Source organism: Macaca thibetana, chromosome 17 (genome assembly GCF_024542745.1).
Source record: "Macaca thibetana thibetana isolate TM-01 chromosome 17, ASM2454274v1, whole genome shotgun sequence".
In the NCBI taxonomy this organism is placed as follows: domain Eukaryota; kingdom Metazoa; phylum Chordata; class Mammalia; order Primates; family Cercopithecidae; genus Macaca; species Macaca thibetana.
The window spans coordinates 67884-1221316 of record NC_065594.1 but is presented as its reverse complement, the minus strand read 5'-3'; the positions used below and the strand labels follow the sequence as shown (position 1 = coordinate 1221316).

The following is a 1153433-nucleotide window of genomic DNA, read 5'->3' as shown; positions in this document are numbered from 1 at the left end:
TGGAAAAGTAACAGAGAATATGTGGACGTATGTTAAAACTGTCACAGGCAGAAAGGAGAAAAAAAAATAAGCAAAACAAAAATAGAAAACAAAATGCTAAAAACGAATATGAATAGACATTATGCTTGCCTATTGAAAGAGAAATACTTGAAGGCTGGATTTTTTAAAATGGTAGCAATGTACAGTTTATGATATGCTACAAATTATAGTAAGACAAAGAGATAAAAAGGGTATACTAAAGAAATATTAGGCAAAAGAAAGTGAAACAACAATAATATATAAAATAGACATTTTTGCAAAATGCATTACTAGGCAAAAGAAAGATTACTTATTGACAAAAAAGAACAATTAACTAGAAAATTCTAAGGGTTTTGTTTTTATGCATGGCGTCATGCTCTATCACCCAGGCTGGAGTGCAGTAGCCAACTCCTGGGCTCAAGCAATCTTCCCACCTCAGCCTCCTGAGTAGCTGGGACGACAAGCACATGCCACCATGCCCAGCTCAGTTTAGAAACTGTATGCACCTTACATATGGAACCATTCATAACTATATGGTGAAATTGAAAAATCCATAATTATGCTACACTTTCATAAAGTCACGCAGAAAAAAAATCTGTGTAGCACATATATGGCTTTAATTTATACTAAATGTAAAAAATTGATCTGCACCCAATAATGAAGAAATGACTAATTTTTCAATATGTGAAACACACAAAATGAATACTAACTGGATCATAAGGGATTTCTCAACAAATATGAAAGAATGAACCATGTACACATGGCATTCCCTGACTGCAATGCGCAAAGGAAAGTTAATAAAAAATCAGAGAGTAATATTTGGAGAAATTTTAAAATGCTCTTGTGTAGAAAATTTTAAGCAGACTCATATGTTCATTATTATTAGTAGTATTATTTTAATCTTTTGAGATGGTCTCACTCTGTCACCCAGGCTGGGGTGCAGTGGTATAATCACAGCTCATTGCATCCTTGACCTCCTGGGTTCAAGTGATCCTCCCAACTCAGCCTCTAGAGTAACTGGGATTACAGGTGTGAGCCACCATGTCTGGCTAATTTTTTTTTTTTTTTTTAATAAAAATGAGGTTTTGCAATGTTGCCCAGTCTGGCTGTGAACTCCTGAACTCAAGTGATCCACAGTGCCTCTGATATGTTAATTTTAAAAGTGGACTCCATGGCTAGGCACGGTGGCTCATGCCTGTAATCCCAGCACTTGGGAAGCTGAGGCAGGCGGATCAATTGAGACCAGGAGTTCAAGACCAGCCTGACCAACATGGTGAAATTCTGTCTCTACCAAAAACACAAAAATTAGCCACGCATGGTGGCGGGTGCCTGTAATCCTAGGTACTTGGGAGGCTGAGGCAAGAGAATGGCTTGAACCCAGAAGGTGGAGGTTGCAGTGAGCAGAGATTGAGCCACTGCATTCCAGCCTGGGCAACAGAGCGAGACCCTATCTCAAAAATAAAAAATAATATTAAAAAAGTGGGCTTCAAAACAATTCAAGGTCAAAGGAGAAATTTCAAACTTACAGAGTTGTATTTAAGACAATACGAATAATTATGTCTACTCTTTCTTCATATTCTCTGATTGCTAACATTTTGTTACATCTGCTTTAAAATCCCTTTTATAGACCAGGCGCGGTTGCTCATGCCTATAATCCCAGCATTTTGGGAGGCTGAGTCGGGTAGATCACTTGAGTCCAGAAGTTTGAGACCAGCCTGATCAATATGACGAAACTCCCTCTCTACCTAAAATACAAAAATTAGCTGGGCATGGTGGTGCATACCTGTAATCCCAGCTATTTGGGAGGCTAAGGCACAAGAATCACTTGAACCCAGGAGGCCGGAGGTTGCAGTGAGCCGAGATCATGCCCTGCACTCCAGCCTGGGTGACAGAGTGAGACTCTACCTCAAAAAAAAAGTTTCAGGCATAATGTCTCTTTATCTTTAAATCCTCAGCATGTATTAAAGAACAAGAGCAGTGCAGCCATAATGACAGAGCAAATATCACTCATACTGATAGAATCTTCAGATTGTCTCAATGGTCCCAATATTTTCCACTGTGGACTGTCCTCCTCCCCTGACCGGGCTCTGCTCCAGAACAGGTGTTGCGTTTACTTGCCGTGTCTCTTAGGTCTCCTTCGTTCTGGAATGGCCCCTTGGCCTTTCCATCTCTCATGACACTGACAGTTTTGAAGAGCCCAGGCCAGTGGTTTCCAGACAATTTTATTTATTTATTTATTTATTTATTTATTTATTGGGGCAGAGTCTCGCTCTGTCGCCCAGGCTGGAGTGTAGTGGTGTGATTTCAGCTCACTGCAACCTCTGCCTCCCGGGTTCAAGTGATTCTCCTGCCTCAGCCTCCTGAATAGCTGTGATTACAGGCACATGCCACCACACCCAGCTAATTTTTGTATTTTTAGTAGAGACGGGGTTTTGCCATGTTGGTCAGGCTAGTCTCGAACTCCTGACCTCGTGATCCACCAACCTTGGCCTCCCAAAGTGTTGAGATTACAGCCGTGAGCCACCACGCCCACCCAGAGGCGATTTTAAACATGTTCCTCTGGTGATGATGATGTCCTCTCCAGTTTGAGAACCACGTCAGAGGCGTCTTCCTGTCTGAACCATTCTTTCCTGTTGCTCTCAGGAAGGCAGAAAGGTACGACTGGGCTCACCCCATACTCATCTGGGCCTCCCACACCCAACCCCATGCCTGGCACCCAGTAGGTACTCAATAAAAACTTGACTTGTTATGTAGACCAGGGTGCCAGCCTATCTGTGCCACAGAGTGCGCTGGACAAGGACTTCACCTCTCCAGGATCACTTCTCCCATCTGTAAATCTTGGTTTGGGGGTGGGGGGTGGGTGGGACTAGGTGGTCTTTAAAGGCTCTTGCAACTTTGGTTGTTGCCTCTCAAAAGAAGCTCTTTCCTCCCACTCCAGGAGCTGGATTAAGTGTCTTAGGTCTCCCAAGTCAGTAACTCATTCATCAAATACTTATGAATCACCTATGAGGCGGAACCTGGGACTTGATTTTCTTCGTTTCTTTTTCTTTTTGAGACAGAGTCTTGCTCTGTCGCCGAGGCTGGCGTGCAGTAGCGTGATCACAGCTCACTGCAACCTCCAACTCCTGAACTCAAGGGATCCTCCCGCCTCAGCCTCCTAAGTGGCTGGGACTTCAGGTGTGCACCACCACACCCAGCTAATATTTATTGACGTATTTATTTATTTTTAGAGATGGTCTCATTATGTTGCCCAGGCTGATCTCTAACTCCTGGGCTCAAACAATCCTCTTGCCACTTTGGCTGGGCTAAGGGATGCCCAGATAGCTGGTGAAACTATTTCTGGATGGGTCTGTGAAGGTGTTTCCAGAAGAGATTAGCATTTGAGTCAGGAGATTGAGTAAAGATTATTGGCCCTCACTCACGTGCGTAAGCATCCTGCAATCTGTTGAGGGCCTGAATAGAACAAAAAGATGAAGGAAAGGCATATTTCCTCTCTTTTTTTTCCCTCCTGGGTCTGGGACAACCATCATCCCCCGCCCTTAAGACACTGGAGCTCTTGGTTCTTGGGCCTTTAGACTCTTGGACCAGCAGGGTACCCTCTCCAACACCTCCAGTTCACAGGACTTCCTACCACGACTGAATTACACCATCAGCCTTCTTAGCTCCCCAGCTTTCAGACAGCATATTGTGGGACTTCTTGGCCCCCATAAGCAGGTGACCTAATTCCTAATATAAAGACACTCATGTATCTATGTATGTCCTGTTGGTTCCATTTTTCTGGCTAATACAGACATCTTGCAATATTAAGTCTTTCAGTTCATGAACTGAAAGTGTTTCCATTCGTGTTTTATTTCTTTCAGCAAAGTTTTTGTAGTTTTGATTGTACAAATCTTCCATTTTCTTGGTTAATTTAATTCCTATATATTTATTCTTTTCCATCCTCTTGTAACTGGAATTTTTTTTTTTTTTTTTTTTTTTGAGATGGAGTCTCACTCTGTCACCCAGGCAGCAGAAGTGCAGTGCTGCGATCTTGGCTCACCACAACCTCCACCTCCTGGGTTCAAGCAATTTTGCCCCAGCCTCCCAAGTAACTGGGATTACAGGTGCATGCCACCACGCCCGGCTAATTTTCTGTCTTTTAATAGAGATGGGGTTTCACCCTGTTTCCCAGGCTGGTCTTGAACTCCTGAGCTCAGGCAATCCACTCGCCTCGGACTCCCAAAGTCCTGGGATTACAGGCATGAGCCACTGTGCGCCCAGCTGTTGGAATTATTTTCTTAATTTTCTTTTCAGATTGTTCATTGTTAGTGTATAGAAATGCAACTGACTTTTGCATGTTGACTTCTTTGTCCTGCTTCTTTGCTGAATTTACTTAATAGTTCTAACAGTTTTTCAAGGAATCTTAAGTTTTTTTTGTTTTTGATTTTTTGTTTTTTTGAGATGGAGTCTCGCTCTGTCGCCCAGGCTGGAGCGCAATGGCATGATCTCCGCTCACTGCAACCTCCGCCTCCTAGGTTCAAGTGATTCTCCTGCTTCAGCCTCCCTAGTAGCTGGGATTACAGGCGCGCGCCACTGCACCCAGCTGATTTTTTTATTTTAGTAGAGAGGGCATTTCACCATGTTGGTCAGGCTGGTCTCAAACTCCTGACCTCGTGATCCGCCCACCTTGGCCTCCCAAAGTGCTGGGATTACAGGCGTGAGCCACCATGCCTGGCCAGGAATCTTTAAATTTTGTACATATAAATTGTCATCTATGGAAAACGTTAATTTATATATACCTTTACAATTTGAATGCCCTTTGCTACTTTTTCTTGCTTAATTGCTCTGGAAAATTGGGGAAAGAAAAGTATCTTCAACAAATGGGGGTAGGGACCGGGTGCGGTGGCTCACATCTGTAATCCCAGCACTCTGGGAGGCTGAGGTGGGCTGATCACTTGAGGTCAGAAGTTTGAGAACAGCTTAGCAAACATGGCAAAACCCCATCTCTACCAAAAATAAAAAAATTAGCTGGGTGTGGTGGCATGCGCCTGTAATCCTAGCTACTCGGAGACTGAGGTGGCAGAATTCCTTGAACCCAGGAGGTGGAGGTTGCAGTGAGCTGAGATGTTGCCACTGCACTCCATCCTGGGATGAGAGTAAGACTCAGTCTCAATAAAAAATAAAAAATAAAACAAATGAGAGTAGGACAATGAATATCCACATAGAAAAAAATGAAATTTGGCCAGGCGCGGTGGCTCATGCCTGTAATCCCAGCACTTTGGGTGGTTGAGGCAGGTGGATCACCTTGAGATCAGGAGTTCGAGACCACACAGGCCACCACGGTGAAACGCCGTCTCTATTCAAAATAAAAAATCAGCTGGGTGTGGTTGTGCACCTGTAATCCCAGCTACAGACTAGGCAAGAGGCTGAGGCAAGAGAATCGCTTTAACCTGGGAGGCAGCGGCTGCAGTGAGCCAAGATTGCACCACTGCACTCCAGCCTGGGCAAGAGTGAGACTCTGTCTCTAAAAAAAACAAAGAGTAAAGAAATGTGTGTATTTTTATAAAAAGTATATATACAAAAATGAACTCAAAGTCGATTAAGGACTTAGATATAAGAGCTAAAATCAACTCTTAGATGAAAATATAGAGGCAAATCTTCATGACCTTGGATGTCTATGTTTTCTTAGATACAACACAAAAGCTGAGCAGTGAAATATTAATAAATCAGACTTCATCAATATTAAAAACTTTTGTGCATCCCAGGGAATTACTAAGAAAGCGAAAAGACAACCTTCATAATGGGAGAATATACTTGCAAATAATGTATCTGATAAAGTTTAGTATCCGGAATGTATAAAGAACTCTTTCAACTCAGTGACAAAAAGGCAAACAACTCAATTAAAAATGGATTAAGGACTTGAATAGACATGTCTCCAAAACATGGCCAACCAGCACATGAAAAGATGTTTAACGTCATAGTCATTAGAAAAATGTGTATTAAAACCACAATTGGCTGGGCGTGGTAGCTCACACCTGTAATCCTGGCACTTTGGGAGACTGAGGTGGGTGGATCACTTAAGCCCAGGAGTTTGAGACCAGCCTGGGCAACAAGGTGAGACCCAGTCTCTATCAAAAATATAAAAATTAGCAGGGCATGGTGGCATGCGCCTGCCATCCCAAGTACTCACGATGCTGAGGCAGGAGGATCACCTGAGCCCAGTAGGACAAAACTGTAGCGAGCTGTGATTGTACCACTGCATTCCAGCCTAAGCGACACGGTAAGACCTTGTCTCAAAAACAAAAACAAAAGTACACAAAAGCCATAATGACGTGCCACTTCACATCCAAATTGCCAGTGGAAATATAAAATGAAGCAGCTACTGTGGAAAACTAGTGGTTCTTCAAAAGATATACATTAATTATCATTTGACCAAGCAATTCATTACTGGGTTTATGCTCAAAATAACTGAAAACAGGTGTTCAAATAAATACTTATACATGAATTTTCATACAGTATTATTCACAGTAGACAAAAAAAAAAAAAAGGAAACAACCTGAATATCCATTAATGGACGAAAGGATAAACAAAATGTGGTCTATACATACAATGGAATATTATTGTTAAAAATGAATGAATTATTTACGTACGCTAGAACTTGAATGAACCTCAAAAATATGGTGAGTGAAAGAAGCCAGACACAATAGATCATACACTGCATGGCTTCATTTATATGAAGTATCTAATATAAGTAAATCTACAGAGACAGGAACCAGATAGCTGGTTTCCAGGGGCTGGAAAAGTGAAGAATGGGTATTGACTATTTAATGGGTACCGGATTTTCTTTGGGATGATGAAAATGTTTTAGAACTTGATAAAGCTGGTGGTTGCACAAAATTGTGAATATACTGTCACTGAATTGTACACTTTAAAATGTCTAATTTTATGTGAATTTCCCCTTAACGTTTTTAAGAAAGAATGAAGCACATCTCTGACACAAAAACGTTGGGATATGTGACAATTAGAGAATTACACAACATATATAAAATAAAACGCTGAGCTTAGTACAGTCATAGCTGTGAGATGATTACTTGATTGCCCTGATAATGAATTTTGGGCATTCCTAACAAATTCTAAGCCTAGGCCATGTTCCGTTTGTTTGGGTTAAAAGCACCTTCAAAAATCTATCTTACCTTTTTGTCCTTTCAATTTCTGAGTGCTTTACTACATGCTGAAGCAGTATATTATGCCCAATGAATTAAACCTATAGACTCTTCAAAGATACCTGTAATAGTCTGATGGTTTTTTTTTTTTTTTTTTTTTTTTTGAGCTGGAATCTTACTCTGTTGCCCAGGCTACAGTGCAGGCGCACTATCTCGGCTCACTGCAACCTCTGTCTCCCGGGTTCAAGTGACTCGCCTGTCTCCGCCTCCAGACTACCTGGGATTACAGGGGCCCGCCCTGACACCTGGCTAATTTTTTTATTTTTAGAAGTGACGGGGTTTCACCATGTTGGCCACACTGGTCTCTGACCTAAAATATTCCGCCCTGCTCGACCTCCAAAAGCGCTGAGATCACAGCCCTCAGTCCCTAGCTTGGCCAGTATACAAAATTTTTTTAAAGTTAGTTTTGGCAAAGTGATGTGGCTCAGGCCTATAATCCTAGCACTTGGAAGGCTGAGCCAGGAGGATCGCTCGACCTTAGGAGTTTGAGACCAGGCTGCAAACAATACCAAGATCCCCAGCTCAACAAAAAATTTTAAAATTAGTTAAGCACAGTGGTGGTGTGTCCAGAATTCATTCCTTCTCATGGGTTCTTGGTCTCTCTGACTTAATGAAGCCATGGCCCTCACGGTGAGGGTTACAGCTCTTAAAAGCAGCACATCCGGAAATTGTTCCTTGCGGAACGTTCATGGTCCAACAGAGAAGCCGCAGACCGCCATAGACCCTCCCGATGAATACCACAGCTGTTAAAAGTGGCGCCCATCCAAAAACAAAGCAGCAACACTTGTTCGAACAACCTAAAGAACTAACCTTATACAGCTGGAAGACGATCTGAAGACGTCACAGGTACCTGCGCAGGCAGCCCACTTTTATTGCCTTATTGGCCCCGCCCATGTCCTGGCGATTGGTCCATTTTACAGAGTGCTGATTGGCTCATTTTACAGAGTGTTGATTGGTCCATTTTTAGAGTTTTGGTTGGTCCATTTTTACAGACTGCTGATTGGTGCATTTACAATCTTCTAGCTAGACACAGAGTGCTGATTGGTGCATTTACAATCCTCTAGCTAGATAGAAAAGTTCTCCAAGTCCCCCACCCCACCCAGAAGCTCCGCTGGCTTTACTTCTCAGTGTGCTCCTGTAATCCTAGATACTCAGAAGGCTGACGTGGGAGAATCACTGCAGCCCGGGAGGTCGAGGCTGTAGTGAGCCATGATTGTGCCACTGCATTCCAACCTGGGCCACAGAGTGAGACCCTGTCTTAAAAAAAAAGTTTAAAGAAACAAGTCTTTATTTGATGCCTGAAAGGTGCTTAAGCAGTGTTGCTTGTTTGGGTTTCTTAAGGTAGGATAGAAGGATCCATGCCAGAGGACTGTTCACTGTCCCATCTTTCATTACTGAAGATTGGTTGTAGTGCGCGTTATTTTTCTCGCCATTACTGAGATCGGGAACTTAGCTGCCTAATTGCCATTCAGGATTGCAACAATGTTTACAGAAAGTGGGCTTTGAGTACTGTTTTATTTATTTGTCTTAAAAATGTGTATTTTAGGCTGGGCGCAGTGGCTCACGCCTGTAATCCCAGCACTTTGGGAGGCCGAGGCGGGTGGATCAATCGAGGTCAGGAGATGGAAAGCATCCTGGTCAACATGGTGAAACCCTATCTCTACTAAAAATACAAAATTTGGCTGGGCATGGTGGGGCTTGCTTTAATCCCAGCTACTCAGGAGGCTGAGGCAGGAGAATCGCTTGAACTCGGGAGGCGGAGGTTGCAGTGAGACGAGATGGCAATACTGCACTCCAGCCTGGGCAACAAGAGTGAAACTCTGTCTCAAAAAATAATAATAATAATTTTATATATATATATATATTTTTTTTTTACAAATACCGGCCTGGTATTTTTAATCTATAGGAATCTCTAGGTTCTATATCCATCTTTTATCTACCTTTGCAAAAGAAGCTACATAATTTATGATCACAACTCACCGCAGTCTCGACCTCCTGAGCTCACGCAATTCCCCCATGTCAGCCCTGGAGTAGCTAGGACTACAGGTATGCACTACCATGTCGGGCTAATTTTTTAAAATTTCTGATAGAGACTGGGTCTTGTCGTGTTGCCCAGGCTGGTCTCAAATTCCTAGGCTCAAATGATCCTCCCGCCTTGGCGTCCCAAAGTGCTGGCATTATAGGCATGAGCCGCCTTGCTCAGCTGTCCTTTTATTTTCCATAGGTAACTTATCTGTTTTTTTTAATTTTCTTTTTCCTTTTAAAAAACTATTAACTTTGTGTGAGATTTAATGTGGATCCTCTTCATTTATTTGTTTGTTTATTTATTTATTTATTTTTGAGACAGAATTTGCCTCTTGTTCCCCAGGCTGGAGTGCAATGGTGTGGTTTCGACTCATTGCAACCTCTGCCTCCTGATTTCAAGAGATTCTCCTGCCTCGGCCTCCTGAGTCGCTGGGATTACAGGCGCATGCCACCACATTCAGCTAATTTTGCATTTTTAGTATAGATGGGGTTTCAGCATTTTGGCCAGGCTGGTCTCGAACTCCTGACCTGGAGTGATCCATCCGCCATGGCCTCCCAAAGTGGTGGGATTACAGACGTGAGCCAGTGTGCCCGGCCTATTATTTATTTTGACTTTAAATTAGCTTCTCAAACTTTGAGAAGGAAGGTGTAATTTAATATTGTCTTTCTAATTTACAGCTCTATAGTGCCACCTTCTGTTGTTTTTATGAGGCGTTTGAATATAGGGCATCCTACTTCCTGAGATGCGACCGCATCTCTGTTGGCCCCTCTGTTTTACCGGAACCCTTATCTTTCCTTTGTGTCATTTGTTCAAAAACTGCTTAAATCCTTAACACTCCTGGGAAGAGATTTAGCTGGTTAGTTTTGAGAGCTTATGGGGAGAGCTCTCCCAGCCCATTCATATCTTACTAGAGATGCCTTGTGCCAAAACCCTTGGGGTTTCCGATACTAATTTCAAACTGGCCATCTGAGTGTCCCGGTGAGTGCCTATTGGTTGTTTTGGATTTTATTTTATTTTTGGACAGAGTTTCGTTCTTGTCTCCCAGGCTGGAGTGCAGTGGCGCAATCTCGGCTCACTGCAACCTCTGCCTCCCAGGTTCAAGCGAATTCTCCTGCCTTAGCCTCCCAAGTAACTGGGGTTACAGGCTCCTGCCACCACACCTGGCTAATTTTTGTATTTTTAGTAGAGACAGGGTTTAACCATGTTGACCAGGCTGGTCTCAAACTCCTGACCTCAGGAGATCCGCCCACCTCAGCCTCCCAAAGTTCTGGGATTACAGGCGTGAGCCATCGTGCCTGACCAAGAACACACCTTAAACAATCTATGGGTCAAGGAAGAAAACACAGAGATATTATAAAATATATTGGAACAAATTAAACATAAACAAAGCACACCATACCAAAATGTATGGGATTCAGACCAGGTGTGGTGGTTGGTGCCTGTAATCCCAAAATTTGGGGAGGCCAGCGTGGGAGGACTGTTTAATCCCAGGAGTTTGAGACCAGTCTGGGCAACAAGGCAAGACCCTGTCTCTACAAAAATAAAAAAAGTTAGCCAGGTGCAATGGTGTGTAACTGTAGTCTCAGCTATTCAGGATGCTGAGGCATCAGTTTGCCTGTTCCCAGGAATTTGAGGCTAGAGACTATAGTGAGCCATGATCACTCCACTGCTCTCTAGCCTGGGTGACAGAGCAAGACCCCATTTCTTCTTTTTTTTTTTTTAGACAGAGTCTCGCTCTGTTGCCCAGGCTGGAGTGCAGTCCAGGCGCAATCCTTGCTCAGTCTCGGTTCACTGCAACCTCCGCCTCCCGGGTTTAAGCAATTCTCTTGCCTCAGTCTCCCCAGAGCTGGGATTACAGCTGGGCGCCACCACACGGGGGTAATTTTTGTATTTTTAGTATAGACGGGTTTCATCATGTTGGCCAGGCTGGTCTCGAACTTCTGACCTCGTGATCTGCCTGCCTCGGCCTGCCAAAGTGCTGGGGATTACAGGCGTGAACCACCACGCCCAGCGCAAGACCCCACTTCTAAAATAAATAAATAAATAAATAGATAAACAATTTTGTAAAACTTATGAAATTCAGTGAAAGCAGTGCTAAAAGAGAAACTTATAGCTGTAAAAGCTCCTTTTTTACAGTTAAAGAGAAGAAAGATCTCAAACCAATAATTAAACGTTACACATTAAGGAACTAAAAAAAGAACAACTAAAACCAAAGCTAGCAAAAGGAAGGAAATAATAAGGATTAGAATAGAAATAAACAAAATAAAGAATAGAAAAACAGTAGAAGAAAGGCTTGGCGTGGTGGCTCACGACTGTGATCCCAGCACTTTGGGAGGCCGAGTTGGGCAGTCACGAGATCAGGAGTTTGAGACCAGCCTGGCCAACATGGGGAAACCCCATCTCTACTAAAAATACAAAAAATTAACTGGGCATGGTGGCAGGCACCGGTAATTCCAGCTACTCAGGAGGCCGAGGCAGGAGAATCACTTGAACCTGGGAGGGAGAGGTTGCAGTGAGCCAAGATTGTGCCACTGCACTCCAGCCTGGGCAACAGAGCGGGACTCTGACTCAAAAAAAAAAAAAAAAAAAAAAAGGAAAACAGTAGAGGAAATCAATAAAACCAAGAATGGGTTATTTGAAAAGATCAACAAAATTGATTAATCTTTAAGTACATTGACTCGAAAAAAAAGAAGACTCAAATAACTAAGAAATAAAAGAGGACATTACAGCCAAAAATAAATATAAGAGAATATTATTAGCAATTGTACAGGCCAGGAGAGATGGCTCATGCCTGTAATCCCAGCACTTTGGGAGGCCACGGTGGGCAGATTGCTTGAGGCCAGGAGTTCAAGACCAGCCAACATGGTGAAACCCCATCTCTACTAAACATTAGCCGGGTGTGGTGGTGTGACTGTAATCCCAGCTACTTGGAGGCTGAGGCACGAGAATCGCTTGAACCCAGTAGGCAGAGGTTGCAGTGAGCCAAGATCGCGCTACTGCACTCCAGCCTGAGCAACAGAGCCAGTGAGACTCTGTCTCAAAAACAAAAACAATTGCACAACAACAAAGTAGATAACCGATATAAAATGGATAAATTACTAGAAACACATAACCTACCAAGAATGAATCATAACAAAATAGCATATCTGAACAGGCCTATTACTGGGAAGGAGATTGAATGAGTAATTTAAAACTTCAAAAAGCGTGGTATTAGATGGGTTCACTGGTGAATTCTACCAGACATTACATTTATCGAAGAATTAACAAATAACAATACTCAATAAACTGTTCCAAGGAATTAAAGAGGAGGGAGCACTTCTGAATTGATTTTATGGGGCCACCATTACTCTGATATCAGACAGAGGAAGGCAATACAAGAAAACTATAGATCAATATGCCTGATGAATACTGATACAAAAATCCTCAACTTGGTGTACTGTTACTGTGCTTGGTAAATAATAATAATAATAATAAAATCCCAACAAAGTACTACAAAACAGAATTCAACAACACATTAAAAGGACTATACACTTTGGGAGGCCGAGGTGGGCAGATCACGAGGTCAGGAGATTGAGACCGTCCTGGCTAACACAGTAGAACCCTGTCTCTACTAAAAATACAAAAAAATTAGCTGGGCGTGGTGGTGGGCACCTGTAGTCCCAGCTACTCAGGAGGCTGAGGCAGGAGAATGGCGTGAACCTGGGAGGTGGAGTTTGCAGTGAGCCGAGATCGCGCCACTGCACTCCAGCCTGGGTGACAGGGCAAGACTCCATCTCAAAAAAAAAAAAAAAAAAAAAAAAAAAAAAAAAAAAGACTATATACTATGACTAAGTGGGACTTATTTCTGAAATGCAAGGGATAGTTCAACATACGAAAATCAATACATTAATACACCACAATAACAAAATTTAGACAAAAACCCATATGATCATCTCAGTTGATGCAGAAAAAGCATCTGACAAAATTCAATGGCCTTTCATGATTTAAAAAAAACCCTCAACAAATTAGGAATAGAAAGAAATTACCATAACATAATAAAAACCATATGTGAAAAACCCGTAACAAACATCATACTAAATGGTGGAAGGCTCCAATATTTTTCCCTCAGATCTGGAACAAGCCTAGTAGACACCGTCAGCAAAGCAGCAGGATACAAAATGAACACCAAAAACATCAATCACATTTTTATAAACTAGCAATAAACAATCCGAAAAGGAACAAGACAAGGATGCCTGATTTTGCCACTTCTGTTCAATATTGTAATAGAAGTCTTAGCCAGAGACATTAAGCAGGGAAAATATAAAAGATATCCGAATTGGAAAGATAGCACAATTACCACTGTCCAAAGACCACATGATCTTTATGTAGAAAACTGAAGATTCTACAAAATTTCGGTTGCAACTAATAAACAAATAAAGGGAAGTATCAGGATAAAAAGCCAACATAAAAAAAAAAGTTGCATTTCTATGCACTAACAATGAACAATCGGAAAGGGAAATTAAGAAGACAATTCCATTCACAATTGCATGAAACAAAATACTTAGGAATAAATTTAACCAAATAGGCTAAAGGATTATAAAACTATAAAATGTTGTAGAAAGAAATTAAAGAAGACTTAAAGGACAGGCACAAATTTAAGGATAGTCAGTCCATATTCGTGGACTGGAAAACTAAATATTAAGATGTCAATGTCACTGAAAGTAACATACAGATTTCATGTAATCTGTATCAAAATCCCAATCATGTTTTGCAGAAATAGAAAAATCTTTCTTAAAATTCAAATGGTACCTCAAGGGAGCCTGAATAACCCCCAAAGAAAGAAAACTTTGGGCCAGGCATGGTGGTTCATGCCTGTAATCCTAGCATTTTGGGAGGCTGAGGCAGGTGGATCTCCTGAAGTCAGCACCTGGCCAACATAGTGAAACACCCTCTCTACTAAAAATACAAAAAGTAGCCGGGGGTGGTGGCACATGCCTAATCCCAGCTACTCAGGAGGCTAAGGCAGGAGAATCACATGAACCCAGGAGGCAGAGGTTTCAGTGAGCTGAGATTGTGCCACTGCACTCCAGCCTGGGCAGCAGAGTGAGACTGTCTCAAAACAAAACAAACAAACAAACAAAAATCTTGAAAAAAAAGATTAACAAAACTAGAAGTCTCCCACTTCTTAATCTGGAAGCTCATTACAAAGCTACGGTAATCACAACAGCTTAGTTCTGGCATAAAGACAGACATGTAGACCAGTGGAATAGAATTGAGACCTCAGAAATAAACCCACACATATATGGTGAAATGATCTTTAACAAGAGTGCCCAGACAACTTAGAGGAAGAAGGACAGTATTTTCAACAAGTGGTATTGGGAAAACTAGATATTCACATGCAAAAGAATGAAGCTGGACTCTTTCTTCACACCATGTATAAAAATTAAAATGAGGCCGGGCACAGTGGCTCACGCTTGCAATCCCAGCAATTTGGGAGGCCAAGCCAGGGAGATCACTCGAGGTCAGGAGTTCAAGACCAGCCTGGCCAACATGGTGGAACCCTGTCTCTACTAAAAGTACAAAAACAGTCAGGCATGGTGGTGCACGCCTATAATCCCACCTACTCGAGAGGCTGAGGCAGGAGAATAGCATGAACCTGAAAGGTAGAGGTTGCAGTGAGCCGAGATTGCACCATTGCAAGTGCAGTGTTTTTTTGAGATGGAGTCTCGCTTTGTCGCCCAGGCTGGAGTGCAGTGGCGCCATCTCAGCTCACTGCAACCTCCGCCTCCCAGGTTCAAGCAGTTCTCTGCCTCAGCCTCCCGAGTGGCTGGGATTACAGGCACCTGCCACCACACCCGGCTAATTTTTGTATTTTTAGTAGAAATGGGGTTTCACCATCTTGGCTAGGCTGGTCTTGAACTCCTGACCTAGTGATCCACCCGCCTCAGCCTCCCAAAGTGCTGGGATTACAGGCGTGAGTCACTGCGCCCAGCCCAACTTTTTTAAAAAAGGAGCTGGGGTCTCACTCTGCCCAGGCTCATTCTGTTACGCAGGCTGCAGGGCAGTGGTGTGATCATGGCTCACTGCAATCTCAAACTCATAGCTCAAGTGATCCTCCCAGCCCACCTCTTAAGTAACCAGCACTATAGGCATTCACCATTACGCCTGGCTAACTTTAAAATTTTTTAGATAGAGGGTCTTGTTGTGTTGTCCAGGCTGGTCTCAAATGCCTTGCCTCAAGTGATCTTCCTGCCTCAGCCTCCCAAGGGTATTGGGATTACAGGCATGAGTCCTGGCACTGGCCTGAATGAACCTTAATAATAATATGCTAAGTGAAAGAAAAAGACAAATACCGTATGACTCCATGACTCCACCTATCCAAGGTATCCACAGGAGTGAAATTCATAGAGATAGACAATAGTGATTAAGTAAAATGGGGAATGGGGAGTTTTGGTTTAACGGCCATAGCTTCCGTTTTTTTTTTTTTTTTTTTTTTTTTTTGAGACGGAGTCTCGCTCTGTCGCCCAGGCTGGAGTGCAGTGGCGCGATCTCGGCTCACTGCAAGCTCCGCCTCCCGGGTTCACGCCATTCTCCTGCCTCAGCCTCCCGAGTAGCTGGGACTACAGGCGCCCACAACCGCGCCCGGCTAATTTTTTGTATTTTTAGTAGAGACGGGGTTTCACCGTGGTCTCGATCTCCTGACCTTGTGATCCGCCCGCCTCGGCCTCCCAAAGTGCTGGGATTACAGGCGTGAGCCACCGCGCCCGGCAGCTTCCGTTTTTCAAAATGAAAACATTCTAGAGATCTGTTACAAAACAATGTGAATATAGTTGACACTACTGAATTACACACTTAAATGGTTAAAATATGAAGTTTTATATTATGTGGTTTTTTTGCTACAATTAAAAATTAGCCAGATACGGTGGGTCACACCTATAATCCCAGCACTTTGGGAGGCTGAGGTGCGAGGATCCCTTGAATCCGAGTTTGAGACCAGCCTGGATAATAATAGGGAGACATCATCTCTACAAAAAATAAAAATAAATTAGTCCAAGCCAGGCTCTGTGGCTCATGCCTGTAATCCCAACACTTTGGGAGGCCAAGGTGGGTGGATCACTTGAAGTCAGGAGTTTGAGACCAGCCTGACCAACATGGTAAAACCCCATCTCTACTGAAAATACAAAATTAGCCAGGCATGGTGATGCATGCCTGTAATCCCAGGTACTTGGGATGCCGAGGCAGGAGAATTGCTTGAACCCAGGAGGTGGAGGTTTCAGTGAGCCGAGATGGCACCATTGCATTCTAGCCTGGGCAACAAGAGTGAAACTCAGTATCAACAATAATAATAATAATAAACAAACAAATTAATTAATTAACTGGGTGTGGTGGCGTGCACCTGTGGTCCTAGCTGCTCACGAGGCTGAGGTGGGAGGATTGCCTGAGCCCAGGAGGTCAAGGCTGCAGTGAGCCATGATTGCGACACTGCACTCCAGCCTAGCTGGCAGAACAAGACCTTGTCTCTAAATAAATAAACAAATAAAAATAAAAACATTTAAGAGCAATGAAAAAGTTTCCACTGGTAAATTGTATGTTGTGTATATTTTAGCCCAATTAAAAACAAAAAAGAGGCCGAGGTGTGGTGGCTCACACCTATAATCCTAGCACATTGGGAGGCTGAGGCCAACGTGGATCACTCGAGCTCAGGAGTTCAAGACCAGCCGGGCAACATGGCAAAACCATGTTAGCCAGGTGTGATGGCTCGTACCTGTGGTCCCAGCTACTTTGGAGGCTGAGATGGGAGGATCGCTTGAGCCCAGGAAGTCAAGGCTGCAGTGAGCCATGATCATGCCACTGCACTCCAGCCTGAGTGACAGAGTGAGACTCTGTCTCAAAAAAATAAAATAAAATAAAGAAAATTAAATAGTAATAATAAAAGAACAGTATTTAGGGAGTTTTTTTTGGGGTGGGTGGTGAACTTTCAGGGCTCTAGGAACTTTTCGTCTCTTTGTGAGTCTTACCTACTGGTAGAATCATTCCTTCGGTTCCAGAAGCCTAGAGAAGACCTAGTAGACCCAAGAGAAGAACATGTGTTTAACAGATCCCTGAACCCTTTGCCTTTCCATTAAAAAGGCTGATCCATACATTGAGGCCTGAAGCTCATATTTGAGGATAAGATATTGGAATTTATAGAATCATGGAATTTACCTCAGAGGTAGATTTATGTAGTTCAACAAATTTTTTTTTTGAATAATCTTTATGATATTACTGCCAACTGAATATCAAACCTGGTCTTTTAAAAAATAATACTGGGCCGGGCGCGGTGGCTCAAGCCTGTAATCCCAGCACTTTGGGAGGCCGAGACGGGCGGATCACAAGGTCAGGAGATCGAGACCATCCTCGCTAACACGGTGAAACCCCGTCTCTACTAAAAAATGCAAAAAAAACTAGCCGGGCGGGTTGGCGGGCGCCTGTAGTCCCAGCTACTCGGGAGGCTGAGGTAGGAGAATGGCGTAAACCTGGGAGGCGGAGCTTGCAGTGAGCTGAGATCCGGCCACTGCACCCCAGCCTGGGCGACAGAGCAAGACTCCGTCTCAAAAAAAAAAAAATAATAATAATAATACTGTTAGCCGGGTGTGGTGGCTCACTCCTGTAATCCCAGCACTTTGAGAAGCTGAGGCAGGTGGATCACTTGAGGTCACGAGTTCACAACCAGCCTGGCTAACATGGTGAAACTCTGTCTCTACTAAAAATACAAGCGTTAGCTGGGCATGGTGGCAGGTACCTGTAATCCCAGCTACTCGGGAGGCTGAGGCAGGAGAATTGCTTGAACACAGGAGGTGGAGGTTGCTGTGAGCCGAGATCATGAGACTGCACTCCAGCCTGGGCAACAAGAGTGAAACTCCATCTCAAAAAAAAAAAATGTTTTTAAAGAATAATAATATTGTTCTATTAACAAATTGAGCAATCCAAAATGTATAGCAACGTGTGTAAAAATTACCTGTCACTCAACCAATCATATATGAGCATTGCCAATATTTTGGCAAACTCTGGATATCTCTCTTTTCCTGGATATCTCTTTATAGACACTCTTCTACATAAATTAGCTCAAATTATACAAAGTGATATCATAAAATTTTTGTCCTTTTGTGTCTGGCTTATTTCACTAAACATAATGTTTTCAAGTCTCACCCACGTCTTAGCACATATAAAATTTAATTCCTTTTTTTTTTTTTTTTTTTTTTTTTTTTTTTTTTTTTTTTTGAGACGGAGTCTTGCTCTCACCCAGGCTGGAGTGCACATCAGCTCAAAATTCTCCTGCCTCAGCCTAGTAGCTTCCTGCCACCTCGCCCGGCTAAGTTTTTGTATTTTTTAGAGACGGGGGTTTCACTGTGTTAATCTCCTGACCTCGTGAGCCTCCCAAAGTGCTGGGATTACAATATTTAATTATCCACCACAATTTGTTTATCCATTCGTCTGTCAGTGGACACTTAGGTTGGGTCCTACTTTTGGCCATAGTGAATAATGCTGTTATGAACAAATATCCACTTGAGTTCTTGCTTTCAATTTTTTTTTTTTTTTTTTTTTTGGTGAGACTGAGACTCAGTCTGTCTCGCAGGCTGGAGTACAGTGGCATGATCTTGGCTCACTGCAACCTTCGCCTCCCAGGTTCAAGCGATTCTCCTGTCTCAGCCTCCCAAGTAGCTGAGACACCATCACGCCCCAGTTAATTTTTGTATTTTTAGTAGAGATGGGGTTTCACCATGTTGCCGAGACTGGTCTGTAACTCCTGACCTCAAGTGATCCGCCCACCTTGGCCTCCCAAAGTATTGGGATTACAGGCGTGAGCCACTGCGCCTGGCCTATTTTTTTGTATTTCTGATGCTTTGCCATTGGGGGCCTTCCTGATCCTGGAGGGACCATCTCCAGGTTAGCCAACGCCTAGAGATAGTGAAGAACTCACTGAAAGTGTGCCTTGTATGCGGAACCAACCAATCCAGAGCCCACACCCCAACCACCTTAATTATCAGGCTCTCACCCTCCTCACTGCTCTTCCCTGTCTTACTCACTCCAGGGCCAGATACCAGAGCAGGAAAGACAGCCCTTGTGCCCCAAAGAGCCTGCTGAAATTACTCTGACTAGCCAACCCTAAACCTGCTTACCCTGCCTTGCCTGCTCCTTCCCTCGGAAGCCACGGTGGAGGTTCTCACCCCTGTTTTCCCCTCCTTCCCTCTGCCTTCTGACCTACCTTGCTGTTGCCCTGTGCGGCCTCTGTGTGGTGTGACATTGTGTGCTCTGTCCTTTTGGGACTGTGAATAACAAACTGTCTTTTCTACTGCAACTGCCTCTTGATCCATTGGCCTCATGTACCTGAATAAGAATAAAACTTGGGCTGGGCACGGTGGCGTATGCCTGTAATCTCAGCACTTTGGGAGGCCACAGTGGGAGGATTGCCTCCCGGGAGTTTGAGACCAGCCTGGGCAACATGGCAAGACCCCATCACTATTTTTTTTTTTTTTTTTTTTTTGAGATGGAGTCTCGCTCTGTCGCCCAGGCTGGAGTGCGGTGGCACGATCTCGGCTCACCACAAGCTCTGCCTCCCAGGTTCACACCATTCTCCTGCCTCAGCCTCCCGAGTAGCGGGGACTACAGGCACCCGCCACCAGGCTTGGCTAATTTTTTTGTACTCTTAGTGGAGACGGGGTTTCACTGTGTTAGCCAGGATGGTCTCGATCTCCTGACCTCGTGATCCACCCGCCTCGGCGTCCCAAAGTGCTGAGATTACAGGTGTGAGCCACGGCACCCAGCCTCTGTTTTTTAATACAAAATAAATGGGCCGGGCATGGTGGTGCATACCTGTAATCCCAGCACTTTGGGAGGCTGAGGCGGGCGGATCACCTGAGGTCAGGAGTTTGAGACCAGACTGACTAACATGGTAAAACCCTGTCTCCACAAAATCCAAAAAATTAGTCGGGCATGGTGGCGCATGCCTGTAATACTAGCTATTTGGGAGCCTGAGGCAGGAGAATCGCTTGAACCTGGGAGGTGGAAGTTGCAGGGAGCAGAGATCGCACCATTGCACTCCAGCCTGGGAAACAAGTGTGAAAGTCTGTCTCAAAAAAAACAAAAAAATACATATATATATGCGCAGTTTGCCAGCTGTCTTTTAATTGGAGAATTTAAACTATTTACATTTGAAAGAATTACTGATAATGAAGGACTAACTTCTACCATTTTCCTATTTGTTTTCTATATATCTCATATATATATATATATATTTTTTTTTTCTTTTTCTTAGACAGGAACTAAGATCTGTCTAAGAAATCATGCCATTCAATTCTGTTGCCCAGACTGTGGTGCAGTGGCAGGATCACAGCTCACTGCAGCCTTAGCCTCCTGGGCTTAAGTGATCCTTCTGCTTCAGTCTTCCAAGTAGCTGGGACTACGGGCACACACCACCATACCTAGCTAATTTTTAATTTTTTTGTAGAGATGGGGTCTTGCTGTGTTGCCAAGGCTGGTCTTGAACTTGCAGGCTCAAGCAATCCTCCCACCTTCCCCTCCCAGTGTGGGATTACAGGCTTGAGCCACTGTGAACAGCCCTAACTCTAGTTTTCATCTGTTTCTCTGCAATTTTGTATGTTTGTTTTTAAGGGATGGGGTCTCACTATGTTGCCCAGGCTGGTCTCAAACTCCGGGCCTTAAACAATCTTCCTACCTTGGCATCCCAAAATGCTGCGATTACAGGCATGAGCCACCACACCTGGCCTGCAATTTTGTTTCTTTTACCTCTTGTTCATAATGGCTTCTTCTTACTAACTTTAAATACTCGCTTACTCATTTTAAGTGGGTACAAACATCTATCTATTATCTCCCAAAGTAGTATTCCTTCATTACTTACATAGTGAGTTGCATTTAAAAACTTATAAATGGCCGGGCGTGGTGGCTCACGCCTGTAATTCCAGCACTTTGGGAGGCCGAGGTGGGCGGATCACGATGTCAGGAGATCAAGACCATCATGACTAACACAGTGAAACCCCGCCTGTACTAAAAATACAAAAAATTAGGCGGGCGAGGTGGCGGCACCTGTAGTCCCAGCTACTTGGGAGGCTGAGGCAGAAGGATGGCGTGAAACCAGGAGGCGGAGCTTGCAGTGAGCCGAGATCGCGCCACTGCACTCCAGCCTGGGTGACAGGGCAAGACTCCGTCTCAAAAAAAAAAAAAAAAAACAAAAACAAAACTTATAAATTACTTTAATTTTGTCTTTTTATTCTAGTCATGGAATTATACTGCTTGTTTTGTTTTTTAAAACTATGATTCCGGATCAATCATATATTCTAGGAATCTTTTATCAGGACAGTAAAAGAAATGTCAAAATGTTTGTATGAGATGATGTGGCAGTATGGGTTCATCAGTTATAACAAATGTGCCACTTTGATGTGTGATGTTGATACCAGAGAAGGTTGTGTCAGAGCAGGGAGTATACGGGAACTATCTGTACAGTCAAATTTACTGTGAACCAAAAACTGCTCTAAAAAGTAAAGTCTAGGCTAGGCATGGTGGCTCACACCTGTAATCCTAGCACTTTGGGAGGCCAAGGCAGGCAGATCACTTGAGGTTAGGAGTTCGAAACCAGCCTGGCCAACATGGTGAAACCCTGTCTGTACTAAAAATACAAAAAAATTAGCCAGGTGTGGTGATGGGCACCTGTAATCCCAGTTACTCGGGAGGCTGACGCAGGAGAATTTCTTGAACCTGGGAATCGGAGGTTGCAGTGAGCTGAGATTGCACCACTGCACTCCAGCCTGGGTAACGGAATGAGACTCTGTCTCAAAAAAAAAAAAAAAAAAAAAAGTAAAGTCTCTTTTTAAAAGTGTTTATGAAAACAGAACATTAGGTCTAATAGGGCTGAGAAGTTTACACATTGCATTTTCTTGTTTCTTGGGTAAACTCCTCCCTCTCTTTCTTCACACTTGATTTGTTAAAGAAAACAGGACGTTTTGCAGTATTCTTTCTCTTAAGAATTTTGCAGCCAGTTGTGGTGGCTCACGCCGGTAGTCCCAGCACTATGTGAGGCCGAGGCAGGTGGATCACTTGAGCTGGAGTTTGAGACCAGCCTGGGCAACATGGCAAACACCTGTCTCTGCAAAAAATAAAAAAATTGCCGGGCGCAGTGGCTCACGCCTATAATCCCTGCACTTTGGGAGGCCGAGGCGGGCGGATCATGAGGTCAGGAGATGGAGACCATCCTGGCGAACACGGTGAAACCGTCTCTACTAAAAATACAAAAAACTAGCCGGGCGTGGTGGCGGCGCCTGTGGTCCCAGCTACTCGGGAGGCTGAGGCAGGAGAATGGCGGGAACCCGGGGGGCGGAGCTTGCAGTGAGCCAAGATGGCGCCGCTCACTCCAGCCTGGGCGACCGAGTGAAGACTCCGCCTAAAAAAAAAATAAAAATAAAAATAAAAATATTAGCCCGGTGTGGTGACGGATGTCTGTATTCCCAGCTACTCAAGATGCTGAGGCAGGAGAATCTCTCGAACTCAGGAAGCGGAGGTTGCAGTGAGCCGAGATTGGACCACTGCACTGCAGTCTGGGTGACAAAGTGAGATTCCGTCTCAAACAAACAAACGAAAAACGTTATTTGATGGTTTCCCGGTGAGCCAGGTGCAGTGGAGTCCCACCTACCAGGAAGGCTGAAGCATTAGGAGCCCAGGAGTTTGAGACCAGCCTGGGCAACATAAAGATAGCCTGTCTCTAAAATAAATAAAGATTACTTGGATAGTGGTATTTTGTACAGGAGGCACATCATGTTCAGTTGTTGCTCTGGCTGTGATATTAAGACCTATCACTGCATTTAGATATAGTCGGCCTGCTTCATCCATTGTGAAGTTCTCCATCTGCTTCCCACCTAAGGGCTTAGTATTACCTAATAGTTGCTGATCATTGCCTTGGTTTATTATTTCACTAAGTGTTTATTGTCTTGATTTATTATTTCACTAAGTACTATATTTCCCCAAACAAAAACAATTAGTGAGAAGAGTGGCATTAATTTACATTTTTGCAAGTCTCTTTAGGTCTGGCTCAGTATAAGAAAACTACATTTCGTGGCTATTTCTGCATTAAATATTTTGTGATATCACATGTCATGTAGCCTCTGGCTAACTGTGGCACTGACTACCCAGAAAGAGCGTCAGTGAAAAGGCAAATAAAGTCTTATTGTTATTACAAAAAGCTTTGACCTTGAGGATCCCCCAACGGAAGGGGATTCTCAAGGATTCCAGAACACATTGTGAGAACTATAAAGACACAGGGTCTCAATTCATAAAGTATACTTTAGGATTATCCCAGACAGTAGCATCTGATGTAAAGACTCAGTCAATGTTTATTGGTAATGATGATGGATTTTAACGTTTGTTTTTAATATGACAAACTTTAGTGATCAATGTTGTCATTTCTGGATTTTATGCTTACATAATTTTTTTCCCTAACATTTTAATTGCTTAATGCTTCTGTCTGAAAATTTACTATATCTTTGTTGTATATGCATGAAAATATATGCATTAGGAGATGTTTAGTCGATGTTAATTACTTAAAAATCTTTCCAATCATTGGAAAAGACCTGCCACTGGAATTCAGTGACGACTTCATGATTTTGTTTAATCGTAGGTGTTACAAATAAAGAAAACCAGTAACTTTCTTTCTGGCTGTTGTCTGGTTGCCTACCCCTCCTCATTTTTTCTTCTTTCTCTGTCTCTTTCTTTTTCTTTCTTTCTTTCTTTTTTTTTTTTTCTTGAGACAGAGTTTCACTCTTATCATGCAGGCTGTAGTGCAATGGCGCGATCTCGGCTCACTGCAACTTCCACCTCCCGGGTTCAAGCGATTTTCCTTCCTCAGCCTCCTGAGTGGCTGGGATTAAAGGCATGTGCCACCACACCTGGCTAATTTTTGTATTTTTATAGAGACAGGGTTTCACCACTTTGCCCAGGCTGGTCTGGAACTCCTGACCTCAGGTGATCTGCTTGCCTTGGCCTCTCAAAGTGCTGGGATTACAGGTGTGAGCCACCGTGCTCGGCTATTTCTCTGCCTTTTTCAGACCTTGCTGTTTGCAGTTTCAGCAGACCTCTAAAGTGCAACCCAGGAGGAGGTGCACTACACTTAAAAACGACGTCTTGGCCGGGCGCGGTGGCTCAAGCCTGTAATCCCAGCACTTTGGGAGGCCGAGACGGGCGGATCACGAGGTCAGGAAATCGAGACCATCCTGGCTAACACGGTGAAACCCCGTCTCTACTAAAAAAATACAAAAAACTAGCCGGGCGAGGTGGCGGGCGCCTGTAGTCCCAGCTACTCGGGAGGCTGAGGCAGGAGAATGGCGGGAACCCGGGAGGCGGAGCTTGCAGTGAGCTGAGATCCGGCCACTGCACTCCAGCCTGGGCGACAGAGCCAGACTCCGTCTCAAAAAAACAAAAAACAAAACAAAAAAAAACGACGTCTTGTGTTTCTAATTTATACAGACAAAAATCTGGGGAACATGTGTAGGAATGAATATGAAGGGCCTGAGATAAGAGTGGAAGAAGCGTTAAGAATTTAGCCGGGCGCGGTGGCTCACACCTGTAATCCCAGCACTTTGGGAGGCCCAGGTGGGCGAATCACGAGGTCAAGAGATCGAGACCATCCTGGCTAACACGGTGAAACCCCATCTCTACTAAAAATTATTCAAGCGTGGTGACAGGCACCTGTAGTCCCAGCTACTCAAGAGGCTGAGGCAGGAGAATTGCTTGAACCCGAGAGGCGGAGGTTGCATCGAGCCGAGATCGCGCTACCCCACTCCAGCCTGGGTGACAGAGCAAGACTCCGTCTCAAAAAAAAAAAAAAGAAAGAGTGGAAGAAAACATAAAGTTGTATTAGGCCCAATGTACTGCTATGAACCCATTAAGGAGAGAGTCTGCACTTAGTGTCGCAGCTTTGGGAATTAGAAAGGGTTCTAACAGTTAGTCAGGTTGGTTGGCTGACACATGGACCATAAAGTGGCCCACAGTAAATGAACGTGAAATGCCAGAGCTGTTTTGATTTACTGAAGGGAAAGGATTCAAAAGCTTAGAAAGATTGGAATGTTCGAGTGGATTTGTCATTTGAGACTTACTCATCCATCCTGGGAGGGTCCTGCAGACACACCTTTCTTTCTCCTTTTTTTTTTTCTGAGACAGAGTCTCGCCGTCGCCCAGGCTGAGTGCAGTGGTGCGATCTTGGCTCACCGGAACTTCCGCCTCCCAGGTGTGAGCCACCGTGCCCAGCCTAGGACACACCTTTCATCCTGAATCCGAGAAACAAATAGCTGAGAGGAGCCCCAACCCCGCGATCACTCTTCTCTTTAGGCCAGAAATTACCGTGGGAAATCACTACCACTACATTGGGAAACCTAAATACAATGGGAATAGTTGAACCCAGGGTGGCAGGGGCAAGGTGGAAGTGGTCACCGTAATGGACAGCAGAGTCAAAGTGGCAATCCAAGTCGTCTAACTTGCGGAGACCTGTGGTGTCGGCAAGTTAACCATGGTGTTCTAAGAGTGAAATAGATAGGACGGTTACCAAATTTTGACTTGGTCCGTAGATGCAGAAAAGTTCTAAGTCAGATGAACAGACGCCTGACCTGAATCATAAAAACAGAAAATCGTAGCCCTTCAGTCAGTTCCCAGTCTTTTTTTTTTTTTTTTTTTTTTTTGAGACAGAGTCTCACTTGTCACCCAGGCTGGAGTTCAGTGGCCCAATTGCAGCTCACTGCAGCCTCGACATCCCGGGCTCGGGTGATCCTACCACCTCAGCCTCAGGAGTAGCTGGGACTACAGGTGTTCACCGCCACATCCAGCTACTGTTTTGTATTTTTTGTAGACATGGAGTGTCACTAAGTTGTCCAGGCTGGTATTGAACTCCTGGGCTTAAGTGGTTCACCCACCTTGACCTCCCAAAGAGCCGGAATTACAGGCACGAGTCACTGAGCCTGGCCCGTCATAGGGATCTTGATCACCTTTCCCTTACAGCAGAATATTACATTGGTCCGTTACATTGATGGTTCCATGTTGATTGGAACGAGAGAGCAAGAAGTTGAAACTACTTTAGAGTTACTGGTAAACCATTTACATACTAGAGAATGGGAAATAAATACGACAAAAATTCAGGGGGCTTCTGTCTCAGTGTAATTTCTAGTTGTGTGGGGTATGTAGAGATATCTCTTCTAAGGTGGAGGATAAGTTGTTACACCTGCACACCCCCCCCCCCACTATAACCAAAATAGAGGCATAACACCTAGGAGATCTGTTTGGATTTTAGAGGCAACATCTCTTGCATTTGGGTGTACTACTTCAGACCATGAGTCACGTGAACCAAAAAGTTGCTAGTATTGAGTGGGACCTAGAGCAAGAGATGGGTCTGTATCAGGTCAAGGCTGCCACTGGGCTGTATGATCCAGCAGATCCAGTGCTGCCTGAAGTGTTAGGTGCAGACAGGGCTTTTATTTGGAGCCTTCGGCAGGCCCCTATGGGCGAATCGCAGGGCAAGCTCACAGTATTTTTTTTTTTTTTGGAGACGGAGCCTTGCTCTGTGCCCCAGGCTGGAGTGCAGTGGCACGATCTCGGCTCACTGCAAGCTCCACCTCCCCGGGTTCCCGCCATTCTCCTGCCTCAGCGCAGCTGGGACCACAGGCGCCGCCACCGCGCCCGGCTAATTTTCTTGTATTTTTAGTAGAGATGGGGTTTCACCGTGTTAGCCAGGATAGTCTCGATCTCTTGGCCTCGTGATCCACCCGCCTCAGCCTCCCAAAATGCTGGGATTACAGGCATGAGCCACCGCACCCGGCCGCTCATAGTATTTGGAAGGAAAGCTCTGCCATGCTCAGCAGATAAGTACCCTCTTTTTGAGAAAGACTTTTTGGCCTGCTACTGGGCCTTTCTTGAGACTGAATCCTTAACCACGGGCCACTAAGTTGCCATTTGACTTGAGCTATCCATTATAAATTAGGTGTTCTCTGACCCACCAAGCCATAAAGTTGGGCTTGCACAGCAGCATTCCATCATCAAATGGAAATGGTGCTTACTAGATTACGCCCGAGCAGGCCCCAAAAGCCCCGAAACACAAGTCACTTACATTGGCCAGGCACGGTGGGAGGCCAAGGTGGACAGATCACTTGAGGCCAGAAGTTCAGGACCAGCCTGGTCAACATGGTGAGACCCCATCTCTACTGAAAATACCAAACCTAGCCAGGCTTGGTGGCAGGTGCCTGTAATCCCAGCTACTCAGGTGGCTGAGGCATGAGAATCACTTGAACCTGGGAGGCGGAGGCAGCAGTGAGCCAAGATCTTGCCACTGCATGGCAGCCTGGGCCTGGCTGACAGAGTAAGACTCTGTCTCAGAAACAAAAACAAGATCAACCACCACAACAAAAAACAAAAAACAAACAAAAAAACAGAGTAACTTGCATGAAGCATTCGCCTGAATGCCTGTGACACCCATTCCTGCTACATCGTCTTCTCTATCCCTGCCTGCATCTATGTCGATAGAGGAAGGGAAGACTCAGGCTCCTGATACGCAGACACCACCTGGAAGTGAACAGTTGCAGCGCTGCAGCCCTTTCTGGGACACCCCTGAAGGACAGCAGTAAAGAATTTCCAGTGGGCAGAATTCCCAGGGGGCAGAACTTGGGAGAGGGAATAGGTTGTTCATTTTGTTAGAAGGAGAAATGGCCAGATGTGTAATTATGTACCAATTCCCGGGCCGTGGCCCGTGGTTTGGCTGGATGGTAAGGGACTTAGAAGGAACATGATTGGAAATTGGTGACAAGGAAGTCTGGGGAAGAGGCATGTGAACAGAACCGTGAATGGGCCAACAATGTGAAGATGTTTGTGTCTCAAGTGAATGCCCACTAAAGAGTGATCTCCCAGCGGAGGAGTATTTTAACAATCAAGTGGATAAGATTACTCATTCTGTGGACACCAGTTTGCTTCTTTCTCAAGCTACTGCTGTTGTTGTCCATTGGGCTCATGAACTTAGTGGTCATGGTGGCAGGGATGGAGTTTAGGCCTGGGCTCAGCAACATGAACTTCCACTCTCCAAGGCTGATTTGGCTAAGGCCACCACTGAGTGCCCAATCTGCCAGGAGCAGAGACCAACAACACTGAGTCCCCGATACAGCACCATTCCCCAGGGTGATCAGCCAACTACCTGAATGGATTCCTTTCATCATGGAAGCAGCATTGCTTTGTTCTTACTGGAATAGACAGTTACTCTGGGTACAAATTTGTCTTCCTTGCAAGCAATGCTTCTGCCAAAACTACCATCTGTGCATTTACATCATGTCTTATCCACCACCATGGCTCTCCACAAAGCATTGCTTCTGATCAAGGAACTCAATGTACAGCAGATGAAGAGTGGCAATGGGCTCCTAATCATGGAATTCACTGGTCTTACGGTGTTCTCTACCATCCTGAAGCAGGTGACTTGATAGAACTGTGGAATGGCCTTTTGTAGACTCAGTTACAGTGTCATCTAAGTGGCGATACTTTCCAGGCTGGGGCAAGGTTCCCCAAGAGGCTGTATATACACTGAATCAGTGTCCAAATATAGGGTGCTATTTCTCCCATAGCCAGGATTTTTGGGTCCAAGTATCACAGGGTGGAAATGGGAATGGCACCACTCACTATTACCCCTTGTGATCTACTACCAAAACTTTAGCCTCCCGGGTTCAAGCGATTCTCCTGCCTCAGCCTCCCAAGTAGCTGAGACTATAGGCATGCGCCACCATGCCCGGCTAATTTTGCATTTTTAGCAGAGACCAGGTTTCTCAATGTTGGTCAGGCTGGTGTCGAACTCCCGACCTCAGGTGATCCGCCCGCCTCAGCCTCCCAAAGTGCTGGGATTACAGGCATGAGCCACCGCGCCCGGCCAAAATAACAGTTATACGCCAGTTAGAATGGCGATCGTTAAAAAGTCAGGAAACAGATGCTGGAGAGGATGTGGAGAAATAGGAACATTTTTACACTGTTGGTGGGACTGTAAACTAGTTCAACCATTGTGGAAGACAGTATGGCGATTCCTCAAGGATCTAGAACTAGAAATACCATTTGACCCAGCCATCCCATTACAGGGTATATACACAAAGGATTATAAGTCATGCTGCCATAAAGACACATGCACACGTATGTTTATTGCGGCACTATTCACAATAGCAAAGGCTTGGAACCAACCCAAATGCCCATCAATGATAGACTGGATTAAGAAAATGTGGCACATATATACCATGGAATACTATGCAGCCATAAAAAAGGATGAGTTCATGTCCTTTGCAGGGATGTGGATGAAGCTGGAAACCATCATTCTCAGCAAACTATTACAAGGACAGAAAACCAAACACTGCATGTTCTCACTCCTAGGTGGGAATTGAACAATGAAAACACTTGGACACAGGAAGGGGAACATCACACACCAGGGCTTGTCATGGGGTGGGGGGCTGGGGGAGGGATAGCATTAGGAGAAATACCTAATGTAAATGATGAGTTGATGGGTACAGCAAACCAACATGGCACATGTGTACATATGTAACAAACCTATACACGCTGTGCACATGTACCCTAGAACTTAAAGTATAATTAAAAAATATATAGGCCTGGCGTGGTGGCTCACGCCTATAATCCCAGCACTTTGGGAGGCCGAGGTAGGCGGATCACAAGATCAGGAGATTGAGACCATCCTGGCTAACATGGTGAGACCCTGTCTCTACTAAAAATACAAAAAATTAGCCGGGTGTGGTGGCCGGCGCCTGTAGTCCCAGCTACTCGGGAGGCTGAGGCAGGAGAATGGCTTGAACCCAGGAGGTGGAGCTTGCAGTAAGCCAAGATTGAGCCACTGCACTCCAGCTTGGGCGACAGAGTGAGACTCCGTCTCAAAAAAATAATAATAAAAAATAAAAATATATAAAAATAGGCCAGGTGCAGTGGCTCACACCTGTTATCCCAGCACTTTGGGAGGCCGAGGCAGGAGGATCATGAGGTCAGGAGATCGAGACCATCCTGGCTAACACGGTGAAACACCCCCTCTACTAAAAATACAAAAAAAATTAGCCGGGCGCGGTGGTGGGCACCTGTAGTCCCAGCTACTGGGGAGGCTGAGGCAGGAGAATGGCATGAACCCGGGAGGCAGAGCTAGAAGTGAGCCAAGATGGCGCCACTGCACTCTAGCCTGGACGACAGAGCGAGAGTCCGTCTCAAAAAAAAAAAAAAAAAAATTATACTCTATATATATATATATATAAAAACACTTTTTAAATTACCTTCATATTATTTGCTTGAATGCTTTACAAACATGCATTTTGGGATTTGAAGGCTAGAGTTAATAACAGGTGTCATAGAAATTAGTTATCACGGCCAGGCACAGTGGCTGACGCCTGTAATCCCTGCACTTTGAGAGGTAGAGGTGGGTGGATCACCTGAGGTCAGGAGTTCGAGACCAGCCTGGCCGATATGATGAAGCCCCATCTCTACTAAAAATACAAAAAATTAGCTGGGCATAGTGGCACGTGCCTGTAATCCCAGCTACTCAGGAGGCTGACGCAGGAGAATCGCTTGAACCCAGGAGGCAGAGGTTGCAGTGAGCCAAGATTGCACCACTGCACTCCAGCCTGAGCAACAAGAGGGAAACAAACAAACAAAAAAGAAGTTAGTTATCACAAAGTGATTGCTTGTTATGTCAACTTTCCAATGTTACTTTTACAGCAGGATTAATGTGGTATTTAAGTTAATACATACGGACCAGGTAGTTGTCTCCACTGTACTCTTCTAAGTCACTATTCATCAATTTAGTATGAAAAATAACATTCTAGGCCGGACGTCGTGGCTCATGCCTGTCCCAGCACTTTTAGAGACCGAGGCAGGTGGATAGCTTGAGTCTAGGAGTTTGAGACCAGCCTGGCCAATATTGTGAAACCCCGTCTCCACAAAAATACAAAGATTAGCTGGGCATGGTGGCTTGCCTGTAGTCCCAGCTACTCAGGAGGCTGAGGTGGGCGGATCACTTGAGTCCGGAAGATGGAAGTTGCAGTGAGTCAGGATTGTGCCACTGCACTCCAGCCTGCGCGACAGAGGGAGACTCTGTCTCAAAAAAACAAAAGAAAAAGAAAAAGAACATTCTAAACACAAAGGTGATAATATCTCCACATCCTGGAAATGTATATTTTTATTAAAACATTTTAAAACCTTTTTATTAGCCGGGTATAGTGGCTCACGCCTGTAATCCCAACACTTTGGGAGGCCAAGGTGGCTGACTTACCTGGAGTCAGGAGTTCGAGACCAGCCTGGCCAGCATGGTGAAACCCTGTCTCTACTAAAAGTACAAAAATTAGGCCAGGCGCGGTGGCTCAAGCCTGTAATCCCAGCACTTTGGGAGGCCGAGGCGGGCGGATCACAAGGTCAGGAGATCGAGACCACAGTGAAACCCCGTCTCTACTAAAAATACAAAAAATTAGCCGGGCGCGGTGGCGGGCGCCTGTAGTCCCAGCTCCTCAGGAGGCTGAGGCAGGAGAATGGCGGGAACCCGGGAGGCGGAGCTTGCAGTGAGCCGAGATCGCGCCACTGCACTCCAGCCTGGGCAACAGCGTTAGACTCCGTCTCAAAAAAAAAAAAAAAAAAAAAAAATACAAAAATTAGCTGGGCGCGGTGGCAGGCGCCTGTAGTCCCAAATACTCAGGAAGCTGAGGCAGGAGAATCGCTTGAGCCTGGGAGGTAGAAGCTCCAGTGAGCCGAGATCGCACCACTGGACCGTAGCCTGGGAAACAGAGCAAGACTCTGTCTCAAAAAACAATTAAAAAAAAAAATCTTTTCTTCTTTTTTTTGTTTTCTTTTCTTCTTTTTTTTTTGAGACAAAGTTTTTGTTCTTGTTGTCCAGGCTGGAGTACAGTGGCATGATCTTGGCTCCCTGCAACCTCTGCCACCGGGGTTCAAGTGATTCTCCTGCCTCAACCTCCTGAGTAGCTGGGATTACAGGTGCCTGCCACCGCACCCAGCCAATTTTTTGTATTTTTAGTAGAGACGGGTTTCATCATGTTGGTCAGGCTGGTCTCGAACTCCTGACCTTGGGTGATCCACCCACCTTGGCCTCCCAAAGTGCGGGAATTAGAGGCATGAGCCACCGCACCCGGCCGAAAACCTTATTTTCAAATAGTTTTAGAACTAAAGGAATCATTTTTTTCAAGTTTACTGCTGACCATAAAATTGGTATCAGTATATTGTGCTTGCTTAGTTCTGTGTTATTTTGTCATATCTGCAGATTAATGTAACCAGTGCAGCAATTGAAACATTGAATTGTTCTATCACCTCAAAGATGTCCAATGTGTTCCCTCTTTATAGTCACACTCACTCCTGTCTACCCCCTTTCCCTAATTCCTGGCAAATCTGTTTTCCACCTCTATAATTTTGTCATTTTGAGAATTCTGTATAAGTGGAATAATACAGTCTGTAACCTTTTGAGATTGGCTTTTTTTTTCACTTAGCATATGCCTTTGCGATCCATCCAAGTTGTGTGTAAGAAGAGTTTGTTCCTTTGTATTGCTGAGTTTCATTTTTGGATGCACCAGTTTAACCCTATTGAAAACCATTCTTATTGTTTCCAGCTTTTGGCTTTTACAAATAAAGATATTACGATGAACCACTTGTACAGGTTTTTGTGTAGACTAAGTTTTCATTTCTCTGGGATAAATGCCTGGGGCGCAATTGTTAAGTTGTATGATAAGTGTATATTTAGTTTTTTAAGAAGCTGCCAAACTATTTTCCAGAGTGGCTGTACCCTTTTACATTCCCACCAGCAATAAATGAGAGATCTATTTTCTCTGCCTTCTCACCATCATAGGGTATTTTTACCATTTATTTTTAGTGGTTGTAATGCATGTGTATTGATGCCTCGTTGTGGTTTTAATCTGCATTTGTCTGATGGCTAGTGATGTTGAACACTTTTCATGTGCTTTTGTCATCCATGTATTTTCTTTGGTGAAATGTCTCTATATCTTTTACTCATTTTCTCTTTGAAACGGAGTTTTGCTCTTGTTGCCCAGGCTGGAGTGCGGTGGTGCGATCTCAGCTCACTGCAACCTCCACCTGCCTCAGCCTCCTGAGTAGCTGGGGTTATAGGCATGCACCACACCAGGCCAATTTTTGTATTTTTAGTAGAGACGGAGTTTCACCATGTTGGCCAGTCTGGTTTTGAACTCCTGTCCTCGTGATCTGCCTGCCTGAGCCTCCCAAAGTGCTGGGAGTATAGGCGAGAGCCACTGTACCTGGCCAAATTATTTATTTCTTTGTAGGGACTGGATCCTGCTATGTTGTCCAGGCTGGTCTCGAACTCCTGGGCTCAAGCAATCCTCCAGCCTTGGTCTCCCAATGTGCTGGGATTACCATTGTGAGCCAGTGAAGCCAGCCAACGTATATTTTTAAAGTTATGTATCTATGTAGGCGTCATGTATTTATGATCCCTAAATTAACCTTTTCAAGTACGAATCCTCTAGGACAGAGATGGACAAACTTTTTCTATAAAGGGCCAGATAGTAAATATTGTAGGCTTGCAGGCCACATATGGTGTCTGTCAAAAAAAATTTTTTTTTTTAAACAGCCTCTCTAAAAATGTAAAAACCATTTTTAGCTCTAAGGCAGTACAGAAACAAGTCTCAGACCCGATTTGGCTTGTGAGCATTAGTTTGTCATCTCTTGCTCTATGGAAAGATTGGTGCTGTTTCTTCAAGGGAAGGCAGGTGTAAGCAGGTAGAGTTTTGTATCACTCAATTCAGAGTGAGGGTAAGGGGGAGGAAGGGAAAAGCTGAGGGAAGGGGAGGGGAAAAAGAGAGACGGGAAGGAGAGGGTGGGGAGGGGAGACTGTGAAGGAGGAGGTGAGTAAGGGGAAAGAGGAGGAGAACACTGAGGGGAGGGAAGGAGGGGGTGAGGGGAGAAAAGAGAAAGGAAAAAGATCACATGCCTGGAAAAAGAGGAGGGGGCTGAGGAGGGGAGTTCATTGAGAAACCAGTATGTACATGTCCCTTCATTTATGCATGTATATATGTATGTATGTATGTATGTATGTATTTATTTTTGAGACTGTGTCTGGCTCTGTCTCCAGGCTGGAGTGCAATGACACGATCTTGGCTCACTGCAGCCTCTGCCGCCTGGATTCAAGCGATTCTCCTGCCTCAGCCTCCTGAGTAGCTGGGATTACAGGTGCGCTCCACAATGCCCAGCTGATTTTATATATATATATATATATATATATATATATATATATATATATTTTTTTTTTTTTTTTAGTAGATACGGGGTTTCTCCGTGTTGGCCAGGATGGTCTCGATCTCTTGACCTCGTGTTCTGCTCTCTTTGGCCTCCCAAAGTGCTGGGATTACAGGCATGAGCCACCGCACCCAGCCTTTCCCTTCCTTTAGTAAAAATACTGTGAACCATATGAGTTGTGTTCTTAGGTTAGATATTTATTTATTTATTTAATTTTGAGATGGAGTCTTGCTCTATTGCCCAGGCTGGAGTGCAGTGGCACAATCTCTGCTCACTGCAACCCCCACCTCCCAGGTTTAAGCGATTCTCCTGCCTTGGCCACTGGAGTAGCTGGGGTTACAGACGTGAGCCACCACACTCGGCTAATTTTTGCATTTTTGGTAGAGATGGGGTTTCACCATGTTGGCCAGACTGGTCTTGAACTCCTGACCTCAAGTGATCTGCCTGCCTTGGGTCCTAAAATGCTAGGATTATAGGTGTGAAAAACCACTCCCGAACTTGTTTTTCTTTTTGTTTTGTTTTGCTTTGCTTTTGCATTGGCTAGCCATTCCAGCACAATATTGATTAGAAATGTTATTGATGAGTCTTGTCTTGCTTATGAATATACTTAATATTCCCACCTCAAAATTATCAACATATTCTTCAATATCTCACTACAGTTCTTCAAATAACTTTAATGTTTTTCTTTTCAAATTTAGGTCTTTAACACAACTTGATCAAATTTTGTGTGTGGTATGAAATAGTTAATCTTGTTGACCTACAAGAAAGAAGTTGAGGCAAAATTAATATAAGCAGAGATTATTTGGGCCAAACTTGAGGACTGCAACCTGGGAACATGAATTCAAGCTGCTTTCAACACACACGCTGATGAGCAGTAGTTACAAGCAGTTTTTTGTTTTTGTTTTTTCTTGTTTTGAGACGGAATCTCCCTCTGTCGCCCAGGCTGGAGTGCAGTGGCATGATCTCGGCTCACTGCAACCTCCGCCTCCTGGGTTCAAGTGATTCTCCTGCCTCAGCCTCCTGAGTAACTGGGATTACAGGCGCTCACCACCACGATCACCTAATTTTTTGTATTTTTAATAGAGCCAAGGTTTCAGTATGTTGGCCTGTCTGGTCTCAAACTCCTGACCTCAGGTGATCCGCCTGCCTCAGTCTCCCAAAGTGCTGGGAGTATAAGTGTGAGCCACCACACCTGGCCACAAGTGGATTTTTAAAGGGGAAAAAGGGAGCAGGGAGTGGGCTGATAAAAAGTTGCTTGTCAGGAATTCTCATTGGTTTACAGAAATAACATTGACTAATGATTGGCTCTACATGGTTAAGCTATAAGGTGAGAGTTACAGTGTCCTATGAGGCACTGTTAGGTTAATTTATATCTACTTGTGGCAACAGCAAGCAGTTTCAAAAGACGTGGTACATACTTCTAGGGGGAAGTAGAATGTGATTGCTGTCTCATTTTAATGTCTCTCTGGGATTCACATTCCTCGGATGAGAGCTCTTTTCTTTTCTCGATCACGTTTGATTTTTTTTTCTCCATATGAAAAGCCAGTGGTTGGCCGGGCTCAGTGGCTCACACCTGTAATCCCAGCACTTTGGGAGGCCGAAGTGGGCAGATCACCTGAGGTCGGGAGTTTGAGACCAGTCTGACCAACGTGGAGAAACCCCCTCTCTACTAAAAATACAAAATTAGGCCGGGCGCGGTGGCTCACGCCTGTAATCCCAGCACTTTGGAAGGCCAAGGCGGGCGGATCGCCTGAGGTCAGGAGTTCAAGAGCAGCTTGGCCAACATGGTGAAACCCTGTCTCTACTAAATATACAAAAAAAAAAAAAAATTAGCCAGACGTGGTGGCGGGCGCCTGTAGTCCCGGCTATTCGGGAGGCTGAGGCAGGAGAATCCCTTGAACCTGGGAGGTGGAGGTTGCAGTGAGCCGAGATCGCACCGCTGCACTCCAGCCTGGGCGACACAGCGAGACTCCATCTCAAAAAAAAAAAAAAAGGAAAAAATACAAGAGTCAGTTGTCTCAGTGCTTTTCAGTGAATTGCTTGTCCTTTATTCATTGATTTGTAATTCCTTTTCTACAATGTATCAAAGTTGCATATCTATATATATCTATTTGTATCTGTTTGGGGTCTTCTTTTTTTAAGAGATGGGGTTTCCCTCTATCACCCAGCCTGGTCTCAAATTCCTGGGCTTAAGTGATCCTTCCACCTCAACTTCCTAAGTAGTCAGGATTACAAGTGTGAACTACCATACCTGTAGGGACATTTCTTTTTTTTTTTTTTTTTTAAGACGGAGTCTCGCTCTGTCTCCCAGGCCGGAGGGCAGTGGCATGATCTTGGCTCATTTCAAACTCTACCTCCCGGTTTAAGTGATTCTCCTGCCTCAGCCTCCTGAGTAACTGGGATTACAGGTAGGCACCACCATGCCCGGCTAATTTTTGTATTTTTGGTAGATACAGGGTTTCGCCATGTTGGCCAGGCTGGTCTCAAACTCCTGACCTCAGGTGATGCACCCGCCTCGGCCTCCCAAAGTGCTGGGATTACAGGAGTGAGCCACTGCGCCCAGCCACGGGACATTTTTGTGGTGTGCCATTTATCTATCCCTGTGCCCAACCACGGGACCTTAATCATCTCTCTCTCTCTCACTTTGTAACTATCATAAAAGTTTTCAGGTGTTCCATAAGGCTAACTATATTTATATTGTCGTATAGCAGATCTTTAGAACTTTTTAATCTTGCAAAACTGAAATTCTATGTTCATTGAACAACCCACATTTTCCCCTCCCTTCAGCCCCTGGTTATCACCACTCCACTTTCTCTTTCTATGAATTTGACTACATTAAATACTTCATATAAGTGGAATCATAGTAGTTGTCTTTTCCGGCCAGGCACGGTGGCTCACGCCTGTAATCCCAGCGCTTTGGGAGCTGAGGCAGGAGAGTTCGAGACCACTGTGGGGCAACATAGCGAGACCTCACGTTTACAAAAAAAAAAAAAATCTTCTAAAAATTAGCTGGGTGTGGTAGTGTGTGCCTGTAGTCTCAGCTACTCGGGAGGCTGAGGTGAAAGTTTCGCTTGAGTGCAGGAGGCAGAGGCTGCAGCGAGCTCAGATAGCACCACTGCACTCCAGCCACTCCTCTCCAAAAGAAGTATTTGTCTTTTTGTGACTGCCTTATTTCACTCAGCAGAATGTCCTCAAGGCTGCTCTGTGTTGTAGCATATGTCAGAATTTCCTTCCCTTTCAAGGCTGAATACCATTCCTTTGTATGTATATCCTACATTTTGTTTATCTGTTCATCTGTGGATGGAGATTTGGGTTGTGTCCACTTCTTGGCTGTTGTGAATAACACTTCTATAACACGAGTGTTCAGATATCTCTGTGATTACTGGGTTTCAATTCTTCTGAATATATACTCAGAAATGGAATTGCTGGATCATATGTTAATTTTATTTTTAATTTATTGAAACTTTCTTTTTTGTTTGTTTGTTTTGAGATGGAGTTTCGCCCTTGTTGCACAGGTTGCAGTGCAGTGGCCGCGATCTTGGCTCACTACAACCTCCGCCTCCCAGATTCAAACGATTCTCCTGCCTCAGCCTCCCGAGTAGCTGGGATTACAGGCATGCACCACCACACCCGGCTAATTTTGTATTTTTAGTAGAGACAGGGTTTCTCCATGTTGGTCAGGCTGATCTCAAACTCCCGACCTCAGGCGATCCACCCGCCTTGGACTCCCGAAGTGCTGGGATTACAGGCATGAGCCACCATGCCCAGCAATTTATTGAAACTTTCATACTGTTTTCTATAATGGCTGTGCTGTTTTATATTCCCACCAACAGTGCTATTTGCTATAGCTTTTTAGTAAATTCCCTTTATTTGGTTAAAGGACTTCTTTTACAGCTTAGTTGCTAATCTTTTCTTTATCTGGAGTAGGTCTTAAATGTTTTCAAGTGCTTCTTCCACATTTATTGAGATTATAGATTATAATATGCTTTTTCCCCTTAAATGTATTACGTATTTAATTATATTAACAGATTTTACATATTAAACATTTTTTAATTTCTGAGGTAATCTCAAGTAGTTATGGTATGTTTGTGTATTTTTAAAATATGTTGCTGTATTTGAAGTACTTTTTGTTTTTTATATTCTTCTTGCCCCATTTTGGTATCAAAGGTATAATACTGGCCAGGTGCGGTGGCTCACACCTGTAATCCCAGCACTTTGGGAGGCTGAGGCAGGCAGATCACTTGAGGTCAGGAGTTCCAGACTAGCCTGGCCAATGTGGTGAAACCCCATCTACACTAAAACACAAAAATTAGCTGGACGTGTAGCACGCACCTGTATTCGCAGTTACTTGGGAGGCTGAGGCAGGAAAATTGCTTGAACCCGGGAGGCGGAGGTTGCAGTGAGCCTAGATTGTGCCTCTGCACTCCAACCTGGGCAATAGAGCGAGACTCCATCTAAAAAAATAAATAAATAAAGTTATATAATACTCTCATAACACAGGTTGGGGATTTTATTCTCATCTATTTTCTGCACAAATTTGTATAAGACAAAGATTATCTTTTTTTTTTGACACGGAGTCTTGCTCTGTCGCCTGGGCTAGAGTGCAGCGGCACGATCTTGGCTGTCTGCAACCTTGGCCTCCTGAGTTCAAGCAATTCTTCTCTCTCAGCCTCCGGAGTAGCTGGGATTGCAGGTGCCCGTCACCACGCCCGGCTAATTTTTGTATTTTTAGTAGTGACAGAGTTTCACCATCTTGGCCAGGCTGGTCTCAAACTCCTGACCTCAGGTGTTCCACCCACCTTGGCCTCCCAAAGTGCTGTGATTATAGGCATGAACCCCTGCGCCTGGCCAAAGGTTATCATTTTTTTAAAGGGCTTCTCCAATTGGCTTCAAACGCTGAAGGATGTATTGCTTTTTGGTGGGGGTGAGTGGGTGGAGTTAGGACTACTTATTCTTTTTTTTTTTTTTTTTGAATGAGTGTCATTCTGTCGCCCACGCTGGAGTGCAATGGTGTGATCTCGGCTCACTGCAGCCCCTCCTCCCGGGTTCAAGTGATTCTCCTGCCTCAGCCTCCTGAGTAGCTGGGATTACGGGCGTGGGCCACCAAGCCCAACTAATTTTTGTATTTTTAATAGAGACAAGGTTTCTCCATGTCGGCCAGGCTAGTCTTGAAATCCTGTCCTTAAGTGATGCACCCACCTCTGCCTCCCAAAGTGCTGGGATTACAGGCGTGAGCCACCACACCCAGTCTTTATTTTTACTTTTAGTTTTTGAGACAGAATCCCATTCTTTCACACAGGCTTAAGTTCAGTGGCACAATCCCCTCTCACTGCAATCTCTGCCTCCTGTGCTCAAGTGATCCTCCCATCTCAGCCTCCCAAATATCTGGGACCACAGGCACACATCACTACAACTGGCTAATTTTTGTATTTTTTGTAGAGACAGGGTTTCACCATATTGGCCCGTCTGGTCTTGAACTCCTGAGTTCAAGCAATTTGCCTGCTTCAGCCTCCCAAAGCACTTGGATTACAGGCGTGAGTCACGACACTCAGCCAGGACTACTTATTCTATTTCTTTATTATACTACTAAAATTTTCTATTTCTTCTTGAACTAGTTTTGATAACTTCTATTCTCTAGACAGTTCACGTTGTCTAAAATTTCCAATTCACTGGCATAAGTGATAGTCCCTTTCCTAAGACTTCTAGTATATTTGTAGTTATATCTCTTTTTCATGTATTTATTTAGTTTCTCTTTTTCTTGATAAATATGTATTTGTTATTTAAAAATTATGACATAATGAATCCTTGTGATCCACCCTCTCAAATCAAGATCCAGACCACTGCCAATAATATGCATTTACCTGTATTTACTTTCCTTGCCCCATATCCCAATTTGCCCACTAGAGGTACCCATTATCTTGAAATCTTAACAAATATACTTTAATCACAGAGACAACACACATACATGTAATTGATTGCTTACTTTTATTAGCTATTGAATTCTAAAAATGTTATGATACTCTATGTGGTCTTCTGAGACGTCCTATTTTCACTAAATATAATGCTTCCGTGATCCCTACTGTGTTTATTTTCCAGTCTGTTGTGTGAATATACCACAATTATTTATCAGCTCTTTTGTTGATAGATGTTGGGTCATTTCCAGTTATTTGCTGTTAAGGATGTGGCTGCCTCGAATGTTCTCATAGTCTTTCCTTGTGTTCATAAATGCATGTGTTTCTCAGGTTTGTACTTAGGAATGAGGTTGCTTGGCTATAGATATGTGAACACTTAGCTTTGACAGAATGCCAAATAATATCCGATGTGGTTGGACTCATTTACACTTCAGGGAGCCATGTATAGATAGTCTCTCTGCTCCAAATCTTCTAACATTTTATATTATTGAATAACTTAAATTTCTCATCTTAATGGGTTTAACATAATGTTTCACTATAGTCTGAATTCACATTTTCCTGACTAGTAATAAAATTGAGCATCTTTTAAATATGTTTAATATGTTTATTGGCCATCTTCATGAACTCTGTTCATATTTTTGCCCCTTTGTCAGTTGGGGTGTGTGCTTTTTCTTATTTATTTATTTATTCATTTCTTAGAGACAGGGTCTTGCTTTGTTGGCCGGGCTGGAGTGCAGTGGCAAGATCATGGCTCGCTGCAGCGTCGACTTTCCAGGCTCAAGCCATCCTCCCACCTCAGCCTCTCGTGTAGCTGGGACTACAGGCACTCACTACCATGCCCAGCTAATTTCCTTTTTATTTTTTTGTAGAGGTGAGGTCCACCGTCCTGCCCAGGCTGTCCTAGAACTCCTGGCACTAGCGAGCCTCTCTCAGTCTCCCAAAGTGCTGGGATTATAGGCATGAGCGAATGCACCCAACATGCCTTTTTCTTATTGATTTGCAGTAATATTTAAAACGCATTCCTGTGTCAGGTAAGTAGGTCAAAAATATCTTCCGTCAGATTGGATTGTGTTTTTTTACTGAGTCTTTTCACTAAGTGCAATTAAAAAAAAAAAAACTAATAGAGTTGATGTTATCAATCTTTTTCTATCATTATCATTCTGTGTGTCTTGTTTAAAAAACCATACCAGGTTGGGTGCGGTGGCTTATGCCTGTAATCCTAGCGCTTTGGGAGGTTGAGATGGGTGGATCACCTGGGGTCCCAAGTTTGAGAATAGCCTGGCCAACGTGGCAAAATCCTGTCTCTACTAAAAGTATAAAAATTAGCTGGGCGTGGTGGCACACGCTTGTAATCCCAGCTGCTTGGGAGGCTGAGGCAGGAGAATGGCATGAACCCGGGAGGCGGAGGTTGCAGTGAGGCATGATGAAGCCACTGCACTCCAGCCTGGGTGACAGAGTGAGACTCTGTCTCAAAAAAAAACCTGTCTTAGTAGAGACGGGGTTTCACCATGTCGGCCAGGTTGGTCTCGAACTCCTGACCTCAGGCGTTCCACCCACCTCGGTCTCCCAAAGTGCCTGGGATTACAGGCATGAGCCAGTGGGCCCAGCCTTTTGTTACATTTAATCTAGGCAATTTATAGCTTTGGTTGAGACTGTAAATAATGTCTTTAAAAATTATATCCAACTATTGCTAGTATATAAAAATGCAACTGAAGTTTTATACTGATGTTATAGTCAGTCACTTGTGAAATATTTTTGTTTATATTAATGTGCCTTTAGATTCTTCTAGGTGTTCTAGGTAGATAATCATATATCTGTAAATAATGACAGCTTTGTTTCTTTCTTTCCAATTTTTAATCTTTTTATTGTTCGGATGACATTATGTATTTTTTTCTCCTTTTATCTTATTAATATTTAAAGATTTTTCCAATTTTGAGCCATTCTAGGATTTCTGCAGAAACCAAAATTTGGCATGGTACAGTGTCTTTTTAAAATTGTTTGGATTGCCAGGCCTGGTGGCTCTTGCCTGTAATCCCAGCACTTTGGGAGGCCGAGGTGGGCGGATCACAAGGTCAAGAGATCAAGACCATCCTGGCTAACAGGTGAAACCCCATCTCTACTAAAAATACAAAAAATTAGCCGGCGTGGTGGTGGCGCCTGTAGTCCCAGCTTCTTGGGAGGCTGAGGCAGGAGAATGGCGTGAACCCTGGAGGCAGAGCTTGCAGTGAGCTGAGATCACACCACTGCACTCCAGCCTGGGGACGGAGTGAGACTCCGTCTCAAAAAAATAAAAATAATAAAATTGTTTGGTATTATCATGCTCACGGGTGGCTTTGGTCTTTTAATTTTCCATCTCAGACTTCTATTTTCTGATTTTACTATCAGTGGTTACTTACCTCATAGAATGATGGTTTGGGGCATACTTATTTCTCTCCTATCCTCTGGAAGACTGTGTTTAAGATTAGGTCAATTTACTTATAAACCGTATGAACCTGTAATATTCTCTATGGGAATATTTTACCTATTTCAATTTCTTGAATAGTTGTGGATCTACTCAGTCTTCCTGGCCTCAAATTAGATTTATAATCTATGTGTTGTTTTAATAATTCACTGGCATAAAGCTATTACATTACTGGGATGGTAGCGCATGCCTGTAATCACAGCACTTTGGGAGGCTGGGCGGGAGGATTGCCTGAGCCTAGAAGTCTGAGACCAACCTGGGCAACATGGCGAGGCCTCATCTCTACAAAATAAATGAACAGTATTTGATTTGTCAGGCACGGTGGCTCACGCCTGTAATCCCAGCACTTTGGGAGGCTGAGGCGGGTGGATCACTTGAGGTCAGGAGTTCAAGGCCAGCCTGGCCAACATGGTGAAACCCCATCTCTACTAAAAATACAAGAATTAGCCGGATGTGGTGATGAACACCCGTAATCCCGGCTACTCGGGAGGCTGAGGCAGGAGAATCGCTCGAACCTGGGAGGCGGAGGTTTCAGTGAGCCGAGATCACGCCACACCGCACTCCAGCCTGGGCCACAGAGCAAGACTCCATTCTCCATCTCAAAAAATAAGTAAATAAATAATTGTAAACCTATTAAAGTATTTTTAAAATTATCTTTACAATTTCTGAAGTACTTGTGGTTGTGCTCTGTTCTGTTTCTAATATTATTGATTTGTAAATGTTTCTCCCTCTTATTTATTTATTTATTTTGAGATGGAGTCTCACTCTGTGGCCCGGGCTGGAGTGCACTGGCGCGATCTTGCCTCACTGCAACCTCTGCCTCCCAGGTTCAAGCGATTTTCCTGCCTCAGCTTCCTGATAACGACTGGGGTTACAGACCGCCGCCACCATTCCCAGATAATTTTTGCGTTTTAGTAGAGATGGGGTTCTCCATGTTGGCCAGGCTGGTCCCGAACTCCTGACCTCAGGTGATCCGCCCACCCCGGTTTTCCAAAGTGCTGGGATTACAGGCGTGAGCCACCTCACCCGGACCCTTTTATTAATAATTTAAACAAGCACATTTTAGTTTGTTAATATTCTGTATTGTGTACTTTCTATTTTATTGATTTGGGCTTTTTTTTTTTTTTTTTTTTTTTTTTTGAGACGGAGTCTGGCTCTGTCGCCCGGGCTGGAGTGCAGTGGCCGGATCTCAGCTCACTGCAAGCTCCGCCCCCCGGGTTCACGCCATTCTCCGGCCTCAGCCTCCCGAGTAGCTGGGACTACAGGCGCCGCCACCTCGCCCGGCTAGTTTTTTGTATTTTTTAGTAGAGACGGGGTTTCACTGTGTTAGCCAGGATGGTCTCGATCTCCTGACGTCGTGATCCGCCCGTCTCGGCCTCCCAAAGTGCTGGGATTACAGGCTTGAGCCACCGCGCCCGGCCATTGATTTGGGCTCTTTTTTTTCCCTTCCATTTTCTATGGCGTTTATTCAGATTTTCCCCCCCATCATCTTCAATTGAATATATAACTAGCTAACTATTGTTCATATAGAGAGATATTATTGGTTTTTGAGGGTTTATCTTGCATCTAACAACGTTGTGGAACTATCTAAATAACAATAGCATAATTATTGATTTTGGATTTCTCTGCCCTAAAAATTCTCCGTGTTTCACCTATTCATCCCTCCCTCTCCCAAGCCCTGGCAACCATGATCCTTTTACTGTCTTCATAGTTTTGCTCCTTTCCAGAATGTCACATAGTTAGAATCATACAGTATATTGCTTTTTCAGATTGGCTTCTTTCACTTTGCAATATGCACTAAAGTTTTCTTTTCTGTTTTCTTTAGAGACGAGGTCTTTCTCTGTTGCCCAGGCTGGAGTGCAGTTGCGCAATCATGGCTCACTGCAGCCTTGACTTCCCAGGCTCAAGTGATCCTCCCGCCTCAGCCTACAAAGTAGCTGGGAGGCCGGTTGCGGTGGCTCACACCTGTAATCCCAGCACTTTGGGAGGCCGAGGCGGGTGGATCCCGAGGTCAGGAGATCGAGACCATCCTGGCTAACATCTCTACTAAAAATACAAAACTAGCCGGGCGTGGTGGCGGCGCCTGTGGTCCCAGTTACTCTGGAGGCTGAGGCAGGAGAATGGCATGAACCCAGGAGGCAGAGCTTGCAGTGAGCCGAGATCACACCACTGCACTCCAGCCTGGGCGACAGAGTGAGACTCCGTCTCAAAAAAAAAAAAAAAAAAAAAACACCCAGTCACGGTGGGTTTTTTGTTTGTTTGTTTGTTTGTTTGTTTTCTCATGGCAGTCTGAGCTAAGACACTCAGCTTCTTTTTTCTTTTTAAATTTAAATTTAAATTTTTATTTTTAGAGACAGGTCTCATTCTGTCATCCAGGCTGGAGTGCAGTGGTGCAATCATAGTTCACTGCAGCCTTGAACTCCTGGGTTCAAGTGATTCTCCTGCCTCAGACTCCCAAATAACTGGGACTACAGGCATGCACCACCACTCTCAGCTGATTTATTTTTTATTTATTTTAGAGATGGGGTCTTACTCTGTTGCCCATGCTGGTCTGGAACTCCTGGGCTCAAGCGATCCTCCCACACTGGCCTCCAAAAGTGCTGGGATTATCGGTGAGAACCAAAGTGCCCAGCCTGTTTTCTTTGATCTATCAGCGTCTGGTAGTAAGGTCCAGAAATTTTTAAATATGATTTTTTTGGTAATTTCTCCTTAGAGTACCATCAGTGCTGTTGTTGTTTTAACTTACATCAAGTCTATATTATTAGGTACATATATCTGTATAGTAACTACACGTCTTGCATTTATTCTTCTATTATCATATCACATCCTTACACCTCTTATAATTTTTTATTTTACTTTAAATTTTTTAATCAGATAATAACATTTCTAGCCTGATTGATTTTTGTTCCTATTTGCTTAGTGGTTGCCTGAGATAGAGATTGGCATGCAGAAAATGTATTAATTCGTGTTTCGGGGATCAACACGTATTAAGATGCAAAGAAAGCAAGAGTGATCAGAAGGAAATATTGCATGGCCAAGCAATAGACAGAAACCTCAGATGATCCTATGTAGAATTCTGGAACTGTCCTGGTCCTTCGGAGTCGTCCTTAATTGGGATGAGGGCACTGGGCCTTTATAGTCCGTCAATGACAGTTGTTAGATGTGGGTCACACATTATGAAAGGAGTAAGGAGTTGTGACATTGGAGAAACTGACTCTCTTCAGACAGAGTAAGTTTCTGGAGAGCTTTTAGTCTCCAAATTCCTAGCATCTGGGAGAGTCAGTGCTTCTGTTCTGGTCAGCATATCACAGTACCCACTATACTGAAAATCTTTATCAGTGCATTTAACCCATTTACGATTATTGTAATTACTTTCATATTAGGACTTTTTTCTCTATCACCACGTTTTATTTTTTTATATTTATTGAATTTTCTTCCCTACCCCACTTTTCCTGCTTTCTTTTTTTTTTTTTTTTTTTTTTTTTTTTTTGAGACAGAGTCTCGCTCTGTCGCCCGGGCTGGAGTGCAGTGGCCGGATCTCAGCTCACTGCAAGCCCCACCTCCCGGGTTCACGCCATTCTCCTGCCTCAGCCTCCCGAGTAGCTGGGACTACAGGCGCCGCCACCTCGCCCGGCTAATTTTTTGTATTTTTTAGTAGAGACGGGGTTTCACCGTGTTAACCAGGATGGTCTCGATCTCCTGACCTCGTGATCCGCCCGTCTCGGCCTCCCAAAGTGCTGGGATTACAGGCTTGAGCCACCGCGCCCGGCCTTTTCCTGCTTTCTATAGGACTTGTACTAGAAGGATTTAAATGTAATGTATTTTATTTATTTTTTATGGTAGTTGTCTTTCGAATTCATACTCATATTTTGCTTTAAATATTTTTTTTTTTTTTTTTTTTGAGATGTAGTCTGTATCTGTTGCCCAGGCTGGAGTGCAGTGGCATGATCTCGGCTCACTGCAACCTCTGCCTCCCGGTTTCAAGCAATTCTCCTGCCTCAGCCTCCTGAGTAGCTGGGACTACAGGCATCTGCCACCACGCCTGGCTAATTTTTGTATTTTTAGTAGAGATGGGGTTATACATATTGGCCAGGCTGGTCTTGAACTCCTGACCTTGTGATTTGCCCACTTTGGCCTCCCAAAGTGCTGGGATTGCAGGCATGAGCCACCAAGCCCGGCTTTAAATAATTTTCAATTTCTTAAATTCGCCAATATGATATCTATATTTCTCATAATAATAGAAGCTTGTTAGCATGTCTGTTTGTCTCTAGCCTTAGTTCCATCCTTTAAAATTTTTATCATTATCTATAATTTTAGTTTGGAGTTTTATGGATATATTTTCTCTTTTTCCTTCTTTTGGGGCTAGCTCTTCTTTTACCCAATAAGGTTTACTAAGGTGTCAAATGACTCTTACTAGAATTCTTACAAGATTTATCTCTCTTTTTATTTGAAAACTCCTTCAAAGAGCATTTTCTTGTTGTTTTTTTTTTTTTTTTGAGACGGAGTCACTCATGCTAAATGTCACATGAACAAACTGAAATGTTAAGGAAGCAGAGAGATCCCCAAACAGACCTTTCCCCCCACCCCTAAAAACAGGAGATTCCAACCTATCCGAGTCAGCTTAATACGGGAGTTCCCTTTGCTTTAATCCTTACAAAAAGATCACCTGGAGTAACCTGATGTTAATCAATCAATTTTTTCATGTTGTTTTTGTTCCCTTGTTCCCACATTACAAATCCCACTGTTTTGCCATTGCAAAACAGGGGACTCTCATTCCTTTTTGTACTATGGAAGCTGCCTCAATCCATGAATCATGAATAAAAGTCAATTAGATCTCAAAAAAGCCAATTAGATCTGTAACTAACTTTGTTGTAACTTTTTTTTTTTTTTTTTTTTGAGACGTAGTCTCACTCTGTCACCCAGGCTGGAGTGCAATGGCATGATCTTGGCTCACTGCAGCCTCCGCCTCCTAGGTTCAAGTGATTCTCGTGCCTCAGCCTCCCGAGTAACTGGGATTACAGATGCCCGCCACCATGCCCAGCTAATTTTCGTATATTAAGTAGAGACAGGGTTTCACCATGTTGCCCAGGCTGGTCTTGAACTCCTGACCTCAGGTGATCCACCCACTTCGGCCTCCCAAAGTGCTGGGATTACAGGTGTGAGCCACTGCGTCCGGCTGTAATTTTGTCTTTTGACAGTTCATAAGATCTAATACTTGTCTAAATTTTAAAAAATAGTATAATATTATGTTATATATATGTTTCTGTATATTAGAGTTCTAATGTTAGAATAATAGGACATAGTATATGACTTACATTTATATTTTAATAGATAATTCTACTAATTTTTACTTCAACTGTCAATAAATGAAACTCTTATTTTATGTTTCATCTGCACTGGTTACTAACAACTTTTCCTTTTTTGGCTATTTAATACGTGTAACACACTTTAATTTTTGCTTTAGGATGCTTATGTAGCTCAATTTGTGACAGCAAGGAATTGAAAATACTTTAAACATTAATACATATGCAAATAATTACGAGTTAGGAAATATATTTATTGTGGAACATTTACTATTCGCCATGAAAAATAATGAAGTGAGGATATATTATTTCCCCAAGGTCTTATATAGTGCTTCCAATGTACCAGAACTATAGTAAGCACTTTACACATTTTTTTTTTTTTTTTTTTTTTTGAGACAGAGTCTCACTCTGTCCCCCTTGCTGGAGTGCAGTGGCCGGATCTCAGCTCACTGCAAGCTCCGCCTCCCGGGTTCAGGCCATTCTCCTGCCTCAGCCTCCTGAGTAGCTGGGACTACAGGCACCCGCCACCTCGCCCGGCTAGTTTTTTTGTATTTTTTAGTAGAGACGGGGTTTCACTGTGTTAGCCAGGATGGTCTCGATCTCCTGACCTCGTGATCCACCCGTCTCGGCCTCCCAAAGTGCTGGGATTACAGGCTTGAGCCACCGCGCCCGGCCCACTTTACACATTTTAACACATTTTATTCTCATTGCAGTCCTATGTGGTAGGTACTATTGTTTATTTCTATCTTGCAAATAAAGGACTCAAGGCAGCATGATATATCACTCTGTGGACTGTCACGCAACAATGAAAAGGAACTAGGCGGTTCTAGTTGTACGGATCTGAAACAATGTCTATAACATTGTTAACTGAGAAATCAAAATGTGAGAATAACACAATACTATTCAATTTTGTGCTTTTTAAAATGTGAGTGTTTTTGAAAACATATCTAAGTATAGAGTCAAATATAGAATGATATTTCATTAATAGTTTGGAATTGGAAAAGTTATGAGGAAGGCTCCCATTGATGTCTAATACCGAATTTTAAAAGAAAGAAAAGGAAGCATGAAAAGAAAGTGGTAGAATAAAGAAATGAAATAGAGTTCTTCCTTAATGGTGAGCCAAAATATGGGGCTAGGGAATACATTAAGCAGTTCTTTTCTTCCACCCAGGGATGGAGGACAAAAGCGTTCTTAATCTGTTTGGAATTTGCAAGCATTCAATGCAGACTCTTTCCTATAGTTTACAGTTAATTCAGAGTCTATTTAACAAAATCACTACATTTCCTTCAAATTTGTTGTTTATTACGTGATATTTACTACACTACAAATTGGTAACTGCCACACAAATTCTTTTCCATTCTCTACTTTCAGAGATTGTTATATTAGCCTTCAGGTTTTTTCCTGAAACCAGCAGCAATGAAAAAGTTTATTTCTTAAATAAACTAGTCTCCAACAACTCTCTAAAATCTTTCGTTTCCTTTCCCAGGGTGTCTGTAGGAGAGATCAAACTAAACCCACTAGACTATATTTCAAATGGTGTTCAGCCACTTCCTTGACTACAATTCAATTTCTCTGGGTAGAGCGAGACACTTTCTCAGTGCACTACGGGATGAAAATGTATATTTTTCTAAGGAAATGCTATAACCTAGTCCTACTGTAAACTCTAGGACAGGAGGTACATAAGAAAAATTTTGTAAACTATGTAACAGAAATAAATTAGTAAATACATGCTATACACCTATAGTTATGCCAGGCATGGGAGTGCAAAGGTAAATAACACATTATTCCTGTCCTCCAAGACACTAGAGAGAGAGAGTTGTAAACAACTAAACTTGTATTATTTACACCTATATTACAATATTTCACATGCTGTAGTATTTAAAACAAAAACTTGGCAGGGCGCAGTGGCTCACGCCTGTAATCCAGCACTTTGGGAGGCTGAGGCAGGTGGGTCACTTGAGGCCAGGAGTTCAAGACCAGCCTGGTTAACATGGTGAAACCCTGTCTCTACAAAAAATACAAAAATTAGCTGGGTGTTGTGGTTTGTGCCTGTGGTCCCAGCTACTTGGGAGAGAGAAGCAGAGAATCGTTTGAACCCAGGAGGCAGAGGTTGTAATGAGTAGAGATTGTGCCACTGCACTCCAGCCTGGGTGACAGAATGGAAAACAAAACAAAACAAAACAAAAAAAAGAAGAAAGAAAGAAAAGAAAAGCTGGCCTGGCACAGTGGCTGAACACGGTGAAACCCCGTCTCTACTAAAAAAATACAAAAAAAAAAAAAAAAAACCATTAGCCGGGTGTGGTGGCGGCGCCTGTAGTCCCAGCTACTCGGGAGGCTGAGGCAGGAGAATGGCGTGAACCCGGGAGGCCAAGTTTGCAGTGAGCCGAGATCCGGCCACTGCACTCCAGCCTGGGCGACAGAGCAAGACTCCTTCTCAAAAAAAAAAAAAAAAAAAAAAAAAAAAAAAGAAAGAAAAACTTTAGGCAACATAAAGCTAACAGAGTTTATTTGAGCATTAAAGGATTCATTAACTGGGCAACACTCAAAACTGGAAGAGGTTCAGAGATCTCTCTCCTGATCTCTAGTGATCCGTAGTGTGAGCAGGGAGATTTATAGGCTGAAGATGGAAGTACAGTAAAGACATTACTTGATTGACTACCGCTAGGTGTTTTCCTTATTTGGGTATAGTTTGAGGTTCTTAATTTTATAACCAATTGGCTAGTTGACTTTCTGTGATTGGTTAAAGCTCAATTCAAAATTAATCAGATACAAGGAATGCCTCTAACTTATGTTTTGATTTGCTTGTATAAGGGTTCTGGGTACAGAAACAACTCCAGGCAAATGGCTTTCTGCTTTTTTTTTTTTTTTTTGGCAGAGGGCTGAGGGTGGGGGCGGGGACAGGATCTCACTCTGTCAATCAAGCTGCCATGTGGTGGTACCATAAGTGCTCACTACAGCCTTGACCTGGGCTAAGCTGATCCTCCCACCTCAGCCTTCTGAGTGGCTGGGACTACAGCTGCGTGCCACCACACCTGGCTAATTTAGTTACTTTTTGTAGAGATGGGATCTTGCCAGTTGCCTAGGCTGGTCTCAATCTCCTGGGTGCTAGCGATCCTCCTGCTTTAGCCTCCCAAAGTGCTGGATTACGGGCATGAGCCCCTGCACCTGGCCAAAAATTACTTTCTATATCATCAAGTGAGGTATTTCTATACAATTCTACTTTTCATAATTACCAAACCAAGTGTATAATGCATTATGTTAATTCAATCAAATATTTAACATAAATAATAGCTTCATGTGTAAGAAATTTTCAACACTTAGATTTTTGGTCTAGAAACTTATACATTTTGAATTTTAATGTATTACATATTTTTACTGCAGAGTAATATAGTAGGATGATCACTAAAATTTTTCATAATACATATATATTACACTAGGATACAATTCTGTGGGGGAAGTGGAATAGAAATACAAATGTGAATGAGAAAAAGGAACCACATAAAATGTCCTACTACTAAAGAATTTATCATCTGTGTACTTTTTAAAGAAATGATGGTAAGTGCCAAATCAATAACATATTTTTACTGAGGCAGGAGGATTGCTTGAATCCGGGAGTTTGAGATCAGCCTGGGCAACATACGGAGATCCTGTCTCTACAAAAATTTAAAAAAAATTAGCCAGGCATGGTGGCACATGCCTGTAGTCCCAGCTACTTGGCAGGCTAAGGTAGGAGGATTGCCTGAGCCTGGGAGGTTGAAGCTGCAGTGGGCCATAATCCTGCCACTGCATCCCAGCCTGAGCTACAGGGAGAGATCTTGTCTCAAAAAAAGTCAATCAATCAATCCATCAATCAATGAAAAGTAATTCTTGAAATAGCTCATAATTTTTCAATGAAAAAAGTTTTTTTTTGGCTGAAATGGGACAGGTTTACCCGCCTTTTCAGTTTTATGGATGTACGTGATGAAAAAACTGGTTAACAAATAGACAAAAATCGAAGTTTTGTGTAATGCCATCTCTCAATTATTTTGAATTCTTGGGGAATTACATGCTAAAAGCTATATAGAAATTAGGTTCGTAGGGCTGCCATCACATAAGACTGCAAACTGAGTGGCTTAAAACAGCACAGATTTATTGTCTTACTGCTCTGGAGGCTAGAAGTCTGAAATCAAGGTGTTAGCTGAGCCAAACTCTCTGACAGCTCTGGAGGTGAACGGCTTCCTGCTGTTCCTGCTTTTGTTTTTTGCTGGCAATCCTGGGAGTTCCTTGGCTTGTAGATGCAACATTCCAGTCATATGGCCGTATTCTCCCCAAGTTTCTCAGGTTTTCTTCCCTTTGTATGTGTCTTGCCTCTGTGTCCAAATTTCTCCTTTTCATAAAAAGATGAGTCCTATTGGATTAGGGCTCTTCCTAATGGCAACATTTTAATTTGATTATCTCTATAAAGACTCTATTTCCAAATAAGATCACATTCCAAAGTACTGGGAAATAGGACTTCAACATATATTTTTGGGGGTGGGGAACACAATTAAACTCACAACACCGTGCATATGTGTTTTATAAGATTAGCTGACATCCCAATTAACTCTTCATTCAATTTTGTTGAAAATAAATAATTGAAAACCACCTGATGTTGAAAAATCATCTGCTGTCCAGTCATCAGAGTCATTTATTTAACTCAGTTTACACCAGTGCTTCAAATTCTCCTCTCACTGGGCATTCTGAAGCCTTTTTCACCAGGAGGCACCTCGCCTTCACGCAGTTCTGGGGTGAGATGCCTGCTTTTCGTTTTCAGTGGGAGAAGGGTGGATGGGAATGGGGCAGATCTATTTTAGGTGCGTGTACAACTGAATTCGAGGATCTGAAAATGGATTATTGTAAAACTGCTCTTGCCCGGTACCCAGTTGGTATGTGTGCCCAAGTGTGAAATTTTCTGTCTTAAAGATGAAGTAGTTCACCAAACTGAGTGGAAGCCAGGTTTTTACTAGTTTGAGGAAATCGCACAAAGGCAGTCTGCTAAAAACATGCAGAATTGTTGGGATAGAGTAAATTATCCAATGTGTCTAGTGTGTGGGCTGTTTGAGAGAATGAGAAGGGAGATGGGGCTGCATTGGTGGGAGTCATTGTAAAATATGCAGGGCTGTAGAAAGAACTCTAGAATTGATTCTTTAGGCAATGGGGGCCTAGTAGGCAGCCTTGGTAGACACAGACCTCTTTTAGCTACTTCTCTTTTGCTATACATATGTAGAAGGACTCTGTAGGTATTTAAAACAATATTAGGAAAGAAATAAGAACAATTGCCACAGAGACAGTTACTTAGCAATCAAAGCATTACCCCTTGCTCAGGATAAAATAATTCTAAAAAGGTATTTTGGGGGACTTTAATTTTTAAAAGTAGCAGTTAATGTGAAAATAACCTACTATTACGATAACTAGATATTAAGGACAGCATAATGAAATGACTGAGGGTCACTGTAATCTGACTCTGTTAATGAGTAATATAGTTCAAATAAATTATAGTTCAATTGAACATTATACAGTCCTGAAAAAGAATGGGCTGTATCTATGCATGTTGATGTGAACTCAGCTTTAAGATACAATGTTGAGTAAAAAAAAAAAGTTGTAGAAAAAGAATATATACTTTTACATGAGAGATGTTTCTGGAAAGTGTTAGAAGGCACTGGTAACAGTGGTTGTCTCTGGAGAGGCAGATTGGAAGGCAGGAGGCTAATGGAGGGGGTAAGGGAAGTCTTACTTTTCACTGTGAATTTCTTCTTCGATCACCTCTCCTTCCACGCCCTATTTATTTATTGATTTAGAGATGGAGTCTCACTCTGTTGCCCAGGCTGGAGGGCAGTAGCACGATCTCAGCTCACTGCAACCTCCGCCTCCCAGAATCAAGCAATTCTCCTGCCTCAGCCTCCCAAGTAACTGGGATTACAGGCGTCCGCCACCACACCTGGCTAATTTTTGTACTTTTAGTAGAGATGGGGTTTTGCCACATTGGCCAGGCTGATCTCAAACTCTTGACCTCAGGTGATCCTCCCACCTCAGCCTCCCAAAGTGCTGGAATTAGAGGCGTGAGCCACTGCACCCAGCCCCCATTTTTTATTTTGAAGAAAACAAATTAAAAACACAAAACCAAGGTCAAAATGAAAACAAACAAAAAACCAAAACCCAACACGTCTGAGAAGACTATTATAAAGAACTACCATAGTATTATAGTGATATAATTAAAAAACAGAACTAAATTCGAAGTTGGTTACAAATCAATCATCATTTATTTATATTCAACTATTTTTCCAAGTTTATTGAACAAGAAGTAAAAAGCAATAATAAGTAGAATACTCAGTAACGTTTTACTTATACATTTTAGACTAATTTCATTTTTGGGGGGTTGAGTAGGGGGACAGAATCTCACTCTGTCACCCAGGCTGGAGTGCCGTGTCATGACCTCAGCTCACTACAACCTCTGCCTCCCGGGTTCAAGCAATTCTCGTGACTTACCCTCCCAAGTAGCTGGGTCTGCAGGTGTGCGCTAACACTCCTGGCTAATTTTTGTATTTTTAGTAGAGACAGGGTTTTACCATGTTGCCCAGGATGGTCTGGAACTCCTGGCCTCAAATGATCCGCCTGCCTCAGCCTCCCAAAGTGCTGGGATTACAGGTGTGAACCACTGTGCCCTGTAATTTTAGACTAATTTCTTTCAAAAACTCAGTCAACTCAAAGTAGTATTAATTTATTGGTCTACTTAGGATAGCTCCTTTTGGCCATCATTCTTGAAGATTTGCTTCTACTTTTTGTAAAGCTTCTCATCTTTTGTTTGTATAAAATTGATCAGATTTGCTAATAATTTAATATTATTTAATAATTAGAAAAGTTTTTTCACCAGCCTGACCAATATGGAGAAACCTCGTCTCTACTAAAAAAATACAAAAAAGTTAGCTGTGCATGGTGACGCACGCCTGTAATCTCAGCTACTTGGGAGGCTGAGGCAGGAGAATCGCTTGAACTCGGGAGGCAGAGGTTGTGGCGAGCCAAGATCGCGCCATTGCACTCCAGCCTGGGCAACAACAGAGAAATTTCGTCTCAAAAAAAAAAAAAAAAAGAAAAAGAAGTAAAGAAAGAAAGAAAGGAAGGAAGAAAAGTTTTTTCTGTGTCTGAATTTTAAATTAGTTCCCAAATTTTAGAAATGCTTCTCTGGCCGGGCGCGGTGGCTCAAGCCTGTAATCCCAGCACTTTGGGAGGCCGAGACGGGCGGATCACGAGGTCAGGAGATCGAGACCATCCTGGCTAACACGGTGAAACCCCGTCTCTACTAAAAAATACAAAAAACTAGCCGGGCGAAGTGGCGGGCGCCTGTAGTCCCAGCTACTTGGGAGGCTGAGGCAGGAGAATGGCGTGTACCCGGGAGGCGGAGCTTGCAGTGAGCTGAGATCCGGCCACTGCACTCCAGCCTGGGCGACAGAGCGAGACTCCGTCTCAAAAAAAAAAAAAAAAAAAAAAATCCATTTACCTATCCTACAACAGCAAAATGAAGATGACCGCTCTATTCTCAATGACAATTTCATTTTTCTAGATATCACCAGTTCTTTACAGAATCTCTTCTTCACTTTATGCCATGTAATAAAAAAAATTAGCAAGACATTATTCTTGTGGGATGACATAAATGTTTTTAAAACATCCTATAAGTAAAAAAAAAAAAAAATTGTTACATCAACATGTTTATAATGAAAACAAGAATGAGATACCACTATATACCTATTAGAAGGTGAAAATCCCAAATTCTGACAATACAAAATGCTGACAAAGATGTGGAACAGCAGGAACTCTCATCCACTACTGGTGGGAATGTAAAATTCCACTCAGAAGACAGTTGACAGTTTCGTACAAACCTAAACATACTCCTACCATACGATCCAGTTTATCGCTGTCCTTGGCATTTGCCCAGACGGGTTGAAAAGTTATGTCCACACAAAACCCTGCACATGGGTATTTATAGAAGCATTATTCATAATTGTCAAAACTTGAATGCAACCAAGATATCCTTCAGTAGGTAAATGGATAAAGGAGCTGTGGGTACATCCAGGCAACACAATATTATTCAGCGCTTAAAAAGAAATGAACTACCAAGCCACGAAAAGACGTGGAGGAAACTCAAACGCATATTGCTAAGGGAAATATGCTATCTGAAAAGGCTGAATACTGTATGAGTCTAACTGTAAGACATTCTGGTTATGGCAAAATCATGGAGACAGCAGAAAGATCAATGGTTACTAGGGGTTATAGAGGAGGGAGAGAGACAGGGAGGGATGACCAACACCAAGATGTAAAACCAAGGGTAAACTCTAATATAAACTATGCACTTTGAGTAGTAATAATGTGTTCATATAGGTTCATAAGTTGTAACAAAATGTACCACTCTGGTGGGGGAGTTGCTAGTGGGGAAGGCTACGCAGGTGTGGAATGGGATATGTGAGAACTCTCTGTATTTTCTGCTCAAACTTCCTGTGAACCTAAAACTGTTCTAAGAAATAAAGTCAATTAAGAATGTTAACAATTATCCTTACATGCAAGGCTTATTGGTCATTTTTCCCTCCTTTGTACTTTTCAGGTTTTCCAAGTTGTGGTTTGTGGGTTTTTTTGTTTGTTTGTTTTTGTTTTGTTTTGTTTTTATCACAGAGGGCAGGGCAAGTTTGTAATCCCAGCACTTCGGGAGGCCGAGGCTTGAGCTGAGTTTAAGACCAGCCTGGGCCGGGCGCGGTGGCTCAGGTCTGTAATCCCAGCACTTTGGGAGGCCGAGGCGGGTGGATCAGGAGATCGAGACCATCCTGGCTAACACGGTGAAACCCCATCTCTACTAAAAATACAAAAAATTAGCCGGGCGTGGTGGTGGGCGCCTGTGGTCCCCATTATTCCGGAGGCTGAGGCAGAAGAATCGCTTAAACCCGGGAAGAAGCAGAGGTTGAGTGAGCCAAGATCACACCACTGCACTCTAGCCTGGGTGAGAGCAAGATTCTGTCTCAAAAAAAAAAAAGACCAGCCTGGGCAACATGGCAAAACTTTACCTTCACAAAAAAACACAAAAATTAAGGCCGGACATGGTGGCTCACGCCTGTAATTCCAGCACTTTGGGAGCCCGAGGCAGATGGATCACCTGAGTCAGGAGTTCGAGATGAGCCTGGTCAACGTGGTGAAACCCCAACTCTACTAAATACAAAAATAGCTGGACATGGTGGGGTGTGCCTGTAATCCTAGCTACTTGAGAGGCTGAGGCAGGAACATCGCTTGAACTGGGACCTGGGAGGCAGAGGTTGCAGTGAGCCGAGATCTCGCCATTGCACTTCAGCCTGGGCTACAGAGCGAGACTCTGTCTCAAAAAAACAAAAAACAAAAACAGAAAATTAGCTGGATGTGGTGGCAGGCGCCTGTCGTCCTAGCCGTCGGGAGGCTGAGGTAGGAGGATCCCTTCAGCCCAGGAGGTGGAGGGTGCAGTGAGTCATAATCATTCCACTGACTCCAGCCTAGGCGACAGAGTAAGACCTTGTTGAAAGAAAGAAAAAATAGGCCGGGTGAGGTGGCTCACTCCTGTAATCCCAGCACTTTGGGAGGCCAAGGCGGGCAGATCACGAGATCAGGAGTTCGAGACCAGCCTGGCCAATATGGTGAAATGCGGATTCTACTAGAAGTACAAAAATTAGCTGGGCGTGGTGGCGGGCGCCTGTAGTCCCAGCTACTCAGGAGGCTGAGACAGAAGACTCGCTTGAATCCGGGAGACTGAGATTGCAGCGAGCCGAGGTCACACCCCTGCGCTCCAGCCTGGGTGACAGAGCGAGACTTCGTCAAAAAAAAAAAAAAGAAAAGAAGGAAGGAAGCAAGGAGCGAGATTGAAAAAAAAAGAAGGAAGAAAGGAAGGAAAGAAAAAGAAAGAAAGGAAGAAAAAGAAAGAAAGAAAGGAAGAAAAAAAAGAAAGAAAGAAAAGACGTGAATGCTCACACCCATAATTCCAACACTTTGGGAGATTTAGGTGGGAGGATTACTTAAACCCAGGAGTTGGAGACCAGCCTGGACTGTTAATATAGTGAGACCCTTCTCTACAAAATAAACAATAAAAAAATTCAGCTGGGTATGGTGGCACGTGCCTGTGGTCCCAGCTACTTAGGAGGCTGAAATAAATAAATAAATGATTTTTTAAAATTAAAAAAATTAAAATCATTGTGTACATATTACCTTTGGAGGTAGGGAAAAGTATTAAAAACTTAATGTAATGATTCAAAACTTTCAGATCAGCTTAATTTTATATTTTAATCTTTTAGTGAACAGCTACTGGCAAATTAAGTTTAGCCTAAAATTACCTGCTTACATATTTTAAGTTTGGCCTAAAAGTTTCCCCTTACAGAGTGAACTGCAACCAGCTGGATATGTAAACAGAATGTAACCCATTCTTGTACCAGTCACGGAGTTTTGGCCAATCACAGGCAGCCAGCTGTTCAAACCATGTTGAAATAAGGCAAATGACAAGCTCTAACCAATCAGGATGTTTTTGGGCCTCATTTCTGTTTTCTTTAAGTCACTTTCCTTTTTCTACCCATAATTCTCTCTGACCACATAGCCCCTGCAAAGTCATTCTGAACCTCTTCTGGTTCCGGGTCCTGCCAAATTAGCAAATCATTCTTTGCTCAATTAAATTGTTAAATTTAATTTGTCTAAAGTTTTGGTTTAACACTACCCAGTACAGAAATTCACTAAATAACAGTTGACAATATAAGGGGTCCTTTCAGCTCATTATTTTATAAAATCATAGAATTTATTGCTGGAAAGGATCTCGTAAATAATCTAATCTTCCCCCTTAAAATTTGCTTCTGTTTTGCAGTGAGTACCTCTAAAGCAAGCTTGTCCAACCAGTAGCCAGCAGGCGGCATGTAGCCCAGGACGGCTTTGAATGCATGTGGTCCAACACAAATTTTGTAAACTTTCTTAAAATGTAAGATTTTTTTTGTGTGTGTGATTTTTAGATTTATTTTGGCTCATCAGCTATCATTAGTGTATTTTATGTGTGGCCCAAGACAATAATTCTTCCAACGTGGGCCAGGGAAGCCAAAAGATTGGACACCCATGCTCTAAAGCTTAGATGGAATTTGGTGGGCTATGCTGCCTGGGAGATAAATGAATAACAAGAAAGCACAGGTAACAACAGCAAAAACAGACAAATGAGATACATTAAAAAGCTTCTGTATAATAAAGGAAACAAGAGAGTGAAGAGACAACCTATGAAATGGGAGACTGTATTTACAAACCATATGTCTGATAAGGGATTACTATCCACAATATATAAGGAACTCAAATAACTCAATAGGAAGAAAGCAACCCAATTTAAAAATGGGCAAAGGAGCCAGACGCGGTGGCTCACTCCTGTAATCCCAGTGCTTTGGGAGGCTGAGGCAGGTGGATTAGTTGAAGTCAGGAGCTCAAGACCAGCCTGGCCAACGCGATGAAACCACATCTCTACTAAAAACGCCTGTAATTCCAGCTACTTGAGAGGTTGAGGCAGGAGGATCGCCTGAACCTGGGAGGTGGGTGTTGCAGTGAGCTGAGATGGGGCCACTGCACACCAGCCTGGGTGACAGAGCTAGACTCTATCTCAAAAATAAAATAAAATAAAATAAAATAAAATAAAATAAAATAAAAAAGACAGACAAAAGAATACACATGCTGGCAATGATGTGGAAGAAAGGGAACCCTTGCACACTGTTGCTGGGAATGTAAATTAATAGTGATGATGGAAAACAGTGTGATGGTTTCTCAAAAAAATAAATTGACTACCATATGATCCAGTAATTCCGCTAGTGAATATATACCCAAAGGAAGTGAAATCAGTTCCTTCAGGTGGTGCCTATACTCTCATGTTCATTGCAGTATTATTCACAATAGCCAGGATATGGAATCTATGTAAGTGTCCATCAACAGATGAATGGATAAAGAAAATGTGGCATATATACACTATGGAATACTATTCAGCCTTAAAAAGAAGGAAATCCTGTTGTTTGTGACAACATGGATGAACCTGAAGGACAGTATGTTAAGTGAAATAAGCCAGGCACAGAAAGACAAATACCACATAATCTCACATATTATGAACTCATAGAAGCAGAGCGTAGAATGGTGATTACTTGGCGCTGGGGTGGTGACATGGGAGTTTGGTGGAATTTAGAGGATATGGGTCAAAAGATAGAAGTTTTAGCTACATAGGAGGAAGCTCAAGAGAATGTACACCGTATTGTGCAACAAGGTGTTTAAAATCAATAACAGTATATTGTATTCTTGAAAATAGCTGAGAGTAGATTTTTAAGTGTTTCTACCACAAAAAATAACAAGTATGTGAGGTTATGCCTATATTATTTAGTCATTGCACAATGTATATATGTTTCAAAACATTGTATTGTACACAGTAAATATATTCAATTTTTTGCCAATTAAAATAAATACATTTGATTTAACAGGAGAAACACGGGGGGGCTCTTATTCCAGTGTGAACTGATAAGGAAGAGTGAAGGGCAATGTTTCTTAAGACTATAGGTGCAAACACTTTTTATTACTCAATAATAAAGCCACAGGAACTCAGAGGAAAGGAATACTTACAATAAACTGGAAAAATGAGATGGGGTTGGTTGGAGGCATTGGGATCCCAAAGGATGAGAAGATTATAAGGAGAGAAGAAGGGGTTTTCCTTTAAGGGCCTAGGATGTACAATTCCCTCAGTTCACTGAAGAAACTGAGGCTCAGAAACTGGAGGGTCACTACTATGGTTTGAATGTTTGTCCCCTCCACAGCTCATGTTGAAATGTAATTGGTATTGTGATGGTATCAAAAAGTGAGACCTTTAAGAGATTCGAGCCCTCATGAACGGATTAATGCTGTCATCAGGGAAGTAGGTTTCCTCATTGCAGGACGGGGCTTGCCCCTTCTTGCTCTTACTCTCATCCTCTCTCAGCCTTTCAGACATGTGATGCCTTCCTTGATGTTATGACATAGCAAGAAGGCCCATGACAGATGCCAACACCTTGATATTGGACTTCCCTGCCTCCAGAATGGTGAGTCAGTAAATTTCTGTTACTGATAAATTACCCAGTCTTAGGTATTCTGTTATAGAAGCACTAAATGAACTAAGACAGTCACAAAGCTAACAAGTAGTGGAATTAGCATTAACTTCACCTCTGCATACTTTTCCAAGCATTGTTAATAAGCTTCATTACTCTTTCATAAAGTGTAAAACATGTTGATAGGAAAGAATAAGTATTTCATATATTTAGGAAGAATGGCAACTTAAATCTCTATTTGTAAAATTTCAATCTATATAGGCTGGGCGCAGTGGCTCATGCCTGTAATCCCAGCACTTTGGGAGGCCAAGGCGGGCAGATCAGGAGGTCAAGAGATCGAGACCATCCTGGCCAACATGGTGAAACCCTGTCTCTACTAAAAACACGAAAACTAGCTGGGTGTGGCGGCGCGTGCCTGCAGTCCCAGCCACTCGGGAGGCTGAGGCAGAGAGTTGCTTGAACCCAGGAGGCAGAGGTTGCAGTGAGATTGCACCACTGCGCTCTAGCCTGGCGACAGAGCAAGACTCTGTCTCAAAAAAAAAAAAAAAAAAAAAAAATTCAATCTATGGTTCATTTGAGATTACTCTCAGTTTCTGATATCATCTTGTGTTTTTTCAACTGATTTAGGACTTAAATTTATCCATGACTTGCTCTCTGCAGAGTAATATTTTTCAAACCACAGTTTGTAAGCCATGAAATGAACTTGGTGTGTTGCAACTATTATCTATTTATTTAAAAATAAGGACTAAAACTGTATAGACTAGATTTAAATATACTAGAATGGATAATATTAAAATGCATCTAAGACAGTGAAAGGTAATTATTCCATGAATCCTGTGTTTCAGTCATATAGTCACGTATCTAGTAGGGGTTTGTACTGGGTGCTGATGTACAATGCCTATCCCAGTAGTTATCATGGTCAAAAAAAGTTTATCTGCCACTGATCTAAAATGCATTATTTAGTGCTATGTTTAAAATTTTTTAAGATGACATGTTTAAGAGTTAAAATTTAAGAATGAAGACAAAGCTATCTAGAGAGGCCGTATAATGAGGTGGTTAATGGCATGGATTCTGGAGCCAAGAATCCTAGGGCCAAGGAACTTCACCCTTTCTCCACAACTATGAAGGAAAATTATAGATTTTTGGTTGCTATAATATCAAACATCAGTATAAGCAAGTTATAAATGTCAACATCTTAAAACTAACAATTTTTATTTAAAATTCTTATTTTTGAATCCTATGAGAAGCATCCTACCGAGTTGTACTTTATTTATATATCAATAAATAATATTAAACTGGTTTCAGTCTTTGTTCCTTCTCTCATAGAAAATTTTATTCACTGTTTCCATTGTTAAAATATTGTTTTGTTTTGTTTTGTTCATTTTGAAACAGGGTCTCACTCTTTTGCCCAGGCTGGAGTGTAGTGACACGATCTTAGCTCACTACAACCTCTGCCTCCCTGGTTCAAGCAATTCTCCCACTTTAGCCTCCTGAGTAGCTGGGGCTACAGGCATGCACCACCCTAAGTTTTGTATTTTTTGGTAGAGATGGGGTTTTACCATGTTGGCCAGGCTGGTCTCAAACTCCTGATCTCAAGTGATCCACCTACCTCGGCCTCCCAAAGTGCTGGGATTACAGACATGAGCCACTGTGCCCAGCCCCAAGACTGCTTGATTTAGTTACTGCAATTATTATTATTATTATTTGGATTATACAGTAGCATAGTATTGGTGGTAGAGATATCAATATAGTCCTAGTAGAATATTATAATTTTTTTCCTAATATTTCATTGAGTCAAGTATAAATGATAAAAACAACTAAAATTTACTGAGATCTATATTAAGTGAGGTGCGAGGTGCAAGTTTTTATACATGTGTGCTCGTTTCACCCCCTAAAAAACTCTATGAAAGAGGAATTATTATCTACATTTGACACATGATGAACCGATCAGAGGCTTAGAGAAGCTTACGCATGACTAAAAGCATCTAGCCACTTGCTAGTTGTGGGTAATGCCAGAATTCAGATGGGGGCAGTCTGGCTCTTTAAGCTGAGCCCAGAGTCAGTAATACTACATCTCAATAAATGGTGAGCTCTTGGTCTTCAAAATGCAATTAAACCTAACACTTTTGTATAACTTTCACAGCAGTTACTTGGTCCTTACAACAACTCTTTTTTTTGAGATGGAGTCTTGCTCTGTTGCCCAGGCTGGAGTGCAGTGGCAGTGCTCTCGGCTCACTGTAACCTCTGCCTCCTGGGTTCAAGTGATTCTCCTGCCTCAGCCTCCCGAGTAGCTGGGATTACAGGCGGGTGCCACCATGCCCAGTCACAACCACTCTTTATTACTTTATTTTACAAATAAGGAAATGGACTCAGAGAGAAGGTAACTTTCTGAGGTTCTGAGTGGCCAGATATTTGAAATACGAGTTTTTTGCTCATGTCTTGCAGTTGCCTCTTGGATGTCTGGTATGCTTTTTGACAGGTACAGAATAGATTCATACACACACACACAGTTTTAGTTGTGGATTTATTGAGATATAATTTACATATCATGCAATTCACTCATTTAAGGTATCCTGTTCAGAGGTTTTTAGTACATTCAGAGTTGTGCAATCATTTCAGTCAATTTTAGAACACTTGAGTCACTCCATCAAAAAACCTCGTAACTTTTAGCTACCATTTTCTACTCCCCACTTTTCCAGTTCTGGGCCACCAGTAATCTACTTTCTATCTCGGCCGGGCGCGGTGGCTCAAGCCTGGAATCCCAGCACTTTGGGAGGCCAAGACGGGCGGATCACGAGGTAAGGAAATCGAGACCATCCTGGCTAACACGGTGAAACCCCGTCTCTACTAAAAAAAATACAAAAAATTAGCCGGGCGTGGTGGGTGCCTGTAGTCCCAGCTACTCGGGAGACTGAGGCAGGAGAATGGCGGGAACCCGGGAGGCGGAGCTTGCAGTGAGCTGAGATCCGGCCACTGCACTCCAGCCTGGGCGACAGAGCGAGACTCCGTCTCAAAAAAAAAAAAAAAGAAAAAAAAAATCTACTTTCTATCTTTACAGATTTCCCTATTCTAGACATTTCCTGTAAATGGAATAAAATATTCAGTGGTCTTTTGTGTCTTGTTTATTCACTTAGCATAATGTCTTTAAGGTTTGTCCATGTTGTAGCGTATATCAGAACTTCACTCCTCTTTATGTCTGAATAATATTCCATTGTATGGATGTACCACATTTTGTTTATCCATTCATCAGTTGATGGACATTTTAGGGATGTTGGAAATTATGAATGCTGTTATGAACATTCAAACATTTATTTTTAAAATTACTTTTATGTAAAATTAAGTCTGCTTTTAACATTATGACAAATACTTTTTTCTCAGTTCTAAATTCTCAACGAAAATTCTCCCTGGTATCAGACTAGCAAACCAATGAACAGTTGCATGGACAAATGTACCTGAATGAACTAAAAAAGTGCATATAAATACCATAATTAGCACAGGTGCTCATTAGTTATATAAAACAGCAATAACACTAGGGAATTAGTAGCAGTATAGAGCTCCAACTGAACAGTACATGGCAACCCAATCTATCATTTAAGTTTATCACAGAGCTTATCTGGAAGTATGTCTACTTTACTCTTCTAAATATAAACTCAATGAGCTGAAGCTACTGCAATACGAGCTGGCAGCAGAAAAGGGATGGTGCAAGTTTTCACCAAATTATTACAATTTGGTAGTAGAGGATGTGTCTGTTTTGATGATAGTGGCTGTTTTTGTTGTGATGTTTCTGTTGTGATGATAGTTTTTCAGTCTAAGACAGCACTGTGTAATATAAAATCTTAAGAGGCTATTTTAGTGTATTTAAAACTAAAAAATTTTAGTTACAAGTTTCCTAAAAATTAGTGATACTTTTTGAAAAGCTGGTTCAAGTACATTTTATTAATTTTTTTCAATAGAAAAGAACAGTGTATTCAAGGTATTTAGTACAAGGTGGAAAGCCTACTTGATTTATTTTTCAATGAGTGACTGAATTCAACTTCTAGATTTCCTCTGTGAAGTTGCGTCTATTAGTTTAAACGTCAGTCTTTCATGGGTGATTAACTTCACTGAAAACTTCATGTTCATCAATATCGTGTTGAACTTGAAACTGTATTACCATACATCTGTTTATTAATAGGCAATGTTGTCAGATAATGGTGAAATGGAGAAGTCGCCCATCCATTTGGGTGGGAAAATAACCAACACCCTCAGTTGTAATCCCACTAAGAACCGCCAGGGCGAGAAGCAAGCGGCACCGCTTCCATCTTTACGTGAGTCTTGGAAATGGTTCAGCACCATGACGTCCGCCGAAGACGTAGGTGTAGACGAGGAACAAAAGAGAAGACCCCTCGTGGAGGTGGCCTGTGGGGCCCGCCCTCCCCGGGCGCCGTCGCCGTCTGTCCCTGACTCCGCTCCCCCGGGGGCCGCAGCGAGTGCGCCCCGCGATGGAGCGGGCTGTGGAGGGAGCCTCCATGGAGTCTCCATCAACAGTTGAGGACCAGGAGACGGTGGCAGGCGGTAGAGCGGCCTGGGCAGGGCCAGCGCCCCGGGCTGCGGAGCACAGGACGGCGGCGCCCAGGGACGCCCCAGGGCGAGCCTCGGCCCCTCCAGCCGGCGGGAGCCCAGCTCCAGGGGAGCCCGCAGCTCCCTCCATCTTGGTTGATGGAGGCGGGGAGCGGCGTCTGGGTCTCTCCACCGTCGTGCCCGTCCCCTACGGCCCCGCGGACGCAGACGCCAGCAGCCGGGGCTGTTCCCTTGGCCGAATGGCAGAGCCCAGTCGGGGCTTCCCGGGGACAAGTTTCCCGGCCCCACGGGGTTTGGTTTTTAGGGGGTCCCAAGTTCCCACAGTCGTGCCGACAAAATGGAGGACGTCGTCTCCTCCTGCTGCAGCCATGGCGGGAGGTGGGGGACTATTCCCCACGGGGCGCGGCGAGGGTGGAAGGGCCTCCACTGCCCCCAGCGCAGTCAGGGCTCCAGTTCGCCCGCGGCCCCGAAAGCCCACTCGGCCCCGCTCCAGCGCCTCCCCGGCCTCGCCCCTCGCAGGGGCCTTCAAGGAACTGGACAGGGAGGGCGATGGGGCATCGAGGCCGCGGCTCTCCTCGGGCAGGGGCGTTGGGAGCCGCTGCCGCGGCCTGGGCGCCCAGGCTCGGGCGAGGGCAGGCGGCCCCGCCGGAGTCTCCCGGGCTGTCTAGGTCCCGGAGAGCCCCGGGCCCTGAGGAGCCGAAGCGGGGTCGGTGCGGCGGGCAGCGAATCTCGGGCTCCTGACCCTGGCAGACCCGGTGGGTGGGGGCGGGGGACCGGCGGGGAGGGGACCCGGCCGGGAGTCGAGGGCCGGCGGAGGCGGGAGTGGAACGGCAGGGTCGGGGGAGTGGCCCGCACCTGACGGACAGCCCTTCGGACCACCCCACCGAGGGGGGGCCCTGAAGGACTGCCGTTGGAGCCAATGGGCAAGCCCGAGGCGCTCCGGCCCGCCTCCCCCGTCAGCCAATGAGCGCGCGGAGGGCGGGGCCTCCCCGGGCTCGGCCGCGCCGCCGCCTCCTCCGCCTCCTCCTCCTCACCAGCGCTAAAGCCGGGACTGGACCGAGCGGAGTTGTGCGTGTCGCCGAAGGGGGGTGGGCCGGGGGAGGGGAGGTTCGCTCCGCGGAGCCGCAGCCAGAACCGGGTGAGGCTTATCCCCGCTGTCTTTCCAGTCCGGGGCCGCCGAGAGTGGGGGTGGCTGGGAGCAGCGCAGCCTCCGGAGGAGGAGGCGGAGGCGGAGGCGACTAGGGAGGCGGAGATGGGTGAGGGCAGCCTCCGGAGCCTCCCACCGACCCGGGATTAATACCCCGCGGCGCGGCCGCCGTCGCCGCTGCCGCGTCGGGGCCTCGGGGGCAGCTCGGGGCTGCGCTCATGTCACAGGCGCCTTCGCGTGCGGCCCGAGGGGCTGGGAGAGTGCGGGCGAGGCCGGGAGGGCTGGGTGAGGCGGCCGCCAGCGGCGGGGGTCGCGGGGCCGGCGGGGCGGCGGGACGGCGGGGCGGGGGTGCCGGCCGCCCGGGGAGGTCGCGGGGCATTTTCCTTTCTCTCCTGCGGGGGGCGGGGGAGGGGCGCCCCGGCCGGGTCTCCGCGCTCGGGGCCGCGCTCCCACCCTGTCCGCCGGAGCCGAGGTCCCCAAGTTTTTCGGGGTGAGGGCTGCCGCCTCTGCCCCGCCGGGTCCCCTCCTTCGCTCTTCTCTTCCTCGGCGCTGCGCTGCGCGGCTCTTGCTCCGCACGTATTGTTTGGCTGGGTCTCTAATGGCGGACGGGGAGGCAGCGCTGCCGGTCGCCGACTGCAGGGGGGGGCAAACCTCGGGCCCAGGGCAACTGCTTGGGGCAAATGTGGGCGATATCGGCCCAGCGGTGACGCGAGCCGCCCCTTACCTCTGAATTGGTACTTGGAGTGACGGGGATGACGCTGGGTGGGCGAATTTAGGAGGGAATACAAATCCCTTGCTGGCGTCGAGGCAACGTTTTCCCTTCCCCCCTCCCTTCCCGGGAGCAGGCTCGGTGTCCTCAGGCCCCCTCCTTTCCAGATTTTGCCTTTCACATGGGTTTTGGCCCCAGATAGACATTTTGCGCTGTTTTGCCCCACTTACGCAGGAGGGGGCTATTGTGCGCGTGGTGGGGTAATAATAGAAGAACCGAACCTCCTTGACCTCTTATTCCCTTCTCTGCCTCCTTCTGGCAGAAAGGGTTGGTTTCTCCCACCAGGTTGTGTGTTCTTGATACATTTTTCTTTTTTCCTCCTGTCCCAGGACCAAGAATCGCCTTCAGCCCTGTCCGGTGCATCCTTGGCAGAAAGTGAGGAGGAAAACACCCCCATTGTGAGTCCCTTGCCCCTAATTTGTTGCTAATAGAGGACATTGTCAGGTTGTAGGGGTTCCGCTACGGGACCTGGCCCTCCCAGTTGTTTTGAGGGGGAGGAGCTTTCCCTTGGGTGGCAGCTGCCCCCAGGGCGAAGCCTGGGTAATGGCTGGTGAGGCAGCTGGGAGTGGGCGCTGCTGTTTCCACCGCTGCAGACATCGCTCCTGCTGCTGCAATACCAACCTCAGCAACCAGACGACGGGCTTCTGCAGCTGCTCACGTTACCGGGGAGGAGGGGTGGTGCGAAGGAGGGCATATTTCTGGTGCCCTCTAGAGTTCCAAAATGGGAATTAAAGTTATTTCTTGTTGAATGCTGTGCATGCAACCTTAACATTTTTTCTTCCTTAAACAATGGCTAATTGATTGAAGGAATTGGAAACATAGAAATAATCATTTATATTTTTGTTTATGCCTATTGGAAACGCAAATTTTGACACTTACGGTTCGTGAGTTGTTAGATCTTTTTTCATTTATTTGCTTACGAAAGGGATGGAGTCCACTCCTCTAGTGCTATCTTGCTCACCAAGTAGTAGGCTGATCAGTCCAGTGTACTGATCTAGTTACTTTCTTCGTTCCCCGTCTTCCGTGTTGATCATCTTTCACTTAGCGATCGTTTTTGAATGTGTTACCTGAGAATTATTTTATTTGTTGGTTTTAAGGCAACCATGTAATGTGCTGGAGAGGAAGATGAAGATAGCCAGTCATATTTTCCTTCAGGCAATTGAAACTAAACAAAGTATCTGAAGTCAGCACTCTGGATACATTATATCTCTGGAGCCCATTGACAGTTGATATTGTAACTTGTAGCTCCCTGTCAGAGTCAGAGATGAGTTATTTACGCTTAAGTATTCAGTCCACATGGTTTAAAAAATAGTTAATTGATAAGCGTTTGCTGAATATACATTGTGAAGGATGATGTGAGAATAGTAACTTGTATTAAATATACGTCGTTCTAGGCACAGCCCAGGACACTTTCTTTTAATCTTAGCAAGTAGCCCACAGGGTAATACGAATGGCATGTATTGAGCCCTTATTGTATGCTAGCCCGATTCTAAGTTTTTTTTTTTTTTTTTTTATGGAAACTTTAAATTTTACGTGTAAGAATAGTGTACTGACTCTCCATGTACCCATCATTCACATTCTAAAATTATCAATACGTGCCCGCACTAATTTTTAATGTATTAAGTAATTTAATTATCATGAAAACCCAGTGATGTTGATAACCACAGTTATCAATTAGATTTTTATACTGCCTTGTTTCAAAACTAACGGGCTGTTTGGATCAGAATTAACATAGTCTCTTTTTCCATGTGTCTGTACAATTTACAGTCTGTAATTGTTTTCTAAGTACTGCTAACTTGAATGACTATAACTTCTCTATATAGAGTTTGAAATTCATCTCAGGCGTCAGATCATTCAAATGTAGTGAATCAAGGTTAGATCTTTCAAATGGATGGAAGATGCTTATTGCTGCATATTTTCACAAAAGATTTACCTTTCTAGGATTTTTTTTCTTTGTTCTTATGTTGATAAGGGAAGCTTATTAATTGGTTATGTTTAATAGATATTTGGAGACGAGGAACATAAAAAATGTAAAATCAGTACTTTTCTGTAATGCCAATATATGTATACTAATTGGAAGCAGTGCTGCTTTTACATAACCAGAATGTGGTTCTTGTTTTGCTTAACAATTTAGCTTAGAATTGAACATTTCTTTACTTAAAAACAGCAACTAGTGATGCTGTTATGTGCTAGACAGTAAGATGAAGATAACCTGATGATTTTTAATTGGCCTTGACTAAATAAATACTTTTATTTTACAGTAGGAACATATGTGAGTGCTTTTAGATCTATTTACAAAGTATTTTGACAGTTAAAACTACTTTGAATATTTATGGCATCTTTCTTTGGTGCATCCTTAATAATATCTATTCCCTCTCACCTATCCTTTTAAACTGTTGGGAGAAAGATACAAAGTGGTCCCTGCTTTTCCATGGGCTGGGCTTTTGTATTTCATGTGGTGAGACAACCGTGAATCACTCAGGTATGACATATGAACATTTTAACTTCTGTGTGGATAGAGAGGTTATATTGCCTTTGAACAACAGCTTTTATTTTTCAGTTTTATTGTATTTTGCCCTTGTTTGAGGTACGGAGGTGTACAAACTTAATACATTTGAGACAAAGTGAATCTTTACCTTCAGTCAGATGCTCTGGTATTAATGTGATGGGAAGAATAGGTATGAAATGCTGAAACTCTGGTGTTAAAAGGCGTGGTATCATTAGAAATGTTATATTTTCTGTCTCTCTAGCATTAATATGTCTCCATCCCATTTGACAATATTGTTAATATATACATCATAATAAATGTCGTTTATTATAAGAAGACTGGGCTATTCAAGTTGCGTGTGATTTTTGTTTTCTGTTTTTTGTTTTTTTTTGAGATGGAGTTTCACTCTTATTGCCCAGGCTGGAGTGCAGTGACGGGAACTTGGCTCACTGCAACCTCCGCCTCCGGGTTCAAGTGATTCTCGTGCCTCAGCCTTCCAAGTAGCTGGGATTACAGGTGCGCGCCACCATGCCTGGCCAATTTTGTATTTTTAGTAGAAACAGGATTTCATCATGTTGGTCAGGCTGATCTCGAACTCCTGGCCTCAAGTGATTCGCCTGCCTCAGCCTCCCACAGTGCTGGGATTACAGGTGTGAGCCACCTCACCCAGCCTCTTTTTTTTGAGATGGAATCTCTCTCTGTCATCCAGGCTGGAGTGCAGTGGCGCGATGTCTGCTCGCTGCAACCTCCGCCTCCCGGGTTCAAGCATTCTCCTGCCTCAGCTTCCCAAGTAGCTGGGACTATAGGCACTTGCCACTACACCTGGCTAGTTTTGTATTTTTAGTAGAGATGGGGATTTTCAGTAGAGACAAGGTTTCGCCGTGTTGGCCAGACTGGTCTCGAACTCCTGAGCTCCGGTGATCCGCCCGCCTCAACCTCCCAAAGTGTTGGGATTACAGGCATGAGCCACCGTGCCGGCCTGCATGTGATTTTTTTTTTTTTTAAGCGAATGCAAGGAGAGCCCAAACTCGAGTGTTTTCTCTCATTGGATTCGCAAATAGTATTTTATGTAGGGCATTTCAATTTAGGGAAGAAATAAATTGCTTTGACTTCCTGCATTTTCCTCCTTTAAAAACACTTCAGTTGGTTAATTTTCTTATATACCTGTCAAAGCGCAGAAGTGAACAGGACTTTTGAAGTATTCAGATCAAAAAGTTCTTTTTTTTTTTTTTGAGACGGAGTCTCGCTCTGCCGCCCAGGCTGGAGTGCAGTGGCCAGATCTCGGCTCACTGCAAGCTCCGCCTCCCGGGTTCACGCCATTCTCCTGCCTCAGCCTCCCGAGTAGCTGGGACTACAGGCGCCCGCCACCTCGCCCGGCTAGTTTTTTGTATTTTTTAGTAGAGACGGGGTTTCACCGTGTCAGCCAGGATGGTCTCGATCTCCTGACCTCGTGATCCGCCCGTCTCGGCCTCCCAAAATGCTGGGATTACAGGCTTGAGCCACCGCGCCCGGCCCCAGATCAAAAAGTTCTAATGCAGGTCTCCAATATATAAGACTTACAAAGCTGTCAATGAGAAAAATTGCTGTTGGATAAATCCATGAATTTGAGTGCAGCAATCTGAGTAACAGTTGCAGCTTATTTTCATATTTTATTTTGGTTGTATATCAGCAAGAATTTTTTATGTAGTTGGAGTTGCCCATTTTTATATTTGCAACCTGGTTTTTTAAATGAAGTCACTTTGTAGTCTTAGATGTCTTTTACTAAAATAGACATATGAAAAGGATCTTTATGGTCATCACCAAATGCTTGGCAACAAGATGAGTTCATCATTTTAAAATGTGTTGGATTATAACACATTTGAATATATCTGTTGTTTTCGTGCATATTTTAAGATATATTAATTTTTTTTGAATTGAGCTTTACACAGTACTTGAAGCACTTCTGTGGAGCTGCAGAATGAATTTTCGTAAACATTTTTAAACTTTTTATTAAAGAGTTTAAAAAATGATGTGCAGAGAGGTTAGCAGAATCACTTGATTAGTATGACTTTGGGATTTGTTCTTAGTACTGTTTTATTTTTAACTTTATAACAGTCCATTGAAAATTAGAAGTAATAAATTTTAAGAAAAATTAATGCTCTTTAATTTGAAAGAAGGGTATAGCTATTGAGTTTTATTTTTACTGATTTGATTAGTGTTCTGTAGGTATTCGTGTTTGCTATTTCAAGAAATGACGTAAGAGTAAACTGGTTGGCCGAGCTCAGTGGCTCACGCCTGTAATCCCAGCTTTGGGAGACTGAGGTGGGTGGATCACCTGAGGTCAGGAGTTCGAGACCAACCTGGCCAACGTGGTGAAACCCTCTCTCTACTAAAAATACAAAGATTAGCCAGGCATGGTGGTGGGCATCTGTAACGCCAGCTACTCAGGAAGCTGAGGTAGGAGAATCACTTGAAACTGGGAGGTGGAGTTTGCAGTGAGCCAAGATTGCACCACTGCATTCCAGCCTGGGCGATAGAGTGAGAGACTGTCAAAAAAAAAAGAGTAAACTGATTATTCACAGAAATAGGTAATGCATGTTTAATAGGTCGGTTTTTTGTAGAGACAGGGACCCGCTTTGTTGTCTCCTGGACTCCTGGACTCAAGCGATCTTCCTACCTTGGCCTCCCAAAGTGTTAGGATTATAGGTGTAAGCCACCATGCCTAGCCAGTAGGTTGGGTTTTTTAAACTTTCGCACACTTATATTTTATTAATATAAGTTATCGTCTTGTTTTTGTTTATTCTTAATTTAGATCCTTCTCTTTAATGTCAATAGGCTGCCAAGGATTAGGTTTTTCTCTCTTTTCCAGAGGGTTCCAGATTTTTTTTTTCTCTCTAGTGTTTTGCATTAAACTTATTTCTCTCTAACCATGCATTTAGATTGGATAAGAAAAATACATAGCTATTTTAAGTAACATTGGGATGCACAGTTAGAAGTTGCAGACAGAATAATATTTGTAAAATGTGACTATAATACAGTGAGACAAATTCTTTTTTTTTTTTTTTTTTTTTTTTTTGAGACGGAGTCTTGCTCTGTCGCCCAGGCTGGAGTGCAGTGGCTGGATCTCGGCTCACTGCAAGCTCCGCCTCCCGGGTTCACGCCATTCTCCTGCCTCAGCCTCCCGAGTAGCTGGGACTACAGGCACCCGCCACCTCGCCCGGTTAGTTTTTTGTACTTTTTAGTAGAGACGGGGTTTCACCGTGTTAGCCAGGATGGTCTCGATCTCCTGACCTCGTGATCCGCCCGTCTCGGCCTCCCAAAGTGCTGGGATTACAGGCTTGAGCCACCGCGCCCGGCCGACAAATTCTTTTTACTTTATAGCAATGCATGTATATATTACTCTCTGCCATAGTCACCTAGATACCGTCTCTGGACTTACTAGTGTAAGAATTGACAACTAAATTTTTGGGTTTTGTTACTTAACATTAAAAAACGACTTTTTCTTCTAATACTGGAATAGTTTTATAATCATTCCTTCCAAAGAGGTATGTCTTTTGCGTAGGCAGAGTAGTGTTTCTTGGAATATCAAGTTGGACTAGACAGAATGTTCAGGGTAATAATCAGGGGACTGATTCAACAAATTGGATATTACAACACCTGTTATATATTAAATAGTCATAAAAGATGTGTTCTGTTAATTGTGGGCTGGCAGTTTCTTTGGCTCTGCTTGGAAGAGCATTTCATCTAGACTTAGTGAATTTTGTTTCTAGTTCTATAGAACTAAGGAAAGGTTTGGGTGGAAGTGAAAATATAAGTTAAATGAAAATTTTAGTTTATCCTCCTGTTTAGATTTGTACTTTTTTTCGTTCCAGGCTTGTCATATCTTATTTTAATCATTTTAATTATTTCTGGCCCTGATATGGTATCTGAATTCTTTTTTTTTTTTTTTTTTTTTTGAAATGGAGTCTTGCTCTGCGGCCTAGACCAGAGTGCAGTAGCATGATCTCAGCTCACTGCAACCTCCGCCTCCTGGGTTCAATTTCAAGCAATTCTCCTGCCTCAGCCTCCTGCGTAGCTGGGATTACAAGTGTGCACCACCACGCCTGGCTAATTTTTGTATTTTTAGTAGATACAGGGTTTCACCATGTTGGCCAGCTGGTTTTGAACTCCTGAACTCAAGTAATCCACCTGCCTGGGCCTGCCAAAGTGCTGCGATTATAGGTGTGAGCCACCGCACCAGGCCTGAATTCTTATATAATTCTATATTTGCTTCTTGTTGTTTTTTTTTATTTTTGAGACGGAGTTTCTCTCTTGTTGCCCAGGCTTTGGAGTGCAATGGTGCAATCTCAGCTCAACGCAACCTCTGCCTCCCAGGTTCAAGTGGTTCTCGTGCCTCAGCCTCCCGAGTAGCTGGGATTGCAGGCATGAGCTGCCCGCCTGGCTAATTTTGTATTTTTAGTAGAGATGGGGTTTCTCCATGTTGGTGAGGCTGGTCTTGAACTCCCGACCTCAGGGGATCTACCCGCCTCAGCCTCCCAAAGTGCTGGGATTACAGGTGTGAACCACTGCCTAGGCCTGAATTCTTTTATGTCTATAATTCTTTTTTTTTTTTTTTGGATACAGAGGTTTGCTCTTGTTGCCTAGGCTGGAGTGCAGTGGCACAATCAGGGCTCACCGCAGCCTCCACCTCCCGGGTTCAAGCGATTGTCCTGCCTCACCCTCCTGAGTAGCTGGGATTACAGGCATGCGCCACCACGGTGGGCTAATTTTGTATTTTTAGTAGAGACGGGGTTTCTCCATTTTGGTCAGGCTGGTCTTGAACTCCCAACCTCAAGTGATCTGCCTGCCTTGGCCTCCTAAAGTGCTGGGATTATGGGCGTGAGCCACCGTGCCCAACCTGCTTGTTTTTTTACATAATGAAAAATTTGCACTTGTTTTAATTAGTTATAGGAAAATCATTATTATAAAAATTTAACAAGTTTTAGCTTTATAACTTTACTATGAATATTGTCTCACTTTATTTTGATTTTTGTCTGTCTTTTTTTTTTTTTTTTTTTTTTTTGAGACGGAATCTCGCTCTGTTCCCTAGGCTGGAGTGCAGTGGCCGGATCTCAGCTCACTGCAAGCTCCGCCTTCCGGGTTCACACCATTCTCCTGCCTCAACCTCCCGAGTAGCTGGGGCTATAGGCGCCCGCCGCCTCGCCCGGCTAGTTTTTTGTATTTTTTAGTAGAGACGGGGTTTCACTGTGTTAGCCAGGATAGTCTCGATCTCCTGACCCAGTGATCCGCCCGCCTCAGCCTCCCAAAGTGCTGGGATTACAGGCTTGAGCCACCGCGCCCGGCCTGTCTGTCTTAATATTGTATAGTCCTGTTTCTTAGCCAAATAAGTGTTAACTCCTGCCGGGGAAGTCATTCCATCCTGTGTCTCTGTACGGTTTTACGTTGCTTATAGAAGAGAAGCTTCTGTTCCAGTTAGTCTCTCTTCCATGACACAGACTCCTGACTTCTGTTATTTCATGTTCTCTTTATTTGTATATCACATTGTCCTTTTTTTAAGGACCTTACTCTTCTCTTTTCATTCAGTCTTTCTTCTGGACTTACCTGTTCATTTGTCTTCCTTTTCCTAACTCCTTTTGCTTTTTTTTAAAAAAAAGGATCGCAGTATCTAATAGCATCCTATATAAAAGTCTGATTATACTTTGCTTTTAGGGGGTACGTTTCCAAATTATAATAAACCTGTGTATTTGGTGAGATCATGATATGTGAGTGTGGTTATAGAGATATATAAGGGCCTCACATGGAAAGGGAACTAGTGAGTACTAACAGAAGATTGGAAGGATAGCGACTTAATTTTGCAGATTTTCTGCCAAAAAAAGCCATTTTTCTCATTGTAGCATGACATGAGTTGGAGTCATACCGATTCAGGCTTAAATCTGCCCTGCTCATGAAGGGAGTTTTGGGGTAATAGAGTGTTCTAGAAAACTGGATTGTGGTGATTGTTGCATAAGTATATACATTTAATACATTTGTCAAACCCTTCACTTAAGTAAATTTTACTACATGTATATTATGCTTTAATATAACTATTAAAAACAATTTTGCTCCAGTATTTACCAGTTTGTGATATCAGGCAAGTCATGTAACCTCTGAACTGTAGTTCAGTCAGTTAACAAATGAGTATGGTAATGCCTGGTTTCCTGAGATTGTCGAGGTGAGGACTAAAAATAATACAGGGTATGCAGCTGGCATAGTAGGTGCTCAGTTAATAGCAGCTACAATTCTTAAACTGTCTGTCTGTATGGACCAAACATAATGAATTTGCTGCCACCACCTGGTATGGTAAACTTACTGTGTGCTCATCTGGTAATGACTAGAAGAGTTTCTTTCTCTTCACCAACTTCCCTCTTCTGGCTTTTTCATTGGTCTGCAGTGCTTTATCTTCCATCGAGATAAAAATGGTTTATCCTCCAGAATCTCTGCATCTTTTTCTAATGATTTCTTCTTTTCCCTATACTTTTAGAAAGAAATCCACTGTCTGATCTGCACTATCAACAATATAACAAATCTGCTCTTTTGAGGTCACTGGCTACCTATTTGCCAAATCTTTTAACTGTTTCTTTTGGTCTTAATTCTGTAACATTTAAAATTTTTACCTCCGGGGCTTAGTGTGGTCTCATAGTTATGACCACCTCCTTCACTTTCCCTCACTAGACTTTCTTTTTTTTCAGTTTTACTCTTCTTGCTCAAGCTGGAGCACAATGGTGTGATCTTGGTCCACTGCAACTTCCACTTCCCAGGTTCAAGCGATTCTCCTGCCTCAGCCTCTCGAGTAGCTGGGATTACAGGTGCGCGCCACCACGCCTGGCTAATTTTTTTTGTGTTTTCAGTAGAAACGGGGTTTAACCTTGTTAGCTAGGCTGGTCTCGAACTCCTGACCTCAGGTGATCTGCCCACCTCGGCCTCCCAAAGTGCTGGGAACACAGGCGTGAGCCAGCGCGCCCGGCCACCCCTCACTAGACTTTCTAATGTTGAGACCTTTAAGTGTCCTTTACTGTCATCTTTAGCTCTCTCTTATTTTGCTTTTAACTTTCACCTTAGTCTGTTAGAAAATGGAATTATTTACAAGGCAATTTCTTCCTATTCTTGATTCCAGTGTAGCTAGATTAATTTTTCCTAAAGCTCAGTCTGATGACATCGCTTATTTTGCAAAAACTTGAGAAATTTCTGTTGGCATGTGAAATAAAATAAAAATTAAGCCTGGACTTAACCCTTAAAAATAAAAAATTAAGTAGGAAGTGTGTTATGTGTGTTTTTCATGTAAGTTCTCACTGTTCAGTTTAGAGAGTCATGTAAGTGAGTAAATATAAACAAAATGTAAAACAAAGTGTAATAGGTAGTAAACAGAAATGAATGAATATATGCTTATCAAAAAGGACATTTCTTAATATTTTGGTTATAAAAATAAAACATTCCCTTAAAATCTTTAGGCAGTAAAAAATATATGTGACATAGAAAATGAGAATTCCTGCCTAATTCCATTCTCCTTGAGACCAGTGTTTAAACTTTAAAATGTATTCTTATGATTTTCCATCTGGTCATCACACTAATAATTTGCATATATACTGTTCCTGTCAACAATGGGCATACATCAAAGTCTGACATCCTTGTTTTCCTTTCCCTGTCCTTAGGTTGCAGAAGTCTTTAGCTGATTGTTTGAATTCTAGTGGTCAGTTTATTAGACCCAGTTCACTAGTCTTAGTTCTAGCAGATGGGAAGATAATGTGGTATAATGAAAGGTATGTGAACTTTTTAGGTACAAACTTTGTGTGTGCCACCTACAGCTGTATGCCATAGGAGATTTACTTGATTGTACAGAGTAATTTACTCAACTGCAAAATGGGATCATAATATAGTATAAGGTCTTTTCAAGGAACTTGTGATGAGAGTGCTGTCAAGCATGTTTTTCATAATTGGTAGTTATTGTGTGAGATGTATGATGAAATTTAGAGGCAAAAGTATAACTCAAGGTATGAAGGAAGGGATTGAATAAAAGAGATCAGCAAAATAGACTATTGAGGACTGCCTTCTTTAATTAAGATTTGTTGAAGGTTGCCTTCTTTGCTTCAGGCTCACTTTATTTACTAGATAATTTAAAAAATAAAAGCTATTGTAAGTGATAAGATTTTTTATTTTCTGAGATTTGTCTAATAAGGAAATTCTTATGCTCCATGCTGTGTATGCCTTTCACTTTGTTTTTTCTTTTTTAAAGCAATCAGTGAAACATTTGAACATATCAAGAAAAAATGCTGGTTAAAAAAGAGTTTTGAGTCTTATGAAACAGAGGCAAGAGATTTTTACTTAGTAATAGTCTGTATTAGAGAAATAGATTCTTAGTACCTGAAGTCTACCTTATTGGATCTGTGGTCTCATTTGCTTATTGATGCAAGTATTGTTGTTTCTTTAGGTTAGATGAGGTCTTAATCATGGAACATTTGAAGTCACGTAAAGAAGGTAATGTTTTTTTAAAAAGCCCTCTACTCCATCTGTTTAAACGTTACGGGAAATTTGTTATGGAAAACAGTCGTTACACTACATCATAGATTTGGAATACCAACAAGTGGTCATAAGAATAAATGAATGTTTGATGATTTGTTTCCAAATTAACGTGTGTAGTTGAAGTTTATTTGTGCAGTTGTAGTTTTTAAACTATGTTTGGAGGAGGAAGTATGGGTTTATTTAACTTCTCTGGTAAAGGGGATCACAGGGATAGGGTATGATAACCTTTCATTAGGAACTAAAATCAGGTCATGTTACTACTAACTGTACTTACGTAGATGAATATAGAAGTAAAAAAAATTAGGACCAATGACAAAGGATAGAGATAATTATGTTTTAGCTTGTTTCATTTTTTGAGGGAGTTATTCTAATTTTCCATTTTATAACAGGGAAATGGGCTTGGGGGTGAAGTGATTGTCCTATGCACACAAGAAGAGAGAGCGCCAGAATTCACTGTGGGTCAGGGAGAAGTGAAAAACCCGTCCCCCACACCCCGCAAAACAGGCATCTTCAAATCCCAGAAAGGTTATTTGTTAAAGAGAAATATTCATTCAGTAAATATTTATTGGCCAGGCTTTTATTAAGTTCAAGGATACAGTAAGAGGCAATAAGAGCGTAGGTCTTTGCCTTCATGGACCATGCAGTCTTCTGGGGGTTACAGATTACAGATCAACAAACATAACTGCAAATTGGATAAATGCAGCTGAGGAAATGAGTATGATCTGAGAGTGCAGCAGGAGACACCTAATTGAGACCAGCGATGGATTAGTGGATGGTTGACACAGGAGAATCTTTCTTTGAGAGAGTGACCCTTAAGCAGAGAATAGATGGAAGCGTGAAAAGGAGTCTTTCAGGCAGAGGAAGATCCTGAGGTGAGGAGCTTGAACTCTTCCACAGCCTGAAGGAAGGCTTAGTTTAGTTTAGCTGAAGCTTAATGAGCAAGGTGGGGAAAAGTAGGGCTGAAAGTGAACCTAGATTTCACTTAGGTAGGGATCAAATCAGACAGAAATATTACATACAGGTAAGGGGAGGAATTGTAAGCTTTCTGCTAAGTATACTGAAAAGCCATGTAAGAAGTGAATGTTGCAGTCTGATTTCATTTTTAGTTTATATATTTATTTTTTTTTGAGATGGAGTTTAGCTCTTGTTGCCCAGGCTGGAGTGCAATGGTGTGATCTTGGCTTACTACAACCTCCGCCTCTGGGGTTCAAGCGATTCTCCTGTCTCAGCCTCCCAGGTAACTGGGATTACAGGCATGTGCCACCACACCAGGCTAATTTTGTATTTTTAATAGAGGCGGGGTTTCTCCATGTTGGTCAGGCTGGTCTTGAACTCCTGCTCTCAGGTGATCTGCCTGCCTCAGCCTCACAAGGTGTTGAGATTACAGGCGTGAGTCACCATGCCCGGCCGATTCATTTTTAAGAAGATCTTTAGATATTCTGGGGAATATCGTACGTAATGTCAGTATCCCAGCAGAAAAATGATGGACTTCTCGGGCAAGAAGGATAGTAGTAGAGATGGGTAAAAGTGGACAATTTTGAGATTTATTTTGGAGTAGGATAAACACTTGATGATGGCAGTCTGTAGGGGAAGAAAGGAGAAAGAATTAAGAATGACCTCCGGGTTTGTATTATTGAGTCACTAGACACAAAACATGGTGAAATGACAAAAACTGGAAGAGGTACAGATAAAAGGGGATAGAGCAAGTTAAAAAAAAAAAAAAACCAACCTAGATGTAGAGAGTAAGCAGTTTGGAGTTTTGAAATATCTTGATTGAGATAAAGTAAGGAGTTTAGGGGTATTACGGTATTATTTTAAATCATGGGAATGGATGAGATTCCCAAAGAAAGTTAAAATTACTTGAAAGTACCTTGTAGTTAAATTTTGGTCCTATGGGAGAGAAGAAATTTTTTCTTACCTCTAGAAATTCTACACGCTAGAGATCTCTGAATGAAATAATTGATTTATTCATTTGTTTATTAGATCAAAGGAATTTTTGTTTAGACTGTGTCATAACCCTTGAATGGATTTTTAGTAGCTGAGTACTTGAATTAAATGGTTCCTATCATCTTCTAAAGCCAGACTAGCTTTGTTTTAGGTATCTAATAAAGATTACAGGCGTTAGCCACCGCGTCCAGCTACAAGTGTATATATTTATGGAATCTTTTTTTGCTATGTAAATTTTTTCATGTAATGGAGAAATCCATTTTATTATTGCAAGAAATAGGAATAACTGTAACAAGAAGTATGCAAGACTTTAATGAAGGAAACTGTAAAACAATACCGTAGGGGGGCCAGGCGTGGTGGCTCCTGCCTGTAATCCCAGCACTTTGGGAGGCCGAGGCAGGTGAATCTCCTGAGGTCAAGAGTTCAAGACCAGCCTGGCCAACATGGTGAAACCCCATTTCTACTAAAAATACAAAAATTAGCTGGGCGTGGTGGCACATGCTTGTAGTCCCAGCTACTCAAGAGGGTGAGGCAGAAGAATTGCCTGAACTCGGGAGGCAGAGGTTGCAGTGATCCAAGATCACGCCACTGCACTCCAGGATGGGTGACAGAGCAAGACTTCATCTCAAAAAACAAACAGAAAAAAAACCCAACACAATACCATAGGGCGAGCTTATCCAGCCTGCGACCCACAGGTCCCAAGCTGCCTAGAGGTCTTTGAATGTGGCTCAACACAAATTTGTATACCTTCTTAAAACATTGTGAGTTTTTTTTTTTGCAATTTTTGTTGTTGTTTGCTCATCAGTTATCATTAATGTGAGCGTATTTTATGTGTGGCCCAAGACAGGTTCTTTCAGTGTGGCCCAGGGAAGCCAAAAGGTTGGACACCCTTACCATAGGGCGTATAAGAAAACTTTACATGGAAAGATGTGCCAGTGTCTGAATGGGAAGACTTCTGTAATGTAAAAAAGTTTAATTTGTCTCTGGATTAATCTCTTAAATTCAGTGAAACCCTAATCAAATTCTAGTATATTTGCATATGATACCGACTTTAAAAGGTAGAAGAGGATAAACAGTGAGAAGGAAAACTCACTTTTCTTCCTTCTGATTCATCTACACAATTTTCTTCCCTAGAGGCAAACCACTCTTGTCATTTTCTTGGGCATTTATCCAGAGATGCTGTGTGTGGTGCATTTATGCATTGTTCTGTACCTTGCTGTTTATACTTAATTTATATGTGTGGTTGATCCTTATTAGCATGTAAATTCATTTAGAATGGCTTCATTGTTTCGAAGCGCTGCATAGTATTTTGTTGTATGTCTTTGTCATCATTTTATCCATTTGTGTTAAGAGATATTTGGATTGTTTAAATGTTTTGATTTTACCATGAATACCCTTCTATGTTTATTTATTTATTTATTTATTTATTTGAGATGGAGTCTTACTCTGTTACCTAGGCTGGAGTGCAGTGGTGCGATCTCGGCTCTCTGCAATCTCTTCCTTCTGGGTTCAAGCAATTCTCCTGCCTCAGCCTCCTGAGTAGCGGGGATTACAGGTGCCCACCACCACACCCGGCTAATTTTTGTGTTTTTAGTAGAGATGGGGTTTCACCACGTTGGCCAGGCTGGTCTCTAACTCCTGACCTCATGATCCACCCTCCTCGGCCTCCCAAAGTGCTGGGATTACAGGCGTGAGCCACTGTGCCTGGTCTGTTCTTTAAAATATGAGATAATGTATCTGTTGAATGGATGCCTACACGTGGAATTGCTTGGTCAAAGAAATATTTTTTTAGTTGCCCTCTATAGAGACTGTACCAGTTAACAGAATGGGAGTCTTGCTACATGGGATATTGTTAAGACTTGGTGGGCCTTTGTTAATATAAGAGAAAAGTGGTGGCCTTTCAGAATTTAAGTAGTATTTTTGTAGATACATATTTAAGAGTGATTTTTTGTGTATGTGAACTGTGTTTATTTTTTGTCCTTTATTCTATTTGATTGTTGGTTTATCTCATTGATTGTAGGAGCTCTTTGCCTTCATTTTATTACGAGATGACAAAAATTTTCTTTTCATAGGATATCATTGTTTTTGGTGTTTTTTCCCCCATATGGTGTCTTGTCTTTTCTAAAAAAAAAAAACAGTAAAGTATAGTAACATAAAATTGACTTTTTTTTTTTTAACCATTTTTAAGGGTCCACAATTTTGTGACATTAAGTACCTTCACAATTTCTTGTAAAAATCAACATTATCCAGAATATTTTCATCATCCCAAATAGCAACCATATTCATTAGCATTCCTTGTCTCCCCTCCCTCAAGCCCCTGGTAACTTCTGTTCTACGTTTTGTATCGAACTACCTCATGAATGGAATCACAATATTTGTCCTTTTGTGTCTGGCCTGCTTCACTTAGCATGTTTTCAGAGTTCATCTATGTTGTAGTATGTATCAGAATTTTATTCATTGTTAAAGCTGTATAATATTCCCCTGTATATGTTTATCAACATTTTATTTATCCATTCAATTTTTGTTGGACACTTAAGTTGTTTTTACCCTTTGACCGTTGTGAAAATGCTTCTGTGATCATTGTTGTACAAGTATCTACTTGAGTCATTGCTTTCAGTTATTTTGGGTTTGTATCTCAGTGAAATTGATAGGCCATAGATTAATATCCACATGTAACTTTGGGGAACCATTAAACTGTTTTCCACGGTGTGGTACCATTTACGTTTTTACCAGCAGTACACAAGCATTCCAATTTCCGAAGGTCTTTATCAGCACTTCTCTTCTTTTCTCTTTTTAAAAAACTTTTTCCTCCATTTTTAAAATGTATGTATGTATGTATGTATGTACAGCTGGAGTCTTGCTATATTGCCCAGGCTGGTCTTGAACTCCTGGCCACAATTGATTCTTTCACCTTGGCCTTCCAAAGCATTGGGATTACAGGTGTGAGCCACCACGCCTGACCTCCTTTTTTAGAAAAATAGCAATCCTGTGCTGGGTGCGGTGGCTCATGCCTGTAATCCCAGCACTTTGGGAGGCCGAGGTGGGGGATCACGAGGTCAAGAGATCGAGACCATCCTGCCCAACGTGGTGAAACCCTGTCTCTACTAAAAATACAAAAATCAACAGACGTGGTGGCGCGTGCCTGTAGTCCCGGTACTTGGCAGGCTGAGGCAGGAGAATCACTTGAACCCGGGAGGCGGAGGTTGCCGTGAACCAGGATTGTGCCACTGCACTCTTAGCCTGGCGACAGAGCAAGACCCACCTCAAAAAAAAAAAAAAATAGCAATCCTATTGCGTGTGAAATGGTACTTTATTTTTTATTTTAAATTGTAAAAAAACCATAAAATTACTATTTTCACCACTTTTAAGTGTTCAGCTCAATATTGTTAGATATATTCACATTGTCACACAGGAGAGCTCTAGACCTTTTTTATTTTGTAAAACCAAAACTCTACCTACTAAACAACAGTTCCCCAATTATCTCTTCCTCCAACCCCTGGTAACCACCATTTTACTTTCTGTTTATGAAATTTGACTACTTTAGATATTTCATATAGGTGGAATCCTGCAGTATTTGTCTTTTTGTGATTGGCTGTTTTCAGGTAGTGTGATGTCCTCATGGTTCTATGTTACAGCGTGTGTCAGAATTTTCGTCCCTGTAGAGGTCTGTTGTATGTCTGTGTCTTTTAGGTCTAAGTAGTTGATGGTAGTTGATGGTGTTGTTTAAGCCCCTTCCGTTTCCTTACTGATCTTCTGTTTGGTGGTTCTATCCATTTTTGAAAGGGTATAATGAAGTCTCCAGCTATTATCATAGAGTTTTGTGTCTCTCTCTCTCTCCTTTTAATTCTGGTAATTTTTGCTTTAATATATTTTGGGGCTTAGTTGTTAGGTATCTATGTTTGGAACTGCTGTATCTTCTTGCTAGAATGAACCTTTCATCAATATATAATGTCCTTTGTCTCTTATAACCTTTTTTGATTTAAATTTAATTTCTGATTAGTATAGCCACTCCAGTTCTCGTTTGGTTAGTATTTGCGTATATTAGGTTTTCTATCCTAGCAGAAAATAGTACTCAGCTATTCTATATCTTTGTATCTGAAGTGAATCTTTTTCTTTAAATTGAGATGGGATGTCGCTTTGTTGCCCAGGTTGGTCTCAAACTCCTAGGCTTAGGTGATCCTCCTGCTTTGGGCTCCCAAAGTGTTGGGATTACAGGTGTAAACCATGTTGCCTGGCCCTAAAGTGAATCTTTTGTAGACAGCATATAGATGGATAGTGTTTTTAAAAATTCAGTCTGCCAGTGTATCTTTTATTATAATTTAAAACATTTATATCTAAGGTAAGTCTTCATAAGGATTTACCTCTGCCATTTTGCTGTTTTGTGCATGTCTTACGTTTTTTCCTTTCCATTTCTTTTGAGACAGTGTCTCGCTTTGTTGCCCAGGTGGAGTGCAGTGGTGCAATCTCGGCTCACTGCAACCTCCACCTCCCTAGTTCACGCAATTCTCCTGCCTCAGCCTCCCGAGTAGCCGGGACCACAGGCGCCGCCACCACGCCTGGCTAAGTTTTTTGTAGTTTTAGTAGAGACGGGGTTTCACTGTGTTAGCCGGGATGGTCTCGATTCCTGACCTCGTGATCCATTCTCCTTGGCCTCCCAAAGTGCTGGGATTACAGGCGTGAGCCACTGCGCCCAGCCAACCATTTCTGTTTCTTTTATTATTGCTTTTTATATTAAATTTTTCTCTAGTGTACCATTTGATTTCCTTCTTTTCTATGTATTTTAAAAATTGTTTTTTTGTTTTTTTTTTGAGACGGAGTCTCGCTCTGTCGCCCAGGCTGGAGTGCAGTGGTGCCATCTTGGCTCACTGCAAGCTCCGCCTCCCAGGTTCCCGCCATTCTCCTGCCTCAGCCTCCCAAGTACCTGGGACTACAGGCGTGCACCACCACGCCTGGCTAAGTTTTTTGTATTTTTAGTAGAGACGGGGTTTCACCGTGTTAGGCAGGATGGTCTCAAACTCCTGACCTTGTGATCATCCCGCCTTGGCCTCCCAAAGTTCTGGGATTACAGGTGTAAGCCACTGTGCCCAGCCTATAAGTATTTTTTAAATGGTTACCTTGGGGATTAAAATAGCCATCTTAAATTTATAATAACGTATTGCAAATAATTTGGTTTCAGAAGTATGCAAACACTCTGCTGTTCTTCCTTTGTGTTATTGTTGTCATAGATCACATCTGTATATATTGTGTGCTTATTAATATAAATTTAAAATTACTGTTTTTTGGGATTTTTTGTTTTTGAGACGAAGTTTCGCTCTTGTTGCCCAGGCTGGAATGCAATGGTGCAATCTTGGCTCACCGCAAACTCCGCCTCCTGGGTTCAAGTGATTCTCCTGCCTTAGCCTCTGGAGTAGCTGGGATTACAGGCATGCGCCACCACGCCTGGCTAATTTTGTATTTTTAGTAGAGATGGGGTTTCTCCATGTTGGTCAGGCTGTTCTCAACCTCCCGACCTCAGTTGATCTGCCTGCCTTGGCGTCCCAAAGTGCTGGGATTATGGGCGTGAGCCACCGTGCCCAGCCTAAAATTACTGTTTTATGCCTTTATCTTTTACATCATATGAAAAAATTAATTATAAACCTAAAGTACATTACCACTGACTTTTCTGTTATCTCATTAGTTACCTTCACTCATATTCTTTATTTCTTCTTACCATGTTGAGTTACTGTTCAGTGTTTTATCGTTTTTGCTGGAAGAACTCTCTCAGCATTTCATGTTGGGCAGGTCTGCAGGAAATGAACTTCTTTCTGCTTTTGCTTATTTGGAAATATCTTAGGTTCTCCGTATTTTTGGAGGGATTTTTTGCTGCATATAGAATTCTTGGCTGACAGATTTTTTCCCCCCTCTTTCTGTTAGCACTTTAAATGTCGTCCCACTGACTTCTGGCTTCTAATGGTTTCTGATGAAAAATACGCTGGTAATCTAAATGATCTAATGAGGATCCCTTGAACCAGATGAGTCTCTTCTCTCTTGCTGCTTTCAGAATTTCTGCTCTTTTTGAGGTCCACAATGTGTCTTGACATGGATATCTTTGAGTTTATCCTGCTTTTGGAGTTTGTTGAGCTTCTTGGATATGTATATTTATCATCATCATAGTTGGTCCGTTTTTGTTGGTGTGAGTACCGTGATGAACTCATGGATTTAAGCATATCTGAGGCCGGGCATGGTGGCTCATGCCTGTAATCCCAGTGCTTTGAGAGGCTGCGGCGGGAAGATCAGTTAGGGCTAGGAGTTCAAGACTAGCCTGAGCAACATAGGGAGACCTCATCTCTACAAGAAATAAAACAATTAGCTAGGCATGGCGGCACATGCCTGGAGCTCTAGCTTCTCAGGAGGCTGAGGTGGGAGAATCACTTGAGTCCAGAAGTTAAGGTTGCAGTGAGCTGTAATCATGCCATTGCACTCTAGCCTGGGTTGCCAGTGAGACCCTGCCTCTAAAAAACAGAAAAAAACCTCCCAAAAACCACATATTTGATGTGTTTTAATTAATTGCAGTGATTTTTATTCATGTTTAAATTTTCCTGTCTTTGGCCAGTTGGAGCCTGTTCATGTTGGCTCTGGAGTCCTTTTAACTCTTCCACTAGTCTTCAGTAGCTTTCTTGCTATCTACTATAAGCAAGTGTTTGGGCTAATCTTACACACTTCCTGCCTCTGACCTGCAATATACCATTTCTCCAAGGAGCCCTGGTTTCAGTAGATGGGAAATGGTATTTTCCTCTATTGGATTTTAAGTTTCTGCAGTCATATTTTTAACCTTTTTCCTCCTGTAGGTACGAATTTTTTCCTAGCATTCTGTTCATATTTTGTGGATATCTTTTCTTATCTCTCTGAATATATTATTTTCTTAAGATGTTTTTTCCCCTTAGATAGTTACCATTTCTACCAACTTGAGTTTTTCATCCCGTTTGTTTTCATCATGAAGATACCTTTCATATCTTTACTCATCTGTCAGGTAGTCCTTGGTTGTCTGTTCATGGTTAAGAATGCATGTCTAAAAGCTGTGTGGACACTCTGAGCTGTTGGGGGTCACAGTACACTGTTGATACCACACTTCATTAAGGGATGATCTGGGGGGATGTTTGTTGGGAAATCTCCATTCTTGGGTATCTTTTTATGAAATCATGTTTCCAGAAAGAGCCTTCCAATTTCCTGAATAGGGAGATGTGTGACTTGCAGTTTTAGGTGGAGGTTAGGTCTCAGCACCAGTACTGAGTTGAGTATGTATCAGTTTATTTTCTATCTCAGGTTCAGCTGAAATAAGGGGCTCGCCCCTGAACCGTGCCTGATATCTTCCTGTCCAAAGTCGATCTTGTACTTTCTCCACAGGTTAAACTTGCGGATTTATTTGGATGGGAAAGGAAATGTAGGTTTCTAATTGCTTTTCAATAGTTTTCACTGAGTTGTCTATTAGCTGTCTTTTTTTGTTTTGTTTTGTTTTGTTTTTTTGGAGACAGAGTCTCACTCTGTCACCCAGACTGGAGTGCAGTGTCCTGATCTCGGCTCACTGCCACCTCTGCCTCCCAGGTTCAGGTGATTCTTATGCCTCAGCCTCCTGAGTAGCTGAGATGACAGGCACACGCCACCACGCCTGGCTAATTCTTGTATTTTTAGTAGAGATGGGGTTTCACCATATTGGCCAGGCTGGTCTCCAGCTCCTGACCTCAGGTGATCTGTTTTCCTCGGTCTCTCAAACATTAGCTGCCCTGAGTACATCATCCCCTTTGGGGAAGAGATGGCTGCTGTTAGGTTGGTGCAAAAGTAATTGCAGTTTTTGCCATTACTTTCAGTGGTTCCTGAACCTGTTGGTTTCTATTTTGAACTGTTGCCTCATTCCTCTGAAAATTGTTATGTTGATGAAGATGCTTCCTACCTTGACAAGTGAATGTTAACTGCAGTTTCATTTGTAATTTGTTCATTTCAAAACTTTGCTTCCTGTGGGTTCAGTGTTACCTTTTTCAGGCCTGCTAAGTCAGTTACAACTAATCCATGCTTATCTGCCTTCCCTCTTCCAAAATTTTAGTGTGCTTGAATTCTCTGTTGTCTCCCCTTCCTTGTAGGTTTGTCCTTTTTTCTAAAAACACCCTTATTGTAGGTTTAGTTGACCTTTGGATGGGAGCAAAATTTTATGGCCATTCAGTTGACTGATTTCTACATATTAATTTGTTATGTAGATACAGTTATTTTACTGTATAAACTCACCGTCTATAATAGTTTTTCAGGTAAATCTTTTGGGTCTTTGGGGTAAAGAATTTTATAATTTGTATATAATATTTTCCCCACTTTCATTTTTTTTTTTTTTTTTTTTTGAGACGGAGTCTCATTCCATCACCCAGGATGGGGTTCAGTGGCACAGTCTCGGCTCACTGCAACCTTTGCCTCCCAGGTTCAAGCAGTTCTCCTTGGGCGTGCGCCACCATGCCCGGCTAATTTTTGTACTTTTAGTAGAGATGGGGTTTTGCCATGTTGGCCAGGCTGGTCTCAAACTCCTGACCTCAGATGATCCGCCTAACCTCGGCCTCCCAAAGTGCTGGGATTACAGGCATGAGCCACCGTGCCCGGCCTCACATTTGTATATTTCTTCATTTCTTTTTTATGTAATCGCATTGGCTGTTACTTCTGTAACAGTGCTATATGGTAATAGTAGAAGAATGTTCTTGTCTTTTTTTTTTTTTTGAGATGGAGTCTCGCTCTGTCACCCAGGCTGGAGTGCAGTGGCCGGATCTCAGCTCACTGCAAGCTCCGCCTCCCGGGTTCACGCCATTCTCCTGCCTCAGCCTCCCGAGTAGCTGGGACTACAGACGCCCGCCACCTCACCCGGCTAGTTTTTTGTATTTTTTAGTAGAGACGGGGTTTCACTGTGTTAGCCAGGATGGTCTCGATCTCCTGACCTCGTGGTCTGCCCGTTTCGGCCTCCCAAAGTGCTGGGATTACAGGCTTGAGCCACCGCGCCCGGCCAATGTTCTTGTCTTATTCTTGACTTTACTGATAATGCTTTTAATAATTTTTCCTATAATTCCTTCTTCCTATTTTATTAGGAATTTTTATTCTTTTTTTTTTTTTTTTTTTTTTTTCCTTTTTTGAGATAGAGTCTCGCTGTCTTGCCCAGGCTAGTGTGCAGTGGTGCAATCTTGGCTCACTGCAGCCTCGACCTCCTGGGCTCCAGTGATCCTCCCGCCTCAGTCCCGTAGCTGGGACCACAGGCGTGCATCACTATGCCCATCTAATTTTCCTATTTTTTGTAGAATTGGGGTTTCTCCCTGTTGCCCAGGCTGGTCTCCAACTGCGGGCTCAAGAGATCTGCCCGCCATGGCCTCCTAAAGTGCTGGGATTACAGGCGTGAGCCGCTGTGCCTGGCCAGGAATTTTTATTCTTAATGTTTTAAATCTGTCATATTAACTCAGAACTATTGTAAGTGCCATGAATACATACTGACTTATAATACTCTTTGCTGTAAAAAAGAGTTCACCTGAGCTTTCTTTGTAATTCTTTAACGATATTTAGAAAGCATTTAATTTAGGTAGGCTTGTAAGGGAGATGATGATGAATATTTTTGTTGAAGCACTTTGAAGAGCTTTCTTTGTGATTTTGTTTTTTGAAGGTTCGTCAGCCTTTTTCAGCAAGTACTAATATTTTCTTGATACAAATATATGAACATTTATATTTTAACTATCACCTTTTCATTGTTTTTTCATAACATCAATTGTTCTGTTAATTAATTCTCACTGAATCAAAATAAAGAGCAAATAGAACTGAAAGCATTTATGATTTATAATGTGGAGTATCACAAGACAGCTTAAAAATTAATTGGAAACTTACTGAAATTCCGAGGTACAAGCATCAGTTGTCTGGTAATTGTTTAGGAGTTAGGTAAGTATTTAGGAGTGTGCTAAGTGGTTTTCACATCCAGTTGTATCTTTGAATTAGAAGAAAAGCCATGTGAACCGTTTTTATACCATTTACTGTGGTAAAACGGAAATTCAGATAAGTTATTTGTTTAGTATTAAATAGCTAGTTAGAATTGACTGGAGGTAGAAGAGTGGCGGCTACATGGAGTAGATTTTACCTTGATAATGGAGAAGTGATCAACTTCTAATTGGATTGCCTTTCTTTAAAGGACTAAGTAGATGTTTTCTGGTTGAAACATTATTTCTGTGATGTATAGAAGTGACTAATATTATTTACAGTCTGATTTTAAAATAGCTGTCATAGTTGAATGGTTATTCTGTTTTCAGAAGTAGATTGCTGCAGGGATCTAACTGTGGTAAAGAAACTTTCTTCTAAGGAGACTGAATTGACACATAGCAGCCACCAGAGGGAACTGTGAAGTCAGTTCTAGCTTTTCTGCCCCGGAAGTGGTTTTCTTCTAAGTATGCCAAAACAAAGGAACCAAATAACTTATATATTAAAAGCCTGCACATTTTATAATATCTGTAGATTTGGGCTGAGCTGTTATCTCATTTCTGTGAAAATCATTATGTTGATCAGGTACTTCCCTTATGACAAGTGAATGTTAACTACAAGTTCAGCTTCATTGTTTTTTGTTGTTGTTGTTGAGACAGGGTTTCACTGTCTTGTGTAGCCTGGAGCGTAGTGGCATCATCTCTGCTTAACAGCAACCTCTGCTTCCCTGGCTCAAGCGATCAGCCCCCGAAGTAGCTGGGACTACAGATGTGCACCACCATGCCCAACTAATTTTTTTTTTTTTTTTTTTCAGACAGTCTTGCTGTTTCCCAGGTTGGAGTGCAGTGGTGAGATCTCGGCTCACTGCAAGCTCTGCCTCCCGGGTTCACGCCATTCTTCTGCCTCAGCCTCCCGAGTAGCTGGGACTACAGACACCCACCACCACGCCCAGCTAATTTTTTTTTTTTTATTTCTAGTAGAGACGGGGTTTCACCATGTTAGCCAGGATGGTCTCGATCTCCAGACCTTGTGATCCGCCCACCTCGGCCTCCCAAAATGCTGGGATTATAGGCGTGAGCCACTGCGCCCAGCCAGTTTTTGTATTTTTCATAGAGTCAGGATTTCACTCAGTCACCAGGGCTGGTCTCTAACTCCTAGACACAAGTGATCTGCCTGCCTCTGCCTCCTAAAGTACTGGGATTACATGTGTGAGCTACCATGCCTGGCCCCATTCATTTTTTTAAAAATCCCATTGTAGGTTGGTACTTTGGGTTTGCTGTTTCTTTTGAATCTTGTGTATTTTGAATGTTGATTTGGTTGTTTTGTTGAATGGTTATGTTTTTTTAAAACATAAGAGCTTTGGCCGGGCACAGTGACGCCTGTAATCCCAGCTATTCAGGAGTCTGAGGCAGAAAATTGCTTGAACCCAGAAGACAGAGGTTGCAGTGAGATGAGATCATGCCACTGCACTCCAGCCTGGGTGACAGAGCGAGACTCGGTCTCAAAAAGAAAAAAAAAAAATTTAGCCAGGAGTGGTGGTGGGCGCCTGTAGTCCCAGCTACTTGGGAGGCTGAGGCACAAGAATTACTTGAACCCGGGAGGCTGAGGTTGCAGTGAACCGAGATTGTGCCACTGCACTCCAGTCTGGGCAACAGAGCGAGAGTCTGTCTCAAAAAAAAAATTAAAAAAAAAAATAAATAAATAAATAAAAAAGCCAGGTGTAATGGCATGCGCCTGTGATCCCAGGTACTCAGAAGGTTGAGGCAGGCAGGTTGCTTGAGCTTGGGAGTTCAGCTGAGACCAGTCCAGTGCAACATGGCGAAACCCTGTCTCTGCAAAAAAAATACAAAAAAATTAGCCTGGCATGTGGCGTGTGCCTGAGGTCCCAGTTACTCAGGAGTCTGAGACAGGAGGATCCCTTGAGTCCAGGAGTTGGAGGTTGCAGTGAGCCTAGATCGCACCACTGCACTCCAGCCTAGGCAATAGAGCCAGACTCTTGTCTCCAAATAAAAAAAAAAAGAAAGAAAGAAAAAGAAAATGGATAATTCTGTTTAAAAGCTTAACCCAGCATACAGCTACAGTCCTAGCTACACAGACAGGAGAATCACTTGAGCCCAGGAGTCCAGCATGGGCAACATAGAAAGATCGCCATCTCAGAAAAAAACAAACAAAAACAAAAAAAGAGAAGGGTGATTATTTACTTTATCCAAAGACCTATAGATTACTACTCCCTATCCTAAGATATTATTTCAAAAATTAAAATATAAACATCATTACTCTTAAGACACTTCCTTAATAGGGAGAGCTTCTTTATAGCAAAAATAAGATATACTAAGGAGAAAGTTTCAGGTAAGTCCTTTAGTTACTTTTAAATAAATTTGAAAAACAATTTTTTAAGCATTTCCATTACAGAAAGTTTTAAAAATTGCAATATACTGAATAACATTTTCATTCATAACTAATTCAATTAAAAATTTTTAAATACAAGTACTGTCATCAGTAATAGCTAAACTTTCTTTTAATGGTTATTGTGGACCAAATATTCATGTCAAACACTATAGCAGCCCCTTAAAGTAGAATCATTTTTCTATCAATTGTATAGATTAAAAAAATATCCTCAGCAGGGCACGGTGGCTCACACCTGTAATCCCAGCACTTTGGGAGGCTGAGGCAGGTGGATCACTTGAGGTCAGGAGTTTGAGACCAATCTGGCCAACATGGTGAAACCCCATCTCTACTAAAAATACAAAAAAATTAGCCGGACATGGTGGCTCATGCTTGTAATCCCAGCTACTTGGGAGGCTGAGGCAGGAAAATTGCTTGAACCTGGGAGACGGAGGTTGCAGTGGGCTGTGATCGTGCCACTGTACTCCAGCCTCCATCCTGGGCAACAGAGCAAGGCTCCGTCTCAAAAAAAAAAAAATCCTCAACAGTTAAGTAAACTGCTTAAAACCACAGCAAGAAAATGGTAGAGGTCAGGATTTAAATATTCACAACTATTAAGCAAAATGAAATTAAATATTAAACAATAATGTAAATAAATAATGCAGCTCTTATTTTTTTTCTTGAGACAGAGTCTCGCACCATCGCCCAGGCTGGAGTGCAGTGGTGCAATCTCAGCTCACTGCAGACTCCAACTCCCAGGTTCAAGCAATTCTCCTGCCTCAGCCTCCCAAGTAGCTGGGATTAAAGGCGCCCGCCACCACGCCTGGCTAATTTTTTGATTTTTAGTAGAGATGGGGTTTCACTATTTTGGCCTGGCTGGTCTCAAACTCCTGACCTCGTGATATGCCCACCTGGGCCTCCCAAAGTGCTGGGATTACAGGTGTGAGCCACTGCACCCGGCCCCCCAGCTGATTTTTTGTATACATATATATGTATACAAAATATATATATATATATATATTTGTAGGAGAGATGGGGTTTTGTCGTGTTGGCCAGGCTGGTCTCGAACTCATAAGCTCAGACAATCTGCCTGCCTCAGCCTCCCAAAGTGCTAGGGTTACAGGCGTGAGCCACCGTGCCCAGCCTAATTTTTGTATTTTAGTAGAGACGGGGTTTCACTATGTTGCCCAGGCTGGGCTTGAACTCCAGAGCTCAAACAATCCTCTCGCCTCAGCCTCCCAAAGTGTTGGGATTTCAGGCGTGAGCCACCGCACCCAGCCCATTTTCTTTCAAGTAGTTATAAATGTATCTTTTGCCATTTTCCAGTCACAGCATGTCTTTTATCTGACAGCAGGTAGACACACAGCTCTTTCTCTGAGACCAGTGGAGACTGGTTTTGAAATCGAGCTCTGTGTATATAGTGTTTGAATCCTATACTGTCTTGGGACTTTGGGCAGTTTTAATTAATTTGTGAGCTGCTGTTTTATTATAGAAAAAAAATCTGTTTTTTAACTCAAAGGGATTGTCACAGTTATGTGAGAATAAAATAACACCTTGGCATTCTGTAAAATATCGTATGTTTTTGAAAATACTTCATTTTCTTATTTTGTTGAGTGGTGGAAAAGTGCCCGTCTGACACTAGAACTTGGTTTAGTGAGGACACTTAATCGTCAGAGAATAATACAGTATATATAAACTAAAGGGCTAGAGTGTATACTTTGATAATTAAATAATGCTGTTACTTAAAAATAACTTTGATAGTTAAAGTGAACATAATTGGCTTTGGGTTCTGGTCTTTCCGCAGATATTTGGGACATTTGTCTACTCTGTGCTCAAGCATTGTGTTAGGTCTTAGAGATTCAGTGAAAAGACAAGTTACATCTGGGTGTGGTGGCTCACACCTGTAATCCCAGCACTTTGGGAGGCCGAGGTGGGTGGATCATGAGGTCAAGAGATCGAGACCATCCTGGCTAACATGGTGAAACCCCGTCTCTACTAAAAATACAAAAAATTATCTGGACGTGGTGGTGCATGCCTGGGGTCCCAGCTACTCTGGAGGCTGAGGCAGGAGAAGCGCTTGAACCCAGGAGATGGAGGTTGCGGTGAGCCGAGATCGATCGCGCCACTGCATTCCAGCCTGGGTGACAGAGACTCCATCTCAAAAAAAAAAGAAAGAAAAGACAAATTATTTAAATGTTTCAATGTTTCATTAAAAAGCTAGTGTACCCTTATTTGATGTCTGTGAAAAGTGCTTATTCTGCATCTCTTTTTGTATCTGGAGATTGCATCTTTGACTAGAGTTTTGCCAACTGTATATCATCTTCTGCTACTGACTCCTTTTCCTTCCTTTACTCAGTCAGGTGCTTAGCTGCGTGAAACCCTAGATTAAAGCAGAATCCAAAGTGCGTCTGGTTGACCACTCAGCCCCCTACCTAAACTTCTGTCCTTCCCAGCAAACTGCTTCTATCAGCATGATGTGATCCTCTCAGGATCACATTTTTTTCCCCATGAATTTGTGTATAAATATATATACTTCAGGGAAAATATCGTATATATAGGTTTTTGGGATATGCATAACATCACAGTAGTAATTTTCTTTGTGTTCTATAACTTTTTTAAATTTTTGTGTGTACATTGTAGGTTTTTTTGTAGGTACATTGTAGGTATATTTATGAGTTACATGAGATTGTTTTTGTTTTTGTTTTGTTTTGTTTTTGAGACAGAGTCTCACCCCATCTATTACCCAGGCTGGAGTGCAGTGGTACAGTCTCAGCTCTCTGCAACCTCCACCTCCTAGGTTCAAGCGATTTTCATGCCTCAGCCTCCTGAGTAGCTGGAATTACAGGTGCACGCTACCATGCCCAGCTAATCTTTGTATTTTTAGTAGAGATGGGGTTTCACCATGTTGGCCAGACTGGTCTCTAATCCAGACCTCAAGTGATCCGCCTGCCTCAGCCTCTGCCCGCTACATGAGATGTTTTGATACAGGCATTCATTGTGTGATAATCACATGGAGAATGGAGTATCCCTTCAACTATTTATCCTTTGTGTTGCAAATAATCCAGTTATACTCTTAGTTATTTTAAAATGCACAATTAGATTATTATTGACTATGGTCACCCTGTTGTGCTATCAAATAATAGGTCTTGTTCTATTTTTTTGTGCCCATTAACCTCCCACCTCACCACTACCCTTCTGAGCCTTTGCTAAGCATCCTTCTTCTCTATCTCCATGAGTGTTCTGTAACTTTTTAAAGTCATCAGTATACCTTGTAGATTTTTTTCACCCTTTTTTCAGCCACTGTCATCTCTCACTTGGACCATTTCAATGGCCATCTAGTTTGTTTCTTGGCTTCCAGTTTTTGTCTCTTGTTCCCACATAGCAGCCGCAGTGATCTATTTAAAACCTGAGATTGTATCACCTCTTTGCTGAAAACATAGCAGTGTTTCCTGTTCCAGTAAAATCCAAACTTTCACCTTTAGTTAGAATTAATGCTTTCTAAGCTTAGGCAGGGCTGTTTACCTGTTTTGATTACTGATTTTTCCCTTGTGCCTTGAAAGTATCTTGTGCATACTAGGTGCTCTGTAAATCTGTTAAATGTAATTAATGTATTAGCTAGTTGGCCTTGATGTGTTGTTCTCTGCCTGTTTATCTCATTTTATCCTCCTCTTTGCTTCCTACTTTGATCTGCCACGTTGGCTTTATTCTGCAGCTTGGATTGGCCAACTTCATTCCCTCTAGGCTTTGCAGAAGCTGTTTTCTTTGCCTGGAATATCCTGTCCCCAGTTTTCTCACAGCTGAATCTTTCTTATCATTTCATATTTCAGTGTAAATGTCACTTGCTTAAAGAGATGTTCTCTGATCACCAAACTAGTTATCTCTTCACTTTCTGTTACTCTGTTTAAAATTTTTTAAATTTAGTTTTTAAAAAAAGTGATAAATCACGTGATCCAAAATTAAGAAAATGCTACAAGATGTACAGTGAAAAATGCCTCTAACACTGTCATCTGTAAATCAAAGCAATACATATTAGTCTCTTTTTTATCCTTGCAGAGGCTTTTAAATGAGGTGTTTTTAAACCAGTCTTTAAGAACTATATAGCCAGTATCTCCTCATCTTTTCAGATAGTACACTATGAAAATTTGACCAAACCACTGTATATAAGCCACTTCAACTTCCTATTCATCCTATCTACAAATTAATCTGTAGTCTATACTTACCCTTCAGTTTTTCCTTTTCTAGTTGGTTCCCCTTGCATTTCGCCCCCCAAGTTTGATCTGTGAGATCAAAGTGGTTCTTGTTCAGAATTAGTGATATTACCACCTGATGATCTATCTCATCTCCATTTGCTCAGTAACTTTGTTCTAGAAATTTTCTCTCTCTCTCTCTCTCTCTGTCTGTGTGTGTGTGTGTGTGTATGTGTTTTCTTTTGAGACAGAGTTTGCTCTGTTGCCCAGGCTGGAATATAGTGGCACAATCATAGCTCACTGCAACCTCGAACTCCTGGGCTCAAGTGATCCTCCTGCCTCAGCCTCCTAAGTAGCCAGGACTACAGATGTGCACCACCATGACTGGCTGATTTTTAAATTTTAGTATTTAGTAGATTTGAGGTCTTGTTATGTTGCTCAGGCTGGTCTCGAATTCCTGGGCTCAAGCAGTCCTCCCACCTCAGCCTCCCAAAATGCTAGGATTACAGGTATGAGCCATTGTGTCTGGCCTGAGGTTATCTTCTTAACTCTGCTATTTTCTTTGGCTTCAGCACAGCATGGCATATAGGAGGTGCTTAGAAAATATTAGTTGAATATAGCACAATGATGAGTTTTGAACTCTTGAGTTTTAGAGACCTGGGTATTCAACCTAGCTATGTGACTTGGGCAAGAGAGTTAGCATCTGTAAGCCAGAATTTTCTTTTCTTTTCTTTTTCTTTTTCTTTTTTTTTTTTTTTTTTTCCATTTTGAGACAGGGTCTCACTCTGTAGCCCAGGCTGGAACGCAGTGGCGCAATCATGGCTGGCTTCAGCCTCAAACTCCCGGCCTCAGATGATTCTCCTCTTCAGCCTCCTGAGTGGTTGGGACTACAGGCACGTGCCACCATTCCTGGCTAATTTTTGTATTTTTTGTAGAGATGGGGTTTCGTCATGTTGCGCAGGCTGGTCTCAAACTCCTGGGCTCAAGCGATCTGCCCACCTCAGCCTCCCAATGGTCACACTGCCTTCTCTTTCACCTGTAGTCTCCCTCTGCATGTCTTTTATAAGGGTACTTGTGAGTGCATTTGTGACCCACCCAGGTAATCCCATATAATCTCACTTGAAAATCCTTAACGTTAATCGTATCTGCAAAGTCCCTTTTTCCATGTAAGACAACATTTATAGGTTCCAGGGATGGGGACCTGATACCTTTGGTGACCTTTATGCAGCCTGCTACTGGGATATAAAGCACACAGCATGGTACCTGGCAACAAAAGAATTTATGCTTTCTGGATAGGGTCAAGAAAGATTAAAATTTTCAGAAAGATTTAATTGTACAATTAATGGAAGCCAGAGAATATGAGAAAAGTGGGTTAAAAAAAGATAAGATGGCCAGGCACAATGGCCCATGCCTGTAATCCCAGCACTTTGGGAGGCTGAGGCCAAGGTCAGGGGATCTCTTGAGCCTAGGAATTTTGAGACCAGCCTGGGTAACATAATGAGACTTCATCTGTACCAAAAAACATTTAAAAAAGTTAGCCAGGTGTGGTGGCAATGGCCTGTAGTCCCAGCTAGTTGGAGGTGGGAGGATCGCCTTAACCTGGGATGTGGAGGCTGTAGTGAGCCATGATCACAACGCTGCACTCCCGCCTGGGTGACAGAACGAGACCCTGTCCTTCCCCACCCCCCAAAAAAGATGAGGTAAGGGAAAGGATTATAGCATGTGACTTTGTATGATACAGTGAGTAAATGGGATAAGTGTATAATGAAGTAATTATTTTTTGTCAAATTTTGATTTTTTTTTTTTTCCTGTTCAGATGTTTGGGAGGATTTATCCATATTTTTAGTGTTAAAGTTTATGGAGTAAATAATGTACCCCTGAAAGGAGGTGGTGGTGGTGGTGGTAGGAATATATTGCATGTGATTACCATGAATATATTGCATATGATTCATTATCCAATAAAAGTTGGATAATTGCCTTCCTTGTTATCCTGCAAAAGTTAACATGTGAACTGTATGAAATGATGAATGAATGAGATCACAGAATGGATATCACATAATTTCCTGAATGTTAGATAAGAGTCACTTCATTTAGAATAAAAATAAAATAAAAGTAGCCTTTAAATCAGTGGTTTCAGTTAGAGTAACATAAAAAGTCATACTGACGTTTTAATTCTTATTTCTATCTTCCTAACAGGCTCTTTGGCATGGACACAAGTTCAGTGGGAGGATTAGAATTGACTGATCAGACTCCTGTTTTATTAGGGAGTACGGCCATGGCAACCAGTCTCACGAATGTAGGAAACTCATTTAGTGGTCCAGCTAATCCTTTAGTGTCTAGATCTAATAAGTTTCAGAACTCGTCAGTGGAAGATGATGATGATGTTGTTTTTATCGAACCTGTACAACCTCCCCCACCTTCTGTACCAGTGGTAGCTGATCAAAGAACCATAACATTTACATCATCAAAAAATGAAGAACTACAAGGAAATGATTCCAAAATTACTCCTTCCTCAAAAGAGTTGGCATCTCAGAAGGGAAGTGTAAGTGAGACAATTGTCATTGATGATGAAGAGGACACGGAAACAAATCAAGGGCAAGAGAAAAATTCCTCTAATTTTATTGAACGAAGACCTCCTGAGACTAAAAACAGAACCAATGATGTGGATTTCTCCACTTCCAGTTTTTCAAGAAGTAAGGTAAATGCAGGAATGGGTAATAGTGGTATCACCACAGAACCAGACTCTGAAATTCAGATTGCTAATGTTACAACTTTAGAAACAGGTGTAAGCTCTGTGAATGATGGCCAATTAGAAAATACTGACGGGCGAGATATGAACTTAATGATTACACATGTAACATCACTGCAGAATACCAACTTGGGAGATGTCTCTAACGGACTGCAGTCAAGTAATTTTGGTGTTAATATACAAACGTACACCCCATCTTTAACTTCACAGACCAAGACTGGAGTAGGACCTTTTAATCCTGGTAGAATGAATGTGGCAGGAGACGTATTTCAGAATGGAGAATCTGCAACTCATCATAATCCTGGTAAGCAGTAAGAGAAACTCTACTTCATGTAAATAAATTTAAACCTTTGACTGCTGCTTTTTTCATTGTAGTAACTGGTATTACCTTGTTTAGTTTCATCATGTAAAATATGTTAATTATATTGAATTTTATCTTAAGTTTGAAATTTTAATAAGAATTGTAAAACCGTGTATAGTATTTTTCTGTGGATTACTAGAAAGTTAATCATAAAGTAATTTTATATTTAAAGGATTTAAGAAAAAAATACTCCTTACATTCATCACCAAAGTCTGATAATTTGGCCAGGCACGGTGGCTCATGCCTGTAATCCCCGTACTTTGGGAGGCCAAGGTGGGTGGATTGTTTGAGCCCAGCAGTTCGAGACCAGTCTAGGCAACATAGTGAGGCGCCATCTCTAAATTTAAAAAGCAAAACAAACAAAAGAATGAAGTGTGATAATTTAATTTCTTGTTTTTCATGTATTACTTTTTGCTAATAGAATTTTTGCTAGTGTTTTAATATATAAATTAGAGAACCAGTAGATTAATATAATAGTACACTTAAAGAACAGTGTGATATGGTACAGTAGTTGCATTTAGATTTTTTTTTGAGGCGGAGTCTTGCTTTGTCAACCAGGCTGGAGTGCAGTGACGCGATCTTGGCTCACTGCAATCTCCGCCTCCTGTCAAGCCATTCTCCTGCCTCAGCCGCCCAAGTAGCTGGGATTACAGGCGTCCACCACCACACATGGCTAATTTTTGTATTTTGTATGGGGTTTTACCATGTTGGCCAGAACAGGCTGGTCTCAAACTCCTGACCTCAGGTGATCTGCCTACCTCAGCCTCCCAAAGTGCTGGGATTAACAGGTGTGAGCCACTGCACCCGGCTGCATTTAGATTTATTTCTACTTTCCCTGTGCTTATTTAATTTAATTAATTAGTTAATTTTTTGGGACAGGGTCTCTCTCTGTTGCCCAGAGTGGAGTACAGTGGCACAATCTCAGCTCACTGCAACCTCGACCTCTTGAGCTCAGGTGATCCTCCCACCACAGCCTCCAGAGTAGCTGGGACCACAGGCATGAGCCACCATGCCTGGCTAATTAAAAAAAAAAAAATTATTTGTAGAGACGGAGTCTCACTATGTTGTCCAGGCTGGTCTTACACTCCTGGGCTCAAACAGTCCTTCTGCCTTGGCCTCTTAAAGTGCTGGGATTCTAGGTATGAGCCACCATGCCCAGCCATTTTATTTTTTATTAAGAGTTGGCTAAGATTTTCTTTTATTTTTCTCACGTTTGAAGAAAGCCAAACATATCATGCTTTTTTTTCTTTTCTAAAACTAAAGTTATGATTGACATGCAAAAGTCTGTATATATTTAATGTATACAACTCGATGCTGTGTTTATTTTTGACCACGTATCTTTAGCTTTTAGTTAGCATTTTACTACTTAAAAATTTTAAAAATTATTTTTATTTTTCAAGGGCATAAATAAGCAATACTTTTTTTTCTTATTTATTTATTTATTGACAGAGTCTCGCTCTATCACGTAGGCTGGAATGCAGTGGTGCAGTCTCAACTGACTGCACCTCCGCCTCCCTAGTAGCTGGAATTATAAATGTGCGCCACCACGCCCAGCTAAATTTTGTATTTTTAGTAGAGACGGGGTTTCACCATGTTGGCCAGGTTGGTCTCAAACTCCTGGCCTCAAGTGATCCCATCTGCCTCGGCCTCTCAAAGTTCTGGGATTACAGGTGTGAACCACTGCACCTAGCCCCCCACCTTTTTTTTTTTTTTTTTGAAGGTTGATAAATTTCTTGACTATTTGAAATTGTTTTCTGTGAGCAGCCTTGTTCTATGAAAACTTTAAAATATGGAAGTGATAAGAACTCTGTGCCAGCCTGGGCAACATGGTGAAAAAATACAAAATACCTAAAATATGAAAGTTAGCTAGGTATGGTGGTGCACACCTGTGGTCCCAGCTGCTTGGGAGGCTGAGGTGGGAGGATCCCTTGAGCCCCATAGGCAGAGGTTGCAGTGAATCAAGATTGCACCACTGTACTCCAGCCTGGGTGACAAAGTAAGACCCCGTCTCAAAAACAAAACGAACTCTGACTTTTTCGTGACATGGCTGTGGATGTCTCTCTTTAACCTCTCCCCCAATTCCTCTGTGTGTGTATATCTATCTGCTTTTCTCTCTCACATACTTCTCTCTGTGTCTGACTCATTCTGTCATCATTTTAGGCCTTATCCTAGGGATTGTGGAGAATAACGTGAAGTAATTAAAATCTAGGCAGTGTAGGATGCTCTATGAATTGCTAGTTATTTTTCTTATTTGTGGAGTAATGTCTGATTATTGAAGACTGCTTGGAAAATCTATGATTAAAAACAAGAGCTGGTGCCAAGCATGGTGGCTCATGCCTGTCATTCCAGCACTTTGGGAGACCAAGGCAAGAGGATCGCTTGAGCTCAGGCGTTTCAGACCAGCCTCTGGGCAATAGAGCAAGACCTTATCTCTACTAAAGATGAAAAAAATTGCCAGGGCTGGTTGCAGTGGCTCAAGCCTGTAATCCCAGCATTTTGGGAGGCCAAGGTGGATGGATCATCTGAGGTCAGGAGTTCGAGACCAGCCTGGCCAACATGGCTAAACCCCATCTCGACTAAAATACAAAAATTCGTTGGGCATGGTGGTGCATGCCAGCTGCTCGGGAGGCTGAGGCACGATAATTTGTTGAACCTCGGAGGTGGAGGTTGCAGTGAGCAGAGATTGCGCCACTGCACTCCAGCCTGGGCACAGAGTAAAACTCTGTCTCAAAACAAAAATAAAACAAAACAAAACAACCCTCTAAAACTAGCCAGGCATGGTGGTGTACACCTGTAGCCTCAGCTACTTGGGAGGCTGAAGCTGGAAGGTCGTTTTAAGTCTGGGAGATCAAGGCTGCAGTGAGCTATGATTGTGCCACTACACTCTAGCCCAGGCAGCAGAGTGAGACATTGTCTGAAAAAAATAAAGAGAGCTGAGCATGATGGTGTGAGGTGCGGAGCTGTTGAGATGGGAGGATCCCTTGAGGCCGGGAGTTGGAGATTGTAGTGCTCTGTGCTGGTGCCTGTCAATAGCCAGCACACTCCAACCTGCACAACACAGTGAGACCCGATCATAGTCCTCCTGAGTAAAGATGGCCACTATCAATACTTTGGGTGGTTGTCTTTTAGTCTTTTTTGTATTTTGTTAACCTAGTGGAAATGCAGATCTGTGTAGTTTTGTTTTGTTTTTTCCTCCACTGCATTTTCTCATACCATTAACTATGTAAGTTTTAATGGCTGCGCAGTGGGTATTGACGTAACATTCCCATATTTGGCTTTTACACTGTTCCCCATATTTTGCTGTTGTAGGTCTATGATGAAATATTTCTTCACATTCTTATTTCCTTAGAGTATATTCCTATAAGTAAGTTACTGGGCTAAATGATATGATTACTCCCATGCCCCTAACGATTTTTGGTTTAAAAATACATACCTGGTATATAGTGGTGTTAGAATAAATATGTTCTTTTTTACTCAGTTTTGAAATTTCTTATTACTTCTAAAACCCCTTATAGGCAGGTAGAAGTGTGTGTGTGTGTGTGTGTGTGTGTTGGGGGGGGGGTGTATGTGTGAGTTTGTAGGAGCATTTTTAACTTACAGAAATATATTGTCATAATGCTTTTTAGAAAGCTCTTAGCAATTTATACTGCCATGAACTGTATGTTAGTCTTTCATTATAACCTTGCTGCTTAAATAGTGCTCAAATTAGTTTTAAAATAGCTATTTTTTTCTTTCTCATATGTAAAAATATGAAGAAAATAACATTAAGTCTTACCGCTGAGAATCAATTAATTAATGGTACATATAATTCTAACCTGAGATCATAACATAGGTACAGTTTTGCAGTATTCCTGCCACTCCTTTTAATACCTGGCAGTAGATCTTGAAATTTTGTTCATGTCAACATATGCGTGTGAAATTTGTCTATTTTGTATTTAGCTCGGTTCCAGTTTTTCCTACTTAGATAATTATTTTTTAAGAATATTCTTGTGTATACATCTTGGGATACTTATTTCTTTAGGAATATTGCTGGATCAAAGAGACCATATCATAAGAATTGTGTTCCTGTCTGCTCAAACTCTGTAAACTAGTCATCAGAAAAACTGTACACAGAGAATTATGAATTGGGTCTTGCATTTATATGCTGATTTTATTTGTAATAGAGAATAATGGATGCTATAAAATCTTGGCTGTTTATATTGGTTCTTGTACTAATTGTTAATTGGGAAAATTTACCAGCTATCCTTTCATGAAATCCCTTGTATGAAATTGAAGGTTTAGACAAAATGATTAGGCCTTTTCTATTCCTAAAATTTTTTTTTGATGTTGGAGGAAATAAAAATGTAAAACTAGGGCAAATGTAAATTGAAAATACAGAAGCACCATTTATTTCAGTGTCAAGGCAATAGATGCCCTTAAGTTTTGATAGGCTCCTTTAACTATGTATTCAAGTGACAAGCCTAGAAAATAGAACGCCCTGAGGAGCCTGTATTAGTGTGGGCAAGAACTGTTTCTTTTAGATCTGTTCAAGCATAATTTTTTATTGGAGACCTTTTTTCCTTTCATAAGATGGAATTACCAGTTCTTCTAGTGATTTTCTTTCTCGTGGATAAGATTTTTACCCATTTATTAAAACTGGTCAGTTACTGTGATGATAGCTAAATAACAGAATTCCAGAATGCACTCTTTATTCTAATAAGTTTGGTGTGTTTTTGTTTTTGTTTTTCAAACTAAGGGGTATTAATACAGTCAGGTAAAATCTGAATAGCCCCTTGAAACCATTAGGTTGATGGAATGGGTCAGAACCAAAAAATCATCCTTTTTAAAGTTTTGGTAGGAAAGAAGTTTTCCCAAGCTCTGGTTACATTTTGTACTGCAAGGAAAGTAATTTTTTTCCTGTGGAAGGGCAGCTTTTGTGTATGGAAGTTCAAAATACAGGAGAAACTAGAAAGGAAAAAGAAATTTATGAGAGACCAAAGTAGTAGAAATTGGAAGTGGTAACCTGAAACGTTTCAAAATGAAGATAGGTTATGGTATTGGTAGCGCCATGAGAGGCCTGCAGAACAGGAACTTCCTGCTAAGCACTAAAGAAGCTTAGCATGAGAGAGAAAAGATGTCCTCTGCCATTAATCGTTCCGACACCTCAGCACTGTGCTGTGCTGAACCTTTGCAGTGGTAGAGGAATTTGACATTGGATTAGTCAGCACAGGCATACCTCATTTTATAGTGCTTTCTTTATTGCACTTCACAGATAATTGCACTTTACACAAATTGAAGGTTTGTGGCAACATTGAGCCGAGTAAGGCTTTTGGCGCCACACTTCCAACATCATGTGGTCACTTCGTGTCTCTGTTTCACGTTTTGGTAATTCTCACAATGCTTCAGACCTGTTCATTATTATTATACCTGTTACGGTGATCTGTGATCAGTGATCTTTGATGTTACTATTGTAATTGTTTTGGATGCCACAAACCGTACCTATATGAGAGTGAACCTGTTTGATAACTGTTGTGTGTGTTCTAACTCTCCTTCTCCTTGGACCTCCCTATTCCTTGAGACACAGCAATATTTAAATTAGGTCAATTAATAACCCTATAGTGGTTGCTAAGTGTTCAAGTGAAAGAAAGAACCTCACATCTCTTGCTTTAAATCAAAAGTTAGAACTGATTAGGCTTAGTGAGGAATGCATGTTGAAAAGCCTAGAAAGGCTGAGAGCTAGGCCTCTTGCACCAAACAGCCAAATTGTGAATGCAAAGGAAAAGTTCTTGAAGGAAATTAAAAGTGCTACTCCAGTGAACACAGGAATGATAAGAAAGTGAAACAGCCTTTTTTTTTTTTTTTTTTTTTTTTTGAGACAGAGTCTCACTGTCTCACCCAGTCTGGAGTAGAGTAGCTCGAACTTGGCTCACTGCCTCACAGGCTCAAGAGATCCTCCCACCTCAGCCTCCCAAGTAGCTAGGGCCATAAGAATGTGCTGCCATGCCTGGTTAATTTTTAAAAAATATTTTTTTGTGGAGACAGGGTTTCACTATGTTGCCCAGGCTGAACTGCTCAAGCGATCCACCTGCCTCAGACCCTGAAAGTGCTGGGATTACAAGTGTGAGCCACCGTGCCTGGCCACAAAACAGCCTTATTGCTGATGTGGAGAAAGTTTAAGTGGTCTGGATAGAAGATCAAACCAACTACAACATTCCCTTAAGCCAAAGCCCAATCCAGAGTTAGGCCCTAACTCTTTTTCGGTTTTATGAGAACTGAGAGAGATAAGGAAATAGAAGAAAAGTTTGAAGCTAGTAAAGGTTGGCTCATGAGGTTTAAGGAAATAAGCCATCTCCATAACATAAACGTGCAAGGTGAAGCTGCAAATGCTGACGGAGAAGTTGCAGCAAGTTCTCCAGAAGATCTAAGATAATTGATGTAGGTGGCAACATGAAACAGCGGACAAAACAGCTGGCTGGCTCTCCTGTTAATATAGTTAATACAGTTAGTGACTGCAAGGTGAAGCCAGTGCTCATTTACTATTCTGAAATTCGTAGGGTGCTTAAGAATCATGATAAATGTACTCTGCCTATGCTTTATCAGTGGAACAGCAAAGCCCAGATGACAGCACATGTGTTTACAGCATGGTTTACCGAATAGTTTAGTGTTGAGACCTTCTGCTCATAGAAATGATTCTTTTTAAAATATTACTGCCCAGTACACCTGGTCATCCAAGAGCTCTGATGGAGATGTACAAGGAGATGAGTGTTGTTTTCATACCTGCTACCACAGTATTCATTCTGCAGCCTGTGGATCAAGGAGTAATTTTGACTTTTAAGTCTTACTATTTAAGAAATACATTTCGTAAGGCTATAACTGCCGTAGATAGTGATTCCTCTGATCGATCTAGGCAAAGTAAATTAAAAGCCTTCTGGAAAGGATTTGCCATTCTCAATGCCCTTATGAACATTTGTAATTCATGGGAGGAGGTCAAAACAGCATTATTAACCGGAGTTTGGAAGAAGCTGATTTCAGCCCTCATGAATGATGGTGAAGGGTTCAAGACATTAGTGGAGGAAGTAATTGTAGATGTGGTGGTGGAAATAGCATGAGAACTAGAATTTGTAGTGGAAGCTGAATGAGGCCGGGCATGGAGGCTCATGCCTATAATCCCAGCACTTTGGGAGACTGAGGCAGATGGATCAGTTGAGGCCAGGAGTTCAAGACCAGCCTGGCCAACATGGTGACACCCTGCCTTTACTAAAAACACAAAAATTAGCTAGGTGTGGTGGCGCACACCTGTAATCCCAGCTGCGTGGGAGGCTGAGGCACGAGAATTGCTTGATCCTAGGAGGTGGAGGTTGCAGTGGGCCAAGACTGCACCATTACACTCCATCCTGGACTAGAGAGAGAGACTATCTCAAAAGAAAAAAAAAAAAAAGTAGATCCTGAAGATGAGATTGCATTGCTGCAATCTCGTGATAAAACTTGCACAGATGAGGAGTTGCTTTTTATGGTTGAGCAAAGTAGAATGGTTTCTTGAGATGAATCTGTTCCTGGTAAAGATACTGTGAATGTTGTTGAAATGACAACAAAGGATTTAGATTATCACATAAACTTAGTTGATAAAGCAGTTGCAGGGTTTCAGAAGATTGACTCTGATTTTGAAAGAAGCTCTAGTGTGGGTAAACTGCTGTCAAACAGCAGAAGAGTTCATTGATGGGGTACAGATCATTGTTGTCTTATTTTAAGAAATTGCCACAGCCAGCAGCCAACCACCATCATGATCAGTCAGCAGCTGTCAACATTGAGGCAGGGCCCTCCACCAGCAGAACGATTACAGCTTGATGAAAGCTCACATGATTAGTTTTTTTTTTTTTTTTAGCAATAAAGTATTTTTAAATTAAGATATGTAGATTTTTAAAAGATACAATACTATTGCACGCTTGATAGACTATATTATAGTGTAAACATAACGTTTTTTGTGAAACCAAAAATCGTGTCTTGCTTTATTGCAATATTAGCTTTATTGCAGTGATCTGGAACTGAACCAGAAATATTTCTGAGATATGCCTGTACACATTGGTTTAATTCCATCATTTCTATGTAATACTCTTTCTATGAGATTATGTGTTATATTTAAAGGCCATGAAACTAAACATATATATGGAAAAGCTGTTCTTAAAAACATGTCTTGAAAATAATTATAAACTTTATTAGACTTGCGTTACATTTGTCAAGGTTCTTGTTAGGATTTTACTATTCTTTAATGTTGAAATACGTGTTCCTTGCCTAAAGTAATATCTTATAAATACGTGAATACTTCCTGCTTAATAACTAGTGACATTTTTTAATACTTCCTATATCCCAGTTATTATGCTTTATTATATGTCTCACCTCATTTAATGTTTACTGTTAGCATGAGGTTGAAACCATTTCAAACGCTCTAAAGAGTAAGGCACAATTTAAGTGGCTTCCTAATCTTGTAAGTGATGGAGCTGGAATGTGAACCATTCTTTTTTCTTTTAACTAATTTTTAAAAATTTGACAAAACTTGTGTATTTATTTATTGTGTACAACATGTTGCTTTGAAGAGGATACACATTGTGGGAATGGCTAGATTGAGCTGTGTGTTACCCGACGTACCATTTTTTTGTGCTGAGAAAACTTAAAATCTAATGTTAACTATTTTAAAGAATATAGTGCATTGGTACTGTGACATTCTTACTCCAAAACTTGTGCTATAAACCTCTCTGCTATGTTGCTGTTCCATTAACATCTTAAAATTGTACAAAATGGGAAGTTAATATTTCTCTGATATAAATTTTAATATGTATGAACAAACACTTGTTTCATTACTCTTTCTTGTGCGTTTTGTTTTTAAGATTCTTGGATCTCCCAGTCAGCTTCATTTCCCCGTAATCAGAAACAACCAGGAGTGGACTCTTTATCACCAGTGGCCTCACTTCCTAAACAGATTTTCCAGCCTTCTGCGCAACAGCAGCCTACTAAACCAGTTAAAGTCACGTGTGCGAACTGCAAAAAACCTTTACAGAAGGGCCAGACAGCTTATCAACGGAAAGGATCAGCTCACCTCTTTTGTTCTACCACCTGCCTTTCTTCCTTCTCCCACAAGCCTGCTCCAAAGAAACTCTGTGTTATGTGTAAAAAGTAAGGTTTACCTTTCAGCACAATTCCATGTAGTTGAATTGTGGTGGTGTAAAATTTTAAGAAAAGTGAAACAGATTTGTAATACCTTTGGAAACTTTTCTGTCAAATCCAGGTGGCCTATGGATAAAAGGCTTCCTGTTTGGATAGGCATTGGAGTTGATTTAGATAGGTCCTTATAATTAATTTTGTCTGTAATCTCCATTGGACTCCATGATTTTGTAACAATGTATACTTATTTACGTGATTAATGAGAAGAAATTAGTTGTTATAGCCAAATAAAAATGCTAAGCAGTTTATGCGTAATTCTGTATTAAAATTGGCTAAATTTTATACTATCTTCAGATCAAGATTATAAAATTGGCAAGTCTTTGGATTTTATATGTGTGTGTTTTGAACATTAAGTCATTAGAAATAGTATTTCAGGAGTCAGGTACCAATTTTTAGCCGGCCTTGGAAAGACAGGATCCTCTCTCCTGCTGTTTTTTCTGTTTTCTTTTTCTCTTCTTTTTTTAGGCAGAGTCTCACTCTAGCCCAGGCTGGAGTGCAGCAGTGCGATCTCAGCTCACTGCAGCCTCCACCTCCCGGGTCCTCCACCTCCTGGGTTCAAACGATTATCCTGCCTCAGCCTCCCAAGTAGCTGGGATTATAGACTTTCGCCACCACGCCCAGCTAATTTTTGTATTTTTAGTAGAGACGAGGTTTCACCATGTTGTCCAGACTGGTCTTGAACTCCTGACCTGAGGCGATCTGCCCACCTCAACCTCCCAAAGTGCTGGGATACAGGCGTGAACCTCCATGCCCAGCCCTCTTCTGCTGTTGTTTTTTGATCTGGCTTCAATGGTTAAAAATAGCTGGAATGTGGTATATTACATGCAAGGTAAAGCGTGGTGGCGTTTCTGCACCATATCTTGGAGAAGCTCAGTTCTGTGAAGCTATATTTAGATCTTGAATTTTACAAAGGGCTTAGTGCTCTGTACATGTTTAATAAATTCAAATACGGAAACAATTGTTACACAGATTGTTTTGCAGTAGTAAACTTAAACACTACAGTGTAGGATCTTGAAAATCAGAATAAAAGGAAAACTTCAAAGGTCATCAGTATTGTCATTTTCTTTCTTTTTTTTTTTGAGACGGAGTCTCGTTCTGTTGCCCAGGCTGAAGTGCAGTGGCCGGATCTCGGCTCACTGCAAGCTCCGCCTCCCAGGTTCCCGCCATTCTCCTGCCTCAGCCTCCTGAGTAACTGGGACTACAGGCGCCGCCACCACTCCCGGCTAATTTTTTGTATTTTTAGTAGAGACGGGGTTTCACTGTGGTCTCCATCTCCTGACCTTGTGATCCACCCGCCTTGGCCTCCCAAAGTGCTGGGATTACAGGCGTGAGCCACCGTGCCTGGCAGTATTGTCATTTTCTAACATTTCTATTTACTGTTGAAGAGCCATGTTAATAGTGGGTGAGGTTATTTGGGAATGGGGGGTGTGGGTATATTTTAAGTTCATTTATCCCTCTAGAACATATGCCATATTCCTATGACCTGGATACCTCTTGCTTTCTGCTAATCCAGGGGAGGGAACTGAACAGGGTATACCTCAGTGAATTAATCCTTAACATTAATTCCATGTAACTAATAACAGCTTTTCTTTTTTTAGTTTTCCCAATATTTGAAATCCTTTTTAGTGAATTTAAAGATAAATTGAGTAGTGGCAAAGATTTAATAGTATAAAATATTTCTGCCTCTCAGTCTTTATTTTCAAGAGTTCATATTTTATTAAGAACGTCTAATAAAAATGATTTATTAGATCCAAGAACGATGTTTGATTTGCAGGACTTAGTCTATAGAAATGAAAAATGTCACTTATGAGTCTTATATTTGATTTCTTTTAAAATGGAATTTTAATATGTACCTGTTATTTTTCAGAGATATAACTACAATGAAAGGAACCATTGTTGCTCAAGTGGATTCAAGTGAGTCCTTCCAGGAATTCTGTAGTACATCTTGTTTATCTCTCTATGAAGACAAACAGAATCCTACTAAAGGAGCTCTAAATAAATCAAGATGTACAATCTGTGGTAAACTAACTGAGGTTTGTATTTTTTTACTTTATCATTTAGTTCTAACACATAGGAATATTTTAAAGTTCATTTAAGAACTGTTAGATAATCTTTTATCAGTTCCTTAAAAATGAATATCTAAAAAGACTATCTTATAAATATCCTATTATGTAATCTGATTCTCCCATAGGATCTTAACTTATTAATATCCTTTTATATAATCTGATTCTCCCACAGGATGATTTAGGAAAAATCGTTGTGTTAATGTGCCTTTTTTTCCCTGAGATTGGGAGCACTCACAGACAGAACCATAGTGTTGAGATTGATTTTTGTCTAGTAATATATTTATTTAAACAAGCAAGCAGACTACACAAGAAATACTACAAATAATTTTGCTGAGAAGTAGAACAATTGGAATAATTTTTGATAACCTCACATAATATTGTATTAAATAAAAAGTAATCTGTTTATATATGTCATTTGAATGATTTATGATGGTTCTCCCCTCCTCATTTTTCTAGAGAAATGTACTTTATTTATAGTTTTTAAAAATTGGTCTAAAGATTTTTAGTCTATGGAGTTTAATATCACCACTACCCAAACCTGGTTTTCTGTCATCTTCTGATACCTCTAGGGAAGTTTGTAGTGATGTCACTGATGGTTTTTTCTTTTTTTCAGTGCCATACATGTGTTCCTGTGTGTATAAACCAATTTAAATAATTGTGAGAATGGGGCCAGGCCCAGTAGCTCACACCTATATAATCCTAGCACTTTGGGAAGCCAAGGTGGGAGGATCACTTGAGGCCAGGAGTTTGAAATCAGTCTGGGAAGCATAGTGGGACCCTATCTGTACCTAAAGGAAAAAACATCAATTGGGTGTGGTTGTGTGTCTGTAGTCTCAGTTACTCAGGAGGCTGAGGTAGGAGGATTGCTTGAGCCCAGGAGATTGAGGCTGCAGTCAGCTTTGATGGTGCCACTGTACTTCAGCCTGGGTGATAAGTGAGACCCTGTCTTTAAAAAAAAAAAAAAAAAAAAAAAAAAAAAGCAATATTTTTCCTTTTCTCCAAACAAGCCTTATTGGGACATGCTTGTTTCTGTTCAGAATGCTTTATTATTTAGCTACTTGTCAGATTTATCTGTTTTGTAAGATTTTGTTTATTTTTCTTTTAGATTCGCCATGAAGTCAGCTTTAAAAATATGACTCATAAGCTGTGTAGTGACCACTGCTTTAATAGATACAGAATGGCCAATGGTTTAATAATGAATTGCTGTGAACAGTGTGGAGAGTACTTGCCCAGTAAAGGTGCTGGAAATAATGTTCTGGTGATTGATGGTCAACAGAAAAGATTTTGCTGTCAAAGTTGTGTCAGTGAATACAAACAGGTAATTCATGTTCTAATCAAAATTGGGCATTCTTTAGAATGTGCTTGAAACTGTTGTAATACTTCTACTCTAATAGTGTTTATTAACCGAATTTATCTTAGAATTTCATTTAATTCAATTGTCATATCATGGAGAGCATACTGAATGCATATTGCTTTGCACCATTAAAGCTGAACCATCGTAAGTCAGGGACCATCTGTATTTATTCATTTGAGGTAGGTCATTTCCATGATATAATGATGGAGTTAAGTCTGGGTAAACCCGTTGTAAGTTGGAAATGTCTTAAAATGCACCTTTGACCTTGGTATTTTCAACTTAGAATGGGTTTATTAGGATGTAACTCCATTCTTATGGAACGTGTGTATGTAGATTATTGGCAGTAATTTTAATATTTTACATATAATGGTAAATGCTATCAGAATGATTTTTCTTTTGAATTTATTTCCTTTTTGGGAGTTGGAGAGGGGCTGCAAATATTTTTCAAACTTTCAAAGCTCAGCTTTGAAGTGGTCATATTGTTTATATTTAAATTTTAAGGTTAAGTTTTTTGTTGTTGTTGGTGGTTTTTTTTTTTTTTTTTGAGACAGAGTTTTGCTCTTGTTTCCCAAGCTGGAGTGCAGTGGCATGATCTCAGCTCACTGCAACCTCTGCCTCCCAGGTTCAAGTGATTCTCCTGCCTCAGCCTCCCAAGTAGCTGGGATTACAGGCACGTGCCACCATGCCCAGCTAATTTTTTTGTATTTTTAGTAGAAACGGGGTTTTACCATGTTAGCCAGGCTGGTCTCAAACTTCTGACCCCAGGTGATCCACCTGCCTTGGCCTCCCAAAGTACTGGGATTACAAGGGTGAGCCAGCTGCACCTGTCCAGGTTAATGTTATTTTAAGGACTTTTTGATTTCTAGTTTTTTTCCATTGCTCATTGGGAAGATACTCTGTGTGATTTCAATCTTCATAAATTTATGAAGTGTTTTATCAGAAATTATTGCTTTAAAGATCTTTTCGTTGTCTGTGGAGAAGGTTTTATGAACTTTCTCCCTCTTTAGTTTTTTTTTTAAGACAAGTCTCGCTCTGTTGCCCAGGCTGGAGTGCATTGGCGTGATCTTGGCTCACTGCAACTTCCGCCTCCTGGGTTCAAGTGATTCTCCTGCCTCAGCCTCCTGAGTAGCTGGGATTACAGGCGTGCACCAACACGCTGAGCTAAGTTTTGTATTTTTACTAGAGATGGGGTTTCACCATGTTGGCCAGGCTGGTCTCACACTCCTGAGCTCAAGTGATCTGCACTCCTTGGCCTCCCAAAGTGCTGGGATTACAGGCACACGCCACCATGCCCAGCTAATTTTTTTGTATTTTTAGTAGAAACAGGGTATCACCATGTTGGCCAGGATGGTCTCAATCACCTGACCTTGTGATCCACCCGCGTCGGCCTCCCAAAGTGCTGGGATTACAGGCGTGAGCTACCACGCCTGGCCTCAGATTTATTAAGGTGTGAGTTATATAGTAGTCCTTTCTCACGGAAGGTTTTGTTTTTTTGTGGTTTCAATTACTCACAGTCAGCTGCAGTTCCCAAATAGGTGAGTAGACTACAATAAGATAATTTCAGAAAGTAATTAATTATAGGTGAATAGACTACAATAAGATAATTTGAGAGAGATTAATTATAACTAACTATAATTGTTGTTGTTTTTCATTTTGTTTTGAGACAGGGTCTTGCTCTGTTGCCCAGGCTGGAGTGCAGTCATGCAATTTCAGCTCACTGCAATCTACTTTTCTTGGGTTCAAATGATTCTCCTAGCTTCAGCCTCCCGAGTGGCTGGGATTACAGGCGCGTGCTACCATGCCTGACTAATTTTTGTATTTTTAGTAGTGACTGGGTTTCACCACGTTGTCCAGGCTGGTCTCAAACTCCTGACCTCAAGTGATTTGCCCACCTCGGCCTTCCAAAGTGCTGGGATTACAGGCGTGATTACCATTCCCGGCCAATTGTTGTTAATCTCTTGCTGTGGCTAATTAGAAATTAAACTTTATCGTAGATATGTGTCTGTAGGAAAAGATGTAGTATCAAAGGTTTCAGGCATCCACTGGTAGCCTCAGAATATATCTCTCAAGGATAAGAGGTGGCACTGCCATATTAGTAGATTTCCTAGTCTATTGAGCCATCCTTGTATTCCTAGAATAAACTATGCCAGATAATTAGTTTTTCAAAAATGTGCATACATTCTGATGGTTAATACTCTATTTGGTACATTTGCATTGATATTTATAAGTAAGATGGGTCTGTAATGTCCTTTTTTTGGTGCCTTCTTAAGGTATCAGTGTTACATTTGCTTTATAAAAATGTCCAGAGGAAAATTCATTTCCTCATATACTTAAAGCAGTACAAATGAAAATAAATGAATTAAATAGTCAACTGAAAAAGCTGGAAAAAGGAAAATAAGCTGAAACAAAAGAGAAGAAAGGAAATAAAGATAAAAGGAGAAACTAATTAGGAATTTAAAATAGTGTTAACATTGTTCAGAATGTTGCCTCTTTGAAAAATCAGGTCTTCGAAAAACCAGGGAAAAAATACCCAATGGTTAATTCAATCAGGAAAAGAGTTTTAAAAACAGAAATACATAAAATAAGAAATGACAAGGTAGACATGAGCATCAAAACAAAAGAACTTGACAAAAATCAGTCATAAGAACTAATTTATATAGCCCTATATAAAAATATTGAACCTAGATTGAGTAATTTCCTGTTGAACCTAGATTGAGTAATTTCCTGTGAAAATATAATTTCCCCAACTGGACTTCAGATAAAATTAAGTAGACAAATTTCTGTAGATGAAATAGAGATAATTATTAAAGTACTACCCCACAACAAGGACCAGGCTCTGATGTTTTCATAGGGGAATTCCATCAGATTTAAACAAGAAAATCTCAGTGTTACTTAAACAATTCCAGAGCATAAAAAGGAAGGAAAGTAACTCGTAAGTTTTTTAAACATTGTGGTAGAGTTATATGTAACATAAAATTTGCAGTTTTAAGTATTTTTAAGTATATAAGTGAGTGGCATTAGTTACATTTACAGTGTTATGCCACCATTGACTCTATTTCTGAAACTTTTTCATTATGCCATACAAAAACTGTGACATTAGCCAATAACTCCCATTTTTTTCTATCCCAGTCCTTGGTAACTTAGTAGTTTCTGTCTCTCTGAATTCGTATATTCTAGATATTCATGTAAGTGAAATTATATAATAATTGTCTTTTTGTATCTGGCTGATTTTACCTGAAAGCTGAAACATAATGCTTTCAGTTTCATCCATAGCATAGCCATGATCAGAACATCGTTACTTTGTATGGCTGAATAATATTCATTATATGTATATGCCACATTCTGTTTAATTTGTTGTCCCTGTGATAGTTGTTACATTGTTGCCACCTTTGACTATAGTGCTGCAGTGAATGTTGATGTATAAATTTGATATAAGTATCCTGGTTTTCCATTCTTTTGGATGAGTGTGGATTTGCTCAGTCATAGGGTAATTCTGTTTCACCTTTTGAGGAATTGTCAAACTATTTTACACAACTGTACCATTTTATGTTCTCAACAGCAATGTACAAGGTTTCTATTTTCTATGTATCTTTGCCACACTTGTTATGTTCCGTGTTTTAAACTTTTGATTTTTCTTGTAGATATCTTAGTATGTGTGCGGTGGTATCTCATGGTTTTGATTTGCATTTCCCTAATGACCAATGACAATGAGCAATTTTGCTTTTGTTGTGTGTTTTTTTTTTTTTTTTTTTTTTGAGACAGAGTCTCACTGTATTACCCAGATTGGAATGCAGGCGCACAATCTTGGCTCACTGCAACCTCTGCTTCCTGGGCTCAAGGGATCCTTCTGTCTCAGCCTCCCGAGTAGCTGGGACCACAAGCACAGGCCACTATGCTGCCTGGTTAATTTTTTGTATTTTTTGGAGGCATAGGGTTTCACCATGTTGCCCAGGCCTGGTCTCGATCTCCTGAGCTCAAGCCATCTGCCTGCCTTGGCCTCCCAGAGTGCTAGGATTACAGGTGTGAGCCACCGCGCCTGGCCAGTGAGCAAGTTTTCACTTGCTTGTTGGCCATTCGTGTATCATCTTTGGAGAAGTATCTGTCTATTCAAGTTCTCTCTCTGTTTTTGAATTGGGTTTTGTAGTTTTGTTCTTTTCTCTCTCTCTCTCTCTTTTTTTTGTTTGTTTTTGAGACAGAGTCTCCCTCTTTTGCCCAGGCTGGAGTGCAGCAGCGAGATCTTGGCTCTCTGCAACCTCCGCCTCCTGGGTTCAAGCGATTCTCCTGCCTCAGCCTCCCGAGTAGCTGGGGTTATGGGTGTGTGCCACCATGCCTAATTTTTGTATTTTTTCTTTTTTGAGATGGAGTCTTGCTCTGTTGCTCAGGCTGGAGTGTGGTGGCACAGTCTCTGCTCACTGCAACGTCCACCTCCTGGGTTCAAGCAATTATCCTGCCTTCACCTCTCAAGTAGCTGGAATTACAGGCGCACACCACCATGCCCAGCTGATTTTTTGTATTTTTAGTGGAGATGGAGTTTCACCTTGATGGCCAAGCTGGTTTCAAACTCCTGAAGTCAAGTGAGCCACCTGCCTCGACCTCCCAAAGTGTTAGGATTACAGGCGTGAGCCACAGCGCCTGGCCTAATATTTGTATTTTTAGTAGAGATGGGGTTTCACCATGTTGGCCAGGCTGGTCTCGAACTCCTGACCTTCAGTGATCCTCCTGCCTTGGCCTCCCAAAGTGCTGAAATTACAAGCGTGAGCCCCCGCACCCAGTCTTTTTTTTTTTTTTTTTTTTTTTTTTTTTTGAGATGGATCTCGCTCTGTAGCCCAGGCTGGAGTGCAATAGTGCGATCTCAGCTCACTGCAGCCTCCACCTCCTGGTCCAAGTGATTTTTCTGCGTCAACCTCCCAAGTAGCTAGGACTATAGGCATAGGCCACCATGTCCAACTAATTTTTGTATTTTTTTAGTGGAGTCGGGGTTTCACCAGGTTGGCCAGACTGATCTCGAACTCCTGACTTCAAGTGATCTGTCCTTCTCAGCCTCCCAAAGTGCTGGGATTACAGGTGTGAGCCACCACACCCAGCTGGAAGTTTTAAATTTTGATTTACCCATTTTTTTTCATTTGGTTGTACTTTCGGTGTCATTTAAGAATCTGTTGCCAAATCCCAGGTCATGGTTTACCTCTACAGTTTTTTCTAAGAGTTTTATGAGTTTAGCTCTTAATTAGGTATTTGATCCATTTTAATTTACTTTTTGTTTATTATGTGAGGCAGGGATCCAACTTCATTCTTTTGTACTGGAATTCCAGTTTTCCCACCACCACCTGTTGAAGGGATTATTCTTTCTCCATGGAATGGACTTATCACACTTGTCAAGTATGTATTGGCCAGAGATCATTTCTGTGTTCCACTGATCTACATGTGTGATCTTATGTATGTGCCACACTATTTTGATTACTGTGTATCTTTGTTCTAAGTTTTGAAATCAGGAAATGTGAGTTCTCCAACTTTGTTTTTTGTCAAGATTGTTTGAATATTCTGAACCCATTCTAACTTTATATGAATTTGAAGATTGGCTTTTCTATTTCTGCAGAAGAGTTTGTTGGAATTTTTATATAAATTGCATTGAATCTTTAGATTGTTTTGGGTAGTATTGGCATCTTAGCAGTAGTAAGTTATTCTATCTGTGAAAATGGCATTTATTTATGAAGACATACCATTTATTTAGATCTTCTTTAATTTCTTTCAGCAGTCTTTTGTGGTTTTTAGTGTACAAGTCTTCACCTCCTTTGCTGCATTTATTCCTATATATTTATTCTTTTAATGCTATTTCTAGTGGATTTGCTTTATTTCCTTTTCAGATTGTACATTACTAGTGTATAGAAACACATCTGATTTTTGTACATTAATCATGTACTGTGCAACTTTGCTGAATTTGTTAGCTCTACTAGCTTTATGAGTTTCATGTCATCTGTGAATAGAGGTAGTTTTACTTTTTTCCAATTTGGATGCATTTTATTTCTTAACTAATGGTTGTGGCTATAGCTTTCGATACTGTCGAATAGAAGTGGTGAAAGTGGGCATCCTTGTTGCTGATCTTAGAGGAAAAGAATTTTTTTTTTTTTTTTTTTTTTTTTTTTTTGAGACGGAGTCTCGCTCTGTGGCCCAGGCTGGAGTGCAGTGGCCGGATCTCAGCTCACTGCAAGCTCCGCCTCCCGGGTTCACGCCATTCTCCTGCCTCAGCCTCCCGAGTAGCCGGGACCACAGGCGCCGCCACCTCGCCCGGCTAATTTTTTGTGTTTTTAGTAGAGACGGGGTTTCGCCGTGTTAGCCAGGATGGTCTCGATCTCCTGACCTTGTGATCCGCCCGTCTCGGCCTCCCAAAGTGCTGGGATTACAGGCTTGAGCCACCGCGCCAGCCGGAAAAGAATTATTTTACCATTGAGTCTGATGTTAGAATGTATGGCTTTTAATATGTTGAAGTAGTTTCTTTGTATTACTTTTTTTATTCAGTGTTTTTTTAATCATAAAAAGGTGAATTTTTCAAATGCTTTTTCTACATCCTTTGAGATGATCATGTGGTTTTTATCTTTGCTCCTATTTATGTGGTATGTTACATGGATTGATTTCTTTATGTTGAACCATACTTTTATTGGGATAAATCTCCACTTGATTGTGGTGTATAATCCTTTTAATATATTGAATTCAGTTTAGTAGTACTTTGTTGAGGATCTTTGCATCAATATTCTTGTGGGATACTGGTCTTTGATTTTCTTTCTTTTGATGTCTTTATCTGTCTTTGGAATGAGGGTAATGCTGGCCTCATAGAATAGGGTGGGTGAGATATCTTGTATCTTCTGATTTTTGGAAGCGTGAGAATTGGTGTTAATTCTTTAAATGTTTGATAGAACTTACCTGTGAAGTCATCTGATCTTGACCTTCTCTTTTTTGGGACTGTTTGTTTGTTTGTGAGATAGAGTCTCGCTCTGTCGCCCAGGCTGGAGTGCAGTGGCACGATCTTGGCTCACTGCAACTCCTGCCTCCTGGGTTCAAGCAATTCTCCTGCCTCAGCTTCCTGAGTAGCTGGGACTACGGGCGCATGCCACCATGCCCAGTTAATTTTTGAATTTTTAGTAGACATGGGGTTTCACCATGTTGGCCAGAATGGTCTCGATCTGCTGACCTCACGATCCACCCACCTCAGCCTCCCAAAGTGTTGAGATTATAGATGTAAGCCACCATGCTGGGCCAGGACGTTTTTGATGACTGAGTCTCTTGTTATATGTCTGTTCACATTTTCTGTGTCTTCTTGTGTCAGTTTTGGTGGTTTGTGTGTTTTTAGGAATTTGTGCATTTCATCTATGCTATGTAATTTGTTGACGTGCTATTGTTCATAGCATTTTCTTGTACTACTTTTTATTTCAGGAATGCCAGTAGTAATGTCTCGCTTCCATATTTTATTCTTTGTGTCTATTCTCTTGATATTTTAAAATGACCAACTTTTTGGTTTGTTTCTCTCACTTTTTCTGTTCTGTTTTATTTTTCTCTGCTCTAATCTTTATTATTTCCTTTCTTCAGCTAGCTTTGGGTATAGTGATCTCATCTTTTTCCTCAAGGTGGTGAGAAGTTAGGTTATTTACTTGAGATATTTTTTCTTTCTTTCCTTCTTTCTGTCTGTCTGTCTGTCTGTCTTTTTTCTGTCTGTCTGTCTATCTTTCTTTCTTTCCTTCCTTTCTTTCTCTTCCATTCCGTTCCTTCCCCTTCCCCTTCCCCTTCCCCTTTCCTTTTTGACAAAGTCTCACTCTATCGCCCAGACTGGAACGCAGTGGCATGATCTTAGCTCACTGCACCCCCCACCTCCCAGGTTCAAGCGATTATCCTGCATCTGCCTCCTCAGTAGCTGGGGTTACAGGCATTTGCCACCACACCCGGCTAATTTTTGTATTTTTAGCAGAGTTGGGGTTTCATCATGTTAGACTAGTCTTAAACTCCTGATCTCAGACGATCTGCCCGCCTCAGCCTTCCAAAGTGCTGGAATTATAGGTGTGAGCCACCGTGCTGGCCTTTTTTTTTTTTTTTAAACATAAGCATTTACAGCTATAAATAAATTTTTCTCAGATCACTATTTAAGCTGCATCTCATAACTTTTGGTGTTCTTTTAGTTTTGTTTTCACTCATTTCTAAGTATTTAAAAATTTCCTGTGATTTCTTCTTTGAGCCATGTTTAAGAGTGTATAGTTTAGTATCTCCATATTTGTGAATTTTCTAAGTGTTCCTTCTATTACTGATTTCTAGTTTTATTCCATTGCTCATTGGAAAAATACTCTGTGTGATTTCAGTCTTCAAAAATTTATTGAGACTTTTTTGTGGCCTAACGTAGTTCATTCTGGAAATTGCTCCATGTGCATTTGAGAAGAATGTTTATTCTACTGTCGTTGGCAAGAATACTCAATATATGTTTGTTATTAATAACTCTAGTTGGTTTATATTGTTGTTCAAGATCTGTCTTTAGTTGAAATTGTGTCTAGATGGTCTGTCCACTATTGTAAATGGTGTATTGATGTCTCCAGCTATTATTGTACAGTTATGTGCTTCTACCTCCATTATTATCTGTTTCTCCTTTTACTTCTGTTAATTTTTTTAAATGTATTTTGGGGGTTTTGATATTTGCTATGTATATGTTTATATTTGTTACATCTTCTTGGTAAATAGACCCTTTGTTCAGTATGTATTCTTTTTCTCTCTCTTGTATCAGTTTTTCACATAAAGGTTCTTTTTGCCTTATATTAATATGGCAACCCCAACTCTCTTAGTTACTGTTTATTTGCATGGAGTTTCTTTTTCCATCCTTTTACTTTTGACCTGTTTGTATATTTGGATAAATAAATCCTTCCTTATCAGTAATTATATTAAATGTACATGGATCAAATTATCCAATCAAAAGGCAGAAATTGACAGAATAGGAAAAAAGTTGGCTTTTAATTGGATAATTTGATCCATGTACACTTAACATAATTACCGATAAGGAAGGATTTATTTCTGCCATTTTCCTATTTTTTCTTTGGTATATTCTGTACCTTTTTTTTTTGGTATCTCATTTCCTGCATTATAGCCTTTTATATTTAGTTTATTGTAGTGCACTGTTTTGATTTCCTTCTCATTTTTATATTATTATTTTTTATTTTTATTTTATTTATTTTTTTTGAGACGGAGTCTTGCTCTGTCGCCCAGGCTGGAGTGCAGTGGCGCGATCTGGGCTCACTGCAAGCTCCGCCTCCCGGGTTCACGCCATTCTCCTGCCTCAGCCTCCCGAGTAGCTGGGACTACAGGCGCCCGCCACCTCGCCCGGCTAGTTTTTTGTATTTTTTAGTAGAGACGGTGTTTCACCATGTTAGCCAGGAGATGGTCTCGATCTCCTGACCTCGTGATCCGCCCGTCTCGGCCTCCCAAAGTGCTGGGATTACAGGCTTGAGCCACTGCGCCTGGCCTATTATTTTTAAATATATTATTTGTGGTTACTGTCTGGGAGGCTTTACATATAACATCCTACAATTCAAGCTAATGTGAACTTATAACAAGTTAATTAGCTTTTAAAAATGCTGTGCCTATATATCTGTTCCCTCTTTTTGTTATAAATTACGTTTTTAAACATTGTATTCCCAGTAATACAGATTTATAATTTTGTGCGCATATTTGTCTTTAAAATCATGTAGGAAATAAAAAGTGGAGTTATAAACCAAAAATACAATTATACTTGTTTTGTATTCTCCCATATATTTACTAAAGATTGGGTCAAGTGTACTTCCATTTCAATAAAAAGCTTTGACTCCCTTTAGCATTTGTTTTGTAGGGTAGATTTAGTGGCAACAAACTCCCTCCACCTTTTATCTGTGTGTCTTTACTTTTCCTTCAGTTTTGGATGATAGTTTTGCTGGATATAGTATTCTTGTTTGAAAACTTTTTTTTCTCCATTATTTTAAATGTTATTCCACTGCCTTTTGGCCTCCATGGTTGTTTCTTTTGTGAAACTGGTTAATCTCATTGAGAATTTGTTGTGCTGAACCATTTCTGTCTTGCTTTTTTCAAGATTTTCTTTGTCTTTTTTTTTTTTTTTTTTTTGAGACAGAGTCTTGCTCTGTCGCCCAGGTTGGAGTGCAGTGGGCGGATCTCAGCTCACTGCAAGCTCCGCCTCCCGGGTTTACGCCTTTCTCCTGCCTCAGCCTCCCGAGTAGCTGGGACTACTGGCGCCGCCACCTCGCCCAGCTAGTTTTTTGTATTTTTAGTGGAGACGGGGTTTCACTGTGTTAGCCAGGATGGTCTCGATCTCCTGACCTCGTGATCCGCCCGTCTCGGCCTCCCAAAGTGCTGGGATTACAGGCTTGAGTCACTGCGCCCGGCCCTCTTTGTCTTTTAACAGTTTGATTATAGTGTGTCTTATTGTGTGTCTCTGAGTTTATCCTACGTGTAATTTGTTGTGTTTATTAGATTTGTAGATTTGTGTCTATTATCAAATATGGGAAGTTTTTAGCCAATAATTTTTCAAATAATCTTTTGCACCTTTCTCTTCTTCTGAAACTCTCATAAAGTACATGTTGGTCTGTTTGATCTTGTTCCATGGGCCCCTTAGGCCTTTGCTTACTTTTCTTCGTCCTTTCCTTTACTGCTCCTCAGATTCTGTGATGTCAGTCTTGGCCTCTTTACTTCAAGCCGTTGGTGAAAGTTCTGGCTTTCTGCTGGGTCAGACCTCCTCAGTTAGGGTGGAGGTGGTTAAGTTGTCTAATTACCACCCAGTGGGGTGGAAGTTCACGTTTCCTGCGTGGCCTTGTCTGACTTTACCATTGCTAGGGTGCTGGCGTGAGGCATCACGTTGTAGCCAGGCCAGGGTGGAAGTCTAGGCTAACTGGCCTTTTTTGTGTGAATGGGATTAGGGTCTGTGGAGTAGAGAAACTTGTCTTACTGTTTCTCTAGCTGCTATTTCAACTGTATTTCCCCTACAGGTGTGTCATTTCTTTTGCCAGATTCAAGATTTTTTGTCTTTGGTTTTCAGAAATTTAAATTTGGTGTATCTTGGTGTTTCTTTGGGTTTTATCCTTCCTAGTGTTTGCTAACCTTCTATCTGTAGATTTATGTCTTTTGCCAAATTTGAGACATTTAAAACAGTAGTGTTTTCGGAGGACTTTTCTAACTCTGTCCTCTTTTTCCTTTCCCTTTGGGACTCCAATGACATGAATGTTACTTTATTTTTTATTTTTTTTTAATTTTGTTACAGATCCCTAAGGCTCTGTTTTACTTTCCCCCCACCCCGTCTGTTTTTCAGGTTGGGTGCTATAATTCTATCTTCCTGTTCACTGATTCTCTCCATTTTATTCTTTATAGCTTCTATTTATTTTCTAGAAGTTTCTGTGTGTTCATTTGTTTTTAAGTGCATGTGTATTGGTTGTTGGAGCACTTTCATGATGATTGCTTTAAAATCTTTGTCAGATATTTCCAGTATCTCTGTAATTTTGGTGTTGGCATCTGCTGTTTGTCCTTTTCTGTTTAAATTATAGTTTTCCTGGTGTTTGGCATGATAAATGATTTTTTTATCTGAAACTTGAACATTTTGAGTGCTGTGTTATTGCCAAGTGGAGATAAAAGGTCAGCCTCTCTACGTGGCCTCTCTACACCTGTGGAGGAGAAGCAGCTGGTTATTGCTGAGTGGATGTGGGAGTTCTGGTTCCTTTCTGGACATTAGCTGATACTACCCTGACTAGAGAAGTAGGAGTTCCTTATCCTGTTCTCCACATAACCTCTACTGAGACCAAATGATTCTACTCCAGTGGATAAAGAAAATGTTCTTTGTACTATTATTAAAGAAATAAAAATTATTTAAAATAGCGTTTCTTCTTTTATTCTTTAAAATTACTTGCATGTTTTATAATTACATACTGTATGTTCATAATTCATTAGTTAATAAATAGGTGGGAGTCCCTGCCCTACTATTTTACTGATAAAGAGACCCAATTGGATGTGTTTGGAGACAACTACATGAGATGCTATAGCCAATGTCTTCTTTTTCTGCAGCCTGGGAGCTAAAATTGTATCATAATCCTTCCTTCCTTTCCACTCACCCCCTTTGACCTTTGTCTGTAACATTTAACTTAGCTGCCTTTTGTTTTTTTTATCTGTGCTCTCATTGCTCAATTAGTTTCTGAAGTGTATTGATACACTTAGTTAATAATCTAGATCCTGGTGGTGGAGACTGTATAACACTTGCCCCATGCCTTTCAGTAGTTTTCCTTTTCTAGCATAGTATTTTGACTTTCATGGAAAGCGGGAAGCATGTCTTTTAAAACTTTTGTGCAAGGAGTAAGGATGGATATATATTTGTGTTATATTCTGGAAGCTGTCATGTGTGCTTTCAAAAGAATTTCTCAAACATGCGGGCTCATGACTGTAATCGCAGCACTTGGGTGGCCGAGGTGGGTGGATCACTTGAGGTCAGGAGTTCGAGACCAGCCTGGCCAACATGATAAAACCCTGTCTCTACTAAAAATACTAGCCAGGTGTGGTGGCAGGCACCTATAATCCCAGCTACTCAGGAGGCTGAGGTGGGAGAATTGCTTGAACCCAGGAGGCGGAAGTTGCAGTGAGCCAAAATCATGCCACTGCACTTCAGCCTGGACGACAGAGCAAAAACTCCATCTCAAAAAAAAATAAAATAAAATAAAAAAGTCTCAGTCCATTTTGCATATGGTAGAAATTGTAGCTGTGTAATCTCCAAATGACTTAATTTAGGAAGCTTTGAGTTTCATTGTAAGTATTAGAGTTTAATAGGTTTTAAAGAGATCTTAGAACACTCCAAATTAGAAGTGATTTTTCTGGCTGGGCGCGGTGGCTCAAGCCTGGAATCCCAGCACTTTGGGAGGCCGAGACGGGCGGGTCATGAGGTCAGGAGATCGAGACCATCCTGGCTAACACGGTGAAACCCCGTCTCTACTAAAAAATACAAAAAACTAGCCGGGCGAGGTGGCGGGCGCCTGTAGTCCCAGCGACTCGGGAGGCTGAGGCAGGAGAATGGCGTGAACCCGGGAGGCGGAGCTTGCAGTGAGCTGAGATCCGGCCACTGCACTCCGGCCTGGGCGACAGAGCGAGACTCCGTCTCAAAAAAAAAAAAAAAAAAAAAGAAAAAAAAAAGTGATTTTTCTCAGAAATTAGAGGTGAGTCAGGTCTATCTTTAATTCCTTAGCTCATTATTACTGTTCTATCATTATACCATTTTTTCTGAGATGTAATTATTTGATAATTCTTTAAGTTGGTCAACAGTAGTGGGGACAGGACAGGCAGACATTTTTAAAAGTTGGAGTGAGTTTGTAAGTCACAAAATACAAGTGAGAAGCAACTTTTACATAATGCTTATTTACCTTTCAATCTAGCAGCTGTTCTTTATGTGTGTTTATAAAGTCTTTTAAAATCTTTTTTTTAGGTAGGTAGCCATCCCAGCTTCCTGAAGGAGGTTCGAGATCACATGCAGGACTCTTTCTTAATGCAGCCTGAGGTGAGCAGGAGTGTAAGTGGAGTTCAAGGCCTTCACATTTTCGAGCACTGCTACTACTGTCATTAATGTGTATCTGAAAAATCTTGTGCAATTTGAAATATATTAAAATTTCCAAACTTAAATTGTATCACATGATGAATGTTTTATCTCCAAGACATAGATAGGTTTCTAATTTCACTACTTTTACGTGTATTTTCTTGTGATATGCTCATTTGTCTTTAGATATTTATGTTCTTAGGAAATTATTTTCAGATATAATTTTTTTAGTGCACAATACCTTGTACACAGTAGGCATTTGATAATGGGATATAAAAATCCTCTCTTTTGTGCCGACCTGAAAAGTTTAAAAAAAAAGAAATAAGCCCTTTCAAAAAAATTTCTAAGCCTGTATTTCTGTTAATCCAGATACATGAATTAGTAATAAGTGTTTAAAATTAGGAAGACTTTTAACTATAGTACAGTTATCAAGATAATGAAATTTACGTCAGTAAACTATTATCAGGTTAGTCAATAGAGCTTATTCAAATTTTGTCCATTAATGTCCCTTACAACAAATGAAAAACAATTATTTCTTGTCTAGAATCCAGTACAGGATCCTAGGCCATTATTTGTTTAAATATATTTTTTAGGCCGTTTCCCAACCCTCTTCTTCTGAGACCCCAATTCCAGATGTATTCCTGCCACTTTCCCAGTCACCGAGGCTTTGTTTTGTATTGTTTTTATATTGTTTTGTATCTGTTTTGCATTGTTGTTTCTATTTGTATTGTTTGTTTTTCCTAGTCTTTTTTTCCCTTCTGTACTCCATTTTGGAAAGTTTCTATTACTGTATCTTTAAGTTTGCTGATCTTTTAAAAAATCATCTGTGAATACCATGCAGCATATTTTTTCAGATGTTATGTTTTTCATCTCTAAAAGTTCCATTTGAGTCTCTTTTGTATCTTCTATTTCCTGCCTAATTGTGTTAATGTTTTCCTCTACTACTATTTTAATATATTAGCATATTTATAATGTTCTTTTAACATCTTTGCCTACTGTGTTTGTATCTGCCATTTCTAGATCTGTTTCTATAGTTTGATTTTTATTTTTTTTCTTCTTCCGGGTAATGAGTCATTTTCCTGCCTTTTTTTTTTTTTTTTTTTTTTTTTTTTTTGACAAAATGCCTGTCATTTTTAAGTTTGATTCAGAATATTGTGAATTTTACATTATTGGTTGCTGGATTTTCTTGTATTATTTTCAACGTTTTGTTGGACTTTGTTCTGGCATGGCGTGCTGTCAAATTAACCGTGAGTTATTTGGATCCTTTTGAGGCTTGCTTTTAAGTTTTTGAAAATTCTTTGGTAGAGCAAACTGTAGTCTGTGGCTCTTCATTCATACTACCGTGATGATACCTGGAGAGATCTGAATCTTCCTGGGTTACAGGGTCATCCCACTCTTGAACAGGTAGCAATACAGAGTATTCCTGGCCATGTGTGTTCTTTGGGAATTGTTAGCCTAATGCTTTCTTGTGATTCTGGGGTTCTTTCTCTGGCCTTAGGTGCTTTCATCTCACAAATACACAGATCAGTTTTCAGCCAAAATACGTCTGTAGACGTATTTTTAAGATCAGAGCTTTTTTGTGTAGCTCCATCGTCGTCAGTACTCTGTTTCCCAAATTCTAGCTGCCTTGAAAGCCTTGTGTTTCCTCAACTCAGTTTGACTAGTAAGTAGGCTCTGTTAACCTCCCCTTCCCCCAGCTATTTCTAGGCCTCAAGCTTTGGTAGCCACAGGACTCACTTGATTTGTTTCCCTTTTCTTAGGTATACAGTTCTGTGCTACCTTGTGTGTAGAGTTTGAAAACCATTGTTTGTGTGTGTGTGTGTGTGTAATTTTCTAGTTGTTAAAGGTGGGTAGGAGGTTTAAATCTAGTTTCTGTTGGTTGGGAGTGGAAGTTACCTCTGCTTTAATCTAAATAGTTCCCTAGTTTTTGTTTGTCTTTTACGACTTGACATTTTGAATACCACTTTGGAGAGCATCCCTCACTTTGTGTTTGTTTAATAGTTCCTCAAGATTAGATTGAGGTAATGCATTTTTGGCGTGAATACCTCCTAAGCGATGGTGTGTCCCTCTTCGTGCACATCAGGAAGCACGTGCTGTCTGTGTTCTGTTATCGTGTGTTAACTTGTTGAAGGGGATGTCTGTCAGGTGTCTCCAGGGTGAAGTTGCTCTTTTTCTCTCTGTATCTGTTTAAGTTAAGCAAACTTTTCACCCACTATTGTTAGCCATCTGTTGTCAATTAGAAAAAAATCCTTAAATTACAAAGTTAGAATATGTCTGTTAAAAGAAAAATTGTAAATTATACAGTAAGAGGGAAAAGTAAAACACAATGGTATATAAATTTTTAAACCCTTTTTTCTCTGCACAAACAAATCTTGCAATATGAAGAGATGATTTCCAGGTTTTATTGAATAAATGAATCGTAATTTTTACTTGAAATTATATATTATAATAAATATTATAATATGTCATTGTTTAAGTTTTATTGCCACTTCTTCTAATCAAGGTTCTTCACTATTTCAGTGCTTTGGACTCCTTTGGTAATAAGGACAGATTCATTCTCAGAATGTTATTAAATGTATAAAATGCCTGTGATTATAGAGACAACCAATTATATCAAAATATAGTTACCAAAATATTTTTAAAATTTTTGAAATGTGCTGCTTTATTTTAATGTGTTTAGGAATAAAATACAGTGGTTAATAACTATAATTTTGAAGTAAAGTTGAATGTAGTTGATATGTTAAGGGATACTAAGAGTGATCTAAAAATTGGGAATTTTTATTTTTGACAGTCATAGGCCCTATTAAACTAATGAAGTAAGTTTGTTGCCTCCAGTCAGAGTGAAAGAGAATGTTAAATTTCAATTAGAGGTTAGTAAATATAAAGGTAATTTTTTTTACTGTGCGGTGTCACGGACTAAAGTTCATATTGTATTTGAATGTGGCTAGGAAAGTAGATAATATGCAGGCTGTATCTCAGGACCCCATATCCTAAATTAGATTTGCAGCAACAGGTACATCAAGCCATTCTTTCTTGATTACCTTCCCATGTGGTCTCCTTGCTTGGTCCAAATGTAACAAATGAAATATATTTCCTATATGTAGAAGGAAAATTTGAGAGTAGTTGTAAAGTCGTGACAGTTTTGATATCCACATGAAATTGGTTAAAATTAAAATATAAGGTACATCTTTTAAATGAGTAGACTGCAAATGAGCCAGTTTGTCATAAACTTACCCATCATATCTACTTTTTACCTTTTCCATATCTCGTTTTACTTCGTTCTATCTCATTCTTTTTCACTGAAGTTACATGTAGGCTTATTTTTCCCCATGTCCAAAAAGGGAATATTTTAATTCTGAATTTATTCCACAAAGCTTTGTTCCTTTACATCACTAAATATGTGTTTATAGGATGCATATAAATTTGTATGAAATTTAAATATGATTATTTTGATTGCTTACATATGAAGCTGAGTAAACATGGCATAAAATTACATTTCCCTTTTGGCTAATGTTCTTTCATTAATTGGTTCTTTGAGGCAGCGGTAGCTGTGAAAGTGGCAGTATTGAAATATTCTCAGTGATTCTGTCATTCTGATAGTACTTTCTCATTTTCTTTTTCTTATTTTTTTTTCTTTGGAGACAGTCTCCCTCTGTTGCCCAGGCTGGAGTTCAGTGGCACGATCTTGGTTCACTGCAGCTTCTGCCTCCTGGGTTCAAGTGATTCTTGTGCCTCAGCCTCTCGGATAGCTGGGACTACAGGCGTGCACCACCACGCCTGGCTAACTTTTGTATTTTTAGTAGAGATAGGGTTTCACCATGTTGGCCAGGCTAGTCTCGAACTCCCAACCTCGTGATCTGCCCGCCTCAGCCTCCCAAAGTGTGGGGATTACAGGTGTGAGCCCCTGCACCCGGCCTTCATTCTCTTTAGATAAAATTATTTGTCTGTATGGAACGGTTGCCTAACTCCATGTTTACTTGATGTCTTAAAACTGGTACTAATTATTTAATCATTCTGCCAATAAAATCAGTGTTGGGATCACAGATCCAACGGATAGACTCAGTCAGTTTGAAGAATGTTTCAAATAGAAATCAAATCCATGATTTGATTAGATGGTGGAACTTAATTTATATCAGTAAAGGAATTCTTTATAGGTACCGATACATGGAGGCCTCTGCAGACATCCAGTGGGAGCTGGCTTTTCTGTCTTGCAAGCTTGCAACATAGTGGCAGTTGTCCCGAATATTTTATAGCATTACTAATTTGTACTATCATTTCAAGTTTTAAACATGTTATATTCTGTTTCATTGATTTGCTTTGTTTTTGTCCCTTTTCCAGTATAGAAATTTAAGTCATCAAATAGACCTCAGGAAGCAAAAACAGAGCATTCTCCTCTATTGTACTTATACATCATGATAAGATATGTTTGCAGTCATTTTTATTTTTTCCTTGTCACTATTCTTTTGCAGTTGACAAATATTTTTGAAGGAGGACCTGTCATTAAAGAATGAGTTGATTTCCACTTTGAAAAGCAAAATTGAGGGCTTTCTTTAGTTGATATTTCAGTAAATGAGGAAGTAGGCAGCATAAGTGTTTTTTTTAATAGGATGATAATGAATGTGCATTCCTGGCACATAAACAGCTGTGGTTTCTTACACTTTTTCTATTCGTTTCAAGCTGAAAGATCTTTTTCTTGATGTTGATTGTATTTTTTTGTTTCTTTTTGCCTTACATTTATTGCCTTCATTTTCTGAAACCCTGTGGTATTTGTGACATTTTTCCATGCAGTGTATTCATTTCAGTTGTTATTTTTGGCCTGATTGTTATGTACAACACCTATTTATGCTGTGTATGGAACAGTTTGAAGCCTTCTTATATTTTCATATTGTATAGATGCTCGTGGGTATGAAGATGGATTTAATTGCAACATCAGATGGAAAATGGATACAATTATTTTGCAACATGATTTGTGATATTTGATTTAACTTGATTATGACAGAATTTTGCAACCACTCAAAAAGAGGATCAAAACAGGTTGCACTTGAAGGCTAGCCTTTCTTTTTTATTTCTACCTTTTTTTTTTCTTTTTGTGGAAGATGGGGGTCTTGCTGTATTGCCCAGGCTGTTATTGAACTCCTGGGCTCAAGCAGTTCTCTACAAAAAAAAAAAATACACCCCCACCAAAAAAAAATAGGTGATTGCTTGAACCCAGGCTGGTCTCAAATTCCTGGGCTCAAGCAATCCACCTCGCTAGGCTTCCCTGTGTGCTGGGATTACAGGTGTGAGTCACATCCTGCCTCTCATATTCTTTATGTCCTTTTTTTTTTTTTTTTTTTTTTTCATTATCTTGTTGGCACATATAGTCAGGCATTGCTTAATGACAAGAATACATTCTGAAAAATGCATCGTTAAGCAAGTTTGTTTTATGAACATCACAGAGTGTACTCAAACAAACCTAAGTGGTATAGCCTGTTGCTGCTAGGCTACAAGCCTGCACAACATGTTACTGTACTGAATACTGCAGGCAGTTGTAACACAATGGTAAGTAGTTGTGTATCTACATATGTCTAACCATAGAAAAGGTACAGTAAAAATACGGCATTACAATCATTGAGTGAAACATCGTTATTTGGCACATTACTGTATTCACTTTTGGCAGGAGGCTTAGCTTTATTATTATCTATTGATGAATTATTTACTTCATTTTATAGCCAGAAGTCATTTTGAATGTGGTTTAAATTTTTTTTTAATTCAAAAAATTTTTTGTGTTTGATTGTGATTGAATGAGATTTCAAATGTAGTAGATAGGTGATAAATCATTTTTAAGAGATGTTCCAGAAGTGCTTGGAACAATAGCAGCTCAGTGGGAAAATGATTTAAAATCTTCAAATTCATTCTTCACCATACTTTTTATTATTAAGGCTTATATTTCATAGTTCCATTTAATTTATTTTGTCAAATGACAAAGAAGTATATCCTCATTGTAAACAAAAAGCACTGTGCCTTTCCTAAATTTTCAGGTTTTACTTACCTTTATGTAGGGATTCTGTTAAACTAAATATAATAGAGAGAAAAACATTCTATTTTTGAAGGCAACTTTGATGATGATCATTGCTTTGTTTGAACCTTAACAGTTGTTGCGTAGTCAATAGTTTGTATGTAGATGAAGACTCGTGACTCTAAACCTGTTCAGAGATTAGGAGGATTGTTTTGCAGAGACAAAAAGTGTAATGAAAAACTGGTAATTATTTTCTAGTTAAGTTGTGGTCTTAAAAATTATCTTTTTATGTTTCAAATTTTAGAAATACGGAAAACTGACAACCTGCACTGGCTGCCGGACACAGTGCAGGTTTTTTGACATGACTCAGTGTATAGGCCCTAATGGGCACATGGAGCCGTACTGTTCAACTGCTTGTATGAACAGCCACAAGACAAAATATGCAAAATCACAGAGTAAGTTTCACATACTTGGATAGTTAAAAAAACTTTACAGAATGATTTTTGCATAAATACTCTTAATGTCTTTATGCTTGTTTTTAAAAGCTTTTTATTTTCTATTAATCTTTTTGAAAACTTCTAATTATTTTGATTATTCTGTACTACTTTTTTAGTTCTCTTCATATCTGTGTTCTTAAATAAAATTGTTACTCCATCTAAAAAATTACCTAAAACTGAGTTTTTTCTCTGTATCTATGTATGTTTTAGTGGCATAATATCAGAGTCCTTTATGACAATATTTTTAAGGTGCAAATAATCTTCATTATTGAAGGTGCAAATAATAATAGTTTATTTTTTAACAGAAACGTCTATAATCTCAGCAGTTAAGATTAAAAAAAAACTTTTTTATTACTTTATAAACAAATCAGATATGTACCTTTTCTTTCCTAGGTTTGGGAATTATTTGCCATTTTTGTAAGCGAAACTCTTTACCTCAATACCAAGCCACAATGCCTGATGGAAAACTGTATAACTTTTGCAATTCCAGTTGTGTGGCTAAATTTCAGGTTTGTTGTTTATTTTGCATAACCCATGCCCCCAATAAAATACACATAGAAAATAACCAGTGTAATATAATATGCTTTATCTTTATTTTATCTTAATTTTTACATAGTTTGTTGAGGGTCAAATTGGAAGGTGGATATCCTAGTCACAGAATATGCAGCTGTACCAGTTTTCCATTTTAGCCTGGATATTCTAATTGAAATTATAATTGCTACTCTGATGTAGATTTTGAAGGAAAAGAAATTTTAATATAGTTTAGTTCAGTGCTGATGTGTAGTTTTTTCTTATTAGATGGTTTGAATAAAATGTGAACCGTAAGGGGAACTCTTACATGACAAATGGATGGAGGACCTAGATGTGTTTAGCCTAGAAGTGATAAGAATACATGCTTTCTTCATATGTTAGAAACAGACCATGTAAAGAGGGAATTAGATTTTTTACACGAGGCCTTAATTTAATACAAGATCAGTTTTGGGGAGACATTTTTCATTTTGGTAAATGTAAACAAAGACTTTCTGACGTAGTTCTTCAAATTTGGAGTATGGATAGTCTCAGAAGATAGATTATTGGAAGCGCTCAAACTTAACCTTGTTGACCACTAGGAAAGAATAGTTTAGAGAGAATTCAGGCATTAGTTAGGTGATACGATTAGGTTTACCTGTTGAGTGTGAAAATTTCAGGGTATTACCCAAAGGTTCAAACCTGTGCATAAAGCCATGCTTCATGAGTTAATTCATCCAACAATTCTGCTTTGTTCCAGGTGCTGTGCTCTATGTTGATTTATTTAAACTGAAAATACAGTTTCTTAAGTATGTTATAATAGTTACTATTATCACTTATTAGTATTTAAATTGAGGTATTTTTGAATTCAAATGAGTGTCAGTTTTTGTTAATAGTAATATTCTTACTGAACTTAGGTGATAAACCACATTTAAGACTTGTTATTTTAGAAGTTGGGATCATGGCCATTGATACATCCTTACAGTGGTAGATACTGCTTTTGCCTTGTTGGCTTTTCTTAAACTAGAAATTAAGGAGTAATTATTAATTACAAGAGAGGCAGACAGTGTCTGTAGTATGCTGCTTGTCGGATCTTGAACTTTGTTTTTTGACGTTGCTGGATAAACTAAACTGATAATTGAAAATGTTGTAACTGCCCTTTTCATTAATGAAACTTGTATCACCCATGATTTGATAAGATCCTCTGTATATGTACATTGTATATTTTAAGATACACAGTTATCCTTCGATATCCATGGGCAAGTGGTACCAGGACCTCCTGCAGATATAAAAATCCAGGGATGCCCAAATCCCTTATATAATATGGCATAGTATTTGCATGTAACCTACAATGCAAGTCTTCCTGTGTACTTTAAATCACCTCTAGATTACACTTAATATCTAATGCTATGTAAATGCTATGTAAAGAGTTGTTACACTGTGGTGTTTGGGGAATAGTGACAAGAAGAAAATGACTGTACGTGTCCATACAGATGCAATCATCTTTTTTTTAAAATTTTTGATCCTCTGTTGGTTGAATCCATGCATATGTAGGACCGACTGTACTTAATTTAGGCTCTTATTTTGAGGAATACATCCAGCTAGACCTACAGGTAGCCTCATCACTCTGCATATAAATACAAAATTGACAGAAAAGCAACGTTTTTCCCTTTATCATAAAGCAAACCATATATTTTGAACTTTATATCTTCATTAGGTGTTTTTCCCTTTAAAAGTAAGGTAATAGGATAGTACTCCCTCTTAGTCCATTCAGGCTGCTATTACAGAATACCTTAGACTGGTAGCTTATAAATAGAAATTTGTTTCTCATAGTCTGTAGGTGAGTAAGTCCAAGATAAGGCGCTGGCAGTTTGTTGTCTGATGAAGGTCTGTTCCTCATGGATGGTACCTTCTTGCTGTGTCTTCACATGGTGAAGGTAGCAAACAAGCTCCCTCAGGCTTCTTTTCTAAGATACTGACTGATTAGATCACGAGGGTGGAGCTCTAATGGTCTGACCACCTTTTCAAAGCCTCTGCCTCTTCTAATACTGTCACCTTGGGGTTTAGGATTTCAATCTTTGAATTTGTGGGGGAACACTAACATTCAGACTGTAGCATATTCCATTTGTTTTGAAAGACTAGTTAACTTTAATGGGGCTCAAATTTTTTGGAAACACTAAGGGTAATATTGGCTTTTATTTTTTAAATTTATTCATCTGATAGTCTTAAATCGGTATATCTTATTTTTCACAAACTTGGTGTTGTACAGTGTATGCAGAAGTTTTAAAAATGGTAGTTTTTTTCTCCTACTGTGCATTGAATAGCTAATTTTTATTAACTATTTCATGCATTAAGATTGTATATAATATATGTGTGATACAGTTAAAAAGAATGGTAATTAAATACCAGTGTCCTCACCATTCAGATTAGGAATTAGAAAAAATCTGTTAATGTCCATGTATACTTATATTGTGTCTTGTTCTGTAAATTTTTTTTTTTTTTGGAGACAGAATCTCACTCTGTTGCCCAGGTTGGAATACAGTGGCGTGATCTTGACTCGCTGCATCCTCTGCCTCCTGGGTTCAAGTGATTCTGCCTCAGCCTCCCGAGTAGCTGGGATTACAGGCACCTGCTACCATGCCCAGCTAATTTTTGTATTTTTAGTAGAGACAGACTTTCGCCACGTTGACCAAGCTGTTCTCGAACTCCTGACTTCCAGCAATCCACCCGCCTCTGCCTCTCAGAGTACTGGGATTACTTACAGGTGTGAGCTACAGTGTCCAGCCTGTAAATTGTTTTAACTTTAAAAAAAGGAATACTAAAATTCCTGGTATGAACACCAGTGTGTAAATCTTTTTTCTCCTAATGATCAATTTTTAAATGTAACATAAGCCGATTTCTTTTCCTTTTTTTTTTTTTTTTTGAGATGGAGTCTCGCTGTCACCCAGGCTGGAATGCAGTGGTGTGATCTCGGATCACCACAATCTCTGCCTCCTGGGTTCAAGCGATTTTCCCTGTCTCAGCCTCCCCCGTAGCTGGGATTACAGGCATGTGCCACCACGCTTAGCTAATTTTATTATTATTGTTTTTTTGAGACGGAGTCTCGCTCTGTCTCCCAGGCTGGAGTGCAGTGGCGTGATCTCGGCTCACTGCAAGCTCCGCTTCCTGGGTTCCCGCCATTCTCCTGGCTCAACCTCCTGAGTAGCTGGGACTACAGGCACCTGCCACCACCCCCAGCTAATTTTTTGTATTTTTAGTAGAAATTGGGTTTTACCATGTTAGTCAGGATGGTCTCGATCTCCTGACCTAGTGATCCACCCGCCTTGGCCTCCCAAAGTACTGGGATTACAGGCATGAGCCACCACGCCTGGCCTAATTTTTGTATTTTTAGTAGAGATGGTGTTTCGCCATGTCGACCAGGCTGGTCTCGAACTCCTGACCTCAGGTGATCTGCCCGCCTTGACCTCCCAAAGTGCTAGAATTACAGATGTGAGCCACTGTGCCTGGCCAACATAGGCCTATTTCACTGGTAGTTTTGGAATGAAAATTGTAGTAATGATGCAGTGGCACAAAACATTAGTAAATTAGATATTTGATGGTTATTGGAGATAGCAATAAGAACTAGGTTTTTGTTTTTTTAAACTTCTGTTCAGAACATGGGCAACTTAACCTCACTATTATTTGCTTACTATTACTTCCTTACATTTTCTTTAAGTAAACAGATCATGATTGAATGTATGATTTTTTCTTTTTTCTTTTATTTTAGGTAAATAATAATTCTGTGGTTAAAAAATAAATTGAATTTAAATTTTATAAAACTAACATTTACTATTATAATTTTTAAGGACAAAATTTGGAAATGAGTTTTATGTGCTGAAAAGATATCTAAGCAAGATACATGTTACTTTCTGGACATCGTGGATATTTGACAGTAATCATAAATAGAAATTCAAAAATACATGTCAGGCTTAGTATCTTTTGTTCTTTGTTTTAGGCTCTAAGTATGCAGTCATCTCCAAATGGCCAGTTTGTAGCGCCAAGTGATATTCAGTTGAAATGCAACTACTGCAAAAATTCCTTTTGTTCAAAACCAGAAATCCTGGAATGGGAGGCAAGTTGTATTTTGCAATGTGTGTTATCTAGTGCTAAAAAGAAAGTCTAGTAAAATATGTGTTGTATTTCCATCTGGAAACCTATTTCTTGGTAGATAAGAATATGCTTTTCAGATTTTTTTTGTGATTGGATTATTTATTCTCATGTGGGAGTGGAAAACCAACAGAGGATCTATTTCTTTTTAGGTCCAAGAAAAATTATTGAAGTCATATTCCTGATACATTATGTTCATAATAGTTTACAGAATGTCACTTTGTTTAGCTACGTACCTAGAGCAATTGTGTTTCCTTTTTTTGTCCCATGTTTCTCCCTGTCCTGTATTATGAGAACTATATTTTCTATCATTTAGCACCTGTACATATTAGAATGTATTAGTCATATACCACATTGTCATTTATAAAGTGATACAATTCTGGGGGGAGGGGGAGGGATAGCATTAGGAGATACACCTAATGTAAATGACAAGTTAATGGGTGCAGCACACTAACATGGCTCATGTATACATATGTAACAAACCTGCACATTGTGCACATGTACCCTAGAACTTAAAGTATAATTAAAAAAAAAAGAAAATGATACAATTCTGTAATTGGTTTTTTTTCTTTCTTTTTTTTTTTTTCTTCCTCAGAGTCTGGCTTTGTTGCCCAGGCTGGAATGCAATGGCATGATCTCGGCTCACTGCAATCTCTGTGTCCTCAGTTGAGGTGATTCTCCTGCCTCAGCCTCCCAAGTAGCTAGGACTACAGGTGGGCACCACCATGCCCAGCTAATTTTTGTATTTTTAGTAGAGATGGGGTTTCAACATGTTGGCCAGGCTGGTCTCGAACTCCTGACCTCAAGTGATCCGCCTGCCTCAGCCTCCCAAAGTGCTGGAATTACAAGCATGAGCCACCACGCCTGGCCATAATTGTGTTTTAATAAACGAATAGTGGCCTGTGAATCCCAATACAAGTTTATTTTCTTTTCCCGTTTTTCACTAGTTTACTAATTTGCTTTGACATGTCTCAATTAGCAACAACTCTGATCATTGACTTTTATTTCATAAGGGGGCAGTAATAGATGGATAGATGGACAAGGCTGCCCAGGCTGCCCATTGCTTTCTTGAGCAATGCTTGCCTTTGGCCATTGTTTCTTTTCACTCCTTTAGGGGTGGGGCTGGGTGGGAGGTAGTGCATGGAGTATATGATAAAATGGTATACAAGATTTAGAAGACGTAGTATTAACACTGTTCTTGAGCCAAAATTTATTAGTAGCTGTTGGTGAGTCATTCAGTATCTAAGTCTTAGGTGAAAGGTGGTACTCAGAACTGGATTACATGATTTCTTTCTTTCTTTTTTTTTTTTTTTTTTTTTTTTGAGATGGAGTCTTGCTCTGTTGCCCAGGCTGGAGTAGCAATGGCGTAATCTTAGCTAACTGCAACCTCCACCTCCCAGGTTCAATCGATTCTCCTGCCTCAGTTTCCCAAGTAGCTGGGATTACAGGCGCCTGCCACCATGCCTGGCTAATTTTTGTATTTTTAGTAGAGATGGGGTTTCACCATGTTGGCCAGGCTGATCTTGAACTCCCAACGTTAGGTGATCCGCCCGCCTTGGCCTCCCAAAGTGCTGAGGTTACTGGCATGAGCCACTGCACCCAACCTGGATTACATGATTTCTAAAATACTTTGGAAACATGAAATTTCATTTTAACCGTTTAGTGACATTTAGTGACATTTTTTAGTTTATTATATTCTTCGGTGCTGTCTCCAGATCATTTAAACCAATCCCTATTTGAGACTGTTGTTGGCGTCCAGTGATGATTCTTAGTGACTGATAACCTTTAAGTAACAGCAGTAAGAATGAAGGCCCAGTAAGAGATAATAAAGGAGTGATGAGGGAATAAAGAAATAAATCCATTAGCAAGCACACAGAATAATAGTGTCATAGAAAATGAAGATCCTGCATACACTGAATTTTGGTACTAGATGAAAATGAGGTCCTTTCCGCTGCATTTATGTCAGTGCTACCCCACTTTTGTAGTTGTTTTGGGGTGTTGCTTTTATTTACATGGAGGTTAAGTGTTAGAAGCAGTTAAGAGACACTGCCACACTGAATGAGAGTTGAGTGTGTCCCCCGGGAGATTGAGAATTCAGTGGTCTCTTGCTCCTCACTCCGTGTGGCTTCTTTGTTACCTTCTTCCTTTTATAAATTACACAGTCATAATGGGGCAACTTTCCACTAATGATTGTCTTACTACTTGAGTTGATTCCCAGACTCCCTCACCTTCCTTATTCCGGTCTTCACATGTCTTTGCTAAGTGTCAAGTAGATGGTTTAGACTTAGTGTAGCCTGCTCAATAGTGAGAGGAAAGCTGCCTCCCTGGAAGCTGTAACTTGTTCATACCTGCTTGGGTGGATGTTTGGAAAGCAGCTCTGGCTATTGTGGGTTTGGGCCTGGGAGACGCTAATCATATTCCATTCAAAGGAAGCAACTCAGTCTCAAGTTCTGCAGCACACTGTGTGATGGCACCAGATTGGATGCTTTACCCATGATGATGTGTTACTGCTAAGGTGTGTGCTGGGGATGTGGTGGAGCCTACTTGTTTATACTCGACAAAGGATTTTTCTTTTTGACTGAAAATATTATTAGTGTCATAATTTTTATCTTTTTTTAGTTTACCTATGCTGTATTTTCCATCATTTTCTTCCCATTTCTCCAATTATGTTAGCAACACCAGTCTATCATCTTATTTAGTGATACTTTTACTTTCATTGACTAATTTTAGGGTAGCTAATGGCATTGAATTTTGTGGAGCTATGTTTAAATTTGGCAGTGAATTGGTTAAACTAGGCATCCATGGCCTGTAGGAAATGTATCCCCAAGGATCTTAACATCAAATAGGTAAATGATTTAACTTTGCTTCTGTGAAAGTGGCATGTTTATTTCTTAAGCTTGTTCTCGAGGTGGTTGTCATATACTTACCAAGGTTCCCATTGTGCATTTAGAACAAAGTGCATCAGTTCTGCAGCAAAACTTGTTCAGATGACTATAAGAAGTTGCATTGCATAGTTACATATTGCGAATACTGTCAAGAGGAGAAGACTCTTCATGAAACAGTAAATTTCTCTGGCGTTAAGAGACCTTTCTGTAGTGAAGGCAAGTGTATATACAGTGTTGTTCATAACGTTTATTGATATTTAATGTTTTTTGCCAAAATACTTTAATATATCCAGAGTGGCTGCACAGTTTTAATGTAGCCAAACAAAAAAATTGAGTTTACGTTTCTGCTGACTTGTTTTGTTATTTTATATGTGTTTGTAGACATGGGCTTCAAGATGGTTTTATCTCTAAAAATTTGATAACCTCTTATTTCATTAAAGTTTTAGAATAAAATAAAAGCATTGTCATTCCATGTTATTTCTAAACCTACACATTGTGGTCTGAAAGTTGGTTTTCCAAGTGGATTAAAATTGTTTTCTGAAAATTAGCTCCATTTTCCCTGCCCAGCTCACTACTTAACCTGCAGAGGTTTTCAATATGTATACCAGAAAGAAAATCACATATGGCAGTACTAAAATGGGAACTTTTAGGTATTCAGTTTGGGGTGCCAGGGAAACACTGGGTTCTGTTTTAGTATGTTCAAGAATTCCCTTTCCTCTTATCTACACTTTGGCTGCTCTGGTGCCAGGCAGCAGATTATACAGGTGAATTCAAATTCTAAAGCTCCTTATCCAGAGATAGGAACGAGGATTGTAGCTATGGATTTTGGGGTTCTTGTTAATTCCTGTTCCCAAAGGTGACATTCTTGCTCTAAGCTGGCTTTCACTTTCTATCTTTGGCCCTTGGCACTGAACTCCCAGCTTTCCTGTCTGCTATCTTTACCTGTAATTTTTTAATGAGGAATAATTTTTTCTGGATCTACTTTTTCTGTGGATTCCTAACTGCTAGTTTGGAGTAAGAGAAAGGTAGGAAAATCCTAAATGTCAGCAGTGGAGAATGACAGCAAAATTAAAAGATTTATCAGTTCATTCAACTAGTGCGTTCATTTACAGTCTTAACATGTAATGTAAAGTCATGTCCGTAAGAGGGTGCTGCTTGCTTATAAAACAAGGCATTCCTATTTAAATTTAATTTTGTACATTTCACCTGAAATGGAAAGTAACTATGTTTCACTGTTAAGATCAAAGCTATAATGAAAAATGGCAAATCTTACAACGTTTCATTGAAAAGATTGATTCTGAATTAGTGTTTTTACATTTGAGTTGTGCAATGACATTCTTACTGATTCATAAATCTGAACATACTGATGTTGGTTGCTCATGTATGTTATTAATTGTCTACCATTTGGATTATATGAACTTTACTAAAATGAATAGACAATTAGCAGCAAATAGGTAATTGACATTCAAGAAGATAATTTTCAGTTGGAGGGATTTATACATCCAGCTGGGTGTAATAGCATTTTAAAAAAGAACGTGTGTTTTTTTCCTGTTAAATGATACGTTTTTTGCTTTCTCTTGCTGCACCTAGTTCTCTGCTAGAACCTGTCAGAAATAACAAAACACATAATACCTAGTATTACCGTCAAACTCTAGTTAGATAAAGCTAAAAAGGTAAATTTTAAAGAATATTTTAAAATATAGTTCAAGGTAACAAGTCATAGGACAGTACATAAATGATTGCTAAATAAATTATGTAGAAAACAATTGCAGTTCATGTTTGCAAATAGGAAATGTCATTTTAAACTAGGTTGACGTTGGCAGCATTTGTGGTAGGGGTATAATTTGAGGTCCTTATGAAAGGATGAATAGGATTTTAGTAGATAACATGTAAGTCATTCTACTTACATAGCACAGTATAAGTATAGAGTATTGATCCTCGTAGAGATGGTATAGGGAATAAATAAGATATGTAAAAGTACTTAATGCGTTTATGTACTAGAAAAAAGAAATACTTCATTAAAGGACTAGATAACAAAAGTGTTTTCTTTGGGCAAGTCAATAAATCTGTTTTATTTCCCTGAAGGTCCATGTAAGACAGGTAAGCTTGAAAAATTAGCTAAAATGCCTGCTTAGGTTGAGCATCTCTATAAGTTTACTCAGAGCCTCTCAGTAGTCTACATTGTTCCTTTTTCTAAAATGCCTGTTTGTATAAGGTATGCTTACTTTGATACTTAAGATTCTATCTATCTATTTCCCCGGCCCAAGCAAGATTCTATTTAAATAGAACAAATAAAATAATTCTGAGACATTACTAGATTTTAATGTCTTGAAACATTATTTTAACCATGTTAGATAATATGTTATCTAATAAAATACCCCATATTCTGTTCTAATTTTTATAGGTTGATATTGACTATAGTAGATTTTGCAGTTTTGATCAGGAGAGGAAAAATCTTGACCAATTAAGATCTGTCTCTGCTCAATAATTAGTTTTTGTGTGTTTTTTGTTTTAATATATAAACCTTATATTTTTCAGGCTGCAAATTATTATACAAACAGGATTTTGCAAGACGTTTAGGATTGAGATGTGTTACTTGCAACTATTGTTCTCAGCTGTGTAAGAAGGGAGCAACTAAAGAACTCGATGGTGTTGTGAGAGATTTCTGCAGTGAAGACTGCTGTAAAAAATTTCAGGATTGGTACTACAAGGCGAGTAACTCCTTTATTATAGCAGCTACTTTAACCAGTCTTAAAAAACGTTGTAGCTGTTACCATTATAAATCTGGCAACTCATTTATTTTAAAAATGTGCACACTTAAGGCCTCACCCTGATAATACTCGTTAAAATTGTCATTTCTGCTTGTTTGAAGTAGCATTTTTATCTCTTTTTTTAATAACTTAAGCATTACCAAAAGATTAGGATATACCTATATTTTCAGCATTGTAGTTTAACAAAATGGATGTTTTTCTAAAATTTGTTGTGTCTTTATTTCACTAAGTAGAATTTTTTTTTTTTTTGAGATGGTACCTCTGTCACCCAGGCTAGAGTGCAGTGGCACCATCTCGGCTCACTGCAACCTCCACCTCCCAGGTTCAGGCAGTTCTTGTACGTCAGCCTCCCAAGTAGCTGGGATTACAGGCGTGTGCCACCACGCCCAGCTAATTTTTATACTTTCAGTAGAGACAGGGTTTCACTGTGTTGGCCAGGTTGGTCTCGAACTCCTGACCTCAGGTGATCTGTCCTGCTCAACCTCCCAAAGTGCTGAGATTACAGGTGTGAGCCACCGTGCACAGCTAAATAGAAATACTTTTGACTATGTTATCAGTGTTGAATGTTAGCAGGTAATTGTTTTGGATACTTGGGATATATTTTAGAAACATCTTGCTCTTTTTTGGCTTTTCGTCTTTTTAATTGTGAGTTTTGGGGGACTTTAAGATTGAAAGGAATGCTAAGTAGAGACCAGAAGCATTTAATTTGAAACTATAAATGTGTGTATGTGTATGTGTCATACTAAATCCACTTTTAAAATTTAACTTTTAAGTTCAGGAGTACATGTTCAGGTTTTTTATATAGGTCAATTTGGGGCATGGTAAATGATGGGTAAATGACCCATCGTTATATAGGTCAGTTTGGGTCATGTTATACTGATTGTTTTATCACCCAGGTATTAAACCTACTACCCATTAGTTATTTTTCCTGTTTCTTTTTTTTTTTTTTTTTTGAGACGGAGTCTGGCTCTGTCGCCCGGGCTGGAGTGCAGTGGCCGGATCTCAGCTCACTGCAAGCTCCGCCCCCCGGGTTTATGCCGTTCTCCTGCCTCAGCCTCCCAAGTAGCTGGGACTACAGGCGCCCGCCGCCTCGCCCGGCTAGTTTTTTGTATTTTTTAGTAGAGACGGGGTTTCACCGTGTTCGCCAGGATGGTCTCTATCTCCTGACCTCGTGATCCGCCCGTCTCGGCCTCCCAAAGTGCTAGGATTACAGGCTTGAGCCACCGCGCCCGGCCAGTTTTTCCTGTTTCTTTCCCTCCTCCTACCCTCCACTCTTTCGTAGGCCCCAGTGTCTGTTGTTCCCCTGTTATGTGTTTGTGTTCTCATCTTTTGCTTTTCTTTTCCTGTGTTGGTTTGCTAAGGATAATGGCCTCCAGTCCCATCCATGTTCCTTCAGAGGATATAATCTCTTTTTTATTGCTGCATAGTATTCCGTGGTATATATGAACCACATTTTCTTTATCCACTCTACTATTGGTAGGCATTTAGGTTGACCCTAAGTGTTTGCTGTTGTGAATAGTGCTACAACAAACATATGTGTGCATGCTTTTTCTGTGCAGAAGCTCTTTAATTAAATCCCATTTGTCAGTTTTTGCTTTTGTTGCAGTTGCTTTTGGCATCTTAATCTTTGTTGGTTCCTATGTCCAGAATGGTATTGCCTAGGTTGGCTTCAGGGGTTTTTAAAGTTTTGGGTTTTACATTTAAGTCTTTAATCCATCTTGAGTTAATTTTTGTGTGTGGTGTAAGGAAGGGATCCAATTTCAGTCTTCTCTATATCATTAGCCAGTTATCCCAGCAGCATTTATTGAATAGGGAATCTTTTTCTCATTGCTTGTTTTTGTCAGGTTTGTTGAAGATCAGATAGTTGTAGGTGTGTGACCTCATTTCTGGGCTCTTTATTCTGTTCCATTGGTCTATGTGTCTGCTTTTGTACCAGTACCATGCTGTTTTGGTTACTGTATCCCTATAGCATAGTTTGAAGTCAGGTAGCATGATTCCTCCAGCTTTGTTCTTTTTGCGTTTTTTGCTTAGGATGGCCTTGGCTACTTGGGCTCTTTTTTGGTTCCATAGAATTAAAGACATGTTTTTGTTGTTGTTGTTCTGCGAAGAGTGTCATTGGTAGTTTAATGGGAATAGCATTGAATCTGTAAATGGCTTTGGCAGTATGGCTATGTTAATGATATTGACTCTTTTTATCCATGAGCATGGAATATTTTTCCATTTGTGTCATCTCTGATTTCTTTGAGCAGTATTTTGTAGTTCTCCTTGTAGAGATTTTTCACCTCCCTGATAGGCTGTATTCCTAGGTATTTTATTCTTTTTGTGGCAATTTTCAAAGAGATTGTGTTTCTAGTTTAGCTCTCAGCTTGATTGTTGTTGGCATATAGAAAAGCTGGTGATTTTTGTACATTGATTTTGTATCCTTTGCTGAAGTTGTTTATTAGCTGAAGGAACTTTTGGGCTGAGTGTGTTGAGTTTTCTAGATATAGGATCATGTCATTTGTGAACAGGGGAAGTTTGACATCCTTTCTTCCTATTTGGACGCCCTTTATTTCTTTCTCTCTCCTGATTGCTCTGGCCAGGACTTCCAATACTGTGTTGAACAGGAGTGGTGAGAGAGGGCATCCTTGTCTTATGCCAGTTTTCAAGGGGAGTGCATGCTTCCAGCCTTTGCCCATGCAGTATGATGTTCGCTGTGGATTTGTCATAGTTGACTCTTATTTTGAGGTATATTTCTTTAATATCTAGTTTATTGAGAGTTTTTTTTTTTTTTTTTTTTTTTTTTGAGACGGCATCTCGCTCTGTCACCCAGGCTGGAGTGCAGTGGCACCATCTCGGCTCACTGCAGGCTCCACCTCCTGGGTTCACGTCATTCTCCTGCCTCAGCTTCCTGAGTAGCTGGGACTGCAGGCACCCGCCACCATGCCCGGATAATTTTTTTGTGTGTGTTTTTAGTAGAGACGGGGTTTCACCGTGTTAGTCAGGATGGTCTCTATCTCCTGACCTTGTGATCCGCCCGTCTCAGCCTCCCAAAGTGCTGGGATTACAGGCATGAGCCACCGTGCCTGGCCTATTGAGAGTTTTTAACATGAAGGGATGCTGAATGTTATTGAAAGCCTTTTCTGCATCTATTGAGATAATCATGTGGTTTTTGTCTTTAGTTCTGTTTATGTAATGAATCACATTTATTGATTTGCGTATGTTGAACTTAACTTGCATCCCAGTGATAGAGCCTACTTGATCATGGTGCATAAGCCTCTTCAATGTGCTGCTGGATTTGGTTTGGCAGTATTTTGTTGAGGATTTTGGCATTGATGTTCATCAAGGATATTGGCTTGAAATTTTCTTTTCTTGTTGTGTCTTTGCCAGTTTTTGGTATCATTATGATGCTGGCCTCATAGAATGAGTTAGGGAGAAGTCCCCCCTCCTCAATTTTTTGGAATAATTTCAGTAGGAGCGATACCAGCTCTTCTTGGTGCATCTGGTAGAATTGTGTTGTGAATCCATCTGGTCCTGGACTTTTTTTGGTTGGTAGGATATTTATTACTGATTCTATTTTGGAGCTCATTATTGGTTTGGTCAGGGATTCAATTTTTTCCTGGCTCAGTCTTGGGAGGGTATATATGTGTCTAGGAATTTGTCCATTTCTTCTAGATTTTCTAGTTTATGTGCACAGAGGTGTTCATTGTAATCTCTGGTGGTTATTCGTATTTCTGTGGGGTAGTGGTAATAATATCCCCTTTATTGTTTCTAATTGTGTTTATTTGGGTCTTCTCTCTTTTCTTTATTAGTCTAGCTCGCAGTCTATTAATCCCCTCCCCCAAAAAAACCACTCCTGGATTTATTGATCTTTTGAATGGTTTTTCATGTCTCAATCTTCTTCAGTTCAGCTCTGATTTTGGTTATTTCTTGTCTTCTGCTAGGTTTGGGGTTGGTTTTCTCTTGGTTCTCTAGTTCTTTTAGTTGTGATGTTAGGTTGTTAAATTGAGATCTTTCTAACTTTTTGATGTGGACATTTAGTGCTATAAATTTCCCTCTCAACACTGCCTTAGCTGTGTACCAGAAATTCTGGTACGTTGTATCTTTGTTCTTATTGGTTTCAAATAATTAACTGGTTTCTGCCTTAATATCATTATGTACCCAAAAGTTGTTCAGGAACAGGTTATTCCGTTTCCATGTTTGTATGGTTTTGAATGAATTTCTTAGTCTTGATTTCTAATTTGATTGTACTGTGATCCAAGAAACTTTTGGTTATGATTTCAGTCCTTTTGCATTTACTGAGAAATGTTTTATATGTGATTATGTGATCAGTTTTAAGAGTATGTGCCATGTGACAGTGAGAAGAATGTATATTTTGTTGTTTTGGGGTGTCCATTTGATTCTGTGCTGAGTTCAGGTCTTGAATATCTTCATTAATTTTCTGCCTCGATGATCTGTCTGATACTGTCATTGGAGCATTGTCTGGGGGTCTGAGTCTCTTTGTACGTCTCTAAGAACTTCCTGTATGAACCTGGGTGCTCCTGTGTTGGGTGCATTTATGTTCAGGATAATTAGGTCTGATGGTTGAATTGAACCCTTTACCATTATGTAATGACCTTCTTTGTCTCTTTTGATCTTTGTTGGTTCAAAGTCTGTTTTGTCTGAGGCAACCCCTGCTTTTCTCTGTTTTCCATTTGCATGGTAGATTTTTCTCCATCCCTTTATTTTGAGCCTATGTGTGTCAGTGCATGTGAGATGAGTCTCTTGAAAATAGCGTACCAGTGGGTCTTGTTTCCGTATCCAAGCCACTGTGTACCTTTTAATTGGGGCATTTAGCCTGTTTACATTTAAGGTTAGTATTGATATGTGTGGGTTTGATCCTGTCATCATCATGTTAGCTCGTTATTTTTCTGTCTTGTTTATGTGGTTGCTTTATAGTGTCACTGGTCTGTACTTAAGTGTGTTTTTGTAGTGGCTGTTAATGGTCTTTCCTTTCCATATTTAGTGCTTCCTTCAAGAGCTCTTGTAAGGCAGGTCTGGTAGTGACAAATACCTTCAGATTTTGCTTGTCTGAAAAGGATCTTATTTCTCCTTTACTTATGAAGCTTAGTTTGGTGGGATATGAAATTCTGGTTGGCAAGTGGCACTGATGTTAAATTAAAAAAAATGTTGACTATTGGCCCCCAATCTCTTCTGGCTTGTAGGGTTTCTCCTGAGAAGTCTGCTATTAGTCCGATGAGTTTCCATTTGTAGGTGACCTGACCTTTCTCTCTAGCTGCCTTTTAACATTTTTTTCTTTCATTTTAATCTTGTATCTGATGTTTATGTGCCTTGAGAATGATCTTTTTATGAAGTATCATACTGGGGTTCTCTACCTTTCCTGAATTTGAATGTTGGCCTCTCTAGCTAGGTTGGGAAGTTCTCATGGATGATATCCAGAAATAGGTTTTCCAAGTTGCTTATACTCTCCCCATTTCTTCCAGGGACACCAATTGAGTTGTAGATTTGGTCTCTTTACGTAATCCCATATTTCCTGGAGGTTTTGCTCAATCCTTTTTATTCTTTTGGTCTGTATTCTTGTCTGTCTTATTTCACAAGGCCAGTCTGCAAGCTCTGAGAGTCTTTCTTCCGCTTGGTCTATTTTGCTGTTAATACTTGTGATTGCCTTATGAAATTCTTGTAGTGTGTTTTTCAGCTCTATCAGATCAGTTACATTCTTTTCTATATGGGGTATTTTGTCTGTAAGCTCCTGCATTGTTCCTTGGATTGGGTTTCAGTGTGCTCTTGCTTCTCAGTGATCTTCGTTCCTGTCCATATTCTGAATTCTGTTTCTGTTATTTCAGCCATCTCTGCCTGATTTAGAACCCTTACTGGAGAGGTAGTACAGCCATTTGGAGGAAAGAAGGTACTCTGGCTTTTTGAGTTGTCAGGGTTCTTGTGCTGGTTCTTTTTTATCTTTGTGGGCTTATACTCCTTCAACCTTTGAGGTTGCTGTTTTTTTGTTTGTTTGTTTGTTTGTTGTTTTTTTGAGACAGGGTCTTGCTATGTGGCCTGGGCTGGAGTATCATGGCACGATCTTGGCTTACTGCAACTTCCGCCTCCCGGGTTCAAGTGATTGTCAGCTTCCCGAGTAGTTGGGATTACAGGCATACGCCACAACACCCAGCTCATTTTTGTATTTTTAGTAGAGACGGCGTTTCACCATGTTAGCCAAGCTGGTCTCGAACTCCTGACCTCAAGTGATCCACCTGCCTCTGCCTCCCAAAGTGCTGGAATTAGAGACGTGAGCCACTGTGCCCGGCCAATTTTTTTTTCCTTTATCCTATATTTGATGGCCTTGAGGGTTTAATTGTGGAATAAGGTGGATACAGCCAAGTGACTGTGTTTCTGGAAGATTTTAAGGGACCAGTGCTGAGTTCCCAACTCCTGGACTGTGTGCTTTAACTCTGGGGTACTTGTATCAGTGTCTACTTTATTCTGTCTCCTGGAGCTTAGGTATCCACTGCGCTGGGGAGACTGACATGTTTGGGGCCACTGATCACTACACTCGATGGATGGTGTCAAAGCATTTGGTAGTGAGGTGACAGCAGGATCCATCCTCATTGGCATGTGCCAGCAGCAGTGCAGTGTGGTGGAGTACACACTAGTTGGCTGTGGCAGGATGCTAGTTGGTGCTGGGGTGCCTGCCTCCCAGCCTACACTTGCCACAGTGGTGGATGCAATGTGGCTGGGGGGTGGAGTGGGGAGCCCCTGTCAGCTGCTGTGCCTGTGGTTGTGCTGATGGTGGTGGTGGCAGGGCGCTGGCAGGTGCAGGTCTTTGTGCATTCTCAGAGGGCTCTTGGTCGCTCAGGGAGGTGGAGTGTCCACTGTTTGTGTGCTCTTGGCAGTGTTGGTGAAAGGGCCAGATTGTGGTAGGGGCGGGACTGACTGCTAAGGCTCTAACTGAAGTGTTATTGGTGGGGCAAGGTGGGGGCGAAGTGCACTCCCACTGCATGAGTGGCAGGGCAGGGTGCACACGCACACGTGGGTGCTGGCTGGGTGAGGCAAGCAAAACCTGCCTGCACATGGCAAAGGGATGTGGGAAGTATCCGTGGGCCCCAGGGGAAGCTGCAGTGTGGGGAGGGAATGGATGGCGCTGCTGCATGTCTGTGGGGGCCACCCCACTGGGGCTCTCCAGTGGTCAGGTTCAGTCTGCCAGGGTAGAAGCTATGATGAGGGCTCCTAGGACACTCGAGGCTGACCTTAAAGCAGGTACTGTCAGACTAGGAGCCTGCAACAGGCCGACAGACCAAGGGCTGCTCCGGTCAGACTGGCCCCTTCTTATGGGCAAGGCTTCCCTGCAGAGTTCAGATCTGACAGTTGCCCTAGGGTTAAAGTCTCCTATGGGAGCAAGTTGATTCTAGGTGGATGGTCATCCTTGGCTGTGCTTCACTACAGAGGCCCCAGCACCAAACCCTCTGGGCTCCACATCAGCTGGCTTGCTGCCCCTACAACTTCTTTAAGCAGCTCTCCCTGCCAACTCAATTGTCCCTGCTGGTTGAAGGGTTTCCTCCTCCTGAGATTCCAGAGGCCTTGGCCAGAGCAGGTTGCTTTCTGCCAGTTCATCTAACTTGTGCCCTCAGCATATTGGGGGCCAAGAACAAGTCCTAGTGTGTGATAGCCCCATGCAGGTTCCTAGATTCCTTCCCCTTCAGACAGGCTTCTCTCTGTCTTCCCTCCTCTACTCCTGGTGCTTTCCCTCTGAAGATCTGTCAGGAGTGCGCCAGCATTCTCAGTCCCTCTGAAGATCTGTCAGGAGTGCGCCAGCATTCTCAGTCCCTCTGAAGATCTGTTAGGAGTGCGCCAGCATTCTCAGTCCCTCCGGGCAACTCTTCTAGCTGGCCGCGGCTAGTCAGCCATCTTGCCCCAGCATCTACTTTTATAAAGTCAGTCTCTTTTCACACATTGCATTAATTTCTTCCTAGATAAGAAAATGAGTAAGTTTGGAGTGTGTGTAGTCAGAAAGATTACAAGGAAAGAGCATTAATTCCTATGTTGATAACATGGAAAACCATCTCAATGCCGAAACTTCATTGTGGGTACAGTTGTAAAGCATGTGAAGGCAGGCTGAGCACGGTGGCTCACTCCTGTAATCCCAGCACTTTGGGAGGCCAAGGCAGGCAGATCACTTGAGGTCGGGAGTTCAAGACCAGCCTGGCCAACATGGTAAAACCCCGTCTCTACCAAAAATATAAAAATTAACCATGCATAGTGGTGCATGCCTGTAATCTCAGCTACTCGGGAGGCTGAGGCAGAAAAATCACTTGAACCTGGGAGGTGGAGGTTGCAATGAGGTGAGATGGTGCCTCTGCACTCCAGCCCGGGCAACAGAGTGAGACTCTGTGTCAAAAAAAAAAAAAAAAAAAAAAAGCATGTGAAGACAGACATCATCGTGACTTCAAAATTGTTAAGCCCTCTAAAGAAACAAATGAAATAGCTGAATATGAAGAACAGTATTTAGTTTACTTTATCAAGGTATTGGTATTAAAATGATACTACTAGGAGAATTGCAGGAGTTCTGGTGCAGTTCTTTAATATCTGCAGTTCACCATGTTAACTGGCATTGTAAATAAAAAGAGGAAGATGCTTTCCAAGTTAAGAGCTGTGAAGTAATTTCCAAGTTGTTAAGAGCTGTGAAGTAATTGAGACTTAAGAGTTTTGATGTACTTTTAAAAAAGTTACTTCATTGCTTTACTGTTGCTTCTGTATGATGTAAACTTTAAAAATGAAGGCTCAAATTTTAGAAATACACAGAGGACTAACATACACTCTAAAATGTGTTTCTTTTAGTCTAAACCAATGTTTTGTTTATAGATATTAGTGTTTTTGAGAAATCCCTCAGAAAATGTTACTTCAGCGCCTTGGAATGCTTGATGTTAGTTCAGCACATACAAGTGCACTTTTATGCCCATTGTTTAGGAGGTTTTAGTTTTAAAATTTTCTTTTGGATAATCTCAATAAAGGCATTTAGTGAGTACAGATTTGGAAATCCCATTTTATTTTTATGTCTATTTGCATTGTTTATCTTATTGTTTAAGACAGAAATTGTTACTATGTGATGATGATTTCCCTGTCATTTTACTGTACAAATATCTGCCTAATTGTAAAATTATGAATATAAAATTTTAATGTGTAATAATCTTTCTTGGAGGATTTTTTGTTGTTGTTCACAGCACATACTGAATGTATTTCTCTATTCGGCTTCTTTCTTTGAATGAATGATCTCCCAGCTTTAAAAAATATTACTGGGGCTGGGCGCAGTGGCTTATGCTTGTACTCCTAGCACTTTGGGAGTATGAGGTGGGAGAATCAGTTGAGGCCAGAAGTTCAAGACCAGCCTGGGGAACATAGAGCACGTCTCTGCAAAAAAAATTAAAAATTAGTCAGGTGTGATGGCATGCCCCTATAGTCCCAGATACTCAGCAGGATGAGACAAGAGAATTGCTTGAGCCCAGGAGTTCGAGGCTGTGGTGAGCTATGATTACACCACTGCATTCAAGCCTAGGTGACAGAGCAAGACCCTGTCTCAAAAAGAAAAAAAAAGATTACTGAGAGCAGTGGCTCACGACTTTAGTCTCAGCCTTTTGGGAGGATGAAGTGAGGGGGTTGTTTGAAGTTGGGAGTGCTAGTCCAGCCTGGGCAATATAGCGAGACCCCAACTCTACAAAAAATAAAAAAATTAGCCAGGCATGGTGGTGCATGCCTGTAGTCCTGGCTCCTTGGGAGGCTGGAGTGGAAGGATCACTTGAGCTCAGGTTTTTGAGGTGGCAGTGAGCTCTGATCACACCACTGCACTCTGGCCTGGGAGACACAGTAAGACTTTGTCTCTAAATTAAAAAATATATATGTATATAGATAAGTTTGGGATTTGTTTCCCTCTTTGGGAAGCAAAGGTATGTTCTTTGGCAGAAGACCATGTTATTGTAGATGTTGCCATGTGTTCCACTTTGCTGCTTATTTTAAAAGATAGTTACGTCTATTTTCATTTATGCAGAATTTAGTGATGAGGATTTAACGAAGCAGTGCTTTTCAGAATATACAAGAAATACATTAGTCAAATATCAAGTTACAATCATCTAGTTATGTTTAATGTCAGTATTCTGTACCTTAAATACATTATATATTCCTGCCTTATTTTAAACAGATTTTTGTATAATATACGTAATAACTTATTATATATTATACTAATCTGAGGAATAAAGGTAAGACTATTTTTGTTACATGGTAGAAATTTATAAAGCAAGTAGCAATGCTGATTTTTCTATACAATCAATATGCACCACAATCTTTGAAATGTGAAGAGTTGTGTCTCTTCATTCATCCTTGGTTTTTCTGCATGCAGCCATTGTTGTAATCAAATGGTAACTTTACTCTCTGTGCTTTCTACTTGAGTCAGATTGTATTTTCTTATACCCTCCATGCATCCCTTCTATTCACTGTTGCCATGATATCATCTTGAAAATGTGGTAAACTAATTATGGGGTCCTCCCCCTTTTATGACTTATCTTTTTTTATTTAAATACTCACAAGTTTATATATTAGCGCATTAAAACCTATGACCCTTACAAATCATTCTGGCTTATCAGAAAAATAAGCTTCAAGCCAAAGGAAAAAAGAGTGCTTCATCACAGAAACTTAAAAATCAACAGCTAGCCAATCTGGCTGTTATTTCATGTTTAGCCATGAACATTTCTTAAATGGTCATGCACACACATTGTATTTTTATCTTCTCTTATCTTTGCATTTTAGATTGAGAGACTACTACCTATAGTATAAATAACTTCTACATTTTTATTTATTTAAATTTAGTTTTATGCTTTAAAAATTTTTTTACTTGACAAGTCACTGAATGAGCTGTGTTTTCTGGTTTATATCATGGTTTGCTTCTAGATTTAAAATAGAGATTTATTAAATCCTGTCTCTTCTAAACTGGAATAAGAAACGTGTGACATCATGCAACCAAAAGATGCTGAAAATACAACTAATGTATTTTTCTTCTCCCAGATACCTTTTTAGAAAGAAGTAGATTTTACTTTTCCTCAGGTAAATGTTTCCGGGCAGATTGAAAAACCAGATAGTTCTTTTGATCTGTGTAAGTTTAAAAGTTTTTAAGAAAAAGGATTTAGTATTGCAATGCAATAATAGCTAGAAGGTGTTTGATAAATTGGTAAAGATAATATTTCAAAAGGTCCACTGTTTCTCAAGGCTATGTCTATTAAGACCTAAGCTTTTCTTAAACCATATTACTTCCGATTGCACAGGTTTTTAACACAGATTTTGATTTGTTTTCCAAACAAGTAGCAAACGGTGGCAATATTAAATTCTTAATACAAATGCCCTCTAATAGTCTTAACAGTATGATTGATGGGCTTTAAATTAATAATACTAGACTTCTATAATTTTTCTTTATAAACTGCTATATCCATTTTTTAAAATTGTTTTTGAAATTAATTTTAGGAAAAGAATATTTAATATTCGAATATTGCTTTAAATGTATCTTTTTGGTCACCAGACAATTCCTATGCTTTGCGTAGTACCCAGTCACCTTTTATCACTGCATTCTTTTTTTTTGTAGTGAATCACTCTACTGTGCTCAGAAAGCTGTATTGAGAAGTCATAAAGGATTTCTGTTTAAAATGTCTGTAAAATACCCCTATCTTTTTCATATTTATGGTTCTCCCCTGGAAAATTAGGTTTGTTTGGTGAAATAGGGAACAAATAGATAGGAAAGTTTAAAAAGATGTATATATCAACGAAAAATGAAAAGTTGAAACTATCCAAGAAGTGAAAGGGACTGGGTCAGGATAGGCTGAATGACCTTTTGCCAGTTATTGAAAATGAAATTTCTGTTTAGTGATAGATTGGATTAAGGTTTTTGAATCAGGGTTTAGTACCTGGCTGTTACTTAGATTTGTTTGAACCTGTGATTTTTTTTTTTTTCTCCTCCTCCTTAGTTTGCTATTCTTGATTTCACAATGACAAGAAAACCACAAAATAGATGATGCAGTATTTTTAAAACCAGAGACTTATGTCCCATTTATTTCATTTTTAATGGTGTCTTAGTAGTTATTTTTTGCAAATGGCTAGGGAATGCATCTTGGAGTGGAGTTGTGTTGGTGTTGGTAAGGAATGATGATCATTAATGATCTTTTTAAATTGGCCATCATATTTTAACTGAATTCCATACGTTTTACTAGGAGTTTGCATAAGTAGATGTAAAAGAAACAAAAGTTCACAACCTCCAAAATTTTGATTGTGGCATTAAACTTGGAATTATTAGTATTGAGTTCTCACTTACTATTTTTTCGGGCTGAAAAAATACATGCCTATTTTGTTTACATTTGTAAATTGGTGTTCATCTTGCCCCTTTTTTCTTTGGGTAGAGGGAAATTATCTAAATTTGTTTTGAACCTTTAAAAGAAGAAGGGAGCTTCAAGTATTGGTTCTATAAAAACCAAGTGTCAAATTGTAGAACGATGAAGTGATTCCATTGTTCAAATTCTTTAGGTGGAATGTGTTTGATTTTATGCCGTTGACCTTCCAAATTATTGTATAAATGGCAGTACTACTCCTAAGAGTCAGCATAGTACGTGTAATGATTTGAATTAATACAGATTTCTATTTTAAAGGTCAAATCGAGAATCTTATAGCATTTTATTTGTATTGTGTTAGGATATTTATTCTCTAGTCATTTATAGTAACTCATTTTGTCTTTATTGCTTAGTGTACAGGATAAAGCCTGGGTTTTGACTTGGTTGTCTGCTTTTTGAATCCCATCTCTGCATTTTTAATATTTGATCTTAGTTATTTAATCTTTTTAGATCTTAGTTTGCAGTACGCATTTTGCGGGGCTGTTGTGAAGATTTATAGAGAGAAGATACAACGGGTTTGGCTCTTATTTCAGGTTCTCAGTGAACAATGTAGTCAGGCTGTAACTCTACTTTCGGTTCTTGCGCTGTTCAGAATCAATGAATAAAGTATTAAGCTTCCATTTCCTTCCTTATGCTTTGTCTCTTTTTTTGAGCATAAATTATAAAAAGGGAAAAAGAAACTGAAAGAAAGAAAAGAAACCCTGGAACAATTCTATGGTTATTTTGAAGAACAGTCTCGCTGGTGAGAAGTTAACAAAGGGTCTTTTTTATTATTGAGTGAAAATATGATCTTGGTTGATATTAAGTGCTGCTGTTAGTGAGATGATCATATAATACCATCAGCAGTATAAAATTTGTATTCACAAGTTTTTGGACAAGAGTCGTGATATTGGCATCACTTAGTAGTCATAATTTGTACTATAAATCTTCATTCACTTAACATTTATTCAGCAGGAGAAATACCTGACCTGGAGAAAAAAAAAGAGCCTGTGTTCTAACCTTGGGGTATGTTTGTTATGTAAGACCTGTTTGTCAACATAGTCATTTGTTAATATTCCTGACCAGGAATTTTGACGTGGCATTTGTAGAATTCCTGTTGAAATTGTAACGTGAGAAATTTCAAAATCCACAGTGTAAAACTCTAGATTAGAGTAATAAAGGAAAAGCTGTAGCCACAATTATTATGAACTGCAAAATACTTAACAGTTATTACTTTGTCAAAATTTCAAAGCTGGTAAGCCAAAGGGTAATTGAAAAAAATAATAGTAGTTCATTTCTAGACCAGAAACTTAAATTATGAAAAGAACTGTATTTGAAATTATATCATTTTTCTGTATTTGAAGATATATCGTTTATATTTTCTTCACACTCATTAGTCAAGATGTTAAGAAATAGTGAAAATGGGCAAAATCTAGGGAAATTAAGATCCTAAAAAACAAAAATCTGTCTCAAGATTATTGATTCACCAAAATAAAGTACATTCTTTGAATTTTAATTTGTTTTTCTTGTATCATTTTTTGGTATTGCAAGTTAAGTTGTGGACCCATTGGGCTGATTGTTTTCCTAGATGTGGGTCAAATCGCTTGTCTTATTGATATTACTGGTTTTCAGAACATTTAAACATTGAGTGTTTAAAAACATGAACTCAAAGTTCTTGTTACTAAAATTAAATACATTTATTTATTAAAGCTTTTCAAATTTATATTAAACTGTTGAAAAACTGAAATAGTTCAAGTTAACATCCATAAATTTCCCATCATAAGAGCTTGCCTCAAAATTGCCTTTGCCTTGTACAACAAACCTGGGAAATCCGTTCATTACTCGTAAATGTTCAATATAATGGTAGGAGACGATTCTACCAGTATATTATATGGCCCTCAAAAGTATTTAAAGACATTAAAATACATTGGTTTGGTCTACCAATATGTATTTAGTTATCCTACCTTTGTGATGCTGGTCTTTGGCTCCTGGTAAGTATAGGATGGAACTTTGTCAATTGAGAAATTGCTTCTTTTTTTTTTTTTTTTTCCACTTTTACTTATTGTACATTTTACTGTTTATAAATGATTTATATTATAGTTCTATTTTTCTTTATCACTCACGGTTTTATCACATTTGGCAATAATCACTGATAAACTTCTGGAAATCTTCAAAAATAATTTGCAATGTCTGAAACCTTCCTTTTTAAATTAAGGCTGCAAGGTGTGACTGTTGTAAATCTCAAGGAACTCTTAAAGAGCGAGTTCAGTGGCGTGGGGAAATGAAACATTTCTGTGATCAACATTGCTTACTGCGTTTCTACTGTCAACAAAATGAGCCCAACATGACAACTCAGAAAGGACCTGAAAACTTGCATTATGGTATGTAATAATTTAGGTGATAACTTGAAAACCCTGTAAATCAGTCTTTACGTAGTTCTGAATCCAAAACACTGATAATGAATAGTTGATTTTGGAGATAGCTTAACAGCAACTTAAATTCCGTAGATTCTCTGGGTTGAAGCACCCTTGTATATTGTTTTTATAAATGTATTGCTTTTTGTTTTATTGTCTTTTTGAAATTTCATGCTAATTGAGAAAACAAGGTGTAGTTGAGAGTGAGGAGAAGCTAAACAGCGTTATAACACAAATTTTAAAAAGAATAGACATCTACCTATCATGTATCATCTACAATTTTAAATGCAAATTATTTTTAGCAAATCGAATTGCTAGGGAGTAGGTTGGGAGGAACAACAAAAACCCTTTAGAAGCTGTAATTTTAAAAAATATATATATATCTTTTAAGATATAAATGTAAGAATATATAATAATATTTCCCCAAAAGCAGTGTATACTTTCAGAGGGGGCAAAAGGAAAAAAGGATTAATTTATTTACCTGTATATTTCTATACTTTATACAAATTTGAAATTCTTCCCTTAAAATGTCTAAAATATTTTCTTTAGTCACAGTTTAAATTAGTGAAATTTAATGAGAAATAGGGATTTAGAAAATTCTGAAGAAAGAGTATTTTTCTTATTTTAAATTTTTTATGTTTTTTAGATCAGGGTTGTCAGACGTCTCGAACCAAAATGACAGTAAGTATTGGTGAACTGGAGTGCTAAATTGTGATTTTTTTAATACGGGGTAAAAAATAATTAGGCCAATTTAATGTGATCATAACGGTAATTATTATTATTATTATTTTTTTGCTTAACTGAGACAGTGGAGTATTCAGCTGAATTGTATTAATACCAGAGACTGTCATACATGCCAAGGAATATAAAGGAGAGTTAATTATAGCCTCTCCTCACAGTGGGACAATAGACATAAGTGATATTTGAGTTGACGGATGTTTCCATAATAGATGCATCTTTAAGACAATGGCAATAGTATGTTTGAAATGACTGTATTTGTTCTGAAAGATACGAATAAGCTGACTGTAAACAGTTGAGTAGAAGATAGCCAGATAGGCATGAAAAATAGGAGAATAATAACGTGCTAAGCACATGTGTATTTGGCAGAACTACTTACTAGAGCCAAGCTGGAAGGGGTCTTTGGTGGAATAATGGAAAATGAGGCTGAAGGAATAGGCTGAGGCAGATTAGTGATGGCTTTATGCATTTATCTTTCAAGTAGAGATCTGAAGATACATGTTGGTGGCTAGAATTTTTTGAGTTTAAAAATTTGGGAAATACGCAATGTGTCCTGGATTTTTTTTCCTCCTATTTATTTTTCTTTTGGTGTGATATATCAAATTCTACTTCTGTTAGCATTTTAAGAGTTTTGTAGGTTGATGTTGCTAATGACTACTAAAGATAAGAGGCAATGCTTTTGCCACTCCGGAGAGTGGTGGGGCACTGCCTGGCTTGGCATGCTGCATCTTACAGCTGTCACCAGCGGTGGATCCTGGTATTGCTCGCATCCTTACCCGAGCGAAGCTCTTCGGGAGTCATTTATCGGCAATGAAGTCTCTGGGCTAGTTCTTGTTGTGTTACAAAAGAACAGATCGGTGGTTCCAACGCCGACTACTCATTAGAATCACCTGGCAAATTTTCAAAACCTTCCAGTGCCTAGACTCCAACCCAGAAATTCTGTATTTTAAAAAAGTTCTGGCTGGGCACAGTGACTCATGCCTGTAATCCCTGCAACAAGGCAAGTGGATCACCTGAGGTCAGAAGTTCAAGACCAGCCTGGCCAACATAATGAAACTCCATCTCTACTAAAAATACAAAAAGTTAGCCAGGCGTGGTGGCGCGCACCTGTAATCCCAGCTACTCAGGAGGCTGAGGCAGGAGAATCGCTTGAATCCGGGAGGCAGAGGTTGCAATGAGCCAAGATTGTGCCACTGCACTCCAGCCTGGGTAATAAGAGTGAAACTCCATCTCCATTTAAAAAAAAAAAAAAAAGAAAAGTTCTTCAGGATTCTAATATGTAACCAGAAGTGAGAATCACTGATATAGATGAAAATTGTTATTTTTACATTTATTCTATTCAGTGTTTGTTTTTGATGTTAATAGTTGGACAGAATCCTAGAAAAGTAAGAATAGTTTTTCCTTGCTTTCTCTATCCATATGCCCCCTTATGGAAATAATAACATTTTAAAATCAGATAATTTTGGAAGTGTGTAAAGCATTCACTTGAATTATCTCATTTTAATACCAGAGACTTTCATCCATGCTGAGGGTATGAAAGATGACTATTCCCTATTATATACTTATATTTATAAGGCAACTCCTCAACCTTGTTTCAAAGGTGTGTGCTTTTGACCAGAAACCCTTTCTATTAGCATGATATTAAATATTTTTCTCCTCCTACAGGACTTGAACCGAACTGTATGGCGGAGGGTAGAGGAAGCGTTATTGATAGGGAAGGACTTGAACCGAACTGTATGGCGGAGGGTAGAGGAAGCGTTATTGATAGGGAAGGATAAGTAAGGCTGCCATTGCAGCTGTTGCCTTTTGTCGTATAAAGTCCTCTCCCATCTTTTCTTCTTTGTAAGCTTTTGGAATCTTCTAATTCTCCACCCATAAACTTCAAAGGATAGGAGCTTAGCTGTGTAATTTTGGGCAAGTTACTTCACTGTTCTTTGTGTAAGTTTATTTGAAAAATCAAGATGAATGTAGTACCTACCTCATGATGAATCCTAAACCATGGTAGAGCTGTTTTGTTCCAGACTTCATAGAGGCAGTATGTATAGTGAAGAACAGAAACTTTTGACATCAGGTGAATCTTACTTGAATCCTGATTTCAGAACTTTTAGCTCAGTGCCTCTTGCCAGATTGTATCACTTCTGAGTCTCAGTTTCCTCATAAGTAAAATGGGAGTGATAAAAAGTCCTACCTTTTGTGGTGGTAGGAGTGTGCAGTAAGATTTGGTGCTTTTCATAGTCCCTGGCATCTAGCAAATACTCAACAGATGGTGGCTTTTGTCATTATAATTTTTATTCTTTTGGGTCCTACTTCAGCATACACAAATAACTGGATCCTGTCTATTGACTAAAAAGTAAAAAACATTCGAAAAAACAAGTTTGGTTCAAGTGTAGATTTTCACCAAGTGGCATAGTTTATTGACATAAAGTAGTATTTGCAGAATGGCAGGAAGTGCAGCATCAAGCAATCCCAGGACGTCTATGACTTTAGATCCTCTCTTTTGGGATGTAGAGTATTTTCCAGTTCAGACCAAACTTTCCTAATGCCTGGTATGTAACAGATACTGTTTGCTAAGTTATTCTCTCCATTATACTATGGTGGAAATTGAGGCATAAGAGATCGAGTGACTTGCCTGAGGTCACACAGCGGTAGCTGTAAGTATAGTTGACCCTTGAACAACATGGATTTGAACTGCGTTTGTCCACTTCCACATGGCTTTTTTGTTTTTTTTCCTAACCAAACTTGGATGGAAAATAAAGGATTTGCAAGGCAAATTTGAGGGCAGACTTTTCATATGGGTGAGTTCTATAAAGGCTGACTGTGGGAGTTGTGTATGCACAGATTCTGGTATGAGGAGTGGGGTAGGGGCTTTGGCGGATGGTGGTGGTCCTAGAACCAATCCTCCACATATACTGAGAGAGAATTGTGCAGTCAGTCCTCATTCATGGATTTCAAATTTGCCTGCCCACCAAAATTTATTTGTAACCCCTAAATCAATACTTAAGGTGCTTTCACAGACATTTGTAGATGTGCAGAGTGGTGAGAAATTTGAGTTACCCAATGTACATGTTCCCAGTTGAAGTAGAACAAAGCAATGCTGTGCCTTTGTGTTTCAGCTCTCATTCTATAAACAAGTGTCCTTTTCTTAGTCTAATGAGTGTCAGGTTGTTTTGTTGTTTGCATTTTTGTGTTTTTTGTTGATGATTTTTATTGTTTAGAAGGGCCGGGAAGTGGTGTCTAGTGTCACTAAGAACAAGAAAGCTCTGATGTACCTTATGGAGAAAATACTGTTAGAAAAGTTTCATTTAGGCATGAAGTTATAATGTTCTTGGTGTAAGTTCAGTATTAATGAATCAACATAACCGTACATCTAGAAAAAGAAAGAGGAAATTTGCCAGTCTACCTGAGTGCTATAGTAACATCTCAATAGTTTGTGGTACAGCTAAGGAAAAGATAGAGTAATGACTAAATGTATGGATTCGTGAGATTATGACCTTTTTTTTTTTTTTTTTTTTTTTTTTTTTTTTTTTTTTAAAGCATACTGAACAGCTTTCAGCCCACCACAGGTTAATCGAGGTTAGGAAAATGTTAAACTCTTCTTGGCTATGTGAGAGCTAGCTGGCTTCCACATTTTAAGGCCATGTGGTATGAAACATGCTAAACTTGAAGTTGAGGTGAGTTCTGCAGATCAAGATACTATGGAAGAATACTTGCCAAGTGTTATACAGGGAAAAGGTTATATGGAAGAGCTAGTTTTCAGCACTAATGGGACTGGCTTGTTTTTACAAGGTCGTTGGGATATGAACCTGTGAAATGCCCTTGGCCTTAATTCATCCAAAGAGTATGCAAGCTTGTTATTGTATACCAATGCCAAGGGCACCTTTAAATGCAAACCCTTAATGATATACAGAGCTCAAAATTCTTGAGCACTTGCAGGGAAAAATCTGAAGTATGTATCATTTCCATTGGAGGTGGGACAAAAAAGCATGGATGATGCCCAGTATATTCTGGGATTGGTTTCACTGCTTCATCCTAGAAGTTAAACACTATCTTCAGGGTGAAAACTTAGCCTTCAAAGTTTGATTTGTGGGTAATGCCCCAGTTCATTGCTATGAAGAACTTGAAAGTGCCCACCCCAATGTAGGAGTTATTTTCATGCCCCCAAATACTGCGTCTCTTCTCCAGTCCCTCAGACGGCATTTTAAAGGCTTTCACGGTGCACCACATGAGGGAGCTTTGTAACAAGGCTTGTGAGGCTCTTGATGCCAACAAGGAAACCACCATGGATAGACTCCTGGAAGCAGTCACAATATGCATCTTCTTGATTATGGCCACACAACCTGGGGGCAGTATCAAGCAGGCTGTTGGTAACTGCTGGGAAAATGTTTGATCAAACTGAAAAGGTGTTACAGAAATTGTAAAGAACGATGTTAAAAACACAATGTGCATCACACAGCAAATGAGCATAGAAGGCTTTGGCAACATGAAGGAAGGTGATATCAGAATGGAATTCTGTCTTGGGAAAAATTGTCAATAAAACAGAAAAATGGCCCTATGCTTGAGCACAGTCTCAAGTTTAAGTACTACTGAGAACATGACTTGAGATGCAAAAGGATCTGAGGTTAAAAGCTAAGCTGCCAAGGCTGACACAATTTTTGGAGCCAGTTTGGGTAAGAAAATCACTGACACTGTCAACAAGGCACAAGAGCCAGTTATACAACCTCGGTTTTCATGGGACACACCAAGGTTGAGAGGTCAGACCACACAGTTCAGTGTCTCATCACACATCCTGCAGCTCCATCCACAGTGAAATTTTGTTAATGTTTGTTTTGTTTTTGCTTTGTTCTTGAAACAAAGTCTAACTCTGTCATCCAGGCTAGAGTGCAGTGGGATGATCTTGGCTCATTGCAACCTCCGCCTCCCAGGGTCAAGCGATTCTCTTGCCTCAGCCTCTAGAGTAGCTGGGACTAGAGGTGGGCACCACCATGTCTGGCTAGTTATTTATTTATTTATTTATATTTTTACTTTTTAGTAGAGATGGGGTTTCACCATGTTGGCCAGGCTGGTCTCAAACTCTTGACCTTAGGTGATCCGCCTGTCTCGGCCTCCCAAAGTTCTGGGATTACACATGTGAGCCAATGCACTCGGCCAGCTTTTGTAAAACTTTGACTGCTTGATTTTTGTTTATATTTTTTAGGACTTTATTTGCATAAAGGCACAGTAAACAGTATGTGTTGTTTATGTACACACATAAACACAGTGTTGTTTATGTGATCACTGTACAATATGTGTGTGGCGAACTGTACAGTGCATGTGCTGTGTGAGTGCTGTACAGTATGCGTGTGCTGTATTTGTACTGTGTTTGAGTTGATCTCAGTAGTGTATTACACAAAAATACTCTAATGAAATATTGTTTTATTATTAAAAAAATACTGTATGAAGTATCTTTAACAAAATTATGTATTGATCAGTTGATGAAAACATTGTGACCAGAGGCTCACAGGAACCTAATCTTGTATTTCCCATTGAAGCAGCAGTTCATTAGTCATTGTTTGGGGCAACTGTATAGAACACAACTATTCTGAATTATGTACCTACATTTTCTCCATATCAATAGGTGATGTGGAGAGTACCTTACCTTTACTCCCTTATGCTCTTATCTTCCACTTATTTCAGATTTTATTTATGTGGGGTTTTGTTTTGTTTGCAATGCAAATAATGCTACGGTGAACTTAGTGCGAAATGTCTGAGAGACTGCATCTGTAGAATAGGTTTCAGAAATTGTCATTGCTGGGTCACAGGAAATATACAACTTAAAGTTTGAGGATATCTTTGGTAATTGTTTTCGTTTTTCTTTTCAAATTTATAATCATATTTAATGCCATTTATCCAGCAGAGGAAGCTAGAGTATCAGAGAGCCATAATAACTGTAAGATCTTCTTTTTCTGAAATAAATTTAAAAGTGCCTAAGTGTTTTCATAGTTCAGGTTTGCAACCTTGATTTTGTACTTAAAAGTTAGATTGTCTTTTTTTTTTTTTTTTAATCATTCTAATGGTATCCTTTGAAGGTGATATAAATCTATAGAATGAATAATTGCTAGCACTTTGCTAGTAGTTAGGATAGATTCATATTGATCCTTATAGATTAAGAGTATGGTGAACATAGTGATAATAGCATAATTTGGTTATCCTCTTCTGCTTTTGTGTGTTCCCTTCTTAGTACTGAAAATCCTTCATTGACACCAGGAAGTACTGAAAATTAGACATAAAAGTAAAAGTGTTTCTCTTTGCTTCTCCATAGGGTTCAGCACCACCCCCTTCTCCAACACCTAACAAAGAGATGAAGAACAAAGCAGTTCTTTGCAAACCTTTAACAATGACAAAAGCTACTTACTGTAAACCTCACATGCAGACCAAATCTTGCCAGACAGGTAACTTAGGACAATGTGACTTACGTACTTCCCCATACCTTCATCTTTACATGCTTCTCTTGAATGGAACAGCCTCCAGGATAGATTCATTTGGTCAATTTGTCATTTTCTGTTGATTTTGCTTATCTAATTTTAGATATTACCTGGAGAATACAGCATCTCATTTTAAATCATTATGATCAATCTCTGATAAAGGCCTAGAATACAAATTATGTCAAAGTGAAAAAATACTTTATCAAAAATTTCCTCTTTCCCTGTGATTCGTAATGGTAACAATTCTGTTTCCTTCCTGTCAGAATGAGATGAAATTATTCAAACATGTATTTTTTATCAAATTCACAGTGTTATCTGTATTCTAATTATTTGATTAAATAAGCCTTTGGGGAGGTTGTTGAGGAGAGTATGGTAGGGTATCTGGAACTATATGGTGTTTTTAAAGGATGTTTTCTTTCTTAAAAAAAAATCCCTAAATTCTATTTGTATTTTCTGTAAGTTAGAACAGCTGCTGCTTTCTTTTAAGTTACCTAACTTGTAAAAACTGGGAATTTAGAGAAATTCTAAATTCTGAGGTAGTTAAATTTAACTACTGAGGTAGTTAAATTTTTCTTGATCAAATTATTTTAACATTAAACACCTGTATATAATTGTTAGTTAACGTTGCTCCTTAAATATGTTTTGTGTTTTTAGATGATACTTGGAAGACAGAATATGTTCCAGTGCCTATCCCTGTGCCTGTGTATATCCCAGTTCCTATGCACATGTACAGCCAGAATATTCCTGTTCCTACTACAGTTCCTGTTCCTGTAAGTCACATTTTCAGTTCTTTTTCATTTTGAGATTTAGCAGGCACAGTTGGGAAAACAATGTACAGTTGACCCTTGAACAACAAGAGTTGGGACTCCATGCATCCACATATGTGGATGATTTTTTTTTTTTTCCAATAAATATGGGCGGCCCTCTATATTGGCAGGTTCCACATCCGTGACCAAACACGGACTGAAAATACGGTATTCTGCCTGTAATCCCAGCACTTTGGAAGGCTAAGGTAGGCGTATCTTCAGCCCAGCAGTTCAAGACCAGCCTGGGCAGCATGGTGAAACCCCGTCACTACTAAAAATACAAAAAATTAGCCAGGCACAGTGGCGTGTACCTGTAGACCCAGCTACTTGGGAGGCTGAGGTAGGAAGATTGCTTGAGCTTGGGAGATGGAGGCTGCAGTGAGCCGTGATTGCACCACGGCACTGCAGCCTGCGCTACAGAGCAAGTCTTTGTCTCAAAAAAAAAAAAAAAATTATTTGAGGATGTGCAATCTGTATAGAAGGCTGACTGTAGGGGTGTGGGACTTGAGTCTGCGTAGACTTTGGTATCCATCCACAGGTGGTCCTGGAACCAATCCCCTAGAATTCTGAGGATAACTGTAGTTGCAGTTACTAGTTTAATGAAGCTAATAAAACCATCTTTACCTTTCTTCAACAGTTAACTTAGATTTGGTTGTATCTCTGTTGTCATGATTGATTGCTTTGTGTAAGTATGTATGTGTTCATCCTCACGAGTAACATTTTGCAGATGTCTGTGCCTGCTCTATGCATACTGAGTTTTATATTTGGGTTCATTTTCAAAAGAAGTATTTGTGGGCCATATGCTCACGCCTGTAATCCCAGCACTTTGGGAGGCCAACATGGGCAGATCACCTGAGGTCAGGAGTTCGAGACCAGCCTGGCCAACGTGGTGAAATCCTGTCTCTACCAAAAATACAAAATTAGTCGGGCGTGGTGGCGCACGCCTGTAATCCCAGCTACTGGGGAGGCTGAGGCAGGAGAATCACTTGAACCCAGGAAGCAGAGGTTGCAGTGAACTGAGATAGCGCCATTGCACTCCAGGCTGGGCAACAAGAGCGAAATTCTGTCTCCCAAAAAAAAAAAAAAGAAAAAGAAGTATTTGTGAAGTCATAAGGTTTAGAACTGAAACGTAGAATTTCATATAAAATATTATTTTATCCCAAATCACTTGCAGTACTTAGAACACTGCTGTGTCGGGGCTTGGCTGTTATAGTCCCCTGGGGGACAGAAATACTTCAAAAATTCTTTTTCTTTAATTTGTATTCCAAAAAGTAGATGTTTGTATTCTAGGCTTTCTTGTCACAGTTAACATCTTAGTTTTGTATGTGTTCTTTTCAAAGCTTTTATCCAGTGTGATGTGATAAAGTAGATCATGTGTCAGAGTAATTTTTAATTTGGAAAAATACCTTTTAATGTTTAGTAAACCTAACTCAAAATGATTTGGTTAATTAGGTGCCAGTTCCTGTGTTTCTGCCTGCTCCATTGGACAGCAGTGAGAAGATTCCTGCAGCAATTGAGGAGCTAAAAAGCAAGGTTTCTTCAGATCCTCTTGATACAGAGTTGCTTACAATGACGGATATGATGAGTGAAGACGAGGGGAAAACAGAGACTGCCAACATCAACAGTGAGCTACACTAGATTATACCTGGCGAATAAGTGTTACCATTGGTTATTTATAAGTATTGTTCCATTGGTTATTTATGAATATTGTTACCATTGGTTATTTATAAGTATTGTTACAGTACTTTCCAGGGCATATAATTTTGTTTCAGTTTATGTGGGGGTGAGGAGAGCATTGTAACAAATATATTTTATATTAAGAGATCTACACTGTATTTAGCCAGGTGCCCTCGGACACATATCCGAAGCAGGAATTTGGTCTTTGGTTTCTGTTTTAAGCAGGATTTGACTTGTAAAATCCACTCAGAGTTCCTCTTGTTAATGGAGTGGTACAGATACAGAACTATAATAACTTGTAGTAGACTCTAATAGTGATCAGAACTCTTCTTTTGTAGTAGTTATCCCTAGTTTTTTGATTTTTTTGAGATGGACTCTTGCTCTGTTGCCCAGGGTGGAGTGCAGTAGCACGATCCTGGCTCACTGAGATCTCTGCCTCCTGGGTTCAAGCTATTCTTCTGCCTCAGCCTCCTGAGTAGCTGGAATTAACAGGCACGTGCCACCACGCCCAGCTAATTTTGATATTTTTAGTAGAGACAGGGCTTCACCATGTTGGCCAGGCTGATCTCAAACTCCTGACCTCAGGTGATCTGCCTGCCTCCCAAAGTGCTGGGATTACAGGTGTGAGCTACCACACCCAGCACCTAGATTTCTTTTATTGCTTATACTAATAAAATAATTTGCATTACCTACACCAGAGTTTATCTTAACCTCTGTTAGGGTAGTGCTTGCGCTACATGGTATATAACATGATGAGTGTGTTGTGGATGGTTCTAAGTCACTTAGAATATTTATTTTCCACCCTTAACCCTCTCTTGATACCCAGAGTCCTATTTCAACCTTGAGCTAATTCTTACCCTACCCTAGAGAACAATCAAAATACTATAATTTTCTCTGGATTTAATAATGAGACAGTGTTTTTGAAGCACTGTGGTAAGAAGTTGTGAAATTAGTTTAGTGGGTTGCAACCAGTGTTTTTGTTTAACAAAAGAAAAACTAAGTGGAGCAGGGTAAAAAAAAATGACAATGTGAATCCCTTCTAGAAGGGTAAGTATTATTTTGTGAAACCAGTGTGTATACAGATGGCTTTCTGTTCCTTGCCATCACCTTGCAGTATGTGCTGGATAAAATGCATTTCTTACCATGATTATAACACAAAAACACTTGAAAGCAATTGATCGAACCATTAAAAGGCAGTTGTTAATAAGCATATATTGAACGACTTGAGAAACCTAGGTCAAAATTCAAAGAGTATTGAAAACTACAGTTGTCTACCCTGATTAGTTTGTTTTTGACAAAAAGTTGCTTTTAGAAATACTTTACTTGTTGAAGTTGTTTTACTATCAAAGCGTACCTATTAGCTTTTGAAGGGAGTCTTCCTATAAAATTTATAGGATTGAAAGTTTTCGTGTGCTTGTGACTAATTATAATTATGAGGTTTATAGTGGTTTACATTTTGAGATAGTTATATATATAATATGCCCTTTTGTGACATTAAACATATTTTTTTATATTGCATTTAAAATTAAATGACTTGCTTTTGCAGATTAAATAACGTATTTTTTTATATTGCATTTAAAATTAAGTGACTTGCTTTTGCAGATTAAATAACGTATTTTTTTATATTGCATTTAAAATTAAGTGACTTGCTTTTGCAGATTAAATACAGACACCGCTGGGGTTCTCTGTTTGATTCCTAATGACAGTGTGGATTGATTTCAGGTGTAATTATTGAAACAGATATAATTGGTTCAGATCTTTTGAAGAACTCTGACCCAGAGACACAGTCCAGCATGCCTGATGTACCATATGAACCAGATTTGGATATCGAAATAGATTTTCCCAGAGGTACTCAAAACCTTTATGACTATGGAATTGAGTTATGGAGTCAACTGTGGTTATGATAATTTACCATTTGATGTTTGTGTCATTGCCTTTTAGCAGTGTTCATATTTTTGTTGTTGTTATTTTTTTAAACTCACCTTAACAGTTAACTTCATATTTTTTTTTAACTGTTTTTTATTTTTATTTTTATTTTTTTAAAAACCCACCTTAACAGTTAACTTCTGGAATGAGATCACTTGAGCCCAGGAGTTTAAGACCAACCTGGGCAATGTGGCGAAATGCCGTCTCTACTAAAAAATATAAAAATTAGCCAGGATGGTGGTGCATGCCTGTAATCCCAGCTACTTGGGAGGCTAAGGCAGGAGGACTGCTTGAGTCCAGGAAGTAGAGGTTGCAGCGAGCCGAGATTGTGCTACTGCACTCCAGAGTGAGGCCCTGTCTCAAAAAAAAAAAAAAAACCTCTAGAAGTAATTCATTATAGAAAGTTTAAAGAAGTGTTTGTGTCCTTTTTAATTTAAAAAAATTGTTAGCATCTAGGTGCGGTGGCTTATGCCTGTAATGCCAGCACTTTGGGAGGCCGAGGTGGGTGGATCACCTGAGGTCAGGAGTTTGAGACCAGCCTGGCCAATGTGGTGAAACCCCGTCTCTTCTGAAAATAGAAAAATTAGCTGAGCGTGGTGGTGGGCACCTGTAATCCCAGCTACTTGGGAGGCTGAGGCAGAATTGCTTGAACCTGGGAGGTGGAGGCTGCAGTGAGCCAAGACTGCGCCGTTGCACTCCAACCAGGGCAACAAGAGCAAAACTCTGTCTCAAAAAAAGTATATATATAAAATATATATATATTTTGTATATATATGTAGCATTTTTTTAAGATTCCCTTTGAAAATTAAGTTTACCTTCAAAGGAAAAATTATTTTCAAGTCTTTTGTAAAATAAGCATGTCACTTTTCATTATTTTCTTCTTTTTTTTTTGAGACGGAGTCTCGCTCTATCGCCCAGGCTGGAGTGCAGTGGCGCGATATCAGCTCACTGCAAGCTCTGCCTCCCGGGCTCACACCATTCTCCTGCCTCAGCCTCCCGAGTAGCTGGGACTACAGGCACCCGCCACCATGCCTGGCTAATTTTTTGTATTTTTAGTAGAGACGGGGTTTCACCGTGTTAGCCAGGATGGTCTCGATCTCCTGACCTTGTGATCCGCCCACCTCAGCCTCCCTAAATGCTGGGATTACAGGCGTGAGCCACCACACCTGGCCTCATTATTTTCTTAATCCATGGATGGCTAATGAGCACCCTGAGTAGAATGTAAAACGTTAGTTTTTGTAAAAAACATTTAATAGATTGAATCAGATTTGTACCGATACTATTTAGATCTTATAATTGGATTCCAGACTGTAGTAATTTTTCTGATATCATACATTTTCATGAAAATTCTGTGTTGATATTCATTTTATATGTTTTTAGGAGTTTGAACAGGGTTTGTCAGAACTTACACACCACGTTAGATACAATGAGTCATTTACTCCCCAGCCCAGCCCAGATTGTCCCCATGTACGAATGCTGGTTTACATCCTGTGGTTATTTGTTGGCTGTGTTTATGTAACATCACCCTGTGCTATTTCATTTAAAATAAAGTTCTGATTTGGTTGTCAGCTGCTGAGGAGCTTGATATGGAAAATGAATTTTTATTACCACCTGTTTTTGGTGAAGAATATGAGGAACAGCCCAGACCTCGATCTAAAAAAAAGGTACATTCACTTAATAGCCTATATAACAATATCTCTCTATAGGCAAACAGGGATACAGTGGTCTTTTAGTGTGCCTGAGAATATGGGAACACACTTTGTTTTCTAGGCTGGAAAATAATTTAAGAGGTAACCTATTTTTAAGTAATAAAAATATCTCAGATTTAGTTGATACCTCAACTAAACTTTCTTGATGCAGGGTCAAAATAGAAAACAGTTGCTAAAGTAGTAAGTTCAATTCTTTCACAAAAATTTAGACTGTTTTCTAGGGAGCTGTTTTTTTCCATCATTATTTCTGATGAGATTATCAGCGGGGTTGAAGTATACAGTTTATTATTTCTGGTATCTTTTAGGCATACACACATAGAAAGACATGCTGGACAGTTTGATCGTTCAGTGGACCAAATCTACATGCGTTAACAACTGTAATTGTTATGGTATTCTGCCAACTTTCTGTGTTTCTGACTTCCAACATAAAGCAGGTTTTAAAAATACCTTAAGAATGATAGCTTTCACAAATTGTCTCCAAAAGAAAGAAAAAAAAAAACTGAAAAGGGAGAGAATACTTGCAGTAGAATGAAGGCGGACTTCTCGTTGACACCAGACACAACAATTAACTCAAAATGAGCCATATACCTAAATGTAAGAGCTAAAAACATAAAACTCTTAGAAGGAAACATAGGCCTAAATCTTAATGGCCTTATGTTAGGCAGTTTCTTTGGTAAGATACCGAAAGCACAGGGAAGAAAAGGAAAAATAAATAAATAAACTGGACTGCATCAAAATTAAAAACTTTTGCATTGCGAACAATGCCATCAGGAAAGTGAAAAGGGGGCCAGGCACAGTGGCACCTGTAATCCCAGCACTTTGGAAGGCTGCGGCGGGAAGATTGCTGGAGCCCAGGAGTTTGAGACCAGCCTGGGCAACATAGTGAGACTTCTAAAAATTAGCCAGGCATGGTACCACGTGTCTGCAGTCCCAGCTACTCAGGAGGAGGATCCAGGCTGCAGTGAGCTATGATCGTGCCATTGCACTCCAGCTTGGGCAACAGAGCAAGACCTCACCTCAAAACAGAACTCTAGCATGGATACTTACCTGGCAGGGGAGATACCGTGATTACAAAACTCTAGCATGGATGACAGAGCAAGGCCCTGTCTTAAAAAACAAAAATAAAACAATAAAATAAAAAGTGAAAAGTAGTTAAGTGTCACTCTCTATAAGGTAGAGTTGTTGAAAAGTTCTTCAGTTTCTCTCTTACAGTAATATTTAGAATATCAGTTTATTAATTGTCTTATATTTATTTTCTCATCATTGGTGACTCTCACCACAGAATTTAATATGATTTTGTTGCACAAACTGATTTATGTGGAAACATCACATTTCCTGAAATATTGACTAACTGTTGTCAGATTCAGGAATACCAGTCAGTTCAAAGCAAATACCTGTATTTCATTTTCTTCTTCTCTAATTTCATGACAGATTAAACAAATAACTATATTTTTATTACAGATTAAAGAAGTAACTATATTTGTAATTACAGATGATCCTTGTACAATGCAGTGGTTGGGCTCTGATCCCCCCTGCACAGTCACAAATTTGTGTGTAAGTTATGACTCCCTAAAAAGTTAAGTCCTAGTAGCCTACTCTTCACTGAGCGCCCCCTGCACAGTCAGAAATTCATGTGTTACTTTTGACTCCCTAAAAAGTTAACTACTAGTAGCCAACTGTTGACTGGAAGCCTTGCTGATAACAGTTGATTAACGCACATTTTATATGTTACATACTGTATTTTTATAATAAAGTTAGCTAGAGAAAATGTTATCAAGAGAATCATATGGGAGAGAATATATATTTACGATTCATTAGGTGGAAATAGATCGTCCTCATTGTCTTCATGTTGAGTAGGCTGAGGAGGAAGAGGAGAGGTTGATCTTGCTGTCTCAGGTGGCACGGTTGGAAGAGATAGAAGGAGGTGGGAGAGGCATGCACACAGAAAAACGTATGTGTCCAAGTGGACCCCTGCAGTTCAAACCCATGTCGTTCAAGGGTCGATTGTAATTTGCCTTTGTTGAGAGATGGCTTGTGTAAAGTAATGAAATAATGTAGGCTTTAAAAAAGATGTTACGGTGTTTTTTACTAATAGGGAGCCAAGAGAAAGGCTGTATCAGGATACCAGTCTCATGATGATAGTTCTGACAATTCAGAATGCAGCTTTCCTTTCAAATACACGTATGGCGTAAATGCATGGAAACACTGGGTCAAAACTAGGCAACTTGATGAAGATCTTCTGGTATTAGATGAGTTAAAATCTTGTAAGTGTTTTAATTTTGTTTCTCCTAAGTCCTATTTAAAATCAAGATTTCTGTTGTGGCGTACATTTAAATTTAAAAAACATAAATGTAACTTAAAATACCTGTAAGAATGCATTTTATTTTACTTCAGAGCTCTTACAAAGAATGTCAGAAAGTTCTTAACCTTAATAAGACAGTAAATAATAACAATTACTGATTTTTATTTTATGTATTTTTAGCTAAATCAGTAAAGTTAAAAGAGGATCTACTCTCTCACACCACAGCTGAGCTTAACTATGGGTTAGCTCATTTTGTCAATGAGATCCGACGGCCAAATGGAGAGAATTATGCACCTGACAGCATCTATTACCTTTGCCTTGGAATACAGGAGGTTAGTAATTTGATGGCTGCTTTTAAGTATAACATTAATAAGAAAAGTTGTGGTAGTTCTTGTTCCTGTAGCATTATGGAACCTTTATTGACTTACCAAGAAAGACAAAGAAAAATGTAGTCTATTTGGAAATATTATGATATTATAAAGGATTAGCTACTTTGTGTTTCTTCTGTAATGGAATATATATGTTCCTAAAAACCTTCAAGTTCTCCAAAACTTTGTACCAAAACCAGAAAGAATTTATGGGAAAAATAGGGTATGGAGAGATCACTCAAAATTTCGGCATCTTTTCTAGCACATCTACAAAGTTGTATATTTGCCACCATTTATATATAAATGATAATCAGGATGAGATTCTTTCCTTACCGTTGCAGATAAATGAATTCACATTATAAGGCATGATATGTAGCCAGATCTGGCTGTAGATCCCTGTTGATCTACAGGTAAACAGAAAAATGTCCTGACTCTGTAAATAGGTCTGTTTCACTGTGTGCTGCTGATGTGTGCCTGTCTTGCTAAACGGTGTAACTAGTCATTAATTCTTTGGCTATTTCATAAGAAGAGATCATTCTTTAGGGGTAAAGATAAACTTCATCCACATGTCTATGGATTTGTTTTCTACAGTAAACATGGAGATCAACTTTAAATAATGACCTCTAGTTCTGAACAAATTCTACAGATTTGTGCCCAGAAGTCAGAAAGAATCTCCAACTTCACATCCTATGTATTTTGAAATACAGTAGATGACAGGAGATCTCTTCAGAGTTTTGTTTGTAGGCCTAAAAGTTCATTTTATTCTGCTAACAGGTGTTAGATAATGAAATAAATCACTGAAGAAAACTAGAATTGTCCTAATTTGTGTTTTATTTACTTTTTCTTTAGGATAGAAATTTGCTTAAGATTCTGTAAGTGGTGGTGCAGATATATAGTGCATGGCTGTAATTCACTATATTCAAGGACCATCACATATCTTGCAATAACATCCTAAAAGATACGTGAATAGGTGTACTTTTTTATCGTTTTATAGGTTTACGTGTACTTTGAGCCTCATGCTTAGATGATAATATAGGTCCACCATTCCACAAACCTGAAAACCAGAATTTTTTTCATGAAAACACACTCAACAGTAAAACCTAACTTAAAGGATTGTGAAGCTATTGTTTTCTTTATTACTCTTGGTGTTAATACTCATCTATAGAACATTCACCATAGAACTTACTATAGAATTGTTAACGTTTCTAAACGAGTACAGTGTTTACCCACACCACTCTAGGAATATTAATGTATTATAATTATGTACATGCCCTGTTTCCCCTGTAAAATCCAGACAAGTATGAATTCCAAAACATGTGACTCCGGTGGTTCTGGCTGAGGGCTTGAAGACCCATGTGTGTATTTTCCCTCCTCTTCTTTTATGATACCTAGGAGGGAGGGGGAGAGTAGGAATAGCATTTATCCTGTACCAGGTATAGATGAAATTGTCTTAGTCCTCGAGTTTCAGAACAATTTTATTACATATAAATCCTCTTACTAACAAAGGGAAGCTAGGTCTTACTGTTCTTTCTTGTACATACTGTCCACATAGTAGGCACTCATTGAGTTGGACGATTGTTGTGACTTTTTACACAATAAACCTCTAGATCCCATTTTCTACTGCTTTTGAATGTGTGTGTATATTTATTTATGGTGGTGAAACTTTTTTAAGGAGAACGTTTATATTTTAGAAATAATTCTGTTATCTAGAGCAACTGGTTTTAAAGTGCTGTAGAGAGCACTAGGGTCGCACCAGATTAACTCAGCAAGAAGAGAGAGGCTGAGTTCTAGGCTCCTCTTGTTTTAATTCATTCCTGCTTTTTGGGGTCTGTGTTTTGGGTTATGTATGGAATTTCATTTAGAAGAAGTTTCTGGTAGAACAAGGCTTAAAAACGTATTTAGATATTAAAACTTTTAAAATCAATAAAAACTACAAAATAAGGGGTTCTCTGCCCCACTGATCTCTAGTCTACCTAGTTCCTCTCCCTAAAGACATGCTTTTTGCTCTTTTTAGCTATTTCCTCTGGCATTACTTGCATATAGAAATATTATTGATTTTTATATATTCATCAGTTCACTATTCTAGTAGGTGGTCTTGTTCTGCTATTTTTTAAATATATCTTAGAATTTTCTATATGCACAATCATGTCACCTATGCATAAAGACAGTTTTGCCTCTTTCTGATCTTTCTTTGCTTGGCTTTACTGCATTGCTTAAAACCTTCCCCCATTTTTCTCTCCTGCCACCCAAACCCTAGTCCTGGTACAGTGTTGAATGGAATTAGTGATAGCAGAAACTCTTGCCTAGTTCCTGATCGTAGAGGAAAGTATTTTGTCGTTGACCATTAAGTACAATGCACCCTTTAGGGGTTTTTTTTTTTTTTTTTGGTAACTTCCTGTTACCAAGTTGAGAAACTTTTCTTCCATTCTTAGTTGACCAAGGATTTTTTTAGCTTTTTATTTTGTTGATGAGTTTTTTTTTTTTTTTTAAATTATAAATGCTTTTTGAATTTGTCAACTTCCTTTTCTGCATCTGTTGAGATACGGATTTTTCCTCTCCTATTAATAATGGTATGAATTTAAATTAATTTTCAGACATTAAACCAGCCTAGCATTCTTGGGATAGACTCCAGTTGGATAATGTTATCTTTTTTATGTATTGCCAGATTAGATGTGCAAATATATTGTTGATGATTTTTGCAGACGTTCATAATAAGTAGTTCAAAGTTTTGTTTTTTAATGATAATTCGTATTTATAAAGAACATTGTTCTGTGAACAACAACAAGAAGAAAAACTCAGAAAAAAAAAAGTGATCAGAATATTATTTCTCACAAATAAGGCAACTAATGCCCTCAAAATCCTTTACAAAAAGGAGATAGCTTCCTAAGATCTAGTCAAGGGGTTTTGGTATGTTACTTTTTTTTTTTCTTTTATGTTACTTTGTTTTTCTTTTCATCTGCTTCCATCTTAATCATAATTTCTTCAGCTGTAAGAGCTCCAACTTGCTCTTCTTTGCTTACTTAACTTTTTGTTTGATGCTGGCCACATGAATGTTAGTTTCAGTAGAAGCCTTCTTAGGTTTCACATCTGGTTTTTTAAATTAAAGTTTTACTACTTTGCCCATCTCTTACCGAGGGCTTCTGCTTCTTCAGCCTTTATTGCTTCCATTTTCTGCTACTGCTTCTGATTTGCCTTCGAAAAGTTTTCACCACTAGCCAGTTTGTTATCAATCTGACTTTGTGGCTGTGGTGGTGGGAATGGTGTATATTCTTTCTTAACATTTTTTTTCTTTGGTTCCTTGCATTTATTCATAGTTGTATGTTTGAATTGTGGCAAAAATCTCTCCCAGCTTTTGATTGAAATTCAGAATCTTTTGCCAACTCTTTTAATCATTAAGGTTTTAATATTATAAATAGGATGCATATTCTTCATAGTATATAGGACTACTTTTCAAACCTTTTATTTTTTTGAGACGGAGTCTCGCTCTGTCACTAGTCTGGAGTGTAGTAGTGCAATCTTGGCTCACTGCAGCCTCCGCCTCCCGGGTTTAAGCAGTTCCTCTGCCTCAGTCCCAAGTTGCTGGGACTACAGGTGCTGCCCGCCACCACGCCTGGCTAATTTTTTGTATTTTAGTAGAAACGAGATTTCACCGTGTTGGCCAGGATGGTCTTGATCTCCTGACCTCGTGATCCACCCGTCTCGGCCCCCTAAGTGCTGGGATTACAGGCATGAGCCAGCGTGCCTGGCTAGTCTCAAACCTCTTTTTTAAGCCACTAAAAGGTTCAGTGACTGAAACTATGTTTCCCTCCTTCATAATGGAACAAGTTCATTAAGAGTTCTTCAGTGTTGATCCTTTGAGACCAATAAGCTGTTGTCTTTTTACAAATCTCTTTATTTCTTACTAACCTGTTTTAATGATGTTACATGCAGCGTCATCTGGAAGAGTTCGTACTGCCTGTTCAAATGAAACACTCCTTGCTAACTGTTTTAGATCTCTGGTCCCAGTGATGATATATGAATCAAAAGTCTTCTGTTCTGTTCTGTTTTGTTTTTGAGATAGTCTTGCTCTGTCATCCAGGCTGGAGTGCAGTGGCACCATCTCGGTTCACTGCAACCTCTGCCTCTGGGTTCAAGCGATTCTCCTGCCTCAGCCTCCGGAGTAGCTGGAATTACGGGTACCCACCGTCATGCCCAGCTAATTTTTTGTATTTTTTAGTACAAGTCTTCTTCTTTGTACTACTGTTAACGGAATTAAGGCCATGAGTGTAAATTGTACAGGTTCTTGGTGTTTTAAACAAAGGATTGGACAAAATGTACAAACGACAAAGGAACAAAGCAGCGAAAGCAGGAATTAATTAAAGCAAGAAAGCACTGAACAGGGTGGGAATGGACCCAAGCAAGTGACTCTAGGGCTGTTACAAAGTCTTCTGGGATTTAAGTACTCCTTTTGAGGTCCTTATCGGTTACCCTTATCTGGATGAAGGATTTGGTCTAATACTAATAAAAGACTGAGGTGAATTGGCACCCTGTGTAGATGAAGGGATGGTCCCTGCTTGGCCCATGGCCAGTCCAGGGCACTCCCTCTTTCCACCTGAGACCTGGCGGAAGGAAGAGGATTGTAGGAAGAGCAGCTTTTGCTTTATGGGCATGGGGAGATGGGGTTTTCCTATTTGGTTCAACTTTAGGAAATTGGCGTTAATTGGCCTTAGGTTTCCTGCCCCAGAACCAGGTGTTTTCCCTTGATTCACCATGAATGACTTTAATTTCTCTGCCTCCAGACCCCATTCTTCTGCCTCAGTTCAAGCAGTCATGCTGCCCTGGATCCAGGGCAGGGTTGCGTTAACATTGATGTTCATTCAAGGCTTTGTGTACCGCTGGCCAGCACTCTTTCTAGTAAGCCTCTCTGTATTTTGGGAACAGAGTTACATAATTGCTTTCCTTCAGGAGTCCTCTGGGATTGTCCTCTTTGGAAAGAGCTGGTTCCTTCCAACCATCAGGAACAGTAGGGAATTCCCATTCCTCTTGGTCTCTCTGACTTCCACTTCTGGTTATGAAATTCACTGTTTACAGCTGCTTATTTTGGCCGGTTCAGAGAGGAAGATGCCATTTTCAAATTGCTTCTGGTGGAGCTGGAAGTAAACTTGAAAGTTCTCTTGTCTTTACCTGGCTTTGGTTTGGGGGTAGTAGTGGCTTCGTAAAATGAGTTGGGGCTGGACACGGGGGTTCACGCCTGTAATCCCAACACTTTGGGACGCCAAGGCAGGTGGATCACCTGAGCTCAGGAGTTCTAGACCAGCCTGGCCAACATGGTGAAATGCTGTCTCTACTAAAAATACAAAAATTAGCCGGGCGTAGCGGCAAGCACCTGTAATCCCAGCTACTTGGGAGGCTGAAGCTGGAGAATCGCTTGAACCTGGGAGGCAGAGGTTGCAGTGAGCCGAGATCACGCCATTGCACTCCAGCCTGGGCAACAAGAGCAAAACTCTATCTCAAAAATAAATAAAAAATAATAATTTTTTAAAAAGTGTTGGGAAATATTCCTACCTCCTATTTTTGGAAAGAATTTGTGAGAATTGGTATTCTTCTTTAAATATGCAATAGAATTCTCCAGTGAAGCCATATAGGCTTAGGATTGCTCTTTGTGGGGGGGGTGGCAGGGGGTGGATAGGTGTGGTTTTTAATCACTTAATCAGTTCCTTTAGTTGATGTCAACTGTTTAGATTTCCTGTTTCTTCTTGCACCACTTTTAGCAATTTTGTCTTTCAAGAAATGATGCATTTCATCAAACTCGTCAAATTTGTTAGCCTAAGTTTGATAATACTTTCTTATTATCCTTTCATTCCTAATACTGGTAATTTGTGCCTTCTTTTTGTTTCTTAGTTCTTTTTGTTTGTTTGTTTGTTTTTGAGACAAAGTCTCACTTTGTCGCATAGGCTGGTGTGCAGTGGTGTGATTTTGGCTCACTGCAACCTCTGCCTCCCAGATTCAAGCGAATCCCTGTCTCAGCCTCCCAAGTAGCTGGGATTACAGGTGCCCACCACCATGTCTGGCTAATTTTTGTATGTTTAGGAGAGACAGGACTTCACCACATTGGCCAGGCTGGTCTCGTAACTCCAGACCTCAAGTGATCCGCCTGCCTCAGCTTTCCAAAGTGCTGGGGTTACAGCTGTGAGCCACCGTGCCCAGCCTCTTTTTGTATCTTGGACAGTCCAGCTCAGGAATCAGCCAACTTTTTTGTAAAGGGCAAGATAGTAAATAATTTAGGCTTTGCAGACCAAGAGGTAAAACTTTAGAACATAATATAGCTGCTTACATATAACTGCTTTAAATTGTAACCATTTATAAAAGAGTAAAAAGCAATTCTTAGCTCATAGGTTTGTGGGATTGGGCCCATGGAGCTAGCTGGGTCTGTATAGGTGGCCTAGACACTCACGTAGCTAAAGGTGTATCATTTTAATTTTTCTCTTGTATTGAATCTGAGCCGTATTAGTTCCTTTCTTAATTTGCTTTCTTTTTATCCAGCTTCTTAAGATGTAAGCTTAGATAATTGATTTTAGATCGTTCTTTTTCAGGAAAGCATTTAAAACTGTAAACTTTTCTCTAAAACTAGTTTACTTACATCACGAATTTTTATATGTTGCAGTTAATTTTCCTTGACTTAAAGAAGATGGTATCACAGGAAGTTGAATCTCTGGATTGCTTTTTATTGAATGGATTATTTAAATAATTAGGACTTCAATACTATTAGAAGTTTTGAGAGCTAAGTGGATTGTGTAATAAATGATTATGAAGTATGTCTTAAATAGGTTTTTTTCTCTCAGTTTTTGTTATTGTAAAATATACATAACATAAAATTTACGGTTTTAAGCATTTTTAAGGATGCAGTCCAGTGGCATTAAGTACATTCACATTGTTGTGCAACCAGCACCACCATCTATCTCTAGAACTCTTTTCATCTTGCAGAACTGAAACTCTGTACTCATTAAATAGTAACTGTCCATTCCTTCTCTACTGAGCCCTGTAAGCCACTGTTCTACTTTCTGTCTCTATAATTTTGACTACCATAGGCACCTCATATAAGTGGAATCATACAGTATTTGTCCTTTTTAGTCTGGCTTATTTCATTTAGCATAATATACTCAAGGTTCATCTGTGTTGTGTAGCATATGTCAGAATTTCCTGCGCGTGTGTGTGTGCATGCATGCGTGTGTTTGTGTGTGTGAGAGAGAGACAGAGAGAGACTTGGTCTCACTCTGTCGCCCAGGCTGGAGTGCAATGGCAGGAACTTTGCTTAGTACACCCTCAACCTCCCAGGCTCAAGTGCCTCAGCCCTTTAAGTGGCTGGGAATGTGGGCACGTACCACCACACCTGGCTAACTAACTTCTGTGTTTTTTTGTAGAGATGGGGTTTCACCATGTTGCCCAGTCTGGTCTCAAACTCCTGGGCTCAAGCAATCCACCTTCCTCAGCCTCCCAAAGTGCTGGAATTCACAGGCGTGAGCCACTGTGCCCGGCTTCCTTCCTTTTTAAAATAGGTTCCTTATGTATTGATGAATGTTTTCTCAAAAAGTTGTTTTACCACTGAACTGCATGTTTAAAAATGGTTACGATGGTAATTTTTTTGTTCTACAGTTTACCACAATTTTTAAAAATTGTGGAATATCTATTTTTATTATTGGATACATTTTCACAGACTTGTTTTCAAAGACTGTGGTATTTATAAGCAGCTTTAAAAGTAATCCTGAAACTCAGTGTAAAGATAAGATAACTCAAGTAAACTTTCCAGAAATCAGTGCTGTTTAATGTTAGTTCAAGATGTGTACAGAAATAGAAGCTATTTTTGGAAGAGTGTGCATATTTTTCTGTTGGATTCATTAGTTTTGCTCACATCTGACAATAAAGATGCAGTTGACAGGAAGTATGATTTTCTTCCATATGTCTATAGAACTATAGAAGAAACAATATCTTTTTGTTGTAAGGACTAAGTCTAAGTCCTGTGAATGTAAACTGAAGTAAATAGTCACTTCTGTTTTGTACATTGAAAAATTAAACACAATTGTAAATAACTGGTACTGTATGAAAGGGGAGCACAGCCTTATTTTTTCTTGTTTTGTTTATTTGTTTTTCTTATTCCTTCTCAAAGTAACTGACTTTCCTCCACTGATTTTGTATAAGGAATGGTGATTATTGTTAAATGTTCACATAATATGAAAATGTTTGAGGAAGAAGAAAAATGATATGAAATCCTGTGATAACCATCATTAACATTTCATGATCATTCTTTCATACACTGTTTTACGTATGTGAACACATATCTGTCATACTAAATTTATTGTAAATAGAACTATAGACACCTTGCTTTTTTTGAGACAGAGTCTCTATCGCCCAGGCTGGAATGCAGTGGCATGATCTCGGTTCCTCCACTTCCTGGGTTTAAGCAATTCTGCCTCAGCCTCCCAGGTAGCTGGGATTACAGGAATGAGCCACCATTCCTGGCTGCTTGGTCTCCCTGCCCCGTAGAGATGAGTTTTCGCCACGTTGGCCAGGCTGGTCTCAAACGCCTGATCTCAGGTGATCCACCCACCTCAGCCTCCCAAAGTTCTAGGATTACAGACCTGAGCCACCGTGCCAGCCACTTTTTTTTCTTTAATCTCCCCACCTTATCACTGTTAGCTAGATGTGTGTATTTCTGGTTTTTGTGAACATGATGAAAGAGATAATTTGGTCAGCTAGGAACACTAGACCATATTACACACTTCTACATCTTACTTTCTGTTCATCTACTTCCCAGTAAATTGTAGCAGTCCCTCTAAGTCAGCAGGAATGGGCCTAACTGTGTATATATCTCATTGTGTGCTATATCACAATTAATTTAGTAATTTCCACAATGATGAGCATTCTCTTTGTTTGATGAAATTTTGCTGTTATAGACAGTGTATACTTTCCTTCCTCCTCTGCTCCCCTCCTGCCCCACACAAATCTTGTATAATTATCCTAAAGAACTGATGCGTTTATTTCTGAGATATGATTCCAGAAAGGGTATTATTGGATCTTAAGAAAAGTATATTTTTTATTTTTAAAGATAGTAACAGATTTCTTTCCCAAAAAGTTTGGAGATCTTTGTGTTTATTGACCATTTGCTTTTGTGAGAATTGCCCCATTGTTTATCTTTTTTAGTTTGTGAGTTTCTTGTTTATTACAGACAGTAAGTCTTTGTCATTTTTCCAGATTTTTCTCCAGAATTTTTATTTTTTACTTTCTACATGTTAAGTCTTTTATATGGAGGGATATTTTTTAAAGAAGAAAGAACTTTATTTACTAAATTAAAAAACATAGTAAACTCACAGTGTGACTTGTTAATTTAATTTCTGTGTAAATGGGTAGTTTTCAAATAATTAAATTCTATTAAAATACATAGAGGATTTCTAAACTTATTTAATCTTTATTCAGAGGACCTTAAGAATTTTTGGGTTTGTTTTTTTTTTTTTTTTTTTTTTTTTTTTTTTTTTGGCGCGATCTCGGCACACCACACCTCTGCCTCCCAGGTTCAAGTGATTCTCCTGCCTCAGCTTCCTGAGTAGGTACCTGGGACTACAGGCCACCACGCCCAGCTAATTTTTGTATTTTTAGTAGAGACAGGGTTTCACCATGTTGGCCAGGTTGGTCTCGTTCTCTTGACCTCGTGATCCGCCCGCCTCAGCCTCCCAAAGTGCTGGGATTACAGGCCTGAGCCACCATGCCCGGCCTCTGTTTTTTAATAGCAGTGATGAGGTTGATTCAGGCTATTTGAATCCTTCTTTCATTGGTTAATTTAGCAAACATTAAGTGCTGTTGTATGCTGGATGCTGGACATTGGAGTAGGCTTTGGAGATTGAGATAAGCATGTTGACAGCTTACATGCTCGATGTGTCATTCAGTCGCCTCAACAACTTTACTATAATTATCAGCATTTTTTTTATGAGGAAGTAAAGTTACTTGCCAAAGTTACACAGCTCATAAATTTTGAATCTGGTGGGCAGTTTGAATTAAAAGCCATTACAATATGTTCCACTCAAAGAGTTGAAATACACAGACAAATAATATTTTAAAAATGTTATGTTCATGGTATATACAGACTTGGTAACACAGAATTGGGACTAATTAATTCTACCTAAGTATATACAATGAAAAAGTATATGAATGTAGATGATACTGAGTTTTAAATTTTCAATTGAGTTTTGAAGTACATATAGAAATTTATTCAGCAAAAGGATGAGAGAAGGACAATGGCAGTACAAGGGCACAGTTTACCAGGAACCACTTAGCCTGGCTGGAAAGTATAATGTGAAGTGGAGAAAGCTTTGGGGTATTGAGTTGGGGGCTGCGGTAAGAAAGAGTCACACCACAAAGGCCTCTATTCCTTGATTAAATGTTTAGATTTCGTCTTTATCCAGGGAGAAACATGAAAAGGTTTTAAGTATTTTTAAAAATGACACTATTTTCCTGGGTGTATAGGCATCAGAAAGCTGGAATATTTTCTTTGAAACAAATTATTGTGCAGAACTACTGATTGATAGCTTAAATTAATGGTAGAATATTTTATATCATTCTTAATGAAGCTCTATTCATATAACATTTAATAAAACAACTGATTTGAGACTTAGAAGTAGAATCTGATAGCCCTAAAATTATATCTTATATTCCCAATTTTTATTTAATTTTATAAAATTGTTATATATATTGTTGCACATAGTGTCTTGCTTTAGGTAGATCTCCAAAACATTATTTGACCATATGTTTGTCATATTAGTGACAATACTTGTCTGAACAAACATGCCAGTAGTCTGAACGTATCTCAAACACATGCTTTTTCAACTCTCTGTTAGCTGTGTTTATGAGATTTTCTTTTGCTTTGCAAGTACTAGTACTGTAATTTCTGTTTAAGTATCAGTGTGCTACTTTGCCCTCCCAAACGTTTTTTATCCATAAGAAACAGGGCCTTTGAAATGTGGCTAGTCTGAAATGAGAAGTGTTCTGAGTGTGTAAAATTTATACAAGATCTCAAAGAATTTGTATTTTTAAAATGTTATATATTTTTATATGTTGGGATTACATGTTTCGGATATATTGGGTTAAGTAAAATACTTGTTTCTTTTTAATTTCTAAAATGTGGCTACTAGAATAGTTAAGTTATTTTTATCATTCAATACTGCTCTTTACGGATGTTCCAAAACTACCTAGGGAGCTCTAGTTCTCTCATGTATAGTCCCAAAGAAATCTAAGTAAAATGAGAGACCAGTAACTCTTAAAAAAGGAATTTATATTTTTTAAAAAATGGTACTGATTGGCCGGGCACGGTGTCTCACGCCTGTAATCCCAGCACTTCGGGAGGCTGAGGTGGGCAGATAACAAGGTCAAGAGATGGAGACCAGCCTGGCCAACATAGTGAAACCCCGTCTCTCCTAAAAACGCAAAAATTAGCCGGGCGTGGTGGCGGCGCCTGTAGTCTCAGCTCCTCGGGGGGCTGAGGCCGGAGGGTCACTCGAAGCCTGGAGGCGGAGGTTGCCTGAGCCAGGATCGCGCCACTGCACTCCAGCCTGGCAACAGAGTAAGACTCTTTGTCTCCAAAAAAAAAAAAAGATACTTATGAATTCAAATCCCATAATTGAAGACTTTCTGTCACGATTTTTTTTATTAAGAAAGCTGCTTTTCAGACAGGCCTATTCTGTTGAGGCGTTTTCTCTGAGATTAGTTACTATAAGTTGGTGCTCTTCCTCACAGCTTCTCCTTTGCCTCTGTTCCTGAAACCACACATTCTTTTCTTCTGTAGATTCTCATTGGTTGTAAGGGCTTTGGTGCTCAGGCAACCATGTATCTATAGATTAGATGTTTCTAAGTTGTGACTGCCTATGATGGAAAATAACAGCAGCAATAATATGGCATTGCTTCCCATACTACCAGAAATGAGTAATAAAACATACTGTAATTCATTCTGTAACAAGAGCAGCAGATCATTTATCATGGATTGCCTAGAGAAGCCTTTTCAGGAAGATTAAGTGTTGGCACTTCATTTAGGAACTGCTTTTAGTAGAGCTGAGTTGGGAACTTAGTTTTTGGTTTATTATTGTTGCTAAGGTTCTGAATGTTACATCGAAATTTTCTCTTTATACTAGATTTACAGATGAAACTATTTCAGAATCATTTCCCTCATTTTTTATTATGCATGTTGCTTTATGATAAAAGCAAAAAATACAAATTGCTATTCTAAACTTGGGGATTTTACTTTAGTGATTGTTTTATGTAATACCCAACTAAGTTTGTATTTTTAGAAATACAGGAACAGGGCCGGGCGCGGTGGCTCAAGCCTGTAATCCCAGTACTTTGGGAGGCCGAGGCGGGTGGATCACGAAGTCAGGAGATCGAGACCATCCTGGCTAACATGGTGAAACCCCGTCTCTACTAAAAATACAAAAAACTAGCCGGGCGTGGTGGCGGGCGCCTGTAGTCCCAGCTACTCGGAGGCTGAGGCAGGAGAATGGCGTAAACCCGGGAGGCGGAGCTTGCAGTGAGCCGAGATCGGGCCACTGCACTCCAGCCTGGATGACACAGCGAGACTCCGTCTCAAAAAAAAAAAAAAAAAAAAAAAAAAAAAAAAAAGAAATACAGGAACAGTACAAAAGTTTATAGTCCTGTTAAATAGCTGGAATCATGATGCTATATTTTAAACAATCACTGCTGTTCTCATTCATAACAATGAGGATCTCCAGGTAGTTTAGGAAATGCTATTTTTAGAACATCTACCCTTTGACTAACCTGAAAGCAGGGGAGAAACTTAGCATTGTCACTTTCTTGATTTACCAGGCTCTTATCAGTTGGTCTGTCATTGTATTTGAAAGACTTTAATTAGGAGTTTTTGTTCTACTATTTTAGAATTTTGCTGACTAATATTCCTTTGACTAGTTTGAATAACATTGGATCAACTCAGATGATGGCATTGTTTTGATTAGTGTATACATGGTATACGTTTTTTTTCTTTTACTTTTCACTTATCTGTTCTTTTATTTAAAATAGGTTTTTTGTAGACAGCATATTGTTGAACCTTGCCTTTAAAAAAATTGAATCCGACAATATCTGTCTGTGTCTTTTTTTTTTTTTCCTTAAGACTGGGTCTCGCTCTGTCCCAGGCTAGAGTGCAGTGGTGTGATCTCATGGCTCACTGCAGCTTTGACCTCCCAGGCTCAAGTGATTCTCCTGCCTCAGCCCCTCAAGTCGCTGGAGCTAGAGGCACATCCCACCGTGCCTGGCTAATTTTTGTATTTTTTGTAGAGACGGGATTTCACCATCTTGCCCAGGCTGGTCTTGAACTCCTGAGCTCAAACTGTCTGCCTGCCTTGGCCTCCAAAAGTGCTGAGATTACAGACGTGAACCACCGCTCCCACCCCAGGATCTGTCTTTTAATTGCGGTTTAGACCAGGGACTAACAGACTTTATACATAAAGGAGCAAATGGTACATGGTTACAGGTCATGCTTGTCTGTGTTGTGCAGCCATTCAGCTCTGTCGTTACAACATGAAAGCTGCAGCACAGTATGCAGATGAACCAGTGTGTCTGTATTCCAAGAACACTTGATAAAAACAGGCATGGGCCAGATACGGCTCTAGGACTCCAGTTTGCTAACCTTGGCTTAGGCCTTTTACATGTGACATGATCATTGCTGTCGTTGAATTAAAATCTCTTGTCCTTCTGGTGGTTTTGTATTCTCTCTGTTCTTTGTTTTTCATCTTTTTCTGCCTTCCTTTGAATTAATATGTTTTGTGATCCCACTTTATTTCCACTATTGGTTTATTATTTGTACCTCTTAAGTTTTACTTGTTACCTTAGATTTGTAGTCTGCATCTTTAATTACATGTCTACATTCAAATAATATTGTATTACTTCACATGTAGTTTAAGAGCCTGAGAACAGTGTACTCCCCATTCTTGCCTTTCATTCTTTGTGCTATTATCATATAATTTTATGTTATTTTCTCTAAGTCCCACTAATGTTTATACTTGAAATGATTCTATAACCACCCTCACTGTTAAGACTTTTCTAGGTTTGTGACAGTAAGTTATAAGATTCATAAATCTGCACTGTTTTACAGGTGGAGAATTAGGAATATAGAGACAATAAGAAAAAAGCGTTAGCCTGACAAAGTCAGAGTGCTAGAAGAGAGCTTTCGATAGCTACAGATAACATTTCATCCCATCCTTACCACTCAGTGTTTTTCTTTAGTCATTACCTTAATTACTCTTACTTCATAAGAAAAAAAAACTAAAAAGAAAAAAAAGTCACTTTTATTTTAAAATTTACATTTTTCTTCATCCACTATATAATAAATACTGGAGTCAAATATTCTTTTTTTTTTTTTTTGTCTGACAGACTGAAGATTGTCATCCAGTTTTTACATTCTCGATTCTGGGGTGTGTATTTCAGCTTTGAGTGTTTCAGGCAAGAGATTTGTTGATAATTTATGATTCTTTTTGATTTCTAGGTGCATACATAAAATCAGTCATGTTTTAGTATGCATTTCAAAGACATAAAGCTGTATTTTTTCCTTAAGAAATACAGAGTGTATCATGTTCACTATAATTAGCTGATTTTCTTTCAAGAAAGTTTGTGGGGCTTTTTTTTTTTTTTTTTTGTAGTACTTGGGTGGAAGTAATCGAAAAGACAACATATTTATTGATCCTGGATACCAAACATTTGAGCAAGAATTGAATAAAATACTGCGAAGCTGGCAACCAAGCATACTTCCAGATGGTAATGCTATTTTAAATAAAGGTGTTGTTATTTTTACAGAGTATGTGTGAAAATATTATAATTAAGTCACTTACATTAGATAACATTTTCTGAACACTTACTCTTGGGCTCATCTGACGTTCATCTCTTGTTGAATTAGAAATGAATGTGGTCAATAACTAGTGTTTATGAAGAACTTTGTAAGAAATGTGATCTACTTTCTCTGGAGTATGAGACTGGATGTTCATGTCTTAAGCCTTCCAGTGGAGCTTCTGATGTAAATTTCCCTTAAATCCCTGTTTTCAATATATGAAGAAAATGTGTATGTATGTGGAGTCACCATTTTTTTTCAGGAGTTTAAATTCCTGAATTTTAATTTTAAGAAGATTTACATTTTTTTTCTGACCACTATTTGGCTCGTCCTACTGAAGAACAGAAGCAAACATCCAGTCCCTTATTCCATAGATAATAGTTCCATAGTAGCCTCTGTATTGTTAAAGAGCTGCATAGGTAATTCTAAAATTCTTCTAGTTGATCTAGTATGAAAGAAGAATTGGTATAGATTTGTCCTTAAATTAACTGTGTCTACTTCTGGATGGTTAAATGAAAACTTTTATTTATTATAATTCTTTTAAAATAGTTCTCTCTATTTAAGGGTCAATATTCTCTCGAGTTGAAGAAGACTATCTCTGGAGGATAAAACAACTAGGATCACACTCTCCAGTAGCTCTTCTGAACACACTGTTCTACTTTAACACTAAGTATTTTGGCCTGAAAACAGTGGAACAACACTTAAGACTTTCCTTTGGCACTGTGTTTAGGCATTGGAAAAAAAATCCTTTAACGATGGAAAACAAAGCGTGTCTTCGATACCAAGTGTCTTCCTTATGTGGAACAGATAATGAAGGTAGTGTAACAGATTTCTATTTTTATTTTTACATTTTTTTTTGAGACAGAGTTTCGCTCTTGTTGCCCAGGCTGGAGTGCAATGGTGCAGTCTCGGCTCACTGCAACCTCCACCTCCTGGGTTCAAGCAATTCTCCTCCCTCAGGCTCCCAAGCAGCTGGGATTACAGGCAGGCGCCGCCAAGCCTGGCTAACCTTGTATTTTAGTAGAGACGGGGTTTCTCCATGTTGGTCAGGCTGGTCTTGAACTCCCGACCTCAGGTGATCTGCCCGCCTCGACCTCCCAAAGTGCTGGGAGTACAGGCGTGAGCCACCACATCTGGCCCAGATTTTTATTTTGAGATTGTCTGTGGTAGGGATATCCAAACCTTGCCTTACTAAAGACCACCTGGGTCACTTGTTAAGAACCTAAGGACTGTCTGTTTTATAAAATAAGACAACCTATGTCTTCTTAAGATGTCTCAGTTCCTTTTGTTTGAAAAATTGTACATTATCAGAAGCCATAACTTAAAACTCCAAGCCAGGGGGCACCTAGTCCTTATTCTTTGGTATAACAGACACTAGGAGTGATGTTTATATCTTTCTTCAAGATTATTTTAGGAGGTTTATTTCACTTTTATTTTTTAAGATAAAATTACTACTGGAAAAAGGAAACATGAAGATGATGAGCCAGTATTTGAACAGATTGAAAACACAGCCAATCCTTCCAGATGTCCTGTGAAGATGTTTGAATGCTACTTGTCTAAAAGGTGAATGTTAATGATACTTAACTTTTAAAAATGATGGTAGAAGTTGGCTGGTTTAAATTTAACATTACCAGGAAGTGACTTTTTTTATTGGATTCTTTTTGAGATTTCTTCTCTCTCAGTTATACCTAAGTTCATTCAGTTACAATCTTTTATTTTGAAAATACCCAGCTTATACATCATACTTAGAGTTTAAGCATACGTTAAGAAATCACTCTCTACTAATGAAATTTCCACTGCTGCCATTTTCTTTCTTTCTTTTTTTTTGGAGATGGGGTCTTGCTCTCTCACCCAGACTGGAGTACAGTAGCAATGATCATAGCTCACTGCAACCTCAAACTCCTGGGCTTAAGCGATCCTCCCACCTGTGCCTCCTGAGTAGCTGGGACTACAGGCATGTGCCTCCATAGCTGGCTAATTTTTGTATTTTTTGTAGAGACAGGGTCTCACTGTGTTGCCCAGGCTAGTCTTGAACTCCTGACCTCAAGCGATCCTCGTGCCTCAGCCCCCCAAAGTGCTGAAATTACAGGCATGAGCCATTGTGCCTGTCATTTTCTTTTAAATTACAGCGATTCCAATGACAGCAAAGCAAGGGACACAGACTTTTTCTTAAAGGATCAGATGGTAAATATTTTAGGCTTTTTGGGCTGTAGTATCTCTATTGTAACTAGTTGGTTCACAGACTTTTTCTTAACTCAGAGTAAATAAGCTTTTTGGGCTGTAGTATCTCTATAACTAGTTGGTATAATAGAAAATATCTGTATATAAATTCATGGCATGTGGCTGTGTTATAGTAAAATATAGTAAAACTTCATATAAGCAGGTGGCTGGCTATAGTTTGCCAATGCGCGGTGTAAAGGTATGCTCAAAGGTCGAATAGATAGATGGAAATATAAGTGAAGTATTTACATTTAAGAGAAAACAGTCAAGCAGGTATGAAAAATGGAATCATGTTCTGGAATTTTTTTTTCCCCCAATCTTAGACCAACAGGCATTTAAAAAAGTTTAAGGCAATAAAACGTTTAGAGATCATAGATTATTTTATGCTTGCCTATTGTTTTAAGTAAGCACTCTCTAATTTTCAGAAGGTCAGCATGAATTCAAAATGTACTTCCCTATTTAAACAAATTTATAAATCACAGTGAGGTCCCCAGGATGGCCCTCAAGAACTCGTAAAAGCAACAGTGTCATGTATAGGATGGTAGTAGTACAAGTTGAATGCCCCTTATCCAAAATGCTTCTGACCAGAAGTGTTTTAGATTTCAGACTTTTTTGGATTTTGGAATATTTGCATATACAACATGTCTTAGGGATGGGACCCAACTCTAAACATGAAATTCATTTATATTTCATATACACCTTATACATGTAGCCTGAAGATAATTTTATTTATGCATAGCCGGAAGGTGATTTTATTTTCCCCTTGGGGATGCCGAATAACCTGTGTGTTATGTGCCTGTGTTTTGGCTGCGAACTCCTCACATGAGGTCAGGTGTGGAACCTTCCACTTTTGGTGTCATTTTGGCAAAGAGTTTCAGATTTCGGATTTTTGAATTAGGGATGCTCAGCTTGTATTTCTCACCATGGTTTAGGGTAGTCCTATTTGGCTGCAATAGTGTCAGGGTCTTCAGTTGGTAGTAACTATTTGTTAGGTGGAAATTCCTATCTCACTATTATCTTGTTGGTATTTTAAAAATTAAGTTTCTATTATGTAATGCTGTAAGAATTTTTTTAATTTTATGTGCTGCCATATTTCATCAATTCTAAGACATTTTCACGTTTCACTATTTCTGAAACTGGGATGCACAGTTTAAATTGTTGCATCTTGAAATCATAATTGGCAGTGTTTTACTTGCTTAATGGTAACATTAAAATAATGAGTGATATGTCTATTGATGGTGTCTTGGATTTAATGAAATAGAGTTAAAATTGTGGTGAGAAATAATCTCTGTCACAGAAAATAACAGAATATTTTAATGACAGAATAATGGAGGCAGTGAGGCATAGGGTCTGGTCATATAGCGTGATTAATGGGGTCTGAATTATTCTTGAAAGAAGAAACGAAAGTTGTGGGAAATTTTGTATGTATTTTGTGAAATTGACTTTTTCCTCTCTTTCCTCCCACCTCCAAAGTCCACAGAATCTTAATCAGAGGATGGATGTTTTTTATTTGCAACCAGAATGCTCTAGTTCTACAGATAGCCCTGTCTGGTATACATCTACTTCACTGGACCGAAACACCTTGGAAAATATGCTTGTACGGGTTCTTCTAGTAAAAGATATTTATGATAAAGACAATTATGAACTGGATGAAGACACAGACTAAAAAGGAACGTTTCAGAAGCAATCGGGATAAAACAGCATTAGATAGTCACGCTGCTAGATCTTTATTATGGAAAACATTTCAAGTTTACTCCTTCTGTTTTGAGTTTTGTAGCAGTGTACCCACACTGGGTATTACCATGTAAATAATCTGTGAGTGAAAGTTGCCATTATTCTATGTAGTGGTTTTAGGATACTTAACAAATACATTCAAATTCTTTTTTTATTATTATTTATTTGATTAGGTATGTTTGTAACTTTTTACATTACAGAATATGAATGAGAATGTGCCATGTATAATTTTTTTCTTGTAGTAAGAAACATCCATATTGCACAACTCTACTGTTGCAAAGCTTCCTTGGAAGGGGGCTCTTTTACTGGGTTCTTAACCAGATGGTTGTGTATGGGTAGCACTACTAAAAGTTTAGAACTTGCAGTGTCTTTCGGAATTTTTAAAATAAACTGTAAACTAATAGGCTGGGGTTTTTGTTTTGTTTTGGGGTTTTTTTGTTTTGTTTTGCATTTTAGTTACTGAAGCCTTACAAGGTTATGTAGAGAGATACCATCTTCTGTACCAAAAATAGACAAGAGAATGCTGTCAATATTGGTGTACTGTAATGTGAATCTATACTGGTGAAAACAACTTTTTGTTCCCCTTATTAAAACCTTAGTGTCCTTTTCTCATTTGTGGCTTTCTGCATCACCCAATCAATAAAAAAACAAATATATATATATATATGTATATATATGTATGTATGTGTGTGTGTATATATATATATATATATAAATGATTGTAAGTTGAAAAGATCATCAAGACATTTCCTTTGTAAAAATGTCTGATGAAAGTATAAAATTCTGTTTTCTTTTATGCCAGCCATAAATATCTGAAATCCTCTTCATTTATAGAGGTTTGATTTTTGTTTCTTTTTTTCCCTCTTAAGGATACAGATCATGCTGCAATGTTACCTGTGTAGTACTCTAAAACTTAGCAATTTTATTAGAATTCTTGTGCCTGTTTACATTGGATAAAATTATTTTTAGAAATTCCACTCCTGAAATAGTTACAGAAAGTCAAGCTACGTTAAATAAGATAGGATCACATTTTATTATGAAGATTACCAGTGTAGTGATTCTGATACTGCAAATGATTGAGGAACAAAGAAACTAATAGAGAAAGTCAATCTCAGAGGAAATCCCATTCAATGTTAGATTGTTTGGCTTTTTAAATTACTTCTTATAGAAGGTTGCATAAAAAAAATTTGTGCTTCTGCATAGCAATTTATCCATTCAGACCTTTTCTTTTAGAATAAGGAAACTTAAAATCTACTTTCTAAAGACTGAACAAAGTGTGCTAGCTGCAAATTATCTTGAAATCATTTGGCCGTTTTCTAGCATGTGTGTAATCATGTTTTCTTCTGATTCCTGAATGACCATGGTAGCATTAGTGTTTAGAAATTGTTCGGTGGAAAATTGAGCTATTTTCCGTAGTGGCTAGCAATTGCTACACATCCTTAGATACTCCTCTCTCCCATAGGATAAATGTTACAGCACACAAAAGAAATTTTCTCAATTCTGATTTGGAAAATTTCACAGGTGTCATTATTGTATATTTAAGCAATAATTATCTGAATGTTTTTGGCCTAAAATTACTTTATAATGTTCTAACTTGTTTTATAAGTTTAATGACTTTTCTGTCCCTTGATTTTATATTGTTGAGTGATAATCAGACTGATAGTAGCAAATCTGATATTACATTACCAAAATAGATTGCTGATTGTCTATTTAACGAAGACAAGTGGGTAACATTTAAAATATATAATACAAAAATTTCCTCTAACTTACCTTTTTCCAGAACTACTTCTTTTAGCACTTTTCCTATTAATGCCTATTGTTGATTAAAAGGTGGTTAATTCTAACCATCTTTTAGTCTTCAAAGTGGTGCTATATTCCATCAAAAGCAATAAAGTTTTTCCCAGGTGTCACTTATTGTATATGTTACCAAATACCATAAATTTCTGCCATAGTACTACTATCAAGCACCTTGTCTTGCTATTTACAGTTTCTTCATTTGTACATTTTTAGCTTTTCTAAGTGGAAATGTCTACATAATTTTGATCTTGACATGGTTGAGGATTTAGAGCTCTTGTCTCTGTCTTGATTGCAATCCAACGATAGATTAACTTGATTCTCAGGGGGAAAAGAAAAAGAAAAACTTATTTTATGAGAATTGTTTGTTCTGTGAAACTTACTTCACCTAAAACACATTTCATTGATTCTTGGATCTTAGTTTATGTGGTCATAGTTGACTGTGGAGAAAAGGACAATGAAATGATAGCAATTTCCTTTTGCTTCTAGGTGATCTCTGATTATAGATAGCATCCTGTAAATATAACTTTATTGTCTTGAAATGTTTATTGAAGATGCTATATTTTTCTGTTCTGTTTTCTGAAGATTTTGCCATTTAAAATGATCCAGTGAAAAATATTTATCCACACTGAAGGAAGTGGATTTCCCATGCAAATTGAATCTTCATTAACACATTTTAAAAGTCTTTACTGTATTAGGTAACATAGATATTAAAGGATTTTTCTAGGCAAGAAGCTCAACTTTTTTTTTCCATAAAAATAATTTTTGCTTAAATAGTAACTCATGGTTTTCTTTTATTAAATGGGGTTGTCAGTATGTTAAACATTGAAATAGGAGGAGAATGCATATTTACTATGCGTTCAAATTTATCACTGTTTTTCTGACAGACTTTCCCTTTGTCCTTTCTAGTTATGACTTGGGAATGGGGTAACTTCTTTATGCATAGTATTAAGGGTTATAGTATGAAGAAATCATAAAATTGCAAGTTTTGGTTTGCATTACTCTAATGTGGGTTCGTTTAATCTGGGATCTTAAATATCTTGCAGCCTTAAATCACTACAAACATTTGCATTTTTATTATGCCAGTTATTTCCAAAATGTATTGTTATACGTGTCACTTATGTTTTTAAGCTAATATTGACTGTAGGATAATCTCCTTGTTCCCCTCAAAATAGTCATGAAAGTGTACATGAAAATATTTTTAAAGAATAAATTTCTTTAAATTACATACTTTTGGATTTCCCCCTTAATAAGCCCCTTACTCATTTTTAGAGAAGATTTTGAATTTCATTTATTCCATTCCACTGTGTTCTGAGGATTATATCAGTTTAGAAGTTGATGTCCAGAGCAGGTTATCTGTAACAGTTTGGATCTGAGAATAGAAACAACTTAAAGTGCTGTCCCAATTTGTACTTTTTTTTCTTTACTTGGAAGTTAGATGTCAGAGGGATACCTCAAGTAAGTGACTGTGATCCCCTGTCTTGAAGTGGAAAAGGGAAGGTCCCTAAAATCAGGGCAAGTGATGTCCTGATTAGTTACTGAGTTAAACAAGTTCATGAATTTAGGCCTTTTGGGAAAGAAAGAGAGAGAGAGAAAAGAGAATGTAAGGTTTAACCTGTATATTAAGAATAGAACCAAAGACCATTAGTTGTTAAGAGGTGTCAATCTTAACAGCATATTTTCTCTTGTGCAATGAAAAGAACAATTGTAGCTCTTTTAGGGATCTTAGGTCTTTTATTCTTTCTGGATTGCTTACATTGAATCCTTGTCATTTACTTAAAGACACATTTTTCCTGGAGAGGAGAAAGATCTTTTCTAAAATAACCTTAGCGCTAAGAACATGTTAGGCCTAATTTTAAAAGTCCAATTCAGATAACTCCTCAGAAGTAAATGCAGCACACTAAAATTCATTATCACAAAAGTTAGTGTTTGTTAATTATGTTTCCTCTGTGCTAAAAGGCTGCTGCTAACCATGGTAGTTAGGAAGAGAAAGCAAAAGAAGACATTAGTGTTGAAGAACTTACATCTTTGGGGGGTAAACAAGACATACAGTATATTTAAACTCCTAGAGAACTTAGAGTATTGGTGTTAGAAAGAGATCATTGTGGACACACAGAAGTACCTCAAAAGGCCGTTATGGTCTAGAAGACAGTTCACAGAGAGGATTACTAGCGCCTGTGATGACGCGGTATATGAAACGTGAGATTCTGTAACCTGGACATTGCTTTTAGCTCTGTTGGAAATGGTCAGTAGAGCAATTTCTGAATATTTTGATGGTGCGGTGTTGATGGCATAGGTCCTTATCTGTGGCTTTCAGCCCAACTTAATACAAGAGGAGTTAAAAATAGCACCCAAAAGGGATAGCTAGAGCACGCTCACCATGCACTAAAGAGAAATCTAAAAGGTGTTCAAGTACATTGAATCAAATGAGTAATCCAGCTTCTAGGTTACGTAGGATGGATGGAGCACACGAATTCTTGCAAACATTGTAGAGTTTTTTTTAAAACTTCATCCACTAAGGATTTTTTTAATAATAATTACTTTTGAAAATAAAATTTCAACTATTTTCCAAGTTATGAGTGTGCTTCTCTTAACCCTATAAGCAAGATGAAATCTTGCCATTTGGATTACATATTTGTAGTTCTATATCGACATCAGCAGATGGCAATAGTATACAAATGGTATACAGCATGAGGCTTCCATTGCTTTTACTTTCTTTGTAAGTATACTATAATCCTTTATCTGAAACCCTTAGGGTTTTAGAATTCAGAATTTTCTGCTTTTCAGAGATGATATATATAACGTAGATTACATAACACCCTCAGTGGGCCTGGGGCAACATCCCATAATCAAACGTTAGTATTTCTGCGGTTATAAATGAGACGTTCATAGTAACTGGGATTAACTATAAGGCAGTAAGCTATCTGCCTGACATAGTTTAGGTCAATTTTTCTCACAAACTTAACAGAAAAACTAGGTTTTCAGAGATTTTTTGGATCTCAGAACTGGTGGTTAGGGACTGCTGACCTCTACAAGGAAACTGGTGTCGGGTCTAGAATTTTCCTTCCAATAAAATACGTAGCCATTTTCCCCCCTTTTTAAATTGCTTAGCTTTGGTAGAGGTAACTGAAGACTTTCTTCTTTAGAATTCATGTATTAGATTTTTAAGAAAAATGCATGAAGTTGTTAGAACAGGCATAAATATAAATGGCAGCTCTAGAACCATTACGGAATTTTGAAACACTTAACAATTGCTTTCTTTTACTTTTCATCTTGCCTCAATACTTGGAGCATTACAAGTATTCTGCGTAAATAAACGTTCATGAAGAGCTGCAGTCATGCCGTGGAGCCAGTCATTTATTCATTCAACAAATACTCAGATTCTTCCACACACTAATTATTCCAGGTGCTGGGAACACAGAATTCAGACCCAGCCCTTCCTCTCGAGGACTTAGTGTAGTCTGGGAGAAATGGGAATGTGATGGAATATCAGAATAAGATGGGCACTTAGGCCTTATTGAGCATGATCACACTTGTATTTTGAGTAAAATACCCTGATCAAGTAATTTTTCAAGGAGCTACGTTTTGTGACACAGCTCCGTCTCCCGACTGCGGTTCCAGACTTCACCATGACACCTGTCTGCCCATTCTGGAAAGGGAGAGGTACCGGCTTTTAGGATGCGGAGATGAGCACATTGAAAAATAAGAGTGAACCAGGTGGAAGACGCTCGATCTTTAGAGGTTATGAATCAGTGTTTGTTCATTCAGTTTTTAACCAGTCACCTTGCTGTAAGAGCAGAACATAACTGGCTGGAATGTAATGTAGGGAATTTTTCCCTGTTGGATCCCAAGCACCTAGAAAAGTCCCTAGCACCTATTAGGTGTTAGTAAATGTTTGTTGAATGAATCAATGATTACAGGTACTTTTAAGCATTTTGAAAATAAAGGAACCATTGGAAATATGACCTGTGATCAATGAAGAAATTACCTGTTTTTTGGTGTGCCTTTGAACACTTCCTTGCATTTGTGTGTGGGTGTGTATCTTTTCTGATTTGCTCAACATACTAGTACAGCTTGAGTTCCTGTAACCTTCCATGTGTGAGAGCCAAGGAGATGAAGATGTAGGACTTGATGGTCTGTAGTACTGCTCAAAATAGTAACACTTAAACATCACTTGTGGATTTCGTTAAACTGGAGGTTTCTGGTCTGCCCGCTGGAGATGGGTTTAGTAAGTCTGGGTGCAAGTCTCCCAGAGAGTTGCATTTTAAACACCTTGGCTAAAAACCCAAAGTCCTACAGTCTAAAAAGTGCTCCACCTACACTTTAAAAAATGAAATAGAATTGCATGGAATAGGACATAATAGAGGCATTTTCTTCATGAACCTTATTTTATACGCGTGTGCATTGGTTGGCAAATGGAAAACATTTTCATGGTTTTCTAAGTGTGAAAGCCTTCCCCTAGGAGAAAACTAAGCAACTCCCCACTACATACAGAAGGATGAGGATGTGGTGTTAGTCTGCACCTCCCATTTTGTTTTCAGATGTCACTTTCTTAGTTTATCTACACCGGACTCCAGAAAGCTGTGACCTGTGGGGACATGTGCTTTTCATTTTGCCATAATAGGTAAGTGGCTAGTCAAAGCTAGTGTGGTGTAGTGTTTGAATCGTCCATTTCTCTACTTGTTTGCCGTAAGTTTGAGGCAAGATTCTTTTTTCCTTGAGTTACTGTGAGAATAAAAGCAACAGTTCTTGCAGTGCTTTTCTGTGTGCCAACCCCTGATGTACTGTTGGTATTACTATTCCCAGTTTGAAGATGAGCGAACGCCTAAGGTCACACAACTAGGAAGTGGCAGAGGTGTGACCCACATTAGATCTTTGTGTCTAAAAGCCCATGGGTGCTCCGGAACTACTTGGCCATTCGTGTATGTGACAGACTGAAACAGGTAGTCCTTCCAGGCTACCCCAGTCATCCATGAACCTCTTCTCGACTGGTAGAGCAAATGTTTAGTAAGCACACGCGGAGACAAAAAGAGTAAGCGAGCCTGCAGCAGAATTGTGGAAGATAGCAGGTGAATACACGGAAAGGAACTTAGCAGAGCCAGCCCCAGCCGCGCTCCATACACTTGCCCTGCCTGCTTCACCTGCACGTGGGCAGCTGACTGCCGAGGAACACGCTTGGCAGCTGGATTGCCATCCCATACCTTTCCCGCTGCACGTGAACCCTTCTCCATTCTGTACACTCAGGGGTTGGTCAGCTTTTTCTGTAAAGGACCAGAGAGTGAGTATTTCAGGCCTTGCAGACCAAGAGGCAGCATTGAGGATATTATGTAAGTACTTAGAGGAATGTCCGTGTATTTTTTTAACTGACAAAATTCAAAATAATAATTGAGTACAGTTTTTCTTAATCGAGTCTACTAATGAGAGGGATAGAATGCTTTTTAGGGGACTGTTTCACTTAATTGGAGTTCCAAGTAAGTAGTTAGCTATGATCAAAATTGATTGCAAATGTTCACTTGTTAGGTTTTAATGTATTTCATCTTTGGAAATGTCTTTTCAGGCCGGGCGCGGTGGCTCACGCCTGTAATCCCAGCACTTTGGGAGGCCGAGGCGGGCGGATCACGAGGTCAGGAGATCGAGACCATCCTGGCTAACACGGTGAAACCCCGTCTCTGCTAAAAATACAAAAAATTAGCCGGGTGTGGTGGCGGCACCTGTAGTCCCAGCTACTCGGGAGGCTGAGGCAGGAGAATGGTGTAAACCCGGGAGGCGGAGCTTGCAGTGAGCCGAGATTGCGCCACTGCACTCCAGCCTGGGCGACAGAGCGAGACTCCGTCTCAAAAAAATAAAAAAATCTTTTCAAGCAGGTAAATGCTGCCAAACACTGATATCAGTCCATGAGCGTATGATTATAGTAAAATATTCATCACTTGGAAAGCATTTGTACAATTCCGTTAGATCGTTCTCTTGATAGTTACCTTTCAGCATGTTACTGTGTTGCAGATTAATCTCCTTCAGTTAAAAGTTAGATGTGATCTGCTCAGTTTCCCAATTAAATGGACTTTGACGTACAGAAATTTCCTTCACACTTGCATTGAGCTCTGAAAAACACTGCTGGAACTCTAGTTTGAGACTGGCAACGTGTCTGCTCTCAATGTGTGGGGATGGGAATGCCATTGCTTTTGACTTTTGACAGCATGAGAATTGCATAAGCAGCTTGATGTTACTTGTGATTCAAGCAACATTAGTTGTCATCATTAACTGAAATAACCTTACTGCAGTATGTTTTGCATTTAAGCACTGTTTTGCCTTGTAATTTTAGGGTGAATTCATCAAGAAACATCATCAAGCTTGCAACAAAATAACTTCCAGAGCTATTCAGTGTTGAGTCGTAGTGGTTGAGTGTGGTTTATCTCATTCAGAACAATTGCAGTCTTTGCCCTGAGCTCAAAACATCAAATAAAACTTGGTTGCGGCCAAGTCATTGACCTGCTCTGTGGTAGGGCAAGTCGGGATGTTCAACTGTGCTGTCTGACAGATGTTCACAGGATTGACGATAGTTAAATCCAAGAAAGTGAATGAAGTTCGCCATTGACACTGCTGGTTCAGTAACACGTGATCCATTCATGACGTATTTACTGCAAAGCACTGCTGATAAATAATACCATGAACAACCTTAGGCTTTAAACATTTACATTTCAACTAAGACTTTTTCTGCTTCGTAATTTTGCCACCATTAGTTGCACTCAGCCAATTCTATTTTCAGGTTTTCTCCACTTTACCTACAGATCTACTCATAGATGCTAATAATTCTTCAGTCACTTTAAACTTGGAATGAGACACACTGAAAAGACACCTAAGCAGTGTTGGTAAAAAATCATCAAGAGCAAAGAAAAACACTTGAAAACATCTACCTTGTTTTCAAAATTTTAAATGACTCTTCAAGTCTTTAAGCAAGTCTTTTTGCCAAAAGGCCAGTACTCTTAAACAAGCTTATTTTCTCTGGATACATTTCTTTGGCTGCTGCAATCAAATACAATTTAATTAATTTACCATTGGGAAGTGGCTTTCCTTGCTTGGCTAACAAATGAGCCGCTGGAAACTTTTGGTTGCAGCCTCATTTGAATTTTTTTATTTTTTGAGGAAATTGTGCTGGAGTGAGAGGTTCTGTTTCAAATTTTCTAATTTTTCTGACCGTGGCTCTCCTGTGAGTTGGACATACTGTGAGGAGGGCTCAGGCTGGTCATGTTGATGGACACTGTGTTCTTTAGCATCGCTGTCATGTCATTTCACAATAAACACAAAGCCAGCTAATGCAATAGCAGAATCCAACTCCACTGTGCCTTAACATTGGAGCACCCAAAGGACACTTTAATTGCTTTGACATGGTGAGTTTGCACTGGTGAAAATAAGATGTTGGCGTGGCAATGTGCATGGCACTTGAAACGCTGATGTGAAGCCCTCGCTGCAGTGTGCTAAGCGCGGTACAGAGCTGAGAGTGCCACAGGCTACTCCCTCACAGCTCCTCAGCCTTGCCCTTGCAGCGAAATAGCCACCAAAGGCCATACATAATGAAAAAGTGTGTCTGCGTTTTAATACAGCCTTATTCATGGAAATATTTGAATGCTATATGCCACAAAATATTTTTTAAAATGTCTCCAACCATCAGAAAATGCATAAACCATCCTTAGCTAGTGTGCCTTGTAGAAATTGGTCTGCAGCCTGAACTTGGCAATTCCTACTTGTTAACCTTGCTTTCTACTTCAATTTCTTAGAAATGCAATTTTATTTATGTATTTATTTTTGAGACTGAGTCTTGCTCTGTCGCCCAGGTTGTGGTGCAGTGGTGCAATCTTGGCTCACTGCAACCTCCTCCTCCCCGGTTCAAGTAATTCTCGTGCCTCAGCGTCCTGAGCAGCTGGGATGACAGGCATGTCCCACCATTACAGGATTACAGGAGTGGGCCACCATGCCCGGCCCAGTAGGTAATTCTTAATCATCATACTACTTAGCATTTTAAACTGCAGCGCATGACTTCCTTTTTGAAACATGTTTTTGAACTTAGTTTCCTATATTCTATGGTCTCCTGATTTTTCTCCTACTTCATGTGGCTCTTCTCAGTATTCTTTGCTAATACCATCCTTAACCCCTTAGCCCCTAACCTCTTAAAGTTAGGATGTCCACAGCTCAGTTCTTGAGCCTCTTATCTAACTTAAATCTGTGGGGTTCTTACGTAGTCTCAATGGCTTTAAATGCCACCAGTATACTGAAAACTCTGTTACATGTATTGACCACATACTTCCAAGTTGGGGAATAGATGTTTTCTTCCAGCACTTTAGCTATATTAACTCAGTTAATACAACCGCCCTATAAGCCAAAGCATGGAAAACCTTTCTATTAAGGGCCAAAGGGCGAGTATTTGAGGCTTTGTGGACCTCCTAATGTGTCCTGAATTCCTTCTGGTGGGTTCTTGGTCTCGCTGACTTCAAGAATGAAGCCCCGGACCTCACGGTGAGTGTTACAACTCTTCAGAGTTTATTCCTTCAAATGTGTTTAGATGTGTCCGGAGTTTCTTCCTTCCAGTGGGTTCGTAGTCTGGCTGAGTTCAGGAGTGAAGCCGCAGACCCTCCTCGCGAGTATTACAGTTGATAAAGATAGTAAAGACCCAAAGGTTAAGCAGCAGCAATATTTACTGTGAAAAGGAAAAGAACCAAGACTGCACAGCATGCCAGTGGACCTCAGGAGGTTGCCGCTGGTGGCTGGTGGCAGGGGACCAGCTTTTATTCCCTTATTTGGCCCCGCCCATGTCCTGCTGATTGGTCCATTTTACAGAGCACTGATTGGTCCATTTACAATCCTTTAGCTAGACACAGAGCTCTGATTGGTCCATTTACAATCCTTTAGCTAGACACAGAGCGCTGATTGGTCCATTTACAATCCTTTAGCTAGACACAAAAGTTCTCCAAGTCCCCACCCAACCCCGAAGCCCAGCTGGTTTCACCTCTTACTAACATTTTGTTGCATGTTCTTTTATGAGTTTTTTTGGATTCTTTACAACCGTTTAAAATGTGAAAAGCATTCTTAGCTCATAGGCCATACATAAACAGGCCATGGGCCAGATTTGCACTGATGGCTGTGGTGTGCTGACCCCTGCCATAAGCTATTACAGAGTAGTGTATTATTATCCCCGTTTTACATGTGGAGATACTGAGGCACAAAGAGTTCAAATAACTTGCCAACACTCATCAGCTAGCAAATGAAACGAGGGTTCCAACAGGCAGTCTGGGCTCCAAGTCTGTGTGCCTAATCACTACGCTGCCTAGAAAGTTAAAATACGTGTTGGTAAAAAGGAAAGCTAACCAAAAGCTAGCAATTATGCCCCAGAACTCCAAAAAGTCTTAGGAATTGGAAGCATCAGACACTCTGAAGATCAGATTGTTTAAAAGTCTGCCAGAAAAACCATGTAGTCCTTTCCAAGATCCTGCCCCCAGCCTTAGCAGCCATTCCCCACACCTAGGAGTTGAGGTTTAGTCTCCGGAAAAAGTGCAGTAGAGAAGCCTGGGACTCAGAGAGGCCAGGCAAGACTGAGGCCGGCGGGTTGCATGCCAGTCTACAGCTGAAAGTGAGAGCCCTGCTGCTTGGCACCCAGGATGCTTGAGGCCAGGCTTGCAGAAGATCTGAGGATTCCTCTCTGGGGGGATAAACAGCCCAGGACAAATGACAGTGATACCTACAGCTGCTGACGTCACGATTCTGCACAATGACCTTACAGTCAGGAAGCCCTCCTCAGGTCCACAGAGCTCCCTTCAGGGGTTTGCACTCTAGGTAAGCATGGATTAGACATTTGAAGAAAGCTTTCGACATGAAAGAGAACCAAAACAAGAAGGAAATGGGAAAAAAGTGCTACGATGTAGGAAGCAAAGGAAAACTTTAATTCGATTAAAAAAAAAAAAAAAGATAGACATATCCAGGAAGCAAGAATCAGAGGCTACGAAAAAGGAATATTAAGAAAGACTTGGAAAAATTCAAAATATGATAGCAGAAATAAAATATTCAGTCAAAAGATCGGATAACAAATTTAAGAAAATCTCACATAAAGTAGAGCAAAAAGATAAAGAAGGACAAAGTAAGAAAAAGATTTTTTTTAGTCCTATAGATTTAATCCAGAAGGTCCACTATCAGACAACTACAAATTCCAGAGAGAGAGGACGGAGAAAGTGCAGGGGAAGAAAATGGCAAAGAGATAATATGGGAAACGTTTCTAGAATGGGAAAGTGAGATTATCCATGTTGAAAGGGCACAGGGTGCCCAGGGTAATTAATTTAAAAAGTCTCAGACCAAAACACATCATCGTGAAATTTCAAAAAATGGGATGTGAAGCAAAGATTCTACAAGGTTCCAAAGAGGGAGAAAAAAAAAATCCAAAAAGCAGATTACATACAAAATATCTGGAATCAGAAAATGATTTGACAGCAGTGCTGGAAGTTAAAAAAAACAGTGCTGTAAAGCCTTTAAAATGCTGAAAAAAAATTATTTCCAACCTGAAATTCTATGTCTAGCTGAGCTATCCGGTGGAGGAAGGGCATTTTCAGATCCGCAAGTCCTCAGAAAGTTTCCCCCTTAGATGTCATTGTCAAGAGGTGGCTCTGTTCCGCCGAAATGAGATTATGAATGAGGACAGGGGATCCAGCAAACAGGAGCTGCAGCCCGGATGAGAGGCGCTGAAGGATGGCGGCTGTGTGACATATCATCATGCCCCAGTTGTCACTTTATTGTCTCTCGGCTCTAAATCCACCCTTCTACCTTTCTTTGTGCTACCTGAGCAGGACCCTGTAAGCATTTCCCGTTTGCTGGCCGTCGCAATGGCAAGGCTTGTCAGTAAAGGGCATGGGAAGACATTGCAAGAGGAAAGGTTTTCTTGGGGTCAGTCCCCGTTTTTCTTGTTTTCGTGGAGAGACCGCCAGCAGAACCCCAGGGGGAGTTTTCCTGTGAGTTTCACTGGCAAATCGGTGGTGACTTCTGCCCATCGGCCCAGCCTCAGCACCTCATTGACTCTACCACAGGCCGCAGCCTCAGCCTTGGTCCTGCGTTGCTGCCTTCCCTCCATCCTAGAGGCAGCAGCTGCTCTCTACACCTGCTGCTCCTGCATTCTCCAATGTTCACTTTATGCCTCCCAGGAATTCATTCCTTAATTACTAGCTAATAATTCTTTATGTTAAATTTTCCCTGGTAGTATTACTGGTATGGATTCTGTCTCCAGACGATCCCGACTGACATACATAGTACTATAAACACTGAAACATTATTCTATCAAGATGTATGCTGTGGTGGTCTTGGGATGATGGAAAGGGGATATAGGTATGGATGGACATGTGAGGGGGTATGTATGTAGAAGAGCCAACTCTTCTGTGGTGAGAAGTCAGTAGATTACATGAAAATTTAAAAACTAAAACAAAACAAAAAAAATGCACTGAAGTATGTTTAGAAATATGGCTGTAGTGACCAGGAGAAAGAGCTCAGTGATAGGAAAGGTGCTGCCCTTGGAGAACAACAGGAGAGGAATCTGGAGTGGGCAGGGTACTGCTGGTTTTTATTATATGTCTCTCAGTGCTACAGCACCCCCCTTCTCCTCAGGAGATATGGTTCAAGACCCCCAGTGGATGTCTGAAACCACGGATAGTACCAAACCCTATATATACTATGTTTTGGTCTGATAATCTAGATGGCTACTAAGTGACTGACAGGTGGGCAGCAAGTACAGTGTGGAGACACTGGTCAATGGGACGACTCGCGTCAAAGGGTGAGATGGCTTGGGACGGCGTGGGACTTCGTCACGCCACTCAAAAGGCTACGCACTCTTACCTTAGATAATTGTTTATCTCCAGAATTTTCCATTTAATATTTTGAGGCTGCAGAAAGCAAAACAGCCAATAGGGGGATGACTTCTTTACTTTTAAATTGCTTAACGTATTACTTCATCTTTTAATTTATTCATGAGCGCTCAAATATGGAAACAGCTCAAATGTCCATCAACAGATGAATGGATGAGCAAAATGTGGCCTATCCATACAATGGAATATTTTTCAACCCTAAAAAGGAAGGAAATCCTGTCACATGCTATAACAAGGACACACCTTGAAAACATTATGCTAAGTGAAATGAGCCAGTCACAAAAGGATGAATATCGTGTGATCTCACTTATAAGAGGTGCTAGGGGCTGGGCACAGTGGCTCACACCTGTAATCCCAGCATTTTGGGAGGCTGAGGTGGGAGGATCACTTGAGGTCAGGAGTTCGAGACCAGCCTGGCCAACAGGATGAAACCTCATCTCTACTAAAAATACAAAAATTAGGCAGGCGTGGTGGTGGATGCGTGTAGTCCTGGCAACCCAGAAGGCTAAGGCAGGAGAATTGCTCAAACCCAGGAGGCGGAGGTTGCAGTGAGCTGAGATCCGGCCACTGCACTCCAGCCTGGGTGACAGAGCAAGACTCTCTCTCAAAAACAGAAAAAAAAAAAAAAAAAGAGGTACTAGGGTAGGCAAATTCATAGAGGCAGCAACCAGAGAGGTGGTTGCCGGGCGGGAGAGGGGAAGATGAGGAATGACTGTTGAATGGGTGTAGAGTTTCAGTTTGGGAAGACTAAAAAATCTGCAGATGGATAGTGGTGATGGTTGCACAACAGTGTGAATATACTTAATATCACTGAGCTATACACTTAAAAATGGTTAAAATATTGAATTTTGGCTGGGCGCGGTGGCTCAAGCCTGTAATCCCAGCACTTTGGGAGGCCGAGACGGGCGGATCATGAGGTCAGGAGATCGAGACCATCCTGGCTAACACGGTGAAACCCCGTCTCTACTAAAAATACAAGAAAATTAGCCGGGCGAGGTGGCGGGCGCCTGTAGTCCCAGCTACTCGGGAGGCTGAGGCAGGAGAATGGCGTGAACCCGGGGGAGCGGAGCTTGCAGTGAGCCGAGATCACGCCACTGCACTCCAGCCTGGGGCACAGAGCAAGACTCCGCGTCAAAAAAAAAAAAAAAAGAAAAGAAAATATTGAATTTTATGTTTGCTTTACCACAATAAGAAAAGTTGAATCTAATTAAATTGGTGCATTTGAAATACAGGCCTTTGCTACAAAGAATATTAATTCATGCCTGATGCTGGCAGTATTATCATCTGTAAACTAAGCATTAGCTTGAGAAAGGTATTTTGGGAATTTCATTTTATTTATTATTTAATTTAATTTATTCCTCTCTAACTTTGTCTTATGTGGTAAATGGCCACTACCTTGCCTCCATTATTTCAAGCATTATTTATACCAGAGAAAAATACTTGAGCATCAAAAAGCAGTTTTCAGTATGACATTCATTGACTTGCTGAAAGGAGATGTCAGGTTTCATTCAGGGAGGATTCAAGGACCTACTACATGTCAGCCCTGTGAGGCACAGGGTAAACAGAGACAAATAATATTTCCTTAAAGTATCTCCCACAATGTAATAGGAGAGACAGACAGGAAGAAAGAAAGGGCCTGCGATCTCATGGCATCCAAGATGAGCACACAGCAGGCAGAGGACACAACAGGACGAGGAGAGAACTTCTCAGGTTGGTAGAGAGGAGCTTGGGGCCAGCACCACAGAGCGCGGGGATGAGGTCTTCAAAGGCGAGTGACCGTTTGTCGTGCAGCCACAGGAACCAGGGTGAAGCTGAGCCTGCCCACCATCTTTTGAACACCTGCCCCATATTCCTGCTTCCACGTCTGTCGTTACTGCAGATTAGTGGCTCTCCCCATTGCATTTCCATGCTGTACTGTGTGATTCGGAATGCATTAAATGCTTTCTCTGAGGATCTTTCCCATCCTGGAGGCTGGGGGAAGCACCCAGTGTCTCGGGACATTTTCAAGGCACTCAGTCTCACTGGAGTGACAGATCTTCTCAGCGAAGACTTACCCAGGAGGACAAGGTGTCCGAACGGGTGCTAGTGGGAATGTGCTGGGGGTTGGGCAGTGTTTCATTCTGTTTTGTGCTGCTACAATAGAATACCACAGACTGGCTAGTTTGTAAAGAAAAGAAATATATTTCTCACAGTTCTAGAGGCTGGGAAATCCTGTATCAAGGGGTCAGCATCTGGAGATGGGTCATCGGCAACGGGAGGCAGAAGGGCATGGGAGAGCCTCCAGAGAGCTGGAGAGAACGGGGGCCGCACGCCCTTCACACCAAACGCACCTGCAATCATGGGATTGACCCTGCACTTGAAGGGAAGAAGTAGTGTTTGTTGTCTCCTGAGCCCATCTGGATCTACCTGAACTTGCTCCTTTCGGTAAGCAGGCAGCGTTTTGACTTAAGTGGGTGAGGAAGTCTAGCAGCCTCAGGTCCCCACGCGGAACTCCTGTGTATACTTGTCAGCATCGGTTCCAACTCCTTTAATCCTCAGCGTGTGAAGGAGGGAGAGGATTTCTCTCTTTGGCAGTGTCCGACAGATTCTCCTGTTTGAGGAACGTTGCTGGCTAGTGACATGGAGGAGCACTCACCAAGAGAGAAGCGGTTGACTTTATCACTGAAAACCCAGCTCTGTGGTACATTCTAGAAGCTCTCAACCTCCAGGTGAGTTTTACTCAAAGACTTTTCTGGGAAAAAGGAAACCTTCTGAAACGAGAGATTGTTGTTTAAATTCTCATTCTTCTTTCCCCTTCTCCCCCAAGTCTGATGGTGCGCACCAGAAGCTTCTCCATCCTGTTGAATCTAATGAGAACGTCACGTGGGCAAGCGTTCAGTTAACACCCAAAACAGCTGCAGCCGCAGACTGGCACCATATCAGGAAAGGCAGACGGGAGCACATTCTAGTGAAACGCAGCAAGTTAGAGACATGAGGCAAGAAAGATGTTAAAGAGTTTTGTGTCAGAGAGAGCAGAAAATGCTTAATTGCTTTTTGGAGTTTGGATTTCTAAATCACAGCTTTCTGGAATATTCACATTCTTATCAGTAAAAGATCCTGCTTTAGGTTATTCAATGTTTGGAGTCATATTATTATTATTTTTTTGAGACTGAGTCTCACCTTATCACACAGGCTGGAGTGCAGTGGTGCGATCTCGGCTCACAGCAACCTCCACCTCCCGGGTTAAGGTGATTCTTGTGGCTCAGCCTCCCATGTAGCTGGGATTACAGGCGCCCGCCAACACATCTGGCTAATTTTTGTATTTTTAGTAGAGACGGGGTTTCACCATGTTGGTGAGGCTGGTCTCAAACTCCTGACCTCAAATGATCTGCCCGCCTCAGCCTCCTAAAGTGTTGGGATTACAGATTTGAGCCCCTGTGCCTGACCTGGAGTCGTATTATTTTGTAAAAGCAGTAAAGAATAGAAAATGGTAACCATAAAGAGGAAATATTTGAATACAGCAAATATATCTGAAATTTGACCCCTAAGCATATCAGTATTCCCCCCATCTAGCCCTTCTCTTATATATCCATATTATTTGTATGTAAAACAAAAGCATTTTTATATTCCACCTTTTTCCTCTGGTATATTGTGAGTGTTTTACATACTTCCTCTGAGGAGTTTTGATTATATGAAATATTATATGAAATATTTCTACACTTTAATGCCCTTTAAACCATTTTTCAAAGCCTAAAGGAAGGACTGCCATTCTATTTCCCTCCCTTTGTTAAAGTTGCCAAGATTAATTTGATATTGGTTGACTGAGACAGGGTCTTACTCACCCAGGCTGGAGTACAGTGACTTGATCATAACTCACTGCTGTGGCCTCCAACTCCTGGGCTCAAGCGATCTTCAGGCCTCAATGTCCTGAGTAACTGGGACTACAGGCGTGTGCCACCATGCCCAGCAAATTTTTTAAAATATTTTTTAGAGACAGGGGTCTCACTATATTGCCCAGGCTGGTCTCAAACTCCTGGGCTCAAGTGATCCTCCCTCCTCTGCCTCCCAAAGTGCTGGGAATACAGGTGTGAGCCGCCGCACCTGGCCTAATTTAATGTTTATTAAGACTACCAGTGACATACATGTTGATGCTAGTCTGTGGAATGGGTTAAAGGGTACAAAAAACCAACGCCAAGACAAACAGGCTTTTGTGGATTTTTTTCCTGCAGAAATGGGGAAAACAATATCCTTCGTTCATTCATACTTATTCACAGGATCATATGTTACTTGGATACCTACAGTGGGTGAGGTGTGCATAGGGACACTCAGTGCCTGCCCAGGGAGCTCGCTGTCCACACCAAGAATACATTTTGGAAGTCAGAGTTTTCTATCAAGCGGCTTTGGCTGTACTCCAGATCTTTTTTATTCATTTGGCCGTAGAGCTGGATGGGCACATGCTATCAAAACAATTCTCAGACCTCACTCTTGTTTCTACTCAATTCCTGTCCTTTTAACCAGCACAATGAATGTGCTTCAGTCAGCAGGGTCAAGTAGGATAACCAGAGCGAAATGTGAAAACGAGATTAGAGCTGTGATTAGAGGCTGGGATGTGTGCTGAATTCCCTCTAATCACGTGATAGGAGCTAAGGCCACCATTTATCATAAAACAAACTGTCCGGCTTTGGGAGACATGGAATGGATGACAACTGCATTTTAAAACATGTTCAAGTAAATGAGGCAGAGTCATTTTTGAAAACAAGGAAGCAACGCTTAAAAATAACTGAAAGGGTTTTCAAGTTTTCATATGTGTATGTTCCTAAGGGATTTTCGTTACTTTTGTTCTGAAGTGAGATGTGAAGTGGTTTCCTTTTATTAGCATATGAATATCGGGGCCTTTTGACTTTGGAGAGATGCACAAATGAAAGTCAATTAACATTTGGGGGGCGAGTCCACCAACCTACCATGAATTTACCTGAGTAAAGTTAGGCGAGAAGTCCTCCTGTGTGGGGAAAGGTGCACTTGTGAGCTGCCGATCAGGGAGGAATCATCACAGGCTTTTTGGAAAGTGGTTTGTCAATATATATCAAAACCCTTAACAGAGTCCACATACTTCACCCAGCCATCCTGCTCCTAGAGGTCCACCCTAAAGAAATAACCAGAGATGCGGAGACCAGTTATGTGCAACAAGCATTATTTAACACAGCCCCAATGTGGAAAGAACTTAAACGTTCAACAGTGTTCAACAACTGAGTTCTGCGTAAACAAAATGTCATACATACATAAGACATTGCACCTTATCTTATATATCCATATTATTTGTATGTAAAACAAAAGCATTTTTATCTTCCATCTTTTTCCTCTGGTATATTGTGAGCAATGTCATGAGGTGCAATGTCATGAAGCCTTTAAAACTTTGATTTTGAAGAAAACATAATGTGGAGAAATGTTCATAATATATTAAGTTTAACAAACCAGGATAAATATAGAGCAGGATCCAAATTCCATGTAAGTGTACACTTAGAAAATACCTCAGATAAATCAAAATGTTAGCAGAGGTTACCTCTGTGCGGTCAGATGCAAATCCGTAGAACTCATATTCATGTTTCAGTGTTTGTACTTTAGCTATAATGTGTCTTGACTTGGTGGGTTTTTTTTTTTTTTTTCCTTGAGTTGAGATTTCTTGGATTTCTAAATCTATGGATAGGCTCTTTTGTCAATTCTGGGAAATTCTCAGCTCTAATCTTTTCAGATATTGTCTCTGCTCCCTCTCTGTCTTCTTTACTTCTAATATGTGAGACCTCTCGCCATTCTTCATGTCTCTGAATCTCTTTTTCATACCTGCCATTTCTTTGACTCTCCATGCTGCATTCTGGATAATTCTTCGTGTGTGTGTGTGTGTGTGTGTGTGTGTGTGTGTGTGTATTTTTTTTTTTTGGATGGAGTCTTTCTCTGTCACCCAGGCTGGTGTGTAGTGGTGCAATCTCGGCTCACTGCAACCTCTGCCTCCTGGGTTCAAGTGATTCTCCTGCCCCAGCTTCACCAGTAGCTGGGATTACAGGTAACTGCCACCATGCCCAGCTAATTTTTGTATTTTTAGTAGAGACGAGGTTTCACCATGTTGGCCAGGTTGGTTCCTGAACTCCTAACCTTGGGTGATCCGTCTGCCTCAGCCTCCCAAAGTGCTGGAATTACAGCCGTGAGCCACCGCGCTCGGCCTCTTCAGCTATATTTTTTAGTTCACCAGTTCTTTCTTCAGCTATATGTTAAATCCATCCATTGAGTTTTAAATTTCAATTATTATTATTATTTTTTAATTTCTAGAACTTCTATTTGGTCCTTATTTATTATTTCTTATTTACCTCACATATTTCTTTTTTTTTTTTTTTTTTTTTTTTTTTTTTTTTTTTTTTTTTTTTGAGACAGAGTCTCGCTCTGTCGCCCAGGCTGGAGTGCAGTGGCGCGATCTCAGCTCCCTGCAAGCTCCGCCTCCTGGGTTCACGCCATTCTCCAGCCTCAGCCTCCCGAGTAGCTGGGACTACAGGCGCCCGCCACCTCGCCCGGCTAGTTTTTTGTGTTTCTTAATAGAGACGGGGTTTCACCATGTTAGCCAGGATGGTCTCGATCTCCTGACCTCGTGATCCGCCCGTCTCGGCCTCCCAAAGTGCTGGGATTACAGGCTTGAGCCACCGCGCCCGGCCCACTTACCTCACATATTTCTAATCTTGTTTTGTTGTTGTTGTTCTTTACATGTTTACATTCTGTGTCTGATAATTCTAAAATCTGAAGTCTTTGTAGGTCTATTTCTAACGTCTCTCGTTTCTGTGTATTTGCTGTCACAGGGCCTCGCTGCTTTGGGCATGTGCTGGGTTTTTGTCTGTGCGCTGTGTAAGGGAAATTTTAAAACGACTTTTTTCTTCCTGCAGAAAGGGGAAAAGACCATTACTGCTCCCATAGCTGCTCCCTGGAAGATCGTGTCGGGCTTCTTCGAGACACAGGACGAAGATGATCCCTCCCGGGGGCATTGGCAGGTGCTTGTCCCAGGTTAGAGACACTTTAAACCCAGCTGTCACCTTGAAGGGATTTTTGTCCAACTAGTTGTGTGAGCTCAGGCTAAAAATATGCCTGAGAACTAGCTTCTGGTTATAAGTTATCTGGGGCAGGATGACCCCTTTCCACCGAATACCATGGATTAAACAGGCAAAGTTTCTTGCAGTCTTAGGAGGGAGTGATTACTAAATCTTTTCTTTTTTTCTCTGATTTTTAAGCTGAGTGCACAGTCCTTTAGGATGTCAGCTGTTGCCTAGTAGACTCTTTGGGTAAATCCTGGCCTTTACCCTTGACCACTGTGCCTCCCAGGGACGTGAAAACTGAAGCTCAAATTCATCCTCAATTCCTTTCTTTTTCTCCATGTTGCACAGTGACCATGACAGGATATCCTACAGGCCCCATCTTCCATTTATATCCAGCTTCTGACCCCTTCACACCACCTCAACTGCCACCTCCATGCTGGGCCACCACCATGCCCGGCCTAGATGGCTGTGCCAGCCTCCTAAGCAGCCTCCATGCTCCTTCCCTGCCCTCTCATAGTCTTTTTTTTTTTGAGACAGAGTCTCGCTCTGTCGCCCAGGCTGGAGTGCAGTGGCGCGATCTCGGCTCACTGCAAGCTCCGCCTCCTGGGTTCACGCCATTCTCCTGCCTCAGCCTCCCGAGTAGCTGGGACCACAGGCGCTGCCACCACGCCCGGCTAATTTTTTGTATTTTTAGTAGAGACGGTTTCACCGTGTTCGCCAGGATGGTCTCGATCTCCTGACCTTGTGATCTGCCCACCTCAGCCTCCCAAAGTGCTGGGATTACAGGCGTGAGCCACTGTGCCTGGCCCCATTTTTCTATTTTTAAAATGTGACCTGAAAAATTTCTCTTAGAGTTGAAATTAATTTTTAAAATGAAAATAACTTTTATAAAAATTATGAAAACAACAAAAACTCATTTTAGAAAAATCAGAAAATAAGGATGAATATAAGGAAGATAGTTGAAATCACAGTAACCTTTCAGTTAGTGATATCCAAAGGGTTTAGACTGTAAAGGACCAGATAAAGAAGGTAGGGGCTTGAAGCCCCAGAGAGTAACTCTATGTTTGGTTTAAGGAGTCAGGAAAGTTCTTAAGTTAAAGGTTCCTGCATTAGCTAATTTCAGACATTAGTTAAAATTCCAGGATGAAGTATTTGGGGAACTTCTGAATAATTTTGGTGTTTGTAACCATCGGTGGATATAATCTGTTTTGTGTAAAGATTAAGGCTTTAATTCAATGAGTTTTTGAGAAACTCTTTCTTTTGAGGACTATTGTTTTTAACTTCATAAAAAGAAATTATTAAATACACCATATTTATTAAAAATAAATACAGTGTATGTTCACATCTGTAATCTCAGCACTTTGGGAGGCTGAGGTGGAGGATTGCTTAAGCCCAGGAGTTCAAGACCAGCATGGGCAAGAGAATGAGATCTTGCCTCTACAAAAAATAATAAAATAAAATAAAATAATAAAATAAATTGCCAAGCACAAGGGTGCTTGTCTGTAGTCCCAGTTAGTAGGGAGGCTGAGGTGGGGGGAGGCTGAGATGGGAGAATGGTTTGAGCCTGGGAGGCTGAGGCTGCAGTGAGCTGTGACTACTTCACTCACTCCAGCCTGGGTAACAGAGCGAGACCCTGCCCGGCCCCCCAAACACACACACACACACGGACACACACACACGCGCGCACACACACACGCGCGTGGACACACACACGCACACACACGCACACACACACGCACACTCACACACACACACACTCACACACACGCACACACACACAAAAGAAAGAAAAAGAAAAAGGAAGAAACTTTTGGGAACCAGACAGCTTTTCTGTCCACTGGAAGGCACTCACCCCCCCGTCCTGGTAGACTCCTACCCACGCATCTACCCACGCATCTACCCACGCACCTACCCACGCATCTGATGTCAGCTCAGACGTCTTCCTCCAGCTGCCTGTAGGACGCCCAGACCCGAAAGGGTGCCTCTAGATGCCCTCCTAGTTCTCAGGCCTTTTTCTTCCTAGCACGTGTCACCGTTTGTGAGAACAAATGGTTTCTATGATTGAGAACTGTCTCCCCCTCTCACCTGTGAGCCCCATCAGTCCGGGGTGTCTGATTCTGCTCCATGCTCAGTACCCAGAGGCTGATACATAGTATGCACCCGAGGAAAAAAAGGTTTTTGAGTGAATGAATCAATGTATCTGATCCCAGCTCTGCCTTTTACTAGCTCTGTGACACACTCAGATACTTAACGTCTCTTTACCTTCCACATATGCACAGTGGTGGTAAGTGTTAAATAAGATTTATGGGAGGCCATTGAATTGGACTGAGCTCCTGTACTAGGCCCCAATAGGCCAGACCAAAATGGAATCACTTGTGCTAAGTGCCACGTAATCAAACTGAAACTGAAACAAAACAGGAAAATCCCCCAACAGGGCCAGTTTTCCTGAAAGAATAGGAGACTACCAGCAACCAGTCAAAAGGGGTCCAGTCCACTGAGCCTGCATAACAGAGGGGTCTCCTCTGCTTAAACTCATACAAGGACATGTTACTAGTGGAGGGGTCCAGGTTGTTGGCGTTTTGAGCAAAGAATTGGACAAAACGCACAAACAAAGCAAGGAAAGAAGGAAGCAACAAAAGCAGAGATTTATCGAAAATGAAAGTATGCTCCACAGGGTGGGAGCAGCTGGAGCATAGGGGCTCTTGTTACAGAATTTTCTGGGGCTTAAATTCCCTCTAGAGGTTTCCCATTGGTTACCTGGTGTACACTCTATGTAAATGAAGTAGTGACCTGCAACCAGAGGCTGAGGTGTAACTTCAGTTACAAAGGTTACACCCTGTGCAAGCCTCTGATTGCAAAGTGAAGTTACAAAGTTACACTTCTATGCAAAGGCAGACCTGGCCCACCATCAGTCTGACTGGTTGTGGGAAGCGACCAAAAAGAGGTTGAAGTGACGTTACAAAGTTACAATCCTATGTAAACGTCTGATTGGCTGCCCTCAGGGACACTTTCAATTTTCCATCTGCCAGGCAGAAAAGGGTGGGGTTTGCAAAGGGAGTAGCCTCTGGTTTTGTTTGTTTGTTTTTTCTTTTTTGAGACGGAGTTTCACTCTTGTCACTCAGGCTACAGTGCAATGGCTTGATCTCGGCTCACTGCAATCTCTGCCTCCCGGGTTCAAGCAATTCTCCTGCCTCAGTTTCCCGAGTAGCTGGGGTTACAGGCGCCTGCCAACACGCCAGACTAATTTTTGTATTTTTAGTGGAAACGGGGTTTCACCACGTTGACCAGGCTGGACTGGAACTCCTGACCTCAGGTGATCCGCCCACCTCGACCTCCCAAAGTGCTAGAATTACAGGCGTGAGCCACCATGCCCGGCTGCCCCAGGTTTTTTTGTTAGTTAGGTGTGAAATGTCGGGATTTTCCTTTTGATTTAGTTCTAGGAATTCAGTGTGAATCTGCCTTGGGTTTCCTGCCCCCATACCCTATTCTCCTGCCTCAGAAAGTCACTCAATGATAACCAATGCGCTTTTCTCAAACCACATCGTTCTTCAGTCCTACTCGAGCTGCCTTACCAAAGCCAATTGTTCTGCGCCACCCAGCCGAGTGCCTTCTGTTTTGTAGTCTGGAGGCTGCCTGTTTCGTACATTGCTAATAAGAGTCAATTAAATCTTTAAAACTCAATTTGTCAAAATGTTGTTCTTCAGTGTCAGAGACCAAGACTGTAGGGAATTTGTGCTCATTAACTGAGCTCAAGTGCACAGAACAGCCGGACGGAGGAGACGGGCAGGGCAAGGTATGAGGTGGGGGCTGCAGGCGCACCACACTCCTACGACTTGGAAACTCTCCCAACCTCCTTGTTCAAGAGCTTTCTCAGAGCCTGATTTCTAGTCCCCTCCCCTTCTCACAGGTTTAGGGGTGAGGCTGAAGGATCCAACCTCCTACTTACCTGGTCTTTCCGGTGACCAACCCCATCCTGAAGCTATGCAAAGGTTTACCCTAAGTCACCTCCGGAGCATAAACTCAGATGTGATCAATAGGGGCTTCATTATGAATAACAAAAGACACTGCTATCACTCAGGAAATTCCAAGGGCTTTAGGGGCTCTGTGCTAGGAACCGGGGACAAAGACCAAATATATTTCTCTAATTGTACCCTATCAGCCAAATGGGCTCAAGGTGGTATCTTATTGTGGTTTTGATTTGCCCTTTCCCCAATGATTAGTGACATTCAGCATCTTTTGTGCTTATTAGCCATTTGTAGGTCTTCTTTGGAGAACTGTTTATTCACATCCTTTGCCCATTTTAAAATTGGGTTATTTGGGTTGTGCGTGGTGGCTCCTGCCTGTAATCCCAGTACTTTAGGAGGCCGAGGTGGGCAGATCACCTGAGGTCAGGAGTCCAAGATCAGCCTGGCCAACATGGTAAAACCTCATCTCTACTAAAAATACAAAAATTAGCAGGGTGTGGTGGCAGACACCTGTAATTCCAGCACTTTGGGAGACCGAGGTGGGCGGATCATGAGGTCAGGAGATCGAGACCATCCTGGCCAACATGGTGAAACTCCGTCTCTACTAAAAATACAAAAATTAGCTGGGCATGGTGGCGCGTGCCTGTAATCCCAGCTACTTGGGAGGCTGAGGCTTGAGAATTACGTGAACCTGGGAGGCAGAGGTTGCAGTGAGCCGAGATTGTGCCACTGCACTCCAGCCACGGTAACAAGAATGAAACTCCGTCTCCAAACAAACAAACAAACAAAACAAGAAAACAAAAATTGGGTTGTTTATTTTCTTGTCGTTGAGTTTAGGAGTTTCTTGTTTTTTGTAGTTAAGGGTTAGTTGTTGTTGTTGAGTTGCTTATACAGTCTGAATAGTAAACCCTTGTCAGATAAATGGTTTACAAATATTTTCTCTCATTCTGTGGGCTGCCCTCTGTTGATAATGTCCTTTGATGCACAACAGTTTTCACTTTTGATGAAATGTGTCTATTTTTGTTGTTGTTGCTTGTGCTTTTGGTGTTGTAGCCAGGAAACCACCAGTGCCAAATCCAGTGTCACGAAGCTTTTCCCTTGTTTTATTCTAAGAGTTTTATAGGTTTAGCTTTTACATTTAGGCCTTTAATTTTTTTTTTTTTTTGAGACAGAGCCTCCCTCTGTCACCCAGGTTGGAGTGCAGTGGTGCCATCTTGGCTCACTGCAATCTCTACCTTCTGGGTTCAACAGACTCTCCTGCCTTAGCCTCCCAGGCGCCTGCCACCATGCCCGGCTAATTTATGTATTTTCAGTAGAGCCAGGGTTTCACCATGTTGGCCAGGCTGGTCTTGAACTCTTGACTTCAAATGATCTACCCATGGCCTTCCAAAGTGCTGGGATTACAGGCGTGAGCCACCATGCCCGGCCTGATCCATTTTGAGTTAATTTTTGCATATAGTGTGAGGTATCCACATTCTTTTGTGTATGGATATCCAGTTTCCCAACACTATTTGTTGAAAAGACTGTCCTTCTCCCGAGGGACTTTGTTCTGTTCACTCCTATATCTGCAGTGCCAGAAGAGTGCCTAGACACAGAGTCTTAGTAAGTGTTTGTTGAGTTACAAATGGACAAAATCAGATGTGCTCTTTCCAAGCCTCTACCGTCTTGTTCCACAAAACGAGATCACGAGATGAGGCCAGCTCCAAGCCTCCTGCCAGCTCCTCTGTGACTTTTAACTCATGAAATGCTTTCCAGACTGGAAGGGAGCATTTGCCGAACGCAGTTGAGGTGGAGGAGGATGGAGACACCCAAATTTATTTTCAATACATTCTGTGTTGGAGGACCGACTTTGTAGGACGTTTTCCCTCTTATCCTGTTCTCAGTAGTGTTATTCAGCCCAGATCCACGGGAAGGTCTCACAGCCTGAAACTGTGTATTCCAGGCATCCCCAGACAGGAGGGTTTTTAAAGAGAACATTAGGAAGGCACACAATTTAATCTTTGTATTTTTAGGGGTTTTACACAGGACCACACTGGAAAATCAAAAGGAGGCTCATAGTTATAAGTTTAAGCCTTTGTTTTTCTTTTTCCCTTTCCTTTCCTTTCCCTTCCTCTTCTTTCTTTCTTTCTTTCTTTCTTTCTTTCTTTCTTTCTTTCTTTCTTTCTTTCTTTCTTTCTTTCTTTCTTTCTTTCTTTCTTTCTTTCTTTCTTTCTTTCTTTCTTTCTTTCTTTCTTTCTTTCTTTCTTTCTTTCTTTCTTTCTTTCTTTCTTTCTTTTCTTTTCTTTTCTTTTCTTTTCTTTCTTCTGTTTTGTTTTGTTTTGTTTTGAGACAGAGTCTCACTCCGTTGCCCAGGCTGGAGAGCAGTGGCATGATCTCGGCTCACTGCAACCTCTACTTCCTGGGTTCAAGCGATTCCCCTGCCTCAGCCTCAGCCTCCTGAGTAGCTGGGATTAAAGGCACCCACCACCATGCCCAGCTAATTTTTGGGGGGACTTTTTGTAGAGACAGGGTTTTACCATATTGGCCAGGCTGGTCTCGAACTCCTGACCTTAAGTGATCCACCTGCCTCAGCCTCTCAAAGTGCTAGGATTACAAGCGTGAGCCACTGTGCCCAGACTATACCTATTCTTTTCTCTGTGATTGCTGTTGTGTTGATTTTGTTATTTATTTACCCGTTTAACTTTACTTCAAGGAAAAGCCATTTGGTACAGTCTGAGATGTTTCGTCAGAAGAAATAATGATGTTCAAGAGGAAAGAAAATAGAAAAACTAAATGGAATGTAAAGTCTTGTGTGGGCAAAGCCCTTATTTCCAAACAGATATTTAATATATGTTGACTAGTGTCAGGACTAGACATGATAATTTTTAGTGTTTCCAATCTAAGGATCTCAAAAATATTTTATACATGCGAAAATGTATGATGCATTCATTCATTTATTCAGTGCATGCTTGAGTGACTATTATGTGCTGGGCATGTGCCACTCCATGGTGTCGGGGAGAGAACAGTGAACAAAACAGCTCAAGACTCCTGCCCTCGTCTCATACGTAAGGTCTTATTTAGAGACAGGAATCAAAATGAACCAGATCTGTAGTGTGCTAGATGATGACACGTGCTGTAGGGGAAAGGGCGCTGGGAAGAGGAGGACAAGGTGGGTAGGAGCTGCAACTTAAAACTGTGGGTTTGGCTGGGGGTGGTGGCTCCCGCCTGTAATCCCAGCATTTTGGGAGGCCAAGGTGGGTGGATCACCTGAGGTCAAGAGTTTGAGACCAGCCTGGCCAAAATGGTGAAACCGTGTCTCTACTAAAATACAAAAAATTAGCCAGGTGTGGTGGTGAGCGCCTGTAATCCGAGCTGCTCGGGAGGCTGAGGCAGGAGAATGACTTGAACCCCGGAGGTGGAGGTTGCAATGAGCCGAGGTTGCGTCACTGCACTCTAGCCTGGGCAACGAGAGTAAAACTCCATCTCAAAAAATAATAAAATAAAATAAAATAAAGTATAAAATAAAACTGTGGGGTAGGGAAGGCCCCATTGAGAAGGTGAAGACAGAGCAGAGCCCTAGAGAGGAGGTGCAGCTATGGTGGTGTAGAGGGTGCAGTGGCTGGAACGGAGGGGCGGTAGTGTGGCCGGGGAGGCCAAGGGGATCCGGCCCAGGGGTCTCATGGGCCTCCGTGAATCCCTCAGCTTTTGCTTGGAGTGAGGTGGAAGCTGCTGGAAAGGTTTTTAACAGAGAGGCGTGATTTGACTTCTTGCATGGAGAGTGGACTGTCAGGAGACAAGGGTCCTACAGGAACCTGAGGAGAAGTGACGGCACCTTAACACCAGGACAGCAGGAATGGCTGGACCCTGGAAGCAGGGGGCAGACAGACTGACGTGCTGAAGTTGTTTCTCCTGCTTGCCAGACATTTTTCTCAACATTATAGTGTATCTACTGCCTAGGCAATTTTAAGCAATACTCTATTGATTTAATTGTCATGTCATTTAATTTATGTTGCTTTAAAAGGAATAAAAACAGGCCAGGCGCCGTGGCTCACACCTGTAATCCCAGCACTTTGGGAGGCCAAGGCCCCGGGTGGATCATGAGGTCAGGAGTTCAAGACCAGCTTGACCAACATAGTGAAACCCCGTTGCTACTAAAAATACAAAAAAAATTAGTGGACATAGTGGCAGGCACCTGTAATCCCAGCTACTTGGGAAGCTGAGGCAGGAGAATCACTTGAACCTGGTAGGCAGAGGTTGCAGTGAGCCGAGATTGTGCCACTGCACTCCAGCCCGGGCAACAGTGCAAGACTCCATCTCAAAAAAAAAAAAAAAAAAAAAAAAAAGGAAAAACAAACCTGTGTTTTTAAACCTCTTACCTTCTACATTTTACAGTCATTCACTCATGTGTTCATTCATGCATTCATTTGTTACTTCAACATGTATTTATTGAACACCTACTGTTCACCAGGCACACAGTAGGCTACAATTGCTCTGACGTTGTAAGATAATGCACTTATTTTCTATATGAAGGATAGTGATATATGCATATTTTCAAGGAGATTTTTGTTTCATTTATCACATGGTAGCTAGTACAGTTGCCAGAGAAAGTAACTGAAAACAAAAAATTCTGCCATTGTTAGGAATTTATTATCAGTCACAGAGCATGTGATCTGGCTAAATATAGACTTCAGAATTTCTAAGAAACAATACATGTGAGATAATTCTTTAACTCCCTACTACTCGTTTTCTTTCTCTTTGGGTAGTCCAATTAATAGTAAAGTGTTACTGAAAATAAAAATTTATAGGTTTTTAGCTCTGTCCTGTTCAATATTTTTACCAATGACTTGAATAATGACAGAGAAAGTCCATTTGCTTCATTTTCCAATGACACCAAGTTAATACAGTAAATGACTCAACTAACTGGGCTGACACCCAATTAACAAGATGATTTAGCCAGGACAGTATTGTATGTTCCACTTAGGCTGGATGAAAAAAGCCCATTGCGGGGGTCCCAGAATGCAGAGGCTTTTCTGGGCAGCTGTTCATGTGAGGAAATCAAATGAGATAGTGTAAGTGAGAGCACTTTGTAAACTGTGCATTTACAAATGTTAGCTATTTTATCAGGAAAAGTCCTGGGATTTTGTTGTCTACAAGCCCGTGGTGAGCCCACATGGAGACAAAGGCAGCTGAGAAGGAGTGGTCCAGTGAACAGACACAGAAGGAAAAAGAGCAACAGAAAAGCAGCCGTGGGCAAAGTCCCCCAGGAAAAATGCTGTGGGCGAGAGCAACTGACAGATGCTAAAATCCAGGGGGAAGTGTGAGGAGGCAGGCTTTGCATAATCTCAGAGTATCTCCCCAGGTTGTTAGCTTTATAGCAGAGAAACTGGGAAGATGTCCCCGTAAGCAAACAGCCAAGGTGTGCTCAACTAAGTCACTGTGGTGTCACACACCCCTTGGTGTGATGCACTGAGAAGGGCATGCTTCATTTCTGTGGTCATCTTGCCAAAAATGTCAGATGACCAACAACCTAAAAAGGAAGCAGTTAAGTAACTTTGGGAATTATCCAGGTTGCAAGTATATTCGTGCCTGTCTTTGCCTTGTAAATAATGGACATTATTGGCTGTCATTTTTGTTTGTTTGTTTGTTTGTTTGTTTGAGACGGAGTCTCGCTCTGCTGCCCAGGCTGGAGTGGAGCGGCACGAACTCAGCTCACTGCAACCTCCGCCTCCCAGGTTCAAGTGATTCTTATGCCTCAGCCTCCCATGTAGCTGGGATTACAGGCACCCGCCACTATGCTCAGCTATTTTATTTTTCTTTTTTTTTGTATTTTTAGTAGGGATGGGTTTTCACCATGTTGGCCAAGCTGGTCTTGAACTCCTGACCTCGTGATTTGCCTGCCTTGGCCTCCCAAAGTGCCGGAATTACAGATGTGAGCCACCGCGCCCGGCCTGGCTGTCATTTTTTCAGCCTGGTTTATTCTCCCACAAGGAGGGCTGCAAGCTGTTTTTGTTAAAGGTGCTTTTGTGATGTTTAGGGCTGCTGTGTACAGTTGTGCAGGTTGTTGACTGTGCGTCTCTGGCGTGACAGTGGTTCTTGTAGATTGTGGTCCATGGACCAGCAGCATTGGTATCACCTGGGAGCTTATAAGAAATGCAGATTCCTGAACTCTAACCTTACCTGCTGATGCAGAAGCTCTGGGGACCAGGAATCAACCAACCTTCCTTCCTTCCTTCCTTCCTTCCTTCCTTCCTCCCTCCCTCCCTCCCTCCCTTTCTTTCTTTCTTTCTGCTGGAGTCTGGCTGTGTCACCCAGGGTGGAGTGTAGTGGCGCGATCTCAGCTCATTGCAACCTCTGCCTCCCAGGTTCAAGTGATTCTCCTGCCTCAGCCTCCCGAGTAGTTGGGCCTACAGGCGCCCGCCACCACACCCAGCTAATTTTTTTGTATTTTAGTAGAGATGGGTTTTCACCATGTTGACCAGGCTGATCTCAAACTCCTGACCTTACATGATCCACCTGCCTCGGCTTCCCAAAGTGCTGGGGTTACAGGCGTGAGCCACTGTGCCCGGCCCTAGGAATCTATTTTTAACAAGGCCTCCAAGTGACTCTTGTGTAAGCTAAAGTTAGATGACCAATAGGCTGCTATGAAACAGAGCCTCTAGCTTTAGGAGTGCTCAGCTCACACAAACGTGAGTAGCATCCTTGCTCAGCATCATGTCTTTGGACTGCAATCCCCACCCAGTGATCCCGGATTCCTGGATGTGGCTGTTATTCCCCATCACTGCAATCCCCACCCAGTGATCCCGGATTCCTGGATGTGGCTGTTATTCCCCATCACTGCAATCCCCACCCAGTGATCCCGGATTCCTGGATGTGGCTGTTATTCCCCATCACTGCAATCCCCACCCAGTGATCCCGGATTCCTGGATGTGGCTGTTATTCCCCATCACTGCAATCCCCACCCAGTGATCCCGGATTCCTGGATGTGGCTGTTATTCCCCATCACTGCAATCCCCACCCAGTGATCCCGGATTCCTGGATGTGGCTGTTATTCCCCATCACTGCAATCCCCACCCAGTGATCCCGGATTCCTGGATGTGGCTGTTATTCCCCATCACTGCAATCCCCACCCAGTGATCCCGGATTCCTGGATGTGGCTGTTATTCCCCATCACTGCAATCCCCACCCAGTGATCCTGGATTCCTGGATGTGGCTGTTAGTGCAGGGTATTTTCAGCAGGATCTCACCACAGTGGGCTCCACCACGCCCAGGCTGAGAGCTCTGCCTGCTCTGTTAGTGAGGAGGTAGAGGGGTGCCCACTGGCCTCCTGACCCCACTCCCTCCCTCCTCTCCTCTCACCTCCCTCCTCTACCTCTCACCACCCCCAAACCACCTGTTTCGATGGCAAGCATTGCTTCTGCACCCCTGAAGCCGCCTTGGCTCTGGTGTTAGTCACGCTTAGTTGAGGATCTGTGGGCTTGCATCTGAGGACCTGGCTTCAGCATGGGGTCTGCCACTTGCCAACTGCGCTTATTAACCCACAGCGCTGCCCGGAGCCACTGCCTGTGCTTTGTGCATCCTGGTGTGACCTGAAGCAAGCCTTTAGGTCATTTTTTTCCCTTTAGGCCAAAGCTTTTTATTTTTTTAAACAGGGTCTCCTTCTGTTGCCCAGGCTGGACTGCAGCAGCGCCATCATAGCTCACTGCAGCCTCCACACCCCCCACCCTCCCCACCCTCACTAGTAGCTGGGACAACCTACAGGCGTTGCATCACCACGCCCGGCTAATTTTTTTTTTTTTAAACTTGTTTTAGAGGCGGGGTCTCACTATGTTTTCCAGGCTGATCTTGAACTTTTCACTCAAGTGATCCTAACACTTCGGCCTCCCAAAGTGCTGGGATTATAGGCGTGAGCCATGTGCAGGACCTGGACCAAGTCTTGATTCTGTCTGGATGCCCCCAAGTGAAACATCAGGATGCCGCCCCGGGGGTCCTTGGGGCCGGGGAAGTTGCTGAGCAACGTTGTCCCGCGAGAGCGAAGGCGCGCGTGTCCCTCGGGGGCGTACCCGGAGTGGGCACCAGGGCCAGCCCGCGCGTCCCCCGGGGTCAGTGCTGGGGCCATGAGGGTGAGGTCAGCTGGAGGCGAGGTCAGCGGGCGGGGGAGGTGCCCACCGTGCGCGTCCGCATCCCGCAGGCCACGGAGCAGCCCCGGAACCGGAGCCCCCGGCCGGCCGTGGCGCGGTGCCCTCCGCTGGGCCGTTCTCCCGCAGCCGCCAAGTCAGCCTCGCCTCCTTTCCCACGCCCGAGTTTGCGCCTCTTTGCTGCCCTCCGGCTGGGTCCCGTGTCCCCCGCCCGCCGCGTGCGACCCCCTGTCCTCCCGCCTGACCGCCGCCGGCTCGCTGGTGTCCGGGTGACCGGGCCCTGCTGGCCGGAGCCGCAGCATCTGAATCGCGCAGGCACGAGGAGCCCAGCGGGGCCGGAGGGGACCCGGGTTCCACTGCGGGGTCGTGGGGCCGGCGCGGACCTCCCCGCGTGTCTCGCGCAGCCTGACTTCGGACTCGAGTGCAGCCTCCTCCGTGAATCTCTGTAGACAGCGTGGGTGGGACCCGCCCTGCAGTGGCGCTGGGGGCTCGGGTCCCCCCCGCAGGCCTGTCCGTGGGGCGCGTCCCGCCGATTCCAGGGGCGCCCGCGTCTCTGCCCCGCGCCGCGGGTCCAAGCTGGGGGAGGCGAGACTTTCCAGGCGGGGGTGACGGTGCCATCCGGCCCAGAACACCCACCCGCAGTGGCCGCCGTGCCCGGCCCCGATCCCTGCCCCTGCAAACACCAGTTTCTGTCGCCCACGGGGCTCTGCGGATGTGGCCGGGCTGAGGGTCCAGAGTTAGGGAGATCGTCCTGGACGATCCGGGCGGACCCCAAATGCCATCGAAGCGTCCTCGTAGGAGAGGGCGAGGAGGCGAAGGAACGTGACCGTGGGCGCAGAGGCCGGGGACCGTGGGCACCGATTCCGCGCCCAGAACTGTGGGGATGCGGCTGGACCGGGCGGCGTGTAACGCCCGCATCTGTGGGATTTGGTTAAAGCAGCCACGGGACCAGCCCCTCCAGCTGCGGTCCTTTATCTGGCAGCAGCCGGGCTCCCCAGCCTGTGGGGCTCCCCCCGCCCGCAGACCCGCTCGGCCGTGAAAACCTTGCTGAGAATCAGAGAGAGGGAAATACATGGAACGGAAGAGTCCACGATTTTGTGTCAAGTTAAGGATTTGTATTCATCAATATACATTTACATATATGCACCCGCAAATATATGCATTTCCTTTGAACTCAACTTTATTGACACAAAATTTACATATAACAATATAAATTTATTTTAAGGATGCAGTTTAGTGAATTTTGAAAAACCTCCGAACCTGTGCAGCCGCCACTCGCGGTGGTAAGGACGGAGGCTCTGGGACCTGCCCCTGGAGTGCGTGTGGTTAGGGAAGGCTTGAGACTCGGGCTCCCATCGGTGATGCTAAGTTTTCATTTTTCTTAAGAAAAAAAGTTCTTCCGGCCGGGCGCGGTGGCTCACGCCTGTAATCCCAGCACTTGGGAGGCCAAGGTGGGCGGATCACGAGGTCAGGTGTTCGAGACCAGCCTGACCAACATGGTGAAACCCCATCTCTACTAAAAATACAAAAATCCGCAGGGTGTGGTGGCGGCGCCTGTAATCCCAGCTACTCGGGAGGCTGAGGCAGGAGAATCCCTTGAACCCAGGAGTGGAGGTTGCAGTGAGCCGAGATCGCCCCACTGCACTCCAGTCTGGGCAACAAAAGCGAGACTTTGTCTCAAAAACAAACAAACAAAAACAACAAAACAACAAACAAACAAACAAAAGTTCTTCCTTTCCAGGCCACACTGCCATTCTGTGGTTTTGTATCTTCCTCAAGTTTTGTCTGGATTGAGTCCCAAATATTTTAAGACCAAATCTGAGAGTACAATGAGAAGGAACAGAGTGTGTACACACATTCACTCACACACACACACACACATATACACACATATATATACACACACACACACAGACACCCCCCCACACTCATACATTTAAACACCTATACTCATTAACAAACTCATACCCCCTCACATACACTCATATGCTTACACACAGTTACACTCACACACACATTCACATATAGATACACTAACATCCTCACAGGCACCCACTCACATACACATGCTCACACACATTCACACACACATACACACTCATACAGATAAAGACACAATCACATACACAGACACACATTCACATGTACAGACATACATATACACACACATACACATTCACAGACACATAGACACACACACACATACAGATACATTCACCCTCATACTCAGAGATATACTAACACACAGACAAACCCATTCACACACTCACAGATTCACACTCATACACCCACACCCACATACAGGCTCTCACACGTATACTCACAGTCAAACAGGTACACTAACTGTACACCCAGACACACTGTATTAGTCTATTTTCATGCTGCTGACACATACCCGAGACTGGGTAACTTATCAAGAAAAAGAGGTTTAATGGACTCACAGTTCCACGCGGCTGGGGAGGCCTCACGATCATGGCAGAAGGTGAAAGGCACGTCTTACATGGCAGCAGGCAAAGAGGGAAAATGAGAGCCAAGCAAAAGGGGAACCCCCTGATAAAACCATCAGGTCTCGTGAGACTTATTCACTACCTCGAGAACAGTACGGGGGAAACCGCCCCCATGACTCAATTATCTCTCACCAGGTCCCTCCCACATGTGGGAATTATGAGAGCTACAATTCAAGATGAGATTTGGGTGGGGACACAGCCAAACCATATCACATACCCACTCGCATACACATATAGACACAGATACAAACACACACAGATACACACAGACACATACACACACACATTCACACTCATACACACTGACATACACTAACACACAGGTACACCCACTCACATACACATATAGACACACACAGATACACACACAGATACACACACACTCACACACACATTCACACTCATACACACACATTCACACTCATACACACTGACATACACTCACACAGATACACCCACTCGCATACACATATAGACACACAGATACAGATACACACACACACAAACACACACATTCACACTCATACACATGCATTCACAGTCATACACACTGACATACACTAACACAGATACACCCACTCACATACACATTTAGACACACACAAACACACACAGATACATAGACACACTCACACACATTCACACTCATACACACGCATTCACAGTCATACACACTGACATACACTAACACAGATACACCCACTCACATACACATATAGACACACTCAGATACACTCACATACACTCATACAGATACATCGACACATAAACATTCACACACACTCATACACACACATACACATAAAGACACAGGCTTACAGTCACATACACATACACACACGAACACACACACAGACACGTACAGACACAGATACACTTACATATACATACAGGCGCGCGCACACACACACGAGGTAAATGCTCAAATGGAGGTGGGATGTGCTTTCTGATTATTGCACTTTCTGTATGGTTTTCGAAGACGCTGAAAGTGAAAATTTGTAGCTCAGGACTGCTTTTAAGAACACTCTGTTCAATGCTGCCACAAGTGACCCGCCGTGCATGTACATAGTTCCTCAGCACCTGCAGCCCACAGGCGCCACTGGGGAAGTGGGGGAGGCCAGGCCCATTGAGGCTGGGGCTGGGGGACCTGGGGGCTGTGCCTCAGCTCCCTCTCCACCCTCACCCCTCTGCCAGCCTCCTACAGGCCTCTGTGGGTCTCCTCCTACAGCCAGCTACGCAGGCTGTAGCCGGGATTAAGAGCTTCCTCACGGCTTGCTGAACTCATGCTTGAGAATGACTGACTTTTGAAAGTCAGTCATTCTCCCCTCCCCTGTTTAATTTGCTTTGAACTTTCAAGGAAAATAAGAAGGAAGGGCACCTCCTATATTCTGTAAAAGTCTCTATTTCCATGTTTGGTATTTGGAGCCCAGTGAAGCCCTTTGAGGCTGCAGGTCCTCTCCCCCAGCCCATTACTGGACAATGTAATCTGCAGTTCGGTGGGAAGCACGAAGTGTCAGGTCCACTTCTGTGTGCGTTGTACCCACGAATGCCGCACACAGGTAGATGGACAAGTACCAACTTTTCCGGAGAAAGGTCAGCTCATTGGCACTTGTGTCTATTGAGTGAATCATCAGCTCTATCAGAACGGAGTAGAGCAGAGGTTGCAAGTGTGTGACCTGGTGGCCTGGACGTGACTGTCTGACTCCCACAGTGTTTAACGAGGAATTCATTCATTCAGCACGTATTATCAAGAACCTACTGCGTGCCAGGCATTGTGCCTAGAGTTCGACGCCAGGCAAACACAAAAGCCACAAAGCTAGAGGGTGGGAAGCAGACAATGAACAGAACAGGTTGTGAGAAGGTGATCCGAACTTGCTCTTGAGGAAGGGAGCGTGTTGGGGAGGGCCTTGCTGACGAGGCTTGGAAAAATTCCTTCTCTGATGTAAAACCTTACAGAAGTTGCTACTCACCTAACTCCTGAGAGCTTATTGGGAAGCTGTGATCACCAGTTTCTGGTGTTTCTGTTTATTGGGAGACTGCCTTTCCCTGGCACTGGCTGTGACCAATTATTGTTTTAGAGAGAGTATGACAACGGCCTGACCATCACCTGAGGGTTGCCTGACATTCCTGGTGAGGTGGAGGGAGCCCTCTCCTGCCACGCTCAAACCTGACTAGCCACCTCTTGCAACTCTCCAGCGTACCTCATGTGGCCACAAAAGCTGCCCTCAGCAAGCCTCTAATCCAGAGCTCATTCCAAGCGTTGGGGACAATTTCTTACTGCCCCCGGGCGGCATTCTACAGAATCCACAGAGAGGGAATGCCGGCAGGGCTGCCATGGAGGTGAGCTGCAGTGATGAGACAATAGCGAGTGGGCCCGATGTGTAGCCAGCCTGAGAAACAAGCGCCTTCAGTCCACACGACGGAGAAACAATTTCTCCCCGAATTGGAAAATTAGTACACACAGCAAAACAACCAGCCAAGCTGACAAAAAAATAAGAGTTATTATGTCCTAAGTGCCTCCAAGGTAGCACAAACATAGTAGCATGGCGGCCTCATTCCCGCTGGCTCTGAGGGACAAAGAAGTTGTAGCTCATTTCCTTTTTTTTTTTGTTAACAATTTCTATTTGTATTTAAAAAATGTTTGATTGTTGTGAACAGAATCAAAACATATAACGTAAAATTTGCCAACATTAAGTGCATTCACACTGTTGAGCAGCCGTCGTCACCATCCGTCTCCAGAACGCTTTCATCTCTCCAGCCTGAAGCTCTGCCCCATTAAACACCCGTCTTGCCAGCCCCTGGCAACCACCATTCCGCTTTCTGTTCTACGAATTTGACCCCTCCGGATACTTCATGAATGGGAATCATGTAGTCTCTGTCCTTTTGTCCTGGCTGATTTCACTTAGTATCATGTCTTCAAGGCTCACCAATGTGGCATGTGTCAGAATTTCCTTCCTTTTTAAGGCTGAATCATATTTATTGTATGGACAGATCACATTTTGTTTCTCCACTCATCTGCGGATGGACTTTGGGTTGCATCCACCTTTTTGCTATTACGAATAGCCCTTCAGTAACTGTGAGTGACGCTGCCTGTTTTCATTCACAGATCTGGTCTCCTTTCTGAGCCTGGCCCACTGGGAGTGTGTGAGGACAAACTAGGAGTCACTGACATCCCCAATGTGAAGGGAGCCAAGGGGAGTCTGGGGCCCCTCCCCCTTGGCCTGATCTTGGAATAGTATCAGTTTGATTCTGACATTGTGAAATATTCTTACTCCTTACAGCGACTGGGGTGTCATCTCCATTTCACCAAGGGGGACCTGACAGCCCAAGAGGGAAACTGTCTAGAAGTCACTCAGCTAGTATGTGACAGACCTGGGTCGACAGCTTACTGGTTCCAAAGCGTGGGACTCCCTTAATATTCATGACACGACACTGTTTTTGTAATTTTATGGGGTTTAATGGTGATTTTTATGATTGGATAGGTCTTAACATCTGAGAAGGAAGTGAGCACATTCATTACCATCCTCCTTTCAGGCAACCCTGTGACATGATTTTTAGTTCCATTAGGTGGCAGTGACTGAGACTGACAAACAGGTGCCCTAGGTTCTGCCCTGGTGCTACCTCTAGCACTCACAGATGTGTCGTCTGTTGTGCCCACTAGGAAAAGTGGGCACAGACTTTCTTTGGGGGAAATGAAAGAAAGCATTCTTTTTTTATTCTTTTTCCTAGCAAACACATTAACCTCTGGAAGCAGACACCCAGGTGAGTGTGGGGCCTTCCAGGGTGGACCCCAGGGAGGCAGCCACCCCTCCAAGCCCAGGGACCTGCATGGCTTTTTGTGATGAAACTGCTTTCCAAGTCTAAAGCAATTTATTTTGAAAAATCCATAGAAACTGCCTTTGGGAGAGAGTTTTGTTTTTATTTTTATTTATTTATTTATTTATTTATTTATTTATTTATTTATTTTTGAGGTGGAGTCTTGCTCTGTCACAGGGGCTGGAGTGCAGTGGCACGATCTCAGTTCACTGCAACCTCCTCCTCCCGGTTTCAAGTGATTCTCCTGCCTCAGCCTCCCGAGTAGCTGGGACTACAGGCGCGTGCCACCACGCCCAGCTAAGTTTTGTATTTTTAGTAGAGACAGGGTTTCAACATTTTGGCCAGGATGGTTTCGATCTCTTGACCTTGTGATCCACCCACCTTGGCCTCCCAAAATGTTGGGATTACAGGTGTGAGCCACTGCACCCGGCCTTTTATTTTTTTTTTATTTTGAGACAGGGTATCACTTTGTCACCCAGGCTGGAGTGCAGTGACATGAACATGGCTCACTGCAGCCTCGGCCTCCAGGGCTCAAATCAATCCTCCCGCCTCAGCCCCCAAGTAGCTGGGACTACAGGCATGCCCCATCACGCCCAGCTAATTTTGGTATTTTTTGTAGAGATAGAGTTTCGCCATGTTGCCCAGGCTGGTCTTGAACTCCTGAGCTCAAGCAATCTGCCTACCTCAGCCTCCCAAAGTGCTGGAATTATAGGTGTGAGCCACCGCACCCGGCCTAGATTTTTTTTTTTTTTTTTAAAGAACTATAAACCTTTTTGTTTTTCTCACTAGAAATGTGATGAAAACTCATGAAATGGTTCAAAGAAGATTCCACATCAGGGCCAATAACAGTGTTCTGGGGTGAGTTCAAGGCTTGTCAAACCGACACAGGACCAAGCGCCAGGATGAGGACAGCTGTGGGTGACTGTACCCAGGCCACTTGCCTCCTTCTGCACCTCCCTTCCCTCCTCCCATACCTGCCCTTCCAACCCCTCCACTCCCACAACCCTCATCCCAAAGGCCTGCTTCTTTTCCCTGAGGAATTTCAGCATGAATAGTGACAAGAGAAAGGGTGGGCAGTTGTGACATAAACAGAGGACAAAGAGGGCAGCTCTGGGGAGGAAGCCATTTGTGTCTCTTCCTCTAGGCGTGTTCAGATCCGCCAAGCGGTGTGCGTAGGCATCGCACCATTTTCCATATGTATTTTAGTTCAGTTTGAAATGCGATTCTTACGGGCTTCTTGAATCTATATATTTTAAAATTCTAATTGTGGTAAAATACACATAACAGGGAATTGACCATTTTAACCATTTTCAGGTGTACAGTTCTGGGTCATTGAACACATTCGCAGTGTTGTGCAACCATCACCACCATCCTTTTCCGTAAGTTTTCCATCTTCCCAAACTGAAACTGTCCCCAGGAAGCAACTCTCCATTCCCCTCCCCACAGCCCCTAGTGGCCTCCATTCTAGTTTCTGTCTTCATGAGTGTGACCACTGTAAGGTATCTTATACAGGTGGAATTGTGTCGTGTTTGTTCTTTGATGTCTGGCTTATTTCACCCAGCATGAAGTCCTCAAGTTTTATCCATGTTGTAGCACGTGTCAGAATTTCCTCCCTTTTTAAAGCTGTATAATATTCTTTTTTTTTTTTTTTTTTTTTTTTTTTTTTTTTTTAGGGGGACGGTCTTGCTCTGTCACCCAGGCTGGAGTGCAGTGGCATAATCACAGCTCACTACAATCTTGAATTCCTGGGCTCAAGCAGTGCTCCTGCCTCAGCCTTCCGAGGAGCTGGGACCACATGTGAGTGCCATTATGCCCGACTAATTTTTATTTATTTATTTATTTATTTTTAATTTTTTTATTTTTTTGAGATGGAGTTTCACTCTTGTTGCCCAGGCTGGAGTGCAGTGGCATGATCTCGGCTCACTGCAACCTCTGCCTCCTTGGTTCAAGCAATTCTCCTGCCTCAGTCTCTCAAGTAGCTGGGATTACAGGCGCCCACCATCATGTCTGGCTAATTTTTTGTATTTTTAGTAGAGACGGGGTTTCATCATGTTGGTCAGGCTGGCCTCAAACTCCTGACCTCAGGTGATCCACCCACTTCGGCCTCCCAAAGTCCTGGGATTACAGGCATGAGCCACTGGGCCCAGCCCTTATTTATTTTTTTTGAGACAGAGTTTTGCTCTTGTCGCCCAGGCTGGATGCAGTGGTACTATCTTGGCTCACTGCAACCTCTGCCTCCCGGGTTCAAGCGATTCTCCTGCCTCAGCCTCCAGAGTGGCTGGGATTACAGGCATGCACCACCACGCCCAGCTAATTTTTGTATTTTTAGTAGAAACGGGGTTTCACCATGTTGACCAGGCTGGTCTTGAACTCTTGATCTCAGGAGATCCACCTGCCTCAGTCTCCCAAAGTGCTGGGATGACATGAGCCACTACGCCTGGCCTGCCCAGCTAATTTTAATTAAAATTTTTTTTTTTTTTTTTGTAGAGAGGGGCGTCTCACTATGTTGTCCAGATTGATCTCGAACTCCAGGCCTCAAGCAATGCTCCTTCCTCAGCCTCCCAAAGCGTTGAGATTATAGGCATGAGCCAATTGGCCTAAAACTGTTTTGTTTTGAAATAAAGGTAAACCATAAAAATGGGTAGGCAGGTGAAAATTTTGGTCAGCCTGCGGATTATTTTTATTTACCCTGAGTCTTGCGTTTATTAAGCATCACTATGGGTTAAGGGCTAGGCAAAGCATTTTAAGTACATTCTTTACTCCTTGCAACTTTATTTCAATTTTTCAGACAAGAAAACTCATCTATAAAGTCAAAGACGTTAGATAACTTTCCCAAAGTCAGCTGTGGGAGGAGAGAGGTGCAAGATTCAGCCCCTTGTCCGTGACCACAGCGGCTCACCTGGACTCGGGCGTGGAACTGTCCCCCGTACAGGACCGTTGCGAGTTCCTGGTGAGGACACTCCCTTCCAATGGACAGGACCGCGCAGACGACAAAGCCCACGGAAAGCGTCTGTTTCCGCGCTCGGCCAGCCTGGGCTCTGCGGCCCAGCAGCAGGCGCTGTGGTTCCCCGCGTCCCTCCCGCGCTCCCGGGGCGCTGTGCGGAGCGCACTTGGCACTTGTTCCCGGGCGTGCCAGCGCCCTGCGCGGCGGCCCAGCCGGCCCAGGCTCAGACTCGGGTCTGCCCGTTTCCTCGCCACCCTCCCCCGAGGGAAACGGTCCTGATCCGTGTGTCCATGCTTTTTTTTTTTAAAGACAGGGTCTTGCTCTGTGGTCCAGGCTGGAGTGCAGGGGCGCCATCACGGCTCACGGCAGCCTGGAACTCCCAGGCTCAAGCCATCCTCCCACTCAGCCTCCCCACTAGCTGGGATTGCAGGCGTGGGCCACCGCGCCCGGCCTGTTTTTTTTGTTGTTGTTGTTGCTGTTTTGAAGAGACGAGGTCTCCCTGTGTTGCCCAGGTTGCACTCGTGCCTTCTTACCACGGCCCCTCTCCTCTCGTCGGTGCCACTGGCGCACTGTCCCCAGGGTCCGGGCCGCCCTGGCCCGCAGTGAGCAAGGGAGCCACAGGCTGCGGCCTGGGCCTGTTTAACATTTCCCTCCACAGGCCGCGACTGTCTTCCCGAAACTGTCCATCACGACAGGTGTTTGCACTTGTCTGCAATATGGGAAACTCCCACCAATTTGTGCTTGGAGGAGCTGAGTTTTGAGTTCTGGGTGTGGAGCTCTGAAAGCTTTCCGAGCCCCCAGGCCGGCGGCTTGGTGTTATACTGTGTCCCTGGGAATCATCTCACACCTGGGTTCAGAAAGCAGGACGGCTGCAGGTGGGAAATGCGCTCCTTCTCAAGCACTGAAAATCAGGCGCGTTCCAGTGCCGCCAACGGTGTCACAGAGGTAGATAGAGGGGCCCTGACATAGAATTCCATGCGGGACAGCGTCCCAAGAACCACAAACTCCAGCCTCCTAAAGCAAAGATCTCTTTCTCGCTCTCATGAAGCCCCAAGGGGCTTGAGAGAACGCTGCTCAAGGGGGGACTTAATGAGACAGGAAGAAGGTGAACTTTTCTATTATTTCTTCAGAAGAACTCGCTGCAGGCATCGGCAACGCTGGAACCCTGGGAGAACGTGTGTTTTCACTCTGGGGAAAGCCTGTGAGAGAGAAAGCCCTGCAGTGACTTCTCAAACTGCTTCTGTTGGGAATAAAGGTCTTCCTCCTTATTATATCCAAGATACCAAAAAGTGTGACTTTGAATACCGGCTTAGGGAGCCTGTCAATGAAAACAACCCACTGCAGAACTAGTGGTTTAAACTTAAGGCCACTTTTATTATCTTAGAAAATGTTTACTTCCAGTTACAGTGTAATCCAGGAAAGACACTGTGATGGCACAATAATTAAGTGTTAGTAAGAGTTTTGCAAATATATGAGCTAAATGAACATTTACACATCAAACAGCTTCAAATATGGTACTTTCTGGAAACAGTTTGTTGCTTTGAGTGTTATTCAAATCCCTAACTTGTTTGCCTTGTTATGATGTTCTGTAATGTAAAGGGGAAAAAATCTTTTGGTCAGAAACCTTAGAGTGAGTCAACCCAAGATTTGCACTGTAATATAAAATTAGGAAGAAAAGTGCCTTGCCTGACCTCAAATGTACAATGTCCATATGTTACATTAAAGGTTATGTAGGATATCCTCAATTTGTGGGAGTGGCACGTGGTGATGGTGGCAGGACTCTATTCATCTTTGGAAAATGTATTTACTCTCTTAAATCATGCAGTACTCTCTATAAGTATTTATTTTGGTGGAGATTCATGAATTAGTGTTACAAATATCAGAAGTTCAAAAAATTCAGAGAAAAGGACTTTATTTAGTAATACAAAATAATTAAAGTGTTAATAATACTTTTTAAAAAGCCTAAAGTGAAAGGAGACCTAAACCCTATTGGGTTAATTTTTTGTAAAGTGATGTTTAAATGATATTCATAGTTATTATTCTAGGTATTGTTGTGTAGGAATTCTATGATCTATCTACTTACTTGTCCAGAGTTGAAGAAATCCAGGATAAATGAGAGAGATGCTGTCTTGCTATTTTTCTTTTGTAAATTTAAGGATTTCTTGGTGTCAATTTTATTAAAAAATACAAGAATAACTCAGTAAAAGTTTAAAAAGGAGAAAGTGAGTGATAATATAAGAAATAGTTTTAGAATTTAAAAAATGAATTTTGGTACTGTAACTATAGTGATCTTTAACATTTTATAAAAACAGGGATCTAAGAAGTAATTGTATATAGCAGCTTAAAAACCATGTATGTAAATATAATACTCAAATGCTATAGGTACAGCATTTGAGTTTTAAAATAGGCTTAGAGATTTTTTAAAACTTTCTAATAAATCAAGAGTAAAATAGTTTCAGTAAAATTTCCAGGCTAGAAAAAAAAAAGGTCTGGAATCTTGCCCACGGAGAGAGGCAATTTCTATTTTTATTGCACGTTTCAATGTCTTAAAGGACTAGTTGAGTAAAGAACAATTTCACACTGCCCGAGAGAGAAAGACCCAGCCTTTAGAATCATGGATACCTCAAAGAGAAAAAGGATGTAAGACATGCTTTCATTTCTTACATGAACTGAAATCAGTATGCTAACCTGAAAAAACACCACAGGCACTGTTCTATTGCAAAACCTCACTTCTTTATAGATTAGTGATTTTCAAGTCGGTGAATCTAAGTCTACACTCCTATCCACTCTCAATGGGCCCACTAGACTATAGTCAATTGTACAGTACTGGCATTTCCATAAACATATTTTGACTAAATTCAATTTTAAAATGTAAAAACTAAATACAATTTGAGTTCTCATGCTCATCTCCAACCCCACTCAAAATCAAATTGTGAGTAAACAAGAAGCTTGTTACTGTTATGAACATTTATTACGGTAGAATTTAAAGAACCAAGTATTCACATCCACTGGTACTTGAGCTGTACTTATATGCTCTTGGATGATTGCTATTGCATTTTCTAAAATGGCCAAAGCTTTTTATCAGAATGCCTCCCACACTAGGATCTTCTAGCAGCCTTTATCACTCACGAGAACTAAGTCCTGCTGCCCTAGGCCTATGGCATACACTGCATGTAATGAGTTAACTTCGGAGGGAAGTTATGCATCTAGAATGGCTGTAGTTATGCACCAGCCTGGAAAGAAGTGAGAAAGTCACTCACAGTTTTCCAAAAGGCTAATTTCTCTCTTTCTCAATCTGGTTGAGAAAGTCTCCGAGGAGCTGTATGGAAAAGTTAGCATTTTTCAAGCCTTGGAGCCTGCCCAGTGAATCCTACAGCAAGCACAATGTACTAATAAATTCTTTGTGTTTGACTGACACGAAAAACTAGTTGCATGCAGGAATCTGAGACTTGGAAATTGCATTCCTTTCATCAGATTGTTAGTGGAGCACCCTTTATGATAGAAAACAGAAAGTATGTCTGGAGTGTGGTCACAAATGCACCATCGAGAAGTTAATTTATAAAAAGAAATGCATTAAATTGGTCTTGCCGAACAAGGGCTAACTATACTAAGTAGAAGTTGGAGGTGAAAAGTGTGAGTAGAAACAGCCTCAACATGACCATCATTCATTTTATAAACAAATGGTGACCAAGATACTATAGCCGTGTGTGCAGGACAGAAAATTCTGCCGTCTTCCAGCCATGCCCACACACATAAACAGCCTTCCCTGTCAGGACAGCTCTAGTGTGGAGGGAGAAGGGGGCATACAGCCTGCATGAGCACACGCCCTCCCCCAGGCAGGGATCCCCAGACACTGATATTATTTACACTCCAGAAAGCAAACAGGCTGTCCACAAAGAATGATTAGGAAGCTTGAAGTGTTTTTATTCTGTACTGTTTTTTTTAAAGTGTCGATTGTCATAGATTCATCTGTATAAATAATTTTCCTGGCAACAGTAGTTCACTTTTCACTTCCCATTCAAAATCTTCAGAACTTCAAGTATTTGAATGCACTTAAAACTTTCCCCTGCTTTTGTTTTATATAATACATTCTCATTATAATTAGGTGACTCATGAAGTGAAAGAATTTCTTTTAAAAGAAAGTTCAAAATCTTTACTAGTATGCATTAGGACAAATTAGCACTGTTTTGGCCACTAATCATTTTAACATTATTTAGAGAAAGAAAAACAATATTTTTCTTTCATTTTTCCCGAAAGAAAGTGGGAGAAAATAGGCATATCTGTACCATTCAAAGCACAAAATAATCATTTAGAAAATAAATACCTACAGCATACCCGACACACTTTTATGTCAATTTCCTCAACTGTTTAAAAATGGCCTCAGGTGTGGCTGCGTCTCCACCTGCCTTCTGCCAGCAACCTCTGGGGCCCTTGCCCACTGAGCCTGCCTCTGCAGGGTAACTGCTCTTTGTCACTTGTCATGAAGCCTGAAGCTTGATATCCTGGGCTTCACATGCAATTTCGGAAACTCAAATGACACTACATAGACTTGCTGTAAATCTTTTTTTAGCGCAGTTTGGCAAATATCCCAAATGAAATTCAACTCTAAGTTAAAAGTATCAAACAGAGATAGAGCTAAGTGCCTCTATGACTCTCTGGGCTGCCCAGAGGCTCTGGAGAGCTGAGGAATAGCAAACCCAATTGCCCTGGAGCTGAAGGGACTGCAGGATACCTGTTGCTTTACCACAACAGAACAGTTACCCCCAGAGACAGCGCTCAGCAACCAGACTTCTGGGCTGCTGTGAAGATCTCAAAGGCCCACAACCCTTGTCCCCCCAATCCCCAAACTCAGAAAGTGGGAGTTAGCCCCCCTGTAACTCACAGTACTAAGAACAGCAAGCATTGAACACGGAAACCTGATCTCTCCTCCATCGTCCACCTCCTGGGACGCCAGGCGCTCACTTTCAGGTTCTATCTGCTGGTGGCAAGTGCACTTTGGTTTTGGTTTCTAAGAAAAGGATCACTACACAGCTGTCTGGAGGCAGGCACCCGGGCCCTAGATGGCCAAGTCCTCCGGCCTGGCCCGCCCACCGCTGGCCCTGCTGGCCTTGCTGGCCCGACCTGGGTCTCCGAGGAGCAAGGGCGGCTGGTGCATCTGAGCCGCGGTGGTCACGGCCTGCTCCTCCTCCTCTGGGGTCCCCGCCAGGGCGCTCCCCTCCAGACTGCTGCCGCTGCCATCCAGCAGCAGGGGCGCCGCGCCGGCCTCAGCCTCGTGCGTGGGCGGCTGGGAGCTGCTGCCGGCGGGGCTGGGGGCTGCGGGCGTGGGCGCCGCGGGGTAGGCCCTGAGCTCGTGGCGCTGCTGCTCGGCCGCGCGGCCGGCCCAGTTCTGCTCAGTCAGCGGCAGGTGGTGGTGGCCGTGGTAGAGCTGGGCGGACGGGCACCTGCCGCGCGCCTCGGTCAGGGCCAGCAGTTTGAAGTCCGCGGCTGGCGGCGGGGCCCCGGGGTAGCCCAGGGCGCGGGCCTGTCCCGCGGGCGCGGTGTGCGCGTAGTAGGGCGGGAACCCGAGGGCCGCGGCCGGCCGGGAGCTGCGGGGCAGGGGCGGGGGATCGGCCGTGCCCGGCGGGGCCTCGGAGGCGTCCGGGCCGAGGCTGGTCATGCCCTGCTTGAGCTTCTTCCAGCCCAGGTGGTAGATCTCCAGCATGTTGAGCAGCAGGGACGCGCAGGCCACCGCCAGCATGAAGATGATGAAGATGGTCTTCTCCGTGGGCCTGGAGATGAAGCAGTCCACCGTGTTGGGGCAGGGCCAGCGGTCGCAGCGGTACAGCGGCTGCAGCTCGAAGCCGTACAGAAAGTACTGGCCGGCGATGAAGCCCACCTCCAGCAGCGTCTTGAAGATGATGTTGAAGACGTAGGTTCGCAGCAGCGCCCCGGCCATGCGCACCCGGCCGCGGTCCTCCCGCGACGAGGGCCTGTCCTGCGGCGGCTCCGGGGGGCTGGGGCTGTCCGTCTTCGGCGGCTCCTCCTCCTGCCTGGCCTTCCTCTTCTCCTCCATGCGCACCATGTGCAGCACGTGGCCCAGGTAGATGAGGGTGGGCGTGGACACGAAGATGATCTGCAGGGCCCAGAAGCGGATGTGGGAGATGGGGAAGGCCCGGTCGTAGCAGACGTTCTCGCAGCCCGGCTGCTGGGTGTTGCAGGTGAAGTCGGACTGCTCGTCGCCCCACACGTCCTCCGCCGCCGCCCCCAGCACCAGGATGCGGAAGATGAACAGCACGGTCAACCAAACCTTGCCGATGACCGTGGAGTGCTCCTGGGCATTTTCTAAGAGTCTTCCCAGAAAGCTCCAGTCGCCCATGGCTTCAGATTCCTAACCTGTAAGAGGAGAACGCTCATTAACACCGGGCTGCAACGGCTCAGGGCCAGGGTTCGCACCCCTGGGCACGGCCCGATGGTACTGAGATGGGGCTGCTGGGCAGCTTCTCCACAGGGCAGGCATCGCAGCTCCCCAGGACCCGGACGAGCAGGCACTACACAAGTGCAAGCGCCCATGAGGAACCACAGGTTGAACTCTTCATTTCAGAGAGGAGGAAGCCAGAGCCGGAAGAGAAAATGCCCTCCACTGGCCTCCAGGCTGCCCACATCCTCGCCCTGAGGCTGACCCTACAGGCGCTCCGGGGCTCTGCGCCCACTTGGGCCAATTCTGAATCATGACCTTTCTGTTCTGGTGGGATCAGAGCAGCCTTTTCCCAAATTGCTGCCATCCCCATGCCCATGCCACCTTCAGAACTTCTGCCATGTTAATCTGATACCTCTCCTACTATTTGCTTTTTCCGTCTTCACATCAACTCTTTACGCTTAAATTTATCTAAACTAGCAAAGTTTACATTACTATTGTCAATGGAAAACTGCCACTAATACCTTCAATGGATGGTAGCTTTAAAAGTAAATACGTTCCAATTCAGTCAGCTGTATTTTGGAAATAAGGAAATAAAGGCTTACTCCCCCTTTTTAAAAAAGAATAAATTCCTTGATGACAAGGAAGTTGATACAGTCTATGGGACATTGCTTGCTTGAGCTCTGGGTGTAAGCTCTCTCTGTTGCAAAGAGGAAGATGAGGAGTACTGGAGAGGTGTTAAACAGACTAGTATCAAACCGAACCCCTCTCCAAGGCCACTATTAGGGTAGAAACAGAATTGATAAGGGAACGATCTTCTCACACAGGTTCAGCATCAACTGACAACCACCTGAAATCACCTCGCCTGACCGAGTGCCCACATCAGATTCTAGGCAGAGCTGGAGGGGTGGTGGATGAGGGCAGAGGAAGCCCTTGGGGTGAACAGAGCTTGAGGATCCTGCCAGGACCAGGGGCCAGCTCAGCAGAGCCAGGCCTTCAGTGGCCGTCACCCAACAGCACTCGTGGGTACCCAGGATGTCTGGGGGTGGAAACAGCATGTCCAGACTCAGTCAGGGTGCAAGTGCATGGAGCCCAGCCAGTGTGGGAGATGGCATGGATCCTCAGTCTTCTGGGTCAGAGTGCCCATGGGTGCTGGGCAGGGCTCACCAGCCACACCTGCCCCAGCGGTGTGACTCCAACGAAGGCAGCCCAAGGTGGGAGGTGGTACCAGCTGCAGGCCCAGCCCCAGGCCCAACTCAGCAAGTGTTAGGTAAACATCCCCAGGCAGGCAGCTTCCACTCTCCGAGCCTGTGTACAACAGGGACCACGGTCATCCACAGGGATGGAGGGAGGTGAGATGGCCGCCTGCTGAGAAAGCAGCAGTGCCCGCAGACACGGGACGAGATGGCACCCCGTGTTGCTGCTGCCCCAACAGGCTGGATGCTGGGAATGGAAACAGAAAGACAGCTCCATGCTTTGCAGTGAGGAAAGCAGTCTCAGCTGTGAGGACACAGTCTCTAGTGGAACCAAAGAAAACACTTGTCATTTTCAATTTTAAAATATTTCAGGTTGGGAGCGGTGGCTCACACCTGTAATCCCAGCACTTTGGGAGGCTAAGGCAGAAGGATCACTTGAGGTCAGGAGTTCGAGAACAGCCTGGCCCACGTGGTGAAACCTCATCTCTACTAATAATACATAAATTAGCCAGGCATGGGGGAGCGCGCCTGTAGTCCCAGCTACTTGGGAGGCTGAGGGCAGGAGAATCACTTGAACCTGGAAGGCAGAGGCTGCAGTGAGCCGAGATCACGCCACTGTACACCAGCCTGGGTGACAGAGCAAGAGTCCGTCTCAAACAAAATTTTTTAAAAAAAATATTAATTTATATGAATTGGTTCAAAGGCAAATAAAAGAAAACTCTACTCACTAACAATCTAAAGAAACAGACGAATGTTAACTCTCCCTCAGAATAAACTCCCAGCGTTTTGTTTGGGCCCCTGGAGCTCTTAGACAAGCTGACTATTCACTCATCCTCCCAGTCTCTCGTCTCCTATTGTGGCTGGCATCTTTTCTTGTGTTCTAAGGAGGAGGATGTTTTACTTTAGAAACTTAATTACTACACTTGAAACCACTCAGTCACCCCATGAAAGACGTCGGGGAACCATTTTAGGTCACTTCCTGCTTCTCCTCCAAGTGTTCCTCTGGGCTGGGACCAGACCCCAGTGGCATCTATGCCCCTACCTGCCCAGGCGTCTGGGTAGACACTGCACAGGACAAAACCATGAGAGCACGCAAGACCCATCAGGACCTGGGCCCAGACACACTGAAGCCTGAAACTCCACCTTTACGCCTCCGCACATGCTGTTTCTCCAACCTAAAGCCCCGCTCCGTCCAGCCACTGCCTGCTGACCTGCCCCTTGCCTCCACAGTCCCCTCAGGGGTGGCCACCTCAGGCCTACACCGGTGCCCTGGGTTCTCTCCCCCGCTTGCCACGCCCTGATTTAATGGCTGTCACCTCCTCCCAACACCCTCCTCTCCACCCCGCTCCAGCAGGTTCTCTCCATCCTCCCACAGCTCCACCTGCCAAGCTCTCCCAGGCAAGAGCAGCCTCTGGGCTCTAGAGAACACCTGCCCCCTGTGCCCTTCCCCTAGGCCTGGCTCTGAGGGCAGGGCTGGCATGGGCGTCCTTTCCTGTTCCCTGTCTACAGGCGGAGCAGCAGGGTGATGTGCTTTCCAGAGGATTCCGAGGAGAGGCCGCTGTGGGTAGCTCATTCCCCTTCCAGCAGCCTCGCACATGCTCCAGCAGTTCTTGCTACACGAGCTGCTGGGACAGGGGCCTCGCTGGCTCCCAGCACAGGGCTGATGGCACAGAGCACCATGAGGGAGGGGCCTGCTGCCCGTCACAGACTGGACAATGCTGCTGGCCTTTCCCTGTGGGGCCAGTGGAGGCAAAATGTTCTGCCATGTTTGGGGTGACCTCACAGGAAAGAACTGTCCCACCCCAAATGCCCATCGTGCACCTGCTGAGAAACACGGGGCCAAATAACTACTTATTCAATTGGTAAGCCAGACGATAGGATGGGGAAGCTGACTGCAGCGGCTCAGCCTGCTCCAGATCCTTCAGGCCCAGGGGCTGCAAAACACTCTAATATATGCCCTTGGAAGAGACTTGTGACCTCTGAGTGCAACCTACAAGAACGATGACCAGCCACCAGCCAGAGCCTTGCTTGTGCCCCATCAGGGGCCAAGGCTGCGTCCCAGAGACAGGACGACACAGTGTGTCCCGAACAGGAGCATCCAGCATTCAGACACTGAGTGTGGTAGCACACCAGGGATCTGTGTGGATCTTTCTGGAAAAGAATGAGAGGCATGTACCTAACAATACCTTTGACCTCTAATTCTACTTCCAGGACATCCTACTAAGGGAATAATCAGAGACTTGGATAAACGTGTGTGCATGGCGTGTTGTGATGTTACTCATAAGGAATGACTGGAATCAGAAACGGCTGGTAGAGGATGAACAGTTACCTGAGCAGTGCTGGCTGGCCATGGCTGACACCGTGCTCTGGCCGACCCAGCTCCTACCCCCATCCTTCTGTCCCTCGCCTGACTCTGATGTGACTGGGAAGGGAAATGTTTGCTTCTTCATCCTCCCTTGAGGCTGGAGGCGAATAGAAAAGGCAGTTCTGTCCGGTGAGGTGTAAGATGTCGGCTGGGGAACGTCTGGGAAAGCTTTGGTTTCTAGGAAAAGGGCAGGCAGTACTGTGCCATCCTTTCCCTTTCTCTTCCACGTACAGACGTGGTGCTGGAGCTGGGCAGCCGCCTGGCAAGCATGAATCAATACGCATGCGGGGTTGGTTAAGAGAGTCCTAGGGCACCTGCTGTGAACTGTGGCACTGCCCCGCCAGCCCCATCAGCCACCTCCAGATTTCTCATGAGAGGGGAAAATCTTATTTGTTCAAATTAGGTTTCCTGTTGCTTGCAAGTGAAAAAGAATTCCTAACCGATACACTATCTTAAATGCTTCATGAAATAAAGCCTGGTAAAAATGAAAAGCTATGGTTCATTTATAACTACTAAAATATGAAGGAGCCATTAGATGTAATTTTTCAGAACATTAATGACATGAAAAATTACTGGTGCTATGATAAGTGACAAAAGCTTAGGACCACACAGCAGTCTGATACCAGCTATTTTATACACTCTCTTACATGGACACAGGAAAAGGAAAAATGATACTGAAATGTTAACAGTGGTGCTTCTGAGAATGGGGTGATTTTTCTTTTCACAGTTCTCTGCATTTTCTATGACAACATATCACATTGCTCATCATAAAAGATGAATGACCATGGCTTTCATTTTTCGAAGTTGTAGTTTTTGAAAAAATCAGCTGACTCCTTTTTCATTGTTCTTTCATTGTGGTTTCTACTCCGTTCATTGCTTTAATCATGTCTGCAGTAAGCACACAAACAAATACAATACACTTTGCACGCTTCGCCCAATGTCAGAGGATAATGACTGCGGGATCACTGAGAGTTTAGACTGGATTCCATCCTCCTGCCTGGCAATCTCCCACATCAGGCGCAGTGTTTGGAGAAAGCAGTTTCCCCAACTGACTCTAAGCGAGCAAGGGCAAGGGCGTCCATGTCCCCGCCACTCATCTGAGCCTCACGACTACACTTCACAATTTGGGTTTTGTTTTGTAAAACACATGCAAGAATAAATGAAATTTTAACCAGAAGACAGACAATCTATCTGGGAGACTGACAACTGGATCCTGATCAGACCTGTGTGGAAGCCTCCTCAGCAGACGCGGCAATCACCCCGCCACCATCAGACTTTAGTTGGCTCTGGATGACATGTAGAGGCTCTGGAGGCATTTTACCAATATCATGTTTTTCTGTTTTTGTTTTTTTGTTTTTTTTTTTTTGTTGTTGTTGTTAGAGACAGAGTCTCACTGTCGCCCAGGCTAAGGTGCAGTGGCACGGATCATAGCTCACTGCAGCCTCAAATTCCCTGGGCTCAGGTGATTCTCCCACCTCAGCCTACCAAGTAGCTGGGACTATAGGGATGTACCACCATGCGGGGCTAATTTTAATTTTTTTTTTTTTTTTTCTGAGACGGAGTCTCGCTCTGTCGCCCAGGCTGGAGTGCAGTGGCTGGATCTCAGCTCACTGCAAGCTCCGCCTCCCGGGTTCACGCCATTCTCCTGCCTCAGCCTCCCGAGCAGCTGGGACTACAGGCGCCGCCACCTCGCCTGGCTAGTTTTTTATATTTTTAGTAGAGACGGGGTTTCACCACGTTAGCCAGGATGGTCTCGATCTCCTGACCTCATGATCCACCCGTCTCGGCCTCCCAAAGTGCTGGGATTACAGGCTTGAGCCACTGCGCCCGGCCTTAATTTTTTTTTTTTTTTTTGTAGAGACGCGGTCTTGCGATATTGCCCAGGCTAGTCTGGAACTCCTGGTCTCAAGTGATCCGCCCACCTTGGCCCCCCCAAAGTGCTGGGGTTACCTGTGTGAGCCACTGTGCCCAGCCCGATATCACTTTTAATCACATTCCTAATATCATTAGATAGTGAAATCAGAGACCTGCACATGTGTCACAGAAAGACTCTCCTGTGCTAAGTACAGACAGAGGGCGAGAGAAGGTACGCCAGGACTGACGGAGGCTGAGGTCAGGCAAGGCACTGTTGAACCACGTCTCCTCAGCACCGCTGGGCAGAGGAAAACACAGGCTTTCGTTCATCACCCACGGGGAGGGCCCCGGTGTGATCGCTTAACCTTGCAAGGTGCATGCGACCTAATGACAGAATACCGCAGCCCACGTTATTGAGACCTTTTTAGAGAACTGACCTAAAAACTGTGGGTTACACAGCACTGGGTTGCAGGGTGTTTATGGGTGTTTATGATCGCCCATGACATGGCCCTTCATCGTTTCAGTTTTGTCTCAGTGAAAACTTTGATTCTTAACTGTCTGAATAACAAACAGGTCTTATGTTTCAAAGTTTCTGTCGCTGCTTTCTTAGTCTTTGAAAAGTTACCTTTTCTTTTCAACCGTTAAATTGTTTTCCCCTTGGCCTTCAAGAGCCACTGCATTTTCCCTCAGATATATCAATGGCTATTTACTCAGCGACAGTCTTGCTCTCAATTCTGGGCCACAGGTTTTGTTGGCCACACGAGAAGTTTAAGGAATGATCTCGGTGCAGTAGCTCACACTTGTAATCTCTGCACTTTGGGAGGCCAAGCAGGAGGACCTCTTGAGACCAGGAGTTCAAGGGCAGCCTGGGCAACATGGTGAGACTTCCTCTCTACAAAAAAATTAGCTGAGGGTGGTGGTGCATGCCCATAGTCCCAGCTACTCGGGGGGCTGTGGGTGGAGGGTCAATTGAGCCAGGGAAGTTGAGGCTGTAGTGAGCCGTGATTGTGCCACTGTGTTCCAGTCTGGGTGACAGAGCAAGACGCTATCTCTTAAAAAAAGAGAAAGAAATAGTTTAGGGAATAGTGTCTATCTTAAAAATCTATTTGTGGAGATGGGAAAATTCAGTAAATTAGGGAGCTACATAGTATATACATACAAGGGGTTTCAGAGAAAAGGGATATTCATATTATACTGAAATGGGCAGGCAGAGAAAAGTAGGATTTCAGCTGAGATTAGGAGTTTGTGGGTTTGGATAAGAGGTGGGAGAAGAGAATGCATTTCCAGGAGAGAGCAACGTTTCCATGGAGGTGGGAACAGGGGTTGTGGGTTGGAAGCAGTGATTTTAAAAGGCGGCTTCTGTGCAGCAGAGGCAGGCTGTGGCCATACTCTGCGCAGAGCAGACGTTCAGTAAACACTTGCGGTACAGATGAATGACAGAGAGCCCCTCAACAACGCTGGGAGGGAGCGACGGGCTGGAAGTGCTGTTCACGAGTGAGGGGGCCTCTCTGCCAGCCGGCAGGGCCCCAGGAGGAGTGGGGTAATCTCGGAGTGAGTGTCCAAGGCCTGGGCTGGGTGACAGGCAGGCGAATGGAAAAAAAAAAAAAAAAAAAAGGACAGCAAGGAGACACATTCTGAAGACAAAAATAAAGCAGAACGCAGCGGCTGACTAGAGTCAGGGAATAAAGGAGCCACGAACCAGAGGCTGAGCCTGGTGACCGGGAAAATGATGGCACCATTTAAAGAGGAAGAAGTTGGCCGGGCGCGGTGACTCACGCCTGTAATCCCAGCACTCTGGGAGGCCGAGACGGGCAGATCACGAGGTCAGGAGGTCGAGACCATCCTGGCTAACACGGAGAAACCCCGTCTCTACTAAAAATACCAAAAAATTAGCCGGGGGTGGTGGCGGCGTCTGTAGTCCCAGCTACTCGGGAGGCTGAGGCAGGAGAACGGCGTGAACCCGGGAGGCGGAGCTTGCACTGAGCTGAGATCGCACCACTGCACTCCAGCCTGGGCCACAGAGCGAGACTCCGTCTCAAAAAATAAAAAATAAATAAATAAATAAAAAATAAAGAGGAAGAAGTTGGGGCAAGTGCTGAGCTGAGCTGGAAGAAAGGCGAGGGGGCGGCTGTGAAAGCAGTGGTGAGACAGGAACAAAGACAACCAGGAGGCAGCTGCCCGCGTGGGCTGGAGGGCTCGGGAAGAGGGTCTGCACTACAGCTGTCTCTCTCAGGCAGGACCGTGGAGCAAAGAACAGAGATGAAGAGGGAGGCAGGAGACCACTGCTCCTGGTGTGTGTGTGTGTGCATGCGTGTGTGTGTGTGTGCGTGTGTGTGTGCGCGTGTGTGTGTGTGTGCGCGTGTGTGTGAAGGTGCTCTGGCAGTGTCAGGACTAAGATGAGGCCGGGAGGACCGCGTCCTGGACAGTGTGGGGGAAGGCGCCCTCCGTCTCTTCCTGATGAGCATCTTCAGAGAAGGCCACAGGCTTAGATTGTGTTAGGTTTTTGGAAGGTGTGCAGGGGTGACTCCGTGTCAGCGCCCTTCAGAGGGCCCAAAGGACGGAGTGGGGGAAAGGCCTGCCCACCTCACAGGAAGGCAGGAGACAACTGTGGTCCTCAAGTGTCCTGTCCTGGGGGAGGGGTCAATGCAGTGTGGAGAGAAGTGATGGGGGAGCCACCGGCTTCCATCTGTTCTCAGTACATCAAGAATGTCAGAGAAGGACAGAGCATGGGCAAAAGTGGGGCCCGGGGCCCAGCAGAGGTACCCCAGACGGGGAGGTGTGGATGTTGGACATCAGAGAGGGAGGAGGGTGTCGGAGGGAGGGTGGAGTGGGAGCAAGGAGGCTCCTTCCGGCCAGGAGGCAGCCAGTGAGGGCAGGCGTGGGCAGGAGGTCTCCAGACTGCTGACAAGACTCTTGTCAGCGGGGTCAGCGAGGAGGTTACCTCCTCAGGCAAGGGCAGGACTCAGTCCTCCAGGAGATAAGGAAACTTGATGGCAAGGACTGGAGAGGATGTGGAAGAGATGAGGTCCTGCCCCCCACACCCCACAACCCATTCCTCTGCAGGTACAGGAGATGCAGGCGGTCAACAAAGGCTGCTGAGTCCTGCTCCCCAAAGGGATGCCTCCAGCCCCAGGACGACACGGAACAGGACACAGGGACTCCTGTCCCAGTGCAGCCCCCGTGCTGGTGCGAAGTCAGGCAACGTGAGAGAAGTTCCATGTGTCAGACTTCCTGATACCCTGGAGAAGCGGAGAGCCGCGGAGGAGCATCCGTGGGGGTGCGCAGGCCAGAGAGGACTGGGGCTCCAGGACATGGGAGCCTCAGGTATGAGGGCAGAGTGATCCAGGCCAGAAGGGGCTCTCAGTTACGGGCATCCCTCATGGGTTCAAGGGACAGCGACAGCGAGGATGGGATTACTTGAGCTTGGCAAGCTGGGGCCAGGAAGGCAGACAGGCCACAGTAGACAGGAAGAGAACCCGGGCTTTCACTTCAGTGCGATGGGAAAGTACTGGAGGGACGGAACAGAAGAGTGGCCATGCTCACAGGGCTGCCCTAGGACAGTCAATGGGGGTGGGGCCAAACGCACAGCATACAGCAAGGAGGCTGGGCCACAACCCGGAGACATGATGTGAGCAGTCGAGGTATGGGAAAAGGCCCGGCCTGCATATGCCTGAAAGTGGTACCCACAGGCGTTCCCCTGGGCTGGTGTGGGGAGGGCACCAGCACTGACGCTTGGAACTGGAGGAATGGAACTGCCTTTTACCAAGATGGGGAGACCAGAGGAGGCCTAGGTTTGGGGAAGAACATGCGATCATGAATTTTCTGGGACGTGTTAAGTTTAAAATGCCTGAGATGTGCGAGTGTGGAGGCTGGAGGTGCACCTCTGGGACTTGTCACTAAGTGGATCCCGGGGCTGGATTGAGATCATTGAAGGGCAGGGGAGGAGAAAACAGGGGTGACGATAGAGCCCAGGGGTCCAGCAGCATCCAGAGGGTGAGCACACATGGGCGGGGCACCTGCAGAGGAGCTGATCACCACCAAGCCAAGTTTTAGTTAAGACTCTGGAATGCAGCCACAGCCAAAAGGTGTAATTTGTACCATACTTGATTCCCTCTCATAACACCATATTGAAAATTAAAAAAATTTTTTTTTTTGAGACAGGGTCTTGCTCTGTTGCCCAGGCTGGAGTGCAGTGATACGATCTTGGCTCACTGCAACCTCTGTCTTGTGGGTTCAGGCAATTCTTGTGCCTCAGCCTCACGAGTAGCTGGGACTACAGGTACCCGCCACCACACCCAGCTAATTTTTGTATTTTTAGTAGTGACAGGGGTTTGTCATGTTGACCAGGCTGGTCTGGAACTCCTGACCTCAGGTGATCTGCCTGCCTTGGTCTTCCAAAGTGCTGGTACAGGCGAGAGCTACCACGCCTAGTCTATACTGACAATTTAAAACACTGTTACTTGGTTTACAAATTAGAGCTAATATAATATGGAGTAAAGCTAGGTAAATTAATTTTGTATTAAGTATTTGTGATTGCCTGGAACACTGATGAGTAGGATTTTGAGGGTCACAAGTAGGCTTACCCAGAAAGAGCTCTATGTTTAACTAGTAATGTCTGTGAGGGTTTGGTACAGGGCAATGGTGGTTCAGATGCTCATTTTTGCATCCCTGGTTTAGCACATTTCTAAGAGGGCATGGTGGGCTGAACTAGTCACAAATAATATACAATGAAAATGGGCTTATCTAGTTAGTCATCTTTTCAACCACTGAAAAGACTGTCTTCCATTAGCCTCTTTCATTCCTTGCCTATTTCAAGCTTTTGTACCTAAAGACTGTAATTTCCAGATGCCACAAGACCAAGCCTATAGTGTTCGGTACATCGTCCCACCCTTTTCATAGTTCTGATCTGACTTTTTAAAAAAGAAATAGAATTCAAAACAAACCTGTCAAAATAACAAAAGGAACAAAAGACCTTTTATTGTACTCTATACGGCTGACTTCAACATTTAGCATTGTCCAAGCAAGATTAAAAGCAGGCCTTTAAAAGCTGGTTTAATGTCACTTATAATTTAGTGCCACAGTTCAATCACACAGACCAGCATGAAAGAGGAAAATCTTGAATCTCTGAAGTTTCACACTGAGAGCACATGATATTAGTTTCCCATCTCCAGAAGAAAATGACAGAAGGCTACCCCTGTTAACCACACCAGCAGGACACCCAATGGCAACAGTTCTAGATATACAGCACTTGGTATCTGGTAGGACAAGTCCCCCAGCCTTGTTCTCCAAATGTATCTTTCAACAATTTTTGGCCTTTTACTTCCAACACAGGAAACTTAGGTATAGTTTTCCAAGACCCATAAAAATCCAAGATAGGGTTTGGATTGGAAATGCATTACGTTTAGAGATGAATCAGATTTACTTCTGTACATTCGTTTCCCCACTAGCAAGTGCAATGTCTCAACTGCTGCAACGGCTTCTTTAATGCCCTGAGCCTTAGGATGCTGTCCCTGAAGGTCTTACACATCTGTTAGATTTATCCCTAGATACTTCTTCACAGTTGTTCTGAAGAGTTTTAAAAATTTTCTTATTGATTGTTATTAGTACTTAGGAACATTCTTTTTGTATATTGATATTGTATCCAGCAACCTGTTACAAAGGCTTTTCCAGTTCTAATAGATTCTTTTGGATTTTCTACGTAGACATAGAAATCATCTACTCTTAAGGATAAATTTGTCTCTTCCTTTCCTAATTCTAATTCCTTTTATTTATTTTTCTTGTCTTCCCTTTACTGGCCAGGACTTCTAGCATAATATAGTGTGGTAACATCGTTTCTTGTTTCTGACTTTAATATGAATGCTTCTAAAGTTTTGTCACTGAGCACGATGTTTTAATTTCTATCAGACTAAGACATTTCCTTCCAGGCTTTCTTTGCTAAATACTTTTTTGTTTTTTTTTTTTTTTTTTTTTGAGACGGAGTCTCGCTCTGTCGCCCAGGCTGGAGTGCAGTGGCCGGATCTCAGCTCACTGCAAGCTCCGCCTCCTGGGTTCACGCCATTCTCCTGCCTCAGCCTCCCCAGTAGCTGGGACTACAGGCGCCCGCCACCTCGCCCGGCTAGTTTTTTGTATTTTTTTTTTTAGTAGAGACGGGGTTTCACCGTGTTAGCCAGGATGGTCTCGATCTCCTGACCTCGTGATCCGCCCGTCTCGGCCTCCCAAAGTGCTGGGATTACAGGCTTGAGCCACCGCGCCCGGCCTGCTAAATACTTTGTTCTGTTTTTGTTTTTTAAACTTTGAATGAGTACTGGATTTAATGCAATACTTTTTTCCTCCATCTATTGTGATTTTTAGATGTTAATCACCAAAGAGGGTAACTCCTCTTTGTTATGATTTAATTACTTTATTTTTTTGAGACAAGGCCTTGTTCTGTCACTCAGGATGGAATACAGTGGCATGATTACAGCTCACTGTAACTTTGAACTACTGGGATCAAGCAATCCTCCTGCCTCAGCTTCCCAAGTAGCTGAGACTACAGGCACCATGCCCAATTTTTATTTTCATTTTTAGTTTGTGAAGACGGGGTCTCACTATATCGCCAGGGCTGGTCTCAAACTCCTGGCCTCAAGCCATTCTCCTGACTCAGACTAATGTCTTTTTTTTTAGGGGGTAGGAAGGAAGACTTGATTACAAATTTAATTTCATTAACTGTTACTAACATATGTAGGTTTACTAAGTCAAATTTGGTCACTTATATTTTTTAGAAAATTTTCTGCTTTATGTTTCAAATTTGTTGACATAAAATTATTCATGGCATTTTCTTATGATTTTGAAGCTCTATGGTGTTTGTAGTCAAATTCCTTTGTTTGGTTCCAAATATTGTTTATTTGGGGATTTAAAAATATTTAGTCTTGCTAGTTTATCTTTTGTTAATGAACCAACTTTGATATGCTTTTAAAAATGACAGGTTATTTTATTTTCTCCCTTGTCCTATTTTGTATGCCATATTCATAACATATAGAATAAATCTATAGGAGTCCTATAGATCTTTTCAATAGATAATGCAGATTTTAGTATTTGTTGGCATTACTGTAAAATACACAGATACAATTTAAGAGTATCCTTTATCTCAAAGTTATGTGGTTATTGTATAGTTCTAGGAGTTTCCATCTCTAATTTACACGGAGAGATACATGGGTTCTATTCTTAATGTTTCAAAAATCTAATGCTGTTGTTGCAGGAAGCATTACTCTCATCCAGAGCCAAGTGATTTAGGAATATTATAAATTTAATTTTTTAACTTCTTTAATAGTTCTAAGGCATTGCTAGGATTATACATTTTTATATCTTAAATGTGCTTATTTACGAAATAAGAATGTATGGAAAGCATGTACAACAGTGTCTGCCATCTACGTATTATTATTATTTATCTTATTTTCTCTTTCATGTGGGGATTTAAATCTTTTATGCATACCTGAAAAGTCATATGCTCTTAAACCTTTATTTGGCTAAGGTAAATATGGTGAACAACTTTCATTTCTAGTCAAAGGGAGGAACTAATCTTTTTTTACCTTTTATAACTTAAAATCTTAGTGAGAGTATTTTATTCTTTTATTTTATTTTATTTTATTTTATTTTATTTTATTTTATTTTATGACAGTCTCACTGCACTCCCAGGCTGGAGTGCAGTAGCATGATCTTGGCTCACTGCAACCTCTGCCTCCTGGGTTCAAGCAATTCTCGGGCCTCATCTCCCAAGTAGCTGGGATTACAGGCATGTGCCACCACACCTACCTAATTTGTTTTTGGTAGAAAACACAAAAATATTTCTGGTTTCACCATGTTGGCCAGGTTGGTCTTGAACTCCTGACCTCAGGCGATCTGTGCACCCTGGCCTACCAAAGTGTTGGGATCATAGGCATGAGCCACCAAGCCTGGCCGTACTGAGAGCTAATTTTAAACTGGAAGTAATTAAAACAACTGTGTTAATTTAAAAACAATTGTCTTCAATATCTTATACTCGAGAATGGCCAAATTAAAAATATACTATTTATCTACAGTCTTTCTTCTTGAAATACTTGAATAAAATAAATATTCCCTCTAGAAATCAGCACTAAAGCATCATTTCCACAAGGAGGGCTAATATGAAGCTAGAAAATTAACAGCTGGTTTAGTTTCAATTCAATTGACAGGAAAATGTAAAGAGTTGCGCGTAATTAGAAACACTGTCTGCTAAGACTGTTCACGCCCCACTGGGTTTCCTTTCAACCCTCCAGAGACCTCCCAGCTCCATCTCCCAGAGGAACCCTCTGGTTTCTTCCGCTAATTACTAAAGGGCATTGTCAGTTTTAATAACTTCTGTGAACCACTTAAGAATTCCACTGAAATTATTTTCTTATCCAAACATTTTATTTAGACATTTTAGCGATGTGTTAACATATTTCCTTCAATGTTTTAGTCCTCCAAGTTTTAAAAATTGAATAATGAAAACAAGTGACTTCCTTAAAGTAAAATCGAACTTACCAGTACCCCACTTTCTGAGGGGTGGCTTGGGGCAAGGGTAAGTAACAGAGAAAATTACAGGGGTGCTTCAGCATCGCAGCGATCAGAACAGGCTTTTGTCATGTCTAAAACACAAGTTGTGACGTCTGAACAGAAGACCAAACACTGGCCTCATAAACACAGTGCCATCAGTTAAAAAGCAACTTCCTCATATAAATCCAAACGACATCCTTCAGGAATCTGACTCATTACTGACAGAAGAAATATGGAATCTTAAGCATTTTGGCATGGGATGAACCTTAGAAATGGTCTAGTTCATGCTCCTTATTTTACAAACTGGAAATGGTGGCCCGGAGAGGGTCCTGGGACTCGCCGAAAGTTGCGCAGCCCACAGTGCTGACACCAGCACGAAGTGCCCAGCCTCCAACTCCTGGTCCAACTTCCCTTCCCCTTCCACACCACTTCACGGGCGATGCAGTCGGCAGACTGTTCAGCCTGTGACACTGTGTGTTACATGCCTTTTGTATTTTATTATATTCTAACATACTGGAATACATATGTTTAGAAACATGGGCTGGAGTACATTTTAAGCTTTCACTCTTTTCTTCCAGTCCAGACTGTCTCAAGGGGGCGTTTTTATCTTTTATAAAAATGGTTAAATATTACTGATATGCTAAGGACAGCCCAATTACTTTATCACAAGTTGGAATTATCTTTTTTTTTTTTTTTTTTTCTGTCACACTTATGGCTCACTGAAGCCTCAATCTCTTGGGCTCAAATGATCCTCCTGCCTCAGCCTCCTGAGTAGCTGGGACTATAGGCATGTACCACCACACTGGGCTAATATATTTTTTATATTTTGGAGTGACTGTATCTCACTATATTGCCTGGACTAGTCTCAAACTCCTGGGCTCAAGAGATCCTCCTGCCTCAGCCTCCCAAAAAGTGCCAGTATAACAGGCATGAGCCACCACGCCTGGCCAGAATTATTTTTTTAAAGTAAATTCAGATATTTTTACTCTTGCTTACTGAACAAAATCCCACAACCTGATAATTATGGTATTTTATTATTCCACTGAATTACTGATAAAAATTACATCTATCAAAATATTTTCTAGTTTTTTGCAGAAATAATTTCTATAGTATTAGTATCATTTCACTTTTCTTACTCAACTCTACTTCTATTGATATATAACCAGAAATTGCTTCTATGTTCTAGAATAAAAGATTCATTTTAAAGTCAGCAGGAAATGGAGTTTCAGGAATAAATAAGCAATAATCCATGGAGATAATCAGGTGGTCTAAATGTAAAAAGCTAAATAATTTTTATGTCTAGTATCATTAGTTTGTTAACAGTAAATTTAAAGCAAACCAATTCTTCAAATTAAAGAAAACACATAAGAGTGTGAAAACTATTCACATCAACCATTACTTTTGGAGATGCAGAGGAGTTTTAAAAAAGCAAGCAGTAGGCCGGGCGTGGTGGCTCACGCCTGTAATCCCAGCAGTTTGGGAGGCCTAGGCGGGTGGATCACCTGAGGTCAGGAGTTTGAGACCAGCCTGTCCAACATGGCGAAACTCTGCCTGTACTAAAAATACAAAAATTAGCTGGGCGTGGTGGTGCATGCCTGTAATCCCAGCTACAAAGGAAGCTGAGACTGGAGAATCGCTTGAACCGGGAGGCGGAGGTTGCAATGAGCGGAGACTGTGCCATTGCACTCCAGCCTGGACAAGAGCAAAACTCTGTCTCAAAAAAAAAAAAAAAAAAAAAAAAAAAAAAAAAAAAAGGAAAGAAAAAAAAGCAAGCAGTAAGTACTAACCTAGTTATCATGAGAATTTTTCCACCACTGTAGGAATGCAAATTAAGATGAAACTTTGTTACTCTTTTATTGCCTTTAAGCATTATACAGAAATTGCAAAATACTGTTTTTTAGAGACATATATGCTGTTGTCACAGGTATTGGATTTTTTTCCCTCCTCAATTCAGTAAACATTTATTATAAATTATTATAAAACATTATTACCTATTGTGTGTGGCACAGTGCCACACACTGAGGACAGCAAAAATAATTAAGATCCAGTCCTCACTCTCACGAGATTCATTTGCAATCTATGAGAGAGTCAGACTAGCACAAAACAGATCAAAATATAAGTACTACATAGCACTGGGAATAGCTACCATCCAGCGGAGGGAGGAAGAAGGCATGGTGGTAGGCCCCTGTAGTCCCAACTACTCGGGAGGTTGCAGTGAGCTGAGATCGCAGCACTGCACTCCAGCCTGGGTGACAGAGCCAGACTCCATCTCAAAAAAAAAGGGCCGGGCGCGGAGGCTCACGCCTGTAATCCCAGCACTTTGGCATGCGGGGGGGTGGGGGGGGGCGGATCACGAGGTCAGGAGATCGAGACCATGCTGGCTAACACGGTGAAACTGTCTCTACTAAACAAACAAAAAAACATTAGCCGGGCGTGGTGGCGGCGCCTGTGGTCCCAGCTACTCGGGAGGCTGAGGCAGGAGAATGGGGTGAGCCCGGGGGGCGGAGCTTGCAGTGAGCACAGATCACACCACTGCACTCCAGCCTGGGCCACAGAGGGAGACTCCGTCTCAAAACAAACAAACAAACAAAGGCTGCGATAAACGTATATAATTTTTCGTTTCACATGTATAGTATGTACACGTTATTTTAGCTAAGAGAAATGAATATAAGAAGTTAAAATGTAAGTAACATTTAAGACAATTGGGTCAAAAATATTTTCCTTATTGGCAAAAAATTTTGTTATCCATCATTCTTTTAAGAGCTTTCAGCCAGTTAACAGTTCCTGGTTAAGAAACAGTGTTGTCTGATTTGTTAGAGTAGCACAGTTTTGTGAATTAATTTCCACTACAGCAACACGTGCGTTGCCCTTATGAGATGCTTATCTCAACATGAACGAAACTGCTGAGCAGGTGGAACCTGCGCCAAACTAGGTGATGTTTACTTTGCGCACAGTGATATTTGGAAAATAAACCCCTCTTTTTTCCTCTTTAATCTTTTAATGTTTGTCTTGCAATACATTTCATAGCACATGGACGGACCGCCAGTGAGGTGATGCGCAGATCATAAATCACCACGGTTTTGAATCCCTGGGTGATGAGAGCCGTAATTCGCTTGTCAGCTGTTGGGATAGAACCATTTGTAAACGGCATGTTTTGGAGACATCTTGATAAAATAAAAACTGGAGTTCTAAAGTCGCAGTCACATATTCAGGAGCCGAGAACTCTACACGGTAGGATGAATTTTGCTCACTAGTTTGGAGCCGGCAACAAAGCAAATGTAGCCGCGTCACTGCCATTTGTTTTCTCAAGTCTCCTACGAGAAGGGGCTCCGGCGGCGCTTTTCCGCTCCTCTGCAAATTCTTTCTACTTGAACACGTCATAACAAACATATAGACCAAGACATTTGGTCGTAGCATTAATAGCTACAGTGTTTCTTAAAAATAAAACGTTTAAAATGTTTCTGAAAAGAATGTAGGCGAGCCACGCTCGTTTCTAAACGAGCCCAACACGACTTTGGGGAGCACGGCGATGCCGAATGCCCGCGGACGGCTGGGTGCGCGCGGACGATGGCGCGGTGACATCTGCTGAGAGTTTCCAAGCATTTGGGTATCGCTAGGAGCCCTACAGGCTGACGGTCCGGGACAGCCCGGCTTCCTCCCCCCGAGGGGCACACCACCCAGGAAAACACCTTAAACTCGGCCTTGGACTGTCCATCAAGGGAAGCCAAACCAGGCGCTGCTCCCCAGACCTCCAGGAGCCAAGGAGCAGGAGGATCAACTATTCCAAAAGTTTCTCACAAATTTCCCGAGCTCCCCACAACTTTCCAAAGAATCCTGAAAGAATCCTAGGGGGCTGGGAGCCGCACACGTGCCGGGGCTCAGCTCCCCAGCTCGGCAGTCCCAGCTCGCCCGGGAGCTCCGCGGCACCGCCGACCCGCCCGTCCCCGCCCCGCGCTGCTCTCAGCCCCTGCGCCCGGCCCCCGGGACGCCCGGCCCGCCTTACCCCGCTCCGCCGCGGCGGCGACCCGGGCGCGTTCCTCCAGAGCAGGGCTCCCGGCCTCTCTGAAAAGAATTCCTTTCACACGTGCGGTGCCGCTTCACGCGTGCGCCCCGCGCCAGGGCCCGGCCTCCCCGCCCTGGTCGCCATCCCTGCAGCCCCAGTGTGCGCTGCGCCCGGCGCCCCCACGCCGCAGCCCAGGCCGCCGCGCCACGCCCCCGCCGCCGCCGAACAGCCCCGCCCCGCGCGCCTCCCAGCACGCACACCCACCGCCCCGGCACACCCACCGCCCCCGCACCCCCACCGTCCCGGCACCCCCGCCGCCCCCGCCCCCCCCGCCCCCCGCCCCCCCCCCCGCCCCCGCACCCCCCCCCGCACCCCTACCCGCCCCCGCACACCCACCGTCCCGGCACCCCGACCGCCCCCGCACCCCCACCGTCCCGGCACGCCCACCGTCCCCGCACCCCCACCGCCCCCGCACCCCGACCGCCCCCCGCACACCCACCGCCCCCCGCACCCCCGCCGCCCGGCACCCCCACCGTCCCCGCACCCCCACCGCCCCCGCACCCCCCCGCACCCCGACCGCCCCCGCACACCCACCGCCCCCGCATCCCTACCCTGCACGCGCAGCCACAGCCCCGGCACCCCCACCGCCCCCGCACACCTACCGTCCCCGCCGCCTTCGAACAGCCCCGCCCCGCCCCGCGCGCCTCCCGGCACGCACACCGACCGCCCCGGCACACCGACCGCCCCCGCATCCCTACCCTGCACGCGCAGCCACCGCACTCCCCCGCGGCCCCATTCCGCACCTTAGCCCGCGCGCACGCTCAAGCCTAGCGCCTGCATCCCCGTCCCGCAGCTGCGCGGGCGCTCGAGGTGTGGACGCGGAGCCCTTCCCTGCCGCCCACACACTCCGGGGCACGCTGGCGCGGGAGGCGAGAGAAGCGCCGAGGGCCCTTGGGGCCGTCCCGACCCGCTTGGCCGGCGCCCACCGCACGCAGATGCTCCAGCCCGCGCCCCGCTCGCGCCTGTCCGGGGCTCCGCAGGCCGCGCGAGGCAGCTGCTCTCCCGGGCTCCCAGAGCCGATCGGGCCCTAGGTCTCGCCCGTCTGCAGCCGCCTGGGGACGCGGGTCCGGACGGCTGGCGCGGGGCGGGCCGGGGGCCACGGCGCAGGGAGTCCCCGCGGAAGCGCTGCCGGGCGCGGCGTGGTGCTGTCGGGGAGCGGCGCCGCGGCGGGCGGGAGGCTGTAAATAGCGGCCGCCGTCCGGCTTCGGGTCAGACACTCAGTGGAGCCGGCAGGCGCACGGACGCTTGTTGTTTAAACAGAACTTGTTTCGTGCGCTCGAGGCTCGGCCCGGCCCGAGGTGACCGGGAAGGTGTCCCCGCGGGTCCCTCGCTCCATCTGGTCCTGGAGATGCCGGGGCGAGGCCTAACTTGCTTGCTGGCGCCCAGCGGAGATGTTAACGCTTTCTGTTCCCTTCGGGTGGTTTTACCAAAACGCTCCAGAGGGACGCCCACCCGGAGGGCCGCGGAGCGAGGGCGGCATCGTCCTTGTGTGTTGTCCGGGCACAGTCTAGACAGGCCGCGGGTCCCCTCCCTGTCCCCCGAGGTCTGGATTGGGGCTTGGCCAGTCTGGGATATTAACAAATAGCGGTGGACTGCATTTCGGTGATCATTCTACAAGCTGAAACGGTTCCCAAATCACCTTTCTGAGTAGTAAGTTTATTCCAGGAATGTGGCAGAATGAAAGTCTGATAGTTTTCCTGTTTCCGAGGAGCAGCCTCCATCGGTTACCTTCATTAGCGTTTAGATCTACTCGGATTAGCAGTCGGCTTGCCCTGAAGAATGCGCTTGTTCTGCTGAGATCTGAATTTAAAGTTATCCCAAGGAGGAAAAACTAAGCTCCTAAAGGCGCATCTAAAATATCTTCTCCCTTTGGGAACTTTGCGGTGTATGTATGGAGTGGGTAGTAGTTATGGAGACTTTAGTTTCTTGTTTTTAATTGGAAAATGCTACCTTTGAAGGTCTTAAAATACTTGAGTATTTTTCTCATTTAAAACATTTTCTCTGAGCACAGGAATAGTTTCTGGGTTTTTTTTTTTTTGGTTGATCACAAAAGCACTAGAAATTGTTAATATTTGTAGTATGTTTGCCAAATGCTATTATTGGTATTCTGAGGATAAAAATGGAAATATAGTAATAATTTAAAATTTTTTATTAAAATATAGATTTAAAATTATATTATGTAATTCAAACAAATATTTTACACGTATGTTCATGCAAGCATTATTACTGTAGCCAAAAGGTGTCCATCAATGGATGAATGGATAAATAAAATGTATTGCATACCTACAGTGGAATATTATTCAGCCTTAAAAAGCAAGGAGAGCCACATCACATTCCACAACGTGGATAAACCTTGAATACATTATGCTAAATGAAATAAGCCAGTCACAAAAGTCACACATACTGTATGATTCCACTTACATGAGGTACCTACAGCAGTCAAAATCATAGAGACAGAAAGTAGAAGTGTGGCTACCAGCAGCTGGGGCAGTGGGAAATGGGAAGATAGAGTTTCATAGGTATAGAGTTTTAGTTTGGGAAAATAGAAATAGTTTTGGAAGCAGATGATGGTAATGATTGCATAACAATGTGAATATACTTAATGCCACAGAACTGTACACATTAAGAAAGATTAAATGGTAAATTAAAGGTGATGTATATTTTACTACCATAAAACAATTTTTAAAACGGTATCGTGTAAAGACCAGCAGAACTAAGAAGCTAGCAGTTTCTTTACACTTGTCATACTGTACAATTTCTAGGTACGCAACTAAGATGTTAATCTTATGGCTGAATGTTTAGTGGTAACAGTTGTTTCCTTCTCATTTGGTTTCAAGGAAGACAGTGTTTAGGACAATTTCAGGGAGAAATATGTGTCTATGTAGATATACTCATATGTCAAACTGATTAGTGCTGAATTCTCAATCGATGGGTCACATTTCCACATTCTAATAACATTTCTAGCAAAGAAAGGGACACAGTGAAGAGAGAATTGCCCGCATTGTCATTGTCTCTCTTTGAGCCTAGAACACCTAACACTTGGGTATAGAGACTCAGCCTCAACTCGCTGACTTTCTTGCAGCCACTGAGATGTGCTTGCCTGGGGTGCCCCCTGGCAGGCAGGGCTGGAACTGCTTTCCTGTACCCACGCGGACTGTGAACGAATCTTTCTTTGTGCTTTGTGTACAGAATGGAAGTTCAACAAATATTTATTGAATGTATATGTCCTTCCTATACGCGGCAGCCCAGAGCAAACGTGGTAATCTTGTGTGTGTTCGTGGGAGAGCAGGATTTAATGGTGCTTTTCTTTAAGCACCAAAGTTTAAGATGCATGAAAAAACTATCTCCATTTTTTCCTTTTCGTTTACAATTACTTGTATAAACTGGGCACGGTGGCTCACGCCTGTAATCCCAGCACTTTGGGAGGCCGAGGCGGGCGGCTCACTTGAGGTCAGGAGTTTGAGACCAGCCTGGCCAACGTGGTGAAACCCCGTTGCTACTAAAAATACAAAAATTAGCTGTGTGTGGCAGCACCTGCCTGTAATCCCAGCTACTCAGGAAGCTGAGGCAGGAGAATCACTTGAACTGAGGAAGCAGAGATTGCAGTGAGCTGGGACGGCACCACTGTACTCCAGCCTGGGTGACAGAGCGAGACTCCATCTCAAAAAACAAAAACAAAGCAAAACAAAATTACTTGTATAGACCGTACTATTCCTTACTTATTATACTGATTGACAATGCGTACTATTTCAGTTACTCTGTGGGCTATAAATAGCTCTAACAGCACTTAAAAAAAATGAATCCATCTGGGTGTGGTGGCTCATGCCTGTAATCCCAGCACTTTAGGAGGCCGAGGCGAGTGGATCACCTGAGGTCAGGAGTTCGAGACCAGCTTGGCCAACATGACGAAACCCTGTTTCTACTAAAAGTACAAAAAATTAGCTGGGCATGGTGGTGCACACCTGTAATCCCAGCTACTCGGGAGGTAGAGGCAGGAGAATTGCTTGAACCTAGGAGGCGGAGGTTGTGGTGAGCTGAGATCGCGCCACTGCGCTCCAGCCTGGGCAACAAGAGCAAAACTCCATCTAAAAAAAAAAAAAAGGATTCCAACAATCCAACTTTTATTTATTGAACTTCTCTTCATACAAGGCCCTGGGCTGGGTGTTGAAGGATGGAAAGTTCCACTTTCTCTCCTCAGAGAATTCATTCCGCTCAGCTCTGTGCCACTTTTTGTCCGCAGGAGGATTTTACGGGTCTGTTGTTTCTGAATTACAAAGTATTATTTAACCAACAGTTAGCAGGTGTGGTGGATCGTGCCTGTAATTCCAGCACTTTTAGAGGCCAAGGCAGGAGGATTGCTTGAGCCCAGGAGTTGGAGACCAGCCTGGGCAATACAGTGAGATGTTCCCCTACCCCAACCTCCCATCCAGTCTCCACAAAAATATAAAAAAATTAACCTGGCAAGGTGGCTTGTGCCTGTAGTCCCAGCTACTCAGGAGGCTGAAGTGGAAGGATTGCTTGAAACTGGGAGGTCAAGGCTGCAGTGAGTCATGCCACTGCACTCTAGCCTGAGTGACAGAGCAAGGCCCTGTCTCAAAATAAAATAAAAATAAATAAAATAAAATAAAATCCATGGGATAATTTCTATGAAGTGATTGCAATTGGGAGAAAACTATAAACAAGCAGTGTTTATTTCTTATCTTGCATGCGGAAAAATGAGATTTGCATGTCTCATATGGGCTCTGCAGGCTTTGGGAATGTCCCCTGTGGAAATTCTCTGGGCTGAGCAGTTAATACAAACTGTATCCAATTCTTGTCGGGTAATTTATTTAATTCCAGAAAGTTGGGTAGTCAGAATGGAGGGTGGCAGAGATATCAGTGCAAGTAGTCATAGTACAGACTTTCTAGAACTACTAGGCCGAACAGAGGATTACATTGAGATAGATTTTCATAGAAATTTTAAGTTGCAAAAAGTTTCAAACCAGAATGCTAGGATGAGACATTTATTTAGCAATATGCTGTGCATTATAAAGAATCTTTTCTCTTTCTTGCAGAGAGTTAAATCCAATAATTTGAGATTTCATCTCCCGTGGGAGTTTGCTTTGAAAACATAATGACTGTAAGGTAAGTAAATCAGACTTGATTAATCTTGTTATGGCAGCATACGATTTCATGAATACGTTAAGAATTGCATTATTCTTGCACAAATGATTATATCCAATTGATAGGAGCATTTAGAGCATGTTAACCAAATCCTCTTTGGTGAAAGTTGTGTGTTGTATCCAGACATTTCAGATTCATCTGCTGGAAAGTCCCTTTGACACTCTTCTTCTTTTCTTTTGATGTACGTTTTCTAAGTGTCCATACATCCTTGCTTGGCTAGTCAGAAGGGCTGGGAAAACCCAACTGGAAAAACTGCCCAGAGGAGGCAGGAGGAGCAGGGGTCTGTGGAGAATGAGGAGCCGTAGTGCCAGGGCTCAGGAACCGTGCATCAACATGAATGATGACAGCAGGGTGGAGGGTTAGAAAGAGCACTTGGGGCTGGGCGTGGTGGCTCACACCTGTAATCCCAGCAATTTGGGAGATTGCTTGAGCTCAGGAGTTCAAGACCAGCGTGGGCAACGTGAAAAAACCCTGTGTCTACAAAAAATACAAAATTAGCTGGGCATGGTGGTGCATGCCTGTAGTCCCAGCTACTCAGGAGGTTGAGGTGAGAGGATCACTTGAGCCTGAGAGGTGGAGGCTGCAGTGAGCCGAGATCGTGCCACTATACTCCAGCCAGAGCGAGACCTTCTCAGATTAATAATAATAATAATAATAAAACTTGGACAGCAGCCAAATTAGAAAATTAGATCTCATGTGGAAGAGAGTCAGTGTGATTCCTAAAGCAGATAGGAGAACCGCTGATAAACCATAGACAAGGGAGAGCGTCAGAGTCCTTGTCTGCTCGGTTATTGTCATTATCATCGGATAGAACAAGCCTTGTCCTGGTATTTCATATCAGAGTCCTTGTCTGCTCGGTTATTGTCAGTTATCATCGGGTAGAAAAAGCCTTGTCCTGGTATTTCATGTACTTCAGAAATAAAGACAGCCTTGGTTGATAACAGACTTGTTTCTGTTAATAATAATAGAACCCTTCACCACTGCTTGGTGTTTTAACGTTTTCAAAGTGCTTGATCTTATTTGAGCCTCAAAACAAATGTGTGAGGAAGGAAGGGCAGGGATCATTCCCATTTCACGGAGGAATACGTTGAGAGATGGGGAGGTGAAATGGTTTGCAGACGTTGTCACTGCTGGTAAATAGCTTATGGGAGTTTGGGCTCTGACCTTGCAGGTATCAACCTAGTTCTTTCTGTGTAGCACTGTGAGACTTCTGAGGTTGACTAGGAAAAGAATTCAGTCATCCATAAATCAGTAAAAGTCGTGGTAACATCTAGAAAGGGCTAACCTCAGTGATGTGAAGTCGTCAGGCTGTGGTTCTGAGGGAATGGGCCACGGTCCTAGAGGACCACCATGCCTGCGCCCAGCCTGACTGGGCAAGATGACCCAACACCTCAGCACCCCTAGGTACAAGAAGAGCTCCTTGCCTCCTGGTGAGCCTCACAGGGTCTGAGAATTTGCCTTCCCTGAGGATCTCAAATGATGGAATTTAAATTTGGTGGTGTTCAGAAGCCGAAGGAGTTTGTTTTCATGAAAATTGGGAGGGAAAAGGTGGTGCTTTATCATTTCTTCTGGGGAGGTGTTAACATTATTACCCTCATTTTAAAAATTAAGAAAACGGCTAGAGTGTGGTGGTGCATGCCTGTAATCCCAGTGCTTTGAGAGGTGGAGGCAGGAGGATTGCTTGAGGCCAGGAGTTTGAGACCAGTGTGGGCAACAAAGCAAGACCCTGTCTCTACAAAAAATAAAAAAAGTTAGCTGAGCGCAGTAACATGCGCCATAGCCCCAGCTGCTGGGGAGGCTGAGGTGGGAGGATTGCTTTGAGCCCAGGATTTTGAGGCTGCAGTGAGCTATGATCCTGCCACTGCACCCTAGCCTAGGTGACAGAGTGAGATCCTCCTTACAGAAAGAAAAGAAAAAAAAATTTAAAGAAAGCCAGGCTGGCCTTGAATTCCTGGCTATTGGGGGAACCACCCCCAATATTTCACATAGGTTCTTTTCTGTTTCCCTAAGTGTTGGCTGGTCTGAGAAATAAAGGGAAAGAGTAGAAAACAGAGAAATGTTAAAGCTGGGTGTCCGGGGAAGACATCACATGTTGGCAGGTTCCGTGATGTCCCCCAAGTCACAAAGCCAGCAAGTTTTTATTAGTGATTTCCAAGGGGAGGGAGTGCACGAATAGGGGGTGGGTCACAGAGATCACATGCTTCACAAGGGAATAAAATATCACAAAGCAAATGGAGGCAGGGCGAGATCACAGGACCGGGCGAAATTAAAATAGCTAATGAAGTTTCGGGCACGCATTGTCATTGATAACATCTTATCAGGAGACAGGGTTTAAGAGCAGACAACCGGTCTGACTAAAATTTACTAGGCGGGAATTTCCTTGTCCTAATAGGCCTGGGAGTGCTACGGGAGACTGGGGCTTATTTCGTCCCTTATCTGCAACCATATAAGACAGACATTCTCAGAGCGGCCATTTTAGAGACCTCCCCCTAGGAGCACATTCTCTTTCTCAGGGCTGTTCTTTGCTGAGAAAAAGAATTCAGAGATATTCCTCCTATTCACTTTTGTAAGAAGAGAAATATGGCTCTGTTCTGCCCTGCTCTCAGGCAGTCAGACCCGATGGTTATCTCCCTTGTTCCCTGAACATTGCTGTTATCCTGTTCCCTTTTCAAGGTGCCCAGGTTTCATATTGTTTAAACACACGTGTTTTATGAACAATTTGTGCAATTAACACAATCATCACAGGGTCCTGAGGCGACACACATCCTCAGCTTACGAAGATGATGGGATTAAGAGATTAAAGTAAAGACAGGCATAGGAAATCACAAGAGTATTGATTGGGAAAGTGATAAATGTCCATGAAATCTTCACAATTTATGTTCAGAGATTGCAGTAAAGACAGGCATAAGAAATTATAAAAGTATTAATTTGGGGAACTAATAAATGTCCATGAAATCTTCAATCTATGTTCTTCTGCCGCGGCTTCAGCCAGTCTCTCCGTTCGGGGTCCCTGACTTCCCGCAATATTGGCCTCAAGTGATCCTCCTGCCTCGGCCTCCCAAAGTGCTGGGATTACAGGCATGAGGAACCATGCCCAGCCACGGATTACCTTTTTGATTCCTCCTTTGCCTTTTTCTTTCTTGACTTCTACTGGCTACATTTTCTTCTCACTTGTCTTTCCTATCTTTTCCTTTTAATTTCACTTTTGCCTAATACTGTCATAAAGACATTTCTGTCAATGATGAACTGCATATCCAATGGTGGTACCATAAGATTATAATGCCATATTTTTACCGTACCTGTGGTATGTTTAGATATGCAAATTCTTATCGTTATGTTACAGTTGCCTTCAGTAATCAGTACAGTCACATGCTGTATAGGTTTGTGACCTTGGAGCGATAGGCTACACCACCCAGGTTAGGTGTGCAGTAGGCTATTCCATTGGTTTGTGTGGGTATACTCTATGATGTTCCCACAGTGACAAAATTGGCTAATGACAAAATTCTCAGAACGTACCTCTGTTGTTAATCAAGTGACTGGATATCATTTCTTCTTTCCCTCCCCTTAGTCCCCATTGCTGATGGTTCTTCTCCATCAGTAACCAGCCCCCACCACCACAGGGTCCTTTTCTCTCTTCCTTCCTCCCCACCCCTGCCCCTTGTGATGGGAGGAATGAGCAGAGATGGTCCAGGACCAGCCAGTTCCTGCCGGCAGACTCCCTTCCACCAGCTGCAGTTGCCAGATAAGTAGAATACACCTATTTCTTCAGGACAATTGAGAGAAAGTCTGAGTTTCCATCACTGGTCTGCCCTTATTAGCTCTCTGCCTTGGGGCAAGTGGCTTGTGCACACTGACCCCCGTTTCATGGGCTACAACATGGATATTATGTAGGATTGTTATGAAGATGCATCAACATGCCCCAGTGTGTGAAGTAGCCTAAACCAGTGCTGGTGCATAGTTGATACTCAAAAAATGGCCCCCATTATTATTACTTAGAAACTTGTATAGCCATTTGCCATTGCTGTGATATTTATATTGTAATTTACACAGGTATTGATCCTCAAGAGATTAGGGAAAAAATCTTTCACTACTAATGTCTTTATTTCCCTTTCTTTGCAAAAGCTACTTACTACGAATAGAAACATTTATTTACCTAGTGGGTGAATTTCTCAAATGGTGCAAGAATCAGCTGCAAAACAGGCCTCCTCTTTGAGTTTGGGAGAGAATAAACAAATAGAAATGAAATAACCTGGTTTCTATGGAACCTCTTCTTGCTTCTTTTTGCCTCCCTGCGGGCCCCTTTGTCAGCACAGGGCAGGTGCTGAAGAACTTGTGCTCACCTGGCCCAGGCACCTCCTCCGTGTTTTCATCCTTGACAAGCCCAGACCAGGAACTCAGTGTCCCCTCACAGGAGGACAAATTTAATTTCCTGCTTATCCAAGATTTGCTTTATTTGATATGTAGGGACAGTGTGTTTATAAGTGGTTAGCAGCTATTAAGAGTGTAGAAATATGTCATTTTCTTAACAGATAAGATCATCAACCCTCTTGAAAAAAAGTTGACATAACTTTCTAATATGGACCCTGCGTAATGTCCCCGAGGCACTGTGTGATGCCACAAAGGCAAAATAAAATATTTGAAGTGTGTAGATTTCAGTTTACAAAGGCCAGGCCTATTGTTTGCCAAGGAAAGGAAAGCAGGAACCACTGGGTTCTCCTGACAGTGCTTACTTTGCTTTCTTCCTCTAAAACAATGAGGCATCTTTAATCCTTTTATTTCTACCAGAGAGCACAGAGCAACCAAGTGCTAGATGTTATCTAGCTTAAATATGCACTGGGTAAGCATCTCAGTGCAGGTAGCACTGTTCTAGGAATTATGGGGCTCCTGGGAAAGCGTGACGTGTTTAGTAGCTTATAATCCATGAATATGAGTTGATGTTGATAAGTTCGTTAACATGATTGATGAACTTATAGTTCATCAACGCATCAAATGGCTGATGAGCACATCAACTATGCCAAAGGTGCTGGGGTGTCATGGTGAGCTGAATTGGGGGTCCATTCTCTTGCAACTTGCAATGAACAAGATGAGCATTAAACAGGTAAATGCACAAGAAAACATGTACTGTGTTTCACTGAATTGAAAGTACCATTGATCATAAGACATATCACCATGTATGTACCACTGAAGTAAAAGCCTGACTGTGGTTGTCGGATGTCACCAGTTGTAAAGCACGGCTATTTCAGAGGTGTTAAAATGGGAAAGAATTGTGTGTCTTAGAATCTGTGTGTGTAAGAATTAACTTATAAGTAAGTTAATTACTAATCATGGTGAGTTCTTTAAAGAAAAGGTGTTACAAGAAAGCCCAACAGAAAGCCCTGCTTTAGGATGAGTGACGTTTCAGCTGAGGCTTGAAGGGTAGGGACAGGGGAGAAGAGTTGGTGGGATGCTGTCTCCAATGGGTGGTGCAGGAGATAGGTGAACAGGGGCTCAGGGGAGGGAGGTCAACATGGTGGGGATAGTCAGGGAAACATTGGAGGTGGGAATTGAGCTGCATTTTGAATGATTTGAGGTGGAAAAGGAAGGCCAAAACAAGGGACATAAGGCTAGCTAAGGCCAAGAACAAAAGATAACGGGTGAAAAATCCGTTTTATAATTCATGTGGAATCTAAGAGACTCCAAATAGCCAAAACACTCTTGAAAAGGAGGAACAAAATTGGAAGACTCACTCTTCCTGATTTCAAAACACACTACAAAGTGATCGTAATCAACACAACTTCGTACTGGCATAAAGACAGACATATAGACCAACGGAACACAACACAGAGGCCAGAAACAAACCCTCACATATGTGGTCATCTTCCACAAGGGTGCCAAGACCATTCAGTGAGGAAAGGACAGTTTTTCAGCAAATAGTGGGGAAAGCTGGATATCCACATGCAAAAGAGTCAAGTTGGACCCTAATCTTCCACCATATACAAAAATTAACTCAAAATGAGTAAAAAACCTCAATGTTAGACCTAAAATAATACAACGTGTAGAAGAAAACAAAGGGCAGAACTTCACAACACTGGATTTGGCAGTGATTTCTTGGTTATGGCACCAAAGCCACAGGCAATAAAAGAAAAAATAGACAAACTGGATTTTATGAAAATCAAAAACTTTTATGCTTCAAAGGACACTAAAGAGAGCGAGAAAGCAACCCACAGAATGGGAGAAAATATTTGCAAATCACATGTCTGATAAGGAATTAATATCTGGAATGTATGGAGAACTCCTAAAACTGAACAATAACAGTTTCAACAGAAAACAAGCTGATTCAAAAGTGGGCAAAAGACTTCAGTAGACATTTCCCCAAAGATAGACAAATGACTCACAGGCACATGAAGAGATGCTCAATATCACTAATCCTTAGGGAAATGCAAATCAAAACCGCTGTGACAGCCCACCTCACACCCATCAAGATGGCTACTATCAAATAAACCAAAAATAACAAGTGCTGATGAGGATGTGGAGAAACTGGAACCTTTGTGTACTGTTAGTGGAAATGTAAAATGGTATAGTTGCTGCGGAATACTGTATGGTTCTAGCACTTTCTGGGAAGATGAGTTAATCCTCTCTTCATTTCGGGGCCCATGTGCGTGGGTGGTGGGCTGGAAAACTTCTGTTGCTTCTGGGCTTCCTCCCCCATGGCTGTTGGGAGTCTCAACACTCACTTGCACCCTCGCTCCCGCCTGGCACCCTCCGCCTGCCCTGCTGCCTGCTCAGGGAATTCTACTCATCCTCACCCAGTGTCCTTCAAGGCTTCCTTCAAATGTCCTCTCCACCAGGAGCTTTCCCCGCCACCCGAGGCAGACGAAACCACTCCTTTCTTGATTCTGCAGATGCAGATTCAACAGACACCTGGCACTGACGGGCGCCGAGATGTCCTGTGTGTTCACGGAGTTTATGTTGGGGTTTGGTTGGGGGCACCCCCTGAGCTCCCCTCCACAGTTCAGAATGAAACAAGAAATAAGACAGGACAGGCAGATAAAAATAAAAATGTCAGCTTCAAAAGCCAGGATACAGTGACTTCATACCCCTTTCTAAACTAGATAGAATGAACTACCTGCTCACAGCTGCTGGCCGCTTTCTTGGTGGCACAGCCTCCCCCAGGCAGCTCTGGCTGCAACCAAGGATGAACCAGGACACCCCCCCACCCCCAGGCCTTCAGGCAGTGCCACACTGGAGAGGAGGGCAGAGGGCATCGGACCTCAAAGGGCCCATTCCATCCCCCAGACTCATGGATGAGTTATGTCTCTCCTCCCCTAGAGAGGAGGAAACGATGGAGTGAGTGAGAGAGGGAAAGAGAGGGTACACTGAGGTGGTATTCAACCAGGGCACCCTCAGAAATATGAGAGCAGGGGTGGCCCCCCTTGGGGCACATGTTACATTGCACCACAGTTGTTTTTCTGTCTCTTTTTTATCTGAATGTACACTTTTTCCAGCAGTAAAAATTGCCATATTCGCTTCTGTGCTCTGGTATTTAAGAGCGGCTCAGAACATTCTTGGGAGGTGTGGTTTGCTTAAGTGGAATGGGAAGGGAACAGGACACCTCTTTCCAAAACTTAGGTTTGGTGACTCCTGGATTTCACACACTCTGACTGCTTGGACGAGGGTGGAATGGAGCGTGGTCCCCCAGCCTCGCACCCGCACAGTGGCATGCTTTCCTTCGACTCCAGGGAATGCCCCGTGGCCTCATGGCCTGGGCTGTTTCTGGCTTCAAGTCCCACGTGGCCTGGCTCTGGTGGTCTGGTCCACCCTGTACTTGGTGCCCCCGCTGTCCCCTGGCCTCAGCTGGAGTGATGCACCTTGTCCATGTGGGCCTGGCGTCTGGAAGGGCCTCTCGGGCTTGAGCACCATCATCTTAGCTCCAACATGTCATTATTCCTTCCTCACTGAGGACTTTTCTGCCTCCTAATTGGTTGTTGAAGACGAGGCCCCCATGCTCTTTTAAGAAAACCTGTTCTGCCCCAGGCTTGGCTGCGACGGGTACTGACTCATAGAGAAGTAGAAAGGCCTGCTGAATCATCAACACTCCCGCGACGCCCCTGCATTTTCATTAATGACGGCCTCCCTGCTACACGTGAATCACTCCAGCCTGAGATCTGAAACCGGGGCACACCCCAGGGGCGAGGTGACACTGAGTGAGCCCGGCTGTGTCCCCTTCAGGAGAAGTCAGAGCACAGGGCTCTGTGTGTGTGGCCGTCCCCTCCAGAGAGGAGGAAGTAAATGCAGGGATTAGTGGAAGATCATTTCCTTCTGTTTGCCTTGGCTTACATCTTTCAGAATTCAAACACATGCACTCTTGACCCCGCAATAGTGGGGTTTTTGGATTCTCCTTCGGTCTGATTGCTGAAATACTTCCCTCTCACGTGAGCTGTCGTCAAAGTCATCAGCGAGACACCATTCTAAAAAAAGAGAATGTGCTGCTTGTATGTTGTGAAATATGTTACTGAAATATTAGGAAATTACATAAAGGTTTTCTGGGGCACATATTCAAACTGAATGATAAAACTGAAGGTCACACAAAGCTAAGGTCTTTCAAATCCTGACCTGATTAGCTCTCTGTTAGCTCTCTGACTGTGGACAAGCTGTCTGGTCCTCTCAAGCGTACTTTGTTCGCCCTGGGTAGGGGCCCTCTGTTTTAATAGCGTTCGGTAGATGAAAACATTTGCAAAGCCAAGGGACAAGTAAATCTACGGAAGCCTACCATATGCCAGTGACTCCACCAAATGCTTTCTCGTCTTGGGATCTTCTAAAATTCATCTGAATACTTAAAAAGTTATACAAATATTGGTTATTAATCTAGGTTGTATTACGTTGGAGGAAGTCAGTTAATCTCCTTGAACTCAGTTTCTTTATCTGTGAACCTGAAAGAACACCATCAGACTCTAAGGGTGGCTGTCAGAATTAACTATAGAGGTGCAGGTATCAGGTGAAAGCTATAAAACAGCTTACAGATGTTAGATGTTGTGATGGATGGCTATGATACGTTTTTTGAATCACTGCTTGCCAGTGAGCTGTACAGCCTTCCTGAAGGGGTCTACCTTTCCAATCTGGGCAGCAACAGTTAATGACAGTGTGCCAGGATATCTGTGTCTCCTTTTATCCACTCCAGACTTTAAACACACCCTCTGATTACATCACACTATCAATTTGAAAAAGGGCTCAGAGCCAAAACCAACACTGTTAGCGAGTTCTCCGGGGCTGCCTCCCATCCTCTGGAGGTGGGGCCCTCGTCTGCAGAAACAGGCACAAGGGTTGTCTACGGTTTTTGTTTGTTTTAAAGACAAAACGTGTTTTGGGATCTTTTATCCTAAGAATCCTAATCGTTGTGAAAGAAACTGAAGTAAGCCACTGTTCAAGTGACCTCATTCTGCTATGAACAGTTTCTCCCACGTGAAGTCAGCTAAAGAGACTGTGAATTGCCTCAGCCTACCTGAGACCTGGCACACAGGGAGGTTTCCTAGACACGGAAGAGGAGTGCATTTGGAGGAGGAGGAGGAGGAGAGAGGGCCCATTCAGGTGACATTCTGGAAAGGAAGTGCTGGTGCGAAACTGCCTCACCTAGTTTGCTCCTTGGATGTTCAGGAAAAGCCAGCCCCATCTGCCCCAGACCGATGGCCTGACTCATGAACAACTGAAGCTGAGAAGAGGAGCTTCCCGTTTTCCAGCTGCTGGGGTCACCACTGTCTTCAGGAAGGACCCCCAAAAGCATCATGTGTTGTTGCAAAGGCCTCCCTTCATCCTGGCCCCCAGGTCCCTCTCCGCTGGCCCCGTCTACTGGATAAGCTGCGGTTGCACGAAGTAGGTCCAGGCCTAATGTGACAGTGAATACTATGGTGTTCGGCCACACAGAGATGTGTGTAGGTCCAAAAACCACCATGCTTTTGGTGGCAAAGTAAAAACTGAAGATGCCCTCAAGGGCTCTGAACTCTGATGGAGACTGAGCGAGAGACCCTGGCCCGAAGCAGTCGCTGCATGGCTGATGCGCTCTGGGGTGGACGGCTACCGCTCTCAGAGCAGCTGTTTTCAGGCCACAAGGCCGGGCCATTGTTCAGTTACTTTTGTCTGGTTCAAGCACCTGACAGGGATCTGGGAAGGTCTTGTCCCGTTTCCAGTCCTTTGAGAAACTGCTGCTCAGGGCTCAGGAAAGACGCTGGGCGGGCGGGCCCGCGCCCCGTGGGGAAGCCTGGATGAGACGGGAGGTCTTACTTGCCACCCGGTTGCCGCCTCCCCTCGGAGACCCTCTCTCTCGAGACACACCCCACTGTGGCCCCCTCGCGCGGGCACGTGCCGGAAGCCGGGACGCATCGTGGAGCCGCGGAGGGCGGTGCGGGCGGCAAAGTCCCTGGCCAGGCGCGGGGAGCGGCGGCAACAGCCGGGGAGAGCGAGAGCCCCGGCCGGGCGGAGAACCGCGGGCGCCGCGCAGCCTCCCGCAGGGGCGCAGCCTGGACCCGGCTCCGAGCGCGGCCCGCGGTGGGGAGGGACCGGTTACCGCCCGCGCCGCCGCCGTCCGCCCCCTCCGGTGCCCGTTTCTCTTTGCCCGGTGGCCGCGGCGCCGCCCCCTCGCCCGCGCCCCGACTCCGATTCCCGGCGCCTCCCTGACCCGTGGTCCCGGGTCCTGGCAGGGCCGCTGTGCCTCCTCCTCGCTGCACCTTTGGTTTCATCCCTCACCCGGCGGAAGCTGCCGAGCTGTGCCCGAAACGCCCCAGGGCCCGTGACGGCCACGCGGCCCGCCCCGCCCCGCCCCGCCCCGCCCCGCCCCCCCCGCCCCGCCCTGCCGTGGGGCTGCGCCTTTGAGCCGGGTCGGCCCCGCCAGCCCGGGCCGGACGACACGGCGCGTGAGTGACCCCCCGGCACGGGAGGCCTCCCCGCGAGCTTCCCTGCGGGATGGAGCCGCTGTCGCCCACCGCAGCTGGTTTAATGAGGCCCCCCTTATCCGCCACCCCCCTCGCCCGGATCGTCCCTGCTCCCTGCCAGTGCTCACTGCACCTTCCACCCAGTTACTGGCGCGCAGGCATATGCGGTTCTGCCCAGGCCTACATCTGGGCAAACCCACCTGCCTTTCCCTGACTCCTCCTGGGCTCATCCTCCTCTCTGCTCCTTCGAGGCCCTCCCTGCTCCTCCGCCCTGGCACCCTGGACCGTCTTCCATGCGGGCTGTCCCCCTGCGCCTTCCCTGGAGAGCTTTGCCTCCTCTGGTGACCTCAGCCATCAGGGATGCAAGGACATGGCCCACACGAATATTTCTAGCCTGCGTTTGGCATGAGTTTTAGACAAGCCTTTCTACCCTGCTTGATTTTCCCATGTTACAAGTGTCTCCTACTCAACATGTTTTAAATCAGACTATCGTCTCCCCTCGTGACACAGATGCGTTGCCCTGGGGCTTTTTTCTTTTTTCTTTTTTTTTTGAGGGTTTCACTCTGCCATCCAGGCTGGCAGGCTGGAGTGCAGTGGCGCAATCATGGCTCACTGCATCCTCAATCTCAATCTCCCTGGGCTCAGGTTGATCCTCCCACCTCAGCCTCCTGAGTAGCTGGGACTACAGGCATGAGACATCATGTCTGGCTGATTTCTGGACCCATTTTTGTAGAGTTGGAGTTTCGTCGTATTGCCCAAGCTGGTCTCAAATTCCTAGGCTCAAGTGATTCTACCACCTCAGCCTCCCAAAGTGCTGAGATTACAGGCATGAGCCATGATGCCCGGCCTGGGGACATACTTGTTTTTATTTCCCACTGCACAGATGTAAAAATGTAGTCACCTTGGAGTCTTTCCTCTCTCTCTCACCCTTTATAACTTATCTATTGACAAGTCATGAGTTTTTGGTATTTAGTTTTTTTCATAATCATAAACTTAACTCTGCAATCTGGCTAGAAGTGGAGGAGAATAGAAAACATATGAAGCTCCAAAAACTGCAGCAAGAGCACAAAAATTATAGGATATTATGAACAAATGGGTGGAGGTGTGCTCTCCTGAGCTACAGAAGGAATGCTCTGGTGGTTAAGAGAAACGCAAGTGAAATTTATTAGAGTTGTCACATTTGGCAGTGGTGATCTTTTTGCTGGTCTTGCTCTTCCTGGACCCAAAGCGCTCCATGGCTTCCATGATAATCACGCCTCCTTGCACCTTGCACAGCCCACCTGCCTGCCGGCCCACCACTCAGTGTTGGCAGCACAGATGAAAACCTGGGAACCATCTGTGTCTGGTCCAGCATTTGCCACGCACAAGATGCCAGGACCTGAATGCTTCAGGATGAAGTTCTCATCATCAAATTTCTGCCCATAGATGGACTTGCCGCCAGTGTCATGATGGCGTGTGAAGTTACCAGCCTGGCATGTAAGCCCTGGAATAATTCTGTGAAAGTAGGAGCCCTTATAACCAAATCCTTTCTCTCCAGTGCTCATAGCATGAATGTTTCCTGCTATCTTTGGAACTTTGTCTGCAACTAGCTCAAAAGAGATGTCGTTTAAGGCTCAGCAGAGTTGACCATGGCTGGTGGCAGGGGATCCTGGGGGCATTGGCCGCTACAAAGCCCATGAGTATTATTAAGATATTTAATATGTATTTTTCCATTTCGGCCACCAAATTTATTTGACCACATACTACTGTACTGCCTCAGGCTTACTTCTCTGGAGCCCAGCTCTGACTGTGTGGATTTTCAGCCACGAAACATTCCAGGGCTTCCCTTGTCCAGCAAGCAAACTCTGTCTTCTCTCTTTCCGCTTAGGGGCCTTCCCTGCTCCACTCCCTGTAAGCGAGACTTCTCTCCCCGTCAGAGTATGCCCTTCGCTCACTCTTGTCAATGTGAGCTCTCTCACCTTCCTTTGCTGTCCTCTCCTGCAAGATCTGAGAGCCCAGAACCGAGTTTTAGAGGACTTTATAACTCCCCTGGAGCCTCGCTGGACCGAGTTCGTGAGTCTGGAATTATGTGGTGTTCTTTCAGTTAGGCCATCCTTGAATCCACCTGAGTTTTCTCATAAACCTTGCCTTTCCTGTGCTATTCTCTGGATGAACAAAATTAAGTCATTTTACAAAATTCTGAACACACATAACTAATACATAGAGTCAAAGTACTGGACATTTGTAATTTCTAGCCTTTCCTTCTCCTTTGTGACCACAGCTTCACTCTCCCAGGCCCATAAACAGAGCTATTTTCCCATTCAGAATGAGCAGAGTAAGACGAGAATAAATCTTTAAAACAATAGCAGCAACAAAGTGTTTCCCATAAGGACTGATTTCCTGTTTCCCATAAGGACTGATTTTGTTTGCTACTTCCTAGAGCCCTGGGGTATGTTTTTGGGAACCCAAAGGTTGTCAAAGACTGTGGAGGATGAAAATCCTACGAAAATATTATCTCTTTGTGACTTTGAATTTTTCCTACCATTTATACAACTAGAAGTTTGCTGGCTGGGGAGAACAAATTCTTCCAAGTTCTTATGTGATGATGAGTATTATTAAAACTTCTGCTTCTGTTTGGAATACGGACGAAAACTCCTAGACAAGATTACTAAATGAATTATAATTTATACCAGCTTTGGGAAATAAGCTTAACCAAGGGGCTTAACAGAGATTTAGATTTAGAGAAATACGAGGTTTTCAAAGCTTGATATGGGTGCCTCCTCCTTTTATCACGATTCCTGAGAATTTTTTTTTTTTCTTGAGACAGAGTGTCACTCTGTCTCCCACGCTGGAGTGCAGTGGTGCGATCACCACTCACTGCAGCCTTGACCTCCCCCAGCTCAGGCGATCCTCCCATCTCAGCCTCCTGAGTAGCTAGGACTACAGGTATGTTCCACCACACCCAGCTAATTTTTCTGGAGAATAATTTTTATGCATAATATTCTACCTAGTATGGGCTATAGAGAGTACTATAAATTTTTTTGAGAGTAGGAAAAGTCAGTTCTAGCATGCCATTTGAATTTGAGGCAGAATAATTTTCTGGTCCTTCTTCCCTAAATAACTTGACCAGACTTGAATGTGATTGTTTTTCACAAGGAAGGGCAAGGCCCAGCTGTGTGCTCAGACCTGTCCTCTTAGTCTAATGCTTATGGTTAATGTGTATATGAGCTTAGGAGTTTATTTCAGCGCATTATAGTGCTAATAAAATAGGACACAGACGATAACAGGGTTTGATGTGTGTCTGAGTTCAGAACACATCTTAACATGCTTATGATCACAACCAATGTCTTTCAGTGCAGCCCGCCCATGGTCTCTTGTGTTAAAAAAGATCTTTCTTCACTTTTTTCATTGAAAATTTTACTAAATGCACATGTACCCACACACATAACATAAAATTTACCATCTTAACTGTTTTTAGGTGTACGGTTCGGTGGCATTAAGTGCATTCGCACTGCTGTGCAGTCATTAGCACCACGCGTCTCCAGACCTTTCCCAGCTTCCCAAATAGAAACGCTGTACTCATTAAACAACTCCCAATCCCCTCTCCTCCCAGCCCCGGCAACCACTCCATTCTCTGCCTCTCTGAATTTGCCTGCTGTGAGTATCTCATATAAGTGGAATTACACGTATTTGTTCTTTTGTGTCTGGCTTATTTAACTTAGCATAATGTCCTCAAGGTTCATCCATGTTGTAGCCTGTGTCAGGAATTTGTCCCTTTTTAAGGCTGAATAACATTCCATTGCGTGGAGAGACTACATTCTGCTTCTCTATCCACTCACTGATGGGCACCCGGGTAGCTTTCACCTCTTGGCTGTTGTGAATAGAGCTGCAGTGAACATGGATGTACAAATATCTGTTCAGATTGAGATCGCTCTCCTTTGGAAAAGGCAGGGCAAATGTGAAAAAAAATCATTGTTTCCTGATTTATTGTGATTTAAAATTTCCCAAATCTACTTCTTATTTTTGAAAAGTAGATGTCACAATTAACAAAAAACACCTGAAAATTTTGAGTGAAATATGTTAGGTGATTTCCCTTCGTAAGAATATAAAAGAAGTAAAATAAAATGATGTTGAATCTTTAGAGAGCTTCCATGTTTCTATTAGATGTTGATTTAAACATTTTTCTAAATAAGAGACTTTCCTCTCGGGGATGAGTGTCAAGAAATAATCCGGCCTCATAGCATTTATAGTCCTGGATAGTAAAATTTCAAAATCCAAGGGACAGAATAGTTAGAGAAACGCGAAAAAAACTTAAATAAGGACCTGTAAAAAGCTACTGACTACAACCATGATATTACAGAAGTTTGCTGATATTGTTCTCAGTTTGGTTATTGTGTTGTTTATGAATGAAAGTAGTGTATGCCTGGCCGGGTGCGGTGGCTCACACCTGTAATCCCAGCACTTTGGGAGGCTGAGGCGGGCGGATCACGAGGTCAGGAGATTGAGACTATGGTGAAACCCTGTCTCTACTTAAAAAATACAAAAAATTAGCCAGGTGTGGTGGCGGGTGCCTGTAGTCCCAGCTACTCTGGAGACTGAGACAGGAGAATCACTTAAACCTGTGAGGCAGAGGTTGCAGTGAGCTGAGATCGCGCCAGTGCACTCCAGCCTGGGGACAGAGCGAGACTCCGTCTCAAAAAAAAAAAAAAAAGGTAGTGTATGCTTGTGTGAATTTTTGTTTTTAACTTTTTGTGAGTGCCCTAACAAAGACTACACATTGGGAATACAAACACCAGAGCAATGGAAACAGTGACACTTTTGTGGAGGGTCCACGTGGCCGTTCAGGTGGTTGTAACACAGGCTGGCGCCCCTGCCCTGCAGTGGGAATCCCCAAGGCATTGGCGGATACAGCCTCTCGCAGTGACCTCTTGTAAGACAGCAGATGGCAGCAGAGAGAGGCTTTGCACATCCCTGCAGGTTCTAGTTTGCAGAAAGGGCTTCTGAGAGACCCATCAACCGATTAGAACATCAAGCGGCACAAAGAGTCCTTGATAAGTTATTTCGCTTCTCAAAGAAACCGAAAACGCCAAACTAATCACTAGTCTCGTTTTGTTTTTTTTTTTTTTTTCCTGGCAAAAGTCTGCTATCTTTCATGATTTAGCTTTCATGAAATTGTTCCTGAAGACCCCCAAAAGAAACCATTTCATGCCCTGAACTCTGTTCAGAGGCTTTGATGTGTCTATCAGGTCCAGCTTGCCACATCCTGTTTTGTAAAGTAACCACCTGATATACACACCTGCTGTCTGCACTGTGACCTTCTTTCAAAATCATCTTTGGTTCTTCAGAGGCCTGGAATAATGCTCTGCCCAAATGAAGATCTCCATAAATGTGTTTTTGAAATGGCTAATCAAATGGTGGATACACTTAGATAGTTTTGCAGAAATACTTGACAGCCTTCCATAAATATCTCTACTATGAAATGGAAACTTGTGAATGAGATGTGGCTAAGTACATCTATCCTTAAAACTCCAAACTTGAATCACATTGGTAAATGAACTGATGTTAAGCTAGCAGGAAATTGTTGGTGGCATTCCTTATTCAACATTTTTATTGGCGTAAATGACCATAGAGAAAGCACGCTCATTAAACTGACAGATGACATAAAGTTGGAATGAATTGCTAATAAACTGAAGACAGGCTTCAAAAAGATCTGGATGCACCAGAAGGATGAGCCCAAACCAGCAAGATGAAATGTAACAGGGAAAATGCAAAGCCCTGAACTTAGGTTAGAAAAATAGGAGCAGGAAGGGTAGACTTTGTGAAAAATGGGAGACAATGCTACTATCTCTTAACGAGGAAATGGTTCAGTAACGTTCGATGGGACGTTGCACATTGTTAAAAGAACAAATATCTATACATGCTGACATGAAAGGATTTGCTTTTTGTTTTTGTTTGTGGGGTTTTTTGTTTGTTTTGTTTTTTTGGAAATGGAGTCTCCCTCTGTTGCTCAGGCTGGAGTGCAGTGGTGCGGTCTTGGCTCACTGCAACCTCCGCCTCCTGGATTCAAGAGATTCTCCTGCCTCAGTCTCCCAAGTAGCTGGGACTACAGGCATGCGCCACCATGCCCAGCTAACTTTTGTTTTTTTTTTAGTGGAGACAGGGTTTCCCCATGTTGGCCAGGCTGGTCTCGAACCCCTGACCTCAAGTGATCCACCCGCCTTGGCCTCCCAAAGTGCTGGGATTACAAGTGTGAGTCACCACACCCGGCCAGACCTGGAAGGATTTCTAAGACGTATTACTAAATGGGAAACTATCATAGAACAAATGATGTAAGAAATGCAAACCAACATGGTCATGTATGTGTTGTGTGTCTGTGTATGTAAGTATTAGTATATTCAGTTTCACAGGGGAAAAGACTGGAAGGACGTAATTCAGATGTCAACACTGAAACTTCCAAGCATGGCAGCAAAATGAGACTTTCACTTCTGATTTCGTATACTCCTGTATTATGTAAGTGAAAATGTATTTGTATACTCTATAATTACAAAAATCACATTGGTTGCCTTTTCATTTTGAAATGAGCAAAAGTGATAGGGCTGTTAAAAAGCTAAGTCACTTGAGCAATAATGTGTTGTCCAGAACAGGGATCCCACGGCTCAGCCATGTCGGGGGCTGCACTGAGGACAGGGGGCCATCTGCCTTCTAGGAGGACACTGTGGACTGGAATATTGTTCCTGCCTGATGGAGGCTCCCAGCACAGTCACTGCTGCTTGACTGTCAGAGCATGTGTTTTCTTAGGGAAGTTGAAGGCAGCCTGTATCGAGTAGGGCGGTATGCAGTAGTTGCTTAATGCTGAATGTGTGAAGGAATGTGGGGCTGTGGAGCAGGAGGATAAAGTCGGAACTGGGACCTGTTGTTCTCAGCGATTCGAAGCTTTCTCAAGTGGAAAATAGACTGACTTCGGGTCCACCAGAGGGCAGAACAAATGCTGGAGCGCAGATGCCGGAATTCCATCTTCAAACCACGAATCCTCACAGTGGCCTGCGTGTCTGTCCCAGCCACGCCCTCCTTGGCCCCATCTCCCCCTTTCTCACCCTGACTGTCTGGCATCCTGGCCTTTCCCTCGCACTAGGATGCTTCCCAAAGAGACCCGTGTGGTTTGCTGCCCTGTGTCCTCCGGATCTCTTAGCAGAGGCCCTCCCTGACCACCCCATGTTAGTTACATTACAATTTCCCATTTCCCTCACAATGTCTTATTTTCCTCCATTTAAATTACCTGCAGCAGGTACCACCTACAGGGATCTGTTGAGAGTCGGCCTCCTTCAGTATGAAGCCTGCGGTTTTGTTTTGTTCACAGCTATGGCCCCAGCCCCTAACAGTTCATGGCACTCAGTGAATATTGCCTGGGAAAACGAATTGTTAGCCATGTGCAGAAATGGAACAGCATCTCACCAGCTTTGCCCCTGGATCCTGTGAACACTGGGACGGTTGGGGTGTTCCTGCTGTGCTTCTTAGTGGCTTCAGGGATCAAATGCACTAGAGAACTGCAGAAGTGCAGTCCACATCCTCTGTGTGGTGGGCCCAGCCGCTGTTGGCCTCTGAGCGTGATCTGCTACCTCTCTGAGCAGCGCCTTCCTGCTGCCCTCAGCGGGAAAAATACTCTGACAGCCTAGGACTTGCGAGCGCTGCTGTGAGGTGCAAATGAGGTAACATGGGAAAAGCGTTTGGTGAGATGTATGGAAAGTGCAGAGACCCTGACCGGATGAGTCAATGGTCTTCTTCGTTACTCTGTTGACCTTTCTTTAACTGCAGAGTCGCATAGCTATCACCACCTTATCCTTTTTGGCTGCTATATTTGCCCCCAGCCATTCCTCTCCTGGCTTATGTGGCTAGCCTCGTCTGCCCGTGCTGCAGTCACTCCAGGCTTTGTGTCAATGTGCATTTTTTCCAGCCCCCCGTTTATCAAACTTTGCTTGAGTCACTTGTATCTGAAATACCTTCCATCACCCTTCCAGCTTGGGATCTGTCTAGTGGAAAACAGGTGACAGTCACATGTTAGTTAGTGCTTTACTATGTGCAGGACGTTTGCATACATTATCTTATTTCATTGCCATGAAGCTTGGGAAAGATTCAGGAAACCCATTTTAAGATGAGGACACTGAGGTCAGGGTAAGTGAATGAGCTTTTATCCACCTCTCAGATGTTCTCTAGTTGTCAGAGACCAACCCGAGGGGGTGGCTCAGGCCCCACCCCTGCAGCGTACTCCTTGGGGCCTCCCAAGTGGGCCTGACCTGCTCACCCAGCTGTGACTGTCTTTTGATGGGTGCCCCTTGTGGAAGGTTGTTTGAGACCACGTTTCCCGGTTTGTTCGTGAATCTCACGCAGGCAGAGGGAGAAAAAAAGCAGAGCTTGTCCACGCCGAGGGCTCGGCTGGGTGGGAGGCGGCCTCCACAAGGCTTTTTCCTGCTCGGTACGAAGTGCAGACTGATGCTTTGAGATACAGTCAGGATGATCATTTTCAGAGCTGAAGCTCTAATTTCCAGGAATGTGACCAGACCTCTCTGTCCCTTCCTACAAGTGGTCGAGAGCAGCCCGTAATTATTTTGGCTTGGTCTTTTAATAGCTTGAGAGTAATAATCTACAGAGCTCGTAGGAGTGAATGTACTTATTTTAAAAGTTCTGTGTTTTTTGATGTTGTTGTTGCTTGAGACAGGATCTTGCCGTCGCCAAGCTGGAGTGCAGTGGCACAGTCACAGCTCACTGCAGCATGGACCTGCTAGGTTCAAACAATCTTCCCGCCTCAGCCTCCTAAGTAGCTGAGACTCCAGGCACATGTCACCGTGCCTGCCTGGCTAACATTTTTACTTTTTGTGGAAACAATGTCTCCCTATATTGTCCAGGCCGGTTTTGAACTCCTGGGCTCAAGTGATCTTCTTGTCTCAGCCTCCCAAAGTGTTGGGATTACAGGTGTAAGCCTCTGCAGCCTGCTTAAAACGTCCTATTTTCACAGTCTATGTGCAGAGCATTTTGGAAGTCAGGTAGAAACCATTTCCCATTTTCTGTTACCTGGGCGATAGTTGATTGGTTTTTATTCTTTGAAACCCATTTTAAAAGTGTATGGTCCTCTATGAAAATACTTCTAATTATTGGTGTGGGAAATGCTTTGAAATCCTTGGATGGAAAGCTTGTACCATGAAAGAACAGAACTATTGGTGGCGTCTCTGGGAGAGGCTCATGAGGGCCGGGCAAGCCTGTGGGGGCAGCAGGCAGTCACTCCCATGGGGCAGGCTAACCTGGCAGGCTTATTTCCCATGGAAGTGGGCACTGAAGAATAAAAAGCAGTTTCAGGCCAGGTGCGGGGGCCCACGTCTGTAATCCTTGCACTTTGGGAGGCTGAGGCAGGGGGATCCCATGAGTCCAGGAGTTCGAGACAAGACTGGGCAATATAGTGAGACCTTGTTTCTACAAAAAATGAAAAAATTAGTGGAGTGCGGTGGCACACTCCTGTGGTCCCAGCTACTTGGGACGCTAGGGTGGGAGGGTCACTTGAGCCTGCGAGGCAGAGGTTGCAGTGAGCCGAGGTTGTGCTATGAGTGACATTCTGAAGGCCCACTTCTGCGATTCATCCAGGAGCTAAACGGGTCACATCCACCCAACTCAGCATTCCCCAAGGTATGTTTCCAGTCCACATGCCACATTGTCCGTAGACTGACATGCCTCAAAAACCCGGTAGAGGTGGGCATAGGGTTGGGTAGAAATCATCTGCCTCCCTTCCTTCCCCACCAATCTTCCTGGCGACAGAAGCTTTTCCGTAACTGAGGCAGAGTGGGGGCAGACACCTTGGCAACTTACCCATTCGTGTTATGAAAAATATAAAACATTAATGTACTTACATAAAAATAGTGATAGATGAAATTAAAATTTGCTGTTCTATTAAAACTGTATTAGATTTTAAATTATTATAGAGATTATATTTTAATGTTTTAAATGTATTTGATACATTACAAAAGTATTTCTGTTACAAGCGTATCATTAAAGCTATTCTTTATTATTACAAAATGCTTTTACAATGCTATTCTTGACAACAGGAAAATACTTACCCTCACTGAAGTATGTGGAGTACCATTTTTTGGAAACCATGTCAAGCATAATGGCAATATTCAGGTTCAATCTTCCTATAGATCTGCTCAATATTTATCTAAACCTTAGCTTCTATTCTTTTCACGTTATTAGTCATATTTTCACTTAAAAAATCGGAGGCCGAAGGGGTAAGCAAACAAACTTTTCAAGTAGACAAAGCTCATCTTTAATCAACAGAATTTAGAGTCCAGTCTTTCCAAATCTGTTTTTTAACAACAGAAACTCCTCCCTCCCCTGCCCCATTTTGTCCTCCCCATTAAATGGTACTGTGTCAATAAAATTCTCAAGCGACCTCTTTAAATCAGCGTTCCTTCTGATGCTGGCTGCCATTCACCACAGTCACGGAAAAGGGAGATGTGTTGGACAGGTCTGTCATTACAGGTAGTAGTTGGTGGTACATCCAGTCTGTGTTTCTTACACAAAATTACATCTAAATATTTGACATGAGGCCATTTGCTATCATAAGCCATCACTAGGAACTTCTAGTCTGTCTCACTCGATTGAGGCTGCAATGTTGTTAGGTGCTATGACCACAATGAATACAACAGACAGCGTCTCAGCTGTGCTGCGAAGTAGTCATAACCAAAAGGCCATATTTCAAATTAAGTCATAGTAGCTAATGACATACCATTTACATATCACAATCTAAGTCTCTGAAACAGGGGGAGCATATAATGGTATCCAGAACATCTTTACATCAAAATAATCTATCATACTCTAAAGTTTTCACTTACAAAAAGTGTAACAGAGTTTAAGGCACTGGTAACTTTGTCCACTGTTAGAGATTAAAACTTCCAAAGCAAATAAAAGAACCAACGTTCACCTTTAATGTGGGGGAAATTGGCCAAAGGAACCCCATGAGGACACCCAAACCTTCTCTGTGTCCCCTGTGGAACCTGGCCTTTCTCTCTCGTCCTCAGAGAAAGAAAAACAAATGCCGATATCCTCTGTTTAAAATACGAAAGTACCTTACACCAATAACCCCTAGCGGCCCGGGCTCTCAGTGGAACTAACTTAAGTGAAAATTAAGACAGGCATAGAATTAGGCCTTTGTTTTGAGGCTTTGGGAGAGCCGAGCTCCATTGTGGCATCTGGAGTTTCACGTGAGGCCTACACGGGTTTCAAATGGTTGCGTTTAAGATCAGTATCTTTGTGTTGGGAAATGCTGGCGACTGGGCATTGACAGCTGAGCACAGGTTGCCTCATCCCTCTCACGCTGTCTATTTTTTAATCTAACAGCTGGGAAATGCATTAAACTGGCTTTTTTGACTTCCCAGAACAATATCTAATTAGCAAATAACACAATTCAGTGACATTCAGCAGGATGCAAATTCCAGACACCGCGATCATGAACACCGTGAAGACAGTCTTCTCCGTGGGCCGCGACACAAAGCAGTCGACAGTGTTGGGACAAGGCCAGGCGTTGCACTTCACCAGCCGCTGCATGGAGAAGCCATCGTACATGACATAGAAGACGTACATGAAGGCGGCTTCGAAGACGACCCGGAAGAAGATGCTGCTTGTGTAGGTCCACCACAGGGAGCCTTCGATGCGGACCTTCTGGGTTTTGATCTCCTCGATGTCCTTAAATTCATTCTTGATCTCCCCCTTGATGAACTTCCTCTTCTTCTCATGTCTCCGGTAGGCCACATGCATGGCCACCAGGAGCGCCGGCGTGGACACGAAGATCAGCTGCAGGGCCCACAGCCGGATGTGGGAGATGGGGAAGTAGTGATCGTAGCACACATTCTTGCAGCCGGGCTGCAAGGTGTTGCAGACAAAGTCGGCCTGCTCATCTCCCCACACCTCCTTTGCGGCCACAACGAGGATCATGATGCGAAAAATGAAGAGGACGGTGAGCCATATCTTTCCAATGCTGGTGGAGTATTTGTTCACACCCCCCAGGATCGTCTGCAGCGCGCCCCAATCCATCTTCCACTCTGGGCGGTGTGCTCTGGAAAAGACGAATGCACACAACACAGGAATCACTAGTTAGGACGGAACAGGGAGACTTCTGTGGGTCTGGGTAAGCAAGCAAGCTTAAATCACTTCCTGAGCAAACACCAACTCTTTTTTTTTGTTTGTTTGTTTGTTTTTTTTTTTTTTTGTTTTGAGAAGGAGTCTCGCTCTGTCGCCCAGGCTGGAGTGCAGTGGCGCGATCTCCGCTCACTGCAAGCTCCGCCTCCCGGGTTCATGCCATTCTCCTGCCTCAGCCTCCCGAGTAGCTGGGACTACAGGCGCCCACAACCGCGCCCGGCTAATTTTTTGTATTTTTAGTAGAGACGGGGTTTCACCGTGGTCTCGATCTCCTGACCTTGTGATCCGCCCGCCTCGGCCTCCCAAAGCGCTGGGATTACAGGCGTGAGCCACCGCGCCCGGCCGCAAACACCAACTCTTATGCAACCTCACCAAAACAGGTGAAGACCGAACCAACTTAGTCTGTCACAGGGTTAAATGTATAGTTCCCAAACCCTCTCGAACGTGTTTTTAGGCGTTCTCTGATAAACGGTAGCTTGTTCACCTGAGTAATTCACCCAGTCTTTAAACACATCATAAAAATTTGCTGTGTCAGGGAGTGTCACAAAGTACTCGTTAGCTGAAAGGCACTCATGGGTTCTGACCGGACCCCTGCATCCTCTGCAGAGCTTCCTTGGGTCCTCCTGACTCTGCACAAGTTACTCAGCGTTCAGCAGCTGCATTGATTTGCAGTCTCAAGTTTTGGCTGTACCACTGGGGCTGATACTAGCTTGGGCCAACCTTGCCCAAAGGCTGAGAGGCCAAGTACAGGAGAACTGTGAGGATAAGATGTAACTTATAGCTCCCCTATCTAGTCTCTCTGCTGAGCCACTTTCCTTAATGTCTTGAATTAATTTTCACAGACTTGGCATGTAGCAGTGAAACTGTTGTTACCAGTGGTTAAGTTTACATTTGAGGCACCCCGAGTTAAAATTTTACAAAGCACCTTGCTTCCTTCTACATGAAAGGAAGAAGTTATGAATGCCCTCTTCGTGGAGGAAAGCCACTGTGAGCGTAGACTTTCATGTAGGTTTTGTGGATGGCCTGGTGGCCTCACTGTCAGGCTGGCACTGACCGCTCAGTTAGCATATCTGTTTTGACAAGTGCTGCAACAGTGCATTATAATTGTGGGCTGTGGTTTTAATTTCAAAGTGTTTCTTAAAAGACACATTATTTAAAAAGGACAGAAAATTCAACTCCCCCGGTTACTGGCCGACTAAGCGACCTCACTGCACTGCAGTTCAGCGCTGAAGCTTGGGGGAGTCCCCCACTCCTTACTGCAAGTGGATGTGGAGAGGCCCGTGGATAACCTGCCGTGAGCCCGTGGCCTTCTTTTCATCCCAGGATGTGAACTATCTTCACTGATTCATAGTTACACCCTGCCTGCCACAACTAACCCTCTCCTAAACAAGATTCCACCCTCTCCACAATCCAGATGAATCATCTCTTTTCCACCCTTCAGAGCTGGTAGTGAACCCTCCTCCTCCTTTTACTTAAAAGCATCCTCCTCTCCTCATTTTAGGCAAGTTGCGTCCTGTTTTCTGATGGACTCCGGAAGCAGGGTCGTAGTGAATGTCTTTCATGACCCAGAGTCACTGCCAAGGTCAGGCCGAAACCACGTAGTGTCACCTTGGTCAGAGGCGACAGAAGAGAGGTGGCCAAGAAAGTTACATCAGGTTGACACAGGCCGGTGAAACAGAGCCCCACTAAGCTTGGGAAAGACAAACATCATTGGAAAAAACAATATTTTAGCCCAGATTCAGCACTGACCCATTGAAATCCAGACTGGGAAGCCCTTAGGTGAGCTGGTTGTCCTGCTAAAGCACCTGTGGCTCAGGCCAGTACCGTCCCGACAGCAGAACCACTGAGGGCAGCAACATTCCGGTTTTAACAAAAGCATCTTACGGAATTAGACATTCTTCATTGGCCCTCACTGAGTGGAAAACAGGATACTCCCCGAAGTAAACTGTCGCCTGGTTTACACCTGGCCAAGAATATGGGGCTGCAGGAGGAGGGGTTCATCCTTTGCCCTCTTCTACCTGCCAAACCCAGGTCATATACCCTTCGACAGACCTGTCCAGTTACCATCGGCTGAGAAAAATACAGTTCCAAGAAACCCTATATTGTTCTTTTATAAAGCTTGAGCTGAAGCTACCTGTTTTAAAGATCCTTTTTCAGGAAGGGGAGTAAATTTTAATTTACTAATTAATTTACTAATGGGCTAGGGGGTCATGGGTTAAAAGGGCTCAGAAGCAGGACGAAGTTGTTTTTAATATTCAAGTCAGAGGAGGAGCTGCCCTCCTGGCCTCCCGACCCTGGGCGGTTACATGCAGCTTCCTACCCGGCCTACGCCACCGCGCACCGCCTGGAGAGCTGCCAGAGGCCAGAGGAGGAGTTGGTTCAGTGCCTGGCTGCCCCCAGAGGGTTCCTCCAACCTTCTCACCAGTGTCTGAAATTGTGACAGGCTTTGCACAGCAGTTTCGAAAGGGACCTGAGGTCACATGGGGACACGGCCCTGCCACCCTTCTCAAGTCCCAGGTGCATGGACACAGAACCCAGCTGTCAGCAGCTGTTAGGTGAGCGCTGTTCAGGCTGCCTTTCTCCTCCAGTGGGGCGGGATCGAGGCACGGATGCAACCGTCCTGAAGACGCGGGTCTCAGCCGCACCCCTCCTCTTTGCAAACGAAGGTCCTAAAAATTTTCTTTCTAGCCGGGGCGCACAGCCCGGAAACAAACCCTCGTGAAGTGTTTAGGAAAAAGGGAAGCCACCGAAATCTTGGCCCCGGTTCGGCCGGGGTCGGCGGGCTCCGCGTTAGTTCCAGGCAAACTCCGCCCAGACCTCTGCCCGGGCGCTTTTTCTGCAGGAGCCGCTCCAGGAGGTAAAGGTCAGTTCCTGCCGCGGAGGCTTCCTGCTTCTCCCGCGAAACGGAGCGTGACTTCGGAGCTAAGCTTTCGGCCAGTTTAAAACGTTTGGTGTCAGTGGGTCAAGTAGCCACGCGGCTGCGCTAGCGTTCCCCAAAGGGACATCGGCGGCACCACAGACCTCGCGCTGGCGGCTCGCCCCCGCCTCCTTCCCTCCCGCGCGCACCCGGCCCCACTCGCACCCCGGTCGGTGCCATCGCGTCCACTTCCCCGGCGCGCAGCGGCCGGTCCGGCCCGGCCGCCCGATTCCAGCCCCGGAGCTCGGCCGCAGAAACGCCCGCTCCGGAAGGCGGTCCTCGTCCCCGGACCCAGGACGCGCGCTGGTCCAGCCCCCCGGTTCCCCGAGACCCACGCGGCCGGGCACCCCCTCTGGGTCTCGCGGTCCCTCCCCGTGCCGGGTTCCTGGCCGGGCAGTCCGGGGCCGACGGGCTCACCTGCGTCGGGAGGCAGCGCGCGGCGGGCCGGGGCGGGGGTCTCGGCGTTGGGGTCTCCGCGCTCCTGAGCGGGTCCTGGGCCGGGCGCCGCCGAGGGGCTCCGAGTCAGGGAGAAGAGCGCGCGGGCGCTGCGGGGCCGCAACACCTGTCCCGCCGCGGCGCCTTTTAACCGCACCCCACACCCCGCCTCTTTCCCGGGAGACTGGGGAAGTTACGGAGGGGGCGGCGCCGCGGGCGGGGCGCGCCCGGCCTCCGGGTCCCCAGAGCTTCCCGTGTCCACGAACCCACGACCGCACCCCGAGAGCCCCGAACCCCCCGAGTCCCCTTCGAGGCCCCGAGTCTCCGAGTTCCTTTGAGCCCCCATGAGTTCCCCAAGTGCCCCCAGCGCCCCGAGTCTCCCCCGGTCACCCCGAGCGCCGCCTCCTCCAGCCCTTGGGTGGCCCGGGAGGAGCGGGGGCGGCCGAGCGTCGGGACCCCCAGGCAGCGGCGCCCCAGGCCCTGGCTCCGGCGCTTGCGGCGGGCGGGGTTCGGGGCTGGCTGCGGTCGTTCCTCTCTACTCCGCCTGGCGCGAGAGCACTGGGCGTTCAAAGCGCTTCTTTACTGTTTTATTGTTGGAGAAACAGGCGTTCGTCCAAGGACTGAAGACCTGTTCGGGTGGCGGAGGCTGCGCGCGAGGCTCTCGCGGGGGGTCTAGGCTGGGTCGCGGGGCGGTGCCCTCGGAATGGGGGTTAACGGTGACCGGGGAGGGGGCGCCGCCGGTGCTGGCGAAGTCCCCGCAAAACCTCACCAACCCGCACGAACGCCTTCTCCAATTTCCGATTTGATTGGATTACTTTTAACGATGTGTCAAGGACTAAGGTTGGGGGCGGTGGGGGCGACAAGCCTCGCCTTTGCCGTGGCCGGCAGGGGGGTCCCGCCGTCTGCGGAGGTCGCCCCCCGCGGCCCCGGCCCAGCCAGCTTCCTCCTCTTTTCACAGCTAGGGAACTGCAAGGGGGTGTCTCGGTTTGGGGTGAGGAGGCCCGGAGTTTTCAGAAAGGAGAGAGGGCAGGTGAGATCTCCCAAGCCCCCTCCTGCTGGATGCGCGCAGCGCGAAAGGGGTCACGGACGGGATTCTGCGGGGGGCCGCGGGGCGGCTGGGTCTGCACCGCACACCCGCTGGGCGCTTTCTGGACACCGCGAAGCTTTGTCTCACGTTAGGAGGTCTCGGTGCTTGCATTTGGTTGGGGATTTTGATGTCTCGAGATACAAATGACCGCAGACAGATTTGCACAGCGCGAGCGGATGAGGAGCTAAGATGTGCAGAGCAGGCCGGGTGGGGACCCCCGGGGACGTCTCCCCCCACCCCCGCCCCACCTCGGGCACCCACTTCGCGAGTTTTGCAGGGGGAGCCAGGTCAGAGGTGCAGCCGGGTCCCCTCGCGCTCACGTTTTTACCCGGGTCAATTCGAAGTTAAGTGGAAATGGTGATTAATCCTGACACGTCAGAGCTGGCCTCAGAGTGGATTTCCTGTGATTGCCACCATTATTAGCATTGACTTTTCCTTGAAAAACGGGCGCCCCGTGGCCATGGGCCGACCTGGGCAGTTTCTGCAGGGATGAGCGTAGAGTTTTGGGTCGCGGGTTACCACCTACTTTCCGGCTCCAGGTCTTAGTCTAAGAGGGAGTGTCTGCTCATGAAGAGGCAAAGCACCAAGAGCTGCCAAAAAGCCTTGCACGGCCCATCTGAGAGATGTGCTGAGTCGGCTGGTTAAAAATAACAGGCAGGCCGGGCGCGGTGGCTCAAGCCTGTAATCCCAGCACTTTGGGAGGCCGAGGCGGGTGGATCACGAGGTCAGGAGATCGAGACTATCCTGGCTAACATGGTGAAACCCCGTCTCTACTAAAAATACAAAAAAAAAAAAAACTAGCCGGGCGTGGTGGCGGCGCCTGTAGTCTCAGCTACTTGGGAGGCTGAGGCGGGAGAATGGCGTGAACCCGGGAGGCGGAGCTTGCAGTGAGCCGAGATCGCGCCACTGCACTCCAGCCTGGGAGACAGAGCGAGACTCCGTCTCAAAAAAAAAAAAAAAAAAAAAAGACAGGCAAAGCCTGCGGGGTGGAGCGGCTTTCTCAGCCTGAGCACGTCTTGGTTGAGCCAGAGGTGACTTGGGGTGGGGTGGTGTGGGGTGCCAGTTGGTGGGTTCTCCCTTTAATTTCTCAAGAGCTATGCTGTTTATGAGTCTGTTGGAGTCCTGGTTGGTTGGAATGAAGGAAGGTTCTAGAACTATTGTGGGACGCTCGCTAGTAAAGATGGTTTGGAGACTGGAAGTTGACTGACTTTCCCCCATTGAAAAATGTCACCTGAGATTTTATTGTCTGTGTCACGATGACAGGCTCAACTTTCTTTTCCTTGTTTTCTTTGATTCAGTTCTCCTTACGTGCAAAATTACTGTGTGATGTTGGCTAGTCGTATTATCACAGCCACTCCGTGTTTTCAGGATTTGTAGCTAGAAGTCCTGCAGCACTTAAGTCTTCACTTACAGATCAGCGCTTGCTTTTATTCTGTTCTGTATGATTTCTGTTGTTTTCCTGTGAGCTGGTGTTCTCTTCCCAACTAGGCTGAGGACTCCTCTAGGGCAGGACAGTATATGCATGTACCCGTGTAGGGGAGGAGAAGGAGGAGAGGTGAGGTGGGAAGAGGGTGAGGGAAGGCTTGGATATTTGAAGTCATTTACAAATGAGCTTAGACATAGATCCAATTAACAGATCACACCACAAATTAATGATTAAACAAATCCTGAAATTATTTTGTAAATTACACACTTACATTACTGCATTTTTTTTTTCTGTTGAAAGCATTACTTTTAACAGAAATGGAAACATTGGAAATAAACCATGATTTTCTCACCTTTTATGTCTTCATCTCTTAATGTACCAGTCCCTAGAGAACCTGAAGCCCAATCCTGTGTTCCTCCACCCCAGCCACCCAGCCCGGTGGTGAGAGCACAGGGAGCTTAGGACAGTCCTGCTGCCTGCAGCACACAACTTTGTCTCATTGACCCGCAGGGACGGACCAGATGGAGAAGGTGTTTTTGATGGAAAACTCACTGTGGTGTCTGCCTGATTGATCTTGAATGATGGCAAGTGGGCACTTATCAGGTAACTATTGATGATTAACTGACAAGGATCTGTGAAGGCTACACTTTGTCACTTCAGAGTGCCAGAGATACCTATCAGTAATATTTTCACGTCTATGCTTAGTACCATGCAGGTAAATCCCAGGCGATTATCATCGAGCTGAACTTTCATGCAGATGTTTAAAGTGATGCACTTGTAAGGTTATAAGGTGAAAATGCTAATGTTCAAAGCTATTTGGCATTTTGACAGTTGTTTTATAAATGAACCAAAAAGAAAGAAGTTGCTATTGTGCAATAAATCTGTGTGAGACAAATCATATTTCTTAATAATTCAAGTGACTGCTTGCCAACTGCCTGATGGAACGGCCTCGTGAATTCCTGCTGGGAAGGGTGCTCTAAATATACATTAAACATGTCTCGGTTGCATTTTCGACTCATGAATCACACGTAGGTGATGGCAGAAAATGATGCAAGATGCGAAGAGACTGTCCTACCACTTGGCAGTTTTAGGGCAAGTTGGATTCATTGACTGTCTTCAAGAGCCATTAGTTAATGGACCACATTCCCTTTTCTTGCCTTGCTGTTGAAATATTAATAATATTAATAATAACTGGCAAAAAGAGAAACTTTAGCTCTCCTCAAAATAGCAGTTGGAAACTGACAAGCCCCTGGCATCTCTGGTTAATTAATAACTTACACATGATATTGTAATTTTAATGCAGGAGTGGCTCCACTGTGATCCTTTGTGGATAATTATTACAGGGAACACGATTTCACTACAATTTCTCTCTGTGTAATTGAACCACACCCTGACTTATGTTTTCTGAAAATTGTTAAAGTCAGGTCTTTTAGGGAAAATCAGTTGTTCCATTCAAAGAGTTAAAAAAAAAAAAAAAGAAGAAAAAAAAAGAAAAAAAATTCCAGCCTTCAATAATTTAATTGTTCTTTGCTTCCAAATTGAAGACATCTCATAAAATTCTAATTGCCAAGTTGTGACTGAAATTATTATCGGCTTTTAAATTTTCCTCATTCTATTCTTATTTTCACACGTACAATCTTTTGGGGGAAATTCGAACTGCTGGATGTGTCTCCATTTCAAGGCAATGGTAGAGTTAGTTGATCTCCTTGGTTTTCCTGAATGGACACGTGCTCTTACTCACAAATATATCCATGCAGTTATTTTATGATTATCTAGGCAGACTGTGGAGAAATTACAAAGATATTTCCAACTGTATTTGTGTCAAAAAGCACATTTTGGTCAGAAATGAATCCAGAGCTGTAACTCCCTAAATAGGTAATTTTTTTTAATTTACTTCTATTGAATATAAAAAGTAAATTCTGTAAATTATGGTGGCTTGTCAACATGGAAATTCTGGATCATTCACAAGGAAGCAAAAAAGAGCTCTACATTCTAGCTCTGGCTACAAAAATATTGTGCTATCATCTTGAAGGGCTTCTGGAACAAGTTAGAATAGAGTCAACACTCATGAGCTGCTGTAGCAAAAGATGTAGGATTGACAAGGGCAGTAGAGCGATGACTCCTGGCTATTTGATGGACGACAGTAGCTTTTCACAAAATGCTCATTTTGATGTTTCAAATGAAAACGTTTCACTTTCTAGAACCAATTTCGTGGTCAGTTCAGCTCCTGAGGCCCCAGTCAGAGGGGTATTCTGTGGCTTGCAAAGCCTCTCTTTGGGGATCGGACATGGAGTCTGTGGTCTTAGAATTCAGAACTGGGATAATGTGTTAGCCACTCATCTAAGCCATTCCTTAAACGCTTTCAGAGCCATCTCCACTGTGGGGAAAGAAGTTCTTTGTGTTCTCTCATTTAGTCTCATTCTAAAAAAAAAAAAAAAAAAAAAGGCTATTGCAGTACCCAGAGCGCACAGTAGATGGCACTGACACTTGTCGGAAAGCTGTGCGCACTCAGGAGGTGGGAGAAAAATCAGTAGGTAAACTTTTCTTCTAGTCTGGCGTTGCTGCGTCTGACCTTATTAATGGGCGGAGAAATAGATTTCTTTCCTATCTTTTTCTTTTTTAAATGAAATTAAATGAAGTATAAAAGAATATGAGAATGTGTTGCTATTAGCAAGGGTAAGTAATGCTTTAGGAAACGTTTGGTTCATGTGTGTGCTTTCAGACTGATGTGTGTCCTGGATCCAGTGTGAAATGTACTTTGGTCTGTAGGTCTCTGCCGCAGAAAAGTTGGAAAGCCCCTGTTGTATTCCATTTCCAGGGCAACAAAAGACACCACTGTCACCTCATGTGAAATGGGGTTGTTACTAAGAGGAGAGACAGCAGGGCTTCAAGGGCAGCCCCAGCTCTGCTGTGCTTTAAGTTCACAGTCCACTGATCCCAGAAACCCCAGGTTGGTGAGATTCATTTGTGGAGGGGCTGCTTAGGACCATCATTTCAGTTTGGAAAAAGACGTCCCCCGGGCTCCTCTTTGTGATCTGAGAAGCAATAGCAATATTTAGTTAGGTCTTTTACTAACTTAATATAATTATTTGTCTAAAAAAGGATAGGAGTAAAACTTTGATATGTAGTACGCTCAGAAATCGTCGATCAGTCATTTTAATGGGTTCCATATTTAAAGAACCAGATAGAGACTTTTCATGTCAAACGTATGCATTGAACAATTATGCTTTGGAAAAGAGGAGGCAATCAACATAATGGTTTATATCGTCTCTTTATTGGCTTTGAAGTGAATCAGTGATGGTGGGGAGTTTAGCTTACTAGGCTATTGCTATTAGTGCTATGGGGCTCTAGTACACATAGCTTTCATGGGTGAAGATGGCATTGGTCATCTCAGTCACCATCTGATGGGAAACGTTCACTTACTCTTATAGGCTGCGTGATATTCCATGTAGGTAATTAGGTGGCTGGGCTTTAGAAAGACACAGCCGCTGCTTACAATTTACGGTAGTTCCCCATTCCAAGGCCCCCAGTGGACGCCTGAAACCTCAGATGGTACTGAACCCTCTATATACTCTGTTTTTTCCTATACATACAAACCTACCATAAAGCTTAATAGTAAGATATTAACAATAAATAATAATAAAACGGAACACCTATAACAATGTATTGTATAACAATATATTGTAATACGATTTTTGTGGATTGTAGTCTCTCTTTCAAAATGCTATCATATTTTCCAACTGTGGTTGACTACAGGTAATGGAACCACAAAAACTGAAACAGTGGATAAGAGGGACACCTCCTGTACCAAAGAAAAAAAATAGAGTGTTGCAGCTGGGATGGCTTTACTGCACAAAATATACTTCAAAACAAGGAAACTACCAGAGTTAAAAATAGAGTGTTCAATAACACAATTGAATGACTGAGTTAGACTGCATAACTGACACACAAAACAACATAAATATAAATGAAGAAATCTCTGGGTATAATCTGGTGCAAAGGTGACTGTGTTAATCACTAATCCACAAATTGCTATCCTGAAGTGTGCCAAATGCTTTATGTTTATTTTGTTACATAGCTCTATAAAGAAAGGATTTTTAATCCCATTCTACAGAAGTGGAAAGTGAGTCTTAAGACTCAAAAAACTTTAAAAACTACAATGAAGTAACAACTTTTACTAATTCCTTTTGTGTTTTTCCAGAATCTCTCTCTATATAAGAATGTGATATGAATCTATATGTGAATTGATTCTACATGAATATTGATGACTTTTATTCCCCCTTTTGCACATAAGATAGAATATTTTACATACTATTCTACACTTTGCTTTTCTTAACGTATCATGGGATCTTTTTATATAAGTGAACAAAGAGTTTCTTCACTCTTTCACACAGTTTCGTAGTATTCCTTTATATGATTATGTAATCATTTAATTAAAAACCCTTTTTGATGGGTGCTTGGATTATCTCTAATATTTTGCTGTTACAAACAACAATATGACTTCTGCTTCCAATTAAAATATAGAATGCAAAATACCATTATTCATATGATAATAACAACAAAAACCCTGATAAAATAAAAATCATACTTTTTTTGGTGGCAATTACCAAAGAACAGTGGAGAGGGTACGCTTTGATGAGCTGAATTACTGGGCATGACGATGAGCAGAGAGCCCACAGCTTCTTTCATACTTGAGGGAAAGTACCTGATTTCTGTGTGGGAAGGTGGAGAAGCAGGCCTCTATGAGTGAAGAGACTTTGTACCTTTAAGAAAAATCTGCCAAAAGATTTGGAGCTGGATTGGAATTTAGAAGTCCACCAAATGCAAAAATAGTTTGGCTCAACGTCACCCACATCCGTGATTTTACTGCAAAAGTGGCTGTGGAGGCAAGACTGGAAAACAGTTAAACAATTTCATAGTGCTTGAATTGTGGAGCCATGTTAGATGCAAGGGAAGCCAAAATGATATGAAATCTATGTCTCAACCTGCTTCCAGCTCACACACTAGGAGAACCAAAGAAACCAGCCATTATACAGTGGTGGCATAGGAAATTCAGGTTAGGCTGAGGAGCAAAGTAAAATGTCCTTGTTTCCATTAGATATCAGTGGTGCACTCAATTTAGTGAACACTACCGCTCAGTCTCAGCTCAACCTGACTCTTGATGAAATCTGATCAGATTCTCATTCCAGCCAACTGGCAGAGAGCAAGGGACTTGCACTCACTAGAAAAAACAAAAACAAAACACTCCTGGATAGTCTTTTATATGCAATGTCTAACATTCAGTAAAAAAATTACAAGACGTGAGGAAATAGGAAAAAGATCCATATCAGGAGGAAAAAAAACAGTCAATAGAAGCAGATTCACTACATATTGAAAATAAAAGCATGGGAAAATGTACATATACAATGCAAACTTAAATTACAGGGAAGCTGGGGTGGCTTTACTGCACAGAATATACTTCAAAGCAAGGAAACTACCAGAGTTAAAAAGACATTTCAAATGGTGAGAGGGTCTTTTCATCAAGAAGACATCAATCTTGGCCAGGCGCGGTGGCTCACACCGGTAATCCCAGCACTTTGGGAGACCGAGGCGGGCGGATCGCCTGAGGTCAGGAGTTCAAGACCAGCCATGGCCAACATGGCAAAACCCCGTCTCTACTAAAAATACAAAAAATTAGCTGGGCGTGGTGGTGGGCGCCAGTAATCCCAGCTACTTGGGAGGCTGAGGCAGGCAGAATCATTTGAACCTGGGAGGTGGAGGTTGCAGTGAGCTGAGATCATGCCATTGTACTCCAGTCTGGGCAACAGGGCAAAACTCCATCTCAAAAAAAAAAAAAAAGAAGACATCACTCTTAAATGTGTATTCCCTAAGTAACAGAGATCCAAATTACATGAAGCAAAGTTAAGAACACTAAAGGGAAAAATGACAAATCCATATTCATAGTTATAATAACTGAGTAATTGACAGAACATGTATATAATAAAAGTCAGTAAGGATCTAGAAGATCTAAGGAATACTATCAGCTAATTTGATCTCACATTTACAGAACACCAAGTTTAGCAACTGCATAATACACACTGTTTTCAGGTGGAATAAGGCTGATTGATTAAAAATCAACTCTTGGTCGGGCGTGGTGGCTCACGCCTTTAATCCCAGCAGTTTGGGAGGCCAAGGCAGGTGGATCATCAGAGGTCAGGAGTTCGAGACCAGCCTGGCCAAGATGGTGAAACCCCGTCTCTACTAAAAATATAAAAAGTTAGCCGGGTGCGGTGTTGGGCACCTGTAATCCCAGCTACTCCGGGGGCTGAGGCAGGAAAATCGCTCGAACCCAGGAGGCAGAAGTTGTGGTGAGCCAAGGTCTGTGGACTCCAGTCTGTGGAACAAGAGTGAAACTCTGTCTCAAAATTAAAAAAAAAAAAAAATTAAAAAAATAAATAAATAAATAAATAAAATAAATAAAAATTAAAAAAAATCAACTCCTAAGTTTGTTAAAAATACAGATTTCTGGGTTGTGCGGCCAGAGGTTCTGATCCAGTAGATTTGGAAAGCCATGGGCTATAGTCTGTAATTACTTGGTTCTTATGATCTTATAACTGGACTTAGCACTTCTTATGGATTGAATGTTTGTATCCCCGCTGAAATTCCTGTGTTGAAATCCTCACCCCCAAGTAGGAGATGGGGTCTTGCGGAGGTGATTAAGGGGAATAGAATTAGTGCCCTTATGAAAGATCCCAGAGAGCTCCCTTGCCCCAGACACCAAATCTGGTGATGTCTGATTTTGGACTCTCAGCCTCCAGAACGGTGAAAAATACATTTCTGTGGTTTATAAGCCCCCAGTCTATGGTATTCTCTTATAGCGGCCTGAACGGATTAGGACGGCACTATTTTGATGAATGTACTTCTGGGGAAACTTAGGATCTTGATCCCATTAACATGAGCTCCGACTGAAGGTGTCTGTCTTCAGCACGTAGAAATGTGGTGTATGGGGAGGAAACACGGAGTGTTCAATTTTAAACCCCACGTCTGTTAAGGAGGTTAGAGCCTGTGGCACACTTTCAGCCAGAAGCCTCTCTCTGATATTAATTCTGGACCTAAATAGTTTTTGACAAGTGCCAGGCAGACCCCTTCATGAGCAGAGTCTAGAAGACTCACGGGTCTCTCTTAGGGCTGAAGTTCAGCCAGAAACAGCCAATTCCCCTCTGGATTTATGCCTTCTCTTTAGTGAACATTGAAGAGTTGAATAGATACTGGCTACCAGTCGCAAGAGACTGTTTCATGTTGCATTAATATATTTCAAATAGAAAACTAATGTCTAAGTTAGTAAGAGATGAATAAAAAGTAAATGGTATATAAAGAAATAATTATGTACAGCTGACTGCTAACCACAATTTAAAATGCCACATTAATCCTGAATCTATAAACTTAAAAGTTAGGTTAGGAAAAAGTTAGAAATCAATCATACCTAGAAATAATTTAGATTGACAAGCACCTGCACATTTCTGAGGCTGATTAATGATAGAGTGTCTGCTGTCTGCAGTATGATCTTTAAAGACACTCTTGGCTGTAGTTTCACAGTTAATTTAATTCCTCATCTTGGTGAGATTTTCCCACTGCACTCTGCCATCTGAATGGTTTCAAGGTCTTCTGTTACTTCACCAACTTTTTCCCTATTAAAATGGCCTGAAAAGGCCTTGGCCAGCCTGCTGTGTTCTTCCATCAGCATTCACCTAAGTACTCCTCATGGGTGGGAGAAACCATGGCAACAGCAGTTCTGGCGCATAGGGAGGTTATTCACAGGCCTTCAGAAAGCTACCAGCAGGTCCCTCACAGTTAAGGAAGCCAATGAGCCTTCTTCCCTTCCCAGCAGCCATGCCACAAAGTCAGGAGAAAAAGGATTGGTATTTCAGATGCCGATTAGTTCAACATCCACTTACTGGGGCTCAGTATGTGAAGGATCACGTTGAGGCAGGAGCATAGGGAATGAGATCAGCTCTTCTCTGTCCAGGAGCCCCTGCCCGAGTGGAGAAGCAGAGAGAAGTTAGCAAAGCAGAAACACCCTCAGAGCACCCTGGGGAGGAGGGTCAGGAGGGATGATGCTGCCTGGGGGGAGGCAGGAGAATCCTCAAGAAGAAGACTTTGAGCTGGTCTAGAAGGACAGGGTGGAGGAGGAGACAGGCAGGCAGGCCATTCCAGGTAGAAGAGAGCTTGTGCAATGCCCAGAGGTGAGGATAAGAAAATGAACAGCAAGTGCCCTTAGGAAGGTTGAAAATGGGGAGCATGGAGACTCCCCATCACTCTCAGACTGAGAAATTAACTGGGAAACTAAGGCTGGGGATGTGGTTGGAAGGGCTGGGAACCAGTGACCCAAAACACAGGTGAATGTCAACAAAAACAAAACAAACTCAAAGACAAGCCAGGAAAAGCCTTCTGTCTCCAGTCATAGGGTCAGTAAAGGGGAAGCCTAGAAAGACATGAAAATTTTAGGCCAGGCGCGCTGGCTCACGCCTGTAATCCCAGCACTTTGGGAGGCCGAGGCGGGTGAATCATGAGGTCAAGAGATTGAGACCATCCTGGCCAACATGGTGAAACCCTGTCTCCACTAAAATACAAAAAATTAGCTGGGCATGGTGGTGCGCGCCTGCAGTCCCAGCTTCTCAGGAGGCTGAGGCAGGAGAATCGCTTGAATCCGGGAGGCAGAGGTTGCAGTAAGCCAAGATCGTGCCATTGCACTCCAGCCTGGCGACAAAGCAAGACTCCATCTAAAAAAAAAAAAAAAAATTATTTTAGACAATAACCAATCTACTTCAGCCAAATATCCCAGAAAAAACTGTGTCCCTCCTACCACTCACCCATGCCAGCAAAGGCCAAACAGGTTGCCCAGGCTTCTGCCCTAGCAAGGCTGTAACAGGGTGCCTCAGCATCCCCACTGGGACAGTGTCAGAGAAAGCAAAGTAGGGAGCTTGGACTTTTGTCCCAGCAGGTAACAAGACCCTCCTGCCACATGATGTTAGTGGTGGCCATGTTGGGAGTCTGGACCCCATCCCACCTAGTGGTAATGAGGCACCACTACCCCTCCTCCAGGTGGTGTCAAAGAAGGTCTAGTGGAGAGTCAGGACTTTCATCACTGCCTACCAGAAACGAGGCCACCCCACCATGGTGCTGGTGGAGATTACACCGAGAGCTGGAACTGTCAACCCTGCCCTACAAGAAGCCTCTCCTCACCTTGGGTGTCAGCGGAGGCCAAATGGAAAACCTGGACTTCTACCTCCCCTGACAGCACGAGGTGGCACCCATTCCTTTCTGGAGGGGTGATAGAGAAAGCCAGTTAAAACAGAGACTTTAAAGGAGACCCAGAGTCTTTTGACAAAACACCCAGAGTGTCCAGGTTTTTGTTGTTGTTGTTTTTGAGGCAGAATTTCACTGTTGTTGCCCAGGCTGGAGTGCAGTGGCATGATCTCAACTCACTGCAACCTCCGCTTCCTGGGTTCAAGCAATTCTCCCGCCTCAGCCTATTGAGTCACTACCCCTTGCTGATTTTTGTATTTTTTTTTTTTTAGTAAAGATAGGGTTTCACCATCTTGGCCAGGCTGGTCTCAAACTCCTGATTTCAGGCAATCCACCTGCCTCAGCCTCCCAAAGTTCTGGGATTACAGACGTGAGCCATCACACCCAGTCGGAGTGTCCAGGTTTCAACTGAAAATCCCTTGTCATACAAAGAACCAAGACCTCAACCTGAATAAACAAAACAATCAATGGATACTAATACCAAGATGACAGGGATGTTAGAATAATCTGACAAAGATCTTAAGGCAGTCATGATAAAAAGGCTTCAATGAACAATTACAAACATGTGTGAAACAGAAATAGAAAGCCTCAGCAAAGAAATAGAAAATGTTAGTGAAGGAATAGATGATATAGAAAAGAACCAAATAGAAATTCTAGAACCGCAAGATAGACCTGTTTTAATCAGGTGTGATAAGAAATGCAGGCATGGGGCCGGGCGCGGTGGCTCAAGCCTGTAATCCCAGCACTTTGGGAGGCCAAGGCGGGCGGATCACAAGGTCAGGAGATCGAGACCATCCTGGCTAACACGGTGAAACCCCGTCTCTACTAAAAACACAAAAAACTAGCCGGGCGAGATGGCGGGCGCCTGTAGTCCCAGCTACTCGGGAGGCTGAGCCAGGAGAATGGCGTGAACCCGGGAGGCGGAGCTTGCAGTGAGCCGAGATCGTGCCACTGCACTCCAGCCTGGGGGACAGAGCAAGACTCCGTCTCAAAAAAAAAAAAAAAAGAAATGCAGGCATGGAAATGACTGTCATGAAAGAAAAGGTTTTTACTCACAGTGCTCTAGAAATAGGGGGCAAACACACCATGCAGGGCCATATGGAAAAGTACCAGAGTCAACCAGGAGGCGGAGGGGGTCAGGGGGAAGTGTGGGCAAGAGGCACTTGTTGGGGGAAACCATCCCCAATATTTCAACGTAGGTTCTATTTTCCATAAGTGTCGGCCGGCTGAGAAATAAAGAGAGACAGTATAAAGAGAGGACTTTTACAGCTGGGCCGCTGGGGGTGACATCACATGTCGGTAGGACTGTGTTGCCCGCCTGAGTCTCAGACTAGCAAGTTTTTATTAAGTGTTTCAAAAGGGGAGGGGTGTGGGAATAGGGAGGAGGTACAAAGATCACATGTTTCAAAAGGCAGAAAGCAGAACTAGTAGTAAGTGTCTAACAAAGATCACATGCTTCTGAGGGAACAGAACAAAGGGCAAAAGCAGAACTACTGATAAGGGTCTACGTTCAGCGGTACATGTATTGGCTTGATAAACATCTTAAAACACAGAAAACAGAGTTCGAGGGCAGAGAACCGGTCTGACCACAAATTTACCAGAGCGGAGTTTTTTCCCCACCCCAGTGAGGCTGAGGGTACTGCAGGAGACCAGGGCGTATCTCAGTCCTTATCTCAACCACATAAGACAGACATTCCCAGAGCGGCCTTTTATAGACCTCCCCCAGGAATGCATTCTTTCCCAGAGTATTAATATTAACATTCCTTGCTAGGAAAATAATTAACAATATCTTCCCTACTTGCACATTCGTTTATAGGCTCTCTGCAAGAAGAAAAATATGGCTCTTTTTGCCCGACCCCACAGGCAGTCAGACCTTATGGTTGTCTTAACCTTGTTCCCTAAAAATCGCTGTTATTCTGTTCTTTTTCAAGACGCACTGATTTCATATTGTTCAAACATACATGTTTTACAATCAATTTGTACAGTTAACACAATTATCGCAGTGGTCCTGAGGTGACGTACATCCTCAGCTTATGAAGATAACAGGATTAAGAGATTAAAGACAGGCATAAGAAATTATAAAAGTATTATTTGGGAACTGATAAATGTCCATGTTAAAATGAAATCTTCACAATTTATGTTCCTCTGCCGTGGCTCCAGCCGGTACCTCTGTTCGGGGTCCCTGACTTCCCACAACAGCCATTAATGTGGTTTCTCTGGGAAAGGCAAGGCAGAGTAAGCAGGCTTAGCAGACTTGGGATTGACTAGTGTGAAAATTTCAGGGGGCTCTGAGGCATAGGGGCTATCCCCATTGGTCTGGTAACTGGCCCTGGACTGATTAGGGCAGGTAGACAGTGGCCTAGAATGTGAAATCTCCGTGAGCGACTGATGAAGGGGGTGGTTAGGGTCTAGGTTTGAATTGATTGGTTTGAGTATTACTGGTGCACTCACAGGGAGTTATTTGCCATCTCTAGGAATTAGCTGGCCCTGGGAGGGACAGTCTCCTCAGGGTTAGTAAGGCCATGGACATTATTCTGATGTCAAAACGTAAGAGTAAAAAGACATGCTTAATACATAAGCCATAAAACAAACCTCAATACATTTCAAAGAATAAAATAATAGTGTGTTCTCTGGCCATAATAAAATCAAACTAGAAATAAATAGCAGAAATAGGAAAATTTCCAAACACTTGGAAACTAAAACACACTTCTAAATACATTGTACTGAATGAAATTTAAAAATACAACATATCAAAATTTGTTAGCATAGCTAAAGGAGTGCTAATAAGGAAATGTGTAGCACTGAATGCATACCATAGGAAAGAAGAAAGGACTGAGATCTAAGTTCCTACTCGAAGAACCTAGAAGAAGCTGAGCAAAATAAACCAAAAGAAAGAAGGAAGAAAATAATAAAGATAAGAGCAGAAATCAATTATCCTGAAAACAGAAAAAGAAAAGAGGAAATTAACGAAACAGAGTTGGTTCTTTGAAGAGATCAACAAAATTTAAAATTTACAAACCACTAGGAAGGCTGACAAAGGAAAAAAAGAGTGAAAAAATAAATTACCAATATCAGGAATGAAACAGGATATATTGCTACAGACCCTGTGGACATCAAAGCAATAATAAGGGAATCTTGTGAGCAACTCTACACATACACTTTGCAACTTAGACAAAATAGACAATTTCCTCAAAATCCACAAACTACCGTAACTCAACCAATATAACATAGATGATATGAGCTGTATAACTTTTATAATTAAAAGTCTCTCAGAAAAGAATTGTGCAAGGCTCAGATAGTTTCATTGGAGAATTCTACCAAATGTTTGAAGGAGGATTACCACCAATTCTACATGATTTTTTCCAGAAAACAGAAAAAGAGGGAACACTTCCCAGTGTATTTTGTGACTCTAGTGTCATACTGATTCTAAAACCAGACAAATACAGCATGCAAAAAAGAAAACTACAGACTAATATCCTCCATTAATATAGATGCAACCATTCTTAATAAAATAGTAACAAATAAAGCTTGGTACTATATAAAGAGAATTACATACCACGACAAAGTGAGGTTCATTCCAGAAATGCAAGGCTGGTTTAATGCTGAAACAACAGTCAAGTCAGGAAGCTGAGGTGGGAGGATCGCTTGAGACCAGGAAGTTGAGGCTACAGTGATCTATGATCATGTCACTGCACTCCAGCCTGGATCACAGAGCAAGACCTTGTCTCAAAAAAATTAAAAATTAAATAAAACTAATATTTTACTGGATTCCCACATACTGCCCAACCTAACCATGGTTCTCCTGCCCCACTTCCACCTGCCCATCTATCTCCTGCACTGGCTTCTCTTCCTCTCTCCATCCTCAGGTAAAGTTACTCCAAGAACCTTTCATTACTCACCCTGCAGTCTTCCTCAGCAACCTTGTTTATCTGCACAATTTACCCTATGAGATATGAGCATCATTTTACAGATAAGGGCACTGAGGTCAGAAAGGTTGAATAGAGGCTGGGCATGGTGGCTCACGACTGTAATCCCAGCATTTTGGGAGGCCCAGGTGGGCAGATCACCTGAGATCAGGTGTTCGAGACCAGCCTGGCCAACGTGGTGAAACCCCGTCTCTAATAAAAATACAAAAATTAGCCGAGTGTGGTAGTGGGCACCTGTAATCCCAGCTACTCGGAAGGCTGAGGCACAAGAATTGCTTGAATCTGGGAGGCAGAGGTTGCAGTGAGCCGAGATCATGCTACTGCACTCCAGCCTGGGCAACAGAGTGAGACTCAGTCTCAAAAAAAGGAACTAGTTCCTTTGCCTTTCTATTATATGAATGAATCCATTATAAGGATTATTTTAGAATAATCTCATCTATGTATTCAAAAACTTTTGCTGGGATTTTGATACAAATGGCATTAAACCTGTATATCATTTTGAGGAGAATTTACATCTTTACTATGTTGACTGTTGTTTTTTGAGATGGAGTCTTGCTCTGTCACCCAGGCTGGAGTGCAGTGGCGTGATCTCGGCTCACTGCAAGCTCCGCTTCCCGGATTCACACCATTCTCCTGCCTCAGCCTCCCAAGTAGCTGGGACTACAGGTGCTGCCACCACGCCTGGCTAATTTTTTGTATTTTTAGTAGAGACGGGGTTTCACTGTGTTAGCCAGGATGGTCTTGATCTCCTGACCTCGTGATCCACACGCCTCGGCATCCCAAAGTGCTGGGATTACAGGCGTGAGCCACCGCGCCCGGCCCAAGAGTTTTAAAAGAATTGTTGGAAGAAGACACCTGAGAAGAAGCCATCAGATACGGCGTTCAGAAAGTCATCGGGGCTGACAATGGCTTCGGTTCAGTAGTGAAGGTGGGCCCAGATTCATTGTCATGGAATAGGTGGGGAAAGAGGAAGTAGGTGCTGCCATTCTCAGAATCTTGATGGCAGGGTGTGGAGAGACCAGGCTGTAGCTCAAGAGGGAGGAACTTTTAGAGGTTAAAGGGCAGGAAGAAACTAAAGACGAAGAGACCGAAAGTGAAAGAGAGAGGAGGGTCGTTTCCATATCTTGTCCGTTGTGAATCATGCTGCAGTGAACACAGGTGTGCAAATATTTCTTTGAGATCCTGGTTTTAACTCTTTTGGGCATATCCCCAAAAGTGCAATTGATGGATCATTTGGCCATTTCACTTTTGATATTTTAAGGAGCCTCCGTCCTGCCTTCCATAATGCTGCACCCTTCTTCATTCCTGCTAACAGTGCATGAGAACTCCGTTTGCCCCACATCTTCACCAACATTCATCCTTTGTTTCTGTTTTGTTTTGTTTTTTGATAATAGCCATCCTAACAGGTGTAACGTGATATATCATGATAGTTTAGACAGATAAATGAAAACGGAAAGTATGGTATATCCATATGATGGAATATTATTCAACCTTAAAAAGGAAGAAAATCCTGCCATCTGGGGCAACATGGATGAACCCAGAGGACATTATGCCAAGTGAAATAAGCCGGGCACAGGAAGGCAAATATTCCTGATCATACTGATGTGTGTCTAAAACAGTCAATCTCTGAGTAGCAAAGAATCCAACAGCAGTTTCCAGGGTTGGGGAGGGGTGTGGATTTAAGGAAGTGGGGAATTATTATTCAATGGAGATAAAGTTTCAGTGATGCTAGAAGAGTATGTTCTAGAGATCTTCTGCACAGCATCCTGCCCATAGTGAACAATATGTATTGTGCACTTCCGAATACCTTAAGAGGATAGTTCTCATGTTAAATGTTCTTACCACAAAAAAACAAACAAACAAAAACAAAATGAAACAAAAAAACCCAATGCAACACAGGAGCCATTTGGAGGTGATGGGTATGTTTATTACCTTGATTATGGAGGGGATGGGTATGCTTATTACCTTGATTATGGTGCTGGGTGTCCCGGGTGTTTCCATAGGTCCAAACCCATCAAATTGGGCCCTTTAGATATGGGCAGTTCTGTGTATATCCATTTTACCTCAATTTATTGTTTAAAAAAGAAGAGAGGGAATGGAGGGGCCAACCGCAGCAGCTGGGGGAGAGGTGGGGAGAAGATGCCTCCTCCATTCGTATGGGGATCATTGCCAAGGCTGTGTTATTTGCCCCGATCTTCCCCACTTTCTATGGGCTTCATGCAATACTTGTACAACCAGCGATTTAAAAAGAAAGGAACAGGGCTGGAAGCAGTGGCTCACGCTTGTAATCTCAGCACTTTGGGAGGCTGAGGAGGGCGGATCACTTGAGGCCAGGAGTGGAGACCAGCCTGGCCAACATGGTAAAAGCTCATCTCTACTGAAAGCATAAAAATTAGCCAGGTGTGGTGGTGCACGCCTGTAATCCCAGCCACTTGGGAGGCTGAGGCAGGAGAATCGCTTGAACCTGGGAGGCAGAGGTTGCAGTGAGCCAAGATTGTGCCACTGTACTCCAGCCTGGGCTACAGAGTGAGGCTCCATCTCAAAAAATAAAAATAAAAAGAAATCAAATAAAAAGAAAGGAACATCCCAGGAAAAGCAGGGATTATGAATGCCAACTGGATTGTTTTAGTGTGATGATTAAATTGTGATTTTGCTTTAAAAGCTTAGTCCTTGTTTTTATAGATTGGTACTAAAATATTTATGGATGAAATATTTTGGGATTTGCTTTAGACTAAAGAAAATGAGAAGTGTATTTTTGTTTCTCTGGAGCAAGTTTCTGAAGGAGGTCCTGGAGGAATCAACATGCCACACCAAGCCCACATCTGTGTTCACCGTCCGCCGGCTGTCCCCATGGGCGGTGTATCATGCTGTGTCCTTTTATGCAGGGAGTGAGTTCACGGGTGTGCCGTTGCTCCCAGGAGCGATCGGTCTGCACCTGCCTCACCCACACCCACACTAACGGTATCTGTGTCCAATCTGGAAATCCTTGGGGGGAAAGAGGTTTCCCACCTCTGGGTGCTAAACTGTGGGTGCTTTTCTCAGTCACCACGGGATGAAGGCTTAAGACTTCCCTAACCTCCTCTATTTCCAGGATGAACTGACCCTGAGGACATCATTCCTGGTGTCGTGCAAGTGGCCTGCTCCAAGCTGAATGCCCCGTAGGCTGCTAAACTTAGCCTCTGCCCATTTGCAGTGAGGATGCAAGAATCCCTGTTGAGGTCCCAGGCCCCTCCACCCACAGTAACTGGTCGCCTTCCCAGCAAAAGCACCCAGCCCACGAGGGTTGGCAGCAAGCTGCCCAGATGCAACAGAAACCACAAGGCATGCGAAGGCTTAAGCAGTGGGGCCGAGCTTTATTGAGGTAATCACATTCACTTTCAGTTGCTCGCAGTGATCGGCAAATAGGTGAGTTAAAAAAGCTCTCTGATTCCGTACTGTTCCATCTACCTTCAGAAAGCAGTAAAAATAAATTGTGCAATGAACACTTTCCACCTTAAGCATATCATGACAGTTCACAAATTTGCCAACAGACAATGCAAAACAATATTTACAAGATAGACCCTTTGTAAGTTCCAAATTTAGATACTTGTGGTGTAATTCTAAAACTAACACCTCATGTTTTCCAGGTAAGGAAGACCAGTCATTATAAAAATACTTTATATAAATTCAAAGTCAGAACTAAAAGCATCCAAGCCTATAAAAATATCTTTTCCTAATAAAAGTATCGATTTCTAGATAAATGTTCTTTATCAACAACAGTTACATAAATTTTCAGGAAGTACCCACTTTGTCAGAGTCCACTTAAAAGGAACCTGTCAAAGTGACTGCAATGCTCCTCTGTCAAGCAGTTTCTTGTTTTCAGAGATGGACCACATATTTGATCACGTTGTGTATGAATGGCGCAAGTATCCTACAAAAAGTTAACTCAAGTGTCTATTTATTATGAAAGTCATTTTTAAAGACAAACTCTTCAGGCTAGAGAAGGAACTTTCAGGTTGGTGGTGCTTCTGGAGAAGACAAAAGTCTCCTTATGACGCAGCTACATTTTACCTTGAAATGTTTAGCTTGGGAAACCTGTGATTGCATTTTGACCACTATCTGAAATCAGCTCATTCATTTCATTCTGCTTACTCTCCTTTAGGGCATGGTTGGGGTGATTTCTTTGTGTCTGTGCTCTCCTTGATCTCCTAAAACACACTTTTAGCAGCAGGTAGCACAACTCTGCCACGTTAAGCAGCATGCAAATCACAGATGCAGAAATCATAAAAATGGTAAACACAGTCTTCTCTGTTGGCCTAGAAATAAAGCAGTCAACAAGGTTGGGGCAGGGATCAATCCCACATTTCAACACCCAGGGCAGGTGGTACCCATTGTAAAGGAAGTAAAACACATACATAAAGGCCGCTTCGAAGATGATTCGGAAAAAGATGCTGCTGGTGTACGTCCACCACAGCGACCCCTCTATCCGAACCTTCTGCTTTTTAATGTCCTCTATGTCTTTGAACTCATTCCTCTTGTCTCCTCGCCTGAACTTGCGCGTGGTTTCGTGCCTGTAGTAGGCCACGTGCATGGCCACCAGCAGCGCGGGGGTGGAGACGAAGATCAGCTGGAGGGCCCACAGCCGGATGTGGGACACCGGGAAAAAGTGGTCATAGCACACGTTTTTGCATCCCGGTTGCAGTGTGTTGCAGACAAAGTCCTCCTGCTCGTCGCCCCACACTTCGTGAGCGGCCACCACGAGGATCATGACTCGAAAGATGAAGATGACCGTGACCCACACCTTCCCGATGCTGGTGGAGTGTTTGTTGACACCCCCAATCAAAGTGTGCAGGGCCCCCCAGTCCATTGTGCCAGTTTATCCCTAAACAGACAAAAGCGGGCAAAGGTTTATTAGTGGAAGAGGCCCTGGGAAAGTGACACAGTGATATTACAGACTGAAGCCAACTTTATTTTAAGGTAGGCTGTGGTATTTTACAACTTCAACTCCCTGCCCTGCTAGTCTGAGGCTTTCTGAAAAGGAATGCCCACCCTAAAAACATTGTCATGCTTGGCCAGATGCGGTGGCTCACGCCTGGAATCCCAGCACTTTGGGAGGCCGAGGTGGGTGGATCACGAGGTCAGGAGATTTAGACCATCCTGGCTAACAAGGTGAAACCCTGTGTCTACTAAAAATACAATAAAAATTTAGCCGGGCATGGTGGCGGGCACCTGTAGTCCCAGCTACTTGGGAGGCTGAGGCAGGAGAATGGGGTGAACCAGGGAGGTGGAGCTTGCAGTGAGCTGAGATCACGTCAGTGCACTCCAGCCTGGGCGACAGAGAGAGATTCTGAGATTCTGTCTCACCAAAGAAAAAAAAAAAAAAAAAAATCTCATGTTTTTGGTCAGAAATAACTTTTCAGAGGAGGGAGTTCAGATCATCTTGATTCAACTGAATTCAGATCATATATTAGATTGCTGTTTGCATTAATCCAGGAACACAGGTAAACGAATTCATTTCCAAGCTCCCTTTTAATCCCTTTCTGAGCTGTTACACCATTTGGCTTTATCCAAGGGCTACTCACCGAGCTTCCACAGTAGATTTTATTTGTTAAATAGCTTATTCAGGGAAAACAAAACTTCCATTGGAATGACATAATCTAGTTTACCCAACAGACTAAGAAGGGAAAAAACAAAATACTTACTAGCTTATTTATACAATATATTTATACTTAATTCTAGCTTGAATAACATCATCTGCCATACTCATGTGTTCTTAGGAAATCTAATATTGTCAACTACTGAGAAAGCCTCTTCTAAAAGAGACTCACAATCTTTTATAAAGATTGCTCCATTGTTCTCCAACATATCTTCAGTATAACCAAGCCCACGTTGGCTCTGCCTCCCCAGCGGGTCCTGTTTGTGCCAGGGGCGGCCGAGGAGGGGATCTGCTGCCCCTGCCACCCAGGGCCTCCTTCCCCGTTAATGCACTGATTCTACATCCCAAGAGAAAAAGGACTTCTTTACAGCTATGGACACTTTTGCTATAATTCAAACAGTTGCCTTCTTATCCTACACTGCCACAGAAGACTATAGAACTGGTCAGTATTCTCCTTTGAAAAAGAAAAGGAGGTATCACGGACCCTTTGAAAATTTTCAGAAAGTAAGAGACCTCTCCCCAGAGGAATTCACTCAGGCATTTTTTTACAGGCTGCCAGGGCATGAGGGAGTCACCAAAGTCCTTCTGTTCACCGGTCTTAGACTTTCTTGTCCCTGAATGGGTGAGGGACACCTGTCAGCCTCCCCCTCTCATGCCAGCCCCCTGGACCTCACACTCTGGCCCACACACCTGCCCCTCTGCATTATGCTGGCTGCTCCTGGAAGCAGTTGGGGGAATGGAGGCAGCCTCTCCCCACCCAGGAGTGCCTTGGCCTCGGAGTGGGGTGCTACTGTGTGCCCCAAGGCAGCATCTTTTGGGAAAGTGACACAGTGATATTACAGACTGAAGCCAACTTTATTTTGAGGTAGGCTGTGATATTTTATAACTTCAACTCCCTGCCCTGCTAGTCTGAGGTTTTCTGAAAAGGAATGCCCACCCTAAAAACATTCTCATGCTTGGCCGGGTGCGGTCAGCAGACCTGTCGGAAAAGTCCGACTCCTAGTTCCGTTGGCTTTCTGAGAAATTGTTTTTTTTGCCCTTGGCTGCGTTATTAATATTAAGCAACAATTCTCCATTCCCCCCTCCCCAGCCCCCAGCAACCACTATTCTACTTTCCGTGTCTGTGATTTTGACTGCTCTACCGACCTCATAGAAGTAGAAAGCCACAGCACTTGTCTTTTGGGACTGGGTTATTTCACTCAGCATCGTGTCCTCGAGGTTCATCCACGTTGCAGCGAGTGACAGGATTTCCTTATTTGGGAGGCTGAATGCTATTCCACCGTATAGACGCTCCCCATTTTGTTTACTCATTCACCCATCGATGGACACTGGGTTGCTTCTGCCTTTCGGCGGTTGTAACACTACTGTGAGTAAGGTGTACTCATACTTTCTTCAAGACCCTGCTTTCAAGTCTTTTAGGTGTCTCGATGTGAGATTGCTGGATCTCATGGTTATTCTATTTTTAATTCTTTAAGCATTTCTCTTATTTTAAAAATCAAGGTAGTTGCCCTCCTCCAGGAATTGGGCCCCTCTTTTCATTCTGAATAATAATATTCTCTTCTCCTGTGGAAATGCTGGTACTAAAAATCGGCAATGCACCTATGCGTTTAAAGGAAGAAAAGTAAAGGCGATGCCGAGCTTGCTGAGAAAAATGAGGTTAAACCCAATACAAGCGTGTCTAGGCCCCCAGTCACTCAGGACAGTCTCCTGGTTCACAGCGTCCTCCTGCAAGAGCCACAAAGGCCCTGCTATTCGTAACAGCAGAAGTGATCCAAGGGAGGGGCTGTGTCCTCTCTCCAAACCTGCCCGGTCCTGAGTGGGCTGCCCCTAGGCGCTCAGTGCCCCTGAGCTGGTGTTTCCCAATCGAGACAGTGAGAGAGTGGCTCTTTCCATTCTTTTCCTGGTTGTGTCACTCCTGAGGGGCTCACCAACCAGCCCTCGAGATCTGCCCTGCGTATCATTCTCTGCAGGCCAACAGCCAGGGAGAGGAGAGCTCCCCTTGCAAGTGTCAAGAGACAGGCCAGGGTGATGGGCCAGTTGAGGGTTACCAAGCACCAAATTTCCAGCACATTGCTGCCATCACTGGCCAGTCCTGGCTGCCCCAGGAGACGCTCCGACTCATGGAGCTGTGGGAGGATGGTGGTAAATGCAGGAGACTCAGCAAGTTTTAAGGAAGACTCAACTCCACTGGCTGCTCCTGTCCTGACTTTCATGGGTGGACAGGGTGAGTGGACAGACTGCAGAGGGGCCCAGAGGAAGGATGTTGGGGGTTGGGGGTGGCAAAGAAAGCGCCAGCCCCCAGGCTCTCCCTTGTAAAAACACGTAACCACAGGGCATAATCTTTCACAAATCCTCTTGGTTGGAGAAGATTTGAAGGTTATTTCAATTTGTGAAGTTGTCACTAATTTCAAATTACTTTCCAAAATCATGACATCCACTGGGACCCAGCTGCAGCTGTAGTAAACAAAGTACCTCTTTCCTCTCCTGCTTCTGGAGGGCTGGAGCCAATGGGAGGAGCTTTTTCAATACAAAGTAAAATATTAACCCTTTCTTCGGAAACCAGAGAGGTTCATTTTAACTGATACCTCTCTGGTTGTCTTTTAAGGAAAGAATAGATATGCTTACCTTCTGCAGTCTTCAACTTCTAAGAATGTGGTGACATTTAAACTTAAAAAGGTAAACTGTGTTCGGTTTTGTGGTAAATCTATTCATAGTGAACAACTTAATGCTGTATTCTTGATACTAAAGCTCCAGTTTGAAATATCTAGCTCTAAAAATAAGTAAACCATTGATTTTACTTTTGAGGATCCACACAGCATTATGAAGATAGATTATTCTTTCCTTTTACAACTCAAATAATTAAGATCGACTGGCATTTGATTGCAGTAATGAAATTTCTTGATTGTTTTAAAACTTCTTACTTGGGAAATTAATCACAACTAGCTTATTTAGCGATGCCATTATAATTTCACTAATGACAGAACCAAAACTAAAGCCCCCAAAGTTGGAGTGTTACCCCTCAGCATATTTTTCTAGATAGCTCGTTCCACTTTCAATGTCATTTAGCAAAAAAAAAAAAAAAAAAAAAAAAAAAAAAAAAAAAAAATTTTTTTTTTTTTTTGGGACAGAGTCTTGCTCTGTCGCCCAGGGTGGAGTGCAATGGCGCAATCTCAGCTCACTACAACATCTACCTCCTGGGTTCAAGTGATTCTTGTGCTTCAGCCTCCTGAATAGCTGGGACTACAGGCACATGCCACCACACCTGGTTAATTAATTTTTTTTTTTTTTAGTAGAGACGGGGTTTTGCCATCTTGGTCAGGCTGGTCTTGAACTCCTGACTTCAGCCTCGGCCTCCTAAAGTGTTGGGATTACAGGCGTGAGCCATCACGCTCGGCCATCTAGGGAATAGTTGATAGATCTGAGAACAGCAACATGTGCCTCCCAATTTTGAAGGTAGCTTTGGATACTCGGGGAGTCTGCATAGATTAAAGGAAAACAATGTCAAAGCAAAACAAGCAAACCTGAGTCCTGTTTCCAACGACTGCCAGCGTTTCAGACTCGAAGAATGAGGGCAAGGTCCCTCTGCGAGGGTGTCAGAGCTCCTTCTCCTACCCCACTGGAGTGCCAGTGGGGCACAGTGATGATACGAATGTCAGTCTTTGCTTGGTCAGTGAAGATGTCGCCTGTTGAGGGAAAAATAGTAGTTGTTGCCATATTCCTTCAACTCCCCCCTACTCGCCGCAGTGTGTCCCCTGAATAAACTTTGTGGGTATTTTTCTTCATTCCCAGAGCTGTTATGAGGTAAGTTCAGAAATTGCCAGCTTCCTGATGCTCTGTACTTTGCACACATAAAATAATCCAAGGTGCTCTTTAGTAGGATCTTCTCCCTATCAAAATAACGGTAACACCCAATCTGAGGCCTCAAGCCCACTCCTTGAGAAATACAAAAAGGGACAGGGGAGAGTTTGAGACACTGGCTACTCCCTGATCCCCAAATCAGTGGTTTTAAAAAAATCTCCAGGCTCTTTCTTTAATCAAGAAGAATAGATTTCTTTTGTCTCTAGAAATCTCAGGTCATCCAAGGGACAACCTGATAGTTGATTTTTAAATTTAGTGACAAAAAACTTCAGCAGCTGTCCTGATAAAGTAACAGCTAGTGATAACAATGGGTCTAGGATTCATATATTTCAAAATTAACTCACTAAAAGTGAAACATTTCTGTCTATGGAGTCCAGATGTAAAAATGGACAACTCATGGAATTATGTATGTTTCTTACATCATTTAAGAATTCAAAGAGTTAAAAATTAATTTCCATTAAGTTAAACTTTCTTTCTCTGGGTCTTGTTAGCAATATATGTTTGTTCATTCAAGCAAACCTGTGTCCTTTCCAAACATTTAAGCTCAACTAGATTTAAATGACCCTGGGAATAAAAATGGAGCAGGCCCTCTGGGGTTCCAGGTCTACGCTCATGCACTAAGCAACTAAAACAGAAATCATAACCTATGGCAGGTGGCCATTGGAAGGTTATGCCCTCACAGGCCAAGCAGCTTGGGTCAGAAATTACTTTCCCACAATTTTATCCCATTTAATATTTAAACTAATGTATGCAAACTGCTCACAGCACCTGGAATATTCAAACTGAATTAAAGATGCATGAAGAGGGCGTGTAAGTTAGAATTTTACTTTCGCCATACTGAAATTGTTTAGCCAGATCTTCTGCACTTCTTTTCCTTCCTAACACTCAGAATTCAGAAGAGAAAACATAAGAAAAAAAGCATAAAGTCATCATTACCTGTATCAGAATTTGTTTAAAAAACAACCAGAGGGGCAGGTGAACGGGCCAGCGTCTTCCAGGCTTTAATCACTGCAGTGGCAGTGAGGTGCCCTCCACACCCCCAGTTATGTGACAGGCTAGAGCCCTGGTGTTCTGTCCTCAACACCCCCCTCCCCTCCTTGGCAGGCTTCAAGCAACACCCCCAAAGACGCTGCTGGATCCAAACAACAGACAAAGCTCTCCACAGGAGCAGTTCTGAGCAGCACCCTGCAATTCTAAGGAGACTGCATGGGGGCAGGACATTTTCTTCTAGAACACTGGTTAGATTCTGCTAGAACTGGGGCGAGAAAAGAGTTGTATGGCATAAAATCTACTTGAGGGAAAAGAACAACCTGGCATGGTTAAATTAGACACTAAACAGAGTGCATGTCCACCCAGGGACACTGAGGTCGCTGGGCCAGTGTCCCCGCCTGGCTGCAGGTCCCTAGCCCCTCCCGGGGTGCAGAGCTGCGGGCAGGCCACGCTCACCCGGACCGTCCTGCTCCCCAGGAAGGGAGGCCAGCCCTGTTTGCAAAACACAGGATGCCCGTGACACCGGGGACTGGTCTCCTTCACCGACAGGAAGTGCCTGCACGTTTTAACTAAGATGTGTCCCAATTACTTTTAATGACTGTCTTCCACGCTATTGTCACCAGCATTTCACAAGTTTCTCGGAAGCCCATCACGCAGCCCATACCCTGCGGTTCTTCGGGGACTTGTGCATCGGCCCAAGTCGAGGATTTGGCTGAACTGAGACCCGCATCCCAGACCTGGGGCTTTCTTCTTCCCAAATCCAAGGGGACACGCCGGTGACCCACAAAAGCTTAGAAAATCCAACACGCGGCAAATGAAACGGGGGAAAGGGGCACCGGCCCCCACTCTGGCCTCTTAGACACACGATCCGAAACCTTCATCAAACCTGTTGTGCAAGTCAGAGGGGACCACGCTGGGGTAAAAGTCAAACCAGTCCATCCTCGCTCCTCTGCGGACAGAGACGGGGCCCCCGGGCCGGGGCCGGGCGCTGCGGGCGGGAGGGTGCGGATGGAGGCAGGTGGGGGCCCGGCGGCCCCGCGCGCGGCCCGACCCCCGCCCCTGTGGGCTCCGGAACCCGACAGGAGCGACGGGGAGGTGGGACCAGCCGCCGACCTCGCCCGCTTTGGCTTCCCGGAGGAAATTCCTCCCCCGCGGGGCCCAGGTGGCGCCGCCGCTCCCCCCGCACGACCCCCGGTCCGCGCCGTTTACCTGCTCGGCGGCCCTGGCGCGGGCTCTGCGCGGGGCGGCGCCCTCCGCTCCGGCGGGGCAGGCGGGTCGGGCTCGGGCGCCGCCGGCTGTCGCGCTCTCCTCGGCCGCGGGTGAAGACCGCGGCTCCCACCTGCCGCGCCTTTTAACCGCGCCCCACCCCGCCTCTGCCCTGACGCGGCTCGGGCGGGCTACGGGAGGCGAGCGCTGTCACTCCGCGAGCCCCGCGCCCCACCTGCCCTGGGCGCCCTAGGCGCTGGGCGCGGACCGTCCCCCGCGGGAGCAAGGGGTGCAGGGCAGGGGCTGTACCCCGGGGCCGGGTGCGCAGAGCGGGGACCCTTTTCCCGTGGCGGGGGGCGCAGGATGGGGGACCCCTAAGAGGTGCGCAGGGGCCCTCTTTCCGGCCCTTGGAGGGGACGGGGTACCAGGGATGTAGGGGGCTCTCCCTCCGGGGCGCAGCCCCTCTGCGCGGGTGCAGGTGTGGGGCGCCTGCCCAGGCCCTCGAGGGAGCCCTTCCTCCCTAGCGCACCCGTGGCGAGCAGTGTGAGGGGCAGGCTGTGAATTAAAGATGCATGAAGGACACATCCTCGGTCTTTCTGGGCACTCCAGCCTTCTCCTAGCCCGCGGGGTGCACAGCCCTCTCCTATAGCAGCCTGGAGGTTCTTTATTAATTAATGACCACTTAGAGGGTTGTTTTTATTAATTACCTCCATCCTTTGAAGCCTCCTCCGGGGAAGCGGAGCGGGCCTTCCTCGGGACAGTGCACCAGGAGAGACCCCATTGCCTCCCCGCCTTTCAGTCAAGACTAGAAAGCCCAGGGCCAGTACAGGGAGTGGTGCAAGGGCCGGTGGGGTGGAAACGTGGGAAGCTATTTAGGGACCTGGCTTTACAGGTTCAAACCTGTCATGCATCGGACAAAAGATGTGTGCCTTGCTTATTCTACGAAATTGTTTGGTAATTAAATGTCCCCACCTAAACCATATGCCACTTGTTGGGTCATATTCTCCCATGAAACAAGATGTCTGTTAAAGGTCGTGGAAGTTGAGCCAAGACTTATAAAAGTCCACCTTCCAAAATATTTTATTTGAGGAGAACGAGGTTCTTAGAGAATTTGCCCGAGTCAAGTTTTTAAAACTCTGGGGAAGTCCTGGAAATGGCCTTGAACCTGGAGGGTGGAGAGACACAGAAATCTCTAGGCCTTTTTTTTTTTTTTTTTTTTTTTTTTTTTTTTTTTTTTTTTTTTGACGAAGTCTGGCTCTGTTGCCCAGGCTGGAGTGTGGTGGTGTGATCTCAGCTCATTGCAACCTCTGCCTCCCTGGTTCAAGTGATTCTCCCGCCTCAGCTTTCCCAGTAGCTGGGATGACAGGCACCCACCACCACGCCTGGCAAGGTTTTGTATTTTTGATACAGCTGGGTTTCTCCATGTTGGCCAGGCTGGTCTCGAACTCCTGACCTCAGGTGATCCACTTTCCTCAGCCTCCCAAAGTGCTGGGATTACAGGCCTGAGCCACCGCACTGAGCATCTCTAGGCTTTTTTTGTTAGACATCCATCCTCATACTGCCCAGATGTGCCCTGTGCAGTGCATCTTGGGTGTTCTCTCCTGCCCCACACAATTTAACCGCGGTGGACTTCCCAGTCTCCTCTCCATTCCTCTCCCAAACAGATGCTTCAGCCAGGATCAGCTGTTTGCACAGTAAAATAATTTTTCTAAGCAGATTGTAAACTTCTTTGGGGATTATAAACAGTTTAAGCTTTTTCTTCTTCTTCTTCTTTTGCATTTCTACAATACTAAGTACTTTGCTCATAGTATGTGCTGCTCCATGAGTATTTGAATATTGCTTGGCAAAGCTGAACTAGCATAGCAGATAGTCCTGGAAATAGCTTTTGTGTTTTCTAAAGCATGCCCTGTTCTCAATCCTGCACCTGGTTCCATGCAGTACTGTGTCTGAGCATTGACATTCTGGACCAGTGGAAATTGTTCTAGGACTGGTGCAGGATAGAAGTTTCAAACCAAAGTTGTTGCAGATAATGTGTTGCATTTGCTCAGGTGTCTAAAATAAACCATCTCATCACTGTGTAAAATATCTCTTTTTCTGTTCAGATTATCTATATTAGTCTGCATAGCCTTAACACTGAACACTGACCTTCAGTTTTTGCCACTCATCAGATAGTCTTGTTGCAGCAGAAATTAAATGTGGACTGTATAAAACTTAAGGACTTGATAGGATGCTCATTTGAAAACTGAAAATTAGTTGTCTTAGTCCATTTGTGTTGCTATAACAGAATACCATAGACTGATAATTGATAAAGAAAAGAAATTTATTTTTCACAGTTCTAGAGGCTGGGAAGTCTGATATTGAGATGCTGGCATCCAGCTGGGGTTTTCTTGCTGTGTCTTCCCATGGCGGAGGTGGAAGGGCAAAAGAATGAGAGGGATAGGGAAAGAAAAGAGAGGTGGGAGTGGAGAGAGGGTAAGGGGGTCAAACTCATTGTTTTTTCAGCAACCCACTCCCAAGATAACTAACCCACTCTAGAGATCACAGCATTAATCCATTCATGAGGGCAAAGCCATCATACCTCATCACCTCTTAAAAGTCCCTCCCATCTTTCAACACTGTTGCACTGGGGATTAAGTTTCCAACACATTAACTTTAGGGGACACATTCAAGCCATAGCATTCTGTCCTAGCCCCCAAAATTCATGTCTTTCTCACATGTGAAATACATTCATTTCATCCCAATAGTCCCCAAAAGCTTAACTCTTCCAGTACCAACTGAAAAGTTCAAAATCCAGAGTGCCATCTAAATCAGATGAAGCTGAGACTCCAAGGCAGGCATGACTCGCCTGAGGCAGACTCACTTCCAGCTGTGCACCTGTGAAATCAAAACAGACTGACTACTCCCAAAAGACAACGGTGGGGCAGGCATAGGAGAGGCATTTTCATTCCAAAAGGGAGAGATAGGCAAGAAGAAAGGGGCAACTGGTTCCAGCTACATCTAGAACCCAACATGCATGTGTTAGGCTGTTTTTGCATTGCCACAAAGAAATACCTGAGGCTGGGTAATTTATAAAGAAAAGACAGGCCAGTGTGGTGGCTCACGCCTATAATCCCGCACTTTGGGAGGCCGAGGCAGGAGGATTGCTTGAGTTCAGGAGTTCAAGACCAGCCTGGGCAACATAGTGAGACCTCATCTCTACTAAATATATATATATATGCTGGGTGTGGTTGTGTGTGCCTGTAGTCCCAGCTACTCAGGAGGCTGAAGCAGGAGGATTGCTCGAGTCTGTGAGCTATGATCTCGCCACTGTGCTCCAGCCGGAGCAACACGGTGAGACTGGTCTCAGAAAAAGAAAAGGAAATAAATTTAATTCAGTCATGGTTCTGCAGACAGATGCATGGTGCTAGCATCTACTTCTGGTGAAGGCCTCAGCAAGTTTCCAGTTATAGGGAAGGCCAAGGGAGATTGTCCCTTCCCCCAATTTATTCATGCGTACAATCATTCATTGATATCAGTATGAACTCATGGATATTTATTTTAGACTTTGGATTATTATTCTTTATTTTATTCTTTCGTCTGGCTCCTGTTTCCCTTTTGATGCACACCCATCTTTGTGTGTGTGTGTGTGTGTGTGTAGCATTTTCTTTCTGGCACTCTAAGATGCTCTAGACCACTTGGTACACTGTGCTCCAGCCCTAGCATCAGCCATTTCTCCGAGGCATCGCGGTGCACTGTTTGTGATGTGCGCTGGCTCACTCACTGTCTGCCTTCCCACTCGACCGAGGACTCCTTGCAGCAGGAACCATGGCTGGCTGCATGGTCCAGCGCTTTGTGCCCCTGTGCAAGCACTAGTGCCATGCTTGATGCATTCTGGGGCTCAGAAAGTGTTTGTTGAATGAATGAATACATTTGAGAAGTAACTGTTGAATGGACTAATTCCAACTATTCAGAGAAGGGTCTGGTAGGTGAAAATACAAAGAGTAGTTCCCAGAAAACTTATAATCAGTCAGATGCCTTGTACTTCAGAGAGGGAAGCTGTAGGGTAAGGATGGGACCTTGTGCTGACCCTCCAGACAGTTGGGCTCTAACTGAGAGGTGTGACACCTGCTGTTAAAGGGACAGGGGCTGTTAAATATGAAGGTGTCCCCGATCCAGTCAGTGGTCACAGGCATTCTCAGTGAGGTACAGAGTGCAGAGGTACAGACCAGACGGTCCTTATGTCCACATCCCAGAAACGATATTGTGGTCATCAAAGCCACAACTGTCTGGATGCAAAGCCACAGTGCCAACGTGACGATTTTCTCTGGGAGACGCCTCTGGCCGGGGATGTGCTTGGTGGGAAGGCCCACTTGGGTGCCCAGTCTCCTCTCACATGGCTTCTGCCAAGCGTAGAATTAGATCAGAAAAAGTGGGTGCTTTACAGGGTTATTTCTCTGTCCAGTATCTGGTCTACCATCCAGAGCCAGGCTTACTGCCCAAAACAGCGCTAGACTTCTGGCCTTTGACTCACTGCTCTCTGACGGCACACAGAGCGCAGCCCTTGTTTGCCTTCACCTCCCACACCCGTGTCGGCGTACGCCTACTTAGGGTGTGACTTTTTCCCATTGATACAAATATCCGGCCTGGTTTTCTTATTTTGCTTTGTTTTTGAATGAACTTTAGTATTTCCAGGGTTTCCTTAGTAACACGTCAGTAATTTCTGAGATGAAGATATTTCTGCAGCACTCATTTTTGGGGGGCATTTCCATGACCTTAAATCCACATCTTGGGGTGACTTGCTATAATCCTGTTAGTTCTGGGCACAGAAGCGTGTAGTATATAATAATGTCACACAGAAAATTGTTTCACAGTACGAGACATATGAAGGCCGAATGCTGTTCTGCAGGGAATCAGGAGAGAGCTCAGTGAGAGTGAAGATGTGGGAGAAGCTTCAGAGCCTGAGCAGAGAGGAGATGGTGGCTGGAGGTTCGGGGGGCCGGCATGTGGCCACTGGCAGGAGTGTGGTGAGGAGATGAGCGGGCCTGGCTGCATGGGAGGCTTGTACGGGGGAACAGGGGGACATGACAAGGCCAAAGTCGGGGGAGGGTTGTCACCCCCAGGACCATCTCCTCACACTCAAACCTGCCTGTGCTCCTGAGTTCCAGAGGAATCGAGTCAGTCCACAGCGGCTAGAAGGAAGGGTGAGTTGTCTAAGAAGGACCTGGGTGGGAGAGAAGGTAGAGCTCCAAAGCTGAGCCTTGCAGGAAGGCAGCTGGGGAGAGCCAGCCATGGTGGGAGGCAGGAGGAATTAAGGGGGAGGAGGCCAGGCCAGAGAGGGGCCAGCATGGCTGTGTGCTGACCACTGACAGGTGGAGACGATTTCCAGAAGGATGGTGTGTTACTCGGGGCACTGCAGAGGAGAAGAACCCGAGGATGTGTGTGTGTGTGTGTGTGTGTGTGTGTGTGTGTATGTGAAAATACACACACACGCACACGCACACAGAGCTTGATTTTAAGGAACTGGCTCTCTCCACGTGGGGCTGGCGAGTCCGAAGTCTGCGGGGCTGGCTGGAGGCCCAGGTGAGAAGTGAGGGTTCCTCCTGGAGTCGGAAGGCAGTGTGGGGGGGACTTCTTCTTCCTCGGGGGTCCTCAGGCTTCTTGCTTCTGACTCCCCCCATCGGATGAGGCCCACCCCCAAGGCGGAGGGGCATCTGCTTTGCTCAAGTCTAGCGATTTATGTTAATCTCACCTAAAAGTACCTTCCCGGCCACATCTAGACTGTTGCTTGGCCAAACATCCGGGCTCCACAGACCAGCCCAGCTGTAACTACAGGTGGGTTCGTTCTTCCTCCCAGCAGAGGCTTCGGAGTCCTGCTACGCTGAAAGTTCTAGGGCCACCACGGCCCACAGGGCTCCTCCTTCCAGGGGCCGACGGTTGAGCGGGGCAGCCAGTAAGCCAGAAGGTGCAGGCCCATAGGGAGGGCTGCCGAGAGGGCGCCAGGGCAGCAGGTGCCAAGACAGGTCGAGAACAGGAGAGCAAAGGAAGCACACCTAATAAAAAGGCTTGTTCAGACCCTCTGTGTACGTGTGAGGCCGACGAAAAGGAACCACCACAGATGGTAACAGTTATGATACCTGCTATCGGTGATTTCACAAGTCATCTTAATTTGTTGTGTTTTTTCCACAGGGACTGTGTAATACATTTATTGTAAGAAACAAGATTAAAAAATAAACTAGAAGAGACAAGGGATATTTAAGAGTATCATTTTCTTATCCTTTGTTTAAAAATAATGAAGACTGTATTGTAAATGTAATGGGAATTGCTCTTTGAAAATGAAGTGATCACTTGCTGATAAGCATCCCATTCATGCACTACGAATGCAGCCTTTACAGCCGTAAGCTTCTGACATGGTTTTGTTGTTGTTGTTGTTTACTTTTGTTCCCGGACCAGTTTCCAAAATACAAGTCTTAAGATACGGGAGTCTTAGCCCAGGCATATTACCAAAGACAGTTATCTGGCCAGGGCTTGAGCTGAACACAGCCATTGCGATTTTGTTGGGGGCCTGAGGTAAGAATTAAGGCATTCAGCATAGAATATTGGGATGCACCATGAGTCCACTGGCATTACTTGCGTCAGTAAATGAAAAAGGTGGTTTAAGTCTATGCCTGACTTTCCCGTTAGTTTCCAGGTGACCTTTGGGGGAACCTTTTTTTTATTTTTTATTTTTTTGAGACGGAGTCTCACTCTGTCGCCCAGGCTGGAGTACAGTGGTGAGATCTCAGCTCACTGCAAGCTCCGCCTCCTGGGTTCTCGCCATTCTCCTGCCTCAGCCTCCCGAGTAGCTGGGACTACAGGCGCCGCCACCTCGCCCGGCTAGTTTTTTTTGTATTTTTTTTTTTAGTAGAGACGGGGTTTCACCGTGTTAGCCAGGATGGTCTCGATCTCCTGACCTTGTGATCCGCCCGTCTCGGCCTCCCGAAGTGCTGGGATTACAGGCTTGAGCCACCGCGCCCGGCCTGGGGGAACTTTTTTCCTACCCTCTCTTGACGATAATGAAGCATGTTCGGTTGTCCAGGTCCCAGTCCTTCCCAGCGAAAAGCGCTTTAGCACAGCCTTTCCACAGTCCACAGAAGCTCGGCTCCTTTGGGGGAAGCAGTCCTTGGCTTTGGGGTCCCTAACTCCACTTGCAGCAAGTCTGAAACCACACTTTCAGCTGATTCTGGGTGTTGTTCCCATGTGCTGGTGGGATTAAAGGAAATCTAAGGGGCTAGAAAGGAAGGCCCTGCCCTGGGGAGACAGCAGGGAGGAGCTAACGACTGCAGAGTCCCCCTCCCCACCTTAAATGCTACCTTAAAATCTCCCACAACAGAAATGCCTTCCCTCTCCGGGCTTCCTAGCAGAACACAGCTATCCTCCAAGGATGGGATTATAATCGTGTTTACTGTTTATCAATAAATGGTATGGGTTAGGCATTAGCTCTACCTTCCAGCAGTCCTACAAGAGGGGTCATATTGTCCCTGTTTTACAAGGGGGCCATTGTGACTTCAAGAGGCCTCCCGGTTAGCAGGTGCCAGAGCCTGGTCAGGCCGTGTTTAGCGCAATTCCCAACTCTATGGCCTTTCTCTACCTGGCACCACCTTTGACTCCTGTCTCCTGGAACCCGATTCACTCAGCCTGCACACCTCTGCTCTCCTCCCATCTCGTGGGATATTTCAGTCAATGCTGCCTCAGCTCCTGCTCCTCAGTGCCTGGCTGTGGCACAGCTGTCATCTGCTTAGCCAAGATTCTGCGTGCTTTCTGGACGGTGCCAGGTTTGGAGGACTTACCTCCAGCCATGGCCCAGCTCTTGTTAATGACAGATCCCCAGACAAGTCAGCTTTGCTGCCTTAAATTCTCGCCAAGGAAAGTTCCCGGAAGCACCTGCAGCCCAGCAGATGCTCCCTGAAGCTCGCCTCTCGCTTTCCTTCCCTTTCTTCTTTGCTGTTCTGTCCTCTTATTCCTTTCTCCCCAGTGTCCTCCTTGGTCCAGTGGGGATGTTGAAGCACCTGGCAGAATTGTTGGAGTCTTATACCAGACCTTGTCTCTGAAAGACTGGCTGCAGTCTCTGGAATGCAGTAGTCTCCATCTTCACCCCTCTCTATTCCTATATGACATTTCCCACTCAATGAAAAGCCTTCAGCTGCTGACAGTCTCATTTGTGTCACGTTTCCTAGCCGTCGCCCTTCCTCTCTTGTCTTGCCAGGTTGTAATTTGATGGTGTCACTGCAGCGCGAGTTTGGGTCTAACCTCAGTGTGGATGGTGTCGTGCGGAGGCTGGGTGGCTCCTTTGTTCCTGGGATCCCCATTGTGTCACTCAGCGCCCGGGCTCCTTGGTGACATCTTGCTGGACGGCTTCAGCCTCCTGCACACGCCCAGGTGTGCCCAGGTTGTCTGTACTTGAAGACATCCCAGGGAGATGTCACAATGTCCCCAGCTGAACCTTCGGCTGAACCTAGCATTGTAGAGGGTTCAGCCAAGGAGAACAGTCCAGGCCTTGGGGCCCAAAGCTACCCCCTGGGTCTCTTTTGCCTTCACCTATTGAAACATGTGCTCAGAACAGCTCTTTACTCCTGTGGGTTCTTTAGAGTTGGCTGACTTTAAACAGCATATCTATCAGTCTGAAGATTTAGGTTTTGGGAGCAAAGGCGACTCACTGGAGACGGGAGAGTCTTTTCAATAAATGGTGCTGGAACGACTGAATATCCAAATACACACATACACAAAAGAATCTAGACACAGAATTTACACCTTTAACAAAAATTAACTTGAAATGGATCACAGACCTAAATGTAAAATGCAAAACTTCAAACCTTCTAGAAGATAACAGATGAGATAATCTAGGTGACATTGGATTTGGGGATGACTTTTTAGATACAACACTGAAAGCACGATCCATGAAAGAAGAAATCAGTAAGTTGGACTTCATTCAGTTCATTCACAGTAAAACCTGCTGCTCCGTGAAAGTCACAGAGCACTAAGGAAATCAGAAGACAAGTCACGGGCTGGGAGAAAATAGCTGTAAAGCATGTATTTGATAAACGACTGGTATTCAAACTACACAAAGGACTCTTAAAGCTCAACAATAAGAAAACCAACAACCCAATTAAAAAACAGGCCCAAGCGTTAATAGACACCTCATCTGGAAGATAGACAGATGGTAAATAAACATGTGAAAACATGCTTCACATCATATGTCATCAGAGAAATGCACATTAAAACATACATGAGATACCACCTCTATTAGAATGGCCAAAACCCAAAACACTGAAAATATCAAATGGTAAGGATGTGGATCAATGGAAACTCTCATTCATTGCTGGTAGGAACGCAAAATTGTACAGCTACTGTGGAAGACCATTTAGCAGTTTCTTGCAAAGTTAAACATAGTTACCGTAAGATCCATCAATCAGATTTCTTGGTATTTACCCAAATGAGTTGAAAATGCTTTCACACAAAAACACAATGTTTATAGCAGCTTTATTCAAGTAAAACTTGGAAGCAAGCAACATGTCCTTCAGAAGGTGGCAGATAAACCAACTATGGTACATTCAGACAATGGAATATTACTCAGCAACAAAAAGAAGTTAACTCTCAAATCATAAGATATAGAGAAGCCTTGATGCACATTGACACATAAAAGAGACCAATCCTAAAAGGCTACAAACTGTGTGATTCCAACTAGAAGACACTCTGGAAAAGGCAAAACTGTGGTTGCAGTAAGATCATCAGTGGATTCTGGGGCTAGGGGAGGAGGGAGGGATGCACAGGTGGAGTGCAGAGGACGTTTAGGGCAGGAAAACTCTTCGGCATGATATTAAATTGTGCACACGTCTTTAGACATTTGTCCAGACTCAGAATGTACAGCATCACGAATGAATCTCAGTGTGGGCAGTGGGCTTTAGTGAATAATGATGCATCAATATTGGTTCATCAGTTTTGTCAAGGGCCCCACACTAATGCAAGATGTTAACAAGATGGGAAACTGTGTATAGGGGGAAGGTATATGGAAACCCTTTTCTGCTCAATTTTTCTGTAAACCTAAAACTGCTCTAAAAAATAAAGTCCATTAATTTTTAAAAAGCCCTTTGGTTCTTTAGCTTAATGTCTTGCTTTAATTCATATAAGAGTATTATATACCTAATAGCCTTTACATACAATAAAACATTACAAAACAATAAACGCTTAAACATTTTTTGTCTTAATAATTTCTCTATTATTTCCTGTATTACTTTTCTTTTTAATTCATTCAACAAATACTTGCGCAATCACCATGATCCAGGCCTCACACAGTGCCTTGTACATACGAATGAATGAGTGAAAGAATGAATGAATGAACGAATGAATTGAATGAATGAACGGGTGGGTGAGTGAGTGAGTGAGGCTGGCCCTGCAGGGAAACATTAAACTATAGCCCATTTGCCTTTCAGCACACGATGATTTTACCTCCCTCTTTCTCCTCTGCTCTCCCTCCTCTCACCCCTATCTTTATGCCGAAGGCTGCTCCAGCCTCCACAGACAGGGTTACTCATTTACAGTTTCCACGCGGCAGCTTATTAAAAGGTTTAGGGGTTTCACATTTTAGTGAGTCAACCAAGAACAGGAAGCAAGCAGACCCTGAGGCGGCTCGTTTAGAAAGCTCCATCAGCTTTCGTGCCTCACATTTGCAGGATGGGTTTTTCAAAGCATTTATTTTTACGAGCAGCCAAGTAGAGTTGGACACAGTCATTCATCTACTCAACAGTTAGACCCTCATTCAAGAAAAGAGCTGACAGCCAAGCCAGGTTATCTGCAGAATCTGACCTAACTTCAGCCTCTAATGCAGTAGACTGGACCTGTCTGGGCCCAATTGTGAGACTCTGACCCAATGCGCAAGCCACATTTTATCTTCTGAGGCTCCTGTATCAGAGCTCTATAGCTAAAATAATCCAGGGAGACGGAGTCCACTGTCTTAACCGTGGAAACAAGATTGTGTCCCACTACTTCTCTTTAGAATCTTTACCTAGAGACTTGGTTCAGCTTTCCGTGATAATAACAGACTTACATAATCTCTTATTGCAGAACCTGGAATGATCAACATCTGTCTTTAAGCTGATGACGTGCTGTCCTAGCTAGTGTCAGAAAAGCAGCTGAGCCTCCATCCTTCCATATTTAACCCCTTTGTATTTCAGTGGCACCAAACTGTGCTAGCCTTTCCAACAGGTCCTTGCTAACCCAGAAGCCATCGCTTGCCCACTTGAACAAGGCAAATAAAATTCCATGACAGATGAATAGTGAAGAATTTGATTTGGTTTGTCTCTTTTGTGCTAGTTTCCCACTAGAGCTAGGAAATAGAAAAGCAGAAACTTATTATTATGTATAATGCTCAATTTTGTTACACAGCGAGGGAAGGAGAGAGGGGAGAGGAAAAGTGTGGTGCTGAGTTCAGGTGTAAGAAGAGTTGTTGAGTGCTGTCTGCAGTGCTGGTTCCTTCTGAGTCCCCTGTTTCAGGTAAGGGCATAGACAGCCTCCCCGTCTCTGGCTGAACCTCATCATCCTCAGCAGTCCATCCTCCCCCATCCTCCATCAGCCAGCATGTCCATTCTTTCTTCTGGTTTCTCCTGTGTCTCTCTTCTTTACCTGTTCAGTGACTTAATTCAGGCCCTTGTCACCTTTTTTGTTCATTTAATTCACTCAACAGTCATTTGTTGAGTGTCTACAAGTGCATGAAGCCCTGGAGATCCGTGGGCCTGTCAGGCTTCACCCTGCTGGCAGGGCCGTGGGAGCCGGAGGAACGTTAAACCGGTGACCTCAAGTTGGAGGAGGATTTCAGAGGGAGGGTCAGGGTGCCCCGAATGTGGATGAAAGGCGAGTGCACCAGCCTGGGGGCACACAGAAAGCTTACCTGAGGCTGTGACATTTAAGTTGAAACCAAACAAAAGGGCCACGGTGGCAAAGGGGTCCTTAGTCAGAGGGATTTGCAGACCTGGCTCTGGCTCTTGTCTCTCTGCTCCCCCTCGCTGCTGAGCTGTGCTTCTGAAACAGCCGGGAGCGCCTCTCCGCACTCCTCACTTTCCACAATGCTGGTTTGTTGTCCACAGAACAAGCCGTTTTCCTCTGAGCAGCTCTTCCCGTGGCAGCTCACCTCCTGCACTCCTTCACGGGAACCACCTGCACTGCTCCAGGAGCACCCCCTGCAGCTCAGTGTCCCGTGCCTCTGTGTCTTTCCCTGCATTTGGTTTTTGCTTTCTCCATCTTGAAAAGTCATTCTTGTTCTTCAGAGCTCGGTTTAGAGGTTGTTTTACTGGGTTCCCATTAATAATAGTAATTTTTCCCTTGGCTATTCTGAAGTTTGTCACACATATCAATCATTTAGTGTCCAGACCATTCCACCATACGTTATATTGGAGGTTTATTTGTATGTCTTTAGTGTAAATGACCCTTGAGGATGGAAACAACATCATTGCATCTTCCAGGATCAGCACTAACACCGACACTAGCATCAGCACCAGCAGCAGCACCAACACTAGCACCAGTACCAGCACCTAGCATCAGCATCAGCACTAGCACTTAACATCAGCACCCAAACTAGCATCAGCACTTAGCACTCAGTGCTAACACCAGCACCTAGCATCCAGCATCAGCACCATTACCCAGCACCCAGCATTAGCACCAGCACCCAGCATTCAGCACCCAGTATTGGCACCAGCACCTAGGGCCCAACATTAGTACTGCCACCCTGCGCTGGCACTGAACACTAGCACCAGCATCCAGCCTCCAGTAAAATATCTTGTATGATGCAGGGTTTCAGTGAATGTTTGTTAAATTGAATTAACACTCACTTTTGTAATTCAATTAATGACTCCGAAGCAGATTTTTCCCATACTAAGAAATCATCATTGCAAAGTTACAACTCTATGGGTATGAGATTGCTGTAAATGTTTTTGCATGTCATTAAAAAGTAATACCCTATAATTGCTAACACCTAAGTGTGTGTAATTTAATATGGTGTAAGGAGTGACAGTGAGATATTTCCTAAACTTGTGCTGAGTGAACGAGGTTAAGCCCTACAGAGCTACTGCAGATGGAATTAAGAAGATGGAGTTGAAAAGTGAACCCACAAAACTCCATTCAGTAAGCAAAAATAACACTAAGGCAAAGAATCATTTGTACTGAGCCCAGTTCTCCACTGCGGCTGTGATGGCCTGGCCCTCACCCAGCCCCACTGCAGGAGGATGTGGGTGGTTGGTCTCCAGGCCTAGTCTCAGGAGGTGCATTTCCCATGTTACTCACTAATGAAAGGAGGAGGTGTTATTAATGTTGGCTTACTGTTAATTGCTCAGTGCCCTACAGTTTAGGAAGAGTTTTTACATGATTTCACTTGAAAACAATTCTCAGTAGATGAGGTAGGTATTGTTTTCATTTTACAGAACAAGAAGCAACGGGTTCAGGATGGTTCATTTATTTCTTCATTTAACAACTATTTATTGGCCGTGGCTGTTCCAGACGCACAAGGTGAGGAAGTCGCCCTGGTGGGCGAGCAGGCAGCGACAGGTGCCTAAGTCCCCATGTGACTGCGGCGGAGTGTGGTGGATGCTAAACGTGGGGGCTGGCAGGAGTGCCTGCCTCCTGCCTCGGAGCTGTTGGGGTGAGCGTCTGGGATGCATGTTACACCTTGCCTCTTCACTCAGATTGAAAGTTGGTCTTCAAATGAAGAGGCCAACTCTATGCCTCTTAAGATTCTTGGGAACTCATAGCGCCCGTTGGATCTTCAGCACGATCCCATGGAGGTATTTGAGTTGAACTTTTCACTTTCTGCCCCTTGGGGCCCAGCTACCTGGTGAAACTACTTGAGATCTTTGTTACTTGTGTTTGATCTGTGTTTTCTGGACAATGACTTTTTAGTTTTTAAATGGGTGGACTACTTAGAAACCGCCAAGAGCTGTTGTTACTTGTGAGTTCCTTCAAATATAAGCTGGATAATTAAACGCTGTGATATAAGACGTTTTCCCCTACAGTACTCACCAGTGTGTCCTCAGAGCCAAATCAGCCCTCAGGTTCCCACTGGCAGTCTCGGCCTCGCAGCAGAGTGCAGGGCAGCAGCCAGGCCAGCACCATGCCTTTCTCCTGGGGTGTCTGCAGGTCTGCCAGCCCCATCAGGGGCTGGACTCCACATGAGGTGAGTGGCTCAGGTACAAAGAGACGACATCATTGGCAGGTGTGGGGGCTACCCAGAAGCCCTGCTCCTCACAAGAGTCATTGATGCAGCTTCCAGCATCCCCACGTGGGGCGTGCCTGGCGTGCCCATGGAAATGGCTTCCCAGTGGTGTTCAGTCCAGGGGCAGGTTATCATTCAGGCTGTTTCTACCATTGGGATGTTGCTTGGTGACATAATTACACATTCCATCTTTGTCTGTTTCCAGGAGAACAGAGTCCAGAAGTTAACTGCAAGGCAAATTATCAAGCAGAAGGGGAAAGATTTTGTTCGTACTTTGCCCATATCCCCATCAAGACCTGGATAATAACATCAACCTTTTCTTCACGGGGGCATACAAAGGTCATTGAAATGTTTGACAGGAAAATCATTTCCTTTAGGATAATGTTCTGATTTTACCACCTAGCATTGGCTTAAGTTAGAGTGAGGAGGTGTCGTCCACATCCCCGGCCTTGCGAGTTGGCCCTGTTTTCTTCAGGATGATGTGGGCCTGGTGACACAGAGATGATGTGTCATGATGCAGAGTGATATGCTGTGATTTCACCCAGAGAGCTGTCAGTCATTCCCGAGCAACCTGCCAGTCCTGCAAGCCTGTGTGGCAAGAGCGCACAGGGAGCTCTGCAGAGTCAGCAGGGAATACATATTGGCTGACCAGTGCAGGATGGCATGGCTGGGTCAGATGGGCACACCCAGCATATGGCCCCTGGTTCTGAGCTGCCTGGCAAAGGGTGCCACTCGCCTGTTTCCACTCAAGATGAACACCAGGCAGGGGCTGCAAATCCTGGTCAGGTCCACCCTAGCAACATCTGAATATAACCCAAGTCTCTGTAAGGAGCAGTGGGATGGAAACCTGTGGCTTCTTAGGCAGTTCCCTGTAGCATCATGCATACTGACAATCACAAATCACGCATGGCAGTTCTAGTGCGTTCTTTCCAGTAGGACTGAGATGGAGTCCTCAGGCGGAAGTGGTCGATAGACTGGATCAGTGGATCTGGCCATGATGTCAGGCACCTAAGGTCCTGCCTGAGGCCCCATGGAGCTGCCTTCTCCACTTCTGCATCCCTTGCAAGCCTGCATTCACCCGTTTGCTTCTTGGGAGGATGCGTTGCCCATCTCCTGACTGTGGCTCCTTGTGTCCCACGACCAACCATCACCTTCACTTCAGGTAAGTGAGAGAGAAGTGACAGAGAAGAGGAGGCCTTGACTGTGGGGCAGTCCGGGGACTGTGGAGCCAGAATCAGCAACAGCCGTTAGTTCTGTAGGGCAGCCTTTTCTGGGACTTCCAGGAGCGCAGAGCTTGGTTTCCGGTTACCACATTCTTCCTAAGCAGAGTCCAGAAATAGTTGCACCATCCCCCAGGAGGTGTCTCATCAGAGGGGAGAATCAAGGGAGAGGCAGCGACACCCGGGCACCCTAGCTTTGTGCAGGAGACAACAGCCATGCTGCGTTTTCATTGCAGTCCCCCCTTCAGTCGCCTTCCACGGGTTCTGTGCAGTGGGGACACCACAGCACTGCGCTTGTCTTTCTGGCAACATTCTGACATCCTCCCTGTTAACCACTGTATTCTGGTCCTCAGGAACAGACACTTTTTTAGATTTATCATTTCACGTTAGTTAGTAGTAGTGTTAGAATCAAGGTCATTCCTAATATTTTTGTTTACTAATTGTGTTGAGTTTACTTCCAAGGCTTTTGTCTCTACTCAGAACTTTTTTTTTTTTTTTTTTTTTTTTTTTAAAGACAGGGTCTTGCTCTATCATCCAGGCTGGAGTGCGGTGGTGTGATCTCGGCTCCCTGCAGCCTCGACCTCCGGGCTCAGGTGATCCTCCCACCTCAGCCTCCTGAGTAGTTGGAACTGCAGGCATGTACCACCACGCCTGGCTAATTTTTAATTTTTTTTCATAGAGGCCGGGTCTTGCTATGTTGCCCAGCCTAGTCTCAAACTCCTGGCCTCCGGTGATCCTCCTTCCTTGGCCTCCCACAGTGCTGGGATTCCAGGCGTGGGCCACCCCTCCCGGCCTCCGTCCTTCACATCCATCCTTCTGCCTTTGTGGCTTTGTTCTCTTCAGGGATTCTTAACCTGCGCTCCATTATGACCGGATCTCACTCAGGCTGCGACCCACCCGTCTAAGAAGCGATGACAGAAAAGCTCAAGGTGCTGCTCCTTTGAGCTGTTTTAGGTTGATTGTCTCATAACATTTTCAGGTGTTCTGAAAGCTGCTGAAGGAGCTCTCTTGAAGCAGAGAACTCTGTTGCGTATTTCCAGTTCCTAAGACTGATCCAGGCAGCCGCAGTGGTGTGGGCGCGTGCGTGGAGGGGCTGTGGTGTGTCATTTTTCTTTTTTTTTTTTTTTTTTTTTTTTTTTTTTTTTTTTTGAGGCGGAGTCTCGCTCTGTGGCCCAGGCTGGAGTGAGCGGCGCCATCTTGGCTCCCTGCAAGCTCCGCCCCCCGGGTTCCCGCCATTCTCCTGCCGCAGCCTCCCGAGTAGCTGGGACCACAGGCGCCGCCACCACTTCCGGCTAATTATTTGTATTTTTAGTAGAGACGGTTTCACCGTGTTCGCCAGGATGGTCTCGATCTCCTGACCTCGTGATCCGCCCGCCTCGGCCTCCCAAAGTGCTGGGATTACAGGCGTGAGCCACCGTGTCCGCCCGTGTGTCATTTTTCAAGCATCTTCCTTTCTTGTGTGCACACTTACAACTATACATTTTGAACTCTAAGTATTGTTGTAGTTGCATCCCAACAACTTTGCTCTTGTATTATTGCTATTATTAGGTTAAAAATACTAAAAATATTTAAATTAAAAATATTAATGTTAACTAAAAATATTTAATGTTTTAAATTTTAAAAAGTTAAAAATCGATTAAATCGTTTGCTTATCTGGCAATGTGTTCTTTGACTTGTGATTTGAGTGTTTACTTAATTTACGTATATTTAGGGTTTTTTGACAAATCTTACTGATTTTTAACTTATTGATTTAATCCCATTTTGGTCAGAGAAGATACTCTGTAAGACTTTACTCTTTCAAAATGTATTGAGGTGTGTTTTAAGGCCCAACATACAGTCGACCTTGGTGAACAGTTCAGGAGCTCTCGAAAATAATGTGTATTTCACAGTTGTTGGATGGATGTTGTGTTCTGTGAATGTCAACTAGGTCCAGTTGGTGAATGGCGCCATTCAGATTTTCTACTTCCTCATTGATTTTTTTTTTCTAGTTGCTCTGTCAGTTAATCAGAGGGGGTCTGCCTATAACTTACTAGACATGGCTACGTCTATTTTTCTCTTTAGTTCTTGTTTTTTTTTTTTTTTTTTGGACGGAGTTTCACTCTGTTGCCCAGGCTGGAGTGCAGTGGCTCGATCTCAGCTCATTGCAACCTCCACCTCCCAGGTTCAAGAGATTCTTGTGCCTCAGCCTCCTGAGTAACTAGGATTACAGGTGTGCACTACCATGCCCAGCAATTTATTTTTTAAAAAATTTTTGATAGAAACAGTATTTCATCATGTTGGCCAGATTGGTTGATCCACCTGCCTCAGCCTCCCAAAGTGTTGGGATTACAGGCATAAAGCACCGCACCTCACCTGTTTTTCTCTTTAGTTCTGTTAGTTTTTGCTTCATGCATTTTCAAGCTTTATTATTAGGTACACACACATATAATTGCTATGTATTTGTGATGCATTGGCCTTTTGATCATTATAAAATATATTTCTTTATCTCTGATAGACTTCTTATCTTGATGTCTATTTGATCTTAGAGTAAGATAGTCACTCCAGCTTTTATATAATTAGTATTTGCATGAAATATCTTTCTCCATCCTTTTACTTTCAATCTGTTTACATCTCTTTTCTTAAACTAAATCTTTTGTAAATAGAATATACTTTGGTCTGGCTTCTTTTTTCCCCCCAGTCTCTCTAATTTTTGCCTTTAGTTAAAGCTTTTAGTCCGCTTGCATTTAGTGAAATTATTGATATGATTGGATTTAATTTTGCCATTTCGCGATTTGCTTTCTATTTCTTTTCCCTCTCTCTTTTTTCCCTCTCTGTTCCTCCTTTCTTTATTTCTTTGGAGTCCATTGACTATTTTCTACTATTCCAATGTAACTATTCATTCTGTTGGCTTTTTTGTTATATATTTTTCCATCATATTTTAACAGCTTGCTCTGGGGAAGTGGCTCTCATGCTTTATGTGCATCAGAATCATCTGGAGGGCCTATTAAAACACAGACTGTCGGGCCCTACCCCCAGAGCTTCTGATTCAGGACGTCTGAGGTGGGGCCCTTAAATGTGCATTTCCAACAGGTTCTCGATGCTGCTGCTGCTGGCGGTCAGGGAAACACCCTTCGAGAACCACTACTCAGGAACCAAATCTGCATCTTTACCTTTTGTTTTTTTTTTTTTTTTTTTTGAGATGGAGTCTTGTACTGTCTCGCAGACTGGAGTGCATGGTGCAATCTCAGCTTACTGCAACCTCCACCTCCTGGGTTCAAGCAATTCTCCTGCCTCAGCTTCCCAAGTAGTTGGAATTATGGGCGCCTGTCACCACATCCAGCTAATTTTTTATATTTTTAGTAGACACGGGGTTTCACCATGTTGGCCAGGCTGGTCTCCAACTCCTGGCCTCAGGTGATCCGCCTGACTCAGCCTTCCAAAGTGCTGGGATTACAGGCGTGAGCCACCACGCCCGGCCTGCATCTTTGACTTCTTACAGTTAATTTGTCCTACCTTATATGAAATACAACAACAATTTCATTTACTTCTCACCTGATCATTGGTGCTGTTGCTGTCATATATATTACATCTGTATATTTTAGAAACCCACAACATATTGTTTGACTTTTTGTACTAAATTGTCATATGCCTTTTAGTGAAATTAAGAGAAAAAAGAAAAAATATAGTTTTTTTTTTAACTTAACCACACTTTCCCATGTCCTGTGATGTTCATTCTCTCTGGAGATTGACTCTGTATCTGGTGGTGTTTCCCTTTAGCCTGAAGAAGTCCCCTTAGCCTTTCTATTTTTTTTTTTTTTGACATATGCATTTATTTATTTAATATCTATTTTTTGAGACTGAGTCTTGCTCTATGGCCCAGGCTGGAGTGCAATGGCCTGATCTTGGCTCATTGCAACCTCCGCCTCCCGGGTTCCAGCGATTCTCCTGCTTCAGCCTCCCAAGTAGCTGGGATTACAGGCACCTGCCACCACGCCCAGCTAATTTTTGTATTTTTAGTAGAGATGGGGTTTCACCATGTTGGCCAGGCTGGTCTCAAACCCCTGACCCCAAGTGATTCACCTGCCTTGGCCTCCAAAAGTGCTGGGGTTATAGGGGTGAGCCACTGCACCCAGCCTCCCCTTAGCATTTCTTGAGGAGATTGATTGCCTGTTCACAATAAGTTCTTTCAGTTTTTGTTTGGCTTAAAATGCTTTTACTCTGCCTTCAGTTTTAAAGGATATTTTTCTAGATGTGGTATCCTGGATTGATGGAGTTTTTCATTTTTCTGGTATTAAGACTCAGAAGTCTTCATTTTTATTAAGCATGCCTGGTCATTCTCATGCCAAGTGGCTGTGGAAAGCTGCGGGAAGCACGCTGTTCATATTCTCAATGTAATGAGGAGAACACCGAAGGCCTTGAGGATGGTAGTTTCAGTATGAAGTGGGGGCGAAGGGGTGTGAAGAGCAGGTGAGGTGATAGAGATAGAGGCAGAGAGTGTAGACAGTGCTCCATCACTATCAAGCTACTTATTTCTGATTGACTTTCTTTCCTCCTAAAACACATTAGATTACATTGGCGTTACAGTCTATTGACCTACCTTCTTCACATAAATGTGCTGGAGGCTCGATTAGACCCCAACTCTACATTTCTTCTCTCTGCACTTCACCTAATCTATGAGACCCTCCCATCACATTAGGCTGTTCTTGTGTTTCTATAAAGAAATACTTGAGACTGGGTAACTTATAAAGAGGTTTAATTGGCTCATGGTTCTGCAAGCTATACAGGGAGCCTGGTGCCAGCATCTGCTCGGCTTCTGGGGAGGCCTCAGGAAGCTTACAATCGTGGTGGAAGGTAAAGGGGGAGCAGGCATCTCACATGGTGAGAGCAGGAGCAAGAGCGAGAGGAAGCGGGAAGGTGCCACACACTTTTAAACAGCCAGATCTCGAGAGAACTCACTCACTAGTATAAGAACAGCACCAAGCCATGAGGGATTTGCCCTCATGACCCAAACACCTCCCACCAGGCCCCACCTCCATCATTGGGGATTACTATTCAACATGCGATTTAGAAAGGACAACATCCAAATGATGTCGCCCATCACTGTGTTCTCCACAAGCTGGCTTGAAATGGGTCTGCAAGTCTGGACATCACGGTCTCACTGCTGGTGCCAGTGAGAGTCAGTCAGAGTCAGCACTGGCCTGATGGACGTGTGCAGGGGACAGATGTGACAGCCGCAGTTTGCACGGTTGACACTTAGATGGAGAGGCAGTGAGCCCCCAGGAGTCAGACCTTTAAGCAGGGGGAGGTGTCTGTGGACGATCTTTCTCTGTGTTTTCAGACCTCTGGGGAAACACGCTGTGCATTGGCCTCTGGAGCGAAGAATCCTGTTGGGGAGGAAGGGGTGGGACAGAAGAGGAGGGTGACAGACCCATGATGATAATACATCACAGAGAGTGAAAAATGTCAACAGGGAGATGTAAAAAAAAAAAATACTGCAGGGCTTCAAGAGAAGAGTATCTGATGAACACACTATGACAAGCAGGCTTAGTGGCAGAGTAGAATAGGCAGAAGCGAGAAGTGAAGACTGCTTTGAAACTAACCAATTATTGGGCTATTTTGTGGGCACAGAGGATAGTCTGATGGGCCCCCCAAAGTTAAGAGGTTGACCAGGTTCTTTCTTCATGCCATCTTGGTTTTATCAATTTAGTTTCTTCTTCAGTCTTTAGTGATGTAAACATACAAATTGCTGTGTTGTGGTTTGGAGCTCTTTATGGCCAATTGAGCTTGTTTATTCTGGGGCTGGTCTCTTATGACTTCAGGGTGATTCAGATCTTCAAGCTTTTTGAGGTGGGAGCAGCTAGTTGCACTGGAGTAGCTTCTTATATAACTATAAATTATAACCATTGGAGATAAGATCCCATGGGCCCCAGTCGGTATGGAGATGGTCAGTCCCTGCCACTGGACACAATGCTTGGGGGTATGTGTTAAAGCTTAAACATAGGTTCCACCTTCAAGAACACTACATTTTAATTTGGGACACCAGGAATATCAAAATATTCAATGCACACGTCAGCAAAAGTCATTAGATGGAATGCAATGGCATGATGCTATCTGAGGATATGGGGTAAACAGTAGTTATGGCTTCCTGAAGGAGAAGAAATGTAAAATAAAGCAACAATGTGATGCAACAAATTGAAGGTGAGAGAGGGTTTTTACGTGGGATGAAGGGAAGGACACAGTGATTGGCCACAAGTCTGGCTGCCATTGTGCAAAAGCCCCTGTGAGATATCCTAACCCTATGAGCTTAGCCCCTTTTCTCCCGTTTTTCACAAAGTCAGGTTATCTTTCTTGTTGGTCAAGCTCTTAACAATGATATTGTTTCATTTCACCATCACAGCCAAGAGTCCCCCAAAGGGGGTAAGGGCCACCTACTCACTTTCTATTTCTGCTCTTTGCAATCATCCCAGCAGAATTGAAGTGTGCTGCTGAGGTGGTCCCCTAGACCCAGTTCTTCCAGGTGTGATGTTAGTCGCCATTTGATTGATCTATAGATGTTATGTCCTGTGGTTAACAGTGACTGTTAGAAATACGGTCTGGACTCCATTAGCGGAGTGAATGCCTACTTACAACTCATAGACACATTTCAGCTGTATATTCAGCCATGACTTTTACATTCATTTCTGTGCAGATAATGTTCTGTCAGATGTATCTTCTCCATTTAATTTTCAGCTTCACAACAATCTGTGAAATACAAGGGTTGTGGTCCCTGTTCTACAGTTGAGGTGACCAAAATACATTTGTTAGGTGAGGTGTCCAAGATGCAAAACTAATGTATGCAGAACTGGGTAAGACTGGAGCCCCATTTTCCCCTTACCTGAGTCATCATGCAAGAAATTCTTGATCTGGAATCCATGGTCTGGCAGTGAAGGCTCAAGAATGGACTTCTTGCTCATGAGTTCCATGAAATTGTTTACAAAAGTCTATGTCAGGCCGGGCATGGTGTCTCACGACTGTAATCCCAGCACTTTGGGAGGCCGAGGTGGGCGGATCACCTGAGGTCAGGAGTTCGAGACCAGCCTGGTCAACATGGTGAAACCTCCATCTCTACTAAAAATACAAAAATTAGCCAGGTATGATGGCGCATGCCTGTAATCCCAGCTACTTGTGAGGCTGAGGCAGGAGAATTGCTTGAACCCAGGAGCTGGAGGTTGCAGTGAGCCAAGATCACGCCACCGCACTCCAGCCTGGGTCATAGAGCAAGATTCCACCTCAAGAAAAAAAAAAAAAGTCTGTGTCTCTATGCCTATACGCACTTTTCTTCTTTATTTTTTTTTTTTTTCTCAAGACAGTCTCACTCTGTTGCCCAGGTTGGAGTGCAGTGGCACAGTCTCGGCTCACTGAAACCGCCATCTCCTGGGTTCAAGTGATTCTCCTGCCTCAGCCTCCTGAGTAGCTGGGATTACAGGTGCCTGTCACCACGCCTGGCTAATTTTGTATTTTTAAAAATTATTGTTATTTTCAAGATGGGATCTCACTCTGTCACCCAGGCTGGAGTGCAGTGGCCCGATCTCAGCTCACTGCAACCTCTACCTCTTGGGTTCAAGCGATTCTCCTGCCTCAGCCTCTGGAGTAGCTGGGACTACAGGGGCCCACCACGATGCCCAGCTAATTTTTGTATTTTTGGTAGAGATGGGGTTTCACTATGTTGGCCAGGCCGGTCTCAAACTCCTGACCTCAGGTGATCCACCTGTCTAGGCCTCTCAAAGTGCTGGGATTACAGGCGTGAGCCACTGCGCCCAGACCTCATATGCATTTTTTAAGTGATCATGTCTGCAGCATTAATTAGGTTCACCAAGAGATCCACAGCTCTGCAGAGATGAAGCAGTGTATGGTGACACCAAATCTCACTTCTACTTGAGGCTACCCGGTTGTTCTTAATGAACTCTCTAGAGAAGATCAACTCTTTCTGATACAAATTTCTGGCCTTTTTATCACCTCTGAAATGCAGTGTCAGGTTCCACTTATCATGTGTGACTAATTCTGTCCCCAAAATTCACATCTATGATGCTGATTACAAAGCGTTTCTAATCATGGATCTGTTTGGTCTCTTATTTGTGATGTAGTGTGGACCCAGGTGTAGATGGGAGGGAGCAAAACGTTTAAGAATAAGGATCGTCATCATAAAAGACTATCTCCTGGGGAATTTCTACACCTGGAAATAGTAGCTCCTCTATTTAGACAGCTGACACTTTTTTACACATCCTAAAACGTACAAAGCACAGCGAGAGGGCAGCCTGCCTCCAACCTAGGTCTCCTTAAGGCATTTCTGATTAGCAGCCGTCCTTCCCTCTTGTTACTTACCTTGTTCTGCTCACCGTGGACCAGCTCCATCTTGCTCCCATCTGGAAAACTAGAGCTTGACCAACATCCTGACATTCCATCACACACGTATAATTTCCTTAGCATCTCATCAGCAGGACTGCGCGTGGCAGATGGCGTCAGGAGCTGACCGCTCGAGATGGGTGGAGAACACAAGGTGGGTTCAAGTGCAGAGGAGCAGCGGGTACTTGGAAAGTCTGAGGATGACAGAACCAAGCAGCAGATCCTTTCTAAGCCAGGTTGTAATACAGGCAGGGTGTGATGGCAGCTCGGGGAAAGCAAGGAGAAGTGGCGTCTGGCACGAGAAGCCTCTAGCTTCTTTGGAGTTAACAGGTTTAGTTCAAGTCTCCAGGACTGTTCTCCATCCTCTTCTATAGTAAGCTGAGTAACTATTTCAGTGAATGCCCATATGAGCAAGGCATAATATGAATAAAAAATAGGAGATACTAAAAATCTTAGTTTGCATTTAAAAGAAGTCAAATGTTTGTGGAGCTTGGGATGAGGATTGGGAAAAGTGACTTCAGCTGGTAGATCTGAGCAATCCCAGGACCCAGTGCGTACTTCCCTTCCTTCTTTTCTTTCCTTCCTTCTTCCCACCAAAAAAACAAGACTGATTGGTTCATCCACATACACCAAAGGAGTCATTATACGATAGAATGATGACCGTCCTGTTCAGAGCCTCCCATGAAAAAGGTGCAGAGTTTTGTCTGCAATGGAAGCTGTTTTAGAACTTTTCTTTTAGAGTCGTTGTTTAAGGTATCTGCTGCTGTCTAACAAGTGTTTCAAAACTTATTGGTTTAAAAAGCCGTAATTTATTATTTCTCGTGACTCTGGGTTTGTGGGGCTCCGCGGGGTGGTTTCTGCTGTTCTTACATGAGGTGTCTTGGTGTCTTGTGCGACTCAGCTGGAAGCTGGGCTGGGCTGGACTTCAGGATGCCTTCTCTTCCTTTTGGGTCAACTATTCATGGCCCCCCAGCAGTTGGTGGTTTACGCTGAGTTTCTTACATGGCAGCCCGATCCCAAGGCAGAGGTTGGGAGCTGCCTCTGTGGTGGTTTTGCTGCAGTCCATTGACACAAGCGAGTTAAGAGAACAGCAGGCGTTCAAGCAGCGGGGTCTTGCCTCTCTTGTTAGTTGCCCTCTTTAGGCACACACAATATCACAGTTATCCATTTTCAGAGCACATGCTAATGCGTGTTTAGAGTGTTTAGAGCATGTTCACACAGTTGTTTAATGTGATCTGCAGAGCACTTACAAGCTTTACACCTAAGAAAGCCACATCTCAGAGCAGGCCAGTGATTCACCCTAGGTCCTGTCCACAGTAAGAAACGGAGCCAGAACCTCTAGAGCCTCCTGACTCCTGGCTCCACGTGCTACAGAAGCTGCCCTTGAAGGAAGCTTCTCCCAGTGGGAGTGGATTCGATCCTTGGAAACACCTGAACGCCGTTCTGCATTAGGTTTGGTTAAAAAAATGAAGTGATCGGCTGAGCTGGGTAAACACTGGTTTTGGGCAAATATGGAATGAGACGGTGCCACGTATTTCCAATGGGGCTGCTCAGTGACTCGTGAGCGTGTGTGGAATATGAGTCTGGTCTCCCAGGATACTTCAAAGGTGTACAGGTCCCTTTGTCGGTGCCACACGTCCCCGCTCATGGGTAAAACATGCCTGGAGATTTGCACAGGCAGTTTTCAGGGCTGTCAAGGAGCCAGGTGACCCAGAACGGAGGCGGGGCTGGCGGATCTCTGGACGTCGTTCCTAGCTCTGCGTCAGTGAACTCGTGCAGCTGTATTGGTTTGCAGTTACTTTGCTTTCCTTTCAAACTCTACTTCAGAAAAATGCTGGGAAAGAGGGAAGCTTTGAAATGAACACCTTTTATCTGTTTTCATTTTTCTTCCTAAACAAATCCCTTCGGTTTTCGTTTCATTTCCCTCTTGCCCCCAGCGCCTGGCTCTCCTAAATTGCTCTCTGTAATCTCTACAATAGAACCACAGCATTCCCTTACATGTGGTCCATTTATTAATAATTTCCATTTCTCTTGCTTCCATGGGGTTGCAATGTTATTTTAACCTTATGTTGCTCATTATTTTCCTTTTTTTTATTTCATGCAAATAATTTTGCAGTTTTTCTTATAGTAACTTTTTTTTTTTTTTTAGAGAGAGAGAGAGAGAGAGTCTCACTCTGTTGCCCAGGTTGGAGTGCAGTGGCATGAGTGATCATGGTTCACTGCACCCTTGACCTCCTGGACTCAAGCCATCCTCCCACCTCAGCATCCCGAGTAGCTGGGACTACAGGCACACACCACCATGCCTGGCTATTTTAACATTTTTTGTAGAGGTGGGGATCTCACTACATTACCCAGGCTGCTCTCAAATTCCTGGGCTCAAGCGATTCTCCTACCTTGGCATCCCAGAGTGCTGAGATTACAGGTGTGAGCCACCATGCCTGTCCTATAATGATTCTTTCACATGGCTGATTTCAGCCTCTCACTTTCATAAGATCAATTATTATTATTATTTATTTTATTTTATTTTTGATTCTTCAACTCCACTTCCAGGGTTAGTACCACTCCACAGTTTATAATCTGTCTTTATTGTCTCATCCAAAGTCCCTTAGATTTTATTTATTTATGAATTATGTTCTTCCTTGAATTCCCATATTAGTTCCACTGTTCAATGTCTGACAGCATTGCTGATTCCAGAAGTGGTTGATATTAAATTGTCACGGATTGTGTGCAGGTATGTATATTTATGCAAATGATTTAAAAAAATTGATATATAATAGATGTAAATATTTTGGGGGTACATGTTAGTACACTCATTTAATTTGTAAAGATCAAATTGGGGTAATTAGAATATCCATCACCTTAAATATTCATCTTCTCTTTATGCTAGAAACATTTGAATTATTCTCTTCTATTTTTGAAATATACAATAAATGATTGTAAACTATAGTCACCCTACTGATTTATCAGATACTAGGTCTTACTTCTTCTAGCAAACTGTATATTTGTACTCATTAATCGACCTGACTTCATGCTCCCCACTCCTGCTCTTCCTCGCCTCTGGTAATCACCAGTTTACTCTCTGTTTTCATGGGATCCCACGTCTGGGTAAGAACATACGATATTTGTTTTCCTGTGCCTGGATTATTTCATTTAACACGATGACTTCCACTTCCATCTATGTTGCTACAAATGACAGGACTTTCTTCTTTTTTATGGCTGGCTAATATGCCATTATGTATACACCACGTTTTCCTTAACCATTTATTGATGGGCACTTAAGTTCCTTCCATATTTTGGCCGTTGTGCATAGTGCTGCAATAAACATGAAAATGGAGACATCTCTTCAATATATTGATTTCCTTTCTTTTGGATAAATGTCCAGTAGTGGGATTTCTGGATCGTAGTGCAGTTCTATTTTCAGTTTTTTTAGGAACCACCGTACTGTTTACCATAGTGGTTGTACTAATTTACATTCCCACCGACACTATATGAGGGCTCTGCTTTCTCCAAATACTTGCCAACCTTCATTATTCCCTGTTTTTTGTTTGTTTTGTTTTGTTTTGTTTTTTGAGATGAAGTCTCGCTCTGTCACCCAGGCTGGAGTGCAGTGGCGAGATCTCAGCTCACTGCAAGCTCCGCCTCCCGGGTTCACGCCATTCTCCTGCCTCAGCCTCCTGAGTAGCTGGGACTATGGGCGCTTACCACCACGCCTGGCTAATTTTTTGTATTTTTAGTAGAGACAGGGTTTCACCGTGTTAGCCAGGATGGTCTTGATCTCCTGACCTCGTGATCCGCCCACCTCAGTCTCCCAAAGTGCTGGGATTACAGGCATGAGCCACCGTGCCTGGCATATTTCTTGTCTTTTTTATAAAAGCCATTATAACCTGGGTGAGATGAAATCTCATTGCAGTTTTGATTTGCATTTCTCTGATGATTAGTGACACTGAGCACTTTTTCATATACCTGTAGGCCATTTGTATGTCTTCTTTTGAAAAATGTCTATTCAGATCTTTTGCTCATTTTTTAATCTGATTAAGATCAGCTTTTCGAAAACATTTTCTTGAAGCCCCAAATTGTTCTATGCATTTTTCAAGGCATAGAATTTATTATATGATTAGACAGTTTGTTGTTTGTTACTTCTTGTGGAAAAATTTTTAATAAGTGTGCTGACAACCATTCATTTACCCACTCAACAGAGGTTTGTCAGGTTTCTACTGTGTCCAGTGACCGTCCTAAGCACGGAGGTTATGGTGGACGATAAGGCAGATGTGGCCACATGGAATTTGGTATTTTGTGTTATGAAATGGCAAACAGCCATAGCCTGAAGTCTCACGGTTTCTCAGAGTTTCATGACATTAGCGAAGGCATGGGCAGGCAGCAGCTGCTGTTCATGTTGCTTTAAGCTGGTGTTAGGAACCACCACCAGAAGCAAAACAATTATAGGCAACTAAATGCAGTGATGTGCAGTGTACGGGAAGGCCAGGGCGGGGTTGTTGAAGGACCAGCAGGGTTGAGACTCAACCGTGCAATTAAGTGACACAGTTTTAAGTGAACACGAAATACACACTTTATTATGACCCCTACTTAAATCCGGATGTTCTCTTTTGTAGTTGTACAACAGATTGATGACATGGTGATGTCAGGCCGGGAAACAGGTAGGGGACAATCGATCCCAATAAGGGCACTGGAGTCCTAGCTCTGTCTTGGAACCAGCACCCAGTGGGAGCTGATGGCCGGTCTACTCACTCCAGCAGACCATCTTCTTCCCCTCCAGCTCCTACAGTGCTTTATGTTATTCATAAGGCACTGGTCTCAAACTGCCTGCTCTGTAGTGAGTTTGACACTTTTATGTATCCTTAATTTGATGCCAAGTTCCTTAGGGACAAGAATTTTTCCTTCTACATCTCTTTCCTCTCAGTGCCTATAACCACATCCAACTGGGTTTCATTTAATCCAGCACTTTATCAGACTGTGGGAAATGTACTATTGAAGTTTCTTTTCTTTTTTTTCTTTTTCTTTTCTTTCTTTTTTTTTTTTTTTTTTTTTGAGATGGAGTTCACTCTTGTTGCCGAGGCTGGAGTGCAGTGGTGCGATCTTGGCTCGCTGCAACCTTTGCCTCCTGGGTTCAAGTAATTCTCCTGCCTCAGCCTCCCGAGCAGCTGGGACAACAGGCGTATGCCGCCACACCCGGCTAATTTTTGTATTTTTAGTAGAGATGGGGTTTCACCATGTTGGCCAGGCTGGTCTCGAACTCCTGACCTCAGATGATCTGCCCGTCTCAACCTCCCAAAGTGCTGGGATTATAGGCGTGAGCCACCAGGCCCAGCCCACTATAGAATTTTCTTTCACAATCAAAGGTGCTCATAAATGCGGTCCTTTTGGGTCCTTCTTTATAACCATATGCTCTTTCTTGGGTGGGATCAGAGTCTTAAACCTCATTCAATTCTAGTTGACTGTGGAACTCCATATGTTAAAAATAAAGAAGATGAATATTGTTACAGTCTTGGTAGCAATCCTGGGATACTTGATTATCCTAATTTTATAAATGAAGAAAACTTAGTATAGAAACTGTAGTAACTTTCCCAAAGCCACATGCTTTATTTTATTTTAAATTTTTAAAAAATTTTTATTTGTTGTAGAGATGGGGTCTCACTATGTTTCCCAGGCTGGTTTCAAACTCCTAGGCTCAAGTGATCCTCCCACCTCAGCATCCCAAAGTGCTGAGATTACAGGCATGAACCACTGTGCCCGGCCACCACATGCTTTAAAAGTGAGCAAACAGCTTGAACCAATCTAAACAGCTTATTTATTTGAGGTAATGGACTTTCCCTTCTTCTTGAGTTTTCCTAAATTCTTCTCTATCATGAAAATAATATTAATAGCTAAAATTTTAAGTGTTTAGAGGTTTTGCCTTCTAAATCCATTAAGTCTCCAGGGTCAACAGGTGCTACAAGATGCTACTGGCAGTAACAATACTTCTCTAGGATTGTGGTAGGTGATGTCTAAGGATCTTTTCAGCTTGAAGGTTCTATTTCCCAGTTCTGTCTCACTTAAGATCAAATCTTGGTGAGTATTTTGGCAAACCACTTCATTATTTAAATTTGTAAAACACAGGCTTTAGGCCAGGCGCGACAGCTCACGCGTGTAATCCCAGCACTTTCGGAGGCACAGGCAGGCAGATCACCTGAGGTCGGGAGTTCGAGACCAGCCTGACCAACATGGTGAAACCTCGTCTCTACTGAAAATACAAAATTAGCCGGGCTTAGTGGCACATGCTTGTAATCCCAGCTACTTGGGAGGCTGAGGCAGGAGAATCACTCAAAGCTGAGAGGCGGAGGTTGTGATGAGCTGAGATTGCACCATTGCACTCCAGCTTGGGCAACAAGAATGAAACTCTGTCTCAAACAAAACAAAACAAAACAAAACAAAACAAAAACAGGCTTGAATTGTATTTCATACTCTTTAACTAACTAGATATTAACTAGTTAAAATATTAACAGTTTCAAATTTTTGTTTAAAGGAATAAATTTACACAGCTTAAAAATTCAAATGGAACTAAAAGGTTTACAAGGCAATATCTCAGTCGTCTGCCCAATTCTCTGCTCCTCCCACCCAGTATGCTGTCCCAGAGGCAATCAACGCCTTTCATTTTTTAGAGCTCTTCTGATGTTTACTTTTATGTTTCCAAATAATGTGCTTATTATGCCATTTACTGATTGCCAGACTTTAGACCTGTTGACTTTTTCTGCTATGGTGGTGGAAGGTTTAGCTCTGACCTGAGCCCCACTGTTCCTGCGCCACCACACCTCTTCCCGCACCCTTGTGACGTGATTGTGGCTCATACTCTGGTCAAACACATATTGTTGTTATATTATTTTGACTGTGAGCATAATGACATCTGGACCAACTTGTATTCTACGTTACATTTTCTTTCGGTTGCAATTGCCTCCCTCCCCTGAGAGTGAACCATGACTAGGGTTTTCATTTGCTTGGTTTTCTATGTGTCTATTGTTCAGCTTTTCCTGCTCTTCCAACAAATCTGTCATATGCCCGGAAACAATTATTTCAAGTTCCCAGACATGGTTCCTCACAGTCCATCGGTTCCATCTGTTTCTTTCCCTTTCCCTGGGGCTGTGAGCTGGGTGGGGTGCTCCGACCCTCTGTCCAGTGGTCCCCTGGGCTCCCCTTGCCTCTCCCCTGGGCTAGAGCTTGTGCTTTCTGGAGTCCATGTCTTCCTTTCTTGGTCTCTACCTTCATTTTGCTGAAGCACACACCTTCCAGAAGCTTCTTCAGGAGGGGAATGTGGAAGTAAACTTTGTCCTTCTATGCACAGAAAGTCTTCATATCACCCTCAAACCTGATCTGTCTCCCCGCCTCCACTGTCCTTTCCTTTCCTCTCTCATTTTCTCTGTTTTTATGAACTTACACCTTTTTTCTTCACCATTGTGTAATTGGCGTTTAAGATGGGAGTAGAGATAAATACACCTGTGTAGGCTCATACTAACCACACGCCTCAGTGCGTGGGTGTTTATCAGACTTCTTTCAATGGAGAGCTGTGCTGAGTACTTGTCAAGGCCCTGCAGGGCTGGTGCTGAGTAAGCTCAGGATTGGGCACCTCTGAGGAGTGAGGAAATGGAGACTCAGATACGAGAAGAAACTTCCCCAAGGCCATATGGTTAACGATTGGAAGATCTGAGATTCTAAACCAAATCTGAGTCGATCACTTCCCTTTCTGTCCACTGCACTGATAACTGAAGCCCAAGAGCCAAGGGCCACACCTCAGCATGTGGGGATCAGCAGAGGAGACCCTGCTGGCTGCAGGGATGTGGATAGGCTTTGAGGAAGAGGCAAAGCACAGGCAAGATGTCAAAGATAAGTGGGAATGAGGTTCCCTGGATCATGAGTCACAGGCACACAGGAAGGCACTGGCAGCTCTAGAGAAGGCCAGAGAGAAGCACCCAGTGGTGGGAGCCACAGCCCCAAGACAGGCTACAACCCCAGCCCAGGTGGGTGAGCTCTGCCCTGTCACCTATGGGGTTGCAAGTGGTTCCTCTAAGCACTGGCTTCATCTGGATCTGAGAGGCGGGGTGACATTGCTTCTTTGAGCCCTATTTGGAGAACTAAACAACATATGCAAAAGTACATTTTGTTATTAAGTTGGTGCAAAAATAATTGTGTTTTTTTCTATTACTTTTAATCATAAAAACTGCAATTAGTTTTGCAGCAACATACTAACTTTAAAGCTCTTAATACATATAAGATATTATTTCTATCAGCTTAGAAGGATCCATTATGATTGTAGAAGACCTGGGATGCCAATCTGAGGAATCCTTCCTTTCCTAAGCAAAGGAGAAACAAAATAATTCTGATGGGGGAGTGACTGACCCCAGTCTGGCTTACTGGCTGCTGTGAAGTCCTGAGTGTCCTCTGGCAGCCACCTTTGAAAGCGCAGTGGTGTCCGGCACTCGCCACTGAATAGCGTTTGTTCTCAGAAGGGAGCCCAGTGGAAAATTTTAAGCTGCAGTTAGGAGCCGTGTGTATGGCCTTGGAAACTGAAGATGTTCCTTTAAAAGAAAAATCACAGTGTTTTTAAAACTCAGATGACAGCTTTGACCATTATCTGCTTTCCTCTCTTGCCAGCTCTAGAGTTTTCTTGGGATGTTATCAAGGATGATATCACAACAATGCCCGCTTGTTTTGTTTTTAACCTGAACGACAAATTACCAATCAGCAGATGTAGGCCATGCAGGAAGTTTCTTTTAAATGCTGGACTTTTGCGAAAACATAGAGACTTTGCTGAAAAATGCCCTTTTCCTAACACCTTCCAAGGACATAAACACTCCTAAAGCTTCCACAATTGTTCCTTGGTGGCAATTGTGATTCTTTTTTTTTTTTCTTTTCTTTTCCCCAATGAAGGTACTTTTTTTTTAATGTCCAGTTTTGGAAGGCTCCTGAAGATTGTTTGAGAACTTGACTGCTGTGTCAGGGCAGTGCTGACACTCTCCGTTGCCAACTGTTATTCATTATTCTAAAAAATTAAACAAGCCAAAACGACCCCTCCAAACAACTCCAAGACAAACTCCAAGCAAAACAACACACACACAAACCCACAATTTTCCTTTGGTTGCTTCTGAGAAGGAGTTTTAATGGCATAGTAAATCCAGCATTTATTGGATGATTTTTGCTGTCATTGATATGTTTCTCTTCTTAAAAGAGGAATTCAAATGACAATGAACATTTTTGGGTCCTCTTTTATGGAGTTTGATTTTCAGGGGATTGTCAGGCACGCAGTCTCTGGGTTCCCGGGCTGTGGGGTCCCAGCACTCTCTGTGGCTCAGCACCCCTATCTCTTGCTCTCTGAATACCTTGTGCTTGACTGGAAGGTCATCCTCAGCACAGGTCATCATAGCACATGACGCCTGGACGGGAGGGACACAGGTACGGAGGCTGTGCCGTGCATTTAAAACCCAGTTAGCATCCCAGTGGATCTTCCAAGGTGAAAGATGGCAAAACATTTTCATTTTACTTTGTTGAAATCGTCTGTTTCCCACCAAATGGTGGGCTGTTTGCGGACAAGGTCATGTTGTCTTCAATTTCATAGCCCCAGTACCCAGCGAGGATGGCTGCCCGTAGGCTCTATTAAAATGCGGAGTGCATCAGCGGCACAGCCAGGAGGAATGTGCTGTGGTCAGCCTTCCAGAAGGAATCAGCCTCCTGGGAGAAGTTAAGAAGATGGCCCGCAGCGGGGACCTCGAGGATGGCGGGTCTCATCCACCACCAGCAGGCTCCTCTGTTGCCCAGCAGTGTGATCCTAGCTGACGTTCATTCTCTTCCCGCATTACACTGCAGTCTTCTGAAAGGAGGGGTGCGCACCTGACTTGTCTTTTTGTCCCTGCATCCTGCGCCCTGCATGGTGTGATCAGTAAATGGTGGCTGAGTGACAAGCAAGTGGGAAGGAAGGAGGTCAGGAGGGGAGAGAGGTCTGAGCGCTTGAGAGGGTCCCTCCTCTGTGTCAGGGGCTTGTTCTGGGTTTTCTGGATCTTCAGTACTTGGGGGTAGGATCCGAGCTCTCCCGGCCCCTGGTGGTTGTTGCCCAGGCCTGGCCAGCTTCCAGCAGCATAGGTCATCGTAATACATACTCCTGGACGGGAGGGACACAGGAACGGAGGCTGTGCCGTGCATTTAAAACCCAGTTAGCATCCCTGTGGGTCTTCCAAGGTGGAAGATGGCAAAACGTTTTTATTTTACTTTGCTGAAATGCAGGTTGTTCCTTTTTACCAACTTTTATGTTCTAAGGCTAAAACACAGCATAAAACAACTTGAAAAAGTCGGTTTCAATGTTTCCCATTGTTCAGTGAGAGAGGGTCACACAGAGTGCAAGGCAGCAGGGGACACCATTGCTTATGTGGTACCTCGTGAGCTGCGCTGTGAGAACCCTTTCAGAGGAAGGTTTTATTTAGGAAGCAAGGAATGATTAAAAACTGATGGCTGTAATTAAATTGAGATTTAAAATTTTCCATTAAACCTTTATTAAACCTTTCCAGTTAGGCTGCACGCAGTGGCTCATGTTTGTAACCCCAGCACTTTGGGAGGCTGAGATGGGAGGATCACGTGAGGCCAGGAGGCTGAGTCTGCAGTGAGCTGTGACTGGGAGGTGTTGACAGTGGAGGTGTTGATGGTGGAGGTGTTAACGGTGGAGGTGTTGACAGTGGAGGTGTTTGTGGTGGAGGTGTGTATGGTGGAGGTGTTTGTTTATGGTGGAGGTGTTTGTTTATGGTGGAGGTGTTGACGGTGGAGGTGTTGACAGTGGAGGTGTTGACGGTGGAGGTGTTGATGGTGGAGGTGTTGATGGTGGAGGTGTTGATGGTGGAGGTGTTGATGGTGGAGGTGTTGATGGTGGAGGTGTTGACGGTGGAGGTGTTTATGGTGGAGGTGTTGACAGTGGAGGTGTTGTTTATGGTGAAGGTGTTTGTTGACAGTGGAGGTGTTGACGGTGGAGGTGTTGACGGTGGAGGTGTTGCCGGTGGAGGTGTTGACGGTGGAGGTGTTGATGGTGGAGGTGTTGACAGTGGAGGTGTTGTTTATGGTGAAGGTGTTTGTTGACAGTGGAGGTGTTGACGGTGGAGGTGTTGACAGTGGAGGTGTTGATGGTGGAGGTGTTGACGGTGGAGGTGTTGACAGTGGAGGTGTTGACGGTGGAGGTGTTGACGGTGGAGGTTTTTACCACCACGCCCCATGCCTGGGTCCTGCCCTCTGGAGCCGCAGCGCGCACGCTCCGGGACAATCCGCCTGAATCGCTGTGAATGCGGTGGGGTGCACGGCAGGGGCTGCATTTCTCAGCCGATCTTGGCTTTTCTCTTTCTCTCCTGCTCCACCGGCAGCCCCTCCGCGGTCCCGTGGGCTCTGCGCTCAGAACCCGGCGCCGCTCGCTGGGGGCCACCCGCTCTCCCGGAACAGCCGCCCGCCAGTCTCTTGGCCTCTCACTGGCAGCCTCACCCGCAAATCGTCCCTTTATCCGCTCAGATTCTGCAAAGGGCCGTCTGTCTCCGCGGTAGGACCGCAGACCCTCCGGTGGCCGGCCCGTCGCTGACCCGGCCTCCGCCTGCCCCTCTCCTGGGCCTCCGCGCTTCCCCGCTGCCCCCGAGACCGTTCCCCAGCCGTTCCTCGCTCATCCCTTCACCTCCGTCGCGCCCCAGGATCTCGGGGCCTTACCTGACCCCCACCCCTCCCCTGGGCCCTCGGGCACCTCCATCCTGCCTCCTGCTTCCTGCTTCTGCACAGCACTTAGCACCGTGGGGGTACTGTGGATTTCACCCGCTTGCTTTTCCTCTGACCTCTCCCACCAGGATGTGCATTCCACAAGGGCAGGGCTTTGTCTTTCCTGTTTGTTCAGACATCCCTAGAACAGTGAATGGTGCATTGGGAGAGCAGAGGAAAGCGTGGAGACCTAGAGGTGACCCCAGCTCCTAGGATAGGCAGTACCCGAGGAGGGCTCCTCCTGGGCCTTGGTCACGTGCGCTCACCCCAGGGAGGCATCCACTAACAGGCTCAGGATTGCTTAATACTTCGCTGGGGACGGCTGGCCACAGGCTGACGGCACAGTTGCCAGGAGGGAAGGCAGGAGAGACGTACAGATGGATACTGACTGTCCTTCGTGTGCCACCCTGGAGGGTGCAGAGCGTGATGTCCACGTCAACTCCACTGTGCCTTTAACACCACTGTGGCACGGGGGGTGTAGATAGTATTATACCCACTTACAGGTGGAGAAATGAGGCTTGAGAGGGGCTAAATGATGCTTCCGAAGTCATGGAACCAGTGGGAACAGAAACCCAGACCCCGTAGTCCTTTCTGGCACCCCATTCTGCCAAAGGGAGAACCGTGCCATTGAAAACGGTCTCGTGCGTTGCCTTTAGGGTGTATGATACAGGCTGCCCGCTCCTCATTAGAGAGAAGGTATTGGAGAGTAGTCACCCCTCTTTTGATTGACCCCCCTAATCTAACCCAGTATTAAAATAGGCTAAAAAGGTAATGATCTGAGAGATAGCATGAAATCCCAGGGGTGTTATTTGTTGAGTGTCAAGTATGTGCCAGGCATAGTTCCAGGCACTTTACACTCCAAGCCTCAAAATAACCATGCAGAGTAGGTGGTGTCACCCCCATTTTATAGACGAGGAGACTGAGGCTCAGAGGGGTTGGATTCACTGTTTAAGTCCCCACTGCCAGGTAGAGCCAGGTGAACTCAGATGTACCTGACTCCCAAGCCCATGTTCTTTCTGCTGCACCAAGCTGTCCCCTTAAAACAACAGCAGGATTTCCAAATCAGGGTATTGTGCCTTTAGCACCCGTCACCTCTTGCTGGCTGTATTAATGTTCAAGAAACACAAGAGCAGGGTGTTTCCAGTGTGGTTAAGAAACAGACTCTCCTCAAGACTTCAGCCAGGCTATAATTATTCTCAAGCACAAAATGTGGGGCTCTCCTGCTTGTCAAGTTTGGTTGCTTTTTGTCTTCTCACCCCACATTTGCTTTTGGATTCTGTTTATATTTGATGTGTCAAACGGAAATGTCCCTTTTAAAGAAGAATCCTATCATTGTCAGGGGACTGGATGCTCCTGAGAAGAAAATTAAAAGTCATCCTTTAAGATGCGTAGTGATAGTAGAGAATATTGATCCTCCAGGCTTTTCAGAGGACACACTGCAAGTGGGTGGTTTGTTCTCAGGGCTGATGCAGTCTGGGTGATCTTGCTGGGATCTACCCAACAATGTGATTTCTAACATTAGGTTGCTTTTTCTAGCACTTCTGCTGAGCTGTGTGACAGAGAATGTCCTTGTATACATTTTGGAATGAGCAGTTCACTATCTTCAGGCTTCAGCACGTACTGTTAAGTAATCCTCAGAAGCAATTTGGCCCATAGTAGTCCTTTGCCCGCAGCGTTTTCACTGGCCCCGGGCAGTCTGTCCTGCCTTAGTTATGGGGGAGAGCACACACAGCGGGTGGCAGCCAACACAGTTTAGTGTCACCACAGGAATGCAGATTTCTAGCAAGAAATATAAAATGGAATGTGCGTGGGTAAGTGTCCTTCAGGCATAGGCATGTTGCCTCGTTAAAAAAATTTTCTTAACTGATAAGTTTACTAATAGCTACATAGACAACTACATATTTTAAATCCCTCTCATCCAAAATTTTAGAACCATGTCTGTTCATTCATTTACTCAACAACCATTTTTAATCCACACAAGCCAGGTACTATGCTAGGCACTGTATATACAGCGCAGAATATGGTAGATGTGTCCTCACTTCCTAATGCTCACCGTCTAGCAGGTAAGACAGATTTCATGAAAGAAGTCATTTAGGCCGGACGTGATGGCTCACGCTTGTAATCCCACTACTCTAGGAGGCCAAGGCAGGAGGATCACCCGTGGTCAGGAGTTCAAGACCAGCCTGGCCAACATGACGAAACCCCGTCTCTACTAAAAATACAAAAATTAGCCAGGTGAGGTGGTGGGCATCTGTAATCCCAGCTACTCAGGAGGCTGAGGCAGGAGAATCACTTGAGCCTGGGAGGTGTAGGTTGCAGTGAGCCCAGATCGTGCCACCGTACTCCAGCCTGGGTGACAGAGCAAGACTCCATCTAAAAAAAAAAAAAAAGAAAAGAAAAGAAAAAAGAAAGTAGTCATTTAGTTACAGTTATGAAAGATGAGCTAAAAGACAAGGACAGGGTCCCATGAGAATGTGTGACATGGAAGAATCTTAGCTTCCTGCCTTTACAGATTGGGAAATGGAGGGATACAAAGGTCTGTCTATTCTCATTCCATCTCAATCTCTCTATTATGCAATGACATATTAGATTTGACTAAATTACACAATTTTTAATTGCACAGAATCTAAGAAATGTATTCATTTCTTCAAATGGTAAATAATAGAACTTGAATACGATGCACAGGAAGCAATTCACACCAAGATTCAGATGTTCTGCTCATATTCTTTAGGAGAGCTATGAACTTAAATGTATACAAACACACCCATTCACACAAACATATGCACACGTTCATGTATATTACAGATTGTCATAGAGCGATCGCTAAGATACTACGAAGTGGAGAGGACCAGACAGAAGCTGTATGTCTTTGAATGTGCCTCCTTTTGTAGACTGGACTGTGGAACCATATAAATATTTTACTTAACTATAAAACAAATTTTAAACATTAAAATCAATCCCTAAATATGGAAAAGAAAAAGAAACAAATGCACCTGAGAATTCAGATGGTGACAGAGCCCCACATCAGAGCCATCTAAAGCAACATTAAACCACAGTAATTTGACTATGGGATTTACACCAAGGGTAACATGAACTTCAGAAAACAGCTGAGAAAACTTGTGTTTTCAGTAATTATATTGTTTATGCTAATGTTGGTACTGTCATTATGAGATTGTTGTGTGATGTGAGACAAAGCAAAGAAGTAACCGGGATTTTTGTATGGAGAGAGGTAAGATCAATGAGGTTCATTGAAAAAAAGCCACCATCCTGAATGAAAACAGAAAGCACCAGGATGAACTCATGATTCATTTTATCCTAAAAAAAAAAAAAAAATTCTAGATCTGCCCTAAAAATGATGGTCGATCCAGTAGAAACAAGGTATCTTGGTGCTTGGAGAGTGGCCTCTAAATAGCATTTCCCAACAAAATGAAACAGGGCTTCCCAGAGAAATGGCTGACTCCTGGCCTGGGGCAGGACATGTGCAAGAAGGACCCTTGACATCTTGTCACACCAGAAAGCAAGGAAGTCATTAGAGACAGCAAGGGCCGTGTTAGGACTCAGGAGTCAACTTTTGAGACCCCCACTGGTCAAGGATGGCACAGCGTGAGTATCAAAAAGGTGCTGACTGCCACAGATAGAAACGTACCAAATGGGTTTGATCCATGAGTTCCTAGTGATACTAGAAGATCATTGATTACCTTTGGGAGGCACTAGGGAGCCAATTCATTATTTTGAAAACTCATAAATAAAGGGGAAGAGTCAAGCGCCTATCCTGCCTCTCGTACATAAAGAGAAAGACCAGACACGTGTGCCCAACTGTTTCATCCTGCCAAACCTGTGGCTGGGGTGGCAGGGGGGTTCCTACGAGGGAGAGCCCCCAAACCATCCTAAGGTGGAACTGGTTGGGATTCCAGAGAAAAAAGCACTAGACGCCAGGGTGATGAGTCCACAGCCTTTATTAGGGGAACTCACAGAGTAGGCTACCATGTATCCCTGTGAAGGACAGCGAGAGGAAAGAAGCATTCTACCTAGGGAAGGCCAGGGCGTGGAGTTTATGTGAGGGTTTAGGGAGTTGGGCTCAGGGCCAGGGCCAGTTCCTCTCAGTATTTTGGACAACAACCCACATACCTTATTTGGTGCCTGCAAATGTTCAAGGCCCCAGTTTGGGTTCAAGCCTGCAGGGGAAACCCTGCAGCTAAGAGGGTCATAGAGCTGTCAAGGCGTTCTGCGATTTTTGGTCAGGACGTGGAAAGAAAGTTGCGGGGGGTAGGGGGTAGGAACTGGGGAACTACGCCAACAAAAGAACCAACACCCTATGAAATAACCCTGCCAAATATGTGAGCCTGATTCCAATTAGGCATCTGGGTCTATCCTGGTTTATAGGAAATACAGACAACAGAGGAACACGTTAAGTGACACAACAGGTCTACAATTGGGGAAGTGATCAGCAAAGCACAGACTATGGGAAGCTCTGAGAGTTAGAAGGAAAACCAAAGAAACACAGTGGCAGGAAACTATAGATTCAAAGAGCCATGAGAGGCATATTAGCAAATCACAGGACAGAGGCCTTGTATGATCCTCATTCAAATAAATAAAGAGTTAAAAATTATAGCACAATTAGGGAAATGTGAACACTCACTGGATATTTAGTGTTGCTGAGGAAATATTAAGACAAGATTACATTGTGTTTTTATTTAAAAGAGGGAGGCTGTGTCTTTAGAAATAGGTATGGATAAAATAATCTGTTGTTTGGGACTTGCCTCAGAGCCATCTAGGGAGAGGCACTGCGGGCACCAAGCATATGAGATTGTTCATAAGTTGACAGTTGTTAAAGCAAGTTGGTGGAAACATTATTCTCCACTTCTGTACATATGTATTTGGATTTTTCCACAATGAAAAGTTCGTTTGTGCAATTTCAAGAATGTACTACAAAGAATATAATGTCGCAATACAAATTATGTTTGTGACAACCATCATGATCAATAGAGGTAAGAAACCAGAGACATTTGAGGTTTCCATTTCCAAACAGCTACCTACCTCTTACACTACAAAGCTTTGCATTGGTTGGTAAAAGATTTTCCCAGCTCCCAGAAACATTCTCTTCCAAGTAAAACATTTTAAAGATGGGAAATTGTGCTTTCATTTCTAGCCATGGTGGAATCACTGGTGGAGGACAAGCCGTCCTGCCAAAGGCAATTATAAAACAGGAGAAACCGCAGGACTGTGACCTTGAGAAACAGGGACACGCAAGGCGGCCCTCAGGGCCTTGGTTTTCTCTGTGGAGGGACTTTTCTGCTACAGCATCAGAGAGTGGAATCCAAGTGAATGGTGGTCTCACTGAGCTGAACAGGCAGAAATTGGAGCTTGGGGTGGGTGAGGCAGCTGGGATGTGTGGGCAGGTGCTAAAGAACAGAGAGCTAAAATAATGGGGAGTGGCTGCCCAGGAGTCTATGTGGAGATTCACCATTTCCTGGCTGATGGCTAGTCTGTGCAGGTCGAGATTCCACAGGCCTAGCAAAGATGGCTTGCTATGGACATGAGCCATAAGCGATGACACGAGAGGCTGTGCAGTGTTGGCAGATGTTTGCAGATCTGCCCCAGCCTGCGTGGAGACACCTTGTTGACCTGTGTATTCAGTTGAGACCCCAGAAAGGTCATTCCTTAGGAGAAAGACGGTATCCCAGAGCGATGGAAACACCCTGTGATTAAGTTCAGAACCAAAATAGACCCAACCTGACAAAGAATAAAATCACACCTGGCAGAACCAAAAAGATACGCTGCCGGAAAAATCCTCACTATCCATTAATAAAAGATGGCATAATACATGTTCCCTACAAAAAACTATCCACAACACTTAACATATGATACAAAATGACTAGACTTGTGATACAGTAGGAAACTGTGACCAATAATCAAGAAAAATAGCAGTCAACAGAAACAGACCTCAAGATGATTCGATGTTGGAATAAGCAAACAAAACCTTTAAAAAAAATACAGAAAAGTTTAAGGAAAGATAGAACTGGAAAAATCAACATCTAAAATAAAAACATTCTCTGGAGGGGTGGGGCACCCAAGATTGCACCTTGCATGCCTCCTTCCCCAGGTGATATGATTGAGTGTTGGCCCCAGCTGCTGCACTTTGATGCCCACCCCTGAATCTGCACAGAAGCTGTGCCTCTCACTGGATGCTCCCCGTCCACGGAATCACAATTTTTAAATGCTGAAGGGGACAAATCCTACCAATCTGGAATTCCATATTCAGTGAAAAATCATTCAAAACTGAGAATAAAATAAAGATTTTTAAAGAAAGGTTGATAGTATTAATCACAAGAAGACCTAGCCTACAACAAATGGTAAAGAAAACTGTTAAAGAGAAATCACAACAGCTAGAAACTTGAATTCTCAAAAAGGAATAAGAAAACACCAGAAAGAATAAATATGTGTGCAAAAATAAAAGAATCTCTTTTTTCTCCTAATTTTGTTTTGAAAAAAACTGCTGATAGCAAAATAATAACTTTATTTTCCAGGATTTTCTTTTACATAGATGTAAAATATGTGATAAGAAGAGCACAAACGATGGAGGTTAATGCAATTTTACTGTTGCAAGATTCTTATGTTTTATGTAAAATTGTACACTATTAATTCTAAATAGATTATCTAGAGTAAACACTGAAACAATACAATTGAAGAATTAAAATAGAATATTAGGAAGCATTTGATTAGCCCAAAAGAAGAAAGGAAGGAAGAACCAAGGCTCAAAACCAGATGGGAAAACAAGAAAACACATAACAAAATGGCCAACTTAAACCTAACGATGTGAAAATTACATTAATGTAAATGAACTAAACACCCTCATTTAAAAAGGCAGAGATTGTTAAACTATTTAAAAGGAATACTCAAATATATATTGTCTAGAAAATATGTACTTTAAGTACAAAGACAGAGCCAGGTGGACGGAAAAGGGAAAGGAAAATATATACAATAAAAACTGATTACACAGCATCTGATGTCGCCATTCTAATGTAAGAAAAAGTAGCCTTCAAGAAAGGAGTATTAACAAAGACAGTGACATTTCATTAGGAAGATATAATAATCCCAACTGTGTATATGCTTCAAAACAGAGCTTCAAAAAACACGAAACAAAACCTGGCAGAATTAAAGGAGGGGCATAGGTAAATCCACAATCACAGCTGGAGATTTTAAATATTACCATCCTAACACAAACTCTTTAAGAAAATAAAAGCGGGCTGGGCGCGGTGGCTCACACCTGTAATCCCAGCACTTTGGGAAGCTGAGGCAGGTGTATAACGTAAGGTCAGGAGTTCGAGGCCAACATGGGAAACCCCTTCTCTACTAAAAATACAAAAAATTAGCCAGGCGTGGTGGCGTGTGCCTGTGGTCCCAGCTGCTTGGGAGGGTGAGGCATGAGAGTTGCTTGAACCTGGGAGGTGGAGCTTGCAGTGAGCCAAGATAGCACCACTGCACTCCAGCCTGGGTGACAGGGTGAGACTCCATCTCAAAAAAAAAAAAAAAAGGGAACAATTACCAAATTGTTCTTTCATCTTTGATGTCAGCATTATCTTGATACTGAAGCCAGATAAACACATTACAGGAAAAGAAAATTATAGGCCACCATGTTCCTCATGAACATAGTGGCAAAAATCTTTACTAAATATTGGCAAATTGAACCCAATAATATACAAAATGAGTAAATCTTGATGCTAATATTTTTAATAAAGTCAGTCTCAGGAATTGTTGGATCAATAGAAATATTATTTTAATATATTAAAATATATTAAATATATTAATATATTAAACTATATATTAATATATTACATTCTATGTATTTTAATACATTAAAATCATCTATATTTTAAAATAGAATTGACAAATGACTACTGTCTGTAAGCAGGAAAAATTGGGAAGTTTTTTTTTTTTTTTTTTTTTTTTTTTGAGACGGAGTCTCGCTCTGTCGCCCAGGCTGGAGTGTAGTGGCCGGATCTCAGCTCACTGCAAGCTCCGCCTCCCGGGTTCACGCCATTCTCCTGCCTCAGCCTCCTGAGTAGCTGGGACTACAGGCGCCGCCACCTCACCCGGCTAGTTTTTTTTTGTATTTTTTAGTAGAGACGGGGTTTCACCGTGTTAGCCAGGATGGTCTCGATCTCCTGACCTCGTGATCCGCCCGTCTCGGCCTCCCAAAGTGCTGGGATTACAGGTGTGAGCCACCACACCCGGCCAAAAATTGGGAAGTTTTACCTAAATCATCTCAGTGAAGGGAAGCTCAAGTCTGAAATGCAAGGCTTTTCAAATCCTACTCTTGCATCTTCAGGAAGACTCTGCGAGCCTGTGTCCTGGCCCTAATATCTTGGAATTGAGAGACGGGAGGCAGCTTCATAGACAATATGCAGAATGTGCTTGGTCCTTGTTGGAAACAAAGACGGGTGATGGCCATTGATGGGCCTGGGTGAAGATAGGAGGTACTCTTCATATTCCTCCCAGAGCTCCTCAACATTGCTCATACTAGTTCACGCAAAACAAGACTTTAAAAATATGGCGAGTCTTGTTTAAATTTAAAAAAAAAATTTAGAATTGAGATTCTTTGGGAAGCTGTTTTCCCACTACCTGGCCAGCCTGCCACTCTGTATAGTTGCCACAGGACTGTTTTTGTGGATCCCTGTACACAACAAAACACAGCTGGTGATTGCAACACCTCCACCTCCTCCCTTAGAAATGGAAGCATGACTGGCTTAGTCTTTATGTTTGTATTCATAATAACGGAACAGAGAAACGTTCTTTCATTGGGTTTCTTCTTTCTCCTCCTTCTTCTCCTTCTCCTTTTCTTTCCAATTTATCCATAATTTGCATTGCTAAATTTCTGAGTCCCTCTTGTTACTCAAAGGGCTATTTTTAATGGTATTCCTCCCCTGGCTGCTATTAATCTGCAAGCAAATCTATCAGAAATAAGGTAGGAGTGGTTTTACCATTCTCCCGATGAATTAGTGCCCAGTGCCTTTCTGTAATGAACCAAGGATGCGTGACTCAGAGTCTGACAGCATTTACTGAGCGCCTGTCTCTGCAGCAATGTCTTTGGTATTCCCAGATGGTGGGGCCGACCGAAGAAGCATCAGACGTGGTTCCTGATTCAAGGAGTTTGGGGAGATAAAACACAATTGAGGTAAAAGTAATGAAGTTCCGGATGAGGCAGGCATTGATTCTCGGTGCAGTATGAATTCACAGAATGAAGAGACGCACGTGGGCCCATGGCATTAAACCAGGTGTGGGTACCATGGTAATGCCCTTTGCAGATCTCCAACTGCACGCACGTTCTTGATGGACAGCCCAAGCAGCTGGGCTCTGAAATCCAGAGCAGTGTTTGCTCCAAGGCCAAAGCTGCCCTCCGGCTGCTCTGAGCCAGTGACTGAGTGAACGCTGTCTAGGACATTTCCACTCGAACTCCCTTCCCTGTCTCCTTCACTCAGGGTCAGACTTGCCTTCTCTGGCTCCATCCTCATCTGCTGTCAAAGATACTTTCCCTAGTAAAATCCTGGCCTGTGTAATCCCATCTTGGTGTCTGCTTCTTAGAAGACCCAGATGAACAAACAAAGCCTTAGGTAATGAGCCAGACTTAGACCTCACCTGGACAGATGGGCAGGGAGGGGTTCCAGGGCAGGACATGTGGGAGAATTGAACCGAACCACAGAGGTGGGCTATGGCCATGTGTCTATGACGGACAGAGAGGAGCCATGTTGGAGGCTCAGAGGGTACCCATTGGGAGCTTTGGGAAATGAGCTCGTGGACCAGACCATGGGGTAGGGGGTTCACGGTCTGGTGTCGAGATTGGGCTGTATGACACTTGGGGTTCTTGGAGAAGAAAATCACTGTACTGAAGCAGCACTTTTGGAAGGACAGCTGGAAAGCAGTAGACAGTACAGATTATAGAGTGCCATGGGGATCAGAGTCATCAGCCAGAAGGCTCATTTCATGATCTGTGCCTGAAGGCACAAAAGGCTTAGGCAAGGGTGGTGCAGTGAAGAGAAAGGAGAGAGATTTGAGAGGTGGAACCAACAGGACTTGGGGCCTGAGTGGGATGAGGGATGAAGGATCCCAGGTTTAAGGTGAAGAGGAGACATGAATTCAAAATTGGTTCCAAGGGTTCTAGCCTGAAGGAATGGAGGAATAATAGCTCTGTTGACCAGGATGAGAAAATGGGCACGGAAGAGGGAACTGCTTCTGCTGGGGGAAAGAGAACGAAGAGTTTTGTTGTGCATATGTGGTGCTTGATGTAACAGCGATACCTATAAGCAGGAATGTCTGGTAGATGTTGGGAAATTCAGAGTGATTGATAGACTGGAAATATACTTTTGGGAATCAACAGACTTAAGATGGAACTGTAAGGATGGCATAGATGGGAAAGGGTAGCGGTTCCAGAAACACAATAGAAAGATTTGGGGAAAAAGATGAAATCACCTTCCTTTTGGTAACAGCCGCCTGGAAGGCTTCCCTGCCCCTGTCTCCGCATGCTTGCCTGCTGTCAGGCTGCAGAAGGCAGGTGATCTGGGCGGAGGACGAAACTTCCCTCAGATCCACGACCACAGTCACATCTGCCACTTATGTGGCCAAGTCACAGGGAGGGACGCTGACCTCCCTGTTCTTCATGTTCCTCTGCCTCAGGTTGAGCCATCACTCACTGAGCCTCTTTGCATACGTGAAATTCTCTTCCTGTCTGGTCTGTTGGACAGTCATGGAACCCTCAGAGTCTGCACTGTTCCTTTCTAGAAAACTAACCCTCACCATCTGCTCCTACACCAACCTCTATCCCTTCTCTCATTGTCAAGTCCTAGCTTCGCCTGTGTCCTTGTCTTCTGCCAGTCACAGCCAGGTGTTTACACTCTGTTCCCCTCTGATGCCCCATGAAATATTTATTGCCAGCTGTTAATACTCATAGAAGGATCTGGTTTGGCGAAGACCATGATGCAGGTATTGCAAGAGGCGTTTGCGTGACTCAGTAAGTGGGATGATGCCTTCTGAGTCAATCTTCAACCCAGAGTTCATGTGGCATGCAAAGCTACGTGGCTCCTAAAGGACCTCATCCTTTCTCCAGCAACCCTGATATATACTATATCTCCCAGGCAAATACCATGCGCTTCTGCTCACCACACACAACACCGTCAAGACGACGGTTCACATGAAATGGGTCATTCTACCAGATAAAACTTAAATCACTTGAACATTTTGGGAAATCATTAAGAAATGTATTTCACATGTTTTCATTCAGAGCACAATGCTAGGAGCTATGGGATGATACAAACCTTCGCAGGGTTTAGTTTAGGACGTGCAGGATACAGACATACATATACACACTCAGACTATGTGACAATATGTTTTCAATCAGAGCGGTTCTTTCTTCTCCCTATAATCACAACACTGTCAAAAAGATTCTCCCTTGTATTCATTTTCCTGGGGAGAAAAACAAATCAATGTCCATAGTGACAAATCTAGCAAACTAACGTTGAGTGTATACTCACAGGAGCTGGTTTTCTCCATACTTACTTAGTATGGGAGGTATTTTGATTTCTTTATACAACCCCCAACATCTGACCCTTTCAGTATTCCTTGGGATCAGGGACAAGCCTATGGCATTTGGATCAGTGCAATCTGTCTGCATGGCTGCTGGCAGTCAGGTCATGCATCAGCTGTGGCAACCACTGAGGGGCCAGGCTGGGACCTCCTAGGGTCACTGGAGGAGCAGCCTCCACCTTTATTTGAGGAGAACTTCAGAGAGACACATGGGTTAAGAGGGAAACAAGAACATGGGTTGGAGTTTCTGGAGTCCTTTTCCTTGCTCTTTTACAAACACATAGATAAACTCCTAAGTCAGCTCAGTAAACCTTGAGGTATAGTCAATCCCACCATTCAAGCTAGTGAATTGATTGCCTCAACCCCCAAGAACACAGTCATCTACAGGAAGAGGAAGCAGGGAGAGAAGCCGAGCTGCTAGGAGCCCATGCACTCCAATCCAGAGGAAAGGGCTGACCCAGCTCCAAGCCCTCAGCCTAGAGCCTACTGATTGAGAGTGATATGTAACAGTAAGATGGTAAATTTAACGTGAGCTATTGTATCTATAGAGTCCAATGGAGAGACTATCAGAAGCTGAGGGGGTGTTGGTAGAATTTGACAGGCAAACTGAAAAGAAGTGGCAAAATCAGCAGACGGACCGCCTCTAATTCTGGGGTGTGAGTGAAGAGGTGGATGGCCTACCCGCCGGGGAGACCCCCGAGGGCCTCATGCCTGCAGTGCAGCCCAGGAATTGGGATCCATAATGGTGGCCCTGTGCCATCGGAGGTGGGGTTATGTCTGGAGTTGTCTGTTTGAAAGACACAATTCATATATGTTGGAAATATTTTTAACAACATGAACCCAATTATTTTCATTATACTTAGAGATAAACAAGAATTCTTTTGAAAATGTGCTCAGGTCAAACAGCTCATTCTTTAGTGAGGCCAGCTGTATAGACAGAGCCCGGTCATACAGGCCATCGTACACCGTGGTAAGGAGGTTATGTTATCTTGTTAGCCAGGGGGAGTTGCTGAAGAATTTTGAGCTTGGAAAATGAGGTGACCAGGTCTGTTTTTGGGGGCGGTGAGTGGGGAGATGGTGTGGGGGACAACCCTGTGGAGTTTTTCAGAGAAAGGAAGTGAAGAAGATAGTGAGGTCTAGAGCTCTGGAGGCCAACGAGGAGGTTTTGTAATATTCCAGGAGAGAGGGTCAGCTCTTGAGCTAAGGTAGTGGAGCGGGAACGTGGAGGAGGATGTAGATTTATTTGGGTGTTGTTGGAACAGAACCTGATGACCAATTAGATGTGAGATAATAGAAGTATGATTCAGGCTGTCTTGGGCAACTGAGGAAACAGTAGTGAGATCTAAGATAGAGAAGAAGATGGAAAGGTTGGGCCGTGGTGGCTCACGCCTGTAATTCCAGCACTTGGGAAGGTGAGGCAGGTGGATCACTTGAGGTCAGGAGTTTGAGACCAGCCTGGCCAACATGATGAGACCCCATCTCTACTAAAAAGAAGGAAAAAAAAAAAAAGACAGGACACTGGGGAGAGGAAGATGATGAATTTGGTCCTGGAGTACTCAGTCGGGCGACCCTGTGAAACATCTGCTTGGGATATAAGTGTAGGCTGGATACAGAACACTGAATTCCTCCCCAGAAGAAATCATATTACTGTTACATATAATGTAATGGTATTCATATACATAAAATGTAATAGGTTTGGAAGGTAGCAGTTTATGGCTGGTTGATAATTTCATGCGCATGGACAAGAAGTTCCAGGAGAGCTAATACCGAACTGAAAAAGGAGGATGAACAAATTTGTCAGAGGCCTGGGAAAATATATAATAACTCAGGTCCTTGGATTAGAAATGTAAGTAAAATTCCCTGTAGATCCAAGGTCCCTGGAACAAATGAATTATCTCCCCCTCACCCTTGCAAATGTTTATCTCAATTTTAATGGTTAACTGTCTTTCCTTATGCCTTTTAATATTTTAAGTTATACCAAATGCTTTTTGTAAGCAAGTGAGGTATAAATTATGAATTATAAGTAAAAATGTCAATTTCTTGACTGATGGTTCTTAGGCCTTTGTTTCTAAATTTTATGATTAGAAGTGGCTTTGCTGATTTCCTGTTATAATGATTTTTTATTTGTAAAGGTTTTAAAACCCTTCATTTAGCTTATGCCTTAAAAGGTTATCAAACAAACATGATTTTTCTAAGAAGCGGATGTAAGCAACACTATGTAATAAATATCTTAGTTTTCCAGTTCCTTTCATATTTCCATTCTGGGGTTTTCAAAACTAACAAAATTCAGCAAAACTTCTTCTTTACATGCATTTTTAATCATAGTTGATTACCACATTCATGATGTCTGTTGACCAACAAAAATACTTTCCTCGGGAGGCGGAGCTTGCAGTGAGCTGAGATCGCGCCACTCACTCCAGCCTGGGCGGCAGAACCAGACTCCGTCTCAAAAAACAAAACAAAACAAAACAAAACAAAAACTTTCCCACTGTAGTTGCATTACTTTAGGGTGCCTCCCCTCCCCTCCCCCTCCCCCTCCCCTCCCTCCCCCCTCCCCCCCCCCCCCTCCCCCCCTCCCCTCCCCTCCCCTCACCCCTCCCCTCCCCTCCCCTCCCCCCCCCCCTCCCCCTCCCCCCTCCCGTCCCCCCCCTCCCCTCCCAATGGATGGTCAAGGACTTGGAGGAACATGATTGGAAAATTGGTGACAAGAAAGTCCAGGGAAGAGGTACATGGATAGACTTCTCTGGGCAAAAATTTGAAGATATATATGTCCCCTGTGAATGTTCACCAAATGGTGACCTCAGTAGAGGAGGATTTTAACAACCAGTTGGGCAGAACGACCCATTCTGTGGATACCAGTCAGCCTCTCCCCAGCTACTTCTGTTATCACCCAAAGGGCTTATAAACAAAGTGGCCCTGTTGGTAGGGATGAACTTAGGCATGGGCTCAGAAACATGGATTTCCACTCACCAAGACTGGCCTGGCTACAGCCACCACTGAGTGCCCCACCTGCCCCACCTGCCAGCAGCAGAGACTAATATTGAGTTGCATTCCCTGGGGTGATCAGCCAGCTACCTGGGGGCAGGTTGATCATATTGGACCCCTTCCGTCATGGAAGGGGCACTCTTTTGTTCTTACTGGAATAAACCCTTATTCTGGGTATGGATTTGTCTTCTCTGCATGCAGTGCTGCTACCAGAACTACCATCCATGGACTCACGGAATGAATGCCTTACCCACCCACCGTCACACTATTCCACACGGCATTCTGACCAAGGAACTCACTTCACAGCAAATGAAGTACAGCAATGGGCCCCTGCTCATGGAATTCACTGGTCTTACCGTGTTCCCCACCATCCTAAAGCAATTGGCCTGAGACAGCAGTGGGATGACCTTTGGAAGACTTGGTTACAGCGCCAGCTAGGCAATACCTCGCATGGCTAGGGCAAGGTTCCCCAGAGGGCTGCATGTGCGTCGAGTCAGTGTCCTGTATGTGGTGCGGTGTCTCCCAGCGTTGACAGGTCCAGGAATCGAGGGGCGGAAATGGGAAGTGGACCAATCACTATTACCTTTGGAAGCCTATGAGCAAAAAATGTGCCCTCTGTTTCCACAACCTTTTGGTCTGAATGACTCAAACCTTTCAGGAATGACAATTTAGGTCACCCTTCCAGGTCAAAAACTACACCCAGCTGAGGCGCTTGCTGAGGGAAATGGGAATAGAGAACGGGCAGTGGAAGAAAGTAGCTATAAATACCAGGGACCTCGTGGGACCGGTATAGAAACAAGGACTGTCACTGTCATGAGCGTTTCCTCCCTATTTTGTTATAAATATGCCTGTGTATATATATTAAGCAAATTATTGGTTTTTGTCCTTCTCTTATCACCTTAACATGTAACATAATATTGTTAATAGTGTTGATTTTATACTGTAGTACTGAAGTATTAACTTTTCACCAGAGTGTTTAAGTTACGGGCTACCAAGGAGAAGAGCCTCTCACAGGCCTCTCACAGCAAACAAGACCACCGCGTTCTGCAGCTGGATTAACTGTGGACGCCATTTGCGTTCATGCTTCCTCCGACCCCAAATAGCAGGTGCCAACCTGTTTTCTTGGGTTGGAAATGTTAGCCCCTGAAGCTGGGTGTGTGTGGTCACGGTTATGAGCGTAATTTCTGCACTTGGATGCACCACGTCCATGTTCAGGGCTGCAGGGATCACCATCTATGCATGGAAGAGACTGGGTACCTTGTGGTGCTTGGATAATAAGCACACATTTTATAGAGACAGCAGCAAGTGCATTTCAAAGCACTTCTATATCTATTATTTGAAAAGTGGTGGACTTGTTGCATATACGCTGAGGAATGTTTACATGTACATTTCGGACCCAGTTTTCTAACTTTGCAGTCTTAATTTCCTGCTTAATGTCACTTTACAGATAAAGAGCTCTGGAGACGTGGCCTTTCCGGCTAAGGAGGGGGAGCCCAGGCACTGCCCACGGCTTCCTCCACACTCATTCTGCTTTCCCTTGGGTAAGACAAACCTCACCAAAGCTGAGACTGGCTCAAGAAATGGGAAGCCCAATGCTTGTAAACATTCTCTTAATTGGAAGCATTAGGCACCAAAATTCTTCCTAAAAAATACGTAAGCCCCAAGAAGGAAAGGGCCACGGTTAGCACAAACCACACCTCCCGAGCCCAGCAAAACCCCAACAGGCACAGCACAGTCCAGCCTGGGCGGTCTCTCGGGTGAGTATCTGCCTCGCTCTAGCCCTGTCTGCTACCTCATCTCTGCCAAGTCTTAAAATCCTGAGCTCCAGGGACTGTGGGAACTTCACTAGACATGTGTGAACAACTCTACATTCTGATCCGTATGCGTCTCCCTAATGATGCACATCAAGGAAGGAGAGGGAGGGAGAGGGAGTGTGCGCGTTCCTTGGTGCGACGAGGGCGGCCTAGTTATTTGCAAACTCTTTGCGGCCTTCTAGTGGGCTTCAAAATCAATTTTGTGAGTCCCAACCAGAATTTTCTACATAATTAGAATAAAACAGAGTGAAAATATGAGTAAATGGTATGTTGCAGGATACTGTTTTGTAAACGTTGTTTCAGGTATTTGTGAGTGTACGTGTGTGTGCAGTAATGGGTCACAAAAAATATTTACTCTGGGTCGTGTTGCAAGAGAGCTAGAAGGCAACACTAATGCAGGATGGTTGGAAGATGGTCAGGCTCAGAATATCAGATTTTGCCTCCTTCCAGGATACCACTTTTATTAAGTCACAATTCCTTCCCGCTCTGCTTTTGTGTTTCTCAATTGCTGTCCAAATTTGCCGCAGAAGTCACGTGGGTAACGATTTAAGCTGTATCACGTGGGTAACGATTTAAGCTGTATCACGTGGGTAAAGATTTAAGCTGTACTTCTGGGTTAATTAAGCACGTTGAAGAAGAGGTGTTCTGGGGGAACGTGGAGAAGGTGGGTAGCGAGGGCTCCAGGGGTTCAGAAGGTGGCCTCGAGGGGCTCTCATCTGCCATCCTTGTGAGGGAGAAAGTCCTAAACCAGTTGCAACGTTGCAGAACAAGGGGTCCCAATCCAGACCTCCAAAAAGGGGGCTTGGATCGCTCATGGGAAGGAATTCGAGGTGAGTCGCAAAGTGCCGTAAGAAGAGAGAGGTTTTTGGAGGTTGCGCAGATAGAGTAGGGCGTCCTCAGAAAGCAGGAGGACGGACCGCCTCGTCTTTATGTTTTTTCTTACATAGAAGTCTTGTCTATGTAAAGACAGAGCTAAGCTGTGTCTCTGTGTGGGCGGACTGACAGCATGACAGAATTTACTATTCGGTTGATTTAAAGAAAACTATACTCAATATTTTAATGTGTAAGTATATCAAGTCATAATTATAATTGTCTTGAAAGCATATATTGTTACGGTATTGGGACCTCTGGACTTTTCGTTGTCATGAGATTGTATCCTTGCAGGTATCTTTAGGCTGTTTCCTCAACTGTAAAACTCCTATGACTGTGGATTGTGACTGGCAAGGAATGGAGCTGATTTTTATAACGGTGTCACCGCGGCTCTTCTATGCTCCTGTTTCCCTAACAGTGATAGCCCAGCCATTCTCTCCCATGTTCTCCTCTGCCCCCAACTTCAGAATGAAGTCAATTTTTATTTCAGCCAAAATAGGAGGATTCTATTCTGTCTGTTGAGGTCTGCTGTGGTCTAATGATTTTAATAACCAGTGGCTGGGCATGATTACACGACGAGAATTCCAAATCCTGCTTCATGTTTCCCTCTGGGCCCACTGGCTATATGACCCCTTAAATGTTTACCATGATTGCAGGAAGCCCCGGCTAACATGGGGTTGTTAGTGTCAGAACTGAATTAAATTGTAGGACATGCAGGTGGTGACTGCAGAGAATTGGAGCATTGCTTGGAGTGAAAACCAAGCCCACATATTTGGTGTCAAAAGGGTTATATGAGTAGAAAAACAGGTTCTCTTTAATGGAATATTACTCAGCTGTAATAAGGAATGAGGTTCAGACCCACACTACAACTCAAAGGAATCTCCAAAATATTGTGCTTAGTGAAATAATATAGACACAAAGGACAAATGCTGTATAACTGCACTTATGTGAGGTGCCTAGAACAGGCAAATCCATAGAGACAGGCAGTAGAATCATGGTTGCCAGGGGCTGGGGGGAGGGAGAATGGAGAGCGAGTGCTTAATGGGTACAGAGTTTCTGTTTGGGGGTGATGAAAACAGTTTGGAAATAGTGGTGATGATTGTACGATATTGTGAATGTATGTAATGCCACTCGCTGAACACTCTGAAGTGTTTGAGATAGCAAATTTCTATTGTATCTATTTTACCATAGTTTTTAAGTTAGTACCATGGTTTTTAAGTTAATTACCATAGTTTTTAAAAGTTAATAAGGTAATATTCCCCGAACCACTATACACTTTAGATTGGTACATTGTGTGGCATGTGCATTATATCTCAATGAAGTTGTTAAAAACAAGATTTAAAAGCCGAGATTGGGTAAAGGTTTGCTCCGCGCTGAGCTGTGCGGCGTGTGGACCTGTTTCCCCAGGAGGCAGCACTCCTGGGGTTTTGGCCACAGCTGCACATCAGCTCCCTGCGCAGAGAAGGCATGGTGTGTGATCTGGAGATTAGCTGTTTCTAGCGCAGTAGTTACATTTAAAGACATTGCTGAGTTAGGCAGAATTTTCTATATCCATTTTTATTTTGCTTGGCATTCACTTTCTTACAAAAATGAACAAAAGGTCCAATTACGACTCTTCATTTCACCCCAAAGCAAAACAAGATTAGTTTTCATTTTTTCCCCATGGAAAGCAACAGCAGCCCCATACTACCTCCTCTCCATGAAGGCAGTGCTTGAGCTGCCCCGAGGAAAAGCCGTTCTTCCCAAAGATGAGAGACTTTGTGCCTGTCAGGTGAAGAGATGGAATAAATGCCACTCCCAGTGGGTGTGGGATTTGTGCAGCCCCTGGTCCTCAGTTATCTGCTTACCAGAATGTGGTTTGCATACCACCTGCAGCGGAATTCCTCGGGGTGCTTGTAACTCTGGGGGAGATGTCTGGAGTCTGCATTTTTGGCCAGTACTACGATGACTTAGGCACAGTAGGGAACCACTGGTGCGAATCCATCCTTCCTCCCTCCCTCTTTCCTTCCCTCCCTCCTTCTTTCTCTCTTTCTTTCTTTCTTCACAGTCTCACTCTGTCACCCAGGCTGCAGTGCAATGGTGTGATCTCAGCTCACTGCCACCTCTGTCTTCCGGGTTCAAGCGATTGTCCTGCCTCAGCCTGCTTAGTGGCTGGTATTACAGGTGTGCACCACCACTCCCAGCTAATTTTTTTTTTTTTTTTTTTGTATTTTAGTAGAGGGGTTTCACCATGTTGAGCAGGCTGATCTTGAACTCCTGGCCTCAAATGATCCACCCTCCTCAGCCTCCCAGAGTACTGGGATTATAGGCGTGAGCCACTGCGCCCTGCTGCAATGCTTTTGCTTTCCATACACATGGAGGGGTTGCCGGTTTGAGTCTAAAATGATTGACTTTATGGAGGACCGTCTTGAGTCTGGACCATAAGTGATGGGCGGGGGGCAACCCTACATGGGATCCCAATGACGAGATGAAAGACTGGAAGATGAGACACTTTCAGGTGAGCATAATGGAAGGCTTATGCTGGACTAGGACCAAGCCTCTCAGTTATACTCAGTTGTCCATGACTGACCAGGGATTTGATGAAAATCCCACTGCCTTCCTGGGAAGGTTAAGAGAGGCCTTGGTAAAGCACAGCTCTCTATCTCCTGATTCAGTCAGGGGACAGCTAATCCTAAAGGATGAATTTGACCGGGCGCAGTGGCTCCAGTCAAAACACCAGACCAGGGCTGGACACAGCACAGCCTGGCTGAGCGCTGCCCTGTGGACCAAGGCCTGCTCTGACACTTTCTCGCTGCTGGTGGCTGCATTTCGTTCCTCCCACCCCTGGACCTGAGCTGTCTATTTAGAAAGGAACGTGTCCTTGTGCACATCGTCCCTTTCCCAGGCCCTGTTGTACGACCCTCCTGAAATGGTACTTAATCATTTTTTACAAGGAGGGTATATTCCTAATGTGTGCTGAGAGAACCACTTTGCTAGAAATCAGAAATCAGAGCTGCCAGAAGTTGTTCGGTGTGGCTACTCTTTGGTATGACGCCCCCGCTCCCTGCTTAACTATAATTCCACTTTAACAGAAATGCCTGATTTAAAGAACGGGAGTGTCAGAAACAGAAACTTGAAGTGGGCGTGAATTCCGGCCCTTGCAACTTTCCATAAACCTCTTTAGATCTTCTCTGGGTGCTCCGTCCCCCAACAGAAGTTACTCTGCAATGTTAATTTATAGATCATCTAGCGGCCTCCTGACTCTCGGCAATTTCATTTTGATAAATGTCATTTAAAAACTCATTTATTCAACAAACGTGTGATGCTCTCCTGTACCAGGTACCTAGCTATGTACTCAGTATTCCATGGCCAACAATACACACCTGCACCCTGCCCTTGAGAAATCATATCATCCACGTGCAGTAGGTCCAAAGGCGCATGGCAGGTACTAACAGAGTCCTTGGGTGGGGAGGAGCACACAAAATGCCTTGAAAGAACTGCTGGAGTGACATCTAGGTTGTCATCTTAAGGTTGGGTCAGATTTTAATCACAAAATGACCTTCAACCTGACCCATTCCCCCAAACAGGCATTTACTGAGCTCAACGTTCTTCATCTATCTGCGTTTCCCTCTGAGACATGAGGCTTTTCTAAATAGTTCACTAAATGAGGAAGCCAATAGAAGGGACTCAAATTGGCTTACTCAGATTGGTTAATGAAAAGTATTTGATTGTCCATCAACAGAATATACATTCTTCTCAGCACTGCATAGCATTTATTCTAAAACTGACCAAATAATTGGAAGTAAAACACTCCTCAGCAAATGCAAAAACAAAAACAAAACAACAAAACAAAACAAAAAAACCTGAAATCATAACAAACAGTCTCTCAGACCACAGTGCAATCATATTAGAACTGAGGATTAAGAAACTCACTCACAACCACAAAACTACATGGAAACTGAACAACCTGGTCCTGAATGACTACTGGGTAAATAATGAAATTAAGGCAGAAATAAATAAGTTATTTGAAACCAATGAGAGCAAAGACACAGTGTACCAGAATCTCTGGGACACAGCTAAAGCAGTATTTAGAGGGAAATTTATAACACTAAATGCCCACATCAGAAAGCAAGAAAGATCTAAAATTGACACCCTAACATCACAATTAAAAGAACTAGAGAAACAAGAGCAAACAAATTCAAAAGCTAGCAGAAGACAAGAAATAACTAAGTTCAGAGCAGAACTGAAGGAGATAGAGACATGAAAAACCCTTCAAAAAAATCAGTGACTTCAGGGGCTGGTTTTTTGAAAAGACTAACAAACTAGATAGATCACTAGTCAGACTAATAAAGAAGAAAATAGAGAAGAATTAAATAGACACAATAAAAAACGATAAAGGGGAAGTCACTACTGATCCCACAGAAATACAAACTTCCATCAGAGACTACTATAAACACCTCTATGCAAATAAACCAGAAAATCTAGACGAAATGGATAAATTCCTGGATACGTACACCCTCCCAAGACTAAACTAGGAAGAAGTCAAATCCCTGAATAGACCAATAACAAGTTCTGAAATTGAGGCAGTAATTAATAGCCTACCAACCAAAAAAAGCCCAGGACCAGATGGATTCACAGCCGAATTCTACCAGAGGTACAAAGAGGAGCTGGTACAATTCCTTGGGAAACTATTCCAAAGAATACAAAAAGAGGGACTCCTCCCTAACTCATTTTATGAGGACAGCATCATTCTAATACCAAAACCTGGCAGAGATACAACAAAAAAAGAAAATTTCAGGCCACTATCCCTGATGAACATCTATGTGAAAATTCTCAATAAAATACTGGCAAACCGAATCCAGCAGCACACCAAAAAGCTTATCCAGCATGATCAAGTCAGCTTCATCCCTGGGATGCAAGGCTAGTTCAACATATGCAAATCAATAAACGTAATCCATCACATAAACAGAGCCAATGACAAAAACCACATAATTATCTCAATAGATGCAGAAAAGGCCTTCAATAAAATTCAGCACCCTTCATGCTTAAAACACTCAATAAACTAGAGCTATTTATGACAAACCTATAGCCAATATTATACTGAATGGGCAAAAGCTGGAAGCATTCCCTTTGAAAACCAGCACAGAACAAGTATGCCCTCTCTCAGCACTACTATGCGACATAGTATTAGAAGTTCTGACCAGGGCAATCAGGCAAGAGAAAGAAATAAAGGGTATTCAAATAGGAAAAGAGGAAGTCAAATTGTCTCTGATTGCAGATGACATGATTGTATATTTAGAAAACCCCATCATCTCAGCCAAAAAACTCCTTAAACTGATAAGCAACTTCAGCAAATTCTCAGGATACAAAATCAATGTGAAAAACCACAAGCATTTCTATACACCAATAATAGACAGACAGCAAAATCATGAGTGAACTCCAATTCAAAATTGCTACAAAGAGAGTAAAATCCCTAGGAATCCAACTTACAAGGGATGTGAAGGACCTCTTCAAGGAGAACTACAAATCACTACTCAAGGAAATAAGGGAGGACACACACAAATGGAAAAACATTCCATGCTCATGGATAGGAAGAATCAATATTGTGAAAATAGCCATACTGCCCAAAGTAATTTATAGATTCACTGCTATTCCCATCAAGCTACCATTGACTTTCTTCACAGAATTAGAAAAAAAACTACTTTAAATTTCATATGGAACCAAAAACAAGTAGCCAAGACAATCCTAAGCAAAAAGAACAAAGATCATGCTACCAGACTTCAAACTATACTACAAGGCTATGGTAACCAAAACAACATGGTACTGGCACCAAAACAGATATATAGACCAATGGAACAGAACAGAGGCTTTAGAAATAACACCACACATCTACAACCACCTGATCTTTGACAAACTTGACAAAAACAAGGAATGGGAAAGGATTCCCTATTTAATAAACGATGTTGGGAAAACTGACTAGCCATATGCAGAAAACTGAAACTGGACCCCTTCCTTACACCTTACACAGAAATTAACTCAAGATAGATTAAAGACTTAAACTTAAGACCTAAAACCATAAAAGCCCTAGAAGAAAACCTAGGCAATACCATTCAGGACATAGGCATGGGCAAAGACTTCACGACTAAAACACCAAAAGCAATTGCAACAAAAGCCAAAATTGACAAGTGGGATCTAATTAAAGAGCTTCTGCACAGCAAAAGAAACTATCATCAGAGTGAACAGGCAACTTAGAGAATGGGAGAAAATTTTTGTAATCTATCCATCTGACAGAGGTCTAATATCCAGAATCTACAAGGAACTTAAATTTACAAGAAGAAAACAAACAACCCCATCTGAAAGTGGGCAAAGGATATGAACAGACACTTCTCAAAAGAAGACATTTATGCGGCCAACAAACATAAGAAGCTCATCATCACTGGTCATTAGAGAAATACAAATCAAAATCACAATGAGATATCATCTCACACCAGTTAGAATGGCGATCATTAAAATGTCAGGAAACAACAGATGCTGGAGAGGATGTGGAGAAATAAGAACACTTTTACGCTGTTGGTGGGAGTGTAAATTAGTTCAGCCATTGTGGAAACAGTATGGCAATTCCTCAAGGATCTAGAACCAGAAATTCCATTTGACCCAGCAATCCCATTACTGGGTATACACCCAAACTATTATAAATCATTCTACTACAAAGACACATGCACACGCTTATTTATTGCAGCACTATTTACAATAGCAAAGACTTGGAACCAACCCAAATGCCCATCAATGATAGGCTGGATAAAGAAAATGTGGCACAGATACACCAAGGAATACTATGCAGCCATTAAAAAAAATGAGTTCATGTCCTTTACAAGGAGGGGAACATCACACACTGAGGCCTGTCAGCGGGTGGGGGGCAAGGGGAGGGATAGCGTTAGAAGAAATACCTAATGCATTCAGGGCTTAAAACCTAGATGATGGGCTGATGGGTGTAGCAAACCATCATGGCACACGTTATACCTATGTAACAAACCTGCACGTTCTGCACATGTATCCCAGAACTGAAAGTGTAGTAAAAAAAAAAGTTTTAAAAAATATTTGATTGTCAAAGGATTCTAACTCTGAATGTCATTTATTAGCCCAGAGAGTAGGACAAATTACGTTCTCGGTGCTGTCATTTTCTTCATTTTTTAAAGAGTTCATGGGGTTGTCCTTACAGTAATGAGTTTGTTGTAATGTTTTAGGGGAAATAATTAGCCCTTTTAGGACATTAGACACCCTAATGGTGACATTCCATCTCTGGGGAACATTCTATATGCTCCAGAAAAGGGATCTTATTAAGTCAAGTGTGTTAAAGACACATTCAAAGTCACTGTCACGGGAGCTCATTATTTCTGAAGGAAATATGTAAGCAGCAATTTCAGAGTTGAGTCTGCAATTCTTAAAAAAAAAAAAAGCCCAAAGACCCTCAGTTCCTCTGACATAGCCACTCTATAATTCATTTTTGAATTCAAAATATGCATTATAAAGTACTAAACCCAAAAATGTTAAAAACAAACAAAGAAACACCACCACCACCACATTGGAGAGTAAGCCAACAGCCCCTGCGGAACAGCGAGTCACTGTTTCTCCCGCCCTCCATACTTCAGAATGCACATGGGCTAAGTTCATGCCCATTCATTAATATCCTTGACTGTGGTCACAGTTTTTTTCTTTCTCAGCATCATTCTTTGAAGCATAAATGACTTAGTTACCACAAACCAACGATGAGTTTTTCAAGTGGAAAAGACAAACACTTGGGCCCCATTTTACACAAATGACCATAAAAACGGAAAACCATGAAAATGTTGAATTAACATCCCCAGTAACAGCCGGGGAGCTCGGTAGAACGATTCAGTGACGTAGATTTGGCCACACCCTGGATCAAATCATGCCCCCAGAAGAAATACAGAAAAAATGTAGATGGTTGTCTTCTGACTGAATCCCAAGATTTCAGTTATAATTCATTCAAAAATATTTATGAGGCAAAAATCCATCTGGCAGTCAACAACTGAAGTCAACATGTTCTTATTAATAACCCAAATAGCTACATGTGGTGTTTTCACTTGTGCAGTCTTCCTAAATTAACTTAACTGGAACTGGAGAGCCTCAACTTTGGAAGGCTCTTCTGGAACAGGTACGGCTTCCTGGGCAGCTCTGCTGAAGGGAGATCATAAGCTCACAGCAGCTGACAGTCTGGCACCGACTTCGTCTGGCATTTGCTGAGCCCCCCGTAGTGCACCTCTCATCAAAGGCTTTGGGAACTCTGAGGGAGCTGCTGCATCTTCATCTTTCACACGCGGGGGGGACTCATGTTCAGAGGTTAGGAGGTGGAGGGGGCATGTAAGCCCAGGTTTGTCTCACTTTGAAGCCTGCGCTCCTGACCACCTGTGTAGCTGTTTCTCCAGGAGGTTGTTTGTTAGACTGGGTGGAAGTGGGTCTCTTCCTCTGCCGGTCCTGATACCAATCCCTCCTCTTGCTGACCGCTCTTCAGACTTGTGACAGCAGCCACCATTCTGTGAATTCTCCTCTTCTCCAGGCTAAATGTTCCCAGGCCTTCCAACATTCCTCAGACACCAGAAAGAGCCAGTCCCTCCATCATCCTGGTTGCCTGAACACACAGTGGTCAAGGGGAGACAGTGTGGGGCATGGTCATTGTCTTGATTCAAATGGAGTTTACCGAAAACAAATAAAAAGTTTTCCTTTGATGTGCTGTGCTCCATACTTGCACTGCTTGTTTTGTGAACTTAAACCAAGAACTTACATTTTGTCTTTAATAAATTGCATGCTGATAGACTGAGCACAATGTTCTAATTTATCTCAGTATTTTCTAAAATTCAATTTTGTTACTCAGTATATCTTCCACACTTTTGGCTCTGTTGTCTATGCAGCATTGCCTAGAAGAAAGAGCATAGTTTTAAGGTCATATTAACTTGGATTTAAATTTTGGATGTGACATTTACAAGCTGTGCAACCTTGGGCAACCGTGGTAGGGAACCCTGTGACCTTCTTGTAATACATGGAGTGTTGTTTAGATGTAAGCTGTTCTCGAATGAGAGGGAACCCACACCCCCTGGGGTTGGCCCTAGGAGTCTGAAGGAGGAGCTACAGTGGGATTGTAATTTAGGAAGCAAAACCTAAGCAACTTGAGAGTCACCTGTGCAGAGAGTGAATGCATGCCTGGAACAGACGGTTCCGTACAGACCACAGAAAAAGGAAGCCAGAAGCTATCTATTTCAGGGAGAGAAACACTGTATCCTAGACAACAGAACCTTCTGGAACAGGCCTCACTGTGGCCTGAACCAAATAGCCCTCACCCCAATAAAGCTGTCATCCTCGGCTCCTACGGACTTCAGCAGGGATAGCACCATGTTCAAGAGGCCCAAGGAAGAGACCCAGAGCCAGCAAATGAGGCACAGGGTTTGTTGGGGGAACTTACATTCAGGGACGGTCCAGTGGCAGCAGGCGGGACGGGGAACCATTACCTCTGATAAAAGGCATGCAGTTTATGTAGCATTTTCACTTAGCACCCGGCCCCAGCAACCTGCCACAGGATGGGGCAGGGGCTCGGATGTTCCTCATGGATAAGAAATGAACCTCCTGGTTGGCCACTCCTGGGCTGCTTAGCTCAGAACTCTGAACAGACATTCTTCTTAGACCATGGAGTCATTCTCAGGGCGTGCTTGAGTTATCGTTGTCAGGTGCATCTGCCATACACGGGCCACCAATCAGGCAGGCGTCAGAGCGGAGCAGCACACTGGCCTCTCAGGAGTGCTGAAGGGGGTGGTGAGCATCTGATCACTGGAAACAAACGTCCCCAGTGGACACAATAACTGGCGCCTGGTGCACACACTGCATCTTGTATGTTTAACTGCACACACACCCCTGACTCACACCACTCTGGAACTGGGATGGGGTCTCCACACTCACCCCTGTGGGGTCTGCTGAGGGCACATTCTTCCTTCCTGTGTTGACATCCTGATCTCACCTTCATCTCCTTTTTGACCTGCAACTCACTGCCATTTTCCAATCTGTAACAAAGGAGCACAACAACCTCTGTGTAGCTTCATCACAATGAGCGAGTCAACAACGCGCCTACAGCGACTATCCTGGTGCCTGCAACATCCCAGGCTCTCATCCCCACTGCCCCGCACACCCACCTCCCACTGCCACAAAACTCTTGCCCAAACTGAAAAGGAACGAGCTGAGGGTCTCAGAGGGCACCATTCCAGTCCCCTTCCCTATGACAACAGCCCTCTACCATGGTCCTGTGAACAGTCTTTTCAGGCAGTCATTAACCCCCCGTCTGCATTATTCCCTGGCCTGCATGGTTCTCAAGGGCACCAGGCTGAAGTCCCGATGAAGAGCATCTACACATTTCTCTGATTTTTCTAGCAAGCCTACCAAAAGTAAAAACTGGTTTAGATCGGCATGACTTTTTTTCAATTTAAAGTGTATTTGCAAAACATCTCATTAAAAATCCGTTATAGAATCTTTCCAGGATGAATGTCAACTCATAGTGTATGTAGAATATGGCTGAAAAAATCCTTTTTCTCCCTCTTTGAAAATTAGATCCATGTTTTTCAAAATCTGGCCTTTTCAGCCCTTTCTTATTTTCTGTGACCTTTCTCCAAAAATTTGTATCGGTTCAGTTATCTCAACTAGATATTCCAGCCTCTGACTCCTCAGGCTGAAATCTGAGGAGATTTTAACTGTTTTAGAGCAGCTACGAACTCTACTAGAATCTCCTTAAAACTCCTTTTTTAATGATAAAGGAAAAAAGATAAAGCCCCTAATATTCCATATTCCCACCAGGTTTAACCACTGTTAATTGTAATTAACAGTGAGGTTTTGATCCTGGGAGCCTTTAATTGTAGTGCCTGTCCCCTGACGTGTCTGCAGATAGCTGCCTTGGTGCCTTTCTTCCCACCCGCATGACTGCTGTGGTACCCCAGGCTGAGCTTCCTTAGAACTCCCCCAGCACCGCTCCACTGCCTTCCAGCACTGAGTGCTGCTGTAGGGACACTGGAGATCAGATTTATTGATTGATTGATTGCCCTTGTAGATGTTTTGGTTTTTCTGCCTGGTGTCTTGAGAATTTGTTCTTTTGTTCTTTATTATTTTATTTATTTATTTATTTAGAGAGGGAGTCTCACTCTGTTGCCCAGGCTGGAGTACAATGGTATGATCTTGGCACACTGCAACCCCCACCTTCCAGGTTCAAGTGATTCTCCTGCCTCAGCCTCCCGAGTAGCTGAGATTACAGGCATGAGCCACCATGACCAGCTACTTTTTGTATTTTTGGTAGAGACAGAGTTTCACCATGTTGGCCAGGCTGGTCTTGAACTTCCAGCCTCAAGAGATCCACCTGCCTCAGCCTCCCAAAGTACTGGGATTACAGGTGTGAGCCACCGCGCCCGGCTGAGAATTTGTTCTTTATCCTTGAAATTCAATAGCTTAACTCTTGCTTGAGCCTTCTGATTCAAAATTTCCTGAACTATGGCATGTTCTTTTGATACAAAGATGCTGTTCTTCTTCCTTTTCAGGAAAATTCTCTTGTGCTGTATCTCTGAATGGCTCCTCGGTTCCTTCTGCGAGTTCTCTGTCTCTACCCCATGCGGATTGTCTTTGTCACCAGTATCGGTTATGTCGTCATTCTAGTTTAATTTTCTTGTCTTTTTCACTGGCTTTCTCTAGGATCACACCTGACCTCTCCACGTTGCGGGCAGTTCAGTTTCCATCAGTGTCTAGTACTGTCCCTTGCTTTTCTGTTTGTTAATCAACAGTGAGGTTTGGATCCCCAGTTTGTTGCCTACGTCTGCAGTCTCTCTTTTTCTGACTGTGTATATTGTTTTCACTTTTGACTATTTTGTTGACTTCCTATTCTTATTAAATGATTTTTTTCGGAGTGAAGCAATGGTGAGGAATTTACTTCTGCTTCTCCAGTTATGTTTTCTCTCGAGTTAATTTTTGGTCTCTTCCTTCACTCCACTCCCCTTCTTTTTTCTTGTTTGCCGAAATGAGTTTGCAGGGCTGATCTGCCAGTCCTTCCTGTCTAATTCACATCTGCAACCTGACACAGTGTGAGTGGCTTCCTAACTCTCCTCCAGGTGCCTTTTCCTTCTGAACTAGATGGCCAGGCTTTTAGGTATTTTGTGTTCTTTCCAGTTGAGGGAATGGGAAGGTAGGAAGCGCTCAGCGGATATGGTGCATAGTTTTCTAAGAATCCCCGAGCTCTCCTTCCTCTTCTGAGATTCTGTGAAATCTCTACTAATCACTTTACTGACATAAAATTTCATTTTTTCTTATTTATGTTTTTTCTATACTTTTTAGTCTAAAAATGTTTCTGCTTAACATAAATGACAGATTCAAGTTAGAAGATAACCAGTATAACTTCATATTTGTTTTCTATTAGTAGACTTCTCTCTTTATTGTCCTTTGTATGGCATGATGACTTGTGTTTATAGCCATAGTTTTAGATTTTGCCATTTGATCCATTCTTACAACTTCACATCACTTTCATGTACGCACAACCCTTTAAAATCTCACTTCACCCGAGAGCGTCTTGCGTAGTTCTGTTTAGTTCTTCAGATACGCTCTCCTTTTTATCCTCAATAATAGAAATTGCAATTGCAGCAGGAACCATGCGTCTTGATATTTTTACACCACTTTGTAATATCTCATCTTTTAGTATCTCAGGTAATGCACGCTGCCTTTCTAACATCTAGGGCAGAAGTGAAAGCAGGAGCTTAAACAGATACTTGTACCCCCATGTTCATAGATAGCAGCACTATTCACAACAGCCAAGAAGTGGAAGTTAGCTTGCAGTGAGCCGAGATCCGGCCACTGCACTCCAGTCTCGGCGACAGAGCAAGACTCTGTCTCAAAAAAAAAAAAAAAAAAAAAAAAAAAAAAAAGGCCGGGCGCGGTGGCTCAAGCCTGTAATCCCAGCACTTTGGGAGGCCGAGACGGGCGGATCACGAGGTCAGGAGATCGAGACCATCCTGGCTAACCCGGTGAAACCCCGTCTCTAGTAAAAAATACAAAAAAATAGCCGGGCGAGGTGGCGGGCGCCTGTAGTCCCAGCTACTCGGGAGGCTGAGGCAGGAGAATGGCGTAAACCCGGGAGGTGGAGCTTGCAGTGAGCCGAGATCCGGCCACTGCACTCCAGTCTCGGCGACAGAGCAAGACTCCGTCTCAAAAAAAAAAAAAAAAAAAAAAAAAAAAAGAAGTGGAAGTAACTCAACTGTCCAACCGATGACTAGATGAACAAAATGTGGTATATACCTACAGTGGAGTCGTGCTCAGCTTTAAAAAGGAAGGAAATTATGACATAGGCAACAACACTGCTGCACCTTGAAGACATTATACGAAATAATGTCATTATACTAAATAAGCGAGTCACAAAAGAACAAACATTGTATGATTCCTCTGATAGGAGGCTCCTGGAGTAGTCAAAAGAGAAAGGAAGTAGAATGCAATCATAGATACATATGTATATGTATTAAATGCAGTGGGTGCATGGAATGTAGTAGAAAGTGGTCATCGAGAAAGGAGAACAGCGGTTTCCAGAGGCTGGGAGGTGGGGGAATGGAGAGTTACTGTTTAATGAGTGGAGCGTCAGTTTTGTAAGATGAAAAGAGTTCTGGAGATGGATGGTGACGATGGCTGCACAACAATGTAAATGTACTTAACGCCAGTGAACTGTACACTTAAAAAACGATTAAAGTGGGCCTGGCGCAATGGCTCACACCTGTAATCCCAGCACTTTGGGAAGCCGAGGTGGGTGGATCACCTGAGGTCAGGAGTTCAAGACTAGCCTGGCCAACATTGTGAAACCCTGTCTCTACTAAAAGAAATACAAAACCTAGCCAGGCATGGTGGAGCACGCCTGTAACCCCACCTACCAGGGAGGCTGAGGCAGGAGAATCGCTGGAACCCAGGAGGCAGAGGCTGCAGTGAGCCGAGATTGCGCCACTGCACTCCAGCCTGGGTGACAGAGCAAGACTCCATCTCAAAAAAAAAAAGGAAAGAAGAAAACGTCAGCGCAGCCCAGTGAGTGCTCGGGGTGGACGCTGCCTGTGGGCAACTGGGGGCAGCTGCTCTCTTCGGCTCGGGAACTTCCCAGGCCCAGTGCTTCTCTGATCTGGGCTGGGGCATCTGCAAGGAGCTCTGGCTGGTTCTGTTCGGTGGACCACACTTTGAGTATCCGGAGTCTAGGCTCTGCGTTCAGCTTCTTTGTTCCCTGGACTTCCCTGGGGCCCGTAGCTTGCCCTGTTCCTGGACTCTCCCTCCTAGCCAGCCCTGCTCTGTGGATGACTCAGTTGGACAGACTTTCCGGCTGTGGTTTTATTTTCTCCCCGAAGATGCTATCTGTTAATCACTTCCCTGAGCAACATGTTGTAGCCATGAGCAAGCAGTGGCCACCTCTGTCCTGCCCAGGGTCCCGCCCCTCCTCCCACCTCCACGCTTGTCTGGGAGGGGCAGTGCCAGGGCAGGTGTTCACACAGGTACCATGGGATCACGCACGACAGGGGCCTGGCCAGCCCGAAGGGCCTATGTCTGCTTCCTGGAGGAGGTGCTCTCCTGCCTAAGTGCCGCGCTGGGTCAGTGCCAGCCTGGAGAAGAACAGAGACAGCCCCAGGAACGGAGGGACAGGAGGTGGCACGCACTGTGGAGTGCCTATTGCACTGTGTGCAGGCAGGATGCAAAGGGGACAGCGTGGGTGGGGACAGTGTTGGTGTAGAAATGGTGAGGAGGTCAGACTGTAGGCACAGAGGGCCTCGGCCGTCTCGAGAGCCCAGACTTCCTCCCTGAGGTGATGGCACTTGGGGAACTCGGTCACGGAAGGATTTTAAGAACGATGTGAAAGGGGCAGGTTTCTATTTTCAGAAAACCATTCTGGGCCAGTGGAAGATGGGGTACACAGGACACACTCGGGGGAGGGAGATTGTAGGAGTTTGGGCTTGGTGGCAGGGAGACGTGGAGAGAACGGCCTGGGATGTATGAACATGGTAAGTCTCCCTTCCTGGACAGTGGGGATTTGCCTATGGTGGGCAGAAGGTGAGATCATCCTTTGAAAAATGCCACTTCATAGCGTTTCCCAAGCTGTGGGCCTTCACTCACTGGAGGGTCAAATAATCAAAGTATTAGGTTGCAACCAGCATTTCATTTACGTGAAATAGAATCAGCCAGGAAATCTCAAAGTACACCACAAGCAATAAGGGTGAGTACTGCTTTTTGTTTTACGTTCATATAAACATATGTTGAGAAGTCTGCAAGCCTCTGCATTCAGGGTCGTGCTGCCGCTGATGGAGCCGAGCACGGAGAAGACGCCCTGTGGGCGGCTGTGGCAACCACCTGCCCTCCAGCCCCTGCGAGGTGATGTGTGCACGGGACTTCTGCACACACAGGAGAGGAGCGCCCAGGCAAGCATGGAGTCACTGCTCGGGATGCAGACACCCAGAGGGTCCGGGAGATGGTAACAATTGTGTGTGTGTATGTATGTATGTGTCAGGGCTGTGCTTTTTAGAGGAAAACAATGAAGGACACACACAGGAGACAGTGACCAACACAGTAGAGAAGTAAGGCGGTCAGAGCAGAGGCCAACGCCGTGACAGCAGCAGAGACCTCTCACTGAAAACATCCTGTCCTAATTTCTGCACCCAGAAAACCTGCCAAAGCCACTCAGATATTTCCAAGCTCCCGGGAGTTGCCTAGAGAGCGAGAGCAGCCCTGTGTGCCCGTGATCCCTACCTGGCCGTCTGCGGAAGGCACGGGAGCCACCCACAACCCGCCTCGGCAGTGCAGCCCCAGGAACCGGAGGGAACGCCCCGTGCAGGGGGAGGCTCTGCCCCATGCCGGTACTCTCTGGCTGGACACCTCCAGCAGGTTGCGTCACTCCTCTGAGCCATGGGTTCTCATCTCTAATTGGGGTAATTATAAACGGGTTGTTGTGAAAGAGTGTTGCAAACACTGCAAAGCACAATAGCCTTGGAGTTATTATTATTATTAATCCTAATAACAGCCTTGCCAGGCAGGCAGGGCCCACAGTCATTCGCATTTTAAAACAAGGAGAGAGACTCAGCGATATTGGAGTGATTCATCTGGTGTCACAAGCTGCCTGGGGAGTAGCAAACCCGACGCCCGGTCTTCCCAGCCGCAGCCTGGTGCTGTTATCCCCGTAACACAACCAGGGGAAGAGAATGTAGAGACCTTCAGTGGGTTATTTCTGGTTGCTAATTTAAATGCAACCAAAAGCTATGATGATTAGATCTTTTCTTCTATCCAAAACCTCGATAAGATTTGGAGCAATGTGCTCAGCTTCCTTCCGTGATGGTTTTCCCATTGAAATTAGATAGCCACGTTCTACTATAGGTTCCTACAGCACAATGCCCAGGGAAGAGCAAAGAGGAAACTGAAGATAATACACAGACGAGTCTGCTCCTGGTGGATAGCGTCACTCGCTGTTATTATTAACTTTGTCAACTTCTTTTTCGGAGATATTTCTAAGTCCTTGGACCAAGTGATACCATAATTTTATATATATACATATTTTTATAATAATATAATATGTATACAAATTATATTTATGTTATATATTTTTAAAATTCTTATTTTTATATATTATATTTATATATATTTACTTGAATTTTGCTCCAGCTCCTGCAGAGTGAAAAAGGCCTATGTTTTATGAAATCCCTTTCTAGCTGGGTGCAGTAGGGGCAGTCATTTATCTGGGCATAATGTCAGGTACACAGTAGGTACTCAATAATATTTATTGACTAAATAAATAAAATGAGTAACTTAGTACAGCTGGGTCTTGTTAGCTTTATATTTATTTGTTTATGAGACGGGGACTTGCTTTGTCACGCAGGCTGGAGGGCAGTGCCATGATCAGAGCTCACTGTAGCCTTGACCTCCTGGGCTCAAGCGATCCTCCCGCCTCAGCTTCCCAAGTCACTAGGACTACAGGTGCACGCTGCCACGCCTGGCTGATTCTTTTAAAATTCCTTTTGTGGAGATGGAATCTTACTATGTTGGGATATGGATATGAAGCTGGAAGTCATAAGGTCTAGATTCTATCAGTGGCCTCCTACTAGCTGTACAATCCCCGTTTCCTCATTGAAACTCTGTGGGCTTCTGGTTGTTTGTCTATAAATGAAAGGGTTGGACCGGGTCAGGGACAGCCAGTAGGGTTCCACTCAAATGCCAGCTGCAGTCAGTTGGCACGGCTGGTGGAGGAGGACTCTGGGCTGTGGTGAGCCTCCACGGACGAGACCTCGAGGGAATAACACTGTCCACCTGAGCACTGGCCCCGCGGGTGGAGGTTACTCCCGAGGGAATAATACTGTCCACCTGATCACTGGCCCCGCGGGTGGAGGTTACACTCTAGACACCTGACTGATGGACTGAGTCATCTCTAAGTCCTTTCGTTTTTTGAACCTACAACCAAGAAGGGTTCCTGGATCAGGCGAAACTTAATTTTAGAATGAACTTGGGTAGCTCTGTGCAATTTCTGTGTTTTATGTCAGAAGGCTTTTTTCCTATAATCCTGGGACACAAGAAATAAGGAATTAAAGAACTGTATGTTGGGTGTAACCAACATTAGTTTATGGGTTGAGAAATAAATCTCTCTGGAAGTTCTCCTAGCATCGCTACGAAGTTACTTAGTGCAATATTATTTCTCCCATTTTGTAGAGAGAGGATCTGAGTCATAACAGGTAGAATTGTCTGCCTTAGGTCATTTGTAGGGCTAGACATAGAATTTAGGTTACTTACCTCGCTTGTGTTTTCTTTCCCAGCAAAAGGAGCCACAGCTCATCCAGTGCGTTTCTGAGGTCAGCCTTCACGCCTCGCCACGTCCGTTCTCCCCACTCTCCCTGTGGGCCTCCATCCTGGCCGTGGTTGTAGATGTGCTGTCACTGACAAACATTCCCAGTTAACCTGGCCCCCAGGAGGGGCTTAGTTTGCCCCCAGGAGGGGCTTAGTTTAGTCCATGTCACCACCCCATGACTCTCACCCCATTGAAACTTCTTTCCATTTAGAAGCATTAGCTGATCGAACCCAGCAACCTCCTAACTCCATGTTCCTTCATGCAGTCATCCTGGTGAAACAGGCAACTTGTGAGCAAATGTCGATTAAACGGGCTAAGTTCCATTTCCCCATTTTACATGTCAAACTGATGTTGTGGTCCCTGGGGAGGGATTTGTCACCCAGAACAGTCACCTCTAAAATGTGCAAATGCTGGTCAGGTACAGTGGCTCACGCCTGTAATCCCAGCATTCTGAGAGGCCAAGGTGGGTGGATTGCATGAGGCCAGGAGTTTGAGACCAGTCAGGACAACATGGTGAAACCCCATCTCTACTAAAAATACAAAAATCAGCTGGGCATGATGGCGCACACCTGTAACCCCAGCCACTGTGAGAAAGGAAGCCAGCTGGACTTCCTGGGTCAAGTGGGGACTTGGAGAACTTTCCTCTTACAAGAGAATTGTAAAATGCACCAGTCAGCACTCTATAGCTAGAAAGAGGTTTGTAAAATGCACCAATAAGCACTCTGCAAAAACGCACCAATCAGTGCTCTGTAGCTAGCAAGAGGTTTGTAAAATGCACCAATCAGTAGTCTTTAAAATGGACCAATCAGCAAGCTGTAAAATGGACCTGTCAGCACTCTGTAAAATGGACCAATCAGTGGGATTCTAAAAGTAGCCAATCACAGGAGAGGATTGGGAAACGGGCATTCTGATAGGACAGAAACAGGACATGGGTGGGGACAAATAAGGGAATAAAAGCTGGCTACCCACCCCCCCCCCCGCCCCCGCCCACGCCCACCAGCGGCTGCAAGCTGCCCAGGTCACCTTTCGCAGTGTGGGAGGTTTGTTGTTTTGCTCTTCACAATAACTGTTGCTCCAGCTGGCTGTTTGCTTCCGTGCCATCTTTAAGAGCTATGACACTCACCGTGAAGGTGCATGGCTCCATTCTTGAAGTCAGTGAGACCAGCAACCCCCACAAACCCACCGGAAGGAACCAACTCTGGACCCAACTGGAGAGGCTGAGGCACGAGAATCACGTGAACCCAGGAGGCAGAGGTTGCGGTGAGCTGAGACTGTGCCCCTGTACTCCAGTGTGGGTGACACAGCAATACACTGTCTCCAAAAAAAAAAAAAAAGCGGGGGGCAAAGGCCCGCAGCTAACATCCCTAGAAGCTGCAATGCCACACAAAGGAAAGAATGCAGGCCCGGAGTTGAAGCTGGACTTCAGTCGTGTTTTTGCTGTTTATTGGCTGTATGACTTGATTTCCGTATGAGTAAAATGGGTACAATAAGGATGGATGGAAAAATGACAGAATGTTCAGAAAGTACCTGTTATAATGCGTGTGCTGTTACAGGGAGCCGGAAACTATTTGTTTTCTCCTCTATTAAAAAATCATGCCACAAAACATAAACATCACAATGTCATACACCAAAACTTCCCAAGGTTGAAAATACTGAAGCACTCATGATTTGTGCATGTGTGTGTGTAAGTTGCTTAGGCCTCCAGAGTCCTTCAGAGCTGGTCAAGAAACTGGGTGACATGGTCCAGAGGGAACTGTCACTGAGAACAAGCCTTCTTAAAAAACCACCCTAAATCCAAATCAGTATGTTAAACAAGAGGTAAGCCGGGTTAAGCCAGGAGTGGTGCTGGAAATTCCTTTAATTCGTTAAATGCTCCACTTAGATGCAACTAATGGAAAGCAGGAGATGTTGCAACATGAACACGAAGACAGAGACGGTCCTGCTCTTGCCGGGTACGGCCACTCGAGCCCAGTGCAGAGAGAAGTTCTGAAGAGCCTGGCGGCCTTTCTGCTGAGCTCCTGTCTGTCCTGGGGCAGGGATGAGGGCCAGTTGTCCTAGGAGCAGGTCTAGGTGGCCTGAGCAGTGTGACCCCTGGGATGAGGGGGTAAATATGGCAACCCAGGGCCCGTGTCTGAGGACTGGTATTAGGGAGCACAGCTCCTGGAGGCTGAGGTCAAGCCGCTGTGAGGGTGGATGGAAAGAATCCAGGCCTGGATGAGGAGAGTGGTCCAGGCCAGGCTGCACCCCGACTCATGGTCACCTTGCCGCTCTGCTGTTTCTTCTTCTGTAACAGGAAGGCTCGGATTAGGTGGACTTCAAGAATGCTCTGCACAAAGATTCTGTGGGGTTTCCATAGCCCCCACCTTTCCCAGTGACCAAGTTTTGTAGACAGAATCAGTGGTTGTCTGTGTCCCTGCCAGCGGCCTCTGCCCTCATTTTTGCAGGGGAGTCAGGATCTGTTTTACTTTAGCCCTCATCCGACAGGGCAACAGCAGGTTCATCTCATCAGTTAGAACATGCCGCGTCCTGAACTCCCCTGTGAGCGTGATGTGGGCAGGCGGGGCAGTCACAAAAGTAATTTTGGTGCAAAAGTAATTGCAGTTTTTGCCATCCAAAGTAATGGCAAAAGTCTGAATTAGGTAAGTGCATCAACCTAATACCTCTTTTGAAGATGAAAAACTGAGGCTTGGAGTTTTTCCAATGATACATGCTTTGCATTTAATGAGTTGTCAATAACAGTTGACCTTCTAACTGAAAGAAATGGAACTCTGTAAGTGAACAGACAAAAATCACGTCTTGGTGGAATGTATTGGAGGAGTTGAAGAAAGGCCACCATGAATGATCATGCCTGCTAGGCTGCTGTAGGCAGCTGCAGTCACAGCTTTAGTTGGCGTTCTCCGGAGAGCAACTTCATATGTGTATCAAGAGCCTTAACCCTTTGACTTGGTAATTCCACTTTCTGAATCTACCATAGCAAATAATGGAACTTCTGACAGATTTCACGGAAAGCTCACTGCGGTAGCATTGTTTTCTAGGGTACATCAGCGGGTCCCGTCAGCAGGACCCTCTGCCCTGAATCCTGAGAAGTCTGAAAGGACCAAGCTTCCCAGTGCCCTGGTCTTTGCCTGCAACCCCAGGGAGAAGGGGACTCACAGTGACACCAGACAGACCCTGGACCCCGGGGGAGGGAGCTCTAGGGCCTCAGTGGCCTTGCTGCCTCGACTACCCTCAGCAATAGACAAATTTCAGGAAGAGAATGTTTTCACTCATGAGATGAATCTGCTGCTGCCCTGTCAGATGAGGGCTAAAATAGAAATAAGTGTGATAAGAAAAGGAAAGTTATATTTCTCACTTTCCTAAGCCGTAGGCTGCAATTCACATTGCTACACTTGAGAGATGTTACACGGAAAAAGAAAAGCCTGAGAACTTAATGTGATATGAGTTCAATGTGTAAACAACATACACATACATACTTAGAACAAAGACTGGAAGAAAACTCATTTTTTCATTCAACATATATTCGTTCCACATGTACCAGAATGTTGCCTGCAATTATCACTGGTGGCAGGATTATGTGAGACTTATTGTTATCTTTTCTTATCTTTATCTTTTTAATATTTTCTAAACTGAAGACATATTACTTACGTAATTACAAAAAAACAAATCATTTAAACATTTTGGTAATGTTAGTCTTTTCTCAGCTATGTGTGGTTGATTTCTTAAACCCGTATAAAATGTGTTTTATGAGAGACAGAAGGTATCTTATTTTTCTCAAATATTGTCAAGTAGAAAACTTACATAAAGCAAGGCCAAATGCCAGAGGTTTCAAACTTCTAATCGCATTTGTAGTAAGTATTGGGGCTAATGGCTGCTGAAAGTGATAATTACATTATTTCAAATACGCTGTTATTCCTTTGTTAACATAGTTCATTACAGCCTGAAAGTTGGTATCCCTCCAAAATTCGTATTTCAAATTCAAATTTCGTAAACCCGAAAGTTATGGTATGAAGAGGTGAAGCTTCTGGAAGGTAATTAGGTCATAGGGCTCTGCCCCGCAGATGAGTTTAACTCCCTTTAAAAAGGGCTTGAGGAAGTGAGTTTACTCTTCCATTTCTTCTGCCATGCCAGGACACAGTGAGAAGGTAGGTGCTGTATTGGAAGGAGAGAGCAGCCCTCACTAAACACCAACCTGCGAGCACCTTCATGTTAGACTTCCCAGCCTCCAGAACTGTGGGAAATAAATTTCTCTTCCTTATAAATTACCCAGTCTAAGGCATTCTCGTTATAGCAACCCAAACAGACTAAGACATGGATCAGTAATGGCTGATTTTTTCTAGCAGCAGTGCTTCAGCGGAAAAAGAAACTTACTTCAGTCACTTGAGTTTGAATCACAGTGTTTTCATTTACAACCATGAGATCTGTCACCTCATCTCGTTTTTATCAATCAGGCTTACTTTGCTCACTGGTCACATAAGAAAAAAATAACAATGTAAATTACTAGGCAAATTCTTGTTTTCTCTACCTCTTCTATTCAAAATCTCCACTAAGATTATATTATACATATGCTTCTATAATATATCCATAAGGTCCAGGAAAATGTGGACACTTTAAAGGTTGTAAATATTTACATTATTATTATTTGTGCTTATTGAGTGAGCAAAAGCAAAAGTTTCATTAGGATTCTAACATAGACCTAGCAGGGCTTCAGGGATGGCCAAGAAAACGAAGGAGAAGTGGGACGTCGACTTCTCAGCTCAGACATGCATCACTTGTGACCTGCCATAAAGGGCAGCTATCTAAGAGATGTGTGCCTCCCGGGCCCAAACGATGCCATGAAGAGGTTAAAATGTCATTTATTCCTTCGGCGAGAATTTAGTGCATCCTCTGTGGAAGGCATATGGAACGATGGGGACAGGGAGTTGAACTCTAGCTGGTCTCTGCTCTCAGCCAGCTTCAGGATCAGTGGGAAAACTAGTGGGGCAACCCGGGTGACTCCCTGCGTGTTCTGTCGCCTGACGGTGGGAACGCAGCAGAGGCGTCCGCCCGGGCTGTGCTCCAAATGATTAGTGAACTATTTTGCCACCATGTATTTGGTGTTTAAATGCCGTTATAGTAACTAAATTATGATACGTACCTAAATTTGTTTCTGAATTTCATATTGTGATCTGTCGTGCGTCGTTTCATTATGGCAGCTGTACGTCATAAAATAGTATTCTTCATTAAAATATCGGCTTGAATATTCTCATATTTACTAGTGCAGTTACAATTTAAATCTAGGATCACATTACAAAATCATTCATCCCATTGGACTTTTTATTGGAACCACATTAAAAATGTATAGGTTAACTGGGAAGGTTTCTCTTTGCAAAATCAAACTTTTTCACCTAGGAAGGCGGAATATGTCCACCGTTCAAGTCTTCTTAAGGTTGACCAAGGTAGACATGACTTTTTATAATCTAGTGGGAAGACTGACAGTACAAACTAATTTTAATAAAGTGCAATGTGCTGATAGGGGAAGTGTTAAACTGTCTGTTGGACTTCAAAGATCACCAAATCACTTGTATAATCACAAACATATCACTAAACACACGCATGCTCATACACACAATGATAACATACTCAGCTCACACATGCACACACATTCACATGCTCACACTCATGCTCACACGTGCAGACACACTCATGTTCACACACTCACGCTCACACATGCACACATTCTCACACACTCAAGCTCACACACATATATACACACATGCGCATTCATGCACACACGAGGTCACTCGTGCTCACACACATGCTCACACATTGATGTTCACATATGCACATACACATGCTCGCACATGCACACACATTCTCACGCACTCAAGCTCACACACACACTTATATACACACACTCATGCTCATTCATGCACACACATGGTCACTCATGCTCACACACGTGCTCACACACTGATGTTCACACATGCACATACACATGCTCGCACATGCACACACATTCTCACGCACTCAAGCTCACACACACACATATATACACACACTCATGCTCATTCACGCACACACATGGTCACTCATGCTCACACACATGCTCAAACACTGATGTTCACACATGCACACACACTCGTGCTTACACACATGCTCACTAATGTGCACACATGTGCTCACACACATGCTCACATACTCAGTGCTCACATGCACACACTCTCATGCTCACACACATTTGCACACACAGTCATGCTCACACATGGTCACACACTCATGCTCACACATGCTCACCTACTCATACTCATGCTCAGGCACAATTTCTCATACTCATGCATCCATGCTCACACACTCACATGTTCATGCTCACACACATGCACACACATTCATGCTCATACACATGCACATACACTCATGGTCATACGTGTGCACACTCATGCTCACACACTCATGTCACACGTTTACACACACATGTTCACATTCGTACAGGCTCTCATGCACACTCATGGTCACACATGCTCACACATTCATGTGTTCACACACATGCTCTCACACACACGTTCACACCCATGCTATCAAACACAAATGCTCATACACATGTTCACACACTTGCTCACACACATTCATGCTTACACACACACCACACCATTGCATGCTTCAGCCGTTGCCCGTGCTATTTCCTCTCTTGGAGAGCCCTCTACCGTGATCCCCTCACCTCCCAACCCTCTTCCTGGCCACCATGTGGTCTGTGTGATTTCTTGCCACTTAAAAATCTACCCAGGTGTCAGCGCTTGGGCAGTTCCCTCACACCTCTCACCCTGTTCATCCTCCCTTGCTGGGTGCTATTTCTGTCCTTGTCCATCTCCCCACCACAGCATGCACTTTGGATTCCAAGCATGCTCCTTGAGTGTGACCCTGAGGCCCTCTGTGGGCTCTTGGAGCAGGGCAGAGTTGGGTGTGCCAGGGCGCGGCACAGGCCGGATGCCCCGAGGTTGTTTGTTGTGCTGGGCTGGAGGCGTTGGAAGAAATGTCCGAGGAGGCTGCTAGACTCAGTTCTTTCTTTCTGTTTCCCCTCCAGCTCCTCTGCTGGTAGAAGCTTCATGTCTCCCCGTCTCGTGAGCTGGCAAACACCCCGCTTCCGCGGTTCAGTGTTGTCGTTGGCGGCAGGCGTGTGTGAAGGCCAGTTACAGAGGGTCTCCAGGGCTTATGCATTTCACAACACACCGGCCTCTGACACTCCACGCTCTGCTTTTCTTCCAGAACCACTCCCTTTGCAAAACTCTGCTTCAAACAAAAAGAGCACAAAGAGGCTGACCCTGCCTTCCCCAGCCAAGCTCCCCTCTCCACAGGTGCACAGCAAGAGCCCTTTGTCTGTGATGGGACAGGCCTGGGCTCCGGCGAGCAAGACGGGCACTGTGGGCCCATCCAAATATTAACTGTGGACACTTGCCGACTTTGAAAACATGAGACTCAGTACTCAGAGCCCTGCCCTCCAGAGAACACAATTCCTTGTTTTTCTTTTCCTAACGGAAGGAGGCTTGACCCTGGTGGTGGCCTTACCTTTACAACGCTGAGGGTTTGGGTCAGGGCCTAGGGCTGCTGATCTCCAGGCCCTGTCTGCTTTCCATCTGTCGTCTCTGCCTGGTCCCTGAATAGCAGGAGGGAGTCAGGAGAAATGGGAGCATGAATGCCCTCAGGGTCCACGGGGGATCCCAGAAGGCCTAGAACACCAGGGGTCTGGGCTCCACCCGTGATGCATCGTGCCTCTGGGGGAAGATTGGCCTACATGCGTGTCACATAATAAGTTTTGCTTCCTGCACCTGGTGTTAGGATGGTTCTAAGATGCAGCTGTAACCTGTGACTAAGATCAATGTTTTTCATGTCACTATCTGATCATACAATGAAGGTCAATTTAGCGATTTAGAAAATTGTTGCGCAACGAGGCAACACCGAGTCATTACTTTAAAAAAAAAAAAAAAAAAAAAAAAAAGCGGATCTAACCGAAGCTAGACTGTGGCTTATCATCTTTGATTGTCAGTTTCTTGGGCCAAATTTTAACGTCAAATTGATCACCGTGTCAAGAGAGGCCAGGTTCCAACTCAGGTCCGCGTGTAGCGTTCATGGAATCTCGTTGCTCAGCAGGTGTTGCTGGGGCTGGGCCTCGGGGAGGAGCAGGCTCCTGTCAGCACAAGTCAACGGCACAGGTTTTAACCAGCCAGTCTGGGCTGCTTTTACCGCTGGAGCAGTGGGGCGAGAAACTCTATTTTACAGTATTTCTACAACCTCTGTTAGCTAAAAGTAGAAGCAACACAAATGCCCCTCACCTGATGAATAAACACACACAGCATGGCATCCTTGTACAATGGAGTATTATTTAGCCATAGAAAGGGATGAAACAGTCATGCTCGATACGGTATGGGTGAGGCTTGGAAACATGACAGTAAGTGAAAAGAAGCCAGTCACAGGAGGACAAATAATGTGTGATTCCATTTCTATGAAATGTGCAGAATAGGCACAGCCATTGAGACAGAAAGTAGGTCGGTGGGGGATGCGGGGAGAATGGGAAGTGGCTGCTCAGTTAGGAACTTTCTTTGTGAAGTGAGAAAAATGCTTTAAAATCGGTTGTGGTTGTGGTTGCACAATTCTGCAAATATCCTAAGAACCACTACGTTGCAGACTTTGAGAAGGTGAATTGTATGGTACGTGAATCATATCTCAGTGAAGCATTTCTTTAAAAAAACCCACATAGGTTTTACTGTATATACAGACCCATTTAAAACAATTAATGTAATCCCATTTAATGTAATCAAGGGATGCCTTTTTTAATGAATGCTTTTATGTTTAGTTTGTGGGAAAGTAAATTTCTTCCCATTACATCTTAGATTCACCTACTTGGTCAGAAGTGGGTGGTAGACATGGTTAAGGGTGTGAGATCCCAGGACTTGAAACCACAGTAACTGTTTCCTCAGAGGGCCGAGCGGGTGAGAGAGAACAGCCACGGCCTCATCCCCAGCACAGGCACCAGCCTTGGTTCTCGTGTCACGGGCAGGAGACTTTCTGGATGGTAACAGGCCCTCAAGTGCCCACAGTCAGGAATCCTCAGAAAAGCCACTGGACCACACACAGCAATGCTTCTCCAACACCTGGCAACGTGAAGGAAGCACAGAGAACTTGAAGTTCTTGCTGTCGCTGCCCACCTGACATGTTCCCATGCCAGCCCTGCTCTTTCCCCACACTCTGAGACCTCCGCCCATCCTTGCTCTCTGCTGTTGACCTGAACCCACATCTGTTGACTGGAATCTCTGTTTCCCCAGCTCCCGTCTGTCCACCGTGATGCGCTTCCCCTGCCCTCCATCCTCCTGTGCGGTGGGTGGGTGGCATATCCTGGCTTCTGTCACAGAGCCCCTTCCACCACCTCCTCAAGGACCCGCACCTGCAGGAAGCCCACCGCCCTCCGCCCACTGTAGGACTCTGTGTGCTTGGACGATTGGGAGTAATGTATAAAGTGCTCTAGTACATGGCACCTGCTATGTCTTTAAACTCCCCATTGATCCCAATCTCTTATCTCCCTTACTATATTTCTCTCCCCTCACCTTGAGAGATAGGCCCAAAAGAACTGCTTGTAATCACTGCCTCCACTTCTTCCTCTCCTGTTCCTGCCACATGCCGTCATCACTTCTCCGTCCTCATTTTATTTGACATCTTGGCACAGTTAGCAGTTGGCACAGTCAGCCACTGTCTCTTTCTTGATCCACTCCTTTCTTTTTGTTTCTGCAACACCATATTCTCTTGGTTTTCTTTTCCCCCTACTTACCGCTGCTTCCTGGCCTCTTTGCCCCCTCTCCTCCCCCAGCCTGGCCTCTAAATGCTGGAGTACCCAGGCTGGTCCTGGGCCTTCCCTAAGGCTTCACAGTTTACACTCTCACTGCTGACCTGGTTTCTGGTAATCAGGGCCTTCGGTTTTCATATCTGTGTGAGGACAGGCTAGGAGGTAGTGGCCCAAATAAGATAGAATGGTGAACGTTTTTGCGGGCAAACCTGAGAATGTTCAAAGAATGGCATCCTTTGTGAAACGGGGGGCTAGAAAAGCACACAAAGGAAGACGACAAAGCTTTCTTGGCCTGAGAGTCTAGAAGACTTCAAAATAAATGTATTTTAAATGATTAAGAGTATAACGAAAGGAAATGAGATGGAAACAAATGACTAAATCTCTACCTCTAATAAAAAGAATAGATTTGAAAAATATTCAGCTAGAACTTCTAGAAATTAAAAACATAATCATCAAGATGAAAAACTGTTTAATGAATTTAAACAATGGATTAAGTACAGCTGAAGAGCCAATTTTGAACTGGAAGATAAATAAAAGGAAATTACTTCAAAATTAGCACTGAAAGATAAAAAGACGAAAAATAGGAAAGAGGGGTTAAGAAATATGGAGGGTAGAATAAGAAGGTCCCACATATGTTCAGAGGGAGAAAACAGAAAAGAAGAATATTTAAAGAGCAAGTTAAGGAGAATTTTCTAAAAGTGATGAAAGATGTAAAATCTGATTCCAAGGTCACAGGTCTGAAGTAGGATAAAAATAAATAAATCCACACTGGATGCATCACAGTGAAACTGCAGACCACCAAAGAGACACACATGATCATAAAAGCAGCCATAGGGCTGGGTGCAGTGGCTCACCCCTGTAATCCCAGTACTTTGGGAGGCTGAGGTGGGTGGATCATGAGGTCAAGAGTTGGAGACCAGCCTGGCCAATATGATGAAACCCCATCTCTATTAAAAATACAAAAATTAGCCAGGCTTGGTGGCGCGCACCTGTAATCCCAGCTACTCGGGAGGCTGAGGCAGGAGAATCACTTGAAACCGGAAGGTGGAGGCAGCAGTGAGCCAAGATCGCACCACTGCTCTCCAGCCTGGGCAACAAGAGCAAAACTCCATCTCAGACCAAAAAAAAAAAAAGGCAGCCACAGAAAAAATGTGCACAATCTACAAAGAAATTACAATTATACTGGCTTCTTAAAAAGCAACGAGAGAAGCCAGAAGACTATAGAAAAATAGCTTCAATGAGCTGGGAGAAAATAATTGTCAACCTGGTATCGCACATTCAGTTTAAATATCATTTGAAGGAAAGATAGGGATCTCAAACTTAACATGGTCAAAATAAGAACTCTTATTTTTTCCACCAAACATGATCCCTAATTTCCTTCCACCTCAGTCTTCCTCATCTTAGTAAATACTTTCACCATCCACTAAGTTGCTCAAGCCAAAAATGAGTCATCTTTGGTTCTTCTCATTTTTTCATTATTTCTCCACGTCTTGCTCATCAGCAAGTCCTATGATTTTATCTACAAAACACCTTGTGAACCTGTCTGTTTCTCTCCATCCCCATTGCTACCATCCAAGTCCAAGCCCTCTGTAGTTTCTCTACCTGACTTCTCCTGCAGATATCATCTCTCTTATACCTCTGTAAACTATTCCCTACACAGAAGACAGAGGATCTTTTAAATTATAAAATATTCTATTTTATTAACATTACATACATTATATTTTATAGTTTGCAAAGCATACTAATAAAATAACACTTGTGAACTCACCCCACAACTGAAGAATTAGCAGAATGTTCCTAAAAAAATTAAATCTGAGTGTGTTACTCCCCTGCTTACAACCTCTAACGGCTTATGTTACCCTTGAAACACAATCCCAACTCCTCTCTTCACCAAACTCCTTCTCTTCCTGCCTCTCTGTGTTCTCATCATATCAACTTTTCTAGTTCTAGAACATGCCCCAGGGCCTTTGCACGTGTGACGCCTTTGCCCCAGATCTTCAGCGAGATGGCTCTTTGTGTCATTCAGGCCTCACATCAAATGTCACCTTCCTAATGAGGCCTGCCCTGACCATCTTTCCACATGATTCATGTTTCATTTTCTTCACAGTACGTATTACCATCCAAAGGTATCAAACTCATTTTGTGGTTTGTTTCCTGTCTCCCTCCTCTAAGCTCCATGAGAACAGACACCTTGTCTGTCTTGTTATTCCCAGGTTTAGCTTTAATGCCTAAAACAAAGTCGGTTCTCAGTAAACAGTTGTTGAGTAAATAGGCAAGCCAGCACAGCTGAACTAAGTTGTAAATACTGAATTGTGGTCAACACTCCCTTGTTATTAGACTCTTCTTTGAGCTCTTTGTTGTAGAGCTCATGTTATTCTTCTATGAAAATTTCATCGCAGTGATTGCTCCCAGAATCTTTAGAAACCTTACAGCTGGCATGTTATTCCAGTGTCCCTAAATCTACCTTGGTTTTGGAGCTTTGGAGAAAACCAGATTTGCAACCAAAACCTCATCTCACTCTGAAGAGAGCTAAGCCATTGAGCTGTATTCTCCTTAAAAAGTGACTGCTGGGAAAGTGATCCAGCACTATTTTTCCCTGATTCCTGTAATGAATTTAGCCAGATTATAAGGTTCTAGATCATTTTGTGTGTTTTCCCATGGGTTGTTAATAAAGCACACATGACCTTTCTACTCACACGCTTGCTTAAACTATAGGTAATTTTAGATCATGAGAAAATCTTGTGTTGCCCAACCTCTTCTAAGAATCCTATGCAATGGCCTGGGGTTCCATGCCTCTTCCATAAATTCATTTCTGTATCGAGCACCTACCAAATGCAAACGCTGGGGCTATATGCTGGGGATAATACTCCAGTGGTTCTCAGACATCAGCGTGCATGCCAGCTCCCTGTGGTGTTGATTAAACATGCAGACTTCTGGGCTCTAGCTTCACTTTGGTAAGTTTCAGGTAGGGCCCAAGATTTGTGCTTTTTCACTCATATCTCATCTAACACAGGAGGTCTGCCAAGCACACTCAGACAAACACCTGAGGGGAATTGGCTGGCATTTGTAAATGTATGGGAACCACAGCCCGATTCTCATGTCATGTACGAGTACCCACCATCGCCTCCAGAGCAAAACTCTCATAAAACACCGAGGCTCCAAGATCGCCCAAATGGTGGGCGTCAGTTCTCTTTTCCCAGCACCACTGCTTGTGAAAAATTCCACTCTACACAGCCAATCAGTCTAAAAAAATTAGATTGCTACACATGTAGCAAATAGCCAAAGTGCTTTTTAAAAATTAATAGACAGAAAGAGAGAGACAGACAGACAGACAGACAGATGATAGAACAATTTGAGCAGAAAGTACAGAGAGCTCCCTTGTGTGCCCCAGCCTTCCCGTTTCCCCTGTGATTAACACCTCACATTAATTAGTTTGGTACCTCTGCTAAAGTTGATGAACCAATATGGATGCCTTATTATCAACTGACAGCCATGGTTTGCAGGCGGGTCACTCTTAATGTTGTACGTACTAGGAGCTTTGACAAACGCTTTATGTCTTGCATTCACCGTAACAACCTCACACAGAATGGTTTCACTGCCTTGACAATCCCCTGTGCCCTGCGGCCTAGCCACCACTCCTTCCCTGCCTCCAAACAGTACATTTAACTTTAGCAGATGCTCTCAAAGGATCAAAACTAGCTTCATTATTCATTTTCTTGTTTTTATAAATATTATTAGTCTCGAAGTATGAATTTGGATTAGTCTTTGAACTTCAAATAACCCACTTATCACATTGCTATCACTACTGCATCAGTATAAACAGCACCTGGAAGTCATTTCCAGGAGCCCTTGGCTGTCAGCTGGGCTACATTCCAGAGCTGCTCCGGCCCGCGCTGTGTGCCTTCCCTGAAATGCTTCCGGTCCTCACATCCATCATAGTCAAGCTCCGGCTGCGATTCCCTCATTAGTACCCAAGAAGAGGGTGTTCCGTGGTGCTGGGGCTTTATTAAAGTTCACATCAGGGCCAGGTACGATGGCTTAGACTATAATCCCAGCACTTTGGGAGGCTGAGGTGTGAGGATCACTTGAGGTCAGGAGTTTGAGACTAGCCTGGGCAACATAGTGTCTACAAAACTTTTTTTTTTTTTTTTTTTTTTTAATTAGCCAGGTATGGTGGCGCATCCCTGTAGTCTCAGCTACTCAGGAGGCTGAGGCTGGAGGAACCCTTGAGCCGGGAGTTCGAGGCTGCAGTGAGCAGTGATTGCACTACTGCACTCCAGCCTGGGAAATAGAGCCAGACCCTGCCTCAAAAAAATAAAATAAAATAATAAAGTTTATGTTGACCTACAACCTGGGCCAAGTCTTTCTTACAGAACGTATGCTCAAAGAACTGTATAACTAGCTGTGGTCTAAGGCTCAAGTTTAGGGGGTAAACACACCTCTCCAGACACCTGGCTGCAAGGAGGGAGGAAGAAGATCCCGGCCTCAGTGGCTGTGGCTGGGAGGACAGTGGCCCTCTGGAAGGCCCCTCGAAGGCGTTGGCAGACATGCTCCTGAAGGACCTTGCAGGGGACTTTATTTGCTATACTGACCCCATTGTGCATGGTACTGGGTTCTGCCTCTGGTCATCTCCAAGAGGAGATCTGCAGGGGGCCCTGCCCTCCCGTCTCCTCCGACTCCTGTTTATCATGAAAACTCTAATGCAAGGCCGGGCGCGGTGGCTCACGCCTGTCATCCCAGCACTTTGGGAGGCCGAGGCGGGCGGATCACGAGGTCAGGAGATCGAGACCATCCTGGGTAACACAGTGAAACCCCGTCTCTACTAAAAATACAAAAAAAAAAAAAAAAATTAGCCAGGCGAGGTGGCGGCGCCTGTGGTCCCAGCTCCTTGGAGGCTGAGGCAGGAGAATGGCATGAACCCGGGAGGCGGAGCTTGCAGTGAGCTGAGATCCGGCCACTGCACTCCAGCCTGGGCGACAGAGCGAGACTCCGTCTCAAAAAAAAAAAAAAAAAAAGAAAAAGAAAACTCTAATGCAGAGAAGTTTCCATGCCTCTAGGTGGTGAAAACGCTCAGATTCAGTCCTGAGGTCATAGTGACACTAAAGATCAGCAAGGGAAAAAAGATGTGACGATAAACTGTCCATTCTCACAGTTATTCTGAGACCCGAGTGTATGTTTAATGTTTTCAACAGAAAAGGCTGCATGGAGAAGAAGTTAACTGCAGGGAGCCCGTGAGAATGTTTCTGCGCGGACGATGGAGCTCAGTGTCTGCGTCATCGTCTGTGCTCTCTGTAGATACCTCGATGATTCTTGTGTTCTCCCTCCCTGCCGAGACTCAAACGGACGATGCACACTGCCCAGCCAAACCCAGGACAGAATGTCTTTCCCTGTGGGAATGCGCTCCCGGGGCCAGTTCCAAGGCTCCCGCCTGGGCCCGGTTCAGGCAGTGCTGGGGTGACAGCAGGCTGCGGCCCAGATCCCCAGAGATCCCCAGTGACTACTTTCCTGACGTGGCAGAGATGGCAGATGGCGAATCCATGAGCCCCAGTTACACCCGGGAGCTCAGACTGTGGCTTGAGTCTCCAAGGAGAGTGGGGAGAGCCATGGCCCTCCGTGAAGGATTGCTTCCGCCCGAGGGTGCCAGTGAACCCGAATCACTCTGCTGGATGGTGCCAGGGGGCTGCTGCAATCCGCACCCCTTCCTCCTCGCATCCCTCACCCCTCGCTACCTCCCCCTTCTCACCCTCCTCACTCACACCCCTCCTTCTCCCGCACCTGGCTGACACCCACTCCTGAGTCACCGTCAGCCCCAGGACTGAGAACCGGCATCCTGGGTGCTTGGCAGGAGCCAAAGGAGCATCTTACAGGATCTCTGGCTCCACAGAAGGGAAGAGAACAATTCAGAGAATTGCAGGTTCCACATTTGCTTGACGTCATTCATCAGCCTTTATGTCACGTTACAACAAAGCGGCCCAGGGGACGTGGACTCATAGGATGTTTCCCAACCTGGTGTTTCCCAACTCTAGGGGGGATTCCAGCACAAATAAAGTTGGCCACTGGGACCCTCTGTCCCCCGGCCTGTGCCCTGTCCCACTCCTGTGGCACTCTGTCTGCCCACAAGAGAGTGGCCAAGAGTGGAGGCTGAGAGTGACCACCTGCCTGCCCCCAGTTATTAAAGGCTACTGGAGAACAAGCCTTGAGTGCCACAGAAAAGGGTGTTGAGAACACAAGCCCCTAGCTGCCATCAAAGAGAATCACTTCATATGATCTTGGCCACAAGCAAACTCTTCCACCTTCATTTTTTAAAATAATGACTTTGTTGAGATATGCATCACTTATCATGAAACTCACACTTTTAAACTGTACAACCCAGGGTTTTCAGTGTATTCACAGAATTGTGCAACCATCACCCCTCATTTCAGGTCATTTTTATCACGCCAAAAAGAAACCTTGCATACATCATTCTTCTCTCCCCACAGCCTCTGACAACTGCTCATCTATTTTGTCTGTATGGATCTGGCAGTCATGGGTATTTCATATACATGGAATCATACACTATATGTCCTTTCATGACTGACATCTGTCACTTAGCATGATTTTATGAGGTTCATCATGTTGGAGCATGCACCCGTGCTTCCATCCTTTTTTTTTTCCCCCCCCACAGAGTCTTGCTCTGTCGTGCAAGCTAGAGTGTGATGGCGTGATTTTGGCTCACTGCAACCCCTGCCTCCCAGGTTCAAGCCATTCTCCTGCCTCAGCCTCCCAGGTAGCTGGGACTACAGGCATGTGCCACTATGTCTGGCTAATTTTTTTGTATTTTTAGTAGAGATGGAATTTCACCATGCTGGCCAGGCTGGTCTCAAACTCCTGACCTCAAGTGATCTGCCTGCTTCGGTCTCCCAAAGTGCTGGGATTACAGATGCGAGCCACCACATCCTTTCTAAGGCTGAATAAGTATTGCACTGTGTGGATAGGCCACATTTAGTTTATCTGCCTGCCGGCTGATGGACATTGACTCTCTCCACTTTTTGGCTACTGTGAATCATGCTGCTGTGAGTACTTGTGTGCATGTCTTTATATGGATGCCTGTTTTCCCTTCCCTTGGGTTTGTCTGGGGGTGGAATTGCTGGGCCACCTTCTTTCTCCATGAGTGGAACATGCCTATGCACCCATCCCGCATCTCTGGCGTGTGGAGGCCCTGCCCAGGCTCGTCGGTGCTCTGAGTCACAGGGCTGTGCACCATTCGCGATCACCCTCTATGTGCCACGGACTTATCAGTGAGCAAGACAAAGCCCCTGCCCTCATTAATTCCCATCCTGTGTCCTCCTGTGCCATCCCCACCACCCCACCTTGGTCAGGCCCAGTGTCTGGGTGTCTTCAACTGCTCACCTGCCCGCTATTTTGTTGCCCTGAAGTTCATCCAGACATCAGGGTGCCCTCTTGAAAATGCTAGTTACTATGACCTCTCTGCTCTAATCCCCATGATGCGGTCCTGTCATCAATGGGATAGAGCTGGTGTGACTGCACCAGACCAGTCAGGTTCAATTTTTATGAAAGGAAGTTGTGAGTTGCTTTTCAGTTGCCATGGACCCCAAGCTGAAGCTCATGTAACCTGAGCATGCCAAAGTGAACCAAGCGTGCAACCGTGGGCAGAATCTAAGGGCTCAGACTGAGGAGCAGGGGTTGCATTAAGAAGCAGAGCACACACGGCAGGATCCAGGATCCAGGATCCAGGATCCAAGATCCAGGATCCAATCAGATGGAGCTTTGGCATCACTCCATGGCAGGATCCAATCAGATCACACCTCCCAGCAGCACCTCATTGCAAGATCCAAACAGACCACCCCTCATTACCCTATCCTTATAAAATCCGGCCCAGCCCCCAGCCTGGGGAGGCAGATGTGAGTGGTTTTTTTCTGTCTCCTTGCCAGACTACCAGCAAAAAGGTTTTCTTTTTTCAAAAGCTGGTGCCATGGTATTGGCCATGTGTGCACATTGGGCAGTGAACCCACTGATTGCTCAGTAACATGGGCACACTCTGGGGCCCACACAAGCCAGAAATGATGTGGCCTTTACCTGCTGCTCCAGCTGCATCTGAGCCCAGTATCCCCCAACCTGCACAGAGCTGCGTGCGGTTCTCAGGCACCTCCTGGCCGTGTTCAGCTCCTGTGGATTCCTTCAGATCCCTCCCTCCCATTTCCTCATCCAACTCCCCAGCAAGTGCCTACTATGCGCCAGACACTGGGATTCAGCAGTAAACCACACAAACGTGATCCCCACCCTTATCCTCCTCCCAGGACTCTTATTCATCTAAGGCTCACCTCCCTTCTTGAAACTTGCACGAACTCACATGCTCCCTCTCAGCTCAGGGCCATTGCTGGAGGAAGCGAGAGAGCAGCAGATGAACCCTTGTGTTCAGGAGGCAGACGCAGCTCATCCAAAGCCCACCTTGGCCTCTTCTTAACCCGAAGATTTTAGCAAGTCATATAACCTTTGAACTGCAGCACCCTGGACTGTGGAATGCCCACAGGGTGCTGAGCGTGAAGTAAATTACGCAGCACGGACCCGGTTCATCTCAGGGGGCCGTTAGGAAACTAGCACTTATTTTTGCCAGGGCTTGAGCATGGAACATACTAATTTCCCCAATGGCATTATCACATTGTACTACTTTTTATTTACATGTTCTTTCTCCCCTACCAATCTCAGAGACTCTTCAGGGCAGCAACGATTAATTATTAATTTTGGAATCCTTGGTTCCTGGCACATTCCTTGAAAATAAATCATTGGCTTGCTTTCCACTTATTCTCTTAATTACCTCTGAGAGGCAGAGATTGGAATCATACTATGTAAGCAGCTCAATGTTTTCCTAGTAACAGCAGGACCATCCCAATGCGCAGAGAAGGAACCTGAATGACTCGGGTGGGCCACCCCGGGACAGGCCCCCGTGGTGATGACGTTCAGCGCCCTCCACCCCACAGACTGGTCGTCTTCACAGTGGTCTCCCCTCACCACACTGAGCACTCAAACTCCTCTTTCCACTGACCAAAGTGCACCCAGGCCTGCTCATCCATTCAGACGGATGCCAGGGCCCTCTGCACGCCATCTGACCTCTGCAATATGCCAGTTCCCAATACGGGACCAGGATCCGGGTCCAGTCGATCACACTTCTAATTTCACACAGGCAGCCTCAGTAAAGTTCTGCCACAGGCTAAGGCCCCACTAATCCTCGACTTTTTCTGCATATTCACCTCCAGGGCTCTTAGAAAATACTGCTGCCTGGCTACCGCCCCATCCTCAGTGTGATGTAGGGTTGTTTAGTTCTTCCTCTGTTTTTGTTGTTTGTTTGTTTAGAACAATTAGGCAGCTCTGTCGCCCAGGCTGGAGTGCAGCGGCATGATCTCAGCTCACTGCAACCCCTGCCTCTGGGTTCAAACGATTCTCCTGCCTCAGCCTCCAGAGTAGCTGGGACCACAGGCGCCGCCACCACGCCCGGCTAATTTTTTGTATTTTTAGGGGTTTCACCGTGTCAGCCAGGTGACCTCGTGATCTGCCCGCCTCAGCCTCCCAAAGTGCTGAGATTACAGACGTGAAGCACCGCACCTGGCCCCGGATTTTTTTTGTTTTAAAGCTCCCCAGGGATTTGTAAGTGCATGCAAAAGACTGGGAACCCCTGGCTTAGCTCACAGAGCAAAGAGCCTTTTGAAGGTCCCCCCTCCCCCCTCCCCACAGTTGCTCCCTCACCTCCAGCCGTGGGGCCACACAGAGCTCTGGGCCGTTGTGGTGTTAGAGACCAGGATCAAAGGGACTCCATCGGTAATACCCAGGACAAATGGGCTGGCAGGTGCTGCTCAAACCCTTACATACAGATTGGTATTTGGGGAGGTGAGGTCAATTTCCCCATTATGGAATGCTGCAGTTTTAAAAGCAAGCAAACGAATAAAAACGGGGGGAAAAAAGTGAGCTTTTTAAAACTAAGGTAAAATTTGTCCTCAACTTCCTGGCCTTGACTGGGCTTTGCTACTGGAGCGGCAGAAGCAACTCGCTTTCCTGCCTCCATGGACCTGTTCATGTGATGCATTTTGCAGAGATTCAAAGACAGGGTCTCTGCCCATGGCAACTAACATCCTGCGGCTAGAGGCGGCCACCCCTGAGCAGTGAACGGTTCTGCAAGGCGCCTGGCAATAGCACAACGCAGCGGGCCGGGGCGGGGGCGGGTAGGAACAAGGTGCTATGGGGCGGAGTGGAGGAGGAAATGAATTCTGCCTGGGAGAAGCAGGAGTGCGCATTTGAGTGGGGTCTGGAGCAGGTGCATGCAAGGAAGCACTTTGACGGCATGCGCAGGTGTGGGCAAGCGTGGGCAGGTGTGGGCAGGTGTGGGCAGGCGTGGGCAGGTGTGGGCAATCGTGGGCAGGTGTGGGCAGGTGTGGGCAATCGTGGGCAGGCGTGGGCAATCGTGGGCAGGTGTGGGCAGGCGTGGGCAATCGTGGGCAGGTGTGGGCAGGTGTGGACAAGCGTGGGCAGGCGTGGGCAGGCGTGGGCAATCGTGGGCAGGTGTAGGCAGGCGTGGGCAGGTGTGGGCAGGTGTGGGAAGGCGTGGGAAGGTGTGGACAAGCGTGGGCAATCGTGGGCAGGTGTAGGCAGGCGTGGGCAGGTGTGGGCAGGTGTGGGAAGGCGTGGGAAGGTGTGGACAAGCGTGGGCAGGTGTGGACAAGCGTGGGCAGGCGTGGGAAGGTGTGGACAAGCGTGGGCAGGTGTGGACAAGCGTGGGCAGGCATGGGCAGGCATGTGGGCAGGGCACAGGGCTTGTCCAGGCCAGATGCCATTAAGCACAGGTATCTGTGGTGGGCGGGGACACAGTGGAAGCAGATAGAGAAGGTTTGCTGGGGTCCCATGGAGGGGCGCCTTGTAGGCCACGGTCACTCTAGGCCGATGCAAGGTGCTCAAGGTTGAAGGCAGAGGTGACTGACTTTGTTTGGGAGAGGGTGGGGAAGAGAGGCTGCCGGACTTGAGGGGCTGAAATTGTCCTGTAATAGTGCAGGTCAGGAGTGTTAACGATGCCCCAGCTAGGGCAGTGACTATGGCAAGGAGAGTTTAACATGTGGTTCAGTTCAGCAAACATGGGGAACCCACTATCTGTAGAGCAGGACACGTCATGGAGGCAGCCCTCAAATGCCTGAAGACAGTAATCAGGCCCCCGTGCTGTGGCGGGTTCTTTAAGGGGTGTGACTTCCTCACCAGACCCATTGCTCTCACACCTGATGAAGCCACCATGTGGCAGGGCTGTGGGCAGAGCTTCGAGTTTGGTTTCTACACGGGAGGGAGAGTGAGATATGCTGGACCAGGCCTCATCTCCACCCACGGGACCCTGAGAGCTGGGGAGGGCACAGGGACCCTCAGGCCTGTATGTCAGCCTTAGGAACCACGGAAATCCTGTCTCCCCAGGACTCCTCCCCTGACATCTGGCCTGGCAGGCTGGTCTCTGTCCCACACGTGCCCTACCATGGGGTGTCTGTATCCCCTCCAGTTCCACGCGCACCCACTCTGCACTCCGCCCGGGCGCTCCACTCGTAAGAGTCTTGCCCAGCCTTCAAAACACAGCTCGAGGCTTCAGTGAGGGCTTCTGCAGCTGTCTGTCCTCCCGAGGTCTCTGTCTCCCCGAGCACTTATCGTCTCTACAGACACCGTGGCGGGAGGCGGGTGTGTAACCACAGTGTGGAAGGCCACTGGTGGTCCTCTGGTGACTTTCTGTGTCATCACCGTGAAGCTCCAGTTAGATCAAGAGCTGCTGTAGAAGGAACTGGGACCAAGTCTGCTGTTCTTGAATTCCTGACCGTTCTGTAGCTCAGTGCTGAAAACAGAAAAGCTACTCAGCTCCTGTCCTGGGAAAGCTCCCTCTGTGCTGAAGGGGGATAACAGTGCCAGCCCTGCTTCTGTGTGTGTGTGTGTGTGTGTGTGTGTGTGTGTGTGTGTGTGTGTGTGTGTGTGTTTTGTTTTTGGGCTCTAGATCAAAAGAGTTAATACGGGCCAGGCACGGTGGCTCATGCCTGTAATCCCAGCACTTTGGGAGGCCAAAGCAGGCAGATTACCTGAGGTCAGGAGTTTGAGATCAGCCTGCCCAACATGTCGAAACCCCATCTCTACTAAAAAATACAAAAATTAGCCGGGCATGGTGGCAGGTGCCTGTAATCCCAGCTACTCAGGAGGCTGAGGCAGAAGAATTGTTTGAACTTGGGAGGCAGAGGTTGAAGTGAGTTGAGATTGTGCCACTGCACTCCAGCCGGGGTGACAGAGCAAGACTCCATCAAGAAAGAAAGAAAGAAGAAAGAAAGAAAGAAAGAAAGAAAGAAAGAAAGAAGGAAAAAGAAAGAAGAAAGAAGGAAAAGAAAGAAAAGAAAGAAAGAAAAGAAAGGAAAGAAGGAAGAAGGAAGGAAAAGAAAAAGAAAGAAGAAAGAAAGAAGAGAAAGAAAGAGAGAGAGAAAAAGAAAGAAAGAAAGAGAAGAAAGAAAGAAGAGAAAGAAAGAAAGAAAGAGAGAGAGAAAAGAGAGAAGAAAGAAAGAAAGAAAGAAAGAAAGAAAAAGAAAGAAAGAAAGAAAGAAAGAAAGAAGGAAAGAAGGAAGGAAGGAAGGAAGGAAGGAAGGAAGGAAAGGAAAGAAAGGAAAGAAAGGAAAGAAAGGAAAGAAAGGAAGAAAGAAAGAAAGAAAGAAAGAAAAGAAGGAAGGAAGGAAGGAAGGAGGGAGGGAGGGAGGGAGGGAGGGAGGAAGGAAAGAAAGAAAGAAAGAGAGAGCAAGCAAGCACAGTTGAAATGTGCATGATAAGAATTCACAGTAAAGGCTGGGCACAGTGGCTCACGCCTGTAATCCCAGCACTTTGGGAGGATGAGGCAGGTGGATCATTTGAGACCAGGAGTTCAAGACCAGCTGGACCAATGTGGCAAAACACCATCTCTATTAAAAATACAAAAATTACCCAGGCGTGGTCGTGCACACCTGTAATCCTAGCTTCTCAGGAGGCTGAGGCATGAGAAACGCTTGAACACAGGAGACTGCAATGAGCTCAGATCACGCCACTGCACTCCAGCCTGGGCGACAGAGTGAGACTCTGTCTCAAAAAAAAAAAAAAAAAAAAAAAGAAAAAGAAAAAAGAAAAAAAGAAAGAGGCCGGGCGCAGTGGCTTAAGCCTGTAATCCCAGCACTTTGGGAGGCCGAGACGGGCAGATCATGAGGTCAGGAGATGGAGACCATCCCAACATGGGCTAACATGGTGAAACCCCGTCTCCACTAAAAAATACAAAAAACTAGCCGGGCATGATGGCGGCGCCTGTAGTCCCAGCTACTCGGGAGGCTGAGGCAGGAGAATGGCGTAAACCCGGGAGGTGGAGCTTGCAGTGAGCTGAGATCCGGCCAGCCTGGGCAACAGAGTGAGACTCCGTATCAAAAAAAAAAAAAAAAATTAGAATTCAGAAAACAGATTTTCATAGAAGAAGATATACATATGGCCAAAAAGCACATGAAAAGATCCTCAACATCATCATCAGATAATGTCAATTACCATGTTAGGATATCTTCACATCCACTAGAATGGCTAAAATTGAGAAGATTAATTGTGTTAAGTGCTGACAAAGATGTGAAGCAACCTAAACTCCTTTTTTTTTTTTTTCAGACAGTGTCTCATTCTGTTGCCCAGGCTACAGTGCAATGGCACGATCATGGCTCACAGCAGTCTCAACCTCCTAGGCTCAAGCAATCTTCCCACATCAGCCTCCTGAGTAGCTGGGACCACAGGTGCACACCACCACACCCCACTGATTTTATTATTTTTAATTTTACAGAGACAGGGTCTCTGTATGTTGCCAGGACTGGCTAAAACTCTTATACCTTGCTGGTAGGAATAGAAAATGGTACTACCATATTGAAAAAGAGATTGGCCATTTCTTGTAAACATAGACTCATAATACCATTCATGTGTTCCATTTCTAGACATAGTAATAAAAACATGTTTTCGTAAAAAAAAACTTGTACGCAAAGATTCACAGAAGCTTAATTCACAAAAACCAACACTTGGGGGTTAAAAATAAAACTGCCCAGGTATCCATCAACAGGTGAATGGAAAAACCATGGAATGTTCATACCATAGAAACTCTACTGCTCAGCCGTGAAAAAATGAACTTGACACACACCTACACATGGTGACTCTCAAAAATATCACTCTGAGGGCAAAATAAGCTGGACACAAAAGAATTCATGCTGTATGACAACACTGACATGAAGTTCTAGAGTTGGCGGAACTAATCTCTGGTGATAGAAATCAGATGAGTCGTTGCCTGGGGCAGGGGTTTGGAGGGAAAATTGCAAAGAGCACAGGAGAACCTTACGTGGAAATGTTCCATATCTTGATTGGCATGGTGGCTACGTGGTTGTGCACATTCGTCAAAATTCACTGAAGCATACACTTAAAATGTGTGCATTTGATTGCATGTAGTTATACCTCCACAAAGATGGTTAACTCACACACAAAGACCTTCTTCAGATGCAGTCACCTGTGGACTCCTCTGTCACACGCTGGCAGGTCTTCATGTGGCTGTCGCAGAAATTGGTTCCGAGATTTAGCAACCACACAACCACAGTAACACTGAACAGGACTCATTTGTGTTGGGTTTCGATATACGCATCTTGGAAGTCAGAAAGTTACTTTGATTTTTCAACAGATTCTGAATTTAACCTCAAAAACACTTTTAAGCGTGGCTTTAAATTTTCCATGCAGTGGTGCTAAATTTTCCATGCAGTGGCGCTATGCCTTGGAGAAACCACCAATCTTGTGTTAGTTCCCCAGAAAAGAGCATTTTAAAAAGGAAAAGACAGCCTGAGCGACACAGTGAGACCCCATCTCTACAAAATATATTTCTTTTAATTAGCTGGGTATGGTAGTTCAAGTCTATAATCTCAGCTACCAGGGAGTCTGAAGCAGGAGAATCTTTTCAGCCCAGGAATTTGAGGCTGCAGTGAGCTACAACAGTGCCACTGCACTGCGGCCTAGCGACAGAGCAAGAATGTCTCAAAAAAAAAAAATCAGTAAAAAGAAAAGAAGAAAAATTTAGGGCATTGCATTACAGAGCTGCGCATGATCAACTTTTTGTCTCAGTTTACATAGTATTTTCTATTTGAAACAATGCTTTGAAAATATCTACAAATGCCAGGTTATCAGTCTGCCATAAAAAAATTTTTTTTTAAAAGAAAGAGCTAAGAACAATCAATTCTCTTGATCCTGCTCCAACCAAATCAGGCTCACACATATCCTGCCGCGTGTTCAACTTTCTTCTGTTCCTGCCCTTTCACCACCAAACAAGAAGGCAGTCAATCCAGAAAGGGTGGATCATGTTTTTAAAAAATCTCATCTTATTTTTTCACCAACCTCAGAGATCACTCCGAAGGTCAATATGACAGGGAATTCTGGAAAGGTGGTTGTGAAAAGGTAAACATGGCCAGGAAATTCCTAGGTGGCCTAAGAGACAGCTGGGCTGTGGCTGTGACTCAGCTGCAGAAGTACCTGTTTTACTCCGTGAGGGATGTGTTTGTGTGTGTGAACAGTGCCATCCTCCTTCCATTCTCTTCCAGGCACTACCCCTACCAGGAAGGCCATCAGACAATGGCCCAAGCACATTCCGAAGGACAAGTCTGAGGCTCAACAAATTCAATGTCAACAGCCAGAAAGATGGAATAAAAATCAGATGTCCAAGTCCAGATTGGCGAGTTGAAATAAAAACAATCCTATTATGCATCTCCCAGTGAAAAAATTACCCAAGCCATGGTCTACCCAGCATTCTTGTTCATTGTGCGAGGTGTCTGGCAAAGTATACCAAGATTTTTTAAATTTCCTATCAATTTACCAACTACTTCCTCTTCTAGTAATTTATCCTAAGTAAATCTTTACTGATTTATCAGTAGTAAATCAGTAAAGATTTACTTAGGTTCATATACAAAATACCCTACGCAGAATATTGTCCATCGACAGTATCCCAACTATCTGACAATATGGATAATTGTAAAATAAACTATGCCAATTATAAAAATACTATTCATGCAAAACTAAATGTGTGGTCTTCCCCTCTGAACCTGTCCTCCCTAATGCGTGGCAATAAAGTGTAGTGTGTTCACTGGAGGTCTGAAGTTAGACTGACTACAGGCAAATCCTGGCTTTGGAACATTCTAACTGTGTGACATTGGACATTTACTTAACTTACCTAAGCCTTGGTTTTCTCGTACGAAAATAATAAGGCTACCAGAGAATTCAGTAAAATAATTAGTGAAAAATGCTGACACATAATAAAGGCTCAATAAATGTTCCATGGTGAACAGGTTCTATGCAAACCTATTTCCAAAGTCCAGAGAAGCTGAGGGGACAAAGAAAAAGGCTGACACGTCCAATTTCTCAGAAAGAAATGTTTAACAGGGACTTGCGAACAGAAGCCCTGTCCCCAGCGGCTGTGGGACAAGTTGGTGGATTCCTGCGCCATCACCCTGCAGACCCAGAGCTTACGTCCCACAGGTGAGGAATGTGTGGGACAGGGGAAGTGGACCCCTGAGAGACAGGTAAGAATTCTATGTGAATCTGCCTAAGGGTAGGATTTCTGATCAAGGGCATTTTGACCTAAGGGCAGGATTTACAGCAGCAGTGTGAGTAGAGAGCTTAGAGGCATTCCCAGAAGTTCACACAGCTCGCATCCAAGACGGGGTTGCTTTAGCCTCCGCAGTGTTGCTGCTGGTAGCTTTGGTTACACACAGAAATCACCGGGGATGCTTTAAAAATACTGCTGCTTGGGCTTCCATACCCAGAAATTCTGATGTAACTTGTCTGGGATGGAGACTCAGCATCCGGATCTGTCAAAGCTCCTCTGGCAGGTTCTGATTCTAGTCATGAGAAAGTCACTCACTTGTACTCGACATTAGTCCTGCTAACAGCAACGACAAACCCTTCTCAGAATATAATCAGCAACCGTTTGAAGACACAAGAAACCAACCCGAAGCAGGCACACACCTCATCCTGGACAGAAAAAGAGCCCATTAACGAGCCCCACATTTAACCGGCTTTCCCTGGAGGACGCTATCCGGCAAGGCAAAACAGGCAGTCAAGCAGGAAAGAGTGATGTTATCGGGCTAAAAGGACACAGATTGAAGTTCAGAGCTGGCATCCTATCTGGAAACTGAACAGCAAAATCCCAGAAAGCAGGAAGAAAGAAGGAAAACACAAAATTAGTGTAAAATGCCCCTGGGTCCTTGGCTGACTTATGAACTGTGCACGGAGTACACGAGGAGACACCTAGGAGCCCAGCAGAAAGCAGCAGCTTGGAATCCAAAAAGCTGCATCTCAGCAGGTACCTACTGCTTAGAGTTCTGGGTTCGAGTCCCACTTAGACAGGCTTTGGCACACACTACAGGCTCTCCCTGAAAAACTAGCAGGACCACACCTTAGGAGTAAGAACCACGTCCCAAAACTAAAGGCTATGACCTAGAATCATGACAAACCCAACGAACAAACCCTAAATCCAGGCTTTCACAAGAGCTACAGGACCTGCCAGCAATGTAAGTGCCTGCCGGAACAAAACAGCACATTGTAAAGGAAGATAATGTAATTCAGTCTCTACAACAAATCCACAATTCCCAAAACAATAATAACTTTTAAAAAAAGACACTAGACTAGCACAAAAACAGAAAATGTGGCCCATAATCAGGATAAAAGAAACAGACCTGTAGATCACCTAGATGTTGAATTTAGCCGATGAGCAATTTAAAGCAGCTATTATAAATATGTCAGCGGCTATTATAAGTATGTCAGCTGGCCGGGCGCGGTGGTTCACGCCTGTAATCCCAGCACTTTGGGAGGCCAAGGAGGGCGGATCACCTGAGGACAGGAGTTTGAGACTAGCCTGGCCAACATGGTAAAACCCCATCTGTACTGAAAATACAAGAACTAGCCGGGTGTGGTGGCGCATGCCTTGTAGTTCCAGCTACTCAGGAGGCTGAGGCAGGAGAATCACTTGAACCTGGGAGGCAAAGGTTGCAGCGAGCCAAGATCGCGCCATTGCACTCCAGCATGAGCCACAGAGACAGACTCCGTCTCAATAAATAAATAAATAAATAAATAAATATGTCAGTGGGGTTACAAAGAAGGGTGAAAAGAAGGGCAAAAAGACAGAAAATCTTAGCAGAGAAATAGAAACATTAAAAAGGAAACATGGAAATTCTAGAATTGAAATTAACTGGAGAGGCTCCACTGGAGACTCTACACAGCAGAAGAATGGATTGTGAACTTGAACACAGGCCAGTAGAAGTTATATCCACTTTCCAAAGCACAAAAGGAAAAAGAAATTTAAAAATCCGAACAGAAGCATCTGAGTCCAGTGGGACAATAACAAATGGCTCTGAGTTGACCTGACTTGCCCCGCTGCTCTGGAGAGCTTCCTTGTTTAATGGTATCCTCTTTCTGAGTTTTTCAGATCGTGGCCCAGAACTTTCTCACAATCTTGCTTTATCTCCTCTCTGCCTTTAAGATTTTTATATATACATTGTCGTTCGTTTGTTTGGCCTTGGTAGAAGTTCAGATACCTGATCATAGGTTTATTTAACAAGTATTTGCTGAGAACCTGCTTAATGCTAGATGCTACGGGGAACAAGATGATGAATCAAGAATGACTGATGTCCCGCAATAAACATACGTGTGCATGTGTCTTTATAGCAGCATGATTTATAATCCTTTGGGTATATACCCAGTAATGGGATGGCTGGGTCATATGGTACATCTAGTTCTAGATCCTTGAGGAATCGCCATACTGTTTTCCATAATGGTTGAACTAGCGGCTGAACTTTATTGCGGCACTATTCACAATAGCAAAGACTTGGAATCAACCCAAATGTCCATCAGTGACAGACTGGATTAAGAAAATGTGGCACATATACACCATGGAATACTATGCAGCCATAAAAAAGGATGAGTTTGTGTCCTTTGTAGGGACATGGATGCAGCTGGAAACCATCATTCTTAGCAAACTATCACAAGAACAGAAAACCAAACACCGCATGTTCTCACTCATAGGTGGGAACTGAACAATGAGATCACTTGGACTCGGGAAGGGGAACATCACACACTGGGGCCTATCATGGGGAGGGGGGAGGGGGGAGGGATTGCATTGGGAGTTATACCTGATGTAAATGACGAGTTGATGGGTGCTGACGAGTTGATGGGTGCAGCACAGCAACATGGCACAAGTATGCATATGTAACAAACCTGCACGTTATGTACATGTACCCTAGAACTTAAAGTATAATAATAATAAATAATAAAATAAATTAAAAAAAAAAAAAAAAAAAAAGAATGACTGATGTCCTTAAAGAATTTGCAGTCAGCTAGGGGAGTCAGAAACAAGAGCACTGCGGCTGCCGGGCACAATGGAGACACGATGCATGTAAGTTCAAGCAGAGTTTCAAGGAAATTGGCAGGGACAGGGCAGGCTTCAAGGGGGAAGTGGCGCCGGGAAGCTTGAGCAGGATTTGGGCGTTCTGACGTGGAGACGGCATCACCTTCTTCTCCTTTAGTTGTGTCTGGCAGAGGCTGCTGGGAACGTTCTGAGATCACATACCAGCAGCCTCCTAGCCCAAGCCGACCCAAAAGAGACATGCCCCCAAGAAAGGATTCCGGACTTCACCTGGTGGCCTGTATTTCTAGTATTTCACAATGTGCACATGTCATCTAGCCTCTACACAAAAATACCGAGTGCAGCAGAGGAAACATTCCTCTGACCACAGCCACTCCTCTGTGGAGCCTCTTAGATTAATCCTCGTAAGAGGCCTGAGACAAATTTTCATCTAATACATATTTTTCTACAGCCTGCTCCTGTAATAAAAGAGAGAAAGAAGAAGTGAAGTTATCCTGGGAATTATTCAGGTGAAAACAAAACCAAAACAAAACAGAAACAGTAGTATGGTTTATCTGAGGACACAAAATTAGAAGGCAATTTTTCCAAAAAGGTAAGGGGATCATTTCAGATCTTCATGGGGGAAGAAAGAGAGAATGTCAGCCCAGAGCACGGGACTGGGCAGGCACCCCAGTACCCTCTGGGTCAGGCTGGCTGGGAGCCCCCACGCTGGGCCCAGGGAAAGGCCAGGCTGGCTTTAGTGTGGCCCAGGTCCCAGAGCCTTCCTCTGGTTTGGTTAGGGAGCTGTGGGGCCAGAAGGAGCCAGAATTTTAGGGGGGAAAGTGAATTCTGAGTCAGTATGCTGGGTGGGGTGGTGACCTAACACACTTGGGCCTAGAGATCTGAAAACGCAGAAACAGCAAGGGTAAGGGAAAGGGAACAGAAGGAACCCCACTGCAGCCAAATACGAACCACCTTCCCCAGAGGAGGCTAACCTCTTCACCAAGGAATAAAAGCACTGGCCACCAGCTGAACTTGAAGGGCACCTAGGACCCACTGCCCTCCTTCCTCTCTGCTTCTTCCCTCTTTTCTTTCTCCCTTTCCTCTCCGCCCCTCCCCTCCCCGAGTCTGCTACTTTCCCTGAACCCTGGACTGATGTCCTGGACAGATGTCCTGGACAGGAGGGACTTTCGAGCAGGGTGCCAGGTGTCCTTGTTGGGTCCGGAGTTGGTTCCTTCCGGTAGGTTGGTGGTCTTGCTGACTTCAAGAATGAAGCCGTGGACCTTCACAGTGAGTGTTACAGCTCTTAAAGGTGGCAAGGACCCAAAAAGTGAGCAGCAGCAAGATTTATTGTGACCAAAAGAACAAAGCTTTCACAGCGTGGAAAGGGGACCCTAAAGAGTTGCCTCTGCTGGCTGGAGTGATTGGCTTTTATTCCCTTACTTGTTCCTGCCCATGTCCTGCTGATTGGCCCATTTTACAGAGTGCTGATTGGTCCATTTTACAAACCTCTAGCTAGCTACAGAGCGCTGATTGGTGCATTTTTACAGAGCACTGATTGGTGCATTTTACAAACCTCTAGCTAGCTACAGAGTGCTGATTGGTGCATTTTTACAGAGCACTGATTGGTGCATTTTACAAACCTCTAGCTAGCTACAGAGCACCAGTTGGTCCCTTTTTAAGGAGCCCTGATGGCTGCTTTTTGTTTTTTTGTTTGTTTTGAGACACAGTCTCACTCTGTTGCCCAGGCTGGAGTGCAGTGGCGCGATCTTGGCTCACTGCAAGCTCCACCTCCCGGGTTCACGCTATTCTCCTGCCTCAGCCTCCAGAGTAGCTGGGACTACAGGTGCCGCCACCTTGCCCGGCTAATTTTTTTTTTTTTTTTTTTTTTGTATTTTTAGTAGGGACAGGGTTTCACCGTGTTAGCCAGGATGGTCTTGATCTCCTGACCTCGTGATCTGCCCAACCTCGGCCTCCCAAAGTGCTGGGATTACAGGTGTGAGCCACCGCGCCCGGCCTGATCAGTGCATTTTACAAACTGCTTGTAAGACAGAAAAGTTCTCCAAGTCCCCACTCGACCCAGGAAGTCCAGCTGGCTTCACCTCTCATCGTGACATGGGAATCGAACCTGTCCAGAGCCACCTTAAAGATAGGGCGTTATATTCCGTTCTCCATTTGCTGTGAAGCACACTGTGTCATTTTCGAACTTGGTTAAATTTAGTCCTAGAAAACCTCCTGGGATCCGCAGCCCAGAATCTAATCTCAACCCAGCAGGTGGGCATGAGTGTGCGGTGCCAGGATGCTAGGGTCACTTGTTGAGTCATTGCTTCATTCAAGAATCTGAGGAACATCAGCGCTGCCCAATAGAACTTTCTGCCATGATAGAAATATTCTATATCTGATCTAGCCCATCGGTTCCTGCTGTCCCCATGTGGCTGTCTTAATGTTATTTAATATTAACATATGCAAGGAGACACCACTCCAACAGAAGGGAGGAGGCTCTCACCCTTGTGGAGCTGAGTTTCCAGAGAAGAGTCAGAAAATAAAGTTACCACGTGAACAAAACATCAAGGAGTTTCATAAGCACCAAGAAAAAAAAAAACAGGCTATCATGCTGGAGAATGTCAGTGAGCCCCCTGGAGTGGGGGCTCCCGGAGGCCCTTTCAGAGAGAGAACATTCCAGCAAAGACCTAAAGATAAGAGGGGCCAGCTACGTGAGAATGTTTCAGGCCAAGAGAATTCCTAGAACAGAGCCAGGGTGGCTGGAGAAGGGAAGTGGCAGGGCGGATCTGCAGGGTCTCGCAGGCCAAGGGAAGTCTGGGTTGTACTCTAAGACCTGGGGCTTCCCCTCTCTCCGCAGGGAGGTTTTAAGCAAAGGGTGGGACCTGACACACATGGTTATAGGTCACTCAGGCTGCCCTTGCAAAAGAGATGAGAAGGGGCGGGGGGAAGAAGGTTCTTGTTTGGATCTGAGTCCCGTCAGCCCACCCAGGCTTTCTAGCAGGAAGTTTGTTGGAGATGTTGGCATGGAGCAGGGTGAAGAGACAGACTGACCAGTGCTGCAGCCCACGGAGCCTTCCGAGGAGCCTCACCAGGCGCCCCAGACTCGTCCTCGGAGAACAAAACGGGGAGCCTGTGCCACGTACCCCAGCCCTCCTTTGGTCATGGGCGGCCCTGTGGGCCTGGGCGTGGCTTGTGCAGAGTGGGGAGTAGGGAGGCTGGGGGGCCACCTCCCGCTGTGGTCAGGGCAGGAAGCGGCTGGAAGAGTCGCAGGCAGAGGCGGTGGCGGGCCGTGCTGCGCCAAGCAGGCTGCCAAGAGGGCCCATGCCCCTTGCCACAGTCCAGACTGGCGTTCCAGGCACCGCCCACGCGAAGAGGGACTCCCGAGGCCCAGTTGTCGTCCTGGTGGGAGCAGGGAAAGGAGGTCGGATAGAGCTGGGTCCCAGATGGAGCGGAGCCCAGGCCTGCCTGGGGTTCTGTGGAACTAGTCAGGGAAACTGAGGTAGAGCCTCAGGCCAGGCAGCCCTGGAAAGGGTTAAGGGGAAGCCAAAGCTGAGTGGGGCCAGCGCAGGAGTCACCAGGCTTGCAGTCGCGAGGCTCCTCCCTGCTGAGGCTGGCTCAGGAAAGCCGGGAAGGGAAGCAAGGAGTTGGGGGAAGAAGGGAGGTGAGGGATGGGGGGAGGAAGGGAGGCGAGGGGGGGGGGGAAAGGGAGGTCGGGGGGGGGGGTTGTCAAGGGAGGTGAGGGGTGAGGGGGGGGGAAGGGAGGCGAGGGGTAGAGGGGAGAGGAGTGGGGGAAGGGAGGGCGAGGGTTGAGGCGGGGGGGAAGGGAGGTGAGGCATCGGGGTGGGGGGGAAGGGGGGGAAGGGAGGTGAGGCGGGGGGAAGGGAGGTGAGGGGGGGGCGGAGGCGGGGGGGAAGGGAGGCGGGGGGGGTGAGAAGGGAGGGAGGCGGAGGGGAGGAGAGGGGAAGGGAGGTGAGGAGGGGGAGGGAGGCGGGGGGGGGGAAGGGAGGTGAGGAGGGAGGTGAGGGGGGGGAAGGGAGGTGAGGGGGGGGGGGGGAGGGAGAGGCGGAGGGGAAGGGAGGTGAGGCGGGGGGAAGGGGGGGGGGAAGGGAGGGAGGCGGGGGGAAGGGAGTGAGGGGGGGGGGGAAGGGAGGTGAGGCGGGGGGGGGAAGGTGAGGGGAGGGGAAGGGAGGCGGGGGGGAAGGGGAGGCGGGGGGGAAGGGAGGGGGGGGGAAGGGAGGTGAGGCGGGGGGGAAGGGAGGTGAGGGGAAGGGGGGGGGGGGGGGGCGGGGAAGGGGGGGAGGCGGAGGGGGGGGAAGGGAGGGGGCGGGGGGAAGGGAGGGAGGCGGAGGGGAAGGGGGGGAGGCGGAGGGGAAGGGGGGAGGAGGCGGGGGGGGAGGGAGGCGGAGGGGGGGAGGAGAGGCGGGGGGGGAGGAGAGGGGGGGGGGGGGAGGCGGGGGGGAGGGAGGGGGGGGGGGGAGGTGAGGCGGGGGGGAGGGGGGGGAGGGGGGGGGAAGGAGGTGAGGCGGGGGGGAAGGGGGGGAGGCGGAGGGGAAGGGAGGTGAGGCGGGGGGGGAGGTGAGGGGGGGGAGGGAGGGGGGGGGGAGGTGAGGGGAGGCGGGGGGGAGGGGAGGCGGGGGGGGGGGGAGGGAGGGGGGAGGGGGGGGGGGGGAAGGGAGGGAGGGAGGGGGGGGGGGGCGGGGGGGGGGAGGGGAGGTGAGGGGAGAGGAGGTGAGGGGGGGGGGAAGGGGGGAGGAGAGGCGGGGGGGAAGGGAGGTGAGGCGGGGGGGAAGGGAGGTGAGGCGGAGGGGAAGGGAGGTGAGGCGGAGGGGAAGGGAGGTGAGGCGGAGGGGAAGGGAGGTGAGGCGGAGGGGAAGGGAGGTGAGGCGGGGGGGAAGGGAGGTGAGGCGGGGGGGAAGGGAGGTGAGGCGGGGGGGAAGGGAGGTGAGGCGGGGGGGAAGGGAGGAAGAGAACTCTCGCAGCCCGAGGGGTTGGGCGCACTGCACCGGGAGGCACCCTGCGGAACAGGTGCACCCCGGGGGTCCGTGCTGGGGCCGGACCTGGAATTTTCCCGTGTTCTCCCCGTCCTCCTCCTCTGGACTCCATAGGCTTTTGCCCTCCCTCCCAGCGCTGCCCGCATCACCCCTGCCTGGCTGGCTTCACCTCTCGGGGGCACCGACGCCGCGCACGCCTCCCCGTGCAGCCCGAAGTCCTTTCAGGTCCCGCCGGGCCATCTCCTCGCCCGCCTGACGCCTCCTTGGCTGAACGGTCTTGCGGGCGCCTCGAACCCCGCCGCCGGGGACAGAGCCGCGTCCCCTGTGCCGTCTCCTGCGCCCCCTCTCACGGCGGGGAGCTCAGCCCCGCGGGGTCCCTGGACGCGGTGCTGACCTGGAGGCTGCGCAGTCCCGGAGCTGCCCCGTCCTCGGCTCTTCCCGCCCGCCCGGGCCGAGCCCACCCCGCGGAAAGCGGCCTCGGAGGGTCGCAGGCGTTCGCCGGGCGGCGCCAAGGCAGCGACAGTCCAAGGACCGGCGGGACGCCGAGGGCCAGCAGCGCCCCGCCCCGCCCCGCGCAGCCCCGGTGACCCGCAGAGGGCCGGGCCCACCAGCCCCACCCCAGACCCCGGACCCCGGAGCGCCCAGAACCGCGCAGCGCAGCCAGCCCCGACCGCAGGGCGCCGACTCCACAGCCCCGGGACGCACACCACACACCACACACAGCCCACATACACACACCCAGTACACACCACACACCACACACACCACACACCACACACCATACACACACTCAGTACACACACCACACACTACACACCATACACACACCCAGTACACATCACACACCACACACAGCCCACATACACACACCCAGTACACACCACACACACACACCACACAGCACACACCATACACCACACACCACACACCTCACACACCTCACACACACACACACACACACTACACACCATACACACACATCACATACACACACCCAGTACACACACACACACACACACACCACACACCACACACCATGCAGGCAGATCTGGGCGGGACCGCAGAACTCTGTACAGGGAGAGCATCTGCTTTGCATCAGGATGCTTGGGCTCTCGATGGTGTACAACCTGCCTGGCTCTACTGGGCAACCGGACCACTTACAACTTACAAATGCTGGGGCCTGTCAAACACACGAAACCAGTTGACAGAGGGCCAGGAGGTCATCTCCTCCATGCACATGGCCACACGGAAGTCCCCACAGCAGACAGAGACCGCTCGATATAACAGTGTCAAGGTGTTTGGAGTAAAAATAACACATGCTTATGGTGATAGTGACGGAATAAAGAAAACCATAAAGAAGAAAATCAGAATTGCCCCAAAACAAGCAGGTTTAACATTTCTGTGTGCTTTCTTTCAGGTGCTTTCCACCTAAATATCCGTATGTAAGTAATGTCCGGCTCTCCTTCTGTGATAGGCCAAGGCCCTCTTTCTTCTAAACTGACCTATTTTCAAGGTCTCGAGAGATTAGTACACCATCTCCTCCTTCAGTAAGAAGCTCCAGGCCGAGTGCGGTGGCTCACGCCTGTAATCCCAACACTTTGGGACGCCAAGGTGGGTGGATCGCGAGGTCAGGAGATCGAGACCATCATGGCTAATACGGTGAAACCCCATCTACTAAAAATACTTAAAAAATTAACCGGGCGTGGTGGCGGGCGCCTGTTGTCCCAGCTACTCTGGAGGCTGAGGCAGGAGAATGGCGTGAATCTGGGAGGCGGAGTTTGCAGTGAGCCGAGATCACCACTACACTCCAGCCTGGGCGACAGAGCAAGACTCCATTCAAAAAAAGGGAAAAAAAAGCTCCAGTGTCAGCAGCCTTTACCACTTGAGGAAACACCTTTCACACTCGTGATCTACACTTAGGGGTGGGGTTGAAGCCCCCACATTCTGCCCCATCCTCCAAGGTGCGACAAGTGGGCAGTTTCCCCATGTCCACCAGCCTGGCAAAGGGATGCCACCCTCCCCTGACTGGGAGCTCCGCCTGTGTCTGTGGCCTTGCACTTAGATCCTGCCGGGTACCTGCTATGAACAGCACTGGGGCTGAGGGCCAGGGATGCAAAGAGGACAAATGCAGAGTCCCTGGACTCAAGTCCCTTCCTCAGGCTTCCAGCGTGTCACTCCGTGCCCGAGACGCTTGTGTGAAGATGGCTTGGTCTTCTCTAGGTGCCTTTGCTGTGTGTAGAAGCTTCACCAGTGATGATATTTTGTGCCATATTTACATACAGGATATCTGGCAGCCTGTTTGTAGACGTTTCTAGCTTTTGCCTACATAAAAGGGAGAGTGATACAAGGAAAATGGAGAAAGATCTGAAGAGACAGTGTTGACACATACCGAAGCGCTTGTAACCCTCCTCTCAGTTGCCCCATGGACTATGCTAACGTCTCTGATGTCAGCCAGGCTAGAAGGAAGCCAACAGAACTAGAAAACGCTGGACCGCTATATGGCTTGGGGGTTTAATCAGTGCTTAAGTTGCCCTTTGCACTTAGATGTGAGGTTGGTCTCAGGGTGAGGCCCATAATGAAGGTAAACCGTGATGACAGGAAATGAAATGAGCACAGGATGAAGGCGGGCCCGCTGCACAAGCCCTGTGGGGTGGGATGTCTTCCAGACACACACAAAGAGCGTCGCCTTTAAGGGGCCAGGGCTGGAGGTCCAGGCCACCCCGATCACAATACGCTTTTCTGCCATCTGCGGCTCCTCCCTCCTATGCCCTTTCATTCTTTCTTTCAACAATTATTTTTTTTTTCTTTTTTTTTTTTTTTTTTTTTTTTTTTTTTTGAGAGAGTTTCTTTCTTGTCACCCAGGCTGGAGTGCAATGGCGCGATCTCAGCTAACTCTGCCTCCCAGGTTCAAGCAATTCTCCTGCCTCAGCCTCCCAAGTAGCTGGGATTACAGGTGCCCGCCACAATGCCCGGCTAATTTTTTGTTTTGTTTTGTACTTTTAGTAGAGACAGGATTTCACCATGTTGGCCAGGCTGGTGTCGAACTCCTGGCCTCAGGTGATCCACCCGCCTTGGCCACCCAAAGTGCTGGGATTATAGGCATGAGCCACCGTGCCTGGCCTCAACAATTACTCCTTTGGTCCCTTCTATGGACCCGATGCTATTCTAGGTTGTAGGAATTCACCTCTACTAGGCTTTTCTTCTCTCTTTTTGGACTGACAACGGAAACATCACCTACTTTAGGAAACACCCCGACAGCCCTTGTCCCCCACCATCATTCCCGGGTGCTCCTGGGACACCCACCCTGTGCATGGCTCTGTGGTTGCACTTGCAGCTTTAAATTATGCTTTTCTCTTCATGTGTGCGTCTTCCCCACCAGACTGTGAACTTGTCACGGTCAAGGTCAACACAATTCCATAGCCTCAGACGCCTACATAGTCCTTGCTCTAAACACATTTATTGAATAAGGGAACTGTGGCAGAATCAGCCACAGTTCCCTTATTCATCTCTTTGAAGACAAAATGGTGACAACAGAGTGTGGAGGGAGCCTAGGCACCGGTCTTGTGTTCTTCCCCATCACCGTGAAGGGCCAAGCTTCTTCCCACGGAACCACAAGCTCCCTCCCCTAGGCTGTCACGGCTCAGCAGCGCCCACCACACCCCTGCTCAGACACCAAGCTAGCAAGCAACTTTCTGGTCATGGTTGGGTCCTACTCTCCTGCCCACCCATCTTCTCCATCCCAGGAAACGGCAACTCTCCCTCCATCCACAGAAGAGTTGTCCTTGACATTTGCGTTTCTCTCATTCCCCACATGCTGTCTGTCCATCCTGTTGGCTTTATCTCCAAGACAGCTCCAGAATCTGGCTGCTGCTCCCCTCCTCCTCCTCCAGACCTCTGCTGCCATCCCTGACCAAGACAGTGGCAAGAAAGCTGGACTCCCTGCTTCCACCCCAGCCTCTGGACAGTCCCTCTTCCACCCAAGCCAGAAAGGGGTTTGAGAAACAGAGCGAGATGGCGCTGCTCCTCTGGCCTCCCACCTCACAGAGTATGAGCCAATCCTCCTGTCAGCCTTCGGCTCCCACCCTTCCTGTCTTGGTCTGTCCCCCGCCACCTTCTCCATCGCTCACTCCTGCCACTCAGCCTGATGGACCATCCAACTGTCCCTTGGACGCACCCCTTCACCCTGACCTCTGGGCCTCTGCCCTTCTGTTTTCTCTCCCTGCAGCGCTCTTCCCTAGAGCTCCCCGTGGTCTGGTTGCACACTCCTGTGGGTCTCTGCACGAATGTTATAATCACCTTCCTTGATTACCTCTGTAGAACTGCACACACACCCCACCTGTACACCCTGTCCAAGGTGTGTCTCTCCTGCTCCAAGCAAGGCAAGGCTGAGAAATGGGCACAGACCAGAGGAGACTGGGTGACGGAACAATGACATGCAATGTGAGCTCCTGGATGGGATCCTGGAACAGAAAGAGGATACTTACGGTAAAACTGTCACATGAAATTATACAGCCGCTAAACTAACAAAGCAAACGAATGCTTTGGTAGCCGGACCCCAGGGACGGCAAACTGAAAAGCAGAAAGGCCTCCATAAGCCAGAGGTGATTGCTTTGAAGCCCTCCCACTTACATCTGAAGGGCCTGTTGCTTGGGTTTTGTGTGAGGTTAGGCTCACATACCCCGCTCTCCCTTTAGCTGTGTCTTGGGCCAATTCCTGGCTCTATCCAGCTGTTTCCGTAACTGTCTTCCTGAAGCTGGGCCTAGAACCGTAAATGAGCTCGCTGCTGCTCTCAAGCCTGAAGAGCCTGCCTTTTCAGCCCTTACGTGAGACTCTCTGGGCACTCCCACAGCCGATCACTCCGCATTGCACACTGTGCCTGCTTCAAGCAAGATCATGAAGCTTCTGTCTGCTTCCTTCTGCCAGAACATGCCTGATATCCACACAAAATGCCTGACAGCAAAAGTGGGAAAATAGAACTTATACGAATGGATGTCCCTCAAAGTCATGCAGAGGTCCGCCCTGCACGCTGGCGCCAGTGCTGCCCAGGGCTGCCGTGGCCGCTCCTCTTGGCATGCATGGCTGAGGGATGCCATGAGCCCCGCAGGCCATGGGTGGGGCCACCTGCACCCCATGCCCCCCTCATTTCAGCGACCCCACATCTGGGCCTGGGAACTGCAGATGGCCTTGGCCGGCTCATCAGGGGAGTCCTGCAGGCACAGGGGACGGCACAGTGACAGGGCCAAGACCCGGGAGTGAGCAGAAGGAAAGCAGCCAAAGCCGGAGGCTCAGGGAGGAGCGCAGGCCTGACGGAAAGGAACTCTGTCAGTAGGTCACAGGGTGTGAGGGGTGAGGGATTTAGTCACCAGTTAAGGAATTTCTGAAACTTAATCAGATGAAGAGAAGGATCCTTTTCCTGCTAAAGCCTCCTTCATGTCTGGCCACATCACCTTTTCAGTGAAGTTTGCATATCGGGCACTCATATTTCCTGCCTCTCCCCTAATCTCCTTATCTCGTGGGTGGCATCAGCTCCAACCTCCCGCCTCTCTCGGGTCCTGCGGGGACTGTGGGTTCCACCCGGGATGGTTTCTGCATTCGCTGCCCGACCCGCTCTCATGTGGACCCCAACACTCTCTGCCTCCAGGCTGGTCCCTTCTGCTGTGGGATGAGCTTTCCGAGAGCCTGACCTGATGGGGCACTCCCTGCCTGCAGAATGCTTGGTTCTAGGTGAAGGCCCAGCTATTGGCACAGTCCCTGGATTCTTCCCCACCTGGCCCCACTCAGCATCCCCTCCAGGGCTCCTTTTTGGTCATGGTGGGCAGCTCCTCATTTCCAGAGCACTCCAGCCCTTCCCCATGCTCTCCTCCCGGAAGGGCTGGCTGACTCCACCTGTTACCTGAGCCCCCTCATGGGCCACCTCCTCAAGGCCTTCCAGGGCACACAGGGCAGGCAGCTGGCCAGGCTCTCCTGTGTTGGATTCCTCTGGAGCACCAGTCCTGTTTTATTCTCAATTTGTGTTCTCTTATGGTGACCTTCTGAAGGGCAGGGGCCACCTGTGGGATGCCTGGCACATCAGAGTCGCTCAGCGCATGCTGTGAGAATAAGCAAGTGCGAGGCAGGAGCCTGTGAGCACAGGTTAGCCAAGATGATCACTTTTACACAGCTCCTGACCGGGGCCACTGCTTCCAACACCTCCACAGCCTGGCCCCAAGAAAAGGCATCTCCCTGCTGGACGAAGCTGGGCACCAGAAGCTGCAAGGCTGGGAAGTGTCAAGGGAGCCCAGTGGTGGCATCTGGCCACTGTGGTGTGCATGGCCTTGCGGGTGGTGGGGCATGTACTGGGACTAGATCTAGGAAAAGACCACATCAAAGACAATAATGGAATGTTGGATCAAACAGGTACTTTAGTGTAGAACTTTGGTGCCTTTAATTTGCTAGAGACATGGGGTGTCTAAGGGCTGGGCAGTCAGTGGTGTTTCAAAAACATCATCTGATCATACAGCCTCAGGACACTGGAAGCTACTCCGGGAAAAGCACACATTGCTGGATGTCTGCTGAGAGATGGACGAAGGGCCTGGGAAAAAGTATCTGCTTATGACTTATTCGTCGTGGTCACCCTTAAATACGCCCGTCATCAGGATCAAATGCTGTCTGCTGAGTGACGGACAGAGGGCCTGGAAAAAAGTATCTGCTTATGACTTATTCGTCGTGGTCACCCTAAAATACGCCGGTCACAGGATCAAATGCTGTGTTTCTCAGAAAAAAAGCGAGAGGAAAAAAGACATCTGTAAGGAATCAAAAACGTTTATTCAGAATAAGCGTTAGCAAAACGAAGGGAGGTGCCTCATAAAGGCAGGGCCGCAGAGTACTCAGAAAGGGATTAGAAAATAATTACAAAAATATTTTGCCACATATTAACATGAAACTACAATCACTGGCTGTAAAATATAGTCATACGTAATCAAGCTGAAAAGAAAAAGTGAAAATCTCCAGGTTATCTGCCCAGGTGGCAGGAAATCGACAGCCCCGAGAACGCAAGTGCTGCTGTGCCGCCAGGCCCAGGGCTACGACCCAAAGCGACGGGCAGACCACCGGCCTGCACCACCGCACTCGGGCTGCACACAAGACAGCCAGCTTAGGATCTCCGTGGGCTGCTCCCTGTGTCACAGAGGGCTGATGAAGAGCTCCAGGGTTCCCAAACAGGGCCTCCAATGAGAGGAGTGGCAGCTGCATTACAAGAAATTCACTGGGGCTGCACCTGACTCTTCAACTTGGCAAGTCTCATGAGGCACTCGTCCCTCCACTGCCTCCTGGCAGCCAAGTGCTCTGGGTCATCAGGGACCTTCACGCACATGTCCTGCGAGAAGGAGAAGGAAAAAAAGGACAATAAAGAGGAAATAATTTACCAGGAGTGTAATTATCGCTCTTGTTTATGCAAACTGTGCAGAAACTGCTTTGAAAGCAAAAGCAGTAAACCCTCAGTGAACGGCAGCTTTCCAAATCTTGAAAGACCTCAGTCCCTCAGAGAGAAGTCACAGTGAGCTACCAGTTTACTGGTCACCCTGTCCTTAAGGTGTCCTGGTGACATGATGGAAGCATGAACAAAGTTATGAATGAGGAAACACTCAGATCAAGGTCCAAGATTCCAGCTGCAGATGCACGCCCACCCACCGTAGAGGTGAGGGGCGGCAAGTGCTGCAGGTGGCCGACATGCTTCTCCACAGTGAGTCTACGCACCTGGTTAACCTTCTCAGCGGTGGCCCTGGAAAACTCTGGAATGGGTCCAAAAGTCTTTAGGACATGTTTCATGCCTTCGCTGTATCTGTCGCAGTAGCTTAACATACCTGGAATTGCATGAAGACAAGAATCCACAATCTCAGAAAAAACATTCTTAAACTCAGAAATGCATTCAGAGAGTTTTACCCTGGGGTCAGATAAGCTATATTCCTCCCTCCCTGTGAAGACAAGACAGAGCTGGGGAATGTGTATGGGCCTGCTGGCACCGGAGAAACAACCCTCCCCATTACCCACTGCCCACACTGGCTCCTGGGTGTTCGAATGTCAAAAAGTGCTGGGCCTAGCTGGGCATGGTAGCTCATGCCTGTAATCCTAGCACTTTGGGAGGCCAAGGAGGGTAGATCACCTGAGGCTGGGAGTTCAAGACCAGCCTAGCCAACATGGTAAAACCCTGTCTCTACTAAACACACCAAAAAATCAGCCAGGTGGCATGGCTGGTGCCTGTAATCTCAGCTACTTGGGAGGCTGAGGCAGGAGAATTGCTTGAACCTGGGAAGCAGAGGTTGCAGTGGGCTGAGATCACGCCACTGTACTCCAGCCTGGGCAACAGAGCGAGACTCCATCTCAAAAAAAAAAAAAAAAAGTGCCAGGTCCCTCAGACCTCGCATGCCACCTCTGCTGGTGCATCTCACGATCTCACGGGACACTCCGGTTGGCCCGCGTTCACACACGGATTTGTTGGCTACCCCAGTAAGTCCTAATGTCACCAAAAGTGTTTCCTCCAGCCATGTACGGGGTTATTTGTGTACAACGCTTAAACGCATTTTCCAAGAATTAAAGATGTCAGATCTCAGGTAAACCCATCACTTATCTCACTGTTAGGCCACAGATCTGTTAGCACTGAGCTGCGGTGAGCCGAGATAGCATCTCCGCACTCCAACCTGGTGTGACAGAGTGAGACCCCACGGTACTGGGTACCGTCAAGGCTGCAGGTACTTGAAGCACTGGCTGGAGAGCTCATGTTGGCTTGTGCCCTGCTGGTTTGGGTGGATGGAGCCGGGCGCTCGGCTGCACAAGCCCCCATGCACGCTCCCCACGCTCCTGCTGCTCCCCAGCCTTGGGGAGCCATGATTTCTCAGATTCTAAGGAGAGGGCCCTGGGACTTTGGTGAAGAGACTTATCCTGGAGGGAGAGGGAGGGAGCCGCACGGGTTAGGCTGACTGCGCAAGAATGGGGTGCGCCCAGGGGAAAGCGCAGGCCAGTCACGGCCCCCACCCGGCACCAGCCTGCCCCGACCCGCCGGGCCAAGCAGACTCACTCTCCCTCACATTCCTCCCCTCCCTGCTGCCGGGAGGGGAATGCGCCGGTGCCGGCCTGTGCTTAGCAAGTCAAGTCAGAAGCCCGGGCCGGGATCCTGGAAAGGGAGGAGGCGGCGTTTCTGGTTCTGGGCGCCATGGAGGACACAGCCTGGGCTACTGCCGCCACCCTGACCGTTTCCCACATCTTTCACACCCTTAAAGGCTCAGCAACTGGTCAGTCCGCCTACAACGATAACACGGGGACCAAGGAAGCCGCAGAACGTGCAGCGCCTGCCCCAGCTCAGCTTCCCACTCCCCACAAAAACTGTGGATGATCAACTTAAAATACGAACCGTCAGTACTAGATACGCTCAAAAAGCAAAAAATAAACAAACAAACATCAGCTTTGGGGTTTAGTTTTGATTGACCTATGCTGATGTGAAAGCCTAAAATCACTGGGTTGCAATTTATTTGCTTCAAATAGTTCTTCTCTCTCAGTGTGCTAAAATTTCCCCCAAAATGGTTCTGAATGGTGAACGACTCAAACACACCAACTTTTCTGACATGCGCACCTGAAAGTAACGGAGGGTGCTCTGTTTGTAAAAGAAGGGGTTTCATCTCATTTGACCTGTGCTGATTTGGCAGCGCAGAATTCTGGAAGGCTCTTGAGCTTTCCAGCACTGCAGAGGTACTGGAGGTGGCCTAGCGTTTCTGGAGAACAGAAAACAACCTACACATTTATTTCATTTGGGAAATTATTTACTTCACTTTTGCTAGTTGTTTATGTATTAAAACGAAAGGAGATAAATCTAGACACAAATACAGTTTATTCTTTCCTTTTGGGGTGAGGGGCAGAGACACAAGAATCAAATTGAAAATATATTAAATTAGAAGAAAATGGGAAGAGTGGCTGTGGCTGCATATCCCCACCTTGCAGGCAGGCAGGTGCCCTCACAAGACCCCTCAGCAGCCGGTTCCATCTCCCTCTCCTACCAGAGCAGCAACAGGCCAGGGGTTCAGTTCACGCAGCACTTGCCCTCTGGAACATTCTCTGAGCAAGTGTTTATCTCCCCCTGTCCTGTGAAACCATTTGAATCTCCCAAGAGCTTTCTAGAACTTTCTTTCCTTCTGCTTTTGTAAAGTTTTAAAGGGACATCTATTTCTACAAAACAGAATAAAGCATTTTATTCTAATGCTTTATTCTGGAATAAAGCTGGAACTCATGATAGTGCAATTCATACTTTTCCCCATTTTTATTCAGGAAACCCTTTGAAATGTCAGTCTTAGTGATATAAAAACTTTTTGTAACATGCTGTTGGGACGAAGAGCCCTCACTGTCTGTGACAAAGTTCAGGTTCCCACAGCACGTGCTCACCATGAGACGAGTGCAGCCTCCAAGGGCAGGAGTTCACCGTGACTTAGACTCACGACCTGCACCTGCCTGATTATTTACAACCATGTTCCAGTAAACTTATGACTGTGATTGTTCTTTGCAACTCCCCCCCTTCCATTTTAGGGAGGTATAATTTATTTTCAACAATTATTTTGGTTTCTCTACACCATAAGAGGGGAATTGGGTGTAAATTACTCTAAAATGCCAATTTCTTTGGAAATAGGAAAAGCACAACACAGCCCACGTCACTTTTGATCCCCCTGGTCTGCCCTTCCCCATGATTTCTATCGAATCCAGCCTCCCCTGTATTTTTTCTTCTATGCTTCCATGCCCTCTGTCCTTCTGAGTTCTAATTCTTCTAAAATCCTTGTACAGCTTGGCTTTTTAGAAGATTCTGAACCTAATTTCTTAAGAGATGCTTATGCAGAAAAAGAAAAAAGGTAGAAAAAAGAATTGATTCTCGTGAGATTGGATGTAGCTTAACTTGCTGCTTTCTAACTTGGGAGCCTTGGGCTGTGGGCCTCTGAGGAACAGCGGGTTTGAGTGAGTGCCCAGGTGCACAGGCAGGAATCCTTTCTGTTCCCATGTATGGAGCAGGCACCAGAGGAGGCCTTGACCCCAGCCCGAGGCCACAGCCACTAGGAGGGATTCCAGACATCAGCTCCTTGGAGAGCCCTGATTGCCACCCATACCGGGGAAGTCCGGCTTTCCTTCACACAGCTGGGAACCCGTACCTACGTGAATCACCTGCTTTTTGGAGACAGGGTTTCACAGAACTCATTAAGGAAGATCAAAAATGCCTCAAAGCACAGAGCGACATTATCTCATTCCTCCTCTCAGGATCAAATTCCCACCTGAGTGAGGACTTGCCCAGGGTAGGGGAGGCAGAACCGACCTGGGCCCCTCACCTTACCTCACCAAGTCCCCGCCCATCGGCTCACCTTCTTCCACTGGCTGGCAAATAATCACTTCCCGTCAATCAACCAAACCCACTAGCCACCAGGCATCTCAGTTTTAACAAAGGCAAGTGTCTACACAGGAGAGGAAATCTGTGAGGCAAAATGGTAAATAAACATCCACTTCCCCTGGAGGTGATTTCCATGCTGCCAGATTCTGAGATGTCCTCATTTCAAGTGGAACAAAACGCAGGAGGAACCCAAACAGCCCCAGGGACAAGACAGAGCAGTTCGTCTCTCTACTGACCTGTGAGTCTAAAGCTTAGCAAAGAAATAAACCCGGCTGGGAAACTCTAGGTACCTGGCTCTAGAGGCTTCTCCACGCCACAGCAAAAATCCTAATCTGTATTTATTCCTCTCTCTGCACTTGTGAATCTTTTTGGAAGAATTTTAAAAACTAAAAATAAAACAACAACAACAAAAAAAACTAGAAAAGTAGTACATGAAACAAACAAGACAAAACTCTGTTTGAATACAACATTTATTAAGGACTTAATAGGTGCCAGCAATCCAGCTAAGAGCTTCCATCTGGTTCGATTCTCACACCACCCTGAGGAAGCAGTTACTGTTGTCCCCATTTCACAGATGGGGAAACTGAGACGCAGTGAACTTAAGTCACTTGCCCAAGGTTATACAGCCAGTAGGCTGGAAAGCCAGGGTAAGGAGTTGGCCCACTGGCTCCACAGGCCAGAACCACCATTCTGAGGGCACGTCCTTCAAGGGTGTTGTTTGTAAAAGGAGCCAAAAGGCAATGGCGCGCTGGCCTCCTGTTTCTCAGACACTATTTCATTAGATTAAAAATAAATCCTAAAATATTTGCACTAGTTCTAGATAAATGGTAGCTTTTCAGGCTAATAACTATCCTTAACCTGAGATTCTGGCTTTATGAAAACAGTATCAGAAGAGAAGAAAAATTCTCCCAACTCCAATCTTGATATATTCTGGGTGACACAGGGAAGAATGATGAACATCTCCATGGGTTCCCGGCCAGATCTTATAACTCTCCAACTCTGGTCTTTGGAATGCTCTGAAGTTGAAAGCTACATCCGTCCACCATTATCATATGAAGCCAATTAGGTTTTCTTATCATATCTGCTTTGTTTGAAAAATTGTTATGGGCCTCCTTCCTGTCTGCCACTCTATTTGATTCTTGAGTTTCTGGTTTCATTGGCTTCTGTTTCTATTTGTTTGAAAGTCAAAGCTGTTCTCAGTTCTGTCCCTATCTATTTATTATGACACCTCAATTATCTTATTTTTCTCAAGAAGAAAAAAGAAGAAAGAAAAACACCGTGGTTATCAGGCAGCGTCTATATACATTTCAAATGTATAAATTTCTATACATTTCAAATGCTTAAATATATATACAAATCTAAATACATTTCCAATGCTTACATACGCTCACAAGTTTTGAGGTTCTGGTTGAAAACACCGTTTGAAATGATCTAAGACTTTGTGTTAATAATACAACAAGACTCTTGTTTCATTGCATGAGGCCGTCTTTCTCTACATTATCTTCCTCTCTTCAGTGGTTCTCTTCCCATAAAACTAACACACAAGTGCTGGAGCAGATTCCCCTTTTCCCTCCACTCCTCTTAGCTCCTCTTAGCTTGATTCTGATCAGGACTGAAGCAGAGGACACGCGGCCCATCCACTTCAGAAATCATCTGTGCACCTGCTATGTGCAGGAACAGGTCTAGTAAAGCTGCCTTGAATTATTCATCAGACAGCACATTTCATTAACTACTGTGAAAACTGACTGAACTATTACCAAAATGTAATACTGAAATTATAGAACTGAAGTCAAACAGACGGAGGGAGGTCACAACCTCTTAACCTCCCCTCTCATGGAGGGAGCTTCCTCTCAACTTCTAAACCTCCCACAGGCAGGCAACCAAGCCCCCTGCTCAGTTACCCGCTTAAAGCATGGACCTTTCCTGGACATCAGCTCCTGTTACTAGAAAGTTCTTCCTGCCATGTACTGAGCCCAAACCTGTCTGTCTGCTTGCCATTTCCAGTCTTTCACTCCACTTCCACCCCACAAAAGATACAGACCGAGAGACATACAAGAGAGCTGGTCACTTTTTTCTAGATGAGCCCCAGCTTCTCAGTATCCTTTGTTAAATGCAGACCATGGAGCTGCAAACAATAGTTCTTTTCTCTTTCTATACGTTTTCCAAGTTAGTAATATTACTATTAATCTATAGTAGCTGTAGAAATGTATAACACAGACAAGCAAAAAGATACTAACAGTTACTTACAATCTCAGTACCAAGAGATAGCTGGCAATAATATCTAGGTTACATCTCTCTCCAGATTTTATACATAGTTTTTAAAATTTACTTCGTTCTAATCTGCTATAAGTTTTATTGGTTATCAAATGACATCTTCTTTTTGGATCAATTAAAATCTGGTTGACAGAGTTTCACTCTCAGAAGCTTCTTGTCCTTCTCAAGTCGTCTTTCCTTTAGAGTTACCAGATCACAGATAATGGGCTCAGACCTAATTTCCCCCAAGCCTTCTGGAGGCGGCATCTGGCCAGTGTCTGGTCTGCCCCACCCACAGGCCCCTCCCCAGCTCCCAGGCTGTGGAAGCCCTCACTGTGGGCCCCCTAGCCTTCTAGAAGAAAACCTCGCTCATATTTGGGCAGAAGATACATCCAGCAGAGGTCCCTGCGGGTTAAGGGTTAAGTCACCTCCTGTCTTTTCTTCTTGCCTCTGGAAATAATGTCATCATCTTCCTCAGGAAACTACCACTTTCACTTCTGCCAGGCTGGGTGACACGCAGCGGAGTTTCCGTGACATCACCCACCTCTCTTCTTTCGAGCAGAAGAACAGAACGCACCACACGGAGCCCTGCGGTGCATGCACTCCGCACGGACTGACATCTCAGTGCACAGCGTTTCGCATCCCTGCCTCGTCTGTGAAACACCAGGGCTGGCCATCATCTCCTATATATCCTACTGTCTCTATTCAGTTGTAAGAAAAGGCAAAATGTGATGGTTTACAAAACCCATGACAACACTAAATAGAATGGAATTCCTAACCTGGCCCCAGATACATACCTTCTGCATTGAGATGCATGGTTTCCAGGGGTCCAATGAACGCATACCGCATGCCCAATCCTTCTGACATGACAAGGTCCAGGTCGCTAGGAGACACGATTCCTTCCTACATGGAGAAAATGGGCGGCATAGATGAGTTCTGTAAAAAGACGATTACATGACCACCACTTCCATCCTAACTTCTTTAAAGCAGGATCCCAAAATCTTCTCCAAAGCACTATACAGGCTGAGTACCATTTATCTAATATGCTTATGACCAGAAGTGTTTTGGATGGCTGATATTTTCCAGATTTGGGAATATTAGCATATGCATAATGAGATATTTTGGGGAAGGGACCTGGGAATAAACAAAAAATCTATTTATGTTTCATACACACCTAGCCTGAAGGTAATTTTACACAATATTTTCAATAATTTCGTGCATGAAATAGTTTGTGTACACAAAACCATCAGAAAAGCAAAGGTATCGCTATCTCATGTCAGTGCTCAAAAAGTTTTGGATTTTGGAGCATTTTGGATTTTGGATTTTCAGATTAGGGATGCTCAACCTATGATAGTATTTTGATTGAATTTTGCAGGACAAAACTATAATATTATTGTATGTTATAAATGGCTTGACGTGGTGGCTCATGCCTGTAATCCCAGCACTTTCCGAGGCCGAGGTGTGGAGATCACCTGAGGTCAGGAGTTTGAGACCAGCCTGGCCAACATGATGAAACCCTGTCTCTACTAAAAATATAAAAAATTAGCTGGGCATGGTGGTGCATGCCTCTAGTCCCAGCTACTCAGGAGGCTGAGGCACAAGAATCGCTTGAACCCAGGAGGCAGAGGTTGCAGTGAGCTGAGATTGCACCACTGCACTCCAGCTTGGGTGTCAGAGCGAGACTCGGTCTAAAAAACAAGTCATATATATATATGTATATATATATGGTTTTTTTGTGTGTGAAATGGTCAAACACAAATTCACCTTTTCCGTCCCTGCAATCCACTAGGGTTTGAAATCAATTCCTCTTGACCTCCCTGCCTCCTCATCTCACCCTACAACCAACAGACAGCCTGCAGCTGCAGGGAGTGGGAGAGGCTGAGGACAAGGGGAGCGTGAGGAGGGGGCATCCTAGGAAAAGGGCAGGAAGGATTTTCTAGATTTCTGCCTAGGACCCGGGGGGAGTAAGATTAGAGCCACCAACAGACGTGGGAAGGTGCTCTCCAGGCTTCACCCGCCTGCAAGTCCGGCCTTGTTCAACTTTTAATGAGTTCGTAAAAAGTGATATTCTTTGATGAAATGCAGCTTAGAACCATGGGTTTGTTTGCTAAGGTGGGGCCCTAGAATCTTCTGCAATGTAAATTTCAAAGCAAGAGGCAAGTTGTTATGTGTTGAGGTTGGACGTCTGATCAGCCAGCTGTGTTCCTTGGCCTCACGTGGCTTTGGGACGGAGGCAGGGAAGCGCAGATAATGATCTGCGGCCCCTCCCGTCGGAGGATGCCTCCCCCTTGGGCATTTCCACTGGCAGGAGGGCGGGCGGAGGGAAGCCGCCACCTTTTCCGCTCCACGGCCCAGACGGGCAGCACTCCGCGGAATCCGCCGCCCCGGGTCTCATCGGATACGTCTGGGCGCTGTGTTTTCCCGCAGCTCGGTGGGGCAGAGGCAGCGGCGCTGGCTCCGTGGACGGTGCGGCCCGCCCTTCCCATCGCGGCCTGGGCCCCGCCTGTCCTCGGCTGGGCCCGGTCTCCCTACCCCGGGGCACCTCCCCACGCGCGCACCCGGCCCCAGCCACGGCCCGGGCCGCTGGTCCACAGCGCGTCTCCCTCCCCGGGGTGCGGGCAGAGCCTGCCTTTGCCCAGAGGCCATCTCGGAGCTGGGGGCCTGCTCGGCCGAGGGCTCTGCGGGGACCGGCACAGCGGCCTGCAGGGAGGCGCCCTCTGCCCTACTGCGAGCCTGGGGCGGGGCCTGGCTTCCAGGTGCCTGGGCCTCCAGGGCAGCCCCAGGGGTCCCCCAAGAGGCGAGAAAAGGGGTTCAAAACCCCCGCCGTGCCCCTTAACCGGCTCGGCGGGCGACACCCCGGTGCCTCGGGTCCGTGTGCGGGTCTAGACACCTGCGTCTGCAGAGAGCGCGCTGGCGAGGCGGGAGCAGGGGCCCGGCCCGGGAACGAGGACCGCCAGAGCCACGCCACCGGCGAGGGCCAGGGCCACTCACTGGGACCCGCAGCAACCTTTTGGACAGCCACTTTGCGTTTCGTTTTGTGTGCGCACATGGGACACACACGCATCGAGACTGAACAAGCCACAGTCCACGTTTCCAGAAGTTACAAAGCAAACCCCCCGGCCTCGACCGCCGCACACTCCGCCCGCTTCTGGCCCGCACCTGCCCTCTGCGGTGGCGGCTTTCCCGCTTTAGACCGGCCGCCCGTGTCCACATTCCTCAGCCGCAGCGTTTGCCGCTGGTCCGTTTCTCATCTTCCTGTAAACGGAATCACTGAGCGCGCGTCCCTGCATGACTTGTCTCTCACCATCCTGTTTCTCAGATTAGCCTGCGTCATGTGTCCATCTCCTTCATGCAGGGACCTGCGTTTACTCTCCCACCCTGCGGCCGTGGGCCTGGGGCTAGTCTGGGGCTCCTGTGCGCAGGGCAGCCAGGGACACGCGCAAAGGGCCCAGAGCACGCGTCTCCCCCTCGCTGCGGCCCGGCCTCCAGCACGGTGTGGAACAGGTCCCGTCGCGCCTCAGCCTCGCCACGCTTGGTGTCCTCACCCTTGCAAAGTATGGCTAATCTGGTGGGGTGAAGTGGGATCTCACGGGTTTCCTGCGAGTTCTAAATCACCCTACCCCATGTTCACTGTGGCTGCTAAGGAAAGCGAATCAGTCCGTGCAGGTCACTGCGAAGGTGAGGAGGGTCGCCTCCTTTCCTCCCAACAGCAAAGCTGTAAGGGGTCAGGCGCATCGTGGGGGTAGGGGAGAGCTACAGAAGGCCCACAGAAACGCCCGGAACCGTCAAGAAGCCTGTGTGGAACACAGGCACTGCCGCCTGCTCTCCCTGGCAGGAGGTCTGGAGGCAGGAAGGGTGGCTCCCTGCCCTCTCTCCAGGCTGCTGGAAGGCCTGGGCTGTGGCCCCTCGCACCCCCATGGGCTCTGGAATGCTCTGGAATGCTGTGAAAGGCAGCCAGGCGGCCTGCAGACTGTCCCTCACCCTTGGTTTCCAGGCCAACATTCCAAACAGCCCCAAGTGTTCATTTTAGTATTCAACCTGGGAAGTACGCAAATACGGAAGCCACCCTGTACTTGCCGTGTTATTTGGCTTGGCTCTTTTAGAATCGTATTGAGTATTTTTAGAGCCGATTTTTAAAAAATCACTTTTAGGATTGCAAAATAGAAGAAACGTGCGTCCCCCAAGAGCAGTTCCTTTTGGTTTGTGTCATCTGAGCTAACAGCTCCCGACTAATGCCTGAGAAGGGTCCTCCATGCTGCCCCATGACGTGGGAGGAGCCACATTCCCTCCAACTCCCGTGTTCTCAGCTCTGCCTGATTTCATCTAGAGGAGGGCTGTCGGTCTCCCATCAGTCACTATTCACCAGTAGAACAAGTTAGAAAAGGGGAAAACGTTTTGATACTTTCCCCTTCTCACTCCTCCTTTCTGGCCCGTTTGAATTTGTGAAATAGTTTCTTAAAGCTTGAGTTTTTACCAAGAAGCTAAATACAGAGAAAGAAAAGGACCACAAGGCATTCTGTTGAGAAGCTCCACAACGAGGATTTCATGTCCCCAAGGCAAACATTTGAGTTTTCCCTGCTGCACTTGGTGCCGAACTAAAGCTTTCCCATATGGGATGTTCTGAAGCTCAGGTTGCTTAATTTTGCCACTGAGCTCAATTCCACCCAAAGCCTTGTGACATCTGTGACCTAATATTATCATAACAATGACAAATAATCATTTGCTTATATATAAGTGGCACAGCAGTTGGGTATGTATACTTTGCACCTGATGTGGTGGGAGAAAATGCCCAGGCTGAAAGGAGCCACAAGACTGTCATCCGTGAAGGAGAAAATGCAAGATAGTTACTAACATACCCAACTGCTGTGACACAAATATTAAGTAGAATGAAAGGTTTAGGGATGTATCACTCAGGGTTCTACCAGACAGAGCCATAAGATTCACACACATACACACATACATCCAGAGTTTTATTTCAAGGAATTGGCTCATGTGACTGTGGGCCTGGCAAGTCAGAAAGCCATGGACAGGACTTCAGGAAGGCAGGCCGGCAATTCCAGGCAGGAACTGCCCACAGTCTGCAGGTGGAATTTCTCCTTCCTTAGGGAGATCTCAGTTCTGTTTGCAAGGCCTTTCAATGAACTGAATTTAGCCCACCCAGACTATGGAGAATAATTTCATTTACTTAAAGTCAACTATCTACCAAATACCTTTCCAGCAACATCTAAACTGAGTTTGACTGAGTGACTGGATGCTGTAGCCTGGCCAAGCTGACCCTCTCAGGGGACAGATACCCTCGGGGATCTTGGATCAAGCACTTTTGTTTCTTTGTGGGGTTGTGAGAGGAGGAAGCAAGACACATCTAACAATTAACAACATAACAATAGCAAAGGGTTAACAGATGTGGTGGTACGTACTCTGGTCCTTCAGACAGTCCCAGAGGAGGAAGGCAGGAGAGAAACTTGCGTGCTGGAGGCACACGATATTTGATGGGTAAATCCTCCGTGACTATCTCCTCTACTGATTACCAGCGACACAGAATCATCTTTCCTTCTCTGTAATCATCCCATTCCTAGATTTAATTTTCTGGTTCATGTATTTTTTGCATGCCCTCATTTTCACTTGCTTTTCTCATTTTTCTTCATATCATTCTTCCTCATCCACTTCTTTTTTACTAATTCCCAGATTTTGATCTATTTTGTTTTGCTCTACTTTTTCCCCAAACTTGGTCCTGAATTTTCACATTTTTCTTGTGCAAACACTACCATAACTTTACTACTACCATCACCACTAGGAACACAGACTTGCTAGCCAGGAATTTGGATGAGGTTCTATTCAAGTCCTTCCACTCCTCAGCCAGAGTTTGGGCACAAGTCCACTGTCAACTGAGAAACAGGAGAAAAATTAAGAGTCAGGAGTCACAAAAGGTTTTATCTTAGGTGAGTGTCAAATAAAGAAATGCAAGAGTGAGAAGGAGAGTACTCTGCCACCGTCAGCCCTACGAGGGCGACATGAAGCAAGCACTGGGCTCGTGTAGATCACCCCAGGGCAGCGGCCAAGAAGAAAGGATTACACCAGCACGTCCACCTTAGTCTCTAGTGAAAGAAAGGATAGAACAAAGTTAAATCTCGGTGATTTCCTCATCTCCAGAGATGTTCAAGGACTGACCCAGACAAGAACAATCACTTGTATAGAACTAACTCGAGCATGAGCCGGGGTACTAGACTCTCCCTCTGAGAAACATCCAGCCCTTGCAAATGCTATGGGGAGTTACAGAGTTAGAGATTAAGTCTATTCTCCTTATTATTATTATTGAGATGGAATTTCGCTCTTGCTGTCCAGGCTGGAGTGCAATGGCGGGATCTTGGCTCACTACAACCTCCGCCTCCCGGGTTCAAGTGATTCTCCTGCTTCAGCCTCCGGATATCTGGGATTATCAAGCATGCATCACCATGCCCAGCTAATTTTGTATCTTTAGTAGAGACACGGTTTCTCCTTGTTGGTCAGGCTGGTCTCAAACTCCTGACCTCAAGTGACCCACCCACCTCAGCCTCCCAAAGTGCTGGGATTACAGGTGTGAGCCACCGTGCCCGGCCTAGATTAAGTTTATATTGAGAACTATCACAATGATTCATGAGACTCTCATGAGAAACTAGCCAGAATTGTGAGTTTGTTCCCTCCACTTATACACACTGTACCCACATGTTTCCGTTTTCTATGCTCTTCACCACATGTTGCTTCTCCCACATGCAGCAGGAAACTGGCTCCATGGCAAGGGTGGAAAAGATGTGACCCAGCGGTCCCCACCCACGCCACCTTCCAGGGAGAAGGTGAGGCCGAGATGGGACTTTAATAAGTCGAAAATAAAAGACTGCTAAGTGCTGCCCCACAATTACTCAGAGGCTTGTGGTCAGGTTTGGGAGCTGCTCGGCCTGTTGCCAGCACTTACAAGCTTTCTTGGAAGCAAGACACAGACATTCCTGCGGAATGACTTGAGCAAATTTTGCTAACGCTACAAGGGTTGATTGAACACCACCACACTGAACTGATGCAAGAGGACACTGAATCACGCCCATAAAACACCCGTCCTGTCAAGAGCCTTCCGAGAGGACGCGCAGGAGTCAGCGCTCCGGGGAAAGAAGATGAGAAACACCGGGTGGACCACCCCGGCCAGGCTGCTGGGAACAAGCCTACGTGCACAGCTGCCGGAGGAGAGGCGGGTCTCCCCTCTGGGGGCATCTCAGCTACACCTGTCAAGTCATAAAAATGTTCCTCTCCCACAGGGCAAGCCCACTCCCAGAATTATTCTGGAAAAGACTTCAGAAGGAGAGACCACCTGGGCAGAGAGGCTCACCGAGGCCTGACCTTAACACATCCCCCAATAAGGGAAAGATTGGATTTAAAAAAAAAAAAAAAAAAAAAAAGACCAGCTAAATGAAATACCATAAAGCCATTAAGAATGAATAAAAACTTGAGCAGCATGTTCATAATAGAGACTAGACAGGAACAAAGGAAACTGACGGCAATTTGAATTAGGGCAGAGCAAACATAGGTGGTCTTTTTCCCTTTGACTTTTCTTTAAAATAGAGTTTTTTTTTTTTTTTTTTTTTTTTTTTTTTTTTGAGACAGAGTCTCCCTCTGTTGCCCAGGCTGGAGTGCAGTGGCAAAGTCTCAGCTCAGTGCAAGCTCCTCCTCCCGGGTTCAAGCGATTCTCCTGCCTCAGCCTCCCGAGTAGCTGGGACTACAGGCGCCCGCCACCTCGCCCGGCTAATTTTTTGTATTTTTAGTAGAGACAGGGTTTCACCGTGTTAGCCAGGATGGTCTCGATCTCCTGACCTCGTGATTCGTCTGCCTTGGCCTCCCAAAATGCCAGGATTACAGGCATGAGCCACCTTGCCCAGCCTAAAATAGAGCTTTTAAATAGAAACAACAACAACAACAAAAATGGAAAGGAAAGAGAGGAAAGACTTTGCCCTAATAAAAGGGGCATTCCGGAGGACTTCAGGCCCCAGTGCTAATTCCTGGTGCACTTTTTGTTAGTACACTACGTGTATAATGATGCTTTCGGGGGAAAAACAACAGTATTACAGAGTCTGAAAGAAAGGAAAGGCCTCGACTTTTAAAACAAATACAACAGCAAAAAGAATCCATCGTGTATAAATATGAGTATGTTCACTTCCCTTCTATGAGGGCAGTGATACGTTCATTGAGGGTTCCTCTGGGAATACCGTTTACTACAATAAGTTTTAACGCAAAGAGTGTAAGCCCTGACACCAAAAACAGCCATGGAACACAAGCCCCATATCTGCCTGCTCCCCACATCCTTACCCAGAGACATGTCCAGCCTTGATGGTCCATGGGGCTCCAGTGGCCTCACCTGGCTTCTACCTGCAGCTGATGGAAGGCACGAAGGCTGGCTCCCACAAGGGAAGAGGGATGCGGTGTAATCTGTCACCTCCCGCCTCCCTTCTTTTTGCCTTTTCTCTTGGGGACTCCTCACCCCCATCTTCTACTTCTAGTGACCCTTACCCCTGGCCTGTTAATTTCCCAATTTCAAACTGAGGGAGCTGAAATCCATCATTTATATTTACTGCTCAAGCACCTATTGGTAATGATTGCTAGAAGGTGTTACAGCAAGAGCATTTTCATTTATTTATTTTTATTTTTTTTTTTTAGAGTTCGAATACTAACATAGAAGCTTTGCGGCATTTTGGGGATTTTTAATGAGTATGTGGTTGATGTTATTTATTTGCTTGCTAATGGCAATACAGGTATCAGGTATCTCTAAATTCATAAATCAGCAGTATCTCTCTTTTCAATAGGGTTTTCTTGCTCACCAATGTGATTACTCAGAAAATGGCCACCTACAAAATAATAAATAATGCTATAAAAAGTCTACTTCTTATGGAAAATTGCTGCTAGAAAAACAAATCCCAATTAAGGCCACGTACGGTGGCTCACACCTGTAATCCTAGCACTTTGGGAGGCCAAGGTGGGCAGGTCATTTGAGGTCAGGAGTTCAAGACCAGCTTGGCCAACATGGAGAAACCCCAACTCTACTAAAAATACAAAAAATTAGCCAGGCGTGGTGGCATGTGCCTGTAGTCCCAGCTACTTGGGAGGCTGAGGCACATTATACACTATGTATATAATGATGCTTTCAGGGAGAAAAACAACAGCCCGCACAGGCCTAGCCCAGGGCAAAGCCGCAGAGGGAGAACACAGCCTTTCTGGGGTGATGTGAGCCTCAGAGCAGCAGGAAGAAAAGGCAGCGCTGAGATACATGGAACTCTGGAAGCCCCATCAGCGATTCACTCAGATGCTTCAAATGTTGTGTCTTAAAAATATCCTAAACTCTCAGGGTTCAGTTTTCAACTAAGTAAAATGTAGAACCCCTCCAGCTGAGGCGTGGCGCAGAGGCCGGACTTGGCTGTTTCCTGGCTCCCCCAACTTCCCCATACGCTGGGCCCATCGCTCTATGTGACTTTGTGCCAAAACCAGACATATGTCACCAGTGTCGGCGCTGTGCTATTTTACTCAAGCCTCAACGTTTTCCCCCGGACACATTCCGGGTGCCCCACAGTCTGAAGCAAACCACAGCAGTTCATTTCCAACACCGTCCTTCTCCAGAAAAGCTGCCAGCAGGACCCTATCTCCTGTTGGCAGTGGCTCCGCACAGGCTTCCTCTTGTCAAGCTCTGCTGCTTCCAGCCACAAGACTGCTGTTCCTGTCCTTGACCTCAAAGCCTACCAAACGATGGTGGAGCCCGGTTCTGCTCCTCCTTGGAGCCCCTGCTTTGTACCGATTCTCTTCCAGAGTCGGCATCTGAGTAACCATCAGTGGGCCTGCCTTGCTCTGTTACAGGGTCTCAGGGCACCTGCTCACGTTGACAATGATGTTAAAAGCCACTCAGTGAAATGGCAGAGCCTCCCTGGACTGCCGGAAAAGGACAGGCCACGCAGGCAGCCTGCTGAGACGGCTTCCTGCTCAGAAAATGAAATAGGTGAGAAGGCAACTTCCTGGGAATTCAGGCAGAGGTGGAGAACCAGACCCATATGAATGCTGGCTGGTAAGAGGAGAGAAGAAATCAAAGGACCATTCACCTCCAAGTGAACACAGCGCATGTGAGAGAAATGTAAGAGGTAGTTACAGCAGCAAATGTAAACATTTTAGGCCATCTTCCCCCCAGAATATGTTCATGCCCTCGCCTCCCCTTTGTGTAACCTCCCAGTCTGCCAAGGAGCTGCTGATTTACATTCTAATTGCAGCATAACAGTTCATAACGCAGCGGATTACGCGCAAACCCGGCCGACAGCTCGAGACCAGGCCCTGGTACACAGAGGCCCCACTGTACAGTCGGCAGGCGGATACACCCGAGCACAGGCGGTCAGCTACAATCAGTCATGGGGAGGGCTGTTTCCAGGTGTCCCTCCTGAGGGACCTGCTTCTGCCCACACAGGCCCATGACTCCTAAAAGGAAAACCTCCTAAAAGGAAAACCTAATCACAATTTGCATCCCTGCTCAGGAAGTCAAACGGCTGGAGGCGGGTGGCTGATGCTAAGCATGCAAGCAGTATGACAAGGGAGATCCCCTGGGGCATCGCTCTCCATCAGGTCCACGCGGGGCAGGTCTGTCTGGGTGAGCTTTTGATTTGGGAGAGTGATTCTCATCCTCTGTGCAGTTACAACATATTGTTCATTCGTTCTAATATGTTTGTGTTTTTAATTAAAAGTGAATTAAGTCTATCTTTATTTTAAAAAAAAGAAAAAAAAGAGCGTCTCACTATGTTACCCAGGCTGGTCTTGGACTCCTGGGCTCAAGCAATCCCCCTGCCTCAGCTTCCTCGGTAGCTGGGACTGTAGACGTATGCCACCTGCCCAGCTACTTTTTTTAAATCAATTTTTACATCTTTTGGTATAACCAGAGGTATTCAGTGTCTTAAAACTAGGACTGTGAATCACAGCTACATAGTGACCACATGAGAATCTCCAACTAAGTAGAAGCTGGTTAGAGCTGCACGTTGTATCTTTTTTTTTTTTTTTTTTTTTTTGAGATGGAGTCTCGCTCTGTGGCCCAGGCTGGAGTGCAGTGGTGCGATCTCAGCTCACTGCAACCTCTGCCTCCCAGGTTCACGCCATTCTCCTGCCTCAGCCTCCCAAGTTGCTGGGACTACAGGCTCCTGCCACCACACCACGCCTGGCTAAATTTTTTGTATTTTTAGTAGAAACAGGGTTTCATGGTGTTAGCCAGGATAGTCCCAATCTCCTGACCTCGTGATCTGCCCGCCTCAGCCTCCCAAAGTGCTGGGATTACAGGCGTGAGACACCGCGCCAGGCTAGCTGCACATGTATCTATCGTGAGCCTGGGGTCAGAGAGAAAGGGTTAGAAACAAGGGACACACATAGAGACACATACACAGCCAGGGACGTGGTATCTGCATACCAATGATATTCAACAGAAACCTCTGAGTAAGTTTGCCACAACAAGCCTCATCTGCCAATTTTACTACACGATCTCTGAGATACGCTTCATTAACTAAAACAATGTCTCCTAACAGTCGTGTCTGAAATAAAGCTCAGTGATGAAGTTCTGGAATCTCAGGGCCCCATCCAGATGCCCCAGACCACACCCGCCCTGACAAATCAAGAGACCAAGCACTCAGTCTCTGCAGCCCAGGCCCTAAGGACAGCACAGGGATGACCTCATTCCGAAGGACAGGCAGAACCCAAGGTCAGCAATTTCCGGAGCTCATCACACCGACTCACACCAGCAGGCTGAGAACCTGCCGAGGGTTGCGGGTTCAGTCCCAGGCACCTCCACATACCCTGTCCTCATGGGAAAGAACTTACAGGCAACAAACTCAGCTACTGTCCAGCCAGAAGTCTATTGTCACAACACAATGTCCTTCATTATGCTAATGCCTTAAAAATGTAGACCTGAAATGATATCCCAGCCAATGAGATCCTGTCACCCGGGGAGCGTGACCTGAAATATCCCAGCCAATGAGATCCTGTCACCCGGGGAGCGTGACCTGAAATGATATCCCAGCCAATGAGATCCTGTCACCCGGGGAGCGTGACCTGAAATGATATCCCAGCCAATGAGATCCTGTCACCCGGGGAGCGTGCCTCTGGCAGGGGAAGTAAGTGTCAGTAGATTGTGGCCAGACATGTCCATCTGGCATTTCCAAGACCACAGGGCTGCTTCATCCCAAATCCGAAGCCAACTGGAAGAGAAACGGAGTGAACATCTGTGAGATGGCACAACAGACCTGGCTCCTTCATTCCCTTGGCTATCCGGGTGTCCGTTCCACCCCACGAAGGTCTGAGGACTTACAGGTGATGCACATGGGAGCGTGTCATAGCCCAGGATGCCACAATGAAAAGAAAAGAAAATGCTTGTCATTCCCAGTGCTTTCTCTTTCTGACCTAGAAATGGTGCTGGCAGTGTGGCTCCCCTCCACAAACCCCCATAGTGAGGGAGCCTCCCTGCTACCCCTGCCCCTTTCTTAGAATGTCTCTTTAATGCTGGGCTGCAGGTGTACAAATATGGTCCCGGAGTGAGTGAGACTGAAAACGAGAAAATAAAAGGAAATAAATCAATGAGACAAAAACTTGCTCCTCGAAAAAAAAAAATAAATAAATCAATAAAATTGATAAACCTCTAGCAAGAGAACAAAGACAAAAAGAGAGAGGACACCAATCACCAATTTCAGGAAGGAAACCAGGGATATCACCACAGACCCTGCAGCCATTGAAAGACAAAAAGGAGGACTACCGAGAACTTTACGCTCTTAACAACTTAAAAGAAATGGACCAATTTCTCAGAAACGACAAACCATCAAAACTCAATCAAGATGAAACAGACAATCCAAATGGTTCCACAACCATTAAAGAAATTAAATTCATAATGAGAAAGCTCCCAGAAAAGAACCCCACCTTGGCCCAGATGGTTTCACTGGAAAATTCTACCAAATATCTAAAAATGCATTAACAAAAATTATACACAATCTCTTCCAGAAAATAGAGAGGAGGAAGAACTTCCCAATTCATTGTATGCAGCCGGAACAGGCTGAGTATCCCTAATCTGAAAATCTGAACCCCAAAGTGCTCCAAAATCTGAAACTTTTTTAGCACCAACATGATACTCAAAGGAAATCTCACTGAAGCATTCCAGATCTCAGAGTTTTGGATTAGGGATGCTAAAACAGTAAGTATATAATATTCCAAAATCTGTAAACATCCAAAATCTGAAATATTTCTGGTCCCAGGCATTGGGCTTCTCCAGCTGTATGACCTTGATACCAGAATCAAATAAAGATAGCACAAAAAGAAGAAATCTGCAGACAAATATCTCCTATGAATTTAGATGCAAAAAAAATTCACAACCAAGCATAACCAGGTTGAATCCAGCAATCCCAAGTAGGATCATTCCAAGTATGCGAGGCTAGTTGAACACGCGAAAGTCAATCCATGGGATCCCTTGGTATCACCACTTAGTGAGTGGCAACGCAGCTTCTTCTGCCCCACCCTGACATCAGCAGCAAGACACTGTCACGGGTGGAAATGCAAGCCGTCCTTCCATCCTGTTCTAGCTCCTACCTCAACTTGGAGGTCAGACCCCTGGAAATTCACACTCTCCTATGATTTGTGGAGAGCTGCCTCACCTGCAGATGGCAGGGGTGGCAGGGAACGGCATTCCTTCCTCACCTGCTGACCCAGTACCCACACGCCTGGACAGAGGCACACAGCTCGTTTCCAGCAGGCTCCCTTAGCGCCCTGAACCAAGTCACCTGGCACCTCTCCTACCCTGAAAGCATCCAGCTCTACCCAATTAACGTGCCACGCAAGGGTCAAACAGAACCTCAGCTTACTTTGTGAGCCCAGAGGATCCTGAGACAGAAGCGCCCACACCAGTGAGTCCTAGAGGGGCAGTGAGTCCTAGTTGCCCCTGCCAACGCTCATTCCATTCACTACAGTCAAAGGTCAGGGGCCAGGCACTCTGGCCACACATGGAACCCACGCCAGGCCTCACTGAGAAGGAGAAGCTCTGCAAGGCCTTTGGAGCTTTTCAACTTAAAACACGCACAAGCCTACTTAGTCTCTTCTGTGAAACTTCCCCAGTTCGCTCCTTTTGCTATTAAAAGTTGCTCTTGAAAGTTTTGAGGTAAACTTGGAAAACACCAAATATATGTTCAACTATTGAAAGACTCCAAAACGAAAATTCAAGTTCATCTGGGCTTGGAAGTTGTGAGTCAAAGGGGTGTCACTGCACCCTGTGTTCTACTGTGGCTTGGAGCAACTGTACGGATTTGCGAGACGGGGAGGTGGGGCCCCGGAGAGGCTTGCTCACCTTTGCTGACTCGCAGTATCTGGCATGGAAACCGGCCACAGCAGCATAGATTTTCCTACAATAAAGTCAAGAATCCTTAAAACAACCCACCAGAACTGTGTCAGGTACACCGCTGTCTGCTAGGTGGGAGGCACACTGTGGCTGGCACAATCATGGTGGGCAAGATTTCTCCAGGGCCACACTGAGACCAGGCATGGTTCTGCCGCGCGGCCCCGGAGCCGTCCGGAACACAGGGTACCCACGTGGATGCTCGGGAGTGCATGTCAGCAGCTACTTCAGGAGCACGGTCATGACCAGCGCGCCAGTGCTCCAGTTCCAGCAGGCTCCCCCAGCGCCCTGAACCAAGTCACCTGGCCCCTCTCTCGCCCTGAAAGCGTCCTGGCTCTACCCAATTAACACGCCAAGCAAGGGTCAAACTCCAACCTGCTACTGGAGTGCTGGCACGCTGGTGGTGACCCTGCTCCTGAAGTAGCTGGCCAGCGGAGGTGCTGCCACTGAGCGGTGATGGTCAAGGTCAGCACCACGACAAGCCCTCCCTCCTCCCCGAACGCCTCCGTGTTCCCTCTCCGCCAGCCTTGCCCCATAACTAAAGCCCCTCACACCTTGGAAGTCATCCCTATGGTGCTCGGGGTGCTGGGTAGCGCCATTCCCACCCCACCCTGCCAGGAGAAGACCTGCAGTTTCTAGAACTGCCTGGGGCCCGCTACCTGGAGATAGATCATCCTTATTTTTAGAAACAAATTATCCTCTAGACTTTCACCAAGGTAATTCTTTGGGTTTTTTTTTTTTTTTTTTTTTTTTTTTTTTGAGACGGAGTCTCACTCTGTCGCCCAGGCTGGAGTGCAGTGGCAGGATTCAGCTAGCAACTCCGCCTCCCGGGGCCATTCCCGCTCAGCCTGAGAGCTGGGATAGCCCATCATCCTAGTTTTTTTATTTTTTAGTAGAACAGGGTTTCAATTATCGTCTCCCGACCTCGTGATTTCACCAAAGGTAATTCTTTGGGTTTTATTCACATTGTCTTAGTTTCCCATTTCTCTTGACCTCTTCCTGTTCTGTCACAAACTGAACGCTGCTAGATTCTGGCGCTCAGTTCCTTATAGGGACTCCAGGCACGTGAGTCCCCACAGCAGCCAACACAGAGACATACGCAGGCTTCGCTTTCTCAGGAGGCACGTCACCGCGGAAAGCCAGGAGTAAGAACGTTCCTGCTAGCCAGTAACACAGTGTCACTCAGGCTGCCATGACCACGAAGCAGGACGACCGAAAGCACGGGGACATCGCGAGTCAGCAGAACTACCAGAGCAGCCCACCTCACCCCTCCCGCCCGCCCTCCTCGAGCAGCAAAAGGAAACACCAGAGTCCTCCATGGCTCCTGCAATGGAGAGTTCTTTGTGTACACCTTCCCCCCGATCCCCTTACACCAGAATCCCACACTCTTCCTTGAATGGGCTCACACCTTTCAGATTGGAGAAAGCAAGATTTTACTCAGGGTGCTAAAGTATCTTACAAATAAAAAGTTGAGATTGCCTGTAAAACCCCACAAGGTTTTAATTCAACAAGTGAACATGGGCAAGGAGTCTAAAGTTGTTCCTCTTTTCTAGACAAATGGAAATATTTTAAATAAATCTCCAAGAAGGTTCTGATAGATCAGTGTTTCTTTAAAAATACCTTGACACTGACTGATATTCAATAAATTACTAAGAAATTCAAACCGCCGCCGCAACAGCGGAAATCCGAGCACTGTTTCTTGAAAATACAGGAGCCTTAAGTGGATTTAAAGATCAGGACACAGAATCGAGGCAAATGCACCCGACAGTCCAGTCAGACAGTGAACCTAACAGGGAACCCAACGTGAGCAGCAGGCTGCGGGAGGCCACGTCTGTCACGCACACCTGCCTGGTTTGGAAGAACTGCTGGGAAATTGAAATGCAACACTCAAGGAAGCTGGGGCACGGTCAGCTTCCTGGCTGCCATCTCAGGCAAGGCTCGGTGTGTGTCCGTGCGAGTCCCAACAAGGAACTGTGGAGCCAGGTGCGGATGACTCGAGCCCGAGCAGCGTCCTCCCCACGCTGTGCAGCTGGGTACTTCCGGCCCTTGAGCCTTCCACAGTGTTTTTGCAACACAGGCGTGGGCAGAGTCTTGCCTTCCCCCTGCAGAAGCTGGGCAAGTGCCACCAGGGAGGCTGGACGGCTCCACTCCCAGGTCCCGAGACTTCTCCGCCTCGTCCTGGGGTCCAGCTGACCTATCTCCCCCAGGCGCCAGGACCCCTCATGCAAATGTACACGGGAATGCGTGCAGCCAGGCCATTTCCTCACCTCCATATAAAATCCTTTCATTAGAGGATGATGTTAAATATATTTACATATCATTTCCTCTTTATATGTAAGACAAGCATTTACTCTAACAAGAATATTCATCATTTCTTTCTCAAGCTCTTGAAACAATTAGGTTCCTTCAGGAGACAGAAGTTTACACAAAATATAATTTTTTTTCTTCTTGAAAAATTATAACACTGAGGGGTAAAAGCTGACTCTGTGGGAAAATGCAGTGGGCCACATGGGTTATTATGTCCAATGCTATGAAAGGGCAAAAGGAGAGAAGCCTGTCATCGCGTCCTGGTATCAGGTGACTGTAAGAAGAACCTCTCGGGCAGACAATGAATTGCTGCATTTTATTTTGTTTCTAAAGCTGGCCCTTGGTCTCCAGAATAGAGCAAGAAGAACCAAGCAGCCTCTGACTTTCCCAGCTTCCAGGCTTTCACTGTCCTGCTCAGCTTCGGGAGGGAGGGAAGAAGAAAGGAGCAAGGAAGGGAGGCAGGAAGAGAGGAAGGGCACACACACCTCCACCAGCCGCCAGGCCTCGCTGATGATTGCATACTGCAGGCGGTTCAGAACAAAGCCGGCCACCTCCTTCTGGACTCGCATGGGGCACTGTCCAATCTTCTTCATCAGGGCGTGGGTTCTGTCCACCGTCGTAGGGGCCGTCTCCGGGTGGGGGACCAGCTCAACCAGCGGGATGTAGTACGGCGGATTCACCTTAGGAGAGAGAGAGAAGTGGGGGAGTCAAGGAAATGACCCTGGGTTTGAGGCACTGCACCTACCCTGAATGGTTAGGAGCAGCAGATGCATCTTTGGAATGGTGCCTTTAGATTCAGTGGCCAACAACAAGATACTTGAGAAAGAAATTTGTTCACAAAGGAGAGAGAAAAAGGGAACCTGATGCAGAATTGTGTGGTTTTATTAAAAAAAAAAAAAAAAAAAAAAATACCCAAAATACAAAGTTGGAATTTGGAGGAACAGCTTGCTATCCTGTATGTTTACGGCTAATCTTCACAGCCCTGGCCTCCCCAGGACAGAGTCTCTCTGCTCCCATCTGTCTTGTCTTCAAAGCTTCCTCCCAGCCCACCCCCTGAGAATCATGTCTTCCCATCTGCAGTCACCACAGGCTCTGACATTCTCCTGTGTCAGTGTTAAAAATTATTAGCAAGCTGGGTGTGGTGGCTCACACCTGTAATCTCAGAACTTTGGGAGGCCGAGGTGGAGGGATCACTTGAGCCCAGGAGTTCAAGACCAGCCTAGGCAACATAGCAAGACCCTGTCGCTACAAAAAATTAAAAAAATTAGCTAGGTGTGGTGTTGTGTACCTGTAGTCCCAGCTACTTGGAAGGCTGAAGTGGGAGAATCACTTAAGCCCAGGAAGTGGAAGCTGCAGTGAGCCATGACTGTGCCATTGTACTCCGGCCTAAGTGACAGTGCCAGATGATCTCAAAAATAAATTATTAGCAGTGTCTTCCCAAAACTTGGTATTTCCTTAATTCCTCCATATTGTACCTTAAGCGTCTGCCTCTTCCAACCTAACATCACCTTCCTGCTCTAGAAATCAACAAGCATCAACACACCTCAGCAGCCCCAGCACCCCGACGAGCCCAAGACAGGAAGGCACTGTACAGGTGAGTGAGCCCTGAGGGAGGACCCCGGACTTTACCATTCAACTCTTGTGTTCTTGGTTTACTTTGAGAAACTGTTCTTACAGATTCCTCACAGGGAATTATCAAATGTCCATAGAAAACAGTGCTTGGTAGAACCTGACTGGCCTGAGCGCTGAACCAAGTATACCACAGCAAAAACTGGTCTCCAAATGGTGCTTTTAAATGGGTTTTCCTCCACCATATGGGTGACAAGTAGAATGTCACATTTGCTCAGTGATGCTTCCATGAGCAAAAGCTTCCATTTAAAGATGACTCCCACAGAAGAGGGAAGGAGCAATAAGGACCATCCTGGGCACCCGCTCTGCCCTCTCAGGAATCAGGAAAAGATGGCTCCTGTTTCCAAATAGACAGATGGTAAATCGATGTCTCAGGAATCAGGAAAAGATGGCTCCTGTTTCCAAATAGACAGATGGTAAATCGATGTCTCGGTTAAACACCTGCCACTTACTGAATTCTTATAGAAATACTTAACCTCTGACCTTTTGAAAAATCAAGATTAGAAGAACTGGAAGTGTGTCTTTCTCAGATGAATTTTGCTTTATTTTATATAAAGCAGGCATGCTGGGGCTGGGGTCTTTCAAACATTGTAAGCCTCACTGGTAGCAAAAACAGACGGAGACAAGGAGTTAGAAAGCATTTCTATTTAAAACTCACCAGTTCCCTCCGCTCAGTCTTCTCTGCAATTTTTCATGCTCACACTTTCCCTGAGTGATGGAGACCCCCAGCCTGACACAGTGGCCCACCTGTGCCCACTCCCTGGTGTCACCACCAAGACTCGAGGACACAGAACACACCTGCGGGTGTCACACAGATCCCAGCCTCACCCTGGAGCCGGATGCCTTCCCTTGGGCACATCCCAGCACAGACTTGTCTCATGCGGGTTACCCCCACGGTCCCACACCCTGGGAGGTTCCTGATCTCAGTGAGAATGTGTCATATCCCCACACCCAAGTCAGTGCCAGAATAAGTGTCCCTGGCCCCTGCCTCTCCCTAGCCCCTCTCACTTTCCACTGAGAGGCGAGGCCAGCTGAACTTCCTGGGTCAAGTGTGAACTTGGGGAACTTTTCTGTCTTACAAAAGGATTGTAAAACGCACCAATCAGGAACTTTCCTGTCTTACAAGAGGATTGTAAAACGCACCAATCTGGGCTCTGTAAAATGCACCAGTCAGCAGGATTCTAAAAGTAGCCAATCGCGGGGAGGACTGAAAAAGGGCACTCTGACAGGACAGAAACGGAACATGGGCGGGGCCAATTAGGCAATAAAAGCTGATCACCACCCCGCCCCACCCTGGGGCTCAAGTCCAGTGTCTTTCCTTGCTGCGGAAGCTTTGTCCTTTTGTTTTTCACAATAAACCTTGCTACGGCTTACTCTTTGGGTCCGTGCTATCTTTAAAAGCTGTAACACTCAACACCAACGTCTGCTGTTCATGAAGTCAGCAAGACCACAATCCACCAAAACCAGGAACCCACCGGCAAGAACCAATTCCGGACACACCATCAGCTACTATAGTCCTGTTACTTCTCTTCATTCTTCTCTCAGAAAAACCATTGCCACCGCCACCCTCAGCTCAGGGCCCGCGTTTCCAAATAGATTCTGCACTCCCTTCATGGGACTCCTGCTGGTGTCTCAGCCCCTCTATCTCATCTTCCCAGAGCAATCCGTGTTGTGGCAGGAGCCTATCCAATCCACAACAGCAGCAAACAGAACGGCTGGGTGCAGGGGCTGGGGTGGGGTGGTGGGAAGTTAGGGTTTCATGGGTAGGGGATGCAGTCTTATAAGACGAGAAAGTTCCATGGATCCTTGGTCGTGGTGGTTTAACTAAGGAGAATGTCCTTAATGCCTCCGAACTGCACACTTAGAAATGGCTAAGACGGTAGATTGTTATGTGTATTTTACCACAGTTACAAACTTTAAAAGTAAAAAACAGGACTTTGCTCATGACTTCTCCAGCGAAACATCTTGCAGGGCTCCCCAGCACCCACGGTAACAAGGCACGCGGCTGAGTAGGATGCAGAGGCCAGAGACTGGGGCCCCACCCAGCCCCCCGAAACAGACTTCCATCCACACCGACTTCCATCCACACCTGCGTGTCCACCTGCCGAAGTCGCCGCAAAAGGACCTTGGGGTCTCCTGGCTGGGACAGTCTCCCTAACCTCAGCCCTCGGCCTCTGACCCAAGAGGTCAATCTTGTCCATCAGGTCAGGTGCCCTTTGAATTGACCACCGCAGCGGGGAGGGGAGGAGACCAGCGAGGAGACGAGGCAGCTTCCCCCGCCCCCAACCTTCCGTGTGGGACTGTGCGCGGTGGACTGAGAAACGCCCCCGAAAGGGTTAGACAGATACCACGGCAGCGCCGCGCAGGCCGCGGAGCACAAGGGGCGCATTCTTCCCCGCCGCGCGGGGCCGTGTGACCGCGCCGACAGCGCCGCCGCCCGCAGACTCCCTTCCCCCCCGCGCCGGGACCAACCAAAACGGCGAGGACCCCAGGGCCGACAGCGCCCTCGCGGGAGGCCCAGACTTGCCAGCCCTCGGTGTTCCGTGCTCCGTGGACAGCCCATCCCCTCCGCCGCGCGCTCGCAGGGAGGCTCCAAGGCAGCTCCGAGCGGCCGCAGGGGCGCGCACATGTGCAAAGGGACGCACAGCACGGGCGCTTGGCAGACAGCAAGCCCTATGGGGTCCAATATTTACCACCAACACCAGGGCAGATGGCTTCAGTGTCAGGCGTGGGTGAGTCCGGAAAGGCCAAACCCGGGCTGGGGCGGGGGACGGGGCTAACTGGTGGCCTCTCCCCCCACGCCCACCGCACGCCCCAGTCTGCCAGCCGCGGCCCCTTTCCCAGGCAGACCCGTCCATACAGCACAGTACTTGGTGGGCTCGAAGCCCCCACTAGCCCCGTCGGACCATCGTCTTCCCAGACTGAACTAAGGAGGAGAAAGACCGAGGAGCTTCTTTGTAAAGTGTGGCGTAAACTATCAGTAGAAAACTGCCACTCTGTCAGTGCTCAGTAGAGCTCAGTAAGGCCTGAGACTGCGATGCAACGTGCACACCGTTGTCACGGACAGGCCCCAGCCGGCACATCCTCCTCCCCCAGCCCCTCCACGTGGGAATTCCGGAGTCACTGCCACGAGGAGTCGAGGAAACAACACAAATGACACAGGAGAAGAAAATGTGCAGAACACAGCCGGCCTCCGCGAACAGCCCTCTTCCTGGGCCTGCAGTGTGGCCATCAGCAGCTCCAGTCCTGGAAGCGCACCCTAAAACCCAGCCCCAACTCCTGCGCTGGGAGTACGTGCCGCCTGGCCAGCGCCTTTCCCAATCCACTGACCGGAAGTCTGGCCCCGCCCCAGGGAACACGTGGCCGTGGCCGTGCCACGAGGGCTGCAGGCTTCGCTGTATGGGCGGAGGCAGAAGCAACCTTTCCAATTCGCTGAATATCCACTTTTGTCACGGCATGAACAAGCCTCCCTTTTCTTCATCCTATTTTCGGCCCAGGCAAAAATCACTAATGATTGAAACAAAGGGCCCCAAGCAGGGACTGGGGGCCGCAGGGTGGGCTCCTGGCTGGCCACGAGGGGGGGGCTTCGTGGAAACTGGGGTTCCTCAGAGATCACAAATAGGTCTTGATTTTGTAGGGACTGCCTGTCCAGTCCCCTAGAGGTCCCGTGGGGTGAGCAAGAGGTGGGGCCGGGCGGGGTGCCTTTCTCCTGTAATTCCATCACTTTGGGAGGCTGAGACAGGAGGCTTGCTTGAGGCCAGAAGTTCAAGGCTGCAGTGAGCTATGATGGCACCACTGCTCTCCAGCCTGGGCGACAGAGCCACAGAAAAAGAAAAAAAGAGAGAGAGAGAGAGAGGTGGGCAGCTGGAACATAGAGGAAAGAAAGGGAAAAGTCCAAAGATGGCTAATTTGGGTTATTTGATTTGCTTTAATTAACATGGGTTTTGTTTAAAAAGAATTTGTAACAATAAGGAAGATATTTTTAAATTATTATTATTATTTTGAGACGGAATCTCGCTCTGTCGCCCAGGCTGGAGTGAGCGGTGCGATCTCGGCTCACTGCAAGCTCTGCCTCCCGGGTTCACGCCATTCTCCTGCCTCAGCCTCCCGAGTAGCTGGGACCACAGGCGCCGCCACCACACCCGGCTAATTTTTTGTATTTTTAGTAGAGACGGGGTTTCATCGTGTTAGCCAGGATGGTCTCGATCTCCTGACTTCGTGATCCACCTGCCTCGGCCTCCCAAAGGGGAAGAATAATTTTTAAAATAAGGTCTGGACTTTATGCTGTTTCATTAAATAAGTGAGCAATAGTGGGATGGAACAAGAGTAGGAAGGAGGGAGAGAAGTGTCATTATTCAACAGTTACCAACTCCTGCTGGTCAAGGGACTGGGTTGGGTGTGAGGGAGAAGAGTGTGACTCAAGTGTCCTCTCACCCATCTGGCAATTTAAAATTAAAGAGACACAGTAAAGGTCTCGTCAGAGAACTCAGGAGGTATTTTCTGAACAACTTTATTTAGATTAGTTTTGTTTTGAACTAACTTAGAAGCAAGAACATGGGTTAGAAATTAGGAGGCTGACCCCTTCCACTGAAGCAATCAAGCAGCAACCTAGACAGTGCTGAGGCCTCCAGGAGCCCTTTCTGCAGACGTGTGTATGTCACCAAAGCAAAGGCACGGCAGGCTTCTCAGGACTCGCTTTCAATTAGGGTCCCTCGTAATGCTAATCTCACTCATATTTGAGTGGTGACCAAATGTGACGGGTTCTCTTCCATTTTTATGCATCTCAGCCTCCTTATTTTATAACCATTCCTCATTCTTTCCATCGAATCTCCCAGGACCATGCAGCTATGTAAATGGTGTTCCAAGTTGCTGCTCTTCTTAGCACACAAAACCTGGTGGGCATCTACAGATGTGGTAGGCGATTACCTCCACACTCGAAATGGCTCTTGCTCAGAAAGAGGAATTGCCCCGCTCTTGATCCTAGGCCCTGGTCACTCATGCTCGGAATACTGCCCGACTGCTGTGACATCATTGCTCCCCTCTCTGACCCGTCTTCATCCCAGGAAGGACCTTCATGTTACCCTCCCCAAGCAGCACTTCCACGACATCACACTGATGCTCCGGACCCAAGCTGTCTGTCCCAGCTCTTCAGAGTAACGCTCACGATTCTCCAGACCCAACCATTACTGAGCCCTCCAGTGTTCTCCCATGGCACCAAGGCTTGTGTGCTCATGCCACCAGGCTGGCCTCCCACAACTCTGCACACCGAGAGGGTCCTTGGCCCAAGGTCTTTGCTTATGCTCTTCCCCAGGCTCGGACCCTCTCATCCCTTCATCAGCCCAACCAGTTCCTAGCCAGGCTGGGCCCTCTGTGTTGCTTCTCCCTGATCTGAACCTCTGACAACCTGGTGATGCCAAAGGTGTGGTCACTATTTTGTACTATTATAGTTATCACAGCTTGAGCTAAGTCACCTTTCCCGTTCGAACAGGCGTCCTGGTTCTCCAAGGTCACACTGAGCTCACAGTTGGGGCTCAAATGTCGTTCACTGAGTCTCCTCATTCCCCTTTCCTCACTTCAATACGTTAACCGCTAAAAGATTCCTTGAGTGCTTGCATGCCAATTTGAAACTTACTGTCCAAAGCACCTCATAATGTACTCCTGGCAAATAAGCTTGCACAGTTAATTACAGTGAGTGGGTGGAAGGGAACCACACGGGGAAAAAAAGTCCTTAAAGTCAGACCTGCAGTCAGAATCTCAGGAGCAGGACCCATTTTAACATTTTAACAAAATGGATCCTACTCTGAATTTTGTTGAGTAAACTACACCGTGCAAGTGACATATCTATAGAATCCTACACAATGTATATGTTTTTGATGCAGCACTTTTACATTGATAGTAGAATTATTTGTTTATTAGTCGGCCTCCTCAGCTACACAGTTACTTGGGGGTGAAAGTCTCAAAGCATTGTTCACTCTATTCCGTTGCACGTTAGGTACACAGATATAAATCCAAGGAATTTTGGGATAAAATTCTTTTTTAAAATGCTGGTATTGTGCAACTCTGTAAATACAATAAGAACCACGGAACTGCACAATTTGAATTGGCAAACTGTGTAAGTGAATCATATCTTAATAAAGCAGTTTAAAAGACTAATGGATTACTCACAAGTTATTGGCCCGCTCCCCCACAAAATAAAAATTAAAAAAAAAAAAAACAGAATGAGATACAATCAATCCTCCAGATTTAAAATACTCACAGGATGAGCCACGATGCATTGCTTTACATGGACCAAGCCAGCAAACAGCTTGGAAGGCATGAGACAAGAAGTGGAACTGCTTAAGATCACTCGATCATCCACGATGGAATCTAACTGAGCAAAAATCTTCTTCTTCAGTTCTAGGTCTTCTGGAACACACTCCTGAAAAGGACACATTGAAATGACTATTCATGACCACTCGACTCAGTCAGGCCCCAAGCAAAGCATTTCATGTTTGTTTCATTCCTCAAATGAACCACTTTGAAAATGATGAGGTTCAGGACATGTTATCCCAAAATATGGCAATTTGGCATTTGAGAAAACAGCTGAAGCAGGGAGGTCCCTCTGACCTTCTGCTCTCTCCTCCCCTAAAGCTGTAAGAGAATTTTCTGCCCTTCCCTTGAAGCAGGTCATAAGACCCTCATACCAGAGGTACCCTCCCTACACCCAGAGAAAAACAATCTCCTTGTCTCTGAAGACACAGGGACACAGGGGAGAATCTGAACAAACAGGCCTTGCCAACTTCCCTCTAGTTTAATGCCAGCTAGATCATACCCCTTGGTCCTATCATACCTCTGAAAGACTGTCCATTCTTTATCAAACCTAAGCATAAAAATACGGAGGTTTCCCTGTGTCTTGGGGTCTACACTTCCTTATGAAGGCTGCTGTGTCATGTAAAACTTACAATAAATACATCTGTATGTTTCTCTCTTGTTTATCTATCTTTTGTTATAGGGTCCTCAGCCATGAACCTTCCCATAGGAGAAGAAAAGATTTTACTTGTTCTGCCTTACAAAATCCACCAGCAAGATTTAAGGACAAGAAAATGCTGCTGGAAAATATGATAAATCTTGATAACTCTGGCAGGTGGGTGATGAATATATGGGAGTTTGTTGTACTTTCTAATTTTGAATAGCCTGGAAATTCTCATAATAAAAAAGCCTGCCAACGATATGGGGGTGGATTCTACAAACAAAACACACAACAGCACCCCAGGCAAACTGCTAAAAACATCAGTAGTTATCATCAACATTTATTTTCCCTATCTGCTTTGACCATCAGATCAACAGATCTTTAAGGAAGAATCTCATCTTCATGAAATGAACAAACATGTTACATCCATAATTCCCAAAAGGCTTCTTGAGAATCCATTTCTAATTGGAGATCCTTTTGAAAAAGATCTCCATTTCCAAAAATCCAAAACTACGTTAATCGGGGTAGGGGAGTGGGATAAAGATGCAAATTTGGATTAAATACTGCAGATAACAACCACTCTGAAGTTCTAATTACAAAGCTAGAGTGACAGTGAGATGACACCTTCTAACACTCAGCACTGGCCCACAGGCGAGGCATGTTCCCTGCCACATGAGGATGAAGAGGACACTGCCCTGCTGTGGATGGAAGCAGACCAGGGGGAAGATGCAAGAGCTGCTCTGACACTTTGGAAATACTAGAGCTGTCCTTCTCCTCCTGACATCTGCACCTCTGGGATCACACCAGGGGTCACTCCTAACCAAGGTCCCTGCTCACCTAGGGGCAACAGGTGCTGCAGGGGAGGAGGTAGGGCCTCCCAACATGCCCCAGTGACTTCAGGAGAATGACTCTCAGTGTGGTGCAATAACCATCCCATCAGAATCAACTGCGTGGCTTGTTAAAAATGCAAATTCTTGGGCTCCCATCCCGGACCTACTGAATCAGAGTCTCTGGGGGTGGGTTCCAGGCATCTGCAGTTCTAACAAGCATCCCTGATGATTCCTGTTCCCACTAAAGTTTGGGAACCACTCTTCTGAGGTGTGTATCCCAAGTGTCAGTCCTTAATGCTCTCGGTGCAGTGTGCCACGAAATGCATCCTCAAGGGTTTCCTCTCCATCCCAACTACTCAGCGATAAACAAGGTGCCCTGATGGGAAATGGGAAGGTTATTAGCACTGCAGCCATCTCATGGTCTCTAACCACCTGATCAATTTCACTAAAATGTTAAATTTACATATCATATTAGGTCATGAATACAGTATAAACACTAGCAGATAACAAGAATTGTGCAGATGTGAAATTCAATGCTGAAGTACTACTAGAAATTGTATCAGAATCACCCTTCAAAAATAAATGTTTTCAAGTTTAATTGAATAATGCTAATAGTTAATAATATCTAACATATTGAAATCAGCTGTGTGGATAATGTGACATGAATTTTGCATCTATATTATCTACAAGATTTTTAAAGTTTTATTGTAAGGGTAGGGAGCCCATATTGGATTTTTTTATACTTTTTAAAAATATAATCAAACCATGTGAATCTTTTTAAAGAAACAAAAGGTCGCATAAGCACCACATCTCAAAGACGGAAAAAAAAAAATCAGTCATTTAAGAACTGTAAAGCCCATTGTGTTAACTCCCCTTATCAAAGGGGGAAAAAGAGCTACAGTAGCTGGCTCATTGTATTGAGTCATTCCTGGATCAGTTAAGTCTGCAAGTTGGGTTAAGTTTAAATGGAGCCTTGTAGCAAAGCCAGAGACGAAGAATGATGCAGATCCTGTGTAAGCTAATAAAAGAGTCTCCATGAATAGCCTTATTGTAAGCCTGTCATGCAGATTCTCCCCTGAAATTCTATGCCTTTCTTCAGATCATTTGATTATCAAAGAGGCAAGAAAACCTGAACCAGAGGAAACTCAAATCTGTTCCAATTATGTAAGAGTTTTTAATGGCACATTTGCTTGAAGTTTTGTTGCTGTAGTTGTTGCTGTTTTTAAGAGTGACCCAATTGTGTTGGATGTGCTGGGCTGGGGTTATAAGGATGCTGTCCGTATCATGACTGAGTTTATTTCCTTGCTATTATTCATTCAGATACCCCTGGTCTGAGAAAGGGAGTCTGACAAATTTATCAGGACCTTCCTCACTTGCAGTTGGTTACAAAGCTCAGAGAAGCTGCCATCATTCTCTTTGCCCTAAAGGGATGGGGAGGACAGGCAGGGAAGAATGTCAGTGAGACAGCTGAGAAGGTACCTGCACTCCCTCTGCAAACCAGAGAGATGCGCCCCATGCACTCTCAACTCTGTCTTTCACGGGGCTCTTTCTAGAGACAGGCACCAAACGTGAAGCACTAGCAAAAATTCTACCACTACTAAAGGTAATCAGCTTGATTTTGCTTAATTAAAGGTCGACAGCATCTTTCAAAGCACTGACTTTTGTTTGTTTGGGTTTTGTTGGTTTTGAGGCGGGGGAGGGAGACACAACTCATGACAAATATATTCTCATGCACAACCACCATCAGCATGCCCAGATTTTGACAAATAAAACTCTGGGGAGAGGTAAAGCACAACGCAACTTCCCAGTTCTCACTACTGTTCTGTCAAAAGGATCACCCGCTTCCTTAGACTGATCACTGGCTCAGGCAGTATGAGCAGGTGAAAGGTAAGGCAGAGTTTAGACACTGTATGTGGCATTTCCCGGCCTTTCTTGAAGGGAAAACAACGACATGATGCTATTCCAGGCATTACTTTTAATGCTCTCTAACTTGTATTTTTAAAGTAAATCAATTATAAGCTTCAGTGTTTCATGGTTAGTAAAAGTTACCTGTGTGGTGAATTCAACTTATTAGGGCCCTGATGTGGAAAACTGGCACAGCCCCAGCAAGTCTGCTACCTGGACCATCCCCAGGGGAAGGGCGTGCTGGGTAAGTACTCACTTCTGAAGTTTATCCACTTGCTTATGCAACGTACATTTTCCAAAACATAGATTTTCATGATGAAAAAAATTCTGTCAAGTTTGTTGTTATTGTTTTTAAATCCATCCAGGCATTTAACTATTTTTATTTTTATTTTTTGAGATTGAGTCTCACTCTGTTGCTCAGGCTGGAGTGCAATGGCATGATCTCGGCTCACTGCAACCTCCATCTCCTAGGTCAAAAGGTTCTCCTGCCTCAGCCTCCCAAGTAGCTGGGACTACAGGCCCGCACCACCACACCTGGCTAATTTTTGTATTTTTAGTAGAGACGGGACTTCATCATGCTGGCCAGGTTGTTCTCGAACTCCTGACCTCGGATGATCTGTCCACGTCAACCTCCCAAAGTGCTGGGATTACAGGTGTGAGCCACCACACCCGGCCAATCCAGGCATTTTAAATAGGCATCCTGTTGCTAGAAAATCTGTATTTGCTAGTGCAAAATATCTGGAAGCAGGCTTCAATGTGCTTTACAGAAAGAAAAAACAAATTAGAAGACTTCAATACTTAGGGTACTTTACATGCAAAGAAGATCTATTGGATAATTTTAAGAGGAAGAGACATGGTAAGAAAGGAAATATGAATTAGAATCCTACTGCAATCATAGCAGAAGGAAATCCACTCTCGGGCTGAAGATGGAGGCGTTCTACATTATAAACTCTGTTAGCACTAGTTACATCTCTGGCTTAAATCTGCCTAATTAACACCCCAGTTTCTCTTCATCATTTCTCCCAGGAGCACAATCTTTAAAATCTGTCAGATTAATAGACTGCTACGACAACACTTTTTAAGAGGTGGATACCATAATTATGTATTTAAAAAAAAAGAAGAATCTTTTTGCTCTAGAATAAATAATGTGTTAAGTAAAAGGGGAAAGAGCACATCACATTACAGGCAAGTAACTCACTGTGTTCTAACCAGGAGCTCGTTTTTTTTTTCCTTAAAAATCAAAATAAAGGGCTTATTTTTTAATTTAAAAAAAAAGCATATTACAAATCATGACCGTTCTGCCATAATTGAGAAGGAATTATACCCGATCAAGACAGATCTTTCCAGAATAAAAGTCAGTGTAGACTGAGTTTAAGAATGTGACTTCCTGGGGCTTAGGCGTTCCCGTTACAAGGATTATTGTTGTTTGCTTTAAAGAGCAGTCCTTTCTCCAGGTGACCGCAGAGGACCCAGAGGTGGCCACCGTGGCACAGGCATCGGTTGCTGTCCTGATCATGTGTCTGTCCCATCCCCATTCCAGTGGTGTTTTTGTACCATTTGTGAAATCACTTACTTAGAATTGTGTTAAAATGCTTGACATGAAAAAATACAACTGAAAATATTCCATTTAATCCTGCAATTATATAGTTTTACTGCATTTCTAGTATTTCTCATAAGGAAGAAGTGAGAGTTTTGATTACAAATGTTTCTGGGGACGGAGTCTCGCTCTATCACCCAGGCTGGAGTACAGTGGTGCGATCTCGGCTTACTGCAACCCCCGCCTCTCGGGTTCAAGCGATTCTCCTGACTCAGCCTCCAGAGTAGCTGGGATTACAGGTGCGCACCATCATGCCCAACTAGTTTTTTGTATTTTTAGTAGAGACAGGGTTTCAGCATGTTGGCCAGGCTGGTCTCGAACTCCTGACCTCAGGTGATCCATGCCTACCTCAGCCTCCCAAAGTGCTGGAATTACAGGAGTGAGCCTGTAATAAATCCCTTTGTTATTTTTAACAAAGTGCTGGTAATAGCACAAAACATAAAAGTGGAGACTCTTTAAGTAAAGAGTGAGTTTTAAAGAAGAATGGAAAACAAAAAGTTATGTGAAGGACATTAGTAACTCACGGTAGCATTTTCATTTTTGAAAATTCAGGTTTATTTCCAAGATCCAGGTAGTGGGGAACCCAGAGATACGAGGCTTACACTTGGCACCACTTTTACCTGTGAGGCAGCTGTTTATTTCAAAAGCACAGACAAAATGGCTAAAATGACAGAGTTTTTAACATACTCAGAGTGCCGGGAGAAATGTTGACATTCAGGGCCTGGTAACTGACCCAGGCTTCCAGTTGGAACCCTCAAGGGCTATATCCCTTGAGCATCCCTTATACAAGGAATAATAGTAACAAAAAACAGACCAGTCTTCACAAGGACTGAAATTTAGTCTCAATTTATCTCAATCCACAGTTAAGTTAGGGAGACATGCTCCTAGCCTACCTGCCTTCTAGTGAAGCTTCTCTGGAGCATGATAACATCAGCCAGAGCCCTAGTTTTTCATAAGCAAGGCCTCATACTCAAACAGACAGACAATATTAGGGAAGACTTGAATGAAAACCAAGAGAGAAAACAGGCTTTGGAAACAGACCCACAGGGCATTCGGATAACGATGGTATCAGACATAAATTGTGAAATAACTATAATTAAGATGTTTAAAAAACTAAAAGGATATTAAGCAATTTCAGCATAAAGTAAAACTATAACAAAAATCAAATGAAAATTCAACAACTAAATAATAAAAATTAGCCGGCTCATCATGAGAGAATCAAGGAATTTCCTGGCATGGTTATTGGGTTTAACAACGGACAGATGTGTGGATATTATTAACTAGCCCAGTTGGTTCTGTCTTCAAGCTGGCTTCCTACAGATCTGTACCTAACCAAGAATACTGCTTAAGTGAATGCAATGGTGAAACACACATAACTATACACTAAGCTGCTTTAAAGCTAACCATAGTATACAAGATGAGAACGCGCACTACTTTACTTATTTTAAAACCCAAAATAGTTTTCAGTAGATTTTTTTAATTCCCTATTATTTATTTATTTATTTTGTAACACAGTCCTGCCCTGTCACCCAGGCTGGAGTGCAGTGGCACAACACTGGCTCACAGCAACCTCCATCTCCCAGGTTCAAATGATTATCCTGCCTCAGCCTCCCGAGTAGCTAGCATTATACGCCTGTGCCACCATGCCTGGCTAATTTTTGTATTTTTAGTAGAGACGGGTTTTTGCCATGTTGGCCAGGCTGGTGTCAAACTCCTGACCTCAGGTGATCCACCTGCCTTGGTCTCCCAAAGTGCTGAGACTATAAGCATGAGCCACCGTGCCCAGCTAAAAATTATCTAGTGGACTAGTTTGAATGACATACATAGCTGGGTAAAATAAGGAAAAGGCCCCCACTGACTGCTACCCTGACAGTCCTTGCATGCTTTTGAAGAGGGATTATTCTTTGTTGAGGGACTGAGCCTTCCCCATTGAGCAGAATGGGGGAACTAGCCAGACCAGAGAATCAGCTGATGACCAATAGGGTGACAAAGGCTGGTGTCAGCTCATTCTCACACCTGGGCTCTCCATTCTTAAAATAGGACTTATCTCCCTTTTAATTTAAGACCTGTGACTCACCTCTAGAAGTTTTTTTGTTTTTTAAATCAAGAAGGACTGCAATTTTGTTAATCTCGAGGCTCTAATTATGCTTGTTGGTAGAGCGTGTATTCTTATTAACGACTTAGCAAGATGATTTTTTGCATTGACTAGAGCCTTTAATTTGGGGATAGTGCTTCAGAGACACTTCAAAATCTTCATTGTGGCTACTAAGTACTGAAAAAGAAAACAGCCCTTCATTTGTGGTGAAACCATTTTATAATCTAGTTGGAATATTTTTTTACAATTATTTAAGTTTATACATATGCCGGAAAGATTTAACCAGCAGCTGAAATGTTCTAGTCCATGCTGCAACGGCTTTTGGAGCTGTGAACAGATTAACAGAATTACTCCTGGCACAGGGCAGCTGACAGGCAATCCTACCAGTAGATGATGAGGCTCACTGACTTCCCAATCCACTTAGGACTATTATCACAGATTTCTTAAAGTTCAGATGTCCACAAGAAAAATCTAAGGGAAATAATCAGGACCAACAGAGTTTCTTTGTGACATCGAGAGCAACCTAACATCTGATTCATTCAATATATGATACAAATACAGTTTAATTCACTGAAGTGACTGAAGACAATAGCACACAAACTCCCATTATTGAAAACTCATAGCATTTGGGGAAAGAGAACAGAAATAAAAACCTTTATCCCTGGGGGAGAGGCAGGAAAAGGTACTGCTCACCCTCACCCCTACCCCAGGGAGAGCCAGGAGCACTGAGTAGGTCTGACCCCCAAGTTCCAGGGACACAGTGCCTCCTACTACTAAATCAGAGCCCTTCACCACTCCCCCTCCCTAGGCTGACACATATTAAGTAAAAAGTAACAGAATAATACTTCTGGGAGAGGCACAGAACAAGAATACGAAAAGAGATCCTCTGTGAGGGAAGTGCAGAGGGAAAACTGAAAGCAAAAGGTGGAGCAGATATTAAGGAGGAAAAAAACCCCACAAAACCCTCTGGCCAACCAGTCCTCATCTTAAACACAAGGCATTACTAGAGGAACTTGAAACCTCTAATGCACTAAGGATAACCATAACAACTGCAAACCTAACACCTTGCCCAATTCCCAACTCAATTAACTCAAATGCCCACAATGAAAGCAGAGCAGAAGAAAATGCTTGCCAATTCACAGACATAAAAACTGTTTGCCTCAGTATCTACTCTCCTATTCCGGTATCTGACTTTCAAAAACAAAAAATCATGAGGTATACACAGAAGCAGGAGAAAAACAACACACCCCCGAGAGAGTGATCTTTAGATATGACTCCGATATTGGAAAAATCTGACAGTAAATTTAAAATAGCTATGATTAATATCTAATGACAACTCTAGACAACAGGCAAGATCATATGGGTAATTTCAGCAGAGAATCAAAGAGAATGCTAAAACTGAAAAACAAAGTAACAGAGATGAAGAATGTCTTTGGCTGGTTCATCAGTGGACTCAACACAGCTGAGGAAAGAATCTTTGAACTTCAAGGTTAGTCAATGGAAATCAGACAAAATGAAAAAGAGCAAGGAGACTGAGAATAATAAACAGAGCATCCAAGACTTCCAGTGAAAGTATCAAATAATCTAACATATGTGTAATTGAGACCTCAGAAGTAAAAGAAACAAGGAATTGGACAGAAAAAAATTAAAAGAAATGATAGCTAAGAATATTCCAAAACTAATGAGAGTAACCAAATTCCATATCCAAGAAGGTCAGAGAACACAAAGCAGAATATACACCTCTCCCTTCCAAAACGTTTCCACGTACCTAGGTATACCATATTCAAATTGCTGAAAACAGAAGACAAAGAGAAATACTGAAAGCAGTAAGAGGAAAAAGTCACATTATATACATAAAAACAAAGGTGAGGTTTAATACAGACTTTTTGTTAGAGATAATGCAAGATAGAAGACAATGCAATGACATTTTTTAAGTGCTGAAAGAAAAAAAAAACTATCAACCTAGAATTCTATACCCAGTAAAAATGTATTTCAAAAATGGAGAAATTAAAATTATTCTGAGAGAAACAACTTATGGAATTCATTTTCAGCAGACCTAATCAATCTACAATAATTTTTAAAAGAAAGTCTTCGGGTAGAAGAAAACGTGATATCAGACAGAAAATTGGATCTACACAAAGAAATAAAGAATACGCTGGGCGTGGTAGCTCACGCCTGTAATCCTACCACTTTGGGAGGCCAAGGCGTGCAGATCACCTAAGGTCAGGGGGTCGAGACCAGCCTGGCCAACATGGTGAAACCTTGTCTCTACTAAAAATACAAAAATTAGCCAGGCATGGTGGCGCATTCCTGTAATCCCAGCTACTTGGGAGGTTGAGGCAGGAGAATCACTTGAACCCAGGGGGCGAAGGTTGCAGTGAGCCAAGATCGAGCCACTGCACTCCAGCTTGGGTGACAGAGTGAGACTCACGCTAGAAATGAAATAATTGAAAGTAAAATAAATGTTTTCCTGTTTTCATTTGCTCTAAAACATACCAAAATACTCAAAGCAAAAATAGCAATTCATTGTAAATGCACATGTAAAAGTAAATGGACAACAATGGCACAAAGAATGTGAAGCAGTCTAATACTAGAAGGTGGCCTCTGATTAAAGATGTATACTTTAAATCCTATGGTTATTATTAAAATTTTTAAAAGGACGTATAAATAATGAATCAATAGTGAAGATAAAATAAAACCATAAAAACGTTCCATTAACACAAAAGCAGGAAAAAGAAACAAAGAGCAGATGGAACAAATAGAAAACAGCTGTTATGTTTTTAGCCACCTGTATGAATAATCACATTACATGTAAATGATTTAAACACATCAAATAGAAGACAGATTGGAATTTCTAGCCAGAGCAATCAGGCAAGAGAAAAGAATAAAAGGCATCCAAATAGAAAAAGAAGAAATCGAATTTATTCACTGATGCTATTCTTCTATACCTAGAAAACCCTAAAGACTCCATCAAAAGGCTCCTGAAATTGATAAATGACTTCAATAAAGTTTCAAGATACAAAATCAATGTACAAAAATCAGCAACATTTTTATACACCAATAATGTTCAAGCTGAGAGCCGAATCAAGGACACAATCCCATTTACAATAGCCACCAAAAACCTAAAATATCTAGGAATACTTCTTTTTTTTTTTTTTTTTTTTTTTTTTTTGAGACGGAGTCTCGCTCTGTCCCCCAGGCTGTCACTGCAAGCTCCGCCTCCCGGGTTCACGCCATTCTCCTGCCTCAGCCTCCTGAGTAGCTGGGACTACAGCGCCCTGCCACCGCGCCCGGCTAATTTTTGTATTTTTTTAGTAGAGACGGGGTTTCACCGTGTTAGCCAGGATGGTCTCGATCTTATCTAGGAATACTTCTAACCAGGGAGGTGAAAGATCTCTATAAGGAGAACTAAAAAACACTGCCACAAGAAATCACAGATAGCACAAAAAAAATGAAAAAGTATTCCATGCTCATGGATTGGAAGAATTAATATTGTTAACATGGCCATACTGCCCAAAACAATCTACAGATTCAGTGCTATCCCTATCAAGCTATCAACATCATTTTTTAGAGAACTCGAAAAAACTGTTCTAAAATTCATATGGAACCAAAAACGAACCTGAATAAGCAAAGCAATCCTAAGCAAAAAGAACAAAGCTGAAGGCATCATATTATCCGACTTCAAATTATACTATAAGGCTACAGTAACCAAACAGCATGATATTGGTACAAAAACAGACACACAGATCAATTGAACAGAATAAAGAACCCAGAAATAAAGCTTCAGACCTACAACCACTGGATCATCAACAAAGTCAACAAAAATAAGCAATGAAGAAAGGACTCCTTGTTCAATAAATGGTGCTGGGATAGCTGACTAGCCATATGCAGAAGAATGGAACTAAACACCTACCTTTCACCATATACAAAAATTAACTCAAGATAGACTAAGGATTTAAATGTAAGACCTCAAACTATGAGAATCCTAGAAAAAAACAAAACAAAACTAGGAAACACCATTCTGAACATTAGCCTTTGGAAAGAATTTATGACTAAGTCCTCAAAAGCAATTGCAATAGAAACAAAAACTGACAAGTGGGACCTAATTAAACTAAAGAGCTTCTGCATAGTAAAAGAAACTATCAACAGAGTAAAAAGACAACCTATGGATTGGGAGAAAATATTCAAATTATTCATTCAACAAAGTTCTAATGTTCAGAATCTATAAGGAACTCAAAACAGTTGAACAAGCAACAAACAAAAAAAACATGAAAAATGAGCAAAAGACATGAACAGATACTTTTCAAAAGACATACAAGCAGCCAACAAACATGAAAAAATGCTCACATCACTAATGATCAGAGAAATACAAATAAAAACCACAGTGAGATACCATCTCACACCAGTCAAAGTGGCTATTACTAAAGTTGAAAAACAACAGATGCTGGCAAGGCTGCAGAGAAAAGGGAATGCTTATACACTGTTGGTAGGAAAGTAAATCAGTTCAGCCACTGTGGAAAGTGGTCTGGAGATTTGTCAAAGAACTTAAAACAGATCTACCATTTGATCCAGCAATCCCATTACTGGGTATCCAAAAGAAAACAAATTGTTCTACCAGAAAGACACATGTACTTGCACATTCATCACAGTATTATTCATAATTGTAAAGACATGGAATCAACTTAGCTACCTTTCAACACTGGACTGGATAAAGAAAATGTGGTACATATAGCCCAGGGAGGACTATGCAGCTATTTAAAAAAAAAAAAAAAAAAAAAAGAGAAGAAAATCATGTCATTTACAGAAACCTGGCTGCAGCTGGAGGCCACTATCCCAGGAGAATTAATGCAGGAACAGAAAACCAAATACCACATGTCCTCACTTATAAGTGGGAGCTAAACATTGGGTACTCATGGACATAAAGATGGCAACCACAGATACCATGGACTACTAGAAGGAGAAGGGAGAGGGAGAGGGTTGAAAAACAATTAGCTACTATGCTTACTACCTGGGTGACAGGATCAAAGAAAAAGTAAAAAAGAGGCAGACCGTCAGACCGAATTAAAAAAAAAAAAAAGCAAATCCAACCCAACTCTAAGCTATCTAAAAAAAAAAAAAATCTACTTTAAATGTATGGACTTAGATAGGTCAAAAGTAAAAGAATGGAAAAATATTCCTTGCAAACACTAAAGAAACCTGCAGTTGCTATATTAATACCTGAAAAAGTAGACCTAAGAAACAAGAAATGCTATCAGAGAAAAAGAAGGGCATTACAATAACACTAAACGGGTCAATTTTCCAAGAAGATACAACTCTACGTGTTTATGCACCTAACAACAGAGCTACAAAATACATGAAGTTGAGGTTGCAGAAGATGAATAAGCAAAGTACAGAGGATTTTTAGGGCTGTGAAAATACTGTGTATGATACTATATTGATGGATACATGTCAATATACATTTGTCAAAACCTATAGGATGCATAATACCAAGAGTGAACTCTAATAGAAACTATGGACTTTGGGTGATTAATACGTGCCAATGTAGGTTCATCAATTGTAACAAATGTGCCATTCTGGTGGGGGTTGCTGACAATGGGGGAGGCTATACATGTGTAGGGGCAGAGGCTTTATGGGAAATCTCTGTCCCTTCCTCTTAACTTTCCTGTGGAATTAAAGCTGCTCTAAAAAAAGCATTATATTAGATTTAACATATTTTGGGTATTAAATACTAATTTCTAAAATGTTTAAATTTAGATGAATTTTAAAATTAGTTTTTCCTAATTTCATAATGTAAAAACAGAATTGAAAGGAGAAATAGACAAATCCACAATTATTGCTGGAGACCTCAATAACTTTCTTTCTCAGAACAAGATTTAAAAACCAATAAGATTATAGCAGAGCTGAATAACATTATCAACCAACTTGATCTACTTGACATTTAGAGACCTCTCCACCCAAGAGTAGAATGCCTGCCTTTTCCAAGTGCACATGTAATATTCACTAAGATAGATTATAGTCTGGCCATGAAACAAACCTTAAAAGAATAGAAATCAAACAAAGTATGTTCTCTGGCCATAACGGAATTAAAGTGGAAATCTATGCGAAAAGGATATCTAGGAAATCCCCAAATATTTGGAAATTAATCAAGACACTTCCAAATAATCTACAGTCAAGGTGAAATTCTCATGGGAAATTAGAATATTTTGAAATATTTTGAAAATGAAAACATAATATATCAAATCATTAGATTCAACTAAAGCAATGCTGAGAGGAAAATGTATAGCATTACATGTTTACATTAATAAAGAAGAATATCTCAAATTGTTAATCCAAGCCTCTATCTTAAGAAACCGAAAAAATAAAATTAAATACCAAGAAAGAAGAAAGAAAATAATAAAAATAAAAGCAGAAATCAATGAAATTGAAAAGAGAAAAACAACAGAAACAAATCAATGAAATCAAATCTGGTTTCTCAGGGAAAAAACAATAACACTGACAAACTTCAAAGCAGACTGACCAATAAACAGAGAGAAGTCACAAACTGCCAATATGAGGAATGAAAGCGGGGACATCGCTGCCAGTCCAATAGTCATTAAAAGAATAATAAAGCAATATTATGAATAATTATTTATGCCAACAAATCCTACAACTTAGAACAAATGGACTAATTACTTGAAAGACACAAACTACCAAAACTGACTTAAAAAATAATAGAAAACCTCATTAGTCTATTTCTAGGAAAGTAATTAAATTTGTAGTTCAAAATCTATCAACACAGAAAACTCCAGGCCCAGAGTTTGTCACATTCAGCCAAACATTTAAAGAACTACTCCCAATCTTTACAGTCTCTTTCAGAAAATGAAGAAGAAACATTTACCAACTCACTCTACAAAGCCAGAATCACCCTAATATCAAAATATTACACAAAGACATTAAATCAAAAAAACAATATTTATTCTGAACACATATGCAAAAAAATCTCAACAAAAAAGGATAATACATTATGACCAACTAGAGTTTATCCCAGGAATGCAAGACTAGTCAACTTTTTAAAATCGTTATCATTCATGATATAAACAGATTTAAGAAGAAAAATTATGTGATCATCCCAACAGATGTAAAAAAATCATTTCACAAAATTCAACCTCCCTTCATGTTTTTATTTATTTATTTATTTATTTTGAGATGGAGTCTTGCTCTGTTGCCCAGGCTGGAGTGCAGTGGCACGATCTTAGCTCATTGCAAGCTCTGCCTCCCGGGTTACGCCATTCTCCTGCCTCTGCCTCCCGAGTAGCTGGGACTACAGGTGCCCGCCACCACGTCTGGCTAATTTTTTTTTTTTTTTTTTTTTTCTTGTAGAGACGGGATTTCACCGTGTCAGCCAGGATGGTCTCGGTCTCCTGACCTCGTGATCTGCCTGCCTCAGCCTCTCAAAGTGCTGGGATTACAGGCGTAAGCCACTGCGCCCGGCCCATTCATGATATTTTTTAGAACTCTCAGCAATCTAGGAATAGATGGGAATTCCTTTAACACGATGAAAGATAGCTATTATTCCTATGCTAACATCACACTTAATGGTGAAAAACTCAAGGCTTTCCTACTTAACACTGGGGATAAGGCAAGCTGTCTCGCTGTGTTGCCCAGGCTGGACAGATTCTATTCCGGAATAGAATTTTATTCCACATCATATTGATGTCCTAGCCAGTGCAATAAGGTAAAAGAAAGATATAAAAAGCATATAGATTGCAAATGAAACTGTCTCTATTCACATAAGACATAAATGCCTACATAGAAAATCCCAAAGAATCTATGAAGAAGTCCAAAAACTAGTGAGCTCAGCGAGATTGCAGGATACAGGTCAATATAAAAAAAAAATTGTATTTCTACACAGTAGCAATTAATAATTGAAATTTTTAAAATGCTAAATACCATTCACAATAGCACACATACACTAGGATTACTTAGGCATAAATCTAAGAAAATGCTTTAAGTATGCAGAAAACTATGAAATGCTGATGAAATCAGCCAAAGGAGACCTAGGTAAAGTGGAGAGCTATACCATAATCATGAACTGGAAAACTCAGTATCGTTAACACGTCAGTCCTCCTCAACTTGATCTGCTGATTCATCGAAATCCCAATAGAAATCCCAGAAGTTTCTTTTGTAGATATCAGCAAACTGATTCTAAGATATGGAAGGCAAAGGAATCAGAATAGCCAAAACCATTTTGTAAAATGAAGTTGGATGACACACTATCTAATTTCAAGGCTTAATATAAAGCTACAATAATTAAGAGAAAGTAATATTGGCACATACTGTTACATTGACACATGGATCAATATTATATAAAGAGAGCCCAGAGATAGATGCATACACATCTAATCAGCTGATTTCTTACAAAGGTACAAAGACAGGTCAATGGGGAAGAGAGAGGATTCAACAAATGGTGCTGGACAACTAGATTTTCACAGGCAAAGAAATGTAACTTAGTATATACTGTATATTTTATATGACATTAATTCAAGGGGATCATAGCCATACATGTACAATTTTAAACTATAAATGTTCTAAAATAAAACAGAAAATCTGTGAGGCCTTGGGTTAGGCAAAAAATTTTAAGAAATAACACAAGGGCCAGATACAGTGGCTCACACCTGTAATCCCAGAACTTTGAGAGGCGGAGGCAGGCAGATCACCTGAAGTCAGGAGTTTGAGATGAGCTTGGGCAACGTGGCAAAACCCTGTCTCTACTAGAAATACAAAAATTAGCTGGGGTGGTGGCACATGCCTGTACTTCCAGCTACATGGGAGGCTGAGGCACCAGAATCTCACTTGAACCTGGGAGGTGGAGGCTGCAGTAAGCCAAGATTCCACCACCGCATGCCAGCCTGGGTGACAGAGTGAGACTGGCTCAAAAAAAAAAAAAAAAAAAAAAAAGAAAAGAAATTATACAAGTATCAGGTACCTGGTGCATGCCTATGTCCCAGCTACTAGAGAGACTGAGGCAGGAGGATTGCTTGAGCCCAGGAGTTCCAGACTGCAGTAAGCTATAATCTGTACTCAGGCCTGGGCAAGACCACGATTCTTAAAACGTTCACAGACACCCCCCCCCACACACACACACCAGAATGCCCTCCTTAGCAATCCCAGCCCTTCCTTCTCTTCTTAGCCAGCTATGCTCCTGTTACATGACCTGCCTACCCCTCACTCTTCACGGCCTTTCTGAACCCTCCTGGGTGACCCAGCGCAGGGAGACTCTGGGAGAGAGCGGATATGGAGGAAGAAACTCTGAGCAGCAGAGGGAAGTCAGATGAAAAGGGACCAGCACCAGTCATCAGTACTTTGCCACTCAGCTGCACACCCACACTTCTTTGCCCTGCTTTGTGACAGCAGGAGCCTGGTGGGATGAAGGGGCTTCCCTTCCTCTCTTCCTGGGCTCTTCCAGTGCAGACTGCCAGCAGGATATGAGTTCCCTGGCAGCCCAGCTCAAGGATTCCAGCTTCCGGTCCCAGCTTATCCACCTCAGTCCAGCCTCTGTGGACCAGCTGTGGCCCAGGGCAGCCTCGAGAACAGGAAGGCATCCTCCATCCACTGGACCACAGCCTCGGCCCTGGGCGGTGACCCCTCCAAGTCCCATATTTCCTTGGTATTCTCTCTCAGCCTTAGGGTGTTCTTCAGTGTTCTGTTTAGAATACTAAAGTTAGAAAGTTAATCCCTTATTACCAGTTAATAATTTTTCATATTAAATTTGCCCTTTTCCAAATGGTGTGGTTTCCGTCTCCTGGCATGACCTCCACCAATACAGGAAACAGGTGTACTCACCAAATTCACTGGCTACAAATAATCCTGGCCACACCCTAATAATTAATGAGACTTCAAGATTATCCTGAATGTTCATTGTAAACCTTTTTATTTATTTATTTATTTATTTAGAGACGGAGTCTTGCTCTGTCGCCCAGGCTGGAGTACAGTGGTGCGATCTCGGCTCACTGCAAGCTCCGCCTCCCGGGTTCCCGCCATTCTCTTGCCTCAGTCTCCCGAGTAGCTGGGACTACAGGCGCCGCCACCACGCCCGGCTAATTTTTTGTATTTTTAGTAGAGACGGGGTTTCACTGTGTTAGCCAGGATGGTCTCGATCTCCTGACCTCATGATCCGCCGGCCTCAGCCTCCCAAAGTGCTGGGATTACAGGCGTGAGCCACCGCGCCCGGCCAGCAGCCGCTCTTTTCTAAGAGTTCAGTAATTTGCTGATTTATTGAAGAGTGACATACGTACCGAAGAATGTATACAGTAAGTGTGCAGCGGGGTGGGTTTTCACACAAAGGGCACATGTAAGCAGCAGAGAACCCGTCCCAGCGGCCGTCTCCACTGGGCCTCACCGTGGGGATCTTCCCTTCCCACCACCACTAGGGTAGCCGCCGTCTCCACTTCCACAGCCAGCTGTTCTAATTTTTTATTTCTCTAGATGCTACTGAGGTTTATCATTCATCTTTTCACAGGCACACTGACTCTCTGGTTTTCCTCTTCCTGAAATGCCAGTTCCTATATTTTGCCCATTTTTCTATTGGGGCATTTGTCTTTTTTTTTACTGAGTTATATTTTTTAATACGATGCAGACACTGCAAACATTATATTGTGTAATATGATGCAGACACTGCAAACATTTTTCTTGGTCTGCTGCTTATCTTCTGATTCTGTAAATAGTACCCACCTGCCCCACAGAGGTTCACTGTTTACAAACCCAGCATTTGTTCATGGTTTTTGTACGTCACTTTGTGACGGCCTCCTACTTCCATGTTTGGGGACCTATGCTATCTTCCAGAACATTTTAGTATTTCTTAAATGTTTATTTAATCCATCTTGGGTTTACTTTTTTCATGCCTACTTTTACATGTAGTATGAAGTAAAATTTATCAATCTTTATTAAAAAGACCTGGCAGCTCCAGATACCAATCTTTCCTTAGGCCGCAGGCTCCGGAGCTGGGGTGAAGGCTGGCACCACAAACCAAGCAGCCACAGCCTCGCCTCCAGCCGCTCAGAACCAAGTGGAGAAACGGCCAGACACACAAAGCCACGACACAGCACGACTCACCCCATCTCAGGATCATGGAAACAGCCCCGGGGTGGGAGAAAGCCTGACTGATTCTGGTGCGAGTGGGGCAGGTGGCACTAAGGCCTCACAGAAAGAAACACTCGTGGCCCGGCGCGGTGGCTCAAGCCTGTAATCCCAGCACTTTGGGAGGCCGAGGAGGGCGGATCACGAGGTCAGGAGATCGAGACCATCCTGGCTAACACAGTGAAACCCCGACTCTACTCAAAAGAATACAAAAAACTAGCCGGGCGAGGTGGCGGGCGCCTGTAGTCCCAGCTACTCGGGAGGCTGAGGCAGGAGAATGGCGGGAACCCGGGAGGCGGAGCTTGCAGTGAGCCCAGATCGCGCCGCTCACTCCAGCCTGGGCTACAGAGCGAGACTCCGTCTCAAAAAAAAAAAAAAAAAAAAAAAAAGGAAACACTCTTGAGACTGGGTGTCTAAGGTGAACAGAGTGTCTCCTGAGAGAGGAAAGCAGTACCCAGAGCTGCGGAGGTGCCAAACCATCTTCCCAAGCACAGGAGTGCTTTTGGGCCTCCAGGGGCTCAGCATTGTGGGAGGAGGGGGTGGGAGGACCACCTTGTGGGAGGGATGGGGTGGGAGGAGGAGGCAGGAGGGTGGCCTGGGGGGAGGAGGGGGCGGGAAGACGGCCTGGTGGGAGGGACGGGGTGGGAGGACGGCCTGGTGGGAGGGACGGCGTGGGAGGACGGCCTGGTGGGAGGGACGGGGCGGGAGGACGGCCTGGTGGGAGGGATGGGGCGGGAGGACGGCCTGGTGGGAGGGATGGGGCGGGAGGACGGCCTGGTGGGAGGGATGGGGTGGGAAGAGGTCCTGGTGGAAGGGATAAGGTAGAAGGATGACCTAGTGGGAGGAGGGAGCAGGAGGACGGCCTGGTGGGAGGCCCTGGGAGGGGGTGCCAGGGGATGGCGGTACAGATGACTGTTAGGACACCCTTTCAGGACTCATACAATAAAAGCAATGACCAAATCTGTTGCCTGAAAACAGGAACAAGATAAACTATGACAGGTTTGAGCGTTACCCTAAAGGAAGCTCTGCAATCCAGCCAGGCCTCTTAGCGGGAGGATGGTATTTTAATTGACTTGCCAGTGTGAATATTTTCTTGGCAGGCCCCATTATCTAGGATGCCATTACCTACCAACACAAGCTATTTAGCAGCCTGCACTGAAAATCATAACTAAGTAGTTGTTTCACTCTTGGCCGTATTTCCAAGGACAGATCACAAGTTTCATCCATTCGACTTTGTTTAGGCCTGTGGCTGCTGCCTAAATCCAAAGCTCTCATGGAAAGGGCAGTTTACCCGGAGCCTTAAGGTTGGTACTTCAGCTTCGGGGGAGGGGCTGCCGAGTTTGTTGTCTCCTAAAGCGGCAGCACATGATGTAGGTTTTCCAACACCTGCAGGAACGGCACCGTCCCACGGCCCTAATGATTAGCCAAACGTGCCTAAATTGCACTTAAATGTAAAAAAGCGTATGTAAAACTGTTGGCATAAGAAACTCTAAAAGTCAACCATTATCATTACTAATATCTCCCAGCAATTCGAACAGTACCTGGTACGCAGCAAGCACTTTATGCCTTTTCATTGAACTCTCAGAGTAAGCTGTACTTACCTTGTACACCTTTTGTAAATGGAGAAATCTGTTTCACAAGCTCGTGTAACTAAGAAGGAAAGGCAGCAGAACCTGAAGCGGGGTCTGCCCACCTCCTGAGCCTCAGTGTGGATGCCTGCCCGCCCGCTGCCACCCATGCAGGCAGCCCAGAGGAGACCTGCATGTCACACCTACCAGGCAACCTGCACCAAAGGCCTTTTAGAAAATAAACATGCTTGCCGGGCGCAGCGGCTCACGCCTGTAATTCCAGCACTTTGGGAGGTGGAGGCGAGTGGATCACGAGGTCAGGAGATCGAGACCATCCTGCCTAACACGGTGAAACCCCGTCTCTACTAAAAATACAAAAAATTAGCCGGGCGTGGTGGCGGGCGCCTGTAGTCCCAGCTACTCGGGAGGCTGAGGCAGGAGAATGGTGTGAACCCAGGAGGCGGAGCTTGCAGTGAGCCGAGATCGCGCCACTGCACTCCAGCCTGGGTAACAGAGCGAGACTCTCTCCAAAAAAAAAAAAAAGAAAATAAACATGCTTTTATCTCTACAAAAGTAACATATGCTCATTGTCAAAAATTTAGACAAACCTCAACCAAACTCCACCTCCAAGAGATAACCAGTATTGATGCTTGGGTTTTTTCCCACTGACTTACTTTGAAAAACACAGATCACTATACATGAAGGCTTGCAGTCTTACTCCAAGTAAGATTAAGACACATAGTGATTGATTTTTCTCAAGAAAAAAAATCTAAGACTCCTTCCCCTCTGGTATGTCGTTCTGAAGGAAGCCCACCAGCGTAACAGTCTCAATAACTTCTGTCTCATGAGCTTTTACCCCATCCTTCAACAGGCTGGAGAAATGTTATCATCCCCTTTCTGAACTAGGTGTTAAACTGACTTATTGGGGAGACTTCTCAAAGGCAAATGTGACCCATGTACTTTCTAAACTGAGAGCTTCTTCCTGGCTTTTTAAAACAAGGACAGGTAGCTAGCTCGGGGTCCCACACAAATCGAAACCATGACCTACCATTGCACATTCAACAGATTGGAAAAACTAAATAATCGGATGATACCAAGCGTTGAAGAAGATCTGGAGAAATGAAAACTCAATACATTTGGAAATGTATAAAATGACACATTTTGGACAATACGGCATTATTCGAAGATGTAGTAGTACCGAAAATGCACAAATCCTGCAAGCCAGAAATGCTGCCTATGTCCATTCAGAGAGGAACCCTCAAAAAGAGCCTGCAGAATGCCCGAGGGAGAGCCACTCTATGCAAAAGCAAGACACAAAAATGAGTCAGGTGTCCGTTAAAGGGAGGCTGTGTCAATTGTGCCTATTCCTATTAACCGACATTAAAATAAATAAAACTAACATGAATAAAAAGGTGTTAATGTGTCAATCAGACCAGATCTCAAAAAGCATATGACTGAGTAAAAAAAGCAAACTGCAAAAATATAAACATTTCTGTATACATAAATATGTTCATTATACAAGTTACGTGCAGGAGATCGAGACCAGCCTGGCCAACATGGTGAAACCTTGTCTCTACTAAAAATAGAAAAATTAGCTGGGCATGATGGCACGTTCCTGTAGTCCCAGCTACTCAGGAGGCTGAGGCAGGAGAATCGCTTGAACTCAGGAGACAGAGGTTGCAGTGAGCCGAGATTGTGCCACTGCACTCCAGCCTGGGCAACAGAGTGAGACTCCGTCTCCAAAAATAAATACATAAAATTTAAAGCATACAAAATAGTATTACTGTTATTTGTTGACTGTCAGAAATACGTACTAAAAGTATAAAAGTATGGACAGAAGGACACCCATCAAATTTGTGGTAATGGTTGCCTTTAAGGAGGAAGAAGGAGGAGAAACGGTCTTAGGGAGGGCTTCACCAGGAACTGCAATTATTAAAGTCTATTTCTGTGCGAGAACCAGCCATTCATAACTTTTGTATCCTTCTTCATTTGTAGCAGTTATTTATATATTAGTCTCCTGGAATTTTTGGAATTTTTTTTACTGCTATCAACGTCTTTCTGATCTGCCATTTGCTGACTTTGTTCATTGTATCTGCTTCACATAAGTGCATTAATCTGAGGTAGATTTGTCACTTTTGCTTTAGATTCCATTTGGTGTCAGAAAAACCTTTAACACTTTCAAGAATATAAAAACATTCCTTCAGGACAAAAACATGCTACACACAGCCACCTTCGCCATATCCCTGAAAGAAAACCTCTGCACCTTTTCCAAAGCAACTTTGATGATGCTCTCTGACCATAAGTCCCTTGACAGGAATCCCTTAGTCAACTAAAAAGATTCTAAATATTTCAGGTTAAATTTGCTCTTATTTTTAGAAAAGATACACCAAGAACTCGGTAGTAGTTTAAGCAGAGGAGCAGAATAATTTCTTTAGCAGTCTTGTACAAGCACTGCAAGGCTGGACAATATCTCCAGCTTAAGGGATATCAGGCTTTTAAATATCCCAACTATTCTCTAAGCATACCCAGAAGTGACCTAAAGGACAGATAAACAAAGTTTCGCAGCAGGGAATAGCTTGGGACTAATCAAAAAACTCAACTGAGTCAGGAAACCTGCAACTACTCCCCACTCCCTGCTGAGTGACCCTGGGCAAGTCACTTGACCGCTATGATCTCTGCACATCAGAGAAACAAACAACAGACTTTAAGCAATGAACCAAAACACAAGATGTCAAAGGTGCCCTAGGGGTGTGCTTGGGCAGAAAGTTCCTAGGAGCTGCTCAGGAGTAATTTGGAGGTTCGGTTTCATTGTCTCCCCTATGGAAGGAAAGAGCCACACACAAACAGCTGGAAAGCATCGCTCCTGGGTCTTGGAGAGGACAATGGCCATTAATCCTTGAGCAACGGCAAGAGAGAACAGAGGCAGGCACCAGTCCCCCTGCAGCTTGGCAGGCTCCGAGAGGGTGGATTCATGCCACTCCCAAATTCTGCAGTATTGAAGATCCTCCTCTTGGCAAAGACCTGGCCCTGAGCCATAGAGAGTTTACCAGAATGCTGGCAGCAACAGTATGACATGCTCCTCTAGTTTGGGTATTTGATCCTCCAAATCTCATGTTAAAATATGATCCCCAATGTTGGATGTGGGGCCCAGAGGAAGGTGCTTGGGTCATGGGGGTGGATCCCATATGAATAAATTAATGCCCTCCTGGAGGGGGCTGTGAGTGAGTTCTTGCTCTATTAGTTTCCATGAGAGCTAGTTGAGAAAAAAAAAAAAAAAAAAAAAAAAAGCCCATCGCCTCCCTTGTCTCCCTCTCACCATGTGATCTCTACACACACCAGCTTCCCTTCACCTTCCGCCATGGGTGGGAGCAGCCTAAAGCCCTCACCAGAAGCCAGGTAGATGCCAACACCATGATTCTTTTTTTTTTTTTTTTTTGAGACAGAGTCTTGCTCTGTCGCCCAGGCTGGGGTGCAGTGGCCGGATCTCAGCTCACTGCAAGCTCCGCCTCCCGGGTTTAGACCATTCTCCTGCCTCAGCCTCCCGAGTAGCTGGGACTACAGGCGCCCGCCACCTCGCCTGGCTAGTTTTTTGTATTTTTTAGTAGAGACGGGGTTTCACCGTGTTAGCCAGGATGGTCTCGATCTCCTGACCTCGTGATCCGCCCGTCTCGGCCTCCCAAAGTGCTGGGATTACAGGCTTGAGCCACCGCGCCCGGCCAACACCATGATTCTTGAAGAGCCTGCAGAACCAAGAGCCAAATAAACATCTTTTCTTTATAAATTGCCCAACCTCGGGTATTCCTTCATAGCAACACAATGCACTTGGATATATGCCTTCTTATAGGCATGGCCTCGCAGCCTTCCATATGCCCCAATCTCTAAACAGAGGGAGTGAGGAATTCTTAAACAAGTGTTAAGGTCCACAAGAAATAAAGGAAAAGATGGGTAAATTTGACTGCACTGAAAAAATGTTTAAGTATGTACCTAAAAGGACACTAAAGACAGGGGCGGCTGGCAAAATGTGATCAGATATTAAAGGATTTAGCATCTAAAATATTTAAAGAGTTGTTATAAATCAGTGAAAGAAACGTTAAAAGATTTTGTTTAAATGGGCAAAATGTACAACAGATACTTCACATCCACACACACGCACGCACACACACAAGCAGAAGCAGCTCAAATACACAAGCCCTTGAATAATAAGGGAAATGCAAATTAAAAGAATGAGTTATCATTGCATACATATCAGACTGGCATAAACTTAACTGTCTCTCGTATGGTTCTGGTGAGAAAATAAACTGGTATATTACTTTGGAAAACTCTGTGTGTGTGTGTGTGTGTGTGTGTGTGTGTGTGTGTAGTTGAAGTTGCACCTGCTATACAAAACAGCGAGTCTATGCTTAATTACAAACCCTAATTATGCACAGGAATGTAAGAAGAGATGTACAGGAATATGCATAACAGCACTCTTTATAATTCAGCATTGTTGATAATATTTATACATCCATCAACAGGGAAACAGATAAGTAAATTGTGTAATATTTGTATGAAACACAGCAATGAATGAAAATAAGTAGCAGAATAAGTCACACAATATAAATTTTTTTTTTTTGAGACGGAATCTCGCTCTGTTGCCCAGGCTGGAGTGCAGTAGAGCAATCTTGGCTCACTGCAAGCTCCGCCTCCTGGATTCACACCATTCTCCTGCCTCAGCCTCCCAAGTAGCTGGGACTACAGGCACCTGCCACCACGCCCAGCTAAATTTTTTGTAATTTTTTTTCAGTAGAGACGGGGTTTCACCATGTTAGCCAGGATGGTCTCGCTCTCCTGACCTCCTGATCTGCCCGCCTCAGTCTCCCAAAGTGCTGGGACTACAGGAGTGAGCCACCACGCCCGGCGCACACAGTATAACATTTAAATAACGTTCAAAATCCCACAGTACTGTACTGTATGTTATTTACAGCTGCATAAACATGTAGTAAAAAATACACATAGAAAGTGTAAATGACAAAGTTCATGTCACAATCCCCTCTGGACAAAAGAGAGCTACAACAGGGACCTGTACTTGTAAAGTTTTTTTTCCCCTTAAATTGGATGGATATACACAAGTCTTCACTATATTATTCTATGACTTTTTGTATGTCTAAAATATTTCATTGGAAATGCTATGAGGTTCACTTTTAAATTATCTGAGCCTGGCGCGGTGGCTCATGCCTGTCACCCCAGCACTTTGGGAGGCCGAGGCGGGTGGATCACCTGAGGTCAGGAGTTTAAGACCAGCTTGGCCAACATGGTGAAATCCATCTCTACTAAAAATACAAAAATTAGCTGGGCATGGTGGTGGGCGCCTGTAGTCCCAGCTACTTAGGAGGCTGAGGCAGGAGAATCGCTTTAACCTGGGAGGTGGGGATTGCAGTGAGCTGAAATCGCCTCTGCACTCTAGCCTGGGCAACAGAGCGAGACTCCATCTCAAAAATAAAATAAAAGACCTGGAAAGCCATCCTGGCCAAAATGGTGAAACCCCGTCTCTACTAAAAAAAAAAAAAAAAAAAAAAAAAATTAGCCGGGCGTGGTGGCGCACGCCTGTTGTCCCAGCTACTCGGGAGGCTGAGGCAGTGGAATCGCTTGAACCCGGGAGGCGGAGGTTGCAGTGAGCCGAGATTGGGCTGGAAAGCTAAACATCAATACTTTAACACAGGGGTCTGCAACCCCCGGGGCCTCAGACTGGTACCAGTCCCTGGCCTGTTAGGAACCAGGCCACACAGCAGGAGGTGAGCCGTGCGCCTGAGCTCCACCTCCTGTTAGATGAGCACGGCATTAGATTCTCATAGGAGCGCAAACCCTGTTGTGAACCGCGCACGTGAGGGATCTAAGTTGTGCTCTCTCCATGAGAATCTTACAAATGCCTTATCATCAGCAGTGGAACAGCTTCATCCCGAAGCCATTCGCACCTCCCCTAACCCCCACCCGGCAATGGAAAAAACTGTCTTCCACAAAACCTGTCCCTGGTGCCAAAATGGTTGAGAACTGCCGTCTTAACAGGATTATTCTCTTTTATCCTGGATCTTTCTGTAATTAAACATGTAACCATTTGAATTTTTTTAAGGTGTTAAAGATGCCTACCATTTTCCAGTTTTGCACTCTTCTCCGATTCAGCTATCTCTTCGAAACTTACTTTTTATTTCATTTCATTTTTAGAGACAAGGTCTCCCTGTGTTGCCCAAACAGCACTCAAACTCCTAGGCTCAAGTGATCCTCCAAACTCAGCCTCCTGAGTAGCTGGAACTACAGATGCATGCCACCATGCTCAGCTCAAAACTTACTTTTTTGTTGAAGTTGTGCCTTAGCTATTCAATAATCTCCAGCATTCAACAATCTACCAGTGACCACAGGTGGGATTCACTTCACTGACCATTAACTGAACAAATAAGAAGCCAGCTTCAAAGGCTTCTTTCTAGAGACACTGATATCACCTTCTCCCTTTACCTAGTTTTTGTTTGTTTGTTTGTTTTGAGGTGGAGTCTCGCTCTGTTGCCCAGGCTGGAGTGCAGTGGCACAATCTTGGCTCACTGCAACCTCTGCCTCCCAGGTTCAAGCAATTCTCCTGCCTCAGCCTCCTGAGTAGCAAAGACTACAGGCGTATACCACCATGCCCGGCTAATTTTTTGTAATTTTAGTAGAGATGGGGTTTAACCGTGTTGTCCAGGCTGGTCTCGAACTCCTGACCTCAAGCGATTCACCCAACTCAGCCTCCCAAAGTGCTGGGATTACAGGTATAAGCCACCATGCCCAGTCCTGCCTTTACCTAGTTTTCTAGCATCTAGTGTTAGGAGTCAAAGAGCGACCGCCTAGGCTTCCTGAAACCGTAATGTGAGGTGAGAAGTGGAGAGCGTCGGTATCAAGCTCCGCTCCCCTGGACGGCATCCCTATTACAACTCCATCCACCGTCAGCAGTTTCTCAGGAAGTGTTAAGTGTCTACCATAGATACGACAACAACTTCCTTTCTGGTGCCTTTTCAGGGCTTTATGATTAAAATAAGTTGTGGAAGTCTAAAAACATACAGGCCATTTCCTTAAGCGGATGGACCGCCACATATGAAGATGTCAAGGAGAAAAAGCAAGTTCAAACCCAGGACTTTCTTTTCAATTCCTTTGTTCACATAATTCAAACCTAGGCTCAACAGTCCTTTATAAACACAAATTTACTTTCACCTTTCTTCTGTAAGTCCACAGACGAAACAAGCAATGTTTTACACCTCTGAACCTACAATAGGATTTTAAAAGCTACCAGGAAGCCCTTGAGAAGTTCAGGTCTGGGTCAGCAAATACTTTATCATATTTACAGGTCAGGACGCTTTCAGCTACATGCAATCAAAATCCTAATTTAACCCACTTCAAACAATAAAGAAGTGGAGTGGCTCACATCACAGAAAGGCCAGAGGCTGGCAGGGACTCAGGGTTCAATTAACTCAGTGGCTGGGACTTTCCTTCCTCTAGAATTCTCTTAGCTATATGTTCCTTCCTGTATCTGTTCATCTCAGGCTGGAAGCAAGATGGCTGCATGACCCCTGATCCCCACAGCCAAGCATGACAACGTTTAATTTCTTCCTAAGGCTTGCTTAGGAGAAGGAGGAGCCCAAAGCCCCAGGAAACCTGTCAAGGTCTTGGCTGAGCCAGTCACTCATCTAGCACCAATGTCTGGCCCCACGGGAGGGCTTGCTGGCAAAGCACTGGGCTCCCCCGATGGACTGCGACCAGGTAAGTCCCACTCCTAAAGCTGCAGCCACTCCTTTATACCAAATGGAATCTAATAAAAATGAGGTGGAAGGATTGGAGGGACACAGTATTCACGCCACATCTTAGAAGTTCAGGACTAAGTTCGCTAATTTACGCCTCAGGGTCCTGGAGAAAGCTATTGACAGTGCGATCACCTGGAGTTTGGGTACAAAGCTACACCCGTCCTCCCTGCAAAGCAGGCTTTCTTTTTCCTCAAATATCCCAAGACCAGCAATGCATTCAGCAGCCCACTGTTGCCAAAATCAAAGTCTCATGAAAAGAGAAGAGAACCAGCTTTGGGAGAGGCAGCAGGACCTCCCTTCTGGTTCATGGAAAGCCTCTGCCCCACTGTGGTGACTCAGGCCTGGCCCTGGGTGCAAGTTCAAGCACAGCCTCAAGCACTGTTCTGTTCACAGTGCGTAGCATGTGCTTCCCGAGAATGCAAGCAGCGGCCACTGCGGGGAAGGAGACCACACCAAGGTCTCTGGGCCGCCAGGACTGGGAAACCACAGGGAAGGCACCCAGCCCTCCAAGGCGCTCAGCTGGACAAGAGCAGTGACATCGTCCAATCTTCTGACGACCTTCTATTTTTCCAGAGACTGACACAAAAAACCAATTCATTGTTCTCCCTAACAACAGATAAGAACGGAAAGGAAGCGGAAGCAGATTTTGAATGGTGACATTTAAACCCAAAACTTCATTCCTCCCAGAGTCTCAAGACAAAAGCTACAAAACCATGACCTGGCCGGGCGCGGTAGCTCACACCTGTGATCCCAGCACCTTGGGAGGCCGAGGCAGGTGGATCACCTGAGGTCAGGAGTTTGAAAACAGTCTGACCAACATGGTGAAACCCTGTTTCTACTAAAAATACAAAAAATTAGTTGAGCATGGTGGCAGGTGCCTGTAATCCCAGCTACTTGGGAGGCTGAGGCAGGAGAATCGCTTGAACATGGGAGGCAGAGGTTGCAGTGAGCAGAGATCATGCCACTGCACTCCAGCCTGGGCAAAAAGAGAAAAACTCCATCTCAAAAAAAAAAAAAAAAAAACCATGGCACACATATAAAGAATCTTTCTTAAAAAAAAAATAAGAGCTTATACTCTCTGATCTGAGTTTCACTTAAGGGAAAGTATTCTGAACAAAATTATTCACAATACATAGAAGTTGTCTCAGCCATCAAAAGGTGTCAGAAGAGTGAAATAATATCAAACCACATGAACTGCAGCACGGGGGTGGTTTTCTGTGTTAGAGTAAATACACGGGAAAGAGTACGACGTGGCTGTTACGGAAGTGGCCATGGGACTATGAAGCAACATGGAACACTTACATTAAATAACTTCTTCACTTTGATGACAACTGTGTACTAAAGCAAACAAAAACATGTATATGAAAAAGACAAAGGAAATCCAAAATTGATGCTAATGGTTACCTGAGGAAACCAGGTTTCTAGGTGCTCCTTCCTACTTTCCTATTAATAATACAGTCATCCCCCGTGATCTGTCAGACACTGGTTCCAGGAACCCCGTGGATGCTAAAATTCGAGGATGCTGAGGTCCCTGATTTTTTTTCTTTCTGTTTCTTTCTGTTTCTCTCTCTCTCTCTCTCTCTCTCTCTCTCTCAGATGGAGTCTCACTCTTGTCGCCCAGGCTGGAATCTGGAATGCAGTGGCACGATCTTGGCTCACTGCAACCTCTGCCTCCCAGGATCAAGCAATTCTCCCGCCTCAGCCTCCTGAGTAGCTGGGATTACAGGCGCCCGCCACCATGCAGGGCTAATTTTTGTACTTTTAGTAGAGACCAGGTTTCGCCATAGTGACCAGGCTGATCTCCAATTCCTGACCTCAGGTGATCCACCCGCCTTGGCCTCCCAAAGTGTTGGGATTACAGGTATGAGCCACCACATCCAGCCCAAGTCCCTGATTTTTAAAAAATGGCCTAGTATTTGCATATCACCTGTGCACATCCTCCTGTATACTTTAAATCACCTCTAGATGACCTATAATACCTCATACAGTGTAAATACTACGTCTATAGTTGTTACACTGTATTGCTTAGGGAATAATGACAAGAAAAATATGTACATATTCAGCACAGACACATTTTTGCCAAATATTTTCAATTCATGGTTGGCTGAAACCACGATGCAGAATCTGAGGGAGGGCAGCTGTCATAGCTCACTCTTACGACAGGCACGGTCTTCTAAGCACCACGCGTCGTGGCCGTTTCCTCCTTCACACAGCCTTCGGGGGTGGTTTCTCATATTATCTCCACTTTATAGATGAGAAAACTTCTGCTTTCTAAACTTCCTGTAAAGGTGCTGGCCGTGCCCTCCTAATGTACGGGCAAGGCTAGCTAGAGTCGAAGGTTCCTCCCAACCACTGCCTTTACCTCTAAAGAGAGGGGATTCTGACGCTTAGGGACAGCGCGTGGCCCTCCGAGGCCTGGGACTGGCTCACTGGGGCAGATCTGTCGCTGGAAGAAGCTGAGGTTCCCACCTGGGGATTCGCTCTGCTGAACAGCTTCGGCATCTCCCAGGTCCCGGACAGCCGGAACAACACACGGATGCTGGTACGCTGGGGAGAAGGGAGGCTCCCCAGGAAATCGCAGGACTCTGGCTGGGGCCAGGGAGGGGAGGGCAGAGGAGAGAAGCTCAAGGAGTGAAGCCTGTTGTGCTCTCAGTGTCTGGGAGGTGCAATCGCTTTTTGGACTCACTTTTGGGCCTCTTCTTGCCATCGTGATGTCAGGATTTGGGGAGCCAAGATCCAGTCTCATTGGTGAAACGGAGGTGGAGTGGCCAGAGGACTAAACTCGAGTGCCCGCACTGCTCGGAGAGGCAGTGAGTCCGTTAAAGAAGGTGATGTAAAATCACAGTCTTCGATCTAATTCTTGTTTTCCCACTTTTGATTGAAATACAAATTGAAGAAATATTTCACTTTCTCTCCACTTGAAGAAAAACAGCGTAAACACAGTGATGTACAGCCACGAACAGGCGCCAGCAAGAGTGGCAGGGAGACCGCAGTCCCACGGTGCGGCGCCCACAACTGCTCACTGTGGCAGGAGCGTCGGACTTTAAGGAGCTGTGAGACAGCTATATTTTATGTGGAAATTTCCAGACTTTTAAACATCAGTGAGTCATTCAAACAAACAAATGAACAAGTATTTTTAAAGCTGCACATGGCCAGACTCGGCTCCTGGTACCAGTCTGAGACCTCTGAACTGGCCTTCAGCTAGAAAAGCTAGAGGCAGCCTTGTGATCTCAGGGGACCTGGCAGAGTGGGTGGGCTAGCGTCACAGGATGGGGTCAAAGCCCACCCCAAAGTAGAGGGCACACTTGGATGCCAAGGTGTCTGCCTGGGGCTTCACAGAGCCCACCGTCCTGGCCATCACAAATAACATGGTGTGCTTCATGAAAGTGCAAACAATGTAGAAGGAGCCCCTTGGTGAAGGTGGGACTGGGTGCGTGCAACACAGGTGTAACAGTTGACATCACATCTCACCCAGAGCAAAAGAAAACAGGAAAAGCAAAAATACTTCATTTAAGACTCAAGATAACTCATTTCCCATTTCTCATTTCATCATGATTTATACAATAAAACAACGGCTCTCACGGACTCTAACATCTCAGGAAAGCACCAAAACCATAGCAAGTGAATCGGGTATAAGCAACAGGGTAGTTTAGTTGGGGGTCACCCACATGGCTATGGATGACAGGCACTGGTTTCCATTTCTTCTTCTCTGAAGGGGATTCCCTACCTCTGGGCTGGGAAGGGGACAGACATTGAATAAAAATATCTGGGCGCAATGAGAAAGGCATGGGCACGGCCTGAATTCCACAGAGAGCAGCAGCTAGAGCTCAACCATGGCTCCTGGAAATGCTCCATTTAAAAGCATACAAGAGTTAGAATCCTAAGATAGTGACAATATATTTTTCATAATTTCCTCCACTTTCGGCCATCAGAGTGGCCTTTAAAGTGCTCACTAGGTATCTCGGAGCAAACCTCGGGTCCAGGACCAGCGCTGGCAGCAGGCAGCACTCACGCCCACCTGCCCTGTCCCGTCCCCAGCCCTTGCTGCACAGGGATGGCATGTAGACTTCCCCTAATATCTGAGCTGGGAGGACAGGGCCATATTCCACAAGCAACAAACCTGTAAAGCAACAAACACATGAAAAATCCTGGGTCGCCCTCAAAAGGCTTCACGAGAGCCAGCCAGCCCCTATTTGACAAGATGCATAATTATTGCATGGAAGTCCTGTTTATGTAAGTGATCGCAATTAGTAATGATTTTCCACAGTATTTCAAGTATTTCAAGGGACAGCTTGAGGAAAACATGAGAGGATACCTCGGAAAGAAAGAAAATGCTCCTGGCCCCGCAGAGGCCACGGGGACTCCCAGGCCGCTCACGCTGGGAGTGCTCGTGGCTCAGCTGTGTCCAAGACACACACGGTCTTCCTCTCCCGTCCCAGGGCCCTCAGCCAACGACCAGCCCAGAAAGGTTTGCTGGAGAAACCCTCTCCGGCCTGGACTTGCCCCAGCCTCCTTTCCTGTCAGTAAAGGGAGGGAGACCATTTGGCCTTAACAATCCTGACCCCCTCAAATCTGGATCTTGTGATTCAGCTCCCAAAGTCTCAGGGACCAGGGTCCCCTGCGTCAGGGTCAAGCTAGCCCCAAACTCTTGGTCTATCCACTCTAGCTTCTAACAGCCCAGCATCTGGACCCGTGTGTAGCCTCCTTCACCCTCCAACACCCGGAACACAGGGCAGCCAAGTCCACTCGCGATGTCCATTGCCCAGAGCGGCGAGCCTCACAGACAGGACGGCCAGCACCGGGCTACAGGGACGGGGAAGGTAGACAACTGGACAGGGAGAGGGGAGCCATCCGCCGCCTCAGGAGCACTGGGAAGAGGGCCTCGCCACATTCCCAGACCCCACCACACCCCAGTCTCTCCCTCCCTGGCAGGGGTGGCCGGCACTCAGGCTCCAGCTGGAGTCCAAGCCACCTGGCCCAAAGGCTGACTCCCCCTGTGGGCTCTGGGGTGAGACCTTCATCCTGTCATTTGTAAACAGATAATCCATTCAGTCATCAACAAATGTTTATTAAGTTCCTGCCACGTGCCAGGCACTGTTTTAAGGGCTGGAAAAACAGCAGTAGAGAAAGCAATCAAAAATATTCCTGAGGTGTGCAGGCAAAAATGATTGGGGGTGGAGAGTGGGCATGGCACGGAGTAAATACCAGCAGCCACCTTACGGGGGTGTCGTGAGGACTGAAGTGGGTCATTTTGCATTAAGAGCGTGGCACAGGACCTGGTCCATAAGGGATGGACGCACAGTAATTACCATTAGCTGCGGGTCATAGGCCAAGACTAAAAAAGAGCCACATCAGCCTCAGGAGGCCTTGGGAACAGGGAAATCACCTGATGCTGGGAGGCTGGCTCTGGCCAGGCTCAGAGGAACCAGGGACCCTTTCAGGGGAAGATTCCCACCTACCACCTACCAACTAGGGTGGCAAGATAGCAAGTGCCTTCAAACACGAGCAAAAGCAAGATGCAAAAGGCTGCAGGACGAGTCCCAGTGACATATCCACAAATCGCAGGCAGAGAGCCTGTTAAAGGAAGGCCGTGTAAGTGTGCTCAGTCAGTGGAAAGTGGACTTGCTCCAGGAAGGCCGCAGCCTCATCCTGGCCTGCGTCACCTGCCCCGCGCACACGGCAAGTCCGGGGCAGGTCCTGGGCACGCGGCAGGTCCGTGTCCCCATCTCACTCACTCATCGTCCCTCAGAGAAAACCGCAGTCGCTGCCTCCTCTGCCAAAACAACAGAAATAGCTACTCCAGTGTCCCAGGTGTCTTCCCACACACAAACGTGCAATGTGATACTTGCTGAACACCAGGGCCTCTGAAAAGCAGGAAGGTAATTAGCCGGGCGTGGTGGCGGCGCCTATAATCCCAGCTACCAGGAGGCTGAGGCAGGAGAATCACCGGAACCCGGGAGGCAGAGGCTGCAGTGAGCCAAGATCGCGCCACTGCACTCCAGCCTGGGTGACAGAGCAAGACTCCGTCTCATAAAAAAAAAAAAAAAAAAAAGAAAGAAAGACAGAAAGAAAAAAGAAAGGCAGGAAGGTCTCCGCTGGGCAGCAGGGACGGATACAGCTCGACCTGACTCCTACGAGGTGAAAGGCCGCCCCAACTTGACAGAAACCTTTTGATTTCCCCCAGCAGTTCAAACAGATTTACTGGGCAACAAGTCTTTGAATATTGACTTTCAAATGAAAATAAACACAGCGAGGCAGCTCCACGTCAGCAGATATGTCCCAGCATGCTGATGCCGCTGGGCGAGCAGCGGGGAGCCCAGGCCGGAGGAAGAACACGCAGCAGGGCCCGCACCGAGTTCTGCAGGTGCCCCTTCCTTTTCATTAACATGAAGCTCCCAGACAGATTCCCACCTATGCCTCATACCTCTTAAAAACGCAGCCTCAGCCGGGCGCGGTGGCTCAAGCCTGTAATCCCAGCACTTTGGGAGGCCGAGACGGGCGGATCACGAGGTCAGGAGATCGAGACCATCCTGGCTGACCCGGTGAAACCCCGTCTCTACTGAAAATACAAAAAACATTAGCCCCCAGCTACTCGGGAGGCTGAGGCAGGAGAACGGCGGGAACCCGGGAGGTGGAGCTTGCAGTGAGCTGAGATCGCGCCACTCCACTCCAGCCTGGGCCACAGAGCGAGACTCCGTCTCAAAAAAAAAAAAAATTACCTGTGTGTGGTGGCGGCGCCTGTAGTCCCAGCTACTTGGAGACTGAGGTGGGAGGACCGCTCGAGCCCAGGAGTTCAAGACGTCAGTGAGCTTTGATCACACAGCTACATTCCAACCTGGGCAGCAGAGCGAGACCTCGACTCTAAAAATCTTAAGTAATTAATTTATATGTATATATTATATTTATATAAACCAGGCACTGTTTTAGGTGTTGGAGAAACAGCAGTAGGTAAAACAATCAAAAATATTCCTGAGGTGTGCAGGCAACAATGACTGGGGGTGGACAGCAGGCATGGCACGGAATAAATATTAGCGCCCACTTTACATGGGCGTCCTGAGGACTGAAGTGGGTCATTTTGCATAAAGTGGGTGGCACAGGACCTGGCCCATAGTAAGGGATTGACACACAGTAGGTCTATACACAGGCAGGCTCCACGGTGTGTTCAATATCACATATTATCATTTAATAATGTTTAAAATTAATACATAAAAATATATTTTAAAATATATTAAAAAACATTTTAAAAGTTACAAAATTATTTTTATATTATATTATTTTGTAGGCTAGATAATATATAATTGTATCATAGATAATATATGATATTTCATTATATATTCTATTATAGATTATAGATATAGATTATACTATATGTACTATAGTATATAATGATAATATATACTATACTGTATATACTATCATATGTATTATAGTATAATATATTACAGTATATCATATATTACAGTATTATATAATATATATTATGTAGTTACAAATATAAAAATATATATGGGCAGGCTCCATGGTATATCCTGTATAGTCCACAGTATCCAACAGTCTTCGTAAATAACCATCTCCCACTGCTAACAGCAGAAAGTAAAATACTCTAGAAAAAATAACGAGAAGCAAATATTGTAGTTGCTGAAGTGTTTACTAGTTTCCAAGCATTAAATATGTACACCGTGATCACTTTCGAACGGGCTTATCATGTTTTTAACCCAGTGATAAGATCAAAAAGTATTTTCTTAGCTTATATCTATATTTTCCACTTAACACACTTTATAAAATAAAATTGTTTCTATTAGATATGTGCTTATTTTGACTCTGGGCATTAATTTAACAACCTGCAACTTTTAAAGCAGAAGAGATGATTTGTTTCCATCTAGACCGACCATATCATCAGCATGGAGTCAGCTTCCCCCTGGACTATAACATCACGTCATCCTTCCAAAAGAGCTCCGGACAGTCTTTCTTTTACTTCAGTTCGTTTTTGTTTGTTCGTTGTTGAGACAGGGTCTCGCTCTATCACCCAGGCTGGAGTCCAGTGGTGCGATCTCAGCTTACTGCAACCTCCACCTCCCGGGCTCAAGTGATCCTCCCACCTCAGCCTCCCGAGCAGCTGGGACCACAGGCGTGCACCACAATGCCATGCTACTTTTCTGTATTTTTGGAAGAGGTGGGGTTTCACCATGTTGCTCAGGCTGGTCTCGAACTCCTGAGCTCAAGCAATCCACCTGCTGTGGCCTCCCAATGTTCTGGGATCACAGCCCTCATCTCGCTCTATCGCCAGGCTGGAGTACAGTGGTGCGATCTTGGCTCACTGCAACCTCCGCCTCCCAGGTTCAAGTGCTTCCCCTGCCTCAGCCTCCCGAGTAGCTGGGACTACAGGCATGCGCTACACCAAGGCCGGCTAGTTTTGTTTTTTGTTTTTTGTTTTTGTTTTTTTTCATATTTTAGTAGAGACGGGGTTTCACCATGTTGGCCAGGATGGTCTCCACCTCCTGACCTGATGATCCCCCCGCCTCAGCCTCCCAAAATCTGTAAGGCCTCCCTTTACACCTGTAAAGGATTACAGGCGTGAGCCACTGCGCCCGGCCATCTTTCTTTTAAATAGGGATTTGAGATTCTACGTTTTAAGTTTAGAGGAAAGTGAGGGTTAAAACTATTTTAGGAACCAAATTAAGAATGTGGATGTTGGGATGCTGCCACATTGATTGTTGCAAACTGAGACAATGTTTTCCTGTAACACTTTAATAATCATTTTAAAGATCAATAGACCCGACATTGGCAAGCTTAAAATCCTACTGTGCTAACACATGGCTCCTGAAGGTGTACTGATGCCACTCAGCAAAACGGTACCAAGAGCCGGAAAGGGGCTTATATCTAGTAATTCCCTATTAACGACCTTGCCCTGAAGAAAGTCACAAAAAGCTTGGAAGAATGAGACAGAGGGATGATCAACCAAGTTTAACTTACAATCGCACCGTACTGGAAGTAGCAATAAGATCATTATTTTCTATGTGATATTTGACTTAGTTGATACATCCACTTGACAGACTCTTACACAGCCACTAGAAAGTATGAAATGTTGATTAATATAAGTAGAATATGAACTGTATCTATAAAGACACACTATCATTACAATTATAAATATTACATGAGAAAAAAAGCTGGAGGTAAATACATTAAAATGTAAAAAATGGGTATTAGTGGAATTGAATTAGGCATATCTTCCTCTTTGTAGCATGCAAACTTTATTAATATGTATAATTAATATTTTTTAAAGGGAGGGTTTCTGTCCTAAAGAATCCTGGAAGGAAAACTGTGGCTGGCCGCGCCCTGGGGACAGAGCATCGAGTACGTCAACGTCGAGACAGGGATGCTGGGGCTGCCCCTGCGCTCTCCCATGTCGCACAGTTCATCAGGAAGTCACGGACCAAGCTGTTAACAAGAACTGCATTTTCCTGCACTGCTGGAAGAACACACCAGGTGACCTCCCCATCCACTCCCTAACACCGAAGTCAAAATCACAACACAGCTAGATCCCAGCCTTCCAGACTTAGAGACATTACGAAGCAGAAACATTTACTTCTTTGAAAAAATGCACGGCCAGGCACGGTGGCTCATGTCTGTAATCCCAGCACTTTGGGAGGCCAAGGCAGGCAGATCACCTGAGGTGAGTTTGAGACCAGCTTGGCCAACATGGTGAAACCCCGTCTCTACTAAAAATACAAAAATTATCCGGACGTAGCAGTGGGCACCTGTAATCCCAGCTACCTGGGAGGCTGAGGCAGGAGAATCACTTGAACCCAGGAGGCAAAGGTTGCAGTGAGCCGAGATCAGTGAGCCAACAATCCAGCCTGGGTGACAAGAACAAAACTCCGTCTCAAAAGAAAAAACTACCATCTTCCATTGGCAGGTGGCTGTGAAGGGAAAAGCCAAAATGCCCAAACTCAAAGGTAAAGTAGAAATTCAGGCTAACGCTGACCTTGAGCCAGGCTTCCTGACAAAGATCGAAGCCTGTCGCCTTCTAACATTCTGCTCCAGCACACGTAACTTCATACTCCACCCCACAAGGTAGAGGCCGAAGAGAACAAATCATGGTGAGTGCTTTCCTAATGCTCCTGCAGGTCCCACAATGTCTGAGACACAGGCAGGTCACAGCCTCGTCCATCACCGCAGGGCCTGCCGGCGCAGACCGTGCCAATAACCTGCCGTTCGTGGACGCTGCGGGGACCCACAACGCTGGCCATGTTTAGTCCTCACCTGCAGACAGACGAACGCAATGAGGATGCCCTCCTCTTCTAAAACTTTATTTCACTGTCCTTATTATGTTTTGACTTAGCATTTTCTCAAGTCCTATTTGGTCACAGAAGAACCTAAATACATAATTACAGATTAAGAGAAAAACTTGCCTGTCTCTTGAATGTATAACATTTTTCATTACTTGCTCATATTATATCTTTGAAGCTACACATACTATAAAAAAAAAGCCAAGCAAATAAATAAAAATACAGCTTCCCAGAAATAAGACCTCAGGCCCATTCTGTAAGCACACTATTCGAATAAAGCAAGAACAAGCCATCGGAAAAGTAAGGGTTGTGGCAGGAAACTAGTAGAACATTAGGACAGAATGTTTCCACACTTCGCAAGTGAAAACCGAAGGCTCGTGCTTCCAGGTGACCTCGGGAGTGCGTGAGGTGGGCTTGCCCCAGTCCATCCGGGGTCCCACGCACCTTAGCAATGTCATACCACTCAGCAACAAATTACCAATCAACACAACCGCACAGACAACGTCAAGTTCGTTTTATTCTGCGAAAGAAACCAAACTCAAAAGGCTGCATCATGCATGATTCCATTTTACATAACATTCTGGAGAAGGCAAAACTATTGGGACAAAAAACAGATCAGTGGTGGGCAAGGCCTGGGGAAGGGTGGGAGGAAGTTCGCGGCAAAGGGAAGGAGGAGCTCTGTGCTCTGAACCCCGACGGTGACTCCGGTTTCATACGTGACTGTATGCATCTGTCACATAGCACATCAGACACATAGCACTGAACGCTGAAATGAGTGAATTTTCTTGTATGTAAATTATATCTTAGTAAACCCGATTTTACAATTTTTAAAGAAAAAAAAAATACGTATGGCCGTGCGTGGTGGCTCACTCCTGTAATTCCAGCACTTTGGGAGTCTGAAGCGGGCAGATCACCTGGGGTCAGGAGTTCAAGACCAGCCTGGCCGACATGCTGAAACCCCGTCTCTACTAAAAATACAAAACTTAGCACTTAGCCGGGCATGGTGGTGGGCGCCTATAATCCCAGCTACTTGGGAGGCTGAGGTAGGAGAATCACTTTAACCCGGGAGGCAGAGGTTACAGTGAGTCAAGATCACGCCACTGCACTCCAGCCTGGGCGACAGTGAGACTCCATCTCAAAAGGAAAAAGAAAAACCACATACAACAGAAAAAGTGTTAACTCCAGTTTCCCTGCACATTCCTGAATATTCTCAGGGCTGGCCATCCCATGTGCCCAGTGCTGCCTGAACCCCCACACCCACCCCTACCAAAAGAAGGAATATTCTGAGTCTCAGTGAACCAAGACCGAAAGTCCAACAAGCTTCTATCCTTTAAGAAAACAAATTTCCAAAGAACACGACTTCCTGTAATTACTGACAGTGTCTGAAAGTCCTTTTCAAAATGACTAGCATGCTCTCCATTTTAAAGGTATAGTTGAGATGCAAATTCTGATCACCTACATAGACAATATCAATTTAACTTCTCAATTTCAGCTATTGTTCTGACTTTGTGTAAGGAAACCCCATTTAAACTTCATAACTCTATAAAGCATTCCCATGGCTCCCACCAGCTACTGTGATCTCCAGTTTTAAGTTCCAGAGATTAGATAAGGTCTCTATATAGTGGCTAATGAGCCTTAATGTGCTTTAGAAGTCAAGGCTTGAGACCAGCTTTTCAGAGTACACTTATTTTTCCAGCACAGTAGGTTTTCTTGCCAGGCAAGATTTGATTTCAATATTGCACTAAGTTCTAGAAATTCAGGTTTCTTTCTTGCATGCTCCCACATTTCAGCAGAGTGACCCAGGCTCCCCACCCTCTAGGGCTGGGTAGAAGACAATCCACGGGGAAAACGTACTCCCATTGCTGGGCTTTGCCCCCTGGGGCTGGGCAGATCCAACAGGGGGATTATTTTTAGTTGAAGCATTGTGGCAAGCTGTGTGTGTGTGTGTGTGTGTGTGTGTGTGTGTGTGCGCGCGCGCGCGCATGCTCAAGCTCTGCCTCCTGCTTTTGAACAATTCCCTAAAGTAATAATTTTCTTTTTATAAGAAAACCACAGCAACATATTTTATAAGAAAGCTATAGCAACATAGATGGCACTGGAGATCATTATATTAAGCGAAATAAGCCAGGCACAGAAAGACGAAGATCCCACGTTCTCACCCATGTAGGGGAGCTAAAGCAGTGGGTCTCATGGAGGTAGAGAGTGGAATGGTGGACACCCGCGGCCAAGTTACCAGGAAGGGAGGGAGGGATGAAGAGAAGCTGGTTAATGAGTACAAAATACAGTTAGCTAGAAGGAGTAAGTTCTAGCATTCAATAGGTACAGTAGGGAAATTAGAGTTAATCATTTTATATATTTCAAAATAGCTAGAAGATGTATAATGTTCCTAACACAATAAAAGATAAACATGTGAGGTTCTGGATATCCTAATACACCGGGATTTGACCATACACACACTGAACACACAAATCAACCTCACACGAATCCCAAATATGTACAATTAAGATACAGCAATTAATTCTTTAAAAAAAAGAAAACTGTCTCCAAGTAGCCTAGACGGATTTTTCTACACTGAGAACCTTCCCTTGTATAAATCAGAAAAAGGAGCTGTGAGAGCTGCTAAGGGGGTGCCACTGGCAAGAAGTCTGTGGACCCTGAGTTGAGGCAGCGTCACGGCGCGGCTGAGTGGTTGCAGCCCGGTGGAGGCTGCGGATTTTGGGAAGCTCAGCTTTAATGGAATTCTCAGATGGAAGCTTCTTTCAGGTTTGCCATCAAATGGTGACTATCACAATATTTTAGGTCTAAAAATTATATGTCTCATTTGAGGTCAGGAGTTCAAGACCAGCCTGGCCAACATGGTGAAACCCTGTTTCTACTAAAAATACAAAAATCAGCTGGGTGTGGTGACAGATGCCTGTAATCCCAACTACTTGGGATGCTGAGGCACGAGAATCGCTTGAACCTAGGAGGCAGAGGTTACAGCGAGCCAAGATAGTGCCACTGCACTCCAGCCTGGGCAATAGAGCAAGACTGACTCTGTCTCAAAAAAATAAAAATAAAAAATTGTATGTCTTCTATCTGATATAACCCTGAGCAAATCATACAGCAGGAAATGTTCTAAAGTTTTAAATAAAAACCATGATACAAAATTCTATTTACAGTATAATCTCAAATGCATTAGAGAAAGAGAAAATAAACAGGAGAAGTGGAAACATAAATACACAAAAATCTTAAGTATTTTTGGAATAATGAAGCTAAACAAGATTGTCCTAAACTTTTTTTACAATACAGAGATGTTTAATTAGGTAAGATACAAGTTTAACATTATATTTTGTTAGAAACACTAATGTACTTTAACAAACATGTGGTGCAGCATTTGGGGGTTTCATTTACTTGTTTGTTTGGTAAACCTGAGACACTAACATGCACTAGTTTTGTTGTTGTTGTTTTTGAGGCAAGATCTCAGTCTGTCGCCCAGGCTGGAGTGCAGTGGCTTTATCTCGGCTCACTGCAACCTTCACATCCTGGGTTCAAGTGATTCTCATGCCTCAGCCTCTCGAGTAGCTGGAATTACAGGCATACACCACCACGCCTAGCTAATTTTTTGTATTTTCAGTAGAGATGAGGTTTTGCCATGTTGCCCAAGCTGGTCTTGAACTACTGAGCTCAGGTAATCTGCCCACAATGGCCTCCCAAAGTGCTGGGATTACAGGCGTGGACCACCACACCCAGCCTATGCACTAGTTTTAAAATTCAGAGGATTAAATTTGCTCTACATCATATAAAGAAATGTGTAGGCTGGGCGCAATGGCTCATGCCTGTAATCCCAGGACTTGGGGAGGCGGAGGCAGGTGGCTCACTCTAGTGAGAGGTCAGGAGTCAGACAGCAGCCAGGCCAACATGGTGAAACCCCATCTCTACTAAAAAAAAGTACACAAAAAATTAGCCGTGTGCGGTGGCACACGCCTGTAATCCCAGCTACACAGGAGGCTGAGGCATGAGAATCCCTTGAACCCAGGAGGTGAAGCTTGCAGTGAGCCGAGATCACACCACTGCACTCCAGCCAGGGTGACAAAGCGAGACTCCATCTCAAAAAAAAAAAAAAAAAGAAAGAAAAGAAATGTGTAAACATGCCCAAGAAAATCAGTCAACTGGCAAAAATGAACTGTTGATTTTTTTTTCTTACTCATCTTTCCTTCTGATTCATTTCATTCTCCTACTAAATACCTTCCTTGCAGGATTCTAATTAGGACATAGATTGAAATCCAAACCCTTTAGTTCATTTTTTTTATAATTATTTTTTCCTCAGGTCTCACAATTTTTTTTTTTTTTTTTTTTTGAGAAGCCTCCCAAGTAGCTGGAACCACAGGCACATGCCACCACACCCGGCTAAGTTTTTGTATTTTCAGTAGAGATGAGGTCTCACCATGTTGGCCAGGCTGGTCTTGACCTCCCGAGCTCGAGCAATCCGCCCACCTCAGCCTCCCAGAGTGCTGGGATTACAGGCGTGAGCCACCGCGCCCAGCCTTCATCTTTATTTCTTTAAAGAAACACTTAAATGGTGCTTCTCTTCATGTACTCCTCTAAGCACTGTATATGACTCAATTCACCTAAGTAATTCTTCAGGTTGGTATTCAGAGCATGCTGACTTGGTTTCCACCTTGGACCAGCCTTTCCTACCTTTCCAATGGGTCTGTCATGTGGCCTTAAGAACACCCTCAAAGGGATCTCTCGTCTCGTTCATCTCTTCCTGAGACACAATCCTCCCACCCCCACTCCCAAAATCTACTCGTCAAAAGTCCAGACAAGCTCTAATCCTACCTGCATTAAACCTTCCCGAAGACTCCCGGTCAGAACTATTCCTACCCACTCCTCGCTCTGGTACTGGAGGTACAACCATTTCTGAAGCGTATAAACTCTCATAGGAATTAAACCTACTAGTTTACATCATCCTTCTCTAGTTTCCTCTCCTCATGCGGCCTGGCTCTGTGTTCTACGTAATAGATGTGGCGCAACATGTCATGCTTTGTAAATACACTCATTTAATCTATAAAATAAAGATAGGCCATAGTCAAAGGGCCGTTTTCACCAGTGCCAACCATGTACAGAACATCATATGCTGCCCCATGCCATTCTTTATTACCAAAATTGTTATAAATGGCCACATTATAAAATAATTACCATTTCCTGAGCATTTTCTGTGTGCCAAGTACCATGTAAGCACTTCACATGCCTTCTAAGTTCACATATTCCCCCCAGATTACTCTTTAGCAGAAAAACTTGCCTTATTGTCCAGGTCTATGATAATGTTCTCATATTACGGAGGGTTCACCACTTTGTAAAAAACAATATACTATTTGAGGGAGACACATTAACCAGAACTAATTCAATTAGGGTAGTTTTTGATGTTTATAGAAATCATATGATAAACTATCAAAAAAAATGGGATGGGGAGACAAAGAAATTTAACATGGATAGATGAATTATTCCTAGGGAATGACTTTACAATTGTCACTGCCAGGAAATTTATAAATTAGCTATAGAAAGATTCTTTAAAAGAAAAAACTGGCCGGGCGCGGTGGCTCAAGCCTGTAATCCCAGCACTTTGGGAGGCCGAGACGGGTGGATCACGAGGTCAGGAGATCGAGACCATCCTGGCTAACACGGTGAAACCCCGTTTCTACTAAGAAATACAAAAAACTAGCCGGGCGAGGTGGCGGGCGCCTGTAGTCCCAACTACTCGGGAGGCTGAGGCAGGAGAATGGCGTGAACCCGGGAGGCGGAGTTGCAGTGAGCTGAGATCCGGCCACTGCACTCCAGCCTGGGCTACAGAGTGAGACTCCGTCTCAAAAAAAAAAAAACTCAAGCCTGTAATCCCAGCACTTTGGGAGGCCGAGACGGGCGGATCACGAGGTCAGGAGATCGAGACCATCCTGGCTAACACGGTGAAACCCCGTCTCTACTAAAAAATACAAAAAACTAGCCGGGCGTGGTGGCGGGCGCCTGTAGTCCCAACTACTCGGGAGGCTGAGGCAGGAGAATGGCGTGAACCCGGGAGGCGGAGCTTGCAGTGAGCTGAGATCCGGCCACTGCACTCCAGCCTGGGCGGCAGAGCGAGACTCCGTCTCAAAAAAAAAAAAAAAAAAAAAAAAAAAGAAAAAACAACACCACAGCAAGTTGCCGTGCAATGGAATCACAAGTTACAAGAGGAAAAAACACCTAAATGTTTGAGAATTAGTCTTTGAGGCTGGGAATAAAATGTGCAGTGCCAGCATTCTAGATGGGTTCAAAAAGCCCTGCATAGCAAACATCTCCAGGAGGCAAAGGTAACGTGGTCTGGGAACTCTGTCTAGAGAGACTCAAAAAGTGACTGTAATGAAGACAAACGTGCTGAAGTTGGAGATATCAGCCCAGAGTTTGAACAAAAGCATTCTGTGAAATGTGAAAGTAGAAATATTATAATAATAGATCACTTATTCGTATTTCAATCACATTATATAACTAAATGCTTTCCTTAAAAACTAAACTCATGGCCAGGCGCAGTGGCTCATGCCTTGGGAGGCTGAGGCTCAAGAATCGCTTGAACTTAGGAGGCGGAGGTTGCAGTGAGCCAAGATCACACCACTGAACTCCAGCCTGGGTGACAGAGCGAGACTCTATCTCAAAAAAAACCACAAAAAACAAAAACAAAAAAACCCCTAAACTCTTGCAGGTCACAGTGGCTCACGCCTGTAATCCCAGCACTTCGAGAGGCCAAGATCAGGAGTTTGAGACCAGCCTGGCTAACATGGTGAAACCCTCTCTCTACTAAAAATGCAAAAAATAACTGGGTGTGGTGGTGCACACGTAACCCCAGCTACTCCGCAGGCTGAGACACGAGAATCGCTTGAATCCAGGAGGTGGAGGCTGCAATGAGCCGAGATCACACCACTGCACTCCAGCCTGAGTCAACTGAGTGACTCTGTCTCAAAAATATAAAAAATAAAACTAAATTCATGTGAAAGAAACTTCTCTGCCAAGACCAGGCCTGGAGAGCGTCTGTACTCTTCAGAAGCAACTCCTCTTGCAGCACCCGCAACTGAGTAAGAACAGAAATGGGTGTCACTGGGAACTCATTAGGAGACCTCGTGTCTCTTTAAAGGCCCTTCAACTTCATACAAACTCCACCGTATCAGGAGATAGAGGATAATATATTAGAAAGAGATAAGAAGTTGCCACACCCATTTGTTTAATGAATTTTTAGCAAATTGAAAAATTTAACATAAAGAAATGGGCCGGGCGCCTTGTGTTCAAGTTGCCACACCCATTTGGGAGGTTTAATGAATTTTTAGCAAATTGCTAACACAGAAATTTAAAAAACAATTTAGTCCCAGCTACTCGGGAGGCTGAGGCAGGAGAATGGCGTGAAAGAAATGTTAGAGTCAGAGCGAGACTCCGACCTAAAGAAAAAGGCCGGGCGCCTCCATCTTCTGTATTTGACCCGAGACCAAACACTGAAAGAGCAGGTGGCGGGCGCCCGTACTCCCAACCGACCAGAAGAACCCGGGAGGCGGGGCTTGCAGCTGAGATCCAGCCACACTCCAGCCTGGGCAACAGAGCTAGACTTTGGTTTGCTTCCAAATCTTCAGCTAGAATGATCAAATCAGAACACACACAGCAACGTCCAAATTGCAGATCAACAACGTAAAATTGCAGATCTCAGAACACAAAATATCAAGGAAAGATACTGGGAATAAGGACTCTTTTAGTTTTAGGTAAATTTGCATAAACCTTCTAGCAGTAAGTGCAGCCTTTGAAAAGACAAGGGTATGCCTCGGGATTCTTCAACAGGGCGGGGCCTGTGCGTGGGCACAGGAGCTCCAGGAGCGGGATGCCTGGAAAGAGGGCCAAGCCACAGGGGCTGCTCCCAGCTCCACCTGGAGGGACCACTCACCTCCCCAGGCTCATCCCACTGTGCAAACAACCCTCACGAGGATTTCTTTTTTAAAGTAAAGTTGTTGGAAAGGCTACATGCAACTGAAAAGTTTTCTTTTTAATGATTTAAGCTTTTTTGCTCAATTATATATGAGAATAATAATATAATCTCTCATTTGATAAGATGACAAAATAGTATTAGCAGCCCAGAAAACCTATTTTTGCTAAAACTGTTAATGCCTCTAAAATACAACATTGTCACCAGAATCCCCAGTGGCCTCGCGGACAAGGCACTGGTCTCCTAAAACAGAACATTGTCACACTAGTCTGATGAGAACCCAGTATAGAGGGCGTTTTGAGGACCACATTTCCTATCACATAAAATAAAATCCTGCCCTTGAAGATGCAAAATGCCCACACCTGCCACTGCCCTGTATCCTCCGGAGAGGCTGGGAGACGTCGTCTCAGGCCCCAGTGCCCTTCACTCACCTGAATGTGCATGGCGCCCTCTACTGCTTCTTGGATATTGGGGCAGCCACTGATGAGGGACAGTTGCTCTTCGGCACTCAGGGAGCCTTTCAGAGCACCTGCCTGCTCCAGCAACTTCATCTCCTTTCTGGAAAGGCAGAGAGAAGGATCACTGTGAGTATTCAATACCGCATTTAAAAACAAATAAATCTCAACATCAGGAATCATCAGGGAAATGCAAAGCAGAATCACAGCGAGATACCACTTCACACCCATTAGGGGCCACCAAAAATAGAAACTAGCAATTGTTGGCAAGGATGTGGAGAAACTGGAACCATTGTGCACTGCTGGTGAGACTGTGAAATACTGCAACCGCTACGGAAAACAGATATGGCAGGTCCCAAAACCAGAATCACAGTGTGATCCAGCAACTCCACTTCTGGGTCTAAACCGAAAATAATGCAAAGCAGGGTCTGTAAGAGGTTTTTGTACACCCATGTGCACAGCAGCATTATTCACAATAGCCAAGAGCTAGAAGCAACATAAGCATCCATCAATAGATGAGCAGATAAACAAAATGTGGCACATACACACAACAGAATATTATTCAGCAGTAAAGAGGAAGGAAATTCTGTCACATGCTACAAAATGGATGAACCTTGAGGACATTATGCTGAGTGAAATAAGCCAGTCACAAAGGAAAAACACTGTGTGATTCCACCTAGAAGAGGTATCTAGAGCAGTCAAAATAATAGAGGCAGACCAGGCCAGGTGGCTCACTCCTGTAATCCCAGCACTTTGGGAGGCCGAGGTGGATGGATCATTTGAGGTCAGCAGTTCAAGACCAGCCTGGCCAACATGGTGAAACCCCGTCTCTACTAAAAATACAAAAAAATAGCTGGGCGTGGTGCCGTGCACCTGTAATCCCAGCTACTCTGGAGGCTGAGGCAGAAGAATCGCTTGAACCCGGGAGGCAGAGGTTGCAGTGAGCTATGGTCGCACCACTGCACTCCAGCCTGAGCAACAGAGTGAGACTCTGTCTCAAAAAACTAATAACAGAGACAGAACTAGAATGCTGGTAGCTGCCAGGGGCTGGGGGTTGAGGAATGGGGAGTTAAGGTTTAATGGGCACAGAGTTTCAATTTGAGAAGATGAAAACATTCTGGAGATGAATGATGGTGATGGTAGCACAATCATGTAAATATGCGTAATACACTCAAAACATTAAGGTAAATTTTATTCTATACACTTTACCACAATTTAAAATCTTAATTACTTATTTTAAAATGAAACAATCCTCATGGCAGGGGGCAGGGTGGGGGGCATGCTGGAAACCAGTGGTTCTTAATCCTCTCCCTTGGGTCAGTCCCCTGGGATGGAAGGATTGGAAGAAGGTACCTTACAGCAGAGTGGGCTTTGTGGCGTGTGATCTGTGTGGTCTCCCGGGCCACCATGCTCAGAAGGGCCTGTGCTGGGTTTACTGCTCTGCTGTTAGCATCTTACAATTCTTAATATATTTTTGCTTTTGGGTTTTGTTTTGTTGTTGTCATTGTTGTTGTTGTTTAGATTTTTTGTTTGGTTTGGTTTGGTTTTTGAGACAGGATCCTGCTCTATCACCCAGGCTGGAGTGCAGTGGCACAATCATGACTCGCCATAGCCTTGACCTCCCGGGATCAAGTGATCCTCCCACTTCAGCCTCCCAAGTAGCGGGGACTACATAGGCACACCACCGCGCCTGACTCATTTTTTATATTTTTTGGTAGAGACGGGGTTTTGCCATGTTGCCCAGGCTGATCTCTAACTCCTGGGCTCAAGTGATCCTCCTGCCTTGGCCTCCCAAAGTGCTGGGATTATAGGCATGAGTCACAGCACCTGGCCCTAAGTTTTTTTTTAAAGGAAGGAGAGAATCTTTGAGAAGTTTTTCTCATATAAGTAATTTGGAAGATTCATAATATATCAGCTTAAAAAAAAAATCTATCTATCTTAAAATAGGGCCACAAAACAGCTATCTTGTTTTGGAGAATTATAAGGACAAACATACTGATCCCTGCTCAGATCTTATCACCCACAAAACAACTCAGTGTTAAGTACCAAATATCCTGGACCACCATCCCCAGTGAGCCCGCATTTTTAAAATTCCATATAGAACAAATTCCTTGAATTAGAGGCTTATAAAGTTAGTGAGGCCAGCCACAGTGGCTCACGCCTGTAATTCCAGCACTTTGGGAGGCCAAGGCAGGCGGGTCACTTGAGGACGGGTTTGAGACCACCCTGGGCAACATGGTGAAACCTCATCTCTACAAAAAATACAAAAACTAGCTGGGCATGATGGTGCACACCTGTAGTCTCAGCCACTCGGGAGGCTGAGGTGGGAGAATCACTTGAGCCCAGGAGGTGGGGGCTGTAGTGAGCCATGATTGTGCCACGGTACTCCAACGTGGGGACAGAGTGAGACCCTGTCTCAAAAAACAAACAAGTGAAAAACAAAAATAAGTTAGTTAGTGAAAAATATACAAAACAAAATATGTGTCTCGGCCAGTTCATCTGGAAGTTTATTAGTTGCATAGGGTACTGTGAGGTGTCTTAGCAACAGATTAGAAATTTAAGATTTCTAAGGTAGATACCTAAAATCAAAAAATAACTGGTCCAAGGTAAGTGCCAGCAAATACATATTTGAAACATCATGGAGGGAAATATAACAAAAAGGGTCATGAGGAAAGGTTCCTCTATTAAGGTAAAATGGAAATGCAGACGCTCACGGGTCCTACAGGGTCCTGCGATTCTGCGTCAACAGCACTCAGCACGCTTCCCTGAACGCAGACTGTGCCTCTTAAGCGGCATTATTCAGGAACAAAGAGCACCACGCGATCCAAAGCTCATTTGTCATCCACTGTGTAGTACGTTTTGATCCATCTTTGAAAATGTTGAGTGACACAACTCTGTAAACATACTACAAAACCACTGAACTGGACGCGTCAAATGAGTCAGCTGTGTGACATGTAAATTTATCTCAATAAAGCAGTAGCATTAGTATCTTATTGCGACTGTAACAAATTATCACAAACAGTGGCTTAAACAATACAAATATATTATCTTACAGTTCTGAAGGTCAGAAATCCCAAGTAGACTAACATCAAAGTGTCTGCAGGGAACGCACTCCTTCCGGAGGTTTCAGGGAGAATGTGTTCCTGGCCTGCCCCAGCTTCTAGAGGCTGCCTGCATCCGTGGCTATGACCCTTTCCCCCTCCACAGCCAGCCACCCCTGCCCCACCTGTTTCTGTCATCATGTCTCCTTCCTCCCTTTATCCCTCTAAGGACCCATGCGATTACATCAGGCCAAGCCAGCTATTCCAGGACAATCTCCCCATCTTGCCATTCTTAATTCAATTACATCTGCAACGTCTGTTTTGCCATATGAGGTTCTGGCTCATCCAAAGTTGCGCCAAAAATCTGGACATCTAACTGTGTTTGCAGGTATGTTGTTCTGGGGATGATACGCAATTTGCTCCTGCCAGGCACTTGGGGGCGCTACCAACCAAGGAACCAACCTGAATTCTTGGCTTGGGGGTTTTTCAGATGACACAGGTAGTATGAATTTGAGCTCTGAAACTTTGAGGATCGCTCTATGGTTACAAATTCTCAAAGAAACTCTTCCTCCCCTCCACTCGGAGTCAATGCCCCCACTGGTGACCCTCCACTTAGGGGATCCAAGTTATTTTTTTTGCCGATGATGTAGCCCTTAGAGAACTCTAGCTTCTGTCAGGGGTCTCCAATTTGACTCCCATCTTGCACAGACTCAGGTTGGCTGTTACAATGGAAGCTCTAGATTAGCAAGACTAACTGGCAAACACCCTTCGAGCAGCCGCCCGCTGTGGCTGTCAAGCACCCCTTGGAACTGGTGCTCCAGAGGTAGGCCTCTGAAATTCTCCATTACTTTTCTGCCATGTGAGTTTACTACCATGACTTCCATGGACTGGACCCCACGTGGGAATCTGGGCCAATGGCAGAGGCCCATGGGCAGCTGGTGGTGGCTGCAGTAACCAGCCCAAAGGAAGCCTGAGCCCTGTAGCGACAGGGCGGTCAGAAATGCAGACCCCAGGCCAGGCGCGGTGGCTCACGCCTGTAATCCCAGCACTTTGGGAGGCCGAGGCAGGCAGATTACCTGAGCTCAGGAGTTTGAGACCAGCCTGGCAAACACGGTGAAACCCTGATTCTACTAAAAATACAAAAATTAGCCAGGTGTGGTTGCACACCCCTGTAATCCCAGCTACTTAGGAGGCTGAGGCAGGAGAATCACTTGAACCTGGGAGGTGGAAGTTTCAGTGAGCTGAGATCACGCCACTGCACTCCAACCTGGGCGACAGAGCTAGACTCCGTCTCAAAAACGAAGAAGAAGAAGAAGAAGAGAAAGAAATGCAGACGTCCACAGTGGGCAGACTGGTTGAGGGCAGGAAGGAGCAACAGAAACACAGCCAGTAGTGGAGTCACCATGACTGCAGGCCATAAAAAGGCAGGACCTTAGGAAAGGACACAGCCGCCCCTATAGCTGCCGTGAGCTGCCAGAGCCACTGTCTGACTGTCAGAGGCTCAGGTGTCCCCTGAACAATGTCTGTTTCTGCGACAAAGATGCAGCCGCAGATGGTGTCCTGTATCTTACTCCCTCGCCTGGTATCACAATCAGCCCTCATGGAGAGAGAAATCAGAGTACCGTCTTTTAGAGCCTGAAAGGGCCTAGCGCAGACTTTCTTTGGAGATTACAACACATTTGAATTTTTCAGTTTTTAACTGTACGATTTATATAAGTTTGACCTGCAGCAGTGGCTAAGCCTAGGAGTCAACATTGGTAAAAGACAACCACACTGCCCATAAATACAACCAGAAGAAAAACAGTCATATGGCAGAAAAGCGATTTGTAGCTACCAAACAGAAACTCGCTTCAGTTTAATTGAAAGTTTTCGGTGTTACAGAGGAATAAGTGAGATGTTTCATACTGTGCCTGTTGCTTTTCTAAGACTATTTCCTTTTCATAATTTATTTAAGAAATTTTAAATGTAGAAAGAATAATAAACATCCTTATATCTCCACCCTCCAGAACTAACCAACGCCAATCCTCTTTGTCACTTTTTAAGGAAGCAAAACCTAAATGAATCTCTTGGCGCCACCATCCCAGTCTCACCCAACCATCTTTCCACCGAACACACACAGGGTCTCTCGATGCCAAGGCCTGGGAGCATAGTGAGTAACCGTTGCGTCCTTCAGGAAACTATGTCTCAGCACCTGATGTGCTCAAAGCACCTGCTCCAAGCCTTAGGAGGCCACCTGTGTGTCTTCAAACCTTTCCACTAATCCAAAGCAAACTTTTGACCTTTTTTCCCAAAAGTACTGAGTGAGATTAGACAGATAACAGGAGAACAACAGTCTCTTGTCCCTCGATCCTTCAGGGACCACCCCGGAATGAGAACATCCCATGGAGACAGCAAGCAGTGGCAAGAAAAGCCACCACCATTGGCCTCTTGCAGAGCAGACTCAGGCTGAGGAATGTGCAGTGGTGGTTCTGCCTCAGGCCCTTCCTCCCTGGGCAGCACGCACAGGTAAGACGGAGAACCTGGGCATGAGGGAGAGACACGGTCACACATTAACCCATTAGCCGACTGCAAACTCCAGGACCCTGCTGTGTGGTCCCGAGGGACCTCCAGTGAAAGCTGCAGAGGAGCTTCCCGACATCTGCAGACAGACCCCTGTGTTCTCCTCAGGGCCAACAAATCCACGTGCCACAAATCAAACCCAGCCTTTTGGCAACGTTTTGTCCCAGTTAGGTTAACTCCAATTTTTTTTTAATTCTTTTGGAAGAACTTCTGACTCAAGCTTTGTAGAAGACATACATAAACACCTAGAAAAGATGTGCCAATCAACCGGGATTTTCAAATGCCACACACATACCAGGCTGTGGCACTGCCACACTTAACAGTTAACGTCAGGTTAGAGGCACCCGTAGAAGGCTGCAATGTGCAGGTCGACCTCTAGAGGTCAGCCTAACACTGGGACTCAAAATACTGGCTGCTACTCAGCAAAGTTAAATTTTTACTTAAAATTAGAGAAAAGGAAATGTTAAAAATTCTCAAGGTAGGACAGGGTATGGGTGATTTCAATTTTTTTTAATGCTTCCATTTTTGAAGTGTACTCAAAAGGAGCATGTATTTATTGTTTAAAAAGACTGAAGAAATTGGAACCTTCGTGCACTGCTGACGGGAATGTGAAAACGGCACAGCTGCTGTGGAAAACGTACGGTGGTAACTCAAAAAGTTAAAAATAGAGCCACCATATGATCCAGGAACCCCACTGCTGTACATATTTCCAAAAGAACTGAGGCGGGATGGCAAAGAGAGATTTGCACAGTCATGTTCATAGCATTGTTGTCAACAACAGAACAAAGAAGCAATCCAAAGTCCACCAATAGAGGGAGGGATAAACAAAACATGGTTTCACACCTATGGTGGAATCTTATTCGGCCCCACAGGGGAAGGAATCCTATCATATGTCATATGCCAGGCTGGAGTGCAGTGGTGCAATCTCAGCTCACTACAACCTCCACCTCCTGCCTCAGCTTCCCAAAGAGCTGGGACTACAGGAATGCGCCACCACACCCAAGAGATTTTTGTATTTTTTAGTAGAGACGGGTTTTCACTATATGTTGGCCAGGCTGGTCTTGAACTCCTGACCTCAGGGGATCCACCTGCCTTGGCCTCCCAAAGTGCTGGGATTACAAGTGTGACCCACCGCGCCCGGCCTACGATGAATCTTTTACTTAACATTATGCTTAAGTGAAATAAGCCAGACACAAAAGGACAGATGCCATATGACTCCACTTACAAGAGGTCCCCAGAGCAGTCAAACTCATGGAGATAGAAAGCAGAATGGTGGATGCCAGGGGCTGGCGGAGGCATGAAAGGAGAGTTGTTTAACAGGCACAGAGTTCGGTTTTACAAGATGAAAGAGCTCTGCAGATTGATTGCACAACCATGTGATTGTACTTAATGCTACTCAACTATTAAACACATTAAAATGGCAAAGATGAGGCCGGGCATGGTGGCTCAGGCCTGTAATCCCAGCACTTTGGGAGGCCGAGGTGGGTGGATCACGAGGTCAGGAGATCGAGACCATCCTGGCCAACATGGTGAAATCCATTTCTGCTAAAAACACAAAAAAAATTAGCTGGGTGTGCTTGTGTGCTTGTTCTTACTCTGTCCTTGTTTTGCTGTATAATGTTGAAGTGAAAGATTATCCTCATAATGAATTTCCAAGACTAATATTTACATTTACCATTTTTTAATGATGGAGAAAAAGTTATCTTACTTTGATAAGTTTGGCATACGACCTATCACATTTTTGCTGCTTTTGGTCACAGTTCTGTCTCTAGACTACTAGCAATAGACACATGCCATGAGTAACCTAACTACTTTAACACAGTGGTGTGAAGTGCTGCAGAAAATAACTCCTAGACAGCAAACCACAGTGTTTTGTGACATGTTAGAGAGAATGACAGAACTTTCTGTAGTTTTTTTTTTTTTTTTGAGATGGAGTCTCACTGGGTCACCTAGGCAGGAGTGCAGTGGTGTGATCTCAGCTCACGGCAACCTTCACCTCCAGGGTCCTAAGAGACTCTCCTGCCTCAACCTCCCAAATAGCTGGGATTACTGGCGTGCGCCACCACACCCGGCTAATTTGGTATTTTCAGTAGAGTCAGGCTTTCACCACGTTGGCCAGGCTCGTCTCAAACTCCTGACCTCAGGTGATCCACCTGCCTCGGCCTCCCAAAGTGCTGGGATTACAGGTGTGAGACACTGCACCCGACCTGTAGCATAACTATTCTGTTGTGCTGTTAAGTTACAGGGCTTTGACTCCTAGGTCTGAAAAAGGTGCCAATCCCTGATAAATCTTGAGCGCTGACACCAGTGGAAGCCTTGTCTTTAGACCCAGGAGAAGGTAACGTTCACCAAACACATGGCCACAAATCAAAACCATTCAGTCCCTCTAGGCCCAGGTACCACTGAGGAAGAAGTGGGTGTGTGTGATTGTAACGGCCAATTTTGGGGGGTAAGATTAATCAGAGTATTTCTATAAATTAAACATTAATATCAAAAGCACACTGGCCTAATGGAAGGCCAGTGTCTAGGCCCGTGTGTCAGAATAACAGGGTTTTCTTGGAGCACTGATCTGCTCTTTAATATAAAATTACAAAAGGTTATAAAAAGTTTATGGAAATCTCACCTTATGGTCCAACTGATTAGATTTATTTATAAAGTTTTATTGAAATTAGCATTAATAATATATACCACACAAAGGTAAAATTTGGTTTTCTCTTTTGAACAAAATTTTCACGTAAGAGATAAGAGATTTTTATTTACCTTTTCAGTAAAACCACAGAAGAAAAAAATAGAGGGAAGGAGAAAGACAGATTTAGCTGGCCTCATGCTGTCTTTATTAGGTCTTAATGTTTAGGAAACCGAGTCTCCTATCAAAGAGAAAATATTTTTATATTATAATTTTGGCCAAATGAATAACTGTTCTATAGTAACCTGTGATCCTATTTTGTGATATCAAGTGTCTTAAACCTTTGATATTTGACAGACTTCCCAAAAGCAAAATATCAAGTTCTAAATTATCTGACCTTGTCTATGGCCATACCACCCTGAACGCACCCGATCTCGTCTAAATTATCTGACCTTAAACTAACTTTTTCAGATATTAGTTTCCCTGAAGTCCAAGAGAGACATATTAGGCTTATTAGTTATGTTAGAATTATTCAAGCTGGGCATGGTGGCTCTTGCCTGTAATTGCAGCACTTTGGGAAGACAAGATGGGTAGATTGCTTGAGCCCAGGAGTAAAGAGACCAGCCTGGACAACATGGCAAAACCCCATCTCTACCCAAAAAATACAAAAATTATCTGGGTGTGATGGTGCATGCCTGTAGTCTCAGCTACCCTGGAGGCTGAGGTTGGAGAATCGCTTGAGCCCAGGGGGCAGAGATTGTAGTGAGCCAAGATCGCACCAGTGCACTCCAGCCTGGGCAACAGAACAAGATCCTGTCTCAAAAAAAAAAAAAAAAAAAAAAAATGTGGCCGGGTGTGGTGGCTCACGCCTGTAATCCCAACACTTTGGGAGGCCGAGGTGGGTAGATCACGAGGTCAGGAGATCGAGACCATCCTGGCTAACATGGTGTAACCCCATCTCTACTAAAAATATGAAAAAAATTAGCCAGGCGTGGTGGCGGGTGCCTGTAGTCCCAGCTACTAGGGAGACTGAGGAAGGAGAATGGCATGAACCCGGGAGGCGGAGCTTGCAGTGAGCTGAAATTGCGCCCCTGCACTCCAGCCTGGGTGACAGAACGAGACTCCAACTCAAAAAAAAAAAAAAATTGTAGGAAGCGTTGCCAGATCTGAGATGTTGTTTAGCTCCCTTTGGTTATGTTCATATAGAAGTGTTGTTAATGTGTTCCAAGATTATATTAGATTCTTAAAATTCTGATATGTCTTAATAGGTTGTCAGTAATAATTATGATTTTCACATTAAATTGTTGTATCCCACAGAAATAACCAAATTTCCTTGTCACCAGTGTCTTTAACTGTGGCTGTCCTAAGACTTTTGTCATCCACAATTGTTGTTTTGTGTTGATTCTTCACAAAAAGTGACTTAAAATCAGCTACTGTCCAGGGCTTGTTTCTTTGGAGGGAGTTCATGAAAAGGACTCTTGAATGCAAGTTTCTGATAACTTTGGAGATTGTGCCATTGGATTTGAGAGAAAACTTCCAGTGCACTAATGGAAAGACTGATGTGTTCACAAAGACGGCTAACTCACCATGAAGCAGAGCAGGAGTTGACTGCATGGACTGAACTAATGGAGGACTGAAATAACTTTTATGGCCTTTTTTGTTGAAATATTGCTGATTCTTTTTGTTTTTCAGAGTCTGAAGAACTTTTTTCTTTTGAATCATGTATAGCCTTTAAGTATCTTTTAAGTATATCGAGTATACTTTTGTAAATAGAATTTGAGGCATATTTCTCTAATTTATAAACTATTTGTGAATATTCTTAATTTATGGCAATGTGTTTGTTTGCATACAGTTAATAATAACATGTTTTCTTTGCTAATGGGACACAGTTGAAGGAACTGGTTGTTTTCCCAGGGCTTTGACTAAAATGGCCTTGTGAGAGGTTCTAGCAAAGCCAATTTAGGAGAGCCTATGAGAACAGTGATTCTTGTTGCATTTTGTGTGGATAATCAGGCCAAGTATATGGGACTGAAGCTTATTTTGCAGGTAGATTGGTCCTGCTGTGATTTGTCTTTATGGAAGTGGTGGACTGGAGAGCAAGATTGTGTTTCATATGAAAAACTTTAATATTAGATTAACCTTTGATTCCTGGATGGCCATGAGGTCACCCATGGTATGGAGTTGCCCACAATGCCTCTCCTCAGCAGGAAGCAGCCAGAAAGATGGATGACCAGATGCCCCATGGTTGAGGAATCTATAAACAGAAAGGGGGACTGAAACCCACTCAATTTTTTCAGTAAAGACAGAAATTGATCCTTCTTGCCTTAAAGCTTGAAACTTATATTTGTTTTATCTGAATTCCTTCCTCAGGAAATGACCTTCAGGCCTCTCAAAAAAAAAAAAAAGGAGTATTGAAGAACTGAAACTTACCAGGTCATCACATCCAGGCAATGAGAGTCCAGGCCCCTCATTCACCATGATTGCTTCCTTGCCCCTCCCTAGTTCCTGTTTTCCTACACATTGCTACATTTCTTTCCTGCTATATAAACCCCTGATTTTAGGTGGTCAGGGAGATGGATTTGAGACTGAACTCCCATCTCCTCTGCTGCAGCACCAGATGAAAGCCTTCTTCCTCAGCAGTACTCATCATCTGTCATTGGCTTTCACTGCGGTGAGCAGCAGGATCTAGACCCAACTCTAGGTGTTTTGGTAACAAAACCACATTATGAGGAAGGTATTATTATGTCTTCACATCTCAGATGAGGAAACAGATTTGGTGACTTACCCAGCTATGAAGGTTGAGCCAGATCTGACTGCAAAGCTCAGTCTGGGCCGCTAAGCCACACCAGGCACCTCTGCACTGCTCACTTATTTTCACACTGTGCTGCTTGCTTTCTGTCTACAGTATGACTCCATGTATAATGCAGCCTCCTGAGGAATAAAGGGCATGGCTAACATTTCTTTCAGAAATCTCAGTGCCAGCCTGTCGTGAACTCCCAAGGGGATTTCTGGCAGGGTCTTCGGCTCCCACCTATTCCTGAAGGTCTGAAGACCTGAGGAATTTAAAGATAGGGAAGAAGGGGGCAGACATGGAAGATCAAGCAAGATTAGCTTAAGGAGGTGAGTCTACCTCATCTCCAGCCAACAGAAATCCTAGAACACTGGAGGCAGAGAGCAGAAAGCAGTGAGGAAATAAAAACGCCAGGGATTGCATCCTCATGGGATGGCTGTGTTGTGCTATCTGCTTTGACACTGACATTGCTGTTGTTTCCAGGCCCTGATTTTGCACACACAGAAGGCTGAGCCAGACTCCACCCCTGAGCCCAGCCCCAGGGATCACTCTAACTCCATATGGGCAGGTTAAGTTGAGGTTGCACAAAAACCTTCAATTAAGTTACTGCAATGCAAAAGAGTCAGAAGACAGCCCAACCACAGAGTCCATGTGGCATGGTGATAGTGTGTGGACACTAACAATCACGGTAGGTGTTTCTGAAGTTGGGGAGAGGGCAGAACACCCAACTTTTCATTAAGGAGAGTAGCTCCAGACTTCTGTTTGACAGCACAATGTTTTAAAAATCTGGCATGCCTATCTCCAAAGACTATCTCCAGTTTGCCCAGGTCTCCACCCTACCCCATTATTCACACCCACTAGCCACCCAGCCCCCTTAGACCTCCGGATCTGCAAACCTTGTAGTGAGGCATGTGAACTTAAATGCACTGTAGAAAGAAAACTGCCTCTGTCTGTTGCACAGGAGGGCTGTGGGTCGGCCTGCCTGGACCCACGCCATCATGGCCATCAGGGTCTCTGCCCTCCCGCTTTCCCCTCCTCACTCAGAAGGTCTCCTCCCTCCAGCCGGGCGCGGTGGCTCCCGCCTGTTATCCCAGCACTTTGGGAGGCCGAGGCGGGCGGATCACGAGGTCAGGAGATCGAGACCATCCTGGCTAACACGGTGAAACCCCGTCTCTACTAAAAATACAAAAAATTACCCGGGCGAGGTGGCGGCGCCTGTAGTCCCAGCTCCTCGTGAGGCTGAGGCAGGAGAATGGCGGGAACCCGGGGGGGCGGAGCTTGCACGGAGCCAAGATGGCGCCGCTCACTCCAGCCTGGGCCACAGAGCGAGACTCCGCCTCAAAAAAAAAACAAAGGTCTCCTCCCTCCAGGCCAGTGGAAACACTGGGATCTGGGTAGAGGGAGACAGACGGGGGAGGGAAGGGCCTGCTCAAGTGTCGCCACAGTTTACACTGGAGTATCAGGCCCAGCTGAAAAATGGGGAACTTTGCTTTCTTGTTCATCCTTGTTGCAAACCTCACAGAGAGACAACAGCTAGTCAAGGCGGGAGTCACACAATTCTTGAGTCCATCCTGGGCAGGACCGACACCTTCACAGCCCGGCCGTGACTGCTAAGGCGCATCGGTCTGGATGCACAGCACGCAGGGCCAGCCGGAAGCGCTAAGCCTCGGATGCGCAGCACGATCACTCGGAATCCGGCCGCCCAGAGTCCCAGTATTAATACTGGCCGGGCGCGGCTGCTCACGCCTGTAATCCCAGCACTTTGGGAGGCCAAGGAGGACGGATCACAAGGTCAGCAGATCGAGACCATCCTGGCTAACATGGTGAAACTCTGTCTCCACTAAAAAATACAAAAAATTAGCTGGGAAGTGGTGGCAGGCGCCTGTAGTCACAGCTGCTCGGGAGGCTGAGGCAGGAGAATGGCGGGAACCCGGGAGGCGGAGCTTGCAGTGAGCCGAGATCGTGCCACTGCACTCCAGCCTGGGTGACAGAGCGAGACTCCGTCTCAAAAAAATAAAGTATTAATATTTTGACTTCTCCTCAATACTTTGGATATATAATTGGCATCTATATGACTTTTACAAATCAGATAAAACAAAGCTATTTTTGTTTGGGAAGAAAAATAAATAAAGCAAATGAAGTAATTATTTGATCTTTCCTAATGACAGCTAAGTGACAGCAGGATCTGTGAACTGACAGGGAAGTCAGGTTGAACAACCCGGCTGAACCCGCAGCCACTGCCATGAACTTTTGGCAACAGACATGGGCTTTAATAATTTTGGCTGGCTCAGCTGGGTTCATCCACGCGGCTGCAATGAGCAGTGGGTTGTCTGGGGGCTGCTGGTCTCAGATGGCTTCCCTCATCTGTCTAGCAGTCGGTGCTGTGCTGGATGGTACTGGCTGATAGCTGGGCCACACACCTCCAGCTGACTAGGCTGAGCTGACCAGATGAGAAGGGAGGAAGGGTCCCCAGCAGGAAGCGAAGGAATCAATGCACGTGCACTTTCCAGGCCTTTTGCTGTGCATGCCGCACTTGCTAATAACACACTGGCTGATGCAAGTCCGTGGCTAAGCCCAGAGTCGGGGTGAGAGTAGCAAAGTCACAATGCACAGGGGAGTGTAGACAGAGATGGGAACAATTTGTGACCACACTCAGTTATTCTGGCCAACAGTATGTGGGAAAACTAAAAGTGAGTTTTAAATCAGGAGAACAGACCAATCTAGCAGAATCCAGATCAAAACAGAGTTCAAGATTAGGCCAGGGCAGAGACCTGGGTAGCAAGTTAAAAACAGGTCAGAGACCCACAGTTACTGGAAATGCCTGTGTCCAAGAACAAGAAGATCAGTCACTTAGGAGACAGAGTACAGGGCAGCGACCTAGTTTCAGAGATCACTGCTGGTGGTTTATTAACTCCTAGTCCATTCGGAAAGATGATTCACTTTCAGGTGGATCTGAGTGCCAGAATGACCATGACAGATGGTGGAGAAACCAAGATAGAAGGGCACAGGCCCCTAAAGATGGCGATTTCAGATAGGGACTCAGGCCAGACAAGGCAGTGTGTATGGCCCCTGGAGCTGGGGTGGTCACCAAGATGTCAACACGGCCCATGTCAGGGCAGCCTGGTCCCTTGAGGACTAGGATGGCCCACCTGCTACATGGAAATGAATCGAGCTCCAAATCGTAAACCAAAACACTCCTGATCTGTAGGTCCGTGTTTCAACTTTGTTTACTTGATTTCCTTTTCTTTTCTTTTCTTTCTTTCTTTCCTTTTTTTTAAGACAGAGTCTCCCTCTGTCGCCCAGGCTGGAGTGCAGTGGTGCAATCTTGGCTCACTGCAACCTCCGCCTCCTGGGTTCAAGCGATTCTCCTGCCTCAGCCTCCTGAGTAGCTGGGATTACAGGTACACGCTACCACGCCCAGCTGATTTTTTTGTATCTTTAGTAGAGATGGGGTTTTACCATGTTGGCCAGGCTGGTCTCGAACTCCTGACCTCAGGTGATACACCTGCCTCGGCCTCCCAAAGTGCTGGGATTACAGGCATGAGCCACTGTGCCTGGACCAATTTGCTTTTCTCCTTAAAACACAGCTTTATCCTCTAAACTTCTTACTTGAGACCTAATGCATGCCAAGCACCGGGCATACAATGGTGAACAAAGACAAAGCAGTAAAGCGTCTGCCAACAAGGTTCTCCAAGGTCAAGCTACCTTTCTATTATTAAATGTAAACATGCCAAGTTTTAAGTTTCTTATTGGGCCACCCTGTCAGAAAAAGATTAGTCTTAGATGACAGCTTTTTTGTTTTTCAATTTCACTAAGATCCCTTGGCATGGTATGAGTTGTGATAATTTCTTTAATCTTCTAATGTTTTAATATTTTTTAAATCAACTTCCCCCAGTTTAAGTTCATTTTTACAGGTTCAAAATCCATATGTACCATTTCTACTATTTAATACCATTAGTGTTTAATAGGTCTAACACACACAGAATATTCATGCAGATGTAGTGAAATTTCAACCACATGACATTTTCTAATATGAAATGTTAAAAAAGAATCAGAATATGGCCAGGCATGGTGGCTCATGCCTGTAATCCCAGCACTTTGGGAGGCCAAGGCAGGTGGATCACCTGAGGTCATGAGTTCAAGACCAGCCTGGCCAACATGGCAAAACCCCATCTCTAATAAAAAACACAAAAATCAGTCAGACATGGTGGCACATGTCTGTAGTCCCAGCTACTCGGGAGGCTGAAGGAGGAGAATCGCTTGAAGGTTGGAGGCAGAGGTTGGAGTAAACCAAGATCATGCCACTGCACTCCAGCCTGGGTGACAGAGGAGACTCCATCTCACCAAAAAAAAATAAAAAAGAAAAGAATCAGAATATGGGAAGTGGGCCAAACTGCAAGGTGGAACAGATAGCGAGAAAAAAGTATGTGAGGAATATGATTGCAAACATTGCCTCTGGAGACTCTAGAAAAGGTTCCTGTGACTCAGATAAAACGATTACTGAGTTAATAGGTTCAGGCTCTGGGGACAGGAAACGTGCGTGTTGCTTATTTCTGCATCCATAATGGCTAGTAGAGAGACCACACGACACTGAATAGTGAGGGACACTGGGGGTGTGATGTATGGTCTGTCCTGAGGGAGCCCACGGCCTACAGTGGTAGACAAAGACCACAAAACAGGGTGTCAGGGAAGATGTCTGTGGACACAAGCTATTTGGACCCAACAGTCGATGCAACCCAATCGACAAGATACATCATTTATACTTCTTGACAAAAGGATTAAGTTGGTTTTCCTTACATTCCTTTTGCCTGATAATGTGGCCAGGGACATTTTAACCTTGGGGTTTCTGAACATCTAAGCACCACAGGTCACACACGGTGTTGCTGTCGACAAGAGTTCACAATCATTAACCTCCTGGTCCCAGAACTCATTGCACTGACCAAAATACTTACAAAAACAAAGTTTGGTCTCAGTCCTTTCACCTTGGACTCTGTGCAGGAATGGTACATTTGAAGATCTTGTGATTTAAGAAAGAGAAAAAGGTAGCTTTATTTAAAAGTCACTCAAGACCCCCGTCTCTACTAAAAAATACAAAAAACTAGCTGGGTGATGTGGCCGGCGCCTGTAGTCCCAGCTACTCGGGAGGCTGAAGCAGGAGAATGGCGTAAAACCTGGGAGGTGGAGCTTGCAGTGAGCTGAGATCTAGCCACTGCACTCCAGCCTGGGCAACAGAGCCAGACTCTGTCTCAAAAAAAAAAGAAAAAAAAAAAGTCACTTAAGACTAAGAATCCAGTACTTCCTAGGGGTGCAATGTGACATGACATAACTGGATTTTCCTGAAGTTATTTGCCAGTTATTTGAGAAGGAAGAAGTAGTTGGTCACAAGATATCCTAAGCTTCCCATTTCCTGCCAAAGAAGTACAACCAGTTCTGCATATTTAACTCAGCTTAAATGTGTGTGTTATAAAAATAAAGTACCTGTTACTGAGGAAAGAGTTGTATGTACTCCTTTAAAATCCCAGGCACATAAGAATTCAGTACATTTGCTTCTTCTAGAACACTACTGCTAATAGTTGTAAGTTATTTAGCTTTTTCTGGTTCAAAAATCTTACGGACTAGTATCTAAAAGTTAAATCTAATCAGGCACCAATGATATTAAGAAATACAGCTCTTAATTAAGCAGAGTAGGATAACAGGAAAGCCTTTAACCAGGTTTAAAAAAAAATCCTTCCCCACAACCCTCCATCACTCAGCATCATCAGTCCTGATGCTTGAAAGGACTTTAAAAATCTTTAACGATGCATCTAAAAATAAGGCCTAAGACACAAATACCCCAAGAAATAGAACAAAGATGAATTTAATTAAGTCGATGTAATTTACTTAGGAAGACCACCAATGCATCTTATTTTTAGATGCATCTAAAAATAAGGCCTAAAACACAAATACCCAAGAAATAGAACAAAGGACTTTCAATTAGGAACCGTGGGATTTTCTCTTCATTCCAAGTGGGTTAGAATTGGCTTTACAGGATCAACGATGAAATGGTAACAGAATTGAAAAGTCTATGGCAGGAGTGGGCAAACCACAGCCCACAGGCCAAACCTGGCCCATCTCCTATCTTTACATGGCCTGGGAGATAAGGATGTGGTACGGTGTGGCTGTGTCCCCACCCAAATCTCATCTTGAATTGTAGCTCCCATAATTCCCATGTGTTGCGGGAGGGACCCGGTGGGAGACGACTGAATCACAGGGGCAGGTCTTTCCCATGCTATTCTCATAAGTAGTCTCACGAGATCTGATGGTTCTATAAAGGGGCGTTTCCCTGCACAAGTTCTCTTTTCTGCCACTGTGTGAGACATGCCATTCACCTTCCACCATGATTGTGAGGCCCCCCCAGCCACGTGGAACTATGAATCCATTAAACCTCTTTCTTTTGTAAATTGTTCAGTCTCAGGTATGTCTTTATTAGCAGCGTGAAAACAGACTACTACAGGATGGTTTTTACATTTTTAAACAATTGGAAAAATTTTAAAATAATATTTTGTGACTCTGGAAAATTATATGAACAAAGTTCAGTGTTAATCCATAAAATAAAGTTTTATTGGAATATACCCACCTCCACTTGTTTACTGATTGTCTATGGCTGCCTTTACTTTACAATGAAAGGTTGAAACAGAGACCACATGACCCGCAAAGCCTACAATATTTATTATCTGGTCTTTACAGAAACAGTTTGTCAACTCCTTGTCTGGAGTCCACTTGGGACTGGCTTAAAACATGACCTAATCGGAGATTCAGGGGTCTCCTCTTCCCATGGAGGTCCTCTCCTCCTCCAGCACTGGGCCAGCTATGGAGCTAATGTCTCTCAGCTCCAAACCCACCTGGTGCATATACTGTCACCAGAAAACTGATTAAAAGTCCATGCCGGCGCAGTGGCTCACGCCTGTAATCCCAGCACTTTGGGAGGCCAAGGCGGGCAGATCACGAGGTCAGGAAATCGAAACCATCCTGGCTAACATGGTGAAACCCCGTCTCTACTAAAAATACAAAACATTAGCTGGGCGTGGTGGCGGGCACCTGTAGTCCCAGGTACTCGGGAGGCTGAGGCAGGAGAATGGTATAAACCCGGGAGGTGGAGCTTGCAGTGAGCCAAGATTGCGCCACTCACTCCAGCCTGGGCAACACAGCGAGACTCTGTCTCAAAAAAAAAAAAAGAAAGAAAAAAAACAAGTCCATGCCTGGCCAGGCACAGTGGTTCACAACTGTAATCCCAGCACTTTGGGAGGCTGAGGTGGGCTGATCACTTCGAGACCAGCCTGGTCAATTTGGTGAAATCCCATCACTACAAAAAAATACAAAAATTAGCTGGGTGTGGTAGTACACGCCGGTAATCCCAGCTACTTAGGAGCCTGAGGTGGGAGGATCGACTGAACCCAGGAAATGGAAGCTGCAGTGAGCCAAGATCACACCACCCCACTCCAGCCTGGGCGACGGAGCCAGACACTGCCTCAAAACAAATAAAAAATAAAATAAAAGTCCAGGCCTCCTGAAAAGCCAGGATAGCCCCCCAGGACAGAAGGAGAAGCATTTTTTAGCAGCCACCATTCCAAAGTGGAGCTTGCTATGCTCTTTCATACATAAATGTGGGAATAAAAGATGAATTTAATTAAGTAGATGTAATTTACTCAGGAAGACCACAAATTCCTTAACGTTCTTTACAATTATAAAATTAATGGCTTTTTTATTATCAATAAATTACTTTCTATTGCTCCCTAAATCACCTCCATAAAACCAAATATTAAGCTGTTTGTGTTTGCCTTTTAAAAACATTTTGGGCCAGGCTCAGTGGCTCACACCTGTAATCCCAGCACTTTGGGAGGCCGAGGTGAGCGGATCACCCGAGGTTGGGAGTTCAAGACCAGCCTGACTAACATGGTGGAACCCCGCCTCTACTAAAAACAAGAAAATTAACCAGGCATGGTGGCTGGCGCCAGTAATCTCAGCTACTTGGAGGCCGAGGCAGGAGAGCTGCTTGAACCCAGGAGGCAGAGGTTGCAGCGAGCTGAGATCGCGCCATTGCACTCCAGCCTGGGCAACAAGAGCAAAACTCCATCTCAGAAAACAACAACAAAAAAAATTGATTCAATCTGAGAACATCCTTTTGCCTCACAGTTTTTGTTTTTTTAGAATTAGTGCTCTGTCAAGGGTTTTTTTTTTTCTCCTGACTACATGAGTTTGAGCTATTTTTACTGAGGCTTAAAATTTATTTAAAGATGACCTGAAGACTTCTACTTCCAGCACTATGAGGGACCAGAATCCCTGAAGGGCCTCTCTTTTCAAAATCCCAGGATCCTTCCTAAAACTCGATTTTATGCAGAGAGTTGCAGCAAATGCAGAAAGAAAAATTTCTAAGGTTTCCCCTTTAACCAAAAATGTTTTTAAATTAAAAAGTACTCAAAGAAGATACGCAGATGGCAAATAAACATATAAAAAGACGCTGCACATCACATGTCATCAGAGAAATGCAAGTCAAAACAAGGAGATACCATTAGGCCGGGCGCGGTGGCTCACACCTGTAATCCCAGCACTTTGGGAGGCCGAGGTGGGTGGATCACCTGGGGTCAGGAGTTAGAGACCAGCCTGGCCAATGTGATGAAACCCCATCTCTACTAAAAATAAAAAAAAAAATTAGCTGGGCATGGTGGCGGTCACCTGTAATCCCAGCTACTCCGGAGGCTGAGGCAGGAGAATCGCTTGAACCTGGGGGGCGGAGGTTGCAGTGAGTCGAGATCGTGCCATTGCACTCCAGCCTGGGCTACAGAGGGAGACTGTCTCAAAAAACAAAACAAAACAAAACAAAGAAAAAAACAAGGAGATACCATTATATGCCTATTAGAATGGCTAAAACCCAGAACACTGACACCACCACATGCTGGTAAGGATATAGAGCAATGGGATCTGTCCTTCATGGTTGGTGGGAACACAAAATAGGACAGCCACTTTGGAAGACAGTTTTGCAATTTCTTATAAAGCTAACCATCCTCTTAGAACCCCCCAATCTACCAATGGTGCTGTTTGGTACTCCCACAGAGGAGTTGGAAACTTATGTCCACACAAAAACCTGCACATGGAATATACAGCAACTTTATTCATAATTGCCAAAACCTGGAAGCACCCAAGATATTCTTCAGTGGGCGAATGGATAAACAAATTGTGGTACGTCCAGGCAATGCAATATCATTCAAGCTCAAGCCATGAAAAGACATGGAGGAAACTTAAATGCATGTTACTAAGTGAAAGAAGCCAATCTGCAAAGCCTACATACTGTATGATTTCAATTATATAACATTCTGGAAAAGGTAAAACTGTGAGACAGTAAAAAGGATCAGTGGTTGCCAGAGGTTAGTGGGGAAGGGAGGGATGTAAAGGAAGAATTTGAGAGCAGTGGAATTATTCTGTGTAATACTACAAGGGTAGATACATGTCAGTATACATTTCTCCAAATCCATAGAGGGTAAACACCAAGTGAATCTTTTTTTTTTTTTTTTTTTTTTTGAGACAGAGTCTCACTCTGTTGCCCAGGCTGGAGTGCAATGGCACGATCTCAGCTCACTGCAATCTCCGTCTCCCAGGCTCAAGTGATTCTCATGCCTTGGCCTCTCGAGTAGGTGGAATGACAGGCGCCTGCCACCATGCCCAGATAATTTTGTTGATTTTAGTACAGATAGAGTTTCACCATGTTGCTCAGGGTGGTCTCTAACTCCTGAGCTCAGGCAAAAGGGTTGATTACGAGAATTTAATACAGTTAAGATTACTAGATAAGCTCCGTGGCAAGAAAGACAGTCTACATTATCCACTATGTATCCCTAGTGAACAGAACATGGCTGTTAGGTAGTTGGTACTGAAACACCAAGTCCCCTTCCTTCCAAAACAGTATAGTCTATATGAGTGGTTTTTTGGGGGATCATTTTACTTTTGATTTTTGTCTGGTTGGTTTTGTACTTTATTATTTTATTTATGTTGAGGCAAAGTCTCACTCTGCTGCCCAGTCTGGAGTACAGTGGTGCAATCATAGCTCACTGTAGCCTGGAACTACTGGGCTCAAGCAATCCTTCTGCCTCAGCCTCCTGAGTAGCTAGAACTACTAGCTAGATGGGTGCCAACACACTGGCTATTTTTTTCTTCTTTTCTGTAGAGACAGGGTCTCACTATGTTGCCCACCCTGGTCTTGAACTCCTGGCCTCAAGTGATCCTCCCACCTCAGCCTCCCAAAGTGCTGGGATTACAGGTGTGAGCTACCAGGCCTGGCCAAGGTTTTTGATTTTTAGATTGACATTTTACCCTGGCATTGACTATTTGTAACAATATGGAAGAAGTAACTTAACTTCTCTGTGTTCAGGTTCTAAAACAACACTGGATTAGGGTACATAATTTCTTAATGCCTATAGTTTAACATCATACCCTACGTATTAGTCTTTTCAAAATGTAGACAATAAAGTAAGCTTATTTTTATTGCACAAAAATGCAAATGCAAGTTATATATTCATGGATATCCTCCAAATGAGGATAATAACCAGCTAATGCATGTCAGGGATGGTCAGAACCTGGTTCCGGGACGGCACCGCACGGGGACATGCCGTGCAGTGCGGATGCCTCATGCCAGTGCCTGTGCTTCTGGGCCCGCTGCGATGGCGTCTCCCCCCCGTCCTTGACCTCCCTCACTCGCAGCCTCTCTTTGGTTCCTGTGACTACCATCGCTAAAACAGCCCTCTGCATTCTCAGCACTCAGCATTTGGGGAGTTCATCCACTCTCACACCTTTAACTAGTACCACTGTCACGGTTCATCATAACCACATAAGTAGCTCCAGTTTTGTCCTCTCACAAGAGTGCCAAACCTCTAACTAAAATGTTGTCATTGGGTCCTACCATTACTATCAACAGGTCAAAACAAGCTGCTGGACCTCTGTTCCTAAACTGTAATGCCCCTGCAGCTATGGCTGTTACATGCTGGAAGGGAGTTCCTCCTGCCTGGATGGAAGCAGGAAACCCCAGCCCTCCAGCCCTGGGGCAAACAGCCAGAGAAGCTGCAAAGTCACTCATGCTTGATGCAGATCCATTCAGCCAGAAGGGTCCTTTCCTCCCCCACGGGAGCCCTTCCCCAGAGTGAATTCACATTCTCGCCACTGTAGGCCTGACCTTTACCAACTCAGAGGTACTGCAGTAACCATCAGACAAAAACGTGACGTCACAGGTCCTCACAGCCTTGAGGATATGACGAACGAGACCAACTGAGAGAAACAGACCCACTTCCATTCCTCCTGGAGAGCGCAGCTGGCCCACCTGATGTTCTCCAGGGCATTCCTTATCTGCTGTTGCTCAATGTCATAGAGTTTCACCTGGAAGCCTCCACTGGCAAACAGCATGGCCCAGCTTCGCCCAATGACTCCACTAAAGGGAGATAAAAGAAAGGATTCGAGTTAATTTAATAATTGAATGGCTTTTCATCCCTAACCCAGGATGAGTTTTTTTTTTTAACTACACAGTATCCTATTCTTAAAATATTTAATAAATATCTTAAAAGTACACATTTTAACCAGGCACAGAAAGACAAATATCACATGTTCTCACTCATGTGAAAGCTAAAAATGTTGATCTGATGAAGGTGGAGAATAGAGTGATGGTTAACAGAGGCTGGACGGGGTAGGAGAGGGAGGAAGAGGTTGGTGAAGGTGGAGAATAGAGTGATGGTTAACAGAGGCTGGACGGGGGTAGGAGAGGGAGGAAGAGGTTGGTGAAGGTGGAGAATAGAGTGATGGTTAACAGAGGCTGGACGGGGTAGGAGAGGGAGGAAGAGGTTGGTGAAGGTGGAGAATAGAGTGATGGTTAACAGAGGCTGGACGGGGGTAGGAGAGGGAGGAAGAGGTTGGTGAAGGTGGAGAATAGAGTGATGGTTAACAGAGGCTGGACGGAGGTAGGAGAGGGAGGAAGAGGTTGGTGAATGGGTGCAAACATACAGTTAATAGAAAAAGTAAGTTCTAGAGTTCGATAGCACCTAGGGTAACTAAAGGTAACAACAACTGTTGTATATTTCAGAACAGCTAGAAGATTTGAAATGTTCCCAGCACAAAGAAATGATAAATGTTAAAGGTGGTGGGTGTGCTAAATACCCTGACTTGATCATTACACATTCTATGCATGTAACAAAATATCACAGGTACCCCATAAGTATGTAGAAATATTATGTTTGAATTGTTTTAAGTACACATTTTGATAACATTATTTATTTTAAATGTTAACTCTTTCCACCCAGGACCCCCTGAGCCCTCAACTCCGGTGCTGGTATTCATATCCCACATGGAGCCCCACAGCATCTCAGGTGTTTATCACGTCTCACACGCTGAAACAAAATATTACAGTCAGGAGGTAGCAGGGTACCGTGGAGACTCAAGACCTGTTAGTGAACTTCCATTTGGCCATGTCTTAGGCAAGTCACTTAATTAACTTAAAAGAACAGAGCGAGCATCTGCCCTGTCCTCCCCAATAATGACTGCCACTGCCCCTGCCACTGCCACCCACATTTCAGCATGGATTAGGTGCCAGGCACCATTAAACATACCACAGGTCTTACCTATGTTAATCTTTACAACAACCCTACAAGGTAAGCGTGAAAGGAATGAAATGCTGATACATGCCACACGGATGAATGTTGACAACATTATGCTGAGTGGGAGAAGCCAGTCACAAAGGTTCTCGTATTGTATGATTCCATTTATGAAATGTCCGGAAGAGACATATCCATAGAGACAGGAAGTAGATTTGTGGTTGCCCAGGGCTAGGGGAGGAAGGAGTGAAGAGTGATAGCTAGTCCAAGGTTTGGGATGATGAGCATGTTGTAAAATTGATTTTGGTGATGGATGCACAACCTTGTGAATATACTAAAACCACTGAATTGTACACTTTAAATGGGTGAATTACAGCTCAGTATTGCTGTTTTTAAAAATAAATGTTTGTAAACATGCTTTGACAACCAACTCCTGCCATAAAAATGTAAAGCAATAATACTTAAATTTTCATAAGAGTGGATGGAGCCAGTGAATAATAGTAATTAATAATAATAATAATACTTAAATTTAGTTGAGTAGAAGGGTGAGGGGGAAACAAATGTCACATTTGGCATAATGCAGGGAGTTGCCTTAAGGTGTGAATGCAAAGAACAGCTATCTATATTCAGAGTCTTAGGCTTTTAAGAATAAACACTAACTCAGCCCTAAAAAGAAACGACACATGACACAACACAGATGAACCTTGAGGACATTTTGCTAAATGAAATAAGCCAGTCACAAAATGACAAATACCCTATGATTCCACTTACCTGAGGCAACCATAGAGACAGAAAGCTAGAAGGGTGGATGCCAGGGGCTGGGGTTGGGGGAAATGAGCAGCTGTTGTTCAATGGGTACAAAGTTTTAATTCTGCAAGATGAAAAAGTTCTGGAGATTGGTTGCACAACAATGGGAACATACTTAACACTACTCAACTGTACACTAAGAACTGTTAAAATGGCAAATTGGGCCGGGCGCAGTGGCTCACACCCGTAATCCCAGCACTTTTGGAGGCTGAGGCAGGTGGATCACCTGAGGTCAGGAGTTCGAGACCACCCTGGCCAACATGGTGAAACCCCGTCTCTACTAAAAATACAAAAATTAGCCAGGTATGGTGGCGGGCACCTGTAATCCCAGCTACTCAGGAGGCCGAGGCAGGAGAATCGTTTGACCACCGGGAGAGGTTGTGGTGAGCAGAGATGGCACCACTTCACTCCAGCCTGGGTGAAAGAGTGAAACTCCATCTCAAAAAAAAAAAAAAAAAAAAAAAAAAAGGCAAATTGTAGGTTATGTGTATTTTACTATGGGTAAATGTGGTTTAAAAGTTTAAAAAACATTTTTTAAAAAAATGAACACTAACTGACGCTGCAAAAGGATGACTCTGAGTTGGGAAGGCTTACCTACCCCACCAGAAGGCAAGTGGGCACTTTCTCACTAGCCTGGAGAAAACATGTATTTGTAACACTTCAATCGCAGTTTCCCTGGCCCCTCTTCAAGCCTCAGCACCTGGCTTTGTTCTCCTAGGGACTGGAGAGCAAAAGACAATCTTGAACAGGCTTGGCTCATGCCTGTAATCCCAGGACTTTGGGAGGCTGAGGCGGGAGGATAATTGGAACTCCGAACTTCAAGAAGAGCCTAGGCAACAGAGGGAAACTGCGTCTCTACAAAAAAATTTTAAATTAGCTGGGTGTAGTGGCACGTGCCTGTGGTCCCAGCTGCTCAGGAGGCTGAGGCAGGAGGATCACTTGAGCCCAGGAGTTCAAGGATGCAGTATGCAGTGAGCCACGATCACGCCACTGTATTCCAGCCTCTGACGGAGCAAGACCCTGTCTAAAAAAGAAGGTAATCTTGCTCTACCCAAAGTCAATTTTCTCAATACAGTCTTTACCCTGGGACAAAACTCTGAAAAAAATTCTACCTCTGGCACCCACCTTATGTGGGCACGTGAGCCTGGGGGTGGATGGAGCGACAGGAGCAGATGACAAATGCAGTACAGGCCGAGTGGGCCTCATTCAAAATGCTTGGGCCCAGTATTTCAGATTGCAAATTGTTTTCAGATTTTGAAATCTTTGTGGCTGGGTGCCTTGGCTCACACCTGTAATCCCAGCACTTTGGGAGACCAAGGTTGGTGGATCATCTGAGGTCAGGAATTCAAGACCGGCCTGGCCAACACGGTGAAACTCCGTCTCTACTAAAAATACACAAATTAGCCAGAAGTGGTGGCACGCACACCTGTAATCCCAGCTGCTCTGGAGGCTGAGGCAGGAGAATCACTTGAACTTAGGAGGTAGAGGTTGCAGTGAGCTGAGATCACACCACTGCACTCCAGCCTGGGCAACAAGAGCAAAACTCCGTCTCAAAAAAAAAAAAGTGGCCGGGCGCGGTGGCTCAAGCCTGTAATCCCAGCACTTTGGGAGGCCGAGACGGGCGGATCACAAGGTCAGGAGATCGAGACCATCCTGGCTAACACGGCGAAACCCCGTCTCTACTAAAAACACAAAAAATTAGCCGGGCGAGGGGGCGGCGCCTGTGGTCCCAGCTACTCGGGAGGCTGAGGCAGGAGAATGGCGGGAACCCGGGAGGCGGAGCTTGCAGTGAGCTGAGATCTGGCCACTGCACTCCAGCCTGGGCGACAGAGCGAGACTCCGTCTAAAAAAAAAAAAAAAAAAAAAAAAAAAAAGTAAATTTTGCATAGTGAAGTTTAAAATAAAAAACAATGTTAGTGGCCGGGCACGCTGGCTCATGCCTGTAATCCCAGCACTCTGGGAGGCCGAGGCGGGCGGATCACGAGGTCAGGAGATCGAGAACACCCTGGCTAGCACGGTGAAACCCTGTCTCTACTAAAAACAAAAAATTAGCTGGGCATGGTGGCGGGTGCCTGTAGTCTCAGTTACTCGGGAGGCTGAGGCAGGAGAATGGCGTGAACCCAGGAGGCGGAGCTTGCAGTGAGCCGAGATCGCGCCACTGCACTCCAGGCTGGGTGACAGAGCGAGACTCCGTTTCAAAAAAAAAAAAAAAAAGCAATGCTAGTGAGCTGTATGAATTTGTTTGTTCAACAGGGTAAACTCTATGCACTAGCACTCACTTTCATATTCCTGGCACGTTGTAGAGGCTAAATAAATGTGAAAAAGCCACGGTTATCAAATGACAAATACGAGATAACGGTCAGCTGGCTCTTGCCATGGGGTTAATCGGAAGGCAATGATGACTCACTGAAGAAATACGTAAAGGGCACCTACTATGTGCAGGCACTGCCCAGTTCCTGACCCCAAGGAGCTCATAGTAGGTAGACAGACAACAAACTAAAGCAAAAGCACTAGGGAGAAAGAAAGCAGGGGAGTAGGGACTGGGAGGCAGAGAAATGTTAAAAGTGCCACCAGGGACTGTCTCACTGGGAAGGTGACATTTTAGCAAAGGAAGTAAGGGGCCAAGCCATGAGTGTATTTCTGCAACAAGTGTTCCTGGCAGAGTCTGTTTGCCCAGCTGGTCCAGATCAGCAAGGCTGGTGCTCTGCTGGAGGGGCGGTAGGGGGAGAGGAAGGAGGGACAATGAGGTCAAAGGGAAGGAGAGAGTGCTGAGCCCATTTCACGGCACCTCAGAAGCAATGGACAGATTTTGGGTTTTAATGAGTGAGACAGTTGGCTAATAGAAGGTTGTAGACAAAATATATCATCTGACTTGTTTTTAAAGGGACATTCTAGTTGCCTTACTAAGAATATACTGCAGATGGGCAAAGATGGAAGTTAGGAGACCAGCTGGGTGTCAGGAGGCTGGTGCCCAATGTGACGGGAGGCAGGACCAGGACGGAGGCAGAGGGGGTGCTGGAAAGTGGTCAGCTGAGAAATGAAGATGCAATATTTTCACAGTACAGCCAAGAAGAATTGCTCGTGAGTTGCATGTGGGTGTGAGAAAAAGAAAAATGGAGGACAGTGCCAAGTTTCTTTTGGACAAGGAAGGATGGAGATGTCACTAACTCTGCTGGGAAAGACTAGCAACAGAGCAGATGTTAGGAGGGAAAATCCGTTCAAAATGGGATGTTTTCAGTGAGAAATGCTAAGGGGTGGGTCTAGCAAATCACTGGCTATAAGTATTCAGGTTCAGAGCCAAGGGCTGGGCTGGGATATTAATTTGGGATTTACTGTATAGATGTAGTATTTAAAAGTGTGTGACTGGGTAAGATCTCTAAGAAAGTGAATGTCGATAAAGAAGTCCAAGGATTCAGCCTTGGGACACTCCAACTTTAATGGGGAATATGGGGACAAAGGGAGCGCTAGTGAGGTGGGTGGGGGGGTGTGGTCAGGGAAGTGAAGGGAGCTGCCATCTGCATCAAACGCTGCTGATGAATACTTGAACTGAGGACTGACCATTGGGCTTCACAAGATGAACAGGGGTGGGGACCATGACAAGAGCAGATTTGTGGGCTTGATGAAAGACTGCCCAGGGTAGGTTTAAGAGAAAATGAGCCTTTAGCCCTAACTACCAGTTTCAGGAAATGAACGGACGGTGGAACATTATAAATGACACTACAGGGGTTGGGTGCAGTGGCTCACGCCTGTAATCCCAGCACTTTAGGAGGCTGAGGCAGGTGGATGGCTTGCACCCAGGAGTTTAAGACCAGCCTGGGCAACATAGTGAGACCCCATCTTGGGAAGGGAAGGGAAGGGAAGGGGAGGGAAGGAGAGGGAAGGGGAGGGAAGGGAGGGAGGGAAGGGAAGGGGAGGGAAGGGGAGGGAAGGGGACGGGAGGGGTGGGGAGGGGAAGGGAGGAGAGGGAAAGGATACATTCAGCAAAACCTAGAATATGGGAAATTTTACAGGGCAAATGACTCAAATTCTTCAATAGATAAACTGTAAGAAAAATTTCACAAAACCAGAGAGGGATAGAGAATCTATAGATTGAAAGAACTAAGAAATCTTATTGACTAAATATAACATGTGGGCCTTATTTAGACCCTAAATCAATCAAACCAAGTATTTAAAAAATTAATCAGAGAACTCTTGAATATGGAAGAGATATTTAAAGATATTACATGAAGATATTAAGGAATTGTGTTAATGTTTTACACATGATGAGGCTATTGTGGTTATATATTTTTAAAACAGTCCATATCTTAGATACTATACATGCTGACATATTTATAGATGAAATGATTCAATGCCTGGCATTTGTTTCAGAACAATCCAGAGAAGGGAGAATAACTGAAACCAGATAAGGCATGTGTTAATAATTGTTGAAGTTGAGGGTGTGGGAGAAGGTACCTTAGGGTTCATTGCACTGTTCTCTCAACTTTAACACAGTTTGAAATGGTTCCATAATACAAAGTTAAGAAAGAGAATATGGATAGGAAGAAAGAAACTGGAGACAATATGGATAACTTTATTAAGTTTTGAGGAGCAATGTGGCAATTACCAGAGGGAAAAATGGGGTTAAGAGAGGGTGCTTTTCTGTTTGCAGGGAACAACTGTATGTTTGCTGGCTGCAGGGTCTGAACCCTGGAGAGGGGAAGCAATCAGGCGGGAGGGAGCGTGGCACTTTGGTATGAGGCTAATGCACCTGCTTCCATGGCCTGGGTCTTACCCTGAAGCTGCTGTGGCTCAGGGAAAGGCAGCCCCTGTAATCAGGCAGCAAATCCTTGGAACCGCAAGTATCTGACCATCGGCAGGGATTCTGGCATCAAATATCAGGTGATTGGACGGCGCCCCACTTCCCTTTCAGTCTTGAGATTGGCCCCTTCATTGTAGAGGACCCAGAGCAGAACGCGGACCCCTGCAGACCAGCCTGTGTCCTTCCCCGCCCCCGCCCTTCACGCCCACACACGCAGTCACTGCTGATTGGACATGGATTGGACACGTGACCCAAAGCAGCCAATCAACTGGCTTAGGAGCACCCTGTGACATCTGCAGCCTGGGATGCGCAGAGCTGAGGCCACTGGGTTTCCTCTCCTGAAAACTGGACCCAAAATGCAGAAAAAAAAAAAGTCAGTGAGAGGCACCATACTTGAAAGAGTGTAACCTTAGGGTTGGCAGTGATGTGCAAGATAAAGTCAAAGGTAAGGAGAGAAAAGTGAGCAAGTACAAGGAGAGGGAATCTACAGAGCAAAGGAAGCCGCAGAGGCACAGGGACCAGACTGCACAGCCCCAGAGCTGGCAAGTCCCCTGCCTTGGTTTCCCTCAGGTTTCTGTTTCAGGTTTCCCTCAGTATTGTTCCCCAATACTGCCTGACATCAGGCCCAAGAGTAATTAACTTCCTGTCCTGAGAGCTTGTGACATCTGATTGGCCTCCTTTCAAACCTTAAAGCTTCAGAAATCATGAATCTTAATGGGTAATACAAAAGGCGAATGCAGATGAACATGTATTCTGTTATACAGCAGCAAAGCAGCAAGGGAGAAAAGTGATACAGTTGCTTCCATTCTATCATTAATGTCACTTAATTTTGAATAAATTCACTTTAGATACATTTGAAAGTACCTTTCCAGCTATAGTTATTTATTTACTGGGTTAAAAACTGAAGTAGGCCGGGCGCGGTGGCTCAAGCCTGTAATCCCAGCACTTTGGGAGGCCGAGATGGGCGGATCACGAGGTCAGGAGATGGAGACCATCCTGGCTAACCCGGTGAAACCCCGTCTCTACAAAATACAAGAAAATTAGCCGGGTGAGGTGGCGGGCGCCTGTAGTCCCAGCTACTTGGGAGGCTGAGGCAGGAGAATGGCGTGAAACCGGCGGGGCGGAGCTTGCAGTGAGCCGAGATCGCGCGCCACTGCACTCCGGCCTGGGGCACAGCAAGACTCCGTCTCAAAAAAAAAAAAAAAAAAAAAAAAAAAACTGAAGTAAAACTTTTCCTTCACTCATGATCTAAGTCTACTATGGAAATTTTGCCAGAAAGAGCTATTAAGTAACTCCTGCAAAGGGCACCTTTAGTGCCTAAGCTGACTCAAAAGGCAAGGGGGGCATCCTAGGGTTTGCTGTGTATGTGTGTAAAAATTAGCAGGAAAATACCTAGAACAGCATTTCAAAGAAAATTCATGCCTCAGAAAGTTTCTTATAAAAAATGCACAGGCCGGGTGTAGTGGTTCACACCTGTAATCTTGCACTTTGGGAGGCCAGGGTGGGCAGATCACTTGAGGCTAGGAGTTCGAGACCAGCCTGGTTAACATGGAGAAACCCTGTCTCTATTAAAAATACGAAAATTAGCCAGGCATGGTGGTGTGTGCCTGTAGTCCCAGCTACTTGGGAGGCCGAGGCAGGAGAACTGCTTGAACCCGGAAGGTAGAGGTGGCAGTGAGCTGAGACGGTGCCGTTGCACTTCAGCCTGAGCCTGACAGAGCAAGAATCCGTCTCAAAAAAAAAAAACTACAATCACCCCAAACAAAATTTTGGAATTAAAAAAAAAAAAATGAAGGAGACTCTAGTTTATAGGATGCCCTTCTTTTTTGCTTTTCTAGTTTATGGGATGTTTTTCTTGATATAAAACAACATACTACCAAGCCCTTCACAAGGCACATCAGTTAAAAAATAAGCAGTCTCTGTTACCAATGCTCAAATCTCTGTCTACTGGGACCAGGCATGGTGGATACAAATGGCAACAATACGGTTTCTACCCTTAGGGGAAAATCCCAGAAGCAGACCTTTTCCTGGAGGAGACAGTCCCTGAGCTCGATCCTGAAGAAGGGTGCCCCCTAAAAAGCAGGACAGGAGAAAGGGCATGCCCCGCACCAGGAACATTTTGTGTCTAAACAAGCTCAAGGGCTGCAAGCTGAATCTTGTAGTGTGCATACAAATACAGAACTCACATTTTAGTGATTGAGAAACACAGTGTTTTATAAAGGTAAGGCTAACAAAATGAAAGCCTTAGAACACTACTCCAATGCAAACTTAACTTCATGGTACCCATTTCTACTCCTTGTGACAGAGCCTCACTCTGTCCCCAGGCTGGAGTACAGTGGTGTGATCTTGGTTCACTGCAACCTTCGCCTCCTGAGTTCAAGCGATTCTCCTGCCTCAGCCTCCTGAGTAGCTGGGATTACAGGCATGCGCCACCATGCCTGGCTACTTTTTGTATTTTTAGTAGAGACGGGATCTCGCCATGTTGGCCAGGCTGGTCTCCAACCCCTGACCTCAGGCGACCCGCCCTCCTAGGCCTCCCAAAGTGCTGGGATTACAGGCATGAGCCACCATGCCCCGACTTCTCCCATTTTTAAAAGTTATCACTACCAGATTTTCCTGCAGCCCTAGGCCCAAAGGATTTCTCTCATCCTCTTTCAAGTCCTCACCATTCTGAAGGCACTCGCCCTGGATGTTTATAGGACAGCTAAGTGGCCCTAAGGAAGAGTGAACTTTGGGAAAAGATCAGTGGGAAAGAATTAAGTGGGACTGTATTCCTAGCAGGTACTTTCAAGAGGAAATCTATAAACCGATAAGGAAAGCTAAAAACACAATATGCTCCTGAAATTGAAATATGTATATTTTGGACGGGCGCGGTGGCTCAAGCCTGTAATCCCACCACTTTGGGAGGCCGAGACGGGCGGATCACGAGGTCGGGAGATCGAGACCATCCTGGCTAACATGGTGAAACCCCGTCTCTACTAAAAAAAATACAAAAAACTAGCCAGGCGCGCGAGGTGGCGGGCGCCTGTAGTCCCAGCTACTCGGGAGGCTGAGGCAGGAGAATGGCGTAAACCCGGGAGGCGGAGCTTGCAGTGAGCTGAGATCCGGCCACTGCACTCCAGCCTGGGCGACAGAGCGAGACTCCGTCTCAAAAAAAAAAAAAAAAAAAAAAAAAAAAAAAAAATATGTATATTTTGATCTGTTGAAACCTAAGAATGAAACTGAACCAGATTTTGGCAAATTAATTTACATTCCCCAAGCCCTATATGTTAAGTGGGTGCTCCTTGGAATCACCTATGGGGCCAGGAAAGAAATAGAGGGAAGAGAAAGAAGGGTGGTAAGGAGGAAGGGAAGAAACCAGCACTTCCCAGAGGCAGAGCTGGGTGTGTGCTGAGGTGCTCAGAGTAGGGGAAGTCAGGATTTTCACACCAGAAAACAAAGAAATGAGCAGAGGCCCCAGAGAATAATGTGGTCCTTAAAGTTTGGCAGCCTTTCTCAAATTCCTTATCAACATCCCTCAAGGAATCAGAAGTAAACTGTCAACTGCAGCTTCTCCTCAGTAGACGAGCCACCCACAGCCAGATAACTGCACAATTAACTAAAATTTTACGTCATGTGTATTAGGTGCATACATAACACTACTTCAAGGCATGATGGAGCTATCCAAGGCCAGCAAAGGTGGCTCACATCTGTAATCCCAACACTTTGGGAGGTCAAAGCGCTTGAACCCAGAAGTTCAAGACCAGCCAGGGCAAGATGGTGAGACCCCATCTCTACCTAAACATTTTAAAAATCAGCCAGGTGTAGCGACACATGCCTGCTGTGAAAGGATGGCTTGAGTCTGGAAGGTTGAGATCCACCATGACAGTGCCACTGCACTCCAACCTGGACGACAGAGACCCTGTCCTATTAAAATTGTGTGTGTGTGTGTGTGTGTGTGTGTGTGCACGTGCACGCACCCATGCGTTTAGAAAACTGTGTATATAGATGTGTGTGTGTGTATATATATATACACACATAAACTCTGATAAAAAAATTAACTATTAATAAAATGCAAGACAGAGGTAACTACCACCACCTGTACAAAGTGCACTTTTTTTTTTTTTTTTTTCAGACGGAGTTTGGGTCTTATTGCCCAGGCTGCAGTGCAGTGGCACGATCTCGGCTCACCGCAACCTCCGCCTCTCCAGTTCAAGGGACTCTCCTGCCTCAGCCTCCAGAGTAGCCGGGATTACAGGCATGCGCCCCCACGCCCGGCTCATTTTGTATTTTTAGTAGAGACAGGGTTTCTCCATGTTGGTCAGGCTGGTCTCGAACTCCCGACCTCAGATGATCCGCCCGCCTCGGCCTCCCAACGTGCTGGGATCACAGGTGTGAGCCACCGCGCGCGGCCCAAAGTGCACTTTTTAATATGCCTTCACTATTCAACCACGGGCACCCACGGGCCAGAAAGAACAAAGGCACAGTTAACTCCACTGCTCTGGAGACAAGAAAGCTGACAACAAGGAATCTGATGCGTTCCTTCAATGGGAAGGAAACACCCTGACGTTGGAAGTGGTCTCCACACCGGGTTGTACACTGATGGGGGGCGGAGTCGGGGGCAGGCCAACACCTCAACAGCAGTCACCAAAACTGTACTTTTAACTATCAATAGCAAGTATTAACATGCTTATAGATTGCTGCTAACAGCTGGCCAAAGAAAGGTGCACACAAATGCCCCTTTTTAAAAACTAAAAATAGCAAGGATTGTAAACTTGGGGGGTGGGGGTGTTGGGGGAAGCACATACTAGAAATCAGTTTGGGCAGAATTCGGGCTGTAAATGGACAGGCTTAGCAAACCATCCGGGCTCAACCGCCCCCACCTCTCCTCTGGAAACAGCGCCTCGCCCAGGAAATAGGGCGGCCTGTGTGTTCGCCTAACACCTGCCGCGGCCTCCAGCGACGTGGTCGCGGATAGGACGGCGCCGGCACCCTCCCTGCGGGGCTAGTCCCGTCTCCGTCACTGAACGCTATGACTTAGGTACCCTGCTTAGTCTCAGTGTTCTCACTCGTAAAGGGGATGAGAACACAGTCGTCGCAGGATGAGCCAGAATTCGTTTCGTTCAACACGGTGCCTGGCACTTCTCTGGGGACCTGCGGGCAGGCGCGGCGACATTCGACAGGGTCCGGGAGCCGCGGGCCCCGCGGCCTGCGCGGTCAGCCTCGGAACCTCCTGCAACGCCGGCTCCGGGTGAGCAGACCCAACTCCGCGGGGCGCCTCCACCTGCCCAGCTCCGCCAGCCGCGCAGCTCCCCGAGCCCGCCAGTGCCGCGGGGACCGCAGGGCGCAGGGCGTCGGAGGACCAGAGGCGGGGGCGGGGACAGCGACCCGGCGCCCACCCCGAGGGCCCCACACGCGGGAACCACGTCCCCGGCGTCTCCCCGGGCTCCAGGGGCAGCAGCGCGGCTTGGAGCCCTTTACCTGCCGACGATCACCACGCAGCCGGCCGCGGAGGACGCCATGGCTGGGCCGCGGACGCGGCGCCGCGGGCGCTGGGACCAGGCGCGGGTGGAGCTTGGAGCTCGGCGCTCCGGGGTGGGCGGGTCCCACGCCCATTGGCTGCGCGCGCGGACCGGGAGGGCGGGGAGGGCGTTGCGCGTCGCGGGCCGGAGACACCCGGAGACGCCCCGCGCGCCGACCCTCGTGGGCAGGGGCAGGACCAGCGCGCGGGCACGTCGGGGTTGGGGGGAGCGGGAAGCCCACGCGCTTGTGACGCGCAGCATTCACCGTGTCTCAGGAGGGGCGCGGTCAGGATGGCGCGGGCTGTAGCGCTAAAGCGCGCTGGAGAAACCGTCAGAGACTGTCCCCTTCGCTGACTCGTCTCTGAAGGACGCCCGGCGCCGCCGCCAGGTGCGCACTGGGCGCGGGGACGGCGACACGTTAGCACCAGAGGCGTTCATCTGCGCGGCGGCAGGACGCGGCTGAATCCCCCGCGGAGCACGCGCCGCACTGGGTTCGTGTGTCGGAAAGAGGAAATGCGCTGGTGCCCTGACTCCTGGAAGCCTTGGAGCCCGGGGCTGGGCTTTTTTTTTTTTAAAGTGTCAGCTCATATGAATAGTTTTGATTCAGTTCTAACATCATTGTGTTTCTCTTTAAACTTTTTGTTTATATAATTAAACCTTATGTTCTCTTATGGTGAAGTCTTCGTGCCAAACAAAATCAAATTTATTTTTGGCTTAACTGAAATTCAAAAAAAATAAAAATAGTAATACCTGTATTGGTTTGAAAAATAAAACCAATTTTTTTATCTGTCCCCGCCCACATCATGCTGATTGGTCCATTTTACAGAGTGTTGATTAGTCCATTTACAATCCTCTAGCTAGACACAGAGCACTGATTGGTGCATTTACAATCCTCTAGCTAGACAGGAAAGTTCTCCGAGTCCCCACCCGACCCAGAAGCCCATAAATAAATACTGCACATATAACCAAATACTCAGCTGCTGCCTGGGCCAGATGATGGTAAAATCAAACAGGACAGACTTCAGAGGCTGAATTTCTTATGTTTTTCCACTGTTTCACAAAGTCAGGTAGGATTGATTAATGCACTCCTTTAATAGCTCAATATTACCACAAGAGAAGACAAGTAGGCCACAGTTGCCGGCTTTTAAGAACTCACAGCTTGAATGCCAACACTTCAAACTGAAAATGTTCTTAGGCAACCATATGACATGAGAATCCCAAGTAACTCCAGAAACCACTCTGAGATACAGTCTCACGACAAAAAGGACTATAAAGAAAATCTTGAACTTCACGTGGTAGTTTTATTTTTCAAACCAATACAGGTATTACTATTTTTATTTTTTATTTTTTGTATTTCAGTTAAGCCAAAAATAAATTTGATTTTGTTTGGCACGAAGACTTCACCATAAGAGAACATAAGGTTTAATTATACAAACAAAAAGTTTAAAGAGAAACACAATGATGTTAGAACTGAATCAAAAATATTCATATGAGCTGACACTTTAAAAAAAAAAAAAAAGGCCAGGCACTTGGCTCACGCCTGTAATCCCAGCACTTTGGGAGGCCAAGGCAGGTGGATCACAAGGTCAGGAGATCGAGACCATTCTGGCTAACACGGTGAAACCCCATCTCTACTAAAATTACAAAAAATTAGCCAGGCATGGTGGCGGGTGCCTGTAGTCCCAGCTACTCGGAAGGCTGAGGCAGGAGAGTGGCTTGAACCTGGAGGCAGAGCTTGCAGTGAGCCAAGATCGTGCCACTGCACTCCAGCCTGGGCGACAGAGCAAGACTGCGTCTTAAATAAATAAATAAATAAATAAATAAGGCTGAGCACAGTGGCTCCCACCTGCAATAATCCCAGCACTTTGGGAGGCCAAGGCGGGAGGATGGCTAGAAGCCAGGAGTTTGAGACCAGCCTAGGCAACATAGCAAGACCCCATTTCTACAAATAAAAATTTGGGGGCTGGGCACAGTGGCTTATGCCTGTAATTCCAGCACTTTGGGAGGCCGAGGTGGGTGGATACCTGAGGTCAGGAGTTCAAGACCAGCCTGACCAACATGGCAAAACCCCATCTCTAATAAAAATACAAAATTAGCCAGGCATGGTAGTGCATGCTTGTAACCCCAGCTACTCGGGAGACTGAGGCAGGAGAATCTTTTGAACACGGTAGGTGGAGGTTGCAATGAGCCGATTGCGGCATTGCGCTCTAGCCTAGGCAACAAGAACGAAACTCCGTCTCAAAAAAAAAAAAAACATAAAAACATTTTTTGAAGAACTAGCCAGGTGTAATGGCACATACCTGTAGTCCCAAGTACTCAGGAGGCTGAGGTAGGAGGATCCTTTAATCCTAGGAGTTCGAGGCTGCAGTGAGCTATGATCCTGCCATTGCACTCCAGCCTGGGCAGCAGAACGAGATCCTGTCTCTCAAAAATAAAAAAGAGTATTTTCCAGTTCCGCCCTCTGAAATGGCCTCGGATTCATGCCACTGGTATTTCAAATATGACCTGAAACCCCAATGCTCAAACCTTGCCATTTTTTCACTAGAAGGAACCAGAATTCCTTAGAGAAATGATTGACTGTGTTCAGAGAAGGAAGGGGACAAGGCTGGTCTGGGACACTTCTGTTCACAGAGGCAAGAAACCTTGCAGAGATTAATGGCAAGATAGCAAAGGGACTGCAGACTCCATCTGCAGGATGGTTGCAGTGAGGAGATTTACTCAGAATACCCAGCCAAATGCTCTGCTTTTCGGTGACCTCAATGTGGTCGTACGTATCTTTTAAGAATGAAGTATGTAAAGGTTTAAGAGAAGAAATAAACGTTTAAGTATTTACGTTTTTGAGTTAGTAATGTTTACTTTTTGAGAGATTCAGTTTCAGAGACAGCCTTATAACTGCTGTTTTAAAATAAACTGCTTTAGACGATATTTTAAAATGAAAACTTCCTAATTTCTTGCAGAGTTTTAGAACATCTAAGAGAATTTTAGAATCACTTTAGGATCATTTATAAGTTTTTAATTACATTTATAAGACTTGTTTTGTATTTGGGGGAGTTTTGTTAAGTCAGATCTGTTGAAATATACAAAAAGGGTATCAAATAAAGTACATTTATAAATGCTGGGGCCAGGGGTTGTTTTATTTTATTTTTTTGAGATGGAGTTTCGCTCTTGTTGCCCAGACTGGAGTGCAATGGTGCAATCTCGGCTCACCACAACCTCTGCCTCCCGGGTTCAAGGGAGAATTTCTCCTGCCTCAGCCTGGGATTACAGGCATGCACCACCACGCCAGGCTCATTTTGTATTTTTAGTAGAGACGGGGATTCTCCATGTTGGTCAGGCTAGTCTCGAACTCCTGACCTCAGGTGATCCAACCGCCTTGGCCTCCCAAAAAGCTGGGATTACAGGCGTGAGTCACTGTGCCCGGCATATAAATGCAGTTTTTTGTTTTGTTTAGTTTTTTTGAGACGGAGTCTTGCTCTTTCGCGCTGAAGTGCAGTGGCAATAGCTCACTGCAAGCTCTGCCTCCCGGGTTCATGCCATTCTCCTGCCTCAGCCTCCGGAGTAGCTGGGACTACAGGAACCCACCACCACACCCAGCTAATTTTTTTTTTTTTTTTTTTTTTTGCATTTTTAGTAGAGATGGGGTTTCACTGTGTTAACCATGATGGTCTCGATCTCCTGACCTCGTGATCCACCCACCTCAGCCTCCCAAAGCGCTGGGATTATAGGCGTGAGCCACCGCACCTGGCCTAAATGCAGTTTTTAACTGCTGCAAAAGTATTTAATCACCTCAGTAAATTCAACAGCCCCTATAAGTGATCATTAAACAATTTTAATGTACTTTAGGCCGGTCATAGTGACTCACGCCTGTAATCCCAGCACTTTGGGAGGCCAAGGCAGGCGGGTCACCTGAGGTTGGGCGTTCGAGACCAGCCTGACTGAAACAGGAATTAAAGAATGCATAAGTAAAAACTCAGTTATATGTAAGAAAACCCAACTCCCCCTGAGAAAGAGAAAGAGCTGGAGTCCTTTAAAAATTAACTGCCTATTTTTCTGCGGCTAGTGAGCCTTATCTCTCCTCCTTTCCCAGGCACTGTAAAGACCCTGATTCCCCAGCTGTGCAGCTGCAAGGTCACCAGACAGATAAACTCAAGTCACAAAAGGTTTCCCTTGAAAAGCAAGAAATGATGTAATGCATGTCTCAATTAATTGAATAACTGCCTTTGTTTCTCGCTTCTGTAGTATGCTTCCCCCTGCACAGCTGTCCTTCCGCCCTACGAAATGCGTGAAAGGTAACTTCACTCTGTGTTCAGGGCTCAGTCCTCAGTCCTTTGGATGCTAACCCGACTGGGCTGGGGCACCTAAATAATTAATAATATCCTCCTGAACCCCGTCGGTCTCTCTGATTCCTTCAAAATCCTGCAACATGACCAACATGGAGAAACCCCGTCTCTACTAAAAGGAATACAAAAAAATTAGCCAGGTGTGGTGGCACATGCCTGTAATCCCAGCTACTTGGGAGGTTAAGGCAGGAGAATCACTTGAAACTGGGAGACGGAGGTTGCGGTGAGCCGAGATGGTGCCTTTGCACTCCAGCCTGGACAACAAGAGCAAAACTTCGTCTCAAAAAAAAAAAATTAATGTACTTTAAAGAGGAAAAATGAGATTTTCCGATGACCTTCAATCTCTAAGGAAAAACTTTGATATTGTAACTTTAATAAATTGAATATTAATCATTTAAATAAAAAGTAAACCCCTGAATCGTCTTTTTAATATATGAAAAACAACCCCAAACTCCTATCAGTGGTGGAAAACCAGGATACTTCCCAAAGAGAGGGCCTCAAGCCCTGAGGGCTGCCTAGAGATGAAGACGGCCTAAGTCTTCTTGATCATAAAGTGCTTGAAGAAAAAGGAAGTGCTGCTTCCAGCCCAGCCCTTCAGCCTGAAGAAAGCAGAGCTGGGCAGAAAAGGCCCAGTCACAGAGTCAGGACCTTGTAGGCAGGGTGGAGAACTTCAGCCAGGGCGCAGGCGGCCTCCGCAGCTCCAGGACATCCGGGAAAAGCCCACGTGGCCCAGCATCACGCAGTCTTGTGAACCAGCACACCAGGAAATGGAGCCCATGACAAAGCTCTGAAGAAATCAGGCAACAGCTGTGCACTTCTGTACCCTCCGAAAAGTTACTCCTGGGTGAGGATAAGACCTTGGTACAGTGGTGGTCCAGGTGAGATGAGCTGTTACTGAAGCTGTTGGTTCGGCTGTGTCCGATGATGACTGGGTCTGCAGCCTGTAAATACCTCTGTCTGTGAATAATTTGTATAGGCAAAGGGGAACATCAGGTTTCTGTGGGACCCTGGTGACTCTTGTTCCCTGACCTCTCATCTGGCCTGGGTCTTGTCGACAAGAGCTGCAGGGAGAAGTTGAGGGAGGGGAGCTCTTGTGGAATTCCATGGGACAAAGGGCTACACAGCAGCTGGGCTTTGGTGCCTACGTGACAAAGTTTAAAAAACAGAGGACTTGGGCAGGGGCAGGTGCCTTCCACCTGGTGTGTGGTACCATGAAGGCTGGATAATCGAGCATTGCTTTGGGTCCCTGAGGGCTTCTGGGAGGCCATAGACACTTTGATGTTGGCTGAACCTTTTGACCTGCAGATTTTTTTAATTTAAATTTTTTGTTTTATTGTTTTTATTTATTTATTTGAGACAGGACCTTGCTCTGTTGCCCAGGCTGGAGTGCAGTGGCACAGTCATGGTTCACTGCTTGCTTGACTTCCTAGGCTCAAGTGATCCTCCCAGCTCAGCCTCCTGAGTAGCTAGGACTACATGTGTGCACCATCACACTGGGCTAATTTATTTTTGTAGGGATGAGGTCTCCCTATGTTGCTTAGGCTGGTCTCTTAACTCCTGAGCTCAAGTGATCCTCCCATTTCAGTGTCCCAAAGTGCTAGGATTACAAGCATGAGCCACTGCAGCCTGCTAATTTGTTTTTTCTAATTGTGAATTGAATACTTCTGGAAAAAACAGATCTATGGCCTGATTATCAACACTGGCAAGCTAGTCGCTGGCAGGAATGGCCAGTAAGGAGCTCTCCCAACTCCAAGGGGCAGACATCAAGAAGCGGTCTCATAAGATAACCCATGTGTATTATGTGGGCCAGGGCAAGAGCCAGTGAAATTTAAGTCCTTCCTTTTTACATACTCACATTCGTACCTGCAGCTTATGAAGCCCAGGGAAGCTTGAATTCCAGTAATAACAGCTCACATTAGTGTCGTGTTTCTAGTGTATACAGGAGTAATTTTGCTTCATTATCTCAGCAAATCCTCATGATCTCTTTATTGTCTTCGAAGAGGGCAAGTTCAACAACTTTCATTTATTTAACACTCATTCATTAAATATTTGTTGAGCACTTCCTATGTGCCCGTCACTATTCTAAATCAGTGCTGTCCAAGAGAACTTTCTGCAGTAGTGGAAATGTCCAACATCAACACTGTCCAATATGGTAGTCACCAACCACATGTGCCTATTGGCATGAAATATGGCTGAAGTGGCTGATGAAATCAATATTTAAAAATTTTATTTTAGGCCAGGCATGGTGGCTCATGCCTGTAATCCCAGCACTTTGGGAGGCCAAAGCGGGTGGATCACGAGGTCAAGAGATCAAGACCATCCTGGCCAACAAGGTGAAACCCCGTCTCTACTAAAAACATAAAAATTAGCTGGGCATGGTGATGGCACCTGTAATCCCAGCTACTTGGGAGGCTGAGGCAGGAGAATGGCCTGAACCCGGGAGGCGGAGGTTGCAGTGAGCCGAGATCACGCCACTGCACTCCAGACTGGTGACAGAGCGAGAGTCCATCTCAAAAAAAAAAAATTGTTTTAATTAACTCACTTTAATTAAATAGCCACATGTAACTAGTGGCCACCCCATTAGACAGCTCAGTTCAAAGCACTGGGAACAAAGTGGTGACCAAGACAGACAGACCTCTAGTCTCATGGAACTGTTGTTCTAGTGAAAGACAGAAACTAAACAGGAAGATAAAGAAATAAATGGTATATGTAAGAGAATAATAAAGAGGTCATGCTAAGTGTTATGTAGGAAATAAAGAGGTCAAGGGGATTAAGGATGATGGAGGTGAGGAAGAAGGTTTTGGGAATCAATGGTGAAGAAAGGCCTCTCCTGGGCAGTGAGGTTTCGAGCACTCAAACAGCCCTACAGAGCTATAGCAATGCCAAGTCCCATGCTCTCTTCACCACAAATTATCTAAAACTTCCTCTTCTTTTACATAGCCCAGCCCTGCTTCCTCTCTGAAGCTGTGGCTACTCCACCCATAATAGAAATTAACTGCTTAAAGTAGTATAAAGAACTCTGTACAGCATGTGTAATTGAACAGATTCATTGAACTAGAACAACTCATGGGATGTATTTCAAGCCCAACTTTATTTTTGTCTCCCTTTCCCCTTTTAAAACTTAGGTGGGGCCCTGATTTTTCTGACCACTTTGGGAAATAAAAGCCTAAGGGTAATTTAAGTTGCAAATACAGTCTTAATTAGGTCATTAAATCTCCCCTCTTGCCAACTGGGACCCTTCGCAGAGGAACACTTTGAAGGTGAAATCCCAACTCTCCATCCTTTACCCCAGCACTAGTAAGAGATCAAAAAGTTTCAAAACATTCTGGACCACCTACTTTGAAAAAATGCACATTGGTCTGGCAATTCATGTTTACATCTGTGATCTGTTGTCTTAGGGCATCAGCCGTAATCCCTAACTTAACATGTTGCTACGTAGGTAATAGTATACAAGTCAATATCAGAAAGGCAAAACCGTGCAGTAGTTAAAAATGTGAGCTCTTGAGTCAGATTGCCAGGGTCTGAATCTCAAATTCTTATTTCATTAGTTGCATGATTTTATTTTTATTTTTATTCATTTAGTTTTTTTGGAGACTGAGTCTTGCTCTGTCACCCAGGCTGGAGTACAATGGCTTGATCTCCTCACTGCAACCTCCACCTCCTGGATTCCAGCAATTCACCCGCCTCAGCCTCCTGAGTAGCTGGGACTATAGGCGCACGCCACCACGCCTGTCTAATTTTTTGTATTTTAGTAGAGACAGGGTTTCAATGTGTTGCCCAGGCTAGTCTTGAACTCCTGAGCTCGGGCAATCCGCCCATCTTGGCCTCCCAAAGTGCAGGATTACAGATGTGGGCCACCGTGTTTGGATAGATGCATGATTTTAGACAAGTTAGTTCCTCAAATCTCAGCCTTTTCAGCAGTACAATGGTCATAATAGAGGTTCCCTCTTAAAAGGTTATTGTTAATGATTAACTGATAGAATCCATTCTAAAATGTGCTGGGCACATGGCCAGTGTTGGGTCATTCTGGGTCCTCTGTAGTCTCACACAACAGCTCTTCCTTACACATACTCTCACTCGGCCCTCCCTGGCACCTCCCTGGCATATGTAAAGCAGATTCCAGCCCCACCATTCTACAGGTGACAGCCCCAAGACTTCCAGGGCCACTTAGCAGGTCCATCTCAGACCAGATCTTTCCTTTCTAGTCAAAATGTCTTGAATTATATATTTATCCTAAGCTTGAACAGTGTTTTACAAAAGATGAATTTGAAAACTCAGGCATAGTCTCCAGGAACATGCAAAGGTGTTGCAGGGTCATAGCAAACTAGTTCATAAAACCAGTGCACATGTCGCTGCTTCTGTCTGTTCCTAACCCCTGTCTAAACACACTGGTCATAGGTCCTTCTCCTCCTGTCCACTTCTGACATCCTTTAAAATATCACAAGTAATAGCTGACTTTAATACTCCACTTTACAAATGCTTTCTGATCATCCATCCTTGCCTATATTTATTTTGCTTAGAAAGGTAATAGTAATCTCCACACTTTGAGGCCGAGACGGGCGGATTCAGGAGTTCGAGACCATCCTGGCTAACACACTTTAAAAAATACAAAAAAATGCGAGGTTGGGCGCCTGTATCCCGGCTACATGAGGCAGGAGAATGGCGTAAAAACCCTTGCAGAGCTTGCAGTGAGCTGAGATATTTTGCTCCAGCCTGGGCGACAAGCGAGACTCCGTCTCGGGCAAGGTGGCTAATGCCTGTAATCCCAGCACTTTTCGAGACTGAGACAGGAGGATTGTTTGAGCCCAGGAATTCGAGGTCAGCCTGGACAGTATGTCAAGACCCTATATCTACAAAAAAAATTTTTTTTTTTAATTATCCAGACATGGTGCTATGTGCCTGTGGTCACAGCTACTAGGGAGGCTGAGGTAGGAGGATTGCTTGAGCCCAGCAGGTCAAGACGGCAGTGAGGTTTGATTGTGCCACTTCACTCTAGCCTGAGCAACAGAGTGAAACCTTATCCCCCCAACCTGCAAAAAAAAAAAAAAAAAAAAAAAAAGAAAGGGAGAAGGGAGGGAGGAAGGGAGAAAAGAAGAGAGGGGGAAAGGAAAATGATAATTTCTGAAATGAACAAAACATAAGAGAAACGTTATTTTGGTAAAATTCCTCTACAAGAAAAAGTGTTGCATTTTTCAGCTGTAGTTGCCCAAGCCAGAAAGCTCATAGTCCTGAACAAGGAACAAAATAATTTAAACACGCCACAAAGTGAATCGGGAATTTATTTTTTCTCTACAACCCTTTCCTCCTTAACATCAGAGTACTTTTGATACATCATTTTTCGGGGGATCCAAAGATGGAAGACGGTGCGTTTGTGTGTGGGAGACTTTTGGGGTGACAGAAACATGTTCCTAAAACTGACAAATTCCTCCCCATATGAATTAATCACATGTGTACCTGTGGTTCCGTGAGGCCTAAGCAAGCATGTATTACACTATCTTAGTTATACTACACATATTAGACTGAATGTTTTAGTCTCCGCAAATTCATACATTGGAATTCCAACCCCCAGGGTGATGTTATTAGAAAGCGAGGCTTCTGGGTTGTGTTAGGTCGTGGGGCAGAGCCCTCATGCCCAAGATTAGTGCCCTTATGAGAGTGGCCTGAGAAACCCCTCACCCCTTTCACTGTGTGAGGAGACCGTGAGAAGACGGATGTCTACGAACCTAGAAGTGGGCCCTGTCCAGACACTGAAACTGCCAGTGCCTTGATCTTGGACCCCTCAGCCTCCAGAACTGTGAGAAATAAATGTCTGTTATTATAAGCCACCCAGTCTATGGCATTTTTGTTTGTTTTTTAGAGAGGGGTCTTGCTATGTTACCCAAGCTAGAATGAAAGTCCTGGACTCAAGTGATCCTCCTACCTCAGCTTCCCAAATAGCTAGAACAACAGATGCATACCACCATGCCCCGCTCAGTCTACAGCATTCTGTTCTAGCGGCCTGAATGGAAGAAAACACTACATTGCACATGTAATATAATATATTAGCAAAGAACAAATATTTTGGAAGCCAGAATTTCAATACTTATTATTTTGGGACAGGGTCTTACTCTGTCACCCAGGCTGGAGTACAGTGGCACGATCTTGGCTCATCGCAACCTCCACCTCTCAGATTCAAGCGATTCTCCAGCCTCAGGCCCTGGAGAAGCTGGGACTACAGGCATACACCACCACACCATCAACCGCCCCTTGCCCCCAATTTTGGTATTTTTAGTAGAGGCAGGGTTTTGCCATGTTGCCCAGGCTGGTCTCAAACTCCTCAACTCAAGGAGATCAGCCCATCTCGGCTCCCCAGAGTGCTGGGATTACAGGCGTGAGCCGCTGTGCCTGGCCTCAATATTTATTTATTATTGGTCATTCTTTTTTTTCTTTATATATTATTGGTCATTCTTTTTTTTCTTTATTTATTATTGGTCATTCTTTTTTTTCTTTATTTATTATTGGTCATTCTTTTTTTTCTTTATATATTATTGGTCATTCTTTTTTTTCTTTATATATTATTGGTCATTCTTTTTTTTCTTTATATATTATTGGTCATTCTTTTTTTTCTTTACTTATTAAATTGCATTGGTTCACTTTCACTAATAGTTAGGATTTGATTTTATACAGGCCGTAGAGCCAATGGTAGTCCATTTCACACCTTTGTGTAAATCAGAAAAAGGCACTTCATCAAGACATTGGACTCCCCTCTACAGAAAATGTCATAATGTATTGAATTTTTTTTTTTTTTTTTTTTTTTTTTTTTGAGACAGAGTCTCACTCTGTCACCAGGGCTGGAGTACAGTGGTGCGATCTTGACTCACTGCGATCTCTACCTCCCAGGTTCGAGCGATTCTCTTGCCTCAGCCTCTTGAGTAGCTAGGACTACAGGTACGCACCACCACACCCAGCTAATGTTTGTGTTTTTAGTAGAGACGGTGTTTCACCATGTTGGCCAGGATGGTCTCAATCTCTTGACCTCGTGATCTGCTCGCCTTGGCCTCCCACAGCGCGGGCCTGGCCCCTTGATTTTTTTTAGAACAAGATACTCTATGTGCGAGACTGCCACAGTTACTACTTGAGACCCGTGGCTACAACAGTTATTACTGTTACTACTTGAGACAGTTACTACTGTTACCACTTGAGGCCCTCATTGCGAGACTGCATGAAGGGATGAACGTGGAAATGAAAACTTAAGACAAAAGTTACTGTTTTAGCCGGGCGCGGTGGCTCACGCCTGTAATCCCAGCACTTTGGGAGGCCGAGGCGGGCGGATCACAAGGTCAGGAGATCGAGACCATGAAACCCCGTCTCTACTAAAAATACAAAAAATTAGCCGGGCGCGGTTGTGGGCGCCTGTAGTCCCAGCTACTCGGGAGGCTGAGGCAGGAGAATGGCGTGAACCCGGGAGGCGGAGCTTGCTGTGAGCTGAGATCGCGCCACTGCACTCCAGCCTGGGCGACAGAGCGAGACTCCGTCTCAAAAAAAAAAAAAAAAAAAAAAAGTTACTGTTTTAAAGGAAGGGTCCAGGGGAAGAAGAAGAGAGCTCCCTGATTCTAGTGAGCAAAGGCAGCCTCGAGCTCCTTCAGCCCTTCACATTTATTGGGTAGAAAGAGCAGGGAGGAGGAGGTAATGATTGGTCAGCGGTTTAATTGAGCACAGGTTCACATGATTGCTAACAGGCTTCACACATGCCTAATTACAAGAAACACTCGTGCCTGGGGCGTGACTGCCCTCAGCATTCCTTCTGGGTGGCAGACACAGTTTGTCAGTTTACCAACATCCTGCTTTCATGAGAACAGTGTGCTGTTTGCTCACAGAGCCTCCAGTGGTGCACTGACTTGATCACGACCCTCATTCTTTCAGCCTCCAACAACTTTACTGCCATCTTCTGGAAAATTGTTTTTATTTTTGTAGTAAGTACCAAATCTGTGATGTCAATAATGTGAGTGACACCACCTTAAATGTGTCCCTGTGCAGTGCACAACCCACAACCTATACAGCCATACGTCTCAGAGGCAATGATGTGTATGATATCGTCTCGGGAAACTGATGCGCTTGAGCATAACTATGTCCAGAGAGATAGTAGCTTCTTGTCAGAAAATTAGGATTTCATAACCACTTATAATTACTGTAGCTTTTTCCCAAATTATTTCCAAATTCACTTATAGAAAATGTCACTGAGGGATTTTATCTTTGTCTAGGTTCAGGATTCTGGGGGTGGTAGAAGGATGATGAGTAAGAGGAAGGGAGATGGAGATTCTGAATTTGAGAAATCTACAAAAATTAGAAGCTGAGAAGCTACATCAACAAGCATGCAGTGTTTGCTCAAGGAAGCAGGCCAGTTAAGATCTTCACCCTGGGTAACCCCTTGACTTTCTTCACTGGGGTTTCAGAGAAAGTATTTAGATGCCCGTTTCAAAGTCATTACTGGATAAAGACACATTTGCAATGAAAAAGAAAGATTTTATTTGTCTTTTCTCACAGTTCAAGAATTTTGCATACAAGACTTGGTTTTAAAAATAGAGAATGATGATTCTCAAAGTAAATGAGCCACCTCAAAAAGACAAAAACCTACCATCTTCCCAAACAACTCTCACTTTCCCCAGCATTAAACACACTCAAACCGGCGGAATCGATGGGAAACTAACAATGTTTTTGCGGGGTGACATCTCATTAGTCACAAGCGGAATTTCAAAAAGCACACGTAAGCATAACATTAATTCGTTTCCCAGCATTCTGCATTGCAGTAGCCTAGAGATTTAAAAGAAATTACCTCACTTGTCTTTAAAAACTACACTCTACCTTTGAACACTTAGCGGACTGGACACCAACTGTCCTGCCCCGTGCAGTTGAACACTCGCCTATAAGTGACACCCACACAGTTCAAACCCATGTTGTTCAGAGGTCAGCTGTAGGATCAGGTCACTAATGAGCCTTCAGACCATGTTTTGGGGCTTACAAACAAAGACAGTTCATTCAAAGTTGTTTTTAAATGTTTTAGTCAGGTGATCTTAAGAGTCTCTCCATCCTTGCAACACTGTCCAACAGAACTGTCTGCGATAAAGGAAACGTTCTATGTCACGTTCCCCAACAAAGTAGCCACTAACCCTGTATGGTAGTTGAGCACCTGGATGTGGCTAGTGTGACTGAGGAAATGAATTATTATTATTCCTTTTATTTTTGAGACAGAGTCTCACTCTGTTGCCCAGGCTGGAGTGCATTGGCATGATCTTGGTTCACTGCAACCTGCACCTCCTGGGTTAAAGTGATTCTCCTGCCTCAGCCTCCCGAGTAGCTGGGATTACAGGCGTGCACCAGGGGCCTGGCTAATTTTTGTATTTTTGATAGAGATGAGGTTTCACTGTGTTGGCCAGGCTGATCTCAAACTCCTGACCTCAGGTGATCCACCCACCTTGGCCTCCCAAAGTGCTGGGATTACAGGTGTGAGCCACCATTCCTGGTCTGAAATTTTAATTTGTATAACATAAGTATAACATTAATTAGAATTATTTTAAATTTAATTTACATTAATTTTTTTATAGGGACAGATCTCACTGTGTTGCTCAGGCTGGTCCCCAACTCCTGGCCTCAAGTGATCCTCCTGCCACAGCTACTCAAAATGCTAGAATTACAGGCATGAGCCACCACGCCTTGCCTTCTGTTTAATTTTAAACAGCCACCCGTGGTTAGTGGCTACTGTGTTAGGTGCGCAGCTTGCATATGCTCTTGTATCTGCCAGGAATGCCTTCCTTCTGGCTTATCCGTTTGTGAAACCCCTGCAGATGAATAGATGGATGAAGGAATGAGTGAACGTGTTACTGTTAGACCTTGTGTAGCGCTGACATGGATCAACAAAGATAATTAATGCTGAAAACATAATGCACTTAATTTCACTGTTCCTTGTCATCAAATATCTTCGTACGATATTTATTTGGTTCACCTGAGTGCTCGTGTTTTAGTGATTTTGGATTCTGCACAAGGGAGAGTTGACTTTGGGTTGGAAAGAACTTGTTGGTTTCTCTTCAAGCCACATTCCAACCTTCACTGATCCTACTTTCAAGTTGAAAAGCTAAATTCATATCTGTTATTATGAAACCAATTTAATTGCTGACTCAAGCAAGTAGAAAAAATGGACATGTTATACCAGGGAACAAGGCTTTTTATAAGCCAGCTCTTCTGAAAGCAGCAAAAGAAAAGCCAAAGTGATGGAAATTTACTTTGCACACAGACTGCACAAACGCCCTTTTGGAAATCAGCTCTGGTACAGCATGAAAGCCTGGCTGTAACAGCAGCGCAGTGTGTGAGTTCATGAGCCAGCCTGTGCTGCTTTGTGAGGAAACCTTTCACAGGGCCCCACTTTGCTCCAGGCACCAGCAGGGTCATGTGGGCTGCAATTAGAGCATGCCACAGGCCAGCTTTTTACTATTTTCCATCCATAAAAGCGGCTTGTATGTTTATTAGAGTATTTTTCCACTTTTCTTTCTTCCCTCTGCTTCACTCCCTTCTGTTTTAATCAGTGATCTCTGAATACAGACTTACTACCTTAAATCTAGAGCACTCTACTGGTTCTTAAAAGTGAGACGTGGCCGGGCACAGTGGCTCACACATGTAATCCCAGCACTTTGGGAGGCCGAGGCGGATGGATCACAAGGTCAAGAGATTGAGACCATCCTGGCCAACATGGTGAAACCCCATCTCTACCAAAAATAGAATAATTAGCTGGGCGTGGTGGCAGCGCCTGTAGTCCCAGCTTCGGGAGGTTGAAGCATGACAATCTCTTGAACACAGGAGGCGGAGCTTGCAGTGAGCCGAGATCGCGCCATTGCACTCCAGCCTGGGCGAGAGAGCGAGACTCTGTCTCTAAAAAAAAAGTGAGATGTTTGTGTGAAGAGAAATCTTACTTTTGAACCTGAACTAAAATATAAATAAATACTAAGGAGCTCCCCCTTAGCAATAGTTAAGAGTCCATTCATTGTGAACATTGTCAAATTAGCAGGTAATAAAACGCTAGGGTGGTCCAGATGCAGTGGCTCAGGCCTGTAATCCCAGCATTTTGGGAGGCCGAGGTGGGTGGATCACGAGGTCAGGAGATCGAGACCATCCTGGCTAACACGGTGAAACCCCGTCTCTACTAAAAATACAAAAAACTAGCCGGGCGTGGTGGCGGCGCCTGTAGTCCCAGCTACTCAGGAGGCTGAGGCAGGAGAATGGCGAGAACTCGGGAGGTGGAGCTTGCAGTGAGCCGAGATCACACCACTGCACTCCAGCCTGGGCGACAGAGCGAGACTCCATCTCAAAAAAAAAAAAAGAAAAAAAAACCCTCTGGGGTGTAGTACCCAAAAGAAAGTAGATGAGGTCAAGGACTCAAAAGAAGGTCAATGAGGTCAAGTACTCAAAAGCAGCTACAGTGGGAAAGGCTATGCCACCCCCACCTTTTGCAGGTGACAAGACACGGTCCTAGAGAAGGGATCTGCCCAAAGTCATGCAATAATTCAGTAGCCATATCAGAGGAAGAGTCAAAGTCCCTGACTCTGAGAAAGGCAAGTTTCCTTGGCCAGTGGTTCTCGGGTTCTCCCACCAAAGCAGCCCTGTGGTGAAGGAGGATGAACATGTTTCCCTTCTTGGGTCAGGAGACCGCCTCCAAACTTAATATTTCACTGATAACAGTGTTTTAAAAATCTGCCTATTTTATTTTTATGGTTGTTAGAAGTTTTGCAATTTATTTATTTTTAAAATAATTTCAACTTTTATTTTAGATTCAGTGGGTATGTATGCAGGTTTATGATATGAGTATATTGCATGATGTTGAGGTTTGGGGTACAATAGATCCTGTCACCCAGGTAGTGAGCACTGTACCCAACAGTTTTTAAATCCATGTCCCCCGTCCCCATTTTCTTTTTTTTTTTTTTTGAGATGGAGTCTCACTCTGTTGCCCAGGCTAAAGTGCAGTGGCGCAATCTCGGCTCACTGCAACCTCCGCCTCCTGGGTTCAAGCGATTCTTCTGCCTCAGCCTCCTGAGTAGCTGGAACTATAGGCGTGCGCCACCATGCCTGACTAATTTTTGTATTTTTTGGTAGAGACGGGTTTTTGTCATGTTGCCCAGGCTGGTCTCCAACTCCTGAGCTCAGGCAATCTGTCCGTCTTGGCTTCCCAAAGTGCTGAGATTACAGGCATGACCCACCACACCCGGCCCTCCTTTTTATTATTAAAAAATCTAAGACCAGAGAGAAAATGTATTCTACACATACATGGGGGAATGCAAGAAATATAAGGCATGGCCCCGTCTCCAAAATCTTACAATGATAGTATTAGTGATTATGATAATGATGACAGTAGCGATGTCATCCAAGAAGTGGGAGGCAATGCAGACTTAAGTCTTTCTAAAATGATTGTGAGGGTACCGTAATCGGGAAGAAGTGAAAACCACGGAGGTGCTATTACACTGAAATGAGCACTTCACATTCACAGAGAAGACCGCCTCTTGACAAACCATAGAGATACACTTACACTCCAGAGCCCAGGGTGCTCCAGAGCCCACAGATGCTTTCCTGACAGAGACTGGGTTCCTAGGGCCTCACCCCCAGAGCTGAAGTTCTATGGGTCAGATCAGGTTCCTTGCTTGACAGTAAACCTTTTTCTGAACCTCATCTTTGCTCCCAGCGTCTTTATCTCTTCTTAACAGAAAAAAAATAAGGTTAGAAAGGCAGATGAAATTCTTGGGAGGCCGAGATGGGCAGATCACTTGAGGTCAGGAGTTTGAGAGCAGCCTGGCCAACGTGGTAAAACTCCATCTCTACTAAAAACACAAAAATTAGATGGCTGTGATGGCGCACGCCTGTAGTTTCAGCTACTCGGGAGGCTGAGGAGGGAGAATCGCTTCAGCCCGGGAGGCAGAGGTTGCAGTGAGCCAAGATCACACCATTACACTCCAGCCTGGGTGACAGAGTGAGACTCCGTCTCAAAAAAAAAAAAAAAAAAAAAAAAGAAAAGAAAAGGAAGGCAGGGGAAGTTCATGATATGGAGAGTTTGAATGCAGATAAATAGCTGCAAAATCATGGCAAAACTGATAGGAATAGAAACTTAAGTTTGCTTATACCCAAAAAATGGTAAACTCAACACAATTGTTAGAAATTCCTCTGAAATATCCCATTTAAAAACATTTTTTTAGAGGCGAGGTCTTGCTCTGTCACCCAGGTTGGAGTGCAGTGGTGTGATTGTAGGTCACTGCAGCTTCATACTCCTGGGTTCAAGTGATCCACCCTGCCTCAGCCTCCCGAGTAGCTGGTACTGCAGGTGCACACCACCGCATTTAGCTATTTTTTTTTTTTTTTTTGGAGACAGTCTTGCTCTGTCGCCCAGGCTGGAGTGCAGTGGCATCATCTTGGCTCACTGCAGCCTCCGCTTCCCAGGTTGAAGCGATTCTTGACCCTCAGCCTCACGAGTAGCTGGGATTACAGGCGCCACCACTGCGCCTAGCTAATTTTTTGGGTATTTTTAGTAGAGACGGGGTTTTGTCATGTTGGCCAGGTTGGTCTCAAACTCCTGACCTCAAGTGATCCACCTTTCTCAGCCTCCCAAAGTGCTGGGATTATAGACGTGAGCCACCACACCTGGTCTCAGCTAATTTTTTTAATTTTTATTTTTGTTTATTTTTTTGTAGAGATAGGGTTTTCCTATGTTGTCCAGGCTGGTCTTGAACTCCTGAGCTCAACCAATTCTCTTGCCTCGGCCTCCCAGAGCACTGAGATTATAGACATCAGCTGCCATGCTCACTAACTGAGAGACTTGTTTTTTGCTGAATAATCACCTCTGCATGGAAAATTAAAAAGAAAATGGAAGACATAATAAATATGTGGATAATTCTAAACATTTACACAAGTCAACTAAACTATTGGGTTATTCTTTGTTGCAGACATTAAGAATTTTCAGTAGTAATAAGGCTGGGAGCATGACTGTGGCATTTTAAAACCGGATTTGAGTGGGAAGAATGATCCAAGACAAAAATCAAGATTAAACAAAGAAAGAAGAGGCAAAAACAACCAACTGCTTTTCACTGACTGTATGACTGGGTCACTTTACCATTAGAAGGCCAGGAGCCTGGCTTTTTCATCCTTTAAGTCATGAATGGTGCTAAGTCATTATACCTAGTTCCTCTCTGGCAAACAATATGCTATGAAATTAATAGTCAGACTTTAGTGAGTAGTCCTTTCTTTAAAAATAGACTTCCTTAGATAAACTGCGCTTTAGTTCATACGCTGCCATTGGGGCCTGTGATAGTAGGAGCACAACTTGAAATGCCTCATGGTTTCCTGTATACTACATATTAATCCCAACTTGCTAATGGCTGCAGTTTTTATGGTGTGAGTGGACACAGGACTCTTTCATCAGGGTAATTTATAGTCCAATGTCCATTTGTTTTGGAACAGATTGAAACTGCTGGCAGACTCAATTTGTAATTTGCAAGTAAGAAATCTTGCAAGCCTGGTTTCAAAGTGTGATTTTGGGTTAAAGTGTAAGTACACGGTGTAGTCACAATCTAGGATCTAAAGATCCTGTCCAAAGGCCATGAGGATGATTTCCCTGGACTTGACTGGTGACAGTTAGAAAAATAGTGTTTTTCATATTAAAGAATATGGGTCTCGGCCGGGCGCAGAGGCTCACGCCTGTAATCCCAGCACTTTGGGAGGCCGAGGTGGGCAGATCACGAGGTCAGGAGATCGAGACCAGCCTGGCTAACACGGTGAAACCCTTCTCTACTAAAAATACAAAAAATAAGCCGGGCGTGGTGGTGGGCACCTGTAATCCCAGCTACTCGGGAGACTGACACAGCAGAATGGCGTGAACCTGGGAGGTGGAGCTTGCAGTGAGCCGAGATCGTGCCACTGCACTCTAGCCTGGGCGACAGAGCAAGACTTGGTCTCAAAAAAAAAAAAAAAAAAGAATAAGGGTTTCACTTAGGTGACTGTTAAAGGAGAGAGTACAGTACATTTGATGCAGTATAGGTGAAGCTGGGCCTACCTCTGTCTTTCTTACATGTTTTTTGTTTGTTAGTTAGAGACAGAGTCTCTTGTCACCCAGGCTGGAGCGCAGTGGCGCCATCTTAGCTCACTGCAACCTCCACCTCCTGGGTTCAAGCGATTCTCGTGCCTCAGCCTCCCGAGTAGCTGGGATTACAGGCGCCTGCCACCACGCCCGGCTAATTTTTGCATTTTTAGTTAAGAAGGGGTTTCACCATGTTGGCCATGACTGGTCTCGAACTCCTGACCTCAAGTGATCCACCCATCTCGGCCTCCCAAAGTGCTGGAATCCATCTCAAAAAAAAAGAAAAAGAAAAAAAGACCACCATTATCTGGTGTTTTGTTACAGCAGCCCTAGAAAACTTGTATACCAGGGACTAGGGAAAGCTTCCTAGAGAAGGGAATGGCCAGGCTAAGAGGACTGTAGGAAAGCCCATTTTATTTTTTATTTTTATTTTATTTTATTTTATTTTTTTTTGAGACGGAGTCTGGCTCTGTCGCCCAGGCTGGAGTGCAGTGGCCAGATCTCCACTCACTGCAAGCTCCGCCTCCCAGGTTTACGCCATTCTCCTGCCTCAGCCTCCCGAGCAGCTGGGACTACAGGCGCCCACCACCTCGCCCGGCTTATTTTTTTTTGTATTTTTAGTAGAGACGGGGTTTCACCGTGAACATGTGTTAGCCAGATGGTCTCGATCTCCTGACCTCGTGATCCGCCCGCCCGTCTCGGCCTCCCAAAGTGCTGGGATTACAGGCTTGAGCCACCGTGCCCGGCCGGAAAGCCCATTTTAGGACAAGAGAATAGCATGTGTGAAGGCCTAGAGGTGAGAGAGGTTATGGTACTTTGCAGTGACTTGACACATGCGAAGTATGGCTGGAGCACAGTAAACAAGACAGGAGGCAAAGGGAAATATCAGGGACAGTTAAACTTCAATGGGTAGCTATCATTTTTGGCTGTGCAATATCTGAACACATTTTCCACTTTATGAGAATCCCTAAATAGGTGGGAGGAGGGTTAAAGCAAACAGATACCGCGTCTTTGAGCTCCTGGCAGCTACAACACAGTACACTGACCTACACACAGCCCGCTTGTGTTCCTGTCCAGGACTCTGACTTGGGAGGTAGGCAGATAAAGGGGAGGATGGTTAGAAATTGTTCACAGAGCCTGTCGGAGATCCCTGTGTCCAATGGGGCAGAAAGTGCCCGATAAAAGAGTGCAGCTGTGTGGCAACCAGTGTCCAATGGCAAGATGGCAGGTGTCAAGTGGAGATCCTGCCCACAGCCGCTGACTAAGCGGGGTGACCAATTTGTCCTGAGGAAACTGGGAGGACTGGTCTCTGCCACATGAGCAGATGGTTTCTGTGTTAGGGTTTTGACTGTGCCTTACCTCCCTGAGCTTCTGTTGTTTTTCCAAGCCTGTTCCTTAGCCTTCTGGACAATTCTATGAGTTACTTGATATCTTTCCAAAAAGACTCCTTTTCTGCTTAATCAACAAGAATTGGCTTTTCTTGGCTGAAACAAAGAATCCTGAGTAGTGCCACAGGGGTCAGTCATACTGTGAAGGGCCTTCTAAGCCACACTATGGAGTTTAGACTTTGTCCAAAAGTCAAGGCAGAGTGGGGAGGAGGGACTGTGTGGAGAATCCACTGAGTGAGAACAAGCCGGAAGACAGAAGAGTAGAGAGAAAACAGTGAGAAAAGGCAGGAGGCTGTGGTAACAGGGCAGGTGAGAGAAGAGGCTGCCTAGACCCTCTAGGTTGTAGGGGGAAGGAGAGAGGTGCAATGATTGGAGAGAAATGCAGCAGGTTGGGTCAAATTATTGATGAACATCAGACAGCCAAGACCCAAAAACATTGACCCTAAAACCACGAGAGCATCAGCCTCATGTAGGAAACCAGCCTGCAGGGGCCCATCCTCCACCACCTTTGCTGAATAGATGTTCCCAGGCTGGTGCTCACTCATTGCTGGCTGCAACTGCATCACCAGCTGACCTGGGTGAAAAAGGAAGAGTGACAAGCCTCTTGCCAGAGCCACTGAGCCTCACTTGCAGGCCATAGCCATATTCTGTTAGAAGTGTATGTCAGGTCTACATCCACCTCCTTTCACACCTCTGTTGTCCTTGGTCACCACCCAGACTACAGGTCATTCTGGTCAGCAACATATCCTGGTTCAATCCCTCCCAAAGCCCACTGGAATTTGTTTTGTGATTAGCAGATACCCCGTATCTTCCACTTGTTTTCCGAATATTCTCCCCACCTCTCCTTTCACAGAAAACTGGTAGTCCTTTGAGGATACTGCTTCCCTTGGAGTCCTATCAGGTCTAGGTTATTGATTCTCTCACAGCTCAGGGATGTCTGAGTCAGAAGGCAGGGTTGGTGGTTTCTCCTCGGTTTTTCCACCCACTTGCAGATTTTCTGCAGCTGTGAATCTTGGGCCATCTGGTACACCGTTTACCAAATCTCTTCCAACTTCCTCTTTGCTTTCCCTCAGTCTTTGCCGCCTGGCTCACAGCGACCTCTCCACTTATTCCAGTGGCTTCAAACCTTGGACTCCTTATCTCAAATGGCCTCCTCCAGACCATGCCCATCGTCAAACCCTGAACCTTGTTACCAGCTCAAAACTGTTCCACTTCCATGATCACTAATTCAAAACGCCGAAGTGACTATTGCAACTGTTTTAACTTCATCAGGACCTCTAATCTAACTCCTCCACTTTCTTCCTGTTCATTAGCCCTATTCATTTCTTATATTTATATTAAATTAATATAAATAATAAAATGCATTTAATATAAATTGTCGTTTATATTAAATTTCATGTCTTTGATGATAACAGAGTCCTTTCTCTGCAACTGCCCAACAAATTCCAACCTTGGGTACATTTCCCCATCTATCTTTTCCATGTCTGTACCTGATGAAGACCAGTGGAAAAAATAGGGTTACGAGAGTACCAGACAAGGCTTCACTATAAACTCACAATTGTTGGTGTCAATTGAGCACCTAAACTTACCAAGCAATGTTACTGTATTTCTCTAGTTAGCATCTCTCCTCTTCTCTGCTTATTCTAGACCTTTTCCACCTTTTTTCAACCTTGGAACCTCTTCCATTCTCCTCCCTCTTAGCCATCTCCCCCATACCTTCGAACTTTTTCGACTGGATTATTTCCAGGAGTATTAAAACATGCTCTAATTATCTTCCATCTTTTAAAACAAACCAACAAGAACTCTCGACCTCCTGACCTCGTGTTTTGCCCGCCTCGGCCTCCCAAAGTGCTGGGATTACAGGCGTGAGCCACCACGCCTGACCCCGACTTTTTTGTTTTTTAATTCAGAGTGCCAGAATTCAAGTGACACATTTTCTTCCTTAGCTTCTATTACCTTCACTTTCCTGGTTTTGCTCAAATATGTCTGACCATTAAACAGAATCATCAGGGGCTCCTCTTCTACAAAATCTCTTTTTTTTTTTTTTTGAGATGGAGTCTCGCTCTGTTGCCCAGGCTGGAGTTCGGTGGCACAATATCAGCTCACTGCAACGTCCGCCTCCCTGGTTCACATAATTCTCCTGCCTCAGCCTCCCAAGTAGCTGGGACTACAGGCACCCACCACCACGCCTGGCCAATTTTTTGTATTTTTAGTAGAGATGGGGTTTCACCGTGTTAGCCAGGATGGTCTGATCTCCTGACCTCATGATCTGCCCGCCTCAGCCTCCCAAAGTGCCAGGATTACAGGTGTGAGCCACTGCACCCGGCCTACAACATCTTTAAATATTACTTTTTCATGACTCAATTTTAGACTCTCTTTTCCTGCCCCTCTATATCCTCCTTCACTGTAAGCAATCTCACTCACTCTTAGGTTTAAATCCATCTGTTTTAGGAGCTAGCGAATAACAACTGTGTATCTCTAGATAGGATCTTTCTTTTTCTTTTTTTTTTTTTTTTTTTTGAGACGGAGTCTCGCTCTGTCGCCCAGGCTGGAGTGCAATGGCCGGATCTCAGCTCACTGCAAGCTCCGCCTCCCGGGTTCACGCCATTCTCCTGCCTCAGCCTCCCGAGTAGCTGGGACTACAGGCGCCCGCCACCTCGCCCGGCTAGTTTTTTGTATTTTTTTAAGTAGAGACGAGGTTTCACCGGGTTAGCCAGGATGGTCTCGATCTCCTGACCTCGTGATCCACCTGTCTCGGCCTCCCAAAGTGCTGGGATTACAGGCTTGAGCCACCGCGCCCGGCCGGATCTTTCTTTTTCTTTTTCTTTTTTTGGACAGAGTCTTGCTCTGTCACCTAGGCTGGAGTGCAGTGGCACAATCTTGGCTCACTGCAACCTCCCGGGTTCAAGTGATTCTTCTGCCTCAATCTCTTGAGCAGCTGGGACTACAGGCACGTGCCATCACGCCTGGCTAATTTTTGTATTTTTAGTAGACATGGGGTTTTACCATGTTGGCCAGGCTGGTCTCAAACTCCTGACCTCATGATCCGCCCGCCTCAGCCTCCCAAAGTGCTGGGATTATAGGCGTCAGTCACCGCGCCCGGCCTCTTTTTCTTTTTAAGAGATAGTCTTCACTCTGTTGTCCAGGCTGGAGTACAGTGGCATGATCATAGCTCAACACAGCTTCCAAACTCCTGGGCTTAAGGGATCCTCCTGCCTCAGCCTCCTGAGTAGCTAAGACTACAAGTGTGGACCATTACATATTGCTCATTTTTATTTATATGTAGAAACAGGGTCTTGCTTTGCTGCCCAGGCTGGTCTCGGACTCCTGGCCTCAAGCAATCCTCCTACCTTGGCACCAAAGTGCAGGTACAGATGTGAGCTACCATATCAGGCCTAAGGATCTTTTCACTGAGCTTTATTAATACAACTGTATATACTCAGCAGCTGCCTAGTCAACAGCTCTATTTGCATATTTTACAGGCATCTGAAACTCAACATATTCAAAACTAAACTTATTTTCTGTCTCAAACTTGCTTCTCTTCCAGTATTCTCCATATTAATACATGGTGCTAGCATTCATCCCATTACTCATGCCAAACTTGGGATTCATGCTTGCTGCTTACTACCCATTCACCCCCAACTCTCTATATAATTAATTACAAGTCCTGACAATTCATTCAATAAACATTTATTGACAGCCAACTAGTTCCAGGCACTTTCCAAAAGTACTGGAGATACAGTCTAGAACAAAAAAGACAAACACGCCTGTTCTCTGTGGAGCTTGTATTTCAGTAATAAAAGCTAGGTGACCCTAACATTTTGCCTGGCAATAATAGGTGTGTTCATTAAATGCTAGCTACATTCTGATGTTTAACATGAACGTGACTGAGCACTCCATGGGCAAGTAACTGTATCACACCCAAAGAGCAACCAAGCTGAGGCCCAGGAGCAGTGGCTCATGCCTGTAATCCCAGCACTTTGGGAGGCAGAGGCGGGCGGATCACACGAGGTCAGGAGTTCGAGACCAGCCTGGCCAACATGATGAAACCCCATTTCTACTAAAAATACAAACAATAGCCAGGTGTGCTGGCTCACGCCCATAGTCCCAGCTACTCGGGAGGCGGAGGCAGCAGAATCGTTTGTACCTGGGAGGCAGAGGTTGCAGTGAGCCGAGATGGCACCACTGTACTCCAGCCTGAGTGACAGAGTGAGACTCTGCCTCAAAAAAACAAACAAACAAACAAAAAAACACAAAAAAACACAACCAAGTTGAAGTAACTTTGTACCTAATTAAAAAAAATTATTTGAGGGGACTGAACATTTATAGTTTGGAGATCCAGGAATGATGCAAATTGTCTCTATAGAGGGAGAGTAACTTGAAATAAGGCTCCCCAGTATTCACTAATTAATTCAACAAATATTTCTTGAACAACTGCTACAAGCTGGGTACAGTATACCTATATACTATTCAGAATCGTGTTAGATTTTACCCTACCTGCAAGCTAACAAGCTCATCTAACAGTTCCACAAATGATGGCAGAAAACACCTGAGTCAGAAAGGGCTTTATTTTTCACAACACAGCCAGCAGCCTGGGCTTCATATTCCCTTTGGTTCCCCTTGCTCTTCCAAGTCCCATGGGGACAGTCCAGGTGCATGCTGCACACGTGATTGGTTTTACTGCCCAGGTACACCAAGTTCAGGAAAGCCCAATCTTCTACAATGAACTGCAAGCCAACATGCTGTCTTTGCCACGGAGGGTGACATTATCTTTATTAAACTGAACAGCAACAAACCTGTCTTTTGTTCCAGAAGGAAACAATTATCTTAATCTTCCAAAGCTCTTCCTTGAAAAGGTGTATTAATCAGAGTTCCCTATAGAAACAGATCTAATAGGATGCATATTGCAGAGAGAGATTTATTTGAAGGAATTGACACGCAATTGGAGGCTGGTGTTTGATATGAGTTCCAAAGTTCTCTTCAAAGAATCAATATGTCAATATGTTCAATTATTTGTCTTCTACTTTTAAACTTAAGTTCTGGCCAGGCGTGGTGGCTCACGCCTGTAATCCCAGTACTTTGGGAGGCCAAGGCAGGCGGATCACGAGGTCTGGAGATCAAGACCATCCTGGCTAACACAGTGAAACCCTTCTCTACTAAAAATATAAAAAATAAGCTGGGCGTGGTGGTGGGCGCCTGTAGTCTCAGCTATTCCGGAGGCTGAGGCAGGAGAACCCAGGAGGCGGAGCTTGCAGTGAGCCAAGATCCTGCCACTGCACTCCAGCCTAGACTACAGAGTGAGACTGTCTTAAATAAAAAACAAACAAACAACAAACAACTTCCTCCTCAAGCAATCTTTTTCAATTACCTGCTCTGCCCCATTCATTCTCCACCCTGACTCATTCCAATTTCCTGCTCTGCCATAACCATATTTCCCAGCAGACCACTTACCCCGTCACTCTCTTTAAATTAGCCAACCGGAATTAGTTTAGCCTGTGCGGTCTAACGTTAGCCAACAGGGGAAGGACACAGCAGCAGGGCCACGAATAAGAACCCCTTCCCCTCCCTTGTCCAGGTGTGCTCCCACCATTGCTCCATCTGTAAGGGCGCACCCTTCTACAGAAGCAAATTGCCTTGCTGAGAAGAAAAAAAGAAAATTTTATATTCAAGTGCTATTTCTTTTGTAGCAGCAAAAGTTTATAAACACTGGCAAGCCTAAAATTTGCAGGTCAGGCTAGAGACCCAGGAAAGAGCTGAAGGCAGTCTGGGGGCAGGATTCCTTCTTCCTCAGAGGACCTTAGTCTTTTCTCTTATGACCTTCCCTTGACTGGACGAGACCCATGCACATTGTGGAGGACCAACTGCTTTACTCAAGTCTAATTTAACTGTTAATCACATCTTAAAAAGTACCTTCTAGACTGGTGTTTGACCAAAAACTGGGTTGCACACACAAACCCAGTTGACACATAAAACTAGCCATCGTAATAGTCCACAACAAAGACAGTGTCTCTGCTCACAAAACATGGGAAAGTGCAGGGGACCCATGAGAATTGTCTCCCAACACTACTTTTTTTTGGCAAAGGTGGGGGAAGGAGTTTCGCTCGTGGCCCAGGCTGGAGTGCAATGCCGCGATCTCGGCTCACTGCAACCTCCGCCTTCAAGCGATTCTCCTGCCTCAGCCTCCTGAGTAGCTGGGATTGATTACAGGGGCCCGCCACCTCGCCCAGCTAATTTTTCTATTTTCAGTAGAGACAGGGTTTCACCACATTGGCCAGGCTGGTCTCCAACTCCTGACCTCAGGTGATCCGCCCGCCTCAGCCTCCCAAAGTGCTGGGATTATAGGCATGAGCCACCGTGCCCAGCCAACACTGCTTATTTTTTTAAAAAACCATTAATTACTGGTGTCTTTAGACTCTGTCTCCCTCCACACCCCCAACATTTACTTTTAAAATTTAAGACAAAACGAAACATTAAATTATGAATTTAATTCCCCATTTATATTACATTTATTAAGCTTTACACTACGACCCACGTTCTAGGTGGTTGGGACACAATGGACACAATGGATACAGTTTTATCCCTCTCTAGTAAATAAAACTGACGCCTTAAGCGCTACAATCAAGGCGTGCACGGGCTGCTACAGAACAATACGCAGACAGGAGGAGGTGGGGGGAAAGGTGAGACTTCCCAGGCACGTGTCATCCGGGAATAACTTTTACACTGGGTGACTAGGCGAGTTAGTGACTGCGCGGAAAATGCGCTTCCAAGGCTCACAAGGCTCGAGCTGCGGCTCCGCGAGCTATTTCACAGTAAGCTTCCTACCAGCCTTTGGGCACCCGCTTTACGGACAAGTTTATCAGGATTTAAATGATCTTGGTTGCAGATCCTTCCGCTTCCTCACAGAGGCCGCCAGCCCGGAGCCCCTCCAGGCCCTCCTCCCTCCTGCATATACTAGCCGCCAGCCTTTCCCTCCCCGCCCTTCTCACAGGCCGCCCCCAGCCTCCCAGCCCACCGGGTTCCCTTCCCCGGGAGGCCCCGGCCTCCCTGCCCTCTCCTCCGCCGCTCTCCCCGCATCGACCGGCTTCCCGCAAGCCGCTGGCACAGTCCCCTCCACACCCTCCGCGCACCGCCGCTCCTTTCCCTCCACACCCTCCGCGCACCGCCGCTCCTTTCCACCGGGGGCTACCTGGCTCCCTCCTCTCTGACCCGCCGTTCTCCGCCCCCACCCACTTCCCCAGGCAGCCGCGCCACCCGCTTCCCGCCGCGCTCCCTCCGCCCCCGCGCTTCCGGCCCCGCCCGCCCCCGCGCGGAGGACTGTGGGAGCGGCTTCCTTGGATTCCGCGTTTGGCAACCGCTCGGCGTCGCGCTTTGACCAACCGCCGCGTCCTCCCTGGGTCCGACTCACTGTCGCCCGCTTCCCTCAGCGTGAGGTAGGAGAAGGGCGCTGGGGCCTAGTGCTTCAGGGCCCCTGGCGGCCGTGCCCCCGCGGCGTCCTGTGCGCCGAGCCCCGCCGACCGCCTCTTAGCGCGGCTCCCGCCCGCCCCTGTCCACCCCGGGGCGGTGTGAGGCGGGGCCCCGAATGGACTCGGCCTGCCCCTGCTTTTCTCCCGCTGGGGCCCGAGTGCGTCCCTCAGGCGCCCGAGTTGTCCACGCAGAAACGTGGGCGTTGGTTCTCACGTCGGTGTCCCCAGGCCTTTCTTGCTCCTCTGAACTGGGACGGGCGTCGCGGGCCGTTTGGCCGTGGCTGTCCCAAGCCCCAGGCGCGGCTGACGGGAAACTTCAGACCCGGCTGGACCCCTGCGCCAGCTCTGGAATCGCGCAGCGGAGACGGTGCACGTCGCTCTTGCATTTTCTCGTTAGGTAAAGCACTTGAAACTGCCTGATACAAGTTGAATCAGGAGTAAAGATAAAAGTACACAACAGAATGCAGAAAGCGCGTACTTAGCCTCACAAAGATGGAAGCATTCCAGAAACGTGAAGTACTGTTGTCCCAAGAATCTTTTTTTTTTTTAAGACGGAGTTTCATTCTTTGTTGCCCAGGCTGGAGTGCAATGGTGCGATCTCGGCCCACCGAAACCTCCGCCTCCCGGGTTCAAGTGATTCTCCTGCCTCAGCCTCCCATGTAGCTGGGATTACAGGCATGTGCCACCACGCCTGGCTAATTTTTGTATTTTTAGTAGAGACGGGGTTTCTCCATTTTGGTCAGGCTGGTCTCGAACTCCTGACCTCAGGTGATCCGCCCTCCTCGGCCTGCCAAAGTGCTGGGATTACAGGCGCGAGCCACCGCGCCCAGCCGTCCCAATATTCTTTCTAAGCCTAGAATTACACTTTTACTAGTCCGATTTTCTGGTTGTGAGTTATTTAATTAATTAATTTATTTATTTATTTATTTTCCTTGAGAAACTGCAGTAGGCTTCTTGGAAGTAGACCAAGGGTGTCCAATCGTTTGGCTTCCCAGGGCCACGTCGGAAGAATTGTCTTTGGGCCACACATAAAATACACAAACACTAAGATAGCTGATGAGCTTTAAAAAAATCGCAAAAAAATCTCATAATGCTTTCAGAAAGTTTACGAATTTGTGTTGAGCGGTATTCAAAGCCGTCCTGTGCCACGTGCGGGCCGGGGTTGGAAAAGCTTGAAGTAGACTGTCCATCATAGTAGAAGAGTATTAAAAAGCATAGCTTAAAAAAAAAAAAGGCTTTACTAGCATTTAATTTATATTAAATATAGGTGGCATTATCCTCAGATTATTTCAACATGGAAGGTTTGTTACATGTATAAGCTGTTTTGGAAATAGCATGGAGAATCCAGAAACCTTGGGTTATATAACAACAGTTGTTCTGCCACCCATAGCTATTAGCCATGCTTGATTCCCTTCACTTTTCCTGGCCTCACTTTCCACATCTTTTAACATTTGTATATTCCACAAGATGTCTATTCAATTAAAATCTCAAGTCAAACCTTTTAAAAATCTGGTTACAACCTAGCAGAAAGGATTTCTCATTCTAAAAGTTGCTTCTTTCTATAACTTATGTGTCAACTAAACTGACTTAAATAGGGTTCATAATCCGAAATTATGGTTCAGAATAGTGGTTCTCAAAGTGTGGTCCCCAGACCAGCAGCCTCAGCATCACTTGGGTTTGAGAACCACTGGTTTAATATTATCTGAGCTAAAACTTTTAATTAAAAATATTTTATATATCTTTTACCACTGACTTTTAATACCTTTTGAAGCTATTTTGAAATGACCATTTCTATGTGGGTGACATTTGCCCTTACAGTAGTTAATTTTCATTTCAAAAAATTATGAGAAATTAACTCAAAATTGATCAGTGACTTAAATATAAGAGCTAAAACTATAAAACTATTAGAAAAAATCCACAGGTATAAATATTCTTGACCTTGGATTAGGCAATTCTTTCTTACATATGATACCAAAAGTACATGCAACCAAAGAAAAAATAAATTGTATATCATCAACATTTAAAACATTTGTGCTTCAAAGTATACTACAAAGAATGTAAAATGATGAGGCATAGGATGGGGGGAAGTATTTGTAAATCATTTATATAATGTTTAGAATCCAGAATATGTAGAGGATCTTTATAATTCATGTGATAACCCGATTTTTAGGAATGAGCAGGCTGGGCACCGTGGCTCACGCCTGTAATCTCAGCACTTTGGGAGGCCGAGGCGGGTGGGTCACGAGGTCAGGAGATCAAGACCATCCCGGCTAACATGGTGAAACCCCGTCTTTACTAAAAATACAAAAAAAACAAAAACAAAAATTTGCTGGATGTGGTGGCGGGCGCCTGTAGTCCCAGCTACTCGGGAGACTGAGGCAGGAGAATGGCATAAAACTGGCAGGCGGAGCTTGCAGTGAGCCGAGATTGCGCCACTGCACTGTAGCCTAGGTGACAGAGCGAGATTCTGTCTTAAAAAAAAAAAAAAAAGGCCGGGCGCGGTGGCTCACGCCTGTAATCCCAGCACTTTGGGAGGCCGAGACGGGCGGATCACGAGGTCAGGAGATCGAGACCACCCTGGCTAACACGGTGAAACCCTGTCTCTACTAAAAAATACAAAAAACTAGCCGGGCGAGGTGGCGGGCGCCTGTAGTCCCAGCTACTCGGGAGGCTGAGGCAGGAGAATGGCGTAAACCCGGGAGGCGGAGCTTGCAGTGAGCTGAGATCCGGCCACTGCACTCCAGCCTGGGCGACAGAGCGAGACTCCGTCTCAAAAAAAAAAAAAAAAAAAAAAAAAAAAAAAAAAATGAGCAGAAGATCTGAACAGACTTTTCTCCAAAGAGATACAGAAATGGGTAATAAGATGAAAAGATGTTCAACATCATTAGTCATCAGGGGAATGCGAGTCAATACTACAATGGGATACCATTTCATGCTCACTAGAATTGCTATAATCAGAAACAGGAACAATAACAAGTGTTGGCTAGGACATGGATAAATTGGAACCTTCATACATTGCAGGTGGGATGTAAAATATGCATCCACTTTGGAAAACAGTCTAGCTGTTCTTCCAAAAGTTAAACATAGAGTTACTATATAATCCAGCAATTCCTGTCCTAGATATATTCCCAATAGAACTGAACATATATATCCATGCTAAAACTTGTACACACACGTTCATAGTGATGTTATTCATAAAAGTCAAAAAATTGAAACAATCCAAACGTCCGTTAACTAATGAATGGATAAGCAAAATGTTGTAGATGTATTATTTAGCCATAAAAAGTAATGAAATATTGATACATACTACTGCATGGATGAACCTTGAAAACATTATGCTAAGTGAAAGAGACCAGACACAAAAGGCTACATATTGTGTAATTTCCTTAACATGAAATGTCCGGAATTGGCAAATCCATAGAGACAAAATAGATTAATGGTTGCCAGGGACTGGGGAAAGGGAAGGGAGGCATGGAGAGCTGCTAACAGGCCCCATATTTCTTTATTGGGATGATGAAAATGTTCTGGAATTACATACTGGGGATGGTTGCACAGCCTTGTGAATATACTAAAAACCACTGAATTACGTACCTTGAAAAGTTAAATTGTATAGTATACAAACTATAGCTCAAAAACTAATTTTGTTAGTACTTAAAATATGTAAATAATTTTTTTTTTTTTTTTTTTTTTTTTTTTTTTTTTTGAGACGGAGTCTCGCTGTGTCGCCCAGGCTGGAGTGCAGTGGCCGGATCTCAGCTCACTGCAAGCTCTGCCTCCCGGGTTTTTACGCCATTCTCCTGCCTCAGCCTCCCGAGTAGCCGGGACTACAGGCGCCCGCCACCTCGCCCGGCTAGTTTTTTGTATTTTTTTTGGTAGAGACGGGGTTTCACCGTGTTAGCCAGGATGGTCTCGATCTCCTGACCTCATGATCCGCCCGTCTCGGCCTCCCAAAGTGCTGGGATTACAGGCTTGAGCCACCGTGCCCGGCCTGTAAATAATTTTTAAAGGTTGTGAGAAGCCACATATATATGGTATTATGCTGAGAAAAAGATTAAGCTTAAAATTTATTTTTTTATTTTTATTTTTATTTATTTATTTTTTGAGACGGAGTCTGGCTGTGTCACCCAGGCCGGAGTGCAGTGGCGCAATCTCAGCCTACTGCAACCTCTGCCTCCCAGGTTCAGGCAATTCCCCTGCCTCAGCCTCCCGAGTAGCTGGGATTACAGGTGCCTGCCATCATGCCTGGCTAATTTTTTTGTATTTTTAGTAGAGATGGGGTTTCACCATATTAGCCAGGATGGTCTTGATCTCCTGACCTCGTGATCCACCTGCCTCAGCCTCCCAAAGTGCTGAGATTATAGGCGTGAGCCACTGTGCCCGGCCTAACCTGAAAATTTCTTAGGAATTTGCTGGTGAACTTAAAATGTACAGGTCTTAAAGAAAATATATATTTGCTTTAAAGAAAATACATTTCTTAGATACTAGCAATACTACATTTCTTGGGTAATTAGCCCTCCTCCACCTCCCACCCCTCAAATTGCCTAAAATATTGACTTGATTTGAATGATACTTCCAGGAATCCTTGCCAGATTCTTTAGTAATTATTAGATTTACAGTATATCTATATGGTAGTTTCCTTTCTCCCATGCTTCTGTCCAAGTCAAAATGTAGAGATGAATCTTGAAATTTTACCTTTTTTTTTTTTGAGATGGAGTCTTGCTCTGTTGCCCAGGCGGGAGTGCGGTGGCGCGATCTTGGCTCACTGTGAGCTCTGCCTTCCGGGTTCACGCCATTCTCCTGCCTCACCCTCCCAAGTAGCCGGGACTACAGGCGCTTGCCACCATGCCTGGCTAATTTTTTGTATTTTTTAGTAGAGACAGGGTTTCACCGCGTTAGCCAGGATGGTCTCAATCTCCTGACCTCGTGATCTGCCCACCTCAGCCTCCCAAAGTGCTGGGATTATAGGCATGAGCCACTACACCCAGCTGAAATTTAAATTTAAAATTGTGTAATTTCCTTAACATGAAATGTCCAAAATTGGCAAATCCATAGAGACAGAAAATACATTAATGGTTACCAGGGACTGGGGAAAGGGAAGGGAGGCATGGAGAGCTGCCATTAGAAGAAATTTATTTTTATTCTTCCCAAATAAAAATGTAATTTTTATTACAGAATTGCAGTTTGAGGACCAGGTGGTCTTTGGTATGTCCAAAGAACAAAGAGAAAGTTTTTTTATCAAAAGGAGAAATGTTATGTAGTGCTCTTTGAGAAAGTTCACTGAAACTAGTGAGGTTCTGGGAAGCTGGCAAGTTCTAATTGGTGGGTAGCTGTGGTGGCCAGAATTAGTCCTATGTTTGCAGCAAGTTATCTCAGCAGCTATAAATAAAATTGGCCTCAGGTTATAGCAGCCAGTTTCAGCAGCCACTCTTTAAGCAATGTTGTGCGTCCTGAGTGCCTCCCCACCAACACACCCCAGCTTCTTGACTCTGTTTTAGTTGGGTGTGAGAAGAATGACTCAATTTGTATGATCAGCTTTTACTCTTCTGTTTCACTTTGCTTTGATATCTTTTTTTTCTGTCTTTCATTTTTTCCCTCAACATTTCGTTATGAAAATTTTCAAACATGCAGCAAGGTTTAAAGAATTTTATGGTGAATGTTACTCCTGCTTCCTAGATTCCACCATTAACCTTTTTCTATAGTTGCTTTATCGTGTACTTATCCATTTACCTATCTCTCAATCCATCTATCAAGCCATCTTTTTTTTAGAGGGACAGAGTCTCACTGTCAACCAGGTTGGAGTGCAGTGGCATGATCTCAGCTCACTGCAACCTCTGCCTTCTGGGTTCAAGCGATTCTCATGCCTCAGCCTCCTGAGTAGCTTGAATTACAGGTATGCACCACCATGCCCTGCTAGTTTTTGTATTTTTAGTAGCGACAGGGTTTCAGCATGTTGACCAAGCTGGTCTCAAACTCTGGACCTCAAGTAATCCACCTGTCTTGGCCTTCCAAAGTGTTGGAATTACAGGTGTGAGCCACAGCGCCCGGCCAAAGCCGTCTTATTTTATGTATTTTAAGCTAAATTACAGCTATTATACTTTCCCTGAAATACCAGCTTGCATATCAATTATACAGTTCAATATTTGTTTATAGTTCTTTTGAGATAAAATTTACAAAGCAGAAATCTCAGTGTACGTTTGCTGAGTTTTCACAAATGCATACACTTGTGTGAGTCAAACCCCTGCCAAGATATAGAACATTTATCATCACCCCAGAAAATTCTCTCGTGTCCTTTTCCATTCATTCCCTACCCCCCATCCCCAAGAAGCGACCTCAGTTCTGATGGTTTTCTACTATAAATTAGTTTTGCCTGTTTGAGAACTTTGTATAAAGAAAACAGTGCATAATGTACTGCTTTACGTAAGGCTTCTTTCACTCAGCATAATTGGGATTCTTTTTTATTGCTGGATAGTACTTCATTGTGTAAGTATGCCACATTTTGCTTGTCCATTTTACTGATGGGTGTCTGGTTTGTTTCTTATTTTTCGGTATTATGAATAAAGCTGTGGCAAAGAAAAGAAAGGTTTAATTTGAAGAATGAGAGTCTCCTCTAAATTACCAGGTCCAGAGAGGCGTGGGAGTGAAACAGCAGTCACATCTCCTTTACCTTCTTGGGCTAAGTAATCATATCTTGAAACTTGCTTGCTATTGCTACAAGTAGCTGTAAATTAATCTAACAGTGTCACCATCTGGATACTATAACCCATACAATGTAGCCAATCACTAATCAACATTATTTTCATAAACCAGTGAGAATTTCTGACAGACAGCTTTGTACCAGCCCACTGCCTGCCCCACTTTTTTGCCTTTAAAGATCTGCTTGAAACAAAGGCCAAAGGGAGCGCCTGCTCAGGGTTATGAAGTCTGAGTCTTCTGGGCAGGCAGCCATCCTCATTTTGGCTCAAGTAAGCTTTGTAGAATTATATTTTACGCCTCAATTCCTTCCTTTAGGTCGACAGCTGCTATGAACATTCTTATACAAATCTTTTTGTAGTCATATGTTTTCATTTCTCTTGAGTAAAAATTTTTGAGTGGAATTGCTGGGTCATAAAAGGTACATGTTAATTTTATGAAACTGCAAGACTTTTCTCCCAAAGTGTATCATTTTACACTCCCATCAGCAATGTGTGAGGACTCTGGTTGCTCTACATCTTTGCTGACATTATGTGTTGTTGGTCTTTTTAATTTTACACATTCTGATTGGTATGTGGTGGTTTCTGCCTTGCATTTTAATTGACTATTGCATACCTTTCTTCTACACTTGATACTGAGCTCCATGAAAATCAGGACAATCACTTGTACCCCCCTCTAGTGCCTGTCACTGTTCTTTCAGTGTCGTGGTTGTGAAATCAATGTGAAATGAGGGCAATAACTTAATGTTTTGACATCTAGTTTTGGGACTTTGATGTGAAAAAAATTGAAACCTTGAAAATATATATAGATAAATTTGACCAGAAATGTTATTGAATAGTATACTTTATTGGAATTAAGAATTATTTCTGGCCTGGCATGGTGGCTTATGCTAGTAATCCCAGCATTTTGGGAGGCCAAAGTGAGAGGATCACTTGAGCTCAGGAGGTTGAGTCCAGCCTGAGCAACATAGGGAGATCCCATCTTTACAAAAAATTTCATACTCAGTCGGGTGTGGTGGCACAAGCCTGTAGTACCAGCGAGGCTGAGGTGGGAGGATCACTTGTGCCAGAGAAGTCAAGGCTATAGTGAGCCGTGATTGTGCTACTGCATTCCAGCCTGGGCAACAGAGCAAGACATATCTCAAAAAATACATATATATTTCTTATACCAAGAACATATTTACACTGCCAATTTTTCCTAGGTATAAATGATGCAAAATGTGCACCTGGCTCCAGAGACAGATGAAGATGATCTTTATTCCGGCTATAATGACTACAATCCAATCTATGATATCGAGGTAACAAAAACTAGTTGTTTTTTTACATTGGTCTTGGTTAACCAGCTGGTTTATGAAGACTGTGGATTTGAAAGTTCTACTTTATTATGCTTTCGATTAAATAAGCTGATTCAAAAACCTAGAAAAGTGCTATTACAGAAGATTCTACTGACTTCCACCAAAAATAATAATTGCAGCAGAAGGAAAGATCATGAGACAGGTTACAAAAATGAATTAAGATGAATTATATATACTTGTATTCTTCAGCACTAGCTGTCCAAATGTGTAAAAGACTTCGATCACCTGAAGGTATTTAAAATTAGGGTTTTAAAAAAAATTCTAAAGTTGAAATGTCTTGTTTTTTGTTTGTTTGTTTTTTAATTTTTGTGAGTACATAGTAGGTGCATATATTTATGGGGAATATGGGATATTTTGATACAGGCATACAGTGTGTAATAATCACATAAGGGTAAATAGGGTTTCTGTTACATCAAGCATTTATCCTTTGTGTTTCAAACAATTTGATTATATTCTTTTAGTTATTTTTTTTTTTTATTATTATACTTTAAGTTCTAGGGTACATGTGCATAATGTGCAGGTTTGTTACATATGTATACTTGTGCCATGTTGGTGTGCTGCACCCATCAACTCGTCAGCACCCATCAACTCGTCATTTACATCAGGTATAACTCCCAATGCAATCCCTCCCCCCTCCCCCCTCCCCATGATAGGCCCCGGTGTGTGATGTTCCACTTCCCGAGTCCAAGTGATCTCATTGTTCAGTTCCCACCTATGAGTGAGAACATGCGGTGTTTGGTTTTCTGTTCTTGCAATAGTTTGCTAAGAATGATGGTTTCCAGCTGCATCCATGTCCCTACAAAGGACACAAACTCATCCTTTTTTATGGCTGCATAGTATTCCATGGTGTATATGTGCCACATTTTCTTAATCCAGTCTGTCACTGATGGACATTTGGGTTGATTCCAAGTCTTTGCTATTGTGAATAGTGCCGCAATAAACATACGTGTGCATGTGTCCTTATAGCAGCATGATTTATAATCCTTTGGGTATATACCCAGTAATGGGATGGCTGGGTCATACGGTACATCTAGTTCTAGATCCTTGAGGAATCGCCATACTGTTTTCCATAATGGTTGAACTAGTTTACAATCCCACCAACAGTGTAAAAGTGTTCCTATTTCTCCACATCCTCTCCAGCACCTGTTGTTTCCTGACTTTTTAATGATCGCCATTTTAACTGGTGTGAGATGGTATCTGATTGTGGTTTTGATTTGCATTTCTCTGATGGCCAGCGATGATGAGCATTTTTTCATGTGTCTGTTGGCTGTATGAATGTCTTCTTTTGAGAAATGTCTGTTCATATCCTTTGCCCACTTTTTGATGGGGTTGTTTGTTTTTTTCTTGTAAATTTGTTTGAGTTCTTTGTAGGTTCTGGATATTAGCCCTTTGTCAGATGAGTAGATGGCAAAAATTTTCTCCCATTCTGTAGGTTGTCTGTTCACTCTGATGGTAGTTTCTTTTGCTGTGCAGAAGCTCTTTAGTTTAATTAGATCCCATTTGTCAATTTTGGCTTTTGCTGCTGTTGCTTTTGGTGTTTTAGACATGAAATCTTTGCCCATGCCTATGTCCTGAATGGTACTACCTAGGTTTTCCTCTAGGGTTTTTATGGTATTAGGTCTAACATTTAAGTCTCTAATCCATCTTGAATTAATTTTCATATAAGGAGTAAGGAAGGGATCCAGTTTCAGCTTTCTACTTATGGCTAGCCAATTTTCCCAGCACCATTTATTAAATAGGGAATCCTTTCCCCATTTCTTGTTTCTCTCAGGTTTGTCAAAGATCAGATGGCTGTAGACGTGTGGTATTATTTCTGAGGACTCTGTTCTGTTCCATTGGTCTATATCTCTGTTTTGGTACCAGTACCATGCTGTTTTGGTTATTGTAGCCTTGCAGTATAGTTTGAAGTCAGGTAGCGTGATGCCTCCAGCTTTGTTCTTTTGACTTAGGATTGTCTTGGAGATGCGGGCTCTTTTTTGGTTCCATATGAACTTTAAAGCAATTTTTTCAAATTCTGTGAAGAAAGTCATTGGTAGCTTAATGGGGATGGCATTGAATCTATAAATTACCTTGGGCAGTATGGCCATTTTCACAATATTGATTCTTCCTATCTATGAGCATGGTATGTTCTTCCATTTGTTTGTGTCCTCTTTTATTTCACTGAGCAGTGGTTTGTAGTTCTCCTTGAAGAGGACCTTTACATCCCTTGTAAGTTGGATTCCTAGGTATTTTATTCTCTTTGAAGCAGTTGTGAATGGAAGTTCATTCATGATTTGGCTCTCTGTTTGTCTGTTACTGGTGTATAAGAATGCTTGTCATTTTTGCACATTAATTTTGTATCCTGAGACTTTGCTGAAGTTGCTTATCAGCTTAAGGAAATTTTGGGCTGAGACAATGGGGTTTTCTAAATATACGATCATGTCATCTGCAAAGAGGGACAATTTGACTTCTTCTTTTCCTAACTGAATACCCTTGATTTCTTTCTCTTGCCTGATTGCCCTAGCCAGAACTTCCAACACTATGTTGAATAGGAGTGGTGAGAGAGGGCATCCCTGTCTTGTGCCAGTTTTCAAAGGGAATTTTTCCAATTTTTGCCCATTCAGTATGACATTGGCTGTGGGTTTGTCATAAATAGCTCTTATTATTTTGAGATACGTTCCATCAATACCGAATTTATTGAGCGTTTTTAGCATGAAGGGCTGTTGAATTTTGTCAAAAGCCTTTTCTGCATCTATTGAGATAATCATGTGGTTCTTGTCTTTGGTTCTGTTTATATGCTGGATTACGTTTATTGATTTGCGAATGTTGAACCAGCCTTGCATCCCAGGAATGAAGCCCACTTGATCATGGTGGATAAGCTTTTTGATGTGCTGCTCAATCCGGTTTGCCAGTATTTTATTGAGGATTTTTGCATCGATGTTCATCAGGGATATTGGTCTAAAATTCTCTTTTTTTGTTGTGTCTCTGCCAGGCTTTGGTATCAGGATGATGTTGGCCTCATAAAATGAGTTAGGGAGGATTCCCTCTTTTTCTATTGATTGGAATAGTTTCAGAAGGAATGGTACCAGCTCCTCCTTGTACCTCTGGTAGAATTCAGCTGTGAATCCATCTGGTCCTGGACTTTTTTTGGTTGGTAGGCTATTAATTATTGCCTAAATTTCAGAGCCTGCTATTGGTCTATTCAGGGATTCAACTTCTTCCTGGTTTAGTCTTGGAAGAGTGTAAGTGTCCAGGAAATTATCCATTTCTTCCAGATTTTCTAGTTTATTTGTGTAGAGGTGTTTATAGTATTCTCTGATGGTAGTTTGCATTTCTGTGGGGTCGGTGGTGATATCCCCTTTATCATTTTTTATTGCATCTATTTGATTCTTCTCTCATTTCTTCTTTATTAGTCTTGCTAGCGGTCTGTCAATTTTGTTGATCTTTTCAAAAAACCAACTCCTGGATTCATTGATTTTTTTGGAGGGTTTTTTGTGTCTCTATCTCCTTCAGTTCTGCTCTGATCTTAGTTATTTCTTGCCTTCTGCTGGCTTTTGAATGTGTTTGCTCTTGCTTCTCTAGTTCTTTTAATTGTGATGTTAGAGTGTCAATTTTAGATCTTTCCTGCTTTCTCTTGTGGGCATTTAGTGCTATAAATTTCCCTCTACAAACTGCTTTAAATGTGTCCCAGAGATTCTGGTATGTTGTATCTTTGTTCTCATTGATTTCAAAGAACATCTTTATTTCTACCTTCATTTCGTTATGTACCCAGTAGTCATTCAGGAGCAGGTTGTTCAGTTTCCATGTAGTTGAGCGGTTTTGATTGAGTTTCTTAGTCCTGAGTTCTAGTTTGATTGCACTGTGGTCTGAGAGACAGTTTGTTATAATTTCTGTTCTTGTACATTTGCTGAGGAGTGCTTTACTTCCAATTATGTGGTCAATTTTGGAATAAGTGTGATGTGGTGCTGAGAAGAATGTATATTCTGTTGATTTGGGGTGGAGAGTTCTGTAGATGTCTATTAGGTCTGCTTGCTGCAGAGATGAGTTCAATTCCTGGATATCCTTGTTAACTTTCTGTCTCGTTGATCTGTCTAATGTTGACAGTGGGGTGTTGAAGTCTCCCATTATTATTGTATGGGAGTCTAAGTCTCTTTGTAAGTCTCTAAGGACTTGCTTTATGAATCTGGGTGCTCCTGTATTGGGTGCATATATATTTAGGATAGTTAGCTCTTCCTATTGAATTGATCCCTTTACCATTATGTAATGGCCTTCTTTGTCTCTTTTGATCTTTGATGGTTTAAAGTCTTTTAGTTATTTTTAAATGTATAATTAAATTATTGACTATAGTCATCCCATTTTGCTATCAAATACTAGATCTTATGCATTCTTTTTTTTTTTTTTTAACCTATTAACCATTCCCACCCCCTCCCCTGCCACTACCCTTCACAGCCTCTGCTAATCATCCTTCTATTCTCTGTCTCCTTGAGTTCAGTTGTTTTAATTTTTAGATCCCAGAAATAAGTGAAAACATGTGATGTTTGTCTTTCTATGCCTGGCTTATTTCACTTAATAGAATGGCCTCCAGTTCCATCCATATTATTGCAAATAACAGGATCTCAATTCTTTTTTATGGCTAGTTTTCCATTTGTCTTTTTTCTTTATCCATTTGTCTGTTGTACATTTTCTTTATCCATTTGTCTGTTGACAGACATGTAGGTTGCTTCCATATCTTGGCTGTTGTGAATACTGCTGCAGCAAACATGGGAGTGCAGATATCTCTTTGATATGTTATGATGTAGTTTGTATATTTATCCCCACCCACATCTCATGTTCAATTGTAATAATACCCAGCATTGGAGGTGAGACCTGGTGGGAACTGATAGGATCATGAGAGTGGATTTCTCATGAATGGTTTAGCATTATCTTCTTGGTGCCATGCTCACCCCATGTGACGTGACTGCTCCCATTTTGCCTTCTATCATGAGTGAAAGCTTCTGGGGAGTGAGGCCTCCCCAGAAACTGAGCAGATACTGGTGTCATGTTTGTACAGCCTGCAGAACCATGAGCCAATCAAACCTTTTTTCTTTATGAATTACCCAATCTCAGGCATTCTTTGGTGCAAAAGTAACTGTAGTTTTTCCATTTTAATTGCAAAACTACAATTACTTTTGCGCCAACCTGATAGCAATGCAAGAATGGCCTGGTACATACTGATTTCTTTTCTTTTGAGTATATTCCTAGCAGTGGGATTGTTGGATCGTATGGTAGATCTGTTTTTAGTTTTTTGAGGAACCTCTAAATTGTTCTCCCTAGTGGTTGTACTAATTTACATTCTCACTAATAGTATATGAGGTTTCCCTTTTCTCCACATTCTCACCAGCATTTGTTATTACCTGTCTTTTGGATAAAAGCCATTTTAACTGGAATGAGATGACATCTCATCATAGTTTTGATTTCCATTTCTCTGATGGTCAATGATGTTGAACACTTTTTCATATACATGCTTGCCATTTGTATGTCTTCTTTTGAGAAATATCTATTCAGATCTTTTGCCCATTTTTAAATCAGATTATTTTTTTCCTGGAGTTGAGTTCCTTACATATTCTGGTTATTAATCCCGTGTCAGAGGGATAGTTTATAAATATTTTCTCCCACATGGGTGGGGGCACCCACGCCAAGATGGCTGAATAGGAACAGCTCCAGCCTCCAGCTCCCAGCGTGAGCAACACAGAAGACGGGTGATTTCTGCATTTCCAACTGCGGTACCGGGTTCATCTCACTGGGGTGTGTCGGACAGTGGGTGCAGGACAGTGGGTGCAGCCCAACGAGTGACAGCTGAAGCAGGGCGTGGCATCGCTGCACCTGGGAAGCACAAGGGGGAAGGGAATTCCCTTTCCTAGCCAAGGGGAACCGTGACACACAACACCTGAAAACTCAGGTCACTCCCACCCTAATACTGCGCTTTACCAAGGGTCTTAGCAAATGGCGCACTAGGAGATTATATCCCACGCCTGGCTCAGGGGGACCCACGCCCACGTGGCCTCCCTCATTGCTAGCACAGCAGTCTGAGATCTAACTGCAAGATGGCAGCGAGGCTGGGGGAGGGGCGTCTGCCATTGCTGAGGCTTAAGTAGGTAAACAAGCCAGACAGGAAGCTCGAACTGGGTGGAGCCCACCGCAGCTCAAGGCGGCTGGCCTGCCTCTGTAAACTCCACCTCTGGGGACAGGGCATAGCCAAACAAAAGGCAGCAGAAACCTCTGCAGATGTAAATGTCCCTGTCTGACAGCTTTGAAGAGAGTAGTGGTTTTCCCAGCACGAAGTTTGAGATCTGAGAATAGACAGACTGTCTGCTCAAGTGGGTCCCTGACCCCTGAGTAGCCTAACTGGGAGACATTCCACACTAGGGGCAGACTGACACTTCACACCTCACACGGCCAGGTATACCTCTGAGATGAAGCTTCCAGAGGAATGATCAGACAGCAATATTTGCTGTTCAGCAATATTCACTCTTCTGCAGCCTCTGCTGCTGATACCCAGGCAAACAGGGTCTGGAGTGGACCTCGAGCAAACTCCAACAGACCTGCAGCTGAGGGTCCTGACTGTTAGAAGGAAAAATAAACAGAAAGGACATCCACACCAAAATCCCATCTGTATGTCACCATCGTCAAAGACCAAAGGTAGATAAAACCACAAAGATGGGGAAAAAGCAGTACAGAAAAGCTGGAAATTCTAAAAATCAGAGCGCCTCTCCCCCTCCAAAGGAGCGCAGCTTCTTGCCAGCAATGGAACAAAGCTGGACGGAGAATGACTTTGACGAGTTGAGAGAAGAAGACTTCAGACAAACTTCTCTGAGCTAAAGGAGGAATTACGAACCCAGCGCAAAGAAACGAAAAACCTCGAAAAAAGATTTGACAAATGGCTCACTAGAATAACCAACGCAGAGAAGTCCTTAAACGACCTGATAAACATGAAAACCATGACATGAGAACTACGTGACAAATGCACAAGCTTCAGTAACCGACTCGATCAACTGGAAGAAAGGGTATCAGTGATTGAAGATCAAATGAATGAAATGAAGTGAGAAGAGAAGTTTAGAGAAAAAGGAGTAAAAAGAAATGAACAAAGCCTCCAAGAAATATGGGACTATGTGAAAAGACCAAATCTACGTCTGATTAGCGTACCTGAAAGTGACGGGCAGAATGGACCCAAGTTGGAAAACACTCTGCAGGGTATTATCCAGGAGAACTTCTGCAACCTAGCAAGGCAGGCCAACATTCAAATTCAGGAAATACAGAGAACGCCACAAAGATACTCCTCGAGAAGAGCAACTCCAAGACACATAATTGTCAGATTCACCAAAGTTGAAATGACAGAAAAAATGTTAAGGGCAGCCAGAGAGAAAGGTCAGGTTACCCACAAAGGGAAGCCCATCAGACTAATAGCAGATCTCTCGGCAGAAACTCTACAAGCCAGAAGAGAGTGGGGGCCAATACTCAACATTCTTAAAGAAAAGAATTTTCAACCCAGCATTTCATATTCAGCCAAACTAAGTTGCATAAATGAAGGAGAAATAAAATCCTTTACAGACAAGCCAATGCTTAGAGATTTTGTCACCACCAGGCCTGCCCTACAAGAGCTCCTGAAGGAAGCACTACACATGGAAAGGAACAACCAGTACCAGCCACTGCAAAAACATGCCAAAACATAACAACCATCAATGCTAGGAAGAAACTGCATCAACTAACGAGCAAAATAACCAGCTAACATCATAATGACAGGATCAAGTTCACACATAACAATATTAACCGTAAATGTAAATGGCCTAAATGGTCCAATTAAAAGACACAGACTGGCAAATTGGATAAAGAGTCAAGACCCATCAATTTGCTGTATTCAGGAGACCCATCTCACGTGCAGAGACACATTATTATTTTTTTTTTTTTGAGACAGAGTCTCACTCTGTTGCCCAGGCTGGAGTGCAGTGGTGCAACCTCTGCTCACTGCAAGCTCCGCCTCCCGGGTTCACGCCATTCTCCTGCCTCAGCCTCCTGAGTAGCTGTGACTACAGGCATCCGCCAACATGCCCGGCTAATTTTTTGTATTTTTAGTAGAGACGGGGTTTCACTGTGTTAGTCAGGATGGTTTCGATGTCCAGACCTTGTGATCCACCCACCTCAGCCTCCCAAAGTGCTGGGATTACAGGCATGAGCCACTGCCCCGGCCCGAAGATTATCATTTTTAAAGCATCAGGGACACTTCCTACCTCCTCAGGTTGTTGCACTGTGGCTGCATAATTTAATGTAAAGTGAATACTCAGAATATCAGACCCAAAAATAAAGACAGTGAAGTAAAAATAATTTTTGACTTATACTTGGTTTTCTTTGATCTTAATTATAATAATAACAAGTTCAATAAATAAATGAATTACTTGAAGCAGTGGCTTAAGATACTCATAGAAGATGCCATTTGTTAACAAAGTGACAAAAAGTTCCAAATGTTGTATAAGTTTGGTGTTTGTAATTGGAGAATTTGTTGACTGTCCTTTTTAGTTTGTCATTTAGTTAGGATTTACTGAGCTGATTAACCAAATTTTACTAATAATTTAGGAATCTTAAGGGAAATTTTTTTACTCAAAGATCTGCTAAAGTAGAAGTATAATAAATTATGTTGAAGGTTACCTTTGGATTTATACTTCATTCAAAAGTCTTTAGTTTCTATGGGTAAGTGAGAATCATGTAATTTTGTGTGGTTGATATGGAAGGTTACAAAGGTAATTTAGGCTGGGCACAGTGGCTTATGCCTGTAATCCCTTTAGGAGGCAGGGGTGGATCACTTGAGCTCAGTTTGAGAGCAGCCTGGGTAACATGGCAAAATCCTGTCTCTTAAAAAATACAAAATTTAGCAGGTTGTGGTAGTGTGTGCCTGTGGTCCCAGCTCCTAGGGAGACTGAGGTGGGACAATTACCTGAGCCTGGGAAGTTGAGGCTGCAGTGAGCTGTGATTGCACTACTGTACTCCAGCCTGGCAGTTGAAGTGAGACCCTGTCTCAAAAAAAAAAAAAAAAAAAAGATAATTTAAAGTAAAAATTAAAGAAGAAGGCTTGTAGCATCCTAGTAATATAAACATTTTATTTTGATTATTTTCAAATTTTTAAAAAAGTTAATTGATAGTGACTTTATTTATTTATTTATTTTTATTTTTTTTTTTGAGACGGAGTCTAGCTCTGTTGCCCAGGCTGGAGTGCAGTGGCCGGATCTCAGCTCACTGCAAGCCCCGCCTCCCGGGTTCACGCCATTCTCCTGCCTCAGCCTCCCGAGTAGCTGGGAGTACAGGCGCCCGCCACCTCGCCCGGCTAATTTTTTTTTTTTTTTTTGTATTTTAGTAGAGACGGGGTTTCACCGTGTTAGCCAGGATGGTCTCGATCTCCTGAACTCGTGATCCGCCCGTCTCGGCCTCCCAAAGTGCTGGGATTACAGGCTTGAGCCACCGCGCCCGGCGTTGATAGTGACTTTATTTTTTATGAATTGTTTATTTTTAAAATACTGGACAAGTATATTTTTATGGGAAGTAGATTGAAGTAAATCAGAGGCAAGGATGAGAGGATGAGAACTGCATTTAATGTGTCTGAAGGGTTAAAGTCAGAGTATGTGTTAGAGAAGAGGAAGTAGGAAATAAAGGATGGTTGGAAGACTGGCTGTTGGTGAGACTGGGTGCTTTTGAGAGACTATGAAAATGGTATTTTCTTCAGGAAACACAGGAACCCTTATATCCTGCCCTTGATTAATATTCTTTTCCTCAAATTTCCTGAAGGGGAATGTAAGTACAGTTCAGGAATCAGCAAAGCCAAATAACATTTTATTTCTACCGAGATGTTGATTCCAAATGGTAGTGCAAGTTGGACTTGTTGAGCACCCCCCATTTGCTTAGATTAGCTCCAGTCTGCATCTCAGACTTGACGTCAACTCTCCAGTGAGATGAAAAATCCTTTTCATTTGGGCAGATGGAAATGGCACCAAAGAGAGTGCCCCCTGCTTGTAGAAAATATGGCCTTTTTTATCCTGAGGCTTTATCAGGTAGAGTGGGAGAAAAGGAGAAACACAGGGGGGTAGGGGGGAGAAAGAGAGATGTAAATCTCAATTCTAAGCTACCAGGAAAAAAGAAACAGAAGAAAGGCCCCATGCTTGTATACTTGATCTTTCAACCCGGCATTGTGATACCACTCATAAAAACTGTAGCCAATAAGATGTCCATAAAATTGACTAACATGACCAGTACTCCTCATTCTAGGAGAGGAAGGAGGTTTGCTATTCTGGGTAGTGTGAAGTGGGGAGATTTGAGCTAAGAGTTCATTCGTCCCTACCTAGATGTCAACAGTTGGGATAAAATGAATTATAGAGGCGCTTGAGTACCAAACAGGAATTTAAACTTATTTTTTCCCCCAATTCTTACTCTGTGTTGAATGTGAAATTTGCCTTTTCATTTTAGGAATTGGAGAATGATGCAGCTTTTCAGCAAGCTGTGAGGACTAGTCATGGCAGAAGACCTCCAGTAAGTGAAAAAACATTTTTTTTTTTTATTGTGGTAAAAAACACATAACATGAAATTTACCAAATTAACCATTTTTACCTGTATATTCCTGTAGTGTTAAAGATTATAACCATCATTAGGTTTAGATGGTAGTGAAAGAGATCTTCAGAAGTTTTTCATCTTGTATATCTGAAACTCTGTATCTATTAAACAAAAACTTCCCATTTTCTCCTACTTCCAAAGCCCCTGTAACTACCATTCTACTTTCTATTTCTATGAATTTGACTAATTTAGATACCTTACATAAGTGGAGTCTCAGAGTATTTGTCTTTTTGTGACTGGCTTATTCACTTAGTATAATGTCCTCAAGGTTCATCCAGGTTGTAGCATGTGACAGAAGCTCCTTCCTTTTTAAGTCTGAATAGTATTCCATTGTATGTTTATACCACATTTTGTTTATCCATTCATCTGTCAATGAACACTTGTCCATTTTTGTTATTCAGTTGTAGGAGTTCTCTATATATTTTGGATATTAATGTCTTATCAGATGTACGATTTGCAAATATTTTCTTTCATTTTGTAGATTGCTTTTAACACTGATGTGTCCTTTGATACACCAAAGTTTTTTAGTTTGATATAGTGCCAGTTGTCCATCTTTACTTTTGTTGCTTGTGCTTTTGGTGTCATATTCAAGAGATCATTGCCAAGAATAATGTCATGAGGCTTTTCCCCTATGTTTTCTTCTAGCATTTTTGTAGTTTTAGGTCTTACATTTAGATCTTTAACCCATTTTGTGTTAATTTTTATATATGGTATAAGATAAAGATCCAACTTCATTCTTTTGCATATGGATATTTAGTTCTCCCAACACTATTTGCTGTGCAGACTGTCCCTTCCCTATTGAATGGTCTTGGCACCATCGTTGAAGATCATTTGACCATATATGTAAGGGTTTGTTTCTGGGCTTTCTATGCTGCTCTATTGGTCTGTTTATCTGTCTTTATGCCAGTAACCACACTGTTTTGATTACTGTAGCTTTGTAATATGTTTTAAAATCAGGAAATGTAAACCTTCAAACTTTGTTCTTTTTTTTCACAATTGTTTTAGCTACTTGGGGTCCCTTGGTATTCCATATTAATTTTAGGATGAATCTCTATTTCTGTAAAAAAAAGTCATTGGGATGATAAGGATTTGATAAGATTATATTGAATTAACTGGGTTGTATGGACATCTTAACAATATTAAGTCTTTCAGTCTATGAACCCATGAACACAGGATGCCTTTCCATTTGTTTATATGTTCTTTAATTCATCAAGTTTTGTAGTTTTCAGTGTATCTAGTAAGTGAATTTTAAAGTATTTGAGATCAAAGGATTTCTTATGTTATTGAAAATGTAAACATTATTTGTATTAGGCATCAGAATATTGTTTACCTAAAACATTCATTGTTTTAAAAATGTTTGCTTTTCTAGTTTTTAAAGTAGCATAAATATTGATCCTTCTAAACATTGGGGCTTAATTTACAGATTACCCTTCCTTGTATTAATATTAATTAATACTCTATGAATTAATTTTCTACCAGTACATGAATTGCTAGAGTAGTTTTTTTCAGTATTAGTATTAAGGTTTTTGTATATGTCGTACAAAGCATAGACATCTGCCTTTCACAGTGCATGAAATCTGCCAAGCTTTGTTTGTAGTTGAAAATAAACAAGGTTGACACTAAGTAGTGAAGCAGAAAAAGTTATATCCCTAATGTTCTATGTCTAATATTCCTTTTTTGAATGCTGCTCCTCCCTATCCATCTAATACTATATAGCAGTGGCTTTCAGCTGGGGGCACTTGTGCCCCCCCACCAGGGACATTTGGCAATGCTTAGAGAGCTATTTTAGGTTGTCACAACTTGAGTGGGTGCTACTGGCACCTAGTGGGTAGCAGCCAGAGATGCTGCTAACCATTCTACAATGCATAGGCCAGCCCCTGGTAATAAAGAGATATCCAGCTCAAACTCCTCTGCTTTAGATGAAGTGTCCTTCTGCTATTACCTTCCCTCACTTTGTCACGTTCTCCCTTCCTCCCTGTCCTACATACTTATTTAGCAAAAATAAATCGTTGTGAATACCTCGCCCATCTCATATAGGGTAAATGCATTTAGTGTGGTTCCTTGCAATGACTTTGGCTAAACCACTGCACAGGTAGAGGACACAGTCAGTCCTCCATAAGACTACTCCCATTTCTGACACCAACTGCAAGTTCATGGTTCCCAGAACCATCCTCAGGCTTGATAATTCTCTGGAAAGACTCAACGAACTCACTGAAATCTCCTATACTTACAGTTTAATCATGGGAAGGATACAAATTAAAATCCACCAAGGGAAGAGATGCATAGAGCAGGGCCTAGGAGTGGTCCAAACAGAGAGCTTCCGATTATCCTCTCCCTGTGGAGCAAGACATGGCAGTGCCTTTTCCTAACCACAGTGTGACAGTACTTGAAGAGTATTGCCAACTGGGGAATCCTACCCTAGACTTTGGCATTCAGATTTTTTACTAAGGCTTGATCACGTACCGCCCACCAGACCAACCCTTAGTCTCTAGCCCCGGAGGTTTGGGCTAATAACTCCAGAAGCTGATGTGTCCCAAAGCTCCCATTGTGAATCACATTGATAGACTGACCAGTGGCCAAAGCCAGGGCAAAGAAAGACACTCCTGTCAGGCAGAGCATTTCAGGGGTGTAGAAATCATCTCTTAGGAGCCAACAACAAAGGCCACACCTCTCTTTGAGTAAAGTTAATTCTTCACTACACATTCTAAAACCCATATTTTATTTATTTATTTAATTTTTTTACAACCCATATTTTAATTTTGAAGTTACCTTCATTATGGGAAGAAAAACCATAGGCTCTGGGTCTTTCCACTAGGCTAGTGATTAGACTGTAAGCTTTTCAAAGAGGCAGATTATCTTATTCATCATTCTTTTCCTTGTCTACTTAAGTGTTCCATACATCTTTATTGACTAACTTAGTAAATCAGTGAACTTTGCCTTCAATTAAGTGATTTCAGGGATCACATAGCAGGTGATAATTTTGCCAGGTGGCCCTTCCAAAGATCTTTAAAAGTGACTTTGGAGATACTTATTTTATAGATGAGGAAACTGAAGCCTAGAAAAGCCAAGGTCTCACAGCTGTCTGTAACTGGGATAGAGTGTGGGTCATTTAATCTTCTGTTGAGTGATATTTTCATCACATCGTACTTACTATATTAAATGGGAAAAAGTTTTACGCTTTTCATATGAAAAATCTTACAGGTTCACTAAAGAGGACAAAATTCTAGGTTGCTCCTAAGGAGCTTACAATCTTCAGAAGGAAAATTAAATGGACACACTTAGATATTACAAGGCATGAAGTAATAAATTATAATAAAAGAGTAAAAATTGCTATGAAATTTCAAAGAGAGGTCATTTGCCACTAGTTGGGAAAATCAGAAGAGGTTGCTTAGAAGATAAATTAAGAATTGATTATTACGGGATATGTAGAACTGAGATTGACCTTGAGATACAGGAGAAAAGGGCATTGCAGGTAAGAGTACAAGGTGAATGAGGGAAGCGAGTGTAGGAGCTGCCCAATGCTGACAACAAAACTCAAAAACGAGATTTAGTCGTTAGGTAGTAGTTAAAAAAATAATGGTCTTCCCCTCAGTTTGTTCTCATGGAAGAAGTTGTGGAGACCCATATGCTTCCTTTTCAGTTTTTTCTAAGACCTGGAGCCAACCTTATCAAGCATGAGTTTAAGCCCTGAAACATGTATACAATTAAAATACCTTTCGATGTCTAAAGTTCACCTAACAACTTTATATCTTATCACCTGTAATTCAGGCATTTGTTTTCCTACAGAATTAACATATATGTATGTTTTTTACCATATTTTGCCTCTAATTACATTATCATATGATTCAGTTCAAAATATTTTCTAATTTCCATGGGTATTTCTTCTTTGACCTGTAGGTTTTTTAGAAGTATATTTCTTAATTTCCGAATATATTAAAATTTTCTAGTTATCTCTGTGTTACTGATATCTAGTTTTATTTTTAGATAGGGAATATAATCTGTATGCTTTCAATGTTTTGAAATTTGTTAATGTCCCAAATGCATTCTTAAAGAATATATGTTCCACGATGGGTACAGTGTAATATGTCAATTGGGTAAAGTGTGTTAATGGTTTTGTTCAGATGTTCAATATTTTTACTGTTTTTTGGTTTGCCTACTGTAGTTGTTGTCTTTGTTTTCTTTTCTTTTTTCTTTTTCCTTTCCTTCTTTTCTTTTCTTTTTTCTTTTCGTTTCGTTTTTCTTTTCGTTTCGTTTCTTTTCTTTTCTTTCACCAAGTCTCACTCTCTTTCCCAGGCTGGAGTGCAGTGGTGTGATCTTGGCCCACTGCAACCTCCACTTCCTGGGTTCAAGCAATTCTCGTGCCTCAGCCTCCTGAGTAGCTGAGACTGCAGGCTTGAGCCACCTCACCTGGCTCATTTTTATATTTTTAGTAAAGACAGGGTTTCACCATGTTAGTCAGGTTGGTCTCGAATTCCTGACCTCAGGTGATCCACCCACCTCAGTCTCCCAAAGTGCTGGGATTACAGGCGCGAGCCACTGCGCCTGGCCTACTGAATCTATTTTTAATGAGAAAGTGTGATCAATTCTTGCACTGTGGTTGTGGGTTTGTATTTTTTTAGGTTTTTGCTTTATATATGTGGAGCAAAGATATTTAGATTGCTATATTTTCATAGTAACTAAGCCTTTTATTGTTATGAAGTATGCCTCTATCTCTAGTAATGCCTTTTGTCTGTTTGTAAGATATTAATATGTTGTTATAGCTATACAAGCTCTTTGTCTAGCATTTTTATTGTATATCTTTCCTGTCTTTTTACTTCCAACTTTTCCATATCAATTTATTTAAAATGTAATTCTTATTAGCAGCATGTGATTGGTTTTTGTTTTTTTAATAGTCTGACAATCTTATTTTAGTTAAGTATTTATTCCACTTACATTTAATGAAGTTACTGATTTACTTTAACATTTGCTATGTCACTGTTTGCTTTTGTTTTTTCCTGGCTCTTGTATATTTCATTTTCTCTCCTTACTTGCTTTCTGTATTGCTTGTTTTTTATTATGCCATTTCCTTTTTCTGTTATCTTAGTAGTTTACATTCTCTGACTATTCTTTTAGTGCTTCCCTAAATATTATGATACTCATCTTTAACTTTTTAAAGTCTAGTATAAATTAATAGTTTCACTACTGCCTGGACAGTGCCAGGATTTTACATTATTTTTATTTTTTCAGTTCTAGAATTTCTATGTACTCGTTTTTTATAGTTTTTAGTTCATTTTCAGTTGCTGATATTACTAATCTTTTAATTCATTGATCATGTTAAGCATAGTTATGTTAAAGTCTATGTCTGATATTTCCATTATATGTATCCACTTCTGAGTTTCTTTCTATTCTTTTGTTTATCTTGGCTTTTGGTTAGGTAGTCTTGCCTCTTATATGTCTAGTTGGTTTTAATTGTGAGACATTATAAATGAAAAATTTTAGAGATACTTTATGGCTCTGTGTCTGCACTACTCAGTATGAGAGGCAATAGCCACATGAAACTATTTACATTTAAATTATTTAAAACTAAAATAAATTCTCATTGTGCTGCTTACATTTCATATGTTCATCAGCCTTGTGTGGCCAATGGGTGTCTTATCAGAAAGGGCAGCTATAGAACTTTTCCATCACTACAGAAAGTTTATTGGATAGAACAGTGCTAGAGGATCTTTCACTGGAGAGAATTTACTTTTACTTATGGTACTAGCAGCAGTAGAAATCCGTGATCACCTTAATCCAGTCGGGTTTGAGATGATTCTGAATTGGATGTCAGCCCTTATGAGGGCTAGTATACTATTATTTACCTTTTAGTCTTAGGGTGCAGCCTTTTGAGATCACAGTCTAAAGTCCAGAGGATTACCAGGTCTGTGTTATTGGCAGGCCCTCATCTCCAGTATTTATCCCCTCAGGCTGTGAGTCTCAAAAGCTTTGCCCAGTGTCTCAGATTTGCCATTGGAATTAACAGATGCCTCTAGAAGGAAAGCAGGCCTAAATGCAGGCTCACCTCTCTAGCCTTCCCATCTCTTCTTTATTTTCAGACCTTGTAATTCTTCACTGTCTTGATGGTTCTCTAATATATTCACACATTAAAAAAAAAATATTTTGACCCCATGTATATTTTTTAATAGTTCTTAGTGAGAAGGTTTTAAAAAACAGTCCATCATAGCCAAAAGTAGAATTCCTCCGTGAGTGATATTTAATTAATATTTCTAACAATTCTGCTTAACAACTAACATTTTTAGTATACTTTCACTGATGTGCTCCTATTTGATTCTGACTACAATTTTGTGATCCATATACTTTGTATTCTTATTTAAAAGATGAGAAAACTGTAGGTTCAAAGAGATTAAATAAAGGTAGTTGTTATAGGGATAGCTGAGATTCAAACTCAAGTTCTCAGACCCCAGATCTTGTGTCTACTGTTTGGCCTAGTGGCTAGCAGTAGTAATTATGCAGTAAAGTGTTTAATTCGTGATGGTTGCAAGCATGAAAACAAATCTTTCTTACTGGCACCTCAGATCATTCAAAAGTCCACTTTCTCTTTTAAAATGAATTCCAGAATGAGTCTCCTTCCCATATACTTAAAATACCTGAGCTCCCTAATATTTAAGATAATTTAAAATTAATCATTCTAAGTATTATAGAAATATTTCTTTATTGTTGAGTATATATTTTCTATTTCTTTTCCAGTTTTCTATTATATAGCTCAGTCTGAATCCTGTTAACTATGTTCTTTTTCCTCCCCAAGATAACTGCTAAAATATCAAGCACGGCAGTTACTAGACCTATAGCTACTGGATATGGGGTAGGTTTTTGTAAGCTGAAAATATTAAGATGCTTTTTCTCATACGATAGTTCACTTTAGGCAGTTCTGAATAATTTTATTATATTTTAGGTCATAACCCAGATATATTTTCCATTTTGGATACTTACAAACATTATCCAAGTCTAGTTTGATTAATAAATTTGAATATTCTAGTCATTTTGATTTGTAAGTATTGGAAAATATTTTAGTACCTTTTTCCATTTGTAAACCCTGTGTTCGTTGACTTCCTTTCATTTTCTACATGATACAACCAAGTCTCGTGTATTCCATTCATATATTTTATGTGAAGTTAAATTTTATATAAATGTAATAGTGTGTATAATTGGGAAACATTTACTAATCAACAAATATAAAATTTAAGAAAAGTGTTTCAGAAGTGTATATTTGGGTCTTATATTAGAAGCCTTTGGAGGAAAGATATATCAAACTCTATAAAAGTAATAAACTTTTTAATCTTGCCCAAATTACCTGTAACTTGGATGTTTTAGCTTATATGAAATAACAGAGGAATGAGAAAAATGGAAAAATTAGGTGGAATAGCTTTTCTTAGTCAAAAAAATGTCTTCAGAACCTAGAGGTCCACGGCACTTGCTTTCATAATGTTCCTTTATATGAGTGAAGAAAGTAGCCTTCTACGTAATATAACTGTGTGTCATATGAAACATGCTTTTATTAGTTAGCCTGAGTGTATATTACTCATAAATTTGATTTTTGGGGGTGTTTCAGAATAAGAGCAAACTTTTTCCATGAAGGGCTAGATATTTTAGGCTTTGCAGATCATATGGTCTCTGTTGCTGCTATCCAACTCTGCATTTGTATAGCAAAAGCAGCCATGGGCAGTGTGCAAAGGAATGGGGCATTGCTATGTTCCAGTAAAACTTTATTTACGCCGGGCGCGGTGGCTCAAGCCTGTAATCCCAGCACTTTGGGAGGCCGAGACGGGCGGATCACGAGGTCAGGAGATCGAGACCATCCTGGCTAACACGGTGAAACCCCGTCTCTACTAAAAAATACAAAAAACTAGCCGGGCGAGGTGGCGGGCACCTGTAGTCCCAGCTACTCGGGAGGCTGAGGCAGGAGAATGGCGTAAACCCGGGAGGCGGAGCTTGCAGTGAGCCGAGATCGCGCCACTGCACTCCAGCCTGGGTGACAGAGCCAGACTCCGTCTCAAAAAAAAAAAAAAAAAAACTTTATTTACAAAGGCTATGTGTTGTAGTTTGCTGCTCCCTGTTTTATAGTTTTACCCTATACCCTCAGGAGGTAAAAGTAATAAATTACGTTTGTTTATTTGCCGGTAGAATGAAGAAAACTTCTATAACTTGGTTTAAAAATTTAAGGTAGATATTTTTAGGAATCTTTTTAACTTAACTTTTCTGTTTACTAGTCCAAGACATCTCTGGCATCATCAATAGGAAGACCAATGACAGGGGCTATTCAGGTATCTCTATTTGCATGCTTGTTCATTTTGTGCCTTTTTTGTGACTTGGAATTTACTACCAAAGTTTTTTTACTTTATTATGTTATTTTAAAATGTTAAGATATTACTTACATAGTGACCCAGATTCTTTAAATTGTGGGCTAAAGTCTAGACTGTTGTAAATCTTGGAAGGTAAGGTCTCTTTAGATTTATTTACTCAGGTATCAAATGAATCCCCATTGGGGAGTGGGCATAGAACTGATCATTGCTTATATGGTGTATTCTGGGGCCCGTTTTTCCTGTGCTACCATTTACAACAATTTCTGTGGTTTCTCTCATAGGCATGTAAGAAACCAACCAAAAGTAAGAGAGTAGCTGGCTAACAAGCTGATTAATTTTTTTTTTTAGAACTATAGGCCAGTTAGATCCAAGAATTAAAATTCTAAAGGGGAGAGAGGACAGGATTGATACATGAGGAGGTAGAAGTAAGGAGTAAATGTATAGTGATTAAAAGTTAGCATTTTAAAAATGGGTCTATATTAAGCTGTGTGTAATGTGCAGAACTGTACATAGGAGATCTTATTTAAGAATGAATGATTCCCATTCTCTTTAAAGGATGGAGTTACTAGACCCATGACAGCAGTGAGAGCAGCTGGTTTTACCAAAGCAGCTTTGAGAGGTTTGTTACACTATCTCTACTAATAATCTTTTTTGGATCTTTTAATCTTTTATCATTTTGTGATATAAATATTAATGCCATTTTAAATAAAATCTAATGATGCCATTGATTATAAGATGCACCGATATTTCAGGTACCATTAAGAAAGGAAAGGGATAATGAAAACCTTCTACATATCTGTTGGGGTGGTAATTAAACCATGGTGTAATTTGTCAAAATGTATTGAAATAACATGTAGAAAGTTAAATGATAATTTAAAAATAAAATTATAACAAAAATTAATGTTTAGTATGCCAATAAGGAAAATTAAAAAGCCAATACCAGGTTATAAGACATGTGACTGATAATTTAGAGTTCATAATAGGGATAGATCACTGTGGAAGAGAAAGTTCATGCTGAGAATATCTTATTTTTGTTTTTAAGTTTAATACATGTGTTATTTACATAGCTTTACGTATGTTAAAAATCTTACCAATTTCCCAGTATGTTTATATAGATACAATGTTATGTCCATTTAATAAATAGGTAATTGAAACCATTTAATAAAGAGGTAAATGAAATATCTTATGCAGAGTTTTATATTTTCATATTTTTTTCAATTTTACTGGGTTACAAATAGAATATTAACTCTTGAATTGTGTCTCAGGCTCTGCATTTGACCCTCTTGGTCAGTCAAGGGGCCCTGCTCCCCCTTTGGAAGCCAAGAAAAAAGATAGGTATGTAAGTCCTTATGTTGTTGTTTGTTGTGGTTGCTGCATATTTTTAATTTTTATTTTCCAAATACATAATTTTTTTTTTTTTTTTTTTTTTTGAGATAATGTCTCACTCTGTTGCCCAGGCTGGAGTTGCAGTGATGCGATCTTGGCTCACTGCAAACTTCACCGCCCAGGTTCAAGTGATTCTCCTGCCACAGCCTCCTGAGTAGCTGAGATTACAGGTGCCCACGACTATGTCCAGATAATTTTTGTATTTTTGGTAGAGATGAGGTTTTGCCATGTTGACCAGGCTGGTCTCAAACTCCCAATCTCAAATGATCTGCCGACCTCAGACTCCCGAAGTGTTGGCCTTACAGGCGTGAACCACCGCACCAGCCCAAATACGTAATTCTTAGAAAGTTTGTGTCAGCAGAGTAGTAAACAAAAAACCATCCCTAGTTGCCAGAACTAACAAAATTAAGAATAGCCATATGTATTCTGTGCAATTTTATTGTGATATTATTTGACTTGAAGATATGGTCTGATTTTTTATCAGGGCCAGTATTGAGTTTCTTGACAGCCAAATGGGGTTGTAAATGTTTAAGATAGGATTATTTTGAGAGGACATTTCAAGGGAAAAAATTAAGAGAACACATGAAATTAATTTGTCATATTATTGAAAAATTTAATTTTTTATAGAACAAACTTAATTTTGTGCTAGCAGCTAGACAGTAGCCAAAAAGGTATGATATACATTTAATTATGTACATCTGCTGGTATCTAAGAACCTTAATGTATACATTTTACAAATAGTAATAAAAGCTAACATTAACTGAGTCCTGCTGTGTGCCAGGCACCTTTCCAAGTACCTTCCCTATGAAAACAGAGCTATTACTCTCACTAGTTCATAAAGAGGGGAACTGAAGCCCAACTGTCTTAACTTTCTAAGGCTAATAAGTGACAAGGCTGAGATTCAAACCCAGTTTTTCTAGTTCCAGAGCACAAGCTGGAACTAGAAATTAATCACTACACTGTTTTGCTTCTATAGAATATATCTTTTTAAATTGTAATTCTTTTTTTTTGTTTCTTTTCTTTTTTTTTTTTAATTTAAATTGTAATTCTTAAACCCAATATTTAGGCTTTTGTGTAAATTACATAATTTCCATTTTTGACTAGCAAGGAACCTCTATAGAAAATCACTTTATCTTCATTAATGACAGCGTATTTGCTAATAAAAGCATTTTTTATTTAAATATTTTGTCATTTATGGTCCTTTCAGCTGCTAATAACAGAAAACATGTTTTTTTTTTTTTAAAAAAAAAAAAGAGGCCAGGTGTGGTGGCTTACACTTGTAATCCTAGCACTGTGGGAGGCCAAGGCGGGGCCGGGGGGGGGGGGGCGGGGATCACGAGGTTAGGAGATTGAGAATATCCTGGCTAACATGGTGAAATCCCGTCTCTAATAAAAATACAAAAAATTAGCCGGGTGCGGTGGCAAATGCCTGTAGTCCCAGCTACTCAGGAGGCTGAGGCAGGAGAATGGTGTGAACCCGGGAGGCGGAGCTTGCAGTGAGCCGAGATTGCGCCCCTGCACTCCAGCCTGGGTGACACAGCAAGACTCCATCTCAATTAAAAAAAAGAAAAAGAAAAAAAAGGGGGGGGGCATGGTGGCTCATGCCTATAATCTTAGTCTTTTGGGAGGCCAAGGTGAGAGGATCACTTGAGACCAGAAGTTCAAGACTAGCCTGGGCAATATAGTGAGACCCCGTCTGTACAAAAAATTTAAAAATTAGCTGGGTATGGTGGCATACACCTGTAGTTCCAGCTGCTCAGAAGGCTGAGGTGGAAGGATGGCTTGAGCCCAGGAGGTGGTGACTGCGGTGAGCTGTGATCATACCGCTGCAGCCCAGCCTGGGCAACAGAGCAAGACCCTGTCTCAAAGAAAGATTACAAAAAAAGTCGTATACATAATTAACAAGAAAATTTATGATCTCACATAGTAGGGAGTTCTGGGGTGGTTAATTTAACTGCTCAGTAACATCACCCCTGGCCCAGCTTCTCGTTGTTCCCTTAGCTTTCCCCAAGCGCCTGCTGATCATTGTGCTGCCAGGAGAGTGTTGAGAGTTCAAAATCTCCGTGTAACTGATGGAGTCTAGAGGCAGAACGTTCCTAGTCTTAGGTCTCTTAAAAAGCCAAGAAGATCTTTCCAGCAGCCCTCTACCTGAAGCAGATATGCCTTCATTTCTCAGTGTGGAATGCATCACATGCTCACGGCTGAACCAAACACTGGACAGAGAGAATGCGATTCTCTTGACTTGCTCAGATTCTGCATGCAAAGAAGAGGGGCGGCTGGTAGGCTCTGTGTGGGTAGGTAGCCAGCAGTGCCTCAATATAGATTGCAAGTTTTTGCATTTGATAGGGACCGGGTAAGTTACTTTCAGTGTCTTCATAAAGTTCTCTTACAGATTTTTAGCTTTCAAATTTTATGGTTTTATTTGTTTTTTTTTTGTTTTTTTTTTTTTTTTTTTTTTTTTTTTTGAGACGGAGTCTTGCTCTGTCGCCCGGGCTGGAGTGCAGTGGCCGAATCTCAGCTCACTGCAAGCTCCGCCTCCCAGGTTTACGCCATTCTCCTGCCTCAGCCTCCCGAGTAGCTGGGACTACAGGCGCCCCACCTCGCCCGGCTAGTTTTTTGTATTTTTTAGTAGAGACGGGGTTTCACCGTGTTAGCCAGGATGGTCTCGATCTCCTGACCTCGTGATCCGCCCGTCTCGGCCTCCCAAAGTGCTGGGATTGCAGGCTTGAGCCACCGCGCCCGGCCAAATTTTATGTTGATATTTTGAATTTAATAGTAAAATCTGTCAGCAACATTTAAGACATACATTAAAGTGTTTCAGACAACTAGAAAATAGAATTCTATACTTCCTGTAACCTTCATAAGACTACCATCTATTATGCATATTGCTCAGTTAGAACAGATCTTTCTAAACTAATAAACTTGGTAGTCTTAGTCCCAGGTTTACCCAAAGAATATAATTTTATAGAGAAAGTTATGCTGTTCAGTTTATTCCTGTATACGTTTATAAAGTCCGTTTGTAGAGAATTAAGAGAACTACTGTCTCTTCTGATATAGCCGTAGTAAAATTTTACTTAGGCATTGATGTGTATTCAGAGTATTGTCATATTTTGCCAAAAGAAAGTGGTAGCAAAACAACATTAATGTTATTTTGAAAGGTAACCGATTTGGAAATACTTGATTTGCTATTAATAGAGCCAGGATTTTTACGCTTCTTCACCTCATTAGAAACTTTCTCTATTGGTGGTGCACGCCTATAGTGTCAACTACTCAGGAGGCTGAGGCAGAAAGATCGCTTAAGCCCAAGAGTTCAAGCCGTAGCACATTATGATTGTGCCTGTAAATAGCCACTGCATTCCAGCCTGGGCAACATAGCAAGAGCCTGTCTTTTTATTTTTATTTATTTATTTATTTTTTGAGACAGATTCTTGCTGTGTCACCCTGGCTGGAGTATGGAGTGCCGTGGTGCAATATCACTCACTGCAACCTCTGCCTCCCAGGTTCAAGCGATATTCTCCTACCTCAGCCTCCCAAGTAGCTGGGATTATAGGTGCCTGCCACAACACCCGGCTAATTTTTGTATTTTTTAGTAGAGACAGGGTTTCACCATGTTGGCCAGGCTGGTCTCAAACTCCTGACCTCAAGTGATCCACCCGCCTCAGCCTCCCAAAGTGCTGGGATTACAGGCAGGAGCCACCATGCCTGGCCATGTTACCTATCTTGACTGTTGTTATTATTTTACTGTTACGAATAATTACATGGTGTAGTTGTTAAAAACAGTGCAACATTTGCCTTTAATACCATGTATACATTTGTCTTATATATAACCTATTCTTAAAGTTTAAATGCACATCATTCAGTGTTGAAAGTAAATTAGGCTGGGTGTCGTGGCTCAAACCTGTAATCCCAGCACTTTGGGAGGCTGAGGCGGGAGGATTGCTTGAGGCCTGGAGTTTAAGACCAGCCTCCCTGGACAAGATGAGGAGACTCTGTCTCTACAAAAAACAAAAACAAAATTATTCATGTATGGTGGCATGCGCCTGTAGTCCTAGCTACTTGAGAGGCTGAGGTGGGAGGAGATCACCTGAGCCCAGGAGTCAAGACTGCAGGCTGCAGTGAGCTATGATTGTGCCACTGCACTCCAGCCTGGGCAACCAAGTGAGACCTTGTCTGTAAAATAAAATAAAATAAATTTTAGTATAGGTTGTTAGAGGTTGAATGATTTAAATTGTACCTGCTTTTGTCTTTAATAGCCCAGAAGAAAAAATAAAGCAATTAGAGAAGGAAGTAAATGAGTTGGTAGAAGAAAGCTGTATTGCCAGTAGTTGTGGAGACTTAAAATTGGTAAGTTCATAAACAAGATTCAAGATAATGAAGCATTTATAGATGTATGTCTGCTTTTATATATACACCATATGTACAGACATATATTTTTGTTTGCCATTGACTAGTCTTAGGATAAGAAGCAATTATTTTGAGAACGAGCAATTGTAATTCGGTTTCATAAATTTGAACGTCAAAATAATTGGCTGATTTTGTAATTTTGGACATTGATCTTTTCAGTAGGGAAAAAGTTCTAATGTGTTGGTGCGCTTAACCTGGCAGCCAGGTGGACTGTTGGGTTGGACGGCGGTACGCTGCTGAAAGGTGCAGCTCCCGGAAGCCACACACGGTGCCAAGGGCTGTTTTCTTCTTGAAGCCTCACTACTATCGAGTATTTTTTCCTAAGTAAACTAAAAAATTATAGTTTGCTTTTTGGGAATCCAACTTTGCTTTTTAAATATCAATCTTTTAATTTGCTTTGTTCATATTACTTTGTCATATCATATAATTTCCATGAGTTATTGGATTAATGAATACCATTAGAAAGAAATGTTCACTTTAAAAAGCTACTTTTATTACTCATAGAACTGGTGCTTTTTTTTTTTTTGTCATTCTAAAAAAAAAAAAAAGTCCCTTTCCAAGGGAAGTTTCTGGTAAGAGCACAGAGGGGTGTCCTGAGGAATCTGAGGATAGAAAATGAATTCATCCAACCTTCATGTAGATATTTCTTTTTTTTTTTTTTTTTTTTTTTTTTTTTTTTTTTGAGACGGAGTCTCGCTCTGTCGCCCAGGCTGGAGTGCAGTGGCCGGAACTCTGCTCACTGCAAGCTCCGCCTCCCGGGTTCACGCCATTCTCCTGCCTCAGCCTCCCGAGTAGCTGGGACTACAGGCGCCCGCCACCTCGCCCGGCTAGTTTTTTGTATTTTTTTTAGTAGAGACGGGGTTTCACCGTGTTAGCCAAGATGATCTCGATCTCCTGACCTCGTGATCCGCCCGTCTCGGCCTCCCAAAGTACTGGGATTACAGGCTTGAGCCACCGCGCCCGGCCGATATTTCTCAAATGCATAAAAGTTGATGAACACTCAAAGGAAGTTACAAGGTGTAAATCTGATTTCAGGCCTTAGAAAAGGCAAAAGATGCGGGAAGAAAAGAGAGAGTCCTGGTGAGACAGCGAGAACAAGTTACAACTCCAGAAAATATCAATTTGGATTTAACTTACTCAGTAAGTATTGAAATATAGCACAATTTTTAAATAAAATTTTGACTACAGTTAATGGGTTCCAGAGTCTTTTTTCTTTTATTTTTAAAATCTTACTGGTCTTCAGGTGCTCAGAATTAGATTAATAATAATCTTTGCTTCATGAAACACTCTTTGTTGTGTGCAAAGAGCTCTTTTATTTATTTAACTAGTTATTTTGGGCTGGGTGCAGTGGCTCATGCCTGTAATCCTAACACTTTGGGAGGTGAAGGTGGGAGAATTACTTGAGCTCAGAAGTTTGCGACCAGCTTGGGCAACAGAGTGAGACCTTGTCTCTGCTTATTAAAAAATATGTATATATTTTGATAACTTAGTAAGTACCTGTAAACCTACCATCCAGTGGCTCTGTTTGAAGAGCACTAATTTTTATGCTCTATCAAGGTGGTTATTTTGATGAGATTGTAATGTAGACTTTTCGATCAGTGATTTTCAAGAACTTCAAACTAGGCATATAAGATAATGTTCTATGAGGGTAGTGGGGAAAAAAAAATCTAATGCCTCTAATTTCTATCAACATTTATTTAATTCTGAAAAGACACCTCCTTAATGTTTGCACTTCTGTTTGAAAGGGCGTATTTTCAGTGGGTAAAGTTTTCATATACTAAACACATAGAAAAAAAGGGTGTTTGAAATTTTGAAATGTTAGATGCTTATTGTTTATAGCTGATATTCTAAGATTCCAGGAAATCTTTCAGAGATAATTGATGATGATCATTTTTTACCTTTAGGAACATAATTTACTGTAAGTTAATTACTTAAATTATAACTTAGTATATAGAGCTTACTATACAAATTCTTCTGATAGACTTTAAGGTTTAAGATATTTCCACATGTTTAATTTATATTTACAAAGAGAATTTAATTTAGTTCACGATCTTGCTTATTTCTTTGATCACCAGCAGCATTAATGATACATATTTATTTTTATAGGTCTTCCAGAGATTAATAGATGGCAAATACTACTAAATTAAATAGAATACATAGAAAATTAAGGTGAAATTTAGAGGACAGCTCTTCCTTAGTGTTCATTTGTAATGCAAGATAATTCTTTTGTTTACTTAATTTCATAATTGGCTGAGTATCTTGATATAAGTAGCTAACTTTGTTGTACAATTTTAATCTCTAGAAAGATTACAGGTGAAAGGGGCCTAAAGTGGTCCTTATGTGTCTTTTCTATAACATTTTCTTCCTTAGGTTCTTTTCAATTTGGCCAGTCAGTATTCAGTTAATGAAATGTATGCCGAAGCACTTAACACATATCAAGTTATAGTGAAAAATAAGATGTTTAGCAATGCAGGTAGGTGTACATAATCAGTTTTTCCAGTAGATGTAATTATTTCATAGCATTAATTTATGTCTCCTCATTATATGCTTCCTTAAAATGAAATGATCTATGCTCTCAGCAAATCAGTATTTATGATAGGGGTATCCTGCTTAAACACGCTATTTGTATAAAAATCCTTACAGATGAAGAAATATAGTTAGCATGAGGTATACTGCCTAATATTAAACAAACAAATGTATCCTGTTATCACAAGTAGAATGAGCCATGGCATCCTCATAGAATGTGCTTTTCCTTATATAAATTTATCCCCAAGAGATTATAGTTTATATTTAGCATTTATATTGTGTAATTTTTTGGTACCAGTATTAATGTTTATCAGAATGTCATTTCCTTTAATATTATTAAAATGTATGTGGCATTCTTGAGTCTAACTTTTAAATGTCTTTAAGTTCCATATTTTCTTAGAAGAGTACACAATAATGTAAAGCACAATAATGTAAATCAGTTGTTTTCTAGCCATAGTTTCAGGAATCTATCTGTCTTAAGTTTCATTTCTTCACAGGATATAAGTTTGAAAGGTATAACTGTTTTAAAGTTAGAATTTTAGATAATGTCTAAGACTTCATAACTGAGAAATGCTTCAGAGAATATGAATTAAAAGTCATCTAAAATATCAGAAAGAGTGGAAAAATGAGAATATTATACATTCATTAAATTTTTTTAAATTAGGAATATTGAAAATGAATATGGGAAATATCTATTTAAAGCAAAGAAATTATTCCAAAGCCATTAAATTCTACCGAATGGCGTTAGACCAAGTTCCAAGTGTCAATAAGCAAATGAGGTAAGTTTATAACAATAGATAATAATTGTAAAATGTAAGTGTTTTTCTAAAACAAGATAACTCTTCTGACCTGTTTTCAGTGGGTTGAACATTTTGAAGTGTTTGTACGTGAGATTTATATGTGTAGTATTTTGATCTATTCCCTTCTTACTACTTGTACACATTTTTATAATGGCAAGTTAAATGTGATCATATGAAATAAAACTAAGCTAAGTGACCAATAAAGGGGTTAACCCTGAAGGCCGTTACTACCCTGATATAACTTAATACGGACACAAAATCATAATAGCAGTCCTCCAGAACGTATCAAACATATCAATACAAGGCTAGAAATTAAGCCCCCCTTACGTTCTTGCTGTAGCTTGAGAATGAAATAGTGAGAGAAAAGGAGTACTTCTCAGTCTTAGAAGAGGGGGAAGCTGGGATATTTTCTATTCTTACAATATTCAGGAGGAGAAACAGCAAGTTCTCTTATGGTCTAGAGATAACTGTGGGGACATAGGAAGTTTCCAGGATATTTACTGATCATAATTTCCCCTAGGCACGGTACAGTTTCTCTCTGAAGGTTAATTTATTTGCAATACCACATTTTACGATCATTTGTTTTTGAATTTTACATAATATCTCATTATCATTAGCAAATATTATCTAACTTACAGAACACCATGCCCTTTCAGTACTTTTAAGCCAGCGTTTTAGAAAAAAAAATAGTATCGAGTAACATATATTAAGTGCTTCATAATCAATAATCAAGACAATGGGTGCTATAATAATTCGGTGGAAGAAATCATTATTGAGAACAAGAATGGTCAAGAAAGGCTTTATGAAGGAGGCATACTTGGTATTGACTATTTAGGAGGAGAGAAGGGATGACATCTGAAAAAAAGGCCAGGAAGTAATAGTCTTTATGATCTGATCAGAGAATTATGAATAAACTAATTGAGTTGAAATAGAGGGATTATATTGAAGAGTGTTTAGAAATAAGGTGGGATCACATCCGTTAGAATGGCTCCAATCAAAGAAACAATAACAAGTTTTGGTGAATATTTAGAGAAATTAGAAACCTAATTCATTGGAGATGTCAAATGGTACAGCTACTTCGGAAAATAGGCAGTTAGCTAAAAAAGTTGAAAACAGATTTACCATGTGACCCACAATTCTGCTTTTAGGTATATACCCAAGAGAAATGAAAATATAGATTGTCACAAAGGCTTTTACACAAACATTCATAACAAAATTATTCATAATAGCCAAAAAGTAGAAACAAGACAAATGTCTACCGAGTAGGTAATGTATAAATAAAATACGGTATGTATTCATACGATGAAATGCTGTTTGACAAAAAAGGGAATCAAGTATTGATACATGCTACAAAATGGAAGAATCTCAAAAAATTATGCCAAGTAAAAGAAGCAAGACAAAATATCACAAATTGTATGACTCCATTTATATACAATGTCTAGAAGAGACAGAGAGACAGAAAATAGACTAATAGGCCGGGCACGGTGCCTCATGCCTATAATCCCAGCACTTTGGGAAGCCGAGTTGGGCGAATCACCTGAGGTAGGGAGTTCCAGACCAGCCTGACCAATATGATGAAACCCTGTCTCTACTAAAAATACAAAAATTAGCAGAATGTGGTGGCGGGTGCCTGTAATCCCAGCTACTCAGGAGGCTGAGGCGGGAGAATTGCTTGAACCCAGGATTCGGAGGTTTCAGTGAGCAGAGATCATGCCACTGCATTCCAGCCTGAGTGACACAGGGAGACCCTGTTTTAAAAAAAAAAAAAAAAGACTAATGGTTACCTAGGGCTGGGGATGAGAATGGGGAATGACTGTTAATGAGCACAGGTTTTATTTTTAGGGTAATGGAAACAAATTAAAATAGGGATGTGGTTATAGTTCCACAACTATATAAATACAGCAATAATTATTGAATCATATACTTAAAATGAGTGAATTTTATGGTATGTTTATAAAGCTTTTATCAGTAACGCTTTAACAAAACAAAAAAGAAGTAAAGTGGGAGAGGAAAAAAGAAAACTCTTTGTAGAACGGCTTGAGCGTCACACTAAAGAGTTAACTCTGTGGAACGGCTTGAATGCCACACTAAAGAGTTAAGAATTGTAAAGCGAATCCATGTATTTTTCTTCTGTGGAACGGCTTGAATGCCACACTAAAGAGTTAACTCTGTGGAACGGCTTGAATGCCACACTAAAGAGTTAAGAATTGTAAAGCGAATCCATGTATTTTTCTTCTGTGGAACGGCTTGAGCGTCACACTAAAGAGTTAACTCTGTGGAACAGCTTGAATGCCACACTAAAGAGTTAAGAATTGTAAAGTGAATCCATGTATTTTTCTTCTGTGGAACGGCTTGAATGCCACACTAAAGAGTTAACTCTGTGGAATGGCTTGAACGCCACACTAAAGAGTTAAGAATTTTAAAGCAAATCCATGTATTTTTCTTTTAGGATTAAAATAATGCAGAACATCGGAGTTACATTTATTCAGGCTGGTCAGTATTCGGATGCTATTAATTCATATGAGCACATAATGAGCATGGCACCAAATCTGAAGGCAGGCTACAACCTCACTATCTGTTATTTTGCGGTTGGAGACCGAGAAAAAATGAAGAAAGCATTCCAAAAGTTGATTGCTGTTCCATTAGAAATTGATGAAGATAAATATATTTCACCAAGTGTGAGTAGGAAAAAGACATTTCTGTAGCCACTTTCCAGTTATCTGTGCTTTTCTGTTTTCAGAATGAGAAAGCCAGAATAGATGACTTCTTGGGTTTCTCCCAGGCCTGTACCAATGTGTTTTATTATTGATGTATTTCATTTGTTATTTAAATTGGGTTGAGAATGAGACTCTATTGAAATGGGGTAGAGATTATGGTTAAAACAGACTGCACAATTTTAGTTAAAAAAATCATTAAAAAAGAAGATTCCATGTCATTCATTAAGCTGGAGTGCAGTGGTGTCATCTCAGTTCACTGCAATCTCTGCCTCCCAGGCTCCGGCAATTCTCATGCCTCGGCCTCCTGAGTAGCTGGGATTATAGGCATGTGCCACCATGCCTGGCTAAGTTTTTTATTTTTAGTAGAGAAGGGGTTTTGCCATGTTGTCCAGGCTGGTCTCGAACTCCTGGCTTCATGTGATCCACCTGCCTTCACTTCCCAAAGTGCTGGGATTACAGGTGTGAGCCCGGCCAAGAGTAGTATCTTGACCAAGAAACCTCCAAATCCTTATTTCATCTATTAAGAGCCATTGTGGAGCAGAGGGAACCTCAACCGTGTACTAAATATATCAAGAGTGAAGGCCGGGCGTGGTGGTTCATGCCTGTAATCCCAGCACTTTGGGAGGCTGTGGCGGACAGATTGTGAGGTCAGTAGTTCGAGACCAGCCTGACCAACATGGCGAAACCCTGTCTCTACTGAAAATACAAAAATTAGCTGGATGTGGTGGCGGGAGTCTGTAATCTCAGCTACTTGGGAGGCTGAGGCAGGAGAATTGCTTGAACTTGGGAGGTGGAGGTTGCAGTGAGCCGAGATTGTGCCACTGCACTCCAGCCTGGGTGACAAAGCAAGACTCTGTCTTGAAAAAAAAAAAAAGTGAAATAAATTCCTTATCCTTAGTCATAGAGTGGAACATAATGCAACTACCAAAAGTCGTATTTTCAAACACCTAGGGAAATATTGTATAGTGTTAAGTGGGAACATACAGACATGCACACCTATTTTCAAACACCTAGGGAAATATTGTATAGTGTTAAGTGGGAACATATAGACACGCACACCTATTTTCAAACACCTAGGGAAATATTGTATAGTGTTAAGTGGGAACATACAGACACGCACACCTATTTTCAAACACCTAGGGGAATACTGTGTAGTGTTAAGTGGGAACATACAGACATGCACAACTATTTTCAAACACCTAGGGGAATACCGTATAGTGTTAAGTGGGAACATACAGACATGCACAACTATTTTCAAACACCTAGGGAAATACTGTATAGTGTTAAGTGGGAACATACAGACATGCACACCTATACATGACCATCAACTAGAAGCATCCAGACCAGTATAGAAACAGTAGCTTCTGAGCTATAAGATTGTAAAAGGTTTTAAAATGTTTTCCAGATTTTTACAAATAAAATACTGGCATACTATATATTAGTTTATATTAAGTAAAACCACATGAAATTGCCTCTAGTTTTAGATAAAAATGATATATTTTCAATTTCACAGAGTTGAACTTTTAATAGATTTTCTTAATAGATTATATTAGCTGGTGGGCATGGTAGTGGGTGCCTGTAATCCCAGTTACTTGGGAGGCTGAGGCAGGAGAATCACTTGAGCCTGGGAGGTGGAGGTTGCAGGAGCCAAGATTGCACCATTCACTCCAGCCTGGGTGACAAGAGCAAAACTCCATCTCAAAAAAAAAAAAAAAAAGATTATAAGGGTAGTGTAGCAAGTGGCTAAAGAGTATAGGCTCTGAAGCCAGATGCCTTGGCTCTACTACTCAGCTCTTACTCTTCCTGTGCCTCAGTTCTTTTATATATGTAATGGGACTAACTATTATAACCTATCTTATAGGGTTAGGGTGAGGATTATAGGTGAGGATTAAATGAGTAATGCATGTGAAATGCTTAAAATAGTAGCTGGCGGCTGGGCACAGTGGCGCATACCTGTAATCCCAGCACTTTAGGAGGCCGAGGTGGGAGGATTGCTTGGGCCTGGGAGTTCAAGACCAGCCTGTGCAACATGTCGAAACTCTACAAAAAAATATGAAAATTAGCCGAGCTTGATGTTGCACTCCTGTAGTCCCAGCTACTTGGGAGGTTGAGGTGGGAGGATCACCTGAGCCTGAGGAGGTCAAGGCTGCAGTGAGCCGTGATCACACCCCTGCACACTAGCTTGGGTGACAGAGTAAGACCTTGTCTCAAAAAAATAAAAAATTAGCCAGCCATGGTGGTGTGCACCTGTAGTCCCAGCTACTCTGGAGGCTGAGGTGGGAGGATCATCTAAGCCCAGGGAGGTCAAGGGTTGTGATCACAACACTGTCCTCCAGCCTGGATGACAGAATGAGACCTTGTCTCAAAAGTAAAATAACAAATAAAAAAATAAAACACTAGCCAGGCATGGTGGCGCATGTCTATAGTCCCACCTACTCGAGAAGCTGAGTGGGAAGATGGCTTGAGCTAGGCTCAAGTTGAGGCTGCAGTGACCCATGATTGTGCCACAGTGTTCCAGTCTGGGCAACAGAGCAAGACTGTCTCAAAACAAAACTAACCAAACAAACCATGGAGCACGTGGAAGACAGTTAGGTGCTGGGCAAATGTTAATTGTTATATATTGTTTTCATATTGAGAAAAAATGTATGTTGTAGAAATCATCTGTGTTTTTAATGGGGAGTAGAGATATGGATCATACTAAGCAATTGATGATTGAAGCATTTATATTTGGGTTTAGAATTAAAGTATTACATATTTGTACTAACAACCACAGCTTCTGTGTACTTGGTCCTAATCTTTCCATCCTGATCCTTTTATCAGCTTCTTAGACTCTAGATGAGTTCAATGGGGAATGTGATTGGTAATCAGAAATATGAATAAAGAAAGTTCTAATTTACATAAGGGAAAATAGAAGGATTAATTTACTCTCTATTTTTTAAAACTAATTAGTGGGGAGGCTTATTGGAAATTCAAGTTCTTGGCTGGACATGGTGGCTTATGCCTGTAATCCCAATCCTTTGAAAGGCTGAGGTGAGCAGATCGCTTGAGCCCAGGAATTGAAGACCAGCCTGGGCAAAATGGTGAAACCCCATCTCTACAAAAAGTGCAAAAGTTAGCCAGGCATCATGGCATGCCCCTGTAGTCCCAGCTACTTGGGAGGCTGAGGTGGGAGGATCACCTGAGCCCAGGGAGGTGAAGACTGCATTGAGCCATGATCATGCCACTGCACTCCAGCCTGGGCAATAGAGTGAGGCTGTATCTCAAAACAAAACAAAACAAAAATTAAGTTCTTGCTGTTTACTTCTGAATTACTCTTTTTTTCTTTCATTTTATTTTATCAGGATGATCCTCATACTAACTTAGTAACTGAAGCTATAAAAAATGATCACCTCAGGCAAATGGAACGTGAAAGGTAGTATTTTAAACTTAATAATGTAGTTATTAGTTACATTATTTAATTAATGTTTAGTATTAAGATACTTAATATTTGAAACTTAAAATAATTTAGTTTTAATTTTTATAAAAGGGTTGAATGTGCATACTATTTCTTACAGAACTTGTTATATTCAATATATTTCTTGAATAGTGCTATTATTTCATTTTTGTACTTACTGGTTCTCTTTTCTCATTCAGAATAATCAGTGCTCGTGCTAATCTCAATTACTAAATCTCAGTTATTCTGTCAGTTGTTTCCCTCTGCATTTGGTACATTATTGGAGATTTGTTTATCTTACCTTTATTTCAAAAATGAAATGACGTCTTTATTTTTTTTATCCTGCCACACAATTAAGTATTAGCTCTCATAGACAAAATTCTATTTATTTTGTTTCTTCCTTCCTCTAATATGGTACTACAACCTGTTTCTACTTATAACACTTCTGACACCAAATGTGTGGTTTTTCTCACACCAACAACCAATTATCCAATTCCTTGGACACCAAGGGCTTAGTCCCACAATACTGCTCCCTGTTCCTAACTATAGATGCCAGTTGTAAGCCTGGGCCTCCTGAACTCCTGACTGACCTGCTATGAATGGAGGGCTCCCACTACCCGCTCCTCAGGGTCAGTAGTTTTCTAGAAGAGCTCATGAAACTCAGGAAAATACTTTATTTATACTTACCACTTTATTACAAAGGATACAACTCAGAGACAATCAAATGGAAGAGGTGTATAGGGCAGAATGTGGCGGAAGTAGTGCAGAGCTTCTATGCACTCTCTGGGTGCACCAGCCTTCCAGCACCTCCATGTGTTCATCAACCTGGAAACTCTGAACTGTGTCATTTAGGGTTTTTATGGAGGTTTCATGATGTAGGTAGGCATGACTGGTTTTCATCATTGGCCATTGGTGATTGAACTCAGTCTGCAGCCTTTCTCCCTTCCCTGGAGATTGGGGGGTGGAATTAAAAGTACAACTGGGGTGGTGTCAGAAAAGGCGAAGTGGGGAGCTAAGACTTTAACCCCTAAAGGCTGTTCCATTCCTCTGATGTCAGTGGATGACATATGGGGAGCCTGGAATTCCATCCCTACCCAGCAGTACTGACGCACCCCCGAATCCTTTCTCCTTGGGTTGTGTCAGAGGAGGCTTAGTGGAGTGTCAGGGCTTTAACTGTCACCCAGTTGTAGCAAAGCCCTCCCATCATGATATTAGTAGGATGGACTATTTGGGAAGCAAGAACTCCCACCCTGCCCAACAGATACAAGGACCCCTTGCCTATTCTGGGTGTCAACGGAGGCCATGTGTCAGGGGCTGGATTTCCACCTTCACCTGGCAGTGGCAAGGTGGAGTGTCTCCTTCCTCTGCTGGAGATACACAGATGTCCAATACACACGTGAAAAGATGCTGAACTCCAGTAATTGGTAGGGAAATGCAGCTGAAAACGCAGTGAGATACTACTTCACACCTACTAGTATGCTGTAATAAAAAAGAAAGTAACAAGTATTGGCAAGAGTGTGGAGAAATTGGAACTCTTAAATGCTGATGGTGGGAGTATAAAATGGTGCTTTGTAAAACAGCCTAGAAGTGCCCCAAAAGGTTAAGCATAGACTTACCATATAACCCAGCAATTTTACTTCTAGATATTTACCCGAAAGTAATTAGAGTATATGTCCACATGACAACTTGTATACAGATTTTCATAGTGATATTATTCATAATATCAAAGATTAGAAATAATCCAAATGTGCAACAATTAATGAATGTGTAAATAATACATGATCTGTCCATAATATGGAATGTTATTCAGCCGTAGAAAGGAATGAAGTACTGATACATGCTATTAGGTGGGTGCAAAAGTAATTGCGTTTTTTCCCATTGAATGCAATTACTTTGCACCAACCGATACAGTACAGATGAACCTTGAAAACATGATACATGAAAGAAGCCAGTCACAAAAAGACCACATGTTTTGTGATTCTGTTTATATGAAAGGTACAAATTAGGCAAATCTATAAAGACAGAAAGTAGATTAGTGGTTGCCAGGGGCTGGATAGGCACAGGGAAGTCTCTGCTAATGGACACTGTGTTTCTTTTTGGGATGATGAAAATGTTTCAAAAGCGATTGTGGTGCTTGTTGCACAAATCTGTGACTATACCTAAACCATTGCATTGTAGACTTTATATTGGGTGAGCTGTATGGTATATGAGTTATATCCCTATAAAGCTGTTTTTTAAAAATTCAGAAATATGTTTTTAAAATTACACGCCATGACCAAGTAGGATTAATTCCAAGGCTGCAAGTTTGCTTCATTATTTTTAAATCAACGTAATTCACCAACGTAATTCCTAACAAACTAAGGAAAAATCAAGATTCAGTAATATTGAGAAAGCTCTCTCTTATTTCTTATGTTTTTAAGATGAGTGAGTGTTGAATTTTGTCAAATGCTTTTTCTGTAACAGTTGACATTTAACATGGATATTACTCAGCAACAAAAAGGAATGAACTATTGATACATGCAACAATATGGATAGATTTGAAGGGAAGTATACTGTGCGAAAATAGCCAATTCCAGAAGATTATATATAATCTTATTCTTTATATATAACACTCAAAATCATAAAATTGTAGAACTGGAGATCAGATTAGTGGTTGTTAGGAGATGAAGAAGGGGTGGGAGTTGGAGGGAAACAAGGAATGGAAATATAGTGGAAATATTCTGTGTCTTGACTGTATCAACAGTAATCTTGTTGTGATATTTGAAAGATGTTACTGTTGGAGGAAACTGGGTAAAGGGTACATGGAATCTCCATTATTTTTTACAAATGCATGTGAATCTACAGTTGTCTCAAAGTTCAAAAGAAAGAATAACAAGATGAATGTTTAATGACTTGGAAAGATTATTTTGTTTGTTTGTTTGTTTGTTTTGAGATAGAGTCTCGCTCTGTCACCCAGGCTGGCGTGCAGTGGCCCAATCTTGGCTCACTGCAAGCTCCGCATCCCGGGTTCACGCCATTCTCCTGCCTCAGCCTCCGGAGTAGCTGGGACTACAGGCGCCTGCCAACACGCCTGGCTAATTTTTTGTATTGTTGGTAGAGATGGGATTTCACCATGCTAGCCAGGATGGTCTCGATATCATGACCTTGTGATCCACCTGCCTTGGCATCCCAAAGTGCTGGGATTACAAGCATGAGCCACTGTGCCACGCCTGGAAAGATTATTTCTGTATTAATACAGCATTGTATAAGGAACAAGTTACAAAATAGTATATTACATTTTGAGTCCATTTTAAAAACCACTACTTACATATAAATTCGAGAAGAAATGACTAAGAGAACTTTTACCCACCACTATAAATTGTTACATCCACTTTGAAAAGCACTTGGGGATTTTCCAGTAACCTTGACGATACACATTTTATATATGTACATGTACATACACATATACACACATAGATACAGATACACATATATACGTACAAAAGCAACAAGTAGTAATTCAGTTTTACTCTTTACCACACACAATTTCTTCAGTGGTAATTTCACTCTTTACTTTCCTGTCTGCAGTGTAGGCTATGTAAGTTCCACTGCAAGGCCTTGTGTTTCTCCAGTATCTTTTCAGTTTGTCAGATGACATCATATAGTAGAAAAAGAAAAGAAATGAACACCGTTGACCCAGCAGGCAATCATGGCTTGCTAATCATGTTTCCTAGTCATGGTTTTAAACCTGAGTCATAAATAGATTTCTATGGTAGCTGTCCATTGTTTAGTAGGCTTTTGTGGTATGTTAGTTTTGATAATGTTTACACTTAAATTTTAGGAAATCTAAACTATTTTATACTGTATCTCTAAATACAACTTTTTGGTTTATTTGATATAGGAAAGCCATGGCAGAAAAATACATTATGACATCTGCAAAACTCATTGCTCCTGTAATTGAAACATCTTTTGCTGCAGGTTATGATTGGTAAGAGAGAAAGTCTGTAATACTGCATGGATATGGTTGTTTTCATAATTTATACTTTTAAATTTAAATTGTCATTAGAAAAATGAATATAAATGTTGATTCATATTTAAGCAGATAATATATGTTAAGATTAATATAAGCTATTTTAAAGTTCCTAATAAGATATTTTTTTTATTACTCATGTTATTTTGTAAATAAAGTAGTTATATACCACATTTCAGTCAATAATGGACCACACATATAACAGTGGTCTGGTAACATAGGAAGGTGAAAAATTCCTATCACCTAGTGACATCGTAGCTGCCTCGAAGTTGTAGCACAATGCATTATTCACTTGTTTGTGGTGATGCTGATCTAAACAAACCTGTGCTGCCAGTTGTAGAAAAGTGTGCAGTAATAGCCTAGGCCTTCACATTCACTCAGAGTTTATTTTGTGACTCATCCAAAGCAACTTCCATTCCTGGAAGCTCCGTTCATGGTAAGTACCCTATACAAGCATGACATTTTAAAAATCTTTTATACCATATTTTAATTGTACCTTTTCTATGTTCAGATAGATTTAGATATACAAATACTTACCATTGTGTTATATTTGCTTATAGTATTCAATATGGTAACATGCTGTGGAGGGTTGTAGCCTAGGAGCAGTAGGCTATACTGTATAGCCTCAGTGTGTTGTAGGCCATGCCATATAGGTTTGTGTAAGTACACCCTATGATATTTCCACAATGACGAAATTGCCTGATGACACAGTTCTCAGAACATATCCCCATCATCAAGCGATGCCTTACTGTACAGTAAATACATAAACCAGTAACATAATCGTTTATTATCAAGTATTATGTACTGTACATAGTTGTATGTGCTGTGCTTTCATAAGACTGACACAGTGCGGTAGGTTTGTTTACACCAACATCACCACAAATGTTGTGATGCTGTGTTACAGCACCTAGGATGTCATTTGGCAATAGGAATTTTTCAGCACCATTATCTTATGGGACCACTGTTGTCTATGTGGTTGGTCCTGGACCAAAGCATTTTTTTTTTTTTTAGAGATGGAGTCTTGTTCTGTCGCCCAGGCTGGAGTGCAGTGGCACAGTCTCCACTCACTGCAACCTCTGCCTCTTGGGTTCACGCCATTCTCCCGGCTCAGCCTCCCGAGTAGCTGGGACTACAGGCGCCCGCCACCACGCCCAGCTAATTTTTTGTATTTTTAGTAGAGACGAGGTTTCACCATGTTAGCCAGGATGGTCTCGATCTCCTGACCTCATGATCCGCCCGCCTCAGCCTCCCAAAGTGCTGGGATTCCAGGCATGAGCCACTGCCCCCGGCTGGATCAAAACTTTCTTACGTAGCATATGATTGTTGTTCATTGGAATTGCCCTGGTTACTTGTTAAAAGTGCAGATAATCTGGCTCCCTACATCTTTCTCTGTAGATCTGAGTCAGGGTTCTGAGGTCTGGAGTGAGTATCTGCATTTGTGTCAAGCCTCCCCAAGTGATTCTGATACCTACTATACTGTAACTCTTTACCGGTGTTATGACTGCATATTAAAATCAGGGAATTTTAAATAGTCCTAACACACAGGCTGCACCGTAGACTAGTTGAATCAGAATTTCTGGGTGTTGGGACAGAGGGATCAGTATTTATAAAGCCTCCTAGGGGGTTCTGTGATATAAATCCCACATACAGAACCATTGCTCTGTACTATGCAAATAGTTCTTGAATGCCACTGACTGAAGAACTCACTAAAAACGGATATTCGGTTGGTCTTAAATGGGATAGAGCATCTACATTTTTTTAATGCTGTCCAGGTAACTGTCATGTGTAATGGAAATTACACATAATCCCACAGTTTTACTGAAAAAACACAAGAGAAAACTTAGTTCTGCAATTACTTGCGATTTTTACTATGAATTCTTCTGGCATTCTTACTGTGTTTCTGTTAACTTATTTGTATACGATTAAATTATTTTTAACCTTTTTTCTGGATTGTTTATGTTTGTTAAATATAAACATACAAAAAATTATCCAAAATGGTAACTCAGCTCAGTGATACATCACAAAACAAACAAATGTTTAACCATTACATACCCTGATAAGTACAATTTAAAGAATAGAACATTGTTAGCAACTTGCAAAATGCCAATCCTAATCACTGGCTATCCAACTCGGAGGAGTGACTGATGTCCCTGAAGAGTGACTTTGATGATAATCACTTCCTTGCTTTTCTTCATACTTTAACCACCTAAGCAGGCATCCATAATTTAGTTTTGCCAGGTTTTAAAAGCATTATATAAATGGATCATACTGTACATATTCTTCTGCATATGACTTCTTTTACTCTGTGTTTGTGTTGTCCATGTCCTCGCATGTAGCTGTGGTTTGTTCATTTTCATTGCTATCTAGTAGTTCATGGTATTAATATGTAAAAATGTATCCATTTCAATGTGACTGGGCATTGTGATTTGCAGTTTGTACCTGTTGTAAATGCTCCTATCAATATTATGGTACAATTGTGCATGTCTCTTGGTGGGTGGTGCCTTCATTTCTGTTAGATATATACCTATGAGTGAAATGGCTTGGTCCTAGGGTGTGTGTATGTTCAGCTTTGATACTGCTAAACAGTTTTCCAAAGTTCCTATCCTTGTTTACACCCCCACCAAGAGTGCATCAAAATTCGAATAGTTTACAAATACTTGGTGTATTTTGTTTTTTTTTCATTTTAGCCAGCCATACTGGTGGCATCTCATTGTAGTTTTAATTTGCCTTTCACTGACAGCTGATTTTATGTGTTTATTTGCCATATGAATATTATTTTTTGAGAAGTGCCCATTCAAGACCTTTGCCCTTGTTTGTATTTCTTTGGTTAGTTCTTTTTGTGTTTTTTTAAGGCAATTTTTGCATACCCCAACTTCATGAAAATATTTTCCTATATGCTAGAGGTTTTACTTTTCACATTTAGATATAGGATCTATATGGAATTGATTTTTGTGTGTAGTATGAAGTAAGGTCAAGTTTTTTTTTCTTTTCTCTCTCTTTTCTTTTTTGTAATAGGGCTATCCAGTTAACCCAGCATCATTTATGGAAAATAGTTTACTTTTTCCACTGCACTGTAATGTCACCTTTGACATATACCAAGTGACTATACATTAGTCTGTTTGTAGACTCTTTATTCAATCCCTTTGGTCCATTTCTCTACTCTTGCAGTCAAACCACATTGCTTACATTTCTATATATAGTAACACTTGATATCTGGAGTGCTATGATCTGAATATTTGTGTTCCCCCAACATTCATATGTTGAAATCCTAACCCCCAAGGTGATAGTATTAGGAGGTCGTCCCTTTCTAGGTGATTAGGACATGAAGGTAGGACGCTTTATTTTTATTTTTATTTTTTGAGACGGAGTCTTACTCTGTTGCCAGGCTGCAGTGGCGCGATCTCGGCTCACTGCAACCTCCACCTCCCGGATTCAAGCAATTCCCCTGCCTCAGCCTCCTGAGTAGCTGGGACTACAGGTGCACGCGACCATTCCTGGCTAGTTTTTTGTATTTTAATAGAGATGGGGTTTCACCATGTTAGCCAGGATGGTCTCAATCTCCTGACCTCGTGATCCGCCTGCCTCAGCCTCCCAAAGTGCTGGGATTACAGGCATGAGCCACCGCACCCAGCTGGTAGGATACTTTTTGAATGGGATTAGTGCCCTTATGAAAGGAGACTCTGGAGAGCTAGCTAGCCCCTACTATTATGTGAGGACACAGCAAAAAGACAGCATTCTGTCAAATTAAATATATTCTATAAGTTCTGTAGAATTTTTCTCACCATGAGAGCATTTAAGATGGAAAAATATATGGAAACTCATCTGTTACAAATTGAAATTGTTACAATAGTTAATTCAAAAATGAGAATGTAGATATCAATCCAATTTTTACTTAAATTGATTAGAAATTAAAATAGACTAATGATAAATTGGATAAGAAAAGTAATTTAGAACTGAAGACTTCAGTAACTTAAAACCTGTGTTGGAGCAAATCAAGTGCTTACCTTTACAGAGTACTAGGGACCCTTTAAAAAATCTTTGAAAAGCCACATTTAAGAAAACCAACAGTATCAATATACTAAAACGAAATCAAGTAAACTTTTTTATGCTTTCCCTTATAGGTGCGTGGAAGTGGTGAAAGCTTCTCAATATGTAGAGCTAGCCAATGATCTGGAAATAAACAAAGCAGTCACATACTTGAGACAAAAGGACTATAACCAGGTAAGTTTTAAAAAACTTTTCAGATGGAATTCCATATCTTAATTGGTCAAGCAATAAAAACAGGGAAACTCCTTTCTGGAATAATGTTATCTGTGATTATTCTGAAGTTTAATATTTTTATTTCTATTTTATCGTAATTTTCATTAAAGTAGTTTTAAACTTTTATTAATTTTTGTCTGTTGTTTCTTTTTTTTTTTTTTTAGACAGAGTCTCGCTCTGTTGCCCAGGCTGGAGTGCAGTGGTGCGATCTCGGCTCACTGCAAGCTCCGCCTCCCGGGTTCACACCATTCTCCTGCCTCAGCCTCCCGAGTAGCTGGTACTACAGGCACCCGCTACCATGCCTGGCTAATTTTTTGTATTTTTAGTACAGACGGGGTTTCACCGTGTTAGCCAGGATGGTCTTGATCTCCTGACCTCGTGATCCGCCCACCTGGGCCTCCCAAAGTGCTGGGATTACAGGTGTGAGCCACCGTGCCTGGCCGTTGTTTCTTAAAATGTAAATACTTTCTTTGTATAGCATGGTTGCTAAATTATAAACCATATTCTATTCCGGAGATTAACTTTCCCCTAGAGGTTTTCAAAGTGTTCCCCAAAGCATAAAGTTGTTAGGAACACTGATTATGCTAGGGAGCATGGGAAGCTGGGAGCCTGCCATCCTCACCAGAGCAGCTTCCTTATAGTCTGTTTTTTGTGTTTGGTTTCCTCATTGACACTGCATTGGGAATGGAAGGGTCCATACATGGCTGTATGGGGTTTTAGAACTCTGCAGATCTCTCACTGGCACTGCTGCTCCCTTGCTACCTTGTGTGGGGGTAGAGTGGGTGCTCCCCCTTCAGCAGTCTCTCAGTTAGGACAGAGCTGACACACAATCAGGAGGCTTAGACAGCTGTAAGAAAGAGGGATAACCAAAGAGAGTGAACAGAATGACTTGATGTCCTAGTCTGTAACACCAGTGGTTAGTGTCATTATATGCCAGCACCTAGAACACTCAGCTCTTCCCAGTTAGATCCAGAGAGCAAGGACCAGAGAAAGCTGCAGCGTCTTTCCCACATCCTCTCCCAAGCCTGTGCTTTCAGGTTGTCTTCCTATTTAGAGAACTTTTTGCTCTGGGAGACAACAGAAAGGACTAACAAAGGAAGTGGGGAGAATACTATCTACTTAAAGAATATGAGAGTAGAAAAAAGCAACCCTAGTGTTCATGAAATACATATATATAATTAATGTAGTACTATGGGGTGGTTCCATTGCATATGTTAATTTACTGAGCTTAATTTTTTGAGTATTTACAAAACATTTGAAAAAGACTTTTCAAAGTATCCTGTCATTTGATCATCACATCCTTGGTCATGAAAAATGCCTCCAGTGACTCTCTAACGTTGTAATGCTTTTTATATGGAAGTGATGTGAATCAAATTGGTCTTTATTATCTTGCTAAAGTGCTATATGGACAAAAAAATTTTGTGTGTGACATGTACTGTTATAGATGACAAAATGGAGAAAACCATGTTTGCACAGTTTTCCTTTGACATTTTATTTTTAAATGAACTTTTTAGAAAGGGTTAAGAGGCCGGGCGTGGTGGCTCACACCTGTAATCTCAGCACTTTGGGAGGCCGAGGCAGGTGGATCACCTGAGGTCAAGAGTTTTGAGACCAGCCTAACCATTATGGTGAAACCCCGTCTCTACTGAAAATACAAAAATTAGCCAGGCCTGGTGGTGTGTGCCTATAGTCCCAGCTACTCGGGAGGCTGAGACAGGAGAATTGCTTGAACCCAGGAGGTAGAAGTTGCAGTGAGCTGAGATCCCACCATTGCACAGAGCGAGACTTCATCTCAAAAAAAAAAAAAAGGTTAAGAATGCATTATCATAGCTCATGTTTTAAAACTATGTTTATTAAGCAATAAACACTAATTTTTAAATGTTAAAACCTATTGAACTCAGATCTTACTATCTGTGCTTTCCTAGCTACTCTCGTTCAAAGTATCTTATGTTCCATTTGCATTTTCAAGTTTTTAATATCAATTGGTTTACTGATTTTTTTAAAATGCCATTTCTGCTTTCTTTTCATCATTGCTGCTTTCACTCTTTCTTTTGTTTGTATATTGTAAGTATTATGAGGTGGGTATAATACAATCTTAGTTTGAAAGAAATGTTATTAAGTGAAAAAGGATTGGGTTGATGTATCTCATAATAATCATTTGATGGCAACTACTTTATTTACAATTCAAAGTGAAAAAGAAAAATTTATGTCTTCTGTGAGGATATAGTTCTGGAGTTAGCTCTAAATACTTTTTTTTTTTTTTTTCAAGAAAAAGATGCTGAAATCACAGAGTATGGGTCTTTTTGATAATGATGGTGTTTGTAGCCACTTTTGTAATTGAAAAAATAGACTCTGCCAAAAAGCCCAAAGTGGATGAAATGAAGCCATTGGCCTGGAGGCCAGTTCTGGTGTAGGGGCGGGCTCAGTGGAATGCTGAAGCCGGGAGCTAGATGGCATCAGCTGGGAAAGGAGACCAGGACAGACATAGATCCCTTTTCCTCGCTGTTTTCAGGGAAACAGACAGACAAGCTAACATCGTTTATTTTTATTTTTTGTTTTGCCATTTTGACTGCACTTTATCAGTTCCGTTTATAAATAAACTTAGAATATTCTTTTAAAAACAAATATTTTATATAGATTTATGGACGTGTAGAGAACAGTTATGAAAACAGCCTATTTCAAAACAAAAACTTGAGCCAAAAAATACCCGAGTGTTCCTTTTATTAGAATAATTATGTAGCCTTTTTAGAATAGATCATAGTTTAGAAACGTATGATATGAAGTGTTTTTAGTTTGTCACGTGATATCCATTTAGGATGTTTTAAGTTGTAAATACCTTTGCCAAGTTTTTTAAGTAATAGTTTTGGATTGCACTGTTTTTTGGATTCATAATAACCATTTTGGGAGAAAATAGATTTGATGTTAAATATAGCCTTAAAGTATTGTTATTAATGAGTTACAAAGTAGTATATATCAAAATTTAAAAATTTAACACATGTCCTTGACTATAATGTAAACGGCTGCTTCTAAAAGGAATGATACAAAGGACTATAACACTCCTTTTTTTTAAAAAAATTGTTTTTATTGCTTGTTAGCATTCTTTTTGTTTTGTTTTGTGGATGTTGTAGAGAATAGCTTTCTTTTCCTGTACACTTTGGAGAGTTTAATGGGTATATGAGTTAACACCTGTCCAAGTGCCTTATATTTTAAAGTAATATACCATTTATTGTGACACAGTCTAAAAGTGAAGATTAAACTATCTCAATTCTTATTTAAAGTGAAATGCAGCTTATAAAACTTAGAGATTCAAAATAGTGGTAGCTTTTATATTAATAGTTGTGGAAGTTGTATAAAGAATCAGTGAGGTAGTTTCTATAGGATAAGCAGTATTAGCAGCAATTATTTTTTAGATAAATTTAAGGAACTTGTGGCAGTGTTATAAAATCTTTAAGCAAATGATAGAATCTTTTTTTTTTTTTTTTTTTTTTGAGACGAGTCTCGCTCTGTCACCCAGGCTGGAGTGCAGTGGCCGGATCTCTGCTCACTGCAAGCTCCGCCTCCCGGGTTTACACCATTCTCCGGCCTCAGCCTCCCGAGTAGCTGGGACTACAGGTGCCCGCCACCTCGCCTGGCTAGTTTTTTGTATTTTTTTAGTAGAGACGGGGTTTCACCGTGTTAGCCAGGATGGTTTCGATCTCCTGACCTCGTGATCCGCCTGTCTCGGCCTCCCAAAGTGCTGGGATTACAGGCTTGAGCCACCACCCCCGGCCAGAATCTTGAAAGTGAGGATACAATGTTTGGGTTTTTCTTTTCCAGTGTTTACTTTGTAGAATTATACACTGCTGACCTAGAAACTTCCATCAGTTTTCTTTGAAGTCATCAAAAACCCTTTAAAAGAATAATTTGCTTGGCAACTTTGTTGTGCAAATAATACAAATAAAAGGATAACAATTTACTCATATTCTAACCAAAGTATCTGAAATTGAGTGTTTTAAAATCTTCTGTCCTTCAAAAAAATTGAGTCAGTTTGCCTACTGGTACTTCATTTGAGGTCAAACACTGAACAGCCCACATCTCAGAATCTGTCAGACATTTGCAACAGCTATAGTTGACAACCATTATAAACGCTAACACAGTTACTTTTGCTTGTACACAGCTGCTTTCTAGGAGCAGGAGGCACCAAGAGTCAAGCATCCTCTAATCAGTAAATGTGTTTTAAGAGGAAGGAAGGAAGGAAGACCCAGTGCCTTTCTCTACCTTGTTTTTTCTTTCTGATATTCTGTAGCAATTTCTAGGTTGAATACTCATTCACCTTTCATGTAAAGTGTCTGAGCGTCCCACACATCTTATTTGGTTAGGATTGTCTCAGACCTGCCAGGCAGTTAAAAACATACTTTCATTTCTCATGATTTAAAAATGTAATTATATTTGGATCTACTTTAGATCACTTTTTGTAATACTTCCAGAATTATTTTCTGTTACTGGTTTTGAAAAATTTTGTGCGATTTTTCCTCCTTGGCCTTCTGAAACTCCAATTACATTTCTCTTAGACCTTTTCATTATGCTCTCATAAGTCTCTTGTGTTCTTTTCTAGGAACTTTTTTTAGCCATCTATTTTGCCATGCTTCATTTAGTCTGAACATTTTCTGGGACCTTGGCCTTGAAGTCCTGGTTGCTTTGCTAGCTCGCTCTACAGTGCCTTCAAAAATATTTTTAGTATTTTCTATAATCTTTCTAGTTGTTCTCTGTCAAAGAATGGTCTTCTGTAGGCTGGTCAGTCATGGCCAGAAGCAGAAACCTCAGAATTATTTTGTAAAGATCAAATTTGATCACGTCTCTTAGGCAAAACCTTTCAGGGCCTCATTGCCCACCCCGTTATGCAGGATAAACACTCAACTGCATCACATGACTCCCAAGGCTCATTATTATTATTATTATTATCATCATATTTTTATTTTTTAGACAGAGTCTCACGCCTATGCCCAGTCTAGTCTCAAAATCCTGACCTCAAGCAGTTCTTCTGCCGCAGCCTCCCGAAGTGCTGAGATTATAGGATGAGCCACCATGCCCAAGCCTTCCAAGGCTCATTACTTACTACTGACCTTTCTTCCAGTTACCAGGCCTCTCTTCAGCTCTGTTGTCTTAATTATATTTTTAATTTCAGAATTTCTATTTTTTTCTTTTTTATAAATTCTAGTTCTCAAATGAAATTCTCTTCTTGTAATCTGTTTTCTTGAACATGTTAATCCACGCCTTTTGTGCCCTTCCCTGGTCGTACCCTTCAGGAACACTGATCTTTTCCCCAACCCTAAGCTTGAGTACTGTCGTATTACAATGGTAGTAACCTTCAGATATTCCATTTCTAGGCTGTAGAGATCTTAAAAATGTTGGAAAAAAAGGACAGTAGAGTGAAAAGTGCAGCTGCGACCAATCTCTCAGCCCTGTATTATATGGTAAGTTTTTTTTATTACTAAGAGTTAAATATATTAGTATATGATTAACTCTTTTTTGTATTGCTAATTTTGTATTGCTAAATTTCTGCCTGAGGATCATGCCTAAGGAGAAACCCCAAAGAATACTGGTGGAGAATGGTAAGTGGACTGAGGTGTATAGAGGATCTGATCATGACAAGTGCCAGGCCAGGGGCTGAGTTGGCAGACATGAGTGAGAAGGACCATCTCTGAAGGAGAAGGGAGGGAGAAAAATTGTAGTGGTAAGTATCACATCATAGATTATGGAACGTACAGCTGGAGGAGCTAGAGATGTGTTTCAACTCTTTTGTGTTAGTAACGAAAGTGACATCTTAGGTTAAAAGATTGATGTAAGGTTACAGAGTATCATCTCTAACAAGCTTTCATTGAGCATCTACTGGACGCCAATCATGGGAATACCGAAAGTCTAAAAGCTCACTAAAGGGGCGCGTTCTTGTCTTTGGAACAAAGGAGGTAGACAAGGAAGGAAGGTTTAAAGTAGAGAACAATAAACTAACATAGATAATAAGTGCTTCAGAAATTCAGAGGAGGCAAAGAACATTCTAATTTAAGGCTTTCAGGAAAGATTTCATAGAGAGTTGGATCTTGCAGGTCAGAATATAGAAAGGGGCATTTGTAGGGAGACGGGGACTAAACAAAAGTACAGAGGCAAGAAAGTGCTGGGAGGGAAGTGTGTATAAGAGTCATTTCTTTTCACCAGAAAATACAGAATTTCTCGTAGGCTTTTTCTGAATATTGAAAATTGATTATAGGTAGGTGTGGTGCCTCAAGCCTACAATCCCAGCACTTTGGGAGGCTGAGGCATGTGGATCACTTGAGCCTAGGAGTTTGAGACCAGCCTGGGCAACACAATGCCTGTCTCTACAAAAAGTTCAAAAAATCAGCTGGGCATGGTGGTGCGTGCCTGTAGTCCCAGCTACTCGGAAGGCTGAGGTGGGAGGATCCACCCGAGCTGGGGAGGTCAAGGCTGTTGTGAGCCATGATTGTGCCATTGTACTCCTGTTTGGTGACAGATATCTTGTCTCAAAAAAATAAATAAATAAATTGTAGATTTTCATATGTCACTTTGAGAACCTCTACGATTTTAAGGGCTGGAGGTTAGAAACAACTAAACTGTGTAATTTTTCAGTATCCTTTTCAATTCTGTCATTCTATGATTCTTAGAGGAAATGATCTGAGATTTAATTTTGTCCTGCGTGTAGAAGACTATAAGAGCTTTCCTTAGGAATAACTGTTGATGCTGAGGTGGCAGGGCCAGGAAGGGCCCAGATGAAGGCATGACAGCAACCCAGACCTCACCATATACCTGGGCGGTAAACTATTAGAAGGCTACCACAGCTCCTTAACTCTGCCTTAGCCACTAGCTCTTGAATTTCCAGCGTCTTGGGTTTTGCTTAAGTTTTGCTCAGAATAATGGCATAGGAATGGGCTTAACGGATTACCAAGAACTGCCCTTATTGTAAGAATATTCCATTTGATCCAACCTCTTATTTAAATTTACTTTCATGACCCAACTGAAATATGAAGGCTTCCTGACGCTCCTTGGCAGATATTCTCACCTCCCTTTGTGCTCCTAGAATATTTTGTTTGCACTTACAGCATTGTATTTTAATAGTTTATATGTGATTCTTCTCCATTAGCCCATCAGCTTCAGCTTTGTATTGTGCACAGTGCCTTGCTGATGACAGGTGCTTTTTTTTTTTTTTTTTTTTTTTTTTTTTTTTTTTTTTTTTGAGACGGAGTCTTGCCCTGTCACCCAGGCTGGAGTGCAGTGGCCGGATCTCAGCTCACTGCAAACTCCGCCTCCCGGGTTCAGGCCATTCTCCTGCCTCAGCCTCCCCAGTAGCTGGGACTACAGGCACCCGCCACCACGCCCAGCTAATTTTTTTTTTTTTTTTGTATTTTTAGTAGAGACGGGGTTTCACCATGTTAGCCAGGATGGTCTCGATCTCCTGACCTTGTGATCCGCCCGTCTCGGCCTCCCAAAGTGCTGGGATTACAGGCGTGAGCCACCGCGCCCGGCCGACAGGTGCTTATTAAACATTTCTTTACTAACAAATGAGAAAAAAAGTCATGGTATTTTATTAAACCATGTTTCCAGTCCCTCTTAGAGCTTCTGATCTGTGCACCATTGAGAAGCACTGCTGTGCTGAACTGCTGTTGCTAGTGGAAAGGTATCATATCCCTCATACATGTAAAGATGAAGAAAGAGATCCAAACCCCTGGTTGAAGAATGACTCCAGTGCTTCAGTCTGCTGGTAGGACAGTGGTACCAGTTAGTTACATGTCTAGACGGGGGTGCTGATTGGGGGAAAAGATGTTGAGTTTCTTTTTAAATATATTTAAACATTTTTTGTAATGATGGAAACAAGTAGACAGGAGGTGTGTTAATCTGTTCTCATACTGCTATGAAGAAATACTCGAGACTGGGTAATTTATAAAAGAAAGAGGTTTAGGCCGGGCGCGGTGGCTCACGCCTGTAATCCCAGCACTTTGGGAGGCCGAGGCGGGCGGATCACAAGGTCAGGAGATCGAGACCACGGTGAAACCCCGCCTCTACTAAAAATACAAAAAATTAGCCGGGCGCGGTTGTGGGCGCCTGTAGTCCCAACTACTCGGGAGGCTGAGGCAGGAGAATGGCGTGAACCCGGGAGGCGGAGCTTGCAGTGAGCCGAGATCGCGCCACTGCACTCCAGCCTGGGCGACAGAGCGAGACTCCGTCTCAAAAAAAAAAAAAAAAAAAAAAAGAAAGAGGTTTAATTGACTCACATTTTTGTATGGCTAGGGAAACCTCAGGAAACTTACAATCATAGCAGAAGGTGAAGGAGAAGCAAGCACCTTCTTCACAAGGAGGCAGGAAAAGAGAGAGGGTGGGCCTTTGTACCCCCACACCAGCCAGCCGTTGGATGTGGCCTGCCTCCCAAAAAAGGGTCATCTCTAGGAAGGGGGACAAGGTGCCTCTGTCTTCCACCCAGTTTCCAGAGAGGGCTGCCTGCTGAGGCTGGTGGCCAGTAGCACTTCCAGCAGCTCTGACGGGCAAGTCCACGGGGTGAAGCATGGTGTCTATCATGGCCATTAAATTTTGAATTTAGAAAATCACTAATGAATTTTTGACCCAATTTGTCACCAGATCTTTACCAAGTTTGACGACTGTGCAGGAGGAGACCAATAGAAAATTTAAAGAAGCAAAGAGAATTGTTAGATTTAATCAACCAAGCAGAGCTATTAGAGCATCTCATCAGTAATTTCTTACAATTGGTTCTGAAGAAAATGGTTGTAATCAAGAATGTTTTGAGGCCAAGTGATGAGTCTCCTATGTAGTTTTTTTTTTTTTTTTTTTTTTTTGAGACGGAGTCTCGCTCTGTAGCCCAGGCTGGAGTGCAGTGGCCGGATCTCAGCTCACTGCAAGCTCCGCCTCCCGGGTTCACGCCGTTCTCCGGCCTCAGCCTCCCGAGTAGCTGGGACTACAGGCGCCCGCCACCTCGCCCGGCTAGTTTTTTGTATTTCTTAGTAGAGACGGGGTTTCACCGTGTTAGCCAGGATGGTCTCGATCTCCTGACCTCGTGATCCGCCCGTCTCGGCCTCCCAAAGTGCTGGGATTACAGGCTTGAGCCACCGCGCCCGGCCTGTAGTTTTATATATGATATGTAGTTGAAAGTATATTGTTGGTATCTGGCATATAGTTGTATCTATTTTCTCTTGCTGTGTAATGAACTGCCCCAAACCGTAGTGGCTTGAAATCACCGGTATTTGCTTACATTCTACCCAGTGAGCTGGGTTCACCTGGATGCTTCTTTCACTGGGCTTGCCTGGCCTTACTCATGCAGCTGCCATCCTCTGAGGCATAACTGAGACTGGATGTTCCAAATTCCTACCTCATGCCTGTCACTTAGCTGAACTGTTGGCCAGGGCAACTCAGTCTTCCCTCAGAGCATCCCCAGCAGGGGATCAGCCTTCTCAGGTGGGACTGGGTTCAATGAGAGCAAACCCCAGTACACAGGTGTGTATTAGCACATTGAGTTTGTTATTATTTTATTGAACAAAACAAACATGAGAGAGAATCATACCTGAATGAGTCATACATGAATCCTGGGAGGTGTGATCCACTGAAGTCATTATTGTAACAATCTACCACTGCCTGCACTCAGACCCCAGTTACTCATAGCCCTCCCAAGACTCTCAGAGTCTCATTCCACCACAGCATCAGGTTCAAAGGCCAGGATCTACATCAGGTCTGAATAGAAATGGGGCTTTCCAGCTGGGTTTGGTGGCTCATGCCTGTAATCCCAGCACTTTGGGAGGCCGAGGCAGGTGGATCACTTGAGGCCAGGAGTTTGAGCCTGACCAACATAGTGAAACCTCATCTCTACTAAACACGGTGAAACCCTGTCTCTACCAAAAATATAAAAAATTAGCCAGGCATGGTGGTGCATGCCTGTAGTCCCAGCTACTCGGGAGGCTGAGGCATGAGAATTGCTTGAACCTGAAGGGCAGAGGTCGCGGTGAGCCAAGATCGTGCCACTGCATTCCAGCCTGGGCGATAGAACGAGACTCCATCTCAAACAAACAAAAAAAAAACAAGAAATGGAGCTTTCTCAGGCACAATTTCTTCTTGATCCAAAGATTTCTGAATGAAAAGACATGACACTCATCCCCTGTAAGACACTCATCCCCAAAGGGGAGGGATGGAGGCACATCACAGTCACTTTCTTTAATGATTCTGAAACCTAGCAAAGCAGGTGTGGCCAGTGCTCCCTAGTCTGAGAAAAAGGAATATTCCTTGATTAGGGCCCAGCTCTGCTCCCTCGAAGTGGCCCCCTAATTCTTTTTCCTCTATGACTCTTGGCTCTGCCTTCTGAGAGCATCTTCCTTTTGTATAAGAAACAGCCTATGTTTCAGGAACAGAAAACCAAACACTGCATGTTCTCACTCATAAGCGAGAGTTGAACAGTGAGAACACATGGACACAGGGAGGGGAGCATCACACACTGGGGCCTGTCGGGGAGTAGAAGGCAAGGGAGAGCATTAGGACCAATACCTAATGCATGTGGGGATTAAAACCTAGATGACAGGTTGATGGGTGCAGCAAACCACCATGGCACATGTATACCTATGTAACAAACCACATTCTGCACATGTATCCCATAACTTAAAGTAAAATTAAAAAAAAAAAAAGAAAAGAAAGAAATAGGCTGTGTTTGCAGCTGATTAACTTTCTCAGTTTGTGTTCTGCCCTGAGACATTTGGGACACAGAGAGCTTTTTTCATTTTGGACTCTATCTGTCCCTTTAATCCAAACTAGCAACAGTCAGTACAACTCGCCTAAAAACTTGGAGGGTTTTCTCTAAGTCTTGTTAGGATTTCCCACATGTCTCAACAGCTGCATCCATAATTCTTTTCGGGACAGACCCCTTTCCACTAGGTGTATAGGCTGCTGTGGAACGGAGCCTTGAAGTGTCTTAGAAGCCCGTTTCACTACCTGGGAGAGAAGGTCTGCTAGGTATGACCTTAAATCTTTGTGAGATGTTTACGAAAGGTATTACAGCCACACCTTTGAATTGTTCCCTAACCTGCCATCTTGTGCCACCACAAGAAACTGGAGACATGAAATAATTTTATTTTCTACCTTAGCAAGTCCTAGTTCTTCTATATTTTCTCTAAATTCTACCTGCAAACTGAACAGTTCTCTCCTTAGCTCATTTTTATCTTCCTATACCTGATCAATTGTATACCCAGTTAAAATAAGTTCATTGGCCCTTCAGCATCCTACCTAGAAACCCCCTTGGCCACACGGGCATATTTATCAGGTACACTTCCTGTCCTCTAACCCGCTCTGTAGGTGCCACTTGTGTCAGTGCTTCACGGTGACAGTGTGGCTTGCTCTTTATCCAGCCTCTGATGATGCCTTCTGCCTTTGCAGGCTCACTCATGCTCCACCATCTCTCCAGTCCCCAACACAGCCCCTCACAGCTTTTCTCAGTTTTGCCTGCTGCATAGTCCAAAAGACAACGTTACATGTTTTTATATAACAGCAGCACCCCACTTGTAGGTACCAATTTTTGTTTCAGAGTTCAATCAGAGTTCACACAAAAACTTGCACGTGAATGTTCATGGCAGGGTTATTTGTACTAACCATAAAGGAGCCTGGAAGCAACCCAAGTGTCCATCAGCAATGAATGGATAAAGGACATGTGGCCTATCCACACAGTGGGACGTTAATATTCAGACTTTACAAGGACTGCAGCACAGATGTATGCTAAAACATGGACAGACCTTAAAAATATTATGCTAAGTGAAAGAAGTCAGACGCAAAAGACTGCATATTTTATGATTCTATTTATATTTGGTGTCCAGAATAGGCATGGAGACAGAAAACAGATTAGTGGTTGCCAGGGGCTGGGGGCAGAGGAGAATGGGGAGTGACTACTAATGGGTACAGGGTTTCTTTTGAGGGTGGAAGTAGATATTGACAGTGGTTGCACAACTTTGTGAACCTACTAAATGCCACAGAATTCTACATTTTAAAGGGGTCAGGTTTATTATATATAAGCTATATCTAAACTTTTTACAAAGTTTAACCAGGGATGGTCACTGTGAGTGACATGGGAGAAGGGGCATGGCAATTTAATGTTACACAGTTGTGAAGGAGCCTGGTGGTGACGATGTAGTAGGGGAGCTGGAGATCTGAGGAGGAATCGCCATCAGTCAGTGAGTGGCCGCACTTATCCAGCTGCCACAGTAGAACCCAGAGGGCCTTCATGGGGAGTTCTGTGGGAAGCAGATACCTCTGTGCAGCTGCCTCCTCTGGGGGCCACAGCCAAACCCTGTCATGGAGCAGGGACGGCATAGTCAGGAAGAAGAGCTGCCCATGGAGTGGAGTGAGTGAGGAGAAGCTGGTACCCATGGACACTTCTGCATCAGTCCTGCATCTGATGACAAGAAAAAGCCTTTCAGAGACTAAAGGCCACTGCTTCAGGTCTGCATTCCAGATGTCACACAAGTTCCTCTTTTGGCCAAGTCTAGACAAGAGCCTAATAGTGAAGGAGCTTCTTAGAAATGTAGTTCCTGGGTTAACCAAGCTGACCTGGCACAGATGGTCATGATGTTTAAGAACAGAGAGGTTCCTGTAGCTCACGTGAATGATGGCAAGGCCCTGACAGAGAATTTGGCATGGAGACAGGAAAAAACAATGGATTGCTACAAGTGCAGAGGCCTAGTAGGTGACACAGCCAGTGTGCTAGGAGCAGGAAGGGTAGTGCTTTTGTGACAGCTATTTCAGGGCTTCAGTGGGAGGGGGAGCGCTGCAGCAAATGGTGACATGGAATTTGGGCGTTGAGCATGGAACCACCTACATATAAATAGTGTTGTTATTCTAACAATGAGACTGTGGAGAAGTCAATCACAAGAAGCTTGGGTGGTTGAGCTTGATGAGTAAAACTCTTATGTAGAATCAGACTATCAAGACCAAGATATGTAAAATATTTTTGTTCATTATATTTGTAATCTCAGAAAGTCTGTTTATTATGTCTATAATCTCAGAACAGTCAGAAAAAGTATTTCATGAAATTCAAATAATTTGTATATGTATTTTACTTAGGGAAAGGATTTTGCACAAGCCAGCAGCTATGCAGATATAGCTGTGAACTCTGATAGATACAATCCAGCAGCTCTTACTAATAAAGGGAATACAGTTTTTGCAAATGGTGATTATGAGAAGGCCGCTGAATTCTATAAAGAGGCTCTAAGAAATGATTCTTCTTGTACTGAAGCGCTTTATAATATTGGTAAGTGAAACAAGGCGAAATTGCTTTTTAAATTATTTATTTTTTGCTTTGTATTTGTTTTTGTTTTGTTTTGCTTAAAGAGCTCAAACACATTAGGAGGAGGAGTTGACTTCCTTCTAACAGAAAATTGAAGACTACAGCCTCTCAGATTATAGTTTATTTTAAATGGAATTAATGATTCAGAAGCTATGCACTGCAAAATTTGGATCAGGCTTGCTTTACTGCCCTCTAAAAAGGCTTTTCCATCACAGTGTATAATCCTAATTTCCCAAATTTCTGCTAATACTGGATATTATCATTCTTTTTAACTTTTGCCAAGCTGATAGATGGGAAAAAATCCCGTTTGCTTACTTTTTAATTATGAACAATTTCAAACATACATAAAAGTACACACAAGAAATAAGTACCCGTGTACCTATCACCCCAGTTTAACACATTTTCACATTTTGCCATCTTTACTTCAGATTTTGTTTTTAATAAGCCAAATATTACAAGCCATGGAGTCTTACCACCATCACATTCTCTTCCCCGCCTTTCAGAGGTTGCCTGAAGTGGAGCATCATCACCCCGGGCATGAATTTGCAGTTTTGCAAACGCCTGTCCGTACAGTACTGGGTCTTGTCTCTTGGATTGTTAATAACGTTTCCCTGCCTAGGTATTTTTTGCTTTCTTTGGTTTGCTTATTTTATTCTCCTTTCTATGTTATGTCAGGAGTTTATGGCTAAAAACTGAGTGGAATCTCTAGGTCTATGAAGGAGATTGATGGGTTGGTACTTTGCTGTAGGGCATCTGTCTGGTCTGGTCTGTTTAGTTGGAGACCTGCCCATAAGTCAATTGTATCTTTCCTCCCAGAAAAGACTCTTTAATCTCCTGCCTGAAGGAGGAGGGAAGGCCTACTGCCAACCTTGAAGTATAGGGGAGGCGAGAAGGAATTAGCCATGGGAGAGCCTGATTGAGAATGTATGTTTCAAGTCACTGAAGGAAGGGAGGCTATGACCACTTGGGTATCTGGGAAGAGAGCATTGAAGAGAGGCACAAAGGTCTTCATGCAGGAGCTTGCTTCCTAGATATATCCTTATTTATTTGTTTTGTAACTATTAAATATTTCTCCTTTCTCCATTGCTTAGATTTTTAACTTTGTTTCTACTTTCTTCTATGGAAGAATTGTTTTATTATCATGATCTCAGCTCACTGCAACCTCCACCTTCCAGATTCAAGTGATTCTCCCGCTGTAGCCGTCCAAGTAGCTGGAACCACAGGCATGCTCCACTATGCCAGTCTAATTTTTTGCATTTTTAGTAGACAGGGTTTCACTGTGTTGGCCAGGCTGGTCTCGAACTCCTGACCTCAAGTGATCCACCTGCCTCGGCCTCCCAAAGTGATGGGATTACAGGCGTGAGCCACCACGCCTGGCCAAGTTTGTCTTTTAAAAAAATTGTGTTTATTGCTTTATTCGTTTGTTTATTGCTTTATGAAGCCCTTCTTACCTTCAGATTATAAATCATTTTTCTATATTTTCTTTTCATACTCTTCTTATAGCTTTGTTTTTTCTGTTGAGTTTCAAAATTTTGAGTTCATTTTTTATGAAATAAGAATCTACATTTAAAAAAATTAATGGCCAGGTGCAGTGGCTCATGCATGTAAATCCCAGCACTTTGGGAGGCTGAGGCGGGCGGATCACAAGGTCAGGAGATGGAGACCATCCTGACTAACACAGTGAAACCCCAATCTCTACTAAAAATAGAAAAAATTAGCCAGGCGTGGTTGCAGGCACCTATAGTCCCAGCTACTCGGGAGACTGAGGCAGGAGAATGGCGTGAACCCGGGAGGCAGATTTTGCAGTGAGCCGAGATCACGCCACTGCACTCCAGTCTGGGTGAAAGAGCAAGACTCTGCCCCCCCAACACACACAAAAAATAATAATAATGTATAGTCGGTTGTTCTGGCACCACTTATTACTAGCATTTTCCTCCCCACTGATTATGTCTTTAAACTCTATAATTGAGTGCATGTCTGAACTATTTGTTCTGTTCTATTGGTCTGTCTATTCCTGCCCCCCACTACACTTTTAAAATCACTGAAGCTGGCCGGGCGCGGTGGCTCAAGCCTGTAATCCCAGCACTTTGGGAGGCCGAGACGGGTGGATCACGAGGTCAGAAGATCGAGACCATCCTGGCTAACACGATGAAACCCCGTCTCTACTAAAAAATACAAAAAAAAAACCTAGCCGGGCGAGGTGGCGGGCGCCTGTAGTCCCAGCTACTTGGGAGGCTGAGGCAGGAGAATGGCGTGAACCCGGGAGGCGGGGCTTGCAGTGAGCTGAGATCCGGCCACTGCACTCCAGCCTGGGCGACAGAGCAAGACTCCGTCTCAAAAAAAAAAAAAAAAAAAAAAAATCACTGAAGCTTTGTAGCATCTTTTGGTGTCTGCCAGTGGAGAATCCCCACCCTAACATTATTCTTTAAAAACATTCTCAGTTGGCTGGGTGTGGTGACTCATACCTGTAATCCCAGCACTTTGGGAGGCTGAGGCAGGCGGATCTCTTGAGGCTAGGAGTTCCAGACCAGCCTGAGCAACATGGCAAAATCCTGTCTCTACTAAAAATACAAAAAATTAACTGGGCATAGTAGCACACGCATATAATCCCAGCTACTTGAGAGGCTGAGGTAGGAGAATCACCTGAGCCTGGGAGGTCGAGGCTGCTGTGAGCCATGTTTGCGCCACTACACTCCAGCATGGGCAGCAGGAGCGAGACCCTGTATCAAAAAACAAAAACCTCAGTTCATCTTCATTTTCTCTTTTGGATAAATATTTACATATATTTTGAGATTTATTCTGTTAACGTTAAATAAATTAATACCAATAATGACGCTTATAGGTTTTCTTTTTTTTCTTTTTCGTTTTTTTAAGGCCTTACCTATGAGAAACTAAATCGGCTGGATGAGGCTTTGGACTGTTTCCTGAAACTTCATGCAATCCTACGAAACAGTGCCGAAGTTCTTTACCAGATAGCAAATATGTATCTTATTTGAAAAACTTAGGGACAGTTATTAATTCTCTCAATTGGTGACTGAAGATCAATTATTAAATAAGTTTAATGAAGTAATTGAGGATAATATTTGAAGTAAGTGATGAGGATAATCTAACTAGCAGATTATCATGTGATAAAAAAATCATTTGAGTAATGCTATTTTAAAATGTTATTTGCGTTGAAAGAGGAATTAATGGTTAAAACTATTATTTATTAAATTTTGAAAATAACTGAAGTAATTATGACATTTTGGGTACATATAAACCATTCATTGAAAGTCAGTTTGGTGCTTTAGAACATTGTATTAATTCTGAAGCTTGTAGGGTATCATTGAAGCACTAACTTACTAAATAAAATACTGTTTATTACTGATTCGTACTATTGATTGAGTTTGGATAATTTTTCTTATTTTTTTAACTGACCTGTAGCTATAATGAGGTGTCCAAAGACTGTTCCCTCTAAAATTATGTAATTCTTCATATGAACTCACTCATTCATTCTGTTCATTTAATAGTCATTTATTGAATGTGTACTATGTGTATCAGTATTATGTTTCAAACTCAGGGGAATGTAGAACTACAAAATGTTGCCCTCATATCAGTTTCTTCCACAACACGTAGCTTTTTAAATAAGCCCTGCTCTTGGTTAAAAAAGCAGAAATGTGTTAATGTTTTTAATGCTTTTCATGCTATTTGAAAAGCACTTTAATTTCTCTCCTTATTTTAGTAAGCTTTGGCCACAATGTTGGGAAGCGTTAAACATCTTAGGTAGGTTTTCAGGTTACTGTTATCTTGATTTAAATTTTATACAGTTATGTGTAGAAAATTTTATATGTCGTAAGGTGTACCATTAATAATTTTAAGTACCATCTGCTGTACTTTTGATAAAGAATTTTATTTAAACATTTTAGTTTTAAGCCAGGCACAGTGGCTCATACCTGTAATCCCAGCGCTTTGGGAGGCCGAGGCAGGCGAATCATTTGAGGTCAGGAGTTCGAGACCAGCCTGGCCATCATGGTGAAACCCCATCTCTACTATAAATACAAAAATTAGCCAGGTGTTGTGGCAGGCACGTGTAATCCCAGTTACTCCCAAGACTGAGGCAGGGGAATCACTTGAACCTGGGACGCAGAGGTTGCAGTGAGCCAAGATAGTGCCATGGCACTCTAGCCTGGGTGCAGAACTAGACTGTCTAAAAAAAACAAAAAAAAATTAGTTTTAGATCAGATAGCATCATAGTTACTCCTGTTAGTCTTTTTGTTCATTTAATTTCTCTGAAACTGCCAGTGTCATTATCTTTTACTACCCAATTCATGATCAGCTAGGATCAAGTCAAGCAATTGATATATTTGAGACTGTTTGAGTACATTTCCATTTTTTTTTCCTTGTGGTATCACACTTGTCATCATTAAAAACAGTAGATTTTTCTGGTGTCACCCTTGTCACCATTGAAAACAGTGCTTCTTTTCCATAAACTTTGGATTGGAATATCTTCATTTCACTGAAATACCTAATATGTATAAAATAAATAGTAATTAATCAAAAAGTATTGGTATGAATAAATTATTTGTATATACACAGAAGACTTAGTAGGTACTAAAGAAAGTTAAAAAAAAAAAAAAACAAAACCCACTATCCTTGGGTTTATAATCTAATTAGGGAAAACTCACAGGAAAAACACATGAAAGTAATTCCCTTAATATGCTGAACATGTTAAGAGAGAGAGAATAACTGGATGCAACATTCAGGACGTTTTTATTAAGGACAATTTTTGGACAATACTTTGAATAATTCTACCAGAAATTTGGGAGTTGATCTTAGTGGATAGTAATGAAGGAAAAGGGAAAGCAGGCTATACATAGGGAGCGAGAATGTTACCTCCACAGTACTGCTGCATTCCATCTCCACCCCTGAGAAATCCAGAGGAAACAGTACACAATAGCACATTACTGTAGGCTAAGAAATATTGTTACTGTAATGTTTTTTAAGTTTGTTTATTGATTAATGAATTTAGAAAACATGTTTTCCTTAACTGACATTGCCTAAGATATGAATTAATGGAAAATCCCAGTCAAGCTATTGAATGGCTAATGCAGGTGGTCAGTGTTGTTCCAACCGATCCTCAAGTTTTATCTAAACTGGGAGAATTATATGATCATGAAGGAGATAAATCTCAAGCATTTCAATATTACTATGAGGTAGGTGTGTTATCTTAATTTCCTTCTGTGTTTTAGCATTTTATGAATTGTTATAAAGGCAGCAATACTTTGAAATTTTAGAAGATCTTCCCAGTTTTAAAATGATTTATTTAAAATAAAGCATTCTTGGAAAATGAAGTTTTTGTTTTGTTTTGTTTTGAGATAGTCTTGCTCTGTCGCCCAGGCTGCTGCACAGTGGTGTAGTCTCGGCCCACTGCAGCCTCCTCCTCCTAGGTTTAAGCAGTTCTCTTGCCTCAGCCTCCCGAGTAGCTGGAATTACAGGCGCCTGCCACCACGCCCAGCTAATTTTTGTATCTTTAGTAGAGGGACATTTCACCATGTTGGCCAGGCTGGTCTCGAACTCTTGACCTCAGCTGATCTGCTCACCTCAGCCTCCCAAAGTGATGAGATTACCACCACGCCAGGCATGAGGTTAGTTTTTTACTTGTTTTAATGAAAAAAAATGAAATAGGTCTGGGTGAGGTGGCTCACATCTATAATCTCAACACTTTGGGAGGCCAGAGTGAGAGGATTGCTTAAGACCAAGAGATCAAGACCAGCCTAGGCAACATAACAAGACCCCATCTCTAAAATAATAATTGTAAAAGGATAGGTGTGGTGGCCCTTACCTTTAATCCCAGCACTTTGGGAGGCCAAGGAAGGCAGATCACTTGAGGCCAGGAGTATGTGACCAGCCTGGCCAACATGAGGAAACCCCCTCTCTACTAAAAATACAAAAATTATCCAAGTGTGGTTGTGGCATGCCTGTAATCCTAGCTACTCAGGAGACTAAGGCACAAGAATTGCCTGAACCCAGGAGTCAGAGATTGTAGTGAGCCAAGATCGCATTTAGTATACTCCAGGCTGGGCGACAGAGCGAGACTGTCTTAAAATAACAATAATTAATAATATTAATAATAAAAAGAAGTATAAATTCATTTTTCTCTTGAAGCACGATTTGCATCTCTTTTTTATTCTTTTAAATATTTAATTGAACTCAGCTCATATATTGTTATAGCAAAAGTATTTACAGATAATTGAAAAATGTGTCAAGCAAAGCTTAGGTTTTCTAAATATTATAGAGTTTCAGAATTTACAAAGTACTTAGGACAGCTCATACTCCTTTATTAAGAAATGTCATATTGGATAAATTTATTCAATAGGTAAAGTATTCAAGAAGTAAATTATATGTTGCCATTGAAGTTGTATTGTTACATTCCATATATTTTTCCAGTCATATAGGTATTTTCCTTGTAATATTGAAGTCATTGAGTGGCTTGGAGCCTATTACATTGACACCCAGTTTTGGGAAAAAGCCATTCAGTACTTTGAAAGAGCTTCTCTTATACAGTAAGTAATCATTAGGATTTTATGTTTATTAATGTCATGTCTTGAGTTTTTTTAATCCCTAGAATTAGTATCTGATTTCAAGAACAGATGTTGATGGACGGACATTCATAAATTATTTTTGTTTGTTTGTTGTTTGTTTGAGACGGAGTTTCGCTCTTGTTTCCCAGGCTGGAGTGCAATGGCATGATCTTGGCTCACTGCAACCTCTGCCTCCTGGGTTCAAGCGATTCTCCTGCCTCAGCCTCCCGAGTATGTGGGATTACAGGCATGTGCCACCACGCCCGGCTAATTTTTTGTGTTTTAGTAGAGACAGGGTTTCACCATATTGTCCAGGCTTTTCTCAAACTCCTGACCTCAGGTGATCCACCCGCGTTAGCCTCCCAAAGTGCTGGGATTACAGACATGAGCCACTGCATCTGGCCAAATTATTTTTATTTTCTTATATTTTATTCTATTTGACTTGGTATTTATTGTGATAAATATATTTCCCTTTGCATAGAATTTTAAAATATCCTCTTTAAGGTACTTTTCTTTATGTGTTTTTCTTATTCATACCTCAGCAAACAATTATTATTTCTTTATCAATGAGAAAATGACTATCTCCATCCTAGGACAAAGTTTCATTTCTAAAAGAGTCTTAATACAAAACAGTTTTGTTGGTTTCAATTTATAATTGATATATATTAAAAATTAAAATGTTTTCAATGTCCTTAAGTTCATATCAGAGTATTTTATACATATCTGATTCAAAAAAATTCAAAAATATATATTTTTTATTGTACTTTAAGTTCTAGGGTACATGTGCACAATGTGCAGGTTTGTTACATATGTATACATGTGCCATGTTGGTGTGCTGCACCCATTAACTCATCATTTACATTAGGTGTATCTCCTAATGCTATCCCTCCCCCCCCTGCACAATAGGACCCAGTGTGTGATGATCCCCTTCCTGTATCCAAGTGATCTCATTATTCAGTTCCCACCTATGAGTGAGAACATGTGGTATTTGGTTTTCTGTTCTTGTGATAGTTTGCTGAGAATGATGGTTTCCAGCTGCATCCATGTCCCTACAAAGGACACGAACTCATCCTTTTTTATGGCTGCATAGTATTCCATGGTGTATATGTGCCACATTTTCTTAATCCAGTCTGTCATTGATGGACATTTGGGTTGATTCCAAGTCTTTGCTGTTGTGAATAGTGCCGCAGTAAACATACGTGTGCATGTGTCTTTATAGCAGCATGATTTATAATCCTTTGGGTATATACCCAGTAATGGGATGGCTGGGTCAAATGGTATTTCTAGTTCTAGATCCTTGAGGAATCGCCATACTGTCTTCCACAATGATTGAACTAGTTTACAGTCCCACCAACAGTGTAAAAGTGTTCCTGTTTCTCCACATCCTCTCCAGCACTTGTTGTTTGCTGATTTTTTAATGATTGCCATTCTAACTGGTGTGAGATGGTATCTCATTGTGGTTTTGATTTGCATTTCTCTGATGGCGAGTGATGATGAGCATTTTTTCATGTGTCTGTTGGCTGTATGAATGTCTTCTTTTGAGAAGTGTCTGTTCATATCCTTTGCCCACTTTTTGATGGGGTTGTTTTTTTTTTTTCTTGTAAATTTGATTGAGTTCTTTATAGGTTCTGGATATTAGCCCTTTGTCAGATGAGTAGATTGCAAAAATTTTCTCCCATTCTGTAGGTTGTCTGTTCACTCTGATGGTAGTTTCTTTTGCTGTGCAGAAGCTCTTTAGTTTAATTAGATCCCATTTTTCAATTCTGGCTTTTGTTGCCGTTGCTTTTGGTGTTTTAGACATGAGGTCCTTGCCCATGCCTATGTCTTGAATGATATTACCTAGGTTTTCCTCTAGGGTTTTTATGGTATTAGGTCTAACATTTAAGTCTCTAGTCCATCTTGAATTAATTTTCATATAAGGAGTAAGGAAAGGATCCAGTTTCAGCTTTCTACTTATGGCTAGCCAATTTTCCCAGCACCATTTATTAAATAGGGAATCCTTTCCCCATTTTTTGTTTTTGTCAGGTTTGTCAAAGATCAGATGGCTGTAGACGTGTGGTATTATTTCTGAGGGCTCTGTTCTGTTCCATTGGTCTATATCTCTGTTTTGGTACCAGTACCATGCTGTTTTGGTTACTGTAGCCTTGTAGTATAGTTTGAAGTCAGGTAGCGTGATGCCTCCAGCTTTGTTCTTTTAGCTTAGGATTGTCTTGGCAATGTGGGGTCTTTTTTGGTTCCATATGAACTTTAAAGCAGTTTTTTCCAATTCTGTGAAGAAAGTCATTGGTAGCTTAAGGGGGATGGCATTGAATCTATAAATTACCTTGGGCAGTATGGCCATTTTCACAATATTGATTCTTCCTATCCATGAGCATGGTATGTTCTTCCATTTGTTTGTGTCCTCTTTTATTTCACTGAGCAGTGGTTTGTAGTTCTCCTTGAAGAGGTCCTTTACATCCCTTGTAAATTGGATTCCTAGGTATTTCATTCTCTTTGAAGCTATTGTGAATGGGAGTTCATTCATGATTTGGCTCTCTGTCTGTTACTGGTGTATAAGAATGCTTGTGATTTTTGCACATTGATTTTGTATCCTGAGACTTTGCTGAAGTTGCTTATCAGCTTAAGGAGATTTTGAGCTGAAACAATGGGGTTTTCTAAATATACAATCATGTCATCTGCAAACAGGGATAATTTGACTTCTTCTTTTCCTAACTGAATACCCTTGATTTCTTTTTCTTGCCTGATTGCCCTAGCCAGAACTTCTAACACTATGTTGAATAGGAGTGGTGAGAGAGGGCATCCCTGTCTTGTGCCAGTTTTCCAAGGGAATGCTTCCAGTTTTTGCCCATTCAGTATGATATTGGCTGTGGGTTTGTCATAAATAGCTCTTATGATTTTGAGATACATTCCATCAATACCGAATTTATTGAGAGTTTTTAGCATGAAGGGCTGCTGAATTTTTTGAAGGCCTTTTCTGCATCTATTGAGATAATCATGTGGTTCTTGTCTTTGGTTCTGTTTATGTGCTGGATTACATTTATTGATTTGCATATGTTGAACCAGCCTTGCATCCCAGGGATGAAGCCCGTTTGATCATGGTGGATAAGCTTTTTGATGTGCTGCTGGATTCGGTTTGCCAGTATTTTATTGAGGATTTTTGCATCGATGTTCATCAGGGATATTGGTCTAAAATTCTCTTTTTTTGTTGTATCTCCATCAGGCTTTGGTATTAGGATGATGTTGGCCTCATAAAATGAGTTAGGGAGGAATCCCTCTTTTTCTTTTTTTTTTTTTTTTTTTTTTTTTTTTGAGACGGAGTCTTGCTCTGTCGCCCAGGCTGGGGTGCAGTGGCCGGATCTCAGCTCACTGCAAGCTCCGCCTCCCGGGTTTAGACCATTCTCCTGCCTCAGCCTCCCGAGTAGCTGGGACTACAGGCGCCCGCCACCTCGCCCGGCTAGTTTTTTGTATTGTTTAGTAGAGACGGGGTTTCACCATGTTAGCCAGGATGGTCTCGATCTCCTGACCTCGTGATCCGCCCGTCTCGCCTCCCAAAGTGCTGGGATTACGGCTTGAGCCAAAGTGCTATTGATTGAAATAGGGTACCAACTCCTCCTTACCTCTGGTAGAACAGACACATGAAAAAATGCTGGCCATCAGAGAAATGCAAATCAAAACCACAATGAGATACCATCTCACACCAGTTAGAATGGCAATCATTAAAAAGTCAGGAAACAACAGGTGCTGGAGAGGATGTGGAGAAATAGGAACACTTTTACACGTAAACTAGTTCAACCCAGTATGGCGATTCCTCAAGGATCTAGAACTAGATGTACCATATGACCCAGCCATCCCATTACTGGGTGTATACCCAAAGGATTATAAATTATGCTGCTATAAAGACACATGCACACGTATGTTTATTGCAGCACTATTCACAATAGCAAAGACTTGGAATCAACCCAAATGTCCATCAGTGACAGATTGGATTAAGAAAATGTGGCACATATACACCATGGAATACTATGCAGCCATAAAAAAGGATGTATGGACTTGGATGCAGCTGGAATCCCATTCTTAGCAAACTATCACAAGAACAGAAAATTGAGTCCTTTGTATGGAAACAGTTTCATAGGTGGGAACTGAACAATGAGATCACTCGGACTCAGGAAGGAGAACATCACACACCGGGGCCTATCATGGGGAGGGGGAGGGGGGAGGGATTGCATTGGGAGTTATACCTGCTGTAAATGACGAGTTGATGGGTGCAGCACACCAACATGGCACAAGTATACATATGTAACAAACCTGCACGTTATGCACATGTACCCTACAACTTAAAGTATAATAATAATAAATAAATTTAAAAAAAAAAAAAAAAAAAGAATTCGGCTGTGAATCCGTTTGGTCCTGGACTTTTTTTGGTTGGTAGGCTATTAATTATTGCCTCAATTTCAGAGCCTGCTATTGGTCTATTCAGGGATTCAACTTCTTCCTGGTTTAGTCTTGGGAGAGTGTAAGTGTCCAGGAAATTATCCATTTCTTCTAGGTTTTCTAGTTTATTTGTGTAGAGGTGTTTATAGTATTCTCTGATGGTAGTTTGTTTTTCTCTGGGGTCAGTGGTGATATCCCTTTATCATTTTTTTATTGCGTCTATTTGATTCTTCTCTCTTTTCTTCTTTATTAGTCTTGCTAGCGGTCTATCAATTTTGTTGATCTTTTCAAAAAACCAGCTCCTGGATTCATTGATTTTTTTGGAGGGTTTTTTTGTGTCTCTATCTCCTTCAGTTCTGCTCTGATCTTAGTTATTTCTTGCCTTCTGCTAGCTTTTGAATGTGTTTGCTCTTGCTTCTCTAGTTCTTTTAATTGTAATGTTAGGGTGTCAATATTAGATCTTTCCTGCTTTCTCTTATGGGCATTTAGTGCTATAAATTTCCTGTGTCCCAGAGATTCTGGTATGTTTTGTCTTTGCTCTCATTGGTTTCAAAGAACATCTTTATTTCTGCCTTCATTTCGTTATGTACCCAGTAGTCATTCAGGAGCAGGTTGTTCAGTTTCCGTGTAGTTGAGCGGCTTTGACTGAGTTTCTTAGTCCTGAGTTCTAGTTTGATTGCACTGTGGTCTGAGAGAGAGTTTGTTCCAATTTCTGTTCTTTTACATTTGCTGAGGAGTGCTTTACTTCCAACTATGTGGTCAATTTTGGAATAACTGCGATGTGGTGCTGAGAAGAATGTATATTCTGTTGATTTGGGGTGGAGAGTTCTGATGTCTATTAGGTCCGCTTGGTGCAGAGTTGAGTTCAATTCCTGGATATCCTTGTTAACTTTCTGTCTCGATGATCTGTCTAATGTTGACAGTGGGATGTTGAAGTCTCCCATTATTATTGTATGGGAGTCTAAGTCTCTTTGTAAGTCTCTAAGGATTTGCTTTACGAATCTGGGTGCTCCTGTATTGGGCACATATATATTTAGGATAGTTAGGTCTTCCTGATGAATTGATCCCTTTACCATTATGTAATGGCCTTCTTTGTCTCTTTTGATCTTTGATGGTTTAAAGTCTGTTTTATCAGAGACTAGGATTGCATCCCCTGCTTTTTTTTGTTTTCCATTTGCTCGGTAGATCTTCCTCTATCCCTTTATTTTGAGCCTGTGTGTGTCTCTGCATGTGAGATGGGTCTCCTGAATACAGCAGACTGATGGGTCTTGACTCTTTATCCAATTTGCCAGTCTGTGTCTTTTAATTGGACCATTTAGGCCATTTACATTTAAGGTTAATATTGTTATGTGTGAACTTGATCCTGTCATTATGATATTAGCTGGTTATTTTGCTCGTTAGTTGATGCAGTTTCTTCCTAGCATCGATGGACTTTACATTTTGACATGTTTTTGCAATGGCTGGTACCTGTTGTTCCTTTCCACATTTAGTGCTTCCTTCAGGAGCTCTTGTAGGGCAGGCCTGGTGGTGACAAAATCTGTAAGCATTTGCTTGTCTGTAAAGGATTTTATTTCTCCTTCACTTGTGAAACTTAGTTTGGCTGGATATGAAATTCTGGATTGAAAATTCTTTTCTTTAAGAATGTTGAATATTGGCCCCCACTCTCTTCTGGCTTGGAGAGTTTCTGCTGAGAGATCTGCTGTTAGTCTGATGGGCTTCCCTTTGTGTGTAACCTGACCTTTCTCTCTGGCTGCCCTTAACATTTTTTCCTTCATTTCAGCTTTGGTGAATCTAACAATTATGTGTCTTGGAGTTGCTCTTCTCGAGGAGTATCTTTGTGGCATTCTCTGTATTTCCTGAATTTGAATGTTGGCCTGCCTTACTAGGTTGGGGAAGTTCTCCTGGATGATATCCTGCAGAGTGTTTTCCAACTTGCTTCCATTTTCCCCGTCACTTTCAGGCACACCAGTCAGATGTAGATTTGGTCTTTTCACATAATCTCATATTTCTTAGAGGCTTTGTTCATTTCTTTTTATTCTTTTTTCTCTACACTTCTCTTCTTGCTTCATTTCATTCATTTGATCTTCAATCACTTATACTCTTTCTTCCAGTTGATCGAGTTGGTTACTGAAGCTTGTGCATTTGTCACGTAGTTCTTGTGTTATGGTTTTCATCTCTGTCCGTTCTTTTAAGGTCTTCTCTGTATTGATTATTCTAGTTATTCATTCATCCATTCTTTTTTCAAGGTTTTTTGTTTCTTTGCACAGGTTACGTAGTTCCTCCTTTAGCTCTGAGAAGTTTGATCAACTGAAGCCTTCTTCTCTCAACTCATCGAAGTCATTCTCTGTCCAGCTTTGTTCCATTGCTGGCGATGAGCTGCATTTCTTTGGAGGGGGAGATGCGCTCTGGTTTTTTGAATTTCCAGCTTTTCTGCACTGCTTTTTCCCCATCTTTGTGGTTTTATCTGCCTTTGGTCTTTGATGATGGTGACGTACTGATGGGGTTTTGGTGTGGGTGTCCTTTCTGTTTGTTAGTTTTCCTTCTAACAGTCAGGACCCTCAGCTGTAGGTCTGTTGGAGTTTGCTTGAGGTCCACTCCAGACCCTGTTTGCCTGGGTATCAGCAGCGGAGACTGCAGAAGATAGAATATTGCTGAACAGCAAGTGTTGCTGTCTGATTCTTGCTCTGGAAGCTTTGTCTCAGGGGTGTACCCCACCGTGTGAGGTGTGAGGTGTTGGTCTGCACCTAGTGGGGGATGTCTCGCAGTTAGGCTACTCAGGGGTCAGGGACCCGCTTGAGCAGGCAGTCTGTCCGTTCTCAGATCCCAACCTCCACGCTGGGAGATCCACTGCTCTCTTCAAAGCTGTTAGACAGGGGCATTTACCTCTGCTGAGGTTTCTGCTGCTTTTTGTTTAGCTATGCTCTGTCCCCAGAGGAAGAGTCTACAGAGGCAGGCTGGCCTCCTTGAGCTGTGGTGGGCTCCACCCAATTCGAGCTTCCCGGCGGCTTTGTTTACCTACTTAAGCCTCAGCAATGGTGGGCGCCCCTCCCTCAGCCTCGCTGCCACCTTGCAGTTAGATCTCAGACTGCTGTGCTAGCAATGAGGGAGGCTTCGTGGGTATGGGACCCTCTGGGCCAGGTGTGGGATATAATCTCCTGGTGTGCCGTTTGCTAAGACCCTTGGTAAAGCGCAGTATTAGGGTGGGAGTTACCTGATTTTCCAGGTGTTGTGTGTCTCAATTTCCTTTGGCTAGGGAAAGGAATTCCCTTCCCCCTTGCACTTCCCAGGTGAGGCGATGCCTCGCCCTGCTTCAGCTCTTGCTGGTCGGGTTGCACCCGCGGACCAGCGCCAACTGTCCGACACGCCCCAGTGAGATGAACCCGGTACCTCAGTAGAAAATGCAGAAATCACCCATCTTCTTTGTTGCTCACAGTGGGAGCTGGAGGCTGGAGCTGTTCCTATTTGGCCATCTTGGGCACACCCCCTCAAAAATAATTTAATACATCATCATCTGCTTTGTAGTTGGCCATTTGAATTTTAAGATCAAATGTCCCTTGGAATAATTTGAATGATTTGAATGATAAAGAAATGCTTAAGTAAAATAATTTCTGTTTGGAATTTGTATTAGGCAATTCATTTTTATGATATTTATTTCACATAAATTTTTTTTGAGAATTATAAAATTAATTACCAAGGATGAAGAGATAGTTTTAGTTTAGTTACGTCTTTAAGATTAAAGCTATTTCAGTAATACACTGTAAGCTTTTTAATTACACGTAATACTACTCTAACATTAGCCGTTAGCTCATGCAAGACCCTCCCTTCTTTGAGGCTCAGTCTGCCACTGTTCCATTTTTAACTCCTATTTCTAAATGTGAGATGTTGATTAACAGTCAGTCCCTTACCTAGTCTAGCTTATATTCTTGCTTTTCATTCCATCAGTATTCTAGCCCCACAAGTTTTGACCTCCCTAACTCCATTGATCTTTACCCTCTCTTAGTTCAGTCACCTGACTCATCTGATTGTGATGATTACTAACACATTTACACCAATAAAATCTTTCCTCTTTTTTTTTTTTTTTGAGACGGAGGACAGAGTCTTGCTTTGTCACCCAGGCTGGAGTGCAGTGGTTTGATCCCAGCTCACTGCAACCTCTGCTTCCCAGGTTTAATTGATTCTTCTGCCTCAGCCTCTGGAGTAGCTGGGATTATAGGCACATACCACTACACCTAGCTGATTTTTTTTTTTTTTTTTTTTTTTTTTTTTTTTTTTTTTTTTTTAGTAGAAACGGGGTTTTTCACCATGTTGGTGAGGCTGGTCTTGAACTCCTGCCCACAAGTGATCTATTCACCTCAGCCTCCCAAAGTGCTGGGATTACAGGCGTGAGATACTGCGCCCAGCCTACACCAATAAAATCTTAAGTTACAACATCCAGCTGTCTGAACATAACCTCTTATCTTTCCAACTTCCATGCTCCCTATTTTCCAGTGTATTTTTCTTTGGTGATATTGAGACCTCCCCTCTTGACCTTCCCCTTATCTTGCAGTCTCAGCCTCCTTCTGACTTTAATTCTGAGCTTATCCATACTAGATTGCCTAATTGGCCACATCTTTTCCCTTTCTTGCTAACATTCCTGTTTTTTTTCTCTCTCTCTTGCTTTACTACCCCATTTATTCCAAGAGATTTCAGTTCTTAGGTTATTCTAGCCGTTGATTCCATTCCTTTACACAGGCTGTGAAGCACTGTCAGAGGAAAATTATGTAACCAGGTGAATTGATGCCACACAGATCTGTGTGATAATGAGCACTGCTCATCAGTCTTAAGTATTTCTCTCCCTCCTGTTTCTCTGATCTCTTCAATTCCCCTATGTATTTTATGCCTCAGTTTCCCAGAATATAGAAGCCTTTTTTAGAAACCTTCCTAACATTTCTCTCTCCCTACTTTCCTATAAACTTACTTCCACTTGCACCTGCTGTTAATCTCCTTCTCAGTGACAGAAACTTATTCAGTATACATTCATTATATTACATCTCTTTTGAGCGTTTGTTTTCTATACCATATATCTTAATTTTCACATTTTCTTTTTTTTACATGCTAAGCTTTGATTTGTTCTGTAAGTTCTACTGCTACAATAAAATGTAGGCTTTTTGAGAAGTGAGAGTATTAGTTCTTATGTCACATAGTTCTTTACATATTCTTTTTTTTTTTTTTTTTTTTTTTTTTTTTGAGACGGAGTCTCGCTTTGTCGCCCAGGCTGGAGTGCAGTGGCCGGATCTCAGCTCACTGCAAGCTCCGCCTCCCGGGTTTACGCCATTCTCCTGCCTCAGCCTCCCGAGTAGCTGGGACTACAGGCGCCCACCACCTCGCCCGGCTAGTTTTTTGTATTTTTAGTAGAGACGGGGTTTCACCATATTAGCCAGGATGGTCTCGATCTCCTGACCTCGTGATCCGCCCGTCTCGGCCTCCCAAAGTGCATATTCTTTAATTATTCTTTACATGTCAACTTGGCATGTAGTTGAATTAAATTTCTTTACTGTAGAAACTCCTCGCCTTGCTGTATCTCTTAGATTTTTATGGTTCTTAGTAATATAGTGTTTTTGGCAATTGGTTTAAGCCTAAACTGTTGTCTTTTATTTTCTTTACATTCATAAATCATGTATTAAAATATGAAGAAATCCTAGTTCTGACCGGTCCACTTAATGTAATTCCATTCTTAAGCAGCATTAGGTAATGTTCTTTAATATTGATTGTGATGATGATTATTATAAGACACCATCAAGTGGACCAATATAGGCATTATGGCAATTCCAGAAGGGGAAGAGAGAGGAAAAGGGAGGAAAGAGACTATTTGAAGAAATTATTGCCATACTTCCCAAATTTGAGGAAAGACATGAATCCAGAAGTCTGCACAGGTCAGTGAACTCTATGTAGGAAAAACCCTAAAAGATCCACAATGAGACACATTATGATCAAACTATCCAAAAACAAAGAATCTCAAAAGCAACATGAGAAAAGTAGCTCATCACATACAGGGACCCTCAGTACGATTATTAGTAGATTTCTCACCAGAAACCTTGGAGGCCAGAAAGCAATGGAATGATATAAAGTCCTGAAATTTAAAAGCAAACAAACAAAACACAAACTGTCAACCAAGAATTCTGTATCCTGTCCAAGCGTGATGGTTCATACTTGTAATCCCAGCACTTTGGAGGCCCAGGCAGGTGGATCACCTGAGGTCAGGAGTTCGAGACCAGCCTGGCCATCATGGCAAAGCTCCGTCTCTACTAAAAATACAAACATTAACTGGGTGTGGTGGCAGGCGCCGGTAGTCCCAGCTACTCAGGAGGCTGAGGCATGAGAGTCGCTTGAACCTGGAAGGTGGAGGTTGCAGTGAGCAGAGATCGCACCACTGCACTCCAGCCTGGGTGACAGAGCAAGATTCCATCTCAATAAATAAATAAAATAAAATAAAGTAAGTTTTTATTGTTCAAGTGAGATGCTTATAAGTTTCAGATGTTAATTATAATACCCAAGATAATCATTAGGAAAATAACTAAAAAATCAAATAGTACATTATAAAAAATTGTTAGGCAAATAACTAAAAATCGAAATAGTACACTAAAAAAAATCACCAAAATACCAAAAAAGGGTAGTAATGGAAGAATTAAGGAAGAAAAAACATATAACACATGCAGGAAACAGATAGCAGAAGCAAATCCTTCTATGTCAATAATCACATTAAATATAAATGTATTAAACTTTCCCATTAAAAGAAAAAATTAGCAGATTGAATAAGAAAATCAGGGTCTATTTACATGCTGTCTACAAGAGATGCACTTTAGATATAAGGACACAAAAGAGGTTGAAAGCAAAAGGATTGAAAAAGATACTCCAAACAAATATTAATGGTAACCAAAAGAGAGCTGGGAGGCCGTATTATTGCCAGACAAAATAGGCTTTAAGTCACAAAAGGTTACAAGAGCCAAAGAATGACACTATATATTGGTGAAAGGTTCATTACTGCAAGAATGTACAACACTTAAAAACCCAACAGAGGAGCCCCAAAATGTATGAAGCAAAAATTGATATAATTAAAGGATGAAATAGACCTCAATATTAGTTTGAGACTTAATACTTTCAAAAATGTGTGTTGCCTTCTGTGAACCTCACACAGAAGATAAATAAGAAAATAAAGACTTAAGCAGTTTATAAACCAGGTAGACCTAACAGTCATACACAAAACACTGAACCCAGCAACAGGAGATTATACATTCTTAAGTGTACGTGGAACATTCTCCAGGATAAACCATAGGTTAGGCCACAACTTAATAAACTGAAAAGATTGAAGTCATATGAATTATCTTCTTCTGTCATAATATAATGAAACTAGAAATTAATAACAGAAGGAAAACTGGAAAATTCACAAATATGTGGAATTAAAGAACACACTCTTAACTAGTGGATCAAATATGAAATCACCAGGGAAGTTAGAAAATCCCTGAGACAAGTGAAAATGAAACACAATGTACTAAAACTTAACAAGATGCTGCAAAAGCAGCCCTAAGAGGGAAATTTATATCTGTAAGCACATTAAAGAAGAAGAAAGATCTCAGGTTAGTAACCTAACTAAACACCTTAAGGAATTAGAAAAAGAAGAGCACTTTAAACCCAAAGCTAGCAGCAGGAAGGAAATAAAAGTTAGAGCAGAGATAAATAAAACAGAGAACAGAAAAGCTGTAGAGAAAATCAACAAAACGAGAAATTGATTCTTTGAAAAGCTCAACCAAATTGACAAATCTCTAGCTAGATGGACTAACAAAAAAAAGAAAACTTGATTACTAAGATTAGAAATGCAAGTAGAGGCCTCACTACCAATTTTACAGAAATAAAAAGAGTTATAAGAAAACTTTGCCTCAACAAATTAGATAACCTAGATAAAATGGACAAATTTGTAGAAACACAATCAACCAAACCCAACTCAAGAAGAGATAAAAAATCTGCATAGACCTATAACCAGTAAGGAAATTAAGTCAATAATAAAAAATATTCCAAGAAAGAAAAGCCATGGGCTACATGGATTCACTGGTAAATTCTGCCAGACATTTCAAGAAAAATTCACACCAGTTTTTTCAAATTCTCCTAAACATTGAAGAGAAGGTAAACACTTCCTAACTCAGTCAATTAGGCCAGCATTATCCTTATCCCAAAGGCAAACAAAGACACTACAAGAAAACTACAGACTAATGTCTTTTGTGAATATAAATGCAAAAATACTCAACAAAATACTAGCAAACCAAATTTAGCCACATAGTAAAAGAAGTACATCATTCGCAAGTGGAATTTACTCCCAGAATGCAAGGATAGTTCAACATATGAAGATCAGTCAATTTAATACTTCACATGAATAGAATGAAGGAAAAACTCACGTGATCATCTCAATTAATGCAGAAAAGGCATATGACAAAATTCAACATCCCTTTGTGATAAAAATACTCAAATCAGGAATAGAAAGAACTTCCTTAACATGATAAAGTATTGTATGGAAACTCACAGCTAACAGGATACTGAATGGTGCAAGAGCAAAAGCTTTCTTTCTTAAGATCAGAAACAACGATGCCCACTTACACTGTTTCTAATCAACATGGTACTGGAAATTCTAGCCAGAGCAGGTAGGCAAGAAAAAGAAATAAAAGGCATCTACGTTGGAAGAGATGAAGTAAAAATTAACCCTGTTCACAGATGACATGATCTTATATGTAAAATCTCTAAGGAATCCACATAAAAATTTTAGATATAATAATAAAACAAATTCAGCAAAGTTGCAGGATATAAAATTAACCCATAAAACTAGTTGTATTTCTATGCATTTGCAATGAAAAATCCAAAAAGGAAATTAAGAAAAAAAATTCCATTTACAGTGGTATCAAAAAGAATAAAATAGGGATTAATTTAGCTGTGGAGGCAAAAGACTGTCCCTTTTCCATTGAGTGGGCTTGGTACCTTTTGGCACCTTTGTTGGAAATCAATTTACCATATATATGAGGATTTATTTCTGGGTTCTAGATTCTATTCTTTGGGTGTATATATCTGTCCTTCTGCAGTAGTACCACACAGTTTCAATTATTGTAGCATTAAAGCAAATTTTAAAATCAGGAAGCATGAGTTCTTCAACTTTGTTCTTTTTCAAATTGTTTTGGCTATTCATGGTTCCTTGAGATTCCACATGAATATTAGGGTGAGTTTTCCTATTTTTGCAAAAACACCATTGAGATTTTGATAGGGATTGCACTGACGTTATAGATCACTTTGAGTATTGTTTTCTTAAAAATATTAAGTCTTCCAATTCAAGGACTCACATGCCTCTCCATCTATGTCGTCTTTAATTTCTTTCAACAATGTTGTATAGTTTTCAGTGTATAGTAAGTATATACCCAAAGGAATTGAAAGCTAAGGCTCAAACAGATACTTACACAAACATGTAAGATAAGATACTTACACATGTTTGTGTAAGTATCTCATCTGTTTGATCCTCAGCTTTCAATTTACGATAGCCAAAAGTAGCCTCAGCATTATTTATAGTAGCCAAAAGGTAGAAACAACCCAGGTGTCCATCAACAATGAATAAACAAAACATGGTACAGTAGTCCACCTTTATACAGTATTTTGCTGTCCACAGTTTCAGTTACCCTCAGTAAAGTATAATAAGACATTTTGAGAGAGACAGAGACCACATCTACATAATTCTATTATAGTTTATTGTTTTATTTTATTAGTTATTGTTATTAACCTCTTACCATGCCTAAGGTATAAATTGAACTTTATCGTAGGTATGTTTGTATAGGAAAAAACATAGTATATATAGGGTTCAGTAGTATTTGTAGTTTCAGGTATCTACTGATGATCTTGGAACGTATCTACCACAGATAAAGGGGGACCACTGTATATACATAAAACGGAATATTATTCCACTATAAAAAGGAAGTTCTGTTACATGCTACAATATGGAAGGACTTTGAAAACATTAGCTAAGTGAAAGAAGCCAGACACAAAAGAACAAATATTCCACTTACATGAAGTGTCTAAAATGGGCAAATTTATAGAGATGGAAAGTAGATCAGAAGTTACTGGGAATTGTGGGAAAGGGAATGAAGAGTTACTGTTTAATGGTTGCAGAGTTTCTGTTTGGTGTCATAAAATGTTTTGGAAATAGTGATAATGGTTGCACAATATTGTTAGTGTGATAAATGCCACTGAATTGTACACCTAAGAATGGTAAATTTTGGCAAATGTTATGTTATATATAGTTTATCATAATTTTAAAGAATTAATACACTAAAACCATTGTATTGTGTCCTTTAAGTAGGTAAACTGCATGGTATCTGAAGACTATCTCAGTATTCAGCAGTTAATAAAAGGATACGATACTGCCAGGTGCAGTGGCTCATACCTGTAATTCCAGCACTTTGGGAGGATGAGGCAGGTGGATTTCGTGAGCTCAAGAGTTTGAAACTAGCCTGGGCAACATGGCAAAATATCTTTTAAAAAAAATAAAATCTAGCCTGCCATGGCAGTGTGCGCCAGTGGTCCCAGCTACTTGGGAGGCTGAGGCAAGAGGATCGCTTGAGCCTGGGAAGGGGAGGTTGCAGTGAACTGAGATCATGCCACTGCACTTCAATCTGGGTGACAGACTGGGACCCTGTCTCAAAAAAAAAAAGTTACATACTATATGATTGTATTCATTTATAGTTCAAAAACAGGCTAGATTGACAGTGTTAGAAGTCATGATAGTTATCTTTATAGAGGAAGGAAGGTAATGTATTCAGAAACATAAATAATAATACCACATGGTAAATGCAATGTTAAGTGATTCTAGGGTGTTAGGAGAGCATATGGAACAGTCTATCCATGTGGCATGAGCAGAGAGTAAAGAGGTTGGAATGACCCTCTAAGCAGACATGGTGGTGTATAAAAAAGCCAGGAGTCTAGCAAATGCAGGGGATACAGGGAAGTCCGTGCTGCTGTGTGAATGTGCTGTGACATGAAATGTTAAGCGAGGCATGGTGGAAGATGAGTTGGAGAGGCAGAAAAGATCTAGAAAGTAGATAAACTGGGTTAGAATCTTGGATTTAGCATGTAGGTGGAAGGGAGGTAACAGGCTTTAAGGAGGGAAGTAATGTGGTTAGATATGTATTTTATTTAGATCACAGTGGGTGGCCGTGTAGGCAATGGATTTGAAGTTAAGTAACTTGCCCCAGTAGCAGGGCTGTGATTTAAAGCCAGATCTATCTGATTCCAAAGCTGGTAGGTTTGCCATCAAATCGAGTAGGAACTGAGGTTTTCTTTGAAGCTGTCCGGCTTCTACTTAGAAAGGAGATTCAAAAAATGAGACAAGCATAGATTGTTCCCTAGGTGTTTCTGTCTTCATATCTTGCCATCCTGAGATATTTTTAACAGAAGTATTTAGAAATCCTGGTTTTGGTTATTTATTTTAGAAAAGAAATTTCTTTTTAAGGGACAAAAAGGGATTAGTAGAATTTTTTTACTCTCTCTTTTGTCGAAGCCTGATTCTTCAAACACTAGATCAAAAATTGCTTCTCAGGTACTAAATTTGCAAGCAAGTGTAAGTGTTATGATAAAAGATTATAGCAAAAGTAATGATCCTTTAAGTTTAAAGTAGAATGCAGTGGTTTTTAACCAAACAGGTTAAGTGGTTCTCATATGAATATCTAAATAAAGGTATGAACTAGAGGAACTTTGAAGAATACTTAAATTTATATGTTTTAATATAAATATGACAGGCAATACTGAAGGAAATTATATATCTGCTGTTTTCAATAATAAAAATGATCTAACAAAAGGTCAAAAAGTAATATAAAATAGTAGATATATAGCTTTATAAAACTGAGCATCACAGATTTATATCTAATTTCATCTCATTTATTTCTTTTACAGGCCTACACAAGTGAAATGGCAGCTGATGGTAGCTAGTTGTTTTAGAAGAAGTGGTAAATGCTTTAGTTTTATTCATTTTGTAGATATTTTGCTTCTTTCCTTCTAGATAATCATACATATAAATGTGTTCCAGTTGCATATCTGCTTATTAAAACACTAACTTTTTATAACTACATATTCAAAGCATTGTGTGAAAAACACAGTAATTACTACATACAAAAAAAGTTGTGCTTACAAAGTAGATATTAATCATGTATTCCAATACTTTTCTTAAAAACAGATTTATTATTTCTCAAACTTAACATGTAATCATTTTCACAAGTTAGCCACAGAAAAAAAATGGGCATACTGTATACATTATATGACCATTTTCTACTCAGTTGGTTCTAAATGTCCTGTGTGCTCGGCCAAATTTATGACATTTGTGAAGCCTGAGAAAAGCTCACACTGAGACAAGTGCGACTATATGTTTTTTATACCGAAGATCACTAGCTATCTTGGTTTGTGTTTTGTTACTGCTTTTATTAAATTCTTGCTGATGACACATGTCCTAAAGGATGAAGATGCTATTAGTTTTAGGCTAACTGTGAAGTGAATAATATACATAAAATGTCAAAGATCAAGCTGGGAGAGAAATGTTAACAAATTTATAATCCCTCTTGTAGAGCATAAAAATGGCCCAGGAAAAGAAAGTATTCAATCTAAGGGAAGAGGGAAGCACAAGTTTTCAAAGTGTTGGCAGTTTGTTCTCACCCGGTGTGCGGGGAGGTTTCCTTCGGTATCTCTGTGAGCACCTTCAGAATGGCACCAGAAATGTTTTAATACATAACTCAGTGTGTGCCTCAAATCATTTTAGGGGGATCTGTAATTCTTATTGGATATACAACATGACTATACCATATACATTCAATTTATATCAACATGAGTTCTCAATTGCCTATGTTCATTTCAACGTCAGTCATATAGAAAGTATATATATACACATATGAACTATTCTAAATTATTTAAAGACATAGCCTGCTTCAGTTATGGAAATACAGGTTAGAAGCAGCAGCTAGCATTGAGAACTGGCTTTGTGTCGGATGCTTCCTGTCTCTATTTCATCCCTCTTGTAGAGAGAGGCCCAGAGAAATTTATAACTCATTTGCTAAGATTTTAGGAAAGATCTTTGACCCAAATTCGTTTTTCCTATTCTTTGCTGCTACATGAAACTAAATTATTTTGTTATAAAATAAATTGCTTTCTATAAACTTTTTAATGTTTAAAAAACCGTAAAGGCTGGGCACAGTGGCTCACACCTGTAATTTCAGCACTTTGGGAGGCTGAGGCGGGCAGATCATGAGGTCAAGAGATCGAGACCATCCTGGCCAACATGGTGAAACCCCATCTCTACTAAAAATACAAAAATTGGCCGGGCGCGGTGGCTCAAGCCTGTAATCCCAGCACTTTGGGAGGCCGAGACGGGCGGATCACGAGGTCAGGAGATCGAGACCATCCTGGCTAACATGGTGAAACCCCGTCTCTACTAAAAAATATACAAAAAACTAGCCGGGCGAGGTGGCGGGCGCCTGTAGTCCCAGCTACTGGGGAGGCTGAGGCAGGAGAATGGCGTAAACCCGGGAGGCGGAGCTTGCAGTGAGCTGAGATCTGGCCACTGCACCCCAGCCTGGGTGACAAAGCAAGACTCTGTCTCAAAAAAAAAAAAAAAAAAAAAATACAAAAATTAGCTGGGCGTGGTGGCACATGCCTGTAGTCCCAGCTACTCGGGAGGCTGAGGCAGGAGAATCGCTTGAACCCGGGAGACGGAGGTTGGAGGTTACAGTGAGCTGAGATTGCACCACTAAACTCTGTCTGAAAAAAAAAAATTAATAACACAAAAACGTTTATTTATTTATTTATTCATTCACCTATTTATTTTGAGACAGAGTTTTGCTCTGTCACCCAGGCTGGGCTGCAGTAGCACTAATCTCAGTGCAGTGCAACTTCCACCTCCTGGGTTCAAGCGATTCTCCTATGTCAGCCTCCCCAGTAGCTGGGATTATAGGCGTGCGCCACCATGGCCAGTTAATTTTTGTATTTTTAGTATAGAAGGGGTTTTACCATGTTGCCCAGGCTGGTCTCAAACTCCTGACCTCAAGTGGTCCACCCACCTCGGCCTCCCAAAGTGCTGGGATTACAGTAGTGAACACCACGCCCAGCCCAAAAAAACTATAAAAACATCTTAAATATTTTCCAACTAAATGGATGACATTGACATTACTATAAGTATATAACTTAGATTATTTTTAAATTTGTCAGTTCATCTGGAATAATCTTTTTTAGAAAATTGAGTGGATCTTAATTTTTGCCACTAAAATATTTAAAGTGAACCAGGCTCAGCAATGTGCATCTATAGTCCCAGCTACCCTGGAGGCTAAGACAGGAGGATTGTTTCAGCTCAGGAGTTTATAGGCTGTAGTGCATAATGATTGTGCCTGTGAATAGCCACTGCACTCCAACCTGGGCAACAGAGTGAGACCTCATCTCTTTAAAAAAAAAAAAAAAAAAAAAGGAAGAAGCTTAATTTCAACTATCACCCATTTACTTCTGCTTTAACCCTTATTTCAAATTTATTTTATCTGTACATTTTTCTTCTAAAAGTTATATTGAGTGGTATAAAAAACATGAAACCTTTCTATTAAACCATTAAATAGCCAGTATGTCAGTTAAAATTAATATTTTTCTGAATCCTGTTGGTTTCTATAATTTGCTAATATGCTATATTTTTCTCATTTGTTTATAGGTAACTACCAAAAAGCATTAGATACTTATAAAGATACTCACAGAAAATTTCCAGAAAATGTCGAATGTAAGTGGCATTACATAATATAACTTTGAAGTGATAAGTTCTCATATTTTATGTTCTAATATATAATTACATTTGCTACAGTAATTGTATATGTAAATACCAATCTATAATTTGTGATACTTTAAATATTTTATAGGATCAAAAAATTTGACTATGCAAGTACATATTTTTATATAACTAATTGTTGATGGATTTAAATATACCACAGAATTTTTTTTAATGCTAAACAAATACATATTTCAGATTCTATAGAATTTTAAGAAAGCATTTGGCCTATGGTTGATTTTTCAAAGTTTGTAAACCTGTGGTGTTTTATAGGAAAGACATTTTTAACTGTCCATTTTAGTAAACAACTTTTTAAGGTTGAGAAAATAATTTTAGGGTTTATAAAAATAGAACATTAATATCTTGCTGATATAATAGCAAATAATTTTTTTACTTAGAGTCTTGCTCTGTTGCCCAGGCTAGAGTGCAGTGGTATGATCTCGGCTCATCACAACCTCCACCTCCTGGGTTCAAGTGATTCTCCTTCATCAGCCTCCCTGGTAGCTGGGACTCTAGGCACGCGCCACTGTGCCTGGCTAATTTTTATATTTTTAGTGGAGACGGGGTTTCACTGTGTTGGCCAGGCTGGTCTCAAACTCCTGACCTCATGATCTACCCGCCTTGGCTTCCCAAAGTGCTGGGATTACAGGCATGAGCCACTGCACCTGGCCCCAAATAATTTTTAATGTTACTTCAATTTTAAAACATTATGTTAATATGCTGCTTACTCACTTGTAAAGTTATCTTTGTAGAAGATATTCATTTATTTACTATCTTGTTGCACAGTGGATTGATGCAACTTACAGTATTAATATGAAGTATTGTAGCAGTAACAGAATCAAGAAAAACATATTCTCACTAAACTATAAATTTGTCCCTGAATAGCCTTGCAGCCAAAGGAAAGAAAATGTTACAAGTAGTTGTATAATTTTTACTGTTTTATGTGGAAATATAAAGCAATTTATTGGGAAGAAGTATTTCTTCAACTCTTAATTCACTTCTCTTTAGACATTGAGAGATACAGTAGATAAAATCATTGAAAGATACAGTAGATACTTTCTTAAATAACATCCCTATAGCAAATAAAATAATATGCTGGAAACGACCATGTTAAAATTTGTTCTTGAAGGCTGGGCACAGTGGCTCACACCTGTAATCCCAGCACTTTGGGAGGCTGAGGTGGGCAGATCACCTGAGGTCAGGAGGTCAAGACCAGCCTGGCCAACAGAGCGAGATTCTGTCTCAAAATAAATAAATAAACAAATAAATAAACAAATTTGTTCTTTGATGACAATGAACACAAAACAATGCATTACAATTTAGTAAAAACAAATCTTTTCTGAGCCAAGTTTTCTGATGGCCAAGGACTAGATGTACTACATGTTTCTTCACTAACGTATTTCTCCATTTGGCTTTCTAGAAATGCTCAACAGCAGTTAGCTTGGCTATGGTCTTTGGTAGGAGTGTAGGAGCAGGGTGTTCTCTAATGCTGATTAGAAGTAGACTCATTAATTTAATAGCAGTAGTTTTCACAAATGCCAGTCAGAAAATAGGCTACATGGGAATTACTTCTAGAACTTTTTTTTTTTTTTTTGAGATGGAGTTTTCTTCTTGTCACGTAGGCTGGAGTGCAGTGGCATGATCTTGGCTCACTGCAACCTCTGCCTCCCAGGTTCAAGAGATTCTCCTGCTTCAGCGTCCCTAGTAGCTGGGATTACAGGCGCACGCCACGACGCCCAACTAATTTTTGTTTTTAATAGAGACGGGGCTCTACTAAAAACAAAATCACTCTTCAAGCGATTCTCTCGCTTCAGCCTCCCAAATTGCTAGGATTGCAGGTGTGAGCCACCACGCCCAGCCTAGAACTTTTTTAAAGTACAAATTTCTAGCCCTACCTAGAAAGATTTTCATTTAGATTTGCAGTGGACGCAGGCATCTGTTTTTTCCTATTTCTTTTTAAAGAACTTTCTATGTGATTCTTAATCTCAGTCATATTAGAGAACTAGTGCTTTAGAGATTAAATGAGAGATAGCAGTAATAACTTTTCTTGAAAGTGGAGCAACCCAAAAGTCTGCTAGGCCAGAGTTTCTCAGCCTTGGCACCTCTGACATGTGAGATTGTGCAGTTCCACATTGTGGGAGGCCATCCAGGAGGTTATGGAATGTTTAACAAAATCCTTTGCCGCTATCCAATAGATTAGCTAGTAGCGCTCCCACCCCCATGTAGGAAAACCAGAAATGTCTCTAGACATTGCCAGGGCCTCTTGGGGGTGCAAAATTGATGCCAGTTGAGACTCTTGCAGTAACCATAGCACCTCTGCACTGGGCCAGAAAGGGGAATGTCTTCAAGGAAGGCCAGGTTTTTTTCTTAAGAGTATGAGTCATTCTAAGAATCGAATGAATGATTGTCTATGCCATAGGGGGTGTCTAAGATAACTTTGGCCTATTTAATTTTCAAAACAAATGTAATCAATACTCTACCTTAACTGTAGTCGTTGAAAAAACATTTACACCCGTGGAATGTGCTGTTTTAAGAAGAGTAGTTTTCTGGATAAAACTAGCAGGATAATTTAGTTTTAAAATATATTATTCACCAAAAATTGACCTGCTTTACAGAGTTATAGATGATATACTAAATTTCAGAGAACATCCACCAAAAATAATGATTTTTACTTTACATTAAATGTTTCTGGCTATGCTTGATGGCTCATGTCTGTAATCTCTACACTTTGGGAGACCGAGGCCGGAGGATTGCCTTAGCCCAGGAATTCAAGACTAGCCTGGGAAGCATAGCAAGACCTTATCTCTTCTAAATATGAAAAAAATAGCAGGGCATGGTGGCGTGCTCTTATAGTTCCAGCTGCTGAGGAGGCTGAGATGGAGGGATCACTTGAACCCAGGACTTCCAAACTGCAGTGAGCTGTGATTGTGCCACTGCGCTCCAGCCTGGGCATCTCTAAATCTAAAAAAAAAAATTCCTAAGCCACTCTTTATTTGCAGAAAGTACAAATTACCTTCTTATTATGAATTATTAATATAAATGTATATGCAAAGGCAATTTATATAGTAATGTGTGACATTTTAAGTTACTTTATACTATTAACTTCTACAATACTTTATGGTCTTTTTTTTTTTTTTTTTTTTTGAGACAGAGAGTCTCACTCTGTCACCCAGGCTAGAGTGCAGTGGTGTGATCTCAGTTCACTGTAACCTCTGTTGCCCGGGTTCAAGTAATTCTCCTGCCTCAGCCTCTGGAGTAGCTGGGATAACAGGTGCCTGCCACCATGCCCAGCTAATTTTTGTAGTTTTAGTAGGGATGGGGTTTCACCATCTTGGCCAGGCTGGTCTTGAACTCCTGACCTTATGATCTACCTACGTTGGCCTCCCAAAGTGCTGGGATTACAGGCGTGAGCCACCATGCCTGGTTCACTTTAATGGTCTTAAATTGCTTGTATATTTACAAATTATTGTGGAGTTGAGTGACAACTCTGTTCCAGACGTTGTTCTGGCACTGTGGATGTAGCAGAAAACAAAACAGACCAAAACTTTGGTGTCATGGAACTTGTTTCTAGTGGGAAGAGAAAAGACAGTGAACAAATAATATCAGTAGTTATAAGTGCTATGAAGGAAAAACAGGTAAGGAGATAGAGAATATGGGAGGGACTGGTATTTGAGACAGGGTTGTCATGGAAGGGCATTCTATTAAATTAGCATTTGAGCAGAGACCTGAAAGAATAGAAAGAAGCAAGCCATGACAATGTGGAGGTCAGTGTGGTCGAAGCACAGTGGACGATGTGATGGGGAGAGAGAGGCAGAATGGGCGGGCCAGGACCTGTAGATCCTCACAGGCTTTAGGTCAGGGCTTCAAATTATATTTTTGGGGAGATGATGAACCATTGGAGAATTTTGTGTGGAACAATAATACAATTTGACATATGTTTTCAAAAGGTTCTAAAGTATGATTAACTCAATCTTCTGTGCCTGAGATCCAAATCAAAAGATTGTTTTGGCTGCTGTATGAGAATAAGCTGGGGTGGGCAGTACCTAAATGCAAAATCACAGTATTCACTTGGACTAATGAGATAGCAGTGGAGGTAGGCAAGACGGATTCTGAATATGTATCAAAGGTATCAGTGCTAGCACTTGCTGGCCATTTAGATGTGAGACATGAGGGAGAGAGTGTCATGGGTGACTGCACAAATATAGCTCTGGGCAGCTGGAAGGATGGAGCTGCCATCCACTGAGATGTGAGAAACTGGGGAAGAAGCAGCTTTTGGAGGGAAAAATCAAACCCTTTTTTCAGATGTGTTGTGTTTGAGCTGCCTCTTCAGTGTCCAAGAGGATGTGTTAAATAAGCACTTAGGGAGAAGTTGGGGCCATCTTCATATACATTTATTTCAGCATGTTTAGCACACATTTTTGTGTTCTGTTATTATATATACTATCAGCAATATTTTTGAAAAAAATGAGTGTTCACTAGCTTTAAGACTTTCCTGTTTCTTTATCCATTCATTTGTTCCCCAGAACTTTTACCAACTATTTTTTATGTGCTGGGGATACAACAGATATATCAACTTGATTTCTGCCTCCTGTGACTCACAGATAGTTAACTGATATGGGATAATAAATGAGATAACTGAAAAATGTGCCAAGTGCTGTCAAAATACAGAGGAGCTCTTAACTCTGCCCAAACTAGGGGACAATTGACATAATGAGGTTTTACAGAGGAAGTAACATTTGAAGTGGCCTTGAAGGGTACGTTTACCCGGAGGGGAAGGCAGGAACAGGCACTGCAGGTAGACAGCAGCATTAGTAAGGGCAGAGGTAGAGGGATGCAGAGTCTGTTTCAAAAGGTAGTCTATTGTGGAAAATGTAGCAGATTGAACTTGTGTTTTCTTATACTACAAACCAAAAAAAGACAGTTTATAAAAATTATAATAAATGCAGCTGGGTGCAGTGGCACACACCTGTAATCCCAGCACTTTTGGAGGCCGAGGCGGGTGAATCACGAGGCTAGGAGTTCAAGACCAGCCTGGCCAGCATGGTGAAACCCCGTATCTACTAAAAATACAAAACATTAGCTGGGCGTAGTGGCAGGCGCCTGTAATCCCAGCTACTTGGGAGGCTGAGACAGGAGAATTGCTTGAACCCAGGAAGCAGAGGTTGCAGTGAGCCGAGATCACGCCACTGTGCTCCAGCCCAGGTGATAGAGCAAGACTCCATCTAAAAAAGAAAAAAAAAAATTATAAATGCACAAGAACAAAGAGATAATTAAATTTTAGGAAAGTTTTCTGCTAGTAGATCAGAAGAACTGCAGGAGTAGGTAGGTAGTGGAGAAGTCAGCAGAAGCAAAACAAGTCATGACATAGAACCCCAGGAAATCCCAGGAATTGGAGGCATCAGAAAATGGGAGGTGTGCCGGCTGCTTCTGAAAACAAGAAGGTTGGCTACAAGTCTGGATGAGACACAGCTAGATTTTCAAATGCCCTACCTAAATCGTACAGCAGAAATTTAGGCAGAATGCAATGATAATGTTGGTGGATGATGTGGGGAGATGTATTTGAAAGATGTTTAACAGAGCCAAAATGATTAATTATAGAAGTAGGAAAAAGAGAAGAAAAACTTGGAACTCGAAGTTCAAGGAAGAGAAGGGAGGGTGACATTTGAAGAATGTAGCAAGGTCCAGGGAAACTTTTTTTTCTTTTTTTTTTTTTTTTTTTTTTTTTTTTGAGACAGTCTCGCTCTGTTGCCCAGGCTGGAGTGCAGTGGCGCAATCTTGGCTCACTGCAATCTCTGCCTCCCAGGTTCAAGCAATTCTTGTGCCTCAGCCTCCTGAGTTAGCTGGAATTACAGGTGCACACCACCACATCTGGCTTTCTTTTTTTTTTTTTTTTTTTTTTTTTTTTTTTTTTGTATTTTTAGTAGAGATAGGGCTTCACCATATTTGCCAGGCTGGGGAAAACTTTTTTTTTTTAAAGGATGAATAGAGGTGAATGTTTCTTTGCCTAATGGGAATTATCTAGTAGAAAAGGAAAAATTGAAACAATGCCAGGGAAGGAATAACAGTATAGGATAGATAGGTTAACTTTTGAAAGGTACTAGAACCTTTCTCGTACAGGAGAATATGTAAAAGTCAGCCTAATGAAGAGGAGAAGGATCTTTTAATCAACATCCTTGTAGACCAAGTACAGGAACTAAGGCCAAGCCATACACTTCACTCTTGGCAAATACAAGGTCTTGATAGATCTTTCCTCATTTCAACCCAAATAAGAGAAAGCCAGTACAGAGCTATGAAAAAAAATGCCATTAAAAAATAGTTTTTATGACCTAGAAAAATAGAAGAGTTCAAAAAAATTATTACAGGAACCAGAAGAAAATTTGTAGAAATATTTGGCCCCTTCTGTAAGATTCAAGAAATACATAACCTCTATTTACTTCAGAGGCAGAAAGTCACAGGCTGAGGTGAAAAGATAATAGGATGTTACAAAAGAAGGGGGATGATAATAGGACAATATATAAGAAAAAAGATAAGGAAAATAAAAATATACAGCAAAATTAAAATCTACCTGGAGGCAGTACAGAGCTGAAAATCATAGTAGTAATTAGAAAACTATGTTACTCCATAATTCTAAGAACAAAGACTGAATAAGATAAGATACAGAAGATAAGTAAGAGAAGGCCAGACGTGGTGGCTCATGCTTGTAATCTTGGCACTTTGGGAGGCCAAGACAGGTGGATCACCTGAGTTAAGGAGTTAGAGGCCAGCCTGGCCAACTTGGTGAAACCTCATCTCTACTAAAAACACAAAAATTAGCTGGGTCTGTTGGCGGGTGCCAGCAGTCCCAACTACTCAAGAAGCTGAGGCAGGAGAATTGCTTGAACCCAGGAGGTGGAGGTTTCGGTGAGTCAAGATTGTGCCACTGCATTACAGCCTGGGGGACAAGAGCAAAACTCCATCTAAAAAAAAAAAAAAGAAGACGAAAATAAGTAAGAGAAGCTTCCAAGATGGACAAATAGAAACAGCTCCAGTCTACAGCTCCCAGCGAGATTGACACAGAAGATGAGTGATTTCTACATTTCCAACTGAGGTACCTGGTTCATCTCATTGGGACTGGTTAGACAGTGGATGCAGCCTACAGAGGGTGAGCCGAAGTAGGGCAGGGCGTCGCCTCACCCGGGAAGCGCAAGGGATCAGGGGATTTCCCTTTCCCAGCCAAGGGAAGCTGTGAGTGACTGTACCTGGAGGAACAGTACACTGCTGCCCAAATACTGTGCTTTTCCCATAGTCTTCATGACCAGCAGACCAGGAAATTCCCTCCTGTGCCTAGCTCGGCCGGTCCCACACCCATGGAGCCTTGCTCACTGCTAGTACAGCAGTCTGAGATCAACCTGGGATGCTAGAGCTTGGCGGGGGGAGGGGAGTTTGCCATTGCTGAGGCTCGAGTAGGTGGTTCTATGCGCTCAGTGTAAACAAAGCAGCAGGCAAGTTCGAACTGGGTGGAGCCCACCACAGCTTAGCAAGACCTACTGCCTCTCCAGATCCCACCTCTGGGGGCAGGGCATATCTGAACAAAAGGCAGCAGACAGCTTCTGCAAACTTAAACGTCCCTGCCTGACAGCTCTGAAGAGAGCAGTGGTTCTCCCAGCACAGTGTTCAAGCTCTGATAACGGACAGACTGCCTCCTCAAGTGGGTCCCTGACCCCCATGTAGCCTGACTGGGAGACACCTCCCAGAAGGGGCTGACAGGCATCTTATACAGATGGGTGCCCCTCTGGGACGAAGCTTCCAGAAGAAGGATCAGGCAGCAGTATTTGCTATTCTGCAGCCTCTGCTGGTGATACCCAGGCAAACAGAGTCTGGAGTAGACCTCCAGCAAACTCCAACAGACCTCCAGCTGAGGGGCCTGTTAGATGGAAAACTAAAAAACAGAAAGGAATAGCATGAACATCAACAAAAAGGACAGCCACACCAAAATCCATCCATAGGTCACCAACGTCAAAGACCAACGGTAGATAAAACCACAAAGATGGGGAGAAACAGAGCAGAAAGGCTGAAAGTTCCAGAAACCAGAATGCCTCTTCTTCTCCAAAGGAACACAGCTTCTTGCCAGCAAGGGAACAAAACTGGATGGAGAATGAGTTTGACGAGCTGACAGAAGTAGGCTTCAGAAGGTCGGTAATAACAAACTTCTCTGAGCTGAAGGAGCATGTTCTAACCCATTGCAAGGAAGCTAAAAACCTTGAAAAAAGGCTGGACCAATGGCTAACTAGAATAACCAGTGCAGAGAAGAGCTTAAATGACCTGATGGAGCTGAAAAGCACAGTACAAGAACTGCGTGAAGCATACACAAGCTTCAGTAGCCGATTCAATCAAGTGGAAGAAAGGATATCAGTGATTGAAGATCAAATTAATGAAATAAAGCAAGAAGACAAGATTAGAGAAAAAAAGAGTGAAAAGAAACAAAGCCTCTAAGAAATATGGGACTATGTGAAAAGACCAAATCTACGTATGATTGGTGTACCTGAAAGTGACAGGGAGAATGGGACCAAGTTAGAAAACACTCTTCAGGATATTATCCAGGAGGACTTCCCCAACCTAGCAAGGCAGGCCAACATTCAAATTCAGGAAATACAGAGAATGCCACCAATGAGAACAAAGATACAACATACCAGAATCTCTGGGACACATTTAAAGCAGTGTGTAGAGGGAAATTTATAGCACTAAATGCCCACAAGAGATAGCAGGAAAGATCTAAAATTGACACCCTAACATCACAATTAAAAGAACTAGAGAAGCAAGAGCAAACACATTCAAAAGCTAGCAGAAGGCAAGAAATAACTAAGATCAGAGCAGAACTGAAGGAGATAGAGACACAAAAAACCCTTCAAAAAATCAATGAATCCAGGAGCTGGTTTTTTGAAAAGATCAACAAAATTGATAGACCGCCTGGCCAATATGGTGAAACCCCGTCCCTACTAAAAATACAAAAATTAGCTGGGCGTGGTGGTGGGTGTCTGTAATCCCAGCTACTTGGGAGGCTGAGGCAGGAGAATCGCTTGAACCCGGGAGGCGGAGGTTGCAGTGAGCCAAAATCGCACCACTGCACTCCAGCCTGGGTGACAGAGTGAGACTCTGTCTCAGAAAAAAAAAAAAATAGTCATAATGTTTGGATTCAGTAATTCCACTGTAAAGTAACTGAGGAGCATAAAAAGAAATATAAAAATCTTTGGTTTTGTCTCTGGATGGATAAGTAATGAGTAACTTTTATTTTTTACCTTTGTATGTTTTATAAATTCTCTATAATGACCTGCATTGCAGTTGTATTGAAGGAAAATATTATTTTTAAATGAGATAATAAAAATATTTTAAAGTAATTTACACCACAAATGACAAAGGCCATTCTTATAAATGTAAGAGCAAAATTACTGTGTTTTTAGCATTTACTGAATGTTTTTAAATGTTGCTGATTTTAGAAGCAACACAAGCTTGAATGAAAAAGCAAATTCCAGGAGACTGTAAACAGAACAATACCATTTTGTGAGACCTAATAGCAAGCAGAACTAAACAATATGTCATCTGGTGATATGTATAAAGTGATGGAAGATTTTGTTGTTGTTATTGTATACAAAACATGATGAACACAAAACTTTTTATTGTGATTATTTTATATATTTGATGTCAACTGTAAGACCAGCAACTGTAAAATACATCTATTTTATCTTCCTAGTACTTTGCACAGTGTGAATAATACTTATTTTAAAAACGAATTTACTGACAGTAATAACATTTATTAGTAATTATTATTATATGTATAAACTGCCTATACTTTTTAGCCTAGTCTCTCTTACAGCTCTTTATATGTATTTATGAAACTGCTATAGAACATGAACAAATGTTACACTTGCCTTCTGAGTTCTCTGCCAGCGGTCCTATCCCCAGCAGTGTCCTATGCCCAGCAGTGTCCTATGCCCAGCAGTGTCCTATGCCATCGTCCTTCTAGGTTCTGGCAGCGTGAGGACAGGACACATGGAGAAAGACCCTTTAAACCTCCTTCCAAGGAAGTCAGTTCTCCCTGGTCCAGAGATTGCAAAGTGTAATTATTTTTCAGGAGAAAATTACTATTTGTAAGCATCATTCCTACCTGTATCCCAAAAGACTGAGTTCATTGATTTATTAAGCTTTTAACAAATAGACTGTGCCTATATTCTTTCCTAAATCTATATTTTACAATTTAGGTCTGCGTTTCTTGGTTCGTCTCTGCACAGATCTTGGATTAAAAGATGCTCAAGAATATGCCAGAAAACTGAAGAGGTTGGAAAAAATGAAAGAAATAAGGGAACAGGTATCTCATATGGGCCCAAAACTACTATCTGTTAATTTTTAGAATGTCAGCCTTCTATAGCTCAAATGTGTGGTTAGGAACTTCTATAAGAAAACAGAGTTGAAATTTTTTTTCTGCTCTAACATAATAGGAGGAATAATTAAAACTCTAGTTTGAGGATAAAATTCTGGCAAAAGTGGATTCCCAGGGAGAGAAAGTGCAATAGATTTCATATTATCTTAGTGGATAGCTACTAACAGACAAATAATTTTCCACAACATGAAATAACTTACAGTTTAATTTGAAGACATAATTTTAATTGGAAAGTCCTGTGGACCATGAGAGACAATTACTTCTCTGCAACAATGGAATCTGTGAGTGTGTGCTCTGACAAGTTTTCTAGGTGATTTTTATTGTCACCAAAGTTTGAGAAGCACTCAGGCTTTATGCTCCTGAAGGGTTACCTTGATCAAACACCAACTCAGGATATAGAAGCTGATTTAAGAGGTGAAAAAGTAGACATAAAATGTATCAGGTGATGGATTTTTAAAAATTGTTTTAAAATGGAAAAAGATTTGTATAAACTTAAGAGAGGAAGATAAACAAATTCAGGTTTATGTGGGTCAGGGTAATTTCTCTTGTTGAGTCCCTAACTCCTGTTTTAAAATGTTAAAACTAGAAGTTTTATCTAAAATGATTTTTCAGAGAAATTAGTCCTCTTTCTGGAACTATTATGGAAAAGAAGACTGTTCTCTTTTTTGTGCTTGGGGGATCCACATTTTTGGGTAAGAAGAAAACTTTATACATTGTACATAGTACATTCATTAGTGCCAGCAAGAAGCGATTGTGGCACTGGGTTGTTGGCCAGGCAAGACAGACTCACTCTTAGCCCTCCATTCCTGAACACTGCGAGCCCCATAGTGGTGTGGACCAGCCCCTGGAAACTGTAAACCATGTAGCAGAGCTGTTTTTTAAAATATGTTTTGCTTTTCTGCTTCACTGAACATGAAAAACATTAGCAGACAAAGAGGTCTGTCAAAGCAAGAGTGTATGTTTGGAATAGAGCAAAATGGAAAGAGCAAGCCTTGAGGAATGAATATTTTAAATATGAAAAAGGGAGAGAAAAACAGCCAAAACATCAAAGAAGGTTGGAGAATAAAGGTAAACTATTAAGAAAGAAAAGAAAAGAAAGAAAGAGTAGAGGCCAGGTGCGGTGGCTCATGCCTATAATCCCAACACTTTGGGAGGCCGAGGTGGGCGAATCACGATGTCAGGAGATCGAGACCATCCTGGCTAACCATGAAACCCCGTCTCTACTAAAAGTACAAAAAATTAGCCGGGCGCGGTGGCGGGTGCCTGTAGTCCCAGCTACTCAGGAGACTGAGGCAGGAGAATGGTGTGAACCTGGGAGGCGGAGCTTGCAGTGAGCTGAGATCATGTCACTGCACTCCAGCCTGGGCGACGGAGTAAGACTCTGTCTCAAAAATAAAAAAGAGACAAAATACAGAATATTTTCTTTGCTAGTCTGAAGATAAAAATATATTCAATTTTTAAATTAAATTTCTGAATTTTCAGAATATTCAAATAGAGAAATGCTGTTTCAATATTTGCCAGTTTTCCCCCGAAGTAATCAGGAAACAATACCAAGAAATGCTTTCTTTTGGCCAGATTGACAAAATAGCATGAGACATTCAGAATTAATATATCATTGGTACCTATACCCAAATTTCCAGTTATTACCAAAATACAATGAAAATAAACATACAGTTGAGTTAAGCAGAAACTCTTTTGGTTATATTTCTTAAAAGGAGAAAGATCCAGTATTAAGATCCCATATTTAGCTTTAAAAGTAACCAAACTAAAAAATGCAATTAAAAAAAAAAGTTTGTATGTGTAATAATGGCTATAAGAATGTCTTGTACAATTTATATATTATTGACAAAAGTCAGCAAAACTACTGATCAGAATATATCCTTAGTACAAACTGGTGGTGATTTGCGTGTTGATTACATTTTCTAGGATAAGATCACCAGTCACTTCTTCAAGGCCATTGATTTCAGATAGTCTCGTGTTAGCCTCTCTGTCGATTCGCTGGGAAAACATTGATTATGATCTGCCATGCCCATGTGTTTGGAGGACACAGTGAGGCCCAGGAGTTGGCCCTGGTGCCTGAGGCACTCAAGGCAGAGCTGTGGGACTGAGAGGGAGGGTCTTCACTCCGGAGGAGGTACTCAGAGGCAGCTCCCGGAGGGCTTGTGTGTGGAGTGGGCATGATTGGACACTTGGAGTTTGGGGTGGAGAGAAAAAAATGTGGGCAGAGGTCTGAGGACAGGAATTTAAGGCCACGTTTATGGGTTCTTTGGAATTGAAGCCACTAAGGAATGTTTTTAGTTTTGTTTTCTCTTGAATTTACAGTCAGGGCCAGTCTTCTTAAGAACCCTTAACTACGTAACAAGTAACTGCTCCTTGTTCCATAGGACAGAAACCCAATTCTTAGGAAGTAAAAGCATAGAATGGTGGACAGAACCCTGCACTTTTTTCCTGACATGACCATTGGTCAACCATGTGATCTGGAATGGACATTTACCTTTCTGGACTTCATTCTTACCAGCTGTAAAATGAGGATAGTGTTCTAGCTTTGAACTTCTCAAACTATCTGTGGCGAAATGATTTTTGCCAGTCTGTCACTGACATTACTAGAAAAATGATCCTGTACTTGGATATCAGCAGGGTCCAACATCCAGTAACATTTTGGTGCTGTGCAAGTTTGTAGGCACTTGCCCTCTGTTCATCTCATTGAGGACAGGTGGTACTTTGTGGGCCATCAGTGGTTTCCAGACCCCACTCTGGGTGGCCCATCCTGGATGACCCATAGGATCCACCAGCTCATAATGGTTCTTCCAGTCTCCAGAAGAGTGGCATGCGAGTTTATGGTCACAGATTCATAATAAAGAGTAGGTTTAAAGGGAAAAAATGTTTATTTTCTCTCTTCCAGCATTTATTCACTTAATTTGTTCAGTTATTTTATTTGTGGCTACTTTGGTCCTCTATTCTGTGCCTTCTCTCATTTTTTTTTCCAAAGTGGGAATAACATAATATTTTTTCCAGATTAGGAATCCCATCTTTTTTCCATATTTATTAAAACAATAAATGTTCTTTTAGAAATGCGGGAAAATTGCTTTTGTAAATAATTTTTAATCCAAATAAAAATGTATAAAGAAAAAAGTGAAAATCACCTATCCCACCACTTAGACATCACTGTTATCATTCCCCCTTCCCAGGCATTTTTACAAATATATACAAACATATATCAACACATATATTTTTAATGGGACTTTTTTTTTAAACAAAAATGAGATTTTAACAAAAAATACTGTTTTATAAGCTTTTCCACCCATTTCACAAAATAACATGGACCACTTCCCATGTCAGTAAATATAGATTTCCATCACTTTGTGCTCCATATTTTGTTACATGGCTGTTTCCTGCACATTTTAGCGTTGATATGATAAGAATCATTTATGTCAATCATTGTTGAAATGCTTCCTCTCTTATCTACCATGAGGCCTTACCTCACATCCACTCCAAAGTGATAAGAATTTCTGTGAACTTTATGAAGTGTTAAAACTCTGGAAAGTTGAGGGAAATAATTTTGAAAAGTGTGTCTCCTACTTGAGCCCTCATATACCATACAATGAGAATGTCATCACTATGTTTAACAAGTGTTCACTGTGCTCCTAAAATGTACCCATGCCTGTGCTAGATCTGTGGTGGGTTGCATGTCAGATGAGTCTGTGTGAGACTCGGGCCCCTGAGAGTGTGTGGTGTCATGGCAGGAATTCCCTGCCCAGTGTGCCCTGAGGAGCAGCAGTGCCCACAGCCCAGGGTGTTCCCCGTGGAGTCAGGGAGCTTAAACTGCAGGCCCTCATTTGCATTGCCTCTGTCTAATAAATTTTTATTTCTGCATTCATTTCATTTTCACAGTTTTTTGGTTTGGTTTGGTTTTTTGTTTTCTTTTTTGTATTTTCTTTTTTTAGTAGAGACGGGATTTCACCATGTGGGTCAGGCTGGTCTTGAACTCCTGACCTTGTGATCCGCCCACCTCAGCCTCTTGAAGTGCTGAGATTACGGGTGTGAGCCACTGCGCCCAGCCCATTTTCACAGTTTTATATCCTCTTTCTCAGAAAGTTTCCCCCAAACTGTATAAGCTTCTGGCCCCACATTCTGGATCTGCCCCACTGTCACCATTCTTTATCCTTCCAGCCAAAGAACAATGTAGTTTATCTATACTTGATCTTTATTTTCTCACTTCCCAGGTGCTCTTCAAATCAGTCTAACCTTGGCTACCTCCATTCACACAGCTAAAACTACCCTCACTAAGATTATTCACTTACACAGCAGTCGGTATGATGGACACTCTAACTTTCCGTCTGCCTGACTTGGCAGCATCTCTGTATATGTGGCCCCTCCTGGCTTCCTTCAGTTTCTCTGGACTGCACTGAGGCCACTTTACCTCCATCACACACTTAAAGGGCAAGGTCAGCTGCTGGGCAGCCCTGGAATACCTGGGGGCGCATCACAGAGTCTGTCCTGTTGCCTAGTGGGATTGCTGTTTGCAGCAGCTCTATCTCTTGGGTGTTTACTTTGCATCTCCGAAGGAAGAACTTAGATCATGCCTGAAAACACTACTGAGCAGAGCTCTGTTGTGTGAATGGTTTGAGAGATGTGCAGTTAACCGAGTCTTGACAGTTGAGATTTCTTTTTTTTTTCTTACATAGTAGGCACATTCTTAGGGAGTTCTTTGAACTTAGAACCTTATCAAACTAAGGTTTTGATCAATGTTTTGGTTTTACTTTTGAAGTTGCCTTCTCTGTAACTTCCACAAGAAATCCTTGCTACGGCTATTACAATGGTTAGCACACAAGACTCCTTATGGTGGAGTTCACTGATTCTCAGCTGCAAATAGGCATTCACTTGGAAAAGAACACCACATTCTCTGTGCACAGGAGGTTGATGAAGGAGAAAGACAAGCTGGTAGAGTGGGACCCTAAGCATAATGAGAGCACATGGAGCCAGCCCCAACCAGGGGACACACAGGGGGTCTCCTGAGGAGATGAGGGAGGAGGAAATAGCTGAAAAGATGAGGACGGGCAGACGGACAGGGAGTAGCCAAGCCTCCATGCAGGGTCCATGCCAGCTGGCATATCCAAAGAGATGCTGTTTTCCTTTTATTCTCTAAGCAGGCGGGACAGTCAGTTCCAAAAGTGATGAGGACAAAAAGTGGTGTCTGTGAGAAGTGAGATGGCCTGCATGGAGCACAGGGGAGGACCTAAGTGAGCAGTGGGGAGCCCTGAGGCTTGCCTGGTTTTTGTACTGATGGAGCTGATTCCCCAGCAGGGCACAGTGTCCTGGAACTAGGAGAGGAAAAAGGGAAGTCACTGAACCAACAGAGGCTTAGGTTTCTCTTGGTGAGTGAAGCAGAAAGACAAGAAGGCAAGGGCCGTAGTTCCAACGTGGCGTCACGGCACGTGGTAGGCCTTGATTCTAGGCTGGACAGAAAGTAGGAATTTAAAGAGATTAAAAAGAGAAGAGTGATGAGAGCCAGAGGATTGGAAAATTCTAAATGAGGGCAGGGAACAGGTGTCAGGCAGTAAAGAGTGTAGTGATTATGGAAGTGCTTACTTACCTTCTCATATCCTGTTCTGAACCTCTGGTCACTTAAACAGGGTGCAAGTTTTCACATGTGGTTTTAAAAACTGTCAAGCTGTGTGGACATTTGTCTTGATGAATTTATTTTCAGGTGTTTTTTTTTTTTTTTTTTTTTTTTTTTTGAGACGGAGTCCTTCTACATCACCCAGTCTGGTGTACAATGGTGTGATCTCGGCTCACTGCAACCCCCAACTCCCAGGTTCAAGCAATTCTTCTGCCTCAGCCTCCAGAGTAGCTGGGATTACAGGTGCCTGCCACCACACCCGGCTAATTTTTATATTTTTAGTAGAGACCGGGTTTTGCCATGTTGACCAGGCTGGTCTTGAACTCCTGACCTCAGGTGATCCACCCTCCTTGGCCTCCCAAAGTGCTGGGATTACAGACGTGAGCCACCGCACCCGGCCTATTTTCAGCATTTAGAGGTCTTTTTGATATGCTGGCGATGATCCATCTGTGGATGGATGAAAATCAAGCCTTGAAATAAAAGTCAGATTCTTGATGTTTAAATTCTTACTTTGCTACATCTTTTTAAGATTTTCTTTTGTCTATGAAGACAAGGAGAAAGATGGGATTTCAAGGCAAGTGCTTTTCCTTTCAATGGAAAAAAAATCGGATATGTTTATGTAACATTTGGAAGTCCTGAGTTTTAGGAGAGTATTTCATCTTACAGAAATGAGTTAAATTATTGAAAAGAATTTCTTTCTTCCCAGCAGACCACGGACAATAACTTTATCCATGACCTGATAATTTATAAATATTTGGGAATTTGTCAGGGTTAAGGAGTTAAATAATTTGTCCTTGGAATTAAATATGAAATTATGTTTATATTATTATGTTATTGAAGATCTAAATAAAATATCCACCTATATTAAGAAGTTTAATTCAATTATAAATATAAAAAGCCATCTATCTCTGTTCACTAATCATCCTATAGCTGTATAAATGAACCATTATACATATGAACATTTGATAGTGTGACTTGAGGCAGATTCAATGTTAGTACAAAAATTCTAATACTTAGGCAAAACACAAAAGAACCATCAAATGTAAAAAGAAACCTAACAATGCCACAGTGTGGACATACTTCTTAGGCTTTGAAGGCAGGTCTATATCTAGGACAGCAGACTCTTGGATAGATCTTAGGTATTTTGTGAGGTTTTAATCATACTTTTATTTTATAAATTGAATTTCAAAATTCAGCTTTTCTTTTTTTTTTTTTTTTCCTCAAATAGTTCAGGTCCAACCATTGTATATGAGGACTAATGGCAGGAAATGGCCCTTTTGTAGATTCCCTTCCCCTCCTCACCCATCTCTCCCTTAAACTGAAGATCATGGTTAAGCCCTGGACATTCACATCCAGAAAATACTGTTTGGTTTTGAGTTGTTTGTGCAAGCCAAGGTTACGCTGCACTTTTGAATTAAAGTGCTATCTGAGTTTTCTCAAGAGCCTTAGAGGGGAAGGCTTGAACCCTCCACTTACAAAACAACTCAGGCTTTTTTTTTTTTTCCTACAGAATCAACTCTCAGGTGTGATGGGTTAGTCCCAAGGGTTATGTAGTAATGTTAATTTTAAAAGTCCTAAGGGTTATGTAGTAATGTTAATTTTAAAAGTCCTAAGGGTTATGTAGTAATGTTAATTTTAAAATCTATATTCAACTTTGAAGGAATATCACTTACTCTTTTAAACTTGTCTTCTCGTTGCTCTAGCGCATAAAGTCAGGCAGAGATGGCAGTGGGGGCTCCCGTGGCAAAAGAGAAGGAAGTGCTAGCGGTGGTAAGTGTTTTATCTTTCCCTGAAAAACTGGGTTTCCACATTTCTAGTATGTGGGCTTCTAGAAATATCTCAGAATAATCTAAAGTATTCTTATGTGTCTGTCAGTTTGTTTTATACACAGTAAAACCTCACATTAATTAATTTGGTAAGCAGTCTGATATGTAAATAAGTATTTGTAAATGCTAGCAGATTTTCTTAAATAACCATGCTTGTTTTAGCTAATTGATTAATAAACAAGTTTTTCATTTATTAATCTGTCAGGTTGGACAGATTATCATAGATGGGCGTACTTAGGAGGTTTTGCTGTATTACGTTTTTAAAATTTCCATTTGAAGGAAGTGCCATGAGAAGTAGGATGGTCTTACAGAATGCTGGCAGCCCTCAATCTTGTAGTGTAGAATTAGTGACAAGCTAGGAATTGGGAGACATAGTTTGAGTCCCACTCTTGATTGTGACAGTGTATATATGTCTTTGGACCAACCACATAAATGCTATAGGCTTTTGGTGATTTCTGAAGTTCTTTGCATCTCTAAAATTATTTTACTCCTTGTGACATCATTACATAAGACATTTTATTGAGTTTTCCATCCCTTCTTCCCATCAACAATCTACCTTCTTTCTCTACTTCAGGCAGGCAGTGTAAGTTAAACTTAGTAGAAATTTGGTGATTTTAAAGAAGCTAATTTTAAAAATAAATGTCGAATTGGGGTGTATAAATATACCTACATTCTCTCCTATCCATACTCAGCACTCTCATGCATATATGACCCAGCTCTATGTAACTATCCAGCTGCATTCTGTCATATCTGTTTGTGATGTAGGAGTCAGGACAAAGACCAATGTAGCTCTCAATTAGGTAGGCCTTTCATCCATTCACAGTGTTTATTGGATGCATACTATGTGCCACACACTGTGGTAAGAGCCAAGGACACGGGAACAATTAAGACGTGGTCCCCACGCTCAAAGAAGTTAGAATCTAGTTGGAAAGACACACAGCTTCTAATGGTGCTGTGGATGCTGCCACGGTAGAGAAATGTGCATGAGTTTTCAAATTTTCCTAGGGATAGAAGCTGCAGTTGGGACGAAGACTCGTTGAATTCAGAGCTGTGCTTTGAAATGCAAGGAGTCTTCGTCCCAACTGCAGTCAAATTCAATTTATAACTTAGTAGGCAGTTATAGGCATAAGTGGCATCGGGTTCTAGCCAGGCCACTTGATTCCCCAAGAATCAGTCCAGCGTCTCCAGCTAAACCTCATGGTGCTTGCCTGTTTACCTTCAGGAGCCATTACCCAGAGCTGGAGAAATCAGTAAAAGCAGCATTGAGCCCAAGTCTCAAGAGTAGCATAGGCAGTCTGTCACATCAAAGAGTAGCCACTTCCACTTCTTTAGCCACCGTGGTCCTGGTGGATACTCCTGTCTCCTTGCTCTTCCCTAGCCCCAGATATCTCACACACTCCACTTTAATGGATCCGTGTGACTATCTGGAGTTGGATTTAGTCAGAGAGATCTGGCCCAGCAGTTCTTAAACCAGTGACCGCCATAAGCCCACAGCTCCTTACCCAAAACCCCTGGGACCAGATGTGTTGTGAAATTCAGAACCTTTTGGAGTTTGGAAAGCAAGATGATGTATTAGCCATGTATCACATACTACCCAAGGAGAGCACCTCAGACATACTAATTCAGTGAAGCATGAATATTCACACTGAGGATAAATAAAGACTATAAATAGCCTCAAATCAAGTCACGTTCTATACCCAAGAAGTTTATATATTGCCACCTGAAAAGTTGGCTTTCAGAGCTCTTTGGAATTTGGAATTGTTAGATGAGGGATCATGGATGTGTACCAAAAATGTTCTTAACAGCCAAGAAGTCCACAGACTAGGCATTGTGCAGCAGTCAAAAGCAACTCTAGACAGCTCCCCAGACTAGCACCGTGCTGCTTGTTCATCCTTGCTCTTAGGAAGCGGGAAGTACATGACATGAGCTCTCTTGGAAATAACTGTCCCTTTAAGGAATAATTGTCTTGAGTAACCCCTAAGGAAGTATTAAGTATTATAATTCTAGGGCCACATTCACCATCCCCTAAGGATTCTGCATTTCTCTCTGAAAATCTGAAGTTCAGAATAACCAACCAGTTCCTTCTAAACATCAACAAACTTATGTTAAGTTCTCTCAGCCTTCCCTGGTAATTCATAAGTTTATAAAATCTCTCCCCTTAACTTAAGCCTTAGTTTCCCAGATGTCATCACTTTGAAAATCTGCCTCAGACACATCAGGACCTTCTAATGAGATGTGATAGCACGCCCGAAAAACTGCTGAATGGTGTGGTGCTTCCCTAGAGCCCAGGGGACAGTGTCCAGGGTCCCACCCCCGAGAAAGTAACCCCAGGAAGACTGACAGCTGCCTCTCGGAAACAGATTGATCACTGTGCCTCAGGCCACCACAGGGCCAGATCCTCTGACATGGAGAATTGCCCAGCCTCCCTGGTGACCTTTCCCATAGCCTTCTTTCAGTCATGCAGGCATCAGAGCACAGAGAGGCCTTTACCCGGCCAGGGACCTCCTCCACGGTCAGGAAAGAAGGGACTGACAATGAAGAGAGGTAGGACCATCCCAGATCTGATAACCTGTGTGCAGGAAAAGAGGGGCCTCCCTGTTGAAGAGTCCCCTTCTGGTCCTGGCCTCCCGCTGCTGCTTTTTCTTTTTCCATCCATTGTCCTTTTCTTCTAGTCCGTTTCAGTCCAACACAAATAGTCAGCTCTAGTGCACAGATAAGCTTTATTCTCACATGAGGGGCTTCCGGCGTGCAAACTGTGCTCTCATAATTTTACAAGCAGGATTGCATGTTACTAGGTTCTTCTGGCACAAATTTAAAGCACTCATCCGTCCCTTCCTAGGGTGCTTTCCCCCATCATTTGCCTTTTCGTTCCTTATTTTCTGACATCTTGAGTTATACATCATCCCAGACTTTTTCATTTCATCCTGGAGCCCAGTGTGAATGTTGCTTTCTGTGGCTGAGCTGGTTCTACCCTGACGCTTTTGCAGGAATCGTGTTTCCTGTCCCGCTTCTCCAGTTCTCAGCACAGGCCACACTCCAAGGCTGGCCCTGGCTGTGAAGTCGGAATGAACCCAGGCTATGAGGCTTCTCTCCCTTTCTCCTTCCTTTTTATTTCAAAGTCTTGATAGTTAACGGTATTTATATTCTCTGCAGATAAACTGATGAGGGGAGTAACTATATTCTGCCTGTTGTCGTGGTTGAATTTTGTTAAAGGTCGAGAAATTGACAGAACACATCTGCTGCTCACCTGTAGCTGTCCTCAAGACACAAGAATTCCTTCTTGGGTGGCATTTTCTTTTTTTTATTATTATTATACTTTTAAGTTCTAGGGTACATGTGCACAACATGCAGGTTCGTTACATATGTATACATGTGCCATGTTGGTGTGGTGTGCTGCACCCATTAACTCGTCATTTACATTGGGTATATCTCCTAATGCTATCCCTCCCCCTCCCCCCACCCCATGACAGGCCTGGATGTGTGATGTTCCCCTTCCTGTGTCCAAGTGATCTCATTGTTCAATTCCCACCTGTGAGTGAGAACATGCGGTGTTTGGTTTTCTGTCCTTGCAATAGTTTGCTGAGAATGATGTTTTCCAGCTTCATCCATGTCCCTACAAAGGACATGAACTCATCCTTTTTTATGGCTGCATAGTATTCCATGGTGTATATGTGCCACATTTTCTTAATCCAGTCTGTCACTGATGGACATTTGGGTTGATTCCAAGTCTTTGCTATTGTAAATAATGCCTCAATAAACATACATGTGTATGTGTCTTTATAGCAGCATGATTTATAATCCTTTGGGTATATACCTGGTAATGGAATGGCTGGGTCAAATGGTATTTCTAGTTCTAGATCCTTGAGGAATCGCCACACTGTCTTCCATAATGGTTGAACTAGTTTACAGTCCCACCAACAGTGTAAAAGTGTTCCTGTTTCTCCACATCCTCTCCAGCACCTGTTGTTTCCTGACTTTTTAATGATTGTAGATGGCATTTTCTATTTTTGCATGATAGTGACATTTTATGATGTATTTTGAGTATGGTGTTATTAAGCTTTCCTTTTTAAAGTGCTTTTTGGTTTACCCTGTGTGATTTTTAATGGCTTGCTGCATTTTTAGTTTGATTTTTATGTCTTGGATATAAACTTTTCCAATGAAAATCTTACCAATTTTAGACTGAAAATAATTTTATAATGAAAATCAGGATAAGACTCAGTGAACAGAAATTCACTTCATGGTACCTTTTATAAAGTACGTTGTAAACATATTTTATTTAAAAAACTGAAGTTATATTTTAATATTCTAGTCCGAGGTTGAACGTGGCTAATTAACACCTTTCCACAGTTTTGCTGGGCCTTGATGGTGTCACAAGCCGAGAATGAACAAGTCATGCTCAGTGCCCACCAGGGAGGACGAGACGAGGAGCGTACGCTCTGAGGAGGTGCATAGGCCTAAGTGTAGAGGACAGACCGACACAACTCAGCCAATTAGAGGAGGAATTGCTGGCATCTATGCGGTGAGGGAGTCTTGAGAGACTGAGGGGCGGCTGCTGTCATTTCTCTAAGGAACATGCCTGTCAGCCTCAGTCCCAACTTGCATGTCTCTTCACCCCATAAATCTAGACCATAGTTTTGCAGGATACCCAAGTATCCAGCCCACTTTGTACACGGTATGTGCCACAAAGGAATCTACATGAATAATAAGTATTAGAAGATAGTGAACAGCACCAGAGCACCAGAGTGGTCTCAGTGTTACAGTTCCAGAGGAAGTTTGCCTCTGCCAGTACACCCAGCTGGTGTAATTTACCAGTGTGTCCCCTGTGTTCTGATACAGTAATTCTTAGTAATTTGGGGTGTGCAGACTTTTTCTCTAAAGGACCAGATAGTAAATAGTTTAGGCTTGCAGGCCAAGTCTCATTTGCCGAGAATATTCCACTGTGCTGTTGTGTATTGAAAGCAGCTGTACACAGTGTATAAGTGAATAAATGTGATAGTGTTCTCTAAAACTTAATTATTGGCACTGAAGTTAGAATGTTATATAAGTTTTATATGTCACAAAATGTTATTTGCTTTTCTTCCTAACCATTTTCTTTTTTTTCTTTTTTTTATTATACTTTATGTTCTAGGGTACATGTGCACAACGTGCAGGTTTGTTACATATGTATACATGTGCCATGTTGGTGTGCTGCACCCATTAACTCGTCATTTACATTAGGTATATCTCCTAATGCTATCCCTCCCCCGACCCCACAACAGGCCCCGGTGTGTGATGTTCCCCTTCCTGTGTCCAAGTGTTCTCATTGTTCAGTTCCCATCTATGAGTGAGAACATGCGGTGTTTGGTTTTCTGTTCTTGGCGATAGTTTGCTGAGAATGATGGTTTCCTGCTGTATCCATGTCCCTACAAAGGACATGAACTCATCCTTTTTTATGGCTGCATAGTATTCCATGGTATATATGTGCCACATTTTCTTAATCCAGTCTGTCATTGATGGACATTTGGGTTGGTTCTAAGTCTTTGCTATTGTGAATAGTGCCTCAGTAAACATACGTGTGCATGTGTCTTTGTAGCAGCATGACTTATAATCCTTTGGGTATGTTAATGGGATTGCTAGGTCATATGGTATTTCTAGTTCTAGATCCTTGAGGAATCACCACGCTGTCTTCCACAGTGGTTGAACTAGTTTACAGTCCCACCAACAGTGTAAAAGTGCCTAACCATTTCAAAATGTACAAATCATGAGCTTGCTGGATAGACAAAAACAAGGTGGGCCAGATTTGGCCTACACACTGTAGTTTGCTAATCCCTGCTCTAAGCCAAAATCTCCATGAATATTTTTGGTAATGACAGGTGGGGCATGGGAATTATCCTTTTGATCAAAGCACTGCTTGAAGCCATTTCATCCTGGTATACAACTTGAACAGGAAGCGTCTGTATCAGTGAACTTCTTCTCTTAAAACCACCTTAGTTGTTTACAACTCACCACCTCACTATGTCAACACACGTCACAGAGCATACGATGAGATTTCGTGTCTTCAGCAGAACATGCTCCTTTCCTCTCGCCTGTAGCCTGTTGCCCTAAGTTTTCGGTCCTTGTCATTAATCCCCATTCCTGGCATTCATTCAACATCCATGGACCCCCTTCCTGAACTCACCACATCTTATGTGAACAAGTTACTTAAATCTCTTTGTCACCGTTTCCTCATCAGTCAAATGAGAGTGAAAACATGACCTTCCTGATAGGGTTGCTGAGAGGAGGAAATGGGCTCGTGTGGAAAGCTCTTAGAGAAACTCCTGATAAGGGCAAGCACGTGCAAGGGTGAGCATGGCTACTGTGACTCCCGTCTGACAAAGGGAGTGTATGGACGGGGCCTGGAATACCAGTGTCCACTGCTCTGCCAGCACCCATGTTCTCACCACTGCCAGTGTGTGACCTCTAAGTGTGAGAGCCTCAGTTTCTCCCTAACACGAGAGGGTCATGTTTATCCATGCAGTGTAACCAAGTGTACCCCTGTCTCACTGTTAAGTTTAATTTTTTTTTAAACAAAAATACTAGTGCTTATAAATAAAAATAAATGTTGGTTCTTGAAGTTACCAATTTGGAAAGCTGAATATTTACTCCAGTAATGTTAATCAAAACATTCGTGAAATTCCTTTTTTGTAATTGCCTTCAGAGGCAAGTTACAAAAAGCACGGGAAATTTAATCCAAAACTTCTACAAAATATATATGCACATACATACATATATGCGCATACACACATATGTATGCATGCATATATCCTATCTGTAAAATATATACACATGTATTTTATATATACATATGTGTGCACATACATACAAACGCACATTTTATGAGTTCTTTTTTACCCTCTTTCCCTTCCTACCTTTCTGCCGTTTTATCAACAGATAAGCATTTCTCACGTTTTCTATCCATAATAAGTACTCAGTAAATACCAACATTCTTCCAGCTTCACCTCTCATATCCTCTTTATATGCTAGGTGTTAAGTATTTAAGTTGCCATATACAACAAATACATAATGTTACCTCCTTTGCTTACATCTTCACTGAGTCCCTCCACAGTCTCCCTCTCCTCACTTGAGTATTGCCTGTACAGTAGCTATCAGGGTTCATTTTTACAATTTTAGTATATTCCTGTTAGGTTTTGTTGGGTAATCATGTAATTGGATCAGTAGAAGTAGGGGATGAGGGGTGAAATCAAACAATTGCAGCTGTAACAATGTAAGAATGAGCTAAAATTCTCAGAGTAAGGCTAGGTCCAGTCTATGGTCCTTGTAAAATTATCTGAGCATTATGTCCTCTGAGCTGCCGAGGTCGTTACTTTCTTGGACTGTGGGTTGGGAGAGCACTCTGGACCCCTAGCCGTGGTGTAGTGCCTCTCCGCTTTGGAAAGGGACGGGAGCAAAGCAAGACCAGCTTCCTGGTAATAAGAGGATAGGCCATTTCCAAGTCAGAGTACAGAGCACCCAAGTACATTGGACAGTAAAGTCCTGCTAAAGGTCCCAAAGGGATTGTCTGATGCTCTTCAGTATTTCTAGATAGAAACAAACATTTCCTCATACTTAAGGAGTGAAAATAGATCTTAATTATTGCATCTTAATGGAGGCTAAATTGAATATCATCTTCTTAAAAGTGGAAGAGACAGATAAAAAACTTTTACAAAGTGTCTAATGGATAATGAAGTCAATTTATAGCTCACCAAAAGAGAGTTATTTAAGAGATTTGAAAAAGTTAGAACCACTATATTCATAACACATTCAAAGAAATGGGCAGAATTTTTTAGGAAGTTTCATTTTAGATAGTACTTTCAAAAAATAAGAAACTAATAGGGGCAATTGATAGACTTCCTAGCTTAAGGGAAGGGGAATGTTGAAAAATGATTACATATGTATTGATTAATTGGGCCTTAAAGACTACAGAGGGCCGTTAGATTTTTCAACTAAGATAGTGTTGTTAGCCCTAAAGAAAGCAGTCTCAGTGCTCTGTTACAGGCAAAAGTCAGACTCTAATGATTTAAGAAGTGAATGAGTTGCAGGGAGGTAGAGAAGAGGATATAAACTATTCTCTCACACATGGTGGTAAAATATACAGCCTCACCAATAAGTAAAACAATGCAAACTTGCCAAGACCAGCTCGGTCATGGAGACCCTAACCCAGCAGCACTGGAGGAATTAAAGACTCAGACACAGAAATAGAGTTCAGAGTGGGGTCAGGGGGCTGACAGCCTTCAGAGCTGAGAGCCACAAACAGAGTCTGACCCACATATTATTGACGGTAAGCCAGTGCTAAGCATTGCTTCTATAGGTTATAGATTAGCTAAAAGCATTCCTTATAGGAAACACAGCATTTTTAGCAAGGAGCAGAGAAACAGGCCCTGGCTGATTATCTGCAGCAAAAACATGTTAAAGCACAGGCCGCTCCTGCTATTGTTTGTGGTTTGAGCAGTTTTCTGCTCAGGGGCGGGGGCCAGGTTTTCCTTGCCCTGCTCCAGTAAACCAACACCTTCTAGCAGTGTGTGTGATAGTCATCACGAGCATGCCACATTGCTGTAGAAATTCTGTTTATGGCCAGTTTCTTTCAGGCCTGTTTATGACAGGCTTAGGGCTTGCGACCAGCACAAACTAACCTATAAAATTAGCAATGAATTCTTTAAAAGGTACTTCCCAAAGATAGCAAGGATGAGATGAGATGAGCACTCTTTGTTAACTAAATTCTGCTGGGGAGAGTTCTAAGTGGCACACCCTGCTGGGAATGTTTGGAAATATTCATCAAGCCCTTTAAAATGCCCATACGCAGCCTGGTGCGGTGGCTCATGCCTGTAATCGCAACACTGTGGGAGGCCAAGGCAGGCAGATCACTTAAAGTCAGGAGTTCGAGACCAGCCTAACCAACATGGTGAGACCCTGTCTCTACTAAAAATACAAAAATTAGCCAGGTGTGGTGGCACACACTTGTAGTTCCAGCTACTCAGGAGGCTGAAGCAGGCGAATCATTTGAACCTGGGAGGTGGAGGTCGCAGTGAGCAGAGATTGTGCCACTGCGCTCCAGCCTGGGAGACAGAACAAGACTCCACCTCAAAAAATAAATAAATTAATTAAAATGCCCATACCCTTTGATAGGAACTTACTTTAAATAATTATGTACATACATATTGATCACATTATTTACAGTAGAAACATTGGGAATAAACTAAATGTTCAACTGGAAATAATTCCCAGTTGAATTATGTTCTCCACAGTTGTGTCACCCTGCAGCAGTTATTACAGGCCCTTCTTCCCACTGCGGTGATATCCCACATCGAGCTTCCTTGGCTCATCTTTAAGGGGGATGCTGTTGCCGTTGGGAGCTCCATAGACTTGGATCACTTAACATAACAGCTTCGAGAGATGATATACCTTCCGAGAGACAATCTTATTTGCAGCTGGAGTGCAGTGACTAATAATAATCACACAATGTAGTTTCCTTTTTACTTCTCTCTAAACAAAATAATGTTCATACAGAAATCAATAAAATAAGAAAAATGCAGGAAAGGCAAGTACTTTTATTGCATCTTTAAAACGTGTTATAGGTATGACATCATGGAAACTATTTATAGTGAATGCTGAAGGTAAAAGTCACCCACAGACTGTAAAGTTACTGAAGGCAGCGGCCGCGTCTCCTTTTGCCTCTGCTGGGTGTGAACAGCATAAGGTACTGAGCAGGAGCACAGTTAACACTCATCGGAATTTAAAATAGCATCGGTGGTGTTAAAGATAAAGAAATTGATACATTTTTTCTTATTTTCACTACTTATATAAATGTACTATGTACTCAGTTTCACAAAATCATTGAATTTAAATATGATAAAAATCTGCCATAACCTGTTTAGAAAATTAGCAAAAATGAAGGGCATTGCTTTTCATTTTCTCTGTATTTTTTCTATCTTAAGTTTATTACTGCTATAAATTATTTTCATGCTCATAACTATATTCTTTCTAAATGAGTAAAGACTGCCTTTCCTTGGAAACAATTCATTTTTATTTGGAGAGAAATTTTCACCAAAGTTTATGTAGTTAGCCCCTTAACCTTACTTAATTTATTCTGTGAATACAGCCTTTTATAAGACTCACTTTCTTGAACTCCTGGCCTCAAATTCTCCTCCTGCCTCAGCCTCCTGAGTAGCTGAGATTACAGGCTCAGGCCACCACACCCGGCTTAAAAGTCACTTTCTTACAAAAAACAAACAAAAAAAAAACCTTCATATTTTAAAACTACATCACTCTAAAATGTTACAAATAGGTCGTCTTCGTCGTATGCATTGCCTTGTAAAGACATTGGTCAGGTCAGGACGTAGAAGGCCACCAAGTAGAAATGTGTTACGATGTTTTTGCAGACTTGCTTAATAAGGCAGGGAGGGGGTCAGGTTGTTCTGGGCCAGCAGAAGGGTGTAAAATACAGGGTGGTGAAGAGAGATTGTGAGTTTCCTTTAAATGCTTAACTGTCATTATTAAGACAGCCACATTTCTTGGGGCGAGCCAAACTGCTGAGCTGGGAATAGCATATGCTTGGAATCTGAATATGAATGAGGCCCAGGTGCCACACTTTACACGGATCCTTTGCTAAAGAGGCACTATTTGTCTAACAGGCAAGGCTCAGGCCGGCAGGCAAGAAGGCTGGGTTTTGGTGCTGATCTTGTCACTAACTGTGCACTCTTGAACAAGTCACTTCACTTCACTATCCTAAGCCTGTTTTCTCATCTGAAAAATAAAGGGGTTAGACTTAGCCTTTTAAATGACATTTTTGTGTGTTTCTACTGACTGTAAAATTATTACAGACATCTATGTCTGATGGTAAGATAGTCTAAATATTTAGGAAAACTCCAAGTATAGCTCTCCTAAAAGTGGTATGTTGAATGTTAAAGAAAAGAAGGAGGAGGAGGAAAAAAGAAAATAAAATGAAAAAAACCTTTAAAAATGCATGACCGAGTTGGAAGGAAAGAAGGAAATTCTTTGGAGGCAAAAAGGTCTAGAAAGTTTAAATCCAAAAGAGTAAGAAGTGCAGGAACTGGCATTTGCTTAGCTAATCCCTCATGATTGAGAGCCTCAGATTATAGACACTCATGGGGACCAAGAGATAGGGCCTGGGGCCTCAAAAAGGCCAGAGTAGAGGTCAGATCAAAGAATCCCTGTCACAAAGCTAGGACTTCTCACTGGCAACACTTTCAGTAGGTCGAGTAGAAAAGAGGCCACCCGGGCCGGGCGTGGTGGCTCACACCTGTAATCCCAGCACTTCGGGAGGCCGAGGCCGGCGGATCACCTGTGGTCAGGAGTTTGAGACCAGCCTGGCTAACATGGTGAAACCCCGTTTCTACTAAAAATACAAAAAAAAAAAAAAAAAAATAGCCGGGCGTGGTGGCGCATGCCTGTAATCGCAGCTGCTCGAGAGGCTGAGGCAGGAGAATCGCTTGAACTCGGGATGCGGAGGTTGCAGTGAGCCGAGATCACGCCATTGCACTCCAGCTTGGGCAACAAGAGCGAAACTCCGTCTCAAAAAAAAAAAAAGAAAGGAAAAGAGGCCACCCTACAGATGATGGATTTTCACCTTGGTTCTAATGTAGAAAACAAGAAGAGCTCTTGATAATTCCTAACCGTAAGCCTTCACTCACACAGTTTTGGAGCTGGAGTACATATTATATCTGTGTGTTCTGAAGAACACCAAGCTGAAAACTTGGTTTAAAGTGGACTGGAGTTGGTGAGGCTACAAGATGCCTACAAAAAATAAACTTAAATCCTCCTTGAAGGAATTGACTTTAAGTTTCAAAGAGTAAGAACCTACAGTTAAGTAGGCACGCATGAGGAAATAAGTCACTAAGAGTAAGCAACAACAGAAACTATAGAGTCCAATCGTCAAAGACTACAAATATTGTAATTATCAGATAAAGAACATATTTTAAAAGTGAGACTACAGATGTCTGAACTCTAGGACTGAATAGATTCAGAGAAATTTTTTTGGGATTAAAATACTGCCCCCAAAATGGATACTATTTATTGTGGAAGATGAAAACTGCCAGACAAAAATAATTGATAACTAAATTACAGAAATAATTAACAGGAGCCATTTATAGTGGTGCACTCTACTTGTGAGGCTGAAGTGGGAGGATCATGGGACCAAGAGCTGCAGTGTACCGATTGTTCTTGTAAATAGCCACTGCACTCCAGCCTGGGTAACAGCAAGATCCCATCTCCAGAATAAAATAAAATAATAATGATAGGAAGAAGAAGAAACTAAAGTTATCAAAATCACATACCCAGAGATGAGTATGTGTAAGTGTGTACTTGTACCCTGTTTTCATCATTTCCCATGATATCATGCACATCTTCCTCTGTCATCAAATATTTTTATGATTTTCTTTTTCTCTTTTTTTTGAGACAGAGTCTCGTTCGATTGCCCAGGCTGGAGTGCAGTGGTGTGATCTTGGCTCATTGCAACCTCCACCTCCCAAGTTCAAGAAATTCTTGTGCCTCAGCCTCCCAAGTAGTTGGGATTACAGGCATGTGCCACGATGCACAGCTAATTTTTGTATTTTTAGTAGAGATGGGGTTTCGCCATGTTGGTCAGGCTGGTCTCAAACTCCTGGCCTCAAGTGATCCACCCCCTCAGACTCCCAAAGTGCTGGGATTACAGGCATGAGCCACCATGCCCAGCCAAAATTTTTTTTATTTTCTTAATAAACAGTTTTAAAAGTAGAATTGTTGAATATAAAGGTATGCAAAATTTTAAATCCTTTTTTATGATGGTCAGAAACACTTAAGACTTACCATCTTACCCATTTTTAAGTGTACGATACAGAGTATTAGCTACATGCACATTGTTGTGCAACAGAGCTCTAGAAATTTTTCGTCTTGCAAAATTAAAACTCTGTATCCAATGAACAACTTCCCTCTTCACCCTTTCCCCTCTCCTGGCAACCACCATTCTACTTTCTAAGAGTTTGGCTACATTGGATACCTCATGTAAGTGGAATTATGCAGTATTTGTCTGTTTGTGACTGGCTTATTTCTCTTAGCATAATGTCCTCAGAGTTCAACCATGTTGTAGTGTGTGACAGGATATCCTTGTTTTTGAAGGCTGATAATATTTCACTGTATGTATATGCCACATTTTAAAACTTCATTCATTTATCAATGGACAGTTAGGTTGCTTCCATCTTTTGGCTATTGTGAATAATACTGCAGTGAATATGGATGTGAAGACACTGAAATCCTCTTCTCATTTATTTTGGCTAAATACCCGCAAGCAGGACTTGCTAGATCGTATACTGCCTCTATTTCTTTCTTTTTTTTTTTTTTTTTTTGAGGAACCTCCATTGTTTTTCATAGTGGCTGCACCATTTTACACTTCCTTTGAGGATGCATGAGAGATCCAATTTTTCCGCATTCTTACCAACACTTGTTATTTTCTAGGGTTTTTTGGTATTTGTGTGTGTGTGTTTAACAGTAGTCATCCTAATTGGTGTGAGGCTGTGTCACTGTGGTTTTGGTTTGCAGTTCCCTGATGAATAGTGATGTTGAACATATGCTTTCCATATGCCTGTTGGCCATTTGTATATCTTCTTTGGGGAAATGTCTATTCAGATCCCAATTTTTAGATTGATTTAGTTTTAATTATTTATGTATTTTGGATATTAAGCCCTTATCAGATATATAGTATGCAAATATTATAGGTTGCCTATTCACCCAGTTGGTTGTTTCCTTTGCTGCACAGGAGTTGTTAAGTTTAACGTAGTACCATTTGCCTATGTTTGCTTTTCTTGTGTGTGCTTTTGATACCATATCTAAAAAATCATTGCCAAATCTACTGTCACGTCAATTTTCCACTATGTTTTCTTCTAGGAGTTTTATAATTTCAGATCTTACATTTAACTACTGAATGCATGTTGAGTTAAATTTTTGCTTATGGTGTGAGGTAAGGGTCTGATGTCATTATTTTGCATAGAAATAGCTGGTTTTCCTAGCACCACTTGTTAAAGAGACTGTTTTTGCCCCAAGGTGTAGCCTTGGTACCTTTGTTAAAGATCATTTGACATTATCACTCCATGAAAGTTAGTTGAAAATGATGAAACCACAGTATTCACAATATTACCCACACTAGTCCTCATAATGAAACTTTCAAAAATTGCATTTATAGTTTTTCAACTGGACAACTGAAATTTTTCAAATGAGGTCAGGTTTTATTTATTTATTTATTTATTTATTTTAGAGATGGGTTCTCGCTGTATCACCCAGACTGAGTGCAGTGGTGCTGTCATGGCTCATTGCAGCATTGAACACCTGGGCTCAAGTGATCCTCCCACCTCATCCCACAAGCAGCTGGGATAATAGGTGCATGCCACTCTGCCTAGACAACTTTTATTTTTTATATAAGCACTTTATTTTATTTTTATTTATTTATTTATTTATTGAGACAGAATCTCGCTCTGTAGCCCAGGCTGGAGTGCAGTGGCATGATCTCAGCTCACTGCAGCTTCTGCCTCCCAGGCTCAAGTGATTCTTCTCCCTCAGCCTCCCGAGTAGCTGGGATTACAGGTGTATGCCACCATGCCCAACTAATTTTTGTATTTTTAGTAGAGACAGGGTTTTACCATGTTGATCAGGCTGGTCTCGAACTCCTGACTTCATGATCCGTCCACCTTGGCCTCCCAAAGTGCTGGGATTACAGGCATGAACCACCACGCCTGGCCCCAAGTTTTACTTTTTTTTTCTTTTTTTTTTTTTTTTTTTTTTTTTTTTCGAGACGGAGTCTCGCTCTGTTGCCCAGGCTGGAGTGCAGTGGCCGGATCTCAGCTCACTGCAAGCTCCGCCTCCCAGGTTTAGGCCATTCTCCTGCCTCAGCCTCCCGAGTAGCTGGGACTACAGGCGCCTGCCACCTCGCCCGGCTAAGTTTTTTTGTATTTTTTTTTTTTAGTAGAGACGGGGTTTCACTGTGTTAGCCAGGGTGGTCTCGATCTCCTGACCTCATGATCCGCCCGTCTCGGCCTCCCAAAGTGCTGGGATTACAGGCTTGAGCCACCGCGCCCGGCCAAGTTTTACTTTTTAAAGGTTTGCTTTTTCCACAAAATGTGAATCTTTCAGGCTAGGAATTTGGATTTGGATTTCCGAAGGGTTTGGGGTGCCTGAGGGAGCTATCAGGGTTTTGTTGGTAATTTACATCTATATAAAAAGTGAAATAATGTTGTTGTATTTACTAATGAGGGTGTGTTTCTGACATTCCACAGTATTCCTCAGTGAGCAGTTCTGTGAGGCATTTCCATCTTATCTCTGTAATGGGAACACCTACATTTTTGTGGAGACGTTGGTTGTCATATCTTATGTACCCATGAGTCAAAGAACTGTGTGTGCCTGTGCCCTTCCTTGACTGCCAACCCTAAGGCAAGAAGGCCTGTTTGGACCACTCCCTCCCAACTTTGTTTTACATTTCTCACCCAAACTTTTCTTCTCACATACTCATTCATCTTTTAAAAGATCGCTGTATGGTTATTGTGTATATATTTGGTGGCTTATCTTAAACCTTTCTTGGAGACAGGTAGGATATACGTTATTCAGGAAAAAAAAGCAAAGTAAAAGAAATATCCCTAGAGCAATGTTTTTCAAACTTTATTGATCTGAGCTCGCTCAGGCAGTTTAAAAGACACCCACATACATTTCTGCATGGAAAAAATTAACTTTTGTTTTAACAAAAAATAGAGAGGGACAGAATAATTTAAAATATACTAAAATGTGTAGACATATTCAATACACTGAAGAGTTTTATTTTCCGGTAACATCAGTGGTAAGGGAAATGGTAAAGTTTTGGATAAGAACCTTAGAGAGGACTTACTATTTTGGGTCAGTTGGCCAATCTTAAAATGTGGGGATTTTAAAGACCATCTTGTTCAGATTTATTCCCAGAGACATTATCAGTAAACTAAAATACAAAGTATATTCAAAAAAGAAATGGTCAGTGTGTTTATCAGTGGACTACTCTCATTAAAAGTGAGGCTTACATAATAGAAAAAATATCACTCTAGGAATTATAAGGGGAAGAAAGGAAAACTGTGGGGCTAGAGGAGTAGTAGAAATTTCTGGTTAAAAAGTACTATAACATTTCCTACTTATGTTAGTGTTCAGCTTTATCTGAAAATCCTCAGTGATACATATTACATTTTTTCCTAAGGCAGCCATTGCCTATTTGGGCAATTATAATTCTTTTTTAGGTTTGTCATTATATCAAGCCAAAATCTATGCTGCTATACAGGGGAAGTCTAATCCTCTTGTCTACGAACACGCTTCAAATGTTTGAAGAAAGTGCTTGTGTGGTCTAGGTTCTCCGCCCGCTAGGTTAAGTTTACCTAGCCTCCTCTGCTGTTTTTCATGTGATGTGGTTTTAGGGCCCCTCTCCAGGCACGACAGGAGGTTGATCTGAGCTTGTGACTTCCCATTTGTTCTTTCTTCAGGTGCTTTGTTCTTTGCTAGGTTATACTAGTCAGGGTGATCTCTTACTTTCTCTTAAGATCTTCCATAAAATTGAAACCTGTAACTAAGCACACATTTGAAAGAATACATATACAGATACAGGCTACTCTTAAGTGATGTTTTATCTATATTATAGATTCCCACAAGGTATTTCTTTTAAATTTCAGAAAACAAGAATTACATCCCTAAGAAGCTGGCTTCCAAATGAAACAACCTGCTTGTTTTTTGGCAAATAAGTATGCTTTAAGATGCATAATGTGGTTTTATGTTTTCTCAACATATTAAACAAATGCGTTTTTATTTTTGTGTTTTCAGATAGTGGCCAGAACTATAGTGCCAGTAGTAAAGGTGAACGACTGAGTGCCAGACTCAGAGCTTTACCTGGGACAAATGAACCTTATGAAAGTAGCAGTAACAAAGAAATAGGCAAGTGCTCCCCACCCCGTTCCTCCACACACAGCAGGTCTGAAGAAGACGGGTGAGATGGCCAAAGGTGTCGCTGCGAATTCTTAAGAAATTGATATTTACAGATAAAATGTAAAATGACTTGGGAGACCATTTCTGTTCACTCTGAGTTATTCATGTTGATTATGAGCCTGATTGGTTTCACATTTGTTTTGTTTTGTTTATATAACTCTAACATGATAATATCTTTTGAAACCTAGATGCCTCCTATGTGGACCCGCTTGGCCCTCAAATAGAAAGACCAAAAACTGCAGCCAAAAAAAGGATCGATGAGGATGATTTTGCTGATGAAGAATTAGGAGATGATTTGCTTCCAGAATAATATTCACTTTAATATGTTATTTATTAAAGGAAAGAAATTGCCTTATGAGACCACCCTCATGTTAAACCTTGGATTAAATATCCAACCTGTAATTTTTTTTCACTGTCAAAACTTTAAATAAGTGTATTCTATTTTGTAAGTATGCATTTAAGTTGTTTTTTTCTTTTAAGGACTAAAAACAGGTAAAACTAATACTTTAGGCCAATGACTGACTTAGCTTTTTGAAAACATTGACACACAGGAAGAAATAAATTTATAACACAACCTAGTACATATATGTATATGTAGTCGTAAAAATTTACTCTTCTTATTGCAGTACCTGCTAATATTTGCTATAATTTCATTCAAACAAAGTGCTAGTAGTGAAGTCACTACATTGATTTCATGGCTTGCAACTTGAAAAATGCTGTGTGGACATAGCACAATTTCTATTCATACTTAAATTGCTTGGAGTTTGGAAATTCTTTGGAAGCTTTGCCTCGTGGGGATTAGAAACACTATTAAAACAATTATGTTTTAGAAGCAGTATAAAGGGTAGTGGGATTAAATACCAAACCATAACCCTAGTGCTCTTTTCAGAAGTTCGTTTCTACCTCAGCCCGGGGGTGTGCACCAAAAGCACAGAGCAATAACAACTCTAAGATTGCTTTTCTCATTTGTGACTTAGCGGGGTGGGGGCATGACTGCCTGCATTTTTCTTTAGCAATGTGTTTGGCTGGTCTAGAGTCTCCAGAGGAACTATAAGGATGAGGAAGTCAGAAGAAGTGGCTTATCTCTTAACACTATACCAAAGAGAATGGACCCCTCAATCCTACTTACCATTGTCTCTGCAATGTGCATGCTGGTCTTAGATGCGAGGGAGGAAAACCAAAACTAGACCACATTCCTTGCTCCCAAAGTAGGTTATGCTCTAATGGATGAGACATCCAACAAATACACTAAACATCCAGTATGTGCAGAGAATTAATTAAGATTGGGGGGATACAGTAGTGAAAAAGAACTCTACCTTGCCCTCAAGAAGCTTAAATTCTGGTGGGGAAGATGGAAAATATATTTTGTTTGTTTGGGGTTTTTTTTGAGATGGAATCTCACTCTATTGCCCAGGCAGGAGTGCAGTGGCACAATGTCGGCTCACTGCAACCTCCACCTCCTGGTTTCAAGCGATGCTCCTGCCTCAGCCTCCCGAGTTGCTGGGATTACAGGCGTGCACCCCCACGCCTGGTTAACTGTTGTATTTTTAGTCAGACGGGGTTTCACCATGTTGGCCAGGCTGGTCTTGAACTCTTGACCTCGTGATCCACCCACCTTGGCCTCCCAAAGCTGGGATTACAGGTGTGAGCCACTGTGCCCGGCCAGAAAATATGTTTTTAAAGGACTCTAGATATTGTTAATTACAGTTAAGAGAACAAAATGGAGCAATGCAATAGGTAGTGATTATAGAGGAGGGACTCTAAGAGGTGGCCTTGGTATTAACATTAGAATGGTGAGAAGAAAGCAGTGTTCTGAGCACGTGCCGCACGCTGAAAAATGAATGATCCGGATGTGTCACAGGGTGATTGAGCTACAGTAACAGTGAGTGAGAGGGTTTGGGATCCAGCAATGTGGGTGGTGTGCTACATAGGCAGGAAAGGGAAAGGAGATGAGATCCAAAAGGTAGGCAGGGTTCAGAGCATGTACAGCCTTATAAAGACAGTGTGGATCTTATCCTAGTTACTACAGAACAGCTGCTAGAAGGTTTCATGCAAGGGAGGTGAGTTAAGTGCTTTCATTTAACCTTTAGAAACCAGTCATCACGCTGGTCGCCATGAAGATGAAGTGGGCAAGGGGGATGGAAGGGAAAAGTGGAAACTACTAGCAGTAGCCTGGGTAAGAGATGAAAGCAATTGAGACCAGGTTTTTAGCAATAGGAATTGTGAGAATTGGTCAGATTCAGCATATATTTGGAGGTGGAGCTGAGACTTACTAATGGATTGGATGTGGATTGTGAGGGGAAGAAAGGAAAAGATGATGCCAAAATTTGTGGCTAACGGAGTGGCTAGTGTTGTCTTTTTAGTAAGATAGGAATAGATTTGGGGGGAATAAGTAGATGTGGTTTAGCCATATTAAGTTTGTCTCTTAAGCATTCAATTTGAGATACAAAGAATGCAGTTAATCTTCAAAATCTGGAGGTCACAGAAGAGGTGAGGGCTACAGGTAGAGATGTGGGATCCATCTATGTACACTTCGTACTTAAAACCATGAAACTGAATGAGATCACTTAGGTCTGAGAGTGAGGACAGAGAAGAAGTATAAGCACTGTGCTCGTGAGTACAGGAGAAAAAGGATGGCTCAGCAGAAGAGACTGAGAAGAGCAACAAGTGATGTAGGAGGTTTCAGGATTCAAACTTCCAGTTCTGAGGAGGATGCGGTAGGTCATGGAAGGCCTCTGAGGCAGCTGGGGAAAAAAACAAATCATTGCAAAAATCATGTGTTCAAAGTCTGTGGAGAGCTGTGGAAGCAATAAAACTAAAAATTAAAGAGCCTTTTTTTTTTTTTTTTTTTTTTGAGACATCTCACTCTGTCACCCAGGCTGGAGTGCAGTGGTGCGATCTCGGCTCACTGCAACCTCCGCCTCCCGGGTTCAAGAGATTCTCCTGCCTCAGCCTGCCAAGTAGCTGGGACTACAGACGAGCACTATGCCCAGCTAAATTTTGTATTTTTAGTAGAGACAGGTTTTTGCCGTATTGGCCAGGCTGGTCTCAAACTCCTGACCTCAACTGATCCATCCACCTCCTCCCAAAGTGCTGGGATTACAGGTGTGAGCCACTATGCCCGGCCCCCAAAATAGCAGTTATCTTGAGGGTAGACTAAATAGCAAATATCTTGTGGAAAGCCTTTCCCCCTAGCAGGACATCGTCCCCTAAGAACTATGGGAGATTTAAGCCCTGAAGAGCCTCCATCCCAGTTCCCTAGCCTCCAGCATTACCCCAGCTGAAGCAGCACTGCAGCAAATGCCCCATGGGGGAAAGCCAGCCATACATTTGGGGCTTCTCTAAGTCTCCAGTTTGTCATGCTGACCCCAAGTGACCACCGAAAGCTCTGCTAGTTTCTCTAGATGATACCTTTTCCCTGGGGAAAGTGCAGTTCTTAGCCCATGCCTAGAACTGGCGAATGTCTACAGAAAAACAGGCAGGATCAGCAGTTTATTTAGAAATAGCTCTTTTGGGCCAGGCGCGGTGGCTTACACCTGTAGTCCCAGCACTTTGGGAGGCTGAGGTGGGTGGATCACGAGGTCAGGAGGTCAAGACCAGCCTCTGGCCAAGATGGTGAAACCCTGTCTCTACTAAAAATACAAATATCAGCTGGGCATGGTGACGGGCGCCTGTAATCCCAGCTACTTGGGAGGCTGAGGCAGAGAATTGCTTGAACCCGGGAGGCGGAGGTTGCAGTGAGCTGAGACTGTGCTACTGTACTCCAGCCTGGGCAACAGAGCAAGACTCTGTCTTGAAGAAAAAAAAAAAAGATACTTGCTATTTTTTGAATCTGCATGGGGGCAGGAGGCTAAAGTCAAAACTTGGAGGGACCAACTTGACTCTTTCCATCTGTCTCAGCTGAGGAGACAAATCCAGGCTCCTAATCAAACGCCTAGAAGGACAAACATGAATCAAGGGTGGACTGACCCTTACAAACTCTGCAGCCCAGGCTGGGTGAGGTGGCTCATGCCTGTAATCCCAGTGCTTTTAGAGGTTGGGGCAAGAGGATTGCTTGAGGCCAGTTCAAGGCCAGCCTGGGTAACATAGTGAGACCCTGTCTCTACAAAAAAATAAAAAAATTAGCCGGGGCATGGTGGCAGGCACCTATAATCCCCACTACTCGAGAGGCTGAGGCAGGAGGATGACTTGAGACCAGGACTTCAAGGTTACAGTGAGCTGTGGTTGTACCACTGCACTCCAGCCTGGGCAACAGAAGGAGACCCTGTAACTCAGTTCAATCCCTGACTGGATTGAAATAATTAGTCCTGAATCCTCTCTGCCTAACAGAGGAAAGAGGACCTTTCTATGGTAACAATATCATTTGCAGTCTCTATGGTTCTTAAATATACAATGCTTGGCATGTAATAAAAAAAATTACTGTGGCCGGGCGCAGTGGCTCACGCCTGTAATTCCAGCACTTTGGGAGGCCGAGACAGGTGGATCATGAGGTCAGGAGATAGAGACCATCCTGGCTAACACGGTGAAACCCCGCCTCTACTAAAAATACAAAAAATTAGCTGGGCATGGTGGCGGGCGCCTGTAGTCCCAGCTACTTGGGAGGCTGAGGCAGGAGAATGGCGTGAACCCGGGAGGCGGAGCTTGCAGTGAGCCGAGATCGCGCCACTCACTCCAGCCTGGGCGACAGAGCGAGACTCCGTCTCAAAAAAAAAAAAAAAAATTACTAGAATGCAAGGAGTCAAGAAAATATGACCAGCAATCAAGAGAAAGTGTAAATAGAAGCAGTCCCCTAGATAATCCAGATAATGGATTTAACAAACAGGGACTTGTGACTAGTGTGTTAATAAAATGGATAAAAAGATGGAAAATTTCAACTGAATGTTGGAATCTGTGAAAAAGAGTCAAATAACTTTGAAAGACACTATCTGAAATTAACTTATTTGGATGGATTGAACAACGTACCAGACACAGCAGATGTCAGGATTAGTGAATAGGTCAATAGAAAAACATCCAAACTAAAGCAGACAGACATAAGACTGGAAAAATGAAGCAGCTGATAAGAGACACTTGGGACACAGTCAAGAGTTTAAATAATTAGAATGGGAATTCCGGAAGGAGTGGAAGGGAGAATGGGGTAGAAGTAACATTAGAAGAGATAATGTCTACAATTTCCCTAAATTGAAAAAGACATAAAGCCACAGATTTAGGAAGTTCAGTGAGCACCAAGGAGATACAAAGAAGACTACACTGTAGTTACACTGTGCTCAAACTGCTAAAACCCACAAAGTCCTTAAGATAAGCAGAATTACAAGGACAGAACTTTCAGAGAAACATTAATAAGATTTATGGCTAACTTTTCAATAAAACTAAGGAACCAGAAGACAATAGAATGGTATCTTTAAGGTGCTGAAAAACAAAAAAAATTAAAAGTCTGCCAACCTAGAATTATATTACAGTGAATCTATCCTATAAACTTTAAAGACTTTTCAGGCCGGGCGCAGTGGCCCATGCCTGTAATCTCAGCACTTTGGGAGGCCGAGGAGGGTGGATCGCCTGAAGTTAGGAGTTCGAGACCAGCCTTGCCAACACGGTGAAACCCTGTCTCTACTAAAACATACAAATGTTAGCCAGGCGTGGTGGCAGGCACCTGTAATCCCAACTACTCAGGAGACTGAGGCAGGAGAATCGCTTGAACCTGGGAGGTGGAGGTTGCAGTGAGCTGAGACTGCACCACTGCACTGCAGCCTGGGCAACAGAGCAAGACTCCGTCTTAAAAAAAAAAAAAAAAAAGACTTTTCAGACAAACAAAATTTGAGAAAATTAATTACCAGAAGACTAGCTCTACAGAAAATGCTTAAAGTCCTACAGGCTAAAGGAAGATGATCCTAGAAAGCAGCATGAAATGACAGAAACAGATCACAAAGTTGAAAAATAATGAAAAGTACCAGAAAGGTATAGGGATATATAAAAGATATATATTGACTATTTAAAACAACAATAATAATGACTTGTGGAATTTTAAGATACGTAGAAATAAAATACTGATAATACTAGTCCAAAGATTGGGACTGGGTATTCAACGAAGTTTCTTGTATCATTCAGACAGTGCTAGACCATAATGAGGAGTGGTTTGCACAATGTACAATTAAAAAGCTAATAGTACAACTAATGAATATGGAAAGAATGATAAAATCAGCCAGGTGCAGTGACTCATGCCTGTAATCCCAGCACTTTGAGAGGCCGAGGCAGAAGGATTGCTTGAAGGCAGGAGTTTGAGACCAGCCTGGGCAACAAAACAAGACACTGTCTCTACAAAAAATTAAAAAATAAGCCAGGCACAGTGGCGAGTGCCTATAGTTCCAGCTATTTGGGAGGCTGAGGTGGGAGGATCACTTGAGCTCAAGAGTTTGAGGCTACAGTGAGCTATGATGGCACCACTGTACTCCAGCCTGAGTGGCAGAGTGTGACACTATCTCTAAAAATAAATAGAGAAATAATAACTAATAGATAAATAAAATTAAAATCGCCACTTTACAACCACCACAATATTAATTAATCCAAGCAAGAATCATCACTGATTGCTAAAGCAAGTGAAGAAAAGTTTGATGAGAATGGCATATTTACATAGCCCCAAAGTTTTCCCCCATGAATTACTTATTAATCATAAGAGGAAGAAAAGAAATTTTATATTGGAGAAACCTGGTGGTACCTCAATCATGACCAAAGTTAACACAGCCAATAATGGGATGAATAAAATCCTTGTGCCTCCTGATGTGAGACACTGAAAAAATACAAGATTACCTAGTCAATATTCCTGCCAGAAAAACTAACCTGAATCGAATCATGAAGCAATACCAAACTGAAGAACATTCGACAAAATAACTGGCCGCTACTTTTCAAAAATGTCAAGGCCATTAAAGACAAAAAAAAGTCTGAGGAACTATTCCAGATTAAGGAAGACTAAAGCAGGCTGGGTGCAGTGACTCATGCCTGTAATCCCAACACTTTGGGAGGCCAAGGCAGGTGGATCGCTTGAGGACAGGAGTTCAAGACCAGTCTGGCCAACATAGTGGGACCCCCCTGCTCTGATCTCTACTAAAAATACAAAAAATTAGCTGGGCCTGGTGGTGCACACCTGTAATCCCAGCTTCTTGGGAGGCTGAGGAACAAGAATCAGTTGAACCCAGGAGGCGGAGGTTGCAGTGAACCAAGATTGTGCCACTGCACTCCAGCCTGGGCAACACAGTGAGACTCTGTCAAAAAAACAAAAAACAAAAAAGAAGGAAGGAAGGGGGGGGGGGGGGGGGGGGGGGGGGGGGAAGGAAGGAAGGAAGGAAGAAAGGAAGGAAGGAAGGAAGGAAGGAGAGAGAGGAAGAGAGAAAAAGAAAGAAAAAAGGAAGGAAGGAAGGAGAGAAGGAAGGAAGGAAAGAAAGAGGAAGACAAAGAAAAAGGAAGGAAGGAAGAAGGGAGGGAGGGAGGGGAGGGGAAGGAAGAGGAGGGGAGGGGAGGGAAGAGGAGGGGAAAGGAAGGAAGACTAAAGAGACATGTCAACAAAATGTAATGCGTGATCCTTGCTGAGATCCTGGACTGGGGGAATTTTGCTGTAGAGACAGCTGGTGAAATGGGAATAGGAATGTACAGATGCTCCTCAACTCATGAAGGGGCTGCATCCTGATAAACCCATTGTTAAAACATATCACACGTTGAAAACACATTTACTGCTCTGTTATACCAGTCATAAAGATGAAAAATCATAGCTCGAACTATCATTAAATCCAGAGGCTCCTCGACTTACCATAGGGCTATGTCCCAAAAAGCTCATCACAAAGTCGAACAATCATAATCGAACGAGCATACGCTGGAGACCATCTATATAAGTATTTGTAAAATGTCTTAATTTTTAGAATTGCACTACGGTTACATAAGCGAATGTCTTTGTTCCTGAGAAATACACACTCAGGTGCTGTGGGACAAAGGGTCCTGATTTCTGCAACTTGGTGGCTCAGTGGTTCAGAAGAAAGTGGTGAAAAAGCAATGTGGAGAAATGTTAACAAGTAGTGGAACTGAGTGAAGGGTATGTGGAGTTCCTTCATACTCTTCTTACAACTTTTCTGTAAGTCTGAAATTATTTCAAAATAAATGTTTTTTTTTTAAGCTAATATAACTGGGCATGGTGGTGTTTACCTGTAGTCCTAGCTGCTCAGGAGGCTGAGGCAGGACGACGGCTTGAGTCCAGGGGCTCGAGGTTACAGTGGGCTATGACAGCACTACTGCACTCCAGCCTTGGTGACAGAGCAAGACTCCACGTCTAAAAATAATAAAAATAAAAAAATTAATGGAGGACAAAATATAATGATAAAAAATACTTGATTAATCCAAAGAAAGGCAGGTAAAGGAGAAATAAAGGAATAAAGAGCAGATGAACAAAGAGAAAACAAGCAGCAAAATAGGACTTAAACCTATTTATATTAGTAATTACATTACACTAATAATTATAAAAATGCAAACTCAATTATATTAATAATTAGTAAATGCTAGTTATGTTAATACAGCAAATGTAAACAGAATATTCCAATTAAGTGACAAAGATTATCAGACTATTAAAAAACAAGACTCAACTATATGTTACTTACAAGAGACACATTTTAAATGCAGTCCTGCACCACATAACATGATTTCAGTCAACAACAGACCACATAGATTATGGTGGTCCCATACAATTACAATACCCAATTTTTACTGTACCTTTTCTATGTTTACATACACAAATACTTACTATTGTGTTATAATTGCCTACAGTATGCAGTACAGTAACATGTTGTACAAGTTTGTAGCCTAGATGTGTTGTAGCCTTAACTACACCTCAGAGAGCCCGGTTGTATAGTAGGCTATACTCAGTGTAAATACAATCTAGGGTGTTCACACAGCAACGAAATCACCTTACATTTCTCAGAATGCATCCCTGTTGATAAGTGACATGTGACTGTCTAAAGGCACAGATAGGTTGAAAAAAAAAGAAAAAGAATGCCCATCAAGGCCAGGCGCGGTGGTTCACGCCTGTAATCCCAGCACTTTGGGAGGCCAAGGCCGGCAGATCGCCTGAGGTCAAGAGTTCGAGACCAGCCTGGCCAAGATGGAGAAACCCTCCCCGTCTCTACTGAAAATTCCAAAATTAGCCCAGCGTGGTGGCGCTTGTCTGTCTTCCAAGTTACTCGAGAGGCTGAGGCAGGAGAATAGTTTTAACCCGGGAGGTGGAGGTTGCAGTGAGCCGAGATCACACCACTGCACTCCAGCCCAGGCAATAAGAGGGAAACTTCATCTCAAAAATACAATAAAATAAAAATTCAGAATCTTAGCTGTAAAGGGGAGTCAAGTGGGACCTGCGGTCAAGAAAGGGTTTATCAAATGCATCAGGAAGGAAGGTGGGAGACATCAGACTGGGTGGGAGTAAGTTAGCGCATTTGCTGGTTGAAAGAAATGTAAAAGCTCTCATCTGTGTCTGTGGAAGGTGTGAGGAAGGAATTGGGCAGCGGAGACTCGAGGAGAGAGAATATGTAGATTAGTGATACAGGAAAAGACCATAATTGCAGAGATGTAATAGGATACTTATGTTGAAAGTTAATCTGAGATTTGGGTCATAACTCAGAATTGAGTCTACTCAGCTCAGTGGTATGATTTTTAAGAGTTGGGATTCTAGGTAAGTACAACAGAGAAAAAAGGAGAAAGGGATTAAGTAAGGGTGTTTGCAAGGGTGTGGTGAGTGTCGACCTGTGAAGTCTAAACTAGACAAGAAAGGACATAAGGACTCCAGGGTGGAATGGTTAGTGAGAAGTGGGAGAAGGTTGGATGACGGCAGAGAACTGCAGGAGTGGGCGAAAACAGAAGGTACCTGTGTCAGGGAATAGGATATTTGAAATCAGATGTTCGGATATGCTGCAGTTATTGGCGACGACGAAACCTTGGATATGACCATACGACGACAGTTGAGATGGGAAATAAAGACCATTGGAACTAACACAGTCACTTAGAAATCAGCATGTAAACCGTCTCCGTGGAGGTTACGGTGCCAGGAATGATCAGCAGGAATAATGGTAGATCCAGGGGCTGAAATCGGTGAATCAAGTGAGTGACCAGGAAGGTGACAGCAATGAGAAGCACTATCAGTAGGAACATCCAAGCACAGTTTTGTTTTGTTTTGTTTTTCTTTGAGACGAAGTCTAGCTCTGTTGCCCAGGCTGGAGTGCAGTGGTGCAATCTCGGCTCACTGCAACCTCCGCCTCCCAGATTCAAGTGATTCCTCTGCCTCAGCCTCCTGAGTAGCTAGGATTACAGGCATGCGCTACCACGCTCGGCTTTTTGTATTTTTTTAGTAGAGACGGGGTTTCACCATGTTGGGCGGACTGGTCTCCACCTCCTGACTTCTTGATCCACCCGCCTAGGCCTCCCAAAGCGCTGAGATCACAGGCGTGAGCCACCGTGCCCAGCCCCAAGGACAGGCTTTTAAGGAAGAGAAGAGGCTTTGGTAGATTTGAACATCAGTAACGCAAGAAGATGAGTATGCAAGGAGCCAACCGCACACCGGCTTTTGGAGTTACAGTGCCTAAGGATGATTTAAAAGATTTTCTCCAGCAGCTGGCCTCACGCCAAGCAGTCCTGCAGCTGTGCTAGTATTGGGGGTGCTGAGTAAACCAGGGGATGAGGGACCAGAGAGGCTTCAAATGTAGCTTGCGTGGCCACACTGCAGATGTGTTGGTTTTAAGGGAACACGATGAGCCTGCTTTTGAGTATTTTGTTCCCTTTTTTCACTTGCATGTCTTAGGTTTGAACTCAATTATTAACATGCTTATTTTTCATCTTCATAAATATGTTGAAATTTGAGGGGAACTCATAAACATTTGCACCTATTTATAAGACTTTTTCCCAAGTGATTACTCTCACAAAGTTCACCTTTGTTCTGTCAAATAGGTGAGCATTTTCAGTCACTTGTAATGAAAACTGCTGGAAAGTAAATATTTTCCTTCCCACTTCCAAGGTAATGGCGGGGGTGGGGGGTGGGGGGCAGCGGGGTAAACGAGAGAAGTTGCCATGTTACCAGACAGTGGAAAATATTTTGTTGAATAATATACAGAACTAAGTCTGGTACCATGTCACCTCATATAGGAATGGATGCGGAAATGAGAGAGAGTATTTCTATGAAACTCTCATAATGATACTCTCCTAAAAGCCTCCCACGCTTCCTTTTTTCCAATAAAAACTAAGCAGCATTTGAGTACTGAAACCTTTATTCCCATTTTACTGGAACGTAAACAAAGAACATTAACAATGTACTAGTCAGAAAAAAAGTGTTTTATAACCGAAAACAAATATTTGCCAAGAGCTGTAAATTGCTTTAATCGCTTAAACTGGAGACTTCAGTGTGATTTTTAGCAGATTACCAAGCTCCTTAGTTATAGAACATTCAAGGCATAGAAAAGTGTTTTTCTTACAAAGCACAACTGAAATGTAGTTTAACTAATGGTTTACAATTCAGTCAACTACCAAAGCTGCAAACCATTTAGGGAGTCATCAATTACATAATTTGTACACTTTCAAAAAGCTTACAGCTGGGATGGGTTGTTTTCAAAGCATGGCTGCTTTAAAATGATCATATTCATTAGCCTGCCACCTAGGAAGCATTAAGCGTTTACTTGCAGAATGAACGAGCGCGTTGTCTTGTGTTACGAAGTATAGAATATAGTTCATTTTAGTTTCTTCATTCGCAGACAATCAGGCTCATTTCACGTGACTGCTTGCACTTAGAACTCAGTTATCACGGGGTAGGAACTCTCCAACATCGTCGTCATAGGCCAAGAGATGCCCGTGAACAGCCATGAAAGTGCCAGTCAGGGAAGGATGCAGTGCTTTGTTTTACAGTTGTCGGATAGAGGCACAGGATCATTTCACGTTGTTGAGGAGAAAGGAGAAACAGCCTCCTCCCACCTTGTTAAAAAAAGAGATTTTAAAAAATCTCTAATTTCCTCGAAGTACGGAATCTCAAAAGAGGTAGCTCTAAGGAGAATCCCTCTGGGTTTGAGTGCATTCCTCTTCCAGGGGGCCTATTCCATTCTTGGACTGCTTTCCTTAACAGAGAAATCTCTGAGCCAAAACTCGGCCTCCCCCAACTCCATCCTGTCGGCCCCACTTTTCTGCTCCGGAGACTTCCAGGCCAGTCCCCACTCCTCCTTCAGTCAGTCGGGCCCGCACCCGCGGCCGGCAGGGCCAGCCCTCTCCTCCCCCTGCGTGGCGCAGCACAGGCCCGGAGCGCGCGACCCCAGGCCCTGGGCGCCCCGCCGCATGCTCGCGGCTGGGAGCGCCTGTTCGCGTGGCCCTTCGAGTTATTCCGCTAAAGAGCCGCCGCGTCGCCCCACCTCGGCGCGAATCTGAAAGCGTTTTCGGGGGAGAAGATGTTGGGGGCACTGGTGAGTACACTGCACAAGTGACAAAATGTTTTCAGCTCCTGGAGGCGCAGGGTGCAGAGCCGCTCTGTGTCCGTGAGGCCGGGCGGCGACCTCGCTCAGTCGGCTCCTCGGTCCGAGTCCCGGGATACGAGGAAAGACCACAGGGGGCTTCTCGCGGAAAAGCGGGCCCCGGACCCCGCGTGCGTTGGCGGGGGCGGGCGGATGACGAGGCGCGGGGGCATGGGTGGGTCTGCGAGGCGGCGGGTCCGGGCGTCTCAGGCTCCGGGGCTCCCTCGCTGGCGGCGGCACAGGGATGGCGCGCCCAGGGGTGAGGGTGCGGCGGGTCACAAGCACTCGCAGCCCGCGGCGCAGCAGCCCGGCAGGCACACGCACACGTGCACGCGCGCCCCGCACCCGCCCCCCGTACGGCGCCCGGCTCGGGGCGGCGGCGGCGGCGGGGGCCTGGGGCGCGCGGGCCGGCGCCGGGCTGGGCCCCGGGGACCCCGCGGGCGGCGGGCAGGCGGGGAGGGCGCTCTGGGGCCCGCCCGCGCGGCTCCCATCCTCCGGGCCGGCCTCCGGCTCCGCGGGGCGAGGGGAGGCGCCCGCCGGCTCCGGGCGCGGCGGGCGGGACACGGGCGCGGGGCGCAGGCGGGCTCCTCCGGCGCGCGCGGGCGCTGAGCTTGGCGTGTACCTCAGGTCTGGATGCTGGTAGCCGGCTTCCTGCTGGCGCTGCCGCCGGGCTGGGCCGCGGGCGCCCCGAGGGCGGGCAGGCGCCCGGCGCGGCCGCGGGGCTGCGCGGACCGGCCGGAGGAGCTCCTGGAGCAGCTGTACGGGCGGCTGGCGGCCGGCGTGCTCAGCGCCTTCCACCACACGCTGCAGCTGGGGCCGCGCGAGCAGGCGCGCAACGCGAGCTGCCCGGCAGGGGGCAGGCCCGCCGACCGCCGCTTCCGGCCGCCCACCAACCTGCGTAGCGTGTCGCCCTGGGCCTACAGGTGAGCTGCGGGCGCGTCCCGGCGGGGCCCGGCAGGTGGGGAGGGCAGGGCGGGGCGGGGAGAGTGGGTGGGGCCGGGCCGAGGCGGGGCGGGCGGGACGGGGCGACGCGGAGGGGGCGTGGCACGCGGGGGAGGCGGAGCAGGTAGGGGTGGGGTGGTGCGGGGCGAGACCGGGTGGGGTGCGGTAGGGTGGGGTGGGGTGCTGGAGGCGCTGCGGTGAGGTGGGGCGGGGCAGTTGGAGCGCCGGGGGACAATTCCTAAACCGCGAAGTCCCACCCCCACCACCTCCCGTGAAGGAGTCCCGCTTCCCCTCTTTACCCTCCAGTATTTCCTATGCAATACGTGTCTCTCGAACACCTAATCTCTGCCAGGTTGGATGGGTCCACAAGGCACTAGCCAGGGACCCTTCCGTGATGTGGACACAGTGATGTGGACCGTCCTCCGCACAGGGGGCCCGGGGAGGTGCTGCTGGGGGGTGCGCGGTACTGTCCACATATTCCCTGAGTGCCCCTGTGGTCCAGAGGCTGCTGGAGCGGAGCCCTGGGAGGCGCCCTCTGAGCACCTCTAGTTTAACAGCTTAAGGGAGGAGTGGGGAGGATTGGGAAGGAAACCACAGCACCAGGCAGTGACATGAACGGTTCGGAGAGTGTTTTGGTCATGGAACACAGGTCACTTCAAAAGAAAGGGACAGCCTGCAAAAGGGGGAGGCTGGGGAAGTTGGGGGCGTGCAGGCAGGGTGCGGTGGTGTCCTCAGCAGGCACCTGTGACGTCTTCCCTCTAGCTGGAGCAGGAGGAGCTGCCCGAGGGGGCGAGGCTCACAGGGCCACAGAGGTCAAGAAAGGCTTGGTGGGAGAGCTGAGTCTTGATGGAGAAGAGCAAGTCGCCCACAAAGGCAGTGCTGAGGGAGGGGACCGCTGATGGCAAGCGGGGACAAAGCGCTCGGAAAATGGGGAGAGCCACAAGGCGGACGGGGGGTGTAGGCGAGGTGTTTGCCTGTGGGATGGGCATCGATGTGAGGCTGGAGACAGGCGCAGGAGCTGGATCCCGGCCTTGTCAGCAATGCGGAGCTTCACCGTCAGGCCTGGAATCCCAGCACTTTGGGAGACTGAGGCGGGAGGATTTAAGTCCAGGGGTTCGAGACCAGCCTGGGAAACATAGCGAGATCCCGTTTCTGCAAACACTTTTTTTTGTTGTTTGTTTTTTGAGGTGGAGTCTTGCTCTGTTGCCCAGGCTGGAGTGCAGTGGCGTGATCTCGGCTCAGTGCAAGCTCCGCCTCCCGGGTTCACGCCATTCTTTTGCCTTAGCCTCCTGAGTAGCTGGGACTACAGGTACCCGCCACCACACCTGGCTAATTTTTTGTATTTTTTAGTAGAGACGGGGTTTCACCGTGTTAGCCAGGATGGTCTCAATCTCCTGACCTCGTGATCTGCCCGCCTCAGCCTCCCAAAGTACTGGGATTATAGGCATGAGCCACCGTGCCCAGCATCTGCAAACAATTTTAAGGATTAGCCAAGTGTGGTGGCACGTGCCTGTGGTCCCAGCTACTCCAGAGGCTTAAGTGGGAGGATTGATTGAGCCCAGGAGGTTCAGGCTGCAGTGAGCTGTGGTGGCACCACTGCCTTCCAACCTGGGTGACAGCGAGACTCTGTCTCTAAAATAAAAATTAAAGAAAAAAAAAAAAGGCTTGACACTTGAGATCAAGGAAGCCATACAGCCACTCTGCTTTAGGAGGGTGTCCCACTGGGGCATGGACTGGACAATGCAGGCGCTCCAACGCTCCATCCAAAGGACCTAGGGCTTCACTCAGGCAGCCCGGTGGGAAGGGGAGACTAGGACCAGCGTGAAAGACGCTCTTTAAGAAGACAAGTGCTGTGGAGAGTCAGAGCAAATGTGATGATTTTGTCTAAAACGCATCTGGGCTTCCCCGGAGCCTCTCCCTGCCGGCTGGTGGGTAGGGAGATTTCCTTTTACTCGACAACACACAGGACCCCTAGGCTGTCCTGGGAAGCCCAATTTTAGGGCCTCCTGGCTACTCTACAGAGGACCAAGCTCACTGTGGCAGAGCCCCCTCAGAGCCCCTGCCCACGGGGAAGTTGGGTGGGACCCTCCCGCCCTTCTCACTCCTGTGCTTCAGCTGGAGCCTGCAGGGCACACACATGGTGCCGTTCATTTTGGTGTCTTGGTGCTCTTGCTTTTCCTCTCTCTTCCCTCCATTTCCAGGACCGGAAGGGACGGGCTATGGCATTCTTCTTTCTCCAACCTTGTGGTATGCCTCTGATATGCCAAATAGGATTGAAGCCACATGGGGAATCTCTCAGAACCAGAGTCTAACTTCTCTGGACAGAAGCCGCTGGCCCTGCATCTTTCTGTATCAGATTCGAACTCTCAGGCAAACCCATGGCTCCCCACAGGCTGGGCTGAGGGCCTAAGAGTAGCACACAGCCTCCCAAAGGCACGTCTCCCGTGTTTCTGGCTCGGGTTGTTGATGGTATTTGAGCAAAATGGGAAAATAGACTTAGGAACAAGTGTTGTGGGAGGAAATAATGAATTTAGTATCAAGCCTGTTGAGTTTTGTCTGCCTGAAAGGCGTACAGGTGACAATGACCGGTTGGAGCTCAGAAGACAGAGCAGGGCTGGAGGACATATTGAGAGTTAGCAGCCCTGGCATTCTGTGTGTGGGAATTTAAATTGAGTTGCCCTTGCTACAGATGACACCTATGTCGCCCCAGGCAGGATCTGGGAGCAGAGGGAGGTTATGGATGAGAATGACGCACGGGGTTCCGGGAGCACGGTCTGGGCCACCCAGATCTGCCCATGTGTGGAGCCTCAGTGCTGGGGGGTCCCAGGAGCGGGAGTGACAGTTAGAGCAGGTGGCTGAAGGTGTCGTGTGCATCATTTTTCATATTATTTAGCAGCAGTGATGAGATCACTCCCCATGGGCAAACAGAGGTGGGTGGCTTACATTTGCTGAAGGAAAGACAGTCTTCAGGGGATGGCTGCTGGGCTGGGACTCTAGACTGCTGACTGCCAAAGCTGCTCATGCATTTTCCTGCCAGGAGAGCCCTCTCTGCCCTTCTCCCTCCGATCACCTCTCACCATCTCCTGGGTTACTGGGAAGATTAGAAAAAGTGAGACCCAGCCAGGCCCAGTGGTTCACACCTGTAAATTCCCAGCTACTCAGGAGGCAGAGGTGGGAGGATCACTTGAGCCCAGGAGTCTGAGACCAGCCTGGGCAACATAGTATGAGACTCTTATTACTACAAAAAAATTGAAAACTATTAGGCAGGTGTGGTCATGTTTGCCTGTGGTCCCAGCTACTTGGGAAGTTTGAGCCAGGAAGGCTGAGGCTGTGGTAAACTGCGATTGGGCCACTGCACTGTGGCCTGGGCAACAGAGTGAGAACTTGTCTCAAAAAAAAAAAAAAGGAAAAAGTGAGCCCACGGAAGTGTGGAGCCTCTACTGAAAGGTTTTGTGGAAGGCCAGGCTTTGTTTTTTTAGACAGAATCTCGCTCTGCCACCCAGGCTGGAGGACAGTGACACAAACAGCTCAATGCAGCCTTAACCTCCTAGGCTCAAGGGATCCTCCTACCTCAGCCTCCCATGTAGCTGGGACCACAGGTGTGCACCACCACATGTGGCTAATTTTTGTTTTGTTTTGTTTTGTTTTTTAGAGATGGGGGTCTCGCTTTGTTGCCCAGGCTCGTCTTGAATACCTGGGCTCAAGTGACCCTCCTGCCTCAGCCTCTCATAGTGTGGGATTGCAGGTGTAAGCCATAGTGCAAGGCCAGGGCTTGTTCCTTGGTGGAGTGTCTGAGGGTGGGGCCTGGGTAGAAGAGTGCCCACCTGCAGGCTGGGCACTGGGTCAGGTGGTATTTCTTTCTTTTGAGACACGGTTTTGCTCTGTCACCCAGGCCAGAATGCAGTGGCATGGTCTTGGCAGACTGCAGCCTCCGCCTCCTGGGTTCAAGCGATTCTCCTGTCTCAGCTTCTGGAATAGCTGGGATTACAGAGGCATGCCACCACGCCCGGCTAATTTTTGTATTTTTAGTTCAGACGGGGTTTCGCCATGTTGGTCAGGCTGGTCTTGAACTCCTGGCCTCACGTGATTTGCCTGCCTTGGCCTCCTAAAGTGCTGGGATTACAGGCCTGAGCCACTACTCCCTAAAGCCACTACTCAGTCAGAGAGAATGCTGAGAAAGACAGGTGGGGAGATGGACTGAACATCAGGAGTACTGATGGGCACAGCAAGGATCACTTTAGGTGGGTAAGTTTTACAATAGGCATTTGGAAGGTGGCTTTCCATATGGATGGAATGGAGAGATGGGTCATTCAGTAAATGCTGTTGGGACAGCCTGGGTCTCACTCCTCTGTGAAAATAAATTCCAGATGAATCAAAGATTTAAATGTAAAAAATAAAACCACAAAAGCAGAGAAAAACACAAGCAATTATATTTATAATCTTGGAGTGGATGAGGCCCTATTTAGCTGCTCATAGTCCCCAAAAGTCACAGAAGACAAGATTGAGAAATGAAGTTACATAATTATACACCGTTTCTTCTTGGCAAAGTAAAGTAAGAAAAATACAAGGGCAAACTGGGAAAAAATGTTTGCAACCCAAGGCACAAAGAGCTCCCACAAATCAGTAAGAAAAGGACCAGCGACGTCATGGAAAGATGAGCAAAGATCGGGACTGTTCCCAGGGAAGGAAGGTCAAATGACTCAAACGCTCGATACAGAAAGCCACGCTAGCTTCAGGCATAAGCGAAGTGCATGTGGAGACTCTACTGAGCAGCCCTTTTTTTTTTTTCCTGGCACCCAGCAGGCTACATTGGCAAGGTTGTGAAGGAAAGGCATTCTCATCCAACTACAGGGGTATGAATCAGCACAACTTTTATGGAGGGCAATTTGGTATAAATATCAAGATTTTAAATTCACACACCCTTTGACTATTTCAGATACACTTGCCCATGTGCCGAATGATATGCGTACAAGGATACGTGTTCACTGCTGTAATAGCAAGAGATTGGAAGCCACCTAAACACCCCCAACAGGCACTGAGTTAGACACTGTACCCTGTGAGGAAGAACGAGGCGCGCTGAGTTAGACACTGTGCACTGTGAGGAAGAAGGAGGCAGCTCTAAGAGTCATAAGTGGATCAATCAATCACCAATACACAGCGGGGAAAGGCGTATATAGCATGCTGCCGTTTCTATCTTAAAAGGGAAAATACGACATAATATGTACATATGACAAATTCCGTTTTAAACGCCTACATATATACGCACACACCGGCATCCTTAGAACGGGGGTATTGTGGTGCCTCTTATGAGGGGCTCTGGAGGCTGGGGTTGGGGAGGAGACCTACTTTTTACTTTTGTATCTTTTACATTTTCTGCTATGTGCACATATTTCTTATTTCAAAGACATGTTAATTTTTAAGTTGAGAGCAGAAAGGGAAATTCTCCAACAATGAGGAAAAAGCAGATACTGAGAAAATGAAGCTTCAGCACAAACAACAGTCTGGGACATACCAAGAGCATTGGTTGAAGGGCACCGTTTGCTCTTAAAGGCTCTGGGGCTTCCTGAAGAGGCACTGCAGACGTCTGGGTGGATTTTCAGAGCTCCTGCAACTCCGCGGCTGGTTTGTGCTCCTGGTGAGGAGCCCGGGCCTGGAGAGATGAAGGCATTGGCCCCAGGTGACAGGAAATAGTAGAGTCAGGAGCTCATCCTGGACCTCTCTGGTTCCGTCTAGCCCACGTCCCACCCGGTGTGCTGTTAGAAAACAACGTTCAGCTTCCAGCATACAAAAATATTTTTTCATTTACTTTGTGGCATAATGTTTGTTTCTCTTTAGCTTTAAAAACAAAAATGCCAAAAATAAAGTCAATTGGATTGCTCAGTAAGTTTTTAAAAGTCAAATTGATATATTAAGAAATATGTTGTAAGAACACTGAGGTTTACTGAAGTTTAAGGTACACATCACTCATTTCTGATGAAACCCCAGAGATAAACACCTACCAGTAGAGTACTCTGAATATTTTTTAACGGCTTATGTTTTCCAAATTTTGGTAGTCGTCTAAAGATAACTTTTCTCTAGGTTATGAATAATGTGCAGTAATTTATTTTTAGGCCTTATTTGTTACTTTTTTAACTCCTTTCCTCTGACAATTTAAGAAACTACACCTAAATTTATTTTACAGTAAACAACTCTGTGGATAGCTGTAGTCAGGAGGTAAAGAAAAGGACAAGGAGTGTCCTTTGCTTTTTTTGTTTTCTGCTGCCATCACAGATACCACAGATGGGGTAATTTGTAAAGAGTACAAGTTGGCCAGGCACGGTGGCTCATGCCTGTAATCCCAGCACTTTGGGAGGCCAAGGTGGGTGGATCACTTGAGGTCAGGAGTTCAAGACTAGCCTGACCAGTGTGGAGAAACCCCATCTCTACTAAAAATACAAAATTAGCCTAGCATGGTGGCACACACCTGTAATCCCAGCTGCTCAGGAGGCTGAGGCAGGAGAATCACTTGAACCAGGGAGGCGGAGGTTGCAGTGAGCTGATATCATTCCATTGCACTCCAGCCTGGGAAACGAGCGAAACTGTCTCAAAAAAAGAAAAGAAAAAAAAAAAGTACAAGTGTATTTGACTCATGGCTCCGGAGGCTGGAAAGCCCAACAGCCCAAGGGTGTGGTGCTGGCATCTGGTGAGAGTCCTCCCACGCTAGAAGGTGGAAGCAAGTGACAGAGAGGGAAGGGCAGAACTCATCCTTTTACCAGGAACCTCTCCTCAGATGGCAGAGCCCTCCTGACGCAATCACCTCTTCAAGGCCCCACCTCCCACCCTGTTACCACGGCAGTTGGTTTTTTTTTTTTTTTTTTTTGAGACGGAGTCTCGCTGTGTCGCCCAGGCTGGAGTGCAGTGGCCGGATCTCAGCTCACTACAAGCTCTGCCTCCCGGGTTTTTACGCCATTCTCCTGCCTCAGCCTCCCGAGTAGCTGGGACTACAGGCGCCCGCCACCTCGCCCGGCTAGTTTTTTGTATTTTTTAGTAGAGATGGGGTTTCACCGTGTTAGCCAGGATGGTCTCGAACTCCTGACCTCGTGATCCGCCCGTCTCGGCCTCCCAAAGTGCTGGGATTACAGGCTTGAGCCACCGCGCCCGGCCGGCAGTTGGGTTTTTAACACATGAACTCTTGGGGGGACACAAACCATAGCAGAGAGTAAAGGAGAGTAGGGAGAACAGGGGACAGGAGATCAAGTGACTTTCAGATAGACACAGCAGGTCACCAGCGGCATTTGAAGAGGCCATGAGACCCTCCCCAGCAGCCCAGTGCAGGTACCCCGGCTGAAGGAAGCCGGTCTTTTCCTGTGGAGAACCCAAGTTACCAGAACTTTCAGCAGATGACATTTGGGAAGAGGGAAAATCAGAAGAAAATAAATTCCCTTCAGGGATTTCATTTGAAAAGCACCACCTTGGGATACAGATGTGTAATAGCCAGGGACTGGAAGTCACCTGAACGACCCCCGATAGGCAGCTAGTCAGATAAAATACTATACAGCTGTGAAGACTGGCGGCTCTCAGTGTACCTAAGGACGTCTCCTACTTCCTACGTGTGCCCAAGTTCAGCTTCCAGTTACCTGTGGGCAGTTCAGCAACAGCCCATTCACTGTGACCCTCATGCTCTGGTAAGTCCATCATCTGGTATTTAGCAATGCTGTATTTTAGCAATGTTGTCATCAAGAAAGGCTGGATTTATAAAAAGGATATTTTTACTTACCCCTCCTCTAACGCTTACGTTTAGCTAACCCAAACATCCTGTTTCCCGAGTGGGCTGTCCATTAATTACTCCATTTGACTGATACTGAAACCCAGGGTCACGTTCATTCATCAAATATTGTCTGGGGGCTGGTGGGCAGGCCCCCCGGAATACAGCCAGGAACCACAGACCCTGACACTCCTCCTGCAGTCACAAGGTACTGTTCGCATCACTTTCTCTCCATCAAATCTTTTTAAAAAAATTTATCAAAGGGGTTATAACGTTAGAGAAAGCTAGAGAGATTAGGAGTATAATGTTAGGGAAGACTATCTTCACTACAGCTATCCTTCTTTTTAAGATTCCAGGCCGGGAATCTTAAAAATGGCTCATGCCTGTAATCCCAGCACTTTGGGAGGCCGAGGCGGGTGGATCATCTGAGGTCAGGAGTTCAAGACCAGCCTGACCAACAAGGTGAAACCTCTTCTCTACTAAAAATAGAAAATTGGCCAGTCGTGGTGGCAGGTGCCTGTAATCCCAGCTACTCAGGAGGCTGAGGAAGGAGAATTGCTTGAACCCCGAAGGCGGGGGTTGCGGTGAGCTGAGATCGCGCCATTGCACTCCAGCCTGGGCGGCAGAGCAAAACCAGCTCTCAAAAACAAAAACTCCCATTTATCCTCTACCCCTTTAACAAATGCACGCCTGTCTTTAATGCACTTTCAAATGTGTGTGCCGACCCTAAAAAAAAAACAAAAACAAAAACAAAAAAACCCACCCCGCAGGCTTAGACCCCCGTGGTAGGCGCGTCCCCACGGTCCTGGGCACCGGCCCGCGAAGGTGTCTGCAGCGGCGTCTGTGGCCGACAGGGGGCAGCACCGCGCCGGCGTCCCCGCCCCGCGCACCGGCTCCCGGGCCCGCCCACCGCGTGGTCTCCGGAATTCGGGGATGGGAGGTGCTTTTCTTTCTTACCTTTCTTTTCTCTTTCTCTCCTTCCTTCCTAACTTCCTTCCTCCCTCCTTCCCTCCCTCTTTTTTATAACGTTTTTCCTTGGGTCCCTGCTTCCAAACTGGGGGTTATTTTCTAAGGTCTTGAAGCAAACCAAGCCTCGCCTTCACGGATATCTGCACACACTGCATGAGCGCAGGTGCAGCGTCCTTTCGCCGCCGTCCTCTAATGATAACGCTTTGTTGAGAAAACGGGGGCGTGAGAAATGGACAGGAAGAGTGAAGGAGAGGGGGCTCTGCTGCCTGGCTGGGAAAGTCTCAGTCACATCCTGTGAGACGGCCGGCGGGGCATTGTTCATCCTCATTCATTCTTGGAGAAAAAGAGACATTCGTTGCTTAAAGCAACTTATTTAAGAAATATTGGTATTTTCCCCCTAAAATGTTTGTGTGCATAAATGACCTTGAATTGGCCAAGGCACAGCACAGACCCCGCTACTCCCCCCTTGCCCCAGCTTCTTAAAATACAGCAGGCTCTACTGCACCTATCACGGTTTCACAGGGTAAAAATAAAAGCATTGTCAGGAGCATTGTCATGGGATTAAAGTCTCTCGTTCTGAAAATAGGTATGTTCGTTTTGCTTTGATATTTTCCCCTTACTGCCTGGGTATTACTATAGCATTCTTAGAGTAACCAGGGATGATGATAATATTTCATTCCATCAGCGCCTCTGGCAATGCTCCTCACCTGAATAAAATGCGTGTGCCCTAATGCCAACAGAATGATTTGGGCAAACTCAGGAAGTTCCGCACATGCCATGAAGTGAAGTTCTTTATGCTGTCTGTCTTCCAGAAGTGACACATGAAAAACTGGCAGTGAGCGCACTGCTCACTAAATTAATAAGAGGCCAAAGAGAAAAGAATCTGCCAGAAACTCTTCCAGAATTAGAGTCCAGACTCATGTTGTGATAGCGATTATTCCTCATAACCAGTGTTGTGGCCACAACTGACTCACTGGCGGTCGGGTGGGCTCCCACCTTGGTGCACACAGGCGCCTGCCCCAAGGACAGACACTTCAAAGATGGCTCTGAAGCCAGATTCTGCAGCTTCCCCCGGGCGGATAGCTGAGCCAGCCCGTGGGCATGAGTCGTGTTTTCCCTTTGAAGAGATGTTTCCCAGCTGCAATGAATGTGTGGCATTTGCCATGACAAAAGAATAAAACCCTTCAAGAAATGTGGGTTCTCATTCTCATTTCTTTTTCTCCCTTTCCCTCTGTAAAACTTTTTTTTTCTGAATTATCTTCCAAATTATTTTCCAAAGCATTAGTCTTTCTCTCCTCCTCCGCTACCTCCCAGATGAACAACTTTCCCCAGAATAAATGGATTTCCTGGTTGTAGCTTCACCATTTACCAAGCACCTGGCTGGTTGCTAAATAGCCACAAACCACAGCACCGCGTCTGTTATTACTATGAGGCTTAGGCAGCTTGGCTTTGTGGGGCAGTGCAGGCGGCTGGGCTAACTCAGGAGAGCTGGAAGACTTTGGAGAAGTCCGCTACTCTGTTGGTGCCTCAGTTTCCTCATGAGTGACAGGAGAGGGTGGGCAGGCTAAGCCTTCTTGCTCCTAATAGCCCAGAGCCGGTCAGTTGGCAGAGGAGCAGGGTTCATTCTGGAGCCCTGACATTGATGTTAAGTTCAGGATCGAACCAAAGTCAACCTCAGTCCCCAGATAGGGCAGGACTGACCGCTAGTTCTCCTTGGCCTGGGGAAGCCAGTGGGGATGAGTGCCCTGGGCAGACCTCATTGCTATCCCAGGCTGATTTTTCCATGTCCTCTTTCATGAGAAATGCACGACTGATGTTTTCTTGTAGGGGCCAGAAAAGCATTTTTCAGAGCTTCTTGGCAGCACATATCGAAGATCCTTGGCTCCCTGGGGCCTTAGCGCATGGAAGGAGGGTGGAGCTGATGGGTCTGCTGGCCACAGCTTGGCAACAGGGAAGCTGTTTGTGGTCTCCAGTTACTCCCTGGCTGGCCAACAGAGCCCTACTATACCCAGCCCTGGCCCCACAGCCGGCCTGGCTGCACACAGTGCTTCCAACGTGGCGGTCCTGCCCCTTCCTTCCCCTGTGGTCTCAAAACCGTTCCCCCTCCCAGCTGCTGGGCCTGTTCCAAAGGGAAAATGAGAGATTGGAAGGCTAACACAAACCTATCTTCGTGAGTCATTACTTCTCTTAAACACAGAGACCAATTGGCCTATACCAGGGCTGTCTATTAGAGTTATCTGGGGAGCTTTTAAAAAATACCAACTGGGGCTCCACTCTAGAGCAACTGATTCAGAATCTCTGGGGGCCGGGGGGGACACTGATTACTATTTTTTATAAGCTCATTTGTGTGCCTCCAGGGAAGCCAGCCATCCCATTGGCAACACCGATTGCTTACTGGGTTAATAATGACCTTATGTACTCGTTGGAGGAAATGTAGAAAAAGTCCTGGGCCGGTATGGTCTTGAAATTCACACCCACTTGGGAAAATGCCATCATCCAATTGTTTGCCATCAGCTGCAAATCGATAGATCCGAGGTTAGCCAATGGCCAGCTCGCCTCTAGGGATAGCGCTTACGTAGTTGACTGTGCAGCCAGAAATGGGTTTCTGCTGATTCATTTGAACCAGTGACTCCCCAGCTTAAATGAGTGAAACAGATCACTTGGACAGCTTGTTAGTGTGGAGAGCTTCCGACTCCTTGGGTGTAGTGTTAAGTCTGAGAATTTGCATTAAATTTTTTTTAAACTTAAAAGTTTTGGAGATATAGATATATCTATACATCTTTTTTTGTTTTTATTTTTTTGAGACAGAGTTATACTCTGTCACCCAGACTGGAGTGCAGTGGCGTGATCATGGATCACTGCGGCCTCGACCTCCCAGGCTCAAGCAATCCTCCCACCTCAGCCTAAGGAGCTAGGACTACAGGCGTGCACGACCATGCCTGGCTCATTTGTATTCTTTTAAATATTTTTTGTAGAGATGGAGTCTCACCGTTGCCCAGGCTGGTCTTGAACTCCTGAGCTCAAGAGGCCTCCCAAAGTGCTGCGATTACAGGCATGAGCCACCGCACCTTGCCAGAACCTACATTTTTAACAAGAGTCCAATATAGGCTTCATGCAGGTGGTCTGAAAACCACGTTTTAGAAATCTTGTTTGTGCCGCCACCTTATCTCTTGCAAAGGTTAGTGTTTTTCAGAGGACTCTCAGCTCTTGGAGAGGGATGCTACATGCCCCTCAGTGTCCCCAAAGGACAGCGCATGTCTTGGTATTACCATGGTTGTATAACGTCTTGAGATCTTCTGGTGTGAGTCTGCCCCCTCATTCTTTTTCAAAATTGTCTTGAGTATTCTTGGCCCTTTTCATCTCTCTCTATGAATTTTAGGATCAGCTTGCCAAGTTCTCAGAGCAATCTTTCTGGGATTTGGTTAGAATTGCACTGACTTTATAGATTAATTGGAATTTTCCAAGACCTTAGAGACTCAATGTATTGCCAGTGTCTTTTCTAAGCATAAAACATTGGTGAAAATGTCACATTATCAGTCCCACCGTCAGGAAATTGGGGGAAGTGCTCATCAAATCCATCTCCTTCACTTTGCAAAGAATCAGGCAAGGTGGAGGTCTCTGCCCAAGGTTACTGGTAGTGACTAAGTTGGGCTACAGTTTTAGGTCCCAGACTCTTCATGACTCCATCCTCCCTTTTTAAGAGAGTCTGCTGGGTTGAACTCACTGACCTTCAGATGTGGCGAGCCATGCTACCGAGGCAGGCTGTCTCCACGGACACATTTAGGTGCTTGTGGGTTCCAGCCAGGATTGGAGAAGGCATTGCCCCCACTTTGTTCCTGGGCTGGGGTCTTTTGACTGCTGTGAGATAAACAGTCATCCTGAGCCCCTGCTGCTCTGAAACCATTTCATGTTCTGCAAGGTGGGAGGGTGAGCCACATCAAGGCACGTGTGCCAACCAGTGCCCCAGCGATCCTCCTTGGGCATCGGTTAGAGGACACGTCAGGTGGCCCGATCCTCCCTCGGAATGTGTTCATTGTTTTCTGAGCTCCGGAGCCGCTTCAAATTGTTTCCTACCACGTCTGGTCCCAGGGGCAGAGCTCTTTTTCTGTCTCTGCTGTCACTTACATTCCTCTCCCAGCTCAGTTTCCATCACCTCTAATCATCCCTGGAGGACTTGTCCTTTGTTCCTGGATTAGGCCAGGCCACCTGTCACTCTCTCAAGCCAAGCTTCCCACGTGGCCAGGGACACTTCAGAGATCCCATCAGAGGGAAAAACCTGATGTGTTTCAAGCGTGCCCCGGTGCCAAGCTTCCGCAGAGCAGCACGCAGAAAATGTGAAGACAAAAGAATGACTGCCCACAGGAGGCGCGGCACAGGGCAGAACTCTGCTCGGTTGCTTATCCATGTTTGGTAAGAGAAAAGGCTCCCGTTGCAGTTTCTTGCTGTTTCTTTTTGGTGGCAGCTTTCCTTAACCAAAAAGCACACCTAGCTGTTGGTGTCCCCAGACCCCAGGCAGGAGGCTGGGGTGAGGGACTTCAACTCTCTGTCTGTGCCAGCGAGGGCCCCAGGCTTCTCTCATGACCTCTTTCCCAGGCCCCCGCTGGGTCCTTCCAAAGGTGCAGGCCTTGTCTCTCTGCTTTTCTGGGACTGCAGGCCTCATGCCCCCACACCCTGGGCAGCAGGGCATGGTAGATGCATGGCACCCCCCTTAGTGGCACCTTCCCATTGTGAGAGAACAGCCTGAAACCCGCCCCTGTTTATACCTCTGATCTCCCACGGCCCAGGCAGCCATCGGGGGAGGTGTCTTGTCAGAGGCCTTAGTCCAGAGGCATCCCAGCAGTGGCGGCAATTTCAGTCCCAAGTCCACTGGAGGGCTGCGCTGTATATTTTTAGGCGGATGAAACTCTGACCCTCACCGCATCCAAGCGACTGTCAGTTATCACCTACAAAACTACCGGGGGTGACGCCTGAGTGACAGTTGTTCATGAAGAACCCAAACGATGGTGAAATATGAGCAGTTACCTACATACCGAGGGCACGGAAAGACCATTCCCAGGTGACGAGAACTCAGAGGGCCAGGCAATGCCCTCAGATCAAACTCACCCCACCGGTGAAGAGACTGAGTCCACAGAGAAATGCCCTGACCCGCCCGCCTTTGGTTTTCCTGCGGCACATCCTCTGTGCTGTTCTGACAGCCTTTCCAAACCCACATCTCACGTGTGTGCAGCTGCCCAGTGCCCTTCATGAGTTTCCAGGAGCAAGATCACATCCAGACTAACTGCTGTGGTCTTCGGGCCCCTGTGCACCTCCGAAATAGCTCACCACGGCTCCAGCCTGTTGCATGCCACGTGCGTGTGAGTACACACACACCTGTCCATGCTTACACACACGCCCATGCTCACGCACACCTGCCCATACTTACACACCCGCCCACGCTCACACCCCCCCACACACCTGCCCACACTCACACCTGCCCACTCTCAGATGCCCATGCTCACACACCTGCCCACTCACACACCCACACACATATGCCCACGCTAACACCCACACACACCTGCCAATGCTCACACACACGCCCACGCTCACACATCTGCCCCCCACACCTGCCCACACTCACACAACTGCCCATGCGCACACCTGCCCATGCTCGCACACCTCCCCACACTCACCCACACCTGCCCACGATCACACACCTGTCCACACTAACACATGCCTGCCCACGCTCACAGATGCCCACGCTCACACACTTACACATGCCCATGCTCACACCTGCCCATGCTCACACACACCTGCCCACACTTAACACCTGCCCACACTCACAGATGCCCACACCCACACACACCTACCCACACACCCACACACACCTTCCTACACCCACACACCTGCCCCCACACACCCACACACACCTGCCCACACTGACACACCCACACACACACCAGCCCATGCTCATACACATGCCCGTGCTCACACACCTGCCCACACACCTGCCCATGCTCACAGCTTCCCACACTCACACCTGCCCACACCCACCTACCCACGCTCACACACACCTGCCCACACACCCACACACCCACACACCTGTCACATTCACACACATGCTCATACTCGTGTTCACAAATTTCTGTGATTGTCCCATACATGATTTTCTCTATTTTCTAATACTTCATTTTGAAATCATTTCAAACTAATACAACTGTTGTGAAATTAGGACGAGTTCCCATATACTGTTTACCTGGGTTCCCCAAATGTCAGCATCATCACTCAGCAAAATGCTCAAGATCAGGAAATGAACAGACATGACACTGTTATCTGCCCCGCAGGCCTTCTTTAGGGGGTCCACAAATGCCCCTTTCTGCCCTGGGATCCAACCTCTAGTGGCCACTGGTTTTGTGGAATGTCCCTGAGTCTGGGTTGCATGTGTTTGATAACTGATTGTGCTGGTGGTGATACTGGGAGTGGAAGCGGCTGGCTTCATGTCGCTGTGCCAGGATGGCAGGTGTGGGCCCAGCCAGGACACCCCCAGCTTGTGTTCCTCTACTCGGGGCTCTCAAGTGTAGGTTCCCTCCCTCTTGTTTTTCTCCCGGAACAACACGGGACATATCAAGTTTCCTACATTCTGTCCTTTGTTGGTCACGTCCTCATAGTGTCATTTCTCTCTATTTCTGGTAGTTTGGCTCCATCAGGTTCAAGTTCAGGTTTGACCCAGCCCCCTCAAGCCTCTCCCCTTCATGGACCGAGGATGCACCCAGTCTTCACCATCAGCCTTCTCCCTGGGAAGCTGGTGTACTCTGCTCTCCTCTGCCTCTATTTGTTCTCCCTCCATGTGCCCCCCGAGATTATCTTATTTAACCACCATCTATCAATGGACAACTTAAAACTCTGCCTTTAGCCAAGAGCTCCCTCTGGGGCTCCAGACCATCTTCCACCCCATAGTCTGAGGGATCTTTCTAAAATTCCATCTGAGGGGCACTCTTTCTCCTTGTACTTCCTAGTGGTGATTGTCCCTTGACCCTGTGCTTTGACCTCTGCCTGCCATGCCCTTCTCCCTTCTTCACCTGGATAAATCCCCCAGGAGCCACCGGTGGCCATGGGCGGAGTGAGCGCACTCTGTGTTCACCTACATGTTTATCTCCAGAGAGTGAGTCCTTGGGTACACGTTTCATCTCTAGCCCCATTGCCTGAAAGAACACTCAGATACTTGTTAGATAAATGCTGAAAGTGATTGGAGATATTACAAATCCTAACTATTTAGGATTTCCTTTTCCTTCTAACATTAAGTCAGGGTCTTATACCGACCTCAGGGTGTAAGAACAGGAAGCTTGGCCGGATGTGGTGGCTCATGCCTATAATCCCAGCACTTTGGGAGGCCGAAGTGGGCGGATCAACTGAGGTCGGGAGTTCAAGACCAGCCTGACCAGCTTGGAGAAACCCCATCTGTACTAAAAATACAAAATTAGCCGGGCATGGTGGCACATGCCTATAATCTCAGCTACTTGGGAGGCCGAGGCAGGAGAATCGCTTGAACCTGGGAGGCGGAGGTTGTGGTGAGCCGAGATCGCGCCATTGCACTCCAGCCTGGGCAACAAAAGCGGAACTCCATCTCAAAAAACAAAACAAAAAAAGAATAGGAAGCTGGTAGGGCCCAGGGTCAGCTTCGCCTGCTTCCTGGCTCCGGAGCTCCTCCTCTAGAAGGCGCTGTGACAGGCACATCAGGGCACCAAGAGAAATCACAACTCAGTCCTTACCCTTCCTGAGCAGGGCAGACTAGGATTGTGTGGTGTTCACAGGTTATGAACACATGGAGAAGGAAGGAGTTGAATTTGAGGACATCTGAAAACTCTTAAGATAATGAATTGGACCTTAACATATAGGAAGACTTCATGGAGTTGACAGTGGCTTGGAGAAGGCGGCATCTTGACTGTGGGGCCTGTAAGGGGCCTTCCACTTTGAGGTGCCTGGAATGTGGGATGCCAGAGGGAGAGGATGGCTTCATCCATCCTGGTGTGGGTCACGCTGTTGTGCCTTAGAGGCCTCCAGCTACAGAACTGAAGAAACAGCAGCCATGAGGAGCTGAAAAAGAATTTCTTCCAGCCTGGGGAACAAAGTGAGGCTCCCTCTCTACAAAAACTAGAAAAAAAAAATTAGCTGGACATGGTGGTGTGCGCCTGTAGTCGCAGCTACTTGGGAGGCTGAGGTGGGAGGATCACTTGAGCCGGGGAGGTCAAGGCTGCAGTGAGCCATGATTATGCCACTGCACTCCAGCCTGGGTGACAGGTCTCACTCTGACCCAGGCTGGAGTGCAGTGGTATGAGACCTGTGAAAAACATTCTGCAACTATTTGGGTGTATGTTGGAGGGAAGCATGAATAAATGAAGTCAGATTGTGTTTTGTGTTTTTGCTTCAGAGACAACTTGTGCATTTTGCAGGCGGTCCCCACTGCCCTCTCCAATGCCTTCACCTGGGCTCCCACCTCTGGGGCTCCACTGCCAGCAAGGCCACCTGGCCAAGCTCCTGATCCTTGTGCTGCCCCATCCTCTGGTCACCCTGACTGGAAGCCTTGGACTCATTGCTGACTTTCTGTCCGACCTCATCCCCCACATTCAAACAGTGGCCTAGTGCTTGGAAATGTCCCTCTGGGGTTCCACAAGCACAAGAGGTGGCTGGGTGCAGTCCTGTGTCACCAACTTCCTCTGATGGCAGCCTGGCGGGCGGCCTTGTGCTCTTCCTACACCAGTCCACTCCCCTTTCCCCCGCCGCAGACTCCCTCCTTAGGTCCTGGCACGAAGGTGGCACTGGATCCACTTCCAGTGACGACAACACACCACTCCCAGACTCGTCACCTCCCAGGCGTGCTCTAGTCCCTCAGACACAAACGGAAGAAGAGAATCCTATGCCTTCCTGAGCCCCCGACCTTCATAGACCACTGAGAGCTGGCACTCGGCACCAAATCTCCCTGATGGAGAAAGCGCTTGTCCTTCACTCCCGTGAGAGCCCTGCAGGCCTCTGGCTCCCGGCCAGTCAGCACTGTCCTCCCCCAGCCCCTCTTTTTCTAGGCCTGCCCCAAGCCTGTCCTTGAAACCCGCCCTACCTGCCCCCAGCCTAGGCCCCAGGTGGACGCGCCCCTCGGGGTCTGCAGAGCCGGCGGGAGGCAGCGGCTCCGGGGCCCTGGGCAGACAGGGCGCCTCATTCTGTTCTGGTGGCACCTGTGGGCCCGTGCAGGCCGCCTGGGTTTTATTTTTCTGCGCACATTAGTCCAGTCTCTGGAAGCAGTTTTCCGGCCTGCCTCAGGGCCGGTTAGATGCGCCGTCATTTCAAATGAAAGGAAGCGCTGGGCAGATCCGTTGTCGGCCGGCCTCGCACGCACGCGCCCGCAGGCCGAGGGCAGCACCGTCCCGAGGCCCTCCCCGGTGCCTCCAACCAGGGATCTCCGTGCGCGGCGCGGGGCTGCCCCCAGGCGTGACCTCACCCGTGCTCTCTCCCTGCAGAATCTCCTACGACCCGGCGAGGTACCCCAGGTACCTGCCCGAAGCCTACTGCCTGTGCCGGGGCTGCCTGACCGGGCTGTTCGGCGAGGAGGACGTGCGCTTCCGCAGCGCCCCGGTCTACATGCCCACCGTGGTGCTGCGCCGCACCCCCGCCTGCGCCGGCGGCCGGTCCGTCTACACCGAGGCCTACGTCACCATCCCCGTGGGCTGCACCTGCGTCCCCGAGCCGGAGAAGGACGCAGACAGCATCAACTCCAGCATCGACAAACCGGGCGCCAAGCTCCTGCTGGGCCCCAACGACGCGCCCGCTGGTCCCTGAGGCCGGTCCTGCCCCGGGAGGTCTCCCGGCCCGCGTCCCGAGGCGCCCAGGCTGGAGCGGTCTGGAGGGCTCGGTCGGCGACCTCTGAAGAGCGCGCACCGAGCAACCAAGCGCGAGCATCGGCGCCGCCTTTGCACGGAGACTCGTCTGACACGGGCATCCCTGGTTGCTCTTAGCCACAGGCAAGCAGGGTGGCTGGAAGCTTATGGGAGACGACCCGGCACGTGTGCGGCCCGCACGGAGGGTTTGGAGAAGTGCACGGAGGAGCCTCCCAGGCCGGCTGCGGCGGGTACAGGGCGTGCCTCACCGCTGGGTGCTTGCCAAAGAGATAGGGACGCATATGCTTTTTAAAGCCATCTAAAATAATAATAAGTAGAGCGACTATATACTTACTTTTAAAATCAACTGTTTTGAATAGAGGCAGAGCTATTTTATATTAGCAAATTAGAGCTACTCTGTTAACATTTCTTACTTAACATATAAACTTTTTTTTTTACTTCTTCTGGTCGGATTTTTTTTTTTTTTTAATTGGAATCCTTGGATAAATTTTTTAGCTGGCACACTCTGGCCTGGGTCTCTGAATCCAGCCTGTCACCGACGGCTGACTGATGAAATGGACATGTCTGATCTGACGCACTCTTCCTTCCACTGAAGGTCTTCACCGGCCTCCAGGTGGACAAAGGGATGCACAGGCGGCTCGCATGCCCCAGGGCCAGCTAAGAGTTCCAGAGATCTCAGAGTTGGTTTTATGAGTCATGAGTACAGAAACAGTCTCAAACTTGTACAATTTTCTTTTCCCTTTTGAAAGCCCCTGGGGCCAATTTGTGGTTAAGAGGTGGTGAGATAAGAAGTGGAATGTGACATCTTTGCCAGTTGTCAGGAAGAATCCAAGCAGGTATTGGCTTAGTTGTAAGAGCTTTAGGATCAGGCCGAATATGAGGACAAGGTGGGCCACGTTAGAATCTGCAGGGATCACTCTGGAGGCTTCTGTTTCTACATTCTGCCACGAGAGCTAGGTCCTTGCTCTTTTCTTTAGATTGAAAGTCTGTCTCTGAACACAATTATTTGTAAAAGGTATAAGTTCTTTTTAAGTCATTAAAAGAGTCTTGCTAAAGGATACACTGGCTGTGTGTATTTCTCTCAATTCTGCTTGATGGGCCAGACTAATTGTTAGAGGAAATCATGTGTTACCTAAGGTCTTCGCTTTATCTTGAGGTTTAAATTCATAGAGATTTGATTTGGTCTTAGAAAGATCCACCAGTCAGGTAAGGCCAATGTCTTGGATCTTTGTGACACCCCCAAAACCAGGAAGTGTCCTTTATTCACATGCGTTTCACTCCCAAACTTCAGCTACCACAGAAAGACTAACTGGCAGCCTTAGTCTGATCCAGATGGATGGGTCGCTCAGAGACTTCCAGCTCCCACTAGAATTGACAGAAATTGTGCATGAAAGACACATCACTGAGCAAATCCACACTTTTGTCCAAATACAAAATTCAAACTGGAAAGCAGCAGCTATGGATAGTTCCAGACTGTACTTCCCATTCAACCTCTGGGGGAAGAACGGGATCCTCTGGTGGTGGTGTGTCTACAACACATTCCCGTCCAGCAACCAGAAGGTCCAGAGCAACAGCACAAATCCACTCAGTAAAAAGAAGTGCTTTTTTTTTTTTTTGAGTCAGAGACTCTCTCTGTTGCCCAGGCTGGAGTGCAGTGGCGCAATCTCAGCTCACTGCAAGCTCCACCTCCCAGGTTCACGCCATTCTCCTTCCTCAGCCTCCCAAGTAGCTGGGGCTACAGGTGCCGCCACCATGCCCGGCTAATTTTTTGTATTTTTAGTAGAGACGGGGTTTCATTGTGTTAGTCAGGATGGTCTCAATCTCCTGACCTCGTGATCCGCCTGCCTCGGTCTCCCAAAGTGCTGGGATTACAGGCATGAGCCACCACACCTGGCCCAGAACTGCCTTTTAAAGCAGCGACTTAGGTGTTTTTTCCATTATCACTGCTGTTGTGTAACACTTTCCAGGTCACTCTTCAAATATAAATAGTGCAAGCCTTGGAGGAAGGGCACCCAAGGAGAGGAAACTCTCTGCGTGGGGAAAATGTCATGATTTTATTCACTGCATTAATTATTCGTTTACCCTCCGCTTGCTAAAAGGTAGCACATTCCCAACAGGAGAAATGAGCTTTCCATTTGAAGATCGAGAAAGGCAGCCTCTGTGTTTTTTCTCTGTACTATACATTCATCCACTTAGTGACCATCTACTGGGCACCTGCCTGGTTCCAGTCACTAGCTCCTGCAAGGTGGTGGTGAGCAAGACAATCTCCCTCGTCCACTAAAATGATGAAACCACAAAGCTGCTCAAGCACCTCGCGCCTGGGTGCCACTCTATGAACCTGCTCCCTTCGCCCCACTACGCTTCATTTTCCTTCCGTGTGAAATGAGGTCACAGCGCCCACCCTGTGAGGACTCAACACTGTTAGCAAAGTACCTGGCACAGTGCCTGGCACACATGAACACATGTGTGGACATGGACGCATCATTGCAGTCATTTATAAGCCACACTGAAAATAAACATCAAGCTAAGCCTTCTCCATGTTATGTCGCTTTAGGAGGCATCTGTCACTTACAAGTGACAGATTGTAAGTGACAGTCTGTACACTTTTTTTGTACAAAAGATAAGTTTAAAATGAAATCACTGGGTCGGGTGCTTCAATACAGGGTGGCTTACACCTATAACCCCAGCACTTTGGGAGGCTGAGGTAGGTGGATCACCTGTGGTCAGGAGTTGGAGACCAGCCTGACCAGCATGGTGAAACCCCATCTCTACTAAAAATACAAAAAAATTAGCTGGACATGGTGGTGCGCAACTGTAATCCCAGCTACTCAGGAGGCTGAGGCAGGAGAATCACTTGAACCTAGGAGGCGGAGGTTGTGGTGAGCCAAGATCACGCCATTGCACTGCAGCCTGGAAAACAAGAGTGAAACTCCATCTCAATTAAAAAAAAAAAAAAAAAGGCTGGACGCGGTGGCTCACACCTGTAATCCCAGCACTTTGGGAGGCCAAGGCGGGGGGATCACGAGGTCAAGAGTTCAAGACCAGCCTGGCCAAGATGGTGAAACCCTGTCTCTACTAAAAATACAAAAATTAGCTGGCACGGTGCTGGGTGCCTGTAGTCCCAGCTACTCAGGAGGCTGAGACAGGAGACTTGCTTGAACCAGGGAGGCAGAGGTTGCAGTGAGCTGAGATCGTGGCACTGCACTCCAGTCTGGGTGACAGAGCAAGATTCTGTCTCAAAACAAAACAAGCAAACAAACAAACAAACAAAAAAACCTGACAAAATAATAAAGAAATAAAACAAAATGTAGAACTTTAACTGGGCAGCAGCTTTTAAATATAATATGTTGAAATTAGAGGTGGTGGCTAAGCTTGGGAAGGTACTGTTTCAAAACAAGATCTTTTTGGGACAAAATTTTTTTCTCTTGCTAAAACTGAAGGGTTTTTTTTGGTGGGGGGTTGTTGCAGAGATGGGAGGTTGGTATTGTGTTTTATCAAACAAATAAGGAAGTTTACTGGCTAGATAAATTGTGCCAGCCAAAGTTCAGTGACATCTCCCTCCCTACTCCCAGATCCACTTGATTTATTTCACACATTTCCCTCCATGCCTTTCATTCCCAGGATTTGTGGGGGGGCAACACATGATATTGCACATTTCAGAGCTTCTTCCCCTCCTCCCAGAAAAGTGCATGTTTCCTTCACATGAATTCTACCTGGAGGATTCTGTGACAGCCTTTGGAATGGAGGTGCTTTGCTGGTTCCTGAAGATCGTTTCCAAGTGACAGTATTTCAATTATATACTTGTTCTACAAAAATGGAATCATTTGGGAACAGAAATCCAAAAACACTCTGCAAATACCAACAGTTCCACAGTCAGGGGCCAGTTATCTCATTATGTCTTACCGCATCTCTTCCAGCAGGGCAAAGGGGGGAAATGGTCATTTTTAGTAACTGGTGCCAGCTCTGATTTTAGGAAGGAATGAAAGGAGGAGTACGGAAGCCCCATCTGAAATGTGGTCTTCAAGTTCCCACTGCCTTTCATCTGTTCTTGCCGTTCAGGCCCTCATCACCCCAGACACACATCTGAAGAGTTTCTGAGAAGTGCTGGAATTTTGTTAGCAAAACAGAAATTATTCTTCTACCCTTCCCACGAATCAGGAAGGACTTAAAAAGATGTGGATTAAAAACATTCCTTTTAACCTCTGCAGTGCTTTGCTAAGGTACAGGCGGTGAGGGAGCCTTGGGGATTCCAGATGGCATGACAACTGTGGGCATCACCCAGCCCAACGCCTCCCACCTAATTAACCGCCCAAAGGAACATACCAGGCCTAATGAGTTTTTTTAAATATAAGGTTGCAGAGGTATAGATGGCCTTTTATGAAACCTAGAAGTGGATTATATATGAACACAGATTTGCTAAAATCAAAATCACACCAGGGTCCAAAGCCATGAAACATGTTGGCTGCTTATTAAACAAAAAATGCCGTCACTTCATTTCGTACGCTTCCTAACTTACAATGTTTGTACATTTTTTGATAGGAATCCAACTTTGTCCCTTCTCTCCCTCACCTCCTGTGAAAAAATAAGGTTTCTCTTCAACTAAACGCTGGATTTATAGGACAACTACAATTCTGTTATTTCTAGACTACTACTCTCCCACAGTTCCTAAGTTAAACATTGCATTTCTGTACATAGTTTGTTACTACAATGTAACAAATTACACACAGAGCAAACTACATATGGAAATAATAAGGTAGGGGTTATTTTTTAAAGAACACTTATTGAATACTTAACAAAGGCCAGGTGCCTGTACAGTGATAAAAATACCAATGTCTCATAAAAAGAGTGATTTTTTTTTTGAGATCGAGTTTTGTTCGTCACCCAGGCTGAAGTGCAATGGCACCATCTCAGCTCACTGCAACCTCTGCCTCCGAGATTCAAGTGATTCTCCTGCCTCAGCCTCCCGAATAGATGGGATTACAGGCGCCCGCCACCATGCCCAACTAATTTTTGTGTTTTTAGTAGAGACGGGGTTTCATCATGTTGACCAGGCTGGTCTTTAACTCCTGACCTCAGGTAATACACCTGCCTCGGCCTCCCAGAATGCTGGGATTTCAGGTGTGAGCCACCACACTGAAAAGAGTGATTTTTAAAGTAAATTAAATGTTGTCCAGAAGTCGGGCAGCTGAGGGCTAAGCAGCAGCAAAAAAGACCAGGCCTGTCCTCCAGGCTTCCCTGACCCAGGCCTCCTCTCTGGCTTGGTCACGACAGATTGGGTTTTGCTCTAGTGGGTAATAAGCCCATGGTTCTATGACACAGGCTCATTCCTGGTTCTCCTCGCATCCCTGGCAGGTGGGCGGTGGCCCTGCTCCACTCACAGCCAGAGGCTGGAAATGACACATCACTTCCTTTCACATTTTGGGGTTTTTTTGTTTTTGTTTTTGAGACAGGGTCTGGGTTTGTCATTCAGGCTGGAGTGCAGTAGTGCATCACGGTTCACGGCAGCCTCGCCCTCTTGGGCTCAGGTGATCCTCCCACCTCAGCCTCTCAAGTGGCTGGGACTACAGAAGTGTGCCACCATGCCCAGCTAATTTTTTAATTTTTTTTTATTTTTGGTAGAGACAAGGTTTCACCGTGTTGCCCAGGCTGGTCTCGAACTCCTGGACTCAACTGATCCGCCTTCCTTGGCCTCCCAAAGTGCTGGGATTACAGGCACGAGCCACAGCAGCCACAGCACCCGGCCATCTTTCACATTTTGTTGGCCAAAGCAAGTCTTATCAGGTGGGGAAGTATAATCCTTTCCCAGAAAGAGGGCATTAATTTTTTGGAAAGTTTTTATTTTGAAATGATTGTAGATTCCCAGGAAATTGCAAAAATATACTGATAGGTCTCATGCCCTACACCGAGTTTACCTAATGGTAACATCTTACATAATTATAGTGCAGTGTCACAATCAGAAAATGGACACCGGCTCAACCCACAGACCCCATTCCAAGTTCAACAGTTTCACACGAGCTCATCTCTGTGTGGTTCTATGCGATGCTGCCACATGGCACGTTCATGAAGCCACCACCACAGACAAGACAAAGAACACGCCACCAGCAAGGAGAACTCCCCTTTGTGGGCCACCCATCCCCTTCGCCCCATCCTGATGCTCCCCCTGCACCCACGAATCTCTCCTCCCTGGAATGTCATACCTAGAATCATCCAGTGTGTGGCCTGTGCGGCGCAGCTCTTCCATCAGCATCACGCCCTCGAGACCCAGCCATGCTGCGTGTTCACTTCTGATTGCTGAGACGTGCTCTGGGGTATGCACAGAGGCATATTTTCTGAACAGTTGAGAATCTAGCACTCTCATCCCAGCTTCATTTTTTGGTCCTGGTGTTTGGTTTACAAATGGATCTTTCATTTTCTCAGGCAGTTCAGAGGGAGGGTGCTGAGTCTGAGCCATGTGGGGAGGGCACCTGGGCACCTGTCATCCCTCGCAGCCCACCTAGAACCTGGAGGAGGAGAGCTCCAAGAGGCATTCAGATGCTAGTTATTGGATTATTGCCTTTTTTCATGGAGGCAAGTCTGTGTCCTTGAAGGGCTGGGGTGGGACATGGGGGTGGGGTCCTCACAAGCCCTAGGATGCTACCAGACTGCTCTGGCCCAAGGCAGAGGCCAAGATCCTGTCTCATTCAGGAGCCCTTGGGCAAGCCACGCAACTGTTCTGCTGTTTTGACATACGTTAAACGAGGAGAGTACATCACGCAGGTTCTAAGGTTTCTTCCAACTCGAATTCCATGAATTCAGGTTGGCAGAAGACTGAGCTCTAGGGAGGCCAGGCCCTCCCTAAGGAAACAATAATGAAGGTCATGTACTTTATTTTGAAAATCAGGCAAGGTCGGCTCCAGTTTGGGGGGAGGGGAAGAGAGTATATATTTTAAATCTACTAGGAAAATGCAAAAAGGGGAATGTGACAGGGTTCCTTCCCGTGTTATGTCACCATCTGTAATTAGATCCCACAGTCCAGCCCAGAATCATAATTCACATAACAGCGGAACTCATTTGCCAAGTTCCGGGTGTGTTTTGGAACAAACGTGCACATCTTCACTCCAAGGAGCTCTGCTGCCTGTTCTTCCATGATGGCACCTGAAGAGAACAAAGCAAATGAATCCAGAGAGTGACAGCCCAGCCGGAGCTCAGTGTGTCCTGAGCTGTGAGAGGGGCTCTAGGTGAACCACCGGTGGCAATTAGTTGACAATTCACAAGTAGGGGGAGGGAGCGAGTCTTCTTTACATTCCGTTTCACCTTCTCCAATATTTTTGCAATTTAATATATGTGTGCAAAACACACACATATATATGCAAAGCAAAAATAATTACTAAAAACTAGCATTTCCCAACGTTGAGCCAAGACTCTTTTTCAGTAATATCCAATCTTGCAAACACAGGTGCGAATGTATTCCCACTCCCTTTTGCCACCTCCTCCCAATTTCTCCCTGCCCTGGGCCCACCGCACACAGCCAGCTACCCTGTGACATCCCCGCAGGAGGTGGCATCCACAGCCCTGACTCCTCTCCTCTTTTCTCCTCCACACTCGAACACAGCAAGCTCTCTCAACTTCATCTTCAAAGTATCTCTTTGACGCCACCGCCCTCCCTGGGGTGCAGCAACAGCCCGCGGTGCCAAGGTTCACGCGCCCCAAAACCTCGGTCAAGTTAAAGCGAACGACTTACGTCTTCAGACAATTTGCGTCCCGTCGCCTCGGGCTTCCGAAGAAAACCCCAATGCCCACGGTCCCCTCTGCTAGGCACTGGGGGCCTCCTGCCCCGACTCTGCCCTCCCGGGCCGCTGCGGCCGTGGCTCCTGACCCCTCAGCTCCCTGGGGCAAAGTGCAGGTGCCTAGGTCTCTGTTACTCTTCTCAGGGTTAGTGCTTCCAGTCTTTAGTCTATTTTATTATTATTTTTTTAAAGTATCCCCTGAAACTAAAATGCACACTCCATGAGTCCAGAGCGCTGCCTGCCGGTACACAGAGCGGTGCACAGAGTTCAAGGAAGCAATGAAGTGAACAAGCGCGCAGGCAACCGTGGCATCTGTGCGAACAGGGCGCCCCTCCCCACACTCCAGCTCCAGAACATGGAACAGCTCCCCGTGGCCCCACTCCCGGCCCAGCCCTGTTCCCAGCAGGGTGCCCAGGGTACAAACGCAGCCCAGAGTGACTGGGGTATAGCGTCCATAACAGCACTCAAGGGTGTGGACACCACAGGTGCCCAGAAGTAAAGAGATGGGTCAGTTGGTAAGGTTTCAGTTCTCAGATATTTTTTTTTTCTTTGAGACAGTCTTGCTCCGTGCCCAGGCTAGAGTGTAGTGGCACCATCACAGCTCACTGTAGTCTGGACCTCCAGAGATCAAGCAATCATCCCACTGAGAGGTGAAGCCAGCTGGACTTCCTGGGTCTAGTGGGGACTTGGAGAACTTTTCTGTCTAGCTAAAGGATTATAAATGCACCAATCAGCACTCTGTAAAAACACACCAATCAGCACTCTGTGTCTAGCTAAGGGATTGTAAACGCACCAATCAGCACTGTGAAAAATGGACCAATCCGCACTGTGTAAAATGGACCAATCAGCACTCTGTAAAATGGACCAATCAGCAGGATGTGGGTGGGGACAAACAAGGGAATAAAAGCTGGCCACCCCAGCCAGCAGCGCAACCGGCTGTTGTCCCCTTCCATGGTATGGAAGTTTTGATTTTGCTCTTCAGAATAAAGCTTGCTGCTGCTCACTCTTTGGGTCTGCACCAACTTTAAGAGCTATAACACTCACCACGAGGGTCTGTGGCTTCATTTCTGAAATCAGTGAGAGCACCACCCCACCACGAGGAACAAACACCAGAAATGCCACTTATAAGAAGTATAACACTCACCGCGAGGTCCACGGTTTCATTCTTGAAGTCAGTGAGACCAAGAACCCACCAGAAGGAAGACACTCCAGACACACCACCTCTATCTCCCAAATGGCTGGGAGGCCCACATAACCACACCTAATTTTTTAAATTTTTGTAGAGATGGAGTCTTGCTATGTTGCGCAGCCTGGTCTAGAATTCCTTGCCCCAAGGTTTCCTCCCACCTTGAAGTTCTCAGATTTACTCTATTGAATTTTACCGTATCTGCCTTAAGTATATCAAATCCAGCCTGGTTGCACACACCTGTAAGTCCCAGCTACTTGGGAGGCTGAGGTGGAAGGACTGCTTAGCCCAGTGGTTTGAGGTTACAGAGAGAAAAAAAAGGTATATCAATCTCACCAGTAGGAAAAATCTTCTACATTAACCCAATCTAATGTCTACTCTGTAACCTTACGCAATTCACTTAAACTCTATAGATTCTAAATTTCTCTTTGATAAAGTGTAGAGGCTGGATAAAACACCACTACTACTGATAATGGTACGTAAAAGTAACAGCTGGCGTTCATCAAGCAGTCACCATGCATCAGACCCGGTGTTGGGTACTTTGTGTCACTTAATTCTTTAGGATCCTTAATGGCAGAGTATTATCAGTCCTAGTTTACAGGTGAGGAATCCAGGGCACAAAGAGTTAAATAACTTGTTCACAAGTCACACAGGAGGTGGTGGACTCAGGATTTCTTCTTGACCCTTAAGACCCGAATAGCCACTGTCAGTGACTTTCATGAGATATGAAATGCAGCACCTACCTGTGCACAGCAGAATCTTGCCCCGTGTCAGGTACTTGATGGTTTCTGATGTTTTTCTGAGACATTCCTCCGAAAGATAGGGAGGATCTGCTATTACGATGTCAAAACTATGTGCAGCAATTCTTTCGGGTAAGTCCAATGGATTATTGTAATCATAGAAAATAAACTCCTCTCCATACATGGCAAATCTTTTGTCATATTCAAAGATATATACAGTAAAGTTTTCTCTGCACAGCTCTCTGAGTTTCTGGTAAACACTAGGGGCACTCACACATGCGATTCTAGGAGACAAAATGAACACACTCATGAAACATCTTTAATAGAGAGATTACGGTGTTAACAACTACTTCACTAAAAAACACACAGGTCTGAGTGCTCAGATTTTCTTACAGGAAACAATGCAAACTGGTGTAATAGTCAGTGTTGAGAAAAAACTTTATAGTGTCTCATTTTTGAGGAATCTGGTACTTAAAAGTCTGTAACTTATAATTTTTTTTTTTGAGATGGAGTCTCACTCTGTTGCCAAGGCTGGAGGGAAGTGGCGTGATCTCGGCTCACTGCAACCTCTGCCTCCCGGGTTCAAGCGATTCTCCTGCTACTGCTTCCGAGTAGCTGGGATTACAAGCACGTGCCACTGCGCCTGGCTAATTTTTTTGTATTTTTAATAGAAATGGGGTTTCATCGTGTTGCTTGGCTGGTCTTGAACTCCTGACCTCAGGTGATGTGCCTGCCTCAGCTTCCCAAAGTGCTGGGATTATAGGCCTGAGCCACCGCGCCTAGCCTATAACTTATAACTTTGAGATATGAAAGACTATAGTTTTTATAGTGAAAAATGTAAAATAGCAGGAACACATTATGACAAAATTTAGATTGAAGTTAACCCAAAGCCTAAATTTACCTATTATTTTCATGCTATGCCTTTGATATTTAAGTACTTTTTGTCCCAACTAAATACTATAAAGTCATTTTGTAATATTCATGATCTTGAAAGATAAACCCAAATAGCTCCCCAGCTCACTCCAGTTCTCCACAAAGATACATTAAAATGCGATCTCACTGCAGACAAGCTGTTCTAAATTTCTGCTTTGCTTCTTTATTGTATAAGGAAATTAAAGTATCTATCTCATTACAGCAGCCCACAGTTTATGAATGGGTAGCGTTCCAAGAGTTAATTGTGAAAACCAACTGCTGGCCGGGCGCGGTGGCTCATGCCTGTAATCCCAGCACTTTGGGAGGCCCAGGCGGGCAGATCACAAGGTCAGGAGATCGAGACCATCCTGGCTGACACGGTGAAACCCCGTCTCTACTAAAAATATAAAAAATTAGCCGGGCATGGTGGCGGGCATCTGTAGTCCCAGCTACTTGGGAGGCCGAGGCAGGAGAATGGCGTGAACCCAGGAGGTGGAGCTTGCAGTGAGCCGAGATAGCGCCACTGCACTCCAGCCTGGGCAACAGAGTGAGACTCTGTCTCAAAAACACAAAATAAATAAAATAAAAATAAAAGCAACTGCCGAAAAGCTTAGAAGTAACCTATACATGGAATTACTGAGTTGACTGTGATACACCTATTTTTTTTTTTTTTTTTTTTTGAGACGGGGTCTCACTCTGTTGCTCAGGCTGGAGTGCAGTGGCATGACCTCGGCTCACTGAAACCTCTGCCTCCCAGGTTCAAGTGATTCTCCTGCCTCAGCCTCCCGAATAGCTGGGATTACAGGCACCTGCCACCACACCTGGCTAATTTTTGTATTTTTAGTAGAGACGGGGTTTCACCATGTTGGCCAGGCTGGTCTTGAATTCCTGACTTCATGATCCACCTGCCTCGGCCTCCCAAAGTACTGGGATTACAGGCGTGAGCCACTCTGCCCGGCCACTAATTTTTTATATTTTGTTGCAGAGATGTGGTTTTGCCACGTTACACAGGCTGGTCTCAAACTCCAGAGCTCAAGCCATCTGCCTGCCTTGACCTCCCAAAGGAGGCGTGAGCCACCGTGCCCAGCTAGTATGCCTATTACAATGGAAAGTTCTGTGGCCATTTAAAACAGGCTGAAGCAGCCCTCTCTCTGCTGATAAGGAATGATCTCTTAGATATATTCAAGGAACAGAACAGTGTAAAGTATGCTTTCCTGGGAGTGGGGATATATGCTTATAGTTATACAGGTGACCTCTATCCAAGAGACAGTGACCATGGCTGCCTCATGGGAGAGTGCCTGGGGGACGTGGACACAATGGAGAAGAGATTGACCTTTTCTCACAATTCCTTTGTCACGTTTGGATTTTTATATGTGCATATATTGTCATTCAAAAAAGGACCTAATTTAAAAATTACGCTCAGCTTTAAAAATATGTGATACATTTCTTAACAGAGACAAGGTACCCATCTTAGGTACCCATGCCAGGCTAAGCAGGCTTCTCAGCCCAAAGACACTGCAGCAGATAACAGAACCAGTGACATCACATAATGCTTCTATGGAAACATGTGTTCCTGCTGGCAGGACACAACTCTCCCTGCACGGCAGCTCTGGATCAGTGCGGTGGGAGGGGGAAAAGAAGCTGGAGTACAGTGGGATTATAGCCTGACTGTGCTGACAGAGAATGAACTGCAACCAAGGATTATATACGCACACTATGAAAACATCTTCCGATAAAGAAGGTGAAATAAAGATATTTTCAGACAACAAAATTGCCTCCAGCAGGCGTTCCCTGAGAAATCCACCTGAAGGATGTACTTCAGGTAGGACAGTGGTCCAGGATGCAAGAAGGAATGAGAGCAGAAAGACTGGTGGGTCTGGTGGGGATGGTGGTGGTTACCTGGCAGCAGTGGGATCAGAGAACCTATGTTGAAAGCCCAGCTTTGCCACTTCCCACGGGGTGACCTTCTGCAAGTAGCTGAACCTCTGGTCTCAGTGTCTGTCTTTAAACTGGAGAGTGTAACAGGAACTAATGCACAGAGATGTGAGGATAGAAAGAGATGATCCTGACAACACACTTACAGCAGGAGAGGGCACACAGTAAGCACTCAAGAAATGCAGTTCCTACTCATCTTTAAAATGATGACTCAGTTCCTATGAATACTGAAGTTGACTTTCAGATGAGATTAAAAGTTGCTTCCGGCCGGGCGCGGTGGCTCAAGCCTGTAATCCCAGCACTTTGGGAGGCCGAGACGGGCGGATCACGAGGTCAGGAGATCGAGACCACCCTGGCTAACACGGTGAAACACCGTCTCTACTAAAAAATACAAAAAAAAAAACTAGCCGGGCGAGGTGGCGGGCGCCTGTAGTCCCAGCTACTTGGGAGGCTGAGGCAGGAGAATGGCGTGAACCCGGGAGGCGGAGCTTGCAGTGAGCTGAGATCCGGCCACTGCACTCCAGCCTGGGTGACAGAGCAAGACTCCGTCTCAAAAAAAAAAAAAAAAAAAAAAAAAAAAAAAAAAAAAAAAAAAGTTGCTTCCAAGGCCCTCGTATTAGTGGCAAAAAGGAAAGTATATGTAAAAGCAGTGTCACTAAGAAAAACCTACTAAACGACTACATATAATCAAAAAAAGAAAAAGAACAGTGAAAAGAAAAATGGAAGATTTCCCACTACCGATGGCAGACTGAACACATTCACGTAAATGTGCTCCCTCACGAAAGCCCACTAAAAACAAGAGTGCGATTTCATGTTGTCTTATTTAGGAATACAAGAACAAAAACCAAGGGGCGTGTCAGCGGAGACTAAAGCAATCACGCTGAGGAAGCGGAAGAGCAGATGGGTGGGTAGTGGGGCTCGGCAGACCTGCAATGGCCGAATCCTGCACTGGCACCCGGAAAGCTGAGAAACGCCCTGGTTCACGAGGTGGCACACGCAAGGGCTCAGGAAGCCACAGAACTTGGTAACTCAAGAAGCAGAGGTGAAGGTGGGGCCAAAACTGGGAGGTTTCACTGAAAGGCCTATTTTAAGAAGCATTCTTTCTCAGGATTATCTGCTATATCCCAAAGCCTGCCTCCCCATGACGGTGGCAGAGAACTGAAGGGATGTTTTCTGGATGGGGGGATGCTTGGAAGGAGGATGCCAGGCACAGTGGATGATGATGTGCTGTGTGGAAATTAGGAGGATTAAGTTAAACGCATTGGACGATGAAAATTCCAGCCTTTCAGTCACATGCCTCCAAGGATGATGTCAACTAGATGTGTAACTTCCAGTCAGGAATTAGGAGAACCTTCCCTGGACCACTGACAAAACTACAAGAAAAGTCTTAGACACGGGGGTTCCCTAAGAGAATGGCTCATTCAGATGCTCCAACTGTAGAGATCAAAGCAGATGAGGCTCCCAGTTTTCGAGTGCCCCAGCCTTCAATGTCCACAGACACTTAAGGAACACAGATTAGATAAATATATCACATGAAATTAACAAACAGAAAAAGCATTTTGAGGTAAACAGAGACTATAGAGGGAAAAGAGAACTTTAAAAAATTCTGTAATATCCTCAGAAGGATGAACAAGACACAATAATAAAGAAATACCCAAAGACCAAAAAAACAGAGCTGCAGACAATTCCAAGCATGGTAGCAGGTATGGTAAACTCAGTAGAAAGTTTAGAAGATAAAGTTGAGGAATTCTCCCAGAAAGTAAAGAGACAATAAATAGAAAAAGAAGAAAATTAAAAGATCAGGTACAGTATTCAAAGAAGTTCCAAAAAGAGGAACAGAAAAAAAAAGTGGAGAAAGAAATCAAAAAAATAATGTAAGATAATTTCTTAAACGGAAGGACATGTGTGTTGAGGATGAAAGGCGCTCCAGTACCCAGGACAACAGATAAAAACTCCACAGTGAGGCACATTGAATACTGGGGATGGATAGAAAAAAGTTTCCTATAAGAAATCAGAATGCTACTGGATTTCCCAACAGCATGTATGGAAGTTTGGAGACAATGGAGCAACGCCTTCAAAACCTGGAATGTGCTGTCCAACAAAACCATCACAATCAAGAGGAAGGGTAGGAAAACAGCATTTTCAGACATGAAAGGTTCTAAAAACTCCCCTCCTACGTGCCTTTTCTGTAGCAGCTATCGGAGGAGGTACGCCACCATGATAAGGCTGTAAACTTAGGATGGGGTACGGGAAATAGGGAATCTAGAAGGAAAGACAGGTATAAGGACTCCAGCATGATGATGAAGGGAGATACCAAGAAAAGAGGTGGAGCAAAACCAGCGTGAGACCATGCAGACTGGGACAGGTGGCAGAGCCCTGGGAACAGGTTTTTTTTAAAGAAGTTGAAATATGTTTGAACTTACTGATAGGATATTTAGACAGAGAGTTCGGGGGTTAAAAGGGATATGGATATAGAATACATTAAGCCTTTTAGAACCCTTTGGCTTTTTTTTTTTTTTTTTTTTTTGAGACAGAGTCTTACTCTGTCTCTCAGGCTGGAGTGCGGTGGTGTGATCTTGGCACACTGCAACCTCTGCCTCCCAGGTTCAAGCAATTCTCCTGCCTCAGGCTCCTGAGTAGCTGGGATTACAGGATGCACCACCATGTCCAGCTAATTTTGTATTTAGTAGAGACGGGGTTTCACCATGTTGGCCAGGCTAGTCTCAAACTCCTAAACTCAGGTGATCTGCCCGCCTTAGCCTCCCAAAGTGCTGGGATTTCAGGCATGAGCCACCACGCCCAGTCACCATTTGACTCTTTATATGCATGCAAAGTTCTGATAAAAGTAAAAACCAGGCTGGGCGTGGAGGCTCACGCCTGTAATCCCAGCACTTTGGGAGGCCAAGGCAAGTGGATCACAAGGTCAGGAGTTCAAGACCAGCCTGGTCAATATGGTGAAACCCCGTCTCTACTAGAAATACAAAAATTAGCTGGGCGTGGTGGCAGGTGCCTGTAGTCCCAGCTGCTTGGAGGCTGAGGCAAGAGATCGCTTGAATCCGGGAGGCGGAGGTTGCAGTGAGCCAAGATCGCACCACTGCACTCCAGCTTGGGCGACAGAGCGAGACTCCATCTCAAGATAAATAATTAATAAATACATACATACATACCAAATTAACAAAAAGAAAACCTATATTCTTAAAACTTCAAAATGGTCAAACATTAAGATTTTCTCTTTTGAACTGAACTCTATAAGGATAAGAAACAGGTTACAAAATGTTAAAAGGAAAAGAGATAAGACCTTCCACAATGAATAGGTTTCTGAGTGGGTCTCTAAACCCAGTGTTGAAGCAGGTCTTAATCTGTCATGTGCTGCAAACCATGATCTACAATATTTGCAGATTATAGTTCAGACTTCTTACAAACCATCTGTCATCCAGAAAGGACATTCAAAATATTCCATTAGATTAGAAGCCAAAAAGAGAAACAAAATTTGAATCTCACCTGCCACCTTCTCCTACAGCTGCAATTGCCTCCTGTGCAAGTCGCAGAGCAGTTTCCTGACTATACCAAAACTGGCTCAACTGCTGTAACAGAGAAATGGGTTGATAACATTTTAGAACTGGCATAAGCTTTGTTCTTTTAATTTGTATGTACTATACCAGTGGAGAGATAGTTTTAAAATTTTTTTCTTTTGAAAATTAATTTTTCTTTGAAATTACTTTAAATTAATACAAGCCCTTAATGAATGAATGGAATCCAGGCATTGAGTATCAATGGCTATTAACACCACAAAAGGAGACAACCAGTGTTTCTCCCGATAGAACATACCCCTACCTTTGTATGAGTTTTGCCAAAAAAAGAAAATAGAACTTGAATCTAAGCTTCTAGGTTCAACTAGCAATGAAAAGAAATACAAACACAGAGGATGGAAGAATGAGTTCACTAACACCAGAGAATACAATCAGCAAAATCCAGACTGTGCTCCTTGCCCACAGCCTCATCTTACCTTATGCATGTTTCCTGAATTACTTGTTTTTCCCTTGGGGGCAAGTTTGTTTTTCATCTTGCTCCTTCTGTTTCATGCTGATTGATGATTTTAGAAAAATTTTAGTGATCTTTAATTATCTATTCATAGTTATAAATTAAGCAGGAGTTTAATGGAAGAAGTAGCGTGGTTTTCCTCTGCAATCATACAAACCTATTTCTCCAACAGGCCTCTCTCTTCCCTGAATGGCAGGCTGGGGGCAGCTAGTTGCATGGGGCATGCCAACTGGGGGTTCTCTGCTTTAAAAATCTGCCCTGTGTGGAAACAACTCAAATGCCCATCAACTGATGGACGGACAGAAAAAATGTGGTACATCCATACAATGAAATACTACTTGGCCATAAAAAGGAACAGGGTACTGATATACGCTACATGGATGAGCCTTGGAAACATTACACTGAACGAAAGAAATCAGACACAAAAGGCCACATACTGTGTGATTCCATTTATATGAAATGTCCAAAGTAGCAAGTCTACAGAGACAGAAAGTGGATTAGTGGTTGCCAGGCGTTGGGAGAATTGGGGAATTAGGAGGTGACAGCTGAAGGACATAGGGTGTCTTTTAGAGGCAAAGAAAATATTCCAAAATTGACTGTGGTGATAGTTGGACCTATCTGTGAATTTACTAAAAACCATTGACTTGCCGGGTGTGGTGGCTCACACCTGTAATCCCAGCACTTTGGGAGGCCAAGGCGGGTGGATCACCTGAGACCAGGAGTTCGAGCCAGCCTAGTCAACATGGTGAAACCCTGCTTCTACTAAAAATACAAAATATTAGCCGGGCATGGAGGCACGTTCCTGTAATCCCAGCTACTCAGGAGACTGAGGCAGGAGAATCGCTTGAACCCAGGAGGCGGATTACTTGCAGTAAGCCAAGATTGCACCATTGCACTCCAGCCTGGGAGACAGAGTGAGACTCCATCTCAAAAACAAACAAACAAACAAAACCATTGACTTCTCTACTTTTAAAAGGTGAATTTATAGTATGTGAATTATATCTCAACAAAACTGAGATCTGCTTAAATAAGGAGAGCTTTACTCAGAGTATGGAGGACTTTTGTGTACTTCCTTCCTGAATGGAGTTGACTTTTTCCTTCTTTCTATGCTATGGTGGAGCTCTGGAGTTATCTTAGATTCTGTGTCTCTTTCTGGCTTTCCTACCCAAATTAGGGCATCCCAAAGCAGACTCTCCAGTTTGTTTAGTGAAAAATCCTCAGGGATTCAGCCTGGAGGTGGGTACCTCCGATGCTATGTATGTCTTCTGGATATGATCAGAAGGGGAAGAGAGCAACTGGCCCAAAGATGTCAGCAGGCCATCCTTTAATTAATCACGCAGAAATCGGCCCATGAGCCACTTTTACCACTTACGTTCACAGCCTCTGAGTTTGGAATCCAGAGTCTCTGCTTCTTCTCTGGAAGACAGACTCTCATCTTTGCTCCAGTTCCCAGAGAGGCTGGTAGTTTTCTCTGCTCTTCCACAGACCATCTTACAACCACTTTCTTTCTTTCTTCCAGAAATGTACTGAAATTTCTGTCAATAGCATCCTTTGTTTCTTTGTTGTTTTTTAACATTGTATTTTTTTTTTTTTTTTTTTTTTTTTTTTTTTGAGATGGAGTCTTGCTGTGTCGCCAGGCTGGAGTGCAGTGATGCAATCTCAGCTCACTGCAACCTCCATCTCCCGGATTCAGGCAATTCTCCTGCCTCAGCCTCCTAAGTAGCTGGGATTACAGGTGTGCACCACCACACCCAGCTAATTTTTGTATTTTTAGTAGAGATGAGGTTTCACCATGTTAACCAGGCTGGTCTCAAACTCCTGATCTCAAGTGATCTGACTGTCTCGGCCTCCCAAAGTGCTGGGATTACAAGCGTGAGTCAATGTGCCTGGCCTAATACTTTTATTACTTTTATGTTTAGCTCTTTAATCCACCTTGACTTTAATTCTGTGTATGGATTATAAGGATTGAATTTTTTTTTTTCCAAATCTAGGAGACATCAGGACTCAGTTCACACCTGTCACTTTCTCTGAGTGGGTTTCCTTGACTTCCCCTCCACCTCAAAAGTCTGGGGAGGTGTCTTTGCATTTTGCTCCCCATTTTGCTCCAATAATCACTTTTGTCTTAGAATAGTTTTCTTGAGAGCAAGGGCAGTGTTTTATTTATTGTTATACTACACTTGATGTTGTGGTTTTTGTTTTTTTTTTTTGTCTTTTGTATTTTTATTTTACTACGTTCTGGGATACACGTGCAGAACATGCAGGTTTGTGGCACAGGTATACACATGCCATGGTGGTTTGGGGCACCAATCAACCCATCATGTAGGTTTTAAGCCCCACATCCATTAGTTATTTGTCCTAATGCTCTCCCTTCCCTTGACCCCCACCCCCTGACAGGCCCCGGTGTGTGGTGTTCCCCTCCCTTTGTCCATGCCATGTATTCTCATTGTTCAATTCCCACGTAGGAGGGAGAACAAGTGGTGTTTGGTTTTCTATCCCTGTGTTAGCTTGCTGAGAATTATGGCTTCTAGTTTCCTCCATATCCCTGCAAAGGACATGAACTTATCCTTTTTTATGGCTGCATAGTATTCCATGGTGTATATGTGCCACATTTTCTTTATCCAGTCTATCACTGATGGGCATTTGGGTTGGTTCCAAGTCTTTGCTGCTGTAAACAGTGCTGCAATAAACATATGTGTGCATGTGTCTTTATAGCAGAATGACTTATAATCCTTTGGGTATATACCCAGTAATGAGTCAAATCATATTTCTGGTTCTAGAGCCTTGAGGAATCACCACACTGTTTTCTACAATGGTTGAACTAATTTAAAATCCCAACAACAGTGTAAAAGCATTCCTATTTCTCCACAGCTGTGCCAGCATCCGTTGTTTCCTCATTTTTTAATAATCACCATTCTAACTGGAGTGAGATGGTATCTCACTGTGGTTTTCATTTGCATTTCTCTAATGACCAGTGATGTTGAGCTTCTGTTCATATGTTTATTGGTCACATAAATGTCTTCTTTTCTTTTGAGAAGTGTCTGTTCATATCCTTCGCCCACTTTTTGATGGGGCTGGTTTTTTTCTTGTAAATTTGTTTATGTTCCTTATAGATTCTGGATATTAGACCTTTGTCAGATGAGTAGATTGCAAAAATTTTCTCCCATTCTGTAGGCTGCCTGTTCACTCTGATGATAGTTTCTTTTGCTGTGAAGAAGCTCTTTCATTTTAATTAGATCCCATTTGTCAATTTTGGCTTTTGTTGCAATTGCTTTTGGTGTTTTAGTCATGAAATCTTTGCCCATGCCTATGTCCTGAATGGTACGGTCTAGGTTTTCTTCTTGGGTTTTTATGATTTGGGGTTTTACATTTAAGTCTTTAATCCATCTTCAGTTAATTCTTGTATAAGGTATAAGGAAGGGGCCCAGTTTCTCTTTTCTGCATATAGCTAGCCAGTTTTCCCAGCACCATTATTAAATAGGGAATCCTTTCCCCATTGCTTGTTTTTGTCAGGTTTGCCAAAGATCAGATGGTTATAGATGTGTGGTATTATTTCTGAGATCTCTGTTCTGTTCCATTGGTCTATATCTCTGTTTCAGTACCAGTGCCATGCTGTTTTGGTTACTAGCCTTGTAGTATAGTTTGAAGTCAGGTAGTGTGATGCCTCCAGCTTTGTTCTTTTGCTTAGGATTGTCTTGGCTATACGGGCTCTTTTTTCTTTCCATATGAAATTTAAAGTAAGTTTTTCTAATTCTGCAAAGAAAGTCTATGGTAGCTTGATGGAAATAGCATTGAATCTATAAATTACTTTGGGCAGTATGGCCATTTTCACAATATTGATTCTTCCTACCCAAGGGCATGGAATTTTTTTCCATTTGTTTATGTCCTCTCTTATTTTCTTGAGCAGTGGTTTGTAGCTCTCCTTGAAGAGGTCCTTCATGTCCCTTGCAAGTTATATTTCTAGGTATTTTCTTCTCTTTGTAGCAACTGTGAATGGGAGTTCACTCATGATTTGGCTCTCTGCTTGTCTATTATTGGACCTTTGAAAAGGTTTATCTGGATGGTCTTACTAATATGGAATGGTTCTAAATCACTCAAAACAAGGTGGTGGGCCAGGCGAGGTGGCTTACACCTGTAATCCCAGCACTTTGGGAGGCTGAGGTGGGTGGATCATGAGGTCAGGAGTTCAAGACCAGCCTGGTCAAGATGGTGAAACCCTATCTCTACTAAAAATACAAAAATTAGTTGGGCTTGCTGGCGGGTGCCTGTAATCCCAGCTACTTGGGAAGGTGAGACAGAGAACTGCGTGAACCCAGGAGGCAGAGGTTGCAGTGAGCTGAGATTGTGCCACTGCACTCCAGCCTGGGTGACAGAGCAAGACTCTGTCTTGAAAAAAAATAAAAATAAAACAAGATGGCATTCAAAATGACTATAACAATTAAAACAAGGTACAATTCAAAGTGGCAAGTGGTATGAATGAAAACATTAATAACACATCTTTAAACCAATAAATATTTACTGAATATAATGAAAAAGAGAATTGCTTCAAATATTTCCCATCTGGATGTCTACATGCTATTTACTAAATATTTATTCGTAAGTCCAGGTTTAAAATATTTCCAAAGACAAAATGTACATATACATGTGGGTATATGTATTAATTCATATCTACATCTGTCTATTCATTCTTTTTTTTTTTTAGATGGAGCCTCACTCTTGTTACCCAGGCTGAAGTGCAATGGCACAATGTCGGCTCACTGCAACCTCCGCTTCCTGGGTTCAAGTGATTCTCCTGCCTCAGCCTCCCAAGTAGCTGGGATTACAGGTCCATGCCACCACGCCCAGCTATTTTTTTGTATTTTTAGTAGAGACGGGGTTTCACCATGTTGGTCAGGCTGGTCTCAAACTCCTGACCTCGTGATCTGTCTGCCTCAGCTTCCCAAAGTGCTGGAATTAGAGGCGTGAGCCACTGCACCTGGCCATGTCTATCCATTCTTATCTACAAGAAAAATGCCTAGCTCTGACCTCTACCTCTGCAAAGGACAGCTGGAAGAAAGCCCCTAGCATACAGAAAATGGAAGGATTTTGAGTTCACTTGATTTGGGAGGTGGCAGACAGTATCTGCTACCATGCACCATAAGTGGTAAGAGTTGTCTGCTGGTTGACTACTGAACTGCCCTTCTTCCTCACTCCAACACCATCAGGGCACAATGATAGATTTTGGCTCTCCTCATATCATTCCATAAAGATAAAGAGTCCCACTCCTTTTTTTAAGATATTTGAAATACAACCTTATTCTGATTCTAAATGAAGAGAAATAAGAATGACAGTAACAAACAAGATTTTACCACTGAGCACTGTGATGTGACTGTAGCAGTCTTGTATTTGAAACTCAAGAAGGAATCAACTGCATTTCAAAACAGCTAAATATGCAAGTCCAAACAATTTAGGTATTTTTAAAACTGTGACATTCACTTTGAAGCCCATTCATCTCCAGCATCTCACAGATGAAGCACACGTTCCACTTACCTACATAATAAATGGGCACACATGTTGTACCACTGATATTACATGACAAATAAAACTAGACTTCTGATGCTGGGCTCCAGCTTCATTCTCACAGGTTATCATCCTCATCAGGGAGATGACGATCTCTGAACAACCTCTATCTAAATCGTGCTCATATTGCACTGATGCTCAGTCCATGACAGCCTCTGATGGGGCAAGGGCAGGTATGGCAACAAACTCCAAGTTAGGGTCTCCAATGAACTTCCTAGCAAGCCAGAGGAAGAGCTTTTCAAAGTTGTAGTAACTTTTGGCAGAAATGTCATAGTACTGAAGATTCTTCTTTTGGTGGAAGAGAACAGATTTTGCCTTCACTTTCCTGTCCTTTATACCCACTCAGTTGCTCTCAACACAATAGGGATATTTTCACATATTCATAGCAGATCTCGGTGCCAGTCAGGCACAGTCTTTTTTTTTTTTTTTTTTTTTTTTTTTTTGAGATGGAGTGTCTCTCTGTCACCCAGGCTGGAGTGCAACGGCATGATCTCAACTCATTGCAACTTCTGCCTCCCGGGTTCAAGAGATTCTTCTGCCTCAGCCTCCCAAGTAGCTGGGATTACAGGCACATGCCACCACGCCTAGCTAAGTTTTGTATTTTTGCAGAGATGGGGTTTCACCATGTTGGTCAGGCTGGTCTTAAACCCCTGACCTCAGGAGTTCCGCCCACCTCGGCCTCCCAAAGTGCTGGGATTACAGGCGTGAGCCACCAGAGGATCTCAGCACATTCTTGTAAGTTACTCTCGATGTCACATCAAACATTATAATGGCATGCTGGGCTAGGATATAATAGCCATCTCTCACTCCACCAAATTTCTTCTGGCCAACTGTATCCCATACAAAGAATGGGTCCTCTGTTGGTGTGCAACACAAGGCAATGAACCTCAATACCCAAGGTAGCTACGTACGTCTCAAATTCACCAACTGACATTTCAAAAATGTAGTTTTCCCAGTACCAACATCACCAACCAATATAAGCTTGAACTGGACTTGGGACTCTCCTTGGGCAGTCACCATGATGTTCCTTCCAGAAGCGTCTTTCTGCCTGTCCAACTGAGGAGAATCCTGCTCTTAATATGTTACGTGAATGTGGCTTTAAAAGTCAAAAGCACTACTAGGCTTATAAAGAAAAACAATAGTCTTGTATCCCATGACCCCCTGCCATTGAGCCTCACTCCTCAAAAGCAACCATTTTCAACTCTTGGCTCTTTCTCTGATCATCTATCCCCACATCTCTAAATACTGTGTTTTAAATGCTATCCCTTGATAATCCATCATATATACACTATGTATTTATTATGATAGATGAGGATTTTGCCCTCTCATACACATCATTTGCCTTTCCTTCACCCTCCCAATATGGTATTTATTTATTTATTTATTTATTTATTTATTTTTTGAGCCAGAGTCTCACTCTGTCACCGAGGCTGGAATGCAATGGCACGATCTCAGCTCACTGCAACCTCTGCTTCCCAGGGTCAAGTGATCCTCCTACCTCAGCTTCCCAAGTAGCTGGGACTACAGGCACACACCACCATACCTGGTTAATTTTTGTATTTTGAGTAGACATGGGATTTGCCATGTTGGCCAGGAGGGTCTCAAACTCCTGACCTCAGGAGATCTACCCCGCTAGGCCTCCTAAAGTGGTGGAATTACAGGCGTGAGCCACCGTGCCCAGCCCCAATGTAGTTTTAAAGCAAGTTTTGATTAGTTAGCATTAAGTATCAGTGTTCATTATTGAGCCAAGTGGTGTACTATAATAGCATTTCTTTTCACTAGAATTCCTTTTTGTTTTTCGTAGAGTAAGTAAATGCATGACTGTTTCATTTGCTTGGTTAGTTTGTATTCATCCCTAATTCTTCTAACATCCTCTATTGGCCTTTCAATACAATTTTCTACATACTGGATATCCTATCACTTTTATTTTTTCCCCTGAAGATCTCTGTCCTGGAACACGCCATCTTGGCTGCTCTCCAGACTTGCAGCACAACTGTTACACTGGGACATTCTGTGTCACCATCATCCTGGGAATTCCCTCTCCTACTATATGCATCAGATTTCCTATTCCTTGGAGCTCAAGTCTTCTTTCTTCTCACTTGCAGCAAACCCTCTGCAGCTCTTGAGAAGTACACAAGAGGGAAATGTAAATGAGACTTCACATAATCTAAAATATTTTGATTTTATCTTCACACAAGTAATAGTGTAGCTGGGTATAGAATTCTAGGCTATAGTTGCGTGTGGTAGTATGTGTATAATCCCAGCTACTCAGGAAGCTGAGTTTGCTTGAGCCCAGGAGTTTGAGACTAGCCTGGGCAACACAGTGAGACTCCATTTCAAAAAAGAGAAAGGGAGAGGGAGAGGGATTCTAGGGCAAACAAAATTTTCACTCAAAATATTGAAGGCATTGCTCTATTTTTTAAAGTTTCTAATAAAGCTATTGAGAAGCAATGTAACTCATAGTCTGAAGACTTTGTAGGAGACCTGTTTTTATTCTGGAAGGTTCTAGGATGTTCTTTGTCATCTGTATCCAGAATTTTCATAATCATGATAATCATGTGTCTTAATGAGGGTCTTCAGTTCTCGGAAATTTCTAATATTCTTTAAAGCTTTCCTTCCCTCTTCATTTTTTGTTCTGTTTTTCTGGAATCTTATTTGTTGAATATTGAGCCTCCTGGATTTATGCTAGTTTTCCAATGTCTTCTTTCCTATTTGTACATATTTATGGTGTACATGTGATATTTTGTTACATGCACAGAATGTGTAATGATCAAGTCAGGGTATTTATGATATCTATCACCTTGAATATTTATCTGTGTTGGGAACATTTCAAGTCCTCTCTGCTAGCTATATTGCAATATACAATACACTGTTGTTAACTATAGTCACCCTACTCTGCTATAGAACATCAGATCTTATTCCTTCTATTTCACTATATGTTTGTACTCATTTACCAATCTCTTTTCATCACCCCTACCCCACCTTCTGAGCCTCTGGTATCTATCATTCTATTCTCTATCTCCATGACATCAACATTTTTAGCCTCCACATGTAAGAACATGCAATATTTGTCTTTCTGTGCCTGGCTTATTTCACTTAACATAATGACCTTCAGTTCCATCCACATTGCTGCAAATGACATAACTGCACTATTTTTTTATGGCTAAACAGTATTGCATTGTGTATATATATCACATTTTCTTTATCCATTAATTTGTTGATGGACAGGTTGATTCCTATCCTTGTTATTGTGAACAGTGCTGCAAGAAACATGAGGAGCAGGTACCTTTTTGATATACTAATTTCCTTTGAATAAACAGCAGTGAGACTGCTAGGTCACATGGTAGTTCTGGTTTTAGTTTTTTGAGAAATCACCATACTGTTTTCCATAGTAGCTATACTAATTTACATTCCCACCAACAGTGTATAAGAGCTCCCTTTCCTCCACACCCTTACCAGTATCTGTTATTTTAAATCTTTTTAATAATAGCCATTCTGGAGTAACATTACATCTCACTGTGGTTTTGATTTGCATTACCCTAATGATTAGTAATGTTGAGTCTTTCCTCATATGCCAGTTGGCCATTTGTATGTCTTCTTTTGAGAAATGTCTATTCAGGTCCTTTGCTCATTTTAATGGGATTCTTTGGTTTTGAAATTTTGGTTGAGTTTCTTATATATTCTAGATACGAGTCCCTTGTCAGATGAATAGTTTTCAAATATTTTATACATCTCAATGCGTTGCCTCTCCATTCTGCTGATTGTTTCCTTTGCTGTGTAGAAGCATTTAAATTTCATAAAGTCCCATTTGTCTATTTTGGTTTCTTGTGCTTTTGAGGTCTTAGCCATGAAATATTTGCCTAGACCAATGTTCTAAAGTGTGTCCCCTATGTTTTCTTCTAGAAGTTTTATAGTTTCAGGCCGTATGCTTAAGTCTAATCCATCTTGAGTTGACTTTTGCATATGGTGAGAGAGAGGGGTCCTGTTTCATTCTTCTGCATATGGATATCTAATATTTCTAGCACCATTTATTGAAGAGGTGTGCTTTCCCCAATGTATGTTCTTGGCACCTCTGTCAAAAATCAGTTGGCTGTAGATACGTGGATTAATTTCTGGGTTCTCTATTCTGTTCCATTGGTCTATGTGTCTGTTGTAATACCAATACCATACTATTTTGGTTACTATAGCCTTGTAGCATCAGTTGAACTCAGGTAGTGTGATGCCTCCACCCTCGTTCTATTTGCTCAGGATTGCTTTGGCCATTCAAGCTGTTTTTTGGTTCCATAGAAATTTCAGGACTTTTTTTTTTCTGTGAAAAATGACATTAGTATTGATAGGGATTGTACTGGATATATACATTGTTTTGGGTATAATCATTTTAACTGTGATTATTCTTTTGATCTATGAGCATGGGAGGTCTTCCCATTTGTTAGTGTCTTCAATTTCTTTCCTCAGAGTTTTGTAGTCTTCCTTGTAGACACCTTTCACCTCCTTGGTTAAATTTATTACTAGGTATTTCTTTTTTTGTAGGTATTGTAAATGGGATTGCCTTCTCGATTTCTTTCTCAGCTAGTTCATTACTGGTGTATGGAAATGCTACTGATTTTTCTATGTTGATTTTTGTATCCTGCAACTTTACTGAATTTATACGATCTAAAAGTTTTTTCCTAGAGTCTTTAGGTTTCTCTAAGTGTAAGATCATGTCATCTATAAAGAGGGATAATTTGAGTTCCTCTTTTCCAATTTAGATGCTTTTTCTTTCTTTTTCTTGCCTGATTGTCCTAGTTAGAACTTCCAGTACTATGTTAAATAGCAGTGGTGGAAGTGGGCATGCTTATCTTATTCCTGATCTTAGAGGAAAGGCTTTCAGCTTTTCCCCATTCAGTATGTTAACTGTGGGTTTATCATATATAGCCTTTATTATGATGAGGTATGTTCCTTTATGCCTAGTTTGTTGAGAGTTTTTATCATGAAGATGTTGAATTTTTTAAAATGCTTTTTCTGCAGCTATTGAGATGATCATATAATATTTCTCCTTCAGTCTGTTGATGTGATATATTGTTTATTGATTTGCAGGTGTTGAATCTTCCTTGAATCTCCAGGATAAATCCCACTTGATCATGGTGTAGTATTTTTTTGATGTACTATTGGGTTCTATTTACTATATTTTGTTGAGGATTTTTGCGTCTATATTCATCTGGGATACTGGCCTGTAATTTTCTTTTATTTCTTACATTATTGTCTGGTTTTGGTGTCAGGATAATGCTAGCCTCATAGAATGAATTAGGGAGAATTCTCTCCACTTCAAACTTCTGGAATAATTTAAAGATAATTGGTATTGACTACTCTTTTTAAGTTTGGTAGAATTCAGCAGTAAAGTCATCTGGTCCTGGACTTCAGTTGTAATGTCTCCTTTATTTCTGATTTTATTTATTTTTGTCTTTTGTCTTTTTTCTTGGTTAGTCTAGCTAGTAGTTTTAGTTTTGCCTATGTTTTCAAAAAGCCAACTTTTCATTGATCCATTGATTTTTTTTTTTTTTTATTCTGCATTTTGTTTAGTTCTGTCTGCTCTTTATTATTTCTTTCCTTCTACTCATTTTGGGACTGGTTCTTGCTTTTCTAGTTTCTTAAGGTGCACTGTTAGATTATTTATTTGAAACCTTCCTACTTTCTAGATGTAGAATTACATTGCTATAAACTTCACTCTTAGCACTATTTTTGCTGTATTCCATAGATTTTGGTATGTTGTGCTTTGATTTTCCATTGTTTCAAGAAATTTTTTGACTTCCTCTTTAATTTCATCCCTGACCTAATGATCATTCAGGAGCATATTTAAATTCCTTGTATTTTTAGTTTCCAAAGTTTCTCCTGTTATTGATTTCTAGTTTTATTCTGTTATGACCTGAGAAGATATCTGACATTTCAATTTTTCAAAAATACTTGAGACTTGTTTTCTGTCCAAACATAACCACATGGAACTGGAGAATGTTCCATGTGATGATGAGAATGCATATTCTTTAGCTGCTGGATGCTATGTTCTGCAAACGTCTCTTAAGTCCATTGGTCTAAATTTTCTATGTAGATGATCTATCTAATGTTGGAGTATCCAGCTATTACTGTATTTGTGTCTATCTCTCCTTTTAGATGTAATAAGATTTGTTTTATATATCAGGTGCTCCAGTGTTGGGTCCATATATGTTTAGAATCATTGTGTAGCTGAATTGATCGCTTTATAATTATATAACAACCTTGTTTCTTTGTACTGTTTCTGACTTAAAATCTGCTTTATCTGATATAAACACAGCTAGTCCTGCTTGTTTTTGGTTTTTTGGTTTCCTTGTGCATGGAATATCTTTTTTTCCATCCCTTTACTTTCAGTCTGTATGTCTTTACAGGTGAGATGAGTTTCTTGTAGGCAGCACAGAGGTGGATCAAGTTTTTTTTCTTTAAATCTGTTCAGGCAGTCTCTATCTTCTAAGAGGAAAGTGTAATCCATTTACATTCAAGGTTGTTGATATGTGAGGTCTTATTCCTATCATTTTATTAATTTATTTCTGGTTGTCTTGTATATTCTTTGTTTCTTTCTTTCTCTTTTGTTGTTTATCATTACGGTTTGGTGGTTTTCTATATTTGCTTTAGCAGTGGATTTTATACGTTAGTGTATTTCCATGATGGTAGATTTCATCCTTTTGCTTATGCTAAAGGATGCGTAGGACTCCTTTAAGTATTTCTTGTAGGGCTGGTCTAGAGGTGATGAATTTCCTCAGCTTTTACTTGTCTCAAAGGAGTCTTGATTTCTCTTTCATTTATGAAGAATAATTTTGCTGGGTATAGAATCTTTTGCTGACAGTTTTTTTTTCTTTCAATACTTTGAATGTATCACCCCATTCTCTCCTGGAATGTAAGATTTCTGCTGAGAATATGCTGTTAGTCTGATGAGGTTTCCCTTATAAGTGACTAGTCACTTTTGTCTTGCTATTTTTAGAATTCTCTCTTTGACTTTTGATTTCTGACAGTTTGACCATAATGTGCCACAAAGAAGACTTTCTTTTAATCTGTTTGGGAATCTCTAAGCTTCCTATATCTGGATGTGTAAATCTCCTGCTAGACTTGGGAAGTTTTCAGCTATTATTCCATGAAATAAGTCTTCTTTTTTTTTTTTTGAGACGGAGTCTCGCTCTGTCGCCCAGGCTGGAGTGCAGTGGCACGATCTCGGCTCACTGCAAGTTCCGCTTCTCGGGTTCACGCCATTCTCCTGCCTCAGCCTCCTGAGTAGCTGGGACTACAGGCACCCGCCACCGTGCCCGACTAATTTTTTGTATTTTTAGTAGAGATGGGGTTTCACCATGGTCTCGATCTCCTGACCTTGTGATCCGCCCGCCTCGGCCTCCCAAAGCGCTGGGATTACAGGCGTGAGCCACCACGCCCGGCCGAAATAAGTTTTCTATCCCTTTTGTCTTCACTTTGCCTTCTGGGACACTGAAAATATTTAAAAAGCCACGCGCGGTAGCTCCTGCCTGTAATCCCAGCACTTTGGGAGGCCAAGGCAGGCAGATCATTTCAAGAACAGCCTGGCCAACGTGGTAAAACCCTGTCTCTACCAAAAATACAAAAAAATTAGCCAGGTGTAGTGGCTCATGCCTGTAGGCATAGTAATTACTTGAACCCGGGAGGCAGAGGTTGCAGTGAGCCGAGATTGCACCACTGCACTCCAGCCTGGGCGACAGAGTGGTACTCCGCCTCGGAAAAAAAGAAAATTTAAAAAAAAATTGGCCACTTATGGTGTCCCTTACGTCATGTAGGGGAAGACGGAACCAGGCTAAGCAGGCCTTTACTCAGGATTCCTGGTGGGAACAGCAGTAGCTGTGCTGTTCTTAGGGAGGGTGGTGTGGCTTTTAGTGGCAGCAGCCATGAACAGGAGGTTGGGAAGTGCACACTTTGGCCCTAGTCATGGCTATAAGCAGGGTAGCCTTTCCTAAGGGTACTTTTAATTGTGCAGTGGTCCTGCTACTAGAGGCAGTGGGGTTGCTTGCTGCCAATGGCTCATACTTCAGGCCTGGTGGCAGCAGACCACAGCAGCCCCAGCTGAGTCTGGGGGAAGTCAATGGGGCTCCAGAGATGTGGAGATGCAGGGGCTGTTGGGTGTCATGGCAGGATGCAGTCTTGTGGGAGCTGGGCTCTCAAAATGGTGCCTTGTGTGGGACTTGGCATGTGCTCCCTTACTGGAGCAATGCTATCACGTGGTCTCCAGGCAGTTCCCTATGTTTGTCTCAGGGCCTGTATGGGTCAAAAGGGCTCTTCTGTGGCTAGAACTGCAGAATCCATGGTGGGAATATAAACTGCTAGAAGTCACTCACTTAGCCTTTCCCCACACTGGGGAGCTGCTCTAGGCTCCTAATTGATCCCTGTCAAGCAGGCTGCCTCGCTTCCTCTCCTTCCTCACCTTAGGTGTTTCCTGTCACTTCCCTGTTGAATTCCAGCATTCTCTCTAAGGTAATCTATTTGAAGTGAGATTATTGGCTCACTATTTTGGTTCTTATTTGTGAAGGAGGCAAGTACCCAATACCTCTAGTCAGACATCATGGTTAAATTTTGTCTGTCAATTTTTATGCTTTCTACATTTCCTCAATTTTATAATCAAACCAAAGTTTCAAAATTAGAAAAGGTGTTAATTCTAAGCAGTGGGATTAGCACTCGTTTTCATAACTAGAAAAAAGTACATAGTATTTTAAAAATTAAGAAGAAGGAAAAAAGAAAAAGACCACCTCAAGAATAATGCAGTACTTCAAATTTCTTACATTTGTTATTTATAGAAGCATCAAGCTAGAAGGTAAACAGACATAAAGAAGGGAAGCAGTGAGAAAGAGGTTTTAGAATAAGTGGAACATGTAGAATAAATGGAAAGAAACATGTTTATCACAGTTTCAAACAGGGTAAATAGGAAAAGTTTATTTAACTTAGAGATCCAAACAGGACACAAAAATGTAAAAGACTATAAAAAAATGATATGCATACAGAAGCTTCCTTCCAGTTGCAAAGTGTTGAAGATATACCTATTACCAAGGGGTAGTCACAGACAAACTTCAAGCCTTGTCTGTTTCTCAACTATTTCCTTAAAAAAAAAAAAAAAATTATAGGTTCCTGGTCATGTTAGGAGTTTCCTTCAACTCATTTTTTTCTAATCCCTATTGTAATTCAGATGATAAAAATATAATTGAAATACATATTATACACCAGAAACTATTCATATCTTCTTTAAATTTCCTTCTCATCAATTTTTCTTTTTTTTTTTTTTTTTTTGAGACGGAGTCTCGCTCTGTCGCCCAGGCTGGAGTGCAGTGGCCGGATCTCAGCTCACTGCAAGCTCCGCCTCCCGAATTTATGCAATTCTCCTGCCTCAGCCTCCCGAGTAGCTGGGACTACAGGCGCCTGCCACCTCGCCCGGCTAGTTTTTTGTATTTTTTTTTAGTAGAGACAGGGTTTCACCGTGTTAGCCAGGATGGTCTCGATCTCCTGACCTCATGATCCGCCCATCTCGGCCTCCCAAAGTGCTGGGATTACAGGCTTGAGCCACCGCGCCCGGCCCAATTTTTCAATACATGTTTAATTCCCCAATTTCCAGCAATGATAATATTTTCTCTTTCCACCAGGATTTCTGGGGTCCATAAAAACCAGTAGGTGTATCTGTATCCAAAAATGTGTTCGAAGAAGTTTGTGTTGGACATAATAAAGTATTATTGACAGAGGCAGACAAATGCCTAGGCAGATGGTGTGGGTCCCCAGTAAACCCTACCTCCAAGACAAAGACAGTTTAAAGCCTGAAAGCCAAGCTACAAGTTAAATCCTTGGACCAGACTGAGAACTTGTCTTCCCGTTTGCACACTTTCTTCTGATTGTTCTCCACCCTTTACCTATTTTACATATACTTACCCTTTCCTACTTGTTTTTTCTACACTGTTGTGCCCACCTTTGAGTGGTGCCTTCACCTTCACCTTTTTTGCATACTCACAAACCAATCAGCACACAGTCCCCATTCTGAGTCCATAAAGGCCCCAGACCCAACCACACGGCATAACCATCCCCAACCCTGCGTCCCATCTCTGCTGAAAGCAGTTTTCATCACTCATTAAAATTCTTCCCCACCCTCTTCACTCTCCAGTGTCCCTCATATCCTCATTCTTCTTGGACGTAGTACAAGAGCTTGGGAACCGCTGAATGTGGGTACGAGCTATAACACAGCCAAGCTGGGGCACACCAGCATGGCCAAGCAAGGCCTGGGTGGGGTATTGCCAGCTGAGGGTCCCCACCTTGCAAAGTGACCAAGCAGAAAAATCCTGTATCATTATCTCCTTATCTGAAAAACCCCATCTTCTGATCACCAACCAGCCTGATAGTCAGAATCAAGAACAGCTGTTCAAGAAAGCTGTTACACTGTTCTAAAATGTTCACTAACTGCTTTCTGTCTTAGCTCCCCATAGAGAGGTTCAGATCCCAAATGACAGGTGACAGAGATTCCGGTTTTAGGTGAGAAAAACACTGGACTAATGCACAGAGTAGGTTTCACATCAATACTTCCTGATGGCTGCGAAATGCCATTTACTTACCCAATTCTCTTCTATTATTCCAATGTTATATTTATCATCCTCGCCTAGGTCAATTTGTTGTTTTTGCTCAGCATAAAATTCCTGGAGAGCTGCTAAGGCGTGGGCAGAAAGCTGGGGTGTCTCGTCATCTTCCAAATCACTCATTTCACAAGTTGTTTATAACCTGCAGATCAAGAAATAAATGTTCTGTGCAGATTTTGTTTCCCCTTCCCATCCAGAAATGATTTTTTAAAAATTTTGTTTAACACCAAGGATCCAAACTGAAGTGAATTTTATACAAGTAAACCAAAAATGAAATTCTAAGCCCCCCAGCCAACTGAATAAATCCCTCTTCTGAGGCCAAGTAAACCTGAAAAACCAGGCCACGGTGGAAGGACATATCTCATTATACTCTCCTTCCTTTGGAATTCAGACACACTGACCAGTATTAACATTAAAACAGAGATCTAAAGAGTGACAAAACAGACTCTTTGTAACAATAAGATATCAAATTCCAATCTGACTCTAGTATAGCACACACAACAGATAACAGGCCCCAAAAGAAGTTGAAGTATTTTATCCCCAATATCCCCAAATATATTTTCTGATTTTTTTTTTTTTTTTTTTTGAGACAGAGTCTCGCTCTGTCGCCCAGGCTAGAGTGCAGTGGCCCAATCTTGGCTCACTGTAAGCTCCGCCTCCCGGGTTCACGCCATTCTCCTGCCTCAGCCTCCCCAGTAGCTGGAACTACAGGCGCCCGCCACCACGTCCGGCTACTTTTTTGTATTTTTAGTAGAGATGGGATTTCACCATGTTAGCCAGGATGGTCTTGATCTGCTGACCTCGTGATCTGCATGCCTCAGCCTCCCAAAGTGCTGGGATTATTCGTGTGAGCCACTGTACCCGACCTTTTGACATATTTTGAAATGGCCCTGAAAAGTTGTCTCCTGTGGAGAAAATCTACATACTATAGAGAAGCCCCTTCTCTTTCCAGGTCTTCTCCGGACCCAGGAGAGATTAAGAGTCTGATAGAGGCATTTAGCATCGCTTCTCGCTGAAGCCTGCTGCCTGCAGGCTTCATCTACAGAATAATAAGAACCTTGGTCTCCAGAACCCCTTATCTTAATCCAGACACTCCTTTCCATTGATTCCAAGATAATAACTTAACTCTTTCAACCAACTGCCAATCAAAAAAAATTTTGACTCTACTATGACCAGGAAGCCCTCCACTTTCAGTTGTCCTGCCTTTCTGGACCAAACCATTATATACCTTACATGTACTGATTGATGTCTTATGTCTCCCTAAAACATATAAAGCCAATTTCTTCTGAATAGTTTTATTTATATATACATCAAACAAATTATGGCATATAAATCATGTATCGTATTTTGGCTAGCTTATATATACTCAGTATGAGAAACAGATGGTCAACATAAGAGTAGATCATACTGCCCAAAGCAATCTACAGATCTGATACAATTCCTAACAAATTACAAACATCATTTTTCACAGAATTAAAAAAAAATTCTAAAATTCATATGGAACCAAAGAGAATGAATAGCCAAAGCAATTCTAAGCAAAAAGAAGAAAGCCAGAAGCATCCCATTACTTGACTTCAAACTATACTACAAGGTTATAATAACCAAAACAGCATGGTACAGGTTAAAAAAAAAAAAGATACATAATGGAATACAATAGAAAACCCAGAAATAAAGCCACACACATACAATCAACTGGTCTTCGACCAAGTCAACAAAAATAAATAATGGGGAAAGGATATTCTATCCAATAAATGGTGCTGAGAAAACTAGCTAGCCATTTGCAGAAGAGTAAAACTGGACGCCTACCTCTTACCAGATACAAAAATTAACTCAAGACGTATTAAAGACTGAAATGTAATACCTCAAACTATAAAAACTCTAGGAGAAAATATAAGAAAATCTCTTTTGGACATTGGCTTAGGCAAATAATTTATGACTGAGACCTCAAAAGTAATTGCAACAAAATAAAAAATTGACCAATGGTAAAGCTCTGCATAGCAAAAACAACAATCAACAAAGTAAATAGACAACCTACAGAATCGGAAAAAATATTTGCAAACTATGCATCCAACAAAAGACTAATATACAGAATCTATAAGAAAATTAAATCAACAAGAAAAAAAGAATCGCATTAAAAAGTGGGCAGAGTACATGATCAAAATAAGGCACACAAGTGCCAAGAAACATGAAAAAATGCTCAGCATCACTAATTATCAGAGAAGTGCAAATTAAAATCACAATGAGATGCCATCTCACACCAGTCGGAATGGCTATTATTAAAAAGTCAATAAATAGGCCGGGCACGATGGCTCAGGCCTGTAATCCCAGCACTTTGGGAGGCCCAGGCGGGCAGATCACGAGATCAGGAGATCAAAACCATCCTAGCTAACACGGTGAAATCCGTCTCTACTATAAATACAAAAAAATTAGTCAGGTTGGTGGCAGGGGCCTGTAGTCCCAGCTACTCGGGAGGCTGAGGCAAAAGAATGGCGTGAACCCGGGAGGTGGAGCTTGCAGTGAGCTGATATTGTGCCATTGCTCTCTAGCCTGGGCGACAGAGCAAGACTCTGTCTCAAAAAAAAAAAAAAAAAGTCAAAAAATAACAGATGTGGGCAAGGATATGAGAAAAGGGAATGCTTATACACTGCTGGTATGAATGTAAGTTAGTTAATCCTATGGAAAACAAAAAGACCCCTGTACTAGTCTGTTTATTGCAGGACTATTCACAATAGTAAAGCCATGGAATCAACATAAGTGTCCTATCAAAGATGGGCTGGATAAAGAAAATGTGGTACATATACACCATGGATTAGTACACAGCCATAAAAAAAAGTGAAATCATGTCCTTTGCAGCAACATGGATGCAGCTAGAGGCTATTATCCTTCGTGAAATAAAAGAGAAACAGAAAACCAAATACCACATGCTCTCACTTGTAGATGGGAGCTAAACAATGGGTACAGGTGGACATAAAGACAGAAATAATAGATACCAGGGACTCCAAAAGAGGAGCAGGAAAGAGTAGGGGAAGGATTGAAAAAACTACCTATCAGATACTATGTTCAATATTGGGTGATGGGTTCACTAGAAACCCAAACTCCAGCATCACCCAATATACCCATGTGAAAAACCTGCACATGTATGCCCTGAATCTAAAATTTAAAATAAAAATAAAACATTTTTAAAAAATACACATATTCTAAAAAATAAAAATTTAAAAATTCACAGACAAAACAAATACGTCGAAATAATGGACATACTTAATGCTGATGAGAATGTAGCGATATTGGTATACTATCTAATTTAGATAACAATTTAAATTGGCATAATCTTTTGGAAAGGAATCTGATAATTTGGACATAAATATTTCTACTTTCTACACCAATTCTCATTCCTAAGCTTTCTACTCTGAAATAATCACAGATTCACAGGAAGTTGCAAAAATAATGGAGGTCCATCCCATGTATCCTTCCACCTATTTTTCCACAATGGTAACAACTTATATAACTACAATACAATGTCAAACCAGCAAATGAACAGTACAATCCACAGAGCTCATTTAGTTCAACAGTTTTACACACATTTATTTGCACATGTATGCACATGTGTATAGTTCTAGATAATGCTATCACTGTAGATTCATGAAAACACTTCCTTGGATAAGAGACAGAATATACCAGCACTACAGAGATGAGTTGTACTACCTTTTTAAAGTCATTCCCATCCTCTCCCACCTCACCCTCCATTCCTAACCCCTGGAGAGCATGAATTTGTTCTCCATTTCAATAATTTTGTCACTTCAAGAATTTTAGATAAATGGAATCATACATTACACAACTTGAGATTGTCATTTTTCACTCAGCATGGTTTAAAATTTACCCAGGATGTTCTGTGTATCAATAATTCATTTCTTTTTATTGCTGAGTAGTAATCCATAGTATGGCCACACTTTACTTAACCATTCACCCCCTTAAACATTTGGGCTGTTTCCAATTTTAAGCAATTACAAATAGAGCTGTTGTGAACATTCCTGTATAATGTATAGGAATATTCATTTTCATTTCTCTGGATAAATGCTCAAGAGTATGATGTTGGATTTTATGGTTAGAGTGTGTTTATTTTGAGGACATCAAAAAATTTATTTCATGATGATAAATTAAAAGAGAGTTTTATCAAATGAAGAACTGAATCCCTGTACTATGCGGTTTACTGTGGCCAGAAAAGTCAGGGTTCTCTTTGCAATCATGTAGTTTGTTTTTGAAATGCCTATTGAAGTGAAATGTGCAAATTTTAGAACATCCTTATTGAGATCTAATTCATATACCATACAATTCATCTATTTAAAGTGTACAATTCAGGTGGAATGTGGGAGGCTGGGGCAGGAGGATCACTTGGGCCTAGGAGTTTGAGGCCAGCCTGGGCAATACAGTGAGACCTTGTCTCTAAAAAATGTTTTTTAAAAATTAGCTGAGTGTGATGGCATGTGCCTGTAGACCCAGCTACATGGGAGGCTGAGGTGGGAGGATCGCTTAAGTCCGGAGACATAGGATACAGTGAGTCAAGATCATACCACTGTACTCCAGCCTGAGTAACAGAACGAGAACCTGTGTCAAAAAAAAAAAAAGATAAAAAAATAAAGTGTATAATTCAGTGACTTTTAGTATATTCAGAGTTGTGCAACCATCACTATAATCACATTTTAGAACATTTCAAAACTCCCAAGAGTTTTGCTCTTTTTTTTTTTTTTGCCATACCTTATTAGCGTGCATCCCTATCTCCCCATCCACACTTAGCCCTAGGCAACCACTAATCTACTTTGTCGGTATGTATTTGGTTACTCTGCACATAACAAAATCCCATGTACAAATGGAATCATACAATATGTAGTCTTTTGTAAATAGTTCTGTTTAGTTTTGTAAGTAATTGCCAAACATTTTTCTTGAGTGTCTGTACCATTTTACATTTCCTCTAGCAGTATCTGAGAGATCCAGTTCCTTTGCATCCTCACCAGGATTTGGTATTTATTTCAGCTGCCTCAATGTGTGTGTAGTGCTAGCTTCTGGTAGTGTTAATTCACATTTCCTGAATGCTTAATGTTGAACGTGTTCTCATATTTCTATCTGCCATCTCTTTTTATCTCTGGTAAAATTTCTGCTCATGTCTCTTGCTATAGCTCAATATATCATTTTCTTTTATGGATCTTGTATTTGGTGCTAAGGATTTGTCAACCAGAGTCCCAAAGAAGTTTTGTTTTTTGTTTGAGATGGAGATTCACTCTGTCTCACAGGCTGGAGTGCAGTGGCGCAATCTTGGCTCCCTGCAACCTCTGCCTCCTGGGTTCAAGTGAATCTCTTGCCTCAGGAGCTAGGGTCACAGGCATGTGCCACGACGACCAGCTAATTTTTGTATTTTTAGTCGAGATGGGGTTTTGCCATGTTGGCCAGGCTGGTCTCAAACTCCTGACGTCAGGTGATCTGCTCGCCTTGGCCTCCCAAAGTGCTGGTATTACAAGTGTGAGCCACCATGTTTGGCCCCAAAGACGTTTTATAAAACTTTTTCTATTATGCTTCACATAAAAGTTTTAGGTCAGGTTCTTTTTTGTTATTATTGTGTGCGGATGTACAAATTGCTCCAACATTTGTTGAGGAGGCTATTTTTGAAATTGCATTTTCACCTTTGTCAAAAATCAGTTAGGGACATTTGTATAGGTCTATTTCTGGGTTCTCTGTTCTGTCCCACTGATCTGGGTCTACTGAAAATACCATTCTTGATGACTGAAGTTGAATATTGAGTCTTAAAATCAGTTGGCATGTTTCTTCGTATTTTACTTTTCTTATTCAAAAAATGTTTTAATCTAGTTCCTTTGCCTTTCTCTACAAAGTTTAAAATAAGCTTATGTAGAGCTATAAAAAAAAAAATTCTTCCTGGGAATTTGATAAACATTGTGTTAAAACTGTATATCAATTTAGAGAGGATTGATATCTTTATTTTTGGGGGGGGTCTTCCAATCCATAAAACATAAAACATAGCACATCTCTCAATTTACTTAGTTCATCTTTGATTGGAGACTCACTCTGTCTCACAGGCTGGAGTGCAGTGGCGCGATCTCGGCTCACTGCAAGCTCCACCTCCTGGGTTCATGCCATTCTCCTGCCTTAGCCTCCCGAGTAGCTGGGACTGCAAGCACCCCTGCCACGACCCCAGCTAATTTTTTGTATTTTTAGTAGAGATGGGGTTTCACTGTGTTAGCCAGGATGGTCTCGATCTCCTGACCTCGTGATCTGCCCACCTCAGCCTCCCAAAGTGCTGGGATTACAGACATGAGCCACTGCTCCCAGCCTCATCAGTCTTTTATAATTTTCAACACACAGGTACCGCACTTGTTTTGTTAGATTTATATCAATTTCATTTCAGGGAGCAGGGAGACGTGGCAATGGTAAATGAATTTTTTCAAATTTGATTCAATGTGTTAAATGTTAATATATAAAAATACTGATTTTTGTGTTTTGCTCTATCCTGTAATAATGATGAACTCTTACATTATTTCTAGTAGATCCTTTAGAGACTCCTTGGGATTTTATACTTAGAAAATCATCTCTGGCCGGGTGTGGTGGTTCATGCCTGTAATCCCAGCACTTTGGGAGGCTGAGGTGGGCGGATCACCTGAGGTCGGGAGTTCAAGACCAGCCTGACCAACATAGAGAAACCCTCTCTCTACTTAAAATACAAAATTGGCTGGTCATGGTGGCACATGCCTATAATCCCAGCTATTTGGGAGGCTGAGGCAGGAGAATCACTTGAACCCGGGAGGCGGAGGTTGTGGTGAGCCGAGATCGCGCCATTGCACTCCAGCCTGGGCAACGAGAGGGAAACTCCACCTCAAAAAAGAAAAGAAAATCATCTCTGAAATCAGGAATCATTTTATTTATTCCTTTCCAATTTAGATACCATTTATTTCCTTTTCTTGCCTTATTGCACTGGCTAGGACTTTTTTTTTTTTTTTTTTTTTTTTTAAATTTGAGACAGAGTCTTTCTTTGTCACCAGGCTGGAGTGCAATGGTGTGTTCTCGGCTCACTGCAACCTCCACCTCCTGGATTCAAGTGATTCTCCCTGCTTCAGCATCCCGAGTAGCTAGGATTACAGGTGCCTGCCACCACACCCAGCTACTTTTTTTTTTTTTGCATTTTTAGTAGAGACGGGGTTTCGCCATGTTGGTCAGGCTGGTCTTGAACTCCTAACCTGAAGTGATCCACCCACCTTGGCCTCTCAAAGTGCTGGATTACAGGCATGAACCATCGTGCCCGGCCAGGACTTCTAGTAAGTTGAATAGGAGTGGTAAGAGCAGATATCCTATGCTTGTCCCAGATTTTAAGTGGGAAGCCATTCAATCTTTCACCATTAAGTACGATGCAGCCACAACCTTCTGGGCTCAAGTGATCTTTCCACCTCAACCTCCCAAGTAGCTGGGACTACAGGTGTGCGTCACCATACCCAGCTAACATTTTTATATTTTATAGAGATGGGGTCCCACTTTGGTGCCCAGGCTGGTCTCAAACTGCTGAGCTCAAGTGTTCTTCCTGCCGCAGCCTCCAAAATGCTGGGATTACAGGTGTGAGCCACTACACCCAGAGTGTAGATGTTTTATGTTAAGATGAGGAAGTTCCCTTTATTAGTAGTTTGCCAAGTTTGGTCATGAATGGGTGTTGAATTTTCAAATAACTTTTTGGTATCAACTTACACAATCGTGATTTTTCTTTAACCTCATGATATAAATTAAACTGATTTTCTATTAAACCAGTCTCACATTCCTGGAATAGGTTCCACTTAATTGTGGTATATAATTCTTCTTATGTATTTCTAGATCATATTTACTAATATTTTGCTGAGGATTCCGTCACCTATCTTCGGGAGGTACACTGGTCTTTAGTTGCCACCCAGTGGTATTTTGTTACAGCATCCCTAGCATTTAAGGCTTGATTTTTTTTTTTTTTTTTTTGAAACAGAGTTTGGCTATTGTCACCAGGCTGCAGTGCAATGGCTCGATCTCAGCTCACTGCAACCTCTATCTCCTGGGTTCAAGTGATTCTCCAGCCTCAGCCTCCCCAGTAGCTGGGATTACAGGGACCCACCACTCCACCTGGCTAATTTTTGCATTTTTAGTAGAGATGGAGCTTCACCATGTTGGCCAGGCCAGTCTCAAACTCCTGACCTCCAGTGATCACCCGCCTTGACCTCCCAAAGTGCTGGAATTACAGGCACGAGCCACCATGCCTGGCCTGAAAATTTCTGTTATGAGAGGCCTTTAACTGCAAATTCAATACTTACAGGGCTATTCACATTATCAATTTCATATTGGGTGAGTTCTGGTAGTTTGTAGTTTCAATGAATTGGTCCACTTCATCTAAGTTGTTAAAATTTATCTGTATAGAGATGTTTATAGCAGTGCCTAATTGTTTCTAATGTCTTTAGGATCTGTACTGATATCCCCATTTCATTCCTAATGTCAGTAATTTCTATTTTCTCTTTTTTCTTACTAAAGGTTCATTAATTTTATTGATCTCTTTTAAAAAATAAGTTTTTGCATCGTTGACTTTGTTTTCAATTTCACTGATTTCTGCCTTTCATTTCCTTCCTTCTACTTTCTTTGCATTTGTTTTGTTTTAAGCTACCTTTTTGATCTGGGAGTTTAGAACACTGTTTTGAGACCATTCTTCTAATTTAAGCGTTTAGTGCTTTAAATTCCCTTTTAGCAACATCCCAGCAAATTTGTATACTTTTTCACCCATTTTCATTCAGTTCAGTGTACTTTTAAATTTCTGTCTGGCTCATATATTATTTAGAAGTACACTGTTTAATTTCCAAGTGTTTGGAGATTTTCGTTAGGTTTTCTAGCATGTATAATTTCAATACTTTTTTCAAATGCTGAAGTTTGTGTAATGGCTATGGATATGGCCTATGTTGGTGAAATGTTCCATGAATACTTGAAAATAATGTGTATTTTGATGTTGTTGGGTGAAGGTTACATAAATGTGAATAGATCCTTTCGGTTAATGGTGTTATTAAGTCCCCTGTATCCTTGCTGGTTTCCCATCTAGTAGTTCTATGGATTGCTGAGAGGGAATTGAAGTACCCAGCTGTAATTGTGGATTCAGTTTTTACTTCATGCTTCATGTAATTTAAATTGTTCTCATTTGGTAGGTACACTCTTAGAATTCTTGTTTGTTCTTGATGAATTCACTCTTATCATTATGTAATTCTGTTGTTGTTGTTCTGGTGATTTCTTTACTCTTTTTTTTTAAGTTTTTTTTTTTTTTTTTTTTTTTGAGACGGAGTCTCACTCTCTCGCCCAGGCTGGAGTGCAGTGGCTGGATCTCAGCTCACTGCAAGCTCCGCCTCCCAGGTTTACGCCATTCTCCTGCCTCAGCCTCCCGAGTAGCTGGGACCACAGGCACCCGCCACCTCACCCGGCTAGTTTTTTTGTATATTTTAGTAGAGACGGGGTTTCACCATGTTAGCCAGGATGGTCTTGATCTCTTGACCTCATGATCCACTCGTCTCGGCCTCCCAAAGTGCTGGGATTACAGGCTTGAGCCAACGCGCCCGGCCTTTTTTAAAGTTTTTTAACTTATTTGCATATTTTAAAAATTGTGCATTCCAATAATTAAAATCATTTGAACAACAACAAAAAAAGGCACTCTAATTAAACTGCATTACAGCCTGCAGGACACCTTGGGCCAGCTTGGTTTTACTCCAGATTTCACTGTCGTCCCACCCCCACTTCTTCCACCCCACTTCTTCCTTCACCAACATGCAAGTTCTTTCCTTCCCTGCCAGCCAGATAGACAGATGGAAGAGGCAGGCGCGGCCTTCGTTGTCTGTAGTTCTTTTATGTGACAGGGGTAGCACAGTCATTTAAACTTGATCTAACCTCTTTGCATCTTATAAGTTAAACAGCTAAAAGAAGTAAAATAAGGTGGCAATGCTTGTGGAATGTACAGTGCATAGTGGCGGCACACGCCTCATTACGATTCGCCTCCTTGCTTCTCCTGTTCAATCGCTTCTTTGGAAGGCGGTGGATTTTTCTCTTGCAGTCTCGTCTTCTTCAGTCTCGATTTATCGAATTTCTCGATCTCAGCCATATTGGGTTTGTCAGACATGGTTGCGGAGGAAAAGCAGAGCGAGGCACGCAAGAACAAGCGAAGTCTGGTCTGCGCAGTGGCCACCACCGAGTTGACTTCTTTACTCTTATGTCTACTTTACCTGCTATCAGTAAAAGTGCTCATGCTTTTTAAAAAAATCTTCTATGGTATATATTTTCCTTCCTTTCACTTTCAACACACACACACCCTGCTAATTTTGAAGTGAGTTTCTTGTGGGCAGCACATAGTTTTCTCCTAAAAAAAAAAAAAATCCTGGCCAGGCGCAGTGGGTGGCTCACGCCTGTTATCCCAGCACTGTGGGAGGCTGAGGCGGGAGGATCACGAGGTCACGAGTTTGAGACCAGCCTGGTCAACATAGTGAACCCCGGTCTCTACTAAAAATACAAAAACTAGCCATGCATGGTACCTCTAATCCCAGCTACTCGGGAGGCTGAGGCAGGAAAATCGCTTAAACCCAGGAGGCGAAGGTTGCAGTGAGTGAGATTGTGCCATTGCACTCCAGCCCAGGCAACAGTGTGAGACTCCAACTCAAAAATAAAAATAAAAAATAAATCCTTACTGATAAGCTCTTTTATTGGTGCATTTAGACGTTTTACACTTAATTATTGATATATTGTGCTTAAGTCTGCTATTTCATTATTTGCTTTGTGTTTCTTCCCTTGGTTTTTTTTTTTTTGAGATGGAGTTTCACTTTCGCCCAGGCTGGAGTGCAGTGACGCAGTCTTGGCTCACTGCAACCTCCGCCTCCTGATTTCAAGTGATTCTCTTGCCTCAGCCTCCCCAGTAACTGGGATTACAGGTGCCCGCCACCACGCCCAGCTAATTTTTGTATTTTTTAGTAGAGACAGGAGTTCACCATGTTGGCCAGGCTGGTCTTGAACTCCTGACCTTGTGATCTGCCCGCCCTCTTCCCTTGGTTTTAATTCTTGTTTCATTTTCTAGCTTTCATATATGCTTCTAGAATTTTTCTTTTTAGAATTATTTTATACCAAAAGACAAATAGGCAAAACATTTCAATAGGCACTTTATAAAAGATGACACACAGATAATCAAAAATCATATGAAAAGGTGTTCAACCTTGTCATCAGGGAATGCAAATTATAATCATAATGAAGTACCACTATACACCTACCAGACTGACCGCAATTAAGAAGTCTAACATCAAGTAGGCATATATATATATGAAAAGATGCTCAAAGTAGAAATATATAATAGAGGCTGGGCATGGTGGCTCAAACCTGTAATCCCAGCACTTTGGGAGGCCAAGGTGGGCAGATCATGAGGTTAGGAGTTCAAAACCAGCCTGGGCAACATGGTGAAACCCCATCTCTACTAAAAATACAAAAAAATTAGCCAGGCATGTTGGCGTGCACCTGTAATCTCAGCTATTTAGGAGGCTGAGGCAGTAGAATCGCTTGAACCTGGGAGGTGGAGGTTGCAGTGAGCACACATCACACCACTGCACTCCAGCCTGGGTGACAGAGTGAGACTCCATCTCAAAAAAACAGAAGGAAAAGGAAAAAAACATGTAATAGAAAAAATTAAACTCAACTGAAATGTCCAGCTATTAGATAGTATATAACGTTGTATATTCCTACAGTATAAATATATTCACTACACAGCAGTGAAAACATTTTATAAATCTATTTCTTTCTCTATTGTTAGCTTACTAGCTGTGACTATTTAAGAGGTTGCTTAAGAATTATGGTATATGGCCGGGTGTGGTAGCTCACATCTGTAATCCCAGCACTTTGGGAGGCTGAGGCAGGCGGATCACCTGAGGTCAGGAGTTTGAGACCAGCCTGACCAATATGGTGAAATCCTGTCTCAACTAAAAATACAAAAATTAGCCGGGTGTGATGGCAGGCGCCTGTAGTCCCAGCTACTTGGGAGGCTGAGACAAGAGAATTGCTTGAACCCAGGAGGCAGAGGTTGCAGCAAGCCAAGATCACGCCACTTCACTCCAGCCTGGGCAACAGAGCCAGATTCTGTCTCAAAAAAAGAAACTTCTGATAGTATACATAAATCCATTTCTCTTCTCCAAATCTTTGTGTTACTGTTGTCATACATCCTACTTTTTACATTTGTTATAAATGCCACATTACATTGTTAAATTAAAAACTCATATATATATTTAACTCCTCATTCTGTTGAATAGCTATTTCCAGCTGGTGTCATTTTCCTTCTGCTTGAATGTCTTCGTTGAACATTCCTTGTGGTACAATTCTGCTGGTGATGCATTCTCTCAGCTTTTGCTTCTGATAATGTCTGTTTAACTGTGGGTATAGAATTTGAGGTTGACAAGTTTTCTTTTGGTATTTTAAAGATAGTCCTCCACTGTCTATTCACTGCATTGTTTCCACACATAAAATCTGCTGTAATTCTTATTTTTCTTCATGTCTTTCTTTTCTATGGTTTTAAAGGATTTTCTCTTTATTACTGGTTTTGGGTATTTGATTATTATGTGCCTTGGTGTGGTTTTTTACATATTTCTTGTACTTTGTGTTTATTGAGCTTCTTAGATCTGTGGGTTTATAGTTTTTCACCAAAATTGGAAAAACTCTGACCATTATTTCCCAAGTAATCTTCTGTCGCCCTTCCCTTTCAGGGACTCCAATTATACACATATTTAGTAGCTTCACATTGTACCACAGCTCTTTGATGCTTTCTTCATTTTAAACTTCTTTCTCTTTGTATTTCATTTGTGATGGCTTCTATTTCTAGTGTTCAAGTTTACTAATCTTCTATTCTTCTATGCCTAATCTATTAATCCCCTACAGTGTAATTTTCACCACAGACATTTAATCTCAGACATCTCCAAAAGTTACATGAGTCTTTATTTGCATATTTCCAGTTAACATGTTCAATCTTCCCTGTAGCTTTTTGAAAGCATAGAATATAAATTTATTTTAGCATCCTTGTCCACTACTTCTAACATACATCTATTCTGGGTCAGTTTCAGTGGACTGATTTTCCCATTATGGATTGTATTTTCTTGATTTTTTACATGTCTGATAGTTTTTTTAATTGAATGCCAGACATTGTGAATTTTAACTTGTATGCTATATATTTCTGTATTCCTATATAATTATTCTTGATTTGCACTGAGACACAGTTTAGTTACTTGGAAACAATTTGATCCTTTCAGGTCTCATTTTTAAGACTGTTAGACAAGAGCAGAGCAGCACTTAGTCTAGACTGATTACACCCCATTACTGAGGCAAAACCCTTTGAAGTACTCTATCCAATGCCCCATAAATTATGAGGTTTTCCAGTCCAGCTGGTAGAAAAAAACACTATTCTTGGTCTTGAATGAATCAGGTACTGTTCCTTCAAATCTTTTCAGATGTTTATTTCCGTATCTTCCAGTAGTTTCTCAAGGAGGTCCCTTTGCAGATACCTGGAGTTCTTTCTCTGTTCTCTTTGGTACTCAGCCTTGCACTCTAACCATCTTGGCCTACCCAGATTCTCAGCTATTAGTGTATTTTATGTGCGGCCCAAGACAATTCTTATTCCAATGTGGCCCAGGGAAGCCAAAAGACTGGACACCTCAATCTTTTGAAGGGTCTATTGGAAGGCTAAGATTGTAAATAGTGGTTAATTTCAGCGAATTTCAGCTCTCTGATCAGCAGCAGCTACCCATTCTCACCCTCCAGCCCCCTGACAAGCAGCTATGCATGCACTCTTGTTTTAAGTCTTAATTTATAAAGGTGACAGAGAGGACATGGAGAGATCAATGCCATTGAAAAGAAAGTTTAATGTTACAATTCTCCCCAGAAATGAGGGTCATGGCATGCCACAGGGGGCCACGTGAAACTGTCACGAGCAGAGACCACAAAGCAGAGAAAGGACCTGAGACTATGCCTTTATTGCTAAGTAAGTGGGAAGGATCTAGGTGGTGACATCCCCTATAGGGCATAAAGCAAAAACAGGCATTCTATGGTTGTCACCAGGAAGTCTGTGATATGAGGTTTGTGCACCCCCAAGAGAGGGCTTAAAAGGATGATGTAAACAATTTTAGCCTTTAGTTTATCCCTGTAATTAATACATGCCAAACAGGCAAACACAAAATCTAAACACAGAATAGTTCCAGGAGCAGCTTGGCTATGCACACACTGAGGAACACCTTGCATAAAACTTACAGGAAATACCTGTCTTTCAAACATTGGAATAATCTGTTCTGACTACCTTTGCTGCTTCCAATAAGAAAGCCAAAGACACAGGTGGCGGTCATTGTTGCAAGCCCCTCTCCCTCTGGCTAAAGTGACTTCCAGCAGATTTAAAGTGCCAGCACCTTTCCCCCATGCTTTTACTTTTCTTTTTTACCCTTTCGGGAAGCCAGACATCTAAGGACTGAGACATTCAAACACAATGGCTTCCAGAGTTATCACATTATTATTCAAATGCCTAATTTTCAACATAAAAATTAGAAGGCACACAAAGAAATAGGAAAGTACAGCCCATTCAAAGGAAAAAAATAAATCAAGAGAAACCATCCCTGAGAAAGACTAGATGGTTGGCCTCATAGACAAAGACTTTAAAATAACTATCTTAAAGTTTCTCAGATAACTAAAGAAAGGTGTAGAGTAAGTGAGGAAAATGACATATGAACAAAATTGGAAATATAAATAGAGACAGAAAACAAAAGGAGACTAGAAATTCTGGAGCTGAAAAGTACAACAATGAAATGAAAAACTCACTAGAGGAATTAAAAGCAGTTTTAAGCAGGCAAAAGAGAATCAGCAAGCATGAATATAGGAAAATGAAATATACACATACAATGGAATATGATTCCCTTGGAAAAGAAGGAAATTCTGATATATGCTACAATATAGATAAACCTTCAGGACATTATGCTGAGTGAAATAAGCCAGTCATTTAAAAAAATACTGCGTAACTCCATTTATATTAAGTACCTAGAGTTGTCAAAATCACAGAGACAGAAAGTAGAATTGTGGTTGCTAGGGGTTCGGGGGAGGGGAGACTAGGGTTGAATGGGTATAGTGTTCAGTTTTATAAGCTGAATAGTGATGGATTATCTACTTTTAAGGTTTTTATACTTAGAACTAAAAATAATTTCACTCAACATGGGGTTGTCTATAGAAGTCCCACCAAAGAATGGTATGAATACTTGAAATGAATAGTTCTAGTTTACTGCAATAAGCACAAAGAACACATTTTCAGGAAAGCATACGAGGACCCAACAGGCTGGAATATTTCCAAGTAAAAATTCCAAAGATTATCTTGTGCGCATGCTGAACTGAGAAAACACGGCAAAATGATCTTCAAACAACTAAAAGGTTTCAATTTGGTATTTCAGAATTGTGAGTTCATACAGGAAAAAAAATCAGGGAACTATTAAAAGCCAATGTTGCCTGGCAAAATTGAAGAGTACAAGTTCCTAAAAAAGGCTGCACCACAATACTGCCTAGAACTGAAAGAAAAATAAAAGTGTGTTTGTGTGTATGAGTGTGTCCATATACATATGCAGACACATACATACACACATATGCATATATATTTATCTTTGACATAGAAATATATATATATATTTTTTTGAGACAGGGTTTCACTCTGTTGCCCAGGCTGGAGTGCAGTGGTGTGATCATGGCTCACTGCAGCCTCAAATTCCCCAGCTCAAGCAATTCTCCCATCTCAGCCTCCTGAGTAGCTGCGACTACAGGTGCACACCACCACGCCCAGCTAATTTTTGTAGAGACAGGGGTCTCCTCATGTTGCCCAGGCTGGTCCTGAACTCCTGGAGTCAAGTAATCCACCCATCTTGTTCTCCCAAAGTGCTAGGATTACCAGCATGAGCCATCATGCCCAGCCAATTCCATTTTTATTAGTACTTTCCACAGCTGCACCACTGAAGAAGGGCTTTTATTACCAGAGTCTCCTGCTGTCGCCCAGGCTGGAGTGCAGTGGTGCTGCAAGCTCCGCCTCCCGGGTTCATGCCATTCTCCTGCCTCAGCCTCCTCAGCAGCTGGGACTACACACGCCCGCCACCATGCCTGGCTAATTTTTTGTATTTTTAGTAGAGATGGGGTTTCACCATGTTAGCCAGGATGGTCTGATCTCCTGACCTCGTGATCCACCCCCCCGCGGCCTCCCAAAGTGCTGGGATTATAGGCGCAAGCCACCGTGCCCGGCCATCGAAGAAGGGCTTTTAAATTACAGCCTGTAACTTGTTAATCACTTAGAAATAAAACATGAAAACCAAAAAGGAATCAGTTGACTTTAAGTGCAAAACAAGGAATTCCAAAGAGCAATTTAATAAAACTGTCTACTTTCATAGCTGTAAAAGGCAATTAAGTTCCAATCTATGTAAGAATTTGATCCCAAAATAAAAGTTTGAAGTGTATTAAATCCATTCCTTTGATAATCATTTTCTACCATGTAGGAAGCACTGTTTGTTCTAGGTGGTAAGTCTCAAAGTCCTTATTCTCTTGGTGCTTACATTCGAGAGGAAGACAGACTAAAACAATACGTATGAAATAAATGTTAGATAACAGTAAGATTAACAGAGGAACACATGGAGAGCATAGGGGGCTGCAATTTTAAGAGTCGTAGAATGTTTCCTACATTGTTAAAGTGAGTTCAAAAGTGCATCACTTCTAATGAGGAAAACTGAAATCGGTTAGCAAGATAAACATCAAAGATTAAATGAAATGGCCGGGAGCAGTGGCTCACGCCTATAATCCAAGCACTTTGGGAGGCTGAGGCGGGCATATCACCTGAGGTAAAGAATTCGGTATCAGCCTGGCCAACATCGTGAAACCCATCTCTACTAAAAATACAAAAACTAGTGAGGCGTGGTGGCAGCCGCCTATAGTCCCAGCTACTCAGGAGGCTGAGGCAGGAGAATCACTTGAACCCGGGAGATGGAGGCTACAGTCAGCTGAGATCTCGCCATTGCACTCCAGCCTGAGTCACAAGAAACTTCATTTCAAAAAAAAAAAAATTAAATTAACCTATTTTTAACATTTTTTAAATCACTATCTCATTATAGCTTTATTATTTTTAAAATTTCTAAGGGGGTTTATGATCCAAAAGAGTTGGGAAGTACTGTTATATTATTATCTTTAAATTTTTTCTGGCTACTCTGGGCACACTCTCTATGGGGTGGTCCTGCACCACAAGTGGCAGTAAAAAAATTTTTCTTTATATTTTGAAATTTGTACCTATGGATTATATTGAAATTATATTATTATTAAACTGACCTTGGACCTTATGTGGCTCAGACTCTAGATCAGCAGTTCTCACAGAACGAGGAGCTCTTTTGTCGCTAAGGGGAACATCTGGCAATGCCTGGAGACATTTTTGGTTGCCATAAATGGGAAGGAGGGTGCCACTGGCATCCGGTGGGTAGAGGCTGCCGAACTTAAAATTCACAAGACAGCCCTCCACATCAAAGAAGTATCCCACCCCACAAGCTGCAGCCGAAAAATTCTAGGTTAGGCAGACACATGGCGAACACCAACGGTAAGGTGGACGCCCTCTATAGAGAAGCACCATTCACGCCCTGGGATCAGAGTGGAGGGCCTGAGTGGGGAGAGGAGTGAAAGAGCAGGTGGAGTTTCAACTCGACCTGAAGGAAAGGTAAGGATGAAGAGTGAGGATTTCAGAAGAATGGAACAGCCTGACCAAAGGGTCGGACACGTTGGCTTGTAGCGTAAGCAGGGATTAGCCGGCTTCTCATGGGCTGTGGTTAGTCTCTTTTTGTATAAAATCACTCAATTTCCATGTTACCAAATTTACTTAGGGCAAAACCACCATACTATAATTTCCACATTCATTCTTGTGTGAAATTAGGTTAAGACAGTGTGATCCAGCGGAAAAAGCATTAACCTAGGAGCCATCCCAGACTCCAGTAAACCGCAGGAGAGCGAGACTCCCTCTACGAATGGGTAAGGCCTAGATATTCTCCAAATACTTTTTATAGATTGCTGTATGATTCTACCCTTAATCCAATGTATGTCCAGAAAAGGGCCAAAGGTTTTCATTCTCTTTTCATCTTTGAGTCCCCCTGCCTCAAACAGTTCCTTCCGTATCGCTTTCCAGAATTCCATTTATCCTGTTTTTAAATTAACTTTAAAAAGGAGGTAACGCTTACAGTGAAATGCAGGTCGTAGGTGTGCAGTGCGACGTTGTGATGTACACCGCGTGTAACCACAACCCCCATCAGCAAGGCCTTCCTGTCTGACACGTGGCTCCCTCCAGGATCGTCCCAGCGCTTCTTCTGCACCTCCGAAGCTACTGGCTTCGGAGTAAAGGCAGCAGCAGTGAAACCGTTTCGCAGTAAAGCCGCCCTCGTCCTAGTCTACTCCACGGGTGCCCGCCTCAGAAGCCCCGGCGACAGGGCCCGCCCTCCAGGAGCGGACAGTCAAGCCTGGTCGGGTATTTCGCCAAATCCCTCCGCGAACTTCTGAGAGCAAAGATGGAAAGGACCGCAGGCCGAGTCCTGTTTCTACGCGGAAGGAAGGCCTCCACGCGCTGCCGCAGCCTAAGGGTTCACGTCCCCCTCAGCACCAAGGCCGCCTGAGGCCCGGGAGCCAACGTGCGCGGCCCAGGACGCGGCCCCTTCAGCGACCTGGACACGAGGCCCGACCGCGCCCAACCAGCAGCCAGGACCCATTCTCAGGCCGGCGCCAGCTCCTTCCCTCAGGCATCCGCCAGCCACCGCTAACTAAACTCTTCCGCTACCACCGCCCTGGAAAAAAGGTGAGAAACACATACACCAAACGCACCTAACCCAGTCCAAAACCCCTCAGCGGCGCGCAGCCAGCCCCACCGCTGCGCCGGAACCCGCCACTCACCAGCCGCGCGTGCGCAGTCGCCCAGACTCTCCGTGGGCAGTGGGAGGGGCTGGCCAGAGTCGCGCTCGCGCAGGCGCAGACCCTCCCGCCCAGGCGCTTGCGCAAGACAGGCCATCTCCCGGCAGCGTCTCAATCTCGCGTTTACAATCCTGGGGGTTGTCTCCATCCTGGAGTCGTTCCTTCACTTGTCTCATCAGCTGCCTCCAAGAATGGTGGCAAGAGATATTTAAGGCCCTCACAGGGCGCGGTGGCTCACGCCTGTAATCCCAACACTTTGGGAGGCCGAGGCGGGCGGATCACCTGAGGTCAGGAGTTCGAGACCAGCCTCACCAACATGGTGAAACCTCCTCTCTACTAAAAATACAAAACTTAGCTGGGCGTGGCGGCGTGCGCCTTAATCCCAGCTACCCAGGAGGCTGAGGCGGGAGACTCGCTGGAACCCGGGAGGCAGAAGCCACACTGAGCCGAGATCACGCCGCAGCTACTCCAGCCTGGGCGACAGAGCAAGGCTCCGCCTAAAAAAAAAAAAAAAAAGGAATTAAGATCCTAATTAAAGTTAAACCCACTGTTTTGCACTGAGTCACGTAGGTTTTCAAAGTCAAGGCTTCATTGGTCGATTGCTCAGTCTTTTAATCAAATCGTTGACTTTAAATGTTGATATCAAATTGAGGCTTTGGTAAAATTTAAGGGATTGGCGGTGCGGGGAGGGGAACCTTTAAAACTCGTTAGTCTTTCAGGGTCTTCAGTGTTGAGTCTGTTGATCAATATATATATTTAGACATCTAGCACCGTAAGTACGTACGATTTTCGTCAACAACACCTTAATTATCTGGCACATACAAGCACTGATTATTAAAAGGTTCCCTTACGTTTTAGCAGTTACCAAATTATAAGTGATACAAAGTATTTGTTTTCAATTCCCCAAGAAATCAATCTATATTATGCTCCTACCTCCCTTTCCTCCATTTTCTTTACCAATTTCATGATCTTGCTGAATTTTATATATTCTGCTGAGCAATGTGAAAATCCTTTCTGGTATAAGGTAAGGATATAAACTGTTCAGCTGGCAAATGATGCTATTCAGTAAGTAGTTAATGAAACACTAGGTTTATAACTTTGGATGTACCGTAATTTCCATTTTAAGAACTATTTCCAGTTTATAATAACCCATGCTACATTTTGACTTTGTTTTGAATTGATGACAAGTCTATTAACCAAATATTTCAAGATCAGGTGTATTCTGGAAAAGGAACAGGAAGAAAATATGTTTAAAAAAAAAAAAAACTAAAAGAAATTAACACAGCTGGGCACGGTGGCTCACGCCTGTAATCCCAGCACTTTGGGAGGCTGAGGCCGGCGGATCATGAGGTCAGGAGATCGAGACCATAGTGGCAAACACGGTGAAACCCCATCTCTACTAAAAATATAAAAAAATTAGCCAGGCGTGGTAGCGGCGCCTGTAGTCCCAGCTACTCAGGAGGCTGAGGCAGGAGGATGGCGTGAACCCGGGAGGCGGAGCTTGCAGTGAGCGGACATCGTGCCACTGCACTCCAGCCTGGGCAACAAAGTGAGACTCTGTCTCAAAAAAAAAAAGGAAATTAACACAAACTGAGGAACAATAACCAACTTTTATGAGTGCATTTTTTATGGAGGTGGTGTTCAATAAACAAGAGACTGCCTCAGCTTATAACTACTTTCAACAGAAGTTTACATTCAGTCAAGTCTGAAACAGTAGATCATTTTCTTTCAAAGCTGACATTGCTTTAATAGCATATGACATGTTACCTTCATGTATTTTACTATATACTATTTTTACTATTAAAGTGACCGTAGATGTCAAAGAGTTTTTTATACCTTCACTAGACCTCATTGCTCAGACAGCATGACAGTAATACAGTAAGATTAATATTTTCCTGGTGAAACCTGTGCACTGTAATTTAATGGTTTTTGCAAATCATAAACATGTAAAATATTAAAGGAGTACAGTCTCATTAAAGGGAAAATTACTTGTCCAGTTAAATTGGACATGAAGGATGTCTTCAATTTTAATTCAGGAATTATTCCTTTTGTGTATTCACCAGTGATTTTTGTTCATATTGCTTCTCTTCAGAAATGGTGCAAAAAAGAAAGTAAACCAGACTCGGGGCCAGGTGCAGGGCTTACGCCAGTAATCCCAGCACTTTAGGAGGCCGAGGTGGGCAGATTACCTGAGGTCAGGAGTTTGAGACCAACCTGGTCAACATGGCGAAACTCCATCTCTACTAAAAATACAAAAATTAGCCGGGTGTGATGGCACACACCTGTATTTCCAGCTACTTGGGAGGCTGAGGCAGGAGAATCGCTTACACCTGCAAGGTGGAGGTTGCAGTGAGTCAAGATCATGCCACTGCACTCCAGCCTGGGTGACAGAGGAAGTCTGTCTCAAAAAAAACCAAAAACCACACCAGACTCAGTTTTTCTTAAAACAACAACAAACAAATTGCCTGTAATTACAAAAACAGATTCACGTGTTTTTCTTCCATTGAGTGCTTTATCACAGTTATTCAAATTATCCTAAGCATGTTGCAAAGGATATTGCTTAGATTTCTAGTCCTATAAGGTACTTTGAGAAAAGACTGTATAAAGTAAAAATCAGGAAAATGTGGTTAAACTCTTCTTCTGAGTTTCACAATAGGCATTAATGTATTAAAGCCTTCAACTTAATGCACTGAAGAAACCCGTTGTATCAAAACATATTTAATAACAATTATTTTTAAGAATTACTAATGCATGAAACTCACTTTGGGAATCACTGTTAGGATTTTTTCATTGTTGTAGAAATAATAGGTGCATATTCAGCAGAAAATAAAATCCTTGTTGCTGTGGTTTGAATAGCTCCCTTGCAACACTCAATTGTTGCCAATGTGCCAGTATGAAGAGGTGAGGCTTTTAAGAGGTGATTAGGCCAAGAGAGTTCCTCCCTAATGAATGAAATTAGGTCCCATTACAAAGGGGCTTGAAGGAGGGAGTTGATTCTCTCTTGCCAGTATCCGGTGACGGCTTTCTTGCCTCTTCCACATGATGGAAGGCGAAGGGCAGCCTCCAGAAATGACAGAATAAGTTTCTGTTCTTTAGTCTCAGGTATTGTAACAGCACCAAACAGACTAAGATAGTTGACTTAAATAGAACAGACTAAGATAGTTGACATAAATAGATCCATTTTCTCATTAAAAAAAAGATACAGTAAATAAATATGGTGAATTCTACCCCAATATCCCTAGGGTGGTTGTGGCTAGGGCTACAACGTAGTATCATATGAAGATATTACAGCATGTATTTAAAAGCAATTGACTATTAGGTATCAGACTTAGTGTTACGATACATTTATCTAATAAAATGAAATGTGTTTTCAGAAATCATCTTTAAATACAATGGAATTTATTGAACATCTACTATTGTATTTTATCCATCACTTTTAAATTTTTTCTTTGGAACACTTATAAGCTCATGGTATGGATAACAGACCTGTGGAAATTAATGTAAGCCCTATGTAGCTTAGTTAGAGATTGAATCTAGGTCTGCCTCTACCCTGCAGTCTACCAGTTCAACTAGCTTTACCAGGTAAGTCCTTAGAAATAACCGTAACATCCAGGGCAGTGCAGTTATAAACAGGTGTACAAATAAGAAGTTCCACTACTCAATATATCTTGGGCTTTCTTAAAGGAGTATTTGAAGCCTAAGATGGTAAAGTAGGCAGAAATGAACATTATCAAAACAAGAACAAAACTGCTCACTACTATGGGAATAAAATGTTTAGTAGATCCTATTTGTTTCTGTTCATTCATCATCTCTGGGAAACATCAATGACTTACCTCAGTTCACTCTCATGCTATATATTAAAAATAATTTACAGGGACGCTCAGTAGGAGGTTGAATTATACACCAGAACTGAGACAGGATGCTGCCGGGGGTGCTGTGTGGAATTTCCCAGCAAGATTATTTCATTTATTTCACCAAATATACCATTTCCACTTAGTTTTAAAAGAAGTCAAACTGAATTGCCATTTGAGATTAGATAGAATGCACAAGACCCGATCTGAGATCCTATGTTTAAAAAAACAAAGAAGGCCGGGCGCGGTGGCTCCCGCCTGTAATCCCAGCACTTGGGGAGGTCGAGACGAGCGGATCACGAGGTCAGGAGATCGAGACCATCCTGGCGAACACGGTGAAACCGTCTCTACTAAAAATACAAAAAATTAGCCGGGCGTGGTGGCGGCGCCTGTGGTCCCAGCTACTCGGGAGGCTGAGGCAGGAGAACGGCGGGAACCCGGGAGGCGGAGCTTGCAGTGAGCTGAGATTGCGCCGCTCACTCCAGCCTGGGCCACAGAGCGAGACTCCGTCTCAAAAAACAAACAAACAAAACTGTCTTATAATCTAATCAGCCCGTCAAAGGCATCACTCATAAGCAACCAAACTGTATTTTTGGAGAGCCCCATTAAAGATGTCTTTTAAAAAAGCAGTTACAGATTATTATATATTTGGGACCTTTGAAATCATCTGTGGCTCTCAAACGACAGATGATTAGCTTGTGTCTACGGCCCCACACTTGGTAATGAAAGAAAGGAAACAAAAATACACTCTAATTGGTTTTCTTAAACAACTTTTCTTTATCCACCTTTGGAGGGGAATAAATCTCAATATAACCTAAATAACAACATTACAAATCAAAGAATATTCAAAGCAAATTCAGGTTAAAAATGAACATTTTAAAAATGCATTTTCTTTAAAAATTAACTTTTCACTTCATATATTTACAAGATTTAACACTAGGCAAAGGGTGGATCTGTCTAGCACACAATAAGATGGTAATTCACCACTTTCCCTGAAAGGCCAAAAAGAATGACTCAAACTGCTAAAAGTATTTACTAAATATGCACCAAAGATAATCACTTAACTGTGAAATTGTTTTTAAGGCTGTGGGCTGAGAAAAATATTATAAAATATAGACAAAATTGTTATATTTCTAATACTGGATATTCTGTGAGTACCAGGGGTTCTCCCAGAAGGTAATAGAAATCTTGATTTTTATCGGTACAGATGTCTTCATTTTTTTAAGTTTAAAATTATTTTAGGACTGTGTAATGTCCCCAGTGTCAATCTTCCTATAATGGTAAAGAAACTAGCACCATTTCAATGAGTTTCATAAAAGAGTCTAGCTAAATACCCATGAACAAATCACACATGGTCAAAACAAAAATGTAATAAAAATATTTAGTGACAAGACACATTTTAACTCCCATTTATGAATTTTAAAAATACAAATAAAATTTTATCAACCTGATATTCCGCCTATAACTGGCTCAATACATAGCCTTAATTTATTTCCTAAAACCATATTGCAGCATCTTCTGAAAAACTAAATGCAACTTTATACCTTCATTAGTTATGTTAATAGAGGTAAATATTTAAATAGTACACTCATCCCTGGGTCTTTAAAAAAAACTGAAAAGTCTTAGTGTAAGTTTAAAATTTTAATATTTATAAATTTAAAAAATTTTACACGTGCTGAGTGGTAGCAGTGCTAACATTTTTGTGACCATTAAACCACAAACTCACTGCATAGAGCTTCTTTCTTTGTACAGAGAATCAAATCACAATACCAGCATTTGCAATCTGTAATAATTTTATGTGGTAAAAGACACCACACCAGGAAGCCTGGGCTCAGAAAACACTTGAGGTCAGATCCCCAGTAGGTACATAGTGCAGATGCAGTATGTAATTTCAGGCTAGGAAAATTAGCTACTAGTATGTATCTGACAGTTCCTAATAGCTAAGAGGCCTAAGAATGCAGACTGGGGGGAAGAAAACAAAACCAAAACCAAAACCAAAATCAAAAAAAAAAAAAAAAAAAAAAAACACCTCTCCAATTGCTGGGAGGGCCTGGGAACAGGGAAAGATCCAACCGCAGCGGGAGAGGAGGGTAACGATGTGAGCTTCACGCGGGTAATGGGCAAGCCACACCACCCAACTCTGAGGAGGGAACTGCCACAGCCGACCTCAGCATTCCGGTCTTTACTAAGACTTCCCCACAGAGCACTACAGCAGGAAACCGATTCTTCATTCATTCCCTTAAAACAGAATGAATGCCCAGTATGAAACTTCTATTTTTATTGAACCAAACATATTCTTTGGTTAACTATGTCATGGGTTCCCACTGTAATCAACCAAGCATACTTCACATATTTTATATCTAAATGAAAATATGCTTAAAATTCAGCCGGAACCATGGCACTTCACATCAATGTGAGCTCAGCAATATGCCTAATTTGGACATTTTAATTTTAGAAAACCAATTTTTAAAAATTCTTAAATGCAGTGTTTTCAGAACATAGTTACCAAGTCGGAGAATAACCACTTACATTTAAAAAACAGTTTAACACATTATAATATCCTCAAATCAACAATGTTGTTTTGTGGGAAAGCTTACAGAAAATTATAATGTTAAACCTCATAGCCAAATCAGTTCCTCATTCTCTGGTTTTAAAAAACACAAACAAACCTTAAGAAGTCCTGAGGTTCCTTCTGACTTAAAAGGTTAATGTTTTATTCAGGAACCAATAACTCCTCATCAAAGACAGCTAACTCAGTAAGGTCTACTGACAACCACCTCTAACAACAGAGGTGGCACACAGATAAAAATTGTAACAGAGAAAAGTTATTATTTCAGGGTTCAGAATGATGCTGTATATTAGGAGACTCAAACTTGTAATCCTTGAAACTGACAGCTAGTTCCCTTCAATACTTGAGGGGTTCATAGAAGTATTAACAGAAATGGGAAACATGGTGATATTACAACTATAAAGACTTGACATTTTTGGTAAAAGAGAAAGTTCAAAGACAGTTAAGGGGAGTGTTAAATAATGCTGACTGGGGGGAAATTGTATAGATACTTGCTTTTCAAATGAAAATCGTGGACAAGTAGTAGTAACCATCTCATCTGAACAGAGTAATGTAAATAATTAGATACACAGTTTACAATGAAATAAGACTAAATTCTTAAAATTAGTTTGAAAAAACCCTGCAGTTTGTTTACATTAAATGTCACACTTTACACCAGACAAAAACTCAATGCAGTGATGTTAACATGGGACTGTGTTCTAACAGAGGTGGCCAGCCTGTAAGACCCAAATAACGGTGTTGGAAAGGACACTGTCAAATACTGTCAGGTAGTTTTGCTACTGAGGCAGCCACCCATCCAGCACAAGGACCATGAAAGCAAATCAATCCTTTTAACAAAACAAGAACACAGTTACAGGTGCTACGACAGTAACAGACTGTGAAAGTACAAAGTCTTTCGTGATTGTGCCTTGGGAAATAAATGGGTCAAGGAAAATGAGAAACAAAGGATGTATGGAAAACTAGAGGTTAAAGGATACTATACGAACAACAGAAATTTTATAAAACAAAAATCTAAAAATGAAATACTTGACAGTATCCCTTTGACATATATAAAAGAGGGTACAAATAATGTTTTTGTTTTAAAAAATGTTTTAACAACAGTCAGTTTTAACAGAAAAAAAAAAATCAACTGACTAGAATTAAGCCGGTGTTCTTGAGACCCACTGGGCCAAGAGCATTAAAACAAAACAAGACAGGAGAAGTTAATAAACACGCTAAAGACAAAACTGGACAAAATAAAACACAAAGTGAACAAGCATCCAATCAGGCAAACACGCACACAACCACTCTGAAAAGGTCTAGCCGTTGCAACTCAGTGGCATCCCCATCACCTAAAAAATGGTAGTGGCTTCTCCTCACCCCAGTGTGCCAACATTCAACATTCTGGTGATCTCGTAAGTATTATTTGGTCCAATCTGAGGAAGGTCTTTTTAAACTAAAACTAGTCTAATGAAATTAGACCTCAGGAATATGGAGGTGAGATTTTCTATTTTCAGTACGGTAATAGGATCTGGGCAAATTCTGCAAATATGTCGCCATCTGTAAAAGTTGTTAAATATAGATGCCTTTTTACTTACCGAGGCATTCCTTTCCCACTCATCTTTATTTTTAATAACTTGATTATAGTTTTGTCATGGCGCATGGACCTGTCCAGTCAATTGTGTGTTTCAGTGCCCTTTGGTAAAGAGACTGTACTTAGCACACACAGATACACATAATTCACAGCAGCTGAGAAAGCCGGAGGGCGCTGGAACACACAACACCAAGAACAATGCAGAACAGATTACTGCTGCATGTCACTTCAGGTTTTTTAAGGGAAAAAAAAAACACCAAAAAATAAATGCATCAAAGTATTTTTTAAAATACAGAAACGTGTACTTCAGGATGACTGGTATTAGTTTCCTTCCTAGCAGTCTTTTCAAGATGTTTTTGCTTCCCCTTAATTGTGACTCAATGGTGATCAAATTGAGAGAAATGTAAGTTATGGCCCAAGGCCCTGCATTCACATCTACCTAACATCACATGCACAGGTTGGATGTAATTTAGATGCTCCAGTTTTGTTAACTGTTAATAACACAGAATTATACAAAGTTTTGCACAGTATCACATGTAATGACATATATGCTATATGCAATCAGGTAGAAAAACTGTATTTGCAGAATGGTGTAGCAGATAGGTGTCAGGAACATGGTGGAAGCAGAGTTTCATGAGTGCACCTGTGCCAGAGTCCTCTACCTGTCACTGTGTTGTGAAAGTATTGCAATGAGTGGAGTTTCATATGCCTGCTGTGTATAAATTAGCTTTTATTTCCACAATGTAAGCTGGCACACTGAATTAGGGGAGCATGGCAGCTGTATAAAAATCCTGATTAAAAGATCTAACTAGAGGATCTAAAGTGAATTTTTAATCTCTGAAATTAAATTCACTGGCTCCCGTGACTGGAGAAGAATTATTGCCCCTAATGCCCCAACGTGCAATAGTCTGTGTGAATCAGTAATTCACATCCTTTAAAATAATTATTGCTTAAGCAAGCCATTTAGAATAGATACGGGCTATGTGGCTGGATAGAAACACACTCAAAAAGTTAGACTAGACGGGAACAAGCCTTTCATTTCACTGATAAATCTACATAAATACACGATCGAAAGGGGCAACAGGTTCATAGCAGCTAACACCCTAAACCAACTCTGAAGCATCAAGACGTGGTTTCTTACTAAAACAAATCAGCTGTTTTTGTACTTTCCTCTTAAAATTAAGGCAATGAAATGGCTACAGTTCCTAAGGTTATTTTTATAGAACAAAAATATACATGTATTTTCCTCCTCAAGTTCAGGCATCAGAGTATGATTAGTGACTTGTATTACACAAAACCTGCAACGCTGGATTGATGTAAGAGAGACAGAGAGAAAAGAAAGAGAGAGAGACAGAAAGCAAGAAAAGCAAGCAAGCAAGAAAGCAAGCTAAGAAACAGCCAACAAACCCCTGGTGATGTCTCCCCTTCCTGCTGAATTATAAACCCAATCATCAAAGGGAGGAAAAGCTAGAAAGCGTAAAACCTCTGAAGAGTTTTCAATGTCTCTTTCATTGATTCAAAACTTTTGGGGTGACGGGAAGGAGAAGCTTATTAACATGAAGACTCCTGGGCCCAGCAACCAGACATTAAGACTCTGAAGGTCTACAGATGGCGCTGGGCCTAAGAATCTACCTTTTCACCAGCTCCTCAAGTGACGCAGGCGATCTATGGAGATGTTGAGAAACACTGCCTAGCATATATCCATTTCATATTTAATGACAAAAATTCTAAACTTTGGCTAGCCACCTAGGTTAAAAGGAAAAAGGCACTGCATATGTATTTCGTGGTGCCCATATCTGTTTGCACATATATGGAATTTCATTTTGAAAATTTTAAATCATCATTCAAAATCTAAAAGACATATGTATGACAGATTGTGGCTAACACTTAACAGCAGAAGCTGATGCCAAGTTGACCTCTCCCGTTTCACTGTATTACATACATATCAAAGTTTCAGGCTCTCCAAAATCCAAAATGGCCAAATGAACTGAGGAATAGGACAAGACTCAAGTCAACTTTCAGCAATTCAGTGCACTTTGCAGAAAGGATCTAAAGCGTGAAGTTACGCTGTTTATTTTACACAAAGGAGGCCACCGACATTTGCCATAAATTCTTCTAAACTCTTTAAGAAGGCCATCTTCTGCTTCCGGTCCAGCGTGGGAGGAGTGCTGCTTGCAGTGAGCTTGTTGAAGGCATCTGCTAATCTCTGGTAAATAACTGGGTCTTGCTGACTTGACAGTAATGTTTCGACCAGTTCAGAATATTCAGCCTATTGAAGAGACAAAGGAAACACAAGTATCCTCCTTAGAATATCATACAAGTAGATCGTATCAGTTACTGGACTGTGGGGTTCCAAAAGGCAGGGGCACATTTTAAGAGCTAACATGTAGAGTAATTCAGCATTTAAGTACTACTGTTTGAAAACCTTTTACACGAATTAATTCATCTATCATTTACAACAATGCTTTCAGACAGGTACTGTTTCTATTCCTATTCCAGAGGTGAAAGTTTCAACACTCAGTGAGGTGAAGTGATATGGCCCAGATCAAGCAAGAGTCCAGGCAAGGTAGCCCCAAGACCCATGTGATAAATAACTTTGTTGTGCTGCCTCTTCAAAGCACATTATTCCTATTTATTTTGCATTTTACACATAATCTAAATCTGCAATAGTTCCCCAGAGGTTAATAGAGATATATTGTACACCCAGTTCTGAGGACAGCAGTGTGCACAAAGACAGGACAGGCAGGAGCCTTTTGGGAGGAGGGGCGGAGTAATATATTCCAGCACCTTCTCCAAGTGGAGCAGGGCACTCTGAAAGCTCCAAACCGGCATTGTGCCCAGCAGCTCTTAGAGAAAGGGCAGGAAAAGGACTTTAGTAAATATAGGAATATGGGAAATTTTCTATTTTTAATAGTCTATTATAAAAGCTTATAAAGGAAAGTGGAAGAAGGTTTAGGCGGAAGGGAAATTCAACCAGGACAGAGGTAAGCTCTCAAAAAATGCTGGCCTGGAGGCCGGGCGCCATGGCTCACACCTGTAATCCTAGCACTTTGGGGGGCCCAGGCGGGCGGATCACGAGGTCAGGAGATAGAGACCATCCTGGCTAACACGATGAAACCCCGTCTCTACTAATAATGAAAAAAAAATGAGCCAGGCGTGGTGGTGGGCACCTGTAGTCCCAGTTACTCGGGAGGCTGAGGCAGGAAAATGGCGGGAATGCGGGAGGCGGAGCTCGCAATGAGCGGACATCGCACGACTGCACTCCAGCCTGGGCGACAAAGTGAGACTCTGTCTCAAAAAAAAAAAAGAAAGCTGGCCTGGCCAGACATAGTGGCTCAGGCCTTTAATGCTAGCACTTTGGGAGGCTGAGGAGGGAAGACTGTTTGAGCCCAAGAATTTGAGACCAGCCTGGGCAACACAGTGAGATCCCACCTCTAAAAAACATTTAAAACTTAGGCAGTTGTGGTGGTGCACAGCTGTAGTCCCAGCTACCTGGGAGGCTGAGGTGGGAGGATCGCTTGAGCCCAGGAGGTTGAGGCTGCAGTGAGCCGTGACTGCTCCACTGCACTCCAGCCTGGGCAACAGAGTGAGATCCTGTCTCACTGCAACCTCTGCTTCCTGGGTTCAAGTGATCGTCCCACCTCAGCCTCCCAAGAGTCTGGGACTACAGGCAGGCACCACCATGCCTGGCTCATTTTTGTAATTTTAGTAGAGACGGGGTTCTGCAATGTTAAGCAGGCTGGTCTCAAGCTCCCGGCCTCAATCGATCCACACACCTTAGTCTCCCAAAGTGCAAAAATTACAGGCATGAGCCACTGCGCCTGGCATGCTGTAATTTTTCACTGGCTTATTGGGCTATCATGATAGACCAAAATGGTGAAACCAAACGTTAATTACATTTGGAAAAGAAGGGTAAGGTGCAGCATCCCAATCCCCAACCATGGAGCCCGAGCGGCGCCCTGACTGCCCTATCCAAGGGACAGTCCTGTTCACAGGCGACCAAGTATAATCTCCTATCATTTCCCTACTCACAAGAAATGGCAGAGGTGGCAAGGCGTGGGGCTCACACCTGTAATCCTAGGCACTTTGGGAGGCCGAGGCGGGTGGATTATTTAAGTTCAGGAGTTCTATACAAGCCTGGGCAACATGGTGAAACTCCGTCTCTACAAAAAATAAGCTAGGTGTGGTGGTGCACACCTGTAGTCCCAGCTACTTGGGGAGCTGAGGCAGGAGGATTGCTTGAGGCCAGGAGGCCGAGGCTGGAGTGAGCAGTAATTGCACCAGCGCACTCCAGCCTGGGTAATAAAGTGTCTCAAAAAAAAAAAAAAAAAAGCGAGATAGTAGAGCCTCTGGGGCCAGGCAGCAGGTTTCATACTGGCCATTCCTAAAACCTGCTCTTTTCTACAGTGTGCAAATATGTTAAAATGGAAGGGGAGGGGAGGGGAGGGGAGGGAGGAAGGGACAGAGGGTGGAAGCGGGGGGAGGAAAGGAGGGAGGGTGGGAGAAAGGGAAGGAAGGGAGGGAGGGAGGAAGAAAGGAAAGAAAAAGAAAGAGATAAAAGAAAAGAAAAAAGAGAGAGAGAAAGAAAAAAAGAAAAGAAGGAGGGAGAGAGGATCAGAATGTAACGGTTTAAATATATGCAGACAAGAAGACTACCTTGCTAGTAAGCAACAAGTACATCAAATGACAGAGAAAGGGCACAGATCTGAGAGGGGGCACCACCTGCCGAAAGTGGCAGCCTACGGCAGAGAGCAAGAAATGAAGCCCCAGAGCACCTTCAGCTTGGGGCACAGATGTTACGGGAAATCTAGAGAAAGGAGGTCTTTAAAATAGTGTGGAAGACCTCCTCTAAACCCCTTTTAAAGATGGAAATAAAATGCCGTAGCTTCTTGGCCATGCTGGGAGGTATATATATATACATATATGTGTGTGTATATATATATGCGTGTATATATATATGCATGGGAGAGGAAAATGGGAAACTGAGGCAGCAAAATATTCAATATGGTCCTTTTCATAAATTTCACAGGCACCTATTCTATCAGAAGCGGGGAGACAGGGAAGCTAGCCTAACTCTTCTATTAACCCCATTATCAGTGATGCTTCAGTCTTTAAAAGATCAACAAAATGAAGTAATATACTGTTTTCTACAATATGCAGTAAAATACTGTCTTCCATACTGTCTGAAGGCAGACTCTTCTTTGTCTGCCATCTTGTTTCTCTTACAAAACCATGAGTTCTTCACATACCCATTATGTATTCGTCATTCCTAGCACAGGCTTTGGGGCAGTGACCATTACAAAAGATGGTTCATAATGGTGGAGGACAAAAAATAAATGCTTTGAACTGTCAAACAGCTGTCAGATAAACACCAGCTGACATGGGAAAGCTAATAAAGAAGCTAAGAAATATTGCCTCACTGAAACAGAACTGAGGCACTGAGTCACAGATCCTATAAGAAAGGGGGGTTAATGACCCACCATCTATCTCCACAATTTCTTTGCAAAACAGAATGAGAAGAGTCCCCTGAGAAGGGGCGTCCAGTACCTGCTGCAAACACACCAACGTGTAGAAAGCTTCGCCGGCCGCGGTGGTCATCTCTGTGTTGTGCTTTTGCAAAACCAGCATATCAAAAACCAGCTGAAATTACATTAAGACTTCTAAATAAAAACATAGGATGATCATATATCCTCCCGTCCCTCCCCAGTCCAAAAAAGAAAAAGAGAGGGTTGGTTGTTATTCTATTTATTAAATCAATCTGAAATTTTCCTTAATGTTTAAAAAAAAAAAAAGATATTGCAACTTGCTGTGGTATGTGAATAATCAACAATATCAAATTCCCTCAATATCTACCATATCAATCTTCAAGAACACAAAAAACAGTGGATGAGAATGTGTCCATGAAGAGTTGATCTCCAGGAAATAACAGTGAACAGGAAGTCATGGTTTCCTCGCCCCCGCAAGAATGGAAGCATTTCCTCATTTGAATGCAGAATTCTGTGTACCCACCATACGTTTGAAAGTGGATGATTTTCTGACCTACCACAGACGTCTTACCTTCAGAAAGTGCCGTGTTGCTAGAAAAAGTGGTGAGTCTGTTTCTTGTGCTTTTGCACACTGTTCGGCTAACGGTGTCAGGGCCTCCAGGCAGAGCTGGCAAACCTCCGAACTCATTCTGATCATGAAGGTCAAAGAACAAACTCGATTGGATAGATTCGATTTATAAAAGATAAAAAAAATTATAGCTAGTGTTAAACAGATGAGTGTTTCTAGAAATGAATACAGACACACAAGCAGACTCCTGGGCAATATCTTCACTGAGTTATACAAGGAAAGATTTCCAGTGTTCTTCAGATCGCCTGTAAGGGTTCTGGGTTTGAGCCTGGTGATGTATAGCTTGTTTCAGTTTATGATACATACAACTTATTAAAAAGTCGTATTATTCTCTACAATCACAGCTACGACCAGAGACCCAGCTCAACATTACTAATGGGACCCTGATGAAGGGGTAACTCTGGAACCAGGACCGAATGCCTCAGAGATCTGTGAAAGGACAGGACGAGGCAAACTAACGAAAGAAACAGAGCAGTTACAGAAGTGACCGGTTTTTGTTTTTTGGTTTTTTTTTTTTGAGACAGAGTTTCGCTCCTGTTGCCCAGGCTGGAGTGCAATCGCGCAATCTCGGCTCACTGCAACCTCCACCTCCCAGGTTCAAGCAATTCTCCTGCCTCAGCCTCCCGAGTGGCTGGGACTACAGGCGCACACCACCACGCCCAGCTAATTTTTTGTATTTTTGTAGAGATGGGGTTTCACTATGTTGGCCAGGCTGGTCTCGAACTCCTGATCTCAGGTGATCCACCCGCCTTGGCCTCCCAAAGTGCTGGAATTACAGGTGTGAGCCACCGCGCCTGGCCCAGGGTTTTTCAAGAAATAAAATTGAACCACAAAAGAAAACCGAAAAATGTAAACTTAAAACACTTTTCTTTAAAGGAAGACCTTTTTCCCCAAGTGACAAGTAACAATGATGTTCATTTAAAGGATATGATGTCATTCCTAATTCTAGGGAGTACATCAGACTTTTAAACAGATCCTCAGGAAGCTGTGGTATTTTTTCAGGAAAAATCTCACAAATAAATGTGATTAGTTTGTAGTATTGATTACAAAGGGTTGGAAACTGAAAAAGAAATATTAAATTATTTGGATGCTCATTAGTATCCAATTTTTATTTTCATCAATGCAATAAAGTAACTGACAAGCTTCTAAATATAATGATTTCTTTAAAACATGTACAAGATATAGAAAACATGAAGACCAAACTAAATGTAAAAACAGGTACAAATAAAGGGCATAGTTTAGTAACTACTATGAAACAAAGTAATAGTCTAAACAACGATCTTCTAGATAGTTAATAAAAGCTAAGGTCAATTTCAGATACTCTATGTTTACCCTGAAAAAGTAAACAAGGCAGCCAGATTTAAAATTATTAAACAACTTGGGAGTAAAACCGTTTTGTAAATGTATTTCCATTCAAGCATGTTGAAAAAATTCAAGAAGGTTAATACAAATTGTAAAGACTATGCACAGAGCAGAGTATTCGGTCTTTACGCTTCCAAAAACATTCTTCCAGTTGTACTACCCTAGAGAACTGAGGTAAAAGTAGGTAATATGGTTTAACCACACTGAAGAAAAATACACACTTAAATGTTTACTGGCTTGTTTAAACAAACCCTACATGCAAATCAATATGAAGAGTTGACTAAACTTCCTCATCCTGCTGGCTGGCTGCCGCGTGAATACCATGGATCATCAGCGTTGTTTCCAAGAGTCAGAGACGTTCTCGAGGAGGGAAGCACACGGTTCGACCCTGCTGTGCTGGCAACTGACAGGACCCATTCTTCTCGTACGTACTCACCTTCCGGACACTTCTCAGCCTCTACTCTCTTACTTCCTCCTACTCTCCTCCCTTGTCTTTATCTCGTGTGTGTGTGCACGCACACAGGCACATACACAAAGTCCTCCTTTCCTTTCCACCCGTGTCCTCATCCCCACCCTTATCCTGCTATGAGAACTCATGACAAGAGACCTCCCTCTAGGGTACTTAGGGATGGTAGAAAAACGGTGCCCCACCACCACCACACCCTCAATATTAACTGGCAAAACCAAGGCATAACGTAGTCAGAACGTGCAAAAACTTTAAAACAGCATCAGTCTTGGATGCTTACCATCCCATTTTTACATGGTGCCCCTTGGAAAATGCCTTCCTTTGCTCAATCCTTTAACCTGAGAATGATGTTCAGAAAGTATCAGAGGAAAACACTGAAACTTTTAACTTACTTTATTCCCTTAGTGACAAATTATGAGGTAATCAAAACTGCTAACAGAATGTCGTTTCTAAAAGGACAGGCTTCTTTCTGTAGCACTCCCTGACAAAACGAGTCACTAATGTGTGGGTGCCTGCAGGACTCTGGGGCAGAAACAGAGACTGAGTAAGGGCCCATGTTACTGAGAAGCACGCACAAGTAACCATTAATGAAAACGCAAAAACTGCGTCTTCATGTGCATTTAACAGATACAACTGCTTAATTAAATCACAGACATATTCTTGTCTAAAGTATCTTTGAACTTCAATTACATATAGTTGTATGTTGACATTCAATTTCATTGATTACCTTCAAGAGATCCTGTGACATCAAGGGCAGAATTAGGTTTACTCCGTACAACACAACATCCGCTGCTGACACAGATCTGTTTGCTGCTTGACCTGGCTCATGTCCTCTAAACACTTCATCTATTAAAATAAAAGGATGCAGGCTTATGGTGGTAACATCGATAAATCTTCCAAGTGTGTATTCTACCTTTATGAAAATAAACTCACCCCTAGAGGCTAAATAAATCAATGAGTGAATAATAGAGAATCTGATCTCGTCCTGCCCAGTCTCTGGCGAGCAGATGCAGGGGACAGCACACCCAGGGGTGAAAAAAAGGATCTGAGACCCCAGCCCTGTGTCATCCTTTGAGTTTTATTAGGGGATATGAGTACTTGATACGGAAGTATTGGGGAGGTTAAGAGCAAGGGACAGTCTAGAAATAAAACTAATGCTTAATCAATGTTTTGAAATATAAAATCTACTGGCATAGTAGCCATAATATGAGTTAAACAATTTCTATAGAAATATCCATTTGATTTCAAGTGTGTATAATATTTCTAAGCTTACAAGGAATGCAGGAAATATAGAAATTAAAATGTTACATAAAAAAGAAAGTAATTTAAAAAAGGACAACCAATATGACAAAGGTTATCGTTCTTAATACATATGACTTATATCTAAATTAATGAGAATACTAAGACTTAAACAGACAAATTAACATCTCTAAACAAACATTTATCAAAGTCTTGACTCTAAAGGAAAACAGTCCATTCCAACTATTAATCAAGCAATACAAATGTTAAAAAGATACTACTTCTGATTCATTAAAAATAATTCGTAAAAATGATAACATTTCATTGCTGGTAAGGATAAAATGTAGTTAACCTCACAAGCAATATATTAAGACCATTTTGAGCATTCTATCTATTAAGGATATAATCAGAAATTCAGACAGCCTTGTCCACAGAAATGATCAGTGCATCACCATTTATAAGTGTAAAAAGGTAAATATTCCAGATGTCCAATATTAGGAAACAGGTTAAATTCCAAAATGTGGAATGCCACATAACCATTAAAAATATCATCACAGATTCTAATGACAAGGGAAAGGTTAACACTACATTAAACAAAACGACAGAATATAAAATTGAATTTAGTTCACAGCTTGCCAGGAGTAAAAGCAAAACAAAAGCAAGCTTGTATTTAGAGCATGATCACAAAGAAAACTGAACAAAAATAACCAAAAAAGAAATTCCTAAAATGGAATGTACAGTTGACTCTGGATGGTGTCCAAAAGTAAGCATGATTTTTCTGTCTCTATATTTACAATTTTTTTCTATTAAGGGCATATTTCTTATAACAACAACAACAAAAAGATCCAATGAGGGGTATGTGTCTACTTAAAATCCACTTGTTAAGCCTAATGCTGAACTTCTCCCCTGGAATCCGAAAATAAGACAAATCTGGTAGTATGTCAGAAACAACTAGGAAATGTAGTCAAAATATAGATTTCTAGAGTTAATAGGTCTGAGGTGGGGCCTGAGTGGGGGCATAGAATAAGAATCCAAGAAAATGGTTATACTATGTCTAGAAATGAGACATTTGAAACAATGAGCTGATTTATGATACACAGGGTAATCATGACAGTAAATCACCTAAACATACACATGTTTTATCTCTGGGTCTTAACATTGAGTTACAGATTCCTCTGGGTACAAGGTTCTTAGCCTGGGGTCCTGACACACCTGGAAAATTTATAGAAGGTTTCCAAGAGTCCATGAACCAACTAATACTGTATTAGTAAGAGGTTAAGAATGCTGGGCACAGTGGCTCACACCTGTAATTCCAGCACTTTGCGAGGCTGAAGTGGGAGAATCATTTGAGCCTGAGGCTGAGGCTGCAAAGAGCTATGATCACGGCACTACACTCTAGCCTGGATGACAGAGGGAGACCCTGCCTCTCAAACAACAACAAGGAAAAAAAAGAAAAAGTTAAGAACTCCTGGATTAGGCAGAAATGACCTGAAGAAAGTTAGAAAACTTGGGTGAGAGGCTGGGCCTAAAAACAGACCAGAAAGAATTCACTGAGGAAAAGTGAACTTGTACAGTGCTTTTCAGACTATCTCACCTTGGTACCCCTAGTTAACTGCAAAAAAATAAATAAATAAACAGTAAACCTTCTACACTGTGAAGTTGATGGTACCTAGCTCAGGGCAGATACTGGAAAAACCATGGCCCAAGAATAAAAAAATGAAAAAGAAAAAAAAAAAAAAAAAACCATGGGCCAGTGAATAAGGAATATGAAAAAAAAAAGGAAACAGAACAATCAAGGATTGGGATAAAAAAGTGGGTATTATAGCACCCAACTTAGAATCTTACAAGGAAGGAGCCAAAAATATCCACCACCCTACATGTCTGCACAACATGTAACAGGAGAGGCCAGATATGACTCATTTTTCTCTTATGAAACAGGATCCATTTTGTTTGAAGGCAAGGTGGGCAGTGGGATAGGAGGGGAGTGAACTCTACAGCACTGAAAACTACACAAATATAGGAGGTTTAAATTACTGATCCGGGTCTTGCCTGTAACAGCAACTATCTTTTACCTACTGATTGTGAGACACAATGCTAGGCACCAAAGACACTTGACAGCTGATCCTTCAAACACGCTGAAAGGTATTTATGATGATACCCGTCTGACCAGCTAGTAGAGGCGGCACAGGCAGGCGAATCCACTCCCCCATCATACTGTAGGTGAGACACTAGGCTAGGTCTTCAAAGTGTGGGCTGTGAACTCCAGAGAGCAGTGCTTCCCATCCCAACAGGGCTTTCCAAGCCGCACTCCGGAAAGTGCTAGGGTTTGCCGGGGTGGCCACCTTGGGGGACGTGGGAAGAGACTGGCATCTGGAGTTATAGGCTGGGATTTGAATCCTGGTCCTGGTTAAGTATCTGTGGCCAAGTGACTTAAGCTCTCTGTGCCTCTGTTTCCTCATCTATAAAGTGAGAATAACACGGGACTGACTCCACACCATTGTGAAGGTAAGAATAGTGCTTGGCATTTAGTAAGATCTGAAGGAATGAGAGATACTATTTCCATTATTCTCACAAGAGGAAAGCCAAGCAAGAGGGCCGCTGGCCCCACCCTCGCTTCGACCACAGAGATCTCCTTTCCTTTATTCCACAAATTGAACGTCAAGAGAGCCGCTGGTCCCACCCTCGCTTTGACCACAGAGATCTCCTTTCCTTTATTCCACAAATCGAACGTCCTCATGAGGTGTCTCTTACAGAAAACAATCCTTTGCTTTAATAAAAAGGAGGGTAACAACAAAGTTTAAAAACCATCACGTTACATTTTACCTGTATCACTGAAATCTATGAATTCTTTGGACAGCAGGTTAGTAAGAAGCTCCATAATGAGAAGCAGGTCTTGGTATTGCTCTTCTTCCGCTGTAACATCTATTCTTTGCCGCCCTAAATTATTCTTGGAATATACTTGCAACAAAGTAAGGCAGGCTTCATATAAGTTCATAGCTTTGGACTGCAAAAAAAAAATGCACAAATTATGCTACTTGGTAGAATCTATTTGAGAAACAAACACTGATATATTTCTTTATATCTGAGTTCCAAGAGTAGCAATAATTCTTGCTTTAAACTACATTAAAACAATAATTATTTCTAAAAAGCATATATTAATATATTATTTTTAAAATTTTACCCCTTTTCTAACAAAATTTTAGGACAAAAATTTATATTCAGGTGCAGCAAACCACCAGGGCACACATATACCTATGTAACAAATCTGAACGTTCTGCACATGTATCCTGTTTCTTTTTAGAAGATTTAAAAAAAAAAGAACTTATATTCACTCAACATGACTTTCTCTGAATTATAAGTTCTTTTTGAAAATCTTTTGAAGGAATAAAAATATTCTTTAAGATAATACTAATCAAATTTGAAGTAAAGATCTATTATTTTATTACAGCTTTAAAGAGTTGTAATCCTGAAGGGATAAAGTGAGAAAGTGCTTACCTCTCCAAGATAGCATATCTGTTTATGTGCAACTTCAACAAAAACTTCTATAATGAGATTGACAGTTTCTGGGGTATTCTTGTAAACTTCCATCAACCCAATGCAATTGGTAAGGAAGTCCATTAAAAAATTAAACAGGATTGCTACGTTGTCAATCTGGGTAGCCTCAGCAATGCCACACAGGGCCTCCAGTGTGGCAGTGATTTCCTGCTTGACTTCCTCTTGCTGACACATCTGCTGGAAGTTTTCTTGGTTTATTACTCTTAAGAATCGCTGCTGAAGTGGCTGAAGAACCTATAAAAATAAACCAGCAATTTTCTTAAAGCTCAGTTCACATGCTTTATTTCCTCTGCTTGGATAAATATTCACTTTCCAAAACATTTCTAATTATTGGAGGCAGGACAAGCACATAAAGAATATCTAAACCAGACTTGACATTCCCCATTTTGAGGGTCATCCTAACTTCCGGCTCATGTGAAGACAGAACACCCAAAGCATGGGACATAACTTTCTCCCTGACACTCAAAGAATTCTGCCATTTCCCTCCATCTCCTTCCAAGTAATTAGCCAAAAAGGAAAAAACAAAGATAAACTTTATTACAAAACCAGACAGCAAGCCACATTTGGCCTATGGGCTGCAGCCTGCCAACCTCTACAGAGTGAAGCCCAACACAAAGCTCTCGCCTGTTTTTTTTTTCCTTTTTCCTTTACCTAATTCCTCTTGGCACAGAACATAACTTCAGATCATCAGTCCTGCCCGGTATGTAAGAGTACTCATATTCAAGAGGACAGTATCTTAATTCGACTTAAAGCTGTCCGTATGATAATACAATTGTTTAAAATAAAAATACTTAGTCAGTCTGGTTTCCCCTGGATTTGAAGTCACAAACAACTGCCTAATTCCATTACTGTGCCCCTTCTCAAACCCTAAGGGCCCTCTAGACACAAGCACTGCAGGCTGGCAACCTACACACACACTGGCAACTCTTGGTCCTTGATTTAAAGCCTATTAAATAATGCACCCGGCCAGGCGTGGTGGCTCCAGCCTGTGGTCCCAGCACTTTGGGAGGCCGAGACGGGCGGATCACGAGGTCAGGAGATCGAGACCATCCTGTCTAACCCGGTGAAACCCTGTTTCTACTAAAAAATACAAAAAACTAGCCGGGCGAGGTGGCGGGCGCCTGTAGTCCCAGCTACTCAGGAGGCTGAGGCAGGAGAATGGCGGGAACCCAGGAGGCGGAGCCTGCAGTGAGCTGAGATCCGGCCACTGCACTCCAGGCTGGGCGACAGAGCGAGACTCCGTCTCAAAAAAAAAAAAAAAAAATTAATGTGCCCATGGTTGTTATGGGTCAAACTGTGTCCCTCAAAAACTCATATGTGGAAATCCAAACCCCAGGACATGAACTTATTTGATAATAGAGTTGGCCGGACGTGGTGGCTCACGCCTGTAATCCCAACGTTTTGGAAGGCTGAGGTGGGCGGATTACCTGAGGTCAGGAGACCAGCCTGGCCAACATGGCAAAACCGCATCTCTACTAAAAATACAAAAATTAGCCGGGTGTGGTGGCGAGCACCTGTAATCCCACCTACTCGGGAGGCTGAGACAGGAGAATCGCTTGACCCAGGAGGCAGAGGTTGCAGTGAGCCGAGATCACACCACTGCACTCCAGCCTGAGTGACAGAGCAAGACTCCATCTCACAAAGAAAAAAGAAGAAAATAGGGTTGTCGTAGACATAATTAGTTCAGGTGAGATCATACCAGAATAGGGTGGACCCCTAATTCAACATAACTGGTACAGAAAGGGGAAGTGTGGATGCACACACAGTGGGAGCACGTGAAGATGAAACATAACTGGTACAGAAAGGGGAAGTGTGGATGCACACACAGTGGGAGCACGTGAATGAAACGTAACTGGTACAGAAAGGGGAAGTGTGGATGCACACACACAGCGGGAGCACGTGAAGATCAAACATAACTGGTACAGAAAGGGGAAGTGTGGATGCACACACACGGCGGAGCACGTGAAGATGAAACATAACTGGTACAGAAAGGGGAAGTGTGGATGCACACACAGTGGGAGCACGTGAAGATGAAACATAACTGGTACAGAAAGGGGAAGTGTGGATGCACACACGGCGGGAGCACGTGAAGATGAAGCATAACTGGTACAGAAAGGGGAAGTGTGGATGCACACACAGTGGGAGCATGTGAAGATGAAATATAACTGGTACAGAAAGGGGAAGTGTGGATGCACACACAGTGGGAGCACGTGAAGATGAAACATAACTGGTACAGAAAGGGGAAGTGTGGATGCACACACAGTGGGAGCACGTGAAGATGAAATATAACTGGTACACAGAAAGGGGAAGTGTGGATGCACACACACAGTGGAAGCATGTGAAGATGAAGCATAACTGGTACAGAAAGGGGAAGTGTGGATGCACACACAGTGGGAGCACGTGAAGATCAAACACAACTGGTACAGAAAGGGGAAGTGTGGATGTACACACACAGTGGGAGCACGTGAAGATCAAACATAACTGGTACAGAAAGGGGAAGTGTGGATGCACACACACGGCGGAGCACGTGAAGATGAAACATAACTGGTACAGAAAGGGGAAGTGTGGATGCACACACACGGCGGAGCACGTGAAGATGAAACATAACTGGTACAGAAAGGGGAAATGTGGATGCACACACAGTGGGAGCACGTGAAGATGAAATATAACTGGTACAGAAAGGGGAAGTGTGGATGCACACACAGTGGGAGCATGTGAAGATGAAATATAACTGGTACAGAAAGGGGAAGTGTGGATGCACACACAGTGGGAGCACGTGAAGATGAAACATAACTGTACAGAAAGGGGAAGTGTGGATGCACACACAGTGGGAGCACGTGAAGATGAAACATAACTGGTACAGAAAGGGGAAGTGTGGATGCACACACACACGGCGGGAGCACGTGAAGATGAAACATAACTGGTACAGAAAGGGGAAGTGTGGATGTGCGGGAGCACGTGAAGATGAAACATAACTGGTACAGAAAGGGGAAGTGTGGATGCACACACACAGCGGGAGCACGTGAAGATGAAACATAACTGGTACAGAAAGGGGAAGTGTGGATGCACACACACAGTGGGAGCACGTGAAGATGAAACATAACTGGTACAGAAAGGGGAAGTGTGGATGCACACACAGTGGGAGCACGTGAAGATGAAGCATAACTGGTACAGAAAGGGGAAGTGTGGATGCAGACACACAGTGGGAGCATGTGAAGATGAAACATAACTGGTACAGAAAGGGGAAGTGTGGATGCACACACACAGTGGGAGCACGTGAAGATGAAACATAACTGGTACAGAAAGGGGAAGTGTGGATGCACACACACAGTGGGAGCACGTGAAGATGAAACATAACTGGTACAGAAAGGGGAAGTGTGGATGCACACACACACACGGCGGGAGCATGTGAAGATGAAACATAACTGGTACAGAAAGGGGAAGTGTGGATGCACACACACAGTGGGAGCACGTGAAGATGAAACATAACTGGTACAGAAAGGGGAAGTGTGGATGCACACACACAGTGGGAGCACGTGAAGATGAAACATAACTGGTACAGAAAGGGGAAGTGTGGATGCACACACAGTGGGAGCACGTGAAGATGAAACATAACTGGTACAGAAAGGGGAAGTGTGGATGCACACACGGCGGGAGCACGTGAAGATGAAGCATAACTGGTACAGAAAGGGGAAGTGTGGATGCACACACAGTGGGAACACGTGAAGATGAAACATAACTGGTACAGAAGGGGAAGTGTGGATGTACACACACGGCGGGAGCACGTGAAGATGAAACATAACTGGTACAGAAAGGGGAAGTGTGGATGTACACACACACGGCGGGAGCATGTGAAGATGAAACATAACTGGTACAGAAAGGGGAAGTGTGGATGCAGACACACAGTGGGAGCATGTGAAGATGAAACATAACTGGTACAGAAAGGGGAAGTGTGGATGCACACACAGTGGGAGCACGTGAAGATGAAACATAACTGGTACAGAAAGGGGAAGTGTGGATGCACACACAGTGGGAGCACGTGAAGATGAAACATAACTGGTACAGAAAGGGGAAGTGTGGATGCACACACAGTGGGAGCACGTGAAGATGAAACATAACTGGTACAGAAAGGGGAAGTGTGGATGCACACACACGGCGGGAGCATGTGAAGATGAAACATAACTGGTACAGAAAGGGGAAGTGCGGATGCACACACACAGCGGGAGCACGTGAAGATGAAGGCAGGGATCAGGGTGATGCATTTACAAATCAAGGAATGCCAAAGACTCCCAGCAAGCTACCAGAGGCTACCGGTTTTCCCATAGAGCCTTCAGAAAGAACAAATCCCACAGACACGTTATAGCTTGGACTTCCAGCCTCCAGAAGCAGGAGAAAACAAATTTCTATTGTGGTATTTTGATACAACAGCCCTAGGAAATGACTATCATGGTTAATCTGCATTGTATTCGAGACAGGAGAATGTTTCCCTGATCCCTAATGACGGTTTAATAAGCCAGTCCATGCTCTCAACGGAGTTGGGGAAAATGTGCCTACAAGGCAGAACACTCGATGATATTCAGTGTCATCACACACAGGCAGGTACAGACAAATTATAAGATAACGTTTGTAAAACAAGAAGCTTCAACCCATTCATTAGGAGAAAAAAGTATCAGAAAAGCTATGACTGGGCCGGGCACAGTGGCTGCTCACACCTGTAATCCCAGCACTCTGGGAGGCCAAGGCGGGCAGATTGCTTGAGGCCAGGAGTTTGAGACCAGCCTGGCCAACATGGCAAAATCCCGTTTCTACTAAAAATACAAAAATTAGCTGGGTATGGTGGCATGAGTCTGTAGTCCCAGTCACTTGGGAGGCTGAGGCAGGAGAATTGCTTGAACCCGGGAGGTGGAGGCTGCAATGAGCCGAGACTGCACCATTGCACGCCAGCCTGGGCAACGGAGTAAGACCCTGTCTCAAAAATAAAAAAAAAAAGAAAAGCTATGACTGATATGTTTATGTCTCCAGAGACTCTTTCACGGCAATGCATAGATAAAGGAACTACAGAGTTACACAAAAGGGTGCAATCAAAATAGAAGGCACTGTTACCTCCGTCCAATACTGCTGTTTGGTTTCCGTGTCCATATGTGCAAAACCTCCTAAGACTAGAGCCTTCATCAATGTCCTCTGCACAGGACTTGACAAGAAATTAAGAGGTGGGCTTCGGCTTGCAAACTGCTTAGCTAAGTTCCACCAGTTCTCACACTGAATTACTAAGTTTGCCCTACAGGTAGAAATAACAAAACATAAGATGTATTACTATGTATACACATACACACAAAGAAAACAAAAATAAAAAATAGCTAGATTTAATTACTTTTAAAGCAAAGCACAGTAAGCAGGACAGACTTTGAAGTCACACAGGCTTACATTCAAATGCCACTAGCTGTTTGGCGATGTGAAATTTATTTAACCTCTATCAATCATCACTTCTCTATAATCTGCAAAATAGGAATAATAACAGTCTCACGCGGCTGAGACTCATAGAATGATTAAACGAGATACTACCTATGACGTGCTTAGAAGAGCACATAGTAAATTATAAGAATTCAATAAACCAGCCAATGATAATGGTAATAATAACAATGATATTCCTATACAGTAAGAACAATGAAAACATTTCTAGAATTGTTGTAGAAAGCACCAAAAATTTTACTTTCCAACATTAAATTTTAAACATCAGTATTTAATATTTAAAATGGGGATAAGATGTCTAAAAATTCAAAAGAGCACATTCCACAGAAAAGTGTCCACAACACTGTAAATTACTGATGTGTTACTCATAGGGCTCTGATGCCAAATCCTGAAGGAGTCAATGTAATGCTCACTTATAAGAAGGGAAAGCTCTATTTCCATTTGTAATAATAGTGTGATGCGGTTTTTAAAAGGCACTATTCCAAAAACGTAGGCTCTGGCTAGAATTAGGACGGTGTAACCATCTGCCTGTTCAAAGCACTACACCAGGAAGGGAAAAAGAGTTTCCCACCAACACACACACACACACAGTCAGCCCCCAACAATGAGCTAACCTTTCTCTTCTTTCCACCAAAGTGACAAGGAGCTGCACAGTGTCATTTGCAAGGTCCTGCTCACTACTCCAGACCGAGAGGTTACTGATGACTTTTTGTAAGAGGTAGCCAATTATCCACTGAGAACCCTCTGTATCTGCTCCGAATGCTGTGCTGAATGGCAGACTTATCTTAAGAGAGGAAACAAATTTTTTAAGGTAAGCAAGAAAGATCAACTCAAGAAAAAAAAAACAGAAAAATCAAACTGAAATCAGTATCTAATCTGAAGTAGTGCTTACTTCACAACAGCTTTACGCAGGTACTCATTTTCACAGGTCAAAAAAAAAGACATCCTCAATCCACTCACATTTTCCAGTGTGATTTTCCTGTCAACTTCTGTTATTCCCATAGTATTAAAAAACTAACATAATATTACACCAAATACAAAAAACATAATCTATTCCCAAATAATAATCTTTATCTTCAATAGTGGTTAAAATAAACTAAATCAAGTGATGTGCTCTAAAACACACATTAAAACAGCATTCCAGTCACGTAATTCTCTTCAACATAGACAATGTTGAACTGCTCTTAAACAGTTACATTTTGATGAAAAACCCACCAAGAAAAATGTTCCTGCTTCTATAACTGCCATCATCATAAATCCAAATGAAGTTTTAACAGTTTTACATTCTGACCTGATCATACAGTTTTTCATCCACCAGGAGATAAGTCTTTGCCCAGCGTTTTAAAAACCAGACAATATCTTTGCCCATCTGAGGACTTAGTAGATGAGTGAGATCTGCTCTTATTGCCCGAGATTCAACTTCTGAAACTCTGAGAATGGCAGACAACAGCCTGTAGGTATAAAACAGAAGTCATTTATTCTTGGATTTATTTAGTGGTTGTCTACCTGTATTTTCTTCCTTAAAAGTCCTTTTTGGTCTTTCAATTATCTGAATTTTGGTCAGGCTATACTTGAAAATTTCATCAACAGAGTTTTAGACAAGCGTCCTGTATTATTTCTGATCTTTCGCAAAGCAAGAGACAAGATAAAGAAAGGAAGAGTCAACACTAAAGTCGTCCTTCTGCTGAAGTTGTAACCACATGAGGGAATCTCAGCATTACCAGCTAAACAGAATTTTCAGATTCAAAGCTTTCAGATTTTCAGGAGAAATACATCAAATTAAATCTTCAGAGTACATGCCAAATTCTTTCAGCATCACTACTTAAAACTACCCTGGTTAGTATGGTTTGTGGTTTTATGTCATGGTCATGTTATAGTACAAGATCTGGGTGTTATCTAGAAAGTTTGAATATTGTGCCTTGTTTAAATCTAATCTAGTAAACTTGATTCTTCACGGTATTTTTAAATAAAACTCTCGCTAGAAAGATTACCTGTGTAAGTACACATATTGTCCTTTCCTACACTACATAATTCATATGGTCGTGTGGTGTCAGTCACATAGCGTGACATGCAAATAGAAATGTCTTTGTTGAGGAGGGCATATAATCAGAAGTGATATATATTTAACTTGACTTTAGCCAAAAGGCAAGGAAGCAAATGATGTAACGGAAAGAACCCATTACACACCAAAGAATATCGGTGCTGAGAAAAGGATTCTGAACACTCAAATTCGGCTTATGCTCCTTTACTAGTGCTCTCAGGAAGCCTGAAATGATCTTGTCATGAAATCATACAAACATGTTTCAGTTCTTTACCCCACTGTATGGCCCACTGTCACTGCCCTTATCTTCCTGCAGCCTCCCTGGGGTCACTGCCCTTCCTCCCTTCATCTAGCCACATGCTTCCTCTTTCCCAGTCTCTATAGCAGCATCCTCTTCTCCTGACCTCCTTCTTTAAATCAGGAGGTTTTTAAGGTTCCAGCCCAGAATCTCTTCTATTTTTTTCTGTTTCAGACAGAGTTGCTGTGTCACCAGGCAGCCGTATGCCCAGACACAACCACGGTTCACTGCAGCTTTAACCTTCTGGGTTCGAGCGATCCTCCTGCCTGAGTCTCTGAAGTAGCTGGGACTACAGGCAAACACCACCCCACCAGGCCGATTCACAAAATTTTTTTAAAGACAGGGTTTCGTCATGGCACCCAGGCTGCTCGTGAACTCCTGAGCTCAAGCAATCCTCCCACCTTGGCCTCCCAAAGTGTTGGGATTACAGGAATGAGCCACCATGCCCAGCCTTCTTCACTGCACACACACTTCCTATACCACCAGTGCTCAAACTTCAGAAATTTTTTTTAGGGGGTATGTGAACAACAACAAAACAAACAAAACCCCAGCAATCTCCCAATACAGTAATACATTTAAGTTGCAGATATGTCAAAATTTCCGGTGAGATTAAATCATTTTAAATATATATTCCAGCCTAACAAAATTCAAAATAAAATGGTTACATTAACACTTTACATTTATGCACTGGAGTTTTATTATCGTAATGTTCTGGTGCCCACTATAATCCATTAAAAATGTAAACAAATTTTCCTTGTTTTTATTTCAATTTCATTTTCCATAGAACATTATCCTAATATAATTTTTATGTTCCAGTATTTTATTCATCATACTACATACTCTGATACAAATGTCTACATATTGAAAGATAACTTTTAAACATTTTCAATGACCATAAGACCGTAAGTGTTTAAAAATGTCTTCTGGATTGAGTTATCATTATGATACTTAAAACTAGACAACTGAGCAAAACAATATAAATTTAACTAAATTATCAAACATAAATAAACATAAACATAGAAGTGTGTGCATCTCGTAGTGTGATTAACTTGGTAGGGCTCCTTCCCCACTTAGTTCATGTGTCTTTGAATGACCACCACCTATTGCCAGATGAGCAAGTTGAGCATGATTTGATTCCTATTTTTCCTTTTGATATAAGTACTGAAAAACTTCATATAAGTAGAACCTATTTTTAAAATAGCAGAATCACCCAATTATTTGTATTTCTTCCAAGTTATATGCCAAAAATCACAGAGATCTACCAACAAAAATTATTTTTAATAATCTCTTAGTTGATGTGATTAGGTCCTCTTCATGTTATTTGATGCAAAGGGCTGAAACCTGCCAACTGTCCACTCACTAGTGACTCAGTCACTTAGTGCCACACTGTTTGCAACTGTCCCTCTCCTCTGTAGGGTTTTACACGCCTGCCAATCCACATGTTCAGAGGTAGAAGTGAAAACTTTGGCCTTTCTTTTGTAAAGTGGAAGAAACATCAATGAAAGAGCCACTCAGCCTGAGTCAGGCAGGTCCAGGTGAGGCACCCAGGGGCCTTTCTTCTACCTCAGAAATACCTCATGACCCAAGAACCTGTCTCCATCTTCATTCCAAGACTACTAAGGAAAATGCTTCCTAACTTGCCTTGCCACCCTTTAAATTGATCACCCATGGAATAGTATCTCTAAAATAATTTGATCACTTCACTTCTCGGCTGTAAATCCTTGTCAGTACTTTTACTCCCACTTTATCAGCCCCATCCACAGCATCCTCCCTGCCTCTCCACCCTCATCCCCCTACCAAGGCCATCGCCTTGCCCTCCTGGGTCACACACCAGCTACACCTAAGTTCCTCTCGCTTAAGCAGGGCTCTCTTACCGTCAGAGGCATCGAACCAGACTGACTGCATCTTGAGTGAGGGCTAGGAAAATGACGCTGGGACCTGATGGGCTGCATTCCCAGAAAGTCAAGCATTTCCTATTCTCTAGATGTTTACAGTTAAGGGAACAAATTAGTAAGATTTACTAAACAGACCCAGACTTGGGAGTGTCCAGATATTCTGACATCTGTAGAACAAAAGCATTCCTAATTTTGCTTAAAAGACAGCATACTGATTCTTGCAAAATACAGTAATTAAGAAAATTAATCCTTTATCACAAACTCTTGTAGCAAAGCACATCGCCCCATGATCTTTTTTTATCATACACACACACACACACACACACACACACACACACACACACACACAAAGAATTGTGGATGTGTTCCTCCTCTTATTTTCTTATTTCTTATTTTCAGGAACTTCCTGCTCTGTCTGTGGAGTAGCCATTCTTTTATTCCTTTACTTTCTTAATAAACTTGCTTTCACTTTACTCGATGGACTCGCCCTGAATTCTTTCTTGCGCAAGATCCGAGAACCCTCAGGGACCCCTTTCCAACAACATCGCTGCTCATGCTGTTGTCACTGCCCGAAGTACTCTTATGCTTCAAGAAGCCACCTCTGGTTCTCTTCTGCCCGTAGATTAGGGGCACCAGGAGCTCCTGTAACACCCATACACACTTCTAACTGTACCCTCAGATGCGGGCATGCAGGGGAGTTGAAATCTAATTGATAAAAACATCAAAATATTTTTAAACTGCTGATATTCCAAGATTAAAAAACAATCACGGAAATGGAGTGCAGTGGCCGGATTTCAGCTCAAAGTTCCGCCTCCCGGGTTTGCCATTCTCCTGCCTCAGCCTCCCAAGTTGACATTCCAATTTTTTTGATTTTTTAATGGGGTTTCACCGTGTTAGCCAGGATGGTCTCCATTCCTACTTCATGATTTCGGCCTAAAGTGCACTTGAGCCACCGCGCCCGGCCCTTCAATTTCTTCTACTACAAATATATTCCAAACAGCACTCAGTTTCTCATATTTTCCAAGTCAATCCTAGATTACATTTGTACGTCATAAATCCAAAGTCAACACAATAAATCAAACAGAGCTTTCTTTAACTTCTCACAACCTCCAGTATAGGTCTGAGCCACCATCATCTTTCTCTTAGATTACTGCAATTTGTCTCCTAACTGGTCTCCTGGCTTCCATCACTTACTCTCAGGTTTTTTTTGTGTTTTTTTTCTTGAGACAGGGTCTCGCTGTGTCGCCCAGGCTGGAGGGCAGTGGTGCGATCTCAGCTCACTGCAACCTCTGCCTCCCAGGTTCAAGCGATTATCGTGCCTCACCCTCCTGAGTAGCTGGAACTACAGGAGGTGAGCACCACGATGCCCGGCTAATTTTTTGTATTTAGTAGAGACGGGGTTTCAACATTGCCCCGTCTGGTCTTGAACTTCTGAGCTAAGGCAATCTGCCCACGTTGGCCTCCCAAAGTGCTAGGATTCCAAGCGTGAGCCACGGTGCCCAGCCTCCATCGTTTACTCTCAATGCAGCAGAGTCAACTTCTTAACATTTAAGTTACTCTTCTGCTCAAAACCCTACAACGGCATGCCGCTTCATTCAGAACAAAAGCCAAAAATGTTACAAAGGCCTAAGACCTTATCTGTTTTCCTTCTATTTTCCTAACTCCATCTCCTACAAAATTCCACCTCACTCTGCTCAACCCACCACGGCTGTTCTTGCTGTTCTTGAACATGCCAGGCAGGCCCAAGGCCTTTGCATTCACTGTGTATTTTGCTTGGAATGCTCTCCCCGCAGACACCTGCATGGCCTCCCTTACCAGCCTCACGTCTCTGCTCCCATCACCTTCTAATAAAGCCAACATTGACCACACTAATGACAGCTACAACAATCCCTACTGATACTCTCACTCTAGCTTTTTACCTGTCACATTTGTTGTCTTCTAACAGACTACATAATTTACTTATTTATTCTCTCTCCTTTACAAAGAGCTTTAAAAGAGGAGTGACTTCTATCTGTTTTGTTCAAATACCCAAAGGCTCCCTGTTAGGTAGTCAGTAGTCAATAATTATTTCTCAAATGATACCTGTTTTAAGATATGTGAGCTGCTTTTTTAGTGAAACAAGAAATGTTTCTACCATATAACATTAAATTTCATATTAATTCTTTGGATTAAAAATATAGTAAGTTTTTTTTTTGTCCCAATCCACCATAGTCTGTGCTCTCAGATACCAAAATGTGTCACTCCCACACTAACACCTGGGACTGACAAAAATTGAAAAAGCACTTAAAATACAAGGAAAGCACTCCTAATGCTACTGCCCAAGCAAACAATACAACAAAGAATATATAATATGACAGCACCCTGAAATGAACTGCTTTTTAAATTAACATTCACCATCAACCAAACCAGAGCAAAGCACTGATTTCCAGAGACACTAAATCTAATGACTATAGTAATCCTAAAATGAAGATGTAACTTTTTCAATAAAGTATGATTTTATTTCAAACAAGACAATGCAACAATAAAGGAAATAAATTTCCCCACATATCCTTGGTTATCAGCTTAATATTTCAACTATTTTTTTAAAAGCCACATTTTCTATTGCATGTTTAAATGATATCCATATATTTTTGCATACCAAAAAGAATAAAGGGGACATCATCCTGTTTGAGTTACTGGTTTTGCAGCTGATAAAAACCAATGTTATTATCATTACTGACATCTCTGCTTACAACCTACATTTAAAATAAAGATACTGAAATTTTACATGTTGTTTTCAAATCCACTTTTAGGAACTTTTTTTTTTTTTTTTTGGAGACAGAGCCTTGCTCTGTCGCCAGGCTGGAGTGCAGTGGCGTGATCTGAGCTCACTGCAACCTCTGCCTCCCAGGTTCAAGCGATTCTCCTGCCTCAGCCTCCCGAGTAGCTGGGACTACAGGCATGCACCACCACACTCAGCTAATTTTTGTATTTTTAGTAGAGACAGGGTTTCACCATGTTGGTCAGGATGGTCTCAATCTCTTGACCTCGTGATCCGCCCGCCTCAGCCTCCCAAAGTGCTGGGATTGCAGGTGTGAGCCACTGCACCTGGCCAGACATTTCTAATACAGGTTTACCCCTCCTTAATTTCATCATTAAGAATTAACGAAAATTTTGCCATTAGTACTAGAAAGATTAAAGTGAATTGTTTCATTTGAGGCACTCTCCTGTCGTCTAACAGGGCTCTTCAGTTTCACATTTAGAATAAATATTTCCATTTTTTGAGATATGAATTATCTATCATTTTCCATGAGAAAGCCACCGAAACATAGTGTTAGCTTTTATGAGCGAGACTTAATGTTCATCTGGTCCCCTTTGTTTAGGGCGCCTGCATGCATCAGTACTGCCCTCTGATGGACAGGCGTCACGTTCATAACTACATCCAATGTCCCTTCCAAGTCTCATCGTATTCAGAATAATGTGACATTTCTCTTCTTCAGTACTGGGGATAGCTGTCAACTCTCACTAGAGTGGCATTGCCTAAATATACTGAGTACTTGCCATCCTTGTGTATTTCAAGGCTTCTCCAAGTTTTCATTTTTTTTCATGTATCAGATTTACAACGTGCCTATCACTCCAGTCATCTACCCATCAACTCAGAATTTATAAAACAGTATAAAAATTACAAGAGCACAGCTATAGAGTTTATATTACCTAATCACAGAATCTGTTCTGTTGTACCCTGGGATGGAAGAAGCCTTTTCTCCTGGAGATCCCAAAATTTGAAGTGTTGTATTAATGTCAACTTCAGATGAATGCTTAATGGAATATTCCATTATTTCTGGAGGTATTAGCGGAGTCTCTCCCTGAGTATCATCAGCTAAGAGGTAGCCTTCAGTTTAAAAAAAATTAAAAATGAACACTTAACAAATCTACATTTATCAAATTGTACTATAAATGTTTTCAGTTTTATTTGATTTAGATACATCATATAAATTGATGTAAATTATAAATGTTAACCTGTTAATTTCAAGTTTATGCAAAAAAACTTTCTACGTCTCAGATAAGTAACCCTCAAAAATACAGAAAAGGACAAATGTTTTATTCACCAATTTTGTAATTCATAGGGGCTTTTTAATCTACTGTCTTAAATAATTTTCAGTACTGTATTCTGTAAAGTTAATAGAAATTCTGCTACTATCTATATTAGAAGTCAATATTAGGGAATTCATTTTCAAAAGTCAAGATTTTTTCCTTATTATTTAAAATATGGAATCACTAACAGTATGGTGGTCAAAAAAGCAGATCCTAAGAGTCAGACTGCCTAGATTTACATTCTGGCTCCAAAAATGAACAGCACTGTGACAATGGGCTAGTTTCTTATACTCTCCAAGTCCCAGCTTCTTCATCTATTAGTTGGGGATAATGACGATGATGATGATAACAGTAATACTACCTAGCAATACTAATTCAGCGGGTAAAATGAGATCCGTAAAACATTTGGTATGCAATAGCACTGCATACATATTAGCCAGTATTTTTTAAAAATGCATCCATAGTTCTATGACAGAAAATAGCTGTATCCAAATTTTATCCAATATTGTATACACACTATTGTTTTTCATATATGAAGCTTCTTTTAAGGCTTAAACTGCTCAGTTGGCAATTACATTTTAAAAAGAAACCACCAACCAACCTGTAACTAAAATAAGCCAGTGAATATCTTCATAGAGATCATCAAGCATTTTGTTGTCAATAGTGCTTGAACCCGGTGAAGCAAGTAATTGTTGCTGATGTCGTTGTAACTGACCGTGGAGTCTTGTTACTCTTTCTTCTAATAAACTAAAAGAGGAGAAAACAGCAGCTTCATAAAGTTCAATAAGCAAAGACATGGAACAACTTACAACTTCCATATATCAGACAACACGAATTAAATGTTAGCGTAAAAACACATATACAAAAACATTATAGTACACAACTGTTCTCACAGCACTATAGGAATTATGATTTATTTTTTATAACACAGAATTAAAACACTGCTTTACAAACAAGGTTTACGACAGGCATTTGAAAACTGGTTATTCCAAGTTTTTACTGATATGGGTCAAATCATTTCTCATACCATGTTTTCCATAATCTCTCTGCCATCTACGCTGTAGTGCCTGGGCTCCAAAGGTCTAAGCCAAGGAAGGCAATCATGAGTATGTTTCTGTCCATTGTTCCAGTGTGCTGGGACACGGGGTGGGGTGTTTAAAGTCTTTACACACTTTAAGTGCCCTCCAGGGAATTGTGAATGGAGAACATTTGCTCCATGGGGTTTCTCTGGACTGTGTGTACCTTGTCAGAAGAGGTATACAGTGCTCTGCAGCAATTCTTCCTAGCATTCCTACACTGGCCAGTTGATCAGAAAACTGGTCTCGATCATCCTCTTGAAGTTCACTTATTTCTTCCTCCTCACGAGAGGCCACGCCATTGGCAGTCTATTGCAAGTGAAAGCAATAAACAATGAGGAACTGCATTACCTATTCCGCGTGCACTTCTGCGGCTCCATAACACAGCTTAGACAGCTTAGCACTGCAGAGCAAAAGGAGAGCAGGACACAGCCAACCTTCGAGCACAGCTATCTACGAACTCCCTTCTAACACGGCTGCCAGCCGGGATACTTATCAAAACAGGGAAACATACAAGAGCAAGAAGTACAGGAATCACTCCATGGTGATCAACACAACTAACTGCATGCCCACAACCCACCTCCCACATGGGAGCATTGAACTTCTGTCACTGAAAAGACTGGACATCCATGGTCCAAATTATTCATATCTCTTGACAGCTAGACAGAAAGAGGTGGGTAACTGAAAAGGAATACATACAAGCAACATCCCATATAATAAGAACTCAGAGAACAAGGCCACTTCTGCTCCCGGCAAATCTTCTGAGGGAACCCATCCTGAATTTCTGGCATTATATAACGTGTAACATGGTGAAATATAGCCTATGATGAAATAGACTGTTAATTACCATCTTGCGTAAAACTCACCAAATTTCTTGTGCCATCTGGAGCGGCTAGGTGGCACTGAATATAGGAATTGAAAACTTGAACTGCATGTTGGGTAAAAAAGCCTTTATGGAAATGTTTGTCATCTTGAACCAAAGTTAACCAGGACTCCAACAATTTATCATATGCTTCCATGTATACCATGTCATCTTTATCAAGCTAAAAGAAAAGAACATTCATAAAACAAATGTTCAGAGAACAACAACTGGCATTCTAACAAGTCATATAAACACATACAAATAGTTTAAGTTTTTCCTTTAACAGAAATTCCCAATTATTAATAAGTTCTTACTGCACTTTCTAAAATCTAAGTTCAGTCTAAGTAAGTCTTAGGCAATCTGGAATTAAAGTTTATTTTAAAAACCAGCTGTTCAGTGTTATGCAGAACATGTATTTTTCAAATAAAAATAATATTAACATTTTCTGTAGTCAAGAAGAGAATTGTTAAAATTAAAAAAAAAATTATACACCCTACACACGTTAAAATGGTTTTAGAGAAACTGAAGAATGATGAAAACAGACTGACTTAATCAGCAGGTGTAAGAATATGTGGGGAGAACTCTACCCGTGCTCCTTAACAAGAAATAACTTATAATAAAAAAGAACAGCAAATCCCATACAGTAGAAAAGCATTAAATGTCTTCAAAAAAATATTAGAGAAATACCTAAAGTGTCCCATACTTAGAGAAAATTCAGAATTTAACAAGCACAAATACTTTGTAAATGTGGAAATAAATTTCTCCCTCTTTTTGGTTCTCCGTCTTTCTGGTTCACTGCAGTTAGTTTTTCTTCTTACAAAGGAGGCACATGTGGGAGACTTAGAAAAAGAGACGAGTAGATGAGAAGATGAGGGAAAGCAAGGCTTCTCCTTGCCCAAAGCTCTGACTGGCTGAATAGGCCTCTCCACAAGCATGGTACCGGATGTAAATAGACCTGTACGAGATCCACTAACAAGACCATGAAGCGGTATACGCTTCAAGGTAGTCGCAGTGAAATTGTTTAGCTTGTTATTCCTAATTTTCCTCTTTCCTATTCTTTCTTCTTCATTTAGCTACTATTACTGAATTAAAGTGTTAACACCTAAACTACACCACTGAGAAAGAAGAGAAAAATCATCAGAGAAAAAGGTAGGATGACAATGTACATCACCAGGCTGTTTCATAGAGTTACTTGTGGTCCAAGATCTCCCTGAATGGAGCTAACATTTGGCTAAAAGGTCACTCTAGTTTTAAAACCTGCAAAGGTCAGGAGGCAAGAATGAGCCTGGCATTTATACCACTGAGAGAGAGCCGGTGGACCTGGAGCAGACCGTGACAGGTCCTGACATAACATGGGGTGAGAATGGGGGCTGGCAGGCGAGGAACAGACCAAATGCCTTGATAGGCTATGGGGTGAGAATGGGGGCTGGCAGGCAAGGAACAGACTGAATGCCTTGATAGGCTATGACAAGGACACTAAGTTTTCTTTCAATTGCAACAGGAAGCCACTGCAATGCTTGAAACAGATAGAACACTTTTTTTTTTTTTGAGATGGAGTCTCGCTCTGTCACCCAGGCTAGAGTACAGTGGTGTGATCTCAGCTCATTACAGTGTCCGCTTCCTGGGTTCAAGTGATTCTCCTGCCTCAGCCTCCTGTGCAGCTGGGACTACAAGTGTACACCATCATGCCCAACTAATGTTTGTATTTTTAGTAGAGATGGGGTTTCGTGTTGCCCAGGATGGTCTCGAACTCCTGGCCTCAAGGGATTCGCCTGCCTCAGTCTCCCAAAGTGCTGGGATTACAGGTGTGAGCCACTGCACCTGGCCAGATAAAATTCTTTAGAGGAAAATCACACTGCTTACACTGCAAAGTATAATGGTGCCATGGACCAGGGTAGAGATGATGGCAAGTGGCCAAACTGGGTACAGATTTTGGAGAAAGGGCTGACACTGGAAAATGACCTAAGGCAAGACAGAAAACAAGCCGGGGACGGGGGGTTTTATCCTGACAGCTGGGAAGATTCCTAGGATACAGAAGGATGGAGGTGTTGGACAGGCCAATGTGAGATGATGCATACTGGGAGATGAAGGCCTCTCAGCCTCGCTTCTTTTGGACATGTTAAATTTTAGATCCAAAATAGGAATCCAACCGGGAATGTTCTATTAACTGTTTGATGCCTGTCTGGAGTTCAGGAAAGAGATCAGGGCCAGAAACACAAATTAGGGCGCCATCAGCACACAGAGATCTAAGTGTTTATTTTTAAAGTTGCAAACCCAGAAACACCCACTTAGAAGATGTTGATTAAGAATAAGGAGGGGCGGCCTGGTGCGGTGGCTCACGCCTGTCATCCCAGCACTTTGGGAGGCCGAGGCGAGCAGATCACGAGGTCAGGAGATGGAGACCACCCTGGCTAACACGGTGAAACCCCGTCTCTACTAAAAAATAAAAACTAGCCGGGCGAGGTGGTGGCGCCTGTGGTCCCAGCTACTCGGGAGGCTGAGGCAGGAGAATGGTGGGAACGCGGGAGGCGGAGCTTGCAGTGAGAGGAGATCGTGGCACTCACTCCAGCCTGGAGGACAGAGCGAGACTCCGTCTCAAAAAAAAAAAAAAAAAAGAGGATGTTGATTAAGAATAAGGAGGGGCGGCCGGGCGCCGTGGCTCACGCCTGTAATCCCAGCACTTTGGGAGGCCGAGGCGTGCGGGGATCACGAGGTCAGGAGATCGAGACCATCCTGGCCAACACGGTGAAACCGTCTCTACTAAAAATACAAAAAAATTAGCCGGGCGTGGTGGCGGCGCCTGTGGTCCCAGCTACTCGAGAGGCTGAGGCAGGTGAATGGCGTGAACCCGGGAGGCGGAGCTTGTAGTGAGCGGACATCGTGCCACTGCACTCCAGCCTGGGCCACAGAGGGAGACTCCGTCTCAAAATAAAAGGAAGAAGAATAAGGAGGGGCCGGGCATGGTGGCTCACACCAGTAATTCCAATACTTTGGAAGGTTGAGGTGGGTGGATCACCCGAGGTCAGGAGTTCGAGACCAGCCTGGTCAACATGACAAAACCCTGTCTCTACTAAAAAGACAAAAATTAGCTAGGCATGGTGGCGGGAGCCTGTAATCCCAGCTACTTGGGAGGCTGAGGCAGGAGAATCGCTGAACCTGGGAGGCAGAGGAGAGAACCACACTTATATAAAAACTACATATGGCAGATCATTGAGGATGAAGGACTATTCAATAAATGTTGGAGAAAAACCTGTTATCCACATGGAGAAAAACAATTTGCATCCCTACTCAATTAAATTCTAAGATGTTAAAATCATGAAAGGCAAATGTTAAAGAATTTAGAAAAAAACAGGCCGGGCTCAGTGGCTCAAGCCTGTAATCCCAGCACTTTGGGAGGCCGAGACGGGTGGATCACGAGATCAGGAGATCGAGACCATCCTGGCTAACACGGTAAAACCCTGTCTCTACTAAAAAATACAAAAAACTAGCCGGGCGCGGTGGCGGGCGCCTGTAGTCCCAGCTACTCGGGAGGCTGAGGCAGGAGAATGGCGTGAACCCGGGAGGCGGAGCTTGCAGTGAGCTGAGATCCGGGCATTGCACTCCAGCCTGGGCGGCAGAGTGAGACTCCGTCTCAAAAAAAAAAAAAAAAGAAAAAAACACAGGAAGGGTAGGCGTCTTTACATTAGAACCAAATTACAAATCATTAAAAAACAAAAAACAACTTTCAACTACATTAAGATGAGGAACACTTGTTCTTCAAAAAATATGATGAAGTCAAAATGCAATGTGATATCCAGGACTAGGTCCTGGCACAGGAAGAGGACATTGGTGGAAAACTTGCTGAAATCCAATAAAGCCTGTAGTTTAGTTACTAATAATATGCCAATGTTAATTTCTTAGTTCTGACAAATGTACCATGGCTACAAAAGATGATACTATTAAGAGAAAACTGGGTACAAGGCACATGGAAACTCTCTGTACTGTCTTTGCAAATTTTCTGTAAATCTAAAATTATTCCAAATTTTAAATACAGAAAAAAAAAGATACGATAAAGTGAAAAAGGAGCCATAAAAAAGAATAGATCTGTGTATTAGTTCATTCTCTCACTGCTGTAAAGAATTACTTGAGACTGGGTAATTATGAAAAAGAGATTTAATTGACTCACAGTTCCACAGGCTTAACAGGAAGCATGACTGGGAGGCCTCAGGAAACTTACAACTGTGGTGGAAGGCGAAGGGGAAGGAAGCATGTCTTAGCATGGCAGAGCAGGAGAGACAGGGCGAGGAGTGAACTGCCACACACTATCATGAGAACAGCATGTGAGAAACCACCACCCCCATAATCCAATCACCTCCCACCAGGTTCCTGCCCCGACACGTGGGTATTACAAGATTATAATTCGACATGTGATTTGGGTGGGGACACAGAGCCAAACCATATCAATCTGGAACACATATAACCAACAAAATACTAGTTCTAGAACATATATAGACTTTCTACAAATCAGTAAGGAAAAGACAAACATCCCATTAGGAAAACGGGCATTGGACACAAGCATTTCAAAAGAGGAATCACAGAACTACATATTTAAATATATGAAAAGACGCTCAATGTTATTGGTACTTGGGAAAGCAAATTAATTTGGCAGTAATTGTTGGTGAGAACATGGATCACTGAGAACTCACATACGCGTAATACATTGGTCCAATCACTTTAGCAAACATTTGACACTACTATCTTCTAAAAGTGAACATTTACACACCCTCTGATCAAAAAATTCCACTCCTAGGTTTATACTTTAGGAGAGCTCTCAGTCAGGCATGGTGGCTCATGCCTGTAATCCCAGCACTTTGAAAGGCTGAAATGGGTGGATCACCTGAAATCAGGAGTTCAAGACTAGCCTGGCCAAGACGGCAAAACCCCGTCTCTACTAAAAATACAAAAATTTGCCAGGCGTGGTGGAATATGCCTGTAGTTCCACCTACTCAGGAGTCTGAGGCAGGAGAATCGCTTAAACCCGGGAGGCAGAAGTTGCAGTGAGCCAATATTATACTACTGCACCTCAGCTTGGGTGACAGAGCAAGACCCTGTCTCAAAATAATAATAATAATCATCATCATCATCATCATCATCATCATCTATCGAATGCTAAGAGCCAGGCACTGGAATATGGAGATGAATAAGATACTTTCTTTCCATAGAAACATCTGTGGCCTGTTTATATACTTAACAAAGCATGTGCTTTACAGCCATCATTTGTTAAGTCTTAACAGTTTATCTTGCCAAAATAAACAGACTGGTAACATATCACAAGAGGAATTTAGGAATAGCATCCTCTGACCCACCCAGTCTCAAAAAAAAAAAAAAAAAAAGGATATTTTCTAAGACCTATTTTTGTTGTCTTTTAGGTATATATCTAACACATGTTATTGTGGTTTAATTATTCATATACATAAAAGTATTATAAAAAGCAAAAGTCTTATATGCCTTTCTATTAAAAAAAGCTTTCAATAATCCCTCCTATTAACACTCTGACATTAGAACAGAAGATCAGAGGTAGACTGCAAGAGCCTCAACTCACTGGATGGCAATTTACAGTAAGACTATGGACTTCTAAACAGCCTTCTAGTTTCTTTTGGAGATAATGTAACTCATCGAGCAAAGTGTGAGAAATATGGTTGATGACAATTGGCAACTAAATCTTTCAGTCTAATCACAGAAAACTGAAACCTAACCTAGCGCTTTTTCATAATACCCCTGGCCCTGCTCCACGGTCACTCTGGCCAAAACCCAGCAGCCAAGGCAGCAGCACGTGCACAGAGATGACTAAGGAGACCAAGCTAGACGCTGTGTGCTCATGGCCTTGGCATTGTCAGGCCTGATGCCAGAGAGGCTTTGGAGAGGGGCTTAGAGCTCAGGAGACTACTTGACCCCACTTTACTCCATCTGGAAATGGAGGGTGGAGAAGGTGATCAAAATATGATATCAGCACTTAGCTCTCAATGCCCATAATTAACTTGGAAGTATATAGAGCAATAAATTTGCAATCCTTTAGTCACAGAAAAAAATATTTTATGTTTTGGTAATTATGTTGAATACATAATTCCAAAATAGTGGTTACTTTTATTTATGAAAATGCTGTCAAATGAAGCTTTGAAAACTTTCAATATGTGAAATCTGTCCCCTTCTTGACATTAAATTGAATTTCAGAGATTAAAATCTAATATCACTACATGATTCCAACTATACGACATTCTAGAAAAGGCAAAACTACGGAGACAGCCAAAAGATCAGTGGTTGCCAGAGGTTGGCGGGGCAGGGAGGGATAAATAGGCAGAACACAGAGGATTTTCAGAACAGTGAAACTACTCTGTATGATACCTTAATGGTGGACATCATACACTTGTCCAGAGCCACAGAACGCACAATGCCAAGAGTGAACCTTATGGACACTATGGACTCCGGATGGCGATGATGTGTCAATGCAGTTTCATCAGCTGTAACAATGCACCACTCTCGTGTGGGATGTTGATGGGTGAGGGTGGGGAGACTGCATATTTGAGGGGGTTTGTATTTTCACCCAATTTTTGCTGTGGACTCAGAACTGCTCTAAAATATAAAGTCTTTATCTATATTTATATTTATCTATATAAATCTAATATGGGATATTGTAAAAATATGAGCTAACTCTCATGCTAGGGTAAGTTATAGATTGTCTTCCTGCGAACAGCAACTAATCACTATTGACAACTCCAAATCCTTTCCATGAAATTGGAAAGCTCTTTCTGTTGATCATCAAGATTATCTTCATATGTAAACATACATAACATGTGTTAGATAAGTATGTGATTCACAGACAAAAAATGCAGTGAGATGAACATGCGCAATTCATTTTCACAGAAAATCTTATGTCTACAGAATATCCTTCAAAAAGTTCCTTTTATATTATTCTTTACAACAGTTTGGAAGTGAAAACGGCTTCAACTATCAGAGATTGTAGAAGCTGCAAACAAGTGCCCGAAACACTGGCTGGGAAGTTCACCAGCAGCGTCTGCTTCTAGACTCACTTGGCAGAAATAAGTAATGCAACAAGCACCTGCATGCAATAACAGGAGAGGGAAAAAACACAGGTTAAAAACAACAGAAAAAGGCTCCATCAATATACTACACTATTTCTTAATTTGCGTGGTTGATACATAATTGTCCATTTCATTATTCTTTATATGTTTATAACATAAAACTAGTACTTTATATGAAACATTTCACAATAACTTCAAATTTTATAGGCATCGGCACAACCCCTACGTCCAATGACAAACCACAAAGAACATTTGTGCTGCACAGTGTCAAACATTAGGAAGGACACAGGAAAGATTAAAGACTGAAAGAGCTGTACTGTTTATGCTGTTATTCACCTGCTATTGGTATGTAGATTGTTTCCTAGCGAAGTATCATTTAAGGCAAATATGGCAACAATATAGTGACAGAAATGTCACAAATAAAACTTCATGAACTCTCCACTTAAAAATGTAAGAATTGAGAAGTCTTTGAATGTCGAATGAAAAATTAAATCCTTATCTAGTTATTTTTATTTTTTTTTTCTAGCTAGTCCTTAAAATACAGAATTAATTTAACTTCAGAGGGCCTATGCAGCTGACGGTATTTCCTGGTTTCTGGAACCCCCAAGAGAAATTGATTCAGTAGACAAGTATTGCAGCTGTTAGAAAAATCCTATAGACAGATCACTTAAAAAAACAAAAACAAAACAACACTACCCCTACAAAAACACTAAGAGTCCAAGCTATAATTTACAGAAAAAGACTTTAAATGCTGCACTACTGGATTAATAGACTTTCTTCCTTTTGGAAATGCACAGGAGTTTCCAAATTCTCAATGTAAGGAATGCACACACGGTAAGACACCGTTCCCGGCACACACGGTAAGATACTGTTCCCGGCACACGGTAAGTGCTTCAATACAGACTTAACAAAGCTGAACAGCAGCTGCCATCTCGGGGACTCACTCGGCTTACATGGGGTAAAAGGGCAATCCCTTCTTTCTTTTGCTTTTTTAAAAAAATTTTTTCCACATACTATGAAAATGCTTTAGAAATCCCTTTTTTTCTACCTCACTCTAGTATTCATTTTTGAACCCCAGGTCCATTGGATCTAGTTATGTTTCTAACACTAGCATAACAAGCAATATGAGGGATATGATATGGAACAATAGTTATGACAGTAAGTAAGCTTTATTCTAAATCCACTGCACTCTAAGGAGCAAGAATTCTGTGAAACTTAACACTGGTTCCGTACTAGGATTGGTAAAGCAGATTTAAACAATCAGAGCTGACTCATACAAGTCATGAAATATTGCATGGTAATATTATCTTCCAATTAGAATTAAAACGTAAAAGTAATTCTTAAAACACTTCTTTTAATAAGAATCTGTATTTAAGGTAAAAGAGTAACTAGTTTTCTTCCAAATATCCTGGTAGAGCTAAAACTATTATTATTATTTCTAAAAAGTATACTTTTAATGTGCAAGGTTTAAAAAATACTCATGGATTTCATTTCTTCTTCTATCTTTTGAGCAGAGGAAATGAACGTGCTTGATGGGTGGGAGGCGCTGGACAGCCAGCTTGCTCTCTCCAGTATCATCGATTTACTCTTTTATAGCTACAAGAACCGTATGGCGGGGAGACTGGCAAGGATCTTCAAACAACCCATCCTTTCATGGGTGAAGGTGCAAGGCAGACAACACAGTTACACTGCACTGACGCACTGTCCCACAGAACAAGTATTGTTTTCCCTCTTATTACTGAGGTATCCTGAAATGTATGCTCCCCACTTCTCAATCTGTAATTTGGCTACAATTTATGGCTTCCTTTTTGTCACATCACCTCTCTACAAAGTAATTACCCAACAAGCCAGAGAAATTAGATTCTGAATCAAGAATGCTGACCTCTAAATACACTTACTCACTCAACAAATTGCAAATTTATTTTATTGCATTACATTCTATAATAAACTTCCTAAAAACTTTATCAAGTACCTTTGTCATGACTACCTTGTCCTGCTAGTCTTGAGATTAGGCTACAAATATACTAAAACTAGATGTAAGGTTCTTCCTTTATAAATTGTTATTTATCACCGTCGCCCTTATACACAACACACACATCAAAATGCATATACAAAATACCTCAATGCTATGAAGGCTGCTCTACTCGTGTAGCAACATACTGCACGGCTTCACCTACTTGGCTGAACTCAAAATGGTTAATTATAAAAGAAACCAAGAAACAAACTAGAGTATAGAGTTCAAGTCATATTCTCCATCAATTTCACTGAACCAATTCAAATGCATGTACTATTATAAATCTTTTATAAAATAGTTGGTGTATTAATATGAACAATTATTGATAGAATTTTAATTTTTTTTTTTTTTTTTTTTTTTTTTTTTTTTTTGAGACAAAGCCTTGCTCTGTTACCCGGGCTGGAGTACAGTGGCATGATCTCAGCTCACTGCAACCTCTGCCTCCCGGATTCAAGTAGTTCTCCTGCCTCAGCCTCCTCAGTAGCTGGGATTACAGGCACCCGCCACCATGCCTGGCTAATTTTTGTATTTTTAGTAGAGACGGAGCTTCGCTATGTTATTTTGGCCAGGCTGGTCTCCTCACCTGACCGCAGGTGATCTGCCTGCCTCAGCTTCCCAAGGTACAGGCGTGAGCCACTGCACCCAGCAGGATTTTAATCTTTAAGGCAATACTTTTTCATTTTCACATTCATTCTCACCTCTTCGGTTCAGCAATAGATAATAATCTGATTTCTGGGTATAATGAAAAAATTCTTGCCTCCAAGAAGCCTAAAGTATTATCAAGAAACCTGCAGCCACAGAGAAACCTGGCTGAACACTGGAACTGCTCTCTGTGAACACACACTCTCAGTTAACCGCAAGTCAGGGTACTCATAAACATGTCTCTTCACTCACATGCTAAAGACACCAAGCAAGGTGGCTTCATGACATGGGTTTCAAAAACACACATTAGTATCAAGAATGTTTCTCCCTGTGAAGATACTCTTTTTCCCTCGCTACACAACATAATCACCATCAAAGACATGAATTCCTATTTAAAAAGATGATAATCTGTATATATTCCTAAACAAACACAGCTCTGAAGAAAGTATTCTTACAGTAACACAAAGTCTTACGTGTGAAACCTGTTTGCCTACTGGAAAAAAACTTTCAGGATTTCACAAAATTAAGATGTAAAAACCATTTTAAAAATAATTTCTAAAAATTAGAAATATATTTGGTTCGCACCAAACAAAACCCAACAGTTGTTCTTATGTGGTAAGAGTGCACACAAGCTTTCAATAAAAGCTATTATTTTAAAGGTTCATTTTAAAAATTATTATTCTACATGTTATTGCCTGTAATAAATTATTGCACACTATGCAGGTCCCCCCCCCCCCCCGTGTTTTCTTTTTGAGACAGAGTTTCGCTCTTGTTGCCCAGGCTGGAGTGCAGTGGCATGATCTTGGCTCACTGCAACGTCCGCCTCTCGGGTTCAAGTGATTCTCCTGCTTCAGCCTCCCGAGTACCTGGGATTACAGGCGCCCGCCACCATGCCTGGCTAATTTTTTGTACTTTTAGTAGAGAAGGGGTTTTGCCATGTTTGGCAGGCTGGTCTCGAACTCCTGACCTCAGGCAATCGGCCTGCCTCAGCCTCCCAAGGTGCTGGGATGACAGGCGTGAGCCACCGAGCCCGGCCTATACAGGTACTTTTCATGCAGTTAATCCACGTCATAAAGCAGTGGAAGGAATTCGTACCCTGACTTCACCAATGAGGAAACATGCTCAAAACAAGTGACGCAGCCTGAGCTCTCACCCTTCATGATTGTTTGGCCCATAGCTGTACGGTCTCCCTCAAAGTTCACATCTTTCCATCCCATGCTAACTAGCGAACTCATTTCTTTAATATGCCTCAATTTACCAAATTTTACTTAAAAGATAATGTATTGGCCAGGTGTGGTGGCTCACACCTGTAATCCCAGCACTTTGGGAGGCCGAGGTGGGTGGACCGCAAGGTTAGGAGCTCAAGACCAGCCTGGCCAACATGGTGAAACCCCGTCTCTACTAAAAATACAAAAATTAGCCAGGTGTGGAGGCGGGCGCCTGTAATCCCAGCTACTCGGGAGGCTGACGCAGAAGAATCGCTTGAAGCTGGGAGGTGGAGGTTGCAGTGAGTCAAGACCATGCCATTGCACTCCAGCCTGGGCGACACAGCGAGACTCCATCTCAAAAAAAAAAAAAAAAAAAAAAGATCATGTCTTTACATACTTTTCCATCTCAGGACAACTATGTATTACATCCTATTACTACAATCACTGGGTGCCCAAGAAAACAAAAGATGAAACGGTTTCTGTCCCAGAGGTCCAATTTGGTTTGGCTGGATTTGTTTCTCTATTTCTGGTATCAGCCGTACACTCCCCTGGTCCTCTACTCCCAGCATACACAAGATACAACGGAAACCGCTTGAGGCTGAGATGACATTTAGGAGGTTTACTCTTCAATAAAGTCATCATGCATGGGCCACCCCGTTAGCCCTCAACTTCACCACACATCCCCAACCTGGTTTCTATGACTAATGCAAAACTTATCCCTCTGTCCTTTTCAATAGGTGACCAATTATTTTTAAAAATAATTTTTAAATATCATAAACAGCTCAATTAAAAATTGAGTAAAATAAATGAAAATAAATAATACTTTTCTTGAATGAAACCCGTCAGGTTCATCACTAGAGCATGCCTGAAATAAGCACAATACACATATACTTCTCTGCAAATGCATGTAGGCTTTCTATATTTCAATATTCCTATGTCAAATCTTGAAGGAAAAATTGTCAAGATGTCAGTGACCTCAAAATAAATAAATTCTGTACTTAAAATTTGCAAATCAAGGATGCCGTATATCTTCCAGCAATTCTTTAAAATGTTTAGGAACACGCTTAACTCACAAGCAGAAACTAAAAGGTAGCTTAGTTTCTAAATATAGGCTCAACATGCTCTTTAATCCACCTGGTTTAGAAGAGAAAATAAACTAAGGGGGAGAGGGAAAGTGCAAGGAATTCATGTTAAATAAAACCTGACTAGTTCAGAATCTGTGATCATCTGAAAGAAGTGTGAGTAAAGCGTAAATACTCAAAATTACCCTGGATTTTTAAGTTTAGAACATAAATTATCCCTCTGAAACATTCAAATCTACCTATCATGCCTTTAAACTTCTACCCTTCTGTTACTACATTTTCTCCACCACATAAACACTTGTCTGACCTGGATCCTTTCCTCATCAAATCATGAAAGTGCCCGATTACATAAACATAATCATCTCGAGTTCCCTATTCTCTGAACACCTCTGAAGGGATACAAAAAACTCCCATACACATTGGCAGAATCTAACCAAAACAACTTACAATTTAACATGAAATTCTAACAAAATATCTACATTCCTTTTACAGCTTTTCAAAAAGATTCACATTTTGATTCATAAAAAGAAAATTAGTTTCAACAATGTAATCACTACTTTGTGGAATGAAATCAATTTTTTTCCATGATTAATATAGCTATTCACAGTAACCGTTACAAAAGCAGCTGTGTTGCCAAGGGGTTTTAGTAGATGTTTTCTAAATTTAAATATAAAATATGGAAAACACACATTTGAAAATTTATACCAAAAAACATCTTTAGTATTATCGGTCTTAATTTCAATGTAAATTAAATTCTACCAGGATACACTATTAAAGCATTACCATCCAAAAAATTAGAGTGCACAGTCAAATGAAAACAAGCAAGGTTACAATGATTTGAACCAAATTATGTTTACATAACTGCCAAATAAGTCCAAAGTAAAAAATTCTCAAAAAATAAAATAAAATTACACATAACTACACCACACCACAGTGGCACCCTGTAAACAATGTTTTTGCTGTTAGAATGAGCTTTCAACATAATTTTTATGTGAAAAATTGTGTTGAACAAACCACAGCTCATTTCATTCTGTCTCCTATATTTGGGTACTAAAGTATCTCAAAATTAAACGCTTAAGACCAGTTACTATCACCAACAAAACTATTTTCATCCACAAATTTTTAAAGGTCATGTTTCCCAAATAATTTGCACACCTAAACAAAATGGTCATTTTAACAGCTAGCACTCAATTACTTTCCATGAGAAATGTTCCAAAGGCACCACAAATGTCTTTGTGAAAACCTGACACAATTTACTTTAGAATAGTCACTCACCACTTCTTCCAATGCAGCACTTCGCCCGAAAGAACAAGTGAGGTGTGTGAGGCAGTTAACGAAGGAGGAGAAAAGCTCATTTGGAATGGCGGTTAGCACATTTCGTGGGAACACGGTTATCAGGTTGCTGATAATGCTGGAGATGCCCACAGCTTCAGAATCTTCTATTTCAATTCTAAAACCAAGGAATGAGTATTATTAAGTGGCAGTAAAAGAAAAATTATTAATATAATAGCTCATTTCCAAACAAGCAAATATCGTTACTGATTCATTTTAAAAGGTATGTCTTTGTTTATTAATTACAAATTACCCATATGACTTTACTTCAAAATATAACGGCGAAAAGTAACTAGTTCTTTTTTTTCTTCTACTGTTACACACAAAACATAGAGTTCCTTTTTCAGCTGCAAAGGGCAAGTATACCTACCCATTGATAGTATTCAGTAATCCCTCAATGAAGTGTGCGAGATAATCAACTTGTGATCCTTCATCAGGGAAGATGGGTCCATGAAGAGAAGCTAACTGGGCAAGGCACTGCAGAGAATCTTGTGCCATATCTGAATCTTCTCTGATTTTTCGATGTACCTGTTAGAAAGAATTACTAATCCATAAATATAAATTCTTCATTTGTAAGGGTCACGTGTCTACCATGCCGAATGAGGTAAGAGAAAAATTCACTGTAGCTGGTTATTTCCAGAAAATTAATTCCTGAATTAAACTAAATTTAGAAAGTTGTTCACTTTACAGGCCATTATTTTAAACATATCAATTGATTTTTAACTGAGGGCTACCTACATTTTGAAAATTGATCCGTCTCCAGCATGTTATGACAAAGAGAGAAACAGATGCCAGCCAGTCAGACACACTGCTTCTTCTAAAAACAGCAACAACGACAGTCATCTGTATTATGCTAACTATGCCTAGCTACAGCTTCTTGCTAAAGTTAGCAGACAAGTTCAATCAAGAGTATATAGATGCTGCTTTAGTGGAAGTAAACAGTTGCACACTTAGAAAAGCAATATACCATTGAATCCCTAGACATTCACGCATTCATTCAACCGAAATATAATAAGCACACTCTTTTATTAATTCTCAGTTCACTTACAATTTGTTTGAATCTCAGTTTAACCTACATCATTGCTATTAATAAATGCTAAAAGATTTTGAATACAAAATGTAAATTATACTTAAATCCATTTAAAGCTCACCTAAATTTTATTTCAACGATACAATACGGACATGAAACACCTGGAATAGTGTTCTGCATGAAGGAAATGCTCTTGAAATACTGCTCCCTAGTTTTATAGTATTAATATTCTCAGATGTTAAAGGTTTCATAATAGAGCCAGGGAAAATTCAGTGAAGAAATATGATCATTATTAATCTTAATCCATCCAACACTTACTGTTGGATGTACCATTTTGTACTTGCCGAGGTACTTAACTACTCTAGCCCTTTTCTTTCCCACACAAAGTTCTCTCTCTTTTGTAAATGTGTGACACCGAACTCATAGTTTTCGGTTATATTCACTTTGACTAGGCAAATTGTTTCTCAATTACTTGCGGTCAGAACATTTAAGTACTCACTGGTATATGCTGAGCCACAATGAAAACTCAGTAAATCCTTGTTCACTGAGACCATTAATCCCTAATCCCTGAACTTCTTAAGGTTCTAGTAATGAAATTTAAAATACTAAATAATCTCTAACATTACAAAGCTAACTGATCTACTGACATGCTTAAAATACGCTATACTCTTTGGACTAGAACAAACCACAGTCCATAAGCCAAATTTGGCCCACGCCTGTTTTTATATGGCTGTGAGCTAAGAATGGTTGTTGTTGGGTTTTTTTCCTCCATTTTTGTATGGTTGGGGGAAAACCAACAAAAATAATATTTTGTGATTTTGTGACCTGTGGAAATTATACAGAATTCTTTTTTTTTTTTGTTTTTCCTGAAACAGAGTTTCACTTGTTGCCCAGGCTGGACAAAATGCAATGGTGCAATCTTGGCTCTCTGCAACCTCCGCCTCCCCGGTTCAAGCGATTCTCCTGCCTCAGTCTCCTGAGTAGCTGGGATTACAGGCGCCTGCCACCATGCCTGGCTAATTTTTGTATTTTTAGTAGAGATGGGGTTTCACCAAGTTGGCCAGGCTGGTCTCAAACTCCTGACCTCAGGTGATCTGCCCGCCTTGGCCTCCCAAAATGCTGGGATTACAGGCGTGAGCCATCACGCCCAGCCAAAATTCATTTTAATGACCATCAAAAAGCTTTACTGGAACACTACCATGCTTATTTATATATCATTTACAGCTGCTTCTGTACTACAATGGCAGTGTTGAATATGAACATATGACCTGCAGAGCCTAAAGTGTTTACTATCTGGCCCTATACAAAAAATGTCTGCAAATTCTTGGTCTAGAATACAAATATTTTTCAAACTATATTCTAATGTATTTTAAGTTTTATATAGTAAATTCCAAGTACAATAGACAAATGCACACTGTCTAGTTCACAAACTTCTGAACACAACTCACTCTTATAAATTCTTTTTTTTTTTTTTTTTTTTTTTTTTTGAGACGGAGTCTCGCTCTGTCGCCCAGGCTGGAGTGCAGTGGCCGGATCTCAGCTCACTGCAAGCTCCGCCTCCCGGGTTTACGCCATTCTCCTGCCTCAGCCTCCCGAGTAGCTGGGACTACAGGCACCCGCCACCTCGCCCGGCTAGTTTTTTTTGTATTTTTTAGTAGAGACGGGGTTTCACCGTGTTAGCCAGGATGGTCTCGATCTCCTGACCTCGTGATCCGCCCGTCTCGGCCTCCCAAAGTGCTGGGATTACAGGCTTGAGCCACCGCGCCCGGCCTCTTATAAATTCTTTATCTGAAATCTGTAATTAAATTGTTATCACGATGCCTTAGAAGCTAATCAGCATTTAAGCATGCTATCCAGGGAGACATTCTGTCTGTCAACAGACACAATGTAATCTGGGACAATAAGAATCCATCTGGACTGGGCGTGGTGGCTCACGCCTGTAATCCCAACACTTTGGGAGGCTGAGACAGGCGGATCACAAGGTCAGGAGATCGAGATCATCCTGGCTAACAAGTTGAAACCCCATCTCTAATAAAAAATACAAAAATTAAAAAAAAAAAAATTAGCCGGGTGTGGTGGTGGGAGCCTACAGTCCCAGCTACTTGGGAAGCTGAGGCAGGAGAATGGCGTGATCCCAGGAGGTGCAGCTTGCCGTGAGCCAAGATCACGCCACTGCACTCCAGCCTGGGAGACAGAGCAAGACTCCGCCTCAAAAAAACGAAAAAAAAAAATTCCATCTCACAATCTTAAATGTTCATTATGGTCTCGAAGCGAGCAATCAAAAGAAAGAATACCCGCAATGAAATAGCTAATGAAATAACTAAAAAGTTAAAATAAATAACTGTCTTTCGAGACAGTGTGTGCTGTTCAAACTTAATTTATGTTACCTGAAATATAAACCACATAAAACTATTAATAAATGCTTAATTTTTATACAATATAAATTCTTGCCTTTCTTCCAATATCATCATTACAAAAGAGTTCCTCCATATCTGAACATGTATTTCACTATAAACTATATTATAAAACGGAAAGCTGAATCACCACCTGAATATGGGAAAAGGACAGAGGGATAGGGAAAGCAAAGACCAGCAGGACGCCCAGTGAGGTGAACGGCAAGGCTATGCATCAAAAAAAGGAATACAAGGAAGGAGAAGCAAGTAAGGAAGATGACGAATTCTACTGGAACATGTTAAATCTGAGATGTCTGTGGGCCATCCAAATTAAAACATCCAGTAAGCACTTGGATTATAAGGCTCTGAAACTCTGGAGCAGGCTGTGCTGAATATAGATGGAGGAGTCATCTGGGAACCAATGCCTGAAGTCCTACGTGTCAAATAGAGCCACAGGAAAGTGTACAGAGTCAGCAACGTTGAGAATTAAGATAGGAATGCCAATATTTATGGGATGAGCAAAGAAGGAAGAGACTATAAGCGAGATCAAGACGACTCTGGTCAAAAAGGTAGGAAGAAAACACAATGAAAGTGGGTTTTTTTTCCCAAGACCTTATGGAAGGAAAAAAAATCAAGAAGTTTGTAAACTTCAGTAGGGCAGAATGCAACCCAAAGTATTCCAACATATTTAAAGTCTTAAGATTAACATATTTAAAGTCTTGCTCTTATGCAACAGTATACTGATGGTTATCCAAATCTAGCACAAGTGATATCCAGTGGAAAAGTACTTTAAATTAGGCAATAAATTCATATAACTAAAATTAAATTTAACCAGAATTAAATAAAAAGATTAGCCATTCTCATTTTTAAAACAAGTAACAAACTTGTTCATAAACTGCTTAAGTGAAAATAGCTACAAACCCAAAAATTGTTCAAATAAAGCAAAAAAGGGTTAACTTTCAAATTCAAAAGTTATTTGCATGTGGTTGTTCACAGCTGACAGGAGCAGCTGTCTGGTTTGTCTAGACAGCTGTTCAGATTTGGTAGAGCTGTTTCCAGTACTGCCAGCAAGTTTTTCACCTTTTCAAAAACTGCTGGAGTGGAATCGACTTTCAGTCAAGTGCATAATACAAAGACTTGGACTTGGATTCGTATCAAAACAATTCCTGTCAGATGAAGCAGGCCACGGAATTTCAAAATTTAGTTACAATTATCCCTTTGATCTTGACAGTGGTTTCAGCCATCATTTGTCTGATTTTAAAAAGAAACCACAAGGTGATTTAATGCTCAGTCTGAATATTTCTATAGAAAATATCTTTTATATATACCCATGGATAGATAACCTTGTTCTAGATATCTTAAAATACATACCACGTAACTACTTTATTTTAAATGGTTCAATCAGAAAAAGGCAGTTGAAGGGCTCATCTATATTTTTAAAACAAATGAAAAGAAACTAAAATTAACAATTGGGATTAAGCAAAATAGCTTTTCTACTTTTAATTGGTTTTTACTTGGACTTTTGTCCTTATCATTATATCTAACTAACTTGTATATTCAACCTATAACTGCAAATTAGCATCCAACACATAAATGCACACACACAAATTGTTTGTCCAGCTTTTGACTGCTCTATTAGGATACACATTGGTCAATGTGGGAACATACTGCTTACATCTTGGTATTTAGCCAATAATAAAGAGGACTGTCTAAAGTTATACATGAGATAAACTGCTATTCAATACCAACTTCACTAATGGCTCATAAATATAAGAAGTATAAAACCTACACTCCAGAATAGCAGTTCTCAAACTGTGGTCCAGGGATCCCTGAAGCTTTTTAAAAGCCTGTCAGGTTGCCTGTGACAAGAAACTACTGCATAAGCCTATGAAGACAGTATCTGCATCACCCACTGTCACTGTCACACAGGTAAAAACTATTTGCATATAACATGAAGACAGCAGCTGCGTTTCCCATTCTCACTGTCACACGGGTTAAAAGTGGATTAAGTCTGATATTATAGATTTACAAAAACGCAAAACAATGCTATTCTTCTCATTAAACTTGCTTTGTTTTCAAAAATACAGTTAATTAAAATGTTACTTATGTTAATATGTAATTGTTTCTTATTGTTACTTTTTAACACATTATTTTGTAAAGTTTCGTTTGAATTTTTAATAGGATAAACATAGCCTATATAAAGAAAAGTTCTTTGGAGTTCTCAATAATTTTTAAGAGTATAGAGGGGTCCTAAAATTAAAAGTTTGAGAACTTCTGCTCTAGGATATTAAGCCCTTCATAACTATGTGACATTTTTATAAATTAGCAAGAAACTTTTAAAATAATTTCTATTTAAGCAGCTATATTGATGAGAAGATAAGACTTTAGGGGAGAAAAGCAATCTGTTTTGTTTGACTTAAGAAACACGCCAAGGCATTTCCTCTCTTCTATGGCTCTTGCTACCAGAGAGGAAGACTGCAACTTACTGTGAAGAAAAGCTCCATAACTCTGCTGTCCAGAAGAGTCTCCCGCCAGGACTCTGTTGGCTTCAACAGCACATTTTGCGAGGATTCAAACATAGCTATATAATGTCTGCCCAGTTATTTGGTGTCAAGGTCAACAACAATAACATTCTTACTTTGTCTAAAGTATAAGTGTATCCTAAATATAACAGGAGCCATCTAGAAAGAATTTGTAATGGTAACAGTTTAAGCCTCTTCACATATGCTACATAATTCATGCATGAAGCTAAGGAATAAAAGGCATTAAGTGCCTGGGGGAAAAAAGAATGTTACAGGAATGTAAGGTAATGCTTTCATTGTAATTATGTGTCATGCTGTAGGCATACAGAAACTTTGAGAACCAGAGAATTTAATAGTGGCAACAGAAGGAAATACTCTTATTGCAAAGCATATGCCAAAATTCATGCAAAAAGAATCAATTTCTGCAAGTTTATCCCATCATTTCCCCCAATATCTTGCAACAATTAACACCACATATACAAAATGTGAGTCTCACATTGTCTACTTGGAAAAATAGCATTTTTTCCAAAAGAAATATATTCACTGGGAAAACAAAAGAACAAAAAGAGTAAACACATATAACATCAAAGAAAAACAACTCCCACACGTCATAGTATCTAAACATCAAGACAAAGAAATAATCCAACAAAAAACTTCATAGATGCTTATTTAAAATTCCCACAGACTAAAAAGCAATTTATATGGTGTTCAGGCATTCAATTTCAAACATGCTTCAAACAGAATACTGTTTTACCATAAATAAAGCAACCATCATATATATTTGTAGGTTTTTATGAATACTATTTATTGATACCGCCACAGTAACTGAGGCTTTTAAGAAATGAGAAAACTTGGCCGGTCATGGTGGCTCACGCTTGTAATCTCCGCACTTTGGAGGGCCGAGGCGGGCAGATCACCTGAGGTCAGGAGTTCGAGACCAGCCTGGCCAACACAGTGAAACCCATCTCTACTGAAAATACAAAAATTAGCTGGGCGTGGTGGCATGCACCTGTAATCCCAGCTACTTGGGAGGCTGAGGCAGGAGAATCACTTGAACATGGGAGGCGGAGGTTGCAGTGAGCCGTGACCACACCACTGCACTCCAGCCTGGGTGACAGGGAGAGGCTCTGTCTCAAAACAAACAAACAAACAAACAAAAAACAGTGGTTATGCCCCTTCCATTGGTAATCAAATGTCCAGCTAAAATACTTCGACTATGCAACTCAGTGAGAAATCTTAATGACAATCACCCAGAGCTATCGTCTGAAAAAAGTAGATAGAAATTCAAATACTATATTTTGAGTAAAGTCTAAATCGTTATTTTTACAGAAAAATTATTATTCACAGAGAAAATTAAAGGCTGTAATAATGCTCTGGAAACCTTTTTTTTTTTTTTTTTTTTAAAGATTATTTGTTAACCCCCTTTAAAATAGCTAGTTCTATTTGGTCTCTGAAGAGCAAGGGGGGCACTATGAGTTGTTTCAAGAAGAAAAGTCACTGCTTGTTTCTGAAAAGTCACCCCCAAAATCCTCTGCAACTCTCTCCGACTGGTTAACAAAAGTGAAACTCAAATCTGGTTCATTTAAACTTCCCTTCTCTCTTCCTTTATCTGCCCCCTTGTGGAGGTACAGGGAAAGAGGTGAAGGCCAAAAAAGCCAAAAGAAAGAAGCCTGATTTTAAAAAGAGGGGAAAACAATCAGCCCGTGAACACTAAGAGCTATCAACAGACAGTGAGCCCATTTTCTTACAAGGCACCGATCGTGGTCTAAGGCCAATGCTGTGTTCTTCAACCAATACTACAATATACTGATTTATCGGACACCTAGGATTTGCTTCAAAATAGTCTAGGGATGGCAGAGCACAGATGAAACAAGACTGGCTGTTTAAAGCTGGGTATTCTCTCTACTATTGTATATCTTTGAAAGTTTCCACAATAATGGGATGGCAAAGGCTTTAGCACATGAAATAAATCTTCTGAGTAAGGCAATCAATTATTTGTGGGGGGTGTGTGTGTGTGTGTGTGTGTGTGTGTGTTTAAAAATGAGACAGCATCTCACTATGTTGCCCAGGGAGGTCTTGAACTCCTGAGCTCCAGCGATCCTCCTGGCTCATCCTCCCAAAGTGCAAGGATTATAGGCATCAGCCAGCACACCTGGCCAATTCTTCATACTTCATAAAAATTTAAATACATTTCACTTACTCTTTCCTAGTTTTACTTCTCTTTATTTTCAATATGCCAAATCTAACAAACGAAATATACATATGTAACATTTTCAACTAGGAAAGTAATGATTTTGTAATATTTCATATGCTTATAAAAGGTGTTATGATTTTATTTTTAAATTAGTTAGGATATGAAACAGATAAATGGGTTCACATAACCATAACAAAATGGTTGGCCTCAAACCTGACCATTTACCATGTTAGTAGTTAGCAGATGTATGATCCCTGAGAGTAAGAAGGCAAATACTTCAGGTACTGTAACTGCAAGAGAATGAAAGCCCAAACCTCCCTTCAAGAGCTGCAGACAGTTCAAGTACAGAGGACAACACAGGTGGCAGAAACGAAGGGAATCATATTCATGAATTTTGCTACTTCTGGATATATGAAAAACTCTATTCCAAGTAAATGAGGAGAATCTCTCACATTCTAATTATGCCTTCCAGGTATAACACAGCAAGGGGGGTAACAGTGTGTTTTGGTAAGAGGGAGATGATAACCTAAAGATTCAATAAATCTTACAGAAGTATCAGTAAGAAAATACAGGAAGAAATCTTACAAAAGGAAACTATTAAACCTAAACCAAAATTCTCGTATAATTCTCTCCTCTACCTTTTTATAAATTATAGAAAGCATATACTCTATTAATACTTCTGGATATCAATTATTTACATTAAGGGAAAATGGACATGAGTTTTAAAAAGGACTTTTTCCAGATATAAAATGGAATTCACTGCAATGGCTCATGTAACATCAGATTCAAAATAACCCTGAAATCTGATTTTTTAAAATCTTGGTCTAGCCTCTCCTAATCATGGTCTGTTTTTCAGCACACTGTCCCTGGTGCCCAATCCTGTGGCCAATTTTCTTCAAATGTTGGTAACCAGAATATTTTTAAGATTATAATTCCTTATATGTGGCCAAGAGCATGGGAGATTTATGAGTTAGTATTTAATATCTATCAGAAAATACTTTTCCCCGTAATTATTACAAAGCTCCGTGTTACTTTTGTTTTCCAATCCCAAACCTGGAAAGGATTTTTATCTCTGGCATGAGGTCTGTCTTCTAACAAGAATGCACACTTGTAATGCTCCATGCAAAGAGGCTACACTTACCTTCCACTGAAAAACTAATCTACAACACCACAGACTTCACCACCTTCTATCAGCCAGCCTGGCAATACCACTAATAATACCACTATTATATACCATAATAAAAATGCACATGTACTGTATTATAGTTTTTATAAGACACAATTACAATCCTGTAACTACAAATCATATCCCACTCTACTAAAAAAAATTAATATTCCCAAAAGCATTTAAATAAACATAAAACAAAAAGAACAGTATAATAAATATTTATATGGAACAGCATTAAAATGTTTATACAGAACAAATATTTAAAGACAATGCTATTCTGACAAGAAATATGTTTTAGTCATCAGATTGTACCGTGAAACTGCTGAAGTTGCTGCCCCTGAATAAGAGACTATGCCGGCTCTATGTGGGAGGGAGGCTTACTATGCATTCTATAACGTTTACTGTTACCTAAAATATTGTTATTATTCATGTACATGCATTACTTTTCAATTTGAAAAAAAAACCTAGTGAAGAGCATATCACAATGTGGGCAGAATAACGATATACAAATCTGGACCATATCTTTACATTCAAAATAATATAAAGAATTAAGGTAATTCATTTTTAATCAGGTATTCTCAAATGACTATTTCTATCTGTATGTATAAGAAATAAAAAAATAGTATTTCAACCCCAGATAATTCTTACGGATTCTTATAAGAAATCAAAAAACACCATTTCCACCCCAGATAATTCTTAGATGCTTAACTTAAAAAACAAACAGAACCACTCCACCAGAATTCGGAAATCTAGCACTACTATTCTTAAAGCAGTATTTTAAAAATAATTTCAAGGTTAAATAAAGCAATACTTTCATTTAAACATAATTTTAATAAAACAATAGTTTCCTTTTAAAACTTTCAAAAGTTTGATTTATAGTCACCACTTTAGCATTTTATAGTATCTGGACATTACATTCTTTATCTTTTACAACGAATATGTCACCAACAAAAGAACAGTTTGACAATGAACTGATTATTCACTAAACTGTCTCTCATTATATGCTAATCAAATTTTATGAGACATAAAAGTCACAAAAGATTGGAACTAAATAGCTATTATTTCACCAAAGTTCAAACGAGAGTATAATTCAAGAATTTTCTTGGGCTATGGCTTTATATATTTTTCAAAAATAAATACTGAATGCATGCAATTTATATTTTTATCAGAATGATTCATTTGTAACCAAACAAACCACAATTCCATCAATAAGAAAGCCAAACAGAGCTGCTTTCAGTCTTTTGCTAACCCTCTATCTTAAAAAAAAATCTGTCATACACATCTGATCTTACTTTACCTTCCCATGTTCTCACCAAATCAAAGAATCAGGACCTTCAGCACGGTGATTTTTTTGCGGGGGGTGGTCTCTGTACCAAATACAAGTCCACTCCCTCGTAGCAAGAGTTCCGGCAAGGGATCCAATTCTGAAGTGCTAAAACCCAACCAGTCTTCTAAGCTCAACGCCATCATAATCCCTCGGAAAATCAGTTCCAGCTACATATAAATTCGACTGCACCACAGAAGAGTGAAGAATCAACTCTCCATTCCCTGCCCCCTCTCCCACAACAATCCTATCTAGCTCTAAAATTCTCCACTTAGGAAAGCTCACCAACTTTGAGAAATCAAAGGCATATATAAATGTACCACCTGCCCTATTCTGTAACTGCATGGCCAGAGACAAACATACACCAGGCCGAGAGCCAGAAGGACAGCTTAATCGCACCCTGTACTGACTGTCACTGGATAATCCTACTAAATCTTCGGTCTCAAGTTCTCATACGACAAACGGCATTATCATTAAATACGTACATCTTAACATGAAGGGGGGAAAACATCATCTTTGGAAATACACACGTCCTTAAATATGCAATTAAGTTTATCCACTAACACTTTCAGTAAGGGTATCGTTTTGTGATTGTGAATGACACTCAAAAAAAATAATTAAATGAGGCATACAATAGCTACACATTATCCTCAAGCAAATACGGACAATCTGAAAATTTCCTCTGCCTATTCTTATGATTACTTTACAATACAGATAGATCTTGTAGCAAAAATGGGCATTTCACATAAGGAATAAATGCTTTACTCCCTTCATCTTTCCATACTATTTTTTACCCTACTTCATCAGTAAAACAAAGTTTCAGGAGGTACAGCAAGCCCATTTTCTTTCTTAAATATTTAATCCCTTTCGCTATTAAATTTTCTAACAACAAAAACTGCTACTTCTCCTTCTGGCACAGCACAGAACCAACGACCCCAGTCTTACAGCCCACACAGTCCAAGCAACCACAAATCCTTTGAAAGACAGGAGTGACCTTACCTGAATGTTTTCCCAAGCCTTGCCTCCAAACAGTAAAGGCTGGCTTTACTGGAAATCCAATTTAGGTGAAAGCTTCTGTATCCCATTACTACTCTATAATCCAGTTAGCTTTCCCCAAGAGATTAAGTTTAAAAAAAAAAAAGTTTACCAAAACCAAATCAGATCCACAAAAATAGAATACCAATAAAAGGCAGTGTAACCAAACTAAAAAAAGAAATATCACTGAAGCCAACATACCACACATACCTGCCAAACATTCTTGTTACAAAATGATATTGTCACTTATGATTAGGATTGCCAAAACCCTTAAGCATTTATGGACACCAGGTGAACTACTAGCCGAACTATATTTATAGTAAACAAACATCCAAAAACTGAGCTAATACTTCTGAACCAGTTTCCTTCAATAATTAAATAATAAATATATAACAATAAATATTTACTGAGCATCTGTGCTAGGGTCTAACAATGCAGTGAGCAAAAGCATGGCCCATGCGTTCACGGAGTAGGTAAACAGACACCACTGTTCTCCCTCAATATCCGGAGGGGGACTGGTTCCAGAGCCTCCTGTGGTTACCAAAATCCAGAGATGCTCTGATATAAATCCACAGTCTCTCTTATAAAATGGCATCGTATTTGCATGTAACTTATAAACATCCCATATACCTTAAATCACCTCTAGATTAATTATAATACCCAACACTATGTAAGTGCTATGTACATTGTTGCACTGTTTTGAAAATTTGCATTTTTTTAATTGTTGTATTGTTATTTTTTATTTAGAATATTTTTGATCCTCAGTTGAATCCAAGGATGTGGGACCCACAAATTTGGAGGGCTAACTGTACTTAAATAATCAAAGGAATGAAAAATTACAGCGAGAAGGGAGCCAAACGGGAAAAAAATCATATACAACATGCAAGGGGAGAACACAGCAAAAGAAAGCCAACCTGGTCTAGGCTGAAGTACAATTAGGAGGGGATCAGGCAAAGACAGAGGACCCGGCAGAGAAGCCGCACGTGCCAGAAACAAGGCAGAAGGCACGTGGCCTGCGAGTGCAGCTCTACCAGAAGAGCTACGAGAGGGAGGCGGTGACAAGATCGCCCCGGACCCTAGCGCCCACTTTCAAACGGGGAAGATGGTATGACGGAGGACCACAGGACTAGGACACTTTCTTTGCACAACAACGATCTAAAACAGAATGAGAAGCAAGTCAATTGTCTCAAGAGTCTCAGGGTAACAAGGGGCTACAAAGTGCAGAGGAATTTACCCTCTGGGTGAACATCTACCAAATCCCAGAAACTGTGGACTTTGCACCACTGGGTCTGGATAGGTGGATGCTTTCATAAATCACCTGCTGCACATAGAAAACCCACATATAATAATCCTCAACAAATATAATGGTTTGCAGATAATATAATCATGTATATAATTCATTAGCATTAATAAGCAAGTTCAGCAAGATTACAGGATACAAGATCGACATACAAAAATCATTTGTTTTTCCCTGTACAGTGTGAAAATGAAATTAAAAAACAATTTACAATTGAGTAATAAAAGAATACTGACAAGTCTGAGCAACACAGCAAAACCCCATCTCTACAAAAATCAGCATCATGAAGCGTGCTACAGTCCCAGCTACTCAGAAGGCTGAAGTTGAGAGGATCGCTTGAGCCCAAGAGGTCGAGGCTGCCGTGAGCCGTGATTACACCCCTACACTCCAGCCAGGGCAACAGGGTGAGACCCAGTCTCAAAAAAAAAAAAGTACTTAGAATACATTTAATAACCTTTTACTCTGGAAACTATGAAACAGCGTTGAAATAAATTTAAAAAAAAAAACTTTAATAAATAAATCCAGGCCAAGCACAGTGGCTCATGCCTGTAATCCCAGCACTTTTGGATGCCAAAGAGGGAGGATCACTTGAGCCCAGGACAGTTTGAGGACAGGCTGAGCAACATAGTGGGACCCTGCCCTACAAAAAAATTTAAAAATTAGCCAGGTGTGATGTGTACCTGTGGTTCTAGCTACTCGGGAGGCTGAGGCAGGAGGATCACTTGAACTCAGAGGTCAAGCCTGCAGTGAGCCATGATCATGCCACTACACCTCAGCTTTGGTGACAGAGAAAGACTCTATTTGTATAAATTAATAATAATTTTTAAAAATCAGAAAACTTAACTTTGTTTTTTGTTTGTTTTTGTTCTAAGAGACAAGGTCTTCCTCCGTTGCCCAGGCTGGAGTGCAGTGGTGCAATCATAGCTCAAGGTAACTTTGAACTCCCAAGCTCAAGCCATCCTCCTGCCTCAGCCTCCCAAAGTGCTGAGATTCAGGTGTTAGTCACCATGTGCTGCATCTACTTTCTTTTTAAAGGGTACAATGCCAGGTAAAAACAGACAATAGTTGGAAGAAATACTGATTACTCAAAAAAAGAGAGGACAAAAGAAAATACTTCACAAGGGCTTTATACATATGTGTGCTTTAATATTCTATCATTCTCCTTGCAATTCTATCAGTTTAAAAAACTATAATAAAACACATCTTACCTGTCGGTAACAGACGATGGTGACTACCTGATTCCTTGAAACATCATCTCTTTGCTTCCCAAACACACCCTGCCTTGTTCTCCCATCCACTTGTCTTAATTGGCTTTCTTATTTTCTTTTGCTTCTTCCTGCTTTTTAACTACTGATGCACCTAAAGGTCCTGACATGGATCCTCTGCTTCTCCTTGGACCATCTCTCTTACTTCCTTAACTTCAAGGGCCCCATCAGAGCACTCTCCCACAACTTTATCTCCACCCCAATCTCCTTCTATCTTCTACCAATGGTGCAGCTGACCTGTGTAAAGTGGGTTTCTAAACTGTGGCATGATGGCTACTTTTAAAGGCTTCATTAAGACATAATTCACACAGTACGCAATTTACCCACTGAGTGTCCAGTTCAATGATTTTAGCATATTCACAAATTTGTGCAACCACAACCGTGATCTAATCTTGGAACATTTCCATTGTGCCAGAAAGACCCCATATGCTTTAGCAGTCACCTCCCACATTCTTCCAATCACTCCAGTTCTAGGTAACCACTAACCTTTCTGTCTCTATAGATTTGCCCATCCTGGACATTTCATACAAATGTTATCATAGAATTTGTGGTCTTTTGTGAATGGCTTTTTTCACTCAGTATAATGTTTTTTACATATGTTGTAGCATGTATCAGTAACTCATGCCTTTTTATGACAAGTAATATTCCCATGATATGGATATACCACATTTTATTTATCCATTCATCAGCTGATAGCCATTTGGGTTGTTTCTACTCATATAGTATGAATAGCCTATTCATATAGTACTGCTCTGAACATTCACGTACAAGTTTTTGTGTGGATGACTATTGATACTTTGGGTCCAATAATCGCCTGTGTGGGGCTGTTCCATGCTTTGTAGGATGTTTAGGATGTTTAGCAGCATCCCTAGCCTCAACCCAACAGCTGCCAGTAGCATTTCCTGAGTGGTTACAATCAATATTGTCTCAAGACACCACCAAATGTACCAACCGTACAAAATTGTTCCTGGATGAGAATCAATGTTAAAGAGTTATGATTTGTTTGTTTTCTTTTTCTTTCTTCTTCTTCTTTTTTTTGGAGACAGTCTTCACTCTATCCCTCAGGCTAGAGATAGAGTGCAGTGGTGCAATCTCAGTTCACTGCAACCTCTGATTCCCAGGCTCAAGCAATTCTCCTGCCTCAGCCCCCAAATAATGGGGTCACAGGTGTGTATCACCACACCTGGCGATTTTTTGTAAGAGATGGGGTGTATTAGTCCATTCTCAGGCTGCTGATAAAGACATGCCCGAGATTCAGCAATTTACAAAAGAAAGAGGTTTAATTGGACTTACAGTTCCACGTGGCTGGAGACATATGGAACAATCATGGCGGAAGGCAAAGAAGAACAAGTCCTGTCTTACATGGATGGCAGCAGGCAAAGACAGAATGAGGAAGACGCAAAAGTGGAAACCCCTGATAAAACCATCAGATCTTATGAGACTTATTCACTACCGTGAGAACAGTATGGGGGAAACCGTCCCCATGACTCAATTATCTCCCACCAGGTCCCTCCCACAACACATGGGAATTATGAGAGTACAATTCAAGATGAGATTTGGGTGGGGACACAGAGCCAAACCACATCATGAGGTTTTGCCATGTTGCCCAGGCTGGTCTCAAACTCCTGAGCTCCAGCGATCCACCAGCCTTGGCCTCCCAAAGTACTGGGATTACAAGCATGAGCCACTGCACCCAGCCAAGTTATGATTTCATTAGTGAAACTTTGTATGAGCACAAATCTTGACCTAAGAACACTGTAATACAAGTTATTAACTATGATAGCATTAATGCCCTTAAATATTAATATCTATTTACTCTTTACATTATTTTGTCAGTATCTCTCTATGCACATCCTAGAGCCACTGCTCAGTCAGCTTCAGTTGGTTTTCTCAATATTTTAATTAATATTTTAATACAGTACTTTATATAAGAAATTACCTTTTCAGGCTGGGCACAGTGGCTCACGCCTGTAATCCCAACACTTTGGGAGGCCGAGATGGGCGGATCACAAGGGTCAGGAGATCGAGACCATCCTGGCTAACACGGTGAAACCCTGTCTCTACTAAAAATACAAAAAAATTAGCCGGGCGTGGTGGCAGGCACCTGTGGTCCCAGCTACTCGGGAGGCTGAGGCAGGAGAATGGCATGAACCCGGGAGGTGGAGCTTGTAGTGAGCTGAGATTGCGCCACTGCACTCCAGCCTGGGGGACAGAGCAAGACTCTGTCTCAAAAAAAAAAAAAGAAATTACATTTTGGTCTTGTTCTGTTGCCCAGGCTGGAGTGCAGTGGTGTGATGACAGCTGACTGCACCCTCAAAATCCTGGCCTCAAGAAATCTTCCCACCTCGGCCTCTCAAACAGAAATGAAACCCTAAGTCCACACAAAAATTATAGATGAATTCTCACAGCAGCATTATTAACAATAGTCAAAAAGGGGAAACAACTCAACTGTCCATCAACTGATAAATGGATTTTAAAAGTGGTATATCCATACACTATTATGGCAATAAAAAGGAAGGAAGAACTGATTGATGCTGCAGGCTACCAAATGATCTTGAAATCATTATGCTAAGTGAAAGAAGCCAGTATGGGTGCAGTGGATGACACCAGTAATCCCAGCACTTTGGGAGGTCGAGGCGGGCAGATCACTTGAGGCCAGGAGTTCAAGACCAGCCTGGTCAACATGGTGAAACTCCATCTCTACTAAAAAATACAAAATTAGCAGGGTGTAGTGGTGTGTGCCTATAGTCCCGGCTACCCGGGAGGCTGAGGCAGGAAAATCGCTTGCACTCAGGAGGCGGAGGTTGCAGTGAGCTGAGACTGCGCCACTACACTCCACATGGGAAACAGTGAAACTCCGTCTCAAAAAAAAAAAAAAAAAAAGAAGCCAATCACAAAGGACCACATATTATATGATTCCATTTATACGTCAGGTCTAGAATAGGCAAATCCATCGACAGAAAGTGACTGCTAAGGACTGGAGAAGGTAGAAATGCAGACTAACTGCTAATGGACACAGGGTTTCTTTTTGGGATGATGAAAATGTTTTAAAACTACTGACAATTATTGCTGTACAACTCTATGAAGATACTAAAAAACACTGAATTGGCCGGGCGCGGTGGCTCAAGCCTGTAATCCCAGCACTTTGGGAGGCCGAGACGGGCGGATCACGAGGTCAGGAGATGGAGACCATCCTGGCGAACACGGTGAAACCCTGTCTCTACTAAAAAAAATACAAAAAACTAGCTGGGTGTGGTGGCAGGCGCCTGTAGTCCCAGCTACTCGGGAGGCTGAGGCAGGAGAATGGCGTCAACCCGGGAGGCGGAGCTTGCAGTGAGCTGAGATCCGGCCATTGCACTCCAGCCTAGGTGACAGAGCAAGACTCCGTCTCAAAAAAAAAAACAAAACAAAACAAAACAAAACAAAAAAAAACACTGAATTATACATTTTAAATGGGTATATAGTATAGTGTGTGAATTACATCTCAATAAAACTATTATTGAGGCTGGGCACGTTGGCTCACGCCTGTAATGCCAGCACTTTAGGAGGCTGAAGGAGGAGAATCACTTGAAGCCAGGAGTTTGAGGCCAGCCTGGCCAACACAGCAAGACTCCATCTCCACAAAAATTAAAACAAAAAAATTAGTCAGGGCCAGGTGCGGTGGCTCATGTCTGTAATCCCAACACTTTGGCAGGCCAAGGTGGGTGGATCAACTTGAGGCCAGGAGTTCAAGACCAGCGTAGCCAACATGATAAAACCCGTCTCTACTAAAAATACAAAAATAAGCTAGGTGTGGTGGTGCACGCCTGTAATCCCAGCCATCTGAGTAGGGATTACATGCCTGTAATCCCTACTCAGATGGCTGAGGCATGAGAATCACTTGAACCCAGGTGGCAGAGGTTGCAGTGAACCAAGATAGTGCCACTGCACTCCAGCCTAGGTGACAGAGCAAGATTCTGTCTCAAAAATAAATAAATAAAAACAAAATTATCTCAATATAAAAAGATACAAAAAAGAAAGCAGATTAGAAAAAATTATGAATGAGGATTGTTACTCACAGTCTCATTTAACATGACACCATTCTAAATTATCAAAACACACAAACATTTCCCACGATTTATTATTTGTCTATCCTGAGACAAATTTTATTTTATATTTTATTTTATTTTTATTTTATTATTTTATGTTGAGACAGGGTCTCTTCTGTTGCCCAGGGTGAGTGCAATGGCATGATCATGGCTCATTGCAGCTTCAACCTCCCAGGCTCAAGCAATCCTCCTACCTCAGCCTCCCGAATAGCTGGGACTACAGGCACACACCACCACATCTAGCTAATATTTGTATTTTTTTTGTAGAGATAGGGTTGTGCTATGTTGCCCATGCTGGTCTCGAACTCCTAGACTCAAGCAATCCTCCCACCTCAACCTCCCAAAGTTCTGGGATTACAAGAGTGAGCCACCGCATCCAGCAGATAAACCATCTTTTAAAAGGCATCAATTCAACACTTTTAAACTAAGTTAAATTTGATTATTTAGACCCTCTGCATGGTATAAGGCTGCATAATTATTCCATTCTTTCCTTACTGATTGAATGGTAGATCTCCAGGTAATTTACAAAATTAGAAATTAGTCAGAATTGAGTTCCTTGAAATTGATTTCCCTAATGAGTGCTAAATCTGTAGCTTAGTTTAATCTCACTGCCAAGTTCTTTCTCCCACACTTAAAGTTAATCCACTCAAAGAATACTTAGCTGTAGTGCAGTCAGCCAACAAATGGCACTATATGAAAAGGTCACACCAGAACTCACTTACAAGCCATGAAGCAAAATATCCTCAAGTCGAAAACCAAGATATACTTTCTTTAAACAAGGAATTATTTCCTTTGGCAACACTGCAGTATTGCTTATCATTTTCAGATGACAGGTTTTCCAAAGCTTTACCTAAGTACTTTATAAAATATTGTGTGTGTGTGTAACTTTTAGACAAGCTTTGTTTCCAAACTCCCAGAGAACTGTTTCTTTTTATGAAATAGTCACTCTCTACCAACTGTATTTCCCTTAAAACAGACACTTTAAAATATATGCAGTGTAACTTTTGTTGATTTTTTTCCCTACATGTATAATTAATATTTTGATAGCTCCATATGGACTGATATTTTTAAAATATGTCTCAAGGTTTTTCAGTATCTTTTCTTTCCCCACTGAAAACACTGGAGCAAGAAGTTGAATCCAATCTCTCTCCCCAACTGCAAGATCCTGTTGTGGTGGTCCCCACAGCTATCACCATTGGCTCCCCTGAATAAAATCTGCCTTATTTAAAAAAAAAAAAAAAGAAAGAAAAAAAAAAAAACCCGGAACAAAAATATTGACACACTGAAAGGGAAAATTTCTTAAAAAGCAAACCTAAGCAATTAGACACCTCTTGACAACCAGAAAGAATTAAGGTAATATATTAAAGACAAAAGTTGGTTATTAGGAGAAAGATGATTACAGAAGAAGAATAAAAGGAAACGGTGACTGACCTTGCTGTAAGCTTTGCCCCACAACGCAGCAGCTCACATGACCGCTTTCGGGAAAGAAATCTGGGGAACTCATGGTTGAAGGAGTCAGACGCACTTTATCTGACACAGCCTTTCTACTACGTGAATAGACTAAGTTTAAAAGGAAGAAGGAGTTACACCCCACCACACTCCTTAAATGTCATAATTTTACCAGCCACAAATAATTAGTGAGTTTCTATGTATGTAAACGTAGCTCCTCTTGGCTCTGTTACAATAAAGATTACTCCCACCCTAGATCTCTGATCTGACTTCACATCTATTTCCTGTCTGCTTATCATCGGTCTTTTTCTTCTGAACAGACTCCCAGATTAAAGACATCTAGAACAGGTCACATTAAATTTCCTATACTGCAGAGACGTACTGGATCAACAAAGAAGAGTGTAAAAGACCCCTAGTTATATAATGAACTATTTAATTCAAGGGGCTATTATAGAGCTCAATAAATAGCAAGTAACTCCTGAATGTTTTAAATGCAGTTTCATTTAATCCACACAACAATCCACACCCCCATTTTACATTTGGAAAAGCTGGGACTCAGAGAGGCCCAGGAGATTTCCCTAAGATCAGCAGAGGCTTGAATCCAGATCTATCGGACTTCACACAGCAAATGGGTAGCCACTGTATACTATTATCAACAGGCAGCAGATATCCTAGCACCGCAAATGAGACAGCGGTTCCTTAAAGTTTATGAAACACAAGTATCTCTACTTTAAGTAACTAATTTAAAAAGCAGATACATGCATTGATAATACAACCCACTTAAACTTCTGAATAATTTCCTAAAAGCAAAATTCTCATCTTTTTATACCGGTAAAGGCCCTTGAAGAACAAACATATTACTAACTTATTATCTACACTGCACTCCAAACTAGCTTTCAGTCAGTCAAACAAAAAATCAGACATAATTACATGTCCAAGGAAAAAATGATTCAGTTTCTTAAAAGGTACTTTCTACCTGTTTTCTTTTCCTTCCCTAAGAATATTGCTAATTCTAAATTAGCAATAGCTCCGTCATCCACCACGTTTCTGTATATTCTAACTTCTTCTACAAAGGAGTAAATAAACTTTTAAATTTTCTAGTATCATTCTAGTATCCAGTATTCAAACTTCTTCTACAAAGGAGTAAATAAACTTTTAAATTTTCTAGTGTTATTCTAGTATCCACTGTCTTTTGGCATTGTAAGATAAAGAAATTAAATTCTATTTCTTAAAAAAAATCTTATTTTCTTTCAACATGTTTTATAAAAGCTGCAGAGGTTAAAGACTCCAAGCAGTAATTAAGTCACCTATGAAAATTACCACAGATAAACTATTAATTTGTTAAAAGGATATAATTTGGAGGAAGAAAGTTCCAGCTCAAGACTTGATTGGCGAGTGCAAGGTAACGCTGAAACACTGAAGACATCTGAGCACTCAGGTTTTCCCGCCTGCTGAACTCCTGCAGAACTTCAACAGTTAACATGAAGATCTGACGAAGGTCTTCTTCCTATAGTCAATAAATCACAAATATTTTATATGAAAAATTTATTCAAAATGTATTCCCTTTTAGAATCATGAAACCAAACAAACACCTTAAAATTTCCAATGGAAAACACAATTTCCTTAAGAACGTGTTCCATTTTTAGGCCTCTACTTGTAATTTACATCGCAGTAGCTTTCGAGTGACGCCAGCTGGAATACGTGTACTCGGATATAAATGCTACTTCCATAGAGAGGAGAGTCTCTGACAACTTCTGCAGAGCTGGAGGAGTCAGTTGCTATAGTGCAGAGCCCTAGGATTTAAGCCAATGCCTTCACATAACTTTACTCCAGAGCCAAACAATACATACAAGACAAAGAGCCCGCACCATCTGCAATAACGTTTGAAATACATGGCCTTCTGGCATTCTTCCAGACCTATTTTTAAGGCCAGCAGAGTCCCATCAATTGAATTAGTTATATCTAAACACAATAAGAAATAAATAATAAACTAAAGATCTTTATAGAAGTATTTTTTTAAGACTAGAATTAAACGAATAATTTTAAACCATCAACTGCATTCACCAAACCTATCACTTTACTGTATCCTTTGAAATCAAAAAACAAATCCTGAAGTACAGGCTATCATTCAACTACATAAAAATATCCTCACGTCATTAGGAATAGATGGAGTAAAAAGTGAATGATCCGATAATTAAAACTCAAGAACGAAACTACCAATACCTGAAAAACTCTTTTGCAGTTACCATGGAATTCCATGCTCAATCCAATGTTGCTAGTTTTACTCGAACTTGAAAATTCACTCAATAGTGCAGTCAGAATAGAACAGGCCAGAGTTTGCTGTAATTGTTTGATAAGAAATAATTGTGAGGCATTACGGTTTCAATGCTTTGTTTCAATGCATTTTTCAAACATAACAGAACATTTTCTCCCTAATTTTAGATCTTCCACTGCGTCTTTAGATCTCATAACAGTCAGAAAATTAGATACGACAAAATAAATATTAGCTCTCCTTTCTAAGTCGTCTGGTCAGTGTTAATAGTACTTCCTCAAATGCTGTTATACAAATCCATCTCACACTTGAACTCAGGACACACTGTTCCTATTCAATAGTGGAATTCAAACGGTATTTTAAAATAATCAATGTTGAAGGTATTATTTTGTTTAATTCGCAGAACAATCTATATCCTCATTTTACATTTGAGAGAAGTGACTCAGAGTACTTATCTAAGGCCATCTGAGATTTCAACCCATGTTTGTTTGACTCCTTGTTGTGTTTGTAACATGCATTCCCAAATAGATGAAAAGTAAAACAAATTTTATAGTGTCCAGAATTTTATAGCCAGGTAATACCCAAAATTTTTTAAATAGAAAAATGAAGATTTTTCCTTCTCATTGTTTCTATCCAACAGGCTCTTCATATCAAATCATTGATTTTATTCCCAGACTATTTAGCGTCAAGGTACCAAGGATGGAAAGAGGATACAAATTATCTTGGCAACTTTCCAGGAGTTAAACAGAAATATGCACACTACCTCTGAACAACCGAAAGATTAAAGTCAAGATGATACTATTTATGCAAGCTCATCCAACAGCTGAACACAGTCATACCCACCCACCAACTGCAACTTCTTTGTTCAGAAATGCTTCTGATGTCAGTACCTTGACCTTCCAGATACTTATCTTGGCAAATCTTAGCAAATAACTTCATGATATTAAATTCCTAAAAATTGGCATGAAATATCTGTTGAAGGTGAGTGATGGTTCCATGAGTGACTAATAGACAATTTGTCCATTTTGTGTATGTCAGAAATTTTCCTTTAAAAAAATGTAAACATAGGCTGGACACAGTGGCTCAGTCTGTAATCCCAACACTTTGGGAGGCCAAGGCAGGCGATCACCTGAGATCAGGAGTTCGAGACCAGCCTGGCCAACACGGTGAAACCCCGTCTCTACTGAAAACACAATAAAATCAGCCGGGCATGATGGCGGGCACTTGTCATCTCAGCTACTTGGGACGCCAAGGCATGAGTATCGCTTGAACCTGGGAGGTGGAGGTCGCAGTGAGCCGAGATCGCGCCACTGCACTCCAGTCTGGGCAACAGAGTGAGACTCCGTCTCAAAAAAAAAAGTAAACTTATTCTTATTTGCCTCTTAATCTCAACTAAAACAAGCGTGACTTGTTTATTATATAGCTAATATTACAGCTAATATTTATGAAAGGCACAAAACCCCATACATGAAGGAAGTGTCTCAGACTTTTCCACACCTGGAAGTAAGCGGAAATTCTCGAGGGAATCCAGGGGTGTGATCAAAGATGCAACAATGAAAGTTCTCTGAATGCTACTGGTTTGGCATAAACACACACATTTTGTAATTTTACTTCAAAATATACATGACTTAATATAAAAATGTCCCCTCCTCCCAAAATCTTCAAGAAACCCATTTAACTGCCTATGTATGGCCCCAGGCTCTTGGAGAGAAAGAAGCCAGGCACTGAGGCCTCTCACAGGAAAAACAGCTGATCACATATTTCTGTTGTTTTCTGTTTAAAGGGATCTCAAACATTCAGAAAGTAGAATCCCTTCATTTTGTGGTTAACAAAATGGTTTTCAAAAATTTTCTTTTAAAATGAGTAATGATTATAGTGCCAGCAATTAACATTAGATAGATACATTTAAATAACATCAGGATCAACTATAAACATGATTTTTAAACACAGCTAGGCTTTGGGGAAAGTAGACGTTAAATCAAATTAATGAGATTCAGAGAAAAAAGTTAATTCACAATGATCTAATGATGAATCTCAAGATCCTAGGATCCTAAAAGCATTTTTTCATTTAGACTTAGCTTTCCACTTATCCTAAGACTCCAGTCAATAAAACATTATAAACACACCTAAATGTTTGAGAAAACTTGTCTTACCAAAAACAGAAATTAATTTCTGACTCTCAGATGAGATAACCTATTAAAAACAGAATTCACACATAACATATAAAAACCTGCAAGCTGAAAGAACCTAGAAGCACTCATTAAACAAATTATTATTCTTACAAATAAATAATCTATACTAATTTTTCACAAGTAATTTACAACTTTCCACAGATTGTGTTTTACTGCATTCACCACAAAATGCCTTATTTTGAAACTACCACCATATTCAAGTCTTCAGGAACATCTCTCTAATTAATGATCACAACCATATGTATTCACAAAAGCTTTACTTTTTCACGTGAAACAAACATTTCCCAAGATAACGTGTGGTTTATGGTCAAGATGAGAAACAAATGAGTGAAGGAGAGGGGCAGGGCAACGACAAGTGAAAGCCCTGCTAAAGCTCCTCCTGCAACTACCAACTTCATCACACAAAACAAGGAGCCCCGTGGCGTGGAACTGCTTTTTAGTTACAGCAAGGAACACGTCCCACCACAACAGCAACTTCCACACTAATGAAGTACAACTTCACCCACAAAAACAAGTACATTCGTAATCGATGATAATTTAGAACAAAATGCACTTATAGACTTAGCCCCCTGAACACATAAGAATCTTTTGTTTTAAAATAATTTTTCATCCTACAAAAATATACTTCTATCTTAGAAAAACCAGAAATTATAGAAAAGCACAAAGAAAATAAAATTGTCTACAATCCTATCATCCAGGAGTTATTACTGTAACATTTATAGCTTTCTAATTTTTTAGTGCACAGATATAAATTTTTATATACCATTGATATCAACCCATATATAGTTTTACATTCTACTTTTGCACTTTATACCTATGAAATAAAAAGAAAAAAATCTAACAACAAGTGTGTTCTATTTAAATACATCATTTAAAGACTTAAGAAATACATAAAAATAAATTATCATACAGCATTGTTAGAGGTATTGCAAGAACTCAAATATTCCGGCTTTGACTGTATCTACAGTTATCGGCTTCCAAAGAACTAAAACTCAATAGGATATTTTCATCATTAAAAGATACCAAATAGTATAAGCTCTCCTTAATTTGGAAATCCTGTAGGAATATGAGATTACCATCATAAATATTAATCATACTACACTAGTCTGGCTCAAAGGTGCCAAATGAATAGAGACTCCTGGAGAATGATGAATAATTAAACATTGATTATACATTAAGAGAGCAAAGTACTTCAACACATATCAACAAAGTATTTCTCCCTATTCATAGGGGAATTAAACATATCACTAAATGTCTAGGACTCACTTCTAAATATGTTTGCTCATTTTCAATATTTAATTATGGATTAAATCCCCTTAAAATGAAGTTACTCTCACATTGTGTTGTAATGAAGATCGCTAGGGAAGCAAGCCAAAAATAAAACTCCCAAGGGAGAACAGAGGACAGCTTCTTCCCAGGACAGAGAGGAAAGAAAAAACATTCAAGCATCAAATCTGCCGAGAGGAGATCACCAGCTTTAGCTTTTCTTACCCTTGAAGAATGTTCTTATCTGCCTCCTTCAGTCGGCTGGTCTCAGTGGGCATCCCAAGTGCACCCCCGAACTCACCCTCTACTGACCAGTATCTTCGAGTGCTGCCCCTCTGGCCTTTGTCAAAGTCAGAGCCAGATATTTTTCCCTATCAGAGACAGTGGCTCTGATACTTCAGACAGCCGGAAACAAAAGCTGTACTAATCAATGTCAGTGAAATCGGATCAAAGTTGACTGACTGATTGATAAAAGACTGCCATACTAAAATTCACAGGAATTTGCTCAGTATAAAATACAAATCTTAAGACTTCTAAGAGGTTAATACAACAATACTTCACTTATCTAAGATCATAAAGAATTAAGTTAATATCTGTTAATTTTGTAAATGCAGCAAGCAAATATTTTTAATGAAACTTCCTATAAATTTTTCTTAAGGAATTATTTCTATGGCAATTATTATATGATATTATAGTTAAGTGACTACTTGGAAGCTACCAAAACATAAGGAGCCTTCCACCCGTTGGCAGCGTGGTGCCAGATCCCAATGCTTGTTGATTTATGTCTGCTTCATAGCTTTTCTCAACCATCCTTTGTTGTTGTCTATCATTCACTGCTGCTGGCAATTTGACTGCCACTAACGTGTAGTTCTAAATGGATCATTTTCATTTGCTCACAAGTTAGAAACCAAATAAAATTTATTAAAATTACATCTAAAATAAATTATAAATAAAAACACTCTGCAGGACTCTCTTAGGAGTCCAATACAAGAATCCTGTTTGAATCAGTTAGAAAATCTGGGCTCTAACAGTCCAAGATTTCCTTCTTCAAATAACTGTGGTCAAAGCCCTTCATGTACCTTGACCTCAGCTTTCTCACCTATAATAAGGGCTACCACCCTCTGCTCTTCCTAAGTTTCGTAATTGTCCTAAGGCTCAAATTGGATAATGCTTAAAAATACCATGTAATTACACCAGGTTACAAGAAGGTAAAGTAGCAGCTGTATTTTTTATCATTATCATAAAAAATAACAACCACCTATTTCGGCTTTTTTAAATTCTATTCCTTGATGATGATCTACATTCTGCAAAATTAAAATTACTAAATGTGTTACACCACTTAAAAAAGAGAGCTATAGGCCGGGCGCAGTGGCTCAAGCCTGTAATCCCAGCACTTTGGGAGGCCGAGACGGGCGGATCACGAGGTCAGGAGATCGAGACCATCCTGGCTAACACAGTGAAACCCCGTCTCTACTAAAAAAATACAAAAAAAAAACTAGCCGGGCGAGGTGGCGGGCGCCTGTAGTCCCAGCTACTCCGGAGGCTGAGGCAGGAGAATGGCGTAAACCCGGGAGGCGGAGCTTGCAGTGAGCCGAGATCCGGCCACTGCGCTCCAGCCTGGGTGACAGAGCAAGACTCCATCTCAAAAAAAAAAAAAAAAAAAAAAAAAGAGAGCTATAACTGAAGCTGTATCGATAATTAAAGCAATATAGCAGATGTTCAGTAAATGCTATTTGGATTAATGAATCAATGTTTATTTCCATGCCCAGCACCATGTTAACACAACAGAAGTTGGAAAATAAATGATGTGTTCCCTATTTTTTGGTTATTTAGACATTTCTACGAGAAAATTTTAATATGTCAAACAAGTAGAAGACCAATGTAATGAGGTGTCAAGGTTATAAAAAAAAGTCTAATTGTCTTCTTTCACTGAAGTACTGAAAATTCACAAGTTAATTCATGGGCTAACAATTTAAGTAACTCTTATCTTCACACTGAAAGTCTTATAGCAGTATTCTCATTTATTTCTAGCAAAAGCCATTAATTTCAAGCTAGTGAAAAAATGCCCTTCAGAGATAGCTTGCCTCACTCACCAGCTTACTGTCACAAGCCCAAGATACTCAAACACTAACTCCAGCTGACAAAATAAAATACTCTTGTTCAGAGAGAGGATTGTCTCTTATAATAGCCTGGCTCTTACCCCAGGAGCTTTATTACCAAGAATAAACGTTATGAAAGGTTGCCATACATAAAGCAGACTTCCAGCTGCTCTTCTATGCAAACATCAATGAGACTTATGATAAGAGAGATTAACTTGGCTATCACATCCAGGGGCTGCCGTAGACACGTGAATTTCTCACCCACTTCTCTCTAGTATGGCAAAGAGGAAGAAAGGATACTTAAATGCTAAATTAAACAGCTTTAAAAGTGATTTAACGTATGCCTACCACTTTCAAAGGAAATAAGACAAATACAGATTATATATTTAAATACAGATTAAAATTTTAACTTAAAATAAAAAAAATTCTGCTACTTTCCTAGGAAGGCAAGTTTCCATATCCCTCCCAAGTTAGTACTGATAGCAGGTCTGACACTACTGCAAACTGAGACGAAATAACCACGGTAACCTTTAAAATCATGGAAGGAAAACATCATAACTGCCCACAAGCTTGAAACAACATATTATTTAATAACCATACAGGCAAGAATTAACGAAGAATACATCATTTTTTATACAAATTAGATATAATCTTTCCATAAAACTGTAGAGAACAAAGTCTTTAAGAAAATTCTGAAAGCATTTAAAGAAAGGCTAATGTGTTGGTTACCTGTATTTTTTAAAAACACGCACAAATTGGCAGAGTGTGGTGGCTCACACCTGTAATCCCAGCACTTTGGGAGGCTGAAGTGGGTAGATCACTTGAGGTCAGGAGTTCGAAACCAGCCTGGCGCAAATGGCAAAACCCCATCTCTACTAAAAATATAAAAATTAGCCTGGTATAGTGGCATGCGCTTGTAGTCCCAGCTGCTCGGGAGGCTGAGGCATGAGAATAGCTTGAATCCAGGAGGCGGAGGTTGTAGTGAGCTGAGATCATGCCAATGCACTCCAGCCTGGGTGACAGAGCGAGACTCCGTCTCAAAAAAAACCCACACACAAATGATTAGTTTTCACTCATAGCATAAACATTTTCTTCTGCTTTTCCATACTTAAAATATTGTTGGAGAGAAAAACACATGATTTACTATAGTTCACTTCCCAAGATTCTATGAAGAAAGCAGTGACAGACTACTAGGGAGAGAACACAAATACTTGCTGAATAGAAGTGAATATTATCACATTCATTTTACATATTAGTGAACTAATGCCAAGAGAAGTTAATTTAAGTTAGGTTGGCAATAAATGGTAGAGCTGGGATTTAAACCCAAGTGTGAATCCAAAATCAGTGTTCTATTATAGTACACTGCCTCTAAACCTGTATAAATGCAAACATGAGATGAGTACAGGGAAATGGACCATCAAAAATCAATTCTTGGCTGGGCGTGGTGGGTCACACCTATAAGGCTGAGAAAGGAGGATCACCTTGAGGTCAGGAGCTCAAGACAGCTTGGGCAACATAGTGAGACTTCACCTTTACAAAAGAATTTTAAAATTAGCCAGGTACAGTGGCACGTACCAATAATCCCAGCTGAAGCTGAGGTGAGAGGATCACTTGAGCCCAGGTGACCGAGGCAGCAGTGAGCTATGAACATGTCACTGCACTTCAGCCTAGGCGAGAGAGCGAGGCCCTGTTTCTAAAACAACAAAACAAACAAATGAAACCAATACGCTTCAAAAGCGAAGGGGGAAAAGCCAGACTACACACAGACAGTTTCTGGCCAACGACGGTCGATGGAAATGTCCCTCTAGAAGAGATGTGAGGGGAAAATTAGTTACCTAATTTAATGGTTCATGAGGTCAACTCTTTCTTCATCTATAGAAAACCTTCAGTTAATTTTCTCTACTTTTCAAATCTCTCTTAAAAATCACCTTTATAAAGTTTCTAGCCAATACTAAATCAATGTTCTGATCAGTTATCATTCTCCTTTCTTACAGAGGTTTTAATCATCTTGTTCACTGTCATTTATGTCTGAGACTAAGAAAATATTAAGTAAATTCTTGAACCACTTACAAATTCTTAACAGTCCAAAAAGAAGAGAGGATGATATATGAAAATGTCTCAACTTCATTTTTTAGGCCTTCCTAATGAGCTAGTTTCAAGCTACTAGGCAAGGACAAATAGGAACAGTGTATGCATTTAACTTGCCATATAAAGCAGAGAATATTTTTCACATTTAATGTTTTTAATACAGTCGCCAAAATAAATTTCATCCTGCAATCCTGAAATTAAATTCTACTTTCCACTATTGATTTCCTACTATTATAGTAGTTCTCAGCCCTGGTATTAAAAATTTGACTTTAGGCCAGGCATGGTGGCTCACACCTGTGATCTTTGGGAGGCCAAGGCGGGCTGATTGCTTGAGCCTGGAAGTTCGAGACCAACTTGGGCAACGTAGCAACACCCTGTCTCTACAAAAATATAAAAAAATAGCTCAGTGGGGTGGCGTGCACCTGTAGCCCCAGCTCCTCAGGAGGCTGAGGTGGAAGAATCGTCTGAGCATGCGGAGGTCAAGGCTGCAGTAAGCCAGGACTGCACCGCTGCACTCCATTACCTAGGCAACAGAGCAAGACCCAGTCTCAAAAGAAAAAAAAAAGAAAGGAAGAAATTTGACTTTAAAAATATCTTTGGAGTCTTTCATGAGAATATTACATTTATCCACTATTCTCAAAGTGTACACACTATGAAGAGAGCAAAATCCTATCTAATTGAACAGCGACATCTGTTCCAATCATTCTCAGAAGATCAGTTATTTCAGTGGCTCAAAAAAAATCCAATTCCCAGGTTGCAGTGGGACTAGTTTTTGTGCTGGGTCAAATTACCCAAGGGGAAAGGAAGCAGAGAACTCAGTTCCCAAGTATGTGCTCATTCCTGAGAGAGGCAAGGAACTCTTGATCCTTTGCCTGTGCCGTCCCAGTACTAACAAGCTACTTGTAGGGGGTGAGGGCAGGCCGCATAAATTCTACCCCAATACCAAAACCCTGGCTGGAATGATCACCAAGCAAACAAGGGAAAGGTATTAGTCATAAATAGATAGATCTCAGAGTTACTAGTAATATTCCTCAAGTTTAAATCCTGTCTATCACAATGAGCCGGACTCTTTTACTGCAGCCGGTCAAAATGAAACAAGATGTTCTTATGTGAAATCTAAAATATGAAGGGCAACTTGATTCAGAGTATTAGGGGTAAAGATATATTTCCAAGTAGCAGTCTCAGTTGCAAACCTTTTCTCTGCTAGTTTTATCTACGTATATCGACCACTTCTTTTTCCCCAGGCTATCTATGATGACCACCATTGGATAATGCACATGGCCATTAGTGTGGAAGCAAATTCTAACAAAATTCATAGAAATGACAAGATTACCATTATACAACTCGCGTAGGTACTGCTGAAGCATCAGCATCTCATGAACAAAGCTTATAATATTTGGTATATTATATTTGGCATATTTGACTATTATGGTATATTAGATTATAATATTTCATAACAATTAAAATAACGATTAATATTTATGGCAACATGGAAAATACAGAATCAAATGAGAAAGCAAGGCACACCACATCTGTATTATGTATATACATTAAAAAAGACTAGAAGAAAACCTAAACAAATGAAAATTGCCTGATGACTTTTTCACTTGTTTTATGTAGATATCCATTACTCTTGCTATAATGCTATTTGTGTAACAGAAAATATAAATTGTTAAGATTTATAAATACAAATAGCACACTTAACCACAGTGGGATTACCACTACTTATCAACTGGTTGACTTCATGAAAAATGCTTTTACAGTCAACTGATTTATCTAAAGCTCACAACACGTTGATCAGAAATGGAGACTATGTCTACTACCACAATTTACACTACATAGCTTCCCATGGCCAGGCACGGTGGCTCCTATCTGTAATCCCAGCATTTTGGAAGGCTGAGGTGAGAGAATCACTTGAGCCCAGGAGTTCAAGACCAGCCTGGGCAACACAGTGAAACCTTGTCTCTACAAAAAAATGTTTAAAATTAGCCAGGAGTGGTGGCTTGTGCCTATAGTCCCAGCTACTCAGGAGACTAAGGTGGGAAGCCTGAGCCCAGGACTGAGCCCATGACTTCGGGGCTGCAGTGAGCTGTGATCGTAACACTGCACTGCACAGCCTGTGCAACAGAGCAAGTGAGACCCCATCTCAAAAAAAAAAGCTTCCTACCCAGGTACAGTAAGTAGCCTGTACCTTAATCCCAGCTACTCGAGAGGCTGAGATGGGAGGTGGGAGGACTGGTTGAGCCCAGGAGACTGAGGCTGCAGTGAGCTATGCACTACTGCATCACACCCTGTCTCTTAAATTTAAAAAAAAGGAGCTCCCCATAATTTTCACCTCAAAAATTTAATATGAACTCTTCTTAGGTGATTACTTTCAAGAAATAGTCCCACTTCATAAAACAAAACCAAAATGACTTATAGAATGTAAAGATTCAAACATATATACTTTCAAATGTATTAGTTTTATACAAAAAACTAAATTTCACAATACTAAGATTAAGTAAAAGGGCCATAAAATTAGATTATCAGTCTGTAGAACGACACCATCCAGTATGTCTGTCACTAACTACGTGTGGCTATTTGAATTTAAATTAAAATTTTAAAAATTAGAAAATTCAGTTCTTCAGTCACCCTAGCCACATTTCACATGACCAACTGCCGCAAGTGGCCAGCGTAGCGGCTACATATTAGGAAGCACAGACATCCAACACTTCTTTCAACACAGTAAGTTCTACTGGACAGCACTACTCTTGAGGAAATTTGCCACAAAAATGGCATAAAATGTAACATCACACAATAAAAAATCAAGATGTAAATAAAAATGTTCTGTATCTTGACTATGGTAGGAGTTTACTGGTACACACAACTGTCACAACTTAACGAGGCGTGCATTTTAGACATAGTAATGCATGTAAATTACTTCTCAATAAAGTTAAGGGAAAAAAAAGAACAAACACATGACCACTGATGAATTTCTAAGGAAAACAAAAAACACTTAGGACATACATAGTAAGTTCCAAAGTCCTGACCAGCTTGCTTACAGATTCCGTGGCTCTAGACTCCTGGGGTATCAGTCTGCGGTCCTAAGCAGAGTGGAAGCAGATGGCTGGGACTGTGAGGTGAGTGCATAGCTGTGTGCAGTGAAAAGTGGTGGACACAAAGGCAGGAGAAAAGAGATCCAAGATATTGTGGAAAGCAAGGGACAATGTATGTGGCCCTCCTAAAATGCATCTCAACCTCCAAGCGTCAACTACACGGTGAAAATCACATCCACTAACTGAGGGGCCACTGAAGACAAAAGGAATTAACAAACAGTCATACGGCATATAGCCTCACATAGATATCTTTAAAATGGTTTAAAAATATGTTAAGGTAATAAGCTACCCAAAACACTTAAAGATTTAATATCCGAGACTCAGAACAGCCAAGTATTACCAATCTCAATTCTATATGAGTGAAATATCATTCAGGTGATAAAAGCTGATAGGTTAAACCAAGAATCACAGCTAATCATTAACAGCAACCACAGCTCCTCCTGCCTCAGAGTGATTACAACCAAAAAGCCACTCTCCAGGCACAACCCCAGCTCTCTAAAAGGTGGACAGGAGAGTGGAGAGGGTGGGGGAACAGGCTTCCCAAAGTAATTCAGCCAAGAACAGTGATCCCTAATTTGTTCAGTTGACAGTAACTGCTAAAGTCCAATGGCCTATTAGGACAGCAACTTTTAATTATTTTTGTTATGTCAGATATTTTCTATTTTATTCAAATACTTCTGTAATCACTAGTAGCTATCAAAGGTTTATTAGAAATGGCAAAACAAAGTTCAATAGAAATGGTTAACGATATTATGGCATATTAGCTTATAATATTTTATAACAATTAAAATCATGATTATGAATATTTATGGCAACATGGAAAATACAGAACCAAACAAAAAAGCAAAGTACACCACATTTATATTATGTACATATATTTAAAAAGACTAGGCCAGGCGCGGTGGCTCACACCTGTAATACCAGCACTTTGGGAGGCCAAGGCGGGCAGACCACCTCAGGTCGGGAATTTGAGACCAGCCTGACCAACGTGGAGAAACCCTGTCTCTACTAAAAATACAAAATTAGCCAGGCGTGGTGGCACATGCCTGTAATCCCAGCTACTCTGGAGGCTGAGACAGGAGAACTGCTTGAACCCAGGAGGCAGAGGTTGCCATGAGCCAAGATTGAGCCATTGCACTCCAGCCTGGACAACAAGAGCAAAACTCTGTCTCAAAAAAAAAAAAAAAAAAAAAAAAAAAGACTAGAAGAAAACCTGAACAAATGAAAATTGCTTGACTGATAGCTTTTTCACTTTTTTGTTTATGTAGATATCCATTACTCTTGCTATAATGCTATTCGTGTAACAGAAAATATAAATTGTTAATATTTATAAATACAAACAGCACACTTACCACAGTGGGATTGCCACTACTAATCAACTGGCTGACTTCATGAAAAATGCTTTTGCAGTCAATTGATTTATCTAATGATCCTCTTTTTACAATTACTGCTACTGCTAGTAGAATCTGTTCCCGAACATACTTTTGAAGGCTGTAAAACATAAAAATCATTATGAAAAATTTACCTAAATCTAATACAAGAATACTTCCAAACTTCTCTCTATGCCTGTAGCTACTAATAACATTGCTTACATGTGAGAGTAGCAGAGCCAAATGGTTATGTACAGACTCCAAAGCCAGGAGGCCTGGGTTCAATCCCAGGCTCCATTGTGGACGGGCTGTATGACCCTGGGCAAGACAGTTAGCACTCAGGGCCTTGGTTTTCTCATCTGTAAAATGAGAATAACACTGCTAGTGTTATTATAAGGGTTAAATGTTCCTAGAGCTGTGCCCAGTACATACTAAGCACTATACAAGCGTTATTTGCTCCAGGAAGCATTCAACAGATGTAAGTCAGCTCCCTGTTAAATATTTGTAGGGAAAAAAAATCACTAAGATTAAGATTCCACTAGTTTGGAGATAAATTCTGATCTAACCTACATCTACAACCACTAATCTATCCTAAATCCCATTTCCCTTTAACGTTTAAAGGCAACATACTAGCTATCCAAGATACATCATTATGGAAACATAAAATTGTAAAACACACACATTCAAAACGTTCATATCTAGGTTCTGTTCCTTCATGTGATGACAGAAGCACCCGTCCCAAGTGGAGGCATTTTACCAAGCCCATTTGACCACAAGGGCACAGAAACTTAATTGACTTTTCACAATCTTTTCTGAAAGATAAGGATCAGAAAACATACTCCCAAACTTGATAATCTAGCCTCTAGAATCCCACAAAGATAGAGCCACCATGTGCCCCTGGAATAAACTCAAGCCCCTTAACATGGCTTATAAGCAGTGGGAACCATTCTAGCTTTCCTGGGACAGCCTCAATTTAACTGTTGCCCCAAATAATTATTAATAGTTCTTTATTTCACTCTCCAAAGTGTCCCAGTTTGGACACCCACCTACAGCCACTGGTGGCTGCTCCTCTCCTTGACGTCTGTCCTTCCACACACACTCACACCTGCAGACATACTGACCTTTCACTTCCTCACTCCACACTCGTGCACTTCCAGGCCTCTGAACTTCTATTCCCTCTCCCAAGATTGTGATGTCACTTTCTCCAGAAAGTTATCACTCAGGGTTCCCACGGCACCCTCACGTGACATGACATATCTGTTACTACTGGTTCACTAGCTCCCAGATCAGCTGCCCATTCTATGCACACTAGCATATGCAAAGCACACTGCCTGCTGCATAACATGCATTTATTAGATATTTATACAGATGAATAAACATGTCTCCCTATCGTCAAGACTGAAGTGAAAAAACATTCCTTCAAAACATACACTTGAACCATTCATCTTTCATTCATTAAGCAAATAAATGCAGAGATCCTACTATGCGTAAGAATATTAGTTGGCCAAAGGGAATTTCTGTACTTTTAAGAGGACAGAATAGTTTCATAGGCACTAACTACTACTAGAAAACATACATAAAGCTGAAGACCATGACTACAAACATACACAAAGATAGTTTCAAATATCTCTATTGGCAAGAATTAAAATTTTTAGGAGAATGAATAATAGCTACCATTTATTGAATGCTTACTATATGCAAGAATTTATATGAACTAGTTTCACAAGTATTAACACATCTAATCCTCATGATAATACTACTATTATTCACTCCATTTAAAAATCAAATCAGAAGGCCAGGCACGGTGGCTCACGCCTGTAATCCCAGCACTTTGGGAGACCAAGGTGGGTGGATCACGAGGTCAGAAGATAGAGACCGTCCTGGCTAACACGGTGAAACCCTGTCTCTACTAAAAAAATACAAAAAAAATTAGCCGGGCCCGGTGGCGGGCACCTGTAGTCCCAGCTACTCGGGATACTGAGGCAGGAGAACTGCATGAACCTGGGAGGCAGAGCTTGCAGTGAGCCGAGATTGTGCCACTGCACTCCAGCCTGGGCAACGGAGCAAGACTCTGTCTCAAAAACAAACAAAAAAATCAAATCAGGAAATTAACGCACAAAGAAGTGATCTGCCCAGCATTGCAGAGTTAAGTGGCGGAAGTAGGTGCAAACCCCTTTCTTGACCACTATGCTACACTTGCCTCTTTAATAAAGGGCATTGTGCATTTCACTCTATACAAATTTTATTTCAATTAAGAGGAAAACAAAAAAAAGAAAAAATTATGTGCACATACTGGGAAGTACACATTATTTATGTAATAGTTTACTACATAGCCTACAGAATTCTACCTATGCAGTATGCCAAAAACGTTTAACTTGACTCTAATCCACACTGTAGGGCATCCTACAAGATATACATATCTGTGTCATGAAAGGCAAAAAAGAGCACACAACTATTCTAGATTACAAGAGACATGACAACTAAATACGTTGTATCATCTCTGGCTCACCTAGATTAAAAAATAACCTACTGTACCTAAATAAAGCAAGTATTAATAGATCTGAAGCAACAGATAGACTGCAATACAAAAACAAAAAACCTATAAAAAGGAAAAAGGATATAAATACTATTCAGACAATTGGGAAACCCAGAATATGGAATCAGAATTGTTAGATCATGTAAATACATCAATTATATCAAGAGTATTGAGATTATGCTTTCAGAAGAGACATGTTCAAAGACTTTAAGGCTAAAGTATCATGATGTCTGTGGCACTCTCAAATAGTTAAGGGTAAAAAATGTATATATACATAAGAGAGAAATAAAAAATGTGACAAAATGTTAACTGAGCCTCTACTAGAAAAAGGTTGTATGTCTTCATTATACTCTTCTTTCCACTTTGCTGAAAGTTTGCCACCACACTCCGGGCTGGGCAACACAGTGAGACTCTCTCTTTAAAAATAGTTGGAGATAAAAAATATGTATGTAAGCCGAACGCAGTGGCTCATGCCTGTAATCCCAGCACTTTGGGAGGTCGAGGAGGGCAGATCACAAGGTCACAAGTTCGAGACCAGCCTGGCCAACATGGTGAAATCCCATCTCTACTAAAAATGCAAAAAATTAGCCAGGCATGGTGGTGTGTGCTTGTAATCCCAGCTACTCCGGAGGCTGAGGCAGTAGAATCGCTGGAACCCAGGAGGCGGAGGTTGCAGTGAGCCAAGTTCGCGCCATTGCACTCTAGCCTGGGGGACAAAACAAGACTTTGTCTCGAGAAAAAAGAAAAAAATTAAAAATTAAAAAAAATAAATGGATGGATGGATGGATGGATAGATAGATAGATATGTGTGAGCTATTTCAATGTGGAACCCTACAATCAAGATAGATAGATAGACAGATACATACATACATACATACATACATACATACATACATAGATAATGTGTGAGCTATTTCAATGTGGAACCCTACAATCAACTCTACAATGAAGCTAATTACTTTAGCTTCTAAATTATCAAAATGATTTTAAAATGAGATTAATTTAGGCCAGGTACGGTGGCTCATTCCTGCAATCCCAGCACTTTGGGGTACTGAGGCAGGAGGACTGTTTGAGCTCAGGAGTTCAAGACCAGCCTGGACAACACAGCAAGACCCTGTCTCAATTTAAAAAAAAATAAAAAGAAGGCCGGGCATGGTGGCTGACGCCTGTAATCCCAGCACTTTGGGAGGCCGAGGTGGGAGGATCATGAGGTCAAGAGATCGAGACCATCCTTGCCAACATGCTGAAACCCTGTCTCTATTAAAGATAAAAAAATTAGCTGGGTGTGGTGATGCGCACCTCTAGCCCCAGCTACTCGGGAGGCTGGGGCAGGAGAATCACATGAACCCAGGAGGCGGATGTTGCAGTGAGCCGAGACCGCGCCACTGCACTCCAACCTGGTGACAGAGCGAGGTTCCGTCTCTAAAAAAAAATAAAAACAAATAAAAAGGGAAAAAAAAGAATGAGATTATTTTGGATAATGTAAGAGACCACGCACATATACATAATGAAAATCTGTTACACATTTAAGTCTACCAAGGTCTCCAGAGTTTAGTGGTTCTCAGGTTGGGGGATGGGGACAAGGGGGAGAAAAGGCTATGATAACTAAACAGCTCCACAAAAAAGAACCTCTCTAGTTGACCTGAAGCTCCCCTGCTGGCCCTGACTCCTTAAGGAAGGCTGGTCCAGATGATGATGGCTGCAGCAGCCAGAGCTTTTACTCCCCACCAGGCACTGTGCTCAGAACTGTCTCATGTAATCCTGACACCAACCATAAGAGATGGGTACCAAGTCCCTGTTCTACAGGTAAAACGGAATATTAAAGAGACTTTATGTTAGTTTCCCAAGGTCACATAAATAGACTGCTCTTCAGAAAACTCTAACATTTTAGGCCTAGAGATCAAAAACAAATTTTTTAACCTTCCCACATATAAACTTCTATAAACACAGAGGCTCTAAGGCTTATTTTCTTTTATTACATAAATATAAATAAATATGAAGGTTTTCTCAACTTGTGTTCAACAAGAAACACACTCTCATAATAACTGATTTCAAAATTTTTCGTAGGGTAAAGAAAAATATCAAAATAAATATCATTTTAGTAGAATTCAACAAAACACATACCTCTTCCATGGTTACAATTGATAATACAAATTTTGATGTGTCTGAGTTACACTGTGTGCAAAACAACGAACAAAATAACGGGAACAAGCACTTGCTGACATCATCAAGACCTCTACTCACCTGTACTTACCTTTCTTTATGTACAGAGGGGTCAAAAGAAAAACAGCCCTGTCAGGTCTAGCAAATATGGTCAAATAAAACAACAAAAGAGCAAACTAGTATCACATCCAAATGGACCCACCAAACAAAAATCAATCAATCAATCAATCAATCCAGCATGACAGAGAAAAGAAAGGTTTCAAACCAGGAAAAGTCTTCCTTATTCTACGAAAACCGGAAAAAAACCAGCCATGCCCTCCTCACAAACATGTATATCCACTTATCTACAGGACACATTATCCACTAAACCTGCAACACTAATAGGCTACAGAAACCTTGCCTTTGTTCTCTCACACATTTTTTTTGTATGTAAGGCAGTTAGCAGTTAACAAAGTGCTAAAGTCATGTCAGTATTATTAAATATTATTAACTCAGACTCCCAGAGTACAGACAACAGAAACAAATGCATGAGTATGAGTATGCTCTAAAATTAAAACTGTATGTATATGTTTATTGCCATTAATCACCATTCCTAAGCACACACATTTCTGATTACATAACAAAATTTTTTCTTCAATGACTTTGGAAATGAATATATAAAGTATTCAACTGCACAAACGGTAAAGATACAAGTGCATTATCTATTCTTAAAAGAATACACGGCCTTTGGGGAACTTAACAAAAAAAGGTAAATAGTAAATCAATTTCTCCCCAAAAGTTATGCCGCTGATAGTTTTCCCTTTTTTTTTTTTTTTTTTGAGACGGAGTCCCACTCTGTCACCTAGGCTGGAGTGCAGTAGCTCAATTTTGGCTCACCGCAACCTCCACCTTCCAGGTTCGAGTGATTCTCCTGATTCAGCCTCCCAAGTAGGTGGGACTACCGGCATGCATTACCACGCCCAACTAATTTTTGTATTTTTAGTAGAGACGGGGTTTCACCATGTTGGCCGGGCTGGTCTGGAACCCTTGACCTCAAGTGAGCCACCCACCCTGGCCTCCCAAAGTGCTAGAATTATAGGCATGAGCCACTGCACCAGGCCTCATTTTTTTTTTTAAATCATTCAAGAAATAAATGTACACAATTTTGTAAAATGTTTAAGCAATAAGATACGTATAATATAAAAAGAAAATTTCACCTCATTCCACAAAACGGATCCTATTTTCAATGGAAGCTACTTAAAGATTCTGGAACTTCTTATAGAACCTTTTCTATGCACATTTCTCTTTTTTTTTTTTTGAGAAGGAGTCTTGCTCTGTCACCGGGCTGGAATGCAGTGGTGTAATGATCTCGGCTCACTGCAACCTCCGCTTCCCAGGTTCAAGTGATTCTCTTGCCTCAGACTCCCAAGCAGCTGGGACTAGAGGCGCGTGCCACCACACCCAGCTAATTTTTGTATTTTTAGTAGAGACAGGGTTTCGGCATGTTGGCCAGGATGGTGTCGATCTCTTGACCTCACGATCTGCCCACCTTGGCCTCCCAAAGTGCTGGGATTACAGTTGTGAGTCACCACGCCAGGCCCTCTATGCACATTTCTATGTACATATACGGGTAACATCTGATTTGTTAGTGGTACTTAGCTTCTTCCCTCTCCCCTGTTTTAGGATACTCACCTGTGTTATATTAATACTTACAATTTTAAATTTAAAATACATTAAAAGAAATAATCATCTCTACTAAGAATCAAAAGAACAAGTAAATATAAAGGTTCTTCATCTAAGTCTAAGGTCAAGTTTTATTTATAACTAAGTTCTTCACAACTCAACAACAAAAAACTAATATCCAGCATAATCTTTCCAAAGAAACAAAACAGAGAACCAAAAGCTTAAATAAAAGGTATTATTTCATCAAGCACCAAAACTACCTACAATCATGTGTATACAAGGGTTTAAAATACGAGCCCCACATAGAACGTAACCTTAAACATCTACAGCTTTTTAAATTTTTTTCTTTTTTTGTACTTCATAGAGACGGGGTCTCACTATATTGCCCAGACTGATCTCAAACTCCTGGGCTCAAGGAGATCCTCCCTCTCAGCCTCCCAAAGTGCTGAGATTACAGGTGTGAGCCACTATACCCAGCCAAAAGTTTTTAAAATGCAAACAAAAAAAGCTCTAAAAAGACGCACATAAGCTCAGCAAAAGTATTTCAGCGGTACCCCTCCATGTACTTACTTGGGCCTTTGTAAGACATAGGTTAAAAGGAATGTTCGCAGAGACTCGATGCTACCTTTTTCCAAGAGAATCCACTCTCGGACAACTGCTTCCATTATGGCTGTGGCAGCTTGAAAAAGGACATAGTCCACTTTACTAGTTTCTGAGGAGAAAATTAAAAACTTTATTTAAACAACTGTTCATTTTACCTTGAACATTTTGCATTTATTAATTTTAAAACAGAACTTTTCAGACAAGGAATAAGATGGTTACCTGTTCTTTTTTTTATCCAGTGACCTTGCTCTAGCACCACAAAGAGGTTAGTTCCTCTCAGAAGACACCTCAGGCAGGTGGCAGCTAATCACCGATCACAATTTTCACAAACTTTCCTCACCTCTCTTCAACTGTTACTTCCAAAGCATGAAGAACTAAAAAATAACACAGCTTTAAAAAAAATAAAAATAAAAATATAAAGCAATCAGAAAATTTCCTAAGATTCTCACCCTGTGCAAAACAGAACTTTGTATTTGAAAAACATTATAATAAAGTAGTCATTGAACATTACTATCTGTGATGAGCCATGCTGTTAAAATGTTTCATTTTTAAGTATTCAGCTTTCAGCAGGATGGCCCATCTACAATAGCAAGTCCAGAAATAAAAACAATCATGTGCAGGTTTTCTTTCTCAAAATGTAAAAAACAATGTAAGTCACATTTACACAAGGTGAGAAGTGCTTGTGAATTTTCTGATTGCAGTACTGATCAAACTGAGTAAAATCCCAAAGCTACACTTAGAAAGACCCAGTCTTAGCTAACAAGTTATAGTATCTGATCTAAAATCTAAATCAGGGGAGAAAAAATAGAAAATTAACACACTTTAAAATTTTTTATATTAATTTTCTATTTTTTCTTTTATTCACCAATACCACTACAATCAGTTTCCAAACAGCATTATCAACAGGGAGAAACAGTCGAAATGAAGTCAAGAAAAAGCAGAAATTTTCTGAGGCTCTAAAAAATAACCATCATGTGAAATCCATGAAAAGCCCATGATTAGACTCCAGATTATTTGCCAAGATCACTGGACACGCGTATCTGAAAGCCATGAGAAATTAACTCTAGGCACAGACTGGCACCTTCAAGAACTTATCAGAAGAGCATGAAGATATACACAGTCAAGCACACCATTTTCTCTCCTATTCAAGCTCAGGTCATTTAAAAATCTTACAAGTGTTCTTGACACATTTAGCTATAAAAATGCATGAGAAAAGGTGTACCCTATATAAATTCCTACCACATTAGACTACTACATAGGAGTTTTCATCATACCAAAACCACTAAGAGAAACCAATTTGAATCTTTTTTTAAAGTTTTGATTATTCTATGCTATCTTAACATGAACTCTAACTGAGATGACAATCAGAATTGATACAAATTCAGAAACTTTAAAATATAATAAATAATTAAAATAAAGCAATAGCTTCTAAAAATGTGAACCTATTAGAAAAGATGTGCTTACAGTTCTAGGAGTTTAAAAAAAAAAAAAAAAGATTTGAACAGAGACCCAGCTCCATCTATTTAGATCACTTAAAGAGAAATATGTTACTGTCTCATAAAGGTAACTCAAATAATCTCTGATTATAAACCTCTTCTTAAAGAAAATGATGTTTGTTTGCCTATCTTCATTTTCTATTGCAATAGTATAAATTTTAAGGACAAGAAACCAGAAATCCTTAACCATGGATTTCAACAATGAAGCAAAATCTAAGGTACTCTCAGAATTTTAGATATAGACCTCCGAAGACCATCTAAATCAATCCCTCCATTTTACAGGAGCTGAGGAAACTGATGCCCCAAGAGACAGAGAGGAAACTGAGGTCACATGGCTGGTAAATGTTTCTTGAGCAATACTAATCTACCCTGAAACACACATGCCACTGAAGACAGAGCAAATAAGCACCTTCACTGTTAACAAGCACTGAAGCATTCCTATTTCTAACTATTTGTTTTCACATCCAAGCCTTTTTCTGCCCCTTGGAGGTGGGTGGGTGTTGGATATGAGGGGGCAGTTATAGAAAATGAATATTCGAAATTTTCAAGAGACAAAAGTTTCTTAATTATTTTTCTTAGACACCTCTGCATGGTATTAAACGAAGATCTGTAAATACTCCCATAAGAAGCTGACTCTAAGAATGGAGGAATTAAAAAAAAAAAAAAGCCAAACTCCTAATTTAAAAGAAGAAATTTTCCTAAACTAACAAATTACCCTTTCTCATAAAAACCATTATTAGCTGTCATAAATTTAACTTATACATAGTAGAAATATGCAAGAGATACTAGAAGGTACTCTAGAAGCCTACCAGTATGAAATCAGAACTTCACAAATACATATGAGCCTTACTTTTGCTCTCTGTTATACAGATGCCTGAAACTACAGGGTTTTCATGAAGAACTCACAATTCATCTAGCATTTTTTTTTTTTTTTTGGAGATTGGAGTTCACTCTTGTTGCCCACACTGGAATGCAATGGCACGATCTCCGCTTGCCACAACCTCCGCCTCTCAGATTCAAGTGATTCTCCTGCCTCAGCCTCCCGAGTAGCTGGGATTACAGACATGTGCCACCATGCCCAGCTAATTTTGTATTTTAAGTAGAGACAGGGTTTTTCCATGATGGCCAGGCTGGTCTCGAACTCCTGACCTCAGGTGATCCACCCACCTCAGCCTCCCAAAGTGCTGGGATTACAGATATGAGCTGCCACACCCAGCCTCATCTAGAATTTCTAAACTAACTACTTTTGGGAAGATCTGCCACTGTTCAGAGAATAAATTATTTTAGGTCACTTTAGCAAAATGCTTTCATTTGCTACCATAGTAGCTTTCTTTAATAATAATTATGTAAATAACATTCATTTGAATTTTGTCAGCCATCTGAAACTAAACAGAAACATGAAGACAAAAGTTAAGTTAATAATACAGGAAAAGCACTACACTCTGACCAAAAAGTATTTTTAAAAAAGAAAAATCCCTGGTAGTGAAGCCACAGATACAAAGCTACTACAATCAACTCCCTGGCCTTAAGTATTTCTGTCCAAAGCACAGGCCATATAAGCTCCAAAAGTCTGCGCTTTGACTCAGCGACAACTATGCCCACCAACTAAAGACAAAAAGTCTCAGATGGAAGATGATTTATTAATTCCCAATGACTGACAGCACTACTAAGGAAACAATTTTCCAGAGATGTAAAAGTTTACCAGTTTAACTGACTTTTTGGTGGTTTATTATTTTGGTTTTTTTTGGCACTTCTGAGATCAGAAGTCAAAGAAATCCATTTCTCCCTGAGAAGGAGCAAAAGAATGCCACAAAGTTAGCTCCAGAAGAAATAAACCAATCCCTCACAGTTCTTGATTATTTAACAAGAATAGAACTCACTTGTTTTTTTAAAGGAACATATGACCCTAAAAAATTTAAATTCCTAAGTGCCAAAGACTTCTGAAGTGAAAAAGTCTAAAAGTGCTCTTCTGACAAAATGCACAAGCATGCTGCATGCACGCACAGCTGCATACACCACACACACACACACACACACACACACACAGAATACAGCAAAGAAAATAAAAACTAGAATGAAAACAAAAGGATAAGAAGAGAAAGAAATGAGGAAAAATGAGCAACATACAAAACTCAAGTTAGAAGTGAGAAGGCAGAATTTTAAGAGGCCAGAAAAGGGAAGCATCAGAGAAAGTCTCCCCTTTAGTAGAATATATTACCCAGACCTTCTGTAAAAATGACACGTAATCCCTAAACAAGAATGCGAAAATTCTGAAATGCGATTGACTGCCACTTGTATGAGAAGTCTTCTTAGAGGAATTTACCCTTCTGTGCTGGTGGCAACTGAATAAGGAGTGAAAAGATTTTCTGTGAAGTTTAGATGTAAACATTAATGTAACACAGGGCTTTGCAGTACATTAATGATTATGCTTGTAATACATGCACTCCACCTTTTAAACAGTCAACGTCTCAAAACCCAAACTGATTTTAAAAGCATGGCCGGAACTAGCAATACTACTCTTTAGAAAATTTTATCAGGAAAACAAAAGTATTCCAAAACAAGCTCAATCATAACAAAGCAACAGTACTTCATAAAATACACATATTCTAAAAAGGAAAGAATGGTATAAACAAATATGCTCTAATAAAATACTTACAAGTTAGATCAACTATTTCCCAACTAGTGTAGAATGACACTGAATTCTAATACAAAGTCAGATGAAACACTGATGGAATCCTGGTCAATGTCGTTAAGGCATATGCCATGAAAACCAGACTCAAATTATTTTAGGTTAATAGTTTAACACAATGGTTTTCTAAATCTATTAATGCTGAACAATTTCAAGGCAGTAAGGATGAGTTAATGCTCCCTTAAACTCTTTATGCTGTTTAGTTCTGCTTTCTTTAACACTGAGTTAAATAGCCTCCACAGGTGTAAGTTAAATCTTCTTAGTGCCAGAAACGAATCGACACTATAAAAGCTGACCACTGAAATGAGTAAGTTAATTAATTAAAACAGCTTCAGAGAGAATTTAAAAGGTAGTTGTTGAACCTGTTCCTCTGCTAAGACCTAACCCCTGACAGAGACAGAGCCACCTTCACCACTGCTGCTAGTTCCTTGCAGAGAACACAGCATTTTTTAAGCCGATCATATTTTTTAAAAGCTGTTTAAAATCAAGTATATGGCCATGATATTTACCTTACTGTTCACAAAGTGCTTTCACATAATGAAAAGTAATTACATTTTCACCTCACAAAACAACTTAAGAGAGCAAATCCATCAAGGCAAATGGTGTCATTATGGCCATAAGGCAGATGCAAAAGAGGCGCAGGGCGGTGAAGTGACTTCCCAAGGTGCACCACTGGTACCTAGATGTCATAGTTGCTACATCAGCACTCTTTCCACTACAATCAAACAACTCTCCTTCATAAGCCCTTATATGGAAAGCATTTTTAACACATAACTTTAAATGTAGTTTACTTCAATCTGGAAACAGCCTATTGGTCGCTATCGATAAGCCTTTACCAAAAGCACAAGAAAAAGTCAGACGTTTTAGTTCTTAATACTCGACTGACCAATATTATGGTCACAGATGACTCAAGTAGCTTTCTAGAGCCTTACAAAAGACGGCTCCCACTAAAAAAAATCAGCCGGCAGTAATCAGGTTATAAAATAACAATAACCAATGAAGTCTCTCTTACTATTACTGAAAAATATCTAAGAGAGAGATGGCACATCATATATAACTCTTAGAAAATGCCATCTTTGAATAAGACAGTTGTATTTCTTGTGATTCTTTTAGAAGAAATCTTTTCTGTACATGTCAGATATAAGATACTCATAAAACATATTTGACAAAAGTAAAAATTGGTGCTTTATTTTAGGGTACATACAGTGACACCCTACCCAGAAATGACTAATATTTGTTAGGCAAGCTGAGTACAAACTAAATGGTAAAAAAAAAAAAAAAAAAAAAACTATGGAAAACAGCTAAAAGAAAATGTAGACATCTCCAAAAACAATCTTAATTTTAAAACTAACACTGGGCTAAAAGATATTATAGTACATATCCTGTAATAAATTATATTTGAAAACTGAAAAAATACTAAATTTTTCTCTCTGCTATTAACAGCCTTCATGTTATGGTCAATAATAAAACAAATTGGGGAACGCTATATCTAGGGGGAAAAAAATCCAAAGTAAAAACAAAGTTTCCCGTCTGGCTTTACAGAATATCTTTAAAGCTACTCCAGGAGAATGATTATTAATTTTAAAAATTGTAACTATACAAACCTGGTTTTTAAAAAGGGATTTAAAATAGTTAATGTTTAAGACTGCAAACCCAGATCTGATTATGCCAAAATACTTTATATTTTTTAAGTGAATACTTACCCAAAATATGCTTGCAAACTGCAAATGGTGATTTTGATTTCCTAAATGATAAGAATATGTGCTCTGCATGCTGGCGTTGTTCATTATTGACCATGGAAGGTGGTGCCTTGAGAGTTAAAAACAAGAACAGATACATTTATTTAATGACAAAGCTTAAACAATACCATATTTTTACCCACAAGAACAGAAAATGCTTTCACTTTTAAGTGGCAAGAGAGACAAATTCTTGCTTAACTTTTTAAGGAATTACAGTATAAAACTTGATAATAAATGTCGAAAACATGGTTTCAGAAAAAAGGAAAAAAATTCCTGGCAAGGTTTGAGTCAGAATTCTTTAAAGGTTTTTTAAAAACCTGCATTTTAGAAAAACAGATACTTATCTAACATTTTTGGGGGTTTTAACATTTAGCTGACTTATTACCACTTTTTATTCCAAAATATACCACTTGGACTAACTTGACCTAGTTCAAATAATTTCAAAATTATTCAGTACTGGGGAAATTGAATCCAAGTTACTAAAAATCAATTTCCAAAAGCAATCCTTTAAGACACAGGATCAAACAGTTCCACCTCAAATTTTCTAAAATCACTATTAAACCAGAAAAATTTGGGAACAGTTAAAGTTTGGAATTTATGAAATGTATTTCTGAATAATAAATTAATCACCCAAAATCCAGACTTCTCTCTTAACAAAAACAATTTCTAAAGTCTGCCCAAGTTTTTAAATACCATTTTGGTGTAACAATCGTTCTTCTAAAGACAATAATCTTTTGAGTCAGATCTACCTAAAATGTACATTCCTGTTACATGGGGTTTGGTTAACTTTTAACCTATTAAGACTTACAAATACTTAATTTGGGAAAGGCGGCTGGAGGTAGATGGCAGGAAAATAAACCTGTATTATTCAAACCATTATATAAAGAGGGCAAGTCATAATTTCAATTAAATAATCTAGATGATGAAAAATGTTACAATCAATTATATTAGATCAACACTCATTATAAATTATATCAATTATGCAACATTACTCACTCTAACTTCAGTCAAAATAATTTTTAAAAAGTTGTTCACCCAGGAAAAATTAACTACTGTGAATCTCTGGCTTCAGAGAACTCTTACAATTAGCCAAAGCCAGTTCAGACTACTATTCCTAATCATATAGCACCCTCTACAGTTCTCCAGATAAAACTGAAAATATTTCCATTAAAGAATTGTGTTGGCTGTTCCCTGTGGCTCATGCCTGTAATGCCAGCACTTTGGGAGACCAAGGCAGGAGGATAACTTGAGATCAGGAATTTGAGACCAGCTGGGCAACATGGTGAAACCCAGTCTCTACTAAAACCACAAAAATATTAGCCGGGTGTGGTGGTGCACACCTCCCAGCTACTCGGAGGTGGAAGCATGAGAATCACTTGAACCTGGGAGGCGGAGGTTGCAGTGAGCTGATATGGCACCACTGCACTCTAGCCTGGGTGAAGGAGTGAAACTCTGTCTCAAAAAAAAAAAATTATGTTAAATTCTTCAACACTTTTTTGAAAAGAATTTTGGGTGTGGCGGCTCACACCTGTAATTCCAGCACTTTGGAAGGCCAAAGAGTACAGATCACCTGAGGTCAGGAGTTCAAGACCAGCCTGGTCAACATGGTGAAACCTTGTCTCTACTAAAAATACAAAAAAATTAGCTGGGCATGGTGGTGCACGCCTGTAAATCCCAGCTACTCAGGAGGGTGAGGCACGAGAATCGCTTGAACCCAGGTGGCAGAGGTTGCAGTGAGCTGAGATCCCGCTGCTGCACTCCAGCCTGGACAACAGAGCCAGACTCCACCTCAATTAAAAAAAAAAAAAAAATTACTAATAAAACTGTGAGGGCTGGGTGCGGTGGCTCACGCCTGTAATCCCAACACTTTGGGAGGTCGAGGCGGGTGGATCACCTGCCTGGCCAACGTGGTGAAACCATCTCTACTAAAAATACAAAAATGAGTTGGGCTCGGTGGCAGGAGCCTGTAATCCCAGCTACTAGAGAGGCTGAGGCAAGATAATCGCTTGAATCCAGGAGGCAGAGGTTGCAGCGAGTCAAGATTGCACCACTGCACTAGAGCCTAGGTGACAGAGTAAGACCTTGTCTCAAAAAAAAAAAAAAAAAAAAAAAACTGTGAACAGCGAACGATATTCTAGAAGTATTTTCGTCTTTCCATTTTCAAATTATTTTGTTTGTTTGCTTTTTGGGTTTTCTGTCTGTTTTTAAGACAGCCTCTCTCTGTTGCCCAGACTGGAGTACAGTAGCATGATCACAGCTCACCGCAGCCTCAACATCCAGGGCTCAAGTAATCCTCCTGCCTCAGCCTCCTCAGCAGCTGGGACTACAGGCACGCGCCAAGTCGAGCTAATTTTTGTATTTTTTGTAGAGATGGGGTCTCACTGTTCTGCCCAGGCTGGCCTCCAACTCCTGCCCCTCAGTGATATGCCTGCCTTGACCTCCCAAAGCACTGGGATTACCGGTGTAAGCCATCATGCCTGGCTAATTTTCAAATTTTTTATTCCCACCACCTTCTCTAGTTCAATAAGATGAGTCTGTGGGGTTTTTGTTTTATTGCTTTGTTTTGTTTTGTTTTTCTGAGATGGAGTCTCTCTGTTGCCCATGCTGGAATGCAGTGGCATGATCTAGCTCACTGCAACCTCCGCCTTGGCCTCCCAAAGTGCTGGGATTACAGGCGTGAGCCACCGTGCCCAGTCTTTTTTGTTTTGTTTTTTAAAACGGGGTGTCACTCTGTCACCCAGGCCGGAGTGCAGTGGCATGATCACAGTTTATGGTAACCTCGAACTCTTGGGCTCAAGGGATCCTCCCGCCTTTGCCGCTCCTGTAACTGGGACTACAGGGGCATGCCACCATACAGGGCTAATGTTTAAATTTTTGCAGAGGGTAGGCACCAAGGCTTATGCCTGTAATCCCAGGATTCTGGATTACAAAATCCCAAAGTCTGCTGACATTATTGACCCTGTGTATATGGCATGAACACTACTACCCATGTTATACTGCTACAAATACAAATCCATGAGTTCCTCAAGCAATTTCTGAATCATACATTCTTTCCTATCTTCCTTGAAAAGCACAACACATGCATAATTGTGCAAATCAATATGCTAGTTATTCTACAAAGAAAAAACTGTCTAATCTAAAAGATATCCTCACAGCCACATATACTTAATCTACTAGAAAGAACAGGTCTGAATATATTAATATAATAAAGATGATATTCTATTTATGTCAGATTTTAGAAATAGTAAACTATAATCTAAACGTTGGTTTATATTAATCACTTGGTTAAATATTATCATACAAACAATAAAATTATCAAATCAATATATTAAACGGCAGGATGGTAGTCACTTTAGTTTTCTACAACCAAAATTTTAAATTCCTTCTTGAAATCTACTTGGCAATGGTTTCCAAATGGCAAGCTATCTGCATCAGACAGTCCTAGAAATCATCTAAAACTGGCAAGTAGATTTCCAACCCCAAAGGATTCTACAGGCTGGGAGTCAAAACCAAAACTACACATTTTTCCCTCAAAGTTCTCCAGGTGGTACTGACCCATAAAACTCCCCACTGTCAAACCTTACCCTTCAAAAATCTTAAGTTACCCTTCAAAACTCTGCTTCCGTCTTTCCTTCCTTCATTAGCCTCCACTCACCTTTCCCCAGTTGTCCAAGCACAACTAACATCTCTGTTCCACCTCACATAACACACTGCTTGTCCATCTCTATCACCCAACTTGCATAATGGACTACAAGCCTTTATTTGCTGCCCCTGCCCTTTCTTTTGTTTTTGTTTTTGAGATGGAGTTTTGCTCTTGTTGCCCAGGATGGAGTGCAATGGCGTGATCTCCACTCACCGCAACCTCCACCTCCTGGATTCAAGCGATTCTCCTGCCTCAGCCTCCTGAGTAGCTGGGATTACAGGCACACACCACCACGCCCGGCTGACTTTTGTATTTTTAGTAGAGACAGGGTTTCTCCGTGTTGGTCAGGCTGGTCTCGAACTCCAAACCTCAGCTGATCTGCCTGCCTTGGCCTCCCAAAGTGCTGGGACTACAGGTGTGAGTCACCAGGCCCAGCCAGGAGAGAGGTATTTTTAAGCTAGTCTTTGTACTATTCTGACTAGGACAGAATATACATGTTGTCTTTGGACTAAATTGAACATGCATGTTAAAATGTTTACTGTGAGCACTAAGATATTAAAACTAAGAACATAGTTTACGACAACAAACTATGGAATGAGAAACAAGATTGTCAAACCCTTGAAGAAGGCAAGAAAGAAAAAATCACATGCACACACAATAAGATAACAAAAATAAATTATAGTTTATCAGTAATGACAAGTAAATGTAATAAAACTAAATGCTCTACATAAAAAACTAAGATTGACAGACTGGATAAAAAAGAAAATCCAAAATTATTCTGTTTATAAGAAATGCATATAAAACTCAAGGACATGGAAAGGCTGAAAGCACAAAGATGGAAAAAGTCCTTGTGCGATGGCGCATGCCTGTGATCCCAACACTTTGGGAGGCCAAGGTGGGAAGATCACTTGAGGTCAAGAGTTCTAGACCAGCCTGGTTAACAAAGCAAGTCCTTGTCTCTACAAAACAATTTTTAAAATAAAAGTGAAAACATAAGTTTACAAAAGTAGAAAAAAAATCTAATCAAAATAAAGTTAATGAAGTTGATGTAGCTATCAGAGAAAAACAGAATTTAGGGCAAAATATTACTAAAAGATGCTGGGCCATCTCATAATTATAAAAGGGTCAACTACAATGGCATGTAATACCATTTATACGCATAAAACAAAACAAACAGAACTACCAACAATTCCACTAGAGTGGAAGATTAACATGTAACTCTCAGTAACTGTTAGCTTAGGAAGACAAAAGAATCTAACAAATTTGATTTAATAGCATAAATACATTGCCCTTTAAGTGAGTATCACATTCTTTTCAAACGCACACTGAACAAAAACTGACAACGCACTAGGCTGTAAGGCATATCCAAACAAATTTTAAATAACAGGTATGTACGTGACATTCTCTGACCAAGAGCAATTAAGTAAGAAATTGACTTAACATAACAATAACAAAAACTAGAAAAATTCAAGGATGAAAAAAGAAATCATAATGGAAATCAGAAAACGTATAGGCCAGGCCGGGTGCCGTGGCTCACGCCTGTAATCCCAGCACTTTGGGAGGCCGAGGCAGGCAGATCACGAGGTCAGGAGTTTTGAGACCAGCCTAGCCAACATGGAGAAACTCCATCTCTACTAAAAATACAAAAATTAGGTGGGTGTGGTGGCGTGCGCCTGTAATCCCAGCTACTTGGGAAGCTGAGGCAGGAGAATCACTTGAACCCAAGATGCGGTAGGTACAGTGAGCCACTGCAGAGATCGTGTTACTGCACTCCAGCCTGGGCAACAGAACAAGACTGTCTCAAAACAAAACAAAATAAAACTATCGTTTACAATAAACAAAAAAGCCAAAAGTTCTTTATTTAGAATAACTAATCAAATTGGAAAGGAAAAGCACAAATATATAAACAAGCAAGAATTAAAAGAGAAAGCAACTACACATGCCTCGGAAAATAAAAAGACATTAAAAGGATACCAAACAGGGCCGGGTGCGGTGGCTCATGCCTGTAATCCCAGCACTTTGGGAGGCCGGGGTGAGCATATCACCTGAGGTCGGGAGTTCGAGACCAGCGTGACCAACATGGAGAAACCCTGTCTCTACTAAGAATACAAATTAGCCAGGTGTGGTGGTGCATGCCTGTAATCCTAGTTACTCGCGAGGCTGAGGCAAATTGCTTGAACCCGGTGGAGGCTGCAGTGAGCTGAGATCACGCCATTGCATTCCAGCCTGGGCAACAAGAGCGAAACTCCGTCTCAAAAAAAAAAAAAAAAAAGGATAGCAAACAAATTTATGGTGATAAATACAGCAATTCCAATCCTATACAGATTTCTTCAAGGGACTACAAAAGAGGAAACACTCTTCAGGCCATTTTAGGAGCACAGCATATCATCATAAATACGCCAATACCAACACCAGATGAGGACAGTGGAGGAAAAGAAATTTATAGGTCAATCCTACTCATGAACACAGAAGAAATCTTAAGATATTTCACATAAGGGAGGTGATGGATATGTTAACTAACTTGACTTAATCATCCCACATTGTATATATATATTAAAACATTACACTGTACCTGCAAATGTATACAATTATGAGTCAATTAAAAATATTAATAAAAAGATATTTCATAAACCAAATCCAACAATGGATGTTAAAAATAATAATGATGATAATAATATACACTGTGACCAAGTTAGGTATCCCAGAAATGCAAAACAGAGTTAACATTAGAAAATAAATAAAGCCGAGCACAGTGGCTCATGCCTGTAATCCAAGCACTTTGGGAGGCTGAGGCTGGTGGATCGCTTGAAATCAGGAGTTCGAGCCTGGCCAACATGGTGAAAGCTCATCTCTACTCAAAATATAAAAATTAGCCAGGCATGGTGGTGCATGCCTGTAGTCCCATAGTCCCAGCTACTCCGGAGGCGGAGGCAGGTGAATCACTCGAATTTGGGAAGTGGAGGTTGCAGTGAGCCAAGATCATACCACGGCACTCCAGCCTGGGTGACAGAGTCAGACTCCATCTCAAAAAAGAAAAGAAAAAGGAAAAAAAAAAAAAGAGGTCAGGCTCAGTGGCTCATGCCTATAATCCCAGCACATTGGGAGGCTGAGGCAGGTGAATCACTTGAGGTCAGATCAAGACCAGTCTGGTCAACATGGCAAAACCCCATCTCTACTAAAAATAGAAAAATTAGCCAGGCATGGTGGCTCATGCCTGTAGTCCCAGCTACTTGGGAGACTGAGGCAGGAGAATCGCTTGAACCCGGGAGGCAGAGGTTGCAGTGAGCCGAGATCGTGCCACTGTACTCCAATCTGGGCGACAAGAGCAAAACTCCATCTCAAAAAAAAAAAAAAAAGAGAAGACTAAAATAAGAAGAAAATGAATGATGAAATGATCTAGAAAAGAGAGGCAATAACTAAATAAATCAACCCTATTACATTACCCTCAATTTTTTTTATTACATTGCCCCAAGTATATAGCATGATCTTTTGAGAAGGTATAAAAGAAACCTGGAGGGTGTTTTGTTTTGGTTTGGTTTGGTTTGGTTTGGTTTGTGGCAGGGTCTTGCTCTGTCACCCAGGCTGGATGGAGTGCAGTGCTGTGATCATAGCTCACTGCAACTCTGAGCTCCCAGACTCGATGGATGCTCCCACCTCAGCCTCCTGAGTAGATGAGACTACAGGTGCAGGCCTCCACACATGGATAATTTTTTTTTTAATTTTTTGTAGAGACAGAGTTTCACCTTGTTGCCCACTCTAGTCTCAAACTCCTGGGCTCAAATGATCTGCTTGCCTCGGCCTCTCAAAGTGCTGTGATTACAAGCATGAGCCACTGCACCCAGCCTGGTGGTCTTTTGTGAAAGGTTTCATTGAATACTGTTGAGAATTAGAAATTTTTCATTTCCCAACCATAATGACAAAGAGAAGAAAACTGACAAAAGACATTTCACATTCACAATTATGAGATAAGTCAGAAGATGAAGGCAAAAAGACACTTTTTTTTTTTTTTGAGACAGAGTTTCACTCTTGTTGCCCAAGCTGGAGTGCAATGGTGTGATCTCAGCTCGCTGCAACCTCCACCTCCCGGGTTCAAGCGATTCTCCTGCCTCAGCCTCCCAAGTACGTGGGGTCACAGGTGTGCACCACCATGCCCAGTTCCCAGTTAATTTTTTGTTGTTGTTGTTGTTATTTTTAGTAGAGATGAGATTTCACCATGTTGGTCAGGCTGGTCTCCAACTCCTGACCTCAAGTGATCCACCCACCTTGGCCTCCCAAAGTGCTGGGATTACAGGCATGATGAGCCACTGCACCCGGCAAAAAGACAGTCTTTCTGTGTTGTTCAATGCAGTAGCCACTAGACAGGAGACGTTTAAATTTAAGTTAATTACAATTTTAGCTCCTCAGATATACTAGGGATATTTCAAGTGCCGTGTGTGCATGGCTAGTAATTGTCACATTGCAAAACACAGATACAGAATATTCCTATTACTGCATACAGTTTTTACAGACTGAACTGCTCTAGACTGTGTCAATCATGGTAAAATGGATCACATAAGTGTCATCTCAGACCTTGAGTCTTCAGATGATGTGTTATATCAGTGGTTCTTAATTTAGGTAATTTTGTCCCTCAAGGGACATCTGGCAGTGTCTGGAAACATTTCTGGTTGCCACAACTGGGGAGCACTAATGGCAACTAGTGGACAGAGGGTAGGGACACTGCTAAACATCCTACAATGCACAAACCAGCCCTCAGCAACAAAAAGTATCCACCCGAAATGCTAATAATGGCAAGGTTGAGAACTCTGGCCCTAAATGAATTTTCTCCAACTCAACAATCAATGAACAAACATACTCCCAAGGAAAAAAATGTGGTAATCTCATTCAGACAGTCATTACACGAGAATTACATCATTACCCAATATTCTGTGACAAGAACCCAAAACAATCTGTTTCTGCTGAAAGGACATGTGATATCATTCTTTCATCTTTTATGATTTGTGTGTAAAAAATGCTTGATACAGTTCATAAGTGGGCAAATGCTAAAGGTAGGTGTATACATAAAGTTAATGAAAAACTGTTTTGATCACTCTAATTGCCATTTATAAATCTAAAAATGAAAATGATTTGTAACTACAAAACAAAGAATGTTCATCTTCTCTTCATCAATATTGTATGCCACCAGTGTTTTCAAAAGCATTATGAGAGTAAGAAAAAGAACCAGAAGTAATAAGAAGATAGAACCTGTTAAGGATGCATTTAATATCTAAAATCAGTATTTCATTTTGACAGTGGGAATGCAACAACCAGAAATAATGAGTTAGAACCTATAAGAATTATTTGAAATGTGAAATCTGGGGCTGGGCCTGGTGGCTCATGCCTGTCATCCCAGCACTTTGGAGAGGCTGAGGTGGGAGGATCGCTTGAGCCCAAGGGTTCGAGACCAGCCTGGGCAACACAGACAAACCTTGTCTCTACAAAAAATGCAAAAATTAGCTGGGCATGGTGGCCCATGCTTACAGTCCCAGCTACCTGGGCAGCTGAGGTGGGAGGATTGCTTGAGCCTAGCAGGTGGAGGTTGCAGTGGGTTGATATTGTGCCACTGTACTCCAGCCTGGGCAAGACAGCAAGACTCTGTCTAAAAAGAAAAAGAAATAAAGAAATGTGAAACCAGTGTTTACAAATCAGAAGAAATATGCAAAGAGCATGGCCAGGCACAGTGGCTCATGCTTGTAATCCCAGTGCTTAGAGAGGCTGAGGCAGGCAGACTGCTTGAGCTCAGGAGTTCAAGACCAGCCTGGATAACATGGCAAAACTCTGTCTCTACCAAAATACAAAAATTAGCCGGGTATGGTGGTGTGTGCCTGTACCCCCAGCTACTCAGAGGACTTGAGCCTGGGAGGCAGAGGATGGCGTGAGCCGAGATTGCGCCACTGCGCTCCAGTCTGGGCAACAGAATGAGACCCTGTCTCAAAATAAATAAATAAATAAATAAATAAATAAAGAGCAGGCCATGAGCATTGGCTCATGCCTGTAATCCCAGCACTTTGGGAGGCCAAGCTGGGCCGATCACCTGAGGTCGGGAGTGTGAGACCGGCCTGACCTGACCAACATAGGGAAACCCCATCTCTATTAAAAACACAAAATTAGCCAGGTGTGGTGGTGCATTCCTGTAATCCCTGCTACTCGGAAGGGTGAGGCAGGAGAATCGCTTGAATCCGGGAGGCAGAGGTTGCAGTGAGCCAAGATCGCACCATTGCACTCCAGCCCGGGCAACGAGAGCAAAACTCTGTCTCAATAAAATAAATAAATAAATAAATAAATAAATAACGCAAACAGCCACACTCTAGACTTGTGGTGTCTAACACAGTAGCCACTACCACAGTGGCTCCCTTACACTAGCCACGTTACAAGAGCTCAAGACACATGTGGTTAGGGGCTACCATATTGGAGAGAGCAGATAAAGAACGCTTCCATCAGCACAGGAAGTTCTATCAGCTAGCGCTACTCTAGAAGAAATCTAATTAACTCAACATGTATTTATCAACTGCTTACTATAAGGTTATCCTGATTTGATGCCATGTTATTTGATACATTAAAGTACAAAATAGCAGCTAACATTTACAGAGCACTTACTATATCCCAGGCACTGAACACTTTTCTTTCAATGTATGTTAAATAATTTAATCTTTGCACTAACTCCCTGAGGTAGCGGTTATTATTTGTCTATTTTTTTAAAAAAGGTGGGGTCTTGGGCCAGGTGTGGTGGCTCACGTCTGTAATCCTAGCACTTTGGGAGGCCAAGGCCGGCGGATTGCCTGAACTCAGGAGTTTAAGACCAGCCTGGGCAACACAGTGAAACCCTGTCTCTACTAAAATACAAAAAATTAGCCAGGCATCACAGCGGGAGTCTATAAATCCCACCTACTGGGGAGGCTAAGGCAGGAGAATCACTTGAATCCAGGAGGCATAGGTTGCAGTGAGCCAAGATGGCGCCAATGTACTCCAGCCTGGGCAACAAGAGCAAAACTTCATCTCAAAAAAAAAAAAAAGTAGATTTTTTTTTTTAAAAACACATGCAACATTCAGGCTGGGTGTGTTATCTCACACCTGTAATCCCAGCACCTTGGGAGGCCGAGGCAAGCGGATCACCTGAGGTCAGGAGTTTGAGAACAGCCTGGTCAACATAGCAAAATGCTGTCTCTACTAAAACTACAAAAATTAGCCAGGCATGGTGGCATGCCACCTGCAGTCCCAGCTACTCTAGAGGCTGAAGCAGGATAATCGCTTGAACCCGGGAGGCAGGGGTTGCAGGGAGCTGAGATCACACCACTGCACTCCAGCCTGGGCAACAGATTGAGACTCCATCTCAAAGAAAAGAAAATAAAATAGAAACGCATGCAACAAATTTACTAAAATGGAGTATTAATTTATGGTCTAAAGTTTTATATTATAAAAAATTCAAACTATATTAAAACTATATTAAGCGCTTCTTCCATCTGCAATCTCATTCCCTATGTAGCCATTCTTAGAAGTTTAGTATAGGCCAGGCACAGTGGCTCTCACCTGTAATCCCAGCACTTTGGGAGGCCGAGGCTGGCAGATCAGCTGTGGTCAGGAGTTCGAAACCAGCCTGGCCAACATGGTGAAACCGTGTCTCTACTACAAATACAAAAAATTGCTGGGTGTGATGGTGCACGCCTGTAATCCCAGCTACTCAGGAGGCTGAGGCAGGAGAATCGCTTGAACCTGAGAGGCAGAGGATGCAGTGAGCCAAGATCGCACCATTGCACTCCAGTCCGGGCGACAGAGCAAGACTCTGTCTCAAAAAAAAAAAAAAAAGAAGTTTAGTATATGCCTTCCATTTCTGTTGCTACGCATATAAAAAATATACATAGAACTTTTTCTAGAAAACAGAAATGGGATCATATATTCTGTTCTGCAATTTTTCATCTATTTTGAGTATCTTTCCATGTTCATTCAGATCTTCCCATTAAAAAAAAAACTATCACATTTTAGATATATGTATTTTTTAAGAGTTCCATAAAATTCCATTATACAGAATACCAGTATATTAAATCAATTTGGTATAACTGGACATTTATGCTGTTTCAATCTTCACTACAGCAAAGTACACTACGGTAAACATTCTTTGTGTATAAGCAAGTATTTCCATAAACTGAATAAATGGCCAGAAGTGAAATAGCTGGGGGTCAGCTATATATTTAAGGCTCTTGTATCGAAAACTTGTAGCATACTTCCCTATACCTTTACAAAGTAAAATACCATTTTATTCTTAGTTCTGCTTCTAGACTATTCTAACTTTCTATTCTTTTCCTATGCCAATGCTAGGTTTCAATTACTGCAGTTTCTGAATACATTGTAACAGTTGCTACATCAAGTCCCCAAATCCTTCATAGACTTCCAGATATATTTTCTAATCAATTAATTTTTCTCCTATCTCTGAAAAGGGTAAGGAGGAAAGAGAGATTTTGATTGACATTATATTCAATTTACAGATTAATGAGGGAGATGCTGCCACCTTAACCGTACTGACCTTTCAGATCAAGGAGCATAGCCTTCATTTTATTCAGATCTTTTATATTCTGCAAATAAGCTATATCATGTTCTTCACAAAAATGGTGCATGTTTCTTATCAGTGCCCTATAATTTATTTCTACAGTTTTTATTTCTAATAGAATGGAATATTTTTTCCAATTTTAAGCTGATCACTGTTGATATAAAGGAAATCTTGCAACTCATTTATTTTTCTTATATCTGGTCATCTTTCCAAAGAACTAGTAGTTCCAACAGTCTTTTAGTTATTTTGCTTAAACTTTTTTTCCGAAATGTTATATCACCTGCAAATAATCATTTTTTGGCTTTTCTTTTCAATATCTGCACTTATTCCCATTTTTTATATTACTGTATCAGACCCTCCAGAAGGTGCTAAATAACAGTTATATTAGGACTCCTGTTTTACTTCTGAGGATATCATCATTTAATACATGGTTTCAGATAACTATTTGTTATCATACTGAGAATTCCCTTCAATCCCTAGTTTATCCAATTGTTTTAATAATAAAATGCTGTCGCCGGGCGCGGTGGCCCACGCCTGTAATCCCAGCACTTTGGCAGGCCGAGGCGGGTGGATCACAAGCTCAGGAGATCGAGACCACGGTGAAACCCCGTCTCTACTAAAAATACAAAAAATTAGCCGGGCGCGGTGGCGGGCGCCTGTAGTCCCAGCTACTCAGGAGGCTGAGGCAGGAGAATGGCATGAACCCGGGAGGTGGAGCTTGCAGTGAGCCGAGATCGCGCCACTGCACTCCAGCCTGGGCGACAGAGCGAGACTCCGTCTCAAAAAATAAATAAATAAATAAATAAATAAATAAAATAAAATAAAATAAAATGCTGTTAAATTTTAACAACTGCCTTTTAGGCATCTATGGATGATTTCAAATGTCTTTTCGCATTTCTTCTGTGGATCACTGGCTATGTTCCAATTAGTTTGACACAAGTCCAACTGCAAATACACATTTAATTGAACTGAATTTGAAATATAAATTTCCTATTAATTAGCTTTTTTGAGAAAAAGAATTATGTTAGTGTCAGTTTTCTAATATCTAGTGCCACCGCAGGTACTAAAAGACGGGGCCGAAATAAACAAAAATGCATACTTACTATAACGCATCTTTCAAATAAGAAAAGTAGATTCAATTAATTAAAATTTTGATTTTTATGACATGTGTACTGTGGTTACAAAAAAATAAAGGCAATGTACCTTATACATTGAAGGGCTCAGGAAATATCTACTATATAAATGCTCAAATATTCCTCTAACTCACTGTATCTCCCCAAACTATACTTTCTCAAACTATATTCCCCAAAATATATATCTCTATCTGGGATATCACTTATCAAACTAGAAAATTCCGATTTATCTTTCATGATTCAGCTTGAGGGTTACCTATTCCAAGAAGCCCTTTCTCGGTCCCCATCTCAGCCTGACAGATGTTTGTACCCACTTCTGTTATAACATCACCAACCAACATTTGCTCACAGCCTGATAGATGTTTGTACCCACTTCTGTTATAACATCACCAACCAACATTTGCTCACAGCCTGATAGATGTTTGTACCCACTTCTGTTATAACATCACCAACCAACATTTGCTCACAGCCTGACAGATGTTTGTACCCACTTCTGTTATAACATCACCAACCAACATTTGCTCACAGCCTGACAGATGTTTGTACCCACTTCTGTTATAACATCACCAACCAACATTTGCTCACAGCCTGATAGATGTTTGTACCCACTTCTGTTATAACATCACCAACCAACATTTGCTCACAGCCTGATAGATGTTTGTACCCACTTCTGTTATAACATCACCAACCAACATTTGCTCACATTTTTGCCTTTTTCCACTCCTTGAAAAGAAGGTGCTTCTTCTGTCCCCTCAGCACACACAGCAGTGTCTAACATGCTGTGTTTCTATCTACTGAAGAAATATTCTAAAACAAATCAATGGCCAGAAATTGGATTCCAGATCCAAACTAGCTGTATGACAACAGGCAAATCATTTACCATCTCTGAATATCAGGTTTTCTTATTTATTTATTTATTTATTTATTCTATTTTTTTGAGACAGAGTCTCGCTCTATAGCCCAGGCTAGAGTACAATGGCACAATCTCGGCTCACTGCAACCTCTGCCTCCTGGGGTCAAGTGAGTCTCCTGCCTCAGCCTCCCAAGTAGCTGGAATTATGGTATAGGCATATACCACCACGCCCAGCTAATTTTTGTATTTTTAGTAGAGGTATGGTTTCACCATGTTGGCCAGGCTGGTCTCAAACTCCTGACCTCAGGTGATCTACCCACTTCAGCCTCCCAAAGTGTTAGGATTACAAGTGTGAGCCACCACGCCTGGCCAGGTTTTCTCCTTTATAAGGTTTAGGAATATCTCATCCTATTTACTTCACAGGACTGATATGAGAATCAAGTAAGACAAAATTTTTTCTATAGGACTACAGATGTGCAAGCATTTTAGAAAATATTAACCAAATTCCACTACAATAAAATCTATGAAAACCAGTCATGAATCTCGTTTATTAAAGTTGGAATTACACTCACTAAATCCATCCTGGTTTAAAAACCAATGTATGGGCCGGGCGCGGTGGCTCATGCCTGTTAATCCCAGCACTTTGGGAGACCAAGGTAGGAGGATCACCTAAGGTCAGGAGTTCGAGACCAGCCCAGAAAACATGTTGAAACCTCGTCTCTACTAAAAATACAAAAATTACCCAGGCATGGTGTCAGGCACCCGCAATCTCAGCTACTTGGGAGGCTGAGGCAGGAGAACCACTTAAACCTGGGAGGCAGAGGTTACAGTGAGCTGAGATTGCATCATTGCACTCCAGCCTGGGCAACAGAGTAAGACTCTGTCTCAAAAGAAAAAAAAAGGCCAGGCGCGGTGGCTCAAGCCTGTAATCCCAGCACTTTGGGAGGCCGAGACGGGCGGATCACGAGGTCAGGAGTTCGAGACCATCCTGGCTAACACGGTGAAACCCCGTCTCTACTAAAAAATACAAAAAACTAGCCGGGCGAGGTGGCGGGCGCCTGTAGTCCCGGCTACTCGGGAGGCTGAGGCAGGAGAATGGCGTAAAAACCCGGGAGGCAGAGCTTGCAGTGAGCTGAGATCCGGCCACTGCACTCCAGCCTGGGCGACACAGCGAGACTCCGACTCAAAAAAAAAAAAAAAAAGAAAAAAAAAGGGAAAAAAACCTATGAAAACTACTTTTCCATAATGTATCAGTTGGTATGTGTGCTCTGCACTATCTTATATTATTGCTACACACAATCACTAAGGACAATCCAAAACAACCTAATGAAGACAGGGAGACAAAACCAGGTAAATTCAAGACAATAAATAAAGGGCTCTTTGGACTTCAAATGAATGTGGCATCAATACTGTGAGAACACTAAACTTTTCAATACTGTTGTCTCTAAAATCAAAACACCTCCTACGTTTCAGTATACAAGAGGAAGTGCATAGGTCACACACAACTGCCATGCCATATCATATAAGAAACTCAGCCGGCACAGTAGCTTATGCCTATAATCCCAGCACTTTAGGAGGCCAAGGCAAGAGTATCACTTGAGTTCAAGACTAGCCTAGGCAACATAGTGACATCCTCTCTCTACAAAAAAAAAAGATTTTTTTTAATTACCCATTCAAGGCTGCCATGAGCTTTGATCATGCAAAAAGGGAGGGGGTCGGGGGGACTTAAGTATCAATGCACAGTTGATGTCCATGGGTGGAGGCGGCTTCTGGAACTAACTTCTCATGGATACCGAGGGACGACTGTACTACTTTATCTGGCAGCTTATCCAATAACCTAAATTGATTGACTATAGATGTACCATATTTAGACATTTTCCATCAAGTAATAAAATGTAACATTTATAGTATATGTTGACTGAGAACCAACATGGTTGAGTAAAAAAAAGTAAAAAAAAAAAAAAAAAAAAACCAGTATAACTTCTGAAAGGGGAGTCTGGTGATCTCAGCCTGGATCAGTTATATCACGAATTTGCTCTATGACCTGCCTTGGGCAAGTCACTTCTATCTCTTTGAACCTCAGTTTCCCCATCTGTAGCGTGGAAGGGAGAATGCTTAGACTCGGTTCTTATTTTTCAGAGTTTCTAGTCTCTCAGAGATGGTGATAAAAGCTCTAGACCCTATTACTAAAAATGTATGTTTACATCAAAAAATTTGTTACAATTTCCTTCTGATATTCATCCTAGACTCCCTAAGACCTCTGTACTAAAAGATCTAAGATTCTTCTGTGTTCTAAAATTCTATGCTGGTTTCCATAAAACAACTATATGAGTTACCTAATAAAAAATTAAGCAAAAATAATTACAAAATATATCACTATTTGCATTTTGAATCTCAAAGCATATTAACGGTTAAAATACAGCAATTTTCCATAAGATTTATTCAGACCCACAGATGGATAAATGCTAAGATCACTCTGTTTAAAATATGTATCTTAATGCTTAATAATTGAAGGAGCATTAACAACTTTAGCCCTAGAGAAATTAATTCACCTCCTTTCTGGTCCCAGTATCCTATAGCTTAAGAACCAGAGACTGGTAACAGACAAACCAGAGTTTGAGTCTCTACCCCTTGCTATGTAAATGTGTGTAGATTACCTAGCATCTCCACGTTTTGAGTTTCCTTAGCCTGTAAAATGAAAACGAAAATAACAGGCCAGGCACGGGGGCTCACGCCTGTAATCCCAGCACTTTGGGAGGCCGAGAAGGGTGGATCACGAGGTCAGGAGTTTGAGACCAGCCTGGCCAACATGGTGAAACTCTGTCTCTATTAAAAATACAAAATTAGCCGGGTGTGGTGGTACACACCTGTAGTCCCAGCTGCTCAGGAGGCTGAGGCAGGAGAATCGCTTGAACCCGGGAGGCGGAGGTGGCAGTGAGCCAAGACTGTGCCACCGCACTCCAGCCTGGGCAACAGAGCCAGACTCAGTATCAAAAAAAAAAAAAAAAAAAAAAGCCGGGCGCGGTGGCTCACGCCTGTAATCCCAGCACTTTGGGAGGCCGAGGTGGGCGGATCACAAGGTCAGGAGATCGAGACCACGGTGAAACCCCGTCTCTACTAAAAATACAAAAAATTAGCCGGGCGCGGTGGCGGGCGCCTGTAGTCCCAGCTACTCAGGAGGCTGAGGCAGGAGAATGGCGTAAACCCAGGAGGCGGAGCTTGCAGTGAGCCGAGATCGCGCCACTGCACTCCAGCCTGGGCGACAGAGCGAGACTCCGTCTCAAAAAAAAAAAAACAAAACAAAACAAAACAAAAAAAAAAAGCCGGGCGCGGTGGCTCATGCCAGTAATCCCAGCACTTTGGGAGGCCAAGGCAGGCAGATCACGAGGTCAGGAGATCGAGACCTTCCTGGCAAACACGGTGAAACCACATCTCCAGTAAAAATACAAAAAAAATTAGCCGAGCATGGAGGCAGGCGCCTGTAGTCCCAGCTACTCCGGAGGCTGAGGCAGGAGAATGAACCCGGGAGGCGGAGCTTGCAGTGAGCAGAGATCGCACCACTGCACTCCAGCCTGGGTGACAGAGCGAGATTCCGTCTCATAAAAACAAAAATAAAAAATAATAAGATTAAAGTAATAACACCTACCGCACAGACTGACTGGAGAGAAAGTGATATATGTAAAGTGGCGGGCACAGTGCCTCGAACATAGTATGGACTCAATAAATGAGAGCTATTAATAATAATTTGGAATACAGCTTTCATATTAAGAAATAATACAATAACTACTCTACACATCTTTGGTACAAATTTCTGAATACTTAAGTGGAAATTTCCAAAATGTCATTTCCTTTTTTTTTTTGAGACAAAGTCTCACTCTGTCGCCCAGACTGGAGTGCAGCAGCACAATCTCGGCTCACTGCAACCTCTGCCTCCCGGTTCAAGTGATTCTCCTGTCTTCGCCTCCAGAGTAGCTAGGATTAAAGGCGCCAGCCATCATGCCCGGCTAATTTTTGTATTTTTAGCAGAGATGGGGCTTCACTGTGTTGGCCAGGCTGGTCTTGGGCTCCTGATCTCAAGTCATCCGCCCACCTCGGCCTCCCAAAGTGCTGGGATTACAGGAATGAGTCACCCCACCCGGCTGTAATTTCCTGTTTTTAATAACATAACACTTTTTTCAATAATCCTCTCCTCTGAAAAGATAAAAAACATTTAGACAAGTTATTTATACAACATATGACAGACGGGGTAGAGTGGAAAGACACACAGCTTTAGAGCCAGACAGAACTGAGTTCAAGACCTAATTCACTGGGCCACTTACACTTTCTCAACCTTGTAAAGCTGTGGCAAGGATTAATAAAATATGTAAAGTATGTAAAGCATCAAGCCCAATATCTAGCACTCAATAAACAGTACTTACTACTATTCTTCTCACCTACTCCTTATAGGTGATAAAAGTAGCTTTGCCAGGGAAGAGGGAAGATATTGGAAAGCACAAATACTAGTTTATATTATTAAGCCAATGACAAAGGACACTGATTTTACCTGATGAATGTAGAACTACAGCCGTGTTTTGGGTGGCATACTCCTTCCAGAATCTAATGAAAACAGAGCCCCTAGCTCCTAGGAAAATGTTCAGGAATTTTACGAAACGCTACATGTCAGGGATTTTTAAGAATCTTGTATTAAGGGGAATACTAGCTAGTTACTTCTGCTTAATTTGCAAAAGTGTGAAAACTTTCACTAGTCTGTTTTGTGACAAAACGTACATTAAGTTAATATTCATAATGAAGCAAGTAAATCCTGCTTTTAGACTTCTCGATTTCTAAAGAAACAAAAATATCTGGTGTAAAATATCAGAACTACAAACTATGCTAGAATTAGTTCGAATATTCTTAAATGTGATGCTCAAACACCCTAACACCAAACCAAAAGGAAAAAAGTCCAAAAAGGTAACAAAGCTGGCTGCATCCAATTCTTAGAAAGTCTGAACCAATCCAGCTATAAAATGAACCTCTAATTTCCCAAAACATCTACAAACACCGAAGTCCTAATTTACAAAAACAAAGCTGAGCCAGCAAATACAGTTTACTGAGTAACTGAACGTAGTTTTATCCTTACTTCTCCTCCTTGCATGTAATACTTTTATCCTTTGACTCGGCCTTCTCAAATTCCCTTAGTAAACAACCTCATCAAACTGTTTATTGTAGTGTAAGCATGAAGTCAAAGAGTAGCATAGACTCAGTTCTCCAAATCGCGGGAGCTTTAAGGAGCTTAGCACTGGACCAAGTTTTGCCCCAGTGACCTTGGTCTCAACGATTCCCCTCCCTCCCTCCAGCCGGCCCGGCCCTTCCACGTGCTGCCGGCTGCAATTACTCCAGAGGTGGCTGCATGTCAGGGAAACGCTAGCGGATCCGAATGCACAGGAAACAAGGATTGCTAACGCACCAGGGCTGTGCCATCCATTCCCTCCCGACACCAACTCCCCAAGAGCGCGCACACAGCCCTACAAATTTCCCCTACCGAAGCCCTGCGGGGATAACCCCAACCTCCTTCCCAGCGCCTTACTCTGCGACCCAGTCTGTGGGGCAGGGTGTAAGGTGAAGAAATCCTCTTTGCTACACCACTATATTCCCACGCCCGACTGGGGTGCTGGGCAGCCAGGGGAAGGGGACAGCTCCTGGAAGGAGGGGACGACGGCAGGAGGAAAGTAGGATGAAGAATCCTGCGCCACGCCACCGCCACCTCCTCCTCCACTTGCAGGTTCCCTGGAGGCCCTTGCCAGTCGCCAGTCCAGAGAGCAGCAAGACCTGGCGTGGCAGGGCCGACCGGGGGTCCGCGAATCCCGGGGTCTGAGGGGCGCGGCGTCCTCACCATCAGAACTTTAGCCGCGTTCTCCAGCTGAGCGATCACTTCTGGGGGCCCCAGCGCCGCCGCCATCATGGTCTCTCTTCAATGACGCGCCATGCGCTGCATTCTGGGAGCGGGCGCCGCGGCCGGCCAATCGCCGCCGCGACCCCGGAGCCTCACGCGCTCCCAAGGCCGTCGCAGCCGCCGTCGACGCCGGCGTCGCGGCCTCGGCGGGTCTGGCCGGGCTGCCGGGTTCCGGGCGGTGGGGAGGGGACTAGCGTGAGCCCGGCTGCCGCGCTGGGGCGGGGGCGGCCGCAGCCGGCGCCGGGCTAGGCCGGGGCTGTCTGCCCAGACGGCTGCAGCCGCGCTCCCCGCTAAGCTCCCAGCGCCGCGCATGCGTGTTGTCCGGCGCTCCGGCCTCGGCGTCCCCCGGCCCTCTCCCCACTGCCCTAGTACAGCCCGCCCGGGGACCCGCAGATCCCGAACGCCAGCCCTCTCCCTCCGTGCTCAGCCCTGCACACCGCCTCCCCTGGCTCCTCCTTGCCCTTCCACGCTCCAGCGCCTTGCAGGATTTCCTAAACTTGGAATCGCTCTTCCCGCCTTCCCCTCCTGAGAGCGCACCCCCTTTCAAAGTATCTCTGTCTCCTGCTTCTCCGTTCCTTCTTGTCATGGGAGAACATTCCAGGATAGAAAGCTTCGTTTTTTCTTTTTTCTTTTCTTTTTTTTTTTTTTTTGAGACAGGGTCTCACTCTGTCGCCCAGGATGGAGTGCAATGACCCGATCTCGGCTCACTGCAACCTCCGCCTCCCGGGTTCAAGCGATTCTCCTGCCTCAGAGTAGCTGGGATTACAGGTGTGCACCACTACACCTGACTAATTTTTATGTTTTTAGTAGAGATGAGGTTTCACCATGTTGACCAGGCTGGTCTTGAACTCCTGACCTCAGGCGATCCACCGCCTCGACCTCCCAAAATGCTGGGATTACAGTCATGAACCACTGCGCCCGGCCACAGAGAAGTGCATTATTAGCTCCATTGAAAAATATGTTGTTTCTTGTACTTGAAGTCTCTGCAATTTGAAGTAGAGAAAATGAATTAACAAGGTTTGTATTACTTGAGAAACTAAGTAAGTTTTATTTTATTACTGAAGGTTAAAGTAAGCCAAAATGCAGTTAATGGTCCTTTTTAGTAACTAAGCGGTTATCATAGGGCCTGACATATAATAGGCACTCAATAAATATTTGACCAAGTATAGCAATCTATAAGAAAATTACAAAATGGTTCTGGTTGCTGCAAAGAGTAATTACCAAAGATCAATGATATTCTGCAAATATGTAGATAAACAGTTTGTGACAGTAAATGTTTGAGGCTTACAATGCTTCAGATTGGGCCTTGGGTTCCAAAGTATTTATTATGTGCAATTACATTTGAACGTTGCAACTACAAATGTTTTAAGAGGGCCGGGTGCGGTGGGTTGCGCCTGTAATCCCAGCACTTTGGGAGGCCGAGGTGGGCAGATCACTTGAGATCAGGAGTTTGAGACCAGCCTGACCAACATGGAGAAACCGCATCTCTACTTAAAAAAAAAAAAAAAAAAAAAAAAAAAATTAGCCGGGTGTGGTGGCACATGCCTGTAATCCCAGATACTTGGGAAGCTGAGGCAAGAGAATCACTTGAACTGGGGAGGCGGAGGTTGCGGTGAGCCAAGATCGCACCACTGCACTTCAGCCTGGGTAACAAGAGCGAAACTCTGTTTCAAAAAAAAAAGAGAAGGGCGGGTGCAGTGGCTCACGCCTGTAATCCCAACACTTTGGGAGGCCAAGGCAGGCAGATCACCTGAGGGCAGGAATTCAAGACCAGCCTGGCCAACATGGCGAAAACCTGTCTCTACTAAAAATGAGCCGGGCGAGGTGGCATGTGACTGTAATCCCAGCTACTCAGGAGGCTGAGGCAGGAGAATCGCTTGAACCTGGGGGCTGGAGGTTGCAGTGAGTCGAGATCGTGCCACTGCACTGCAGCCTGGGCAACTGAGAGAGACCCCATCTCAAAAAAAAAGAAAAAGGAAGGGAAGGGGAGGGCAGGGGAATGGGAGGGGAGGAGAGGAGTGTTGGGTGTGGTGGCTCTCACCTGTAATCCCAGCACTTTGCAAGGCTAAGGCAGGACGACTGCTCCAGCCCAGGAGTTCGAGACCAGCCTGAGCAATGTAGCGAGACCCTATCTCTACAAAAAAATTAAAATAAAAAAATTAGCCAAGTGTGATGGCGCATGCCTATGGTACCAGTGACTCGGGAGGCTGAGGTGGGAGGATCACTTGAGCCAGGGAGATAGAGGCTGCAGTGAGCTGTGATTGTGCCACTGCACTCCAGCCCTGACCACAAAGTGAGACCCTGTCTCTAAAATCAAAAAAAAACAAGCCGGGCGCAGTGGCTCACGCCTGTAATCCCGGCACTTTGGGAGGCCAAGGCGGGCATATCACTTAAGGTCAGGAGTTCAAGACCAGCCTGGCCAATGAAAGCCCCATCTCTATTAAACACAAAATTTAGCCAGGCATGGTGGTGCGTGCCTGTAATCCCAGCTACTCGGGAGGTTGAGGCAGGAGAATGGCGTAAACCCGGGAGGTGGAGCTTGCAGTGAGCTGAGATCCGGCCACTGCACTCTAGCCTGGGCGACAGAGCGAGACTCCATCTCAAAAAAAAAAACAAAAAAAAAAATCATTCTCCAAAGTTCAGAAGTCTTCTAAATCTGGAAGGTAAATGGTACAAATTTCAAGTTTGATGGATGTAAATAATAATGACCTATAGAACATAACCGAATTAGATAATCCTATATGCTTTATACTATTGTTTATACTGTTATTCTACAAAAACGTGTGATCAATTTATGTAGAGACTGGGCCAGGCGTGGTGGCTCATACCTGTACTCCTTGCACTTTGGGAGGCCGAGGCGGGCGGATCACTAGGTCAGGAGATCAAGACCATCCTGGCTAACACGGTGAAATCCCATCTCTACTAAAAATACAAAAAATTAGCTGGGTGTGGTGGTGGGCGCCTGTAGTCCCAGCTACTCGGGAGGCTGAGGCAGTAGAATGGCGTGAACCTGGGAGGCGGAGTTTGCAGTGAGCCAGGATTGCACCACTGAACTCCAGCCTGGGCGACAGAGTGACACTCCGTCTCAAAAAAGAAAAAAAAAAAAGAAAAAAAATTTATGTAGAGACCCCTCGTGGAGTTTACTGACTTTTCAAGCTTCAGTTTCAAACATTTGATATGTGCAAAATAGTGTTCAATACATACATTGAACATAAGCCAGCTCAATATCTTGGAATCAACAAATAGTAGGCGCTCATATGGTTCAAGAACAGAGTAAGCCATTCCATTCCAGGGTGTTTAGCTGTTTTGTTATATTTTGGAGAGTGGGAGACATAATGCATATTTGACTTCATAGAAATTTCTCAAATATTTCTTGTTTCTAAGTGACTGCGTAGGCTCAACAGCACCTTCCTGGAAAACATAGATATAAAAAGAAATCACTAAAAGAACACATTGCAGTTTGCAGGTGGCTTGATTAAAACAAAACAAAAAAAAAGAAAAAGAAAAAAACACCTACTTTCCTCTCCATGGAAACAGCATGCCAAAAAATTTTATGGACCCTTGAAATGAGCACACATCTCACTTGCAAAAACACAGCACCAGCTCCCTCTGCTGTTTCCTGGTTTGATTTAGAACTCAGACAAGCTACAGTACTTTCTAGACTAAAATACCATGTAGAGTTCAGGATAATTATATTCTGGATTAGGCATAGGCAAGCACATCAATAATAGTACATTCTGTGGTATATTCCAGAGTGAAGGAAATAAAATCATGAAATACATTTGCATCAGAATATTTCTGCTGCTCTCTTATTGTTTTAGTATCTCTGTTTTTGTTTCAACTACGATCATGTAACCTGTTATTGCAAAGAAATGACTTGCAATAATGTTGAAAGTAAGCCTCATCATTGATTTAATAACAATGCTTTGAGTAAGAGAGAGGAAAAAAAAAAAAAAAGAAACCAATATGGCATTCAGTGCATAAGGGATAAAATGAGGTGTTGAATAAAAAGTCTTGGGCCGGGCACGGTGGCTCATGCCTGTAAATCCCAACACTTTGGGAGGCCGAGGTGGGTGGATCACCTGAGGTCAGGGGTTTGAGACCAGCCTGGCCAACATGGTGAAACCGCATCTCTACTAAAATACAAAAATTAGCTGGGCATGGTGGTGTGCGCCTGGATTGCAATGAGCCGAGATCGCACCATTGCACTCCAGCCTGAGCGACGAGTGAAACTCCATCTCAAAAAATAAAAAAAGTCTTAGCATGGTTCCTGGCATACAGTAAGCACTCCATAAATGTAAGCTGTAATTTTTGTATTATTGTTTTGATTTATTATTGTTACCCCAGTAGCCAGCACCATCTCTGGCACATATTAGGAACTTGTAAGTAAGTGAAGTGATCAATACATGAGGGAAGGAAGAAAGTAAAACATAACACCATACAAAATCATCCCAATTCTGTTTTTTTAGTAGCCACAGAAAAACACTAGAAGACGGTTTTATATTTTTTCTGTATTTTCTGATACATTTTCTATTTTATTTATTTTTTTTTTTTTTTTTTTTTTTTTTTTTTTTTTTTTTTTGAGACGGAGTCTCACTCTATCGCCCAGGCTGGAGTGCGGTGGCGCTATCTCAGCTCCCTGCAAGCTCCGCCTCCCGGGTTCACGCCATTCTCCTGCCTCAGCCTCCCGAGTAGCTGGGACTACAGGCGCCCGCCACCTCGCCCGGCTAGTTTTTTTGTATTTTTTAGTAGAGACGGGGTTTCACTGTGTTAGCCAAGATGGACATTTTCTATTTTAAAAATGGGTACTGCCTTTACAATCAGAAAAAGTTAACTTATTAAGTGTTTAAAAATCTGATTTTTGGGCCAGGCAAATCCTAGCACTTTGAGAGGCCAAGGCAAGCAGATTGCCTGAGCTCGGGAGTTCGAGAACAGCCTGGGCAACATGGCGAAACCACCTCTCTACTAAAAATACAAAAAATTAGCCGGGCGTGGTGGTGTGTGCCTGTAATCCCAGCTACTCAGGAGGTTGAAGCACAAGAATCACTTGAACCCAGGAGGTGGATGTTGCAGTGAGCCGAGATTGTGCCACTGCACTCCAGCCTGGGTGACAAAGTGAGACTCTGTCTAAAAAAAAAAAATAAAAAAAAAAACTAATTTTTAGCTGGGCACAGTGGCTCACGCCTGTAATCCCAACACTTTGGGAGGCTGAGACGGGTGGATCACAAGGTCAGGAGTTCGAGACCAGCCTCACCAATGTGGTGAAACCCTGTCTCTACTAAAAATACAAAAATTAGCCCGGCATGGTGGCGTGCGCCTGTAGTCCCAGCTACTCAGGAGGCTGAGAAAAGAGAATCATTTGAACCCGCAAGGCGGAGGCTGCAGTGAGTCGAGATCGCCCCACTGTACTCACTCCAGCCTAGGCAACAGAGCGAGACTCTGTCTCAAAGAAAAAAAAATCTAATTTTTATACACATCCGTTAGGTACTTTTCACATCGTGTGCATTTCCATAAATCCACACAGTGTGTTTTTGCACAGACTTGTGTTTCTAGGTGTGTCTGGGGCTCCAGGATTCTCTTACAGGAGATGACTGTTCAACGTGTTTTTATATGAAAACACTAACGTTTTGTTTTATTATTTTCCCTGCATGAAAAGTAACAATCCACCGTAAACAAGGGGCATGCCTCCCGACCAAGCCGTCCTTGCTCAGGGGTAGAGAGGAACCCTTTGTGGGCAGTGGGTGATAGTGCCAAGATTGGGTTCTGGTTTTCAGGAGTTGTCTAAAGTTTAGTTCGGAAAGAAGAAGCAAAGAGCACTTTCTCATGGATGAATGCAAGCCTATGGACAGAAGGCGACGAGTCAGGAATCATTGGACTGGGTCACCAAAAGCCTGGGTCCTGATCCAGGATGCTTGTCCCCAAAGGGACCCCGCATCCTTGATTAAGAAGAAAGAGTGACACCACTGTGAGGCGCAACAGTCAAGGATGGGGGACAGAGGGGGTCTTTGAATCTGAAGCTCACCAGGGGCTGACTGTCCAGCTTTGATGTGAGCAAGAGCCCCTGTGAAGAGCTGCCCAGGCTAGTTCCTTCCACAGTGACTCAAAGACAGGAGTGCCTGATCTGCCACCGACTGGCTGGGAGACTGAGATCTATCGCAGGCCAACTAGTGCATGTGACCCAGGGCCAGGTAAATCCCCAAAAGATCCCTGCCAAGCTGGGGGATGATCTCCTACCCCTTTGCTTGAGCAGGCTGGAGGCCAGGAGCTGAGACTCCCCATTCCCCATTTCTGTTTACCTTCTCCCCAGCTGGAAACAAAGGACAAGAATTTGGGAGTGACAGGCATGTGGCCACACACTCAAATGCACTTGTTTATACCTGTTTGTTTACTGTTTGAGCAGATTCTTGCTTTGCAATAACTAAGCTTATCTCCTTGTCTTAAGGAAATTCTTAAGAATGTTATTATAATGTAGTAAAATTTAAATGTGTCTTGAATGATGAAGCACTAACTAATGTGTTATACTACTCTAAATGTAGAAATGCACATTTACAAGTAAGACTATTATCCTCTCCCGGCATTTTCATCTTAACATTCAGTCTGGTGGCAACACTCAAAAACTTCATAAAAGATCACAGTCTAGCACTTAAGTTCTACAGATAATGTTGAAATCTTGCACAAGATTTAGGAATCTCAGGCAATGACATGCCATAACATTGCTATTAGGAAACGTGTAATATACTCTTCTGTTACTATCAGTGGAAAGTCAAAAAAACAAACAAACCCTACTGATAAGTTAAGGAATTTTAGAGCTGCAAGTGACCTTCGAAATCCTACAGCCTCACCCATTTTTGCCTTCTTATAATCATGACGTAAAATATCACACTTTCACTGTAGAAAATTTGGAAATATATAGAAGATATTTAAAATTAGGAAGAAAAGGCAGGGTGCGGTGGCTCACGCCTATAATCCCAACACTTTCGGAGGCTGAGGTGGGCGGATCATGAGGTCAAGAGATCGAGACCATCCTGGTCAACATGGTGAAACCCTGTCTCTACTAAAAATACAAAAAATTAGCTGGGCATGGTGGTGAATGCCACTGCCCTCCAGCCTAGCGACAGAGTGAGACTCAGTCTCAAAACAAACAAACAAACAAACAAACAAAAATCAGGAAGGAAAAAGTCACCCAAAATTGTATCACCTAGAAGAGGCCGCCATTTTTTAACACTTTGCCGTATTTCCTTTCAGACATGTAAAATTTTTGATATATTTATTTTTTTCTTTTCCTTGCTACAAAAAATTGAGATCATACAGTTTGTATTCTTCACCTTTACTTAACATTATATAGTGATAATTTTGCTTTTTATTAAAAACTTTTTGAATATGGAATTTTTATTGATTATATTTAAATTGTTTCTGTAGAAATTGTTGCCAAATTATGTTCCAGCCAGGTGCAGTGGCTCACATCTGTAATCCCAGTACTTTGGGAGGCCGAGGTGGGTGGATCACTTGAAGTCAGGAGTTCAAGACCAGCCTGGCCAACATGGTGAAACCCTGTCTCTACTAAAAGCACAAAAAATTAGCTGGGCGTGGTGGCGCACGCCTGTAATCCCAGCTACTCGGGAGGCTGAGGCAGGAGAATCACTTGAACCTGGGAGGCAGAGGTTGCAGTAAGCAGAGCTCTCACCACTGCACTCTAGCCTAGGCAACAGAGGGAGACTCCATCTCAAAAAACAAAACCAAACAAAAAAACAAACAAAAAATTGTGTTCCAGAAAAGTTATAACCATTTTTATCAGCAACATGAGAGTGTCTATTTCAGTGTAACCTTTCTAGAATCAGAGTATTACTTTTCTTTTTTTTCTGAGACAGAATCTGGCTCTGTTGCCCAGGCTGGAATGCAGTGGCGCAATCTTGGCTCACTGCAAGCTCCACCTCCCGGGTTCAAGCAGTTCTCTGTCTCAGCCTCCTGAGTAGCTGGGATTACAGGCGCCCGCCACCACGCCCAGCTAATTTTTTGTATTTTTAGTAGAGATAGGGCTTCACCATCTTGGCCAGGCCGGTCTTGAACTCCTGACCTCAGGATCCACCGGCCTCGGCCTCCCAAAGTGCTGGGATTACAGGTGTGAGCCATTACGCCTGGCCGAGTATTAATATTTTTAATAATGGTAATAGGTAAGAGAAAATAATATTATTTTAGGAAACAATTCTAAAGCTTCGTTTTCAGGAGACTGAGATTTTAGAAGCTACTACTTTAATTCTTATGACATAGAGCCCGATTAGGCACAAAATAAGTGTTAATGAAAATGCTACTACTATTCTTTGAAGGCTGTTTATAGTTCGTAGATGTTGAGAATACGGTGAAATGGTAAACTATGCATAGCCTTAACTTACAGAGTTCCAGAGTTTTGGGATGAGGAGCTGGTCACCACTGGGTATCTAGAGCAACTGATTGTTTGGGCTTCTGGGACTGTTTCTGGAGGGGCCTGGATCTCAGCACACTGTGTCAGGCAGGAGAGGAAAAAAACGTATCTGTTTGCTCCTAAGCTCATGGGTCGAAGATTCGCCCCACAGGCTTCAATTTCGCTGCACTTACTTTTCTCTGACTTACTTTGGGTTTCTCAAGTGTAGGGGTCAGGGGTCCTGTGAGGTGGGTGCCGTTTGGAATGCCACATGGAGCTGGCAAGGTCCACAGACAGCTGGTCTCTGCAGTGGCAGCAGGGTGGAGCAAGCGTCCAGGGGTGTCCAAAGATTTGGAGTGGTACTTAAGAGGTAAGTAGAGATAACTGGGCCTTCAATACAGAAGTTGATGGAAACACATCTGCAAGTGCCCCCGATCCAAGTCACCGCACAGCAACCCCTACAGGGGAATGTCAAATTCTGTACCATTTTGAATGTCTGGCTGACACACTGCTCTAGTCCGGTGGTTCTAGAACTTTTTGAGCTTAGGATCCCTGTACACTCTTAAAAATTATTGAGAACTTCAGACAAATTCATGTGTGTGAAATGAAGGGGCAGAAAGGAGGTATATCTATATATCTATATCTATCTATCAGTATTCATCATATTAAAAATTAAAACGGAGAAAATTAAAGAATATTTATACATGGAAAAATGGCCATTATAAACCGATTACATGTTAACACAAAGAATGTGTTTTGTGCAAAATAACTATATTTCCCAAAATAAAAGTTAGTGGCATCTGTGGCATTGGTTTACATTTTGCAAATCTCTTGAATATCTGGTTTAATAGCAGATACTGGAATTCTTTTTTTTTTTTTTTTTTTTTTTAGACATTGTCTTGCTCTGTCGCCCAGGCTGGAGTGCAGTGGTGCGACCTCTGCTTCCCGGGTTCATGCGATTCTCATGCCTCAGCCTTCCGAGTAGCTGGGATTTATAGGCGGGCGCCACCACGCTCGGCTAATTTTTTGCATTTTTCATAGAGACAGGGTTTCACCATGTTGGTCAGGCTGCTCTTGAGCTACTGACCTCCAGTGATCCGCCCACCTCAGCCTCCCAAAGTGCTGAGATTACAGGCGTGAGCCATCGCATCCGGTCGCAGATGATGGAACTTTTATTTCTGCTTCCACATTTGACCTGTTACGATGTTTTGTTTGAAGTAGATGGAGAAAGTCCAGCGTCCCCCATTATACGATTGAAAAGGGAGACTTCGTGGTGCCCCTGAAGTCCACAAGACCACACTTGGAGAACCACTGCTCAAGTCTAAGTTGCAAGTTTCCCAATTATACGAACAATACTCTAGCAGAAACCAGTACTGTATGCGCTCAACAGACTAAATTGTTTGGAAAAGCGTTTCCTAGGAGTTGCTATAAACCAAATGACTCATTTAAACGTTTTTATTACTTTGACAAATACTTCAGCTCTGTAGCCTGTTCCTTTTTTAAACCAACTTGCCTCATTACACAGCTGTGGTCTGCACAGCTTTGGCCACCAGGTGGCTCCCACCCCCAGCCTTTTCTAGAAGGATCCATTCAGGACGCTTCATTCCTTGATGGAGCCCTAGCCGCTCAGGGAACTCAGGGAAACTTTATTTTGTTCAATATAAGAAAAGAGACAGTTGTGGGAGGCCAACGAAAGTGGATCACTGAGGTCAGGAGTTCGAGACCAGCCTGGCCAATGTGCAAAACTCCATCTCTACCAAAAATACAAAAATTAGCCGGGCATAATGGTGGGCACCTGTAATCCCAGCTACTTGGGAGGCTGAGGCAGGAGAGTTGCTTGAACCCCGAAGGCAGAGGTTGCAGTGAGCCGAGATCATGCCACTGTACTCCAGCCTGGGCGACAGAGCAAGTCTCCATCTTAAAAAAAATAAAAATAAAAAAAAGAGAGAAAAGTCAGTTGTCAGTTGGGTAAGGGGAGGATTATTTCGAGGAAAAGGGAAGTTAAGAAAGAATAGAACTGGCCCGGCGCGGTGGCTCTTGCCTGTAATCCCAGCACTTTGGGAGGCCGAGGCAGGTGGATCACAAGGTCAGGAGTTTGAGACCAGCACGGCCAAGATGGTGAAATCCCGTCTTTACTAAAAATACAAAAATTAGCCGGGCATGGTGGCAGGAACCTGTAATCCCAGATGCTCGGGAGGCTGAAGTAGCAGTGAGTGGAGATTGCTCCACTGCACTCCAGCCTGGGCAAAAGAGCGAGACTCCATCTCAAAAAAAAAAAAAAAAAAAGTATATTTAACAGAGGAGGTTGTTAAAACCTAAAGGAGTTGGTCTGAATACTGGAAGAAATACTATTTGGCACCTTCACTCTCTTACCAGCTAATGTAGCTTTTTCCTTCTCTTACTGTTTTTAACTGGCATGCTTAAATTGGGTATCATTATCTCTACTAAAATGATTCCCTCTCAAAGCGAGGAATTATACTAGAAACCACGTGGGATAAACACAGAGGTGGTGGGAATGCGCCCGCCACCCCGCGAGACAGGAGGTTTGGGTGTTTTCACTCCAGCACATATTCACTGTGACACTGCCGGGTTACTTCTGTTTCCTAACCTGAGTGATCCACCCCACTTATAAGAGAGGACTGATAATCCTTAACTGCCCAGAGGCTGGTCTCCAAATCAGGTTGTCTCTGGAGTTCCTTGCCAGACTCAAAACATATGATTCTATGATTCCATTTCAGTCTGGTTGAGTTCTTTAGTTGCAAGCAACAGATACCAACTTTGGTTAATCTTGCCCAGTTTCTTTAATAAGACTTACAGGGCCCTTGGCTACCTGGGCCCTGCCTGTGTCTCCAGCCTCAAATCTCCCTCAGGCACAATGAAGCTCCAGCCATATGGCGACATACCCCACACCATGTGTGCCCCTTCTCTGGCCTCTCCTGCCTGATAGTAGGTCTCAGATAGGCATCACTTCCGCTGGGCTGCCTTCCATGACCTCCCCAGTCTGGATCGCGTCCTCTCCTGGGTGCTCCAGCAGCAGCTTCCTCCACTTCTCCATCATACCTTTGAGACTATTGTACTACAGTTTTCTTTTTTTCTTTTTTTTTTTTTTTTTTTTGAGACGGAGTCTCGCTCTGTCACCCAGGCTGGAGTGCAGTGGCCGGATCTCAGCTCACTGCAAGCTCCACCTCCCGGGTTTACGCCATTCTCCTGCCTCAGCCTCCCGAGTAGCTGGGACTACAGGCGCCGCCACCACGCCCGGCTAAGTTTTTGTATTTTTAGTAGAGACGGGGTTTCACCGTGTTAGTCAGGATGGTCTCGATCTCCTGACCTCGTGATCCGCCCGTCTCAGCCTCCCAAAGTGCTGGGATTACAGGCTTGAGCCACCTCGCCCGGCCTGTACTACAGTTTTCTAAATGCTTTCCTCTGCTGTGAGTCCCGGGCAGAAGGAAGCACGTCCGCCTTCTTCGCGGGTATCCCCAGTACACAGTACAGTGTCTGGCACACAGCAGGTGTACAAAATATATGTAATGAAGGAGCAGAGGAAGGGAGAGAAGACAATCTCTGCTTGGATAGTGCCAGTCCTATATTAGGTGTTCATTAAACACTTGCAGAACTGAACTGAGAATGCCGAGCCCTCTAACAGGATCCTCAAAACCTCGTAAAATAAACACAGATAATAATAGGATTTTGCCGAATAGAGAACTAAGTGGCAGATTCGAAATTTGAACCACAACATCCTGGATTTGACATCTTTTGTACTACTTTTGTTGAGAAAGGGGAAATACTTTCTTCACCCAGGCACCCACCTTGAGAACCAGCCTGGAGGATGCGGGCTCAGCACGTGCTAGTGGCTGGAGAGGAACCCCCGGGGGAAGGAGAAGCGGTGGAGAGACAGGGAGGACTCCGGAAAACTGCCTTCCCACAAGACCAAAGGGAGGGGAGGGAGGGGAGGGGAGGGAGGGGAGGGGGGGGGGGGGGGAGGGGGGGGGGGGGGGGAGGGGAGGGGGGGGAGGGGGGGGGGGGAGGGGGGGGGGGGGGGGGGGGGGGGGGAGGGGGGGAGGGAGGGGGGGGGGGGGGGAGGGGGGGGGGGGGGGGAGGGGGGGGGGAGGGGAGGGGAGGGGAGGGGGGGGGGGGGGGGGGGGGGAGGGGGGGGGGGGGGGGGGGGGGGGGGGGAGGGGGGGGGGGGGGGGGAGGGGGGGAGGGGGGGGGGGGGGGGGGGGGGGGAGGGGAGGGGGGGAGGGGGGGGGAGGGGAGGGGGGGGGGGGAGGGGGGGGGGGGGGGGGGGGAGGGGGAGGGGGGGGGGGGGAGGGGGGAGGGGGGGGGGGGGGAGGGGAGGGAAGATCTGGCTGCAAGTGCAGTCGGAGAAGGTGCGAAGAGACCGGGAGTCCTCTGCGAGGCTCCGGCCCCCGGGAGGCTCGTGCACCCCGCGCTCCTGCGGTGGGACCTGGCGGTCTGCAGCTCCTGACGGGCCGGGCCGTGCCGGGGCAGCCGGGACCGGCGAAATGCCCCGGGGTTAGCGGTCCACAGAAAGGGCGACACCTGCGGGGGCTCCGGGCACCGAGCCCGCCGCACCGAAGGCTCCTGGTAACAGCGGCCCGGCCCGGGAGCGAGCGCTGTGACCGCACAGCCGGGGCCCCTGGGGAGCTCTTTGTTTTATTTCAGATTGTGGTGAAAAGGACATAACGTAAAATACCATCTCACCCATTGTTAAGTGCACAGTTCAGTGACACTGAAAGCATTCACATCGCTGTGTGGCCATCGCCACCGCCCACCTCTAGAACGCTCCATCTGCCTGCGCTGCCACTGCCACGTGTTCGACGCTAACGCCCGGTTCCCACCCGGCGGGCCGGACCACACTTCCGCTTCTGCGTCTGTGAATTCGCCTGCTCTACCTGCGGCATTGAGTGGAATCACACAGTGTTGGTACTTTTGTGACTGGCTTATTTCACTCAGCATCACGGCCTGGAGGTTCATCCACGCTGTAGCCTGTAATGGGATTTTTTTTTTTTTTTTTTTTTTTTTTGAGACGGAGTCACTCTGTCGTCCAGACTGGAGTGTAGTGACTCGATCTCGGCTCACTGCAACCTCCACCTCCCGAGTTCAAGCGATTCTCCTGCCTCAGCCTTTCAAGTAGCTGGGATTACAGACACCTGCCACCATGCCTGGCTAATTTTTGTATTTTCAGTAGAGATAGGGTTAGGCCTTGTAGGTCAGGCTAATCCTGACCTCAGGTGATCCACCCACCTCAGCCTCCCAAAGTGCTGGGATTACAGGTGTGAGCTACCATGCCCGACGATTTCCTTTTTTTTTTTTTTTTTTTTTTTTAAACAGAGTCTCGCCCTATCACCCAGGCTGGAGTGTGCAATGGTGCGATCTTGGCTCACTGCAACATCCATGTCTTGGGTTCAAATTATTCACCTGCCTCAGCCTCCTCAGTAACTGGGATTACAGACACCTGCCACCACACCCAGCTAATTTTTGTATTTTTAGTAGAGATGGGGTTTCACCATGTTGGCCAGGCATGTCTCAAACTTCTGACCTAGTGATCCACCCACCTCAGCCTCCCAAAATCCTGGGATTACAGGGACGAGCCACTGCACGTGGCTGATTTCCTTCCTTTTTAAGGCTCTATAATATTCCACTGTGTGGATGCACCGCATTTTGTGTAATAATTCATTCCTTGGTGGACACGTGGGTTGCTTTCACCTTTTGGCTTTTGTGAATGATGCTGCAGTGAACAGGAATCTGAAGATTTGGGTTCAGAGCATAGAGGTGGCCTGTGAGTTTTATGAGGCAAATCTCTCAGCCCTGAGTTTTCTCAACTGTAAAATGAGATGTCAATATTTACTCTCTTTCAGGTTTGTGGCAGTATTTGTAAGCTGAAAAGTCTCACCTCATGTAAACCTATTACGATTTTTGTGACCAGCCATTATGACCAATGGAACATATGATTTGTGATGGTTAATTCATGGTAGAAGCAGAGGTGGAGAAGTTCTCTGCAATAAAAACGAATGGCCAGTTATATCAGGTTAATACCTGAAAAGTTGAAAAGTTGTTTTCTATATTCTGTAGGCATTTAAGGAAATTTTTTATTTGCACATTAAAAAAAAGACATTTATTCAACATCGCAATCAGACTTACATTTAGCAATCAGCAGCATGGGTGCAAAAAAAAAAAGCTACATTAAAACCCTTTGTTAGAACGCTTTACACTTTACACAGAACAGAAACTAAAATAACCTGTTATACAATTAGTCACAAACACAGTCCTCAAGTTTTTTGCCCATACACATGAGTATTTGTCTAAAACACGTCTTCTTTGTAGCAGCGAGGCCCTGCCACCACTGTGCTTGGCTGAGTTCACGAATCTGTTGTAACCTGTAGCTTCCCTGTCACTTCTCTCCTGCTAAGCTTTGTTTCCTTATTAAAATATTCTGCCACAGCCACAGCTAACTGCTGCTACTGGAACCGCCATAGCCACCTGAAGAGTACAATTTTTCTTGGTTTCATGGTTTGGCAAAGTATTGGCCTTCACCACAATAGGGGCCAGAGCTTCTGCCGCCCAAGTTTCCTCCCTTCATGGGTCCAAAATTTGAAGACTGATTGTTGTAATTGCCAAAATCATTGTAGCTCCCACCTCCTCCAAAATTGTTTCCATCATTACCAAAGCCATTATAACCATCCCCGCTGCCACCAGATCCACCACCACCACAGCTGCCACCAAATCCACCACAACCACTGAAGTTTCCTTCACCACCAAAGTTGTCATTCCCACCAAAACCACCTCCATGACCACCACCAAAGTTTCCAGAACTACTTCGACTTTTTGGCTGGATGAAGCACTCGCCGTCTTTTGCTTTGACAGGGCTTCCTAACTTCACAGTTGTGGACATTCACAGGATGGCATTTCTGAATGACAGTCTTATCCACGGAGTCATAGTCATCAAAGGTTATAAAGGCGAAGCCCCTTTTCCTTGCCACTGCCTCGGTCAGTCGTGATTTCGATCACTTCCAGTTCCCCACACTGTTCCAAATAATCTCTGAAGGGATGTTCCTCAGTGTCTTCTTCAATGCCACCAACAAACGTCTTTTTCACAGTTAAGTGGGCACCTGCTCTTTGAGAATCTTCTCTTGAGACAGCTCTCTTTGGTTCCACAGCTCTTCCGTCCACCTTGCATGGCCTCGCATTCGTGGCTGCATCCACCTCCTCCACAGTGGCCTATGTGACAAACCCAAAGGCCCTGGAGCGCTTGGTGTTTGGATCTCTCATGACCACGCAGTCCGGGAGCGTTCCCCGTTGCTCAAAACAGCTCCTCACGCTCTCACTGGTTGTTTCAAAGCTCAACCCTCCAAGGAGGAGCTCCCTCAGCTGTTCGGGCTCTTTAGGGGACTCTGACTTAGACATGACGGCAGGGAGAAGAGAGGCTTTAATGACGCTTCTTCGGCGGGGTCCACGGGCAGAAAGATAAAATTTTTTTGGTGGGGGGGCAGGGTTTCACTCTTATTGCCCAGGCTGGAGTGCAATGGCCATGATCTCGGCTCACCACAATTTCTGCCTCCTGTGTTCAAGCGATTCTCTTGCCTCAGCCTCCTGAGTAGCTGGGATTACAGGCATGCACCACCATGCCTGGCTAATTTTGTATTTTTAGTAGAGACGGGGTTTCTCCATATTGGTCAGCCTGGTCTTGAACTCCCGACCTCAGGTGATCCACCCGCCTTAGCCTCCCAAAGTGCTGGGATTACAGGCGTGAGCCACTGTGCCAGGCCAAATTTTTCTTTTTTAAGAGATGGTGACTTGCTATGCTGCCCAGACTGGAGTGCAGTGGTTATTCACAAGTGCAACCATAGCTTACTACAGACTTGAACTCCTGGGCTCAAGTCATCCTCCTGCCTCCGCCTCTCAACTAGCTACAGGTGCACGACACCTTACCTAGCTAAGGAACTTTTATTAAAATATTCCAGAAAAATCACTTCTCAGGTATATTCCGCTGAAGCTGCTTTACACCTTCCCCTATGTTCCCGTATTCTGAAATGTAGACCTCTTATTCTATATGACCCTTCAGAATTGTTTAAGTGAGTTAAACATTGACTTAAAAAGGATAATTGTCTGGCCGGGCGCGGTGGCTCAAACCTGTAATCCCAGCACTTTGGGAGGCCGAGACGGGCGGATCACGAGGTCAGGAGATCAAGACCATCCTGGCTAACACAGTGAAACCCCGTCTCTACTAAAAAATACAAAAAACTAGCCGGGCGAGGTAGCGGGCGCCTGTAGTCCCAGCTACTCGGGAGGCTGAGGCAGGAGAATGGCGTAAACCCGGGAGGCGGAGCTTGCAGTGAGCCAAGATCCAGCCACTGCACTCCAGCCTGGGCGACAGAGCAAGACTCCGTCTCAAAAAAAAAAAAAAAAAAAAAAAAAAAAAAAGGATAATTGTCGTGGCTGGGTACGGTGGCTTATGCCTGTAATCCCAGTGCTTTGGGAGGCTCACTCCAGTGAGACCAGGAGTTCGAGAGCAGCCTGAGCAACTCAGTGAGATCCTGACTCTTCCAAAAAATAAAAGAGAGAAATTTGTGATGGAATTTTTTTTTTTTGAGACAGAATCTTCCTCTGTCACCAATGGTGGAGTGCAATGGCACGATCTCGGCTCACTGCAACCTCTGCCTCCTGGGTTCAAGAGATTCTCCTGCCTCAGCCTCCCAAGTAGCTGGGATTACAGGTGCACGCCACCACACCTGGCTATTTTTGTTGTTGTTGTTTGTATTTTTAGTAGAGATGAAGTTTCACCATGTTGGTCAGGCTGGTTTCGAACTCCTGACCTTGTGATCCGCCTGCCTCAGTCTCCCAAAGTGCTGGGATTACAGGCGTGAGCCACCGCGCCCAGACAGAATCTTTTTTATAGTGATAAAAAAAAAAAAAAAAACATAAAATTCACCATCTTAACCTTTTTGTTTGTTTGTTTTGTTTTGTTTTGTTTTGTTTTGAGATGCAATCTTGCTCTGTCGTCCAGGCTGCAGTGCAGTGGCGGGATCTCAGCTCACTGCAACCTCTGTCTCCCGGGTTCACGCCATTCTCCAGCCTCAGCCTCCAGAGTAGCAGGGACTACAGGCTCCCGCCACTACGCCCAGGCAACTTTTTATATTTTTAGTAGATAGTGGTTTCACCGTGTTAGCCAGGATGGTCTCAATCTCCTGACCTCGTGATCCACCCGCCTTGGCCTCCCAAAGTGCTGGGATTACAGGCGTGAGCCACTGCGCCCAGCCCATCTTAACCATTTTTAAGTGCACGTTCAGTAGGGTTAGGTATATTTACATTGTTGTGCAACTAATCTCCAGAACTTTTTCATCTTGCAAAACTGAAGCTGAACCCCTTAAACAACTCCTCTTCCCCACCCTCTCCCCAGCCCCTGGTAAGCCGTCTTATTGGTTTGTTTGCTTTGAATGAAGACTGTCTGCTTTCTGTCTCTACATTTTGTCTTTTTGATTTTGACTAACTTAAGGACCTCGTATAAGTGGAATCATGTACTATTTGTGTTTTTGTGAGTGGTTTATTTCACTTAGCATAATGTCCTTCAGTTTCATCTATGTGTAGCATGAGACAGGATGTCTTTTTTTAAGTATTCCATTGCATGTATATACCACATTTTGTTTGTCCACTCATCTGTCAATGGAAATTTGGGTTGTTATCACTTCTTGGCTGTTATGAATAGTGCTGCTATAAACATAGGCATGCAAATGTGTCTTCAAGAGTATCATGGAATCCTATAACAAAAAACCTTGAGAGCTAGAATAGCCTTAGAGTCACAGTAATTTGGTCCTACTCTGTCCTTTTACAGATGAGCACACTGAGGTTGGACCAGTTATGTGACTTACCCATGGTAAAATGATTTGGTGATAAAAATCACTAACGCTTTTTCAAACATTTTAAAAAAAATTTTTTTTGAGACAGAGTCTCACACTGTCACCTGGGCTGGAGTGCAGGGGCGCAATCTCAGCCCACTGCAACCTATGCCTCCCAGGTTCAAGCGATTCTCCTTGCCTCAGCCTCCCAAGTAGCTGGGATTACAGGTGCCTGCCACCAAGCCTGGCTAATTTTTTTTGTATTTTTAGTAAAGACGGGGTTTCACCATGTTGGTCAGGCTGGTCTTGAACTCCTGACCTCGTGATCCACCTGCCTCGGCCTCCTATAGTGCTGGGATTACAGGTGTGAGCCACCGTGTCCAGTCATCACTAACACTTTAAAAGGATACAGTGAGCCAGACCCTTGGCTGAGTACATGACCTGTAGTATGTTAGTTAGCCCTCACCAATAAAACCTCTGAAATAGATACTAGTACCATCTCCATTTTAAAGATAACAAAACTGAAGTGCAAAGAGATTAAGATTATATATATATATATACACACACACACACACATACACACACACACACACACACATATATATATATTCGAGATAAGGTCTTGCTCTGTCGCCCGGGTTGGAGTGCAGTGGCGTGATCTTGGCTCACTGCAATCTCCGTCTCCTGGGTTCAAGTGATTCTCTGCCTCAGCCTCCCGAGTAGCTGGGATTACAGGCAAGCACCACCATGCCTGGCTAATTTTTGTATTTTTAGTAGAGACAAGGTTTCATCATGTTGGCCAGGCTGGTCTCGAACTTCTGACCTCGTGATCCACCCACCTTGGCCTCCCAAAGTGCTGGGATTACAGGAGTGAGCCATCGCACTCAGCCAACACTATATTTAATAAGGGCTGGGACCTCCTCTCTGACTCTAGGGTGGAGGAGCAATTAACAATGATTAATTCTCATTCATTTATTCAGATAACATTTCTCAAGTGCCTACCACTGCCACACTGTACTAGATCCTGGACATACATAAACAGAACTGCATGTTTGCCCCCAAAGAGCTGGCAGTGTAGGAGGAGCCACTGGCTTGTCCACAATTTCAAGGCAAGGTGATTAGTGCTGTACTAGTGTTTTGCAGGTGCTGCCACTGGGCACGCAGGAGGGGGACTTGTGAGGGATGGATGGATGAGGAGGCTTCATCTCCAAGACAGCCCTTGAGCTGCATGTCTAAGTGCATGCAGGCGTTTTCAAGCTGAAAAGGTGGAGGGAACAGTATTTGAGGTAAAGGAAACGTATGCAAAACATATGCAGAGAAATGGGAGTCTGAAGGATTGCTGAATTATTTTGGTAGGCTACAGCACAGGTGTGTGGGAGAGGGCAGGGGATGGAAGGGAGGGAAGCCGACTCCCTGTGGTGGGGCCTCTAAGATGTCTCAAGCACTTGGCCTATATTGTTCATTTAATTCTCACAATGCTTCTGTTATCTTCTCTCTCTCTCTGTCTCTTTCCCTCTCTCTCTGAGACAGGGTCTTGCTCTGTCACCTGGCGAGAGTGAAGTGGTGCGATCATAGCTCACTGCAGCCTTGAAATCCTGAGCTCAAGCAATCCTCCTGCTTCAGCCCCCTGGTAGCTGGGACCACAGGTGTGTGTCACCAGCCCAGCTAATTGTGTAATTTTTAGTATAGACAGTTATGAGGTGGGGAGGGGGTCCGGGGAGGGGGGTCTCGCCCAGGCTGGTCTTGAACTCCTGGGCTATGGCAAAAATCGTCCTGTCTCGGCCCCCCAAAGCACTGAGATTACAGGTGCCAGCCACCGAGCCTTGCCCGTTGTCTTCATTTTACATCAGGAACACCGAGCCTCCGGTTAAGAAAAACACCCAAGGTCACACAGCTTCAGACAGACTGGGAATTTGAGCTTCAGATGCCACCGAGGTGAGGCACTTGGAGCGGGATCGCGGGGCACCAACGCGGGCCCGAGGAGTTGCGCCCTGACTTCTGAGGCACTGGAACCCCGTGGAAGGCGTCTATCGGGACTGATTTGCCCCAGTTGAGACTGTTTCCTGAAGGAATGCAAAGGAGTTCAGCTCAGGGCAACAGTCCCGAGAAGGGACACAGCTGGGCCTGCGGAGGAGGAGGCAGCTGTAGGCCCAGGAGCAAGTGCCCGCCGGCCCAGCACCCCCGCACCGTGGAGACCCCAGTGCTCCTTCCTGGGTTTCTCCTGTTGTGCCTTCTTGAAGGAGGTGAAAATAAGAGGCACCAAACAAGGACACGTAGTGGTTTGCAAGCCTGCCTGAGTCCCCAGTTCCCAGTGTCCCAAGGACACCAGGGATGTGGCGGAGCTTGTGTCTGCCCCCGGGCTCTGCCTGGGTGTCCCTCCAGTTCCTGTCCTTGCTGAGCTGTGACCGGAGCCAAAGGATATATTTTTTTTTTTAACTCAGTGGGAAGCTGGTGGCTGCATCACATGACGGTAGTTGATTTTTTACCTGGTATTCGGGCAGATTGAAGACAAAATATGTTTATGTCCAACTAATTATTGACTTTGTGTGTCCTTCCCAAAGCAAGGTGGTGTTTATTTTGAAAAGACACTCCATGCTACTACGAGATAAGATTTAAGATCAAAGGGTTCCCAGGGAGAAAATAAATGGCCTCAGCCTATAGGCTAAACTGCCTTTAAAATTCAGAGCCTGCTAAGCAAACACCAGCAATGAGCTTCTCTGGGCAACATGCGAGATCCCAGGAACACAGGACCAGAAGGCTGACCTTGGCCCGCGTCCCACGGCTCCCAGCGCGTGCGCTGGTTCAGGGCGAGGCCCTCCTCTTCATCTGCAGAAACCTGCCTCCGGGTCCGGAAACGCAGTCGTGGCATTTGCTCGCAGCCTCTCTGTTTTTTTGGTGGTGTGTGTGTGTGTTTTGTTTTTGTTTTTGTTTTGAGATGGAGACCTTGCTCTGTCACCCAGGCTGGAGTGCAGTGGTGAAATCTCAGCTCACTGCAAGCTCCGCCTCCCGGGTTCAAGAAATTCTCCTGCCTCAGCCTCCCAAGCAGCTGGGATTACAGGCAGCCGCCACCATGCCCGGCTAATTTTTGTTTTGTTTTGTTTTTTTTCAGTAGAAATGGGGTTTTGCCATGTTGGTCAGGCTGGTCTTGAACTCCTGACCTCAAGTGATCCACCTGCCTTTGCCTCCCAAAGTGCTGGGATTACAGGCATGATCCACCACACCTGGCCATCTTTGGACACCTGTTTACTGAGGATTGTTATTATGTATAACATAGCATTGGGCACTGTGTGATGGGAAGGGTGAGGAGAAAACAAACATCTGGAACATACAGGCCTGGCTCGAAGAGCATGGTGAGGAACCCTGAATTCAACAGAAACTATGGGTGCCTGCCATGCACTCAGCACTGGGGAGTTGATGAGAAGTAAGACACTTCAGTTAACAAAGATCACAAAACACAAACACTAGTTAGACATCAATCTTAGATCTAATATAAAAGCAAAAGCCAAAAATCTTCTAGAAGAAAACACAAGAGAATTTCTTCATCATCTTAGGGTAGGAAAAGATTTCTTAACAAGAACACAAAAGCATTCACTATAAAAGAGAAAAATGGGCCAGGCGCAGTGGCTCACGCCTGTAATCCCATCACTTTGGGAGGCCAAGGCGAGCGGATCACATGGTCAGGAGATCCAGAGCATCCTGGCCAACATGGTGAAACCCCGTCTCTACTAAAATACAAAAAATTAGCCGGGTTTGGTGGCGCACACTTATAGTCCCAGCTACTCATGAGGTTGAGGCAGGGGAATCACTTGAACCCGGCGGGGCAGACGTTGCGGTGAGCCAAGATCGCACCATTGCACTCCAGCCTGGCGACAGAGCAAGACTCCGTCTCAAAAAAAAAAATAAAAGATAAAAAAAGAGAAAAATAATAAATTGAGCTTCATCAAAATCAAAATCTTCTGCTCTTTAAAATATATCATTAAGCAAACTGGATAAAATAGTCTCAAAACATGCATCTAACGAAGAAGTTGTATTCAACTTGCATGCTGGTAATGCGACATGTTGAATGTTTCATCTTAGGCGTGATCTCATTACAGTGTCTCCCACTATACAAGGAAAGAATTTAACTTTTTTTGTTGTTTTTTTTTTTGAGACAGGGAATCACCATCACCTAGGCTGGAGTGCAGTTATGTGATCACGGCTCACTGCAGCCTTGACCTCCCCAGTTCAAGCAATCCTCCCACCTTAGCCTCCCTAATAGCTGAAACCACAGGCACATCATACCACCACACCCATTTATTTATTTATTTTTTTTTTTGTAGAGACAGGGTCTCACTATGTTGCCTAGGCTGGTCTTGAATTCCTGGGCTCAAATCATCCTCCCGCTTCAGTCTCCCAAAGTGTTGGGATTACAGGTATGAACCACCAAGCCTGGCCAACTTTAACTTTTAAACCCTCTGTCCCCAGTACTCGTGCTTGCTGTTCCCATCCTTCCATCTTCCTAATACAGTGCTGTCATAATTTGGGTGAAATCAAAAGCATTTGGTGAAGCATTCTCTCCTCTAGCCTTCATCACACCCTATGCGAATGGCTTGCCGTCTCCCAGAGGTGCACAGCTGTCATTCTGGATCGCCCCCACAGCACCCCGGGATGCTTTCCTCTTCTCTTGGATGCCATTTCTTGGACCTCATGTCTTCCTCCAGCTCGGTTTGTTTGCTGATTGTTATTTAGCTTTTATTTCTTTTTTGTTTTTCTTTTTTTGAGAAGGAGTTTTACTCTTGTTGCTTAGGCTGGAGTGCAATGGCGTGATCTCAGCTCACTGCAACCTCCACCTGCCGGGTTCAAGCAATTCTGCCTCAGCCTCGTGAGTAGCTAGGATTACAGGCATGCACCACCACACCTGGCTAATTTTGTATTTTTAGTAGAGACTGGGTTTCTCCACGTTGGTCAGGCTGGTCTCAAACTCCCCACCGCAGGTAATCCGCCTGCCTCAGGTGATCCGGGAGGTGGAGGTTGCAGTGAGCTGAGATCGTGCCACTGCACCCCAGCCAGGGAGACAGAGTGAGATTCTGTCTCAAAAAAAAAAAAAAAAAGCATTATCCCTGTACATGGACTTGTCACCAGTGTCATGATGGTGTGTGAAATCATAAATCCTAGCACACAAACCCTGGAATAATTCTGTGAAAGCAGATCTTATAGCCAAATCCTTTCTCTTGAGTGCTCAGAGCACGAAAGTTTTCTGCTTATATCATTGGAACTGCTGTCTTTGGAGCTTTGTCTGCAAACAGCTTGGAGGAAATGAGGCCCAAGGGCTTGACAGCAATGCCTGGGAACATAGTGGGGTTGGCCAGGTGCACTTTCTCACACCTCTAATCCCAGTATTTTGGGAGGCCAAGGTGTGAGGATCACTTGAGCCTAGGAGTTCAAGACCAGCCTGGGCAACATAGTGAGACCCTGTCTTACACACACACACACACACACACACACACACACACACACACACAGAGTGGGGTTGACCGTGACTGCTGACAGGGGGCTCTGGGTGGTGTTGGCACCTGCAAAAGCCTCCATCGTGGTTTAGTCTCTTAGTTTGGTGGAGCACATCTTCCAATAGCTTCCTGAAAATGTTTTGAATTTCGGAATGTCTGAAAATGTCTTTATTTTACCTTCATACTTAATTAATAACTTGTCTGGATATAGAATTTTGAGTCAAAAACAATTAACTTTACACATTTTGAAGGACTTGTTTTATTGTTCTGTAGTGTCTAGAGTTGAGCTAAATATAAAGCCATTCTGATTATTGAACCCAGAAGGCTGGAGGTTGCAGTAAGCCCAGATCATGCCACTGCACTCCAGCCTGGGTGAAAGAGTGAGACTCTGTCTCAAAAAAAAAAAAAAAAAAAAAAAAAAAAAAGCGAGAACATAATATACCCCAAGAATGGTAGACAATATTTGCAAACTGTATTTCTGATAAGGCATTTATATCCAGAAAATATACAAAAACTTTTACAACTCAATAGCAAAAAACAAATAATCCAATTTTTTAAACGGGCAAAGTATTTGAAGAGACGTTTTTTTTAGAAGACATAAAAATGGCCAATAAGCACATGAAAACAGGCTCAACATCGTTAGTCTTTAGAGAAATGCAAATCGAAACCACAATGTAACATCACTTCACAACCACTAGGATGGCTATAATAAAAAAGACAGATAAGAACAAGTGTGATGGCCAGGAGCGGTGGCTCACGCCTGTAATCCCAGCACTCTGGAAGGCCAAGGCGGGCGAATCACATGAGGCCAGGAGTTTGAGACCAGCCAGGCGGTGAAACCCCATCTCTACTAAAAGTACAAAAATTATGGTCGGGGACCCTTGTCACAAGATGGCACCGAAAGCCAGGAAGGAAGCTCCTGCCCCTCCTAAAGCCGAAGTGAAAGCGAAGGCTTTAAAGGCCAAGAAGGCAGTGTTGAAAGGTGTCCGCGGCAACACACAAAAAAGAAGATCCGCATGTCACTCACCTTGAGGTGGCCCAAGACACTGCGACTCCGGAGGCAGCCCAAATATCCTCGGAAGATCACCCCCAGGAGAAACAAGCTTGACCACTACGCTATCATCAAGTTTCCGCTGACCACTGAGTCGGCCATGAAGAAGATAGAAGAAAACAACATGCTTGTGTTCACTGTCGATGTTAAAGCCAACAAGCCCCAGATCAAACAGGCTGTGAAGAAGCTCTGGGACATGGATGTGGCCACAGTCAACATCCCGATTCGGCCTGATGGAGAGAAAAAGGCATATGTTCGACTGGCTCCTGATTACGATGCTTTGGATGTTGCCAACAAAATTGGGATCATCTAAACTGAGTCCAGCTGCCTAATTCTAAATATATATATCTTTTCAACATTAAAAAAAAAAATGGTCGGGCAAGGTGGCTCACGCCTGTAATCCCAGCACTTTGGGAGGCCAAGGCGGGCAGATCACTTGAGGTCAGGAGTTTGAGACCAGCCAGGCCAACATGGTGAAACCCCATCTCTACTAAAAATACAAAAAATTAGCTGGGCGTTGTGGTGGGTGCCTGTAATCCCAGCTATTCAGGAGGCTGAGGCAGGAGAATCACTTGAACCCGGGGGGATGGAGGTTGCAGTGAGCCGAGATCGAGCCACTACACTCCAGCCTGGGCAACAAGAGTGAAACTCTGTCTCAAAAAAAAAGGCCAGGCGCGGTGGCTCACACCTGTAATCCCAGCACTTTGGGAGGCCGAGGTGGGTGGATCAGGAGGTCAGGAGATCGAGACCATCCTGCCTAACACGGTGAAAACCCGTCTCTACTAAAAATACAAAAAATTAGCCAGGCGTGGTGGCGGGTGCCTATAGTCCCAGCCACTCAGGAGGCTGAGGCAGGAGAATGGCATGAACCTGGGAAGTGGAGTTTGCAGTGAGCCGAGATCGCGCCACTGCACTCCAGCCTGGGTGACAGAGCAAAACTCCGTCTCAGAAAAAAAAAAAAATTAGCCAGGCATGATGGCAGGCGCCTGTAATCCCAAAGACTTGGGGGCTGAGGCAGGAGAATCTTTTGAACCCGGGAGGCAGAGGTTGCAATGAGCCGAGATTGTGCCACTGCACTCCAGCCTGGGCAACAGAGCGAGACTCCATCTAAAAAATAATAATAATATAAGTAAATAAACATGGTCAGAGTCACCTAAGGAAAGCCTGCAACATGAAAGAGAAAGTCTGAAACAAGCAGAAAAAACAAAGATAACAAAAAGCAATCCAGAGGAAGTACAACTTAGGAAGTAGAAGAAAAAAAAAAAACTTTTTTTTTTTTTTTTTCTTTGAGACGGAGTCTCGCTCTGCGGCCCAGGCTGGAGTGCAATGGCCGGATCTCAGCTCACTGCAAGCTCCGCCTCCCGGGTTCACGCCATTCTCCTGTCTCAGCCTCCCGAGTAGTTGGGACTACAGGCGCCCGCCACCTCGCCCGGCTAATTTTTTTTGTATTTTTAGTAGAGACGGGGTTTCACCGGGTTAGCCAGGATGGTCTCGATCTCCTGACCTTGTGATCCGCCCGTCTCGGCCTCCCAAAGTGCTGGGATTACAGGCTTGAGCCACCGCGCCCGGCCAAAAAAAAAAGAAAACTTTTGAAGGAATAACTTCAGAGAAATAAAGACAAATATCAAAGACATAAAAGAAGAACAGATTGATTAGAGACCAAGAACGAGCTCTTGGGAACTAAAAAGATAATGCCTGCACCTAAAAGTTTAATATAAAACCTGAGTGAAAAAGTCAATGAAACTTTCCAAAAAGTGGAATGAAAAGAGACATGGATGATAGGATATCAACAATACCAGCGGGTCTATTGAGGAGATCAATATCCAACCTATAGGGATTGGAGAACAGCGTGGGGAAATGGTTAAAGAAGTAATGGAATAACACGTCCCAGAACTGAAGGCCACAAGTCTCTAGGTTGAAAGCTTTGAGAGTGATGAGTACGATAAATGAAAACAATCTATATCAAGGAACATCATCATGAAATGTACAATACTGGGTACACAGAAATGATCCTAACTGCTTCTAGAAAAAAAGAGCGAGTGGCCGGGCGCGGTGGCTCAAGCCTGTAATCCCAGCACTTTGGGAGGCCGAGATGGGCGGATCACGAGGTCAGGAGATCGAGAGACGATCCCGGCTAACACGGTGAAACCCCGTCTCTACTAAAAAATACAAAAAAATAGCCGGGCGAGGTGGCGGGCACCTGTAGTCCCAGCTACTCGGGAGGCTGAGGCAGGAGAATGGCGTAAACCCGGGAGGCGGAGCTTGCAGTGAGCTGAGATCCGGCCACTGCACTCCAGCCTGGGTGACAGAGCAAGACTCCGTCTCAAAAAAAAAAAAAAAAAAAAAAAAAAAAAAAAAAAAAAAAAAGAGCGGGGGGATCGCTCAGACAGGCTTGAGAGTCAGGACAGCATTAGACTCACACAGGAACACTGGAAGCAGGTAAGTAAAGCACTGATGACTTCAAAATGCACGGCTAGTTTTATCCTAGAACTTTATGCCCTCTCATATTTTCAATCAAGTAGAAGAGGAACATTTTCATACAAGCAAGAATTCAAAATGTTTCCAAGAGTAAATCACGAAAAAGGAAGATACAGCATTTGACAAAAATGCACTCCAATACAGAAAAGTGACAAAGAGAACTCCCAAGGTGACAGCTGTCTGTCAGGTTTGGAGAGCTGCCAGTCCAGACTGCAGGAGAAGGCGGACGGCATTTGCACTCCTGGAAAACAGCCTGCTGTTTGACAGATCCACTGTAGAAAATAGAAAGGAAAAAAACCCTGTAGTTTCAAAGAAATCAAAGCAAATGAAAGAAATAAGGTAAGCCGTGTGCGGTGGCTCACATCTGTGATCCCAGCACTTTGGGAGGCTGAGGCAGGTGGATTATCTGAGGTCAGGAGTTCGAGACCAGCCTGACGAACATGGAGAAACCCTGTCTCTACTAAAAATACAAAAAAATTAGCCAGGTGTGGTGGTGGGTGCCTGTAATCCCAGCTACTTGGGAGGCTGAGGCAGGAGGATCCCTTGAACCTGGGAGGCGGAGGTCGTGGTGAGCTGAGATCATGACATTGCACTCCAGCCTGGGCAACAGAGCAAGACATACTGTCTCAAAAAATAAATAAATAAATAAATAAATAAATAAATAAATAAATAAAAGATAAAAGAAATAAGGTAAAAAGTCCAAGAGGAAACAAATTTTGTACAAATAAGAAACAAGAAACTATAATCACAATCTATGATTTGGCTCAAAGACTACTTTAGCAGTCAATAATAATTACATTGACAATTGACTTAACTAAAAATTGTGATAGAACTACATAGGGAAATAGAACTTGGGGCAGAGAATGTAAGAGAATGACCACAATATGACCATATGGTCAGAACAGGTGGTTCCAGTAGGTACCATACGGTCAGAAGCAGGTGGTTCCAGTAGGTACCATACGGTCAGAACAGGTGGTTCCAGTAGGTACCATATGGTCAGAACAGGTGGTTCCAGTAGGTACCATATGGTCAGAACAGGTGGTTCCAGTAGGTACCATATGGTCAGAACAGGTGGTTCCAGTAGGTACCATATGGTCAGAACAGGTGGTTCCAGTAGGTACCATATGGTCAGAACAGGTGGTTCCAGTAGGTACCATATGGTCAGAACAGGTGGTTCCAGTAGGTACCATATGGTCAGAGCAGGTGGTTCCAGTAGGTACCATATGGTCAGAGCAGGTGGTTCCAGTAGGTACCATATGGTCAGAACAGGTGGTTCCAGTAGGTACCATATGGTCAGAGCAGGTGGTTCCAGTAGGTACCATATGGTCAGAGCAGGTGGTTCCAGTAGGTACCATATGGTCAGAACAGTGAGGCAGGGGACTACAGCAGTGAGGCGGCTGAGCCATGGGCAGTGCTGGACACACCTTAGGTATTGCCGACTCCGATCCCTAAGGAATGCCGTGTTCTCTCCATTGCCCAAGCGTCACATGACACAGAAGGGAGAGATGAAGACTACTTGCATGAGTCCTAGAATTCAGCAAGATGCTTGTCAGTGCAAAGGTTCATGCCAAACTTGAGGACTACCCTCCCATGCCTGTGCCTGTGGCCATTACCACATGTAGCTACTGAGCATGTAAAATGTGGCAGGTGTGACTGAAGAACTGAATTTTTAATTCAATTAAGTAATTAATATTTCTGAGACGGAGTCTCACTCTGTCATCCAGGCTGGAGTGCCGCGGCGTGATCTCGGCTCACTGCAACCTTTGCCTCCCGCGTTCCAGCGATGCTCCTGCCTCAGCCTCCCGAGTAGCTGGGACTACAGACTGGAGTGCCATCACACCTGGCTAATTTTTGTATTTTTTAGTAGAGACAGGGTTTCACCATATTGGCCAGGGAGGTCTCTAACTCCTGACCTCGTGATCCACCTGCCTCGGCCTCCCAAAGTGCTGGGATTACAGGTGTGAGCCACCACGCCTGGCCTTTATTTGTTTGTTTATTTTGAGATGGAGTCTGGCTCCCTCGCCCAGGCTGGAGCGCAATCTTGGCTCACTGCAACCTCTGCCTCCCGGGTTCAAGTGATTCTCCTACCTCAGCCTCCTGAGTAGCTGGGATCACAGGCGCGTGCCACCACGCCAGGCTAATTTTTGTATTTTTAGTAGAGACGGGGCTTCACCATGTTGACCAGGCTGGTCTTAAACTCCTGACTACAAAAGGTCCACCCACCTTGGCCTCCCAAAGTGCTGGAATTACAGACGTGAGCCACCGTGCCTGGCTTGAATTTTGAATTTTAACTTTTAATAGTTGCCATTGAAATTGAAATTGAAACCCACTTCCACTTCTAGGAAGATAGAGTGCGTGTACTGCTCCTATTTCTCCCGCTAAGTACCTAAAACTCCTGGATATTACACGTAGAACTCCCGGATATTACACGTAGAACTCCCGGATATTACACCTAAAACTCCCGGATATTACACCTAAAACTCCCGGATATTACAGATAAAACTCCCGGATATTACACCTAAAACTCCCGCATATTACACCTAAAACTCCTGGATAGTACAGATAAAACTCCCGGATATTACACGTAAAACTCCCGGATATTACAGATAAAACTCCCGGATATTACACGTAAAACTCCCGGATATTACACGTAAAACTCCCGGATATTACACCTAAAACTCCTGGATATTACACGTAGAACTCCCGGATATTACACGTAGAACTCCCGGATATTACACATAACACTCCCGGATATTACACATAACACTCCCGGATATTACAGATAAAACTCCCGGATATTACACATAAAACTCCCGGATATTACACATAAAACTCCCAGATATTACAGATAAAACTCCCGGATATTATACATAACACTTCTGGATATTACACATAACACTCCTGGATATTACACATAGAACTCCTGGATATTACACATAACACTCCTGGATATTACACATAACACTCCTGGATATTACACATAAAACTCCTGGATATTACACGTAGAATTCCTGGATATTACACACAAAACGAAGGTCTCGCTGAAAGGTGGAGAGAAGGCAGACCGTTTAGGAACCTCAGTAGCTAAGGAATTACACGGTAGAGAGTTTTCCCTCTAGAACACTCTCCACCGTGTAATTTCTTTTTGCCTCAGTATCCCAGACTTGGAATAGAGAAACTGGAAAATCAGAGATAGCAACAAGCAGACAAAAAAAAAAAAAAAAAAGTCCCCATGAAAGACTGCTTTCTCTAGCCAAAGGATGAGGAAAAACGTAGACTAGCCGGCAGCTCTTGGACAATTACTACTGTACTCCAGGCAATCACCACAGAGAAAACTGTGGCTCCACCCAACCTGTGCCAGCAATGACTGAGTGAGGAGCCTAGGATTCCATCCTTGTAAGGCTGCAATAAAGCACCCCGATGTTCCTGCCTAAGTGATGTCAGAGAACTCCCGGTAGGGAGCTGGGATTTTCCTCCCCGTTGGCTGGTGATACCTTTCCTGCCCCGTGGGGAGCCTGGACTTCTAGTCTACCAGGCAGTTATGAGCTGCCCCTCCACTCCCGGGTAGGGCAGCAGCAGAGGAGGCCTGGGAGAGTCAGGACTTCACTGACCATTGCCCAGTGGCAATGAGGCCACCCCGTGGGGTGAACACAGCACGGAAAGCAGGCACTCCCACCCTGGCTTAGCAGGAACAAGCAGCCTCCCCTGGCCCTGAACGTCCAAAGAGGCTGAGTGGGGACTTTACCTTCCTAGGGAATAATGAGGCAGCATGTCCACCTTCCCTGCCAAAGCCATGTCAACAAAAGTCAGCTACAACAAAAGATCAAAAATATCCAGGTTTCCATCAAGGATCATTCATCACACCAAGAACTAGGAAGATCTCAAAACTAAGTTAAAAAAAAAATACCCAGTAGAAGCCAACACTGAGATGACAGAGATGTTAGAATTATCTAAAATCTAAAATCAGCCATAACAGAAAGGCTTTGATAAGCAATTACAAACACTCCTGAAACAGAAGATAAAAAGCATCAGCAAAGAAACAGAAACTAGAAGGAGGAAGAAATGGAAATTTTACTTTACTTTTTTTTTTTTTTTTTTGAGAAAGGGTCTCACTCTGTTGCCCAGTCTGGAGTACAGTGTTGCAATCACAGCTCATTGCAGCCTTGAACTCCTGGGCTCAAGCAATCCCTCTGTAACCGAGTACCTCAGTTTAAAAAATGTATTTTAATCACTCACTTTCTTTGTCTTCCTTCCTTCCCCTCTCACTTCATTCCTTCCCTCTCTACACTCCCCTCTGGCAGTGCATGCTTATCTAATTACATTCTTGCTTAAGAAGCCCCAGAGGCTAATCTCAAACCAGGCATGAAGCCCCCACTGCAGAATCCTCCCAGTTAGGGGGAGTCATGACAATTAGTCCACCACCACCAGGCTGAAGTCAAGATAACGCCAATCAGACCTTTGGACAGGTGATTACCCAAGATAGCCACCAGAACAAGACACACAGGACCCCTGCACCCTGCACCATTCCCACATGTTTCCCATACCAAGTTTCCCTTTGAAAACCCAGTGGTAAATTTTAAAATGTAAGCCGGTACTTTAGAATGCTATTGCCATCTTCTTTGTTTGCTGGCTCTCCAGTTAAAACTGCTTTTCCTCCCACCTATCCCGACTCTTGTATTCTGGCTTTTTTTTTTTTTTTTTTTTTTTTTTTGGAGAGTCTTACTCTGTCGCCTAGGCTGGACTGCCGTGGTGCCATCTTGGCTCACTGCAACCTCTGCCTCCTGGGTCAAGCAATTCTCGTGCCTCAGCCTCCCAGGTAACTGGGATTACAGGTGCGCACCACCACGCCTGGCTGTTTTGTATTTTTAGTAGAGATGGGGTTTCATCATGTTGGCCAGGCTGGTCTTGAATTCTTGACCTCAAGTAATCTGCTCGCCACAGCCTCCCAAAGTACCGGGATTACTGGCATGTGCCACCACACTTGGCTTCAAAAATGGAAACTTTAGAACTAAAAGATGGCCGGGCATGGTGGCTCATGCCTGTAATTCCAGAACTTTGGGAGACTGAGGTGGGCGGATCACTTGAGGTCAGGAGTTTGAGATCAGCCTGACGAATGTGATGAAAGCCCAACTCTACTAAAAATAAAGAAATTAGCCAGTGTGGTGGCATGTGCCTGTAGTCCCAGCTACTCAGGAGGCTGAGATGGGAGAATCACTTGAACCCGGGAGGTGGAGTTTGTGGTCCCAGCTACTCGGGAGGCTGAGACGGGAGAATTGATTGAACCCGGGAGGTGGAGGTTGCGGTGAGCTGAGATCGCGCCACTGCATTGCAGCCTGGGCACCAAGAACGAAACTCCATCTCAAATAATAAAAACAAGAAACAAAACAAAACAAAAACTAAAAAACTGAAATGAAAAGCTCAGTGAATGGGTTTAAGAGCAGAATAAAATGGTCCGAGGACAGAATTAGTGAACTGGAAGCTAGAACAATAGAAATTATCCAATGTAGGGCCGGGCGCGGTGGCTCAAGCCTGTAATCCCAGCACTTTGGGAGGCCGAGGCGGGCGGATCACAAGGTCAGGAGATCGAGACCACAGTGAAACCCCGTCTCTACTAAAAATACAAAAAATTAGCCGGGCGCGGTGGCAGGCGCCTGTAGTCCCAGCTACTCAGGAGGCTGAGGCAGGAGAATGGCGGGAACCCGGGAGGCGGAGCTTGCAGTGAGCCGAGATCGCGCCACTGCACTCCAGCCTGGGCAACAGCGTGAGACTCCGTCTCAAAAAAAAAAAAAAAAAAAAAAAAAAAAAAAAAAAAAAAAGAAATTATCCAATGTAAACAACTGAGAAAAATGGAGGGGGATGTGGAGGTGGGAGAGCCGAGCCTTAAGAATTATAACAAAAGATCTAGTATTTGTATCAGTAGAGTTGTGGAAGTAGAGTTCGAAAGGAAAGATGTGAATGAAAAAGTTCTGGATGAAATAATGCCTGAAAACTCCCCAGATTCCAAATTTGGCCATAAAAATAAACCTACAGATTCAAGAAGCTGAGTGAACCAAAAACAGTAAAAACCCAAATATATCTAAGCCAAGAATCTCCTAATTAAACTTCTGAAAAGTAAGCAAAGAGAAAAGCTTGAAAGCAGCCAGAGAAGACACCGTATCTATCCACAGGGGAAAATCATTAGAATGGCTACAGATTCGCTTGAGAAACCACGGAGAGCAGGAGGAAGCAGCACAGCATTTTTCAAGTGCTGAAAGAAAACTATCAACCTAGAATCCTGTAGCCAGTGGAAATACCTTTCAGGAAGGGAGGGGACATGAAGACATTTTCAGGTGAAGGAAACCTAAGGGAACATCACCAATAGACCTCCCCTAAAAGAACGGCTAAAGGAGGGTCTCTAAAAAGAAAGAAAAAGACAAAAAGAAAAAGCCTTAGCACATCAGGAAGAAAGAACATGGTAAGCAAAAATATCAGTAAATATGACAGACTTTCTTTCTCTTGAGTTTTCTGAAACGTTTGATAGTCAAAACAAAAAAATTTTAAGTGTCTGATGTGAACTGAAAAGAACAACACTGACATTTGAGTGGTTTTCACTCTGTAACAACAGCCTCCAATCACTTTGTACTTTTTAAGCATGATGATTGGGTTTTCACACTCATGTGGGATGTGTCTCCCTCAAACTGTTACATTGGCACATTACTCATCTGATGTGAACTTAGGAAAAAACTCACCATAACCCGTATGCTTTTCATCCCAGTGTCCAATAAGATTTTTCTTTTCTAAGGTGAATAAGCTCATTTTGTCCACTCAATGTAGGCTTCTGTTGGAAATGGAAAATGCTCTTGTAAAGGAAAAGCTTTTTTACTGATGGAAAAAGATGTAATGGGATTAATAATACCAGCATAAGGATCACTTGAGCCCAGGAGTTCAAGACCAGCCTGGGCCACATAGGGAGACCCTGTCTCTACAAAAAATAAAAAATAAAAAAATTAGCCAGGCATGGTGGTGTGCACCTGTGTCCCAGCTACCCAGCTACTTGAGAGGCTGAGGTGGGAGGATCACTTGAGTCCAGGAGGTCAAGGCTGCAGTAAGCCATGTTCACGCTACTGTACTGCAGCCTGGGCGACAGAACAAGAACCTGTCCCAAAAAAACCCCAAAAAATCAAAAAACCAAAAAACAAAACCACAAAAACCTAGCATAGTACTGCTTACAAATATTGACTTAATATCAAAGATCTTTTTGATTATGCTTTTTTTTTTTTCCCCAAGACAGAGTCTCGCTCTGTAGCCCAGGTTGGAGTGCAATGGCACAATCTCGGCTCACTGCACCCTCTGCCTCCCAGGTTCAAGCACTTCTCCTGCCTCAGCCTCTCGAGGAGCTGGGATTACAGGCATGAGCCACCATGCCCCAGCTAATTTTTGTATTTTAATAGAGATGGGGTTTCACCATATTGGCCAGGCTGGTCTTGAACACCTGGGTTCAGGCGATCTGCCTGCGTCAGCCTCCCAAAGTGCTGCGATTAGAGGCATGAGCTGTGGCCTTCCCTACTTTTACAAGGCAATAAATTAGCCTGTTCTTTAGTGGAGTGGTCCCCAACCTTTTTGGCACCAGGGACCAGTTTCCTGGAAGACAGTTTTTCCATGGACGGGGGACAGATGGTTTCAGGATGAAACTCTTCCACTTCAGATCATGTGTCAGACTCTCATGAGTGCACAACCTGATCCCTCATATGTGCAGTTCACAATAGGGTTCAGCTTCTATGACAACCTAATGCCACTGCTGATCTGGCAGGAGGTGGAACTCAGGCAGTAATGCTCACTCGCCCACCACTCTCCTCTTGCTGTGCAGACCCGTTCCTAACAGGCCATGGACTGGTACCAGTCAGCAGCCCGGGCGCTGGGGACCCCTGCTTTAATGGATGCTGGACTAAGACAAAGATTCCTGGATCAGAGACAAAGGACTTTATTTTTCATAGCACAGCAAGCATCATAACGCATGTTTGCATCAGTTTCCCCTTGTTCCCAAGTCCCACTGGGGCAAGGGGGAAGACCCAGATGGTTCTGCTGAGGTATACCAAGCTTGGGGAATCTGTCTTTTTTATATCAAGCAGCAAGCAAACTTGCTCTTTGTCTTGGAGAGAGACATCATCTTACCCCTTAAAGTTGCTCCCTACAAATCCAATCCTGAGAAATGGCTCAGATAAAGAGCAGTCAGGCCTTGCCTTCTTGGCACATTCAGCAAAGTGTGCAGGAGGGAGCCGGGCAGAAACTGTTCACATCTGCACAGGGCAATGTGGCAATCAACCTTGCAAATACACCTTACTTTTCACCCGAGAGTTGCACCTCTAGGAATCTGTCCACATAATTACTTTCACATACACAAATGATGGTTATGAGGTTATTTATTCTAACATTGTTTATAATCGGAAAAGGTCAGAAACAACTATACGTCTATCCATATGGGACCGGTTGGATTATAATACCCTCACAATGGAATACTATGCAGTAAGAATAAAAAAATAAATTTCTTTCTGTGCTGCTATATAGAGTGCCAAGACATACTGCCAAGTGAAGAAAGCAAATGCAGAAAAATATGCCTAATATTCTCTCATTTCTGTAAGAGGCAAAAAGTATATATACATTTTTCTTGTACTGTGTACACATAAACTTTCATTCCTCTAAGAATGCTCAGTAAATTATTAATAATATCATTTGTTGTCTGTGGGGAGGTGAATTGAATGATTGGAAATGAAGGAGAGTTTTTTTGTATGTCACTTTTATATGTTTTTTTTTTTTTTGAGACAGAGTCTTGCTGTCGCCCGGGCTGGAGTGCAGTGGTGCAATCTCAGCTCACTGCAACCTCTGCCTCCCAGGTTCAAGTGATTCTCCTGCCACAGCCTCCTGAGTAGCTGGGATTACAGGTGCACACACCATGCCCAGCTAATTTTTGTATTTTTAGTAGACATGAGGTTTCATCATGCTGGCCAGGCTGATCTTGAACTCCTGACTTCAGGTGATCTACCCACCTTGGCCTCCCAAAATGCTGGGATTACAGGTGTGAGCCACCGTGCCTGGCCAGTATGTTTTGATTTCTAAACCATGTAACTGTACCTATTTAAAGTATACAAACTCTTTTATTTTCCAGATTTCTTAATATCATCACTCTTTATCATCTACCTATCTTCTTTGAGACAGTTTGTCTCCTTTTGCACAGGCTGGAGTGCAGCGGCACGATCTCAGCTCACTGTAACCTCTGCCTCCTGGGTTCAAGCGATTCTCCTGCCTCAGCCTCCCAAGTAGCTAGGATTACAGGCGTACACCACCCACGACCAGCTAATTTTTTTGTGTTTTTAGCAGAGACAGTTGCACCATGTTGGTCAGGCTGGTCTTGAACTCCTGACCTCAGATGACCCACCCGCCTTGGCCTCTGAAAGTGCTGGGATTACAGGCATGAGCCACTGCACCCAGTCTAATTTTTTAAGACAGAGTTTTGCTCTGTCACCCAGGCTGGAGTGCAGTGGTACAATCTCAGCTCACTGCAACCTCTGCCTCCCAAGTTCAAGCAATTCTCCCTGCCTCGGCCTCCCAAGTAGCTGGGATTACAGGTACCCAACACCCCACCCAGCTAATTTTTGTATATTTAGTTATTTAGTAGAGACAGGGTTTCACCATGTTGGCCAGGTTGGTCCTGAACTCCTGACCTCAGGTGATCTGCCAGTCTCAGCTTCCCAAAGTGCTGGGATTAGAGGCATGAGCCACCGCACCCGGCCTCATCAACCATTTAAAATGAAAGGTCAGGAGCTATAACTGTCCCCTCAGTTTAACATATTATGCTGGTGAATTAGCTCTAATTCATGATTTATTTGATCACTCACCATATTTATTTGATATCCCACTTAAGCCACTCAATAATCCTAATGAGGCATATTTTGTTCCCTTTTTACCTAAGTTGGTCACAGAACCACAGCCTGATTTGGACTCTGTGTGTCTACCCGGAAAGCCTGCTTTTCCACACCCCCAGCCATTCCTGAGACAGCCCTGTCTGTGCTGTACAACCCTGGCTCATGTGTGTCACAGGGGAAACGTGCGGGAGTTAGAACATGCTGAGAGAGGCAAGGACTTACAAACTCCAGTAAGACATGACACCAACTACGGGATCTGGATTCAAAATTTTAATAATAAATTGTGCCAGTAGAAGCTTTTCAAAGGCAACGATATATCAATAAATAATAGTTAAACTGAGTTCCTGAGAAAGAACCTACCACATGAAAGTATGTCAGAGTGCTGTGAGTAACAACATGGCACGACTATAAAATAGCGAGAATACTGACAGTCACGACGACAGGCACAGCAGACTTCAGAGTATGCCACTCACGCAAATGTAAACCAGTACACAGGAATCTTTATTTTTTTAGTTTAGACACTGATAAACTTCTAAGTGTTGTTGCCTAGATAGATACTAAGTAATGGATACATTATGCTAAGAACTTCAAGGAAAAAATGTGGAATAATATAATGAAAATTATGAAGCATCAGATTTTTTAAAAAGCAAAAAAGAATCGAACTTTTTACTCAAATATAAATCACTTTAAATAGGAATCATACTAATTTGAAATAAGGAATATTGTGTTTATGTGTGTGTGTGTGTACACACACACATACATCTATACTTCTAAGAAAATATGTATGGCTTATTTTTTTATTCCAATGTCATTTTGAAGAATCTTTGCCTTTTTACAAAGGATAGAAATATGTATTGTTTAAACCAAGTTAAGATTTGACACTTCAAAGCACACTAAAACAAACAAACAAACAAAAACAGTGAGAGAACCGTTAGATCGCTCAGTTTCCTGATGGTAACAGAAGAAAACAGGAGTAAGAATGTTCACTGAAGCTTTCAGTGTGGGCAGTCTGTCAGTAAAAAGGTAAGTAGTAGGGTCAGAGGTATGGCATTCCACATACCAGCTCTACCAAGAATGAAAGAGCATATGGACTAGAGAAATGGACGTGTGTCCATGATTAATTAAAAATTTTTTGGCATAGCTGTATTAATCCCTTTTGATGTATATAAGTTCAGTATATGACAAATGTTTCAGTTTCCCACCCCACAAAAGAATCCAATCACACCCAAGACACACACACACACGTCACTTCTCAGTTACACATCTGCATTTCTTTAACAAAACACTAAGAGATACAATCATAGCGAAGAGGTCACCCGCACAATACGTTATCAGCACACTGTCTAGAACACCTCATTTAAAGACACTCGGTAAAAACGTATTCACAGGACCTGCTGTGAATGGCAAGATACGGTAATTTTATAATAGACAAACTCTGCTCATGCAGTACTCTCCACACACCAGACGTCGGAAATCACAGCCACGTCACCTTGCTCACACTTCCTATTATACTAGAATATGCAAAAAGCCAAAAAAAAAGCAGCTTTTAACATTATATCACAATGTTGAAATGTGGGAAAAAATAAAAAACAAAAACCACCGTGTGGATAAAATGGTCTCCGTGACACTGAGCAGTGTTACCTTTTTTTTTTTTTTTTTTTTACATTATTGCACAGAGATTTCTTATCAAACGTTCTTCAGTTTTTATGTCTTTTCCTAAATGTGAATAAGTGCTATGGATAAAATACAAATGTAGAAAATAACAGCAGCATGATTTGTCAAAGTTAATCCCTATAATTTAGTAAGAAAAAATGGATATAAACAAAATAAGTGCTCTTTCTAAACTGTACTAAATTTTCAAAAATATTGTTTTAATGCAGTGAAGGTCCTGAAAAGCCTATTGAAAGCAATGCTGAGTCCTGTTTTCAAAAGCGTCTTGTTGTTTGGGTTTTCTTGGTGAAGACCAAAATTTCAAGTGAAGTAATCGACGGACTAATTTAAAACAAAACAGCCCTTGGCTTCCCTCTTGGCTTGTTAGGGCACCGGCTCCGGGACCCTGACCTGGGAGGCAGCGAGTGGTGGGGGTGCCTGGCCCCCATCTACACGTACACAGGCTGGCAGCCTTCGGTCTGATCCACCAGATCAGAGGTTTCTAAATCTGAGTTCTCAGACTGTGAAGCTTCTGCTCCTGAAGGCTTTGGGCATCGAAAGGGGTAGCCATTGTCATCAAAGAACCGCCGGAAGGTGAATTCGTAAAATGCGTGCTCAGGGTGCTTGTTACTGGGGGAGGTGAGCGTGTCCCAGGCCTTGGCGCTACCTTCGCTGGCATCGTTCCAAGGGCTTTCTTCATCGACGGGGTCGAAATTCGAGGTGTCCATGGGGTGGCTGATGGTGGGAACGTAGGGGGCCGGCTGCTTCCGGATGTCACTGGAGAAGTCAATAGCGCTAAAGAAGGGGTGGGCCTTCAGGTCGTCGGCCCCATTCCGCCCCAGGCGGTGGTCTGCAGAGCAGCACAGCTTCGTGATGAGGTCCCTGGACTCAGGGCTCAGCTTCACCTGGGCTGGAATGTGGAGCGTGTTCTCCCAGTTTATCACCTGAGGAACAACAGAACCAACGTGTTAGGTTCTCCTCACATCTTGGGCAGTTCTGGGACAGCATGTGATGACATGACTTTCAAATAAGTGTAATTTCACAACAGGAGAGGAGTTAGAATAGACACAGAAGCAGCAGTTGTTGATCTCAGCGGCCATAAAAAGTCAGTGTCATTTCAGTCGATGGCTCACAGCCTGAGGCCAGAATGACCAGTCAAATGCAGACAAAAAGATACTGATTTTCTTCTATCAGAAATACTGTTTAGCCAAAGAATGTTGTGCTTTCCATAAAAATGAAGAGAATGATGGTCTACGAGTTATTTTATTTATTTTTTTATTTTTATTTTTTTGAGATGGCGTCTCGCTCTGTCACCCAGGCTGGAGTGCAGTGGTGCGCTCTTGGCTCACCACAACCTCCGCCTCCTGGGTTCAAGCGATTCTCCTGCCTCAGCCTCCCGAGTAGCTGGGATTACAGGAGCCCGTCACCGCGCCTGGCTGACTTTTGTATTTTTAGTAGAGACAGGGTTTCACCATGTTGGCCCGGCTGGTCTCGAACTCCTGACCTCAGGTGATCAGCTAGAGTTATTTCTTTAGCTATGGCAATGGATTTCTGTCAAACCATCATGGCACTCATTCAAATACTTACTGTGGTCAAAAAACAGCCAACTAGGGTTTTGAAAAACAAAAAGGGCCGGGCACAGTGGCTCACACCTGTAATCCCAGCACTTTGGGAGGCCGAGACGGGCAGATCACAAGGTCAGGAGATCGAGACCATCCTGGCTAACATGGTGAAACCCCGTCTCTACTAAAAATACAAAAAAACTAGCTGGGCGCGGTGGCGGCGCCTGTAGCCTGTAGTCCCAGCTACTCGTGAGGCTGAGGCAGGAGAATGGCGGGAACCCGGGAGGCGGAGCTTGCAGTGAGCCGAGATCATGCCATGGCACTCCAGCCTGGGTGACAGAGCAAGACTCCATCTCAGGAAAAAAAAAAAAAAAAAAAAAGGAAAAAGAAACCTCATAGAGAAGAATAAAGCTGGCTGACCCCATGTGACCTTACGTGCTCCACTGCACAGACCAGCCATCTGGACGTTCAGTAAATGCGCTTGTTGTAGAGATGTGTCTACTGTGAAGATGAAACCTAGGGCACTTCTTTATTGTTTACACTTAGCGTCAGGAGGAAACAAGGCCAGCATGACTGGCTACCAGCTGGGGTGACGGGACAGTGGATAAGGCATGGAAGTTAGTGGGTGTATGGGTGGGAGGCTTGGTTTGAACCTAAGTAGTGTTTTCATAGAGCTAAAACTGTAGAGCTCCTAGAAGAAAACATAGCATGAAATCTTCGTGATGTTGAGTTTGGCAGTGATTTCTTAGACATGCCACCAAAAGCACAGGGAATAAAAGAAAAAATAAATTGGACTTCATAAAAATTTAAAACTTTTGTGCATCAAAGGACATTACTGATAGTGAAAAGGCAACAAAATGGGAGAACAGATTTCAAAGCACATATTTGAAAAGGGGTTAGTATCCAGAGAATATACAGAACTCCTACAACTCAACAACAATAACAGAACCAAATAACTTGATTTATAAAGAGTAATGGACTTGAAGAGATATTTCCAAAGATATACAAATGACCAATAAGGACATGAAAATGAATTCAATATAATTAATCACTAGGGAGATCCAACTCAAAACCACAATGAGATACCACCTTACATCCCCTAGAGTGGCTACTACTTAAAAAAAACAAAAACAGGAAAATACTTACTGAGGATGTAGGGAAACTGGAACACTCAGCCACTGCTGGTGGGAATGTAAAATGGTGCAGCCACTATGGCAAACGGTTTGGGAGTTCCTCAAAAAGTTAAACACGGAATGACCATATAATCCAGCAATCCCACTTTCTGGTTTATATCCAAAAGAACCAGAAGCAGGGACTCATACAGTGGAATATTATTCCACCTTAAAAAGGAAGCTGCAACATGGATGAACCCTGAGGACATTACACTAAGTGAAATAAACTAGACACAAAAAGACAAATACTGCATGATTCCACTTGCAAGAAGTCCCGAGGCCAGGCATGTGGCTCGCACCTGTAATCCCAACACTTTGGGAGGCTGAGGTGGGTGGATAACTTGAGGTCTGGAGTTTGAAACCAGCCTGACCAACATGATGAAACCCATCTCTACCAAAAATACAAAACTTAGCTGGTGTTGTGGCAGGCACCTGTAATCCCAGCTGCTTGAGAGGCTGAGGCGTGAGAACCCAGAAGGCAGACATTGCAATGAGCCAAGATCGTGCCACTGCACTGCAGCCTGGGATACAGAGCAAAACTCTGTTTCAAAAAAAAAAAATAAATCGGCCGGGCGCGGTGGCTCAAGCCTGTAATCCCAGCACTCTGGGAGGCCGAGGCGGGCGGATCACGAGGTCAGGAGATCGAGACCATCCTGGCTAACACGGTGAAACCCTGTCTCTACTAAAAAAAAATACAAAAAACTAGCCGGGCGAGGTGGCGGGCGCCTGTAGTCCCAGCTACTCGGGAGGCTGAGGCAGGAGAATGGCGTAAACCCGGGAGGCGGAGCTTGCAGTGAGCTGAGATCCGGCCACTGCACTCCAGCCTGGGCGACAGAGCGAGACTCCGTCTCAAAAAAATAAATAAATAAATAAATAAATCAGTCAGTCCTGAGCATAGCCAAACTCACAGAGAAGCAGAAGACAGGCGAGCAGGCGCTGGAAGGGAGAGTGGGGAGTTTCTGTTTAATGGGTTTTTGGATGATTAAAACATTTGAAAATAGAGGGTGGTGATGGTTGCACAATATTGTGAAGGTACTTAATGTCACTGAATTATACACTAAAAAATAATTAAAATGGTAAATTTTATGTTATGTATATTTTACCAGAATAAAAAAATCTGAATTATCATGTGGACAATTTAGTGAGTAGCTCAGCAATTCAGTCAGGGCGTGGATAATGACAGATTCCAATTTTACTGTTCCTAGAGTGAAACTAGGCCTTACTTTAGGGTTTTTCTATTTTTCTTTTCTTTTTTTTGAGACAGAGTCTCGCTCTGTCGCCCGGGTTGGAGTGCAGTGGCGCGATCGGCTCACTGCAAGCTCCGCCTCCCGGGTTCCCGCCATTCTCCTGCCTCAGCCTCCTGCGTAGCTGGGACTACAGGCGCCCACAACCGCGCCCGGCTAATTTTTTGTATTTTTAGTAGAGACGGGGTTTCACTGTTCCTCGATCTCCTGACCTTGTGATCCGCCCGCCTCGGCCTCCCAAAGTGCTGGGATTACAGGCTTGAGCCACCGCGCCCGGCCACTTTAGGGTTTTTCTACTTTTCTTTTCTTTTTTTTGAGACAGAGTCTCGCTCTGTCGCCCGGGTTGGAGTGCAGTGGCGTGATCTTGGCTCACTGCAACCTCTGCCCCCAGGGTTCAAGTGATTCTCCTGCCTCAGCCTCCCAAGTAGCTGGGATTACAGGTGCCCGCCACCATGCCAGGCTAATTTTTTGTATTTTCAGTAGAGACGGGGTTTCACTATGTTGGCCAGGATGGTCTCGATCTCCTGACCTCATGATCTGCCTGCCTCTGCCTCCCAAAGTGCTGGGATTACAGGCGTGAGCCACCGTGCCTGGCCTTACTAGATGGTTTTTTCTAATTAAGGTTATTAATTTAGGCTCCTTGGTGATCATGGCCACTAGGACATGTGAAAACTCCTAGGACTGTGTGTCAGTTGGTATATCCACTGAAGACTGCAGATTCTCAATTCTAATTCTCAATTCAATCCTTAGTAACTCAATTCAGAAAGCAAATGGCTGTCATTTTAACACTAATAATTTAGTATCAAGTGAATGACAGATTTAACTACTTTGAATATTACGAATATGCACAACTAGCCTGACCACACAGCTGACAGTTTGCAAACAATGATATCATATCCAAATAAAGAAACGGATTTCTTTAGATGTACAGTTGACCCTTGAACAACAGTTTGAGGGTCACTCACACTAGCATTTTCTTCCACCTCTGCCACCCCTGAGACAGCAAGGCCAATGCCTCCCCTTCCTCAGCCCATTCCACATGAAGATGACAAAGATGGAGACCTTTATGATGATCCACTTTCAATTATTAAAATAGTAAACCTATTTTCTCTTCTTTACGATTTTTTTTCTTTAGAAAGAGTCTCACTCTGTCACCCAGGTTGGACTACAGTGGTGTGATCTCAGCTCACTGCAACCTCCGCCTCCCAGGTTCAAGCGATTCTCCTGCCTCAGCCTCCGGAGTAGCTGGGATGACAGGTGCACACCACCATGCTGGACTAATTTTTATTATTTTTAGTAGAGGTCAGTTTTGCCATGTTGCCCAGGCTGGTCTTGAACTCCTGACCTCAGGTAATCTGCCCACCTTGGTCTTCCAAAGTGGTGGGATTATAGGCATGAGCCACTGTGCCCAGCCTATGTTCCTCCCAAAGTAGTGGGATTACAGGCACGAGCCACTGTGCCCGGCCAGCATTTTCTTTTCTCTAGCTTGCTGTATTGTAAGAATACAGGATCTAATACATATAACATACAAAATGTGTGTTCATTGACTCTATGTTACTGGTAAGGCTTCCAGTCAACAAACTATTAGTAAAGTTTTTGGGGAGTCGAAGGTTCTATGCTGATTTTTGACTGTGCAGGGGGCTGGCACCCCAACCCTCCACTGCTGAGGGGTCAACCATAGTTCCTGGAGTTCCGTGTGTTCTCTGCAGGGCAGGCGTGGGGCAGGGAGACGGTGGGTCTGCAGCACACCTTTGCTGACCCTCACTGTTCTTGCCTGGAAATATAAGGTGGCAGATGGCCAAGGGTTTAACAGAATTTCAGATATTAAAATGGGCCCAATTCCACGGCTTTGCTTAACAAAATAGAAAATTTAAAAATAGATAATAATTTAAAAAGTAATGAGATTACTTTTAAAAATCCCATCATATACAACTGCCATTCCTACCCTACTCAGAATAAGAGGGCGAATGCTGACCAAAGGTTCACGGGTACATGAGAAAATCAGATGTCTGCAGCAAGCAGATGCGTGGTTCCTCTCACATTACCTTCAGCTGGGTTTCTGTGGGAGTTGGTGCCAGAAAGGGCGGCTGTCCCACCAGCATCTCGAAGAGAATCACTCCAACACTCCACCAGTCACAGAGCTGAGTGTACCCTGCAAGACAAAGTTCACTCAGTCCCTACGCAGGCACGAATTCTCCTCCGAGGCGAGTTTCGGCAGATGGACCTTTGTAAGTACCTGGATGCTAATGGGTGGGGGTGGCAGCCGTGGCCGCTTAGGTTTTCGTAATTTTAATCATTGTAATAAGAAAATACTTTTTAATTTAAAAAGATTATTTTTAGTGTTAGCAACTAGTTACTAGCCAGAATTTTATGTTCTTAAAGATCACAGACAGAGGCACCAATTAAAATAACGGAAACTGAAAACCATAAAGTACTATAACCCGTGAACGGTCAGGGGAGGGTCCGGGCAGCTTGCTGGGAGGCTTCTACATCAGTTTTGGATGAAGCTGAAGCCTATGGAGATGAGGAGGGCGTGGGCAAAACCCACCAGACAATTCACGGTAAGCCGAATGCTCCTTGTGTGAGGCCCCCACGGAGCTGGGCCTTCCTCACGGGCTCCCCGTGCTGGGTCAGGGCTGGCCTCTGGGAGGCTGTAGGCTGGGCTCCTTTACCTTTCATTTTCTCCCACTTTTCCTTCAGGGCCTCATGGCCCATCAAGCCAGGCTCGTCTTGATGTCACCTAATCCTTGCTAAGTATAAACTGGGATGTTAAGAGGTCAGCCCGGGGGTGCCTGCAGCTGCATATGCCAGGGTAGCCCCCTCAGGCCCCTCTGTTATCTCCCTGTCCCACCTCTTTCTGCCCAAGTTTGGCACCAGACGCTGCAGAAAAACCCCAAGCAATGGCTCCTTGGGAATACTGCACGCGGCAGAGGGAAGCAGACCTTCACTGGGCACCAAGGTTATTCACAACCTCTCAAGGTCGTTATTGCTATGTCTGTGGTCCGAGCAGTTAAGTAACTTGCGCTGGATTACCACAGCTAGCAAAGAAAACCCAGACTTGAACTGGGTCTGGCTGGCTCCAAAGACTTTAAACAACGTGTGGCGGCAGGAGCTGCCTGTCTCTGGATTAATTACACAGAATCAGATGAACACCCACCGTCACTGTGGACCATGCAGGATCACTGAAGGAATCCTCATCTACTGAGCCAGATGTTGTATCTGACAGAATGGAGCATCCACCCAGGAGACAAATTTTATGAGCACTGGTCATTTGACACAACTGGCACCTGCCACTTTTGCTATGGTCTAGCAGGGAGAATGAGAGAGAAAGGACCTTCCAATGCTGTCACATAAGCACCAGCTGCGCACAGCACAACTCAGCCAGGAGCCTGGGACAGAAGTGAAAGCTAGAGCCCGGAAATGTGTGGTCTGGGCAGACTGAGCAGAGGTCCCGTGGCCCTCAGAGTGGTTTCCATCATTTGACTGTGAAAATGAGGCCTGGAGTCATTTCCTTGGGTCTAGGTAGAGACTGAGGGCCAGCAGACACTGTCTAATGGTGCATGTCTTCCAACCCCCTGAAGCAAGAGCATTTCCAAGGCAGAAGGGAGGCCTGTTATGTTGCGGAAATAAGTAGTTTTCAGGCTTCCATGAGGACAAAAATATGACTGGAAGCATCAGGTCCTTGGAAAGCTAGAGCCAAGGAGACTCAGCTCACAGGTCTGAAGAGACGGAGACCTCCCGTGGGGCGGCTGGCTGTGGCGCACGTACCTTTGCGAAGGAGAACCTCGGGCGCGATGTAGTTTGGAGTCCCCACCAGTGAATGTGCCAGGCACCTCTGGTGCTGCTTCCGCGCCCTCTGCTCCAGGGTCTTCAGCCTGTCCCCACACCGACAGTTAGACACGTCGTCCCAGAGGTCGCTGGGCTCCATGCTGTCCTGCCTGACATGGCTCCCTTCACCCAGGAATCGGGGGTGGTGAAAGAAGAGAACAAAACACAAAGTGAATTTTCACTCTTCAACAACTCAACGGATCCACAGCTTAAAACAGCAAAGTCATTCCAGTCAGCTCCTGCCATATCAGGATAGAGAATCCCCGCTGAGCTGCTCCATACGGGCAGCCTGCTGTCCCTAGTTCGGAGACACGTGGTGAGGTTGGCGCTAGCACCAAGGTGGAAACGACGGTGAGGAATCATGGGAAACCACGCACCGTGCTGAGCTGGCAGGAAGGCACTGCAGGCAGGAGAGGCTGGAAGAACGGTGGGGACAGCTTGTAGCCTATTGTCTTAAAAATATAGTAGGCCAGGTGCGGTGGCTCACTGCACCTGTAATCCCAGCACTTTGGGAGGCTGAGGCAGGTGGATCACCTGAGGTCGGGAGTTTGAGACCAGCCTGACAAAAATGGAGAAACCCCGTCTCTACTGAAAATACAAAATTATCCAGAGGTGGTTTTGTATTACAGTGCGTGACTGTAATCCCAGCTACTCAGGAGGCTGGAGACAGGAGAACCACTTGAACCCGGAGGGTAGAGGTTGTGGTGAGCCGAGATCATGCCATTGCGCTCCAGCCTGGGCAACAAGAGCAGAACTCTGTCTCAAAAAAAAAAAAAAAAGTAAACCTGAAATCCACTAACTTTAAAAAAAAAAAATTCATATATCATTCTATTCCTTTTGGAAGGGAAGGCTGTCACACCGATTTATAAAAGAATGGAGTGACGGATAATTTCGAAATGATTAGGAGCCACTAGGATGGGATATTGAGCTGCTTGCCACGGGGTGAGTGATGTCTACACAGAGAAAATGCATGCGGCACACTCAAGACAATACCTTTCTGGTAATATTTGGAATTGTGAGTCCACCTGAACCCAGTGCAGAGGCCGAAATCTGTGAGTTTAATGTGACCATCCAGATCTATCAAAATGTTATCAGGCTTGATGTCTCGGTGGATGAAGCCCATCTTGTGGACGCTCTCAATGGCCAAAGTCAGCTCTGCGATGTAGAACCGGGCCAGGTACTCGGGGAAGACCTCCATCCGAATCAGCAGGCTCATCATGTCCCCACCAGGGATGTAGTCCATCACAAAGTACAGGCTGTCTTTGTCTTGGAAGGAGTAGTAGAGTTTGACCACCCACTCATTGTCTGCCTCGGCCAGGATGTCCCTCTCGGCCTTGACGTGGGCCACCTGATTCCGGTTCAGGACATCCTTTTTCCTTAGGGTCTTCATGGCGTACAAGGCATGAGTGTCCACCTTACAAGCAAGGCACACTTCTCCAAAGGCACCGATCCCCAGGGTTTTGATTTTGACAAACATAGACTTGTCCATCTTGGCCCTCTTAAGCCTGTTGTAATTAGACTCTTTCTGGTAGAGGATCTTCCGCATCTGTTCCTGCTCAGCTTCACAGAGTCCAGCCTGTGCAGACGGAAAGGAAGGAGGAAGAATCACATTAGAGAAGTCCCATGATAACATATGACTGGGATGGGGATGCCCTGGAACCTAACTCGTTTTACAGAAAGGAGAACAGAGAAGAACGGGTCTCATATACTACAAAGCAAGGTGACAATTGGTTTGGTTTTGTTTTTGAGACAGAGTCTTGCTCTGTCACTAGGCTGGAGTGCAGTGGCACAATCTCAGCTCACTGCAGCCTCCGCCTCCCGAGTAGCTGGGACTACACGCGCCCACCATCACGCCTGGCTAATTTTTGTATTTTTAGTAGAGACAGGGTTTCATCATGCTGGCCAGGCTGGTCTTGAACTCCTGACCTCAGGTGATCTGTCCACCTCGGCCTCCCACAGTGCAGGGATTACAAGTGTGAGCCACCGTGCCTGGCCAGTTTTGTTTTTTTAGATCCATATATAGACATGAATTTGGAATGAAAAATTAAGACAGGCCAGGTGTGGTGGCTCAAGTCTGTAATCCCAGCACTTTGGGAGGCCGAGACGGGCGGATCATGAGGTCAGGAGATCGAGACCACCTTGGCTAACACGGTGAAAACCCGTCCCTACTAAAAAATACAAAAAGCTAGCCGGGTGAGGTGGCGGGCGCCTGTAGTCCCAGCTACTCAGGAGGCTGAGGCAAGAGAATGGCGTAGACCCGGGAGGCGGAGGTTGCAGTGGGCTGAGATCGGGCCACTGCACTCCAGCCTGGGCGACAGAGCGAGACTGTCTTTAAAAAAAAAAAAAAAAAAGTTAAGACAAAAAAGAGAGTTCTTTCTCAAGGAGACTTTTGCTCTAAAAACTAAGGGAAACTTCTATTAACAAAAATCTGTGGGAAAGGGGACCACAGCAGTCCTAGAACTCCAAGAGCCATCTAATCTTTCAGCAACTTACGGAAAATGGAAAAGCAGGAAGAAAAGTCAATGATCAGCATACAAAAATCAGTAGCACACATTAGACAGACTTGTATATGGTGAGAGACAGGGTCTAGTTTCATTCTTCTGCACGTGGATATCTGGATTTCTGTACACCAGTAACGAATACCATTTACAACAGCTATAAAAAAAATCTAGAAGCAAATTTAACCAAAAGTGAAAGAGCTCTACAAAGAAAACTACGAAACCCTGATGAAAGAAACTGAGGACACAGACAAATGAAAAAAGATCCCATGTTCACCGACAGAAAGATTTAATATTGTTAAAATGACTATACTACCCAAAGCAATCTACCAATTAAATGCAATCCCTATCAAAATACCAATGACATTTTTCACATTAATAAAAAAACAACACTAAAATTCATAGGGAGCCCAAATAGTCAAAACGATCCTGGGCAAAAAGAACAAAGTTGTTACCCGACTTCAAAATATATTACAAGCCTAGAGTAACTGAAACTGCATGGTACTGGTATACAAACAGACACATAGACCAACGGAACAGAATAGAGAACCCAGAAGTAAGTCCATGTATTTACAGCCACCTGATTTTTGACAAAGGTGCCAAGAATGTACACGGAAGAAAAGACATGCTGGGAAAACCAGACATCCATATGCAGAAAAATGAAACTAGACCCCAATCTCTCACCATATAGGAAAGTCAACTTAAAACAGATTGAAGACCTAGAAACAAGACCAGAGGCTACGAAAATATACGCCAGGACACTGGTTTGAGCAAAGATTTTTATGGATAAAATCTCAAAAGCACAGGCAAAAAACCTCAAAATAGACAAATGGGACTATATTAAGCTAAAAAGCTTCTGCATAGCAAAGGAAACAACAGAGTAAAGAGGATACCTGTGTTGAACAGGAGAAAATATTCACAAACTATTCATCTGACAAAAGACTATTATTCAGAATATACAAGGAACTCAAACAACTCAACAGCCAAAAAATAATAATAATAATAATAATAATCCTATTAAAAAGTGAGTCAAAAGGCCGGGCGCGGTGGCTCATGCTTGTAATCCCAGCACTTTGGGAGGCTGAGGCGGGCAGATTACTTGAGGTCAGGAGTTTGAAACCAGCCTGACGAACACGGTGAAACCCCGTTTCTACTGAACATACAAAAATTAGCTGAGCATGGGGTCGCACCCCTGTAGTCCCAGCTCTCAGGAGGTTGAGGCAGGAGAACAGCTTGAACCCAGAAGGCAGAGGTTGCAGTGAGCCGAGATTTCATCACTGCACTCCAACCTGGGTGATAGAGCGAGACTCCGTCTAAGTAAATAAATAAATAAAAAGGTCGGGCGATGTGGCTCACGCCTGTAATCCCAGCACTTTGGGAGGCCAAGGCGGGTGGATCATCTGAGGTCGGGAGTTCGAGACCAGCCTGACCTACATGGTGAAACCCTGTCTCCACTAAGAATACAAAATTAGCTGGACATGGTGGCTAATGCTAGTAATCCCAGCTGCTTGGGAGGCTGAGGCAGGAGAATCACTGGAACCTGGGAGGCAGAGGTTTCGAGATCGCGCCATTGCACTCCAGCCTGGGCAACAAAAGTGAAACTCTATCTCAAAAAAAAAAAATAAATAAACTAATTAGAAAAAAAAAAAAAGTGAGCTAATGACCTGAATAGACACTTGTTAAAGGAAGACACACAAATGGCTAAGAGGTGCATGGAAGGGTTCTCCATTAACCATCAGGGAAATGCAAATCAAAACCACAATGAAATATAATCTCTTCCCAGTTAGAACAACTATTAACAAAAAGAAAAAAAAAGAAACTAAAAACAGAACTACCATACAATGTACCAATTCCACTACTGGGTATTTATCTAAAGTAAAGGAAATCAGTATATCAAAGGGATACCTGCACCCCATGTTTACTGCAGCACTCTGCACAATAGCAAAATATGGAATCAACTTAAGTGTCCATCAACTGATGAATGGATAAAGAAAATGTGGTCTGTGTACACCATGGGATACTATTCAGCCATAAAAAAAGAATGAAATCCTGTCATCTGGAGCAACATGAATGGAACTGGAGGTCATCATGTTAAGTGAAATAAACCAGGAACAGAAAGTTCAGTACACACGTTGTTACTGATATGTGGGAGCTAAAAGAATTAATCTCATAGAGGCAGAGAGTAGAATGATAGTTAGCAGAGGTGGGAAAGGGTGTGTGTGTGTTGAGGGGAGATGAGAGGTTAATTGATGGAAACATATAGCTGGACAGAAGGAACAAACTCTAGGGTGACTACAGTTAGTAAAAATGTATTCTGTATTTCAAAATAGCTAGAAGACAGGACTTGAAATGTTTCCAACACAGAAATGATAAGTACACCAGGCATACCTTGACTTGATCATTACATATCCTATGCATGTAACAAAATATCACATGTACCCCACAAATACACAAATACTATGTATAAATAAAAAATGAACGGCTGGGTGTGGTGGCTCACGCCTGTAATCCCAGCACTTTGGGAGGCTGAGGTGGGCAGATCACCTGAGGTCAAGAGTTTGAGACCAGCCTAACCAACATGGTGAAACCCCATCTCTACTAAAAACACAAAAAAATAGCTGGATGTGGTGGTGGGCACCTGCAATCCCAACTACTTGGGAGGCTGAGGCAGGAGAATCGCTTGAACCCAGGAGGAGGAGGTTGCAGTGAGCCAAGATTGCACCACTGCACTCCAGCCTGGGCGATAGAGCAAGGCTCAGTCTCAAAAATAAATAAAAATAAATAAATAAGCACATATAAATGAAAGGTAAATATTTAAAAAGTCAATGAATATGGGACACTGGAAAGAACACAAATCTGGTTTCTACGCTTTGGAATTACTGGCTTTGTGTGATTTAAATCTGTTACATTTTAATTTAAATAATTTCACCAATAATTACCTTCTTCAGCACTTTAGTGTCAACTAAGGTATACTTAAATCATTAGTTACTAATTAAACACTTAAAAAGAATAAATGGAATCACTACTATATTTTTCTTCCAAAATCTCACAATATCAATTTACAAAACCTTAAACTTTGTTTCTACTCATTCAAAATGTTCTATTATTAATCCGTGATGAATTTTGTTAAGTGAGTACATACCCTAAAACTCAATTTGCTAATTTACCTACAATGTAAATTGTAGATTACCTACATTACGCGGGCTACATTATGCACAGCTACCTCTGATTCTTCAGAAGAGTCAAGGGGAAAGGAGAAAGGGAGGTCACACCATTTGCAACCTCTCCAAGTTGTTGGCCCCAGAAGCAGACTGCCGCCCGTTAGCCGTGTTGATGACAAGGGGTGTGCGGCCGAAACAGAAAAGGGATCGTGCGCGCTTCCTATTACCAGCGTAGGGAAGAGCCGGGAACAAACAGGAAAAACGAAGTGGGAAATTACTTTGGCCATTTCTTGCTCCAGCTGCAGCCTCCGGTTAACCTTCTGCTGGTAGGTTTTGATGACGTTCTCCACGTGCTGCTCCATGAAGAACTTAAAGGCGTATGGCGAGTAGCTCTTGATGCGTGACTCTCTCTTCTCCTCGTCTCTGCTGTTTTTGCGGACGGGGACGGGAGAAGTCTGGATCTGCTTTTTATCCTTCCCGCCTTTGTCCCCCTTGGCGCTTTTGCGGCTCTTCTCACCGCCCTCGGGCTCGCTGGGGCCCGCACGGAGGCTCTGCTCCACGCCCGCGCACAGGCTGTCCAGGTCGTACTGCTCGGACTTGCTGCGCAGCAGCAGGTGCTTCGGGTAGGGCGGAGGCGGGCACCTCCGGTCTGGGCCTCCGTACTCCACGTCCAGCGGGTAGGCGCCTGCGCCGCCCAGTGCCAGGGCGTGCTCCTCCTTGGCGTCCAGGCCTCCGTGGCCGGGGCGGGGGCCGGGGCAGGCGCGGGCACCCAGGCGGGGTGCGAGGGCCCCACAGCCGTCTGCGGCTCCGGCCTCAGCACTCGCACGCTCTTCACCGGGTGCAGGATGTGCGCGGCCGTGACAGCCGTCACGGTGTTGGGGGCGGGCAGGGAGGGCTCGGCCTTGCCGGGTGCGCCCGGCCGCGGCTGGTGGCTGTTGAAGGAGTTGGTCCTGCTGGGCACCGGGCAGTCAGGCCGGAAGGCCACGTGCGCGCGCGGCGGCGCCTCCAGGCCCGGCTTCTGCAGGGAGTCCCGGCGGGCCAGGGTGGCAGCCGGCCACTGCTGGACGGAGGTGCTGCCCAGGTCATACAGGTCCACGTTGAGGCTGTTCCGCGAGGGAGTGAGCAGGCTCTGCGGGGGGCTGTCGCCGGCGAACACCTGGCTGCGGGAGCCCAGCACATGCAGCTGGTGGGCGGTGGGGCCGGCCTGCTTGTGGTGTGGGTGCGGCACGTAGAGCCCGGCGGTGGGGGGCGGGAAAGCGAGGCCGGCGCCTGGTGGGCCCCCCTGGCCCTTGGTGGGCAGGCTGGCGTAGCCCCCGGTCTCCGGCGGCGTCTTGCCCTGGAAGGAGGGGCTGCGCTGCACCCCGTAGCCCAGGGGCTCCCCGTGCACCAGCAGGTGCGGCCGGCCGTAGTGCGTGCCCTGCAGCGGGAAGTGTGCGCCTGCTGCCTCCACGCCGGCGCCGTAGCCCTTGGGTGGGTGCTGGTGTTGGTGCTGGTGGCCGGGCCCGTGGGGGCCGACTCCGGGGAAGAGGTAGTCCACGTACGGCCGCGGTACCTCCTCCAGCGCAGCGGGGCCGTCGGCGCCGAAGCTCGGGCCCTCGTAGGGGGCACCGCTCAGCTGGTGGTAGGACGCGAACGAATCGCTGGTTCCTTCGAAGCTGGGCCTCCGCGTCACAGGGGCTGGCATGAGCCCCTTTCCTGCCGTGGAAAACACAGGAAGACAGCATCAGAGTGGGTGTGACCAGTGGGTTCCGGCACTTCCAGGCTGGTCCCCACTCGAGCGCTGCCCTTGGGGCTGAGGGTCTTGAACCCTGGGCCCTGAGGTGCTGCATTCTGCCCAGCACAGGGTCAGCGGACTCCCCTCTGCCCTGCCAGCAGGACCAGTCGCCCTAATGTGTTAAGAGAGTGGAGACAAGCTGGAGGCCAAAGGGCACATGGGAGGGCCAAGGGCAGAAGAGAAGACCGCGTCCGCATGCTGAGGTGCATCCTTGGCCCCTGGGGACAGCACTGGGGTCACTCTCCTGTCAGGCTAGGGAGCCATCTGCATAGCCAGCTTTGTTTTCAAAACCCTATCATGCCAAATTGTGGGAAGCTGGGTTTACCCCGCACGGTTCCCCAGGCGCGGCTCCCTCACAGAAAGGGCGGACCTGTTTCCACTGTGCAGCAGCTGCTCCACTTTCTTTCACCTCTTTTCCAAATTAAAAGATTTTCTAGTTTTTTTGGTCTGTATCAAAACAAAGCAACATATGCACAACAAAAACCACACAAAACTCCTCTACAAATATCCAGACTGATTTCATCTGCTGCTACCTTAATCCTGACCTCCATTTTGAACATCTCATCTGGAACAGACACCGGAAGGAAGGACAAAGGCTCCTTTCATTTCTTTAGACCAACTGCTCCACTTGCTGGACTTAGCAGAGGGTGCCGAAGGGTGTGCCTTGCCCACAGGAAGACCACCTCTGATACGTGGCAGTGAAGGCCCTGACAGCCTGGCACTGAGCAAGTCACAGGCAAACCAAGGCTTCACTTTCCCTGGGCTCAGAACACATCAATGAACAGACCCGCCAAAGGCAAGTGCAGAGGGAAATCAGCATGGAACATGGGCCTGGCCTCCCTTTGAGCTGTGCTCTAAGACCTCAGAACTGGAAGAGCCCTGACATGGAAGGCCAGCTGGGGACTATTTAAGGAAGTTCCTTCTCTTAAGAAGAAGATAAAAATGTGTGTCCTCTTAACAAGGGACATACAAGTTACAAAGGTGAGATTTTCTCACCCACGACATGAAATAGGTTTTATCCAAGGTCTTCTACAAAATAGGGAAAACTCTTGATAATTACTATGATTGTTTTTTTTTAATTTTTTTTTTTTTTTTAAATAGAGACGAGGTCTCCCTCTGTTGCCCAGGCTGGTCTCCAACTCCTGCCTCCTGCCTCTGGCCTCAGCCTCTCAAAGAGTTGGGATTACACAAAACAAAACAAAACAAAACAAACAACAAAACCAGACCAGACAGTGTTGGGATTACAGGCTTGAGCCACTGCGCCTGGCCATGAATCCTTTATCACACCCCAGGGGCCTCAGGTACCATCACGGGGCCCATGTGCTCCGTCTTGGGAAATTAACATTCCCCCATAGCCAGTAAAAAGCAGGGGTTTGGTGCGGTGCCTCAGGCCTTCACAGGGGATGCTGAGGGGGGCCCAGCGCTCTGCCCACACTGCCTGCCACTGAGCAGCCACTCTCGGAGGCTACAGTGTGAGAAAGCTGTGTTTTAGAATTGAGGAAAGAAGCCATCCTTGTCAAAGATCCCTCCACAGGCCCAAGAGAAAGTGAAAAGACTATTTTTATGCCCACTTTGCTGACTTTTTTGATCTTTCATAAAACAAGCACACACCTTTCCCTAGGTAGGAAGTACCAAGGTAATCTCAGACAAGGCTGGACGGGGCAAGCGCCAGGCATGTCCCATGGTTTACTACTTGGGGCTGCTCCCACCAGGGCAGGCTCTGGCCAGGCCAGGCTGGACCCCTCTGCACATGGTTTTGTGTCCTTAAGCCACAAACCATCTTTGTCCACCACGCTGCGGGCCTGGGCTCACCTGGGGAGGTCTGCTTAATGACCCGCACGATCTGCTCATTCCTCGGGTCCAGGTAGCCCATCTTGCTGATGTACTCCAGGGCAGCCTCGATGCTCCTGCTGCCCGTCTGCTTGAGAGCTCGGCCAGCCATCTCCTGGGAGGGAAGTAAGGGAGAGGTAAGTGCACGTCATCCTAAAACAAAGCCCCCAGGGACTCCCGTCCCCACTGTGCTGGGACACTTTGCCTCTGTAGCTGCTGAGAACCTGCAACGTGCTGCAGGAAACCCTCAGAATGAGTGTGGGTGGCTGTGTGCCCTGCAGGTGCCTGATGACAAAAGCCTAGCACAAGCCACACCATGGACTACTTAGCCTTACGTCAAGGACATGGGGATTTTGATGGGCCTGAAAGAGACTTAAATTCTGCTTCTCCTCAGAAAACTTTTGTGGTTGGACTGGTGAGGTCAGGATGAACCTAAAACTAGAAACGTTTAAGGGGAAGAACTGTGGGAGTCAGGGAACCTGGCTTTAACCTCGGCTCACATCCAAGCTAACTCTGGGACTAGGAAACCTGTCCCCAGGGAGAGGGTGCAGCTGCGCAGGAGTCATATATTACATGCCTACTGTTTACAATGCCCTGTGGTGGCTAGAGCAGCAGAGGACTGGCCCTCAGAGGTATGACTTGTAGAAGAAAAGACAGACACACCGGCCCAGGACAAGTCCCTCAAACTGCTTGTGGGAAGAACACAGAGACTGGTGGCCACCACAGGAGAGGGCAGGTAAAATGGGAGAGGGCCAGAGGAGAAAGCCTCCTTCCACTCAGAAGATGAGGTGGTAGCATGGCTAGCTGTTCCAGACTTTGGGCAGGTGGAGAGCCCTGGGAGAGAAAAGGCATTCCTGGCAGATGGGACAGCCAGAGCAGAAGCCTGGGGAAAGATGGGCCCATGGCAGCAGCACGCAAGGGTAGGTGGAGATGGGGGGATGGACCCACAGATGGGGGCCAGGCTCTCAGGGTTTTGCTCCCGTCTGCAGGCAGCCGAGGAAGCTTTCAAACTGGGACATGTGGCATCAGCAGGTCAGGCTGGGGGCGGCTGTGGGTGCAGAGCTGGAGGCACTCAGGTTGGGGGAGACAGAATAGGCAGGAGGGTGCAGAAGAGATGCAGCCCAGTGGGGCAGGGCAGTGAGGCTCTGATGACAGCGCCCCCTTCACCTTCAAGGACAGCTCCGCAGAACTGTAGGCAAACAGGGAGGGTAAGCAGAGAGAAAAGAACACCATTGAGACTGGCTCTGGGACAAGGGTGAAACAGGCAAAGGCCACAAAAAGGGCTTTGGCAGGAGAAGGGAGGGCTGAGCCCTTTGAAGGTCGACGGGGAGGGCGGCCAGGCAGGAGGAAACTGAAAATGCAGAACCGGGAGCTCCGGAAAGGAGTCCATAGCTACCTAGACAGCAGAGAAGAAAGGGGTGGAGATGGCTGGGTGTGGTGGCTCACACCTATAATTCCAGCACTTTGGGAGGCCAAGGCGGGTGGATCAGGAGGTCAAGAGATGGAGACCATCCTGGCCAACATGGTGAAATTCCATCCCTACTAAAAATACAAAAATTAGCTGGGTGTGATGGTTTGCGCCTGTAGTTCCAGCTATTCGGGAGGCTGAGGCAGGAGAATCGCTTGAAACCTGGGAGGTGGAGGTTGCAGTGAGTTGAGATCACACCACTGCACTCCAGCCTGGCAACTGAGTGTGACTCCATCTACAAAAAAAAGAAAGGGGTGGAGATGCAGAAAGACCCCGGGACAGTGGGGGAGGCCGCGCAGGGCTGCTCTGCAGCAGGAAGCCTGGCCGTGGTCACAGAGCCGCTCTGCAGAGAGAGACGCAGCACTGAGTGTCCCCCACCTCTGGACAGGGCACTGTGGTGCCCATGACCTGAATCACACTCAGCTGTGTGTCTGTGGTTCCCTTAGGACAAGAAGAACCTGGCAGGACCTGAAACCATGTTACTCATGGCTGCATCTGCCCACTTAATACAGTGCCTAGAACAAATTCAGCACTTATTATCCATATATGATGGTCTAATACGGAATCAAGCTTTCCAGTCCTGGCCATACGCCAGCAGATTGGCAGGACAGAAAACACGGGCTGTAAACTGCCTGGGTTCTTAGTGAGGCAGGCGTGGGATGGCAAGATGGCAGGGACAGGGACGGGGCTGCAGAGGAGCACGAGGTGGAAGGCCTGGGGAGGTGCCGCCACATGGGCAGGCCATGCTGCAGTTGAGGGACGTGAAGTGACAGATTGGAACATAGGAATAAGAACAGACCTGTCTGTGAAAGTGGTGCCTGGACTCCCAGAAAGGGCAAGTGTTTACAACCTGGCAGAGCCGCAGAGAGAAGGCAGCAGTGGTCAGAAGGGAAGCACTTCCTGGCCTCACCTGGGAAGGGAGATAAGACTCCCGCCGCCTACTTCACAGCTGTGCTATGCGATGAGATCACGTCTGTAAAGACTCAACAGCTTGGAGGAAGACACGATATAAGACCACATCTTTGTGGGATCACCCTGGAGCTTTCGGCGCCCATTAAAAAAAATGTGCCAATTGGGGCCGACTCTAACCGCAAGCCTTTCCATCAGCACTAACCGTTCAATTGCTTCGTCTGAAACGTGACCAACGCTCTGTCTCCTGCGGGGTGAATCACCAGCCTGTGCTCATTAACCCAGTACCTGCCGACTGCCAAGGAAGCGCAGCTCCAGGACAGACTAGGTCAAGCTCTCTCCCTGTTTATGGAGCACCCACTACTCAAGACGTGTGTGTCTACTGTGCATCAAATCTAGGAACTCAGAAAAATCGGCAAGGAGACCACAAGTGAAGACTCGTGTTCAACGGGAGTTTCAAGTCCTAAAAGTGAACCGCGCTCCTGAGCAGCTTGTTTATAAATAAATACCCCACGTCAGTTGAGGCTCGCCCTTGTCATCTGCCCACCAACCCTTCTTTAGCGAGTAAGTAGTTCCTATCTACACATTAACTCTCGGAAGATGCTACTGTACGTATACATACAGCTATGTTTTAAACATTGAAGGAAATGGGAATCTACTTCCGAATCCATCAGAAATACATGACCTCTAGGCAGAAAGCACATGCAGAGTCACAGAGTGAAGGCAAGCGCACAGTCTGGGGAATGGCAAGAGGTCGGAGCCAGGACGTGGGAGAAGCGCGTCAGAGAGACGCAGCTGAAGCCCGGCCGAGGAGCTTGGCCACTCACCTTCCTTTCTTAAGAACATATGGAGACCAAGCTGGATGTGGTGGCTCACGCCTATAATCCCAGCACTTTGGGAGACTGAGGCGGGAAGACTGCTTGAGCCCAGGAGTTTGAGGCCAGACAGGGCAACACAGTGAGATCCCGTCTCTAAAAAAAAAAAAAAAATAGCTGGGTGTTGGTGGCGCATGCCTGTAATCCCAGCTACTCAAGAGATTGAGGCAGGATTGCTTGAGCCCAGGAAGTAGGGCAGGCTGGGCAACAAAGTAAGAATGTGTCTCAAAAAAGAAAAAAAAAAAAAAAAAAGTATTTTTAAAAAGAAGAATGTACAAAAATCATCATTTAAGGGTCCTTATCTAGAATCATAGGTGGCTATACCCACACCCCTGAGTTCACCACTCCCCTCTGCTGCTTAGCAGCTGTGTAACCTTCAGCAAATCATTTCCCTACTTTGAGTGCCCTTTTCCTCATCTGGGAAATAAGGCTAACAGGTTGCTCTAGGGATGAAAGGAGATGTCATGTTTTGGCGTCAGCATCATTTAAAGGTTAGCTGTTACAGTTCACAAAGGTATCTTATGTGTTTCTGGGAGAAAACATAAAAACTGCAATTGTAGATTTTATGCGTGTTTGATATTTAATGGCTCTAATGTTTTACTATGTATTCTTCTTAAAATAATTATAGAAAGAAATGTAATGAGTTCTTTTCACCAAGCCTCAATAGACACCTCCAATCTCTTCCAGCTTACCTCAGGCTGCTGTGTAAACATTATCCACGTCTTACCTCAGGCTGCTGTGTAAACATTATCCACGTCTATGCATGCCAACATGTGGAAAGGCTGAGCAGCCCTGCCCCAAAGCAAGAGTGAAGCTGCAAGCCAACTGAAGGCAAGGACAGTTCAGGTATGTGCTCCAGTGTCTAGCGTGTAGAAAGAGAGCAGCAGATATTTGTTCAATGAATGAGTGACTGAATTAGACTGTGACATAGGATAGATGAAAGGAAGAAAGAGCTACAAGCAGGGAGTGAGAAGATACTGCCTGTTCCACTGGGCAGGTTGCCCTGGTGTGTGGAAGATGGAGATAAGGTACACAGCAGAGATGCACCAAGCACAGACTAAAGGGAATTTCAAATCAACATTAACAACAGCAGCAACTTCCAAGTTTTACTCCATTATCTAGTTTGCACACGTGCCATTCTTCAGGACAGAAGTTCACAAAATCTTAATGCTCTTTGAATGTGTGTGTCATGCACTTACTAATTATTTACAGAGTAATGTGGTAGGCTAACAAGACTTTGATGACTTTGTGTCACCTAGCCACATGCAACAAGAAAATCCTACACACATTAAATTTTTCTCCTAAAACACTCAAGAAAGCTTAATTTAGGATTGCTTAATGTCTCACAGAAAAAGGATGCTAATCCTTTGAACTTGGTTACCACACCCATAAATTAAGCCTTCTCTTCTAGACAGATATCAATGCTGGAGTTGAAGCCATCATACGAGCACCAGATTTGGCACAAGATACCTGCGGTGTTCAACACTTGCTTCATCAGTGACCACTCCATGCCACCGGCTGCAAGAGTAAGATGACTCAACATGGGCAAAACCCAATCTCCTGCCTCTTAACTCACCTGTCCTCTCAGGGCTCCCAACCTTGGAAGCACCTTGACTTTGAGATTTCATTCACATCTCACATCCAGTCCAGAAGCATTTTTTTTTCTACTTACATTAGAGTGGTAGAAGATTCTTTTTTCTTTCCTTCTTCCTTTTTTTTTTTTTTTTTGAGACAGAGTCTCATTCTGTCCCCCAGGCTGGAGTGCAGTGGCTCACTGATGAAATATTGGCTCACTGAAATTTCATCTCCCAGGTTCAAGCAGTTCTCCTGCCTCAGCTTCCCTGGGATTACATGCATGCACCACCATACCTGGCTAATTTTTGTATTTTTAGTAGAGATGGGGTTTCGCCATGTTGGCCAGGCTGGTCTCGAACTCCTGACCTCAGGTGATCCGCCTGCCTCAGCTTCCCAAGGTGCTGAGATTATAGGTATGAGCCACTGCGCCTGGGCTGATAGAAGATTCTGGATACTTTGAAGGCAGAACTGCTACTATTATTCACACTCCATATCAAATTCAGCAAAACCTAACATGGCATAAACTTTATGCCTCACAGTCTGGGGAGCCACAATGGTTACAAAATAAGACTCTGACGGGCTCTTACCTGGAGCCTTTATCTGCTACCCTGTGGGCTATTCTTGTAGATTCCTAAATATTCAATGAAAAATTATTTTGTCAGACTTGCTGTAGAACAGAAGCTAGTAGGGCTAAATACTATGGCACAAAGGGCGCTCCGAGGGGCCTGGCAGCCTCACCGCTTCTGGAAAGCAGTGACATGCACTGCAGTGGGCTATTTTCAGCTTGGGGTGGTGGCCCTGGACCAAACAGAAGGAATTCTTCCCACTCCATTAAAGCCGGGCTCCTCCAGAGGTTTTCTGCCTGGTGGCTAAAACAAAGAGACTGGGGAGGGACTGAGAAGGGCAAGACAAACTGAGGTTTCACTGCTGCTACTGACAGCTCTTATAAAACTCCACTTTGGGTGTGTGGATTACCTGTGAATAAAGCAGTTTTGAACATCTATACCTTAGGTATCTTTCCCAAGAGATTTCTCCTCTTATATTTTGTCAACAAATTGGTGTTCACTTAAAACTGGACCTAACCACTATGAAGCCTGGAAAATGTGAGATTTGCCCATATGCTATCTGATATAGAAGGGACTGCAAAAGAGGCACTTTAACAAAATGGCGAGGTGGTTGAGGTGTGGGACACCTCACGCCCTGCCAGTATCTTGAGGCTGGTCCTCTCAATTGCAAGGACCACACCCCAGCTCCAGCGCTCCCCAAGGGATGATCCAGGCCTCTGTTGCAGATACATCACCATTTAATAGTCTTCTCTGCTGTCCCTCAGGGAAGCTGCCCTCACCCAGCTCTCCAGCTGCTGACCAGCTGCCAGGCAGCCCAGCATGGGCTCCTGACACACCCTCTGCTCTCCGGGCTTGGTCCCCCTCTAGCAGGCACAGGGCTTATGAGGACGAGTGGGTACTGGAAGGCGTTCCTTCAATCTACCACTCAGCTCTTAGCAAGGCAGGAGCTGGGCTCACAATGTCTAAGCAGCAGAAGTATTTCACGTGCATTGCCATGTGAATGCAAGTAATTTAAATACAGTGACAATTATTATGTATGAGGGAAGGAATTTCCTATGGAGATCCTCCCCCACTCAGCCCTTCCTGGTAAGGAAGCATTTTTCAGGCCTTAGCAAAACCATATCCTAAAGTTTTAACATTCCAACTATGAGGTTTGGCTGAAAAAGTAGAAACAAGCGCTCTGGCCCTATCGTGTCTGCGTGGGCCTCTGTGTCTGCCTGTCTCTCGGGCTTCCTCAGGTCACTTCCACTTCCATAGTAGCTGACGCCTGCAATCCCAGCGCTTCGGGAGGCCGAGGCAGGATCGCTTGAGGCCAGGAATTGAAGACCAGCCTGGGCAAGACCCTCATCTTTGTAAAAAGTAAGAAAATTAGCTGGGCATGGTGGTGGGTGCCTGTAGCTCCAGCTACATGGGAGGCTGAGGCAGGAATCACTTGAACCTGGGAGGTGGAGGTTGCAGTGAACTGAGCTCATGCCACTGCACTCCAGCCTGGGAGACAGGCAAGAGAGCGTCTCAAAAATAAATAAATTAATTAACTAATTAAGAAAAAACGAGGACTGAGGGGAGAAGAGGAAGAGGGGCCAGTTGGCTGGCAGAGGAGACTGCGCCGTCTCTGGCGGGATCCTGTGCTTCCTTGGAGGATTGCCAGCGGGCTGGTCTTCAGAAGAATCTCTGACCCAAAGGCCTAGATTTTTTGACGAGAACATAGGAGCCGAGAGGCTGGAATTTCCAAAGGGTGTTCCAACTCCACCCCCACGGACAGGCGCCTGGAAGAATGAGGCCCCTCCGGGCCCAGGGCTCCTCTACCGGCCCCACTGCGAGCCCCTCCCGCGAGCGCGGTGCTCCCGGCCCCACGACCTTGTCCACGCGGGCGAGGCGGGGCGGGGTCGACAGCCCTGGGCTGGTGGGGTAGAGGCCCATGACCTTGTCCACGCGGGGCGAGGACCGCAGCGACACTGTGCACGCAGGGTGGGGGTCCTGGCGACCTTGTCCACGCGGGGCAGGGGCCCTGGCGACCTTGCGCACGTGGAGCAGGGGCCCCGCGACATTGTCCACGACCTCGTCCACGCGAGTCAGGGGCCCGGGCGACCTTGGGCCGGCGCAGCACGTGCCATGTGTGAGCCGACTGTGACTGGAAAACAGGTGCAGGACAAATGGAAGCAGCGGCCTTTGGAGTTTAAACGTCTGTGCGCTTGAGGAAAACGAGTCGCCACCTTGCAGGGATGCAGCACAGGCTCCCGCCCCCGCAGTGGCGGCGCCGCAGCCCCCGAACCTTGGTACACCAGACACGCGCCCGGGGGACAGCTGCTGGGCACATACAGCTATAAACATATGTCTTTTTGAAAGGAATGAAGAAGTTTGGCATGTTTTGTTTTTGTTTTGTGTTTTTTTTTTTTGAGACGGAGTCTCGCTCTGTGGCCCAGGCTGGAGTGAGCGGCGCCATCTTGGTTCACTGCAAGCTCCGCCCCCCGGGTTCCCGCCATTCTCCTGCCTCAGCCTCCCGAGTAGCTGGGACCACAGGCGCCGCCACCTCGCCCGGCTAGTTTTCTGTATTTTTTAGTAGAGACGGGGTTTCACCGTGTTAACCAGGAGGGTCTCGATATCCTGACCTCGTGATCCGCCCGTCTTGGCCTCCCAAAGTGCTGGGATTACAGGCTTGAGCCACCGCGCCCGGCCTGTTTTGTGTATTTTTAAGGGCCATGCTAATCTCTGTATCGTTCCGATTTTCCTATCTGTGCTGTGCAAGCCAGCACCTTTTTTTTTTTTTTTTTTTTTTGACTTTTGCTCTGTCACCCAGGCTGAAGTAGAGAGGCTCGATCAGCGCTCACTGCAGCCTGGCACTGCCGGGCTTAAGCATCCTCCCATCTCAGCCCCCTGTAGTCAGGAGCCAGTACGTTCGGCTAATTTAAAAAAAAAATTTTTGCCGGGCGCGGTGGCTCACGCCTGTAATCCCAGCACTTTGGGAGACCGAGGCAGGCGGATCACGAGGTCAGGAGATCGAGACCATCCTGGCTAACACAGTGAAACCCCGTCTCTACTAAAAATACAAAAAATTAGCCGGGTGCTGTGGCGGGCGCCTGTAGTCCCAGCTACTCGGGAGGCTGAGGCAGGAGAATGGCAAAAACCTGGGAGGCAGAGCTTGCAGTGAGCTGAGATCCGGCCACTGCACTCCAGCCTGGGCGACAGAGCGAGACTCCGTCTCAAAAAAAAAAAAAAAAAAAAAAATTTTTTTTTGTAGAGATGGGCTCTCACTGTAACCAGGCTGGTCTCACAAACTCTGGAGGACAAGCCATCCTCCCACCTCAGCCTCCTAAAATGCTAGGATTACAGACATGAGCCAGGGCGCCTGGCCTTAAAATTTGTCCTAAAATGAAATGAACATGAAAAATCCTTGGCCTTGCCAATGATCACGAGACCAGCCTGGACAATGTGGCGAAACCTCATCTCTACTAAAAATACCAAAAAAAAAAAAAAAAAAAAAAAAAAAAAAAAAAATTAGCCAGGCGTGGCGGCACACACCTATATAGTCCCAGCTACTAGGGAGGCTGGGGCAGGAGAATGACTTGATCCTGGGAGGCAGAGGTTGCAGTAAGTCAAGATCATGCCACTGCACTACAGTGTGGGCAACAGAGCAAGTCTCCATCAAAAACAAAACAAAACAAAAAAAGAAACACTGATAAAGAGCATTTTATAACTATTGTTAGCACCAAAATAAGGTCAATAATGATAAAGATAGGCTGGGTGTGGTGGCTCATGCCTGTAATCCCAACACTTTGGGAGGCCGAGGCAGGCAGATCACAAGGTTACGAGATAGAGATCATCCTGGCTAACATAGTGAAACCCCATCTCTACTAAAAATACAAAAAATTAGCTGGGAGTGGTAGCATGCGCCTGTAGTCCCAGCTACGGGAGGCTGAGGCAGGAGAATCACTTGAACCTGGGAGGCGGAGGTTGCAATTGAGCCGAGACTGTGCCACTGTACTCCAGCCTAGGTGACAGAGCAAGACTCTGTCTCAAAAATAATAAAGTAATAATAAAGATAAATGGGCTGGTAAAACTATTCTTGGTCATGTGTAAACCAAAAATATTCAGGGGTGAATATTTATTATCAAAAGTTATTGGCCGGGCGCGGTGGCTCAAGCCTGTAATCCCAGCACTTTGGGAGGCCGAGGCGGGTGGATCACGAGGTCAGGAGATCGAGACCATCCTGGCTAACATGATGAAACCCCGTCTCTACTAAAAACACAAAAAACTAGCCGGGCGTGGTGGCGGGCGCCTGTAGTCCCAGCTACTTGGAGGCTGAGGCGGGAGAATGGCGTGAACCCGGGAGGTGGAGCTTGCAGTGAGCCGATATCGTGCCACTGCACTCCAGCCTGGGCGACAGAGCGAGACTCCGTCTCAAAAAAAAAAAAAAAAGTTATTAAATTTTTTGTATCCTGGTTTAACAATTTTACTTCTTGAAATTTATCCTCAGGCTAAAATAATTCAGTTTTTAAAAAATGATTTCCATAATCATGTCTGTCAGATTTAGCTATAATATATCAGCCCCTGAAATAGTAAAGTGTGGGATGGGAGTTAGAGGCCACGTGGCCACCACTAAACAATAATTATAATTAATATAGTCCTCAGAATATACTTACCACAGCCAGAAATAATACTCCCTATAAGTAAAACTCTAACAAATCTACCACTGTTCTAGATACTGAGTATGTAGCAAAAATAGGCAAAAACAAAATAGGCAACTTTCAATAGTGTAAACAACATGAAAAAATGTTGACTGTATAAAATGTTATGTCTCTTAGTAACTATGTACACAAATCAGTTATGCCTATGAACAAGAGTTTGATTAGAACATGAAAAATTGAAGTATGACTTAATTTTACGACGAAAGAACAATAATTTCTTTTTGTTAAAGAGAGCATGACAATAAGATGCTTACACATATATCAGACTCCATTATAACAAAACTGCCTATACTATCTAGCTACATAATTGTGGACAGATCACAAAAATTCTCCAGATCAGTTGTGTCCAGTAAAATGGCAAGATAAGAATATACAAGCTAATCCCAAAGTTCCTTTTATCTGTAAAATTCCAGGATTTTGAGGGATGTTTGCTAACACAAGACTTAATTTTTGTCACAGTTGAGATAGGTGAACAGAGGTGAGCACATTCCACAGAAACCTAACCAAAAATTCCCTATTAGTTTACACACACACACACACACACACACACACAAGGCATGGTTTCAGGGGTCCTGGATCCTATATTTCTATTCATGTGTAACAGTGCTACCAAAAAATAGGCACTAATAATTTCTCCCATCCCTGTATGTACAGGCTGCAGCTCCCATTACGAAGCAGAATCTACTTCCCCTCGCCTTGAATATTGGCTGGCCTGTGATTTGCTCTATCAATGGAATGAAGCACAAGTGCTTCTGTGCAAGTTCTGAGCCTCACCCTTAAGAAACCTGGCTGCTTCCACTTTCACTCCTCAGATTCCACCGTGGCTGGAGACAGAACCAGTTAACTGTGTTGCAGTTCCAACCCATGAGTGAAGCCCTCTTGGGTATTCAGCCCCAGCTAAGTTCCCAGTGGAATGAGCTACATGGAACCCCAGCAGATACCACATGGAGCAGAAGAACTGCCCAGCTGAGCACAGCCAACTCACAGAGCCATAAGAAATAATAAGCCATTATTTTGCTGGCGCACACCTGTAGTCCCAGTTACTCAGGAGGCTAAAGCAGAAGAATTGCTTGAACCTGGCAGACGGAGGCTGCAGTGAGCTGAGATCGCGCCACTGCACTCCAGCCTGGGTGGCAGAGTGAGACTCTGTCTCAAAAAATAGTAATTAATAAAATAATAACAAATGTAAAAAGTCATTTTTAAGACACTAAAAATTCTGGGATGGTCAGTTACACAACAGGAGATAATTGATAACTGGCTCTACTTTGCTCTCTGCTATGTATAATCTGGACAAATGCCCATCTTCTAAAACATTATTAACTTTTTTTTTTTTTTTGAGAGAGGGTCTCACTCTTGTTGCACAAGCCGGAGTACAGTGGTGTGAAAAACAACTCACTGCAGCCTTGACTTCGCAGGCTCAGGTGATTCTCCCACTTCAGCCTCCAGAGTAGCTGGGACTACAGGTGCGCACCACCACACCCAGCTAATTTTCTGTATTTTTAAGTAGAGATGGGGTTTCGCCATGTTGCCCAGGATGGTCTGGAACTCCTGAGCTCAAGCCGTCTGCCTGTCTCAGCCTCCCAAACTGCAGGGATTAAAGGTGTGAGCCATGGTGCCTGGCTATTTTTTTTTAATTTATAATATATTTTTTAGAGACAGGGTCTTGCTCTGCCAGTCAAAGCTCACTCCAGCCTCTAACTCCTGGGCTCAAACTTCCTGCCTTAGCCTCCCAATTAGCTAGGATTACAGGTGCAGGCAATCACACCTGGCTAACTTTATTCTTTAATTTCTTTTTCATTTTTAGAGACAGAGTCCCACTATATTGCCCAGGCTGGTCTCAAACTCCTGGCCTCAAGCAAACTTCCCCACCTCAGCCTCCCAAAGTGTTGGGATTATAGGCATGAGCCACTGCAACCAGCCTATTTTATCTTAAATTCTGAATGGTTTGGTCTCCTCAGCTTTTGTCCAAATAAACTCAATTGCTGTTAAGATCATAAAGTTTTCTGAAAAGTTAAATTTTCAAATAGGTAAGATGACAACTATTAACAAAGATTTAACAAAATGCTTAGAAATAATATTTCTTCAAAAAATGAGATTGTTCCATTATTGATTGCTGGTGTGATAGTGAATTTTGAGAACCTAAATAAATACATTTTTAAAATTTTATTATCACTATTTTTGAGAGGGGTCTTGCTCTGTCACTCAGAGTTCGGGCTGGAGTGCAGTGGCCCAATCTCTGGTCACTGCAAACCCTGCCTCTTAGGTCCAAGCGATCATCCTACCTCAGCCTCCTGAGTAGCTGGGACTACAGGTACACCACCACATACAACTAATTTTTGTCTGTCTTTCTTTTTTTTATTATTTTTTTCTTCTTTTTGAAAGACAGAGTCTTGCTCTGTTCCCAGGCTGGAGTGCAGTGGCACGATCTTGGCTCAATGCAACTTCCACCTCCTGGGCTCAAGCAGTCCTCCCGCCTCAGCCTCTCAAGTAGCTGGGACTACAGGCGCCCGCCACCACGCCCGGCTAATTTTTGTATTTTTAGTAGAGATGGGGTTTCACCATGTTGGCCAGGCTGGTCTTGGATCTCCTGATTTCAAGTGATCCAGCCACCTCGGCCTCCCAAAGTGCTGGGATTACATGCGTAAGCCACTGTACCTGGCCTGATTTTTGTCTTTTTGGTAGAGACAGGGTTTCACCATGTTGCCCAAGCTGGTCTCGAACTCCTGGGCTCAAGCGATCTGTCCATCTCAGCCTCCCAAAATGCTGGGATTACAGGCATGAGCCACTACGCCTGGCCAGGAATGTCTTTTTAAATAATCATATCTTTTAAGGCTCTAAAGTAAATAATTGTTTGGGTTAATATTTGACTACAAAATTACTTTTATTAATGCTTAATGTTTAAATGCTTTTGTTCTTAAAGGGTGCTAAACTCTTAGCTATGGCTATTATTACTAGGTCAAATCTCCCTGTGAGAAAAACATACTCCAACTTTAAAAAGTAGCACACAAAGACACTTTAAAATGAATATAACATACAAAAGAATATAACATTCAAAAGCACTTTAAAATGCTTCTGTAATGGTGGCCGGGCGTGGTGGCTCACACCTCACCAACCCAGCACTTTGGGAGGCTGAGGCAGGTGAATCACCTGAGGTCAGGAGTTTGAGACCAGACTGACCAACATGGTGAAACCCCGTCACTAATAAAAATACAAAATTAGCCAGGCATGGTGGTGCATGCCTGTAATCCCAGCTACTTGGGAGGCTGAGGCAGGAGAATCACTTGAACCCGAGAGGCGGAGGCTGCAGTGAGCTGACATCACGCCATTGCACGCTAGCCTGGGCAACAAGAGTGAAACACTGTCTCAAATCAAAAAAAAAAAAAAAGCTTCTATAATGGAAGGGAGAATCAAACTTTAACAGTATACATCCTGTTCAGTGCTAGTGTTTTGTACAGCATTGCTGGGCACTGACCAGCACACGTGTGTGTCGGCATGAACTTGCATGTGCACACAGCATGCTGTTCTGGGCGTAGGAAACCAGCACTGCAGTGGGCCTCCTGGCCCCCTGCCTCCAACCTGGCAGGCACACGTCTGCTTCAGCAGGAAGCGCTCTGCTCTAACAGCACCATGGGGCTGTTCAACAGTATCCCAAATCCAAGGGGTCTGTGAGCCAAGCCCAATATGAGATTGCACAAGAGCTTCATGAGGAAAGATTTTCTGTCTCCTTCCAAAACCTATACCAACAAGGACATTGCTGTTTTTAAGGACAACCGGTACACTAAAATTTGGTTTGTACAAGTCACCAGGAAAATAAGTAATTACGTAAAATCCACAGGGGGAGTCGTCATGCGCCAGGCCATAAGCACGATCCAAGGGACAGAGACCAGCCCCAGCATTCTACACGCTTGGGGAAAGCAGCATAGCCAGGAAGCCTTAGCACAGAGCACAGGAATGGGATACTCCACGGGAAGGACCATGGTGGTCCCACAGAAGATGCAATTCTAGGAAAATTCTGGGAACCATCAGTCAAGAGGGCTTGGCGTCATGACTGGGTAGAGGCCCATGTTTTCCCAACACAAAAGGCAGCCCAACACTAAGTCAGAGAGACACCCACTTTAGAAGAATGAGCTGAAGGTGGTCAGACGGAGGGCAGGGCTGGCGCTGGCGTAGGACTCAAAAGGAGGCTCAACAAACTGCCTGGTGAACAGAGAAGACTGCGCATAGAGAAACTGGAGAAAGAAGATCACCTGACCTTGACAGGGTGTAGTGTAAGCCAGAGGGATGCTGGGACCCAGAGCCGGCCTCTGGCACTCCTCCTGGGCAGGGCTCATGCTGGCCAGGGCTACACTGACCCCGGAAGAAGTGGGGCTTTCTCTGCCTTCCAAGGTAGGTTCAGGTCCAGGGTCATAAAAGGCCTTGCCAAGTTCATCTGCAAGCTTCATTGTGAACTTCCAGTGTTTTTTCTGACAGGAAGAGTGGTAAGATATGGATAAGACAAAGCCCTGTCTGCTGGAGCTCTAGCAGCAGAATTAAGAAAGGAATGAGTTGGGGTTTTCATTCACACTCTTGCTGGGAACACTACCTTAGGAGGAAAAAGGTCTTCATAAAGGAAAGGAAAACCTGTAATCCCAGCGCTTTGGGAGGCCAAGGCAGGAGGATCACATGAGGCCAGGAGTTGGAGGCTGCAGTGAACTATGTGCCACTGCACTCCAGCCCCAGAATGAGACCCCTACTCTATTTAAAAAAAAAAAATAAAAAGGAGGCCAGGCCCGGTGGCTCATGCCTGTAATCCCAGTACTTTGGGAGGCCAAGGCAGGTAGATCACCTGAGGTCAGGAGTTCGAGACCAGCCTGACCAACATGGAGAAACCCCGTCTCTACTAAAAATATAAAATTAGCCAGGCGTGGTGGTGCATGTCTATAATCCCAGCTACTTGGGAGGCTGAGGCAGGAGAACTGCTTGAACCCGGGAGGCAGAGGTTGTAGTGAGCCAAGATCATACCAGTGCACTCCAGCCTGGGCAACAAGAGCGAAACTGCATTTCAAAAAAAAAAAAAAAAAAGGAAAAAGGAAAGGATTCAGTTTCTGCCTCAGCTTATAATGTGTGAGGAGGGAGGAAAAAAAAAAATCACAGCAAGCAAGGTGGTGGGCCAGAGCCTGCGAGAGGCTGGAAAAGCTGTCATTAGTGAGCAGAGAAGACGACCAGGCCCAAGACACACAGGCAGCTCTCACAGGTGGCCGCCCTCCGGCCCTGGTCTCCAGCGCCCACCGTGTACATCCCTGAAAAAAGTGAGTGGACAGCCAGCTTAGCCCTACAGAGACCTGTTGTGCCACCTAAGTTACATGCTATGATGAGACTGAGTTTATAAAGGACTAACTTGGACCATAATTGAGCGTTAAAAGTTAGCCAAAAAATAAGTCAGAATCATCAGAGCTGAAGCATGAACAGCTTAAATGTGACTCTGGAAAAGCAGATGTTTTCTGTTTGGGCTCCAAGCCGCTCCTGGCTCCTGAAATTAAGTAGGCTGAATATGTGTGAAGATGCTGCTCTTCACTTCCAGACGAAGGCTGCCTGGAAAATTCTGCCATTGTCTCCATCAAAAAGATCCACTTACTCGACAATGGCACATAGGCCTGCCTCACTGCACACAGCTGTCTCCGACTGTGGGACTTCAGGAGAGCAGCTGTGCATGTTTTGGGACTTTTTGAGAGTGGCTGTGCATGTTTGGGGGCTCTGGGGCTGTCCGTGCCTCCCACAGCTCACTCTGCTGGGGACAGGCAGCCCGTGAGTGCCCAGGGAAGGGGGCATTCGGATGCAGACTGAACAGAGCTTGCTTCCCTGTGGTTATTTTTAAAATGCTGTCAAGTAGGTTGGAAGATCTGGCAAATTACAGGTTCACCCAGGAAAGAAGACAGTAATCTGCTACTTTCACAAAGTGCCCAAAAGAGTCACTGACAAGGTAATTTGGTAAAGTATACAAATATTTTAGTTATGAAGTATGGTAGCAAAAAGTGAAATTTCCTGGCTATGCAGTTTTTATGTATTTTTCTGAAAAAGCTACAGTGTAACTTTGAAATAGATACATATTATGGGTTTAATTTTTAAGTTGTATTTCCAAAGGCTCAGAATCTCTGTAACAAGTTTCCATTTTCCAACAATGCTTTAAAATCCAACCGTTTTGTTTAAAACTTGGCTGTTACCCCACCAGTTAGAATTTCTTCTTTTAGTCTATGTTTCTGACAGTGGAATGTCAGGACATGCATCCTCCAAACTGATTATAAACCAGCAGGCTTTTTTTTTCTAAAAGCCAAAAATTGTGTCTACAGACCACAGCCTGTTTTCCAGGCACTGAGATATAAGGAGGCTGAGCCAATAATCAGGTTTCTTCCAATCAGAGCCAAAGATAAGGGAAGGAGTAGTTAGTTGTAGGGGATATATACACACATTTTGAGATGGAGTCTTGCTCTGTGGCCCCAGGATGGAGTGCAGTGGCTCAATCTTGGCTCACTGCAGCCTCCACCTCCCCGGTTCAAGCGATCCTCCTGCCTTAGCCTCCTGAGTAGCTGGAATTACAGATGCGCGTCATCACACCCAACTAATTTTTGTACTTTTAGTAGAGACAGGGTTTGCCATGTTGGCCAGGCTGGTCTCAAACTCCTGACCTCAAGTGATCCACCAGTCTCAGCCTCCCGAAGTATTGGGATTACAGGCACGAGCCACCGTGCCCTGACTTCTGTTTTAAGAGGCCCACTCTGGCTCCACCGCGGGGAGCCGGGTACAAGGGGAGAGGTGGGCGAGGAGCTGACAGGCCAGCAGGATGCCGCAGAGGTACAGTGGTACTTGCTGCTGCATCGCCAGCTACTGTGGGACAGATACTCGGGCGGGCGCTGCATCCAGGGGTGGGCGGCTCTCCCAGGACTCCTGCTGGCGTTCTCAAGAGGTGCCCCCTGCTCTCACTGGACCTCTTTGGCTCCTGCTGCTCCAGACTACAGCCTTGGGCGGGGCGAGGGGGTCTCCTCAGTGGGGAGGGGCAGCCCGCTGGGTGGTGTTGGTAGAATGACTTCAGACTGAGACACTAACAGCCAGGAGCCATGCGTGTGGTCCTTCCTTCTCACAATAACTCGATGTAGGTATTTATGTTTCACCACACCAGAAGACTGGGGCTCAGAGACGTAATAATTCCCCAAGTTCATAAAGGCAGTGGTAAAGTCTGAATTCAAAACTTAAATAGTCACAAGAAGTCCAATGTCACCAGCAATCATAGAACTTCACTGAAAAAAATAAGGGAGTATTTCACACCCATTAGATTGACAAATACTTTATTTTATTTTATTTTATTTTATTTTATTTATTTTTTTTTTTTTTGAGACGGAGTCTCGCTGTGTCTCCCAGGCTGGAGTGCAGTGGCGTGATCTCGGCTCACTGCAAGCTCCGCCTCCCGGGTTCACGCCATTCTCCCGCCTCAGCCTCCCAAGTAGCTGAGACTACAGGCGCCCGCCACCACGCCCGGCTAGTTTTTTTTGTATTTTTAGTAGAGACGGGGTTTCACCGTGTTAGCCAGGATAGTCTCGATCTCCTGACCTCATGATCCACCCGTCTCGGCCTCCCAAAGTGCTGGGATTACAGGCTTGAGCCACCGCGCCCGGCCAACAAATACTTTAAATGTCTGACAACAGCAAGTATTGGCAAAGTTAGACACTGCATTTTGATAAAACTGAGGGAAAGTGTGTAAATTGGTACAATCACACAGGAGAATATTTTGACCATATCTAGTAAAGTTAAAGATGCTGAAATCCTACAACCAAGATTCCACTTTCACCCCCTAGGTAAGTTCCCCAACTATGCAAGAGGAGACATGAAGAAGAATACTCATTGTACTTATGTCTGCAGTGGAAAACTGGAAACTATCTAAATGTCCATCACCAGGAAATCGCAAAACCCATAATGAATGAAAAAACACGTTGCCAAATCACGTTGTATAGAGTTTTAACAGTACAACAAAGGCCCAGGTTGCTCGTCCCACTGCCCAGGCTCTTTCTTCACAGTCTTGCCCCCTTGTCCTGCCAGCGATTTGGGCCAGAAACTGAGTGCATAGTCACTGTGTCTGGCAAACAGGAACTGCTCAGTCTCGTGTGGTGAGTGATGAATGAACGAACGAACAAATGAACGAATGAATGAAGAAGCAAACGTGCAAAGGCACAGCTCTTTCCTGCCTTTGCTCCCCCACGTGGTCAGCTCTTGGAAGGCAGGAGCAAGCATGCTGCCCGTCTGACTTGGAGCACTTTGCAAAGAGCTGAACAGCCATCTCTCCCGGACACCTGCTCCTCTCCTCTCCTCTCAGAAGCTTTGCAGAAACTGTTCCTGCACATTGACTCCAATTTGCTGCTGGACCATTGGTCCCAAACGATTCCTACTCTTGGGGCCCAGCAGTCATGTCTGGGAATTTATACTTATCCTAAGGGTAAGCTAAAACAATTAACAGACTGTTAAGTAAAAACACAACAACAAAAATGTAGGTAACAAACACATGTATGTGGGATTTCCAGGTCTATGTGGTGCATCAGCCACACCAAATCACTCTTATTATTTTTAATTTTTCATCATAGCTGTTACGTAACAATCACAGTGTAAGAAGAAAATTCAATACCTCTTAAAATACAGAAACCAGCTGGAGGAACAGCTGCTACCTCCACATAACAGACAACAATACACCAAGTGCATGCTGTGAGCCCACAGGGCAGTGAGGATGAGGTATGGGTGGAAAAAGAGGCCTCCCTGGAGGTCTATATGAGATCACCTGGGTCCTCAGGTGTCTCCAGGCCCCCACCCCAACACCAAATCAGACTATGACACAGTGAGGGCAGACAGCACAGAAATAACACAAAAGGGCCGGGCGTGGTGGCTCATGCCTGTAATCCCTGCACTTTGGGAGGGCGAGGCGGACAGACCACCTAAGGTCAGGTGTTCAAGACCAGCCTGGCCAACATGGTGAAACCCTGTCTCTATTGAAAATACAAAAATGAGCCGAGCGTGGTGGTGTGTGCCTGTAATCCCAGCCACTCAGGAGGCTGAGGCACGAGAATCAGTTGTATCTGGGAGGCGGAGGTCGCAGTGAGCCAAGATCATACCGCTGCACTCCAGCGTAAGCCATGGAGTGAGACTCCATCAAAAAAACAAAACCTCACAAAGGAATAACACAGAGGGTTAAGCGAGCAAGGAAGTACTAAATCAACCACACTGGCTTCAACCCTCCTCCCGTGCCAACCTCCCACACACCCTGCAGATCTGAAGATCTCCTCTGGTAAAACCGAAGGGCCCCAGGGACAAGCCTCCAGACCCAGACACTGGTGGGTGCTCAGTGAAGCCTCCGGCCCTCCACCTGGTCACCCTACAGCAAAGCCCCCACTCTACAGGCCCCACCCGACAGTCCTTCCAATCAGCTTTTAGTACATCACTTCCAAACATGAACAGCCAAGAGTGCTGAACATTCAAGGAAGTTTTCCAAACAAAGCCGGAACAAACAAAAAATCAAACAGTGCATATAACATGACTGTGTTTTCATAAAATTACAGCATTAAAAAAAGCACTGTCAGAGACACTGTGAACTCTGGAAGAGCCAATCCCTCAAGGTTAATCCTGAGCAGCTAACTGGGCCTTAGTTCAAATTAGAACCAAGTGGCCATTTGCTGACTAGCAGTCACACAGGTACTTTGAATTCCTGGAAAACCCACACCTCTGCTTAACTTTGGGACTTTCACAGCTGCCTCTTCCTGTTTACCCTGCCTGAACCAATCAATACGGTGTGACCAATCAGAGCTCAGCAAACAACCAATCAGAACTAAGCAAGTTTGACTCCTTCATTTGCATAAGTGGACCTGAGTGAGAACACGGCAAGAAACTTTTTTTTTTTTTTTTTTTTTGAGACGGAGTCTCGCTGTGTCTCCCAGGCTGGAGTGCAGTGGCGTGATCTCGGCTCACTGCAAGCTCCGCCTCCCGGGTTCACGCCATTCTCCTGCCTCAGCCTCCCAAGTAGCTGAGACTACAGGCGCCTGCCACCACGCCCGGCTAGTTTTTTGTATTTTTAGTAGAGACGGGGTTTCACCATGTTAGCCAGGATAGTCTCGATCTCCTGACCTCGTGATCCACCCGCCTCGGCCTCCCAAAGTGCTGGGATTACAGGCTTGAGCCACCGCGCCCGGCCAGAAACTTTATAAAACACAAACACTCCTTAGATTCTCTGGCATGTACCTTCAGTTTACATTGAAGGCTGCAGCTCCCTAGTTTGCAAACTGCTCACTGGAGTAAAGTCTTTTTAAATTCCTTTCCAGAAAACTTTTGTTCACACATGTATCAACATGGTAATGGTAGCTTCCTCATAGTGGTGGTGGCATGATGATTTTTGCAGAAATGCATGCCAATTAACCATCAAATCACCTTATATCAGGACCATGGCCCTTCCTACCTCCTCCCATCTCTTTCTTGGCTGCTATTTTGAAATACTTGCTTTTCCTCACTTGTCTTGAATCAAAAACTGAAACTAGCTTCTAAAGACAGTGAGTATGTATCAACTTCTGGATGAAAGTTGGGATCCATAGATCCCCTCCACCCAATCCACATGCCTTAGACCTCCGTGAAATCTGGACTCTGATACTTTGCTACAAATGACCTAGAGGTATATTTCTCATGGTAGGAAACTCTTGTCTTTAAACTGGTCGCTGTACCCACAAGTGGCAGAGCCAGTAAACTAAAAAGCAGAAAATACACTTTACAGCTCCTCAGGGCCAGCAACACTCTCTGAGAAAATGGTCATTTTGCATGGCTGAGTGACACCCTGTGACGGATGACTGAACAGTGTTCTCATCACGTGCTACTTACTGGTGGAGACTTTGCCTTGGCCTAGGAATTAAAAAAATCTATTCTGCTTCTTTCCTGACTCTGGAAAATATAGGGGCAAAACACCAGCTGGCTGTTGTAGACTTAACAGTTTCAAAACTGATGGAATGTATTAATACAGTCATGCGTTCCTTAAATATGGGGATATGTTTTGAGAAGTTCATCATTAGGTGAATTCGTCGTTGTGTGAACACCATAGAGTGTACTCACACAAACCTAGATGCTACAGCCTACTACACACTTAGGCTAGATGGTACAGCCTATTGTTCCTGGCTACAAACCCCGTACAGTCCTCACTCAACATCGTCATTATGTTCTTGGAAACCTGCACCTTTAAGCTAAGTGATGTCTAAGAAAACCAATTTTACCACACAGAGGGAGAATGTGCAAACTCCACACAGTGGCCCTGGCCAGGAACCATTTTTTTTTCTCATCACCACTATAACAAAATGATCTTAAATGAAGCCACATCATTCAAACACCTGTTGCACAGCCTGAGACTGCAGTGAATACTGTAGGCAACTGCAACAGAATAGTGTTTGTGTATCTAAACATCTCTAAACATAGAAAAGATAATGTAAAAATATCATATAAAAGATTTAAAAAATGCATGTTTATACAGGACACTTAACATGAATGGAGCCTGTAGGGACTGGAGGTTGTGGTGGGTGAGTGAGTGAGTGAGTGAGTGAGTGAGTGGTGAGGGAATGCCAAAGCCTAGGACATTACTGGACACTCTATAAGGCTGGCAGCGCCCAGGGCTGTAGGTTTGTTTACACCAACATAAACCACACATGCATGTATGAGTTGGGCTATGATGTTACAGCTACAAAGTCATTAGTTAACAGGAATTTTCCAGCTCCATCACAATCTCATGGGACCATCACATACATGTGGCCCGTGGTTGCGTGAAACATCGTTATGCAGTGCACCTGACTGTATCTACCAGGTGCTTCATTCAACTGGGACCTTTTCTAGTCAAATTTTCTACCTAGTAGTGTTCCTATCTTACGATTCTTTTCTCCTAGAAAATGCTATTCATGGCTGTGTTGGATGGTAAACAAGTATAGTATAAGCTCTTTGTAGATTTTTTAAGGGAACGAGCAGAATGAGCGGAAGATGGAATGAACAGCACCAGCACAGGGCAGGAGCTGTGCGAGGAGCTGCGTGACTTGGTGAATCACGGCCCCACCACCTCCTAGGAAATAAGGGTTTCTAACCACATTTCAAAGATGAACAAACTGAGACTGAAATAGATTAGCTTTTTACCCAAAGTTACAAAGATAACATGGATGGAAGAGGAGAGGTAAGGAGGTGGGAAGAGAAAATGCTCGAAGTACTTGTTTCTATTGCAAAGCAACTAGTTAAGGTATGAGACCTTTCCCAACTCAGTAAACTTCATGGTCTCTGCTGTAATATTTCTGTCATTCAGAGCTGGGGCTGAGGAACACCAAGCCGTGTAAGGCTCTGTTCCCGGCACTGGGATGCAGCGCTGACACAGCAGACGAACACGCCGTGCTCGCGGGCACGCCACCCTGGTGCCGGGTGTGTTCCCATAGGAAAGTTCTCGTGCGCTCGCCCATCCGCCGCGGGGACCGTGAAGCAGGCTGCCTCCCGGGTTCCCAACAGCTGCTCACCAGAGTTACAGCCTTGCGTGTTCTGCCCAGTCGGACCTGACAGCTGTCCTGGCTCAGTACTTATCCTGGCTGGATGCCTAATAAGAATCTCATTTCTTGGACTACTGTGCAGGAGGGATACTAATGATCATACCTTATAAAAGTAAAAATGAGTGTGTGCTGATTCCAAAGTCTGTGGGAAAAGTCCAGTTTTCTGCAGACAAGATCCAAATGGCCAGGAAAGGCAATGGTAGGGTCACTTGGAAGGCTGCACCCAGCAAGGTAGACAGTCCTGGCCTTTGTTTAAAGGGCTTGACAGAGTTCCATGTTATCTGCATCCCTTTCCCGTTTATGTTGGAACGTTCTCTTTATTTACTCTCTGAAATGTCCTTTCTCTTGTCCTCCCATTACATTTGTACAGATCATTTAAAAATAAAATAAGGGCCGGGTGCAGTGGCTTGAGCCTGCAATCCCAGCACTTAAGGAGCCTGAGGCAGGAGGATCTCTTGAGGCCTGGAGTCTGAGGCCATCCTGGGCAACACAGCAAGACCCCGTCTCTACAAAACAACTTGAAAAGGAATTAGCCACGTGTGACCACACATGCCTGTGGTCCCAGCTACTCAAGAGGCTAAGGTGGGAGGATCGCTTGAGCCCAGGAGGTTGAGGCTGCAGTGAGCTATGACTGCACCACTGCACTCCAGCCTGGGCAACAGAGCAAGACCCCCAACTCTGAAACAAAAGAAGAAGAAAGAGAAAGAAAGAAAGGGAAGGAAGGAAGGAGGAAAGGAAGGGAGGGAGAAAAGGAGGGAGGAAGATTAAAATGCCAAAGAATGCAGGAAAAACAGATAAAAATATTTTTAAAAAGAACAAGAACATGGTAATATGAGTCGGGGCAGGGGGAAAGGTGTGCAGGTCACTCCTAGGTCACTCCAGATGGAAGACGGGGTTCTCCCAAACCCAAGGCCTTTCCTTCTTGTTCTCCCACAGATGACAGCAAACCAGGGAGGAAAATTAGCAATGCAGCCGGCCACTCTCTCAGGCTAAGCCACATCTCAATACAGAGACACATGAGCCAAAGACAGCCCTGACAATCAGGGTCAACAAACCAAAGGACCCACTCCTCACTGCCACCGGGGTTTGGCTTAGCCGATCCTGAAGTATGAATAAAGCACAGCCTTGGCTAAGGAACTGCCACAAAGGAAGTATTTCTGAGTGAAATGCATATGCTAGGTAATATTCTTTTTAGAAAACTATGCACCAGGCAGGTTTTATGGCAATGCTGAGGATGGATGCTAGGAGAACGTGAGAAGGAACGACGCTGATCATCCATGCGGCAACTGAAACGAGCTCTGCTGATTTCACTGAAGTGGAAAGTCTGTTTATGCAGCCAGCACTGCTGCCATCAGCCTTAACGTCCAATGTGAGCAACAAAAATAAACATCACAGGGCCAAGGAAAGAAGAAATATGACACCTTTTTAAAAAAGAATGTTTGTGGAGTGGTTTAAGTTTACAGATTCAACCAAATGGAAACTCCTTTCTCAAAATTCACAAATACCATGCAACATTCTTTTTCCAGCTGCGATGATTTAAACTATTTGAAGATCTTGTTTTATGACAAGTTAGTTTTGAAAGGAGGTACTGACAGCATGTTTGCTGGCAGGTTGATGAGCCTCAACTGTGAACTCCGGGAGGGCAGGCCAGGCCTAGTGCACTCACCGCCGTATCCCTGGGCTCCAACACAGGGCCTGGCACTGCTGGCACTCACATGTGGGCTGAGGCAATGACTAACACTGGTTCAGAATTCCTCTTCAGTGTCACATGTACAGTGTTCCAGGGAAACTGTATAACTCTCTTGGTCCAGTAATATTTAGACTCCTATTGAAATGAGCTATCCTGTACTTTGTCATGAATGGTTAGATACACATTTTCTTACTCTTCTTCCATCATCGAATCTTTTGTTCTGAAGGGTTCTGCCATCAGCCTCTGGTGTGAGTGGGATTTGGGCTGTTTAGTCGTGAATGTCAGGATCCCGCCCTGGGAGAAGGCCCGCACTGCAGACACAGGAAGGACCAGGACCCTGGTGGGGACATCGTACTCCCTTGTGGCACAGTTTCTGCAGTGTGTTCAAAGACATGTCCAATACATAGTTAAAGCAGCTAACAGTATAATTATCCATACTACACACACGGATTCACCACAAAACCCAAGGAAAACCTACTTATAAACTTGTCATAAGAAGATAAGCAATATAATTTGGTTTCACTAATGTCCAACTTTTAAAAGTTTCCTAGGTAGTTGTTTTAAATAGGATTTGGGGAATTGTCAAAAATTAATTTGATTTTTTACAACCAGCAGTTTGCAAAAACCTCCATTTACCTCTTTATATCAGTTCATCCCTTATTTATCTATTTATTTTATTTATTTTTGAGACGGAGTCTCACTCTGTTGCCCAGGCTGGAATGCAATGGCGTGACCTTGGATAACTGCAACCTCCACCTCCCGGGTTCAAGGGATTCTCTCGTCTCAGCCTCCCGAGTAGCTGGGATTACAGACACCCAGCATCATGCCTGGCTAACTTTTATATTTTTGTAGACACGGGGTTTCACCATGTTGGTCGGCTGGTCTTGAACTCCTGACCTCAGGTGATTTGCATGGCGTGAGCCACCACACTTGGCCTATTTTTATTTTTTTGAGGCGGACCCTCGCTCTGTCGCCCAGGCTGGAGTGCAGTGGTGTGATCTCAGCTCACTGCAACCTCTGCCTTCTGGGTTCAAGCAATTCTCTCGCCTCAGTCTCCCGAGTAACTGGGATTACAGGCACTCGCCATCATGCCCAGCTAATTTTTATATTTTTGTAGAGACGGGGTTTTACCATGTTGGCCAGGCTGGTCTTGAACTCCTGACTTGAGGTGATTCGACCACCTTGGCCTCCCAAAGTGCTGGGATTACAGGTGTGAGACAGCATACCCGGCCTATTTTTATTTTTATTTTTATTTTTGAGATGGAGTCTTGCTCTGCCATCCAGGCTCAGTACAGTGGCACCATCTCGGCTCACTGCAGCCTCAGCCTCCTGGGTTCAAGCAATTATCCTGCCTCAGGCTCCGGAGTAACTGGGCTTATAGGCACATACCACCATGCCTAATTTTTGTATTTTTAGTAGAGACAGGGTTTCACCATGTTGGCCAAGCTGGTTTCAAACTCCTGACCTCAAGTGATCCGCCCACCTCGGCCTCCCAAAGTGCTGGGATTACAGGTACGAGCCACTGTGCTCAACCAGTTCATCCCTTTAAAAATGGCCAGAAAGCTCTCTAAGAGATTTGATATGAAATTTCTTACACTTCAGCCTAGCCAATCCCCAGGAAACAGCACCACTCGGCCGCAAATACCGAGGTGCCAAGAGCAGCCTCTCAGGCAACCCAGAGCAAAAACCAAGTGTTTCTCCAAACCAGGGGCAGGTGACTGATTTGTTAATTTCCAACTGTGAAATTCATCTGAAAACCTCTCACTTATAAAACTCCACAGAACATCCGATTCTTTATCATGGGCAGAGTCCTTAACTGCCTACCTTGTTCCCATTGTTCAGTTCAGTTCCCTAAAGATAAGGAAAAGCAACTTGCCCGATCCATGGCCATGTATCTGTTCTCAGACATAAGAGGGATTACAGCATCAATCACTTATGAGAAAAAAAATTCACAACAACTCCCGCAGAGGAAAATATGGCAGAGTCGGAAACAAATTCATCTTCATTAGTGCTTCTTCCCCAGATTTCTAAGGACTGGGAAGCATCCCACGGTGGTTACTGGAGGTGACCAGCCATGAACAAAGCGCCTGGCACTTGAATGGCAGCCAGCACAGTGAAATAAAACGGAGGATGGCCATTATCACCCAACTGTGCAGAAACAGTTAGTATTCTATCTAGAGCTGTGTTTTATGGATGTTTGGTAGTTTTTTTTCTTTTCTACTATGACTCTCAATTTCATAAAAACTCTTCCCTTACATAGAGGCGATGCGATCCTTTTTCTTCTTTTTGTTTTTAATTTTCGTAGAAATGGGGTCTAGATATGTTACCCAGGCTGGTCTCAAACTCCTGGCCTCAAGCGATCCACCAGCCTCAGCCTCTCAAGGTACAGGGATTACAGGCATGAGCCACCACGCCCAGATGATTCTTTACATTGTTACGTGCAACCCACAAAACTGATTATTTGATCTACTCAAGGATCTCACTCTGTAGTCGGAAAACCGCTTCACTAAAAACTGCTTGGGTGTCGTCAGCAACCAGCACCTTCCCTTCAAAAGATGACTCATTCCCTCATTCATTCCCTCTCCCTTTCCTCTCTCTTCCCTCTCCCTTCCTTCAATGGAGTCTCACTCTGTCGCCTAGGCTGGAGTTAGTAGCACTATCTCGGCTCACTGCAACCTCGGTCTCCCAGCGATTCTCCTGCATCAGCCTCCCAAGTACCTGGATTTACAGGCGCCCACCACCACACCCGGCTAATTTTTATATTTTTAGTAGAGACGGGGTTTCATCATGGTGGCCAGACTGGTCTTGAACTCCTGACCTCAGGTGATCTGCCTGCCTTGGCCTCCCAACGTGCTGGGATTACAGGCATGAGCCAGCAGGCCCAGCCTGATTCATTTCTTCATACTAATCATGTGAGACTATCCCTTCAATGAGGTGCCATGGTTTTCTTTATATCCTCTAAATTTAAAGCTATCATGTGGAAGTAGGAAATGTTAGGCCAATTTAGTTTCATTCTTCTGAATCAATGTCACTCAACTTCAGTAACACATAGGATCAATGGCTAGTTTTGATCTGAGACTTTTAGGTAGAATATTTGTAAAGTGACAGTTCAAGGTCTCTAAAACCTAAGGCATTCCTTCAGGCAGGTATAAAATAGAATTCACTTAGAAAGTAAACACTTATTTAAAAAATACTCTATGAAAATAAGTGAAGGCAAGTTTCCTTCAGACTTGGAACAGACCACACTACCCTACACAGGACATTTGTGACATGTGGATGCTGGGCGAGGTATGTGGCAACACTGAGGGGCGTGCTACTGTCCATCTGGCAAGATGAGGAGACAAGGCGTTGACATGGAAAAACAAAACGCTGCCCTGGGGCAGATGAAAAGTACTGCATGAGGCAGCTAGAGTTCAGAAAGGGAAAGGCTGGCTCCAGCTGGGGCCACCTGGCCTTTGATGAAAGGACAAGCAGGACCACACTGGCCGACCACACCCTGCTTGCGCAGCAGGGCCAGGAAGACTGGTCACTTCCCTGATGTCCTTCACCCAGGTGCCTGAGAGTGACATGCTGTTTCACACCAGGACTCTCAGAGCCTTCTTTTCTGAGTCCGTTTTTTTTTTTTTTTTTTTGACACGTTGTCTTGCTTTGTCGCCCTGGCTGGAGTGCAGTGGCTCAATCATGGCTCACTGCAGCCTCCGCCTCCCAGGTTCAAGTGATTCTCCTGCCTCAGTCTCCTGAATAGCTGGGATTACAGGCGTGCAGCACCATGCCCAGCGAATTTTTGTATGTTTAGTAGAGAAAGGGTTTCACCATGTTGGCCAGGCTGGTTTTGAACTCCTGACCTCAAATAATCCGCCTGCCTTGGCCTCCCCAAGTGCTGGGATTACAGGTGTGAGCCACTGCGCCTGGACCCAAGTCCCTCTTTATGACTAATTTTCCTTTCTAGTCTTCTGCAGCCACCGTCTTATGCCCTTGTCCTGTAAGTCACCCAGTAGCTCTGTGCGTGGGCACCAGACATCCTAAGTTTGAATCCTGGACCGGCTGCCGTCTCCCTATGTGGTCTAAGGGAGTTCCCTAATTACTCTGTGTCTCCATTTCCTCCTGTGTACCTAATTTTTAGTACATCTTAAGCACTTAAGACAGTGCTTGTTACCTGGTAGGCACCCAGTAAATGTTAGCTATTATAGTCACAATGTACGGCTGAAAGGTTTTAAAAAATGAATTGTACATATTAAATCACTTTGTATTCTCACTTGATTTTTTATTATTATTAGAGACGGAGTTTCACTCTTGTAGCCCAGGCTGGAGTACAGCGGTATAATCTCAGCTCACTGCAACCTCTGCCTCCCAGGTTCAAGCGAATCTCCATCCTGCCTCAGCCTCCCAAGTAGCTGGAACTACAGGTGTGCGCCACCACGCCCAGCTAATTTTTTTTTTTTAGTATTTTTGTATTTTTAGTAGAGACGGGGTTTCACCATGTTGGCCAGGCTAGTCTCAAACTCCTGACCTCAGGTGATCTGCCTGCCTCAGCCTCCCAAAATGCTGGGATTATAGGTGTGAGCCACCGCGCCCAGCTGGGTTTGTTATTATTTTTAATTTCTCAAAAAAAGGTGGCTGGGCGTGGTGGCTCATGGCTGTAATCCTAGCATTTTGGGAGGCCGAAGTGGGTGGATCACCTGAGGTCAGGAGTTTGAGACCAGCCTGGCCAATGTGGCAAAACCCCATCTCTACTAAAAATACAAAAATTAGCCGGGGGTGGTGGCGGCGCCTGTAATCCCAGCTACTACAGAGGCTAAGGAAGGAGAATCGCTTGAACCCAGGAGGTGGAGGTTGCAGTGAGCTGAGATCGTGCCACTGCACTCCAACCTGCATGGCAGGAGCGAGACTCCATATTTAAAAAAAAAAAAAAAAAAAAAAAAAGCCCTAACTCATTTGTCTTCTCATTGGCATACTTTTCTAGAGAACAGGGAACACAGAGTTTCATGCAAATGGCTCCCCGCTTTACGAAAGTGGTTGGAGGGAGAGTGGATGTACATCCTTTCCTTTCTAGACAGCTCCTAAAGTCAGTCGGTCCACATAAAATATACCTGAAAACACAACACCAATTTCCACTGCGACACAGGGAAGCCTGGCAAGATTCTTCATTAAAGCAAGGAGCTTCTGATGTGAGCAAGTCTAGCTCTCCACTACATCAGCCAGGTGAAGATCTGAAAGTACACGCCCCCTTTCAGAGCTTGAACAATTCTATTACTATTCTATTATTTCCCATTAAAAGTAATGACAAAAACCTCAGTTGCTTTTGCACCAACCTAATACAACCAGAAAGAAAGCCAAAGCCTCACTGCACTGCCTGTAGGCCCAGGGCAATTGACCCAGGAAGTACCCAAGGGAAGTCATGCCAGGAAGTAAACCTTTGTAACCAAAATAGCATTTTTACTTTACGAGACCTTACTTCTACTTATTAAGGTATGTTAAGGGGGAAAAAATCACATTAATTCCTCTCAAGTACAGCTAGATGGCCACAAATGTTGTCCTGTTTAAAATGCAAGACTTCAGACTGCCTGCATGTAGTCAGAATTCCTGCCATCCATCAAAACAGCCAGGCCAGGTCTGCCTCTCTCCAGGTAGGGACGCTGTCTGTCCAGGGGCTAAAAGGTCGAAAATGGCTTTTTTTCCACTAGGAAGGCTGTGGGGACATGAGCTGCCATCTACCCTACCTGGAACAGGCAACCCTGTCACGCAAGCTGGCCTCTCCCAAAGGCACCGCCATCCCTGCTGTCACGTGGCACAGACGAGCACACCTGCCACGGCACAATGCAGTGCAGCCAGGCCAGACTGGACCAAGGACAAGCTCTTCGCCTTCTCTTCTCTCCAAATTCACTTTATTATCTTTAAGCCAAACATCCGTGGTTGGGAAGGTATCCTTGATTCTTCAAAAATTAAAAGGCATCTCCTGACATGCTGTCTGGAATTTATTTTAAGAGTCTGGGAGGAAGAGAGGTGGGAGCGGTGAAGATGAAACAAGACAGGCCGTGTCTGGGTCACTGTCAAAGCTGGTCAGTGAATATCTAGGAGTTCATTATTTCATTGTTTACTTGTGAATACGTTGAATATTTTCCATAATTAAAAGCTTTCTTGGTCAGATGCAGTGGCTCACACCTGTAATTCTAGCACTTCAGGAAGCTGATGCACGTGGATCACTTGAGGTCAGGAGTTCAAGACCAGCCTGGCTAACATGGTGAAACCCCATCTCTACTAAAAACAGAAAAATTAGCCGGGTGTGGTGGTGCGTGCCTGTAATCCCAATTGTTCAGGAGGCTCAGGCAGGAGAGTTGCCTGAACCCGGGAAACAGAGGTTGCAATGAACTGGGACTGCGCGCCACTGCACTCCAGCCTGGGCAGCAGAGTAAGACTCCATCTCAAAAAAAAAAAAAAAAAAAAAAAAAAAAAGCTTTGTAAAAGGCATTTCTGATATGCACATTTAAGTTTCCAGAGAAAACAAAACCCTTTGCCAAGTTCTTACCCCAGTGTGTTTAAATTTCACATTGTTACGACGTTCGGGTTTCTTGTCAGCCATCGATCAAAGCTGCCCGTGGTCAGCAGCTTAGTTTCTGAAGAACTGAGGACACCTTCCCAACCACTGATGTGTGGCTTAAAGATAATGAAGTGAATCTGCGGAGAACAGCGAGGCTAAGCGCCTGCCCTTGGCCCAGTCTGTTGTGGACAGTGCTGCTCCTGGGTCCACGCCGCAGTTACGCACCGTAGCCCTCACAGAGCCCCAGGGCACCTTTCACAGTGCCACAGGGGCCAGTTCTGTCACCAAGCAGCACAGGATGAAAGCTCCTCAGACTTGTCGGCTCTACAAACTGTTCTGACAGAGAAAAAACAAAAATCTTTACTTGGACTATCTGTTTCCACACTTTCCTCCTTAGAGGAGCTGATCTTTTTGTGACTGAACTGAAAGTATAGTGGGCCCTGGGTGACACAGAAAGATGAAACAGGAGAGAAGACTATTTTCCCAGGTTCTCAAACTTGTGGAGGAGCTTTGAAAAATACCCAGAATCCACCCTGGACCAACTGAATCAGAACTTCTAACAGATGTGTATGTGTGCCTATGTGTGCATACATGTATACACGTGTGCAACTATGTAAGTGCCTGAATATGTGCATGCATGTGTGCCTGTGTGTGTGGATGTACATATATGTGTGCATGCATGTATTTGTATGTGCATATGTGTGTGTGAGTGTGCATGTGTGTGAATATTGTCTATGCCTAAGTGCGTGTACTGAGTCAGGATTGAGAACCATTGCTCAAGGCCATGCATCTACCTAGATAGTCTCAAATTACTCAAACACAACCCCCACTAGCCCCCAAAGCCTAAAATCCCTGACATCTCAGTTTTGGCTGCACAGTTAGAAGGTTCTTCTTGTATCCTGCAAAGATTGGTCTAGGTGGACCTTGTACCCACTGGCCCTTGTTCTAACCACACAAAACACATCTTGTCCCTCATTCAAAATGTTTGAAAGATCAAATGAACTGTACCAAAGTCAGAGGAAAGCTTTCTGTTTACTGTCAGGGTGCTTTTAGGAATCCCGCGTTTACTGCCTGAGCCACGGAAACGGAATACTGAAGAGGGACAGAGATGAGGGCTATGAAGCAAACACACACAAGGCCAATGTAGATAGGAGAGTGGGGATTTGTGTGTTTTCATAATACCAGAGTGGGTATAAACAGAGCTATCCACCCTGAGAGAGAATAAAAGATCCTCATTATGTTCATGAGGGGATTTTGCAGACGCTTTTGTGGGGGGTTGTCCTGCTTTAAAGGAGGTAATCATGTTTCCTGGAACACATCTCTAATCTTGATCATATACAAACAAGCAATGAAGATTCCCCTCTTCACTCTCCGGCCGGACGCCTGGGCAACGGCATTTTGCTTTTCTCTGATTAGCCAGGAGAGGGGGTGCGGGGGAAGGTGCCCTCACCCCCTGGTCCAGCCCGGCAATCGTACTGCATCACCCGCAGAGCCCCAGGGGGACAGTGTCCCTCAACCCGGGACTCCTTTCCACAGATCGCTCCCTGCATCTACACAGCGCTGCACCAGGGGCTCCGAAGGCCGGGGAGTGGGACCAGCTCCCACACAGGAGAGGCAGCTCAGCTCATTCTACCTTTCCAGGAATGCTAAAAACCCAATTTCCTTAATTCCTTTTTTTTTTCTTTTTAGAGATAGGGTCTCACTATGTCCCATCCTCCTGCCTCAGACTCCCGACGCACTGGGACCACAGGCGCTCGCCCCCTCACCAGGCCCAATTTTCAGTGTGAAAGCTTTTGGTTCTTAAAAGTTGGAAACGCATTTTTTAAAGACTTGTAAGACACTGTGTGGGGAGAACAGAACCCAACTGCAAGTACACGGACCCCCACACTTCCCGTCCTCGGCCTGTGTTCTCGAGGCGGGGCCAGGACTCTCCACACTGCCCGAGAGCCTGGACAGCGTCTGAGACTGAGGGTCAACAACACAGCAAGGTCTTAGGATTTGAAAAGGATGGGAGGAGGTCCACTGAATGACACGTTTTCTATGATTGGCTTAAAAAAAAAAAAGAAAAAATAAGCTCGGCTGGGCACAGTGGCTCACACCTGTAATCCCAGCACTTTGGCAGGCCGAGCTGGGTGGATCACCTGAGGTTGGGAGTTCAAGACCAGCCTGACCAACCTGGAGAAACCCCGTCTCTACTAAAAATACAAAATTAACCAGGCGTGGTGGCGCATGCCTGTAATCCCAGCTACTCAGGAGGCTGAGGCAGAAGAATCGCTTGAACCCGGGAGGCAGAGGTTGCAGGGAGCCGAGATCGCACCACTGCACTCCAGCCTGGGCAACAAGAGCGAAACTCCGTCTCAAGGAAAAAAAAACAACTCAGGGGCCTTTGGAAAACAAGCAGGCATCCTCGGGAAGGGATGTTTACAGACTTTCCCCAGAAAGCTTAAAGTGTCTTGCTGTGAAAAAAAAAAAAAAAAAAAAAAATCAGCTTGAAAAATAACAGGAATGGGCCGGGCATAGTGGCTCACACTTGTAATCCAAACAGTTTGGGAGTCTGAGGCGGAGGGATCACTTGAGGTCAGGAGTTCAATACCAGCCTGGCCAACATGGTGAAACTCATCTCTACCAAAAAAAAAAAAATATGAGCCAGGCGTGGTAGCGCGTGCTGTAATCCCAACCACTGAGGAGGCAGAGGCAGGAGAACCCTTTGAACCCGGGAGGCGGAGGCTGCAGTGAGCCAAGATCACGCCACTGTACCCCAGCCTGGGTGACAGAGTGAGACTCTGAATGATAATAATAATAAATGATAATAAATAATATAAAAGTTAACCCTTGGCCGGGCGCGGTGGCTCAAGCCTGTAATCCCAGCACTTTGGGAGGCCGAGACGGGCGGATCACGAGGTCAGGAGATCGAGACCATCCTGGCTAACACGGTGAAACCCCGTCTCTACTAAAAAATACAAAAAAAAACTAGCCGGGCGAGGTGGCGGGCGCCTGTAGTCCCAGCTACTCGGGAGGCTGAGGCAGGAGAATGGCGTAAACCCGGGAGGCGGAGCTTGCAGTGAGCTGAGATCCGGCCACTGCACTCCAGCCAGGGCGACAGAGCGAGACTCCGCCTCAAAAAAAAAAAAAAAAAAAAAAAAGTTAACCCTTTTTAGGTCGGCTGAACTTTCAGTGGGGTTCAGTGGAGGTTCTGGCCAGGGCATATCTGAACGTTGAGGACGGCCCTGTGGGGGCTCTTCCTGCATAGGGGTCTCACTGATGACATCTCACCTTGACGGTCACCACTGACCAGCACCAAGCCGTTCCACAGAAATACAACTCGAGCCACATGTGGATTTTCCATTGTCTTATACCCACATTTAAAAAAAAAAAAAAAAACAAGAGTACTGATGTTAAAAGATGTGTATTTCAACCCGATACATCCAAATATTAACATTTCAACAAGTGAGCGATGTTAGAAACACTGACATTTATTCTCTTTTTGGCACTATGTCTTCCAAACTGGGTGTGTGTCCTATACTGCGGCCGTCCCCACAGGCTCAGCCAGGCCCAGACACATCCACATCTACGTACAGCCCTACAGACCAGGTTTCCCCCGTAACTTTTTGCCTGGTTTTGTTTTTTGATTCATGGATTTTTATATATTTAACAGGTTGCTATCAATTATAATCAGTATTCCTTTAGGGCTGATGTACTACTTGCTACTCCCATGAAGTCTGTAAGACCCTTTAATGAGGTATAATTTATGGTCATGGGGCCAGGTGTGGTGGCTCACACCTGTAATCCTAGCGCTTTGGGAGGCCAAGGTGGGTAGATCACCTGAGGTCAGGAGCTCAAGACCAGCTTGGCCAACATGGCAAAACCTTGTCTCTACTAAAAAAAAAAAAAAAATACAAAAATTAGCTGGGTGTGGTGGCGAGCACCTGTAATCCCAGCTACTCGGGAGGCCGAGGCAGGAGAATCGCTTGAACCCAGGAGGCGGAGGTTGCAATGAACTGAGATCACGCCACTGCACTCCAGCCTGGGCAACAAGAGTGAAACTCCGTCTCAAAAAAAAAAAAAAAAAAAAAAGTATCGTCATGAGTGAGGAAGTTTCCGGTTGGCATCTGAGGGGGTCAGACATGGGATCATTTTCAGGAAGACCTGTGGAGGGTTTCTTAAAAGGAACAGTACCAGCTTGTTCAATAACTCTACCTTTTGGTGTCATGTAGGATGGATCACTTCGGTTTTATCCCTATTCATGACATGTGAGGTAATATGCCATGAAATTCTGTCTGATTGTCATTAGGTCTGCACTCATTGACCCAGACAGGTTCAGATCTCGACTGACACTGCTCACAACATTATCTGGACATACTAAATTTATGCTGGTCAGCTGGTTCACACGTGGTGAGGTCTCCCGTCCTGAACACAGAGGAGGAAGTGAAATTATTGCTGTGACCCCTTAGTGTTCCAGGCTACACAAAAGTAGAGCTGTGGAGATGCTACTGATGGCCATGCGGCCCTGTAGGTCTGGGTTGATTTTTTCACCAACTGTGACTTTCTGACTAGGACTAGATTAGGGACCCCTGCTGTAAGGTTTGTTTAAAGTACAGGCTGGTTTTGCCTGATGTTTTGGAAGAGGCTCTCCACCCAAGACCTAGCCTGACCATCCTTAAGCCACCTCTGAAAGCACTGGCCATAAACAGGGCTGCCCATGAAATCAACACTAATCCCTGGAATACTCATCAGATGCCCCACCCTCCTCTAGGCATAAGAAAGAAGAGAAGGAAACGAATTATTCGCATCCACTGTAACTGGACCGTTCAAGTATGAAAGATGTATACACCAGTAAAATCACCATCACAGGCTGGGCACGGTGGCTCAAGCCTGTAATCCCAGCACTTTGGGAGGCCGAGATGGGCGGATCATGAGGTCAGGAGATCAAGACCATCCTGGCTAACACGGTGAAACCCCATCTCTACTAAAAAATACAAAAAACTAGCTGAGCGAGGTGGCGGGCGCCTGTAGTCCCAGCTACTCTGGAGGCTGAGGCAGGAGAATGGCGTAAACCCAGGAGGCGGAGCTTGCAGTGAGCTGAGATCCGGCCACTGCACTCCAGCCTGGGCGACAGAGCGAGACTCCATCTCAAAAAAAAAAAAAAAGAAAAAAGAAAAAATCACCATCACAATGAAGATACAGAATATTTCCATCAATCCCCAAATTTTCTTAGTGCCCCTTTTTATACTCCCTCCCTCCTCCCCACCCTAAGTAACTAATTATCCACTTTTTGTCACTACGAATGAGTTACCATTCTCTAAACTACTAAATAAATAAGACTGTGCAGTATGCGCTTTCTGTGTCCGGCATCTGTCATGTGGCATGATTCTGAAGCCCACTGATGCTGTTGTATAAGTGGCCCCTTGGGTTTCTTTGTTTGGGTTGGTAGTATTCTGTTGCAGGGATGTGCCAAAATTCATCCATCCAACTACTGATGGACACTGGGCTCGTTTAATTTTTTGCTATTACAAATAATACTACTACAAATATATATGTACAAGTCTTTTTGTAGACATGTTTTCATTGCTCTTAAGTAGATACATAGGAGAGGAACGACTGAGACATATGGTAGGTATGTTTGACTTAAATTGTTTTGGCCTGGCACCATAGCTCATGCCTATAATCCCAGCAATTTGGAAGACAGAGCAAATTGTTTGAGTCCAGGAGATGGAGACCAGCCTAGGCAACATAGCAAAACCTCATTTCAATTTTTAATTTAAAAAACATTAATAAACTGCTTTACATTTCTATGTGAATTTTAAGAAAATTCCAATTGCTGCACATTCTCACCAATACTTAGTATTATCAGACCTTTATACTTTAGCCTTTCTAATGAATATATAATATCTCATTGTGGTTTTCATTTGCATTTCTCTGATGAATGATGTTGCGTATCTTTTCATGTGCTTATTTGACATTACAGCATATTTTTTGTGAAGTGTCTACTCAAATCTTATGCCCATTTTTAAAAGTTTGCCTTTTTATTATTGTAGTTCTTTATATATTCCAAATGTGAGTCCCTTGTCAGATATATGTATCAGTAATACTTTTTCTCATTCTGTGGATTGAGTTTTGTTGTTTTAATGTCCTCTGAAGAGCAAAGATTTTTCATTTTGTAAACATCCAGTCTACCAGTTTTCCTTTTATGTCCCATGAATTTTGTGGTGGATCTAAGAGATCTTTGCCTTTCTCAAGGTTGCAAGATTTTATCCTATGCTTTTTTTCCCCAAAGTTTTTAGCTGTAAGTTCTATATTTAGTTCTACAATCTATTTTGACTTATTTTTGTGAATGGTGTGAGGTCAGAGTAAACATTAATTTTGACTCATCAGGCTATCCAGTTGTCTTAGCACTATTTGCTGAAAGAAACAAACAAAAAAACTCAACCTCTGCCATTTTCCTCATTGAATTTTCATGGTACTCGTGTTGAAAATCAATTGTAGTAAGTCCCATATCAGTGTGGGTCTATTTTTATACTCTGTTCTGCTTACCTGTCTTTCTAGTCTTATGCCAGTGCGACACTGTCTTGCTTAGCTTTAGAGACTACCCACAATAGTCTAGCCCAAAGCCAGGACTAGCGGTTTTGAAAGTAGGTAGTTCAAGGACTCCACCTGTGCTCTGTTTTAAAACATTGCTTTTCCTATTCTAGGTACTTTGCAGTGCCATATGAATTTAGAATCAGCTTATCAATTTCAATTTTTTTAAAAAAATAAACCTGCTGAGATTTTATTTGGATTCTGCTGGATCCATAGATAACGGTGAGAACTGCCGTCTTAACAGTATTGAGTCTTCTGATCTGTGAACATGCTCTCTCCATTGATTTTGATCTTTAATTTGATCAGCAATGCTTTGCAGTTTTAAGTGTACAGATCTTGTACATATTTTGTTAAATTTATCCCTAAGTATTTTGTATTTCTAAATACTACTGTCAATGAAACTGCATCTTAAATTTCAACCTTCTGTAGTCTCGTTCTGTCGCCAGGTTGGAGTGCAGTCGCATGATCTTGGCTCACTGCAACCTCCACCTCCCAGGTTCAAGCGATTCTCCTGCCTCAACTTCCCGAGTAGCTGGGACTACAGGCATGCGCCACCACGCCCGGCTAACTTTTGTATTTTAGTAGAGACAGGGTTTCACCATGTTGGCCAGGATGGTCTTGATCTCTTTACCTTGTGATCCACCTACCTTGGCCTCCCAAAGTACTGGGATTACAGGCGTGAGCCACCGCGCCCAGCCAAATTTCAACTTTCAAGTGTTCACTGCTAGTTCACAAAAAAAACCTACTGATTTTTGCATACTGACCTTGTATCCTGTGACCATGCTAAATTATTAGAGGAAATTATAGTTCTGGTAACTTTTTTTTTTTTTTGAGACGGAGTCTTGCTCTGTCGCCCAGGCTGGAGTGCAGTGGCCAGATCTCAGCTCACTGCAAGCTCCGCCTCCCAAGTTTACGCCATTCTCCTGCCTCAGCCTCCTGAGTAGCTGGGACTATAGGCGCCTGCCACCTCGCCCGGCTAGATTTTTGTATTTTTTAGTAGAGACGGGTGTTTCACCGTGTTAGCCAGGATGGTCTCGATCTCCTGACCTCGTGGTCCGCCCGTCTCGGCCTCCCAAAATGCTGGGATTACACTTGAGCCACTGCGCCCGGCCATCTTTTTAAAATAGATTCCTTAAGGTTTTCTATGAAAAGGATCATGTCAAATGCAAATTGTTTTTCTTCTTTTCCAATCTGTGTACTTTTGTTTCTTTTTCCTTTCCTTACTGCACCAGCTAGGACCTCCAACGGAAGATAAAAGAGGACATCACACTTTATTACTAATCTCAGAGGCAAGTTATTTGGTTTTCCACCATTACATGTTGATGTTACCTGTAGATTTTACACAGATGCCCCGCAGCAAGTTGAGGAAGTTGCCTTTTATTCCTAGTTTGGTGATAGTTTTTGGTACAAATGGTTGGTGGATTTTTCTGAAATGCTTACTGTATCTATTGAGATGATGAAATGGTTTTTATTCTTTATTTTGTGATATGATGAATTACATTGATTTTCTTTTTTTTTTTTTTTTTTTTTTTTTTTTTTTTTGAGACGGAGTCTAGCTCTGTCGGCCAGGCTGGAGTGCAGTGGCCGGATCTCAGCTCACTGCAAGCTCCACCTCCCAGGTTTACGCCACTCTCCTGCCTCAGCCTCCCGCGCATCTGGGACTACAGGCGCCCGCCACCTCGCCCGGCTAGTTTTTTATGTATTTTTTAGTAGAGACGGGGTTTCACTGTGTTAGCCAGGATGGTCTCGATCTCCTGACCTCGTGATCTGCCCGTCTCGGCCTCCCAAAGTGCTTGGATTACAGGCTTGAGCCACCGCGCCCGGCCGAATTACACTGATTTTCTAATGGTAAATTAACCTTATATATCTGGGATATATTCCAGTTGATCCTGATGTATCATCTTCTTACCAAATGCCATTTACTAATATTTTGATAAGGATGTTTAGATTTATATTGCATTTATAAAAGATATTGGAATGCCGGGTGTGGTAGCTCATGTCTGTAATCCCAGCACTTTGGGAGGCCAAGGCAGGCATATCACAAGGTCAGGAGTTCGAGACCAGCCTGGCCAATATGGTGAAACCCCATCGCTACTAAAAATACAAAAATTAGCCAGGTGTGGTGGGGCACACCTGCAGTCCCAGCTACTTGGGAGGCTGAGGCAGGAGAATCACTTGAACCCAGGAGGCAGAGGTTGCAGTGAGCCAAGATTACGTCACTGCACTGCAGCCTGGGTAACAGAGCGAGATTCTGTCTCAAAAAAAAAAAAAAAAAAAAAAAAAAAAAAAGGTTTTGGGCTGGGCGTGGTGGCTCATGCCTGTAATCCCAGCATCTTGGGAGGTCAATGTGGGCGGATCATGAGGTCAGGAGATCAAGACCATCCTGGCTAATGTGGTGAAACCCCATCTCTACTAAAAATACAAAAAATGAGTCAGGCGTGGTGGCAGGCGCCTGTAGTTCTAGCTGCTCGGGAGGCTGAGGCAGGAGAATGGTGTGAACCCAGGAGGTGGAGCTTGCAATGAGCCAAGATTGTGCCACTGCACTCCAGCCTGGGCAACAGAGCGAGACTCTGTCTCAAAAAAAAAAAGATATTGGAATATTAGTCTGTATTTTTTTTTATGGTGGCTTTGGCAAGTCAATTTCAGAGTAATACCAGTCTCACAGAGTTTGGCTAGGATTATTATTACTTCTTCCTTAATTGTTTGATACAATTCACCAATGAAACCGTCTGAGCCTATTATTTTCTTTGTAGGAGGATTTTGATTATGAATTTCACATGAATTTCGTATCTTTAGTAGATATTGGGCTATTCAGACTTTTTTATTTCTTCTGGTGTCAGTTTCAGTAATATTCATCTTTCAAGAAATTTGTCTATTTCAAAGTAGTCAAATTCATTGGCCAACAAATGTGTTGTTTGTATCCTCCCTTATATTCTTTTAAATGTCTCTAGAATTCATAGTGGTGTCCCTCCATTCACTCCTGAAATTGGTTATTTGTTTCCACTGTGGGTTTGGGTTTTTTTCTTCCTTCTTTCCTTTGTCTCCCTTTCACAAGTTTAGCTAGAAGTTTATTAATCTTATTGATCTTTTCAAAGAACCTAATCGACTTTCTCTATTGTTTGTTCTCTTTATTACTTCTTTTCTTTAGCCAAATCACTTTAAAGTGCCCACCAATTTACCCAAATCCCAGAAATTTTAATGTATAGTTTAATTATTCAAATCAAAATATTTTATAATTTCTTTTGTGATTCCTTCTTTGATTCATGAGTTACTTGGAAGTGAGTTAATACCCAAATATTTAGGGCTTTTGAAAATTCTTTCTCTGGCTGGGAGTGGTGGCTCACATCTGTAATCCCAGCACTCTGCGAAGCCAAGGTGGGAGGACTGCTCGAGCTAAGGAGTTTGAGACCTGCCTGGGCAACACCGCAAGACCTCTTCTCTGCTAAAATAAAAAAAAAAAAATTAGCCACACATGGTGGTGCATACCTATAGTCCCAGCTACTTGTGGTGCTGAGGTGGGAGAATCGCTTGAGCCCAGGAGGTCAAGGCTGCAGTGAGCCATGTTTGCACCACTGCACTCCAGCCTGGGTGACAGAGCAAGATCCGGTCTAAAAATAAACAAAATTATTTTTTATAATTTCTTTGTGGACAAAGAACATATTCTGCAAGATTCCAATCTTTGAAAATCTATTGAAACTTGTTCTATGTCTTTTTTTTTTTTTTTTTTTTTTGAGACGGAGTCTTGCTCCGTCGCCCAGGCTGGAGTGCAGTGGCACGATCTTGGCTCACTGCAAGCTCCGCCTCCCGGGTTCCCGCCATTCTCCTGCCTCAGCCTCCCGAGTAGCTGGGACCACAGGCGCTGCCACCATGCCCAGCTAATTTTTTTTTTATATGTTTAGTAGAGACGGGGTTTCACTGTGTTAGCCAGGATGGTCTCGATCTCCTGACCTCGTGATCCACCCACCTCGGCCTCCCAAAGTGCTGGGACACAGGCGTGAGCCACCGCGCCCGGCCAATTTTTGTATTTTTACTAGAGATGGGGTTTTCCCGTGTTGGTCAGGCTGGTCTCAAACTCCCGACCTCAGGTGATCCACCCGTCTCGGCCTCCCAAAGTGCTGGGATTACAAGCGTGAGCCACTGCGCCTGGCCCACTTGTTCTATATCTTATAGTCTGTCTTTCTGAACATTCTATGTGCATTTGAAAATAATGTGGGGTGGGAGGAGTGCGAAGATCAGAAAAAGTAACTATGGAGTACTATATGGGTGACGAAATGGTCTGTACACCAAACCCCCAAAACAGGTGTTTTCCTGTACTAATGAACCTGCATGTGTACCCCTTAATCCAAAATAAAAGAGAGAGTGATGGAGAAGGGGAGGGAAGAGGAAGGAAGGAAGGAAGGAAGGAGGGAGGGAACGAGGGAGGGAGGGACAGACTGTATTCTTCACATATTGAGTGTGGCCTTTTATGGATGCCAATTAAATAAAGTGGCTCATAATGTTGTTCAAGTCTCCTATATCCTTACCGATATTTTTGTCTACTTTTCTATCAACCATTGAGGGGGGTATTAAAATTGCCAAGTATGACTGTGTATCTACCCATATCTCCTTTAGCTCCTGCTGCATATACTTTGCTTCATATAGTTTGAAGCTTTGCTTTTGGGCATACTCACTACTACATTTTCCGGATCTACTGACCCTTCTGTTTATGAAGTGTCCCTCTTTGCCTTGAGTAATACAGTTGTTCCTAAGCATCTATGAGGAATTGGTCTCAGGATCCCCGCCAAATACCAAAATCCCAGAATTATCAAGTCTCATATAAAATGAAGTAGTATCTGCATATAACCTACATATATCCTCCCATATATTTTCAATCATGTCTGGATTAGTTATAATACTGAATACAATGTAAATACTATGTAAATAGTTACACTATACTGTTTTTAATTTTTTTTTTTATTGTTGTACTGTTATCTTTTGTTGGTGGTGGGGTATTTTGTGTGTGTGCTTTTTTAAGTTTTCTATCTGCAATTGGTTGAATCTGCAGATGCAAAACTCACAGATATGGACCAACCATATTCCTCATCTTGAAGGGTACTGTCTGATATTAATATTGCCACTGCATGGCATATTGTTTTCCAGCTTTTTACTTTCAGTCTATTTGTGTCCTCGTATTTAGAATATGTCTCATGTGGACAGCATATACTTGCACTTAGCTTTTTTATTCACTCCCATATTCTTTGCCTTTTGATTAAGGTGCTGAATCCCTTTGCAGTGAATGTTATTATTTAGGCCTGCTATTCCTATTTGTCTCATATTATTATTATTATTTTAGTATTCCATTTTAACTCCTCTATTGGCTCTCTAGCTCTGTCTCTTTGAATTATATTTTAGTGGTTGCTCTAAAGATGGTAATATAATTTTTTCTGAGATAGGATCTGGCTCTATGGCCCAGGCTGGAGTGTATTGGCACCACCATGGCTCACCGCAACCTCCACCTCCCAGGCTCAAGCCATCCTCCCACTTCAGCCTCCCAAGTAGCTGGGACTACAGATGTGCACCACCATGCCTAGCTAGTTTTTTTTTTTATTTTTTGTGGAGATGGGGTTTCACCATGTTGCCCAGGCTGGTCTCAGACTCCTGAGCTCAAGTGATCTGCCCACTTCAGCCTTCCAAATACTGAGATTACAGGTGTGGTAATAAACACTTTTAACTTACTACAATTGTATTAGGCCATTCTTGCATTGCTATAAAGAAATACCCGAGGCTGGGTAATTTATACAGAAAAGAGGTTTAACTGGTTCATGGTTCTGCAGGCTGTACAAGCATGGTACCAGCATTTGCAGGGGTTCTGGGAAGGCCTCAGGGAGCTTTTACTCATGGAGGCAAAGTAGGAGCAGACACATCACATGATTAAGCAGGAGCAAGAGGGCAGGGGGAGGTGCCACACACTTTTAAACAACCAGACCTCATGAGAATTCACTATCTTGAGGACAGCAGCAAGAGGGTGGTGCTAAACTACTCATAAGAAATCTATCCCCAAGGCTGGGCATGGTGGTTCATGCCTGTAATCTCAGCACTTTGGGAGGTCGAGGCAGGCAGATCACCTGAGGTCAGCGGTTCGAGACCAGCCTGGCCAACATGGTGAAACCCCGTCTCTACCAAATATACAAAACTTAGCAGGGCATGGTGGCACACACCTGTAATCCCAGCTACTCAAAAGGCTGAGGCAGGAGAATCGCTTGAACCTGGGACGGTGAGGTTGGACTGAGCTGAGATCGAGCCAATGCACTCCAGCCTGGGCGAAAGAGCTAGACTCTGCTTCAAAAAAAAAAAAAAAGAAAAAGAAAGAAATCCACTCCCATGATCTAGTCCCACCATGCCTATCTCCAACACTGGGGATTACATTTCAACATGAAATTTGGGTGGGGACAAATATCCAAACTATATCAACAATCTACTTAAATGTTAATTTTGAGTTACACTAGAAAAGGAACTCGGCAATAATATATTTCCACTTAACTTTCCCAACTCATAGTGTTGTATATTAGATCTATAGATATGATAAACCTATCAATAAAGTGTTTTTACTTTAAATATTGATGTGTCTTTTAAAGAGATTACAAGAAAGAAAATGAAAAATAAATTAGTATTTTATACTTATTGATATCTACTATTTTTAGTGCTCTTCATTTCTTCCTGTATATCCTTTAGCATTTTCCCCCCCATACCCCTACCCCTTTAGTATTTCTTTTAATACAGGTCCCCTGGTAACAAATTTTCTCAGATTCTTGTTCCCCTGGAAATGTCTTTACAACACTTTCATTTCTGAAGGACAGTTTTGCTAGATATAAAATACTTGGTGTACTTTTTTCTTCAGCACTTTGAATGTGTCATTTCAATATATTCAGCTTTTATACTGTCTGATGAGAAGTCAGCTTTTATCATTTTTCTGTATGTAACATCATTTTTCTCTGGGTGCTTTCAAGATTTTGTCTTTATCTTTGGCTTTCATTAGGAGTTGTTTCCTCTGTGTTCATCCTGCTCTTGGTTTATTAAGCTTCTTAGATCTGCACATGAATGCTTTTCACCACATCTGGGAAGCTTTTAACTATTACTGTGTCAAATGTTTAGGTATTTCCTTTCTACTCGTCTTCTTGGATTCCAATTTCACATATACTGGACAATCTCATATTATCCCACAAGTCACTGAGAGTTCTGTTCATTTCTGTTCAATTTTCTTCTATGATTTTTGGATTGGGTAATTTCTACTAATTTATATTTCAGTTTACTGGTTCTTTCTATTGCCATACCTACTGTTATGTTGATACCATGTAGCCAATAAAATTTTTTTCACTTATTTTACTTTTCAGCTTAGAGTTTCCATTTTTGTAGTTTCCATTTCTCTGTAAAGATTTCCTGTCTAGGGCTGGGTGTGGTGGCTCATGCCTGTAATTCCAGCACTTTGGGAACCGGGCGGTCGGGGGGAGCAGGGGATCACTTGAGCCTAGGAGTTTGAGACCAGCCTGGGCAAAACAGTGAGACCCTATCTCTACAAGAAAGTTAAACCGTGAGCTGAGTATGGCAGAGTATGCCTGTAGTCACGGCTGCTTCAGAAGCTGAGAGGGAGGATTGCTTGAGCCCAGGAAGGCTGCAGTGAGCTGTTATGGCACCCACTGCACTGTGGTCTGGGTGACAGAGCAAGACCCTGACTAATAAAAGATTTTCTGTCTGTGCATTCACTAACCCTGTATTTTCTCTTAATTCTGATACATTTCCCTTTCATTCTCTGAACATATTTTTAATAGCTTTTTAAAAAAAATTGTTTCAAAAACTAACAAAATTTGTCATTTTAACCATTTCATGATAGCTGTTTAAATTTGCTGTCTGCTAAAGCCAGCATCTGGTTTCTCCCGGTGCTACTGACTGCCTTAGTTCCTAAGGTCTCACTTTCCCTGTTCTCTCCATGTGCAGTAATGATGGCTAAAAACAATACTGCTGATAATACGTTGCGGCAACACTGCATTCTAATGGGTTAGGTGCTCTGTTTTACAGGAGAGAGCTATGTGCTGCAGTTTGACTAGATTCACACACAAACTGATCTCTGCTCTGTTCTTATGGCTTATCATTTTTTATTTATTTTTTTGAGACAGAGTCTCGCTCTGTCTCCCAGGCTGGAGTGCAATGGCACGATCTCGGCTCATTGCAACCTCCGCATCCCAGGTTCAAGCAATTCTCCTGCCTCAGCCTCCTGAGTAGCTGGGATTACAGCGCCCGCCACCACGCCTGACGAATTTTTGTATTTTTAGTAGAGGTGGGGTTTAGCCACGTTGGCCAGGCTGGTCTGGAACTCCTGGCCTCAAGTAATTGCCTGCCTCAGCCTCCCCAAGTGTTGGGATTACAGGTGTGAGCCACCACGCCCGGCCTTTTTTTTTTTTTAAGCTCATCACCTATCGTTAGTATTAGTGTATTTTATGTGTGGTCCATGACAATTCTTCTTCCATTGTGGCCCAGGGAAAAGACTGGACACCCCTAAATAATCCCTAAGATGCTGAGAGACCTACCACAGTTCCTTGGATGATACTGACACAAATGGGAATTCAGAAAAGAAAGAACTTAGCAGGCACTCGTATGAATAGCTGTACAAGGCCACAGGATGGGTCGTGGAAGTGGGACTCGAAGGGTGGACCACGGCTGGCTAGGGAGTGCACTCCTGGGGGGCGACAGCATGAGCGAATCCAGTGTGGGAGATAATCTCACAGCCTGGTGGCAGGGGAGGTGCAGAGGGCAGACCCAATGAGAACAGGGAGGCTGGGCCGGTACAAGAAATAAGTGGAGATCAGATTGGAAGAGGACGGTGAGGATAGTGGTTACCAAGGGACTTGCCATTCAGGAAAAGTTCACCGGGGGAATTACTGGGTCAGGGAGAATCCAGGTATAGCAGAGCAGGGTGTTAGCAGCAAAGACACGAGAAAAAAAAAAAAAAATAGGCCACTGAAGAAAGGACTCATTAACAGAAAGACTGGAATGGAGCCTAGCGCCAGAGACAATGTAAGCTAGGAACCTCTTGTTAGAAATGACTCCCAGACCGGGTTGAGAAAAAGAAGTGGGGAGGATGAGAGAGAACAAGGGACGGGGGGAGAGAGAGACCTTCCTGGTGTAGAGAAAGAATTTGGAAACTACCAAGGAATCCTGAAAAGAGGGGTCAGCTGAGTCCCTGCTGACTTGATTTCTCTTTCTACGGTGACCTCAGAGAGGTAGAGACGTGATGGGAAGACGGGAAGCAAATAAGACGAGTTCAGTGCAGAAAGACCCAGCCACGGGTGGGGCTTCTTATAACATTTCCAGCCTCCAACTCCAGAAAAACCGTGGAAACACCAAAGCGGCAGAGCTGAGTTAAGCCATGTGGCATGGAGAAGAAACAGAAGGTGACAGAGAAACACACGGAATCACTGAAGGCTCTTCTAGGCGTCTCCAAGGTTGACAGCCGGCACAGAGTACAATTTGTTCCACTACACTTGGCCACATTCTTGGGCCTCCCAGATGCCAAATGCCACTAGCTTTACAACAGCTCTCTGCTGACTAAAAGCTTTTATAAGCCAAATGAAGTTACTTCCAGTTTACATTAAATGTGTACTTCTTGGCTGGGGAAATTTGTCACTGCTAATCATTTACTTTTGTACAAAACAACCTTTATTTCTATGACATGATTAATAATTCTTCTAATGTCATAACTACCCAAATATATATCAAAACCACAAGGACACACACATTCCACAAGTTTGAGCAAATCTTCTCCATGTGATTTCTGTGGGACAGGGGACCCGTCGCACCCAGGCTGGTTGGACAATGATCTTATTATTTCAGTAAAGCACGTCACAGCACCAGGAAGCCCAGCTCTCCAGCATCCTCACAAGTTTCTGAGCACTAATGACACATGGCACTGTGGTCAGACTGCCACCTCTGCATACCAACCACGGGCCAGTCACTTTACATTCTTTCTGGTCAGCGGGACAACTCAGAACATGGAGCAATTATCATCCCAAGTGTGTGGATGAGGAATCCTGAGGCTCAGAAGGTGCATGGTATGCCCTGGTGACACAGCCAAGGTGACACATGGCTACACTATGGCTTTCTAACCAAGGTCCGGCCTCCCTTTCTTCCTTACTAACAGTGCTCAGTTGCATTAGGGGTGGCCATATGCCCAGCTGAAGTACACATTTCCAAAGCTGCTTAAACCCCCGTGACCAAGTAACTGGGTCCTGACCGGGGAGGTGCTGAGGAAGCTCCCTGACAAAGAGCCAGTGCCAGCACATCCTTCCCTGGTTCAGACCTGGAACACCATCACAGAGCTGCCACCTGGTGCACGCCAAGACGGAGTCACTTGCTAAGGGTGGCAGAGAGAGAGAGAAGGTGCCTATTCCTGATGAAACTGTGAACTGCCGTGCCACCACAGCCCGCTCATCTCCAGCATCCTTCTCATTCTACCACTGGGGGTTAGGCCTCTGCGGTGGGATCTGCTACCAGCAGCTCGATTTAGTGCTTCTGACACCTGGGGCCGCTGCGGAGCCTACACAGCCAGGCTCGTTGCTGGGAGAGGGTACAGAGGGGAGAAGAATTTCCTGCCGTTTCCCACAGTACAGGAAAGTCATCAAGAACTCTTACGAAAAAAAAAGGCATCCACTAACAAATAAGTCAATTACAGAAGATTACAAATTGTAAAAATTTAACTACGAAAATAATCTCCCTTCTAAATACAATACTACAAAATAACTATATCTAAGATGGGGCTGAGCACAGAGCTCACGCCTGTAATCCCAACACTTCGGTAGGCCAGGGCGGGAGGATCACTTGAGGCCAGAAGTTTCAGACCAGGCCGAGAAACACAGCAAGACTCCATCTCTATTGACAAGAACAAACTAAAACAAAACCAAAAAAATAAGCAAGAAAAGAAATCTAAAATGAGTAAAACCTAATATATAAAAAATTGCATGATGAATGCAGTTTCAATTCAAGAGCTATGAATTTCTGGCCAGTAAATTTTAAGGCCAAAATAAAGAGACGCTGGGTAGTGACTATGATAATGGATGTGGCATTTTTTTGTTGTTGTTAATTTTGAAATTCATCATAACCCTATTAAAAGTAATTCTAAAAGAGAGCATTGTTAAATGTCATAAAACATTCAATTTCCTTGTTGGTTTTTCCCCTATTTAGATCCTTGTTGGTTTTCTCTATTTACATCCACAAATGGTTTGGCAATGACAGAAACAGTTTAAATGAAGCCCCCACAGAGAACTGCATGCAGACTGGAGACCCAGAACTCACAGACCCAGAACTCTCCCAGGACCCCAACCATCAAGCCAGGCAAAGCTGGGGTTCCAGGCAACAAAAACCACCAATCCTGACTGTACACAAGTTCCCGCCTAGATCTCTACAACCACATGACAGCAAATAATCTCAGCAGTAAATTGTTTGGTGTGACACAACAAGCATTAAGTGAACAATATTTATGATCTCCAATATTTTTCATGTTACAGCCCACATAAAAAATGCTAAGATTGCCGGGCGCGGTGGCTCAAGCCTGTAATCCCAGCACTTTGGGAGGCCGAGACGGGCGGATCACGAGGTCAGGAGATCGAGACCATCCTGGCTAACACGGTGAAACCCCATCTCTACTAAAAATACAAAAAAAACTAGCCGGGTGAGGTGGCGGCGCCTGTAGTCCCAGCTACTCGGGAGGCTGAGGCAGAAGAATGGCGTGAACCCGGGAGGCGGAGCTTACAGTGAGCTGAGATCTGGCCACTGCACTCCAGCCCGGGCCACACAGCGAGACTCCATCTCAAAAAAAAAAAAAAAAAAATGCTAAGATCTATACTGCACACTGGGATAGAAGAGAAGGTTGCTGGCAGTGGAGGGCAAAGAGCTGCAGGGACCAACACCACAGCACATGAGTAGCCAGTAATTCCTAGAGTCCACCTAGGGCCTGCGCCACTCACAGAGGTAAGTCATTCAGGGAGCAGAGAAAAGGTATTTCCTCAACAGCTCTCCCTCCCCCTTTTTTGGGGGAACAGAGTCTAGCTCTGTCGCCCAGGCTGGAGTGCAGTGGCGCGATCTTGGCTCACTGCAACCTCTGCCTCCCGAGTTCAAGTGATTCTTGTGCCTCAGCCTCCTGAGTAGCTGGGACTACAAGCGTGTGCCACCACACCTAGCTAATTTTTAATAGAGACGGGTTTCACCACATTGGCCAGAGTGGTCTTGAACACCTGACCTCAGATGATCCACCCCCCTCAGCCTCCCAAAGTGGGCTTTGTATTCTTAATTGCAGCAATGGATGTGTGTGATAATAGAAAGTGGTAATGGTTCTCCAGTTTTAAGTACCAGAAAGCTCTCATTTTGGCGGTGAGTGGGGAGGCTCTTATTAAGTGCCTGAGGCTGGACCCGCTTTCCTGTTAAAACGGGCTTTTGGCCTGGCGTGGTGGCTCACGCCTGTAATTCCAGCACTTTGGAAGGCTGAGGCAGGTGGATCTTGTGAGGTCAGGAGTTCGATAACAACCTGGCCAACATGATGAAACCCGTCTGTACTAAAAATACAAAAATTAAGCCAGGCGTGGTGGCTCATGCTTGTATTCCCAGCACTTTGGAAGGCCGAGGCAGGTGGATCACGAGGTCAGGAGTGCAAGACCAGACTGGCCAAGATGGTGAAACCCTGTCTCTACTAAAAATACAAAAATTAGCCCAGCATGGTGGCAGGCGCCTGTAACCCCAGCTACTCAGGAGGCTGAAGCAGGAGAACTGCTTGAACCCGGGACACGGAGGTTGCGGTGAGTCCAGATGGTGCCACTGCACTCCAGCCCGGCCGACAGAGCAAAACTCTGTCTCAAAAACAAAAACAAAGCCAACTATTAAACTGACAGCTGCTTCTAGTTTTTAGTAGTAGTAGTGATAATATTCTTTGTTGGCAGGTTGGAAGTATAAATTCAATTGAATGATTTTTAAAAACCCACTTGGCAATACAAGAACGGTAAAAATGCTCTCAACATTTACCCTAGTAATTCCATTCCTAAAATGTATTCTGAGGAAATCAGTGATATCCATAAGAATGTATGTAGAAGAATGTTCATGACCAGCTCTTTACAATAAATTATGGGACATCTATCTGAACAATGGAATACAATGCAGATGTTAAAAATCATATTTCAGGGCCGGGTGTGTTGGCTCAGGCCTGTAATCTCAGCACTTTGGGAGGCCAAGGCAGGTGAATCACCTGAGGTCAGGAGTTCAAGACCAGCCTGGCCAACATGGTGAAACCCCATCTCTACAAAAATACAAAAATTAGCCACACATGATGGCAGGTGTCTGTAATTCCAGCTACTCAGGAGGCTGATGGGGGAGAATCGCTTGAACCCAAGACGGGGAGGTTGCAGTGAGCCAGATCGTGCCACTGCACTCCAGCCTGGGCAACACAGCGCGACTCCATCTCAAAAAAAAAAAAAAAAATTTAAAAAGACTATATAATGGAATGAAAATGTTTATGACGTAATGCTTGTCTCTGTGCTTGTCTGTCAGGAGTTTTTGAGAGCTTGCACAGTTCTGGGTCTCAGAAAGTGGCGACTAGAACAAAGTCACTGTCTCATAGGCCTTAAAATCTACACAGGGAGACACACAACTACTTAACAGCAGATTCTGATAAACACTGGGGGAGAAAATTACGGTGTCATGGGAGAGAACAGAGGGACCTAATTTTGACTGGGGGCTCAGAAAAGGCTTTTCTGAATCACAGACCCAAAGATGAGCCCTGAGGGAGAAGTGGGCCTGGTCCTGCAGAGGGGCCAGCACTGGGCAGCCTGAGAGACAGGCAGAGTGGGCAGGGCCAGGGCAGGCAGGGCCAGGGTGGTCAGGACCAGGGTGGGTCGGGCCAGGGTGGGCCTGCCAGGAGGTGGGATCCTGCGGCTACAGGTGGGCCCTGCCTGCCAGCTCCCGGGTGCCATCCCGAGGCCAGAGAAAAGGTTTCCAGAAGGGAAATGACAGAATCTTCCCTTTTCAGAATGAGGGGGGCCAGCCATGGGCCCACGTTTGTAGTCCCAGCTACTTGGGTGGATTGCTTGAGCCCAGGAGTTCGAGGCTGCAGTAAGCCATGATCATGCCACTGCACTCCAGCCTGGGCGACAAAGCAAGACCCTGTCTCAAAAAACAAAACAAAACAAATCAGACTGAGGAGGGCACTGTGCAGGGAAAGTTGGAGAAAGACGCAGGAGGGGCAGCCAGGAGCCACCAAGATCCCAGGAGCAAAGGTGGAGACTGTACGGGGGGGCAGGAGAGGCCAGTGCATGAGGTGCTTCGGAGGAGAACTGACTGGGGTGATCTGATGGGCCACAAGGCCTCAATTCTGTTACACAAAATGTATGTGTGTGGTACATTATATAGTTTAATATATAATTCCATCCTTTTTTTTTTAAATTAAAAAAATAGACAGGGTCTTGCTATGTTGCCCAGGCTGGCCTTGAACTTACAAACTCAAGTAATCCTCCTGCCTCAGCCTACCAGAGTGTTGAGGTTACGGGTGTGAGTCACTGCAACCCACCTATTACATCTCTCTTTTTTTTTTCAGTCTCTGTAGAGACTGTCAAAAATTGCCAGTGCTGACTACATTTCAAGTTGTCATGGTGGGGTATTGGAAAGTTTCCAATTAGCAGTAATTGCACCTTGGATAAACCTCATTGACTGTGACACTGCCACTGTGCAAAGCTTTTTATCTATTTTTGTAATTAGACAAAAGTTGTCCAGTTTTATACCAACACGTTAACAGCAGTCTTACTGGGATGCCGAGGCGGGCGGATCACCTGAGGTCGGAGTTCTAGACCAGCCTGACCATCATGGAGAAACCCCGTATCTACTAAAAACAGCCGGCCACGGTGGCGCATGCCTGTAATCCCAGCTTCTCGGGAGACTGAGGCACGGCGGATCGCTTGAACCCGGGAGGCGGAGGTTGCAATGAGCTGAGATCGCCCCACTGCACTCCAGCCTAAGAACAGAGCGAGATTCCATCTCAAGAAAACAAAAACAAAAACAAACAAAAACTAGGAGCTTAAGGTTGGGGGGAGGGATTATGACACAGAGGGGTATGCTTTGCTTGTAGGGGGGTTTATGACACAGAGGGGTATGCTTTGCTTGTGTTTTGTGAAAGTAATTTAAAACCCTACATTAAAAAGGTATGTGGTGTGCCTTATGGAAGAGCCAAAATTAACGTGAAAGTCACTAAGAAAAAGAAAAGGGAAAAAGGCAAGGACCTGCTACACCCAAAAGCCATTGTAATACAATTTCCTGTTACATGACCGACATTCCTAAACTTAAGTGTTTCTTTCTTCCTTCTCCTCTTATTAATATGTTCAGTAACACCAAAGGTGGTTCCCTTTCAAGAGGAAGGGAGAAAGAGGAAATGTACATGTTATCTAAATTCCTTTTATCTTTTTCATTAGCAAATATCTTTATTACAATGAAGCAATCCTGTGGCAGGACCTTGCCACCAAGACAAAGGGCTGGGAGATTAGTGTTAACCATTTCTCTATAGCTTTCTTGGTGATGCATGTTGTGAGAATTAAGTCAAATAAAATCCCGAGGAGATCTGCATTTCTGGTTAGCATCTTTTCCAGGGTCTGACAACTGGGGTGAGGGTTTTGGCTGGACTAGTACACAGAACCTTCACTGGTCAGCAAGCACTGAGGAGCACATGCCCTGCAGTGTGGGAGGCCTTGTGGGCACAGAGGGATAAACTCCAAGATCCAGGCCCCCAGAGACACTGCCTCAGACAGGGAAAGCAAGTCTGGGGCACGACAACCTGACAACACAATGCCCAACGCACAGAGCATCCTTGGGGTTAGAAATAAATTTCTGAGGCCGGGCGAGGCGGCTCACACCTGTAATCCCAGAACTTCAGGAGGCTGAGGTGAGTGGATCCCCTGAGGTCAGGAGTTCAAGACCAGCCTGACCAACATAGTGAAACCCCATCTCTACTAAAAATACAAAATTAGCTGGGCGTGGTGCCGCATGCCTGTAATCCCAACTACTTGGGAGGCTGAGGCAGGAGAATCGCTTGAATCTGGAAGGCGGAGGTTGCAGTGAGCCGAGATAGCGCCAATGCATTCCAGCCTGGGCAATAAGAACGAAACTCCATCTCAAAAAAAAAAAAATAAGAAAGAAAGAAATTTCTGGCCGGGCATGGTGGCCCATGACTGTAATCCCAGTACTTTGGGAGGTTGAGGCGGATGTATCACTTCTGACTAGGAGTTCAAGACCACCCTGGGCAACATGGTGAAACCCCATCTCTACAAAAAATAGAAAAATTAGCTTGTGGTCTCAGTTACTTGGGAGGTTGAGGCAGAGAATTGCTTGACCCCAGGAGGCCAAGGCTACAGTGAGCCAGGCTACTGCACTAGCCTGGGCGACAGACGTTGTCTCAAAAAAAAGAAAAGAAAAAGAAAAAGAAATGTCTTTGCTATGGAAGTTTGAATAGGAGCAGCTCGTATCCAGGTGGAAGAGCCTGTGTAAAAAGGCATCTGAGTGGAATCACAGCAGACACTAGAATCCAGATAGCTGGTGATACTTCCAGGCAACAAAATCATGCGTCAGAGAGCCCCAAAGCAAGCAGGCGGGAAGAGCTGTCTGGAGGCCGTGCCGCGTGGCTGAGACACTGCAGAGAGCTCCTCTGTAGAGGGGAGCATGTGGGGAGGATAAGACCAGGGCCTGGGAGGCCCTGGAAGCTGCAGCAGAGCCAAGGCGGGAGTCAGGCTGGCCAGCTGCCAGGGATGTGGCAGGCAGCCATGTATGGATGCCCGGGGAATGAGAGGAGAGGAGAGGGACCCTGAGAAACCCCATGCCCCACAGACATGAGGGAAAAGAGAAGCAACCCCTATGAGGATGGAAATGAGAAAAGAATTCTTATCTGAGGAATCTGGAGTCCTTTTAAATTACTGGGCCCAGAGAAACATTAAACTGAGAGAACAATCACATTCTACTTCCCCCTTGAGGCATGTATTCACTTTTTTTTTTTTTTGGGTGGAGTCTCACTCTGTTGCCCAGGCTGGAGTGCAGTGGCGAGATCTCGGCTCACTGCAAGCTCCACCTCCTGGGTTCACACCATTTTCCTGCCTCAGCCTCCCGAGTAGCTGGGACTACAGGCACCTGCCACCACGCCCAATTTTTTTGGCTAATTTTTCTGTATTTTTAGTAGAGACGGGGTTTCACGGTGTTAGCGAGGATGGTCTCGGCCTCCCAAAGTGCTGGGATTACAGGCGTGAGCCAGCGCGCCTGGCCACGTGTTCACTTTTTGAAACTGCCTGCTGTTGCCACAAGTGGCTATAAATTAACCTAATAATGCCACACTGGACACTATAACCCACACCCTACAGCTTGACGATGTATAGCCAATCACTAAATCAATGTTATTTGTGTAAGCCAATGAGAATTCCTCACAAACAACTTTGTTTCAGCCCACTCCCTGCCCCCTTTTTGCCTTTATTTATATTTATTTGTTTGTTTTTTGAGATGAGACCTCACTCTGTCACCCAGGCTGGAGTAAAAATTCACCTGTAACTGCGGCTCATCACAGTGTGTGTCCAAGGCAACCTGAATCTATGCTCCAGGGTTGCAGTCCTCAACTTGGCCCAAATAAACTCTCTACTTCTATTAATTTTGCCTCAGCCTCTTCCTTTTAGGTTGAAATATCCACAGAACTTAAAAAGGCAGCAGCAGCTATCCAGCGATGAGCTAGCAATGCATACACTGGACACCAAAGATGGAGAGCGAAATGGCCACTCTGCGGGAGCGCTGAACTCCTTCCTCAGACCTGCCGCTCGTTCTGGATGTGTGAAGGGTACATCTGACAAGGACCCTGCACGCAGGTCAGGAAAGGCTCCGGTAGGCAGGGGAGAGCTTGAGTCACCTGCCTGACACATTTTCATGCCCTCAGCCAGTTTCTTCTAAAACACTGGGCCAACTAGAACCCATCTCCCCCTGCTGTGCTGTTCTGAGGAGATGACACATGGCAAACGCTTAGGACAGTGTCACACACAGGGCCTCTGCCAACACCAGTCCTCATTCCTGTGAGACCCCACGTGCCCCAGAGGGTCTCACCCCTTTGCAGTGCTATCTAGGTTGGCAAAGGCCTGGGTCTGCACTTGTGTGGTGAGTGGAGAAGGCTTGCTTTTTCTGCACGTTTTGGCTTGAGAATGTGAAGAATTCAATCCCTTTTCTTATTAAGCAGATCGCGCCTGATTCACTGAGAGGCTGGCGTGGCCGCTGTTCTCAGGAAGCCTGCCTCTCAGTGCACATCCTCACCACTGGCTGTCTTCTTTACGCCTTTCCTTATTTGGTCTAATATAATCAGTTTATCCGTTTGTTTGTTTATTTACATTTCTTCCCTACCCTCATTCCATTGAAGTTTAAATCACTTAAACATGATAAAGTGGGGGAAAGAACTGGATTAATCAGGATTAGGAAATTACAGCCGACACAATATTCAGGACCAGGACAATGAATCAACGCTGAGCCACAGACTGGGCACCTCTCAGCAGATCAGAGGAAGGGTGGACAGGCAGGATACAGGCCGGCCACGAGAAAAAGCACATGCCAGTTTCTCAAGGAAAGCAGAACCCTCTCCTAGTCCTCGCATCCAAAGAAAGTCCTCCCAGAGGGCACCACGTGGCAAAGTGCTTTGCTATTCTGAGGGGTCCAGGGGCCATGGGCCTCCCCTGGGAGTTACTGAATTGGAACCTCATTCTCACAGGACTCAGAGGCACCATCCTGAGTGCCATAATTAAGAGCAGGGAGTGCAGTGAGCTGATGACACCCCCCTACCCACACCATGCAGATGCTCCACTGCAACTGGACAGAGAAAGCAAGTCCCAGGCTTCCGTGGAACAGAAATGTTTTGCATACTTAAATGCAAATTTAAATGGTCACTTATGCCAATAACCATCCGAGGCTCAAAATGATACCCATAACGAAAAGACTTACCTTTCCGATTCCTTAAATCTATATTTAAAGAGCAGCTCCTCCCATAAGAAATATTAATCTAGTGGCCTAGTTTTTATTCTACAGGAATTTTCTTAAGTCTTCAGTAATTTATGTGCAAAAGATTAATAAACATATCATTTGACATACACGTTATAACCTTACACAGAAAATACCCTAAAGTTTTTTACTTTTTCCAGAAATTTCCATGTTAAAGTATTTTAATTAAAAATATACTCAAACATGCTAGTTACATGGGTGGGTTTAATACGTGAAAATTCACTATGCTGTGTGCTTAGAAATTGTGTACTTTTTTTAAAGTAAATTTTACTTTAATAAAAAGTTAAGGCTGGGTGTGGTGGCTTGAACTTATAATCCTAGCACTGTGGGAGGTTAAGGCAGGCAGATTGCTTGAGTCCAGAAGTTCCAGACCAGCCTGGGTAACATAGCGAGATACCATCTCCAGAAAAAAATTTGAAAACTGGCCAGACGTGGTGGCACATCTGTAGTCCCAGCTACTTGGGAGGCTGAGGTAGGAGGATCGCTTGAGTCCAGAAGGTCGAGGCTTCAGTGAGCAGTGACCTCACCACTGCACTTCAACCTGGGCAACAGAGCAAAACCCTCTTAAACAAAACAGTAGGAGTGGCTGGGCGTGCGCGGTAACTCATGCCTGTAATCCCAGCACTTTGGGAGGCCAAGGCGGGCAGATCAGGAGGTCAGGAGATTGAGATCATCCTGGCTAACACGGTGAAACCCCATCTCTACTAAAAATACAAAAACTTAGCCAGGCATGGTGGCGGGCGCCTGTAGTCCCAGCTACTCGGGAGGCTGAGGCAGGATAATCGCTTGAACCCCGGAGGCAGAAGTTGCAGTGAGCCCATACCGTGCCACTGCACTCCAGCCTGGGTGACAGAGTGAGACTCCACCTCAAAAACCAAAAACAAAAACAAAAACAAAAAACAGTAGGAGTGAAAGGGAGAAAAGCTGCAACAATAGGAACTCTCAGACAGACATGGTGATACACGCCTGTAATCCCAGTACCTTGGGAGGCTGAAGCAGGCAGATCACTTGAGGTCAGGAGTTTGAGACCAGCCTAGCCAACATGATGAAACCCCATCTCTGCTAAAAATACAAAAATTAGCCAGGCGTGGTGTCGTGTGCCTGTAACCCAGCTACATGGAGGCTGAGGCAGGAGAATTGCTTGAACCCAGGAGCCGAGGCTGCAGTGAGCCAAGATGACGCCACTGCACTCCAGCCTGGGCGACAGAGCAAGACACCATCTTAAAAAAAAAGAACTCTATTATACTGAATTCAGATCATCTTTTTAACAAACAGACACATACAACTCCAAAGGTACTGTTATCTTTTTCTCTCTTATTATTTGGGTTCACATGATGACTTTCCTACCTGAATTTTCTGAAAGCAAATGCATTTTTTATCCAGACCAAGAAATGGGAGTTGGAGGGGAAAGGTGGAGGCACAGCTGTTTTAAGTTATAAAGTAACACCACACACCAAACTGACTGAATTATTTCAAGGGCATTAAATATGGTAAATGGAGGCCTTTCTGCTAGCAATTAACATAAATTAAATGCTGATGGAAACTTCATCGGTGTCATGATCCTTACTTTTATTGTATTTGTGTGTTTCTGTATTGCAAACAGCCCTGGCTTTATTACTTCTTGCACTATAATTATCACTAATGGATTTTACCTAATAAGATCCCACCTGCATTTGGGATTATTTGCTTGACTTGTTTCTTTTTCTCACAGCTGAAACACAACTGCAAAGAACACAGGGGCTCCGCTTGCCTCCTTTGTCTGCGAGTGATTTACAGGAGATTTTAAGCTCTGCTGTTGGCCCGAAAGTTTCTCTGCAATCTTACTCCAGATTTCCCCAGGACTGCTGCTTTCCTACTTTCAAAACTGCTGGGTTCTGTACATCAAGGGATGGTGCTTGGCAGCATATTTAACTTCATGCTTTCACAATGAGAATGGCTGTGGCTTTGCTGTCAGCTTCACTGCTGAAACACTCTGCACCACATTACTCACAACCCTGTGCTTTATCAAAGCAGCTCAACGTAACAACGCTCACTATATACAAGTTAATCCCAGTATGGCCCAAAGTATCGAGGAAGCCCCCTACAAAACAGCAGGATTCATTTCACAAACATCTCCTCTGAGAAATGTAAGGTCTACGGTAATAAACTACAAGAGGATGGAGATTGGTTTTGGAAATAACAAATAACACTGTTAGCCTTTTCCTACGACTGCAACGCCAGGAGTATGTAATTAGGTTATTTCTAAGAAACCAGCAGTGCTTGGGCCATTCTAACATGCTTTGAGCATGAAATCTTACTACTCTTCCAAGGCACCAAAAATACTTAGCTTATTTCTGCTTCATGCGACTATAATTTTTAAGATGACAGATTGTAATAAAGCACTAGCTTTCATGAATCATTTCATAATGCAATTATGTTTTTACCTGTTACATTTCACTAATTACATTTTTACCTGGTTGGACACTAGTTCCATTTTATATGGTCCTGTCCCTGAACTTGGATTTTATTCAGGTGTATGAACGGCTAAGAGATCATAAATGTATGGCTATGAGGTGTAGGGGTGTGTGTGTGTGTGTGTGTGTGTGTGTGTGTGTGTGTGTTTGTGTGTTTTAAATAGAGATAGGGTCTCGCTCCGTTAACCAGGCTTGGAGCGCAGTGGCTATCACAGCTCACCGCAGCCTCAAACTCCTAGGCTCAAGCGATCCCGCCTGCCTCAGTATCCCAAGTAGTTGGGACTACAGGTGCACACCACCACGTCCAGCGTTTTATTTTTTGTAGAGACAGGGAGTCTCGCTATATTGTCCAGGCTGGTCTCAAACTCCTGGCCTCAAGTGATCTTCTTGTCTGGCCTCCCAAAGTGCTGGGATTACAGGTGTGAGTCACCACACTCATTGCTGTAAGTTGTGTATTAACGTACAAACTGGTGCCACCTCCACTAATGTATCCTTTAATCCTAAACAACTAAAACGTGAGACTGTGTTGCCACAATTCTGACGATTTCTCAAGCTTTTTCTTTCTAGTTTTTTCTCATTTCCTGAACATGTTAATACTTACACCCCCTGTAACAGCACATACACTATTTTTTTAAATAGGAGAAAACTGAGTCAGAGAATACCCAATGCATGTTGCTCAACCCTCCCATTTCTAGAAGAAAAAAAAAATGCACAAACCAAAACAAGAAAAGGGAAGCCAGTCTCTTTACACGACAGCTCAGAATAACCCGAATAAACACCAAAAAAAAGGGGCTAAGCATGAAAGCCCTTTTCATCTCCACAAGAACGGAACAGAAAAATACACGTTACAATTTCAGGAGACCTCAGCAACTTCTGGATCTCGCCTGAAAAGGAAAAGCAGCTCAAAAGACCCTTTCAGAGAGAGAAGGTAGAGAACCTTCCATTGTGAGTTCAATTATGTGTTAAAAGGGCCTTGGATTTTTAACCTAGAAACACTTGTATAAGTAGTAACCAATTCAAAGCCTTCAAGTGGTTGCCAGACCATTCTGACTGCCCCAGCTGTCCCACAGCTGCCTCTGCACACGGCCTTGTGGAGGCCTGTACCCACCTGGTCGCATCCTGCGTTCACCAGTTCCTGTAGCATTTGCCGGTTCACTTCTGCAGCTGCAGAGGTGCCTGATTCATTAGCAAAAGGCAACAAGGAATATCTGATTTCCCTCAAGGCTTTCTGATAAGGTCCGAACTTTGGGGTGGCTCTCATCTGCTGCTGCTGTCTGGCGGCATCTTTGCTCCCCAGGACTTTGGCATCCAGGGAAGTGTCACTGTTTGGGCCCACGGGTAGCCCCTGAGCCGAAGACTTGGATGGCTGCTTTAACCCCTCACGGATCTCCTGCAGTCGCTGCCGGCTATTTCCAGAATAAGTTGTGGCAGGAAAAGTCTTTGGCCTCATTGTTAGTCCAGTTTCCTTTTACCATAAATACAATCTTCTTAAAGTGTTTTATTATTTTTTAAAAAAAAACTGTCAATAGTATCAGTTTGTTGTAAACATACTTTCAAAATAATTTCCTTTTGAAAATGTTCTTTCCTTCAATTTTTGTAGTTCCTATGGAGAACCTAAAATTTTCCAAAGTCTTCATTTTGAAGATCATCACTCTCTGAAAAAGAAAATAAATGGGAGAGAAATGTTCATTTGTCGTTTTCACACAATGTTAATGCTATTTTTCAGAAACGAACAGTGATCGCGGAAATATACCACTTGGAAAGAAAAGAAAGAACGCATCACCTCTCAGAAATGACAAAAATACTGTTCAACCATGGTTAAAGCACATGACATCTAGGGCTGTCCCAAAATGTTTACTGTAATACGTAATCTGCAACAAAGTAAATCGCTATAAATATTCAACTCAGGGCAAGAACAGTAGTATCAACAACTGACAGCTCATTTAAAACATTTCATTATAATAAAATTTTATTTTGAAACCCACAGCTTGAGGAGTATTTACAGTTAAATGTTCTACATGGGATCTTGGATTTCTGGCTTGTTCCTAATAACCAATCAACTCCTTGTCCTTCACCCCATGGCTTTACTAACCTCTCCCTTCACATGAGATGTGGTCCTTCCATATCTTTTTAGAAAACTTTCTGAACTTCTCCTTATAAAACCCTCCCAATTTCCTAAAAGACACCCCAAAGTCTGTCACGTTAAAAGAGTCCTATGTTGCAAATGTTTCAACTGCAGTTTTCACACACACATCATGAGACTTTGAAGGTAACTACTTCCTTGATTTTTTACAAGGTGGCCACTTACCAGCATTTGGACCTAAATAGTAAAATTAAAATTTCTTTCTTGTAGCAACTGATACTGACATGGAAGGGGACTGGTAACAGCATGTAGGAAACTTCTCAGAGTGCACTATGGCCACACGAACGTCCAATGATCATGTGGATAAGAGTTATGAGTCCAGAACTACGACTTCAGCATGGAAATGGCCTTGTTATGCGGAATGTGATGTCACAAAGGCACTTTCCAAGAGTAAATTCTACCTACTCCAGGCCTAGTGCACGGCCTACTCTGCTGTTCTTTGATTCAGAAAGCAAAATCCAGCCCAAGTTGATCTGAGTTCACCTCAGCAGCCAGCACAGGTCTCTTGTCACAAGGCTGCGTGACCCTGGACCAGTCCCTTGGCCTCCCTCAGCCCCACACTCCCTGCTATGTAATAGGGACGGATGCTTAGGACAGTGGTGAGCACCGGGTCAGATGACAAGGGTACCAGGTCCTGCGGTACTTGGGACACACAACACCCTCCCTATTCTTCACCCCGTGGCGACTGTTTATCTAACCAGCTGCCCTAGCTCAGGCAAGGTGCCCGCTGGTGGGAAAGGCAGAGCCAGCACCCCACACTGTGCCAAAGCCCTTAGTGGCTGCCCCTTCCCTCACCCAATCCCCTTACTCCATAGAACTCAATAAGCAGATTTCGAAGGATAATCATTTTGAGTTCTAATAAAATGAAGAACAACTGATCCAAAAAGAATACCCTTTAAACGGGGATGGGCAGAGGGATCTGGATGCTCAGCTTACGTAAGGAACTTTGTAACTGTAAACCGTGACCCAGCTTCACAGACTTTTTCAAGCGGATAAAAAAAAAAAAGGATAGCTAACATTCACCCACCCTTACTACGTGTCAGGTGCAGCTCAAAGAGTTAATCTACATAGATCTATCACACAACCATACGCAATAGCAAACACTAAGAGATGACATTTGAATTACTAGTCCTTGCTTAGATGGGAAGGGGATTGTAAGCATTTTAACTATCCCCTTTCTCAATGTAATTGTGAGAAGATTCCATTTAGAAGGTAAAAGAGAGACTAAACAAATTTCTCAACATGAAATCTCTATTTTAATACACAATATAATATGGTAAAGTCACTAAAATGACTGTGTTAAGACTGTGCAGATATCGAGCTATTAGATCCAGGTACAGCCCAGATCCCCTGGGGCCTGTACTGGCCACATACCAGAAGCCTAGAGCTCTGCTTAATTGGTGTAAAATGGGGCATATTGCAGCCACACTCATTTCAGTGACTTTGTGCTCTAAGCATCTGTTTTGAAATACCTAACTTTGTAAAACCATAGCTTCACATTCCAACAAAAACGGAGAGGTTCTCAACGTGATGCCAAGCAGTATGCAGGATGCTAGGAGTGACTCGGTATGGCCAGGAAAAGGCAGAAGAGTTCTTTCTTTTCCTATAGGAATTCACACAAATCACTTTGTTTCCAATCTTTAGTTTTCTTCCCTTTCTTTGAAAACTAAAATAGAGAAAACACAGCCATACTATCTTCACAAGAACGATCAATGCAAGAGAGGGCCTGACAATATGCGGAGAGTTTCTTCACGTCCAGAACATTCACTCGGCCATCTACTCATCTAGCCCATCCAATCTCTATCTACCCTACAAACATTTATTAAATACCTACTCAAGGCCGGGCGCAGTGGCTCACGCCTGTAACCCCAGCCACTTGGGGAGGCCAAGGCGGGCGGATCACCTGAGGTCAGGAGTTTGAGACCAGCCTGGCCCACATATAGTGAAACCCTGTCTCTACTAACTAAAAATAAAAAAATTAGCCAGGCATGGTGGCAGGTGCATCACTTGAACCAGGGAGGCAGGGGTTGCAGTGAGCCGAGATCGCACCATTGCACTCCAGCCTGGGCAACAAGAGCGAAACTCCGTCTCAAAAAAAATAAATAAATAAACAAAAACAAAAAAAACTTACTGAATCTCAGGCACTGATAGGATAAATGAAAACAAAATCTCGGCTTCAGCAAGTTTACTGTCAAGTGAATGCTGGGGTGAAGCAGGCAAATAAACAGCTTCAAAAAAAGAGAGACACCTGGAGAATAAAAAAGAAAGAGCTCTAAGGTAGAAATAATTAGACCTGAGTGTCAGGAGGAATGGAAATCCAGCTAGAGGGAACAGCATATGCAAAGAAGCCTTTAGGCTCCACCTACCACGTTCAGGTCTGTGCAGTTCAGGCTCTTCCTGGAGATACAGGAGGTCAAAGGACTGGGGGGTAGGGGGAGGTGGGAAGGGTTGGGGGGGCCTGTGGGATGAAACCACAGAAGTCCCCAGAGGCTCAATTCGCGGCCATGTTGAGTCTGGACTCAGTGCAGAGGATGGGCAGCCACTGTCTATGGTTCAGCTAACGAGTGACACGGCCTGAGTGGAAGGTGGGCTACAACGGACAAGTGCAGCACTTCCTGGGTGAGGAGCAGCAGCCCCGGGGAGCAAGGGGAAGGGGTTTCAGGTCTGGAATGAAAGGCACAGATGCGGGGTGGTGGGGAGGGGATGCTGGCATCTGCGTATGGGGCATTTGCCCAGCCAATGGCCTGCCTGCTCAGCCATGAAATGGAGCTACCAGGTGAGTGGATGGCTGAAGGCCCTCCCGGCTCACTCACATTCCTTAGAGGAGCAGCCATCTGTGATATGTCTCTTTTTACCAGCAGTGATATTAGCACAGCACAGAAGGGGCAAGCTGCTTTCCACTCAGCTATGAAAGGGCAAGAGCCACAAGAGACAATCCAGACTGAAGAAAAAGAACCATGAGAAAGTTCCATGTTAAAGCCAGGATGCAGGGATGTCCTCTCTCCCATCACACGAGCAGACAGAAGGGAGCTGGGGGTGGCTGAAGGAGGTCCTGGTTGACTCTGAGGCTGGAAAGCTCTCTCTGAAATCTGCTCTAAAGAAGGGAAGCGGCCGGGCGCGGTGGCTCAAGCCTGTAATCCCAGCACTTTGGGAGGCCGAGACGGGCGGATCACGAGGTCAGGAGATCGAGACCATCCTGGCTAACACGGTGAAACCCCGTCTCTGCTAAAAAATACAAAAAGAGGCCGGGCGCGGTGGCTCAAGCCTGTAATCCCAGCACTTTGGGAGGCCGAGATGGGCGGATCACAAGGTCAGGAGATCGAGACCATCCTGGCTAACACGGCGAAACCCCGTCTCTACTAAAAACACAAAAAATTAGCCGGGCGAGGTGGCGGCGCCTGTGGTCCCAGCTACTCGGGAGGCTGAGGCAGGAGAATGGCGTAAACCTGGGAGGCGGAGCTTGCAGTGAGCTGAGATCCAGCCACTGCACTCCAGCCTGGGCGACAGAGCGAGACTCCGTCTCAAAAAAAAAAAAAATACAAAAATTAGCCAGGTGTGGCGGCACACCCCTGTAGTCCAGCTACTCGGGAGGCTGAGGCAGGAGCATCCCTTGAACCCAGGAGGCGGAGTTTGCAGTGAGCTGAGATTGCGCCACTGCACTCCAGTCTGGGTGACAGAGGGCGACTCTGTCAAAGAAACAAACAAACAAATAAATAGAACGGAAGCTGCTGAAAGCCAGGAGGAACAGTAAGGCTCTTGGGGGTGGAGGAGGCAGGGGCAATCCACTTATTTAACATATATTTTTTGTTTTTTGTTTTTTGTTTTTTTGAGACGGAGTCTAGCTCTGTCACCCAGGCTGGAGTGCAGTGGCCGGATCTCAGCTCACTGCAAGCTCCGTCTCCCAGGTTTATGCCATTCTCCTGCCTCAGCCTCCCGAGCAGCTGGGACTACAGGCGCCCGCCACCTCGCCCGGCTAGTTTTTTGTATTTTTTTAGTAGAGACGGGGTTTCACCGTGTTAGCCAGGATGGTCTCGATCTCCCGACCTCGTGATCCGCCCGTCTCGGCCTCCCAAAGTGCTGGGATTACAGGCTTGAGCCACCGCGCCCGGCTCAACATATATTTTTTAACAAATGTTCACCAAGAGAACACACTCTTGTAAACAGCGTCCAGATCAAGAAGTGTATCATCACAACCCCACAAGCCCTGGCCCCCACAGACCAAGGGGAACACTCGAGGGGAGACACCTTCGTGACATCTAACACCAAGGATTAGTCTGACCAGTTTTTGAACCGTATACCCAAGGAATTATGCAATCTCTACTCTGCAGTTCAGCACATTTCGTTCAACACATATTCATACACGTGGTGTATAGCAGAAGCCTGTCAGTTGTCACTGCTGAGTAATATCCCCTTGTACAAATACACCATAACTTATGCATCCATTCTACCTAATGGACGTTTAGGGTGCTCCTGGTCTGGGCTATTATAAATGGCGCCGCTGCCACTCAGGCTGCCATGGCTCCAGGCCCAGAGCTGTGAGGAGCTGCAGCATGGGTGCCCAGCTCAAGGCCTTGCTTCCACCGCCGTGCCAAATACTTCCCAGTAAAAATACTTGCTGAAGAGTGACTGGCAGAGCCCCTGAAGAGACTGTAAAAAGGCACCCCTTCCCCAAGAAGCTTTTTGTTACTATATTATTGTACAGTACCAACAATTTTCCCTGGGGAGCTTTCCGGAGCCTGGTGGGCAGAGGCCCTGGCCCACGCATAGACACGCCTTGATACCACAGCCACATGAGGGGGGCGGGAAAAGGCTGAGTCAAATGGGGGGCGGGAACAGGACCCCTGAGGCATAGGAGAGAAAGAAACAGTCTTAGTACAAGGGTGATCATGTGTGCGCTCTAGAAGATGTGTGACACATATGCTGTGTCAGGGAGGTGAGTCTCTACTATCACCCAGGTCTTCTGTGAGTGGCTAAAAGTCTCCAAGTAGATTGCACATGCCCTCATATAAATCTGTATACATGTGACATGAGACAAGCCCTCTTATATGTAGGGCCCTTGAGCAGTGCACCAGCTGAACACCCACACAAGGTGTTCCTGTTACTTGGTCCTGAGGATGCAGAAAGACTGATTCGCCTCTGACTTTAAGGAGCTCATAGCTCAAGATGAGAAGGCAGGAGAAAATCAATTATATAAATACGCTATACCATGTGTCATAATGGAAGTTTGCCCAAAGAATTATGGGGATCTGAAACAGAGAGTAGTTACAGGACAGAGAAAAGTGGGTGCATTTGGCCGGGTGCGGTGGCTCACGCCTGTAATCCCAGCACTTTGGGAGGCCGAGGTGGGCAGATCACGAGGTCAGGAGATCGAGACCATCCTGGCTAACACGGTGAAACCCTGTCTCTACTAAAAATACAAAAAATTAGCGGGGCTTGGTGGTGGGTGCCTGTAGCCCCAGCTACTTGGGAGGCTGAGGCAGGAGAATAGTGTGAACCTGGGAGGCGGAGCTTGCAGTGAGCCAAGATTGCACCACTGCACTCCAGCCTGGGTGACAGAGCGAGACTCCTTCTCAAATAAAAAAAAAAAAAAAAGAAAGAAAGAAAAGTGGGTGCATTCAATAGCACTAAGAGGTAGAACTCACAGGAGTAAGTGATGCTCACTGGAAAGGACTGATATGAAAGACGAGCCCAAGTTGCTGGTTTGAAAACTGGGGCCAGTGGTGGTGCCATTCTCTGAGCCAGGAAACCTCACCTGTCTGGACAATGCGGCCCACCAGGAGAGCAGCATCAGTGGTGGAGGAGGAGGGCAGTGACCAAAGGTGAAAAAGCACAGGGCAGGCTGGGTTCAGTGGCTCACACATGTAATCCTAGCACTTTGGGAGGCCAAGGCGGGAGGACTGCTTGAGCCAAGGAACTGGAGACCAACCTGGGCAACACAGGGAGATGGCGTTTCTAAAAGTAATTAAATAATTAGCCAGTGTAGAGGCACACCTACGGTCCCAGCTCCTCAGGAAGTTGAGATGGGAGAATCACTTAAACCCAGGAGGTAGAGGCTGCAATGAGTCAAGGTCGCACTATTGCACTCCAGCCTGGGAGTCAGAGCGACACCCTGTTTAAAAAGCACAGGGTGGGGAAGCTCACTAAGAACTGGGTGTGCAGTGTTAAAGAAGTGGCTGGAGGTGGGAGGCCCAGGTCCTTCCCCAGCTCTGGCACTGATGGTGTGGTCTGAGCCTGTCACTTAACCTTGCTGAGTTTCAAGCTCCAGCACGGTACCAAGGGTCTAACACCCGCTACTGTCTACCTGACAGGCTTGCCCTGAGGATCACAGTGTGCTGTGCGTGACAGCAGGCTCAATCTGTAATGCATGACACGCTGATCAATTATCACCATTACTAATTAAGGATTTATGGTAAGTTAGACAAAAAAGGTTTAATAAGGCCAGGAGCTAAGAGCACGGAAAAATTACCAAACTGAACACAGAAACAGGTATTCCATGCTTGCTCCAAGTGACTCCTTTTTATATTTTAATTTATTTTTTTGAGAGAGTCTCACTCTGTCGCCTAGACTGGAGTGCAGTGGCTCAATCTCAGCTCATTGCAACCTCCACCTCCCAGGTTCAAGCGATTCTTGTGCCTCAGCCATCTGAGTAACTGAGATTACAGCCGTGCACCACCACACCCGGTTAATGTTTGTATTTTTAGCAGAGACGAGGTTTCACCCTGTTGCCCAGGCTGGTCTCGAACTCCTAATCTCAAGTGATCCACCTGGTTCAGCCTCCCAAAGTGCTGGGATAACAGGCGCAGGCTACCGCGCCCAGCCAAGTGACTCCTCTTTAAATCAGTGTTTGAGAATGATGCTTAGAAAGTTAAAGGAGCAGGGGAAGAGGAAAATAAGGCAAGAATATAGAACATAGAATGTAGATCAGGGGGTGATAACTCTTCCTTTTAAGACAAAAATTATCAGTCATTGTTTTAATGAAGGACTGAGAGAGAGAGAGAGTGTGTGTGTCTGTCTGTCTACATACTGGAAAAATAGAGACAGTGTTAAACTGAACATTTTTTAATTTAATGAGTTGCTTGTACTTAAGAAAATAAAATTACATGAAAATTAATGTGAAGCAGTAAATAGAGGTCAGTTCAATAATGTCTGCGTTGGCTAAAAAAAAAAAAAGAAAGTTAAAGTAGCTTTCTTTTAACTCTAAAGATAGAAAAGCACAGAGAAGAAAAGCTTAAGTCATTCCTCTCCGAAATGTGCCTGCAGCCAGGCGCCAGGTTGCTCAGTTCTGAGTAGCGTCTGAGCCTCAAGATGCTGACCGCAGCTCAAACGCCAGGTCTGGGTTGACTCTGTGATCCTGTGCATGTCAAACGCACCAATGCATCCTGTCCTCCCCACCTTGCAAAACCTTTCTCTCAACTAGAAAACTCTAACCCTGAGCCAGGCACGATGGCTCATGCCTGTAATCCCAGCACTTTGGGAGGCTGAGGCGGGCAGATCACAAGGTCAGGAGATGGAGACAATCCTGGCCAACATGGTGAAACCCCGTCTCTACTAAATATACAAAAATTAGCTGGGCGTGGTGGCACACGACTGTAGTCCCAGCTACTCAGGAGGCTGAGTCAGGAGAATTGCTTGAACCCAGGAGGCGGAGAATGCAGTGAGCCGAGATCATGCCACTGCACTCCAGTCTGGCAACAGAGTGAGACTCTGCCTCCAAAAAAAAAAAAAGCAAAGCAAAGCAAAGCAAAGCCCAACCCAACCCCACCTGCCTGGCTCACTCCTACTCCTAGAACCTCAGCCTAGGACCCTCCCGCAGAAGGACCTTCCTGACCTCCCCAATCTAAGGGCCCACACATGTTCACTCCCAGCCCTTCCCACAGCACCATCACTGGCTGGTGTCTTCCTCTTGAAGAAACTGATAGCACCATGAGGGCAGGAGCATCCTGTTTGGTTTACCCCCATCTACTCCTGGGCATGTGCACACAGGCCCATGCAACATCTGTTGAAAGACACAGGCAGTCACTTCGCACCGAGTCTGCATCCTCAGTTCCACAATGAGGACAAAGCCTGCCAGTGTCACCCCAAAGGTCTAAGGTGATGAGGAGAACGAAGCCTCAATCAACAGCAGTGCCTTCTCTGAAGTTTAACATGCAGGTCTAAATGAAATGTGCCCGAGGGAGCTTCATAGAACAAAAGTCGCAGGACTATGGTATATTATTCAGCTATAAAAAGGAAGGAAATCCTGTCATATGCAACAATAAAGATGAACTTCAAGAACATTTTGCTAAGTGAAATATGCCAAACACAAAAAGGAAATATTGTATGATTCCAGTTATGTGAGTTACCTCCAGTATGCAAATTCATAGAGACAGAAAGAAGAGAGATTACCAGAAGCAAGGTGAACAGGGAATTTTTATTTAAGGGGTACAGTTTTTGTTTGGGATGATGAAAAAGTCTTATATATAGACAGTGGTGATGTTTGCAGTAATGATGCATTTAATGCCACTTAACTAAACTGTATACTTATGAATGGTTAAAAGGATAAATAGTATGTATATTTTTCCTCAATTTTAAAAATGGGGAAAAAAGTCTCCTAACTACTCCTGTTTAGCAAACTCGTTTGAACAACAGCTCCCTTTTTAAACATAGCTACATGGCTGGGCATAGTGGCTCACGCCTATAATCCTAGCACTTTGGGACCCGGAGACAGGCAGATCACTTGAGGTCAGGAGTTCAAGACCAGCCTGCCCAACATGGCAAAATCCCCCTCTACTAAAAATGCAAAACTTAGCTGGAAATCGCTCGAACCGCGGAGGCGGGGGTTGCAGTGAGCCAAGGTCATTCCACTGCACTCCAGCCTGGGCAACAGAGCGGGTCTCCATCTCAAAAACAAACAAACAAATAAATAAATAAACATAGCTACACAATGAGAAGACTGGACCTAGGGACTGGGTAGGACATAGCAGGGCAAAGTCTCCACACGAAGTCCAAACCCCAGGGCAGCTGCACCTCCCCACCCCACTGGCCCTCCACCACACAGACACTGACTCACAGCAGAGCTGCGCTCCTAGAGACACTTGGGGTGTTAAGCATCTGTGGGTGCCCCAAACATTCAAATAATAAAATCAACCAGGGTGGTCAAGTCTGGACACTTCTATGTCGATGTCTATTTATACCTGAGCTAAGAAATACTAAGTGGCTGTGTCCTTAAACAGAAGCCAGATCAGGAGTCCTGGTTTTTCTTTCCTTTTCCATTCCCCCCTCAACATCTGCTTATGAAAAATTTCAATCATACAAAAAGGTTGAGAGGATTATTCAGTGACATCCCTAAACCTACCACCTGGTTTTGTTTGGTACGGAGGTAGGGGGAGGGCCCCACACCCTGTTCTGATTTTTTCTCCATCTCCCACCACAGTGAGGCACTAGTCCAGGAATACCACAGGGGCTGTCCTTGTCTTCAGTGAACACGCAAAATAGTACCTACGGATAAACTGTGTTCTTGCCTCAGTACTTTAGAAACGATGAAACTTTCCTTCAGTTTCATAAAGAATGAAAGTATTTTTTTCAGCTTGAGACTGTGTATTTTAAGCTTTAGTTTGAAGACAGTTGATTTCATGACCAAATTATGAACTTTTGAAAGAATTTTCATGAGAATACTCATCAGTCAAGACTGCAGCTGGAAATGAACAACTCTGACATACTACTATACCATTTTAATGAGACTTTACATATGGGAAATTTTTCTTTCACCAAGAGTTTTATAAATATGATCCTCATGGATGTGGACTTTAAAAAATGGGGATATCAAGCAAAGTAAATCTACCTTTGGAAATTTCTTTGGCATCACCAATTGATTTAAACATACTTTAAATAAGAAACCACAAACACGAATTTTAAAACTGTAACAACTCACAAAACAAAAACACCTCATTCTCTAAATCCAAAGCTGAGATAACTACTAAATCCCATGCTTAATATAGGTGACCTGTGTAAACAATGTGAGAGCAAAATTTTAAGCATGCCTTTAATTTGGTCCTTCCAAACTCAATTCCAACCCGCAATCCAATCCTGGAAAACGCTATCAGATGTTCAAGAATTTTTATTCTAATTTATCCTAGTGCTTCACAAACCCACACTGGCTGCCAAACACACATCAAGCACCAACCAAGGAACCAACCAAACCAACGCCTCATGGGACCGGCACTAATGACACACGTTGGCATTTTCTGAAGCAGGATTTCTTGGACCTAAAATTCCAGCTATTATTTAAATCATATCCCTACTATAATTAACTAGCAAAGCTGAAACTAAATCAGGCAGACGGGCCAGGCCTCCAGCCAGATGCTAAATGTCAGAATCATAAACCACTATGTGGATGTACCACTCCAGCACTGTCCAGGCCAGGAAGCCACAGGCCAAGGGCTACCTCTCATAATGAGGGTCTTTGAAGAAGGCAGTGATTGCATTCCTTTGGGGATCTAGGAAAACACACTTTAGAAGAATTCCCACTCTCCAATAGCAGCGTCATCACAAGGCCTCAGAGGGTTTGGCATTGCCATATGTGCCCTGAGCATTGTGCTGGACACTATGAGGTCTCACCCAGGTAGAATAGGGTCTATTTTTTTTTGGAGGGGCAGTGGGGGCAGGGTCTTACTCTGGTTGCCCAGGCTGGAGTGCAGTGACAAGATCTGAGGGGAAGTTTTACCATGAGATGGGGTTTCGCCATGTTGCCCAAGCTCATCTAGAATTCCTGGACTCAAGCGATCCACCTGGCTCGGCCTCCCAAAGTGCTGGAATTACGGGCATGAGCCACCATGCCCAGCCAGGGTCTCACTTCTACATAAGCTTACAGTCTAGGGGAAAAAGACACCATCACATTCTCTATTAGACAGCTTTGTACATGATATTTTTATGATATTCATTATGCAAATACAAATGGCATAAAAAAACTGAGCTATATAAGTCTGTACTGAAGCTATCTCAACGGAGTGACCAAGTTGCAGATACATTATTAGTTCTTTGCAGCATTCCTAATAGCAAGCGACCCAACAGGATGGGCCATCTTACATTCAAGTTCATAGCCCAGCAGGGGTTCTCAATCGTTAAGAAAGCCTTGCCTCCTCTGTCCCCCTCCAAGTTTTGGATATGCTCCAGCTAGGGAGTTAGAACACCCCTCCCATTTGAAAATCACGGCTATGGACTTAAGTAATAAATACTGTGACTGCCCAAAGAATCCCTGCCTACTTCCATGGAGGGGCACAATTCTTCAGGAAGGTGTTGAGATTCTTTGGAGAAGGTATCTTACAGAAAGGGATATTTCACCAAAATCAGAAAGGCTGAAGGGCTAGGATGTGATGGAGAAAGTGTGAAGCTATTCTTGGAGGATGGAACTTCCCATGAAAAGGTTCAAATGTGGGAGAGAAAGATGAACACAAGAGCCAAAAAATGTTGGGGAGGGGGCAGGTGTCGTGCCGGTACATTTAATGAGAAAATAGGAGTGAGACTCCCGAGGAAGAATGGAGTTAACTAGTAATGAACCATGTTGGCCCTTAGCATTCCTGCTCAAGATAACTGCCTAGAGGCAGCCAGGCTCACTATTCCAGAGGCCCACTCCTTTCAAAATCCAGCTTACATTCTTAAGATCCTTACCATCCTAACTGATCAAGGGTCTCTAGGATCTAAACTACGCCACAAGATTCTAACAATCACTGTTAATAAGAAATACAAACCATGGCTACAAAATACGGGATTTTTTCATTTTCCTCCCAGAAAAATTCCCATGTATGTCACATATTGTCACACAAACAAAAAGGATTTGTGAATTAACTTAAAACACTTGTCACAATTAACTTGACATGGTCTAGATGATAACTAACAAAGTCTTCCCAGGGTGAATGGCAAACATTAAACAATGCCAAATTTCCATTCTAATTTTAACATCATAACCAATGTCTTTATTTCCAATATTACCTTGCTTTCTTCATACTTTCAAAATATAACTAATAACCACATAACATCAGCCTTAAAAATACTGAGCGAACAGCTGACTAACAGTGAAACGAATAGCCCAAGCAGGGCTGCCCTCACACTGGGGCCATCACAGGGCACTCTACGTAATAAAGCCCATTACAGAGAGCAGCAGTGACCTAGTGTACAATGGGAACAATGCCCCGGACTTGTGTAATTTGAAGGCCAATTCCTTCTAGAGGAATTACTAAGCAATAGACTATTTAAAAGAAGATTCAGAGAATGTTTAGAGCTAGAGGTCAGTCACTTCAATCAAGCCTTACCCGTCTTTCTGTTCATCAGAATATTTCGGTACTTTTTAGAACAGAGTTAGTCAAGACAGAGTCAATGCATTTGAATTTATCTTCTGTATTTCTTCACGCCGTTTTTAAAAAGTCAGTAAGAAATACTGTTTAGAAGTTTCACATGATTTTAAAAAAATATAAAAGCAGCTTTTCAAAACTGGTGTTGGTATGGTTTTTCCAATACAAAGAACACCTCTCCCCTAAACCCAGCTTCCCAAAATCCTTCCTCTGTTTATGGTCAATTTATCAGCTTCAACTCCCATCCTACCCCGCCCCTCGGTGGAGTTTAGGAGCCCAGGGCTGGCTATTTACAACACAGCATTTAAAACAACAAGGAATCTTATTGTAAAAGCATTCCCCTCCCACCAAAAGAAAGCGCCTCCCACCAACCCTGTGATTTGCTAAGGAACATGTACGGCTCCAATTTACAGTATGTAAACTATTTCAAACTCGATGAAGAAGCCAGAAGAATCCCTTCCAGTTCTATAATTCATTGATTCTAGTAATTCACCTTGGTAATTTTGCAAGACAGGATAGCCTCTGCTCAGATACCTTAAACTGCCTGCCTGAGATTTGGAAAGTTATTAAATGCTCACCAACTTATTTTCAAAGGAATGCCGGTATATTCATTATTCTATTATTATTATTACATTCAGTGCCTTCTATACCTGCATGAGACAAAATTTTGTAAGACACTGAATAACACATCTTGCTAATTACAATTAAATAGACGTCATAAACAGTTTATACATTCTCATTTTGGAATTTTTTTTCTGTTACTACCTTATTACAACGGTTATTTCAGAAAAAAAAAAACTTAAAACATACAAAGCAGCTTACCAAAAATATACAAGATTTAGTACAAATTTCCCAATAATCAGCCATGAGTTACTTTTTCCATGATTAAGGGAAGGCCCCTCATCTTCTAAGTTAAAATTTTAAGCAGAACAGTTGTGTAAGATCACACACATTTTGTGATTTCGCATTCAAATTTCAGTATATTTGTTATTAAAATATGGGCAAACTTTCCTCTAAAAGTGTACATATTTGTGGAATACTTTGTGAAAAGAGCTGTTCAGCTATTAATCTGAATTATTTACCGGCCAAACGTATACTCTATGGCTTAGTAGTTAAGGTGAAATAATTTTTTTTTTTTTTTTTTTTTTTTGGAGACGGAGTCTTGCTCTGTCGCCCAGGCTGGAGTGCAGTGGCGCGATCTCGGCTCACTGCAAGCTCCGCCTCCCGGGTTCACGCCATTCTCCTGCCTCAGCCTCCCAAGTAGCTGGGACTACAGGCGCCGCCACCTCGCCCGGCTAGTTTTTTGTATTTTTTAGTAGAGACGGGGTTTCACTGTGTTAGCCAGGATGGTCTCGATCTCCTGACCTCATGATCCGCCCGTCTCGGCCTCCCAAAGTACTGGGATTACAGGCTTGAGCCACCGCGCCCGGCGGTGAAATAATTTTTTTAATGCTATTACATTAAAAACACTCTTGGCCGGGCGCGGTGGCTCTCGCCTATAATCCCAGCATTTTGAGAGGTTGGCGGATCACGAGGTCAGGAGATCGAGACCATCCTGGCTCACACGGTGAAACCCCGACTCTACTAAAAATACAAAAAACTAGCCGGGCGAGGTGGCGGCGCCTGTGGTCCCAGCTCCTCGGGAGGCTGAGGCAGGAGAATGGCGGGAACCCGGGAGGCGGAGCTTGCAGTGAGCTGAGGTCGCACCACTCACTCCAGCCTGGGCGACAGAGCGAGACTCCGTCTCAAAAACAAAAACAAAAAACAACAACAACAAAACACTCATATCCATCCTAGAGAAGCGTGAAAATGTGAAAGTTCTTGTTCAAAATTCTTGTCAGGTGGGGCGCGGGTGGCTCACGCCTGTAATCCCAACACTGGGAGAACGAGGCAGGTGGATCACCTGAGGTCAGGAGTTCGAGGGCCAGCCTGGCCAACACGGCGAAACACGTCTCTACTAAAAGTACAAAATTATCTGGGCTGGCGGCGGCGCCTGTAGTCCCAGCTACTTGGGAGGCTGAGGCAGGAGAATCGCTTGAACCTGGGAGACGAAGGCTGCAGTGAGCTGAGATCGCGCCACTGCCCTCCAGCCTGGGAGGCAGAGCGAGATCCTGTCTCAAAACAACAACAACAAAATTTTTGTCAACAAAATCTGAAAGTTAAGTTCTTTCATAGTTATCCTCGCAAAATAGCATTTCTCATCCAAAGGCCTCAGAACAGCCGCCAGCCGCCGAGCTCACTGGGGACCCTGCTACCGGCTGCTTGGCGCCCCGGTCGGGTGGGTTTTACTTTCTTTAGGGTCCATTCCTCGCCTCGCCCCCCGCTCCCACCCCTGGGGACACTGGAAACTCGGACTTTACAAACGGGTTTGCTCCAGGCCGCACTCCATGCCCGAGGGAAAGCTCCCCAGAACTTCTGGAGTTGGGCAGCGATGGCAAGATGTGAACGATGTCAGAATCCCCATCTCCGGAGTCCGGCTGCGAGCTAAGCGCAGGTGAGCTTGCATCAGAGGAGAAAGCCAAGCCCCCGACACGTCGCTAAACTAGGGCACGGGAACGGCGTGTTATGCAACGGCCGCCGCTCGCGTGGCCACGAAAGCGCTCCCGCGGCTCGGGCCGCGTCCCGCCAAGACCGTGAGCAAACTCGCAGAGTCGGCGCGGCAGCCGGCCGGGAGACGCCGAGCAGGGCCTGGCCGCCCGCGGCCGAGAGGAACGGCGCCCCCAAGGTCCGGAGGTCTCCGAGGGGCTGACTGGCCCGCGGGCTGGCGGCGCGGCCGCGAGGAACGGGGTTGGGAACGTGTGGCCGGGGCTGAGGCGGCGCAGCCACGGGGGCTGAGGGGCGGCGCGGCCTCGGCTGCCGCACAGCCGTGGGTCTGTCGGCTCGCGGGACGACGGGGCGGCCGGCGGGGGCGAACGGGGCGGGCTCCGAACGACTGATTGGCCCGTGGGACGATGGCGCGGCCGAGAGGACGGCCCCGGCTCCGTGGGACCGCTGCGCGGCCGGACGCGGGGGTCCCGAGGCTGTCAAGGGCGCCCGGCCGGGCGTCTAGTGGAAAGCCGAGCCCCCGGGGACAGCGGAAGCAGAGGCGCGCCCGGCGCTACGGCCTTTCGGATCTGGGACACCGCCCCCGGCCCGCACCGCCCCTGCCCCGCCGTGATCCCGGCCGCCCCCGCCGCCGCACAACAAAGCGGCGCAGCCCCGCTGCCCCCGCCCGACGCCGGCCTCCAACTTCCCCGGCTCCTCCGGAACCGGCTCCGCGGGCTCCGCACGGCCTGGACGACGCGCCGCCGGGCGGGGGCGGCTCCGGGCGGGCGCGGACCGTGGGGGCAGGGCGCAGGGCTCCGTCCGGACAAACTTCCTCGGCCGCCCCGCCGGGCGCCCTTCCCGGATCCTCGGCCCCGTGGTGGGTGCGCGGAGCCGCAGGGCTCGACCGCCTCGCGGAAACTCTCGCCACCCTCCCGGCGGCCGCCCCGACCCCAGCCCCCAGCCCCCTCACCTCCAGGGGCGCGGTCTACACCCTCGGGGGCGTCCTGGCCCGCGGCTCCCGGGCCTCGCGCGCCGGGAGACCGGGCACTGGTGGCTGGAGCTGCTGCTGGCCCCGCAGGGACGGGGGAGCCCCGGGCGGCGGCGGTGGCGTGGACGGCGACTGCTCCATCTTCCCGGGGCGCTCACGCCGCGGTTCCAAAGCGCAGACCCAAGTGGGACATTCGCTACATTGTTGGCATTCCACGGGCGTCACGTGACCCCGCCTCCCGCGTCACTCTCGGCCGCATACCAGCCCGGGCGGGGCGCCTGCGGCCCCTGCTCCTCCGCGGCCGCTCCGCCCAGCCCCGCCCGGCCGCGCTTCCTGCCTCCGGCCTCGACCGCCACCTGCCCGCGGCCTCCCTGCTGGCCTGCGGTAGCTCGCCGGGGCCTCTCGGACCTATTTGATTCTCTGCTAGCCGCCCCCAAACTTGAGTATTTGCCCTCTCGACTGCACTTGTATTAAAAGTTGGTAACTGTTGTTAAAGTCACTATTCTTAAGTATCTCATACCAGTCTTGGTGGGGGGAAAAAAAAGCAGGCCTGAAGGATCCACCAAGTTACCAACTAGGGGCGGGACAGTAAAAATAGGGGCAGGAAAGGACAGACGGCTATTGGGACAGTGGAATCAAACAATTAAGAAGAACGTCTGCCAGGAGCGGTGGCTCGCGCCTGTAATCCCAGCACTTGGAGAGGTTTAGGCGGGCGGATCACCTGAGGTCGGGAGTTCGAGACCAGCCTGACCAACATGGAGAAACCCCGTCTCTACTAAAAATACAAAATTAGCCAGGCGTGGTGGCGCATGCCTATAATCCCAGCTCTTCGGGAGACTGAGGCAGGAGAATCGCTGGAACCCAGGAGGCAGAGGTTGCAGTGAGCTGAGATCTCATCACTGCACTCCAGCCTGGGCAACGAGCGAAACTCCGTCTCAAAAAACAAAAAAGAACGTCTGATGCACACCCAAATTTAATCTGATTTAATGTAATCAACCTCCCCTCCCCGTGTATATTTTGTTTCTGATAAGTGTTTTCTGGTGTAGGAAATAGTGTAGTACTATATATACTAGCAAGTGAGGTCGTGAGTTTTGAACAGCTCCAGTATCCATTTGAGGACTTTGGATCTGGTACAGGGACAGAAGCAGGGATTGTGCAAAGATTCAGAGTAGAAATAATAGACTGGAAGCCAAATACTCAATCTACTTCTGGCTCTCCTAACATCCTACTTCTTACCACCTACATCTGTGGCAAGTGATGCTGAGGGTCAATATAGTTTTTAAAGTCAACTCAATTTCCTCTTTAATTGACAAACTCTTGTGAAATTTTTAAATTTTACTCTCATGGGAAACAGTAATAAAGGTCATTATCTGTGCACTATTTTGACAGTCTCACCCAGCCTTCAGTCCCTGGTCCATCCTCCTCCCCTCCTTCCTCTCTTTCAGTCTCTTAAGGCCTCTGCTCTTCCAGGGAATCTTCTCAGATCTCTGTTTTCTCTCTTCTTTGGGCTCTGATAATCAAACTGTAATCCCTTCCTGCCAGCAGAAGTGTGCAAAAAAAAAGAAAAAGAAAAAAAGAAACCATTGTGCAGCTTAGAATTCAATTTCATTTTTCGATAGTATCTTTTTTTTTTTTTTTTTTTTTTTTTTTTTTTTCCCGATAGTATCTTGTATGCTACCCAGATATCTTGCACAGTACTAGGAGCAAAATAAGTCTCCAGCCAATATTCTGCAATTGAGCTCTACTGGCATTACCTATGTACCTTTCCACATTTTTTCCTTTTTTTCTTACAGACGTTGCCCAGGCTGGAGTGCAGTGGCACAATCATAACTTACTGCAGCCCACATCAGCCTTGAACTCCTGGGCGCAAGCCATCCTCCTGCCTCAGCCTCTAGGGTAGCTGGGAATACAGGCACGCACCACCATGCTTGGCCTTGTTTCCACTCTTAAGCTGACTATACTTCCTCCACCCCAACCCCAAGTCACATGGCTGCTAATCTTTTTTTGTTGTATGTTTAAAGATCCTGCCCCTGCTCTGCCTCCAAAGATGTAAACATAATGTTAAAAACACATGTGGAATGAAAAATATTATAAAATAGATTTAATGGACTTTAAAATTTGTGCATAAAATACCTAATAAAAATGTTGCAGTTACAATGATCATTTCAACATTGTTGGCCGGGCGCGGTGGCTCAAGCCTGTAATCCCAGCACTTTGGGAGGCCGAGACGGGCGGATCACGAGGTCAGGAGATCGAGACCATCCTGGCTAATATGGTGAAACCCCGTCTCTACTAAAAATACAAAAAACTAGCCGGGCGAGGTGGCGGCGCCTGTAGTCCCAGCTACTCGGGAGGCTGAGGCAGGAGAATGGCGTAAACCCAGGAGGCGGAGCTTGCAGTGAGCTGAGATCCGGCCACCGCACTCCAGCCTGGGCGACAAAGCGAGACTCCGTCTCAAAAAAAAAAAAAAAAAAAAAAAAAAAAAAAAAAAAAAAAAAAAAAACATTGTTTACAGTAGTGAAAAATTGAGAAAAACCCCAAACGTCCCGTCGAGGGGTAGGAAAATAAAAGGTAGATATCCAAATGATGGAATATACATAGTAGTTAATTTAATGAACTAGCTCTGTAGTTGTAAAGGATAAATGACGGTAGAAAGAATTCAAAAGCAGTGTGGAGTGAAAAAAAACAAGTTGCAGAACTATATATACATTGTGATACCATATTTATAAATAATCAAAATCCCACAGAACCTAAAATGATCACATACTTTATATAAGTATAGACATAGAATGCAATATCACACACCAAATTCATGACAGCTGTTGCTTATATTAGAGGGAAGGAGGGAACTTGAGCGGAGAAAAGAAATGAAGACTTCAACTTTACAATGCTTTCTTTTATTTAAAAAATGGAAACAAAGCTGTCAAAATCTTAAAAGTTGTTGGTTCTGGGTGGTTGGATTCAATGATGTGTGCTATATTATTCTTTGTGCCTTTTTTAAAAAAAATTAAAAATTTTAAATCTTATATGTATATTTATATATATATATGAGAATAGAGACAAATTGGAAACAAGTAAGTTTCCAAGATAGGGGCTTCGTTGGCAAAGCTGACACGCTCACATGAAAGAATGTTGTGATTAACGATTTGTGTTTATTAACATGGAGTCATTCGTTCCTTCTCATTTTTGTTGTTGTACATTTGAGTTTCTGTTTTGTTTTGCTTTGCTTTTTTCTGTTTTGTCATAGGTACCTGCTATGAGCCATGTGCTAAAATAACTCATACATGGGATAACATGGTAAGCAAAATCACAAGATTTATCCCCTGGTGGAGTTTATAGTGTGGTAGAGGTATTCAAGGAAAATAACATGCTGGGCATGGTGGCTCCTGCCTGTAATCCCAGCGCTTCGGGAAGCTGAGATGGGTGGATCACTTGAGACCAGGAGTTGGAGACCAGCCTGGCCAACAGACTAAGCTCCCAACTCTACTAAAAACAAAAAAAAGGGGCCGGGCGCGGTGGCTCAAGCCTGTAATCCCAGCACTTTGGGAGGCCGAGACAGGTGGATCATGAAGTCAGGAGATCGAGACCATCCTGGCTAACACGGTGAAACCCCGTCTCTACTAAAAAATACAAAAAAAAAAAAACTAGCCGGGTGAGGTGGCGGGCGCCTGTAGTCCCAGCTACTCGGGAGGCTGAGGTAGGAGAATGGCGTAAACCCGGGAGGCGGAGCTTGCAGTGAGCTGAGATCCAGCCACTGCACTCCAGCCTGGGAGACAGAGCGAGACTCCGTCTCAAAAAAAAAAAAAAAAAAGGAAGAACAGCAACAATATAAGTTTATTTTATATGTATATACAATAAACTATATACACATATATATTTTTAAAACTATTTTTAAAGCCCAGAAAATTGCACAGCCAAATGTTAACAGTGGTAGTCTCTGGATGTAGTGTAGTGATTCTGGGTGATTTTGTCTTATAATTCCTGCTACTTCTATAGTAGGATAGTTAACAGAATTTTTTTTTTTTTTTTTTTTTTTTTTTGAAATGGAGTCTTGCTCTGTCGCCTGGTCTGGAATGCAGTGGTGTGATCTCAGCTCACTGCAACCTTGCAACCTCCATCTCCCGGGTTCAAGCAATTCCCCTGCCTCATCCTCTGGAGTAGCTGAGACTGCAGGCATGCTCCACCACACCTGGCTAATTTTTGTATTTTTATTAGAGATGGGGTTTCATCATGTTGGCCAGACTGGTCTCGAACTCCTGACCTCAGGTGATCCACCTGCCTTGGTCTTCCAAAGTGCTGGGATTACAGGCTTCAGCCACCATGCCTGGTCCAGAAAATGTTTTAAAGTTAATCAGTTAAATAAGCACATCTACATAATGTATCTAGCTGAGAAGACAAGAAAAAGAGACAACACAAGACCAGCTGAGCATAGTGACAAAATTGGAGTATATAAATTAACTGGCCGGGCGCGATGGCTCAAGCCTGTAATCCCAGCACTTTGGGAGGCCGAGACCGGCGGATCACGAGGTCAGGAGATCGAGACCATCCTGGCTAACCCAGTGAAACCCCGTCTCTACTAAAAAATACAAAAAACTAGCCGGGCGAGGCGGCGGGCGCCTGTAGTCCCAGCTACTCAGGAGGCTGAGGCAGGAGAATGGCGTGAACCCGGGAGGCGGAGCTTGCAGTGAGCTGAGATCCGGCCACTGCACTCCAGCCTGGGCGACAGACCGAGACTACGTCTCAAAAAAAAATAAAAAATAAAAAATAAAAAATAAATAAATTAACTAACATAGTTTATACATATGTGTATGTATGTGTCCTTATTCTATACCAAGTATTGCTCTAAATTTGTATATTATCTCATTTAATTCTCAAAATGACCATGTTATTCAACCCATTTTATGAAAGAGGATCCTGAAATGCAGACACCTCAAGTAACTTGCCCAAGATCAAAGAGCGGAGATTCAGACCTTCATAGATCTAACTCCAGAGCTTTGAGTTATAATGACTTGTTATAGTTATAATGAATTATAATGCCCTCTCCAGGTAATCTCAAGAAGTAATGAGACTGGGCATGGTGGCTCACGCCTGTAATCCCAGCACTTTGGGAGGCCAAGGCAGGTGGATCACGAGGTCAGGAGTTTGAGACTAGCCTGGCCAAGATGGGGAAACGCTGTCTCTACTAAAAATACAAAAATTAGCTGGGCGTGGTGGCAGGCGCCTGTAATCCCAGCTACTCGGCAGGCTGAGGCAGGAGAATCGCTTGAACCCAGGAGGTGGAGGTTGCAGTGAGTGGAGACCACACCACTGCACAATAGCCTGAACAACAGAGCAAGACTTCGTCTCAAAAAAAAAAAAAAAAAAAGTCATAATTACAACATACTCATAAGTAAGGAAACTGAAAACAAATTAACTCCCTTATGCTTCCTCTGAAAGAGGAATGGACTTTGTGGAGTGAGGAAGAGGGGAACTCAAAGACTTGTGTCTCCAGCTTCAACCAAAGCAGAGAACGATTCCAGGCCTAGCAGACACAGAGAATCCACTTGCTCGTGAGGCCTCTGCAGTTGTGAAGCCAGTGAAGGGGTTCTCTTCCTGAGGCTCCTATAGAATATCACCTATGGCCGGGTACGGTGGCTCACACCTGTAATCCCAGCACTTTGGGAGGCCGAGGCGGGCGGATCACTTGAGGCCAGGAGTTCTAGACCAGCCTGGCCAACATGGCGGAACCCTTTCTCTACTAAAAATACAAAAATTAGCTGGGCATAGTGGTACATGCCTGTAATCCCAGCTACTCGGGAGACTGAGGCACGAGAATCGCTTGAGCCCAGGAGGTGGAGGTTGCAGTGAGCCGAAATGGCGCCACTGAGCAGCCTGGGCGACAGAGCCAGACTCTATCTCAAGAAAAATAAAATAAAATCTGCCTAACTACAGAAGAATGTTCTCTATGGGCAGTAGCATAAAAATAGAGTAGGATCAGACCATGCAAGACCCAGACAACCGAGAAGAAGGTATGCTTCATTGACTTGTTTCATTTGTTTTAGAGTCGTTTTATATCCATATACAGTACTTTATGTCCTTAACTAAATTATACATTCCTTAAGAACAGAGAAGATATTCACCCCCAAAAACCATATGTAAAGAACATTTTAATGGTAAAATTCAAGGCCAGGTGTGGTGGCGCACACCTGTAATCCCAGCACTATGAGAGGCTGAGGTGGGAGGATCACTCGAGCCCAGGAGTTCCAGGCCAGCCTGGGCAACATGGCAAAACACTGTCTCTACAAAAATTACCAAAAAAATTAGCTGGGTGTAGTGACACATGCCTGAGGTCCCAGCTATTCAGGAGGCTGAGGCTGCAGTGAGCCATGATTGCTCCCACCGCACTCCAGTCTAGGTGACAGAGGCCCTGTCTCAAAAAAAAAAAAAAACCAACAAAAAAAGTACACTTAATACATTCAATATAACAGTTTCAGGTTTTTCTTTTTTTTTGGTCTGTTTGTTTTTTGTTGTTTTTGTTTTTGTTTTTGTTGGGTGGGGGAGAACATAGGTGTATGCCATCACACCAGGCTAATTTTTTTGTATTTTTTGTAGAGATGGGGTTCTGCCATGTTGCCCAGGCTGGTCTTGAGTGTCGGGATTACAGGCATGAGCCACTGCACCAGGCTTTGTGTTTTGTTTTTTTTTTTTTTTTTTTTTTTTTTGAGACGGAGTCTCGCTCTGTAGCCCAGGCTGGAGTGCAGTGGCTGGATCTCGGCTCACTGCAAGCTCCGCCTCCCAGGTTTACGCCATTCTCCTGCCTCAGCCTCCCGAGTAGCTGGGACTACAGGCACCCGCCACCTCGCCCGGCTAATTTTTTTGTATTTTTAGTAGAGACGGGGTTTCATTGTGTTAGCCAGGATGGTCTCGATCTCCTGACCTCGTGATCCGCCCGTCTCGGCCTCCCAAAGTGCTGGGATTACAGGCTTGAGCCACCGCGCCCGGCCCAGGCTTTGTGTTTTGAGGAATTGTTGTTGTTGCTGTTGTTAGTTATTATGAAATGTATATCTATCAGTTTGTGCCTCCAGTTCCTGAAACAGAGCTCTTAATACTCTTGTATGTAGGGGCGCTAGGAGAATCTTCTGTTCTAATATTTGGTCTTTGACACCAATTCCTGACACAGAGCTCCTGAATCCCTCAGAATTTCCTGGGCGATAGGAGCATCTTTGTTCCAATCGGGTGACTGTTGGTGGCTCCTGGATAGGGACTGGTTGCCAGAAACACCAAGTCATGATTAGACTCTTGGAACTTTCAGCCCCATCTCACATCCTCTAGGAAGGGGAGAGGGGCTGGCGATTGAGTTAATAATCAATCATGAAAATATCATAAGGCCTCCATAAGCTGCAATGTTCAGGAGCCTCCTGAACTGCAGTGTTCGGGAGCTTCTGGGTTGATGAATATATCTGCATGCTGGAAGGGTGGGGGGCAGACTCCAGCTCCATGGGGACAGAAAGTCCAGCACTCAGGACTCTTCCAGACCTCAACCTATGTATCTCTCTGTTCATCTGCATCCTTATAGTATCTGTTACTAACCTGTAAATGCAGGTGTTTTCCATGAGTTTTATTATTTTTATTATTTTTATTTTTTTTGAGACAGAGTCTCGCTCTGTCGCCCAGGCTGGAGAGCAATAAGCATGATCTCAGCTCACTGCAACCTCTGCCTCCCGGGTTCAAGTGATTCTCCTGCCTCAGCCTCCTGAGTAGCTGGGATTACAAGTGTGCGGCACCACGCCTGGGCAATTTTTGTTGTTTTTAATTTTTTTCAGTAGAGACGGGGTTTCACCATGTTGGCCAGGCTGGTCTCAAACTCCTGACCTCAAATGATCTGCTGGCCTCAGCCTCCCAAAGGTGTGAGCCACTGCACCCGGCCTCCATGAGTTTTATAAGCCATCCCAGCAAACTAATAAAACCTGAGAAGGGGTAGTGAAAAGTGATTTACAGCCAGTTGATCACCAGTATAGGTGACAACCTACTATTGACATCCCAAATGGAGGCAATTTTCTAGGACTGAGCCCTTAACGTATGAGGTCTGCAGTAACTCCAGGTAGATAGTGTTAGAATTGAACTGAATTATTCTAGGACATCCAGTTGGTGTGTGAGGGGAAAAACCCACACATTTTGGTGACCAGAGTGTGTTGAGTGTTGAATGTGAATGTAGAAGGAAAAACTTTTTCCTTAGTTGGTTTTTCCTTTAGAGTTATTTTGTCTCTGTTAGGTAATCAGCTATTTTTTTTCTCTGCTATTAAGAGTCTTTAGTAGTATATCACACCTTATTAATTTTCAACTTTTAATCTGCTATTAGCAAAGAAATGTTGCTTAGCTTATTAAAATTATATGTAAAGTAAAACTAATAGAACTTCTTATCCCTAAAACCTTTTTTTTCTATGCAGAGAACTAGAACTTTCTGACAGCTATTTCAAATATCAAAAGACCTTTTGCTCCCTCAGTTCCTAGACATTTTCCACAGAGTTTATAATATTGGAAGTCAGATTTAGGGAAAGTGGAGTATTACTGTTTTGTTTGTTTTTGCTTTTTTGAGACAGGGTCTGGGTCTGTCACCCAGGCTGGAGTGCAGTGGCAGGATCACGGCTCACTGCAGCCTCAACCTCCCAGGCTCAAGGGATCCTCCTACCTCAGTCTCCCCAGTAGCTGGGACTACAGATGCATGCCATCAGGCCTGGCTAATTTTTGTATTTTTTGTAGACACTGTGTTTCGCTGTGTTGTCCAGGCTTGTCCTGAACTTCTGGGCTCAGGTGATTTCCGCCTCTCAAGGTGTTAGGATTACAGGCATGAGCCACCTCGCCCAGCGAATATTATTATTATTGTTTGTTTAAGACAGAGTCTCACTCTATCACCCAGGCTGGAGTACAGTGGTGCAATCTCAGCTCACTGCAACCTCTGTCTCCCAGGTTCAAGTGATTCTCCTGCCTCAGCCTACAGAGTGGCTGGGACCACAGGCCCGCGCCATTATGTGCGGCTAATTTTTGTATTTTTAGTAGAGACAGGGTTATGCCATGTTGGCCAGGTTGGTCTCGAACTTCTGAGCTCAAAGTGATCCGCCTGCCTCGGCTTCCCAAAGTACTGGTATTACAGGCGTTAAACACCACACCTGGCCTATCTCGTATTTTTAAAAAGCCTTTATTTAATTGGTTTTGCCACTAGTTTTCTTTCTTAATTTAAACTGTATTTTAAAATTTGTGGTAAAATATACATTATATAAAATTTACCATCTTAACCATTGTAACCATTACAAATTCTCATTTCGTACAGTTATGAAAATAATTTGTTTACCAGGGGAGAAAATCTTCAGTATTAAATTTCAATTCTTATGCATGTTTTCCAGTATTAAAATCATGAGACTGTACATTTTCCTCTGATTTTAATTTATTTCTAATTGCTTTGCTTTTAGCTGTTTTGGAAAACTGAATCTCCAGGAAAATACAGCAGCAGCCTCTAATGCATAGTTAGGGAAGGCCCAGGGTTCCAGCAACTTTCCAGGGCAACCACCTGACCAGTCCCCGCAGACCTCCCTTTCCAGCCACCTCCGGAGACTCCAAGTGTAGCTTCATTCTCCAAATAGCCACTCTGCTTCTCAGATGAGTAATGAAGTATGTGGTTGCGTAAGTCAGAATTGCTCAATAATTTGAGAAGATTCATTCCCAGAAAAGCTCAAAGATATACTATGAAGATACAAATCACATTCTGCATTTAAAGAATTCTTGTGTTGACACTTACGTTAGTAAGAGAAGAATTGCTAAAACAATTTTTTTTCTTACCACATCCCCCGAAAGCTTACTCTTTCTGCTGAGTGAGCTATGACAGCAACACCAACTATTTACTTATTTCTCATTACGTTTAGAGTTGGCTGCAGCTTCCATTTCATTTGCAGACATGAGCAGAATGCTGCTTTGTCTATAATTAAAATAAACATTCCATTGAAAAGGTGAAGTTTTAATTCTATATGCTCCAAAACCTTCCATTTAAATTTTTTATCAAACGTTTGCAGTAAACATTGGTAAAACTTGCTTTAGGAGCAACAGGGTAAGGCCCAAACTTTCATCTCAACAAAAATCCATTTCCATAACAAAATCAGTATTTTCAGAGTTAGCTGAGCTAATCTAAATTGACAATACATATTTAATTGTGTAACTGTAAAGGAATCATTTTCATGATCTGTTTTTAAACTTTGAATTTAAAATTAACTACTAAATGTTGTTTTGGTTGTTATTTTACAGTTCCTTTTAAGATCAGTATTTTGCTTTATCAGCTGGGCGCGGCGGCTCACACCTATAATCCTAGCACTTTGGGAGGCCGAGGCGGGCGAATTGCCTTAGCTCAGGAGTTCAAAACCACCCTGGGCAACACGGTGAAACCCGTCTCTACTAAAATACAACAACAACAACAACAACAAACATTAGCTGGATGTGGTGGCATGCGCCTGTAGTCCCAGCTACTTGGGAGGCTGAGGCAGGAGAATTGCTGAACTTGGGAGGCGGAGGTTGCAGTGAGCCAAGATCATGCCACTGCACTCCACTCCAGCCTGGGCGACATAGTGAGACTCGTGTCTAAAAAAAAAAAAAAAAAAAAAAAAACCTCAGTATTTTTTTTTTTTTTTTTTTTTTTTGAGACAGAGTCTCGCTCTGTCACCCAGGCTGGAGTGCAGTGGCCGGATCTCAGCTCACTACAAGCTCTGCCTCCCAGGTTTACGCCATTCTCCTGCCTCAGCCTCCCAAATAGCTGGGACTACAGGCACCCGCCACCTCACCTGGCTAGTTTTTTGTATTTTTAGTAGAGACGGGGTTTCACCGTGTTAGCCAGGCTGGTCTCGATCTCCTGACCTCGTGATCCGCCCGTCTCGGCCTCCCAAAGTGCTGGGATTACAGGCTTGAGCCACCGTGCCCGGCCAAAAAAAACCTCAGTATTTTGCTTTATCAACCAGAGCAGCTGATATATACAGTTATCACAGAGTGAGTTATCTTCGCCTGCTTGATCAATGGGTTTTGATAATGAAAACCATGATGAGATTATGATAAGGTGATTCACCTGCAGAAGTGGAAGCCAGCCAGTAACCAAGAGGCTGCCAAATTTCAGAGAGCAAAGGGAAATCTACACAAATCAGGACGCAGTCTCTGCAGATTGTATTTGATAGTTAGTAACCCCAGGCCAAAAAGAGTTCCTGGGTTTGAGATTGGAACTCGAAAAATGTCCTAGAGCTAATAGCCTTCAGAAAGACAGAGGTGGGAGGAAGAACTAATGTTTGAGGTAAAGACACTTGGAAGGAGAAAAGGGCAGAACAAAGTCACAGAGAAAGCCGGTATTTGAGGCATGCAGATAATGGACTTCTGAGAGAGTAGGGAGGATGCTAGAGAAATAGAGAAGTGAAGTAAACAAATAAGTAGACAGATGAGATGGCACAGCTCTGTGATTCTGTACGGTCAAACTAATACTTGGGGAGTAAGCTGTAAAAATTATTTTGGAGATCCCGGCGTGGTGGCACATGCCTGTAGTCCCAGCTACTTGGGAGGCTGAGGCAGGAGGATCACTTGAACCCAGGTCCAGAGAAATGGCTATTTCTGCATAGGATCTGTCCCCATACCCTGCTTGCGCCTTTCCAGGCCTGGATGTCCCCTACCCAGTTCCTCTTTTGGTTGAAATCCTTCTCATTTGCAGTAGGCAAAATAATAGCCCCCCACACAGATGTCCGTGCCTTACTGACTGGAACCTGTGACTACGTTACCTGACTTGTCAGAGCGGGAGCAGTAGATGCGGTTGTGGTTACAAACCTTGAACTGCAGAGACTATGCTGGATTATTTAGGTGGGGCACAGCATAGTTAAACGGGTCCTTAAATGCAGTAGAAGGCAGAAGGGGAGGCCAGAAACATGCGACAGCAAAAGAAGGCCTTGACCCTGCTGCCAGTTTTGAAGATGGAAGCCACAAGCCAAAGGATGCAGCAGCCTCCAGGAGCTGAGAGCAGACAGCAGGAAACACTCCCCAGTCCTGTAACCACAAAGAGCTGAATTAGGCTAAAAGCCCAACTAGCAGGAACAGCCCCTTCGCTAGAGCTACATCCCCTCCAGGAAGGGATGTAGCTCTCCAACTCCTTGGTTTTAGTTCAACAAGATCTGCATTGGGCTTCTGACTTCCATGACTATAAGATAATTAAGTTATGTTGCTTTAAGCCACTAAGTTTGTGATTCAGTAGTCCCCCCTTACCTGTGGCTTAGTTTTTCACAGGTTCAGTTACCTACTGTCAACCAAGGTCAGAAAATAGGTGAGTACAATACAGTAAGATATTTTGAGAGAGAGAGAGACCAAATTCACGTAACTTTCATTACAGTATACTGTTATAATGGTTTAATGGTTCTATTTTATTTTATTTTTTTCTGAGATGGAGTCTCACTCTGTCACCCAGGCCACAGTCCAGTGGCATGATCTCAGCTCACTGCAGCCTCCACCTCCTGTATTCTAACGATTCTCCTGCCTCAGCCTCCCGAGTAGCTGGGACTACAGGTGCATGCCACCATGCTCAGCTAATTTTTGTATTTTTTGTAGAGATGGGGCTTCACCATGTCGGCCAGGCCGGTCTCAAACTCCTGACCTTAAGTGATCTGCCCATCTTGTCCTCCCAAAGTGCTGGGATTACAGGCGTGAGCCACTATGCCTGGCTAGTTATTGTTGTTAATCTTTTACTGTGCCTAATTTATAAATTATCATACGTATGTATGTATAGGAAAAACATAGTATATACAGTGTTCAGGGCTCTCTGCAGTTTCAGGTATGCACAGGGGGATGAATGTATCCCCTGCAGATAAGGAAGGAAAACTGTATTTGTTATGGCATCGACATGAAACAACTACACCATCCTTCATGGCCTGCTTCTCGCTCCATGTCTCTGAGAAGTTGTCCTTGATCTTAGCTAGGAACAGCCCCCTTTGCTTTTTCCTGAATTCCCAGGAGCTCTGTGGGACTTCTGCCCCCTGAGAAATGGTCTGGTGTCATGATTCTTTGTAGACCTGTCTACTACTATTAGAGTTTTAGCTCTTTGAGGTAAGAGGTTAGGATGTAGGCAGGTATGGTAGCTGCCACAGTATCCAACCCCTTGCTTAGTACATAGAAGCCACTCAACAAATTGTGTTTTACATAAAAAAGTGGACAAATGCAAGCCTCCATAAACACGGTAGAAACAAAATAACTGTAGTTGGTACACTCTTTCTCTTCTCTTTTCCCACAAGTTAGTTATTATTTTACCTCTGAAATTAGAAGCCATTTCTTTACTATCGATTGTCTGTGGCTTCAAAATTATTTGAATACTTCCTGTTAATAAGAAATATTATTCTTTTCACATAATTAATTAGTTATATTTCATGTGTTTCCAAAGAAGAGGACCTTAGAATTTTAGGGAATTAATAATAAATAAGAATGTCTGCTTGACCTGGCACAGTGGTTCACACCTGTAATCCCAGCACTTTAGGAGGCCGAGGTAGGTGGATCACCTGAGGTCAGGAGTTCGAGACCAGCCTGGCCAACATGGTGAAACCCCGTCTCTACTAAAAATACAAAAATTAGCTGGGCGTGGTGGCGCACACCTGTAATCCCAGCTACTCGGGAGGCTAAGGCAAGAGAATTGCTTGAACCTGGGAGGCAGAAGTTGCAGTGAGCCAAGATGGAGCCATTGCACTCCAGCCTGGGTGACAGAGCAAGACTGTCTCAAAAAAAAAAAAAAAAAAAAAAAAAAGCCTGTGGCTGGGCATGGCGGCTCACGCCTGTAATCCCAGCACTTTGGAAGGCCGAGGTGGGCGGATCACTTGAGGTCAGGAGTTCGAGACCAGCCTGGCCAACATGGTGAAACCCCATCTCTAATACAAATAGAAAAATTAGCCAGCTGTGGTGGCAGGTGCCTGTAATCCCAGCTACTCAGGAGGCTGAAGCACAAGAATCACTTGAAGCTGAGAGGCGGTGATTGCAGTGAGCCAAGATGGCACCACTGCACTCCAGTCTGGGAACAGAGTGAGACCCCATCTCAGAAAATAAAATAAAATAATATAATGGCAGGGTGCGTGTTTCACGCCTGTCATCCCAGCACTTTGGGAGGCAGACGTGGGCAGATCACTTGAGGCAGGAAGTCAAGACCAGCCTGGCCAACATGGTGAAACCCCATTTCTACTAAAAAAACCCAAAAACCCAAAAACCAAACCAAAACAAAACTGGGCATGGCGGCCTACATCTGCAGTACCAGCTACTGGAGGGGATGGGGTGCGGGGAGGGCAGAGGCTGAGGTGGGAGGATTGCTTGAGCCCAGAAAGCCAAGGCTGCAGTGAGCTTCAACTTGGGCGACAGAGTGAGACCCTGTCTCAAAAAAAGAAAAATAAATTTAAGGAGTCAAGACAAAAAGAAAATATTTGTTAAGCATTTTAAACAGCTGAAACTACACTAAAAATCACAACTCAGAGTGAAACTAACAGGCTCGTTTTCTAAGGAGAGATCAGACATGATAGATGTTTTTCGCAGCCTGTCTTGTAAGCATCCACATCACCCTCGCAGATGGCCCTTCCATCTGACAAGTCTTGTACTAATTATTTTTCAAAATGTGTATGAGTTGAAGATCTCTCTAACGACTGTGCAACTATTCAAATGTTGAACACAACTTAGCTGGATAAATCTGGAGAAGTCTGGCTGGGAAGGGAAGAAGAAGCTGGAAAACAGGGCTAAGCCAAGACGTGCAGCTGGAGCAGAAGCTGGGAGTCAGAACGGGCTGGCAGAGAGCGCTGAGCTCCCAGCAGGGAAGAAACCAAAGAACATTGAGGCTCCTGCGACTAGAGGCCTGTAGGTTTTGGGCGCCCACCCTGCTACTGTAGAATGGTTCTTGGCAGTAGATTTCTTAATTTCCTTCTCCAGTTTAATTTTTTAATAACTGAGTACAGTTAAAAAGAGAGTAAGATCACAGTCTCCCAAGCCCAGTTCCTTATTTATTTGTGGGCCCCAAGAGGAGTCAAAAGTAAGAGCAGGTACTTGGGGGTACCCTGTGTGTCCTGGCATCATTTCACGGAAGATAAGGCCATGTCACCGCATCCCCAGTACAGGGCTGGCCCGGCATGGTATCCGCAGGAAACAGTGATTGAGCCCTCCTTCCTCCTATGTCCCCACCGCATCCTGGGCAACATTTTCTCTCTTAACTAATAACCGCTGAGTATTTGTATTTTTCAGGGAACTTCAGGAGACGTAAAGCCTTTAAGGTTTAAAGGACTGAATCTCTTCCGGTGCAATTTCAGGAATTACAAGTATTTTTTTCCTTTCTTCATTCATTCAATCAATACGTATGTTCTGAATTCCAGGCATAGCGCTAGCCACGGAGACCATAGTGGTGGGCAACGCAGACGCGACCCTGTCGTCACAAAACTTAAAGTTTAGAGAAGACAGACGTGATAAAACAATCACAGAAACGAGTATGTGCTGCGAAGCGGTAGGAAGTGCCCCGCAGTCTGATTCCCCCAGCGGAGAGACCGGCCTTGCGGAGGGAGGCCCCGCGCGGAGGGAGGGCCGGTGCGGCGAGGCCCGGCGGGGCGCGCCGTTGGTGACCAGGGCGCGGAGCCTGCGCCAGCTCCACAAACGCGGTGTGGACGCCTGAGCCAGTCCGCTCTTGCTGGACGGCTCCCCATAGCTCAGACCAAAAATCCCCCTCTGGGTGGCGCTGGCGGGAGTGACTAGGGCCGCAGTTAGGACGCGGAGTGGGGACTTGTCCCGAGCTGCCTTGGCGGACCCGGCGGCGGCGTTCTCCCCGAGGCTGCCCGCTTGGCCGCGCGGCTGAGGCCAGGTGAGGACCCAGCCCGCCCCCGCTCCCCTCACCCCTCCGCCCCCCGCTCCCCTCACCCCTCCGCCCCCCGCTCCCCTCACCCCCCGCCCCCCGCTCCCCTCACCCCTCCCCCCCCCCGCTCCCCCTCACCCCTCCGCCCCCGCTCCCCTCACCCCCCCCCTCCCCCCCCTCCCTCCCCTCACCCCTCCCCCCCCGCTCCCCTCACCCCTCCGCCCCCCGCTCCCCTCACCCCTCCGCCCCCCGCTCCCCTCCCCCCCCTCCGCCCCCCCCCTCCCCTCACCCCTCCGCCCCCCCCCGCTCCCCTCACCCCTCCTCCCCCCCCCGATCCCCCTCACCCCTCCCCGCCCCCCGCTCCCCTCACCCCTCCGCCCCCCGCTCCCCTCACCCCTCCGCCCCCCGATCCCCTCACCCCTCCGCCCCCCGCTCCCCTCACCCCTCCCCCCCCCCGCTCCCCTCACCCCTCCGCCCCCCGATCCCCTCACCCCTCTGTCCCCTGCTCCCCTCATCCCTCTCTGGCCCCCGCCCGCCCCCCTCCTCCGCCCCCCCGCTGCGCCCCCGCTACGCCTCACCTCCTCACCCCTCCGCCCCACCTCCTCACCCCTTCACACCCCCCTGCTCCCATCATCTCTCTCTGGCCCCCGCTCCCCTCACCCCTCCGCCCCCCGCTCCCCTCACCCCTCCGCCCCCCGCTCCCCTCACCCCTCTCTGGCCCCCGCCCGGCCCCCATCCACCCCACCTGCGGCCCCCCTACGCCCCACCTCCTCACCCCTCCGCCCCACCTCCTCACCCCTTCGCCCCGCCCCGCCCACTCTCCTCACCCCTTCTCCCCCCGCCCCCCCTCGCTCTCCTCCCCCCCCCCCCCCCCCGCCTCCCCGCTCTCCTCACCCCTCCGCCCCCCACTCTCCTCACCCCTCCGGCTCCCGCCTGCCCCACCCCAACTCCTCCCGCCCCTGCTCCCCCCCACACCCCTCCTCGGGCCTCACCCCTCCGCCTCGCCCCTGGGTGGGGACCTGCCCAGGCGGCTTCCCCATAGGCCAGTGCTGGGCCCGCGGTGTTTTAGCGGCCCAGGGAAAAGTTTTAATTTTCATTTCTTTTAAAATTAAAAGAAATAAGTCAATGTGATGACATTGAATCTAAATAATAAAAACTCCAGTCTGGGTCATGTTCGCCTTTATACACTACATCGTGAAACTACTTACATCTTCAGGAGGAAGGGCCCATGGAGGCTGCAGTCGTCGCACAGCCCTGGGAGTGCAGGGCGGAGGGGTGGTGGCCGAGGATGCAGGGAGAGGGGAGGCTCGGGGGTTGGGGGGCGGCCAGGCCAGGTCCTGTGAGAGGGGAAGAATGGAAGACTCTGGAAGCCTTAAGAGGGCGAAACTTGATGTTATAAAGAGCACGCTGTGGCCGGGAGCGGTGGCTCACGCCGTTAATCCCAAAGCTTTGGGAGGCCGAGGCGGGCGGATCACCTGAGGTCGGGAGTTCGAGACCAGCCTGACCAACGTGAAGAAACCCCGTCTCTACTAAAAATACAAAATTAGCCGGGCAGGGTGGCACATGCCTGTAATCCCGGCTACTCGGGAGGCTGAGGCAGGAGAATCGCTTGAACCGGGGAGGCAGAGGTTGCGGTGAGCTGAGATGGCACCATTGCACTCCAGCCTGGGCAACAAGAGGGAAGCTCCTCAAAAATAAATAAATAAATAATTAATAAAATAAAGAGCACGCTGAGGCGGGGCTCACACCCATACTCCCAGAGCTTTGGGAGGCAAAGGCGGGCAGATCGCTTGAGGCCAGGATAGCCTGGGCAGCATAACAAGACCCCATCTCTACAAAAAATGCAAAAATTACCTGGGCATGATGATGCGGGCCTCCGGTCCCAGCTACTGGGGAGGCTGAGGCTGGAGGATTGCTTGAGCCTAGGAGGTTGAGGCTGCAGTGAGCCAAGATTGCAGCACTGCACTCCAGCTTGGGCGACAGAACCAGAACCTGTAAAAAGAAAAAAGCAAACAAAACAAAAAAAAAAAACAACAAACAAAAACGCACTCTGATTACCGAGTGGGAGCAGCAGGTGTGGGGAAGAGGCCAGCAGAAGTGGAAAGAGCCAAGAGGTCCCGTGGCAGCCGAGCACCGAGGGTGAGGGCTTCTCAGGGCAGGCCCTGGTAGTCAGCTAGGGAAAGCTCTGCCAACAGCGGGGCACTAAACAACAGGAGTTCACTCCTCTCACACTCATGGAGGCTGGAAATCCGGAACCAAGGTGTGGGTAGGCTGGGCTCCTGTGAGGCCGAGGGAGGATCTGTTCCAGGCCTTTCTCCTAGCTTGACGTCTTCTGGTCATCTCAGGCATTGCCTGGCTGGCTGGTTGCTATCTTTTCCCTGTGACTTTTTCCTTTCTTTCCTTTCCTTCCTTTCTTTTCCCTCCCTCTCTCTTTCGACAGGGTCTTGCTCTGTTGCCTAGGCTGGAGTAGAGTGGCCCAATCTCGGCTGACTGCAGCCTCTATGTCCTGGCCTCAAGTGATCTTCCCAACTCAGCCTCCCGAGTGCTGGGACCCCAGGTGCGCTCCACGGCACCTGGCCCCACCTTCCCTTTTGAAGGCCCTCGGGATGCAGCCTTGGGGCACTTTCTCTTGCCATCCTCTCCTTTGGTTCCCAGGCGCAGCTCTGCCTCCTCCCTCAAACCGGATCCAGCCCTCCTGCACCCCGGCCTGTGGGCAGCCGCAGGAGAGGAGGAAGGCAGCCTCTCCGGTGCGGTGCTTTCTGCATAGGTTTAGTGGTGGGGACCAACACGCAAGCTGGCGCTTTCTGCGCGAGCCCAGCATCAGGCGGAGGCCCAGGGCCAACCGGACTCTTGATGAAAGGGAGCCGACAAATGAGAAAGCAAAGGCACCTCAGAGACCACGAAGCCCTTCAGATGGAAATGGTCATCTCCCAACAGCCTCCCTGGACCTCTGCCTGCAAGCCCGGCCCACACATCTTGGACCCAGGCTGGAGACACAGACAGCCGGGCGGTGATGCCCACGCGCAGCTCCACGACCCCGGGGAGCCTCCGCCAGGCCGGAACCGGCGTCAGGTTTCTCTGGAACCTTCTCTCCAGGACGCTCTTCTGCGGTTCCTGAAAAAGGGAGTCTATGTGAATTAATAAGTGAAGGTGAAGAAGGGAGGGAGGAAGGGAGGGAGGGAGGGAGGAAGGGAGGGAGGCAGGGCCTTACCTCGTACTTGACAACAGCTCTTTGGCAGGGATTATTTTAGTCTTGGTTCCATCCCAGGACCTAGAAAAGGGCCTGGCAAGTAGGAGGTGATCAATAAATGTGATAGAATAATTGAAATTAATGACTTTCTAAAGAACCAACCATGCAAGTGATGTGAACTCGTGGTTCCTTCAGCTGCCCAGGAATGCTGTTTATTTCTTTCTGTTTATTTTCCAGGTGGTTTTGATTCTTAATACGTTTTCCCACTTATTGCTCTGAAAGCTCCCATTGCTCTTGTCTTAAAACTCCTCCCAATCCTGCCACTTCCTTCAGGATCCTTTCCTGATCTTGTATTGCAAACATATGGCCTCTGGTCTGGGAGGCAGCTGAGTATTTGGGAAAGACTCGGGCTTTGGAGCCAACATATTTCGCTGGTTGTGAGATCTTAACCAAGTTTCTTAAAACGTCATAGGCTTGTGTTTTTTTCATTTGTAAAGCAGGTATTTATATCTGTTTCTTAGTGATATGAGGATCAAAAGAGATAATACATGTGAAGTCCCTGGCATGTGGTAGGTGTTCATTGAATAAATAAACCTTTTATCCAAAGAAAAATTGGAAAGAGCTGGAGCTTACCAAGTATCAACAGAGTGAAAAGAATATTTTAGAAGGAAAGATAAAGTCAGTAACCTTTCTGTGAATTTTAAGTCTAATGAATCAAATTATTAATATCAAATTTGGGGAAGAAAATGCATTTCTACAGAAGGTAATGGCACCATATGCTGTCAATTACAGCCCATAGCTGTGAATTCCTAGGATCGTGAACAGAACATCTAAAAAAAGGCATTTATGATGATCTTAAGTAAGGCATAGTTGTGACAAACATCCCGTTGATATTGAATAGTTTTAAAATAAAACTACTTAGCTACATTAAATTCTGCGTGCTGTACATGCCAGAAATCTAAAAGAATTTGGGGACTTTGAATGGAATTTCCCTAACCTTAGGAAGGAACACCACAACTTGAACGTCGCCACTGCCAACTGTGGAATTAATTCTGAGCCATTCTAGGGCCTGAAAGTATTTTGTTTGGCAAGAGTAGAGCAATGTATTATGGAGGATCTCTGAAATTCAGGGTTCTGGTTAAGGGATAATCCTAGTTTTTCTTTAATGCTGTCATACAAAGAGAAGAAACATAGGATTTTCAGGTTAGACTGGAAAATACGAGAAGTTGACTTTGAACTTGCTGGTATCCCATGTGTTATGTTACCACTTCACCCTTTTTGGAGGTTTGTTTTTACATCCATCACATAATTAACTGAATTGATCAAATTCATGCTATCCTTTGTCAAAAGGAGACCTACACATGCGTGAGTATGTGTGTGCACAGTGGCCTCTCTCGGCTGGAAATTAGAGGTGAGAGTGGTTCAGGCAGGCAGCTCCCTGCAACACACTCTGTGAGGCAACATCCCATTTGGTCAGTTCACATACCCGAAAGAATGTGTCACTGCAAAACTCAGAATGTCAGGAAACTGAGACTATGGGTGAGGAGAAATGGTCAAATGATTTCAATTCCTTCCTTGAGAAGCAATTCCTCACACCATGGAGAATGCTTGGAGGAATTTGCTCTTTCACTTCAGGAAACAGTTCTCCTATCTAATGGGCATGATCACAAATGCCAATGGGCTGACCCGGGACAAATGCCAGTTCGAGGGGCTCAGCCCTGAAAATTCCCTGGCATTGCTGGACGTTAATCTGCAATGAAGTCATCACATGCGAGTTCTACAAAAAAGCACAACTGACAAAACACTGACGTACGGGCTTTCATTTGTGTAAACAACAAACACTTGTCTGCTCAGCTGAAAACAAATCTCATATTTAAAGTTGCATTCATTGCTCCATGCTCAATGCTGAGCATAAATCTGGGCAATGCAGGGGTAATAAAACAGCCATTTGGGTGAAAGCTCTCCTAGCCTCTTTGGCATATAGTTACTGTGTTCTTTAAAATGCCTTCAAGATCCCATAATAATATAATACTTAGTTTCTGTAGGTGTGCCAGTTAATAAGATTGTCTAGGACTGGATGTCAGCCAATAGCATCTACTGAGCACTTTTGTGCCAAGGGACTATGAAGCGAACGAGCAGAATTGACTGATGGAGAGAGCCCCCCACAGGAGAGAGGTAATGACAGGATGCTTTTCATAGAGCAACAGAACAAGAAGCTCAATGTAATACACTGGCAAAGCAAGGGCTTAAGTGCTCAGAGGGTATCGTATAGAAATCCAGGGCTCGGTTGGAATCTAAAGTTCAAATGGGGCCAGCTGTACAAAAAACACAAACGAGGAACTCAGGGGCAGCTCTGGTGGACCGTTTGGGTGGTTTAAACACAGGTGCCTGGGCTTGGAAACATGATTTTAAAATAGCAACCCAAAAATTAGCCTCAGAGAGCTAGCTATAATTTCACCTCCAAAATCTGGAAGGCGGAAATAAATATTTTTTCTTTTATTTATTTATTTATTTATTTATTTATTTATTTTTGAGATGGAGTCTCGCTCTGTCGCCCAGGCTGGAGTGAGTGGCGCGATCTCGGCTCACTGCAAGCTCCGCCTCCCGGGTTCACATCATTCTCCTGCCTCGGCCTCCCGAGAAGCTGGGACTACAGGCGCCGCCACCACGCCCAGCTAATTTTTTTTGTATTTTTTAGTAGAGACGGAGTTTCACCGTGTTTGCCAGGATGGTCTCGATTTCCTGACCTTGTGATCCGCCCGCCTTGGCCTCCCAAAGTGCTGGGATTACAGGTGTGAGCCACTGCGCCCGGCCTATTTTTTCTTATTGAATTCTAAAAAGAAAAATCTGCTTTTGTTAAACTGCTATTGGTAAGAAGAAAAAAAAATCAGTTTGTGTGACTTTGCACAGTTAACTGATATTTGGTTTGAAGACAAATTACCACTTAAGGTTGTGGTATTTGATAGTGATAAGACAGAAGGTATAAACAAGTGGAAAAGCCTGTAATCCCAGCACTTTGGGAGGCCGAGACGGGCGGATCACGAGGTCAGGAGATCGAGACCATCCTGGCTAATATGGTGAAACCCCGTCTCTACTAAAAATACAAAAAACTAGCCGGGCGAGGTGGTGGGCGCCTGTAGTCCCAGCTACTCGGGAGGCTGAGGCAGGAGAATGGCGTAAACCCGGGAGGCGGAGCTTGCAGTGAGCTGAGATCTGGCCACTGCACTCCAGCCTGGGCGACAAAGCGAGACTCCGTCTCAAAAAAAAAAAAAAAAAAAAAAAAACAAGTGGAATATTAATTTAAAAATCAATTCAATGATTTATGCTTGACCTCACAGCCTTGTTTGTTTGTAGAAGTGGTCTAATTATTGACTGGTAAATTAATAAAATTTACCATTCCCAGCAAACAAAATATACGATAGGTTAATATATAAATAACACTGTGCTAAATCACAGCTTTTTGTGACGGTAAAGGGAAAGCCTTCATCATCACTTCTTGAACACAGGTCTGGATTCGCCAAAGGGAGCCAACAAATGAGACAGCAAAGGTACCTTACACCAGTGTGGTGAAAACCTGGAATGTATCCTAGACTGGGATAAGAGAAACTCCGTTCATTTGTAATTCACAGACTGGGGCCGGAATCTTCAAACAGTATTGTCTGTAGGCATAGTCGGAGGAGCCTGTTAAAAAAGCAGATTCCTTAATCACTTATCTCAGAGATTCTGAGTTCAAAATCTGTGATGGCTTGGGCACAGCACGGTGGCTCGTGTCTGTAATCTCAGCACTTTGGGAGGCCCAGGCAGGCAGATCACAAGGTCAGGAGATCGAGACCATCCTGGCTAACACGGTGAAACCCCGTCTCTACTAAAAATACAAAAAATTAGCCAGGCGTGGTGGCGGCGCCTGTGGTCCCAGCTACTCTGGAGGCTGAGGCAGGAGAATGGCGGGAACCGAGGAGGCGGAGGTTTGTATGGAAAAGGGACCAAACAGGAGAAGAAACCTCATTTTATAACAACCTCGTCTCATAAGAACGAATCCATTCCTGAGAAAGCAAGAACTCCCTCACTCCCATAAGCTGGCCTTAGACTATCCTGAGGTATCTACCCCCATTACCCAAACACTTCCCACTAGGCCCCACCTCCCAACATTGCCACATTGGGAATCAAATTTCAACATGAATTTTGGCAGGGACAAACCACATCCAAACCATAGCAAATCTGAAAATAAAATTAAAAATCCACACAATAACATCAAAAAGAATAAAATACTTAGGGATAAATTAAAGCAAGAAGCACAAGACTTGTACACTGAAAACTGCAAAACGTTTTTGAAAGAAATTAAAGTATATAGACCTAAATAAATGGAAATACATCTTTGTTCATGGATTGAATAACTTAATATTGTTATAATGAAAGTAATTCCAAAATTGATCTACAGATTCAATGCAACCCAATCAAAATTTCAATTTTTTTTTTTTTTTTTTTTTTTTTTTTGAGACGGAGTCTCGCTCTGTCGCCCAGGCTGGAGTGCAGTGGCCGGATCTCAGCTCACTGCAAGCTCCGCCTCCCGGGTTCACGCCATTCTCCTGCCTCAGCCTCCTGAGTAGCTGGGACTACAGGCGCCCGCCACCTTGCCCAGCTAGTTTTTTGTATTTTTTAGTAGAGAAGGGGTTTCACCGTGTTAGCCAGGATGGTCTCCATCTCCTGACCTCGTGATCTGCCCGTCTCGGCCTCCCAAAGTGCTGGGATTACAGGCTTGAGCCACCATGCCCGGCAAAATTTCAAATTTTGAATTATGGAAATGGATATGCTGGCCCTAAAATTCATATGGAATTGCAAGGGACCGGAATAGCTAAAACAGTCTTGAAGAAAAAAAGTTGAACTCTTAATTTCAAACTCTACTACGAAACTACAGTAATCAAGATAGCATGGTACTGGCATAAGAATAGAATCAATGGAATGAAATTAAGAGTCTGCAAATAAATCCATACATCTATTACCAGTTGATTTTTCTTTTTTTGACAGTAAAAGCACAAGCAACAAAAGAAAACATAGATAAATTAGACTTCAAAATTAAAAGCTTTTGTACATCAAAGGAGTGTCAAGAAAACAAAAAGACAGCACAGAATGGAAGAAAATATTTGCAAATCATATGTTTAGTAAGGGTTAGTCCTCAGAATATATAAAAAGTCTTACAACTCAACAATAAAAAGACAAATAACCCAACTAAAAGATAGATAGAGGATCTGAATAAACATGTCTAGTAAAAATATATAAAAATAGCCTATAAGGCTGGTCGTGGTGGCTTATGCTATAATCCCAGCACTTTGGGGCGCTGAGGTGGGTGGATGACCTGAGGTCAGGAGTTCAAGACCAGCCTGATCAATATAGTGAAACCCTGTTTCTATGAAAAATATGGAAAAATTAGATGGGCCTGGTGGCATACACCTGTAGTCCCAGCTACTCAGGAGGCAGAGGTGGGAGGATGGCTTGAGCCGGGGAGGCAGAGGTTACATTGAGCCAAGATCATACCACTGCACACCAGCCTGGGAGACAGAGGAAGACCCTGGCAAAAAAAGAAAAGAAAAGAAAAAAGGAAGTAAAGAAGGAAGGAAGGAAAAAGAAGAAAGAGGAAAGAAAGAAGAAAGAAAGAGAAAGAAAAGAAAGAAAGAAAGAAAGAAAGAAAGAAAGAAAGAAAGAAAGAAAGAAAGAGAACCAAGTATCTTTTGCAGCCACAATGATCTATTGATCAATAGCAAAAGGAAAACTGGAAAATTCAGAAATAAATGAAAATTCAAAAACATACTACTGAACAAACAATGGACCAAAGAATAAATCAAAAGGGAAATTAGAAAATTAATCTTGAGACACATAAATGTAACAAGTGAATCTTGAGACAAATAAAAACGAGGCCCAGTATGGTGGCTCATGCCTATAATCCCAGCACTTTGGGAGGCCAAGGAGGGAGGATCATGAGGTCAGGAGTTCGAGACCAGCCTGGACAACATGGTGAAACCCCGTCTCTACTAAAAATACAAAAAAATTTAGGTGGGCTTGGTGACACACGCCTGTAATCCCAGCTACTCAGGAGGCTGAGGCAGGAGACTCATTTGAACCCAGGAGGCAGAGGTTGCGGTGAGCTGAGATCCTGCCAATTCACCCCAGCCTGGGCAACAGGGCAAGATTCTGTCTCAAAAAAAGAAAAAAAGAAAATGAAAACACAACATACCAAAACCTATGGGATGTAGCAAAAGCAGTACTAAGGGGGATGTTTTTAGTAACAAATGCCTATGTTAAAAGGAAGAACTATCTCAAATAAACAACGTAACTGTATACCCCAAAGAAATAGAAAAAGAACAAACTATCCAAAGTCAGAAGTGGGGCAAAAATAAAGAATAGCACAGAAATAAATGAAATAGAGAATTTAAAACAATGAAAAAAAATTAACAGAGTTAAGAACTGGTTCTTGAAGAGGTAAACAAAACTGACAAATGTTTAATTAAACTAAATTAGAAGAAAAGAGAGAACACTCAAAATAAGAAATGAAAGAGGAGGCATTACAACCGATGCCACAGAAATGAAAAGAATTACAAGAAACTACTATGCAAAAGTACATGCCAACACATTGGATAATCTAGAAGTGGAGAATTTTCTAGAAACATACAACCTACCAAGACTGAACCATGAAGAAATAGAAACTCTGATCAGACCTATAACTAGCAAGGAGAGTGAATCAGAATCAAAGTGAAGTCCTGGATCTGATGACTTCACTGGTGAATTCTAGCAAATATTTAAAGAATAAACACCACCTCAAACTCTTCCAAAAAATTGAAGAGAAAGGAATACTTCCAAATTCATTTTATAAGGGCAGCATTATCCTGATACCGAAGCCAGACAAAGACACTACAAGAACAGAAAATGGCAGACCAATATCACTAATGAGTAGGGATGCAAAAATCCTCCACAAAATGCTAGAAAACTGAATACAACAATACATTAAAAGGACCATACACCATGACTAAGTGGAATTGGTCTCTAGGGTGCAAGGATAGTTCAGCACATGAAAATCAATTAATGTGATATACTACAATCAAAGAGGGAAGAGTAAAAACCACATGTCATCTTAATAGAGCCAGAAAAAGCATTTGCCACAATTCAGCACCTTTCATGATAAACACTTTCAACAAATTAGGAACAAAAGAAATTACCTCAATATCATAATGGCCATACATGGAAAGCCCACAGTGAACATCAAATTCACAAGGCAAAGACACCTACTCTCCTCACTCTTATTCCACATAGTACTGGAATTCCTAGCCAGAGCAATTAGGACTTCACAAAAGAAATAAAAGGCATCCACATTAGAAAAGAAGAGGTAGCCGGGCGCGGTGGCTCAAGCCTGTAATCCCAGCACTTTGGGAGGCCGAGACGGGCAGATCACGAGGTCAGGAGATTGAGACCATCCTGGCTAACACGGTGAAATCCCGTCTCTACTAAAAAAATACAAAAAACTAGCCGGGCGAGGTGGCGGGCGCCTGTAGTCTCAGCTACTCAGGAGGCTGAGGCAGGAGAATGGTGTAAACCCGGGAGGCGGAGCTTGCAGTGAGCTGAGATCCGGCCACTGCACTCCAGCCTGGGCGACAGAGCGAGACTCCATCTCAGAAACAAAAAAAAAAAAAGAAAAGAAAAGAAGTAAAATTATCTCTGTTTGCAGATGACATAATCTTATATGTAGAAAACTCTAAAGGCCCCCCGCCTCCCGCAACACACACACACAGAAAACTGTAGAACTAAATTCTATAAAGATGAAGGAGAAAAAATAGACATACAAGAATCAATTGCATTTTTTTTTTTTTTTTTTGAGACAGTCTTGCTCTGTTGCCCAGGCTGGAGTGCAATGGCATGATCTCGGTTCACTGCAACCTCCGCTTCCTAGGTTCAAGAGATTCTCCTGCCTCAGCCTCCTGAGCAGCTGGAATTACAAGTGCACACCACCATGGCCAGCCTAATTTTTGTATTTTTGTAGAGATAGGGTTTCACCATATTGGTCAGACTGGTCTCAAACTCCTGACCTAAAGTAATCTACCTGCCTTGGCCTCCCAAAGTGCTGGGATTATAGGCATGAGCCACCACACACGGCCATCAGTTGCATTTCTATACACTAACAATGATCTATCTTAAGAGGAAATTAAGAAAACAATGCCCTTTACAATAGCATCAAAAATAATAAAATAGAAATAAACTAAAGAGGTGAAAGATTTGTATACTGAAAACTATAAAACATTGATGAAAGAAATTAAAGGATATATAAATAAATGGGAAAAAAATCTCATGATCATGAATTAGAAGATTTAATATTGTTAAAATGTCCATACTACCCAAAGCAATCTACAGATTAAATGCAATCCCTATCAAAATCCCAATAGCGTTTTTCACAGAATTAGAAAAAAAAAATCCTAAAATTCCCATGAAACCACAAGGGATCTGGAATAGACAAAACAATCTTTTTTTTTTTTTTTTTTTTTTTTTTTTTTTTTTTGAGACGGAGTCTCACTCTATCACCCGGGCTGGAGTGCAGTGGCCGGATCTCAGCTCACTGCAAGCTCCGCCTCCCGGGTTCACGCCATTCTCCTGCCTCAGCCTCCCGAGTAGCTGGGACTACAGGCGCCCGCCACCTCGCCCGGCTAGTTTTTTGTATTTTTTTAGTAGAGACGGGGTTTCACCGTGTTAGCCAGGATGGTCTCGATCTCCTGACCTCGTGATCCGCCCGTCTCGGCCTCCCAAAGTGCTGGGATTACAGGCTTGAGCCACCGCGCCCGGCCAGACAAAACAATCTTGAGAAAGAAAAAAGCTGGAGGCATCACATTCCCTGGTTTCAAAATATGTTTTAAATAAATGATTATTAAAATAGCATGGTATTAGCATAGCGACATAAATATAGTATAATGGAACAGAATAGAGAGCCTGTAAATAAACCCACCCATATAGGATCGACTGATTCTCAACAAGGATGCCAAAAATACACAATGGGGAAATAATAGTCTCTTTGATAAATGGTACTATAAAAACTGGATATCCCCATGCGAAAGAATGAAACTGAACCCCTAACTTCTGTCATACACAAGTATTAACTCAAAGTGGATTAAATAATTAAGCATAAGACCTGAAACTGTAAAACTTCTAGAAGAAAACATAGGGAAAATCTTCATGACATTGGTCTTGGCAGTAATGTCTTAGATATGACACCAAAAGCACAGGCAACAAAGGCAAAATTAAATTAGTGAACTACATTAAACTAAAAAGCCTCTATGCAGCAAAGGAAACAACAGCACAGTAAAAGTCAGCCTATGGAACAGAAGAAAGTATCTGCAAACCATGTATCTGATAAGGGGTTAATATAAAAAATATAAGAAACATCTTCAACACAAGAACAAAAAAGCAAATAGCCTAATTTTCAAATGGCCAAATAAACTTGAATAGACATTTCTCCAAAGAAGACATACAAATGGCCAACAGGTGCATAAAAAGATGCTCAACATCACTAATCATCAGGGAAATGCAAACCAAAATTACAGTAAGATACCATCTGGCACCTGTTAAAATGGCTATTTATTTATTTATTTTTGTTAATTTTTGAGACAGGGTCTCACTCTGTTGCCCAGGCTAGAGTTCAGTGTGCAGTCTTGGCTCACTGCAGCCTCAACCACACCCAGCTAATTTCTTTTGTTTTGTATAGACTGGGGTCTCACTATGTTGCCAGGGGCGATCTTGAACGCCTGATCTCAAGCTATCCTCTTCCTTTGGCCTCGCAAAATGATGGGATTACAGGCTAGAGCCACAGCACTTGGCTAAAATTGTCTGTTTTTTAAAAGATAAAAAGATATGTATTAGCAAGGATGTGGAGAAATTGGAACCGTTCCACACTGTTGGTGGGAATGTAAAATAGTGTAGCCACTATGGAAAATCATATGGAGTTTCTCAAAAAATTAAAAATAGAACCACTGTATAACTCAGCAGTTCCACTTTTGGATATTTACCATAAAGAGTTAAAATCAGGATCTTGAAGAAATATTTGCTTGCTTACGTTATGGCAGCTCTATTCACAAAAGCCAAGATGAAGAAGGAGCTGGGCATGGTGGCCAGTGCCTATCATCCCAGCTACTCGGGAGGCTGAGACCGGAGAATTGGATGAACCCAGTAGGATGAGAATAGCCTGGGCAATATAGCAAGACCCCTCTTTCAAAAATAAAACAAAACAGGAACCAACAACACCATCAAATAACAACAACAACAACAACAACAACAGATGTGGAAGCCACCTGAACGTCCATCAACGAATGGATGGACAAATAAGGTATGATCCATACATACAATGCAATATCACTCAGCCTTTAAAAAGAAGGAAATCCTGCAATGTATGACAATATGGATGAAGCTTGAGGACACAAAGCTAAGAGAAACAAGCGGTCACAGAAGGACAAATGTGGCATGATTCCATCACATGAGGGATCTAAAATGGTCAAACTTATAGAAATGGAGGGTAGGGGGCTGGGCACAGTGGGTCATGCCTGTAATCCCAGCACTTTGGGAGGCCAAGGCAGGCGGATTGTCTGAGGTCAGGAGTTCAAGACCAGCCTAGCCAACATGGTGAAACCCTGTCTCTACTAAAAATATAAAAGTTAGCCAGGCACGGTGGCGGATGCCTGTAATCCCAGCTACTTGGGAGGCTGAGGTGGAAGAATCGCTTGAACCCAGGAGGTGGAGGTTGCAGTGAGCCAAGATTGTGCCACTGCATTCCAACCTGGGTGACAGAGGAAGACTTCATCTCAAAAAAAAAAAGCAGTGGAGAGTAGAATGGTGGTTGCCAGGAGGTGCAGGAGGAGGAGATGTGGAGTTGTCCTTCAAAGGGTCTAAAGTTTCAGTTATGCATGATGACTAAGTTCTAGAGATCTGCTGTACAACATTTACAACACTGTGCCTGTGGTTAACAATACTGTACTGCATGCTTAAAAATCTGCTAAGAGAGTATAGCTCATGTTAAATGTTCTTACTATAGTAAATAGAAGTTAATCAGAGGGTGTCCATCAGCAAACACCTTTAATTTAAAATGCATTTAATAACGTTAACAGGGATTTCCCTCCTTCCCTCCCTCCCTTCCTTCCTTCCTTTCTTCTCTCTCTCTCTGTCTCTTTTCTTTTATTTTCTTCTGTCAGAGTCTCGTTCTGTCGCCCAGGCTGAAGCACAATGGCGCGAACTCCACTCACTGCAACCTCCGCCTCCCGAGTTCAAGCAATTCCGCCCAGCCCCCCATGTAGCTGGGATTACTGGCGCCTACCACCACTCCTGGCTAATTTTTGTATTTTTAGTAGAGAATAGGTTTCATCATATTGGCCAGGCTGATTTCTTGGCCAGGCTTGTCTTAACTCCTGACCTTGTGATCTGCCAGCCTCAGCCTCCCAAAGTGCTGGGATTACAGGCGTCACCCACCGCACCTGGCCCCCTTTTTTTTTTTTTTTGAGATGGAGTCTCACTCTGTTGGCCAGGCTGGAGTGCAATGGCAGAATCTTGACTCACTGCAACCTCTGCGTCCCAGGTTCAAGCAATTCTCCTGCCTCAGCCTCCCGCATAGCTGGGATTATAGGCGCCATCACCACATCCAACTAATTTTTGTATGTTTAGTAGAGATGGGATTTCACCATGTTGGCCAGGCTGGTCTCAAACTCCTGATCTCAAGTGATCCACCCACCTTGGCCTCCCAAAGTGCTGGAATTACAGGTGTGAGCCACTGCACCTGGCCTCTTTTTCTTTCGTTCTTCTCCTCTTCTTCCTCCCCTCTCCTTCCTTTTATTACACACATTATGTTCATTTTGAGCGTGGAAAAGCTTCCAATTAGGTTGTACAGCCAGCAAAGGAGAAGCAGGGTTTATTGGTTTATTTATTCATTTATTTATTAAATGAGATGGGGTCTCACTATGTTGCCTAAGCTGGTCTGGGACTCCCGGGCTTAAGAAGCCCTCCTGCTTCGGCCTTCCAAAGCCCATACCTGGGATTATAGGCATGAGCCACCTTGTCCAGCCCAGGAGCAGTTTATCATTCATTTCTGTATGATTGGCTAAGGTGAACTTCAGTGAAAACTGTGCAATAAATGTGTGAAAAATCTACTCTTGTTTTGGTACCATGAAAAATACTGAGGTTCATACCAAAAGTGAGGAATTTGAAGATTATTACCTTTTAATAGAAAAGGATTTTACTGTAACAATGAAATACTAGCAAATCTCCAGGTCCAGATGGGAGACACGGTGGAACACTGAAGGAGGTGACAGAAAAGAACTGAGGCAGATGCCTCCTCTTCTGGTCTGGTTCCTTGAGCAACTGTTGTTTTCCATCGTCCTGCACTTTGCCATCTACCCTTCATCCAACTCCTCTGAATTCAGAATAATTGTTGAAGTCTGTCTGGCAGATCCTCAAGAGGAGTTTCCAATCTTTACATGCTTCTGAAATAAATCTCCGCAAAACACCTCTCAGTCTGGCTAGGCAGGGATTCTGAATCTTTTCTGAGCCAAGAACCCCTTTGACAGTCCAGGGAAGTCGGTGGACGCTTCTCAGAAGATTTTCTAATGCATAAAATAAAATACATATGATTACAAAAGAAACCAATTTTATTGAAATAACCACAATCATGTGTATTAGTCCATTCTCCCACTGCAATAAAGACATACCTGAGGCTGGGTAATTTAAAAAGGAAAGAGGTTTAATTAACTCACAGTTCAGCATGACTGGGAGGCCTCAGGAAACTTACAACCTTGGTGGAAGGGGAAACAAATGTCCTTTTTCACAGGGCGGCAGGAAGGAGAATGAGTTTGAGTGAAGGGGGAGGCCCCTTATAAACCATCAGATCTCGTGAGAGCTCACTCACTATCACAAAACAGAATGAGGGAAACCGCCCCCATGATTCAATTACCTCCACCTGGTCCCTCTCAGGACACATGGAGATTATGGGAACTACAATTCAAGCTGAGATTTGGGTAGGGACACAGCCAAACCATATCCTCATACATTGTAAAAATCTGGTTATGTAGTGATATGTGTGTGTGTTTCTTTATTCATGCATTAGGATCTGATGGGAGATCTAGCAACTTCCATAGTTTTAAAGTAAGATTAACCATAAATGGTATTTGAAGAATAACTACAACAATTATAACGTCATATGAAAATATCTACGATTTCTCTGGGAGACAAAGTCACAGGTACTGCTAATATACTTGGATGTGTTGCCTACATTCGTAACAAAAGAGAATGCTGAGTTTCAGCTAGAAATCCCTAGACTTGTGTCCCTTTCATGAAGGGGCAGCCTGGTAAAAAGCTTAATGTAGAATTAAATATTAGGCATGATTACAATATATGGCAGGTCATTTGGTTTCCTTCCAAATGCAATGACATTTCTGGAGTAATCAGTAACTATTTTTCAAAAATTTGGAAAAAGGAGAAGTCTGGCTAACAAAAGAAGGCTTTAATAAATCCTAACCAGATTTAAAAAAAAAAAAAAAACAAAACCAAAAGCCATGTATTTTTGCAGTCAATGTTTAAAAAGGGATTTAAGACGGGCATGGTGGCTCACGCCTGTAATCCCAGCACTTCAGGAGGCCAAGGCGGGCGAATCACTTGAGGCCAGTTCAAGACCAGCCTGGCCAACATAGCGAAACTCTGTCTTTATTAAAAATATAAAAATTAGGCCGGGCGCGGTGGCTCAAGCCTGTAATCCCAGTACTTTGGGAGGCCGAGGCGGGTGGATCACGAAGTCAGGAGATCGAGACCATCCTGGCTAACATGGTGAAACCCCGTCTCTACTAAAAATACAAAAAAACTAGCCGGGCGTGGTGGCGGGCGCCTGTAGTCCCAGCTACTCGGAGGCTGAGGCAGGAGAATGGCGTAAACCCGGGAGGCGGAGCTTGCAGTGAGCGAGATCGCGCCACTGCACTCCAGCCTGGGTGACACAGCGAGACTCCGTCTCAAAAAAAAAAAAAAAAAAAAAAAAAAAAAAAAAAAAAAAAAAATATATATAAAAATTAGCCAGGCATGGTGGCGGGTGCCTGTAGTCGGAGGCTGAGGCAGGAGAATCACCTAGGAGGTGGAGGTTGCAGTGAGCCGAGATTGCGCCACTGCACTCCAGCCTGGGTGACAGAGTGAGACCCTGTGTCCAAAAAAAAAAAAAAAAAAAAGGATTTTAAAAGTAGTAGCAGTAAACAGCTGAACTTCTGGTGAAGCAACCACACAAATTTCCAAAACTATTTGGATATCAAATAATCGGTTTTCTACTGTTATAATTGACTTAACCAGATCACAGAGCTCCTAGGTTCATTTTGGTAGGTAATGGTAACTGCCAAAGAATTCTGAAGTGATTACGATTGGCTATTCTCCCATATCTCACTACCGTCTTATAAGGAAAGCAAGTCTCAGCCCAAATTCACACACACACAGACAGATTTTAGACAGACATTTATTAGCAAAGCAAGCGTAAAACAGTTCATAAAACCTATTCTGTAAGCTTAAAGAAGTTCCAGCACTCTCTCCTTTTTGTTGCTCTGTTCAGACCCTTGCTGTACTAGTTGCAACAACATTCCTACGATGCAAAAAATGCACATTTTCAGGTCAGACCCACTGAATCAGAGACTCTGGGGGAGGCCCAGCAATCTGTGTTTTGACCAGCTCTCCAGGTGATTCTGGTGCTAGCTACAATTTGAGAACTCTTGATGTAGCTGGTGGCATATCGGTGTTCATTGTACAATTCCGTCAAGTTTTCTGTTGAATTTTTGTAATAAAATGTTGGGGCAGAGAGAAATGTTTGGCCTCTGGGCTGAGGAGCCCTCACAACTCAGGCCAGACCCCAAGAGTACAGTCTGCAGGCTTCTCCACTCTTTGCAAGAGACCAATCCATACTCAAATGTCTTTAATTTCACCAAATGGTGCCCTATTTCTATCATTTATCTTGCCAAATAGCAAGACACTGTTTTCATCAATAAAAGCCCATTTTTTATACCCAGTATGGTCGTTAGAGAAGTCGAGGTTGCTGATGGAGCCAGAGAACAGAGGGACCGGTCATAACCACCTGAAAGGGATCTTCCCTCTGATATGGTGCTAGCTGACCACTCCTGCACGATGCGTTCCTCTCTCTGCCCCAACATTTTATTACAAAAACCGTGCCCGGTCTGTTCTTTACAAATTACCTAGTCTCAGGTATTTTGTTACAGTGGCAGGAACAGACTAATACAAACAGCATAAGTAACGATTTAAGATGTGGTGACAATAATGGCAAAGTTTAAGATGACCAAGAAGCACCGAGTGGTTTGGAGCCAGGAATGCTATGATTAACTTGATGGATTAAGCAGATTCTTGGGCTGTAGTGTGGAGACTGGAAGGGAGAAGGCAAACCTGGGACCCGGGAGGGCAGGCAGGAAACTTATACGCCAGGCAGGAGGGAGGGAGCCCTGAGCCAGGCTATGGCAAGGGTGACCAGAGAGCCTGACCAGGACCTGGTTTGCATAGAACAAGCCCTATTTACACCTGTTATCCTGGGGCCCCACGCATTCTCAAATGCATCCCAGTTGCAAGGCCGGGCGCAGTGGCTCACACCTGTAATCCCAGCACCTTGGGAGGCCGAGGTGGGTGGATCACCTGAGGTCAGGAGTTCGAGACCAGCCTGGCCAACACGGTAAAACCCCATCTCTAAAAATAATATAAAAATTAACTGGGCATGGTAGTTCACACCTGTAATCCCAGTTACTTGGGAGGCTGAGGCAGGAGAATTGCTTGAACCCAGGAAGCGGAGGTTTCAGTGACCCAAGATCGTGCCATTACACTCCAGCCTGGGTGATAAGAGCGAAACTCTGTCTCAAAAAAAATAAATAAATAAAATGCATTTAATATGCTTAACCTATACAAGGTATGGTGGCATGAGCCTATGATCCCAGCTACTCAGGAGGCTAAGTCAGGAGGATCACTTGAGGCCAGGAGTTTGCTGTGTGCTGTGATCACACTTGTGAATAGCCACTGCACTCCAGCCTGGGCAACTCAGCAAGATCCGTCTCTTAAAAAAAAAAAAAAAAGACACCTAGCCAAGCACGGTGGCTCATGCCTGTAATCCCAGCACTTTGGGAGGCCGAGGCAGGCAGATCATCTGAGGTCAGGAGTTTGAGACCAGCCTGGCCAACATGGTGAAACCCCATCTCTACTAAAAATACAAAAATTAGCTAGGAGTGATGGCACATGCCTGTAGTCCCAGCTACTCGGGAGGCTGAGTGGGGGGAATCACTTGAACCTGGGAGACAGAGGTTGCAGTGAGCTGAGAGCATGCCAGTGCACTCCAGCCTGGGTGACAGAGCAAGACTCTCTCTCAGGAAAAAAAAAAAAAACACCTAACCTACTGAACATCATAGCTTAGCCTCGCCTACCTTAATACCCAAGAACACTTACAGTAGCCTACAGTTGGGGAAAATCATCTAACGCAAAGCCTATTTTGTGATGAAGTGTTGAATATCTCATACAATTTATTGAATACTGTGCTAAAAGTGGACACAGAAGGGCTATATGAGAACTCCAAGTATGTACGGGCTGCAGAACGAGTGTTGCTTTCACGCCACCACAAAGTCGAAAATCTTAAGTTGAACGTCAGGGACGTCTGTACTAGATCATGTGTTACACTGGGGACAAGGGTGTCTTGGTGTGAAGGGGAGGGCAAGGAATGACCAGGGCTAGGGCCATGAATTTTAGCAGGGCCATGGCCATGCAGCCTGAGACTTGCCTGCAGCGCACTGTGGCTCCTTGATTGAGTGATTGAGTTCCTGCACTGAGATGAGATCGGAAGTGACGCGGACCACGTCCTTGCAAATGACGGTGAGGGCCTCCCCCATCTCCCCTTCTCCTGCTGTTTTGCAGGAAATGTCAACAACCAGAGGCTTCCCCCAGGGAAGGATGGCAGAGCTGCCCCATGAGCCTGGGCCACCACATCTGGACTGTACGGGAAGGAAAAAAGAGCTCCTCTATTATTTAGGCCATCCCCTACAGGTGGTCAGGCATGTGGGTGCATTAACATCAGCCTGGGAAGCCGTCACATTGCTATTGTGTTACCCTTCCTCCCTGCGGTCCTGCTCTCTGCTTCCCATCCCCCTGCAGTCCCTGAAGCTTCTGCCCCAAGGGCATTTACTCCACCCCAATGCTCCTCCATGCTCCTTGCTAGCCAAGCAGCACTTTTACTCAACCAGGAAAAGGCAAGCCGGCCGGCGGGATTTCAGACTGGCCTGTTCACCAACATAGCGAAACCCTGTCTCTACTAAAAATACAAAAATTAGCCGGGTGTGGTGGCACACACTTGTAATCCCAGCTACTTGGGAGGCTAAGGCAAGAGAATCTCTTGAACCCAGGAGGCAGAGGTTGCAGTGAGCTGAGATCGCGCTATTATACTCTAGCCTAGGTGACAAAGTGAGACTCCATGTAAAAAAGAAAGAAAAAGGTAAGCCTTTCTTCAGACCCTTTACCACCCGCTACAGGACACGGTCATGGTCATTGTACTATTTGATGATAACTATAATGGGACGGGGCTCACACAGAGTGGTGCAAAGCACAGTTTGCACAACCGTGAGCAGCAGCTTTTTATGCTGTCTATGGAGAACTTTGACTCTGCAATTAATCTGAGACTCCTATTTCCTGCTACTTTGGCCAACATACATCACACAAGTTAGTGTGCCTTTTTATAGAACAAAACTGATGTTAAAGCCAATAACTAATCAAAGCCAGATTCCTAAAAACATATCTCACAAAACTGCTGTCACACAAGCACAGAAAGTAGTTCCCCCACCACCCTCATACCAAACACGACACTTCAGCATTTCCTAAGTGTCAGACATTGTTGTTAGTACTTTACAAATATTAACTCATTTAACTGCATCCTCTTAGCAATCTTATGAAGCTGCCATGATTATCTATTATAGATGAGAACTCTGAAGCATGAAAAGGCTAAGTGTTTTAGTCCGTATTGTGCTGCTATAGTAGGATACCTGAGATTGGGTAATACATAAAGGAATCTCTTTCTCACAGTTGTGGAAGCTGGGAAGTCCCAGATCAAGGCAATGGCATCTGGTGATCTGGTGAGGGCTGTATCCTCCGGAGGGGATAGATGCTGTGTCCTCATATGGCAGAAAGTAGAGAGGCAAATGGGCAAATGCTACATGAAGCCTCTTTTATAAGGTCGTTAATCCCATTAACCAGGAAGGAGTCCTCATGGTCTAATCATCTCTTAAACGCCTACCTCTTAATACTGTCACATTGGCAACACCTGAGTTTTAGAGGGGACACATTCAAAACAAAGGACTAAGTAACTTCCCCAAGGTCACCCGGAGTTAACAAGTGGAGAACCACGAGTGAATCCAGGCAGCTGGCCTCAGAGCACTACACAATGCTTCCTTTGTTTGTCTTGGCATTTTTCTTTTCTTTCCCTTTTTTTTCTTTTTTTGAGTGTCTCACTATGTTGCCCAGGCTGGTGCATCCCAGATTCTTATTTCCATTTTTACTCATTATTTCACTTTTTATTTTCACCCAATGAACACACCCAAAAGCCTAAAGCCATCTTTATATAGGCATTATAAACACACACATTTTTGAAATTTATGTAGATCAACACAAGTGGTCATGGAAGAATGATGAAGGTAAGCAAAATTAAAATGACTGATAATCTGCATTTGCACTACCTGGATTTGGAAAACAAGTGTGGGAGTTCAGCATGACATTTATTTACAAATTGAGAATCAGAAAGACACCATGCTCAGTATTTCCTGTCACTCACCTCAGCCCTAACCAGTTGGGACCACCCAATTGCCCCAGGAATAAGAGATTTTTCACTGAACTTTCTGTTTGGGAGGCAGCACCCCTCCCACCCAGCGGCTGTTCCCTAGTGGCTGCCACATTTTCAGCTGGGGAATTCCAGCTCTGCCTTATCTCTGTGGCAGTGAGCTGACAACACGCTAGCAGCCCTCACTCGCTTTCAGCGCCTCCTCGGCCTCTAGGTGTCTACTCTGGTCGCACTTGAGGAACCCTTCAGCCCACCGCTGCACTGTGGGAGCCCCTCTCTGGGCTGGCTGAGGCCGGCTCCCTCTGCTTGCGGGGAGGTGTGGATGGAAAGGCCTGGGCAGGAACCCGGCTGCATGCAGTGCTCGCGGACCAGCGTGAGTTCTTGGTGGGCGCGGGCTCGGCTGCCCGCACTCGGAGCGGCTGGCCGGCGGGCGCCACCAGACCTGGTCAGTGAGGGGCTCAGCATCCCGGCCAGCAGCTACAGAGGGTCCCCCGGGTCCCCCAGCACTGCGGGCGCTGCACTCGAATTCTTGCCGGGCCTCAGCCGCCTCCCCCAAGGGCAGGGCTCGGGACCTGCAGCCCGCCATGCTCGAACACCCTCCCCATCCCCTGTGGGCTCCGGCGCTGCCTGAGCCTCCCCAACCGGCACCGACCCCCTGCTCCGTGGCACCCAGTCCCATCCACAGGCCCAGAGCTGAGGAATGTGGACACTCCCCGCGGGACTGGCGAGCAGCTCAGCCTGCGGCCCAGGTGTGGAACCTGCTAGGTGAAGCCAGGTGGGCTCCTGAGTCGGGTGGGGACTTGGAGAACTTTCGTGTCTAACTAAAGGATTGTAAATGCACCAATCAGCATTCTGTGTCTAGCTCAAGGTTTGTAAACGCACCAATCAGCACCCTGTCAAAACGGACCAATCAGCTCTCTGTAAAATGGACCAATCAGCTCCCTGTAAAATGGACCAGTCAGCAAGATGTTGGTGGGGCTGGGGAGGTCAGATAAGGGAATAAAAGCAGGCTGCCCGACAGGGCAGTGGGAACCAGCTCCAGTCTCCTTTCGTCTTTTGCTTTGCAATAAATTTTGGTGCTGTTTATTGTGGGCCTGCATGGCCTTTGTGAGCTGTAGCAGTCACCGCGAAGGTCTGTAGCTTTATTTCTGAAGTCAGCGAGACCACGAACCTACCAGAAGGAACGAACAACTCCGGACAGGAGGAAGGAACAACTCCAGACGCGCCACCTTAAAGAGCTGTAACACTCACCTGGAAGGTCTGCAGCATTGCTGCTGACGTCAGTGAGACCACGAACCCACCAGAAGGAAGAAACTCCAGACACGCCTGAACATCCGGACACACCATCTTTAAACTGTAACACTCACAAGGGTCCGTGGCTTCATTCTTGAAGTCAGCGAGACCAAGAACCCACCAATTGCAGACACAGCAGGCCACCAGGAGCCATGCTGGACGGAAGTCAAGACACAGTCTGATGATACTGATCTATAATTACTGCTTGTGCCTTGTAACTCCACTTTTAAGCACTGTCAAGAAAAGTACTGTAACTTTTGTAGTATGTTAAAAGCTAAAGTGGAAGATTTTAAAGATTCCCATTCTATTTATAAGGCTATGATGGTGTCATGTCCTTAGCAATGACAAGTTGTACACGCATGAAATTTGTAACATAGATCAAGGTTTGGGAATTTTTACCTTGTAGCTGGAAGCCTAATGAAGATGTACCTAAAGTAACCACCTTTGCTTCATACTTAATTTTTCCGTATGTTCTTAAGCGTAATAGGATCAATTTGTTGGCAACTCACTCGTTCGTTCATTCACAGTTTCAACCATTAATGTTGAACGTTAGATGTCGGGCTCAAGCTATGCCCTAGGACGCAGGAAAAATAGACCCTACCATCCCAGAGAAAGAAAAAAAAAAACCAGACAAGAAAGTGGGGCAAGTGCCACTCAGCTCTGCCAGGCATTGGTCTAGAAAGACTGACATGGTAGCAAATAGAGTTTGAAAGATTTGGGAAATCTTCAAGATTTTGTGGGTGGCTGGGTGCAGTGGCTCATGTTTGTAATACCAGCCTTTTGGGAGGCCAAGGCAGGAGGATTGCTCTAGACCAGCCTGGGCAACATAATGAGGTTCCATCTGTATAAAAATAGCTAGGTGTGGTGGCACACACTTGAGCCTGGGAGGTTGAGCCAACAGTGAGCTGAGATCATGCCACTGCACTCCAGCCTGGAAGACAGAATGAGAACATGTCTCAAAAAAAAAAAAAAAAATTCGGTGGGTACAAGAGGAAGGAATGAAGTGTCCTGCCACTTGCAATCACAGGCAGTGGTTTATCTTCTAATTTCATATTTCTTCCATGTGATCTGGGACTCTTTTTTTCCTGCAATACACAGGACCTCTTCAAATGGGAGATGATTTAGGAGCATAAACTATCAATAATTGAGCTAAATCTCAAGCATAATCTCAGTTTACTCAGCATTGCTTTGCTTTTTCATTTTTTGTTTTTATTTCTTTCTCGAGTGGTAAATATGCCTACATGGTTCAAAAGTAGTATTTTTAGGCCAGGTGTGGTGGCTCACGCCTGTAATCCCAGTGCTTTGGGAAGCCAAAAGGCAGATCACCTGAGGTCAGGAGTTTGAGATCAGCCTGGCCAACGTGGCAAAACCCTGTCTATACTAAAAATACAAAAATTAGCCAGGCATGATGGCATGTGTCTGTAATCCCAGCTACTCTTTAGGCTGGGGCAGGAGAATCACTTGAACTCAGGAGGCGGAGGTTACAGTGAGCCAAGATTATAGCATTGCACTCCAGTCTGGGCAACAGAGCAAGACTCCATCTCAAAAAATATATATATATATTTTAAAATAGAAATGTATTTTCATGTATTATTTATATATTAATATATTACATGATTAACATTACTAAGTTATTTTATTAATAAAATAATTTTATTAATAAATGTTTTATTAGTAAATATTAGGTTTATAAAATAGAGTAACTATAAAATAATAATTATATTTATGTGTATATAGACATATATATACATAAAACAAGGTATACGGTCTCTATAGGTAGCTACTTTTGTTAGTTCCTCATGGGCTTTTCCTATGTTCATTCATGAATAAACCAATGCAAATGTGCTTACTTACTCCTCCTCTTCCCCGTTTTATAAATAAAATGTAGCACTCTGTCTACAATACTCAGCACCTTGCTTTTGTTCATTTAACAGTGTATCCTGGACAATGATAATGTCCTGACTCTTTTTTATGGCTGCATAATATTCCTTTTTGTGAATGGGCCATAGTTTATTTAACCAAACCCTGATGGATGAGCATTTGAGTTTTTTAGTTTAAAGTCTTTTGTTGTGTCAAGCTTGTAACCACAGTTTTTTGTACACATGCTTGTGTATCTTAATTATTAGTACTCAGAAAAGGGGTTGCAGGGTCGAACATTTTAAAATTGGATTAAATACTGCATTGACAAAGTGTTCCCAATTGGGGTTGTAACATTTTACATTTTCTTTTTATTTTTTTTTGAGACGGAGTCTCGGTCTGTCGCCCAGGCTGGAGTGCAGTGGCCGGATCTCAGCTCACTGCAAGCTCCGCCTCCCGGGTTCACGCCATTCTCCTGCCTCAGCCTCCCGAGTAGCTGGGACTACAGGCGCCCACAACCGCGCCCGGCTAATTTTTTGTATTTTTAGTAGAGACGGGGTTTCACCGTGGTCTCGATCTCCTGGCCTTGTGATCCGCCCGCCTCGGCCTCCCAAAGTGCTGGGATTACAGGCGTGAGCCACCGCGCCCGGCCAATCTTTTCTATTTCTAAGAACTCCTTATAAGTCAGAGAGGGCAGGACAGATTGGTTCACACCTGTAATCCCAGCACTTTGGGAGGCCAAGACGAGTGGATTGCCTGAGCCTAGGAGTTTGAGACCAGCCTGGGCAACATGGTGAAACCTGGTTTCTACAAAAAAAAAAAAAAAAAATCTAAAAAAATAGAAACTAAAATAATAATACGTTAGCATAACCCTGTATCTGTGGCACAGTTTCCAATATCTTTTCCTGGTTTGTCATTTGTTTGCTGTTTACAGGCAGGGTCTTGCTGTGTCATCCAGCGGGAGTGATGTGGCACAATCAGGGCTCATTGCAGCCTTGAACTCCTGGGGTCAAGTGATCCCCTCTGCCTCAGCCTCCCAAGTAGCTGGGACCACAGGCATGTACCATGCCCAGCCATGTCATTTGTGTTTTAACTTTGCTTATGGTGATTGATTTTTATGAAGTGGGATTATTCATTCTGTCGCCCAGAATGGAGCATAGTAGCATGATCATAACTCTCTGCAACCTCAAACTCCCAGGCTCACGTGATCCTCCCACCTCAGCCTTCTGAGTAGCTAGAACTACAGGTGTGCACCACACCCAGGTAATTTTTTATTTTAGTAGAGACAGAGTTTTGCCATGTTAGCCAGGCTGGTCTCAAACTCCTGACCTTAAGTGATCCACCTGCCTCAGCATCCCAAAGTGCTGGGATTACAGGCGTGAGACACCATGCTGGGCCAATGTCCCCACTAGAAAATGTAACATCCATGCCTACCCAAACACTCCAAGCCCCTTACCCTGCGTTACCTTTTCCACAATGATCACTTTGTAATACAATGTTTTTTTTCTTTCTTTCCTTCTTTTTTTTTTTTTTTTTTTTTTTTTTGAGACAGAGTCTCATTCTGTTGCCCAGGGTGAAGTGCAGTGGTATGCTCTTGGCTCACTGCAACCTCTGCCTTTCAGATTCAAGTGATTCTTGCGCCTCAGCCTCCCAAGCAGGTAGGATTGCAGGCATGCCACCACACCGGCTAGTTTTTTAATTTTTAGTAGAGATTGGGTTTCACCATTTTGGCCAGGCTGTTCTCAAACTCCTGACTTCAACTGATCTGCCCGCCTTGGCCTTCCAAAGTGCTGGGATTACAGGTGTGAGCCACCATGCCTGGCCACTTTGTGACATGATCTATTATTCACTTATTTATTTTATTCCTTTTATTGCCTGCAGTGGCGTGATCTCAGCTCACTGCAACCTCCACTTCCCGGGTTGAAGCAATTCTCATACCTCAGCCTCCCGAGTAGCTGGGATTACAGGTACCCACCACCATGCCCGGCTATTGTTTGCCCTTTTTTGCCCTTCTACCATGTGAGGACAGAAGGTGCCATCTAAGAGGAACAGGCCCTCACCAGACACCGAATACCTGGCTCCTTGATCTTGGACTTCCCCACATCCAGAACTGTGAGCAAGACATTCTGTTGTGTATAAATTACGCAGTCTGAGCTGTTTTGCTGCAGCAGCCTGAACAGACTGAGACACCCACATTTGACAGTTGTTTCCTGGGGCCACTTCTGGCACCAAACACTTACACAGTGTTCAATTGGAAAAACAGAAACCATTCTAGATATTTTAAGCAGAAAAGGATTTAAATTATGGAATCAGATACTGTAAAAACTGCTAGCAGGTCTAAAGGAGCAAAAATGCAGGGAAGTTTGTCAAAACAGCATGAAGAAAGATGCTAAGTAGCATGAAAAAAATCCAGGAAAGTAAGGTGTTAGTTTCCAGCTTCATCATGGCAGCTGAGGGACATGGACCCAGGAAATTGCTGCCCCCTGTTCCCTGGTCAGAAACCTCCATGAGGCTCAAACGCCCAGCAGTGGGAGGGGCAGCCTCGCAGGGGGTGCCTGGAGGTGGCTTGCAAGGCCTCAGGTGTGCTGAGGTCCCCACATGCCCCCTGCTCATGGCCTCAGCATCCCTTTGTCTTTCAAATAATGCAGGAGTACCTGTCCTTGGTCCTTGGCAGAATGTAATCCTAGAATCCCGGAGGCAAGAGGCTCTGGGAAATACAGTTCTAGGATTCCCAGGAAGGCAGCGGAGATAAACCGTGGTTGAAGATAAGGAGAGAGATCTCCATAAAATGGCTAGCACTCGCCATTAAAAACCTTCTTTCTTATCAGGAATTCAGCTCTCTTCATTATAATCACTCTTTCTGTGAATCTCCTGACCCCCACCCCTCCCTCCACAGGCTGCTGTTTCTCAGGGCCTGGTCCGCAGGCCAGGTGTGCCTCATCCCAAACCTAGTAAAATGTGCTCTCTGCAGGCGGCCTTTTTAGGACTACCCTTAAGTATGATGACAGCCGAAACTTTCCTTTAATCCAAGCTGTGAAGCTAAGGTTTCTGCAGTTTCCAATGGTTGCAAAGCCCACAGAACTCGCTGAGCAACTGAGCTTGTGTCTGTTCCCTCTCTGCTGGCACTGCCCAGAGTGGCAGCTTGCGAAGTCAGGAGCAGGATGGGGCATCAGAGATGGCCCTGCCTCCTCATTACGCTTCAGCACACTCCAGTGTGTGAGTGCAAGGCAGGAAGTGCTGGCTGCTGTCATTCCCTTTGTCCTGAAGAATGACAAATACTCCACTGTAGGGTCCCAGAGGCTTCCCTGCCATGCCCAACTCATACCCTCAGTATAAATTACAAATTTACAGTTACAGACCCTACCCTCATACCTTAGCAGAGAAAAAAAATTAAGCTGAGCTACAAACTAGATGTTATTAAAAGCCTAAAGATTATGGTTACAAAGAAAAATATAAGTATTACAAATTTTCAGGGGTTAATTATTTTTTATTTGTAAAGACAGGCAGGCTGGATGTGGTGGCTCATGCCTGTAATCCCAGCACTTTGAGAGGCCAAGGTGGGTGGATCACCTGAGGTCAGGAGTTCGAGACCAGCCTGGACAACATGGTGAAACCCTGTCTCTACTAAAAATACCAAAATTAGCCAGGCATAGTGGCACGTGCCTGTAGTCCCAGCTACTCGGGAGGCTGAGTCAGGAGAATCACTTGAACCCAGGAGGCAGAGGTTGCAGTGAGCCGAGACTGAGCCACTGCACTCCAGCCTGGGCGATACAGAGCAAAACTCTGTCTCAAATAAGTAAATAAATAAAGGCAATTAATATGTAAATTTGTAAAACAACAACAACAACAAGGAAATAAAGGCTTGTGATACTATCCAGTGGATTAGATCAAGCAAAACTTTGGATCCGGTTTTTTTTTTTTTTTTTTGAGACGGAGTCTCGCTCTGTTGCCCAGGCTGGAGGGCAGTGGCACGATCTCGGCTCACTGCAAGCTCTGCCTCCCAGGTTCACGCCATTCTCCTGCCTCAGCCTCCCCAGTAGCTGGGACTACAGGCGCCCGCCACCACGCCTGGCTAATTTTTTGTATTTTTTAACAGAGACGGGGTTTCACCATGTGAGCCAGGATAGTCTCGATCTTCTGACCTCATGTGGATCCGTTAATTTTTAAGTCTTAAAAATTCTTTGAACTCAGAACTGTAAATAATGAAGAGATGTCCAAAGCGTTGGCAGGCCTGGCACAGAAATTGCCTGGCTGCTTGAATTTCAAACTCTCGCCTCCCTACATCAGTGAGCATCAAGCTTTGGGAATGATTCCCAACCCCAGGGAGCCCTCGAAGCAGCTGAGGCCCAGGGCTTTCCCAGGAGGTGTTGGTTTCCACTGTTTGTTGTTGTTGTTGTTTTAAGATTCCCAGGTGCTTCTAATGTGCAGCCGGGATTAAAAACCTCTGGTTTAGGGGTTCAATAAGGCAGGCATCTTAACCGTTTTCATATTGATACTCCACTACTTCTACTACTCCCAGAAATAATCTAGTAACTATTTCCAGTCCCACAATGTAATGGTCTTGAACTGATGGCATTTAAAGTTGTTTTCACCTGGCCTGTACCAGCCCCCTTGGCTCCTTTCATAGCCTGGGGTTGTGGCTGACTTTTGTGACTTTCCCTGAGTGAAGCTGTGTGTGCACTGGAGTTGCCGTCTTCTCTCCTGGCTGGCCATTTGGAAATATCTTCCACATACAATACCTGCCTACTTACTTGCTTTTTCTCCCTTTTCCTTGCTCAGAACTTAAGAGTTTTGAAAGTTGATTAAAATAACTATTCTTCAGAACTTGAATCTGGCTGTCAAGAATGTGAGTGAAGTCCCATACAGCGGCTCACACCTGTAGTCCCAGCAGTTTGGGAGGCCAAGGCAGGAGGGTTGCTTGAGCCCAGGAGTTCAAGACCAGCCTGGGCCACGTAGGCACTCCGGTGGGGACATGCCCTCTGCACTAGCTCTGGGAGGCGATTCTGCCTGTTTTCCTGACTGCCCAGCCTCAGAGTGGTTGTGTGTTCTTCTAAGTCCAATTGATCAGCCTTCTTGGTGGTTCTGTGAGTTGCTCTTTCAGTCCATTCCTTTTCTTAAATTGGCCAGAGTCCTTCCGTGTTTGCAAGAAGAATCCCAAACGCTATGACTCTTATTCTAATTAAAATAAAATTCAGACTCCTGTCATGGCCTTGGATAGGTGACCTGGCCCCTGCCCACATCTCTGGCCTTTCTGTCCTTTGTCCTCCCTGCTCCAGCCCCTGGCCTGGCTTTTTTATTAAATTTATTTTTATTTTTAATTTTTTTGAGACAAAGTCTCATTCTTGTCCTCCAGGCTGGAATACAGTGGCGCGATCTTGGCTCACTGCGACCTCTGCCTCCCGTGTTCAAGAGATTCTCCTGCCTCAGCCTCCCGAGTAGCTGGGATTACAGGCACCTGCCACCACACCCGGCTAATTTTTTTGATATTTTTAGTAGAGACGGGGTTTCACCATGTTGGCCAGGCTGGTCTGGAACTCCTGACCTCAGATGATCTGCCTGCCTTGGCCTCCCAAAGTGTTGGGATTACAGGTGTGAGCCATCGCGCACTGCTGGCCTGGCTTTCTTTTATTCTCCGTGCGTGCAGCCTGGGCCATCTCAGCCCCTTCCCAGAGCTCACCTTCTGCCTGCAAGCCCCATCTCCCGGATCTCCAGGCTGTTTCTTCTCATTTGGCATCACTTCAGAGCCCTGTGTGGTTTCTCTTTCTCTCTCTCTCTTTTTTTTTTTTTTTTTTTTTTTTTTTGAGACAGGGTCTCGTTCTGTCACATAGGCAGGAGTGCAGTGGCGCAATCATAGCTCACTGCAGCCTTGAACTCCTGGGCTCAAGTGATCCTCCTACATTAGCTTCCCAAGTAGCTGGGACCATAGGTGCACACTACCACACCCAGTTAATGTTAAAATTTTTTGTAGTGATAGGGTCTTACTATGTTGTCCAGGCTGATATTGAACTCCTGGGCTCAAGCGATCCTTCTGACTCAGCTACCCAAAGTGCTGGGGTTATAGGCACAAGTTACCAGTTGATTTGGGTGAATACCAAGAAGCATGATTGCTGAATTGTATGATAATAGCATGTTTAGTTCTGTAGGAAACTGCTCAACTATCTTTCAAAGTGACTGCACCATTTTGCATTTCCAGCAGCACTGAATGAAATTTCCTGTTGCTCTATATCCTCAGCATTTGGTGTTGTCAGTGTTTCTCACTTAGCTGCATAAACAATCATGTCACCTGCAAACTACAAAAAAAAAAAACCCAAAAAACTATTTTATATAAATACAGAGTTTTGCCATGTTGCCCAGCTAGTTTCAGATCAATATTGGGCTCAAGTGATCTGCCTGCCTCAGCATCCCGAAGTTCTGGGATTACAGGCATAAGCCACCATGCCCAGCCAGTACAACAGTTTTAATTCTTCCTTCCCAATCTGTCTACCTTTACCTTTCTTCTCTTGTCTTCTTGCATTAGCTAGGACTTCTAGTACAATATTGAAAAAGCAGTAGTGAGAAGGGATGTCCTTTCGTTGTTCCTGATCTTAGGGTAGGTTTAATTTCTCACCATTAAGAATGATGTTAGCTGTAGGCTTTTTGTAGATGTTCTTTATCTAGTGGACGAAGTTGCTCCCTATTCCTAGTTTGCTGACAGTTTTTATCATGAATGGGTGCTTGATTTTGTCAAATGGTTTTTTTTTTTTTTGCATTACTGATATGATCTTTTTTTTTTTGTTCTTTATTATTATTATTATTATTTTTTGAGATGGAGTCTTGCTCTGTTGCCCAGGCTGGAGTGCAGTGGCATGATCTCAGCTCACTGCAACCTCTGCCTCCTGTGTTCAAGTGATTCTTCTGCCTCAGCCTCCTGAGTAGCTAGGATTACAGGAGTGCACCACCACACCCGGCTAATTTTTGTATTTTTAGTAGAGACGGGGTTTCGCCATCTTGCCCAGGCTGGTCTTGAACTCCTGACCTCATGATCCACCAGCCTTGGCCTCCCAAAGTACTGGGATTACAGGCCTGAGCCACCGTGCCTGGCCAATTTTTCCTCTTTAGCTTGTTGATATGATGGGTCATATCACATTAACTGATTTTTTTTTTTTTTTTCCTGGACTCTGTGGCATTTGTCGCCTTTTATTTTATTTATTTATTTATTTATTTATTTATTTATTTATTTATTTATTTTTGAGATGGAGTCTTGCTCTGTTGCCCAGGCTGGAGTGCAGTGGCCCAATCTTGGCTCACTGCAACCTCCACCTCCTGGGTTCAAGGGATTCTCCTGCCTCAGCCTCCTGAGTAGCTGGGATTACAGGCACTTGTGCTCATTTATAAAAACACAGAGTTCTGGTCAGGCACAGTGGCTCATGCCTGTAATCACAGGGAAAGGTGAAGCCGGCTGGACTTCTGGGTGGAGTGGGGACTTGGAGAACTTTTCTGTTACAAAAGGATTGTAAAATACACCAATCAGTGCTCTGTAGCTAGCTAGAGGTTTGTAAAACGTACCAATCAGCACTCTGTGAAAACACACCAATCAGTGCTCTGTAGCTAGCTAGAGGTTTGTAAAATGGACCAATCAGTGCTCTGGAAAATGGACCAATCAGCACTCTGGAAAATGGACCAATCAGCACTCTGGAAAATGGACCAATCCGCAGGACATGGGCAGGGACAAATAAGGGAATGAAAGCCGACCACCCCGGACCACCCTCCCCCGCAGCCGCCCCCACCAGCAGCTGCTGGCGCTGCAGTGTCCCTCTGGGTTGCAGAGGCCTTGTTCTTTCGCTGTTTACAAGCTCTTTTCGCTGCTCCCTCTTTGGGTCTGTGCCATATTTAAAAGCTCTAACTCTTGCCGTGCCATCTGTAAGAGCTGTAACGCTCAGCGCAAGGGTCTGTGGCTCCATTCTCCAAGTCAGGGAGACCAGGAACCCACCGGACACGAGCAGTTTGGGAACCCTGGGAGGCCGAGGCAGGTGGATCACCTGAGAGCAGGAGTTCTGAGACCAGCCTGACCAATATGGTGAAACCCCGTCTCTATTGAAAATACAAAAATTAGTGGGGTGTTGTGGTGTGTGCGCCTAATCCCAGCTACTTGGGAGAGACAGGAGAATTGCTTGAACCCAGGAGGCAGAGGTCATAGTGAGCGGAGATTGCGCCATTGCACTCCAGTCTGGGAAACAGGGAGACTACGTCCCCCCAAAAAAAGAGTTCTTAGGACGGTAGAAAGTAACCACCAAGGCTTGGTGGCTCATGCTTGTAATCCTAGCATTATGCGAGGCAGAGGTAGGAGAATCACTTGAGTCCTGGAGCTCAAGACCATTCTGGGCAACATATCAAGAATCCATCTCTACAAAGTATTAAAAAATGAGCTTGACGTGGTGGCTCATGCCAGTAGTACAAGTTGCTCAGGAAGCTGAGGAGGGAGGATCCCTTGAGCCCAGGTGTTGGAGGCTGCAATCAGCTATGATCATGCCACCGCCCTCCAGCCTGGGCGACAGAGTGAGACGCTTTTTTTTTTTGTTAAAAAAAAAAAAGAGAGAAAAAGAGGCCAGGCGAGGTGGCTCACGCCTGTAATCTCGGCACTTTGGGAGGTTAAGGTGGCCGGATCACCTGAGGCCAGGAATTTCAGACCAGTCTGGCCAACATGGCGACTCTCTGTCTCTACTGAAAAATACAAAAAATAGCCAGGCATGGTGGCATGCGCCTGTAATCCCAGCTACTCCGGAGGCTGAGGCAGGAGAATCCATTGAACCCTGTAGACGAAGGTTGCAGTGAGCCAAGATGGCCACTGCACTCCAACCTGGGCAACACACACACACACACACACACACACACAAAAGGAAAAGAAATGTATATTCTAAGTAATAATTGTACTGAATTGTTATGGAAATTTATGTATTTTTTGACTCCTTTTTTGAGACAGGGTCTCACTCTGTTGTTTAAGCAGCAGAGTTGTACAGTTACATAACCATGGCTCACTTGACCTCCTGGGCTCATACAAACCTCTCACCTCCAGCTTCGTGAGTACCTGGGACTACAGGCACGTGGCACCACAGCTAATTTTTTTTTTTTTTGAAGAGACAGGCGTCTTGATATGTTGCCCAGGCTGGTCTTGAACTCCTGGACTCTAGCGCTATTCCTACCTCAGCATCCCAAAGTGCTGGGATTACAGGTGTGAGCCTTTGCGCCCAGCCTTTACTCTTGGTAACAAGTAGATGCTTTACTGAGACTGTTCACATACACCCCTTTGTGAAACAGAGTCCGGTAAATATCGTGCTTATAAATGCTGTACACCTTGTCTCCTACAGATGCACCTGAAGGAAAGAGTGTCATGTGAGGAATTTGAAAAGCATTAATAGTCCCCTAGAGATTCAAATTTATAATCCACAACTTTTATAAAGAACCAGAAAGTTCTATGAATAATACATTTAATTACATCTTCTCCAGAAACACATTTTGTATAGTGTTCACTTATTTCCCTGCCATTAGAAGGTTATTCTTCATCATCTTAACATCAGAGAATGCCATGGAGTTGTAGTGATTTACTGAGGCATATTCTTTAGAACTCATTACATATTTCTGATTTTAATTGGGAGAATCTGCCTTTTCCTAGATTCATAATGCTAGGACACGCAAAAAAGAGGGAGTAGAAAAAGAAGAGTGGAGAGAGTCTGATGACTTATTTTTTACATACTTCGGATGTTCACTTTTTTTAATTTTTAAAATTGTGATAAAATTTATGTAACATAAACGTTATTATTTTAACAATTTTTAGGTGTACAATTCAGTGACTTTAAGTATCTTCACAGTGTTGTGCAACCATCCCCCCATTCATATCCAGAATTTTTTCATAATCTCAGACAGAAACTCTGTACCCATTAAGCAATAACTTCCCACTCCCCATGTACCCACCAGCCCCTGGTAGCCTCTCTTATACTTTCTGCCTATAAATTTGCCTGTTCATTCTATGTGCCTCTTATAAATGACATCACACAATGTTTGTTCTTTTGTGTCTGGCTTTTTTCACTTAGCATAATGTTTTCTACGTTCATCCATGTTGTAACGGGTCAGAATTTTATTCCTTTCGAAAGCTGAATATTCCATTGTATGTATATCTTTCCGTCAGTTGATGGACATTCAGATTGTTTCTACCTTTTGGCTACTGTGAATAATGCTGCTATGAACACTGGTGTACAAATATCTGAGTCCCTGCTTTCAATTCCCGTGGGTATATTACTTAGAAGTGTAATACTTGTCCATGTAAATTCTAAAAAGAAAGAAAGGAAAGATGCATAGCCTTAAATATTACAATTTCAGACCAATTCAGAGCTGGTCTTACAAGGCCATGGAGGTAGAATGAGGGCTGCTGAAAAAGTATTCCAAGTATTCTAAAATATAGCTGCCCTTCTACTGTCTCAAGGTGTCGGAAAGTTTCATTTTGATGACAGCTGGTTGTTTGGAAAGGTCCCAAAATGGGAGCTAATATCTAAGAAATGAACCCTCCCCAGTATCACCAATAAATGGTTGTGAAGTTCTTCATTTTCATAGTTTCAGTGTTTTCCCTTTAATGGATTGATTAGAGTGCCCTCATGTGTCTGCATTATATTATGGAGGTTTTGAAAAAAATACAATAGTGGAATCATCCTAGAATTCTTCTTTATTCAGAAAAATAAATTTTTTTGAAAGGATATACTAGAATCATAGAACTGGGGAGAAAATTTAAATATCTTTTTGAAAAAACAAACATCGCCTGCATGCAATTCTGCATGCATGCCTACACTAGGCACAATGAAAAAATAACTTTTTTATGGCTGGATGCGGTTACTCACGCTCGTAACCTCAGCACTTTGGGAGGCCGAGGCAGTGAATTGCTTGAGGCCAGGAATTTTTTTTTTTTTTTTAAGACGGAATCTCTCTCTGTCACCCAGGCTGGAGTGCAGTGGCACCATGTCGGCTCACTGCAAGCTCTGCCTCCCCGGTTCACGCCATTCTCCTGCCTCAGCCTCCCAAGTAGCTGGTACTATAAGCACCCGCCACCACGCCCAGCTAATTTTTTGTATTTTTAGTAGAGATGGGGTTTCACTGTGTTAGTCAGGATGGTCTCGATTTTCTGACCTGGTGATCCGCCCACCTCGGCCTCTGAAAGTGCTGGGATTACAAGCGTGAGCCACTGCACCCTGCCAAGCTCAGGAATTTGAGACAAGTCGGGCAACACGGCAAAACCCCATTTCTAGAAAAAATTAGCCAGGCGGGTGGTGTGGTCTGTGGTCCCAGTCACATGGGAGGCTGAGGTGGGAGGATTGCTTGAGTCCAGGAAGGGGAGGCTGCAGTGAGCTGAGACTGAGATTATGCCAATGCATTCCAGCCTGGGCAGCAGAGCCAGACCCTGTCTCAAAAGTAAATAAGCACCTAACTAACAATATTTTAAAAGAGTAATCTAAATCACACATACAAAAGAGTTTCTTTTTTTTTTTTTTTTTTTTTTTTTGAGACGGAGTCTTGCTCTGTCCCCCAGGCTGGAGTGCAGTGGCCGGATCTCAGCTCACTGCAAGCTCCGCCTCCCAGGTTCAGGCCATTCTCCTGCCTCAGCCTCCCGAGTAGCTGGGACTACAGGCGCCCGCCACCTCACCCGGCTAGTTTTTTTTTGTATTTTTTAGTAGAGACGGGGTTTCACCGTTTTAGCCAGGATGGTCTCAATCTCCTGACCTCGTGATCCGCCCGTCTCGGCCTCCCAAAGTGCTAGGATTACAGGCTTGAGCCACCACGCCCGGCCACAAAAGAGTTTCTAAGATGTACAGCTACAATGTAAATTAAAAAAACCACACCCCTCCTAGTGAGAAAGAGTATATTATCAGTATCTTAGAAGCCCTGGATGCCCTTCATAAATTGCATCACCCAAGCTTACCCTCAGAGAAAACATTAAACTGAATTTAGTGTTTGTTTCCTCCTGCTTCTCTTTGTAGTTTTACTAGTCATGTTTGTTTCCCTAAACAGTATTTTTAGGTGAGGGGTTCCTATTTTTCCCCGAAATTGAATAAATTGCATCAGTTGAATCCTATGGTATGTATTCTGTGACTTGCTGCTTGTACTTTTAGAAAAAAGAAGGCCGGGCGCAGTGGCTCATGCCCTTAATCCCAGCACTGGGAGGCTGAGGTGAGCGGATCACGAGGTCAGGAGATCGAGACTATCCTGGCCAACATGGTGAAACCCCGTCTCTACTAAAAATACAAAAATTAGCTGGGCATGGTGGTGCGCTCCTGTAGTCCCAGGTACTCTGGAGTCTGAGGCAGGAGAATTGCTTGAACCTGGAAGGCGGATATTGCAATGACCTGAGATAGCGCCACTGTGCTCCAGCCTGGCGACAGAGTGAGACTCCGTCTCAAAAAAATAATAATAAAAAATTAAAAAATTAAAAAAAATTCCATTCATTTACTTTCAAGTCTTTATAGTATTCCATTTTATGACTATACTCTAGGTAGACAGTTGAATTGTTTCTAGTTATTATGAATAAACACGTTATAATATTATTCAAACTGTTGCCTTGTGCTCATTGCCAACAGTTTTTATGAGTTACACATTAAGGCATAGAATAGCTGAGTCTTTTTTTTTTTTTTGTCTTGAGACGGAGTTTCACTCTTGTTGCCCAGGCTGGAGTGCAATAGCGCAATCTGGGTTCATTGCAACCTCCACCTCCCAGATTCAATCAATTCTCCTGCCTCAGCCTCCCAAGTAGCTGGGATTACAGGCATGTACCACCACCCCTGGCTAATTTTGTATTTTTAGTAGAGATGGGGTTTCTCCATGTTGGTCAGGCTGGTCTTGAACTCCCAACCTCAGGTGACCTGCCCACTTCGGCCTCTCAAAGTGCTGGGATTACAGGCGTGAGCCACCGCGCCCGGCCAGAATAGCTGAGTCTTAAGCTGTACACATACTGAATCTTTCTAGGTGATGCCAATCAGTTTTCTAAAGTGAAAGAGAGCAATCTATAAGATTTCCCTTTTCTCCATATCCTTGCGAGCACTTAAGTTGTCAGACTTTCACATTTTGGTTAATCTAATAGAGTAAAATGTTATCTGTGTTTAACTTTGCATTTCTATGACTATTCTTGAAGTCGGGTATCTTCATATGTTTACCTTTATTTAATCTTCTATGAAATGCCCTTTTTTTGTTTGTTTGTTTTGTTTTGAGATGGTGTATAGCTCTGTTGCAAAGGCTGGAGTGCAGTGGCAAGATCTTGGCTCACTGCAACCTCCGCTTCCCGGGTTCAAGCGATTCTCCTGCCTCAGCCTCCAGAGTAGCTGGGATTACAGGCGCCTGCCAACACACCTAGCCAGTTTTTGTATTTTTAGTAGAGAGGGTTTTCCCATGCTGGCCAGGCTGGTCTCAAACTCCTGACCTCAAGCCATCCCCCACCTCGGCCTCCCAAAGTGCTGAGATTACAGGCGTGAGCCACTGCTCCTGGCCCATCCATGTCTTTTGTCATTTTTTCTGTTGAATTATGTATTTTTAAAATAGCAAGGTATAGCATTAGTACAGAAGGGTACATAAAAAATAAATGGGGTTGGGCACGGTGGCTCTTCCCTGTAATCCCAGCACTTTGGGAGGCTGAAGAGGGTGGATAGCTTGAGGTCAGGAGTTTGAGACCAGCCTGCCCAAAATGGCGAAACTCTATCTCTGCAAAAATTACAAAAATTAGCCCGGCATGGTGGCTTGCGCCTGTGTTCCCAGCTACACGGTCCCAGCTACCCAGGAGGCTGAGGTGGGAGGATCGCTGGAGCCGGGAAGTCAAGGCTGCAGTGAGTCATGATTGCATCACTGGACTCCAACCTGGGTGACAGAGCAAGACCATTTCAATAATAATAACATAATTGTACTCTTTTAAAGAGTAATTTTAATTCAGGCCGGGCGTGGTGGCTCATGCCTGTAATCCCAGCACTTTGGGAGGCTGAGGCAGGTGGATCACGAGGTCAGGAGTTCAATACCAGCCTGGCCAAGAGAGTGAAACCCCATCTCTACTAAAAATACAAAAAAATTAGCTGGGCATGGTAGTGGGCGCCTGTAATCCCAGCTACTGGGGAGGCTGAGGCAGAGAATTGCTTGAACCCAGGAGATAGAGGTTGCAGTGAGCCGAGATTGTGCCACTGCACTGCACTCCAGCCTGGCGACAGAGTGCGACTGTCTCAAAAAAAAAAAAAAAAAAAAAGTATTGTAATTCAAACAGCTATGTAACCACCAGCCAGGTTAAAAAAAAAAATTGAACGTGTCAACACTCTAGAAGCATTCCATTTCCCCCTGCCTTATTACAATTCCCTTCAATACTCAGAGGTCATTACTACTCAGACTTTTTGTTAATTATAATTACTTCTCCATTTTCTTTATAATTTTGTCACCTGGGAATTCTCCTGAACAATATATTTTAGTATTGCCTGCTTTTGAATGTTTAGAAAATGAATTCACACAGTAAATAAGTTTTTGTCTTTTGTTTCTTATACTTACCATCATGTTTGTGAGATTCACATTGTTTCATATGACTGTAATTTGTAAATTTGTGTTGCTTTATAGTATCCCATTGTTGATTGTTAGTGTTATTGCTGTCTAGTACAACACAATTCACTCAAGTGTCCTACTGTTGATGGACACTTGGGCTGTTTCCAGCTTTTTGTTATAGCTAAGAACATTCTTGTAATGTCTCTGGATACACTTGAGCAAGATTTTCTCTAGGGTAGGTACTACTTTCCAAAGCTAGGTGTTCTAGTTTACATTCTTACCAGCAGTATATCAGAATTCCCAGTAGCCTACAAACACTTGCTACTGTCAGAGTTCCTAGATTTTTTAAGATGGAGTTTTGCTATTGTTGCCCAGACTGGAGTACAATGGCGTGATCTTGGCTCACTGCAGCCTCCGCCTCCGGGTTCAAGCAATTCTCCTGCCTCAGCCTCCCAAGTAGCTGGGATTACAGGCTTGCGACATGAATGGTTAGTATTTTTTAGTAGAGACAGGGCTTCACCATGTTGGTTAGGCTGGTCTCGAACTCCTGACTTCAAGTGATCCACCTGTCTTGGCCTCCCAAAGTGCTAGGATTACTGGGGTGAGCCAGTGTGCCCAGCCGTATTTTTTTTTTTTTTTTTTTTTTTTTTTGAGATGGAGTCTTACTCTGTGGCCAGGTTGCTGGACTGCAGTGGCACAATCTCCACTCACTGTAACCTGTAACTTCCGCCTTCCCAGTTCAAGCAATTCTCCTGCCTCCGCCTTCCCAGTAGCTGGGATCACAGGCGCTCGTCACCACTCTTGGCTTATTTATTTATTTATTTATTTATTTATTTGAGACGGAGTCTCGCTCTGTAGCCCAGGCTGGAGTGCAGCTGCGCGATCTTGGCCCACTGCAACCTCCGCCTCCCGCCTCACACCATTCTCCTGCCTCAGCCTCTGGAGTAGGTGGGACTACAGGCCCCCGCCACCATGCCTGGCTAATTTTTTTTTTTTTTTGTATTTTTAGTAGAGACAGGGTTTCACCGTGTTAGCCAGGATGGTCTGGATCTCCTGACCTCGTGATCCGCCCGCCTCGGCCTCCCAAAGTGCTGGGATTACAGCCATGAGCCACCGCGCCCGGCCGTTTTTATTTTTATTTGTATTTTTAGTGGAGCCGGAGCCTCATCGTGTTGGCCAGGCTTGTTTCAAACTCCTGACCTCAAGTCGGGAGTCAGGAGGTCAGGTGATCCGCCTGCCTCATCCTTCCAAAATGCTGGGATTACAGGCGTGAGCCACCACCACGCCTGGCCAGAGTTCCTAATTTTTGCCAATCTAGTGGGTGTGGCTTAAAAACCAGTCAATTGAAACTAATCATGGTTTTAATGCATTTCCCTGATTTGTAATGCGCTTGCTCACCTTACATGTTTGTTGCCTCTCTGGATTTTGTCATTTCCAAAGCACCTGTTCAGTAATTTTATCCATTTTTCGATTGGGTTGTCTGTTTACATCCTATATATTCTGGATAATTGCCTTTGTCAATCATATGTGTAACAAATTTCTCCCACTCTGTGGCTTTTTTCTCTCTTATGATGTATTTTTTTTTCCACTTTTCAGTCGTAAGATGATATCACTTTTAAGTTCAGTCATATACTTGGCATTTTGGGTTCATCATGGAGTTTGTTCATCACGGAGTTTTGAAGGTCAGATTATTTTTGTCCTAACCCAGTCAAATCAATTGCTTCTCGTTAGTTTTTTCTATCATATATTCCCACCCATAGGTCCTGAAGATATTCTAGAACGTTATTTCCTACAAGTTCCGGGTTTCCTGCTCGCATTCCGGTCTCTAAGCCGCCGTGTATGTGGCTGGAAGGATCGCTCCATGACCACGTACGCTGGCGGCGCCTCTTCCGGCTTACCTCAGGGGCGGGTATGGCGGACCTGTTCTTTTATCAGAAAGATCTATATTTTGCTAATAAAGGAACGTTTTGTGTCCAATAAGGTTTTCGTCATTACGCGTGAAAACGCCACCTTAAGCTTATTTCGCCTGTGAATATTTAAGGGAAAAAAAAAACACCCCGGCAACCAACTGCCAGGCTACGGAGGCTAAACTGCTCCTCCCCACTGAGGCCAGCACCCACCTTTTGCCGAAGTCGCAACACGCAGGCGCGCCCGGCTCGCACGCCACGAACGGAAGTGCGCCTGCGTCAGGAGACGCCCCGCCCAGCCACTGCCCGACTATAAAGTGTCGAGCTTCTCCTCGCGAGAGACTTCGTGCTCATGCTCGCTGCAGGGGTCGGAGGTCAGGGCGAGCGTCTCGCGGGCCGTAGGAGGAAGATGGCGGTGGAGTCGCGCGTTACCCAGGAGGAAATTAAGAAGGAGCCAGAGAAGCCAATCGACCGCGAGAAGGTGAAGGTCCCCTCCGCTTTGGGGTCCGGGAAGAGATTGGGGGTGGGCCCGGCAGGGTGCAGAGGCGCGGCCTGTGTGCGGGAGGAGACGGTGTTTTTGGTATCCGGACGGCTCGGAGGCCGCAACGCCTCGGGAAGAGAGGTGAGGTCCGGGCTCGCAGCTGGTGTCTTTAACTTCTGCCGTTCCGTTTTTCTGTCGCCCTCAGACATGCCCACTGTTGCTGCGGGTCTTCACCACCAATAACGGCCGCCACCACCGAATGGACGAGTTCTCCCGGGGAAATGTACCGTCCAGCGAGTTGCAGATCTACACTTGGTGAGGAGGGCGGGGGCGGGCTCGGACCCGGGCCGGGAACCTGGAACAACAGTTAATTGCCTTTGCCAGTGTAGAGTTATTCTCCTTGATTTAAATTTCATTCCTCCACTTGGGGTCTTCAGGCTCAACTTTCGGGAAGTTAGAAGTTTTTGTTGTTAGGTGAAAGGAGATTTGCCTTTATTGTAACGCTTTTGTGATTAATGTTGCAACTTTTGGGCGGTTAAGAATGCACAGACCCAAGATTGCTAGCACGGTTATGGCTGCTAGGTACAAAAGTGATAGGTAGATGATTAAGTTGTAGTATCCGCCCTAAAGGGACTCATGGTCAAATAAATTGCACTAGGACAGCATGGTAAGGGAGAGTGATGCTGTCGAGTGGTGTTTGTTATTCTCAAAGAGCATTTCCACGTAATATTAAGCCTTAGGTACCAAAGCACCAAAAGTGAAAAATAAACTACCAAAACCCGAGTTATTATCTAAGGGTTAATGGAAGAGCTTTTGGTGTGTGTTTAGTGAAGATGGTTCCTGAGTGTTCATCTCTCGGGTGTATCTCCCTACAAACTACTGCCGGCTTGTCTTTAGCGCTGCACATAACTCCTTGGATTGACACCATAATGGGTTTTTAATATAAGTAAAAGGTGTGTAACTGAAAAATATATGTATATGCTATATATATGTGTGTGTGTGTGTGTGTATATATATATTTTTTCAGACGGAGTCTTGCCCTCGCCCAGGCTGGAGTGCAGTGGCACCATCTCTGCTCACTGCAGGCTCCGCCTCCCGTGTTCACGCCATTCTCCTGCCTCAGCCTCCCCAATAGGTGGGATTACAGGTGCCCACCACCACGCCTGGCTAATTTTTGTATTTTTAGTAGAGATGAGGTTTCACCATATTGACCAGGCTGGTCTCGAACTCCTGAACTCAGGTTGTCTGCCTGCCTCGGCCTCCCAAAGTGCTGGGATTACAGGTGTGTGAGCTACCGCGCCTGGCTTAAAATAAATTTTTTATTGCGATAAAAAGTTATATAACAAGCCATGCACGGTGGCTCATGCCTGCAATCCCAGCACTTTGGGAAACTGAGGCTGGCGGATCACTTTAGGTCAGGAGTTTGAGACCAGTCTGGTCGGCATAATGAAACCCTGTGTCTACTAAAAATGCAAAAATTAGCCTTGTGTGGTGGCATAGAATTGTAATTGCAGCTACTTGGGAGACTGAGGCAGGAGGATCACTTGAACCTGGGAAGTGGAGGTTGCAGTGAGCTGAGGTCGCGCCACTGTACTCCAGCCTGGGCGACAGAGCGAGATTCCGTCTCAAAATACATATGTGTGTGCATATGTAACAAAATTTGCCATGTTAACCATTTCTTATTTCTTGAGTCTCACTCTGTCGCCCAGGCTGGAGTGCAGTGGCGCCCATCTCGGCTCACTGCAACCTCTGCCTCCCGGGTTCAAGGGATTCTCATGCCTCAGCCTCCCCAGTAGTTGGGATTACAGGCGCCCACCGCCACACCTGGCTAATTTTTGTATTTCTAGTAGAGACAGGGTTTCACCATGTTGGCCAGGCTGGTGTGGAACTCCTGACTTCAAGCGATCCGCCCGCCTCGGCCTCCCAAAGTGGTGTAGGATTACAGGCGTGAGCCAGCATGCATGGTCATTAACTGTTTTTAAGTGTATAATTTGTTGGCATTAATAGCATTCAAATTGTTGTGCAACCACTATTTCTACAAGTTTTTATCCCTCCCTCCAACAGAAAGCCTGTACGCCATCCTGCCTTGTTTTAATTTTTAAAGAGATGGAGTCTTGCACTGTTTTCCAAGCTGGATTTGAGCTCCTTGGCTCAACCAGCTGGGACTACAGGCACACACCACCATGCCCAGTGTGCTGGTAACCTTTTAAGGACACACCGTGCCTATTAAAAAATAATTTCCCATTCCTCCCCCGCCCCATCCCCTGGTAGCTTCTAATGTATTATCTGTCTATATATGAATTTGTCTATTCTGGATATTTCATTTCAGTGAACTCGTTACAGTGTTTGTCATTTTGTGACTGGCTTATTTCATGGTGTTTTCGGGGTTGATGTTGTAGCATCCATTCAGCCTTGTCAAGACTGAATAATATTTCATTGTATGTGTGCATCACATGTACTCATCTATTGATGGACACTTGGATTGTTTCATCTTTTTTGCCATTGTGAATAATGCTGCTGTGAACATTGGCATACAAATGTGTTTGTGTCCCTGCTTTCAGTTATTTTGGGTATGTACCTAGGAGTGGATTACTGGGTCATATGTTAATTTTGTTTAAGTTTTGAGGAACCATCAAACTTTTTCACAGCAGTTGCACTATTTTATATTCCCCAGAATGTGTATAATTTAAAACTGTTTAAGCCCTGTACACTAGAGCTAATCCCTTGAATATCGGGACCTTACTTATCTTATTTGGAAGTGCTTGTTAAATTTATGTAGTAGTATGATACTTGTATTTAAGCATCACTCAAGGGTAAGTGTTCCAGGAAGTTTGATTTAGCTTATATGGAAGAACTGTTGAATAATGACTTCATGAAAATCTCTTTTCAGAAATTGAAGTGTGTTTCTTCCAACAAATAAGAGTTCCTATTTGCCGGGTGCTGTGTGTGCTTAGATCCTGAGGGTATAAAGTCAAGAAGGTACTGCTCCTCCCTGTAGTCCTTTTATCAGGGAAAGCGGATGAATAGAGTGATTTTTAGGGTTAAGATGGCAGGGTGAGGTTGTTCCACAGACCACCTCCTCTGAATCAAGAAAAAAAAATTACAAAAAAAATCCTGTCCTGAACTACCTGTCCATAAATTGCAATCAAACAAAGAAGGAACCCCCTTAAGTTATATCTCAAAATGGTGGCCAGAGATTCTGAGACTGGATGATTGGTAATGGGGGTAATGCAAAGGCCTGCCCTCACTCCCAGAAATAGTAGTGAGGGAAAATTAGTTAACATATGTTGGAAATTCTCAATAGAAGTAGACTGTGAGGTTAAAGTAGGCAGCCCCAAGACAAGCTATGGAAAAAGGAGTGGGATTCCAGAGGAGCCCAGTGGAGGCAGGCTGTGCCCCCCAAAGTCAGTCATGGCTCAGCCAGAAAAACAGAATTGGGAGAGATGTGTTAAGAGATTTATTTCTGCTGGGCATGGTGGCTCACACCTGTAATCCCAGCACTTTGGAAGGCAGAGGTGGGCAGATCATGAGGTCAGGAGTTGGAGACCAGCCTGGCCAACATGGCAAAACCCTGTCTCTACTAAAAATACAAAAATTAGCCAAGTGTGGTGGCAGGCGCCTGTAATTCCAACTATGTGGGAGGCTGAGGCAGGAGAATTGCTTGAATTGCAGTGAGCCGAGATCGGCGCCACTGCCTCTAGCCTGGGCGACAGAGCGAGACTCCATCCCCCCCCCCAAAAAAAAGAGCTTTATTGCAAAGAATTGGCCTATGTGATTGTGGGGGCTGTCTAGGCACTTAATTGTCAAATCTGTAGGGTAGGTTCTCAGGAAGGAAAGGCTGCTCTTAGGGCCTTTCAACTAATAGAATCAGGCCTACCCAGATTATATAGGATAGACCGTTGAATTTAAGGTCAATTGGTTGTTGACTTTAATCACATCAATAAAGTATCTCACAGCAATACCTACGTTAGTGTTCGGTTGAGTATCTGGGGCCTGTAGCTTCGTCAAGCTGACACAAGTACTGAACCCCACCCTGTCCTCAAGCTCCTGACTAGTGATGAAAAAGCAACACTTGGCACTCCAATTGTTGGTCTGGAAAGTTAGTCCTTAGAAGGTGGGAAGCTTGTGTAGGTTTCACACTGTCAGAACTGATAAAAGGTGTGATATAAATCCCCCAAACTCATTAAGAGCAAGACAATATTGAAAATATTTTTAGAAGGAAAAAATTCTTTCTGATATATATCATCGTAAGTATGTACTCTGTATCAGAATATAGATTGAGCATTGCAAGTCCAAAATCTGAAATGCTGCAAAATCTGAAACTTTGAGAGCTGACATGACACCGGTGGAAAATTGCACACATAAGTTCTTGACACAAACTTCTTACGGAGTCTCGCTGTGTCGCCCAGGCTGGAGTGCAGTGGCCGGATCTCAGCTCACTGCAAGCTCTGCCTCCCGGGTTTTTACGCCATTCTCCTGCCTCAGCCTCCCGAGTAGCCGGGACTACAGGCGCCCGCCACCTCGCCCGGCTAGTTTTTTGTATTTTTTAGTAGAGACGGGGTTTCACCGTGTTAGCCAGGATGAGTCTCGAACTCCTGACCTCGTGATCCGCCCGTCTCGGCCTCCCAAAGTGCTGGGATTACAGGCTTGAGCCACCGCGCCCGGCCGACACAAACTTCTTTTTTTTGAGAGAGTCTTGCTCTGTCGCCCAGGCTGGAGTGCAGTGGCGCAATCTTGGCTCACTGCAACTTCTGCCTCCCAGGTTCAAGCGATTCTCCTGCCTCAGCCTCCTGAGTAGCTAGGATTACAGGCGTGCACCAAACTTCCTTTCGTGCACGAAATTACTTAAAATGATGTATAAAATTATATTCTGGCTGTGTATAAGGTATGTTTGAAACATAAATGAGTTTCTTATTTAAACTGGGGTCACAACCCCAAGATACCTTACGTATCTGCAGAAATTCTAAAATCTGAAAAAACTCAAAGCATTTCCAGTCCCATGTATTTTGGGTAAGGGATACTCAACCTGTAACTGATACAGAATAACATCAAAATATCAGGTTAAAAAAAAAAAAACTCACCTCTGAGACAGATAAAACCAGTGTGACCTCAGATTTTTTTGTTTTTGTTTTTGAGACAGTCTCACTCTGTTGCCCAGGCTGGAGTACAGTGGCACAATCTTGGCTCACTGCAGCCTTTGCCTCCCAGGTCAGGCGATTCTCTTGCCTCAGCCTCTCGAGTAGCTGGGATTATAGGCTACAGATGTGTGCCACCATGCCTGGCTAATTTTTGTACTTTTAGTAGAAACGGGGTTTCACCATGTTGGCCAGGCTGGTCTCAAACTTGAGCTCCTGGCCTCAGGTGATCCACCCGCCTTGGCTTGCCAAAGTGCTGGGATGACAGGCATGAGCCACCGTGCCTGTCAAAAAAATGTATACTAGGTTATTTCTAAGATGCTTATATTGGCCGGGCGCGGTGGCTCAAGCCTGTCATCCCAGCACTTTGGGAGGCCGAGACAGGCAGATCACGAGGTCAGGAGATCGAGACCACGGTGAAACCCCGTCTCTACTAAAAAATACAAAAAACTAGCCAGGCGAGGTGGCGGACGCCTGTAGTCCCGGCTACTCGGGAGGCTGAGGCAGGAGAATGGTGTAAACCTGGGAGGCGGAGCTTGCAGTGAGCTGAGATCGGCCACTGCACTCCAGCCTGGGCGACAGAGCAAGACTCCGTCTCCAAAAAAAAAAAAAAAAAAAAAAAAAAAAAAAAAAAAAAAAAAAAAAAAGCTTATATTTTAAAATATTTTTTCAGATTGTGTCCTATTAGCTCAGGGGACTATATGAAAGTTGCATTCAAATCAATATTTGCAGGGTAAGAAACTTTATTGTGACAAGAGCCTGTGCTTCATCCTAAGAAAATTTTGTATATTTCATTGGCTCTAGGACTCTTATCTGTTGTAAAACTTAAGATTCCATCTAAGAAAGAAAAAACACATCTGGCTGGGCACAGTGGCTCACGCTTGTAATCAATCCCAGCACTTTGGGAGTCCAAGGTGGGTGGATCACTTGAAGTCAGGAGTTCAAGACCAGCATGGCCAACATGGTGAAACCCTGTCTCTACTAAAAATACAAAAATTACCTGGGTGTGGTGGCGGGCACCTGTCATCCCAGCTACTCAGGAGGCTGAGGCAGGAGAATTGCTTGAACCTGGGAGGCGGAGTTGCAGTGAGCCAAGGTCATGCCACTGCACTGCAGCCTGGGCGACAGAACGAGACTCTCAAAAACAAAACATGTCAGTATGAAAATGCTTTCCTAGTACATTGATTCTAAGATACACTCCAATTTCAGAGATGCTAAAATGTGGAAGAGTACATGTCTTAGAACTAATGGAATACATGTATTTTGCATATTTGGATTTATTTGGACTAGTTATCCTTAGGTAAATCACTGGGCCATAAGGTGTTGTGTAGCAACAGAAGATGGCATATGGAATCTCTGAAGTCCCTTTTAGCACTAAGAGTCTAATTAATTTAAATTTCCAGCAGTAAGGCTGGTACACGGAGTTTTTGGAGGCAAATAGTATTTGTAGCTGCTTTAAAAGTAAACTCTAGTATAAGACCCTGGCAGTTTCTAACGTAAGTCACAACTCATATATGTGATTAACGCATTGTCAGTATCCTTTTAATAATATTGCTGATTAAAAAAATGTAAATATCTGTTTTTAAAAAAATCCAGGATGGATGCAACCTTGAAAGAACTGACAAGCTTAGTAAAAGAAGTCTACCCAGAAGCTAGAAAGAAGGGCACTCACTTCAATTTTGCAATTGTTTTTACTGATGTTAAAAGACCCGGCTATAGGTAAGTAACTTCTCATTTTTAAGTCCTGTAATATCTTTGTTTTTAGTATGTTTTAACTGATAGAGATCACTCCTTCAGTGAGTCTTATTAGTGGGAGAATAGAGTTTATACTCAGATCTGGTTTGGCTTAATAAAGTCCTTAAGTTTTGGAGCCGTGTTATAAAGAGATGGAACAGATCCGGTGCCGGATTCACTTTGTAGCACATGCTGGGACTCACTTCGTAGCACATGCTGGGATTCACTGGTTTTGATCCATTAACAGTTGATTTTTCTTCTTGCAGAGTTAAGGAGATTGGCAGCACCATGTCTGGCAGAAAGGGGACTGATGATTCCATGACCCTGCAGTCGCAGAAGTTCCAGATAGGAGATTACTTGGACATAGCAATTACCCCTCCAAATCGGGCACCACCTCCTTCAGGGCGCATGAGACCATATTAAATTCTATTTACAATTTCTTGAATTTATTTTTCCGTCAGTTATGTAAAATAAACTTACTCTTTTTCCTCCCCTGATTATTGCCATTAAGCCTTTAAATTCTAAAATTATAATGCATCATCTATTTAGGAATTAGATTCGGATGTGCTATTGTATGATCACTAATAGAAAGTCTGTATGTTTCAAGCCCTTCTGTAAAATATGAAGAAAAGTGCTCTTAGCATTCTGTGTAAAACTGTACTGTTAAATATATGTGTGTAATCAGCCTGAGTGTGAAAGTTAATGGAGGCCTGGGAACAGGGTTTATACTAAGTGGTGGAGGAGGGTATGGTTAACCCCAAAGGTGCAGAACAAGAAAGCCACGGGATTGTATGAAATCAAACATGAGTTTGTGGTGTAGACTGCTGTAAGCAGTTGGAAAGGACATGTGAGATTGAGCTCAAGTGGCAGCAGAGGCAGTTTGGAATAGTGTAAGCTGAGGCAAGTTGAAGCTGTGTTGGAAGAGATGGCGCTGCCTTGATCAGGGTACCATGACATAAAAGGTTGAAGAACTGGCACCACAATGAGGACTTATATTTTTAATGTGGGGAATAGGGCATTTTAAAGGCTGGAACCAGTTCAGAGGAAACAAGGGTTTCAGTAGAGGTAGAAAGGTTTACCTTGGAGATCTGCAAATGGAGGGAGGGGTGAAGGAAAAATCTTAAAGACTGAGGGAGAAGAGCCAAGGACAAGGTCAGGTTGAGTGAGTAGGAGGTATTCACGCACCCTCTTGTGTGCTAGGTACTGGCGTGCATCTGATTAGAGAGGCAGTAAAGCAATGATGCAGACCAGTGCAGCAAAACGTTTAAATCCTGATTGCAGCAGTGGCTCTGCAACCTTGGATAAATTATTTGAATCTTCATTTTGTAAAATAGAGATAATGGCCTATAGGATTGTCAAGGTTGAATATTTTAAAAGAGCTAAGAATAGTGCCTGGCAAATGAGAAAACAATAAATACTGGTTATCGGCTGTAAAGTGGTGTTAAAACTGGAACTCTTCCATGGCACTATTCTCATTTTGAAGTTTATGAACAGTATGACAGTGTACTGTAAATTCCCTTTAGTTTGTTACAGTAGCCAAGTGAAAATGTATATCCCAAAATTAAAAAAAAAAGTACTGGCAGCAATTAAATTGCACTAGTTTTATCTGGTACATAGAAAAACAGCCATTTAAAATCTAACGATTCTGTGGAATTGGTGTCCCTGTTAGTGGCAGAGACCAACCTGGAGCCTAGATCTGATGCCTCTTCTGTGCTGTGGTTTACCCCAAACCTTTAGGTTGTTTATTCATTCAGATAAAGTTAATTTACACCTAGCTTTTTGGAGAATAGCCATGATTAACTTCCTATTCGTGGGGGGAAAAACCCTATGATTTACTATGCAGATGAAGAGGGTAGGAACTAAATAAAGGACTTTGTAAGCCAAAGTGGTTGAGCTGGTTTGTCAAATTCCACCCTTTGCTTGGTTCCAACATGGAATGTTTCCTTTAAAGATTTCAATATTCCGGGCCGGGCGCGGTGGCTCACGCCTGTAATCCCAGCGCTTTGGGAGGCCGAGGCGGGCGGATCACAAGGTCAGGAGATCGAGACCACGGTGAAACCCCGTCTCTACTAAAAATACAAAAAATTAGCCGGGCGCGGTTGTGGGCGCCTGTAGTCCCAGCTACTCGGGAGGCTGAGGCAGGAGAATGGCGTGAACCCGGGAGGCGGAGCTTGCAGTGAGCCGAGATCGCGCCACTGCACTCCAGCCTGGGCGACAGAGCAAGACTCCGTCTCAAAAAAAAAAAAAAAAAAAAAAAAAAAAAAAAAAAAAAAAAAAAAAAAAAAAGATTTCAATATTCCATTAAAAGTACAGTTAGAGAATACCTAGTAGAATTTATTGAATATAATGCTAAGAATCAAAAGACTTGTTTACCTCGGGCTTTGGTAGGTAAGTGTGGCTTTAATAACTGAGCTGTTTCCCCACATATAAAATAGAAATAGTTGTCATGACAGCGTCTTGCTCAGTTCTTTAGCGTCTGCCCTGGTTGCCTCATTGGCTCATAGGTATTTTGGAATTGACGTTTTCCGTCTGGAATATGTGTTACAGTACATGACATTGCCTATGTCTTTTTTTTCACGGTATACAAAAACTGGGATGGTTATGCCCAGCTGATCATTGACTCAGGTAATGCTTTAGGTATCGGTTTTATGCATATGAGAGGCAGGTGTGAATGCGGGTAGAAAGAAACATTAGGCTAGGTTTAAGATTCTCCAAAATTGAACATACTAAATAAAAAGCTGAACTCGATATACCTCTTTCTTGTTCAATTAAACGCATTTCAGACTTGTTTTTGTGAAACAGAGAAGGCAACACTAAATCAAGTTTATAACTATGATTTAAGTGTTTACTTGCGCCAAACACAGATGGCTCCCAAGTTATGATAGTTGAACTTCAGATTTTTCAGTTTTGCGATGGAGCATAAGTGATAAGCCATTCACTACGGTCCTCAGCTTATTATGGGGCTACATCCCGATAAAACCAATGTGAACTGAACACATTTTAAGTAGAAAGGGCACTTCTGACAGGGTATTTTCAACTCATGATGAGTTTATCCAGACATGACCCCATAAGTAAGGAACACTGATACTGTGCTGAGGAACAACTTTACCAGCATTATCTCATGTAACCACAACTGAGATACTGTGACTATAGTGGCCATTTATAGGTGACAATGAGGCCCAGATGGAGGGGCTACTTTAACAGCTCAAAAATGCGTCATTCGACCTAGGTAGCCAAAAATAGAGGACTAGTTGAAACATTTCCAGAAATAATGTTCTTTCATATTCAGTTTCTTATAGTCTGACATCCACCCGCACTACACTGACACACTATTATTGCAGTGATGTTATCCCCTACAATTAGCAAGTTTTGCCTAGTTATCTAAAGTAGACCTATTCAGTTTTTATACAAACTCAAAAATGCCTCTCTTAAAAAAAAAATGACATGGTCATAGTTTCCACTTTGAATGTGTTAAGAGCAGCCAGATGTCTGCCTGTTCTGGTTTGTCTTCTATTAGTTAAATATAGGTTGCTTTTGCAAATAACTGATTTCCTGGAGTCTGCAAGGCACAAGCTTGAAGGAAGTTATGTTTATTGTGTTAGAAAGGATTAATCATGGCTAGGCAACTATTCTGTGAAGACAAAATCATGGATTCTCCCCCATAAGACATCCTTAGGGGAAATAAGCTAAACATAAAAGTAATTTTAATACTAAAAAGTACTTGTAATAAGCAGAAGTCCTTAGCCTGGGAATGTTAATGCAGACTTTATTATAGGAAGGTGTAATGATATCCCTACCTCATAAAACTTGGGAGGAGTCAGTGAAACTAGGGGAGAGCCTGGGGGGCAGTGAATATTTAGTAAAGGTAAGCTATTTTAAAAAGAGGAAAAAGGTATTTCTAGCCCCTTCAATTTGCGCCTTCAGCTGTTTAGAATTTCTTGCTCTACCCATGGTACTATGTCAACTCAGTTACAACCAACTCACAAGAAAATTTAACCAGAATTTGGCCAGGTATGGTAGCTCACACTTGTAATCTCAGCACTTTGGGAGGCCGAGGTGGGCAGATGACCTGAGGTCAGGAGTTCAAAACCAGCCTGGGCAACACAGCAAAACCCTGTGTCTACTAAAAATACAAAAATTAGCCAGGCGTGGTGGCAGGCGCCTATAGTTCCAGCTACTTGGGAGGCTGAGGCAGGAGAATGGCGGGTGAATCCGGGAGGCGGAGCTTGCAGTGAGCCAAGCTAGCACCAATGCACTCCAGCCTGGGCAACAGAACAAGACTCTGTCTCTTAAAAAAAAAAAAAAAATTGGCCGGGCGCGGTGGCTCAAGCCTGTAATCCCAGCACTTTGGGAGGCCGAGACGGGCGGATCATGAGGTCAGGAGATCGAGACCATCCTGGCTGACACGGTGAAACCCCGTCTCTACTAAAAAAAAATACAAAAAACTAGCCGGGGGCGAGGTGGCGGGCGCCTGTAGTCCCAGATACTCGGGAGGCTGAGGCAGGAGAATGGCGTGAACCCGGGATGTGGAGCTTGCAGTGAGCCGAGATCTGGCCACTGCACTCCAGCCTGGGCGGCAGAGCGAGACTCCGTCTCTCAAAAAAAAAAAAAAAAAAAAAAAAAAAAAATTAATGGAATTTGATATTTGATGAAATTAGAGCAATTTAAGAATGAAGTGGGCCAGGCACGGTGGCTCACGCCTGTAATCCCAGCACTTTGGGAGGCTGAGGTGGGCAGATCACGAGGTCAGGAGTTCGAGACCAGCCTGATCAACATGGTGAAACCTAGTCTCTACTAAAAATACAAAAACTAGCCAGATGTGATAGCAGGCGCCTGTAATCCTAGCTACTTGGGAGGCTGACGCAGGAGAATCGCTTGAACCTGGGAGGCAGAGGTCGCAGTGAGCCAAGATCTCGCTACTGCACTCCAGCCTGGGCGACAGAGGGAGACGTTAAAAAAAAAAAAAAAGAATGAAGTGAACCTCCTGAGGGATATTCAAAAATCCTTGAAAATTTTAGATGAGTGCCTATTTTATGCACCAGATGCTGTGAACCTGGCAATACCAAGATTTGACACAGATACGGATCCTTTCTCAAAATCTTACAATCTAGTAAGGAGGAAAAGGTGCAAATACTGATAAAAGGTGGACAGAAAAATGTCACAAGAAAGAATTGCTACTGAAACTGTGGTAGGATAATGGCAGGTTTTCTACAGATGGCATTTAAGCTTGTTCAGCTCCTTCAAGTGGAGTGGGGTCTACACTCCAGTAAAGGGCACAGCACGAACAAGAGGAAATGATGAACTCACAATCAGTAAAGCACTTACCTTTGGCAGGGGTTCCAGATAATTCTAAAGAATTGTAATAATCTAGGTGAGAATCAGGGTAGTGGTAGAAAGATGTTAAAAGACCCTCTGTAGGGCTTGGCAACCAACAAGACCTGGGATGGGAAATCGGACATGGAAAGTTAATCATTAAAGCCTCAATTTCCTCATTTGAAAAACTGGGTACCTACCTCAAAGAGTTAACTACACACATTAATAAATGTATAGCATTTAGAACCATGCCTGGCATTGTAAGATCTCAACTCTTTAATGTAATCACTAATTCACACAATAAACCTTTAAAACCTAGGTGCCTGGGTAATGGACAAAGTAAGCAAACAAGGTCCTTGCCCTCATTGAGCTTTTGTGGTCCAGTGGGGGAAACAAATATTAAATAAATGTATACCCAAATATTTTATTAAATCGAATTTATTAAATTCTACCAAATACTATGAAAGACGAGAATAAGGTGCTGAGAAAGAACTAAGGGGGAAGATCTCTTTTAAACCAGGAAGATAGGTAAAGTCTTTGATAAAATGATACTTAATCGGAGAGCATATTAGCCAGGGCTCAAAGTCTGAAGTAACACAAAACTCCAGCTAGCTCAAGGGCAAGGAGTTTATGCATCAACAGAAAAGTCCAGGGTGGAGCTAGCTTACTTCAGGCCCAGCTGATCCTTGAGCTCCACCACCACCTCAACTCTGTGGCAAGGGCTCCTCCACTCAGGCCGGCCCTCCCTTCACAGCTCCAGCTGTACCTCTGCATCTCCAGAAGTGTGCTGCTCTTTCCCAGTACTTCCCCAGTCCCAGAATGGGCTTTCATTGACCTGACTTGACCGGTGTGGTCAGAAGTTGTGATGCTGCTTGGTTGAGCCTGGAGCTGGCCTGTAAGTTCTTAAGGGCAGTAGTGCGGGGCAGACAAAAACATCAAGTATCCACCAATTAAGGATGAGGGAGTGTTAGCAGAATGGGTGGGAAAAAGTATTCCAAGATGAGAGCAGCCTGTGTGAGGCCCGGGGGCAGGAAGAACGGAGGAGTGGAAGAGGGTGGTGTGGCTGGAGCACAAGGGGCAGGAGGGAGAAGCAAGCTGCGGTCAAATCACATAGGGCCATGTAAGCCAAAATTAAGATCTTGGATTTCATTTTAAGAGCAGTGGGAAGACACACTTGAAAGATCCCAATGTCTGAAGCTTGACAAGCTGGAAGCATCAGTTCTAAGAAACAGAAACTAGGGTCATAGGAGGGAGGTGGTAAGGGTTAAGGAAATATGATTTGGACAAACTGAGGGGCCACCACTAAACAAGTGGTGCTCCCTTGCAGACAATCAGAAATGCTTAACAGTCTTTATTGCCCACTGATGTGGTTTGACTGTGTCCTCACCCAAATGTCACCTGAATTGTAGTTCCCAGAATTCCCACAAGTCGTGGGAAGGATGCAGTGGGAGGTCACTGAATCATGGGTGTGGGTCTTTCCTATGCTGTTCTCATGATAGTGAGTATGTCTCCCAAGATCTGATGGTTTTATAAAGGGGGGTTCCCCTGCACATGCCCTCTTGCCTGCCACCATGTAAGACGTGTCTCGCTTCCCACTTCGCCTTCTGCCATGATTGTGAGGCCTCCCCAGCCATGTGGAACTGTGAGTCCATTAAACCTTTCCTTTATAAATTACCCAGTCTTGGGTGTCTTTATTAGCAGTGTGAGAACAGACTAATACACTCATCTTTAAAAAACCTCTTCACTACATAACCTCTTCTAGCTACTGCCCGTTCTCTTGCCTCCCTTCTTTAGCAAAACTCCTCAAAAGAGCTGTCTGAAGCCACTGTTTTACCTCCTCAGCTGTTTTCTCTTCCATTCACTACAGACTTCTAGTACCAGCACTCCATAAAAATTAATCAGTGTTGTCAACATCAACTTTGCCAAACCCAACAGTCAATTCTCAGTCCTCTTTTTACTTGAATTCTCAGCAATACTGACAGAATCGTCACTCTCCTTGAAATACTTTCTTCCTACTTCACTGGCCTCCTCTCAGTCTCCTTTCCTAGATGACTTTGCCCTTTTCCATCCTCTAAAGTTGGGAGAACTCTAGGATTTGGTCCTTGGTATACTTTGAATATATTCCCTCCCTAAGCAGCTCATCCGGTTCTGTGGATTCATATACACACAGTACACAGTAAAAGGCTGGTATACATTTCAGAGTCAATGGCATACATAAAGCTGACTAGAGCTTTATTTTGAAAAACAAAACTAGATATCTTAAAATTTTATTTTACATTATATTTAACAAAAATTATACTTAAAACTACCCAGTAACTTCTAGAACAAGGGCAAAATCAAGTTTTGTTTTGGTGACAGTTTTCTGACAAGATTAATAGAGCACAATGGACAGGTCCCCCATTTGACTTTCAAGGAACCATCATAAAACAGGGTAATCTTTACTGCATCAAATTCCCAAAACTAAGCCTTTGAAGCACATTGACATAATACTTAATTGTTTCTTCTCAAATTTTTAATGGTTCTCCACAGTACGTTAGGTCCTTATTTTCTCATTGGCTGTAATTTGACAAGTTCTCCAAAAGCACTATCATGAACTTAATTAGATAATACTTTCCAGTTGTAATTAAATCAGAAGGATCGTAGGCTTGATAAGCAGGTCAGACTGAAGCTACCAGGCAGCTCTAGAGGCTCCCGTGGCCATAGCTAACAGCGCACAGGAAGGCCCCTGGCCTAGGACGAGCCCTCAGAACCTTTTAGAGTGAGGTTCGGGGTCTACTGGGTGTCCAAGCTCAAGAGTGGAGCGTGACAGGTCAGCTGCCATGTGATAGAAAGAACTGACGTGAGAGAAAAGACCCCACACAGTGAAAAGCTGGGAGAAAAGAGAAACAAACTCACAACCTGACAGCAGAGTTCCTGGTTCCAACTGTTGAGACCTGTCTCCACCTCCAGTGGTCACAGTATATAGTTACCCAGGCCTGGAAATCTCCCTTTTTTCCTAATTAGTTTAACTGGTGTTCCTGTTGTTTGCAAACAACAGCAACTGCATCTTCAGACAGCACTGAGGAAGTAAAAGGTGTGGGACGGTCCTGAAAGGAGATGATGGGAAGGCAGAGCTGGCTGGCAGCAATGTCTCCCTGGCCAGGTCAGGGGCAGCCTCATCTGAGTAGCAAACACCTTTATATTTTTAAAATTACTTGTCCTACTTCCTGGTACTACTTAAACCATTCTGTTGATTAAGCTGGGTAATTTAGTATCAATGAAACACTAATAATCCTTAAAGAGTGAATGACTGGACTACATGTCAACAAGACTAAGGTTAAACTTTATCGAAACTTCATAAAAAGCGTATTATGATGTTAATGTTCATGTTCCTCTTTAAAATGGGTCAATGTTTAAAAAGGGGAAAGAGGCAGGGGAATGTGAACGATAAAATCGGTCCAGCTCTGCTTTAATTTCATTCTGTTCAGTTTCTTGTAATGGATAGATTCACTAGAAATTCTGCAACAGATACAAATAAAAAATATCAATTTAATATAATTAAAAGCCATTAAGACAAATGACACAATACTGTGGCTATATATTTTACACTTATAAAATAATTGAGGATAGGCCGGGCGCGGTGGCTCAAGCCTGTAATCCCAGCACTTTGGGAGGCCGAGACGGGCGGATCACCAGGTCAGGAGATCCAGACCATCCTGGCTAACACGGTGAAACCTCGTCTCTACTAAAAAATACAAAAAACTAGCCGGGCGAGGTGGCGGGCGTCTGTAGTCCCAGCTACTTGGGAGGCTGAGGCAGGAGAATGGCGTGAACCCGGGAGGCGGACCTTGCAGTGAGCTGAGATCTGGCCACTGCACTCCAGCCTGGGCGACAGAGCGAGACTCCGTCTCCCAAAAAAAAAAAAAAAAAATTTGAGGATAGATTCCCACTGATATCATTAAACTGGATAATTTGGGAATCTGAGATTCAGGGATCACAAGTCCTGTATCAAAAGATAGAGACAGGCTATTAAGCTGGCAAATGTCAATTAAAAACAAAAGTTTTACTAACATTTAAATGTTTTTTTCTTTTTTTTTTTGAGACGGAGTCTCGCTCTGTTGCCAGGCCGGAGTGAATGGAGCCATCTCCGCTCACTGCAATCTCTGCCTCCCAGATTCAAGCGATTCTCCTGCCTCAGCCTCCCGAGTAGCTGGGACTACAGGTGTGCACCACCACACCTGGCTAATTTTTGTATTTTTAGTAGAGACAAGGTTTCACCATGTTGGCCAGGATGGTCAAATGTTAATTTTTAAATGTCCTCCTCAAATAACACACGAACTTTCTTTGCAAAGGTAACATACTCACCAGTTTTCTTTGTTGCTGACATCTCGGATGTTCTGTCCACGTTTAAGGAACCTTTTACTGGGTGGCACTGCTTTAATTGCTACTGGAGTAGCTAGGTTTGTGTTGTATTTTGATAAAAGCTAAAAAAAAAAAAAAGCAAATTCCTTTTTATTGAGCCATATGAACAACATAACCTAAATTTGGAAGAAGTTATAAAATGTTCAATACAAGCTATGGGCTGGGTGTGGTGGCTCACACCTGTAGTCCTAGCACTTTGGGAGGCCAAGGCAGGTGGATCACTTGAGGTCAGGAGTTTGAGACCAGCCTGGACAACAGGTGAAACCCTGTCTCTACTAAAAATACAAAAATTAGCCGGGAGTGGTGGCACACACCTGTAATCCCAGCTACTCGGGAGGCTGAGGCAGGAGAATCACTTCAACCCTGGAGGCGGAGGTTGCAGTGAGCTGAGATCATGCCACTGCACTCCAGCCTGGGAGACAGAGCAAGACTCGTTCTAAAAAAAAAAAAAAAAGACATGCTAACAGCAATGAAAAGATGGGGATATTAGAAATGTAACTTGGATGTGAAGGACTGATTTTTAAAGCCTAAAATGTATTCTGACTGAGGTTAGTGAAAACAAGTAGCAATATATCCCCGAGAGCAAATTAAGCCTTAACAAAGATGTTAAAATACACAAAGGAAAGATGTAAAATGAATGCTCAAAGGAAGGTCACCAATTACAAAAATTATGACAGGAGAACATGAAATATTAGCTAGAATTTTTTCATGCATAAAGAGATGATATATTAAATATAAGCTTTCCTTCCTTTTACATAGAAATAAGGAGAGATGAAGCAACTGTTGGGAAGTGGAAACTATATAATTTTCATAAAGACAGAAGATGCTCCTTCTTCATGCAATTTATTATTTCTTCCAGAAAAGCAGAAGAGAGAAAAAAGGATAACAAGTACTTTATTGATATCCCAGCATGAGTCAGTTCTAAAGGCATCTGAGTATTTTCCTAAGTGATTTATCCTTCTCATGGGTCTCCGTAAGTCAGGAAGATTTCTAGAATGGTTATTAAGAATTCCATACGTGTAAGTAATAACTGCCAAACACTGTAACTTCTATTAAGGAGGGGGACTGTCAAAGAATCAGACTGGTTATTTAGAATTGGCAGTTGTTATAAGTCATTAGTAGACTAATGGTAACTGCTGTTAAATACTAAACAATCGGATACAGTCAGGCATCACTTAACGATAGGGATACATTCTGAGAAATGCATCATGAGGTGATTTCATCGTGTGTGAACATCACAGTACTTACACAAGCCTAGATAGTATACCCTACTGCACACCCAGGCTATATGGTACAGCCTATTGCTCCTAGGCTACAAACCTCTACAGCATGTAACTGTCTGAATAGTGCAGGCACTTGCTACACAGTGATAAGTACTTGTGTATCTAAACATAGAAAATGTACAGTAAAAATACAGTATCATATTATCATTGCTGCGGCATATGCGGTCTGTTATTGACCAAATCGTTATGCAGCACATAACTGTATTCTAATATACATCAATCAGTGTTTCCTAAACTGAGGTCCAACAAGTCTCAAGTTCAAAAAGCACTGACATGTTATTCATGATACCCTGGTTCTGGGAAATTGCAGGGTAAATGACTTTTCTGACTTTGCCAGCAACACTTCTAATGGAACCATGATCGACATGGAAACCACAGTTGAACAAGTACTAGAAAATGAGGTCCTGACAGCCTAGAACTTAGATTTTCTCATCACCAAAATTAGCACATTAGCTCAATGATAAATAAGACAGTTTACATGCAGTTTCAGGTCTTTAAGTATTTCATTTTGAAAAGAATATCAGAAAAAAAAATAGCCTGGAAAAATAACCTGGAGAATATCTTCTGGAATTTTAGTTACTTCTGGAGGCGTAGGTGTTCTGAGCAGATTCTCATAAGAAGAAATCGTAGGTGAAGAGGGATCTGTTAAATTCTCAAAGCATGTGTCTGAATTTAAAACCAACGAAGCATGATCTTTAACTTCCAAATCATTGGGTGAACTATTTATTTTTGATAATGGGTAATTTGTAGATACCTATTGAATAAAAATAAACCATTAAATTATGGTAACATAACATAATGTAGTAATCAAAAATGGTTAATCATTTGTTAGTTCTGTTGGGGTCTCTAAGTAGGCCCCCATATGCCCCATCTTCTCTGACCAAGTTCTAAACAAAATCAAGAACAAATGGCATACAGACGACAAAATATCACCTTCATTACCAATAAAGGCTGAGTTAAAGCTTAATGTCAGCAAGGTGCGGTGGCTCACGCCTGTAATCCCAGCACTTTGGGAGGCCGAGGTGTGCGGATCATGAGGTCAGGAGTTTGAGACCAGCCTCGCCAACACGGTGAAACCCTGTCTCTACTAAAAATATAAAAAATTAGCCAGGTGTGGCGGTGCGTGCCTGTAATCCCAGCTACTCAGGAGACTGAGGTAGGAGAATTGCTTCAACCCAGGAGGCAGAGGTTGCAGTGAGCCAAGATTGCGCCACTGCACTCCAGCCTGGGTGACAGGGTGAGACTCCATCTCACCAAAAAAAAAAAAAAAAAAAAAAGCTTAGTGTCATAACTAAATAGAATGAACCAAAGATTTAGATGGATATACCCACCCCATCTTAGGCAACAGTGAGTGTAGTCAGAGGAAAATCACAGCATGAATGAACAAGTGTTACCACATGCCCTCCCAAGAGGAAAAAAGCAGATCAGAGGTAAGTTTAGTATGCAGACTATTCATGCTAAACCAGCCAGTTGGGTAAGTCGCTCCATCTCTCTCAGGTCAGACTTAACAGAGAGAGAGGGTCACCTCAGTAGGGTACCTTCCATGTGAACATAAGGAGTAGATTAATTGTAAATGGCAGGTACTAACAGGCAGATAACCTGATACCTCAATTGCTAACACAGCCCTATGTTCATCCACAGCTGCACTGTACAATATAGTAGCCATAGCCACACGGGACTCTTTAAATTTTAAGTTAATCAAAATTAAATAAAAATTAAAGAATTAAATATTCTTCCGATATACTAGCCACATTTTCAGTGCTCAATAACGTGATTAGTGGCTACCATACTGGACAGTGCAGATTAGAAAACATTTCCATCATTACAGAAAATTCTATTGGATGCCCTAACACAGTATTGGTTTTCCGTAGCATTGGTTAAGTGACCATACTGACTGAAGAGGGATAAGGTTTTGATTTGATGAAATCTGATTATTCACTGGTAAAATTTAGGGGAAAAAAAGCACAAAATCACCCATAATTTTATCACCCAGAGATAACTACACTTTGCTGTTTCTATCCACTCTTTTTCCTTAAAACATATGTGTGTACATATGCATGTGTGTGTGTACGTAGACACACATAATTTTCCATATGATTAATATTTCTTGAAAATATTCTTTTTATATGCTCTCATCTGTTTTGAAAAACACATGATAGTATACATAATACCTGATCTTATGGATATGCCTTGCTGTGTTTTAGTTCTTCGATATCATTCGATATTTATACCGTTTCCCATGTTTTGTGCTTACAAATAATGCTATTTCTTACTCTGTAACTTGTTTTAAATCTTTGTTCCACTTTGCCTTAGAAAAAATTCTGAGATATGGTTTAAGGGTATGAAAAATATTTTTTAGCCGGGCTTGGTGGCTCACGCCTGTAATCCCAGCACTTTGGGAGGCCCAGGCGGGCGGATCACAAGGTCAGTAGATCAAGACCATCCTGGCTAACAAGGTGAAACCCCGTCTCTACTAAAAATAAAAAAAAACAGCCGGGTGTGGTGGCAGGCGCCTGTAGTCCCAGCTACTCGGGAGGGCAAGACAGCTTGATTCTAGACAAGCTAGAATCGCTTGAACCCGGGAGGCGGAGGTTGCAGTGAGCCGAGATTGCGCCAATGCACTCCAGCTTGGGTGACAGAGCGAGACCCGGTCTCAGAAACAAAAACAAAAGAAAAAAAAGAAAAATACTTTTCAGAGCAATTGACTTATGCTGCCAAGCTACCCTCCAGAAATGCACTGTAAATACACTCCTAAAAGCTGGATTCATCCATGTCTTCTAAATAGCCTCTTTGAGTCTGCAAGCAGTAGTGTATCTGAGTCTTTAGGAGAAAGATTGTGGCTTTCAATTTTACAGAAACTTACCAAAGCTATGCTGTTCTTTGTAGATGGAATTTTCAAACCAGGAGTACAGAATGTAGGTACCAAAGGAGAATTGGTATACTCGGCATCTGAAAGACACATAAAATGGTCACAGAAAATTGTAACTATAGTATACTTAACTGGACAGGAAAAAAAATCTCATATTCACATATGTAATTACCATTAGCACTAATAAAATTCAGCAAGGATGCAAGAGCAATACACAATAACAAACAGTTGTAATGTATACTAAACATAAAAGCAACAAACTATTACACATATAATTTGAAAAAAGATACTTTTCACAGTAGCAACAAAGACAAGATACCTACAAATATGTCTATTAAAAATGGTGTAAAACCTTTATGGAGAAAATTATCAAACTTCTGACAAAGGAGGAGGAAGAGGGAGAACAGGTCACTTGCCTTCCAAGATGGCAGGACTTACTCCGAAGGTACAATAGTTAAAAACAGTGTAACATTAACCAGGGATGGAAAAATTAAAGATAAGAACAAGAGAGACCCATGCATATACAGACAATTGCTATCTAGGACACATAGTATCATCGAGGCAACCTTAAAAAACAACAAAGAGAAAAGGTAAATGTTAGAAAAACGATCTAACTGGCAAAATATTTTAAGTCTAAAAATCATCAAGTGCTGGAAAAGATGGAGAAACAGGAACTCAACACCACTAGTGAGAAGATAAATCTTAACAGCCACTCATAGCTGACTATTCAGCATTTTCTAGAATAAGTAAAAATATGCATGCCCTTTGACCTGGCAGTTCTACTCCTAGATGAGAAATACACATATGCACTACGGAAAATTTCCTTAGGGCACTGCCTATAATAATAAAAAATAAAAACATTACCTCTTAATCAGCAAATGAATATGGCTCATATATACAGTAGAATACTATTTATCAATTAAAAAGGATGAAGTGCTTTGGGAGGTCAAGGTGGGCGGATCACTTGAGTCCAGGAGTTTGAGACCAGCCTGGGTAACATGGTGAAACCCCTCTACCAAAAAAATACAAAAATTAGCTGTGCATGGTGGTGTATGCCTATAGTCCCTGCTACGTTGGGGGCTGAGGTGGGAGGATTGGTTGAGTCCAAGAGGCAGAGGTTGCAATGAGTAGTCTACAACTGTGACCAGCCTGGGCAACATGGCAAATCCCCATCTATACAAAAAATACAAAAATTAGCTGGACGTTGTGGTGTGTGCCTGTAGTCCCAGCTACTTGAGAGGATTGCTTGAGCCTGAGAAGCTGAGGCTGCAGTGAGCCAAGATCATGCCACTACACTCCAGCCTGGGCAACAGAGTAAGACCCTGTCTCAAAGAAAACAAAACAAAAAAATCACAAAACTCTAGGATTTTTTAATCTTGCTTTTTCATGAACACCAATGTTTTCATGTTTGCTGGGACAAATATGAAAACAATGTATGAAAATTTTCTTTAAGTTGCTGAGCTATTCAAAAGAAACCAAAATTTAAAATGACAGCTGAGGTATTCTGTGCGTGGTTTATATAAGAAAGATAATGTACAACTCTAATCAATAGGTTAAAAGAAAAAGTACCATGGCTCTACATCAAAAGATTGGTAAATAAATATATATGTTTCAAATCAAAATGTTAAAAACAAGCTGACAAATACTGAATATAATCAATAGTATTAAAAACATACCAGAAAATTTTCTTTCTCTTGGACAAAATCATGCTGAATGAAATGGTAGTTAATGTAATCCAACATTAGGAATTAAACAGATGAAGAAAACTATTAGAATGTCTAAGATGATGAAATCAATTTTGTTCAAAGATAGTTTGGGAAAAATGTTCCTGAGAAGTAACTTGATTCTTATACTTACCACTTTTTTCCAGCTGCTGGATAGTGGAGCCGGGAGTGGCAAAAACATTATCATTGGGCCTGGATTCTGTATCTGTGGCCTCCTCACTGGTGTGATTCATAGGGAAATTACAAGTTTAAAAAAGTTAACATCCAATCTCTGGGAAAAAATTTAACCTTACTAAATATCAAGTTTGGACAAATATTCAGTTATGCTTTATGGTATAGAAGTCCCATGAAGCAAATTCATATATATCCATGGTATAAAATGGTTAAGGACCATTAACTTCAACTTATTAGTTCAAAAAAGGAACTATGTAGCTCATGGGGCTTCAAAATCCTAAAGTGGAATTTTATAACTGGTATACATATATAGATTAAAAACTTGCCATTTTTTTTAAGACTAAAATGACTGATCCTGTCATCTGATTATCATTGTCCTAGACAATTACACAGATGTCTGTAAAATAGTTATAAAGAGAATATCACTGAATACAAGATAGTTCAGGATTGATTTTCACTTATAAGTTTCCAGTTTTGAATTTAAACATAATGACCCATGCTGTCTTTAACATCTTGTGCAAACATTTTCTTTTTTTTCTGAGACAGGGTCTCGATCTACTCCCAGGCTGAACTGCAGTGGTGCAATCTCGGCTCATTGCAACCTCCACCTCCCAGTTTCAAGTGATTCTCCTACCTAAGCCTCCCCAGTAGCTGGGACTATAGGCGCATACCACTGTGCCTGGCTAATGTTTTTGTATTTTTTTGGTAGAGACAGGGTTTCACCATGTTGGCCAGGCTGGTCTCAAACTCCTGACCTCAGGTGATCCACCCACCTTGACCTCCCAAAGTGCTGGGATTACAGGTGTGGATTACAGGTGTGAGCCACCATGCCTGGTCATTGTGTAAACATTTTTTAAAAGTGTATATACAGTATGGCAAAAGAATATATGTTGTATAAAATCTCTAAAAATAAAAGGGCTGGGCATAGTGGCTTATGCATGTTGTGGGGCAAAAGTGGGAGGATCTCTTCAGGCTAGGAGTTGGAGACCAGGCTGTGCAGCATAGCAAGACCCCATCTCTACAAAAAATAAAAAATATTAAAATTAGCTGGGAGTTGCAGCACATAACTGTAACCTCAGCTACAAAGGAGGTCGAGGTGGAAGAACCACTTGAACCCAGTTGACGGTTGCGGTGAGCCACCATCCTGCCACTGCACTCTAGCCTGGGTGTCGTGAATGTTTCATGGAAAGAGGTGGTTTTCAAATGTCTAAAACCTTTTACCCAGTCATTTTACCTCTAGGGAAACCCAACAAATATTTTGGCACAGTAGTATTTATTACAGCTTATTTATAATAGGGGAAAATTGGAAAGAACTAAAATAGGACAGTGAGACCCTGTCTCTAAAAATAAAAGAAAGAAAGAGAGAAAGAAAAACTACTACTAGTACCTGTGTAGTCCCCTGTGGAAGCTTCCCAACTTGGTACCCATCTCTGCCCAACAGAGGTAAATTTCTATCTAGATTTGCTTGGTACTTTAACTACTTATTTGTGTACTCTAAATATAATTTTTGTGCTTTTGAACTATAAATGAAATAATAGTGTTTTATATCTATATAACTGCACACTTTGATTATTTTCCTTGAATGTGTTCATTTAAGTAAAATTTCATAGAGGCTTTTATATACACTGGCAACTTTCCCTAAGATTGATTCACCAATGGCCACCAGCATTATAAAAGCATTTTCTTATGTCTTTATCAACATTGAATATAACCTGTCTTTTTTGGTATTCTCTCTTAACATTAACAAACCTAGTTAAAACTTGGAAATAAAAACGTGCATCTGGATAGTTGAAAAATGACATCTTATTTTTGTATTTGAATTTCCTTCATTACCTGCAACGCTAAAAGTGTTTATATGCTTATTGGTCAATTGTATTTCTTCTGTTTTTTTTTTTTTTTTTTTATCTTGAGATGGAGTCTCACTCTGTCACCCAGACTGGAGTGCAGTGGCACGATCTCGGATCACTACAGCCTCTGCCTCCAGGGTTCAAGTGATTCTCCTGCCTCAGTCGACTGAGTAGTTGGGAGTGCAGGTGCCCATCTAATTTGTGTATTTTTAGTAGAGCCAGGGTTTCACCATGTTGGCCAGTCTGGTCTCAAACTCCTGACCTCAAGTGATCCACCCACTTCGGCCTCCCAAAGTGATGGGATTACAGGCGTGAGCCACTGCGCCCAGCCTCTTCTTTGGTTAATTCATGTCTTTGCTCGTTTTAAAAATGGGATGTCTTTCACCAATTACTGCATATGGGTTTTTAAAACATGTTATGTAATTACATAACATATATATGCACATATATTATATCATGTTATAAAACTTTTCCTGCTTTGTCATTGGTCAAACATTTTATGATACAGTAGTTTAAATTTTGTATGTGATCAAATCTATCCATATTCTTTACTATGATTTCTAGCTTTGCTGTCATGCCATAATTTACTTCCTACTGTTAACTATTTTGGTTCTTTCCAATTTTCCCCATTTAAAATAAGGCTGTAATAAATACTACTGTGCCAAAATGTTTGTCAAGTTTTCCTAGAGGTAAAATGACTAGGTAAAAGGTTTTAAACACTTAAGAATCAACTCTTTCCGGCCGGGCGCGGTGGCTCAAGCCTGTAATCCCAGCACTTTGGGAGGCCGAGATGGGTGGATCACGAGGTCAGGAGATCGAGACCATCCTGGCTAACCCCCGTCTCTACTAAAAAATACAAAAAAAAAAAAACTACCGGGGCGAGGTGGCCGGCGCCTGTAGTCCCAGCTACTCGGGAGGCTGAGGCAGGAGAATGGCGTAAACCTGGGAGGCGGAGCTTGCAGTGAGCTGAGATCCGGCCACTGCACTCCAGCCTGGGGGACAGAGCGAGACTCCATCTCAAAAAAAAAAAAAAAAAAAAAAAAAAGAATCAACTATTTCCATGAAACATTCCTGACAATGATATATGAACACACATTTCATTGTACTCTTCTAACAGTTAAAACAAACATGCTTTGTACTATTTTGATAGACAAAACTGTTTTTAAAATATTTATTAGTCATATCTGTTCCTGTCCATTGCCTAGGTAGCTTTTGGTGTGTTAGTGGTTTCTTGTCAGTATGTGTGTAACATAGTCCTCAATGCAATTATTTTCTTGGTTTATTTTTTATCCTTTATATGTTTCATGTTCCAGTCTATTTATTTTATTTTTATTCTTTTAGAGGTGGGATCTAGCTATGTTGCCCAGTCTGGTTTCAAACTCCCAGGCTCATGTGATTCTCCCACCTCAGCCTCCCAAGCAGGTGGGACTAAGGCATGAATCACCATGCCTGACTCATATTCCCTTCCATATTTCTGAATAGAACAAGCAATTATTGTTAAGATGTCGAATCATTACCACTTTCTTGCAATTACAAACATATTGATAGTTGCAGTATACCCTTTCACTGTTTAAACAGCTAATTTATCTATATTTTCTTTTACTTTTTAAATAATTTATCTAAATATTTATCTTTTTGATCTATCTTTATTTTATATTGACTCGAGGTAGAGACGACTTGTTTTTTTTCCAGTTAACTAATTGTTCCAGTATAATTTACTGAATCATCTTTACTTCAAAAATACCTTCAGGATCACTTGAGGCCAGGACTTAAGAGACTAGCCTAGGCAACATAGTGAGACTCTACAGAAAGTTAAAAAAAAAAAAATTAGTCAGGCCTGGTGGTCCACACCTGTCGCCCCACCTACTACTTGGAAAGCTGAGGCAGGAGGACTGCTTGAATCTAGGAAGTCGAAGCTGCAGTGAGCTATGGCGATGCCTCTGCACTCCAACCTGGGTGACAGACTAAGAACCTGTCGAAAAGAAAAGAAAAGAAAAAGTTGCCTATGTAACTATATAAAATATATATCTTCTATCAGCCTCTTACTTGAATTTTATTATTTCTGTAAGTTTTTCATGTGATTTTCTTGAGTTGCCTAGGTACAAAATGGCCTAGAAATGCAACACAGAAATATTTCTTATTTCCTATCTCATTACACTGGCCAGAGCATCAAGAATGATGTTAGGCTGGGCGTAGTAGCTCACACCTATAATCCCAGCACTCTGGGAAGCTGAGGCAGGTGGATTACTTGAGCCCAGGAGTTCAAGAGCAGCCTGGGCAACATGGCAAAACCCCATCTCTACTAAAAATAGAAAAATTAGCCAGGTGTGGTCATGCCTGTAGTCCCAGCTACTCGGGTGGCTGAGGCTCGAGAATCACTCGAACTCAGGAGGTGGAGGTTGCAGTGAGCTGAGATTGCCCCAGTGCACTCCAGCCTGGGAACAGAGCGAGACCTTATCTCAAAACAATGACAACAGCATGACATGACATGACATAACATTAGAAAGGATTCATCCAGAACACCATCCATGCTCAGAGCTTTTTGGAGCTTGTTATCTGATAACTTTTTTTTTTTTGGAGACAGTTTTGCTCTTGTTGTCTAGGCTGAAGTGCAGTGGCTTGATCTCAGCTTACTGCAACCTCCACCTCCTGGGTTCAAACAATTCTCCTGCTTCAGCCTTCCAAGTAGTTGGGATTACAGGTGCCCACCACCAAACCCAGCTATTTTTTTGTATTTTTAATACAGACAGGGTTTCATCCTATTGGCCAGGCTGGTCTTGAACTCCTAACCTCAAGTGATCCACTGTGCCTGTCCTGTTATCTGATAACTTTTTCAGTTTTCTTCTCTGATTACTGCTCTATCCAGGTTTTCTACTTCAAGTCAATTTTTATCACTTTGTATTATTTTCCAAAACTTTATCTGAAATTTTCAAATTTCCCAATACTATACCCTATGATATTTTCTGATAGCTTAGAAAAATAAAAACATAGGCCAGGCAGTGGCTCACGCCTGTAAACCCAGCACTTTGGGAGGCCGAGGCAGGTGGATCACTTGAGGCCAGGAGTTCAAGACCAGCCAACATGGTGAAACCCTGTCTCTACTAAAAATACAAAAATTAGCCAAATGTGGTGGCGTGCCCCTGCACTTCCAGCTACTTAGGTGGCTGAGGCACAAGAATCACTTGAACCCAGTGGTGGAGGTTGCAGTGAGCTGAGATTGAGCCATTGCACTCCAGCCTGGGCGACAGAACAAGACCATCTCAAAAACAAAACAAAACAAAAGAAAACAAAACACACAACACAGTCCTTAGTTCTTAGTTCTGTTATTTGTATTTATGTTTAGATAAGGACCAGTTCTTAGGTTTATCAATTCAACTCTTTTAAAAATCTTTTGGATTAGAATTTTATGTTATCTTTAGTGTTTCTTCTTTTCCCCAGAGTTGTGGGGTTTTCTGACTCTTTGACATGAATGTTTATTTTCTTTCTTTAATAGTAAGTTTTTAATGATAAGTATTGATCTTTAGACACTGCTTGGCTACTTTGATAAGTGGTACTTTCATTGTAACTCTCGCGGTTTTAATCACCATTTCCATGCTAATGGCTCCCAAATCTAGTTCAGCACTGACTTCTTCACTGAGCTTTAAACTAATATTAGAATGCCTAAGCATGAAGAGGCACTAACAATGTCAAAATCAACATGTAAACACATCACCTACCCCCCGTACTCCAGGTATTCTTCTCCTGTTCTCTCTATCATCCCAAGCAAGAAAACAGAAACTCGGGGTTTATCCTAGATCATCCTCTTTCCCCAAGTCTCCAGAGCAAATCAATCACAAGTTCTTACTAATTTTACCCCTTTAATTTTATTCCCTCTTTTCTATCCCTACAAATACCATCTTTTTTTCAGGCCCTTATCACTTCTTCTATAGTCTCTCACCTGAAGAAACCGATGGCTCACACTTTATTGACAGTATTGGTGATTCGAGAAGATCTGTAATATAAAGTATCTGAAAATCTTACCACTAAAGAACTTATTGATGTAACCAAACACCACCTGTTCCCCTAAAACCTACTGAAATAAATAAATATCTGAAAACTTTTTAAAGGAAAAATGTTGTCTGAAACATTATATTTCTTCTGGAAAAAAATCAATAAATACAAAAGGTTTAGAAAGCTAGAGAAAATTGCCTTTTAACAGAGCTGCTTACCGTTTATTATTCCTCACATTTTTAAGTCCCATTGTGTAATCTTCATTTAAACACATAGTATATTCAGAGATACCAAAGTGTTCTAATTTAGGAGTTACACACTCAAAATCATCCATTTTTAGTGCACATTTTGGAGTTTTTAGTACTTTTACTAGTGATGGCTTGCTAGGTGGAGTTACAATTACAAGCTCTTCCTTATAGTTGTTCACTGCCTGTGGAGGGTTTGGTGGAACTTGGGATACCATGTACCGCTCAAGTCCAAAATCTGAAAGTTGTGGGCTACGTGGAGACTTCTCAGAAATACAACTACTTGCAACAGGAGGATCAGAAAGATCATCTTTCACATCAGGCTTCTGAACATTTTCACAATTAGACAACTCTGGGTCAGAGCTAATGGCTTCTTGCTCGTGTACTAGGAGGAAAAATCAGAATATTCTGGTCAAACATCAAAACAGAAAATTTCATGTTTACAAAAACAACAGAAAACAGCTTATCTGAAATTTCCCAAATCAGCAAAAGTTCCGATTGTCTAAACATATTTATTTATTATTTATTGAGACAGGGTCTCGCTCTGCCACCCAGGCTGGAGTACAGAGGTGTGATCACAGCTCACTGCAGACTTGACCTCCTGGGCTCAAGTGATCGTCCCATCTCAGCCCCTGGGGTAGCTGGGACTGTAGGTGTGCCATCATGCTCAGCTAAGTTTTAAATTTTTTGTGGAGATTGGGTCTTATTATGTTGCCCAGGCTGGTGTCAAACTCCTGGGCTCAAATGATCCTCCTGCCTTGGCCCCCAGAATGATGGCATTTCAGGCATGAGCCACCACACTCAGCTGAAATGCTATTTCAATTGTCCCTTTAATAAAGTTCCGACATGTATCTCTTGTGCACCCATATCCCATTGTGATTATACATTAGAGGAGGAAAGCAAGTTAAAGTGTTACAAGATGAAAAATTAATATTCACAAATAAAAGTCCAATTTTCTTATATCCTTAATGTGATTTACTAGTTTTTCTTAATATTTTCTTTTTTTCTCTCATACTTTAGTGAGCATCAGAATATATTTTCTGTAGCTTTGACTGTTGCCCAGGCTGGAGTGCAGTGGCACTATCACAGATCCGGATGTAGGCAACAATGGGGGAAGGACCCAGGTTGGGGAGAACAATGAACAATTGTTCTGAGAAAAGGCTAATCACAAACAACCTGCAGGTACTTTTTTTTTTTTTTTTTTAATTTTTGAGTCAGGGTCTCACTTTGTCCCCCAGGCTGGAGTGCAGTGGCAATCTCGGCTCACTGCAGTCTCAACTTCCAAAGCTGGGACTACAGGCATGCACCACCATGCCCAGCTAATTTTTTGTATTTTTGGTAGAGACAGGGTTTCACCATGTTGCCCAGACTGGTCTAGAACTCCTGAGCTCAAGTGATCCGCCCATCTCGGCCTCCCAATGTGCTGGGATTACACATGTGAGCCACCATGCCTGGTCACAACAACCCTGCTCTGTACCTAGCCCGCCTCCAGCATGACCCTATAAAACTTCCCTTCAGCCTCTGCCTCTTTGCAGACAGCCTCTTCTCTGCTGTACTGCCCACTGCAACCTTGCAATGTATTTTCATACTTTAATAAATCTGCCTTTCTCTACCTACCACTGTCTTGGTAAATTCCTTTACTACCAGTGACACTAGCCCCAGCTAGTTGCACACACAACACTGGGCTCAGGTGATTCTCCTACCTCAGCCTCCCAGGCAGCTGGTACTACGGGTGTGTGCCACCATGCCCAGATAATTTTTTGTACTTTTTGTAGAGATAGGGTTTCGCCATGTTGCCCAGGCTGGTCTTGAACTCCTGGGCTCAAGTGATCCACCCGCCTCAGCCTCCCTAAGTGTTGGGATTACAGGCGTGAGCCACTGCACCTGGCCTGAAACTATAATTTAAAATTTCATGACAGTATGGAATCAACTGTGTTCCATATTTAACATAGAATATGATATTATTTTAGATTCATCACTTCCAGATGCCCAAGCTAAACAGCAAAGACTGCTATATAAAGATAAGTTTTTATCCTAAGTTAGTCTGGAACACCTATATCAAACACCTAGTTGAGAAAAATAATAGGGGAGCATTTCAAAGATATATAGTTTCTCAACCATTAATAGGTTATATACTTTTGTTTTTCTGAGATGGAGTCTTGCTCTGTCACCCAGGCTGGAGTGTGGCGGTGCAATCTCAGCTCACTGCAACCTTTGCCTCCTGGGTTCAAACAATTCTCCTACATGAGCCTAAGGAGTAGCTGGGATTACAGGCACACACCACCACACCCAGCTAATTTTTGTATTTTTAGTAGAGACAGGGTCTCACCATGTTGGCCAGGATGGTCTCGAACTCCTGACCTCAGGTGATCTGCCCGCCTTGGCCTCCCAAAGTGCTGGGATTACAGGCATGAACCACAGTGCCTGGCCGGTTATATACTTTCTTGTTTGTTTTTAAAAGCCTTGAGTTTAAATCTCTGAAGTTTCATATTTTGATTTCATAGTTTTTGTTCCTTTGAAGAGATTCTGAGTCACTGAGTTGTTTTGGCATTATGCTTTCTGTAAATTTTGAGAAATGTTACAAGAGTTGCTAAAAACCTACTGATGTATTTATCACAGGACTGTCATTTAAGAGAGTAATAAATCATCATTATCAGTATTCCATAGGGACATATTATTATCCCCATCTTATAAGTGAGGAAAAAGCAACTTACAGAAATTACCCAAGGTCACACATGTAATAACTGGTGGAGCCAGTATTTGACTCTATGGCTCTTTCACACCAAAGTCAACTAAATTCTATGATACCATGTGGGGGGGTGGTGGTGGTATGGGTTGTTTGTATGTATGTAGGTATGTATGTATGTATGTATGTGTGTATTTTATTTATTGAGACAGGGTCTCACTCTGTCATGCAGGTTGGAGTATAGTGGCGTGATAGTAGCTTACTGCGGCCTTGAACTCCTGGGCTTAAGGGATCCCTTCTGCCTCAGCCTCCCAAATAACTAGGACTCCAAGTATGCACCATCATGCCCAACTAATTTTGTAAAACAATTTTTTGTAGAGACAAGAGTCTCATTATGTAGCCCTGGCCTCAAGTGATCCTCCTGCCTCAGTCTCCCACAGTGCTGGAATAACAGGCATGAGCCACTGTGCCCGTCTCACATGGACTGTTTAACTTACCTGCCATACACATCCTCAATATATACTTGTTCAGCCGGGCGCGGTGGCTCAAGCCTGTAATCCCAGCACTTTGGGAGGCCGAGATGGGCGGATCACGAGGTCAGGAGATCGAGACCATCCTGACCTACATGGTGAAACCCCATCTCTACTAAAAAATACAAAAAAAAAACTAGCCGGGCGAGGTGGTGGGCACCTGTAGTCCCAGCTACTCGGGAGGCTGAGGCAGGAGAATGGTGTAAACCCGGGAGGCGGAGCTTGCAGTGAGCTGAGATCCAGTCACTGCACTCCAGCTTGGGCGACAGAGCGAGACTCCGTCTCAAAAAAAAAAAAAAAAAAAACACCAAAAAAAAAACCTTGTTCAATTTAATAATAGAAATGAAGACACTGAAGTTAGTCATTCAGAGGTATGGGCATAACAATGGCAGTTAATAATTAACCTTGGGTGACTGACATGCTAGGCACTGCTCTAAGCAAACTTTATCTTATTTAATCCTTATGCAATATCATAAGATAGATACACTAAATATTCCCACTTTACAAATGAGAAGCTAAGGCACAAGATTAAGTAACTTGACAAAGATAATAATACAGCTATTAAGCGGTGGAATACAGATTTGAACTCAGGCATTTTGGCTCCAAATTCTAAACCACTATGATAGACTGCCCTTCATTAAAATTTTAGAACCAAAAAATGACTTGACTGTCAAATTTTTATAGCCAATATCTCTTCCTACAGAAGAGAAAACTGTGAACAAGAAAAATGAAATAACATGCCTTGAGGTCTCTCAGCTTTTATTGGCAGGGCTAACTAGAAACCACCTATCCCAAGTTACGAAGATTTATCTTGTAGTTTTCCATCTAATAGGCCATCTAGCCTAAATGTGCTAAATATAGCATTGTGCTAGCTTTCATTTGGCATTCTGGAAAGGAAAGCAAGGACTGTCTTTATATTGCACCCCTGATTAGCACTCCAAAAGCATACCACACAGTGAGAGTTGACTAAATGTTTATCAAATAAGCATCAGATAATGACAGAGCTAGAATTAAAAACCATGGCCAAGCCTACAGTTGTTTTAGTGAATCAGGCTGCCTTGTTTCTTTAATACTAAAACAAATGCTATAAAATGAAGTTATTCAAACCTGAATTTTTCTTGACACGTGGACTATATCCATACTTCTGGAAATACTCTCTTATTTTCATAATATCCATTGAATTTTTTTCCATTAGTACTTTTGTTGCCTTTATGAAATCAATGCCTTCTTGATTTTCCAATCTTGCTTTATCAAGAAGAATATTAACATCATCCTTTTATGAATAAAGAAAATACATTTTAATTTCTCTGACTTCTGACTAAATCTATTTAGGACAAAAAAATTACTCGTCACAGAAAAATCATAAATTAATATTGTAGGAGTGATACCTTTAGAGTCTGAACTTCTGAATGAAGGTCATATAAAATTCTCATTGGATAATCTTCAAAGTCTTCAATATGAATATTGAAAGAAAAAAAGTCCAATAAGTGTAAGGAAAAGGAGGAAGAAAAAGTATACTTAGTATACAATCATATACCTTATAATGACATTTTGCTCAATGACAGATCACATATGACAGTGGTACCATAATACCATATTTTTTACTGTACCTTTTATATGTTTAGATACACAAATACTTACCATAATCTTACAGTTGCCTACAGTATTCAATGCAGTCGCATGCTATACAGGTTTGTGGTCTGGGAACAACAGGCTACACCATATAGCCTAGGTGTGCAGTAGGTCATATCATGTAAGTTTGTGTTACATATGCTCTATGATGTTTGCACAATAACAAAATTGCCTAACATTGCTCAGAACGCATCCCCATTAAGTAACATAACTGTATAACATACACACTGAAAAGCATACAAATCCTAAGTACGTAGCTTAATGAACTTTATCAAATGAGCATACCTGCATAACTGGCCCTCAGCTCAAGAAACAGAAGTAGAAACAGAGCCTTATTAGAACTCTAGAAGCCCTCTTATAGCCTCTCCCTTCCCCACAAGGGTAAACTTTACCCTGATTTCTTTTTCTTTTTTTGAGACAGAGTTTTGCTCTTGTTGCCCAGGCTGGAGTGCAATGGTGCAATCTTGGCTCACTGCAACCTTTACCTCCTGGGTCCAGGCTATTCTCCTGCCTCAGTCTCCCAAGAAGCTGGGACTACAGGTGTGCGCCACCACGTCGGCTAGTTTTACATTTTTAGTAGAGACAGGGTCTCACCATGTTGGTCAGGCTGGTCTTGAACTCCTGACCTCAAGTGATCCACCCACCTCGGCCTCCCAAAGTGCTAGGATTATAGGTGTGAGCCACCGCACCCGGCCACCTTACCCTGATTTCTAACACCACGAAGCAGTTTTACCACTTACGAATTTGATGTAATGGACTCATACAATACGCACCCTTTTGCGACTGGCTTCTTTCACTCAACTGTTACATTCCTCCAAGTTCAAATCTAATCCATGTTCATTACTGTGTAGTATTTCCACTGCATGATACCAGATTTATTTATTCTACTGTTGAAACACTTTGGATTGTGCCTAGTTTGGAACTATTATGAATACTCTTGCTTTGAACTTTCTAGAACATGTCTTTGGTACCAATGTATTCATATTTCTGTATGTTAAGAGACTTAGAAAAAGTGCTGGATTACATGTTACGCATATGTTCAACTTCAGTAAATACTGCTAGTTTTCCAACGTGATTTTTACAGTTTGCACTCCCACCAGCAGTGCATAAGAAGTGCATTTGTTCCACATCTTTCCAAACACTTGGTAATTTTCTCTTTTTCATTTTAGCTATGCTGGTGGGTATGCAACTATACTACATTGAGACTTAATTTTCATTTCCTTGATTACTAATGAAATTAATGTCTTTTCACATTCCTAATGGCCATCTGAAGATAATTTTTTTTTTTTTTTTTTTTTTTTTTCTGAGATGGAGTCTCACTCTGTTGCTCAGGCTGGAGTGCAGTAGCTGATCTCAGGTCACTGCAACCTCCACCTCTGGGGTTCAAGTGATTCTCCCACCTCAGCCTCTTGAGTAGCTGGGATTACAGGCGCCCACTACTATGCCCAGTTAATTTTTAGTAGAGACGAGGTTTCACTACGTTGGCTAGGCTGGTCTTGAACTCCTAACCTCGGGTGATCCACCCACCTCGGCCTCCCAAAATGCTGGGATTACAGGTGTGAGCCACTGTGCACAGCCGAATCTTTTATTTTATTTTTTTCTGGGACGGTGTCTTGCTCTGTCGAGGAGGCTGGAGTGCAGTAGCATGATCTCGGCTCACTGCAAGCTCCGCCTCCCAGGTTCATGCCATTCTCCTACCTCAGCCTCCCGAGTAGCTGGGACTACAGGCGTCCACCACCATGCCCGGCTAATTTTTTGTATTTTTAGTAGAGACGGGGTTTCACCGTGTTAGCCAGGATGGTCTCGATCTCCTGACCTTGCGATCCGCCCGTCTTGGCCTCCCAAAGTGTTGGGATTACAGGCGTGAGCCACTGCGCCCGGCCCAAATCTTCTAATTTTAAGGCAGTCCTACTTATCCATTTTTTCCCTTATGACAAGCACTTTTTGGTTTCTATTTTTTAAATATTTGCCAATGACAAGATATGTGTCTCTCTCACATTTTCTTGTAAGAGCTTTATGGTTTTAACTTTTGCATTTAGAGCTACACCCATCTGGAATTGATTTCTGTATACAGCATGTCATAAGAATCAAGATCCACTCTTTTTCTCCATATGGATATTCAATTGACCTGGCACAACTTACTGAAAAGGCATCCTTTACCCACTGCATGTCACCTTTGTCATTAATCAGTGGGTGTTACATATGATGTAAAAGTAGTTTTTTCGTTTAACTTTTTTGAGACAGGTTCTCACTCTGTCACCCAAGCTGGAGTACAGCGGTGCAGTCATGGCTCACTGCAGCCTTGACTTCCTGGACTCAAGCAATCCTCGCACCTCAGATTCCCAAGTAGCTGGGGACTACAGGCATGCACCACCCCACCCAGCTAATTTAAAAGAAGTGGAGTTATTTTTTGTTTCTTTTTTGAGACAGAGTCTCACTGTCACCCAGGCTGGAGTGCAGTGCCCTCATCTCAGCTCACTGCAACTGCCGCCTCCCAGGTTCAAGTGATTCTCGTGCCTTAGCACTGCCCCCACCCAGTAGCTGGGATTACAGGTGTGTACCACCACACCCGGCTAATTTTTTTATTTTTAGTAGAGACGGGATTTCGCCATGTTGGCCAGGCTAGTCTCAAACTTCTGGCCTCAAGTGATCTGCCCACCTCAGCCCGGCAAAGTGCTGGGATTACAGGCCTGAGCCACCACACCAGGCCTAAAAGTAGTAAAATAATTATATTTCCCTTTTCTAAAACACATCTCCCTTGAAGGTCTCCTTCTTCTTCCACCTGTTAAAAGTTGACCAGTTTTCATTAGGGAAATGCAAGTCAAAACCACATTGAGATTCCACTTCATACTCACTAGAATAAGTACAGCAAAAAAGATAATAATAAACATTGGTGAGGGTGTGGAGAAATTGCAACCCTTATTCATTGCTAGTGCAAATGTAAAATGATGCAGACACTTTGGAAAAACAAATCTGGCAAGTCCTCAAGAAGTTAAACTATATGACCTAGCAATTTCACCTCTAGATATATGCTCAAGAGAATTAAAAACACATTAACACAAAAACTTACATGTGAATATTTACAGTAGCATTATTCATAATAGCCAAAAAGTAGAAACAACTCAAATGTCTATCAGCTAGTGAATAACGAAAATGTAGTAGGACCATACAATGGAATATACTCAGCAATAAAATGGAATGAAGTGATGACACATGCGACAACATAGAGAAACACTGAGACATTACACTAAGTGAAATAAGTTAGTCACAAGACTATAAATTCTATAATTCCATTTATATGAAATGTCCAGAATAGACAAATCTATAGAGACAGAAAGTGGATTCATGGTTGCTTAAAGCTGGTGTGGTGGATGGGGTAAAGGGGAGTGACCGTTAAGGGGCACAGGGATCTCTTCTAGGAGTGATGAAAATCTAAACTTTTTGTTGTGATAATTGCACAACTCTGAATATCTTAATAACCACTAAATTGTATCCTTTAAATGGTTTTATGGTATGTGAATTATATCTCAAAGATATTTAGAAGTCAACCAACTGAATTATTCATCATTGTGATCATAAAAGGCGAGATTGTTTGTGACCATTGTCTCTAATTACAATTCCACATTTTCTATAACGCATATGGGACAGGAATTGAATGATTATTCCAAGTTTTCCTTGTAAACACAGAAGAAAATGCAGATTATGCAGAGTCAATATGTCGGTAGGAAAATAAATTAGGATGAGCTTTATGGAAAGTCTCTCTCTCTCACATATATATATGAGAAATTTTATATATATATAAAATGTATATAAATATACATAAAAATAAACAAATATAAATATATATTAAAATATATAAAAATATATGCAAAATATATGTAAAATATATAAATACATAAAAAATATATATTATATAGCTATCTTATATAAATACATGTAAATATATGTGATATATAAATATACAAATATATAAAAATATATATTATATATAAAATAAATATATAAAATATATAAATATATATAATATATATATAAAAATATAATATAAATATATAAAATATATTAAAATGGAGATTCTATACATTTTATATATAGATTATATATATATATGTATATTTTATATATATATAAAATCTCCAGGCTGGGCCCGGTGGCTCACATCTGTAATCCCAGCACTTTGGGAGGCCGAAGCGGATCACTTGAGGTCAGGAGTTTCAGACCAGCCTGGCCAACATGGTCAAACCCTATCTCTACTAAAAACACAAAAATTAGCTGGGCGTGGTGGCGTGAGTCAGTAATCCTAGCTACTTGGGAGGCTGACGCAGGAGAATCGCTTGAACCTGGGAGGTGGAAGTTGGAGGAGTCGAGATCGCGCCACTGTACTCTAGCCTGGGCAACAGAGAGACTCCATCTCAGGGAAAAAAAAAAAAAAAAAAGAAAAAGCATCCAAAAATGTCAATGCAATTTTGTGTCTATTATAGTACTATCACAAAATCAAATAAAAACAAAAAAGCCCTAAAATAAGAATGGTAGAAAAGCTACTAAAATATTAATAGTGGTGTGGCATGACCCATGGATACGGGGTATTTATTTTCTTTCTACTTTTCCATAGCTTAAATTTCCTACAATGCACATATGTTGATTTTACAGTCACAGAAATAGACATTTTTTTCTTTTTCCTTTTTTTTTTTGAGACAGAGTCTCGCTCTGTCGCCCAGGCTGGAGTGGAGTGGCGCGATCTCGGCTCACTGCAAGCTCCGCCTCCCGGGTTCCCGCCATTCTCCTGCCTCAGCCTCCCGAGTAGCTGGGGGCTAATTTTTTTTGTGTTTTCAGTAGAGACGGGGTTTCACCGTGTCAGCCAGGATGGTCTCGATCTCCTGACCTCGTGATCCGCCCGCCTCGGCCTCCCAAAGTGCTGGGATTACAGGCGTGAGCCACCGTGCCCGGCAGAAATAGGCATTTTCAAGTGACTGGAGATCATTCATTACATAATTAAAGTAAAAGTCTGCAGGGTGTAATATTTTAAAGCACATTACAATTATGACATTTATGAAATAATTCCAAAATCTGAACTACTTTTTCAACAATTTAAAAAATCTCCAATAAAAAGGGGAATGGTGAATTTTGCTTTATTTATACACATTTTTTTAAAACCCCAGCACTGTCGAGTACTAGTGTTTGTGTTGGTAATACGGTTTAGTGGGAAAAACACAGAGGTTTACTGCAACTGTTGACCACCTGGGTGAGAAAAAAGTCACTATATGTGTAAAGTATCGTGTATAGAACAACGTTAAATAGCTTGATTCTAAGATAATCTGTTTAGGTTTACATGGTATTTTATTGACAAGCACATATATTGTATGTGACGAAAGCATATCACGTATAAATTAGTATATGTATTATGAGCTCAAACTGTCAACTTAGGTTCTTACTCTTAAGCGCTGCTGTCTCTGTTCACAACATAAATAGTGCCACTTTCATTATCTCAGGAGAGCCTTGGGGTTGTACATGGGACTAAAAGGGACACGCGATAAGAGTTCCTAGGAATAAACCATAAACAGGCCCGGGAGCTACGCTAACGCCAAACGCCGAGCATGGAGACACTCAGCACCCACTCCGCGCCTTGGAGGCGGCCGTCCACGCCGTCAGTGCCTGGCGGTTTCCGCGGGCCGCACCCTCCACTCGCCACGCCCCTCCTCCCGCGGCGCACCCCGCGCACCGGGCCCTGGCAGCCCGCCTCACGCACCGCTTTCCTCTCCGTCCAGCGCTCGCTGCAGCCGGGCCGTCTCGCAGTCCAGCGTGCTGGCCAGAGACCGCAGCTTCCCACAGAAGCTCCGGATAGGGTCCATGCTGAGCACACCCGGGAAGGACTCCAGGCGTACGCGGACAACACCCCTCAGCTCACAGCCTCCCGCCACTAGTTTGAATCGGCGCCGGACGCGTCCTCGGCTCTGCGCAGACGCAGTCCTCTCTCGCGAGAGCTGAAGTCTCTCGCCGAGGCGCCAGGAGACCCCGCGAGACAGGTGCGCTTACGCCGCAGCGTCTGCCGGCAGCCGCGGAGTCCTGAGGAACCGACCGGTGAGTACCTGTGCGAATTCAGTCCTGTAGGAAGCGCCTTGTTCGCCTGCTGGCCTTAGCTGGGCTCCCCGCTTCTCTGGAGGGGAGGCGGTGCGGGAACTCCCGTAGGCGTGAGCTGGAGCGCGCGCCCGCTGCTCTCTCCAGGTCAGGCCGCGCCAGTTCGCGTCCGCAAAGCCCGTCCCTCTCTTCCGCAGGCACCATGTTCCTGACTGCGCTCCTCTGCCGCAACCGCATTCCCGGCCGTCAGTGGATCGGGAAGCACCGGCGGCCGCGGTTCGTGTCGTTGCGCGCCAAGCAGAACATGATCCGCCGCCTGGAGATCGAGGCGGAGAACCACTACTGGCTGAGCATGCCCTACATGACCCGGGAGCAGGAGCGCGGCCACGCCGCGGTGCGCAGGAGGGAGGCCTTCGAGGCCTTAAAGGCGGCCGCCACCTCCAAGTTCCCCCCGCATAGATTCATTGCGGACCAGCTCGACCATCTCAATGTCACCAAGAAATGGTCCTAACCCTGAGTCGTCATCCTCGGATTTTATGGATCACGGGGCTGCCCTTCTTTACCTGGTTCTGGAACTGAAAAACTGTAGCTACTGTGAAAATGAGCCTTTGGACCAGTGTTTATTAAAACAAACAAACATGAATAGTCTGCATATAGAATATCTAGGGCTCTAAACCCTCCAATACTTAAAAGTGTAATCGCTGTCCTGTCGTTTCTTTAGTCTGATAGGAAGATAGGGATTTCCTCAGTCACATGATATTTTGAAGGAAAGCTGCAATAAAGCCACAGACTATGATTTGAGGTCTTTGCTTAAGTGTGAGATACTTGATGGGGGTTTATCATGCAACATTAGTTTGCTTACCTTAAGAATTGCCCAAAAATAAAAGGAAATATGAGCTTTTTAGTTAAACATACTCCCACAAACATTTTCTGGGATTTTACTACTAAAAGTGGACATTTAAGCGAAGTCAAAGAGGCCGGGTGCGGTGGCTCACGCCTGTAATCCCAACACTTTGGGAGGCCAAGGCGGGCGGATCACTTGAGGTCAGGAGTTCAAGACCAGCCTGGCCAAGGTGGTAAAACCCTGTCTCTACTAATACAAAAAAAAAAAATTAGCTGGGCATGTTGGTGCAGGCTTGTAATCCCAGCTACTCGGGAGGCTGAGTTGGGAAGATCGCCTGAATGAACCTCATGCCTCAGAGGCAGAGGTTGCAGTGAGGTGGAGGTTGCAGTGAGCCAAGATCATGCTGGTGCACTCCAGCCTGGGAGACTGCATCTGAAAAAAGGAAAATAAACGAAGTAAAGATATTTATCAGAACTGTTACAGGAAGGTATATTTTGTAGCTATTTAAGGCGGGGTGCTGTAGTGCCTGCATGTAGTCCCAGGTATTCGGGAAGATTGCTTGAGTCCAACTTGGGCAACATTGCGAGACCCTATCTAAAATATGATAATAATAATAATAATATATGGCCAGTCGGGTGGCTCATGCTTGTAATCCCAGCACTTTGGGATTCTGAGGCGGGCAGATCACTTGAGGCCAGGAGTTCAAGACAGGCCCAGCCAACATGGTGAAACCCTGTCTCTACTGAAAATACGCAAAATTAGCCGGATGTGGTAGCGAGGCCTGAGAATTACTTGAACCCGGGAGGTGGAGGTTGCAGTGAGACAAGATTGTGCCATTGCACCCCAGCCTGGGTGACAGAGTGAGACACTCTCAAAAAGTAAATTAATAAGTGATTATAATAATATCTCTGAGCTTTTCATACCTGGAAATAGTGGCAGCTGATACTGTTGAGGAGAAAGGTGGAGAAAGATTGCCAGGGGGACCTGCTTAAGCGTTACTACTACTATTACTCTAGTCTATGTATGAGTCAGAAACCTTGGAATTTGGAATTTGTAAAATGGTAATGGTTAACTTGAATCTCAGAGGACAGTTGAGAAGCAAAAGGATGCCAAAATAAAACCACAAGTATGAAGAGATTAAAGGCAACAAATGAGAAGATAGGCATTGTAATGTACAATTATCATCTTTAAGTTTTAAAATAATCTTGTAAAATAGATATCCCCACACTACAGATGTGAAACTGAAGCTCAGAAATGTCAGCAACTTCCCATAAACAGTAAATGTATAACATAGGACTAGGCTTACTAAAGACCATGCTTGTTTTAACATAGCACTCTGGGTGCTGCAAATAAAATACAGCCATTGGCCAAGGCAGTGTCATTGAAACATGTAACTTTTCTCTTTGAAAACCTATAACTGTTAGCATCGTAGCCATCATAGTCCTTGATCTTTTTTGTCAACAGAGGCTAATTGGCCACCCAGAGATGTTCATAATTACACATGTAACAAAACATCAATGCCAACCTGGGCGTTATGCACAGTCCCTGTCTCATATCTGTAATAGAGGTCCTGGGGCTCTGTTTTATCCAATGTTGACTGAGGGAAAGTGCCATTTTTCAACCTTGCCTGAGTAGGCAGGAAAAGTTTCATAAGAAGTGATCCTTGAACAAATTCATAGTTTGCCTGGCCAGCAAGTGGGTGGCAGGAATTACAGGCAGAGGGAACGATCTTGTGATTGTTTAAGAAGTTGATAGTATTTTAGTATTGTTACAGGGTAGGATATTTGAGAATGGGGAAGAAAAGAGAGAAAAGGCTGAAGAAGTAGGCAGGAACTAGAACACGAAAGGTCTTGCATGACACTATAAGAAGTGTAGCTTTTATAAAAACGTATCAGCAATGTGGAGCCATTGAAAATTCTTAATTAGTGGAATAATGAAAAACACGATGAAGCCACGCATGGTGGTGCACCTGTAATCCTACCTAATTGGGAGGCCTAGGCAGGAGGATTGCTTGAGCCCAGGAGTTTGAGGCTGCAGTGAACTGTGACTGTACCATCGCACTGCAGCCTGGGCAACAGAACAAGATCCCATCTCTTTAAAAAGGAAAGAAAGAAAAAAAAGAAATGCATTGGTAATGGTACCAAAACAGATGTATAGACCAATGGAACAGAACAGAGGCCTCAGAAACACGTCTACAACCATCTGATCTTTGACAAACCTGACAAAAACAAGCAATAGGGAGAGGATTCCCTATTTAATAAATGGTTTTGGGAAAACTGGCTAGCTGTGTTCAGAAAACTGGACCCCTTCCTTACACCTTATACAAAAATTAACTCAAGATGGATTAAAGGCCGGGCACGGTGGCTCACGCCTGTAATCCCAGCACTTTGGGAGGCCGAGGCAGGCAGATCACAGGGTCAGGAGATTGAGACCATCCTGGCTAACACAGTGAAACCCTGTCTCTACTAAAAATACAAAAACAAAAGTAGCTGGTTGTGGTGGCGGGCACTTGTAGTGCCAGCTACTCAGGAGGCTGAGGCGGGAGAATGGCATGAACCTGGAAGGCAGAGCTTGCAGTGAGCCAAGATCGCGCCACTACACTCCAACTCCAGCCTGGGCGACAGAGCGAGACTCCATCTCAAAAAAAAAAAAAAAAAAAAAAAAAAAAGATGGATTAAGGACTTAAATGTAAGACCTAAAACCATAAAAATTCTAGAAGAAAACCTAGGCAATACCATTCAGGATACAGGCATAGGCAAAGACTTCATGACTAAAACACCAAAAGCAATGGCAACAAAAGCCAAAATTGACATATGGGATCTAATTAAACTAGTGAGCTTCTGCACAGCAAAAGAAACTATCATCAGCGTGAACAGGCAACCTACAGAATGGGAGAAAATTTTTATAATCTATCCATCTGACAAAGGGCTAATATCCAGAATCTACAAGGAACTTACACAAATTTACAAGAAAAAAAAAAAATCAAAAAGTGGGTGAAGGATATGAACAGACACTTCTCAAAATAAGACATTTATGCAGCCAAGAAACATAAGAAGAAAACAAGCTCATCATCACTGGTCATTAGAGAAATGCCAATCAAAACCACAATGAGATACCATCTCAAGCCAGTTAGAATGGCGATCATTAAGAAGTCAGCAAACAACAGATGCTGGAGAGGATGTGGAGAAATAGGAAGTCTTTTACACTGTTGGTGGGAGTGTAAATTAGCTTAACCATTGTGGAAGACAGTGTGGCGATTCCTCAAGGATCTAGAACCAGAAATACCATTTGACCCAGCAATCCAGTTACTGGGTATATACCCAAAGGATTATAAATTATTCTACTATAAAGACACATGCACACGTATGTTTATTGCAGCACTATTCACAATCGCAAAGACTTGGAACCCACCCAAATGCCCATCAATGATAGACTGGATAAAGGAGATGTGGCACATATATACCATGGACTACTATGTAGCCATGAAAAGGATGAGTTCATGTCCTTTGCAGGGACATGGATGAAGCTGGAAACCATCATTCTCAGCAAACTAACACAGGAACAGTAAACCAAACGCCACATATTCTCACTTGTAAGTGGGAGTTGAACGATGAGAACACATGAACACAGGGAGGGGAACATCACACATTGGGGCCTGTCAGGGGGTAGGGGCCTAGGGGAGGGATAGCATTGGGAGAAATACCTAATGTAGATGACGGGTTGATGGGTGCAGCCAACCACCATGGCACATGTATACCTATGTAACAAACCTGCACGTTCTGCACATGTATCGCAGAACTTAAAGTATAATAATAATAAAGACGGCTGGGTGTAGTGGCAGGAGGATTGCTTGAGTCCAGGAGTTCAAGATTATAGCAAGCTATTATTGTGCTTGTAAATTGCCACTGCACTTCAGCCTGGGCAACATAGTGAGACTTGGTCTCAAAAAATTTTTTTCTTTAATAAAAAATTTAAAAATAAAGATTGCCGGGAAGTGTTGAGTTCTGAGTGATTGTGATCATGAATTTCAACAGCAAGTAATAACCCTACTTAAGTGATTTTTTTCCAGCAGCAAGCTTGGTTTCAAACAAAGAAAAGCAAATGGTAGGGTTCATCCCAGGGAACTTTCCAATGAATATATTGGAGAGATAGTCACTGAAGCTACTTGCATTATCCCATATAAATCATAAAACACCCTCCAAGCCAGAAAATTAGAAGTCATCTGATTGGTCACAAACTTATGTTAATTCTACCTTTTAACCCCCTTGAGCTTCTACCATCCAAATTCAATACTTAGCTGGATTACCACACTAGCCATATGTTCTATTCCCAGTCTCTACCTCCACCAAGCCACTTCCATCATACATTTTCTTTTTTTTTGAGACGGAGTTTCGCAGGCTGTAGTGCAGTGGCGTGATCTCAGCTTACCGCAACCTCCGCCTCCTGGGTTCAAGCAATCCTCCTGCCTCAGCCTCCCAAGTAGCTGAGACTACAGGCCCACTACCACGCCTGGTTAATTTTTTTTATTTTAATTTTTTTGTGGAGACAGGATCTAGTTATGTTGCCCAGGCTGGTCTCAAACCCCTGATCCTCCTGCCTTGGCCTCCCACAGTGCTGAAAGTGGATGCCGGCAGGCACTGTTCTTATTACCACTCAGCAAGCGCCACACAAATACACCCGGGTGTGTCTGCCCTCTAGTGGGTGCTGGCAGGCACTGTTCCTATTACCACTCAGCAAGCGCCACACACAGGGGTGTGTCTGCCCTCTAGTGGATCCTGGCAGGAACTGGGAGCAAATGTGACCATAAAAAAAAGAATGATTTAAAAAATACCCATTATCTCCAGAGGGAATTTAATTCTAACAGGAAGCATTTTTTTTCCTTTTTTCAAATGGGCTGATGGGTAAAAATAATACAAGACTGGAGATGTTGGAAAAAAGCACACTGCGTTTGCCTTTTGGCATCTGTGATGACTGAGTCCTTCCTCAGCGCTGCCACAGGGAGCACATTCACACACATGTCACACAAATACCAGGGTTAGGTAAAAAACGCAAGTGTTACCTGGAGGAAGCCACAGAGGCTATGAGACCAAGCCTTCACCTGGAAGACACTTGACAGTTCAGAAGCTGAGATCCTGCGAGGTGTCTCGGAGAGCTCAGCTGTGACCCTGCACTGTATGGAAGGGTGGGCAGTGGGGCCCAGGCAGGTGAAGAGAATTGTCCACTGTTGAGCATCATCAGCCTAAAACCCACGTGCAATGCTGTTGCTGCAAAACCACCGACTGTTGAAGCCACAAACCACGGAAACAGACTCCCTTTATGGTCCTCACTGTGCAACTGGTGACTTTTCAGAAGATGAAGATTAAACATATTAATCATAAATTCAAAGTATCAGAAGAAATACTAGGAGATTCTCTAACCTCTGCTACCATGACTTTTTTTTTTTTGCAAGATTCGTGAATTATTGTAAATAAACTCACAGAGGCCAAAGTGCTCACCTGAAGTCATCCAGAAAGAGGAAGACTGCTAATCCCCACGTCTGAGACATCTGTGTTTTCTTCGGATAATACAAAAATTAAAGATAAGGGAGAGAGAGAGAGAGAGACAGAAAGAGACAGAGAGACAGAGAGTTGGAGCTAAGAGGAAACACTTACGTTTTGCCCCCCAAAATTCCCAGTAAACATTACCATTGCCAGCGGGTGAAATCCAAGGCCCTGGCTCCAGGATCCTGCTCTTTCCTTTGGTGACTCCTGTTCAGATTTCACGTAGAAACAACATGGAACTTGTTACACTTCTCTGGACAAGTCATTATGCTCGTACTTTGGGCTCACAGGCTCCACTTCCCTGGACACCCCTTCACCCTAAGCTTCAAGTAATTCAGCTTCACCCTTCAGAGAAGAGCTCAGCTGTCACTTCTTCTAAGGATCCTCCCAGGCCACCTCTCCAGCAGAAGGGCCCCCACCTTGCTGTTTGCACATCTGTCCCTCGAGGTGCTGTTGTCCTCTGTGGAGGGTGGGACCCCGGGAACTAGAGCCCCTCTCATGCTGGGCAATCAGTAAGTGTGTGCTGAGTGTATACAAGTGCGGCGAGCTTGCACAGCCTTACAATGTGTACTCTCATGTCTGGAATAGATCCCCATTTTCATTCTTGGTAAAATGAGTAAGTGGGGCTGGGTGACCCATACTCTCTTTTCAACTCAGAAGTCCACATTGAGCCTGACATCAAATAGCTTCCCAGCCAGTGCCAGGCCAGGACCCAGGTTGTTCAATGTGCCTGTGTCCCCCACAGAGTGGGGAAAACATGGAGAAATGGGACCAGCTCTGCTGCCTGCTGCCCAGTGCCAGTCAGCAACTCCAGGCTCACAGAGCCAAGGCAAAGGCACCTGCAGGAGATCTTGGTTATTCATTAGCTGTGATTGGGCTGGGAGGGGAGTATGTTCACTTTTAATTTTCCAGGGAGTAGCATGAGACAGTAAAGTTTGAAATGTGGTGTTTTTGTGTCTTGGCCAAAAAAAAAAAAAAAAAAAAAAAAAAAGAGAGAAAAAAAGGCCTTTTTACTTTCTCATCCTTGGAGCCACTGGCATTAGCTATGGGCCTGATAGTTTAAGAAAACTTGAACTATGTGAACCAGTATTCTTCAAAGTAATATTTTGATAAACAGTGTAATTTTTTTTTTTTTTTTTTTTTTTGAGACAGAGTCTTGCTCTGTCGCCCAGGCTGGAGTGCAGTGGCGCAGTCTCCACTCACTGCAAGCTCTACTTCCTGGGTTCACGCCATTCTCTTGCCTCAGGCTGGGACTACAGGTGCCCGCCACCACGGCTGGCTAATTTTTTTTGTATTTTTAGTAAAGACGGGGTTTCACCATGTTAGCCATGATGGTCTCGATCTCCTGACCTTGTGATCCGCCCGTCTCGGCCTCCCAAAGTGCTGGGATTACAGGCTTGAGCCACCGTGCCTGGCCAATAGTGTCATTCTTTATTACAGCAAAACCATTGCTTAAGTGGGCAAAACTCTAGAGGAAAGGAAAACACACTCTTGAAAAAAGGTGGTGATGCCCTGAAATTCAGCAAACTGCAGGGGCACGTGTTGTTCTACCCCAGGTCAGAGTGTGTCAGTCATCACTCGATGCTACTCACAGACCACCAACTTCAGAATACCTGCGTGTAAAGGCCTGTACAAAAGTCATAACATAATAAAGTAAATAATTTTACAGTATTATTAATAATAAATTATTATTTATATTACACTATTACATAATGTAAAGACTATTAAAACGTGTTTGTCTTCAAAGAATGGCCTTGGTTTCTGTGGGCACTGTCTCCTCATGGAAAGGTAGTGCATTCCTGCTAAATCATGGACAAAAGGGGCCTCCAGGAGCTGCAGGCTGCGGCAGCAGCTTCTTATCTACGTCCTTCACTGCATGATACTGTTGTTGACTTTGAAAGCTTCTTTTGGTCTAGTTTTATCAACAGAGCTAGTATTTCATGAGGATCTACTACATACCAGCTTCCAGAAAGCTAAATGCCTTTTGTTTGTTACTATTCACTAAATACAAATCACAACGCTCTTCTCAATACTCACACAACAAAATTTAGCTGAGGGAGATTGAGTGACTGTCCCAGGGTCACACAGTTACTAAGAGTAGAGTCGTGTTAGATTCATGTGGGAATGCTGAACACAGAAATGAACCAGTGAAAATATCATACATTCCAAAAGCCTACTCAAGCCATTTGTTCTTATTTTAAGGAAAATCTTTATGCTAATTTTAAACTCCAAATATGTATGAAAGGCAGAGATCTACAGATTTGATTATGATGTAAGAAATGATGCTCACCAGCTGGTTACTGCTACCACCCCACAACCCTGAGCATACTGGACAAATGTCTAAGCCTCGTGGTTAGTGGGGACAATGCTGGTGGAGTCTGAAGTTGTCATGCAGTGACTCACGCAAGCTTAGGCAGATTTGGTGATATATGACACAGAGATGCAAAGAAATGCCACAGCTGACACACACAGGATGGCTCTGGGAGATGCAGAAGGAGCATGTCACCCAAAATAGAGCCAGACAGGCATCCTTAAGGAAGGAGCAAAGGGGCTGCATCTTAAAGAATGAAGAAGAGATCTGTCATGAGAGATGGGACAGGAAGTTCTTGAGAGGCAGACGGAGAGCATGAGAATGTCGGGAAGGGAGGAGAGATTCTCGCACATCTGGGAAGCTGACAATCCATCAGCATGGCTAGAAGGAAAATAAGGAGGAGGAGCAGAAATAATAGATGAGGCTGGATATAGAAGCAGGGCTGAAGCTGTGTCGATTGTGGTAAAGAGCTGTGATTTTATCCAGAAGGCAATAGGTAGCATTTTAAACAGAGATTTTTTAAAACAAGAGTCAGCAAATATTTTCTGCAAAGGGCTAAATGTTAAATATTTTAAGTTTTCCAAGCCTTATGGTCTCTCTCTCTCAATGACTCAGCTCTTCCATTGTACCATGAAAGCAGCCAGAGACGTCATATAACACATGTACGTGGCTGTGTCCCATTACAACTTTACTTACAAACGCAGACTGCGTCAGACATGGCCCGTGCATGGTAGCTTGCCACACCCTGTTTTAGAAAGCTCAGGTTTGTGATATGATGGAGAATGCCTACGAGAGCTCTTGTTTTAAATGGTAGAGTGAACATACACTGCAATTCTATCCTGCTTGACCCCAGCTCTTGATAGTGAAAGGTAGAAAAGATAGATAGTAAATAGATAGATGATAGGCAAGTAGATAGATGACAGATAAAGAAAATACATAGCTGTTCCAGAAAACAGAAAGGGATAACTTCATGAACCAAAAACAAAGTAATATACTTTAGAAAGGAAGCAGGCCGGAAAACCCACAGTTGCAAAGTGAATAGAATTTCCAATGGCCTTGCACACAGCAACAGACAATGCACAAAGCCACTTCCTTATGGACTGAAATTCTGATCCTTTTATGACTGGCCTTTCCATCCTTCACCTTCCCCTCTCCCATGCTGTGAATGATTGTATTGGACATTTTTGTTTTAATCTCAGTGACAGGGGAACACAGGTAGCTCTAATATAACTCACCCAGATCCTTCTGTTTCTAGCATGTATTTATTTTGTAGCAAATATTTACATCCATCACTTTTCACTGTCTTTTGAAAATAATTAGGCAATATCTCATCTGAGGTAGAACGTTTCTAGTGGTTGTGTTCTAAGGTTAAAAAACTAATCTGTTCTCTTTCCACTGCATTCCAGGAACAGTAAGAGGACCTTTTGCTTGAATAATTTTTATCCACATTACAGAGTGGGTAATGAGCAGATTTTGTAAAAACAATTCTGCTTCACTTCAGTAACAGCCTCCTCAACTCATTTTTTCTCAACAAACTTATTTTTCCTGCAGAAGAATCCCAGGCTTCTTAGAGAACCCAGTGACTTTTTGCACCTTAAATCGGTGAAATCATCATGTTTTCTTCTGCCGTATCCATAGTTCAAACAAAGATGAGGCAAAGCTAGACTCATTCCTGAAGGAACCAAAGAAATTCCTCCTTTCGCTCTCTGGAATGAAATGAATTCTCTAGACCATCAGTTCTAACCTTCAAAAACCAAACCTGTTTGTGAGATCTCCTTCAAATACTACTGTAGACCCCAGTGTTTGTTCATCAAATTTTTGAATATTTGTTTTATTTGGAATCAATTTATTTGTAAGTTTAGTATTTGTATTAATATAAGGGAGAAATGTTTAAATCTGTCTATGCCATATGTGCCTCTGACTTATTGCCCAATTAATTGTAGCCTCAGGCTAAATTTTGGTTTCTGTCTTTAATTTTTGTCAGAACGAATATAAGTGCTCTCAAAACATCTGCTTTTATTGTAGGGACTCATGCTGCCATCTCCATTCCTCTCTCTCTTCTTGCAATCTGGGTGGAAATTCTTTAATATGAACATTTCAACCACCTTCACTCGCCCATGTCCACTATCAGCACATTCAAACTTATCCAGCCAAGGCTGTCATCCTAGGCCAGGGATTTTTTAGGAATCTATTTTGCTGTGATGCAGCTGGCACCCCTTTGACTCACTTTATCACCCCAGGGTTCTTTTCATTTTAGGAGCCCAAGAGGACAGAAAAAGAAGTAGGTGAGCAATTAAATCCTCTGAGTCAGGAGTGTCTCTCCTTGTGCTAAGCAATGTTGTAGAATATCATATTTAGTAAGCTCCTAGCAGATGAGCCACGTGGCTGCTGAGCACACACACCTGCTTGCTGCTGTGAGCTCAGACACCATCATCATTAGTCTTTTCCAGCTCTGGAGGGAATAATTAAGGGCCATTTAATAACCTGTAAATCATAGAGAGTTAAATGTGTTTCCCCAAAACGCTGATGACAGAATGAAAGGTGAGGAGTGTTAGCCACAGGTCAAAAGTGCAGGAAAGTCTCTCCATGTGGGTTGTTGAAGAAATGTAGGTCTTTTTTCTTTTGGAAGTCTCACTAGAATGGGGTCAAGGACTCTGCCTATTCTAGGATGAAAAATTGGGATATTAGACACCCTCAGATATTTATCCCAAGTCTTCATTTAGGGCTTTTAATTAGTTTGTTCAACCATCACAATCTCAAATGCTAAACAGGGCATTTGAATCTCTCCACAGTCCAAATCAGCACCGTCTTTTAAAGTTAAGTTTCTCCTTATTCTCACCTGATATACCTTATTTATCCCACACGCACCCAGTAACATATCATGCTCACTGTTATCTTTGAGACAACACTTGAATTTTACTCAACCTGGAGTGCTCTTCACATGTCTTGTCCAGATCCAGTTTGGACTCATTCTTCAGCCCTGTATCAGTCAATGGGGGCTAGGTTAAACTGTGGTGACAGACAACCTCCAAATTTCAGTGGCTCAAAAATCTTCTTCCTCATTTATATACATCTCATCATGGATCAGGTGAGAGGTAGCTCTGTGCTGTATCATCCTAACACAGGAATCCAGACGGAAGGAGGGACCATCAATAAGATCCCCATTGCTATAGAAAAGAGAAAAAAGCATGCAGAATAGAACTCTGTTTCTTGGAAATTTCTTCTGAAAAAGTCACGTTATTTTCTTCTCAACTCCATTGGCAAAGAAAAAAAACAGTCATGAGGCCATGTGACAATTTAAGTAGGTGGGATGGAACAGTCAGAATGCATTCATAAAAAGTGAACTGAAAATATTTGGAGAACACGGCCGGGCGCAGTGGCTCAAGCCTGTAATTCCAGCACTTTGGGAGGCCGAGACGGGCGGATCACGAGGTCAGGAGATCGAGACCATCCTGGCGAACACGGTGAAACCCCGTCTCTACTAAAAAATACAAAAAACTAGCCGGGCGAGGTGGTGGGCGCCTGTAGTCCCAGCTACTCGGGAGGCTGAGGCAGGAGAATGGCGTAAACCCGGGAGGCGGAGCTTGCAGTGAGCTGAGATCTGGCCACTGTACTCCAGCCTGGGCGACAGAGCGAGACTCCGTCTCAAAAAAAAAAAAAAAAAGAAAATATTTGGAGAACAGCACTAATGACTATCATGAATGCCAACATGCATCCCAAACAACTCAGGGCTGTCACCCTCCAAACCTTTTATGTCTTGCAAAATATTAGAACTTATCTGAAGCCATGCCACTCAGAGAGACTGCAAAATACATAATGACATCTCCTTTAGGATGTCCTTAGAGAATTCAAGGAAAAGAAGTTAAATAATTTAAAAGTGCTTTTGGGTACAGCTATTTACCACTAGGGAGTAAGACTAGAGATAGATCGTAAACATAATAACAGGGATTATGCTCAGAGTCAGGGCCAGAAGTATGGTTTGAGGTAGGGTCCTGGTCGGGGTCAACATCAATGTCAGGGTCAAAGTAAGGGTCAGAATTAGGGACTAGGGTAGGGCTCAGGGTTTAGGTTCAGGGTCAAAGTCTTGGGACAGGGTTAAGGTTAGGATTAGAGCCAGAGCTTTGTTCTCCTTGGGACCCACCGGAGAGTGGGTCACCATGGCTTTGGAGCACCTAGTAGCGTGTCCACCTTGAAGACCAGAGTTTCGTTGACCTTAAGACTGACCTGGGGAGACGTGACTGCAGGCCATTGAGGAAGGTGAGGCAAAAGCTTCCTGTCTGCTCCCCGTGTGCTGAGGAGGGAGCTTTGCTATGGGCTTTACTTTCACATGTTACATTCTACAAGTCTTGTTTTACAAAAGCCTCCCTGCCTTGAGGCTTTGGCTGCTCGTCGCTGTTCATCATCACAGCGTGCCATAACATATGTTAAGATTTGGGCTTGTTTCTGGGGAGAGGTCTTGGTACAGAGAAAGGAGCAATGCTTAGAGCCACCATCAGGACAGTTGGGATGAAAGCTGAGGATGGGCAGAGGCTGGAGGAAACATGTGCACCCCCTGTAAACACTTTTATTCATGTTTTAATTACTAATTTCTCTTACAGTGTTAAAGTAGTAAAAATTAATATTGAAAAATTGAAAAGTAGCCATATTAAGACTTGCAACATTATTTAAGTTTAAATATATTATTTGTGTCTCATCAACATTTTTTATTTTGTTGAGAAAGTCTAAGGTTAATTGGCAGCATATTTGTAATAGTAGATAGAATAATGTCTGTTTTATAAACATTGACATCCTACATTACACGTGTGAATCCTGAAAATCTGAGACAGCTCTCAGATTTTTTAGAAAGTGTATTTTGTGGCCGGGCGCAGTGGCTCAAGCCTGTAATCCCAGCACTTTGGGAGGCCGAGACGGGCGGATCATGAGGTCAGGAGACCGAGACCATCCTGGCTAACACGGTGAAACCCCATCTCTACTAAAAAAAATACAAAAAAAAAAAAAAAAAAAAACTAGCCGGGCGAGGTGGCGGGCGCCTGTAGTCCCAGCTACTCGGGAGGCTGAGGCAGGAGAATGATGTGAACCCGGGAGGGGGAGCTTGCAGTGAGCTGAGATCCGGCCACGGCACTCCAGCCTGGGCGACAAAGCGAGACTCCGTCTCAAAAAAAAAAAAAAAAGAAAGTGTATTTTGCCAAGCTTGAGGATGTATGCCTGTGATGCATCCTCAGGAGGTCCTGACAACAGGGGCCCAAGGTGGCAGGGGCTCAGCTTGGTTGTATACATTTTAGGGAGACATGAGACATCAATCAATATGTGTAAGATGTACATTGGTTCAGTCCAGAAAATTCAGAAGGCCAGACAGGGGGCTTCCAGGTCATAGGTTGGTAAGAGACAAATGGTTTCATCCTTTTGCGTTGCTGATTACTCTCTCCAAATGAGGCAATCAGATATGCCTTTATCTCGGTGAGCAGACGGGTGATTTTGGATAGAATGGGAGGCAGATTTGCCCTCAGCAGTTCCCAGCTTGACTTTTCCCTTTAGTTTAGTGATTTTGGGTCCCCAAGATTGATTTTCCCTTCACAAGGTCTAACATGTTTTTGTATGAGCATTAATTATTCATTGTGCATTTTATTATACAAATAAGGCACAGATTTTTTAAAAATCATCAACTTCGTGGCTAGCTATATAGACATAATTACACAGAAGCTCAACTAAATTTGCAAACATTTCAGAGTTTGGGTTTCCAATAATTCTTTGTGATTCTTTAAAAGGTAAAAGTATTTTTTTCCCACAAAACATAGCAACATCTAAAATCACCTGTAGAATGTCCTGCCATTTTTGTTTCTCTAGTTTCCTCATTTTCTGCAAAGCCTCACTGAGGAAATTGATTTTGAATATCCTCTTACACTCTTCTGTTTTAAAAAGCATTGTGGTAAAACATTGAATCATCAATGTCATAAGTTCTCTCCACATTCTTTCTTTCTTTGAATATTTTTTCCCAGTGCCTAATATTTGATTCTGTTGTATTATGGCTAAAAGGTAGGCATGAGCACAAAATAAAGACAAGAAGTCTTTGGAATAAGTGATCCCATCACAATGAATCAATTTTACATTAGAACATATTTTTACAAAGTCACTCTTTTGAAAATATTTAGCCATGAATTGAAACAGAGTCTGTAAGGTTATTTTTTTTCCAGGTCTAAGGCAAACAGCATTTTAGAGAATGAACCCAGGACATAACCACAGCACAAGAAAAAAAGATGATAATTAAGTTTGCACATATGTGTGACTACTGTAACAGAAAACATGTAAAGAGCATTTGTTTTGATTTATATATCAGTCTGCATTGTTTAATTTTTTGTATCATAAATGCTCTTATTAAAAAAAAAGGACTAGTTAACAGTGTCAATTACTAGTAATTCATGGTATAAATAATTAAACAAAGAAGTGTTCAAAAAATATAACAGTGTTTTAAATAAAGTTTTATTTTACATCATTTTTTTACTCACACAGAAATTGACAGAAAAAAAAAAATGCAGAGATTTCCCATGTAGCTGCAACCTAGTTTTGGCTCTTATTAACATCTTCTATCAGTGTGTCTCACATGGCTTATTAATCTCTTATATAATTTGTCATAGTTAATGAACCCATACTGATAGACTATTATTAACTAAAGTTCATATTTCATTTGGATTCCCTTGGTTCTGTCTTACTCTGACCCAGGATCCCATCCAGGATCCCGCATGACATGTAGTCATCACATCCCTGTGGGCTCTTCCTGGCTGTGACAGTGTGTCAGGCTTTCCATGTCATGCTGACCTTGATAGTACTGAGGAGGATTGGTCAGGAATTTTGTAGAATGTCCCCCATTGTCACTGCATGTTCTCAAGGTGAACTGTCACCTTTGATGTTCACTTGGATCATTTGGAAGAGCTACTGTTTGTCAGGTTTCTCCACTGTGAAGTTATTTTTCCTCCTTGCCCATACTGCATGTGTTCTTTTGGAGCAAGTCACTGTGCAGAGCCCACACTTACGGAGTGAGGAGTTGGCTCCACCTTCTTGATGGCTGAGTGTCTACATCAATTATTTGGAATTCTTTTGCAAAGGAGATTTCTATGCAACTCCATTTGCTTATTCACCTGTGTATACAAATACAGACAGCTAGATAATTACTTTCAGCTTTAGTTATTATTCAACACTACAATTCATTCCTGTGTTGGCCATCAGTAGCTGTTTTTATTGGCTATTATTTTTCTTTGATATATTTTAATTTTTTTTAGTACTTACTTTCTGATATTTCAAGATTATCCCGACTCTTATATTTACTGTCCCAGTTCTAGTATCAGACATTTCTTCAAAGAGCCTCATTCCTTTCAGAATGGTAGGAAAACTTACATCTGGCTGCCGAATGAGCACATTGTTGAATGAGCACTTGTCCCTCATTAGCAATGCTAGGACGTTTATGTGTGTGTCTAACTTACCTATACACACCTAATTATGAAGTTTTCTATGTAGAACTGTGTGTATCTGTATTAAACTAAACATAAGTTTACGTTGATGTCTCCATCTCTGATCTACTATCACATGAATCATTCTAGCCTTCTCCCCTTGCAAATTTGTAACCTCCCACTTCAACAGTGAGAGACCTGGTTCCTACCATCTGCGACTTATGTAAGTCATTGTTTTATTCCAGATATACATAGTGTGGTTTTACAATTGTTCACAATTGCTTCTGTTGGAAAGAACTTTATAAAATGGAATCCAGTGATGAAGTATAGTTCATTTGCCTTCAGCATACGGATTCTATTCATTTTCAAAGTGACTTAGGTCAACACCATTTTCCCTACACCTTCAGTGAGTTTTTTCCTACATTTGTGTCTTAGTCTGTTTTATGCTTCTGTAACAGAATACCTGAGGCTGGGTAATTTGCAAGTAAAAAAGGTCCTTTTGGCTCACAATGCTGGTGGCTGGAATGTCTGAGATTGGGCAGTTGCATCTGGTGGAGTCTCAGTCTTTTTCACCTCATGGTGGAAAGTGGAACAGGAGCAAGGGGTGCACCAGAGATCACATAGCAAGAGCGAAAGCAAGAAGGAAGCCAAGCAACCCAGACTCTTGTTAACTACCCACTCCTGCAGGAATTAATCCATTCCTGTGAGAGTAGAACTCACTCACCCCCATGGAGGACATTAACCTATTCATGAGGGATCTGTCCCCATGACCCAAACATGTTCCACTGGGCCCCACCTCCCCACACTGCCACATTGGGGGTCAAATTTCAACACGAGTTTTTGCAGGGACAAACCACATCCAACCCATAGTAATTTGTAGCATAGTTTAATTCTTTTTCACATGATATATTCTGTCCTTGGATACTCCACATCCTGAGTAATTTTATTTAATTTGAATAGAGTTTGATTTATCATTTGGTTGTAAAATTCTGCGTATTTTGACCAATGCATAGTGGCAGGTACCCACTATTAAAGTATCATACGGAATGCTTCAAACCCCCACCCCATGGAGCCAATGGTTTCTCATCTGTGTAGTTTGCCTTCTGCAGTGTCTCATTAAATGAGGTCACGCTGTGTGTATTCTCCTCAGACTGTCTTCTTCCACTTAGCAATGTGCATACAAGATTCACTCATGTCTTTGTGTGAGTTGATAGCTTGTTCCTTTCTATGGCTAAATAGTATTCCATTGCATGAATGTACCACAGTTTGGTTATGCATTTTGGGGAGCAAAACCTACCTCTTCTAACTTTGTTCCAAGGTTGGAGACCTTCAAATTAACTGACAATAGATACATTAGTAGGAGAGACAATACTTGGCTTCTTATTCCACAAGTATCATTGTGGGACAAGATTCATCAGATGACAGGATCCAGTTTACAAAGAGGTAAAAATAGCCCCAAAACAATAAACAAGACTAGAATCTGATAACCCACAATAGCTATAGCTTTCCTTAAAAAAAATTTTTTTTTGAGACAGGGTCTGGCTCTGTCACCCAGGCTGGAGTGCAAAGGTGCAACAATCTCCACTCACTATAACCTCTACCTCCTTGGTGCAAGTGATCCTCCCTCCTCAGCCTCCTCATTAGCTGGGACTACAGTCACATGTGATGGTGCCCATCTAATTTTTGTATTTTTGGTAGAGACGGGGTTTCAACATGTTGCCCAGGCTGATCTTGAACTCCTGGCCTCCCAAAGTGCTGGAATTATAGGCATGTGCCACCATGCCTGGCCAAGTTATAGTTTTCCATTGTTTTGGAAATAGTTATAAATTTCTCTGTAGTAACCATCATTTTTGATCATAATCAAAGTAAGACTATTCTTGTTTTAAAAATAAGTCTGGTTTTGTTAGATTTTGCTTGATTATTTACGTAAGTGCAGCAAGAACAGGAGATGACCACATAGGTGTTTTCAAGTTTCTTTGCTGGAAGTTTTCATACAGAATCTCAGATTTGACTTTTAAAGGCCTTATTCAGGCTAAAAGCCAAGCTAAGAACATACTATCAAATTTCAGCTGCAGTCCTTATAGCTTTGTGTGAATTCCTCTCTTCTTGAAGCCCCCAAAATATCCCTAAATTCCTGGGCCTACCAGGAAATGACCTTCTTTACTAACCTGTAAGGCTGTGAACCCTGTAATCTAAGTATCAGCCTGGCTTTTCTCAGAGTGCTGTTGGGAATGAAGTTTCTGGTGTTCCAAAAAACAAAACAACAAAAAGAATTAACATGGGAACAAATGATCTCTTAGCAAGGCGAGCTTTACTTTCTGCAGAAAGGGTGCTACTCAATAGCTGTCCAGCCACAAGAGCACACCGAACAAAGGAGACAGAGTTACTTATAACCTGATGTGTCTACCCTACTGCTGTGTCCAGTTTCCATTGGCTGGAATAGGACCTCACATTTTACACTTTACCCAATTGGCTATTAGTTTAAAACTTTCTTAATTAGGTAAGGGGAATAGAACAAAGAAAGAAAAGGAAGTTGCCAGGGATAGTTAAAGAAGCATCTCCAAATAAGGAATGGCATACACTATGGGCTGGGGCTTGTATAGTTCTGTCCAGACATGCCGGAGCAAGCTAGGACAACAGATTTGGAACACACACACACACACACACATACATAAAAATAGTGGATAGCAATCTTATAGTAAGAAATTGTGACTTTTTACAATCTTTGAAGAACTTTCCCATTTCTCACAGTGCTTTGTAAGCATTGTCTCCATAAAAGTCAGCCTTACTTACTTAAAATTGCTGGTCATAACTGATCTTAGGTACACTTCCAAAATATGATATTCCAGTAAAAACCTTGATAATATAACCAAATTTTCCAATTATGTCCTGTTATAAGGTGAACAGATTCTTACTGGACTTTTGCTAATAACTATATCATCATGAAAATAAGAGTATTCAGTAAGAATTTCAAAATTCTGGAGAGATTAGGCAGGGAAAAAAAGATAAATGCTTCATTTCTGTTTACAAAAGTATAACCTACTAAATTGTTGTAAGTTACAGTTAGATTAAGAGAAAGAGATTTCTTAAATCCAGAAACTAGAACATTAAAGAACCAGCAATGCTCTAAAAAGCTATAAAATTATAATCAATTTTCATCAGTTCATTCAGTGCCATGTAATCAATTCCAGTCTTGCTGGATCTTGGGTTAGCAGTCTCATGAACCCACCAATTTCTCCACCAGGCTTCTGGAGATCTTCACTGAGTCAAGTATATGGTCTTAAAGTTATTTAAGCAATATCATCAGAAGTCTTTAACCAGAGTACTTGTCATACTCTTTTCCATGAGTCTCAGAGGGAGTCCTGTATTGGAGATGAACATTCTGACCTGTAGCTGATCGCAGGAGCTTTCAGGAAAGCATCAGGGGGAAAAAATATCTAAATGACAAACATTATGAAATGGCTGTGATTATACCACAATTGAAAAGGATATTCGATTTTTTCTGTGGCATACAACATTTATTTATTTATTTAGAAATGGAGTCTCGCTCTGTCACCCAGGCTGGAGTACAGTGCTGCGATCTCGGCTCACTGCAAGCTCCTCCTCCCGTGTTAACGCCATTCTCCTGCCTCAGCCTCTGGAGTAGCTGTGATTACAGGTGCCTGCCACCACACCCAGCTAATTTTTTGTATTTTTAGTAGAGAAGGAGTTTCACCGTGTCAGTCAGGATGGTCTTGATCTCCTGACCTTGTGATCCACCCGCCTCGGCCTCCCAAAGTGCTGGGATTACAGGCATGAGCCACTGCACCCGGCACAACATTTAAAATATTAATTGGAATTATGACTCATAACTCTATACTGGCACATAGCATGGATAAGGCGGACACTGACAAATTTCCAGGAATTTTATATAATTTCTGAAAACGTAACATTTTACCCATACAAATATAACACGGGGAAGGTTAGATATCCGTTTTTATTTGTATCTTTTGTATGGTTTTCCTTATAAAAAATACATCCTACTTTACTTGCGAAACATGCCCTACTTTTCTTGCATGCTTTGCATAGAGTCGTTTCTAGTTATTCTATTACTTCTAGTAGTTTTATTTACATATGTTGATTATAATTTTAATACTTAGTAATCTTTTATTTTCCAGAGAAAACTAGGAAGTAAACAGTTATAAACTGTCATATATTAGTATTCTATAGTAGGTTAGAAAATGTATGAGTATACCATCTCCCAACATCTACAGGGATGTGTTTCCTCATAGTACAATTTCTCATTGTGGCAGACAAAACCATGTTTATTAAAGGGCCAAAATATCTTTAGTCTCTCTGTAAAAATAAGAAGCCAAAAGTATATAAACTTGAATTATTTATGTTCAGTAATTAATGTTTTAGTATTGTATCTTATTTATAAATGGTCTAGATATTTAATGCAAATCTTTTACTTAGCTTAACTTTAAGGTTAAAAATTACCGAAAGTATTTTGGAAGCTACTATTAAGCAGGTTTACAGTAAACAAATTATTTTTGAAATAATGTTTTTCGCTTTTCACAAGATGGCACCAAAAGTGAAGAAGGAAGCTCCTACCCCTCCTAAAGCCAAAGCCGAAGCGAAGGCTTTAAAGGCCAAGAAGGTAGTGTTGAAAGGTGTCCACGGCAACACAAAAAAAAGAAGATCCGCATGTCACTCACCTTGAGGTGGCCCAAGACACTGCGACTCCGGAGGCAGCCCAAATATCCTCGGAAGAGCACCCCCAGGAGAAACAAGCTTGACCACTATGCTATCATCAAGTTTCTGCTGACCACTGAGTCGGCCATGAAGAAGATAGAAGAAAACAACATGCTTGTGTTCATTGTGGATGTTAAAGCCAACAAGCACCAGATCAAACAGGCTGTGAAGAAGCTCTGGGACATGGATGTGGCCACAGTCAACATCCTGATTCGACTTGAAAAAGAGAAGAAGGCATATGTTCGACTGGCTCCTGATTGTGACGCTTTGGATGTTGCAACAAAATTGGGATCATCTAAACCGAGTCCAGCTGGCTAACTCTAAATATATGTATATCTTTTCACCATAAAAAAGAAATAATGTTTTTCATAAGAATGACAACTTAATTAGAATCAAATCTATAAGCTTTAAGATTTTACGTTTCTAGTAAGTATAATATTAGCTTATTTGACTAGAACTCAAGCAGAATAGGAATTGATGCTTGTTTTAAATTCAGTAGTGGTAACTTTGAAGACACAGTTGTTTTATTATACTAAAAATATTATATTAACCTTATTTAACTTAGTTTTATCCAAATCGTGTTAACTTAAAAAACATTTGATCAGTTCCTATATTTCTAGGAGTTTGGTGAATATTTATTTATAAATGCTTATTTTTTTCCAAGCCAAATTAGAATGGAGCACCTTTAAAGGATTTTATAAATGAATTTTGCAACGCTATCCTGAGTTAAGAAAATATCACATATACATAACACACATTAATAGACATACAAACACAAATAGAGATTTCATAGCTTTCATCCTGAAATTTCAGCCATGAATCAGGCATAAATATTCTGAGGGTTAATTTTAGACATCTACTTGATTGGATTAAGAGACACACATAGCTGGTAAAACACAATTTCTGGGCATATGTGTGAGGGTGTTTCCGCAAGACACTGAGATAACCCTGCCCCAATGTAGATGGGCACAGATATGGTTTGGCTGTGTCCCCACTCAGATCTCATCTTGAATTGTAGTTCCTATAATTCCTACATGTCGTGGGAGGGACCCAGTGGGAGGTTATTGAATCATGGTAGTGGTTACTGCCATGCTGTTCTCATGATAGTGAGTGAGTTCTCATGATTTGATGGTTTTATAAGGAGCTTTTCCCATTTGGCTCAGCACTTCTCCTTGTTGCTGCCATGTGAAGAAGGACGTCTTTGCTTCCCCTTCCACCATGGTTGTGAGGTCCCTCCAGCCATGTGGAACTGTCAGCCCATTAAACCTCTTTGTTCTTTATAAATTGCTCAGACTCAAGTATTTCTTCATAGCAGTGTATAAATGGATGAATACAGGCACCATCCAATTGGTTGAGAACCCAGATAGAACAAAAAGGAAGAGGAAAGGGGAATTATCTACTTTTGAAATGGAAACATCCTTCTTCTCCTGCCGTTGTCATCAGAACTTCAGGGTCTCAGGCCTTTGGCCTCAGAATGAGAGTTACACCATTGGCTTCCCTCATTCTGAGTCCTTTGGACCTGGACTGAGCCATGCAATGCTTTCTTGGTTCTCCCACTTGGCGCTTTCCTGGTTCTCCAACTTGGAGACAGGCTATCGTGGAACTTCTCAGCCTCCATAATTATGTGAACCAATTCCCCTAATGAGTCTTCTCTCATCTATCTATCTACATATATCACATTGATTCTGCCTTTCTGGAGAACCCTGACTAATGTGATTACAATAATACAAAATTCACTAGTTTATACAGAAGACTTGGATTTTGTCTCTGCCCCATTTTATATTTGTATTATAACTGTGTTTCTGGAAAATGGAACACATTTTTATCTTCTTCATATGAGGGCTAAACCTTTTTTCTCGCTAATACTTATGGAGATTTGTAACAGTTTCTTTTGTTTTGACATACAATCTTACGGAGGCAGAGAAATAATTTTTTTCTGTTTTATTTTTCAGCCCCAGGTGTTTGCTTTTGCAGATTCTTGAGCATGTTGAGAGCCTCCAAGGCATGGAGCAGGGTGCCTACAGTTTCAGTGATTATAAGGAGTTGAGAGACTCAAATGGGAAAGGAAAGGTCTAAAAGGAGGCAATTTGGAAGATAAAAATTTTCTCAAAGGAGCCATTAAAGTTCTAAATAATTCTTATTCTTAGTAAAGTCATGCAAACAGGAAAGGAAGCAGACAGAATTAGTTCCATAACGGTGGAACACATAGTCAGCAGAGGTTTGAGAAGGGAGAATTTATTCAACTTTGAAGTTCCCATGAAAGGAGCAAGATCAAGATCACAGAGACACCATGAAACAAAAAGCCAGGAATAACTTCCAACCCAAGAGGAGAACAGAGAGGCCTCAAAACCAAAGCTAGGATAAGAAACTTGTAGCCCAAGAGTTACCTTCCAGACAAAGAAGCCTGAGATTCCAACCCAGCTTCACAGAGGACTCACTCAAAATGTTACTAAAACTGTAGGCTTTTCAATGACTTAGCCATGCATGCAAAAGGCATTCCATAAGGTGGCACAGAAGATGGAGCCCCCATATCCAAAGATAGCTAAGGAGAAAGAAAGACCCCTGTTGGCAGAGCCAGTAGGCAAAGGCAACAGAAAAGGAGACAAAAATCCTAATGGGATGAGATCCTTTCAGATTTAGGCTTATACAAACTCCTGAGAATTGGCAGGTTGACAACGATAAATGGGGTACCAACATTTCTACTCATTGGGTTACAAGTTCTTCAGCATCCTAAATGATTAACAAAATGACAATTTCTAGGGCTTTTGTGGGAGAGTATGGAAGGTCTTTTTGAACGTTTTAATGCTGTCAACGGAAGAATGATGACATTCATAAATTTGGAAAGGAGACATTTCTTTATTTTTATGTTTTTTTTTTTTGAGATGGAGTTTCACTCTTATTGCCCAGGCTGGAGTGCAATGGTGTGATCTTGGCTCACTGCAACCTCCACCTTCTGGGTTCAAGCGATTCTCCTGCCTCAGCCTCCCAATTAGCTGGGATTACAGATGCCCATCACCAAGCCTGGCTAATTTTTATATTTTTAGTAGAGACAGGGTTTCATCATGTTGGCTAGGCTGGTCTCAAACTCCTGACCTCAGTTGATCCACCCGCCTTGGCCTCCCAAAGTGCTGGGATCACAGGCATGAGCCACCACACCCAGTGAGAGATTTATTCCCTATAAAGGGTTGCAGCCTGCAGGATTGTCCTTCTGACAGGCTGGGAAGCATAGCCTCCAGCCAGAAGCCTGAAACAGATGCTTCAAGGGCGATGTAAAGGAAATAGTAATTTATGCTGAGTGGAATTGGCAAATACATATATTTAATAAACTCTAGGAGGAGTCATGAATATTTATGAGAGGAGAAATGCATGCTTGTGCAATTGAGTTTCTTGTTTCTTCATGGGTCCCATGTACAAAAAATGGCAGTGTTAGCACGATCCCAGGGTAGAGTTTTCAGCCCTCTGACATTAAAAGGTGAAGCAGAGGACATGAAAACTCACTCTGTGCATCCTCTGTACGCAGGCCAGAACCTCTCCGTCATGGGTGGTCTCTTATCAGGCAAGAAAGGAGAGGTTGATATCAGTGGTGGAGCCTTTGAAAGGGCTGGTTTCTGTTTAATCCTTAGGGAAGGAAGCGTCATCATGGTTAGCAAATGAGGGGGTATAACGAGGTGTATCTGACCTGCATCATCCCATCCTGGCCAAGCTGAGAACTCAATTTTGAAAGTTACTCTGGGGTTCCCTCAGCCAAGAATTGGTCTGTTCAGTCAGTTGGGAGCTTAGGATTTCATTTTCATTTATCAATGCTAATGGGAAAGAGTACGCTGTCTTCATGGCAGCTGAATTTGCAGGAAACTCCTTGGATGGAGTTAATGGCAGCCGTATTTTTTGTGGGCACTCTGCTTTAATTGGATAAAGTAAGTTCTGGTAAGATTTCTTCCTTTATCTTCAGTATCTCAAATGTTTTCATTTAAATAATCTTTAGGCCTGGCGCGGTGGCTCAAGCCTGTAATCCCAGCACTTTGGGAGGCCGAGACGGGCGGATCACGAGGTCAGGAGATCGAGACCATCCTGGCTAACACGGTGAAACCCCGTCTCTACTAAAAAAATACAAAAAACTAGCTGGGCGAGGTGGCGGGCGCCTGTAGTCCCAGCTACTGGGGAGGCTGAGGCAGGAGAATGGCGTAAACCCGGGAGGCGGAGCTTGCAGTGAGCTGAGATCCGGCCACTGCACTCCAGCCTGGGCGGCAGAGCGAGACTCCGTCTCAAAAAAAAAAAAAAAAATCTTTATAAGAACTCTTGATGTCTGAGTGGATTCCCACACAGTCATCTACTATAAGACTTTCTGATTCTTTTTTCCCTTTGGTCATTATGAATAGCACTTCTGTAAATAATTGCATGGTAGCTTTTATTTAGAAATAACATCAAAGTAGTTGTCAAAATATTTAGGAATGTGATTTTTGGATTGTAAGGTGAGACTTGTTTAGCTTTGGAAAAAACTGCCCAACTTGTAATAGGGGAGGAAAAAGAATTTTCTATGTTTTCGGAATTCTTAGATGGGACCCTCTGTAACAAATGACAGATTAAAATGAGGAAAACAGGAAAGTTTAAAAACATGTATACCTTATGGATACATGGAAGGTACTCAGGGAAAAATGAGTAAATCTCCAACAGGTGGCTTTCGATTCAAGCACAAATACTATCTTCAATGTAAAGAAAGAAGATTTGAGGTGCAGTAGTGGGGAGTTAACCACCAAAAGCATAGTAGACAAGGGTAAGGTTTGTTATACAGACTTAAGTCCATGCATTCTCCATTGATAAGACTCTTTAGTGATTTAGTTATCCTTCTCCTCTTGGTGCTGAGAGAGAGAGAGGTAGTTTTTAAATGGGGATTTCCTTTATAGATGTAAATTTTCCTTACACAAGGGTAACTTCTACTCTGTTTTCAGAACTTCCTTGGTCAGCATTTTTTTTTTTTTCAAAATAATCAGCTTGGAATAATTCTTAAGCCAAAGGGACACATTTTTGGGTGGCATATTCTGGTTTCCTACCATTTTATTTTGGAGTGGCATATTTTGGTCTTATACACTGTTCCACCAGCAGTGAAAAGAGTTCTTGTTTTTCCTCCAGCCATTTGTCATTTTTGAAAGAGTTTAGCAGTTCTAACAGATATAGACCAGCTGTGGTATCTCATTGCGGTTTTCAGTTATCTACTATGTTGAGCATGTTTTTGTATGTTTACTTGCCATCTGTAGATCATCTTTGGTGAGGTGTCTGTTCAGATCTGTGTGCATTTTTAATTGGGCTGTTTAACTTATTGTTCAGTTTTAATAATTTTGTATATATTTTGAATACAAATTCTTTCTCAGATCTGTATTTTGCAAATATTTTCTTTCAATATGTGGCTTGTCTTTTTGTTCCCTTCACAAGGTATTTTCCAGAGTATAAACTTTAAACAATAAATCCACATTGTCATGTCTTCTGTGTATATCAACCTTTTGTGTCATTTATTGAAATTCATGACCAAACCCAAAGGCACATAGTTTTTCTTCTCTAGTTTCTTCTAGAGAAATTGTACAGTTTTGCATTTTTAGTGTAAGGATGATTTTGAGTGATTATTTGTGTAAGTTGTAAAGTTTTCATCTACATGCATATCATTTGCTATGATTTCCAATTCATTGTTCCCTCACTATTTTTGGGAAAGACACAGGATAGTGGGCTCTGTTAGAGTAGATAGACAGCTAGACATGAACAGGAGGGGGAGCTCCTGGAAAAGGGAAAGTCTGGGAAGGCTCACCTGGAGGGACCACCAAAAATTCACATATTAGTAGCATCTCTAATGCTGGAGTGGATGGGCACTTATCAATTGTGGGTAGGAGGGAGAAGAGGTACTTACGCAGAAAGAAAGACCCTAGAACTCCTCTTAAGATGCCCCAGTCATCATTCACTCTGCAGTAAAAATGTCACAATATTGCTAGCTACGTGCTGATAAGGACAAAGGGGACATTCTTGAAAGAAACCTGGCACCATAAATACAGATTAGGGCAGAGAAGGACATTCAAACGAGATAGGTGCAGTAG

General features: G+C 43.5%; 14 protein-coding genes, 2 long non-coding RNA genes, 2 other non-coding genes and 5 pseudogenes across 74 annotated transcripts; 8 read left to right on the top strand and 15 right to left on the bottom strand.

The window, feature by feature from the left end:
• The first annotated feature begins 66866 nt into the window (after nt 1-66866).
• On the top strand, nt 66867-193559 carry ZMYM2 (zinc finger MYM-type containing 2). 9 transcript variants are annotated; one of them, XM_050766725.1, is made up of 26 exons: nt 66867-66998; nt 68106-68174; nt 99472-99973; nt 100235-100328; nt 109247-109532; nt 111448-111613; nt 112752-112964; nt 126466-126549; nt 132876-133026; nt 133462-133577; nt 137570-137686; nt 140672-140822; nt 143145-143317; nt 157961-158126; nt 158806-158840; nt 165196-165325; nt 166013-166128; nt 167617-167788; nt 169564-169689; nt 171337-171431; nt 173572-173740; nt 173959-174110; nt 188813-188927; nt 189562-189813; nt 190440-190560; nt 192691-193559. In XM_050766725.1, the coding sequence occupies exons 3-26, from the start codon at nt 99482-99484 to the stop codon at nt 192881-192883; spliced, it is 3885 nt and encodes a 1294-aa protein (XP_050622682.1). In that variant the 5' UTR covers nt 66867-66998; nt 68106-68174; nt 99472-99481; the 3' UTR covers nt 192884-193559. The 9 variants fall into 9 exon arrangements, with proteins under 9 accessions (XP_050622682.1, XP_050622679.1, XP_050622680.1 ...); XM_050766722.1 differs by adding an exon at nt 78708-78754 and having other exon boundaries at nt 99472-100328; XM_050766726.1 differs by having other exon boundaries at nt 66868-66998; nt 126466-126537.
• A 42822-nt stretch (nt 193560-236381) lies between these two features.
• On the bottom strand, nt 236382-259535 carry GJA3 (gap junction protein alpha 3). The gene is made up of 2 exons (XM_050766744.1): nt 259373-259535; nt 236382-241400 (listed from the first exon to the last, which is right to left on the bottom strand). Exon 2 carries the CDS (start codon nt 241381-241383, stop codon nt 240085-240087), a length of 1299 nt encoding a protein of 432 aa, XP_050622701.1. The 5' UTR covers nt 241384-241400; nt 259373-259535; the 3' UTR covers nt 236382-240084.
• A 25896-nt stretch (nt 259536-285431) lies between these two features.
• On the bottom strand, nt 285432-291193 carry GJB2 (gap junction protein beta 2). Of its 2 annotated transcripts, none has more exons than XM_050766764.1 (2): nt 290987-291193; nt 285432-287569 (listed from the first exon to the last, which is right to left on the bottom strand). In XM_050766764.1, the coding sequence occupies exon 2, from the start codon at nt 287545-287547 to the stop codon at nt 286867-286869; it is 681 nt and encodes a 226-aa protein (XP_050622721.1). In that variant the 5' UTR covers nt 287548-287569; nt 290987-291193; the 3' UTR covers nt 285432-286866. The 2 variants fall into 2 exon arrangements, with proteins under 2 accessions (XP_050622721.1, XP_050622722.1); XM_050766765.1 differs by lacking the exon at nt 290987-291193 and adding an exon at nt 290075-290613.
• Nucleotides 291194-310055: 18862 nt separating this feature from the next.
• On the bottom strand, nt 310056-318584 carry GJB6 (gap junction protein beta 6). Of its 5 annotated transcripts, XM_050766752.1 has the most exons (4): nt 318098-318169; nt 316990-317099; nt 315885-316046; nt 310056-311589 (listed from the first exon to the last, which is right to left on the bottom strand). In XM_050766752.1, the coding sequence occupies exon 4, from the start codon at nt 311572-311574 to the stop codon at nt 310789-310791; it is 786 nt and encodes a 261-aa protein (XP_050622709.1). In that variant the 5' UTR covers nt 311575-311589; nt 315885-316046; nt 316990-317099; nt 318098-318169; the 3' UTR covers nt 310056-310788. The 5 variants fall into 5 exon arrangements, with proteins under 5 accessions (XP_050622709.1, XP_050622710.1, XP_050622711.1 ...); XM_050766753.1 differs by lacking the exons at nt 316990-317099; nt 318098-318169 and adding an exon at nt 318421-318584; XM_050766754.1 differs by lacking the exon at nt 316990-317099 and having other exon boundaries at nt 318098-318120.
• Nucleotides 318585-419727: 101143 nt separating this feature from the next.
• Nucleotides 419728-420142, bottom strand: LOC126940707 (uncharacterized). Its single transcript, XR_007720888.1, has 2 exons — nt 419924-420142; nt 419728-419856 (listed from the first exon to the last, which is right to left on the bottom strand). It is a non-coding gene; the product is annotated as an uncharacterized LOC126940707 (long non-coding RNA).
• Nucleotides 420143-430059: 9917 nt separating this feature from the next.
• On the bottom strand, nt 430060-570893 carry CRYL1 (crystallin lambda 1). Of its 4 annotated transcripts, none has more exons than XM_050766748.1 (8): nt 570771-570893; nt 530189-530296; nt 507807-507933; nt 461513-461674; nt 454113-454307; nt 437717-437822; nt 431009-431115; nt 430060-430628 (listed from the first exon to the last, which is right to left on the bottom strand). In XM_050766748.1, the coding sequence occupies exons 2-8, from the start codon at nt 530269-530271 to the stop codon at nt 430515-430517; spliced, it is 894 nt and encodes a 297-aa protein (XP_050622705.1). In that variant the 5' UTR covers nt 530272-530296; nt 570771-570893; the 3' UTR covers nt 430060-430514. The 4 variants fall into 4 exon arrangements, with proteins under 4 accessions (XP_050622705.1, XP_050622704.1, XP_050622707.1 ...); XM_050766747.1 differs by lacking the exon at nt 570771-570893 and adding an exon at nt 542515-542626; XM_050766750.1 differs by lacking the exons at nt 461513-461674; nt 570771-570893 and adding an exon at nt 542515-542626.
• LOC126940706 (uncharacterized) lies at nt 441869-452104 on the bottom strand. The gene is made up of 2 exons (XR_007720887.1): nt 448952-452104; nt 441869-448905 (listed from the first exon to the last, which is right to left on the bottom strand). It is a non-coding gene; the product is annotated as an uncharacterized LOC126940706 (long non-coding RNA).
• SAP18 (Sin3A associated protein 18) lies at nt 538222-1095145 on the top strand. 23 transcript variants are annotated; one of them, XM_050766787.1, is made up of 5 exons: nt 538222-538225; nt 1086760-1086847; nt 1087053-1087162; nt 1093579-1093701; nt 1093983-1095145. In XM_050766787.1, the coding sequence occupies exons 2-5, from the start codon at nt 1086776-1086778 to the stop codon at nt 1094137-1094139; spliced, it is 462 nt and encodes a 153-aa protein (XP_050622744.1). In that variant the 5' UTR covers nt 538222-538225; nt 1086760-1086775; the 3' UTR covers nt 1094140-1095145. The 23 variants fall into 23 exon arrangements, with proteins under 23 accessions (XP_050622744.1, XP_050622743.1, XP_050622745.1 ...); XM_050766786.1 differs by lacking the exon at nt 538222-538225 and adding an exon at nt 648050-648053; XM_050766788.1 differs by lacking the exon at nt 538222-538225 and adding an exon at nt 702942-702945.
• IFT88 (intraflagellar transport 88) lies at nt 570674-695932 on the top strand. Of its 5 annotated transcripts, none has more exons than XM_050766733.1 (26): nt 570674-570795; nt 578720-578815; nt 589337-589399; nt 596265-596321; nt 597727-597780; nt 598375-598438; nt 599085-599154; nt 603459-603549; nt 604645-604749; nt 605980-606082; nt 606800-606914; nt 609385-609613; nt 612994-613064; nt 616966-617052; nt 621216-621315; nt 626721-626807; nt 634444-634630; nt 637541-637649; nt 639708-639858; nt 641093-641208; nt 657610-657662; nt 660392-660457; nt 670738-670844; nt 678240-678306; nt 695190-695300; nt 695540-695932. In XM_050766733.1, the coding sequence occupies exons 2-26, from the start codon at nt 578726-578728 to the stop codon at nt 695659-695661; spliced, it is 2475 nt and encodes an 824-aa protein (XP_050622690.1). In that variant the 5' UTR covers nt 570674-570795; nt 578720-578725; the 3' UTR covers nt 695662-695932. The 5 variants fall into 5 exon arrangements, with proteins under 5 accessions (XP_050622690.1, XP_050622692.1, XP_050622693.1 ...); XM_050766734.1 differs by lacking the exon at nt 570674-570795 and adding an exon at nt 571104-571225; XM_050766735.1 differs by lacking the exon at nt 596265-596321.
• On the bottom strand, nt 694033-1045634 carry EEF1AKMT1 (EEF1A lysine methyltransferase 1). Of its 8 annotated transcripts, none has more exons than XR_007720886.1 (6): nt 778412-778621; nt 760116-760278; nt 743416-743498; nt 737071-737351; nt 703536-703659; nt 694033-694938 (listed from the first exon to the last, which is right to left on the bottom strand). XR_007720886.1 is itself a non-coding variant. In XM_050766757.1 (6 exons), exons 2-5 carry the CDS (start codon nt 760257-760259, stop codon nt 714344-714346), a joined length of 717 nt encoding a protein of 238 aa, XP_050622714.1. In that variant the 5' UTR covers nt 760260-760278; nt 778412-778621; the 3' UTR covers nt 702689-703659; nt 714312-714343. The 8 variants fall into 8 exon arrangements, 7 of the variants coding, with proteins under 7 accessions (XP_050622714.1, XP_050622719.1, XP_050622715.1 ...); XM_050766757.1 differs by lacking the exon at nt 694033-694938 and adding an exon at nt 714312-714552 and having other exon boundaries at nt 702689-703659; XM_050766762.1 differs by lacking the exons at nt 694033-694938; nt 703536-703659 and adding exons at nt 713213-714552; nt 743921-743997.
• Nucleotides 706426-728435, top strand: IL17D (interleukin 17D). 2 transcript variants are annotated; one of them, XM_050766767.1, is made up of 2 exons: nt 706426-707809; nt 726998-728435. In XM_050766767.1, the coding sequence occupies exons 1-2, from the start codon at nt 707795-707797 to the stop codon at nt 727490-727492; spliced, it is 510 nt and encodes a 169-aa protein (XP_050622724.1). In that variant the 5' UTR covers nt 706426-707794; the 3' UTR covers nt 727493-728435. The 2 variants fall into 2 exon arrangements, with proteins under 2 accessions (XP_050622724.1, XP_050622723.1); XM_050766766.1 differs by having other exon boundaries at nt 706426-708780.
• Nucleotides 719820-1127809, top strand: MRPL57 (mitochondrial ribosomal protein L57). 3 transcript variants are annotated; one of them, XM_050766796.1, is made up of 3 exons: nt 719820-719824; nt 1126439-1126488; nt 1126683-1127809. In XM_050766796.1, the coding sequence occupies exon 3, from the start codon at nt 1126688-1126690 to the stop codon at nt 1126994-1126996; it is 309 nt and encodes a 102-aa protein (XP_050622753.1). In that variant the 5' UTR covers nt 719820-719824; nt 1126439-1126488; nt 1126683-1126687; the 3' UTR covers nt 1126997-1127809. The 3 variants fall into 3 exon arrangements, with proteins under 3 accessions (XP_050622753.1, XP_050622752.1, XP_050622751.1); XM_050766795.1 differs by lacking the exon at nt 719820-719824 and adding an exon at nt 949120-949123 and having other exon boundaries at nt 1126438-1126488; XM_050766794.1 differs by lacking the exon at nt 719820-719824 and having other exon boundaries at nt 1126375-1126488.
• On the bottom strand, nt 745518-750193 carry LOC126940703 (GTP-binding nuclear protein Ran-like; annotated as a pseudogene).
• On the bottom strand, nt 769913-778405 carry LOC126940705 (thymosin beta-4-like). Its single transcript, XM_050766797.1, has one exon. The coding sequence runs from the start codon at nt 770290-770292 to the stop codon at nt 770158-770160; it is 135 nt and encodes a 44-aa protein (XP_050622754.1). The 5' UTR covers nt 770293-778405; the 3' UTR covers nt 769913-770157.
• Nucleotides 782512-896187, bottom strand: XPO4 (exportin 4). 4 transcript variants are annotated; one of them, XM_050766728.1, is made up of 23 exons: nt 896048-896185; nt 875933-876038; nt 870012-870153; nt 863063-863201; nt 850922-851038; nt 850052-850205; nt 834843-834955; nt 829304-829461; nt 828877-829051; nt 815581-815757; nt 814881-815023; nt 814240-814385; nt 813258-813435; nt 806622-806781; nt 805945-806114; nt 804965-805139; nt 799802-800095; nt 799130-799310; nt 795795-795913; nt 794169-794299; nt 793183-793300; nt 792673-792765; nt 782512-789394 (listed from the first exon to the last, which is right to left on the bottom strand). In XM_050766728.1, exons 1-23 carry the CDS (start codon nt 896114-896116, stop codon nt 789197-789199), a joined length of 3456 nt encoding a protein of 1151 aa, XP_050622685.1. In that variant the 5' UTR covers nt 896117-896185; the 3' UTR covers nt 782512-789196. The 4 variants fall into 4 exon arrangements, with proteins under 4 accessions (XP_050622685.1, XP_050622686.1, XP_050622688.1 ...); XM_050766729.1 differs by lacking the exon at nt 896048-896185 and adding an exon at nt 870264-870418 and having other exon boundaries at nt 875933-876031; XM_050766731.1 differs by lacking the exons at nt 863063-863201; nt 875933-876038; nt 896048-896185 and having other exon boundaries at nt 870012-870110.
• Nucleotides 896126-911909, bottom strand: LOC126940800 (serine/arginine-rich splicing factor 8-like; annotated as a pseudogene).
• LOC126940702 (60S ribosomal protein L23a-like) lies at nt 920716-921193 on the top strand (annotated as a pseudogene).
• On the top strand, nt 929964-930060 carry LOC126940912 (uncharacterized; annotated as a pseudogene).
• On the bottom strand, nt 933510-1029176 carry LATS2 (large tumor suppressor kinase 2). Its single transcript, XM_050766732.1, is given in 9 exon segments — nt 933510-935846; nt 940926-941032; nt 942649-942831; nt 943702-944284; nt 948646-949100; nt 949103-950062; nt 951954-952086; nt 1012040-1012586; nt 1028897-1029176. Coding segments are annotated over 8 exon segments (3258 nt in total). The 5' UTR covers nt 1012382-1012586; nt 1028897-1029176; the 3' UTR covers nt 933510-935351.
• LOC126940930 (U4 spliceosomal RNA) lies at nt 1004019-1004157 on the bottom strand. Its single transcript, XR_007720988.1, has one exon. It is a non-coding gene; the product is annotated as a U4 spliceosomal RNA (small nuclear RNA).
• Nucleotides 1086047-1086118, bottom strand: LOC126940887 (small nucleolar RNA SNORD27). The gene has a single exon (XR_007720960.1). It is a non-coding gene; the product is annotated as a small nucleolar RNA SNORD27 (small nucleolar RNA).
• SKA3 (spindle and kinetochore associated complex subunit 3) lies at nt 1100965-1126459 on the bottom strand. The gene is made up of 9 exons (XM_050766746.1): nt 1126157-1126459; nt 1120167-1120228; nt 1119886-1120051; nt 1115536-1115947; nt 1109440-1109525; nt 1107577-1107662; nt 1105264-1105467; nt 1103374-1103492; nt 1100965-1102527 (listed from the first exon to the last, which is right to left on the bottom strand). Coding segments are annotated over exons 1-9 (1239 nt in total). The 5' UTR covers nt 1126260-1126459; the 3' UTR covers nt 1100965-1102526.
• A 19289-nt stretch (nt 1127810-1147098) lies between the features above and the next one.
• Nucleotides 1147099-1147776, top strand: LOC126940682 (60S ribosomal protein L23a-like; annotated as a pseudogene). Its single transcript, XR_007720882.1, has one exon. The product of XR_007720882.1 is annotated as a 60S ribosomal protein L23a-like (transcript).
• The last annotated feature ends 5657 nt before the right edge of the window (nt 1147777-1153433 follow it).

What these genes read in the sequence shown, in the direction of transcription:
- GJB6 (XM_050766753.1), bottom strand. Translation starts at nt 311,574, where the DNA reads ATGGACTGGGGGGCCCTGCACACTTTGATTGGGGGTGTCAACAAACAC.
- IFT88 (XM_050766733.1), top strand. Translation starts at nt 578,726, where the DNA reads ATGATGCAAAATGTGCACCTGGCTCCAGAGACAGATGAAGATGATCTT. An exon ending in TGAAGCGCTTTATAATATTG is followed by an intron (nt 634,631 to 637,540) that starts GTAAGTGAAACA and finishes CGTTTTTTTAAG; the next exon opens with GCCTTACCTATGAGAAACTA. An exon ending in CATTTCAATATTACTATGAG is followed by an intron (nt 639,859 to 641,092) that starts GTAGGTGTGTTA and finishes ATATTTTTCCAG; the next exon opens with TCATATAGGTATTTTCCTTG.
- SAP18 (XM_050766768.1), top strand. Translation starts at nt 1,086,719, where the DNA reads ATGCTCGCTGCAGGGGTCGGAGGTCAGGGCGAGCGTCTCGCGGGCCGT. An exon ending in AGCCAATCGACCGCGAGAAG is followed by an intron (nt 1,086,848 to 1,087,052) that starts GTGAAGGTCCCC and finishes TGTCGCCCTCAG; the next exon opens with ACATGCCCACTGTTGCTGCG. An exon ending in GTTAAAAGACCCGGCTATAG is followed by an intron (nt 1,093,702 to 1,093,982) that starts GTAAGTAACTTC and finishes TTCTTCTTGCAG; the next exon opens with AGTTAAGGAGATTGGCAGCA.
- MRPL57 (XM_050766796.1), top strand. Translation starts at nt 1,126,688, where the DNA reads ATGTTCCTGACTGCGCTCCTCTGCCGCAACCGCATTCCCGGCCGTCAG.
- LOC126940705 (XM_050766797.1), bottom strand. Translation starts at nt 770,292, where the DNA reads ATGTCTGACAAACCCAATATGGCTGAGATCGAGAAATTCGATAAATCG.
- XPO4 (XM_050766728.1), bottom strand. Translation starts at nt 896,116, where the DNA reads ATGATGGCGGCGGCGCTGGGGCCCCCAGAAGTGATCGCTCAGCTGGAG. An exon ending in AACAGCAGTATTGGACGGAG is followed by an intron (nt 800,096 to 804,964) that starts GTAACAGTGCCT and finishes TTATTTTTATAG; the next exon opens with GTTCTTCAGCCACTTCAGCA. An exon ending in CTAGAATTAGGAATGACATC is followed by an intron (nt 793,301 to 794,168) that starts ATATCCTTTAAA and finishes CTTCATGATCAG; the next exon opens with AATGAGTTCGGAGGTTTGCC.
- CRYL1 (XM_050766747.1), bottom strand. Translation starts at nt 542,555, where the DNA reads ATGGCGTCCTCCGCGGCCGGCTGCGTGGTGATCGTCGGCAG. An exon ending in AATGCATCGTGGCTCATCCT is followed by an intron (nt 454,308 to 461,512) that starts GTGAGTATTTTA and finishes CTCTCTCCTAAG; the next exon opens with GTGAATCCGCCGTACTACAT. An exon ending in CCGCTGAGAAGGTTAACCAG is followed by an intron (nt 430,629 to 431,008) that starts GTGCGTAGACTC and finishes TCCTTCTCGCAG; the next exon opens with GACATGTGCGTGAAGGTCCC.
- ZMYM2 (XM_050766719.1), top strand. Translation starts at nt 99,482, where the DNA reads ATGGACACAAGTTCAGTGGGAGGATTAGAATTGACTGATCAGACTCCT. An exon ending in AGCCTGAGGTGAGCAGGAGT is followed by an intron (nt 126,550 to 132,875) that starts GTAAGTGGAGTT and finishes TTCAAATTTTAG; the next exon opens with AAATACGGAAAACTGACAAC. An exon ending in GACCTCGATCTAAAAAAAAG is followed by an intron (nt 171,432 to 173,571) that starts GTACATTCACTT and finishes TTTTACTAATAG; the next exon opens with GGAGCCAAGAGAAAGGCTGT.
- GJB2 (XM_050766764.1), bottom strand. Translation starts at nt 287,547, where the DNA reads ATGGATTGGGGCGCGCTGCAGACGATCCTGGGGGGTGTGAACAAATAC.
- EEF1AKMT1 (XM_050766758.1), bottom strand. Translation starts at nt 760,259, where the DNA reads ATGAGTGATTTGGAAGATGACGAGACACCCCAGCTTTCTGCCCACGCC. An exon ending in GAATAATAGAAGAGAATTGG is followed by an intron (nt 743,499 to 760,115) that starts GTAAGTAAATGG and finishes TCTCTGTTACAG; the next exon opens with CAGTTGAGCCAGTTTTGGTA. An exon ending in GCTGTAGGAGAAGGTGGCAG is followed by an intron (nt 737,352 to 743,415) that starts GTGAGATTCAAA and finishes TTTGTCTCCTAG; the next exon opens with AATCGCATGTGTGAGTGCCC.
- IL17D (XM_050766766.1), top strand. Translation starts at nt 708,491, where the DNA reads ATGCTGGTAGCCGGCTTCCTGCTGGCGCTGCCGCCGGGCTGGGCCGCG. An exon ending in GTGTCGCCCTGGGCCTACAG is followed by an intron (nt 708,781 to 726,997) that starts GTGAGCTGCGGG and finishes CTCTCCCTGCAG; the next exon opens with AATCTCCTACGACCCGGCGA.
- GJA3 (XM_050766744.1), bottom strand. Translation starts at nt 241,383, where the DNA reads ATGGGCGACTGGAGCTTTCTGGGAAGACTCTTAGAAAATGCCCAGGAG.
- SKA3 (XM_050766746.1), bottom strand. Translation starts at nt 1,126,259, where the DNA reads ATGGACCCTATCCGGAGCTTCTGTGGGAAGCTGCGGTCTCTGGCCAGC. An exon ending in GCTGGACGGAGAGGAAAGCG is followed by an intron (nt 1,120,229 to 1,126,156) that starts GTGCGTGAGGCG and finishes TTCATATTGAAG; the next exon opens with ACTTTGAAGATTATCCAATG. An exon ending in TTCCAGAAGATATTCTCCAG is followed by an intron (nt 1,103,493 to 1,105,263) that starts GTTATTTTTCCA and finishes TTTTTTTTTTAG; the next exon opens with CTTTTATCAAAATACAACAC.